This window comes from Macaca nemestrina, chromosome 8 (genome assembly GCF_043159975.1).
Source record: "Macaca nemestrina isolate mMacNem1 chromosome 8, mMacNem.hap1, whole genome shotgun sequence".
Taxonomy (NCBI): Eukaryota; Metazoa; Chordata; class Mammalia; order Primates; family Cercopithecidae; genus Macaca; species Macaca nemestrina.
The window spans coordinates 94,592,525-95,743,207 of NC_092132.1; the positions used below are offsets into that span (position 1 = coordinate 94,592,525).

The 1,150,683-nt window shown below is 36.0% G+C and overlaps 1 protein-coding gene, 6 long non-coding RNA genes, 1 other non-coding gene and 3 pseudogenes across 31 annotated transcripts; 9 read left to right on the plus strand and 2 right to left on the minus strand.

Moving 5' to 3' along the window:
• The first annotated feature begins 22,755 nt into the window (after positions 1–22,755).
• LOC105495662 (uncharacterized) lies at positions 22,756–28,811 on the plus strand. 2 transcript variants are annotated; one of them, XR_011606522.1, is made up of 3 exons: positions 22,756–22,820; positions 23,174–23,248; positions 28,731–28,811. It is a non-coding gene; the product is annotated as an uncharacterized lncRNA (long non-coding RNA). The 2 variants fall into 2 exon arrangements; XR_011606523.1 differs by lacking the exon at positions 28,731–28,811 and adding an exon at positions 23,676–23,821.
• A 52,071-nt stretch (positions 28,812–80,882) lies between these two features.
• Positions 80,883–973,896, minus strand: LOC105495692 (syntrophin gamma 1). Of its 23 annotated transcripts, XM_071068260.1 has the most exons (21): positions 972,177–973,896; positions 721,460–721,534; positions 709,598–709,648; positions 491,828–491,916; positions 485,697–485,750; positions 477,294–477,428; positions 441,782–441,838; positions 430,923–430,980; positions 430,059–430,102; positions 429,929–429,970; positions 379,391–379,493; positions 359,765–359,847; positions 352,855–352,985; positions 331,400–331,529; positions 292,220–292,258; positions 229,444–229,560; positions 227,803–227,874; positions 184,775–184,927; positions 180,551–180,643; positions 126,074–126,184; positions 81,463–85,433 (listed from the first exon to the last, which is right to left on the minus strand). In XM_071068260.1, exons 5-21 carry the CDS (start codon positions 485,721–485,723, stop codon positions 85,275–85,277), a joined length of 1,554 nt encoding a protein of 517 aa, XP_070924361.1. In that variant the 5' UTR covers positions 485,724–485,750; positions 491,828–491,916; positions 709,598–709,648; positions 721,460–721,534; positions 972,177–973,896; the 3' UTR covers positions 81,463–85,274. The 23 variants fall into 23 exon arrangements, with proteins under 23 accessions (XP_070924382.1, XP_070924380.1, XP_070924377.1 ...); XM_071068262.1 differs by lacking the exon at positions 709,598–709,648; XM_071068261.1 differs by lacking the exon at positions 491,828–491,916.
• On the plus strand, positions 115,621–115,936 carry LOC139355845 (cytochrome c-like; annotated as a pseudogene).
• LOC139355850 (uncharacterized) lies at positions 126,092–162,245 on the plus strand. Its single transcript, XR_011607041.1, has 3 exons — positions 126,092–126,207; positions 127,207–127,324; positions 161,991–162,245. It is a non-coding gene; the product is annotated as an uncharacterized lncRNA (long non-coding RNA).
• Positions 278,268–293,201, plus strand: LOC139355847 (uncharacterized). Its single transcript, XR_011607038.1, has 4 exons — positions 278,268–278,402; positions 288,416–288,513; positions 291,055–291,297; positions 293,068–293,201. It is a non-coding gene; the product is annotated as an uncharacterized lncRNA (long non-coding RNA).
• LOC105495667 (Parkinson disease protein 7 pseudogene) lies at positions 322,325–323,027 on the plus strand (annotated as a pseudogene).
• Positions 459,903–482,829, plus strand: LOC139355849 (uncharacterized). Its single transcript, XR_011607040.1, has 3 exons — positions 459,903–462,056; positions 476,615–476,673; positions 482,088–482,829. It is a non-coding gene; the product is annotated as an uncharacterized lncRNA (long non-coding RNA).
• Positions 566,668–581,780, plus strand: LOC105495665 (uncharacterized). Its single transcript, XR_011607037.1, has 4 exons — positions 566,668–566,804; positions 569,001–569,031; positions 578,616–578,720; positions 581,650–581,780. It is a non-coding gene; the product is annotated as an uncharacterized lncRNA (long non-coding RNA).
• On the minus strand, positions 646,010–646,115 carry LOC112429178 (U6 spliceosomal RNA). Its single transcript, XR_003021325.1, has one exon. It is a non-coding gene; the product is annotated as a U6 spliceosomal RNA (small nuclear RNA).
• LOC139355848 (uncharacterized) lies at positions 860,323–865,347 on the plus strand. Its single transcript, XR_011607039.1, has 3 exons — positions 860,323–860,408; positions 863,278–863,410; positions 865,214–865,347. It is a non-coding gene; the product is annotated as an uncharacterized lncRNA (long non-coding RNA).
• Positions 871,993–872,992, plus strand: LOC139355846 (histone-lysine N-methyltransferase SETMAR-like; annotated as a pseudogene).
• Positions 973,897–1,150,683: the final 176,787 nt, after the last annotated feature.

A 1,150,683-nucleotide genomic window follows, 5' to 3' on the forward strand; every position in this document is an offset into this window, starting at 1 on the left:
TTTTGAGAAGTGTCTGTTCATGTATTTTGCCCACTTTTTAATGTTTTTTTTGTTTGGTTTTTCTCTTGTAAATTTGTTTAAGTTCCTTGTACACTCTGGATATTAGACCTATGTCAGATAAAGAGATTGCAAAAATTTTCTCCCATTCTGTAGGTTGTCTATTCCCTCTGATGATAGTTTCTTTTACTGGGTAAGCACTAAGTTTTACTGAAGATTTTACTTTTTATATGAGCACATATTATAATCATTTTGAAGTTACTATTATAAATATTTCAGTAAATAATTTATAATGTTGAGTTGGAGTTTTTTCGTTCCAGCTCAAGGTCAAAATTCATGTTCATTTGGGAATCTCAACACCAAAAATGTCAACGGCATGTAGGAGCTCAGTAATTAATAATTGTTGGATGAATGAATGATTACATCATCATATAAATATGTATGTTTACTGTTATCTTAAAATGTAGCTCAATGATTTCCTTGCTTCAAAAATAGTATTGGCTTCTATGTGTATAATGGGTTCAGTGCTGCTGGTTTTAAATCATTTCACTTGAGTCACAAAATCTGATTACCAAATTAGGAAAGACAAAAAAATAACCTCTCTCTGAATAAATGGATCTCAAAATTAATAGGTATTTGGAGCTATAAAGCATTTTATAAATGATTTTGTCCAACCCTCTAATTTTACAGATAAAATAAATATTTGTATGGGTTAATTTGTATGGGATAATCCTATTATAAATAACAGATTATTTGAGAGTTACTAAAGTAAGACTCAAAAAAATTAAATTTATTTTCTGGTATACCAGAGGAAAGGTACATTATTTTAAACAAGCTGTTTACCAATCTGGGTCTGTTCTACAATATGTAAAATTGCATTAGAGAATTACAAGTATTTATTTGATTGATAACGTTACATGAATTTTCTTACCTATAAAAATTATAAAAATGTTTGTTTCTATCACTTACTACGCCTACAAAGACATAAAATATGATGCTGTGTCCAATAACTGTTTCTATTAAGGTTTTCTTTAGCTTATTGGTTAAACTTAGCACAAATCCCAAAATATGTTCCAAACAAGTGAAATGACCAAAACCATGTATTATAATTTATTTTTGTCAATGACAAAAGCCTTGAAGTAAACAACACATGCCATTTAGAACTGTTGCCAATGGTTTTATTAGAAACGCAATAAGGGAATCTAACAGAGTAAAATGGTTTCACCATCAAATAACATAACGGGTCATAAAATGACTACATCATGTGTTTTCTCACAGTAAACTTCATTACCTAGAAATGATTCGAAAACTGCTCTTTGGATTTTTTGTTTGTTTGTTTCATTTTATCTGCTGACAGCCTTTATTAATGAAAGAAACAGAAACAAAGCTCTCAGGAAGAGAAAAGTCCCTGGAACTTCCTACTACTACAAAGGTTATAGTATTACTATTTTTTTCCCCTTTCTTCTTTCAACCTCTACTGTGAAAAATAAAGTGGGATGAAAACCTTCATTTCCTTTAGAAGTACTTATGCAGGCCGGGCGCGGTGGCTCAAGCCTGTAATCCCAGCACTTTGGGAGGCCGAGACGGGCGGATCACGAGGTCAGGAGATTGAGACCATCCTGGCGAACACGGTGAAACCCCGTCTCTACTAAAAAATACAAAAAACTAGACGGGAGCGGTGGCGGGCGCCTGTTGTCCCAGCTACTCGGGAGGCTGAGGCAGGAGAATGGCATGAACCCGGGAGGCGGAGCTTGCAGTGAGCTGAGATCCGGCCACTGCACTCCAGCCTGGGCGACAGAGCGAGACTCCGTCTCAAAAAAAAAAAAAAAAAAAAAAAAAAAAAAAAAAAAAAAAAAAAAGAAGTACTTATGCAGTACTGGGTTTTTTTCCCCCTATAATTTTAATAAATTTTGGTTGTTAGTGTTTTTGTTCTAATTTCACTGTTAGCAATGATTTGTTAGCACCTGTTGTCTCAAATTTATCAAAAGATATAATTTTGTTGAGATACACAGCATAAGATGTCCAAGGTTGTAGATGAAGATTTTTCATGCAATTGCTTCTCGCTATGTATTACCCTTTTTAACATAGGGGAAAAGTTCGTAAGATAAATGAAACATTGTGGAGGAGAAAGCATTAAACTAAATTACCATTTCAGATGGGCCATTCAAATACTGCCTCCATTTATTCCCTTGCCTGGTAGAACAGTTGGCCAAGGTTGAGGGTGTGGAATACAGGAAATGAAAAATCAGAATTTTCTGGAAAATTTTGTTTAAAGTTCACACATTCTGACAGTGTCTCTCTAGAGATGACTAGAAGGCCAGGAGAGGTAATGCAAATTTTAATTTTTCCTTTGTTTGACTTCCTTTTTATTTCATTCACCCAAAAATAGTTTCAAAAACTTTCTTCCCTCTTTTTCCAAAATTCCTCATTGCAATATCCCTAACACAGAATAGATGAATTTTGCTGCACAGGAGATCTTCTTACTAGGAAAAATTTATATTTTTGGCTACATTTCTCTTTTTATATCTTTTGTTTTCTTCCCTGGTTGATTACCTTGATGTTCTTAGAAATGGCCCAGAAAGCGCCTGGGCATGGTGGCTCACGCTTATAATCCCATCACTTTGGAAGTCCGAGGCAGGTGCATCACAAGGTCAGGAGATCGAGATTAGTCTGGTCAATATGGTGAAACCCCGTCTCTACTAAAAATACAAAAATTAGCCTGGCATGGTGGCGGGTACCTGTAGTCCCAGCTACTCGGGAGACTGAGGCAAGAGAATCGCTTGAACCTGGGAAGCAGAAGTTGCAGTGAGACGAGATCACACGACTGCACTCCAGTATGTGTGACAGAGTGAGACTGTGTCAAAAAACAAAACAAAACACAACAAAACCCAGAAAGCAACAGCAGCAGAGAATTGGCAATATCTACTAGTTAAGAGGGAGCAAATGAACTGAAACTGTGAACACACTCAGCTAATACAATTGAAACCGTGAAGACACTCAGCTAATACATGTCAACTGATATTTCTTTGATTAGTTTTTAAAAATAAAATATAGTCATTTGAAACTCAGAGTCAGTTTTGAATTTGTTGCCATGCAATTTTCTATTTTCTGGTGACAGTAGCATGATTTGAGAGCTGCAGATTGACGGTAGCCAGAAAGTCGCATTTAATGAATCAGAAAGGAAAAATTGAACGTTTTTCCAATTTGCTGAATACATCAAATGCCATGGAAAGGGGAGAGGTGAATCTGACAGCATGATTAGTTTCTTTTGCACTTCTTAAGGACTACTTAAGGTTTCATTCTGTGTGTCGCTTACGAAGCCACAAAATTCTAGGGAACACTTTGCCTGTTTTGTACTTGGTATTCATAATGGAATAAAATTTCCTTTGAACTTTCTATCACAGGCCAATCTTTTTCCGTACTTCAGAAATCCTGTATTTAAATCAACCTCAACTTCGCAAAAAAATAATAATTTAAAAATCTCTGAATCAAAATTAAACTAGAAAGAAACTTCTAAGACATGAAATGGAGAGGAAGTGAATAGATGATTCAAGTTAGACCATTTCCAGAGAGGAGGGTAGATACCAGAGCTTATAATAAGTTTTTTCTTTAGAAAATTCATTGAGAATGCAGTACTTTATACAAAGTATACTTAAATTACAAGTTTTAAGTTGATTACTAATGATATATTTTATATTTTTGAAAGTCAAATTTACCCTTTTATTCATTCTATACATGCACACACATATATACTACTAATCACAGTAATTAAAAAGTTACTGAATTTCGCAAATAAAATTATTTTTTGCTCTAAGAGAATAATTATTGCCTTGATCAGCTAGAGAAGTGTTGCATTCCTTATCTCACTACTGGAATAACTACCTGTCATTTATCCCGACCTTCAGACTCTCTGTCATACCCATGTACGATTCTACTCAATTATCACTGTCTATTTTCCCTCTACATAGCACAGAGCAGGGGAAACTTCAAAGGAGTTTTTAAAAGGAAAAGAGAAAAATAAAAGCCTTTAAATGATTAAATATGTATGTTTATATAGACACATATATTTTGTAATATTAAGCTTAAAAGTGGATGAATTTCAAAAGAAAAAGGTGACTGTTTGAAAGGAAGAGAGGCTAAGATAAAAGAAAATACAATCAGGTTAAAACAAAGAAGCTTCCTAAACAGAACCTTACCTAAGATAAGATTTAGTTTCTCTTAGGTGATGAAAGACTTCTCAAAAGGATTAACCCTGAAAAATCACAAATCACCAGAAGAACAAAGAAAATTTGTGAAAAGGTGAGAGGAGGAAAAGCAACCCCATCAAATACAGTTTATGTTTATTTCCTGATTTGATTTCATTTAGTTATAAGTAGCAATATAAGGTCAAAGCCTTTTAATTCACTGTTTTCTCATTAAAAGAATCCTTTTATTTATTTTAAGGTTGTCTGTTCTAGTAATCAGGTCCTGACCCTAACTATCCCCTGCCTCCATCCAAGCTATTAGAATGATCTGAAAATAAACTTCTCTATCATTAGTAAGAGCTTAAGAAATTCTAACTGCCTCTCTGAGGCATTGCACTCAAAGGCTAATTTTGTGGAGAATGAAAGAGAGAAGATGGACACCAATATATTGAGTCTATGGTTGGAACTACCAAGGGAAAAGGAGAGCTGACTGGATCTCTGGGGTTTGCTGCAAAGAAAAAAGAAGGAGCAAAGCAGATGTCAGCTTAAAAAGAGTCCCAGGGCTTAATTATGGCAAGAGGATACAGGAATCCTTGACAGTCATCCTGAGGCATCTTTATGTCAGTGGAGTTTATATGTGTGTAATGTTTCACTTCTTAAATTTTTGAATGAAAAATGTGGAAAATCACAGAAAGCAAAGTTTTAAAAATCCTATTATTTTCTTGTTTAAAAACAAAGTAAAACTATTGCCACTTCTGAACTTCCTTTCATTAATACATCCAATTTTCAACTAAGTTTAAAAATTTATTATTTGTGAAAGATGAAAAGGAAAATTAGAAAATAATACAGTGCATAATCACCTCAAGAATAAAATACTAAGGAATAAATTTATCCAAGGTGGAACAAGACTTGCACACAGAAAACTCCACAATATTAGTGAAAAAAATTAAGAAAAAGCTGAATAAATGGAAGACATCTTGTGGTCATGGTTTCTAAGATTTAATATTATGAAGATGGAAATATTCCCCCAAACCATTTACAGATTCAATATAATCCCTATTAAATGCTTAACATCCATCTTAGCAGAAATGGAAATGTCATTCCTACAATTTATATGAAATTTCAAGGAACTCTGGGTAGCCAAAAATATCTTGAACAAGAAGAACAACTTTGGAGGTGTATTGTCTGCTCTCACACTGCTAATAAAGACATACCCAAGACTGGGTAATTTATAAAGGAAAGAAGTTTAATGGACTCACGGTTCCACATAGCTGTGGAGGCCTCACAATCATGGTGGAAGGCAAAAAAGGAGCAAAGTCACGTTTTACATAGTGGCAGGCAAGAGAGCGTGTTCAGGGGAACTCACCTTTGTAAAACCATCAGATATTGTGATACTAATTTACTATCATGAGAACAACACAGGAAAGACAAGCCCCCATGATTCAATTACCTCCTGCTGGGTCCCTTCCACAACACATAGGAATTATGGGAGCTAGAATTCAAAATGGTACTTGAGTGGGGACACAGAGCCAAACCATATCAGGAGGAAACACACTTTCTGATTTTATACCTTTCTACAAAGCTACAATGCTAAAAACATTGTGGTAATGTCACAAGCATAGGAATGCAGATCAATGCAATAGAAACTGAAGTGCAGAAATAAACCTGTATGTCTGAGATCGATTGATTTTGATAGGGTGCCAAGGTCATTCAATAGAAAAAATATGGTCTTATCAACTAATGGTGCTGGAACAACTGAAGAGTCACATGCAAAAGAATTAAATTGTACTCTTACCTCACACTATATAGAAAGTATATCAAAGACATAGCATAAAAACTAAAACTATAAAACTCTTGAGGAATACATGGTTTAAATCTTTATGAAATTAGATTGACAATGTATGTATAATATCACATGAAAAGCAAAAGCAACAATTGAAAAAATAGATAACTTGGACTTTATCAAAATTAACAATCTATATGCATCAAATAACACTGTCAAGAATGTTGGCTAGGCCCGGTGGCTCAAGCCTGTAATCCCAGCACTTTGGGAGGCTGAGACGGGTGGATCATGAGGTCAAGAGATCGACACCATCCTGGCTAATATGGTGAAAGCCCGTCTCTACTAAAAAATACAAAAAACTAGCCGGGCGAGGTGGCGGGCGCCTGTAGTCCCAGCTACTCGGGAGGCTGAGGCAGGAGAATGGCATAAACCCGGGAGGCAGAGCTTGTAGTGAGCTGAGATCCAGCCACTGCACTCCAGACTGGGCGACAGAGAAAGACTCCATCTCAAAAAAAAAAAAAAAAGAATGTAAAAAGATGACCCTCAGAATGTGAAAAACGTTTGCAAATTTTCTTATAAAGATACAGCATCCAGAATACATATGTATATAATATATATACATATACACACATATATACACACGCACATATATATATGAGTTTATATATATAAAGTCTTACAGATCAACAACAGAAAGACAAATAAAAAAACCTGAAAATTATAAAAGAGTAAGAAAGGATTTGAGTATATACTTCTCCAGAGAAGACATTCAAATAATTAACGAGCACATGAAAAGATGTTCAACATCATTAGTAATTTGGGAAATGTAAATCAAAACCACGATGATATACCACTTCACTAGGTGGCTATCATAACTATTATTTTTAATATCAAGTGTTGGCAAGGATGTGCACAAATTTGAACCCTCATAGGTTGCTGGAATGCAAAGTGATGCAAGCATTGTGGAAAGCAGTTTGGTAGTTCCTAATTATGTTATGCATAGAATTTTTATATAGCCCAGCAATTTCAAACTTAGTTACATACTACAAAGAATTCAAAGCAGGTATTCAAACAAAATTTGTACAAAAATGTCCATAGCACTCTATTAATAATACTCAAAGGCAGAAGCAACTCAAATATTCACAACTGACTAATGGATAAACAAAATATCCATATAATGGAATATTATTCAGACATAAAAAAATGTGACGTTCTGATGCATAGTATGACATAGATAAACCTTGAAAACATTATGCTGGATGAAAGAAGCCAGACACAATAAGCAACATATTATATGACTCCATTTATGTGAAATATCCAAAATAGGTTCATTTATAGAGGAAAAAAAAAAACAGATTAGTGGTGTCCAGATGTGAGAGAAGAGAATGGAATGTGACTACTTGATGAGTGTAGGATTTGTTTTTGAGATGATGAAAATATTTTGAAAATAGATAATAGTGATGGTCACACAACTTGGTGATTGTACTAAATGCCACTGAAGTGTAAGATAATTAAAATGGTAAATTTTATGATATGTATATTTGTCAAAATAAAAATACAAGTAAATTCATATTAAAATAAAATAGCTTACACTTTATATTGTTAAAATGTTATGAAGTTTCTAAAGATCGATTCATATCTACCCATATCTACATGTACACAATGTTCTGCCAATTTGCTTTTATTGTCTAAAAATATCTCTTGAATGTCTTTCCAGGACAGTCTATGTAGGTGGATCAGCTATATTGGTAAATAATATTGTTCATGGAAAATACTATTTTAATGTATGAACGTGCTGTATACTTTAAACCACTGAAGTCTCACATTGAAGACTGTGTGATGACAAGATGGTAGGACTAAGCTCCTTTCATGATCATGGTGCTGCCTATCAGCCTCTTGTACGTGATAGAGAAAAACAATATGCCATTTAAGCTCTCATTACATCCTTTTTTATCAATTACAGTCAAATCCAATTTTTGAAATGTGTTGATTTTTTTTCACTACCAAGTTGCAATGAGTATCTTTACAAAGATCTCTGCACACTTGTACCATTCTTTCTATGAGAGAATGATAGAACTGGAACTACTAAATTACTTTCAACAAAGTTTTCACTGATTTATATTACAGATAAATTGCATGTGTACCTACTTTTCTCACACTTGCAGGACCTACATATTTTCCAATATTCAATGATTTTGTTCCCAAAAAAATAAAAAAGAATTATATAATGAATCTTATAATGTGTATGTTTGGATTTCCTTAGTAGTTAGTAAACCTTAGCATAATATCCTGGTTTACTGTTGATTTACATTTCTTTATAAATCACATGGTCATACTCCCTATCAGTTAGCTTTTGTGCAAAGCAATGTTTATCATTTTTCTGAGTGTGTGGTTCTCTGGAGGCTTGCTGGGAATTAGGTGGTCTGCTATGCCCTCACAGCACATGTCCAAAGGTTGGCATAATGTCAGCGGGCATGATAGCAGTGGCTCAGTCCAAATAGCTTTCATTTTCAAGCAGATTTTCCTGGCACTTTTGAAATAAATTGTCTCTGTTCCAAAAGCAGAAGAGCTCACCAGAGAAGTCTGAAAGCCACTGTAAGGATTCTTAAGGCTTTTGCCTAGAATTTGCATTGCCTCTATGTCTTTTGTTGAAAAGTGTTTGTTCATGTCCTTTGCCCACTTTTAAATGGGGTGGTTTTCTGCCTGTTGTTTTGTTTAAGTTTGTTATAGATTCTGGATATTAGATCGTATTTGAATGTACAGTTTGCAAATATTTTCTCTTGTTCTGTGGGTTTTCTGTTTACTCTGTGGATAGTTTCTTTTGCTGGGCAGAAGATCTTTAATTAAGTCCCACTTGTCAATTTTTGTTTTTGTTGCAATTGATTTTAGGGACTCAGACAAACCTTCTTTGCCAAGGCCGAAAGGGGAGGGAGGGAGGGCAACCAGGGTTGAAAAACTACCTATCTTGTACTATGAGCATTACCTGGGTTGATGGGATCCATACCTCAAACCTCAGCATCATGCAATACACTCATATAACAACTTTGCAAATCTCCCCCCTGTATCTAAAGGTTTAAATTAAAAAGAAGAAAAATTAGCATTATGTGACTCAGCAAACATTTTCCCTCGTTTCTGTTTTCAACTTTATTTATGGTAACTCCGATTTTGCAAGCATTTATAAATTCCTATCCACTGTATCTGTTCTTTACGGTTATACACGGTTCCTAGGAAAGATCATGCCTATTCAAATAGCATTAAAGAGCATTTTTTTCTAGTAATTGTATTGTTTTGAAGCTGTTATTTTGGCCTGTGCTTTATCATTGATAATCTCTGGGAAGACAAAGGTTTCCTGGCTGCAGAAAGCAGGATCCTAGCAACTGACCCCCCAGATGTTACTCACACTGCCTACTAGAAAACCCGAGCCCAGGAGGAAGTGACTTCTGAAGGTTTTTCTTCAGTGGCAGGACTCCTGGGAGAGATATGCACATATTCTTGCCATAAAATGAATCCGACTGTACTTCTGTGACGATGCTAGAGGGCAGCCTCACAGACACTGTGGTTCCACAGCAGCAGACAGCCACTGGCTCCGTTTAGGATGCACAGCCACTGAGCAGCTGTGCTCCATCACCTGGAGACAGTACATCCGCATCTGTGGGGTGAGGACAGAGAGGATGCCAATGACACTCATGCCCTATAATGGGCGAACAGCTGCTTCTATAAAGTAATTAAAGCTGGGACTGGTCTTCTAATTCTGCTGTGGTACTTTGACGCATTAATCACAATCTCATATCCTCCAAAATGTGCTCCATTGTTCCCTTGAAGAAGTCAAGGCCTATACATTTTATATGGCAGGAAACCAAAATCAACAGCATTTGATTATAGTCTAATACGCTGAGCTTTCTGGATATTGATTAGCTGCTTAAAGCTACCTTGGTTTGCTTAAAATTTCTCTCGAGCCCAAGAATATTTTTTAGAAAACAATTCTAAGTACTTAGTTGATCTTACATGGTTTTAGTAAAACATGTAAGTATGTAAAAACTTTATTCTGGGATAAGCACACTTTAAAGCTTATTTAATAGCAGTTGAAATAGGCTTTTGAAATTTAAATTTTAGCATATTGGAAAACAAAGTCTAAATGTTGTGGGAGAAAAGACTAAGAGAACAATTGCTTCTTTTCACTAGTAACCTTTCATTTGTTCCTATTTTATCTATAATTTCGTAAGTGCCTACTTTGCAGGATGACCTATCCTGAAGTAGGAAAAAATTGTAACACAAAAACTTAAAAAAAAAAAATTGACTTGCTCTGAGAGCAAAAAAATGTCAGTAAAGTATGCATTAAGAATAATGACTTAGAGTGGTAACATTGCTGGTGTTCTCTTATATTGGTACAGAAGAGATAATTTAATAAGTAAATGGTAGTAATAGGGATTTAATAAATATTTAAAAATTCAAATTAAACAATTCACTTTCCATGAGTATTTATCTTCTGATATCAAATTCTTCACTTTTGAAGTTATTATATCCTCTACTTGAACAAGGAGAGTTAGAGAATGCAAATAGACAAGGTCATTATCTCTGTCATTTCACTATATTTGTTAATGCCCTTGCCTGAACATCATCTGACTTGTTTCTGGGACTGACAAACCAGGGAAGGAAAATCGCTGAGTATGGATGGGGCAGTCCACAACTATTAAGATGTTTAGAATGGAAAAATAATGAAGTGGCCATTTAGCTCATTCTATACCATATAATTTTGGTTTCAATTGCTAACACCAGGCGATTCAAGAAAAATTTGTTTTCAGTAGCATGGATTATGGTAAAGACAAGGGCACTGTGGAACGGAAAAATCAAGAAAAATAAGCAAACCTCACAATGCTTTTCAAAAAATTTTGATTGCTTAATTTGTGGCTGTGGGAGACAGAAATTAATAGAACAATATTATGGCCTCCAAGGAGCTTATTAGAGGAATTGAACAAATACAATGAAAAATGATTAGAAGAGTCTGAGTGAAGGCTCTAATGGGAAAGGAAAGCTATGATAGATGAGCACAGTGGTGCAGGACTGCTGGGGAGGGAAGCTGTGCTTCACTTCACAGAACTAAATAAGCAAGATATCCTTCCATGTTATCCAAGTCACAGATTACTTCAAAGGGTTAAATTCACAAGGATAAATGCAAAGTTTATTAGCAAACATAAGTAATAAAAGGGTTGATATTTCTACAAAATGCTTATGGTTTTGCTCATAATTATTAAAATTGAATACTTCTTCATAAGGCAGTTTGCACTAAATGCTCATCTTTATACTTATTTAAATATCAACAAAATCAAGTTCTTTATATAATTGATAATGCATATGCTGAGATTTAATTTATGACTCTACTAGCACATCTAAGCAGTATTATGCTTTTGTATACACATTTTTTCCTTCATTTAATTGCTTCTGGGACCCAAATTTGAGCAAACTTCTTTTTCACTCTAAAAATAGAAATTAAATGATAAAGTCTTGCATAGCAATACATCCTCTTAGTTTATACACAGTTATCCACACCAAACATGAATTTATCAGAAACTATGACTAGAAGAAAAGGAGGACATCAAAGAAGAATAAACATTGCTTTGGTGAATTTCTAACTTTTTAACCTTCTCTGGGGGAAAAATGGTCACAAAACAACAATCACAACAAATAACAACAAAAAAACAAAACCGATGAACAAAACAGAGACGATAATCTTATACACTGCATTGAGAAATCATTCCAGATTTCTTTTTTTTTTTTTTGAGTTCCATGTTTTCAAAGTTTTTCCCATATAATTTATCTTAAGCAACATATGAAGTATGAACAGAAGTATTGTATACAGCTTCTAAGTTATCTACAACTTAAAGGTGAGCCAGTTATCCCAAACATTTCCTCTCTTTTCTGCCATTCTCCAGGGGTAAAATGTGAATGTAAACTTGAGCTAACTTGAATCCTTCAGAGAGGAAAACACTGAAAAAATGGTGAAGGAAAAGATGAAAAGGGTTCAACCATTCATAATCCCATGTATTGAAGCAGCTTGTCTGCTCCATGCCATATCCTACCTCCAAACTCACATTAGAGAGAAAAATAAACAATAATTCCTTTAGAGATTGGTGGGATCTCTTTATTTTAGCAACATAGACTATGAGCTTGCCAATAAACCTCTTCATTAGTAGGAATATTCTTCCTGTCTGATTTTAGACCTACTTCAACAGATCGTCTTACTTGTCTTTCAGGTTTCAGGTTATGAATAACTTCTTCAGGAATTCTTTACTAACTCCTCTAATCCTGGTGTGATTGGTGAATTCTTAAATACTCATGTTAGACTTCTTATGTACTGCCTATTACAAAATTTAAGAAGACAATTGTTTAACAAATAGAGTAATAAATAGATGTCGTTACTATTTTCCAATTATGATTATCTTTTAAAATATACATAAACTACTTTCCACCAAATATTGTTAAATACATTCTCTTGCAGCATATCACTTTGACCTTAAAATGTCAGAAACAAACAACAATATTTATAATTCTTTTTCAAAATGGAATATAATGACATATTAAGGCATACTTTTTGATCTGTAATTCTTAAAAAATGATCAGAGCAAAAGTGATGCAAAATCTTGGTGTGAAACTATGATAATGCTACATTTTACAAAAACATGTTAAAAAAAGAAAACATCTCATTTAAAATCCTTCATTATATTTCTTTAAGGAAGACATAATTTATCCAGTCAAACATGAAAATTTACAGATAAAGGCATTTTGACACTGCTGCTGGAAGCACATCCAACACAGAACTTTCAGGCCACAATTTTTAATGTCTGAATAATCAAGTTTGCTTGATGAGTTAATCAATAAACAATTGAGAACATTTGTTGCTTTGTCATCTTTGAAATAAGTTTTCAGAATACCATTGAAACTTTTAGAATATTTTAAAAATACTTTCCTTTGGTGTTCAAGTGCCCCATGGTTCTGGTATTGATATTTCTCGAAGACATTATTCACTATATCGAGCTCTTTTATTGCACTATTTATACCCTTAATTGCCTGCAGAATCCTCACTCTGTCATTGAGCTCACTGGACATTTACTGTGAATTTGTGTAAGTGCTTGTGCCTTTCATTTGCATCCTGGAATTCTGGCTCTGGTCATTCAATTATCTACTATTATACATTAACAGCTGCCATATGAAGAAGAAATCCTGTGATCTTACTGTTTATAGTTTTTTTCTCTAAAGTTGCCAAAACAATGTATTGTGTGAGACTAGGGTTTTCTTTATTGGCCTTAATGAAAGCCACTCTCAGTATCTGAGCTGCAGACAGATTTACTCGTTTTAGGTTTACTGACTTCATTATAAAGGACAGCCAAGAGGAAGACATGTATAGGGCAAAGTATGGGGCTGGGGTGAGGTGGAGCTTCCATGTCCTCTTTGGATACTCCACTCTCTCAGTACTTCTGTGTCACCACCCAGAACCTTCATTTGTCTTTATCTAGAATGAAAACAAAAAAAACAAAAAAAACAAAAAAAAAAAAGAAAGAAAAAAAGGAAAACCTTTGGAAATTCAACTAAAATTGCACTGAGAAGAAAGTGATGTTCTTAAAAGCATGTGTTACAATTAAGTGGAGATTAGCCAAGGAATACAAAGCTGGTTTGATATTTGACAATCAAGCCGTGTATTGTGGCGCATATTAACAGACCAAACAAGGACAATTACATGCTTGTCTCAATAACTACAGAAAAAAAGGAAAAATTAACATCCATTTAAATTAAATCTTAGTGCACTAGGGATAGAAGGAAGCTTCCTTAAACTGAACAGGTAATCTATTTTAAAAACATAGTTGAAATAATGCTTAATTGTGAAATGCTGAATAGTTGTCTCCTAAGATCAGGAATAAGAATTTCTACATTTCTCAAAAGAAGACATTCATACAGCCAACAGACACATGAAAAAATGCTCATCATCACTGGCCATCAGAGAAATGCAAATCAAAACCACAATGAGACACCATCTCACACCAGTTAGAATGGCGATCATTAAAATGTCAGGAAACAACAGGTGCTGGAGAGGATGGGGAGAAACAGGAACACTTTTACACTGTTGGTGGGATTGTAAACTAGTTCAACCATTATGGAAAACAGTATGGCGATTCCTCAAGGATCTAGAACTAGATGTACCATATGACCCAGCCATCCCATTACTGGGTATATACCCAAAGGATTATAAATCATGCTGCTATAAAGACACATGCACACGTATGTTTATTGCGACACTATTCACAATAGCAAAGACTTGGAATCAACCCAAATGTCCATCAGTGACAGACTGGATTAAGAAAATGTGGCACATATACACCATGGAATACTATGCAGCCATATAAAAGGATGAGTTTGTGTCCTTTGTAGGGACGTGGATGCAGCTGGAAACCATCATTCTTAGCAAACTATCACAAGAACACAAAACCAAACACCACATGTTCTCACTCATAGGTGGGAACTGAACAATGAGATCACTTGGACTCGGGAAGGGGAACATCACACACCGGGGCCTATCATGGGGAGGGGGGAGGGGGGAGGGATTGCATTGGGAGTTATACCTGATGTAAATGACGAGTTGATGGGTGCTGATGATTTGATGGGTGCAGCACAGCAACATGGCACAAGTATACATATGTAACAAACCTGCACATTATGCACATGTACCCTAGAACTCAAAGTATAATAATAATAATAATAAAAAAAGACTCACAAAAGTTAAAAAAAAAAAAAAGAAAGAGAAGAAAATACAATAAATATGGAAAGAAACCAGACTGTCACTATTAAAAGGTGATTTGATTACCTACATAAGAACCCCATCTACTAACAAAATGCAAGAATTAATGAGTATTTAGCAAGGTGTCTGACTATAACAATATGCAAATTTTATTGTGTTAATATACTACAACTAGAAAACACTTTAGAATTACATATTTTTGTTATTACAAAGAATATAAGTACAATGAATAGATTTTTTTTCTTTTTCTTTTTTTTTTTTTTGAGATAGAGTCTCGCTCTGTGGCCCAGGCTGGAGTGCAGTGGCACAATCTTGGCTCACTGTAAACTCCGCCTCCTGGGTTCACACCATTCTCCTGCCTCAGCCTCCTGAATAGCTAGGACTACAGGCGTCCGCTACTGCGCCCAGCTAATTTTTTGTATTTTTAGTAGAGACAGGGTTTCACCGTGTTAGCCAGGATGGTCTCGATCTCCTGACCTCATGATCCACCCACCTCGGCCTCTCAAAGTGCTGGGATTACAGGTGTGAGCCACCGCGCCCAGCCAATGTTTTTAAGAGGATATGTAAGAAACTAAAGAAGAAAGACTTAAAAATTTTTGAAAGCTATTTTTAAAACACATAAATATGAAAAGGGAAATATGCCATGTTCATGGGATGGGATAACTCAATATCATAAAAATGTCACCTTAAATTGAACTATAGATTTAATTTGTTTCCAATATCATAAACAATATAATAAAAATGTCTCCTGAAATTTCTCCTCAAAAAAAAAAAAAAAAAAAACTATACATCACTCTTAAAGGCAAACCAATGACAACTTAGATAAATGGAGAGTTGTATTTGTTCATGAATTATAGAATCAAATAATTTTTAGTTGCCAATTATCCTCAAATTAATATGTAGATTCATTGCAATCCTAATAAAAATTACAGCAGGCTTCTTTGCAGCAAATGATAAAATTTACGTGGAAAAGCAGAAGGAATGAGAACAGTCAAAACAATTTTGTGAAAAAATAAGGTTGGAGGATGTAGAGGAAAAGTTAAATACTAAATTTGAACCCAATTGAACGTGGACACAAACAATAGTCATCAAATCCAGGAATAGGTTGTGTGAGTCCCTTGAGGCATTCATCCAGCACTGTTTAGGAGAAATCTCTATTTCAATCTATTCCTATATGTTAATTATTAAAAAACATCAGACAATCGCAGAAACAAGTTGACCTTGTTGTGTTCCTTGAGCCCAGTCGTGAAGGGCCCCCGTGACTGGTCCTCATGCCAAACAACTCGTTACAAAGAGAGCCAGGGTCCTTACAAAAAGAGCTAGGGTCCCAGGCTGCACTGAAGCTTCATGAGACCTCTCCTCTTCCGTGCACGGATGGGCGGCTGACTCTGGAGCCCAGGATGTTGCTTCTGGGTCTGGTGATGAATCCTCCAGAGTCGGGTGAGTGTAAATATATATATACATATATATATATATATAAATATATATACATACACATATATATATATATCTTTTCCCTTCTCCCCTGCCCATTGCAATTTGCTTATTATATCATTTGCTTATTATATCTGCATTGCCATTTACATAGGAAAAAGGTTGTTTACCATTAAAGGTATTGTGTGTGTGTCTTGTCTTTTCTCCTCATGCATTTCCTGCACAGAACAGAGGACAAACGTTACTGGATTTCAACTTATCTTACAGCAGCAATAATTGAAGCAGCTTGGTATTGATGAAAGGATAGACAGATAAATACATGAAATTACAACAGAGATTCTAGAAAAGGAATCAAATACATATCATCAATGATTTATATATTATATATACATATATAATGTATATATTGTACATATATACACATACACATATATACACATACACACATATATACAGTAAAATTCACAGATTTTAACTCTACTCTACAATGAAATTTAGCAAATGAATATACAAGTTCTCACATGCCAATAAAAATATAGAATTCATTATCTCTAGTAATTTCCTCTTGTCCCTTCCCAAACGATGTCATCTTCTCTAAGAAATAGCTGTTCTGATTTCAATTACTTTAGTAAAATCTTCCCCAGTTTTTAATTTAATTTGAATAGAATTATACAGCATTGACTCTTTCTTTGTATTATTTTGCTTTCTATAACATCTAATATTGATCCATGTTGTACCACATATCAATAGCTAATTAGTTTTATTTTAAGTAACATGTTGGGTGAATATGCCAAAATATGCTTATCCAATCACCTGTCCGTAAACATTTGAGAGGTTTTTAATCTTTGACTATTGTGAATAAAGCTACTATAAATATTCTTCAGCTGATTTTTTTTTTAAAGTTCTCTAATGAATAGCAGAACTGTGGGTCATAGGTACATGCCTATTCAGATCTATCACAATCTGCCAAACAATTTCCCAAAGCAGTTGTCACATTTTACAATGCTGTCAGTGATGCTTAAGTCTGTCCATTCCATGCCTTTTCTAATATTTAGTTTTGTAGGTCGTTTTTAATTTCAGGCATTCAAATGTGTGTGAAGTGAAATCTCTTTGTGGATTTAATTGATATTATTCATATGATTAATGATACTGAGCTTAATTTCATGTTCTTATTGGTCATTATCCTGTCTTCTTTTGTGAAGACATGTTCAATCTACTGCTCATGTTTTATTGGGTTATCTGTTATTGACTTGCCATGTTTTTCATGTATATATTTATTATTGAGAATTTTTCACTGGACTTATAAAATAACATACAAATTATTTTCTTCTATTTTTAGAGCTTGTGTAAATTTTGTACTATTTCTTTATTTAAATGCTTGGTAACATTTACCAGTGAAGACATTTCCATGAATATTTATTACATTTATTTACATTCATTTACATTCATTAAATTTAGTTCTTTTTATGACATTTTTAAATGTTACAATCTGTCACTTTTAGTAATTTGTGCCTTTCAAGGAACGTGTCTATTTAATTGACTTTGTTGAATATATTGACGTCAAGTTTTCATCTAATTTCCTTATAATCCTTTTAATGTGTATATGACCTTTAATGAAGTTCTTTTTTCATTTCTGATATTGCATATCAGTGTTTCTTCTTCCATTGATTGTTTTATTTATGAGCTTTTAAAATTAATACATCTTTTCGAAAAATCCACTTTTAGTTCTTTAATTTTCTTTTATTGTTTGACTTTTTAAAAATTTCACCAACTTTTGCTATTATTGTTATTATTTACTTTCTTCCACTTACTTTAGGTTTTATTTGTATTTTCTTTTAAACTAGCTTGATGTTAGCATAGTTACTTGATTTAATATCTTTCTTCTTTTTAGTTACAAAAACAGTGAAATTCTTGTTTCCCTTTAATATTGCTTTACTTCCATTTCATAATTGTTTTTGAATTAATATACTTTAATATTTAGGGAAATTTTAGGTTTACAGACAAATTGATCAGACAGTACAAAGAGTTCCTACATATCCCCTCCTCAACCACATATGCTTGGTTTCCACCATTATTTACATCTCCATTGAGTGTAGTATTCTTGCTACAATTGATGAACCAATATTGATACAATATTATTGACAAGTCTACAGTCTGTATTAGGTTTCACTCTGTGTTGCATATTATCTGAGTTTTGAAATGTGAAATGACATGGATCCATCATTTCTGTATCACACAAAGCCATTTAACTGCCCTTAACATCCTCTTTGTCCCACCTAATTTTTTCTGTCTCCCTAAATCCCTGGCAATCATTGATGTTTTTACTCTCTCCTTGGTTTTGCCTCTTCCAGATGTTATATAGTTGAAATCATATGGTATATAGTCTTTACAAATCAGCTTCTTTCACTTAGTAATATACATTTAAGTTCCTGGTATGTCCCTTTGTGGCTTCATAAATCATTTCATTTTATCACTGAATAATATTTCATTTTCTGAAATGAAATATTATTTCATTCATCAATGAAATGTGTCACAGTTGGTTTACTCATTTACCTACTGAAGAGCATTTTGGCTGCTTCTAAGTTTTAGCAATTATGAATACGGCTGCTGTAAACTCTAGTGTGCAGGTTTTGCTGTGGACATGTTTTCAGCTCCTTTGGAAAGGGAACAAGAAACTCCTGCTGGATCATATAATAAAAGTATGTTTACGTCCAGGTGGAGTGGCTCATGCTTGTAATCTCAATATATTGGGAGGCCGAGGTGGGCGGATCACCTAAGGTCGAGAGCTGGAGACTAGCCTGACCAATATGGAGAAACTCCATCTCTACTAAAAATACTAAAATGCCTGTAATCCCAGATACTCAGGAGGCTGAGGCAGGATAATTTCTTAAACCCGGGAGTCGGAGGTTGCGGTGAGCCAAGATTGCACCGTTGCACTCCAGCCTGGGCAACAAGAGTGAAACTCCACCTAAAAAATAAAAAAAATAAAAAAATGTTTATTTTTTGTAAGAAACTGCCAAACTGTCTTCCGAAGTTACAGCACCAATTTGCTTTCCCACCAGCAATAAATTACAGTTCTTATTGCTTCACATCCTTGCTATCATATGTTGTCAGTGTCTTTGGTTTTAGACTTTCTAATAGGTGAGTACTGGCATCTCATCCTTGTTTTAATTTGCATTCCCCTAATGACATCTGCTGGTGAACATTTTTTCATACAGTTATTTGCCATCTGTATATCTTCCTTAATAGGTGTTTGTTCAAATATTTTGCCCAATTTTCAATTGGGTTTTTTGTTTTCGTATCCTTAAGTTTTAAGTGTCTTTTTAATTTTCAGTACTGGTACTTTACCAGGTATAGTTTTTATTCCAGATGTTTTCTCCCTGTATATGACTTGTCTTTTCATTCTCACCATAGTGTCTTTCATGAACTGAGTTTTAAAAATTCAGACGAGGTCCAAATTAACAATTTTTTCTTTCATGGATCACACTTTGGTTTTTATGTCTAAAAAATTATCATCAAACTTAAGGTCACCTAGATTTTCTTCTATGTTATGTTCTAAGAGTTTCATAATTTGACACTTTGTGTTTATGCCTATGATCCATTTTGAGTTAATTTTTGTGAAAGATGTAAAGCATTTGTCTAGACTTACTTGTTTTGCAAATGAATGAGCACTTGTTATAGCACGATTTGTTGAAAAAAGTTTTCTAGTGAATTTATTTTGCTCCTTTTGTTGTGTGTATGCTTCTGTTTCTGACTCTTTATTCTGTTCCATTGATCTATTGTTTCATTCCGTAATTTTCTGAAGTTTTGTTTCACTATTATTCAGTTTGAATATTTCTATTATTTTTAAAGTAAGTTCTTCCTTAACTCATGAGTTATATAAAAATTTGTGGATTGTTTTCTACATATTTTATATTTTTCTAGATAGTTCCCTTTTTTATATAATTTAATTCTATGGAGGATAAGAAACATATTCTTTATAATTTTATTTACTTTATTGAAATAGATGTGTTTTATAGCTCACTATGTGGTATATCTTTGTTTATAAGTTGTATGTTTGACAAGTATATGAATTCTATATTTGAGTACATTGTAGTTTTTTACAAATATTAATTAAGTCTATTTAGATGACAATATTGTACAAATATTATTTACTTTTACTAACCTTTTCTATTTGTTTCATTTATAGTTTTAATTTTTGGGAGAAGAGTGTTAAAATCCACGGTAATACTCCTAAATTTCTCTATATCTGCTTTCCTTTCCTATGGTTCTGCTTCATGAAGGTTGATATTTTGTTATTAGTTGCATATTTATAATTGAGATTGTATGTCTCTTTGATAAATTGGCTCTTTTACATGATGGATTAATTATCTATTACTGGTAATTCCCTTCCTTGTCAGTCTTCTTTGTCAGCTTCTCATGTATCCATTCTTGTTTTCTTATTATTAGTGTTGCATGATAAAAAATAAGTCCCATTCTTTGCTCTTTGATCTTTTTTAGAATTATAGATTCACCAGAACATGAAAATATCTTCAGTTAAGTCACATGAGCTTTTTACCGGTTTCCCCATATTGTAACATCTTGAATAAGAATGGTGTAACAACAAACTAGAAATTGACATGGTACAATCAAAGGGTTTATTCAGATTTCACCAGTTTTATAGTTACTCAAAGGTTAGTGTGTTTGTACACATGTGTACTCACACAGTTCTGTGCAATTTTATCATGTATACTTTTATGTAACCGTCACTCAGAAAAGTGCCATTTAGTCATTACAAGACTTCACTTGAGAACCACTATTACTTCTCTCTCGCTAGCAACCTCTAATGTATTCTCTATTTAAAATTCAGCTGATTCAAGAATGTTGTATAAATGGAATTATGCAATATGTAACCTTTGAAACTGACTTTTTCATTCAGCATAAATACTATGAGCTTCATTCAAATTGTTATTGTGATGGAGTAAAACGATCACCAAGTGACTAATCTAAGGGCAGAGGAGGTGCCTTCCAGCCACTGTCACTGATGGAACGGACGGAAAATGAGGATGTGGCTAATGTGACTAGTCTTGTTGGACTGTAAGAGGGATACAGTTGCCTCAGATCTGCACAGTTGTCCTGAAACCTGAGGTCCTCAAAAGCAGAGGAAATCAGAAAACCATCAGTGGCACACGATTGTGCCTACCACCCTAATGAGCAGGGAGGTTCTAGCAAATAACAAAGATCTCAGCGAAAAAAAGACACAATACCCAATGTTGGGGCTGAGCAGGGTGAGTCAACAGCTGAAGCTGCTTGGAGAGTGCTGAACCATTAGTTCGCCCAGTGCGTGTCTGCCTGGTGCACTCTAGAGACTCTAGCCCCCAAACAGTGCTTTCTACAGGGTAGGCACACTGAACAGGTGTTATGATGAAGAGTGTTAAGAATTATCATGGATAACAACAGCTCTACTCCAAGATGGTTTCTTCTACCACGGCAGAATGAGAATGTTAAGAGTCTGCACTCATTCTACAGTCAGATACTACGGTGGCCACTTTCAGTTTTAGTTTGTGTCACAGTGAAATGAGTGAAATACATAGTTTTAAACATTACATTTTTGTTTCTATATAAATTTGAGGTAATCATTACCATATATGCATACCAACACTGGAAAAACTCCTTTTCCCCTTTACATCTCAACTTCTCACAATCTCCTGGGAGACTGAGAAGCAGACACTTTAGCCTGCCAGAGCCACACTGCCCAGCTCTATCACTTGCTGGCTGAATGGCCACAGGCAAATTACTCTACTGATCAGTTTTCATAACTGCAAAAATGGGGATTGATAATACCAGCACCTGTCTCATAGGTTGCATGAGGATGAAATGAGTTTTATCATGTAAACATATTTCATCATATGATGAAATGAGTTTTACCATATAAAGGAATATATATACACATACATATGGTATATGTTAGATTTTATTTTATTTTATTTTATTTTATTTATTTATTTTTGAGACGGAGTCTCGCTCTCTCGCCCAGACTGGAGTGCAGTGGCGCGATCTCGGCTCACTGCAAGCTCCGCCTCCCGGGTTCACGCCATTCTCCTGCCTCAGCCTCCTGAGTAGCTGGGACTACAGGCGCCCGCCAACGCGCCCGGCTAATTTTTTGTATTTTTAGTAGAGACGGGGTTTCACCGTGGTCTCGATCTCCTGACCTTGTGATCCGCCCGCCTCAGCCTCCCAAAGTGCTGGGATTACAGGCGTGAGCCACCGCGCCCGGCCTTAGATTTTACTTTTACAAAAATCATATGGCACAACAATTCTTTGGAAATTTTGTGTCATTTAGACATTTAATAAGGCAGAGGCCCTCAACAGTGAAATCTGAAAACCAGCAAAGGCAAACATGATTACCCATACACCAATATCAATGTGGTTAGTAGTGGCCAAGAAATCAAATAACTATCAGGTGTGACATACTGGGGTGTGATAGGTTAGCCATGGTCGAGTAGAACAGGCAAGATGAGATCACAAAGGTCCTTATAGGAGTTAAAAAGAGAATCCTGGCACATATACAGGTAGATTGAGTAACATTTCTGACATTCTCGTGATGTGATCAATGATTTATGAGAAAATTATCTTGTTCGTTTTTAAGTGCTGAGTATGTATAAAATCATTTGTTTTTCCTTTCTATACATGTCTTGTTTTTACAATTTGGGGAGAAAAATAAAAGCTGCTTAGATGTAAGCAAGTAGTTTATAATATCATTTTTAGTTCTTTACTGCCAGAGTTTGAAGTATGAGATTCCTGCTTTGAAGTTTTCATTTCTATTGTACTTATTTATTGAACTAAAGATCAGTCATTATGTAACAAATCTATAATACATGAAACCAGATTTTAGTGCTTCCTAGGGACAGATCTTCAGGGTATCCTTTCTTATGTTATGATAACTTTAAAGAAAAATCCATTTCTCGGTTCTCTTTACTGATTATCTGTTCCTTTGTGTCACTCCAGAAAACATCTGTAGAACCACAGAATGTAATAAATATGACTAGGCAAGGCAGAAGAAGCATGTGGCTACTGCATAAGGTATTTCATCTTAAAACACATATTTTTAAAGGGAAAAAGCATACATGTTTTTTCTAAAACAGATGGACAGTTTTGTTTTGTTTTTTAATTTAGGTGTTTACCTTCTGAGAGAGTATAGGCTTTCATCAAAGAAAAAATATATAAAATATATCAGGTCTTCAATGGGCTGTTGAAGCTGAGATGCTGGATATTCTTTGACCAATTTAATCAGGCTGCTTTGAATAAGAGAAAGCAAATGCACGAAACACTTCTTTTCAAGCACTCATGCATTGAATCATCACATTATTATTCTTTGTCACTTATTGGAGATGAGAGATTTGAGAGACTATTGTCTTAATATAAATTTATGTTTTATACAATGTCTAAAAATTGGGAATCAACAGTTCTCCATAGTTTTAATATCTGATACTATTGTATTTAAACATAGGTAAATTCAAGGAAAACCTCTGCTCTTCAGAAATTATCTGACAGCTTAACTGTCTTCAGTGTTGTCAAGAACCAAGAAGGAAGTAGAAATGCCCTCAATATTCAAAGTAGAAGTGATGAAAGCAACGAATGACTTAGTTGAGAAGCTTATTTGTAGAAAATACTATTAGGCCTCTAATAAAATTTATAATTATTCTACTTAAAATTCATAATAAGTTTTATCATCTGTTTTTTAATCTGTTTATTTTTATTTGAACCTTAATACCTATAAAGTCATGAATAGCTAGACAAGAACAATTGCGATATTCTCAATGCCAAGAAAACATGGATGTTTGAGGTAATGGAGATCTCAACATCCCTTATTTGATCATAATGCCTTATATACATATATCCAAACATCTCATGTACACCAAAAATATGTTGAACTAAGACATATCAATTAAAAATTAATATTAAAAAGAAGATGGAGTATTTATTAAAAATGACAGAAGATGATGTGCATCTATAGTCCCAGCTACTCAGGAGCCTGTGGCACGGGGATCACTTGGACCTAGGAGTTAGGCACTCCAGCCTGAGCAACAGAGAGGAATTCTGTCTCAAGACTAAAACAAAGATTTGACAGAAGGCAGTGTAAAAAGTTGTCAACAGTCACACCTGGGTCCACTAAGGTTTTAACAAAAGAATTTAGATACCTCAATAGATTCTGGGGTCACCTGAGGTCATAACACAATAAAATAGTTGATGATCTGGGGTAGCAAAGGGAATATGGTCATTGTATTTTCTTTAGAAAGGAAAAAAATTTGGGAGTAACTCAGAAAATTCTAACCACATTAATTAAGATGATATTTTTAAAAATGAATATAGGTCAGCCACGGTGGCTCACACCTGTAATCCCAGTAGGTTGGGAGGCCGAGGCGGGAGGATCACCTGAGGTCAGGAGTTTGAGACCAGCCTGACCAACATGGTGAAACCCCATTTCAACTAAAAACGCAAAAAATTAGCCAGGCGTGGTGGTACATGCCTGTAATCCCAGCTAATCGGGAGGCTGAGACAGGAGAATCGCTTGAACCCAGAAGGCGGAGGTTGCAGTGAGCTGAGATCACACCACTGTACTCTAGCCTAGGCAATAGAGCAAGACTCTGCCTCAAAAAAAAAAAAAAAAAAAAAAGAAAGAAAGAAAGAAATAATGACACCAGCAGCAGTAAAATTAGGAACTCAGTAATCACCATGGCAGACACTTCAATTCACACTGATGGAAGGGAGTTAAATAAAATAACCTTTCTGGCTGAACTACAATTCATTGCCCTGGGAAAGCAGTGTGTCATCCTGAGAGTGAGGAGGCTTTGCGAATGCTCCCATAGGTGGAGGAGAGCTGGAGGGAAGGGCAGGCTGTGGGACACCACAGTGGAAGAGCCCTGTAGCACTGCAGGTCCAGGGCTCAAAACTAGCCTTGACTGAAGGGCCCAGGTTGACAGGATAACCTGGCTAAGCTGGGGCAGCTTGTACTCAAGGACAAGGCAAGGCTTTTTTAAAGACTGAGGAGCAGCAGTGCCAGGGGGCACACAACTCAGACTTGCTCATGCAACTTCATTCTCCATCAACTCCCATATTTTAAGAAGCTTCCAATCTCTTCATATGGTACTAAATACTACATTATTAGCTGAAGTTCTGAAAGCAGAATCTTTTTTTTTTTTTTTTTTTTTTTTTAAGAGTTGCATTCTTGTTGCCCAAGCTGTAGTGCAATGGTGCCACCTCGGCTCACTGCAACCTCCGCCTCCTGGATTCAAGTGATTCTCCGGCCTCAGCTTCTGGATTAGCTGGGATTACACCACCACGCGCCACCATGCCAGGCTAATTGTTTGTATTTTTAATTAAAATGGGTTTTCACCATGTTAGCCAGGCTGGTCTTGAACTCCTGTCCTCAGATGATCTGCCCACCTCGGCCTCCCAAAATGCTGGGATTACAGGCATGAGCCACTGCGTCCAACCAAGAGCAGATTCTTATAGAATCCAAAAGGAGAAACAAAGAAACAAAAAATACTTAAATGCAAAGACAGCTAAAATATTAATCACTGATGGACCAAACAACAGCAACTAAGCAGCAAGCAAAATATGAATTCTATGAGGAAAAATTATCTAAGATAAGAAGGAAGAATAATTACAGCTTTCGATGATAAAGGTTAAATTTTACAAAAGATTTCCTTTAGGATGCAAAGGGGAAATTTGAATAGTGTCTGCTTTAAACTCTCAACATTTCTGAGAATATGGACACTGAGAAGTAAGATGAAAAGTAAGAAATTAGACAACAACTTGAGTTAATTTTGTGAAGTAGATGAAATTAGTCAAAAGTGTGAAGATGAAAAAACTTAAAATTCACTGCAAACTGTGTTGAAAAAATGTCTCTGTAGTATATGAAATGCTTTGATACTAAAAATGAGCGTTTGAGTAAAACTTCAAAATGCAGAAGAAAGAAATAAAAATTGGATGTAATATGATGTGTGTGTATAGGAAAACAATTCAAAACACAGAAGATAGATGGTTCAGAAAATGAGGCTAAGCAAATGAACATTTTCCCTGCAGAGAACAATAGTGAATAAAGGTAAAACCTATATATTTGTTGGGAATAGTTTTGTTTAAACAAAGAAAAGTCCTGTTGTTCTCAACTGTCTCCATAAAATCAATCACTCGAGGACAAGGTCGGTAAAACTAAAGAGGCAACCTTGGGAGATTCTGCACTGAAGCCATTTTGTCAGGCAAGAGGACAATATGGTAACATGTATAAAAATATCAGAAAAGGTAAGACTCAGCAAAAACACTATAATCAAGCAAGAAAAAAAAATAAATTAGAAGTTAGAAAAAAGAAAAGAAGTATGAGATTAAAAAAAAAATAAGACCAGAAAGTTGAACCACCAAAATTAGCTGAATACTACATACCCAGTAGAAGAAAAAGAGTCACGATGGATTTTTAAAAACTCTAAAATTCTTTTTATGAGACAAACCTCAGACACCTCGATGCTAATATATATTTATATGAAATGAATATATAAGTATACCCACAAAAATTTATCAGACAAAGCAAACAGGAGGGATCATAGCACTACATGTTTCTCAATGTATTAAAAGGATTCATCTGATTTTGGAATGTTACAATTAAAAAATAATATTTCTTCTTAGAATAAAATAGATTACATTAAAATATATTTACGTTAATCGTAAAACTTAAATGCATATTAGTTTCTATTTTAGAAAGACAGTATCATTTGAGATTTGATGTTGATCATATTCTTTGGGCCATCTGTAATTAAGCATGGCAAAATGGTAGCATAATAGCTTGTATATCCCGTGCTCACAATTCTTGCTCCATTAGCATATTTAGTATTTTCTGCCTGTCCCCCTCAGCTTCAGAGGACTGTGCACTGAAAGAGAAAGAAAGAGAAAGGTCTGTGTCTCTCACCTCTGTGTCCCTCATGTAAATCACTTACACTACCAGTTCAAATAATTCAATCTTTTATCACAACTGTATTTTCAAAACTGGATGATAAACTACCCAAGAAACGCACATATTTACTGTGTGTTGGCTGCCATGTTTATTTAAATACCTTTCATAAGATAAATCTTTATAATTTGACATTATAAAAACGAGAGAAAATGTTTTAACATTGCATTTTAGAATCAAAGAAAGAATTCATATTGGGTACTACATTTTAGGAAAAATGTTTGAGCAGAGCAAAAATTATATTTAAATAGAAAATAGAAGGCCACAGAAGTATATAGACCAATTAATCAAGCAGTTTAATATATACATAAAACTTACTTAAAAATCAAAGAAAATCCATTTACTGAAAGTCTATTTATAAAGCCTAAAATTATAGTCATATTTTACTATATTCCGTTTGTTACAGATAGGTGAAATATGTAGAAACAAATTTTAACATAATAGCTTTTTTTCTGAACATGATTCCGAAAAGGGAATTAACGTTTTAAAAAGCACCTACTTAAAACTGCCACATTTCTATATATTTTCAAATAGATTCACAAATTATTGAGGCTACAGGACAATTTAAATAAAATAACAAAAGCAGAAATTAAACGGACAACATTTTCAAACATCATTACAACAAATTGGAGATAAATAATAAACTATCACAAATTTTAAAATAATAAAAAAACAAAATTTAAAATAACTAATTTTGAAATAATTAAAATACTATTATAAACATTGATTGCATCAACTAGAAAAATTATTAAATTTAGAGTACCTGAAAATATTCTTAATTAGAATACCAGGCATTAAATTTTAAAGAATACAAAATGTTATTCTTAGGAACAGTTATAAGATTAACTGTTTTGGTTATTAAATATATAAAAATGTATTTAAAATAATTTAAAAATAGAAATATAAAAATAAAATTAATGCAAAAGAGGGCATAAAGTGAAAAACAGATAAAATAAGAACAGATAAAAATGTACCTGATACCTCTAAATGCTTAGCCTGTAAAAGTAAATTAGTACCTTAAGCTATTATAAAAAAGAGAAGATATAAATATGCTAACTAGGTAAAAGGAAGGAAATTTAGGCAATGCATATAATTAATTATAAATTCACAACACTTTCCTAATACATTTGAAATCATTACAAAGTAATAGATTTTTAAATTACCCCAAGCAAATGTGAATGGATAAATACAAATATTTACAAATCTAGAAGTGGACAATTTCCACACTATATAATTTATTCTGCAGCAAAATGAGATCGATAGTTCTCCAACCACCTCTTGAATATGGCAAAACAGGCTTCAGAGGCAAAAACCTTTATTTTTTGCTAAAGCAATTAATCTTAGTCCTGACACAAAGATTGCAGAAATATTCAGTCACTCTCAGTATTTGAGATCGCTTATATATTTTTGAGATAATAAAAGAAGCTTGGGAATTACACAGACTGGCAACTGTCATTTATTGAGGAGAAGCTCGCCCTGAGGCCAGTGTTTTCCATTTAATGTGTGTGCAGAATAGTACACCCATTTCTCAGGTTCTTATAGCTATCGCTCTGTTGTCAGGGAAGGAAGCCTGGAAGCCTGAAAACTCCCTTATCAACTGTCTCTCCATTAGGGTCCGCTGATAGAAGACACTGGCTTGACCGAAAGGTAGGATGAAGTCAGAAGTCATTCTTACATTTAGCTTCCTAAAAACATTAACGAGCTATTGTATTTTCTCACTTTGGAAGTACTTGTTATGGTAATATCTTTTATCCACTTAAAAATTGGGCTAAGTTTTTATAATTGACTTATAGAATACAAATACACACACATAGCCAGATATCATTATTTGTGGTAATTATGTTTTATAAAGTCATCACAAACACTGAATTAGTGAATACTGTACAGATGCTCCTGGAGGAAATAGAAGTATAAGTTCCTGCAAGCCTCCGGTCATAACATTTTTGTCAACCGATCAATACATAACCTATTTTATGTGTGTTTCCATTGAAAAACACTCTACTTGACATGTGTATATTGTTGATTCACCTACATTGAACTCATGGCCAATAGCACTGTAATTCATGACCTGATGAAGCTTATTTAACAAATGCATTTTCTCCACAAGGCAAATCGCAGCCTTCTTGCACTTAGAACCAATAGACAGTACTTCCGCAGTACACCTGGGGAACATTTTAAAGAGCGAATCCCAACAAAAAGCACAAAAATGAGAGAAATATAGAACTAAATAGGTCATTAAAAAGACACTTGTTTACATATAAAAGCTGAAACAAGCAGGCAGCAGGTCACCCTGTTTGACGTCAGCTGGGGTTCTTCAATTTTTAAAAAAATTTTTCACCCCAGTGTGTATACCCACAAAAGACTACAAAATGCATCAATTATTGATTTAGAGATTAGAAACACATTTGAGAAGTATGTAAATTTGCATGTATGGAATCCATGGGTCAACTCTATCTAATATGTGAATTATGTATATATGCGCTACATGTATGAATGTATGCACATATATATTTATGTGTGCATATTTTTTAATGAAAGTTCTTTGTCCAATAAATGGATTTTGCCTACCTTCTCTTTGTCATTGACTTACCTATACCTATTCTCAAGGTGAATTTTGATGAACATAAAGTCTTAATTGAAACATAGTCCAATTAATCAAAATTTCCCATAATGTTTACTGATGTTATGCCCTACTTAAAAACTCTGCCAAAACCAAAGTCACAAAGTTGTTATCTGTTTTCTTCTATGAAGCTCTTAAAATGATTTATAACATTAATTTAAAATATTAAGCTTAAGAGTTTAAAATGAAATAAAAGACAGTCTCCTTTACAAATGTTTCAAGGTGTAGGAATAGATTCAATATGTGCAATGTATAGGTTAGTCATCTTTTTTAAATTTTAATAAAGGAGAATGATCTTTCCTGATGCCCAGTAAAATTATTGACAAATAGGCTAACACTTTAAGTAAAATGAAATTAAACTCCTAAACATAATGAAATTTATATAGCATTTAATATGTGCTAGACATTGTTCCAAGTACTTTAGGCTCATTCAATCCTCATGAAACTTATATGAAGAAGTATTTTTCTTGCTATTTTGTGAAGATTACACTGAAGCCAATAAAGACTAGGTAACACACTCCAGCTCATTGACCACTGAAGAGGAAGAGGGAATTTGAACCTAAGTAGTCTAGCTCTACTTTGCTTTTATTTTGTTGCCTCTGATATGCAACCCAGAAATGCCTAAACTGCTTTAAATTTTAAATAAAAATTATTAAAAACCTAAATGAAATAGAGGAATATTATAAGTATTACATATGATTGTTAAGAATTTTGAAGGCTCAATTTGAATTTTGATTCCTCAATTTGAAAGCTGCCATGCTGCAAGCTACCAATTTCAGGATGTTAGTAGAAGACATGAGACTCCTAAGAAAGTGATTAAGGTTCCTTCATTAGTCACAGCAATTGCAATAGCTAGAGCTTCATTATTTTTGTGCTGGTTCTGTGACACTCAATTCTGGTAGGGCAATAAAAAGAGAGCCAGGTGACAGATTTAGGGATTAGAAACATACTGTATGCAGTTGCAACACAATAGTAAGTAATATGTTAATGCATTGTACTATGATGCTATGAAGGTAACAATGTTAAGACAACCACAATGTCACTAGAAAACTGGTAATTTTTTTGGCTGAGAGCGGCAACTCACACCTGGGTATATTATGATAGAGAAACCCAGAGCTTTATAACAGAAAGTAATTATGCTTAAACAGGGCTTCAGAAGATGATGTTATCTTTATTGCTCTGAGCAGTAAACATTCCTGCCCCTTGATTCATAGGAGACATTATCTCTTTTTTCTAAGGCTGTAAGAAAACATGCTATATTTTATGAGAGGAGACACTAGCTTTGTCTTCCAAGGAAGGTACTTAGCTATAAAAAACGTCCTTGTTAACTGCTGTTTTCTGAGTGTTTGTATCTTCCCAAAGGTTGAAAGTTGAAACGCTAATTTCCAGTGCGGTGGTATTAGAAAGTAGGGCCTATGGGAGGTGGTTAGGTTATCAGGGCAGAGGCACCATGAATGAAATTGATGCCCTTGTGTAAGAGGCTAAAGATCTCTCTCCTGCCCGCCCCCCACACACAACACTAACACACAAAGATACTGTGCAAAGACATCATCTAGGAAAGAGAAAACAGGCCTTCACCAGACATTGACTAGTGCAGAACCTTGATCTTGAACTTCCCAGCCTCCAGAATTGTGAGAAATCAATTGCGTTGTTTATAAGTTACGCAGTTTGTGGTATATTACTATAGCAGCCTGAATAGACTAAGACATTAATAGAGTCTAGAAGAAAGAACAGTTAGTGACTTTTTGGCAGGACGTACAGTATCGTGAGAGACTTATGGAAAATTTTCTCTATAAAAAACCTGAGCATGGAGAAATATTTCATAACTAAAAGGAAAGGGAGTTACCCAGAAAATTTTGTACATTTCATTGGGTAATTTGAGACATCTGCGTAACAAACAATAGGCAAATGGCAAGTCAAATAGCAGGCAAATATTAAATTGAAAAACAAAATTTATAATATATGATGAAATGCAAATAGTGCACATTAACATGTAGAAAACATAAAAGACAATATGCAACAAACCAATGAACAAATTGGAAAAAAAAGTTAGAAGCATACCTAAATAATTTTTGCAAATGATTAGTAAGTACTTGAAAAGAAATATCTATGTTATAACTTACTAAACAAATAAGTCAATAATGCTATATATCAGTTCTTAGCCACTGGAACTGATACATAGCATTATTTCACATACTGCTAAAAGTCATGTAAATTGATAGAATATTTTCATAGGGAATTCTTTACATGTTTATTAATAACTTTAAGTTATTTGTATCTTCAACCTTATAATTCTACTTTCAGGAATTTTGTACAGCTCTTTTATATAAAATTCATGTATACATCTTTCCATAACATCTGTATTTAAAGAGGTCAATATTGGTGTCAATACAGATGTGTAACAATATAATTGTTAAATTAATGGGCAAATACACATTAAGGAAAAACCTTAGCCATTACAAAATTTTGATTCAGGAAATAGTTAATGAGAAGGAAAAGTATCTGCAGTATATTTTCAAGTAATAAAATAGATTAAAAAACAGTACATTTTGAATTTGTCTTAAAACAGACCGCTATATGTATACACATACATGTGCATTGAAAAAATTATAAAGTTAAATACAGGTTTATTCTGATATTATGTGTGATTTTGATTTCCAAAATTTTTTATTTAACAATTTTTTAGTATATTTTTAAAATTTGATACATATAACCATAAGAAGTCACAGAGATAGCACAAAGAGGTTTGTATATCATTTAATTTGCTTCAATAGTTACAGTTCATCAGAGCATAATGTCAAAATCAACATTTTTTATGTGCATCACAGATACAGATGTGTGTAACCACAACAAAATCAAGATACACAACTAATAAAAAATATAAAACGTTGATAAAAGAAATAAATGAGGACTCATGTAAATGGAAAAACTAGCCCATGCTTATGGATTAGAAGAATTACTATTGCTGAAATGTCCTCATTACCCAGGGTCATCTACAGATTCAATGTAACACTTATTACAATACTAATGACATTCTTCACAACAATAGAAAAACTAGTCTTAAAATTCATACGGAAATGAAAAAGACCCCTAATAGCCAAAGCAATCTTGAACAAAAACAAAACAAAGCATCACACTATCTCACCTCAAAATAAAGTCATGTGTCACTTAACACAGGGATATGTTCTGAGAAACGTATGCTTAGGGGACTTCATCATTGAACGAGCATCATAGTGTGTATTCACATAACCCTAAATGTTAAGGGTAAAGACTACTACACTCCTAGGCTACATAGCTTAGTCCGCTGCTCCCAGGTTACAAGCTTATACTGCATGTTATGTAATGAATACTGTATGCAGTTGCAACACAATAGTAAGTAATATGTTAATGCATTGTACTATGATGCTATGAAGGTAACAATGTTAAGACAACCACAATGTCACTAGAAAACTGGTAATTTTTTTGGCTGAGAGCGGCAACTCACACCTGTAATCCCAGCACTTTGGGAGGCTGAGGCGGGTACATTACCTGAGGTCAGGAGTTCGAGACCAGCCTGGCCATAATGGTGAAACCCCGTCTGTACTAAAAATATAAAATGAGCTGGGAGTGGTAGCACACCCCTGTAACTGAAAATATGGAAGAAATGGTTCTCGAAATTTGACTGGGCCAGGATTCTTTGAGTAGGGCCTCAAAAGCACAGGCAACAAAAGCAAAAGTAGATAAATGGAATTATATCAAATTAAAAAGTTTCTGTACAGCTAGGAAAAAATCAATAAACAATCTACAGAATGGGAGAGAGTATTTGCAAATTATGCATCTGAAAAGGGGTTGATTTCCAAAATTTATAAGGAACACAAATAACCCAATAGCAAAAAACAATTATTTAAAAATTGGTAAAAGACCGGAATAGACATTTTCAAAAGAAGACATACAAATGGCCAAAAGACAAATGAAACAATGCTCAACATAACTAATGATCAGGGAAGTGCAGATTAAAACCATGATGAGTCTCACTTTGCCCCACTTATGGTGGCTATTATCAAAAAGACAAAAAAAAAAATAACAAATGCAGGCGAGGATGTGGAGAAAGGCAAACCCTTATTCACTGTTGGCGGGAATGTAAATTAGTATGGTCATTATGAAAAGTGGCATGGAAGTTCCTCGACTTTTATGTATTTTCAGCATAATCCAAATTCTTTTCTTATCTTACAAAATGGTACAATTTCACCAGAAATAATTGAGAATTACAGTGCTACTTGGAACTTTGGCTATAACTAGAATTCCTCATCTTGGAGGTTTCTTAAAGGGAAAAAGCAGCAAAATTCCTAATAATCAATGGTCTTCCTTCTATTGGAATAATAAAAAAAACTCTCTAAACAAAAATATTGAAGTTTTCATTATATTCCATGAAAAACTTTTTTTGCCTACAGTTAATAAAATTTGTGAAATTTTAAAAATCAAATTAAGTTAGAATTATCATATGATACAGCAATTCTGTTACTGTTCTATATACTGGGTATACATCCAAAGGGCATGGAATCAGTATTTCAAAGAGATGGCTGCACTCCCATATTTATTACTTTGTTATTCACAATAGCTACTATATGGATTTAATATGTTAAATCTCATTGTGAACTTAATTTGCATTTTCTATTTGCTAGTGATATTGAACATGTTTTCATGTGCTTTTTGTCATGTGTGTTTTTTCTTCTGCTGAAATATCCTTTGCCCATTTTTCTCATTGGAGTGTTTTCTTTATTAAAAATATTGAGTTTTAAGTTCTGCAAATATTCTCCATATGCATCATTTGTCAGATATGTGGTCTGCAAATATTTCCTCCCAGTCTATAACTTGTCTTTGATCCTTGTAACAGTGTCTTTCAAGGTGCAAAATATTTTTGTTGTTGTTTTGATGAAATTGCATTTCTGAATATTTATTTTGTGGATCAAGTTTTTGGGGTTATGTTTAGAAACTCTTCACCGAGCCCTAAGTTGTAGAGATTTTTCACCACTGTTTCCTTCAAAAGTTTTATAGATTTATATTTTGCATTGAAATCTATGATACATTTAAAGTTTTTTTTGTATATGGTATGTGGTTTATTTTTTTTTTCTGCTCATTCATATGCAATAACTCCAGCAACATTTGTTGAAAAAAACTATTATTCCTTCATTATATTACTGATGCTATATTATGTGGTATTGCTGAATTAATTTATTAATCTAAAGAGGGTTATTTTTGCTGACTTTGCCTGCGTAAAGAATCATGTATTTAATAAATAAGAGGAAGTAATATTCCTTCTATGCAGAACTATCTGCCTCTTATTTCTTTTACTGGCTTTATTGTGCTGGCTAGAATTTCCAGTACTATTTTGAATAACAGCAGGGGTAGCTGTTAAGTGTGCCTTGTTCCTGATCTTAGGGGGAAAGCATTCAGTCTTTCTCTATAATGACATTTTGTGTAAATGTTCTTTATCAAGTTGAAGAACTTTCTGTCTATTCTTACCACTTTTCTGGCAGTTTTGTTATTGATAAATGACATTATAATTAATGTCAAATGATTTATCTACCGCAATTACTATGATCATGGGATTGTTCTCTTTGTTTTTCTTCCTTTCCTTCTTCTTTGTACAATAAATACACTTTATTTTGGTAATGGGGAACTTATTTTAAATGTATTTTCTTCTGTTCTTTTTTTTTCCCTCCTGTTTCAACTATCTAAATTTAGGATATCAGCACGCATATCAGCACCATTCTTTTGAGATTTGATCTTCATTCCATCATAAGGATTAACTTCAAGTTTTCTCAAGCACCACTCTGTCACCCTCAGTCATCTCTCTATGCACCTTTAAGTATTCCTATTTCTTACATAATATGACCATAATAATTTGCTTAGAAATTGTGACCCTAATCACTTACTGACTTTAACACCTCGGGATATTCTAATTAATAATGCTGCAGTGGAACAATTGTCATTCTACAAAATGTCTATTACTCTGTTCTCACACTGCTATAAAAAAATACGTAAGACTGGGTAATTTATGAAGAAAATAGTTTTAATTGATTCATAGTTTCTCATGAATGGTGAGGTCTCAGGAAACTTACAACCAGGACAGAAGAGGAAGTGGGTACTGCCTCTCAGAAGAGATGGCAAGAGAGTGTATGTAGGAGGAAATGTCAAACACTTATAAAACCATAAGATCTTGTGAGAACGCATTCACTATCATGAGAACAGCGTGGGGGAAACCGCCCCCATGATCCAATCACTTCCCACTAGGTCTTTCCCTCAACACCTGGGAATTACAATTCAAGATGAGATTTTGCTGGGGACACAGAGCCAAACCATATCAGTATATATGAAATCTTGTGGCTCATGCTTTGATTTCCTCTAGAATAGAACATCTTTTTACTTTCTGTCCACTTATGTATGCTCTAAATTTCCTTACAATTCAACATTCCTAGAGACTTTTCTACCCAAAACACTCAAAAACATTTTTTTGTGATCTTCCCTCTCTCTCTTTCTGTGCACATATATATATATATATATATATATATATATATATATCATATATACATTTTTATCATATATACATATATATACACACACACACATATACTGGCACTAGCAAGTATATGCACATTAGCACATTTATCATTTGTTCAGAAAGAAATCACAGGTAATACACACCTCTGTGTAAAATCTGTTGTAAAACTACATCTAACACCCATAAAGTTACTTGAAAAATAACGTTGTAGCTATCTTTGTTTCAAACTCTGCAAAACTTAGTACCTCCAAAAAAAAAAAAAAATCAATGATTTTATTGTATCTTGCAGTTTCTATGGGTTAGGAACTCAGGAAGGGCTCAGCTGAGCAGCTTCCATCAGAGATCTTCATACAGTTTCAGTCAGACAGTGACTGTGCTGAGACAATGGGTCACTGGAGCAGCCAGCAGCTATGGGCCATCTCCTTTACATTCCATTTCAGGACTCTCTACATGATCTCAGATACACTAGTGTAGCTTCCTCACAGAATGGCAGTGTCAAGATTCATATGGCCATGGAAGGTTTCCAGCATGAGTATCATGGCCCGTAAATTGATAGCTGCATTACACATCCTGACCTAGCCCCAGAAATCAAACAGCATCAAAATGATTGAACATAGTACTGAGAGTTCCAGCCATCACAAGAAGGCAAGAAAAAAATAATACATAAAAATGAGAAGTAAATAAAGAAAACTGTCCTTGTTTACAGATGACATGATAACCTCTGTAGATAATTCCAAAGAATCTGCAAAAAAATCCTAGAAATATTAAGTGAGTTAAACAAAGTGAGAGGAAAGATCAACTTACCAAAAGTTATATATATATATATATATATATATATATATATATATACACACACACACACACACACATATATATCTCCAATAAATGCATAAGAGCTGAAATTAAAAATAAATTACCATTTCAAACTGTCTATAAAATTAAATACTTATTTGTAACTGAGCAAAAATGCACAAGACATGCATGCTAAAAATTACAAAATGCTAAGAACATAAATAAATAGAGAGATAGTTCACACTCATAGATTCAATATAGGAAAGATGTCAATTCTCCCTGATTTTATCTATAGGTTTAATGTGATTTCTATTAAAATTCTAGCATTTTTATTTAAATTTTTATTTTAGGTTTAAGGGTATATGTGCAAGTTTGTTACATAGATAAAGTTGGGTTATGGGTTTGTTATTTTTGTTAGTTTTGTTTGTTTGTTAGTTTTGTTAGGTTTGTTAGTACCTATTTTGTTACCTCTGTACTAAGCCTGGTACTTAATAATTAAGCAAATAATGCAAGAAGAGAAAATTGAATACTGCATGTTTTCACTTAAAAGTGGGAGCCAAACATTAGGTACTCATGGACACAAAGATGGTAATAATAGATACTGGAAACTACTAGAAAAGGGAAGAAGGGGGCAGCGGTTGAACAACTAACTGTTGGGGACTGTACTATCTGATTGGATGTGATTGCGGCATTCCTGGTTTGATTCTTGGCTTGGCTGTTGTTGGTGTATAGGAATGCTAGTGATTTTTATACACACAGTTTTTTTGTTTTGTTTTGTTTTGTTTTTTAATCCTGAAACTTTGCTGAAGTTGTTTTTCAACTGAAGGAGCTTTTGGGCAGAGACTGTGGGGTTTTCTAGATATAAAATCATGTCATCTGCAAACAGGGATAGTTTCACATCTTCTCTTTGTATTTGGTTGCCCTTTATTTATTTACTTGCCTAAGTTTTCTGGCCAGGACTTCCAATACTATGTCTAATAGGAGTGGTGACAGAAAGCATCCTTGTCTTGTGTCAGTTTTCAAGGTAAATGTTTCCAACTCTTTCCAATTTGGTATAATGTTGGCTGTGGATTTGTCATGGATGGCTCTTATTATTTTGAGGTATGCTTCTTCAGTAGCTAGTTCATTGAGAGTTTTTAACATGAAGTTATGTTAAATTTTATCAAAAGCCTTTTATGCATCTATTGAGATGATAATGTGGTTTTTGTCTTTAGTTCTGTATATGTGATGAGTCACATTTATTAATTTGCATATGTTGAACCAACCTTGCATCCCAGTGATAAAGCCTACCCGATTGTGAGGAGTTAGCTTTTTGATTTGTTGATGGATTTCGTTTGCTACTATTTTGTGGAGGATTTTTACATCAATGTTCATCAAAGATGTTGTCCTGATGTTTTCTTTTTTATTATGTGTCTGCCAGGTTTGGGTATCAGGATGATGCTGGCCTCATAGAAGGAGCTGGGGAGGAGTCCCTCCTCTTTAAGTTTTTGAAATAGTTTCAGTAGAAACAGTACGAGCTCTTCTTTGTACATCTCGTAGAATTCAGCTGTGAATCTGTCTGACCCTGGGCTTTTTTTGGTTGGTAGGCTATTTATTACTTATTCAATTTGGAGCTCATTATTGGTCTGTTCAGGGATTCAATTTCTTCCTGGTTCAGTCTTGGAAGTATGTATGTGTTCAGGAATGTATCAATTTCTTCTAGACTTTTTAGTTTGTGTGCATAGAGACGTTCATAGTAGTCTCTCATGGTTATTTGTATTTCTGTGGGGTCACTGGTAACATCTCCTCCGTCATTTCTAATTGTGTTTATTCGGATCTTCCCTCTTTTATTCTTTATTAGTCTAGCTAGCAGTATATGTATCTTATTAATTATTACAAAATGCCAACTCATGGATTCATTTATCTTTTGAGTGGTTTTCATATCTCAATCTCCGTCAGTTCAGTTCTGATTTTTCTTATTTCTTGTTTTCTGCTAGCTTTAGAGTTGGTTTGCCCTTGACTCTTCAGTTCTTTTTGTTGTGGTGTTAGGTTGCTAATTTGAAATATTTCTAACTTCTTGATATCAGCATTTAGTGTCATAATGTTCCATCTTAATACTGTCTTAGTTGTGTCCTAGAGATTTTGGTATGTTGTATCTTTGCTCTTATTAGTTTCAAAGAACTTCTTGATTTGTGCCTTAGTTTTATTATTTACCCAAAAGTCTTCCAGGAACAAGTTGTTTAATTTCCATGTAATTGTATGGTTTTGAGTAATTTTGTTAGTCTCGATTTCTATTTTTCTTGGGCTATGGTCCAAGAGAGTGGTTGGTATGATTTCTGTTCTTTTAAATTTGCTGAGGATTGATTCATGTCCAACTGTGTGTTTGATTTTAGAGAATGTGACATGTAGTGATTAGAAGAATGTACATTCTGCTTTTGGGTAGAGAGTTCTGTAGATGTCTATCAGATCGCTTTGTTCCAGGGTTGAGTTCAGGTCCTGAATATCTTTGTTAGTTTTCTGCCTTGATGATCCATCTAATACTGTCAGTGGGCAGGTTGAAATTCCCCCCTCAGATTGTGTGGGAATCTGAGTCTCTTTGAAGGTCTCTAAGAAGTTGCTCTTTATATCTGGGTGAATATGTATTTAGGATAGTCAGTTCTTCTTGTTGAATTGAACCCTTTACCATTATGCAATGCCTTTCTTTGTCTTCTTTTATCTTTGTTGGCTTAAAGTCTGTCTTATTTCAGAGAGCCAATGTCCAAGCTATGAGATTCTTTCTTCATCTTGGTCTCTTCTGTTAATAATACCTGTGAATGTATTGTTAAATACTTGTAGTGTGTTTTTCAGCTCTGCGGAATCAGTTATGTTCTTTTCTATCCTGACTCTTTTTTTTCTATCAGCTCCTGTATCTGCTTATTGTGACTCTCAGCTTCCTTGGGTTGGGTTTCAATGGTCTCTTGAATCTCAATGATTGTCATTGATTTCTGTCTATATTTTGAATGATCTTTCTGTCATTTCAGCCATGTCAGTCTGGATAAGAACCCTTGCTAAAGAAATAATGCTGTTGTTTGGAGTAAAGAAGGCACTCTGGCTTTTTGAGGAGTCAGAGTTCTTGCACTGGTTTTTTTTTCTCATCTTTGTGGCCTGATAGTCCTTCAACCTTTGAGGTTGCTGTCCTTTGAATTTTTTTATTTCTTTTATCCTATCTGATGACCTTAGGTGTTTGCCTGGAGTCTAAGGTGTGTTTTGTCAACTGACTTCATTTCTGGAAGATTTTAGGGGGCCAAGATTCAGCTCAGGGCTTCTGGACTTGGGGACTGGTATCAGGCCCCAACTTTATTCTCTGGCTCCTCAACTTTAGAAACCCACTACACTGGAGGAGCCGAGGTGCTCCCAGACTGCTGGTCACAATAGTCGGATGGGTGGTGGTAGCCACAGTTCCTCATAGGGTGCTGGCAGCAAGATGCATCCTTGTTCATGTGTGCTTGCAGCAGGGACAACAGCAGCACAGTAGTAGTTAAGGGTGCAGGCTTTATGGCTTCAGTGAGGTGCCCGACTCTGTGTGGGCATTTGCAGCATCAGCAGTGGCAGCACAGCACAGAAGGGTAGCAAACAGGGGGCCTCTACTAGTGTCTGTGAGGGCATTTGCACCAGGGGTGATGTTAGCCTGGGGGAGTGCTGCTGGTGGGTACAGGACTGTGTGTGTCCTCTGTGTATGTTCACATGCTGTCAGTGGACACTCAGGGTGGAGGCGTGTCTGCTGTTCTCCATACCTAGTTGTGCCATGGTAAAAAATCTATTATGGAAACTCTCTAGTGCCTAGCAAGCATATAATAAGTGATCTTAATATGTTCACCAACTAAAACAATGGATAATCAGAAAATCATGTAAAAGGGGATTAGTTCACTTTCTGAAACAACACTTAGGGTAAGTACATTTACCTATGTAGAAAAAAATATGCAAAAGGAGTCAAAGTGTAAAGCACTGGAGGAGGAAAATCTAGATGTTATGCAGACAGGAGGCAGCTAGAGCATATGCGGAAGAGAAAAGAGGACACACCAACAAATTAGAGAGGAGGACGTGGGAACATTGAGATCAACTATAACTCCTCCTTTAATTTAGGAGGTGACAGTCATTTTTACCAAAAACAAAACAGTGTAACTCAGGCTAAGATTGCAAGTATGGTCATAATATGGAATCAATAAAATAATACAAAGTATCATTTAAAAAAACAGGAAAAAATAAACAAATTTCTTGTTTTTGTTTTAGTTTTTGAAAAGAAAAGAGATGCCTTTATTGTTTTGAAGATAACCCTTTTAAAGAGTTTTATGTGAATTGCTATTTCTAATTTTATATGTTTAAATCACTTCTCACAGCCTGGAGTATAGTCAAAGGGTCATTTTGCCATGTCAACCATGAAATTGAAGTGGAAGAGAGATTATTTTTTTCCTGCTCTTGTAGTGACACTTTCTTTTCCAAATTTCCATGCCTACCACTCATTCCTCCTATCTTTACTTTCTCTAGAAAAATGAAACTTAAAGATAGAAGAAATAACTTCTAGAATATCAGGGTAATAACATCTGATTATCCAGTTCCTGATAAAAACAGAGCACTGTAAAATATTGTCAAAATAAATGGAAATTAACCAAACCTTTCAATCATCCAAAAGTGTTTATCAAGAAAAATGGATGCATCATGATAAAGTCAGTAAGATTTGTGGTATTTGAATTTACCCTGTACTCATGAAAACCAGCAGCTGTTTAACTATTGTAGCTCTGAAGAACAAGTGGGCTTAGAGCTCCAACAATAAGCATTCCAGTCCCTGCAGGACTGTAACCATTTGACCTTCCTAGCAGCTACCGTAGGCTCCATTCTCAGGTATTCCCTTTCTTCACCTGGTCAGAGCTGTTTTATAATAGCCCTGTCCTTATGGTATTTGCCAAATACAATCAACAACACTTTTTAAAGTTGCAGCTGAGATGATGTTGGTCCCAAATGGGGCTAACCAAAGTCTGACCCCAAAACGTAAGAGGACAATCTAGGGAATGAGATATCTATAAGGGGCTTTGAAAACTTCAAAATAGTGCCTTAAGGAAATAGCTGCCCAATCATTACCTGTGCATTATGCTAAGCAAGCTCAGACCTCAGTGGCTGCTCATAACAAATAAGGGAGACTTTATCAAATTGTGCAGAGAATTCACTAAACAAACAAATGCCAACAACAACAATGACAACAATAAAGAGAAGAAAAACACATGCTGGGGAGAGAGGGAATACCTGATTTCCAGAGTTATCAAATTATAATATTTAAATTATGGATTTATCAAGAAAAAAATAAAGAGGCAAAAAAATTAGGAAAATATGGACAATACATAAAAGGAAGAACAGCAAAGTTGAAAGCAGGACAATTGTGGTTTTCTAGTCTGAAAATAGAAAGAAAAAAACTGAAGTAAAATGAACAGAAACTAAGGATTTGTGAGAATAGTAAAAACAGTGGTGTGCTGATAACAAATTAGATAACCTAGATGAATTATACAAATTCATAGAAAGATATAAGCTATCAAAACAGACAATAAGAAATGAAAATCTGATTATAGCTATAAAAGTAAGGAGATTGAAATGAATTAGTAATTCAGACAAAGATATCATAGCAAAATGAAACTATAAACCAATATTTTTCATAAGTGTAGACAAAAAAATCCTAAATAAAATACAAGCAAGTAGATTCCAGCAATATATAAAATAGCAATACATGATATGATCAACTGAAATTTATTTCGAATTCACTATTTGGAAGCTAAGGTTGGTTTAGCCTAGGAAAATCAATTGATGTCATACAGTATATCGGTAGAATAAAAAACAAACAAACAAAAAATCATGATCACCTCAATAGATGTAAAAAGCCCTTGACTAAATAAACATTTTCCATGATAAAATATACTGAACAAACTAGGAACAGAAAGGAGTTTCTCATCCTGATAAAGGTGCTGAAAGACTAAATTCTAAGATCAGAAACAAGACAGAAATGTCTGCTCTTTCTACTCCTACTTAACATTTCAGTGGAGGTTTTAGTCGGGTCTAACAGGCAAGGGGAAAAAAGTCATCCATATTCAGAAGAAAGTAGCAAATCTAACCTTACTCACAAATATCATGAATGCATATACAAAAATTTCTAAGGAATCTATTTTAACAAAAAACAATTACAATTAATAAACAAGTTAAGGAAGTTTGTAGGATACATGATCAACATAAAAATTCATTTTATTTGTATATATTATCAATATATAAAAATTAAAAATAACAACTCCATTTATAATACATCACCAGAGTAATAAAATATTAAGGAAAAATTTTAACAAAAATTTGTAAGATTTGTATGCAGAAACCCCCAAATGATTGTTGCAAGAAATTATATAATGACTACATATGAAAAACCCCATTTTTGAATCATAATATTTAATATTGTTAAAATTGCAATGATTCATAACTGATCTACAGATTCAATGCAAACACTAACAAAATGTCAGCTTTTTTTCTCTCAGAGATTAACAAGCAATTCATATATGTGTGTAAGGAACTCAGAACAATGAAAACTTTCTTGAAAAGAAGAACAACGTCAGAGAACTCAAACTTCCCAATTTCAAAACTTCCTACACTTATAACTAAAACAGTGTGGTACTGAGAGGTGACAATGTGCTAGCAGCCCTCACTCTCAGCGCCTCCTCGGCCTCCGGCCTCGGCTTCCACTCTGGCAGCGCTTAAGGAGCCCTTCACACCCACACGTCACCGTGGGAGCCCCTCTCTGGGCTGACTGAGGCCGGAGCCTCCTCCCTCTGCTTGCCAGGAGGTGTGGAGGGAGAGGTGCAGGTGGAACCAGGGCTGCCAGCTGTGCTGGCGGGTGGGGGCGGGGCCTCCGCGGACCCAGCACACAGAGCAGCCAGGGGGCGCCCTTGGCCCAGGGCAGTGAGGGGCTTAGCACCGGGGCCAGCAACTGCGGAGGCTGTGCCAGGTCCTACAGCAGTGCCAGCCCGCTGGGGCTGCACTCAAATTCTCAACAGGCTCTAGCTGCCTCCCGGCGGGGCAGGGCTCCGGGACCTGCAGCCCGCCATGTTTGAGCTCCTCCCCCTGCCATGGGCTCCCCTGCGGCCTGAGCCTCCCAGACAGGTGCCGCCCCCTGCTCCATGGCGCCCGGTCCCACGGACAGCCCAAGGGCTAAGGAGTGCAGGCACTGGCTCCCTACTGGCAGGCAGCTCCACCTGCAGCCCGGTGCAGGATCCACTGGGTGAAACCAGCTGGGCTCCTGAACTGGAATGGGGACTGGGAGAACTTTTATATCTAGCCAGAGGATTGTATGTGCACCAATCAGCACTCTGTGTCTAGCTCAGGGTTTGTGAATACACCAATTGGTACTCTGTGTCTAGCTAACCTAGTGGAGACTTGGAGGCCTAGCACTCTGTGACTCTGTGTCTAGCTCAAGGATTGTAAATGCACCAATCAACAGTCTGTGTCTAGCTCAAGGTTTGTAAAGGTACCAATTGGTACTGCGTATCTAGCTAACTCTGTATCTAGCTAACTAGCACTCTGTGACTCTGTGTCTAGGTCAAGGATTATAATGGTACCAATCAGCACTCTGTCAAAACAGACCAATCAGCTCTCTGTAAAGTGGACCAATCAGCTCTCTATAAAATGGACCAATCAGCAGGATGTGGGTGGTGCCAGATAAGGGAATAAAACCAGGCTGTCGGAGCCAGCAGGGGCAATCCGCTGGGGTGGCATTCCGCTGTAGGGAAGCTGTGTGCTTTCCCTCTTTGCAATAGATCTTGCTGTTTCTCACTCTTTGGGAAGAAGAAACAACTCCAGAGGTACTGTCTTTAAGAGATGTAACACTCACCACGAAGGTCTGCAGCTTCACGCCATCTTTTAAGAACTGTAACACTCACCTCCAGGGTCCGCGGCTTCATTGTTGAAGTCAGTGAGACCAAGAACCCACCAATTCGGGATGCAGTATTGGCTTGAGGTCAAGTATATAGATTAATGGAAAAGTGCTGAGAGTCCAGAAACATGCCTTAACATTTACAGCCTACTGGTTTTTGATAGATGTGTGAAGATAATTCAAGGAAAAAGAGTAAGTTTTTCAAAATATAGTGCTAGGACAAATGTATGTGTGCAGCAAAATGATGAGTTTGCAGGCTTTTCTCAGACTACATCCCAAAATTAATTCCAAATGTATAATTTATCTTATTGTAAGAGCTGCAACATCAAAAGCATAGATGACAAATGATACCAACTAGACACACCCAAAGGACAGATAATAACATTTATGGGTAAGGAAGTGGAGACATTGGAAGTCCCTCATACCGTTGTGGGAAACATAAAATGAGACACGGTGCAAAGCAATCTTGTAGTTTACTCAAAAACTAAATGTAGAGTTAGTGACCCAGAAATATATCTCCTAGCTATTCACTTAAGATAATTGGAAATATGTGTCCATGCAAACATTTGTAAATCAATGTTCATAGCAAAATTTTTTGGAATAGCCAAAAGATGGATACAACCCAAATATCTGTCAACTGATGAATGGATAAATGAAATATGTTATATATGTATAATGGGATATTACTTAACCTTAAAAAAAAATGAAGTATTGATGCGTACCACAACGTGGATGAACCTTGGAAACATTATTCTTATTGAAAGAAGTCAATCACTGAAGAGCATAGCTTGCATGGTTCCATCTATATAAAATGTCCAGATAGTCAAATTGTCTATTTATATAAAATGTCCAGATAGTCAAATTGACAGAAACAAAGAGTAGGATTAGTGTTTGTCAGGGATTAGGGAAATGGGTAAATTAGGAGTGTCTGCTAATGGGTCTGGGGTTTCTTTCTGTGATGATGAAATATTCTAGATTTCCATGGTGGAGATGGTTACACAACTTTGTAACTAGAGTAAAATCACTGTTGTTTACATTTTATAGAGGTAAATTATATATTATTTCGATTAGACCTCAATAAGTTTGTTGTGAAAAAAATCTTAATGATATATACAAACATATAAGTGTACAAAATGAAACTAACAATCAACTAATATAAAGTTAGATAATTCTCAGAACATTATATCCTTTTATTGGCAATACTGTTTATTACTTGTCACTAGAAAGTTTGCACACCAGCATTTATATGAGCAAGCTAGGAGTTAGGTCCGCCATATATATAATAATAAATAAAAATAAAAAAATATGAAAATGCTGTGTTCAGTTTATAGCAAAATAAAAGTAAGTAATACCACTGGATATAGCTGTTAAGTTTATTGCAAAGCTCATAAAATTAGTTCAATACACTGTTGTTTCTCTATCGGGTGACAAGTGTATGCTGGATTCAGTCACCTTCATACATGAAATAAATGCACATCTAAGCTTAAAGTCTATGGCAATAGAAGTGATTATTTCCAAATTAGATTTTTGTTTGAAATTGAAGATATAATTTTGAAAATGTATATTAAAATATTTTCCAGATCTAATATTATTTTAGAATTATAAGTGATAATACCAAAATAGGTTATTTTCTTATTTAGATTTATTATGGAATATTTTATGGAGACATTTTCTTAGTGTTTTATTTTTTAAGACGGATTATTTTTTAGTTTTTTTTAAAACAGATGTAAACAATATATTTCATTTACACTATAAAGGTAAGTTTTATGGGAACCTGTTTAAATTTTATTTTATACGTCTTTTAAAATGACTAAGTCAGTGAAGTTTTAGGTATATCTTAGGGCTCTTCATAATTTCGCTTTGTATGAGAGAGCTTCTTTTGGTGGAAGATACGTAGTTCACCTCACTGACTCCTGACTTCTAATGACCCTCGTTTGCCACCTTTAATGTATGTATTTTATCTTGGCTGGGCTTGATTCAGCATTTGGGCAGGAAAATTGTTAAAGTAGGATTTTAAGCTGCAGTGTAAGTTCCATGAGCACAGAGTCTGTGACTATCTTTTGCCCTCAGCACTAGTATGACATCGGGTATATTCAATAGATATTTATTGATGAAATAAACAAAATGATAATTCAATGACTTCTGGGTGTGTTACCTGTTACTTAAAAAATATATATATCTATTATTACAGTGCTTACTATGTGTTATGGTTTTACTGTGTCCCCACTTAAATCTCATCTTGAATTGTAGCTCCCATAATTCCCACATGTTGTGGGAAGGACCTGGTGGGAAATAATTGAATTATGGGGATGGTTCCCCCATAGTTTTCTTGTGGTAGTGAATAAGTTTCACAAGATCTTATGGTTTCGTAAGAAGCTACACCTTTTGCTTGGCTCTTATTTTCTCTCTTGTCTCCCATAATGTAAGACATGCCTTTCACCTTCTGCCATGATTGTGAGGCCTCCCTAAACAGATGGAAATGTGAATCCATTAAACCTTTTTTCTTTATAAATTACCCAGTCTTGAGTATGTCTTTATCAGCAGCTTGAGAACAGACTAATACACTATGTTTCAGGCATTGACCTACATTCTACCATTTAATCATCAGAAGTCTCTCATCAGGTAGATCTTACCATTCTAATTTTATAGGTGAAGAAGCTGAGGCCAAAGACATTAACCTGGACATTACCCTATGCTCTAGGTGCAGCAGAATCATATTTTGAACACAAGTTATTTTGTTTAGTCATCCTGGCTTCTAATATTTATAATATTAGTTGCCTATAGTCAAACAGCTGTGAAGTAGTAGTAATTAGAGCCTAGCTTTGCTTTATTTCAAACCTTATGTTCACATTCAGGCCACTGAAAAATTCAAAGAACATAAATAGAGAGATTCTTTCTTCCTCCCCCTAGATCAGTTCCTTACATTTCAGATATATGCAAACAATGTCTTTCTCTCTGGAGGAGAGAATGGGCAGTCTTGACAGCTTCCTTTGTATAAGATCAGGGTCTCCTGGTCTTGAGATATCCCTGTTTTAACACCCCCTACACACACACACACACACACACACACACACACACACACAAACATATATACATACACAGTATGTGCAGGCAGCTGCTCACATCACCTCACCTGTGGGAACTGGGGCCTGGGAACCAATAGCAGAGTCATTACAGCTATTGTTATCGCTGTGAGTAATAAACTAATTCAAAAATATATGTATGTAAAAGAGTAAATAAAGAAGTATAGATACTCTTAAATAATGCAAATGAAATGGGCAACTCAACCTACAAGATAGCAAGACCTATTTTAAAACTATATTAATTAGACTCCCTTCAAAGTGGTAGAATAATAGACCAGTAAAACAACAATGCTACACAAAAATTCACATTGATATGGAAGTTAATATAATAGAGATGGCAAAAATAATCCCTAGGGAAAGGATAGTCTACTCAAAAATGATAGAGAGGCAACTGGCTATATTTCCACAGGAAAACAAATCATATCAATATAATGCATTTCATAAAAATTAGTTCCAAGACCTTAAATAAAACCCAAAAATATGAAACGTTTTAGAGGAAAGTATGCAATGATGTCTTTATATCTTCTATCTTGTAAAGTAGAATTTCTTAAGACTAAAAACTATGAACTTTTATAGTGATTGTTATTAAATATTGCTATATAAGATATTAAAAATATTGTCAAACAAAAATAAGTTTACAAATAAGCCATCAACAGAAAAAGCATTTGCCTCACATATATCCAACAAGAAATCAGTGTTTGAAATATAAAAAGCACTTCAATGAAAATACAGATGGCTGCAAAAACAAATTTGCAAAAGACATGAAGGTTATGAAAAGTTGTTTTAAAGAAGAGGATAATTAAATAGTAGCATCTGTACAAATTAAATCAGGAAAATTCCAATTCAAACCAAAATGATCACCAGCACTGTCTATCTACTTGGGAAGCCTTCAGAGCTGCTTTGCATGCTCCACGCCTCACAGAAATGCACAAAAATAGGTGTGCAGAAATGTCACTAGCCGCATTTTAAAAATAGCAAATAGAAACATTATAAATGTTCCCTAGTAGAGATAAAACAATGATTTGTGGAAAATAGATAAAGTGGATTAAAATACTATAAACTTCCTGACAACTCTTCTTCATTTATAAATTAGACATAATATGGGTACTCTTATGTTACTATCTTAGAATTGTTGTGGAAATCAAATGAATTAAAACATGTGAAGTGTTCCAAATTATATGTAATATGCATTGAGTCATTTGATGATGTGTGTATATATTCATATACATGTAAATTTTCACTTATTAATCTGTTAATATAAATAAACTAGACCTACAAGAATCAACTTCGAAAATCTCAAATATCTAGCCTGGGCGACAGACCAAGACTCTGTCTCAAAAAAATTAATTAATTAAATGTAAGTTTGAAAATTCTATATCCAGTATGATGCCACTTACATAAGGATTTAAAGCATGCATGCCTATAAAATATTTTGGGTAAGGGTGTATTATTTGTAAGGAAAAGATAAATAAAGGCATTATTATAATAAACACCAAACTCAGGTTTGTAGCTGTCTTTGATAAGGGAAAATGCTTGCTATTGGACAGGACACTGGGCTTTAACTGTTTTAGGAATTATTTATATTTTATCAGAATAATGAGTATGTAAGTGTCTGGTATAAATTTTCATTACTATACTTTTTACTCTGAAATAATTTATAATAATTATAGATAATGTTGAGATTGATAGATATTGTCTATTACTCATCTATCTGAATATTGAAGATTACTCAAAATTATTCCTTGAGGATAATTTGTTTTATGCATGGCTTTTTTCTTATCTACTGGAGGACAGATTTGGTGCTCTGTATTCAAGACTAGGACTTTGTAGGCTATACTTAAAAGAAAAAAAAAAAAAAACTGTTGGAAGGAACAATCAGTCATGTGCCTGACTCGGATGAATTTTTCTGTCTTCTACACTTATTGAGCATCATGCCACATGTGCTGTCCAGTTACTAGACAGCAAAATAAAATCATATAGGCAGTGCCACTTTTGACTTATCAAAAGTTTTGCATGCCTAAATGATGTACAGTGAAAATAATGATACTCTATCATGTAGCATGGAATTAAGCCATACCTCTAAAAATATCCAAAGACACCTAGTATTAAATTGCTGTCTCCCTCCTACTCCCCTCAGCCTCATCTCCTGTGAGTTATCCACCCTGAAAGAATTCACCTCTGTATTTAATGACAGAATTGTTTCTAGCAATTTTATTTTTGTTTGTTCATCAGTGTCTTTTCTAGGACAAACATCATGGGATATTTTTCTCTGACCTAATTACTAAAAACAATAGAGAATTTTCCAAGCAATTAAAACTAATCTTGCGGACACTAATTATGGCACAATCAATTATGGCTCTTCACATTAGTGACTACAAAGCTCATGGCCAAATTGGTGGAATGGCAATATAAAAATATACATTTACATACATTTACATAAAAACAGCAAAATAACTTTGGTGGTCATTTTTTCTTAGTAATGTTGACAGTGTAACAAAGCTGAGTATTTGTGTGATTCTAATGCTTAATCCAATAATAGAAAGATGAATAGAACAAAGAAACACAATATCTAGAAAAAAAATTAAATTATTGTTGAGGGAGAGGCAACAGAGAATTAAGCTTTTTCTTTACATATGATTGATACACATATTCTCATAATGACACTATAAACACCATCTCCACTTGAGTAGCTATACCAATTGCCTAAAGAGAAGGCTTTGTGCCATCAATATGTAAATATATATTTAAATTATACTTTTAAGTTCTCGGATACATGTGCAGAAAGTGCAAATTCGTTACACAGATATACATGTGTCATGGTGGTTTGCTGCACCCATCAACCCGTTATCTACATTAGGTTTTTCTCCTGATGTTATCCCTCCCCTTGCCCACTACACCCTGGCAGGCTCTAGTGTTTGATGTTTCTCTCCCTGTGTCCATGTGTTCTCATTATTCAGCTCACACTTATAAGTGAGAACATGCAGTGTTTGGTTTTCTGTTCCTGTGTTAGTTTGCTGAGAATGATGGTTTCCAGCTTCATCCATGTCCCTGCAAAGGACATGAACTCATTCTTTTTTATGGCTGCATAGTATTCCATGGTGTATATGTGCCACATTTTCTTTATCCAGTCTATCATTGATGGGCAAAAATGATTTTCACTTTGAATTGGGCATGAATTTAGTAATCAAAATAGGTTTGACTAGGTCAGGTGGAAGAAGTGAATTTTAGAATATGGACGTCTTATGTATTAATAGTTTAGATTCATAAACAATTAGAACAAATTGATTATCTTCACTAGAATACATATGAGCTATATCTAAATCATGAAAATGAAGCTAAAGAGGTAATAGTTTTACATGTACACAAAATAACTCACACCTACAATATTAAATGGCCATTCTCATATCCTTTCACATAAATGTTTTCCTAAGAATTTTAGAATAAATTTTTGTAATAAAAACAAGAGTGCTTAATTTATATAAATATTCTCTATAGTGGATGCCCCTTTCCTTAGAGAAAGAGATGACTGGAAAATTACTTGAATCTACATATGTAGATTACAGATATCACTGAATAATTTTTTTCTCTGCCAATTTTTAAAGCAATCCACAGTACTCTACTTGGAAGCTGCATAAAGATATACCTTATCAGGGCCAGGCATGGTGGCTCACGCCTGTAATCCCAGCACTTTGGGAGGCCAAAGTGGGTGGATCATGAGGTCAGAAGATAGAGACCAGCCTGGCCAACATGGTGAAACGCCGTCTATACTAAAAATACAAAAATTAGCTGGGCGTGGTGGTGCATACCTGTAATCCCAGCTACTTGGGAGGTTGAGGCAAGAGAATTGTTTGAACCCGAGATAGAGGTTGCAGTAAGCCGAGATTGCACCATTGCATCTAGCCTGGAAATAGGGCGAGATTCTGTCTCAAAAAAAATATATATATAGATATAAACACACACACACACACACACACACACACATATATACACCTTATCACCTTATCAGAATATTATTTTCCATGAAAACAGGTGAACATCTGTAAAATTAATAATGCAGAGCAAACTTGTTGCTTTAAGTAGACTTTTAAAATGTTCCATTTCCCTGCAAAAGCTCAGGTAAATATGAAACATTTAGCATAGGTTGTTAATGTCAGTTACTTTTAGCTCTACTACAAAGACATGGGGTTTATGAATTTGAGGACATGTGTGTGAAATATAATTTGAATGATTGATTCAATCAAGCAATCTGAAACAATGTTCACATTTGCTTGAGGTGCTACTGTCTCATTAAATATTTGTTTTCTTTGATAAGAGCTGATGAATTGCCTGAAGTAGGCCTCATCGAACTTGACATATTTTTTAAAATGCTGCTGACAATTCCTTTCTGCGGTTTTAATATTTAGATTCAAACTGCATTTGGGTGATATTTTGATAGCATATCTATTATTAATGGAATTTACTATTTCTTATTGCCCAAATTTATGCAAATTTTATAACGCAAAGAAGCTACAACTAAAAGTCTTACAATACATTAAACATAAAAAGGGAATAAACCATCATTTGAAAATAGTTACATTGCCCCTAAAGTGGTTAAGACAGAGGAATATAGTCATGAGGGGCATAATGACACTTAGATCAACAATGGACTGCACATGTCATGGTGGTTTTATAAGATTATAATGGTCCTGAAAAATTCCTGTTGCCTAGTGATGTCGTAGCCATTCTGAAGTTGTAGTGGAAAGCATGCCCAAGTGTTTGCGATGATGCAGGTGCTAACAAACCTTCTGTGTTGACAGTTTTATGAAAGTCTAGCACATACAATTGTGTAACCTACCTAATACTTGATAATTACAATAAATGACTGGTATTGTATTGCTTCTTTATTACACTATACATTTTATCATTACTTTAAGGTGTGCTCCTAAAACATAAGTTAATGATTAAATAGCTTCAGGCAGGTTCTTTGGGAAGTATTACAGAAGAAGGCGTTTTTACCGGAGGAGATGACAGCTCCATGCATGTTATTGTCCTTGAAAATCTTCCACTGGGACAAGATACGGAGGTGGAAGACAATGATATTGATAATCCTGGCCCTATGTAGGCCCAGACTAATGTGTGTGTTTGTGTTTTAGTTTTTAGCAAAAACATTTAAAATGTAAAAATAAAATAAGAATATAAAGAAAAAATATATACAACTATAAAATGTTTGTATTATAAGGTATTATTACAAAAGGATCACAAAGTTAAAAAAATAAGTTTATAAAGTAAAAAGTTATAGTAAGCTAAGGTTAAATTATTATTGAAGATTTTTAAAATAGATTTAGTGTAGCCAAGTGTTTATAAAGTCTACAGTAGGTGTACAGTAATATCCTGGGCCTTCACATTTACTTACCACTCACTCACTGACACCCAGAGCAACTTCCAGTCCTGCAAGTCACACTTATGATAAGTACCCTATACAGGTGTACTATATTTTATCGTTTTATTGTTTATTTATTTATTGGTTTTGAGATGCAGTCTTGCCCTGTCACCCAGGCTGTAGTGTAGTGGCACCATCTCTGCTCACTGCAACCTCCGCGTGTTGGGTTCAAGGGATTCTCCTCCCTCAGCCTTCCGAGGAGCTAGGACTATAGGCGCCCACCACCTCGCCTGGCTAATTTTTATATTTTTAGTAGAGGCGGGGTTTCACCATGTTGGCTAGGCTGGTCTGAAACTCCTGACCTCAAATGATCCACCCACCTCAGCCTCCCAAAATGCTATGGTTTACAGGCGTGAACCACCGCGCTTGGCCTATTTTATCTTTTATACGATATTTTTACTGTACCTTTCCTGTGCTTAGCTATGTTTAGATACCACATACTTACCATTGTGTTACAACTGCCTACAGTATTCAGTGTAGCACCGTGCTGTATAGGTTTGTATCCTAGGGGCAGTGCGCTGTAACATATAGCCTAGGTGTGCAGTAGGCTATGCCATCTACATTTGTGTAAGTACACTTTATGATGTTACACAATTACAAAATTGCCTGACAACGCATTGCTCAGAAAGTAACCTTATCATTAAATGATGCATGACCCTCTTGTCTTTCGGAGTACAGGGGCCAAACAGAGAAAGTTTATGGTTAGTTTGCCTGTCAGAGGTATGCTGCCAGCTGAACCCTTTGCTATATCTAACAATTTGCCAGCTCTGGGTGAGGCAATCTCTCCTTAGCCAGAGAAATTTTATTTATTAAGGTCAAAACCAAAAAAATATACAAAAATTTAAAAATATAAACAATATAAGGAGGGAATATTTTCCACAATTTCTACGAAGCCATTATAACTTGATATCAAAATCATGAAGACATAAAAAGAAAAGGAAACCTCAAACAAACTCTCCTTCCCTTATAAATATTTATGTAAAAACCTCAACAAATACTAGCAAATTCAATTAGCAGCAGATTAGAAGGATTATAAACTATCACTAAGCTGGATTTATCCTAATGATGCAATAATTATTTGATGTATTAAAATCTAGGTATTATAGCAAATTAATGAATAAAGTACAAAATTTACAACATCATCACAATATCAGATACTGTTTGTCAGCAGTATCTGACAAACTCCACAAATCTTTTATAATAATCATGATCAACAAAATGGAAATAGAAGGGAACTTTCTCAACTTGATGAAAGATATCTTTGCAAAATGCACAGATATTATTATACTGAATGGGGGAAATAGTGAATACTTCCTACTAAGATCAGAAATAAGACACGGTGACTCACTCTACCACTTCTATTTAACTTTGCACGTAAGACTCTAGCCCAGAAATCAGTCCATATAGAGAAATAAAAGCATCCATGTTAGAAGGGAAGATGTAAAATAAATCTCTGTTTACAGATTAGATGACAGGACCTAATACGGAAGAAATTCTAAGGACACACACACAGATGTGCACACACACAGGCATGCACACACACACCTAGGCACATTCTAGTCAAACTTTAGAAAACAAAAATAAAAAATAAAAAAATAAAAACTTGAAGACAACTGAAATATACCAAGGAACAATCTTAAGAACTACCTTAATCTTCTCATCAATAGAATGATGAGTATTGAAAGTATTACAAAGTATTAAATGAAAAAATAAAGGAGTTAACTTAGAATACTCTTCCCAGTAAATATATTTTTCAAATATTAAGGTGAAATTCAAAATATTCAAATAAACAAAGCTTAAAAGAACTTATTATCAGGAGTTGTATACTACAAAAATAAAAGAAGCTAAAAAATGGTAAAAATATGATAAATATAAAACAGATATATTTTTATTTTTAAATGCTTTAAAATATAATTTACCTACAGTGACAGTAGTAACGCTTATTGAGGGATTTATAATATATCTGGAGATATTAATATGTGATAATATATTGGGGATCTTCAGGAAAAAGAGCCAATAGGATGTATGTTCGTATAATTAGTTATTTTCTGAAATATAGGTAGTTTAGCAGCCATTTAAAAAGCAAAAATTATTTACTTGGGTATATACCTCAGAACTAAGTACATTCAGTCAACCCAAAAAATTTAAATTAGGACCTGTGCGGTGGCTCACCCCTGTAATCCTAGCAGTTTGGGAGTTCGAGGCAGGCAGATCATTTGAGGTCAAGAGTTCAAGACCAGCCTAAGTTAGGAGTTCAAGACCAGCCTGACCAACATGGTGAAATCCTTTCTCTACTAAAAAATACAAAAATTAGCCAGACGTGGTGGCACATGCCTGTGATCCCAGCTACTCGGGAGTCTAAGGCAGGAGAATCACTTGAACCTGGGAGGTGAAGGTTGCAGTGAGCCAAGATCACGTAACTGTACTCCAGCCTGGACTACAGAGTGAGACTCTGTCTCAAAAACAAAGAAAAAAAAAAAAAAAAGAAAGAAAAACAAGTGCCATGAAGTTATGAAACAAAAGATAGCTAAAATGATGTTAAAATCAGTTAAAGTAGTCTTAGGCATTCTTATCAAAAACATAAATGTAAAAGTAAAAAAGGTACCTATGCGAGGTGATAGATGTGTTAATTAACCTGATTGTGGTAATCATTTCACAATATATACATATATCAAATCATCTTGGATACTTTATATTAATATAGTTTGATTTTTCAATTATACCTCAAAAAAGCCAAAAAAAAATGCCTTAAGAATGAAAAACTACCAATAATATGAAGAAAAAAAATGACTAAGTCAATTCTAAGTAATTTACATCTTCAGTGAATAAAAAATAGTTTATTAAAAAAGAAATTGTACCAGAGATAAAGAATAGCTTTCATAATTACAGACATCAATTTACTAAAAGTCTGAAAAATCCTAAATGCAAATGAACTATTAGACCTTCAAAGTATGTAAAACAAAGACTAAAAGACAGAAAGGAAAATTGTACAAACTTATGACTCTAGTTGGAGACTTCAATGATTTTCTTAGTATTGATGGAACAAGTACACAGAAAATCAACCTGTATAAAGAAGACATGAATAACACTATTTACCAGCCTTGCCTAATTTACAGATAAAAGAACTTTCCACTCAATAGTAGGAGAATATACCTTTTTTTCAAGATTGATTGAAAAACCATGACCAGATTTCACACGCTGCCTATTCTACAAACTGAAAGCTAATGATATGCTTTTATTACATGCTAAAATGGTTATAAAAATCAATGAACCAACACAACAACAAACAGAAAAAGGTTATTATGTAGAAGCTGGCCCTCAAGCACTAAAATATTTAGGTCTTCTTGGTAAAACAGAAAACATTTACTCAACTGTTTTCCTGCAGTTGGCTATAATTTAACTCTGAACACATTTGTTACATTAAAGATTATGTGATACATATGTATGGCCACAAGAGAATCACATTGGAAATCGATAAAGGAAAGATAGGTAGAAAATTCACAAATAGTAAGAAATTAAACACATACCCCTCTGTTACCCATAGGTGAAAGCAGGAATCATATAAGACCTCTTTTCTTTGACATGAATTGAAAGTAAAAACCTTACATATCAAAACTGGTGAGGTGGTGTAAAGTAGTACTCAAAAGGAAACTTTCAGCATTAAAAGTTTATCTTAAAGTAGTATTTTAATTTTCTTTTCTAAGGCATGATATAGCTATTCTGTTTCTGTAAAGAGACAATATATTTTAGCCTCTGAGGACCACATATGGTTTCTGTTGTATATCCTCTTTATGTTTTTTCTTATAAACATTTAAACATGTAAAAACCATTCTTACTCCAGAACCTTATAAAAATGAGCCACAAAACAGTTTCACTGCCTCATATAATCAGGATTCACATACAATGATAGAAAAAGGAAATACAAATTAAAGTTATTAATGGATTTTTTATGGTTCAAGATTTTTCTGTACTAAAATGTTATTGCTTACAGAAAGGCTGTGAAATGCTTCTGTGTTTTATTCTGTAATTGTTATTGTTTTAGTGTTTACATTTAAGTTCATTATCAATGTAGACAATGTTTATATATGTCATGACTTACTTATTAAGCTTCATTTTTTTTCTAAATGCATGTCTAGTTCTTCTAGCACCATTGGTTTTAAAATAATCCACCCTTTCCTAATTGAAATACATAGGCAAATTATGTCTATATTAGATTGACCATCCTTTTTTTTTTTTTTTCTTTTTTTTTTTTTGAGACAAAATCTTGCTCTGTTTCCCAGGCTGGAAGGCAGTGTTGTGATCTCAGCTCACGGCAACCTCTTGGGTTCCAGCAATTCTCCTGTCTCAGCCTCCCAAGTAGCTGGGATCACTGGCATGTGCCACCATACCCAGCTGATTTTTGTATTTTTAGTAGAGACGGGGTTTCACCATATTGGTCAGGCTAGTCTCAAACTCCTGACCTCAGGCGATCCACCCACCTCTGTCTCCCAAAGTGCTGGGATTACAGGCGTGAACCACCATGCCCAGCCAGATTGACCATCGTTATGTGGCTCGGTATATTCATTTGGTAGGGCTCCAATAACAAAGTACCACAGGCTGGGTGGTTTAAACAACAGAAATATACTTTCTTACAATTATGGAGGCTGCAACTATGAGACCAGGATGTCAGCAGGGTTGGTTTTTTCTAAGGCCTGTCTGCATTTATTATAACATATAATAAAAATAATATAATATATATAATATTAATATATTATTCTTACATGACACATTTCATTATGAAATAGACCCAACATACATTGCTTTTTAAGGTGGGGATTATTGTTGTTACAGCTCGTAGTTATGTAGAAGAATGTAATGTAAATAAAACAGAAAACTGCTAATTAGGCTTTTTTTTTTTTTTAAAGAGGTCTATGGACATTTGTAGACATGTCACACAGGCATACAAACATTTCAATTTTGTGTAAAAGTCTTATCTTTTTGCCAAAAATAGGAGATATGTTTCCCTTATAGATGTAGTGACAAGCTGGGCTGACTCAATGCCATGGCCCGCTACCCTGTCGCGTTAATCGCTGACTTGAATGATGAATGTGCATTCAACTCCATTTCCTCTTGTCATTTGTAAAGACGTTTACTTTTACGGGCTAAAGATGTAACTATGCTCTTCTTTTGAAACACAAATCATATTTACACACTAGATACTTTCTTATTCAAACAAGAATTAAATTAGTCATTTACCACAATGACATTGAATCTTTTATAATATGTGACACATAGGTTTGCTTCCTTTTCTCTCTTAATTTTATGTATAAAACTTTGGTCTCATAGTTAGGAAAAGAGCTGATACCAAATAAATAATTTGTGTCACAGAGTTTTATTTAGTTAATTTTCTTAATCTCCAAGCAATACTAACAGGAAAATATTATTCCTGACACATAAACAATGGCAACAAAATTTGGAGGAGCTAGAGCCAGGTAAGTTACACAAAGTCAAAGTTTTAATATATGGAGGAATTTATATTTGAACTCAGAGCTGCCAAACTCACAATCGTTAGCTCTTTCTAATCTAAAACATCTATAAACCCAGAAATAATCATAGGAGATAAATGTGTGCTAAAAACACGTACTCAAGCTACAGAAATCTTCCTGATCGTTATTATTCGAATCCCACTTAAACCATATTAGCGTGCATAGCTTTCTGCACTCTCAAATAAATGGGACAAAACATACCTGTGTTTGCATGCATGTCCTGACACACACACCACATAAAATTATTTGATAAAAATGTGATCCTATTATGTAAATGTTGCTACATATTACACTTGTTAAAAAAACACTCTTTAGAAAGCCCTTCAATTAGCTGGTGCAAATCGAATTCATTTCTTCATACTTAATACTATTTTATGATATTAACACACCTTAATGTTTTCATTATTTCTATATTATAACTGCTATCATCTTCTTTATTTGTGACTGTGATGGTTAATTTTATGTGTAAACTCGAATGAGCCCTGGGATGCCCACATATACGGTTAAATATTGTTTCTGTGTCTGTGATGAATTTGTGGAAGAGATTGGCATTTGAATTGGTGGGCTGAGTAAAGTAATTGCCCTTCCAAGTGTAGGCGGGCATCATTCAACCCATTGAAGACCCTAAAAGAATGAAAACGTGGAGGAAGGTTGAATTCTGTCTGTCTCCTTCAGCTGTGATATCAGTCTTATTCTGCCCTTGGACTAGGACTTAACACCATTAGTGTTCCTGGTTCTCAGGCCTTCAAACTCACACTGTAATTTATATCACCAGCTTTCCTGTGTCTCCAGCTTGCAGATGGCTGATCTTAAAACTTCTCAGCCTCCATAATAGCATAAAGCAAACCATTACAATAAAATTTCTGAGACATAGAAAGAGGGGTGGATAGATAGATTTCTTAATGTTTCTGTTTTCCTCAAGAAGCCTGCCTAATACAATAACCTTTCCTATCTGATTTGTTAGTTTCAGCACCTTTATGTGATATGGTCACGGTATTTAATTATGATGGCCTCCCTAATTATATTAAGAGTATTTATTTTTTAAAATGACCTGGAATGATTTGTCATTTAAAAATTATCTGTTCTTTAAAGGTTAGATATTTTCCAGATATGCTTGAGGTCACTTTTATCATGTCTGTATTTTAATAGACCATCTACTTTCTCTAAGCTTTCAAGTATTATAACACAGAATTATTATTTTTTTTTTTTTTTTTTGAGACGGAGTCTCGCTCTGTCACCCAGGCTGGAGTACAGTGGCCGGATCTCAGCTCACTGCAAGCTCTGTCTCCCAGGTTTATGCCATTCTCCTGCCTCAGCCTCCCGAGTAGCTGGGACTACAGGCGCCCGCCACCTCGCCTGGCTAGTTTTTTTGTATTTTGTAGTAGAGACAGGGTTTCACCGTGTTAGCCAGGATGGTCTCGATCTCCTGACCTCGTGATCCGCCCGTCTCGGCCTCCCAAAGTGCTGGGATTACAGGCTTGAGCCACCGCGCCCGGCCAGAATTATTTCTTTAATCTTTGCTGTTGTTGCTTTGTTTTTTGTTTTTTTTGTTTTGAGACAGAGTCTCACTGTGAGGCCCAGGCTGTAGTGCGATGGTGCGATCTTGGCTTACTACAACCTCCGTCTCCTGGGTTCAAGTGATTCTCCTGCCTCAGCCCCCGAGTAGCTGGGATTATAGGCATACACCATCATACTTGGCTAATTGTCATATTTTTAGTAGACATGGGGTTTCACCATGTTGGTCAGGCTGGTCTCAAACTCCTGACCTCAGGTGATCCACCTGCCTCGGCCTCCCAAAGTGCTGGGATTACAGGGGTGAGCAACCGTACCCGACTTCTTTAATCTTATAATACGTATATTATGATGTATTTTTATACCTACTATTCTACGTGTTTCTTCTTTCCTCTGCACGGGGCTCATGGAGAACCACTGGAGCCCATTGTGTGCATCCCCAGATGCGTTCAGCTGACCTGACACTTTGGACAGTTGGTCGCTTGCACAATGAATAGTCCCAGCCATGCTCACTTTGTGCATCATCTCCAGACATCTTTGCTGTCTTGTATTCTACTGGGTAAACATTAGTCTTAATTATAGCATCTTCGTGGTTGAGTCCTGTTCTAAAATTCTAGTGTATGCTAATTCTTTAGAACATAGTATTATATAATTGTGTATAGAAAGTGTTGTAAATGCTAACAAATTACTTCATTTAGGAACAATTTATTGAGATGAAATTCACACAACATAAAACTTGCTATTGTAAAGCCAACAACTCAGTGGCATTTAGTATGCTCAGTCTTGTGCAATTACCACCTCTATCTAGTTCAAAAAGATCTTCATCATTCCAATGTAAAACCTCTCACCCATTAGGCAGAATCTCCCTATTCCCTGCTAGCTCCTGACAAACATCAGTGTCTGTTCTTTCTGTGGATTTATCTATAGGTTAGTGAAAAGTAATTGGTGAAAGTCATGGCAAAAGCCACAATTACTTTTGTACCAATCTAATATTTAAACAGAATGAAACAGTATGTGACCTTTGTGCCTAGCTTCTTTCACTTAGGAAAATGTTCTCAGGGTACTGTATGTTGTAGTGTGGATCAGTGCTTCATTCCTTTTTATGGCTGTTATCCAAGTACAACTAATAATACACAAAAGGCAGGTAATAATGCCGCTCCTTTGCATTCGAATCCAAGGGGCTGTGGAGCAATAGTGCTGAGGGCAAAGGAAATGAAAGAGAACTCTAAGCCTATGCTTGGATTCAGAAGGGCCACTTTTGAGCATGATTTAAAGAACCATGTTTGTCCTTGACAGCGGGCTGCCTTTTCTCTTCTGTCTCACTGTAACCCCACAGTCTGAATAATTTCTGCAGTATTCTAATGATTGCTCACCAGTCTCCTGGCTTATTGTTGCCTGACAACCTCCAAAATTATCATATCCTTATATCCTCATCTCTGTTTTATAAAAAATCTTATTTTTAATGCTCCAATAAGCTAAGAGAAATGTAGGAGAAAAATATCTGAATGAATTCAAGCTAATGGATATTAATGGAAGCAAGTAACATTTTTATAGCATTTACTATGTGTCCAGTGTGCTTCTAAGTTCTTTGCACATATGAACTGTTAAGTCAAGTTTCACCTAAAGCCGACTCTTTACCTATTTTAAGTTTGGCCTAAAGATTTTTCTGTACGTCGTGAACTATAACAAGTGGAAGTGTAACCAGACCTTAGCCTACACTTGTGCCAATCACTGAATTTTGGCCAATCAAATGTAGTCAACTGTTCGAACTGTGCTCAAATAAGGCAAACGCTGAGCTGTAGCCAATCCAGCTGTTTCTGTGCCTCACTTCCATTTTCTGCCTGACACTTTCCTTTTTCCATCCATAAATCTTCTTCAACCATGTGGCGGTGCTGGAATCTCTGAGCCTACTCTGGCTGTGAAGGCCGCCTAATTCCTGAATCGTCTATTGCTCAATTAAACTCCTTTACATTTAATTTGGCTGAAGTTGTTATTTTATCATAACTCATTTATTCCTTATAACAACATTTGAGGGAGGTATTACATTATTTCTGTTTTACAGGTAAGAATATAAAATATAAGTAGATTTCCCAAAATTCTCTAACAGTTGACTCAAGCAGGGAAAAATGATTAAAACCAGTATTAATGTGATTATGATTATTTAGGCTAGTACTTACATGAAATTGCAGTCTCAGTAATAAACAAAGGTGGTGGGGATCCTCTGACAAGGTGGATGAACTTCCTGGCCTACTTTTATTTACAGACACAGGAGCAGAGGTAAAAATGTTTTAATGATTATAAGTGTGGCCTTGTGGATTCTCCTGTTGTCTTTCTTCACATCATGGCTTGTCATGGCTGATGTCTCAGATTCATGGATTAATACCAGGGCACTCACAGTGACAACTATGTCTATGTCAGTGGGAAGCAAGGCTATCTTTTTGGGGGCAAGTGCTCTTTGTAAGTTGGAAACATAATACCCAGAAGTTCCTGCTGCAAATATGTTTAATAATGACTCAGGAAAGTTCCGCTGCAGGGAAGCACCAACATCGCAGGCATCTCTGCTGACATGGACCTTAGTTTCTATGGCTAATTTGAGTCCTCTAGGTTCCTTTGTAGTGTCCCTTTGTCCACTTGGTTTCAACCTCTCCACACTTTTAGCTCTCGGCTGCCTCATGCTCCTGCCTGCTTAGAACCTTTGGACCGGGGTTGGCTTCTACCTTGAAGCACACTGACCAACCTGCATGGATACTCGCTGCTCACTCTTCAGGTTTTCTTTTACATGTCATGGTTTAAGGAACTTCCCCATATGCCTCTCCTTCTTAACACTCTCACCATGACTTGTGAGTTACATCTCATTATTTGATCCAGATAACTACACCCTAGCCAATCTATGTAAGAAAAACGAGGACAGCCTATCGATTTCCACAAGGTTGACCAAAGAATAAGTGAAATAGTTCAGATGTGAATGCAAGTTTCTTGGCCACATGAAGCAGGGAGAGAACAATGCAGACTGGTAGGGAAAGCTAGGGCCTGAGAAAGAGGAGAGCAGCAAGTTTCCTAAGTTTTCCTGTTGCTTCACACATCTCAGACGAGACACTGTCTAAAGAAATCAGGAAATCAGAACTTCAATGAACACAAGCAAAGCAAACAAAGATCTCTCTGTCACCCAGGCTGGAGTGCAGTGGCACGATGTCGGCTCACTGCAGCCTCAACATCCTGGACTCAAGAGATCCTCCCACTTCGGCCTCTCAAGTAACTGGGACCACACACCCATGTCACCCTGTCTGACTAACCTCAGTACTTTTTGTAGAGACAAGATTTTACCATGTTGTCCTGGTTGGTCTTGAACTTCTGGGCTCAAACAATTCACCCGCCGTGGCCTCCCAAAGTTCTGTGATTACAGGCGTGAGACACCACACTCGGCCCCAAACAAAGATCTCAAAAACAGCATGTTCATTTAGTTGTGTGACAAGTAAATGAACAAACAAGCAAGATAGAAAACATTTAAACACCATGAAAATAACTGATGAATGTGAAAAAAGGACTATAGCAATTAGCAAGACTAAACAAGACAGAAAATAGACTGGAAACAAAAGTTAACATAGCTTCAGGGAGCTGTGGGTGTACGAGAAAAAAATATAACATTTGTGTTGTGTGCATCCCAGAAGGAAAGGAAAACTTGGGTGGACTTTTAAAGGTATTTAGAAAAGTAATAGCTGAAAACTCTCCAGATTTGTAGAACATATCTGCCAAGAGATTAAATAGTCTGAGTGAACCCCAAACAGAGTGAAGTCAATAAAATCCATGAAGAAACATATCACAACCATACTGTCAAAATCAAAACACTTTTATTTTCAAATAAAAGACAAAGAAAGTTTGAATGCAGTGAGAAAGAAAGGACATTTAGAAAGAGACACTTATATAGAGTGAGAAAAAAAAAAATGACACATTTCACTTTAGAAACTATAGGCGCCAGAGGGAAGCAGCACAACATTTTTCAAGAAAGAAGAGAACTGTCCACTCACAAAACTACATCAAATGAAAATATCATTCAAGTATAATATAGAAATCAACACATTCTCAAACAATGGAAATCTGAGAAAATTCATGGGCAGCGTACTTAATTGGAAAAAAATGGCTAAAGGCAGTTTTTTACACAGGAAAAAAATCCTAGAATAGTAATCTTAGAACATTATGATATAAGAAAGAACAACAGAAAGAAGAAAGAAATGATCACGTCCAGTAGCCTTAAGCTTCTTGTCTGAGTTTCGTAGATTATGTATATGGTAGAAGCAAAAATTACAACATTCTCTGATGATGTTCTCAATACAATTATACTAGAAAGAGAGGTGAGTAGAGGAATATAAAGGAAAATAAAATGTCTACATTTTACTTGAACTCAACAACAAAAAAGTAATGCAAATATATACACCCAAAAACATTATTGGTAAATCCAAATGGAATTCTAAAATAAATGATAACGTTACTTACAGGAAGGTAAGAAATATTAAAAAAAATTTAAAAACACAAAGAAGTGACACAGAGGAAACAAATAAAAAGCAACAAAAGATTGACAGAATTAAGCCCCAACATATGACAAGCTACATTGTAAATAAATCATTTAAACACACCAATTTAAAAACAGGTATTGATATATTAGAATTTATAGAAAAGGGACTCAACCCTCAACCATCTGGAAGAAACTAATTCCAAATATAATAATATAGACAAATTGAAAGTAAAACTATGGGAAAAAATACGCCACAGAAATAATAAGTAAAATAAAGTAGGATTGACTATAATAATATCAAATAAAGTAGGATTCAGGTTAAGAATGTATTAAAGATAGACATAAGTATCATGTAATCATAAGAGGATCAACCCACCAAAAAGATATATCCATGCTAAATCTTTAGACAGCAAAATGAATAAATAAATGAATAAAGCTGAACTATTTGTACAACAATACATGATAGCACTGTAATTAGCATGGACAAATGGAATACATATCAAAATGTATGGAACTAATAGAATGTATATCAAAATATATCATATTCTAGGCCATAAAAAACTTCAGTAGATTGAATCATACAGAGTGTGTTCTCTGACCACAGTGGAAGCAAACTAAACATCAGCAATGAAAAAGGATGCCAGGAAAATTTCTAAACACTTTGAAACAAAACAACACACTTCTACATAATCCATGAGGCAAAGGTGATGTCTCAAGGGTATCAGAAAAAACTGATAAAGGCCAGGCATTGGGTATCACACCTGTAATCCCAATATTTTGGGAGACTGAGGTGGGAGAATTGCTTGCTAGTAGTTTGAGACCAGCCTGGGCAACATAGTGAGACCTCATCTCTACAAAACAAACTTTAAAAATAAACAAACAAACAAAATTTCTGGGAATGGTGGTGTGTGCCTGTAGTGCCAGCTACTTGAAAAGCTGAGGTGAGACAATCCTTGAGCCTGGGAGGTCGAGGCTATAGTGAACTATGATTGCACCATTGCACTCCAATGTGGGCACCACCACAGACCCCACAGATATCAAAAGGATAATATGAATAACAAGTCTTTCCCAATTTTATTTTCGTCAAGTTTATGGAAGATCAGGATGCCCAAGGACATAAAGATAGGAACAATAGACGTTGGTAACTAATAGAAAGAGGGAGAGGGAAGGGGGAAGGTCTGAAATATGATTGAAACCATCAGCTAGATAGTCTGAAAGATGATGTATTGAGTACCATGCTCACTTCGTAGGTGATGGTTTCAATCATATTCCAAACCTTAGTATCACACAATATGCCTTTATAACAAACCTGCACATGTACCTCCATATTCTAAAAAAATTGGAAAAGGAAAATATGATATAAACAACTGTAAAGACATAATCTAAACACACATATTTGATAATTTAGATAAAACAAACTAAATTTCCTGAAAAGTAACAAATTACTCCAACATGTTCAACAAATGGATCATTTGGACAGATCCAAATTAAGAAAAAAATCATAATTCTAAACTCTTTGAAAAGAAATTTCAGGTTCAGATGATTTCATTGAAGAATAAAAACAAATGTTTTATAAAGAATTAACACAAATTTTACACAATCTCTTACTAGCAAAAAAGAAGAAAGTATTGACCAAATTATTATGTAAGCTTAGTTATCTTCTAATATAACCCACCATCCCAAAATTATAGTACAGAAAAGGAAAGCAATAGGTGAATCTCTCATGAGTAGAGACACAAAATTATTCAACAAAATATTATCAAACAGAATTCAGCAATCTATAAAAATAACTACATACCATACATACCATGACTAACTGGGCTTTATGCCAGATACACAAGACTGGTTCAATATTTGAAACTGATCAATGCAATCCACCATATAAGTTGACTAAAGAAGAAAAATTATATGACTATATCAATTTGTTGCAGAATTTTTCCTTAGTTCAACTAAACACGAGGACCTTGTCACATGACCATAAAAATTTAGGCTCATAGATTATCTGAAGGGTAAGTAAGGCAGGGTTTTCTTGGCTGAAAAGGGCGGGGAAAGGGGAAACAAGGACCCTCCTCAAAGCCAGAGTCCCTGCTGGTGTGCTTCCCACCTCAAAGTTTGAATTCCAGGTTCCACCCAGGAAGAGGAGGGACCAGGTTCCTCCCTTCTGCAACCAGTGTGAACTTCTGTGGATCCACTCCAGTGCACACTCCTCCCAGTGTGCCCAGGCCAGCCTGAGTTTCTGTTGGACCCCTTCCCACCAGATTGTCTCATTCTCCCTTCTTTTATTTATTTATTTTATTTTATTTTTTATTACATTTTAAGTTCTAAGGTACATGTGCATAAAGTGCAGGTTTGTTACATATGTATACTTGTGCCATGTTGGTGTGCTGCACCCATCAACTTATCATTTACATCAGGTATAACTCCTAATGCAATTCCTCCCCTCTCCCCCCTCCCCATGATAGGCCCCGGTGTGTGATGTTCCCCTTCCCAAGTCCAAGTGATCTCATTGCTCAGTTCCCACCTATGAGTGAGAACATGCAGTGTTTGGTTTTCTGTTCTTGCGATAGTTTGCTGAGAATGATGGTTTCCAGCTGCATCCATGTCCCTACAAAGGACACAAACGCATCCTTTTTTATGGCTGCATAGTATTCCATGGTGTATATGTGCCACATTTTCTTAATCCAGTCTGTCACTGATGGACATTTGGGTTGAGTGCCGCAATAAACATACGTGTGCATGTGTCTTTATAGCAGCATGATTTATAATCCTTTGGGTATATCCCCAGTAATGGGATGGCTGGGTCATATGGTACTTCTAGTTCTAGATCCTTGAGGAATTGCCATACTGTTTTCCATAATGGTTGAACTAGTTTACAATCCCACCAACAGTGTAAAAGTGTTCCTATTTCTCCACATCCTCTCCAGCACCTGTTGTTTCCTGACTTTTCATTCTCCTTTCTAAAAAGTACATGTAATTGCTGTTAGAATAAGGATAATGATGAAGACCAACCTTAACTGCTTCCTGCTGACAGGTCGCGCTGTTTGGGGGAAAATGGCAGTCAGAGCTCCCTCAGAGGACTATCAAAGGGTTCCCAGAAAAAGGGGCCATCCTCTAAGGCTCTGGATGCAAGACCATTTTGAGTTTGATGGCCTGAGGGCAAGAAGAGACAAACTTGGTTATTAGAAAATATATATGAAAATGAAACAAGGGGAGGAGTAAGAGGAGTTCAAAAATCCTGAGACCTTTTACCAGTTTGCACAGGGAGAGGGAGGCCAAAAGCCCAATGGGTAAAAAGCTTCATCTTTTTGCTGGAATGTCATGTTTCTGGATTCCCTTCCCCTAAGCCCAATACTAAGCCAATCAGTTTAAGGTTTGGAAAATTAACTTTTCTCCGTTTGGAGGATGCATCTGAGGGGAGTGTTGCATAGTATGGAGACACAATTACCTATCTGTGAAGAGAGGACAGAGGAGGGGAGGGGGAAAAGGAAAGTGGTTTTTTGTTTTTTTTTTTTTCCAGTGGAGTACCAGGGTTCAGTATGCATTTGAAAGGGATACAGGCTGAACGTGAATGGCTACCCATCTAGAAAGAGGCAGGCATCCCTGGTTCCCTTCTGTTCCTAGAAGATACCCAGGGTACGTGAGAGACAGAAGGAAGAGCATCCTCTTTCCTTCCTCTGTGCTTATATCCCTGAGTCCTGGCAACCTTGGCAGGTGCTGCCATGAGTGCCAAAGCAGCATGAAGCAGAGAGGTCCTAGAGAATAGGAATTATCCACTGTCCCCTATGTCTCATTCCCACCTACTGTCAGTAACCCTGAATTCCCTAGACCTCATCTGTGTTGTGGATACTAACATGGCCTTTATCCATGAAATGGGAAACTTGGCTTAATTGGTAGGAATCAGCCACACTCACCTGCTCTGTGCTTTCTAACTTCCATTTTTGTCTTCATCTTGATCCCTCTGATCCAGTATTCCTTCCTAGGGTTTGATCTGAAGCCTGAAATTGAGTTTAGGACAAAAATGTGCCTCAGAGGGTAGCATGGACTCCTTATCATAAGCTGAATGTGGAAGTGAAACTGTGGAACTGAGTCCTCCTCCAACAAGGGAGAGAAAATGATGTCTTGTTACACGCCCAGAAAACTTGTGGCTATAGGTATGCTTGCTAGGATTTGGGTGCCTGGTACTTGGCTTTGGTTACCTCCCTTGGTCTTTCTCAAAGAAAATCTCCAAGTAATGGCATTCTATTTATTCCCATCATCTGGCATGATTTGCAGAATAAGTGCTCAGAACTAGATTATTGATCCAGTTTTTACATTAGCCATCCCTCTCATTTGTTTTGAGCTGCAGCCGGAGATTGCTGATTGGTTCACAGGAACAAACAGGATTAATTTAAAAATGTATACAAAAATTTATAAACAACTAATGAATTTAGAATTTAATGGCAAATGTATGCTAAAATTTGAGACATAATTTTTGTCTCCCAGTCCTGATTTTTGTTTAAAAAACAAAAAAAGAAAAGCAAATAAGCATAGAACTGAGTGGATTGCAAAATAGACTTTCATCTTATACTTGGCCTGATTGTTTGCCTAAAATGCAGTAAGAATAATTGTTTCTACATAGGCCTTTTGGATTGGATTTAAGGGAACTCTGTTCCCTAAGGAATCTCAGATAAGACCTTTTAAAGCCAAGCACAGCCATGGGTTTGTGTCCTCAAAATCCTGTGAGTTGGGTGATCCTTTCATCTTAAGGTCCTAAGATAAACTTGGAGTGCCTGGAGCTGTTAGAAAGTGACATTTTTTACTGACTACAGGTCAGGAACTCTGTAAGTGTACTCTGTAGGCAAGGGCATGAGACCTATTTCTCCCACAGGACCTTTATTGACTCTGCAATTTGAGATCGACTCCTTAAAGAGAAGCATAACTTTCCAGTCAAAGCCTTGATAAAACAACCAGTTTTTCCAGTTGAGTCCTGTTGCAAAAGAAAGATGGATTCTTATTGCACTGATGCAAATAACTATATTGCCGTAAGTTAAGAATACTCATAGAGAGTTTCCAAATTCTAGAGGAACCAGGCAGAGATAAGCAAACATGCTCCAAAATTTGATCACAAGAGTATACCCTGTTTAATTATTAAAGGCCTAAGTAGTTAAAAATAAGTTTCTTTGACTCTCTAAAACAAAACAAGGATCAGCAATATTTAAAGCAAAGGTAAAGAAGGTTGCTTCAGCTTTCTGAGTTCAATCCATTCAGTTAACTCTTGTCTTGCTTAATATCTGTGAGAATTTTAGCTCTTCATGAGTCTTGTAATTTGCCTTTATTCCATTGTCACACTCTCCAAGGTTAACAGCAACTTTGATAACTATTTGAGAGCACCTATAGGAGTCTTATAGCTTATTATAAACCATCTTTTGAAAAGGATTAAGACAGCAATTGTTTGTGAATAGCAAAATGTCCAGGATAGATACAGTTGGAAACACAATTGACAAAGAAGTTTACCTCCATGGTTTACAATAATTTAACATAACAACCTTAATTATGATTGATAGCACATACTCAGACATTAAAATTTTAGAAATTCCGTACAATTTGAAAACATATGTTAACATTCACCAAAATATAACCTAAAGAAGATTGAACATCATTTTGGCAATCCCAGGCACCTAAACATGTTAAATAATTCTGTTTACCTATTTTCTGAATGTTTCAGAGACCCTCTGAACCATCCCAAAAGGCACGCATTAGGAAAGAAAAATTTGAGACTGAAGTTTGATTTTGAGAGGGCTGTTAAATATGTCTGAAGTTTAAAACACTGGATATTATGAAATAGAATTCCAGATTACCACAAGTTATTCATTTTGCCAAAATGATGACTCAGAAATTTTAAAGAAGCAAAAACCTTTTGTAACCCTTTACAAATTTTCCTAAAGAGCAGATTTGTGCCTTAAGAATACCTTGTTCTTTTATTTTAATGCTCAATTTACATAAAAACCATTAATATATTTTTTGAATTAAGTCAATAGGCTCACACAAAGAATCTCTTCTGCTAGATGAATTTCCACAATCTTTCCACCACAAGTTTAAACCTTCAGCTTTTTCTTATCTAATTTAAAACAATTATTTAACCCTAGGCAAAAAATTTACATTTCCATGCTTTCTAAGAACTTTTTCCATAAAAGACATTTTACTGTATTTACACCTCACATGTAAATCTATTTTCAGTAGTTTCAATTACTTGTTATAATGGTAGCTGCTAGCAATTTTTTTTTTTTTTGGAGAGTAATTTATAATCTTTTATTTATTTATTATTATTATTATACTTTAAGTTCTAGGGTACATGTGCATAACGTGTAGGTTTGTTACATATGTATACTTGTGCCATGTTGGTGTGCTGCACCCATCAACTCACCAACACCCATCAACTCGTCATTTACATCAGGTATAACTCCCAATGCAATCCCTCCCCCCTCCCCCCTCCCCATGATAGGCCCCGGTGTGTGATGTTCCCCTTCCCGAGTCCAAGTGATCTTATTGCTCAGTTCCCACCTATGAGTGAGAACATGTGGTGTTTGGTTTTCTGTTCTTGCGATAGTTTGCTGAGAATGATGGTTTCCAGCTGCATCCATGTCCCTACAAAGGACACAAACTCATCCTTTTTTATGGCTGCATAGTATTCCATGGTGTATATGTGCCACATTTTCTTAATCCAGTCTGTCACTGATGGACATTTGGGTTGATTCCAAGTCTTTGCTATTGTGAATAGTGCTGCAATAAACATACGTGTGCATGTGTCTTTATAGCAGCATAATTTATAATCCTTTGGGTATATACCCAGTAATGGGATGGCTGGGTCATATGGTACTTCTAGTTCTAGATCCTTGAGGAATTGCCATACTGTTTTCCATAATGGTTGAACTAGTTTACAATCCCACCAACAGTGTAGAAGTGTTCCTATTTCTCCACATCCTCTCCAGCACCTGTTGTTTCCTGACTTTTTAATGATCTCCATTCTAACTGGTAAGTTGCTTTAATTGTGTGCTAAGTTCCAACAAAGTTTGTCTCCCAGCATAATTAAGGGCATGGTTTCTTTCATATGTCCCCAGGCCTTACCAATTGTGAAGCAGGCAAGACAGATAGTTCTCAAAACCCAAAAAGCAATTTATAACCTCAAAACATTTAGCAAACCTTGCATCTGACCTGCATAATTTATTTCACCTATTTAAGTTTTAGTAACACCTGCATTTTACCAATAATCTATAAGACTGTTTTTATATTTCAAATGTTAAGACATGTGAAATGAAAGGTACCACACTTTTTATCTTCCCTTTAAAAAATATTTGATCCAAGCTTTCTTTAGGATCTGTCTTTCTTTAGGCCAAATTAATTGGAGCTCCTTGTACAGGCATCACACACATACATAAAACTACACAGACAGGCAGGAGAAAACCCAGTCCCTGGGTGGGGTTCTTTAAAAGACAGAGCTGGAAAAACATGCAGATATCAAACCAGAAAGGAACTTATTGGCTAAGGCAGGATTGCAAAACAAAACCCTGCTGCTGGAGTTACAAGCCATGCCCCCAGGATGTAAAACAAGATGAAGCCTTGCAGGGAAGTTTACTATGAACCATACAGACATGCAAAGCACACCAGATTGGCTACAGCTTAAGATCAGCCTCACAAATCCTTTTTCACAAGTTAAACTTTACAGAGAATATGAACAGTGGTTCTTATCATTTCTGACCTAGTAAAACATCTTCCAAAAGTAAAAACCTTGTTTAAAAGTTAACTGCTGATGGGGTGGAGAAAAAGAAGAAAGGAAACAGTTTAAAAATATGTGGGGAAGAGGCTCTTATTTTATTCTCACACAACTGGTTCCTCCACCAGGAGAGAAGCCTAATTACTGTCCAATGGAGCTAAACTCCTTGGCTGTAGAAGGGGAAGGATGGGGTCACACGCCTGAGAACCAGCCACCGAGCTGTGCAGGAACACGGGCCATGCTTCCCAGCCTGGGAAGGAAGGGGAGGGGCAGTAAGGAGCTGCTGCTCACCCATCTGGCCTGATAAAGGAAGGAAAAAGCCATGAAAAGGTCCCCAAGGCCCATGAGGGATGGGGGTGGGGGCACAGTTATCCCTACCCTCAGAAGTCTGAGGATGAAACGTCTTTGAATGGAGAGGAAAAAGATTTCTTGTTTTGCATCTCACTCACTGCTTCTTGAGGTCCCATGTTGGGTGCCAAAATGTTGCAGGACTTTTCCTTAGTTCAGGTAAAGACAAGGTCCTTGTCACACAGTCATAAAAATTTAGGCTTGCAAATGATTTGAAAGGTGAATAAGGCAGGATTTTATTGGCTGAAAAAGGAAAAAAGGGGAAATAGGGACCATCCACAAAGCTAGAGTCTATGCTCGTGTGCTTCCCACCTTGTAGTTTGAATTATAGGTTCCACCCAGGAAGAAGAGGAACCAAACGCCTCCTTGCTGTACATGACATGAACTTCTATGGTTCCACCCTGGTGTACATTCCTCCCAGTGCACAGGCCAGTTGGAGTTTTGCCAGGGAGCCCTTCCCACCTGGCTGCCTCAAGCTTATTCAGAAAAAGCATTTGAAAAGTTCAATATCCACATATAATGTAGACTCTTAGTAAAAGAGAAATGGAGGTGAAGTTTCTGAACTTACTCATCTGCAATAAACCTACAGCTAAGATTATAGTTAGTGATTAAAAACTGAACGGTTTTACCCATGATACAGCATAAAATGATGTATGTTCTCATCAATGCTACTTAACATTATCTTGGAAGTTGTAGTCAATCTAATAAGGGAAAAAAGAAGAAATTAAGACAACCATATTGTACTATCTTTGTAATTTCCTGTGAATTTATATTTCAAAATAAAAAACTTTAAAATACATAGATGCATATATACAGAAGAACATAAATATAAATAAAGCACCAAAAGTAAACTTCATTAAAAAATCTGTGAATTGGACTTCAAATTTAAAAATATAAGGTGAGTGTGAGACCCTGTTAAGAGAATAAGAAGTCAGGCCTTATACTGGAAGAAAAGGTACAGAAATCACACATCTGATAAAATCAAGAATATGTAAGTCTCAAAATTCAACATATATTAAAAACTCAATTAGAAAATGGCTGAAGGAATTGAAGAGCCACTTTTGCAAAGAAGATATATTCATAGCCAATAAGCACTTGTAAATTTGTTCAACATCATTTTCCATTCAGAACATGCAAATTAATGTCATCATGAAAAAATACACTACCTACCTAATAGAATGATTGAAACAAATACCAATAATACTGAGAGCTGAGTAGGGTGAAGAGCAACTGCATACCTCAGGCATTGCTAGTGGGGATGTAAAATATCACAGCTCTCTGGACAATACTTAAGAGTTTCTTATGAAGTTAAACACATTAGATAACAGAGCATTTGGACATTTGTCTATTGGTTGTTGAGAACCACATCTCGATAATATTTCTACATATCTTGTAGCATGAGTTATCTTTTTGAATATTTTTTACACACCCACATGCAGGCATTTTCACAGAGTAAGCATCCTTTGAAGCTATAGATTGATTTCTCTTATCACCAAGGTAGTGAAGATAAAGAAGAACTCCCTTCCCAGAGATATTGTATAATAGTAATGACCATTTCCTCCCCTTCCTAGTGAAGATCTGCTTACACACCACAGTAATAAAGATGTCTATCTCTCCAGAGAAGACAAATAGGTAGGCTTGAGAGGAATTCTTTTATACAGATGGGGGTTTTTTAAGCTCCTCGACAAGACACAGACCTACTGAATGACCTGTACCTACCTGGCTCCAAGCTTGCTTTGCCTCCATGGATCTTGGGGGACAAAGGATAATATGAAGCTTACACTGCCTGCTATGCCATGAAAAATGAACTGTAAAAATACATTAGGGCTCCTTATCTCCTTACCATATATATCTACTGAAGTGTGACAAGAAAACCTAGCAGCTGTTGTCTCAGTGATTCTTTGGGGCTGTTTGACTGCTAGTCATTGATCCCAGATAAATGACAACTCATGTTCACCAAACATGGGCACATAAATGTTTATTTCATCTTTATTTCTAATATGCAGAAACTGGAAAGAACTCAAATGTCTTTGATGGGTGATGAACAAACTGTGATATTTTATTAGGAAAGCAAGAACCTAGGAAAGCCAGGCTGACAACATTTTAAAATCAACCCCATCTTAAAACTGGCAAAGAAATGTCTGTTCATATCCTTTGCCCACTTTCTGATGGGGTTGTTTGTTTTTTTCTTGTAAATTTGTTTGAGTTCTTTGTAGGTTCTGGATATTAGCCCTTTGTCAGATGAGTAGATTGCAAAAATTTTCTCCCATTCTGTAGGTTGCGTAAATGACGAGTTGATGGGTGCTGACAAGTTGATGGGTGCAGCACACCAACATGGCACAAGTATACATATGTAACAAACCTGCACGTTATGCACATGTACCCTAGAACTTAAAGTATAATAATAATAAATAAATTAAAAAAAAAAACTGGCAAAGAACATTCCTTGCCAATCACAATCCATGGTTCTAAGATATTTATAGTTGAGGAAATAGCCTAAAGACATCTACAAGGACACACTCCTACAATAGTGGAAATTCCAGGTGTCCCAATATTTGTAACAATAAATGATTTCAATATAATTATAGTTCTGCTTTTATGAACTCACAAACTAAAATGTCACGGATAGTTTTTACATAAACTAGACCCCTATATAAGAAAAACTGAAACCAAAGATGGTGGGTTCCCTCTCGGGCTTTCTGAGAATGTCCTACTCTGTAATGGAGTAGCTTTCAATAAACGTTCTTTCTTTCACTGCACTCTGTGACTCACCTTGAATTTTTTCTTGCATAAGATCCAAGAACCCTCTCTTGGTGTGTGAATCAGGACAACTTTTTCTGGTATCATGGTAACCATATAATAGGAAATGAATTTGCAGTAAAAAGTGACAAAGAATTGATGACGGCAAGAACTTGAACCTATCTCAAGGGTATTCTATTGAGTGAAAAGTCATTTAAAAATATAACATGTTGTATGGCTCCACACATACGATATTCTCTAAATTAAAAAAAAAAAATAGTGTCAGGGGATAAGTCAGTGGTTGCCCAGGGCTACAATTAGGGGAGTAAGAAATTATAAAGGTGTAGTACAAGGGAGTTACTCTCTGGTGACAAAACTTTTCTGCATCCTGCTGGTGGTGGTGGTCACATGAAGTCTCTACATGTCACAACATTTCATAGAAAACCTCTACATCCTAAATATGAGTGCATGTACAAACAGATGAAATCTGAATAAGGTTTGTGGTTTAGTTACTTATACTATAATAATTTCAATTTCCTGGTCTTGATAGTACGTTATACTTATGCAAGGTATTATTATTTGGATAAACTGGTATAAATGTACATGGTTATCCTTTGTATTATTTTTTGCAAATCCTTATGCATCAAGTATTTAGGAATTTAAAAAAAGTTTTGTTTAATTCTCAATATTCTACTTACATATTTTTGAAGCCCTATACTTAAAAATCAATACTTTGCAAGAGTAATAAATATTAATAGAACAATTAGTTTTATAAACCAGAAAAAAAGAAAATGAGTGAAAATTAGATACGTAACTATAATACAATGATTTAAAAATAATCTGTGGGTTAGAAGACAGATTCTAATGTATATCCTAACACTTATTTTCTTTGTGTAATTTGATAGCATTCTAAAATTGATTTGGTTTTGGACAATCTAGAAGGAGAATTTATTCAAATGTTTTGCCTAAATATTTATAAGTAATTATGTGTAATTAAATTAATTTATTTCTCAATATTTGATTTGAAAGGATTATAGATGATCTATCTATTTTGAATGTTTCATTCACAAAGTTTGCCCTAAAAATTCAAAATTGCAAGCTGGTTTTATAAAAATAGTCATTTTAACTATTGAATAAATTAGTTTTTAAAAAGGTGGACTGTATAGAGTGGACAGTGTCATGGTTAAAGTAACTAAAATGCCTCAAATTTTTTTCATGCACGTAAGCCACCATACATCATTTGTTGTTGGTGGTGGTGATGGTGAAGTAACATGAGTTTTGAGGTCTCTGGATCTTACTCCATATCCTATGTGCAAACTTGCTCTCAGGCACTCCATGCACCTCTTGTTTAGCTCTGTAATTTTGTTGTCATTTTCAAGATTATGTCTACCAATTGTGTGAGTTTATATGATAACTATGATTTTTTGCTTCCATTTTCTTTTTTGACAAATAAGAATGGAATGATCTAAATCTCTTCACACCATTGTTTATGATTGACTCTAAACTCTAACTGATTTTCCTCTGACTGAGATTCTGATACCTCTTGCACCAACATATTTCTTTTCAATTATCAAAAATTGAGTACTCTGAAAATTCCATAATCAATAACATTAATTGAATGACTTCCACAGGTGTGAAAAGTAAATGGGTTGGACTTCTTTTAAATTGAATTTACCATCTGAATTTGAAAATATTTATTAATTCTCTTTGATAATTCATATTTTCATAAACATTTTGCAACAGTATCATAAAAGATTCAAAAACAATGCAGCACAACCAGGAGATAGAGATATTGACCTTATCTGGTATATTTATATGTTTGTAAATATATAAAATTATTTCAGGGACTTGACCTTCCCCAACTTTGAGAGCTGGTTAAACAGTCTCTGCAAGTCTATTGTCTTTGCACTTGTGCAGGCAATGGGGAAGGGACGTTGGATGTCAATTGGGGAAGAGCGGGAGTAAACAAAACTAGAACACATACTCATGAACTAATGAGCTGCAGGGCATGCAGATGGACTGAAAACTACATAATTTCTCACTTTCTTGTTTAAAGATGCTATTATTTTTCAGGAGAGAGGACTTAAACATGCACCTGCTGATGTGTGGTAGAAACTGAAGGAAGGCTCACCGGAGAACTGGCCTGGTTGCAGCCTTGCTGCTGCTCCATACCAGTGAGGTGAACCAGTAGCTGAGCAACAACCTGAATGAGTTGCAGCAGTGCCTGGACTCAGTCACAACCTGAGTGAGTTGCAGCAGAACCTACCAAGCATAAAAGCAGTATGTTGCTTGATAATTGCCTTTCAAATATTGTGCAAAATATCTCCTGTGCCTACCATCAATGAAAGTCTACAAGAAAGGAATTTCTGGAAAATGTAGTTCAGTATGACAGATTGACCCATTACAAGCCACCTGAGAAATCAACTATAAAGTACAGAAGGAAAGATAGGATTCCCCCAATATTAATTAATTTGTAATACTTTTAATAACTACTTATATATAAAATTTTTATTTAACAATGGAAATGAGTATTTATTCTTGTTTATTAAGACATCTATTATATCTGTCTTAGTATTTCCAGGATGTTAATTACTTGGATGGATCTTGAAATCTCAAAAGATTAATTTGATTATGCTAATGTAAATAATCAATGCAATGCAAATCTGAAAACATAAGAAGTATGGTACAAATAGTGGAAAAGAATTTTCATTTTTCAGCAACATTTTCATCCTTCTCTACCATGATATGAACCATTGGAGATAATTTTCTGCTATGATAACAGTCATCTTTCCATGCAATCTGTTAGTGAGTCACATCTTGCAAACAAGATGCACTTTAAAGAAAGAGCCCTATCCTGCAACATGTTATAATTAACTTAGGGATGCATCTTTATAAAAGTCTGGATCAAGTTAAGTTCCATCAATACCAATTTTGTTCTTAAACACTGTTAGTTAGTCTACATGTTCTTGGTGGAATCGTTTTCTTTAGTGAGAATAGTTTTGCTATGTTTCCTATATAGTTTCTTATTATTTTATATATAATTAGCCTAACACAACAGCTGTCTCTCATTCAAGAAGTGTTTCATTTCTTTCAGGGTTGTCCCTGTTGTTTCTTATTAACCTTTTGGAAATTTACAAGATACTCCTGTGCAGAGCTTATTCTATCATATTCAACATGAATACCAAGCATACAAATTATGATCACTCATATTCTTGGGAGTATTATAATAACCTCCTGATAGTTTAGATTCCAAGTTTGTTAATTTAGATTTTTTCACAAAGATAAGCACATTTAAGAAAATATTTACAGTTTTCCCTATTCTCATTTGAAATCTATTTATACTTGAACTACACACTATTACACCTTTTTATTATTTCTATTTTTCAGGCTTATCAGAGATTTTAATCATCCTGAGAATTTGATCAACCAGAAAGAATTTACTTATTTCTGGCTATTCTCAAACTTGCAATCTCTCCTTTCTTGCTTCTAATTTTATTCTCCATATTGCCAATAAATATAATTTTTTAAAAATCTATTGATGTAATTTTCTGGGTTAAAATATTCTAAAATCTTCCAATTGTCAATAAACTAAACCTGAAATTCCTTATCATAGCATAAATTATTTTCACAGGTATACCTAATGTTCTCTTTCAGTTTTGGCCTTTATCACAACAATCCCAGGCACAGTTACATTCTTTTGTGTCCTTACATATCTTTGGGTGTTTGCTGTACTGTAAATTTCTGTCCAATGTCATTATGAAGAGTTGCCAGCTATCTCTATTGTCCTCCTACAATTATTTGCAAAGTCTCATCCCATTACATTTTTCCATCTTTGCCTTCTCTTTAGCATAAGTAGATATCAGAAATTCTTAAAAACAAGAGAGTTAGGGAATTGTAAATTAAAACAACGAGAAGTCACTCTACACCTATTAGAGTGGCTAAAATTAAGAACTCTGACAACAAATTTATGGCAAGGGCAAAGAACAATAGAAACTTTCATTTATTGCTTGTGAGAATACAAAATGGCACAGTCACTTTGGTAGGCAATTTGGCAGTTTCTCACAAAACTAAATATATTCCTACCCAATGATCTGATGATTGAATTCATTGATATTTATCCGAATGATTTAATAACTCTATCCACACAAAAGTGGACTCATACATTTCCTTCAATGCAAAAAATATATATATTGTGGGCTGGGTGCAGTGGCTCACTCCTGTAATCCCAGCACTTTGAAAGGCTGAGACGGTTGAATTGCGTGAGCTCAAAAGTTAGAGACCAGCCTCACCAGGTTAAATATACGTATATTATTGTGGGATTTTTCTTAAATGGAGTTGATATTTCAGGTGTATGTTTCCTTCCTTCTCTCCATACTTGCCTGTGTTAAATTCCTAATCTAGTGGAAACTTTTGAGTTGTAAGACTTTTATGACATTTCTGTTTCCCTGCCTATCATGGCAATTGGGTGCTTCTTGCACCTATAAACAGGGGTGGGAAATATCTGCAGAAAATCAACAAAAATGCTTGATCTGTGGTCCCTAGAGTGTGTAAGACTTAAGGAATAGTAGTATCTGACTCATACCTAGAAAACTCTAAAGCTGGTTGGAGCTGCCAAAGAAGATTGGTGGGCTCCAGTAGACTCAGGGCCAGGATGGTTATAGGACTTATCACAAAAAAAGAGAGAGAGAATAATTCATATTAAATCCAACAATTTATAAAGAGGATAATATGTTATGACCAAGTGAATTGATACCAGCAATGCAATGATAGTTCAACATTTGAAAATGAATCAGTGTTACTCAGTATGAAAATCATGTAACCCTTTCAATGATGCTAGAAAAGCTTATGACAGTATTTAGTATTTATTCATAATTTATTATGAACTTTTAAGTTCTTGGCAAACTAGGAAGAAATAGAAACTTGCTTAGTCTGATAAAGACATTTACTGAAAACCCATGCCAACAAAGTGTTTAATGGTGATAGATTGAATGCTTTTCCCCTAAAATCATTACAAGGCAAGGATGTCTACTTTCAACAATTAGTGTTAAACAACAATTTAGTGTTAAATTGGAGGTTTCAACCTGTGTAATATGGTAGGAAGCCAAAATTAAAACGTATTTAATAAAAAGGAATAAATAAAACAGACTCTCTTGTAGATGGCATGGATGTCAACATAGAAAATCTTAATCTACAGAAAAGGCACTAGAATTGATAAACAAATTACAGTGATATCAAATGTCATATTTTTCAGAAGTTGTAACTCAGTTGGGTAAGTAATTTGACAAATACCATCTTTCTTCAAACTTTAGGAGCATTTAGGAGTTAGATGTCTATTCTTCGTAAATATTTGTCAACTAGAACAGATTATGTACCACATAGTCTGTACTTACATATACACAGTTCATATCTTAAACCTTTTAATTGAAGTTAAATCTCTCAGGATCATGTTTTAAACATACGTAAAACTTACAATTCAACCCAAAGAAATGAAAACCCAAATCTGTAAAAAGTATTTGTTTTTATTTTTCAGTATGCTTCATTTAAAAAAGTATGGTTTTATTAGTAGTACATTAATTAACTGAAAGAACGAAGTGACAAATTTTTGTCACAGATATTAATTTACATTTTACAAACATCCACCAAAACAATTAAAAATGAAATAAATATATTTACATTTTATATTTCTGGTATTTTCATTACATTTTAATGTATATAAAATATATAACATTTATAATATTTTATTTGCAAAAGCAAATTCAAATGTGCAAATAAGTGGCATTATGATTTTAAAGTATTCAGTAGTAAGAATAAACAATAAAGAACAAATTTAGAGGTATGAATAAAGCAATTTCTTAAGGAGAAATTATAAGCACAGCAGTATTAATAGTAGCAAAATGTGTCTTATTAATATCCAAACGTCTACACTTACCTTAAAAAGTTAAGCACAAGATCATCCTTGTACTTTTAAAGCTTCTCCACACTGCTGATTTCTAGCAGTAATTCTAAATTATTGTTAGGATAATTAATTTTTCTCAGTAATAAATCAAGCTTTTCTTAAATCCAGCATTCAACATAGACAAAGTTCATGATCAAGCTTCAGCACTGTAAATGAGGGAAATGTTGATCTATAAACTAATGAACCCAAAGGAACATTTCTCTCCTTGCATGGCTAATACGGACTCGACATTTATTTTCAAGTAATTGCTTTCTTTTTCTTGCTGAAGGACAGCTTTATGAGAGAAGATTTCAAAATTATAAGTTGGTACACGTCTGAAATATGGGCAAGAAATAATTACCTGATTATCCTCCCATTTTAAAAAAGCTGGATAAGTGTGTTGGGGTATACATTACACATACACTACCTATTAAATTATTTTTTAAATAAATACTTGTTGCAATATAACAAATTATAAATGCCCTTTCTGTAATATGCTTCAGCTTAGATGAATTGTTATTCTTTATCAGGCAAAAGACATTGTTATAGTAGTTAGCAGTTTTCAGATGACTTTGAACTTCATTCTCTGACCTAAATAACAATATTCCCCATTAAGCTTGTGTTATGTACACCATAATGAACCATTTAATGATAACACACACACACACACACACACATACACACATAGACACACACCCAATCACACATACATGCTCACATACACCAAGGCACTGGAGGGGTTAACACATTAGCGTTTTGCTGTTAAAATGTGCTCAATGTACAAACTAGGATTTTGTGAATAAATCTCATACATGTAAACCCAAATTATATGAGAGAGATAAATTTATATGTGTTTTTGTTCATTTCTAAGCTTTCTCATTCAAGTAGTCCAAGATATAACAAATGCCAACGACTAATCATCACATTGTAAAGAAAACATTAAACACTAATTGTTAAACTGATGAAAATGAGAATAGTATTTTGTTACTTTTTGACTGTTGTACTAATCATGTTAAATAAAAATCACGGTTTATGTTTTTTTATCAATAGTATCAAAAATAATCACAATGGTATTGTCATAAGTTTTTAATCAAACTGCATTTTACAACTTAATTTAATGTATATTAAATGTATGTACACAAAACATATTCTTTTAATATAATTAATGGTCAGCATTTGACTATATTTATATATATACACACATATATGCATATATATATGCATATGTACGTGTGTGTATTCTCCGAGGAGATATATATTTATACATATCTAATTGTGCACCTTTTCCTTCATAACATACATGAGCATAGACTAAATTTTCGTAATATCAAAAAAATATAGCTAATAATAGATTTTTTAAATTTTGAAATTGAATGTTTACAAAATTTCACAATTTTTAAATCATTCTATTACAGGTAGGTAAACTATTGAAACTTTTTTCTTTTGCTTATGGATAATTAGCCCACGTCATATTGCCTCAGACCAGATTGTGGACACATTCATGTAACCCCAATATGGGGAACACTGAGATTCAGCTGTGGTTGGAAGCAGAAGTTCTACAATGAACCACCTGCCACAGCTGAAAATTCTAAGTTGGATGTATCCCACTGCTTTTTCTCCGTAAGTTCAGACGTGGCCTACTACTGAAGCCTGCTTTTGGTGGGCTCCAATTTTACAATGACTGTTGTGTTTGATCAATATAGTGTGCAATCATTCTAAAGTTCTATACTAATTACAAATGTGTACTTAGTTTTATGGTCAAAATACATTACATTGAAACTGTTTATTGCAATTTGTCACAGTTCTTTGGGCAAGGTATGTTAGACTCAGTTTAACATTTTCTCAGGGACAATTATAAACCCTCACTTTTTCTTTTCAATTTTAGGTATTTACAAATTAATCTGATGCAAAATAAATTAATGAATCATAATGAGTATAAAAACAACTAGATATTAATTTTTAAAATTAATAAATCTGTCCTTTATAGAAATCATTTTGTTTCCTTCTTGAGTGATTTTTAAAAACATATTTGGAAAAAAAGAAAATTGAATCAATTTATTAGATACTTGGTTATATCCACAAGGACACATGTAATACTTGGTTTATCTGGGAGCATGTGTACCAATAAAAAAAGTTTTGTTTTGTTATTTCTTACATACACAGTTGACTTTTAAAAATATCTCAAAAAAGCTGTACTAAAGGACAGAGAATGTTTTCCATATTATACAACTAGTTGTATAATACCTGGAATCTCAGTAAATTGCACACCTCTAAGGCTTTCAAATTTCCCAGCCTTCCACATTTACATTCTTAGGACAAAATATCTAAAATAACCTGCATAGTTGACATTACTTAATCACTTTCCATGAAAAGGGAAGATAAAAATTTTTAACTTTTATCTTTAACTATCACCTTTGTTTCTAATAAAATAGTACTGAAATGGAAAAATGTCATTTAATTAGCATATATAATAGATTTGGGACTGCTTTAGAGGGACATTTTAGTTCATGATTAGCTAGTAGACTTCAGATTACAAAGAATTGCTTCTCACACCATATTTGTTTATATTATTTTCTCTACTAAAGTTTTTTGGTTCACTGAAAATTGATGAAACTTTAATTTGATAATAAATCTTCTTAGGTAAAATATAAATCTATTTAAAACCAAAGAAGAAATGAGAGGTTCATGAAATTTTCCATCACTCATAATTAAATTAATACATTATTGGCATACTTGATTGTTGGCAGCTAATAAGACATTTCAGTAACAGTGATCGAAGGGAGAATAGTCCATTCCACATTGTATCTATCATGGGTCAAAGTAATTATCCTTTCGAAGTTCTTTGGAATATTTACAATAAGATAAAAACAATTGGACTGCCAGTGTCAAATCATGGGATGAGAACACGAGGGCAAATTTACATCAGCAAATTAAAGTACATCCTTCTTTGATGTGATTTTTTTGCATGCTCCTTGCTGATTTATGGTTTTTAACTCTTTTATGTCCCTCATAATACAATGATAGGGCTTTGTTTATGACTCTGCCCAACATGTACTAGTCATACAAAATAATCTAAAATACAGAAGTAATCTTTTAATAAGTATTTTATTTATAAGTAGCTTACTATTTTTATATTACTTACATATTTCTTCAAATAATTCATTTTTGTCTCCACTTTTGGTGAAAGCAATATACTTACTGGTACAAAGCAACTGAACTTTTCATATAGTATGTTTCACAGATGTCATCCAGAATGGAAGTGTTTTTGAGGTTCCACATGACCTTCTTTTTTCTGCCAAAATTTCGATTTGCCTCCACTGCCGACTTGGTGATGTTATGGTTTCTCTAGGGTCTAAATGATGAGTAAATGTGTCCTGCTTATATAGTCATGGTGCGTGTCAATGCAGAGCTAAGTACGTCAAGTTGTATACTTTGCTTTGCTCGTGGTAGCAGAGCTGGCAGCAGCAGAAACAGTAGCTTGATTGCCTAAAAATAGAGGGTCCAAACAAGCTACCTTGGCAGCAAAGAAGGAATGAATGCAGTGAAGAACAGCAAATAAATTAGAAAATTCCAACTCCTGAAAGGGAAAGAGAAACAAGTCAGATAACAAAAAAAAAATGTCTTTAAAAATTTATAATAGCTAGATTTAAAAAAAAATTTCAATACACTTATCTAGAATCTGTGATACCTATCATATGGAAACTAATTTCAAATGTAGACATTTTTGGTCAACATGTAAACATCATAAGTATTGAAAATTTATTTCAATACATGGTGGTGGATAAGAGGTAGGGAGGACTAATCACTCTTATCATCTATGAATGTTGTTTTAGCATTGATGAATATATTTTGCCAAAATTTTACTCCTGATAATGTATAATTAAATATAAACTTGGAAGTACTTTTAAAAGTATTTTTATCTCTTTATACACACATCAGATGATAAATATGAGTTAGAGCAATTTAAAACTATTCTTGATTATTGTGTAGAATGAGTTAATATTTGCCATAAGAAACTGAATAAAAAAATTCTAGAAGTAAGGGGATATGAACTCTCGTAACCAGAGGATCCAAATGATTCACTTTCAAAAAATAATTCATGTATTAATTTTAATTGTGGCTGGCTGTTTAATGGTGTATGGGGCATATTTGCTAAAAAAAATAAATAAACTAGAGCTCACTAATTCATTTTGGATTTTTAGAAATAGGTTTCCCATTAAAATACCAAAGGGAATTTGTAATCCATTTACCAGTGGCAACCAAACTATATATGTGAAAACAGAAAAAAGTTATTTCAAAATATAATTATGTCAAAATAGCTATAAAATCATAAAGCTATGCTCAGAATACATTTAGTAAGATGATGTTGCTAGTATTTTTATTAAAGACCATCAATAATCACATAAACATGTTTTAATTCCAAGGTGATTGAAAAATTAATACATTTATGTTCCTAATGAAATCAATACGATTAACTTATCACAAGGAGGATAACTAGATGGTAATAAAGCATATGAAATTTCTGATAAACTCATTGCTATTTTATTATATGTTTCACTACATATATGTAATAAAGAATATAGAATTATAATTGATATGTATATGACTGACTATTTACAACTTATATGTGGCAGTGGAAAATATTACAAAATATTCAATACATTATGACACATTGTAACATCTGTCATGTACCAGGCAGCTATTTAAATAAAATAATTCATCTGAGGAGCATTTTCTCAGGTCAGGCAACAGGAGTACAATGAACCATAACATATATTCAGGGGTCTCTATAACATAGAAGAAATAGCTATGCTTTCTTAGTAGCTCCCTTCAAAACTTCAATATTTGATAGTTTCCTTTGTGAAACAGCAACTTGTTCTAGAGAATAGAAGAGGTTATTCATTTATTCTAATTCCCTTAGATGTTTCCACCAAAAAAGTTTTTAGTAACTCCATCATAATGATCTTAGAAGCTTTATTTATATAATAATCCACTTCATTGTCACTAGTCATATGTTATTTGTAAATAAGCAAGTTCTCTTTGCTTTAGCTCATCCTGGAAATCCGCAATTCACCCCATCATGCTTGGTGTGGCCAGGTTATTTCCCAAACAAATTTTGAATACTTTCTCTATTATCCCAAATTAAATCCACGTGATGTGAAAGGTTTGGAAATTTTGGGAAAATGTAAAATGTTCTTGCGCGTTGTTAAAAAATAAAACAACAACAACAAAAATAAGCAATTCACTCTTGGTAAGGAGGAGAATATTGTTGAGTGTTACAAATGGGTAAAAATAGTATGGCAAATAGCTTTTTCTTAAAGGTAATTCTACCACCTCTTTATTAAAATAGAGGTTATATTTTGGTTTACCCAAAATAAACAACCCTTAAATATCTAAGTATCCAGGCATCTTTAGAAAAATGAAAATTTTCAATTATTACCACTTTGTCAATTATTTGTCAATAATTTGATATAGATTGACAGTTTAACCTTTTTATACCCGTTTTGAAGGAGTGATAGACAGGAAATAATAGCCTGTGATTAGAAGAGAAAGCAGGATACCAAGTTGGATCCAAGTTTGGCTTTTCATTCCAATACCCACACATCTTTCCTCTTTCTCAGTGATCAGCCTTGGCAACCATTTCCACTCCTAGGGTGTCAACGATTCCTCTTATGTAAACTCACACTGCTCATTTACTAATTTCTTCTGTGAGTACTAGACCTGCATTCTTACCACCTATCAAACATCCACTGATGATGAGCATCTATCTATCCATCCACCGACAGCTTCCGCCAAGTTACAGACTACAAGTTTCCCTTGTAAAAAAAAAAAGTCTTATGATTGTCATGATCCCTCAGATATCACTGAATATAAGCTATCTTCAAAACTGTAAAGAGTCATCCATTCAATAAAATACCAAGTCCTTCCTATGCATCTACTCTTTTTTGTTGTTGAAATATAGCAGTGAATAAAGCAGACAAAAACAAACAAAGAAACAAAACAGTCCTGATGGGACTTACATTCCAGTGACAGGAGACAAAATGTGACTAAGGGCATAAATAAATTAAGGATAATATGCCAGAATATGACAGTTACAATCAAGAAATAAAGTGGAGGAGACAGCAAAGACTACTCAAGGGGCCGTGGGAAAGGAAAATTCATGTTGCCTTGTATATGGAACTTGAAAGGGACAAAGGAGTGAGCCATTTCCATGTTTGTGGGGAAATATTCCAGACACAAGAATTATAATTTTAAAGGCCCAGAGGTAGGGATGTTCCAGGAGAGTCTGAAGAAAAGCAAGGGCTGTTTTGTCTGAAATGGAATGAATTAAGGAGTACTTAGCAGACAATGAGATCAAAGAATACACTTAGTACGCTGCATGAGCCTTTATGAGTTTTACTATGAGCGACATGGGAAACCATGGGAAATTTTTGAGCAGATGAGTGACAAGCATTGACATAACTCAGAAAATGATGATTCTGGTTAGACTATTGAGAATAAGCTTTATGATCATTGAATTGAAAGAAGGAGGAGAAGTTACAAAGTTTCTATATGGAAATGGTTTGAATTTGGAAGTAGTTTTCAATAACTGGAAAAAAAGTGTTGCTCTGCAAATGGAGGAATTGTGGGAAAAGCAGGTTTGGAAGTAGAGATCAAGATTTTGGTTTCGGGCGTGATGCATCTGAACGCATATTAGATATACAGGTGATACGTGGAGAACTGCATATATTAGTGTGGATCTAAGGGAACAATTAGAGTTTAGAATAGAAGTTCAGCTTCTGTCAGCACATAGATGGTAGGTAAAACACTGTGGTCCGGATGAGGAGATCAAGGTGTGCAGGATAGGTAGAAAAAATGACTGAGTACTCATCCCTGCGATTCCACAGTATAAAAATGTAAGAAAGATGGAGAAGAACCAGCAAAGAAGGAATAGCTGTAGTTGTGAAGAAAGTGAGAGTAAAAACCAGGAGTCTTGTAAAATGACAGCTGGAAATCGACCATTGAATTTAGCAACACAGAGGCCATTTTAATTCTTTACAAGAGTCCTTTTGTGGAGAAGTAGAAACAAAAGCTTCACAGGAATGACTTAATGAGAGCTTGGGTTTGAAGGTGTTAGAGTTACTACAGGTAAGTCTACCACAGGCAGCTTCTCTTTGAAGAAGAAATCCTTCTTTTCCTTTTAAAAGGGGGCATAGGAATATATCAGTAGGAAATCAAAAATGTTTTTCCAAGGTTTATGAAATTAGTACATATTTGTTGAATTGCTGGCATGAAATAGTTGAGCTCTCAAATCTGAGGACAATTGTAGAAACCATACTCTTGAGAAGGGTGAGATCTGGTGCAAAAGTAGAGAGGCTGGACATGGATGGAAACCTGGACAATTGATCTGAAGCGGCAGGAGGTAAAGCACAGTATATGGGCACAACTCAAGGAAGGAGGGTAGATTTGGCGGTGTGTAGCTTTCATTCATTCTGTGTTTTAAGTGGGATACAAAGCAAAGTCATATGCTGACAGGATAAAGCAGGAAGTGTTGAGAATTTGGATAAACACTAATTTATAGGTGTTATTTTAGGCACACAATCTGGAATTTATCTTCCTCATTCTGCTTGCTCCTTGAAAGTTTTTAACTCATTTATGCCTGAGACTGCAATTTTTTGAATTTTTGCAATCAGACCTTGGTGATGACCTTGAGAAGCAGAATATAAATAACTCCACATGCTTAGCATTTCAGTAATAGAACGTTAGGCATAAGTGGGTCAATAATCCTTTTTTTAAATTATTATACTTTAAGTTCTAGGGTGCATGTACACAAAGTGCAGGTTTGTTACATATGTATACATGTGCCTTGTTGGTGTGCTGCACCCATTAACTCGTCATTTACATTAGGTATATCTCCTAATGTTATCCCTCCCCCCTACCCCTCCCCACAATAGGACCCGGTGTGTGGTGCTCCCCTTCCGGTGTCCAAGTGATCTCATTGTTCAATTCCCACCTATGAGTGAGAACATGCAGTGTTTGGTTTTCTGTTCTTGCGATAGTTTGCTGAGAATGATGGTTTCAAGCTGCATCCATGTCACTACAAAGGACATGAACTCATCCTTTTTTTATGGCTGCATAGTATTCCATGGTGTATGTGTGCCACATGTTCTTACTCCAGTCTGTCACTGATGGACATTTGGGTTGATTCCAAGTCTTTGCTATCGTGAATAGTGCCGCAATAAATATATGTGTGCATGTGTCTTTATAGCAGCATGACTTATAATCCTTTGGTTATATCCCCAGTAATGGGATGGCTGAGTCAAATGGCATTTCTAGTTCTAGATCCTTGAGGAATCACTACACTGATTTCCACAATGGTTGAACTAGTTTACAGTCCCACCAACAGTGTAAAAGTGTTCTTATTTCTCTACATCCTCTCCAGCACCTGTTGTTTCCTGATTTTTTAATGATCGCCATTCTAACTGGTGTGAGATGGTATCTCATTGTGGTTTTGATTTGCATTTCTCTGATGGCGAGTGATGATGAGCATTCTTTCATGTGTCTGTTGGCTGTATGAATGTCTTCTTTTGAGAAGTGTCTGTTCATATCCATTGCCCACTTTTTGAAGGGTTTTTTTTTTTTTTTCTTGTAAATTTGATTGAGTTCTTTGTAGGTTCTGGATATTAGCCCTTTGTCAGATGAGTAGATTGCAAAAATTTTCTCCCATTCTGTGGATGGCCTGTTCACTCTGATGGTAGTTTCTTTGGCTGTGCAGAAGCTCTTTAGTTTAATTAGATCCCATTTGTCAATTTTGGCTTTTGTTGCTGTTGCTTTTGGTGTTTGACATGAAGTCCTTGCCCATGCCTGTGTCCTGAATAGTATTACCTGGGTTTTCTTCTAGGGTTTTTATGGTTTTAAATCTAACATTTAAGTCTCTAATCCATCTTGAATTAATTTTCTTATAAGAAGTAAGGAAAGGATCCAGCTTCAGCTTTCTACTTATGGCTAGCCAATTTTCTCAGCACCATTTATTAAATAGGGAATCCTTTCCCCATTTCTTGTTTCTCTCAGGTTTGTCAAAGATCACATGGCTGTAGATGTGTGGTATTATTTCTGAGGACTCTGTTCTGTTCCATTGGTCTATATCTCTGTTTTGGTAACAGTACCATGATGTTTTGGTTACTGTAGCCTTGTAGTATAGTTTGAAATCAGGTAGTGTGATGCCTCCAGCTTTGTTCTTTTGACTTAGGATTGCCTTGGCAATGTGGGCTCTTTTTGGGTTCCATATGAACTTTAAAGCAGTTTTTTCCAATTCTGTGAAGAAACTCATTGGTAGCTTGATGGGCATGGCATTGAATCTGTAAATTACCTTGGGCAATATGGTCATTTTCACAATATTGATTCTTCCTATCCATGAGCATGGTATGTTCTTCCATTTGTTTGTGTCCTCTTTTATTTCACTGAGCAGTGGTTTGTAGTTCTCCTTGAAGAGGTCCTTTACATCCCTTGTAAGTTGGATTCCTAGGTATTTTATTCTCTTTGAAGCAATTGTGAATGGGAGTTCATTCATGATTTGACTCTCTATTTGTCTGTTACTAGTGTATAAGAATGCTTGTGTTTTTTGCACTTTGATGTCGTATCCTGAGACTTTGCTGAAGTTGCTTATCAGCTTAAGGAGATTTGGGGTGGAGAGTTCTGTAGATGTCTATTAGGTCTGCTTGCTGCAGAGATGAGTTCAATTCCTGGATATCCTTGTTAATTTTCTGTCTCGTAGATCTGTCTAATGTTGACAATGGGGTGTTGAAGTCTCCCATTATTATTGTATGGGAGTCTAAGTCTCTCTGTAAGTCTCTAAGGACTTGCTTTATGAATCTGGGTGCTCCTGTATTGGGTGCATATACATTTAGGATAGTTAGCTCTTCCTGTTGAATTGATCCCTTTACCATTACGTAATGGCCTTCTTTGTCTCTTTTGATCTTTGATGGTTTAAAGTCTGTTTTATCAGAGACTAGGATTGCAACCCCTCCTTTTTTTGTTTTGCATTTGCTTGGTAGATCTTCTTCCATCCCTTTATTTTGAGCCTATGTCTCTGCATGTGAGGTGGGTCTCCCAAATACAGCAAACTGATGGGTCTTGACTCTTTATCCAATTTGTCAGTTTGTGTCTTTTAATTGGACCACTTAGTCCATTTACATTGAAGGTTAATATTGTTATGTGTGAACTTGATCCTGTCATTATGATATTAGCTGGTTATTTTGCTTGCTAGTTGATGCAGTTTCTTCTTAGCATCAATGGACTTTACATTTTGACATGTTTTTGCAATGGCTGGTACCTGTTGTTCCTTTCCTTGTTTAGTGCTTCCTTCAGGATCTCTTGTAGGGCAGGCCTGCTGGTGACAAAATCTCTAAGTATTTGCTTGTCTGTAAAGGATTTTATTTCTCCTTCACTTATGAAATTTAGTTTGGTTGGGTATGAAATTCTGGGTTTAAAATTCTTTTCTTTAAGAATGTTGAATATTGGCCCCCACTCTCTTCTGGCTTGGAGAGTTTCTGCCAGTGATCTCCTGTTAGTCTGATGGGCTTCCCTTTGTGTGTAACCTGACCTTTCTCTCTGGCTGCCCTTAACATGTTTTCCTTCATTTCAACTTTGGTGAATCTGACAATTATTTGTCATGGATTTGTTCTTCTCTAGGAGTATCTTTGTGGCGCTCTCTATATTTCCTGAATTTGGATGTTGGCCTGCCTTACTAGGTTGGGGAAATTCTCCTGGATGATATCCTGCAGAGTGGTTTCCAACTTGGTTCCATTTTCCCCATCACTTTCAGGCACATCAATCAGACATAGATTTGGTCTTTTCACATAATCCCATCTTGGAGGCTTTGTTCATGTCTTTTAACTCTTTTTTTCTCCACACTTCTCTTCTCACTTCTCACTTCATTTCATTCATTTGATCTTCAATCACTGATACTCTTTCTTCCAGTTGATGAAGTCGGTTACTGAAGCTTTTTCATTTGTCACGTATTTCTCATATTATGGTTTTCATCTCTATCAGTTCTTTTAAGGTCTTCCTGCATTGATTATTCTAGTTATCCATTCATCCATTCTTTTTTTAAGGTTTTTAGTTTCTTTGCACTGGTTATGTAGTTCATCCTTTAGCTCTGAGAAGTTTGATCAATTGGGGCCTTCTTCTCTCAACTCATTAAAGTCATTCTCTATCCAGCTTTGTTCCATTGCTGGCGATGAGCTGCTTTCCTTTGGAGGGGGAGTTGCACTCTGATTTTTTGAATTTCCAGCTTTTCTGCACTGCTTTTTCCCCATCTTTGCAGTTTTATCTGCCTTTGGTCTTTGATGATGGTGACATACTGATGGGGTTTTGGTGTGGGTGTCCTTTCTGCTTGTTAGTTTTCCTTCTAACAGTCAGGACCCTTAGCTGTAGGTCTGCTGGAGTTTGCTTGAGTTCCACTCTAGACCCTGTTTTCTGGGGTATCAGCAGTGGAGGCTGCAGAAGATAGAATATTGCTGCATAGAAAGTGTTGCTGTCTGATTCTTGCTCTGGAAGCTTCGTCTCAGGGGTGTACCCTGCCGTGTGAGGTGTCGGTCTGCACCTAGTGGGGTATATCTCCCAGTTAGGCTACTCAGGGGTCAAGGACCCACTTGAGCAGGCAGTCTGTCTGTTCTCAGATCTCAACCTCCATGCTGGAAGATCCACTGCTCTCTTCAAAGCTATCAGACAGGGACATTTACCTGTGCTGAGGTTTCTGTTGCTTTTTGTTTAGCTATGCCCTGTCCCCAGAGGAGGAGTCTACAGAGGCAGGCCAGTCTCCTTGAGCTGCGATGGGCTCCACCCAATTCGAGCTTCCCGGTGGCTTTGTTTACCCACTTAAGCCTCAGCAATGGTGGGTGCCCCTCCCCCAGCCTTGTTGCTGCCTTACAGTTAGATCTCAGACTGCTGTGCTGGCAATGCGGGAGGCTCTGAGGGTGTGGGACCTCCAGGCCAGGTGTGGGATATAATCTCCTGGTGTGCCATTTGCTAAAACCCTTGGTAAAGTGCAGTATTAGGGTGGGAGTTACCCGATTTTCCAGGTGTTGTGTGTCTCAGTTTCCCTTGGCTAGGAAAAGGGATTCCCTTCCCCTTTGCACTTCCCAGGTGAGGCGATGCCTCACCCTGCTTCAGCTCTCGCTGGTCGGGCTGCACCACCTGACCAGCACCGATTGTCCAGCACTCCCCAGTGAGATGAACCTGGTACCTCAGTTGAAAATGCAGAAATCACCCATCTTGTGTGTCACTCACGCTGGGAGCTGGAGGCTGGAGCTGTTCCTATTGGTCCATCTTGGGGGTGCCTCCCCCGTCGGTCAATAACTCTTGAGTCCTCTGAACACCACTGAGAACCAACTAAGTCACCGTCTACATTTGCATACGTTTCCCACAGTAAAATGATCATGCAACATTCAATAGATCATTAAACCATAACTGAAGTAAGTCTTCTAAAATGTGAGGACAAAAAAATATTAAACTGCTGAAAACTTACATTTTGTAAATCTCTTGCTTAATAGCATTATCATGTTTCCATTATGGCTCTTGATTTCAAGATAGGTTTCTTTTTCATTTCTACTGTGATTGTCATCCCTTTTTCAAGGCCAGATTTAACTCTAATATTCTTCATGCCCTTGCAGTCATTAGAGAAAAACAAATCTCTCCATCATTATTCATAGAAGGTTTATCTATTGCTAAAGCCATTATGGTCAGATTTGTTTATGTCATTATTGTGTAAGTGAATATGTTTCCTGGTTTGACATCTCCTCTATGTGTCATTCACTTTTTGCTGCACCAACCTTAGGGAGATATAGTTCACATACTATGATACTCAACTGTTTAAACCATGCAATTCAGTGGATTTTATAATATTCACAGTTGTACAAGTATCATCATCAAATTTTAGAACATTTTTATTGCTCCAAAAAATATATCCTGTACCCAGTACAAGTCACTCGTCATTTCCTCTCTCTTCAGCTTCTGATAAGCATTATTATTATTATTTTTTGTCTTTCTATTGGTTTGCTTTTTGTGGACATCTCATATAAATAACATGATACATATAAGATATTTGCTATTGTCTGCATTCACTTAACACACTATTTTCAAGGTGCACCCATGTTGTAGCATAGATAGTTCTTCTTTTCTCTTCATTGATGAATATTTCCTGATGTGGACATATCTCTTCCTTCCCATCCATCACCTGTTGAACATTTGGGTTGTTTCTACTTTTGATATTTTTGTGGATAATGCTGCTGTGAACATCTGTGTACAGTTTCTTTTTTGTGTGTTTGGGAATATCTTCTATTTGCTCTTGAATATACCTAGAAGTGGAATTGCTGGGTCATATGACAACTTCAACTTGCACCTTTTCAGAAAATGTGGAAATTTTGTCTAAATGAGTTACCACATTTTACATTCTCACTAGCAAAAGATGAGCGCTCCAATTTCTCTACATCCTCACTAATCATCATTATTGTCTAGTTTCTTCTTTTTAAATAATTATAGCCATCCTATAGAATGAGAAGCTGTATTTTACTGTGGTTTTGATTTGCATTTTGATGACTAATGATTTGAGCCTCATTTCTTGTGCTTATTGGCAATTTGAATATCTTCTCTGGAAAAATGTCAATTTGAATCCTTTGTCAATTTTTATTTGGGGTATTTATGTTTCTATTTCAAATTCTAAAAATCTTTTATATATTTGCATACAGTCTCCTTAACAGATAAATGATTTGAAAATGTTTCTGCCAATCTGTAAGTTGTATTTCACCTTTTTTATAGTATTACTCAGCAGAAGTGCTTTAAATTTTGAAAAAGTCAAATTTGTCTATTTTTTCCCCTTTGATTCTTGTGCTTTTCCCCTTTGATACTTGTGCTTTTGGTGTGAAATGTAAGCACAATTGTCAAACCCAAGGTTACAAAAATTTAATCCCATGTTTTCTTCAGATAGGTTTACAGTTTTAGCTCTTAGATATATTTCCATGTTTCATTTTTAAGTATTTTTTGTTTGTTTGTTTATGGTGTGAGGAAAGGACCCAACTTAACTTTTTGGATTAGATGACCAGCACTGTTTATTGAAAAACCTGTTCCTTTCCACATTCTATTGTGTTGAAAAGCATGGCAGAAGACAGTTAACAATAAGTAAGGTTCATTTCTAGACTCTCAATTGTATTTCAGTGTTCTATATGTCCATTCTTATGACAATACCACAAAGCCATGGTGACCATAGCCTTGTAGTGTTCTGAAATATGGAACTGTGGGTCCTTTCCAACTTATTTGCCAAGATTATTTTGGCTATACTGGATTGCATATACATTCAAGATCAGCTTGTCCATTTCTGAATAAAAGGTAGTTGGCATTTTAATGGAGATTTCTTAAATCTGCATATTAATTTTGGAATATTTTCATATTAAAAATATAAAGTCTTCTAATTTATGCACATGGGATGTAGCTCCCCTTATTTAAATCTTCTTGAAATTCTTTCCATGCTTTGTAGTTTTCAGTACACAATATTTCCACCTTTTTGGTTAAATATATTCCTTAGAATTTTTTTGATGCTATTATGATTTTTTTTTCTTAATTTTAGCTACTCTGATCCACTGCTATCATATAAAAATACATCTGATTTTTGTGCATTGGGATTATATGCTGCAACCTTGCAGAAGTCATTTACTAGTTAGCACTAACAGTTTTCTTAGTGAATTCGTGAACATTTTTTATATTTAAGTTTGTATCATCTAGCCTTGACTAGAAATTCCAACACAAGGTTGATGAAAGTGGAGAGAGCATACATCATTTTCTTATTCCTGATTGTAGGGGGAACACATACATTCTTTCTATACTTAGTTGTCCTCAATATACTTGTTATGAAATGGTATTTTTTTCTTATTTTTGAATCCATTACAATGATTATGTATTTTTGTCCTTTATTCAATTAATATGGTATTTTGCATTATTGATTTTAAGACACACACACACACACACACACACACACACACATATATATATATCATACATTCCAGAATATATATCAAGTGATCATGGTGTATAATAATTTTTGATTGTTGCTGGATTTGGTTTGCAAGAATTGTGTTAAAGATTGCTTCATCTACCCCCATTAGAGATATTGATCTATGGCTTTCTTCTCATCTGATGGTTTTGGTTTTGCTATGAAGCCAATTTGAAACTCAAATAAGCAGGGGAGTGTTTCCCCTTTTTCTGTATTTTGAAAATATTGTGAAAGATTGGTAATAATTGTTTTTTCATTGTTTAGTGGAGTTCATCAGAGAAACCTCTTGATTTGGGGCTTTTTCTTGTGGCAGGTGTTTTAAAAATACCATTTAAATACCTTTCCTTCTTTTAGGTATATTCTAATTATTTATTCCTCTTTGGGTCAGTTTCATTGGTTGGTGTTATTCTCGGAGTTTACACACTTCAATTAATTATGTAAATCTTTAGCAATTATTTATAGTTATGTTTTTCTTTTTAATATCTAAAATATACTTTCTTTTATTTCTGATTAAAAAAAATGAACCTTCTCTCTCACTGGTTATCTAGTTAAAGTTTTGTCATTCTTGCTAACCTTTTAAAAGTCTAAATTTGAGGTTTTCTAATTTCTTTAATTGTTTATGTATTCTCTTTTTATTTCTGGTCTAAATTTATAATTGTTCTCCTTCCTGCTTTCTTTGTGTTTACTTTGCTGTTTTCTCTAGTTTCTGATTGATAAAGATTAGATATTTAAGTCTTTTATTATTTAATATAACATTTGAAGTTAAAATTTTTCTCTAAACAAACTATAGCTGCATAGCATAAGTTTTAGGATGATGAGATTTCATTGTTATTTATCTCCCAATAATTTATAATTTCACTGTGATTTGCCTTTTGACCCATTGGTTATTTAGGAATTTGTTTTTAGTATCCTCATGTTTGTATATGTTTCAATTGTTCTTTTCTTATTCATTTCTAATTGTATTCCACTGTGTTCATAGAACATAATTTGTATTATTTTAACTGTTTTAAATGTAGTGAGGCTTGATTTATAACCTGACATATACGTGGTCTTAGATAATGTTGCTTGTATTGTGGTTAAAAATGTGTGTTCTTCTGTAATAGGGTGGAGAGTCTAAACAGGTCAGCATATCTGGTTGTTTACCATGCTGACCAAGTCAATATCCTGTTACTTTTCTGCCTCATTGTTCTATCCACTAGTTAAAATGGTGTATTGAAGTCTATAACTAACTGGTGGTACTTTCCATTTTCTCTTTGATTTCACCTCATTTGTTCCATAAATTTTGGAACTCTGTCATTATCACAAATATGCTTATAATTGTTATATCTCCTTGAAAAACTGATTCATTTTTCACTAAAAAATGCCCTTTTTAGTATCTTGAAACAATTTTTGTCTTAAAACCTTTTGTGTAAAATTACTATAGTTACTCAAGTTATTTTCTCATTATTGTATGCAAGATATATGTTTTTGTATCCTTTTATTTGCAACCTACATGTGTGTTTAGCTGTAAAGCTTGGATAATTCTACTTCTAGGAAGATGGAGTAGACATATCTGTCCCTTTTACTCCCACTAAGTAGGACTGAATTCTTTGCATATTATATGTAAAACAAACATAAGGAAACTTTAAAGGTAAATATTAGTGAGATAAATCCACCCACCTTACTCAGGGTGGGATCTGTGAAAGCCTACTGGGGAACTGGATCTCCTACTCTTTTACAGTAGTTGTGAAGAGCCCACTGTTCAACTCCCAATGGAGGTAAAGTAGTAAACCTGAAATTCTACAACTACCTGGCAGGAGCAACATGGCACTCTCCATTACCTTGATAAAGCTGTATCAATGGAAATTGCATAAAACATAATGTTTAAGTAAGATTTGGAATCTCATAACTAAATAACAAAAATGTTTAATTCCAATAGAAGATCACTCATCATACCACGAACCAGTGAAAACTCAAATTGAATGGAAAAAAATTCAAAAGACGCCAGCAGTGAGATGACATAGATTTTAGAATCAGTTGACAAATATTTTAAAGCAGTCACAAAATTGTTCCAATAAGTGATTATCACCATGCTTATAACAAATGAAAGTGTAGAAAGTCTCAGAAAAGAAACAGAAATTCTAGGAAGAAATAAAAGACATAAAAAAGAATAAAATAAAAATTTTAGAACTGCAGATGACATGATTGTATATTTAGAAAACCCCATTGTCTCAGCCCAAAATCTCCTTAAGCTGATAAGCAACTTCAGCAAAGTCTCAGGATACAAAATTAATGTGCAAAAATCACAAGCATTCTTATACACCAGTAACAGACAAACAGAGAGCCAAATCAGGAATGAACTTCCATTCACAATTGCTTCAAAGAGAATAAAATACCTAGGAATCCAACTTACAAGGGATGTAAAGGACCTCTTCAAGGAGAACTACAAACCACTGCTCAGTGAAATAAAAGAGGACACAAACAAATGGAAGAACATACCATGCTCATGGATAGGAAGAATCAATATCATGAAAATGACCATATTGCCCAAGGTAATTTACAGATTCAATGCCATCCCCATCAAGCTACCAATGAGTTTCTTCACAGAATTGGAAAAAACTGCTTTAAAGTTCATATGGAACCAAAAAAGAGCCCGCATCTCCAAGACAATCCTAAGTCAAAAGAACAAAGCTGGAGGCATCACGCTACCTGACTTCAAACTATACTACAAGGCTACAGTAACCAAAACAGCATGGTACTGGTACCAAAACAGAGATATAGACCAATGGAACAGAACAGAGTCCTCAGAAATAATACCACACATCTACAGCCATCTGATCTTTGACAAACCTGAAAGAAACAAGAAATGGGGAAAGGATTCCCTATTTAATAAATGGTGCTGGGAAAATTGGCTAGCCATAAGTAGAAAGCTGAAATTGGATCCTTTCCTTACTCCTTATATGAAAATTAATTCAAGATGGATTAGAGACTTAAATGTTATACCTAATAGCATAAAAATCCTAGAGGAAAACCTAGGTAGTACCATCCAGGACATAGGCATGGGCAAAGACTTCATGTCTAAAACACCAAAAGCAATGGCAGCAAAAGCCAAAATTGACAAATGGGATCTAATTAAACTAAAGAGCTTCTGCACAGCAAAAGAAACTACCATCAGAGTGAACAGGCAACCTACAGAATGGGAGAAAATTTTTGCAATCTACTCATCTGACAAAGGGCTAATATCCAGAACCTACAAAGGACTCAAACAAATTTACAAGAAAAAAACAAACAACCCCATCAAAAAGTGGGCAAAGGATATGAACAGACATTTCTCAAAAGAAGACATTCATACAGCCAACAGACACATGAAAAAATGCTCATCATCACTGGCCATCAGAGAAATGCAAATCAAAACCACAATGAGATACCATCTCACACCAGTTAGAATGGTGATCATTAAAAAGGAAACAACAGGTGCCCGAGAGGATGTGGAGAAATAGGAACACTTTTACACTGTTGGTGGGATTGTAAACTAGTTCAACCATTATGGAAAACAGTAGGGCGATTCCTCAAGGATCTAGAACTAGATGTACCATATGACCCAGCCATCCCATTACTGGGTATATACCCAAAGGATTATAAATTATGCTGCTATAAAGACACATGCACACGTATGTTTATTGCAGCACTATTCACAATAGCAAAGACTTGGAATCAACCCAAATGTCCATCAGTGACAGATTAGATTAAGAAAATGTGGCACATATACACCATGGAATACTATGCAGCCATAAAAAAGGATGAGTTTGTGTCCTTTGTAGGGACATGGATGCAGCTGGAAACCATCATTCTTAGCAAACTATCACAAGAACAGAAAACCAAACACCGCATGTTCTCACTCATAGGTGGGAACTGAACAATGAGATCACTTGGACTCAGGAAGGGGAACATCACACACCGGGGCCTATCATGGGGAGGGAAGAGGGGGAAGGGATTGCATTTGGAGTTATACCTGATGTAAATGACGAGTTGATGGGTGCAGCACAGCAACATGGCACAAGTATACATATGTAACAAACCTGCACGTTATGCACATGTACCCTACAACTTAAAGTATAATAATAATAAATAAATTTAAAAAAAATTTAGAACTGATAAATATAATAACAGAAATAAAAAACTGAATAGATGGCTCAACAGCAGAAAGAAGAGAACAGAAGAATCAGTGAACTGGATAAAAGAATTGTGAAAATTAACCAGCTAGAATAAACGGTATAAGAAAGATTGAAAAAAGGAAAGACTATTCAATGAACTGTGAGACTAAAACAAATATATATATGTACTATTCATGTCTTCAGAGTCCAAAAAATGAGGAGAAAAATTAAGGAACTGCAAAATATTGAAAGAAATTATAGCGGAAAATTCATTGAAATTTGTGAAAGACTAAATTCTTTAGATTTAAGAGACTAAGTGAAACACAAAGAGGATAAACTCAAAGAAATCCTTGCCAACACACATCATAGTCAACTTCTGAAAACTAGACAGCAAAAAGTCTTGAGAGCAGCAAGAGAGAAATAAAACCTTACCTATAGGAGAACACAAGTCAAATGACAGAGAATTTCTCATCAGAAATCATACAGTCAGAAGGAAGTGGCACAAGATTTTTCAACTGCTGAAAGAAAACAACTGTCAATCCTGAATCCTATATCCATCAAAACAGTGTTTCAGAAATCAAGGGAAAATGAAGACATTCTGAACTAAAGATAAACAAAGTAAACTGATAATAAGACCTATCCTAAAAACATGGCTTAAAAAGGACAAAAAGAGAAAATAATTAAAGAAGCTATCTTGGAACTTAGGAAGAAAGAAAGAATATGGTAAGAAAAGTGATTGATAAATATTTTATTTCTGCTTTTGAGTTTTCTAATTTATACTTGGGTATTGAAACAAAAATTGTAACATTGTCTGATTTGGTTCTTATTATATGTAAATAAAATATTTTAAAATATTATATAAAGAACAGTATAAAATATGAAATATAAAACATAATATATTTATATATTATAAATATAAACTATATTTATAATAAATATTATATGTTAATATATGCTTAAATATAATATATAAATATTATAAACTATAATATATTATATATTATAAAATGTAAAATATAAAGTAGGTAAAGAGACATAATATGTTAAAGTTTCTACACCTAACTGATAAGATGTTGATTTCACTAGAATATGAAGATATATACAAAATGTAACCCTGAGAGTAACCACTAAAAACAGTATATGTTAAAGTACACTCAAAAACGTTGTGGATGAAATTGATTTCTAAAACAATATGTTCAAAAAAGGCACATGAAGGCAGAAAAATTAAAACAGAAAAATGGAAAAAAGAACAAAATTCAAATATATAATGATAAGTATGTCAGCACATCAATAATTAAAATGAAAGTAAATTATCTAAATACACCAATCAATACACAGATATTGGCAGAATAGATTAAAAAACATGACCCAAATATATGCTATCTACAAGCTCACTTTAAATATAATGATACAGTTATATTTAAAGTAAAAGACTGATAAAAGATATATCATGCATATTTTTATGAAGAAAAGTGACTAGTGACTCTATTAGCATTAGATGAGCTAAACTTCAAAGTAAAGAAAATTATGGGACAAAATAAGACCAATTAATTAATAATAAAAGTATAAATCTATAAGAAAAACATATCAACTCTAAATATGTATGCATCAAATAACTTAGATGCAAACTATGTAAATCAGAAACTGATAGAATTGAAAGGTGAAATAGATAAATACACAATTACATCGAAGACTTCAACATCCTCTTAACAACTGGTAAAGAGTAAAACAGAACGTCAGGAGGAATATAGAAGAATTAGAAAACACCATCAAATGACAAGATCAAACTAACATTTTTAGAACTTTTGGACAACACAAATAGAATATACATTATTTGCAAGTTTCTGTAGAAACTTGACCATACTGGGGGCATAAAACAAATCTCAATACATTTAAAATAATTAAATCATAGAAGGTGTGTTTTCTGACCACAGAAGAATCAGTAACAGAAAGCAAACAAAAACAATTTCTGACACTTGAAAAGGAAGCCACAGAATTATAAATAATCCATTACATACAAAAAAGTCTCAAAAGAAATAAAATAATACATTGAACTGAATAACGATAAAAACAAAACAGGGTCAGGGTGCAGGTGTTCTGCTTTGACTGTTTCATTGGCAATATCTTGATTGTAGTCATATATATACTAGAGTACTTTTCAATTTAAAAATTTAAACTATTTCTCATGAGAGCATAATATAGTTACATCATTTAAGGAAATTTATTATGTTAATCTCTGCCTTCCGTTGGAATGTTTAATATATTTGCTTTTAATGCAATTATAGATATGGTGACATTTATATTCACTTTACATCATAAATTTTTATTTTTATTCCTTTAATTTTCCATTACTATTTTTATTTTGGGTGTTATACCACTATAAATGTACATGTGTATATGTATATACTTTCATATAAATTATATATAAATATATACTATATAGATATAATTTTAATTCTCCTATTTTTATCATTAGTTATTTTATTAGTTATTTGGAGGGATATAATAATATTTTAAAATATTCTAGTTCAGAATAATGACAGTATCAATAGTGCTCAAAAATTTGCTTCTATAAAACTCTGTTCCCCCCACTTCTTTGTGTTATTATTGTCATACGCTTTACATCTTTATACATTACAAGCTGAAAGACACAGTGATATAATTATCATTTTATGAATTTTTCTTTTAAATCAGTTAGAAGTATAACACCAATAAAAATGCATTTATACTGTCACTTATATTGAATTATGTATTACCTTTAACAGTGTTTTTATTATTTGTAAGTGTGTATTCAAGTTATTATCTAAAAATTATTTTCTGTAGTGTATATTTACTAGCGGCAAATGTTCTTTTTTTTTTATATGTAATAATGATTTAATTCTCCTCCATTTTGGAAGGTGAGTTTCGCTGAATAAGAACCTCTTAAATGACACCCTTTTTGTTTCAGCACTTAAATGTGTTATTCTATTACCTTCTAACTTTCACAGCTTACTATAAAAATGAGCTCTTATTCTTATTAATGATTATTTGCATGTTGTGAGTCATTTTTCTTTTGCTGTTTTCAAGATTCTTTGGCCTTTTGCTGGTCAACCATGATAATTGTACGTCTTTGTTTTTATTCTACATGGAGTTCATTGAGCTCTTCAAATATGTATAGTAATATTAAATTTGAGAAGTTTTCAGCTGTTATTTCTTAAAATATTGTTTCTATCCCTGTCTCTCCTTGTTTTCTTGGTATTCCCTTTACATATATGACAGTATAACTTACGTGGCCATAGAGACTTCTGAGACTCTGCTATTTTTCTTCATTTATGTTTTTGTTATTCCTTAGACTGGATAATCTCAGTTGCCCTATTGACATTGAGATATAGTGAACACTTAATACTCTCTTAATCTTTCTTCATAAACTCAAATATTTTGTTCAGTTCATCTAAGAATTTTTAAAATTTCAGTAATTGTACTTTTCAACTGAAGAATTTTATTTGATTCTTTTCATTACTTCTATCTTTCCTAACATTTTCTATTTGGTCAAACATTAATTCTTTGGGCATAGCTTTGTTTAGACCACTTAATATATTTGTAATTCGCAATTTAAATTATTTTACTAGTAAGTGCCCCAGATGGTTTTCCTCAGAGAAAGCTTCTATTGAGTGTATTTTCTTACAGAAAAGCCACAATTTTGAGAATTTTTTCAATGTCACATAATTTTTGTTTAAAACTGGTAATTCAAAGAATATTCTTGGAAATCAGATTCTCCTTCTTCCCAAGAGTCTGATGCTGTTGCAGTTTGTTGTTGTTGTTTTCCTATCTGTTTCACTGATAGGAAACAGATTATTTTTGTCTATTTAGCTTCTTGGTCATCTATTGTTTTGATCAATATTTCTGTAAATTACTAGAAGCAAAGTCTTACAACTTTTCCATTGGGCTCTGTGTGTGTTTTGTGGCACTTCTTTAGTGCTCCGGCAATGTGCAACTCTTTCTAAGTCTTTACTTTCTTCTTGCACAGATTTTTAAGGTCAGCCAGAAATGGAGAGTTTAGGGCATCTGTTCTCGTCTTGCGCACCCGGCACATTCATGCGCTCTTCCAGGTTCTAAGGAATGTATTGGAGCTTCTAAAAGTCCCTCATTGGAATCTCATTCCTCAGATCTTAAGTTTTACACCAGCGTCTTTCTTGCCACAACTGGTATTGCCAATTCAAGTAGGTGTAATCTTAAACAACTACTGTTGATTGTTAAATACTGAGGTTAGTAATCTTTCCAATGAGAAAGGTTTGAGTAAGGTCAAGTAATGACAAGGTCTGTGTCTTAGTCTGTTTGTGTTGCTATAACAGAATATCTGAGGCTGGGTAACTTAGAGAAAAAAAGAGATTTATTTGGCTCATTACTCTGGTGACTGAAAAGTCCAAGATGGGAAAGCTGCATCTGATGAAGGTTTCAGGCTGTTTCACCTCATGTCAGAAAGTGAAAGTGGAGTGGGCATGTGCAAAGAGATCGCATGTTGAGAAAGGAAGCAAGACAGAGAAACTAAGGAAGCCAGACTGTTTTTAACAACCCACTCCAGTGGGAAATAAGGCATTTCCACAAGAGTAAGATCTCACCCACCTTTGCAGCAGGGAATTAATTTATTTATGGAGGAATCTACCCCCACCACCTGAACAGTTCCCTCTAGGCCCCACATTCCAACACTGCCATATTGGGGATCAAATTTTGACATGAGTTTAAGAGGAACAAACCATATTCAAAGTGAAGCATTTCACCTCTGCCCCCATAAAACTCATGTTCTTCTTACAATGCTAAATACAATCATTCCCTCCAAATAGTCCCAAAAGTCTTAACTTTTCCAACATCAGCTTGAAAGCCCAAAGTTCAAATTCTCCTCTGAGATTCAGGGCAAGTTCCTTGTAGTTATGAACTGTGAAATCAAGAGCAAGACATTTATTTCCAAGATAAAATGGTATAACAGATATTTAGTCGATATTCCTATTCTAAAAGAGAAAACTAGACAAAAAGAAATAAATGACAGGCCCTATATTAAGTCTGAAACACAGCAGGGCAGACAGTAAATCTTAAGGCTCCAGGATAATTTTCTTTGACTCCATATCTCACACCTTGTGTACATGGGTGTGAAGGGTGTGTGCTAAGGTCTCGGGCAGTTCAACTCCCATGGTTTTGTTGAGTGTCGCACATGTGTCTGCCCTCATAGATTGAAGTCTGGTGCCTGTAGTTTTCCTCAGTGGGCATTACACGGTGTTGGTGGCTCTATAATTCTGAGGTCTTGATGGTGACCCCAGTAGCTCCCCTAGGCTTTGTGCTGGTGAGGACTTGGTAGAGCTCTAACTCCACATTTCCACTCAGCATTGCCCTCTGGGAGGTTCTCTGTGGTGGCTCTATCCTGTGACTAGTCTCTGCCTGGGCCTGCAGTTTTTTCTATACACCCTTTGAAATCTCAATCAATAAAGCCTTGTTTCCATAGCTCTCACATTCTGCAGTCCTGTAAAATCAACACCATGTGGATGCCAATGTTTACCGTTTGTGCCTTTCAAAGCAGAGTCCTGAGCCTTACTTGGGGCCACTTGAGCCATGGCTGCTCTTGATGTGGAGAGCAGCATCCTGAGGCAGCACAGGACTTCAGCAGCCTAGGTCTGTCCCCAAAACCCATTCTGTCCTCCTAGGCCTCTCAACCTGTGATGAAACTGGCCTCAAAGATATTTGAAATGCCTTTAGGGATTTTCTCCATTATTTTGATTATTAGCACTGGGTTTCCTTTCAGCTATGCTAATCTCTTTAGCAACTACTCACTGGACCCAACGCTCAGCACCCTTTCCAAACATGCCTTTTCTTTTTATATAACCAGTCTGCAATTTTTTTAAATCCTTACAGTCTGCTTTCCTCTTAACGATAAATTGCACATTTAGGTCATGTCTTTGCTCTTAAATCTTACTGCATGCATTTAAATGCAACCATGCAGTTGCCTGAATGCTTTACTACCTGAAGTTTTCTTCTGACAAACATTAGTCACTCTTAAGTTTGACCTTCCACAAAATACTAGGGAATCGACATAATGCAGTCAGGTTCTTTGCAAGAGTGTAATAGGCATATCTTCTACTGTTTATATTTCTAATGGCATTTTGGTTCTGACCACATAATGAATCTCTAAGAAGTTCCAAACTTTCCCTCATCTTTTTGTCTTCTTCTGAGTCCTCACCAGAATCACCCTAAGGATCTCATTCACAGCAATACAGGCTTTTTCTAGTCTCCTCCAAATTTTTCCAGACACCAGCCATTACCCAATTCCAGTGCCACTTCCACATTTTCAGTTATCTGTAGAGCAACACCCTACTCTGCATGCCAATTTTCTTAGTCCATTTGTGTTGCTATAACAGCATACTTGAGACTGGATAATTTATCTTTAAAAAAAGCAGTTTATTTGTCTCTGATTATGGTGGCTGGAAAATTCAAGGTGGGGTAGCCACATCTGGTGACCACTTCAGGTTGCTTAACCTCATGGTAGAAAGTGGAAGTGAAGTGGGACTATGCAAAGAGACCACATTGTAGAGAGGAAGTAAGAGAGAGAAAATTGTGAAGCCAGACTTGTTTTAACAACCAGTTCTCATGGGAATTAATCCATTTCCCTCTAGAATGAGAATCCACCCATTCTCACAAGAAGGCATTATTTACCACCATGACTCAGACACTTCCCAGTAGGCCCCACCTCCCCACACTGTCACATTGAGAATCAAATTTCAACATGAGTTTCAGAGGGGACAAGCCATATTAAAACCATAGCAGCCTGCAAATTGATTTCTCTAGGGAGCTTCCAGATAGGTCACATGATTATGATTTTCTTGGGATTGTGCTTTTTTAGAATCTGCAAGCCCAGTCCATATCCTTCAGTGGGTTCTGAGGTACTGGGTCTTATAGCTAGCTACCATGTTTTCTAGGATGCATATTTTCAAGGTCACAGTGGTTGTCTGGACAGGGTAGTAGGAAGCTCTCCATTCTTACCAAAATTTGAAGTTTGTTTTGTTTTTAAAAAATACTGTATGGTTACTCCAAACATTTATTTCACAATTCTGAATAACATTGATTCTGATAATTATGAATATTTTCTCATTGCCTTTCCAGAAGAGTGGAATTTCAGACGTCCTTAGTGTGCCCTTCTGAAAATCCAGGCCACATTCACTTTTGATTTCTAAAATGCCTAAGGCACAGTAATTTGCAAAATGTTTATGGTCTGTAAGTATCAATTAATTTGCATTCCAGGGTTTATAGGCATATATCAGAATGCAACCTATTGTTTTGATCCTTTACTCTCTTCCTCTACTTTATGGGTTTCCAAGGACTATAACCTGTACTCTTTGTGATTTGGGTTATTGGTTTATTATGTATCTCAATCTCCTGATCCCCATTACTGAGTTTGGCAAATAAAAATAGAAACTTATTACATTGCCTATCTCTGCTAAACTGCTTGCTTCAAAATCTTTTACGTTCTTTTAGGATCTTCATGTAATAGAACAATGTTTAATAAAATTTGGTTTATTTCTTTCAAATTAATGTAAATAAAATAAGATATTTGTATCTCTTATATCATGTTTACACGGATCTTCTCGTATTAAATTATTTGGTGAATATAAATATGTCAGCCAATATCTTGATACCTGTGTCCGTAAATGTTAAGGTGGCATGACAACTGCAGTTAAGAAACTTACTTGGGGCATGGAGAGACCTAAATTTATACAGTTAGTCTTACTTCATTGTGCAAATAATTATAAATAGACACATGTATAGCTTCAGGATAATTCTGTTTTTCCGGTTGAAATGCAATTTATTATTTCTAACCTTAAATGCTTTCATGATGATGGTGTTTTTTGCTACAATTACTTATGAGAACATAATACAGTACTTGGTTACTACACTCTGTGTTTTGTTACTTTACCTCCTGGGAAATTGCTTCCAGAAGGTCTTCAACTTTAAAATTCTGATTTTCAAAATGTTCTTAAATAGGTCACTTAACTAAAAATTTATGTACAATTCTTCTCTTCGTAAATGATTACTTTTGACAAAAAGGAAAAAACAAAATGTTGCATACCATAGGCATGTTCCCTTTGACAGCTACTACTTTGGAGGCAGTTAATAGATTTGTTTCATCTATAAGATGTTAATGTAAATTTTACAGTCTACCACGAGAGACAAAATGTAGTAGAGATTTCTCTACAAATGGGTAGAGAAATTCACTATTATGATGGAGAGTAGGACATTTGAAAAATATATGCAAGGAGAAAAAATATATCTATGAAAAATAAAAATAATTCAGAATCCTCAGTGATTCCCAGGAGTTTAAAATCTCTTCTAAGGGAGAGAGAGACACTATCTTGCCCAGATATCTTCTTTACCACACATTCCTGTTCTCAATTCAATCATTAGTTTGAAATAAAATTTCACATAAAATAAGCTATTATGGAAGTAATACATAAACACACACCTGCACAAATGTGAGTTCAGTTTTTGCCCTAACTTATTTCTATCTACTTCGGCCTATTTTACAGCATGAAGCACTCCAAACACAAATTTTTGCAAGACCTGTGCTATGAAGCAGATGCTCTACCTCAACCTTGTTTGTCTTCTCTGTAGTCTAAACAGCCAGTGCCTTGTACAGCTGGAAATGAGAGGAAAAGGGATCTTGGAATTTTAGAAAACCTTTGGTTTCAGATACCAGAGGGAGTCAGAGATTGTGGAAAGCCAGACAGACTGAAAGCTGATCCTTTATTTACAAGACAGAAAGAGAGCCTTGATCCCAAATACCTCCCCAGTCTTGTGAATATTAACAGACCTTACTTATAAGACTCAAGTGCCAAACAGGGATTCATTTAGATTACCGGCCTTCCTCTTCTGAAATGCAAAGAACAACACATCATGAATTCTTCAGTCAGGAGCTTTGAAAAACTGAGCATCCAAAGTGTTCCATTAATCGTGTTATGTATTCAGTCCTTACGTTCAAATAAGAAACTTTTTTTTCCCCTCTAGAGTAACCCTTTAAGGTAGGTGCTTTAATGCACAATTTACAATGAGAAAATGAAGATTTATAGAGACTAGCCAGAAAGTAGTATTAATGGGAGTCAATCCTCAATTTCTGACTTGAATTTCACTAATACTTAATATATTTGAAAATTTCTCTTATGATGTTGTAGTACCTGAGATGGTGGTAACTTGGGGCAAGGAGATGTTTGGGGAAAAAAAGACTCCGAAGATCAACTCTATTTAAAAATCTTCCCAAGTTCTGCACTGTTCCATTAAATAGAGAAGCAAATTTCTTTTCCCTTCTCTTATGTACTGTACAAAATGCACTACCATGACTTTCAGATCTCAAACTCAGTACCTTAGATGAATATGCTGTGTACACTAGTTTAGGAAATATTTTAACATTATTTCCATAAGGGGAATTATCATGAAATTCAATGAATAAAGCTACATTAATGCATGTAGAACACAGCAGGTTTTGAAATCAGGGGATTATCTCACCACGTTAAGTCCAATTATAATTGAAGAAAAAATGCATATATATGAACATATAATATTAGAGGTAGTAAATAAAAATATTTTGACTCAGAATATTTAATTATAAACAACTGTGAGAATATATCAGTAATCCTAGATGTATTAGTGTCTATATGAATATCATATATAGAAACAACTTTTAAGTTTTCAGTAGCAATAAAATAAGCTTTTGTAACTTGTCAAAAAAAAAAAAAAAACCTATATTACTGCTCAAGGCTTCAGTTGAGAACCACTCCCCTGTTGCACTAGGGAAGCTCTGAGAAATTTAATGAGGCTTTGGAAAACAGATGGGAAATTCATTAAGCTTTTTGAGTAATGAAGTAAGAATTTATGAATTTTTGCTAAAAGAGGAAGAAAGTATAAAAGGCTTTTTTATTAAGACATTAGTCTTATATATATCAATAACAACAACAGTAAAAAGATAAAGCAAAGTTCTCTCAATTCCTATGTAAACCCACACAACTTTCTTCAGTATTTCCGATGCTTTCTCACAAACAAGGAATTAAGCACTATTTGGAATGTTTAATGTTATAATACATATGGCAGCTCAAGCAATAATGTTCCCCAAAGAAACCATTTTTTTCTTGTTAAATAAGCCCTGGTTAGTATGTATTTGCCTGGGTATTTGTACATGAATTGTTAAATTAATGCATGTTTTATTGAAAATATTTCCCTATTATCACATATGGTAAGTTCTAAGTCCATTCTGAACCATTTTCACCACTGCTTAGATGATTTTCAAAAGGAAGGAAACATTGTAACAGCCTCCACATTTAACCACATTTTCAGACCCATATTTCACACCTTGGCTCACCTTTTCTTTTTAACTTTGATGAAACAGAATCTCTTCACTTATTAATAATTTATTTCTTTTGGGTTATGGTCTTTTATTGACATTAATAACTTCAAAAATATATCATATCCAGATGGTGGTTTTAAAATGCAGCACTTTATTAAATATGTTATATCCTATAATTTTTCAAAGATTTGCAAATTACTTGTCATACTGTTGGAATTCTTGGATTCATGGGAGGACATGTGGGCAGCAGATAAGTAAAATCTCCCAATAAGCTTCTGTAAACAACTTCAACCAGTTTTGGCATTGTTAATAAATAGGTATATTCTCTTGCCATCAATATATTTGAGATGGGGACACATGAAGACAAAGTGGTAAATACTATTTGTTTCTACTCCGAAATAAAGTTTTGTTTTCTGTAGAAATACGTGTAAAGTATAATCTTAAATCCCTCTAAAACAAGTCTGGTCTCATAATGAAGTCTTAAATACTCAAACATTCCATTTATAATATGTTCTGATGAAAGTTTTACATGCAAATAGCTATTAAGCTATATAAAATTAAGTGAAAATGATAGCCTTCAATTATTATTCCCAAATCAGCAGTAAGCAAAGCAAAAAAGAATTTCCATCATAAGTCACATAAAATTTTGAAATACTCTAAGAAACCATCTTAGTAACAGTACTTTTAGACATCACTCACAGTTACTTATTTGCTTACCTATCTAAATTCTGATAAAGAGCAAGAAATAGAAAATTTGACTTTGATTAATGAATGTTGCTTAATATTTTCAGGATGAAAAATGTTCTATTGGACGGTATCTAATGGGGTAAGGGTGGTGGAGACAACCAACTTCTTGTTATGCAGACAGTGGCCTCCACCGGAACAAACTGTCCTGGGTTTCCAATCTCTCTTTCAACAGAATCTACTGCAACTCATAATCTAGTAGCAATTTACAGGTATTTTCTATTTAACATTTGAGGTTTGAAATAACCGTTTAAAAATTAAATTGGATTAAATTATCTTAAGCCATGTAAATTCCTCAGTATTGTTTACTCATATAAAATCGACTCTTATTTAAGTCATATTTGTGTAAAAATAAGGTGAAATCTAGGCGTTGCATTGTAGAAAACATTATTTTACAAAATAAGCCTACATAACAATGTCTCTACATGTTAAGAATTCTCCCTCCAGACTACCCAGCAGTTACACCAAGAGCCACATCATAATTATACTTCCATTGTCAACTTTTAAAATATTTTTTGTCACTATTCATTTGGGTTATGAAGGTTGAGAAATTAACAATCAGAGTAATACAAGTAAGTCAAATATTTTTTTCTTTTAAAAAATGGCATTAACAGTTTAAAAATAAACATAGTACTATGTTGGAGATAGAATAGACGTACTTTTCCCTATTCCTCTTCCTAAGTATCATCACAAACCTTGGACAACATAAATAAAATAAATGTAAGGACACCCTGAAAGAGAGAGGAGAGGCAGGCAGACGGAGAACCTAGAGACCCCGGGACCCTCACAACACATAATGATGAGTTCTCTGGGTTTGCCTCTTTGTGTCATATCCCCCAAATAAGACAGTGGAGAGGCTGGAAACCCAGAAATACCAGTGGATGCAGACCAATAAACCCAAGAGATGCCTATTCGTTCTAGCCACATGACCTGAGAGGAGTAATCTATCAAGACAGAAACTGTTACACAATAATTGATATTCTTTAGCCAAATACTACAGAAAAGCAGTGGCCCTATACCCACTCATGTCTGCAAAGGCCTAGCAATAAGCTTGGGCATTTTTTCCCCTCAAATACTGATCATTTCTTACTCTAGTCTAACAAAACATTGTACCTTTTGACCAAAATCTCTCCATTCCCCCTATTCTCCAGTCTTTGTAAATACTACTTCTCTTCTGAGAGTTCCATGGTTTAGATTCTACATATAAGTGGGAACATGCAGTATTTGTCTTTCTGTGTCTGACTGACTTTATTTAGCATAATGACCCCCAGATTCTTCTATGACATAATGTCCTTCTTTTTTAAGGTTGAATATTATTCCGTTATGTACAAATATACCATATTTTCTTTATCCATTTATCAGTTGATGTGCTGACTATTGTGAGTGTAGCAGCAATTAACATGGAATTGCAGATATCTCTTCAATATACTTATTTCAAATCATTTGCATATATACTCAGAAATGGAATTTCTGGCCCTACACAGAGTGGTGGCTCTATTTTCAGTTTTTAGAGAAAGCTCTTCACAGTTTTCAACACGGCTTGTATAAATTTACATTGCCACCAACAGTATACAGGGGTTCCCTTTTCTCTACACTTTTGCCAACACTTATCTTTCACCATTTTAATAATAGTCATTTGATAGATATGAGGTGATATCTCATTGAGTTTCTAATTTTCCTAAGGATTATTGATGTTAAGCATTGCTTCATAGATTCACATGTATATAAATGTTGGCCATTATTATGTCTTCTTTTGAGAAATGTCTCAAAATGAGTCCTTTGCCCATTTTTAATGGGTTGTTTGTTTTGTCCTTTGAAGTTGTTTTAGTTCCTTATATATTTTGATTACTAACCCCTTATCACATGTACAGCTTACAAATATTTCTCCCATGGTATAAGTCGCCTCGTCACTCTGTTCATTTCCTTTGCTATGCGGAAGTTTTAGAGTTTGATATAATCCTGTTTGCTTATTTTTTATTGTTGTTGCTGTTGTTGCCTGAGCTTGTGGAGGCAAATCTAAAAAATCATTGCCCAGATCAAAGTCATATAATCTGTTCTGAGTTGTTTTTATATATGGTGTTAGATAAGAACCCAATTTCATTTTCCTCAACATGAAAATTCCATTTTCTTGTCACCCTGTTATTGGAGATTGTTCTTTTCCCATTTTGTATTCCTGGGGCCATTGTAAAAATCAATTGATCATAATCACACAGGTTCTTTTCTGGCCTCTCTGTTTTGTTTCATTGGTCAGTTTCTCTATTTTTTATCAGTATTCTGCTGTTTTAATTCCCATACCTATGTAATACAGTTTGAAGTCAGGTTATATGGTATCTCCAGCTTTATTCTTTTGGCTCAAGATTGCCCTGGTTATTTGTCTCTCTCTCTCTCTCTCTCTCTCTCTCTGTGTGTGTGTGTGTGTGTGTGTGTGTGTGTGTGTGTGTGTGTTTCTGTATTAATTTTAGAGCTTATCTCTAAAAAAGTAAAATTGAAATTTTGGTAAAAAATTTAATGACTCTATTAATCTTTTGGGGGTAATACAGACATTTTAACAACATTAATTTTTCCAATCCCCAAACACAGAATTATCTTTCACAGTTTTCTCTTAAAAGCACATGCATGTGCACACACACACACACTCACACACACAATAAAGGCAATCTTGAGCCAAAAGAGTGAAGCTGGAGACACCACACTACCTGACTTCAAACTGTATTTCAAAGCTAGGAATTAAAACAATATAATACTAATAAAAATAGACACATCAACCAATAAAACAATAGAGATGCCAGAAGAGAATCTATGCAATTCTGGGTTCTTTCCATATATTTGTGTCTTCCTCAATTTCCTTACCAAAATTATGTAGTATATGATATAGAGTATGAAAAAAATGAAATCATATAGAGTATGTTCTCTGGAATCAGACTAAAAATCAACTCCAGAAAGATAAATCCCTGAATACTTAGAAACTAAACACTCCCTTTCTAAAACTCCAAGTATCAGGAGCTTCAGGTTTCCAGTTCAATGTGTAAGAACCTAGAAGTTGCTACCCCATCCTAGCAACAAGTAAAAAGCCAAAGGAACTGAAAAATCAAGAACTCTCCTCATCTCTACGGGGGAAAACCACTGTCATCCAAATTGGAAGGACAGACAGTCATATTACAAGAATCACGGATTGTTGGAACAGAAATCACTGAGTAAAAACCTCTGCAGAAACCGGTGCTGAAGTGGAGAAACCTGAATTATTATTGATGACTTGCTGGAGGCTCAGTATGGACAAGGCTGAGACATAAGAACTCTAGGGGAACACAGTCATCAGTGTCTCCACACTTTTGTAATTTTTACCTCTAGAACCTTGACCAGATTCTCATATTGGATTTTGGAGAAAAGTCCCATATGCTGCTGGTAGGGGGAAGGGAAAACATTTAAAAATAGCTAAGGCAATAGAGTGTGATGTCTGGCTTCAGAAAGGAAACCTTCATTATGCCAGAGACTAAAAAGAGAATTAAATATGGGTGATGTTGAGAAAAGCAAGATTTTTGTTCAGAAGTGCGTCCCGTGCCGCACCACGGAAAAAGGAGGCAAGCACAAGACTGGGCCTAATTCCCATGGTATCTTTGGGCAGAAGATGGGTCAGGCTGTTGGATTCTCTTACACAAATGCCAATAAGAACAAAGGCATCACTTGGGGAGAGGACACACTAATGAAGTATTTGGAGAAATTCCAAGAAGTACATCCCTGGAACAAAAGTGATCTTTGCCGGCATTAAGAAGAAGGTAGAAAGGGCAGACTTGATAGCTTATCTCAAAAATGCTACTAATGAGTAATAGTTGGCCACTGCCCCATTAATTCAAAACAGAAATTTCCCATGAGTTTTTTATGTCTACCGTACTTTAAGAGATCTCATACACCAGAATTCAGATCATGAATGACCAACAGAATATTTTGTTGGGCAGTCCTGATTTAAAACTAAGACTGGCTTGTGGTTAAATGAATATGTTCAGTTTTTGAATTTTAGTAGTTATTCCAATTCAGTAAATTCTATTGCTGTTCACTCCTTCTAAATATATGTTAGACTTCATTAGTAATGTTCAACTTTTCACAAAGACTGTGAGTGCATCTTAAAACTTACTGGAGATTGGTTTTATATTTAGATTTATATAACTGGTTATGTGAATATATTTAAATATGGGGGAAATTCCTTCACTGTCTCTGAACCAAGCAAGATTCACTTGTGTTTTGTATCCATTTGCCTCTTAAAGGCAAGGTTTAAAGATAAATAAGGTAGCAATGTCTACTTCATATTTTTGGCCTTAAGTATGCCCATCTAATTAGAATTCCTTGTATTTAAAATGGTTCCTTTTACTTATTTAAAAGCATTTTAGTGTGGATTATGTGTAATATCAAAGATTATTTAACACTCCTCACATTTCATTGATCTGTAAAGTCACATGCTTTAAAAATAGTAGCAAGTTAAACTTCACTCTTGAATTCTTTACAATCTAAGTCAATCTAAGTTGTAATTTAGGATGGTCTTTAAACAGCATTCAGGAACATAAAACTGTAGAACTGCTGTGTATTTGTGATTCGAATGGTGCTTAAAGTAGAGGAGCTACACACAAATTTTAAAACTATGTGTGATAATAAGACAAGATAATTAAAAAGAAAACCATAGATCATGAAATAAACAAAAGCTAAGGCACTCTGTTCTTCTTAGCAAGGTCTGCCCTCAGGAGAAACCAGCCTAACCTGCTGGTATTTTATGAGAGGCTAACTCACCTTGGAGAAGGGAAATACCCCACTTCAACCTCCTCCAACCATCCTGTCTCACCTAAGTGAAGGTGGCTGAGCAGCACATCTGAAGCCACAGTTCAGAGGCACAGGCCAGCTACAAGACTGAGACCTACTCACAAGCTGTAGAACATGCCCTTTCCCATCTTAACACAACATTACTGAAGGTATGTTTGTAACAGTACCTTTTACTCAGTACACTATGCCTGACTATTAAGAAAACATTGCATTGGTTCTGTTTATGTGATGGATTACATTTATTGATTTGCATATGTTGAACCAGTCTTGCATCCCAGGGATGAAACCATCTTGATCATGGCAGATAAGCTTTTGAATGTGCTGCTGATTCAGTTTGCCAGTATTTTATTGAGGATTTTCCCATCAATGTTCATCAGGGATATTGGCCTGAAATTTTCTTTTTTGTTGTGTCTCTGCCAGGTTTTCATATCATGATGATGCTTGACTCATAAAATGAGTTAGGGAGGATTCCCTCTTTTTCTATTGTTTGGAATAGTTTCAGAGGGAATGGTACTAGCTCCCCTTTGTACCTCTGGTAGCATTCGGCTGTGAATCCATCTGATCCTGTACATTTTTTGGTTGGTAGGCTATTAATAGCTGCCTCAATTTCAGAACTTGTTACTGATCTATTCGGGATTCGACTTCTTCCTGGTTTAGACTTGGGAGGGTGTATGTGTCCAGGAATTTATCCATCTCTTCTAGATTCTCTAGTTTATTTGTGCTGAGGTGTTTATAGTATTCTCTGATGGTAGTTTGTATTTCTGTGGGATCAGTGGTAATATCACCTTTATCATTTTTTATTGTGTCTATTTGATTCTTCTCTTTACTTCTTTATTAGTCTGGCTAGAGGTCTATCCATTTTGTTGATCATGATTATTGCAATAGATGCAGAAAAGGCCTTTGACAAAATTCACCACCCTTTCATGCTAAAAAACTCTCAATAAACTAGGTAGTGATGGAACATATCTCAAAATAATAAGCGCTATTTATGACAAGTCCACAACCAATATCATACTGAATGGGCAAAAAACAAAAAGCATTCCCTTTAAAACCCAGCACAAGACAAGGATGCCCTCTCGCTCCACTCCTATTCAATATAGTATTGGAAGTTCTGACCAGGCAATCAGGCAAAAGAAAGAAATAAATGGTATTCAAATAGGAAGATAATAAGTCAAATTGTCTCTGTTTGCAGATGACATGATTGTATATTTAGAAAACCCCATTGTCTCAGCCCCAAATCTCCTTAAGCTGAGAAGCAATTCAGCAAAGTCTCAGGATAAAAATCAATGTACAAATATCACAAGGATTCTTATAAGAAATAATAGATAAACAGAGAGCCAAATCATGAGTGAACTCCCATTCACAATTGCTTCAAAGTGAATAAAATACCTAGGAATACAACTTACAAGGGATGTGAAGGACCGCTTCAAGGAGAACTACAAATCACTGCTCAAGGAAATCAGAGAGGACACAAACACATGGAAAAACATTCCATGCTAATGGATAGGAAAAATAAACATCATGAAAATGACCATAATGCCCCAAGTAATTTATAGATTCAATGCTATCCCCGTCCAGCTACCATTGACTTTCTTCACAGAATTGGAAAAAAAACAAAACAAAAAAAAACCTACTTTAAACTTCATATTGAACCGAAAAAATCCCCACATAGTTAGGACAATCCTAAGGAAAAAGAACAAAGCTGGAGGCATCATGCTACCTTACTTCAAACTATACTACAAGGCTACAGTAACCAAACCAACATGGTACTAGTACCAAAACAGATATATAGACCAATGGAACAGAACAGAGGCCTCAGAAATAACAGCACACATCTACAATCATCTGATCTTTCACAAACCTGGTAACAGTAAGCAATGGGGAAAGGATTCCCTATTTAATAAATAGTGTTGGCAAAACTGGCTAGCCTTATGCAGAACACTGAAACTGGACCCCTTCTTTACACCTTATACAAAAAATAACTCAAGATGGGTTAAAGATTTAAATAAAGACCTAAAACTATAAAAACCCTAGAAGAAAACTTAGGAAATACCATTCAGGACATAGGAATGAGCAAAGACTTCATTACCAAAATACAAAAAGCAATGACAACAAAAGCTAAAATTGACAAATGGGATCTTATTAAACTGAAGAGCTTCTGCACAGCAAAAAAGCCTATCATCAGAGTGAACAGGCCACCTACAGAATGGTAGAAAAATTTTGCAATCTATCCATCTGGCAAGGGACTAATATCCAGAATCTACAAAAAACTTAAACAAATTTACAATAAAAAAACAAACAACTCCATCAAAAAGTTGGTGAAGTATATGAACAGACACTTCCCAAAAGAAGACATTTATGCAGCCAACAGACATATGAAAAAATGCTCATCATCACTGCTCATTAGAGAAATGCAAATCAAAACCACAATGAGATACCATCTCACGCTAGTTACAATGGCAATCACTAAAAAGTCAGGAAACAACACATCCTGGAGAGAATGTGGAGAACGCTTTTACACTGTTGGCGAGAGTGTAAATTAGTTCAACTATTGTGGAAGAGAGTGTGGTGATTCCTAAATGATCTAGAACCAGAAATACATTTCACCCAGCAATCCCATTACTGAGTATATACCCAAAGGGTTATAAATCATTCTACTATAAAGACACATGCACACGTATGTTTATTGTGGCACTGTTCACAATAGCAAAGACTTGGAACTAACCCAAATGTCCATCAATGATAGACAGGATAAAGAAAATGTGGCACATATACACCATGGAATACTATGCAGCCATAAAAAAGGATAAGTTCATGTCCTCATGTACATGGATGAAGCTGGAAACCATCATTCTCAGCAAAGTAACACAAGAACAGAAAATCAAACACCACATGTTCTCATTCATAAGTAGGAGCTGAACAATGAGAACGCATGGACACAGGGAGGGGACATCACACACCAGGGCCTGTCAGGAGGTGGGGGGGGCGGGGCAGGGGAGGGATAGTATTAGAAGGAATACCTAATTTAGATGACAAGTTGATGGATGCAGGAAACCACCATGGCACGTGTATACCTATGTAACAAACCTTCATGTTCTGCACATGTATCCCAGAACTTAAATTATAATAAAAACAATTTAAAAAAGAAAACATTGCAAACCACAATACAAGGAAAAAAGACATCACAGTTTACAGAGATAGGGCATGCATCACAACCTGGTGCAGATATGGCAGGAACATAGGATTTATTAGAACAGGCATTTGAAATAACTATGATTAATATGCCTCAAGCTTTAATAGATAAAATAGACCACATGCAAGAACAAATAAGTAATGTATGCAGAAAATGCAGATTCTAATAAAAAAGAAACGAATGAAATAGTATTTATCTAACACATAACAGTTTATTCAAAATAATAACAATGTATTAGATTCTATAGTATTATGTATAAGCAAAATGAGTAACAGCAATAATAGAAGGAAGGAGAGGCAGGAATTAGGAGGATTTTGTTATTATAAAATACACAACCTGTGAATCAGTGTAGTGTTATTTTGAAGGCAGACTTGGTTTAGTTGTAAACAGATTTTACAAGGTGTAGCGCTTCCACTAATAAAGTAAAAATATATATTACTGTTGTGCTAATAAGGAGAGAGAATGGAATTATGTTAAATGTTAAAACTACAAAATCTGTGAAACATGGAAGACTAAAATAAGAACAAAGAACAAGGGCAATAAATTCAGAAGGATAAGAAATATTGTAGATATTCATCCAACTGTATCAAAAACTATGTTTAACATCAGAGGTCTTAAATGTGCTTATTAAAAGCACATTATGGATGAAGAAATAAGACCAAATGATATGTTATCTGCAAGAAATCCTCTTTCAATGTTAAAGGCATACACGGATTAAAAGTGAATGAATGGAGAAAGATGTACCATACTAACACTAACCTAAAGAAAGCAGTAGTAGTTTTTATTGATTCCAGATGGAGCAGACTTCAATAAGGAAAGGTTTAGGGAAAAGGAGAGACATTAGACAATGGTAAATAAATTATCCAAAAAGACATAACGATCCTTAGCATGTTTACACCTCATGAAAGAACATGTAAATATGTAAGGCAATACTGATAGAATTTCAAGGAGAAATGGAAGCATCCACTATTATAGTTTATTTGCAAGGCTTTCACAAAATTTGAAATTCAATTAATGTATTACATCAAAACAACAGGCTAAAGAAGAAAAATCACATGACATATCAATAGATCTAGAAAACTCATCTGACACTCATGCATGATAAAAACTCTCAGTGAACTAGGAATAGATGGGGAACATCCTCAACTTGATAACAATTACCTACTAAACCAAGAGCTGATATCATACTTAAGGGTGGGAAATCCAAAATTTTCTACTAATATTATAAAAAAAGGAAAGATATCCTCGATCACATGTCAGGTAAGTTAATATAAAACTAACTAAATAAACAAAAAATCTATAAGAGGAAAACTATCAGGCTCTGATAAATCAAAGAAGAGCTAAATAAATGGAATATACTTCATGTTCATGGACAGGAAGACTCAATATTGTCTGGATGTCAGTTATTCCAAACTGGAGCTATAGATTAAATAAAATTACAATCAAAATTCCAGCAAGTAATTTTGGATACTGACAAATTGATTCTAAAACATATAGAGAGAGGCAAAAGACCCAGAATAGCCAACACAATATTGAAAAACAGGATGGAAGTTGAAGGATTAATACTATCAAACTTGAAGACATACTCTAAGCTACAGTCATAAAGACAGCGTGATTTTGGGAAAGAAACAGACATATAGATCAATGGAACAGAATAGAAAGCCTAGAAATAGACCCACATAAATATAGTCAACTAATTTTTGACTAAGGAGCAAAATTACAATGGAGAAAATATAGCCTTTTCAACAAATGATGCTGGAAAAATTGGACATCCACATGCAATGCAAAAAACAGAAAGAACTTAGACAGAAATCGTACACCCTTCACAAAAATTAATTCCAAATGGAACACAGCTCCAATTGTAAAACACAGTAATATAAAAACTTCCAGATGATAACACAGTACAAAGTCCAGATGACCTTCGCTTTGTCCATGACTTTTTAGATTCTATGCCAAAGGCATGATCCACAAAAGAAATGATTGATAAACTGGACCTTATTAAAATTAAAACTTTCTGCTCTATGAAAGACATTCTCAAGAGAGTGAAAAGACAAACTGCAGATTGGACAAAAATATTTGCAGACAACATATGAGGTAAAAGATGCTAATGAAAATATGCAAAGAACTGTTAACTCAATGATATCAAAACAAAAATTCCAATTAAAAATGGGCCAGAAACCTTAACAGACATCTTACCAAAAATATATATACAGATGAAAATAAGCATATGAAGATATGCCCCCCATTGTATATCATCAGGTAAATACAAATTAAAACAATAATAAGATACCACTACATGCGTATTAGAATGGTCCAAATCCAGAACATGGACAACAACAGATACTGGTGAGATTGTGGAGCAAAAGCAACTTTCATGCACAGGTGATGGAGATGGAAAGTTCTACAATTACTTTGGAAGACAATTTGGCAGTTTTAAAAAAACTAAACACTCTTTTGCAGTATGATCTAGAAATAACACTCTATGATATTACCCAAAGAAGTTGAAAACTTATGTCCACTCAAAACCTGAATATGGATGTTTAGAACAGTTTTGTTTATAATTTATGAAACATGGAAGCAACAAAGACGTCTGTCTGCAAGTGAATGGATCAATGAACTGTTATACAGCCAGAAAATTGAATATTGTTCCGTATTAAAAAGAAATCAGTTATTAAGTCATGAAAAGACATGGAGGAAACTTAAAGTCATATCACTAAGTAAAATAAGTCAATGTGAAAAAGGTAACTATTGTATGATACAACTATATGACATTTTGAAAAAAGCAAAACTATGGAGACAAGTTTGAAAAATGAGTGGTTTCTTGGGGTTGGGGGAAGGTAGGAGTGAATAGGAAGAGCACTAAAGATGTTTAGGGTAGTGAAATGACTATGATACTATAATGGCAGATACCTGCCACTATACATATCAAAGCCCATAACATACGCAACACCAAGAGTGAACTCTAATGTAAACCATGGATTCTGGGTGATAATGATGTGTCACGGTAAATTTATCAGCTATAACTAATGTGCCACTCTAGGGGGGGATGTTGACTACAGAGGGGGCTGTGCTTGTGTTGGGACAGGTGGTATACAGGAAATCTTTGTATCCTACATGCAACTTTGCTGTGAACTTAAAACTGCTCTGAAAACCTAAAGTCTATTTAAAAAAGGAAAGGAAAAAAATCCATTTGTCAAATCGAAAGACTTAAAGGAAATAAAAACATATTGAACTGATGAAAATAGAAACACAAGATGTCAGAATTTTGGGGATGCAGCAAATGCAGTGTTAACAAGGAAATTATAGAACTAAATCCTATATTAGAAAGGACATTTCAAATCAGAAATCTAAAATATTACCTCAAAAAATTTAAAAATAAGAGCAATATAAAAGTCAAAGCAACTAAAAAATAGGCAAATATTAAAAGAGCAGAATTCATTGAATGGATTACAGACCACAATATAAAAATCAGTAAAAATTACTGTGGTTCTTTGAAAAGCCTCTAGCAGAGTTAACAGAAAAATAGAGAGAAGGCACCAAAAAAATAATAATATAACAATATTGTCAGAACATGGGCAAGAAACAGGAAATCTCCTTAACAAAGAGGATATAACATATATAGCTAGCTAATAGGCATATAAAAAGTTGTTCATCACTATCAGACTTGAGGGAAATGTAAATGAAGACTATGATGAGCAGAACCAAAATTTTAAGTGAAAATACCCCAACCTAGCAGGGATGTAGAGAAACGGGATCTTTTATAATTATTGGTAGAATATAAAATGTTATCTATATTCTGTAGCCACTATAGAATATAATTTGGAATTTTATTTAAAACTAAACAAACATTTTCTATTCTATGGTGCAATTTGCACTTCTGGGCATTTATCCCAGAGAAATAAAAGCTTACGTCCACACAAGAACATCCACACTACAATTGCTTTGCTCCTGTGATGGTATGTTAGCTTACTGCTCACAAGTCGTGGTTATAGAGATTATACAATAGTTAGCAAAAGCCCTGCTTTCAGTTCTTACACAATTTTATGTCAGCAGAGGTAATGTTCAGGTGATATGCACAAGTACGGCTAAACATTTATGTAGGTCTGGCCAACATTCTGATTGGCTAGCATTATTTGTTGTTTAAATAGTCGTCATATTTTACTGGATATTTTCAGTATTACCCATGGAGATATTATTTTCTTTTATTTTATAAAGAGAGATGCTGACTTTAAAGAATTTCAACAACTCACCAAATGTCATAATCTCATTATTTTTAAGACTACTTTTTCTCTATTCTATAATTACTTCCTATCAATTTGAGAATTTCACTCAACCAAATATCTTTTCTTACACTACCTCTTAATGAATTACATATGAGAGAAAACTTTAAAACACAAAAATTACAAGAATGAATAATACTTATCAGCTGATAGGTAATTTCTAGTAAACTTGTCAGTATAATTAATTGCACGTATAATACATGCTACACTAAATTAACATCTAAATACCATAGTTAGTAGCCATTAAATTACATTTATCACTCTTGTTCCTTTGCAAAGGGTTTGTTGACTCATTAAAAAGTGTTGGGGTAAGTAACTGAATACTATGCTGCTGTCAGCAGCTGGTGGTTGAGGTTCCCCATCAGAATAAATGCCAGAATAATACAGAACTGACAATATTAACATCTTTCACCAGTATTAAAATTTGGCTGGGCTTTGAAAGATTAAGAAATATACAAAGAGCTAAAAGTAAAACATTTTTGACAAGAGTAATGCATTCTTTGATATTATCGGAATAAATGGTTGGCACAAAGTAAATGATTGATCAGTGGTAGCTGAGGTGGGAGAAGAGGAGTAGTAGCGAGAAGTGGAGAAAGGGCCGGTGCAGAGATAGGTCTATATTCAGGGAAGAGGTTGTGTTAGAATTCTAAGTTAAAAATTTATGAGGCATGTAAAGTAAAGGGAGTGGAAGAAGTTATCAAAGCATTTGTCTAAACTGATGGGAGACAAAGTGAGGCCACCCCCTGGAAACATCAATGCATGCAGTGGCAAGGGAGCTCGCTGTAGAAACGATACAGTTCCCACATTACATAACCTGTGAGCTAGGAAGAGGCAGAAAAGACAAGTCCAAAGACAAGTAAGAGACAAGAATGGGACATCTCCAGAGATACTCAGACAAAAAGTTAAGGAAAACAGTTAAGAGAAAAGCAGAAGATACATAAGGCTACAATGAGTCACCTTGTTAAAAGAAGGAGAGCAGTGTTACAGGAGACTTTGCCTATAATATCATCAAGGGACATTCCTGGGAAGGTTCTGAATGTCAGGCTAAGGCTCCTTATCCCTGAATTTAATAAGTAAAGGGGTATAATAGAAACATGGTAATTTTAATTCATAGTTGAAAAATTATATTGAGCTTTCATGTTCATAGATATAATTTTTCATTTTGTATTTGTTATTTATCCTTTTCCCCATCTGAGATAATGCATTTATAATTCATTCTAATGCAAACATTGTTATTGTCAATTTTATATTAAGATAATAAAAAGGCAGATTTATGAATGTATAAAATATATATATATAAATAAAATGTAAATATATAAAATTATGTAAATATGAAGTCAGATTTTTACAAAGTATTTTTAATTATTATTTAGAATGAAATCACCAAAGGACTGCTTTAGTTCCCAGGATGTTATTTTAGTTTGACACAAATGCAGTTCATAAGGAATTAAAACTAAGAAATGCAATTAGTTTTGTGTAATTTATTTTAAGTGCTGCCTTTAAGTGAAAATTTGCCAATAAAATCTTAAAGTAAGTTTATTCTTCTGGACATGAGGGATATTTCAAGATGAGCAGAGAATGTGTGTTTTTGCTCTTGTGATTCCCCAAAGGTTTCCCCTCTTTGTTCCTTAATGACATTAATGTGGTTTAGAGGGGTTATATGATGAATTTCTTGGGTTTACCTTTGCTTCAATCTGTTTAGTATCTGGATTCTGAAACAAAAATTTGATTTTGCTCTTGCCATCATCTGAAGAACCTTTAAGCTGAGAGAACTTATACCTCCAAAGGATAGCCTAAAGGGAAAAAAAGAAACAATGTAAGTCAATGGAATTAATATCTGCTTTCAAATGAAGAAACTGTTCTTTTTTAAATGGTAAAAGTTAATCATACAAAGTTAATACTATGTCCCAATATTTTAAAATTAAATTTAAAAATGTTAACATTTGTGATTCAATATTATCATTTAATTTTTAGAAATATTTTTTCCATGAAATAATTATTGCGAAAATACATAAAAATAAATTCCTGTCTTACGTGCATGGTCAATAAGAACTGTATGTTTCATGGAGTCCTTTTCAATAGAAGTGACAAGGTGATTTTGAATTGATCATTCTGGAGCTTTATCTTGAAGTTCAACTAATAACCTTATCTTTGTTAAGTTGACATATTAGCTTGAATAAACACTTGTGACAAAAGCTGACACGGTACTTTCATGAGATTCAGAATAAGCATTTTATAGAGCCATCCGCATCAGTCTATGGTATCTTGGAAAGTAGAGAGGCCTCTTTCAGAAACATATTCTACAAATGTAATTCCCTGAAGCAGAAAGTAACAGAAATCTGTTGCCTTTCCAAATAACAAAAAAGGATATATACAAGATTAAATTGGCAATAAGTGGGAATTGTCTATAACAATTTTTTGTCTATCCTATATCATAAATCATATTTCCTGGGAGTAGGTGCAGCACTTCGCTCTTTGGTATGTCCTGAAACTAAAATCATGCATGTCCAAAGTAAAATACCAAAGATATAAATCATTAAAGAAAATTGTGTATGTGTGTTCAAACACGATCACCTGCCATGTAGTTTTTTTTACCTTATCTTAGCGTACGTTCACCTCATTAAATATGTGATAGAAAATACTTTTACAAATTATTGTTTCAAATATTTTTAAAATGATTTCTTGTGGTTTCTAAATAGATCAGCAAAACATAGCTGATATAGTCAAATATTTTCTGAGTACAGTCCTATGTAAGCTATTGTCTCTGATGAAATAGTAAAGAAACAACAGAGTATATGTCTCACATCTTTTTCAGAATAAAATCTGATAGATAAAAGCATATATGGGCATACGTCGGGGTATATACAGGCATACCTCAGGACTTTTGTGGATTTTGTTCCGGACCACCATGAAACAGCAAGTATTGAAATAAAGTGAGTCACAGAAATTGTTTGGTTTCCCAATGCACATACGAATTATGTTTGTTACAATCCTGTAGTCCATTAAGTGCACAATGACATTAAGCCTAAAAAACAATGGATATGCCTTAATTAAAATATACTTTATTACTAAAAAATGCTAGGAGCCATTCGAGTCTTCAGTAAGCCATAGTCCTTTTGTTAGTGGAGGGGGTTGCCTTGATGCTGATGGCTGCTGACTCATCAGGATGGTGATTTGTGGTGGTTGGGGTAGCTGTGACAATTTCTCAGAATAAGACAGCAATGAAGTCTGCTGCATCGATTCTCTTTCATGAAATATTTCTCTGTAGTCTGCAATACAGCCTAATAGCATTTTACCCACACAATTTCTGAATTGGAGTCAATTCACTCAAATTCTGCTGCTGTTTATCGACTAAATTAATGTAATATTCTAAATACTTTGTTGTCATTTCAACAATATTCACAGCATTTTCACAAAGGGTAGATTCCATCTGAAGAAACTACTTTCTTTGCTCCTGCATAAGAAGAAACTCCTCACTCACTAAAGTTTTATCATGAGGTTGCAATAATTCAGTCACATCTTCAAGGCTCCACTTATAATTTTAGTTTTCTTGTTATTTCCACTGCATTTGCATTTCCTTCTTTCACTGAAGTCCTGAACCTCTCCAAGTCTCCTATGAGGGTTAGAATTGATTTAACTTATTCCAAATTCCTATTAATGTTGATATTTTGACCTCCTCCCATGAATCATAGATATTATAATGGCATCTAAAATTGTGAATCCTTTCTGGAAAGTTTTTAATTGACTGCCAAGATCCATCAGAGGAGTCACTTTATCTATGGTATCTATAGACTTACAGAGTGCCTTTCTTAAATGATAAAACTTGAAAGTTGAAAATACTCCTTGATTCATGGACTGCAGAATGGATATTGTGTTAGCAGACAGGAAGACATTAGCCTCCTTACACACCTCCGTCAGAGTTCTTGGATGATTTGGTACATTTTTAGTGAGCCGTATTATTTTGAAAGGAATTGTTTCCTTGAGGCAGTGGGTGTCAATAGTGGGCTTAACATATTCAGTAAACCATGCTGTAAACATGTAAAAAAATATTGTCTTACACAGCTTGGGCAACGTGATGAAACCCTGTCTACAAAAAAGACAAAAAGTTAGCTGGGCTTGGTGGCATGTGCCTGTAGGTCCAGCTACCTGGGAGACTGAGATGGGAGAATTTAATGTTCCATTTAGAGCACAGGTAGAGTAGATTTAGCATAATTCTTAAGGGTCATAGGATGTTTACAATGGTAAATGAGAATTGGCTACACGTTAGTCACCAGCTGCAATGGTCCCAACAAGAGGGGCAGCCTGTCCTGTGAAGTTTTGAAGCCAGACATTGACTTCTCCTCTCTAGCTATGAAAGTTTTAGATGGCATCTTCCTCCAATATAAGGCTGTTTTATCTACACTGAAAATCTGTTGTTTAGTGTAGCCACCTTTATCAATGATCTTAGCTAGATCTTCTGGATAACTTGCTTTAGCTTCTCCATCAGCATTTGCTGCTTCACGTTGTACTTTTTTGGTATAGAGATGGCTTCTCTCCTTAAACCTCATGAACCAACTTATGCCAGCTTCAACCTTTTCTTCTTCAGCTTCTTCATCTTTATCAGCTTTCATAGACCTGAAAAGAAAGCCTTCCCCTAGATTAGGCTTCGGCTAAAGGGAATGTTGTGGCTAGTTTGATCTATCCATACTACAAAAACTTTCTCCACATCAGCAAGAAAGCTGTTTCACTTTCTTATCATGCATGTGTTCCCTGGAGTAGCACTATTACATTGCTTCAAGAACTTTTCCTTTGCATTCACAACTTGCTTAACTGTTTGTCACAGGAGGCCCAGCTTTTAGCTTATCTCTGTTTTCAACACGCCTTTCTCACCAAGCATAATCATTTCTAGATTTTGATTTAAAGTGAGAGGCATGTGAGTCTTTCACTTGAATGCTTAGAAAGGCCATTGCAGGATTATTAATTAGCTTGATTTTCAAATTATTGTGTCTGTGGGAATAGGGAGGCACAAGTACAGGGAGAGAGGTGGGGAGCAGTTGGTCAGTGGAGCAGTCAGAACACACTTTTTTTGGTTAAAATTGTTCACCATCTTATATGGGCACAGTTCATGGTGCTCCAAAATAATTACAATAATAACATGAAATATTACTAATTACAGGTCACCATAACAAATATAATTTTAAAAAGCTTTGAAATTTTGTAAGCATTACCAAAATGTGACACAGAGATACAAAGTCAGCACACGCTGTTGGAAAAACAGCCGATAGAGTGGCTCAATGCAGGGTTGCCAGAAACCTGCAATTTGTGAAAGACAGTATACATGAAGGATGATAAAGCAAAGTATGATAACAAGAGGTATGCCTGTAAATTACCACTTATGTCAATACATTCACACTGTCATATGAAGAGAAAGTTATAGTTAAACATTTCATGAATACGAATTTTAATATATCACCAGTGATCCTTAAAACCCAGATTTCTTAAGGTCCTAGCCTCTTTAGGCAGAGTTTATAATGAGAAAGTACTACCCCCTCACCCAGCAAAACATAAAGTAATTCCTGGTAAAATGCCTGTTCTCTAAGATTCTCTCACACTGGCACTGAGAAAATGAGATTGGTAAAGGTTCCAATAAATACATTTAAGGGTAAATGAAAAGGAGTGAGAACATGTTTATCTCCAGCCAACATACCAAAATTCCTTCCGGAAGTCTATAAGGATTTTTGACTATGCCCCATCATCCAATATCACAGTAGCATGTTTAGATAGCATACAATCTGCAGAAGAGCAAAAGCACTAAAAAAAAAAAATAAACTTGCATTTGTTGTTTGACTACATAATGACATTGAACCCATATCTCCAACTATAGTAAATAGTCATATGCATAACTTTTCCTAGTGGTAATATTTTCAGTTTAGATATTACAAGTTTATAATTAGGAGACATTACCCATGGTCTCCATCTGGACATTTGTATTCTAATGGTGACAGGTAACAATGCCAGACAAAAAAATTGCAACTTTCATCTTCAACTCAATAAAGTGTGTGTGTGTGTGTGTGTGTGTGTGTGTGTGTGTGTGTTTTATCTTGGTATATGGGGAATAAATGTACCTTACATTAAAAAAAATATTGTCTTACACAGCTTGGGCAACGTGATGAAACCCTGTCTACAAAAAAGACAAAAAGTTAGCTGGGCTTGGTGGCATGTGCCTGTAGGTCCAGCTACCTGGGAGACTGAGATGGGAGAATCACCTGAACCCAGTGGTTGACACTACAGTGAGATGTGATTATGCCACTGCACTATAGAGTGAGCCCTTTCAGAAAGAGAGAAATAGTAAAAGAGAGGAAGGAAGGAAGGAAGGAAGGAAGGAAGGAAGGAAGGAAGGAAGGAAGGAAGGAAGGAAGGAAGGAAGGAAGGAAGGAAGGAAGGGAGGGAGGGAGGGAGGCAGGGAGGGAGGCAGGGAGGGAGGCAGGGAGGGAGGGAGGGAGGAGTGAAAATTTTTGTGTTTGAACAATTATAATATTGTCATTTTTCTTCTACAAATTAATACTAAAACAAGATCAAAATGTAAGAATTAAAATGACAACAGAAATAAAACAAAAATTCAACATGGAGATTATATAAAATAATAGAATGTTACCTTAATTGTATAACTAATACATAAGATAAGCATATGATAAGGTAGAATCCTAGTCCCCAGTTTACTTTATATGTGCTCTTAAATATTAATTTTTATATGCCAATTTTTTAAAAGCAAATCACTCATGCACACAAAACACTTGTAGTATTTATGCTAGATTTTTGAGTTACCCTTAGTTTGACAAATGTGGAGGTATATGAGTACCATGCTCAAGGAAAAGTTTAAGTCCATGATCTGAACAATTCTACTAGTTTAGTGCATCATTTCAGAAAGATGCAACGAGGAATTACTGCAACATAATCCTTCATTACTGAAGTCAATATTTTCTGCTATCCTCTTTCAGGAGACACTTTTCCAATTTATATGGGCCTACAGTGCATTATAATACTTTCCCAGATTTGTAGCTCCAAGAATTCCTGAGGTGGGGCATTAATCTGGAGCTAATAGTTTTATAAGGAAATTCATTGCTTACTAGATCAAAATTCCTTCCGGAAGTCTATAAGGATTTTTGACTATGCCCCATCATCCAATATCACAGTAGTATGTTTAGATAGCATACAATCTGCAGAAGAGCAAAAGCACTAAAAAAAAAAAAAAACTTGCATTTGTTGTTTGACTACATAATGACATTGAACCCATCCTACAAGTCTAAAGATGTTTTGCAGGGAAATATTATATATTAGATATACATATGTTCATGTTATTTACAATATCTATATATGTAAATATAGATATTATACATATATATGACTTAAAAATATTATTACAATCAGAAAGTTCATACCCACCCCACACCCAGTTTGCCCAATTATTGATATCTGTGTGGTGTCTTGTCACAGTTAATGAACTAATATCAGAAGATTGTTAAGTAGGGTCATTATTTATTTAGATTTCTTTAGTTTTATCCTAATGTCTTTTTCCATTATGGTGCCGTGTTACATTTATTCAGTGTGACTTCTTAGGCTCCACTTGGCTGTGACAGGTTCTCAGTTCCTTATCAGACTGTACTTGACAACTTTGAGGAGTCCTGTCAGGTATTTTGTAGACTAGCCCCTATTGTAATGTTTTCAATGTTTTTCTCATGAATAGATGGGCCGAAGATTTTCTTTAAACCAAAAAGGACTCACAGTTTTTTGTCAATGATGCCAGTGGATATCCCTGAGAGGTTTTCATTTAAGGCAGGCATGTGATTTGAGTGTGATGTGTTGTGTGTTCGCTCAACTGGGGTAGGTGGTCTTAACACAATATGATAGGTTATTTCAACATAGACCTATGTGAAGAAAAGCAGACTTTTAAAGTACTGAAACTCCATATCTTGATTACTTTATTGCTAAAACATTTGTATAAGAACAGTCAAAATTAAGTAAAATATACTCATGTATTTTTATATTGCCTATAATTGCTTCTTTTCTAATTTCAAATTATTATTTAACATTAACAATTATAAAAATAAAAAGAATATTTGCATTTTCTTTTGGTGTGGTAAAATATGAATAATATAAAATTTAGCATCATAATGATTTTTACATGTATGATTCAAGAACGTAAAATACATTCACAATGTTGTGCAATCATTACCACTAGCCGTTTCCAGAATATTTTTTATCACCCTAAACAGGAACTCTGTACTCATTAATCATATGTCTTCACTTATCTTTCCCCACTACCCGAGGTGCCCTTTATTCTACTTCCTGTCTCTATGAATTTGCCTATTCTAGGTGTTTCATTTAAGGGGAATCATAAAACATCTCTGCTTTTGATTTCACTTAACATAAGGTTTTCAAGGCCCACCATGGCTAAATAATATTCCATTATCTGAAAATCTCAATTGTGTTTATCCATTCATTTATTGATGGACATTTGAGTTGCGTTCACCGTTTGTCAACTGTGAGTCATACTGCTATGAACATTGCTGTACAGATATCTGTTTAAGTCCCTGCTTTCAATCCTTTGGTGTATATACTGAGAAGCTGCATTATTGAATCATATGGTAACCTATGTTCAACCTTTTGTGGAATCCCCAAATGTTTTTCTGAGGCTACATCATTTTATAATTACACCAGTAATGTGAAAGAAAGGGTTACTAGTTCTCCACATCCTCATCAATAACTTTGCTTGTTTTCTTTCTGATTTTTGCCATCCCAATGAACGTAAAGTGGTAACTCCTGTGGTTCTGACCTACATTTCACTAATGGCTAGTGATGTTGGTCATCTTTTTGTGTGCTTGTTGGCCATTTGTATATATTGTTTGTTGCAATATCTACTCCTGTTCCATTTTGAATTGGGTTGCTTGTTTTGTTGTTACTCAGTTATATAAGCATTTTTTATATTTTGGATATTAACCATTATCACATATATGATTTGCAAATACATTTTTCCATTCTGTGGATGGCCTTTGCACTCTGTTGTAGTACCATTTGATGTACAAAAGTTATTCACTTTAATGTTGTCCAATTTATCTATCTTTTATTTTGTTGCTTGAGCTTTCATTGTCATAACAAATAAATTATTGCCAAATTTAAAGTAATGAAGCTTTTCTCCATGCTTTCTTCTACAATTTTTATCATTTTAAGTCTTACAGTTAAGTCTTTGACTCATTTTGAGATAATTTTTGCATATGGTGTAAGGCAAAGATTTAACTTTATCCTTTTGCAGGTGAATGTTTTGTTTTACTAACAAACACCATTAGTTGAAAAGACTGCTCTTTCCTCATTGGATGGTCTTGGCACCCTTGTTGAAAATCATTTTACCACACATGTGAAGTTCATTCTGTGATCCCTATTCCATTCCAAGTTTTTATGTCAGTCTCTGTGACAGGACAACATCATTTTAATTACTATAGCTTTGTAATAAGTTTTGTAATCAGAAGTCAAAAGAACTTCGTTATTTTTTAAGATTGTTTTGGATATTCAGGGATCCTTAAAATTTTATATTAGTTATAAGATGGACTTTTCTATTTCTTCGAAAAACATCAGTGACATTTTGATGAAGACTGCATTGTATCATATTGTCATCTTAATAATAATATGTCTTTCAATTCATAAACACAGGATATTGTTTCATTTATATACAGTTAATTTCTTTCATCAATGTTCTGTAGATTTTAGTATACAAGACTTTCATCTACTTGGTTAAGTATATTTCCAATTATTTTATTCTATTATTATAAATGAAATTGTCTTCTCAAATGCTTTTCCACATTATTCATTGTTAGTGTATAGATACACAATTCTTTTTTTGTGTGTGCTGATTTTGTATACTGTGACTTTGCTACTATTATGTATTAGCTAAAACAGGTTTTGTGCGGTTATTTAGTTTGGATATTTGTCCCCACACAAATCTCCTGTTGAAATCTAATCCCAGTATTTGGAAGGGGCCTTATAGGAGGTGTGTGGATCATGGGGACAGATCTCTGAATGATCTGCACTCATGAATGGCTTGGGCCATCCCCTTGGCAATAAGTGAGCTCTCACACTGGGTTCACAAGAAATCTGATCATTTAAAAATGTGTTGCCATTGCTTTTGGTGTTTTAGACATGAAGTCCTTGCCCATGCCTATGTCCTGAATGGTATTACCTAGGTTTTCTTCTAGGGTTTTTATGGTATTAGGTCTAACATTTAAGTCTCTAATCCATCTTAAATTAATTTTCGTATAAGGAGTAAGGAAATGATCCAGTTTCAGCTTTCTACTTATGGCTAGCCAATTTTCCCAGCACCATTTATTAAACAGGGAACCCTTTCCCCATTTCTTGTTTTTCTGAGGTTTGTCAAAGATCAGATGGCTGTAGATGTGTGGTATTATTTCTGAGGACTCTGTTCTGTTCCATTGGTCTATATCTCTGTTTTGGTACCAGTACCATGCTGTTTTGGTTACTGTAGCCTTGTAGTATAGTTTGAAGTCAGGTAGTGTGATGCCTCCAGCTTTGTTCTTTTGACTTAGGATTGTCTTGGCAATGCGTGCTCTTTTTTTTTTTTTTTTTTTTTTTTTAATTCGTTCTTTTTTTTTTAAGATCTTTTTTTTTTAAAATTTATTTATTATTATTATACTTTAAGTTGTAGGGTACATGTGCATATCATGCAGGTTTGTTACATATGTATACTTCTGCCATGTTGGTGTGCTGCACCCATCAACTCGTCATTTACATCAGGTATAACTCCCAGTGCAATCCCTCCCCCCTCCCCCCTCCCCATGATAGGCCCCGGTGTGTGATGTTCCCCTTCCTGAGTCCAAGTGATCTCATTGTTCAGTTCCCACCTATGAGTGAGAACATGCGGTGTTTGGTTTTCTGTTCTTGTGATAGTTTGCTAAGAATGATGGTTTCCAGCTGCATCCATGTCCCTACAAAGGACACAAACTCATCCTTTTTTATGGCTGCATAGTATTCCATGGTGTATATGTGCCACATTTTCTTAATCCAATCTGTCACTGATGGACATTTAATCCAGCATATAAACAGAACCAAAGACAAGAACCACATGATTATCTCAATAGATGCAGAAAAGGCTTTTGACAAAATTCAACAGCCCTTCATGCTAAAAACACGTGCTCTTTTTTGGTTCCATATGAACTTTAAAGCAGTTTTTTCCAACCGAATTAAGAAAATGTGGCACATATACACCATGGAATACTATGCAGTCATAAAAAAGGATGAGTTTTTGTCCTTTGTAGGGACATGGATGCAGCTGGAAACCATCATTCTCAGCAAACTATCGCAAGAACAGAAAACCAAACACCACATGCTCTCAGTCATAGATGGGAACTGAACAATGAGATCACTTGGACTCGGGAAGGGGAACATCATACACCAGGGCCTATCATGGGGAGGGGGGAGGGGGGAGGGATTGCACTGGGAGTTATACCTGATGTAAATGCGAGTTTATGGGTGCTGACGAGTTGATGGGTGCAGCACACCAACATGGCACAAGTATCCATATGTAACAAACCTGCACGTTATGCACATGTACCCTAGAACTTAAAGTATAATAATAAAAAATAAATAAATAAATAAATGAATAAATAAATAAAGAAGCCAGAAGAAAAAAGTAAGAGAAAAGCACACACACACGCACACACACACACACACAGTTTGTCGCCTCCTCTCTGCTCTCTGCTCCTACTTTCACCATGTGACATGCTTGCTCCCACTTCATCTTCCACCATGACTAAAAACTCCCTGAGAGTTCCCCAGAAACCATCAGATGCCAGCACTGTGCTTCCTGTATAGCCTGAAGAACAGTAAGCCAATTAAACCTCTTTCCTTTATGAATTACCCAGTCTCAGGTATTTCTTTATACCAATCCAAGAATGGCCTTATACATCTGGGGGGTGTGTGTGTGTGTGGTTGTCTACATGAGAGATCATGTCATCTGTGAACAGAGATAATTTTACTACTTATTTTCAATTTTTTGGCTTTTGTTTTCTTGCCTAATACCTCTGGCTAAAACTGTCAATAATACCATGTCAAACAGAAGAAGTCAAATCAAGTATTCTTGTTCCTGATTTTAGGAGAAAACCTTCAGTCTTTCATCATTGGAAATAATGTTGTCTGTGGATATTTTTGTCATATTTCAAATTTCCTTCTCTTCCTAGTTTATTAAGTTTTTTGTTAAAGGTTGATGCATTTTGACAAATGTATTTTTCTATATTAATTGAGAAGATTATTGTGTTTTCATTTAACCTTAATTCTATTAAGGTGTAATATTACATTGATTGATTTACATATATTGAAACTTCCTTGAATTTCATTAATAAATACTACTTGACCATGCTGTATAATCCTTTTAATATGTTGCTGAATTCTGTTTGTTAGTATTTTGTAGAGAATTTTTTTTCGTTAATATTCATTAGGAATATTACGCTACTGTTTTCTTTTCTTGCAGTATCTTCTGGCTTTGGTGTCAAGGTAATGTTGGCCTCACAGAATGACTTACAAAGCATTCCCACCTCTTAAATTTTTTTTGTAAGAATTTGAGAATAACTTTGGTTTTTTTAATGGTTGGTAATTCACCAATAAAGCTATGTGGTCCAGGCCTCTTCTCTGTTGAGAGATTTATGATTGTGGATTCAATCCCCTAAATAGCTGTAGATTCATTCATTCACATTTCACAGTGTGTATATTTCCAGGAATTTATCCATTTCATCTAGGTTATCAAATTTCTGAAATGCAATAGCTCATAAAATTATCTCTTAATGCATTTATTTTTACAGTGTTATCAAAATGTCTCTTCTCTTTTTTTCTGATTTTAGTAATTTGGGTCTTCTTGTTGAGACAGTTAGGCTAAAGACTTACAAATTTTGTTGATCTTTTCAAGGAACCAAGCTTTAATTTTGTTGATTTTTTTCTTCATTACTCTTCTAGTATCTATTTTATTTTTTCCAATAATAATCATTATTGTTTCACCTTTCTAGCTAGCTTTCATTCTACTCTTCTTTTTCTACTTCCTTAAGATGTAATGTTGGGTCACTGATTTGTGATGTGTCTTATTTTTAGATGAGTTTTTGTTTTCATCCTCTTTTTTAATATATATACTTATACTCCTGTAAGTTTCCCTTTTAGTACGCTTTCACTTTGTCTCATATATTTTGATATGTTTGTGTTTCACTTTCATTTTCCTCTAAATATTTTCTAATTTGTTTTATGATTTCTTCTTTATCCAGTTGACAGGATGGTGTTGATTTCCATATCTTTCTGGATTATCCAGTGTTTCTACTGGTATTGATTTTTAGTTTCATTCCATTGTGAGCAGAAAAGATATTTTGTATTATTTCAATCATTTAAGATCTATCATGACATATTTTATGTCTTAACACATGGTATAATCTGAAGAATGTCCCATGTGCCCTTCAGAAAATTGTGTATTCAACTGTGGTTGGGTGGAGTGTCATCTATATGTCTGTTAGATCCAGTTAGTTAATAGTGTGTGTATGATTTTTTAAATTAATAATAGATTTTATTTTTAGAGCAGTTTCATGTTCACAGAAATAATACGCAAAAGATACAAAGTGGCACATTTGTGACAATCTATGAACCTACATTGACATCATTATCCTTCAAAGTCCTAAGTTTACATTTGGGTTCACTTTTGGTATTATAAATACTATTGATTTTGACAAACGTATAATAACATTTATCTATCATTACAGTATCTTGCAGAGTAGTTTCATTGTCCTGGAAATCCTCTGTGCACAAACCTACTCATCCCTCTGTTTCCCACAATCACTGGTAATCACTTGTCTTTTTCCATCTTCATAGTTTTACCTTTTCCAGAATCTCATATAGTTGGAATCATACAGTATATAATCCTTTCCAATTGACTTCTTTCACTTAGTAATGTGCATTTATTTCCATCATGCCATTTCATGGTTTTTTTTTTTTTTTTTTTTTTTTTTTGGTGCTCAATAATATTCCATTTTCTAGATATACCATAGTTGAGTTATCCATTCACATACTAAAGAATGTTGGTTGTTTCCATGTTTGGGCAATTATGAATACAATTGCTGTAAATATCCGTGTGCAGACTTTTGTGAGGACATAGCTTTTTAGCTACTTTGAGTAAATACCATGCAATAAGATTTGTATGGTAACAGAATGTTTTGTTATGTGAGAAACTGTTCAACTATCTTTTTCTTACATTTAACTTTTATTTTAAGTTCAGGAGTACTCGGCCAGGTGCAGTGGCTCATGTCTGTAAAAAAAAATTCCAACACTTGGAAAGTGAATGCAGGAGGATCACCTGAGGTCAGGACTTTAAGACCAGCCTGGCCAACATGGCAAAACCCCATCTCTACTAAAAATACAAAAAGTAGCCAGGCCTGGTGGTGCACACCTGTAATGCCAGCTACTTGGGAGGCTGAGGCCCAAGAATTGCTTGAACCCAGGAGGTGAGTGTTACAATGAGCTGAGATTTCACCACTGTACTCCAGCTTAGGTGACAGAGTAAGACTCTGCCTCAGGAAAAAAAAAAAAAAGTTCATATGAAGGTTTGTTATATGGGTAGACTTATATCATGGAGGAGTTTTGTACAGATTATTTTGTCACCCAGGTATTAAGCCTAGTACCCAATAGTTATTTTTCCTGCTCTTCTCCCTCCTCCCAACCTCCATCCTCTGATAGGCTTCAGTGTATGTTGTTCTTCTCGATGTGACCTTGTGGTCTCTTCATTTAGCTCCTCTTTGTAAGCGAGAACATGTGGTATTTGGTTTTCTGTTCTTGTATTGGTTTGCTAAAGATCATGGCCTCCAGCTCCATCCATCTCCCTGCAATGTAAATGATCTCATTCTTTTTTATGGCTGCCTAGGGTTGCATGGTGTATATACATCACAATTTCTTTATCTAGTTTACCATTGATGGGCATTTAGATAGACTCCATGTCTTTGTTATTGTGTATAGTGCTGCAGTGAACATACTTGTGCATCTCTTTATGATAGAACAATCTATATTCCTTTGAGTATATACCCAGTAATGGGATTGATGGGTTAAATAATATTTCTATTTTTAGGTCTTTGAGGAATTAACACACTGTCTTCCACAATGGTTAAACTAATTTATACTCCCACCAACCAGGTAAAAGCTTTCCTTTTTCTCTACAACCTTGTCAGCATCGTTTGTGTTTTGCTTTGTTTCTAATGGTAGCCATTCTGGTGGGTGTGAGACGGCATCTCATTGTGGCTTTGATTTGCATTTCTCTAATAATCAGTGATGTTGAGGTTTTTCTTTTTTTATGTTTTTTGGCCACATGTATGTCTTCTTTCGAAAAGTGTGGTTCATTTCCTTCGCCCACATTTTAATAAGGCTGTTTTTATCTTGTAAATTTGTTTAAGTTCCTTGTAGATGCTGGATATTAGACCTTTGTCAGACGGACAGTTTGCAAAAATTTTCTCCTATTCTGTAAGTTGTCTGTTCACTCTGTTGATAGTTTCTTTTGCTGTACAGAAACTTTTTAGTTTAATTAGATCCCATTTTCCAATCTTTGCTTTTATTGTAATTGCTTTCGGCATCTTCATCATGAAATCTTTGCCCATTCCTATGTCTAGAATGGTATTGCCTAGGCTGTATTCCAGAGTTTTTATAGTTTGGGTTCTACATTTAAATATTTAATATATCTTGAGTTAATTTTTGTATATGGTGCAAAAAATGGAGTCCAGTTTGTTCTGCAGCTGGCCAGTCAGTTATCTCAGAATCATTAATTGGATAGGGAATCCTTACCCCATTGATTGTTTTTGTCAGATTTGTCAAAGATGAAATACTTGTAAGTGTGTGGCCTTATTTCTGGGTTCCCCATTCTGTTCCACTGGTATATGTGTCTGGTTTTGTACCAGTGCCATGCTGTTTTGGTTACTATAGCCCTGTTTAAAGTCAGGTAACATCATGCCCCCTGTTTGTATTTATTTTATTTTTTTATTTTACTTTAAGTTCTGGTATACACAATGCCATCATGGTTTCCTGCACCCATCAATCCGTTATCTATGTTAAGTTTTTTCCTAATGCTATTCCTCCCCTAGCTCCACATCCAGTATATACCCAGTGATGGAATGCTCCATCAAGTGGTATTTCTGGTTATAGATCTTTGAGGAATCGCCACACTGTCTTCCACAATGGCTGAACTAATTTACACTCCCACCAACAGTGTAAAAGCATTCTTATTTCTCCACATCCTCTCCAGCATCTATTATTTCTTGACTTTTTAATGATCACCATTCTAACTGGTGTGAGATGGTATGTCATTGTGGTTTTGATCTGCATTTTTCTAAAGACCAGTGATGATGAGCTTTTTTTCCTATGCTTGTTGGCTACATAAATGTCTTCCTTGAGAAGTGTCTATTCACATACTTTGCCCCCTTTTTTTATGGGGTTGTTTGTCTTTTTCTTATAAATTTGTTTAAGTTCCTTGTAGATTCTGGATATTAGCCCATTTTGAGAAGGATAGATTGTAAAAATTTTCTCCCATTTTGTAGGTTACCTGTTCAATCTGATGATAGTTTCTTTTGCTGTCCAAAAGCTCTATAGTTTAATGAGATCACATTTGTCAATTTTGGCTTTTGTTGCTATTGTTTTTTGTGTTTTAGTCATGAAGTCTTTGCTCATGCCTATGTCCTGAATGGTATTACCTAGGTTTTCTTCTAGGGTTTTTATGGTTTTATGGCTTATGTTTACGTCTTTAATCCATCTTGAGGTAGTTTTTGTATAAGGTGTAAAAAAGGGGTCCAGTTTCAGTTTTCTGCTTATGGCTTGCCAGTTTTCCCAGCACCATTTATTACATAGGGAATCCTTTTCCCATTGCTTGTTTTTGTCAGGTTTGTCAAAGATCAGATGGTTGTAGATGTGTGGTGTTATTTCTGAGACCTCTTTTCTGTTCCATTGGTCTATATATCTGTTTTGGTACTGGTACCATGCTGTTTTTGTTACTGTAGCCTTATAGTATAGTTTGAAGTCAGGTAGCATGATGCCTCCAGCTTTGTTCTTTTTGTTTAGGGTTGTCCTGGCTATGCGAGCGCTTTTTCAGTTTCATACGAAATTTAAAGTAGTTTTTTCTAATTCTGTGAAGAAAATCAATGGTAGCTGGATGGGGATAGCATTGAATCTATAAATTACTTTGGGCAGTATGGTCATTTTCACGATATTGATTTTTCCTATCCATGAGCATGGAATGTTTTTCCATTTGTTTGTGTCCTCTTTTATTTCACTGAGCAGTGGTTTGTAGTTCTCCTTGAAGAGGTCCTTCACATCCTTTGTAAATTGTATCCCTAGATATTTTATTCTTTTTGTAGCAACTGTGAATAGAAGTTCACTCATGATTTGGCTCTCTGTTTGCACATTATTGGTGTATGGTTGTGATATTTACACATTGATTTTGTATCTTGAGGCTTTGCTGAAGTTGCTTCTCAGCTTAAGGAGATTTGGGGCTGAGAAAAGGGGTTTTGTAAATATATAATCATGTCATCTGCAAAGAGAGACAATTTGACTTCCTCTCTTCCTATATGAATACGCTTTATTTCTTTATCTTGCCTGATTGCCCTGGCCAGAATTTTCAAAACTACGTTGAATAGGAGTGGAGAGAGAGGGCATCCTAATCTTGTGCTAGTGTTCTTTTTTATTTTATTTTATTTTTTTTTAAATTTTTTAATATTATTATTATACTTTAAGTTCTAGGGTACATGTGCATAACGTGCAGGTTTGTTACATAATGTATACTTGTGCCATGTTGGTGTGCTGCACCCATCAACTCATCAGCACCCATCAACTCGTCATTTACATCAGGTATAACTCCCAGTGCAATCCCTCCCCCTTCCCCCCTCCCCATGATAGGCCCCGGTGTGTGATGTCCCCCTTCCTGAGTCCGAGTCCAAGTGATCTCATTGTTCAGTTCCCACCTATGAGTGAGAACATGCGGTGTTTGGTTTTCTGTTCTTGTGATAGTTTGCTAAGAATGATGGTTTCCAGCTGCATCCATGTCCCTACAAAGGACACAAACTCATCGTTTTTTATGGTTGCATAGTATTCCATGGTGTATATGTGCCACATTTTCTTAATCCAATCTGTCACTGATGGACATTTGGGTTGATTCCAAGTCTTTGCTATTGTGAATAGTGCCGCAATAAACATACGTGTGCATGTGTCTTTATAGCAGCATGATTTATAATCCTTTGGGTATATACCCAGTAATGGGATGGCTGGGTCATATGGTACTTCTAGTTCTAGATCCTTGAGGAATCGCCATACTGTTTTCCATAATGGTTGAACTAGTTTACAATCCCACCAACAGTGTAAAAGTGTTCCTATTTCTCCACATCCTCTCCAGCACCTGTTGTTTCCTGACTTTGCGCTAGTTTTCAAATGGAATGCTTCCAGCTTTTGCCCAGTCAGTATGATACTGGCTGTGAGTTTGTCATAAATAGCTCTTATTATTTTGAGTTACTTTCCATCAATATTTATTTTACTGAGAGTTTTTAGCATGAAGGGTGTTGAATTTTGTTGAAGGCCTTTTCTGCATCTACTGAGATAATCATGTGCTTTTTGTAATTGATTCTGTTTATGTGATGGATTACATTTATTGATTTGTATATGTTGAAACAGCCTTGTGTCCCAGGGATGAAGCTGATGTGATCATGTTGGATAAGCTTTTTGATGTGCTGCTAGATTTCGTTTGCCACTATTTTATTGAGGATTTTCACATGGATGTTCATCAGAAATATTGGCCTGAAATTTTCTTTTTTTGTTGTGTCTCTGCTAGGTTTTGCTATCAGGATGATGATGCTGGACTCATAAAATGAGTTAGGGAGGAGTCCCTCTCTTTCTATTTTTGAAATAGTTCCAGAAGGAATGGTACCAGATCCTCTTTGTACCTCTGGTAGAATTCAGCTGTAAATTCGTCTGGTCCTGTGCTTTTTTTGGTTGGTAGGTAATTAATTACTACTTCAATTTCAGAACTTGTTATTGCTCTATTCAGGGATTTGACTTCTTCCTGGTTTAGTCTTAGGAGGGTATTTGTGTCCAGGAATTTATCCATTTCTTCTAGATGTTCTAGCTTATTTAAACAGAGGTGTTTATAGTATTCTCTGGTAGTAGTTTGTATTTCTGTGGGATCGGTGGTGATATCCACTTTTTTTATTGTTTCTACTTCATTCTTTTCTCTTTTCTTCTTTATTAGTCTGGCTAGTGGTCTATCTATTTTATTACTCTTTTCAAAAAACCAACTCCTGGATTCATTGATTTTTTGAAGGGTTTTTTCACATCTCTATTTCCTTCATTTCTGCTCTGATCTGAGTTTTTCTTGTCTTCTGCGAGCTTTTGAATTTATTTACTTTTGCTTCTCTAGTTCTTTTAATTGTGCTGATAGGGTATTGATTTTAGATCTTTCCCGCTTTCTCCAGTGGGAATTCTGTGCTATAAATTTCCCTCTAAACACCACTTTAGCTGCCTCCCAGAGATTCCGGTATGTTGTATCTTTGTTCTCAGTGGATTCAAATAACTTATTTATTTCTGTCTAAATTTCATTATTTACCCAGTAGTCATTCAGGAGCAGGTTGTTCAGTTTCCATGTAGTTGTACAGTTTTGAGTGAGTTTCTTAATCCTGAGTTGTAATTTGATTGCACTGTGGTCTGAGAGACTGTCATGATTTCCTTTCTTTTGCATTTGCTGGGGAATGTTTTACTTCCAATTATGTGGCCAATTTTAGAATAAGAGTGATGTGGTGCTGAAAATGTATCTTCTTTTGATTTGGGGTGGAAAGTTCTGTAGATGTCTATTAGGTCCACTTGGTCCGAGCTGATTCAAGTCCTGAATATTCTTGTTAATTTTCTCTCTCATTGATCTGTCTTATATTGAGAGTGGGATGTTAAAATATTCCACTATTATTGTGTGGGAGTCTAAGTCCCTTTGTACGTCTCTAAGAACTTGCTTTAAGAATCTGAGTGCTCCTGTATTGAGTGCATATATATTTAGGATAGTTAGCTCTTCTTGCTGTATTGATTCCTTTACCATTATGTAATGCCCTTCTTTGTGTTTTCTGATCTTTGTTGGTTTAAAGTCTGTTTTTTCAGAGACTAGGATTGCAACCACTGCTTTTTATTTTTTATTTATTTATTTATTTATTTATTTATTTATTTATTTATTTATTTTGCTTTCCATTTGCTTGGTAAATATATCTCCATCCCTTTATTTTGAGCCTATATATGTCTTTACACGTGAGATGGGTCTCCTGAATACAGCACACTGATAAGTCTTGACTCTTTATCCAGTGTGCCAGTCTGTGTCTTTTAATTGGGGCATTTAGCCCATTTGCATTTAAGGTTAATGTTGTTATGTGTGAATTTGATCCTGTCGTTATGATGCTAGCTGGTTATTTTTCCCATTAGTTGCTGCAGTTTCTTCAAAGTGTAGATGATTTTTACAATTAGGTATGTTTTTGCAGTGGCTGGTACTGCTTTTTCCTTTCTGTATTTAGTGTTTCCTTCAGGAGCTCTGGTAATGCAGGCCTAGTGGTGACAAAATCTCTCAGCAATTGCTTGTCTGTAAAGGATTTTATTTCTCCTTTGGATAGGAAGCTTAGTTTGGCTGGATGTGAAATTCTGGGTTGAAAATCCTTTTTTAAAGAATGTTAAATATTGGCCCCCACTGTTTTCTGGCTTGTAGGGTTTCTACAGAGAGATCCACTGTTAGTCTGATGGGCTTCCCTTTGTGGGTAACCTCACCTTTCTCTCTGGCTGCACTTAACATTTTTTCCTTTATTTCAACCTTGGTGAATCTGATGATATGTGTCTTGGGGTGCTGTTCTTGAGGAGTATCTTTGTGGTGTTCTCTGTATTTCCTGAATTTGAATGTTGGCCTATCTTGCTAGGTTGGGGAAGTCCTCCTGGATATTATCCTGAAGAGTGTTTCCAACTTGATTCCGTTCTCCCCATCACTTTCTGGTACACCAATCAATCGTAGGTTTCATCTTTTCACATAGTTCCATATTTCTTGGAGGCTTTGATCATTCCTTTTCATTCTTTTTTCTCTAATCTTGTCTTCACACTTTATTTCATTAAGTTGATCTTTAATCTCTGATATCCTTTCTTCCGCTTCATTTGGCTATTGATACTTGTGTAAGCCTCACGAAGTTCTCGTGCTATGTTTCTCAGCTCCATCAGGTCATTTGTGTTCCTTAAACTGGTTATTCTAGTTTGCAATTCCTCTAACCTTTTCTCAAAGTTCTTAGCTTCCTTTCACTGGGTGAAAACATGCTCCTTTAGATTGGAGCATTAGAAGAGTTTGTTCTTTAGATTACAAGAGTTTGTTATTACACATCTTCTAAAGTGTACTTCTGTCAATTCATCAAACTCATTCTCCATTCAGTTTTGTTACTTTGCTGGTGAGGAGTTGGGATCCTTTGGAGGAGAAGAGGAATTCTGGTTTTTGGAATTTTCAGCCTTTTTGCACTGTTTTTCCCTCATCTTTGTGGATTTATCCACCTTTGGTCTTTGATATTGGTGACCTTCAGTTGGGGATTTTCTGTGGACATCCTTTTTGTTGATGTTGATGCTATTCCTTCCTATTTGTTAGTTTTCTTTCTCACAGTCAGGCCTCTCTTCTGCACGTCTGCTGGAGTTTGCTGGAGGTCCACCCCAGACCCTCGTTTGCCTGGGTATTATCAATGGAGGATGCAGAACAGCAAAGATTGCTCCCTTTTCCTTCCTCTGAAAACTTTGTCCCAGAAGGGCACCTGCCAGATGCCAACTGGAGCTCTCCTGAACGAGGTGTCTGTTGATTCTTGCTGGAAGGTGTCTCCCAGTCAGGAGGCACAAGGGTCAGGGACCCACTTGAGGAGGCAGTCTGTCCCTTAGCAGAACTCAATTGCTGTGCTGGGAGATCTGCTGCTCTCTTCAGTGCCTGCAGGCAGGAACGTTTAATTCTGCTGAAGCTGTGCCCACAGCTGCCCCTTTCCCCAAGTGCTCTGTTCTGGGGAGATGGGAGTTTCATCTATAAGCTCCTGACTGGGGTTGTTGCCTTTCTTTCAGAGATGCCCTACCCAGAGAGGAGGAATCTAGAGAGGCAGTCTAGCTAGAGCAGTTTTGCCAAGCTGCAGTGGGCACTGCCCAGTTTGAAATTCCTGGAGGCTTTGTTTACACTGTGAGGGGAAAATCACCTACTCATGCCTCATGGTAGACATACCTCCTCCCACCAAGTTCAAGCATTCCAGATTGACTTCAGGCTGCTGTGCTGGCAGTGAGAATTTCAAGCCAGTGGATCTTAGCTTGCTGGGCTCCCTGGGGTGGGATCCACTGAGCAAGACCGCTTGGCTCCTTTGCTTGAGCCGCCTTTCCAGGGGAGTGAACAGTTGGGCCAGAATGAACTGTTCTTCACGGCACAGTCCCTCACAGCTTCCCTTGGCTATGGGAAGGAGTTCCCTGACCCCTTGTACTTCCCAGGTGAGGTGATGCACCACCCTATTTCAGCTCACCCTTTGTGGGCTGCACCCGCTGTTTAACCAGTCCCAGTGAGATGAACTGGGTACCTCAGTTGGAAATGCAAAAATCGCCCACCCGCTGTGTTGATCTCACTGGGAATTGCAGACCAGAGCTATTCCTATTTGGCCACCAATCCAGTTTGTGGTTTTGTGTGTATGCGTGTGTGTTTTTTTTGTTTTTTTTTTTTTTTTTTTTTTTTTTTTTTGGTTTGGATTGGCTTAGCTATTTGGGTTCTTTTTTGGTTCCAATCTCAATGATAGTTTAATAGGAATAGCATTGAATCTATAAATTGCTTAGGGCTGTATGGCCATTATACTGATATTAATTCCCCTATCCATGAGCATGGAATGTTTTTTCATTTATTTGTGCCACCTCTGATTTACTGAGCAGTGGTTTGTAATTCCCATTGTAGAGGTCTTTCACCTCTTTGGTTAGATGTATTCACATGTTTATTCTTTATCTGAATATAATCTTTGGTGTGGTGTCTGTTAAGGGCATGGTTCATTTTTTAATCAAGCTGGCTTTTTATTCCTTATTATTAATTTTTAAAAGCTATTTGTGGCCGGGCGCGGTGGCTCAAGCCTGTAATCCCAGCACTTTGGGAGGCTGAGATGGGCGGATCACGAGGTCAGGAGATCGAGACCATCCTGGCTAACCTGGTGAAACCCCATCTCTACTAAAAAATACAAAAAACTAGCCAGGTGAGGTGGCGGGCGCCTATAGTCCCAGCTACTCGGGAGGCTGAGGCAGGAGAATGGCGTGAACCCGGGAGGCGGAGCTTGCAGTGAGCTGAGATCTGGCCACTGCACTACAGCCTGGGCGACAGAGCGAGACTCTGTCTCAAAAAAAAAAAAAAAAAAAAAAAAAAAAAAGCTATTTGTATATTTTGGTAGCATCCTTTATCCAGTATGTCTTTTGCAAATATTTTCTTCTGGTCTGTGGTTTGCCATCTCATCCTCTTGACACTTAAGTCTAACTTATCAGTCGTTTCTTTTGTGACTTCTGACTTTGGTGTTGTATCTAAAAACACATTCTCAAATCCAAGGTCATCTTGATTTTCTCCTGTGTTATCTTCTATACGTTGTATAGTTTTTCACTTACATTTCATTCACTCATTTACATTTAGATCTAATCCATTTTGAATTAATCCATTTTGAACTAATTTTTGGAAAAGCTGTCAAGACTGTAAAATTATTTATCTTTCTGCTTGTGGATGTCCAGTTATTTTATTACCATTTGTTGAAAAGTCTAGTTTTTTTTCTCTATTGTATTGTTCTTGGTTCTTTGTCAAAGATAACTTAATTATATTTATGTGGGTCACTATTCTCTGTGACATGATTATTTCACATTGTATGCCTGTATCAAAACATCTCATGTGCCACATAAATATATACGCCTACTATCTACTCACAATAGTTAAAATAAAAAGATAAAAACTAGATACTTATGTGGGTCTATTTCTGGTCATTCTATTCTCTTCCATTGATGTATTTGTCTATTTTTTTTACCAAAACCACACTATCTTGATTACTGTATCTTTATAGAAAGTCCTGAAGTCATATAGTACCAGTCTTATATTTTTGTTCTTATCCTTCAATATTTTGTTGATGATTCCTGAACTTTTTCTTTCTACAGATACTTTAGAGTCAATTTCTCTGTATCCATAAAATAACTGGCCAGGGATTAGATTGAAAATAATAGTACCATTCAAGTTGTCTATTTCCTTATTGGTCTTCTGTCTGGTTGTTAATTCTATCTTTTATGTGTGGTATAAAAATTTCCAATTATTATTATAGAATAACCATTTCTCCCTCCAATTCTGTCAATATTTCCTTTATCTATTTTGGGGCTTTGATGTTTGACGCATGTATGTTATGTTTACTATTGTTGTATCTGATTGTTGAATTAACCTTTTTTTCAACATACAATATCCTTCTGTTCCTTTTGTAATAATGACTTAAAGTCTATTTTTTTCTAATATTCGTTTAGAAATTTAACATTTTTGGGCTATCATTTGCATGGAATATATTTTCTCATCATTTCTCTTTTACACTATCTGTGTCTTTAGATCTAATATTAGCCTCTTGTGTACAGCATATAATTAGATCATTTTTAAAATCCAATATGTAGGGCAGGAAGAATGAATAATTATTGCTTAATAGTTAGAGAGTTTCTGTTTCAGATGATGAACAGGTAGTAGTAATGATTATACAGTGGTGTAAATTAATTAATGCCACTGAATTGTACAATTGTTTAACATGACACATTGTATGGTTTTATATATATATATAAATATGTATGTATATGTAAATTGATACCTCTCTCTCTCAGGATCCATACCCTGAACTTCAGCATCATGAAAATTCCCATGTAACAAACCTGCACATTTGCCTCCTGTATCTAAAATAAAAGTTGAAAAAGTTAAAAAAAAAATTGCAGAAAGATGTTATTTTTAAAAAAGGAAAAAATAATTATTTTTGTTAACAACCATAGGAGAACTTGTTTAATCTCACTAGAAATCAAGAAGACTGCACTAATATTGCAGAGACTGTTTTTTTTCAATCATTATATTAGTAAAGATCACTGAAAATTATATTAACTAAAGCTAGTAAGATTATGTGGAAAAAATATTTACATAACATTGCTGGTGACAGTGTAAAATTTTAGATATATATTTTAAGCCCTTAAAATGTTAATATTATTTGATTCAGAAATTCCATTTATAAAAATTAATAGTAAGGACATACAATATATAAACTGTAAAGGAATATGTTAAACACCTTATTAATGAATATCAAAAAATGAAAATTCTAAACATTTTGCATTAAAATAATTCTCATGAGTATTATGTAAATACATGGAAAATGCAATTAATATAATGTTTGGGGGAACATAAGGACATAAAATTATTTTTGTGTTAAAATAAATAAAAACACCTGTAACAAATAGAGAGAAAATGTCTGCCAAAGTACCTCACCATTTGTAGCACGCATTGACATTAACCTACAGTGTAGTTTTACAAGATACTTTATTTCTAGCTTTGCTTAGCTATAAAATGAAAGGTTTTGAAATTCCCAAATTATAATTATAAATTTGAAATGACATTTTCTATATAGTAATTACACTATTAACCAGGAATTTGCTATTTCAACTAGATGTACTTTTAAGAGTGAACAGATTTTAAAAGCTCATTATTTTAAATAAAGCATAATAAAGTTCCTCTGGCTATAAGAATGTGTATTAGAGTCATATGAAAGAGGTCTGATACGTTTTTGAATATGAAGCATGAATCCTTGGCTGTCAGTAGGATACCCCAAAGATGGATATAAAGAAGTTAATGAATATACTTAACTGAAGGATTTGTCAGCTAAAAGATAATGCAGTAAACTAGGAAAAGAGGCAAGAATCTAGGAAAGCTATGTAAACTTGTAAAATTCAAAGAAATTTACTAAGGCCAATTTGGAATAACTTAAGTCAAAATTATTGTCAACGAAAGTTACAAAGTTCTTAAAAATGGCTTAACTCAAGAACTCATTGGCAGTCTTATTTCTTTTACCAGTATTTTGTTCCTAAGATTCTGATAAACATTGTGGCAATTATGTTAAGAATAATAATGTTTAAAATGATGAGCAGACATCACTATTTTTGATAGCATGTAATTTACATTGCTCTGTAATGTAAATTGTGAGTGCCATTGTAAATTCCTTATAGCTGGCTCTGAGGTAGACCCAGATAGGATAGCGTTGAGTAAGCTATTAGAAGTGCATGGAGGGTGGGATGGTTTATAGTTATTGAATTCACTTTTATTTGCTTAGAAACAAGGTGCGAGCGAAGAAACACAGGAGCAAGAATTTCTGGCATCAAAAGCTTTTCAATCGGGTAGAAAGTAAATCAAGATGTAGTAATGAGATCTGTATAAAATATGTGTAGAATTTTGTTGGAAAAAATAATTTGCATAATAGAAGATGGCCTAATAGGAACAGCTCCAGTCTCCAGCTCCCAGCGCCAGTGACACAGAAGACAGGTGATTTCTGCATTTTCAACTGAGGTACTGGGTTCATCTCACTAGGGATTGCCGGACAATCGGTGCTGGTCAGCTGCTGCAGCCTGACCAGGGAGAGCTGAAGCAGGGCGAGGCATCTCCTCACCTGGGAAGCGCAAGGGGGAAAGGAATCCCTTTTCCTAGCCAGGGGAACTGAGACACACAACATCTGGAAAATCGGGTAACTCCCACCCCAATACTGCGCTTTACCAAGGGTCTTAGCAAATGGGCACATCAGGAGACTATATCCCACACTTGGCCAGGAGGGTTCCACGCCCATGGAGCCCCCCTCATTGCTAGCACAGCAGTCTGCGATCTAACTGCAAAGCAGCAGCGAGGCTGGGGGAGGGGCGCCTGCCATTGCTGAGGCTTAAGTAGGTAAACAAAGCTGCTGGGAAGCTCGAACTGGGTGGAGCTCACAGCAGCTCAAAGAGGCCTGCCTGTCTCTGTAGACTCCACCTCTGGGGACAGGGCACAGCTAAACAACAACAACAACAACACACACAAAAAAAAGCAGCAGAAACCTCTGCAGATGCAAACGACTCTGTTCGACAGCTTTGAAGAGAGCAGTGGATCTCACAACACGGAGGTTGAGATCTGAGAAGGGACAGACTGCCTGCTCAAGAGAGTCTCTGACCCCTGAGTAGCCTAACTGGGAGACATCCCCCATTAGGGGCAGCCCGACACCCCATACCTCACAAGGTGGAGAACACCCCTGAGAGGAAGCTTCCAAAGCAAGAATCAGACAGGTATACTCGCTGTTCAGCAATATTCTATCTTCTGCAGCCTCTGCTGCTGATACTCAGGCAAACAGGGTATGGAGTGGACCTCAAGCAATCTCCAACAGACCTACAGCTGAGGGTCCTGACTGTTAGAAGGAAAACTAACAAAGAGGAAGGACACCCACACCAAAACCCCATCAGTAGGTCACCATCATCAAAGACCAGAGGCAGATAAAACCACAAAGATGTAGAAGAAGCAGGGCAGAAACGCTGGAAATTCAAAAAATAAGAGCGCATCTCCCCCTGCAAAGGAATGCAGCTCATCACCAGCAATGGATCAAGGCTGGATGGAGAATGACTTTGACGAGATGAGAGAAGAAGGCTTCAGTCCATCAAACTTCTCAGAACTAAAGGAGGAATTACGTACCCAGCGCAAAGAAACCAAAAATCTTGAAAAAAGAGTGGAAGAATTGACAACTAGAATAATTAATATAGAGAAGGCCATAAACAAACTGACAGAGATGAAAACCATGACACAATAAATACGTGACAAATGCACAAGCTTCAGTAACCGACTCGATCAACTGGAAGAAAGAGTATCAGCGATTGAGGATCAAATGAATGACATGAAGTGAGAAGAGAAATCTAAAGAAAAAAGAAGAAAAGGAAATGAAAAAAGCCTGCAAGAAGTATGGGATTATGTAAAAAGACCAAATCTACGTCTGATTGGGGTGCCTGAAAGTGAGGGGGAAAATGGAACCAAGTTGGAAAACATTCTTCAGGATATCATCCAGGAGAACTTCCGCAACCTAGTAGGGCAGGCTAACATTCAAATTCAGGAAATACAGAGAATGACACAAAGATACTCCTTGAGAAGAGCAACTCCAAGACACATAAATGCCAGATTCAGCAAAGTTGAAATGAAGGAAAAAATCTTAAGGGCAGCCAGAGAGAAAGGTCGGGTTACCCACAAAGGGAAGCCCATCAGACTAACAGTAGATCTCTCGGCAGAAACTCTCCAAGCCAGAAGAGAGTGGGGGCCAATACTCAACATTCTGAAAGAAAAGAATTTTCAACCCAGAATTTCATATCCAGCCAAACTAAGTTTCATAAGTGAAGGAGAAATGAAATACTTTACAGATAAGCAAATGCTTAGAGATTTTGTCACCACCAGGCCTGCCTTACAAGAGACCCTGAAGGAATATGGAAAGGAACAACTGGTACCAGCCATTGCAAATACATGCCAAAATGTAAGGACCATCGACACTAGGAAGAAACTGCATCAACTAACGAGCAAAATAACCAGTTAATATCATAATGGCAGGATCAAATTCACACATAACAATATTAACCTTAAATGTAAATGGACTAAATGCTCCAATTAAAAGACATGGACTAGCGAACTGGATAAAGAGTCAAGACCTATCAGTTTGCTGTATTCGGGAGACCCACCTCACATGCAGAGACACACATAGGCTCAAAATAAAGGGATGGAAGGAGACCTACCAAGGAAATGGAAAACAAAAAAGGAGGGGTTGCAATCCTCGTCTCTGATAAAACAGACTTTAAACCATCAAAGATCAAAAGAGACAAAGAAGGCCATTACATAATGGTAAACGGATCAATTCAACAGGAAGACCTAACTATCCTAAATGTATATGCACCCAATACAGGAGCACCCAGATTCATCAAGCAAGTCCTTAGAGACGTATAAAGAGACTTAGACTCCCATACAATAATAATGGGAGACTTCAACACCCCATTGTCAACATTAGACAGATATGCGAGACAGAAAGTTAACAAGGATATCCAGGAATTGAACTCATCTCTGCAGCAAGCAGACCTAATAGACATCTACAGAACTCTCCACCCCAAATCAACAGAATATACATTCTTCTCAGCTCCACATCACACTTATTCCAAAATTGACCACATAATTGGAAGTAAATCACTCCTCAGCAAATGTACAAGAACAGAAATTATAACAAACTGTCTCTCAGACTACAGTGCAATCAAACTAGAACTCAGGACTAAGAAACTCAATCAAAACCGCTCAACTACATGGAAACTGAATAACCTGCTCCTGAATGACTACTGGGTAAATAACAAAATGAAGGCAGAAATAAAGATGTTCTTTGAAACCAATGAGAACAAAGATACAACATACCAGAATCTCTGGGACACATTTAAAGCAGTGTGTAGAGGGAAATTTGTAGCACTAAATGCCCACAAGAGAAAGCTGGAAAGATCTAAAATTGACACTCTAACATCGCAATTAAAAGAACTAGAGAAGCAAGAGCAAACACATTCAAAAGCTAGCAGAAGGCAAGAAATAACGAAGATCAGAGCAGAACTGAAGGAGATAGAGACACAAAAAACCCTCCAAAAAATCAATGAATCCAGGACTTGGTTTTTGAAAAGATCAACAAAATTGACAGACCGCTAGCAAGACTAATAAAGAAGAAAAGAGAGAAGAATCAAATAGATGCAATAAAAAATGATGAAGGGGATATCATCACCAACCCCACAGAAATACAAACTACCATCAGAGAATACTATAAACACCTCTATGCAAATAAACTAGAAAATCTAGAAGAAATGGATAATTTCCTGGACACTTACACACTCCCAAGACTAAACCGGGAAGAAGGTGAATCCCTGAATAGACCAATAGCAGGCTCTGAAATTGAGGCAATAATTAATAGCCTACCAATCAAAAAAAGTCCAGGACCAGATGGATTCACAGCTGAATTCTACCAGAGGTACAAGGAGGAGCTGGTACCATTACTTCTGAAACTATTCCAATCAATAGAAAAAGAGGGAATCCTCCCTAACTCATTTTATGAGGCCAACATCATCCTGATACCAAAGCCTGGCAGAGACACAACAAAAAAGAGAATTTTAGACCAATACCCCTGAGGAACATCGATGCAAAAATCCTCAATAAAATACTGGCAAACTGGATCCAGCAGCACATCAAAATCTTATCCACCATGATCAAGTGGGCTTCATCCCTGGGATTCAAGGCTGGTTCAACATATGCAAATCAATAAACGTAATCCAGCATATAAACAGAACCAAAGACAAAAACCACATGATTATCTCAATAGATGCAGAAAAGGCCTTTGACAAAATTCAACAGCCTTTCATGCTAAAAACGCTCAATAAATTCGGTATTGATGGAATGTATCTCAAAATAATAAGAGCTATTTATGACAAACCCACAGCCGATATCATACTGAATGGGCAAAAACTGGAAAAATTCCCTTTGAAAACTGGCACAAGACAGGGATGCCCTCTCTCACCACTCCTATTCAATATAGTGTTGGAAGTTCTGGCTAGGGCAATCAGACAAGAGAAAGAAATCAAGGGTATTCAGTTAGGAAAAGAAGAAGTCAAATTGTCCTTCTTTGCAGATGACATGATTGTATATTTAGAAAACCCCATTGTCTCAGCCCAAAATCTCCTTAAGCTGATAAGCAACTTCAGCAAAGTCTCAGGATACAAAATTAATATGCAAAAATCACAAGCATTCTTATACACCAGTAACAGACAGACAGAGAGTCAAATCATGAATGAACTTCCATTCACAATTGCTTCAAAGAGAATAAAATACCTAGGAATCCAACTTACAAGGCATGTAAAGGACCTCTTCAAGGAGAACTACAAACCACTGCTCAGTGAAATAAAAGAGGACACAAACAAATGGAAGAACATACCATGCTCATGGATAGGAAGAATCAATATCATTAAAATGGCCATACTGCCCAAGGTAATCTTTAGATTCAATGCCATCCCCATCAAGCTACCAATGAGTTTCTTCACAGAATTGGAAAAAAACTGCTTTAAAGTTCATATGGAACCAAAAAAGAGCACACATTGCCAAGACAATCCTAAGTCAAAAGAACAAAGCTGGAGGGATCATGCTACCTGACTTCAAACTATTCTACAAGGCTACAGTAACCAAAACAGCATGGTACTGGTACCAAAACAGAGATATAGACCAATGGAACAGAACAGAGTCCTCAGAAATAATACTACATCTACAGCCATCTGATCTTTGACAAACCTGAGAGAAACAAGAAATGGGGAAAGGATTCCCTATTTAATAAATGGTGCTGGGAAAATTGGCTAGCCATAAGTAGAAAGCTGAAATTGGATCCTTTCCTTACTCCTTATACAAAAATTAATTCAAGATGGATTAGAGACTTAAATGTTAGACCTAACGCCATAAAAACCCTAGAAGAAAACCTAGGTAATACCTTTCAGGACATAGGCATGGGCTAGGACTTCATGTCTAAAACACCAAAAGCAACAGCAACAAAAGCCAAAATTGACAAATGGGATCTAATTAAACTAAAGAGCTTCTGCACAGCCAAAGAAAGTACCATCAGAGTGAACAGGCAACCTACAGAATGGGAGAAAATGTTTGCAATCTACTCATCTGACAAAGTGCTAATATCCAGAACTTACAAAGAACTCAAACAAATTTACAAGAAAAAAGCAAGCAACCCCATCAAAAAGTGGGCAAAGGATATGAACAGACATTTCTCAAAAGAAGACATTCATACAGCCAACAGACAAATGAAAAAATGTTCATCATCACTTGCCATCAGAGAAATGCAAATCAAAACCACAATGAGATACCATCTCACACCAGTTAGAATGGCAATCATTAAAAAGTCAAGAAGCTACAGGTGCTGGAGAGGATGTGGAGAAATAGGAACACTTTTACACTGTTGGTGGTATTGTAAACTAGTTCAACCGTTATGGAAAACAGTATGGCAACTCCTCAAGGATCTAGAACTAGAAGTACCATATGACCCAGCCATCCCATTACTGGGTATATACCCAAAGGATTATAAATCGTGCTGCTATAAAGACACATGCACACGTATGTTTATTGCGGCACTATTCACAATAGCAAAGACTTGGAATCAACCCAAATGTCCATCAGTGACAGACTGGATTAAGAAAATGTGGCACATATACACCACGGAATACTATGCAGCCATAAAAAAGGATGAGTTTGTGTCCTTTGTAGGGACATGGATGCAGCTGGAAACCATCATTCTCAGCAAACTCTCGCAAGAACAGAAAACCAAACACCGCATGTTCTCATTCATAGGTGGGAACTGAACAATGAGATCACTGGGACTCGGGAATGGGAACATCACACACCGGGGCCTATCATGGGGAGGGGGGAGGGGGGAGTGATTGCATTGGGAGTTATACCTGATGTAAATGACGAATTGATGGGTGCTGAAGAGTTGATGGGTGCAGCACACCAACATGGCACAAGTATTCATATTTAACAAACCTGCACATTATGCACATGTACCCTAGAACTTAAAGTATAATAATAATTTTAAAATAATAATAATTTGCATAATAATACTAAACCTCAGAATAAAATATGTCAATTTGTCTCCATTTTTTTCATACTGGTAAAGTTCATGCATACTAGGATAATCAGTAGTTGCCTACATCGAATGAGATCAAGGGGATTATAAAGACCAGAAACCATTCTCTCCTGTTTATCTCTTTTGGGCCCTCTTCTCCAGGTGCTGGCCTGAATTCCATCACCAGGAAATTAAGATGCTTTCCCCTATTACAATGCATATATTCCAGGAAAGTTCATGTATTTTGTTGTTAGCAGTGTACTGAAATAAAGATGAATACCAAGCTCAGAGCCACAAGCCATAAAATGTAATCTGAATTTTATATTCTACTTATAAGCCACATGACTTTGGGCAAGATTCTTAATTTATTAGAGCCCAATCATATTCCACTGTGAATTAGAAATAATAATGTCTGACTATTCTACTTTAAAGGTTAGCATAAATGAGATACCATCTCACACCAGTTAGAATGGCAATCATTAAAAAGTCAGGAAACAACAGATGCTGGAGAGGATGTGGAGAAATAGGAACACTTTTACACTGTTGGTGGGATTGTAAACTAGTTCAACCATTGTGGAAAACAGTATGGCAATTCCTCAAGGATCTAGAACTAGAAGTACTGTATGACCCAGCCATCCCATTACTGGGTATATACCCAAAGGATTATAAATCGTGCTGCTATAAAGACACATGCACACGTATGTTTATTGCGGCACTATTCACAATAGCAAAGACTTGGAATCAACCCAAATATCCATCAGTGACAGACTGGATTAAGAAAATGTGGCACATATACACTATGGAATATTATGCAGCCATATAAAAGGATGAGTTTGTGTCCTTTGTAGGGGACATGGATGCAGCTGGAAGCCATCATTCTCAGCAAACTATGGTAAGAACAGAAAATCAAACACCACATGTTCTCACTCATAGGTGGGAAGTGAACAATGAGATCACTTGGACCTGGGAAGGGGAACATCACACACTAGGGCCTATTATGGGGAGGGGGTAGGAGGGAGGGATTACGTTGGGAGTTATACCTGATGTAAATGACGAGTTGATGGGGGTGATGAGTTGATGGGTACACACCAACATGGCACAAGTATACATATGACATGTACCCTAGAACTTAAAGTATAATAATAATAATAATAAAAAGGATGAAATAATAATGCTCATAAAATCACTTTGTAGATTGCGAATAGTTTTTTCCTCTTTTAGTTCAAACTAGTTTAGTAGCATTTTTCCAATAGAACAGTAAGTTGATGGCAAACTTTAATGTAAGAAGTCACCTGAACACAAGTACTAATGGTGATGTTTCTGGGAGGATACGGAAGCAGAAGTTAAGAACTTTCAGAAGGCAAATATTGCCTCCTTCATATTTTATGATGGATCTTTCTGTGTTCATTAAAAATTCTTTTTATTTCGGCCGGGCGCGGTGGCTCATGCCTGTAATCCCAGCACTTTGGGAGGCCGAGGCGGGCAGATCACAAGGTCAGGAGATCGAGACCATCCTGGCTAACACGGTGAAACCCCGTCTCTACTAAAAATACAAAAAAAAACTAGCCGGGTGCAGTGGCGGGCGACTGTAATCCCAGCTACTCGGAGGCTGAGGCAGGAGAATGGCGGGAACCCGGGAGGCGGAGCTTGCAGTGAGCCGAGATAGCGCCACTGCACTCCAGCCTGGGCTACAAAGAGAAATTCCGTCTCAAAAAAAAAAAAAAAAAAAAAAAAAAAAAAAAAAAAAAAAAAAAAAAAAAATTATTTTCATTTCATCTTAAACATGTCGTAAAATTCATAATTTCTTGAGAAAACATATCTTTATAAATGTCTATAATGATTTTTCAATGCCATTAATAGTACATATGTTGACTCCTAGTTCTAGGTTATATCACGTCTGCAAAACACATCCTCTTGCTCCATTTGCTCCTGTAATCTTTTTGTTCAACCTCTTTAATGCATAAAGATTTTGTCATGTAATGCTCCTAATATCAGAGCAAACAGGGTGCTGAGTAGTGCCAAAAGAGTGTGAAATAATGAAAGCAGAAATAATTTTTTACTATGAATGTTTAAATCCTTTGAAGAGACATGTGCTTTCACAAATTTGATTATTTCAAAGCCTTTTAAATAGCAGTGTTCTTTTTCACACTCATTAGTTCCTTCATCCCCTCTGCCCCACTCAGTGTGTGGCGTAGCCCCCTCCACTGTCCACACTCAGCAGATAAAACTAAGCATGTCTTTCCACTGTTCTCTTTGTTTTTGCAAATATAGTTTTACTTTCATACTTTCAAATCACTAAAAAATAATTAAATATTATCATTTCCAAAGCATATTTGTACAACATTCTGGATTGCATTTTTTTTCTTCTAGTCTCCTCTGAAACTATCAACTCTTCCCTATCTCTCCCATTTTATCTTATCCAACTACTTTTTAGCATCACAGCCCATGTAGTGAATACAGGGGTGCTCCCTCCAGGTCAGGGCTAGCACTCTCATTTCCCAGCTGCTGGGGGTACCTGCTGCTGCTGATTTGCCTTTTTACGCATCATAATGAATTCCTTCGTCAGAGTTGAAATCCTAGCTAATGTAGAAATATAGATGTCTGACCCTGTTGTTGCCGTTAGGATAACTCGGTAGGACAATCAAAGCTTCAGAATTTCCCTTAGGTATAACTAGCCCTTAGGTACAATTACCTGTGGGGCAGCTTGTCCTTCTTCCCTATCCTGCCTTCCTCTTTACATAGAGGTGTGTCCCGACCGTACCAACTCAAAAACCTATTTCTCTGCCCTGAATACTACTCTATGAAATTCAATCTCACATAGTTCATGCTAGGTGTAGTTCTTAATACAGAGGCAACAGTGAAATATTGGACATGGATTGCTTGCTAGCTGGCTGACAAAAGAGATGCCCATCACTGGAGGGGAGGTAGACAGGGACTTAATCTGCCAAACTCTATGACATTAGAAGTGTCTATTCTGAAGAAAGAACCTGTGTGGAATTTATGTGAAGCCCTCATAGGAGAATCACAATATAGACCTCTTTGGACTCTGGAGAAAAGTGATTCCATCTCCAGCAAATCTGTGTACCATTTCACAGTCAGAGGCCCTTGTAGAGAGAGATGCTTACATGTATCCAGGGCTACACATTATATTTGAACTCTGTCTGCCTAATAAGTTATAAGGTATAGCAGGGCAATGTAAAAAGTTGTAGCATGTAGTGTATTCACCTGGAATCAGGGATGAGCCAAACCACAGGGCACCAACAAGTTACCAAGCTGGCAGCCCAGGTCTCCATCTCATCACCAGACTAGGACCTGCACCACTCAACAACTAGCAAGTATGCCACCAAAGGGACAATCCCTATGGTGACCTAAGATAGAACAAAAGGCTAAGATTTGCTCACAAATAGACAGGCTGAGCATACAAGCTAAATATTGAGGTTTCTACTTCAACAGCCCCTCTGTTAGCTGTTCCTAAAACATAGTGCAGAGAAAATGCTTCCCACTGCACAGAACTCTGGACAGTGCATGTGGGTATCCATTTTCTGCAAAACAAGTAGACTGAGATAAGAATATGGGTGACTCATGGACAGAGGTGAAAGATTTGACCCAGTCAGGGATATGGGAGTACTAAAATATCAGAACATTAGGGACAAAGGGGTCAGAGGAAAAAGCCCCAAACAATGAGCACTCCTAATACTTCAGAGATTTTACAACAGCCCAGCTCTGTCATTGGCATAAAGAATATATGAACAAAGGGGGGCCACACATAAGCCCAACCTGACTCCTCACGCCCACAGGAGGATCCCATTTCTACCACAGCTGAATGTTCAATCTGTCATCAATAGAAGCCAAAAATGAGAGCTCAAGGTGCCACCAATGTGGCTAAAACAATCAACCATTTGGTGGCAGATTGATAATACTGGGCTCTTTTCTCCCAAAAGAGGCATTAATTTATTTAGACATGAACAGACGCACACTCTGGTATGAGTTTGCCTTTCCTGTTCACCAGGCCTCAACATTTTAGGATTTGCAGAGTTTTTGCAGGAGTCTTTGTAACTCCTCATACCTACAGACCCATTGTACAACAAAAGAGGTGCTGCAGCGGGAACATTATCACGGCACCTAGTGGCGCCCTCAGCACTGCATCACCCTCAGGGTTTGGGCAGGAGAGGACAGTTCATGGCCTCTTCGTATAAAACTAGTGTTTCATCTAGGAGATATATTATGAGAAGGGGACACCACCCCCAGGCTGTGGTGGAATAGACCTGGAATCACTGACCAATACACAGTTCTGTGTCCCTGGTAAGTAGATGACATGGATCAGAGAATGAAGAGGTGGATTTAGGACAGGTTGCAGTTATCACCATTCCCAGCTGCTCAAAAGGGGAATGTGAGCATCTTGTACTGACACCTCTGTACTGTGCAGGTGGAGGTCATAAGCCACGGTGCATCCTGGTGATTTTAAACACTTTGTACCAAGAGGTCAGCAAACAGTTTAAGGAGTCACCTTCGCAGGGATAATTGTCCCTCAACACAATCAGGAAGTATGAGGAAGGTGAAGAAGAACTTATTTGGCATGCAATAACTCTGCTAAATGTTTATGCTGCCATTACCAGTTTTAACGGTAGATGGAAATAAATCAGTGTCCATAGACACAGGATCAGCTCTTGGGATGACAGTGTGGGTTAGCCCAGCAGGCAAACTTCCCAGAGCAGCAGATGTTATGGTAATGACGGCCAGTCAAGAATGAGGAGTGGAAGAGGGGATGACGTTTGTCAGTTATGACCTTGACAGCAGCCATAGCAGCAAGAGCTGTTTATCATCTCACTAACCCTTCTCTTCTTTTCTACAGAAGGACCAGTGAGAATCCAGGACCAGTGAGAATCCAAAATGCACCTGGATGGGCCCACTTTAGCATAAGAAGCCAGTGGGGCTGTGGAATGGAAGATGTGCACTGCAGTGGATATTGTGGTTCTCTGCTCACATCTGTTGGGAGGGCTACTGGACTCCCAGCATCTAGAAATATCATCTGTTGAAAGCTCTCTCAAAGAAAACTCTTAAAGGAACCCAGTCTAAGACAGCTTGTATAGAGATTAAAACTGATATATTTGAAGTGAATTTTCATCTTCCCCTCAACCACTCTCTTCTTTAATTCATTTTAGGGGTGGTCAGCACTTTTACTCCATCTTCTAAGCATTACATTTGAAAATAAAAGTCAAGTTTACCATCAGAACCCCTGCCTCTAATTTTGTTCATTCGAATTCCCACACACCTCATGAATCTCTCTGTCATCATTATCATTATTCACCACTAATATAGTTTAAATACAATTTCTCTCTTGAGTATTCACAGTAACTTCAAAATTAGTTTATGTTTTCTACTCTTGACATACCACATTCTTATAAGCTCACTCCCTTCCCTTTTCTAAACTTAAATCATATTTCTGCTACATAACACCTTTCAATGGTAGTATCATGATCAGATTTAAACCTTTGTTAAGACACAGAAAATCCTTCAGGATTTAGCCCTTGATCAAATTTCTAATCTCATTTTTTTCTACTGACTTTCAACTACACTCTACTCCAGCCAAGCCACTCTTTATTATTCACAAATCGTGATGTTTTTGCTCATTCCTTCCACCTTGCCTGTTGCCCATCCTGCCTGAGGGGCCTCACTTGAGTGCTCCCCCAACTTCGGCCAGTTCATGTCTCATTTTATATTTCAGCCCCACAAAAATCACAACTCCTTAAGGAAGCTTTTTCAAAAACACATTACTGGCTGAAATATGTGTCCTTACTAACTGCTCCATAGCACCTTGTGTAATAAACAGTAATAAAATGTTTTTATTTATCAATTTTTAGAAATTAGTGATGTTGATGAGAAGATTATGAATGACTTTATTAAGAGCTCTTTCAGTCCACTATTTCAATACAGTGAGGAGTTCCTGGTTAATAACATGTTAATGTGAGTTTAGAAAGTTAGCTCTACAAATGGAAATTATATTTGTACACACACATACCACATGTCACATACCTGTACACAACTAGGCATTGAAGAAGGATGAAATGTGAAGATGTATATTGTTGTGTTATACCCTGAGAGGGAAGACAGAGTAGTAGAAGTTCATTTCTTCTTCCAGTGTGGAATACTAAAGAGCCCTGCCAATCCTACAGTCTCATTCAGGAAGCATGGGTAGAGAAGATGCACTTCTGTAATTCAGCAGCATTAGGCACAAGGCTTTGTTTTGGGGGGTCAAAATTTGTATCAAACCAGAATATTCTCCTGGTTAGCAAAATGCAATAGACATGGTACTTGCTGATAAAACAAAGTGCATTTGGATATGAGGTGCTAAAGGCAGCTTATTTCTTCAGCTCTATTGCAGGGGAAGTATTCAACACCTCTGCTCACAAGCCAGTTGCTATTTAACAGCCTGCTTGCTGCAACCTGTTCTCTGGCATCAGGCAATCTTTCAACGGAGTAGTGAAAAACAGAGGAAATTAGAGGTGTCACGTACATAAAATATGGACAGGAAAGAGGATAAATGACCGTTCTGTAGGGTTTGTAGGCAGTAATCTGAATGCTCGTAAAAGAAGTTTTGTTGTTTATTGTATTATTAAGATTTTATTTTTTATTTTTAAATTATTTTGGATTATAATATAGAAGTATATATATTTATTTTACAGTTCGATATTTTAAAAATCTGCATTAGACTCAACTTTAGTTAAGTTAAAAAATTAAGGGGAGAATTCTAATATATCATAAAGTTGATAACAAGTATGCAATTGCACAAAATGTTGTTTAATGTTCACCCACTCACCATGGGAATAACAGTATCACTGATTGCATAAAAGCCAAATGGAAAAAGTTGGCATATGTTTGAAATACAGGATTAGTAGTTACTTTAAAAGCAAAACATTGCCCAAATAAGTTGATCTAATATATTTAGATGGAGAAGGTCTATTTACAAGTCATTCTTTTTGCATAACTTTTTATTTTGATCAAATGATTCTCCATGTAAATGAAATATACTCATTTTGAATGTCAAATTTTCTTATGAAACTGAGCCAAATGATATTTATTTGTTGTCATTAACAGAATAAATTCACAGATAATTAAATGATATCATCTTTCTATTAATGCTTCAAATTAAAAAATCTGTTAACTCTAATAACTTTTTTCCATTCCACTTGTAGAATAAAAGTTTTAGAAATTTCTTTCTGTCAAATTAAACTATCTCTATTATTTTGAATGCTACCATAAATTCATCCAAACCTTAGCATTGTTTATGTTATTTACTAAACACTGATAATATGAATATATACAATTAATAGAGGACAGAGTTGTAGTAAGATCAAATTCTTCTAAATTAAGAAACATATGTACCTACAGTGCACTGGAATTGATTTTGGTGAACATACCATTCATAATTGCATCTCAAAAAACTGTGATCGTCTCCTAAAAATGATTACCAAAAATGATTAGTCTATTTATTAATGCCTAGATAATCAATAGAAAGAAATCTCTCAATTTCTCTTTAATGTGCCTAGTATATGTTTATATTTTAGAGATAACAGTCTTTTAAAAATAATGCTTGACAAAATAATCTTACAAGTGAACAAATACCAGGAAACTAATTTGTTAGCTAATAAATAATTATTTATTATCACAACTTGGGCAGCAAATTGCGTGGCCACCTTACCTATTATTAGCCCGAGGAGACCACGTATTCAACTAAAACTATAGGAACTCAGATAAGAGGAAAATATTTAAATATGTCTCCTACACCCACCCCTTTCCCAAACAGAGATTCCTTACTTAAAATAATTTGGCACCTCTGTTGGTTTGTTTGTGATTACCTACATTATATCTGTGATATCTTCCACAGCCAGTGACCCATCCTGTTTCTGATATCAAATATAAAAAAATGTAACTAAGATTGCTTAAAATACAAAGCAAATGTTAAATACAAATAATACCATGGAATAAAACCTTTGGATAAAGTAAACATGAATTTATTTTCTATACTACAATCAGAATTATCTTTTTTATTCTCTCTCTCTCCCTCTTACTCACCCCCGCCCTCCTTATGTTTCTGGAAAAAAGCAAATAGCAAAGCCCTTTCATGTCTCTGACTTAACACTTCCTGTTCCCTCTCCTTGAAATCTTTTTACTCCTATTCATTTCATAGCTATTCCATTCTTGCTGTTGTCTCACTACAAATATCACTGCCTTAGGGAGTCTTTTCCTGCAAAACTACTAGAAGACCTTCTGAACCCTCTTTCTGTCAATACCTTTCTCCTTTCCCCCCTCCCCACCGACAGACCTCCTTGCCATGTACCTCTCCTGCTGTGTGCCTCTCCTTCTAATGAAAGCTTCCAGTCAGTCTAACCGACCCACTGTTGCAGCCCTGGGTCCTAATACAGTCACTGGCATGCAGGGGACATGCAATAATTCTAACTTTTGTAAAATGAACATATTAAAACAGAATCAACTTTAATGAAGAAAAATCACTTCTTTTACCTCTGGTTATGTGGTTGTCATGTAATTGGAGGCCTGTAATTGAGAAGTGGGGGAAACATATACTAAAATGAGAACTTACAAATGTCTATGAAATGCCCAACTTCAGAGAAGGTATGATGAAAACAGCCAGGAATATTTTCTGGACTATACAAGTCCAGTGTCTCATCTAGAGAACTTTGATCAAAGGACCTTGAGTTTGTTATGAATAATTTCTGCCATTAGTAATAGTCTTAATTTGCTGAACTTGGTAGAGATCAAGTTGAAAGAGCAAAAGAAATAAACAAATGAACAAAAAGAATAACAATGTATGAAGACATTTTTCTTTTCTTTTCTTTTTTTTTTTTTTTTTGAGACGGAGTCTTGCTCTGTTGACCGGGCTGGAGTGCAGTGGCCGAATCTCTGCTCACTGCAAGCTCTGCCTCCCGGGTTCAAGCCATTCTCCTGCCTCAGCCTCCCGAGTAGCTGGGACTACAGGCGCCCGCCACCTCGCCCGGCTAGTTTTTTGTATTTTTTAGTAGAGACGGGGTTTCACCGTGTTAGCCAGGATGGTCTCGATCTCCTGACCTCGTGATCCGCCCGTCTCGGCCTCCCAAAGTGCTGGGATTACAGGCTTGAGCCACCGTGCCCGGCCTTAAAGCCTGGAATTTGACCCAAAATCTTTATATTAAGTAATTACAGACCGGAGTTTTACTTTCCCACGTCTTTCCATGGACCTGTGAGGCTCCTGTGTGCTCCTCCAGAATAAGGAAGACAAATGAGGTCAAGTACGTTTGGTAAGCTTCATTAGCACGATAGTCTGAGGATATTTTCATAAAAGAAAATAATTTAACATTATTTATGCAGGTACTTTCTTTTTCCCATGAAACACAAGTTGAGAAGTGATAAAATATGCACTATAGAACAGAATATGTAATATATTTACATATAGTGCTAATGGATCTAAGATACCTGTTGACTTATTAAAACTTATTTGTTTTTGACAGTCAAAAACAATGTTTAATTCAAAATATTCCTTGGGCATCTATATGAAATGATAAATATATAATTTTTATTGAATTTTAAAATAAAATTAAATATTTCCCATACACAAAACCTGGAAGTAAAGATGAAGAAAGAACAACACAACAAATCCCGGCATTTTTACTACTGGAGTTCACTATAACAGAATCATTGAAGACCGCCAATGGCGAAAGCAATGTATGTGGTAAAACTGTTTCAATCAAAGGGCTGATTAAAGAATTAATTAAATAATATAAAAGAAAAATACATTCTGCAGAAGAATCATTTGCCTATGAGCTACTATCTATAACAGATAAATTTTATTTGAAGGAATGCATGGAAACAGGTAAGCACTACAGAATCTTGGATTCAATGCAATCACATTCAATTATACAATGTGGGCCAGGTGCAGTGGCTCATGCCTGTAATCCCAGCACAATGGGAGGCCGAGGTGGGAGGATCACTTGAGGTCAGGAGTTCAAAACCAGCCTGGCCAACATGGCAAAAACTCTGTCTCTACTAAAAATGCAAAAATTAGCTGGGTGTGGTGGCAGGTGCCTGTAGTCCCAGCTACTCCGGAGCTTGAGGCAGGAGAATTGCTTGAACCCAGGAGGTGGAGGTTGCAGTGAGCTGAGATCGCACCACTGCACTCCAGCCTGGGTGAGAGAACAAGACTCCACCTCAGAAAAAAAAAAAAATTATATATATATATACACACACACACACACATAAAATATGATCATAAATAATGATTAATCCATGTGCAAATGAAGATGAAATGTTGAAATTTTATCAAGCAGAATTTTTCATGTGAAGAGAATGAGGCATAAAATAAGTAATCCATTTGTTACTGACACTGAATCATTTGATGGCTGAACACAAGCACAGATTATAAGTAATTTGAAAATACTTCATTTAGTGTGTGTGAAGCATTCTGAGAGTCTGCTGCTCTTTCAGTGAAACATCATCTTTGTTATTTATTAAAATGGGCATTCACTATGCTGGGCCCTTTCCTACATTATCTCTGATCATTGCAAGAGCTGTCCAATACCTAGTTATTACAATTTCCCAGATGATACAATAAAGGAAGCACCATGCATGTTCACCATACTTCACAGCTAAGAAGTAGAAATCAAACCTAAGTCTGTCATTTTCCACAGTTTATATTTCTTCTTTTATTCTGACCTACCTTTTTAATGATTTCCCTAACTGAACATCAGACTCATTTACTGAACATGATTAGAAATAAACTCTTATTGCTAATGCCTGACTTCTTTCTTAAAATAGAGGAGAGACTCAGAGTACCATTTAGAACAAGACACTAAACCCAGGAAAACAATTTATTCATAGCATCCTCTGAGTCATCACTTCTTCTTATAATAATACTGCTATTTTAAGCATTTGTCCCCCCCATATGTGAAAAGTTTCCCATAAGCTATTCATTTGAGTAAGACCCATTGTTTAAATTGGCTCAAAGTTTGAAAATGCCAGTAACCTAGAGAATGTCGGTGGGAAGGGAAGAGGAAACAAAGCTTGCCCTAACTTTTTATTTTTGACACTTATAATACAGATACAAAGCTGGCTGCTAGTTCCATCAGAAAACAGGGCTACAAAGCTGGCTGCAACTAAGGGACTCAGGTTAACGAATAACTTCATTTTCAAACGACATCAAGTGTTCCTTAGATACAGACCATTCAAAACTGTAATTCATTAATAATGTACAAATGGAAAGTAAAGTTGTATTCATGCTAATGAAAGGCTTATATGTTGAACAATAAAGGTTAAAAATCCCCAGCACATTCTTTATTCATTTCCTTACTAACTCACTGTTTTCAGGTCCAATTATTCATGCCCTAGAGAAAAGTTTATCTTTAAAGAAATTGAAGCAACTTTCACATATGAAGGTAAAACTAAACACTATGTTAACTATTTTATGTGCAATAAAAGTAGCTTTTTACCACAGAGGTAAAAAGCAAAAACATTTGAAAGAACAATTTATGTACTTTAAAACTTATTATATAGAACATGTTAAAAATTACAACAATAATGCTTTGAAGGTAGTATCTATTTATACTCTTCTCACAACACAAATCACCTGGTATTTGATATTTGACTCATGAGTGTCCAGTGATAACCGCAAACATACTTTTTACCCTTTGCAAATTGTCTTGATGAACCTTCTGGTTAAGCAATTGATCAAACTGTCCCACCAAGTCCTATTTCCATTTGGCATTATCCCTCTTGAGTCTGTAACAAGGCCCTCATAATGTTTAGACTTCTCTCCATACTGCATGAAAGTACCTGCCCTATTCTAGATCTGTCCTTTTCATTAGACTGTAGACTTCTTGAGGGGAGGGACTGCATCTGTTTTTAAACTCCTAGTATCTAGCAATAGTCATGTGGCATGATTGATGCATAATAAGAATATGTTCAATAAATAAATTGACAAGCCCTATTTGGAACATACTGTGGTAATCCAAATGAGAAGAGGTTAACCAAGTTAGTAATATTGAAAATGGAAAAGAGGGGGCATTTTCTAGATTTGTTTAGAGAAAGTTATTAAAAGGCTAAATGGCAAGGGTAAGGATAAGGTAAGAGGATAGAACTAAATTTGGATTTATTTAGATAGATGAGATGGGAATACAAAGGTGTGAGACTAAAATGGACAGCAAGTTCAGTGTTGAACACACTTTTGAAATGTCGTTATTATGGAGTCTTAGGGATCATGCATGTTTGAGCTGGACATAATAGAAGAGGAATGCATTATCATTAGGCCAGTTGGCTAAATTAAAGATTGAACAAAATTGTCTAATCAAGCTCAGAACTTCTCCCTCAAACGTATTTCATCTAAATTTATTCCCTTCAAATTAAATCCACATATCAAAATATATATTTCATCAAATATATTAAACCATTCGGAGGAGTATAGAGGTTTTCACTTTCAGAATTTATTTGAAATCTATTAAGGAAAAAGATTAATCTTTTTCTATTAAAATGTTTCTAAAGCTCAAATCTTACAGATTAATTTTATAATAACTTAATGCTATCAATCTGGTAAGTTGATGCATTACAATATTTCTTTTAATCATAGCCATGCAAAATTTTTCAAAAGAATGCCCCAAATTCATGTGGTAAAGAAAGCACCAGCACATTTCCATATACTACTGGTCACGGTATGCTATTTGTTATTCTTAACCTACAGATTTTATTTTCAGAAAGTTGACATGCCATCTGTCTGATGAAAATCGGCAAAAATCTTTGTTTTGTTGGGACAGCTTTCTTGGATTCTAAGAGCATGTTAGGCTGTTCCTCCTGCTATAACAAAATACCCAGGACTGAATAATGTAGAAATAATAGAAATGTATTTCTTACAGTTCTGAAGACTGGAAGTCCAAGATCAAGGTGCTGGCAGATTTGGTTTCTGGAGAAAAGTCATTCTCTGCTTTGAAAATAGTGCTTGTTGCTGCCTTCTCCCGTGGCAGAAGGAGGAAGGGCAAAAGGGACTAGGACACCACTTCAACTTCTTTTATAAGGGCACTAATTCCATTCACGAGGACAGAACCTCATGACTTAATTAGCCCCCAAGATGGCTTTCCTCCTAATGCTGTCACATGAGGTATTAGATTCTAATGTATGAATTTTGAGGGAACACATTCACTCAAATCATGGCAAAGGGCTTTGTTTTTTGGTTTTTGTTTTACTTGTTGTTATTGCTGCTTTTTTCTGCAAACATGATAAAATTCAGTCACACTAATAATTTGTATTATTAATTCTGTGTAGGAATAAACTCTTCTAGCTATTTCTTTTTAACATATGAACACACAGTTTCCAGTTCAAAGGATAGTAAGCATTCTAAAGAGAAAAACAAATGAGTATCCTGAGAGAACTACATCTAGGTAAATATATTCTGCAATCTAAGAAACAACCACTATCTCCATTCTCCACAAGGTCGTCTGTAGGCTGGCCCACTGACAGAGATTAAGCACTTTATAAAACAACTGCCAAATTAATAAATAAGTATCTATATAGTTTTATTTTTGAGGCAACACTATTCTTCACATTTACTCATATGACTTCTAAAATTTAATTATTAACTTGATTGATGCAAATTCTATGGACTGGGCTGATCTGACCTCCCATTTGATAGTGGCCTCAACCACACGACATGGTTTGACTGACAGTAGGATTTTGCAGTTATTCCCAATACAGAGACTAAAATAGAATTGCACATTAAGGCTTTCTCTCTTCTGCCTTTGCCATTTACAAGAAAAGGACATGCCTGGGCTAACCTCCTCATTCTTACAGAAGAATAAGGAACAATCAGAGGATGCTTGAGCGAACCATCCAAATTACAGCCGTACAAATTAGCCTGCCCAGGTCAATCTTCTGAATCCCACAGAAGCACTAGAAACAAATGTTTACTTTCATAAGGCAGTGATGCATGGTCATTATGTGTTACATGGCAAACTTGGGCCACTGCTGATGTAAGTGCCAACTCTTCAACATGAAGTCCAAAGCTCCTCAGATTTGGTATCTGACTATTTTACTTTTGTGTGCCCTTCCCACTCCTTAATTTTCCACCTCCTCTCTCAGTGTTCTCTCAAGTCTCAGGGATTTCACACTTGCCTTTCAATCTTCCTTCACCGTGTGCCTATTTAGCCACCCAGGACCTACAAATTCTCAAGTGAAATGTACTTTTTTTCCAGCTATTGCTAATGGCCCCTTAATCTAGTTTGTATCTTCCAGGTTATCCCGAACTCCCTTTGCTAAGAACTATTTAAACATACGACTACTCATTCAACATCAATCTTCACTGGGCTAAGAGGACAAAGACCTCCAAAAGCACAGACCCTAAGGACTGGAATGTAACAGACAATAACTCTGCTGACTGGTTGATCAAAACTTCTAGAAAATACAGTGCCCCTTTGACATCTTGAGGATGGTAGCACAGTAGCAAAGGGTCTCTGGTACACATGTACTGCACTGGGTTGGACTATCCCACAGTGTGTGAGGGGCAGAAATGTCCATCTCCTTCTAAGCGTTCATCATGCAACTCTCACTGTGCAACACACTTCACACACATTTTCTTGTTTACACTTTACCATAACCCTGTGAGAAAAGTGTTATTCACATATCCATTTTAGAGATGAAGAAAATGAGGCTCATGGTGTCTGTGTGATTTGCAGAAGCAACTCCCTGGTTTGCTTTGAGGAATTTGAAACAGAAAGAAAAAGCATGATAAAATTCTAGTTACAGATGAAAGGACATGTTGTGGTTGAAACAAGATCTGTTGAAATATGGGCTAGCTGGAAATAATGCTCAAATGTTTCAGAATCTCTATCTTATGTTTTACAATTTATTATTTTTAACATGCTATCTCATTTAATTTTCAAATAATGCTGTAAGGAAAAGCAAAGCTATATCATTCCAATTCAATTCATGCAGGTTTGAAGAATAATTCTTTGAGTTACGAAACTTTTATGGAAATCAAAAATGATAATTTAAGCAAAGGTAAACTAAAATATAATGAGAAAAGCTTGAAGTCAGTTATTCTTAATAATAATATTAATCCAGAAAAATATAAAATATATCAGAAGCCACAGAAAGAAAGAATAAAAAATTAAAAGATTTAAAGAAGAGGAAAACAAGATATAAAATGTAAGGGTATGAAAAGTATATATTAGCCAAAGACCTTTCGACTCTTTCTTGATTTTATTTTTTCTATATTTGAATTATAAACATAGCAGTGAATTATGTGTTAATTTTCACAGTGCTGTATAATGTCTTTGTATATCAAGAAATGAGTAAGAGCCGGGCGCCGTGGCTCATGCCTGTAATCCCAGCATTTTGGGAGGCCAAGGTAGGCGGATCACGAGGTCAGGAGATTGAGACCAACTTGGCTAACAAGGTGAAACCTCGTCTCTACTAAAAATGAAAAAAAAAAAAAATTAGCTGGGCATGGTGGCGGGCGCCTTGTAGTCCCAGCTACTCAGGAGGCTGAGGCAGGGGAATGGTGTGAACCCGGGAGGAGGAGCTTGCAGTGAGCCGAGATTGCGCCACTGCACTCCAGCCTGGGCCACAAAGCGAGACTCCCTCTTAAAAAAAAAAAGGCAGGAAATATTATTTTTTATATTAAGCCTCACTAATATATTGCATGGAAACTTGGGTTAATTTTTTGAATGTCATTCAAATTTGAATGTTTAATTTTTTAAAAAATATTTACTTTAGGGCTATCTTTGAAATACTTGAAGATTAGAAAGCAATTACCTGATAGATAGTTTCCCTAAATGTCTGAGTTTTTTTTTTGCAATAAATACAATGTTCTTCATTCTCCTAAAATCAAAGAAGAAATAATTTATCTGAAGATCATAAAAATCACATCAAACAGCTCTCTGTCTGTATTGCTGAGCTGTAACACAATTAGAACGAAAAAATAAATATATAATTTTAAAATGCTAAGATTTATGTGAGTACTGTCAGAACTATATTATAATGTGTAGAGTGAAGATTTCTACTTACATAGGAGACATTTCAAGAAAGAATTCATTTTGATGTTTTCAATTTTTTTTTTACATTTTTAGTAACTGTCTGATGTGAAATAATTGAAAGACTATGGAATAATATAAAATTTAAGAAATAAAGGGTTCATTCTATGTTGCGAAGTTTAAGTGATGGAATTCATATTGTGATCATATAAATGCTTTATATAAAAAGTCTAAAGATGTATAATAAAGTGTGTATGTGTGTGCACATGTGTGTACATGAGGGTCATACACCTTTGGGACAAACAGTAGCTCAGAGCTCCTTCAGTTTATCAAAGCCATGTCAAATATTTTTAAAAATAAAAAGGGCCATATTAATTTCAATTCAAACTTTACCTTGAAACATTCTATAAATCAGTGTTGATTTAAAGGACTAAGTGGATTAGACAGATTAAGGTATTTCATGAATTTCAAATGTTAATGTGTTAACCGTGAATTTAATTGTAAATCAAAATTATTTTGGAAAATAATCAAGTCCTCTAATTTTGTAGAAAAAATATGAAAAACCAGAATGAAGTGATTTCAGCTAAGATCATCTTGATTGTCTGTCTCTTACTGCTCAGAATGTAAGTTTGCAAAATGAAGGTCACTATACATGTGAGTGGGTTTTAACAAACATTTTCCATAACAATGCTTTTAATGCACATTCAGTTAAGGCTAATAATGGACATAAAGAGGAAAGAAACCATAAAATCCTTTTATAATAGTGTACAGTAGCTTATAATCTGTGATAGAGCTCATTCTTAAGACTGTGTCCTTTTACTTCATATTTATTATCTTCATAGATCTGTTAGCCAATCTTGATTTTCAAAAAGTGTTTTTAACAAGCTAAGTATCAGTACTGGCTTTTAAATAAATTGAAGTAAAGAAGCCTTTATAAGTATTACACCACAGCCATTCTCAATTTCAACTATTAAAATATTAAATAATGATAAAAACAAGCAGACTATAACAATTTGGGGGACCTAGTATTCTAGAGACAAGCAATGATATGAGTAATGCTGTCCTTTACCCATGTTTAAGAGTCAAATTTATGGTGCTCTAATAATCACAATGGATATTTACATAGTATGAATATGAATATTATTTGTGCTACAGTTACATCCCATGGAGCCCTGTGACTCCTGAGCTGCAGCAGGAGGAGTAAATGCTATGTCTCAGGTGTGGGATTCCAATGCCTTCATTCTTATTTTTACTACTAACACTCAGGTGTTATTTATTGGATGTCCATATTTATTATAGAAAGAATAACTTTCAAACTTTTTTAGAATCATAGAATTTTGTAAAGCAAAAACAAAAATATAAAAGGGAGGTGCCCATAACAAATATCTGCCTTTTATAGTTTTGTTGTTGTTGCTGTTTTTAGTTTTGGTTTTTACAAAATTCCATGATTCTAAAAAAGTTTGAAAGTTATTCTATAATAAGTCATTGAGGGGAAACATAAATGCCCATTAACTCAGTATTGCCTCCACCTGCTTGCTGCAAGCTGTACCTCAGCTAGAATGTTCTTTCCACTGTGTAAACAAGACTGTGGTGGAGCACGTGCTGGACCTTGATCATGTGGCCCAATCTATTTCTCCAGTTTTCCTCTCCCCACGTACCTCCTGGAACCTTAACTTTGAGTTGTACTGTGTCTCTTTGTTCTAAAGTTACACTCTGATAATTTTCTTCCCTCAATTCATAGTGTTATTCTTTGACTTTGTCATCCATGAATGTATTTGTTTTTTCCTCAGTGATAGAGTGGTAAATGCCCAGTAGAGGATAGATTTCAAAAATCTGGAATTTGATTCTGTGAAGAAAGTCAATGGTAGCTTGATGGGAATAGCACTGAATCTATAAATTATTTTGTACCTTATGGCCAAAATATTGATTCTTAATATTCATGAACGTGGATTTTTTTTTTTTCATTTGTTTGCATCCTCTCTTATTTCCATGAGCAGTGATTTGCAGTTCTCCTTGAAGAGGTCAAATTTCATATGGAACCAAAAAAGAGCCTATATAGCCAAGACAATCCTAACCCAAAAGAACAAAGCTGGAGGCATCACACTACCTGATTTCAAACTATACTACTAGGCTACAGTAATCAAAACAGCATGGTTACTGGTACCAAAACAGATATATAGACCAGTGGAACAGAACAGAGGAATCAGAAATAAAACCACACATCTACAGCCATTTGATCTTCGACAAATCTGACAAAAACAAGCAATAGGAAAGGATTCCCTTTTTGTTTGTTTGTTTGTTTTTGAGATGGAGTCTCACACTGTCATTCAGGGTGGAGTGCAGTGGTGTGATCTCCACTCATGGCAACGTCTGCCTCCTGGGTTCAAGCAACTCTCCTGCCTCAGTCTCCCAAGTAGCTGGAATTACAGGTGCCTGCCACCACGTCCAGAAAATTTTTTGTATTTTTAGTAGAGACAAGGTTTCATTATGTTGGCCAGGCTGGTCTTAAACCCGTGACCTCATGATCTGCCCACCTTGGCCTCCCAAAGTGCCGGAATTACAGGTGTTAGCCACCGCACCCAGCCAGGATTCCCTATTTAATAAATGGTTTTGGGAAAACTGGCTAGCTATACGCATGAAACTGAAGCTGGACCCCTTCATTATACCTCATACAAAAATTAACTGAAGATGGATTAAAGACTTAAATGCATGACTTAAAACCATAAAAACCATAGAAGAAAACCTAAGCAATTCCATTCAGGTCATAGGCATGGGCAAAGACTTCATGACTGAAACACCAAAAGCCATTACAACAAAAGCCAAGATTGACAAATGGGATCTCATTAAACTAAAGAGCTTCTGCACAGCAAAAGAAACTATCATCAGAGTGAACAGGCAACCTACAGAATGGGAGAAAAATTTGTAACATATCCATCTGACAAAGATCTAATATCCAGAATCTACAAGGAACTTAAATAAACTCACAAGAAGAAAACAACCCCATCAAAAAGTGGATGAAGGATATGAACAGACACTTCTCAAAAGAAGAAATTTATATAGCCAACAAATATATGAAAAAAAGCTCATCACCACTGGTCATCAGAGAAACACAAATCAAAACCACAATGCGATACTATCTCACACCAGTTAGAGTGGCAATCATTAAAACGTCAGGAAACAACAGATACCAGTGAGGATGTGGAAAAATAGGAACACTTTTACACTGTTGGTGGGGAGTGTAAATTAGTTCAACCATTGTGCAAGACAGTGTGGTGATTCCTCAAGGATATAGAACCAGAAATACGATTTGACCCAGCAATCCCATTACTGAGTGTATACCCAAAGGATTATAAATTGAGTACATACCCAAAGGATTATAAATTCTCCTATGAAGACACGTGCACACACATGTTTATTGAGGCACTATTTATAATAGCAAAGACTTGGAACCAACCCAAATGCCCATCAATTATAGACTGGATAAAGAAAATGTGGCATATATGCACCATGGAGTACTATGCAGCCATAAAAAAGGGATGAGTTCACGCCCTTTGCAGGGACATGGATGAAGCTGGTAACTATCATTCTCAGCAAACTAACACAGGAACAGAAAACCAAACACCACATGTTCTTGCTCATAAGCGGGAGTTGAACAATGAGAACACATAGACACAGGGAGGGGAACATCACACACTGGGGCCTGTTTGGGGGTAGGGCCATGGAGAGGGATAACATTAGGTCAAATATTAATGCCGGCAGGGGTTAAAACCTAGATGACAAGTTGATGAGTACAGCAAACCACCATGGCACAAGTATACCTATGTAACAAACATGCATGTCTTGCACATGTATCCCAGAACGTAATGTATAATTTAAAAAATTAAAAATAAAAAAAGAATCGAAAAACACATTTGGAATCTGGATTTTGCCCAGATGGTCTTAATTTCAGTCAAACATTATTTCAGTAGTTTTCTATTCTCAAACACACATCTGATCATTTCTTTCCTTTGTCTCAAACCCTAAATGTATTCCCCTGTTCTTAGAATCACTTCCAATTTCTTAATTGGATCTTTTTTTAAATCTGGCTCTTAGATACCCATAAACATGATCTCTCATCCCCCTCTTCCCTCAAATTCCATGTCCTTCCTCACTTACAGATATCTGTCTGGGCAGTTTCATCCTGCTTGTCTCAACTTTAAGGAAACGTCTTTGACTGATGTGTATGCTCTCCCATGTCTCACAAGAGACAGCAGGCATTCAATGAAGATTTATTCATAAATTAAATGAGTGTTTTGTAGATGCCACTGCTGAGATTTCTATTTAACTAGGAACTCTATCACTAGATATAATTAATTAATGCACATATACATATTTAAAAGAATATAATGGCAACAAGGCTATGCTTTTAGCTATGTAAATTAAGTACGGCTAACATTATTCTTTGACATAATAATAATAATACCCTTTTCTAACAGTGAAAAGGCTACATTTTAATAAGGATGAGAATGACAAAGAACAAGCTGAGCTGTATAGTAATGAATTTGGGAGGAAATCACTCAGCAACAGTAAGGGAACTGAAGAATGTATCACCTCCTTATACCCTGCTAATGTAAATGTAAGCATAGGGAGCAGAATGCTATTTAATATGTCTTGTGCTCTGGCAAATCAAGGGTAATCTTTTACTCTGGGAACTTCCAAGCACAGGTGGTAAGTAATGAGAATTAGCTTGACATTTTCAGACATCCCTCTACATCCACACATTTAGCATACCAGTGTAATCTAAAATCATGTGGACTCTCATTCCCTGAAATAAGAGATGCAGCAATTCTTTCCTTCATTGATATATTAACAATACACTATCTGCTTTATATGGAGCTCACTTAATGACCCAGAATAGAGTCCACCCTTTCCCTGGAATCTCTTCTTTATTACAAGACCTTTGGTTTGCTTCTGTAGTAACTTCAAGGTTGGAAGTTACAAGAAGAAGTGCAGAAGGACAAAGCATATTCTAAAGGGTAAACTCTCCTGAATCCAAACATTTAAAAACTGTTGAACATATAGTCTTAGAGATATTTTTCACTTTCATATTACTTAGCAAAAATAGACAGAAAATAACTAGATATTATTTATTTTAATAAAACATTGGACAAAGCATGTTTTGATTTGTATGTAACAATTATCTTTTTTTGTCATATTTAAAAATAACTTCCAGGCTCATTTGATGAAGGGGTGCAAGTTTCTTGCAGTAAGCCCAGTTCAGTGGTTTGTCCAGGAATCTCCATTTGTGCTTGTCCTCCTCTTTATGTCTGATATAACTATTAATAGTTCCTACTTTCATTCTCCAAGTATCCTAATCTGTGATGGATACTACAATCTCCTTGATTAATGTGTAGATTCCTTTTAGCCTTTCCCAATTCTCAGATTGCCTTGAAGTTAAATGCTTCCAATGATAGAATCAGAAAATAGAACAGTGACTACTATTCCTGAAGGCCTCTGGTGTTTTCCTGAGTATCAAGCTTGGACTGATTAAATTCTCATTTCCTATTAAACTGTTTTCCCTGGATGGCATCATAATCATTCACTTAGACTCTCCTGACTACTCACTCATTCCCAGAACACCCAGCAGAAGTAGACAGTCATGTCAGATAGGACATTGGTGTCATGATTTTCTCCTTTATTATACAGAGTCAACAGGACACTGACATAGGTTAGTATTATGCTAGCCTTAAAATAAACTCAGAATAGATTCACATACTCAGAAATATATTCATGTGAATTTTATTTTTCTCATTCGCTAATGTAAGATTCTTGCAGATTCATGTAACAGAGTTTGGTGACAATTCTGGCAATAACATTTTCTTTTTAAAATCAGACTTTGACTTTTCTAGTTAGTGTAATTTCTTCTAAATTTATTTATAAAATTAACTTATTACTCATTTAACTGATTATTTAATTCAATTAATTTATCAAATTAATTTAATACTCAGGAGCCTATCTTGATTTGATGAGCATTTTAATAAAAAAATTAGTAATAGGAATAGTTTATGGCAGTCTCATTTGAGAGTTTTCAAGAGTCATTGGCATTTAAAATTCCTTATTCACAAAGTATTCTTTTGTCATGATGCAAAGGCAATGCATTAGATGGCCAAATCTGACCAGCAAATGTGTGCTGTTTAATTTTACCATATTAAAATAAAAATAACTATTAACCATCTTTAAGTAATGTGAGATTTTGCAGGAGAATGCCAACTGCTGGGTCATGAAGATTCACAAGGTGAATGACCACAAGGCTGAATCCTACCTGGATCCCACCATTAGACGTTCATCTTTCCCGACTCAAGCACCCCCAGTGCCTCCTACAGTCCATCTTTCCTACACGTTTGTACCACTGTTTTATTTTGTTGGCATTTGCTTTAGAAAATCCCACACAAGACTTAATTTCTAGATAAAATATCTATGTTCTGGTAAAGAATTATTCATGAATTCTTAAAATTAGTGAGAAGGAACAAATCAATTTATACCCAAGCCATACTTTGATGAAGGAGGAAGTGGAATGGATCTAAGGAACTGAGATCCTCAATGAGAGGGAAGAGAAAGTCTTCCATGGGGACAACGGTCCCAAGTCACAAACTGGAGTAGTGCCTAGAAAGAGATTACCAGTTGAATGGGGGTCAGTTGACCTTTAAGATCACTTCCAATTAAAAATAATGATAATAATGTGCAATGCTTTGGCTTTGTCATTTGTCATTCCATCATAATCAAAATTGGATTTTTTTTAGGTATGACTGGCTGAGTAGGCACCCTCTCTCATTCAATGTGCATCACTCCCAGAGATATATACTTTGGGAAAAGAGCACCTCATAGTGCATAATCCTTATTAAGTCAAGTGTTTATAAAAGTCCTACTCCCTGGCTAGACTCTAAACTTTAAATTTTCACCATTCAATAATTTTAACATGTCAGCTATATATATATATATATATTTTTAAAAAACAACATGTTTTCCTTCTTTTTGTCTTGCAGAAGTTGATGCAGGTAAAGTATAAAGAAACATGTTTTGTTTTTTTTTTTTTTAATTGCTTTTTGGGGAAGAAAATGTCCCTTCAATTATAAAGTCATATCTTTAAAAAACAGGAAAATGATTGATAGATAGACACCTACATAGATAGACTTATAAAGAAATATTTACTTTCACATAGTTACAGTTTTGTGGTACTACGTTTGTTTTATTAAAAATTCAAACTTGTTTTCAGATTGAAGCATAATTTATCTTCCATTAACGAAAACGAGGATCTTAAATCTGACATATGATTACAATTAAAATGCTGAAAGGAGTTATGAGGCATTTAAATCATCCTTGAATTAGAATGTTTGCAGCATATTTCTCAGAGTTGACCTTAACACATTACCTTTGTTGCAGCATCAAAGCAGATAAATCCTGTGCTGAAGTCAATTGTGAGTCCCATTAGATGACTTTCTAGCACACATGCATAGGTCTTGCACTAGGTAGAACAGAAAGTATTGTTACTTTTCATGTTATTGATGCAATATTAATATTAAGAACTATGTGACAGCTTCTGCAGTAAGTACTTCATACAATATCTAATTTAATATTAACAATAATTGGATAAAGAAGGGAGGATTATCAACATTTTAATGTTAACGAAACAGAAGCTGAGAGTGTTGGGTTTTATTTTTAACTTGCCAAGGTGTATGCCTGGCCAAGTTTCCAATCCTGCTCCCTCTAGTTTTGTCTTTACATTGTGCTACACTGTTGGTTTTTGCTGTATTGACAATAAAGGTTGTATATAAAAAGTTTTAGGTGTAGGCAAGTTTATGTTAAGTCATTATTTACTGTAGCCAACCATTTTCATTAAACAGAAAGATAACTATTGTTAAATAGCACTGTCTTGAATTCTCAGGATATCAATGTTATGGATATTATTTAACCACATTCTCATGCACACAAATACAAATTTAGTAACCAAGCCAAAAGAGTAGATCTTGATCTTAAGAGTCTTTCTCTGTTCTTCAATGTTGCACAAGATATTCCTACAGATATGTACCACTTTCCAATTTATTTATTTAGAACTACAGACAATTTTTAAAAATCAACAAGTAATTACTTTCACAGTGAGGTCAGATAATATTATAATTTTTCTTTTTTCTTTTTTTTTTTTTTTAAATAGAGTCTTGCTCTGTCACCCAGGCTAGAGTATAGTGGCACAATGTCAGCTCACTGTAATCTCTGCCTCTTGGGTTCAAGCAATTCTCTTGCTTCAGCTTCCAAGTAGCTGGGACTAGAGTCATCTGCCACTGTGTCTGGCAAATTTTTGTATTTTTAGTAGAGATGGGGTTTCACCATCTTGGCCAGGCTGGTCTCAAACACCTGACCTCATGATCCACCCACCTCAGCCTCCCAAAGTGCTGGGATTACAGGCGTGAGCCCCTGTGCCCAGCCTAATTTTTCATATTAAATATGGATACCGAAATATAAAGAAAACAGGATATAAATCAAATATGAAATAAAAACTTGAGGTTTATATATGCCACGATGTATTGTTACATCTACAGCCAGTTTTATTTGCATTTAATTTTAAATCATGGTGGGATATTCCAATCATGAAAAATATCTGTGATTCATGTACAAGACGAGAGAGAAGTAGAGACAGAGACAAAGAGAGAGAAGAAAAAAAGGAAGAGAAGTTTATCTGAAGTAAATTTTTAATACCTATCCTTACATTGTATTTTTTTTTACAATACCATATGTAAAACTGCACTAATTGAATCCCATTCTGAATGTAATCATAACTAGATACATCAAGTTGCCTTCACCAAAAATTACATTCTTGTGTTTAAGCCTTATTAGCATAGAAAAATTATAATGATGCAAAATTATTATTGGAGTTACATTTTTTTAAAAAAAGCAGACTAAAGAACATACTTAATGGGCCTCAAAAGCCCATTTTGGGGAGTAATTATATTTGTTTAATACATAGCATTGTGCATGCTTACATCCACCCATTAGCACTTTATTAAAACTATTATCAACATTAAGGAATGTTTAAGGCTATAAAATTTTCTCCTAATTTAGACATAATGGTTTGCTAATTTCAAGGACTGTCATTTAAACAAGAAAATGTCAGGTGAAAATAAATTCGGTGCAGCATATTAAAATTTTTCTATTAAGTTCAGCATTACAAATTAAATTAGATTTTTCTCAATAATCATTAAATTGAAACAAATAGATGCGCTATAAATTGAGACTGATTGAAGTCTCAATTTATATATAGCCTCAAGTTCTATCATTTATAATATTAATAGCATATCATGAGTATAGTTAACATATGTTTAATATTGAAATATTTAATTTTTTGTTTGTTTCCTTAAAAACAAATTATACAGAGAAAAATCAATAAATAAATTATCCTTTTTAAGGAAGTTTAAATGAGAAACACTTCGAAAGTCAATTCATTACTTTTTTTTCTGCTTGTTTTACAACAGAACTTATGTTCCTTCTTTATTTAATTCCTTACCAACTTTAATGGAAGTGATAAATTAAGAATATAGAAGAAAAACATGTAAGGTTCTTCACGTAAATATATTCACATCTTGAATTTGAAAGTAACACTACAAAGGTGTTCAGTCATTGATTTCTCATATAGTAAACAAAAAAAGTTATAAAATCTGTAGAACAACTAAAAGCTAAGAAGACATTAAATATTTTACCTTTCACTTCTGACATGTATCTTACACTGGCATTGTGAATGGGCAAGGAGATAGTCCAATGTATTTCAGTGAATATCAGTTTACAGAACACAACGCCCAGATTCAAAGATTTTATCTCTATCTAATTTATAAATATCAGGAGACTTAAAATAAAATACTAAATTGGAACCAAAATGTTAAAATTACCATGTAGTTGTTTCCAAGCAAAGTGGACTGTTGTAGAGAAATAATAATTTTGAAAACCTGAAAGTATAAATTTGAATAACAAAACTGTCAACTTGCATTCCATTAAATTATATTTTAATGCTTTAAATGGTCTTGTACCTTGACTTGGAATAAAAATCATATTTAATATATTTTTGTTTCCATTTTTGATATAATATATATTTTTTTGAATTGAGGTTCTATGAGCTAATTGTGGAAACTATTTTTTTAGCTATTTAAGACTTTTTAGATGCATGAAGATAAAAGCAGAGTTATTGAAAAGAGTCAGCTGAACAATTAAAAAAACTATAATTGGAATTTTCTTTCTGTCCTCTTCCTCTGATTGTAATGACATACTGGTACAACTTGATGTGTTGACTACAGAGGTTTGTGGTCAGAAAATAGAAATCAGTTCAACATGTTCAAAATATATGTATCCAACTATCCTATTTTAAGCAAACTTTCCAGAATAGTCAATGCTAGATAATTAAGTGTCCATGTGTGTATTTAGGTCCTTGCTCTATGGATCCATTTGCATGTGGCAAGTGCATGATAACCTTTCAGTTTGTCCACAGGTCTGTTTGAGGTCAGCCACAGAACCGACTTTGGGAGGCTGTTTCATTCAATGTTCTTGTGAAGACAGAGGCTGAGGGCTCTATAAAGTTTGATCTAGTGTATAACTTCACAGTTAAGAAACAAAGTTCAATAAATATCTGTTGACTACTCATGATGTGCAAAATGCACTGGACCATGGTTGGCACATGACTAAGATAGTTCCAAACAATCTATAATTTAGTGCAGGGAATAACAAGCACATGTCACTGCAATACAAAACAGACTGAGTGTGAGCAACCCTTAAAGAAAAGACAAATAAATGGAAGAATCTTATAGATGCTGCTATAAATAAGTAGAAAATATGGTATAAATTTTATCACTAAACTATGCTATTTTAAAATCTATTTCCTATAATTGTATTTCCAATCAGATGTATCAGTTTTATGATTTTTGTTCTTATATGTGTTAATGATTTTAAGTAAAAATGTAATTGCTTTTCACGAATAGTATGAATGAAGTTGATTAGTTTGCATTTTCTTTTCTGTAAAAAAAAAAAAACAGACAAGTATGTTATATCGTGTTCAAAAGTGAGAAGAAGAGTTGTTTGAACAGGATAATTGTAGGAGGAGTATTGGCAAGCATTAGGCATGGTGGGCTGGAAATCAGGAACATGTTCCTGGATGATATGACCTTTGATAAAAAGTTTCAAAACCTCTATAAGGCTTTGAAGGACGGAGGCAAAGGGAAGGTTTTCTAGAAGAAAGAGCATTGTGAGTAAATGATGCCAAGAGATTGGAAATTAGGAGGTCATATTTGGAGAACAGGAAGTGACCTTGTCAACAATTAATTAAATTAGAGTATTTTCTATATTAGATTTAAGTCAGAGTAATGTCTAATTAAAATTAGAAATATATTTTTGATTAGTAGTAGGAAATAGCCTGGAAAGATCAAGTTGTGGAAAAATTAAAATTTTATTCAGAGCTGTATTACTAGTCACTAAATAAAAATGACTAATTATGGAATGTATTTGAGGTCAAGACTCCTAGAACTGTATTTTTACACTACTTTGGAATGATATTAGAATTCTAGGGAAGTGGACATGCATCTGAGCGAGTCACACATCCTGCGGTCCCACAGACTCTCACCTGTATCCGTTCTACTTCTAGAAAGGTTGCTGTCTGGAACGCTCTTTCCCACTGGGCGAGGTCACTTTCCAGCTCTACTGAGAAGTACAGGTCCTCCCCAGACTCAGACTGCACGGTGAAGCAGTGTTTCCGTCGGTCCAGCAGGTCACTGTCCTGGTGAAAACCTGGAGTTACACAGGCTGGCACACATCACTTCACATTGCTAACCTGGCCATTCCTGACTGGAGCAAGGTGTGGAAGCCACAGTAAAAAGATGTGAATTCACCATGTCTTCATTACAAATTATTCCAGAACTCCGGGCTTCAAAGCCAATAACTAACACATGACTTCTCTGTCTTTACACTGAAGCATGTCCGTAAAATAGAAGTTAGGGTTTCTGGCTTCAACTCTTACCAACAATATAACCACTAAAGCATTTAACATACAAGACTTGGTTTATTACTGTTCAAAGGGGTGACACACTAACTCTTCCCTTCCTTACATAAATGTTATGATGTTGAAATTAAATAATGCTTGTGAACATGTTTGTAAATTTTAAGGAACTTTATAAGCAAACTGAAATATTCTTCTCCATGAGAAATGAAAAAGAAAATGAGTCTAATTTGTCTACAGCACTAATATTATTTAAAAAAAAAACACATTATTTACCTTACTTGTGTAACTGTATTTCATTGTATCAAAAAGATGACTTTGATACTAACAATTTCTTGGTCTTACAAGGAATTTTCAACTAAAGTATTCACAAATTTACATGTATTCCAATTTAAGAGATTTTAACATAAGAAAAAAAAGTGAAGCAAATAATTTATGAAATAGAGTAACTCAATGCAACATGTCAGATATAGCATTTTAAATACAGTCATGTGCCGCATAAGGACGATTCGGTTAATGATAAATGTATATTTAACAGTGATCCTATAAGGTTATAATGGAGCTGAAAAATTCCTATTCTCTAGCAATGTCATAGCTGTTGTAGTGTCATAGAGCAATGCATTACTCATGTGTTTGTGGTCATGCTGGTGTAAACAAACCTGCTGTGCTGACAGCTATATAAGTGTGGCACATATGATTATGATATGTGCTACATAACAATCATGATAAGAAAGACTATGCTACTGGTTTATGTATTTACTGTATTATAGTTTTATTGAATTTTTTAGTGTACTCCTTCTATTTATTAAAAAAAATAGTTAACTATAAAACAGGCTCAGGCAGTTCCTTCAGAAGGTATCCAGATGGCAGCATCATTACCATCAGAGATGACAGCTGCATGCATGTTATTGCCCCTGAAGATCTTACAGTGGGACAAGATGTGATGGTGGAAGACAGTGATATTGGACATCCTGACTCCGTGTAGAACAAGGCTCATGTGTGTTTTTCTGTCTTATTTTTTTAAAAAAATTTTAAAAAGTCAAAAATAAAAAATACATTTTTAAATTTAAAAGTAGAAAAAAAAGTAGAGAATAAGGATATAGAATAATTTTGTACAGCTGCATAACATGTTTGTGTTTTAAGCTAAGCACTTTTACAAAAAAGTCCAAAGTTGAAAAAATTAAGTTTGTAAAGTAAAATATATTACAGTAAGCTAAGGTTAATTTATTATTGAAGAAAAAAATTATTTTTTATAAATGTAGTATAGCCTAAGTGTTCAGTGTTTATAAAGTCTATAGTGCTGTACAGTAACAGCCTAGGCCTTCACATTCACTCACCACTCACTCACTGACTCACCCACAGCAACTTCCATCCTGCAAGCTCCATTCATGGTAAGTGTCCTGTACCTGTGTATCATGTTTTAAAAATCTTTTAGACTGTACTTTTACTTTTTCTATGTGTAGATGTGTTTAAACAACTACTTACCATTGTGTTACTTTTGCCTACAGTATTCAGTATATTCATATGCTATACAGCTATGCAACCTAGGAGCAATGGGCTGTACTGTATAACCTAGCTATGCAGTAGGTTATGATGTCTCAGGTTGTGTAAGCAAATTCTGTGGTGTTCGCACAACAGTGGAACCATCTAACTGAGAGGCATTTCCTAAAATATATCTCGATCATTAAAGGACTCACGACTCTATATATGCTGTATATATGCAGTGTACTGAAAACTGTCAAAGGGTTAATCACTGATATCTGTAATCATTTCTCCTAAGGAGGGATGTAAGTGTATCATTATTAAACACCCAAAATACTAGATGGAATTCTCTGCTTTGGCAAGTGTTTAAAATATAATAGCTATTTTCTTTGTTTCCCATTTGCAGTCTTATAATCTCTGGAAGAGAGCTAATGGAAGGCAGTTACTTTCAGGGTTGTAGAATTTAGCTCCGACCCTTGTTGCCAGTAGATGCTCAGAAAGCTAAAATGATGATAAATGGTGTGCTTATTGATTTTCCTACTCTGTCTGAAAGGAGAAAAAAATGAAAACATAATATTTTTGTGAGTACAATCGAATGATAAATTATAAATACTTTTTAGCAGTTTTGGGGTTATAATGTCTATGGAGGCAACAAAGAGAGATAATAACCACACAAGTAAATATGTTAGTACAAATTATTGTAAGTGCCATTATAAAAAAAATAAGAGGCCGGGGGCGGTGGCTCACACATCTGTAATCCCAGCACTTTGGGAGGCTGAGGCAGGCAGTTAACCTGAGGTCAGGAGTTCCAGATCAGCCTGTCCAATATCGTGAAACCCCATCTCTACTAAAAATACAAAAATTAGCCAGATGTGGTGGCGCATGCCTGTAATTCCAGCTATGCAGGAAGCTGAGGCAGGAGAATCACTTGAACCTGGACAGGGAGGTTACAGTGAGCCAAGACTGTGCCACCACACGTCAGCATGGGCAACAAAAGGGAAACTCCATCTCAAAAATGGAAGAAGAAGAAGAAGAAGAAGAAGAAGAAGAAGAAGAAGAAGAAGAAGAAGAAGAAGAAGAAGAAGAAGAAGAAGAAGAAGAAGAAGAAGAAGAAGAAGAAGAAGGAGGAGGAGGAGGAGGAGGAGGAGGAGGAGGAGGAGGAGGAGGAGGAGGAGGAGGAGGAGGAGGAGGAGGAGGAGAAGGAGAAGAAGAAGAAGAAGAAGAAGAAGAAGAAGAAGAAGAAGAAGAAGAAGAAGAAGAAGAAGAAGAAGAAGAAGAAGAAGAAGAAGAAGAAGAGGAAGAGGAAGAGGAAGAGGAAGAAGAAGGAGGAGGAGGAGGAGGAGGAGGAGGAGGAGGAGGAGAAGCAGCTGCACAGGAAGAGGTAGAGGAAGAAGAAGGTATTACATCACAATACATTGAAAAGCCAGAGGAATGTTCTCTAGGAAATAAATTTTAAATAGAGACTTAAAATGAGTAGAAGATTAAAGATAAAGTATAGAAAAGGGTGTTCTTTCCAGAGAGTGGATGGGGCTGGTTGGGACCAAGTGAGGCACTTCAGAAATTCAAAAAAAAAAAAAGTGGCAGAAACATTGAGAGCTAAAGCTAGGAAAAGACATGGGATGATTGGTCTGGTTATAAATGTTGGACTTGAACACAGTATAATGACAAGCTACTATAGCAAAAATTTTAGTATGCCCTCTCTTTATACTGCAGATATTTCAACATCTACATTAGCTTTTTAAATTGATAAATTGGCACAGAAACTGTAACTCAACATTGCAGTTTCCAGAAACTTTGCCAATTTTATGGTTTATTAAATTGGCCTTAATCTACATTATAATAAAAATGTTATCTAATGTCATTATTAGTCAGAAAAATTTGGTATTTTTTCCTTTTCATAAATCACATGTAGCAATAGGATCTTAAAATGGCCTTCATGTAAGATTTTCTATTCTCTTGGCAAAACTTTTCTCCTTTACTCTTTTAAAACTCAATTTAAGATCTTCTGTTGTATTACCCAAGTGGTGACTCTCTCTCAGACAAAGGATCCTCTAATCAACTCTGCAAATACAGTTTCAGCATATCTGAAAACTTCTTGCAATTTCCTATTGTTATTTATAAGATACTTCTCATGAACTGACTCATACTACAAATTGCATCTGAGCACCCAGGTCTCATTTTAGTGAGGGAGAGAAATATGTTAAAATAATGAGCATATGACAGCATAACATGCTAAGGAAGCAGAATAAGGAGCCATAGATCATCTTGAGGTAAAGTAGGAGGGGGAAAGTTGTATTGTAGGGAGAGACTGTAGTACTATCAAGGACTTAAAGACAAATGCAAGAGCAATGTGATGCAAACCCTTAAAAGACCAGATGATCCTGCTAAGAAATTCACAGAATGCACCTGCCAGGAAAAGATATTGGAGAGTTTCAAGTGAGAAGGAGGCAGCATAGACTGTAAGTTTTAGATGGCTAAGAGTGGATGAGTGGGAAGAGTAGAAAGTTCAGAAAAAGCAGAAGATCCTTTATCAGAAATTCAGTGAAAAGTGACTATAGCTCAATCATTTTAAAGGTCTACTTTCAAAGTCATCATGTAAAATCATTGACACTAGATTTCTCTCACTAGAGTTTCTACTTTTGCTGCCTATAACATTTCAAAAGATTGTGTTCCTTTATGGTTGCAGTCATTATCAAGTTATATGCAAGTAATAATAAATATATATATATGTGTGTGTGTGTGTGTGTGTGTATGTATGTATCTGAAAAACTAAATAACATATTCTTAGAGGCTGGCATTGACTAGAAGTATTAGTATAATAAGGAGTATTTACACATGGTTATTCACATAGGTATAAGTAAGAATGTATATATTCCTCTTTCTCACCCTCATTCTCTCACTCACACGCATGCAGGAGCTGTCAGAAGGTGATAAGAATAAAAGCTCTAGCTTCAAAATTCTGTCTGGATTTGAATCTCCTCTCTTTTATTTATTAGTAGGTAATCTTTGGCAAGTTCATTACCATATAATAGCTTCCTTCACTCATCACTAAAGTGGAAATAATTAATTGATCTGATGATTAAATAAGATACTATATTTAATTATTTGCTTAGTCTCTAATACTTGGAAGTACTTAATTAATGTTGGGTATTTCTGTTATCAGTGTTGATTCAATAAAATAAATATAGATAAATATTTGTATCATTTCCTAACTTGCCCTCTATGGCTTGCTCTCTGCATGCATTTCTCTTTTGTCAAAGTGTGACTTATACCCGAGTAGAAACAATAGCCTCCAGAATACTTTTTTGACAATTGGAAAGTATCATTTAATAATGATAATGATAATAATAATAGCTAAACACAACAAGAACACATTTTTTGCATTTTTCTCAATTTTCTCACTTCTCCAGAAGTATCTTCTATTTTGTTAGATTTGTTCCAAGTCCCCTGAACACTTTCTATAGACCGATAACCATATGCTGTCCTTCATTGGAGACCTCTGAGATGTATAAAGCAGTATTACAAAGAAACAACAGGTTTTTTTTTTTTTTTCAAGACAGCTGACTAGATGCTTTTCCAGGGTACTTCGTCCACTTAGAAGAGTAACAATGATGTGTAGACAATCACACTTTGCACATATGAAAGTAAAATCAAATATTGGGACCCCGAACTCACTATACCAAAGGTCTAAGCTTAGGTAGTGAGTCATGAAAAAACTCCCTTCCTTTCATTCCCAAAAAGCTGTATTTTCATGTTTACTTTACTTTACATAAAATGTAGCTTTTCTGCACATGAATAAGATCCTCACAAGAATGTGACCTCTTATTTCTTTGCCTACCCAGACTTTTGTTCTTTCTTCTTCCTCCTGCTTGCTTTTTCCTGTTAAATATTGAAGTTCCCAGAACCCTTTTTAAAAAAAGCACAGGGTCCAGATCTCCTTGTGATTTGTGTTTCTTTTTCCCAGTCATGTTCTTAACCTTGGCAAAATAAACCTCTAATTGATTAAGATCCACCTCAGTCACTTTTTTTGTTTACAAACGTATTATCCAAGAGAGAACACAGGAGTTTAACAGAAACACATGAAGAAACTCCAGAATCTGACCAGAAAAAGAAGAGCAGTCAGCCTGTGTGGCTGGGACTGGCTGAAAATGAGAAGACAGTAAATTCCCAATATGGGAGAGGGTTAGTGAGTATCTCTCTGTGGTCCACTTTCCCACTATAGATTCATGTAATTCAGGCCACAGTAGAGCACCATGACTTTTCTAAGCCCTAGATCTACCTTGGGGAGTGGCTGGGAGACCGTAAGAAGTACCTGCTCTGGGACCTGGGAACCTACAACAGAACACCATTCTTGATCCTAGCTCTTTGCAAGCTGTGCACAGTCCTGAAAACTAGCAGCAGTGGCAGACTTTGGCATTAAATACACTCTAACTATATCCTGGGGATCTGGTTCTCAAGCAGGGAAGAGGTTCCCACAGCTGGAACTGATAATCAAGTACGGCATGGGCTCCAGCCATTGGCATGTTGGAACCAGGCTCATCCTATCTTTCACTTCACCCCTTCCCCTGCCAGACCAGGAGGGGATTTGCTTGGGAGGTATGGTGTTGGGCTGAGCAGTGACTCCTAAGGCCTGGGGCAGCTTGTGTTGACAACTAGAAGCAAACTACACTAACTAAGTGAATATCCAAACCTACTGGCATAGTTGAGAAGGTGGTGGGCCCCACCAAAACTGGGGCATGAGAGAAAATCAGATCTCACTCCTCTTGGCCAAGGTAGCAGTACTGAGTCCACACCTTTATCCTTATATACTCACAAACTAGAAAACCTAGAGGAAATGGACAAATTCCTGAAAACTTACTACCTCCTAAGATTGAATCAGGAAGAAATAGAAACCTTGAATAGACAAATAACAACAATGGATTTTAAATCCAATAAAAAAATCTCCCAACTAAGAAAAACCTCCCAACAAAGAAAATCCCAGGGACAGATGGATTCACATCCAAATTCTAGCAAATCTACAAGGAAGAACTGGTGCCAATACTCCTGAAACCCTTCAAAAAAATTGAAAAGGAATTTCTTCCTAACTTATTATACAAACTATATCACCCTGATACCAAAGTCAGGCAGAAACACAACAAAAAAATAAAACTACAGACATATATCCCTAATTAACACAGATATAAAAAATCTCAACAAATTCTCAGCAAATTAAATCCAACACATCAAAAAGATATTACATCATGATCAACTCAATTTTACACCAGAAATGCAAGAATGATTCAACATATGCAAACAAATAAATGCCATACATTACCTAAACAGAATTAAGACCAAAAATCATATGATCATCTTAATAGACACAGAAAAAGAATTTTTAAAAATTCAACATTGCTTCATAAGAGCACAATCTCAAAACCCTCAACAAATGAGGCATAGAAGGAACATACCTCAAAATAATAAAGGTCATATGACGAACCCACAGTCAACATCATACTGAAAATGGAGAAGTTGAAACATTCCCCATAAGAACTGGAATATGAGAGGGATGTCCACTCTTAACACTCCTATTTAACACAGTAATATAGTACTAGACAGAACAATTAGGCAACAGAAATAAACCAAAGGCACCCAAATTGGAAAACAGGAAGTCAATTATCCTTATTTGCTGATGATATAATCAGGTATCTCAAAAAATCTAAAGACTACACCAAAAAAGTTTTAGATTTGATAAATAAATTCAATAAAGTTTCATAATACAAAATTAACATACAAAAATCTGTAGCTTTTCTATACAGCAACAATAATGCAGTTGAAATGAGGGCAATCTCATTTATAATAACTTCCAAAAAAATCCAGAAATATATTCAAGCAAGGCTGTGAAAGAGTTCCACAAGAAAAACTACAAAACACTGATAAAAGAAATTATAGTTGATACAAACAAATGACAAAACAGCCCATACTCATGGATCAATAGAATTAATACTGTTAAAATGACCATATTTCCCAAAACAATTTACAATTTCAATGCAATGCCTATCAAAATACCAAAGCCATATTTCACAGATTAGAAAATTATAAATTCTAAAATTGATATGGAATCCCAAAAGACCCCAAATTAGCCAAAGCAATCATAAACAAAAATAGCAAAGCTGGAGGCATCACATTACCTGACTTCAAATAATACAAGATGTCTATAGTAAGCCAAATGGCATGGTACTGGCGTAAAAACAGACAAATAGATCAATGAAACAAAAAAGAGATCTCAGAAATAAAGCCATATACCTACAGCCACGTGAACTTTGTCAAAGTCAACAAAAATATACACTGAGTAAGGGACATTTTCTTTCATAAATGGTGCTAGGAAAATTGGGTGGCATATGCAGTAAATGAAACCAGATTCCTATCACTCACCATATAACAAAATTAACTCAAGGTGAATTAAAGACCATAAGACTTGAAACTATTAATATCCTAGAAGAAAACCTAGGGACATCTTCTGTACATTGGCTTAGGCAAAGATTTTATGACCAAGTCCCTAAAGAAAACAAAAATAGGCAAATAGGACTTCATTAAATTAAAAACTTCTCAAATCAAAAGAAATAACTGACAAAGTAAATATACAACCTAAGAATGAGAAAAAAAAGTTTCAAATCATGCAACTAAGAGAGGGCTAATATTCAGAATATATGAGGAACTCAGACAACTCAACGAGAAGAAAACAGCCCCATTAAAAAGTGGGCATTGGCATGAACAGACGTTTTGTCAAAAGAAAACATACAAGTGACCATGAGACATATGAAAAAATGCTCAACATCACTAATCATAAGATAAATTCAAATTTAAACCACAATGAGACACCATCTTATCCCAGTCAGAATGGCTATTACTAAAATGTCATAAAACAACCGATTTCATGAGGATGTAGAGTAAAGGAAATGCTTATACACTGTTGGTGGAAATGTACATTAGTACAACCTTTATGGAAAACAACATGGAGATTCCTCAACAAAATAAAAATAGAACTACCATTCAATCTAGCAATTCCACTACTGGGTATATACCCAAAGTAAAAGAAACCATTTTATCAAAGCAAGACCTGCACTTATGTTTATCACAGCACTATTCACAATCAACCTATGTGTTGAATAATAAAAATTATATATATACACACATATATATATATTTCAATACTACTCATCCATTGAAAAGAATACAATTATGTCTTTTGCAGCAACATTGATGGAACTGGAGGCCATTATCCTAAATGAAATAACTCAGAAACAGAAAGTCAAATACTGTATATCTTCACCTATAAGTGGGAACTAAACAATGGGTAAGTCTGGACATATAGAATGGAATAACTGACATTGAAGACTTCAAAAGGTAAGAGGGTGGAAGATGGGTAAAGGTTAAAAATTTACCTATTTGGGTAACTGGTGCACTAGAAGCTCACATTTCACCACTACAAAATATATGCATGCAAGAAATTACACTTGTACCTCCTAAGTATAAATAAATAAATAAATAAGAAACAGAAAACAAAGACAAAAATTAAAACTCACTCATAATTCCTTCATTTAGGAATAATAACTATTAATATTTTGGCTTATCTACTCAGTAAATAAACTATACTTGACTGTCAGAAACAGCGTATTGCTAAGCATTTTGTGTATCTATTATAAATGGTATTGTTCTTTTGATTTTTTTTTAAACATTGGTTGTTAATGTAAAGAAACACTACTAATTTTTGTGTTGATATTGTATGCTGCAACTTTACTAAATTTGTTTCTATTTCTAACAGTTTTTTTGTGTGTGAGTGAGTGGGAGGACCTTGGGGTTTTTTTAACACATAAGATCATGTCACCTGCAAACAAGGACAATTTAGCATTTTCTTTTTCAGTTTGTATGCCATTTATTTCTTCCTCTTTCCTAATTTCTCTGGCTTGGATCTTCAACACTATCATGAATAGGAGTGGTGATAGTGCACATTCTTGTCTTGTTTCAGGTCTTACAGGAGATGCTTTCAACTTTTCCTTGTTGAGAATAATGTTGGTTTTTGGCTTGTCATATATGGCCTTTATTGTGTTGAAGTACATTTCTTTTATAACTAATCTGTTGGCAGTTCTTTTTTAATCATAAAAGACTGTCGAATTTTGCCAAATGCTTTGTGTTTTATAAAATGATTATATGATATTTGTCCTTCATTTCATTAATGTGGTGTATCCCATTTATTAATTTGCAAATGTTGAACCATCCTTGCATTCCAAGGATAAATCCCACTTGATCATGGTAAATGATTATTTTAATGTGTTGTTGAATTTGTTTGGCTAGTATTATGTTGAGTATTTTCACAGTTATGTTTATAAAGTGTGTTGGCCTATAATTTTCTTTTCTTGTGATGTCTTTGCCTTTGGTATCAGGGTAATGCTATCCTCATAAAAAAAGTTTGGAAGTGTTACCTCATGAATTATTCAGAGTAATTGGTAGAGAATTGGCATCAGTTCTTTTAAAAATGTTTGATAGAATTCAACAGTGAGGCCATCAGGCCTTGGACTTTTCTTTGATGGGAGACTTCTTATTACTAATTTGGTATCCTCACTCATTGATGGTCTCTTCAGATTTTTATTTATTCAGCATTTACTCTTAGTAGGTTGTATGTGTCCCAGAATGCATTCATTTCCTCTAGGTTATCTAATTTGTTGTCATATACCTTTTCGTAAATTTGCTTATGATCCTCTGTATTTCTGTGGTATCAGATGTAATGTTTCATTTTTAATTGCTGATTTTATTTGTTTGAGTCTTTTATATTTTTCTTAATTTAGTTAAAGATTGTGAATGTGATACATTTTTCAAAAAAACAACTCTTCATTTCCTTGGTCGTTCTTTTCCAGTCTCTAATTCATTTATTTATTTATTTTTATTATTTTCTTCCTTCTAATAATTTTGGACTGTTTCCTCTTGCTTTACTGGTTTTTTGAGGTGTAACATTAGGTTACTTACATGAAATCTTTCTTCTTTTGTAATGTAGGTGGTTGTTGATATAAACTTCCCTGTAAGATTTGCTTTTCTGTATCCCACAGGTTTTGGTATGTTATGTTTTCATTTTCATTTGTCTCAAGAAATTTTTAAATGTATCTTTTAATTTTATCATTGACCCATTGGTTGTTCAGGAGCATGTCATTTAATATTCATATATTTGTGAATTTATAAAATTCTTACTGCTATTGATTTCTAGTTTCATATTACTGAGGTTGAAAAAAGTACTTGATATGATTTTAATCTTCATAAATTTGCTGAGACTTGTCTTGTGGCTTAAATGATTTATCTTGGAGAATATCCCATGTGTGCTTGAGCAGAATGTGCATTCTGCTGCTGTTAAGTGGAATGTTCTACAAATGTCTATTAGGTCCATTTGGTCTAAGGTGTTAATTCAAATCCAATATTTTCTTATTAATTTTCTGTCTGGCTGATCTGTCCAATTTTGAAGCCTCTATAATTATTTTATTGCAATTCATCTCTCTTTCCAGATCCTTTAATATTAGCTTTATATATGTAGGTGCTCTACTGTTGGGTGCATTTGTATATCTACAATTGTTACATACTCTTAAAGAACTTACCCCTTTATCACTATATAATGTTCTTCTTTGTCTCTTTTTATAGTTTTTGATTCAACATCTGCTTTGTTTAAGACAAGTATTGCCACATCTGATTCTTTTCAGTTTCTATTTGCATGGAATGTCTCTTTCTATTTCTTCCATGTGTGTCCTTAAAAGGGAGGTACATGTATGGCAATCAGCATATAGTTGGGTTTTGTTTTTATCCATTCATTCACTTATTAGAAAATTTATATCATTTCTAATAAAGATGAGCATTGATAGTTAAGGATTTACTACTGCTACTTAGTTGTTTTATGTGTTTTTTTGTTTATTTCATAGAATTTTTTTCATTTTTCATCTCTTGCTGTCTTTTTTTGTGGTTTCATGGTTTTATATAGTCATATGTTTTGAATTTGTTTCATGTTTATTTTGTGCAGGTCATGCAGATTTTTGCTATTTAGTTACCAGGAAGCTTACGATAGTCTATTTCACAGTCTATTTCTATTACTTATAATTGTCTATTTCAAGCTGACAACTTTGATTGCATAAAACCACTTTATACGTGAAAACATTTTCAACTACTGAAAAAAGTAACTTATTTTTACAATTATTAATTGTAAATAAATTTTTAAATAATTGTAAATAAAACATTACATTTGGGATATTTTAAAAATTATTTTAAAAAATCAAATGAACATTAATATATGCAAATTAATTCTTTATTTCTGAGTTTTAGTTGCTTTATCTGAGAAAAAGAAAGGAGTATACAAGTTTAAATTTCCTCCTTCTTCTTAAGAAACTATAATCCCTTATATAAATTGACATATTCTTCAAATACCATCTCTAGTTTAATCTTTATAGTAATCCACCAAAGATGGCTATAATTTAATGTATCTAATGAGGGAAATAGGTCTCAAGCACATCGACAACTTTCCCACTTTAGAAGCTATTAATATTTGGCCTAAAAATTAAAAACGTTGGTTTGGGAGGCATTCAGCTTGAGTTTGAATGCCACTTTTGACCACTCCTTTTATCTTTCTAAGAATTAGTGTAGGCATTTTCAACAGGAGATGATACTGCCTGATAGTACCTGCCTTAAGGTTCCTGTGAAGATTAAAATAATTGATTGATGTGTATCACTTAGAAAAAGTGACTTGAACATACTAAGTAGTCCATAATATTACTAATATCTCATAATATGACTAATAACTATAATATTAACCATAATTGAAATAGACTACTATTACAAAACTAGAGCATATCTAACAATGAATGCTGTACATGTTGTGGTACCCATGCATCTAAGAATGCACACACACGACGGGGGGGCGGAGCAAGATGGCCGAATAGGAACAGCTCCAGTCTCCAACTCCCAGCACGAGCGACACAGACGACTGGTGATTTCTGCATTTTCAACTGAGGAACTGGGTTCTTCTCACTAGGGAGTGCCGGACAATTGGTGCTGGTCAGCTGCTGCAGCCCGAACAGAGAGAGCTGAAGCAGGGCGAGGCATCGCCTCACCTGGGAAGCGCAAGGGGGAAGGGAATCCCTTTTCCTAGCCAGGGGAACTGAGACACACAACACCTGGAAAATAGGGTAACTCCCAGCCCAATACTGCGATTTAAGCTAACGGGCACACCAGGAGATTATATCCCACACCTGGCCGGGAGGGTCCCAAGCCCACGGAGCCTCCCTCATTGCTAGCACAGCAGTCTGTGATCTACCGGCAAGGCAGCAGCGAGGCTGGGGGAGGGGCACCCGCCATTGCTGAGGCTTAAGTAGGTAAACAAAGCCCCTGGGAAGCTCGAACTGGGTGGAGCTCACAGCAGCTCAAGGAAACCTGCCCGTCTCTGTAGACTCCACCTCTGGGGACAGGGCAGAGTAAACAATAACAAACGCAGCAGAAACCTCTGCAGACTCAAACGACTCTGACAGCTTTGAAGAGAGCAGTGGATCTCCCAACACGGAGGTTGAGAGCTAAGAAGGGACAGACTGCCTGCTCAAGTGGGTCCCTGACCCCTGAGTAGCCTACCTGGGAGACATCCCCCACTAGGGGCAGTCTGACACCCCACACCTCACATGGTGGAGTACACCCCTGAGAGGAAGCTTCCAAAGCAAGAATCAGACAGGTACACTCGCTGTTCAGCAATATTCTATCTTCTGCAGCCTCTGCTGCTGATACCCAGGCAAACAGGGTCTGGAGTGGACCTCGAGCAACCTCCAACAGACCCACAGCTGAGGGTCCTGACTGTTAGAAGGAAAACTATCAAACAGGAAGGACACCTACACCAAATCCCCATCAGTACGTCACCATCATCAAAGACCAGAGGCAGATAAAACCACAAAGATGGGGAAAAAGCAGGGCAGAAAAGCTGGAAATTCAAAAAATAAGAGCACATCTCCCCCGGCAAAGGAGCACAGCTCATCGCCAGCAACGCATCAAAGCTGGACGGAGAATGACTTTGATGAGATGAGAGAAGAAGGCTTCAGTCCATCAAACTTCTCAGAGCTAAAGGAGGAATTATGTACCCAGCGCAAGGAAACTAAAAATCTTGAAAAAACAGTGGAAGAATTGATGACTAGAGTAATTAATGCAGAGAAGGTCAGAAACGAAATGAAAGAGATGAAAACCATGGCACGAGAAATACGTGACAAATGTACAAGCTTCAGTAACCGACTCGATCAACTGGAAGAAAGAGTATCAGCGATTGAGGATCAAATGAATGAAATGAAGCAAGAAGAGAAACCAAAAGACAAAAGAAGAAAAAGAAATGAACAAAGCCTGCAAGAAGTATGGGATTATGTAAAAAGACCAAATCTACGTCTGATTGGGGTGCCTGAAATTGAGGGGGAAAATGGAACCAAGTTGGAAAACACTCTTCAGGATATCATCCAGGAGAACTTCCCCAACCTAGGAGGGCAGGCCAACATTCAAATCCAGGAAATACAGAGAACGCCACAAAGATACTCCTCGAGAAGAGCAACTCCAAGACACATAATTGCCAGATTCACCAAAGTTGAAATGAAGGAAAAAATCTTAAGGGCAGCCAGAGAGAAAGGTCGGGTTACCCACAAAGGGAAGCCCATCAGACTAACAGCAGATCTCTCGGCAGAAACTCTCCAAGCCAGAAGAGAGTGGGGGCCAATATTCAACATTCTTAAAGAAAAGAATTTTCAACCCAGAATTTCATATCCAGCCAAACTAAGTTTCATAAGTGAAGGAGAAATAAAATCCTTTACAGATAAGCAAATGCTTAGAGATTTTGTCACCACTAGGCCTGCCTTACAAGAGACCCTGAAGGAAGCACTAAACATGGAAAGGAACAACCGGTACCAGCCATTGCAAAAACATGCCAAAATGTAAAGACCATCGAGGCTAGGAAGAAACTGCATCAACTAATGAGCAAAATAACCAGTTAATATCATAATGGCAGGATCAAGTTCACACATAACAATATTAACCTTAAATGTAAATGGACTAAATGCTCCAATTAAAAGACACAGACTGGCAAACTGGATAAAGAGTCAAGACCCATCAGTCTGCTGTATTCAGGAGACCCATCTCACATGCAGAGACATACATAGGCTCAAAATAAAGGGATGGAGGAAGATTTACCAAGCAAATGGAGAACAAAAAAAAGCAGGGGTTGCAATACTAGTCTCTGATAAAACAGACTTTAAACCATCAAAGATCAAAAGAGACAAAGAAGGCCATTACATAATGGTAAAGGGATCAATTCAACAGGAAGACCTAACTATCCTAAATATATATGCACTCAATACAGGAGCACCCAGATTCATAAAGCAAGTCCTTAGGGTCTTACAAAGAGACTTAGACTCCCTTACAATAATAATGGGAGATTTCAACACTCCACTGTCAACATTAGACAGATCAATGAGACAGAAAGTTAACAAGGATATCCAGGAATTGAACTCATCTCTGCAGCAAGCAGACCTAATAGACATCTATAGAACTCTCCACCCCAAATCAACAGAATATACATTCTTCTCAGCACCACATCTCACTTACTCCAAAATTGACCACATAATTGGAAGTAAAGCACTCCTCAGCAAATGTACAAGAACAGAAATTATAACAAACTGTCTCTCAGACTACAGTGCAATCAAACTAGAACTAAGGACTGAGAAACTCAATCAAATCCGCTCAACTACATGGAAACTGAATAACCTGCTCCTGAATGACTACTGGGTACATAACGAAATGAAGGCAGAAATAAAGATGTTATTTGAAACCAATGAGAACAAAGATACAACATACCAGAATCTCTGGGACACATTTAAAGCAGTGTGTAGAGGGAAATTTATAGCACTAAATGCCCACAAGAGAAAGCAGGAAAGATCTAAAATTGACACTCTAACATCGCAATTAAAAGAACTAGAGAAGCAAGAGCAAACACATTCGAAAGCTAGCAGAAGGCAAGAAATAACTAAGATCAGAGCAGAACTGAAGGAGATAGAAACACAAAAAACCCTCCAAAAAATCAATGAATCCAGGAGTTGGTTTTTTGAAAAGATCAACAAAATTGACAGACCGCTAGCAAGACTAATAAAGAAGAAAAGAGAGAAGAATCAAATAGACGCAATAAAAAATGATAAAAGGGATATCACCACCGACCCCACAGAAATACAAAGTACCATCAGAGAATATATAAACACCTATATGCAAATAAACTGGAAAATCTAGAGGAAATGGATGATTTCCTGGACGCTTACACTCTTCCAAGACTAAACCAGGAAGAAGTTGAATCCCTGAATAGACCAATAGTAGGCTCTGAAATTGAGGCAATAATTAGTAGCCTACCAATCAAAAAAAGTCCAGGACCATATGGATTCTCAGCTGAATTGTACCAGAGGTAGAAGGAGGAGTTGGTACCATTCCTTATGAAACTATTCCAATCAATAGAAAAAGAGGGAATCCTCCCTAACTCATTTTATGAGGCCAACATCATCCTGATACCCAAGCCTGGCAGAGACACAACAAGAAAAGAGAATTTTAGACCAATACCCCTGAGGAACATCGATGCAAAAATCCTCAATAAAATACTGGCAAACCGGATTCAGCAATAGATCAAAAAACTTATCCACCATGATCAAGTGGGCTTCATCCCTGGGATGCAAGGCTGGTTCAACATTCGCAAATCAATAAACATAATCCAGCATATAAACAGAACCAAAGACAAGAACCCCATGAATATCTCAATAGATGCAGAAAAGGCTTTTGACAAAATTCAACAGCCCTTCATGCTAAAAACGCTCAATAAATTCGGTATTGATGGAACATACTTCAAAATAATAAGAGCTATTTATGACAAACCCACAGCCAATATCATACTGAATGGGCAAAAACTGGAAAAATTCCCTTTGAAAACTGGCACAAGACAGGGATGCACTCTGTCAACACTCCTATTCAACATAGTGTTGGACGTTCTGGCTAGGGCAATTAGGCAAGAGAAAGAAATCAAGGGTATTCAGTTAGGAAAAGAAGAAATCAAATTGTCTCTCTTTGCAGATGACATGATTGTATATTTAGAAAACCCCATTGTCTCAGCCCAAAATCTCCTTAAGCTGATAAGCAACTTCAGCAAAGTCTCAGGATACAAAATTAATGTGCAAAAATCACAAGCATTCTTATACACCAGTAACAGACAAACAGAGAGCCAAATCAGGAATGAACTTCCATGCACAATTGCTTCAAAGAGAATAAAATACCTAGGAATCCAACTTACAAGGAATGTAAAGGACCTCCTCAAGGAGAACTACAAACCACTGCTCAGTGAAATCAAAGAGGACACAAACAAATGGAAGAACATACCATGCTCATGGATAGGAAGAATCAATATTGTGAAAATGGCCATACTGCCCAAGGTAATCTATAGATTCAATGTCTTCCCCACCAAGCTACCAATGAGTTTCTTCACAGAATTGGAAAAAAACTGCTTTAAAGTTCATATGGAACCAAAAAAGAGCCTGCATCTCCAAGACAATCCTAAGTCAAAGGAACAAAGCTGGAGGCATCACGTTACCTGACTTCAAACTATACTACAAGGCTACAGTAACCAAAACAGCATGGTACTGGTACCAAAACAGAGATATAGACCAATGGAACAGAACAGAGTCCTCAGAAATAATACCACACATCTACAGACATCTGATCTTTGACAAACCTGAGAGAAACAAGAAATGGGGAAAGGATTCCCTATTTAATAAATGGTGCTGGGAAAATTGGCTAGCCATAAGTAGAAAGCTGAAACTGGATCCTTTCCTTACTCCTCATACGAAAATTAATTCAAGATGGATTAGAGACTTAAATGTTAGACCTAATAGCATAAAAATCCTAGAGGAAAACCTAGGTAGTACCGTTCAGGACATAGGCATGGGCAAGGACTTCATGTCTAAAACACCAAAAGCAATGGCAACAAAAGCCAAAATTGACAAATGGGATCTAATTAAACTAAAGAGTTTCTGCACAGCAAAAGAAACTACCATCAGAGTGAACAGGCAACCTACAGAATGGGAGAAAATGTTTGCAGTCTACTCATCTGACAAAGGGCTAATATCCAGAACCTACAAAGAACTCAAACAAATTTACAAGAAAAAAACAAACAACCCCATCAAATGTGGGCAAAGGATATGAACAGACATTTCTCAAAAGAAGACATTCATACAGCCAACAGACACATGAAAAAATGCTCATCATCACTGGCCATCAGAGAAATGCAAATCAAAACCACAATGAGATACCATCTCACACAGTTAGAATGGCGATCATTAAAAAGTCAGGAAACAACAGGTGCTGGAGAGGATGTGGAGAAATAGGAACACTTTTACATTGTTGGTGGGATTGTAAACTAGTTCAACCATTATGAAAAACAGTATGGCGATTCCTCAAGGATCTAGAACTAGAAGTACCATATGACCCAGCCATCCCATTACTGGATATATACCCAAAGGATTATAAATCATGCTGCTATAAAGACACATGCACACGTATGTTTATTGCAGCACTATTCACAATAGCAAAGACTTGGAATCAACCCAAATGTCCATCAGTGACAGATTGGATTAAGAAAATGTGGCACATATACACCATGGAATACTATGCAGCCATAAAAAAGGATGAGTTTGTGTCCTTTGTAGGGACATGGATGCAGCTGGAAACCATCATTCTTAGCAAACTATCACAAGAACAGAAAACCAAACACCGCATGTTCTCACTCATAGGTGGGAACTGAGCAATGAGATCACTTGGACTTGGGAAGGGGAGCATCACACACCGGGGCCTATCATAGGGAGGGGTTAGGGGGGAGGGATTGCATTTGGAGTTATACCTGATGTAAATGACGAGTTGATGGGTGCTGACGAGTTGATGAGTACAGCACACCAACATGGCACAAGTATACATATGTAACAAACCTGCACGTTATGCACATGTACCCTAGAACTCAAAGTATAATAATAAAATAAAATAAAATTAAATTAAATTAAAAAGAATGCACACACACACATACAGTCTGATATTGTGTGATGTTGCATGGTAGAATACAATGTATATAATACAGAGACGAGAAGACTTCATCTTTTAACACAATTAGCTAATAGTATTCACATTGAAGTGAAAACACGCTCACCAGAATTGTGTACTATGTAGATAAATCTGACTCTTCCTCCATTCTATAGAGATCATGTGCTGTATGTGTACCTCTAGAGATCATGTGCTGTATGTGTATGTGTGCCCAAAAAGTGTATGAATTCTATGCTAGCTTAAAATAGCTGCATAAATACAAATACTGATCTCTATAGATATGTATTTATTGTTCCTGTTAACAATAGTATTTTCTATTTGAAGAATATCATTTATATTATATTATTATATTATGAAATGTTTTTATGGATATTATTTCATTTTCCTTCCTCCCTTTGAAAAAATTAAGGTTTGAAAAGGCCAAATGACAAACAAGTTCAAATATTGAAAACTCAGAGATTCTGAAATTTACAGGTAAAATACATTTTTAAAAAAATATAACCACCTTCCACAGTTTTTTGTATTATCAGAGTTAGAAAACATATTCAAAGATTAGCAATTTTAGGCTTGGAAATCTATGGGAGCAAAGGGGCTTTTATAAGGTAGATAATGGATGAACTCCTGGACACCATTATTACCCTGGAGGACTGGTAGTTTAAATGGCATAGTTCTTTCTGGCAGTGTCTCTCATTTCACTAGCATTTACCTCATTCAGAAACAAATACATTAACCAATCTCTTGGAGCAAAAGCAAGGTTATTTTCCTATGTTTATCATAAGCAGAGAATACATTGACCACAGCCATGCTTTTGTTCTTCTAACACGCCCCTTTGTTTATAGCATCCTTACTGATTTATTTTTTAAATCTATGTACACACCATGGCTTAATTTCTTTCACTAACTTAATATGTCTTAGATTTAGCTTTCCACTGGGCTGGGAGAAATAAAGCTCTATTTTTTTTTTTTTTTAATTTAAAAAAAGGTGAATTTGAGTAAAGGTAGGTAGCACATATGGGAAAATGCTGTGCAACTTCAAAGGGAAAATAATTTTTTATATGATAATTTCTTAAAATATGGATAGATCATATGTAGAATGTAATGATCATAAAAACCCTTTTTATCACTGTATTTTATTTGCATTCATGAACTTTTTATTTAATATACTTAAATCAGTTTTCATTATTATTTTGATTGACATCAGACAGAATTTTCGCTAAGACATTATTATTGAAACAGACAGAAACTTTACTACCATAAATTAGTATTCCTAGAACCAGAAAAGCAAACAAACAAGAGATACACAAAACAAAATTAATTTCTTATAATATTGTTGAATAGATTACTTTCAAAATTGCTTACTGAGATTAATCCAAACCAAGATTAGTAGTTCTAGGATTCATCTTCCAGCTTTTAACTCTAATATTCTATCTCTTAGACTAATTGTATCATAATAAAAAAAGTTCTCAAATTCATGCTTAGAAAACACACAGACAGAGAGCATGTGGTTTTCTAGAGAAATGGCTACCCAGTGAGGGGGAAATACTACTTGTTTATATAAGTGGGGATATCAGAGGATCACAAACACTAGGAATTATGGTTGGTCATTTGGTCCTGCCTCCAAAAAATAATTCAAACAAACCCACAGTTAAATGTCTACTAAGAATGAAATTATAATTCTTAATCTTTAATACTTTGTATGTAGAATTTGTTCTTCAATGTTCCAGTCTCCCTTTTTGAAAACTTTACCCTCACATGGCAGCTTATACTAATTTTTTTCCTAATCTTTCTTCAATTGTTATTAAAAACAGGTGGTCACCACTTTTTCAAAAGTAACCTTTTATGTCCTTGAGGACAATTAAGAAATCTCCTTTCAGCTTTCTCTTTATAAAATCAAATGAAGCAAATGATTGGACCTTCCTCACAGGTGCTATGTTTTAGCTATTTAATTATCTTAGTGTCCCTCCACTGCAACTTATTCCACTTTTCCCAAATCCCTCAAGTAGTAAAAGCCATAAAGTAGCAGAATGGACTCATATGGATCTGACCACCATGGGATATAAAGGGAATACTTGTGTCACTTGAAATTGCTCTCCTATTTATGTACCTTAGTATACTATATTAGTATCTTGCCTAGGGAGATGTAAAAAGTGCAGATCATTGTGGGAAATGGTATCTGGCAGCAAAATGTCTCATAAAATGTGTTCAATTAGTCCTGCACATTTTGTCAGATGAAGAGGAAGGTTTTGGCCAAACTATTCAATTAGCACTCATTAATATGGGTGATATCATCTTTGGCCTGGCTTCTGAGTCCTCTTCTAAAGAATGACTCAGGACTAAAGAATGCTCATTCCATCCCAGTCCCATTAGATACTGTCTTCCCCCTATCCCCACCCCATTCACGCCTATAGTTATTTCTTTCTTTTAAAAAAATACAAATAACTTTCAACTGTGGAAATATTTTCAAGCGAAGTTCAAGACTGCATATACTCACTACTATTTCAGAAAGTGTTTTATTTGGGGGGGGCTACAGAAATATCCATAGTAGATATTCAACCAAAAAATGGATTGCATTCCTGCTGTGTGCCAGTTGCTGTTCCAGTGTGGGGACATAGCACTAAGCAAAACAGATGACATCTCTGTCTCCTAGAGCTTTGGTTTTAGTGGGACAAAGACAAACCATAAAGCAAATAAGAAAATGCTTAATCATAATATGTCAGGCAATGATAAAGCCAATTAAATGCAGTAGGGAGTACTAGCCTTGGAGACATTGGCATTTATAAAGCATAATAGGAAAAATGATCTTCAGGAGGTAACATTTGAGAAGAGGCATGAAGTGAAAGGGTAAACTGTTTAAGATATGTGGAAAGGAAGGCAACAAATTCAAAGGACCTAGGGCCGGTGTATGCCTAAACAGGACAGTGGAATTGGTCTGAGTTATTGGGTGGGTAGCAAAGGACTAGAGCAGGCAGGGGAGGCCTCAGGGTCTTGGGGGAGTGTTCTTACAGAGGGCCCTGATAACTTTGTATTTTACTTTGAGGCAAACTGGAAACTGATAGGAGGCAAAGGTCAAAGCAGGAACCAGGTGGGAAATGTGAGACTGACAGTGGAGGGCCGAGGATGACCAGGGTTAGATATAGTGAACTCCAAGTTTCTCTTCAAGGAATCAGTATGTCAGCATGTTCAGCTCTCTTATTCTTTGATTCTCTATTTTAAAGTTTAACCTCCTGGTTCTCTTTGCCCCCTTGCCTCTAGTTTCACAACTTTCCCACCAGCTCTAATCAGTAATTCACATCATTTCCCCTGGTCACCTGCTTTGACCTGAGTCACCCCTGGTCACCTGCTGTGACCTGAATCATCCTGAGTCACCTGTTCTGTATCTGCCCTTCCCACCAAACTACCCACCTTGCCACTCCGGCTTGTACCCCTGCTCTCTTTAAAATAGCCAATAGGAATTAGCTTAGACTGCAGGGTCCAACCCTAGCCAATAGGGGAATGACACAGCAGTAGGGGCTACCTGCATCAGGAATAAGAACTCCTTCCCCTCCATCTCCAGGTGTGCTCTTGCCATTACTCCATCTGCGAGTCACACTCTTCTGTAGAAGTAAAAATTGCCTTTCTGAGAAAATTAAATTTATGTTCGAGTGCTATTTCTTCTTTAGGGCACCAAGGAACAAGCATTTGTTTCTAACACCAGTGTCACAACAGTGGTTCCAGATATGTTTTGCTGATGTGTTAGATATGGGTCATGATAAAAGATTTCAGGAGTGACTCCAAGGTCTTGGGCAAGAGCAACAGAAAAGTTAAAACATCTCTTGACTGAGGTGTGTGTCTGCAGAATCAGAGGACATGTTGTGTTGGTTGTGTTTGAGGTATTCATTAGACATCCATGTGGCATCATTCAGAAGGCACTAAAAACGTTTGTTTGAAATGCAAGGGAGAGCTCTGAATAAATTTAGAATCATTGGCATATAAATGCCTTTTAATGCAAGGCAGTTGGAAATAGGTTGGGAATTCCTAACGAGTGAGTTTTGACAAAGAATTCTTAGCATTGCTGGCTCATTATGAGGCTTTGGGTCCTCCTCTCTCATTGTTTTACAAAATAGTACAACACTCAAAAAATACTTCAAAAATAAATTTCCTCTTACAATCCAAAAATAACATCACTCTCAGTTTTACACATTTCAGTTAAATAGTAAACAGGTTATGTATTATGTATAAGAATTACAAAAAAAATGAATAATTTTAAACTATATAAAATGATGTGATGTGTACATATACCCCAATGAAATATGTTTTTATTGACTTAACATTACTGGAAAAATAGTGATTATGAAAATAATTGAACATGGTATAACTCAGAGCCATTATTTATGTATGTAATAAAACACATCCCTCTCTCCTTTTGTATGTAAGTCTTTTCCATAAATGACATTTTAAAAAACTATATGCTCTATAATGTTCAATGTATTAGTTAATACTTCAACATCAAAAATACATAAGCATGTAACCTGCATAATTCCAATCTTATGTAAATACAAAGCAAATTTGTATTCTGACCAAAATAGGTTATTATTACTGCACTCAAATTTGACAAAATTTTAATGTCTACAATTTATTATATTAGTTCAAAAATTATCAGATCCATTAGTAAATATTTTCTGTGGCATTTAATCTTTTGTTGAGATGGGTATGACTTTTCTTTATTTGAAAGCATTTCTCCTAAAACAGAAGTATAAGGGAGAAGATAAACCAAACAAAATGGAATTTAAGTATTTGTTTAGTTTTATTTACATTGTGTTTCTACATTATTCTAGTGAATAAACACCTGTGCTCCCGGTCATTGGGATGGAGTCCCAATGCAGATGGGAAGTCAGCTTACCCACAGGTCATTTACTGTCTGCAAATATTTAAGCTGGGTTGGAGCTGCGAGCACATACCTGGATCTGGTCTCACCTTTGTTCTCATTCTAGGGTCACAGCCCAATGCTTCCATGTCACCAGGGCCCTAGGATGTTGGCACTTGAGGACCATTGGTCAGATTAGGGGCTAGTAAACAATGGAAAACAATAGAGATAGACTGCTTCTGAAGGGTGTTGGCAGAAATGGTAGGCAGAGCCACTATCATCCTGTAACTGTGCTCTAATCTGTAGCACTTTGCTCTCATATATTTCAATGTGTGCAAGCTTAGAGCCTCTCCAAGTAGAAAAAGAATCTGAAAATGATGCTTACTAAGAGCAACACTTAAAGTCCAATAAGAAAATTAGAAAATTGCATTCTTAGTGTTTTGGTCCCATTCACATAATTTGTATTGATGAACTACAGCTTCATCAGCTATATGCCCCTAAGTCAAGAGGCCGAAGCCCATAAAGAGTGTACTGAACCAAGAGTCCTGACATGATTTGCAGATTCAGTGTGAGAATGCGGAGAAAGGATAATATTATCTGATTCATTCTGTTTGTTTTATTAAGCAAGTTTTTACAGTAAAATTGCTTGTCACATACACTATCCTTTTTGAAGAAGCTATCTGCACTGGATGACTGGCTTCTTTCTCTCACTGACATACAACCTAAGCAGATGATTCAGCAAGTTTTAGGAATTGTACATGATGGAGTCAATTAGTATCCTCAGAAGACTTCTGGTGACTGAGGGCAGTGGAGAAAGAGGAGAACTCTAAGGGTTAACAGGCCAAGGTTATATGTCCATTTCTGCTCTTGATTCCATGCAACAGAAGGCCCAAGGGAGGCCATGTAGGCTCCCCTTACCCAAGTAGAAGCATCTGCATATTACCTACCATTGAGTAGAGGCCTTATTTCTGATCTTGACACACTCTCAATTTCCTTTACATACTGTGTGTAGTTGTAATTGAGTTTATACCATGCCCAGAGAAAAGCAATCTTCAAAAGTTACAAATATAATCAAACGTCAGCTCACCACCAGAGAAATAAATCCATTCTCTTAATGTCAAGCAAGCACTTGCTTAGAGGACTGTTCCTTGATTTCAAGGATGGAAGAACAACTCATTCGAATGCCTATTTGGACAAAGGTAAAATAAATCTAAATCTTCAGAATTGCCACAAAGTTATTCAGAAAAGGTGAAAATGACACTGGATAAAAAATAAGGGAATTGCCATTGTGTGCATGAATGATATCACTTCAAGGGTAGCATCTATTCCACAAGCAATTTAGAGTGAGAAATCACTAATGTATTAAATGCTTACAAAGTGCTCAGTTTAAACAGACTTATTCATAATACTAACCCTATAATGTGGCTATAATGAGAATTCTTGATTTAAAGATGAGGATTCTGGAGATAATTAAGGTAATATACCATTGATGTATTGTTGATATTAATTGGGGCCAAAATTCAAGCTCAGGTAACATGAGGCTAGTTCATTCTATTAACACATCACTATTCTTTCTCTTGACCAACTAATCCAGTAATCCATGTTAATCAGACATACAAAAACTAAGTAATACTTAGTACATAATGAATAACTAAAGTATAAATGCATTTACGGAAACAAAAATAAGATTATTTCCAGAAATAAATGGTAGCCATAAATATAGTCAGAAAACTTGTCTTAGTTTCTATGAAGTCCACAGGCTGTTATCCAGAACAAACAGTTAACAGGTTATACTGTAAAAATACTACATCAAAATTGAATATTATTCCATGTTTTGATTTAAAAAGTATCAAAAATATAGCTATTATTTAAAAACCATTATAACCAATACCTCCAAGACACAATGATAAAACACACATATACACATAGAGTTGTGTATGTATCTGTTTACTTATCTATATCCTTAGATATATCCTTGGAAAAGCAAACATTCCATAGGAGTGCATTATTTCTCTCTCAACTACTCTTCATCACAATGAATTGGAACACTATAAAAATTTTTCTCAATAGTTTTACAAAAAATTATGAACAATGTCAACCAGTTATGGGATATAATCCCAAAGGTAAATTTTGTATGCTTCTAATTTTATTATTTACATAAATGTGAGTTAATAGGAAATATTTCAGATAAAGTTTGGCTGAACATTCCTTCAATCATATATGTGACAAAATTTTAAAGTCCCCAAGCTGGAAGGGCAAAAACAAATAACAATGAAATTGTATACCTTAAGGTTAGTAAATCAAGTACCTATGTTCCTTAAATATTCAAAAACTTGACTTGCTCCAAAGCCATTTCAAACAATATAAATATGTTGACACAATTAATGTAAACGTTACAGCCCTGTAAAATCACGTTTTTCAGAAATAGAACTTGTCTGGATATAGTAAGAACACAGAGCAACTTGGTCCAGAAAAGTTGGGTCCTTATGGATTTCAGCATTTGCTACTGAGCACATCTGTAATCTTCATTTTCTCTACTTTTAATAAAAAGGAATATTGAGCAGTAGAACATATCAATTCCATTATTTAAAATATGCAAAGATAAAGTAACAGGAGATAGAGAGTGTTTGATGTATGTTGCTGAGTTTCTATAAGAAACAATATTAACCATAGATTTTGATGTTATTCTAAGAAAATAATAGCACAAATATCAAGAACACTAGTATTATTATTATTATTCTTTTCTTTTCTCCCTTTTTTGTTAAATTTTAGTTTAAGTTCCGGCATACGTGTGCAGAAAGTACAGGTTTTTTACACAGGTATACATGTGACATGGTGTTTTGCTGCACCTATTGACCAGTTCTCTAAGTTCCCTCCCCTCGTACTCCTCCCCAAATAGGCCCTGGTGTGTGTTGTTCCCCTCCCTGTGTCCATATGTTCTTATTAAGGGCAATATTATTATTGTTAATAAAATAATGCATGATAGCTAAAATATTGTTAATTTCATTAGTGGTTAAATGATGTATTGAAAACTGGCACTGCAAACTATCTATGCCACTGTATCGTCAGAAATATATTCTAAATCAATTTGAAGGCTGTTGGAAAAATGCCAAAATATTCTGTAGTAGATGAAGGCTTCAGAAGCAGATGACACCTGGGCTTCTTCTGACATTAAAATTATATTTTTACTTTTAAAACAATAATACAAGGTTTTGGAAGGTCAAATAGTTTTACAATCATACACTATGTAAATTTGCAAGGCAGAACATTTCTGTAAACAGAGATCCAAGCATATTTAGTCTAGAAAGGTTACTGAAAAACCTGAAATAGACCTGAAGGAATTTAAGCTAAATAGAGCATTAAAAATAATTATCATCCTAAGGGATGAATCCTTGAGATTGGCACCAAATTATTTGTGCAACAAAACCCACTTTCTAGCTTTTTCCTTACATTAAGGATATATTATACTATGGGTTTCCATATAAAATTTTACTAACCAGATATTATTATGGAAGATAAGTCATTATTAAGTTTAATATTTTTAAGCATTCAATTTATTCATAATTCACAAAGATTTGTTTGCCTATGATAGGTAGATTTTCCTAATATAGTTATATTCTCACATTTTTATTAAAATTACTGCAGTAAATTAAAATGTTAGGATTTAAAACAGCAATGCTTTTCTACTGCTTATTTTCAGTATAATATTTAGATTATCTTCTGACTCAGCTTAAAGGAGAACAGATTTCTGCAACATGGAAATCTGTAATCATTCATAAACATATTGCTCTTAGACTCACTTTGATGAGGAAATAATACCCCAAAAATAGATTTTGAGAGAGACAAAGATAAGATGTTGGTTTATTTTATGTAAGTGTGAATTTTTTTCACTTCAAATATTGGAAAACAGAATTAGATAGCTTCTTTGTACATATTAAATTCTTAATGAGATAAAGTGACTGAATCTTTCTATTACCAAGTCACATTACTGATAAATACTTGTTTGACTTAAATAAGAACCTTGCGTTGTTTTAGAAATGTCTTAAAAAAATGGTGAGAATATAACTTTTTTAGCAAAAGGAATAAACAAACATTTTGAGAATTATAAGATAAATTACAGAATAATATAATATTATTTAAAAGTATTTTGACAAAATCATGCTTTATTCACACCTGCCATAAAAAATGGAGTGCAAATGACATTATTTAAAACATAATAATGTGAGAAAGACAATAAATATGTTCCACTAGATATGAATAAACTAAAAGAATCAGAAACCTACATTGAGCTAAAGGAGTGTGTTTTAACACAATGCAAAGAAGCTAAGAACTTTGATAAAAGGTTAGAGGAACTGTTAACTAGAGTAACCAGTTTAGATAGGAACATACACACAAATGAACTGATGGTGCTGAATAACACAGTACGAGAACTTCGTGAAACATACAGAAGGATCAATAGCCAAAAAACCAAGTGGAAGAAAGGATATCAGAGTTTGAAGACCACCTTGCTGAAATAAGACATACAGAAAAAAAAAAACAGAGAAAAATGAATGAAAATGAATGAACAAATCCTCCGAGAAATATGGTACTTCGTAAAAAGTCCAAATCTGGAGTACCAGAAGGAGACAGGGAGAATGGAAATAAATGGGAAAACACACTTCAGGATAATATCCAGGAGAACTTCCCCAACCCAGCAAGACAGGCCACCATGAATATTCAGGAAATACAGAGAACACCACTAAGATACTCCATGAGAAGATCTATCCCAAGACACATACTCATCAGATTTTCCAAGGTTGAAATGAAGGAAAAACTGCTAAGGACAGCCAGAGAGAAAGGCCAGCTCACTTACAAAGGGAAGCGTATCAGAATAACAGTGGACCTCTCAGAAGAAACTCTACAATCCAGAAGAGATTGGGAGCCAATATTCAACATTCTTACATATCCAGCCAAACTGAGCTTCATAAACAAAGGAGAAATAAAATCCTTTCTGGACAAGCAAATACTGAGAGATTTCATTACCACCAGACCTGCCTTACAAGAGCTCCCAAAAGAAGCACAAAATATGGAAAGGAAAAACAGGTACCAGCCACTGCAAAAACACACCAAAATATAAACTATGAAGAAACTGCATCAACTAATGGGCAAAATAACCAGATAACATCATGATGACAGGATCAAATTCATACACAATAATACTAACCTTAAAGGTAAATGGGCAAAATGACCCAATTAAAAGACACAGATTGTCAAACTGGATTAAAGAGTCAAGACCCATCAGTGTGCTATATTCAGGAGAACCATGAATACAGAATATGCAAAGACACACATAGACTCAGAACAAAGGGATGGAAGAAAAATTACCAAGGAAAAATTTACCAAGGAAAGCAAAAAAAAAAAGTAGGGGTAGCAATCCTAGTCTCTGACTAAACAGACTTTAAACCAACAAAGATTAAAAAAGACAAAGAAGAGCATTACATAATGATAAAGGGATCAATGCAACAAGAAGAGCTAACTATCTTAAATAAACATGCACCCAATACAGGAGCACCCAGATTCATAAAACAAGTTCCTAGAGAACCACAAAGAGACTTAACTGCCACACAATAATAGGAGACTTTAACACTCAGCTGTCAATATTAGACAGATGAATGAGACAGAAAATTAACAAGGATATTCAGGGCTTGAACTCAGCTCTGGATCAAGTGGACCTAATAGACATCTACAGAACTCTCCACCTCAAATCAGCAGAATCAGCAGAAAATACATTATTCTCAATGCCACTTGGCATTTATTATAAAATCAGCCACATAAGTGGAAGCAAGACACTCATCAGAAAATGCAAGAGACTGAAATCATAACAAACAGTCTCTTAGATCATACTGCAATAAAATTAGAACTCAGGATTAAGAAACTCTCTCAAAAACACACAATTACATGGAAATTGAACAACCTGATCCTTAATGACTCCTGGTTAAATAATGAAATTAGAGCAGAAATCAAGAAGCTCTTCAAAACAGATGAGAACAAAGATGTAATGTACAAGAATCTCTGGGACATAGCTAAAGCGGTGTTAAGAGGGAAACTTATAGCACTAAATGCCCACATCAGAAAACTAGAAATATCTCAAATCTACACCCTAACATTACAATTAAATGAGCTAGAGAGGCAAGAGCAAAGTAATTCAATAGTTAGTAGAAGACAAGAAATAACTCGGGTCAGAGCAGAACTGAAGGAGATAGAGACACAAAAGCCCTCCAAAAATAAATAAATCCAGGAGCTATTTTTTTGAAAAAATTAACAAAATAGACTGCCAGCTAAACTAAGAAGAAAAGAGAATAGAATAAAATAAACACAAAAAATGTTTAAAGGGGATATCACTACTGACCGCACAGAAATACAAACTACCATCACAGAATATTATAAATACCTCTACACAAATAAATTACAAAATCTAGAAAAATAAATAAATTCCTGGACACATGCACCCTCCCAAGACTAAATCAGGAGAAGTCTAATTCCTGAATAGACCAATAACAAGTTACTAAATTGAGGCAGTAATTAATAGCCTACCAACCAAAAAACCCCAGGACCAGACAGATTCACAGCTGAATTCTACCAGAGGTACAAAAAGGAGCCGGTACCATTCCTTCTGAAACTATTCCAAACAATCCAAAAGGAGGGACTCCTCTTTAACTCATCTTATGAAGCCAGCATCATCCTGATACCAAAACTGGAAAGAGACACAATAAAAAAAGAAAACTTCAGGCTAATAACCCTGATGAATATTGATGCAAAATCCTCAATAAAATACTGGCAAACTGAATCCAGCAGCACATCAAAAAACTTGCCCACCATGATCAAGTCTGCTTCATCCCTGGGATGCAAACCTGGTTCAACATACACAAATCAATAAATGTGCTCATCACATTGACAGAACCAATGACAGAAAACACATGATTATCTCAGTGGATGAAGAGAAGGCCTTTGATAAAATTTAACATCAGTTCATGTTAAAAACTCTGAATAAACTAGGTATTGATGGAACATATCTTAAAATAATCAGACCTATTTGTGACAAACCCACAGAGGATATCATATTGAATGGGCAATAGTTGGAAGCATCCCCTTTGAATACCAGTATAAGACAAGGATGCCCTCTCTCACCACTCCTATTCAACATAGTATTGGAAGTTCTGGCCAGGACAATCAGGCAAGAGAAAGAAATAAAGGGTATTCGAATAGGAACAGAGGAAGGCAAATTGTCTCTTTTTGCAGATGACATAATTCTATATTTAGAAAATCCAATCATCTCAGCAAAAAAATTCCTTAAACTCATAAGCAACTTCAGCAAAGTCTCAAGATACAAAATCAATTTGCAAAAATCACAAGCGTCCCTTTACACCAACAATAGACAAGCAGAGAGCCAAATTATGAAAGAACTCCCGTTCACAATGGCTACAAAGAGAATAAAATACCTAGAAATACAGCTAACAAGGGATGTGAAGGACCTCTTCAAGGAGAACTACAAATCACTGCTAGAGGAAATAAGAGAGGACACAAACAAATGGAAAAATATTCCATCCTCATGGATAAGAAGAATCAATATTGTGAAAATGGCCACACTGCCCAAATTAATTTACAGATTAAATGCTATTCCCATCCAAGTACCATTGACATTCTTCACAGAATTAGGAAAAACTACTTCAAATTCCATGTGGAATCAAAGAAGACCCCGTATAGCCAAGACAATCCTAAGCAAAAACAATGAAACTGGAAGCATCACACTGCCTGACTTCAAACTATACTACAAGCCTACAGTAACCTAAACAGCATGATACTGGTACCAAAACAGGCATATAGACCAATGGAACAGAACAGAGACTTCAGAAATAATACTGCACATCTATAACTATCTGATCTTCAACAAAACTGACAAAAACAAGCAATGGGAAAAGGATTTCCTATTTAACAAATGATGCTGGGAAAACTGGTGAGCTATTTGCAGAAAAGTGAAACTGGACCCCTTCCTTACACCTTAAACAAAAATTAACTCAATATAGATTAAACACTTAAATGTAAAACCTAAAACCATAAAAACCCTAGAAGAAAACCTAGGCAATACCATTCAGGACATAGGCATGAGCAAAGAATTCATCTCAAAAATGCAAAAAGCAATTGCAACAAAAGCCAAGATTGACAAATGGGATCTAATTAAACTAAAGAACTTCTGCACAGCAAAAGAAATTATCCTCAGAGTGAACAGGCAACATACAGAATGGGAGAAATTTTTTGCAACCTACCCATCTGACAAGGGTCTAATATCCAGAATTTACAAGGAACTTAAACAAATCTACAAGAAAAAAAAAAAAAAAAAAACAACCCCATCAAAAAGTGGGCAGGAGATATGAACAGGTACTTCTCAAAAGAAGACATTTATGTGGCCAACAACAAACATATGAAAAAAAAAATGCTCAAGATCACTGATCATTAGAGAAATGCAAATCAAACCACAATGAGATACCATATCATGTCAGTCAGAATGGTGATTATTAAAAAGTTAAGAAACAATAGATGCTGGAGAGACTGTGGAGAAATAGGAATGCTTTTACACTGTTGGTGAGAATGTAAATTGGTTCAACCATTTTGGATCAAAATGAGGCAATTCCTCAAGGATCTAGAACAGAAATACCATTTGACCCAGCAATCTTATTACTGGGTGTATACCCAAAGGGTTATAAATCATTCCATTATAAAGATACATGCACACGTTTGTTTACTGCAGCAATATTTACAATTGCAAAGTCATGGAACCAACCCAAATGCCCATCAATGATAGACTGAATAAAGAAAATGTGGTACATATACACCATGGAATACTACAGAGCCATAAAAAGAAATGAGATAATGTCCTTTGCAGGGACATGGATGAAGCTGGAAGTCATCATCCTCAGCAAACTAACACTGAAACAGAAAACCAAACACAGCATGTTCTCACTCACAAATGGGAGTTGAATTATGAGAACACATGGACACAAGGTGGGGAACAATACACACCAGGGTCTCTTGCAGGATTAGGAGTCAGGGGAGGGACTTTAGAGGACAGGTCAATAGGTGCAGCAAATCACCATGGTACATGTATAACTAGGTAAGAAATCAGCACATTTTGCACACGTATCCCAGAACTTAAAGCAAAATAATAATAACAATAATAATAATAATGTGAGAAAGATAAAGAACATAGGTATCACTAGACAAGAACTAACTAAAAGAATCAGAAACCTCTCCTTGGAAAAGAAAACAAAACAAGAAAAGAGTATGAAACAATAATGTCTTTGGACTTTTAAGAGCAAAAATTGGTCAATGAAACAAATTTTGAAACATGAGATTTAATTAATTAATACTTGACACTTGAAAGATGTCTTGGTAAAAGGGAAATAAGCACTTTATATAACAGATGGGGAATTTATAGGAGTCACTTTCACAAAAGGATATGTGATAAAATATAAATAAACCGAAGAAAATGTTATTATATAACAAAAATAAAAAATAAAATTATGTTTTTAATCAATGATGATTATTACACTTTTAAGACAGGAAGCTGGATTTGAAGTTGCTGGGATTAGCTTTGGGATGGCAGTGACTTCCTTCTGATGTGTTCTCTCTGGCATATTCATAAACAGAACAAGGAACGGCTGCACCTTAGCTCTCACCCAGAGCAGCAACACTAAAACCTAAGTGCACAGCCTATAACGTCTCTTAAAAATCACCACGGAATTAAAGTTCTATTATCAGAGGAAAAACTAAAAACATATTTTCAGAAGCTTGTAGTTTAGGAAAGGACTAAACTTTTTATGCTAATTTAATTCTAAAATGTTACCGTAAAAAAAGAACCATATTAATTTTAAATTACTTAATAAAATGTAAAGCAATCAATAAACTTTTAAAGAAAAATTATTTTAAAAATGAAAATAGATATAAATGTAGTCAGAAAATGCAGAGACACCTCTTTTTACTAAGATGGTACTATGGTTTGAACATGTCTCCAAAATTGTATGTGTTGCAAACTTAACCAAATTTATATATTTAAAAGAGGTAGGGACTTGGGGAAGGCAATTAGAATTAGATAAGGTCATCAGGATGGGGCTCTGTGATGGGTTTAGTAACTTTATAAAGAGAAGAAAAAGACCTGAGCTACTATGCTTGCTCTCTCTCCTTGTGATGCTTCCCTCTATGTTATGACACAACTGGTAGACTGTCACCACATGGAGATATCATGCTCTTGGACTTCCCAGCCTCCAGACCCAAGAGCTAATAGTTAAAACTCTATTCCTTATAAACTACTCAGACTGTGGTATTCAGTTGTAGCAACAGAAAACAGATAAAGACAAATGGCCGCCCTAAAATGTAACTTTTTAAAAAAGTGGTTACTTTGGTGTTCTTACAAGAGTTTCTACTAATACCTGCCATTGACATAAAATTCTACTGTAAAATGATTCTTCACATAAATTATAGTCTGCTGGAAATATTTTTAACTCTCCCAAACTTTTAGCATTTGCCTAATAATGATATCAATATACTCTTATATCATGTCTTATCTTCTGTTATATCTTAATTTATGTATATAATATACATTTCTGTATTTTTATATTTTGATTTATTTTGCTTTTATTTTAAACCATATTATAAGAAACATAGTCTAATTTGGGCCATCTCTTTTCTATTAAAAATGTAAGCAGTTGTGATAAAAGAAATAATAATATTAGATTTAACTTTTCAATGACAAATATAGTAAATACAGGGCATGGGAAAATATATATTTGATATCAAAATATAAGAATTATAAATTCACACAGTATTTATTGAAGATGTAATTATTGCATTATTTTAATTTTTAAAGTTATTTTTTCTATTTATGTGTTTATTTATTCTACTTATTTTGGGTATTATTTCTTCTTATCTATTCTTAATTTGAGCACAATTTTAGCGCTGTCTTAGAACATTGTACAAGCCTGGTAGCCTTTAGGGATTTCTATACTAATCTACTGCATTGTCTCTATATGAGGCAGGTTCGCTTTTCCTTGTTTGCTTGTTTTGCATTGCTGTTTATATAGAAACTCCTGACATGGAATAATTTTTAATACAATCAGATTTAAAGAACATTTGCAAGTGAATTACAAATATTTTCTGAACTATTTGTTAACTACCAATGTGATACCTCATTACCTCCCACTCTCATACTTTAGTGTGTGTGTACCTTCTGCAAACAAGAACATTAGAGCATTCACCTACTGAAACACAATGCAACCATCAAAGCACGGACTCTGATGTGGTCTAGTCCTTGGGCTTCATTAATGACTCACCAGTTCAGAACCCTCTGCTGCATGTGGTTGTTCTATGATATTACTTGCCTTCAGTGGGAAGAAAATGCCTTAATCTTTTCCTAACTTTAATGACTTAGACACTATTGAAGAAAATACGACATTTATTTTATATAAAACGTGTCTCACTTGGGTTTGTTGGAGATTTTCTCAGGACTAGAATAGGTTAAATCACATTAGATTTGGTTAGATTACATTGGTGTCTCCTTTATATTGCATTAGATAGATGTTTCCTCCTAGTTAGATTTCATTTATACCCAGCTCTAGTGGGAATGTCATGAACCTGCTATTTTGCTAATTATGATAGTCTATCACCCTATCAGACATGCATAATTTTTGATGTGTTGCATTAATGAAGGGTTCACTTTCATCAATTTGTTAAGGCAATGCTGTCACGTTTGTGCCCTGTAAAGTTCTCCTTTCTTCTTTGATAATTACAGTAAGTTCTTTGTGAGGAGGTACTTTGAAACTAAGTATGTTCTTTGTCCCTTGTTAAATTTTTCACTTCTTTATTTTTATGAAGATAGACTTAATGTTTTCCTATTTTATTTGTTGAGTTACAATCCATTGCTAGCATTTATTTTATCCCAGAATTGCTCAGTTTGTCCCGAATTTGCCCAATAGATGCTCTTGAAAGTTGCTTTTATGTCTTTTGATCTATCTCCATCATTCTTTGAACGCCTCCTTATTTCCTAGCACAGTAATATGATTTAGCCTCATCTTTGACTTTCTGTGCCACAACCGAGTCATCAAACATTTCTCTATAGAGTTCTGGCTTTTTGCAATTGAGAATAATATTGAGAAGTGGAGAGCTTTGCTGAGTGTGCTCCTTGCTATTAAGAACTCTCTGACCCCAGATATTTTGGGGACAGAGTAAGGTACAGCTGGACACATATACATGCGCATACATACACAGACACACACACACACACACCACACTGCAAACTGAGACTGCATACCAATATTTCTAATTGTAATCCAATACTACAGAATTTATTCTCGGCTTCTTTCTTTCTGTATTTATGACTCTCATCTCTAACAGTGAGAAATAAGGTTCCCATTTCACCTTCCATATAACATATCTACTTAGTTGATCAATCCCTCTTTCTCCTTCCCCATCTCCCACCTGCATTCACTCTGAGTACCCTCCTCATTCAACCCTACCAGACATGTCTTCTTCTTTTTTCTAAAAATGATTTTAGATGAATATCAGTGTGACTATATTGCTCACTATGTATATTTTATCAAAAATTTAAACTTATTTGTAACATCAGGCTGAAAAACAGTATCATGAAAACTAAAAAATAATCTTTATCATCCAAAGACTTGTTCTTGCTAAATCTAATGCTAGCTCTGAAACAGGCAGGTGTTGAATACCTACAAACAAAACGATGGTCCACTTTTTATGGGTTTCCTGGCCAAATGATAGAGAGTGCATCTTTATACGAATGATACACTGCTCATCTATTATGAATGAAGAGAGACATTCCTTTCACTCCTCTTCTATGTTTCCCATGTATGATCTGTTAGCATAACAACTACTACACTTGGGCTTCAAGTCATGCAGTTAGGTCCTAGCTTCCCCTCACTAGGAAGAACCTTATCATTGCTACTGTACTTCTGAATTCAGCTGTAAGATGATACCTAAGTTCCATTGGGAGCTGTCCCTGGGCTAGGGACCTTGGGTGTCCTCTAGAAGGCAGGTGACCTTGGTGCCCAGAGAGATGAAGGTAAGATGCAGGGGGGGTCTACTTCTTTTTTCCATAGACACTGGTTTACAATATCCTTTTTATTCAAACAGGCGATCAAAGAATACGCAGCCTCCAAAAATATAGAAGAAAAAGTACTCAATAGGTGTCTTAGTGAATTTATTACAAATATAGAGTATTTTTCATAGATTTTCAATGTTTGTGGTATCTGCCAACTTTATTCTGCATCACGAACTTTTCTCATTCTTGATATATATTCACTTTCATGCCTAATTTTATATTCCTAGTTTTGCATTTTCTTAATTTCTAAAGTACCAAAGTTGAATAAATGACAGTTTCCCTAACAGCTCAACACACCCCTGTTGGCAGGCACCAGAGGTCTCTAATGCTAAAATGTACTCCATGCTATAACTTAGTATCATCTCAGCTAATTGCCATGAGTTCCTAAAAAAATAGCCAAACTCTAGGTTTTGCTTTTGTTTTTCTCTTTTCTCTAATTTCCATGTTTCTTTACATTCTCTCCAATTGTTGATTCTATATTTTGGACATGTAACATGGACATTTCTATTAGGTATGTCAGCAGGCAGAAATATAAACTGTTGAATACTTAGAGTTCAGGAATAAGCTCTGGGCAGAACATATGCATTTGGAGTCATCAGGATAGAATTGCTGTTTATGTCGAGTGGATAAGATCTATGACCCAATGGGAGGCTTAGTATTAGATAAGAGCAAGGATAGTTATCTGTCAGGATAGGGCTGCCAGGAGGCATTTGCAATGCTGAGAGAGTTTTCATGTACGAATTAGGATCATTACCTAAAAGTGAGAATGGAAAGTATATATTAATTTCAAAAAAGAATGAAGAAGGTTTAATATAAGTTCCAGTAGATTAGGCAAGATAATAGGCTAAGAAAATATGACCTAACAAAAGGAAGAATTAAAGGCTTTCTTGAGATTTTAGTCTGTAATTGAAAATGCGTGTTGTCTTTTTTTCCAGCCATGCCCTGCTACAGTGCCGTGTTAGGGAGCTACAGCTCAGGCTAGAGTCAGAGCAAAACGAGTCAAACCAGAGTTGTGCAAGAGGGCTGTTCTATGCAGGTAAGTGGCTACTGTGAGGGCACCGGCACTATCTGTTCAGGCCCGACTCCTCTGCCTCACTCTTCCTAGCCCGCTGTCCACGCCCTTGTTGACCAGAAGATGCCCCAGGAGCACTCCCCTCCAACCCCTTCAACTCCATCTCACGTTGCATTTGAGGAGGATTTTTAAATGGGCAAGCTCAGTCCCTCCCCATGCTTGACATGTTTTAGTGGCTGTCCTTTGTTCCTCAGATAAAGTTCATGTGCTTTATTAAGGCCTTTTCCTATGATCTGTTCCATGCAAACACTAACAGCAACCTCATACCCAACTTGTTTGCATTGCTGAAAGGACACACACTTCTTTGTAGCTCTGGGCAAGTTTACACATTATTCCTTGTGCCAGGTTGCTCTTCCCTTCCTACTGGCTGAACTCCAACCCCTCCCATGACACATGTTCCTCTGTGGAGCCCTTTCACAGTCACTTAGGTTTCCATTCATTAAAGTTCTCCTCCAAAATGCCCTTCCTAAACTCCTTCATCAGCTGGAATTTTTGTGAGTTCAACTCTCTTGTACTGTTGTATTGATCCTTAATACCTAGTGGAGTGCTTGGCACATAGAAGGTACTCGAAGTAACTATAATATGAATTAACAGACAAAAATGCATTCACAAATCAGTTAACCAATTGCTAATCTTCACAGCACCCTCTGCATCAATAGCTGCATTTCACAGATGAAGAACTGAAGTTCGTAGTGCCCAATACACTCATAAAGGGTAATGTTTTAGTAATAGAAGTGGCATTTGTTGCCAAATTCCTCTTTTTCTGAAATCTTTGCTCTCTCATCAGTACCAGGCCGGCTCTCTGGCTCCCATTTTTTTCCCCAAAATTATCAATATTTACACTGAGAGACAGAGACAGTGTAGTATCATGTGCAAGAGCACAGAATTTTGAGACACTGCAAGATTCATATCTTTATCTCTAATATTTACTAGCTATGTGGCCTTAGGCTATTTACTTCTACTGGTTTATGCCTCAGTTTCTAAATCTCTAAAATGGGAATAACAATAACTGACAGATAGTGGTGCTGTAAATATAAACTGAATTCATATACTAAGCACTTAGGACAATACCTGGCATATACATATAAGCTGTATATACCAGATCAACCTTATTGTTTCATTTTTGTTATTACTGGCGTAGCTTCATTATTAACACATCAGAAGGGACAGGATTTTCCTGATTAATGGTCACAGGCCAGTTCTTCTGTGATCCAGATATTCAAATCTGACTTTTAATTAGCCTCATCTGAGGGATCCCTTTCTGGAGGCAGAGTCTACAACTTGCACAGATTGCATCAGAACTGGTACCTCATGGCAGGAGAGGGCTGGGCTGTAGAAGACGCCCCTTCTGATTTGCTCACCAGCCCCACCTATCTGACTGGCTTCCTTATCAAGCAAATTATTTTCCAACCAGTGATCCTGAAACAGGAGAAGGGCAGAATGCAATCTGCATGCAGGAAAATAATCCATTGAGCATTGAATCTAGTAGCCACTCCTCTGTTCTTATGCTACATGAAATTTTCCTTTGGGAAAAGGGATGCTTAAAGGATGGTTTTATATGTCTAATGTCAAGCCACAAAGCATAAAGCACCAGCATTGTACTTACTAATGGGAGGGGACTTCCTTAATCACAAACAACAACTGAAGGTAGATTTACATTGTATTTGATGTCTGAGAATACTTATCTCCTGGCCTCGCTAACCTATGTAAACATTTTCCCAAGTAGAACATCACACACCGGGGCCTGTTGGGGGGTTGGGGGCAAGGGGAGAGAGAGCATTAGGACAAATATCTAATACATGCAGGGCCTAAAACCCAGATGATGGGTGGATAGGTGCAGCAAACCACCATGGTACATGTATACCTATGTAAAAAACCTGTACGTTGTGCACCTATATCCCAGAACTTAAAATATTTTTAAAAATTCAAGTAAACTAAGTCTTAGAGAAAATTTTATATAGAAAGTTAAAATGAGAAGTAGTCTTTGATTTTAATTTGGTCAGAATATAAATACACAGGCACTCTCCTAGACACTTCTGATGGCAACATAAGTTAGGGTGACTTTTGTAGGAGACAATTTGGACATATGGATTTAATATCTTGAATATGTTAAAATATTTTTCCACACGGGATTCCCAAACTCAGAATTTAGAATAAAGGAAATAAGACTTTGCATACAAGTCTCTGAGCAAACATCAGTCCTTCCTACATATTATTATTTTGCCTCATTTATTTACTTACTATTTTTGTCTTCTTTACTGATTTACTTAACATCATACCACATAATAAAATGCAAGTGCAATGAAAGCAGTAGCTTTTTCTGCATTTTTCTCAGCCACATAACAAGTACTGAGGTTACCTGGTACACAGCAAACATTTAATTTCCTATTAAATCATTCAGATAATGATTGTTGTGATATGCCTGGTAGCAAGAAACAAGTGGGGGCAAAAAACTAAATGTAAAATTTTAAAGTGGACTCAGTGAGTATGGGCAAATGATGGAATAGATAAAATCTATCAAAAAGTTATCGGTGTTTTTGAGGAACATCAACTGCCATAGAAAAAAAATCTCAAGACATATTTTTATACAAAAAAAAAAAAACAGATCACGAATTGCATAATCTTAACGTTGTCAAAAATTATAACAAAGAGATATAAAATATTGAGTGTTTGTATATGTTGATAGAGCTAAACATAATGTTTATTGTTTCCTTTAAAATTATCCTTTTAAACTATTATAATAAACTGCATTATGTTCTAATGTTTAAATGGCTATTTTTAAAGAGAGGATTTTAAAGATCATGTAGCTACTTGGAGAGTGGTTAGAAAATAATTTAAGTCTAAGTAAGAATATATAAATATGTGTTGCATTATTACTATGATAAAAGTTATATTAGTGTACAGATAGAGAATAGACAAAGTTGATTTGTTGAGGCAGTTTTCTTTTTCCTTCCTTCCTTCCTTCCTTCCTTCCTTCCTTCCTTCCTTCCTCCCTCCCTCCCTCCCTCCCTTCCTTTCCTTCCTCCCCTCCATGCCTTCCCTGCCCCTCCTCCCCTTTTCTCTTTCTTTCTTTCTTTCTTTCTTTCTTTCTTTCTTTCTTTCTTTCTTTCTTTCTTTCTTTCTTTCTTTCTTTCTTTTCTTTCTTTCTTTCTCTTTCTTTCTTTCTTTCTTTCTTTCTTTCTTTCTTTCTTTCTTTCTTTCTTTCTTTCTTTCTTTTCTCTCTCTCTCTCTCTTTCTTTCTCTCTCTCTCTTTCTTTCTTTCTCTCTCCTTCCTTCCTCCTTTCCTTCCTTTCTTCCTCCCTTCCCTCCTCCCTCCCTCCCTCCCTCCCTCCCTCCCTTCCTTCCTTCCTTCCTTCCTTCCTTCCTTCCTTCCTTCCTTCCTTCCTTCCTTCCTTCCTTCCTTCCTTCCTTTCCTTCTTTTCTTTTCTTTCTTTCCTTCTTTCTTTTCTTATTCTAATTATATGAGTAGCTTTACTAAAAATACACAGTTGGTCGGGTACGCTGGTTCACACCTATAATCCTAACACTTTGGGAGAGCGAGGTGGGTGGATTGCCTGAGCTCAGGAGTTCAAGACCAGCTTGAGCAACACGGTGAAACCCCATCTCTACTAAAATTAAAAAAAAAAAAAAAAAATTAGCTGGGCATGGTGGCATGCGCCTGTAGTCCCAGCCACTCAGGAGGTTGAGGCAGGAGAATTGCTTGAATCCGCGAGCTAGGGGTTGCAGTGAGCCAAGATCACGCCACTGCACTCCAGCCTGGGTGACCGAGCGAGACTCCATATCCCCAAAAAAGCTATCTCATTAGCCATTTGGCAATTGTTTCAGAAAACTGGAGTTGGGTATGATCTCCTTTTCCTCAGATACTAGCACCTGTTTAAGAAACTGTCAGACCATTATTTACTAACAATACACTCAAGTATTTCACGTTGTCCCTCCACCATTACGCCTACAAAAGAACTCAAAGCATGCACACTGATGAGCAATCGATGAACTCTATTCTTAGTTGGATTTTGCACTTCAGAGAACTTCAGCTTTAATCCAACGTTCTCTAAGGAACAGAAACAATGAACACTTTTGAGGTAATTATAATTTTTGTCTCTCTGCCTTCAGACACTTTTGATGCATTTTATTGTATTTTAAACGTTTCAGCATTTGTTTATTCTGCTAAGTCTTTAACAGGAAAATAAATAGCTAACATAAAACAAAGGGAAGTCAGTTTCCCTTGGGTACAGAAACAAAGTCAACCTTATGCAGGAATTGAATTATCAATCTGTGGTGAGTCCAAGCCTACAAACCCTAAAGTAGAAAGTGAAGAAAGTAGAAAGTCTTCATGTTTTATAGGTTATTCCAATTTTAATTCTTTAAAAAACGCTATAGAAACCATGTGACATTTTACAGAATTTGTGATGGCTTGCTATTGCAATAATCCTGCATATGGCAGAAATTCAACTCATATATGACAATCGAATGTTCTTTTACATATGCAAAAAGACGGTCAGCCATGAGATTAAGAAAAAAAGAGCAAAACTTTTCTTTGCATTTTTCTTGATATTTTCTACATTTTCGAATTCCAAGTCTTACCCAAATCTTTCTCTTTTGCATTTTATTCAGAAAGAAAAGAATTAAAAAAAAAAAAAGCATGGTAACAACCGACGTTTAAATTTAGACTACTTTCAACTGAATTTTCTTCCCCAGTGAACTCCTGAGGAGCTTCTTCCTATTCCCTCACCCATGGCAGGACTGCAGAGTCTGCTCGCAAGTTATTTAAGCAGATAGCTGAGTGCCAGTGCACTTCTGTGCATTCCATATTTTCTCGTTTTTGTCTAGTTTATTTTCTTTCTCTGTCATTTTTCTTTATCTTGTCTCTTCTTTCATTCCATGAATCATTTGCTTTCATGAGCTACTTATGAGCCCAGAGGCACTATTTGCTGAGGAAAAGTCATTCAAATACTGACTACTTATTGATCATACCTTGAGGATCTTGCACATAATCTCATAAACTGAGAATGTTTTCTCTGCTCTCGTCCAGTCCCAGGTGGTCACCTTTAAGAGATAAGAAAATAATGTTTAATTTGTTTTAGAAAGTTATTTACCACTGTATTTGATTTGCATAATATAGTGAAAAATAAGAAAAATTTTCACAGATGTATCTACTTAGTCTCTCATCTGTGAAGCTATGCTCATAAAGGACCCTACATAATGCTTTTGTTTCCTCTATTCCATGCTTTGTCACCATTTGTCTTATGCTTTCAGCAAACGATTTATGCTATGTGTAACAGTTCTCATTTGTGCAGTGTCCTTATATGTCTTAAATAATGTATGTATTGTCTACCTATAAATACTAAGTATTTACATTCTGCACTCATAATTTTTTTCTCAATTTACCACTAGTTAAATACAGAGAATACTAGATCTCAGCACAGCTCTAATTTTTAAAATATACATCATTTATATTAAGAAATTTCAAGATGACTGTGACATTGCAAACATACCAAAAGCATAATGCAGTTATTTCACTTAGGTTGGGAACATATATTTAACTGCCCTGTCAAATAAATTATTCAGAGTAGGAATAGAGTAAAATATATAAATATTAATTTTTCCTCTGTCTTCCTAGTGCTTTAAACTATGTAGAGACAGACATTTAAAACAGCAGCAAATCAGACCTGATGATTTCTAAATCCTATGTATTATTAGACCTGCAAGTGACTGGTCGGGTATTTGGTATTTATATTCAATAAATATTTATTAAGTGTCTTCTGAGCTACAAGGTACATGTTTCCAAAAGGAAGACTTGAGGTGCAATAGGTATCTACACAAATCTACTACAAATCTCAATAACTAGGATATAGAATATAATAGAGGATGAAAATGCTATTGATTTTATTTAGAGAGACCAGTACAACATAGATAAACATAGTTTGACTGTCATAAATGACAGCTTACCAGAATGTATTTATGATGTTTGCCAAGGATGGAATCCTCTAATTTAAACTTTGAACACCATGAGAGTTTACATCATCTTATGGGATTACCACTATGGTGAGATAGACTTAATAGTGGATAGATAAGGTGCTATCATTTTGAGATTTCCTTATTACTCTTTGCTAATAATAAATTGCTAGTAATTAAAAGTGCTGAATAAATTTAAAAGAACTTTCAAAAGATCCTTTGAAAATAAGAGTTTAGTAAACATGTTCATTCATGCATAGCTCTAAAACAGTTTACTCTTTTTAATTTCACTTTTGGTATATTCATTTCTTTAAATTATATTCAATAAACAAAATACACTGACATATGCTTGAAAATGTTTCTTAAAATCTCCTTTCCCATGTCTTCATGAGATTTTTAATGGCATTATATTTTGATCCATTATTTTATAGGTTCACTATTTATAAAGAAGTAAGTTCCAGACTTTTCAAGGGTGATAAAGTAAATGTTTAATGTCAGAACATACATTTTTAGTAAGTTAAATCAGATAAACTGATTTCTATTTTTTTCTCTATATTATTTTTAAAAAATATTGATAGCATACTATTTGGTACTGTTAAGTTAGTGTCAATCTCTTGTGATAATATAGAAAAGAGCAATAAATTTGGATAAAACACTTACTGGAGGTGCCAGAAACTTGTAGAGACATGAGCCTCTCAGGGCCAAGAAGGTCGGGGAGTACACTCTGTCCTGAAGTGGGTCTTGCTCCCGGGCTTCACACCAGCCCATGTAGACAATCTGCAAGAAAATGGAATACAATCAACTGTCAAAAACTTCTTATTTTAATATATCTTATGTCTAAAAAATGTTTAGACGTAAATATTAAAAATATTTTAGATATTTTTTCAGGTAGTATTAAAAGCTCACATAAAATTATCAAATTAAATGATGAAAAAAGTACACTAAACCAGATTTACCTTCAGTAAATGAATGTAAACCTCTCATAAGAATTTCTTATACATTTCCATCAGCATTTATCAAGTGTATACTTATGCCATCCAACCTGCCATGGATTATATTTCCCACTCTACCAATTCTTACAGAAAAAAAAAAGACTTATTTGTAGTAGAATTCATTGATGCATCACACTAGTTTACCAATTGCTGACATTTTATTAATTGGGAATGTGCTTTAATACACAATGTTGAAGTGAGTAAAGAAAGTAAATCAGAGAGACATCTTATGGCATTACCACTAGGGCGGTGGACCACTTCTCCTCTCTGTGTGACAGGGGAGAATAATAAATGTCCTCCTTTTAATCACTGATCTTAGATGAATACAATTTATGCTAGTGTATTCATATGTCAAATGGCATTGAAACCAATTCTGTAGCGTCTAGTGGTTAAATAAAGGCAGATCGATTTCCAAAGATTTGGTGAGATGAGTCACTCCTCTCTTTCTATGATCTGATTTTCATGAGAGTCAAACAAATACATAAACAATAAATGAGTATGACATTTCTAGCAACATATTCACGTGACATTCCGTTTCTTTTTCATCACAACTCTATGTAGGAGGATTTACTTCCCACTTCATATAATTTATGTTAGCTTTATGGTTGGCAGAGTTAACTCCTCCTCCTAGATAATTTTTTTCTTTGTTTGGCTCATGAGACCTTCTATTATCAATAGGATATTCATGAATGTATCACGAGTAAAGTTAGCATAGCGTCTTGTGCTTTTGCCATTACCATGAAAAACTCATACCCAGGATAGGAACAAGTGCAGCAGACCAGAGTTCAGCTTAACACCTGGACCAAGCCCAGCTAGCTCCAAACTGGTGGCTAATGACAATCAGGTCACTTTCAGAAAGAAAGAAATACTTATTGTTGTATTACAGCTAGTAAGGGGGTGGTTTGTTGTGCAGCATTAATGTGGTGACAGTTGACTAATAACAATGCAAGACTTTGAAACACAGGATTTAAAATATTACTGTCGTCTATTCATGGATCCCATCTTCTTTCCATTAATTATGTTTACTTTCTAAAATAATTGGATTATTCACCATCTCATTATCTCAGTTTGTCTTACAATAAGCCTCTGAGCTATAAAGTCCCTGAGTTAACAAATTAAGGAATTGTGATATAAATAAATTAGCTTAATAAATGAAACAAACTTGATACAAGTTAGAATTGGAATTTGAACCAAGATGCCTTGCTCTTTTAATTATATAATGTATTCTGTAATCTTTTAGATTACTAACATATGCATTACATAGAGACTTCACTGGTTAATAATAACATAATAAGAACCAGCTATAATAACTGTCAATTTTGTATTGCTTATATGGTCAGGTATAGTTGATCAGATAGCAACACAGTTTTGAAAGAGTAAATGAAGCTTAATAGATAACCATCCCATAAAGAAAAGTATGACTTAGTTTAATATATATTTAATGTGTCAGAATAATTACATGAGTTAAAATAAAAGGATATTATAGTTTACACTTCCAGTAGTTGCATATTAGAGAATATAGACAACCTACCGTCTAATGTTACCTTAGGAAACTGGAAAAGAATATGCTTAAAGCAACTAGATATTTTACAAGCTATTAAAGGACAACCAGGAAAAATTTATAGTAATATGAAAATTGAGAGAGGTTAATCATTGATACAAATGTGGGGTCAACTTTTGCCATAGGTATGCTTTCTACACAGAAATGTCACATGAGATAATCAGCTACATTAGCCAGTCTCACAAGTTTGGATCAAAAGGTTAAAGTCCAGAATCCTCCACATGTGGAGGCCTTAGTAAACATGCTCTGCTTTTAGTTAGGATCAGAAATGTCTGCATCCTAATTACAAAGTTAAGGCAGAAGTCATCAAGCCCTTGCCAGGACTGGAACTCATATTTAAGCCATTGAGATGATCCAGAAAATGTCAAGCTTGAAATGGTTTATGATGATCCTGGCATTCTCTCAGGCTCCTGACTCAAGAAAATGGAATTTTTTTTCTGGATGACAATAATATTACTTATGTCAATATATTTTCATAAGAACTGTTTCTTGGAAGAGAATAAAAATAACCAAGAATATAAGGAAATAAAACTTCATGAAGTACATCAGGAGAAAAACATGAAGAATAAAAGCAATATATAGCAGAACTGAATATTTAGGCATTTCAGATATTGGAATTTTCTAATACAGGCATTAATTTACCTAGGTTTGCTATGTATAAGAATATAAGATACAAAATTGAAACTTCATCAGGGTATATCTGAGATAATAGATTATAAAATGTTCCATTTAGAAATTAGACAAATAAATATTTATGAAATATAAAGTTGGGTTTAACAACATATTAAAAAGCAGCTAAAGAAATAATTAGTGAATAGAAAGATGGCTCAGTAAAAATGTCTAGAATGATGATTGGAGAGACAAAAGTTTGGAAAAAACATATATGAGAGTAAGAGAAAAAGGTGTTACACTGAGAAGTATAAAACTTCAAATTTGAGTCCCAACCCAAGCACAGCAAAGAAAGGGAATGAACAGAAGATATATTGAAAGAGATGATGGCTAAGAATTTTTGCAAATAGATAAAAAGAAGTCAATACACGGATTCAGAAGACAAACAAAACAAAAGCTAGATAAATATAAACACACAGAGGCACTTTGGCATGTGTCTTCAGAAAACCAAAGACAGCAAAGAGCATAGTAAAAGGGATATGAAGACAGGAAAAACGTGTACATTAACGACTGGTTTAATAGAAGGCAGATGATTTCTAGTATATGTTTCCGCATTCACTCTCCTGTGATAGCAAAATCATTTTGCTTCTGGAAAACTTTCACTTTATGCCTATGAAACAATCAGAGTTAAAGAGGCAAATACCATCTGCATTTTACTATGAAAATAGTTTTGACCTTCTGGATCCTTGAAAAGTATCCAAAGAACATTCAAGGGTCTACAAAATACTCTGAGACACTGTTGTAAAGTAAAAACTTTAGCAAATGTTATGATCTTTCAGGTAATCACTTACTATAAGTGAAGAAAAATAACTATGTTAGTGAAATATATAAAACTTCAAAATAAACATACAGAAAAAAATAATTTGTTTTATAATCAACCTAAAAGAAAAGGAGATTAAAAAGAAACAAATGTGACGGAAAAATATAAGGCACAAGGTAAGGTGGTGGAATGTAATCAAAACAAGGTACGAGTTATACAGCAGGTAAATAGAATAAATACAATCTTGCAAAGATTTTTTTTTTTTTTTTTTTTTTTTTTTTTTTTTTTAGACAGGGTCTCACTATCAACCATGCTGAAGTGTGGGGGTCACAGTTCACTGCAGTCCTAACATGACCTCCCCAGCTCAAGTGCTCCTCCTGCCCCAGCCTCCTGTGTAAGACTACAGACGCACACACCACCACTCCTGGCTAATTTTTGTATTTTTTGTAGAGACAGAGTTTAGCTATGTTGCTCAGGCTGGTCTTGAACTCCTGGCTTCAGCGATCTGATCATCTAGGCCTTCTAAAGTGCTGGGATTGCAAGAATGACCCATCATGCCTGGCTTCTTATAAAGTTTTTTACACTACACTAAAAAACAAACAAACAAACAAACAAATAAATAAATAAATAAATATAAAAGCAAAAGAAAAAATCTATATTCTGTCCCTGTAAGGCTTATCTAAAACATAAAAGTACAGAAAATTTGTGAAGAAAAGAATAAAAAAATTATCTCAGAGACCAAAAATCAATTGATTTAGCAATACTGATATTAGAAAATGTAGATCTAAGGCAAAAATCATTTCTAGAAATAAAAAAGGACTTTTAGTAATGGTAGTCTCAAACCTATCAAAAAGACATAATAATGCTTAGATTTTTTCATATCTGATAACATACTATTTATTTATTTATTTATTTGTTTATTTATTTATTTATTATTGTGTTTGTGACTGTCTCACTCGGTCATCCAGGCTGGAGTACAGTGATATGATCTCAGCTCACTGCAACCTCCACCTCCCGGGTTCAAGTGATTCTCCAGCTTCAGTCTGCAGAGTAACTGGGACTAAATGTGCCCACAACCAACCTCAGCGAATTTTTGTATTTTTCCTAGAGGTGGGGTTTCACCATGTTGACCAGGCTGGTCTGAAACTCCTGACCTCAAAAATCTAGCTACCTCTGCTTCCCAAAGTGCTAGGATTACAGATTTGAGCCACTGTGCCTGACCTGATAACATACCTTTAAAATATATGAAACAAAAAACTGATGGAACTACAACAAAAGAAATGAACAAACTGATAATTGTAGAACAAGTTTAGCATAATTCATTGAATAACTAATAAAATAAGAGTTAAAAATCCATCAAGCCATAGAGGTTTTGAACAATTCAATTAATACAATCTGCTTAATTTATTATGTTTAAGACACTGGACTCAACAAAAATTGAGTACAAATTATTTTCAAGTGCACTGGAAATGACCAGATGTGATTACACCTTTATAATAATTATATCATTATATTCAGGTAATAAAACAGGTATTAAATACATTTTGCCATTCAAATGACATGTGGTGCCCTAAATAGAATGAAATGACAGAGCAATATTCACAAAAAATTAGAATACCCCCCTCCAAAAGATTTGAAAATTAAGCAATATACTTCCACAGATCAAAGGAGAAATCAAAAACGAAGTTAAGGCGGGTTGTGGTGGCTTACGCTTGTAATCCCAGCACATTGGGAGGCTGAGTGGGGAGGATCACCTGAGATCAGGAGACTGAGGCCAGCCTGACCAACATGGAGAAATCCTGTCTCTACTAAAAATACAAAAGTAGCCAGGCATGGTGACACATGCCTGTAATCACAGCTACTTGGGAGACTGAGGCAGGAGAATCACTTGAACCTGGGAGGCGGAGGTTGCGGTGAGCTGAGATTGTGCCATTGCACTCCAGCCTGGGCAACAAGAGTGAAACTCCATCTCAAAAAATTAAATTAATAATAATAATAATAATAATAATAATAATAAAGCCCGGGTGAGGTGGCTCATGCCTGTAATCTCAGCACTTTTGGAGACCAAGGTCAGTGGATCACCTGAGGTCAGGAGTTCGAGACCAGCCTGACCAACATGGAGAAACCCCGTTTCTACTAAAAATACAAAATTAGTTGGGCTTGGTGGCACATGCCTGTAATCCCAGCTACCTGGGAGGCTGAGGCAGGAGAATCACTTGAACCTGGGAGGCAGAGGTTGCAGTGAACCAAGATCATGTCATTGCACTCCAGCCTGGGCAACAAGAGCAAAACTCCATCCCTCCAAAAAATTAAAAAAAAAAAAAATGAAGATAAAAAATAGTTTGAACTAAAATACAGTGAAATATGAAATATCAAACTTGGGGGATTCAACAAAGGCTAACCTTAGGCTTTTATATATATATATATGCATTTTTTAAAAATCTCAATATCTGTAATCCAGGAATCTAGATCAAGAAGTTAGAAAATGTTTAGGAAGACGGAGAGAAAGTGTGAGAGATAAGGGGAGACCCAAAAGCAAAAACAAAAACAAAACAAAACAAAAAAAAAGAAAAGAAAAGAAAAGAAAAAAGAAGTATTGAATGCAGGCACTAGTGAAATAGAAAAAATACATACAAATAGGTATTCAACAAAACAAAAAATAATTGTTAAGGGAGAATAATAATATAAATACTCATGGCAAGCATCAGCATAAATTACTAAAATCCATGATACCAGATCCTACAGATATTATAATTATGTTTAAAAATCTTATAAATAATATTTTGCAAGTTACTTTTAAAATTTAAATAAGAGGCCAGGTGCAGTGGCTCATGCTGGTAAGTAATCCCAGCACTTTGGAAAGCCAAGATGAGTGGATCACTAGATGTCAGGAGTTTGAGACCAGTCTGGCCAACATAGTGAAACCCTGTGTCTTTTAAAATTACAGAAATTAACCAGGTGTGGTGACGGGTACCTGTAATACAAGCTACTTGGGAGGTTGAGGCAGGAGAATCACTTGAACCCAGAAGGTGGAGGTTGCAGTGAGCTGAGATGGCACCACTGCAATCCAGCTGGGCAACAGAGTGACACTTTGTCTCAAAAAATAAATAAATAAATAAAATGAAATATATTAATTCTTAGACAAATGTCAGAATAGATGCAGGAAGAAATTTGTTTTAAATAAAGAATCCTATAATTATTAAACTAATTTAATCTGCAATTTAAAACATCCCCTCCTCAAAAACAAAACAAAACAAAACAAAAAACTTGAGGAACTTGTGATTCTTTTTAATTTCTACTAATTGTTTTTTTTTAACGATCTAAATTCTTGTAAAGTCATCCAGAGAATAGAATAAAAGGGTGATCAGTCCCAATTTAATTTACGGACCAGTCACAACTTTACATGAATGAGTGAACAAGCGAATGAATTCGAGTAACAGCACCTGACAAAAATATTCACAAAAAGGGAAATTTACTTTTTAATCATTCTTTATATGAGGTGTAAAGGTATTAATTAAACAAATACCATGAGATTTAAAAGCATCAATGTAATTCACAATATGAACCAAAGGAAGGATTAAAATCACATACTCAAAAAATGAAGAAAAAATGATGAAATTCAACATGAATTCATGATAGAGTTTTTAAATTAAAAATAGAAATTGTCTTTAAAATTGAATTTTTAAGTTTATAATCCAAATAAGGGTATTTGTAATTTTTAAAAATGTATTTAATGGTGAATTATTTAAATTATTCTTTGGAGATCAGTAACAAAACATGAATATACACTACCACCACTAATAATCAATGATTTTCTACTTTTACCCAATGTGCTGAGAAAAAAAAAAGAAATTAAATGTTAGGTTTAGAAAATAAATAAGGCCATCATTTTTGTTGATAATATGAATTTATATATAGAAAACACAAAACTTTTAAATAAAATTATTCTGCAAATTTCTCAATGTTGCCAAATATAAAATTTTATCCAAAATAAATTATATTACTGAGTAACCTAAACTAATAGTAAAAAAAAAAAAAAAATAGAAATTTAAAAATAAGACAATAATAGACTGAAACTAAAAAAGACAAGCCAGTAGAAAAGTGGGCAAGAGCATTAATGAGGTTTTTCAGAAAAGAGATTTTGGCTTATTCAACTTAGAGAAAGTATTCAACCAAAGTGCTCATCAAAGAAATGCAATTTAAAACCACTGTTGTATATCCTGTGTTTATCTTCCAAAGTGGCTGCAATTAAAAGGACAGAAAGAGCTAAATTTTGGTAACTGTAGTGATGGAAAAGCTCTAACAGAGCTGGTGAGATTGACTCCTCACTTCTTTTTTTTGAGAAGGAGTCTCCCTCTGTCGCCCAGGTTGGAGTGTAGTGGCACAATCTTGGCTCACTGCAACCTCCGCCTCCTGGTTCAAGTGACTCTCCTGCTTCAGCCTCCCGAGTAGCTGGGATTACAGGCATGCACCATGATGCCCGGCTAATATTTTGTATTTTTAGTAGAGAGGGGGTTTTACCATGTTGGCCAGACTGGTCTTGCACTCCTGACCTCAAGTTATTCACCTGCCTTGGACTCCTCACTTATGTGAACTGAATGCCGGTGCATGTAAGAGCACTAGAGAAGCATGTGTACCAGTGTTCACAGCAGCATTCTCCTTAGTAGTCCCAACTATGTGCTGATTTGGAAAATATCAATGAACTGTATCACAAATGTATATCATGTAGATGAATACAGTAACATGTTGTGTTATAGTATGAGTACACAGTAAGTACAATTATTAAATTATAGTTACATGGAACAACATGTGAATGAATCTCAAGGAACATCATGTTAACTGAAAGAAGCCAATATAGAGTCATACATATATATGATTTGATTCAAATAAGCTATGGTATTTGGAATGCACTCATGGTTGGAAAGAAAAAAGTAGTATATCAAAGCAAGACCATTATTACCAAGCCTTTCAGGATAGCAGTTATGTGAGAAGAGAACAAGTCAGTTGTGCAAAGTAGGGAGCAGGCAGCACAATGGTTAACAATCTACTCTTCTTGACACGTAGTTTGTTTATGGAGATTTGATTTTTTTAAAATAATTAAATGGTATGCGTAAGTTTTAGGAATTTTCTATATATGCATTATATTTTATTAAATCATGTTTTTTAAATGTCATACAATATGTATTATTAACAGTTTTCTACCACTATTTTATTCAAATAATGTAGAGTTCTGTAAGTTCTACAGGAAAAAAGTATTCTAACAAATACTGTTAGATTGTCATTCTGGGGTCATTGTAATAAGATGAAATTTTAGTTATTGTAAATTATATCCCCATAAGCATTATTTCTCAGTTAAGTCAGGGTTTCTAGTTTTCATTCAGTCTGATAAAACTTATAGTTTGTCTATTAATGATGCCTCTGTTTTGGCAAGAAAGAAAAAAAAAGAATGCGGTGGTATACATAATCATAAAAAAGAGTATGTTCGAGACTCTTAAGACTATGATATTGAGTTTGTTGTCTCTTCCAAACTCTATACTTTGCTGCAGGCTGAAATATTAAGGGTGGTGTACTATTATTCTTCAAGAAATATCATTGTTGTATGCAATTTTATTATTTTGAACTGAGTTTAGCTTTGGGAATGAGCTGAGAATATACCTAATAAAAATGGGATTATCAGATCTGTAAGGGATATATCTACATGTTTGCTCTCTGAGTCAAACATTCACCTTCCCATTTACTATGCCAAACAGGAAAAGGGAGTTCTTTTCAATTGCTCTCAGATGCCAAAAAGTACCATCATTGCCATACTTGGGTATAATAATTACATAGTTGAAGAGACATAAAGCAGTTTCAGTATGTTCTTCCTATGAGTCTCACAGAAAATAATAATTCTTAAGAATCAGTGTGTCTCTTAATTTATAAAAAATGTAAAAATGGGAATTACAGGCATAATAGAAATAGGATGTTTTGGAAAAAAGTAGAATGAAAAGGAGAATTTCCCTTAACACATTAAATGACAAGAGGACTTCCAAGATAATTATTTAAGATAAATAATTTGGAAGCTCATTTACTTTAAATTAAATGTATCATTATCACAAAACATGGCCAATATGTGACGCTTGTACTACAAAGTAATAACTTATTTATTATTTTAAAATTTATTTTAGTTCATATTTTTTTTCTTCAATAGAATTTCTTTTTTTAAAGTGCTTTTGGGTTCACAGAAAAACTAAGTAGAAAGCACAGAGCTCCCAACTACCTCTTGCCCTAACTTGCACAGTTGCCCCACTAGCAAAATCCCCCAGCAGAATGAAACCGATTTGCCATTTGTATGTGTGTGTGTGTATACATTTATATGTGTATATATGTGTGTGTGTATGTGTGCGTAGTTTTTTCATGAGGTGCTTGTTCAGGTATTTTGTCTGTTTCAAATCAGGATGCTTCCTTTCTAATTGCTAAGTTTTAAGGGTTCTCTGTGTACTTCAGGTAACAGTCCCTCATCAGGTGCCTTTTGCATATATTTTCTTCCAGTCTGTAGCTTGTATTCTCATTTTCATGACTATATTATTCATAGAGCAGATGATTTTTCCTTTAATAGGGTCCAATTGATTAATTATTTCTTTCGTGGATTATGCTTTTTGTGTTGTATCTGAGAAATCATCACCATACTCAAGGTCATCTGCATTTTCTCCTGCATCATCCTCTAGGAGTTTTATTTGCCTTTTAAATTTAAGTATATTATCCATTTTGAGTTAATGTTTCTAAAAGGTGTAAGGTTTGTGTCTAGATTATTATTATTTTTATTCCTCATGTGGATGTCCAGTTTTTCCAGTACCATCTGTAGAAAATATCAACTTTTTTGTTGTATTCTTTTTCCTTTTTTCAAAGGAAACAACTATACTTGTGTGACTCTATTTCTGGACTTTCCATTCTGCTTCATTGAGATATTGTCTATTCTTTCATTGAATACAACACTACCTTGATTACTGTCACTTTATAGTAAGACTTGAGATTGGATAATATGAGCCTCCTGACTTTGCTCTTCTCCTTCAGTATGGTGTTGGCTATTCTGGGTCTTTTGCCTCTCCATATAAACTTTAGAAACAGTTTTTAATATATATCTACATCATAATGATTACATTTGTATATTTATCCTTAGTTTTTTGAAGACAAAGGGAAGGAGGGAGCATTTCAGGTGTTTTATAAGGAGGAATCAACATAACCTGTAACAACATGTTCATAATAAATAATAAAACTGAAACAAATGGCAAATTCTTGCAGTCTAATTGTTTTATTATACTTTAAGTTCTAGGGTACAGTACATTATGTCTTTTACTTTTATTGAAACAAACCCACAAATTTATATGTAAATTTTTTCAGCTAAAGTGAAGATGGACAGCTGCTAATCTAATATTACCATGGTTTCCAGTCCAGCAACATCAGCATCATCTGAGAACCTGTTGGAAATGCAAATCCTCAGGTCTTAACCCAGAACTACTGAATTCAAAAAAAAAATTTAGGGGTGGAATCTACCTCTCGATATTTTAATGAACCTTCCAAATGACAGGGATGCTGCCTCAAACTTGGTCTCATAATTTATGCCTATGTCAGGGAGAAGGCCATCTAATTATGTTATAATTCCAACAGCTGGTAAGGCTGTGTATTAATGAGAACTATGTTTATTACTTAAGACAGAGGAAACCATTAATGAAAATGTCCTAGCACTTGAAAGAGAAAAATAAATGATGGGCTCTTGATAAACATAGTATTTCCAAATACGACATGTTGGACCACTTTATTACAAATCAATTCTACTTCAGGGACGATGATTAAAAGAGGAAATAATCTTTTTTTTTTTTTTTTAATGAGGATAAAAACATTTTAGAGAGCGCTGCAATGTTACCAAGGCAACACAGACTTGACCAGCCAAGCTGCCTGGGAAAAGAAAAGCTCAGAGATGTGCATCCCCTCCGAGACACTTTCCCCTTCGATATTTCCTCATTGTAAAATCATTGCCTAGAGGCTAAAACAGTGAATCACAGCAGTTTCAAAGGACTAAGCAACATATATTTGATTTCTGAGCCCTCCTAGAGAAAACCATCAGGCAAGATATAACACAGGAGGAAAAATAAATGAGTAATAACCAACACCTCATAAAGGTTGCAGCCTAAGTGTTCTACGAGCCCTTCATAAGCACACAGTCTTTAGTCTTCTCATTACAGTGAGATAAATTGTACCTGTGATTTTATTTTGCCAGGAATAAAAGTAAATTATCTCTGGAGGAAGATAATATCCCTATGAACCCCAAATCATGTCTACATATTTATATGCAATGTATTTTCTTGAACCAAAATTTATAAGCCATACAAGGAGATAAGGATACAATTTTAAAAAACAGAGGATAAAATGGACAAGAGAAAAAAAGCCGCACATACGTAAGATATTTAAATTTTGGAAGGACCAGACAGACTTTAAAACTATCATGCTTAATATGTTCAAATATTAGGTGGCTAGTTAGAAAATTATATAAAAGTAAATTACAAAATAATAAAATGGATACCTCCAAATAAAAAATAGAATAACTAAAATTATAAACCCAATATATGAATTTACCAGAAGTTTATACACAGTTGAAGAGAAGAGCAAAGAATTAAGTGAATTTAACTGTTAATATATATAAAATAAACATAATAATTCTGTTTCTATATTAAAAAGAACATTTTTCTGATCTTTGATATGTGTGTACTAGCAGAAGTTCAAATGCTACAACTAAAAGCAGCTGAGAGATGGCAAGGTGGCTCAGGCCTTTAATTTTAGCACTGTGGGAGGCCAAGGTGGGCAGATCGCTTGAACCTGGGAGTTTAAGACCAGCTTCGGCAACATAGTGAGACCTCATCTCTAAAAAAAAAGAAAAAAAAAAAAAGCACCTGGGCATAGCAGGTGTTTCTTTAGACCACAACAATCTAAAGTGCCTACAAAAGACAAAACAGTAATGTTAAAATTATTTGCCAAGGAGGCCTGGTTTGTTAGCATTGTCACCCCACAACGTTCCTCACCCTGCAGAACTCAAGAATTAATCTCAAATCTCTAAATCAAGGGAGGGCTACATGTATCTCACAAATTATAGTTGTCTCTTCAACAACACAGGGGTTTGGGATACAAATCCCCTACCACTACCACGCCACAGTTAAAATTTGATGTATAACTTTTGACTTCCCCCCTACATTTTACTATTATGGCCTACTGTTGACTGGAAGCCTAACTGAAAATATAATCAGGAGATTCACGCACATTTTATTAGTTATATGTAATGTATACTGTATTCTTACAATAAAGTAAGCTAGAGAAAAGAAAATGTGATTAAGAAAATCATAAAGAAGAGAAAATATATTTACTATTAATTGTCAGAGTGGATCATCATAAAGCTCTTCATCTTCATTGTCTTTATGTTGAGTAGGCTGAGAAGAAAGAGGAAGAGGAGGCATTTGTCTTGCTGTCTCAAGGGTGGCAGAGGTGGAAGAAAATCCACATATCAGAGGAGCCTCGATGTCCAAACTTGCGTTGTTCAGGTGTTCAAGGGTCAACTGTACAATCATCTTCATGTTTCACCTCTTATACTTCCAGACAGTGAGGTCCACGGCACCTAACAAATCCAGATATCTGCTTTTGATGTTTCCAGGAGATTTCTGACAAAAATGCACCCATAGTGATAACATTGTGTGGCCACTGCAACCACTGTTTACTGTTTACTCCACTGGTGTCTTCCCTCAGTATCCAGGGCACCTGTCTCACAGCTGGATTCCCTCTGTGGAGCCCTGGGATTGAGCTGCGATGGGCTCATTTACTTTCAAAGATGGAGGCATCCTTTACTCTCCTTCCATGGTTCCCCATTTAGGAGCACCATTCCTATTGCTTAAAGCCATTCAAATAACAAGCCAAACCAGGTCTCATCACAGCCATTGATACTCTGCCACCCCCATGTTCACCCTCTCAGAAACCAGGGCTCATCCTCCTCTTGGCTCTCCAGGGCAGCAAAAACTCTCCCTCCATCCCTTCTGGGAAATGCTTCCCTCCCCAGCCCTGTTGTTACTGTGAGTCGCTCACTGTTTGATAGATGTTTTATCAGATAATTTTATTTTTGTCAGGTTTCTACAAGCCTTTTCCTGTGTTAATATTTCTTGAAGAGGAATCTTAATAAAATAAATTTCAAAAAGAGCTTCAGGTGGAAAAGTTACAAAATGAACTAAATATACCACGAGTGCTCTGCTACACGCAGAAAGAAGTAATCTTCACTTTGGGGAAGGGCACATAGTTGGTTGCGAGTTTACAAATGAACCTATTGTCATTTTATATCAGCTGTAGAAACCATCTCCTTCCCCTCTTGCCAGCTGCTTCCCTGAAAACCACTGCTGAGCCAGCAATTACTGCAGCAGCACAAAGCCCCTCAAATGGGGAGACCACGGCAATTACCCTGATTTGTCACCACAGAGGGCTGGCTATAAAAGCTCCTTTCAAGACATTGAAATTAAGCAGTTTGGGACTATGCCAGGGCCTTTTGGAGAGTAGCAATCAGGAAAGAAAAAAAGAGACACCAGTGTCAGCACAAGAAAGCAGGTAGACTTGGAGCAGTGTGCTAAAAGGAAATAGGATGGCTATTTTCTGTCGACATGTTTCAGTGTTACCCAAAATGCATTATTTATCCTAGGTTGACTTTTCCGTGACAATTAAAATAATTCCAGGCCATCTTGATTCATGAGAAGGAGTAAAACCCAAGGTTATTCGCTTGGTTTCTTGCCAAGAAGAATATCAAATATAATGGCATCGACAGTGTCCACATACAAGGGTGACATTTTCAGATGATTGGTAACCTGAACATTTTTTCTTCTCCATCTCCCATTCTCTCCAAAAGAGAGTAATTAATTCAAGCCTCTGTCATAAACACTGGACACACAGCAGGAAACCAAATAGATGGAAATACCTGTGAAAATGTAACTTATATTTTACTTTGGAAGCATGAGAATATAAAGATAAAAAGCAAAATACATGTTAGGTTAAATAGTAAGAATCCTAAGGGGGAACCATAAATAAATAAATAAATAAATAAATAAATAAATAAATAAATCAAGGAAAAAAAGCAGAAAATACTGGGAAGGGCTGAAATTGTAGCTGCAATTGCCCTGACATCTTACCAACGGGACACTTCAGGATAGGCTTAAAGGAAGTGAGTTACCTGTATGGATATCTGAAAGAGAAGCATCAAGGCTGAGGGGCCAGCAAGGCAGGGGCTGAAATTGTAAGGGCTTGCCAGGACGATCTCGGGGATGATGAGTCCATTATGGTTATGGTTACTGAAAAATTGTTTGAAGAGAGTAGTTGATAATGAGATAAAATGGAATGTGTCTTCGGTTGCAGACCTCCTTGTAGGTCCCTAAAAGACCTTTGGCTTTAGTCTGAGTCACAGGGCAAGCCATTGGAGGGTTTGAATGGAGGAGAGACAGAATTTAATGTGCTTTTTGACTGGATTCCTTGCCTGAAGAGAAAAAAAGAAAGAAAAGAAGCAAGAAGGACTATTTAGAATGCTCTTGTAGCAAAGCAGATGAGAGATGATAGAGGCTTGAAACATTGGCAGCAGGGAAGACTTTAGAGTAGTTTAACTCGATATATTTTGAAAGTAGAATTTTACTTCTGGTGTGAAATAAAAATAGAAGTTAAGGGTGATAGAAAGTTTTTGATATTTGCAATCAGAAGAATGGAAGAGGCCCTTAAAAGGGAGGATTTTGAGAAAATCAGCTTTGGAGATAAAACCAGGAGCTCAGTTTTAGACATTTCAAGACTGTGGTAAGTTTAGAAAGAAATAGAAAATACGAAGAAATAAATTTGATAAACCATTCTGGAGTTCTAAGGCATGGTCTAATCTTGTCATATAGAATATTCAGTTTAAGACTGTCTCATCAGTTTAAGACTGGTATTTAAAGTCTTAAAACTGTATGAATGTGTACAAATAGAGGAGACCCAGTGAATGGCAAGGTCCTGGGGCAGCAGACTTTGTGTGGTAATAGAGAAGAGGAGAGAACCACAAAGATGTAAGAAAAAACTCAAGCATTTTTTACATCATGAAGACAAAAAGAAAGAGACTAGCTGTGTCAAATGCATGGATGACCCAACTATCATGAGGACCAATAATTGACTATTTGATTTAGTGAAACAGTGTTCATTTGTGGTGTTGATGAAAGAAGTTTGTCCATGAGTAGTGGAGGCAAATGATTATTGGATTTGATTCAAGAGAGAAGGGAAGGAGGCTAATTGGAGACAGTAGATATAGTTTGTCTTTTAAATAGGCTCTCTCTGAATGAAAGCACAGAAAGTGTTGGTCATTACAGGGATTAGGGAGAGAAATGCAAGGACAGAGGAGAGAGCTGCTGAGCAATGTGCTTGAGTGAGCAACAGCAACAGCTGGGAGCACGTGCAGGTCCTTTCCAGCCACAGCAGAACACAGATGCAGGGAAGTGGGCAGATGTGTTCAGTTCTCCTCTGATAGCTTCAATTTTTTGAAGCAGGAAGCAGAATTATCTTGTGAGAATGGGGATGAGGGCTGTGGTTATTGGAGGCTTAAGGTGACAGCAGAAATTTATTTAAAAGAAATGGAGGGAATAGACTGGGGGAGGAAAGAATAATTGCAGGCTGCTGTAGGCGTGTAGTTGAGGTCAGTGATCATGAATTTAATGTGGATGAGTCACTATGGCTATTTGTTTTTCTTCAGCCATGTTTAGCTAAATGAGTTCAGGCATATAGTGGAAGGAAAGTTAGAGTTAGTCTGAATTCAGGGAGAATAAGGAAGAATAAAGAAGCAATTGAACTGAGCGTGTATGCTGGGGAATAATACTTGATTATGGAATTTAAGCTGGATAAGTGTCATAAGATGAATGCTCTAAAATGAAAGATAATAGATTAGGAAATTGAAGTTGGGTTATTATGAGCATGGGGCACAAGAGGGGCTACATTGGAAGGTTTGAAGATATCACTAGGGCAGATTGTTTGAAATTTAAATTATGTTCACATTGTAATTACTTGTAATGACAAGGTGTGGGGTTTGAACATGAGAATGTGTGGTTTAGGAGACATGAAGACTAAGATCAGCAGAGAAGAGCAGATCAAGAGCAGAAAGGCCAGGAGACATTCATATACAGTTTTGTCATATGGAAAGTATTGAAAGAAAAATGTTAGAGATTTAATAATGATCCAGAGACTAGAATCATTACCAGGCTGCTCAGATAGGTATAGATATCTGGGATAGTGGATGGTGGAATTGGATCGAATGTGTATATATGTATGTGATGAAGGCATGAAGAAAAGACTGAGGAGGAGCAAGAAGAATACCTATCCATCTCCAAGTTTAGTAAGATTACAAACAGGAAATGAAATCAGATGCCATGTTAGAGAACTGCAGGATCAAACAATTCTCCGCAGGAAAGCCAGCTTTCAATTAGCAGAGTAAGGTGAAAAGAATGTAGATTAATGAGCTAGAGGAAAGAGAGGCCTAGCAGATGACTGACCTTTTCGTTATACATCTTTCCACCTGTACTATGTTCAGAATAGGACAGAGGGGAAGGAAGAAAACAGCCTGGGGTATAAACAGAGCAAAGCAAGGAAAGCTATTCCTTTTCATAGGCAGATGCACCATATACAATACAAGAAGTCACACTTCTTTCTTTCTATCTAACCATATTCCTCAGAGAGCTCAAGTTTTCATTAAGCAAATTAATTGATCGATAGTATCTAATTAGGTTTTCTTTTGCAATGCTAACTCAACTTCTCAAGCAATTTGCCAGATTCATTTTTGATGGTAAAATTAAAATGTGTTCAAATCCACAATGATAGTACCTAAGAAATTGCATGATCAAATAAGAACTTGAAGCGGCTGAAGGATGCGGAAATAATATGATAATTGGTCCTGAAAAAAGTAAAACCTATCATGTCACCTATTTTAATAAATACTGATTACCTATGGGGAATTTTTTGTTGATAATTACTTATGGAGAAAATAAACTCATTAGAATATTTTGTTGAAAATACCAAGAACATTACAAAATCATAATATGCTAAAAGATTAACCTTGTTCATTGTTACTGGTTTCAGTTACAATATTGAGGGTGAGAGTTTACTTGAAATATTCTTTAAATGTAATTATTTGTAAAATATATATTATTGTAGCAAAGGTGTAATTGAATGCTTTTTCTGTAATAATCTGTAAAAATCTGCAGGTATGACATTGTAAGCATGATTGCAGACAATTCTCTTGAGATCAACAACATATGCGTTAGTGCTTTACACAAATATGTACTTGAAAATAACATGGAAGCAATAAAGTCAAATCACATTTCTTATAGTTCATTTTAATTTATACAGCTAAAATGGCATTACATTTTTTTCTCCTAAATAAGTTCATAGAAAAACAAAAAGGCAAAAATTTACACCCATTAAACATTTCAGAAATGTGCATTAAAGAATAAGAAGCATATGAAGGGATGCAAATTATTAAAACCATAGTGAGGCGTTAGTCACAATTTCCTATTCTGATAAAGGCCAATGAGTAAAGAACCACTGTAAAAATAAAGAAGTCACTGAAATATAGCAATAGTTTTTTTCTTTTAACTGAAAACCATTTCTGTCACTATCATTATTTTATACAACAATAATGAGCTGCTCTTACAGAACTTTAAACTTGTATATCCATTTTATTCTTAGCTTTTACTTTTGTATAAATAATGTCTTCTTCTTAATATCAGGTTGTAGGTAGAATAACTTCTTATACAATTAAAATGATATTATATAAACCTCAATAACTGAATAATTTAAAAGTTTAAAAAACAACTGCAACAAGCATTTTGCAGCTTTTAGCATAAAATGATCTTCTTTGCTAATTGTTGTAAAGTAAAACAGTGATAAGTTTAAGTCTAGTTGGATGTAATCTGCTCATATTGTGATATTTAAGTCTTTATAGACATCTGATATTTTGTTGGTGCAGAAAAGCTGCTACTGTTATAACCTATTCTAAACTCCATGATTTAATTTTTAGACAAATCCTCAATGAGGTGAAATAGTGACTTATGGGGCAAACTTGAAAGGATTTTCTTCTGTTGGAAAGAATGTCTATGGAGACACACCGCCTCTTCTAGGGTGGAAGGATGTATTCATAGAATCTCAAGAAGATGCTCAAGAATACCTGAAAGCCTCAAAGGTAACTAACTGCTTTGATTCTTCATCTGAATATATCACTATTTTTAAGTTATTTTCTGTTAAGACATAGAAGCATAATTTTCTCCTGTGCAGCCTTCTTCATTGGAGTACCCAGTGCTATAGAAACAATTTTTGTAACTCTACTCCTTGGTTTTTCACTCAACCATAGCAGAAAGCAAACCAGAAAAATCAATATTATTATATGATATCTTTGAATATATAATTTACAAATAATTACAGACTTAGTACATTATAGTGGCAGCTCACTTCCAGATATTTAAATCTGAATTAATTTCCTATTGTGGTTATAAAAATTATCATAAAACCTTGGAGGCTTATAACAGCACAGATTTATATTATAGTTCTGTTCATCAGAAATCCGAAATAGGTCCTACTGAGCTAAAATCGAGATTATCAGTAGGCTTCATTCCATTCAAGGAGCTCTGGAGATGAGTTAATCTCCTTGCCTTTTCTAGTTTCCAGAGACTGCATGCACTCCTTATAGCATGACCTCTTCTTCCATCTGCAAAGCCACCATTGTAACATCTCTACGTAACTTCCTTTTTCCACATAAGGTAACATATTCAGTGGTATCTGGGGTAAGCACATGGATACATCTTTGGGAGTCATTCTTCTACCTATCACATTGATAAGTCATGTCTTGAAAGGAAAGTTATAAGAATCAATATGTTGAGAAAATGTTCTTGCAAAACTTCACCTTAATATTTGGTGTGGTTTAAGATAATTATCTCACAGAGAATTACACTGTTTGATGTTTAATTAACTCTTGCATCTTAAAGTACTTTAATTGGACAATAAATATTTATACAGAAAAAGATATGTATTTTTAGATACATTACTTTAAAATAAATAAAATATCAATATGACTAATATAAATATATTTGTAAACAATTCAAATTATTTCTCGGATTTTTTTTGTTACCTATCTTTCCTTCATCAATAAGATAACACATTCAATTCTGTGTATTGCTTGGATCAAAGGTAAAATAGGAGTGAGTGATCTACTAGAGTACTATACTAAAAATTGTACTAAAAGCTGTAGCAGAAGAAGATTTAGGACACCTGAATCCTAAGCCTGTTTCTAAGATTCATGTGCCTTATGACCTTGTGTAAGCCATTTGACCAAGACTATATTTTAAGCTCCTTGAAAATAATAATGATTTATTCATTTTAGGCATACTATAACCTTCAAAATTTATCATACAGAAATAATAGCAAGAAAGGTTATTTAATTGAATTAACCTTTGGGGGACATTTTCTCTGCAAATAAGAAAAGTAAACTCATGAATGGCTAAAGTGTACTCTAAATAAAGAGTTCATGAGTTTAATGGACGTGATTGTATAACAAGAAAATTTTAATCATCACAAAACACCTGAGTCCCAAGCAAGCAAGGACAAAATGCTAAGATTTAGAGATAATTTTAGTAAATTTAAAGGACAGATACAGTTAAGTTACAAAGGTGCTACATTTCTTTTGCTTCTTTGCAGGTACATATGACCATGTGACTAGATCTCACCAATGAGATGTGAGCTGAAATATTGCATGCACTTTCAGGCAAGGCTTCCCTATTTTATTCTTTTAATTTAATGTATTTTGACACCAAGACCCTGGAAGACGGTAAAGCTACAAGACAAATTTCTGAATTATGGTATGGAGGAAAGTCACCTGCCAATCAAGAACACCGGTTTTAGTCTGTTTGGTGAGAAAAAAGAAAACGTATAGTGTTTAAGACATTATACATTTGGGGACTTGGAATGGAGCAAGACAACTGAATAGCATCTTCCATTGGTTGTTCTCCCCATAGAAACACCAAATTTAATAACTACATTTAAAAAGGACCTTCATAAGAACCAAAAATTAGGTGAACAAACACAGTACCTGATTTTAATATCATTTTGCTGAAAGAGGTGCTAAAGAGAGTAGAAAGACAGTCTTGCATTGTTCCGCTAAGTGCCGCCTCTCCTCCATACTCTGTCAGTGACAACTTGGCAAGAGGAGAGAATCTGTGCTCTTTGGGGAGGGGGAGCACAGTGACTGTGGGAATCTGCATTGGAAGTCAGTCCTGCCAACATTAGCAGAACTCAGCTGATGCCCATGGAGGAAGCATTTAGATAAGCCATAGCCACAGGGGAATTGCACATCCCAGCAGTCAAAACTTGAGTTTTGGCAAGCTTCACTACCATGTGCTAAAGTGCTCTAGGGTCTTAAATAAACTTGAAAGGTGTCTAGGCCACAAGAGCTGTAACTCTAGGTAAGTCCTGGTGCTCTGCTGGGCTCAAAGCCAGTGGATTTGAGGGTATATGATCTAGTGAGTCACCAGCCAGGGTAGCTAAGGAAATGCCTGCACCATCTGTCCTCCAACCACAGGAAGCACAGCTCACAGCTCTGAAAGAGACTCCTTTTTTTGTGCTTGAGGAGAGAGTAAAGAAGACTTTGTCTTGCAACTTGGATACCAGCTCAGTCACAGTAGTTGCCCCACACAGAGTCATGAGGAACTCATTTGAGGCCCTGGCTCTGGGACATTTCTAGACACACTCTGGGAGAAAAGAGAACCTGCTGCATTGAAGAGAAAGAGTCAGTTCTGGCAGGATTCATCACCTCCTGCTCACTAAAGAGCCCCAGCCCTTGGACCCTAAATGATAAGCAGCAATACCCAGACAGTGCTCACTGTGGGCCTTGGATAAAACTCACAGCCTTGTTGGCTTCAGGTGATACCAACCACATTCCTAGCTGTGGTAGTTTTGATGCTTCCTGCTCTAGAAGAGCAGAGATAAAAGTAAAGGGGTTCGTTTTGCAGCTTTGGTACCAGCTCAGCCACAGAGGTTAGAGCACTAAGTGAGCTCGTGGGGTCTCTGATTATAGGCTTTGCCTTTTGGATGGCATTTCTGGACCTTACCCAGGCCAGAGGGGAGCCCACTTCCCTGAAGGGTGAGTCCCAGGCCTGGCAGTATTCTCAACAAGCTGAGTGAACTTGGCAGTGGTCTGGCCTTAAGTGAATGTTGGCAATAGCTGGGCAGCACTCCCTGTGGGCCTGTGGTGGTGGTGACCATGGGGAGAGACTCTTCTGCCTGTGTAAAAGGGAAGGAAGAGTGGAAGGACTTTGTCTTGCGTTTCGGGTGCCAGCGCAGCTTCAGTAGACTAGAGTACCACGTAAATTTCTAAGGTTTCTGACTCCAGGCCCTGGCTCCTGGAAATCATCTCTAAATCAGCCCAGGCCCTGAAAAAACTCACTGCCCCTAAGGGAAAGACACAAGGCTGGCTGACCTCACCACCTACTGATTGTAGAGTGCTAGGACCTTGAGAGGATGTAGGAAGTAGCCAGGGAGTGGTTTTTGTTGGCCAAACTAAAGTTGTCACTTTAGTTTTACAGGTCCATAGATGGACAGGTATTGAGTCCCGGGGCGGTGCTTAGTGTATTATGCCAAGAAATATAATCTACACATGATTTATATGTCTTTGATGATGACATTTTGGACTTTGAGGTGATAAGATTTAGATGAAACTTGGGAGTTTGAGCTGACATTAAAATGGGGTGAGACTCTTGGAAAGCTTTGAAAGGTTGAATATATTTTACATTTGGGAGGAGCATGAAACACTGGGGCCCAGGATGCAGACGGTGGTCGTCAATACCAAATAGTTACATAATATATAATTGTGTTTATATAACACTTTTGAAATGACCAAATTGTAGAAATGGAAAGCATATTTTTGGTCACAAAAGAGTGTGGGGACAGAGATGAGGATGGTTATACAAGGCAACAGAAGGGATTAGGGTGGGGCTGCAAATGTTCACTATTTTGACGGGTGGTGGATATATGAGCCTAAGCGTGTTCTATAATTCTACAAAACTAATTACACATACTCATGCCACCAATGTACACAAGCAAAAATTAAAATAGACAAAAAAGCTAAACAATATGAATAGGTTTTATCAATTTTAATACCTTTGTTGTGATATTGTATCATATTATACAATAGTTCTGCAAAATGATGCCATTGGGAGAAACTAGGTAAAGGGTACACAAGTTTTCTCTTTATTATTTCTTAGAACTGGATGTAAATGTACAATTATTTCAATAAAATTTCAATTTAAAAAACTTGCTTAATAAGATGAAGAAAGGTGGTTGAAAAATCATGTTTGAAAGCCTCAAAGATGAAATGAGTTCAAAGATTTAACTGCATAAGACAGGACTCAAGTCTCAGCAGAGGACACCTGGATATACGACCCATACAATTTGATCATCAAAGGTGACTTGTGCCACAGTTAGCCGCCGCACAGAAAAGGAGGCTTTCATCTGCCAGTTGTAGTTTTCCAAGTGGCAGACCAAACAGCTAAGCTATTGGCAACAGATTAAATGTCAGTAAAAATATAATGAGGTTTATTTAGGGGTGTATTGACAACATCCATGAGAACAGCCTTGTGTCTGTCCACTGTGGAGAGTACCAAGTCAGTGTCTGACTCTGCATGGCGGGTGCTGAGGCTGGGACACAGCTATGACAGCCCAGTGGACACCACTAGGCTTCAGCTTAGCTGAACCACTGGTAGCCCAAGCCTAGCATATGAGGAACCTCTGTGAATATATGCATCTATTCTCAATTAAGAGACTCCCCTTTGCTTAAGGGACAGAGAATCATAGGCATATAATGCATCAATTTCTACTTCATACACAGATATAGGAATCAAAAACAACATTCCATGGAATGCCCAATAGGCCTAAACAGCAACGTCCCTTTAGCCTTTCCTACACTGTGAATACTTCCTAAACCCCACTGATTGAATACTGGCACCCCACAGTCCACAAGAATAGGAGGATGATAACATGGGTACCTGTTTCAGAGCCATAGAATTTGGGGTTCATTTCCTACACAAAGTTCCCCAGCTCATTTGTATGGTTATGTGTCAGTTCCTCTTAAAGACAGAGACTTTAGTACACGGCCCACCTCAACATTCATATTCCCCCTTAAGGAAGTTGGGGTCAAGGTAGTAGGGTAGCAAGGGTTGAGGGCCCAGAAGGAGAAAAACACTTAATGCTAGTAAGCACAGCATATTTCCTTTCCTCTATGAGCACAGCCCTTGTCATTCATCTTTAGGAAGCTTTATGCACCTGCTTTCTCATCTCTGGTGAACCAGGTAAAGTTCTAACTATTCCCCTGGTTTTTACCAGAGTGGCTATGAATTTTCCTGCTTTAATGCTCAGGGCAGAAGCATATCTGTACCTGTTGTCTGAAAAGAGACAAATCTATTAAGAGCAATTGCAGAGTAATAGGCCTGAGACTGACTGCAAGACTGGGGAGCAAGATGGGCCACATGAAGAACCATTAGACACACAGAAGACATTGTTCAGAAGGCTGTTTTTGAACTTACTTTTCAATTCTCTACCTATACCCTTTCCTCAAATTACTCTACATTAATAAGCAATGAAATGGAGGACAACTTTATAGCCTGATTGAAGGAACAATTTGATCAATATATTTATTACCAATGCCCATGAATTCTCTCAAATCCAATTAATCATTAATGAGGCCCTCATCTTTATTTCTACTGCAAAGCTATGTCTCAATCAGCATTTCAGCCCCACTGACAAATTGTTATAGACTATGAAAGGTCTGAGGTTTTGCAAATGAATATATTAGCTTATCACAGGTTTATAGGTACTGGTAGAAGACGCGCTATTCTTGAATCAGAGACAAAGGACCTTTATTAATTATGGCACAGTTGACATCTTGGACCTGCAAATAGACATTGATAGCCTAAACCTTCCCCTGCAACATAATCACATTTTCTTTTTTAATATAACAGTCTTCAGAATTTTGGTTTGGGGAAGGCATGCACCTTACTAGTTTTATAATATTTGATTTACCACTATACATTATTTACTTGTTTTACTTATTTATTATTTCATAATAGGAATAGCATATAAAATACATTTTTCTTAACCTAATAAAAGACTATAAAAATAAGGCTGGGTGTGGTGGCTCATGCCTGTAATCTCAGCACTTTGGGAAGCCAAGGTGGGTGGATCACTTGAGGCCAGGAGTTCCAAGGTAGCCTGGCCAACATGGCGAAACCCTGTCTCCACTAAAACACAAAAATTAGCTGGGTGTGGTGGTGTATGCCCATGGTCCCAGCTACTCAGGATTCTGAGACATAAGGTTCACTTAAACCCAGGAGGCAGAGGTTTCAGTGAGCTGCGATTGCACCACTGCACTCTAGCCTGGGCAACAGAGCGAGACTCTCTCTCAAGAATAAATAAATAAATAAATAAATAAATAAATAAATAAATAAATAAAACTTAAAAGACTATAAAAATAAAATATATGCCATAATATTTATCATTTTATCATATATTCCCTCAATTGCTAAGCTTTTACCCATCTTTTAAGGCTAGAATGTAACTATAAATATAAATGTAATATATTTGACACTTCTGTATTTTGACCTGTTTCACCCCTTAGTGACTGCCATATCCTATGTTTGTGATAGTTAACTAGTACTGCAAAATATGTTTCCTAAACATCACAATATTTCTGTTTCGAGTGACCTCATTTTAAAGTATTTCCAAATGACAAATCGCTTAACATAGTCACATACTCTGAGTTACTTTAATGTTTCAAATAACTCTAAAAACTAGACTAGTAAAATATAGTGGATGTGAGCATTGGTTTAGGGCCTAATCATCAAAAACAGGTAGGAAGGGTATTCCAGCAGTATAGAAAGTTCTGCAGTGTCTGCACTACGGAGAGTAGAGTCAATCCATTAAACTGAAAATGGGATGAACAGGTCTCTTAAACCATAGATTCACACTATGCTTTTCTGTGGCACAAATCACATATTTCTTTATGTATCAAGGAGGATGAATTACACAATATGGTCAATTAAATCACACTTCAAGAAGTAATAAAGGAAGCAGAATACAACAAACAGTTGTCCTATCAGTGGATTATTTAAAAATATAAAAGTTCTCACCTGTGGGGCTTGTCTTGTCTTATCCTTCTCGAATTTGTCTATATAACATGTGATCACCCCCTTAAATAAGCCCTTTGGTTTTGAGATTCAGAGTCATTCATTGTTAATTTGATGAGGTCAATCAAGTATTAAAACTATTTCAAAATATAAAAAGAATGTTGCTCGGGCAAGCACACAAAATGAGTTCTAGTTAAACTAGATTCATGTCTCTATAATATAATATAATTAGGATCACAATTGGTGCCTATGAAGAAATGATATTCCAAAAATTGTTGCATTTACATTATAAATATTCATTCCCATTGATGGTGCTGTGAGGAAATGGAACTTTTCTAGATTTCTATGTGTGTTTATACAAAGCTCCAGCTTCCTGAAACAGGAAATGTACACAGAAAAAGACAAGAATATTTGTTTTCACTTCTACTGGAAACATTGCTTTTTCTTTTTACATACCATAAGAATTACATCTGGAGCTATTTTTCTAGAGAATTGCTCTCATCTGAGCCAAAAAGATAACAACACTTCTCCTGCCTACCCGAGAGGGCCAAGAGGTTACAGTCCAGACTAGATTTCTAGGTTTAGCCCTGAAGACTCCTGGACAACTAGGAAGCTTTCTCCCTGGATATGTACATCTCACAAAGGAGAAATCTTGGAGGCATCTCTAGTTCATGAAACCCAGAGACATTTGGGATGTATCTGACTTTTGGAGAGATTTTGGCATTCCAAAAGGTTAGGCAGAGAGCCCAGGATCCTTTCCATCCAGTCTCCAAAGGACAAATTATCTGTCTCTCCTTTCAGGAGCAGAGTGCTGTTTGACAGTTGTCCTTCACTTGCACATAAATAAAGAAAATTCACTGTTCTTCATCTGTCTTCTTGGGGTGTAATCTCAAGTAATAAAATTCCATCAGTTCTCATCACATTACCTGCAGGTCTAGGTGCAGGTGACTGACACTGAGATTACTTTGGCTGTAGATATGGTTGTATGGTTGTATAAATAAAGAGGAGGTGCTTTGTGTTTCTGTAGTATTTATATATAATAAATTCTATGCTATTCACACCTTTTAAATCACATCATGTTTTAAAACAAGATAACGCGATTAGAAGACAAAGTATAGGTCTACTGAGGACATTTGGCCAGTAAGAACTGAAGAACTGTGGAGAAAAGATTGGGTTGGCATAATTCCAAAACCTTTGGCATTAATTACTAGGCTGCCTTTATCACACATGGCATTTACCAGGATTTAGGAACTCAAGGAAGATGATTGCTGCATTCTATTTTCTTAAAAACCTTAAACTAAGGTAAGCCTACCTTTTTCTCTGTCTCTTTCTCTTTCTCTCTTTGAAAGCAGAATAAATGCATGATATTCTTCCTTTATCACTCAATAATAGAAAAATACAGATAGAGATGCAAATTAATATTTAAAGCCTCATTTTATGATCTTGAGTTAACAAGAAGATTATATAAATAACTTAGGTTTTCCATAAATTCCTACTTGCCTTTTATCACCTGTAATTTTTTACCAACAACATGCAAAATAGAAATTGAATCTTGAAAGTAATTTAAAAATTATCAAGATGTTAAAAAAAATCCACCGATTTACCTATTGAACAAAAACATCAAATGACTATCATTGCATAGGCCCTGGCCTAGGTACTAATGTCACATGTATTTATAATATTGAAGTAGCACTGTTACGCATTTCTTTTGACACAGTAGCTAAATTCATCAGACAACTGATCATCCCTATAGTTTTGGGTTATAAGATGTATCAATTACAATATTGCATTTTTAAAAATAGAGAAAATAAGGAATTTATAGTTTACATGAACAGAGGTAATGATACAACCATTATGACTCTAAAGTCACTAAAATAAATGCTATATGTAATTCTTACAGAGGTGTAACAAAGAGCAAAGGAATATTTTATGAACAGAGACTCCAGTTTTAATTTTAAGGATTTGACCACTCAGGTTCTAAAATTAGTCAATATCATTGAGGACACATTTAAATAACCTCCAGATATAAGAAGCATACAAGATTAGCAAACATCATATATCTTATCAGAATTCTGTATCAATTAACTGAGTATGGGCAGTAAGGATTTGTCAGATTACATAGTGTGATATACTGTTTCAGAGAATTATCCAAATGTCTAAATTGAGTTATCTATTTCTTTATAGATTTGACTAGAAAAAAAATCATCTAATTCGAAGGAACAAGCATAGTAGCTATGTAAACTTACTACAACATAAAGGAGATGATCAACAGAAAATATTATTTCAAAACAAAAATTATTCAACAGAAAGTATTGCAATAAAATATTTAATAGTGATAAAAAATTGAATGCATTGAAGAAATTTGAAAAAAATCTCTGCTGTAGAATAATAAAACAAAGAAGATATACCACAAGTGAACAATACAGTATTGTTAAGTATAGCCCCCATGCTGTGCATTAGATCCCCAGAACTTATCTTACAACTGAAAGCTATACCCTTTGATCAACATCTCACCATTTCTGCCTTCCCCTCAGGCCCTGGCAACTACTGTTCTACTATGTGCTTCTATGATTTCAACGTTTTTAGCTTCCACATAAAAATGAGATCATGTAGTACTTGTCTTTCTGTGGGAAAAAAATCAGACCATGGATTACCACTGGGAGCCAGAGACGAATTCACTAGAAAGGGGATATGCAGGAATATTCTGGTAATATTCTACATGTTGATAGGGAATTGTGTTACACAAGCACCTGAATTTGTCAAAACACAACAAAGACACCTCAATATTTGTTCATGTCATTCTAAGTTTTACTTCAAAAAACGTAAACAAGCAAAAATAAACATATACTTTGCTTTACTTGTTATTATTAAAGACCACAAGTAAGATAGTAAAGCAAAAAGGAAAATAAATATAGCTTGTTCAGTTTTAGAAGAGACAAGGAAACAAAAGTTTCTAAATTCACATAAATAAAGGAGAAATTGAAAGGTACAACCAGAACAGATTCTGATGAATACTCAAAGAATGAACAACAAGACTGAGAAAATGACAAAAGAAAAAATGGAAGTACATGATAAATGTAAAAGTATTGACTAGTTATGGAAGAGAAGCAAAGGAGACCCTCCATGTACATCATTAGTGACCCTAAATAAGATCAGAACAATTAATGGGAAACAAATACAGCAAACAATTACAGAAAAAAAATGCATAAACTATAAGATGATCTTCATCTGCCAATTAAATGAACACATCTTGTTTCAAGAATAGTGAGATTGGAAATATCAATTCCAAGACTTAAATCAATCAAGTTATTAAACTTCAGAAAGGACAGAATCTTTTAGTCAGCCAGGTCAATACAAAATCTCATGTAAGAAAAAAAAGTAGCTTCAGTAATCCAAAGAGCAAAATCAGCAACATGATAAGAGAGTAATGTTCTGGAAGAAAGAAAATATGAACTATTTTAATGCCATGATACTATGAAATATGTGTGTGATCTTTGTTTGCATGAGATGACTGGTGGCTGGTAGCCCCTAGGCAGTTTCAGGATGGGGCTGGTCACCAGAAAGAACAAGGCTTGATTAGAGGGCTAGGACTTTCAACGCAAGCTTTAATCTTGGGGAAGGGAGAGGGGATGAAGGTTGGGTTGATCATTAATGGCCAATAATGTAATCAATCATGCCTATGTAATGCAGTCTCCGTAAGAACCCAAAAGAACAGGCTATGTAAAGGCTTCCAGATAGCTGAACACGTTCCTGGAGGGTAGCACCCCATGTTCCTGAAGAAGACATGGAAGTTCCATTCTTCTCTCATGCCTTGCCCCATGCATCTCTTTCATCTGCTGTTCTTCTGCAGACTTTGTAACATTCTTCATAATAAACCAATAATTAGAAGTAAAACGCTTCCTGCATTCTGCGAGCTGCTCTAACAAATTAATCAAATCTGAAGTTGGGGTCATGGGAACCTTGGTTAATAGCCAGTTGTCTAGAAGTACAATTGATATTGTAGTCTGTTTTGTGCTGCCGTAACAGAATGCCTAAGACTGGGGAATTCATAAAGAACAAAAATTTATCCATCACAGTTCTAAAGGTTGGAAAGTTTATCACCAAGGCTCTGGAAAGCTGAGCCCACTTTGTCTGCTTCCAAAATGGTGTTGTGAAAGCTGGGTCCTCCACAGGAAAGGAACACTCTGTCCTCACATGACAGAAGAGCAAGAGAGAACCCACTCCTGCAAGCCTTGTTTACAGCAGCTTTAATCCATTCATGATGGCTTATTATTATCTATGATAATCTATGATTCAGAAAAAAGTAAGTTTATCTGTTAAAATATAAACTTGAGTATTAGTCATTAAACAAAACTCAACTTTGTAATAACTACAAAAAGTCACAGAAAACAAAGTGGCTCAGGAAAGTTGAAAATACAAAGATGAGCAATGTCAGCCATGCCTGGAAATGGAACAAAATGAAGAGACGTGGTTAAATCAGAAAAAGTAGAAGTCAGACAAAAAGGATTAAATGAGGCTAACAAAGACACTTTAAAATAATAAGCTGTGCAGTCAACAAAATCAATACACAAATAAAAACATCAATATCAATAGTGAAAAATAAATAGGGATTGTAATGAGATATAAGATGAGACCTTAATATATATATTTTTTCCATAATGGTTCAAAAAGATAAAACATAAATAATAACCTAAAATAATTTGCTCTTTCCAGTCCTGTTGGGAACAGGCGCCCAAATCTGGACAAAACCTGGCCCCAAAACTGGCCATAAACAAAATCACTGCAGCACTGTGACATGTTTGTGATGGCCATGACACCCACGCTGAAGGTTGTGGGTTTACTGGAATGAGGGCAAGAAACACCTGGCCCACCCAGGGTGGAAAACCACTTAAAGATGTTCCTAAACCACAAACAAGAGCATGAATGATCTGTACCTTAAGGACATGTTCCTGCTGCAGGTAACTAGCCAGAGCCCATCGCTTTGTTTCAGCCTATTCCTTTTTTCCTCTAAGGAATGCTTTTAGTTAATCTATAATCTATAGAAATAATGCTTATCACTGACTTGCGGTCAATAAATATGTGGGTCAAATTCTGTTTGGGGCTTTCAGCTCTGAAGGCTGTGAGTCCCCTGATTTCCCACTCCACACACTATATTTCCGTGTGTGTGTCTTTAGTTCATCTAGCGCCCTTGGGTTCGGGTCTCTGCGACTGAGTTGGTCTCGTCACAGTCCAATAACACGTTGTACCTAGTTTCTTGAATTGAACTATGGAATCTTCACTTGCGCTTCTGCCTTTGCTGTATACTTCAATGAGCAGTCAGTAACTGCCTGCAACAAATATTCTCAGTATCCTTTTGAAATATTTTGATAGATCCTAAGAAGAAATTCATAGTAAAATGAGTGATATACAGAGGAAGTTCAGCCCATATATTCTCATAAACGTAGGAATACCCGAGAATATATGTAGGAAGCCTATGGATCTAGAAGAATATTATGAAAAAGCATATGCTGGCAGACCAGGTAAACCTGGGTTTGAATTCTCATATCAGAAAAAAACTTTGAACGACTTATACAATCGGTTTGAAGCCTTGTGTGTAGCTTTGGGCTGTGTAAAAAATCCACCACCACATTCTCAGTGGGAAGGAAAGCACACACGGGGTGTCCATCTTCCAAAAGGAGTTTTAAAAATAATTCGATAAATATGTACTATTATCTCTATTCCAACTGCCTGTATCATATCTACATATATCAGAAAACTCTTGTCATTTTAAAGAATTTTATGACAAATTTAGACGAAAACAGAAAATATTCTTATCAAAACTGCCTTGGTACAAAGTTGGAAATATTTGCTAATGAATTGTAGTTGAAAAGCAAGAATCAACTACTTTTTGTCACACTGAAACAAACTGATGGGATTTAAGAGTATTTAAAGTATTCATTTACTTTTAGCAAGTTGACTTCACAAGTATGAGTGGGATTATCTATGATAATCTATGATTCAGAAAAAAAAAAGTAACTGACAATGATCAATACAAGCAAATGATTTGTTCTTTTTTTGGTCTTTATTTATTGATTTTTAGTTGACAAAAAATGTGTATATTTATGGTGTTCTACAGAGTGTTTTGCTATATGCATGTGTTGTGGGATGGTTAAACCAAGCTGATCAGCATATCCATGACTTCATCTTGACATAGTCATCAGAACTGCTGACAGCATCCTTCACAATATTCATTAAATAGAGTGCTTGCAAAAAGGGAAGTAGTAAACCCCTTGTATCTGCATTGATCTGCCACATCTGGGGCAATGCCTGCAGATAAATTTAGGAAAGGATATATTTATAGAACCCAGCAGCTAATCATGTCAACAACTACCCATGTAATTCTGCTCAGTTTCTTCACCTTCATGTGCTGTAGGGTCTTATCTGTAAGGTGAGGTCATTGAACTTAGTATATACATGTGATGGGATTGAATGAAATAATATATGTGAAGAACTTAGACAAGGCCCTTGGTTATTGTCATTAATCTGTAGTGATATTATAATAGAGAAATTGACCAGTTAATATATGATTAGAGAAGAGCAAAAGAAATGCTGAAGCTTTTGGAAAGCAAGTGCCAAGGAAAACAGGAAAATAAATTGAGTACCTTGGACCATAGAAGAGAAGGTGTAGAAGAAGGGACATTTCTTTGACTCTGAACGTCTCTGTGTGGAAGACAGAGTCACTTTCCTCGTGTCCTGTTGGAACCTGACTTCTTGTCATTTCAAGAAAGCTTTCACAGTATAGATTTTTCAGGAATAGAAAAAACTAACCTACAAATAATGGAGTTAGTTGTTGTGAAAGTGTAATGCATGAACTCAGTACTGTAAGCCCAAAAGACAGTGATGTTAAGGAATGGAGGTTAGTTCACAAAACGTGTACACCTTTCTCAAGGCTAGAGTGCTGTAGCTCAATAGATGTCAATACTGCCTCAGACTACTTTAAATCAAAACTATTCTATTCCTAGTAGCAGTACTACCACGGTAACTTTCTTAGCTGGAATCAGCTTCATTCTCTCTGAGAATTTCAAGTACCAAATTCCGTTTATGCCTCTTCTGACTTAAAATGACATCCAGGGCCATTTTGGTCATTTTAGTTAACGACAGTTGATATGTGGCCACAGTGACCCAACAACAACCAGAAATTCTTGACATATGAGCAGATAAAACTCTCCTTTAGAGCTGCCAGACAAAATTATAAAAAGCTACTTGCTATTGTTGAAAAAAAATAGAATTTTTTTGTTTATCTTGCAGAGGTCAAAAGCTAAATTATCTCACCAAAGGAGAGTAAATGCATGAATTCTAGAGTGAGGCATTAGAATTAAATGTCAGTAGTGGTTACTCTAACATAGATGTAAAGAAACATTTTTTACATTTCTTTAGGTGCTTTGTGATATATGACTATGTGTATAAGCATAGCCATGAGAAAATCATCTCTGGCTCAATAATTCCACTGTTAGAGATTTTCTAAGGAAATTATTAGAAATTCATACCACCAAACACAAAAGCCTACTTATTGAATTAGTATTTGTAAGGGGGAGGGGGATATGGAAAAAATAAATATATATTAATAGAAGATTACTTCCAGATAGCTTAACGTAACCACTGAAATCAGATTTTAAATGAATATGGGGAAAAACCTCACAATAAAGTAATTGAGTATAATTTTAAGAGTTATAAAAAAAGAGATAATAAAAACAAAAGTATGATCTCAATAAAAATTACATAACATATGATAGAAACAAAACAAATCCGTATGATTTTTAAAACATTACTAGTTCTGTATGTTTATGTTATGAGACCAACACTTTATTTGGATGTATTTTTCAACTTTTCATAATAAAAACATTTATTTTAAAATCAACATATAAAAATAAGAATATTTTCAAATATTTCATAATATAAAGAAATAAATTTTCAAAAAGCCATGATATATTTTGCATTAAAATTGATGTGAAGAATAATAGTTTGTGAACATTCTGAAAATTTTTTTGTGGAGTAGAAATGGGCACATACAGGGACATGGAATCTGGAAATTGAATTTCTTGATCATTGAATTAAATAGATTCTTCCTACAAGATACTCAGATGTTTTTATGTAAATTAATTATATTCTGCAAGAAAATAAATTGAAGAAAAATTACATTTGAAAAATTCAACACCTTTTTATGATAAAGACCAAACAAAACAAAACAAAACAAAACAAAGCAAAACAACAAAAACTAGACATGGATGCCAAAAGGGAAATTTTCTCAACAAAGCAAAGGCCTTGTATAACAACCCCACAACTAACATCACACTCAGTGGTGAAAACTGAATTTTTTTCCTCTCAGATAAAAAACAAGACGAAGTGGCCCACTTTTGCCACTTCTTTTTAACATAATGCTGGAAATCCTTGTCAGAACAATTGATCACAAAGAATAAATGCATCCAAATTGTAAAGGAGAGAATAAAATCATCTCTATTCATAGACAAGATAATCTTATGTATAAAAAATCCTAAAGATTCCACACATAAAAAACAAAACCAAAAATTGTTAGACTAACAAATTCAGTGAAGTTTCAGGACACAAAATCAAAACATAAAAGTCACTTGCATTTCTGTGCATTAAAAATAAATTTTTAAAAAGCACTTATAAATGGAATTTCAGATAACATTTTCAAAGAAAAGATCGCTAATTCATTTTGAAAGAATTCATTATGAGGAGATATATTTACCTTTGAGGAGATATAACCAAAATCTTCAAAACTCCTAACTATTTAAAGATTCTTACTTTATTATGTTCTTAGAAATTTCATCTGCTAGTGTCTTTGAAATTACAAGAAAGTAACAATGCTGCCACCAACTTTTTTATTGTAATCTCACTTGTAATACACTATTAACTATCTGTATGATTATAGGAAAGTTAATATTTACATAGATATTCTTTATTACCTATGGTCAGATTCACAATTTCAACAGGAATATGGAAATGTCATGGGTAAGGTATAATTTTAAATGTAAATTGATTATGGTTAATTTACAAATGAAGAGAATTTATAGTTTACCCTAAGTAAACGACTAACTTAAGACATAAACTTTAATGGTGAGCTTCCCAAGGACAAAATACACATCACACATTCAAACACTATTTTTCTCTAAATTAAGTTTTCTATAACAATTGAACTTAAGGAAAAAAACAGATTATTATCAGATTATTATCTGATGTTATTACTACAGATTATTATCAAAGTATGTTATTAAAAATTAACTCTTTCCATACAAGCTGAGGTGTTTGGAAGTAATATAAATGGTATTAGCATCGTTTATGGAAAATTATTTATTCTTACATTCAGCAAGTTTTTACTAAACACTTATTATTTTCCAAGCACTATTTTAACTACGTAGGATACCCTAGGGAACCACACTGGCAAGCTTTCTTCCACTGGCAGTTTTTAATGTTCTACAGGAGAGAAGAATAGATCAGCATGTGGGATGAGGTAGTTGCTAATAGGATAAGCAGAGAAATTGGGCAGATGCAATACCTATGAGGAAAATCTTGAGGCAAGTTGGAGAATTAGCATGAATATATCAGGTGACAGAGCACTGCTGGCATAGACTGGTGAGCACAAATTCTCAAAGAATGAGAACCCTCAGTGCATTTGACACCTAGCCCATATAGGAGCAAGACTGTGGCAGAGGAAAGGAAGATAGAAAGCATCTGGGTATGAAATCAGAGATATATGACTCTTCATTTAGTGGAAGTCATTAATTATTTCTAAAAGTTATATTATTCACTATTTCTGAGAGTTTTACACAACTGAAATAAAATCAAATATTTATAGGTTACCATGATACTAAATTTCATTTCCAAGTTGATTTCTAAATCAATAAAAGCTATCTATGTATACTGAGTTACCTACAAATCAGTAGTTCATATAGACTTGTCAGGATAATTCATTAATGAGACTTGCAAGTTGTCTGCTGGCTGTCTCAGGCTGTGGAATTACAAACCAATAGTTTCTTTTGGACAAACAGCTAAATTTGTATTAGTGATTACTTATTTCATTGTTTGTATTATCGAGACTCTACTTTAAAAACAACTAGAAAGCAATTTATATCTTTGTTTTTTATTACCTCTAAGCTAATAATGGCTATCAAACATTAGAAAAGTCCATTTAAATTTGTATGAACAAAAATATTAAAAGGAAATAACAAGAACTTTCTTCCCCTGCTTCTACACCTCTTCCTGTTGTTGGAGGACTTGTGATGTTACTTCATGAATCACCTACTTTGTGCTTCTAAAGCCATATCTTGGGGTAGCAACAGCTCAGTCATGTGGGAAGAATCCATTTATCTTGCCTATGAAAGAGTGAACTATCAACCTGGAGGCATGGTCTGAGTCATAGCCTGTGTTCAGTTTTAGGACCAGCGTGGAATCTCAGAAAATACTATCTATATTTACTTGAAAGATCTGAGAAAAATAGAATAAAAAACATATAAAATTATGATTATACCCCACCAAAAGAAAATGGTATATAAAGTAAAACTCTAAACACATCTCAATAAAAAGGTATCTCTTTATGGCTACAGCTCTGCATAATTGTCTGTTTTTCTGTTTCAGTTAATAGCCTCCAAACCCTTGCTCTGATGGCAAATTCTGCATGGCCTGGCAGTAGCCTGTGTCTCCAGGCTCACCAGAGACCCTGCTTTCTATCATCCATGCCTCTTTAGCCACAATCACTTTATTTATTTCTAGAGGAAGGCCAGGATCATTCACCTCTGAACAGGGTTGCTCCACCCTTCTTGCACTCCTTTCCCAAACTGGAGACTTCTTTCTATCTAGAACTCAGTTTGAAAGATCACTCCTTGAGTGAGAATTTTATTTAATATCCAAGCAACAGTTGTCACCTAGTTTCCTCCACATGGAACAACCTGCTACTTCTCCTGTAAATATGTATTTGTTCATTGTTTACCTCTCTTAACTGGTACTATTATGCCCATTCTATAGATGATAATGTGGAAGTGCAGAAAAATTAGCTACTCTGTCTAAGGCACCCCAGCAAATACCTGGAGCTATGCCTAGCTCTGAATTCTGTATGTGCTCTTCACTCCTGCATCATAGCAATAGAATAGTACCCCCCACACATGCCTGTCCCCCAAACCCCAGAACATGGGACTGTGTTCCTGCAGGTGCCAAAGGGACTTTTCAAGTGTGATTAAGATGAAGGATTTTGTGCTGGTGACACGACCCTGAATTTCAGGTAGGATCCATCCAATCATGTAGACCCTTCACAGTGGAAGAGGGAAGCAGAAAAATCCATCAGCGATGTGACAGAAGAATAAGCAGAGATTAAAAGTATGAGAGGGACTCACCCCACGTCACTAGTTTTAAAGATGGAGAGAGACAAGGGATGCAGTGAACCTGGAGAGTCTTGGAATGGCCCCCAGATGACAGCCAGAAAGGAAATGGGGACCTCAGATTGGCAACCACAAGAACAGCAGGATGCCAGTCATAGGAAGCTAGGAAACAAGTCTCCCTTAGATCCCCTGGAAAGGAGCACAGCCTGCCCACATCTGGATTAGTCCAATGAGGTTCATGTGAACCTTAAGACCTACAGGAACACAAAGTGAGAAATCTGTGCTGTTTAAGCTGCTGAATTGTGTCAATTTGATATGGCTGCAATGGAAAACTAATAGAACCATGTTTCCTTTTTTTTTTTTCTGCAGACATGCCTGGAAGAGAGGTTGAAGAGTAGGAGTCAATATATTTCACGTAGAAAGGGGTTAAATCAGGATCTATGAAAGGAAAAAGATTATAGGAGTCTTAGTATCATGGGTAAAAGGCTATGATTCTTGTGGGCCATGTATCTTATAATGGCCCAGAGATAATAAAAACTTTGGAAAAATATTTAAAAATTAAAATAAGAGCACCCAACACTGATCAGAAAGCAGATAAATAGGTACTTTAGCGTATACAGTTACTCCAAATGGGTGTAAACACCCTCTCTGAATCTAATTTTGCTATGACTATCATACAAATTAAAATATTCATCATACTTAAAATAAAATCTATTCCTATAATGAATCTTAAATTCTTATCTGAGAAGTAGAACATTTGTATCTGCCATGATATTCAGCATAGTGCTCTAATAATAGCAGAACCACTGTGATGCTCTACCATAGAAAATCAAAACTTTCATATAACATAAAGTTTAAATTATACAGAACGAAACATTATTTTATAAAAACGATAGCAGGAAACAGAAAAATAAACAGCCGTATGCACAAGACAGACTAGAGAAAATGCATGTTTATAGTGATTGTCCTTGGGCACTGATCAATGTCACTTGATCATTTAATTACACACAACACACACACACATACATACATATACAGATACACATATATAATTCCACCTTGCTAGCACACTCTAAAATGCGTATCTTGCTGGCCTTGAAGAAGTAAACAGCCATATCGTGAACTCTCCATAGAGAGGGCCTCATGACAGAGAATTGAGGGTGGTCTTTAAAATTTAGAGGTCTCCAACTGACAGCCAGTAAGAAGCTGGACCATTAGTCATACAGCTATAATAAACTGAATTGTGCCAATGACCTAACGGGCAAGGAAGCAAATTCTTCCACAGTGGAAACTGCAGGTGAGAATATAGCCTGACAAACAACTTGATTGCAGCCTCGTGAAACAAGTTTAGTTTTTCAGGAATCTTGGCCTTGAGAACTGTGAGCTTAGGTAATGTGTGCTGTTTTAAGCCTCTTGGTTTGTGGTAATTTATTATAGCATTGAGAGAAAACTAATCAGGCTTCTAGTCAAATATTTTTTCTTGAAATAAACATTTTACCATAGAGATAAATGTAGTATGTGGTAGAATTATAAGGTGAACAGTATGTAGATATTAAAATAGTGATTATGCATGCAACAGTAGAAACTACAGTATGAAATAAAAACAAAGAAAGTAAAATTCCTTGGAGAAAATTAAATCACAGAAAAAATATCAGGGGAGAACAAAGAAACAGTTACAGGTATATTTCGGTAGTTTTAAGTTTTTGTCATTGCTGTGGAATTGGTACTGGTTGTTTCTCTTTTGACTATATTCCAGTTATTTGTAATTTGCAGCTTTGTGGAAATCACAAAATTACAAGTAGTTTAATGCAAACATCATAACAACTTAGGCAAAGATAAGTAATGTCTTTCACTTTCATTTTTATAAATTAAACTAATTCGTAATTGAGAAGTTGCTGTCTGCCGGACTTTCTTCCATCCACTGAGAGTACAACTAAGAAAGGGCAAGATTTCTGTTTTCACCGGCCTTATATTCTCTTAGCTCAGCTTAGCTTTCCCAGTGGAGCACATTTTTTATTATTTTTCTTGTGTTTCGTTATTTGTGTGTGGGTTTGTGTGTGTGTGAAATGCTTACTTGATCTAAATTGGTGTGGTCATATTGACCCTTTTATGCATGCCAAGATTCATTTGCTCATTGAACATTGAAATTAACTGAGGATTGCTCATTGAAATTAACTGAGGATTGAAAAAATGCCAAGGGCAGTTATAGGTTAAAGATCAGTGGACACAAATTAGCAGGTTCCTTCCCTTCCAAGCTTGTATTCTTGCAGGTCAAGTAAGTAATAAAGGAGTAAATAGATGTATAGTTTGGTTTCAGGCAGTGATAAGTGCTATGCAGAGCAGTAAAACAGAATGAGTGAGATAAACAATCACAGGACAATAGAGATGCTATCCCAGATACAGTATCTGGAAAGATGTAGCTTAGGGGTGATATTTGCTGAAGAACAAATGAAGCAAGCCACTGAGTAAAGTTCCTGTCTGATAGAAAAGCTTTATGAGCTGAGGCAAAAGCAAATGACACATCCCCGAGTTGGGAATGTAGCTGGTGTGTAGATGGGTAGCAAGAAGTAGATCACTGCAGCTGGGGCTTGCATGACGGAGGAAAAGAATTGTTAAGCACTAATGCTAAGTGATGTGCCAAAGGCAGGGTATTCAAAGCCTTATGGAGTAAATCTGCCACAATCCTGCCTCTGGGCTGTTAATTCTCCTGCATTTTCTGTAATATGTTCTGCATAAAGGCACAATTATCTAATCATTCTGCACATGAAACACAGGTCCACTACACTGGTGACATCTTGCTGAATGGGTTTGGCTATGTGCACTCTGAGAAGCTGGGGAGGAGGGCTCAAGAGCTCAAGAGAGAGACTGCAAGAGTGAAAAAGGACTTGGTTGTTCTCATTCATGTCCTATCGCCTGCCTGCTCATGCTTCCTGTGAGAATCACCCCAGCAAGGCTTTTTCACCTTGTCAGTGGCAATTACTTTCTGTAGCAGCAGCTGAATTCTTTTCATGCTTTTTCCAGCATTTTAAGAACCCAATTCATTGTATGCCCACCTCAGGGATAGCATCAGTGGCCCTTTACACAAGTCTATGGCCCTGATCCATAAAGTCCCTTCTCTGAGCTCAGGGACACCAGCACTAGCTAAGTACCGACTTCTCTTCCTTAGAAGCCTGAATCTCATTCCCTTAAGACACTTTACCTAAAGTTTTATGTTTTAATTGTTCTTAATGTAACAGTTAATTTTATGTGTCAATTGGGCTAGGCTGTGGTCCAGCTGTTTGGTCAAACCCTAGTGTAGATGTTGCTGTGAAACTATTTTGTAGATGTGATTCACATTTACAATCAGTTAACTAAGTAAAGGAAGTTACCCTCTATAATGTGGCAGGGCTCTTCAAACTACATGAAGGTTGTAAGAGCACAAACTGAGATCTCCTGGAGAAGAAGAAATTGTGCCTCAAGGCCTAACACAGGAATTCTGCCTCCGTTTTCTCTCTGCTGGCCTGTCTTACAGATTTCACACTTGCTCAATGCTCACATGAGCTAATTTCTTAAAATTTCTCTGGATCAAATGATTGATTGATCAATATGTGCCATGGTTCTGTTTCTCTGGATAATTCTGACAGATGCGCTGCCTCTTACCCTTATCCTTGCAGCCCCAGATGTGGTGTCTGTTTCCTACAGCTGCTATATTTGTGGCACACAAGTCAGCTGTAGTTTTTCACCTTTTCAGTTACATAGTTAACATGTTATATATCTAGGTACAATTCTTTAAATTAAGTTATCTCTAGTTAGATAACTGGTGTGATTTCTGTTTCTTGATGCACTCTGATGCTTTCTTGTAAAGGCTTTGAGCATTTTTCTATGAGTGACTGGAAGCTTTTGTAGAGTTCCTGTGGCATGATGATTTCTTATCCCTCTACTTCCAACAAGTCACTCGTCATCTAGTAGAAACATGAGGTCGACTGTCTCTGTATTCAGTTATGCTTCCTCCTCATTCTGCTTTTTCAAGGTCTCTATAGAAAGTACAGCAGGATAGTTTCCTTCTCATGGAAATCTAAGATGCTTTAATTAAACTAAATGTCAAAATAAGCTGATAAGTGTTTACTTCCATGTTTCTTATTCCAGCCACAGTTCCATTCATCTGCTACACTTTTTTTCTTCTAAGAAATATCAGCAAATATTCAATATTTATTAACTTCTAATATTCCTATACCATTTTCTCTAGAAGAAAAAACTGCCTCTCAAGGCCGGGTGCAGTGGCTCATGCCTGTAATTCCAGCACTTTGGGAGGCCGAGGCAGGAGGATCATGAGGTCAAGAGATCGAGACCATCCTGGTTAACCTGGTGAAACACCATCTCTACTAAAAACAAAACAAAACAAACAAACAAAAAAAATTAGCCAGGCGTGGTGTTGGGCACCTATAGTCCCAGCTACTCAGGAGGCTGAGGCAGGAGAATGGCATGAACGCAGGAGGCAGAGCTTGCAGTGAGCCTAATTCGCACCACTGCACTCCAGCCTGGGTGACAGAGCGAGACTCGGTCTCAAAAAAATAAAAAAAGAAAAAATTAATTCTCAAAACCTCTGATTATCTTAAAACATTACATAATCAGAAATGTTTAAAATAATTTTATTAAGTAATGATTAATATTTTCCTATATTTAGCATATGCATTGGTATGTATAATGCATTTATGGTTTTGCTAATAGAACAAAACGAGTTATTTTATGGAGTGTAAGAAATCCAAATAAATTTTATTTTTTGAAATTTCAGTTTCAGTAATTGGCACAAGTACATATAAAGCACATTCATTTTAGCCATTCTTCTAAATGTGCATATTGTTCAAAGTATAATTAAAATTTACTCATGCTTCTGTGGGTAGGATTATATAATTAAAATGCAAATCTCAACATAGGTCATTGCTCATTGAGTAGCTAAAAATAACTACAAATGTTATCATGGCATTCTACTATACGTCAATTTGTCACAACATACTCCAAGGCTTGACTAATTAGATCTACCATTAGATATCCAATTTTAATTTTTAGATAAAATAAAATTTGCAAACCAGAAATTTTCCTTAGATGGTAAAAGAAAATTATCTCTTGATTCATTGCTACTGTAAATGGTATAATTCTCCTTCTATAGGAATTGTAGGCCTTCTTATCTAGAAAGAAACTATTTCAAGCTTAATAATATTGAATGCTTTTCTATGTTTCAGAAATATGTTCATATTTTCTCAAAATATAATTGAGTTAAAATTTACTTGAAACTGTAAGAATCACAATGCCACAAAAATATATATACCATCTAATTTTTCTTATTCCTTTGTAATAAATTGTATGTAATGTTATTATTTTCAATTGTTTTTTAAGTCATTAAATAATATCTTAATAAATGTTGATTAAAAATAAGTCAAACATATAAAAATACACAAAATAAAATATCAAAGCTTAGTCCTTTCTCTCCTCCAGCTCCAGTATCTTTTTTAGGACCACTGAGAGTGCACAGTCCCATTGATATCATTCTAAAAGTTGAATCAAAATTTGTGTTCATAGGCATAACAAGACATAAACAGATGGAATTATTTTGTGAATGTGTCAGAGTTTTATTTTAGAACTTTTATTTTTACACATATAGAGTTACTCAAGGATTTTGGTGTAATCTATGGAGTGATTGTACAAATTTATGTTATCATTCCTATAATGAAGACAATTATGTTGTCTTCATTTTCCTTTTGCATGTAATATTTTGTTAAAAAAAACTTAAAAAGAGGAGTTGGAAAAAATGGTATGTGCAATTTAAATTCTAATACTCAGTACAAAACTGCCCTCCAAAAGTTATATAACCATTCACACTCTCACCAGCCATGTATGTGTATTTTGAATAACATATGTTTTTATAAACATAAGCAGATTAATAAATATAAATGATGATATCTGTGCTTCCCAAAATATCTGTATTCATCAATTCATTAAAATATGGAAAAGTGTAGCTAAAATGTGTCTTCCTGCATTCTGTCTCTGTATTTCACCTGACCATAATTAAATCATTAAATTATCAAATTCATATTATTTCTTTTTAATTTTCAAATGCATTATTGCAATTTATCATTGCCCTCTAAGGAATACATTCCTGGTGATAAACACATCAGTTCAAGGAACACATTCTATCTTTTGTTGGAAGACACATCTTTTACTTGTTCCAAATTTAAAAATAAAGTTATCCTAAACTCAGGAAATTTTGAGCCATCAATACCCTACGTTTCTAATCTTACCACAACAGGCTTAAAATGAAGTTCACCCAAGTCTTTCATACGCATTCTATATGCAGAAAACATTTATTTGAATTGCACTCTAGCAGGAAAGGGAGACTCACCATAAACTTTGCAATGTTTCTATTATTGAATCCTAATATTACTCTTGGATTTTAACAGATGCCCTTCTCCCTCTTCTTCAATTAGTAAGTGGGGCACTTTTTGTCTTATATGTCTAAAAGGTAGCCTTGGTAACCTCAGTAATCCTGCCTAGTGTTTTCTTCCTGTACACTTGGCTTTCATCTTATTGCCGGCTTCTTTAATCACCCAAGAATTGAACTCTGCGACTCAATTATTACTTGCATTTCTGAATCACATCTGCTGCAAGATATCCACGTCTCTGTGTGCAACTGCTAGTAAGGTAAATGCTACACCCATAGAGTCCAGACTCTAAATGGCTACCGGAAACTGTCCACGGCTCTGTTGCTCTTACATCCGGAAAAATTCACCTACTTGGACTTCTATTTAATAAGTTAGAAATCTTGGCTTTGTATTCAAGCTAATATGGAAAATAAGTCAGATTTACATAGTAAAGCACATACATCAGAACATTTTAACGTCACAGGCATAGGAGGGAACATAACTATGACTCTAATTTTCCAACTGCTAGCCTACTCTCTACTTCCTAATATCACATTCATTTCACACAGAAAACTGAAGGTTGATCACATTTTCTAACATATAGTCTAACATATTACAGAATTAACGAAAAGTGACAAAGGAGACTAGCTGGATTCTCCCTCTCGTTAGTTACAATGTAATGCATTATGAATGGAAATGTAGAGAAAGCATTTGAATAAAATTATATCTTTAGTAACACAAGTGAGTACATTTTAGAGCATTCATATAGTATTCAAAGATTCTACTAAATCTAAAGGCATATTTAAACGAAATACTTTTTTCTGTGAATGAAGAAAGTGTAAAAGATCCTGTATATTTCACTACATTAGAAACATCTTTCAGCTCTTACTATGGAGATAAAGGTTTTCAAAAGCTCTTAGAAAGCACAAAGATTGACAAGGTGATTACAAAACACAGTATTAGGCATTAATTTTATTTACTGTAAAGTTACTACAATGAACATTATGTTCTCACATGTGCTTCAGATTTTTTTTGTTGTTTGTTTTAAAGACAGGGTCTTGTCCAGGTGTGGTGGTTCACACCTGTGATCCCAGCACTTTGGGAGGCCCAGGCAGATGAAAGAACTGTTTGAACTCAGGAGTTCGAGACTAGCCTGGGCAACATGGGGAGACCCAGGCTCCACAAAAAATAGCTGGGTGTGGTGGTAAATGCCTGTAGTCTCAGCTATGGAGGAGGCTGAGGTAGGAGGATTGTTTGAACCCAGGAGGTCAAGGGCGTGGTGAGCCAAGATCATTCCACTGAACTCCAGACGGGGTGACAGAGTGAGACTCAAAATTTAAAGTAGAGTAAATTAAAAAAAAAAAAACAGAGTCTCTCTATGTTGCTCACACTAAACTGAAACTCTTGGACCCTCTACTACCTCAGCCTCCTTAAGTAGCAGGGACTATAAGCATGTACCACCATACTTGGTTATTCAACATATTAAGGGTATCACAGTAGTAAAAGCAAAATACATTCTTCAATGCTTTTAAATATAAATTTACCATGGTGTGAAATAGAATAAATATCATAGTCACTTATTTTATGTCTTTCTTCTGAATAAAAAATATTCCAGCAAATTGATTATAATCCAACAGTGAAAACAATCAAATATGATAGTACTTACAAAGTATGCTGTGTATCTACAGTTCCCCACCCCTCCCCATATAACTATAATTTTAATCCTCCTACCCTCTCTTCTGCGTCTTGGATTCTCACTTTCATGCAGTTCATGAAGGAATGTCCTTGCACTGTAGCTTCCTGTTGGAGTCTTTCTATCAGAGAAACTACTCAGGGGGAAAGGGGAGGAGGAGAGTGAGATGATACTGTGTGTGTGTGTGTGTGTGTGTGTGTGTGTGTGTGTGTATTTGTTTTGTTTTGTTTTTGTTTTTGTTTTTGAGACACAGTCTCACTCTGTTGCCCAAGCTGGAGCACAGTGGCACGATCTCGGCTCACTGCAAGCTCCACCTCCCGGGTTCACGCCATTCTCCTGCCTCAGTCTCCCAAGTAGCTGGGACTACAGGCGCCCGCCATCGCTCCCGGCTAATTTTTTGAATTTTTAGTAGAGACGGGGTTTCACCGTGTTAGCCAGGATGGTCTTGATTTCCTGACCTTGGGATCCACCTGCCTTGGCCTCCCAGAGTGCTGGGATTACAGGCGTGAGCCACAGCGCCAGGCCGTTGCTGGTTATTTTCTAACTCTGTCCCTGCAGAGACTGCTAAGGTTGGAGAAGGATCCTTTGCCAAAGGATACATCTTCTCTCAGGCATTCATATACATATAACCACCGTTTAATAATTAATATAACATCTCCCTTTCCTTTCCTCTTCAGGCCGAGTTAGTGCCTCCTCATTATATATGATCATTTTAGTTTCTCAAAATGTTCCATGCATTTTTAAACAGTTCCTAATTTTAATATCCTTAAATTAAAAGTTTAATTATATTTTTTTGCTATTTCTTATCTACCAATGTCATGAAGTGAATGATACAAAAAAGAAATCCTAAGCACATAAAACAAATGTGAAGCTGAAAAATAAACAGTCACAAACAACAATTTGGGAGCTTCATAGTCAACCTAATGCAGACTATAAATGGAGAAGTGTTGTCTTTCAAAAACTGCTCTAACTTTGGGTAAGAACAGTAGGAGTTTGTGGTCTTACTACCTCAGTTTATTCCCATTTTCCACCCCTACTCTCAGCGGTCGATGAAATTACTTACTTTGTTCACATGAACATGACATGAAACCCAACAACTTTGATATCTGATGGCGAATCAAATCTTGTGGCTTTGACAACTAAAATAACAAATTTGGTAGTTTACAAATAGGCAGAATTCACAGTTTCATACAGTGCAGTTGTGATGCTTATTGGGGAAATTGTCAGACACTGACAAATTTAACAGGTTGACCCTAGAAATGAGAAAGTCAAATAAGACTTAAATGAGCTTTCCACATACACCTGACTGAGTAGGAAGCTATGCACATGCAGAGAGAAGAACCCCCAAATCACAGTGGGGAGGAAGCCAAGTAGAACTTGGAGAACTGGCTGCATTTTGAATACACCCCTCAACCTAAACAGATTGATCAGTAGATAGTGGAGGCCTATGGGTGTAGGATGTCTTCACAGAACCTCTTTCCAAATCACTAGCTAGCCATTAAAAGAGAGAACTGAGCCCAAGGAAGTCAAACAAAAAATAAAAATAAGAATTAACATAAATAGTCATCATTGGCTGCACACTACAGGGGAGACAGATCCCACAGTTAATGCTCAGGCATATTACAACAAGATACAATTAAAAACTATCAGAAAAAAATCCAGAATTGATAACATTTATTATCTAAAATGTCCAATTTTCAACTAAAGAGTATCAAACAAGAAAACGAAGAAGAAAGTGTGATTCATTTTTTTGGAGGGGGGAAAAAGCAGTCAATAGAAACTGACTCTGAATGAAAAAAGATAATACATTTAACAAACAAAAATGTATGAAGTTTTGTAAATATGTTCAAATAATTTATTATGGCAATGACTCAACAAATAGAAACTTCAATAGAGAAACAGAAATTTAAAAATAAGAAACAAATGAAACTTTTAGAGTAGAAAAGAACAGAACACAGCAAGGAAAAATAATTAGTAAACTAAAAGGTAGGTTAATAGAATTTATTCAATCTGAAAGGCAGAACGAATAATGGATTGAAGAAATGGACAGTTTAAGAGACCTTTGGAAAAGTGTTAAGCATATCAACATATTTGTATTCATAGTCTAAGGCAGAAACAGGAGAGTAGAGGGACAATAACATTATTATTTAAATAAATAATTGACAACTTTAAAAACTCAAAGTACAGCATTAATCTGGAGATTCAAGAAACTCAAAAAGTCTCAAGTGGAATAAACACAAAGAGATGTACAGCTAGGAATATTAAACTTCTGGAAGACAAAGATAAGAGAAAATACTGAAAGCAAAAAACATTTTCTCAAATGTAGGAAAGTATCAATATGTGTAACAGCTAACTATATATCAGAAAATGAATGCCAGAAGACTGGAGTGACATTTAAAGTGTTGAATGATACAAACAAAAAAGGTCAACAAAGATTTCAATTTCTAATAAACTATCCTTCAGAAGTAACAACAAAATACTTCACCAGATAAACAAGAAGTGAGGGAATTCACAGCTACAGGATATTCCCCACATGAAATACTTACGGAAGTCCAACAGTGTGAAAAACAAAAACTAATGCCAGGCAGTAACTTGTATTCACAGGAAGGAAAAGAATAATTAAGCTGTTACTTATTTTTATTAAAAAAGGAACTTTTCTGTTTTAATAACTTAAAGAATGAGATTGCTTAAAACACGAATAATCCTGTACTGTTGAGTTTATACATGCATGTAATATGAAACAATAGTTTGAAATAGATCCAAACTACAATGCAGCAAAATGTTTATGTAATTCCAAAATTAAATCAGTATAAAATTGAAGTGAATTGTGATCACTTAAAGACTCATACGTGATTCTAAAGAGCAATCTTTTTAAAAAATCAAAATATATAGTTAAAAAATCAACAGACAAATTAAAGCACTACATTGAAGCTATCTCTTTAATATAACTTAGGCAGTAAAAAAAATAGAGAGAAAATAAAAAAGACATAAAACATCTAGAAAAAAATAGCTGAATGGCAGGCATACATCTAAGCATATCCATAATTATTTCAAATGTGATTGACTGAAACATCTTAATCAAATGGTAGACATTGTCAGACTGAATTTAAAACACACACACACACACACACACACACACACACACACACACACGACCCAAGTTTATTCTGACTGGAACAAATGTGCATTTGATTTACCACTGTAAAACAGATTGAAACTAGATTGAGAATCTGTGCACTTGGGGGAAGAAGAGCACAGCGACTGGCAGGCTTGGCATTGAACTGTTTTGCTGCACTGTTGCAATAAAGAGCAAAGATTGGTGCTCATCTGGTGCCTGCCCATGGAGGGAGCATTCAGAGCAGTCAGAAAGGAATCACCCATCCCAGACATCAGAACTTGAGTTTTGGCAAGCCTCACCACTGGAGTCTAAAATGCTCCAGCATCCTAAGTAAACTTGAAAGGCAGTCTAAGCCACAGGGGCTGACATTCCTAGGCAATTCCTAGTGCTGTGCTGAGCTTAGAGTCAGTGGACTAGGGAAACAGCTGACCTAGGGAGACACCAGCCAAGGCAGCTAAGGGAAGGCTTGCACCACTCCTCCCCTAATCCCAGGCAGTGCAGCTCACAGAAATGAAAGTGACTCTTTCATTCTGCTTCAAGACAGGAGCAGGAAGAGTAAAGAGGACTTTGTCTTAAATCTTTTATATCAGCTCAGCCACAATAGGACAGGGCACAGGGCAGAGTTGTGAGGTCACATTCCAGGTTCCAGCTCCTAGACAACATCTCTAGATATACCTTGGGCCAGAAGGAAACCCACTGCCTTGAAGGGAGGGACCCAGTCTGGGGACAATTCATCACCTGCTGACTGAAGAATCTTTGGGCCCTGAATAACCTGCAGTGATACCTTGCTCGTATGCCATGGCCTTTGGTGACACCCTAAGACATGCTGGCTTCAGGTGAGACCTAGTACATTTCCAGCTGTTGTGACTAGGATGAAAGACTCCTGTTGCTTGAGAAAAGCAGAGGAAAAATGAAGGGGACTTTGTCTTGCACCTTAGGAACCAGCTCAGCCACAATGGGGTAGAGAACGAAGCAGGCTATTGTGATGGCTAAATCCAGACCTAGGCTCTTGGACATTTCTGGACGTGTCCTGCAGTAGAAGGGGACCCACTGCCCTGAAGAATGACTCCCAGGCCTGGTAGCATTCACCACAAGCTCACTGAAGAGCCCTTGGACTTTAAGTGAATATTGGTGGTAGCCTGGCAGAAATTCCCTGCCTGTAAAAAGGGGAGAGAAATGAGGGGAGGACATTGTCATATAGTTTGAGGGCCATCTTAGCCATGGCAGAATAGAACACTAGGTAGATTTCTAAGATTTTATTTTATTTTTTTGTTTTTTGAAAGAGGGTCTTCCTGTCACCCAGGCTGAAGTGCAGTGGTGTGATCTTGGCTCACTGCAACCTCCACCTCCTGGGCTCAAGCAATCTTCCCATCTCAGCTCCCTGTAGCTGGGACTACAGGCATGTGCCTCCATGCCCAGCTAATTTTTGTATTTTTAAGTACACATGAGTTCATCATGTGCCCAGGATGGTCTCAAACTCCTGAGCTAAAGTGATCTGCCTGCCTCAGCCTCCCAAAGTGCTGGGATTACAGGCAAGAGCCTCTGCACCAAGTAGATTTCTAAGGTTTTTGACTCTAGACCCTGAACCCTAGAAAACATATCTGAACCCTTCTGGGGCATGGAGGTACTCACCGTCCTGAAGTACAGGACATTACCCTGTCTGGCTTCCCTACTTGCTGACTGTAGAGCCCTAGGGCTTTGAGTGAACATAGGTGGTAGCCAGGTAGTGATCACAGCTGACCTTGAGCTAGCCTCAGTCCTCTGCTGGCTTCAGGTTTGACCCAGTGCAGTCCTAATGGTGGTGGCCACAGAGGTCTTGCATCATCCATCCTCTAGCTCTAAGCTGATTAGCACAGAGAGGGAGTCTTGGTTTGGGGAAAAAGTAAGAGAAGAGAACAAAAATATCTACCTGCAAACCAGACAATTCTTCTGATCTTATCCAAGGCCACCAAGTCAGCACACCTATGAGTCTGCAAGAATCAGTGTTATTTGTCTTGGGGCCCAAGTCCCATCGAATAGCTGGAAAGCTTCCCCAACAAAGAAGGGTACAAGCAAGCCTAGACTGTGAGGACTACAATAAATATCCAAATCTTCAATGCCCAGATGCTGACTAACCTCCATAAGCATCAAGACTATCCAGGAAAACATAACTTCTCCAAAAGAAATAAATAAGACACTAAGGACTTGTCCTGGAGAAATACAGATGTATGACCTTTCACAAGGAAAATTCAAAGTAGCTGGTTTGAAGAAACTCAAAGAGATTTAAGACAACACAGAGAAGGAGTTCAGAATTCTATCAAATAAATTTCATAAAGTGATTGAAATAGTTTAAAAGAATCAAGCAGAAATTGTAGAGTTGAAAAATGCAACTGACATACTGAAGAATGTGTAAGAGTTTCTTAATAGGGGAACTGTGGAGCAGAAAAGAGAATTAGTGACCTTGATGACAGGTTATTTGAAAATCACAGAAGAGACAACAGAAAAGCAAATAACAAATAATGAAGCACACTCACAAGATCTAGAAAATAGCTTTGAAAAGGCAAATCTAAAAGTTATTGGTCTAAAAGAGAAGGTAGTAGAGAAACAGATAGGAGTGGAAAGTTTATTCAAAGAAATAATAATAGAGAATTTTCAAAGCGAAAAGAGAGATAACATTCAAGTACAAGAACGTTATAAAGCACCAAATGGACTTCACCTAAAGAAGACAACCTTAAGGCATTTAACAATCAAACCTCCAAAGGCCGAGAAAATGAGAGAACTCTAAACCCAGCAAGAGAAAAGAAAAAAAAAAAATAACACACAATGGAGCTCCAATACATCTGGCAGCTGACTTTTCAGAGTAAACCTGACAGGCCAGTAGAGGCTAGTATGGCATGTTTAAAGTGATGAAGGAAAATAATTTTTACTTTAGAATAGTATATCCAGTGAAAATATGCATTAAGCATGAGGAAGAAATAAAGACATTCCCAAACAAAAGCTGAGGGATTTCATCAACACCAGACCTGTCCTACAGGAAATGCTATAGGAAGTTTTTCAGTGTGAAAGAAAATGATGTTAATGAACAAGAAAAAATCGCCTGAAAGCACAAAACTCACTAGTAATAGTAAGCACACAGAAAAACACAATTATAACACTGTGATTGTGGTGTGTAAACTATTCATCTTAAGTAGAAAGACTAAATGATGGACCAATCAAAAATAAAAACTACAACAACTTTTCATGACAAACAGTACTATAAAACATAAAGAGAAACAGCAAGTTAAAAACTTGGAAGAAGAAGTTAAAGTGTAGAGTTTATGTTAGTTTTTGTTTATGCAACTAGTTTTAAGTTCTCATTAGTTTAAAATTATAAGTTATAAGATACTCTATCAATCCTCATGGCAACCTGAAATCGAAAGCCATACAATGGATACACAAATAACATAAAAGAGAATTTAAATCATACCTCCAGATAAAATCACTATAACTAAAAGGAAGACTAGATGAAAGGAAATAAGAATGAGAAGACCACAAAACAATAAGAAAACAAATAGCAAAATAGCAGGAGTAAGTCCTTACTAATGAATAATAACATTGAATGTAAATACACTAACCTCTCTAATCAAAAGACATAGAGTGGCAGAATGGATTAAAAAAGGAAGACTCAATTATCTCTTGTTTAATGTAAACACATTTCACCTCTAAAGATACACAAAGACTGAAAATAAAGGAATAATAAAAGATATTCCATGCTAATTGAAACAAAAAAATAGCAGAAGTAGCTATACTTATACCAGACAAAATATATTTCAAGACAAAAACTACAAGAGTAAACAAAGAAAGTTACTATATAATGATAAAAAGGTAAATTTATCAAGAAGATATAGTAATTACATATGCACCCAGTACCGAAGCACCCGGATGTAGAAAGTAAATATTATTAAAGCAAAAGAGAGAGACAGACCTCAATACAAGAATAGCTAGACACCTCAACACCCAATTTTCAGCATTGGACAAATCTTCCAGAAAGAAAATCAACAAAGAAAATAATGTTTAATCTTGCACCTTAGAACAAATGAACCTAATAAATATTTACAGAATATTTAATCCAACCGCTTCAGAATAAACATTCTTCTCCTCAGCATATAGATTATTCTCAAGGCGATATGTCAGCTAACAAAACATGTCTGAAAATGCTGAAAAACTCACAATCATCTCAAGCATTTTCCCTGACGACAATGGAATAAAACTAGAAATAAATAACAAGAGGAATTTTAGAAGCTATACAAACACATGGAAATTAAACATGTGCTCTTTAATGTCCAGTTGGTCAATGAAGAAATTAAGAGGGACATTGAAAAATTTCTTGAAACAAATGGTCACGCAAACACAACATAACAAAACCTATGGGATACAGCAAAAGCAGAGCTAACAGGAAAATCTATAGCTATAAGTGCCTACATAAAAAACAAAACCAAACAAACAGAAACCTTCAAATAAATAGCTTAATAGCCTAACATGTCTGTTTTTTATTGTTTTGTTTTGCTTTTTTTTTTTTTTCTTTTGAGATGGAGTCTTGCTCACTCTGTCACCAGACTGAAGTGCAGTGATGCCATCTCAGCTCACTGAAACCTCCACTTCCCGAGTTCAAGCGATTCTCCCGAGTAGCTGGGACTACCGGTGCATGCCACCATGCCCAGCTAATTTTTTTTGTATTTTTAGTAGAGACAGGGTTTCACCATGTTGGCCAGGATGGTCTCAATCTCTTGACCTCATAATCTGCCCACCTCAGCCTCCCAAAGTCCTGAGATTACAGGGGTGAGCCACCGCGCCCAGCTAGCCTAACGTGTCTTAAAGAACTAGACAAGCAACAGCAAACCAAACCCAATATTAATAGAAGAAAAAAAGTGTAAAGATCAGAGCAGAAATAAATTATGTACAAATAACCAAATAAAACAATACAAAAGATAACAAAGTAAAAAGTTTTTTTAAAGAGATAAATAATATTGATAAACCTTTACTAAAACTAACAAAAAAAGAAAGAATAACCAAATAAATAAAATTAGAGATGAATTTCTAATTACAACTGATACTGCATAAATTCAGTAGAAATTTATATATTTGCCATTATGAGCAAATATATGGCAATAAATTGGAAAATCCAGAGGATATAGGTAAATTCCTAGACACATACAACTTACCAAGATTGAATCACGAAGAAATCCAATATCAAAACAGACCAATCACAAGGAAGGAAATTGGAGCTCTAATAAGTCTCCCAGTAAAGAAAAGCTTGGGACCCAATGGCTTCACTGCTGAATTCTATCAAACATTTAAAGAACTAATACCAATCCTAATTAAACTCCTCCAAAAAATGGAGAAGCTAATATTTCCAAACTTATTCTACGCAGTTTTCCCTGATACCAAAAGCAGAACAAGGCACATCCAAAAAAGAAAACTAAAGGCCAATATTTCTGATGAAATCTGATGCAAAAATCCTCAACAAAATACTATCAACCCAAATTCAATACACTAAAAAGGTCATTCATCATGACTAAGTGGGATTTAGCACAGAGATTCAACAATGGTTCAACATACACAAATCAATCAATGTGATACATCATGGCAACAGAATGAGGAACGACAACCATATGATCATTTCAATTGATGCTATAAAAGCATCTGATATTCAATATCCTTTCATGATTTAAAAAAACTGGGAATACAAGGAACATACCTCAACATGATAAAATCCGTATATTACAGACCCAAGGTAGTATTATAATGAATAGGGAAAAACTGAAAGCCTTTCTTGAAAGCATCTTTGTCTGGATCATGACAAAGAAGCCCACTTTCCCAGCTGTTACTCAACATAGTACCGGAAGTTCTAGCTAGAGCAATCAGACAAGAGAAAGAAAGAGCATCGAAGTGGGGAAAGAAGTCAAATTATCATTGTTTGAAGATGTTATGATCTCATATTTGGAAAAATCTAAAAACACCAACAAACTATTAGAACTGATAAGTAAATTCACTAAAGTTTTAGGATTCAAAATCAACATACAAAAAGCAGTTGCATTTCTAAATGCCAAGAGTGAACAATTTGAAAATGAAATCAAAACTGTAATCCCATTTGTAATAGCCATAAATAACAAAGAAATGAAAGATCACTACAATGAAAACTATAAAACATTGGTGAAAGAAATTAAAAAGGATGCATAGAAAAGAAAGACATTTTGTATTCATGGATTTGAAGAATCAATATTGTTAAAATGTCCATACTACCCAAAGCAATCTACAGACTCAATGCAATTCCTAACAAAATGTCAATGACATTCTTTACATAAATAGAAAAACAATCCTAAAATTTATTTGCAACAACAAAATATCCAGAATAAACAAAGCTATTCTGAGCAAAAAGAAGAAAACTTGAGGATTCACATTACTTCATTTCTAATTATAATATAGAGATATAGTAAGCAAAATGGCATGGTACTGTTAAAGACAGACACAGATCAGTGGAACAGAATAGAGAACCGAGAAACAAATTCATACACCTACAGTGAATTCATTTCCAACAAGTGTGCCAAGAATATACATTGGGGGAAATGATAGTCTCTTCAATCAATGGTGCTGGGAAAATTGGATGGGGGATAAACATCCCATTTTCCATTATGTGATTATTATGCATTGCATGCCTCTGTCAAAATATCTCTTGCACCCAATAAATATATACACCTACCATAGATGTAGAAAACATTAGACTCCAAAAAGTTGTTATAACTAATGAATGACTAGTAAATTTGCAGAATACACAATCAACATAGAATTAGTAGTATTTCCATATGCTAATAGCAAACTATCATAAAAAAATTAGGAAGCAATTTCATTTACAATGGCCACAGAGAAATACTTAAGAATAAACTTAACCAAACAAATGGAAGATCTCTATAATAAAATGTGTAAAGCATTGATGAAAGAAATTGGAGGAAATCCAAACGAATGGAAAAGTATTCTGTGTTCATGGATCGGGATAATTAATATTGTTAAAATGTCAATATTAACCAAAGCAATCTACATATTTAATGAAATCCTTATCAAAAAGATAATGTCATTTTCACAGATTTTTTAAAGCAATGTTCAAATTCAAATGGAAATGTAAAAGACTGCCAATAGATAAAGCAATCTTGAGCAAAAAGAATAAAGTTAAGGCATCATACAACATGACTTTAAAATATACTACAAAGATATAGTAAACAAAATGTATGGTTCTGGCATAAAAACAGATACATAAACCAATGGAACAGAATAGAAAACCCTAAGAATAAATCCACACACTTAAAGCCAACAAAAGTGTCAAGAACACATATTAGGGAAAGATCAGTTTTTTCAGTAATGATGTTGGGAAAACTGCATATCTGCACTCAGAAAAATGAAACTAGACCCTATCTCTCACCACACACAAAAATCAAATCAAAATGCCTTAAAGACTTAAATTTAAGTAAGACCTGAACTTTAAGTAAGACCTGAAACTATGGAAGCACTTGAAGAAAGCATAGGGAAATTGCTTCATAACACTGGGCTGGGCAAGGATTTTTAAAAATAAGACTTCAAAAGCAAAGGCAATAATAGCAAAAATAGACAAATGGGATTATATCAAACTAAAAGCAACAACAAAACAAGCAAACAAACAAACAAAACCTTCTGCTCATCAAAGGAAATAACCAACAAAGAGACAACTCACAGAGTGGGAAAAAAATATTTGCGAATTTCCTGTCTGACAAGATATTAATAACCGTAATATATAAGAAGCTCAAAACTCAATAGCAAGAAACCATGTAATTGGATTTAAAAATGAGCAAAAGATCTGAGTGGACATTTCTCGAAAGAATACAAACAAATGGCCAAGGTTTACATTTAAAAATGCTCAAAATCACTAATCATTAGTGGAATACAAATCAAAACCAAAATGAGGTATTACCCCACACCAGTTCAAATGACTATTATCAAAAAACAAGAACAAAAAAAATAACAAATGTTGGCAAGGATGTGGAGAAAGGGCAACTCTTGTGTACTGTTGTTGGGAATGTAAATTGGTACACCCATTATGGAAAACAGTACTGAGTATGCACTCGAAGACCATGAAATCAGTATATCAAAGAGATAGCTGCACTCCCAATAAGCAGCACTATTCACAATAGCTGAGATATGGTATCAACTTAAATGTTCATATACAGATGAATGAATAAAGAACATGAGGCATATTTATATATGAATGAATAAAGAACATGAGGCATTTTATATATATATATATATATTCTCTGCAGCTATACAACGGAATGAAATCTTGTCATTCACGGCAACATGAATGAACTTGGAGGACATTATGTTAAGTAAAATGACCCATGCACAGAAAGACAAACATCACATGATCTCACTCATCGGTGTTATCTAAAAAATGTTGATCTCCTACAGGTAGAGAGTACAACAGTGGTTACCAGAGGCTAGGGAGGGTAAGAGTGAGGGGAGATTGGGAAAGGTTCACCTGCGGGTACAAAGTTACAGGTACACAGTAAGTTCTGATGTTGTATTACACAGTAGGGTAACTATAGCAAATAACCACGTAGTGTAAACCTCAAAATAGCTAGAGGAGATTTTGAATGTTGCCACCAAAATAAACGATAAATGTTTAAAGTGATGGATTTGGCAATTACTCTGATTCACTCATTATACAATGTATATATGATTTGAAATATTACACTGTCCCCCAAACATGTGTACAATTATTACATTTCAATTATATAAAAACATTAATAAAAATATTAGGAGTTTTATCAACAACAAAAAATAATCACAAAGCTAGGGGACTCACACTACTGATGTTAGACATTGTACTACTACAGTATTCAAGACAGTTTTGTATTTGTGTCATGAGATACAAATAGATGAAGGCAACAGCATTTGGAGTCCAGAAATAGACCCACATGTATGTGATCAATTTGTTTTTTGATAGGGGAATAATAATTCAGTGAAGAAAGAATAATATTTTCAATAAATATGCTGGAACTATTGTACCTCCCTTTAAAAATGCCTTTGATCTCTACCTCACTTTTGAAACAAGTGTTAAATAAAAATAAATCATAGATTTAAAATAAAAAGAATAATGTAAAAAACCTAGGATAAAAAATACGTGAAAATTTATTTCTTGTGTTAGGAATTTTCAAAAGCATGATTCATTAAAATACAATGAATTAGACTTCATCAAATTTAAAAACTTCTATCCTGGGGCAACATTTGAAGAGACAATTCACAAAATAATATATACAGATGTCAAATAAGAACGTGGAAAGATGCTCGACATCATTATTCTTTGGAGAAATGCAAATTAAAATTTAACAGATCACAACACATCTATTAGAATGTCCAAAAATTAAAGGCCTGACCATAAGGGATATCTACGAGATTATCTTTACTCTGCTGGTGTCAATGTGAGATGTAAAACCCTTTGGAAAACAGTTTTGCAGTTTCTTAAAATGTTCAAAATATACAACCATAATATCCAGTTATTACACTACTAGGATTTTACCCAAATGTAATAAAAGTGTATGTCAAGACAAATACTTTTCATAAATATTTATATCAGCTTTATCTGTAATACACTAAAACTTAAAATCAAGCAAATGTGCATTAATGGGCTAATACACAATATATAAACGGTGGTAGAGCTACCAATGAAATACTACTCAGCATTAAAAAGAATGATGGATTGTTGCACGCTGTTGAATGAGTAATGTTAAAAATAATTATGCTGTATGAAAGAAGCCACACAAATTCAACATACGGTATGATTCCATTTATATAACAATCTGGAAAATGCGAAACAAGACAATTTTGCCGTATTTGTTCCCCACACCCTCAGGATTTTGAAAATCTATATATTTAGAAAAGAAAGCCAATGAGAATTAAGACAGTTCTTTCAATAATGAAGCCCATGTATATATGGGTATAAATTCAACACACACACATATACAACTTTCTATTGTTTGAATAACCCTTTCCCAAGTCTTCTAAAGTGTATATTTTATTTTAACTGTAATACATAATTGTTTACATAATTAGGTGTGGGCTCTTTTAGTTTAATTGTAAAATAACATTTACACCTCGTTTTCCTGTGAAATATCCATCATGTTTATTATCAAATGATTTATGAGCTAGCTGATTTTCCAAGAGTTAATTTATAACAACACATTACTTTGTTTGAGGTGGATTCTCCTTTAGATCATAAAATGCCAGCATATTTTATCGGCAAGTGTTATGAAATGGACCAGAACAACAATAGGCTCATTATCCCCAGATTGTGTGACTCTATAATGTGTTTTTAACATTTATAAATTGAATATATAAAGCACTAGGATAATTTCTTTCTCAAATTGAAAAAAATAGATTTTGACATCCCCCAAAAATAAAGACCAATTGTTAGTTTCATTAATAGAATATTTTGTCTAAATACACACAAATACACATCTTCAATAACGCTAAAATTGAAAGAATTAAATATACAACTTATTAGATTATAAATTTCAGGTTATACATCATTATTCTGTAAGCCACCATATTGCCAGAGAAAAGGGAGGGGTTGGAACTAGATCCGGTTACAATGCCACAAAGCTTGCTGTTCTTACCAAGACTCAGCTGTTTTTCTTGAATAAATGCTCCCTGGGTTCAGTGAGCCTTTGTGAATTTCCATATTTGTTAAAAGTTGATTCTATTTTTGCCATTCTTCTGTTGCTTTTATAGAGAAGCAAATCTTTTATAGAGAAGCAAAACTGACAAAATTTATCCTACTCCTCTTTCTTTTCTGATGCCACTCCAGAAATGGATTTTTAAAGTGTCCTGAAATTCTCTAATTCTCCCCAGCACGACTAGAGACTTTAGTCACTTTCTATTCCAGCTGCCAGCATTCTATGTATGGTATGTACACATCTATAATAATGTGTCCAAATTATTATGGTTAGTCAAATGTAAATATGTCTGTAGGAATAGCTGCCACAGCTAACATGTTGTTTTAAATAAGTATAACTTTATTAATTTAAACTAATGTAAACAATTTGATTACATTATTTTGTATACTGCCTAATATAAAGCTCATTATATTAATATTTTAATGATGAATTAATACTTTATAATGTTACTCCCAGGTAAACAATTATAGAAAAAAGTTAATGAAAAATGCTATTTTTGTGGAAGGAATGAGATTTATTTCAGGATGAAGAAACTTCAGTTAAAAATGAGTAAAAATGACACATGTAATAAATTATGACCTAATGGTCTAGGTACATACAGTAGTGTGATGCAGGCCTGGTTCTCTAGGTCTGTATGCCTTTACCTCTAATATATTGAGAGAATTATCACAACATTACTTGACATCCATTCAGTTATCCCTATTTTGTTCATCAGCAAGACCACTGTCCCACCTTTCATCTTTTCAACAGAAAGTTATCAGGGCAAATTGAATTTCAGTGTGTTCACTGTAAAAATGAACCAATTCAGCCTGGCTGTTGTGGCTCACGCCTGTAATCCCAGCACTTTGGGAGGCCAAGGCAGGCAGATCACTTAAGGTGGGGAGTTTGAGACCAGCCTGGCCAACAGGGTGAAACCTTGTTTCTACTAAAAATACAAAAATTAGCTGGGCGTGGTGGTACACGCCTGCAATCCCAGTTGCTCAAGAGGCTGAGGCAGGAGAATCGCTTGAACCAGGGAGGCGGAGGTTGCAGTGAGCCAAGATTGCGCCACTGCACTCCAGCCTGGGTGACAGTCTCAAAGAAGAAAAAAAAAAAAAAAAGAACCAAATTAGAATCTTAATAAAACAAAAACACATGAATGTGTCCCAGATGCATAGAAAAAATGGAAAACTTACTCCTCACGAAAAGTGAAGTAGGAGATACACTAATGTGATTTCAAGTGGAGGCAATAACTAAGATTATTTAGTTGGTTAATTAATTTTAAATGTAGGTTTTTTTTTTTTTTTCCAGTTTTGCACTCCTGTTTGGTTCTTTTAACAACCACAAATTTTAGCACTATGTCCTGTTCTTGTCTTACAATTTTGATTTCTTTATTTAAAAAAATCATGATTAAAAATATTTTGGAGAGTTCTTTAGTCTCTATGCATTTCTTTATAATGGTTTATTTCCTCATATGGTTTATAATTTTGGGCCCAACCATCTTCTTCAGACAGAGAGTTTTTCTTGAAAGCATCATGCATTCTGGAGTGTGGCAGAGTTCATGTGGAACTAATCTTAGCACTTGTCTCAGTTGAACTGCAGTGGCTCTCTCCCTGTGTTTTGCTTTCATTTTAATTTATCTGGTTAGGGTAGTGGTACCATCTGGGTAGCACAAATTGAAAACCAGATCTCAGGGAGCAGAGAACTTCTGGTTCATTGTAGCTTGGGTGACTTTTAATTTCTGTTTTGATATCTAGAACACCGGGAATACGAGGGAGTTATTTAATGCATATATCATCAGAAATTGGATTATATGTGCTTTTAAATTTCAATTTCCTTAAACTGGCTCAGATTTTACTAAGTATGAAATGTATTCTAGTCATTTAATGCATTGTTGTCATACCGTGAGGTGAGTTTTCCTAATTATGCAATAATATAAATATTTAACTATAAATTAATCCTATTTCTTAAAATTCTTCATGTATACAATGGAAAGTAGTAATAAAAAAAAAAACTATTATTTTCAGGTTTCTTAAATGCTGGGAAGAATTTATTATGATTTTCAAAACTGTGAGCTGCCAATATAGTTGAAATAAAATCTGAAATAGTTTTGAATTACATAATTTCAGATTTGAAATAATTATATAATGAAAAATATTAGCATGCTAGCAAATAAAAATGATGAATAATAATGAACATCTATGTTTACATATGAGTATGTGTCAGAATATTATAGTGTTAGAATATTAAATTTTTTATTACCTGTTCTATGTGTGATTTATTCAAATTCTCATTTATTTTACTTAATATTATTCTAAACCTGGATATAAGCAAAGGTGGCAAGAAGTGGTCCCAGTCAGCAGGCTGACTGCGTGAGAAGTGTTAGCTGTAATTGTCATTATGATTACAGAATAGCTTTGGGGCTATCAGTAATATATTACACCACTGTAGTAATATATTACACCAATATCAATATCTCCCATGTTGAGGTTAGAAAAGGCATGAGAGGGTGATGACACAGGTCTAGAGTCATTCTTAAATTAAAAAAAAAAAAATCACCATTTTTTTTATTTTGGAGAAGAATTTACAAAACAGTAGATTTCCATTTTTATAGATCTGACTAGAAAACAGCCTTGTGTATCGATGGACATTATAATCTTCCCCCATAGCTGATGCTTTCTTCTATCTGAGTAATTTCTTATTAATGACATTTTCCCTCTACTGGAACCCTATAAAAGCATTAAACTGTAGCTCTAAGATGACACCTATCTTTAACTATACCTGTCTGCAGTTCTCAAGATGACACCCATATCAGAATCACCTGGGAAAGCGTGGGAGCAACAAAGGGAGCATCCCAGGTGTCATCACAGAGCAAGTAAGCAGAGTCTGCTGGTGACAACTCTGGTTTCCACACTGTAAGTAAAGGACTTAGAAACAACTACAGGTTGCTGCAGCATGTGGCGAGACATGTACACCTCTCCAACCTCTGCATTTATCCAAAATATCAACTTGACTCAGGACTGAGGGACTTAAGGTAGGAGGGAGGGGACTTCTGGAGCTGAAAATAACTAGACCAGAGCATTGTAGACACAATGAACTCTCCAAAGCGGTTCTCTCCAGTGTTCTAGTTACACATGGCTTTGGAAGCTGATCTGGGCTAGCAGCATCATTAATGATACAATTTCTATAAAACATAAATTCTGTATTCCAAAGAATAAGTGTAAACATTTGGAAACTTTGATGATAATAATAGCATAGATTGAGAACTTTACATGTGCTATTATTTAATCCTGAAAATAAACTTACAGGATAGTCACCCTTATACAAATGTAACAGATAAGGGAACTGAGGTTTAGATAAGAAAAAGATCTTACATTTTATATGTTGAAGAGCATTTAAACATTTTTATCATTAAAATTAATAGGTAATTTATGTATCATTTATAAATAGCTATCATAGATATTTAGATTTGATCAATGGTTTCTAATCAAAGTTGATATCAAGAGTAAGAAGTTTATAGAGCTGAATAATCAAAATTATTTTTGTTCTATGCATTGACTTAGACTCATTTGAAATACTGTCAGCAAATTGTGAAAAATCCGTTTGAATTTTGAGATAAATTAAAAGTATGTCTCCCAAAAGTTAAGATATACTAAAACTATCATATGTAAATAAAACTGTAAGTTCTTCAACAATGTATTCATATAAATATCATTATTTTGTATAAACAATAATTTTTGACTTAGATACACATTTTTAAAGTAATTTTTAATATAAGTAGAGGAACCTACATATTATATAATATGAAAGAGATAGCTGAAATGTATATTTCTCACTAAAGATAGTAAATGACTGTACCAATTATTTCTGTTTAGAAATCAGATAACATAATCTTCTATAATAGATCAAATTGAAGAAATATATTATTTAGCTTGTCAAGTATGCTTTGATCTTACCTGCTGGTTTACAGGAAAATTTCTGTTGATTTTTTTAATCTGCAATGATAAATAAATAATAAAAGTGAGAAGAAAATTATGTGGTAACACAAGGTCCTCAGAATTTTATGCAGATTATTTTTAGCAAACTAATATATATTAATATCCTATTTTGATATACTGAAATCATCACATATAAAACAACATATATAAACAGATTTTTTCTTTTTAAAATTGGCTATCAATATTATCTCACATTTCATATGCAAACATTTTGGAAAAGATTTCCCTTTAAAAAATTTTTTTTTAACTCAGAAACCAAAAGCCTGTGCTCAAACAATGCTAAATGATTATCTATCAAGAATGTAGAGAGTAACTTTCTGTGGTTTGTTTTTTGCACTTTGAAATTATATTATATCCAATTTGTTTTAGCACTCAAGAGAACAGGGAAATGCAATATCCAAATGCTAAAGGATAAAATATGTGTGTTGAACATTTTCAGTCAAGACTCCAGATAAAGTCTAACATTTACTTTAAGAAAATTTAATCAATGATATTTTATAAGAATTTAAAGTTGGTCTTCACAGAAAGCACTTCCTCTGTCATATGCCATGGAAACAAACTTTAAAAACCAAATAAAAGTGAACGTTAAGTTTGGATAAAGGACATTACACGAAGTCTTTCTTCAATAGTGCTTTTGCTAAATAAAATGATTACCTTCCAATGGCTTTATAGAGAAACTTAAACATGCTAACTCTGTATGGTACACACTTACAGCAGAATTAATGCAGACTGTATTCACTTATAAATCATGTCATTGACTTATTTTATTTTGTCCTTTTTTAGTTCCCTTTTGTCCTGCTGACTAGTGTGAAATAATGTGTCATTTAAACAGAAAAAGTACACAAAGTTGGAACATGAACAAAGGTCACATCTACAAGAACAGATTTATTGCAAGATATTTCTCACTTAAAATGTAAAAATAAAAGAAAATGTGAAAACATATGTGTGATCTGAGCAAGTTTAGGTACAGAAACCAGTACTTCTTACATTATTATGATCATTTCAAAACACCTTTTGGCTCTGCAAAGGAATCTGCTAAGGAATCTCTGAACCTACTCATATATGCCTTCAGCTAAAATCAGCATAGCCTGGAAACACAGATGGCAAAAGTTGATCTCTAAACATATTTTATTAATCAATTAAAAAATATATACTGGGTACTTTGCGGATATCTACTTTTTGCTAGTTCATACGAATTGTTATAAAGAATTCTAAAATTCAACTAATATTCTATGTGGGCCCTTGTCTTCAATAACATACTGTGTAGCTTTGTAAACTGCAGTGTTTTTTAATCTGAAAAAAAGTCTGAACCATCTTTCTAGGAAACTTGAAGATCTCCTACGAAAGTAAACACTTCATGATAGAAAGCAGTGGTTGAGCCAAACACGGAGTAGAAAGTAGTGGTTGAGCCAAACTTCTGAGTCTAGCACAGAAGTCTTGTCCTACTAACCCACCCTTGGGAGTGTTTGCAGAATTGAGATGTTTTCTTGCACAGAGATCTACTTTCTCTCCCACTAGAGTGTTTACTAGACCATCAGAATTATTTATCTGTGAGGAGTTGTTACATTACCATTTTTTGTTTTTGTTAGTTTCCCTTAGTACATACCTGACTCACCTTGGAAAAGATCAATTTATTAACTGATACATGAATGTTACCATCTCTAACCTTTGAATGGTTTCTTATATAACATTACTACTATTAAAATAATAAATGTATGGTGTATTTCCTACCACTGCTCAAAAATAAGGCAAGAAATTGGGAGTAATTCAGAATATAGAATATATTATGATATATTTTACATTAGAATATATGTATCAAAAATTAGAATACAATAAAGAAGTCATATATAAATGACTAGAGAGAATGATAAGACAGTGAGATATACCAACAACTAGAATAAAATGTAAATAATAATAGTAATTAATACATAAAAACTGTGTTTGGAAAATATTAAAATGGCCTTTAAAAATTATGTGTAGATTGTTTTCGTAATGTGGCAAATACAATAATAAAATAATAAAGTAGAACAAGGTCTTAAGTCAATTATTGAAGAAGTAATATTCTTTAAAGTAGAAATACTGATAATTGTGCTCCTCTTAGTCGAATGATATCATCATAACCTTTCAAATACTGCTTCTCTATAACTTCATAATACTTTATACTTGAACAATTTATGTCATTCTAGGATTATGTAAAAATATTCAAAAAGAATGAGTCAATGCTTAAATACTGCTATGTGTAGTATTAATAGATTTATTTGGCAAGAAAATAACTTGTGCAAGCTGATCTCTACTGTAATTTGTAGCTTTTTAATTGTGTATTAGGGTAAAATAATCTATTCATGTTTATTCATGTTTCAATGGAAATATAAACTTAAATAACCAAACTACTGACTGCACAGGAATGGAAGATGGTGAATCAAAATGGGGGATGTGATGTCCAGCACAGAAAACTCCGTCCACCTGTTACCCTCACTGTGGCAGCAAGAAATGTACATCCATTGTATTCAGGAATTTTTCCTGGTGTTGTAGATACAAAATAATTCCTTGTTAAGATTTAAAATGTGTACACACACCCAAATCCATTTTAAAGATGATTTCCATCTTTCCCGTAGCAAGTGGAGTATAACAATATAAAATGTTCCATTTGCTAGTACTTATACTAACATTTTAAAATAAAACAATAAGTAAAAATAGGGAGAATTAGAACATTTCATATCTTTATTTTATTTTATTTTATTTTATTTTATTTTATTTTATTTTATTTTTTGAGTCAGAGTCTCGCTCTGTTGCCCAGGCTGTAGTGCAATGGTGCAGTCTTGGCTCACTGCAGCCTCCGTCTCCTGGGTTCAAGCGATTCTCCTGCCTCAGCCTCCAGAGTAGCTGATACTATAGGCACCCGCCACCACGCCTGGCTTTTTTTTTTTTTTTTTTTTTTTTTTTGTATTTTTAGTAGAGACGGAGTTTCACCATGTTGGCCAGGATGGTCTCGATCTCCTGACCTCGTGATCCGCCCGCCTTGGCCTCCCAGAATGCTGGGATTATAGGCATGAGCCGCTAATTTTTTTTTTTTTTTTGAGAGGAATTCTCACTCTTGTCCCCCAGGCTGGCAATCTCTGCCTCTGGGGTTCAAGAGATTCTCCTGCCTCACCCTCTCGAGTAGCTGGGACTACAGGCAGGTGCCACCATGCTCGGCTAATTTTTGTACTTTTAGTAGAGACGGGGTTTCACCATGTTGGCCAGGCTGGTCTGGAACTCCTGACTTCAGGTAATCCGCCCGCCTCGGTCACCCAAAGTGCTGGGATTTCAGGCGTGAGTCACTGTGCCTGGCCAAGCCGCTAATATTTAACAGTCTAACATTTTTAAATATACACACAGAGAGAGTATAAATAAGTGGAAATATCACAGTAATTAAAACATATGTAGCATATACTGAACTATTTATTATGCTAAACAGTAATCAATATATCCAAAATTTTATAACACTGTGCATTCATTACAAATGCTTATGATGATATTTACTGATTGACAAGATACAATGCTTAAAAAATGTTCTAATTTCAAGACAGCTTTAGGCAGTATTTTAAAAATTATATATATACACATATATATGCATATGTATGTATGCATATATGTGTGTATGTATATTAAACATAAATACATATATTTATATATGCATTCATATACACATACACAAAGATTGATAATTTGGGCATACATCCAGTCTTATAAATTTAGATTAATGTCTGTAAGAATGAACTGAAATTTATTTTATGTTTAATATGCATACATAAGCAGACATATGTGTATGACAATGATACTGACAGTTATAAATATAAAATTCTAACAGTTTTGTTTTTCATTTAAGGATTATTACATGAAAACTTCCTTTACTGCTTTGTATTTTGTAATTATTATTATTTTGAAATATAACTTTTAAAATTAGAAAATAATAAAATTAGTTTAATATTTATTTTTTAACAAAGCTATTCCATTATTTAAAACTTTGAAAATATAAAATGCCATCAAAACAACCCCCAGAATACACGTTTCAAAAACACCTGTCTTATTTTTCCTCTCTCTAGCTAAACTTTTAAATCTTTCACAACATTTTAAAGGTTTATAAGGATCCTCAGTACTCAGTAATATGTGTGTGTGTGTGTGTGTGTGTGTGTGTGTGTGTGTATGTGTATTGACTAAATGAAATATAGACAGAAGAGAATGTCATTATTTACTTCTAAAATCTTTTAATGACCTTCTTCTACCAAGTGTGACTCATGGTGATGAGTGCTGGAACATGGAAATGAAAGATCCCATGCAGAGATGGCATAAGGATAACCCCTTTACAGAATCCAAACAATCCAAGGAGGCTGCAAAGGGGAAAGAGGATAAGTTCAACACAGGAGCTAAAATGCAGTTGCATAAGACTTTGTCAGGCTGTGCAGTCAGAGAGATCTGGTGTTGAATTCCAGCTGTAATTGTTACTGAATATCCTCAGACAGATTATTAATTATCAAATATCTAGATCCCTTCATTTGTAAAACATCAGTAATAACATTAACTGCATATATTTGTTGGAAAAATTGACAGGAATTTCGAGCTCAATAAGTAGTGATTATAATTAATATAAAGTAAGCCTGAATTCCTTTAGAAGATAAGAAGTGCATTTTAAAGAATTCTGAGCAAAGATGTCTTTCTTACACTATAGTTTAAACGCATACTCCCTTCTATTTTTTTGTCAACTCTAGACTAGGATTTGCACACTCAGGTGCCAACTGGGTGACAATCATGTTTGAATCAGGCTGGGTGGGGAATGAACACATAGAAGGAAAATGAAACCATTGATGCTCTCTCCTAAGCGGCACTGGTGGAATATCCTAGTGTTTATCAATTGGACACAGTATACCTTCGTTTCCATTTACAACCGTATTCTAGGAAACCTAAATTATAAGTGAACTCTCAATATAAAGATATTAGCAGTAATTTGCTTTGAAAAATATTTGTTTTTTAATTATAACATTAATATCAATAAAGCAAATTAAAATTTAATTAGAAAAACAAAAAGTATATTAATTACAATTTAAATTTATTTTAAACATATGGCATTATTCATATGATTAATATAGTGTCTGCTATATTATATATAGTAAAATACTAAAACATAAATATTTTTAGTAATAAAATGCATTCATAGAGCAAAGTTTTAAAAATTGTCTACTCTTGGTAGTAACACTAATTCCAAATAATGAAAATTCTAAATTCTCTGCATCATTTTTAAGACCAATCTCCAAATAAGACAAACCAGGGTTTTCCAAAAAGACATTTTCCATGTTACATTTCTTGGAAACCAATATTAATTTTGTGTTATCAGAACAATTTGTGTTATAAGTAGCTAAAAAGGGAGTATAGCTTTGACTAAAATAAAGGTTCTGTTTGAACTTGAAGGCTTTTAGAGATCAAAGGGCATATTTGCTGTCCGTATCACAAAACCGGCTGCTTTTGGAGCACAATTATTTAAGCTATTAATCCTCTGGCTGTAAAAGGAGCAGAATGGCTTAGACCAGGGTTGCCCAACATGTCATTCTACAAAATGAGCAAGAGCTATAAATGACTGCAAAGTAAAATGGATTCAGATAAATGAAGGCCATGTTAAGGCTTTTAAAAATGAAAAACAGAAGATAAATTCATAAATTACATTAAAATCTCTGCTTGATTTCTTGGCAACTCACTTTTCGGCCAGCTGCCAAAGCATACGGTCTTGTTTTCTTGTGTTCTTGTTTCGGGTAGCAGACAAGTAAGTTCTATCTATGAAAATTCTGTATGAATGACCCAGAGCCAATGCCTTCCCCTTCTTCCCAAATACTGGCCCCAGGCTGCCTTGACTGAAAACACTTTCCATTCCAAGCACTTTGGGCTTTCCTGGCAGCAAGAAATGAACAACGCATGGACCCAGTGCCCACCCAGGTTAGTGGCTCTTCAGCACAACACAGCAGAATGGCAGCTCCAGCTGCAGGGACTTCATCATGTTTGACTTGCACAGCTGTGGTCAGTGCCAGATCACAGTAAGAAGACTGCATCATCCTTCTACCACCAAAGTACATCTTAGCAATCATGTTTCTTTCCAGATAACGTCTAAACTGAAACCTAGAGGGCTACCACTGTTCAGGTGCTATGCTGGGATATGCTTGTGACAGCAGTGTTGCTCTCTCTTTCAGGAGCAAGTGTTGACTCTCTCACGGTCACCTTCATTAAGAGTATCATCTCTCAGACCAGTTTTATTTTTCAGATAACAATGCAAATGGTTACTGTTGCCAAAAACACTAACTTATCTTGGAGACTCTGTCTCTATCTTCTATCCTTGGTTTATGCTTTAAAATAGAAATTACTTTGAAGTTTGCATGTCTATTTTTATATGAAATCTTTTAGGAGTGATGCTGCTTTCCTGTTCTTTAGAATTTGTCGTTAATGCACATGTGCCTTCTCAAACACGTCTCCATGGAGTATATTGAAGGATATTTCATATATTTTGCATTCTTTTTTCTCAAATACAAATCCGTTCCTTAAAACTGGAACACTCCATATTGTTCCTTGATATAATGTATCGAGTTTTAATTATATGTTACCAAAATGTACCATTTTAATATAGAACTGACTTCAGTGAAGAATAGGGAAGAATAGGGAATAATTCATGCCTACTTGGAAGTAGGAGAGGACACAATTTATATTGTGTAATTTTTCAAGAACCACTCACAACCTCATAATAAGAAATACAAGTTATCTATGATCTATATTTATCAGTAAAAGATTAAATATAGGCAAATATCACTAAGAGAAGAATTGCAAATAATTTATGTAGATATTCCACTCTCTGTCAGGACTATACAATTGAAATTTCTTTTGCTCCCTTAAAAGAAGACATTTATCTCAAAAGCAATAAAGTATTTGACTTTCTTAAACAATAGGCTCCTTTACAAATCTGATGAAACTTGGTCGGGTGTGGTGGTGCACGCCTGTAATTCCAGCACTTTGAGAGGCCAAGATGGGCAGATCACAAGGTCAGGAGTTTGAGACCAGCCTGCCCAACATAGTGAAATCCTGTCTCTACTAAAAATACAAAAAATTTGCCGGGCATGGTGACAGGTGCCTGTAATCCCAGCTAATGAAGAGGCTGAGGCAGGAGAATCACTTGAACTCAGGAGGCAGAAGTTGCAGTGAGACGAGATCACACCATTGTACTCCAGTCAGCGAAACAGTGTGAGACTCCGTCTCCCACCACGCCCCCCCGCCAAAAAAAGGAAAAGAAAAGAAAAAATAAATCTGATGAAACTTATCTGACCTCTATTAGAAAAAAATTAAAAAGCTCAGCATTTTGCTATTTACTTGCTGTTCCAGGGGATTTATAGAAACTTTGAAACTTTATAGAGACTTCCAGCAAAAAACAAAGTTCATATTATTGCACAAGAAATATTTGATTTGACCTATTTCCTTCCATCAGGTACTAAAATGTATTGTGAATATGTGAATATCCTTCCTCAGAGAAGATGACTATAGGAAAAAGGAACTGAGACTGGCAGTGATATGTCCATGACAGAGGGCTTTGCATCTCCAAGAATTTTTGATGCTAGAGTTATTTTCTATTACATGAATTGGTTTAAAGGCATATATATATATATATATATATATATATATATATATATATAGAGAGAGAGAGAGAGAGAGAGAGAGAGAGAGTCTCACTCTGTTGCCCAGGCTGGAGCACAGTGGTGTAATCTCAGTTCACTCCAACCTCCGACTCTCAGGTTCAAGCAATTCTCCCGCCTCAGCCCCCCAGTTACCTAGGATTATAGGAGCCGCCACTATGCCCTGCTAATCTTTGTATTTTTAGTAGAGACAGAGTTTCACCATGTTGGCCAGGTTGGTCTCAAACTCCTGACCTCAGGTGATCTGCTGGCTTCAGCCTCCCAAAGTGCTTAGGATTACAGGCATGAGCCACCACGCCTGGTCTCGTGTGTATTCTCAAAGAACATATCTAGATTCAGGATGGTGTGACCTACACAAAGTAAACAAAATCTAAGTAGTGTTAAGTTCTTATTTTTTTCGGAACAAAAGATATAAAATTCATTTTTTTTAAATATCAGTTTATTTCATTTTATGCTGCAATTGTGATAAGGAAACTCATGGGGTCTTCCTTGTAATTATTTTTGATTTCTAGAAAACTGTAGACTTTTTGAGCTTGGTTATTCTGTATTCTCCTATCTTTTAATTCCCAAAATATGTGATTTTAGTTCTATGAATGACACAAAACACAGAACAGAAAGTTAAAAATGACACTTTTGTGTAGTATTTACTTAAAAGGACATTCATTAAAATACGCTATTCAAAACCAAGCCTAGGTCATCATGTTTGCCTAAATGGGAACCTCCAGACTTATTCAAGAAAAAAACAAATTATGCTTGAATTTCTGTTTTTTTCCTAGATCACAATGGAACATTTTCTGCTAAAAGAAAAATTGCAGTACCTCAGATAAATCAGACAGGTTGATACTTTCAGATATATAGTACATGGACACACACACACACCCCCACACACCCATACACACTAAAAATGTGAAATTATGCTTAATTGTATCTTTATTTCCTCTATACTACTTATCAGTATCTAATAACTGCTTATTGTAATAGTTTTCTTTTATAATTTATTTGATCCCCTCACTAGAATGTAAGTAAGTTCTAGGTCACAGACTTCTGTCTGTTTCAGTCTATACTGCACCAACTTGTACCTAGAGAAGTCCTAGGTCTTCTTAGTAGGTGCTCAATTAATATTTGTTGAATGAATGAAAAGACAGAGAATAACTCAGTTACAACAAAGTTAAACTCATGAATTTGAAGTTTAACTTTGCCTTGAAAGCTAATCACTTAAAAAGTAAAAGAAACAAGCAAACAAAAAAACAAAATCAAACAACCAAAAAAACCCTCTAAGTTCTTGAGTCTTAATGTCTATAGTGTAAAACCTGCAAATACTGGATGATTGTTTTTGTCAGATCCAGACAAAATAGGACTGGAAAGACATGAAGGAGAGGGAACTCATGATTACGTGTCTGAGAAAAGAACTGTTTCCATGGACTCTCTAAAACCCCACAAGAAATTTATTAACCTCCTTCAAGCATGCATATTTTGCTCATATACTTATGTTTGTATGACAAGGTCTATAACTAGACTTTCTTTAGGAACTCAATATTTTCAATAAGATGCTCTGCCAAGAACACTTGCCTAGTAAGGACATCTCCACCAGCAAACTGAGCTTGAGCCTCTGAAACCAAAGAACTTTGTTTCTAAGCAACTTATGTAAACCCCTCTCTTTGTGCCAATAAAAGCTTCCATTTTCCCTTCCCTCACTTGATACATTTGTGGCATCCCAGGTTTTAAACCTCATATTTCATTCCTGAGTATACTCGATATATTTGGAGATAACTAATCTCTAATTGTTTTTAGATTGACAATAGTAATTCTGGTGGCTTCAAAATGTAGAATTCATACTATCAATACAAGATTTGAAATGAATAATTATAATTTAAAAGGAAGTTCTTATACTACAAGAATAATTGTTTCTGGGCTGAGATGAAACATGGAGAGAGAGAGGTATTTGCAGTATTAGTAGAAAAGGTAGGGTAAATATGATGAAATTTGAATTGATTTCTGTTCAAAAAAGAGAGGTGTAGTCTTATGAAACATGATCATAGAGTTTATTAATTAATTGTTAAATATAACCTTCTCAGTAGTATTTCCTAGCATCTTCTCACTCCTTATCACTGGTGACTTCTGCAAGTAATCTGCCTCCTTTAGTTGCAGAGGAGACTTTGGAATTTAGTCATCCCATTTATCATTTAACACACAAGAACATCATAAATGCAAGTGCAAATTCTTGTAATTTTATGTGCTGTTGATAAGATGGATGATTAAGAATAATATTTCAGGTTTGTCCCTCTATTACATAAGCACATATGTTTTCTACAGTAGTATTTTAAAAATGTATATTTGAAATGGCCATTTTTTATTTAATTAATTATACACTGTCCATTACTTCAGAAACAAAAGAGCAAAATCATGTATAATTCAAATCCTTCCACATCCTGGCCTGTGTGTCGCTCAGGGGTCACTTCAGTATCAGGTCCTTATATGTATGAACTCCAGGATGTAGGCCCTGTCCTGCCATAGCACAGTGTCTTTGCTCATGTTCACTCTCCCCAGGCCCACTGTATTAGCCCATTCTCACTCTATTAATAAAGACATACCCAAGATTGGGTAATTTATAATGAAAAGAGGTTTCATTGGCTCACAGTTAAGCATGGCTGGGGAGGCCTCAAGAAACACAGTCATGATGGAAGGGGAAGCAAAGACATCTTTTGTCACATTGTGGCAGCAAGGAGAAGTGCCAAGCAAAAGAGGGAAAAGCCCCTTATAAAACCATCAGATCTCTTGAGAACTCACTCGCTACCATGAGAACACCATGAGGGTAACCATTCCCATGATTCAAATACCTCCCACTGGGTCCCTCGAAAGACACATAGGGATAACAGGAACTACAATTCAAGATGAGATTTGGGTGGGGACACACCCCAGTCATATTATTCTGCTCCTGGACCCTCCCAAAATCATGTCTTCCCATTTCAAAACACCATCATGTCCTTCCAACAGTCCCCAAAAATCTTAACTCATTCCAGCATTAACTCAAAAGTCCAAGTCTAAAGCCTCATCTCAGACAAGGCAAGTCCCTTCCATCTATAAGACTGCAAAATCGAAAGCAAGTTAGTTACTTCCTAGATGCAATAGGGGTAAAGGAATTGAGTAAATACACTTGTTCCAAATGGGATAAATTGGTCAAAACAAAGAGGCTACAGGCCCCGTGCAAGTCCAAACTCCAATAGGGCAGTCATTAAACCTTAAGGTTCCAAAATGATCTTGTTTGACTCAATGTCTCACATCCAAGTCATGCTGATGCAAGAGGTGGGCTCCCATGGCCTTGGGCAGCTCCATCCCCGTGGCTTTGCAGGGTATAGCCTCCTTCCTTGCTGCTAACACAGATTGACATTGAGTGTCTGTGGCTTTTCCAGGCACATGATGAAAGCCATCAGTAGTTCTACCATTATGGGGTCTGGAGAAAGGTGGCCTTCTCACAGCTCCACTGGGTAATGCCAACCCCACATTTCCCTTCTGCACTGCCCTAGCAGAGATTCTCCATGAGGGCTCTACTGCTGCACCAAACTTCTGCCTAGACACCCAGATATTTCCAGACATCCTCTGAAATCTAGGCGGAAGTTCCCAAACCTCAATTATTGTCTTCTGCACACCCACAGGGCAAACACCACATGGAAGCTGCCAAAGCTTGTGACTTGCATCATCTGAAGTGATGGCCTGAATTGTGCATTGGCCCTTTTTAGCTATGGCTGGAGCAGCTGAGAGTCAGGGCACCATGACCCAGGGATGCACACAGCAGGGTGTCCTGGACCAGGCCCAGGAAACCATTTTTCCTTCCTCTGTGCCTGTGATGGGAGGGGCTGCCATGAAGGTCTCTGGCATGCCCTGGAGACATTTTCCCCATTGTCTTGGTAATTAACTTTCAGCTCTTCATTACTTATGCAAATGTCTGCAGCCTGCTTCAATGTCACCCTAGAAAATGGGGTTCTCTTTTCCATTGCATTGTCAGACTGGAAATTTTCCAAACCTTTATGCTCTGATTCCTCTTTGCTGCCTAGAAATTTCTTCCATCAGATACCCTAAATCATCTCTCTCGAGTTCAAAGTTCCACAGATCTCTGGGGCAGGGGCAAAATGCCACCAGTCTCACTGCATAACAAGAGTGACCTTTACTCCAGTTCCCAAGAAGTGGTCTCCATCTGAGACCACCTCAGCCTGGACTTCATTGTCCATATCACTATCAGCATTTTGGTCAAAGCCATTCAACAAGTCTCTAGGAAGTTCTGAACTTTCCCACAATTTTCTGTCTTCTGAGTCCTCTAAGTCTTCCTAAGAAGTCCCAAACTTTCCTACATTTTCCTGTTTTCTTCTGAGTCCTCTAAACTGTTCCAAACTCTAACTGTTATCCAGCTCCAAAGTCACTTCCACATTTTCAGGTATCCTTACAGCAACACCCCACTCCTGAACCAATTTACTGTATTAGTCCATCTTCACACTGCTAATTAAGACATAACCAAGACAGAGTAATTTATAAAGAAAAGAGGTTTAATTGACTCACAGTTCAGCATGGCTGGGGAAGCCCTCAGGAAACACAATTATGGCAAAAGGGGAAGCAAACACATCCTTCTTTACATGGCAGCAGCAAGGAGAAATGCCAAACAAATGGGGAAAAGCTCCTTACAATACTATCAGATCTTCTGAGAACTCACTCAGTATAATGAGAACAGCATGAGGGTAACCACCCCCGTGATTCAATTACCTCCCACAATTGGGTCCCTCCCATCACACGTGGGGATTATAGAAACTATAATTCAAGATGAGATTTGGGTGGGCACACAGCCAAATCATATAATCCATCAAAGCTCACTTTATCCCTCTTTTATTTTTCTCTCCCTCTTTTGTTCCTCCCATTCTCCCTTGCTCTTGTTCTCTCGCTCTCTTTCTCTCTCTCTTTCTCTCTCATCCTCTCACTTTTTCACCTAGCAAGACTCTATTCTATTTTTATGGTTAGCTGAGGCACACAGAGATTAAATATCCTTTAATTCACCCTGTAATTGGCACCAGCTAATTCAGTCTGACAAAAGGCTATGCACATGTACCGCATAATCGAAACCGTATCTGTCATGAAAGCTTTTCTGAGGCCTCAGAGAGAATGTCCAGTGACTTTCTCTTTGGGTCTGCATTTCCATCTGCTATTCCTCTTGCTGCATGTGTTTACTAAATATAGTGTAAGCCTTAAGAACAGAGATGTGTCTTATTCATTTTATCTTCCCTCAGTCTAGCAGAGTGTCCATATGACCCTAACAAGCATTATCAGAAAAAATTAGCTACCTTTTGAGGTAAACTGTATGCCACTTCTATCTTTTCAAACGCTTTGAGGATTCTAGCTCTAGATAAATATAATGCCATTTTCTCTTTCTGTGCTCTTGGTGCTTTGCAGCTTATCACTGAGGACTGGACTTTGAAAATCTATAATTGGTCAGGCTTCTTAATTCTTCTTTAACTGGAACCTGATTTAACCTCTTTCTTTGTATAGTCTCAACATCCTGTAGTTCGTTAAAGAAACCTCATGTTCTACTTTGTCAATGATGTCAACATAAGTAAAAGAACAGCAGTGCAACAATAATGGAAATCATCAAATTAGTATATTTTCCTGACTAATGAGGGAAGTTAGCACTAAGATTTGACACACTCTTGCTTTGCCAACATATAACACAGTGTTCCATGTTTATTATGTTTTCTAAAAATGTATTTTATGTCAAATCTCAATGTATAAACATTTGAAGAAGAATTAACACCAGTCCTTCTTCAACTTTCCCAAAAAATAAAGGAACATATCCTAAATCATTTTGCAAGGCCATTGTTACTGATACCAAAGCCAGAAAAAGACACCACAAGAAAACAAAACAAAACAAGACAAAAACTATGTACCAATATTATATATGAACCTAATGAAAATATCCTCAATAAAGTACTAAGAAAGTGAATTCAACAACACAATGGCACATTAAAAAGATTACACACCATTATCAAGTGGGTTTTATTCCTGGAATGGAAGATTGGTTCAACATATGAAAATTAATCAAAGCAGTTCACCACATTAACAGAATGAAAGCAAAAAGCACATAATCATCTCAACCAATGCAGAAAAGGCAACTGACAAAATTCAACACTCTTTTATGATAAACATACTTCACATACCAGAAATAGAAGGAAACTACCTTAACGGAACATAAGCCATACATTAAAACCCCCAGGGAATATCATACTCAGTGGTAGAAGACTGAAACCTTTCCCTATGAAAAGGATAATATGTTCCTGTGTGATCAGGAACAAGACAAAGATGCCCTGCTTTTCACCATATTATTTGACACAGTACTGCAAGTCCTAGCAGGTGTAACTAAGCAAGGGAAAATAAATACAAGAAAGAATTGAAAAGGAAAAAATAAAGTTATCATTGCTCACGGATGATATGATCTCATATGTGGAAAATTCTAAAGCTTTAACCAAAAGTAATTGTTATAACTAATAAACAAATTTAGAAAACTATCTGATTACAGAGTCAACATGTAAAATAAATTGCATTTCTATATACTAACAATGAACAATCTGAAAAGAAAACTTAAAAATTTATTTATAATAGTAACAAAGAGAATAAAATACTCACAAATTAAAAGGTGAAACACTTATAAAATGTAATCTACAAAACATTTCTTAAAAAATTAAACAAGCCAAATAAATGGAGAAAATTCCATCTTCATAGATGTGAAGACTTAATATTATTAAGATATCAACACTACTCAAGGGAACCCACAGATTCACTGCGAACCTTATCAAAATTTCAGTGAGGTGTTTTACAGAAATAAAAAATCTATCCAAAAATTTGCGTGGAATCTCAAGGTCCCTCCCGAGTTGCCAAAACAATCTTGACAAAGAACCATACCAGAGAACTCATATTTATCAATTTCAAAACTTTTACTACAAAACTACTTACTACAGTAAACTATGTGGTACATGTCTAAAAACAGGCACAAAGATAAATAGAATAAAATAGAGTCCAGAAATAAGCCCTCATATATGATCAAATAATTTTTAACACAGGTGCCAAAACCACTCAACGGAAAAAAGACAGTCGTATTAACTAATGATTCTAAGAAAACTGGAAATTCATATGCATAAGGATGAAGCTGGACCTTCCATTACATTATATTCAAAAATTAACTCAAAGACCCAAACATAAGACCTAAAGCTGTAAAACATTTTCAGGATGCATGCAATTGGCATCCTGAAAGAAAAGCAGAGAGAGAATGGAGTAGTATGGAAGAGCTGAGAATTTTCCAAATGGATAAAGCCATTAATCTACAAATTTGAGAAAATCTACTAACATCGAGCCCATCACAGTAAAACTGTTGAAAAATAAGGAGAAGGAAAAACAATTGAGTACAGACAGAGGGAAAGAGGCACTATTTCAAGGAAACAAAATAAGGCTGAAAGAGGTTTCCTGGAAGAAGATATGAATGAGCATTTATGAGATTTCTTCATTTATAAATATTTTTAGAAATTTTCAAAAATAGTCCATGAGATGCACATTTGAAAGACCAGTACATGTTTGAAGAATACAGAAAAGGAAACACAGACTCACATTTGATTTGTCTCCTTGTGGTTCACACTGTTCCACTGCCGACCCTGCACACTAGCCCTACAGAGGACACACAAGCAATCAACGATACAGAGGTAGCAGCAGTGCCCTCATGGAGAAGCATCCAAACCTTAAACCCCAAACACCTGCAAGAAATTTGGCACCCAACATACATGTCAGAGAAGTAAGGGCCTTGGGCTTGCTACTTTGGTATTGTGGGGTCTGGAAAACAGAAAAGGAGCTGAGGTGTGTTTGGGCATGCTATGAAGTCACTCAAGATTCCACCCCACAAATGCAGAGGAAAATGATAGCTCTGTCAATTGTTATTCTCACACTGTTATTACCTTCATCAGCAGGCATATTTTAGAAGTAGGTACATTTGGCCTTGTGATGGACTAATCAAATTTAAAGAAGGTCATTTCAGTAGAAAAGTTAATGTGAACACTACATAAAAATAAGTATCAAAAAAGTGGGCTATTCATAAAGCTCCCATAAACAAACTTGAAAACAAGAAAACATTACAAAAAGATTAATAGCTCCACTGTATAATAGGCTCTTCTTAAAAATACATATGCTCTCCTTCATAGCTATAGGACTGAACAGACTGGATCTGACATAATTGCACCACCACACTCAGGACCTAGAGCACAGAGTGCCAAACAAACATGACCAAACAGAAAAGGACATCTATGTAAGAGAAAATTCATAAAAATGTGAAAATGTGAAATGCTACTTTTGCATATGATCAAACATGATTAGATTAAAACCAATAGTGTGATCTTAACCAATAAGGGCCAAACATTGAACAGGATGTTAATATTCCTTCACACATTGTTGTCACATTACATAAAGTCAAGCTAGGTTAGTGAGAATAAAACATATTCATGTTTTTATGCAAATAAATATTCAGCCATGTTTTCATTGATTAGTATACCAAAAAATCCATAGGCTTTCAATGTTTTAATAATATATTTTAAATGACTTACATGTCAAATATTAATCCATTCATGTTATTATATAATATACACAAGAAGCCAAACTTCTATGAACCCATTAAGAGTGGGTAATCTCAAAATATGGTTACTGTTCTGAGGAAGTGTTTATGATCACATATTAACTTAACAAAAAATAATACCATAAACATAAGAAGCTGGCAATTTTGTTTTATATGTGTAAAGAAAAGTACACATTTTTAATATATGTAATATATACTCATAAAACATTAATATTATACTCATAAACCATTATCGTTGCTACATGTTTCACTTTACTGTTTTTCTGTGCTTTACTATATTTCTAAAGTAAAAATATAATTAAGGCACATGTTTTAAAAAACATCTTTTACCAACCATAGGTAATCAGAATTCCGTGTTTTATTTCCAAAAGATAAAAGTATCAGGTAAATATGGATGTACTCTTTCAGAAGGTATAGTTTGAATAATATTTTAAGTGAAAGAATATACTGAATATCCAAGATGAAAAGAATCTTCATATTTTATTTGAAACGGAATAGTAAAAAATATGATTTTAACCCATTTATGCCTGAGGCTGCAATATTTTTAATTTTTGCAATCAGACCTTGGTGATGACCTTAGCAGTAGAATATAAATAACTCCCACATGCTTAGCAGTCCAATAATGGAACCCTAGGCATAAATGGGTTCAGATGTTTCAAGTTATTACTGAAAATAATATTTGCTGAATATCATATATAAATTTTTCAGACATTAAAAGATATTAGAATTAAGATCATCCTATTTTATTAAGAATTTTCACAGGTTATTCTTCCTTGTTATTTGATTCTATCACATAAGTTAATGTTTTTCTTATAGTAATCACTAGTATTAGTGTTATCTTATATTTAAAAACAGTTACTAAAGAAACAAGATATATAAGACAAAAACTTCTATGTTATTAAAATTTTAAGTTAAATTAAATAGAAACTTTTTCATTAGAGACTTTTTATTGGAACTATGATATTGAAATTTGAAATTTCTCTTTCCAAAACATGGAGACAAATATAAAGTTATGGAATGCATATATCACAAAATATTTTTCAAACAATATGTTTCATACTCAAGAACTGAAATAATAATGAGAATGCTCCTGGTTTTCAAATTATTAAAATTTACAAACTATATTGTTGTCAAAATTAAATATCTACTTAGATATTATGGACAACATTTAAAGGAATAATATTCACTTTGAGGAAATCCTTGGGAAAATGACAAATATATGCACTTTTTTTTTCTTAAAAACTCATTCCACTGAATGTTAATAATGGTAACCTCTTAAAGTGGTTAAAGTAAGTTCAATTATTGTAGATCCATTAAATAGAGCCAGTTGTACAACTCATTCTAATAAAGATTTGCTTGGAATTAATTTATTTAAAAAATTTAAGAAATGGAAGTGCACACTTATTTTAAATATTGTCCTGTTTCTTAAATTCCTGAATTTTGTTTGCTAACTTTCAACATCATTGATTTAGCAGTAATTTGTAACGTTCTTTTAGTAGTAATAATATTCTCTTTTGATGACTTCTTTAGACCAGCAGGGAAATTCAGATTCAAATATTCCTTTAAAAATATTCCTCTTTTCTGAATTTAAATGCCTTTAAAGATAGAATTTTTTAAAATTAGGTTGCCAGTTTAATCAAAGATCTTGTATGTCTAAATTGTATCTTAATGATACTAATTTTTTAATTTCCAGCTTTCATGTACAAGACACCTTGATGACAGGGGAGGTGTGCTCTCCAGATGGAAGATGCAGGATGCTGTTTACCAGGGTATATTTTCTCATGAAAATCAATTTTGAAGACTTAATCAAAAAGCTACAAACATTCCTCCATTTTTTTTAAAAGATCTGTGGCCAATACTATTTAACAAATGTGTTAGGGCCTAGAGAGATCATTATTCTACAGATTATAAATTCAGCTGACAAATAATGCCATTAGTGTGAGGACACACGACGACCATATATCACCTGTAACTGTTGAGAAAATTCTACTTTTACCATGAGGAGGGAAGAATTTAAACATGACTTTTACTTCTAGAGCTCACATTTCAGCTCATATTTTTCCTTTTATACCCTTTTACTTTGGTTATTTCTCATGCCTATGTATAAAAATTAAAATCAGGCCATGTTACTTTTCAAAACATATCCATTAACAGTAAACCAATGCCTTAGGATGATTAGATACTATATCTGAATGAGCTTTCTTAAATTTTATTTTCCTATAACAAGAATTATCCAATTTCATCTGTCTCAGTCATCATCTTAAGATTAGCATACACACATACATACAGCTGTGAATCAGGAGCCTGAAAGCAAGTTGCAATCACTTACAAATATCTATGGGTATATGTTCAGTGTCAAATCATTCCTTTTGCATGAATTCACCAAACATCAGAAATGACTCTCTCTCTATATATAGTTTCTAGCTTTTTGATTAAGTCTTCAAAATTGATTTTCATGAGAAAATATACCCTGTTAAACAGCATCCCAAATCGTCCACCTGGAAAGCACACCTCCCCTGTCATCAAGGTGTCTTGTATATGAAAGCTGGAAATTAAAAAATTAGTATAATTAAGATACAATTTAAGTGTATATTTTATACATATACACATATATATACACATACATACGTGTGTATATATAGTGATAGAAACAAACATGCAATAAATAATCCCAAGTCTCTGAGATGAGTATTATAACAGGACGCTACAGGAGTATGAGAAGGAGGGGACTCTTCTTATAGGGGCAGGTGTACCCGCGTAGCACCATCACTGTGGACTTCAGGAAATAATAAAAAGTGCTTTTCGTCTGTCAGTATTAACTTTTGTCATAGATGAAGAAAATAGTTTTACCATTGCTATATGATTAGCCAGTTTTCTATAAATTAAATGCACAGTGTTCATACATGAGAAGCTCAAAGCACCCTCAAGTGACGTGTGTGACCACCTCGGCTCCCTCATCAGGGGTCCTTAGCTTTGAAGCTCCATTTTAGAATGAGGTGTTTCTAAAACATGTTTAGTGGAGCAACTGCCCACTCAAAGTGATTTCTTTTGTAATTTTCTAATGGCCTTTCATCTACCTACTTAACACAATTCACTTATACCGCTTTACACCTATGCCTGATGGGAGGTGAGAGCGAATCACCTAGGGAATATTCAGTACTCTGCAATGAACATTTAGAGGTGAAAGGTGTTTCCTTAGTCCTGCTTCCGTAGAAATAGAGTGTGAGGCAAAGTCTCACATGTTAACAATTGACAGGGAAGATGTTTGAGCCTAAGGAACTGAGGGTCATAGGTGAAGAACAGCAAGGCAGGCAAGCAGAAAACAAATATGAAGTGGGAGTTCCTGGATCCCTGAACTGGCCTCAGCTTCTCAGTGAAGCACTGCTTCATCAAGTGTGCTTTGACTCTAGGGCCTATGCCATCACTGCACTTCCAAATCCAAACAGCTCATCTATTGAGCAAGAGTGAGCGAATTTATCAGCAGGCTGTTTCATTGCCCTGGTCTTTCACCGGACAAAGTACGTCGCCTGGGGATCAATTACCCCATGTTCCTGCTGCGTTCTCTTGAGCCTGGGACAGGAGACAGGTCCCAACGAGTTAGCTCCTGTCTCTTTGGGTGTGATGAAGATCATGCTAACTCCAGCCCTAGGCACTGAAGGAGAGAGCAGCACTGGTGTACTACGGGGTGGCCCTTGTGCAGTGTCATAGTTCCAGGGCTGCTGAAACGTTAACAGCTGGGGCTGCCCTGGCCAGAAAGACAAACAAAGCAAAGAGGTTCCTAGGGCAGGCAGGCAGCACCCATTGGACAAAAGGGTGGTGGGGGCAGAGGGAAGCAAACTATGTTCAGGAAAGCTACTCCATTTTATTATGACTACATTATTTATGATAGATGCTGGCGAAGGGATGGAGAAAGGGGAAACCCTTGTACACTGGTGGTGGGAGTGTAAATTTGTACAACCACTATGGAAAACTTTGTGGAGGTTCTTTAAAAATTAAAAATAAGGGCCGGACACGGTGGCTCACACCTATAATCCCAGCACTTTGGGAGGCTGAGGCAGGCGGATCACAAGGTCAATAGATTGAGACCATCCTGGCCAACGTGATGAAACCCCGTCTCTACTAAAAAATACAAATATTAGCGGGGCATGGTGGTGCATGCCTGTAGTCCTAGCTACTCGGGAGCCTGAGACAGGAGAATCTCTTGAACCTGGGAGGGAGAGATTGAAGTGAGCCGTGATCATGCCACTGCACTCCAGCCTGGCGACAGAGCTTGACTCCACCTAAATAATATTAATAATACTAAATAAGGCTGGGTGCGGTGGCTCACTCTGTAATCCCACCACCTTGGGAGGTCAAGGCAGGTGGATCACCTGAGGTCAGGAGTTCAAGACCAGCCTGACCAATATGGTGAAACCCCGTCTCTACCAAAAATAGAAAAATTAGCTGGGCATGATGGTGTGTGCCTGTGTAGTCCCAGCTACTCCTCAGGCTGAGACAGGAGAATCGCTTGAACCCTGGCAGCGCAGGTTGCAGTGAACCTAGATCACGCCACTGCACTCCAGCCTGGGTGACAGAGCAAGACTCTGTCTATAAAATAATATAATATAATATAATATAATATAATATAATATAAAAATAGAACCACCGTATGATCCAGCAATCTCATTAGTGAGTATATATCCAAAGGAGAGGAAATCAAAGCAGATGTTGTGGGTAGTGGTAAATAAAAATCAGCTGATAATTTCCAATATTAAAACTTGTTAAAAAAAAATCAACTTCTGGTGAGTACTGTTCCAAGATACAAAGCAGGCTATTTTACTGAAATATTCTACTTTCCTGACATACTTCTTGAAATAAACTCTAATTATGTAAAATGTAAAAATGTGATTGTCAAGAATCTGAATGCAGTGCAGTGCCCAAACTTGCCCTTGCTTTTATTCTGACTTAAATGACTCTCTCTGCAGTTATTTATTTCACTCACGCTAACCCTTTTTCGGTTGGCACCTGTTTGTCTGACATTCACATTTCGGTGGATAAAGAATAAAAATGCAGACAAGCAGACAACAACACACTAATGCTAAAAAGTACACTTTAGGACTCAGAAGTGTCCACAGCTATAAAGAAGGAAGAAAAAGTCGGCTTCAGTCACACCCATGCCTGTCAGCACCACACCCCACAATCTCTAATCACAGTCTTTAGTTCATTTTTGGTAAATCTTCCTTCTGTTAGTCTTTATTCTGTCATGATTTTCAACTCACTTACAAGCTTTGTTGAGCCTTTTCAATGTGACAGACAGAATAGAAGTTTTGTTGTTGGTGGTGGTGGTGTTAGCTTTTCACAACCAACTCTTTTATGGGGAAAAAAAATGATTTTTTAACCTGCAAGTAGTAGTACAGCAGATCTCTATGGATTAAATATACAACTCCTAAACAGTTTTTTTTTTTCACTTCTGCACATAAGCGTGTGAAATATAGAAAGATGGGTGAAATACTCATTGAATAAACTCTAATAACTGATAAATTATTTGTGTATGTGCATTAGTGTGTTTGTCTGTGAATCCTGAAGGGCTGTGTTCATCCCACAGAGGGGCTGGCTATCCATGCTTTTTCTTTAGAATTAATATATCTTCAGTATTAAGCAATGTGGTAAATACTACTGACTGACTGATCCAGAAGCTATTCACAGTCACTTCTTCTGTGTCATGTGGCACTACAGATGATAGGAAAGTTAAGTATTGGCCAAACTTGTCTTACCCCACTCCATAAAGAATTGTCATGGATTTTGTTAAGCAGAATGAGAAGAACTACCACAAGGATTTCTGGGAAATTTTCTCTTACCTGATACAAGGGGACAGATGTGGTTCATTCTACTCATCCCTCTTCCTTTTCTTTCCTTCCTGAAACTGAAGTGATGTTTGTAGCTGTTGTCGCCCTCCATGACCAGGACTTGAAGGCCATAAGATAAAAGCCAATACTCTACAGATGATAGGAAATAAGTGATGTGGATAGATAGAAGATGGAGAGATGAATGGAATTGCTTCAAACTAAAAGGCTTCCTCACAGCAAAGAAAACAATTAACAAAGTAAAGAAACAACTTACAGATGCATTTGCAAACTATGCATCTGACAAGGAGTTAATACCCAGAAAATTCAAGGAATATAACTTAACTAAAAAAATCCAATTAAAAAATGGGCAAAAGACCTAAATAGATATCTCTTAAGAGAAGAAATATGAATGGCCAAGAGGTATATGAAGAAATGCTTACCATCACTAATCATCAGAGAAATATAAATTAAAACCACAATGAGATATAATCTCACCCAGATAACATAGCTTTTATCAAAAAGACAAGCAATCACAGAGGCTGGCGAGGATGTGGATAAAGGAGAATGCTTATACACCAGTGGTAGGAGTGTACAGCTACTATGAAAAACTGTAGAGAGGTTCCTCAAAAAGTGAAATCAGAACTACCATATAACTCAACAATTCCATTACTGAGTATATATCCAAAAGACAGACCATCAGTTTATCCAAGAGATTCTGTACTCCCATGTTTATTGCAGCACTATTCACAATGGTAGATAGATAGATGGATAAATAGATAGCACACACACAGACACAAACACACATGGACAATGGAATACTATTCAGCCATTAAAAATAAAGAACTCCTGACGTGTGGCAATATAGATGAATCTGAAGGACATTGTATTAAGTGAAATAAGCGAGGCACAGAAAGACAGACATTGCATGAGCTCACTCATATGTAGAATCTAAAACAGTTGTTTTCACAGACGTAGAGAGTAGAATATTGATTACCAGAAGCTGTGGAAGGGAGAGAGAAGGGGAGAACTGGGAGAGGTTGGTCAATGAATACAAACTTACACTCAGGAAGAATGATATGATGCTCTATTATATAGTAAGATGACTAGAGCAAATAAAATGTAATGTGTATCTTGATGTAGCTAAAAGAGAAGATTTTGAATGTTATTAAAGCAAAGAAATGATAAATGTTTAAAGTAATGACTGTAAAAATTGCCCAGATTTGATCATTATACAATGTATACATGAATTGAAATATCATAATGTACCCCATTAATATGTACAATTGTAATGAGTCCATTATCCATTTAAAACATTAATTTAAAAAATACAGGAAATTGGTTCTTGTACATATTATTAATTTGACTATCACACTGAAAGATAGTAGCAAATGCTACCATCTAGAATTCTTGTCAAGCGAGGAAAAACAATTATTTACTCCATCAATACATAGAGTTTCTCTTGTTTTAAGGCTAGAATAATATCTCATATACATATGTGTATGTATGTGTATATTTCTATATATATACATATACATTTATACACATACACATATGTTTCAAAGTAACAAAATATATCTAAATAAACAACACATATAAGGTACATAAGGAAGAATCAGAATCAAAGAGGAGATTCCTTTATATCCCTAAGTAACCTTAATAGAAATGTCATATAAAATTATCTCTATTTACAAATTGGTATTAATTTTAGCATTCCAGTAGGAAAGCATGATTGGGAAGGATTGATTCATGAAGTGCTAGCTGAAAGAGAGGTTAGCATTTTACCTGTTTCCTCTGTCTCTTTTACAGAAGAGGAAACTGAGGTACAGATGTATCACTTGGCAAAGATCATAGCTGCTTAAGATACTAATCACGGCCACACATTTATTTCAACTAATTTTGTCCAGTATCATCAACATTCTACTACCCAAACAATGATCCTTCAGAATCCCAAAGACTATTACACGAACAAAGATGTGTAAACTCTTTAAACAAATATAGGCTGCCGTTTATTGATGGCTTATGGATTACATCATTTAACTTAGAATTCAACTGGAAAGAAGAAAAACTGCAAATGTTTCAGCATCATATAAGGGGCAGAATGTTCAAAGTACTTTTTAAATTTGATGTTCACAGTAACTTACAGTTACCTGGTTTCTGTTTCTAAGGAGCAAATTGAAGTTAAGTACACATAGCTAGTAACTAGAGAAGCTAGGATTTTGTACCCAAGTTCCCAAGTTTGATGACATCAAACAAAGTTCATGCATTTCTCACAATATAAAAATACTTCAAAAAAAAAAAAAAACAGTAGATTTAGTTCCCTTGATTGAAACAACGGAGAGTTTTGAGTTTATACTTCCTCATCTTTTCAGATCCAGCATATTCAAATACCTTTTAATACTGATTGCTTGTAATGTTTCCCAACTCAGTCGTACAGATTTCTGTCTTTTCTGCTGCCTAAATTTTGATAAATATTTGTTTTTCCTACTGTATTTCGAGTGTGTGTGTGAGATACTTTTATTACATGGTCAATTAATATCACAAACATTGTAGAGTTATAAAATACCAGATTTCGAGAGACTTGCGGAGTTGGTTTCTGTGATTTTCCAAAATTTGACCCATTTGTCATGATCAGTATTCTGCTAATAACATCATCATTTTCTTCCAGTCCTGATATTCAGTGACTTGGTTTTAATCTCAAAACTTTCAGTTGCTTTGGGACTATATCGAGACTTGACCTATCTGCCAAGATTCCAGGTCAATGATTTTGAGGAGTGTATTTGTTGGAGTATTAAACCTTTCAGTAGTAATGACAATGGGGTAACAGCCTCTTATTTTATTAAACAAGGATACCAGACAAAACAAAATTTTTCTGTGATTACTATCATTTGATAAGAGAATGGACATTTAACTCCATAAATATAAGAAGACTATATATAAAATTAAAGATCTTTCCTTAAAAATACAGTCTTATGAAAAATTCACTTATATTAATATAAACATTTTCATTTTACCCTAGACAAGTGAAAATTTCCATAAAAATAATATCCATTGCTATGAATGTATCTATTTACTTTTTGCTCCTGAATTTATTACCTCTGCACAAAATATCTTTTCCCACCAATTCTCCCATTTTATTCTTTCTTGTTATTTATATATAAACTTTAGGAAACTGTCCTGGGTAGCTAGAGACTCAGCCTCTTCTACATATTATCTATGAATGTTGCAATTTCACATTTGTTTATGTGCTAATTTTATTAACGTCTTCCTTCCCAACTAGGCTCTTGGCTCCATGAAGGCAGAGACTAAACATTTTTCGCTCAATATTACAGTCCTGCTCCCCAACAAATTGACACAATAAACTCTCACAAAATGTTATGGAATAAATAGATGGATGAATACATCAGGAAGCTGATAATCATCTCACAAGTTTGTTAATATCTGGGATTAACTTAATTATACATATATATGAATATGTTTAAGTAAACTTTTTAATATCAGGACGGTTTTGGATTTACAAAAAAATATATAATTATAGAACAGAGTTGCCATATACCACGTAGCTAGTTGCCCCTATTATTGGCATTTTATACTTCATAACTATGACACATCTATTATGATTAACAATACAATGATATGAATACACTAGCATTAACCAAAGTCCACACTCTTTTCAGATTTCCAAAGGTTTTACCAAACTTTTTTTTTTTCTTGCTATTCCTGGATCCCATCTGGACTGATAGCACATTTAGTCAATAGGTCTCCTTAGGCATCTCTAGGTTATACCAGTTCAAATTTTCCTTATTTTTGAAGACATCGTCAGTCTTGAGGAGTGCTGGTCAGGTATTTTGTAGACTGTTCATCAGTTGGGATTGTCCACTGTCTTTCCATGATGAGACTAGGATTATGGATTTGGGGGCAAAGATCACAGAGGCAAAGTGCCATTTTTATCACATCATATCAAGGTTACATATGATTAACTTCATTTGTTAACATTATTAACTATGTTTGTTAGGTTTGTCCACTCCAAAGTTGTATAATTTCCACTTTCCCTTCTTAACACTGGAAGAAGTTCGCTATACACATTAACAAACAAGACTAAGAAATAAAGGACATTTTTAATAATAGCATATTTTATTGGAGATTGTAACATCCACAATATTGCATTTGAAGTCCTCATTGTATGGCATTGTTTTCAAAGATATAAGGCAAATATTAGCCTTCTGTTAGTGTTGAATGGATTACTAACCTTTAAAAAACTTACAGACTATGGTATTTAAACTTCTATAAAATATCCTAAATATCATTGTAACCTAAGAAAGAAGGCAACACCACTAAAATCTCAATATTTGAAAAGTAAAAAACTAAGAAGCTAAGTTTTTGTGTAAATAGTTTAATATGGGGGTTGTCTTGCATCACTTTGAGAATTTAGTAATTTGTACAGCCAGCTAAATGTAAAATACCTATTCGAAATTTGGATTGTATTCACTATTGCCACCATGATGTACAATATTAGTACACCATGGTGAAAATATGAGCTTTCATTGATCATTATAATAAAATATAAAGTAATTGAGTGTTTGCTATATATGTTTATATATTGATTGTATGAAATCAGTAAATACACATCAAACCAAAATGAATGGGTTTTTTTTTTTGTTTGTTTTGTTTTTTTCAGATGGAGTCTCACTCTGTTGCCCAGGATGGAGTGCAGCGGTGGTGAGATCTCGGCTCACTGCAAACTCTGCCTCCTGGGTTCACACCATTCTCCTGTCTCAGCCTCCCAAGTAGCTGGGACTACAGGTGCCTACCACCATGCCTGGCTAATTCTTTGAACGTTTAGTAGAGACAGGGTTTCACTGTATTAGCCAGGATGGTCTCGATCTCCTGACCTCGTGATCTGCCCACCTCGGCTTTCCAAAGTGCTGAGATTACAGGCAGGAGCCACCGCGCCTGGCAATGAATCTTAAAAGTATTTGAGTTCATGACAATGACAATAATAAAAAGTTAAATATATTATTACTCTACCTATTCTAAAGAGCTTCTATATTCAGAGACAATGACTAGGACAGGGAAAGTCTCAGATGACATGTCAGAGAGAAGCAGAAAGGAGCCAGTGATATTTCTATTTAAAAAAAAAAGACTGCAACATATGACACTTGTCTTTGTATGTTGGAGGAACTGCCAAGTGAAAGAGAAAGTTGAATTATTGTGTGTCTTTTTCAAAGCAGAACTAGTACAAATAGATGAAGGTTATAAGAGAGATAGTTTTGTACATTAAAAGTATTTCTTAATATTAAGTTGTCAAAAATTTAATTGCTATATTGTGAAGCAATGGTTTTCTATGTCATTTAAAGATTTCCAGCAGAGAGCTGTCTGAAAGAATCTTTTCAGGAGAGATTTCTAACTGGGCAGGAAATGGGGCTAGATAATCTCCTGATCCCTTCCAGTAAGAAGGTTTTAGGAAACCACAAGTCAATGTATTCTTAGGAGACTCCAAGTTGTTGTACATGATACATGTGTTCAAAACTATTTGTCTTGATTTGCAACTAGATATATGCTTTAAAGTGCATTTATTTCCAATTGCTCTGCTACACTGTATTTCCTATACTTGTCACTTAGAAATTGACTCAGTGAGTTATAGAAAGAAAATTTATTTAAAAAATTTGTCTATCAGACACTTCATTATGAGAGATAGAGATTTATGATGGACAGAAGGAACTATACCCAGAAACACAGGGAACATCTACCATGGACAGCACCTCTGTTTCCTCATGACAGCAGCAACTTTTCCCTACTCTAAAACACAGTGGCCCCTTGAAAGATGTAAGAATTTAAGGAGTAATACATGTGAATCTCTTCTTGCAGTGTTTACTGCAGCTAAATGTGTTTTTCTCTCTTCTGTCTTCATTTTTCTTTACGTTCTCAGCAATGTTTCCTTCAAACAACTTGATTGATAAGGGACTCACTCATTCCCTTCCTATTCGTTCCGTATGGGCTGTGTTAAGTACTGGAAATACAAGGACACAGTCAGTAGTTAGTGTGTGACCTGAGCCAGCCAGCACTTCCTAGGGCCCATCTTCACAGGACACTCTCAGGGATCGATGGCATCTTTCTTTCTCAGTTTTGACTGCCTGACAATTCAACAGTCACGCCTGCTCCTCAGGGACAGCAGTTCCTTATTCTCATCTTGTGTGGTTTCTCCCTCCTGGTTTCCAGTGACATGTGAAAGCTTCTAGCCATGCTTATCCAGGCACTGAGAGCCAACACTGCTTCCCAATTCCAAAGACAGTCCTTGCTCAGACTGCGTGAATGCAACAATTCTGATCATTGTTTTTCTGGTGATGTCAGTTGGCTAAAAATTAAGTATATAGGAACTCTATAGGCTGATTTGCACTGGGAATAATTAATAATGTAAATGTTAGGTTGTTTTCTAACATATGCAAGTATATTTTACAGTTATTCTGAAAAAAGCTACGTGTGACATGAATTAAAGGCATGATTTTTAAATTAAACTGTAAGCTTTACATTAAGTGAAAACATGCAACTGAATAAAGATATGTTGTATTAGTTTCTATTATTGTCATATCAAATTCCTACAAACTAAGGTGGTTTAAGAAAAACTCACAAATGTATATATTATCATACTGTTCTGTAGGTCGTAAGTCCTAAATGAATCAAACAGGAGAGAAATTGAGGTGTTGCCAGGGCTGTGCTGCTTTCTGGAGGATCTAGAGTAGAAGTGCAGCCTTTCACTGCTATTGGACGACTGCTTTCTTTGAATTGTGTTCCCTTCTCCATCTTCAGAGACAGAAACACTGGGTTCAGTTCCTCTTTCCCTGCTGTCTCTTGTTCTCTCACTCTGATTTCTTCCACTGTTAGAGAATCACACTAGACCCGCTTGGATAATCTAGGCTAATCTCCCTATTTTAAGGCCAGCTGATTAGCAATGTTAATGGTATTTGTAACCTTAATCCTCCATTGCCATGTGACATGGAATTTTCACAGGTTCTGGGAGTTAGGACATAGACATCTTTGTGTGAGCATTATTCCTCCTACCACAGATGGGTAGAGTTAAATCTTATAAGATGAAACCAAGATAAAATGTCAGTTTTGAATTATTGACAAAATAACATTTTTCAAATTGCTTTCCAGTTACGCATTGTAACTTATAAATTAGAAAATTTTAGCAGTCTTTAAAATGCATGCACAGTTATCTTTTTTGGGTCAGGTAGCATTTAAAGGACGTATATGAGATGGATGTTGGATAGCTAGAATCTTTGCCGGACTATTTTGACCCTAAGGAATGACAGTGAGGAAAGCTGAAAGGTTATAGAAGAGAGATAATTAAAGTGAGTTCTGATCTCCCGCTCAGGCTGGGAAGACATTCTAAACACCTAGTACTGAATGAATAGTTCATTGGGAAATGTCTGCTTGATAATGTGATAATGACTTCCTATAGGCTAAAATAAAAGCTGAGCATGAATTTTATTTTCTTCTTCTGATTCCATAATCTATTATTTTACTTTCAATTTCCTCATAGCCAGGTCTTAACCATTTTGTGTCTCTAGTTCTGAGATATTCTGATTTTTACTTTCTCATCAGTCTACATTTTCAATTTCATCTAGATATATTTAAGTCCATGTGACATTATGTTTGCATTTGTTTCCTAGTGCATTAAACATTTTTATTATTACAAAGTGACCATATCTATATTTAATAATACATTTGCTGTGAAGTTTGCTTTGCCTAATATTAACAAAGCAACAAACCTTTCTTTTATGGTTTGCACTGTATTTTTTCTTTCTTTCTGGTTTTTAAAACACATTTATTTAATTTGTAAATTAACTGTATTAGTCTGTTTTCACACTGCTATAAAGAAATACCTCGTTCACCTTCAGCCTGGTGTGGGCCTTTTAAACATATAACATAAAAATGGCTTCCAAAAGAGCTCTGGTCATCCTGGCTAAAGGAGCAGAGGAAATGGAGATGGTCATCCCTGTAGATGTCATGAGGCGAACTGGGATTAAGGTCACCGTTGCAGGTCTGGCTGGAAAAGACCCAGTACAGTGTAGCCGTGATGTGGTCATTTGTCCTGATGCCAGTCTTGAAGATGCAAAAAAAGAGGGACCGTATGATGTGGTGGTTCTACCAGGAGGTAATCTGGGTGCACAGAATTTATCTGAGTCTGCTGCCGTGAAGGAGATACTGAAGGAGCAGGAAAACCGGAAGGGCCTGATAGCCGCCATCTGTGCAGGTCCTACTGCTCTTTTGGTTCATGAAATAGGTTTTGGAAGTAAAGTTACCACACACCCTCTTGCTAAAGACAAAATGATGAATGGAGGTCATTACACCTACTCTGAGAATCGTGTGGAAAAGGACGGCCTGATTCTTACAAGTCGGGGGCCTGGGACCAGCTTCGAGTTTGCACTTGCAATTGTTGAAGCCCTGAACGGCAAGGAGGTGGCGGCTCAAGTGAAGGCTCCACTTGTTCTTAAAGACTAGAGCAGCGAACTGTGACGATCACTTAGAGAAACAGGCCATTAGGAATCCATTCTCACTATGTTCGCTCTAAACCAAACAATGGTAGGTTAATGTGTTCAGAAGCGGCTGTCACTACTGCTTTTGTGGAAGTGTAGTTGTGAACTCACAACTACACAGATTTCTCAGCCTACAAATGGTGTCTATACATTTCTAAGCCTTGTTTGCAGAATAAACAGGGCATTTAGCAAAAAAAAAAAAAAAAAAAAAAAAAAAAAAAAAAAAAAAAGGAAATACCTGACACTGGGTAATTTATAAAGGAAAAAGGTTTAATTGACTCATAGTTTTGGCTGGTTGGGGAGGCCTCAGGAAACTTACAATGATGGTGGAAGGCAAAGGAGAAGCAAGCACCTTCTTCACAAGGCGGCAGGAGAGAGAGCAAAGGGAAACTGCCACACATTTTTAAAACCATCAGCTCTCATGAGAACTCACTATCATGAGAACAGCATGGGGGAAACCACTCCTATGATCCAATCGTGTCATACCAGGTCCCTCCCCTGACACATGGGGATTACAATTTGTGATGAGATTTGGGTGGGGACACAGAACAAACCAAATCATTAACTTACGTGGAAGCATTACGTAAAATGTCATAATCTCAATGTAAAAGCTTCAAATCCATTTAGTTATTAAACACTTAGAGAAATATTCAAATTATGTCAATTTATTTATTTGTTTGTTTTCCTTCTTTGTCACATTTTATTTTAAGTTCTGGGGAACATGTGTAGGATGTGCAGCTTTGTTACACAGGTAAACACGTGCCATGGTGGTTTGCTGCCCTGATCAACCCCTCACACACGTATTAAGCCCCACACCCATTAGCTGTTCTTCTTGATGCTCTCCCTCCCCTCAACGACAACTGGCCCCAGCGTGTGTTGTTCCCCCCATGTGTCCATATGTTCTTATCATACAGTTCCTGCTTATAAGTAAGAACATGTGGTGTTTAATTTTCCGTTCCCATGTTAGTTTGCAGAGGATAACAGCTTCCAGCTCCATCCACGTCCCTGCAAAAGACATTGTCTCATTCCTTTTTATGACTGTATAGCATTCTCTGGTATATATGTACCAAGTTTTCTTTATTTAATCTACTATTGATGGGCATTTGGGTTGATTCAATGTCTTTGCTATCATGAACAGTGCTGCAATGAACATACACATGCATATGTCTTTATAATAGAATGAGTTCTATTCCTTTGGATACATAGCCAGTAATGGGATTGCTGGATCAAATGGTATTTCTGCTTCTAGATCTTTAAGGAATTACCACACTGTCTTTCACAATGGTTGAACTAATTTATATTCCCACTAACAGTATAGATGCATTCCTTTTTCTCTGCCACTTTGCCAGCATCTGTTGCTTCTTGACTTTTTAATAATCACCATTCTAACTGGCCTGAAATGGTACCCCATTGTTGTTTTGATTTGCATTTCTCTAATGACCAGTGATGTTGAGTTTTTTTTTTTTCATGTTTGTTGACTGCATGAATGTCTTATTTGATGAGGAGACTGTTCATGTCCTTTGCTCACTTTTTAATGGTTTTTTTTTTCTTGTAAATTTGTATAAGTTTCTTGTAGGCTCTGGATATTAGGCCTTTGTCAGATGGATAGACAGCAAAAAATTTCTCCCATTCTGTAGGTTGTCTGTTCACGTTGAAGATAGTTTCTTTTGCCATGCAGAAACTCTTTATTTTAATTAGATTCCATTTGTCAATTTTTGCTTTTGTTGCAATTGTTTCTGGCATTTCTGTCATGAAATCTTTGTCCATGTCTATGTCCTGAAAGGTATTGCCTAGATTTTCTTTTAGGGATTTTAGTTTGGGTTTTACATTTAAGTCTTTAATCCATGTTGAATTAATTTTTGTATAAGGGGTAAGGAAGTTTCAATTTCCAGAAATGGATAGTCAGTTCTCCCAGAATCATTTATTAAATAGGGAATCCTTTCCAAGTTGCTTCTTTTTTCAGGTGCACTATATTTTTCTAAATTTTCACCTTCAATCTTCCAATATTTTTAGACATTGTCTTGTAAAAAATATATCTTATATTTGGATATCTCACTGTATGCTTACTATTTGTTCAACCTACTCTAGTTTGCTTTCTGTTTTTATTTTTTTGTGAACTTCTTTTAGAACATATTAGCATTATTTTTTCACTTATTCCTTTGTTAATTTAGAAGATACACATTCTGGCAATTTAGTTAGGGCTTTCTCTAGGAAACAAACAATCCATTTTGACATAACAAAGTTTAATATTAATTACATTTGCTTTGTGGATATTTTTGATATTGCTTTTGTAATATATTGTAATGCTGTTAATTTATCTAAACACCACAAGAAAGTTTGCCATGTTAATACAAACAATGTTCATCTAGATTCATCTACATATTTATTTTCTCCTGTACTATTTACCCCTTCTCACATCTCCAAGCCTCTATCTGGCATGATTTTTCTTTGCCTGAAATAGCACCCTTTACTTTGCTCCCTACCTGGTTGATGGCTTCAATTATACTTTAAACCTCAGCATCACAAAATACACCTTTGTAACAAACCTACACATGAACTTCCTATTTCTAAAATAAAAGTTGAAAACAAAAGAAATTAAAAAAATAGAACACAGAATCTGATCCATCATAGTCAAGTATTCAATAAATATTTGTTGAATAAATAAAAAATACAAAAAAATTAAAAGTACCTTGAATATGTCTTTTAGTAAATCTTTGTTTTGTTGAATTTTCTTTATTTTTATATTTGTCTGAAAATAAATTTATTTTATCAGGACTTTTAAAAAATATTTCCAAGGTACAACAAACTCAGATAGCAGTTATTTTCTTCCACTACTCTACAAATATCATGTAGTTGTTTTGTTTCTTACATTTTGTTTTCTATTAAAAGTATCTCTTGCTTCCAGTTAGAGCCAAGAAGGAATAAAACCACTGCAGCCATCTCTCCCAGCGATCATACCTCAATACGCTAGATAAAATGCAAAAGACAACTATCTGAGAATATTGTACAATAAATGATAGCAAGAACTTTGTAGAAAGAAGTAAAAATTGAATATTGACTAATATGACAACCAGGAGTTTCCTGTTTTTATTTTGTTTTCCCTTTCTTTTTCTCGCTTCCTTTATTTCCCAGCATGGACTTGAAGTCAAGACCAATTAAGTCATGGACAACAAACAAAAACTCTGAGAGAGCGTGTCCTATTGATCAGAGACCTAGGAAGAGGCCCCTGTGAGCCAGCAGCTATGGAAGACATCTCTGTAACTGCTCCTTTGTTTTGGCTCCTGAGCTGACTCCAAGGCCCGCTGGCCATGCAGCTGCTGCCATGGAGCCTGGGGCAGCTGGGCCAGTTGGAAACCTGGAGAGAAAATCCACCCTCAATCTAAAGGATCTGGAAAAATTAGTTTCTGTGGCATGAGGGATCCCCATTCTTCTCTCCTTTTCTCATGCTGTTTTCTCCAGTCACGAGGAAATGTGCATCAGTACAGGAAACTAAACTCTAAGAAAAGTCTTGGATTTCTGGACAGAAGACCAAAGAGAGTGATGCTGGGATCCAGTGAGAGTGGGGAACTCCCACCTAGGAGGGAAGGGAAGGAAGCGATATCCCAATTTTATTGAACTGCGAGAAGCTCTGGGTCCACCCCAAGCAATGCATGTGTGGAACACCCAAATGGCGAAGCAAAGGCTTTGAAACTGAGCTGCTACCATAGACACTGCACAAAAATCAGACAGAACTGTCTAAATCTAATCATGTTGTTCACCTGCTGGATAGTTCTTGTGGTAGGCCAAAAATGCTCCTCCCAAAATATCCACATCAAAAACCTAGAACTGGATAAAGGATCCTTGCAGATCTACTTCAGTTAAAGATCGTGAGGTCAGGCTGTAATATGTGAGTGGGACCTGGGACCAATGACAAGTGTTCTCATAAGTGACACACAGAGAAAGAACCAATGTAACCACAGAAGCACAGGTCTGTGTGATGTGGCTGTGAGCCAGGGAATGGTGGCAGCCACCAGAGACTGGGAGAAACAAGGCTTCTCCACTACAGAGTCCAGAGGGATGTATCCAGAGGGATGGCTTCAGATTTCAGACAAATGGGCCACAGAATTGTGAGAAAATGAATTTCTGTTGTTTTAAGTAACTAAGTTTGTGGTAATTTGCTTTGAAATTGTTTTACGAAAATTTGGAATTTTAGGAAACTAATACAGTTCCCTATTGCTGTGTAACAGAATATCCCAAAACTTTGTGACTTTAACAAAATATTTATTATCCTATAATCTCTGTATGTCAGGAGTCCACATGTGGCATAGCTGGGTCTTCATCCCCTGTTTTGTTTGTTTTTGTTTTTTATTTTTGGCTTTCTCCCCTACTCTCTAACCTCTACCCCTGCCCCCACCGACCTGATGCTGTGGGAGGGATCGGCCCTCAAAGAAGTGGTGGTGCATGCTGGGCCCAGCCTTCTTGCCCACCCTCACTTTCCAGGGCAGAAAGGGTCCAAGGTTATAATAAGAAGTAAATAACTCGTCTGTACAGCCTGTGCTTCTGTGGTGTGAGATGGAGTGCAGGGTAGGGAACAGCTGGCATGGGCCTCTGGTTGGTACATCTTTGTGTGTTGATCCCTGAGGTGACTGGCATGTGCTGAGCTCTCAGCATGTGATTAGTGTGGGTTAGCATGTACTGGATTTCTCAAAAGGCTCTCAAGAGTCATCTGCTATCTCATCTGAAGTCTTGTAAGAGAAGCGTCTGCTTCAGAGCTCACTATGCAGCCAACGGACATGGAAGGTGATCCCATAAGGGTATAAATATCAGGAAGTGAAAATCATGGGGGAGCATCTTACTAACCTACCCTTCAAAGTCTGATGATTCATATCCCTTATATATTATGCCAAATATATTTACTTATTTCCAAGGTTCCCAAAAACTTCACCCTATTACAACATTGCATATTTTAAAGTCTTCAATTATTTAATAATAAGTAATCATGGAAATAAAAATTGATAACTTTCTACCAATACTTGTTCCTATAGCTGGTGAAATAATGAATGAAAAAAATTGGCAAATTATTAATTGGAATCAATTAATCTTTCTTACAATTTATAAATTTTACGTTTTAGAATCTACTCAAGTCCACTTTACCTAAAATAATAGATACTGGGAGTGAATGCTCATCTAAAATAATAGCAAATGCTCATTATTTGAGTGCTGGTTAAGAAATGAACTGAACCCCACCTACCCCACAACAGCATAGCCTCTGCCATGCTTTGCTTTCCAATGTGAAAGCATAGAATTTGAATAAATGAGTTGAAACCTGTGCCAATACAGCTTAAGACAAGTCCCTAAAGCCTTCACACTCTTTCTACTAGACATCATTCACTAAATATCAAATATTAACAACTATTATAAATATTTTGGAGCCACTCTGAATAATGATAAAATACAATTTTACATTGTCAGTGTGTGTCTAGGTATTTTTTAACCATTATGATCAATTATTTCTGGAAGAAGAGATTTTTCAGATAGCAACTATAATTATATAGAATTTTTAAAAACTGGGTATGAAAATCCCAGTCTCATAAGATTACTTTTAGAAACTAGTGAGCAAAGAGAAAAGAAAATGATCAGTACGTTGATCTAATTATTCTAACACAGGTTGTTTTTTGTTTTTTGTTTTTGCTCTCTTTTATCCTTCCCCTGTCTGTTCTCCAACTAGTTTACAACAAAATGTGATTCATTATTAAAAAGTTTATATACATATGTATGTCTTATTTCAATAGCACAATTTTTAAACTGTCAAACTTATTATTTTATATGCATTTTAATCCTTTTTTCAGTTTTATTTTATGCCTGATAATCTCTTGAGTGGAATTTCTTTAAATATTGTATCACAATATTTTTATTTCTGCACCTATTATTAACAAACTATTCAAGTCAGACTTACACAAGCCTATGCTCTCAGAATATTCGCAAATAAAGAAAAAGTTCTATATCTTTCCATAAGGTATTATTTCCAGTATATCTTTAGAATTAAAAAAAAGTAAGAGAAGTAGAACTGATATCTAACTATCCTAATCAAAAGTTTTCCTAGCTACTCTTTCTGCCTAATTTGTTTCTTTATGCTAATCAACCATATTGTTTCATCAATGCATTGTGTCTTCTCCAAAGTCAATGTGACTTTCACTTTTTTTATGCTATGCCTAATAACTTTTCAACATTTAAGTAGTACTTTCCATATCAGAGTACATTGTAACCTAATGCTTTTGAATGGAAACTGATTACAAGAACAAAAGAACATGTAATTAGAATATAGAAATAGGAGGTGAAAGAAGAAATACATAACTTTTAATATTCAACAAACATACGGATCTCCCAACCGTTAAAACAATAGTATAGGGGAATCATTTGCTTTCCTAAGTAAGATGGTGAGCACTTAATACAAAGATGAAAAGCAAGCAGTAAAATGTGGCTTGTCCTTCCTTAGGCTTACAGAAGGTAGAGACATTTGCATCTTCACTGTTTTGTTGTTGCTGTTGCTTTTAACTAAAGCATTGACTTTTCAAATGCTTGTCAGCTGAAGCACAGCATTCTAACTGAATAGACCGTTTGAAGAAATACAACATGACAGTATTCCCAAGATTTTAGGTCAATGCAAATTTGGATCTAGGTAAGGAGAAAAAAAAAAAAAAAAAAAACTTTGGATTTAAAGTTTAACATTGTGTTCTTTCAAAAACATTTGTCTCACAAATATGTTCATAACTTGTTTTTAAGAAACTAATCATTTCTGTAATAAATTCCCTAGCCTCATGCGGTATTTTTCTGTGTTTAACTCTAGAAACATCCATGTATGTCAGTCGAAGGAGAGGAGACAGTCCCCAGAGAAACACTGCATTTCTTTTCCCTTTTTTTTCTTTGTTTTTCAGTCATTCTGAAACCTATGCCCTCTTGTGCAACCTCAACTCTAATATGGTGACAACACTGGATTAGCAAGGGCGGGCTTGGAGTGAGCGCTCACTCTTGCCCAAGCTAGGCACACCCATGTCTAGCCTCCTTGTTGAGGGATGACCCTGGGTAAGGCTTGGCATATTTGCACCTATCCTAGAATCACCAAAAAGAAAAAAAGAAAATCTGTTTTTATTCACACTGGAAGCACATTTCCACATGAATCAAATAACCAAAAATTCAAAAGGCAGGGTGACCCAGAGTTTTGAAAATTATCTATAGAAAGAGACATATCATCCACCAAGAGTGAGGGGTAAACTGCACAGCCAATTGGAAAACACTTAGCATGGCATGGTAAAACTGACCATGCACGTATCCCACGACTGTCAACCCTATTCCCAGAGCATCCCATCACCGTATCCATGGCCATTATGATGGCATTGTTTGAAATAGCCATAGACTGGAAACAAGACAGTTGCCTTTATTGGCTAGTGGTCCTCCTGTAGTTTTAGAAAGGTATAGTCGCCACAATCCCTTCTTATGTTTCAAAGCAAAGTCTACTCTGTGCAAGGATACTTCGATCTGAAGGGCCATTTACATAAGAACAATTTTGTGTGTTCACGTGCTGGTGACAGAGTTATGTATTTCTGCTTGACCATTTGTATATTAGACTCCCGATCTCCCTTAGGACTTCTGAAATGCCTCAACATGGCATGAACAATTGTGGACTGAGGAGAGAATTAACACAAGGGTATGGATGATGACAAGTACTTTTTCTAAAACAATTATTATTAATGATACCTAGATTGATATTCAGTAAGCTGAGGTTTATGGTTTTGTATATTTTGTTAGACTATATTTCTCATAGAATTATTAATAACAGGGAGAAAGAATTGTTTAGGTTATTAAAGAGTTAAAATAATGCAAAGATAGCTACAATAAAGAGACACAGGAATGTGGAAGGAAGAAACGGTTGTAGTGGAAAGAGAGAAAATGCAGAGAAGCCATTTCTAATAATACAGACCAGGCTCTACCTAATGTGAGATAACGGCAATCTTCTGACTCTTCTGACTGTTTCCTTCAGTCTCTATGCTAACTCTTTCGTCCTAGCCTACTACTCCTCAAACCTTCCTAACTGTAATTCTAAGATCTCTAAAGGTAAACCAATAATGCTGTCTTGAATTCCAGTATTATATTAGTCCAGAACGATTTTACTTAAATATATTTAGCGATTATATGCTAACCACTTGTTTTCATTTGCTTAAGTACTGTAGGGATTTATGATGCTTATTAATGGAAATCTATGCAAATTATTGAACCATAAATTGGGCTAGAACTCTCAATTTTCTTTCAATAAGTATTCCAAAATTGCTTTCATAATGAATGTCTCATTCTGAGAAGAACACTAAACAATTGATGTGAAGTTACATATATAATTGAAGGATTTTATAACGCCTGATAAACCCTGGCTAGGTATTCCTTGAATCGTCACTTACATTGTGCTTTGTGAGATTTGAAATATTAGTTGCTATTGCTTGTAGCCAGTCAACGCAGTCTTCAGCAGAGAGGCTCTGAATAATCCCACTGCAGACCCCATCCACAGCAATGACTTGAAAGGCATTCTGCCTGCAGAGGTTGAGAACAAATCAGATCAAAACATACTGTCATTGATCTATTTGCAACTCATAATAGTATCTGTTGAAAAGCTTATCTTTGAAACAATATAAATATCAGCCTCCAAATTCATATTTGGTTACCTGACTTTATAAACATCTCTGTTTTAAATGAAACACTGAAGATAGACCCAAATGACATACAATTTCAATTTAGTAGGAAGCATCTTTAGATTCAGGTAACTATGGAGAAACTTTGACTTCTAAAACATACAATATGTAAATGAAAGAGAATCTAAGAAATTTTAGATGCATTCTTTTCCCAGTTTGCTATAACATTATGCATAGTTTACTTATTATTTAGGCTACCTTTGTCTCCTCTTAACATTTGTCAATGCATTTTCTGACTTAGAAAGATCGCAAACACAGGCAATAAAACATTCAGCGTGACATTAAAAAGTCACTTGATAACGTGAGTGGCAGCACTTTATCCGTTGTTCTCCACCCTCATTCTCAGTCTGTTCATCTTCTCAAAGATGATTTGGAACAAGAGATTCATACCTCCTTTCCAGGTCTAAATGATCATGCTCTCCATTTGCATGGATGCTGAAAATTTCATTAACATTAAACTTTTTTCTTAAAATGTTATGATCAGTCTAAGCATTCTGAAAGTATATTATTGACTTTTGTTTTTGTTGTCATAGACAATTAAATGATGCTTTTAAAAATTGTTCACAAAAGTGCTATTGAATTTAAAAGTGTGCCCTATAGTTTCAGTGACTTCCTTACTTCCAGATATTTTAATATTTTGATATAAACTTAATGGACAGGAATATATAAAATCCCAAAATGGATGGAAGCCAGCCAAAGTCTCATGCTTAAGAATTACTTCATTGTGCAACATGGTACACAAACTATATTTCAATTCCAGTCAATTATGAATAGAAAACTTCTGCAATTCAGTATTCAAAATGCTATGTAAAATGTATAAATTTATATGTTTTCTCCAAACAAACACCTTTCCTGGCTCTTCTACTAGACATTTGTGGATATAAAACATGAGTTTAATCCCCAAACAAAGAAAATCCGATAGAGCATGTCTGACTTAGGTCTCCTGCTAGATTTATGCCACTCTGCCTTCCTGTCTCAGAACTGGGCACACGGTAAGGCCTTGGGCATTCACGACTCTGAGGGTTCAAATTGTCAATATTTTTAGAGAAACTGGTTCTCATATTTTGGACACAGCACTTTATAATGAAAACAGGGATGTGCTCGGATATACGTTTTTGTTTTCTTTTAAAAATACATTAAAAGAATTTCAGAAGTATAACTGTTGTGCATTTCTTTGAAATAAAGTTAGTTTGATTTTGTGACAGTGTACGCATTGAATGAAAATAATGTTATAATTTCACACGATATTTTTAGCTTTCATTCTGATGTTTAACAGCAAGTAAGATGTTTAAAGTATTCAGACAGAAGTTTAACCATCCATAGAAAATGAGAAATAATTGGAGTTTAGTAATACATATTTCTTTCTGCTCACCGGTTGTAATCACTGCTTCATTTACCATAAATTAAAGCATATCTTGATCATATTTGTCTTCTCTGCTTTAAATGAATAACAGCAGCTAGATATCTTTAGCTAATAAAAGTCAGTACACTTAGATCAAATCTTCAATCTATGTAATTACGGATGCTACATAGTCCCTACATAGAATAATTGAGGGGCTGATCTTTTATGAAACTAGACTTGTAAGTTAATACATATCAATTTTTACGTTCTGTCTCAACCTTTCAAATATGGAAACTCTTTCATGAACATAAGTGAAACACTTGAACAGTTTATTTGATTACATATGACCACTGATAGAATAAGTTGATCATAAAAATTACAGTTATCTGGGGCCTCTATTACTAAGTAAAGAAGGTTATTAGTAAACTAGCTCACTTAGTTGTGCCTCAATTTCATCTAAAGTGAGAAGAATTTACTGTACAGATTTAACAAGTATTTTCTGAATAACTGGTGGATCTAAATACTTTAATATATGGATGAAGTTCTATGTATAATATTCCCCTGAATAATCTATCAATATGGTCTTGGTTGCAATATTTCAGTGTTAAAAGAAAACGTACCCACATAGAATTATTGTCTCATCAAGCACTAGGGAAAAACTGCAGTGCTTTTGTTTTTATTTGTAGCTTTTAGAAAATGTAATTCTAGATAAACAATAAGAGTTAATATTTATTATGGAATCAATAGACTCCATTACCCATTAATTTAGCATTGTGAGACATTAAACTTTTACAGCATTAACAGTAACCTTATGGATACCCAGACAAAACTATGTGTCTTAGTCTTAGTTATATATATATATACACACACGCAAAAATTACATCACTGAAGAGTTAGTCCGAAGTTTTTTGTTCAGGCTTATTTTTCCACTGTCCACTTATACAGTTTTCTAAAGATTCTTGGTAACTCTTCTGGCAGTAAAAAGTATTTTCAAATGTTGCTCAATTTCAAAGTAGGTTTATTCATTTAAAATACAAATTTAGTCTTCCTTGAATGAAAAGTATACTGCTCACTATATAAATTCATGAATAATTTTCAACCTAACATAAGCGATCAAATAAATATACATCATTTCTAATTAATACAGTTTGTGATTCCTGTTTTGATTCATTGTTGATTTTACCCCACAAGAGGATATGTACTTTTATGCCACAGAGACTAAAATGTAAAAGTTTGGAGTGGCTGGAATGAGCATGAGTTCTGGGAGCTCACCATGGAAAAACAGGCAGACTCAGAATGAGGTGGGCTTAAAGTCTGCAAGGAACCACTGCAGAACTCCACCTAGAGGACCACAATGGCTAGATTTGTGTGGCTTGGGTGGTCCTGTTAGACCAGCGAGGGAAGGACTCTCACTGGTAAAACTTGAAGTGATATGAAACTGAAATAAACCTATATTAGTGAGAGTGAAGATGAAGCAACTTAGTTCACTTAGTTGTGCCCCAATTTCCCCTAAAAAATGAGAACGATTTACAGATTTAACAGGGATCTCGGTACTTTCACATATGGTTGAAGTTCTACGTATAATGTCCCCCTTAAAGGCATTAGAAATGACGTGATTCAATAACTGCTTTTTAAAATGAATTATGAAGGAGTGAGTAGAATCAAAACTGCTCCACCATGTTGGGTTAAGCAGTGGGATGGCTTGGCTGGGGCAGGTAAGGGAAAGCAAAACTTTTAAAGAGAAGATAATTAATCCAAAAGAAAATGTTCAAAGCATGAAAAGCATAGTATATCCAGAGAAATATGCGTTGTCTGGCATATTGTGTGTGGATCTGAAGAGGAGGCAAGTCATGAAGTTGGTGATTGGACAAGGCAAAATCAGTGATAATTCACATATCTTGCTGCAACTTGATCCTGAGGGTCAGGGGAGCCACTGGAGACATTGAAGCACTGGAGGAAAAGGGTCATGCTTATATTTTAGAAATATCTCTCTGTGGGGTGAAGGATATGGAGAAAAAGTGAGAATAAAGTCTGAGGTATGTGAGAAGGGTATTGCAATACACAAAAGGAATTATGAGAAAAATCAGTCTCACAGAGTGGCCCCGTGTGAAGACGGAACATTGACTCATTTACTTGATTTCATTATCACTTAATTGGTGGGAGGATGCTATTCAAGGAAAGGAAGAAATAAGAAGAGGCCCCTCGGGTTTGTGACTGTAGCGTTTTACTCTGTCTTATTGAGTGTAATCCACACACAGCAGGCCTGAGTTGTTTCTTCCCTGTGTGCACTACCTTAGTTCACTGCTGTGTCTTCTCTTTAATCTTTCAGGCACAAACCTAAGCTGTTTAGGTACATCAGGAGCTTTTTCAAGTTATTTTTTGTGACTTATTTTCCAGACCTTAAATTCACTAGATGTTTCATGGGTTGAAACCACATAACTCATCATTCCCTAAAGAAGTCCTGCACTTTATGCAACAGTGTCTTTCTTCCTGGTACGCTTTGTGTGAAATGCCCATCTATGCTCCTTCAACATCTCCAAGGTCCTTGCAAGTCAGTTAACACTGGGAAACTCTCTGACCCGCAGTTCCTCTAGTCGTGAAATGAAGAAGGCAACACATATTCTGCACACCTCAGGCTGTATTTTAAAGGCTATAGACTGGACTTCTTAAGAACTGAAAAATCTGTCAAAAATACCAGTTGTGTTATTTCTGCCTGTCAAAATCCATTTCAAATTTTAAGAAGTTAACTCAGGTGCCATCTCTTCCATGATATTTTCTATAACCCTTGTATTTGGAATGAATCTCTTCCACTTTAGTGCCCCTAGACTTCCTGATTCCTTTATTGCAACATTTGTTCTCTGTGGTATTAAACATGTTTGTGTAACAGCTAAATCCTGTTCGATCTTACTAAGCTGCTAGCTCCTTGAAGGAAAAGCCATATATGCTATTTTATACCTCTCATAGCATTAGCACAGCACTCGGAGACTTTAATCTGTAAGTAAGGAACAAAAACAAACAAGTCCATCTCCATTTTACTTTCACAATCCACTGCTTTTGCTAACTTGATATCTAGTGTTGTCCAAGACAGCTCCACTGTCAGACTTGAATTCTCACATTTCTGTTCTTTAACTATAACCTCTTTGTTTCCATCACCACCAAATTACCCTATTATTTTTCTGATCTTTCTTAGTCCTTCCAATTACCCTAGTAAGTGTGTTATAATAAACTGGAAAAATGAAACAAATAACGACTCTTTAGCAAGCTAATTTGCCCTAGATTGAAAGAACTATACAAAATTGATCTAGAATTTTTCAAAGGAAGTGTGGACTTTTCCAAAGAGAGTTATATATTTTAAGGGTATTATGACAGTTTCTTTTTTAATCCCCTACATAATTGTGTAAGAACAAGTGAAGAGGTTTATGCCAGAGGAAGGAATATTTGCATGACTTATGGAAAGGGTCTTAATGGTATTTAGTTGATGTTTTCTAAAAATTATTGATTGTTCCTGAGTTACATACAGACCAGTCCTTGTGGACCTCCTGACCAATCTGTGAAAGTGGAATGCAATCAGTCCAACTTCTGTATCCACTTTTGAGACCCACATGCCACATCATGATGATGAAACTGAAGGGCAACTGCCGCATCAGAAGTGGGTGCTGTTTCTGTTTATGAGCATATTTGCCATTGAGTCTTCCTTCTCTGCCAGGCACAGTGGCTCATGCCTGTAATCCCAGAACTTTGGGGTGCCTACGCAGGCAGATCACTTGAGGTCATGAGTTTGAGACCAGCCTGGCCAACATGGCAAAAACCTATCTCTAATAAAAAATACAAAAATTAGCTGGCATGGTTGTGGGAGCCTGTAATCCCAGCTACTCAGGAGGCTGAGACAGGAGAATCACTTAAATCCGGGAGGCAGAGGTTGCAGTGAGCCGAAATAGTGCCACTGCACTCCAGCCTGGGTGACAGAGTGAGACTCTGTTTCAAAAAATAAAAAAGTGAGTCTTCCTTCTCAATTAGTAACTCATGCCATGGAATGCTTAAATGTTATATTCCCCTTTCCCCCGCATCACATTTTTATGAATATACTCTTACACATTGTGCTCCTTTCTCTACTGTCATTATCTTTCTTCCTATAAACTATTTTTTTATCAATTAGCTTCTACAATTATTCTACCCAAAGTCACCCCCAAATTAATCACTGTTCCTCAGTTCTTTCAGTATTTCTTTTCTGTAGTTGATACAATCAACTGTTTCTTCTCCTTAAAACCTTGATTGAAATAGCTTCTATGACATCCTTACGTCATAGTTTTTTTTATGCCTATCTACTTTTTTCTGTTTCACACATTCACTAATTGTGCTTCCTCCTCAGATCCCCTAAAATATACATTCCTGAAGCTTCCCCTCCTTCAATGAACAGCCATGAATTCAGTATTTACTATAAGCCAGATACATATTTGGCTTTATTGTTAGAGACCCATTTGCTAAGATTGCTGTGTTATTAAAAGCACAATTTTTATAACCACTAAACTTGCCTACTGTTTAGATACTAAACTTCATCCACCAGTGTCAAACCTGTCACCATCTGAAACGTCTTCATCTCAAGGTAAACAGCGTGTGCACTCTGGGAGAAAACTAGAAATTCTACTGTCATTTGAGAACTTTTAAAGTCCAAAAGCCTACTTTCAATATTGTTGATTTTCATAGTGTTTAAAAAGCATGCAGTAGATGATAATTCTACCTAAGGAAAAAACTAAGACATTAACTTTTTTCATTAAAATTCATTTAATAAATATTTGTTGAGTACTTTCAGTCATAAAGTATGCTAAACACTGAGAGCGCTCCTCAAAATTAAACTCTCAAATTCAAATATATGTATAATATGTATATAATATTATATAAACTGACGTGCACATATTTATATGCTCATTTTGCATATAAATAAATTAAAGCTTGAAGAGATTAAAAGGACAGCCAGTTTTAACAATCTTTAACTCTTATTGTAATACCCTTGACACTGCAATATTATAACATACTTCAAAATTTAAAGCAGATATTTATATCTGAATCAGGGTCATTACATTATGATAAATGTAAACTATGTTATTACTGATAAAAATATCATGATTGATAAAAATATCATGATAAAATATCACTGATAAAAATATCATGACTGATAAAAATATCAAAACATGATAAAAATATGTTTTAATTTATACATACACAATAGTACATGACTGTAACACAACTTGATTGCAATTAAAGTTAAAATCATGAGCTATGGCAAAAAAGCCACCAAGAAATAATATCCTAAGTTTGAGCCAAGCTAAATAATTTTATTTATTTGTAATCATGGGCAGCGCTATTCATAATAGTCAAAATATGAAATCAACCTAAGTGTCTATCAGTGGATGAATGGCTAAAGAAGTGTAGTATACATATATTACATTCATATGTACATATACATATATATGCAATAGTATATTATTCATCTATAAATCTAGTGTAAATCACTTATTTATCTTTTCTTGCCCCCTGATCCCTCACTGAATCTACTACTACTAGTCCGTGAGCTTTTTCAGAGAAAGAATCAAACGCAATGTCTCCCACTTACAGATATTAAATCAATATTGATTGAGTGAATGAGTAAACAATAAATTAGCTCTTGAATGTGAATCTCTATGAAATCCATTCTGAATAGTGCTATGTTTGTAACTGCTTATTGCTGTCATGTGTATTGAGTGTAATTAATTCAGCTGATGAAGCTGTTGATGTGCTGAATGCCATAAAAATGAAAATGTAAGGAGTCATCTGGACCCATTCAGACAATTTCTTTCTTGCCAGAAATTTCTCTAGCTAAATGTCTTCAAATAATATAACTGCATTTTTTAAAATAAAAAAAAAATAAATATACACTTTTAAAAAATATGCATTCTCTTAATAGAAACATTAAGAGAGCTCTTAAGGCAGAAGGAAAATAGAACCAAAAGAAAGAAATGAGAAGAAAGATTAAAAGTAGAATATGTTTGAATAGTTACATGAAAGCAATAATATATTTTGAAGTATCTAATTTACATTTTTTAAGTATATCAAAAATATGCTGAAACAGAAGGAAAAACAAAAGAATTAAAGTGTCTTAAAGTTCCAACATTTTCTGAAATTGATATAAATTGTGTTAAACTGTAATAGTTATACACATATGGTTCTATATCTATGATAATGTTTAGGCAATAACTTAAACTATAACAAAAAGATGAATATATGAAAATTGAATAGAGGCAGTATTAAATAATAAACATCTCTAATTATTACAAGAGGTAAAGAAATAAAACAGCACAAAAACTAGTGTGTTGAGCAAAAGGACTTTGAGATATATGTATATCTCAACAGTATAAAATCTAACAAATCAGTTTCAAAATGGTCAAAAGACATGAACAGACACTTCAGTAAGAAAGAAATACTGATGGTGAATAAGTACATAAAAAGATGCTCAACGTCACTATAACATGCAAATCAAGGCCACTGGGACATGTCACTACATACCCATTAAAGTGGTTCAGTAAAGCAACAACACTAAATGCGGCAGAGATGTGGAGAAACAATCATTCCTACATTGTTGGTGGGAGTGTAAAATTGGACAATCACTCTAGAGAGCAATTTGACTGCATCTTAAAAGACTAAAATACTATTGTAACATAACCCATTCATTGCACTTTTTAGCATTTATCAGAAGAAATGGAAATGTATGCTCCCAAAAGATCTATATACAAATATTCATAGCATCCTTATTTAGAATAGTCAAAAACTGGAAGCAACCTAGATGTTTGCCAAGGTTGAATTTTTTAAATGTACTACATCTATACCATAGGATATCACTCAGAAATGAAAGGGAATGAACAACTGAGAAAAAAAAAAAAAAACTACTTGGAAGAATCTCCAGGAAATTATCTTGTGGGAGAGAACAACAACAACAGCAACAAAAACAAAACAGACACATAGACCAATGGAGCAGAATAGAGAACCCAGAAATCAATTCTCTCATTTACAGCCAACTCAGATTCAACAAAGGTGGTAAGATTGGAGAAAGGGCAGTCTCTTCAATAAACGTTGCTGGGAAAACTGAAGACCCATATGCAGAAGAATGAAACTAGAGCCCTATCCCTCACCATACATAAAAATAAAATCAAAAGGATTAAATACTTAAATCAAAGGCCTGAAACTATGAAACTGCTGGAAGAAGACTCTGGGGAAATGCTCTGGGATATTAGTCTGGGCTAGGATGTTTTGTGTAAGACCACAAAAGCACAGCCAAAGCAAAAATAGACAAATGTTATTACATCAAACAAAAAAGCTTCTGCACCACAAAAGAAAAAATAAAGTGAGAGACAACCTACAGAATGGGAAAAAAATATTTTCAAATGACTCATCTGACAAAAAATTACTGAACAGAATATATAAGGCACTCAAACAACTCAATAAAAAAATCTGATTTAAAAATGGGCAAAAGATTTGGACATTTCTCAAAAGAAGACATAAGCATGGTCAACAGGTATATGAAAAACTGCTCAACATCACTAATCATCACAGACATGCAAACAGAGTGCAATTCATTCAGCTGATGAAGCTGTTGATGAGATATCTCACCCCATTTAAAATGGCTTATATATGAAAGACAGGCAATAACAACTGCTGCTGAGGATACGGAGAAAGAGGAACCCTTATACACAGTTGGTGAAAATGTAAATTAGAACACTTCACTACTTCAGAACAGTATGGAGTTTTTCAGTTCTCAAAAAACTGAAAATAACACTATCACACAGTCCAGCAATTTCAGTAGTGGGTATATATTTTAAAAGAAGGAAATCAATATATTGAAAGATGTCTGTGCTCCTATGTTTATTGCAACAATATTCATAATAGCCAAAATGTGAAATCAACCTAAGTGTTTATCAGTGGATGAATGGCTAAAGAAAGTGTAGTATACATTTGGGTCAGGCACGGTGGCTTACACCTTTAATCTCAGTACTTTAGGAGGCCGAGGCGGATGGATCATTTGAGATCAGAAATTCCAGACCAGGCTGGCCAACATGATGAAACACCATCTCTACTAAAAATACAAAAAAGTAGCTGGGCGTGGTGGGGTGCTACTGTAATACCAGCTACTCGGGAGGCTGAAGCAGAAGAATTGCTTGAACCGAGGGGCGGAGGTTGCAGTGAGCCAAGATCGTGCCACTGCACTCCAGCCTGGGCAACAAGACTGAAACTCCATCTCAAAAAAAAAAAAGAAAGAAAGAGAGTGTAGTATACATATATATTGTATATATATGCAATAAATATTATTCCTCCATTAAATATTATATTCAATGCAATAAAATATTATTTTATTAATAATAAATATTAAATATTATTGCATTTATATTTAATATTTTATTAATATTAAATATAAAATATTATTGCAATAAAATATTATTCCTCCATTAAAAAAAGAATGAAACACTGTCATTTGCAGCAACATGGATAGAATTAGAGGTCATTATACTGAGTGAAATAATCCAGGCACAAAAAGATAAGTATTCCATCTTCTCACTCATATTTAAGTGAGAGCTAGAAAAGTTGATTTCATTGAGATAGATAGTAGATTGTTTGTTACCAGAGACCAGGAAAGTTAGAAGGGAAAGAGAATGAAGAGAAGCTGATTGATGAATACAAACATATAGTTTAATATAAGAAATAGGACCTAGTATTAAATAGTTTAGTAAGGTGACTGTAGTTTATAATAATCTATTGTATATTTTTTAAAATAGCTAGAAAAGAAGGATTTGAATAGTTCTCATATAAAGAAAAGACAAATATGAAGATGATGGCTATTGTAAGTATACTAACTCAATTTTTACAATTCTATGAATGTGTTAAATGATCACGTGTGTTCTAAAACTATGCATCTATTATGCATCAAAACATTGAATTAAATAAGGTTATATAGTATCATATATAATGTTCTCAATAAGATGAAATAAAAGGTGAAGAACAGGTTATTAGTTGTCAGAGATTAGAAATGTGGTGAGGGAGGAGGGCAGGAGGGATGCTGGTGTAGTTATGGAAGAACTACAGAATACCTGCAACGATGGAACTGTTCATACAAAACTTGGCTGCATTGGTGGATGCAGGAACATGCATATGTGACAAAATTTCACAGAAATAAACACGTGTGCGTGCGCGCGTGCACACACACACACACAAAGAGGTAAAATCTGTGTGGTGATGGAGCCTCCCTCATTGCTAGCAAAGCAGTCTGTGATCTAACCGCAAGGCAGCAGTGAGGCTGGGGGAGGGGCGCCCGCCATTGCTGAGGCTTAAGTAGGTAAACAAAGCTCCTGGGAAGCTCCAACTGGGTGGAGCTCACAGCAGCTCAAGGAAACCTGCCCATCTCTGTAGACTCCACCTCTGGGGACAGGGCACAGCTAAACAACAACAAAAGCAGCAGAAACCTCTGCAGACGCAAACGACTCTGTCTGACAGCTTTGGAGAGAGCAGTGGATCTCCCAACGTGGAGGTTGAGATCTGAGAAGGGACAGACTGCCTGTTCAAGTGGGTCCCTGACCCCTGAGTAGCCTAACTGGGAGACATCCCCCACTAGGGTCAGTCTGACACCCCACACCTCACAGGGTGGAGTACACCCCTGAGAGGAAGCTTCCAAAGCAAGAATCAGACAGGTACACTGGCTGTTCAGCAATATTCTATCTTCTGCAGCCTCTGCTGCTGATACCCAGGCAAACAGGGTCTGGAGTGGACCTCAAGCAATCTCCAACAGACCTACAGCTGAGGGTCCTGTTAGAAGGAAAACTATCAAACAAGAAGGACACCTACACCAAAACCCCATCAGTACGTCACCATCATCAAAGACCAGAGGCAGATAAAACCACAAAGATGGGGAAAAAGCAAGGGCAGAAAAGCTGGAAATTCAAAAAATAAGAGCACATCTCCCCCGGCAAAAGAGCGCAGCTCATCGCCAGCAACAGATCAAAGCTGGACGGAGAATGACTTTGACGAGATGAGAGAAGAAGGCTTCAGTCCATCAAACTTCTCAGACCTAAAGGAGGAATTATGTACCCAGCCCAAAGAAACTAAAAATCTTGAAAAAAAAAGTGGAAGAATTGATAGCTAGAGTAATTAATGCAGAGAAGGTTATAAACGAAATGAAAGAGATGAAAACCATGACACGAGAAATACATGACAAATGCACAAGCTTCAGTAACTGACTCGATAAAGTGGAAGAAAGAGTATCAGCGATTGAGGATCAAATGAATGAAACGAAGTGAGAAGAGAAACCAAAAGAAAAAGAAGAAAAAGAAATGAACAAAGCCTGCAAGAAGTATGGGATTATGTAAAAAGACCAAATCTACGTCTGATTGGGGTGCCTGAAAGTGAGGGGGAAAATGGAACCAAGTTGGAAAACACTCTTCAGGATATCATCCAGGAGAACTTGCCCAACCTAGGAGGGCAGGCCAACATTCAAATCCAGGAAATACAGAGAACGCCACAAAGATACTCCTCGAGAAGAGCAACTCCAAGAAACATAATTGCCAGATTCACCAAAGTTGAAATGAAGGAAAAAATCTTAAGGGCAGCCAGAGAGAAAGGTCGGGTTACCCACAAAGGGAAGCCCATCAGACTAACAGCAGATCTCTCAGCAGAAACTCTCCAAGCCAGAAGAGAGTGGGAGCCAATATTCAACATTCTTAAAGAAAAGAATTTTCAACCCAGAATTTCATATCCAGCCAAACCAAGTTTCATAAGTGAAGGAGAAATAAAATCCTTTACAGATAAGCAAATGCTTAGAGATTTTGTCACCACTAGGCCTGCCTTACAAGAGACCCTGAAGGAAGCACTAAACATGGAAAGGAACAACCGGTACCAGCCATTGCAAAAACATGCCAAAGTGTAAAGACATCAAGGCTAGGAAGAAACTGCATCAACTAAGGAGCAAAATAACCAGTTAATATCATAATGGCAGGATCAAGTTCACACATAACAATATTAACGTTAAATGTAAATAGACTAAATGCTCCAATTAAAAGACACAGACTGGCAAACTGGATAAAGAGTCAAGACCCATCAGTCTGCAGCATTCAGGAGACCCATCTCACATGCTGAGACATACATAGGCTCAAAATAAAAGGATGGAGGAAGATTTACCAAGCAAATGAAGAACACAAAAAAGCAAGGGTTGCAATACTAGTCTCTGATAAAATAGACTTTAAACCATCAAAGATCAAAAGAGACAAAGAAGGCCATTACATAATGGTAAAGGGATCAATTCAACAGGAAGAGCTAACTATCCTAAATGTATATGCACCCCATACAGGAGCACCCAGATTCATAAAGCAAGTCCTTAGAGACTTACAAAGAGACTTAAACTCCCATACAATAATAGTGGGAGACTTCAACACCCCACTGTCAACATTAGACAGATCAACGAGACAGAAAGTTAACAAGGATATCCAGGAATTGAACTCATCTCTGCAGCAAGCAGACCTAATAGACATCTATAGAACTCTCCACCCCAAATCAACAGAATATACATTCTTCTCAGCACCACATCTCACTTATTCCAAAATTGACCACATAATTGGAAGTAAAGCACTCCTCAGCAAATGTACAAGAACAGAAATTATAACAAACTGTCTCACAGACCACAGTGCAATCAAACTAGAACTCAGGACTAAGAAACTCAATCCAAACCGCTCAACTACATGGAAACTGAACAACCTGCTCCTGAATGACTACTGGGTACATAATGAAATGAAAGCAGAAATAAAGATGTTCTTTGAAACCAATGAGAACAAAGATACAACATACCAGAATCTCTGGGACACATTTAAAGCAGTGTGTAGAGGGAAACTTATAGCACTAAATGCCCACAAGAGAAAGCTGGAAAGATCTAAAATTGACACTCTAACATGACAATTAGAAGAATTAGAGAAGCAAGAGCAAACACATTCGAAAGCTAGCAGAAGGCAAGAAATAACTAAGATCAGAGCAGAACTGAAGGAGATAGAGACAGAAAAAACCCTCCAAAAAATCAATGAATCCAGGAGCTGGTTTTTTGAAAAGATCACCAAAATTGACAGACCGCTAGCAAGACTAATAAAAAAGAAAAGAGAGAAGAATCAAATAGACGCAATAAAAAATGATAAAGGGGATATCACCACCGACCCCACAGAAATACAAACTACCATCAGAGAATACTATTAACACCTCTACGCAAATAAACTAGACAATCTAGAAGAAATGGATAATTTCCTGGATACTTACACTCTTCCAAGACTAAACCAGGAAGAAGTTGAATCCCTGAATAGACCAATACAGGCTCTGAAATTGAGGCAATAATTAATAGCCTACCAACGAAAAAAAGTCCAGGACCAGATGGATTCACAGCTGAATTCTGCCAGAGGTACAAGGAGGAGCTGGTACCATTCCTTCTGAAACTATTCCAATCACTAGAAAAAGAGGGAATCCTCCCTAACTCATTTTATGAGGCCAACATCATCCTGATACCAAAGCCTGGCAGAGACACAACAAAAAAAAAGAGAATTTTAGAACAATATCCCTGATGAACATCGATGCAAAAATCCACAATAAAATACTGGCAAACCGGATTCAGCAATAGATCAAAAAACTTATCCACCATGATCAAGTGGGCTTCATCCCTGGGATGCAAGGCTGGTTCAACATTCGCAAATCAGTAAACGTAATCCAGCATATAAACAGAAACAAAGACAAGAACCACATGATTATCTCAATTGATGCAGAAAAGGCTTTTGACAAAATTCAACAGCCCTTCATGCTAAAAACGCTCAATAAATTCGGTATTGATGGAACATACCTCAAAATAATAAGAGCTATTTATGACAAACCCACAGCCAATATCATACTGAATGGGCAAAAACTGGAAAAATTCCCTTTGAAAACTGGCACAAGACAGGGATGCCCTCTCTCACCACTCCTATTCAACATAGTGTTGGAAGTTCTGGCTAGGGCAATTAGGCAAGAGAAAGAAATCAAGGGTATTCCGTTAGGAAAAGAAAAGTCAAATTGTCCCTGTTTGCAGATGACATGATTGTATATTTAGAAAACCCCATCATCTCAGCCCAAAATCTCCTTAAGCTGATAAGAAACTTCAGCAAAGTCTCAGGATACAAAATTAATGTGCAAAAATCACAAGCATTCTTATACACCAGTAACAGACAAACAGAGAGCCAAATCATGAATGAACTTCCATTCACAATCGCTTCAAAGAGAATAAAATACCTAGGAATCCAACTTACAAGGGATGTAAAGGACCTCTTCAAGGAGAACTACAAACCACTGCTCAGTGAAATAAAAGAGGACACAAACAAATGGAAGAACATACCATGCTTATGGATAGGAAGAATCAATATCATGAAAATGGCCATACTGCCCAAGGTAATTTATAGATTCAATGCCATCCCCATCAAGCTACCAATGAGTTTCTTCACAGAATTGGAAAAAACTGCTTTAAAGTTCATATGGAACCAAAAAAGAGCCCACATCTCCAAGACAATCCTAAGTCAAAAGAACAAAGCTGGAGGCATCACGTTACCTGACTTCAAACTATACTACAAGGCTACAGTAACCAAAACAGCATGGTACTGGTACCAAAACAGAGATATAGACCAATGGAACAGAACAGAGTCCTCAGAAATAATACCACACATCTACAGCCATCTGATCTTTGACAAACCTGAGAGAAACAAGAAATGGGGAAAGGATTCCCTATTTAAGAAATGGTGCTGGGAAAATTGGCTAGCCATAAGTAGAAAGCTGAAACTGGATCCTTTCCTTACTCCTTATATGAAAATTAATTCAAGATGGATTAGAGACTTAAATGTTAGACCTAATACCATAAAAATCCCAGAAGAAAACCTAGGTAGTACCATTCAGGACATAGGCATGGGCAAAGACTTCATGTCTAAAACACCAAAAGCAACGGCAGCAACAGCCAAAATTGACAAATGGGATCTAATTAAACTAAAAAGCTTCTGCACAGCGAAAGAAACTACCATCAGAGTGAACAGGCAACCTACAGAATGGGAGAAAATTTTTGCAATCTACTCATCTGACAAAGGGCTAATATCCAGAACCTACAAAGAACTCAAACAAATTTACAAGAAAAAAAAAAAAAAACCCATCAAAAAGTGGGCAAAGGATATGAACAGACATTTCTCAAAAGAAGACATTCATACAGCCAACAGACACATGAAAAAATGCTCATCATCACTGGCCATCAGAGAAATGCAAATCAAAACCACAATGAGATACCATCTCACACCAGTTAGGATGGCGATCATTAAAAAGTCAGGAAACAACAGGTGCTGGAGAGGATGTGGAGAAATAGGAACACTTTTACACTGTTGGTGGGATTGTAAACTAGTTCAACCATTATGGAAAACAGTAGGGCGATTCCTCAAGGATCTAGAACTAGATGTACCATATGACCCAGCCATCCCATTACTGGGTATATACCCAAAGGATTCTAAATCATGCTGCTATAAAGACACATGCACACGTATGTTTATTGCGGCACTATTCACAATAGCAAAGACTTGGAATCAACCCAAATGTCCATCAGTGACAGACTGGATTAAGAAAATGTGGCACATATACACCATGGAATACTATGCAGCCATAAAAAAGGATGAGTTTGTGTCCTTTGTAGGGACGTGGATGCAGCTGGAAACCATCATTCTTAGCAAACTATCACAAGAACAGAAAACCAAACACTGCATGTTCTCACTCATAGATGGGAACTGAACAATGAGATCACTTGAACTCGGGAAGGGGAACATCACACACCGGGGCCTATCATGGGGAGGGGGAAGGGGGGAGGGATTGCATTGGGAGTTATACCTGATGTAAATGACGAGTTGATGGGTGCTGATGGGTTGATGGGTGCAGCACAGCAACATGGCACAAGTATACATATGTAACAAACCTGCACGTTATGCACATGTACCCTAGAACTTAAAGTATAATAATAATAATAAATTAAAAAAAATCTGTGTGGTGAATTTTTTCAAGTTAATTTTCCAGTTGGGATATTGTATTATTGTTTTGCAACATGATACCATTTGGGATAATAAGCAAAGAGTAAATGAAAATAGTATTTCCCACAAGTGTATGTGAATATACATTTTTTTCAAAATAAAAGGTTAAATCATAAAAAGCTAGGATTTTCAATAGAAAAAATAAGATGGTATATTCAAAATATATCTGTAATTACATTAAAAGTAAGTAGACTAATTTGATTTAATGACCAAGTTTGTTACTTTGGATTAAAAACAAAAAAGAATATTCCAAATATATGTATAATATATAGATGTGTATATATACCTATATATTAATGCAGAACGAGCACATTTTGTACAGTAAGACTAAGAACAGTTTAAATAATAGGATAGAAGAATATACAAGTAGATATTAATAAATATAAATCTGTTTTTTATTTATCCTAATATTGATAGACTTAAAGGCGAGAAATATCTCCAAAGGTATAGGACATGTCATAATTATCGAGCATCATATAACTGGAATTTATAAAAATTCTAAATCTACTTGTATCTGACAACATAATTAAATATAAACAGTAAATAGTCACTCAACAATATAGAGAAACACACAGATCTACTATCATAGTGGGACACTTTACCATCTTCATATAAAACCTAATACAATAAACTGGAAAAACTCGTGACTGATGCAGAGGATCAGAGCCTCTAATGAACACATATGACCTACTTGAAATATGTACAACACAGCACTAAAAAACTTGCAATACTCATCCTTTATAAATACATATAGAACATTTCCCAAATTAACATATATGCTGAGTAAAATCAAGCCTCAACAATTATCAAAGGATTGAAATCATCTAGCATGAAATTATACTAAATAGAAATAGCAAAAAGATAATTAGAAAATCCACAAATATTTTGAAATTTTATGATACACTTTTAAATAGTCCATACGTCAAAGAAGTAATTATAACAAAAATAAAACATTATCAAATGAATTTTTTAAAATATATGAATATCAATATTTGTGGATTTCCTATTTTGGCCAAGACAAAGTGACCTCATCTTATCAAATGCTTCCTGATGCAACTAAAGAACTTCACACTTAACATGACAAAAGTATGGGAAGCCCCTGTGAGGAGAACAGGTAAGCATGAATGACTAGGGACTTCAAACTCAGGGATTAAAAAAAGTGCTAAGTCCCCTGGCTTTTCCTCCTGCATGTCCTAGACATGACCCTCTGAATCCGACCCTCTGAATCCTCCCCTCTGAATGGCTAACAGCAAGATTTTTTAAAAACATAAAGCCTCCAATGGAAACCTGTTACTCTAAAGGACTAGAGAATGGGTACACTGAAAACAAACAAAACAAAACCTTCTGTCAACACCTGCCCAAATTCAGTCAAATATCAATGGATACATTGTCTCCCTGTTCACAAGGTTTCCAGCAGGGCTTAGCAGGAAGCTGGTCTTCCATCCCACACCTTAAAGAAGCAGGCTCCAATTTCCCTGCCAGGGTAGTGTCAGTGGGGTGTCCTGGACAGCTGAACTATCATACTCACCTGCAACAACCAGACTAAACGGGCTTGTGGGAGATGGGACAAGTAAGTACTGTGCCTCCATTTCCGTGCTGACAAGTGTGGCCCAGCAAGGAGCTGGGTCTCTCCCACCATTATCACCATGGTGGAATGAGGTGGTACTTGGTGGAGCTAGTTGGCCTCTCCTATCCATCCACCTCCTTCCTTATGTCAGTAGAATTCTGTGGGGAGCTGAGCTTCTACCTCCAACCTTTAGCAACCAAGAAATGTTAATGACCCTGTCCATCTACCTTTCCAGGTGTCAGCATGGTGCAGTAGGAAACTTAACATATACACCCATGCAGTCCTCACAACAAAGAGATTGCCTGCTAAAAACAACAACAAGAAGAATAAGAACAACAACAAGAAAACCCAGATTAAATAGGAACCCGCATCTCAACATTTAATATCCAAAGTCTAGAATGATTTTGTTAAATCACTTGTCACATCAATATCCTGGAAAATCACAAGTTGAACAAGAAAAGAACTAATGATACTAATAATGAAATGAATGAGATATTGAAATTATCTCACAAAGATGTCACAGTAACCATCATAAAAATGCTTCAACAAGCAATTAGAAATTTTCTTGAAACAAATAAAATTGTTTTTAAAAACTTTAAAAAAGAAGTTATTTTTAAAAGGATAAACTAGAACTGAAAAAATAAATCAAAAAAAAATAAAATGATGAATAGGCTGAAGAGCAGAGTTAAATGACAGGAAATAAAATTTGAAAACATAAATACAGATCAATAAACTTTTCCCAAACTGTTTAACAGAAAGAAAACAGATTCTTAAAAAGTTTCTCAGTGATGTGCAGGACAATAATAAAAGGGTTAATATTTGCATCAACAGAGATCCAGAGGGAGAGAATGTAAAGTGAGGCTAAACAAGTATTTGAAGGAATAAAAGTCAAAACTTCCCTAATTTGCTGAAAGTCATAATCACACAGGTTTAAGAAGCAGAATAAAGCCCATTTATGAGAAACTTAAAGAAATATGTGCCAACATACTTCATAATTAGTCTTCTGAAACTGAAAAAAAAAGAAAAAAAAGTCTTCAAAGCAGAGAGAAAGAACATATTACTTATAGGGGACACCAATTTGAATGACAGTAGACATTAATGCCTAACATATTTTAGCTACTGAAAGAAAAGAACTGTCAACTCCAAAGTCTGTGTCCACTAAGATAAATGAAAACTAAAGGAATTAGATGCTAGCAAATCTACCTTTAAAGAATGTCTAAAAAAATTATCTAAGCAGAAAGGAAGCGATAAAAGAAGCTTTGAAATTCAGAAAGATCATTGATGGGTACACTTTGGGTTAAGTATAATGGATTATCCTTTCTATGAGTTTTTAAAATCTTATTTGATGGTTGAAGCAAAATTCATAATACCACCCAATATAGTGTTTGATGTATGTGTAGGAAGTTAAGGCAATATCTTTATAAACAGGAAAGATAAAGGAATCTTAATGGAAGCAACATTTCTATACTTCATTCAAAGTGGTAAAACGTTACCAGTAGACTGGGATACATTACCTACACATATACCTCGAGCAACCAGTCAGAAAACTATGCAAAGTGATATACTCAAAAATACTATAAATAAGTCAAGAGGTGATGCTAAACTTGCAGGAGTAACTAGAAGAGTATTTGCTGGAAATGGGAAGATCTGGCAATATATATTAGGAAAAATAAATCTTAAAATTAATTATCAAAATGGACTCGCAAACTAAAGCCTATGGGACAAATCTAGCCTGACACCTGTTTTTGTAAATAAGTTTTATTGGAACAAAGGTGTGCTCATTTATTTATATATTGTATACGGCTATTTTTGTGGCAGAACAGCAGAGCTGAGTACTTTGTGACAGAGATATTAAGGCCTGCAAAACATAAAATATTTACTATACAGCTCTTGGCCGGGCGCGGTGGCTCAAGCTTGTAATCCCAGCACTTTGGGAAGCCGAGACGGGCGGATCACGAGGTCAGGAGATCGAGACCATCCTGGTGAAACCTAACATGGTGAAACCCCGTTTCTACTAAAAAATACAAAAAACTAGCCGGGCGCGGTGGCGGGCGCCTGTAATCCCAGCTACTCAGGAGGCTGAGGCAGGAGAATGGCGTAAACCCGGGAGGCGGAGCTTGCAGTGACAGGGCGAGACTCCGTCTCAAAAAAAAAAAAATTTACTATACAGCTCTTTACAGAAAAGTTTCCCAATCCCCGGAACTTATATCTCTCAAAAAGCAATAAGAACAAAAATTCAAGCAGAAAAACTTAAGAAATGGAAACAATCAGGGAAAAAGCAGAGGCTCATAAAGTATATATATAAGTTAAGAGATCCAAGAAAGTCCCAAATTAATCATTTTTTAAAAATTAACAAAATGTACAACTCCTTAGCAAAACTGACCAAGATAAAAAGAGAAAAAAAAATTCCAGAATGAAAAGGAGGACACTACTTATCTTACACTTAGTAAAATAGATAATAATATAAGAATATTAAAAGCAGAAAATAAATCTTATAATTTAGACCAACTATGCCGCTGGGCATGTGGTTTATGCCTGTAATCCCCGCACTTCGGGAGGCCAAGGCAGGCAGATCTCTTGAGACCAGGAGTTCAATACTAGGGAACATGGTGAAATCCCATATCTACAAAAACAAAACAAAACAAAACAAAAAAAGCTGGGCATGGTGGCATGTGCCTGCAGTCCCAGCTACTCGGGAGACTGAGGTGGGAGGATCACTTGAACTCAGGAGGTGGAGGTTGCATTGAGTCAAGATCGCCCCTCTGCACTCCAGCTTGGGCAGCATAGCTAGACCTTGACTCAAAATAAATGAACGAATGAATAAATAAATAAACTATGCAATATTCTTGAGAAGTAAACAACACAAGAGGAAATATGAAAACTTAACAAAACTATCTATTGAATCCATTGAATCCATTAGAATAAGTTAATAGCAGAGTCAGGGCTTTAACTTGTGGTTTTGTCATCAGAATAGTAAGTGTTTAACTTTGTTAGAATACTATTTTGAAGCTCTTATTTCTACTATAAAAAATAAACTAAAATCATAAGGCATATTGTGATATGTTTAAAAGGTTTCCTAAAAGGCCTCTTTTTTAATAAGCAAAACAATCGTAACCCATAAACATGGACTCACCGACTCAAATCTGTGCCGGGCACATACTGAGAGAAGCGTGAGTGTAGTAGAGGGATCAGTCTGAGGTCGCACCATCGCTTCTCCCACCTCAAGCCTGGAGATGTCGGCCACGACGAGCATGATAATGTGTCCTGAAATGAAGACAAATATTTAAATGTAATGTTTTTCTTCTGTGCTTTGAGTTTCTGTGTCCCAAATCCCTTTCATCTGGGGGATATTATTTTTCCCCTAAATGATCAAAAGACTTTTATGGAATACCATGAGAATTCCATATTACGGACACTAAAGTTGTATTGGTTAACTCATTTATTAATAGAATGCTATAAGAAGTTAAGAAAGGAATTATTGAGACTAAGAATGCTAGTGAAAACATATTTTTAAATGAGGAGTGGAGATGGAAGGAAAGGATAAGAGTGTGACAGAACATAATTTATTCAAGAATGGAAAAAGTGGGAAAAAAACTGTAAGTATAATTAGCCAATAAGTGAAAAAATAAAAATAACTGGTAGTTCATTCAATTAGCAAGTATTTTATGAGTGTCAAGCACAATTATAAGTGTTTTTAATTTATCAGTTTTTTGCAAATTTTTTGAATAGAATGATCATTCCTATAAAACAACTTTCAAAACACTACTCATGGAAATCTGTGCTCGTTTTTCTAACTTCATATTCTTAAAGAGTTTATACTTTCTTATGTTGTTTTAATTGCATATCAAGGCAAATATTGTTGGCTTAAAATTATACATATCTTAAGGTTTTTTTTTTTTTTTTTTTTTTTTTTTTTTTTTGAGACGGAGTCTCGCTCTGTCGCCCAGGCTGGAGTGCAGTGGCCGGATCTCAGCTCACTCCAAGCCTCGCCTCCCGGGTTCACGCCATTCTCCTGCCTCAGCCTCCCGCGTAGCTGGGACTACAGGCGCCCGCCACCGCGCCCGGCTAATTTTTTGTATTTTTTAGTAGAGACGGGGTTTCACTGGGTTAGCCAGGATGGTCTCGATCTCCTAACCTCATGATCCGCCCGTCTTGGCCTCCCAAAGTGCTAGGATTACAGGCTTGAGCCACCGCGCCCGGCATCTTAAGTTTTGTTAGAACTTTTTTTTTCCCTTTCTACATGGAGGAGACTTACATTTGATAAAATTTGGGCTTTTTCACTTGATTCATGTTTATTTCAGCTTTAATGTTAAAATTTCTTCATCACACCAGCACATCAAATAATATTAATATTCAAATTGACATGGGTTGTAAGCTCAATTTGGCCAGTAAACTGGTAACATTGACTTCCCTTTATTCACTGATTTTTGAGTGATAATGTTGGAAGAAGATTCTATTTTAGTCTAGATATTGAAACTCTGTGAAGTCTAAATATTATTAAGCATTTCTCTCAGGCATTAAATTTTTTTAACAATTCTTCCAGTGAAAAATAGTATTAATTTTACTAAAGGTTGTATGTTGCCCGGCATTTTTATGTTAATTGTTTCAGATTGAGCAAACAAAAACGTACTAAGTGAGTGGAGTGGTTTAGAATACCTGGAAGGGTGGACTGGCTAAGATCACTTAGTGAGGGGTCCCTATTAGTGACTCAGTGAGCACCTCAGCCTCCAAGACACCTGTCCTTCAATGCTAGCCAGTTGCTTTGAATGCCTCTCTGGTGACTGCAAAGGCACAAACCTAGGTTTCATATTATTCTTTCTCCTGGCCTCATATCAGATGTTATGGATGATCAGCATGTGACGTGAGGTCAGATCTTCATGTCAGCTGTTATACGTGGTCAGTTCAAGACACGGAATCAGTTCTTTATGTCAGCTGTTATAGGTGGTCAGCGCATGATATGGGGTCAGCTAGGCAACAGTACAATGTGGCGAGCGCTTAAGCTGCAAGTCAGAATCAGACCACTTATATTTGAATACCGATTTCCCAGCTGACTAGTCCATTACCTGGGGGCAAATTTTGTAGTCTCTGTCTTACTGTGTTTATTTTCAAAGTGGGGATAATAATGGTAACAACTGGTAAGATTACGGCAACAAATGAAAAAGTTCTTAGAATATAGCCCAGCTAAATAGCTCCATACTATTTTCAATATACCTAAAAGGCTAAAGGTAATTTAACATTTACTAAAACAAACTAATTAGATGCATCGCTTGGTAGCTGTAAGTAAAAAGTATCAAATAATGTATTCTCAAAAATAATAAGCTCAAATAATGGGCAAAATTGTTTCTAAACATGGAACTTTTAGGGAGGACATTTTTAGGAATATTACTGTTACTATTTAATAGTAGTTTTAATAATACCTGCCTATACTAAGTGCTTGACTTACACCACTTGCAACATCTTTGAAAACAAAGCTCTTACTATGTTCATATTTGAAGGGAAAAACAGAAGGTTTTTTTATTTTTATTTTTTATTTTTTGAGACAGGGTCTCACTCTATCACTCAGAAGTGCATGGCATGATCTTAGCTCACTGCAACCTCTGCCACTGGGGTTCCAGTGATCCTCCTGCCTCAGCCCCCCCCCCCAAGTAGTTGAGATTACAGATGCCCACAACCAGACGTGGCTAATTTTTGTATTTTTAGTATAGACGGGGTTTCACCATGTTTGCCGGGCTGGTCTTGAACTCTTGACCTCAAGTGATCTGCCTGCCTTGACCTCCCAAAGTACTGGGACTACAGGTGTGAGCCAAGAAGGTTTTTTTAAGAAGCATTTTATTATTACTTCTCACCTTTTCATCATGAGGGAACATGAGGAAGCAATAATACTGCGTGGCAGGCTTGGGTAAACCAACTAGGTTTCTGTGGCCAGGTCAGAGATGTCCACAGGGATTGCAAGTAGCCCAGGACCCACCCAGCTGCACAAAGCAAGGTTCATGTTGGCAATGACTGAAACTCCTTCCCAGAACCCCAGTACACACATGCATTCCTGAGTTCTATAGTAAACAATCTACCCAAGTTGCCCAGCCAGCAAAGGGCACCCCCAAGATTCACTTAGACTAACAGCTCTTTGATAGCAGAGCCAACAGATCTACTGCAGCACATTTAACATTCAACACTCATAATCAGAGGTGAAACAATGGAAAATAATTTGGATTTTTTTACTTGATTATTTCACATTTTGGTTATATATCTTCAAGTATATTATTTAAAGATAATTTCTCATCTTTCATAAAATATAATAATAATTTCCCTCAAATTTTGTGTTTCATCAATAAATGGGACAGAATACGTCGAAGATTGTTAAAGACATGGATAATGAGATGTTGGGGACTGACTAATCACCAATACATGAATATGGTAGGTTTTACAAACCATAGCAGTCCATTTCATAGATTGGCAAGTATGGAAATATATGTGGCCTTTGACATTCTTTCTGTGGCATCTTGATTGATGCCTTTATGTACCAAAGGTATAAATATGTCACTTTCTTATGTTTCTTGTTTATAAGAAATATGTAATAAGTCCCTCTTCAGTTATTTGACTAAACAGAGTTGATATATTTCATATTATAGACCTGTTATTTACAGTGGAAGATAAGTTATCCTTTAAAGAATTTTTCTCCTTACTTATTTTATTTATGTAAATAGAATATAAATTTACTTTCTGATCATATTTTGGAATAGCAGTCAGATTTATTTTTGCACAAAAGATAGTCTAAAAACACAACCACTTTTATGCTTTTGAGAACCATGACTGTTTTTCAATAGCTCTACTTTACAATGTCAAAAACGTTGTTTCCTAAAATATTAATAATGTGATTGGAAAAAGAAGCATTTATGTTTCCTTGCTCTTTTCTCAAAATTTTACACATGCCACACAATAAACTCAAGAACAACTATCTTACCAAAACAGAACTGCACACAGGGCAAACTCCTGACCCAGATTTTATTAAGGATTTGGCAGCATAGGATGTATTAATTAAAAGTGTACAGTTAAGAAAAATGTTTCTCAGTCTGCTTGGCCGATTATCTGAATCAGAATCTTCTGGTAAGGACAAAACAAATCCTTCTACTCCATTTCAAGAGAGAAGTTCAGTGAATCTGGGCTGGGGCTGAGGAGCCAAGGTCTGGGTTGGCAAAACAAGTGACTTTCATATCCCTTAAAATTAGTGATGTTGTGCATCCTTAGAAAGAATAGATGATATTTTTATGTAGGATGGTGGAATGATGTTAATATATTATAATCCTTTATTTCCCCTTAGACTTAAAATGTTGCCTTAAAATACAGTAGGGACATCTTAGAAAACCAGAATAATAAATACTCAAAATTTGCTTCAGATCAAGGTATAGACATTGAAAAGGCAGTTTGTGAGCCTAGGATAGAACTGAGAATTAAGACACATCAAAGAATCAAATGTTTCTTTTAAGCAGACTGTCTATAATATACACGTATTCTGCGGAAAGAAAACTTGCCCCACAATGCACTCTTCCTTCCGAGTGCTCACTGTCTGTTGTTATTTCATGTCTTTGACCTCTCCAAATTTTGGACACCTCTGAGTAGAGGTGTTCTCCACTCGCCATTCTTCTATCAAAGCTTATTCAAGATACAGAAGGAACAGCACGTGCTCTCCCTGGCTGTGCAAGCCTGCATGGTCTGATTACCATTGCAGGTTAGTCTCCCGTGTGGGTAACAAAGCACACACTTGGTTTGTAGTCTCTCAACTTACTTTGAATTTTTTAGTCAGATGTTCAAAGTCTCTACAGCTCTTTACCTCTGTTATTAGAATGCTGCTACTCATTCTTCTTTTTTCTGCTTATGTTATAGTTAATTTTATGCTTTGGTCTACAGATCTGGATCTTACTGTTCTTGTGTTAAAATCATAATTAACTGTTCCCCAAAGTATAATGGAGGGGTGCTTCCACAGAGTAAGTTCTCAACAAAAATGCATTTAATTGATATGTATTGAGACTTTTGTCTTTATTTTGAATATACTTTGTTTTGTTTCCATATTTTTTATTATTATTCTCTATAGCATCATGATAAATACTTTCAATTGCCTTACACTGAAATATCTTTAGCAATGTCAAAAGAATGTTCAATTCTAATGCTCAAAGGTTAATAAAATGTGCCTCTGGAAATGGGAAGACATAGCTCCAGTAAGAGGAATTTATAACAGTTGCTTTATTTTTAATTTTATAAAACTGAATTTATTTGGGATCAGACATGTTATAGAATTGGAGTGATTTTCTTGCTGTAATTGTAGTTTTCTAAGGAAGGACATTATTCTGTACACATTTTTCTATATGTCAATGGAATGGGTTAAAGACAAACCAGAATGATTTCTACCCTTAGACCTGCCATTCGGACTCCTCTGCTTCTCATTATTATACAGGAGTTCAAGGGTATGAGACAAGACCTAGAACAAAACAGCTCCAAACAGCTTTCTCCCACTCTGAAGTAAGTGTGCTCTTGTTTCTGTCTTAGGATCAGAGTTGAGATGGAAATTCTTGTTTGAGGGACATGTGTAGGGTCATTCTCAGGAGCAACCTCTCAGGACTGATGGAAGCAGGGCATGTAGTGCCCAACACCCAGATGAGCTCTGATTCCCAGGCAAAGGGGATCCAGAGAAGAGGGATCAGCTGTGAATGGGCACAGCCAACACCTCCAGCTACTGAGGGCAGGTGCACCAGAAGTGCATTGAAATTATCGAAGGCATCTAGATTGGGAGGGAAGAAGGTGAGCACAGCAATTACAAAATCAAGAGGTAAAAAACTTCATTGTATATCTAAGTGTTTCATTAGGAAACCTGTACATTTCCTCATAAATTTTAAGTCACTCCCGTCATGCTGTATTGTGGTTTTAAATGCCCCTTTTTGTGTGGCAATTACTTTTCTGGCAAAAAAAAAAAAAAATGGTTTCAAAGATGGTCACATGAAATATATCCAGCTGAGGCTGGTTTTAGAAAATATCCTAAAATATCCTTACAGTTGTACAGATAACCTTTTGTCTTGGCAAATGTCTTTTTATGACGGAAAAAAGTCGACAACTTGAGGGCCTAAGGTTCTCAGCGGAAGAGTAATACTGGGGAAATCAGGTACAGTGAAGGCCATCCAGGACTGAAGATGTTCAAAAAGATTGCTTTGAACTAAAATGCCACTATTTTGACAAAAATTTCAAATGCAGTATGAATCATACGAGTCGGTAGAAGAAACTACATGATGTCTGTACCATAGTATGTGGAATAGAACGAAAAAATTCTGCTTAAGGTCACCTCTGCTTCTCTTCATGTTTGTAAGCATGCAAGATGATTTTTAGATGTGCTTGTAACCAGAAAAAATTATTTCTTAAAGAATGTGTGAGTGTTTTGAAGGATGAAATACAAGGAACTTCAAAACTATTTATAAAATATTAAAATCAATTTACTCAAAATGCAAGTAGAAAACAAAGATTAAAATTTTATTAAATATCTACAAAACAAAGGTTAATTTTAACTTTTACTAAATACATGTATAAATGTTCATTACATGTTAAAATAATGTGTGAATCGAATTTTCTCACTGCAGTAATTGCTTACTGTGCGTAAAGTTGGCTAAAATTCCTAACAAATGGCAAATTAAATAGGTACTTTTAGTTAAGTAATTTCAAAAGAAAAAAGTGGTAAAACTAATATCAAAGCATTTTGAACCTGAAATCACATGTAATGTGCAATGTTCTAAAATGATTGTATGATATTATACATTCCCAGTGACCTCCCCAAGTTAATAGTATCTATTGCTTAAAAAGAACTTAATCCGTACAGACTTGAGAGGGGAAAAAATGGCATAAAAACCCTGACCTATTTATTTTCCATTTCTTGTTTATCATAATACTTAAATGATTATGCAACCAGGGATTTCCTATCTATCACATAAATCAGATTCACTAGCAGTTTTTACAAGCTATGTGTTATCTCCTTATTAATCTGAGCCGTGCCTGGGTCATCTTACTGTATTATTGGGGTGGTAGTTGAGATGTAAGCCACTGTCACAGAGAGGAGAGGAGGTGCCACTGCTCTGGTCACTTGGAGCACCTGCAGGAGACAAAATCATAATATTCCACTGGTGAGAATGCCATACCCTTCTAAACTTATGCATTCCATTAAACTTTCAAGGATACTCAATAATATCAAGTAAATCAGATATTACAATACAATTTTATTTCAGTTATACTAAAGCCAGAGTTTTGCAAGTAAGCCAAGTGACTGCAGATATCTGGGCACTAAAAGAGACTCACAAAAATTTGTCTTTGATTTCAGAAACATTAAGACTTTATTAAGGAAAATGTACAGTCTTATTAAAAGTATTATTTTGTTTGATTAACTAAAGTGGCTTGCTTTTAGAAACCATACTTACAATAATGCAAGATTTTGGTTGTCTACAAAGTTCTATTTAATGTCGTATTTCAACCAACTGGTAAATCCTACCCTTAGAAACTATAATTTTCCATGATGCAAAAATGTTTGCATATTCTCTGTTTTTATAGGCACTCTTAGTTTGTATTCAAGTAATCATTAAAATTATCAAATTTTGTATAATTGCAATGAAAAAACTTCATATTAGATTTTAATGAGATACCTACTAATATCTATTTTTTAAAGATGAGTAATGCCTTAAAGATTTGTCATTTTCTAAGATTTCCCAGTTTAGTAAGTATTAGAGTCACAATTACTATACATAGTTCCTGACTTCTGATTACTTGATTTTTCTAAAGATATTTTTTAAAGTTACAAATGTTTATAAATATTACCCATAAATATAATTGATTCTCAATTTACATTTGAAATATTATACTTGATTTCAAACATCATATGTCATAGGGAACAGTACTTACATAATAGTCAATGTGCTAAAAAAATGATATTGTTCCTCTCTTTTATTACTCTAACATTCTGTAATTTTCCTGGAACTAAGAAGGGAAACATAGGCCTTCTTGCTATACTGATCTGGATATAATTTTTCTAACCTTTAAACTGTAAGAAATATCACACTATGTTTTAGTTATTTTAGTTATTTTTCTTGTGCAGTTTATTTGCATTTGTATCTTCTACAACATTTTAATGTATATATGTATTACTTTAAAGCAAATGTATATACATATTACTTTAAAGCATATACATTTTGAACTGAACAAAATAAAAATACAACATATCAAACTCTGTGAATGAATCTTAAGCAGTCATTTGAGTGAAATTTAAATGTTTAAATACATACACAAAAGGAAGGTAGGTAAACTTAATGCTCTTAAGAACTTAAGAATGGAGGCGCAAACTAAACCAAAGCAAAACAAACAAACAAACAAAATAAATAAATTAATAATAAAAATAAAACTGGGAAAAAATTAAATAGAAAAGAGAAAATAATAAACAAAATTAATTAAGACAAATATCAGATCTTTAGGGACACTAATAAATCAGATAAACCCATAGCAAAAAAAAAATTAGAAAAGAAAAGTAAGAAAATACAAGTTATCAATATCAGGAATGAAGGAGGGGTCATTACTGAGAGCTAACGGATGTTAAAAGGAATAATGAGAGGACATGATAAATAACTTCATGAAAGAAATTGACAACTTAGTTGGAGTGAACAAATAAATTAAAAAAAAAAATCCAACCAAAACTTACAAAAGAAGAAAGAGACTATCAAGTCTCATGGACATACACACAAAAAAAGTAAACAATATATTAGCAAACCGAACCTAGTACTATATGAAAAATATATCACATCATGACCAAGTAAGTGGTATTTATTCTAGAAATGCAAGCTTGGTTTTACATTCAAAATCCATTTTAAACATTTACCATATCAAAAGGCTAAAGAACGAAAACATATACATAATATTTCAATGTATGCAGCAAAATATTTGAGACAATTCACCATCCATTTTTTTTGAAAAAAGCAAATTAAAACCTTCAGAGTTCTGGGAATAGAAGTGCTCCTCTATCTGATAAAGAACATCTTTAAAAACCTATATCCAATACCCTAATTAATGAGAGAAAAAAAAAACTGGATTATTCCCTGCTAACATCAGGAGAAAGAAAGGGATGTCTACTGTTAACATGTTGTTCAAAATAAAATGGAGGTCTTAGCCACTGCAACAGGAAAGTCAAAAGAATTAAAGAAATGTAGATTGGAAAGGAAAAAGCAAAACCTTATTTGCAGATAACACAATTGTATATGTAGGAAAACATTAAGAATGCAGAAAAGTCTTTCTAGAATTAATAATAAAATTATGCTATTGTGCAATATGTTAATATATGAAGTTAAATTACATTTTATGTGCTGGCAATAAACAAATGGACAATGAAATTTTAAAATATTATTTACAATAAAATTAAAACATAAAATGCATATAAGTAAATTTAATGAAAGATATGCAATACTTCCAAATTAAAAAGACTAATATATTGCTGAGAAAAAAAAATGAAAACGTATATCATGTTCATCGACTACGACTTAACGTTATTAAGGGGTTAATTTCCAAATTGTTTATAAATTTAATTTAGTTCCATTCAAAATTCCAATACACTTTTTATACAAAGTGGCATGTTATTTCTAAAATATATGCAGCAATACAATAGATGTAGAATAGCCAAACAGTCTTTACAAATTGTAAAGTTGAAGAACCTATTATAGGTCACTTTAGGATATGTTACAATAATAAACAATGTGATTTTCATTTAAAAAATAGACATGTAAATTAGTGGAAATAACAAAGTATCCCAAAATAGATCCAAACATGTATGATCAAATAATAATCATATGTATACAAATTCAAATACGCACAATTGATTCTTATCTAAGATGCACAAAAATATAAGATACATTATAAATGTAAACATAAAAGCTAAAGCAACAAACCCTCTAGAGGAAAATAAGAAAAAATATCTTTGCAACCTTGGGGTAGGCAAGTATGTCTTAGGGAGGATACAAAAACAATAAAAGTAAAAAAAGCTTCTGTTAACAAAGACAACCTCAAGTGAAAAATGTAGTTACACAAAGACTAAGAGAAAATCTTTGTAATTTATATCACTGGCAAAAGGCTTATATAGACAATATTTTTAAAAACTCATGCACTGTAATAGTAAAAACAACATACCAATAGAAAAACAGGGAAAAGCCTTGAACAGAAGCTTCCCAAAATAAGATGTGCAAATGGCCAATAATCACACAATATGGAAATAATTATTATTAGTCATCAGGAAAATATAAATTAAAACTACAATAAGATTTCACTGTGCACTCAATAGAATGACTGGAAAAAAAATATTTGAGCATCAAATATTGGAAAGAATGTAGGGCAACCAGTGCTTGCATACATTGCTATGGAGGACAGTGGGAGTTGTTTAAAAATATGCTGACTTTGCGCCGGGCACGGTGGCTCACACCTGTAATCCTAGCACTTTGGGAGGATGAGGTGGGCAGATCACAAGTACAGGAGATAGAGACCATCCTAGCCAACACGGTGAAACCCAGTCTCTACTAAAAATACAAAAATTAGCCGAGTGTGGTGGTGAGCACCTGTGGTCCCAGCTACTCGGGTTGCTGAGCAGGCGAATCACTTGAACCCAGGAGGTGGAGGTTGCAGTGAGCCTGGTGACAGGGCGAGACTCCATGTCAAAATATGTATACATACATATGTGTATATATGCATATATATGTGTATATATATACACACACACACATATATGTATATATATGCCAACTTTGGTGTAGTTCAGAAAGATGGTGGAATAGAAACCCCAGACCTTGCTTCCCATAGAGATACCAACTTTGCAACAATATATAGTTCAAAAAGCTTTAAAGAGTACTCGAGAAACTAGTTAATAAGTCACAGTAACACAGCTAAGGTCAAAGCCAAGAACAGCCACATTAAAAATGGGTAAAAAGGCCATTTTGTTTCGCCCATGACAGCCCATCCACTAAGTCAGAACAACTTGGTGTGATCAGAAGTAAATGTCAAACTTGCAGTCACTCTCTAGAGTGGAAGAAAAGCAAAAAATGCCCATCTAATGTTCTGGTTTTTTGGGGAGTGGACAAGGGTCTGGTTTCTATGTCACTGACTGGGTGCACTGATAGAAATAGCATACTCTGGATGCCTGAGGCTCAGAGAACACAGAAGGGTTCAGGGGCTCATTGCAGTACTAGAGAACCTGCAGTTCTGCAGCCAGAGAGCAGAGGAAATAGTAATTATAAGGTTGGGAAAAAGAAACCAATAAACCTCTCTATTGGGATTTTACATGCCCAGAGAAGATGAATCCCCTAAAAATGTTTGGGAGACACTTTACCAAGGCTGATTGGTGAAGTTCTTTTCCTGTGTGAAACCAGTTAGAAAAAGTCTAAGAGACATGGCTGATTTTTTCAAATTCACAAATCCCAGAAAAAAATAATAGCACAGACATAGGAAGCAACAGAGAAACAAAAGAAAACACCAGAAACCAACTGGAAACCATGGTCTATAAATTGTCTTTAAAAACACAAAATAATCATCTTAAAGAAGCTCAATTTGCTAAAAGCAAAAACACAGATAGCTACATAAAATTAGAAAAATTATGCATGAAAAAACTGAAAATATCAAAAACTATGGAAAAGATTAAAAAAAAACCAGAAATTCTGAAGCTGAAGAATACAATAATGAAGTACAATATTCACTAGAGAATATCAACAGCAGATTTTATCAAGCAGAAGAAGGAGTAAATGAATTCAAAGGCATGACGTTTGAGGAATAAAAAGAAATTAGAATTAGGAAAAGTGAAAAAATGCTAACAGATTTATATGACACCATCAAGCAGACCAATATACACTTTATAGAAGTCCGAAAAAAAGAAGGAGATGGGCAAAGAGCTTATTCAAATAAACAATTTTCAAAAGTGTCCCAAATCTGAGGAAGGAAATGAACATTCAATACAAGAAACTTGAAGATCTCCAACTAGGATGAACCTAAAAAGACTCACCCTGAAACCCACTATTATCAAACTGTCAAAAGTAACAGATAAAACAGATAATCTTGAAAGCTGCAAGAAAAAAAATGCACTTTTGCAGGTAAAAGGAAGATCTCATAGATCAACACGTTTCTCAGCAGAAACATTATAGGGAGATAGGGGTGGGATGATATATTCAAAGTGCTCAAAGAAAAATAAAATCAGCCAATCTAGAATACTATACCCAGCAAACCTGTTCAATAAATGTGAAGGAGAAATAAAGATCTTCCTAAATAAACAAAAACCATGGGACTTCATCACCACTAGAACTCTTTTACAAAAAATGCTAAAGAGAATTCTTCAAGTTGAAATAAAAGAACACTAGACAGAAACAGAAATGCATATAAAAAATAATGTCCTCTGGTAAAGGTAGATGTAGACAAATACAGAATAATGAAGGTGTGTTCATAGTAATTTTTATTGTGGTATAGAATTTAAATGACAAAACTGTGAAAAATAACTATACAGCCATTCCTCCCAGGGAGATTGATTCCAGGACACCCTGCACATACCAAAATTCACATCTGCTCTAGTCCCTTATATAAAATGATGTAGTATTTGCATATAGCCTATGCACATCCTTCAGTATATTTTAAATCATCTCTAGACTGCATATAATACCAAATGCAATGTAAATGATATGTATGTAGTTGTTATACTGTACTGTTTATTTGTATTATTTTTATTGTCGTGTAGTATTTTAATTAATAATTTTGATTTGCAGTAGGCTAAATTCACAGATGTGGAATCTGTGGCAGAACTATACCTATACAAGCGGGTTAAGGGATCTAAAATATAACAAGGTAATTATAAGGTAGTGTATGTGATTGACATCAGTTTAAATTCACTTATTTAAAAACGGTTAATAGTATTTAATAAAGTGTATTAACTTACAATTATTTCTTGCCTAGGTGACTTGTTTTTAACAGAAAATAATAATTTAACAAGTATATTTGTCCATTAAAAATAGGTAAAAGGGAATTAATAACAGCAAAATTGTGGGATAGAAATCTCTATATTTCATTCCCCAACAGAGACACTAACGTGAAACCAGTATATGGTATAGAAGGTGGGGAGGGGATGTAAAGGAGTAAGATCTTTATATTGTTATTAAGTTATTATCCATTTAAAATAAATTGTTATAGTTTGTTCTATGCAATACTAATAAAAGTCACAGAAATACCTATAAAGGATACACAAAAGAAATTGATAAAAGGATCAAAGCATGGAACTACAAAAAACAAGGAAACAAATGAAAGTAGCTACAGAGGAAAAGAGAGACAATGTTACTATAAGATATACAGAACACAACAAAATGACAGTAGTAAGTGCATCCTTATCAGCAATTATTTAAACATAAGTGGAATAAACTTCCAAAACCACAGACATAAAGTGGTTAAATGGATTTAAAAACCAATATCCAAGTACAGTCATACCTCATTTTATTACATTTTTCTTGATTTTGCTTCACAGATTTTTATAAATTGAAGGTTTATGTCAGTCCTGCATCCAGCAGATCTATATGCTGTTTTTATAATAGTTTGTGGTCCCTTTATGTCTCTGCATCACATTTTGGTAATTCTCACAGTATTTCAAATTTTTTATTATTATTTTACGTGGTATAGTGATCTGTGATCAGTCATCATTTACGTTTCTATTGTAATTCTTTTGGAGCTTCACAAACCATGCCACGTAAGGCAAGGAACTTAATGAATAAATGTTGTATGTGTTCTGACAGCTCAACTCACCATCTGTTCCCCATCTCTCTCCCTCTCCTTGGGCCTCCATATTCCCTAAGATACAATAATATTGAAATTAGAACAATGAATAACCCCACAATGGCCTCTAAGTGCTCAAGTAAAAGAAAGAGTTGCAAATCTCTCACTTCAAATCACAAGCTAAAAAAGAATAGCCTAGTGAAGAAGGCATATTGAAAGCCAAGATAAGCCAAAAAACAAACTTCTGCCAGTTAGCCAAGTTGTGAATGCAAAGGGAAAGTGTTTGAAGGAAGGTAAAAGTGCTACACCAGTGAACACGTATATGTTGAAGCAAAACAATCTTATTACTGATAAGGAGAAAGTTTTAGTGGCCTGGGTAGATCAATCCAGCCACAGCATTCCCTTAAGCTAAATCTTAATACAGAGCAAGGTACTAACGCTCTTCAATTCTATAAAGGCTGAGAGGTGAGGAAAGTACAGAAACAAAAGTTTGAAGATAGCAAATGTTGCTTTATGGGACTCAAGAAAAGACACTGTCACCATATATAAAATTACAAGATGAAGAAACAAGTGCTCTTGCAGGAGCTTTAGAAGCTGTAACTAGGGCTGGGATCAATGCTGAATGCGTCTTCACTAAAAAACAGATTTTTGATTTATCCATTAAAGAGCCTCATATTAGAAGAAGATGACATCTAAGACTTTCTTAGGTAGAAGGAAGTCACGCCAGGCACGGTGGCTCACGCCTATAATCCCAGCACTTTGGGAGGCTGAGGCAGGCAGATCACAAGGTCAGGAGATCAAGACCATCCTGGCCAACACATTGAAATCCCGACTCTCCTAAAAATACAAAAATAAACTGTGCGTACCTGTATTTCCAGCTACTTGGGAGTCTGAGGCAGAAGAATAGATAGAACCTTGGTGGCAGAGGCTGAAGTGAGTGCAAATCACACCCCTGCACTCCAGCCTGGGTGACAGAATGAGACTCTGTCTCAAAAAAAATAAAAGGAAGTTAATGTCTGCCTTCCAAACTTCAGCGAACTCTCTTGTTAGGGTCTAATGCAGCTGCTATCAGTTGAATTCCATTTTTATTTACTGTTCTGAAATCCTAGGGCACGGATAGGTCCCTTAATAATTATGTTAAATCTACTCTGCCTGTGCTCTAGAAATGGAACAACAAGGCCTAGATGGCAGTGTATCTGTTTATAGCAAGGTTTACCGAATATTTAAGTCCACTGTTGAGACCTACTGCTCAGAAACACACAAACACACAAACACACACACACACACACACACCCTGAAACACACATCAAAACACATTCCTTTCCAATAATTACTGCTTATTGACAATGCACCTGGTCACCCAAGAGTATTGATGAAGATGGACAAAATTAATGTAGTTCTCATGCCTGCTAACACAAAATCCATTCTGCAGTCCATGGATCAAAAATGAATTTCAAAGTTTCATATCATATTATTTAATAAATATTTTTAATAAAAGGATAGCTGCTGTCGATGGGGATTACTCTGATGGATCTAGGCAAAGTCAATTGAAAACCTTCTAGAAAGGATTCTCCATTGTTGATACTATAAAGGATATTCATGATTAATATTGATGGGAGTAGGTAAAAATATCAATATTAAGAGGCATTTGGAAGAAGTTGATGCCAACCCTCATGGGTGACTTTGAGGAATTCAAGACTTCTCAAGTGGAGACAGTAAGTGTAGATGTGAAGGAAATAGCTGAAGAATTACAATCAGAAGTAGAGCTTGAAGACGTGACTGAATTGTTCCAATCTCATGAGTGTTTTCTTGAGATGGAATCTATTCTTGGTGAAGATGCTATGAACATTGTTGAAATGACAATAAAGTATGTGGAATATTACATAAACTTAGTTGATAAAATGGTTGCAGAGTTTAAGAAGATTGACTAATTTTGAAGGAAGTTCTAATATGGGTAAAATGCCCCAAGACTATTACATGTTACAGAGAAATCTTTCATGAAAGGAAGAGTTAATGAATGTGACATACTTCATTGTTGTCTATTTCAAGGAATTATCATAGCCACTCCAAACTTCAGCGACCACCACTCTGATCAGTCAGCATCTCCATCAATATAGAGACTAACAAAAAGGCTGCAACTCAGTGAAGGTTAAGATGATTCTTAGCATGTTTTAGCAAAAGGTATTTTTTTTTTATTATACTTCAAGTCCTGGGGTACATGTGCAGGAAATGCAGGTTTGTTACATAGCTATGCACGTGCCATGGTGGTTTGCTGCACCCATCAACCCATCATCTACATTAGGTATTTTTCCTAATGCTATCCCTCCCCTAGACTTCCACCCACCATCAGGCCCTTGTGTGTGATGTTCCCCTCCCTGTGTCCATGTGTTCCCAAATGTTCAACTCCCACTTATGAGTGAGAACATGCAGTGCTTGGTTTTCTGTTCCTGCATTAGTCTGCTGAGAGTGATGGTTTCCAGTTTCATCCATGTCCCTCAAAGGAAATGAACTCATCCTTTTTATGGGTGCATAGTATTCTATGGTGTATATGCACCACTTTTCTTTATCCAGTCTATCATTGATGGGCAATTGGGTTGGTTGCATGTCTCGGCTATTGTAAATACTGCTACAATAAACAGAAGTATGCATATGTCTTTATGGTAGAATTATTTATATTCCTTTGGGTATATACCCAGTAAAGGGACTGCTGGGACAAATCGTATTTCTGGTTCTAGATCCTTGAGGAATTGCCACCTTGTCTTCCACAATGGTTGAACTAATTTACACTTGCACCAACAGTGTAAAAGCGTTCCTGTTTCTCCAAATCCTCCCTAGCATCTGTTGTTTCCTGACTTCTAAATGATTGCCATTCTAACTGACATGAGATGGTATCTCATTGTGTTTGATTTGCATTTATTTAATGATCAGTGATGATGAGCTTTTTTTCATACGTTTGTTGGCCACATAAATGTCTTCTTTTGAGAAGTGTCTGTTCATATCCTTTGCCCACTTTTTGATGGCATTGTTTGTTTCTTGTAAATTTAAGTTCCTCATAGATTCTGGATATCAGCCCTTTGTCTTTTTCTCCCATTCTGTGGGTTGCCTGTTCACCCTGATTATAGTTTATTTTTTGTGCAGAAGCTCTTTAGTTTAATTAGACCCCTTTTGTCAATATTGGCTTTTGTTGCCATTGCTTTTGGTGTTTTAGTCCTGAAGTCTTTGCCCATGCCTATGCCCTGAATGGTATTGCCTAGATTTTCTTCTAGGGTTTTTATGGTTTTAGATCTTATGTTTAAGTCTTTAATCCATCACGAGTTAATTTTTGTATAAGGTTTAAGGAAGAGGTCCATTTTCAGTTTTCTGCATATGGCTAGCCAGTTTTCCCAGCACCATTTATTAAATAGGGAATCTTTTCCCCATTGCTTGTTTTTGTCAGGTTTGTCAAAGACCAGATGGTTGTAGATGTGTGGCTATTTCTAAGGCCTCAGTTCTGTTCCCTTGGTCTATATACCTGTTTTGTTACCAGTACCATGACATTTTTGTTACTGTAGCCTTGTAGTATTGTTTGAAGTCAGGTAGCATGATGCCTCCAGTTTTGTTCTTTTGCTTAGGATGCTCTAGGCTCTATGGGCTCTTCTTTGGTTCCATATGAGACTGAACATAGTTTTTTCTAATTCTGTGAAGAAAGTCAATGGTAGCTTGAATCTATAAATTTCTTTGGGCAGTATGGCCATTTTCACTCTATTGATTCTTCCTATCCATGAACATGGAATGTTTTTCCATTTGTTCGTGTCCTCTCTTATTTCCTTGAGCAGTGTTTTGCAGTTCTCCTGGAAGAGATCAATCACTTCCCCTGTAAGTTGTAGTCCTAGGTATTTTACTCTCTTTGTAGCAATTGTGAATGGGAGTTCACTTATGATTTGGCTCTCTGTTTGTGTATTAATGGTGCATAGGAATTACTGTAATTTTTTCCCATTGATTTTATATCCCGAGACTTTGCTGAAGTAGCTTATCAGCTTAAGGAGATTTAGGGCTGAGATAATAGGGTTTTCTAAATATGCAATCATGTCATCTGCAAACAGAGACAATTTGATTTCATCTTTTCCTGTTTGAATATACTCTATTTCTTTATCTTGCCTGATTGCCCTGGCCAGAACTTCCAATACTACATTGAATAGGAGTGGTGAGAGAGGGCATCATTGTCTTGTGATGGTTTTCAAAGGGAATGCTTCCAGCTTTTGCCCATTCAGTATGATATTGGCTGTGGGTTTGTCATAAATAGCTCTAATTATTTTGAGATACATTCCATCAATAACTAGATTATTGAGAGTTTTTAACATAAAAGGGTGTCAAATTTTATTGAAGGCCTTTTCTACATCTATTGAGATAATTATGTGGCTTTTGCCATTGGTTCTGTTTATGTGATGGATTACATTTATTGATTTGCATATGTTTAACCAGTCTTGCATCCCAGGAATGAAGCCGGCTTGATGGTGGTGGATAAGGTTTTTGATGTGCTGCTGGATACAGTTTGCCAGTATTTTATGGAGGATTTTCTCTTCAATGTATATCAGGGATATTGTCCTGAAATTTTCTTTTTTTGTTGTGGCTCTGCCAGGTTTTGGTATTAGGATGATGCTGGCCTCATAAAATGAGTTAGGGCAGAGTCCCTCTTTTTCTATGATTTGGAATAGTTTAAGAAGGAATGATACCAGCTCCTGTTAGTACCTCTGGTAGAATTTGACTGTGAACCCATCTGGTCCTGGGCTTTTTTTTTGGTTGGCAGGCTATTAATTACTGCCTCAACTTCAGAACTTGTTATTGGCCTATTCAGGGATTCGACTTCCTCCTGGTTTAGACTTGGGAGGGTGTATGTGTCCAGGAATGTATCCATTTCTTCTATATTTTCTAGTTTGTTTGCATAGAGGTGTATATAGTATTCTCTGATGGTAGTAATATATTTCTATGGGATCGTAGTGATATCCCCTTTATCATTTTTTATTGTGTCTACTTGATTCTTCTCTCTTCTTTATCGGTCTGGATAGTGGTCTATTATATTAATCTTTTCAAAGAAAAATAGCCCCTGGATTCATTGATTTTTTTGAAAGGTTTTTTGAGTCTCCATCATCTTAAGTTCTGCTCTAATCATAGTTATTTCTTGTCTTCTGATAGCTTTTACATTTGTTATCTCTTGCTTCTCTAGCTCTTTTGATTGTTATGTTAGGATGTCAATTTTAGAAATCTTGTACTTTCTCTTGCAGGCAATTAGTGCTATAAATTTCCCCCTAAACATGCTTTAGTGGTGTCCCAGACATTCTGGTAGGTTTTGTCGTTGTTCTCATTGGTTTCAAAAAACTTATTTCTGCCTTAATTTTGTTATTTACCCAGTAGTCATTCTGGAGCAGGTTGTTCATTTTCCATGTAGTTGTGTGGTTTTGAGTGAGTTTCTTAATACTGAGTTCTTATTAGATAGCCTTATAATCTTAGAGACTGTTTCTTATGATTCTCATTCTTTTGCATTTTCAGAGGTGTGTTTCACTTCCAATTATATGGTGAACTTTAGAATAAGTGTGATGTGGTGCTGAGAAGAATTTATATTCTGTTGATTTGGGGTGAAGAGTTCTTAAGACGTCTATTAAATCCACTTGCTCCAGAGTTGAGTTCAAGTCCTGAATATACCCGTTAATTTTCTGTCCCCTTGATCTGCCTAATGTTGACAGTGTGGTGTTAAACTCTCCCACTATTTTTGTCTGGGAGTCTAAGTCTCTTTGTAGGTCTCTAAGAACTTGCTTTATGAATCAGGATGCTCCTATATTGGGTGCTCTTCTTGTTGCATTGATACTTTTATCATTATGTAATGCCCTCCTTTGTCTTTTTTTGATCTTTTTTGGTTTAAAGTCTGTTTTATCAGAGACTAGAATTGCAACCCCTGCATTTTTTTACTTTCCATTTGCTTGGTAAATATTCCTCCATCCCTTTATTTGAGCCTATGTGTGTGTTTGCACATGAGATGGGTCTCCTGAATACAGCACACCAATGGGTCTTAACTCTTTGTCCAATTTGCCAGTCTGTGTCTTTTAATTGGGGCATTTAGCCTATTTACATTTAAGGTTAATATTGGTATGTGTGAATTTGATCCTGTCATTATGATGCTACCTGGTTATTTTGCCATTAGTTGATGCAGTTCCTTAATGGCATTGATGGTCTTTACAATTTGATATAGTTTTGCAGTTGCTGGTATCAGTTTTTCCTTTCCATATTTAGCACTTTTTTTTCAGGAGGTCTTGTAAGGTGGATTTAGTGGTGACAAAATTTCTCAGCAATTGCTTTTCTGTAAAGGATTTTATTTCTCCTTCACTTATGGAGCTTAGTTTGACTGGATATGTAATTCTGGGTTGAAAATTCTTTTCTTTAAGAATGTTGAATATTAGCTCCCATTCTCTTCGGGCTTGTAGGGTTTCTGCAGAGAGATCTGCTGTTAGTCTGATGGGCTTCCCTTTGTGGGTAACACTACCTTTCTCTCTGGCTGCCATTAACACTTTTTCCTTCATTTCAACCTTGCTGAATCTGATGATTATGTGTCCTGGGATTGTTCTTCTTGAGGAGTGTCTTTGTGGTGTTCTTAGTATTTCCTGAATTTGAATGTTGGCCTGCCTTGCTATGTAGGGGAAGTTCTCCTGGATAATATCCTGACGAGTGTTTTCCGACTTGGTTCGATTCTCCCTGTCACTTTTGGGCACACCATTCAAATGTAGATTTGGTCTTTTCACATAGTTCCATATTTCTTGGAGACTTTGTTCATTCCTTTTCACTCTTTTTTCTCTAATCTTGTCTATACACTTTATTTCATTATGATAATCTTCAGTCTCTGATATCCTTTCTTCCATTTGATCAATTTGGCTATTGATACTTGTGTGTGCTTCATGGAGTTCTTATACTGTGTTTTTCAGCTCCATCAGGTCATTTATGTTCTTCTCTAAACTTGTTATTCTAGTTAGCAATTCCTCTAACCTTTTTTCAAAGTTCTTAGCTTCCTTGCATTGGGATAGGACATGCTCCTTTAGCTTGGAGGAGTTTGTTATTACCCACCTTCTGAAGCCTACTTCTGTCAATTCGTCAAACTCATTCTCCATCCAGTTTTGTTCCCTTGCTGGTGAAGAGTTGTGACCCTTTGGAGAAGAAGTGGTGCTCTGGTTTTTGGAATTTGCAGCCTTTGTGTGCTGGTATTTCCCTCATCTTCGTGGATTAATCTATTTTTGGTCTTTGATGTTGGGGCCTTTGGATGGGTTTTTTTGTGGACATCCTTTTTGTTGATGGTGATGCTATTTCTGTTTGCTAGTTTTCCTTTTAACAATCGGGACCCTATGCTGCAGGTCTGCTGGATTTTGCTGGAGGTCCACTCCAGACCGTTTGCCTGAAATATACGTTCTTCTTATGTGTACACAAAATATTCTCCCTAATAGTTTACATGTGTGGTCACAAAACAACTCTTATTAAATTTAAGAAGATTTTACTCATACCAAATATCTTTCCTGATACAATGGTATTAAGCTAGAAATCAATAGCAGAGAGAGAATTGAAAAATACACAAATGAGTGGAAATTAAGAAATGAAATTTTGAAGAACCAATGAGTCAAAAAAGAAATCACAAGGGAATTAAAAATATTTTAAACAATATCCAACAAATTAAAATGAAACACAACATACACAAACTCATAGGATACAGTAAAAGCGTTACTAAGAGACAAAATTTTATCAGTAAACATTCGTATGTTAAAGCAGTACGTTACAAAATAATTTAAAAACCTCTAATCTACAACCAAATTTTACCCTTCGAAAACTAGAAAAAGAAATAAACTAAACCCAAGGTAGCAGAAGGAGAGTAATTATAAAGATTAGAGCAGAAATAAATAAAATGGAAAGACAATATAGAAAATCAACTAAGCGAATACTTGGTTTATTGAAAAGATCAACAATAATGACAAAACTTTGACTAGGCTAATCCAAAAAGTAAAAAAATGTAAATAAAAATTAGAAATGAAAGAGTAGACATGACAACTGATGCCACAAAAACCAAAAGGATTGTTAGAGAGTAATGTGGACAATTATGTGCCAACAAACTGAATAATCTAGAAAAAATAGATAAAATTCTAGAAATACGTGACATACCAACAATCAATTATGGAAAAACAAAAAATACAGACAGACATAGAACTAGTAAGGAAATTGAATCATTAATAAATTCTTCACATAAAGGAAGAACCCACAACTAGATGGTTTTCCTGTAGAGCTTTACCAAGCATTTAAAGAAGAATTAGCACTGATCCTTCTCATATTCTTTAAAAAAAATTTGATGAGGGGAAAGCAGTTTCCAATTTGAGGTGAACATTACCCAGATATGAAAACCAGACAAAGATACTACAAAAAAATTAAACTACAAACCAGTACTCCTGATGAACATGAATGCAAAAGTTCTCAAAAAGATACTAAAAAACTGAATTCAACTACCAATTTAAAAGATTATACACCATGATCAATTGTGACTTACTCCTGAAATGCAAGGATGGTTCAACATGAAAAAAAATCTATCCATGTAATTAACACACCACAGTAACAGAATGGCAGAAAAAAAAAAAAAATCCCACATAGTCACCTCAATTGATGAAGAAAAAAGCATTTGCCAAATTCAATACGTTTTCACAATTTAAAATATAATACATTTTACAAACTAGGAACAGAAGGAAATTATCTCAACATAATAAAGGTAATTCATATATGAAAAGCCCACAGCTAACCCTAGACTGAATGATGGAAAACTGAAAGCTTTTCCTCTAAGATTAGGAATAAGGCAAGGATGCCCACTCTCAAGTCCTCTATTCAACATGCAACCAAAAGTTATAGCCAGAAGCAATTAGGCAAGACTAAGAAATAAAAGTCACCCAAATTCAAAAGAAGAAGTAAAATTATCTTTTTTGCAGATATGAGCTTGTGTGTAGAGAACTCTAAAGTTTAAACACACACAAAAATGTTAAAACTAATAAACAAGTCTAAGGGAGTTGCAGAATAGACAACATAAAAAATCAGTTGTTTCTATCCATTAACAATAAAAAAGGAAAACAATTTTACTTATAATAGCATCAAAAAGAATAATTAGGAATAATCTAACTCAAAAAGTTAAAAGTCTTTACACTGAAAACTAGAAAACAGCATTGAGAAATTAAAGATGAAACAAATAAATGGAAAGACATTCCATGCTAATGTATTGGAAGAATTAATGTTGTTAAAATGTCCATACTAAGCAATGCAATCTATAGGTTCAATGCAATCCCTATCAAAATCTCAATGGTATTATGTTGCAGAAATAGAAAATCTATCCTAAAATTCATATAGAACCTCAACTAATTCTGAATAGTCAAAAAATTCTGGAGAAAGAAAAACAGAGCTGGGGCTTTACACTTTCTGAACTCAAGATATACTACAAAGCTGCAGTAATCAAAACAACGTGGTACTGGCATTAATTCAGACACACAGAAAAATGAAACAGAATAATCCTAAAATTAACCCTCAATATGTGATGAAATTATTTTAAACAAACTTGTTAAGGTTATACAATAGGGAAAGAATAATCTTCTCTTCAATTAATTGTATTGGAAAAACTGGATATCCTCATGCAAAAGAATGTTGGGCACTTATCTGATATTATGTGTAGAAATTGACTCAAAACAAATTAAATTCCTAAACATTAGACTTGAACTGTAAAAAATCCTAGCAGAAAACTTAGAGAAAACTCTTTATGACTCTGGATTTGGCAATTATTTCCTGAATAGGACACCAAAAACACAGGCATTAGAAGCAAAAATAGACTTGACTACAGAAGAATTAAAATTTTTGTAAAATAAATAAAATGATCAACAGAGTGAAACAGCAACTTTTGAAATGGGAACAAATATTTTCAAACCATATGTCTGATAATACGTTAATAGCCAGAGTATCTAAATAATTCTTACAACTCAACAACAGCAAAATAAATAACCAGATTTAAAACTGGATGGAAGACTTGAATAGACATGTCTTCAAAGAAAATATGCAAATGGTCAATAAATATGTGAAAAGATGCTTAGCATTACCGATTATCAGGGAAATTCAAATCAAAACCACAGTGAGTTATCACCTGACAACCATTAGAATGGCCACTACCAAAACCAAAACAAAACGAAGTAAAAAACAGAAAATAAGAAGTGCTGGTGAGGATATGCAGAAATTGGAACCTTTGCCTCTGTTACTTAGAGTGTAAAATGATGTACCTGCTATGGAAAACAGTATGGTCATTCTTCAAAAAACTAAAAATAGAATTATCATATGATCCAGGAATCCCACTTCTGAGTGTATATCAAAAATAACTGAAAGCAGAGTTGTGAAAGGTATTTGTACACTCATGTTCATTGCAGCATTATTCACAATAACAAAGAATAACCAACCTAAATGCTCACTGTTCAAGGTTTGAATAAAGGTTGAATAAAGAAAATGTGGTATATGCATACAAAGGAATGTTATTCAATCTCACATAGGAATGAAATTTTGTCATATTCTACAACACAGATGAGTCTTAAGAACATTATGCTAAGTGAAATAAGCTAATCACAGAAAGAACAATACTGGATTATTCCAAGTGCACAAGGTGACTAAAGTGGTCAAATTCTTATAAACATAAAGTACAATGGTGTTTGCCAGGGGGTGACTCTGAGGAAAACAGGGAATAGTTTAAGGGGTATAGAATTTCCATTTTGCAATATCAAAAGTTTCTAGAGATATGTTACACACTAACGTACATAGACTTAAGACTACTCTTCTGAACACTTAAAATGGTAAAGATGGTAAATTTTAAGTTATGTGTTATTTCCCACAATAAAAAATATGCTCACTTTGGAAATAAATTTCGCAATTTATTTATATTTATTTATTTATTTTTGAAACCGGGTCTCACGCTGTCACCCAGGCTGGAGTACAGTGGCATGATCTCAGTTCACTGCATCCTCAGCCTACCAGGCTCAAGCCATCCTCCCACCTCAGCCTCCCAAGTAGCTGGAACCACAGGCACATGCCACCATGCCTGGTGAATTTTATTTTATTTTTATTTTATTTTTATTTTTATTTTTGGTAGAGACGGCATTTTAACATGTTGTTCAGGTTGGTCTTGAGCTCCTGAGCTTAGATGATCTGCCAGCCTCGGCTTCTCAAAATGTTGGGATTATAGACATGGGCCACTGCACCCCTCTAAATTTGGCAATTTATTAACAAGTTAATTATACATCTATATAGTCACTCAGCAATTCCATTCTTAGGTATTTATTGTACTAAAATAAAATTATAAAACTGCCAAAACCCTTATACAAGAAGCTTCCAGTGATGGGATTGCTGGGTCAAATGGTATATACTTGAAATATATAAATCATTCTATTATAAAGACACATGCATGCGTACGTTCATTGCAGCACTATTCACAATAGTAAAGACATGGAATCAACCTAAATGCCCTTCAGTGATATAATGGATAACAAAAATGTACATATACACCATGAAATACTATGCCACCATAATAAAAGAATGAGATCATGTCCACTGCAGGGACATGAATGGATGGAGCTGGAGGCCATTATCCTTAGCAAACTAACACAGGAACAGAAAATCAAATACTTCACATTCTCACTTATAAGTGAGAGCAATATGATGAGAACACATAGACAAATAGAGGGGAACCACACACACTGTGGCCTTTCGGTGGGATGTAGGGTTGGAGGAGGGACAAGATCAGGATAAGTAATTAATGGTCACTAAGCTTAATAACTGGTTTGTGTACAATGAACCCCCATGACACAAGTTTACCTATGTAAGAACCGTGCACTTGTACCTCTGAACTTAAAATATAAGTAATGTGTCCAGCAGCTTTATTTATTATAGCAAAATACTGGAAAAAGTGCTGGTATCTTCAACAGAAAGATGCATTAATAAATGTAATACATTCATACAATGAAATAATAAACAGCAATATAAATGAACAAACTAAGAAATATGTAGCATAAGTGAATCTGAAGGAAATTATTCATAAAGAAAGAAGCCAGAATAAAAAATTAAAAAAGTAGAATTCCATTCTATAAAGTTCTAGAAGAAGTGAAATAATATATGAAGAAGAGAGTGTAAGTGAGTAGTCATTTCTGGGCTGTTATTTACTGGGAACAGTTTTATGATTGCAGGAAGTGGATTAAGCAAATGTGTGCCTTTTCAGAACTGCTCCGACTGTGCAAGATATTTGCATTTTATTGCATACAAATTATGTCTCAGTGAAAAATATATTATTCTTCAATTTTTCAGCAAAAGCATTAGATAATAAACATTTCATTTTAGAAAATGCATCCAGAAAATAAAGTTGACAAATAACTTTTTAAGTAGTTCTATGTAAATTAGTACATTCCCACAAAGGCAAACGCTTTTCTTATATTCTCTCATCAGATTAACCTAAGCACACATTCTTGCTTAATAGTAATTTTTAGTTAGAGAAAATACATTCACCAAGTATTCTGATGAAATTTAATAGATACGCATAATGCATACATGATATTTGATATGATGCTTATTTTTAAAACAAGTAATACTTCTGCAATTGTATGTTAGAAAAAAAACTATAATGTGGTGATTCTATACTTGAAGAAAAAAAATCTGTTTCCTTTTCATAAGGGTTAGTAGAACACTTTGTAATATAAAGATATTTACAGTCACGAAAAAATTTCAACTTTAAGAAGAAATCACCAATTATTGTCAAAATAATAATTATGTAGCTATAATGATGTGAGCACTTTTATCTATTCTTTCTAAATGCTTACATGCACAATCTTCATTCAATGGGAGTTTGAGGAAAGCAGGTGCTCTTTTTAAAAATGACACTGTTAGAGTCACTTCTTCTCCAGCATTCCGAAGAACCTGAACCTAAAAAAAAGAATAAAAAGAATAAAACTATCATTACGTTTATCATTTTATATGATGACAAAGCCTTTAAATTATTGGTTGTTTTTTCCACCTTCCATTTTTCCCTAGTGGTCAGAAGCATTTTATAAAAGATAGAGGGAGGTAATTATTTATCATTTCAGTAAGAGTCATTAATGTGCATCCTCTTGTCACAATTTGTGATCCCCTGTTTATATACAATGTGCATCTTCCATTCATACTTATTGAGATCTTCTTGAATTTATAGTCTATATTAGGCAATATGACGAATCATGAAGTCCACAGAAAGACAGATATAATGTTCAGGACACTGTATTTATTAGTAAATATTAATAATTGTTGAACATCTATTATGCACCAATAAATTGAATAAGCTTTGGAGCATCCATTATGCAACATAAAATCGGCTAAGATATAAGAGAAAATTATTCTAAAAGCATAAAAATCTGATTCTGCCAATGTTGACCAGAGTACTAATTCAGATTAAATCAAATTGAACCAATTCACTCTAATCCTCTTGCAAAAAAAAAATTGGCATTACATCTTCTACTTAATATTTTCTTTTCCCTGCAAACCTGTTATTATCAATAGCATCGGTTGTTATATAATGTTGAAGTCTGTTATTATCAATGACTCTCAACATTTTTAAAATTATAGAATAAGTAAGTCTAGTTTTTCCAGTTAAAATAATTTCAATGTCTCCAAAAATCATATCTAAAAATATAAGCATTGTAAAAACTTAAAAATTGTTTAAAAAACTAAAAGAACAAAGAAGCTGAAGAGCTATTTATACCAAATACATCTGAAAAAGATATTAATATATTTATGATTTTAAACGGTCATGTAAAATAAGAAGACAAGAATAATCAGTGAAAAAACAGTTCATAAACATGGAAATATATCTTGTTAAATACACTGAAAAATTGTTCAACCACAAATCATTAAAGAATTGGCTACTTAAAGCCAATTTACAATGACTTCTGGTCCTGACAAGATGGCACAGATGGCTGGGTGTGGTGGCTGGTGCCTGTAATCCCAATACTTTGGGAGACCGAGGCAGGTGGATCACCTGAGGTCTGCAATTCGAGACCAGGCTAGCCAAAATGGTAAAACCTCTGTCTCTACTAAAAATACGAAAAAAAAAAAAAAAAAAAAAAAAAAAAAATTAGCCGGTTTTGGTGGCAGGCATCTGTAATCCCAGCTACTCGGGAGGCTGAGGCAGAAGAATCGTTTGAACCTGGGAGGCCGAGGTTGCAATGAGCCGACACCACACCTCTGCACTCCACCCTGGGCAGCAAGAGCGAAACTCCGTCAATACATACATACATACATACATACATACATACATACATACATACATATTTTTTTTTTTTTAAACGGACAAGCTCATCTCTCTCTGCTCCTCCCCAAGAAGTACAACCGTAAACACTGAAGAGAAGAGACAACCAAATAAGAACTCTGAAAGACGGAAAGAGAAGGGAAACCTGATTACGGGTCTCAGGACAGCACTGAACAGCACAGAGACCGGATACATTACCTGCTCCACCAAACAGAGGAACACCAAACAGGCCGGGCATTTTCTCCGCCCCATCATTAAAACAGACAGCATGCTAGATAGGCTCACACTACCTCTGGATTGTAAGAGATCCCCACTAATACCAGGCAGGACCACAAACATCAGTGAGTGGTGACAACTGGAAGCCAGCAGAAGTGCTAGCCTTCTCCCTGGGTGTGAGAATACTCTGCCCCACTCAGAGGCACTGTGTAACCGGGAACACTTGCAGCGGTACCTCCTCATACGTGCCCAGTGAAAGAGGCTGCTTTGTGAAGATCCTGAGACTACCCTCCCCCGCCTAGAGACACCGTCCTAGCAGAGAGTACCAACAAAGATAGACTTGCTCCAAAGTCCCCATTATCCTACCTCCTCTACAGCAGGGAGGAACCCTCCATAACCAGCACTGACCTGGGAAAACTTTTTCCATCCCTTCAGACTATCCCAGCAGGGAACAGTGGGTGCCCATTGATACGAGATAAATCAGTCAGAAAAAGCAGCACCAAACGGCTCTAAAACATATGTCGTAAGTGGAATCATGGTCCATAAACCCGTGAGCTAAATAGTAAATTTCTGCTTAAAAAAAGAAATCTCAAGTAAGAGGCAGTCACCTAACATAATAAACAAAATGACCAGGATATAGTAAAACTTATATATCATATTGAGAACCAGAAAAATCACAATTTTAAAGGGAAGAAGTAATCTACTAATACCAATGAGATAAATCACATATTGGAACTCTCTGACAAGGATTTTGAAGCAATCAACAAAAATGATGCCATAAGAAATTACAAGTTTTTTTGATTCAAGTGAAAAATTATAAAATCTCAGCAAAAAAATAAGTTATGTTGTAATATCCAAATAGATATTACACAAATATTTTTTCATAAATTTTAAAAACACTTGGGGATAGTTCAATAACAGAGTAGGAATGAAAGAGAGTAGAAGTAACAAAAATGAGGACAGAATAATATAATTCACCTAATCTGAACAATAAAGACTATATAGACCAAAAAAAAAAAAAAAAGAAAAAGAAAGAAAGAAAAAATAATCTGAAGGATAGTAATAAAATATATAAAATGCATATCATATGAGTCACAGAAGAGAGGAGAAAGAAGAGGGACTGAAAGAGTATTTAAACATATAATGTCTGAAAAATTCTCAAATTGGATGACAGATATGAGCCCACAGATTTAAGAAACTTAACAAACCTCGAAAGGATCTTGTCAAATAAATCTACATTAAGACACATCATAATTAAAATTTTGCAAACTAAAGATAAAAAAGAACAAACTTTTAAAACTTTTAAAAGGAGCCAGATAAAAGACTTATGTAAATATTATTAAATGTTTTAACAAATCAAACAATACAACATGATCAATGCAAATCAGATAATACAACATGATCAACTGAAGTTTAATCCAGGAATACAAGGTTGGTTTAACATTAGAAAATCAATTGATGTAATTAACCACATAAAAACCTAAGTTGAAATATCAAAAAACATTTGGCAATATTCAAAATTCATATCTGTTGAATGCTTTAAACAAAGTAATGGTAGAACAGAACTTCCTCAAACTGACAGAGGGAAAGCTATAAAAAAAAACTACAAGTAATATCATTACTAAATGGTAAAAGACTAAAGGCCTTAATGACTTCAGTTTAGAAAAAATAAAAGAATGTCCACACAATCTACTTTAAGTCAACATTTCCATAAAGGTACTAGGCAGGGCAATATAGAGAAAAAAAGTAGTTATCTATATTTGAAAAGAAAGTACAAAAGCATCTATCTGCAGATGACATGATGGCTTAAAAAAAGTGCACTAGAATCTACCAAAAAATAAAATAAAATAAAATAAAAATCTCCTAGAACTAATCATAACTAATCTTTTTAGCAGAGTTTCAGGAAATAAGATAAATATAAAATAATTATATTTCTTTATAAAAAATCAGAATTTCTAATTTAAAAAATTTATAAAATCACCAAAATCATGAAATATTTATGTATCAGTCTAACAAAAGTAGTAAAAGCCCTGTATACAAAACATTGCTATGAGTAATTTTTAAACATTTAAATATATGTGTCACAAAATTCAATATTTATCTACTCTAATTGACATATGAGAATCCCAGCAGACTTTTTAAAAAAAATTGACAAACTGTTATTAAAATTCATGTGGAAATTTTAAAAATCCAGGATAAACAAACCACCTTTGGAAAATAAAAACAAAGCTATTACACCAACATCATTTGATTTTAAGAGACATAAAAATACTATAATCATCAAGACATTGTGCTATCAAAAACATAGATAAAATAATAATATAATATGATGTAATATAATGTAATATAATATAATGTAATATAATATAATATAAAATGTGTCCAGAAATAAATGCAAACAAAAATAAACAACTATTTTTCAACAATATTGCAATGAAGTAGAGAAAGTAAAATCTTTTTAACAAATTGTGCTGGGACAATTTCAAATCCTCATTAGAAAAGAAAAGGAGCTTTGATCTATACCTTACATGACATACTAATACTACTTCAGAGTGAATCAATCACCTGAATGTAAAGTCTAAGCTTATAAAACTTCTAGAAGTAAACTTTGGAGAAAACCATTGTGGCATTGAGGCAGGATTTATTTTTGTAGTTATTAATCCAAAGTACATCCCGTAAAAACACAAATTGTTAAGTTGGGAGTAATCAAAATTGAACCATTGTTTTTTACACAATATGCTTTTAAGAGAGTCACAAACTTTGAGAAAATATTTGTAAATCTTTTTCTGATAAATAATATACACCTGGAATATATTTTAAAACACTCAAAACTCAATAATAATACAAATGACCTAATAAAACATGAGAAAAAAATCTTAGGCAGGTATATCCTTGAACTTATGTTGATGGCAAATAAGTGCATGAAAATATGCTTAACATAATTAGGGAAATGTAAATTAAAACTATAATGAGATACCACTATAAATCTTCTGAAATGTCCAAATTATATATGCCTCAGATACTAAGTGCGTGTAAGGTGTTGGAGGAACTGGACCGCTCAGAGACTAAGAATAAAAATTTTAAATGTTACAATGATTTTAGAAAATAATTTAGCAATTTCATAAAATTGAAACATGCCACACTACGTGATCCAGTAAATTAATTTTTAGAAATTTATCCAAGAGAAATGAAAGTAAATGTCCTTACAAATACTTTTCATGAATATTCATGGCAGCTGTATTTTTAATCAGAAAATTTAGAAAACTCAAATGTCCATCAGAAGGTAAATGGGTAAACAAACTCAAGTATATCCTTATAATGGAGTGTGACTCTACAATAATAAGAAAAAATGAATGAGTGATGGGTACATGATACCAGGTGAATAAATATAAAATAATTATATTAAATGAAAGAAGCCAGAAAACATAGTACCAACTACAGGATTACATTTACATAAAATTGTAGAAAATGTAAACAAATGTATAGTGCCACAAAGCAGATTAGCGATTGTTCAGGGATTGAGGAGAAGAGAAGAGGCAGAAGGACAGATTATACAGTGGCAAGATTAAACTTTTAGGGCAAATGAGTATTTTATTATCTTGATTGTGTTGGTGGGTATTTTATGTTATGGATTGCTGGACACAGTACTGTGAAGATATCAATTCTGCCTTATTTTTCTATAGATTCTGGATAATCTCGTTGAAAGTTCCAGTGTTATTTCTTTTACTTTTTTTGGCTTAGAATGAATTTATGAACTTGGCTTCTGTATTTGTATTGACATTATATTATAACCTCTAAATATTAATATAATCAATAGTATATGACAATATTGAGAATTTCTGATAAATTAAAATATATGGTGCAGTGGAAAAAGACAGATAAGTGCTCATATTCTATAGTAACTGTAAAATAGATAATATCTAGGATTAAACAAAAAGAAATAATGGTATGAAAATCAATTTTGAATAAGTATATAAATATAGGAATATGTGAATATGGGTGTAGATATGGGAAAAATATGACCTGTATAGGTTAAATATGGTTGCCTACAAAATAGGCAATGGACAATTGCTTTACTTTTTTTATTTTATTTTATTTTATTTTATTTTATTTTTTTATTATTATTATACTTTGAGTTATAGGGTACATGTGCATAACGTGCAGGTTTGTTACATATGTATACTTGTGCCATGTTGGTGTGCTGCAGCCATCAACTCGTCAGCACCCATCAACTCGTCATTTACATCAGTAAAGCTTTACATTTGTGCTTCAATCTTAAAGTTTTTTTCAAGTATAAGTGAAAAATATAAGAATGTTAAACAATAATAAAAACTCACCCTAAAGAGAATGATTTTTTAAAATATAAGGTCACTTATGAGTATCTGTGTAATCATAATTTTAAGTCTTTGACAAACACACATTTTTTAATTAATTCAGGATTATTAATCTTTTCAGGGAATAGGGTTGAGATAGTATATTTTTTCAGTTTTTCTTCTATGGTTTAAATGCGTATTATATCAGCCTGATACTGTCAGGTTTGAAAATATAGGTTCTATATCTTGAATAATAATGAATGAATTCTTCCTGCCAAATCAGAAATTACCAATAAATCCAGTTGTCCTTTTTACTTTCATTCACATTTTATAATTCAAATAAAATGTTGTGAATTTTAATCAGATAAAGTATTAGCACAGTTATTCTCTCAAACTTCTATAGGTGAGTACCCAAGCGAGAGGATTGATAAATGGTGACAATCAATAAGAATAGAAAAGAGAAATTAAATTCAAATATATATTTATGGATTTAATCTAATATTAAAACCACTACAAATCTAACGACTCAGTTCATGAACTGAAAATTCTTAAGTTCCATTCATCTATTAAGAAGAAAAGTTCATACAACGTTTTTTGGTTCTTTGCCCTTTCTGATTTCCCCTTGGAGGCCATTCTAACTTCTATGAGATTCTAAGGAGGAATTTAGCTAGCTGCCACTACTCTGGAATATAAAGCCAAGGATGTCCATAGCTGAGCTTGCTTTTAATTGATAAAAAGAAGGCACTGCTGCTTTGTCCATGCATATTTTAAGCACACATCAGGAAACACGCACACACCTCCCTTCACAGACAGCAAGGGCAGGAAGATTAGTCTGTGAGGATCATAGTTACTGACCTCACATAATATCAGGAAATCAAGTAAGACTTTGATCTTAAGAGAGTCAGATTGACGTATTTCTGCCCACTAGTAACAATGATGGAAAACAGTCACCTAGAATGTGACATTAACATTGGACTTATCCCACTTGACATAAGTAAATTATTTCCTTATTCTGGATCCTATCTGAAAAGGATCTTAAAAATGACTTTGAGGGTTGATATTGAAACAGATCACTTTACAGATAAAATAGGCTAATCCAGAAACTATAATATGCTTGACTGTTCACTCTAAAATAGTGACTATATGTGGAAACCAAATGAATGAATCATTTTTTTTTATGCACTGGTTTATGAACTGAAGGAAAAATAAGAAGTTGGCTTATTACGGGTATTACTGGGTGACAGCTTTGGTTGAAACTGTAATGTAAAGGCTTTCATGCCGGGGTTAGGGAGTCCTCCTGCCATTGTGTATCTACTAGCACATTCAGGTTTACAGAGAAGTCTTCTGGTGGCAGGGTGAGGGAGCATACTGCCCTTCTGTGGTTTCCTGCAGGCATATACATTCACAACTGCAGATTGCTCACAGGGTCATGGCAGTGGCTAGCCATGGGCAGGAGATAAGGCCTTCTTAAGAGAGAAGCATTTGAGCAAGAAATGAGTCTGTAATATTCACAAGAGCTGGTACTGTTGGACTGAAAGTAAATCAAGTGTATTAGCAGAAATTTCCCTGCTGGAAAGTAGGGTATAGAGCTGCATCTAAGAAAACTTTATCACATAACTTTTGGAAGTAGTGGATTAATCAACTATGTGAAGTCAAATATAATTGGGAATGTGGAGGAAACAACTGAAAAAAAAAAAAAACAAGAATTTGACATGATTGAGACACATCAGCTCTCATCTTTGTTGCTGCAACCACAGGATACAGGACAGAGCTGGAAAAGCTAGAAATACATCACATTAGGGATGGGGAGTGAGATTATCGTCGACATAATAGCACAAGGAAGGTAATGTGATGTTCCTGAGGAGGCATTGTATGCATTCATTCGTTTTATTATGTTTCTCTGCATTTTAATTTTTAAAAATACTTCATAAATACATAGAAATGAAATAGGAATATTTCAATAGCCATTTCTAGTGTAAATTTTATGTCGTTTAAAATGAAAAGTCCCAGCAAGAATGTCCATCTGGTTATATGATGAAAGAAGGAACTATGAATAATTAAAAATTTCAGAATTCCTAAAATTTCAGCCTAAAATAGTGTATAATTATGCAATAATGTTTGATTTTGATAATTATTTATTACAATTAAGAATGCAGTTTCAGCTCTCAGCTCTAACAAAAATAACAAATCTTAGTGAAACTAATCATAATACAAATAATAATAAATTATTGAATTTCAATATAGAAAAGAGCCACTTATTTTAGTTAGACAAGAATATTGAAACATTTGATAAAATTGTACTTATTTAAGGTAATGACTTAATATTTAAGGTTATGACTGAAAATAATTCATTGTTTTCAAAGACTCAACTAAAACAAGATTCTATATAATGAAAGTGTATAAAGAGACATATCCTTCTGAGTTAAACTTTAATTGAAGTAAAATACATTATTAGCTAGTTTACATGGCTGTGGAAATACTATTTCAGCATTTGTTGTAATTCCAAGATGATTTCCTCAATAACTCAAGCAACCTTTTCTTTTTTATTTTAATTGTTGTGTGGCCAACTGAGTAGTTCAAGATCCATTACAACTGATAAAATTTCTACTTTGAAAAAGCATCAGGAACAGAGGGATAAAACTGAGTTTTATCTAATTCTTAAAGACGAGATGATTCCAGTAGGAAATCATGTATCTTCAAACCATTTTATTAAAGTAAATTTAAATGAAAATTAAAAATAAAGGCAGACATAGTAGTATAAATAAAATAAACAAGGGACAATTATTAATATAAATATATATGCCAATACTGTATTTTGAATACATATGGAATTGAGCAAGTGAGAAATGAAATTTTGCTATGAGCAAGTGGTCCTTATTTCAAAAGAGAAATCTTGAATAAATATCCAGGAATTATTAGGAATATAATTAATTTCCTCAAAAAGTTGTGTGTGTGTGTGTGTGTGTGTACATATATATGTGTGTGTGTGTGTGTATATGTGTGTGTGTGTGTGTGTGTGTGTATGTATATATATATATATATATATATGTATTTACATGTTTCTGCCTTCAATGAAAGATTCTGAAAGGATGTTTGGTCAAATTGAGCAGCAATTCCTAATGAAAACTCTAAGAAAAGTAGGAATAGAAAAAAAAAAAATTCCCTGGCATGCCCCTCCCCACAAAACCCTCCAACTTAGGGATCTCTTTAATATTTCTAAAAGAAATTTCAATTTTTTATTTGCCTGTATTTGCTGGAACTCATAAAATATTGTTGAAAAATAATGGAGATAATGATCGTCTTTATTTGGTACCTGACTGTAGTTGACATGGTTTTATTATTTTTTATTTTTTTTCAGCAATTACCAGTTGCCTTTATTTATATAAAAGTGTATTAAATACTCTCAATATATACAAGTAAAAAATATTATCTATATAAATAGAAAATTTCCATATACAAAATCTTTTTTAAAATTATACATGTATATACAGTGTTGACCTTAGAAGCTGTATCTTAAATCTTAATCTCTGTATAGTTTGTACAGTCGGTTTATAAAAACAGAATTATTGGTCAAATGTTGAATCAACACCACTCAAGTCAAAGTACTAAATGATAAAGCGTATTAGGAAGGTGCCCAAAATGCAGAATTCTCCTGCATTTAATACACTAATTGAAAGTTTGCCAATTGTTTTGAATTTCCAAATGTACTCCTTAAAATAGAAAAAGAACCTAAATACAGTATTACAAACATTAGAAAAGTCTGCACAATTTCCATCTTAGTTTCCTACATGGTTTGAGGTCAGTCTTTCAAAAGCTCTTCAAAAGTTCATTCAGGAATATGTAAGGCATTCATTCATTTGTTTTTGGTTGGATGATCTCAGTACAGAATATATCATCTAAAGGATGACATACGTAGAAGGTCCAGAGTTTTAAAAACTACAGCAACTTGGAATTGGTTGTACCATCATGCTCTAAAATCCCCGTTTGTATTTCCACATATTCTACTATCTTAAGAGTTCTGTTTTCTGCATATGGCTAGCCAGTTTTCCCAACACCATTTATTAAATAGGAAATCCTTTCCCCATTGCTTGTTTTTGTCAAGTTTGTCAAAGAGCATATGGCTGTTGATGTGTGGTGTTATTTCTGAGGCCTCTGTTCTGTTCCACTGGTCTATATATCTGTTTTGGTACCAGTATGCAGAAAACTGAAACTGGATCCCTTCCTCATACCTTATACAAAAATTAACTCAAGATGGATTATAGACTTAAACATAAGACCTAAAACCATAAAAACTCTAGAAGAAAACCTAGGCATTACAATTCAGGACATAGGCATGGGCAAAGAATTCATGACTAAAACACCAAAAGCAATGGCAACAAAAGCCAAAACTGACAAATTGGGTTAAACTAAAGAGCTTCTGCACAGCCAAAGAAACTACCATCAGCGTGAACAGGCAACCTACCTAATGGGAGAAAATTTTTGCAATCTATCCATCTGGCGAAGGGCTAATATCCTAAATCTACAAAGAACTTAAACAAATTTACAAGAAAAAGCAAACAATTCCATCAAAAAGTGGGCAAAGGATACGAACGGACACTTCTCAAAAGAAGACATTTATGCAGCTCATCATCACAGGTCATCAGAGAAATGCAAATCAAAACCACAATGAGATACCATCTCACACCAGTTAGAATGGCAATCATTAAAAGGTCAGGAAACAAAAGATGTTGGAGCAGATGTGGAGAGATAGGAACATTTTCAAACTGTTAGTGGGAGTGTAAATTATTTCAGCCATTGTGGAAAACAGTGTGGCGATTCCTCAAGGATCTAGAACGATAAATATCATTTGACCCAGCAATCCCATTACTGGGTATATACCCAAAGGCCTATAAATCATTCTGTTATAAAGACACCTGCACACATATGTTTATTGCAGCACTGTTTGCAACAGCGAAGATGGAGCCAACCCAAATGTCCATCAATGATAGACTGGATAAAGAAAATGTGGTGTATATACACCATGGAATACTATGCAGCCATAAAAAAGGATGAGTTCATGTCCTTTGCAGGCACATGGATGAAGCTGGAATCCATCATTCTCAGCAAGGTAACACAGGAACAGAAAACCAAACACCACATGTTCTCACTCATAAATGGGAGTTGAACAATGAGAACACTTCGACACAGGGAGGGGAACATCACACACTGGGGCCTGTTGGGGGTGGCGGGCTAGGGGAGGGACAGCATTAGGAGAAATACCTAATGTAAATTATGGGTTGATGGGTGCAGCAAACCACCATGGCACGTATATACCTATGTAACAAACCTGCACATTCTGCACATGTATCCCAAAACTTAAAGTATAATAAAAAAGACTTCATTATATTTATTTATTAATAACTTTTTAATGAATACTTTTTATGGGCCAAGTGTCATGCTGGACTCTTGGAATCTGTCTGTCAATAACATGGCTTGCTGTTATTGTGTCATTGCCTAGCACTCATTTTCAAGGGGCAGGAACAGGTGATGGAAGATAGACATTAGGTGAGCACAAAGTAGACAATACGAAAGCCCAGAAAGGGAGACGTTGAGAGGTGCTCTTAGGCAAGGAAAACGGCAGGCAGAGCAGACAAGCAAGAACAGAGCTGTGTGGAGAGTTATTTTAAATACATCAGTGAAGGTAGGACACATTCATAGGATTTCTGACCAAAAGATAGAAGGAGGTAAGCATGTTTGCCGTACAGATACTTAGATAAAGGGCGTGCTAGACTCTTTGGAAACATTGAAAAACTGAGTGACTTGCTCAAATGTAGCACCTCATATATGGTAGACTGACAAGTAAAACTACATGTAAACATGAGTTCTCCATTTTTTTCCACTGTGCCTTCCTCTTAAAATAGTCAGTGGCAAATCTTGCAGAATTTCTTAAAAAACATATTTTACTCTCATAGCAATTTCAGGACAATCATCACCTATCAACTTCTACATGGGTCTTTATCTGCAGAGCCCAGCTGCACAGCACCACTTCACAGCCCTAGTTCTGAGGAGAAGGAAGACTCTACCTAGATACAGTAAACAAGATAGAATGGACTAAGTAGCTTCTTTCCACATTGATAAGATTCCGTTTGTTTAAGTTACTTATTTGTGTATATTTTCCTTTGAGATCAAGAAGCAGAGTTTAAATTAACTCAGCAAACATATATCAAATGTCTATCACATTCAAAACACCATATAAAGTAACACAGAATATGCAATGAAGAAATGGAGTTGATAAAGCCCTTTAGTTCTAGAGACTTCTAAGCTGATGGGAAGACAAATGTTTACAACCACTTAAAAGAAAAAAAAAGGCATAAGAAAAGTTTGTAAAAGTAAATAGCATTATGTAAAAAACCCAGGCCCGGGTGGAGCAAGATGGCCGAATAGGAACAGCTCCAGTCTCCAACTCCCAGCGCCAGCGACACAGAAGACCTGTGATTTCTGCATTTTCAACTGAGGTACTGGGTTCATCTCACTGGGGAGTGCCGGACGATCGGTGCTGGTCAGCTGCTGCAGCCCGACCAGCGAGAGCTGAAGCAGGGCGAGGCATTGCCTCACCTGGGAAGCGCAAGGGGGAAGGGAATCCCTTTTCCTAGCCAGGGGAACTGAGACACACAACACCTGGAAAATCGGGTAACTCCCACCACAATACTGCGCCTTAAGCAAACAGGCACACCAGGAGATCATATCCCACTCCTGGCCGGGAGGGTCTCACACCCACGGAGCCTCCCTCGTTGCTAGCACAGCAGTCTGTGATCTACCAGCAAGGCAGCAGCGAGGCTGGGGGAGGGGCGCCTGCCATTGCTGAGGCTTAAGTAGGTAAACAAAGCCCCTGGGAAGCTCGAACTGGGTGGAGCTCACAGCAGCTCAAGGAAACCTGCCTGTCTCTGTAGACTCCACCTCTAGGGACAGGGCACAGTAAACTGTAACAAACGCAGCAGAAAACTCTGCAGATGCAAACGACTCTGTCTGACAGCTTTGAAGAGAGCAGTGGATCTCCCAACACGGAGGCTGAGATCTGAGAAGGGACAGACTCCCTGCTCAAGTGGGTCCCTGACCCCTGAGCAGCCTAACTGGGAGACATCCCCCACTAGGGGCAGTCTGACATCCCACACCTCACAGGATGGAGTACACCCCTGAGAGGAAGCTTCCAAAGCAAGAATCAGACAGGTACACTCGCTGTTCAGAAATATTCTATCTTCTGCAGCCTCTGCTGCTGACACCCAGGCAAACAGGGTCTGGAGTGGACCTCAAGCAATCTCCAACAGACCTACAGCTGAGGGTCCTGACTGTTAGAAGGAAAACTATCAAACAGGAAGGACACCTACACCAAAACCCCATCAGTACATCACCATCATCAAAGACCAGAGGCAGATAAAACCACAAAGATGGGGAAAAAGCAGGGCAGAAAAGCTGGAAATTCAAAAAATAAGAGCGCATCTCTCCCGGCAAAGGAGCGCAGCCCATCACCAGCAACGGATCAAAGCTGGACGGAGAATGACTTTGACGAGATGAGAGAAGAAGGCTTCAGTCCATAAAAAATGATAAAGGGGATATCACCACCGACCCCACAGAAATACAAACTACCATCAGAGAATACTATAAACACCTCTACGCAAATAAACTGGAAAATCTAGAAGAAATGGATAATTTCCTGGACACTTACACTCTTCCAAGACTAAACCAGGAAGAAGTTGAATCCCTGAATAGACCAATAGCAGGCTCTGAAATTGAGTCAATAATTAATAGCCTACCAACAAAAAAAAGTCCAGGACCAGATGGATTCACAGCTGAATTCTACCAGAGGTACAAGGAGGAGTTGGTACCATTCCTTCTGAAACTCTTCCAATCAATAGAAAAAGAGGGAATCCTCCCTAACTCATTTTATGAGGCCAACATCATCCTGATACCAAAGCCTGGCAGAGACACAACAAGACAAGAGAATTTTAGACCAATATCCCTGATGAACATCGATGCAAAAATCCTCAATAAAGTACTGGCAAACCGGATTCAGCAACACATCAAAAAGCTTATCCACCATGATCAAGTGGGCTTCATCCCTGGGATGCAAGGCTGGTTCAACATTCACAAATCAAATAACATAATCCAGCATATAAACAGAACCAAAGACAAGAACCACATGATTATCTCAATAGATGCAGAAAAGGCTTTTGACAAAATTCAACAGCCCTTCATACTAAAAACGCTCAATAAATTCGGTATTGATGGAACGTACCTCAAAATAATAAGAGCTATCTATGACAAACCCACAGCCAATATCATACTGAATGGGCAAAAACTGGAAAAATTCCCTTTGAAAACTGGCACAAGACAGGGATGCCCTCTCTCACCACTCCTATTCAACATAGTGTTGGAAGTTCTGGCTAGGGCAATTAGGCAAGAGAAAGAAATCAAGGGTATTCAGTTAGGAAAAGAAGAAGTCAAATTTTCCCTGTTTGCAGATGACATGATTGTATATTTAGAAAACCCCATTGTCTCAGCCCAAAATCTCCTTAAGCTGATAAGAAACTTCAGCAAAGTCTCAGGATACAAAATCAATGTGCAAAAATCACAAGCATTCTTATACACCAGTAACAGACAAACAGAGAGCCAAATCATGAATGAACTTCCATTCACAATTGCTTCAAAGAGAATAAAATACCTAGGAATCCAACTGACAAGGGATGTAAAGGACCTCTTCAAGGAGAACTACAAACCACTGCTCAGTGAAATAAAAGAGGACACAAACAAATGGAAGAACATACCATGCTCATGGATAGGAAGAATCAATATCGTGTAAATGGCCATACTGCCCAAGGTAATTTATAGATTCAATGCCATCCCCATCAAGCTACCAATGAGTTTCTTCACAGAATTGGAAAAAACTGCTTTAAAGTTCATATGGAACCAAAAAAGAGCCCGCATCTCCAAGAAAATCCTAAGTCAAAAGAACAAAGCTGGAGGCATCACGCTACCTGACTTCAAACTATACTACAAGGCTACAGTAACCAAAACAGCATGGTCCTGGTACCAAAACAGAGATATAGACCAATGGAACAGAACAGAGTCCTCAGAAATAATACCACACATCTACAGCCATCTGATCTTTGACAAACCTGAGAGAAACAAGAAATGGGGAAAGGATTCCCTATTTAATAAATGGTGCTGGGAAAATTGGCTAGCCATAAGTAGAAAGCTGAAACTGGATCCTTTCCTTACTCCTTATACGAAAATTAATTCAAGATGGATTAGAGACTTAAATGTTAGACCTAATACCATAAAAACCCTAGAGGAAAACCTAGGTAGTACCATTCAGGACATAGGCATGGGCAAAGACTTCATGTCTAAAACACCAAAAGCAACGGCAGCAAAAGCCAAAATTGACAAATGGGATCTCATTAAACTAAAGAGCTTCTGCACAGCAAAAGAAACTACCATCAGAGTGAACAGGCAACCTACAGAATGGGAGAAAATTTTTGCAATCTACTCATCTGACGAAGGGCTAATATCCAGAACCTACAAAGAAGTCAAACAAATTTACAAGAAAAAAACAAACAACCCCATCAAAAAGTGGGCAAAGGATATGAACAGACATTTCGCAAAAGAAGACATTCATACAGCCAACAGACACATGAAAAAATGCTCATCATCACTGGCCATCAGAGAAATGCAAATCAAAACCATAATGAGATACCATCTCACACCAGTTAGGATGGCGATCATTAAAAAGTCAGGAAACAACAGGTGCTGGAGAGGATGTGGAGAAATAGGAACACTTTTACACTGTTGGCGGGATTGTAAACTAGTTCAACCATTATGGAAAACAGTATGGTGATTCCTCAAGGATCTAGAACTAGATGTACCATATGACCCAGCCATCTCATTACTGGGTATATACCCAAAGGATTCTAAATCATGCTGCTATAAAGACACATGCACACGTATGTTTATTGCGGCACTATTCACAATAGCAAAGTCTTGGAATCAACCCAAATGTCCATCAGTGACAGACTGGATTAAGAAAATGTGGCACATATACACCATGGAATACTATGCAGCCATCAAAAAGGATGAGTTTGTGTCCTTTGTAGGGACGTGGATGCAGCTGGAAACCATCATTCTTAGCAAACTATCACAAGAACAGAAAACCAAACACCGCATGTTCTCACTCATAGGTGGGAACTGAACAATGAGATCACTTGGACTCAGGAAGGGGAACATCACACACCGGGGCCTATCATGGGGAGGGGGGAGGGGGGAGGGGGGAGGGATTGCATTGGGAGTTATACCTGATGTAAATGATGAGTTGATGGGTGCAGCACACCAACAAGGCACAAGTATACATATGTAACAAACCTGCACGTTATGCACATGTACCCTACAACTTAAAGTATAATAATAATAAATAAATCAAAAAAAAAAAAAAAAAACCCAGGCCCAAATCTAGTCTGCATAAAAGGTAGTCACAGTGTTTTTTTAGCTTCTGTGCTAGTAATACTGACATCACTGAAATGTGGTGCAGTTGTCTCATTGCTTAGTGTGATACAACAAACAAGGAAACCAACAAAGCCTATGCAACCCTGCACACACAACCTTATGGCCCCAGCAGTTTTTCAACAAGTTTCTACAGTGCCCTCTTGGTCACATCTCAGAGACTACCAGTGACTTCCTCAAATGAGCAAAGTTTCCATTATCAATTCAAATGTAATCACGTGTTTACTGAGGCCCCAACATACTTAAGTCAGACCCATGTTGAATGTCCCCACACCTTCCTTCAATGACAGACAGTATACTTATAAAATGCAATCATTGCACATGAAATGAAGTATACTCAGTTCAAATCTTGCAGATGGGAAGAAAGGACATATTTTACAGACTGAAAGGTTATAGCATATTTCCTTATTTTCCTTTTTTTTTTCTTTGAGATGGAGTCTCTCTCTTGTTGCCCAGGATGGAGTGTGATGGCACGATCTCAGCTCACTGCAACCTCCCCTTCCTGAGTTCAAGCGATTCTCCTGTCTCAGCCTCCCAAGCCGGTGGAATTGCAGGCATGCACCACCACGTATGGCTAATTTTGTATTTTTAGTAGAGACGGGATTTCTACTGTTGGACAGGCACTCGGACAATCCACGTGCCTCGGTCTCCCAAAGTGCTGGGATTATAGGCATGAACCACTGTGCCAGGCCCAGCATATTTCTTATACATAAATACAATATATTTCAGGCAGGATACTGAGGTGGAGAACATGTCTATATCAAGAAAATCCAGGCTGGGCATGGAAGCTCACACCTGTAATCCCACTGCTTTGGGAGACCGAGGTGGGCAGATCACCTGAGGTCAAGAGTTCGAGATCAGCCTGACCAAGATGGTGAAACCCTGTCTTTACTAAATACAAAAAATTAGCCAGGAATGGTGCTGCATGTCTGTAATCCCAGCTACTTGGGAGGCTGAGGCAGGATACTCGCTTGAACCTGGGAGGCTTAGGTTGCAGTGAGCTGAGATTGTGCCATTGCTCTCCAGCCTGGGCAACAAGAGTGAAACAAAAAGAAAGAAAGAAAGAAAGAAAGAAAGAAAGAAAGAAAGAAAGAAAGAAAGAAAGAAAGAAAGAAAGAAAGAAAGAAAGAAAGAAAGAAAGAAAGAAAGAAAGAAAGAAAGAAAGAAAGAAAGAAAGAAAGAAAGAAAGAAAGAAAGAAAGAAAGAAAGAAAGAAAGAAAGAAAGAAAGAAAGAAAGAAAGAAAGAAAGAAAGAAAGAAAGAAAGAAAGAAAGAAAGAAAGAAAGAAAGAAAGAAAGAAAGGGAAAGTCCAGAATGTTTACATAAAGCCTCACACATATTTGATACAACCACATTAGATGGAAATAACTTATACACATATTTACTCTAAATTCCTAATAGTAAAACCATAGCTATATAAATGTTTAGCTTGAAAACTACGTACCATATTTAAGTAGAATTTGTGAAGAAAAAGAAAGAAATCATAACACTTATCCTTATTTGAATAGAATTTTGTATAGGTTACTTCAAGCATAAAGAATTATCAAGATCTGAAAACAAAGGTTAAACCCTATCACGCCCACATTAGATTTGCAGCTTCAGAATACAGTTGCTAAATATTTGTTTATGCACATTATCACAAAATGTTTGCACAACATGGAACTAAGAAGTAAATATTGCAGAATTGCTTACACTGTTCCCTGCCATATACTGTCATTTCAGTTCATTGCGTGAGTCATTTGAACATGCTATTCTGAATTTTAAATGCCATCCCCTTTGATATACACTGAGTACAGTATAAATACCCTGATACCATTAGCAGCATTGTTAGGGCCACCATGGAGTGAGCTGTGCTAGCACTTTCATGGTGACTGAAGCCTGCATAGGGAGAAACACAGCTGTACCACCACGAGAAAACAGTGGTTTCTTTGAGAGTCCAGTAATTTTAAACACTTAAAATTAGATGTGTATATGCCAAATATAACGTATTAAATGAGTAGGGAGAAAACTGTCTGCCTTACATGTTGCTAAATACATGAAAAAAATACATAGATCCATTCTATCACTTCATGATTATTTTAAATTTCAGCCTTCAGAGAGGTCTGCTATGCACAAAAATGTCAGACATAGGATAACTGTAAAAACCACTAAGATATTTATCAAATTATACAAGATGCAGGCACTTTATGGGACTCTTCAATATTTAATACATACTTAGAAGTAATTTATGACCCATCTTACATGAAAATTAGTGTGAATATCTAAAAATAACCCATAAAATTATAATATTGTCACCTTTCTATTTTATCTCAGACTTCTTTCGAGTCTACTATTCTACTTCAAGCCTTGTTTTTTTTCCAAGAGAGTCCTAAAGGACATTCCCATCACCTGGTACCTGAATGATAAGAAAAATCAATAAATAAAACATCTTTGGGAAATTTCTTGTGTCCATGCTCTGAGCTCAGGTGCAGATGTCAGCATCATACCAACTCTCCTCCAAACTAAATGCATCATTATCTCAACGCAAATAAACCTCCAGGTAAGGAGCACACATATCAATGGCAATATATTAGGCATAGTTTAGTGCTAATGCATTCGCCCCCTCATATTCCATAATTGCATTTTTCAGAGGCCACTTGCCTAGAATCCTTGCATCTATGTGGCTTCAGCAATGTTGTAGAAACAGGGAATTCAAGCTCTGTCTCTCTACTCTCTAAATGAACTGAAGTAAATGATTGCTGATTTTATAATCTATAGACTATTTACTTCAGACCTAAGATTGAAATGGGTTATGTTCCGTTAGAGATTTTAGATGAATGAGTGCTCATTGGGAGTTTGCGAACTCACAATGAGAGTGTGAAAACTCACAAATAATATTTTCAAATGAGACAGTGTTACAAAAACTACTGAGGGTAATTCTCACAAACATTTTCTTTGCAAAGCAGGTGGTAAGTAGGCAGGGATGGGGAAGCTGGGCTCCCTGCCCTTGTGGAGGATTAGAAAGGAAGCCCCACATGCCTTTGAAGTCCCGTCATTCTCACCCTATCTGCCTCAGTTATATTTGGAGTCTAGGGTAGGATAAGAGTTCACATTTGTTAGTAAGAAGAAGAGGAAAAAGAGCAGCTTTTACTTTCATATCTACTATCACGGTGGTCTCCATAGCAACCTGGGGCAGCAGAGCCTCCATAGAGAGCTAGTCCACAACTACAACTTAGTGGGAGGATAGAGGAGGCATGAGAGAGACATCCTGACAGATTGACTGGAGCAGCAATTTGTCAGATCACTGGACCGGGAAATGGCTACAGCTCTGCTGATTCTGTTCCTATGTTCACTTCATAAACTGGGGACTGAATAAATATGTCTGTAACATGTTGCATGCAGGCTTGAAAATCCAGGACCAGAACTGTTTCCATTCACTGCTGGGATTGACCACCTCACTTCCATGACTCTGCAGAAATCACAAAACTGATTAGTAACAAAAAACATTACGCATTAAGGGAAGCCGTTAAGAGCAACAAAGCATGCGTTCTTTTTGATATTGATTAGTGAAAGAGACGTAAAAAGATTTCATAGATATTTTCCACACCAATCATCAAAACATTCCTTGATGTAAGTAGAAGTACATAACTTCATTCCAATTATTGATGAGGAAAAGTATCTGAAATCAATATGATTTCTTTAATGACATCTAGAGTAATAGGAATCCAAAGTGCAGTCCTCTTCTTCTCAAAATGCAACCTCAGTGCTTTTCTTAACGTAGAACAGTTACGTTTTTAAATTTCATTTGCTGTGGTCATAATTATTTGCTACTCAATAAACATAAAATCATCACATTCCTTGAATATACAGAGCACAATTACAGGGAAATAGTATAAAAATCCCCAAATAAAGCAAATGTTACACATTGCCCACTGTAGAATCTAATAATACTTTATATTGTATGTTTTGTTGTTGTTGTTTTTGAGATGGAGTCATACTCTGTCACCCAGGCTGGAGTGCAGTGGCGTGATCTCAACTCACTGCAACCTCCGCCTCCCGAGTTCAAGCAATTCTCCCACCTCAGCCTCCCGAGTAGCTGGGATTATAGGTGCCCGCCACCATATCCGGCTAATTTTTGTATTTTTAGTAGAGACAGGGTTTCACCATGTTGGCCAGGATGGTCTCGATCCCCTGACCTCATGATCCACCCGCCTCAGCTTCCCAAAGTGCTAGGATTACAGGCATGAGCCACCACACCCAGCCTATGCCATATGTTTATCAGCTGTGCCTTCAAACTATTACTGCCTTGTTTTATGGGTGCTGCCACCTTAAATGATAAAGTTCTTTATGGGAAGAAACAACTTGTAGTAATAATTTTTATATACAAGAGGATACTATGTGTACACTGAATATTCAATGCTTGTTTTTAATAAAAATAGTGTGGTAATTATAGTTTTGAGTCTTCTATTTGAGCTATATCCAAATAAAAACAACTGTTCATTCTTTCATTTTCACTACCTGTAATTCTTTCAATTACATATTTAATGTTGTTACATACAGGTTGACTTCTGTTATGAAAGTCAAAATATTTTCCTAATCTATTATTAAATCATACAGTATAGTTTATATCTGATCATCCAAATATAATTTTTCTAAAGAATACAAAACCCTCTGTGACCAAACTTTCAACACTGGGTCACTGTGAAAGAAACACTTTAAAGATTACTAATGTGAAGTGGACTTTTTTATGTTGTTAACATTTTCACGGCAAAAGACAATACTCGTCTAATTATTTCAGCACTAATTAGTAATTTTTTTCCATTTGCTTCCTTGGATTGTGTGATGCTATATGTCAGGAGCTTGTTAATTAGCCTGAGCATGTCTCCAGCTAAACAGAAAATAAATTTAAATAAACCAAGTATTATAACTCCAGCCATTGTTGTGGCCTTAGACATATTTCTCCCTGTATACTTTTGAGATATCTCAAGTCATCGAATGACAATGTCCCATTCATTCCAAAAGAGACTACACACACCTGATTACAGGCTGGTCCTCACATGAAATGTGTTCATGTTGGAAAACATCTCAAAAAATGAAAAGGTGATGACCATACCCATCACTAATTGTAAGTTCCACAATCAGAGTGAATTAAAATTCGTGTGGGGTGAATGCAAGAAGGTGGGAAGAGAGTGACTTACTAAAGATTGTTACAGCGGAGGGTTTGAGATATTAAAATTTATGAGTTAACATTTTTATTTAAAAATTTTAAGTATTATATTTCAAGATGTTTGACATGTAATTCTAGCCAGAGGTGCTCTATCCTCAGTTAGACAAGGCCTCACTATTTTACAGTCTCCACAGTTGATATTGTGTCTATTTTTGTGTATTTTCTTATCCAATTTATTATCCTAATCAACTAACATTTACTGAACCTCTACAAGGAGAAATACAGCAACATTCATTAAGAGCCCAGGAAAACTTGAAATATTGACAAACGTTTGTAATTGTCACGATCTAGTCAATAGAAAATAATTCAGGCTTTTCAAATGGTAATTTAACATGAGATATCTTGGGAAATCCTCAACAGGAGAGTGTGAAGCGACATATAACAGTAGAAACCCACTACCACTGACATGGGGGACAGCTGAAGAAGAGGATGGCACAGGGGCCCAGGGTCCACCTCGTGCTAGACCGAAGGCTAGACTCTACAGTGAGTGCAGACGAAGGGCTCTAAGGGCAGAGTTAGAATAAAGCAGAGAAGGACAATCCTCAGGCCCCATGAAATCAAATTCTGTGTAGGCGAGGAGCTAAATGAGGCATCAAAGGCACTAAGAAGGTGGAGGAAAGTGTCAATGGGAAAAGAAAGAAGCCAAGAATATTCCCCATTGTGGAAGTAAGCAGAAGACAGGCAATAAGAAAATTCATTTCAAATTCTGTAGGAAAGAAAGCGTTTTTCTGTTAACACACTACACACCACAGATTTGGAACCCTCAAAAACAGTCAGACACTTGGCATCAGATGAGATTCAAATTCTTGGCAGAAAGCTGGATAATTACAAGAGTCCCTCAATGCTCAAGCTCTATAACATTCTTGAAGAAAAAAAAAAATCCAAGTGTTTTAATTCTCATTATATTCTCAGAAGAAAGATTATTATCACAAAATCATCCCCAAACTACTTTCTTCAAATGGCAGGTACTTGTTAAAATTTGGACTTGGGAGTTACATTCTATTAGTTTTAATTCTATTTCCATAGTTTGACAGCTGTATATCCCTGGGAAATTGATTTAATCTCTCCACATTATATCTTTCTCATATATGAAATAATAGTAATAATCATATCTATCTAGCAGTTTTATGAAGATTATATGTTCTACTACTTAGAGAGCAGCTTGGAATTTTGTATTTACTTAATAAATATTACCTTTTGTTACTAGAAAAAAATATTGGATTAATTAAAATAAGAGAAATTTCATACACAATGCTTTATTATGGAATGTCTATGTATTCCTATAAGAGAAATATTTTATTCAACAAAATTATTCAATAAATATATGGGACTCCAGTGAAATAGACTTAAAAGTATCTGACCATATGTACCCATTTGCTTTCTCATTTCAAGGACCATAAGACAAACGCCAGAACATACCCAACATTTAAATAACATAGCTGTTTGAAATAAGATGAATCCCTACGTAAAACAAAGATAGTTTCAGCCACACACATGCACTGCTTTACTCAAAGAAAGAGAAGGAAAGCAAATTTGAAAATGTATGTCCAATGGATATAGTTTACAACGTAGAGCAAAAGAGGAGTTATCCCAGAAACGCTAGAAGTGAAAATCAAAAACTAGTGATTAGGAAGTGGCTTCAGTGGTTAGCAGAGTGAAATGACTGATAATAAACTAGGAATTGTGGGAACAAGAAGGAACTTTAATTTCAGCTTATCAAATTGTATTGCTTATTCAGAAATCTACAATTGGCAATATGCATAAATAGATATGTTGCAATCCAAAAACCTGTCATTAAAAATGATACAAGATTAATCCTAAAGCATCAAGTATAAAAATATATTAGGATGACTTAAAGTCCAAATGATTTTTAAAGGAATATTTTCAAAATAGGTTGAAATCCAAATTGTGTTGATCCACCTTTAATCCCATGGTTTTATGTGTACAAACATAAGTAAACCAAGGGCTGCTGTCTGGAGGTTCCTTCCTAAACTGGTAGAAGATCTGTTATGCCAGATGAATATAGAGAGGATTATTTGAAAACAGAAAAGAAGAAGGAAGGAAAATATACAGGAAAGGAGAAGAACTCTTTCTGAAATTAATGGGGCATCTAGATTACAGTGGAGAGGGTATTTCAGTATTTCATTCATTGTACCTGTATGTGTATTGCTCATTAGCATTATATCAATACACAAAACTTTGAATAAAAGAGAAATGACTTTCACTCTCAAAGAGCTGACATTCCAGAGAGAGAAAAATAAATAAAAGTAAACAACAAAAAGGGGAAAAAATGAGATCATTGTAAATACAAATGTATTGTTTGTAAAAATAGAACGGTTGTGTTTAAACAGTTTTAGATATACAGAAACTTGAAAAGACAGCACAGAGAGTTCCCATGTATCCCACATCCAGTTTCCTACATGAACATCCTTCTTTACTATGGTACACTTGCCACAGTTAATGAGTCGGTATCCATGCGTTCTTACAAACCAAAGTCCATAGTTCATTCAGATTTCTTAGTTTTTCTCCTAATGTCCTTTTTTCTAGTTCCAGGACCTCATTCAGGATATCACATTACATTTAGTTGTTCGGTCTATTTAGTCTCCTCTTGGCTGTGACAATTTCTCCAGATTTTCTTGTTTTTGAAGACCTTAACAGTTTGAGATGTACTGGTCAGGTATTTTGTGGTATATTCCTGAATTATAATCTTTCTGATTTTCTTTTCTCGTAATTAGACTAGGTATATGTGATCTGGGGAAGGGGACCACAGAAGTAAAGTGTCATTTTCCTCATATCACATCAAGTGTGAATGCAATAAATAGGACTCTCATTGTGGATATTATCCTTGATAAACTTGCTGAGGTAGTGTTGTCACATTTCTACACACTAAATTTCTCTCCCCACCCCTCCTTTTCATACTGCATTCTTCATAAGCAAGTCACTATGGACAGCCCATATTTAAGAAGTGACATGTTATACTTCACCTCCATGAGTACAGTCTATCTGCATGAATTATTTGAAATTGTTCTGCACAGAGTTTTCTATTCCTACCCCATTTAATTATTCAATCATTTATGTCACTGAGGACTCATTGATCTATATTTTATATAATGAATTAAAATCCAATATTACCTGATTTATTTTGTTGTTCAGATGGTTTCAGCTTTGGCCATTGGGTGCTCTTTCAGTTGGCTCCTTTGCCCCTTTGACATGCCCTATCAATGTTGTGTTTGTATGTTTCTCTCTCTCTGTGTGTGTGTGTGTGTGTGTGTTTATGTGTGTGTGTGCGCGCGCATGTGTGTTTCACTATAAAATGATCCAGGCTCATTTTGTATACATCCTGCCGCAGTCTTTGAATCCTCCATTCCTCTGTATTGGAAGACAGTATTAGATACCAAGATCTAGGTACTAGGTGTGCTCATTCCACTGGAGTGACAGTACCTTCTAAACCCTCCAGTTGGCAGAGCAAGAAAAATCTAGTAGGTTTATAAACCTGTTTATTTACATAAGTGTATAAATGTTTCTATGTGCAATAACCTATATCTAATTTAGGCAAAACAGGAGTTCATAATGACATCTCCCAACTGTATACTATCTATTACCACATAGACCATTCTAATCTTTTCCCCTTGCTTATCTGTAACCTCCTACTCCAACAGTGAGAAACCTAGCTCTTCATCAAGTATGTTTTAATAGTTCAAATACAGTGTACAGGTATAGCAGTTTCAGAAATTTTTAACCCATAATTCATGAAAACCAACTTTATCAGCTGAGTAGAGTAGTCCTCCATTATTCAAAGGGCATATGTTCCAAGACACTCAGGTAATTCCTGAAATCACCAGATAGTACAAAACCCTATATATACCATGTTTTTTCCTGTATATACGTAACTATGAATAAGTTTAATTGATATACTAGGCGCAGTAACATATTAACAACAACTAATAATAATAATAATGGAACTATTGTAATATGCCAGTATCATTACTCTTGCACTTTGGAACCATAATTAAGTAAAATTAGGGTGACTTGAAAACAGCACTGAGATACTATGACTGTCAATTTGATAATGAAGATGGCTACTAAGTGACTAACAGGTGAGTAGTGTATACAATCTGGACATGTTGGACAGAGGGATAATTCAAGTCCATGGGGGGACTGGAGCAGTGCTCCAGTCATGCTAGTCGGAGCAGTGCACAATGTAAAACTTATGACTTGTTTATTTCTGAAATTTTCCACTTCACATTTTTGTACCATTGTTGACTGCAGGTAATTGAAACCATGGGTTCAAGAAGAGGACTACTGTATAGCATTTATGTAGTTTATTTGCCTTTAGTCTACAACTTTTCCTCATTTCCAAAGTCAGCACCTTATTTGTAATGCATTTATATCACGTTGTCACATATTCTTTCCACCCTGGGATCTTCTAAACTTCGAAAATGATTTTTTTGGAAATCCTTCTATTCAGCAAACTTTTTAGTTACCCTGTTTTTACCAGGCATTACTATGGGAGCACAAACCATGGTGTGAAAGACAGCATTATTGTCACCGTTGCCTCTTGGTTTTACTGGGAGGCCAGTAATGAGATGCTTATGATACAGTTGAGTTTTACTGGGATCTACTATAGCAAGCGAAGGAACACAGGGAAACGGCGTCTGACTCTGGCATTTGGCCATTTCAGCATTGCCATTCAGGAATCTATAGAAGTCAGGCAGGCAAATGCACAAAGAGGAGGATAACTGGAAACTGTGAAATATCTGAGAAACAGTGGAGGTCTACAGTTGCCAGAGCTTCTGGTTTTTAAAGGAAGAGCCACATATCTGAATGTTTATATGATTTGTCATGATTTTTAAAAAATTTTAATTGTGACACACTACATATAAAATGTACCATCTTAATCATTTTTAAGTGTGCGGCAGTTTTAAGTATATTCAAATTGTTGTGCAACAAACATTCATAAAGTTTTCAACTCTAAAACCTGAAACTCTAGACTCCGTGGAGCCCTCGCACCTCTGTGCTGGAGCCAGGGGGAAAAAGACAAAAAAAAAAAAAAAAAAAAAAGCTAAAAGCTAAAACTCTATACCCCTAAAACAATAACCCTCTGTTCCCTTCTTAACCCAGGCTCTGGAAAACACCATTCTATTTTCTGTTTCTATGAATTTTATTACTCTAGGTACCCCATATAGGTACCCCATATAAGTGCTGTCATACAGGATTTATTGTTTTGTGACTGTCTTATTTAACTCAACATAATGTCATCAAGGTTTATCCATGTTGTATCACGTAAAAGGATTTCCTTCCATTTGGGGGGAGAATAATATTCTATTACAAGTATATATCACATTTTGTTTATCCATTCACCTGTTAATGAACATTTGGATTGTCTCTACTTCTTAGCTATTGTGAACAATGCTTCTGTGAACATGGGATTGCAACCATCTCTTCAGAATTGCTGTCAATTCTTTTGAATATAAACCCAGAGGAGACACTCTGGATCATATGGCAGCTATATTTTTAACTTTTTGAGGAACCATCATACTGTTCTTCATAATGGCTATACCATTTTACATTTCCACCAATAGTGCACAGGAGTCCTAATTCCTCCACATCTTTGCTGTATCAGTTAATTTTTACACTGCTATAAGATATATCTGAGACTGAGTGATTTTTAAGGGAAAGAGGTTTAATTGACTCACAGTGCAGCATTGCTGGGGAGCCCTCAGGAATCTTACAGTTATGGCAGAAGGTGAAGGGGGAGCAAGGCACCTTATTCATAAGGTAGCAGGAAGGAGAAGTGCCAAGTGAAATGGAAAGAGCCCTTTATAAAATCATTAGGTCTCCTGAGAACTCGCTCACTATCATGAGCACAGCATTGGGAAAACCTCCCCTATAATTCAGTTACCTCCACCTGGTTTCTCCCTTGACACTTGGGGAACATGGGGATTACAATTTAAGATGAGATTAGGGTGGGCACACAAAGCCTAACCATATAACTTGCCAACACTTGTTTTCTGTTTTGATTTTGCTTTCAATACTGGCATTCCTAACCGGTGTGAGAATATCACTTTGTGGTTTTGATTTGATTTTCCTAATGATTAGTGTGTTGAGCATTTTTTCATGTTTTCTTGGCCTTTTGTGTATATTTTTTGGAGAAGTGTCCATTCAAGTTTTTTACACAGTTTTTAATTGGGAAAGGTTTATTTTTTGTTGTTGTTAAATGTGGGAGTTCTTTATATATTCTGAATATTAACCTCTTGTCAGATATATGATTTACAAATATTTTATGTCATTCCATAGGTTGCCTTTTCACTCTGTTGACTTGCATCCTTTGATTCACAGAGGTTTTTCATTTTAATTTAGTACAATTTATCTATCTGTTTAGTTGTTGCCTGTGATTTGGTGTTCCATCCAAAAATTCCTTGCTAATCTGATGGTATGAAGCTTTTCTCTGTTTTCTTGTATGAGTTTAGTGTTCTTTTTAGGTCTTATTAGATCTTTAATCATCCATTTTGAGTTAATTTTTTATATGGTATGATGGAATGATCCAGTTTAATTTTTTCACATACAGATACCCAGTTTTCCCAACACCATTTGTTGAAAAGACTATATTTCCTAATTGAATGGTCTTTAAAATCTTTTTTAGAATCCTTTACTGAGCTCACTGTTCTCTTCATCACATTTACAATGTGACGCCTGTCTTTATATCAGTACCACATTGTTTTGACTGTGGATTTGTAATAAGTTTTGGAATCAGGAAGTGTAATGCCTCTGACTTTTTTTCCTGGTTTTCAATATAACTTTTGCTCTCTGGTGTCTCTTGAAATTCCATATAAATTTTAGAATGGAGTTTTCTATTTCTCAGAAAAACACCATCACAACTTTGAGAGATCACACCAACTCTAAATTACAACGGATAGTTCTGATATATTAATAAAAATTGTCTCCCAATCCATGAATATAGGATGTATTCTTCTCATTTACTTGTACTTTCTTTAATTTCAGAAATATTTTGGAGTTTTCTGTGTAAAAATCTTTTGCCTCCTTCATTAAATTTACTCCTAAATATTTTATTTTTATGCCATTTTAAATAAAATTTCTTTTTTTTAGGTAGTTTATTGTTAGTGTACAGAAATTCAACTGATTTTTATGTGTCAATTTGCAATCTGGCAACTTTGCTAAATTTATTAGTTCCAACTTTGCTTTATGGACTCTTTAGGGATTTCTACATATAAGGTAATGTAGTCTCTGTTATTTTTATTCCAAAATGGTATTTCATTTTACCACAGTTTGCTTTTTCATTCATATGTTGAAGGACATCTTTCTTGGTTTCAGTTTCTGTTGGTTATGAATAAAGCTGCTACGAACATTCCTGTATATGTTTTGGTGTGGACATTTTTGTATTTATCTTGGATAAATACTTATGAGTGTGCATGTGGCATTGTATGCTAAGACAATATGTAACTTGGTAACAAACTGTCAAACTCCCTTCCACAGTGACTGTGCCAGTTTGCATTTCTAGCTGCAGTGAATGAGCTTCTGCTGCTCTGTATCTTCACCAGCATTTGGTATGCTTGATTTTTTGAATTGTAGTCATTCTAATAAGGTTGTAGTAATATCTTGCTGTTTCCTATTTAGTATTATTTCCTATGTAGTATTATACATAGATGACAATTCTTAATTTATATAGATGATAAGTATATCACAAAGATATTAGCTCATAAAATTGAAGCAATGGTATCAAAACACACTCTGATAGGAACAAGGGTGTCTCCACAAAAAAAAAAAATAAATAAATAAAAAAGGTATGTGATTTTTAAACAATGCCTTAAACAATGCCTTGCTTAGGATGTTTCTACCAGGGCTAACACTTGGACATTTATACTGTGGCACTGATGTCTTGGCCATTCTTCTGTCACAGAACATAATCTCATACTGACATTTCACTCTTATTTCTTAGGATTAAAGTTCATTACTAGGAGTATTAAATTTGGCTAAACTTTGCTGCTTTGTTAACATTCTATTTTGCAGAGGACTTAATGCGGGAATATATATTCCTTCCATTCATTTTTGTTGTTCTATACAAGAACCTATTTCCCAATTGTCCTGGAATGTTCCATCATATAAGAATGTTTTTGTGATGCTGGGCAGCCCAGAATGCCAAATGACTTCTATTACGTGACTTACCAGAGAAGGTTTCCATGATAAGGATAATTATTTGTTTATTTATTTATTGAGACAGAGTCTCTCTCTCGCCCAGGCTGGAATGCAGTGGCGCCATCTTGGCTCACTGCAACCTCTACCTCCCAGTTCAAGCTATTTTCTTTCCTCAGCCTCCTGAGTAGCTGGGATTATAGACATGCACCATCATGCCTGTCTAATTTTTGTATTTTTAGAAGAGACAGGTGTTGCGGGAAGTCAGGGACCCTGAACGGAGGGACTGGCTGAAGCCATGGCAGAACATAAATTGTGACAATTTCATGGACATTTATTAGTTCCCCAAATTAATACTTTTATAGTTTCTTAATGCCTGTCTTTACTGCAATCTGTGAACATAAATTGTGAAGATTTCATGGACATTTATCACTTCCACAATCAATATTCTTATAATTTTCTATGCCTGTCTTTACTTTAATCTCTGAATCCTGTCATCTTTGTAAGTTGAGGATGTATGTCGCCTCAGGATCCTGTGATGATTGTGTTATCTGCACAAATTGTTTGTAGAGCATGTGTGTTTGACCAATATGAAATCTGGGCGCCCAAAAGAAAAAGGATGGCTGTGATTTTCAGGGAACAAGGGAGATAACCATTAGGCCTGACTGCCCACGGGGCCTGACAGGACAGAGTCATATTTATCTTCTTACAAAAGTGAATAGGATAAATATCACTGAATTCTTTTTCTCAGCAAGGAACAGCCCTGAGAAAGAGAATGCATTCCCAGGCGGAAGTCTCTACAATGGCCACTCTGGGAGTGTCTGTCTTATATGTTTGTAGATAAGGGATAAAATAAACCCCAGTCTCATGTAGTGCCTCCAGGCTTATTAGGATTAGGAAATTCCTGCCTAGTAAATTTTAGTCAGACTGGTTGTCTGCTCTCAAACCATGTCTCCTGATAAGATGTTATCAATGACAATGAGTGCCCAGTGGGACATGAAACTTCATCAGCAATTTTAATTTTTCTCTGGTCCTGTGATCTCACTCTGTCCCCATTAGCCTTGTGATATTTTAATGTCCTTGAAGCATTTAATCTCTGTGACCCACACCCTATTCTCACCCATAATAAAAACTTGCTGGTTTTGCAGCTCGGGGATCATCACGGAACCTGCCAACATGTGATGTCTCCCCCCGACAACCAGCTTTAAAATTTCTCTCTTTTGTACATTTTTTTCTTTTTTTAGACGGAGTCTCACTCTGTCCCCCTGGCTGGAGTGCAGTGGCGCGATCTTGGCTCACTGCAAGCTCCGTCTCCTGGGTTCCTGCCATTCTCCTGCCTCAGCCTCCGGAGTAGCTGGGACTACAGGCTCCCGCCACCGCGCCCAGCTAATTTTTTGTATTTTTAGTAGAGACAGGGTTTCATCGTGGTCTCGATCTCCTGACCTTGTGATCTGCCCGCCTTGGCCTCCCAAAGTGCTGGGACTCTCTTTTGTACTCTTTCTCTTTATTTATCAGACTGGCCGACACTTAGGGAAAATAGAAAAGAATGCATGCTGAAATATTGGGAGTTGGTTTCCCCAATAGACAGGGTTTCACCCTGTTGGCCAGGCTGATTTCAAACTCCTAGCCTGAAGTGATCCACCCATCTTGGCCTCCCAAAGTGCTGGGATTACAGGCCGGAGCCACCGGGCCCGGTCAATAAGGAGGCTTTTAATCTAAGGTCTGAATGACGTGAATCTAAATCATGAAGAGATTAGGGGAGAAAAATGCAGGAAAAGAAAACAACAAAGACAAAGGCCCTAATTTGAATGTGAGCCCCAACAAAAGTGGGGGAGTGGGGATTGGCACATGGTGGGTTAGAGGGAGTGAGGAACTAGATGAATTTTGAATATTGGAGTTGCTGAAGCCCAGATATGCACTCATTTTTTTCTATGCTGGGAAGCCTCTGGAAGGTTTTCAGGATGCCTGGCAGAACCTGACTGTAGTATGGAACTCCGACCATGGTGGGATGGACATGCAGCAGGGGAACAGGGAGCGCAATCATGAGACCACTGGGTCTCCTTAGAACCCAAGAAAACGTGAGGAGAGAAAAATGAATCATGTCAATTGCTGAAAACTGTCCTTCTAAAGTAGAGGAATAAACAATCAGACAAACAATAGTAGACAATGCCTTGCCAGGAGCTCTGCACTGCAAGTAACATAGGAATTCCTACAGGGATTAGAAAAACGACATAAGTCTGAAGCTCAGATCCACACAAGCAAAAGAGAACTCCAATGAAATAATAAATGAAAGTAAATAAATTATCTTGCTTTTCTCATTCTTGATTGTCAGCTTAGCTCTTTGTTTAAAATAATAATACTAACAATATGTGGGGTGACTAAAGAGTATGGATAAGTAAAATAAATGATAGTAATGTCATAAGAGATGGGAGGGAGAAACTGGGAACATTCTGTTAAAAGGTACCTGCACTACACATGAAGAAGCAGCACAGTGCTATCTGAAAATGCATACAGATTGTTTAAAACACACAATGGAAACTAAAACAAACACTAATTGTTTTCAATAGCATAATTGATATTATGCTTAATCAAATGCTTAATATAAACCATGGAAGTAATGGGCTTAAGGATGTAATGGGCTTAATCAAATGCTTAATATAAACCATGGAAGTAATGGGCTTAAGGATGTAATGGGCTTAATCAAATGCTTAATATAAACCATGGAAGTTAAAAAAGAGTGAGGGAGGGGACAGAAAAAAGAACCAATGTAATAAATAGAGAAAAGTTACAAACATGGTGGATATTAATTCAGTTTTATCAATAATAACTTTATATTTGAATGGTATAAATATAGCAACCAAAAGACAGATTATCTAGGGACTATAAAAGAACCAACTCTAATTTCTACAAGAAACCCATTTTAAATGAAGACTCCTATAGGCTTAAGGTAAAGGGATGGAGAAAAATATACTTTGCTAGCATTAATAAAGGTAGCCAGAGGAAATATATTAATTATGGACAAAGAGGACTTAGAGCAAGGAGAGTTACCAAAGCTAAGGAGAGGAATTAAATAATGATTAAGTGAGAAATTAAGTAAGATAAAGCAGTAGAATCTCAAAGAAGACATAGCCATATTAAACAGTCTAACAACAGCATGTTACTATATATGTGGCAAAAACACTGATAGAACCAAAAAGAAAAATATACATATATTATAATTATAGCTTACAATGGCACTTTTTTCAAAAACTGATAGTTCAAGCAGGTAGCAGTTGGTTAAAAATACAGTTGGACTGAGCAGTACTATTGTTATAATAGACTTTTATAGAATATACCATTTACAAGTAGCAAAACATATACTTTTTTCAAGCTTATAAGGAAATTTTATAAAAGCAGATTATATTCTATGCCAGAAAAAAATTTTAACTTAAATTTTTGAAAAAAAATTTTATTGTACAAATATGTTCCCAGATAATGAATAATTTAAAACAAAAATCAGTAAAATAAAGAGACCTCAAAAGTCCCCAGATGTTTGGAGGTTAATCAGTACCCTTCTACACAGCATGTGAGCCATTAAGAAGTCTGAAGAGAATTTAAAAATATTTTGAACTCAATAAAAGTAAAAATACATCTTACCAATATTTGTGACATTCAGGAAAAGAAGTACTTAAAGGTAAATTTATACCATTGAATGCGTGTATTAGTAAAGAAGGTTAAAATCAATGATCTAAGCGCTCACAATACAAAATTAGAAAAAGCAGCAATCAAAGTCTAAAGCAAAAAGAAAGCAAATAACAAAAATTACAGAGGAAAACAATGAAATGGAAAGCAGACACACAAAACAACAGGGAAAAATAATAAAACTTAATGCTTGTTTTTTGAAAAGATAAAGAAAATGAGAAATTCCTAGAAAACTCACCAAGAAATAAAGAGAGAAAGATACAAACTACCAGTGTCAGAAATGAGAGATCATACTTATTGATCCCACGGATACCAAAAGGCTAATATAGGAACACTGTGAACAACTCTGTGCCCACAGATTTGATAATTTACATGATCTGGGTAAATTTCCACAAGAATAAACAGATATTACAAAATAGTCTATATTTATTAAATATATTTAGTGAATAAATAATAACATTACAAAAAGAAAGTACCAAATCTAGAGAGTTGCCTTAGTAAATTCTATCACATATTTAATGAAGAAATAATATTAATCCTCCACTATTTTGTCTAGAACACAGAAGGAGAGGTAACAGTTTGTAACTCATTCTGTGGTAACATAATTAACCCAACACTCGGAAAAGTTTTTAAAAGTGTTACAGAAAAAAAAATAAGAGCAATATTTCTTATGAATATAGCTACAATGATTGTGAACAAAATATTAGCAAATCAAACTGAATAATGTATAAAAAGATTTATATACCACACCTAATGAGATTTATTCCAGTTAAGCATGTATGAATCAAAGTTTGCAATCCAAACAAACCCACCATATCAAAAAAGTCTACCAGAAACAAAACCAAAACAAAACACGAAAATTCTTAGAACTAATAAAGAAGTATAGCAAGGTTTCTACCTTGCTAGGGATAGACATTCAATATACATTGTGTTATTGCTTTCTACTTACCAACAATAAACAATTTAAATTTGAAGTTAGAAAAACAATACTGTTTATAATAACACCAAATAATTGATGTACCTGCGTCCAAATTTAACAATATATCTACAGAATTATATGTGGAAAACTACAAAGCTCTGCTGATAGAGCAAAGACAATATAAATCAATAGATGTTCCATGTTCATGGATTTGAGGACTCAACATTGCTTAGATGCTGATTTTCTCAAACTGATCAATGAATTTAATGAAATTCCCATCAAAATCCAAAAAGTTATTTTGTAGATATTTTGAAGTGATTTTAAAATTTATATAAAACAGCAAAAGACTTTAAATTGCAACAGAATATTGGGAAAGAAAAAGTTAAAAGGCTCATGTTTCCCAATTTCAAGACTTACAATTAAGCTACAATAATTAAGGCAGCATGGTGTTGGCAAAATAATACACATGATCAATGGAAGAGAACGAGGAGACCAGAAATAGCTCCACATAAATATAATCAACTGATCAACAAAGAAGCAATGGCAATTCAATGGGAAATTGGTAAGATTTTGATAAATGTGCTGAAACTATTAGAAAGTCATACACACAAAAAAAAATAAAAATTAAGTTAGATATGTGTTACCCCTTTCACAAAAATGAACTCAAAATTAATAATAGACCTAAATTTAAAATGCAATACTATAAAAATTCTAAAAGAACGTAGAGTGTAAAATAACCTTGAGCTTGACAATTAGTTTTTATGTCAATGCATGACAATGTTGGCATGCATGCAGGGTAACAGGAACTTTCATTTACTACAGGGATATACACAAAATGGTATAGCCACTTTGGAAGACAGTTCGGCAGTTTCTTACAAAGCTAAAGATAGTCTCTCCATATAATTCAGCAATTGCCTTCTGAGCAAATTGGTTTCTAAAAATACGTCCACACAGAAACCTGCATGAAAATGTTATAGCACTTTATATAATAATTGACAAATAGTAGAAGCAAGTGTGATGCCCTTCAATAGGTGCATGAATAAACAAATTATAATGCATCCATATAATGGGATATTCTTCAGTAACAAAAAGAAAAGAGCTTTCAAGCCAGGAACAAAGTCATAAATCTTAAATGCACCTTGCTAAGTGAAAAAAGCCAATCTAAAAAGGCTAGATTTTCTACAATTTTAATTACTTGGCATTCTGTTAAAGGAAAAACTAAAGAAACAGTGAAATGATCTACAGCTTCCTGAAGGCCATGGCCAGGATAGTAGGAACAGATGGATCCTAGAGGACTTTTTAGGGCAGTGAAACTATTCTGTATGACATTGTAATGGTGGCTTCATACATGATACTGTGCAGGTGTCAAAACACATTGAATTTACAATCAAAGAGTTAACTTTCGTGTGTGAAAATCTTAAAATAAAAACAACTTAGGAGGTTGAGAGATATGACAAAATGCAGAATGTGACAACAGAATCTTACTGTATTACAAATGTTTGAAGCAACTTCACTTAAGATCTGTAAGTCAAAGGGGAAAGGGACTGAGCATAATTCTTCTACTCTACCTGATGAAATTGTTTCCCACTGTGGAATGGGTTATTTTGATACTGCTGTACATATATTCCAGATTTGAACAATTAAATAAATGAATAACAGATAATATAACCATGTGTTAGAATGAGATGAGCAAGGGGAGGAGGCTGTGGAGTTTCATGTGATAAGGATTGAGTTAGAAACAGCAGTATAAAGTCAGGAGTAGCTAATAATAGCTACATATAACAATGTGTATGAATAGACACAAGCACACCTTGTTTCCTTGTGCTTGACTTAACTGACCTCTGCAGATATTGCATATTTCATATACTGATGGTTTGTAACAAGCCTGTGTGGAGAAAGTCTATCAGAGCATTTTTTTTCCAACAGCATGTGCTCATTTTGTGTCTTTGGGTTGCAGTTCGGTAATTTTTACAATACTTTGACTTTTTCAGTTAGTGAAACTACTTGAAAAACAGGTATTTTTTCAGATATTATTTAACAGTTATGATTTTAACAGATATTATTGTATCTGACATGATGACCTGTGATCAGTGTTTTTTTGTTTGTTGGGTTTTGTTTGTTTGTTGGTTTATTTTTAAAGACAGAATTCCACTCTGTCACCCAGGCTAGAGTGTAGTGGTGTGATTTCAGCTCACTGTAATCTCCACCTCCCGGTCCAAGTGATCCTCCTGCTTCAGCCTTTCGATGATCACTGATCTTAGATGTTGCTATTATAATTATTTATAGGGTGCCACAAACCACACATGCACAAGGCAGCAAACTTAATTGAGAAATGTTGTGTGTGTTCTATCTGTTCATTTCCCCAGTTCTCTCCCTGTCTGCAGGCCTTTCTATACCCTGAGACACTACTGAAATTAAACCAAGTAATAACCCTGTCCTGGCCTATAAGTGTTCAAGTGAAAGGAAAATTCACACACCTCTCACTTTAAATCAAAACTTAGAACTTATTAAACTTAGTGAGGAAGGCATAGTGAAAGGAAAAATAGGGCAAAAGGTAGGCCTATTGCACAAGCAGTTAGCCAGGTTGTAAATTTAAAAGAAAAATTATTGAAGGAAATTAGAAGTGCTACTCAAGTGAAGATGCAAGTGGTAAGAAAGTGAGACAGGCTTACTGCTGATATGGAGGAAGTTTCAGTTGTCTGGATAGATCTAACCAGTCACAACATCACCTTAATCCAAAGCCTAATCCAGAGTAAGGCCCTAACGCTCTTCAATGCTATGAAACGTGAAAGAAATGAGAACATGGCAGAAGAAAATTTGGAAACTAGCAGAGGTTGGTTCATGAGGTTTAAGGAAAGAAGGCATCTCCATGACATAAAAATGCCAGGTGAAGCAGTAAGTGCTGATAGGGAAGTTGCAGGAAGTTATTAAGAAATCTAGTAAAGATAAATGATGAAGGTGCCTACACCAAACAGCAAATTTTCACTGTAGACAAAATAACCTTCTGCTGGTTGCCTTCTAGAAATTTCATAGCTAGAGAGGAGAAGTCAATGTCTGTTTTCAATGCTTCAAAGAACTGACTGGCTCTATTATTAGGGGCTAATGCAGCTGGTGACTTTAAGTTGAAGCCAGTGTCTATGTACCATTTTGAAAATGCTAGTGACCTTAAGAATTAAACTAAATCTACTCCACCTGTACTCTAGGACTAGAATAACAAAGCCTGGATGACAGGACATCTGTTTACAGCATAGTTTGCTAAATATTTTAAGCTCACTGTTGAGACATACTGCTTAGAAAAAAAGATTCCATTCAAAAGGTTACTGCTCATTGACAATGCACCTAGTCACCCAAGAGCCCTAATGGAGATGTAAAATAAGATTAATGTTGTTCCATGCTTCCTAACACAATATCCATTCTGAAGCCCATGGATCAAGGAGTAATTTCAACTTTTGAGTTTTGTTATTTAGGAAATACATTTCACAAGGTGATAGCTCCAAAAATAGTGATTCCTATGAGGGATCTGGGCCAGGTCGATTGCAAACCTGGACAGAATTCACACTCCAGATGCCATTAAAAAAACATTTCTCTTTTACGGGAGAGGCCAAAATATCAACATTAACAGGAATTTGGAAAAAATTTATTCTAACCACCATGGAGGACCTTGAGGGCTTCAAGTTTTCAGTGTAGGAAACAACAACAAAGAGTGGAAATAGCAAGAGAATTGGAATTAGAAGTAGAACCTGGGCTGGACGTGGCTCATGCCTATAATCCCAGCACTTTGGGAAGCCAAGGTGCTTTGGGATCACAAGGTTAGGAGTTCAAGACCAGCCTGGTCAACATGGAGAAACCCCATCTCTACTAAAAATACGAAATTTTGCTGGACATAGTGGTGCGCACCTGTAGTCCCAGCTTCTTTGGAGTCTGAGGCAGGAGAATTGCTTGAACCTGGGAGGCGGTGGTTACAGTGAGCCAAGATCATGCCATTGCACTCCAGCCTGGTGACAGAGTGAGGCTTCGTCTCAAAAAAAAAAAAAAAAAAAAAAAAGTAGAACCTGAAGACGCAACTGAGTTGCTGCTATGTCATGAAAACACATGAATACATGAGGAGCTGATTTGTGTGGAAGAGTAAAGAAAGTGGCTTATTGAAAGGAAACTCTTCCTGATGAAGATGCTGTGAGCATTCTTGAAATGACAACAAAGAATTTAGAATATTACATAAACGTAGTTGATAAAGCAATAGCACGGTTTGAGAAAATTGGCTACAATATTGAAAGAAGTTCAAAAGGCTATTAAACAGCATCACATTACAGAAATTTTTTTAATGAAAGGAAGATCCAATAGATGTGGCAAATTTCATTGTTGTTTTAGTTTAAGAAATTGCCCCAGCCACACCAGCCTTCAGTAACCACTACTCCAATCAGTCAGCAGTCACCAACATTGAGGCAAAACTCTATCCCAGCAAAAATATTATGACTTACTGAGAGCTAAGATAATTGTTAGTTTCTTTAGCAATTAAGTATTTTTAATTAAGGTAAGCACATTTTTAAGAAATAATCCTATTGCATGCATAAGAGACTATAGTATATTTTAAATATAAGTTGTATATGCACTTCCATATAGATATTTTCATAAACCAAAATTTACAAGACTCACTTTAGTGCGATATTCTCTTTTTTATCTTTTTATTTTTTATTTTGGCTTCAATAGTTTTGGGGGTACAGCTGGCTTTTGGTTACATGAGTAAGTTATTTGGTGATGATTTCTGAGATTTTGGTACACCCATCATTGGAGCAGAGTACAATGTACCGAATATGTGGTCTTTTATTGCAGTATCTAGAACTAAACCCATGGTATCACCAAGGTATGCCTCTATGTGTATATGAAGAGGCATGTATACACACGTTTCCTTCCTAGCTGAGAAGGCCTAGGAAGCGCCACTACTTTGCACACCTAGAACCCAGATTTTGACTTCTGGTACCATTCTCTATTAAAGGCAAGCAGAACTTCTAGGGGAAATGTCTGATTCTTAGACTGGCAGGAAATATGCAAGATCAGCCTGAAAAGTACGTTAGTGCTAGAAGCTGAGGAGCTGCAAAGAACAAAACAAAACTAACAAACAAACAAAAAAAACCCTACTATATTAGGGTATTTAAAAGTGACACTGAAGCCCACAGAAAGAGCTCCCAATACCCAAAACTGGAACCATTTGACCAGTAAAATATATAAGATAGTATTGGATTATATCCCAAAGTATAAAATAAATCTATGTGCATCCACAGTGATTTAATAAATGATCAAATAATAAATTGAGAAAAATAGATAAATCTATGTTAACAGAATTCTAAATAATTTATGTAGATAGCCTGCCCTCACGCAGTAAAGCACAATTTTCAACTGCATAATTGGCATTGTGCATAGCGACATACTTCTTGAAAACATAGCCTGGACAGAAAAAAAAAATACATTTACAATGAAGAATTCTGTAAACCTCTATCTCAGACAGGTAATCAATGTTATTATCTATGGTAATAAGTCATGCTGGTAGTTTTCTCTTAGTATGATGTAATAAGAATGGCAATTTCACTCTGTGGTCTTCCTCGGGAAAACCACATAACCACACACACACACACACACACACACACAAATACACACATACAAATACACACACACAAACAAACACTCCAGAAAAATCTCAGCTGAATGACATTCTACGAAACAACCTGACCAGTACTACTTAAAACTTTCAAAGTCATCAAAAAATCAAAAGCAAGAACCCTGAAGAGAAATGACTACTAAATGCAATGTGTATTCTGATGGGATCCTATAAGAAGAAAAAAAAGCCATTAGGTAAAAACTAATGAAATCTGAATAAAGTGCAAGCTTTTCTTGGTAGCAATATATTAACAGTAATTTCATAATATCAAAAGATATTAGTATTAGGGAAATATGTGTGATGAGTACGTTAGAATTCTTGGTACTATCTTTAAGAAAGGACTCCTTATTCAATAAATGGTGCTGGAATAGCTGGCTAGCCATATGCAGAAGAAAGAAACTGGACCCCTACCTTTCACTATATACAAAAATTAACTCAAGATGTATCCAAGAATTAAATGCATGACATCGAACTCTTAAGTATCCTAGAAGAAAACCTAGAAAACACCATTTTGGACATCAGCTTTGTGAAAGAATTTATGACCAAGTCCTCAAAAATAATTACAATGAAAACAAAAATTGACAGTGAGACCTAATTAAACTAAACAGCTTCTGCACAGCAAAAGAAAACATCAAAAGAGTATACATACAACCTACAGAATGGGATAAAATATTCACAAACTATGCATCCAACAGAAGACTGATATCCAGAGTCTTTAAAGAACTGGAACAATAGAACAAGCGAAAAACAAATAGCCCTATTAAAAAATGGTCAAAAGACATGAACAGACACTTCTCAAAAGAGGATGGAGAATCAGCAAACAAACATATTTAAAAATGCTCATCATCACTAATCATCAAAGAAATGTGAATTAAAACGACATGAGATACCATCTCACACCATTCAGAATGTCTGTTAATAAAGGCTGCAGAGAAAAGGGAATGCTTATACACTGTTGGTGGGAATGTAATTTAGTTCAGCCACTGTGGAAAGCAGTTTATAGGTTTCCCAAAAAGTTTTAAATAGAACTACCATTTGGCTCAGCATCCCCATTACCGGGTATATATCCAAAATAAAACAAATCATTTTACAGAAAAGGCACACGTGTTCACATGTTCATTGCAGCACCACTCACAGTAGCAGAGTCATGGAATCAACCTAAGTACCCATCAATGGAGGATTAAAGAAAATGTGGTACATATACACCATGACATGTTATATGGCAGTAAAAAAGAAATAAATCATGTCTGTTGTAGCAACATGGATAAAGCTGGAAGCTATTATCCTAAGTGAAATAATACAGGAACAGAAAACCAAATACCACATGTTCTTTTATAAGTGGGAGCTAAACATCGGGTATTCATGGACACAAAGATGGCAGCAGTAGACACTGAGGCAGGAGGGAAGGAGTGGCACAAGGTCTGAACAACTAATTGTTGAATAATATGCTCACTACCTGAGCAACGGATCTTTCATACCCCAAACCTCAGCAACATGCAGTATACCCAGGTAATAAACCTGCACATGTACCTCCACAATCTAAAATAAAAGTTGAAAAAGAAAAAAATATATATCATTATGCATAAAATGCATGTATTTCATTTGGAGAAAAATACATGAAAATTCAAAATAAATATATATTTCAATATTTTATTTTAATTACCTCCTCTCTTATGAGTCAAATAAAATGCTCGAATGAAAAAATAAAAATAAAAACCAAAACCATTCGAATATAAACAGTTTGCTTAACAATCAGATTTAAAGAGAACAAAGTTTGATGGCTTACCAACATTTAATTTCAAAACATAGTACAAATTTACAAGAATCAAGAATGTAATACTGGTATATGTGAATAAGTTAATGAAACAGCATTAAGAATATGGAAATAAACTCTAACATTTAGGGCAATTCATTTTCAACAGAAGTGTCAAGGCAATATAATAGGAAAGAACAGTCTTCTCAATAAATGGGACACCTTACCTTACCATATACAAAAATTAACTCAAAATTGATCCTAGACATAAGAGTTAAAACTATAAAACCATTAGAATAAGAAATGACAGTAAGTCTGTATGGCCTTAGATTAGGAAAAGATTTATTAAGTAAGACACCAAAAGCACAACTGACAAAATTAAAATATTGATAAAGTAGACTTCATAACAGGCAAAACCTTTGAGCTTCAAAAAGCACCATTAAGTAATTGAAGAGATTAAGCCACAGACGAGGAAAAAATATTTGCAAATTGTATATCTGACTTGTAGCCAGATTATGTAAACAAACTCTTAGAAATCAGTAAGAAGAAGTGAACCCTTCTTCTTTAAATTAAAGAAAAATTTAAAATTAAATTTTCTTCTTTAAATTAAAGAAAAATTTAAATTTAAATTAAAGGTGATATAGGCATATATAACAAACATAAGAAAAGATGTTCAATATTTTTAGTCATTAGGAAAATGCAGAGTAATATCAAAATTTGATGCTACTTCATGGCAAGTATAGACATGTAAAATGCTTTTATTTCATTTTCTTTTAATTGGTATTGTGTTTCTACTGGAAAACATATACGAGAAGTCTGGATATTTTTCTTGTATTATTCTTTTGATAATGGATGCTCCTTTTATTTCATGTAATATTTTATTTCTGAATTCCATTGGTTCAATGTCAAAATTATTGAATGTGCTGTCTCTCATATTCTTTATCTGCCATATTACCTTCTTGTTTGCTACTTTATTCCATTTTGATATGTTTCCCAACATTTTTGTAATCTAATTTTTAAAGATGGATATCAAAGTGTTAATATCCAAGAGTTCTTCTTTTTCTGCATGTTCCTTTTATATATAATGGTAGCGTTAATTCATTTACAAATTAATTTTCACCATCTATCTGAAAATATTACAATATAAAATCCTTTTGCTAAATAAACCTTGCTTTGTCTGTTTCCTCAATTTTTTTTTCCTGTTTTAGCCTCTGCCTTTGATGTGGTTGATTTTCTTCAAATCTTAATGATCCTTTGGTATCACAAAATATTTCAGAGTGAGACACTGAAAAGCAAATTGACAGCGTTGGGTACAGGACTCATGGTTTATCGACTGGGTTCCACTGTGAGGTTTAGGGTGAACTCTGTTTGCACCAGGAGAGTCCAAATGTATTATTTGTGGATTATTTCTGTTAGATCAATTTCACTAAAAAAAAATCCTCTCACCTCTTCTCTGAGTGGTGAAACCGGCTGCCAATATTCTGAGAGCTGAAGGAAGGACAAACACAGAGCACTTACTGCCCATAATGGACATCTCACTGTACTTACGGCAGTGCCTGGGGCTGAATACTCAGAGCCTCTTGAACTCTAATTCGATTGCCTGTTCTTGACTACACCTCTTCAATCCTTCCTTTCCACACTCCCATCCACGATTCCTGTCTGAGGCCTGCAGCGGGGATGTTTGCTGAATGGTGACTTTGACTATAGCCCCTTGGCCCTTTAGGTACCCACCCCCCGCTCCATCTATCTTCTCTCTATTCTTAAATAATATTGCCAACAACCCTTTCCCCTTGTCTTCTATTCTCCTCCTCTTTTATCTTTACGATTTTTACGTTTAAAGAGTTATTCATTATCATATAGAAAGTATTTCAAAAGGGGAGAGAAGTAAAAACATTTTGCCTAATCTCACATCTCTGTATTCATTTGCTTAAAATTGTACATTTGCTCTTTGGAAAGGCCTTAAAATTGTCTTTTGATAGAGAATTTGGAGAGTCAGGAATACAAAGAGTTCCCCTATTATTAATATCTTGCATCAGCATGGTGCATTTGTGACCATTGCTGAGCCAGTGTGGATGCGTTGTCATCCAGGGAGGCCCATAGGTATCCCCATTAGAGGTTTCTCTTTGTGTGCTGCAGCTCTGTAGGCTTTAACAAATGTTTGTGTTATTTGACAATGAAAGAATTGAACATTTTACCTGAAAAAGACCTAAGCAATAATCTACTTCGAACTCTTAATCCTTCAGATGAGAGAAACGAGGGAGAGAGAGAATGAGGCCCTTTATCAACATCACAGAGTGGAAAAGTGTGACAAAACTTTTACCTTGCGTTAAAACCTCCATTGTCATATGGTTTCTTCTTGGCTTTCAGTTTGATGAGCTGATTATTTTAAAATAAAATGTCAGCTATGTGAAAATTATAGAATTTGTATAACATACATTCCTCATTCCAATCCCTCAGACAGGAGAGTGTCTGAGAAGATCCCTGCGGAATGTGTGAAGGGATTGCAGGCACACCCATGCCTGCCCTGCCAGTTTTCTCTTCCCAATTTGACCTGGTTTGGGTGTGCCTGCTGGGGTGTATCCTGTTTTTAGACTCCTCTACAAGGAAATTGGCTGGGGCTTTACTAAGTAGTTGGTTTTTCAGGCCTGGTTTTGTCTCATTAATAGAACGTGCTAAGGTTTGAACATTTGTGTCCCTCCAAATTTTATATTGAAACTTGACCCCCACAGTGGTAGAGCAAGTGGTAGAGTCTTTTGGGAAGTTATTAAATCATGAAGGTTCCACTCTCACGCACAGAACTAATGTTCTCATAAAGGATCTTCAGAGAGTTGCTTGGCCCTTCAAATATTTTCTGCTGTGTGAGGACCCACCCAGCTTTCATCTCTTCCAGAGGAGGCTGCAAAAAGATACCATCTTTAAAGCAGAGAGCAGCCCTCAGTGGACTCCAAGCCTGCTGGTGAATTAATCTTGGACCTCCCAGTCTCCAAGACTGTGAGGGGAAAAAAAAAGCCTCTATTAGTTATAAGCTATCCAGTTGCAAGTATTTTGTTACAGCTGAAGGGATGGACTAGATGGAACTTTGCAAAATCAGGTCTTTCAGTTCTCTAAGATGTTCAATTTCACTCAAAAAATAGACCACAAATAAAGATTTGATAAGAATCAGCGGTCAGTATAAGCATGTATGTCATTAAAATGTCACCTGTGCTGTCTGGATGCATAACTTATACAGGGGACGGACAGGTGGGTCTAGCAAAAAAGGCATCCCTAAAAGTATTAATGCAAAGCTAAGTATGAAAATAAGGCAAGGATATTTTATTTCTTTTCAAAAGCAGGCATAGTGTAGACAGTATTTCTGGCCTTTTTGTGGTTGCACTAAACATTTCCCAGAGCACTGAGAAACATTAAAAGTTAAATTACATTGTATATGGCTTTCCTTGGTGGAAGTTAATTCAGAGAAAAATTATCCAGTATGGTTAGAATTCTTAAGGAAGTATTAATCACTTAGAGCTCAAAACCTATTTTCAGATTGTAAACAATGTAATAGTCAGCAGTTAGGTAAAACATGACTTGTACCTCATGATATTTTAATCTAAAATGATCTTTGTGCTCAACTCACATCCTAAATTTGTTCCTTGGTGACACATAAAACCTCCCAGATTGTTGCAATACATAAATTTATACCTTTTCCGAGATGATTTGTTATAACTCTTGTATTGTTTTTGTCTGATTAAAGTAAAAAAGAATATGTTCTTACTCCAATGGAAATTTTAAATTAAGTTAGGCATATATCATAACAAGCAAAATGCTATTAACCAGGATTTTTGCATTAGGTTTTATCAGCATTTGTTTTCATTGTATGAAGGTGTCATTTTAAATTACATAGTTTTAGTTACTCATTCTATTCTTTTAGAATTATGAATTTTTTTAGAGTTTAGTTCAAAGTCATGACTTCAGAATTAGGTGTTAATTTTTGCAATTCAAATTACCTAATAAATTCTATTCATGAAAATCATAGAAACAAAAAGCAAATGAACATACTTTTGTTGAAACCCATAAATCTCAAGTCTGAAAGCGGAAATGCTACTTTAAAAGGCAACCTCTGGAATCAGCTATGCATCCATCTTGCTTTGCCTAATGATGATTTACTCTTTCAAAAGTCTCGTTAGATGGAAATTTCAGTTATGCGAATGGATTATCTTGTTAGAACCAGGATGCTTTTTACTCAATGAATACTTTTCTGCTATAGTTAAATCTTATTTCCTATTATTTCTGGTGAAGAAAGGAAGATCACCATTGTTATATGTTAGAGACCATTGTAAACAAACATTGTTTTCATATTGCCCCTTTCTAATAGTTTTCTTAAATTTTTTGTATACTCAATTATTAAAATCAAAAGAAATGATGCCCACATACCAATAAGGTTACAGTGATATAGAGTTATTTATATATTCTTTCTTATCACACAAAGTACTCAGCCTCAAAAAGTATTCAGTGTTAGAGTTTTCACATAGATGGCACTCAGGTAAGTACTTTTTTTTTTTTTAGCTCTGTCTGAGAGGCTGGAGTGTAGTGGCACAATCTCAGTTCACTGCAACTTCTGCCTCCTGGGTTCAAGCAAATCTGCTGCCTCAACCTCCTGAGTAGTTGGGATCACAGGCGTGCACCACCACGTCTGACTAATTTTTGTATTTTTAGTAGAGACAGGGTTTCACCATGTTGGCCAGGCTGGTCTGGAATCTTTGGTCTCAAGTGATCTGCTCTCCTGGGCCTCCCAAGGTGCTGGGATTACAGGCGTGAGCCACTGCGTCCAGCCACCCAGCCACTCACACAATTCATTTTTTGTTGTTGTTGTTGTTTAATTTTGTTTTGTTTGATTTTTTTCAGATGGAGTCTTGCTCTGTCGCCCAGGCTAGAGTGCAGTGACATGACCTCAGCTCACTGCAACCTCCGCCTCCCGGGTTCAAGCAATTCTCCTGCCTCAGCCTCCTGATTAGCTGGGGTTACATGTGCATGTCACCACGCCCAGCTAATTTTTTTGTATTTTTCGTAGAGATGGGGTTTCACCATGTTGGCCAGGGTGGTCTTGAACTCCTGACCTCATGATCCACCCACCTCAGCCTCCCAAAGTGCTGGGATTATAGGCATGAGCCACCACACCTAGCCCAAATAATTCTTGATATGTGATCAGTTTACTTGTTAAGCAAAAGAAAAATACAGATGACAAGATATAGAGATGGCCATCAGCTTACTGTGTTTAGGGTTCAGTGGCAAAGAGAGTAGCATCAATGTTAACATCTGCAGTGGCAATAGATCGCTTTCCTTGATGGGTTTTGGTGTCTTGGAGGCACAACTCATAAGCTCCAAAACATGTTCACATGGAAAATAAAAAGACACACTGCTAGGATGAACAAGGAATCCCCATTTTTCACACAGTCCTGCCAGTCTTGCCTTGCCACTCTTTACGATGTCAACTCCTCACTGGAATTGTTGAAGGAAGCATGGGATGCTGAGCAGCAGCATTGACTCTGTCTGTGTGTGACCCCCCAGGACCCATCATGGGTCCTAAGCAGACCCTGTCCCACCTTGACACAGCAGTGCCCATGGAGAGGGAATAGGGAGATGAGCAGCAGCATGTGAGCGGCGGCATTTGGTGGTATCAAAATAATGTATGACCACTTAATTGCCAGGTATATGCTTGGAGTTTCACATATGGTATTCTCATTCATTCCCACAACATTTATTAATTGTTCATTTTTTTGAATACATAATAGAGAGATAGAAAAGGCTAGTTCATTCTGTTGACCTTAAATTACAATGTTCATAAGTGGTTGAGCTACGATTTGCAGAGTTGTTTCTGAGCATTGAAGCCCTATGTATGCACTATGCTGCATGCCAAGCAGTGCTGGGCACTGGTTCTAGTTTCCTGTCATGAGGAAACTGTGAGATTCTCTTCCTTAACAATCTTCCAGCAAGAATGCAGTGGGTGATGTGAATGAAGCCAGGAATTCACTTATTATACTCCCGTACTGGTCCCATGAGAAATATATACAGTAGATGTAAATGCTTCCATGATCTAATTCTAGGCATTTGGTTACAGAATCCCATCCACAAATCTACTGAGCACCCACTGCTCACAGCACCAGGTACTGTCCACTACCTGGACAATGTAAAATCCCCCTTCTATATAAATCAAACCTAATAACTCCAACACAAAACATTTACACTGTTGAAGCCTGTTTGACGGTAAAGCCGATCATAGGCTGAATGCACAATTTCTAACATCAAGGAATAGCGTAGGTGTATAAAATAAAAGTTACATATGCACAAACAACATGCTTCCATACCTGCCCAATTTGTTTCTGAATTTGGTGTTTTACAAGGAATCTGGCATATCAGCATGCTATTTGGAATAAGAAATGTGGTATATCAGCATGCTAACTGAAAACCACCTACATTCTCTGAGCTTGTTATAACTTTTTCTGCCCTTGTAGGTTTATTATTAAACATTTAATTAATATCTCTGTTCTGCTGAGGTGTAAGTCTATTGGCTTAGCTAATAAGCAGCGAGGACAAAGCATCTAATAGCTGTTGGAAAGTCAATTATTAGATATAAATGAAAATATTAGTACTCATATTTCAAAGCTGGTAGAGTTAAGCTTCTCAGAAAAAAATAAAATTTTTTGTGAAGGACCACATATAATTTGCGATACAATCCCAAATTTCTTTCCTTTATAACAAAATGAGCACCATTCAGAAGTGGAATTATTAGCGCGTTCTAATCTTTCATGCCGCACTAATCTGTTTAACCAAAGCTCCATCTCAGTTTGTCTAAGCATGCTGCCTGCCTCTGAAGGGCAAATTGCATTCCATCTAACAGCATGTGGTTTTAAAAGAGAATGCACTTGTTTTTACTCCCTGGGTAATGAGTTTAAAATCACTTTGTACTTTTGAAAGAAGAGTCAAGTTACAAGCAGCTTGGCTTATGTGACTATATTTAAAATTTACATAGGAATCTGCAAAATAGAAGGCTCTGTGCTGTGCTGGTTTCTCACTTGTTTACAAATTTGTTCTAAAATATTAGTTCTCTTTGCACATATTTGTAGGAAACTTGGGACTTGAAATATGTATATTTTACATAAAGTTGAGAACAGAGTGGCAAGAGCATGGCTCAAATAAGATTTTAAGAAGACAAAGACAAGTGACAAATACTAAAAAATCTTGATTAGTTATGCCAAGTGTTCCTAATTAAAAACCCTCCTTCATATCAGTTCTTGTGCAGCCGTGGCTTTTCACAGACACTTGAGGTTGCCTCTCTGAGATTTGAAATGTATCAACATAGTTTTCTCTAAATAGCTTTTAACAGAGGAGCAGTCTATTCAAAACCCAAATAAACTAGAGCTGTGACAAGCAAAAGGGCTACAGTATTCCTTATTTTCTTTGGCCTTTGAGTATAAACTTTTAAATACAATTTCTCCTCTACTGTTTCCCATAGGAGCTGATACAGAAATCAGTGAGGTTTTAGAATGATATTTAATCAACCAAGACAGACATGTCCCAGAATGCCTATCACAGTCTTGTTCCTTTCTGTATTTTTTTAATGTCATTTCACCACCCCCAACAGAAGTTCCTTAACCTTTCAGCTTCTCTGAAAGTTGAATTTAGAAGCCACCTATAATGGAACCACTTAAGCCGGTTGCTAAAATCCACATCCCTGGGCCCACCCAAACTTGTTAAATTAGAATATGTAATTCCAGGGCTTGGGAATCTGCACATTCACAAATCTAAGAAAACACCGCCATAAAACTGGATGACTACTCTGTCTAGTGTTAAACCTGTCTGCCTTGAGGTTAAGGTTCTCTCTCTCTCTTCTCTCTCTCTCTCTCTCTCTCACACACACACATACACACACAAACACACACACTCACACACACAGACAATACACACTTGCAGTCTTTATATGTCCTTCCATTTGTTCCTAGGTAATCTATCTGTGGGGGATTGGTTCCAGGAAGGACCCCAGAGGATACCAACACCCATGGATGCTCAAGTCCCTTATATAACAAGTTGTAATATTTGCATACAAACTATGCATATCCTCCTGTATGCCTAAAATCATCTTTAGATAACCTGTAATATCTAATATAATGCAAATGCTATGTAATAGTTGTTATATTGTTTTGAATTATTTTTATTATTGATTGTTATTTCTTATTATTCTTCCTCAAGTATTTTCTACAGATGGTTGGTTGAATCTGCCAATGTGAAATCCCATAAATAGAGAGGGATGCCTGTACTGTCTGACATTCTACAGGCATAAATGAATTGTTTATAAGCTTTTAAACACTTACAGAGATTTAGAGATACATTTCACCTAATGGTGTATTTAGTGGACATTGACTGGTAGGGGTAGATAGAAAAACTGGAAAAACATAGAAAATGTTCATCTTTAAGTAAGAACTTCAAAACACATTTCATCCTTGATAGGACTCATTAATCTATTTCTAATTAAAAAAAAAACAAGAGAACATTTGAAAATCTGATATCAAACTGGATAAATGTCATATCTGCCTAATGAATGAAATGACAATCTTCAGCAATGCACTAAATTCTTATTTGCACATGGGGAAAAATATAACATTAGGAAAAAGTAAACTCACCACTTCTTCATGTCTACATTTTCTCACATTAATGCCATTTATCTGCAATGAAAAGAAAAGCATAGTTTCCTATGGCATATTGTAAACTGAGTTAATGTTTTGACCACAAATATAATGATAAAATGTATACCTGTAGAATTGCATCTCCAATAAAGAGTAGTCCCGAAAGTTCCGCTGTGAATGAAAAAGCACAGTTGATAACATATTGACTATTTTTGCTATTCAGATGAAAGGACTTTTAATTAAAGATAAAATTTACAAATATAAAAATTAAGTGTTTTATATGGTTAGCATCTTAAAAGATCCAGAAAAAATGGAAATTCAAAACAATATGATTCAGTCTAATTACTGAAGCACATGCAGATACATTTACTTTTACTATTGCAGACCTAACAGTTGCTAAAAGTGAGCCGCTTTTCTAAGGGTAGGAGACCACATTTTCTAATGCACTTAAGATTATTAGGTCTCTGTGAAAAAGTTTAAGACATAGACATTTAATCCGTCATCTATGGAATTGGCTCCAAGTTCATTTTTAAACATTATATTGTTTTACTAATTTCAGTTATTGCAACATCTGCTTCATATCTCCATTAGTTTTCCTACAGTTTCTTATGAACGGTTAGCTGAGTAAAATTGCAAATTAGAACTGAAAAACAGATACTTTAAATTGTCTTTACTCAATGGGACTTGTTATCATTACTTTTGTATCTTTGTTGGTTTAATGAAACAACTGAAAAGCCGTGCAGTCCCTAACTCATACCTGCTTTCATGGGTTCCTATCTTTCATCCTTGTTCCCCTTCTGTGAGAGAAGCCCTCCCCGACAAGAGGATAAAGGGAAAGGACCCAGGAAGCGAACTCAGCCACTAATGCCTGAAGGTGGGGAAGCTGAAGCCAGTCAATCACATCATAATTTATGATTCTTAAATATCATGTCACACTTCAAAAACAATGTCTTAAAGAAATGGCTGGTACACAATTCTCTAAACACGTTACCTCTTTGTTCCTTGGAGATTTTTGAAACGACAACCGGAATGTTATGTTCTGCTCCTCCCTGAAAGGAGAAAATCATATACTGTACTTTTTAATCTAAAAAAAAAAAAAAATGCTGCTTGTAGCTAAGAAACGATACAGGTTCTGAACGGAATGTTAAGTGGATACCGGCTAGAATTTAAATAAACTTGTAGAATTTCTCCACTAAGGAGATAGTGCTCCCATGAAAATTATCTACCTGTTTAGAATTTTGCTGAGACATCCAATAATAACAACTGGCTTTGAAAGTTTTCATTTATCAACAAATATTGATTATGTATTTAGATAGGTATTCTCTTCAATGTGTAACAATGCTGTCCAATAGAAATTCTTACTTAGGATTCCAAACACCAGATAGTTATATATTACTGGTATCCTGCTAAGTTATTCTATGCTGGCAGCTAAGGGCTTTTGGTGGTGCAGTGACCCCTTGGGATGCCAAGGAAGCAGAGAGAACTTTACCCAAACAAATGGATAAACAAAATCAGAATGTGCATATGCATGAAAAACCAGGGATTCATCTGCATTTCCTTCCTTAGTATTGAATTCCTCTTTGTGTGAAAGCACATACTACAAATTTTACAGAGTAAAACATACTGCCAAGAATATTGAAGTACTACTATTTGTTTATTTATTTATTTGTTTGTTTGTTTGTTGAGACGGAGACTTGCTCTGTCGCCCAGGCTGGAGTGCAGTGGTGCGATCTTGGTTCAATGCAACCTTCGCCTCCCAAGTTCACACCATTCTCCTGCCTCAGCCTCCCGAGTAGCTGGGACTATAGGTGTGCCACACCGAGCTAATTTTTGTATTTTTAGTACAGACGGGGTTTCACCATGTTGGCCAGGATAGTTTCGATCTCCTGACCTTGTGATCCATCCGCCTCAGCCTCCCAAAGTGCTGGGATTACAGACGTGAGTCACCGCACCCGGCCTGCAATAGTACTATTTTTTATTTGACCCAATGAGATATGAAAAAAGAAAGACAAGTAAGCTAAATTTACGTGAAGGAAAATAAAATGAATCCTTAAAAACTGAACAAAAATCCCGTTTTTTTTTTTTATTACAGTGTTGAGAAAGTTAAAAGCAGTAGTCGAAAAATGAAATCAGTACATAAAAGAATAAAATGTCACACATGAAAAGAAGCATAGAACTTGTAACACAGGCCAGTTGAAAAGACAGTCTGAATTCCATTGAAGTTGTTCTATCTTCAGAATATGTAAACCACCTAAGCCTTCTGTTTTCCAAGCACATAAAATTATTTTGGAAGAGATACTCTTTTTTCCCTTGCATGTCCATTTTTAACACTGAATTGCCAGTATACTTAAATATAAAATAGTCAATCGTTTTTTTAAAAAGCAGGAACATTTAATTTTTTTTTCTTGGCAAGTAGAGTCCTTTCCACTTCCAGAATATTAAGAAGAAATATGATAATTAAGATAATGAAAACTGTCCTACTCACACTGAATTTCAAGCGCACTGCTCAATTCCCTTTTCCTCACTGTTTCACAGCAACCTAATATTTGTGCACTGCACCCCTCAGCTCTATGTGGGAAGACACTGGTGTAGGTTACAATGGCTCCCACTTGTTCTGCTGGTTGGTCTGTGTGTCCCTAACAAACACAGACTGTGTCTAAGATGACCCTGCCTCTGATTAGAGCAGAGATAGTGATTTGTGGCTGATAGTGTGGTGGAAATTACGTGCTTATTTGCACACAGTAAACACTGAATAAAGGATGGCTATTATGCTAACATAGTCCATCTATTAAGATTTATGAGGAAACTCACATAGCATTAAAGTGGTAAACAAGATTAGGACTAATCCCTTCAAAGATCCTTAATATTTATAAGTTAGGACTCCAAATTTCCAATCCCCTATTATATGCTCCATTTTGTCCCATTACAGTTATCAGTATCTAACATGCTATTTATTCATTTCTCACACTTACTGTTTTCTTTCTCCTTCCCATTCCTAACTAAAATGCAAATTTCTTCAGGGGACAGACGTTATTGGTAGTTTGTTTCATGCATTGATGTAAACCTAGTGCCTGAAATAATGTCTAGTTTATCTTTGAAATGTTTGTTGAATTGAATGAGTGAATTAGTTAATGAAGTCTAAGGCTTTCCCAGGCCTAGTGTAAGGTCACTGATAGCCTCTAGAGATACTTGGAAATTAGAAAGGATGTTAAGGATGCATCTACGTTTCTTAGAAGGAAAAAGCTGGTTAACTCAAATGAGTCATTAACTGATGAACTTTTAGGTGAAATTAAAAGATGAAGCCATCATCCAGATATAGTGATTCAGATATTCTGGGACAGGGAAAAACAATGTTTTTGCTGGTCTCATCAGTGAGGCTGTTATCAGACTATTTTCCTTCAGCTGTTTTTGCATTTCACCCTTTTCTCTTACTCTACTACTGAACACAAATTATTTTAATGCATAGACTATTAATGCAAATTACCATGGCGGGACATTGGGAAACCTATTCTTGGTGTCCAGAGACAAGGCTTTTGAGATAGAGGTTTTCTGCAGGTTGGCTCAATAATCCCATTCTTTCTTCAACACCCAGACTGGTACAGCAATCCCCTGCTTATTTGTGTTTCGCTTTCTGTGCTTTCAGTTATCTAGGGTACAGTACAATACAGTATTTTGTGAGAGAAAGGAAGCACATTCACATAACTTTTATTATAGTGTACTGTTATAATTGTTCCATTGTATTATTAGTTACTGTTCATCTTTTACTATACTAATTTTCAAATTAAACTTTATCACAAATATGCATATGTAAGCAAATATATTATATGCAGTATAGGATTCAATGCTGTCTGCAGTTCCGGGCAACTACTGGGGTCTTGGAATGTATCCCCCAAGGTTAAGGGGAGAGTATTATAACTATCTTTGTAATGCAAAATGTAACTAATATTTATTTTACCATAATTTTTCTTTTACATGTAAAATTTATCCTAAAATTTGAGTGGTTTGAATCCAAACATGGCTTTTGGGTTTTTTTATTCTGTTTTTATTTTATTTTATTTTTTTGAGAGGGAGTCTCACTCTGTTCACAGGCTGGAGTGCAATGGCACGATCTTGACTCATTGCAACCTCCACTTCCCAGTTCAGGTGATTCTCCCATCTCAGCCTTCTGAGTAGCTGGGATTACAGGCATCCAGCATCATGCCCCACTAATTTTGGTATTTTTGTAGAGATGGGATTTCACCATGTTGGCCAGGCTGGTCTTGAACCCCTCCCTGACCTCGGGTGATCTGCCTGCCTCGACCTCCCAAAATGCTGGGATTATAGGCATAAGCCACTGCCTCTGGACTGTTTTTTGTTGTTGTTATTTTTGTTTTTTGCTTTTAAATTAGACATTTGGAGCCTGACATACTTTTTAAACTAATTTCTGAAAATGACTTTAGTAATTACTAAATTGTAAGACAAAACTCAGAAGATAAAATTGGAACTCAAAATCATATTGCCTTCATTACTGAAAAAAATGTGAGCAGCTCAGCTGCTATAGTTAATTAGATTTCGTGCAGGGCCTAAATGGGGAAATGTAAGGTTTTCCAGTCAATAATCAAATTATGTGGCTTGCCCTGTTTAAAACAGGTGATAGGCTTCCATGACACTTGAATAATAATGAGAATCTTTAAACTGCCCCTCTTCCAGTGCAGCTCCTGGACCTCCATCGCCCTGAACCTGAAGGACACGAGAATGCACTGTTGTCTGGCCAGGTATGCTCCTCCCTCCCTCCTAACCTGGAAACTGTTCATTTTGAAATTCTGGCTTAAAGCCTCCTCCTTCAGTGTCTCCTTACTTGAAATAATTCAGTTATGTAGCACCGGATCATGCCTATGATTTACATTTATTTTGGTAACAATTTGATCAAAGTCTACTTTCCTACTAGAGTATAAATGGCATGCGGTCGGGAAAAGGTTTTCATCACCATCTTATCCCCAAGGCACTCCTGGGTGGGGCTGTGGCTCCTGACTGTGGTTTAGAGAATGTTGGAATTAAATGAGCACTGTTATTCTAGTTTATGGAGAAATCCAAGATTAGGAAAAGGGAGGCAGTGTTCTAAAGCACAGCCTAGGTAATGTTCACACATACATCGTTCAGCTTTGTAGTATTCTTTTTACAACACATAGTGGATTTTATAGCTAGCTCTGTAGGAAGAAGGATATAAAATCCCATCTAAAGCATTTTGAGAAGGACTCAACACAATGATTTTACCAGTGTTACTGTGAAATATCACCAAATAAAACCTGGACTGCTTTTAGAGCATCAGGAGTCTTGCCAAGTAATCTTTTCAATTCAATATTATTATTGCTCCAATCAGTCAATCATATTATGGGGCATGGGGTGCAGGGAAGATGCATAGAGCTAACCATTACTTTTCCTTTTAGAGAAAGGAAACTACTTGTAAGCAGAGAATAACAGTAATTAGAGTTAAGAGCTGCAATGGACAATTACAGAAGAGGCAAGTAAAGGAATATCACCTGGAGGAATATGGGCAAGAGTCATCATCCTTCTGGATGCTATCTTTGTCTGCCAACATACTTCGTTTGATTTTGGGAAAAAAATAATTGTCTTTTTCACATGCTATATGATTACCTTCATATGAAAGTCTAAAATAGGGAAATGGTCATTACTCAGCGGTGAAATAGGGGAGATAGGGAATAAAAGTGTGATGAATAAATATGAGATTTCTTCTGGAATTGATAGAATGTTCTAAAATTGACTGTCGTGATAGTTGCAAAGATCTATGGATATACTAAAAACAATTTAATTGTACACTTTAAATGTATAAATTGTATGGTATTGGAATTATACCTCAATAAAGCCATTTAATACAAAAAAGTAATGGTCTTTGAAATAATTGACCAGTAGTTTCAACTAATTCTTGGGACTAATTCATAATCCTCAATTTAAGCTTTAGTGTCTTCCTGTTATCTCCTTTTTTTGTTTTTTGAGATGGAGTCTCACTCTGTTGCCCAGGCTGGAGTGCCGTGGCACAATCTCGGCTCACTGCAACCTCTGCCTCCCAGGTTCAAGCGATTCTCCTGTCTCAGACTCCAGAATAGCTGAGACTACAGGCACGCGCCACCACGCCCGGCTAATTTTTGTATTTTTAGTAGAGATGGGGGTTTCATCATGTTGGCTAGGATGGTCTTAATCTCTTGACCTTGTGATCCACCCGCCTCAGCCTCCCAAAGTGCTGGGATTACAGGTGTGAACCCCGTGCCCGGCCCTGTTATCTACTTTTTTGATGGAAATGGGCATATCCATTTTGTCTATAGTGAAAACAAGCAAATTGGACTTGAGTAAAAATAACAGGGGACGCGAAATGCAGAAAAATGTATGCAAGCTTGTGCATGCACTTATAGCAACAGTTGTTATTTAAATATTTCTGCCCAGATACCACTAATAAGTTAAAAGGAATACATTTATTACAACTAGTATAAAGATATATTTTATTTGGAAAATTTGAAACAATTAGTACTCAACCCTTTATCTTACAAAATTGCTTACTTGATCTTGGTCATTTTGACACATTTATTTCAATTTTATTTTATTTTATTTTATTTTATTTTATTTTATTTTATGTTTATTTATTTATTTATTTTTGAGACAGAGACTCGCTATGTCACCCAGGCTGGAATGCAGTGGCATGATCTCAGCTCACTGCAACCTCCGCCTCCCAGGTTCTAGTGATTCTCCTTCTTCAGCCTCCCAAGTAGCTGGGACTACAGGCATGTGCCACCATGCCCGGATAATTTTTTAAAATTATTTTTAGTAGAGACAGGTTTTCACCATGTTGGTCAAGCAGGTCTTGAACTCCTGACCTCAAATGATCTGCCTGTCTCGGCCTCACAGAGTCCTGGGATTTTAGGCATGAGCCACCATGCCTGGCCTTATTTCAGTTTTAAATAAACCAGAAAGTGAACAGCATAGAGAGGAAACATGATTTGTGTCCCTGAGTAAAGAGTTTTGAGGTAATTTATTCCAGGTCTCATAGTTCAAAGCATAGTTATTAAGAGTAAGGACTTTGTTATCAGCTTCTAGGGGGACTGAGGTCCAACTCTACTGCTTATAACAATAGATGAACTACTTAACCTCTTGACACTTGTTCTCATTGTTTGTGGAAGGTATAACAATAGTTATCTACTTCGCTTGATAATAAAGGCAAGTTAAACTAAATATAAAGTATTTAGCTCAGAATCTGGCACTTAATAAGTGGGGCATAAATATTAGCAATTTATTTATAAATGAGAAGATGATTAAGAGTAATAATGATTATAATTATATTTTTGATTGCTGCAATGTTAAAGCTTCCAAATAGAAATCACCTTTGATTGCATACATTTATTTAATGGACATAGATAATTTATATATTTGCATAAGAAAGTTGTGTCTGTTGGAAAATACTGCATAAAATATTTTTACAGTAATAACATTTAAAACTTCCTTTCCCTCAGAGGTAATTTTTAAAATGACAATGGTCAGAAGTATAATTTAATAATGTGCAGATAGATAGTATTGGATTTTAAAAGACATGAGAGATAAATAAAGCCTCACAAGGGCAAGATGATGGCTGACTTTAACCTGACTATCCCTATGGTAATTCTGATAAGAAGAATAAGGCAAAATACAATAATATTGGATCCTACGATGAAGAAATTTGTTGATTTCTGCAGATGTAGTTGAAGAAACTATTAAAGTTATTTATATAAATGCCAAGTCTTTGAATGGTCCAGACCAGAGAATGGGCACTTAAGAGGGAAGGAGACAAGAATCGGTGAGGCTGGGAGAAGAACCATGAAATGCCGGTAGAAATGGTGCTACAGCAGAGAAAAACAGCCAGGCCCAAGGCCATGTGCAGGATGCCACTAGCCTGCTGAATCTGTCCACTTCAAAGGAGCAGTTTCTAACTGAGAGCAGGCAACAGAATATGTGATTATGAGTTGAAAGTTTAGTGGTTCTTTTGTTCAGCTTTGGGGGAAGCCCAAATAGGGCTTTTTGTGGAAACATTTTTAAAAAGTAAATAGAAGAGCTTGATTTTTTTTTTTTAAATGATGGACAAATTAACACAAAGAAATAAAAAGCATACAAATGTGTGATTTCTGAGAGATGTTTTAATCACGGAAAATTAAATAATAACAAGCAGGAAGAAATCTAAATCACTGTCAAAAAATACCAAAAGTTACAGCAGGAGTGAGGACACCTCTGAAAGGCAACCTGAGAGAAAGAACAGCTGGAATAAGCAAGGATGCCTGCAGGGCTGGGAGTACGAGTAAGGGTGGTGCACAAAACCCTAGAAGGGTTCTGATCAGAGAGGAAGGAAGCATTGCTCTCTCCTTCAAGGGTCTAAAGTAGGGGTTTGCTTCACTTAAAGACAGCAGAGGGACTGGCGTAAATGTGTATGTCATGCCTCCAAATTTCATCTCATTATATTATGGCTCAGTTACTCATTTGATCCTCCTAGATTTGCTAAACAGCAATGAAAGAATAACTGTAGAATGAGACAGGGAAAGCAGAGAAAGTAGCACAATCCAGGAAGGGACATTCTCCCCAGAGGTTAAAAAAAATTTCTATTCACTTTAGGAGCTGAAGACAAATAGTTCATCAAAACTGGGAGATGGGGATGTGAAAGTGTCAGCCTGTGTGTGGCACCTCTCTGGTCAAGGCATCCGCTTCTCCATGTGCAGTATGAGCTAAAGCTGGACACTGTGCTCAGAGGTAATTTCTGGCTTTGCTTTTGTTTTATTATTATTATTATTATTATTATTTAGAATTAACATGGAGAAATAGGTAATTTTGGTCTTTACCTATTAATGTAGTAAAACATTCTTATTGTAAAATGATGGGAGTTTAGGAACCTAAAGGACAAATATGTGCGTGAAGATAAATCAGTAATTCCTACCTTAAACCTCAATGTAGTTGATGTCAGAACTCTTTTTGGGTGGCTGTATTTTTCAAATTGAGTGTCTAGCATTTTTGGAGATGATTTGAAGAAATGATAAGTAAAGGACAGGCTCAGATTTGGTAAGAAACTCCAAAGAATATACTTCAAAAAATTAAAGAGAAAAATTAAGGAATAATAGGAAGAAAACTAGACAAAATTTGAAAAGAAAAAGGATTCAAACTTATTTAAATCACATTTGTAAAATGTAAAGCTATTACAATATTCCTTTCATTTCTACTAAATACATACTTTCTTCAGGATTTCGGGAAGTTTTGAGATGGGAACTCTCCTCAATGTGGTCTACATCGTATCTGGTATTAGTGCTTCAAGGGAAGAGTTAAAGTCCTAGAATTAAGCTCGTGGGACATAGAACTGCCTCAACCTCCAAGCCACCTGCACGTTTTTTGTCCCAGAAGTTTGAACAATGTCTTATATAAGGTAAATAAGAAAAATGAAGGTAAAGGCTAACTTTTATTTTCCCATCAACTTGTACCCTACAAGGTACTCCGGCTGGAAACAGGGCTTGAGAGAGATAGCAATATTGCACATGAGCAGCAGACATCAAGGATTTGTGGACACTGGTAGCTACAGAGACATCATGTTGCCCACAGCCCACAGCCAGTGAGACATATTAACCAACAAAATACTGGACTCAAACCTACATAAGAAGCCCCTCCTCACTGTCCTTGTCCACTTTGTCGGGAGATACGACGAATTACCACGGTGCATAGTGGTAACTGTGACGGGAACGTCCCCAAGCCAAGATTTGTCAGGAGTGTAGGGCATGGCCAGCTGGCTTTGACTTCTAGCAGCACATGTTAGAGCGTTTGACTGCATTCTGTCTAAAAAGGACATTTGTTACCCTTTAACCAAGTTTTTTTTCTTAAAGAGTGTTTTTAATATAAAACTAAAATGCCATGTGTTCTGAGTCCAGTGGAATTCACAAGCACCTGTAGGAGTCTTAACTACATTGGTAAATGATTTTTCAGTTGTCTAGCATACCATCTTCCTTCTGTGATCTTAAGCCGAGACCATAAAGGTTTAAATTAATAATTCTCACCACAAATCTTCCAGGTGTGTGCCAGTGAGGATTACTTAACTGAAGCAAATAAGGGTAAGATATGCATTTACATATTTATATGCATACTTATATTAGAGGCTCAAATTGCTCCTGAAAACTCCAAATAAATAATTCAACACCAAAATACGAATTCTGCTTCTAACTTGATGTTTGTATTTCTTATCAGAGTGTGTGTGTCATAAGAATTTTGCAAAATGTTCTTTTTTGTTAATCCTAATATATTGATCATAGTTCAAATACCACTTATTGGTTAATATTTGAATGGAAACTACATGCTTATTTAATTCAAAAATTATTCTATTCATTACACACATAATAGTTTTGCTTGGATTGAAATAGTGAAAACATCAATATGAAAAGATTTATTTAGAAAAATTATTGATGTTTAAAAACTAGGTTAAAATGTGGTATTTTAATAAAAATACATAGCATTGTATTATTGGGTTTAAATTATAAATACAAGCAACAACAAAAAAAGGAAAAGAACGTTTCTAGGTGACATAAAATTAATGTAAGCAATACTACCAGAAATAGAGTTAGTGCCTGATTCAGTAAAAATAATTATTTCAGATGAAATCAGCTCTCACTATTGGATTTCATTCATGGATTTTCTAGTATCTTAAGTGGTACCTTTAAATTCTTTACGCAATATCAATAAACAGGTTGGCCAAAAGAAAAAAAAAAATCTCATTTGCTGAGGGATGAAATTCTCATGGCATACTTTCCACATCCTATAATTTGTTCTACATGCCTCCCTGGTCTTAGTTGGTGATAAAATAAAGTTTCACTTTGATAAACCGAATGTACAAAATATGTTTTAAAGGCAATGCTCTGTATAGCAATATTCTTTTCTTATCACTGACAGTACAACACTATTGCATACTGATTTCTACTCTGAGTCATTTTCACAAAGTCAACTAGAGCTGATGTTCACAAAATTTAGAGTTCTGATTTCCATACATATATGATATGAGTTGTGCTGAAATATCGAGAAATGTGTGCTTGAAATATATAAATTATTTTCACCCTATGTAAGTCAAATGACTAACCTAAGAATTATAAAGTTAAACTTCATTTATCTATGAAGAGATGAAGGTTTGATAAAGGCATTGCAATCATGAGATTAACTCTTCAATATTCACATAACTTCCCATCCTTTAAAAATTTCTCCTTTATTTCTATAATAAATTACAGATATGGCACATCTCTAATAGTTAATAATATACAAAATGAAAGCCTTTAAAATTTGATAATAAATTGAAATGAACACGTGTTCACTTTAAAAATAAAGGCTATGCAAAGACTTTAAGTCTATCCTATATGACTAGCACTATAAAATTAAATTTACCGATTTCTTTTTAAAAAAAGAAAAATAAACAAGATGAACAGAATACAATATCTCACTTACTATTGGGCTTTATAAGTGTGAAACTTGTTAATGTTCTATTTACTGCAGATCATCATTTCCTACTCCAGTTTGTTAAAGAAAGATATGCACACGATATCATATTTAACACTTCCGCAGAAACCAGATAAAGAAAGTTAATGAGTTACATTTAATGGTAAGGTAAAATTCCCATATTCTTTGCTAAATTTTCTAAATCAAATGGTAAGAGTTGGCAGGAATTCTGTGAGAACCTACCTAACTTACATCCCAGTCCAAATATTAAGAAGTTTGCTACAGCCATTCTTGTCTAATGATTAATCAGCAAACATTGAAATGCACCAAAGTTCAACTCTTATGGCACGGCCTTTGTAAGGATAGACTAGAAAGGCAGGCTACCTTTATGCTTAATCCAAATCCTCCTACTGTTTGTCTTCTGATGGTCACCGTTCTTTCCTGAAAGACAGGATTTTTAAGAATGGTTAGTGTTTCCTAATACTATACTTACACACCATTTTCTGTTGTTGTTTGGTTTTCTTCTGGGTTTTGCTTTTGCTCTTTAAAAAAAGAGAACTCTTTTGTGGTGGGATAGATGCTCCACATTTTGTAAAAAATAGTCCTTGACTTTTAAATCTAAGGGATATTTGTCAAAATAAAAGAGAGTACAGTGTTAATAAACTCCTAAACTCTTAAAAATAAGTTATTCTCAATGATTATTTTGGGCATATTTTGGAATCTAAATTTTTATACTTCTTCTTATTTCCACATCACGTATTCATGTTTTCTAAGAAATGACAAGTTTTAGGTTATATAAAAGGAACTCAGAGGCAATGGTAAATATGATCTTGGTAAACCATGGCCCTGTCTCCATCACTGCCTGGAATTTGGGAGCTAAGCTGGGAGGCTGCTGTGGCCAGCACAGAAATGATTCATATGAGTACTTTAGATTGAAAGTGAATAAACCAAGTCCACAATAAATTAATTGCTTGTTCATAAAATTAATACATTACATATCTAAGTAATAATGATAATTGAATTATCAACTTTAAAAATTAGTGTCTTTTCCTCTCCACAATAGAAGTAATTCAGTCACTGGCCTATAAAACTTCAAAATCACAAAGATGATGGCATGAGAACAAAGAGCTACATTTGGACAAATCCTGTAATTTTCAATTTGAAAAATCGATACTGCTCTGATTTTGGGCAGTCGTCTCTACATAGTGCTTACTGTGGAGGCATGTTATAGGGCTGAACGCTTTAATTTTTAGCTTGCTCCATTACATCAACCTTCTTGAACCTCCCCCTGTGCAGAGCCATTTGAGACACTGACCCCTTTCCCCTGCATCTGGGGTATATATTTATTATCTGGTCCCTATATCTCTACAAATGCCTTTTGCCCACATTATCCATTTCCAAATGGAAATACCCCTCTTTCTTACAGATGAATTGCTTCCCTCATTTCTTTATTCTGCAGAAACTGTGTGGAACAGATAATATCATTTAAAAAGAACTAGTGAAAATCAGAAGAATGTGTGCTTCTGCTGGCTCTTGCTAAATATTTTAAGACAGCATAAGACTTTCATTTTGGCAAGGTTAAAAACTTCCTTTTTTAGCCAAAAGTTTGGTTTCTATGAATAGAACAAAATAATGCTTAAAGAACAAGATCTCCATACCAGAATTTGAGGTATACTAATGTTGATTTATTTTGAATTTTGAAAATAGGACTTTTTGATGAAGATTGGTGCATATTTACTTAGAAATTATTATTATTATTTTTGAATGCAAATGAGTGACATTCAATGATATAAATTGTCTTTATTTTCACAATGTGCTGAGTAATTTCATCTATTTCTAAAATACTTATGTTACTCTTATAATCTGTCATCTATTCATACTTTCAAACCAACATTAAAATTATAATTGCACAAATAAGTTTATATGTGTATAACAATTTATGCAAAGCAACTTGAAATATAAGACAAACTAAACTTTGCGGTATTAAATAAAACACCAAAGCAAAAAGGAAGGTTAAACATGTGTATTCCAGGTACACAAAAATCTATTAATAATTTAAGATAAACTACATATGTATTAGAAATGTCTTTTTATTGAACAGGAGAAGTGCAATCTGTCTAATTAATAATTAATTAATATTTATTATTTCTCATTAAATGATTCATTAAAGAGAAGTTGAATATTGCACACAATATTGAAATTGAAGTTAGCGAACGTGCCAATGACTCAAATAGCCACAACTTCATATGTTCAGCAAATTACTTATGCCCTGTGAGCCTCTGTTTTCAAATTTGCAAAATGCTGATAAATAATACATACCAATTAAAAGTTTTGTTTTGAGAATTAACATTTGTAAAGGACCCTGGCATAGAGTACAAATTTAATGTTCACACACACACACACACACACTCCAATATTCTACACAGAGATTCTTATATAATAGTCATTTTAATATATTTACATCATAGAATAACTCAAATTCTGGAAGACTCAGATTCAGGAACAGGCAAATTAAATAGTGACTATTTTTCCTCTAAAATAGATAGGTAAACTGCTTTTATAAAACTGACCACCAACTAAACTAAAACTCCCGGATGACAGGAACTATGTCCTTTTTTCCTTTTCTGTAAAAAGTAAATACGTGATTCCTTAAAACAGTATCAAAATCAATGGTGCAGTCATCCAGACAACCAATATCAGTTGTCTTCAAATACAAATTTCAATCAGAGCAAATGCATTTTAATCAGCAAATGGCATCCCCTAAATTTTGTAGAGCATTTTGCATAGCAATCATTAGTCATGAGGAAAACTTGGTCAGTAATTGCTGTTCAGTAGCTAAATGTGTACTGAAATTCTGCTTTCCTTTGACAGAAACAACAAGCATCCCAGAGTTCTCAAAAACCATTTCTTTGAATTTCTTTACTCATGCTCGACAAGCCCACCCTCTAATCTCTGGTGGAGAATATTTAGAACATGTTCCAAATCAAATACAAAATTGCTGATGCAGAAAAGATTTCGGAGAGACTAAAGAGTCAGCAGAAACTACCAAAAATATCTCAAAAACAGCGCTTATCTTAATGTTTTATTAAACACCTGGGCACACGCACATATACATGCAAACCCTAGCTAGTGCCTCCAGTTGCTGCTTCTTCATTAGCTTACTTTTAAGAAAGTTAGGAGAGATGAGGCAAAACAAATTACTTCGTGTTCGAAAACCAAGATTGTGCATTGGTCACTGCAGGCAGCAGGAAGCATAAAAGGGGAAAGAACTGTTCTTGGTGTGACCTCTGCTAATATGTTCCCAGTTGTTTGTGTTTGCGCTAGCTCTGCCACTTTATCCCCTTACACCTCTGCTTCTTCCCTCCTCCCAAAAGAGATGCAATAAAAAGAAGAAAAGAACCTTGTCAAATACTCAGCTTATAAATCAGACAATACCTGGAAGCTGACCTGAAATTATATTTAGTTAACACATCATGAGTGTGGTAAAGACTGTTGCCAGGTAACAAAACACCGTCCTTTGGGAGACCAAAGTATTGTCAGTGATTTTATCTTGTAAAACACAAAATCTGGGCTGATGCTCCTATACAGTCTCATAAACACAAAATGCCTTCATTTAATCTTCCTATTCCTTATAAAAATGCAAAGGATTGAGTCCAAGATTAATATCAGACTTTATAAAGACTGGCTACTCACCTACATAATCAACATCAGTGTTACAAAAAAAAAGCCTTGTATTAAACACCTAGTATGCTTTGTAGAAAAATGTAACTAGCACCTCTGCTTTTGGGAATATTATATTATAAGTTACATATAGGGAGAGATTATATGAACTATATGAAAAAAATACACATGACACCAAAAAAAGTTGGCATCACATATGTTAGGTATTGAAATTTTGAGATATATATGTGAAAAAGTTAGGAAGAAGTGGAAACCATGCAGAAACTAAAGAGGTTATCATTGGAAAATTGTTTGTACTAATTTTTTGTTATAGAAACCAATGCATTATTGTTTGCAGAACAATAATGGAAAGAAAATAGAGAATGTTAATAGTTCTTTTTGACAACCAGGAAGAGTAGCTGAAGCTGAAAAAGGAATAATGAAGATGATGGCTTCTAATTATTAAAAATCTACTATCGGTACTTATAGCTTTCATAGCACTTACAATTGTTTATTGAAGAGAACAATGCCCTTGACTTTTTTCCTCCAAATTTTCTGAGAACTGGACCTGTGTCTTACACAAAGTTCTCTCACAAGCATTTAGGACAGGTCCTAAATCAAAGTTAGGTATTAAAATGTTAAATGAATAAATATTCATTCAAACATTATTCTAAGTAATTATCACAACAAGCCACTGGTGTAGGAATTTTTTTTTCTAATTAAGAGATGAGGAAATCAAAATGTGAAAGAGTGAAATTAACTTGACCAAGATCCAAGTTGTGATTGAAACCAAGATTTCTCTGATCTCTGCTGTTCTTTCTATCCTAAAAGGCCTGCAATAAAATGAAGAATTAGAATGAAAAAAAAAAAAAAACCTCTGAAAACTCATGGTGCAATGTAGTAAAAATGGGGAGAAATGTAATATTTTCCCTGCAAGATTGGGAATAAGACCAGGATGTCCCTGTTCACCATTACAATTCAACATCTTGATGTCCTAGCTAGCATAATGATGAAATACTATGAAATAAAGGCTTATGAAATGAACAAACAGAAAAAGAACTGTCTTTGTTTTTTGTCAATGTATAAAATCCCAAAGAATTGAAAAAAAAATTCTTCTGGAAGTTGTAATTATAACAAATTCATAGAATACGAAATTATTATACAAATTAAATTGCTTTCTTACATATCAGCAATAAGAAATTGGAATTTAAAATTAAAAGCATAATGCCATTTACAATAACACATACTAAAAGGGAAATATTTTGTGGCCCGGCGCAGTGACTCACGCCTGTAATCCCAGCACTTTGGGAGGTCAAGGCGGGTGGATCACTTGAGGTCAGGAGTTTGAGACCAGCCTGGCCAAAAGGGTGAAACCCATCTCTAGTAAAAATACAAAAAATTAGTCAAGCGTGGTGATGTGTGCTATAATCTCGGCTACTTGGGATTGCTTGAACACAGGAGAATCGCTTGAACGCGGGAGGTGGCAGTTGCAGTAGCTGAGATCGTGCCACTGTACTCCAGCCTGGGCAATAGAGTGAGACTCTGTCTCAATAAATAAATGCATAAATACAATAAAAAAAGTAAATAAAAAGAGAAAAATATTTTGGTATAAATCTAACATAATATTAATAGAATTTATATATGAAACTAAAAAAATCTAGAGAAAAAAACTCAAATATGTTCAAAATATATGAAGGGAGAACCACATTCATGAATTGAAAGAACCAATATTTTTAAGATGTCGATACTTCCCAACTTGATTTTTAAAATCTATGCAATTCCAATAAAAATCCCAGCAAGCTGTTTGTGGATACAAGCAAACTAATTTTTAGGTTTAGATGGAAGTTAAAAGTTAAAAGACCTATTATAACGAGTACAATACTGAAGAAGAATAAAGTTAGAGGACTCAGGATGCTTGACCCAGGACTTACTATAAAGTTTTAGTACACAACGCAACATGGTATTTTTGACAGAAAAAGCATTTAGACTAATGGAACAGAATAGGTGGCCAAAAAAAAAAAAAAAAAAAGGAAACAAAAAAATAGAATCAACTAATATTTGACAAAAGAACAAAAGCAATTCAATAGAGAAAAGCAAGGATATTTTTTTCCAACAAACAGTGCTGGAGGAATTGGACATCCATAAGAAGAAAAGGCATATATACTACACTCTTCACAAAAATTAACATAGTGTAGGCTTAAATATTAAAAACACAGTAGTCACAGTAGTAATGGAAGAAAATATAGGAGAAAACCCATGTGACTTTTGGTTAAGTGATGAGTTTTTAGATACAACACCAAAAGCATGATTTATAAAAAATGTTGATAAATTAGAATATATTAAAATTAATAACTTCTGCTTTGTGCAAGAAACTGCTAAGAGAATGAAAAGAAAAGCTACAAACTAGAGGAAATATTTGTAAATCACATATCTGATAAAAGACTTGTATCCAAAATATACAAATAACTCATAACACTCAGTAAGAACACAAACAACCTAATTAAAAAGTGGCTAAAGTATTTGAACAAAGACTTAATCAAAAAAGATATGCAAATAGCAAGCAAGCCTATGAAGAAACGTTCAACATCATTTGTCAGGGGGGAACTGCAAATTAAAATAACAATGAGATGATATTATGCACTTATTAAAATGGCTAAAATCCAAAACACTGACAATACCAAATGCTTACAAGAATTCTGTTCAAGGCTAATTCTCATTTCTTATCGGTGTGAATGCAAAAGAGATTTTGGCAGTTTCTTATAAAGCTGAACCTAGTCTTAACATCTGATCTGGGAATGACACTCCTAGGTCTTTACCCAAATGAATTGAAAGTTTGTGTTTATACAAAGATCTGCACGCAGATATTTATACTATCTATATCCATTATCACCAATAAGTATAAATAGCCAAACGCGATACCCTTCAATAAGTAAATGAATAAACAAACTGTGGTACATCTATACAGTGAGGTACTGAACAATTTTTAAAGTGAGCAATCAAGCTGCAAAAAGGCATGGAGATTCTGCATGCATAGCCTCCCACATTATCAATATCCCCTATGAGATGGGAACATTTGTTACAACTCATAAACCCACACTGACACAGAGTCTACGTGTTAATGAAACTATTCTACATGATATTACAATAGGAATCGCATCCCATTATACATTGTCAAAACTCACAGAAATTTAGAGCACCAAGAGTAACCTTAATGTATGCAAATGGTTAAAAATAATTTAGAACTAAAGAAGGAATGCAGTCTGTGACACTTAAACTACATTACAAATGTAGGTTATAACCTCAGCGATGGGGCAGGGGGAAGATGTGCTGACCTCAGTCACTGTGGAAATGTACTGTGAAAGGGTCATTTACACAAAGTGGCCCCCATATGCTGAAAAAGCCAAGAAACCAAAGAATGAGGAAGACAAATTGACTTTGTTGTAAGGGTTGTTTTATTGGCGGAACTTGCAGACAGAAGTGTGGAAGACAGTGTGGGGATTCCTAAAGGACTTAGAACTAGAAATAACATTTGACCCAGCCATCCCATTTCTGGGTATATAGCCAAAGGATTATAAATCATGCTGCTATAAAGACACATACACATATATGTTTATTGTGGCACTATTCACAATAGCAAAGACTTGGAATCAACCCAAATGTCCATCAAGGACAGACTGGATTAAGAAAATCTGGCACATACACACCATGGAATTCTGTGCAGTCATAAAAAAGGATGAGTTCATGTCCTTTGTAGGGACATAGATGCAGCTGGAAACCATCATTCTCAGCAAACTATAGCAAGAACAGAAAGCCAAACACCGCACGTTCTCACTCATAGGTGAGAATTGAAAAATGAGAACACTTGGACACAGGTTGGGGAACATCACACACCAGGGCCTGTTGTGGAGTGCGGGGAGCGGGGAGAGATAGCATTAGGAGATATACCTAATGTAAATGACGAGTTAATGGGTGCAACACACCAACATGGCACATGTGTACATATGTAACAAGCCTGCACGTTGTGCACATGTACCCTAGAACTTAAAGTATAATAATAATAAAAAATTATAATACTATTATGCATGTATATTGAAATTTAACAAGTAAATGGATGGTGGATGAAGGGAAGCCAGGTTTCTCAATGTTGGAGAAGAATTCACAGATAAGCAAGAGGAGGAGGCTAAAAAGTTTCATGAGGTTATGGAAACTAGTTGGAGACATCAGTATAAACTCATGTTTAGCTTAATATTGGTATTGATGTTTATGCATAAAAAAATGTATAAATATGTGAATATACACAGTTTTTGTCTTTCTAAAAATATATTTTTTGAGATATAATTCATACACCATGAAATTCACTCATTTGAAGTGTGCAATTCAATGACTTTTAGCATAGTCACAGGTCTGCATTCATCACCACAATTAATTTATTTGGCTACTATGAATAAAGCTGCTGTAACATTCATGTGCAAGCATTTTTTGGCACATTTGTAACAATTTCTCTTGCATATATACCAAGTATTGAAAGCGGAAATTGTCAGACTGCTTTTCATTGTGGCCACATCATTTTATATTCCCATCAACAATGTATGAGAATTTCAATTTCTCCATATTCTTACTAAACCTTATTATCTGTCTTTGTGATTATAGCCACCCTAATTGATAAAAAGTTGTATATAATGGTTTTGATATAAATTTCCCTGATGGCACTTTATTCATTGTCTTGCCATTTATTTACCTTCTTTAGAAAAACATCTAGTCAAATTATTTGCCCATTTTTTTATTGCCTGTTTAATTGAATTGTGAAAGCTTTTTACACATTCTAAATATAAATACCACACTAGATCTGTGACTTACAAAAGTGTTCTCCCATTTTGTGTATTGTCTTTTCACTATATTGATAGTGTTATTTGAAGCACAAAAGTTTTACATTTTTGGATGTGCCATTTATCTATTTTTTCTGTGTTTTTTGTAACTTGCACCTTGATGTCAAATTTACAAAACCATCGCCTAAACCAATGTCAAAATGATTCACATGTATGTTTCCTTCTAAATTTTAATAATTTTAATTCTTAAATTTAGATTTTTCATGTATTTTGAATTAACATTTGCATGTGGTGTGAGGTAGGTTTCCAAATTCATTATTATACATGTAAATATTTAGTTGTCCGAGAACCATTTGCTGAAAAGACAGTTCTTTCTTCTTTGGTTTGGGCACCCTTGCTAAAAATAAGTCGACTATAAATGTGTTTATTTCTGAACTCTCAATTCTATTCCACTGATCTAATATGCCTATCATTTTACCAGTACCACACACCCTAGATTACTGTCTATTCATAGTAATTTTTGAAATTGGGAAATATGAACCCTCAAACTCTTTTCTTTTGTTTTTTTTTTTTTTCAAAATTGTTTTTGTTATTTGAAATCTCTTGTATCTCCATATGAATTTTAGAACCAGTTTGTTTATTCCTGCAAGGAAATTAGCTGGGATTGTTTTATAGGGATTTAAATGTAGATCAATTTTGGTAATATTATTATAATATAAACAATAATACTGAGTTTTCTAATACATGAAAATGGTATGTCTTTCCATTTATTTAGGTTCTCTTTAATTTCTTTTATTCATGATTTTCAGTTTTCAGAATACATATTTTATAATTTTGTTAAATTTATTCCAAGTATTTTTGATGCTATTTTAAATGAACAATGGGGTCCTTGGTCCTAAGGAAGTAATAGCATCCCATCTTAGAAGACTGAGGCACAGAACTTACCTCCCTAGACAATTTTACAAAAATCTAATTAAAGGGAATAGATTACAAAAAAAAATGCCCTTTCCTATAAATTCTTTTAGACTCATATTTATAGCACTTCTGAGGTTTCTTGCTTCATTCCCTTTGATTTGTTCCCCCAGTAAGCTCTCAGGGTTTTTCTCTCTTGCTACAGGTGTAGTGGTGAAAAAGATTAACATTCCCTAAAGTCCACTGAAAATTGCAGTTTGTAGCAAGTCCTTCATATCTGACTTAAGGTCGTTAGATAATGGAGACTATTTAAAATTTAAATATTCCTTGTTAGCTTTGCAAAGAATTGAAAATTGTACAATTTCACTTTTGTTTCTGCAAATATGCATCTGTAATATAAACAGAGGCACAGCAATGTTAAGTAACTTTACCAAGGTCAGTTACTGGTGAATTCTCTGGATTGAAATGCAGGCACTAGGGGCCACTGCCTACATATTCATCCCCTGTTCTATTCTGTCTCTTATTGCTTTTCTTTTCTTTCAAGAGACAAGAGTCTCACTCTGTTGCTGAGGCTGGAATGCAGTGGCTTCATTGTAACTCACTGTAACCTTGAATTCTTGGGCTAAAGAGATCCTTCTGCATCAGCCTCTCCAGTATCTAGGACTACAGGCATATGCCACCATGCTCAACTAACTTTTTAATTTTTTGCAGAAATGGAGTTTATGTTGTCCAGGCTGGTCTCCAACTCCTGGCCTCAAGTGGTCTTCTCACCTTTGCCTCCCAAAGCACTGGGATTACAGGTGCAAGCCACTGCACCTCGTCCTGTCTCCTATTTCTCAACACTTATTTAGATGGTAATGTCTCTGAGGAGCGCTGTATTAAGCATCATTGTTTCCTTTTGTCTAATCTACTGTTTCTCTAACTGAAAACTCTAGCATGGGACTTCTAATTGATTCAGACAAATATATATTTAAAAGGTTGTGTGAGACAAAGATTCACTAATTCAAAACATCTAATGAATTGTTGAATATTTTGTCCCAACAGTGCCTCTTGGCATAATATAGAAAGTTTTTCTGAGAATATTTTAAAATTACTAGGTAAAAATGTATTTGAGGTTGGGTGCAGCGACTCATGCCTTTAATCCCATTGCTTTGGGAGGCCAAGGTGGGAGGGTTGCATGAGGCCACGCCTTTGAGAACAGGTTGAGATTATTGTGAGACCCTGTCTCTACAAAACATAAAAAAGCTTAGCCAAGCCCAGTGGTATGCACCTGTAGGCCAAGCTACTCGGGAGGCTGAGGCAGGACAACTTGAACCAAATAGTTTCAGGCTGTGGTGAACTATGATCATGCCACTGCACCCAAGCTGGGTAACAGAGGGAGACCCTGACTCAAAAAATTAAAAATAAAAAAAGTGTATACATACATATTTGAATATTTGCATTAGTGTCTGTTTTCTTTAACAGTGTTTTTGATACAGTTTTTAAAAAGATTCATACCATTTATAAATATTGATATTAATACTAATTATTATGTTTACATTTCTGCAAAGTTTAATATTTTACTTAGTAAAATTGGCTTGTAATTTTAGATTGTTGTTAAATAATATTTTTGACTGTAACATATATCATAATGGTAATTTAGGGGCCAATTACCATAAAACTAAGAATTAACATTGATTTTTGCTTTTCGTGAAACCTTTATTGTGGGTAAGAAATTTTATATCTATGTACGTAGAAGTATACATAACCATTCCTCAGTGTCTGTGGGGGATTGACTCCATGATCTCCCTGGAATACCAAAATCTTCAGATGCTCAAGTCTCTTTTATAAGATGGTATAGTGTTTACATGTGATCTACATACATCTCCAGGTAAACTTTAACTCATCTTTAGATTACTTAAAATAGCTAAATATAATGTAAGTTCTATATAAATAGTTATTAAATAGCGATTATACTATATTGCTATATCATAACCTATACAGTAGTTATACTTTATTGCTTTTTAAATTTGTATTACGTCTTATTGTATTTTTTTCCTGAATATTTTTCATTTTACAGGAATGGAAGTTGCTATAGGTGAGTCAGTGAGTGAGTGGTGAGTGATTGTGAATGATAGCACACTACTTTATAATACTGTAGACTTTATGAACACGTTATGCTTAGGTTATACTAAATTTATTTTAAAATACTTTTCCTTCTTCACTAATAAATTAACTTTAGCCTATTGTAACATTTTTTACTTTATAAACTTTTTTTTTGACTTTTAGTAACACTTAGCTTAAAACACAAACACATTGTATAGCTGTGTAAAAATATTTTCTTTATATTCTTACTCTATAAGCCTTTATATTTATTATTATTATTATTATTTTTAAAATGTTTTTGTTAAAAACTAAAACATATGCACACATATTAGCCTAGGCCTACACAGGGTCAGGATCGTTAAGGTATAACTAGAAATTTTTCAGCTGCATTATAATCTTATGATACAGTGTAATATATGTGGCCCTTCATTGACCAAATATCATTATTGCTGAAAGCAATAACAAGTGAATTCTTATACAGTGTCACAGACAAGAGGTGCCTGAGGAGATCTGAGGACTACATACAGTGGTGTCCTGGATGCGATCCTGGACTATCGATGAAAACTAAGAAAATCCAAATACACTATGGACTTGTGTTACAATTTACCTATCAAAATGTATTCATTCACTGTAACCAACTTACCATACTATGTAAGATGTTAATAGGGGAGCCTGGGTGTGTGGCATATCACTATATCATTTTTGCAATTTTTTCTGTCAATCTCAAACTGTTCTAAAAAATAAAAAACATTTTTAATGGAGGAAATTAAATTTAGTGAAGACTTCCAGAATGCCAGACACTCTACTTTGTACTTGATTTACAGAAAAATATAAAACAACTGGGATTTAGGAATTCATCCAATTTGCTTCTTCACTGCAAGCTTATTTCAGCACCTCATTGCATCTCCTAAGTGTTTTCCTTGATTCAAATGTCACCCTCCAATATTTTTTACCAATAATATCAGACTGACTTTTATTTTACATAATTCAGTTTAATGCTTACTTTTTATCTGTATCAAAGTAATGTATGTATGTTAAAATAGCAGTCCCTAACCTTTTTGGCATGAGGCACTGGTTTCATGGAAGACAATTTTTCCATAGACCAGGGTGGTGGGGATTGGACTAGGAATGATTCAAGCTTATTACATTTATCATGCACTTTATTTCTATTATTATTATTATATTATAATACATAATGAGATAATTCTACAACTCACCATAATGTAGAATCAGTGAGAACCCTCAGCTTGTTTTCCTGTAACTAGGTGGTCCCATCTGGGGGTGATGGGAGACAGTGGCAGATCATCAGATATTAGATTCTCATAACGAGTGCACAACCTAGATCCCTGGCATGTGCAGTTCATAATAGGATATGAGCTTCCATGAGAATGTGATGCTGCTGATGATCTGATGGGAGGCAGAGCTCAGACAGTAATGTGTGATCACCTGCCACTCACCTCCTGCTGTGTGGCCTGGTTCCCAACAGGCCATGGACTGGTGCCAGTTGGGACCCCTGTGTTAAAAGTCTAATATTCTAAATGAGTTAACAACAACAACAAAAATCTCTTTTTGCACTTATCTCCACTTAGCTTTCACCTGCCTAGATGCAAATCTTGTGTCATTTCTTCTTATGATTCATCACATATTACTAAATAATATACTTGTGATTTATTGTCTTCCATTTTAAGATGGTATTTCTATTACAGAAAAAAATATTGATTTCTCATAAGCAATGCTATACACATACACTTTTTATATTCCAGTTTCACCTGTAAAGATAATTATAATTTTCTAGTGAATCAGTATTCAATGTTTATGTAATTACTTGGAAATATTATTCACACCTAATACGGTAAGTATAGCATAATTATGTTTCCATCTTGTGCAATTCTTAGCATTTCCTGAAGTTCCTAAATGGCTTTTGAAATTTTCCTAGTTTTCTATATACTTGTCTGTCATGAAATTGATTCCCAAACTTGACAGAACAGTAAAACTCGTCTTAATAAAGTCACATATTATAATGTTTTCAATAGTATGATAGTGTGATTTTTAACTTTTTAAAAATCTATCTCTCTCCTGGACTCATACATCCTCCTGTTCCCATGTCAGCTAATTAAGTTCTTTGTATGCTGCACAGCTGTTGCCCTGAGACCTCTATTCATCCCATTCCTGGACTCTTGTATCATATTTCTGTGTAGGATCTGTTTCCTAACTCCATGCTTGCCTTTTCACAATTTACTTCTTCAATGTGTTTACTAGTGATCTTTGATCACTCATCCATGCATGGTGTAAAAATGATAGTGGAAACTGTATATATGTGGCTAGATTTTTGATTAGTACACTTTACAGATGCTGAGGGGCTTCCAAATGTCAGATTTGTTGTTGAGGCTTTCTCTTGAGATTATCTTTTTTCGTTTCTGTTTGTTTGTTTATTTTGTCTGAAAAGAAACTTCCATTTACTTGCCAAGGACTTACAGACCTAGGTTCTGTATTCTGGGAGAGGAGTGACCCTGAGGGAGGGTACCTTGCACATCTCGCTATCTTGCCATTTTTAATCCCTTCATTTGCGGTGCAGTGCCTGATCACAGTTTCACCTGGAGCACATTCCCGGAACCTTTGATTCACTCATTCCAAAATCAAACATCATGTTTATTTACTGTTAGGACCAGAGACTGGGGAAGAAGGGTCTTTTGTCTACAGCAAGAGATGCTCTCTAAAACCTCAAACACAGGTTCCATCAGTATCTCCATCTTTAGACCATCCCCATATCCAAGACTTTAGAAGAACTTTGGGTTTCCAATACTTGAGTCTTCCACCATTTGAAGTTAAGGACTTGACCACTTCATTTCAGCTCCCTAATGTGATATCAGGCACTCAGACTTTACCTTTCTCTGACTGCTAGTCAGTTAAGTCTCATATCATCACATTTTTGGGCCAATTTCCAGAGGTTTTATTTTATTTTTTACATTTCTCATTTGCTTTATGCTTCTCTTCCATTTTCCTTATATATTTTCTCAAGCTGAGAGTCATTTCATGTACTGAGCTTTAATTTACTGATTTATTTGAAAGCTACTCTTGTTTGTAGTTGACTTGAAAATACTGCCTTTGTGAATATATCCACAATATCTCTCTGTCAGATAGCATTCCGCTATTGCCTTTGGATGAATAGCTTTTGGTCATCCTTTGGCAAGAATATAGGGGAAAGGATGAAGAAGTTAACTTGAGTTAAAAATTAAAGGTTTTATAGTCATGTTGAGTGCAAAAAATAAGTGAATAAATGAACTTTTGGAAAGGGATTATTAAATTATAAAAATTCAATGAAACTTAAATGCAGAATTCAGAACCAGGAGAAATGAGATGATTTTTTATTGTGTTTTGCAATACTGAATATTTCAAATAATTGTTGTGTGGCTACTATATACTAAGCACTGTCTTACAAGCTATAAACACAACAGAGAACAAACTGATTTAAAAATTTCTGCCTGTTAGGTGCTCACATTTTAATGAAGTGTTTGAAGATTTTCCTTGTATCTCTCTGTTATTGGTTTCTACTTTGATTCCATTATAGTCAGAGAACACACACTGTATGGATTTCTATTATTTTAAAATATTGATATTTACTCATTTCACGGTCAAAAATATGTTATAACATAATAATAAAGCCAACTTTGCAAAAACTGAATCAGTGAGAAAGTTTGACAGTTAAAAAGATCTGAGCTAACCCACCCAAACCCACCTCCTGCTTTTAACTTTCAACATGCCTGAATTATATCGGGGCTTAGGCCAGAGCTAATTTTGGAAGATATTTAGGTTACAGTTTATATGATAATAGCCGTTCCCCAAAACTGAGTGTGTATGCCTGTATCATCTGACTAGGGGGAGTAGAGGAGCCTGCATGCTAGTAAGGTGTAGATATACACAACTTCTAGCCATTCTTGCAAATAACATCACTATTGTAGAACCTAAGATTGGCCTTTTGAGATATCTTTTCAGGTTTTTGCATGTCTAACACCTGGCTCTACCTGGCCCCACCAACCGCACTCCTGTGGCTCCACCTAGAAGCTTTAACTCCCTATTATTTAATCTCTCACATATTACCTAGAAGCTTTAACTCCCTATTATTTAATCTCTCACATATTACCTGATCAACCCCACCCCTTCCCCAACCTACCTTTGGAAAACTCCTAACCTATGAACTTCTGGAGAGATTGATTTAAGTAATAATTCTGTCTCCTGCATGCTGTGGCTGGCCTTGTGTTAATTAAACTCTTTATTTATTTACTGCAATACTGTGGTCTTTATTTGTGAAGCAGACAGAAAGTACCCCTCATACAGTTACAGTAAATGTTCTTTGGTATTTTAAAATAATGTGTAATCTGCTGTATGTTCCGTACATTTGTTCATTAGATCTGGTTGGTTGATAATGTTTCTGAGTCCTTCTATATTACTTTTCTTTTTGTCTACTTGGTCAATGAATTTTAGATAGATAGATAGATAGATAGATAGATAGATAGATAGATAGATAGATCGATCGATAGATAGATAGATCACTCTTGAAGGAAATTCAAATATTTTACCCCAAAATATATATTTTGACATATTTGAAATGACTGCCTTCTGGCCAGCAAACAGAAGTGGTCTTGTTAGCCTGTCTTTTGTGAATAAAATTTGCATCTGTAGAGAATCTCCATTAATGCAGTCAGTCCTGTCCTTTCTATGCCTTTTCCAGGTCCAGGAGAGATTGAGAGTGTGACATTTTTAAAAGTCTGAAAAGAAACATTTACTCTATAAAGGCTTGGTCTGCACAACAAAGCCACTTTGCGAGTCAGTCTTCTTCCTTTCTCCCTCCCATAACCTGTCTTGCTATTAAAACCTGTTTTTGGAGATACTCTGGTTCTGCATTATGTCTGTAATTTCAAGATGGTATATAAGCTTTTATTACTTACTGAAAAGTTGAGTCTTCCTTCTGGAGGCTCCCAGGTATACACATTAACTAAGTCTGTATGCCTTTTTTCCTATTAATGAATATGTCTCATGAGAGTGATCTTTCAGCAGACCTTTAGGGGGCCAAGAGCCTATGGCCCTCACACTGTCTATTGGTATTGTCAGAGGAGTTTGAAACAGAGCAACTCAATCTTAAATAAGGGTTGGGTAAAATAGAGCTGAAACCTACTGGGCTGCATTCCTAGGAGGTTACGGCATTCTCAGTCACAGGATGAGATAGAAGTTTGGCACAAGATACAGGTCATAAAGGCCTTGCTGATGAAATAGGTTGCAATAAAAAAAGCCAGTTAAATCTCACCAAAAACAAAATGGTGACAAGAGTGACCTCTGGTGGTCCTCACTGCTACACTCCGACCAGCACCATGACAGTTTACAAATGTCATGGCAATGTGAGGAAGTTAGGCTACATTGTTTAAAAGGGGGAAGCATGAATAATTCACCTCTTGATTAGCATATGATCAAGAAATAACCATAAATATGGGTGACTGGCAGGCCCGAAAGCTTCTCTGCCTATGGAGTAACCATTCTTTTATTCTTTAACTAGCTTAATAAGCTTGCTTTCATTTTACTCTATGGACTCACACTGAATTCTTTCTTGCGGAGATCGAAGAGCCCTCTCTTGGGGTTTGGATTGGGACCCCTTTCTGGTAACAGTGTCAGCATTTTACTAGTTCAAGGGAAGTAATAGAAACCTTACTTTCATTTAAATGTCCCTTTATCACCCCCTCTTCACCCCCCCCCTTTTTTTTTTTTTTTTTTGAAACAGAGTCTCACTCTGTTGCAAGACTGGAGTGCAGTGACACAATCTTGACTCACCACAATCTCTGTTTCCCTGGTTCAAACAATTATCCTGCCTCAGCCTCCCAAGTAGCTGGGACCACAGGCGCGTGCCACCACACCCAGATAATTTTTGTATTTTCAGTAGAGACAAGGTTTCACCATGTTGGCCAGCATGGTCTTGATCTCTTGGCCTCATGATCCACCCACCTCGGCCTCCCAAAGTGCTGGGATTACAGGCATGAGTCACTGCACCTGGCCTATCTTTCCCTATTTTTAATTGTTATAAATATTTTCTCTATATACATTGAGAAGTACATTAGACAGTGTTATAATTTTTGCTTGAACCATCACCCTTCCTTTAAAAAACTTAAGGGGAAAAGGAAAATGTATTGTATTTACATATCTCTTAATTATTTTTCTTCCTTTGTGATGTTTCAGGATTCCTTCTTTAATCATTTACTCTCCGTTGAGAGAGATCTTTGTAGCCATTCCTTTAGTGAAAAACTATTCTTATATTTCTTATATCTTATGATGTCTTGATTTTCTCTTGATTCCTGGAGGATATGTTTCACAGATATAGAATTCTGGGTTGACAGTTTTTTTTTCCTTTCAGCAATTGAAAACTATTGTTTCACTTCCTTCTGGCCTTCATTGTTTCTGGTGAAAACTACACTGTCATTTGGATTGTTTTCTTCCCATTGCTGTTATTCCTTTTTTGTTGCTTTTAAAGTTTTCTTCTTTGTCTTTAGTCCTCAGAATTTGCTTGTGAAGTGATCGACATGAATTTGTTTGAGTTTATGCTTTTTGAGATTTGCTCCATTTCCTGAATACAGAAGTTCATACCTTTTGCAAAATTTTGAAAAATTTCAGGCGTTATTTTTTTTAAATACTCTGAGTCTGACTTCTTTTTCTTCTCAGGAGACGCTGCTACAATACATGTTAGAACTTTTGTCACATTTCCATGAGTCCCTGAGACTCATCTTATTTTTTTTTTTCAGCCCAATTTCCCTGTTTTTTTCAGAATGAGTAATTTTATTGTTCTCTATGTTTCAAGTTAACTGTTTAATTTCTCTGTCCTGTGCTGTTGAGTCCAACCATTGAGTTTTTATTTCAATTATTGTATTGCTTAGTTCAATAATTTTGATTTTATTTTTTTGGCTGAGGTATTCTATTTTCTCATTTGTTTCAATGGTGTTTGTAACTAATATATAGAAATTTTATGACAATTATTTTAAAATTCATATTATATAATTCTAATATCTGTGTCATTTCAGACTTGATATCTGTTAATTATTGCTTCTCATTCAAGGTGAGAATTTTCTTGTTTCTGCTGGTAATAGGTGGGAATTTTAGCTCCCTACTAGGCCTCCACTGATATAACCCTTGTTTGGGGGAGGAGGAGAGTCTCATCACTGCTCTCTGAGAGGTTTCAACTGACTCCATTGTTTGGGATGGCTTCTTTATCACTGGACTGCACAGATTTGAATTTCAGACAACCAGATAATCTCCTCTGACACCACAGTGAGGTGTAGTTTGTGGGGGATTGTTGTTGACCTTGCAACATAGAGATGAAAGTCCTTGTTCCTATTTATGATTTCTGTAACACCACCTTGGCAGACAGAGCTGGAGAACATCAGTGCAGCCTGGTGAGAGTGTTAAGTCTAACTTCTCCACTGGGTCATTGCCATTGGAAATAGAAGGAGGGCACATTTTGTGTGTGTGTGTGGTATTTTGGTAGAGTAGAGCATTTATTTTGGAAGAGTTTATTGTCTTGTTAAACTGCTCACTTTTTTTCTGGAAAGAAAAGTTTTGGTTGGGTTTATTTCATTTCCAGGTTACTGGCTTCTCCTGTAACCAATCTGGGATATTTGAGGCCAAAAATCCATAGAGAATGTAGTTCTATGACACTCCTCAAATCCTAAAATCCCAAGCCAACCTGTCTTTCTCCCTATTCCTTTCAGAGCCTTATGGTATTTTTTTAAAAGGATAATAGTCATAGTTTTTAATTTGCACTTAGTAAAAATAATAGAGAAAAACAGTTCTATCCCTACTTTCCAGAAGAAAGAATGGATATATCCTGGAAATATTTTTGACAGAAAGCTAACATTATTTTTTAAACTGATTGGATGTAGCTTTAGTGAAACAGTAGAGTAATGAGAGATTCCAGGGATTCTGCCTAATGCAACTGGAAAGATGACATATTCATTTACTCTATTGGGATAGGAAACATTGTGAAGGGAACTGATTTGGGGAATAATCAAGAGTTTGGTTTGCCTAACATGTTTAAACTTATGTTTTAGTTAAACATGAAGTTTAACTAAAATTTCATGTTTAAGTTGAAAATGCCTACTGGACCTCCAACTGCAGATATTGTACAAATCGTTGCACTATCTTAATCTGGAGTGCAGGGAACAGGACAAGGTAAGATATAAACTGGAGCTTAGTCACTATCAAAGCCATGAGAATGGATGACATCTGAAAGAGCAAGTGCAAAAAGTAAAAGAAAAAGAATAACTTAAAGAACTAAGTTTTGCACCGCTAAAGTGTCTACAGATGGAAAGGAAGAAAAGACTCAGCAGTGAAGACAGACAAAGTTGCTTAGAAATTGGAGGAAAAGAGGAATGTAGGGTACCCAAGAAGCCAGTAAGAAAATATTTGTAGGAGAAAGGAGTGTCAGTGGTGTTAAAAACAGAAGTAAAATTAGGAATGGGAAATATCCATTAAATTGAGCAATATTGAAATAACTAGTGAAGTTGAAGAGAGAAATGACAGTGGAGTAGTGGGGATGAATTACTGAATTTGGGGGATGATGGCAAAGAAACAATCATTTCAATAGGTTTGCTCTGGGAGAGGAAGCAGAGAAATGCAGTGGAAGCTGGAGGAGAATTTTTGGCCGGGAGAGTTTGGTTTGGTTTTGCTTTTGAAGGAGGGGAAATTATAGTTGCTTGGTTGGAATGATCAGAATGATCACTGGTCAGAATGATCTAGTGGAAAATGAGCATTTGATGATGCAATCAAATATAGTTGGAATCATCAAATACAGTGGGAAACTGCTGGAACAATGTCTTTGAAGATGCACACAAGGATGGAATTTAGTGTATGACTGGATGGTGACCTTAGGTAGGAGAAAAGACAGATCATTTAGGTAATGGAAAGGGAGAAAACACATAAGGTCACAAGTCCAGGAAGGTAGATATAAATGGCAGTGGGGCATTATTTTCTCGGTTTCATTTTCTCAGTGAAGGAAGAAGCAAGGACATCACCTTGCAGTGAGAATGAGAGAGATGTTACTGGATACTTGAGGAGAAAGAAGTTGATATGACATTGTCACCTAAGGGAGCAAGGGACTGAATGGACAAGAAAATGAAGTGTGATGTAGTAGTTCATGAAAGGTGAGAAAAGCACACTCTTATTTATATCTTACACGAGCCTCTTTCAGGCAGTCACATAGAGTCTCCACTATTAGAGGAGATTTAGAAGAAAAAAGAGAAGCAAGCCATGGAATATTATAACTAGGTGACCTTTCATAAGTACAATTCTACATTCTAAGAAAGCAAATATTGCGTCTAGAGAAAGTAAAATGTTACGATCACATAGGTGCCTTTTGACAGACTCTGAAATAGAAGCCAGTTCTCTCCTATAAATCACTAAGGCTCAGAATATACAGTCTACAGAGTAAGATAATGTGGCACATGCTTCATAACTAGTAGAAAAGTCAAGGAGTGCCAAAATTCTGCATGTGCTCCTTATCACAGAGATGTTCCAACTTGTGTATATAAGCAATTGCTTTGATTTTATTGATGTTACTTAGAAAAGCATATATCATGGAGGTTCAAATGGAAGTTATACATTATTTTTGGAGACAAATTTTTATAAGTTAAAATTATTTTACCATATGTCCAGTGGGATTAAAACCACCTAGAATTTCTTCTTTAAAACACTTCTTTTCCAGTACTAGTAAAAATAAATCCTCCTATACTATACAACTTATAGTGTCCAAAGTGCATTTGAATATATCACTTTATGTGACATTTGACTCAAAAACAGTGCATCATCGTCACAGTCACTCAGGGGTTAAGCTACGGATAGAACAGAACAAATATCTGCTTGACTCCATTGCTCTAACGCAGGGTAATGAGATCCATGACATGGAGTTCAGCACAGCTATCGTTCTATTATGGAAAGATCTTAGCGTTAAATCACATGGACTTCAAAGTCTTCATTTATAGAAGAAAGGCAATGATACAAACAAATTAGCAAAATAATGATATGATGTGAATATAAGTAGTCATAAACAAAATGTCTCAAACACACTTCAAACAGTTTAAGTAATCTTTCTAAAATATTCTGTAAATTACCAAGAACTAAGCATAATCAAATACAAGCCACAGTAACACCTCAAATTTCCAAGATTTAGCTCATCTGCAAACTCATGTATTAATAATAGTGTTGAAAGTCATAAATAAGAAAAATAAATCATCACTATTGTGTAATACAGATTTCAAAATTTATGCTCTTAAGTAAGAAGGCCTTAAATTCTCACTCTGATTCTCACTTTTTGTGCTACACATTTGACATATTGGCTATGTGGATCCAGGCCCACTGTATAGGAAAGTAACAGACTTAGTGTTTTAGAGTGGAACGAAGCAGGGGGAACTAAAGAACCACTCCATGCATGTGTACATGTATAACTATGCTTATAACCTCCATGGCAATCCAGGAATATTTAGTGTGGAAGCAAATGATCCCACAAACCACAGATTATCACTGAGTGAATGCCCAGTGCAAAAACCAATATCCATACTGATGATTATACAAGTTTAATTGTACTTGGGACATTTTGTTTAAGACTGCACAGACTGCTTTCACAGATGAAGAGAGAAAAGATACAATCTAAAATAATATGAAGATAAAAGCATTGACATTGTAAAAATAAAAATATTAAGCTACAAAGAAAAGTGGATGACCTATGTGGCTCAATATTTGAACACCTAGAACATTATCCATTTTACTCTGTCATCATAATCACCCATCGTTATCATGTATCAACTCTCCTCAATGCCTAGCTACATTAACAGCAATCCATTTATCAAAGATTAATTTCAATCATTGCCTTCTTAATGCTCTGAAAATTAAAAAACTTATTTAAACTCTGAATTTTGGTTACCCACATTTCATTGTTAAGTTTATTATTAATTTTTTTAAAAAGGTGGCTGTCTTACCCTGTTTCCACATATGTAGTACAAATTAACAATATGTATGATAGTGAGCATCATGCAAAATTATGTGGATTAAATACAAAAAAATATTTTAAGTTTTATATAATATACTGAAAGAGGAACTTTTATTGGCTTGAAAAGGAGAAAAATGTATTTTTTTAAAACTAAATTTCTCTACTTGTGCTGCTAAAACAACTGAGGAACTGTTTCATGGGAAGAGGATATTACAAATACATTGTTGACAAAAATGAGAAATTTTAACCAAAAATTTTACTGCTTGTTCTATTATGTTAACATGTATAGGTAAACATTTACTTCAATTATGTTAACTTTATTTTTACATTATTATCTATTTCTTTTCATTTTCTAGTGTGTCCTGATTATTGATTTCCAGAACAATATAGATTTCAGCCTATTAGTTTATATTCAATCTCATTTAAGTATTACCTACTTAATGTAAATGTTTTTCTGCAGAAACAGTATAAACTTCATAAGACTATAGTCTTTGGAATACCTCTAGGCTGCTTTACATTACTGCCATTTTGAGAACTCTTTGATTTAAAGCAATAATGAAACTCCTTTGCATTTAAAGAACATTTGTTCACTCGCAAAAGATTTATTTTAAGGTAAGAAGTTTTGTTTTCTAGTTTTGAACAGAAAGATTATTTATGCTCTTCAAATTACTCCTCCAGGTTAATCATTTAAAGTTTTAGGCAAAGTGAATTAGAGAAAGAAACAATTACTCATCTGGAGATGAGTAATTCCTTTATTATTTTAGCAAACATTTATGATCTCAAATAAGATTGTGGGATTAAGATAAGCACACAACAACAGTTTAGAAGCTGAAAGGAAGAAGAGAGCCATCTTTATTGTTCACCTAAATTGGTCACCTAGGCAATGCAATCTCATTTAATTTTGCCACAATGAATTATATATAGTAAGTGGTCTCTGTTTTTCACTCATAGGAACCATGATTCAGAGAAAACAAGAAGTCACACAGGTTCACAAAGTTGGCAAATGGGGAGACTGAGATTAAAAGCCAGGCCTGTACCACTTCAGATCTGATAGCTTTTCCACAAACACACACACACATACGCACACACATGCACACACACACAACTAATCTTGAGTCTAACGTTCCTTTGAGTTAGATATACTACAATCCCTTTCCAAGACAACACACAATAAAACGATGAATAAAATAAACAAAAATAATGTCAAACGTGCAGCCAGAGTAATAAGGAAAGAGGAAAAATGTCTCAGTTGTCAGGAATGATGACTAAGTATAAAGATTCACAAGTAAGAAGTCTGTACAACCAGGGACCCAAAGGCAACCATTCAGGGCCACCACTGAAAGGACCAGGCAGGAGAGGAGAGGCACAATTACCTGCATAGAAAACCCTTTTAGTGTGTCAGTATGAAAAATGATTCCTATCACGCAAAGGATTATAGTAAAAAACTTGCCAATCTTGAACTCAGATCTGGATGAAAGAATTAAAAAACAATTCTCCTGAGATTTTGTGAATTGGTCCACAGGTAAGTTTGTGATGAGTTGTCTCTACCTGTGTGGCCTCATATCCCCAACTAAGAATTTAGTTTAAAGAATATCTGGGTTGCTAATATACCCTTCACCTGGAAGAACTAAATGTAAATTCTGTGTTCATAACACATTATACAGCCAAACTGAGGGATACTCATAGAGTATCAAGGACCATGAGCCCACAGTGAGAAATCCCAGGGGGAAATAGAACATAGTGAGTGCGTCAGCAGCAGAACAAAGAACAGACGACAGAGTCAGATCTATACAGACTGCAGATCTTGCAATTAAAGATACAGCATATAAATAGGATTCTCTAACAAGATTAATATTAATAGAAAGAAGATATCAAATGTATAATCATGATGTAAAATACTATGAGGCAAATATAAAATAGAATAGAACTTCCAGAAGTGAAAACCATAATAGCCAGAATCAGAAATTCAATAAATAGTTTAAATAATAGACTCAATGTAACCAAAGAGAGAGACAGTGAACTGAAGGGGAGACGGGAGGAGTTGCTTTTAGCAGTCCACAGAGGGCAGACAAGTTCAAAATATGAAAAAAACATAAGAAAATGGAGAATCCAGAGGCTGATTTAGCATCCATCCAAATGTTACTGAAGGAAAGAATACAGATAATAGAGAGGAGGCTCTTCAAAGATAATGGCTAAAATTTCTTCAGAATTGAAGAAATACATAAATTTTCATATTCCAGTCTTATGACTCCCAAGCAAAGAAAATAAATCTTCAGACAGATACATCAGAGTGACACAGCAGATTACCATGGGGCATGGATGGGGATGGATTCTGAAATCTTCAACACTCAGAAAGAAGAGAAAGCTTTCCTACAAAGACAAAAGAGATAGATAGCAGACTTTCTACAACTCCAAAACTCAATGTGAGAGCTAAGGGATCAACATATAACAAAATACATCAAACTGTCACACTTTTTATAGAAGAAGAAGAAAAAAACCACAGTGTTAATCTATCGATACTTATCAATCAATCATCTGTCTCTACCTGTTATCTATGCATCTATGTATCTAACATCCGTCTCTGTCTATTATTTAGCTGCTGATGGGCACATGATTGATCATAGCCCTCTTGAACTTTAAAACTCAAATTTAATGTTATAAAAATTCATTTGTGTAAATATGACATATATTTTTGTAAGTATGACAAATCTGTAAAATCATAAATGTGAGCAATGTAACTGATAAGCTAGTGGAACCAGGCATCATTGCTTTAATTAACTGATTTTAGCTCCCATCTTGATATCAGTCTATGGCAAAATTGCATTGGTTCTAAACGGTCTAAGTTTTTTTGGTCTCTATTCAGCTTCATTTTATACCACTCTAAAACCTGATTTTCCTACTTAAGTTGCTCCCTTCGTTGATGGCACCACAACTCACCAATACACCTTGTACCCACCCCACTTTACATCCTTCCCAACTGTATCCTGAGGGTAACATGTCCCATGACTAAGCAATCCTTGATTATGGCACGCTTTTTAACGGTTTGGTAATTGGTAATTTTGCATACACCTTTTGTCTGCTTTGAATGTTACCTACATATGTCTTGTAAAATTACATATATCCTGTAAAATTCTACCTGCTATTTAAGAGGTGGGACCTTAACCACATCCTCTGAAAAGCAGTTCCTGACCTAGACCTCTGTACTCCGTGTATCACCATGTCTATACACACCCAAATTGTATCATGTGTCTTGTTAATAAACATATTATTTGTTGAGCTCCTACTATGTGCCAGAGAATATGTTCTCTTCTACTTGCATTCACTTATTTCATCTTCACAATTATTCAATTAGATGGTATTATATCCATTTAGAAGTGAAAAACAGAATAATACGAATCAGAAATTCAGTAGTTTAAATAATAGACTCAATCTGTCAAAGAAAGAGTTATGAACTGAAAGGAAGACGGAAGGAGTCACCTTTAGTGCCCCATAGAAAGACAAAATAGGTACAAAAATAAGAAAACCTAAGTATTGAAGAGTTGTCAGTAAATTTGCTTTATATGTATAAAGAAAATCTCATTAAAATTATTTTAAAGGTAAAATAAAATGCACAATAACAAGTGGCCTTAACAATGCTAGGTTTAACGAAAAATGTTAAGATAAATATCCTCAATATGCATCTCATACTTAGCAATGTATTTCACACACAAAAAAATAACTCTGTCAATAAGGTATCCTTCTGTGGCTGCCATTGTTCTTGTGGTAAACGTTATCATTCATTTGCTTCTACATTTGGAGGAGGTTTCAAATAACACCACCAACACCTCCAACTGCATCTGCTCTGTCTATCCTAATCAAAGGAGACACAGGCAGTAGTCCCTGGGGACTGCTGCCCAGACTGTGGAACCCGCGATGGTGTTGCCGCGGCTGACGACAACTGTGACCACCTCGGGCTAATCCCACTGCGGCCACCACCAGGGGGTCCAGTGACAATGTTTTCACTGCAGCCACAGTATTTTCTTCCAGGGCTGCCATATTTGGAACAGCATAAGCCCTGGGAAATTAGGAACATAAATGTCCCTGGTGGTGATTATTGACTGGCAAAAATGAAACATCACATGAGAAATAGAAGGAGTTTCCAGCACTGTCTTTTCAATTTAACAATCTCTAATAATAAAAGAAACGGACACTCTCGGTTTCAAGAGCAGGCCTTTGTATATCTTCCTGTTATAAGATCACAGCTCTATAAACAATACTTGCCCATCTGTAAGTATTTTTCTACTCCTGAAAAAATGTTTCTCTTCTTCCTTTTTTTTTTTTTTTTTTTTTTTGAAACGGAGTCTCGCTCTGTAGCCCAGGCCAGAGTGCAGTGGTAAGATCTTGACTCACTGCAAGTTCCGCCTCCTGGGTTTATGCCATTCTCCTGCCTCAGACTCGGAGTAGCTAATTTTTTTATTTTTAGTAGAGATGGGTTTTCACCGTGTTAGTCAGGATAGTCTCGATCTCCTGACCTTGTGATCCGCCCACTCTGCCTCACAAAGTGCTGGGATTACAGGTGTGAGCCACAGCGCCCAGCCTTCCTTTTCTCAATTTTATTTTCACACATTTGGAATGTCAGTCTACCCAAAAAGACCAAATAAGGAGAAGCGCAAACGTAAAATACTTTGTATTGCAAAATTTATAGACATACAATCAAATGTAAAAACAAGATTAAAGTGATAGCTTCTTTTATCAATGTTAGTAACCAATGACCACTTTTACTTCTAAAATGTTTTGAAAAATCAGTTGTATTTACTTAGAATAGGTCAAATTTTATAGAATCCAACCTAAGTGTCTGTCAACAGATGAATGGATAAAGCATTTATATATACAGTTGACTATAATGCAGCCAGAGGAAAGAAGGAAACCCTTCCATTCATGATAACATGAATGAACACAGAGGACATTATGCTTAATGAAATAAGTCAGGCACAGAAAGACAAATGCTGTATGACCTCGCACATGCATAATCTAAAAATGTCCAACCCATAGAAATAGAAAGTAGAATGGTGGGCTTCCAGGTGCTGGGGAGTGGAAGAAAGAGAAAGTGCTGATAAAAAGGTACAAACTTTCAGTTATAAAATGAACAATATCTCAGAGTCTAATGTACAGCAGGGGAGGTGACAGACGTGTTAAGTTACTGTAACAATCATTACACAATGTGTATATATATCTATGAAGTCATCATATTGTACACCTTGAATATATATTTTCTTTGTCAATTCAATATTTTTTTAAAAAAGAAGAATGCAATCTCATTAAAATCAGCAAACAAATGATAACATTGGCATACAAGAGTTATTTTTAAAAGTTTAAAAAATATAGACAATGTGTATTTTGTGCATGTGTGTGTACACAGACTCTGAACTCCATGTTGACAGATTTCAGTGAGTAGCTCTGTGATGTGGGAAAAAGAAAGAATAACCTTCCTATCTAGGCCTGCACACACCATCCCTCCCAGATGACCTATTAAGAATCTATCCATAATAAGTGCACTAGTCTAGATACATTCTCTCTCTGGATCACATTTTCACAGATAATGAACCTCAAAGGGCCACATCCTACATCATGTCACACCCATGTGGAAGCCAGTACAAATTTCAAGGTTAATAGTAGATACTAGTTCTCTTCATGTTATCTTCAGGAAATTGTGGTTTCACTCGTGGGATTGCTAATTGCATGTTTTATTCCACAAGGAAACTGGAAGAAGTTGTTTTGTTGATTTTAAAGTCTAATGGTACCCATTACACTGAGGTACTGATTGTCCTGATGCTATTTATCCGATAGTTCTGCCATGTTTGGAATTTAAACTCCATGATTCTTCGTGGTTTTCCTATCTTTTACTAGCAACACCTTTGAAACTGGTGTCTCTATGGGAAAATAGATAGCCATCTTGTATTGATTTTACTCTCATTTGCCTTTTAAAAATATTTCATCAATATTTAAAACTGGCACAGGCTAAATTTAATTTTCCTTCAGGGTACATTGAAGGGTATAGTATCATGAGAACAGCCACAGATATCTCTGACTTAGAGTGGTAAACCGTTCAGAAGGATGACAGGAACTGAATGTCAGATTTCAGTTCCCCCGGAGCACCAGGGGAAGATGATCACTTTCTTGTATGTTAACTGAAGCTTTAACACATCTATCTGACAACTGCCGTGCATCATTCTGATCAACAGTCACTCTACTATCTGCATCTAAAGATCTTGAATAATTGCTGCCTACGTTTTGATACTATTTTTAAATTATCACAGATGAAACAGGTTTTATCTGATATGAACTCAATGCTAAAACTTCAACTGTATAATCTCTGAATAAATTACAGAATGTTCTTCAAAAGTAGCTAATAAAAGGCACTGGGGGAAAGCAGTATTTTTCTGACAGAAGTCACAGTAAATGCATGGATATTTCAGTTTTAACTCTCTAGCTGTCTCTTGTAGGTGAAAATGTTGATACACGTTTCTAAATGATCAACATTTTATAGGACTTTCGGCATAACTAGAATTAGAGTCAGATGTGCTAAATATGTCAGAGTGTTTTTTCTCTGCGCCACCTCCTCAAGCCTCTCAGGAGCTACCTGACTTCTATTATAAACTCCCAGACCCACTAATCAGGGAGTGATGAGCAGGTTTAAGTCCCACTTGATGGGGGTTATTGTTAAGTCACCTTCATTAGAAACTCACCCTGATAAAGCCCTGGAGCTCAGCTACAGGTTCATCAGCCTGTGGTTTTCTGGTGCTGACTCTGGGATTATTAACTGTTCCCATAGTTTCCTCTCCTAATTCTAGAGGTTTGTGAAGCAAAGCCTTTTCCCAGGGGTCCCTTCACTATCCAAATCCTATATCCTGCCCTCTCACAGAGGCTGCCCTTACATACTTACCATGAATTCTCAATTCTGGTTTCTCTAACTGAGCTACGCCCTACAGTATGTCCAGGAATTCAGAGCAAGGAGCTAAGAGGGTCACTTGGCATGATGCCTGGGTTTTGGCCCATCTGCCAATCCTTGATTTTCAGATACCAACATTTTGTCCAACTACAGCTTCTCCAAATGCTCAGTTCTATGCCCCCTCCCTCAGAGTGAGCCTTTTGCCTGGGCTCACATCCCACTGTTTATCCTCCATGGACAGCAGGTTAATGTTGGGGCTGATGAAACCCTCTCCTGCCTCTGGTATAGATATAGAGAAATTGTCGAGCTTACCACTAACTCCCTATCCCAGACCTTCTCCCACTGCCACCCTTGAGTTCCAGTCCACAAGGGCTTTTGGAACCACTTTTGCACAATTTTAACAATGACAGAAATCTAGCATAACTGACTCCCTAGTGCTTCTAACTGCACAAGCCTTTGCTTATTTCTCTGCCTAAGCCAAAATAACTATGGGAGAGATTTACTTTATAATTTAATGGAAAAATTTAGTTTATAGTTTAAAGCAAGGATGATGATAGTCCCTTCCCAAAGTTAACCTTTTCCCTATTTGGGGACTGAAACTGTCTTTGTAAAACTAATGAAAGGCCACAAAATTATAATTATGCTAGGGACCTGAATTCTGCTAAGATATAGGCATAAACAGCACCTAGGCATTGTTTCCTAGCTTGCTTTTTATAATTGTTTACTGCTCAGGATTCACATAGCCAGGTGTCCGAAGATTTGTAACTTCCCCAGTTGCCCCTCTAGGTAATATTGCTATTGTGAAACCTCAGCCTAGTCTTTGAGATATTTTTCAGACTTTGCATTCTAGTATACCAGCTAATGCCACCCAGACAAGTGACTCCACCTAGGAGCTAACTAAATGCCTGAAGACAGTTTTGGCAGCACTGTGATTTAGGCCCTGATCCATCCAGTCAGTAGGACCCATTGCCTAGCTGCCTGCCCACCAAACTATCCTTAAAACCCTAGTCTTCAAATCCCCAGGCAGAGAGATTTGAGAAATATCTCCTGTCCTCTTTGCTTCACTGCCTTGTAAGTATTAAAGTCTTCCTCTAATGCAGTACTGGCTGTCTCATTGTATTGGCTTTTCTTCTGTGCAGTGGGCAAGAAGAGCTTGACTAAACTGTAACATTTTCTTTCAGCCTGAGCAAGGCAGGTCAAAAGTGTCAGGCAAAAACAATCCTAGAAGTAGCTTTCAGCTAATGTGATAGATAGACCTGAAAATATAAACAACTTCCTCCCTATTGTGGAGTTGGAGAAAAACGTATAACATTCTATAATTCTCAGGATTTTTCAGCAAACTGGAGCTTCATTTTCCCCCTCATGAGTAAACTGCCTGATAGCAATCTTCTTCTCAGACCCTTGCCCCTGACTGTCCTATTTTCCACCCAGACCTTCAGAGCATTGCTTCCAGATAACAAAATAGCTCCTTGCCTAGGGTTCCTCAGACTGACATTTGCCTTTCCTTAGAATATTCTCCTAACCTTTCCACTCACTTGCACAGACTGAGAGTTAATACTCTATTTGTTGTAATACTCAGATAAGACTTTCTGCTCTCCAAAGTTGGATGATTATCTCTGGCTCTCTTACTGTCTCAAATGCATCTCGTAATTAGCTGGTAAGTGGGGTGATCCCTGTCCAGAGAGCACGTGAACTATGTATTGTGGCAATACAACACAAACAGTGCACTGTGAAGGGTCAAGTTTAAAGAGGGTATCTTTTAATACAAAGGTGTCTGCGGGCCTTTACCAGTGGGAGGCTTTAAAAAACAGAAAAAGGGAGTTTTCTCAGAGAAAATCTGGCTCTCTGAAAGTACGGTGCACTACTTTCTCTGTTGTAGATTGGCTTTCCTCAGATGCAGACCTAGAAGTTAGAATTCCTTCCTGGGACAGAGGTCCCAAGAAGTACTTTCAAGTAAGAAAAACAATTTATAGAGCAGAAGAAAAAAAAATTTAAAAGCACACTTGATCATCTCAATTGATTCAGAAAAAAGCATTTGACAAATTTCAAGACCTCTTGATATAAAATTCAACACTGCCTCAATACTCAGCCAAGTAGGAATAGAAGAAAACTACCTCATCATAACAAAGGCAGTATATGAAAAACCCGTACTCAAAAATACTCAAAAATGAAGCTTTTCCTTTAAGGTCTGGAATAAGAAAAAAAAGTCTGCTTTTACCACTTCTATTCAGCATAGTATTGGAAATCTTAACCAGAGTAATAAGGCAGGAAAAAGAAATAATAGTCATCCAAATTTGAAAGGAATAAGTAAAATTATCTCTGATCACAGATGACATAATCTTATACGTAGAAAACCATAAACATTCCACAATAAACTATTAGAACTAATAAATTCAGCAAAGTGGCAGAATACAAAATCAAAATTTAAAAATCCATTACATTTCTATGCACTAACAATAAAAAATCCAAAAATAAATTAAGAAAATAATTTTTTAACAATACTATCAAAAATTATCAAATACTAAGGGTTTAACTCAAGCAAGGAGTTGAAAGACTTGTACACTGAAAACAACAAAGCATTGCTAAAAGAATGTAAAGTATACATAAATAAATGGAAAGATGCTATGTTCATATCAGAAAGCTTACTATTATTAAGATGTCCATACTACTAAAAGTGATCTACAAATTCAACATGATCCTTATAAAAACTGCAATGGTATTTTTTCAAGAAATAGAAAAATTCATTCTAAAATGTATTTGAGATCTTAAGGAACCCAAATTAGCTGATTTCAAAATTTGCTATAAAGCTACAGTAAAAACGAACAAATAAACAAAAGGCACAACTGTGTGTTACGGGCGTAAAGACAAATATATAGACTAATAAACTAGAATAGAGAGGCCATAAAAACCCCCTTGTGTATATGGCAATTTATTTTGGACTGGATATCCAAATGCTAAAGAATGAAGTTCAAACTTTAATGCCATGTACAGAACACAAATTAACTTAAAATATAACCAAACCTACAAGTAAGAGCAAAAATTGTAAACTCTTAGAAGAAAATATAGGGGGAAAAGATTCATGACACTGAATTTGGCAATTATTTCCTGGAGATGGTACAAAAGGTACAACCAATAGAAGAAAAAATTGACACAGACTTTATTAAAATTAAAAACTTTTGTGCATCAAAATACTATTAATAGAGTAAAAAGGCAACCTACAATTTGGGAGAAAATATTGCTAATCACATACCTGATAAAGGACTAGTATCTAAAATACATTAAGAACTCCTGCAACTCAGCTCCAAAAACCAAACAATCCAATTCCAAAACAGACAAAGGATATGAATAGACATTTATCCAAAGAAGACGCACAAGTGTACAATAAGCACATAAAATAATGCTCTACATTATTAATTGATAGGAGAATGCAAATGGAAACCACAGTGAGATTCAGCCTCACACTTATTTGGATAGCTATTATCAAAAACACTGAAAACAACAGGGTTGACATGGATGTGGAGAAATCGAAACTCTTGTATTTTGCTTGTTGAAATGGAAAATGGTACAACTACTGTGGAGAAGAGTATGACAGTTTCTTAAGAAGTTGAACAAAGAATTACTATTTATCCAGCCATTTCACTTCTGGGTATATACACCAAATAATTGAAAGTGGTGATTCAAGCATATTTGTACACCCATGTTCTTAGAGGTATTTTTCCAAAAAGCCAAGGTGGAAACAAACTCAATGTTCACTGCCGAGTGAACATTGATAAACAAAAGGTGGTATAAATACACAATGGAATGTTATTCAGCCTTTGAAAGGAATGAAATTCTGATATATCCTTCAACATGGATGAACCTTGAAGACATTGTGATAATTGAAATAAGCCATCCACAAAGGGTCAGATATTGTATGATTCCACTTACAAGATTTAACCAGAATAGTCAAATGTAGAGGCAGAAAGTAGGACAGTGGTTAACAAGGGGTTAAGAGGAGGAGTACGGTTCAGTGCATACAGAGTTTCAGTATGGCATGATGAAAATTCCGGCAATGAATAGTGGTGGTAGTTACACAACGAAGTGAATGCACGAAATGCTACTGAACTTTATACTTAAAAATAGTTAAGATGGTGCATTTTATATTATGTATATTTTATCACAGTTAAAAAAAAAAGAAAAACAAAACTTAACTGACCATATAAGAGTGGGTCTATTTTGGGCTCTTTATAATGTTCCATTGACTGATATACTTGAATTTATTACAACATTACATTGTATTTATTATTAGAATCTTATAGCAAGCTCTGAAATCAGTTAGAATAAACCCTCCAACTTTGCTCTTTTTATTCAAGATTGTTCTGGTTATTATAAGTCCTTTATATTTCCATGTGAATTTTGGAATCAACTTGTACATATCTGCAAAAATATTTTGGGGTTTTGACTGGTTTAGGGTATCTGGAAAGATGTGACAGCTTATCAACACTTAGCTTTCTAGTTACGATCATGTCATATTTCTCCATTATTTGTTTATTTTTTAAAATTTCCTTCAACATAGTTTTTATAGTTTTCAGGACAGAGATCATATACATCTTTTGTTAAATTTGTTCCTAAGTGTATTGTCTTTCTGACGTATTATGGATTGCATTTTTATTTCATTTCTAGTTGCTTGTAGGTAGTTTTAGAAACACAATTAACTTGGGCTATTGTCCTTATTCCCAGCATCCTTGCTAAATTTTTGTGTTATTCTATCTTTTGTAGAATTCTTAAGGTTTTCTATGCATACCGTCATGAAATCTACAAGAAAAGCCATTTTGCCTCTTCCTCTATAATTTTTATTCTTTATATATAATTTGTGACTTGCTGTAGGAGCATGGTGAACAACACTGATTAGTGAGCAAGGTATTATCCTTGACTTGCTTTCAATCTCAGAGAGAATGTTCAATGTTAACTAACATATTAGAGAGAGGCTTTAATTAGATGACAGTTGTCAGATTAAGAAAAATCTTGTCTACTCATATCTTGCTTAAAGTGTTTTGTAAAAATGGGTGTTGAATTTTCAAATGCTATTTTGAATTTGTTGACAACGTCATAAGATGTTTCTCCTTAATTCTGCCTTCATTCTTCCTAGCACTCTGAGCTTTATTTATATGTACAATTATCTTTTAAGGAGAAAGTAGGTCTATGTGTATCAGTTATTATTGACTGTGAAACTTAAAATCAATAATATTATTTCAGTATTGAAGTAGTAAATTTTACTGATTTTATTTTTTGATCTGGGGACCAGTGTGATATATTTATTCTAGAGAGTTGTATGACTCATGCCACTTCTCTGTTATTAACCAAAGGGAAGAAAGGACAACCTCATGGGAACAGTTTAATCAGCCTTGACATCCAGGCCCATGATTCAGAATGATTTAAATGGTCTGTGACAAAAGAATAGTTAACAGTCTGTAAAATGTCTATTATCTTTAGTTGGCAAAGGCCTATTGATTTAGGGCCTTGAGTTACTCCCATAGGGTATTAGTAAGAAGTGATGTGAGAACTCAAGTTCAGCATTATTTGCCACCTACTAAACACTCCAAGGTAAGTCTATTAATAAGGTACAAATTAAATCTTCATGCTAAATAGCTGCAGATGTTTGGGAAAAGCAGGGAGCAGACTACATGCTACTGTCTATAATTTTCTTCTGAGATCACATATGGCAACATTGTTAAAAAAGATGTCTTTAATGGTATTATTATACAATGAATGATAAACTCCATAACTTGTTTTATGACAATGTCTTTTAGTGGAATAAAATCTAATCTCATCTAAGGATGTCTTCCACAGCTATGCTGCCTCGACATGAGTAAGTACAGCAATCAGTTTTGCACTGTAATTTATGGCTCTTTCTGAAGCTAGATTAGGAGCAGTGTAATGTGTCAATGGGTTGGAGCATTGAAGAACAGAATTTGCTACAGCACTTGCGCATAATTCTATTAGGGAGGTCCACAGAATCATTCAGACACTATCCCAGGGGAATATCACTCACGCTGAGTTCAGTGACTGCTGCCTAATGTCTCCTGCTTCAGTGATGCTGAAGGATGGGCCCCACCCTGACACCACTCTCAATAGTCCAAGTTCATGAAACGTAAGACCAGAGCAGAGGACACCACCATGTGCAGTTCTCAATTAATTCTCTATGTGAAAAGGTAGAATGATCAGAAAATCCAGTGTCACTCTCATCATATGATGACAGCTAGGAGTCATAGACAACAGGCTGGAGATGGGCCCAAAAGGCATGTTCATGGACCCTAGGCAAGGTTCTCATACAGGGCCACTGCTTACTTAATGATGTAAGCAAAAATTACACGCAGAACCATTGACTAGACACTGAAAGAAAATCATATTTAAAATGGTCTTTGAATAAACATTTTTATTAACAAAAAACAAACACAAAAAAATTCGACAGAAGAAAAAGTTACTTACACCAGAATAGAAAGGCTCACCAGACACACATATCACATCCTGTTCCTGGATCATCAAAATATCTTTGGCTAGGTGCAGCCGGACTTTGAAAGGCTCCTGGTTACCATCCTGCAGCAAACAAATTCCTGTCTTTGTCTTCAGATTAAAAAAAAAAAAAAAAAAAAAAAAAGCGGAAAAATTATACTTAGTTTATAGGTTGTAATTTTGTGGCCAATTTACAGCAAAATATGGTGAATAACATTTAAGAGGTGGTGAAAACACAGTCTGATGAGCCTGAAATTGAATACTTAGCATGGGTGCAAGGAAAAAGGAGAATGATTTCAAGTAAAGCGAACTCTCGGATAAGGAAAACGATGTCACAAAATTCACACAAAGAAGTGGGGAGTAAGAATTATGGTACATGTACTATATTTTTAAAATAATGAGAGGTTTTGTAATACTTATAATCTAAAAATAAAAAGGTAATAGCTTTATTGAGATATAATTCAAATTCCATACAATTCAACCCTTTAAAATGTACAATTCATATTTTTTTAAATATAATCAATGGTGTGCAACCATCACTGTAATCAATTTTAGAACATTTCCATCACTTCAGAAAGAAGGATCACACTCCTATTTCTCCATTTCCTCTCCCACTGCCCCAGCCTACTGTAAACTCCAGTATTTCAGCATTCCTAGTCACCAACAAACACATGCATGCATACACACATGCACAGACATGCATGAAAACACACACAGACACGCACACGCACACGCACACACAGTTTATACCTAGAAGGAAATAAGGGTAACAAGGTGAAGCAAACTACCCAAATTAACATAGTTAATTAAAAACAGAGCCTAGTTTAAGACCCAAGATTTTTGATGCCTAATCCAATATGTTGGCTTTATATACTTTGGGGAATTGTGAAAACGGACTGCAAAGATTTCTGAACTTGTGCTATTACCTAAGTAATCACCAAATAAGTCCATGAGTCTTGTCACTTATCCAGAATACATATATTAATCTGGATTAATATAAATATTGTCCCTAGCAAATGCACTTAACATTCCCATTTGTCACAGACACAAAAGGTAATTCCTTTGAGACAGAATATAATATTTAGCTCTTATTCTGCACCAAAAAGTCCATAGGAATAATGACCACTTTGGAAATGACATTTTCTTTTAGTAATTATTGAGTCATTCTTAACATAGTGGAATATATATATGGGGATATATATTTATCCTCAGAGTTAATTGGTTAATTAATTTCAAATTTAAAAAATTAGCAAATAGTAATTGCATGTTTTTTTTTTTTTTTTTTTTTTTTGAGACGGAGTCTCACGCTGTTGCCCAGGCTGGAGTGCAGTGGCGCGATCTCGGCTCACTGCAAGCTCCGCCTCCCGGGTTCCCGCCATTCTCCTGCCTCAGCCTCCTGAGTAGCTGGGACTACAGGCGCCCGCCACCGCGCCCGGCTAATTTTTTTGTATTTTTAGTAGAGACGGGGTTTCACTGTGGTCTCGATCTCCTGACCTTGTGATCCGCCCGCCTCGGCCTCCCAAAGTGCTGGGATTACAGGCTTGAGCCACCGCGCCCGGCCAATTGCATGTATTAATGGCAAACAATGTGAGGTTTTGATGCATGTATATATTGTGTAATTATTAAATCATGATAATTAGCATATAAATCACTTTAAACAGTAATAATGTATGTGTTGTAAGAACATTCAAAACCCTCTCTTTCAGCTATTTGTGATATACAATATTGTTAGCTGTGATCATCCTACTGGGCAATAGAGTAACAGAGTTCATTCCTCCCATCTAACTGTAATATTGTACCTGTAGGCTAACATCTCCCCACCTCCGACCCTCCCATGAGCCCCAGTGTGTGGTAACCACTCTTCTACTCTGAACTCCAACATCACTTACTATCAGGAAAATGCAATTCAAAACCACAATGTAACACCACCTCACCCAAGTTAGAATGGTGACTAACAAAAAGACAAAAACTGGCAAATGCTGGTGAAGATGTGGAGAAAAGCAAGCTCTTATACACTGTTAGTAGAAATGTAAATTAGCATAGCCCTTACAGAAAACAGTATGAAGATTCCTTTAAAAATTAAAAACTGATCCAGCAATTCCATTACTGGGTATATATCCAAAGGAAATGAAATGAGTATGTCAAAGGGACATCTGCACTCCCATGTTTATTGTAGCACTATTCTCAACAGCTAAGATATGAAATCAATCTAAATGCCCATCAACACATGAATGGATAAAGAAAATATGGTACTTATACACAGTGGAGAACTATTCAGCCATAAAAAAGGAATAAAATTCTGTCACTTGGAACAACATAGATAAGGCTGGAGGACATTTTGCAAAGTAAAGACTGCCAGACACAGATAGACAAATATCATATTACATCACTTATATGTGAAATCTATCTTTAAATTTAAGGAGCATGCTATCCCAGGCAAATAATACCAGACTTTCTCTTGGAATACACATTTCCATGGCTATTGCTGGGAGTCTGCTACTTTATCCTCTGTAATATTGATGGGAATATATTTATATACTGTAGCCTCCAAAGATACCTATTTCTCTAAACTGCTTTTGTTCTTGTGTGCTAATGCATACTCTTTTGCCATCTATCATATACACCCTTATATTAGTTTAGAATTATTTTGTAAAAGTTATGATGTCTTTTTAGGAAAAACAGAAGCTTTTTCATGAGCAAGGAAAGCATTTTTTCTTCATCTATGGCACTAGCACACACATGCTCATGAAACCAGGCTGACTAATCTAGAGAAAATTTTAAGTGAATATATCTAGAGGACAAAAATCTTTTAACACAAGCATATTGTAGTTTCCCTAATATAGAACATAATTTTCCTATGTTTTTACACAAAGTCACTCATGCTTACAATGGGATATTGGAGAGGGGCCGACATGGAGCCTTTCTGAGGGGCGAAGCCACTCTGAGGAGTGGCAATATGAAATAATACATCAAAGCCAAGTGATCATAAATGAACACATTTGCTGATTTTTTAGTACAGTATATTCCAGGACATTTCTCCCCCAGAAGTGTAATGGAATAGCTGGTAATCACAAATAATGCTCTGTTTGAACTTCAGGATGAGAAAAGGGTTTTCCCTGAAAGCCCAGAAATATACTTTTGGTACACATCAAAGAGATGCCAAAGATCATCCAGGGAAAGTTTGAGGAGCTAAAACAAAACTATGAGGATACTCTCATTTAATTTTTATGTGGCCAAAGCTATCATTCACGTAAATACTATGTAAAATGTTCACAAATTATTAGATAGTTGTCTGGAGAACAGAATACAGTCTTTGAGCTCGCTTTTGGATTCTGAAAGGACAAGAGTTGCAGAAAATAAAGAATGAGGAGGATTTTTTTTTTTTTTAGAATAAATCACAGAAGCGCACACACACACACACACACACTCACAAACACACATTCCAAAAAATAGCTACTGGAGAAAACAGCACACAAAGTGCTAAAACAGATCGGTTAAAATACGTTTCCAGAAGTTAGAGATGTTACACATGTTACCATGAAAATTCAGCTGGTGCACATGGAAACACATCTAAAATCCCACACATGTATTAATTTTGCAAATACTGTGCAGCATTAACAGAGAATCAGACATGAATTAGACAATAGTCCCTGACCTCATAGTATTCGTACTTGTTTTACCTTTTATGTTATTTTACTTTTTTCTTGAGGCGGAGTTTCGCTCTTGTTGCCCCAGGCTGGAGTGCAGTGGAGCGATCTTGGCTAACTACCATCTCCGCCTCCTGGGTTCAAGCGATTATCCTGCCTCACCTCCTAAGGAGCGGGGATTACAGGCGCCTGTCATCACGCCCAGCTAAGTTTTTTGTATTTTTAGTAGAGACGGGGTTTCACCACCCTTTTGGCCACGCTGGTCTCAAAATCCTGACCTAAGGTGATCCGCCTCGGCCTCCCAAAGTGCTGGGATGACAGGTGTGAGCCACCACGCCCGATCTCGTACTTATTTTGAAAGTACATATATAAAAACCCACAATATGACATCTGATAAGGGAGCAACATGGAGACAGGAATTTAATATTCTTGAGGGATGGGGGTTTATGGAGGATAGGAAATATGTGTGGTTTGTCTTGAAAAAAAATAAACTGAGGAAACCATAATTAAAGGAACAAATGTCATTTTAATCAAGAGGAAACACATGAGTAAAGATATGGAAGCGTGAAAATGCACTCCACGTGATGATACAGGAAAATGAGGGTGCGCTTGCCGCTGAGCCTGTGTAGTCCAGCAGGGGCCGCTGCGGGAGAGATGTTTGGAGAGGACCAGGCGGGCCAACGCCCTGTATGGTGGGCGGATGGTGGACGGTAAGGGAGACGCCATATATAAATGTGAGCAAGAAGATAATACGTTCACTGTTATGTGTTCTAAATGTATTTCTTGTAGCAGAGTAGAAGACGGAGAAGAAATGGGAAAGTTAAAACACACTTACTGTTGACAGAAACAGGCACTGAGCAGGGAAGTTGGGGACTGATAAACAGGTGCATTAGAGTCAGAGCTTCTCTGGGAGATGCAGGAAGATGGATAAACTCCATTTCAGGGCACTGTCTTGATTAGAATCAGCGTTGCTGGACTAAGATCCTCACTCATGAAATATGGTCATATATTTCATTATTTGTTGTGTAATAATAATTATTCATATAGTGCTCACTGTGTGACAAAAAGTATTAATTTGTTTTTCTCCCTTAAAAAAAATTTATGCAGCCATCTGCCTTTACAGATTAGACAAGTGCAGAGGGACCCAGAGGAAGAATTCAACCCAGGCAGCTGGGCTCTTCACCGCACGGCCTGCTTTACCTCATACACAGATTATTTAAGAATGCCATCCCCAGTTGTCCTGTACACCGTGACATGGCTACTGGCATCTTTCACTGGAGAGAATTATGGTTATCAATAATCTCCTATTGGGGTGTGGATAATTTTGAAAAGAACACTTGAAGCAGCTATTCTTCGTATATGGAAGCAATGGCCACTAGAGAGATAAAATGAGTAAGAGACTACTCTGCAACTTACAGATGGTCTTCCCCAAAGTCAGACTACTAGGAGGCTCTCTGATAGAGGAAGAAGTTTGGTCTCCACTCCTTCCTGAAGTGTTTTAAGAGCTAAAAATGGGAGACCGAATCATGGGAGCAGTTGCTGGTTGGTGCTGCAAACCTAAAACAGCCCCACCTGCAAAGTCTTTACAGATCTGTGGACTCAAATTATTTAGATATCGAAAATCACCTACATAATTATTGGTCTCAAATTTTAATATAAACTGAAGACACACACTTATCTTCTTTCTTTCTATTAATGTGACATCATTTGTCTCCAAATTTTGTTGACTTTGCATACCATTGCACATAAATAAAGGAATGTATGTGATATAGATACTGTATGAACGTATTTTGTACTTTATAAAATATACACCAAACTTATAATTTTAAAGGGAAGATTAATTTAAAAATGATACCATTGAGGACATAGGCGTGGGCAATGACTTCATGTCTAAAACACGAAAAGCAATGGCAACAAAAGCCAAAATTGACAAATGGGATCTAATTAAACTAAAGAGCTTCTGCACAGCAAAAGAAACTACCATCACAGCGAACAGGCAACCTACAGAATGGGAGAAAAATTTTGCAAATCAAGAAAATGTTTATGAATTTGCATGGGTTTACTCTTTAAACAAATCTCACATTTAACTTCTCTCACATTTAAACTTATTAAGAATTTGTACTTTCTTAAATGTAGGACCTACGTTGGATCTTTATAAAAGTAGAATGTCATCCATTTTCTACTTAAAAGTTAAGACCCTTTTAATTTATGTTCTAGTCTTTCAAAAAGTACAACATGTATTTTAATGAAACGTTAAAATTTAAGGTCTTTTAATTTTGAAATATATTCACAATGTCAGATGTAAAAAACGACAAACTACAAAAAGTAGACAAAGACCATAATATGAACTGCAAATTTTCTTGCAAGCATCCACAGTATTTCCATGTTTCAAGTGCCAAATACTATTTAATTCGTTTTGTCTTACACTGTACTGCATTGTAGCAGTAGTGCACTAAATGTTCTTTTAGGTGAAGTGCTTCAAACTGCCTCATCATTTACATTGCCATTCCTGGATTACTTTTAATCATGGCCTTTTCCTTAACTAAATTATAGCCATTGTTCAAGTCCTAGCACCAGACTGAATTCTCTTTGAAGCCTTCTGAAATCATTCTATTCAAAAATGAGGAATCATGAGTGATTTAATTTCCTCTTTCCTCACTTTCCTGAACACATGGATTCCGTTAAGTAAATATTTGCCCCAAAATTGATCATGATTGTCTTTTGGCATCACGTATAGTGACTTCAGCAATATTTAGCTATATCTCATATAAGTGATTTAATTTCCTCTTGTATATTGTTATCTCAGTAACAGATTGTCACTCTTTTCAGTACTGAGGATTACTAATTTACAAGAACTAGCATAGTGATCACAGCATTACCATTGTAAATAAATCTTCTAATCTTAACAGAGTTCGAGAAATATCTCAAATCAGTACATCAAAACAATTTTGTTTACAAAAAGGTCTTGTAAATCTTTCCAGCCTCTGAAATCAAAAATAAACCATTTGTTAAAATAGTATTTGGCCACTGTCCAGTCTCTATCATATGAATGTCATGTGTCCCGTAAGTATCTCATTCACACAAATATCCACTGGGTTTCAATGAGTGCCTTACTAATCAAGACATAAGGGTTGCATATTAATGGAAATAGAAGACTTGCTACATAGTATGCAATTAAAACCAGAAATGGCCTGGGTGCGAGGGATCACCCCTGTAATCCCAACACTTTGGGAGGCCGAGGCAGGTGGATCACGATGTCAGGAGATCGAGACCATCCTGGCTAACAGTGAAACCCCATCTCTACTAAGAATACAAAATATTAGCTGGGCGTGGTGGTGGGTGCCTGTAGTCCCAGCTACTCGAGAGACTGAGGCAGGAGAATGTCAAGAACCCAGGAGGCGGAGCTTGCAGTAAGCCGAGATCATGCCACTGCACTCCAGCCTGGGTGACAGAGCGAGATTCCGTCTCAGAAAAAAAAAAAAAAAAAAAAAACCCTGAAACAATACAATTAAAATATAACATACAAAGCTTCTAGAACATTAATTCAATTTTTAAAAATATATGAACCAATAAGTGCCAAGTTAAAAAGATGAATAATTTGCATACTCTGACCTTATAGTACTCTGTGTAGCACATGAGAAAGGTTTGTAAACTGCATTATAATTGATGAGTATTAGCATAGAGATATGTTTAAAATGTTATGCTTAAAGCATTAAAAGTAGAAACATAAGAATAGAAATATAAAAGCAATTTATTAGTTTTCTGAAAAACCCTTATATTTACAGTCTGAACTTTGTACCAACTGTGACAAATATTTTTAAATATATATTTTTCAATTGCTTTAGAAGAAAATAAGGAGTTATGTTCCACAAATTCAAGCAAGAACTGTAAACACATGACATTTTCACTAAAATAACAGTCTTCACAAGGTTAAGAACTGAAGCCTTTCCCCGGTTTGATTTTAACACTACCAGAGGTAATCCAGTTATGGTTGGTTTTTGTTGGGTCGTTTATATACAATAAAAAATGCCTTAAATCTTTTAAACAAATATAAAATATTTTTAAGCTGCATGTATTTTTATTTTGCCTGAAGAATGAAAACACAATGTTTTGAACGTTACATATTTAGCAAAAAAAAAAAAAAAAAAAAGATAGTCTTTCTTCCTAAGATGGAATGGTTATATTCCCTGGGGGCCCATGTCCATGCACTATTGAACTGTACACTTGAACGCTCTTTCACATCCTTGAAAGACTAATGTGCCACTTTAACTCATGCTGAAATGTGATGACAGCTCTACAGAGAATCTAAATTGCTGTGTATTAATACTTAAATAATATCGAATTACTTAAATAATATCAGAATCATAAAATAATAGAATTATAGGGCTGAAAGGAACCTTAGATGTCTTATAATTTATTACCATTTATGTGAAAAGAATTCTTTCCAACACTTCCACTACCTGAAAAGTGCAGAGTTGGTGGAGACGACCAACTCAATTATATTTAATATGCTCCAGTCTTCCTAAACAAAGAGTAAAAGTCCGAGACTTTCCATGCACAGTTAGGTTTTCTATCTTTGCAGAAGGAGAACATAATCTGGAAAGAAAAAGAGCCCATACCCCTCTCTCCATCTTCTGCCAAAAGCAGAGTTTCCCCTATATAAATTGGAGCCAAGTGTTTCCTGCTTATATTCTGTTTTTCCTGTTTGAAAAGCAGAAAGCTCTGTACTCACCTCCTCACAGGCGGTTCTGAAATCCATGTGCTATGGCACCACAAAGAATGTCGTCTGAAAAGACACAGAAATAGTAAGCGATTAGGCACAGCATGGCATGTAAGAGAGAACACTAACATAGTGGAGGAAATCGTGAAGCAGAACTTGTGGGAAAACTGTGTTTACAACCACCTGTAAGAAACAAGAGCTCCAGGGTATACTGAAGAGAGGAAAATGAAGAGATGAAAAAAGTCTTAATCCCCAGCTTTTAGGAAGTATAAATATCCTGCCATCATTCAGTGTGATGAAGAGTGTGCATTTCCAGGCACCTCTCCATCCTGCCAGCAGGCGTTCAGACTCCATGTACCAGCAGATCAATCTCTTCTCGCTCATTCCCAACATGCATTGTGAAACCTGAGTTTGCAATTGAGAAAGAAACTTCAAAAAGACCAATTAAAGATTGCCTTCATATGGTTATCTCATGAAAAAGGTTGACTAATCATTCTCTTTTTAATTAAAAAGCTACATGCATGAGTAATTCTCTCTGGAACTTAAATTTTATTCACAATACGATGTAAGGAAGCAAGCTATTTGTCAGAGTGAATAATAAGAAAAATCAATGTATAAAATATCTAAAATAGATTCATCTATGGTCATTATAATATCTAAATGATGAATGTAGGTTGAAATACATATAAATGTTTTTGTAAAATTATTCTGGAGTGTTTTGTTTTCATTACTTGATACCCCTAACAAAACTAAGATTTGTCGCGGAAAGTTGACACCCAGACACTATAAAACAAAGCAATGCAGAGCCGAAATATAATGGATAAGTAAATGAGACATCAAAGTAAGGTGAATGGTTAATTCCAAAATAGAAGACTCTATACTCCTCAAAATTACTCCGCCTCTCAGCCTTTGGAAGAGTAAACTATTATATCCTTCTTTGGCATTTCTTTTTAATTATACAAGATTGATTAATGCTTTATCAGGTAAGTGTGGTAAAACAGAGTAGGAGGTATCACCATGCTGTCACTGAACTGATGGATTACTACTATTGACTTTGAAAGAAAGAGATTAGCCATCATCAGTATTAACCAAACACATCATATAATCTATTAAATATTTCCCCTAGATAAATCTTGTGGATTGTGAGCCTCATTAGTATTAATGAAATTTTTATTACTAACAATTATTTTTTAAAATTGCTCTTAAACATTTTATTTGAAGAACCTGTAAATATTTTCTTGTCTCTAACTCTGATGTAAAGTTATTCTTTTACTACAAAAGAAGGAAAATTTTGATATGTATTGATTATATAAAAACAGGAGACATCTGGAATCAACTTCTTGCTACTAAAAACCAACCGGAGAAATAGACATGAGGATACTCAACCATCTAAATATAACCTCATGTTTGTTTTATATGCTGAATTTAATTTTAATGCATAAATTTTAAAATTTTAATTATTTCATAGTATGACACATTTGAGCAGGTGCTGTATCTGTACCTTCTACCAATTTAGCAAATCTTCCTTTTTTTTTTTAATTCTAATCTTCTATTCTTTTTCATCAAAACAGTAGGTAATAATATCAGTTGTTTGTTCAGAAAAATAATTAATACATAAGCACAGATATATAAGTATATATCTACATACTGTTAGATAAAATGTGTAGGAGATAACCGATTTGGATTGAGTCCCTACCTTAGGTTCTACTAGACTAAATAAAAAATGAAGCTACTCATCCTAAGCTTCACATCACCAAACTGAAAGCAAGACGTTCGACTTTTCTAAAACATTGGAAGAGGGAATAATAGCCAAATAGCCAAACAGGCCAATTTTAGCTGGCAATAAAAGAAGTCCCCTCTGCTTTAACCCTAAAAGGAAAGCAACTTTGTAATGAATAATCTATGTTTTGGCTTTTATTCTGCTTTCTTCAGCCCTTTTCTGCATATAAATCCCACCTCGAGGGCTCAGCTCATCAGAACATCTTGTCTGAAGGTTTAAAGGAGATACTGCCCTGATTCATGAATCACAATAAAAGCCAATCCAATCATTTCACTGCAATTGTTGTATTTTTTCTTCTGACAGTCCTCCACTTCCATTTTTCTCTACTGTTAGATTCTTATATTAGTTTGTCACATTGATTACAATTAATGAACTGTTATTGATACATTATTACTGTCTAAAGTCTAAACTTCATCTGTGTTTTCCTTGTTTTTCCTATTGTCTGTTTTCAGTTCTAGGATCGCTTCCAAGGCACCTCATTACATTTAGTCCTCTTTTCTCCTTAGGCTCCTCTTGGTTGTGACTGTTTCTTAGACTTTGCTTATTTTTAAAGACGTTGGCAGTGTTGAGGCATGCTGGTCAGGAATTTGTAAGATATTCTTCCATTGGGATTATTCTGATGTTCTTTGTAGTTATTATGGTGTGGTAATGTGGTTTTGGAGGGGGAAGATCTCAGAAGTAAAGTGCCATTTTCATCCCATTCAATCAAGGATACGTGTGAGCAATACGACTTAACACTCGAGTGCTTGCTAACCTTATCATCCCACTGACATAGTGTTTGTCAGCTTTTTCTATCGTAAAGTTCTTTTTTCCTCTTCTCTCCACACAATACTGGTTGGAAAGAGGTTACTATGAGTACCTCACACCTAAGGAATTGGAGGTTATGCTTCCCATTCCTGAGGCTGACCTATCTACATAAATTATTTGAGATTACTCTGCACAGGAGACGGAGTTGTTTTCCACCATTTATTGATTGAGCCAATCATTTCTTTTAGGACCTCTCTTCTGACAGAGCAAAGAAATATCTGTGTGTATACTAACCCATGTTAGCATGCACATATCGATAGACATGTCCCTATATAACCACCTGCATCTATATCAAGCTGGACAACAGTTATTAGTGATGCTCCACCTCTAATAGCAACCACATGTGCTATTCTAGTCTTCTTTCTTCACTTATCTGTAAACTTTTACTGTACAAGATTGATGAATGCTTGCTTAGGTAAATGGTAGAATAGGCTAAGAGGTGTCATCATGTTGTCACTGATAAATTATTACTATTGGCTGTGAAAGGAAATAGATTGGTCATTTTCAGTAGAAACTGAATGTGTCATACAATCAATTAAATATTTCTTAAGTCTCTGACAGTGAGAAACCTAGTTTCCAATAACCAACCATTCATGCGCTCAGTTGTGCAATCCCAGTATACATGTATAGTCATAAGAAATGCTAACCCACAGGCCTGTGGGAAACAACTTTATCCATTAGAGCATAGTTTATTTTACCTTTCATCATATAGACTGCACTTATTATCAAAAGTACTTATGTCTACCCCAGTGATGGGTGGAGAGAAATGACCATATGCTAGTTTCTCTGCAGACCTCACATGTTTCCGGTGCCCTCTAGCATTTCTGCAATTGCATGAGAACAGATTCCCCAAGAAGCTGCTGCCCTGTTGATCTGGCCTTAAAATGACACACACAGAGCCAAACATCTTATATGACCCACAGAATGCAAGGTGCAGCCCAACTACCCTTACATCCTTGCCCAGGACAGAGCTGCCACAGCCACATTGTAGACCTGTGAGTCAAATAAGTGATTGATATTTGTGGTGGCGAGCTTTAGGTGCTACGGAGTCCGGTCATTTAATCAAACACTAATCTAGGTGGTGCTGTGAAGTTTCTTTGCAGATTATATATATAATCAACTCACTTTAAATAATGGAGACTATTCTCAATAATGTGGGTGGATCTCATCAAATAAGTTGAAAGGCCTCAGAAGCAAGCTTGAGTTTGCTCTGAAGAAGAAATTCTGCATCCAGACTGCATCAGCAGCTTCTGCATGAGAGTTTCCAGCCTGCTGGGCTGATGTAGATTTCAGGCTTGCTGACCCCCAGTCACATTAGCCACATACATAATGCTTCCATTCTTCTGTAGAACCATGACTGATATAGATTTGGTTACCAACAGTGGTTTTGAAGGAACTGAATTCTAAGAATGAGTTTTTTGAATTAGTTTTGAGGTTTCAGGAAATGATTCTGTCATCTAATTAGATTTAAAGGCAGTAAAGACTCTATTTCCAGTATTAACAAGAACACTGGTAGTCCATGGCACAAAAAGGCAATACAGATACACACAATGTCACCACTGAACACTACTACTCAAGTATTGATAAGGCAAGGTTCTCAGTGACCAAGAATTTGATAACTTAGAACAGCTCTGTCAAATAATGAGTGCAATAAGATTGGCTCTTTGCTCTTAACCGTGCTATAGAAAGTAGAGAGAAAAAGGGTGAGCTTGGATTTCAAATTTCTAGCCTATGACCTTCATATATGACCCGAAAATGCCTATGCCTGTCTTAGATTATATCTTTATCTCCTATAGTCACAAGCCTGAGATTTCTGAACAGTAAGCCCAGAGTCTCATCCTGCTAGTCACTGAATTACATCACAAATTAAACTCCCAGCCTAGCAAAGTTTCTTCTGTTAAACACAGACATTGGGGAAAACGGGACCCTGAATATTGGAATGAAGACATATATGAAGTCTGTGATGAAGCTGGGCTCAGTGAACCCCTAAGTTCTGCTGAGTCTTCTTTGGTAGAAGAGTGATGGCCTTTGCTGAGGTGGTTGTCCTAAAGACAATGCTGATTCTCCTGAGGATCCAATCCCACCAATCCTCTTTCCTTTTATAGGTATAAGTAGACTCAAGTGGCAACAGGTGAAAAAAGGTGAGATACAAAGTTTAACCCATTAAAGGTGTGTTCCACTCCAAAATCATTGTATATTTTTTCAATTTATACAGACAAAATTCTGGGGACTATGTGTGGAATGGATATTCATGATGTTAGATAATGTTGGAAGGCACAAAAATTTGGACTAGGTCAAATTGATTGATATTGCCCCACTAAGAATAAATTCTGGATGTAAATTTGGGGTGTTGGAAAGGGTTCTGACAGTTTGTTTAGCTGACTGGGTTTAAACATGGACCAAAAAAAAAAATGGCTTATAATAAATTACATTAAAATGCCAGGATCGCCTTGGTATACTGCAGAGGAAGGTAACAGATGACTTAGGAGTATTGGAGTGTTAGAGTGGATTTATCATACAAGAGCTGCTCACTCGCCCTGGGAGCCCAGAGAATGCACCTTTCGACTTGACTCTGAGGAATAAATTTGTGGGGTGGCTCTGTTAAAGACCTCTTCAGTCACTCTTCTGTGTAGGGTAGAAATTACCATGGGAACTATTGCCACTGAACTGGGATCCTCACATGCAATAGCAGTAATTGGATCCTGGGATGGCAGGGGCCAAGTGGCAAAGACAAAGAAGCCATGGTTATGAGAATGGAAATCAGGACCAAGGCAGTAATCAGAGTAGCTTAAATCAGAGAGGCTTATAGTGTTGTCAGGTTGATCATGTGTCCCTAGAAGCAAAACAGTCAGGAAGCCTACTAAATTTTTACTTGATCAGTACAAGCAAATGAGTTCTAGGTTGAGTGAAAAGTCTAGTATGAATCACCAGAATAGAGTCATAGACTCTCATTCAGTTCCCAGAATTGAAATGGTTTGTAGAACCAGAGCCTCCTTGCATGAAGGTGATGTGGTTTGAATGTTCACTCCAAATCTCATGTCAAAATGGGATTCCCGGTATGGCAGGTGGGCCCGGTGGAGAGTGTTTGTGTCACGGAGGCAGATCACTCATGACTACCTTGGTGTCCTCCCTGTAGTAATAAGTTAATGCCAGACCTGGCAGTTTAAAAATAGTCTGGAACCTCCCTTCTTTCTCTTTCACTTCCTCTCTCACCACATGACATGCTGGCTCCCCTTCCATCTGCTATGACTAAAAGCTTCCTGGGACCTCAGCAGATGTAGACTCTGGTGTCATGCTTCTTGCACAGCCTGCAGAACCATGAGTCAAAATAAGCCCCTTTTCTTTATAAATTAGCCTGCTTAAGGTATTTGTTTATAGCAACACAAATGAACTAATATAGAAGGGAAGTCGGGTCATGTAAAGAAGGACCCTGATACCCTACCACAGGTTTATATTGTTAATCTTGCTTCCAGCCTCCCCCAAAGAACTGCATGATCTTTTCCCAGGGTAAATAAATGTGAATTAAATATGAATTAAAGAAGGGAAATAACCATACCTTTCAGCAACTACCAGACACTGGTTCTGAAATGACACTGATTCCTGAAGACGCAAAACACCACTGTGGTCCACCAATCAGAAGAGAGGCTGTGGAAGTAACCAGTGGAGTTTTAGCTCAAGTCCATGTCAGGATAAGGCCAGGGTAGTCTGTGAACACATCCTGTGTTTTTTCCCTGGTTCTGAATGTGTAATTAGAATAGACATGCTCAGTAACTAATAGAATCCCGGCATTGGTTTTCTGACATGTGGAGTGAGAGCTGTTGCTATGGGAAAGGCCAAATGGTTGCCACTAGAACTACCTTTACCAAGTAAAATAGCAAACCAAAAGCAATACCACTTTCCTAGAGTGATTGTAGAATTTATTACTATCATCAAGGACTCTAAAGATGCAGGAGAAGTGATTCCCACTATATCCCAATTCAACTGACCTATTTGGCCTGTGCAGAAGACAGATGGATTTTGGAGACTGACAATGGATTACTGCAAGCTTAGCCAGGTGGCCACTCTAATTGAAACTCTTTAGCAGATGTGGTTTTATTGCTTGAGCAAATGAACATATCCCCTGGTACCTGGTAATGCAGCTATTGACCTGCCAAATCCCTTTTTCTCCATTCCTGTCCATAAGGTCCATCAGAAGCAGTTTGCTTTCAACTGGCCAGGACAGCAATACACCCTCACTGTCCTACCTCAGGGATGTATCACTCTTCAGCCCTATGTCAATAGCTCACAAAGATTTTGAATCACTCCCCCTTTCCACAAGATTCCACACTGGCTCATTACAGTGATGGCATTAAGTTAATTGGACCTAGTAAGTGACAATTAGCAACTATTCTAGGCTTATTAACAAGGTATTTGTGTGTCAGAAAGTGAGAAATAAATCTGACAAAAATTCAAGGACCTCACCAAAGTTTCTTGGGGTCCAGTGGTGTGATGTCAGTTGAGATACCCTTCCAAGGTAAAGAATAGGTTGTTGCAGTTGGCCTCTCCTACGACCAGAAAAGAGGGACAATGCCTATGGGGCCTATTTGAGTTTTGGAAGCAACATATTCCTCATTTGGGTGGGCTACTATGGCCTCTTTAGTTAAGTGACTCGAAAAGCTGCTGATTTCAAGTGCAGTCCAGAACAGGAGAAGATTCTGCGTCAGATCCAGGCTGCTGTGCAAGCTGCTCTACCACTTGGAACATACGATGCAGAACATCTGTTATATGAAGTGGCAGTGGCAGATAGGGATGCTGTTTAGACATGCTTTGGCATGTCCCTGTAGGTGAATCACAGGACAAGTCCTCAGAATTTGGGAGCTAATCCCTGCTCTCTGGATAGTAACTCCCCTTTTAAGAGACAGCTCTTGTTCTGTTATTGGCCATTAGTAGATACAGAATGTTTAACCATGGGACACCAAGTCACCTGAGATGTTCATTATAAGCTGGGTATCATACAATAGACCAAGTCATAAAATTAGGGGTACACATCATCAAATGGAAGTGACTGGGCTCAAGTGACTAAGGCACAAACAGTTTACATGAGAAAGAACTTTAAATACCTATGGATTCCACTCTTGCTCCATTACCTTCTCCCTCTTAGCCCACACCTATGATCTCTTGGGGGGTTTCCCAACCACAATTCACTGGAGGAAGAGAAAAGTTGGCTGGGGTTAGAGATGGTTCTGCACAATATGCAGGTGCAACATGGACTTCCATTAACCAAGGCCAACATGGTTACAGCCACTGCTGAGTGCCCACTTTGTTAGCAGTATAGACCAACACTGAGCCCAGCATGGCATAATTCCCCAGAGTGATAAGCCAGATACCTGATGGCAGGTTTATTGTATTGGGCCACACTTACGTAATGGAAAGGTCAGCATGTTGTGCTTACTAAAATAGACATTTATTTTGGATATGGATTTGCCTTCCCTATACACAACGTTTTTGCTAAAACAGCCATCGGTGGATTTACAGAATGCCTTAGTCACTGTCATCATATTCCATACATCATTTCTTCTGATCAAGGCACTCACTTCACAGCAAATGAAGTGAAGCCGTGAATCCATGCTCATAAAATTCACTGGACTGCTCTTACCATTTTCCCACCACCTTGAAGAAGTTGGCTTGATAGAACAGTGCAATGGCCTTTTGAAAACTCAGTTATGGCATCAGCTAGGTGGCATTTTCTTGCAGGACTTAGTCAAAGTTCTCCAGGAAGCTGTATATGCTCAATATATGGTGCTGTTTCTCCCGTTACCAGAATTCATGAGTTTAGGAAATGAGGGTAATGCGTCTCAGTATCACCCACTACTTACTAGCAAAACTTTTGTTTCCTGTACCTGCGACCTTATTCTCTTCTGGTTTAGAGGTCTTCATTCCACAGTGAAGAATGTCTCTATTAGGAGATCCAACAAGGATTTCACTGAACTGGAAGTTGAGATACTCTCAGCCACTTTGGACTCCGTTGCCTCTGAATCAACACGCAAAGAAATGAGTTCCTCCACTGACTGGGGTGATTGATACTGACTTCCAAAGGGAAATTGGGCTGTTCCAGCATAGAGATCAGGAAGAGTGTGCACAGATTCCTTAGGTGTGTCTTACCATACTTGTGATTCATGCCAATGGAAAACTGCAATAGCCCCATTCACGCAGGGACTGTTAATGGCCCAGACCCTTCAGGAATGAAGGTTTGGATTACCTTACCAGGTAAAGAACTATGACAAGCTGAGATGTTTGCTGAGGGCACAGGAAATAAGGAATGGGTAGTGGAAAAAGACAATTATCACTACCGGCTACCACCACACGGTCAGCTGCAAAAATGAGGACTGTGATTGTTATGTATTTCTCATTTTGTTATGAACTTGACTGTATGTGCATGTACACTTACAAACATATTTATATGTGTCTATATACATATGTATATGTCAACCATCTTTGTTTTCTTCCCTTCTTTATTCCCTTATCATTTAACACAAGATTTATTAATAATGATTAATTTTACATCATAGCATTTAAATTATAGCATATCAAGGAGAAGAATGAACATTAGTCAAGGCCTTTGCATCCCCTTCTAGGGAAATAATTAGTGTGTTTTTGATTATATAAAGGATTTTTGTATCATATTTGTTAGAAGGATGACTTTGCAATGGTTTTTATTTGGAGGTAAAGTAGGTTTAAGGGGATATATATGAGTGTTACGTTGACAAAGGATGAGCTGTGATGGTTACTTTTATGTGTCAACTTGAATAGGTTATAGTGCCCAGTTATTTCATTATGCATTAATCTAAGTGTTGCCGTGGAGGGATTTTGATGTGGTTAACATCTGAAATCAGTTGGCTTTAAGTATAGGAGATTATTCCCAATAATGTGGGTGGTTCTCATGCAATCACTGAAAGGCCCTAAAAGCAAACACTGAGGTTTCTCTGATAAAGAACTTCTGTTTCAAGTCAGCAGCACCAATTCCTGCCCAAGAGTTTCCATCCTGCCAGCCTACTCTACAGAATTTGGACTTGCCAGCCCACACAATTGCATGAGCCAATTTCTTTAACTGAGTCTCTTAAAATATGCATAAACATATATAGACATTCTACTGGTTCTGCTGATCTGGAGAATCTTGACTGATACAGTTGTGTATGCCACTGAGATTTTATTGTTTTATTATGTAACATTATGTGACAATAACTGACTAAAAGCATATTTCTTAAAAAAAAAATGAAAGATTGAAGGTAATTTATTTTGATGATATTATCTAGAAAAAAATACTGTCAATCAGTCCCATTATCTGGATTCTGTGAGCTACCCTGCTTTCTGCTGTTTCCGAAGCCTGGTTGGTCAGTTGTGTCTTCACTTTGGTGAAACAGTCCATATCTTTCCAAAACATCCTTTTATAGTTTGAACTAGTCAGGTTTGGATTTGGTCTCTTGTATCCAAAGAACTCTAAGAGAGCATATTTCTAGACATTCCTGGAATTTCTTTAAACACAACTATCAAGTACCAGCAATTTAATAACATAAGTTCCAGAATATAAAATATACTAGATATTTCTATGTTATACTATAAAAAACTATAAGGAAAACACTTCATTTGTAGCTGGTTTATTAGTAACATAGGTATGATGGTTAATACTCAGTGTCAACTTTATTGGATTGAGGGATACAAAGTATTGATCCTGGGTGCATGTGTGAGGATTTTGCCAAGGTTAACATTTGAATCAGTGGGCTGGGAAAGGCAGATCCACCCTTAATCTTGCTGGGCACCATCTGATCAGCTGCCAGTACGGCTGGAATATAAAAAGCAGGCAGAAAAATACGAAAAGACGAGCCTGGCTTAGCCTCCCAGCCTACATCTTTCTCCTGTGCTGGATGCTTCCTACCCTGGGATATCAGACTCCAAGTTCTTCAGCCTGGGACTCGAACTAGCTTCCTATATACATAGAACTAATAGGATATATACATATATACACATATATATATGATATGTAGGATATATGTACACATACATATGATATGTAGGATATATATATAAAATAGGATATATATATCTCTTATTAGAATATATACACACACACACACACATATATATATATATCTCCTATTAGTTCTGTCCCTCTAGAAAACCCTGACTAATACAATAGATTAACTAATACTGTTATTTAAAATGTAAAATTAAGATGTTTTTTCACACAACAAAACTGTATTTTTCTCTTCTGGAGACACATTCATCTTCCCATATTTTTTCTTACTCAGATATAAAATTTTTAATGCTTTCTTTATGATTTTTTAAAAGTAACTGATTTGTATTAAAATATAATGCAGGAACAGTTTATAAATGTCTTCTTTTCTGTATCCATAGATAAAAGAAAAACAAGTTTATTGGTTAATCATTATCTAATATAAGTTTTTTTAGGGGCAAAAAAAAAAAGCTCCTATGAAGATAGTTTTTAAAATTTCATCAGTAAACTTTATTACATAAAACATAAAGATGAGAACTGCAATGCATAAGTAGCTTTGGTGAATAATCTGATGAAATTATCTTTAATGTTTAAAAAATGACAATATATGAATGTCCCCTACCTCATCTTTGATCCATGTAGAATCTCCATGGACAGCTCAGTGATAAGCCACAAAGCATGAAAAGCTCTAGCCTAAGGAAGCCTGTTTAGACTATTATTACATAACTGACCCAACAAACAATGGTAACAGCCTAGTTCCTGACCAAGAAAAGTGAAAGTGAAGCTGAACATTTCCTGACTGTCACTTCATCAGATGTGGCCTCTGTCTAGAGGTCTTGCCTATTATGATTAAATCTAACACTCAGAAATTAACAAGAACTATTATCATCAATTGTCATAAGAACAGCAACAATAGCTGTTGATTAAACTTCATATTTGCAACCAAAACATGGAAAATAAAATTAGACAAACACAGCCAAATTTATGCATGCTGAATATAAAACATACGACTGCTTCCCTTCAAATGCTCCATTGGCCAGGAGACTGATAAAGATAATGGACCTCTCCAACTGCACACATGGAGAGCTGACCAAGTAGTTATGTAAAACAGAATAGGAAGTATTGGTGAAAAATATTTTGGATTTAAATGATTTTGATAATTTCCAGAATGCTTCAATTGATAAGTGTTAAAAAGTCTCTATAATGTTCTGCTTACTCTGACAGTTCAGTTTACTGAAGAGAAAAATGTTATCTATTTATAGAGTTTGCTCTAGGCAAAATTATGAAACATGCAAAATTTATTTCCTATCTCTTTATGTGTTCAAACTCAAACCCAGTGTGTACCCTCTCCACAAGCATTCACATCTTCAGGTTATGCCTTGACTGTCGCAAAAAGATTAATTGGTCCTCTCTCCAACCTCAATTACAACAATAGGATTTAAAACAATGGTTACAGTCACTTGAGTTTCATTTTGTGTGAACTTTTTGTTCATTTAACAATATGTACCTTGAAGGCAACTATTTATGCATCGTTAACCTTTCTATGTTAGTTAGAATACTGGTTTCTTTAAAAAAAATAATGAATATAATAGTGGCATATCTCAGAGAGCAATTTGTTCCTGTAAGAGTCCAAACGTAAATGTCCCGAGGTGATTTCAAAATCTGTGGGACCCACTCTCCGTCCCTCCTATTTCTCTGCCATCCTCAGCATGTGTGATCTGACAAGAGTTCAGTGCTGCCCTCATGTCCAAGCTCTTGCCAGACAGAAAATGGGAGGTGGACACATCAAGACCATTCACATTCCATTCTCTCATTACAAGATCACATCTAGCTGTGCTAGGACTGGAAAATGTGATGTTTAAGGGGACAGCCCTGTGACCAATTTGCACATGCTGGAGAACAGGGATGGCCACCAGGCATTTTCCCAAGTTGCTCTTGCACCTTGTAACTTTCACCTGTGTGAAAAAGGCTCCTTTTAACAGCATTTCTGTAGTCCTTGGGCCTATTGAGACATTTTATGCACTTTTAACATTTATTACTATTCCTGTTGGCAGCAGCAAGCTGTCTGGAGTGGCAGCTGCCATCATGCCAGCTGCAGAAGGGAGGCGCGGCCAGGGCTGCATGCTCCATGGAGTGGTGGGAGCCAAGAACAAGTGGGAGCTCTGCCCCTTCAATGTTAGGGCGAGAGCTCCCCAGATGCTTCTGTAGTCACTCAGTGCCCGGCTGTGGACCCAGACATCCCTGTGCTCCTGGGCCTTGGAGCAGGCGGGAGCCCTGCCCCTGACTCCCCATTGGCACGACTGCAGTTGCCCAACTGCAGCTGCCCAAGCCATGGCTGTAGTTGTGAACCCAGGCATCTCTGGGGGCCCAGAAAGGCTCCCCCCCCGGCTTCTTTCATAGGCTAGGAAGTGCCTGCTCCTGCTGTCTGGCTACTCCCTGCTGTGAGCACTTACTCTGATATTGAAGCAAAGTCGGGACCAATCCCAGATGCTCTCAAAGGCCACCCAGGTGTTCACATGCTCAAGGCAATGCTGACACACCAGCCCCTTGCCGCCTTAGCTGCCTCCAGACTTTGGGCACCAACCAGTATAGGAGAGAAGCTGAGATGGGGTTAAGGGAAGTTCTTCACTGGCCTGCAGCTGTCCCTTGGCACCTACAGCCTGGGCTCCATGAATAGTTGCAGGAGGCAGACAGGTTCCTTGTTGGAAGTGGGCAAGTCCCTGGTGAGGTTCCACTTTCAGGGCAGGGAGGGCCTGAAGTCTGGGGGCCAGGATGCCAGTCCTGCTGACCAGAGTGGGAGCTTGTGGTGCCTTTTCTGGGCCTACCCATGGCCTCCCATGGATGAATCACCTGTACTTTCTCCCCTCTGAGGCCCATAAAAGCCCTGGAATCAGTCAAAGCTTAGCACGTGTCAGGATAACCAGCTGCAGAGAGGAGCTACCCTCTCTACTGAGAGCTGAGCACTCATCAGGATGATTTGCCTAGCAGAGAGGATCTACCTTCTCTTCTAAGAGCTGAACACTCACTGGGGCATCGTGCCTGAGGAAAGGAGCTACCCCCTATGGCTCTCCTCTGAGCTCTCCTATCTATCAATAAAGCTCCTCCTTGTCTTGCTCACCCTACACTTGTCTGCATACTTCATTGTTTCTGGTCACAGGGCAAGATCTCAGGATCCATCAAATGGCAGGGCTAAAACAGCTGTAACACCAACAGGTGTTGCAGGTGAAGAGAAAGAGGGAAGAGCTGTGGCCCTTCAGCATTCCCAGACACGGGCACTCCCTGAGCCAGGGCTGTGACACCATCTTTGGGGCCCTGTGGTTCCTGGCATCTCCAAGCTTCCAGATGCCACCGTGTTCTGCAATGGCAGCTATGGGAGCTGCTTGAAGTGCTCCTGGACAAGTCACAGCCTCACAGAGAGCTGGTGCTCATGCCAGCACCTGGAGCCACCCTCCCCACTGCAGCAATTGGTGCGTCAACCCCATGCTCACTCACACACTCCTTGCTACTTCATGCATGGCTTGCCATGGCAGACGTGAGATCCAGGCTGGTAGCATGAGCCAAGCACAGCCCGCCAGGCTGAGTAGACGGAACAAGCCCAGTGGGCCTGAACAAAACTCAGACAAAGGTGCCACCAGCCACAGAGGTTTCCAGCCAGAAAAGTGACACCCCAAGGATCCCATAACATTATTATTGATATTGCATCAGTTTTGACAAGTTATACCAACTCTGCTTGTTCACAAAGTTGTCATGAAGTTTTGAAATTTTCTGTTCATCCCTGAGGAACATTCCAAAATCAATTTTTTTTAAATTGAAATAGCTGCAGTTTCATAGACATTTTGATAATTTATGTGGGCTTCAAATGTCTTAAGTTGATTTCACAATTTTAAATTTATATTTAGGTAATTATGTCAATTCCTTAGGTGATTTTGCTTTATATGATAAAATTGCTTTTAGCCAATTAATCTATTTAGCTAGATTTTTGACATTTTTTTGTGTATATTTATTTTTAATTATGCAAATTTGATAATATGCTCTAAAAAAGTCTTTTCAATCATTGATTCTTCGCTTAGAGGAGAAAAAATTTGAAAATTCATGAATACATTGACAGAAAAGTACTGCAAACATAGTGAACAGTGAATTAGAAAAAAAAACAAATGAGATATTTAAAGAGACATAAAATGTCTTCCAAAAAACTGAAGAATACTATATTTTACAAAATTTTTCTTGTCCTTCAAATCTAAAATATGAATAAAGTACTTGAAATTATGTACGAAGTTGTTAAACTTCCCCATGTGCACAGAAATAAGCCAACAAAGGATATATAAGTGGGTATAAATATTCATGTGCCTACACATTCCATTTTTTTTCTTCCTTTCCTAAGGTTTTATTTATGAAGGTGTAGGTTTTTTAGTGCCTAGATTTTACCATTTCAAAAATTCAGCCAAACACACTTACATCAAACTTTCACCTCAATTCTCCTTCTCACCCTCCTCAAATACACACCTCCCAGATTGCCCAAGAGCAGCCTCCTTTCTAGGTGCTTATTATTTTATACAGCTGACTCAGAAAGCCGACCCAGTGTGAGCCTGGACTCATGGTGCCCAGGCAGGAGCTGCAGTCTGGTAACACTCAGGCCAGGCTGAATCCTTCACTGCTTCCTTTTGACATGCCAGAAGTTTTAGCTTTCAGGCATGAGGATAAAAGAAGTTCTAAATGCAGCATGTAAAGAGCACAAGACAACTGATCAAAGTGTGTAACTGACAAGAGAAGGTGAAGATGAGGAGAGCTACAGGGCAAAGTAATATTGTTTTCAAACCCTTAGAGAAGCATTATTTTTTTCTCTCTCTCCACATATATAATTTATCAATATTAAATATATAATATTATATATTTAATCTACTTCTGAAATAGATTAAAATGAAGTCCTGGGATTCATGGAGGCAGGCAAAAAATATATACAATTTGATGAAGACTCTGAAAGTGGACGGCACAGTATGGCAAGTGTCAGGCTGCAAGTCAGGAGGCTTCACCATTGGCTGGGTTACTTACTTGCTGAATCATTTGCTTAAATGATCTGAGTCTCAATACCGTTTTCCTAATCAATTATACATCACTGATTTTTCCTCAAGGATGAGGTAATATGCAAATGAGATGCAATATAATTTTTTGAAAAAAATTATCATCATGCAAGTGAAAAATACTACTGCTGCAAAGAAAACCTCAGTAAGATGATATAAAATATTTTACCCATTCTAGGACATGTAAACCTCAAATCTGAATAGCAAGAGTCTGGCTCAAGTTTTAGCAATCGCCAATTTTATTACAAATATAAAGTGGAGGATGTATATAATCGGCATAGTTACAGTTGTTGGAAATCAGAATATGCTGCCCCCAAATATGAATATTTGTTGAGCTGAAGACAACTATGGTGCAGCAGATGGAAGAAAGCTCTTTTTTCTCCCTCTATATGCCTAAAAGCAGGATGTAAATTTACAAAGACAGATGATACCCTGCCTTCTCCTTCTACCAGTGAGAACAAAGTTTACCCACTGGAAATATCTTTAGACTTTCAGCCTGGAGATAACAGCTTTATGAACTGGCCTTTGCCATTTATTTACCTTTCCTCTGAATTGCCATCTATAGAGATTCAAAGTCCTTTTCCTTTTTCTTGTCACTTCTCTAAAAATGTACTGTTCTTTGTAAAGGGGCTGTATAACCTGGAGCTCAAAGCCTCCCCTTGGAGAGCTACTCCTTCCCTGGGTGCCTCCCATGCATATATAAAACATACCTGTAATCAACTTCTGTTTGTTTTTCTGTTGCTAATCTGTTTTTTGTTATGGGGGTCCATTCCAACTAAGGACCTATAGGGTTACTATTTTTCCCCACATAGTAATATAAAATTCCAAATGTTCATTGTATTATCAGAGGATTTTTATGGACTTATCTTATCCTGACTCCTTTTACATGGGAATAATATCCCCAAACAAGTACATGCTAAGATTGTAAAGTTGACACTACATGTGTTTTAAGTGATTCAGCCTAAACATCTCCCTCTGCCTAGACTATCTACTCTCCCCTCACTCACACTCATGCTCACAATTGCTCAGCACCCCTCCCACAGCTGCCATGCCCTTGATTCTTTGCCTCAGTCCTTCTGAATCACTGTCTCTTCTGCTTGGCTCCTCTGTAAGTCATATTTGTTCCATGCACAAACTCTTGGCTCTCTAAAGTTCTGGAGCTTGTCCCCCAGGTCTTCCTGTACCTGTCCCATTGCCCCAGTACACCAGCCATATCCACCGAGATCTAATGTGTCCAACCATGTGCCTGAAGGCCATCTGATGACATTAGAGTACAGATTCAAGGCTCTATGTCCACAAAAGTCAGCAATGCAAACATCTCATTTTGTAAGGAGCATGCACGGAGTTTCAGAAATGATGTTGTTTTAAAACACATTATTTTGGCCTGCATCTTCAAGAATCTTCTACAGGAGAGATCCCCAACAGCAAACCAAGGACCAAATGTGGCCTGCAGACACACGTTGTTTAAGTGTTATTCTGGCAAGACATTCACTCTTCAATTAATGGATAGCAGGTTCTTCCTTATCCAGGACACATTACACTTTCACTTGTTTGTTTTACTTCCCAGGGCCTGAGGTATTGAGTTTGTGACCTTTCTTCACGATGAAAACATTTTTATTTATGTGAAAACAAGTTTCCAACTTAAAACAGTTTTCCAACTTCTAAAAAAATGATCAAATTGCCTAGGGAATTTTATTTATTCATTCAGCTATGAAATGCTTTGTTTCATCTAAATGCTGTGTAGAAGTCAAATATGAAAAATACATAAATGTTGAGCAGTTCACATTGATTTGGGCATGAAAGAAGGCTGAGGTTTCTTAAGTTCACTTTATTTTCCAGTGCAAATTAGGCCACCCTTCTTGAAGCCTGGAACTCTGCAGAGCAAAGTTTAAAGACCACCAAGCTAACTAATTACTGCAGTCCCAATTGTCCCTATGAACTGAGTACCTGGTCTGAGAAGAGGCTTAAAACAGAAAGAACAGAAAATCAAGACCTTTTTCATGACGTTCAACAGTTGAGCTGCCCATATAAAAATGTACCATGCATTACAATCTGCAAGGAAAATTAGTCTCTGGACCTCACAAAATAGTAACAGGAATGATATTGACTAAATTTGAAAGTGCCTATACAGTTTTATTAAACAGAATTTAATTACTTATTATGATCTTTCTTCCAGGACTCCAGAAATAGCAACCTTGATATTTTAACTAATTGGATGTTTACATATTAAGGAAACTAAAATTGATCACACTATTAGCAAGGCTAAAAGGGTCAATTCACCAGGAAGATCTGCCCAAAGGGAATTTAAGATTTTAACAGCAAACACAGAGGTCACGAACACCTAAATGATAGTGAAAATTGTGACAGAATGTCATTGGCTATGTTTTTTGTTCAGAGTCCTTCACCATCAAAACAGGTCTTCTAACAAGCGAAACATTTCAACACTAATACATAGCTTCAACATATGAATTTTGGGGAAGATAAATTTAAACCCATGAAAAAAAAATTGTGTAGGTTACATTAGCGATCCCAGGACTAGACTTTTTAAGAAGAGTGAGATGATTCCTGTAATGGCCCAGGAATGAGGATTCACGATGGAGCAAAGGTGTTGGTGGGAGCCTCGGACATAAGGGCCTGGTGATCAAACAATGCTAAGGCATGAGAACAGGTGTGGAGTCAGCCTTAACATAGCCCGGGTGACTTAAAAGTTATTGTCACCATTAATAGATATGGACTTAAGAACATCTCACTTTAGAGAAAAAAATAATATTTAGCTGCAAGTATATTGATATCTTCCAATATATTTTCCAATGTACATTTAACCATAATGAAAAGTATAATCTCTCATGTGAGATTAAACTCTGCACTTCTTAAATGAGCTCCCCTTCTACTGTCTCCCTGTCATCAGAACAATCCTGAGAAATAGTTATCTGTTGTAAGGTTGAGGAAACTGAGGCTCATACTATACATTTTTTACTTCTTAAACTTTTACAAAGGTATGGATATCCATTTAATCACAGGGTAACATTATACAATCTTACACATCACTAATCCCAAGAATTTAGAATTCCCTTGTCACAATTGAAAAATTAATATGGAGAGCTATTTGAAAAAATCCTGATCACTAGATTTAACAAGTGAGATTTACTCAGCAATTTAAAAAATGACCTATCATACTTGAGCTCATAAAATTAACTTAACTTCTATATTTGATGAAAACATATTTGCATTCCTTAAATAAGAGAATCTGGGAGTTTAATAATCACTAATCAAAAAGAATTACAATTTGTTTATCTTTTTGAAGCAAATAAATAAAAATTAAAACTTTACAAAACAAAATTTACCAAGTGCTACATTGGGATGATTTGTAATTAACACATGGAAAAATTTTTACCTACACTGGTGATTTTGCCTCCCTCTGTTCTCTGTAGATAATTTCTTTAGTCAGTGGGTAAAATGTAGTTATATACATGCAGAATGGCTAAATGTTTAAATTTAGTTATAATGCTTGTACAGATGGAGACACAGAAAATTTTTTCCAGTATAACACTGATAACTTCTAAAGCAGGTGTTTTGTTTACCAACTGTCTCTTGGAAACTCTTCAGGTCAAAATGGTGAGTTTTTTTTTTTTTTGTATACAAAATCCAGTCTACTTCCTAAAATTCAACCCAATATGCAGTTCCTTGGGATATACTATCTGACACCACAGAAAGAAACGACTGTTCAGACTGCACTGCGTACTGACTTTCGTTATTGAAATCCTTATACTGGATTTGAATGATTTTTTCTTCCTATTTGTCATCCCATCTTGTTACATAATATCAGAGCTATATCTTTCATTTATTGGAATCCCCAGAGCTTCTCAATGAGCTTAACACATGGCAGACATTTAATAAATTTATATAAAGTTAAATTATGACCATCTTCTGAGTATGTGACTTATATACACAATAGGAAGTAATAATTAAAATGCATATCTGCCCATTTTAAATAAAGAAACAAAGATACAAAGTATCAGTAAGACGGCAGAATAGGAAATACCAGAACTTCTTCTACCACAGAGACACTAGCATAATAGCATAACAATATACGGTACGTACATGGGGACAAGAAACAGGAAGAGACGTAAAGGAGTAGTTTTTATATGTAATTGAATTTAAGTTGTTATCAATTTAAAATATATTATATAAGATATTTTATATTAGATCCATGGTAACCCCAAAGGAAATAACTATAGAAGACACATAAAATAAAATGATAAACGAATCATGCCACCACACACACACAGAAAAACATCAATGAAATACAAATGAAAGCAGCTAGAGAGGAAAAGCTGACATGGGATAAGATAACTATAAATGAAAAATAAAAAAAAGATGAAAAATTAAAGGAATTAAAAAATAAAAAGGAATAAAATAACAACAAGACATGCAAAAAACAATAACAAAATGGCAATGGTAAGTTCTTTCCTATTAGTAATTGCTTTAAATGTAAATGGATTAAACTCCCTAATCAAAAGACAGAGTGGCTGAATGGATTAAAAAACAAGATCCAACTACATGCTGTCTACAGGAGATTTATTTTTTGATATAAGCCTGGCAGTAAAATAATAGGAAAAGATATTCTAGACAAATGGTAGCCAAAAGGGAGCAGGGGTAGCCATATTTACACAAAATTGACTTTAAGTTAAAAATGGTCAGAAGACACGAAGTAGGACATGATGTAACAATAAAAGGGTCAATTCACCAGGAAGATGTAATAATTATAAATAGTCAGCTAACATTAGAGCACTCACATATATGAAGAAAACCTTGACAGACTTGATGTTAGAAATAGATATTAACACAATAATAGCAAAAGACCTAAAAAATTGCATTTTTAGTAGTGGTAGGTCAGTGAGACAGAGATCAATAAGAAAACAAAGGTGCTGAACAACACTCTTGAGCAATGTGACTTAATAAACATATACTGAACACTTCACTCAACAACATCAGAATCATCTTCACACCAGGTTAGAGACTTCTCTTTCCCTGCTAACTGATCACAGTGAACTTGGAAGGAGCCATATGAACATGCAGGGAGGGAGAAGCCATGGTAGCTGGAATGGGGTCCATGGGAATTTGGGCCACTAGTTCATGTAACCTGTTTGTGCCTTCAGGGCTTGCTGAGGCCTGATGACTTATTTATTGGGTGATGCAGTACTGCTGTGCTCACCCGAATTTATGGCTTAATGAGTCCGATAACATCCAGTTAATGATGGGCAGCTCAGGCCACATAATAACATGGTGACCAATGGTTAAGCATTCAGTCTTTTCTGAGATCCATGAGTAGGCCAATAGCTGATTCTCAAAAGAAAAATAGTTATCTGCAGTGAATGGCTGGGCTTTTCTCCAAAATCATAAAGACTCGTGCTGTGGTTCACGTATAGAAGCCTCCAAAGGCCAGTCTAGCATTTCTAACTTGCTCACATTAGGCCACGTTTAAGTTCGTGTTTCAATTATCCTAGCAAACAAATTATTATCCTATTAAACAAATTATTAAAATCCTCCCTAATAGATTCTCAGCTTAGAGAGACCATATCGATAAATTCCTCCTGATTCAACTTTTATTTTCCTTTCACTCTTAATCCATACTCTTAGTATCCATTCACATATATATTCCCTAGAATTCTGCTTGTATAAATTAGAAAATTCAAGTGCTTGTGGAGTGTAGTGCACTTCTTCATGGGTCATACTTTGTACCTCACCTCCAGGGGACTACTGGGACTTGGGTCTAGTTATAGGTCTGGAAGCAAAGGGGGGAGGTAGGGGTGGCTCTGGAGAGAAATGGCATTACCTTGCATAGTAACTGCCTTTGGGGAGGCCATTATAGGTTTTTCAGGCAATGTAAGGTTAAGCCCCTCAGACAGGTGTGGAGGGGTGAGGAAAGTATTATCATTGCAGATGGGGAGGCTGCTCCCACTGAAGTCCTGAAAATGGAGCACTGCTCCGACTCACCACTGAAAATGAGAAGCTTCCTCTATGAGCAAAAAAGTCATCACAATTTACTGGCTCATTGTGCCCATACTCATCTTCCCACAGGGTGGTTCCCATTCTGACTTTCAGGATCCCATTCTTTACTAATCAATTCCCTCACTGTAGCAGATAGACAGTTTACGAGGCTGGGAGTTCAAGTTGCATTTTGATTCAGCCAGTCGCAGAGTGGTATTCTGCATCTGATTTTTAACAATCTCAGCCTTATGACTATGGGAGAAAAGATCTCCTTCATAGCACACCCAGAATCTTTCATGTCATTTACATAGCCCTTGAGCTTGGAATTTGAATTTCTGAACTCATCCTTTTATTTTCTCACTTTGTACAGTGAGTTAGGAGCTGCCAGCCAATCGCATTATATTCATTAGTTTGCCAAAAATGCTCACATGTATATACACAGTACTCAGATCCTTGATTCTTATAAGCGGTTGATTAGGAGTGTCCAATGGTGATATTCTGCATATCCCTATGGCCAGATCACACCATGGAATAAATATTAGGCTCTCTTTTCTGCTGGAAATAGAGTCATTGGCATCTTTAAATACAATCAGATTAAAGAGCCAATTCCAGATACTTCAGAACCAACTCAGAAAATTCATCCTTAAAATCTCTCCCAAGAATGACTCTTGGCACCAAGTCAGCTTGGGCTGCCACATAGTAAATACCGTACACTGGGTGAAGTAAACAACAAAAATGTGTCGCTCACAGTTCCGAAGGCTGGAAGTCCAAGATCAAGGTCCAATGGGTTTTGGTTTCTGGTATGGGCTCTCTTCCTGCCTTGCAGATAGCAACATTCTGACTGTGTCCTCACTTGGTAGATAATGAGATAGCTCTGGTTTCTGTTTCTTTTTTTTTCTTTCTTTCTTTTTTTTGGAAGGGGGGGGACTGAGTTTTGCTCTTGTTGCCCAGGCTGGGGTGCAATGATGCAATCTCAGCTCACTGCAACCTCCGCCTCCCAGGTTCAAGCGAGTTTCCTGCCTCAGCCTCCCAAGTAGCTGGGATTACAGGCATGCACTACCACCCCTGGCTCATTTTGTATTTTTAGTAGAGATGGGGTTTCTCCATGTTGGTTGGGCTAGTCTCGAACTCTCAACCTCAGGAGATCCACTTGCTTTGGCCTCCCAAAGTGCTGGGATTACAGGCATGAGCCACCATGCCCAGCCCCTCTTTCTTTTCTTAAAGGACACCAATATTATGAAATGAAAATGCTATCCTTATGGCATCATTTCACTTTGATACCTCTTAAAGTCCCTATCATGAAATACAGTCACATTAGGGGTTAGGGCTTCAATATATGCATTTTGGAAGGACACCAAAATTCAGTTCACAGCATTCTTCCCCTGTTTCCCCGAAATCCATGTTCTTATCACATGCAAAATACAACCATCCTATTCCAGTGGCCCCCAAATTCTTAAATTATTCCGGCATTAACTCTAAAGGTTAAAGGACAAAGTCTCATATTAATATCATCTAAATAAGATATGAATGAGACTTGAGGTATAATTCATCATGAGCCAAAATTCCTCTCCAGCGCTGAGCCTGTGAAACAGACAAGTTATGTGCCTCCAAAATACAATAATGGGACAGGCATAGGATAAATATTTCCTTTTCAAAATGGAAAAATATAAATTAAAAAAGGAGGTGATGATTTCCATGAAAGTAGAAAACCTAGCAAGGGCAGTTTCATTAAATCTTAAGTCTGAAGAATAACCTCTTTTTTTCCATATCCTGTTAAGGAGGGTGTAGGACAACCCCACTCATTTGGTTAATAGCTCTACAGTCTGGTCCTATAAAATCCAAGAAATCTGACAACTTTTCCTTAATCTGTCCTGCTCCCTCTGTCCTCTTCAGTTCAAACTGGCTGGGTCTTTGATGGTGTAATCTATTTGCTGTTCCTGGCTTCAGCTGACATGGCTGATTAAGCTGATGGGTCAACCCCATTATCTCTTTAGCAAAGGGTGATTCAGCCACACTCTTAGTGTTGTCTCCAGGACAGACTTTCCCAGTTTTTGCATTATCGATAAGCTGAGAAATCTCTAAATTTCCTGGTCCTGGGTCTTTTTGCTTAACAAATCCTTCTTTAATCCATATTTCTCCTATTGTATTGCCTTAAGGAGGACCCAAGCCATACTTTCAACACTTTACTTAAAAATTGCATCTAGTAAACAGCCAATGGTATCATTTATAAGGGCTATTTTTCTCAAAACATTAGAAAAAAATGTAACCAAGATATTTGCCACTATATAACAAGAAGCACTTTTCCTCCAGCTTACAATAACCTGTTCTCATTTCCATTTGAGATCTTCCCAGAATATTTAACACCTATATTTCCAAAAATATTCTATTTTGATTATTCATGATTATTTATTTTCTAAGAATAGTGAAGCTCTCCTCTTTTCCTCCTGATTCCTTACCAGAATTGCCTTTAATATCCACATTTCTACTAATAGTCCTGTCATAGAAATTCAGGCTTTTTCTAGTCTGTACCTCAAAATTCAGCCAGCCACTACCCATTGCCCAGTTCCCAAGCCAAGCCCAAGCCAGGTCCACATTTTTAGGTATTTGTTATAGCAGCAGTCCACTTCCTAGTACCAAAATCAGTGCAGTGTTGCTCAGGGGTTTCCAGAGAAACAAAACCAGTAGGGTGTGTGTGTGTGTGTGTGTGTGTATACAATAGAATGGTTGACCAAGTATATTTGAGCACCCAGTGGCCCATTCAAGTTGACACAAAAAATTAACAATCACAGGTAATTACTAGATATTACATCCCGATACAATTTCATGATTGAATGAGTTTATACTTTAGTAAAATGTAATAAAAAAGAATTGGAAATGATTCTATATTAGTATAAGCAGTTGTTAAGTACATTTTGATGCATTTTCAACTGAGTCATTATCAAAAATAGTAATATTCTGAAAGACCACATAAGTAAACACATATATCTCTCACTAATATAAAAAATTAAAAAATCAATAAATTTTATATGCAGGGTTAAAATCTAATGTACATATTTTATTACTGGCTACAATTCAGCATTCTAACATAGAATTAAATAAAATTAATCTGATGCTAGCTAATTTTACTGTGGGAATTTAATGAATTATATGACTATTTTCTTTCTAATATTGCAAACTAGGAAATGTCATAGACTTTGGTAGGCTTCCTGGTGGTCAAGAGATTAAAATCAATGTTTCAAATTTCTAACATTTAAAGAATACATGTAAGAAATGAACTATGAATTTAAATACCCAGCTGATCTACTTGGTAAACATTCCATTATATAAACCAATGTTTTCCAAATATAATGATCCCTTAGAATCACCTATGCTCACATCGGAACAATTATCATCAACTCCGGGGTGGGTTCTAGGATTCCATGCTATTGCTGCTGAGATCTCTTTGATGGTGTTAGTCTTAAAAATGATGCAGACAAAACAGATGATTCCTTAAATCTTTATTTTACTACTCCTTAATATTTGCATCCTTATAATATACTATATTATATTTTATATAGTATAGGCCTATATTATATTATATAGCATATTATATATGCTATATTATATAGCATATTATATAGTATAGGCCTACATTATTATATTATATTATATAGCATATAGTATAGGCCTATACTATATTATACAGCATATTATAGAGTATAAGCCTATATTATTTTATATATATTATATATATAATATATTATAGTGTTATATCTTCCATATTGGTTTTTAAATAATATAGGATAGGCCTATATTATTTTATATATAATATAAAAAACATATACATTTGCATATATATGCAAATAGTAATATATAATATATAATATTATACATTATGTATCTTATATAAAAATATATAAAATAATATAGGCCTATATTATTACAAAATAATATATATATAAAATCATATAGGCATATATTATTATTTAAAAACCAATACGGAAGAATCAGTTACACAGTGCTTCTTTTCTTTTCTTTTCTTTTTTTTTTTTTAACATTTGGAAGTAATCCAGTACCTCCTACTTTTCCTATTTTTTTTATTATACTTTATGTTCTAGGGTACATGTGGACAGTGTACAGGTTTGTTACATATGTACACATGTGCCATGTTGGTGTGCTGCACCCATTAACTCATCATTTACATTAAGTATATCTCCTAATGCTATCCCTCTTCCTATCCCCCTTCCCAAAATAGGCCCCAGAGTGATGTTCCCCTTCCTGTGTCCAAGTAATCTCGTTGTTCAATTCCCACCTATGACTGAGAACATGTGGTGTTTGGCTTTCTGTTCTTGTGATAGTTTGCTGAGAATGATGGTTTCCAGCTGCATCCATGTCCCTACAAAGGACATGAACTCATCCTTTTTTATGGCTGCATAGTATTCCATGGTGTATATATGCCACATTTTCTTCATCCAGTCTGTCATTCATGGACATTTGAGTTGATTCCAAGTCTTTGCTATTGTGAATAGTGCTACAATAAACATACGTGTGCATGTGTCTTTATAGCAGCATGATTTATAATCATTTGGGTATGCACCCAGTAATGGGATGGCTGGGTCAAATGGTATTTCTAGTTCTAGAAAGAATTGACTTGAAGTCCTTGAAGAATCGCCACACTGTTTTCCACAATGGTTGAACTAATTAACAGTCCCACCAACAATGTAAAAGTGTTCCTGTTTCTCCACATCCTCTCCAGCACCTGTTGTTTCCTGACTTTTTAATGATTGTCATTCTAACTGGTGTGAGATGGTACCTCATTGTGGTTTTGATTTGTATTTCTCTGATGGCAAGTGATGATGAACATTTTTTCATATGTCTGTTGGCTGCATAAATGTCTTCTTTCGAGAAGTGTCTGTTCATATCCTTTGCCCACTTTTTGATGGGGTTGTTTTTTTCTTGTAAATTTGTTTGAGTTCTTTGTAGGTTCTGGATATTAGCCCTTTGTCAGATAAATAGATTGCAAAAATTTTCTCCCATTCTGTAGGTTGCCTGCTCACTCTGATGGTGGTTTCTTTTGCTGTGCAGAAGCTCTTTAGTTTAATTAGATCCCACTTGTCAATTTTGGCTTTTGTGCCATTACTTTTGGTGTTTTAGACATGAAGTCTTTGCCCATGCCTATGTCCTGAATGGTATTGCCTAGGTTTTCTTCTAGGATTTTTATGGTTTTATGTCTAACATTTAAGTCTCTAATCCATCTTGAATTAATTTTTGTATAAGGTGTAAGGAAGGAATCCAGTTTCAACTTTCTACTTATGACTAGCCAGTTTGCCCAGCACCATTTATTAAATAGGGAATCCTTTCCCCATTTCTTGTTTTTGTCAGGTTTGTCAAAGATCATATGGTTGCAGATGTGTGGCATTATTTCTGAGGGCTCTGTTCTGTTCCATTGGTCTATATCTCTGTTTTGGTACCAGTACCATGCTGTTTTGGTTACTGCAGCCTTATAGTATTGTTTGAAGTCAGGTAGCGTGATGCCTCCAGCTTTGTTCTTTTGATTTAGGATTGTCTTGGCAATGTGGGCTCTTTTTTGGTTCCATATGAACTTTACAGTAGTTTTCTTTCCAATTTTGTGAAGAAAGTTATTGGTAGCTTAATGGGGACGGCACTGAATCTATAAATTACCTTGGGCAGCATGGTCATTTTCACAATATTGATTCTTCATATCCATGAGCATGGAATGTTCTTCCATTTGTTTGTGTCCTCTTTTATTTCACTGAGCAGTGGTTTGTAGTTCTCCTTGGAGAGGTCCTTCATATCCCTTGTAAGTTGGATTCCTAGGTATTTTATTCTCTTTGAAGCAATTGCGAATGGGAGTTCATTCATGATTTGGCTCTCTGTTTGTCTGTTATTGGTGTACAATAATGCTTGAGATTTTTGCACATTGATTTTGTATCCTGAGATTTTGCTGAAGTTGCTTATCAGCTTAAGGAGATTTGGGGCTGAGATGATGGGGTTTTCTAAATATACAATCATGTCGTCTGCAAACAGGGACAATATGACTTCTTCTTTTCCTAATTGAATATCCTTTATCTCTTTCTCTTGCCTGATTGCCCTGGCCACAACTTCCAACATTATGTTGAATAGGAGTAGTGAGAGAGGGCATTCCTGTCTTGTGCCAGTTTTCAAAGGGAATGCTTCAGTTTTTGCCCATTCAGTATGATATTGGCTGTGGGTTTGTCATAAATAACTCCTATTATTTTGAGATTCGTTCCATCAATACCGAATTTATTGAGAGCTTTTAGCATGAATGTCTGTTGAGTTTTGTCTAAGGCCTTTTCTGTATCTATTGAGATAGTCATATGGTTTTTGTCATTGGTTCTGTTTATATGCTGGATTACGTTTATTGATTTGTGTGTGTTGAACCAGCCTTGAATCCCAGGGATGAAGCCCACTTGATCATGGTGGGTGAGCTTTTTGATGTGCTGCTGGATGCAGTTTGCCAGTATTTTATTGAGGATTTTTGCATCAATGTTCATCAGGGATATTGGTCTAAAATTCTCTTTTTTTGTTGTTGTGTCTCTGTCAAGCTTTGTTATCAGGATGATGTCGGCCTCATAAAATTAGTTAGGGAGAATTCACTCTTTGTCTATTGATTGGAATAGTTTCAGAAGGAATAGTACCAACTCCTCCTTGTACCTCTGGTAGAATTTGGCTGTGAAACCGTCTGGTCCTGGACTTTTTTTGTTGGTAGACGACTAATTATTGCCTCAATTTCAGAGCCTGTTGTTGGTCTATTCAGGGATTCAACTTCTTCCTGGTTTATTCTTGGTAGAGAGTATGTGTCCAGGAATACATCCATTTCTTCTAGGTTTTCCAGTTTAATTGCGTAGAGGTGTTTATAGTATTCTCTGATGGTAGTTTGTATTTCTGTGGGTTTGGTGATGATATCCACTTTATCATTTTTTATTGTGTCTATTTGATTCTTCCCTCTTTTCTTCTTTATTAGTCAATTTTGTTGATCTTTTCAAAAAACCAGCTCCTGGATTCATTGATTTTTTGGAGGGTTTTTTTGTGTCTCTATCTCCTTCAGTTCTGCTCTGATCTTGTTATTTCTTGCCTTCTGCTAGCTTTTGAATGTGTTTGCTCTTGATTCTCTAGTTCTTTTAATTGTGATGTTAGGGTGTCAATTTTAGATCTTTCCTGCTTTCTCTTGTGGGCATTTAGTGCTATAAATTTCCCTCTACACACTGCTTTAAACGTGTCCCAGAGATTCTGGTATGTTGTATTTTTGTTCTCATTGGTTTCAAAGAACATCTTTATTTCTGCCTTCTTTTTGTTATGTACCCAGTAATCATTCAGAAGCAGGTTGTTTAGTTTCCATGTCATTGAGCAGTTTTGATTGAGTTTCTTAATCCTGAATTCTAGTTTGATTGCACTGCAGTCTGAGAGACAGTTCGTTATAATTTCTGTTCTTGTACATTTGCTGAGGAGTGCTTTACTTCCAACTATGTGGTCAATTTTGGAATAAGTGCGATGTGGTGATGAGAAGAATGTAGATTCTGTTGATTTGTGGTGGAGAGTTCTGTAGATGTCTATTAGCTCCTCTTTGTGCAGAGTTGAGTTCAATTCTTGGATATCCTTGTTAACTTTCTGTCTCATTGATCTGTCTAATGTTGACAGTGGGGTGTTAAATTCTCCCATTATTATTGTGTGGGAGTCTAAATCTCTTTGTAAGACTCTAAGGACTTGCTTTATTAATCTGGGTGCTCCTGTATTGGGTGCATATAAATTTAGGATAGTTAGCTCTTCTTGTTGAATTGATCCCTTTGCCATTATGTAATGGCGTTCTTTGTCTCTTTCGATCTTTGTTGTTTTAAAGTCTGTTTTATCAGAGACTAGGATTGCAACCCCTGCCTTTTTTTGTTTTCCATTTGCTTGGTAGATCTTCCTCCATCCCTTTATTTTGAGCCTATGTGTGTGTCTGCATGTGAGATGGGTCTCCTGAATATAGCAAACTGATGGGTCTTGACTCTTTATCCAATTTGCCAGTCTGCGTCCTTTAATTGGACTATTTAGCCCATTTACATTTAAGGTTAATATTGTTATATGTGAACTTGATATTGTCATTATGATGTTAGCTGGTTATTTTGCTTGTTAGTTGATGCAGTTTCTTCCTAGCATCGATAGACTTTACATTTTGGCATGTTTTTGCAATGGCTGGTACCAGTTGCTCCTTTCCATGTTTAGTGCTTCCTTCAGGATCTCTTGTAGGGCAGGCCTGGTGGTGACAAAATCTTTGAGCATTTGCTTATCTGTAAAGGATGTTATTTCTCCTTCACTTATGAAACTTAGTTTGGTTTTGATATGAAATTCTGGGTTGAACATTGTTTTCTTTAAGAATGTTGAATATTGGCCCCCACTCTCTTCTGGCTTGTAGAGTTTCTGCTGAGAGATTTGCTATTAGTCTTATGGGTTTCCCTTTGTGTATAACTTGACCTTTCTCTCTGGCTGCACTTAATATTTTTTCCATCATTTCAACTTTGGTGAATCTGACAATTACGTGTCTTCGAGTTACTCTTCTTGATGAATATCTTTGTGGCATTCTCTGTATTTCCTGAATTTAAATGTTGACCTGCCTTGCTGCAGAAGAGAGAATATTGCTGAACAGCAAGTGTTGCTGTCTGATTGTTGCTCTGGAAGCTTTGTCTCAGAGATGTGCCCAGCCATGTGAGGTGTGAGGTGTCAGTCTGCACCTAGTGGGGGATGTCTCCCAGTTAGGCTACTCAGGGGTCAGGGACCCACTTGAGCAGGTAGTCTATCCATTCTCATATCTCAACCTCCATGTTGGGAGAATCACTACCCTCTTCAAAGCTGTCAGACAGGGTCATTTACATCTGCAGAGGTTTCTGCTGCTTTTTGTTTAGCTATGCCCTGTCCCCAGACATGGAGTCTACAGAGGCAGGCAGGCCTCCTTGAGCTGTGGTGGGCTCCACCCAGTTCGAGCTTTCTGGTGGCTTTGTTTACCTACTTAAGTCTCAGCAATGGTGGGCGTTCCTCCCCCAACCTCGCTGCTACCTTGCAGTTAGATCTCAGACTGCTATGCTTGCAATGAGGGAGTCTCTGTGGGCATGGGACCGTCCAAGCCAGGTGCGGGATACAACCTTCTGGTGTGCTGTTTGCTAAGACCATTGGTAAAGTGCAGTATTAGGGTGGGAGTGACCTGATTTTCCAGGTGTTGTGTGTCACGGTTACCCTTGGCTAGGAAAAGGAATTCCCTTCCCCCTTGCACTTCCCAGGTGAGGCAATGCCTTGCTCTGCTTAGGCTCTAGGCTCTCGCTCATTGGACTGCACCCACTGTCCTGCACCAACTGTCTGACACGCCCCAATGAGATGAACCCAGTACCTCAGTTGGAAATGCAGAAATCACCCGTCTTCTGTGTTGCTCACGCTGGGAGCTGGAGGTTGGAGCAGTTCCTATTCGGCCATCTTGGGCATGCCCTAGTGCTTATTTTCAGTGCAGAACCCTATTATACATTCCCAAACCTCAATCTGATTCAGTAAATTTAGGGAAAAGCTCAGGATTATGAATTTTTCATGAGCACAGTTGTGGTTGAAAGAGACTTGTTATGAATTTCTCATTAAGATTGTCATAGACATGGTTATGATTTCTGATAAAGATGGCCAAGGACTACACTTTGAAAAATATCAATTTAAACACAACTGCATAGCATGGCAAAAAGACTATTGGGTAAAGATGCAGTTCCGTGCTGACTCACTCTGTGATCTTGGGCACAATCATGTTGTAGTTCCTAAATCTGATTTAGTCATCTCCAAGTGCAAGGATTGAGCTATGTTCCTTTCTGGCTTTAACATGCAGAGGTCCTACCAGCATGTTTTGGCAATGTTATGGTGGTGCATTGACTTTATTACACAGATCCCAATGTTTCATGCTTTGGGTGGACTCTAGTTCTCATTCTCTTGTTCACTGGAAATTTTCAATATAGCTTGATAAAAGTTATACATTCCTCAAATGCTCAGGTGATAAATTGTTTGTTAGAAAATAATAGGCATGCCAGTTAATTTAAGTATTTAAAATACAGTCAACTGGTTATTTTAGAAAAGTGGGAAATGGTTAGAAAATTGCTTTTATGTCAGCTGCCCAGAATCCAATCTGGATTCAGTTTTGCAACATTTTGCAAAAGAAAGCTTTCAAAATAATTTATGTTAGCATTTAGAGACTAATAAGCTTTTAAAATATTTTATGCAATTTAAAATGAAAAAGCAAGAACAATTGTCTTTACCACTCGTAATTTGTGGTTATAAGAGTTCTTAATCAACACTCATAATTAAGAAGACACCATAAAATAATTAGGCTATTGAAGTAAGAACACAATAAATTTTTTTAAAAATTGGCCAAAGAACTGAATTTCAATTTGTTGTATCCATTCTCCTAAGCTCATAGTCTAGATATAATTAAAACAAAAACATTTATTCATTTATTTCTGCAAGATTTAAAAAAATCTTTGATTTTATAGAATCCTTTCATAAATGCTTTAAATCAGATATAACAGAAATTTTCTTATTATTTGACTAGCAAATCTCAAAGGGAAAATTTATAAATACATATAGTCAATGTATATATAGTCAAATTCAAATAGACATATTTGCATATTACATGGAGTTACAAACTATATTAATAAATGACAAATATAAAAGCAAATTCATCTAACCATGTTTTCACTCTGCATTTGGTTTGCTTTTGCTTAGAGGTCTATTTCAGTAATTATGTCACCAGGTCTCTTTGTACACAGACTACAATGACATCATCAAAAATTAAAGATATTGAGGAGAAAAATAAATGAATACAACTTTCAGAAATCTAATTTTAGATATCTTTTGATCTCTCATTTTTCCTCTTGAATTTTTCTCTGACTACTCATACAGAAGCAACTAAACTTATGGAAATTAATTGACTCTCACGTGAAGTCGAAAATTTGAGAAATCAAGTAGATTTGTAGTAACATAAAGTATGCAGCACAAGGACAAAATAACTGCTTTATAAATAGAAATTGTGAGAATGGATAGTGGAAGCATTTGTAATGGTAGCAGTAGTAAAAAGAACATTTGTTTTGGTTTTGCAAAAAGCCTTAAATGATTTTTTCTGTTTGAAAAAATACAATTCTATTATTTCAAACTTAGCTTTTCTCAAAGCACGTAATTACTGTTACTTAATTTTCATGATTTGTAAAAAGTCAACAACTGATTTAAATGATTACTGCAATAAAAAGAACAAGAAGTAGTTTGCTGATCTAAAACTTCTGAGTAAAATAGAACTGAATATAATGTATTTTTAAATATTTTTATGAAAATTTAAGGCCTATAGGAAAGCAGATGTAGGTATTGGTCTTGAATATGAATGAATTATTCATATTAACCCTTTTACAGCCAATATCATAATGAGAGGTGCTGTAATTAATGCAATGGCATTATGTCTCAGAGAAAATCCTATGATATAAGCATATTAAGATATAAGATATAGAATAGAATAAACTAATGTTGCTCTCACCTATTTCTCTATTTATTCCTAGAATATACGTAAATTGTCATCAAGAAGAAAAAAAAGAGCCCATGACAGTAAATGTGTGAAATTACGATGTCGTAGAAATAAGTATTTGGTCTTAGTCCCAGGTTCCTGGGTAGACTGCCTAAAACCCTTGTAAATTGCTAAGGGATAAGAGTGATAAAGGTGAAAGGAGTGTCTTTCATAATTCATGACAAGTCCCTTTCAACCACACCTGAGTTTATATTATTGAGTGACTTTCAGAAAAACTCTAAGCAGTGGGTGTGGCTTGTCAGGGTAACTATGGATTAAGGGATAGGAACTTTCAACCCCAATCCCCCAACTTCTAGGAAGGCAAGAGGGACTGGAGGTTAAATTAATCACCAATGGTCGATGATATAATCTATTGTCTATGTAATGGAACTTCCCTAAAAATCCCTAACCAAAGGGATTCTGAGAGCTTCCAGGTTGGTGAACACAGGGAAGGCCTCAGGGCTTGGTGCATATGGGCAGGGCATGAAGCTCCAAACCCCTTCCTCCATGCCTGCCATGTGTATCTCTTCCATCTAGCTTTTCTGAGTTGCACCCTTTTATGTTAAACCAGTAATCTAGTAGGTAAACTGTTTTTCTGAGTCCTGTGAGCCTTAAGAGAGAGGGCTGTACTTGGGTAGACCACTATTCAAATGCCTATGAGAGATTCTCCAAATCTCTCTTCCCAAAGGAATTGTATCTAGAGATGGTTGAGTTTATTCAGACCTACAACAACTCTTAAAATGGCTACATCTCCTTAAATATATAATAGCATATAACTTGCAAGTCTTCTTATAGAAAAAAAAAAAAGTGTTTGGATTCAATCTAAGAAAAAAGATGTCATGTGCTTAATATTTATGCATAATCAAAATCCAATATGTCTTACAATTCTGTGAATTTCTCATTTCCATTTCCTCACTAGTCACTTCACAACTGAGGATCTAAAAGTTATTACACACACACACACAGAGACACACCCCGAAGTGATTTTCCCAAACAGAAGCTTCAGGAACAAAGTCCATTTGTAAAAGCAAAAGCCTGATGACAATGACCAGTGTTTCCCTAGATCAGCTTCCCTGACTCTAACCCTGTTCTGCACATCCGGCCACCACTGCCATTACCTGCACATAGGCCACAACTGTTACCTCCCAGATTCACCACCTTTGCACACTCAATAAAAAAAAAAAAAAAAAAAAAAAAAAAGATATGGGAGGGGATGTAAATTCATGTCTATTTATTTTCAACTCCTGGAAAAAACTTGGCACTAGATAGGTTCTTCATAAATATTTGTTGAGTGAATAGCTAAAAGATTGACTAAAGTGTCGATGATTTAGTAGTTAAATCTGGTTAGAAGTTTCTCTAGGCTTTAGCACTATTTAGCCTTAAAAATAAACATAAAACAAATAAAAAAGACTTCCTTTCTTTTTTTTAAAGTTCTGCTAAGTCCTCATAGGCCCAAAGAAAGGAAGAGGCCATGAATTTCATTTTCTATGCTTTCTCTTCCCACAGAGCAATCATCTATTGGCAATTCAGTTGTCTGTGTTTAATAAGGAAGATGAGATCTTCAGTACATTTCAGTAATAGTTATATGGCCCATTCATGTTTTGCTTTCACATTTTAAATTTATATCAATCTTATGTGTCTTTGTGAAGCCTTATTTAACACCCAGAGTACAAGTATACTTCCCATAAAACTCACCATACATAACAAAGCATAGCACCTGGTAGAAATTATCATCTGCTATACATAAGACTCTAACTTAAAATCCTAATAAACATAAGTAGCTTCTGTATAGTAAAAATAACCAGGGGAAGAGAATACTAAATTCTAGCCTCACAGTGACTACTTAATATCTATGTGATCTTGGCAGAATAATTTTAAAGGGATTTAGCTTGCTCATCTGAAGAAAATTAGAGTGCTAAATCATTCCTATATATTCTCAGTTAAAAAAAAAAGAAAGAAAAGAAAATTGACTGTCTTTATAATGAGGCATGTTGTAAGCGGGTGAGAGGAAAAACAACTTTAGGTATCAAAGTATTTTTGAAGTGTCCAATACTTATCCCTTCCTTCATTAGAAGACTTACTCCTCAAAAATTCATTTTCCAGGCCAAAGCTACAGCATTAGTTTATTGAACATAATTTCACTGTTTTGTTTTGTATATGTGTTTACTGTTACAGTCCCTTTCTTTGGTACCACATTGGAAGATATACTGGTTATCTTCATCCTCAGTCAAGGGTCTAATTAGTCAAGACTCTGACATCCCGCATTTGTCAGAATGAGAAGCCAGCTCAATGAGGGGACAATAAAATGTAGCAAGCCCTTCCCTGGCTTTAAAATCCATATTCCTGAGGCAATTTTCTATACAAATATAATTGAAAAGACACTGGAAACATAGGGCAGGAAGCACATTTGGGGTTAAATAAGAAAACAAAAAAGTATCACAGACAGGTGCTGCATCGAGTTATCTCAGTCAATGACACATGACATACATGACTCACTCACTGACTCATCCATTGCCACTTCTAGTCCTGCAAGCTCTGCTCAGCATGAGTGCTCTATATAGGTGTACCATTTTTAATCTTTTGTACCATTTTTTACTGTACTTTTACTGTATTTTTCTTTGCTGAGATATTTTTGGAGATACAAATACTTACTATATTGTTGCAATGACCTTCAAGTTTTAGTATAGTAATGTGCCGTACAGGTGTGTAGCGTAAGAACAATACGCTATCCCGTGTAGACTAACTGTGTAGTAGCTTATAATCCCTAGGTTATGTTAAGTGGTCCCAGAAGATTATAAAGGAACTGAAAAATTTCTCTTCCCTAGTGAATCCCCCAAGAAAAAATCACAATGAAGGGTGAAGACCTTCAAGGGTGAAGACCTCAAGAAGCTCCTTAAAATTTGAAGACCTCAAGAAGCTCCTTAAAATGTTTGAGTGGGGTGTTGTGGCATGCACCTGTAATCCCAGCTACTTGGGATGCTCAGGTGGGAGGCTTGCTTGAGCCTAGGACTTTGAGTTCAGTCTGAGCAGCCTAGAGAGATCCCATCTCTAAACAAACAAACAAAAAGTTTGAAATCATATATCCCAACACCTACAGGATTTCATTAATAGAGAGGAATGCTTATGATGCTTTACCTGTTTATAAACAAGTCTATAATGAAAAAAAGAAGCAAACCATCGTGGACATATTTCTAAAAATATGACTGCTACTCAAGAAGAGCTTCAGACACGTCCTTCCAGAGGTATTCAGAAGAAGGCATCGTTACCATGGGAGATGACAACTCCATGGCTGTTACTGCCCCTGAAGACCTTCCAGTGGGACAAGAGGAGGTGGTAGATAGTCGTATTGATGATCCTGACACTGTGCAGGCCTAGGCTAGCATGTGTCTTTGGGTATTAGTTTCCAACAAACTATTTTGAAAAGTAAAAAAATTAAAATTCAAAAAATGAAATAGAAAGAAGCTTATAGAACAAGGATATGTGAAAGAAAATATTTTTGTACAGTTGTAAATGTTTGTGTTTTAAGCTAAATGCTATTACAAAAGAGTAAAAAAAAGCAAACCATTAAAAGTTTATTAAGTGAAAAATTACAATAAGATAAGGTTTTTATTAAATTTTTAAAATAAACTTATGTAGCCTATGTGTCCAGCATTTAAAAGTCTACAGTAGTGTACAGTAATGTCCTAGGGCTTCATATTCACTTACCACTCACTCACTAACTCATGCACAGCAACTTCTATACAGCAATTATAGACCTGCAAACTCCATTCATCATAAGTGCTCCATATAGGTGTACCATTTTTTGTCTTTTATGCCGTACTTTTACTGTACCTTTTCTATGTTTAGATATGTTTGGAGATATAAATACTGTGCTGTTACAACTGCCTACAAGTTTTAGTATAGTAATGTGCCGTAGTGGCATGTAGGCTAAGACCAATAGGCTATCCCATGTAGTGTAGGTGTGTCATAGTTTATAACTTCCAAGTTTGTGGTAAATACACTGATATTGGCACAACAGCAAGATCCCCTAATGACACATTTCTCAGAATGTATCCCTGTTCTTAAGTGATGCATGGTTGCATTTAAATGTGTTAGAAGATATTAATGATAACCCACCCACCCACAATTTCTAGGGGGTCACAATGGCAAGACTTATAATTATAGTTCCCCAAGACAAAAGAAAACCCAAAAAGAAAAACATTTTTTAAAAAACATGATCTTCCAGATGTTGATAGAGAACCGGATTATCAACAGATGCTGAGCAATCCACTTGACTACTAGTCATCAAGAAAATATTTTGGAAATGGGGGTGGGTTTCATTGTCACTCCCATTTGCACATGTAATTCACTGCGAAGTTTGTTGCCTAATTTAGTTTGATCCTAGGAAACACTAGTTTGATCATAGGAACACAATGATTTGTGATGATGATGATCTATCTGGTCTCATGTGGGTGTGTGTATAGTATTTCTGTATGAACTGTTAGGCCAGTTAATAAGAGGTGTTGATTATCCCATTCACTGAAAATTAGAATTGAGTCAGTCATTAATTTATCCTCACTCTTCTACAGAAAGGACTGCATTTCTAGGAAACTTGTTCTCTTCCTTTTAACATGAAAATTTTAGTAAGCTAATTGCACACTAAGTGGTTAGAAAAATATGTAACACACTCATGTGGAAAAAAGAAAGAAAGGCATCACAGTGGAAAAAAGAAAAAGAGAATGGAAAACTAGAAGCTTAAATGTGAAATAAGGATTTAAAGATGCAAACAGAAAGAAGAGCCAGAAAAATACTTTGAAATAGTATTAATCTTTATCCTTAAAGTTTTCTACCTTAAAATTTATCCCCATTGTGCTGAAAGATGATTTTTGAAGAGTTGAGATTGAGAGACGCTGATAGACAACTAGAATTTCTTTCACCCATTTAATATATCTTTCATTTATTTTCACTGTCAAGTCAGTGGCATATTTTAGACAGATTTCCAATATCTCCTTAAGATTCAAACTGTTGCTGCTATCACTGATACAAAACTTGCTCAAAGCAAATTTTACTGAAAAATATTATCACATTGGGAACAACAAGGAAAACAGAGATGCAAAAATTGGAGCTAAGCCAGGGTTATGTTGTTTTATGAAGTACAAGGCCAGCAAATTTAGGACACTTAAACGCCAGCGGTTTACAATGGGCAGTCCCAGAAAGTGGACTGTATAGAGCAAGATAAATTCCAGTCCTGGTTCAGATGTCAAATGCATGCTGGTGAATACAGCAGGGCGCAGAGTGAAGCCTGTGGGCTGAGGAGTCTCTAAGGTATAAATGTGTTAAATGTGGAGACCCTGTCACATGGGGAGTGGTTTTGTGGACGAAGGTGTTGAACTCAGAGGAAGATTGAGCACAAAGCAGAATAAATGGCATTCCTATTTTAGGAAATTTTTATGTGCATGTACCCAAGGAAAGGACCAGTTGACAGCTTCAGTTATGACAGCAAAGGCACAGGGATACAGAGAACATTTTGGTTCTGGAAGGCAGAAACATTTGCTGCCGCCTGTCATTGCCACGCAGTATGATTTGTCTTTAGATGATCAGCAACTAGGTGTCAGCAAGGCCATATTTTGAGGCACAGAATACCAGCATGCATGGTTCCTAGAATATTGAGAGACAAAGGAATATCAAACTGTACATTAATTTACATGGAACAATCAGAAATAAAAATGTCAAGTATGAAAGTGTTTTATTGTCACACTTGATGATGGTCTGAACTTGAATAGTTCATCAAGCCTTAAAACATTACCATATCTGCATTGAAAGTGGTAATTTTTCTTAGTACAAAATTCTAATTTATTGGCTAAATTTGAAACCTGTAAAAAAATCACAGCATTAATCCCTGTACTGCTAAAAGTAAAATTTTTAATACTTTCATCAGTCATTTGGTAATTTATAGTTATGAAAATTATCCAGATAATCATTAGATACTACTTGAAATGAAATTGTTATGAAAGTTGTGCATAGTGTTATCGAGTCAAAATTGTTCAAGGTCTAAACCATTGCAAACTTATCTGAAATCTTGAAATATAACTGTGGTCCTGGACTAATTGTGTCCAAGGCCATCCATCCCATTTTATGTGATTCTCTCCTTTAGTGTGTCCAGACCAAATATCAAACTGGTTCCCATATGCAGTCCTTCAGGGTTTCCGGAGGACACATGGAACTCACTGGTCCTGACCTCTGCTTTATCCTCCATTAGTTAATGAAGTTAAAAACAAAAACTTACTCTAATGAACACTGAGCAGATGTAGAAGTGTGAGCGTTCTTCCAAATGGAAAACTATCCGGGAGTGCATTTGTATGGCAAAACTGTTTGATGTTTCTTTACCTTTCACTCTTATAAAGTTCAAGGTGCTTCTGAAAAGAGCCTATGGGTTCCCTAGAGGAGCCTTGCTCCAAGCTGTTCAGCACAGTACTCCTAGCACCCAACACAGAGCCTGCCACATGGTGGGCCACAATCAATATTTGGAAGAGATTCACATTATGTCAGAGCGGCTGGAAAGGGACTTTATGGAAAAGCTGGGGCTTGGATTTTTAAAAAATAAGAAGGAAGTCCTAAAAAAACCATAAAAACAGAAAACAAATAAAACTTCTAATTACATATGCACCCAATGGAGACACAACTAAATATCTGACATCTGGATTATTGACAAGAAATGCTGGCCAGGATCATGTAGCCATCATTTACAGGTGACATTAGATTTCCTCACACAAGTATTTTTTTTTCTTAAGAAGCCTATTTCATCATTTGTAAGTAACCCAGGACAAAATTACTTTATTTTCTTTAAAGGCACACCACTAAGTAGTTATCAGTTCACTGAGAAATATTCTAGGTGACATGAGAAAGTCATTCTGGAAAACAGATAAACGTTAATGTGCTGACAAGGATAATCAAAAGCTGACAACATTAAACTTGCCTCAGTATCAAGGCTGGTCCATTTCCTTTGAAGTCCAGTCTTATTGCACAGAGAATGATGTTAATATAATATAAAATCTATTCATCTTGGTAACAGAAAGAGTAGTGATAATAATTCCCACACGCCAAGGACACTTATATTGATTTTAGAATGTGATTTTGAACTTAATTTGGAACTGTGTCTGGTGCTCTTAGAATTCATATCACTTCAGTGGGATAATAAAATCATACTGTAAAGCATGTCTTAGAAACAATGCATAAACTTATTCTTTTGTTTCCATCCAATTGGACTTGGCACTTGTTGATTAACTTCTACAGGGCAGGATAGTCCCCAGTGTGGAAATACAGGGATGTAGAAGACTGGAATGCTGCCCTCTGAGAGTCATGGCGGGGGAGACCCAAGAGAGAAGCATAATCTCATTTGCAGAGCCCTGGTGATTGAGGGGAAGGTGCAACTCGCCACCAGGGAGTTTGGCTGACATGGGAAATGAGCAGGTGGGAATCCCGCCGAGGAGGTGAAGCCAGTTCCTGAAAAAAGGGCAGCTTTTCAGGCAAACCACGGACGGAAGGCCAACCAGGGAGATAAAAAAGGCCCGAGGGCAATTTTGGATACACCACAAGTGTGAAGCCCTTCCAGTTATGCATTCCCTAAGACTGGAATAGCGGAACCTATGTCCAGCACACTGGGGCCCAAAAGTCACACTGATGTTGTTGGATTTTTGAGAAGCAGCAATGAGTCCAGCACTGTACAATCTGTCTTCATGAATTCTCATGAGTTATTTCTACATTGTGAAGATAAGGAATCAGACTCAAAAATGCTATGGTTTGAATGGGTCCCCTCCAAAATTCAGGTGTTGAAACCGAATGGCCCATATAATGGGAAGTCAGGCCTTTAAGAGGTAATTAGGTCATGCGGTTCCTCCTTCATGAATGGAATTAGGGGCCCTTACAAAAGGACTTGAAAAGAGATTGTCCCCTTTTGCCTTTCCACTTTCTTCCATGGGAGGACAGAGCAAGAAGGCCCTTCCTCACTGGACAGCAAATGCCTGCATCTCGATCTTAGGCTTCCCAGACTCCAGAACTGTATGAAATAATTTTCTGTCCTTTATAATTAACCTTGTTTCAGATATTTTGTTATAGCAGCACTAATGGACTAAGACAAAGAGTGCAGAGTATTTGCTCAATAGAACACTGCCATTTATTTCTGTGGTAAAATTGAACATTGCCTTTGGGCCCTAAATCCCTGGTTCTGTCCACAACGGTATTGTGAGGCACCCTGACTCATACTTCTCTATTAGGAATCCTGAAGGGAGATGGGAAACTCCGGTTAAGAGAGACTTGAACCCCTTCCCAGGGAAGCTGAATCAAGTAGTTTGGCAAAAATCACTAATGTCTCCTGTCAAGATGGTGAACTGAGTACACATTTGACTTCTATCCCTCTATAGAACCCACTGACATAAATGTATTGAAGAAACAAACCCACCGAATGAAAACAGCACAAGAATGGAAAATCAGAATTGCAAAGACCATCCCCAAAATGCTGAAAGACAGACAAAAAACAAAAACAAACAAAAAAAGAAAGTACAAGATTTGGGCAGCAGAAAAAGCCAGAGCCTACTCTGAGCTATGACAACATTACATGGGGTGTTGTGAATGAATCCCCTGCCACTCAGAAGGGTCCGGTGCTCAGAACAATCAGTCACACACAGAGACTGGAATCAGCTCAGTCTAAAAGCCACAGTAAGCTCACAGCAAAGAATCAGAAGCTTTCTCATTGAACAGATTAAATGTACTGTTGGGATAGTTGAAGCTAAAAATGAGGGTTTTATTGTCTCGAAATGAAATCCTCTTTCCTCTTATACCATAGGAATCTCACAGACTGAGGTCAAATCCCACAGCTGATTCTTACATAAATTTTAAACATTTGGGCATCACATTTCTCAGCAGCAGCAATTGATGATAGAAGATATTGAGACAACACCTTCAAAGTTCTGGGGCAAAACATTTTCAACCGGTCATTCAAATGTTAAGGCAGAACAAAAACATTTTTTGAACCTGAAAAAGTTCACACGTTTCACCTTTCATATATGCTTTTTATAGTAAAACATGTTGAATATAAAAAGAAGTTCACAACTTAAAAGCGCCATTTCACCCAAAAATACTAACATAATTATCAAATTTAGGCAGGGGTGGTAGGAGAACATTAGGAGATCTTATAAATCTCAATTTTCTATTTTTCAGTAGATAATATCTAGTCATAATATATCATAAATTAGAAATATATGTCTGTCATTTAGACTGGAGGTGGCGATCTAATTAATGAAAAAATCAGTGAACGACTATGAGAAAATCTACATTCTTCAATTTCCAAGTGTTTCACTACATAGCCCCCTTGGCTTAATTTTTTCTCAGTTTCTTTATTTGTAAAATAAAATATTTGAACTACAATTCTCTGACAAGCAGCATGTTTTAAGGACATAGTGTAGCAGTGAAAAGTAAACAGACTTGCATTTAAAATAGCCTTCCACACCTCCCGGAAATCAGGCTTCCTTGACTGAAACAATGCATGCTTCTCAAGGATGGCGGGTTTTCTCTTCTTAAAAGACACATGCATCTCAAATCTCACTATATTTCCCTACATCCTTCAGCTTTCAGGAAACTTAGTAGTATCAAACTTGTGCTCTAATTTTAGACAGCCAGATGACACAGTTCTGTATGCCTATTTCACCTTTAATTTTATTTCTTTTAGTCAGCAAGAAAATGGGGATTTCAGTCCAGCCACTGCAAGCAGCTGAGTTCTGCCTTAGCTACGTGAGCTTGGAAGAAGACCCAGGCTCCAGAAAGAAACACAGCCTGGCTGACATCTTGACTGCAGCCGTGTGAGATCCTGAGCTGCAGACCCACCTGAGCTGTGCTTGCACTCCTTACACATGGAAACTGAGAGATAATAGTACATGCTGTTTTAAGCCATTACATTTATGGCAATTTGTTATATGACAATAAAGAAAAACTAATATAGCAGAAGAGACAATAATGTGAGCTCTCAGGATTTAAGATTTTCCTTCTTTTAGGGCAAGATGAAACAACACATAATTGTAGCTGATTAATTTTAACCATTACAAGCAAGATTCAATGATAATACAATATATAGACAATGTTACCCCAAAGAAAAAAAGGCCTAAAATCTAGTACAATAAATAGAAAAAAATTACCTTAGAGTATTTCCCACTCTATGTGATGATGTTGCAAAGATTTTTGATAGAATCTATTTTAAAGAAAGCTTGACCATGCTTTAGTTTCACAGAGTCAGTAGCACCTTTTAACAAAAAGGTACATCTATGACTATTTGCTCCAGACATAAAAAATTGTTTGTAACTTTTATACCTTTGTGATGAAGGGAAAGTGAAGACTTTCTTTAGTAACAGCTAATAAAGAACAGCTGGGGTTTCCATCAGCAGGAATACAGAAAGAACAGGCTGGCTGAGCTTTCTGGATATGGACAAGAAGGGACAGAGCTCTCTGAAATGGAAAGTCCTGCTTTGGAGATAATCAAGTGAATAGTTCACTGGTCTGCCCTTTCTAGACAGGGACACTCCCTGCTGAGGGCTCATGTATCATCCTCACTCGAGAACCAGGTACAAACTATCAATTAGTCTTTTTGAAACACCATGAGTTTCTTTTGAGACCAGTTAAAATACTGAACACTTAGAAGTATGTGATTTGTTGCTGAAGAATAAATCCTTCACCCTTGCCTTCCTGGATGGCTTGCAGTCTTCATTTATCAATTATTCACCCTTTCCCATTTTTGTTTAAAGCACCATTCCTGCTGCCATAATGAGTGTGAGTTTTGTGGTTGAACTTGACCTTGTATGAATGAAAAGAAATGGTTTCTGGCCTCAGCCCATTCTTGGGAAACAACCTAAAAGCACATCACACACACAACAGGTTCAATGTAGTTCAAATAAATGCTCATTCTGTATGTGACTTGTGGACTGTATGGAGCAAAGCCCAAACTCACTTGTCATATCTCATAAAAGTGGGATATTGACTTGAATCAAGGTATCATCAAGGTGGCGTGCTTATTTTCATGATATTGGTGAGTTCTGCATTTGTGGAAAAAAAAAAAAGACTAAAATATTCCTGCACATTTGCAATGCTACTTTTAGTGAGTAAGATAATGCTAAAAGTGCTATTTTAATGAAGGTATTCTGAGAAGGCTAAATATTGTAGGACAAGGCAAGAGAATTTCAACTGCTTCTGAAAATGTTTAATAGCTGTCTTAACTTCTATAGTGAATAATTACCAGAAAAGAAAGGACCAAAAGCCTGGTGCACGCCCGTAATCCCAGCACTTTGGGAGGCTGAGGCAGGTGGATCACCTGAGGTCAGGAGTTCGTGGCCAGCTTGACTAACATAGTGAAAACCCACCTTTAAATATAAAAGAATTAGCCAGACGTGGTGGTACATGCCTGTAATCTGAGCTACTTGGGAGGGTGAGACAGGAGAATCTCTTGTACTTGGGAGGTGGAGGTTGCAGTGATCTGAGATTGCGCCATTGCCCTCCAGCCTGGGCAACAAGAATGAAATTCCATCTCAAAAAAAAAAAAAAAAAAAGGCCGGGCGCGGTGGCTCAAGCCTGTAATCCCAGCACTTTGGGAGGCCGAGACGGGCAGATCACGAGGTCAGGAGATCGAGACCATCCTGGCTAACACGGTGAAACCCCGTCTCTACTAAAAAATACAAAAAACTAGCCGGGCGCGGTGGCGGGCGCCTGTAGTCCCAGCTACTTGGGAGGCTGAGGCAGGAGAATGGCATGAACCCGGGAGGCGGAGCTTGCAGTGAGCTGAGATCCGGCCACTGCACTCCAGCCTGGGCGGCAGAGCGAGACTCCGTCTCAAAAAAAAAAAAAAAAAAACAAAAAGAGAGAGAGAGACAGAAAGAAAGGACCGAAAGCCATTAGGAGAATGTCAGATGTTTTGAATAACTGTGCTTTGTGGGGAGTTCCAGGAGTTCAAGGAAAGCACTTAAATTTCCCTTCCTCAAGAATCAATTAAAACAGGGACACATTAGTTCAACTCTGTTCTGAAAATTGCTTTCCAGTCTTAAGCTAATTATCTAATTTTATTTACCCTTAACAGTTAATTTGGGTAGGTCTACCTTTCTGGGTGTAGGATTTACAATATCTAAAATGAGATGGCTAAAAATAAGATCACTGAAGTCTGTTCAAGCTTGAAGTTCTCTGGGTATAGGATTCTCACTTGCAAAGAAAAGTATGCTTATGCTTCATGTGCCATCATTTTAATATTCAACCAAATTACGAGCATTAAAATCTCGATGGCAGGATATGTTCTTCCTTTCCTCCCCTCCCCTCACAGTACTTTTAACTTGTAGGTTCTCAACATTTATTTTTAATTCATAGGAACCAGTATTTTTTCCCAATTCAGTAGGAATTCAGTGGTATTTCCCAGTCACCAAAGATCATCAAGCAACTACCCACCTACTTCGGGAAAGATACAACGTTAGCTACATTTCTTAAGAATCTCCTTAATGAGCCAATTACTCCAGAATGTATTTTTGAGACTTTTCAGACCAGGCATATCCTGATATTGAAAAAGAAACTTTCAGCTGTTCTCTGCTCTTCATATATCCTCAGTTGTAAAATTACAATGCAGTTTTAGAATTGTTGATATTTTTCTTATTTTTTTACTATTTTCTCTTCAGTTTTTTTACTCCAGCATGTATGTTTTACTGTGATATTTGTATGTAGAAGCCTATTTATTTCAAGAACATCTCAATGAATGCTTTTGACTAAAGTCCATTATGAAATTATACATGATCAAAAGCAATAATGTAAAAATAAAAAGAAAAGAAAGCATATTAATCAAATGAGATAAACACAATGTGTCTAAAGGCAAATTATCTAGAAATCTCCAAGGGTAGCATTCATCATTTCCGTCAAAACTACTTGAGTGCCCTTCCTGTATACACTGTGCACCTGTATAGCCAAATGGTGAGTAAAGGGACATTCTGTGTGAGGAAGTGATCTATCGAAGTACCCAACTTGTCCTGGTTTTCCGGGACTTTGCCAGTTTTGCACTGAAACTCCCACAACTTGAGAAGAAACTCCAACACCTTAATTCTACTGAATACACGAGAACAACTGTCAAAATTGGAAGAGCAACACAGGCGTCCCCAATAAGAAATGGGTCTAGGTAGTCATCACCAATACCTGCCAACACCACATAAGGGGACAAGGGAACATGGCATGCCTTATGAAGGAATCCCATAACACCACAGGAAAGTATATTTCCAAAACTCAAGTGTAATTCTTAAGAGCCCTAGGATTTTTAAAATGGTAAACAAGCATTGGTTTTAACTGAAGTCACAAGCTGCATCAGCTCCTAACAAGAGACTCAGCCTGTTCTTTGAAACTTTGAAGCTAGATATTAGCTTCTCCTCTCTAGTTGAGAAAGTCCTAAATGGCATCTTCTAATTTAAGGCTGTTTTGTCTCCACTGAAAATCTGTTATTTATTGTACCCACCTTCATCAATGATCTTATTTAGATCTTCTGGGTAACTTGCTGCAGCTTCTACATCAGCATTTGTTGCTTCACCTTGCACTTTTATGTTATGAAGACGACTTATTTCCTTAAACCTCAAAACCAGCTTCTGCTCACTTCAACCTTCTCTTCTGCAGCTTCCATACCTCTCTCAGCCTTCAGCCATACCTTCTCTTCACTGAAGAGAGTTAAGGCTTTGCTGTGAATTAGGCTTTGGCTTAAGGGAATGTTGTAGCTATTTTGATCTTCTACATAGATCACTAATGCTTTCTCCATATCAACAATAAGGTTCTCCCATTTTCTTAAGATTCTTGTGTGTTCACTGGAGAAGTATTTTTAATTTCCTTCAAGATCTTTCTTTTTGTATTCCCAACTTGGCTGTTTGGCACAGAGGCCTGGCTTTCAGCTTATCTCAGCTTTTCACGTGCCTTTCTCATTAAGCTTAATTATTTCTAGCTTTGGATTTAAATGGAGAAACATGTGGCTTCCTTTAACTTGAACACTAGGAGGCCATTGTGGAGTTATTAATTGGCTTAATTTCAATATTGTTGTGTCTCAGTGAATAGGGAGGCCGAAGGAGAGAAAGCAAGACAGAGGAATGGCTGGTTGGTGGAGCAAAGACACACTACATGAATCCATTCAGTTTGCCATCTGATATGGGCACAGTTTGTGTCACCCAAAAAAATCCCAGTAGTAACATCAAAGATCACGGATTCCAGATCCCCATAACAGACATAGTAATAGTGAAAGTTTGAAATGTTGTGACAATTACAAAGACCAGAAGTGAGCACATGCTGTTGGGAAAATTGTGTTGATTGACTTGCTTGATGTACTGTTGTCACAAACCTTCAATTTGTGAAAAAGGAACATCTTTGAAATGCAATAAAGTGAAACACAATACAATGAAGTACGCCTGTAAGTCATAGGTATTTGGGAAGTTGGAATACCATTTTGCTTCATTATGGCCTGTCATCTTTGCAGATAATATGTTAACAAATTAAGACATGAATGAAAGAAGATCAAATATTCACATAATACCAACAGAGGTAACTAAACCCAGTTAATGAAATTAAACACTATTAGATTTGGTAAAATAATACTGTCAAACTAAAGCAAAGATGGTTAAAATTAACTGCATTGAAAAAGATATCAGATAAATGCAGTCAAAATGAAAGAGAGGTTGAGAATATTAACCAAAAACGAATACTAGGAGGAAAAACACTATTTCAGAAATAGAATTTTAGACTTGTATAGATAAAAGAATACCACAATGTAACACTGAAATTCTAAAAAGAAAACTGGTATAAAATATACTGAAAAATTGATAAATGACTATAGTCATTGCATATTTTTTGTTTAATATTGATAAATCAATTAGAAAATCATGAGCATAAAGTGGAAATTAACGTAATTATGGGAGTTGATTTAATATATGCATAATATACCCACCTCACTATAAACCAGGAACATATGTTTCATATGTTTTATTTTCCCATGTAAGGCACAGTGGAAATATGATTCAGAGTGCAGAGCCAAGACCTTATGGGGCAGGGCCATGAATGCAGAAGACAGAGTCAAGATTCAAGAGGGCAGAGTAGGGTTCTAGAAGGCAGAGCCAGGATCCTAGAGGACAGAGTCAGGAAGCAGGTGGACCACCCCCAGGCACTAAAATAGAGCTCCAGGCAAGGAATAGACATGTACCTTGCTGGCTTTCAGAATTTCTATGGGCCAGTAACTGCTGTGAGTCTCCAGCATTCCCTGTTATTGAAAAGGAGGCCTGTCATGTTTATTCTGTGCCTGTTATACCATTGTATAAAAGGTATAGAAGAGGAGGGGATATCTTATCTTTTTTTTTTTTTTTTTGAGACGGAGTCTCGCTCTGTCGCCCAGACTGGAGTGCAGTGGTGCGATCTCGGCTCACTGCAAGCTCCGCCTCCCGGGTTCACGCCATTCTCCTGCCTCAGCCTCCCGAGTAGCTGGGACTACAGGCGCCCGCCACCACGCCCGGCTAATTTCTTTTTGTATTTTTAGTAGAGACGGGGTTTCACCGTGTTAGCCAGGATGGTCTCGATCTCCTGACCTCGTGATCCACCTGCCTCAGCCTCCCAAAGTGCTGGGATTACAGGTTTGAGCCACCGCGCCCGGCCAACTTATCTTTTTTATTCAAATCTGTATTCTTTTGCTGGGCTGTCATAACAAAGTAACACGGACTGCGTGGCTCAACCAACAGAAATTGATTGTCTCAGAGTTCTAGAGGCTAGAATCCAAGGTTAAGGTATCAACAGGTCTGGTTTCTATCGAGACTTCCCCTTGGCTTCCTTCACCCTGTGCCCTCACATGGCCTGACCCTGGGCTTGTGCACCCCTGCTGTTGTTTTGTGTGTCCTAATTTCTCATGTCATAGACACCACTCTGATTGGATTAGGGCCCACTTTAAGAACCTGATTTAACCTTAATCACACCTTGAAAGGCCCTATCTCATAATAGAGTCACAGTCTGAGGTACTGGGGGTTAGGGCTGTGATGTATGAATTTTGGTGAAATGCAATTCAGCTCATAGCCTCTTTCAGCACCAGAGGGGCAGTACTCAAGAATTCCAATGCGAGAAGCCTTTGAGAAGCCTTGGCCACACCTGTATCTGCGCTGGATCTTCACCTTCAGAATGAGATGAAATTTTGAAGAGCAGGGGATGAGTGAGTGTTGCATGTGGGAAGACTGCTGTGAGTTGTAGTGGCCAGAGGGCAGAATGTGGTCAATTATATCATCCAGATATGACCAGAGTAATATTTGTTTCCACATGCTCTTTCAGAGCCTTTGCATTCCCCATCAAGACACAGATATTATTTCCTTTCGTCTTGAAACTGGATGGAGTGTCTGTGGCATCCTCGAAAAATAGAGTGAGGTGGATGTGAGGCTGCCTGCCTCCCAGGGCTGCCTCCAGGGGTGGCCTTCCACCAGCCCCAGCTACCCGCCATGGAACAGAAACAAGCTATCTTCTATGAGCCTTGCTCTAGCTGGAGATCTCTGAGCTAAATAAATTTTCTCATTGTTTTAAGCCACTAGTTTCTTGTGTAATTTTTAATAAAGCCATTGTAACTAGGATAGTAAGTTGCTTTGTTTTGTTTCAAAAAATGGTATATATAAGGTATATATAAAAATGGTATATATCAAGATTCAGAGAAAAAAATGAATTGACTGTAACTCAATTGAATGATAGATTACTAACAAAACAGTACCCTCAAATTTAAACCTTCTTAGGCTGAAGGTACAGAGTTCTTGGTATCAATTTCCAGGCTGCTTTTGGGAAATTGTCATTGGAGGTTGTGATAGTCTGTCAGCAAAGAGAAAAGCCAGCTGAGGATGGAGTTAACGACCTGCTCAGATGACTAACACCAGCCACCCTGGATCTTATTCCTGAACTGGCTAGCCTGGGAAGCAGGCACATTCATCACTATTGTGATAGTATTAAGGCCCGGTATTTTAACTCTATTAAGCCTAGAAAATATGCTGGAAGAACATGTGCATCTCATTTATACTGAGTTATTACTTTTTTTATTTCAAAAAATCAAAAAGATAATTGCTTTGGGTTTTATCTAATAGCCTTACTCTTAAATGGATATGGTGATCACATAAGAATAATAAATGTAATTTAATCAATGATTAATGTAATTTTTGATGCAGTTACAAAATACAGTACAATAAATCATTTCCCAAATCTTATCTTTCCAAATATACTAGTTTGCTATTTATATTTCTTTTTCTTTTTTTTTTTTTTTTTTTTTTTTTTTTTTTGAGACGGAGTCTCGCTCTGTCGCCCAAGCTGGAGTGCAGTGGCCGGATCTCAGCTCACTGCAAGCTCCGCCGCCCGAGTTTACACCATTCTCCTGCCTCAGCCTCCCGAGTAGCTGGGACTACAGGCGCCTGCCACCTCGCCTGGCTAGTTTTTTGTATTTTTTAGTAGAGATGGGGTTTCACCGTGTTAGCCAGGATGGTCTTGATCTCCTGACCTCGTGATCCGCCCGTCTCGGCCTCCCAAAGTGCTGGGATTACAGGCTTGAGCCACCGCGCCCGGCCCTATTTATATTTCTTTATTAAAAATTCAACACATCATTAATATTTATGTTAAGATTGATTTGCTTGGCTTTGTTTTGTTTGTATTTGTGATCTTTAAATTTGTTTTATAATTAAGTCAATTGTTAATTGCTTTCAACCACACTAATATCTATGACATGAACTGATTGTTCTTACAGAAATATCTTACTTTAGGATTCCAGCCTTAAAATACAGTTTTATAAACTCAAGTGCGTCCTCTGACACAGAAATCACTAAAGGTAAGGATATAAAGGTCTTCCATTTAGTGTTCGATTTATAAACTACATTGTAATTAATGCCACGTAATCTATTGAATCAATGCTGATGGTTGTTCTTACCTATTTTCCCCACGTTTTAGTGTGGGTTTGAAAGCTCTTTACTCACTGGAAGGTTGAGCTTGTTCAGGTCTGACTGGGTGCAATTCCTACAAGTGACATAAATCCATCACAAAGTACTGGAGATTAAACAGTGAAGCAGGAAAAATTTCAGTGACAAAATTTTGTTTTGATTTGTGTATTTCTGCTTGTTTTCTGGTTTTGATCCCAATTTTGTTTCCTGGGAGTAAAGTCCCAGGTGGTTTCTTTAAAGAAGATTTTGACTTAAAACAAAATTATGATACTGGAGGATTTGTCAGCGAGCTCCAGGCAGACGGCCTCATGTCTCTAGAACTCCCTTGCTTCAGGTTTGGAAAGAAAGAATGAGACTACATGTGACTGCTCTCCCTTTCCACTTTAATATGTTAGAACTTCTGAATGCCCAGACTCACAGGCAAAACAAAAGCATTAAATAAATTTACATAAACACTACTATGGTGATCCTTTTTTCTTGCAAAGTTATTTTTAACTTATTTGAAGAGCAGTCCTCTCTATTAACATGCTTCTTAGTTTTCCGTTCTTACCTACATGGCTTCAATTTTGCTGGGTGGAATGTGGGTGACAGATTTTTTTAAATCTAGAATATAACATGATTGAGCCATTGGCAGGTTAACACAATAGATGTGTTTTAAATACTTGAAGCCATAATACTTCTTTCTAAATATACTTCTTGCTTCCCTTACTTAGCAAAACTTTTTTTAATCTATTGATTTATGTTTAAAGAACTATTTTTTGCAATGCAAAGAGTATAATTAGTCTCTGGTTCACCATGAACATTTCTTGTCTTTAAAACATAGTATAGAAGTAAGGAGCCAATTATTGTTCATGCAAAACTCAACGATGTTGTCAGGTGAATTTGCCTATATCTACCTATAAGTATTCTATAAGCTAAAGAGGGCATGTTTTCACAATTGTGCTTACGTATTTATTGTAGCTTCCAGAAGGTGGCAGTCTGTAATGTTAGAAGGATGCATGGTATTACTCTGGAAGCTTTTAAACTGCTTCATGCAGAACTAAAATGAGCAGAAGGAAAAAAAATGCCTTTTATAGCAGTCTATTTTTTCTTTGAAGCAAAAACAAGTTACATATTTATTGTCATTCTGGAAGTAATGACAAAATTGCTACTGTACAAATAGTGATTATGCCATTTTTTATAGCCAATCCAGACTATAAGAGTGGCTTGGATGAAGTGATGATGAAAAGCACAATATTTGGAATAGAAATTTAATCTGAGAATATGGAAATAGGCAATCATACAAAATTTGTTTTTGGAAAATGGTCAGCTATTTTACTATTTTCTGACATAGTTGAAAATGAATAAAAAGTTAACTTTATCTGCATTTAGCTTGTTATTATTCTTCAATGATAATTATCTTGTCATGTTCCTATGGCTATTAAGACTCTCAATATTAGTTAAGTTTACAAGGCAAAGGTGACTACTGTCACCTACAAACTGGCACCAATAATGTTTCTCCTTAACCCTACTAATATTAGTTGCCCTGTAGCAAATTAAAATCCATTTCATTTGGGAAAAAGAATTAAATGATTACATTTTTTACTACAATGCTTTCTCCCCAGTTGGGTAATTTTTTCTTTCCTCCCATCAAAATTTATTTTCACCCACATGTCTTATGGTTCATGTCAATCTTCACCTAATTTCATTTCCTGCATCTCTGCATCTACCATCATTAGGTATTCAAAGGAGTAGCAAACAGTAGGATACTTTCATAAATATTTGTTGAATAAGTTAATAAATAGTATCATATTAACCCACTATTATACATAGAAATGACTATTGCAGATATTCATTAAATTTGAAATCTGATTATGCAGATGGGGGAAAAAGTACCATTTGTGGAACAAGCAGAGAAAAAAATGTGTTAGCCACCATTCCTCCAACTCTTATTTGTCCCAGGTTTGAACTCCAAAATATTAACTGTCTATTTTAATAGTACTAGTTATGTATCAATGTTCCAAGAGGAGTACTGGGTTAAATATTTCTACAGGAAAAAAATATATATGGAAAGAGATCAACCCCTTTAAGGAGGCTTGGTACTAAACCACTCTATTTAAGGCTGCATTGTATACAGTTGGCCAAACTATTATGTAGCCAGAAAAATACAATTAAACAACAATAAAAGCAGCTGAAGTAAGAAAAACTCAAACAATCTTAACCTCTTTGCTTTCATCTGTAACTGTCTCACATTTGAAGGTTTGGATTAGATGAATTAAGTCTTCATTGAAAAGTTAAACTTTTTGTGTGTGTGAACAAGTCAAGTAATTTGTGCTTTACTTTGAACTCTGCAAATTGTCATTAAACAATTTCAGTACCTATTTTGCACCAAGAAGTATTTTTTACATTTTAGAGATAATGTACTGACAAAACAAAGTCCCAAACTTACACAGTGCATCATTTTTAATCTACTTTTAATCAATAGATTAGTGAGGGAAAATTAAGTTTTTAATTTTAAGGAAGTCTAATTTTTCAGTTTTCTTTTTTCTTTCATAGATCATGCTTTGGTATTGTATTCATAAACTCATTGCCAAACTTAAGTTCATCTAGATATTCTGTCATGTTGTCTTAGGAATTTATCAAAACTGATAATTATGTGTTTTGCTTTTAGTTCTATGATTCAGTTTGAATTTATTTTTGTGAGGATTGTAAGAAGTGTATTTATATTCATTTCTTTCATGTGGATGTCCAGTTGTTAACAGCACTATTTGTTGACTTTGTGCTGTTTACTTTCTTTGTGGTCTTTGTTCCTTTGTCAATATCAATTGACTACATTTGTATGGGGCTATTTCTGACTTCTCTATTCTGTTATCTTGATCAATTTGTCTATTCTTTTGCTAACACCACGCTGTTTTAGTTAATGTAGCTTTATAGCTACTCTTAAGATAGTGTCAGTTCTTCAGCTCTTCTACTTTGCTCTTCTTCACTATCGTGTTAGCCATTCTGGGGCTTTTGCTTTCCATGTGAACTTTAGAATCAGTTTATTAGTATCTACAAAATACCTTGCTGGAATTTTGACTGAGATTGTGTTGAACCTATAGATCAACTTAGGAAAAACCAACATCTTAACAATATTTCTTCCAACCCATAAACATGGAATATCTCTCAATTTATTTATATCTTCTTTAACGTTTTTCTTCAGAGCTCTGTGGATTTCACGGTGTAGATCCTTTATGTATTTTTATAAATCTGTATCTAAGTACTTCTCTTTTTCTGGGCTTCTGTTTTTACTTTTAACTAATCTATGTTCTTATATTTAAAGTGCATTTATTGTACACAATACATAGTTTACTCTTGTTTATTTTTATCTACACAGGAAGTCTGTCTTTTAATGGATATATTTAGAACATTTTAATGAGTATATTTAGACTAGTCATATTTGAAGTAGTTGTTGACATAGTAGGATGAATAACTACTATATGTATACTTGTTTTATTTTGTTGCACTTTTTATTTCTTTATTTTCCCCTCTTTTTCTGCCTTCTCAGGTTGTAATTGAGCTTTTTATGACTCGATTTTTACTTCCCTCTTAGTATATCAATTTTATTTATATTTTCAATTTACTTTAGTGATTTCCCTAACGTTAGAAATATACATTTACAACTAATGTAAGATTACTATAACACTTCATGGATAATGCATGTGGCTTATAGTAGAATATTCAAAACCTCATCTTCCTTATCTCTTATAACATGACTATAATTTATTTTACTTATCCATAAGTTATAATCACCATATAGACCATTGTTATTATTATTTTACAGAAGAGTATCTGTTAGTTAAATTAAATATAAACAAAATATTGTTTTTATTTATTTTTTAATTCTCTTTTTTAATGTATACATAAGTTACCGACCTATATGATTTTTCTTCTCTCTGAAGAACTTCTTTCATAATTCTAGCAAGAGCGATGAACAGACAATATGTTCCCAAATTTTTGTTAGACTGAGAAGTTTCATTTCTTCTTTACTTTTGAAAGGTGTTTTTAAATGAAATTTCAACATTTTAAATATTTCACTCCATGTGTTTCTTCTTTGCATCGTTTCTAAGAAAAGTCCAATGTAATTCTTACACTTACACCACTATAAGTAAGGTGATTTTTTTCTCTGTCTTATTTTCTTCTTTGGTTTTCTGCAGCTTATTAAAAATATTTCTTGGCCGGGCGCGGTGGCTCAAGCCTGTAATCCCAGCACTTTGGGAGGCCGAGGCGGGCGGATCACAAGGTCAGGAGATCGAGACCACAGTGAAACCCCGTCTCTACTAAAAATACAAAAAACTTAGCCGGGCGCGGTGGCGGGCGCCTGTAGTCCCAGCTACTCAGGAGGCTGAGGCAGGAGAATGGCGGGAACCCGGGAGGCGGAGCTTGCAGTGAGCCGAGATCGCGCCACTGCACTCCAGCCTGGGTAACAGCGTGAGACTCCGTCTCAAAAAAAAAAAAGAAAAAAAAAAAAAAAAAAAAAAAAAATTTCTTAAGCATAGTATTTTGTGTTGTTTTGCTTTTAGTCTGTGTATATTCTGTTTCATGTTCTCTGAAATTCCAGTATCTGAAGTTTGGTACCTGTCATTAGTTTTGGAAAATTTTCAGCCATCATCATTTTAAATATTTATTCTGTTCCTACATGTTTTCTTTCTTCTTCTTCTGGTATTCCCTTTACACATAAGTTACACCTTTTTAAATTGTTCCACATTTCTTGGGTATACCATTCTGTTTCCTTTTCAGTCTTTATTTTTAATTTTTAGTTTAAATAGCTTCCATAGGCATATCTTCAAGCTAATTATTTTTTCCTCAGCTGTATTCAGTTTAATAATTTCAGGGCCGGGCGCGGTGGCTCAAGCCTGTAATCCCAGCACTTTGGGAGGCCGAGACGGGCAGATCACGAGGTCAGGAGATCGAGACCATCCTGGCTAACACGGTGAAACCCCGTCTCTACTAAAAAATACAAAAAAAAAAAAAACTAGCCGGGAGAAGTGGCGGGTGCCTGTAGTCCCAGCTACTCGGGAGGCTGAGGCAGGAGAATGGCGTGAACCCGAGAGGAGGAGCTTGCAGTGAGCTGAGATCCGGCCACTGCACTCCAGCCTGGGTGACAGAGCAAGACTCCGTCTCAAAAAAAAAAAAAAAAAAATAATAATAATAATAATAATTTCATAAAAGACTATACCTTTTTCATTTCAATTATAATGGTTTTGATTTTTAGCATTTTCTCTTGGTTATCTTCTTACAGTTTCCATCTGTTTGCTTACATCACCTATCTTTTCTTGCATGCTGTCAACTTTATTCCATTATACTTCTTAACATAATATAGTTAGTTTAAAGTACCAATTCAATAATTCAAAAATCTCTGCCATATCTGATTCTGGTTACGTTGCTAGTTTTTTCTCTTTACACTGTATTATGTGCCTTTTAACATGCTTTCTGGGTTTTTATTGAAAGCCAGATATGATGTCCTGGGTAAAAGAAACTGATGTGAGTAGATCATTAGTGTGAGGTATTGCATTTGTCTGGCCAGGAGTTAGGCTGTGTTTACTGCTTGCTGCAGCTGTAGATTCCGGAAGTTTCCATTTCCTCCAGTGTCCTTGTTTTTGTCTCCTTTTTGCATTTGAGTTTTTATAAAAGACACTTCTTAAATAAAGTTATAACCTCATAAAATTTTCAACTGTATTTCACTATTATTGTACTAAAGCCTTGTTGATATGGGGTAAAGTGTGAGAAAGGAGGAAGTATTCCATAAGTTTCTGACTAGGTCTCAGTCTTTCAGGGAGCCTGTGCCCATGGGTTGTGACCCTTACAAATACATCTCAGCTTTTCTTTCACCTGCCTTAGGTGAGACAGGAAAGTCTGGGGGGTCTTGAAGGGCTTATTTCCCTTCTTCCATGTTAGCTGGGTTCTAAAAAACAAGGTTTTTCATGAGGGGAGACCTTTGTTAAACAGAACAGAATGCTCTGGGTATATTTAAACATGGTTGCTTTTCTCCATCCCATGCAGGAAACGGGTAGAAATTTTTCTCTGATTGTTACAATGATAACCTGGTGAGTCTCCTGGAGGTAAAACTCATGAAAGAGCATTGTTCCCCTTGAGGCTTGACCTCTAGGAGACTTAACTTCCAACTAGTCCACATTCAGCAACCACCAATTCATCAGTTACAGTTTAAGTTTCTCTATAATTTATTGGCACCAACGATGGTTTCTGCTCCTAGTAAGCTGTGGTTCCCTGTATCCATATTTCTCCAGTTTTAGGGGTGGTAATTTTCTCTGTGATTAGAAGAAGAGTTGTCCCTATACAGTTTGTTCACTTGTTCTTGAAGCAAAGAAGACAATGACAACTGCCAAGTCATTTACATGTAAGAGCAGAAACAAGCAGCCTGATTCCTCATTTTTCTAATGTGATGCAATGTAGGGAAAAAAGGCAGGGGATGTCATGCGCGCCCTGTGAAGAGACCACCAAACAGGCTTTGTGTGAGCAATAAAGCCTTTTAATCACCTGGGTGCAGGAGGGCTGAGTCTGAAAAGAGAGTCAGCGAAGGGAGATAAGGGTGGGGCCGTTTTACAGGATTTGGGTAAGTAAAGGAAAATTACAGTCAAAGGGGGGGTTGTTCTCTGGCAGACAGGAGTGGGAGTCATAGGGTGCTCAGTGGGGGAGCTTTTTGAGCCAGGATGAGCCAGGAAAAAGACTTTCACAAGGTAATGTCATCACTTAAGGCGAGGACAGGCCATTTTCACTTCTTTTGTGGTGGAATGTCATCAGTTAAGGCGGGGCAGGGCATTTTCACTTCTTTTGTGATTCTTCAGTTACTTCAGGTCATCTGGGCTTATAGGTGCAAGTCACAGGGGATGCGATGGCTTGGCTTGGGCTCAGAGGCCTGACAGGGGAACTATCAATACATTTTCTATATGGAACTTTTGAAGATAAAAAGAGCAAAAGCAATGATTATAACGTCTAACACATAATATGTAGAAATAAAAAGTTATTTTAATAATGCTGAAATTAAGAGGCATATAATAGTAAAGAACACAGACTCAATCAGGGGCCAGAATCTATGGGTTCAAAGTCATCTCTACTACTCCTTAGGCCATGAATTTATGGATTTATTTCACTGTTCAGTGCCTTAGTTTCTACATTTTGGAATACTCATGCCTGGCACACAGCAAGGTCAAGATAAGCATGAGTTGTTATTACTATGACAAAAACATTCAATAAGTTGATCTATTATTTATTAGGACATTCAATTATGTATTATGTCTTCAAACAAACAAGCATAGTGTGGGTTTATCATATGTAAGGAACTTTGGTAATGCTGGGCATTCACAGACATAATTTCTGCCCTAAGAAAACTACATTTTGAAAAGACAAACTATAACTATGATTCATTTGACATGCAGCCTGTAAATAAATATGTTTTTGTTAAAAATATAAGGAAAAAAAAGACCACCTCTGGTTTAGACAATCTAGAAGAACCTCATAAATCTTCTACCAGTGCTTCAAAATGATAATTGAATAATACCTCTCAATTCACATAAACAGGGATAGAGCACTAAGGAAAGAAGAAACAGGCAATGCACAGAAGCATGGGGAATGGACAAGATATTAGAGAAAATCTATGAATACAGATTCAGAGAATAGAAGCGGATATGTTTAGAAATCTTTTCAGTTGGAAAGAGTCTGCAAGATGAAGAGAATGCTCTATGGTCTCCAAATTCTTCTTTATTTCCCCTGGAATATTAAGAAAAATTACATTTCCCAGTCTTCTTTGCAGTTTCCAGAGACCATGGCCTGAGTTTTAGCCAATGGAATGTGGATAAAATTCATATTCCCAATTCTGTACCCAACACATAAAACTTCATTCATCTCACCCTTCCTGAAGTAAAGTGCAGGTGTACATCAAAGATGGTGGATTCAGAAGACACAGGAAGAACAGAACATCTGAAAGACCTTTGTGTTTTAAGGCGTTGCAATTTTGAGATTGTTATATACCTATATAACATGACTTACCCTGACTAATGTAGACATTGTTTCCCACAAGAGATGTGATCCCATAAGAGTAACATAAATAAAATAAAATAAAACAAAATAAAATAAAGTAAAATAAAATCATAGAATTGGCAGTGACTATGACTTGGCTGATATTAGAGTTCAGAAAGCTAGAGGCCTTCCCATGTGGTGGTGTAAGAGTGTTCTTGGTGTTACCCTGGAGTATCCATGTGGACCCAATCTAATCACAGAAGCCCTTAAAAGTAAGAACTCCCTCCCATTAGAGTCAAAGATATGAGGGAGAACAGTCTGATAGTTTCCAAGTGTGAGAAGGATTTGATTCAACCATACTGGTTTTGAGATATAGGGGCCATGAACACAGGCAGAAAGAGACTTCTAAGTACAATGGTCAGTGGCCTGGTGACAGCCACCAAGAAAATGGGAACTTCATTCCTACAACCAATATATATTCCTACCACAAACAACTGCCAAAATGTTGATTGAACTAGGAAGCAGATATTTCTCCAGAGCCTCGAACAGGAAACAGTGCTCTGCTGACATGTGATTTTGATTTTCTGACATGCAAAGCAGTGGACACTACTGAGCCATGGTGTATGCTTAGCCTTCTGACCACCAGAGTGGTGAGATGATACTAAACCACCAAGTTTGTGGTAATCTGTTATGACTGCAATATGAAACTAATAAAAAGATAAAGCACATTAAACCAGAAGGAATAGAACAAGTAGAAAAAAACAACACAAAATGCAGCCCTAAATACACGATAAGCAAGACGAGGTCAAGTAAGAAAGGAAATCAACATTGTTTGAACACTTAATATATTCTAGACACATTCTTAATGTTCAATTATTTAACAGATTTATATTGACTACCTAATATTTTTTAGGTCCTGAACCACACACAGGAATATTACAGTGAAAAAAATTGTCTCCTTTATAAGTATAATCTGGCAGAAGAATTGGGCATTAACACATTCCAACAATTAACTATATTTTCAATTACAATAAGTGCAGGAGAAGAAGGTGCATTGAGTGAGCACAACCTCGAAGATTTAGAGGTTAGAAAACCATCCTTGAAAAATGGCTTTTAAGCTGCTTACAGAAATATTGTTCAGTCTATTATCCCATTTAATCTACACAATCTTATAAGGAAAGCTCACTTTTCTTTATTATTTTATAAGAAAATTTGATTGAAAGAGGTTGAGTAATTTGCCCAGATAGCACAGCAATGGGCATTTCTGGATTTTGACACTATGTTGCTGTTTTTATGTCCTACCTTTCTAGCATGTTCTCCCCGGTTAGTCTTTGATTGCTACAGAAATAAAGTAAAATGAGTAATGAAAACCATATACTGGTTTGAGCAATGAGGTCTGCTATTTCTTTTTTTTTTTTTTTTTTTTTTTTTTTTTAGCAGAGATATAAATGAGGACCAAATCCCGGGCAAATAATGCAGAACAGGACAATTGTAGGGGAGAAACTCAACAGAGAAAGCTGAAGGCAGCTTGCTTTTGTTATGGTTTTTGTTAGGTTTCTACTGCTGCCATAACAAATCACCACAAAGTTACTGGCTTAAAACAACTTTGCTTTATTTGCTCTTAGTTCTGTATCTCGAGAGTCCAGCATGGTATACATAGATTCTTGGCTCAGGGCAAGAGGTTGAAATCAAGGTGGGCTGCCATGTGTATTTTTGTCTTCATGCTTGACTTAGAAAAATGTGCTCCTGGCCAGGCACGGTGGCTCAGGCCTATAATCCCAGCACTCTGGGAGGCTGAGGAGGGCGGATCACCTGAGGTCAGGAGCTCCAGACCAGCCTGGCCAACATGGCGAAACCCCATCTGTACTAAAAATATGAAAATTAGCCGGTCATGGTGATGGTTGCCTGTTATCCCAGCTACCTGGGAGGCTGAAGCAGGAGAATTCCTTGAACCCAGGAAGGAGAGGCTGCAGTGAGCCGATGTCATGCCCCTTCACTCCATCCTGGGCAAAAGAGTAAAACTATGCCAAGAAAAAAAAAGGAAAGAAAAGAAAGGAAGAAAGAAGGAAAGAAGGAAGGAAGGAAGGAAGGAAGGAAGGAAGGAAGGAAGGAAGGAAGGAAGGAAGGAAGGAAATAAAGAAAGAAAGAAAGAAAGAAAGAAAGAAAGAAAGAAAGAAAGAGAAAAGAAAGAAAGAAAGAAAGAAAGAAAGAAAGAAAGAAAGAAAGAAAGAAAGAAAGAAAGAAAGAAAGAAAGAAAGAAGGAAGGAAGGAAGGAAGGAAGGAAGGAAGGAAGGAAGGAAGGAAGGAAGGAAGGAAGGAAAGAAAGAAAGAAAGAAAGAAAGAAAGAAAGAAAGAAAGAAAGAAAGAAAGAAAGAAAGGAAGGAAGGAAGGAAGGAAGGAAGGAAGGAAGGAAGGAAGGGAAAGAAAGAAAAGAAAGAAAGCAAAAAAGAAAGGAAGAAAAAGAAAGAAAGGAAGGAAGAAGGAAGGAAGGAAGAGGGAGGGAGGGAGGGAAAGAAAGAAGAGGAAGAAGAGGAAGAGGAAGAAGAAAGAAGAAGAAGAGAGGAGAGGAGAAGAGAAGAGAAGAGAAGAGAAAAGAAAAGAAAAGAAAAGAAAAGAAAAGAAAAGAAAAGAAAAGAAAAGAAAAGAAAAGAAGGAAAGAAACTCCCAAATCCATCTACTCTCAAAAAGGAGGTGATGATCCAAATGTGTGAGGCACTGGATTCATTCATTCTTAGAATTCTGCCTGCTTCATTGTTAATTGTAGTCAGGATTTTAATGATGGGAGAGGATGTAGGATATTTGTAGCCTAAAGAGAAATAGCCTTTGGGAGAGGTTGAAGACATTAAGGGGTTAGAGTCATCACAATGTGGTTGAATACAGTTACTAAAGCACAGGTGACATTTTTTTTTAACATACAAACCCTGGCTTATAGTACAACATGTTATTCAGTTTTGACAAGAATCTAAATTATGTATATTATCCACATAAGATTTTATGCATCAATGTGGCACTTTAATGGAGATAAGGAGAGGTCAATTGGATTTCAGGTGTCCTAAGAATTACCCTAGTAGTCTTAATTTCTTCTTTAATTTGATTTTTATTCTTTCTGGAGGATTTTATTCCTTATTATTAGCTAGTTTATTTTGGTCAATCAAGAGAACGTTAAGAAATGGAAATAACGTTGGCCTCATAAAAATTTTGGTTCTGTGTTTCTCTGATAACACCATTCTCATGATAGGAACTCAAGAGAGAGAAGTTTTGCAGCTACAATCTCAACAAGAAATACATTTGTTCCTCTTCCATAAGAAATGTTTTGCTATTGCTAGGCAATGCTGTTTCCAGCATTAAGAAATAGAAAAGTACATTCATAGCAAAATATGGCAGGAGGTAGCTTTGAAACATTAGGAGAAGCTGAAATATTACAAAAATGGTACCAGTTATTCAGCTAGGAATTCAGATGATCAAATTGTGGGTAATAAATGAGATAAGAAGATATACAAAAGTTTGGCAAACATATAAACCCATACATTTAAAAAATGTCAGGAAAATACTTCTAAACAAACAAACTAACATTCAATATGTATCGGACAACATTATGTAGACTTCATAAATATTAATTCATTTAATCTCTATGGCAAACCTGTGAGGTAGACACTTTCACTCTTCCCATTTGTAAATTATGATACATAGTCTCAGAGAGGTTAAGTTATTGTATTGAAGTCACACAGCTATCCTGTGATGGTGCCAGGGCCAGAACCCGAGTCCAGCAGGCTGAGTCTTGAGTATACATTAAGTTTTTACAAAGTTAGCAATGACTTTTTAAGAGTTTTTTATTTGTTTTTTATATCTTCATATCTGAAAATACATAAAACTATTGTTAGTTAGTGTCAAATATAATATAGTTTACCATATTTGCATTAGGCTACATGCCAACACATACTCACAATGTGAAAACAAAGAAGAAATAAACCTGCTTCAATGATTACATTGATTCTGAGAACAAAGTAATTGTACTTGAGAAGAAATAAGCTGCTCCAACTGTGCTATTTTGTAACTGAGCTCTCTCCTGGTGAGATTGTAATCATTTAGTGCCAGGTCTTCAAACACTCTCACATGCTCACTTCCTTGCACTCCAAGGACTGGTGTATAATCTACTCTAATGGCGAAGGTTATGAATTACTGGTAAAGCTTTTATTTTAATTTTAGAGAGAGAAGGTTGCCTTAGTAGCTGAGTCATGTATGCCTATGACATACATTATCTATATAAAATGGTGTCAGATCTAAACTTAAGAGCTGATTCCATCAGGGAAATAATGTGATTAGGCATGCAGATGCTGTCAAACATTATACACATGATTCCATGTATTTTAATATTTTATTTCCCAAACAAACTTGATTCATACCTCAGTGAAATTTACTTTAGTATTAATTATAAAGCATATTAAAAAAAAACCTGAAGTAGTAATTTTCTCTTAATTGGGGACACTGTTTTCTTCCCTGGTGGGGGCCATGGAAGTACACGAGGACACTTTGTAGAGGAAAGCCATTCAAGAAATGAGGACCCAAATAAGTTTTTAACTCTCCAAAATTCAATTTTGTCTTATGGATAAAATGAATAATAATGACAATCACATGCAGGATTGGGGAAATGATTAGGAATAATATGTATGTCATAAACAGACTATGTGGTGCTTACAACATGATAGCTCATTTGAATGGATAGAGAGATTAGAACGTTCTTCAGATTTCATAAAATTTTGGGCTTGCCTGGTTCCATAGCTCAATAGTCAAGAACATGCATTTGAGAGTCAGAGAAGTTTAGAATTAAATTATGGATCTGCAACTACTTAACAGCATGGCCTCAGAATTCTACATACACCTGTGTGATTCCATTTGCTGATACTATAGTTTTAAAAAACAAAAATTTGCCATCTTCATCTTTTTCCAAAGCTCAGGCATGACTTACTTCTGAAAAAATCTGAAAATTAAAATATTTTAAATGAACACTTCTTTCTGCTGTCTTCTCCACTTTAGATTATAGCACCTTCATCTACCCAGTTGTTCTCATTATAAGTTCTGAAGTAAATTGAGAAATCGTCCCTGTCACTAACAGAATCTCCTGCCAAATCTGTCCATTGTACCTTCCAACTATGTCTTGATTCAGTATCCTTCTCTACATCAGCAGGCACCACTCTACATCAGTGATTCAAGCCACTGCTATCTCTCATGTAGATACTTCTCTTAACCACATCCTTCCATCTATTATCCATAAGCACCCAGATGAAGCACTCACTTGCCAAGACTATGCTCGATACTGCCAATGGCTTCACTGTAAACTTAGAATGAAATGGAAAAATTCTGACCATGGACACTGTATCATCTGATTCTCAGCTGCAGGATTTCTTCCCTTGTTTGATTCTTCCAGACTTGCTAGCTCTCCTTAAATTTCCAAAAATACCATGCCTTTTCCTCACTCAGGGCTATTTCTCTAGCTTGGAACACTAATTAGTGATCCTTTTGGTCTCAAGTTCATGCAAACTGTATCAGAGATTCTTCTTCTGATTCCCTCAATCAAAATCAGATGTCCTAGACACCCTTCACTTTACCTTAGAGAGTACATCAACCCCATAAGGTGTGCTGCTGTAATGACACACTTAGTAAAAAAAGCAAGCATACCACATGTGTCTTCCCACCTGTCTGTGTGCTATTTCAATTTCTACCAGCTGATGATTTCCCTGATAGTTATATAGCATGTGTGTACAAATGTGCACACACACACGATAAATACCTAGTGTACCATATTTGTATTTTAGAAAATAAAAAACATAGAAACAAATCTTGGAAAATAGCTAGAAAAATATTACCTGTAGAGAAGCAAAAATAATAATTATATCCTGTTTCTCCTCAGAAATTATGTGATATGGTTTAGCTCCGTGTCCCCACCTAAATCTCATCTCAAATTGTTAATCCTCATATGTCATGGGAGTGAGGTGATTGGATAATGGAGAAAGTTTTTCCTATGCTGTTCCTGTGATAGTGAGTGAGTTCTTACAAGATCAAATGGTTTTACAAGTGTTTGTCCATTCCTCCTCCACACATGCTGTCGGTTCTGCCATCTCATGAAGAAGGTGACTGCTCCCCCTTCCCCTTCTGCCGTGATTGTAAGTTTCCTGAGGCCTTCCCAGCCATGTGGAACTGTGAGTCAGTTAAACCTCTTTCCTCTATCAATTACCCAGTCTCAGGTATTTCTTGATAGCACTGTGATAACAGATTAATATAGTAAAATGGTACTGGGATAGTGGGATATTTCTGTAAAGATAACCTGAAATTGTAGAAGCAACTTTGGAACTGGGTAACAGGCAGAGGTTGAAACAGTTTGGAGGGTCAGAAGAAGGTAGGACGATGTGAGAAAGTTTGAAACCTTCTAGAGATTTTTTGAATAGTTTTGACCAAAATGCTGTTGATGATGTTGTATTAGTCTGTTCTCATGCTGAAAATAAAGACAAACCTGACACTGGTTAATTTATAAAGAAAAGAGCTTTAATTGACTCGCAGTTCAGCAAGGCTGGGGAGGCCTCAGGAAACGCACAATCATAGTGGAAGGGGAAACAAACAGATCCTTCTTCACGTGGCAGCAGGAAGGAGAAGTGCCAAGCAAAAGGGGAAAAATCCCCTTATAAAACCATCAGCTCTCATGTGAACTCACTCACTATCATGAGAACAGCATGAGGGTAACCACCCACATGATTCAATTAGTTCTAACTGGGTCCCACCACACGTGAGGATTATGGGAACTACAATGCAAGATGAGATTTGTGTGGGGACACAGCCAAACCATATTAAATGTGGACAATGAAGTCCAGGCTGAGGTGGTCTCAGATGGAGATGAGGAACTTCTTGGGAACTGGAGCAAAGGTCACTCTTGCTATGCTTTAGCAAAGAAACTGGTGGCAAATTGCCCCTGCCCTAGAGATCTGTGGAACTTTGACTTAACAGATATGATCTGAAACTAGAACTTATGTTTAAAAAGGAAGCAGAGCATAAAAGTTTGGAAAATTTGCAACCTGATGATGCAATAGAAAAAAAAAAAAAAAAAAAAAAAACATTTTCTGGGGAGAAATTCAAGCCAACTGCAGATATTTGCATAAGTAAGGAGGAGCCAAATGCTAATCTGTAAGACAATGGGAAAAATGTCTCCAGGGCATGTCAGAGATCTTGGTGGCAGCCCCTTACATTATAGGCCTGGAAGTCTAGGAGTAAAAATGATTTTGTGGGCCAGGCCCAGGACCTGGCTGCTGTGTATAGCCTCAGGACATCATGCCCTGAATTTGAGCCACTACAGTTCTAGTATAGCTAAAAGAGGTCAAGGTACAACTCAGGCTGTTGCTTTAGAAGGTGCAAGGGCCAAATCTTGGAAGCTTTCAAGTGGTGTTTGGCCTGCAGTACACAGAAGTCAAGAATTGAGATTTGGGAACCTCCACCTAGATTTCAGAGGATGTATGGGAATGCCTGGATGTCCAAGCAGAAGTCTGCTGCAGGGGTGGAACCCTCATGGAAAGCCTGTACTAGGGCAATACAGAAGAAAAATGTGGGGTTGGAGCCCCCACACATTGTTCCCACTGAAACATTGCCTAGTGGAGCTGTAAGAAGAGAGCTACTGTCCTCCAGACCCCAGAATGACAGCTTGCACTGTATACCTGGAAAAGTCATAGACACTCAATGCCAGCTGTTAAAGCAGCTGGGGGTGGGTGGGGGGTGTGGTGTCGGGGAGGTTGAATCCTGCAATGCCACAGTGTGGGAACCCAACTTTTACATCAGTGTGACCTGGATGTGAGACATGTAGTAAAAAGAGATTATTTTGGAGCTTTAAGACTTAATGACTGCCCTGATGGATTTCAGAATCAAATGGGACCTGTAGCCCTTTTGTTTTGGCCAATTTCTCCCAGTTTGAATGGAAATATTTATCCAATGCTTATACCCACATTGTGTCTTGGAAGTACCTAACTTGTTTTTGGTTTTACAGATTCACAGGTAAAAGGGATTTGCCTTGTCTCAGATGAGAATTTGAACTTGGATTTCTGAATTAATACTAAAATTAGTTAAGACTTTTCAGGACTTTTGGCAAGACATGATTGTGTTTTGAAATGTGAAAAAACATGAGATTTGGGAGGGGCCATGGGCAGAATGATATGGTTTGGCTCTGTGTCCCCACCCAAATCTCACCTCACATTATAATATCCACATGTCTAGGAAAGGACCTGTACTCCCCACATGCTGAGGGAAGAAGGTGACTAGATCATGAGGTGGTTTCTCCCATGCTGTTCTCATCATAGTGAGTGAATTCTCATAAGATCTGATAGTTTTATAATTGTTTGACAGCTCCTCCTTCACACATGCTCTCTCTGTGTCCTGCTGCTTTGTGAAGAAGGTGTTTGTTTCCCTTTCCCCTTCCACCATGATTTTAAGTTTCCTGAGGCCTCCTAGCTATGCAGAACTGTGGGTCAATTAAACCTCTTTCCTTTACCCACTCTTGGGTATTACTTTACAGCAGCATCAAAACGAACTAATACACCACATAAGCAAGAAGAGTGGAGTGAAATATTTAAAGTTGACAGACAAAAGCATGAAGCTAGTACTCTGAATCTTGCAAAATTATCCTTCAAAAGTGAAAGGTAAAAATTTTCTCAGTCTAAGAAAAATTCAGAGAATTTGTTGCCAATAGCCATGTCTTGCAAAATATGCTAAAAGAAGTTCTTAAGAGAGAAGTAAAATGATATAGATCAGAAACTCCGATCTTCATAAAGAAAAATAATTACAGAAGGTATAAGTGAAGGTAAAATAAAACTCTCATTTTTCTTATTATTAATCTAACAGCAAAAAGTTTGTTAAAAACAATAATAGCAACAATGTGTTTCATAATAATAGGTTATGTATAAGTGAAATGAATGACAACAAAGATAAAAGAAATGAGATAGAGGAATTAGGAATATTTTGTTATTAGAAAGTATTTGAACTACCTGTGAAGAGGAATAGTTACTTGAAGTTGTTTTAGATTCATTGTAAATGTATATTGCAAACTCTAAAACCAGTTTAAAAATAAGTGAAAAAATAAGAAGCTGACATGTTAAGAATGGAGAGTAAATGGAAACATGCAAAATGTGCAATTAAAATAGAAAATGCAGAAAAAGAATGGAAGACAAAAATGAAACAAAGAAGGGCAATGAATAGAAATAACAATAAATGTTATAGACATTTATCTAATGGTATCAATAACCAGTATAATGTCAATGGTCTAAATATACCATTTAAAACACAGGTTGTCAGTGTGGATAAAAATATAAAAATCAATTATATGTTATCTATAAGAGACCCACTTAAATATGAAGAGACATACAACTTAAAGTAAGAGGATACAGAAAGACATACAATGTTTATACAAACCAAAAAAAAGCTGGGGTCGAAAGACTTATTCCAGAGACAGTCTACTAAAAAGCAAGAAAAGTAACAGGAGTAAAGTACTGAACCATAATAAAGGGATTAGTTCTCTAACAAGATTTAACAGTCTAGTGTGTATGCGTCTAACAGCAAAGTATCAAAATATATGAGGCAAAATGGATAGACTTGCAAGGAGGAAAGGGTGAATTCGCTATTTTCTTTGCAACTTAAACACCCCTCTGCCAGAGATGAACAGACCCAGGAAATATAAAGGTAGTAAGCTTATAGTTGAACTCAATATTAACCATCAATCATATGGATCTAACTGGTATTCATAACGTTCTTCTCAAGCTCATATGGGACATTAATCAAGTTAGACCAAATTCTGGGCCATAAAACACAACTTAAAATATTTAAAAGAATAGAAATCATGCAATATATGTTCTCACACTACAATGGAACTAAACTAGAAATCAATAACAGAAAGATATCTACAAAACCACAAAACACTTGAGGATTAAACAAAACTCTTCTAAAGAAAACATGGGTCAAAAAAGAAAGATCAAAAGATATTAAAAATATTTCAAAGTACATAAAAACAAAAATACTCAACTTTTCAAAGTGTGTGGGATGTAGAGACAGCAGTGCTTAGAAGGAAATTTAGAACATATAATGCATTTTTAGAGAAAAGTAAACTCAAAATCCGTAATATTAATACTCACCTTAGAAAATTAGAAAAATAAGAGTAAATGAAATTCAATGTAACCAGAAGAAAAAAATAGAGCAAAAGTCAGTGAAAATGAAAACAAAAATCAATGGAGAAAATTTTTGTAAAAAAGTTAATTCATGGAAAAGATCAATAAAATTAGCAAAACAGTAGCTAGGCTAAGAATAAAAAAAGAGAAAAGACACTAATTATTCATATCAGATGTAAAGAGGAGACATAATTATAGATCACATGGAAATTAAAGGAATAACAAAAAAATACTATAAAATAACAACTGTCTGCCCACAAATTTGACAATGTTGGTGAAACAGACTGATTCCTTGAAAGATACAATTTGCCAAAACTCACACAAGAAGAAACAGTCAGTCTGAATAGTCTATATCTATTAAATAAACTGAAGCAATAATTAATAACCTTTCCAAGCAGGAAGCAAAAGGCTTCTACCAAATGAATTCTATCAAACATTTTAGGAAGAAATTTTACTAATTTTCTACAAGCATCTCCAGAAGGCAGAATTGGAGCAAATACTTTCCAACTCATTTGAGGCAGGTATTACACTAATACCAAAACAAGATAAAGTCATTACAAGAATAGAAAATTACAGGCAAGAACAGTGAACAAAATGATAGCAAGTAAAATCCAACAGTGTATACAACTATACATTACTTCCACTTGGAATTCATTTCAGGCTCCAAAGCTGTTTCATCATTTGAAAATTAATTATTGTAATTTATCATATTCACAAGCTAATAAAAAAATCACGTGATCTTATCTATGTGTACACACAAAAAAGTATGACAAAATTTAAACATCTGTTCATGAAGAAAACTCTCAGCAAATTTAGAAATAGAGGAAAACCTCCTGAACTTGAAAAAGAACATTTACAGAATAACTCACATCACACATAATGGTAGAAAACTAAAAGCTTTTCCACAGAGATCAGGAACAAGGAAAAGATGTTTCCTATCACCATTCCTTTTAAAAATCATAGAGGAAGTCCTAGCTAATGTGATATGATGTGAAAAGGAAATAAAAGGTGTACTGATTTGAAGGAAGAAACGTAACTGTCTTTGTTTGCAAGCTTGATAGTCTACGTAGAAAATACTATAATTGACAAAATAACTCCTAGGACTAATAAGTAATATAGCTAGCTTGCATGATACAAGTTACCATATAAATTTTCATCACTTTTCTATATACCACCAATGAACCAGTGCAGTTTGAAATTAGAAATGTAATATCATTTACATTAGCACCACAAAGATGAAATATTTCAGCATAAATCTTCTTAAAAATGTTCAAGATCTATATTAGAAAAACTATGAAGCTTGAATGAAAGGAATTTAAAAGGAACTAAATTAATAAAGTATTGTTTTATATTTATGGATAGTAAGACTCAATTGTCAAGATGTCAGTTCTTTGTTACTTTGTCTACAGATTTATTACAATCCCAATAGAAGCCTTAGAGAGTTATATTTTGAATATTACCACATTGATTCTAAAGTTAAGATGGGAAAACAGAAGACACAAAATTGGCAATACAATATTGAAGAACAAGGTTGAAGGACTGACTGACACTGGTTAACTTTATGACTTGCCATATAACTATAGCAATCAAGATATACATATATATTTATATATGTATATATGCATATATTTGTGTGAGTCTATTTCTGTGTTCTTTATTCTGTTCTATTGATCTATCTGTGTGTGTGTGTGTATTACACACACAACATTATCTCTCTCTCTTTCTCTCTCTCTCTCTATATATATGTATGTATAAAATGTACACACACACAATTAATGCAAAAGGGGTCACACACCTAAATGTAAAACACAAGTTTATAAAAATTATAGGAATAAATAGAAGACAATCTAGATGACCTTACATTTGGTCATGACATTTTAGATATATCACCAGAGGCATGATTCATGAAAGAAATTATTGATAAGCTAGAGTTCAGTAAAATTAGAAACATCTGCTTTACAACTGACACTCTCAAGGAAATGAGAAGACAAGCCACATACTGGGGAAAAATATTTCCAAAAAAATATTTTCAAAAGGCATATTCTATAAGGGAATGCTTTTCAAAATATACCAAGAACTAAAGAGGGAAATGCAAGCCAAAACAAGGAGATGTGGGGGCAAAGCAAGATGGCAGAATAGAAGCTCACAGTACTATTCATCCCTCCTACCCCCGCCACATGCTGCAACACCAAATTTTAGCAACCAACTACATGCAGAGAAGCACCATCACAAGAACCAAAAATCATGTGAAAAATCACAGTACCTAATTTTAACTTTATATTGTGGAAAGAGGTATTGAGGAGGGCTGAAGAGACAGTCATAAATTGCCAAGGCCAACAACTGTGGCATAAATTGCCAATGTCATGCACTGTGGAGACCGAATCTGTGTATCTGGGGGAGGAAGAGCACAGCAACTGAGGGACTTTACATTGAACTCAATGCTGCCCTGTTACAGCAGAGAACAAAGCCATATTGGGATTAGCGAGGGCCGGCACAAGGAGGGAGAATACTTACCAGCCCTAGCCAAAGGGGAATGGCCCATCCCAGCAGTTGGAAGTTTCTCTGTAAGCCTTGCCATCATGGACTGAAAGACCCTGGGGTCCTAGGTAAACTTGAAAGGCAGTATAAGACACAAAGACTGCAATTGCTAGGCAAATCCTAGTGCTGGGCTGGGCTTAGAGCAGGTGGACCAGGGTGCCATGTTACCTAAGGAGACACTAGCAGGAATAGCTAAGGGAAGACTTGTGCCTTTCCTTCTCAAACCCCAGTATTGGATTTAAGCACCAGCTTAGCTGTAGTAGAATAGAACACTTGGTAAATTGCTAAAGTTTTTGACTCCAATCCCTGGCTCCCAGACAGCATCTCTGGACATGTTCAGGGACTGGGGATCTTGCCACCCTGAAGGTAAGGGCTTTAAGCAAGGCTAAGTATTGTGCTGGCTTCAGGTCTGACCCAGCACAGTCCCAGTGGTGATGGCCAAAGAGGTGCTTGCATCACCACATCCCTATTTCCTGGTGGCTCAACACAGGGAGAGAGAGAGACTCCCCTTGTTTTGGAGAAAATAAAGGAAAAAACAAGACTCTGGCTGGTAATCCAGATAATTTTTCTGGATCTTTTCTGAGACCTCCAACATAGTACCTCTTTGAGTCTGTAAAATCAATAGCATTATTTGGCTTGGGGTTCAAGTCCATTCAAATACCTAGTAAGTCTTCCCAAGAAGGGCAGGTACAAATAAGCCCAGTCTGAGAAGACAACAATAAATACCTAATTCTTTAATGCCCAGACACCAAAGAACATTTACAATCATCAACACCATCCAAGAAAACAAGACTTCACCAAATTAACTAAATAAGTCACCAGGGGGCAATCCTGGAGAAATAGAGATACGTGACCTTTCAGAGAATTCAAAATAGCTGTTTTGAGGGAACCTAAGGGAATTCAAGAAAACACAGAGAAGGAATTCAGAATCCCATTATATATATTTAACAAAGAGATTGAAATAAGCGAAAGAATCTAGTGGAAAATCTGGAGTTGAAAAATGCAGACGACATATTGAAGAATGTATCAGAGTGTGTGTGTGTGTGTGTATATATATATATATATATATTTTTTTTTTTTTTTTTTTTTTTTTGAGGCAGAGTCTTGCTCTTTAGCCCAGGTTGGAGTGCAGTGGCGTGATCTTGCAACCTCCGCTTCCCGGGTTCAAGCAATTCTCCTGCCTCGGCCTCCCGAGTAGCTGGGGCTGCAGGCATGTGCCACCACCCCTGGCTCATTTTTGTATTTTTAGTAGAGACTGGATTTTACCATGTTAGCCAGGCTAGTCTCAAACTCCTGACCTCAGGCAATTTGCCCACCTCGGCCTCCCGAAGTGCTGGGATTACAGGCATGAGCCACTGTGCCTGGCCACATCAGAGTATTTTAATAGGAGAATTGATTAAGCAGAAGAAAAAATTAGTGAACTGGAAGACAGACTATTTGAAAATACACAGAAGAGACAAAAGAAATAAGAATAAAAACCAATGAAACATGCCTACAAGATCTAGAAAATAACCCCAAAAGGGCAAGTCTGAGTTACTGCCATTAAGGAGGCAGACAGAGATAGTAGAAAGTTTATGCAAAGGAATAATAACAGAGAACTTTCCAAACTTAGAGAAATATATCAATATTCAAATACAAGAACGTTATAGAACATCAAATAGTTTTAACCCAGAAAAGACTACCTCAAGACATTTAACAATCGAACCTCAAAGGTCAAGGATACAGAGAGGATCCTAAAAGCAGCAAGAGAAAAGAAACAAATAGCATATAATGGAGCTCCAATATAGCTGGCAGCAGACTTCTCAGTGGAAGCCTTATAGATCAGGAGAGACAGACATGATATATTTAAAATGCTGAAGAAAAACAAAACAAAATGAAGAAAAAAAGCACCTTTTTTCTAGAATAGTATTTCCAGTAAAAATATCTTTCAAGCATGAAAGAGAAATAAAGACCTTCCCAGACAAACACACCTGAGGGATTTTATCAACACCAGACCTGACCTATAAGAAATGCTAAAGGCAATTCTCCAATCTGAAAAAAAGGATGTTAAGAAGCAATTAAAAACACCCGAATCCGAAAGCACAAGACTCACTGGTAATAGTAAGTACACAGAAAACAGAGAATATTATAACATTGTAATTGTGATGTATAAACTACTCTTAAGTAGAAAGACTAAAAGATGAACTGATCAAAAATAATAACTACAACACATTTTTAAGAAATAGACACGAAAAAGTAAAATAAGATATAAATAGAAACAACAAAAACTTAAAAATTGGAGGAACAAAGTTAAAGTGTACAGCTTATATTAGTTTTCGTTTTGCTTGTATGTTTACACAATCATTGTTAAGCTATCATTAGTTTAAAATAATAAGTTATAAGATATTATTTTCAAGCCTCATTTTGACCTCAAATCTACAAGCACACAACAGGTATACAAATAATAAAAAGCAATAAATTAAATCAAACTACCAGAGAAAGTCACCTTCACTAAAAAGAAGACAGGAAAGAAAGAAGGAAGGATGATCACAAAACAACAAGAAAACAAAAAATGGCAGGAGTAAGTCCTTACTTATTAATAATAACATTGAATTTAAATGGACTAAACTCTCCAGTCAAAAATATAGAGTGGCTAAATGAATTAAAAGAAAAGACCCAATAACCTGTTCCCTACAAGAAACACACTTCACATACAAAGACACACATAGACTGGTAATAAAGGGATGGAAAAAGATGTTCCATGCAAATTAAAACCAAAAAAAAAAGAGCAGGAGTTACTACACTTATATCAGACAAAAATAGATTTCAAGATAAAACTATAAAAAGAGACAAGGTAATATAATGATAAAAGAGTCAATTCAGCAAGAGGATACAGCAATTGTAAACATATATGCACCCAACATTGGAGCACCCAGATACACATAGCAAATATTATTAAAGCTAAGGAGAGAGATAGACCTCGACACAATAATAGCTGTATACTTCAAAACCTCACTTTCAGCGTTGGACTGATCATTCAGAGAGCAAATCAGCAAAGAAATGTCAGACTTAATCTGTGCTATAAACCAAAAGGTCCTATATGTGTATTAGGTACATTCATGTAATGTTACAGAACGTTTCACCCAACAGCCACAAAATACATATTTTTTTTTCCTCAGCATGTGGATCATTCTTAAAGACAGACCATATATTCAGCCACAAAATAGATCTTAAAATATACAACAAAATGAAATAATGTCATGTATCTTCTATGAGCACAATGGAATAAAATTAGAAATAAGTAACAAGTAGAATTTTGGAAACTAAACAAACGCATGAAAATGAAATGATATAATACTGAAAGACCAGTGGGTCAATGAAAAACATGAGAAGAAAATTGGAAAATTTCTCTAAACAAATGGTTTTGGAAACACAACATATCAAAATCCGTAGGATGTAGCAAATACAGTTCAAAGATGAAAATTTATAGCTACAAGTGCCTACATTAAAAAAGAAGAAAACTTTTAAATAAATAACCCAGTGATGCATCCTAAAGAACCAGAAATGTCAACAGAACACCAAATACAAAAGTAGTAGAAAAGAAATAATAAAGATCAGAGCAGAATTAAATGAAATCGAAATGAAGAAAACAATACAAAAGATCAATTCAACAAAAAGTTGGTTTTATGAAAGATAAACAAAATTGACAAATCTTTAGTCAGACTATGAAAAAAAGAGAAAGCCAAATAAATAAAATCACAGATGAAAAGTGAGACATTACAATTGATATGGCAGAAATTCAAAAGATCATTAGTGGCTTCTATAAGCAACTTTGTGCCAATAAATTAGAAAATCTAAAAGAAATGAACAGATTCCTAGACACATAAAACCTATCATGATTGAACCATGAAGAAATCCAATCCCCGAACAGACCAATAACAAAGAATGAGATTGAAGCCTTAATAAAAAGTCTCCCAGTAAAGAAAAGTCCAGAACCCAATGTCTTCACTGCTAAACCCTACCAAACATTGAAAGACAACTAACACCAATCCTACTCAAACTGTTCTGAAACACAGAGGAAGAGCAAATACTTCCAAGCTTATTCTACAAGGCCAGTATTACCCTGACACCAAAACCAGACAAAGGCACGTCAAAAACAGAAAACTTCAGGCCAATATTTCTGATGAATATTGATGTAAATATCCTCAACAAAATACTAGCAAACCAAATTCAACAATATATTAAAGAGATCATTCATCATAACCATGTGGGATTTATCCCAGGGATTCAAGAATGGTTCCACATATGCAAATCAATTAATATGATACATTGTATCAACAGAATGAAGGACAAAAACCATATGATCATTTCAATTGATGGTGAAAAAGCTTTTGATAAAATTCAACATACTTCAGCATAATAAAGGTTATATATGACAGGCCCACAGACGGTTTCATACTGAATGGGGAAAAACTTAAAAAAAACCTTTTCTCTTAGATTTGGAACATGACAAGGCTACCCACGTTCACCGCTGTTGTTCAACATAGTACTGAAGTATTGGCAAGATGGCAAGATTAATCAGATAAGTTAAAGATATAAAGGCCATACAAATTGAAAAGGAAGATGCCAAACTATCCTTGTTTGCAGATGTTGTAATCTTATATTTGGAAAAACCTAAAGACTTCCCTAAAAGACTATTAGACAAATTCAGTAAAGTTGTAGTATAAAAAAATCAACATACAAAAATCAGTAGCATTTTGTTTTATGTATGTATGTATGTATGTATGTATGTATGTATGTATGCATGCATATATTTATTTATTTTTGAGACGGAGTCTTGCTTTGTCCCCCAGGCTGGAGTGCAGTAGTACGATCTCGGCTCACTGCAATCTCCACCTCCCAGTTTCGAGCAATACTCCTGTCTCAGCCTCCCGAGTAGCTGGGATTACAGCACCACGTCCAGCTAATTTTTGTACTTTTGTAAGTATATATTTCTACTAAAAATATAAAATCATTTCCAAAAATCATTAAATAAATAGAATCAAGCTTTTGTCTTGGCTTTCCTATAGGAGCTATAACACAAGGTAAACAAATAGAATAAATACATTATATGTATATATATCTATCTGTATACATAGATATATATAACACATGGGCATATGTGTTCTGTGTATATATACACACATATACATATATATAGGAATACACATATATATACACAGATAGAATACATATATGTATTCTAGTTGATAAAACGTAGGAATAATAGAATTGAAATAGAAAATATATGCAATACCACCTTGAAAAGTCCTCAAAAAGAGAGGCATATTATAATAGAAGGTTGATGACAGGATGGATGTGCATGTATTATTTTTTACGTAAACACATTGTTGCACACACATATATAGAATGTGTATTTCAGTACATTAGAACTGATATCCATGGCTCTATAGTCTAAATTTCCACAGATAACACAATTCAGGAATTGACAGGAAAGGCTCTGTGTCTCAAATCTACTTAAGGAAATTTTCCCAGTGGTATCGGAAGCAGAGATCTTTGTCCCCCATTAACATCCTTTGGAGAAAAATAGTGCAGAGGCTTACCATGGGAGTCACACAGTGCCATTTGTATTATGAGTAATTGAGAGATTAGTTCTCTGCTGTGAAGTGATGGAGGGCAATGAATCAGGCATTATCTTTCTTTCTCTGAGGAAAATGAGTTGGAAAATTCAGTAGATGGAGCTTTAGGGAGGTAAACAAGATCCAGGCCAAGAGGAGCGTGTCAGTATGTGTTCTCAAGTTAAACAAATACTGATGCTTTTTATGCAGTTAGGCATTGTATCCAATGCATTCCACACTGGCACAATTATATAATTACCTTCAAACATTCTTTTACACATACTTGTAGATTGCCTTGCACATGTTGAGAACACCTACAAGAACAGACTAGCAAAAGTGACATGAGACAGTTCCTACTCTCAAGTCCAGGGAGCAAGACAAGCCCGTAGTAATTACAACTCAGACAATAAGTGATGTGTTCTGAATAGGCAAACGATGTCATGAGAACACAAATAGAGAAGAAAAGGAAAGTAAGAATGTGTTCTAGCTCTTTTCCAGAGAAGACACAAAAAAGACCAAATTCTTCCTATGTTAGGACTCCTCTCCTTCCCACTTGCATTGCTCTAATTCAAACTCCTTTGTTTCTGTTTGTGCTAACACTGTTTCACACACCATCATCCTATTTCAGTCTCATTCCTGACTATTCTTCACGTTGCTGCCAGGATTATCGTAAGGATAGGCATGTGCATTATTTTTCCACGTAGAGTCTTCTGCTGTTTACTGTTGCTAAGGGACTGATGTGTAGAATTCTGAAAGTTAACTTTTCTATAGAAAATAACCTTGCACTTTATCTTCAGACCAAAGAAGCTTTTGGGAGTGAAAAAGGACACTGTCAATCATGATTTCAGAAACAGTGATATAATCAGGATTGTTCTGGACAAACTATGTCACCTGGCATAGACTTCACCGACATGCCAGCTTGCAAAGGATAAAAGTTTTTGCTAATACTAATAGATAACTCTATTGGCTGGGTTGAAGCTTACCCTACCAGAACAGAAAAGGTTCTCTTAAAGGAAATAATCCCCGTAAGGAATCTACCACATATTTATCAAAAGCACCTCCAATAGCCTTTCCTTCTCCTCCCCACTTATCTTGGGCTTTGGTGACAATCACTCACTACTTTTTAAATATAGATTCAGCTTAGACCTTTATAATCATTGTTTCTTTAGCAGTGAAATCTTGAACTCCTCTTCATTTAACAACATACTTATCTTTCAAAATGCAGATTAAGTACTATCTCCATTAATTTTTTTAAACATTTTCCAGTAGAAATATTGTTCCACTATTACTGGAATTTTGGCATATATAAATTTCAGCACAGTGCTTGGTCATAGTGGTTGTTCAATATGTATTTGTTGATTGCATACTCTTACTGTGTTTCCAAGTTCTCATTGTATTATCTAGTACATATCCCTCTGCAATCAACTGTATACTTATCTAGATTAGAATGACATCCTTAGTACTAACTGGATTGTTTGGAACATATTATTTTCTCATCATTTGCTGAATTATTAAACATATTCTTTGTCATATGCCCTAGGCCATGAGAAGTTTGCCATCAGCAGAAAATGAAATTATTTTAAAATTTCTTTATAAATTCCATTCTTTGAACAAATTTGCTATATAACATAGTGACCAAACAAGAAGCCATATAAAGAATGTTTCAATAACTTGTAGTACTCTTAATTAGGTTTTGTGACATTTTAAAATGGTAACATTAGTAAAGGCACTAATTCCTCATTCTGTCAAGTTCTAAATTCAAGTACATCAAAACATTAAAAATGAATTAAGTAGACATGATCATGGTCACATGGTATTGAGAGGTGACAATGTGCTAGTAGCCCTCACTTTCAGCGACTCCTCGGCCTCGGAGTCCACTCTGGCTGTGCTTGAGGAGCCCTTCAGCCTGCCACGGCACCGTGGGAGCCCCTCTCTGGGAGGGCTGAGGCTGGAGCCTCCTCCCTCTGCTTGCAGGGAGGTGTGGAGAGACAGGCGCTGGCGGGAACTGCTGTTGCGTGCCACACTCCCGCACCAGTGCGAATTCCAGCAGGTGCAGGTGTGGACTCGGCGGGCCCCGCACATGGAGCGGCTGGCAAGCGCCATTGGTCCAGGACAGTGAGGGGCTTAGCACCCCAGCCAGGCAGCTGTGGAGGGTGCGCCGGGCCCGCAGCAGTGCCGGCCCGCTGGGGCTGCACTGAAATTCTCGCCGGGCCTCCCCGCAGGGCAGGGCTCGGGACCTGCAGCCCGCCATGTCTGAGCTCCCCCACTGCGGTGGGCTCCCCCTCAGCCTGAGCCTCCCCTACTGATGTCGCCCCCGGTGGCGCCTGGTCCCATCGACAGCCCAAGCCTGAGGAGTGCAGGCTGCGGCTCCAGACTGGTGGGCAGCTCTGCCTGCAGCCCGGATGCATGATCCACTAGGTGAAGCCAGCTGGGTTCCTGAGCTGAATGGAGACTTGGAGAACTTTTATATCTAGTGGGAGGATTTTATGTGCACCAATCAGCACTCTGTATCTAGCTAATCTGGTAGGGACTTGGAGAACTTTTATGTCTAGCTAGAGGATCCTAAATACACCAATCAGCACTCTGTATCTAGCTCAAGGATTGTAAATACAGCAATCAGTACTCTGTGCCTAGCTCAAGGTTTGTAAATACATCAATTGGTACTCTGTAACTAGCTAACTCTGCATCTAGCTAACCTAGTGGGGACTTAGAGAACTTTTCTGTCTAGCACTCTGTGTCTAGCTCAAGGATTGTAAACACACCTATCAGCACTCTGTGTCTAGCTCAAGGACTCACTGCAAGCACTCTGTCAAAACGGACCAATCAGCTCTCTGTAAAATGGTCCAATCAGCAGGATGTGGGTGGGGCCAGACAACGGAATAAAAGCAGGGTTCCTCAGCTAGGCAGTGGGAACCCCATTGGGTCCCCTTCCACATTGTGGAAGCTTTGTTCTTTCGCTCTTTGCAATAAATCTTACTGTTGCTCACTCTTTCGGTCCACTAAGAGCTGTAACACTCACCACGAAGGTCTGCAGCTTCACTCCTGACAGCGAGACCATGAACCCACCGGAAGGAAGAAGCTCCAGACACAACTGAATGTCTGAAGGAACAAACTCTGAATACACCATCTTTAAGAACTGTAACACTCACCGTGAGGTTCCGCGGCTTCATTCTAGAAGTCAGTGAGACTAAGAACCCAACAATTCCGGACACAGTATGACATCATAGGAGATCGAGAATATGCGCCCAACTTTCATGCTCGAACTGAAACTTTTTTTTCTAACAAATATGCTCTGGCATCATCAAGGAGTCTACTGTGTTTACCAAATTATGTAAGCTGGGAAAATCAGTACAAAAGTTTATTGTGTTTTACCTCATTGTTTTTAAACGTTTTGAATTGATGACTTGCAGTGACAAGACTGAGAGAAGATTAAATATAAATGAAAGAATAATGGCATTAAGTAAGGTAACCATGTCACATGATGTCTGAAGAAGAAAGAATTAAAAAGTTGGCTTCTTGAAAAGCAACTGAAATGTGATATGAATCAAAAAATTGGGAATAACACTTGCGAGATTTTTCTTCTTTGAGTGAAGTCTTCTCACATTCAGTTTCCACTTTTCTGAACTTCCAGGTAGTATTTATTTGATGAGAATCTAAATGGTAGAAATGTGCTTATCAGCATACTGTAGCTCACATCTGTGAATTGTTGTGCTTGATTGCAGTGTAGGTGTTCATGGTAGGAATAACAAGAGCAGAGCTTTGATGGGATGCATCCTTAGTATTACTACGATTTTCTTTTCAATGGTTTTGAATGAAAGATAGTTAAGAAGGCATACCTATTTTCACTATAAGTGTCCAAGAGAAAGTAAACATTGTTAGAATCACTACATACTTGAAGTATGCTTCATTTCAGCCCTACACTACAGGTTTTCTGTTTTGTTTATTGAAGCAATCTGCATTTTGTCATTTCACTCAACATTTCAATATGATTCTCCACTATCATTTTCAATACCTACAGTATTAGTTCATTATATCTTGCATTTTTTTATCTACTCTTAAAATAATTCTCAATAATGTTGCATAATACGATCAATACAGTTAATTTTTCTTTTACTATACACTATATAATTTGTGGGGAATGCCAGTAAAGTTCATACAAAATTTGAATGCTACTAAGGTATTTATGAAGTATATTTAAAAGTAATTACTCATATCAACATATAAAATATCTCCTATTGGCTCCCATAAAGCAATGATACTGTTCCTTTCCCATAGGCTATGTATGAGAAATAAAATTGAATTGCACTCAACACTGCACCATAGACATAACAAACTGAAGATAAATTAACATTCCTCAGTGACCATTGCAGCTCTATCCCTTATCTTGCATTTTAGAAATTATAAATAATATATATATACACAAGAACATTATAATAAAGTTAAATGACTTTTTAAATTCATTTCTTAAGGCAATCCATTCACAATATTTAGTAAATAAATTTTTTGATGAATTATTTAATAAATTACAATCAATGAGTTTAATGCTGTCAATCTATCAAAACACTATAGTTAGAAGCAGTACCATAAGGGGTAGAAAAATTGTAACACATTGTCTTGCTCTCAAGGTAATGATCACCTAGTAGATAGAAAAGTTCACCAGTGCTTACAACACTAGGTGAAGTAAAAGTACTCAAAAAGGCATAAACCAAGTGTAGAGTTAGAAGATATCACATTTAATTGGGGAGATTACACAAATCTTTGTAAAAGAAATAACATTTGAAATTGTTATATAATTATTTACATTTCAACATGGGGTAAAGGAAGAGGTGATATAGATCATTTCAGATTGATGAAATAACATAAAGAAAAGCATGATTTTAGAAATAAGGCACTTTCAGGAAATAGCAAAAACTTTGAAACTGTTTGATGAGATTCGTATCTCCATCGATACCTCTCAATATATTTTCTTCAAATGAATGACTGGTTGGTTTTTTACTTGTTATAAGTGTGCCTAATAAGGCTCCCAAAGTCTTTCATTGAAAATTATCTCCTTCAGACATTCCAGTCACTGTGCACTTAATTAGAATGCCTAGAGTAAAAGAGGGAAGAGGGACTTTTATTAAAGGCTCAAAAATGTTTGATTTGGTGAAACCTATAAATCCATGGATCCAAGAATCCCAATAAAGCTTAAGCACAAAAAAAATGAAAATAACTACACTTAAGCATGTCCCAATCAAGTTGATGAAAACTAGAGATAAAAAGGAAAACTTTAAATGAGCCAGTGAATTTTAAAAAAATCAACAACAGCAACAACAACAAGATTTATAGTATCAGGGAGTAAAGATGAAATAATCAACTCAAGAAAATTAAATAAAAACACTGAACCCAGATTTGAAACGGAATGTTCTCCTTGGTTTTAATAAGTAACTCTGTCCACTGAAGGGGCCTAGAGGGAATGACTGGATGAGCTAATGGCAATGGGGATACCTAACAACGTAAAGGCTTGTCTGTGTTTTAAATGGAGAAACCAAGATTGAAAAGACAGCATGGGGAAAATTAAAATATATATATATTAAAAAATGGATTGGCTATTAAATACTGATAAATCTTTTATCAATATTTTTTTAAAGCATGATATTGCCAAGCTAGTTATGTGGAAAAATAATCCTTGTGTTTCAGATATGCACACTGAAGTATCTGAGGTAGAAATAAGAGGGTGTCGAAACTTACTTTTAAATATTTCTGGAAAACAAATTATGATAAGGGGAGATAAAAGAAGATATTGATCACTCTCAGTTCTTTACATTGTTTTTTTGTGTCTGTTTAGGTTATCCAGAATAAAATAATTTAAAGCAACTGTAAGTATATAAAAGACATATATTTCAAACACCAGTTTTTAAAAATATGTTTAATAGAATTTTGGCATTATAAAATAAACTGAAAATAAAATAGCCATTTTAACTTGTGTGGGGTATAGCTCATTTTGGTTTCCATTTGCATTTCTCTGATGACTAACAATGTTGCACATTTTTTCATTTATTTTTGGTCATTTGTATGTCTTCTTTTTAGATATGTCGATTCAGATCATTGGCCCATTTTTTAATAGCATAGTTTTCCTGCTATGGAGTTGAATTCCTTCCATATTTTGAATATTAACCCCTTATCAAAGTATAATTTGCAAATATTTTTTCTCTCCATTTATGGTTGTCTTTTTGCTGGGTTAAATTGTTTACTTTGCAGTGCAGAAGTTTTCTAGTTTGATGAAACCCCTTTTGTGCATTTTTGCTTTGGTTTCCTGTGCTTTTGGGGTCATATTCAAAAAATCATTGCCTAGCCTATATCATGCAGCTTTTCCTCTAAGTTTTTCTTTGAATAGTTTTATAGTTTCAGATCTTACATTTCAGACTACACTCCATTTTTAGTCTATTCTTGTATATGGAGTGAGCTAAGGGTCCAGTGCCATTCTTTTGCATGTGAATAGCCAGTTTTCCAAACAGCATCTATTGCAGAGACTGTCCTTTCCCCATGTGTGCTCTACTTTTGTGAAGGATTACCATGGAATTTTGATGGGGATTGCACTGAATCTGTAGATTGCTTTGGGTAGTATGGACATTTTAACAATATTAATTCTCCCAACCACAAACATAGGGCATCTGACTGCACGTGATTGTTAAACTTTAAATTCCTCAAATCTGAAACCTAACTGGATATTAGTAATTTTGGGTAAGATAGTTATATTTTATTATATTTATGTTTTAAATCCCTTATAGTTAACATATGCCTAGTGGAGAACCTTATAGACGAAATTGTATTGTTCCCCGGTTTTTGTTTCACAATAATACTGGAAGGCATGTTAGGAATTGAGAAAAGGTATAGATGAACATATTTTGCCATGTGGAAGTTTAGTAATTGGTATGAGGTGGTTTATTATGCTATTTTTATTGTTTTTGTATATGCTTGAAATTTTTCATAATCGTAGTACTTTTTAACCCAAACCCTTGGCTACTGACTGAAAGACCCTTCCTTTTTCCACAATCTGTTTCCTCCTTGAGGCAGCTGAAGTGCCAGCTTCCAGATCCGGCTTGGATTTTCAATTTTACTCTGTTACTCACCTTACATATTTCTGAATTCATTGTGCATAAAATATTATATTTTATCTAGAATTTAAAAAATTATACCAAAATTTCATATCAAGACTATTGGAGAAATAAGCTATCTCTCATTGGGGCCATCTATCTCTGTTATTTTGAGACAATCACTAAACATTCATCTTCTTGGAAATAAGACTAGCAAGGAATTGACCAGAACAGATAGATGGGGGGAACTAAAAGTATTTGTTGGTTTAATTTTTTACAATATCACTGAAATCACAGATAATACTCACTCTAATAGCTTTGGATTTACTATTAAATTTTTATATTTTCAAAATAGGAACACTGAACCCACAGTGAAACCCAGAGTAGACTATGTAACTTGTCCATTGTCATACAGCCGGATTGTTTTCTACTTTGAAAACATACAAAAACATATTCTTCACAAAATACATTCTAGAATCATATGCACACTACCTTTCGTTACTGTTATTATGGAGAATCTATTCTTCCAGTCCTCTCCATTAATGGGGATAATTAAGAGTCTGCAGTGATCCCAGGAGAACAGATAATGCACAAATATCAAATAACTGAACTAGAGAAATTAAATGCAAAGACTACTACTTGGTTACCCTGGCAACTTACCTAACTGAATATTTCACATTACTCTTGGGTGAGTCAAAAATTATACAAAGTGTATTTCCATGTATTTTCTACAGAATATTTTTGAGAATAATCTCAAGATACAATTTTCCAACACTTGCCTACTTTTAAGAATGTTTTCTTTGTTGATTTCATAAGAAATATACATAAAAAGAGAACTGAACCAGTTATAGTGGATAACAATTTAAGATTTTGAAATATATTTTCAGAATTTCAAGGTACATAGGCCCAAAGCGTTTATATTTTCAGTCACATTATGCATACCAAAAAGACATATTTTAAGAATAAGATGTTTGTATGTAAAAGATGATTTGTAACCCTAGTCACACAACCTACTCAATGTATCCACTCAAAGGATCCTGTTAAGGTTAATTTTGCTTTCAGTCAAAACCCATACATAAACACACACCTCATCAAAACCTGATTATAAGAGTTCATAAGAAATATACATATAAAGAGAATTGAACCAGTTATAGTGGATAACAATTTAATATTTTGAAGTATATTTTCAGAATTTCAAGGTACATAGGCTCAAAGCATTTATATTTTCAGTCACATTATGCATACCAAAAAGACATATTTTAAGAATAAGACTTTTGTATGTAAAAGATGATTTGTAACCCTAGGCACACAACCTACTTAATGTATCCACTCAAGGGATCCTGCTAAGAAAAGGTTAATTTTGCTTTCAGTCAAAACCCATACATAAACACACACCTCATCAAAACGTGATTATAAAAGCACTTAGGTTCTGCATTTAAAATGTGAAGTTGGAGGTTAATCGGCACACATATTGCTGTCTACAACGGAACATAACCTTTCCTAAAGTGGCACACTGTGTAGGTTCTTGCAGTCCTTGATAATAAATGCTGACAGAGGTATCCAATTATTCAGGCTTGGCTGCAGCCACAGTCCCTTAACTATGTGAGATAAATGGGATGGTGGAGAACACACAGAGGGAACACAAACCTTAGATAGCCAAGTATAAAACGAAAGAAAAACGGAACTTAAAAGCAGTAATTTTGAGTTCATAGGAAGGCTCATAACACTTTTAGAAAGAATCATGCCTCAGTGAAATAAGCAATGAATCAGAAGTCAGGACATAATTTTGGCTCAAGCCTTAAGTAGCTGTGTGATCTTGAAATAAAATTTTCTGGACATTTGTGTCCTCATTTGTCTAAAGGCAGGAGGTGGCAATTGAACGCTGAAATAGATTAACTGTAAGACCCTATTTAGCTATGACATTTCATGATTCAATTATACACACACATTATATATGGGAAATGTGTATTTTATACTGGTATGTATATCTTATCTCACAATATTAATTGTTTAACCAACATATCAAATCTTATGTAAGAACACTTTAATAGCTTCACAGACTCACTTTCAAAGGATACTTATATTTATTTATGTATTTATTTTGGGATAGAGTTTTGCTCTTGTTGCCCAGGCTGGAATGCAACTGCATGGTCTCAGCTCATTGCAACCTCTGCCTCCCAGGTTCAAGTGATTCTCCTGCCTCAGCCTCCTGCATAGCTGGGATTACAGGCATGTGCCACCACACCTGGCTAATTTTGTATTTTTAGTAGAGAAAGGGTTTCTCCATATTGGTCAAGCTGGTCTTGAATTTCCAACCTCAGGTGATCTGCCCGCCTCGACCTCCGAAAGTGCTGGGATTACATGGGTGAGCCACCAAGCCCAGCCAGGATACTTACATTAAATAAAATTGCAATAGTTTAAGATTCTTGAAATTCTACTCTTAGAACTGCTTTCAGAATGTATTTCTGCAATTTTCCTCAGCAATTAAAATCTTTATCCTTTGAAATTTAAATGTTATAACACTCCAAGGAATCCATAATTATTTTATTTAATAAAACTAGAGAAGAATCCAGGTAACAAGTTTGACATAAAACAAAACAGATATTTCAAGCAATGCCACATCGTTGGAATAGGTAAACTCCTTCCCCATATGACCAATTTAAAGGACAATGTTCAGTTTAAAGTGTAAGCTTAGATGTATGAGGATCTTATAGATAAATGCATATGCAAGTGGATATGCTCAAACACAGATTGAGTTTCAATTAATATTGATTAAATAAAATGGGCTGTTTGACTATTTTTACGAACATAGACACTGAATTTTTACTTTTGATATTAATACCACAGAAGTTAAAACACAATGTTTTCCAGTTAATTGTCTCAGTCCAATATTTTTTGGATACTGGTCAATGGAGTTTGCAGACAGGGAATTAATTCATTGTTGCATTAAGAAACATTTTTTTCCTGATATTAAGTATTAAAATTCTTAGCTTCTAAGGTCTTAAACATTTTTGGAAGATAATTGGTTAAAGCTAAATTCTACATGCATTTTCCTTTCATCTCCACTTCCTCACTCTTCTTTAAAATAGCTGCATACCTAAACCACTACTAAGATATGGCTTATTTGTTCCAGCCCCCAATGTAACCTGCCACTTCTGTAGCTTTTTGAAGTTTTATTACCAAGAAAGATATAATCAATTTATCCTAAATTAATGAATACAGCTTGCATGTCAAAATTCCCCACTCATCTCCTTGAAGTATGAGCACAGTAAAATAACATCTGATACCAAATTCATTTGTTTTCCCAGCATTAGCTTTGCATTTAACTATGTGGGCCAAAGGAATCAAAACCATCTGACTTTCTCTTCTTGAAATAATCAATACATTTTTACAGGACAGTGTAATTTTTTTCTTAAAAAAGAAAGAGGCAAAGTCTGTTTAATATTTAGGAGCTCAAAAACCTGAGAGAAAAGAATAAATACGTGGCTTCCTTCTTATCATGAAATCCTGTCATTTTTGCTTCCGAAAATGATACACAGATTTCAAAAGAAACTTAAACCTAGGTGTCCTTTCAAATACATAACAATAACAAAGAGAGTGTGGTTTTCTTCATCTTCTTCTGAACTTTAAGCTTGATTAAACTCAGTAAAAGGTTATGAATGTTGTAAAATATCTTTAGAAAAATATTTTTTATTTCTTCTAAGTATTAGCTCTTTCCAGATGACTATAAATGCCTAGAATTTGTGAAGACACATTTGTGTTCTCCCAGGAAAGCCTTTTAAAGTTATCTTGGATGTGTAGATCAAAACTATCTCTTCCTAGTTATAACACACAAAAATCTACTTTATGAATAGAAGCATTTTTTTAGAAAACAAAACATCATTTGTATAATTATCTAGCTCTGGAAATCATTTGCCAGGAAAATGAGGGCATAAAGTTAGCAAGAACAAAAGTGTCTAAATAACATTTCTGACTTTAAGAGCCAATTGTTAGAAGACATCAGTATCTACGGAAATTGTGAAATGATAACAACTTTTATTTTATCAAGCATTTAATAACACATAAATGAGTAGGTATAACATATTATCCATTAGAAACAATGACATTAAATTAACAGTAGTGTGCTCTATTCAGCTGACTATATATTTAATAGAACTTGAATATTACAAATCTTAAAAGAAAACAGAAAGAAGATGGAGGTGGTGACAATTTAGATTTTTTAACATTCTTAAATCTCCCTGAAAATGAGAAGATTGATTATATATAAAATGTTAAAATATGGTCAACATCTATAACAATGACCACACAAAAGGAGATATGATAGCTGTACACACCCCAATGTGCTTGCTTGGTCAAGAAGAAAATACAAGTGAACTCTATAGGCCTGGCATGGCATTAGTGTCTGTGTGGAGGAAGCAGAGAGAAACAGAGAAATCTCTCATGACTATGGAAGAAGTAAATAAAGAAAAACTAATACCACTTATAGGAACTCTCTGGAAAGTACAATGTACTAATTTGAGAACAAAAGATGAAACTTGAAGTGTTTTTGTTTCAAATTACTACCAGAGTGAAAGGGGTCTCTGATGAAGTCTGAAGGTGCTGGAACCATCTGAGTCCTGTGAGCATTTCCAAAGATTGCTTGCAGGACAACGATAAAACAAAACAAACCAGACAATGCAAGGAATTGCAGCATCACTGCAATTGTGAGGGAGTGAACTTACTGTCCAGTCCAAGCTTTCTTCTAGAACAAAGTCCTGAGCTGAGAGAAACCTCTAGCAACATATTTCTCATTGAAGGAATAAGAAAAATATGGGCAAAGAGAAAGCTGAAATGTTAGAACAGATCCAAGACATCTCAGAATGTGAGACCGTGCCTTTTAAAACAATTCACAGGACAACAGAAAAATCTCTAATGCCACGAAGCTAGGAAAAAAAGCCTTATGTACCCTCTTTCCTAAAAGTTCAGCTATAACTAAATAACATGTACAAAATGAAGAATAGAAAGAAATTATCATTGAATTACATATAAAGCTGATACAAGAAAAAGATTGAGGACAGAATAATGTATTTAGAGGCAACATTAGCATAGGACATGCCCATAAATAGATGAAAATTTTGGCCCAATGTTTCAAAATGAGCTAAGAAGATGATGAAAAATAAAATAAAGACATAAACTGGAAGTAAAAACAAAAATCAAGTGATGAAACACAGGAATATATTTTATTTCATAAATAAAATACTTTTTTCAGACATAAAGGCTAAGAGGAAAATAAAAAAAAAATAGAAAATTCCTTAAAACAGAAAGATGGAAGAGAGGTAATTTTTTAAATAAAAAATAAATGGAGAAAATATGAATTAAAATTATAATGCAATACCACTACATATAATCTAATTAAATAATAATAATAATGAAATATATACAATTCTAATTGTGTTGAACAGTGTTTAAATATCTCATATAACCCTAGGTACAATCACTTTGGAAAAATGGCAGTACCTAAAATTGGACATTCATACCTAAGACCCATTAATCCCCTGCCTACATTTATGTACAAGAGAATGCATATATAGGTTCATCAAGAGATTGAAACTTTGGTAGTCAGAACTATTCATAATAGCCAAGAGCGTTAAAAAGTTCAAATTTTAATTAGCAGAACTACAAAGAATTAAATCATGGTATATTCGGTCAAATAAACACCATATATAAATGAAAAGTAATGAATAACTATACGCAGGATTATTGATGAGCTCACAAACATGATGTTGAGAGAATGAGGCCAGACACAAAAGAGCACACACTGCAAATATCCTTTATGTAAAATTTAAAAGCAGATATAATTTTAAAACCTCAAAAGTAAATAAAAAAAAGTAAATGTGATCTCATTAAATTAGAAAGCTTCTGCATGGCAAAATAAATGGTCATAAGAATAAAGAGACAACCCACAGAATGGGAGATAATATTTGCAAACTATGCATTCAACAAAGGACTAGTATCCAAAATCTACATGGAACTCAAAGAAATCAGAAAAAAAAATCCATCAAAAAGTAGGCAAATGACATAAATAGACATTTCTGAACAAAAGATATAAAAATGGCTAACAAGAAAAAAATGGCCAACGTCACTAATCATCAGGGAAATGCAAATTAAAACCACAATGAGATACCACCTTACTCCTACAAGAATGGCCAATATGAAAAAGTCAAAACATAATAGATGTTCGTGTGGATGTGGTAAAAGAGGAACACTTATACACTGCTGGTGAGAGTGTAAATTAGTACAACCTCTATGGAAAACAGTATGGAGAGTATATAAAGAACTAAAAGCAGATCTACCATTTAATTCAGTAATCTTACTACTTGGCTATCTACCCAAAGAAAAAGAAGTTATTATTTGAAAAAGACACATGCACACATATGTTTATTGCAGCCTAGTTTACAATTGCAAAGATATGGAACCAACCCAAGTGTCCATCAATCAATGAATGAATAAAGAAAATGTAGTATATATACACCACAGAATACTACTCAGTAATAAAAAGGAAAGAAATAACGTCTTTTTCAGCAACTTGGATGAAGCTGGAGGTCATTATTCTAAGGAAAGTACTCAGAAATTGAAAATCAAATATTGTATATTTTCACTTATAAGTGAGAGCTAAGCTATGGGTACACAAAGGCATACAAAGTGACATAATGGACTTTAGAGACTCGGAAGACGGTGGGGGTTAGGTATAAACAACTATGTATTGGGTAAAATGTACACTATGGGTACACTAAAATCACTGAATTCACTACAAAATTCATCCATGTAACCAGAAACCCTTTCTAGCCACAAAGCTATTGAAACAGTTTTTTAAAAAATAAATAAAACGCAGGATGCTGGTTAATTTTTGGCAATGCTGGTGGTTGGATAAATGTACATTGGAGCTACTGGGTTTCTGAGACTCTGAAATTTAGATTTCTTCGTCTAGATACTAATTATTTGACATCCAATTCATTGAACCTTAAACTTTTTAATGAGTAATTTTTGGCTTATATGTTCTACTTAAATCAATTTTTTAGGTAAGATAAATAAAAGGGTATTATAAAAAATGTAACAGACGAAGCAATCTAACACATATATAGCGAAATTCCACATTGGAAAAAAAAAAAGTAAAAACAAAAATAATGGGAAAATAATGGAAGGGAAGAAATACATACACACACACACACAAACACACACAAGCACAAACACATCAAACATCCACAGAACTTTTCACAAATTAAAATGTAAACAAAACTTGAAATTTGTATTTGAATAATACATCAAACCTGGACAAAACAAATCCAAATCACCAACACCAAGAAGACACATTCTAGTAAAAAAGACTAGATTTTAAAAACAAACATTAAAAATTATTTCATCACCCAAGCAAATATTGAGCAGGTACCCCATAATAGAAAGAAAATTAGACTGTACTTAGATGTTTTTCATTGCTATAGTTTATGCCAAAAGAAAATGCAGTAATATATTTAAGATACTCAAAAAAGAGAATGTGAGAAATACAAAGACTACGACAAACTCCTTTCAACATACAAGAGCTCAATAAAATGTTCCTGTGAGCACCCGAGGTCAGCAGTTCAAGAACAGCCCCATCAACATAGTGAAACCCCGCCTCTACAAAAATACAAAAATTAGCCAGGTGTGGTGGTGTGCACCTTTCAATCCCAGCTACCCAGGAGGCTGAGGTAGGAGAATAGCTTGAATCTGGGAGGTGGGGGTTGAAGTGAGCCGAGATCATGCCATTGCACTCCAGCATGGGGAAAAAGAGAGTGAGATTCCGTCTCAAAAAAAAAAAAAGAAAAAAAAAATTCCCGTGAGCAACTCGAAGAATCTAACAGAGAATAAAGTTCAAATAACCAAAATGACAAGAGAGATTGTGACATAAGAAATAGTGGTCACACAAATTCTATCTGATGGTGGATCATCATGAAATGATGGCTATATTAGACAGAGTATAGTATGAAAAAGCTATCTACTTAGACAATAAAGATATAAGTCAAGAACTAGAAGTGTGTGGGAGCAGGATAAAATAAACTTTTTAGTTTTTTTAAATGCTTTTTATTGTTGTTGTTCTGTAATGTATTTTGTCAAATATCATGTTTGTGACCCCTGCTTTCTTTCTATTTGGTATTGCCTGTCATATCTTTGCCTGCACTTTTGTTTTAACTTTTCTATCTTTGTTTTAATGTTTCAGTCTATTTACAGAAAAAAATCAGTTGATATAATGTGCAGTATTATAGTTAATCCAAATAATTACTAATTCAAAAGAAGCTGTAATGTCATGGTAGAGATGAGATATCTTTATCCATTTTCTACTTCTATAACAGAATACAAACAAACAACGTGATTTATAAAGAAAAGAAGTTTGTTTGGCCCACAGCTCTGGAGACTGGAAGTCCAAGGGCAGAGTGCTGTCATCTGCTCAGCATTTGGTAAGGGCCCCCTTGTTGTGTTATAACGTGCTGAAAGGCATCACATGATGAGAGTGTGAGAGACAGAGAGAAAATAGGGGCAAAACTTATTCTCTTCTCAGGAGCTCACACCCAAGACATGCAACACACTCCCATGAGAGTGACATTAATCCACTCACGATGGCACAGCCCTCTTAATTCCATTATATGGTAGTTAAATTTCAACATGAGTTTTGGAGTGGACCTTGAAACATAGCACAGAGCCAATGTGGGATTTTAAAGCAAAGTGCAAACATACCTGTTTTGGCATAACTATAGTGTGACCTGCAATATTCTACTGCATGTAGCAAAAATAGAAGAAAGCAGCTTGGCAATTCAATATGACTCTTTTTTAAAGTAAAAAAAAAAAATGAAAACATCAAATGGAATTATTAATATTGAAATTGTAATTCTTGTTTCTGAAATGAATACACTTCCTATGTCCAGCTCACAGAGGAGGATGTTCTCGGGTCTATAATCAGGCACAAAATGAACTTCACGAGCTAAAACATTAAGATAAAAATTTGTTTTTTTAAATTATATATTTAATAATGAAAACAAAAGAACAAAAAGACCTTTGTAGACGACCAAAGCATATGCATTGTAAATTCACCTACTATTTGAAAATGCTACAAATATACATTTCTTATTTCTAGAAGATTTAATATGGTCTATGAAATTATACATATTATATAGGTTAGGTAGTTTTATTTTTGTGTATGCCAATACAAAATAATTTTAGGCCAAATCATAAGTTTTACATTATTTTTAAGCATATTCCATTGTATATTTAGTAAGCAACTATGAATATATCATAAAATATATTTATTACCTTTATTTACTATATAACATTGAAATAATAAGTTGAGAAATTTTAGCATATTAATTTTGCTATATGTACTGAAGACATTCTAAAATCATAATTTAAAAATACCCTCACCCTCAGAAACTAATTTAATGTTGTGATTAAAAGTCAGTCACTTTTATAAACAAGTACTATTTGAATAAAAGAAATTAATATCTAATTAATTAACTTAATAAATAATCTGGGAGTCCATTGTGAAAACAAGTCCTCATCTCAGAGACCATAGAAATTCTACCAACGTATTTACAGATTTTCAAGGTAGTAACATAAATATGTGTTTATGTGCTTACTATAAAATTATTTTAAATGTTTTTTAAAATGAGAAATTTTACGATATTTTGACTTATGATTTGATATGAATACATTCATTAGTTATTTTATCCATCAAACTTGTATTCATTATTCCGGAAATGCTAAGTGAGCATCTCAGCAAATCTCTTCTAAAGAAGCAATCATAAAACTGTACACAATCATCAAAAGCAATTATTTCAGAACACTAGAAATTGACCAAAAGCACATAGGGTGATTTATAAAGAAAAGAAGTTTGTTTGGCTTACAGATCTGGAGACTGGAAGTACAAGGGCACAGTGCTGGCATCTGCTCAGCATTTGGTGAGGGCCCCCTTGTTGTGTTGTAACATGCTGAAAGGCATCACTCATGAGAGTATGAAAGACAGAGAGAAAATGGAGGCAAAACTTAATCTCTTCTCAGGAGTTCACACCTAAGATATGTAACATACTCCCATTAAAACGACAGGAATCCATTCCTTTTTAAATTAAATCCATTAATAAATTAAAAGGCATTTATTCAAGAAAATTCACTGAACCTCAGTAAGAACATTTGGAGTTTATGGTGTTTTGCTTGGTAGTTTAAGTAGGAAGGGATGATCATGGAGACAGGCAGACTCTCCACAGAAAATGACAGTCTTGATTCTGAGTGAAATATGAAAAAAACCTTTAACCAGAGCATTGCCAAAATTATAGTGATCCCAGTGGCAAATAATCAGGGAAACACATCACAGCTGATGTCACAATAGTGATGAAACAACAACTGTTGGTTGTCTGGAAGTCTGCACATCTAATAAGCAACAGGAAAGGGCCCAGCTAACTGAGCCCTTAGTGGGGCAGGATGGCTTACACATGCAGAAATTAAAAGCTGGGTAGACCTATAAACTGCCTCCATATTAAATGTGTTCCCCAATCCACACACTGGTCCATCAGCAAAGTGTCAGTCAATATATGTTTAAGCACAATTTTTGGTGACCACTAAGCAAAGCTCATCTATAGGTAATCCCTCGAAAGCAGGCTTAAAAAGTAAGAATAATAAACTGAGCAGACCAGCTTGACCAACATGGAGAAACTCTGTCTCCATTAAAAGTACAAAAATTAGCTGGGCATGGTGGCAGGCGCATGTAACCCCAACTATTCAGGAGGCTGAGGCAGGAGAATAGCTTGAAGCCAGGAGGCGGAGGTTGCAGTGAGCTGAGATTGAGTCACTGCACTCCAGCCTCAGCAACAGAGCGAGACTCCATCTCAAACAAACAAACAAACAAACAAAAACAAAAACGGAGCGGAGTCTTCAATAAATACATGTTTCAGCGGAGACTAACTTTAGATAATTGGTATAGACAAATTATGTGAAAACAAATGACCAAAATAAATGAACAGAAAAACAACAAAAATGGCAATCCCAGGGGATGTCAGAATCTAAAATTGCAACAATATATTATATAAAACAGTATATAAAATGTCCAATTTCCAGAAAAAACAATAAGATATGCTTAAAAATAGAAAGGTGTCAGTAATCAATATCCCTGAGAATTTACCAGTGTTGGACTTACTAGACAAAGACTCCAAATCAATTATTGTACGTATATTTGAAGAACTAAAAGAAACCATTTTTAAAGAATTAAATGACAGTACGATGATGATAAATTATGAAATATAGAATGTCAATAAAGAGATAGACATCATATAAAAAAAGAAGTTGAAATTCTGGAATTCAAAAATACAATATTGAAATAACATTTTTTTTTTTTTGCTGCAGATATAAGCTGCCAGAATAGACAATTGGTGAACCTAAAGATCAATCAATAAAGATCGCTCAATTGAAAGCACAAAAAGTAAAAAGAAAAATAAAAAGTCCCAAAGTCCATTAGAACACCATTAAACAAAATGACCTGAGTCTAACATGAGTCCAAGATGCAGAGGCAAGAGAGAGTGATGAAGGAAGAAAATGGAAAAATAATGAATAAAAACTTCCCACAGTTGATGAAAAAGACTAACTTGTACATCTAGGTAAGTCTCCAAACTCCAAATAGGATAAGCACATACAAAAACACACACCCAGATAATTCTATGCAGACTTTTCGAACTGTTGGAAAAGACAAAGGAAACATCCTATAAGCAGCAAAGCAAAAATTACTCCTTATAGTCAAGGGGACCACACTATAACTCTCTTACTGCTCGTTAGTAAAATAAAGTCAGAAGGCAGAAGAAGGATGTTTAAAGACAATAAAAACATCAACTAAAAATTCTATATCTAACAAAACTATCTTTCAGAATACAGGCAAATTAAAGACATTCCAAGATAAAGACAAAATTTGTTGCTAGCACCTGCTTTACAACAAATGCTAAAATAATTCCTCCAGGCTAAAAGGAAAAGGTACCACATGGTAACTTGAATCCACACAGAGAAACAATGAGTACTGAGAAAAATTATATCAGAATTTTTTTAATCAGTCTCCCGTTTTTTAAAAATTTTCCTCCATGAGAAAACTTGTCTGCTTTACTTAATCTATCATCAAAAGAAGAAATTTCAAACTATTGAAATTTATTAGAAGAATACCAATTTTAACTTAAGTAATTCAAAATTTTTTTCCCATTCTTATATTTTGATGCTGCAAAGAAAAACCAAGAATAATCTGCAAAATTTATTTATTGGCTGGGCACAGATTTAAGATATTTTTTCAGGAAACTCTCTTCCAGTATTCCGGGGCAGCCCAACATAAATCAAATGAATTTGTGTATTCACACACAAAAAAATGTACACTACATAGATATAGATATGCATATGCATGTATTTAAGTAACAACTGAAAAAAAATCTTCATGAAGTATGGAAACAAGCACACAAACTGGTGCTTTCACACTACAACAACTGGTGCTTTCACACTACAACTGTTTCATAACACGCTTTCTATCTGAAAAGATAAGTGCATTAGGAAAATCACAATAAATTTGATAAAAGTTAGCTACTAGCTAGCTGAGTAAACTTGGGAAGATTATTGGACCTCTCTACATTTAGTTCCTCTTTTACGAATGAGGTACTAAAACTAATTTCCAAAAAAGTGTCTTAAAAATAAATTTATTCAGTAATTAAGTACTATAATAATAGAAAATATGTGACAGGCTTTAGTTTAACTGTTCTATATGAATTCATTTAGTCTTTACAACTACCCTATATCAGGTACTGCTATGAAAGATAAAGTTGAAAGCATTTAAGTAATCTCACCAAAGTTTAGTAAATGGGTTAAAGTACAGGCAAGTTGGTTGTAGACGTAAGCTCTTATTCCATAGGCCTATTCTGTCCTAAATGGGAACTCCTAGTGACATATATCTACTGAGCCTTTGAAATAGGGCTAGTTCTAATGGAGATTCCAATAAAAATAAATATAGTACAGACAAGATTTAGTATAAAAATGTAAAATCCCTCTCTAATAATGTTCTTATTGATTATAAGCTGAAATTTTAATATTTTGGATCAGTTGAGATAAATTAAAACACTGTTATAATTAATTTGATCAATTTCTTTTACTTTTTTAATGTGACTCCTAGAAAACTTAAAGTTTCACATGTGGCTCAAATATTTCAATTTGACACTAACTTAGGATTGCATTAGCCTATGATGTCTCTTTGTCTGTTCCCCAAAAGACTGTTTGAAAACTTTGTAAGATTCCAAAGAGGTTACTTAAATGCCCCTCTTATAATACATGTTCAATAAATGATGTCTTTTTCCCCCTTCTTTCTTTTTCACTAAAACAATGGCAACAATGACAATAATGAGGAGGAAGAGAAGGTGAAGTTGAAGAAGGAGAAAGATAAGGAGACAGGAGGGTAGCTTGAGTTCAAGAGTTCAAGGCTGCAGTGAGCTATGATCACATCACTGCATTCCAGCCTGGATGACCAACAAAACCCTGTCTCTTGGGAAAACTTTTGGTATTTCTCTTTCTCATGGTACCCTAAAATCTACACCTGCCATGCTAAAACTATCAAGGTGTAAACTGGTCCTAGAAGAGACAACTTAAATTTGATCATACTTAACATTAGCAATTACTTTGTAATTACTTTATTTGATTTGTTTCCATGGGAATTTTGAGCGTTCAAGTTCAATATATGCATTTCACTTTCAAACAAAGGCAATTAAAAACAACCTGAACTTCAGTACTTTAGAAATAATTAAATCTTCCTATTATTTCTTACGGTTGATTTTGTTGCTATAAGATCAGTTTTGAAGGAATATGAAATACCAACCAAAGAATAAAGTATTTTTGAAGTAAACTTGCCTGTGTTTCTCAGAGTTCACACTAGAAGCCCTAGCCCGAAACACAGAAGTGTATACAGCACAAAAATAGGAAATGTTTGCCATCACTTCCCCTAGAAACGTTTCACTCTTCACATACAATGAGGAGTAGATCTATGGCCATTTGTCCTGTTTTTCTGATCCAAAGGGTAATAAAATTGAATTGAAGCCTGTTAGGTTTTTAATATTCATCTTTATTAAATGTATCTTGATTGCACACATGAAGTGTTCTGGACCAGAGACAGACCACTTATTACTTCAAAGTAAATAGTAAGTGCATCAGCCCCATGCCTTACATCCTTATCTCATGCCATGAGAGTTGAGGGAAATTTTTCCAACATAGCTAGCTGTACATTGCATGGGCAGGGGGTGAAGAAAATGAGTTTTCTCTGCTTACAAAGGGAATAAGGCAGCTTCCCTCACTCTGAATCTGAGCCCTAACTCCACACCATTGGAATATAAATATACTCTCCAGAAGTCAAATAGCCCCATGTATCTGAATCTTTCCAACCTAGAGATGTTTCCAAATTTCCAGGTATTATTACTTCTCGAAATGTAAATACTTAGGCAGATAACTACTCTACTCTTCCTGATATTTGGAGACAAAAACTAAGATCTAATCTGAGATGTGATCATTTGTCCATCTCTGGGAGGTAAGAGAGGTTTTGTTACCTTTTGGATCAGGTCTTTACCTTGGGGAGAGGGATGCATGAGCAGGTGTAAAGCTGGCTAGTGACAAGATGATTCAGCCCTTAATATGGATTTTTTTAGCTTTTCAACAGGATGGTGACATAATGTGCTTCTGTCTTCTTCCTTCCCCCATTATCCTGTTTTTGACAACAAAAACAATATTTGTTTTTATTTTTCTCTTTGTAATAGTGTCCTCACATAACAAACCAAATTGTTGAAAAAAAAAAAAGCCACATATTTCAACCAAATCTTCCTCCTGCAACCCAGTTATCTTGCTAACACACCGCTGGAATCCCCTCTTCTCTCTAGTTTTGCTCTTCATGGTTTCAGATACCTGCAGTAACTACAGTCTGAAAATATTCAATGGAAAACTCCAGAAATAACAGTTAATAGATTTTAGGTTGCATGCCATTCTGCGTAGTATAACGAAATCTCCAACTGTTCTGCCCCAGGATGTGAATACTCCTTTTCTCCAGAGTCTCCACACTGTGTAGGCTCCCCACTTCTGAGGCTCTTAGGGGCCATCTGGACTGTTGAGGTATCACATTGCTTGTGTCCAAGTCACCCTTATTTTACTGTGTAATGCCCCAAAGTGCAAAAGTAAAGAAGCTTGCAATTCAGACATGCCAAAGACAACCCATAAAGTGCTTCCAAGTGAAAGTTGTAACTCCTTGACTCAATAAGGAAAGGGAAAAAAAATTGTGTGCTGGGGTTGCTAAGATCTATAGTAAGAATGAATCCTCTATCTGTGAAATTGTAAATAGCATGTTGTTATAGTTGTCCTACTTTATTATTATTGTTGTTAATCTCTTATTCTGCCTAATTGATAAATTAAAGTTTTATCACAGGCATGCATGTGTAGGAAAAATCATAATGTATTTGGGATTTGGTACTGTCTGCACTTTCTGGCATTCACTGGGGGTTGTAAAATGTATCTTCTGCAGATAAGGAGGACGACCATACTGTCATGTGCAATCATGACTCATTGGTCAAACGTTTCCCATTCAAACAGTAATTAATTCCCCAAAATATTTACATTGATGAAATTAAAGACCATGAAAATATACTGGGCACTGCATGTATTCTAACCTGATATAGGGATGGATAAGGTTGACCCCGTTTTAAGAAATCTAGAGTTGAACTGATGAACAATAAATCTCCAGATGGATTTATGAGCTATGTGGGACAAGTATTCAGGGAGTACTTCTTGTGCTTACTATTTAATAAGCAGGATAGCTAATTTCCTTAAATATGATGTAATGCCCATGGAATAAACTGTTTTTGTTTTTGTTTTGCTTCTCTTTATCTCTCTCTTTTTATTTTTTATTTTACTTAAATTCTGGAATACATGTGCAGAACATGCAAGTTTATTACATAGGTATACATGTGCCATGGTGGTTTGCTGCACTTATCAACCTGTCATCTAGGTTTTAAGCCCAGCATGCATTAGGTATTTGTCCTAATGCTTTCGCTTCCCTTGCCGTCCACCCACCTGACAGGCCCAAGTGTGTGTTGTTCTCTTCCTGTGTCCATGCGTTTTCCTGTTCAACTCCCACTTATGGGTGAGAACAGGCAGTGTTTAGTTTTCAGTTTCTGTGTTGGTTTGCTGAGAATGATGGTTTCCAGCTTCATCCACATCCTTGCAAAGGACATGAACTCATTCTTTCTTATGGCTGCATAGTATTCCACGGTGTATATGTGCCACATTTTCTTTATCCAGTCTATCATTGATGGGCATTTGGGTTGGTTCCAAGTCTTTGCAATTGTAAATAGTGCTGCAATAAATGTATATGTGCATGTGTCTTTATAGTAGAATGATTTATATTCCTTTGAGTATATTCCCAGTAGTGGAATTGCTGGGTCAAATGGTATTTCTGATTCTACTTCCTTGAGGAATTGCCACACCGTCTTTCACTGTTTTGTTTTTTCAATTGTAGCCTGCAACACAGTCTTTCCATTACCTAGTGTTTCGCATTTAAGATGAAGAACATGGTGTTCTACATCTCTCCTGGGGAGCTGTGAGTGGTCTGCTGAAAAACAAATTGAATCTTAAATATTTTCAAATCTTAAAATATTCCTAAACACTTTAACATACTGTCCCAGCCTAGGGTCATATTAATGAGCTATACACATGCTCAAATGCCATCACAGGATTTAAATGCATTAGGTGCATTTTTTACATTAAGAGTTTTGTTATCAATAATTAGGTGTTGAAGCCTCTAGAATGAAGTTAGACTCAAATGAGGAACATTTTGTCCAAAGACATCCTTGTCTTTAGTACTTTGTTTTCTATGTATGGTATGTTCAGTACACAGTGTATGTATCTTAGCAAACTCTTGGCAGATTCCAAATTGTCCTTAAACTGGATTTTGAATAGTCAAGCAAATGTTGACTGTGGCAGTTAAAGAAGAACTAAAACAATGAGACTAGTTAAATTTCTGGAAGGTTGTTTGTCTACATGTAAACAACCTTTGGCAGTAATGTTTTTCTCTTTTTAACTTGTGGCACAAAGAAGAAACCATTATTTGATTATGCAAGTGACTTCAATCAACATATCTGTAATGGCAACTGGAAACTCACACTAAATCAAAGCAGCTGCAATATGTTCAATGAAACACTGTTCTGTTTAGATAAAAAAAATTATTTCAAAGAAATCATTTACCTATCTTATTAAAAGAGAAAAAATATTCTTTAAGGTAAACTTCAAAATGATTAAAGACATATATGGATTTTTCTGGAATAAGTAGGGAGATATAGAAATATTATGAATGTTAGAGATGATGGAGTTTGGCAACCAAAACCATTTTCTATGTTCAATCTCCTATCAGTGTTGCCATTATTTGTAGTTCTGTCTGTTTCCAGTGGGCTGGATTATCATTATTAGAAAACATGGTTATAATTTCTTGTTTAAAATATATCCTTAAGAATGTACTTTGTCCCTAAGTTTGATTTTAATTTCTTTGCTTCTTCCCTAAGTTTGCAGAATGTCTTGGAGGTAGGGATTGTCTTAAATTGTTTCCTTCTCAGACTACAGTACCTACATAGGTATATACTATGTACAAAGTGGTTTGTCTGTTGAATATTCTACTTACCTAACTGATCTGGTGACCTCAGCCTGTATCTGTTGACAGAGAGAAAGAGATGTGATGTAGTGTTGGATGGAGATTTTTTAGTGCTCGTTGTCCGGCTCTGGTGAGCCGTTGGCAGGACAGCTCACCTGCACATCTGCTCCACTGACCTCCCTACTAATTTTTCCTGTTGGCACTGATAAGCAAATGTAGAGGATAAGTAGACTATTATGATGTTTAATTTTAGTGTCATCTTGGCTGAGCCATGGTGCCCAGATACTTTGGTGGAATATAATTTTGAATATTTTTATGCAAGTGTTTTTGATGAAATTAACTTTTAAATCTGCAGACTTTGAGGAAAGCAGATTTGCCATAACACGGGTGGGCCTCACTCAATCTGTTAAAGGCCTGACTAGAACTAAAGAACTAAAGACTGACTCCTTCTTTTCCTCCTACCCCATTAAAATAGGAGTTCTGCCAGCATGAAAGCTTTGAACTTGAAGCGCAACATCAGCTGTTTCCCAGGTCTCTAGCCTGATCCTCTTTGAACTTCAACTATAAATTTTGGGGCTTGCCAGACTCCATAATTGTATGAAGCAATTCCTTAAAATAAATCTCTTTTGATATATACACATATCCTATTGTTTTGTTTCTCTTTAAAAGGCATAGAAAGCTTGAGAGTACTTTGAAGTTGTTGGGTGACTCTTGAGCCTTTTTTGTTTCTTGTAGTTATTTAATGTGGATTAGAACTACACATTCAGAATTAAATTGGTGTGGAGGTTCTTACTGGTCTATTTGACAGTTTCACTTATTGCACTTTTAGGAATTACTTAATCTTAAATGTAATAATATTAGATTTACTTTTATTTTTTAATAGATTATTTAATTTTTTAGTTCTGTGTTGTTGTGATATTAGTATATATTATACATTGTTCTATTTGGAAGTAGACATTGTACCTTGAATTACACATATTCCACTAATTCTTATAACAAGATCATAAATTAATTTATCATCATTGTTAGGTCATAATTTTTTCTTGATAAGATGTTCTTTCCAGTAATGTCACAGTATAACTTATTTTTCTCTAGAAATACAAAAGTTATATGACATCAAATATTAAATGATTTCTGAAGATACATTTTTTTTTTCCAAGTCACAACTCCTACAAATGTGAGATTTGTGTGGTCTAACTGCTATGGACTGAATTTTGTACTACACAATTTTATATATTGAAATCTCAACCCCTGTACTACAGATATAACTGTGTTTGGAGATAAGGTCTTTAAAGAGGTAATTAAGTTAAAAGGAGCTTACAGGAAGGCACAGTGGCTCATGCTTATAATCCCAGCACTTTGGGAGGCCGAGGCAGGTGGATTGCTTCAGGTCAGGAGTTCAAGACCAAACTGACCAAAATGGTGAAACCCTGTCTCTACTAAAATTACAAAAATTAGCTGGGGGTTTTGGTGCATGCCTGTAATCCCAGCTACTCGGGAGGCTGAGGCAGGAGAGTCTCTTGAACTGGGGAGGCGGAGGTTACAGTGAGCTGAGATCGCGCCACTGCACTCCAGCCTGGGTGGCAGAACAAGATTCACTCTAAGAAAAAAAGAAAGAAAAGGAAGCTTATGAAGGTGGGCCCTAATCCAATATGACTGGTTCTATATAAGAAGAGATTAGGACACAGACATACAGAAGGAAGACCCTGTGAAGACATAGGAAGGAGATGACAATCTACAACAAGGAGAGAGGCCTCAGGAGGAACTAACCGTGCCAACATCTTGGTCTTGGACTGCTAGCCTTCAGAATCACAAGAACACAAACTTCTGTTGTTTAAACCAATCAGTGTTTAGTACTCAGCTACGATAACTCTAGCAGACAACCATGTGACAAGACTGCCTGGATGTCCCAGTTCTATAATGAATTCCAAAGGCTACACACACAGGTTGTTCCAAGGAAACACTTTGTATGAACACAATGCTGAGCCCTCCTGAGGGGCCCTACGATGAAGCTCTCACTTTTTAGCTGACTTCCAAGGCCAGAACCCGCTGTGTCTTGCCTCAGGTCCCTGGCTCTTCCTTCTCCACCTCCTCTGCTAGGGTCTCCTTCAATGCTGTTGCACACTGCTTTTCCTCAGGTGCACCTTGCTCCCTCTCCTTATGTTATGCACTTATAGAGAGAGCTCATTCATTCTTTTAGTTTTAAATGCCACCTGTTGGTTGTGGATAACTAAATATTAAAATATACATCCCAGTATTGTTGACAAATATCAAAACATTCCTTTCACAAGGAGCACATTAAACTCACGGAGCCTCTCTCACCCCCTGGTCATATTCATCTCAACTGAGAGTAATACCTCCTCCAAGCACTCAACCTGAAACCTAAACCACATCTTCTTGTCTTTCAAATGCTTTTGCTTGTCTCTTTCCATAATGAGCATCTGGGTGCCAGACACAGTCATCCCTCTCAAGTATTTCTGTAAGTATTCTGAACAGTCTATCTGCCTCTGCTCTTTTCCTCTCTGAACCAGTCTTCCCACTTCAATCAGAGGGGTTTTAAAAAGTGACTGAATATGTCAGTAATTTCCCAACTGAGAATCCTGTCTATCCTCAGGACCGCAGCAGCATCGGCCATCCGTTTTCTAACATATTGCCTGCTTTCTTCTTTTGGCTCATACTACATTATACCCTTCATTCTTTCCATATTTTATCCAAACTGATCTGTCCTGGATTCAAGTAGATTATGCTCTCAACTACAGTTACATGCTGCACCAACCTGGAACAGGTTGAGTCTTCCTTACTCATCTGGCTTGTTTCCTCCCTCTGCGCTTCTGTCCGCATGACTCTGACTGATGTCATCCAACCCCACGGTTTTAAATGCTATCTGTATAAACTGTTGGCTACCGTATTTTCAGCTCTAGAATTAACCTGTCCCCTGAACTCCAGACTCAAACCCACTGACTACACATGTGTGTGTCATAGACATTTCAAACCAAACATTAGAGCACGTGAGCACCTTTCCTCATTCTGCTTCCTACCATGAACCTCCCTCCATTTCAATAAATGCCTCTACCGTTTTCACTCCAAAACAATGGACAGCATCTTGATGTCTCCCTTTCTCTTACATAGATCAGATCCATCAACATGTCTTGTCTTTTCTGTCTTAAAATTCTATCCTAACTATGCCTTCTACTTAGCTTTATTCCTGACACCCTGGTCTAGGACACAAGCAACAGTCACTTAGAGTGCTATGTCACTCCTCCAGTTGGTCTCTATGATCTCATTTTCTTTCCTGTAGCCTATTCTTCACTCAGTTGCCAGAGTAATTTTTTAAAGACAGTCATTTTATCATGTTACTCCTTTTCCAAGCCTGCAATGATTCTCCATCATACAAACAATAAAATTCCAAATCCCTCGTACACCCTAGAAAGCCTTCCTTCATCTAACCCTGCAACTTTCCCAGGGTCATTTCTTACCTGTCTGTCTCATTTATTATGTCACTGGCCTTCAAACACACTATGAAGGTTGCCATTACATGGCACGTGCACAAGCTTTTTCCTCCACCTGAAAAAGTTTTTCCCAGAATAGTTACATAGCTTGCTTCCCTACTTGATTCAGGTCTTTGCTCAAATAACCCTCCTTAGAGAAGTTTTCCCTATGAATCTTTTAAAAAATAGCACCTCACACTCTATCCTTCTACTCTGTTTTTTCTTCACAGTCCTTTTCATTATCTGACATTGCATTCTACACACACACACACACACACACACACACACACACACACACACACACACATGTCTGTCTCTCTTATATATAAATACATAAGTCTGGCTCTCTCTAGTAGGCAAGATGTTTGAGGAGAGACCTTATGTCTTTTGTTCTCTGCTGAAACTTCAAGGCTGAAAAGATTGCATTGCAAATGCTCAATGATTATTACTTGAATGAAATCCACATATGCAGGAATGAATAAATAAATAAATGTATAAGGTGGCTAATGTCTGTAGTTCCAGCACTTTGGGAGGCTGAGATGGACATTGCTTGAGTTCAGGAGTTTGAGACCAGCCTGGGTAACATGGAAAATCCTTGTCTTTATAAAGAGTATCAAAATTAGCCAGGTGTGTTAGTGCATACTTGTAGTCCTAGCTATTTGGGGGGCTGAAGCAGAATTGCTTGAACAAGGGAAGTCAAGGCTGCAGTGAGCGCCAAGATCATACCACTGCACTCCAGCCTGGGAGACAAACAGAGACCCTGTCTCAAAAAAAGCAAAATAAAACAAAATAAATAAATCACAAAAAAATTTAAAAATGTATAAATGAGTACAATTATTATTAATATTATAACCGACTAGATTTTGTCCTCAAGAAGAATGAATAGGAATAAGCAAATGTAAATAAATAAGGACAATAAAGTAATATATGTGCTATACTAATGGCTATATCTAGGAATCCAAGATATTACAACTGGAAAAACCTAAAAATCTTTGGAAACTGCAACCTAATAAGTTTTAGGTATTTGCCAAAGATTGGACTTTCCTAAAACCCCAGCAACCTAAACAGTGATGTTTCCCTGCAAAGGCCTCACATTCAGTAGAGAACACAGCAATGAAAAATGGCATAATTAACCCTGCAATTCTTGAGATTAAAAAGAAGAAAGGAATCCTTTCTTTCTTTCTTTCTTTCTTTTCTTTCTTTCTTTCTTTCTTTCTTTCTTTCTTTCTTTCTTTCTTTCTTTCTTTCTTTCCTTCCTTCCTTCCTTCCTTCCTTCCTTCCTTCCTTCCTTCCTTCCTTCCTTCCTTCCTTCTTTCTTTCTTTCTTTCTTTCTTTCTTTCTTTCTTTCTTTCTTTCTTTCTTTCTTTCTTTCTTTCTTTCTTTCTTTCTTTCTTTGTCTCTCTCTCTCTCTCTCTCTTTCTTTCTCTTTCTTTGTTTTTTCTTTTCTTTTCTTTTCTTTTTTTTTTTTTTTTGAGACAGAATCTCGCTCTGTTGCCCAGGCTGGAAGGCTGGAGTGCAATGGCAAGATCTCGGTTCACTGCACGCTCTGCCTCCCAGGTTCAAGTCATTCTCCTGCCTCAGCTTCCCAAGTAGCTGGGACTACAGGCTCCTGCCACCACGCCTGGCTAATTTTTTTGTATTTTTAGTAGAGATAGTGTTTCACTATGTTAGCGAGGATGGTCTTGATCTCCTGACTTCGCGATCCACCCACCTCGGCCTCCCAAAGTACTGGGATTACAGGTGTGGGTCACCATGCCCGGCCAAGAATCCTCTTTCGAGGACCTTTCAGCATTGCAAATGGCATTCTGAAACTGTAGTTAAGCCACTTTTTATAGAGTTGTATTAAATGTCTTATTAGGGAGAAATAATGTAATGACTCAGGGAGCACACCAGGTGGCTTGTTTATTATGGTAACTCCAGATACCTAAAATAGGCAGGATTTGGAGGAACCTAGGTACAGGAGAGGGTCTGAGAAACATGAGGCTGAGGGAATGTTTCAGAAAGAGATCCCAGCCCTGTGTGGGATAGAGAGCTATAGTTTATGGAAGATGAATGTGTATAGCAGGAATCCTGCTAGTACTGAAGGAACTGAAGAATCCTTCAAGTTGGAAAAGAATGTAATTGCACCCCCATCCCCTGCAATACTCAACAGGAACCCATTCCTCATGTTCTTCAACAGATGCCCAATCAAATTCTGTGAGAACATTCTGCGGAATCCAAAGCCTACTATATGTGCATTCCATATATTCCTTTACTATAAAAGGGGAGAAACAGATATCCCAAAGGAAGGTAGAGGACTTTAACCAGTTCTGCAGTTTTTCCTGGTGCCAATCCTGACTGTAACTACCAGCAAACACATCTGACTTCTCCTCTCTTTCACTATTAATTTCAAAACTATTTGCTGAACATAAATAATAATAAATTTATTATTTGTTCATGTATTATATCAGTCCTTATTGTAGGCACTGGGAATACAGCAAAGAGCAAAACAGACAAAATTTCCAGTCCAGTGTTATTTACATTCTAGCTTCTACATTTGTGGAAATGGCTCAGAATTCTGTAATATTTCTTTAAGTGTGAATAATTAAAAGAACTTCAATGATGTTAGCGATAAAATGATGTGTGCAAACTCTTTAATGGTGCACAGCACTGTCTCACTATAACTAAGGTATAAGCAAGAGGAAGTACAACTTCAGTCACTGACCCCACGCCTCCACTTTCTGAGGCTATTATGCGTGATTGCACCACAAAAGAATCACGGGCACTGACGCAGTCACACCCTGGAGATTTGTCCAAGTCTGTGCATTCTATTCAGTGATAACTTAGTAAATGATACCAGAAAATCAGTAAACTTGATAAATTGTCTAGTGAAGACACAGCTTCATCTGGATCCACATAAAAATTACATAGCAGATTACTGAATTTTATGTTACTGTGTTTTCCATACCACGTACAACCAAGGATTGAAATATTTGTATGGTAGTCTTCTACTCAGGCTTATTATATACTATTTATCTAAAGGTTGAATATTACCATTTTGCTCCTCTTAAAAGAACTTTGCAAAGCAAAATGTAAAACAACAACAGAATCGAATTTCTCTTGTTTAAACTGGTCACATGTTGGAACTAAATGGAACTAATATTTGGAACTAATATTTTTGGAACTAATATTTTTCTTAGTAAGCACATTTAACCTTAGGACACAGCTCTGTGCCTTCACCAAGAAAAGGATAAAATTGTTGTGTTTATTTTAAGGAGAAGAGACACTGTAAATTAATGCTAGCAATCTGTAGCATGCAATTCCTAGGTGGGGGAAGAATAAAGCATTAAGTACATTAACCTCTGAAATGACAAAAATAGCCTCATATGTCAACATCCTTTAATTGTGTAACTAAAAATCATTCTGTTTATCCTACCCCTTTTTTTTCCCCCAGATGACCTTAAACAACACATTTTGTAGCTCTACACACAAAACTGATCCCTTGAAATCTTGGTGTTTCTGAGCCTGCATGTCCTCAGAGAGTTGAGTTGTCAAAAGTGAGCGGTTTATTCATTGTTCATCTAATGTTGGCAAGAGTAGAGTGCTGGGTTTGTCAGTAAATTTAAAAAATGACAAGCAAAGGCTATTTCTGCTCTCACAGGCAGTATAAAATAGGTGGAATTTCTCAGTATAGTAGATGTCTTTAGTTAAAGGGAAATAATTTACATTACACTACACATTCTCTAGAACAAATAAACCAATTAAACAAGTAAATCAATGGCCCGCCATTTAGAAAGATTTAAATTATTTTTGTTACTTGAGTGGGTTAGTCATATTTCTCTTTTTGTAAAACAAAAATATGGAGGGAAATCTTTGTATTTAGAAAATATGACAATAGTAGATGTGTGTAATCTTAATCCTTTTGAGAAGACCAAATTATTTTTTAAGCATGCTTATTCGGAACTAGTAACAATTGCTTCCTCAATGCCATTCTCCCCTATACTAATGTATGGAGCAGACATTCTTCCGGATACTAGAAATACAAATATGAATAAGTGAGTACATCCTGGTATTTTCCTAAATAACTTTACAGTCCCTGAAGGTCTATAGAATAAATGCCATATTTGGAGGAGAGCAAGGGAGAGAGAGGAATAGCAGAAAGTCAGAAACACTTCATAGAGATGATTTTGCAATGAGACTGGAAAATATAATATGGTGAGCCAGATGGACACAGAGGGGTGGAAAGGACACAGTAAATACTGGGAATGCCATGAGCATATGTAAAGTTGCATGAAGTATTTTGTTAAAACGTGGTATGGAATGTTGTCACCAGAGTCTAGCATTAGGAGATGAGTTATGAGGATTCTTGGGGAGCAAGTGAACTGGTAGAGAGCCTGCTCAGGAGTATGGATTAAAATTATCGCTCAGACAATGTGGAAGATGGATCCAGTGGTGGTAATTGTGGAAGCAGGAAGACAAGTCGGGTATAAGAGGAAGAGCTCCTAAACTATGACTGAAGCAGTCAGGAGATAACAGACCACAGAACTGCAATTCAGGCTACTGCTAAAGGATTTGGGCATCATTTTGTAAGTGGGGATGGTCTGCTGCTTGACCCCAGGGCACCTTTGTGCTTGTCGGGAAATGTGAGCCTCAGACAATCCCCTGACCTGGTGCTGTGTTGCAGTCAGTGACTTGCATAACTGTGCATGAAAGCTCGGGAACCAAGGGCCAGATGGCAACGAGTTTAACTTTCAGACTGCTCATCTGAGTGTTTTTATTCATAAAGACATGGGAACTAGGAGAAGAACAACATTGGGAGAAAAATATGATAACTACAGCTTTTGGTATGTTTCACTAGGAAGCGTTCAGTAGGCCTAGATTTTGAGAGATAGAGCTTAACCTGATTTATGCTTGGGGCAGTAAGTAAAAAGGTAGATGATGAAAACGTACAGATGGTGGTGACAGCTCAGGGAGAGAAAGAAAGCCAGGATAAGGATGGTTCTCTAGGGGAACCTAGTATTTTATTAGGAGTCAAAGGAAAAAGACAAGCAAATAGGACTGGAATAATAGTCAAGTAGGTCGGCACACGGCAAGGAGAGAACAAGGCCATTGATAAGAAAGGAAAAGAGAATTTTTAGACAGAAAAAGAAATTAATGATGCTAGGTGCTGGAGTGCAATATGGTAAAATTAGGTCTAAAACAAGCAGCGGTATCGGTAATGAAGGCACTGATGACCTCATTCAGAGCTGCGTCAGCTGAGTGATGGGGCAGAAGCCTCAATGTATGGCTTGAAAAAAATATTCTGGTCCCTTCTGTATTGAAATAACTGGTTAAACCTGCATCACAATATTTCTTCACCAATTATGAAATTAACAAAAATTTATAAAACACAGCAACAAATTCCCCAACCTTAACCCAGACAACGGAATTTTAACACAGTGCAATTAACACTTAAAACTAATAAGGAAGAAGAAATGACAACAACGACAATAATGTTGGGTTGAAGCAGACAACGCGAATAATGTGGGGTTGAAGCAGACAACCCGGCTCAGCTTAGGTCTTCATTCTTCCTTCACAATGCTGCAGCCACACAGGTATGTGGTAACAATTTGTGGAATTCTTCCTAATACAAATATCAAGAGAAAAATGTGGTTGCTATCATTATGTTTCCTCATTTGGATAGAAGTATAAAAGAAGTGACTGGTGGGGAGAAATGAGTGATTCGGGGATCATAAATGGCACGAGTGACTACAGACCGGAGCACACTTGTAGCATACACTGACTTTAGGCAAAGAAAACACATCCAAACCCAGGTGTTTGTCACATTGGGAGAGATACAGCCCTCACATAGGTTGAAACAAACACTAGTAGAAAGCAGTTAGAGAATACATCATGAGAAGGAAAGTAAAGATCTGCCATTCTAGCAAAGAGGATATGCTTTTTGTTGGTCTCCTCTGCTCAGATTTTCCCATTCTCTGCACACTACTGCCCTCACATCAATCATAAGGCACACACAAAAATGGATAGAACAGAAAACAGAACAGAATGGTCATATAGGAAAAAGAGAAGTTATACATATAGTGAGGAAAAAAGCCAAAACATCTGTATATAATGTTAGAATAAGATAAATGATGGAGTAGAAAGGTTCAAATGTGAGGTACAAACAAAATGGCAATTGTGAAAACATAATACTGAAATAGAAAAAGAAATAAAGTACCATGTTATTGATGAAACAAATTTACTTAGAAGACAACATAACTCAAGGTACTGAGGAAAATGTGTTTTATACTTGCTATAATTATATTGTTCATTGTCATGTTAATAAGCACCTTAATTCAATGTAACAAAAACACATGAAATCATAGAAAACAGAGTGAAATGAAAGGAGAACTTGCCCATCTGAAGGAATACATTGAGGCTCAATAACATTTCCAAGCAAACAAATACTGTTAAAAGTAAAAAACGTAATAAACAACATTGATAAGTTGCTTTTTGCAAAAAGGTGAGTATATACACATATATTTCTTGTTTTAAGGATATAGGAGAGTTTATTCTCATTGAGATAATAATCTAGATAGATAGAGATATATAAATAAGTATATATGTAATTTACCATCTTTTAGTGTACAGTTCAGTGGTAATAAATACATTTATGTTCTTTACTCTGTCAATGAGCAGGGCACAATGAAATAACACCTAGTAGCAAATGATCAACAAGCTCATACCCATTTTCCAGTAGAAAGAACAATGACCCTTTGCAGAAATGGCTGATTTCAGAGGGGAGGAAATATACAAGATGAAATTGGAGCATTTTGTGGTTCCAGGAAGTAAGTAAGTGCTTAAAAACAATAACAACAATAACAAAACCAAAGCACACATTGACAGGTGGATGTTAAAGGACCCACCTGAAAGAACAACCAATGGCTAAAGTCAGAGCATTTGAACAATGAAATAAGACAGTAGAAATGCATCATGACCCTCAACAATGATGGGGCATGTTCAGAGTATGTCTGCTTGAGATGATGGGATGAAAATGGTAATTTACCTTTGTGACCTTTCTTTCTGAAATTTATAATCTCAATCTATTCATAAGGAAAACATCTAACAAATTCTAATAAAACAATATAAACAAAATTCCTGGTCAGTACACCTCAAATGTTAAGGTTATCAAAACCAAAGAATGTTTGTGACACTGTTAACAGACAAGATGAATAAATGCAATGTGTTATCCTGGAAGGCATCGTGGACTGGGACAAGAACATTAAGTTAAAATAGAAATCTGAGTAAGTATGCACTCTGCTTTATACTAACGTACCAATAACGTATGGTAATTTTAACAAGTGCACCATATTCATATACTATGTTAATCATAAAGGATACTGTGTGCAGGGGCATTTGGAAATTCTCTATAATATATTTTAAGTTTTTCCACAAATCTGAAAGTGTTATTAAATATAAAGATGATTAAAAACAAAATAATATGTAATCCCAGAGTATCATATTATGTCTACAACAAGAAAATCACAACTTTCTCAACCACAGCAGCTTGGGAAATACAGAACTATGTGCCCTTTTGAAGAAATGATTTGGCTATGTAATGTATTCAGTTAAGAGTTGATTCAAGAGGAACTTCTCAGGAATGAGAATCTATGTTAAAAGCACAGTAAATAAGGGTGAGCACTGAAAATGTATAAATGGAGAACTAATACTACAGGATGCTGGAATTGATGGATATAAAATAAAATGTGAATTTACACAAAAATTAGTTTTGTTCCATATTCACATATTTCCTGTACTGATGAGTGTCCATTGCATTATAATGTATGTTCATCAGACCTTCAACAATGGCCATTTCAAATCTTTTGTCATCTGCAGACAATTATTTTACTCTGAATCTTTCCTGAAATATTTTGTGAGCAACTATAATACAAATGTGCTTTGCCTTTAAGGAGATTCTTGAGAAAGACTAACAACTACATGTTTCTGATAACTTTAAAACCATACCATTGAACTAGGTAAGAATTTCCTGAACTCTCATGGAAAAGCAGGATTCATCAAACTGCTAACCCAAGATTAAGCACAACAAAAATTAATTATATGAGACCGAAATAACTGATGAGGATGACTGTAATTTTTGTGACTTTTTGTTTCAAACACTGTTGGTTATTTAATGTTTTATTTTTCTGGCTTCAAGGAAACATTTTTCCCTTTCTTTTTTCTAAACTATCTATAGCTTGGAGCAATATGGTAAAATACATATTTGTAAACACAATTGAAGCATTTATCATTTGTTCACTACCCGATTCATCCAGAATTTAGAAAGTCTTAGCGAATACTTCTATTTTCATGGCAATATAGTTATTTGCATGAGTTCTATAATAATCTGTTTTCTTTGTAACAGGACACAATTGGTAACACTGGTTACATTACCAAGGGTTGACTGGATTGCCATACTAGCAAAGTGCATAGAAACAGATATTGTCAAACAGCTTTCCCCCGCCCTGCTTTTTTTTGAGATGGACAGAGTCTCCTCTGTCATCCAGGCTGGAGTACAGTGGAACAATCTCAGCTCACTGCAACCTCCGCCTCCCGGGTTCAAGCGATTCTCCTGCCTCAGCCGCCAGAGTAGCTGGGACTGCAAGCGTGTGCCACCACGCCTGGATAACTTTTTGTATTTTCAGTAGAGACGGGGCAGACAGTTTTAAGGAAATAAGGCTGACTTTATATAGCTAACAGAGACCCCTGGGGGAAAAACCTGGTCTAGCACCTGGCTAAAAAGTTTCCCTGGCTTTATAAATTGAGTAAATCGGTTGAGTAACTTTCAGGTAAGAAATTCACCCACATCTATAGGTGTAAGAGTTAAAGAAAGAAGAAAGAAACATGAAAAGTGCCTCAACAGTCAAATACATGCTTATTTTGGAGAATAAACGTGAGAGGGGCTTCTGGCCAATTTTGGTCATGAACGCTCTCTCTTACAAACTAAGAGTATTTATTGGTTTTAGAGTGAAAGAGCTTATTAGAGGCTCCGAAAGTTTCTGCGTGAGGGAGAAGTTTATTGTGGGGTTGGAATGTCTCCGGTTGAAGGGGAGGTTATCTTGGGGCTGACATTTCTCTGGCCACTGGGGAGGTTATCTCAGAGCTGGTATATCTCTGGTTGGGGAAGGGGTTTATCTTATGGTTAGATTGTTTCGGTCAGAGATGTTATTTGTGGTTTATGGTCAGGCTGACCTTAGCCATTAGGCTAATGCCCTTTGGATTTGGGCAGTTTTTGATCAAGGCGATCTTTAAAATGGCAGTGCTTGTCCAAGATGTTGATGCTCCAGCTCTGTCAGTAAGTATTGTAAGTGAAGTCTAATGTCAATTCCTTGGCTTGGCTTCCTAAACTTAAAAGGGTTTAAAAGTCATATCTGCTATACCTTATAAGTTACAGCAAAGTGGACTTTAAAAGAGCCTATACGTTCAATTGATACTCTTGCTCACTTGTATAAATACTCGAAGTTTAGTGAGACTACTTTTAATTTGCAAAGAAATCAATGTTACTATGATTATTCTTGGTAAAAATGGAGGTGAACCTAGAAAGAAAAATTACAGTATACCTATTAGATTCTAGTCCTTTTCATTGTCCTTGAACTTCTGTTACCTATCCATAAAGTAAACTGGATTCTAAATTCTTCCAGTTTTTCTCCAATATCTCATTCTAACTCTCCAAACTATGACTCTCCAAACTAGGGTTTCTCATTTGCTCTCACTCTTCTGATTTGGAATTACCAAAAACAAAATTGCCTTTTCCCTGAAGCCCTGAAAGCTGAAGTTGAACAGATAAAAACTTCAGAGAAATCACTACAACAGCTCATATGTGTGGATAGACTTGAATGTATTGTTATGTAAACCAAAAATATAATTCTAAATCCTCCTACTAACTGAATGAACTCCCCTCTGAACCAAGCGGATTCCAAAGAAACCTGAAACGATAACTGAGGCCATGATGGGAAGTGAGGGTTAGACAGGCCTCCCTGTACTCACTGTACTCTCCTCCCTTTGGTGTTCAGGAACATCTGATCAGCATTAACATTAAAACAGAGATCTTAAGACTGACAAAACAGACTCTTTGTTGCGGTAAGATACCAAATTCCAACCTGACTCTAGTGTAGCACCACATAACATGTAGGAGATTTTATCCCAAAACATATTCCTTTGACGTATTTTGAAATAGTCCTGCAGCTCTGTCTCTTGTCTAGAAAATTTAAATTCTGTAGAGAATCCCCGTCCCTTTTCTAGGTCCTTTTCTTTTTCTTTTCTTCTCTTTTTTTCTTTCTTTCTTTCTTTTTTTTTTTTTTTTTTTTTTTTTTTTTTTTTTTTGAGACAAGGTTTCACCATTTTAGCCAGGATGGTCTCGATCTCCTGACTTCGTGATCTGCCCGCCTCGGCCTCCCAAAGTGCTGAGATTACAGGCGTGAGCCACCATGCTGGGCCTCTAGGTCCTTTTCTTATCCTGAATAGATTAGCAAGAGTCTAGCACCTGTTAAAGGTCAGACAGGAAAAATTTGCCATCTGTTATCTCTAAAGGTGGCCATGTATGAGACTTCATCTACATAATAATATTTATTTCCACACCCCCTTATCTTAACTGAGACACTCTTTTCTATTGATTTCAGGTCTTTAGATAATAACTTAACTCTTTCAACCAATTACCAGTCAGAAAATCTTTGTATCCACCTATGACTTATAAGCACCCCCTCTTCAAGTTATCCCACCTTTTCAGACTGAACCCTTGTGTACCTCATATGTATTGATTGATGTCTTCTGTCTTCCTAAAACATACAAAACCAACTTATAACTTCTTGAGACTATGCCTTGGGCCATGGTCACTTACTTGGCTCATAATAAACCTCTTTAAATATTTTACAGAGTTTAATTCTCTTTTTTGTTGACAACTCTGTGGGTCAATCAGAAAGTTCACTGGAACATTGAGACATTTAAATTGCAAAATATGTTTTAAGCCCAACCCACACCTAGAAATTTTTTCAACTGACTGTCCTCCAAACACATAAACTAGTTTTTACTTTGCTCTAACTATGAATGTGTGTTTTTCTTTTATTTGTATAGAAATGCCTCTTCAACAAATTGTGAGATAATCCACCAACTCATGTCCTGGACTGTGAAACTTCTTGCAGAATTTTCAAATGGAAAAATAAGAGGGCTCATGCCTTTCACTCAGCAGCCAAAATATGACTGTAGGAGGCCAGAATATGCTAACCCAAATATGCCTGTTTAGTATATATAAATAATTTGGAACAAACTATTTTGAGAAACCTCAGACAAGGGAGAAGCATTGAAAACAGAGTAGAAGTCACCCTTTCATAAGAGAAGTTTACGTCTATAAGGAAATCTCCATTCGTAAGGGTGTCTCCCTCTCGGTTCCAGGAAGAGGATGACTATATCTGTAAAATGTCTTATCAGTGGGAAAGGCATTGATTTAAATCCACATAACAGACTTTGTTCTTTTTCACTGTGGTTTTCCTGGGAATTCCCCCATAATTACCCTTTCCTCATACCCTTCCTTCTTTGTTTCAGCAAGGCATGGTACTTAATCCCAAAGTCAAAGCCACCTCTTTGAGATCTACTTTGGCAATATACTAATTTCTCTGGATCATCTCCCATGTATGCGTGATATACACATTTTAATAAACTTCCGTTTGATTTTCTCTTGTTAGTCTATTATTTTATACAAGCATCTGTCCCAACTAGTAACTCAGAAAGGGCAGAGAAAAAATATATATTTTTTTAATTTACATGATGCACTTTAAAAGTGCATATGAATATATATATGATAAATGTATTTCATAAGATGATTATAATAAGATAGCCTTAGTTGAAAAAACTTTGCTCTACTTATTCAGTCTGTTATACAGTTAATAAGTACACAAACACATTGATAAAATTAAACAAGGTGATATTCAAATATATTAATTCAAATTTTCATACTGCTTTACTCAGATTTTATTTTTCATTTAGTATCAAAAAGCAGGCATCCAAAATCATAAGCATCTTTAAAAGAGTTTTCTCAAGGCCATCTTCCACATGTTTATTGATTTCTTATGAGCATTTTGTTTGGATTTACCCATACTCTTGTTGCTTTTATCAAATACCTATACTTCATAAGCAAAATCAACATTTTTCTCAATTAGATTGTAAATTATTTAAGTGTCTGACCATGGTTTTCTGCATTTTTATGTGTCATTTAAGCTTTTGATAAATATTAATTAATTGATTGCATAAAGAATAGATGTGAGAAAATATTTGAAAGCATACTCTCATATCTTGTACTCATCTTCTAAATTATGATGTGGACTGTGTTAACTTTTATTTCTATAATTTTGTAACAATGACAATATCAAAATGATCTCTAAAAGGACCTCGATAATGTTACAAATATTTCTGAAATTTATATAGTAGCAAATGGCAGTCTAATAACTAAACTGCTCTCTTAGAGATGAAAGTTTTTTGTTGTTGTTGTTAAGTTAAAGGTATAAATATTGGCCTTATCTGAAACACTGTGGCTAATTGAAAGATGTCCAATATTTGTTTCTTTAGATATGTAACTTTATTGGACTCAATTTAAGGGTTAAAAACATTCTACATTTTTCCAATTTTTTTTTTTTCTATAGACTCCATTAGTTCACATTTGAGATTACTGATTTAGGGTCCGTTGATATTTCCCCTAAACATATGATTGAGAGAATACTAAAAGGGGTCAGTAAATTTGATAAATAAGCCACCTATAACAGCCTAAACATTTAACTATGAATCCATATGCAAAGTTTTGTATGTCATAAAGAGTCCTTGTTTATGATTCACAGTAAATTCAATCACAGGGATTTCTGAAGAGATTTCCATTCCAATTAGGCAGGCATCATTCTTACACTTCTAGTGAGGCAGAAAGAACAAGGCCAAAGCCAACAGACAGACATAAAGTATAAAACCAGTTGAAAACAATCTCTGCAGTTTCAAAGATTAAAGACCTATAAATAACTAACTCTTTGTCTTTGAAAAATATTATACTCAACAACGAGAGAAAATTACACCTTTCCTTAAAATTATAGAGAAAGAAAAATTCATGGAATAAGTTTTTATTAATTAATATAAGTCCTTTTTTTTATTTTTCTTTTTGAGATGGAGTCTCACTCTGTGGCCCAGGCTGGAGTGCAATGGTGCAATCTTGGCTCATTGCAACCTCTGCCTCCTGGATTCAAGTGGTTCTCCGACCTCAGCCTTCTTGGCAGCTGGAATTACAGGCACATGCCACCACACCCGGCAAATTTTTGTATTTTTAGTACAGACGAGTTTTCACCATGTTGGCCAGCCTGGCCTCAAACTCCTGACTTCAAGTGATCCACCCGCCTAGGCTTCCCAAAGTGCTGGGATTACAGGTGTGAGCCACCATGCCCAGCCTAGTTAATATAAATCCTGATTACCTACATTTCATAACCATCAATAAAATTAATACAGGATAATTAATTAAAATAATGAGTAAATGTAAATAAAATTAATAAAAACTTAATTTATACAAATCCTGATAAAGTGTCTTCCTAATAAGACAGAAGAGAATAATATCTCAGAAAAGGTTATGGTTTCTTGATGTATTAAGTATACAACTTGGAAATGGAGCTTGGGAAAAGTTTGTAGAATATCTACACCCTTGCACAAGAAATGGTCTATTTATACCAATATAAGATTGTATCACATAATTGTTTAATATTACTTTGAATTCCATTTTATAACAACTATCAGTCAAATAGTATTATTTTCAACTCCGTTCAAAATAGATTGAAATCACATAAGTCTGCCTTACTTTAGATAAGAATTTTCATTTAATGATTTACCAAATATTTAAAAAATACATATAATTTGTCTGTGTCTGAAAAAGTTTCTATATCTAATAAAGCCACAGTAGTTAATTGAGTATAAAAGACTATTAAGCGTTAATTAGATTTATTCCTCATATTATTATAATGTGTTTCCAGTTCAGATGTTCTATGAAAGACAACCTTTTTTTTTTTTTTTTTTTTGGCAGGGTCTTGCTCAGTTGCCCAAGCAGGAGGGCAATGGTGCGATCAAAACTCACTGTATCCTTGACTTCCTAAGTTCAAGAGATTCTTCCATCTCAGGCTCCTGAGTAGCTGGAACTACAAGAATGCACCACCTTGGCCAGGCGCGGTGGCTCACGCCTATAATCCCAGCACTTTGCGAGACTGAGGCAGGCGGATCACGAGGTCAGGAGATCCAGACCATCCTGGCTAATTCGGTGAAACTCCGTCTCTACTGAAAATACAAAAAATTAGCCAAGTGTGGTGGCAGGCGCCTGTAGTCTCAGCTACTTGGAGGCTGAGGCAGGAAAATGGCATGAACTCTGGAGGTGGAGCTTGCAGTGAACCAAGATCATGCCACTGCACTCCAGCCTGGGCAATGGAATGAGACTCCCACTGAAAAAACAAAACAAAACAAAAAAAAGAATGCACCACCATGCTCAACTGATTTTTTACCTTTTTATGCAGGTGAGGTCTCGCTATGTTTCCTGGCTAAGACAAACTTATTTTACTTTAGAATAATTTGTATATTCTAGAGCTTTACGTATAAAAATCTTATTTTTGATGTTGAGTAACTACTTCAGCTAGAGAAGCAGCTGAATACATCAGTGCTTGTTACATTTATTCTATAGCACAAAATGATTAAAAACTCAACATAGAATTAAGGCTTAGGGTTTAATCAGTGTCTTGCCCAAATGAGTCCTGGTGGTTTTTTTTTTTTTTTTTTTTTTTTTTTTTTTTTTGAGACAGAGTCTTGCTCTGTCGCCCAGGCTGGGGTGCAGTGGCCGGATCTCAGCTCACTGCAAGCTCCGCCTCCCGGGTTTAGACCATTCTCCTGCCTCAGCCTCCCGAGTAGCTGGGACTACAGGCGCCCGCCACCTCGCCCGGCTAGTTTTTTTTTTTGTATTTTTTAGTAGAGACGGGGTTTCACCGTGTTAGCCAGGATGGTCTCGATCTCCTGACCTCGTGATCCGCCCTTCTCGGCCTCCCAAAGTGCTGGGATTACAGGCTTGAGCCACCGCGCCCGGCCCTGGTGGTTTTAATGTATAAAAAATGTAGAGGAAAAAAGCAATGACAGTTTCCTTCCAAAATGTTAAAATCATTACCTTCTAGGTAAGTTACAAAAGGAAGTTTAAAGTACAAGAACCTATTTTTTTGTTTAGTTAATCTATGATTTATATATATAATTATTATAAGTAAATTATATATATTATATATAAGTAAATTATATATATGACATATATAATTTACTTGCACATATATGTATGCTAAAATCTAAGTTGAATGCTGACAACGAATTTAGAATAAGTCACAGCATACTGCTCAGAACACTTTCCAGCAGTATCACAGTTGTGAGTGCTGAGAGCTTGTAGGTCTGTAGTGAGTCAATGACTCACTGAACTGTTCCATCATCTACCAATTAACAAACAAGCAGAATGCCGTGGGCCTGTACTGTGGCAAATCACAGCTGTCTCCCTACTTCTTGCTCTTTAAATGAGTTCTGCTTCTAGATGTCTCTGGTATGTAGGTATTGTTATATATTGAAATAAAATATGTAGAGATTCAAAATTTAGCAGAAGTAAAATAAATTAAAAATTAAAATAGACATTGGTTACCAAATAAACACATTAAATATTTGTTAGTTGGAGGACTTCTGATTTCAGCACTGGGGCTCTGAAAGCATCACTCCATCCTCCTCAAGAGAAACCAGAGCAAAGAGAAACAAGTATCTTTTCTTAGATCCAAGTAAGAATGGTGGTCACAGGGCAAACTGCCACCCTAAAATCTGAAAAGACAAGTGAATGCAGGGAATCTTATAGTCAAGATCAACTTGGAGCAGTAGTCACTGGAGTCCATATCTTGCAGGAAAATTTCCACAGTAACTAATGAATTGCTGGGAGCTGAATGTGGTAAAGCTTGAAGGTAAAAGATGCCTGGGAGGCCCAGACTTAGGTGGAGTAGGAGCTCCACACATTCATGGGTTCTACCTCCAGCACTGCAATTCAGTTCTAATGGTGAAGAATAGAGAAAAATCACCTCATGTTTTACACAGGGGTTTAAGTTACTTGCACTACTTGTGAAGTGTTATAACGTTATTTGAAGCTGGACTTAGGTTACTGTAAATGTGTATTACAAACTCTAGAAGAAACACAAAAATATTTTTTAAAGATTTAAACTAATATGCTGTAAGAGGAGAAGAAATACAATGTAATAAGATATTCACTAACAGCAGAGAAGGCAGAAAAAAGAGAAAGATTTAAAAAATAACAAAGAACAAGTATAATAAAAACAATTACACATATTGTAGGTAATCTAACCATATAAGTAATCACTTTAAAGTAATCATTCTAAATATCAATTAAAAGACAAAGCCTTTTATTTATTTATTTATTTTTTTTGAGATGGAGTCTCGCTCTGTCACCCAGGCTGGAGTGCAGTGGCTGGATCTCAGCTCACTGCAAGCTCCGCCTCCCAGGTTCACGCCATTCTCCTGCCTCAGCCTCCCAAGTAGCTGGGACTACAGGCGCCCACCACCTCGCCCGGCTAGTTTTTTGTATTTTTTAGTAGACAAACACTATTAAAATGTTGATTCATTTAAGAAAATAAGTCAATCACTAATAATTTTTAAAAATACCAGAACTGGATGATTTCACTGGTAAAATCTACTATAGAGTCAAGGAAGAAATGTCATCAATCCTTTATAATCCCTTCCAAAATATAGAAGACTAATTCACTCTAGAAGGCCAGCATTACTGTAATGCCAAAACCAGATAAAGAATTGCAAAAAAAGGAAAATGACAGCATAATTTATAAATATAGATGAAAAGTCTTAAAAAATATTAGCAAATCAAATTCAACAGGATTATAGAATTGTAATTGAAATAATCAAAAGAATTATATAGAACTACCAAGTGGAATTTATCCCACATATTTGAGGCTAGTTCAACACTAGAAAATCAGTTATGCAATCAACGAATCACATCAGCAAGCTAAAGATAAAATCATATGATCGTATCAATACATGCAGAAATTTGGTTGAGAAAATAAGCACCCATCAATGATTAAAACTTTTCAGCAAATTAGGAATATAGAGAGATTTCTTCAGTTTAATAAAGAGCATCTCCAAAAGTACCTACAACTAACATCATACTTAACAGGTCAGAGAGATGAGGTGTTTTTATCCTAAGATGGGGAAGAAGGCAAGAATGTCCTCTTTCCCCACTGCTTTTAGCCATTGTACTGGAAGTCTCATCTAATGCAATAAGTCAAGAAAAAGAAATGTATAAGTGTACAAATTGAAAAGAAATGTAAAAACTTTTTTTTTTTATTTTTCCACAGATGGTATAATTGTATATGTAAAAAATCCCAATAATAGACAAAAATATCCTTATAAATAATTATAAGAGGGTTGCAGGGTATATGATTTATATATTGCCGGACACGGTGGCTCACACCTGCAATCCCAGCACTTTGGGAAGCCTAGGTGGGTGGATCACTTGAGGTCAGGAGTTTGAGACCAGCCTGGCCAACATGCTGAAAACCTGTCTCTACTAAAAATACAAAAATTAGCCTGGCATGGTGGCACGCATCTGTAATCCCAGCTACTAGGGGGGCTAAGGTGGGAGAATCGCTTGAACCCGGGAAGCAGAGTTTGCAGTGAGCCAAGATCGCACCATTGCACTCCAGCCTGGGTGACAGAGTAAGACTCCATCTCAAAAGCAACTACAACAACAAAACTGACATATAAAATTCCATTGTGCTCTTATATATCAGAAGTTAACAACTGAAATTTGAAATAGAATCAAAAAAAGGAAATAATTAGATAAATATTTAATTCAGTAGGTGCACAATTTATATATAGAAAACTGGCACTGGCTTCAGCCTTGATGTCAGTCAAGTTTTGATGAAATGAATCAAAAAGGGTCTAAATAAATAAGATGATTCCTAAGTATTCATACTGCCATTCCAGGACCTCCTCCGTTAAATATCTGACTTTTCTCTCATCATTCTTCTCCATCTCTGGCTTCAGTCAACCATGCTTCCTTCCTTGCCAAATATACCAGTCTGAAACTCACTTTAGGGCCTTGCCATGATTATTCCCAGAATTTAAGACACTTGTCACCACCATTGTTAATCCTCTTATCTCTTTCTTTAAATTGTCGTTTAAATGCCGGCTCCAGGAGGCCTACACTGATCATTCTGTTTGAAACTGCATCATGCATCTGCTCCTATTTAGTGCTTCCAATCCTTCCAATACCCATGACACCAAACAATCATCAATTTTATTCATAATGCTTAAAATGACTTAACATGCACATAGCATCTTACCATTGCAGTTATCATGTGTTTTATTTCTTTCCTGAGTATAAGCTCAAGAGGGCAGAATTCTTTTTCTCTTTTGGTTATTGATATAACCCAAGACCTAGAACGGTGCCTGGCACAGGTTATAGATGCCACGTCAATGTGTCAAATGAAGAAATGACAAAATATGTGAACTTTTTGCAGACTTCTGTCAGAACTTGTGTTTTTCAAAACCATTTTGAACCATGTTGGATTAAGTGTTTGTATAAGACTCTTAGTACGAAACTTCATGACTCTATTCTGAAGGCGGCTCTTATTTCCCTCAAAGCCCTTATAATATAACCTCCTAAGATTATTTGTTAAAAATATCTTAAAACTGTTTTAAACATCAGCATCCTAACCATTTACCATGTTGATTCAAATTTCATCCTTCTCCCAAGACAATTTCAGATGATTATTTCTTATTTGTAATTATAAAAATTTGAATAAACACTAATATTTAAAAATATGCTCATGCTTGTAATCCCATCACTTTGGATGGCTGACATGGGAGGATCACCTGAGGCCAGGAGTTCTAGACCAGCCTGGGCAATATAAGGAGACTCTGTCTCTAGACATTTTTTTTTTTTTTTTAAGTATCCAGTCATGGTGGCACACACCTGCGGTCACAGCTACTCAGGAGGCTGAGGCAGGAGGATTGCTTAACCCTAGGAGTTTGAGGTTACCGTGAGCTATGATTGTGCCACTGTTCCCCAGCCTGAGCAACAGAGAAAGAGTCTGTGTATAAAAAAAGAAAGTGTAGCATTACAAGCTGTGTGATATAAATGATACATCGTACATATATACATGATATAAGTCAAGGTTCAAGGCTCTTTTCTTCTAGTCTGATACTAGTGCCTAAAGTCCACAGGTATCCTCTGGCCATTGGGAGGGAACTATGCACAGAAAGCCAAGGAGAACAAGAACCATCTATACCCGTCAAGCAAGAGTTGAAGTCCTCAGGGAAGGCTGAAGCCAGTGCCAGTTTTTGTTGTGAACCATCTTGATGTCCTGGGGCCTTACAGCACCAGGTCTCTTTGTTATGGCACAAAGTTCTGTGCACACCTGGCCCAGGAATCAAAGAAACTGACAGAGGATCCAGGGAAAGACGGGGAGTTGTAGGCATGGAAGCAAATGTATATGTGAGCTACAAAAAAGCTGCTGCTTCACTTTGACACTTGAACTGTCCCACAAGAGTGTCTCCTGTGGCCCACCGTAACCAGAAACACACAGAAAGGGTAATTCTTGGAAATACAATGCAGACTAGCCAAATAAACATTTGGGAAAACCTCAACAGTATGCAAATAATTACCAAATTGATGATATATCACTAAATGTTTCAGTTCATTTGGGCTGCTACAGCAAAACACCTCAGACTGTGTGGCTGATAAACAATGGAAATTTATTTCTCACAGTACTGAAGGCTGGAAAGTCCAATAACAAAATATAGGCAGATTCGGTATCTGGTGAGGGCTGCTTTCTGGCTCATACATGACACCTTCCAGCTGTGCCCTCACCTAGTGAAAAAAACCAAAGAGCTCCCCGGGGTCTCTTTTATGAGGGGATTAATCTCACGCATGAGGGTTTTGCCTTCATTGCCTAATCACCTTTCAAAAGGCTCCACCTCCTAATAGCTTCATTGGAGTTAGGATTTCAATGTATGCATTTCATGGGAACACAGGCATTCAGATCATAACACCAGGTATGTATATTTTATGCCTTAAACAAAAGCATTTCCAGATAATTCCCAGAGACTCCCAGAGAATCTTAGTAATGGAATTTTCAGAATGGAAATATTTAGGAGATCAACTGTCATACGAATATATTGTCTACCTCTCTGGAAAGCTCAGTTGAACCATCCCAATGAAAGAAAACTTTATTATACCTTAATTTTTTGCCTGCTAATATACTTTTTAGAAAGCCAATAGTTATAAGAATTTTATATAGATATAAAATAAAACCTTATAAGTTTAATTGACCACCAAAAAACAGCTTAAAAAGCTACAGCCAATTAAAATTTACTGCCTATTCATTTTCAGAACATTTCATAAAACTCCAGACTTTATGCAGATGCCAAAATAAAATACTTTAGTGATTTTTAAAAAGAAGTGAGTAAAAACACTTTGAATTTGAATACAAACATAAAACCTTTCTGAGTGTTAGATAAACATGAGAAATATGAAACATTAAAATAGAAAGTTATATTGTTTGTAGTTCTTCAGTAAATGTCATTATCATTATTCTTACACGAAATTTGCTGGCATAATAATGGATCTTCTGAAAGGGTTAGTGATGAAATACCGAAAGCTGACATATTTTTAATAACACTTTCCATTTCTCACATGCTTCTATAATCTTTTCCCTTAATCACATTTGGCAGGGATGTTGTTTTTCTATTTAATCATGCAATCTCAAAGCACTCATTTTTTATTTGAATTTGGTACAGAGTATCTCATGTTCTCCTTCAGAAAAAATAATCAGATTCATCTATTTTTCTGTCTCTGAGTGTTAGTAAATGGCAAAAACAAGGCAGCAAGCGCATATTTAGAGTAACTTTCATCGTCTTCCAACTACACCCAAAGGCATCGCAAATAGCTGAAGAGTGATTGGCTCATAATTCAGGCGGCGTGGCTGTGACTTTCCTGATTCTTTATTGGAGCTCTATTCTTACCAGAAACCAGGGCTTGAATAGCTCTTTGTTTTTAGGTCTTTCGTTCTCTTTTACACTCAGAATCAATATGTGCTAAACCTTTTGATTTTATCTCATGTTTGTCTTCATAATGCATTCAAAATACATATTGATCTGTTACTATGTTCCAAGTACTATGCAAAGCAATGACAACAGAGACCTGAATAGGAGTGAGCTTTCTTCCCTCACTGACTTTACAGGGAGGAAAAGTTCTCAAATCTGTCTTATCAACCTAGTTCCTTCAAAGACCATGCAGATCTCAATTCCTCTGACTTGGAAGATGATGACAGCAAAATTATGAGATACCTCTCTGATCTCCAATCATAACAGATTTTTGGTGTTGAATTCATAAACTTTTTTTGAAGATCCGGCAAGATGATAAGAGAGTTATTAGTTAAATTTTGTTAGAGAACTATCCACAGTACAGCTTTCTCTTTTTATAGTTCTTGTTTCTTTTTCTTTTATATCTATGGTAGGACTGAAAGTTTTCACATACACATTTTCATTGGATAGCCTGTTTCATCTCTGTGCGGCCCCGCTGAAACACTTTTAATAGCTTCTATCACTCTATAGGACAAAAATAAAATTCTTAACCTGGCATTCGAAACCTAAAATCTGGCTTGCATCTTTTTCTGCTGTCATCACATATTATAGCTCTTGCTTTGGAAGAAATAGACTGATTGTATTCTGCTAACTCATGTTTTCTGCTTTGATATTCTTGTGCATGCTGGATTCACCCTGAAGTTACCCCTATTACTAACTTATTAGAAAAATCTTTGTAAAAATTATTTTCAATGATAAGGAATGATAAAGAAAGGATTAAACAAGAATTTTTAAAAATGGAGAAAGAAGAAAAAACCTTTTGTCCTTAAAGTTTACTGCCAAAGGCCTGTTTTCCATGAACTTTTCCAAAAAGCATTGCTATCTTCTTCCTAAGCTCATAGAGTAAATGTGTATACGTCTTTTATGTAACTTACCACAAATTGCCTGTACCACAGTCATTTGTATGTGTCTTATTTTTTGACTACCTTACAGAATCCTTGAAGGCAAAAACTCCGTTTTTTTTTGTTTCTTTTTATTTTCTATTTCAGACTATATTTTTGCCACATGCAAGTTGTTGTACACGGTCAGTACTAAAAGTTTACACATAAATATACATATTTACACCGCTGGGTTGTATAGACAAATGTGAGTACCATACTTTGAGATTGCCGTGGAGGATGTTAAAATGCAATTTTGCTGGCACAAATTATTTTTTTTCCTAACTTTTTATTTTGCATTACTTTTAGATTGGCATGCAGTTGTAAGAATGAATATAGAGAGACCTAGTTTACACTTTATAGCATTTTCCCCAGTGGTAACACCTGGGCAAACTTATACAATATCATGACCATAATTATGACAGTAATAAAATCAACCAATTTTGCTCAAATTTTCTCTGTTATCCATGTTAAATTTAAGTGTTCTTTATGTATTCTAGATATTATATTATTTCTTTGCAAATATTTACTTTCAACCTGTAGTTTGTCTTTTCCTACTTAAACAGGTATTTTATTTAGTGAATATTTTTAATTTGTATAATATAAAGCCCAGTTTATGAATTCTTCCTTTTAATGTTAGGACTAAGAATTCTTAGCCCAGTTTTAGATATCAAAGATATTCTTCTTTGTTCCTTTTTCTTTAGGTTGAATAGTTTTACATTTCATGTTTAAACCTGTAATTCATTTTGAGTTAAATTTTGTATAAGATGTAAGGTTTAGCCCCCTTTTTTGGTCTATTAAATCTAACTGTTCAAATATCATTTGGTGAAAATGCCACCCTACCTTCCATAAAATGCTTTTGTACCTTTTAGAAATTGGTTGAGGCTGGGTGTGATGGCTCACACCTGTAACCTCAGCACTTTAGGAGACCGAGGCAGACATATCACTTGAGACCAGGAGTTTGAAGCCAGGCGGGCTGACATAGCAAAACCTCTTCTCTACTAAAAATAAAAAAAAAATTAGCTGGGTGTGGTGGTGTGTGCCTGTAATCTCAGCTACTCTGGAGGCTGAGGCATGAGAATTGCTTGAACTCAGGAGACGGAGGTCACAGTGAGCCAAGATCCTGCCACTGCATTCTAGCCTGGGCAACAGAGGGAGACTCTATCTTTAAAAAAAAAAAAAAAAAAAGTTGAGTATGTATGAGTATGTATATGTATTCTTAGGTTGTCTATTGAATTGTGTTCCATTAATCTGTGTATCTCTCCCTCCTACGATGCCATGCTGTCTTGTTTGCTGTAGCTACTCATTAAAGGTCAGTACTGGATAGAGTGATTCTTCTCACTTTATTCTCTATTTTTGTTCATGATTGTCTTGGCTACTCTAGGAACAGAGCATTTCCATATATGTTTATTTTATGTCTATTTTAAAAATATGTCTTTCTTATGTCTATTTTTAAAACTTGCTAGATGTTGATAGTTATTAAATCTATAGATTAATTTGAGAATTGATTGGCATCTTTACTGTGCTGAATATTCCATTACTTATGGATCCATGAACATAATATGTCTCTCCATTTATTTAAATATGGTTGATTTCATTTTATCAACATTTTGTGACTTCTGGCATACAGATCTTATATATTTGGTTAAAATTTTGTTAAATTTTTACCAAATAATTTTTCTTTGGATATATTTTAAATGGTATTGTATTTTCAGTTTTTGTTTCCTCATTTTTATTGTTAGTACATGAAAATGCAAATCAATTTGTGTTGATCTTGTATGGGGTAACCTTGCTAAACTCATATAGTATTTCTGGAAGTTTTCTGCAGATGCACTGAAATATTCTATATAGTCAAAAATATCATTGGTAAACAGGAATAGTTTTATTTATTCCTTTCCAATGTGTATGAGTTTACCTTCCAGTACTGTATTGAATAAGAGTGGTGAGAATGTATACCATTGCTTGGTTCATGATTTTTAGGGAAAGGACTCACAATATCACTGAGTACATTAGCAGTATCTATTTTTCCTATAGATTCTCTCTATTCAGTTAGTTCTCATTAATTCTTAAATTGCTGAGACATTTATCATGAACAAGTGTTGAATTTTTTGTCAAATGTGCTTTCTCCATCAAATGATACTACTATTTTTCTTTAGCCCATTAATATGGTGGATTACACAGATTAACTTTTGAATTTTGAATAAGCCTTGCTGTCTTCATGTGGGAACGTGATATTTTGAGGAATTGCTAACTTTTTTTTTCATATGGCTGCAGCACTTTAGCTTCCTCTCTGTAACAGATGAGCATTCTAATTTTTTTCTCAACCTAGCCAACACTAGGTACTGCCTGTCACTTTATCATTATAGCCAGCTTTGTGTAGGTAAAGTATAGCTCATAGATTGACTTGAATTTTTCTAAGTAGTAACGATATTGAATATCTTCTCATGTGTGTATTTGCCAGTTGTATACTATTGTTGGAGAAATATCTATTCAAATGCTTCACCCACTTATTAACTAGGTCATTTTTCATCTTATTACTGAGATGCAGAAGTTTTTATATATTCTGGCTACAAATCCCTTATCAGACATATGATTTGAAAATGTTTTTTCTGCTACATAAAATTATTTAGGTTAGCCCAAAAAGAACCTTCATACATTTAAACTTTAATAACACAGTAAAGGCATAAAAGAAAAACTTGTAAACATCTGAAAGCAAATTTAGAACTTCATTACACTGTATACTATTAGATTAGATCTTGTGACAAATGAGAAATGGTTATCATTTATAAAAATTTATAAAGAGCTTCTGCACAGCAAAAGAAACTACCATCAGAGTGAACAGGCAACCTACAGAATGGGAGAAGATTTTTGCAATCTACTCATCTGACAAAGGGCTAATATCCAGAACCTATAAAGAACTCAATCAAATTTACAAGAAAAAAACAAACAACCCCATCAAAAAGTGGGCAAAGGATATGACCAGACATTTCTCAAAAGAAGACAATCATACAGCAAACAGACACATGAAAAAAATGCTCATCATCGCTGGCCATCAGAGAAATGCAAATCAAAACCACAGTGAGATACCATCTCACAACAGAATGGCAATCATTAAAAAAAACAGGAAACAACAGGTGCTGGAGAGGATGTGGAGACATAGGAACACTTTTACACTGTTGGTGGGACTGTAAACTAGTTCAACCATTGTGAAAAACAGTGTGGCAATTCCTCAAGGATCTAGAACTAGAAATACCATTTGACCCAGCCATCCTATTACTGGGTATATACCCAAAGGATTATAAGTCATGCTGTCCTAAAGACGCATGCACATGTATGTTTATTATGGCACTATTCACAATAGCAAAGACTTGGAATGTCCCAATGTCCATCAGTGACAGACTGGATTAAGAAAATGTGGCACATATACATAATGGAATACTATGCAGCCATAAAAAGGGATGAGTTCATGTCCTTTGTAGGGACATGGATGCAGCTGGAAACCATCATTCTCAGCAAACTATTTGCAAGAACAGAAAACCAAACACCGCACGTTCTCACTCATAGGTGAGAATTGAAAAATGAGAACACTTGGACACAGGTTGGGGAACATCACACACCAGGGCCTGTTGTGGAGTGCGGGGAGCAGGGAGAGATAGCATTAGGAGATATACCTAATGTAAAGGACGAGTTAATAGGTGCAGCACACCAACATGGCACATGTATACATATGTAACAAGCCTGCACGTTGTGCACATGTACCCCAGAACTTAAAGTGTAATAATAAAAAACAAAGAATGTAAAGTATGACCTAAGTATAGCAGAATGAAAGTCTTTAGTAACTATTAAAAAAAAAAAAAAAAAGGATGCCTTAAATATAAATGCTCTTTAGAGACAGCTTCTCTGGGGCATGGTGATCTTGTTAACGTTCCTACACAGAGATGTCTGAGCAAGTGGAAAATAGACAAGGGGAGTGGCTTCAGGGGATTTTTCCAGTCACTGATGCTTAAAGTGGAGTTTCCAAAGTGAAGAGTAGCACTATGGCTCAAAACCGGGGAGCAAGAATCACACAATGATTTCTACTTCTCTTTCGCTTTTTCTGGTTAGCTTAAGGAGAAAGTTTATTGCTTTAATTTCTTATTAACATTTATATCATATATATATACACGTATGTGTGTATATATGTATATACCTATATATGTATATATACATACATATGTGTATATGTGTATATATATACGTATGTGTATATGTATATGTATATATACATACATATATATGTAATTTTGTCTCTTTCACTTTTGTTGTGGTACCATATGCCCCACCAAAATTATTAATTTTATTGATTTATTTATATTTATTCATCACATGTATTTTTGTTTTCATATCATAAGAAGTCATTGCATAATCAAATTTCAGGAATATTTTACTTATATTTTCTCTGTTAGATTTTTATAGTATTAGGTCTTACATTGAAACCTATAATCTATTTTAAGTTAACTTTTGTTTATGATTTGAGGACACGATCCAACTTGATTCATTTGCATGTGTGTAACTAGTTGTTTCAGGATAAATTGTTGAAAAGAATATTTTTTCTAGTGAATTATCTCACCATCTTTGTTGAAAATCAATTTGGCATAAATGTAAGACTTATTTTCGGAATTTTAATTCTATTCTATTGATTTATGAATGTCTTTCCTTATGCCAGTCTTACACTTCTTGCTCACTGTGGCTTTGAAGTGAGTATTAAAATCTAGAAATGTGAGTCCTCCAACTTTGTTCTATTAACTCAAGATTGTTCAGGGTATTCTAGGTCCTGTGCATTTCCACATGAATATTAGCATTAGCTCATCAATGCCTGCAAAAAAAGACAGCTAGGATTTTGATATAAATTGTGTTTAGTCTGTAGATCAATGTGTAAAGTATTGCTTTTTTAACAGTGTTAATTCTTACAATCTATGAATATGGTATGTCTTTCTATTTTGATTTCTTAAAAATTTTCTTTTAATGTTTTCTAGTTTTCACTGTATATATTTTATACCACTTTCATTAAATGTATTCCAAAGTATTTCATTTTTTATGTCATTGTAAATGTAATTGATTTTTATTTCATTTAAAGGTTTTTCATCACTACTTTACAAAAATACAATTTAATTAATGTCTCTCTGAATTTTTAATTAACTCTAAATTTTTGTAGATCTTAGGATCTTCTACCTACAATATCATGTCATCTGAAAATAAGTATAGCTTTATTACTTATAAAATGCACCAGGCACAGAAAGACAAACATAACAAGATTTCACTGGTGTGGGACCTGAAAGCCTATTATTCCATATTCTTGGTGCATTTCCTTACTAGAAGTTCCTGTCAAATTTGAATAGAAGGGACAAAAGCAAATACTCTTTTCTTGCTCCACAACTTACCAAGAAATGCTTTCGTTTTCCATTATTAAGAATGCTGCCAGCTATCGGATTTTTATAGACGCCCTTTATAAGGTTGATTAGGTTGTTTTCTATGTCTAGTCTCTTGGGTGTATGTGCTATAAAATGGTGTTATATTTTGACAAATAATGTTTCTACATCTATTAAGAAAATCCTGTGGTTTCCAGTTATTCTAATAATATGATGTATTGCATTATTGATTTTTAAATGTTAAACCAACTTTTTATTCTAGTAATATGTGACACCTGGTTGTGGAATATAATGCTGTGTTGCTGAGATTGATTTTCTGGTGCTGTTTTGCAAATTTTGCTATATATTCATAACAATTATTTGGTGGTAGTTTTCTTTGTGTTGTCTTTTTATGGTTATGACATTGTGGTACTAATAACCTCACAGAATGAGTTGGGAGTATTCACTCTTTTTTAATTATTTAGAATCATATGTAAAACATTGTTGTAAATTCTTCTTTAAATGTTTGGTAGGATTTACCAGTAACATTATTTGCCCCCGAGCTTTTAACCTTGGGAAAAGTTTCCAAATGATTAATTCAACTCTATTACTTATAGATCTATTCTAGTTTTGTATTTATTAATGAGTTACTTTGGTATATTTTTCTTTCTGGTAATGTGTCCCCTTTATCTAAATTATCTAATTTGTTGTCATAGAGTTTTTTATAGTATTCTCTTACCTTCTTCATTAATTCTGTAGGCTCAGTAATGATGTTCTCCTTTTCATTCCTGATTTGAATAATTCAAGTATTCTCGCTACTTAAATGTTTTATAATTTCTTAGATCTTTTCAAAGAATCAACTTTTTGTTCCATTAACTTTTTAAAATTATTTTTCTCTTCTACATTTTTATTTATTTCTATTTTACTATTTCCTTACTCTGCTTGTGTTGGGTTGTTTAGTTTACCTTCATTTTCTGGTTTCTTTTTTTGTTTGTTTGTTTGTTTTTTGAGACGGAGTCTAGCTCTGTTGCTTAGGCTGGAGTGCAGTGGTTCAATCTCTGCTCACTGCAACCTCTGCCTCCTGGATTCAAGCGATTCTCCTGCCTCCGCCTCCCGAGTAGCTGGGACCACAGGCATGCGCCACTATGCACGGTTACTTTTTTTGTATTTTTAGTAGAGACGGGGTTTCACCATGTTGGTCAGGTTGGTCTTGAACTCTTGACCTCAAAAGATCTTCCCGCCTCAGCCTCCCAAAGTCTTGAGATTACAGACATGAGCCGCCACTGCACCTGGTTCATTTTCTGGTTCCTTAAGATAAAATTCTGGTTATTAACTTGAGATTCTTCTGCTTTTTAATATAATAAAATACAGTGATAATTTTTTTCTAAATACTACATTATCTGGATCCCATAAGTTTTGGTATACAGTGTTTTAATTTAACTCATCTTCAAGTATTTTCTAATTTCCATTGTGATTCCCATTTTGATATCTTGTTTATTCAAGAATCCTTAATGTTTAATTTTCATATATGTGTGGGTTATCCACATCTTCTTTGTTATTAATTTCTAGTTTTCATCCATTGCAATTAGAGAAAACAATTGATGGTTTTAATTTTCTTAAATGTATTGAAGCCTGTTTTATGGCTTAGCATATGATTTGTCCTACAGATGTTCCATGTGTTGTTGAATATGTATTCTGCAGTCACTGGGTGAAGTGTTTTACACATGTCTGTTGGGATTAGCAAGGATTCATAGTGCTGTTCAAGTCTTCTGTATTACTGTGCTTTTTCTGCTTGCTCTACCAGTATTGAAGACTCCAGCCACTGTTGCGAAATTGTCTAGTTCCTCATTCAAACTTGTGTTTTCACTTTATGTGTTTCCCCTGTAAGACGTCTATAATTTTTATAATTGTTGTTTCCTCCCCATGCATTTTAAAATCATTAAAAATGAAGTTACTTTTTTAGTAGAACATTTTTTAACCTTTAAATCTATTTTATGGTATTAGTATAGCTACACCAGCTCTCTTAAGATCATCAATTGCATTATATGTCTTTTTCTGTCATTTTCATTTCAATTTACATGTATCTTTGAATCTAAGTTGTGTCTCCTGGAGACACTTTTCATTATAATTCATTTTCATAATATCTGCTTTTTTATTACCTTGTTTAATCCATTTACATGTAATAACATTACTAATATGGTTAGATTACATTTGTCATTTTGCTTTTCTTTCTACATGTCTTATCATTTTGTCTTCTTACTTTTGTACTCCATGTCTTTACCTCAAATATATATATTTTTAAAAGATTCTATTTTTCAAGTAATGTTAGGTTCACAGCAAAATTAAAAAGAAGTTACAGGCCGGGCGCGGTGGCTCAAGCCTGTAATCCCAGCACTTTGGGAGGCCGAGACGGGTGGATCACGAGGTCAGGAGATCGAGACCATGCTGGCTAACAGGGTGAAACCCCGTCTCCACTAAAAAATACAAAAAACTAGCCGGGCGCGGTGGCGGGCGCCTGTAGTCCCAGCTACTTGGGAGGCTGAGGCAGGAGAATGGCGTAAACCCGGGAGGCGGAGCTTGCAGTGAGCTGAGATCCGGCCACTGCACTCCAGCCTGGGCGGCAGAGCCAGACTCTGTCTCAAAAAAAAAAAAAAAAAAAAAAGAAGTTACAGAAATGTACCATATCCACACATGCATAGCCTATCCCTTTATCAATATCCCCCACCATGGTTGTACATTTCTTACAATTGATAATCCACATTGACACATCATTATCACAAAAAGTTCATAGCTACATTAGGTTTCACTCTTGGTGTACATACATTTGGACAAGTGTATAATGACATGTATCCACAATTATAAAATAGACAATTAAACAGAGTATTTTAATATTAAACAGAGTATTTTAACTGTACTAAAAATTCTCCCTGCTGTGATAATTCATCTCTCTCTTTCCTCTAATCCCTGAAAATAACTGATTTAAACTGTCTCTACAGTTCTGTCTTTTCCAGAATGACATATATTTAGAGTAGCAGAGTATGTTGTTTTTCCAATTTTCTTCTTTCACTTAGTAATTTGGATTTAAAGTTTTACCATGTCTTTTCACAGTTTGATAGTTTCTTTCTTTTTAGATAGCCTGGGCTTATTGATTTCATTGATCTTTTAAAAAAAGAGATTTTGGGCCGGGCGTGGTGGCTCACGCCTGTAATCTCAGCCCTTTGGGTGGTCGAGGCGGGTGGATCACAAGGTCAGGAGATCAAGACCATCCTGGCTAACACGCTGAAGCCCCGTCTCTACTAAAATACAGAAAAATAGCTGGGCGTGGTGGCAGGCGCCTGTGGTCCCAGCTACTCGCCAGGCTGAGGCAGGAGAATGGCGTGAACCCAGGAGGCGGAGCTTGCAGTGAGCTGAGATCACTGCACTCCAGCCTGGGCAGCAGAGTGAGACTCCGTCTCAAAAAAAAAAAAAAAAAAAAAAAAAAAAAAAAAAAAAAAAAAATTTGGTTTGCGATTTTCTCTTGATTTACTGTTTATAATTATATTGATTTTTGTTCTAATTTTAAGTATTATTGCTTACTTTAGATTTAATTTGTACTTATTTCTATAGTTTCCTCTGGTGGAAACTTAGATTATTGATTTGATCTTTCTTTTTTTCAATATGGTTACTCAATGTCATACATTTACATTTAGTCACTGATTTCATGGCATTCTACAAATCTTACTATGGTATTTTTCATTTAGTTCAAAATATCTTCAATATCTCTTGAGATTTCTTCTTTGACCCATGTGTTATTTAGAAATATGTTATTTAATCTCCTAGTATTTGGGGGATTTTTTCCAGCTACTTTTATGTTACTGATTTCCAGTTTAATTTTATTGTGATCTGAGCACATACATTGGGGTTAGGGGCCTCTTCCAAATTCTCTATATTTTAATTGATGCATAGAGACCATTGCCATTTAAAGTGATTATTAATATACTTACATTAGTATATGATAACATTTATAATCTATTATCCTCTTTTCCTTGTTTTTCTTTTTATCCTCTATTCTTTTTCAGTCTTCTATGGTTTAATTGAATGTTTTATGTGATTCTGTTTTCTTTCCTTCCTTTGCATGTCAGTTATAATTTTTTTCACTTTTTTATTGGCTGTTCTAGAATTTGCAATTTACATTTACATCTAATGCAAGTCTACTCTCAAATTATAATGTGCTGCTTTTCAGAGAGTGCAAGTACCTTAATAGAAAATATTCTCACTTTTGCCTTGCCCTTTCTTCTGTTGCTGCTTTCATTTCACTTATGCGTAAATTATATCCACTGTGTACATTGTTGCTAATAATTAGTAGCAACTAACAGATTAGTAGTAATCTGTTATCTATTTGATCAACTAAGAATAAAAAATTATTTTTACTTTTACTTATTTTTTCTCTAATGCTCTTCCTTTTGAAAACTATATTAAGGTTTCTAACGTATACCATTTTCCTTTTTTTTAGAAGAACTATTATTCATTGTAAGATAGGGCTACTAACAACGATATCCACAATGTCTATTTGTCTGGAAAAGTTTTACTTCTACTTTACTTTTGAAGAATAATTTCACTGGAATGGAATTCTAGGTCGATGATACTTCATTTTTCAAAACTTTAAATATTTTACTTGATTTTCTTCTTGCTTGTATAATTTCTGATGACAAGAGTGATACAATTATTATCCTTGCTCATCTGTAGATAAGTGTGTCACCCCTACCTCACATTTTTCATGGTTTTTTTGATCTGTGTTTGAATTTCTGCAGTTTGAATATAATATGCTTAGAGGTAGTTCTTTTGCAATTTATTATGCTTGGTGTTTTCTGAACTTCCTGGATATGTAGTTTGTTCTCTAAAATTAATCTTGTAAAATACTTGTCACTATCAGTAACTGTTGCTTTAAATATGTTGCTCCTTTTTTTTCCCTCTTTCTAGTATTCCCATTATGCATGTGTTATAACTATTATATTTATCCCACAGTTTGGGAAGTTTCTACAAACTTTCATGTTCCATGATCTCCTTTCTTCAATCATGTTAATGCTACCAATAAGCCCATCAAAAGTATTCTTCATTCTTTTACAACACTTTTAATTTCTTGCTTTTCTTCTTCTTTTTTTTTTAAGAATTGCTATTTCTCTACTTACATTGCCTATCTACTCTTGAATATTGTCTGCTTTTTTCCATTAGCTCATAACACGATAGTCATATTTCTTTTATGTTTCTGATCTGATAATTTCACCATTCCTGCCATATTTTATTCGTTGTTGTTTCAAACTCTCTTTTGCTCTTTAGAATGCTGTGCAATGTGTGTGTGTTTGTGTGTGTGTGTGTGTGTGTGTGTCAAAAGCTGGATGTGATGTACTGGGTGAAAAAACCTGCATTCAACAGGACTTTAGTGATGCATTTGTAAGTTGTGTGTGGAGAAGAGTACCATAGTCCTGTGCTTAGTTCTGATTTTTAGTGAGCTTGTGTCTCTGTATAGTGACTTTAGAAATCCTTCTCAGTCTCGTCTGCCTTGGTGAGACTAGAGCTGGGTATGTCCTTAATACAATGTGGAAGGTTGGAGTGGGTTGCAGTTGAATATTTTTCTTCCCCCGGAACACTGAAATCTAGAGAGAGGCTAAAGTTGGATATTTTCCTTCCCCCCAGTTCCTTAAGCTCTGGTAAAAACCATTTATTAGACTCTAGTGAACTATCTGGTTTTGAGGGTAATTCTTGTTAAGAACAGAATGTCCCAGGTGTATTTCAAAACGGTTGATTTTTCCTCCCTCTACCAGAAGGGAATTTCCTCCCTCAGCGTAAGGGAACTTTTCTCCAATCTTTTTGGTGAAAACCTGGTAGGGCTCTCAGTGGCAAAACTTACATAAAAGTGTGGGTAACCCTTCTAAGACAGGTACTCCTTGGAATTATTAATACTCATTCACCAGTCTATCAATTACAGCTTTGGTTTCCCTACCCCAGACTGTGACTCGTGCAAGTTTCTTCTCCTAGGTTTCTATTCCAAAAAATTGTAATTTATCTGCATTTACCTGACTGCTTCTTCAATTTGTGTGGCAGCAATTTCTCCTATTGCTTCAGTTTTTTGAAGGATCTAAGAGGAGTTTTTGATTTTCAGTCTATTCAGCTTTTTCTTACAGTGTGAATGAAATTGACAACTTCCAAGATCCATATACATCATATGGAAAACCATACATCTTTAGTCATTCTTTTAAGGTGGATTGCCTAGGAACAAATTCAGTTTTTATTTATATGGAAATGTGCTTTTCTCCTTTCATTTTTTTTTTTTTTTTTTTTTTGAGACAGCGTCTATCAGGCTGGAATGCTGTGGTGTGACATTGGTTTCCTGCAACCTCCACCTCCCAGGTTCAAGCGATTCTCCTGCCTCAGCCTCCTGGGTAGCTAGGATTACAGGTGCACACCACCATGCCTGGCTAATTTTTGTATTTTTAGGAAAGACAGAATTTCGCTATGTTGGCTGGGCTGGTCTCAAACTCCTGACCTCAGGTGATCCACATGCCTCAGCCTCTCAAACTGCTGGGATTACAGGCATGAGCCACCATGCCTGACTTTCTCCTTTAATTTTTGAAAAAAACTAGTTTTGCCTGATATAAGATTCTTGGTTCATAATTCTTTCAGAATTTTAAATATGTCATTACGCTGACTTCGGTATTCCATGGCAATGTCCTTGTAAATAATGAAAAGTCATCTATTAATCCTATGGTGATCCCTTTGTATCTTAATCTTTTTAAGATTTTCTTCTTTGCCTTTCAACATTTTTACTGTGATATATATAGATTTAGGTCTCTTTTCATTTTTCCTATTTACACTTTGTTGAACTTTTTGGTGTTTTTTAATGCTTTTTATCAGATTTAGAGAATTTTCAATATTATTTTTTAAAATAAATTTTTGCTGCTTTTTCTTTGTCCTTTATTCTGGTAATCTCATTATGTGGTAATCTCATTATGTGTAAGTTTATGTATATAATGGCATCATACATTTCTCTTAGATTCTGCTTATTTTCTGTCTTCTTTTTTCCTGTGTTATTCAGATGATAAAATCTCTATCCTTGTTTCTTCAAGTTCATATGTTGTTTATTCTTCAGGTTTTGATATACTATTGAGCTCCATGAATGAATATTTCATTTTAATTATTCTACTTTCAACTCTAGAATTTTCACTTAGTTCTTTTATAAAATTTTATTTGTTGATATTCTCTAGCTAATTAGACATTATCATCATACCATCTTTTAATTATGTAATTTTTTAAGTGTTTGAATATTTGTACAATAATTGCTTTGAAGTCTAAATCTACATATATGATCCCTCAAAAACGAATTCTATCACTTGATTTTCTTTTGTGTATGGATGACACCTTCTTGTCTCTTTGCATGTTTTACAGTGCTTTTCTGAAAATTGAACATTTTATTTTTCGTCAAAAATATATTTATGTTTATTTGTATACCCATTAAAATAACATATTTCAGAAAAATTAGTAATATAATATTTCCTACTCTCACATTTCATAGTGTTATTTAAACACTCAAAATATACAGTATTAGCATCCTCATCAATGAAACTGCTTTTGAATCATCTAAAAATGAAAACTCAACATTTTAAATAATATATTGTAGCAACTCTGAATATTGATTCTGCACTCCAAGCTTGCTGCTGCTGTTGTTCCGTTTGTTACTAACTAGGCTAGATTTATTCAGTAAAGTCTGTTTTCCTGCATGTGCGGACTCAGACGACATATTACTGCTCTTGTGCACAGATTCCTTGGACTAAGTAATGGGTGCAACTTTTCTAGATTTCCTTTGACTGTTTCTTCCTTGATTTCATGTTAACTTTCTGGCTGCTCTGCCTCTATTGGTTTCACACCTAGCTGTTAGCTTCCATTAATTGCTAGCTGAGTGCTTTATTATTTTTGACAAGACCCAGGAGCATAGTTGTTCCACAGTCTGATTCAATTAAGTTTGGGGCTCCATTTGCAGCAGTAGGGTTCTTTTTTCCTTCTTTGAGCTTGCCTTTAACCGAAAAGTGCTCTTTACCTGTCCTCTTTCCTGGTTATCTCTCTTCCCACTTATGCCTAGTGTTCCATTATTGGAATGCTAAGCATGTGGGAGTTATTTATACCATACTGCTCAAGGCCATCGCCAAGGACTGATTGCAAAAGTTCAAAAAGATTGACTCTCAGGCACAAATGGGTTAAACTTGTAGCTGGCCTACTACTTTACCCCATCTTAACTGCTCGCTAACCAAATCTACACTGTTTTCTAAAACACTCTTCGAAATTAGTTCTAAGAATACTATTTCACTTAGGGAGAACTGTGGGGCTCTTTGTCCTTATGGCATGCCTCACTCTTGGCAGAAACTCTGCACCACACATGAGGACAGGGAAGATGTTCTGCTTTTCACAGAGGGCCCCCCGCTACTCTACGAGGAGGGTACTGGATGTAAATGGCAGCATTTGTCCTTTTTAGTTTTCTCCTCCTGGCAAGAAAACTACACCCTAAAAGTGGGCCGGGTTTGAACAATAGGGTCCAGTATTTTTCATCTGCAATTCCTTGGATAAACCTTTTCTTAACAAGTGTATATTCAGTGGGATAAGGGAGCCTTAATTTTAGCCATGCCTGCCTCAAACAGAGCTCCTGCTGCACAAGCTGAAGGGTTTTTGGGGTTGATGAGAGATGCTGGTGGGCATGCCCCTTCTGTGGTTTGAACTGTATTCCTAAGTGGGGAGCAGGGGAGCCACAGAGCCACGTCTTCCTGGCCATACTTATTCAGAATAGGTCTTCCATCACATGGAACTGGACACAGAGGTGGTAGCAGATAGCAGGCTTAAATGTCGCAGATTATTGTTATGCTGATTAAGATTTAGTAGCTTTCCTTGAATAAGTGATTCTCTGTTTGATGTATGCCCTTAGGACAATTTTTAGAAACCACACACACACACACACACACACACACGCGTGCGCGCACACACAAACTTTTTTCCAGTTAAGTAGTTAAATGCTTGTGGAGCGAGTCTGTCTATTGATTTCTTAAAAATGCCATGCTGGGTGTCAAGATCCCTTAATTTTGTAAGTTATAGTAACTTTATATTTTAAATTTTCTTACAAAATATTTATTCAACATATTAAATATAATTTTTTTCTAAAATAATGCTTTTGGAGTGGATTTCCTGCTGTTTCCTTATATATTGTACATCTCTCCTACCAGTCTGCAAACTTTTTGAAGACATGTTTTATTCATACTCACATTCATGTAGTTTTGGAACAATTAGTTAAAAATACATTAATAAATGGTGTTATGATTAATAAGGTCTTTAGGCTTAAAATATTTAAAATATTTTAATATTAAATATTTTAATTTTTAAATAAAAATGTTAAGTATCTAAACATTTTATTGTAGATTAATATAATGATTAGTCTTTCACTTTTCATTCTTTATTTTTCATCTCTTAAAGAAAGCAAAATACAGTACCTGCTATGTGGTATACACTTTTATGGGCCCTGTGGGTGTTACAAAGAAAGGCTTGGCTGCTGTTTTTTTAATACTCACAATGTCTAGAAAAACAGGAATGTATAAACAGAAAGACACATGGAACATATTGAAATGCCATGTCAGTGAAGAGAAAATCCTAATGACGTACATACCAGCAGGCAAAGTATAGAGCAACGAGGCAGTGGCAGAAAGCAGACAGCATGCTTTATAGTTGGTGAATAGACAAGTATTTGATGATAAGGGTTAATAGAAGAGTCAGTCGATCATAACACTGTTTCAGCCATGTTGTGATAGGTCTTATAGGCAAGGTAGGGTTTACCTGTCCTACAGTGTAATGGAAAACATTAATGGTTTTGCTGTGTCAAGTGACATGGTGTTACAGACTGCATTGTGTCCCCCTACCCCACAAATTCTTATGTTGAACTTCTAGCCCTCAGTGCTTCAGAATGTGACATTCTGGTGGGAAATAGGATCATTGCAGTGTCATTAGTGAAGTTGAAGTCATACTGCAGTAAGGTGGGCCACTAATTCAATGTAACTGATGTTCTAATAAAAAGGAGACGTTTAGACATAAACATGCAGACAAGAAGAGCTTGATGTAAAGATGAACACAGAGATGAGAGTGATGCTTTTACTAGTCAGAACACTTAAGAACTGCCAGCAAACCACCAGAAGCTATGAGAGGGGCACAGAGAAGATTCTTGCTTACAACTCTCAGAAGGAAACAACATGGCCAGCATCTTGATTTTGGACCTCTAGTCTCTAGAACTATGAGGACATACATTTCTGTGTTTTTAAGCCACCTACTTACTCGGTGCCACTTTGTTGTGGTAGCCCTAGTAGACTAATGTGCACAATGACAGTCATGGTTGGAAAGTGTGGTAATATCCTTTACAATTTACTCCAAAACATTAGAAACTTGACATAATTTATAAATTAGAGAGAAACTTACTGGCGTTAAGGAAACCAGTTCAGTGATAGGAATACCAATCATGGCTAAATGTGACAAATACTTATGTTTCATTCTGGAAGTCTGACATTGTAATTACAAGTGACCCCGATAAGAAATAAAACTAGGAGTTTCTAAGAACTAATTTTAGATATACAGATAATTATCTAAGATGAGCTCAGATTTAAAAAGGTCAATTTAAAGGGACCAAAAGGGCATTTAATAAGCTACAGCAAACAAAATCACAGTGATAAATACTTTCAGAAAGGCTACAATTCAGATTGAAGTGAATTTAAGAAAATTACCAGGAGGTGATAAAAATGTTTAGAGCAAAAAACAGTGAGAATAAAAGAGATTATCTAGCCTCCAGCAGCAGAAGTCTTGCACAAGGGAAATACTCAGCATCTTGTCCTTTGTTTCTTTTTTCTTTTCTTTCTTTCTGTCTTTTTTTTTTTTTTTCTTTGAGGAGTCTTGCTCTATCGCCCAGACTGGAGTGCAGTGGCGCGATCTCAAATCACCGCAATCTCTGCCTCCTAGGTTCAAGTGATTTTCCTGCCTCAGCCTCCTGAGTAGCTGGGACTACAGGCATGCACCACCATGCTTAGCTAATTTTTGTATTTTTAGTGGACACAGGATTTCCCCATGTTGGCCATGCTGGCTTCAAGCTCCTGACCTCAAGTAATCCACTGGCTTCAGCCTCCCAAAGTGCTGGGTTTCAGGTGTGAGTCATGACACCTGGTCCTGTTTGCTTCTATTTTCTATTCTTACTACTCAGTATCTTTTAGTCTTGTCATATTTCATAAGAAACTTGAGACTCAGGTAGAAGAAAAATCCTTTAAAAATTACCAAGGAGTTTAAATGTTAATTACAAAACTCAGGCTGTAGAACAAACCTTAAGGATGAGATTTCAAAGCTCTTTTAGTAATCTTTGAGTTTTCAAAAAAGGTACAGGGATGAAAGTAAGTACTGAAAAATGAACTACATCATCTAACCAAAAGATCGTAAATGGATTTTATTCTTTAGTAGTTAAAAATTTGTGTTGATCAAGAAAATAGTCTTTGAGTTTCATTTTGATGGTTCCAATTCTGACATCATATTTGTTCATTTATTTTTAATTTGTTATTGAAATCTTATAATTGTGCATATTTTTGGAGTACAATGTAATATTTTAATACATATATAGATTGTATAATGATGAGATCAAGGTATCGAGTGTATCCGTCACTTCATGCATTAATCATTTCATTGTGATGAGAATATTCAAAATATTCTCGTTTTCATTTTGCAATATATAATACCTCACTGTTAACTATTCTCACCACACTGTGCAATAAAATACCACAACTTATTCCTTCTAATTATCCCTTTTTAATTCATTCACCAACCTCTCTCCATCCTTACCTCCCCACTTCCCTCGTTCTACTCCCTGCTTCTATGAGATCAACTTTTTTTTTTTTTTTTTTTTTAAGATTCTACATGGAATGAGATTATGTGTTCTTTTTGTGTACGCCTTATTTCACTTAACAAAATGTTCTTCAGGTCCATCCATGTTGTTGCAAATGGTAAGATTTTATTCTTTTCTATAGCTGAATTATATTCCATTCCATATATACACATATGTGTGTATATATATATGCATGTGTATACATATATATGTATATACATTTGTGTTTGTATGTATGGAACACACACACACTACATTTTCTTTCTCCCTTTATCCATGGTTGCATACATGGGTTGATTCCATAAATTGGCTTTTGGAAATAGTGCTACAGTAAACATGGGAGAGAAGAAATCTCTTAGACATACCAATTTCATTTCCCTTGGATATATACCCAATGGTTCAAATGATAGTTCTATTTTTATTTCATTTTCTTTTATTTTTGAGATGGAGTTTTACTCATGTTGTACAGGCTGGAATGCAATGGCACAATCTTGGATCACTGCAACCTCTGCCTCCTGGGTTCAAGTGATTCTCCTGCCTCAGCCTCCTGAGTAGCTGGGATTACAGGCGCCTGCCACCATGCCTGGCTGATTTTCTATTTTTAGTAGACAGGGTTTCTCCACACTGGTCAGGTTGGTCTCCACCTCTTGGCCTCAAGTGATCCACCCACCTCAGCCTCCCAAAGTGCTGGGATTACAGTGAGCCATTGCACACAGCCTCCATTTTTAATTCTTAAAGGAATCTCCATACTGCTTTCAATTGTGGCTATATGGATTTACAGTCCCATCAATGTTGTGTAGATGTTCCCCTGTCTCTACATCATCGCCAGCACTTGTTTTCTTTCGAGATTTTTATAATAGACATTCTACTTGCTTATTGTGGTTTTCATTTGCATTTCCCTCATTATTACTGATGAGCACTTTCTAATGTACTTGTTAGCCATTTGTATTTCTTCTCTTGAGAAGTGTCTTTTATGGTCTGATATGGTTTGATGTTTTGTCCCCTCCAAATCTCATACTGAAATTTGAATCAATGTTGGAGGTAGGGCCTGGTGGGAGGTGTTTGGGTCATGGGGGTGAATCCCTTGTGACTGCCTTGGTGCCTTCCCCACAGTAATGAGTGGTAATGACTTCACTCAAGATCAGTTTGTTTAAAAGAGTGTGGCACTCCCCCACTCCCTTTCTCTTGTTCTTAGCCTTGCCATGTGGCTTGTGGGCTCTTCCTTCACCTTCCACCATGGTGGTAAGCATCCTGAGGCCCTTGCCAGAAGCAGATGCCAGCACTCTGCTTTGTGTACAACCTGCAGAACTGTAAGTTAAAAAGAAAAAGAAAAGAAAAAACACTTTTCTTTATAAATTACCCCATCTCAGGTACCGCTTTATGCCAACACAAATGGGCTAACACAAGGTCTTTTGCCTGTTACTTCATTGGGTCATTTTGTTGTTGTTTTGAGTTGTTTAAGTTCCTTATATATTTGGTATGTTAACACCCTGACAAATGTACAGTTTGAAAACAATTTTCCCATTTTGTAGGTTATTAGTTTACTTTGTTAATTGTTTCATTTGCTGTGCAAAAGCTTTTAGTTTTATGTAATGCCATCTGTCCACTTTTGCTTTTGCTTTCTGTACTTGTTAGGTTTTAAAAATCCTTGTCTAGCCCCATGTCATGCAGCATTTCCCCTATGTTTTCTTCTAGTAGTTTCATAGTTTTAGATTTTACATTTAAGTATTTAATTCATTTTGAGTTGAGTTTTGTATCTAGTGAGATGTAAGGGTCTAATCTCATTCTACTGTGTGTGGCTATTCAATTTTCCCAGGATCACTTATTAAGGAGACTGTATTTACCCCAATGTATGTTTGTTGCACCTTTGTTGAAAATATATTGACTGTAGGTGCTTAATTTTATTTTGGACCCCTCATTCTCTTTCACTTGTCTATCTGTCTGATTTTATGCCAATGTCATATTCTATTGATTACTACAGCCTTGTAGTATATTTTGAAGTTAGGTAGTGTGATGTCTACACTTTATTTTTATTGCTCAATGTATTTTTGGCTACTTAGGGTCTTTTGTGATTCCATACGAATTTTAGGACTATTTTTTCTACTTCCGTGAAGAATGTTATTGGTGTTTTGATAGAGATTGAATTAAATCAGTAGAGTGCTTTGGGGAGGATGGCTGTTTTAACAATATTAATTATTTCAATACATGAGCATGGGCTTTTTTCCCCCATTTATTTGTGTTTTCTTCAGTTTCTTTTAAGAACATTGTATAGCTCTAGTGCAGAGACATTTCTCCTCTTTGGTTAAGTTTATTTTAAGGGATTTTATTTTGGGGAGTAGCTATTACAAATGAAATTGTTTTCTTGATTTATTTTTAAGATAGTTTGCTATTAATGTATAGCAACACTACTGATTTTTTTATGTTGATATTGTTTCCTACAACTTTACTGACTTTGGTTATTAGTTCCAACAGTTTTTGTTTTTTTTGTTTTTTGTTTTTTGTTTTTTGTTTTTGGTAGCGTCTTTAGGTTTTTCTACATTTTAGATCATGTCATATACAAATATAATCCCTTTGATTTTTTCTTTTCCAATGTGTATGCCCTTTATTTATTTTCTTGCTCTGGCTAGAACTTCCAGTATTATGTTCAATAGAGTGGTGAAGTTGAACATCCCTGTCTTGTTCCTAATCTTAGAAGAAAAGTTTCCAGCTTTTCCCCTTTCAGTATAATGTTAGCTGGAGTTTGTCCTATATGGGTTATATTGTGTTGTGATATATTTCTTCTATATCTAATTTGTAGGGAGTTTTTATTATGAAGAAATGTTGAATTTTGGTAAATGCTTTTTCTGTTTATTGAAATATTTGTATGGTTTTTGTCTTTCTCTCTAGAATTGTGATGTGTTACATTTATTATTTTATGTATGTCGAACCATCATTGCATTCCTGGGATAAATCCCACTTGTCGTGGTGAATGATCTTTTAAATGTGCTAGTGAATTTAGTTTGTTAGTATTTTGTTGAGAATTCTTGCATCTATATTAATCAGGGATATTGGCCTGTAGTTCTCTCTTTTTCTTTTCTGTTGGGTCCTTATCTGGTTTTGGAATCAGGATAATGCTTGCGTCATAAAATATATCTGGAAGTATTTCCTCTTCTTGAATTTTTTGAAACAGTTTAAAGAGTATTGCTATTAGTTCTTTTTTATATATTTGGTAGAAATCAGCAGTGAAGTAATCAGAATCTGGGCTTTTCTTTGATAGAAGACTTTATGACTACTATTATTTTCTCACTGGTTATTGGTTTGTCTAGCTATTCTGTTCTTTGAAATGTAATCCTGATAGGTTGTACGTGACCAGGAATTTATTCCTTTTTTCTATGTTCTTGAATTTGTTGGCATACAATTGGTAAAAGTAGTCTCTAATAATATCTGTGATCTTAATAATAATGTTTCATTTTTTTATCTCTGATTTTATTTATTTGGGGTTTTTCTCTTTTTTTTCTCAGTTAATCTAACCGAGAGTTTGTTAATCTTATATTTTCAAAAAAAAAAAAAAAACTCTTTGTTTACTTGATCTTATGAATTATTTTAGTCTCTATTTTGTTTATTTAGGTCTGAGCTTTATTAGCTCCCTTCTACTACTAAAGTTTGGCTTAGCTTATTCTTGTTTTTCTAGTTCCTTGAGTTATACAATTAGGTTGTTGATTATAAATATTTTCCTCTTTTGATGTTTATTGCTATGAACTTTTCTTATAGACCTGCTTTTGTTATGTTCTATACAGTTCATATGACATGTTTTTGTTATCATTTGTTTCAAGAAATTTTTAAATTTCTCCTTTAATTTTCTCAGTGATCCATTGGTTAAGGTGGAGGATGCTGTTTAATTTTCATGTATTTGTAAAGTCTCTGAAGTTTTCCTTGTTAATTTCTAGTTTTATACTTCTGTGACCAGAAAAGGTACTTGATACTATCTCCGTCTTCTTAAATCTGTTTAGACTTGTTTTGTGGCCTAATATGTAATCTGTCCTGGAGAATGTTCCATATGCAGTTAAGAAAACTTGAAATTCTGCAGCAGTAGATGGAATGTTCTGTAAATATGTATTAGGTCCATTTGATCTAGTTTGAGTCTGTTGTTTATTAATGTTCTGTCTAAAAGTATCTGTCTATTGTTGAAAATGTGAACTTGAAGTCTCCTACCATTTTTGTATTTCTATCTAACTCTCCCTTTAGGTCTAGTAATATTTGCTAGGCCTGTCTTGGGTGCATACATATTTATAATTCTTATACATTCTTGTTGAATTAGTTATTTTATTATTATATAATAATATTCTTTGTATTTTCTGAGTTTTTCACTTAATGTATATTTTATCTGATATAAGTATGGGTATCTCTGCTTGGTTTTGGTTTCGATTTGTAAGAAATATATTTTTCTGTCCTTTCACTTTCAGTCTGCCTGTGTTTAATGGTGAAGTGCATCTGTTATAGGCAACGTATAGTGGGATTTTGTTTTTTATTCTTTTAACTACTCTAAACCTAAATTAGAAAATTTAATCCACTTAACTTCATGTTATAATTTACAGGCAAATAATTACTCCTCAAGTTTGTTAACATTTTTTTTGGTTGTTCTGTAGATATTTTCTTTCTTTCTCCTTCTCTCATTGTTTACCTCTCTGGTTTGGTGGTCTTCTGTAATGCTAAATTTTGTTTTTTTTCTCTTTCTCATTTGTACATTTACTGGAATTTTGTCTGTGTGTGTGTGTGTGTGTGGTTACCATAAGGTTAACATGAAAAGTCTTGTAGGTATAGTAGCCTATTTTAAGCTGATAACAACTTAACTTTGGTCACATAAAAATACTATAGACTTTTTTCCCTCTCCCTTTTCATTTGCATTTTGGTTACCATAATTTGTATATTTATCTTCTGTGTGTTCCTTAGTCATTAATTGCAGCTATTGGTGGTTTTGACCTTTTTGAATTTAAACCTACATACTGTGATACTGAAGAATTTACATAGCACAATTGCAGCATTAGGGAATTATGGGTATGGTTATGCATTTACCTATACTGATGAGTGTTGTATTTTCATAATATTAATTACTGTCCTTTTGTTTCCTTTTTTTAGCATTTCTTTAAACATTTCTAGTAAGGTCGTTTTAATTGTGATGGATTCTCTCAGTTTTTGCTTGTCTGCAAAGGTCTTTGTTTTGCTATTTCTGAAGAATAGCTTTGCTGGATATAATATTCTTGGCTGTGAGAAATTTTTTGTTTTTGTTTGTTTGTTTTCTTTTTGTTTGTTTATTATCTTTCAATATTTGTAGTATGTCATCAAATTTTTTTCCTGGCATGCAGAGATTCTGCTGAGAGATACGCTGTCAGTCTAATGGAAATTCCCCTATATGTATCTTGACCTTTATCTCTTGCAGCTTTTGAATTATTTGTCTTTAACCTTTGACATTTTGTTTATAATGTGCTTTGGAAAGAATATTTTTGGGTTAAAAATCATTGAAAACTTTTGAGCTTCTTAGATATGGATATCCATATCTCCCATAAGACTTGGGAACTTTTCAGCTATTATTTTGTTAAGTAAGTTTACTACCTTGGTTATTTTTTTTTCTGTGGCACTTGTATAATGTGAATATTTGTTTGCTTAATGAAGTCCCATATATCACATAGGTTTTCTTCATTCTTTTTCATTCTTCTTTCCTTTTTTAAATTTTTCTCTGATTGCGTTATTTCAAAATGCCTACTTTTAAGCTCAGAGATTCTTCTTTCTGCTTGATCTAGTGTTGTCAAAGCTCTGTATTATATTTTTATTTCATTTATTAAATTCTTCAGCTCCAACAATTCTGTTTTTTATAATATCTATCTCTTTATTATGTTTTTCATTCACATAATAATTGTTTTTCTGATTTCATTGAGTTGTTTTTCTAGGTCTTCCTATATCTCACTGAGTTTCCTTGAAATCATTATTTGGAAATCTTTTTCAAGCATTTTATAAATATCCTTTCATTTATGATCTGTTGCTAGAGACAAAGAACTGTGTTATTTTGTGGTGGTTGCATTTTCTTTCTTTTTTGTTTCTTGTATCCATACATTGATATCTGTGTATCTAGCAGAACAATTGTTTTTTTTCCAATTTATGGAGTAACTTTCATAGGAAAAGGCTTTTTCTTGTAAATGGATCCCAGGATGTTGGTTGAGAATGTGGCATTGGCTTTGGTTCTGGGTGAACTCAGTAGCATGTTCTCTGTACAGATGCTTCATTTATAACCTTTGATTGTGATATCTGAGATTATTATAGGCCTAGGCTACAGGAGTTTGTGACTATGGTGTTGTTCTGCCAGGCGCAAGGGTAGTGGACTAGTCATTAGCAGGACACATGCAGGCATGGAAGTCAAATAGATTTTGTGGCAGGCTCTTCTGAATTGTCAGGGTCACTGCCAGGGCTGTAAGGGACAGGGGTGGGTGTGTATATGTTAAACAACTGAACAAGAGTTCTCTCTAGAGAAATGGGTTTACCTCCAGGCAGCTGTCAAGCTAGGGGCAGGTACAGGTGGGTCCAGGGGTTGCCCCCAATCCTCTCTGCTGAGATTAGGCCAGCTTATGAGGCAGGACTGCCTCTGGCCTGGCTGTTTGTGAGGACAGGTGCATGCAGTTTTGCTGCTATGCAGAACTCTGCTCTGATGTCCAAGCCTGTGCCATAGCTGCTTAGGTCATAGGGGTTGCAGATGCCATGAGGACTCCTGCCCTGGGGATGAGTTGAAACTGTGCAGACTTCCAGCAATTTTTACACTGAACTCAGGGCCTGTAAGGACTAGAAGATCCTCCTCTATCAGTTACCATTGATATCTGGCAGTGATGAAGACCACTGAGTGTCTCCAGCTTATATTTTCCTTGTAGGAAGAATTTTCTCCTGTCTGTGATCTGATCTAGTAGGAGATACAGTGTGGCAGATGCAGGGTACCATACTCCACTCTATTTGGTGTTATGCTGGGCTGGGCTCCCATGCTCCACAGGAATTTTGACGTTAGCTTGATAGCCACCATGCTGATGGCACTCTCTTTTGGCATTTCCTTCTAGTGGCTTTGTAAGCTGAGGCAGGATATTTAGCCAAATTATAACATTTTATTTGTAAAGTGAGAATAGAATTTATAAAACAATTAGCACAAACCTGGCATAAGGTAACTACTCAAGAAATATGAGTTATTGCTAATATCACAATCAGCAGCACCACCATCTTTATTTCTATCTCTCTAATCACTTTGTTCTCTTTTTATTTGTTCTTTTAACATATATTTAGTGGTTGCCGTGTATTCTGTACCTTATTTTTGTAGTGGTCTCTGGATATATCTAGAGATAGAGTTATTCATTTCAAAGAGCATAAACTCATTACAAAGAACAGAGAGGCCTTGTAATGTGGAGAATTTATCATTAAGGGTGAAGTAGGTGTTAGAAAAAGGCTTCACTGGAGATTTAATAGTCTGACTGAGGAAAGTAGTATGCAGAGAGATTTATGAAGGTGTCAAGCAAGGAAAAAATCTTTGGGATAAGTAAATCAACTTTTGGAAATGCAAAGATGTATAACAGCATGTTTGTCCTTGGGGGAATTGAGTTTAAAATCATATGACTGAAGAGAAATTGAAAGTCAAATATGGAGAGACAGGAAACTCTATAGTTGTCAAATAAGGAGCTTTGATTTGGGTGCTATACTTTTAAACATGGACTATTTTATGGGTTGACGATTTCCTTCCCCCACCATTATGCAGATGTTGAAGCCCTAACTACTTGCACCTTAGAATCTGACCTTATATGGAGACAAGGTTTTTGTGGAACTAATCAACTTAAAATAAAGACATATGTGTGGACTCTAATTTAACATGACACATGTCTTTATAAATAGGGAAATTTGGGTACAGAGAAAGACAAAAATGGAGGGAAGAAGATGTGAAGAGACACAGGGATAAGATGACCATAACCATATATAAGCCAAGGAAAGAGTCCCAGAACTAATCTTTCCTTTATAGTTCTCAGAAGAAACCAACTCTGCCAACAACTTGATCTCAGACTTCTTGCCTACAAAATTATGATACAATAAATACAAAGGGTCTTCAAAAAGCTCATGAACAATGTGTATTATGAAAAACCTATGGGACCAAGCACAATGGCTCACAGCTGTAATTCCAGCACTTTGGGAAGCTGAGGTGGGAGGATCACTTTATTAAGCCCAGGACTTCAAGACCAGCCTGGGCAACATAATAAGACCCAGTCTCTCCAAAAAAGAAAAAAAACAAAAAAAAAAAACAAACAAACCAAAAAAAAAAAAAAACCACTTTAGTTTACACTGGTGGAATGCACCATTAGCCCTGGCTACTCAGGAGGCTGAAGCAGGAAGACTACCAGAACCCAAGAGTTTGAGGTTACATTAAACTATGATCATGCCATGCACTGCAGCCTGGGTGACAGAGTATTTGTCTCTAATTTTTTTTTAATCTATTCATAGATTTTGATTTTTTTGCACCAAAGTAACTTGCACTAACTTATGATAACATGGCTGAACAAAATCTAGTTTGTGGCATTAAGAAGGATGATGCTTTCTTCAGTTTGAAAATGGCCCCTATCAAAGCAATATGAATTCTACTAAATCTGAAGCAAGAACAAACATCAAATATATGGTGAAACTTGGGTGGAAGAATGGTAACATCACGGATGCTTTATGAACAGCTTATGGGGACAATGCCCAAAGAAATCAGCCATTTGTGAGTGGACAACTCATTATAAGAAGGGATAAGACAATATTCATGATGAAGTCTGCAGCAGTAGACCATACACAAATTGTGCAGAAAATGTTCATCTTGTTCATACCCTAATGGAAGAGGGCCAATGACTAATATCAGAAACAATAGCCAACACCTCAATGGGTTCAGCTCACTAAATTCTGATGGAAAAATTAAAGGTAAGCAAGCTTTCCATTCAGTGGGTACCAAGTCCTTTGTGTCAAGATCAGCTACAGACAAGAGCCGAACTTTCATTGGAAATCTTAAACAAGTGAGGTCAAGATCCTGAAGCACTTACTTAAAGAATTGTAACAGTGGCTTCAGTGTTTCTATCCAGAAGACAAAGTACAACTGAAGCAGTGGCTAAAACGAGGTGGAAGTAGTTTAGTCAATGCCAAAGTTGACCAGTCAAGAGCATGACATCAGTCTTTCGGATGCTCAAGGCATTTTGTTTGTTGACTTTCTGGAGGGTCAAATCATGATATCTTTCTATCATGAGAGTGATTTGAGAAAGTTAACCAATGCTGTAGCAGAAAAATACCCAAGAAGTCTTCACCAGAGAGCCCTTCTTCACCATGACAATGCTCCTTTTCATTCCTGTCATCAAATAAGGGCAATTTTGTGAGTGTTTCGAGGGAAATCATTACGCATCCACCTTACAACCCTGATTTGGCTCCTTCTGACTTCTTTTTTTCTTTTCTAATTAAAAAAAAAAAGAAAGACACTCATTTTTCTTCACTTAGTAATGTTAAAAAGAGTGCATTGACATGGTTCTACTCTCAGGATCCTCGGGTCTTTATGGATGAACTAAATGACTGGTATCTGGTATCATCATTTACAAAAGTGTGTTAAACTTGATGGAACTTATGTTGAGAAATAGAGCTGATATTTTTGTTGTTATCTTTTAATTCCATTTTTCCACACACTTTTTGATGTCCCCTTGTATCTGCTCCTTAAGCTATCTAGTTGGTGGATCATTGTTACTATAGCCCTAGCAACTTACCAAAGAATAAGCACATTAGGGATGTTTTATTTCTACTCCAGTTTTAAATGATCAAACAATATCTACTTACCTATTATAATAGTTTCACATTTTATGCATCTAGTATCAGGTCTGTATTACTTCTGTGCATGAGAGATTTTAATACATTTTAATAGGGATTATTTAGTGTTTTCCACTGTTTTTCTTTAATTACAAAATAGATAAAGTCTTTATCTGGCTATTTTATTGATCAAGGCTTTTGAGATTATAATTGTTTAGCAGTTACCCTAATTTGAGGACAAATGGGATAGCCATTGATATAATTCTTAATAGTCGACAAAGTTTTCACAGTTTGCAGAGTTGTTCTTACATTCTATCACGCATAATGACTACCACAAGATGAAAATATTCTCATCACTATAGTGTTATGACTTTGACATATAAGAAAGTTGAGCTCACAGGGATGGCTGAGAAGCCCCAGGTCACAATGAGAAGAGGACTTGACATCTATTTTACATTCTTTTTATGTTTTGTTTTCTTTTCTTTTGTTTGTTTGTTTGAGACGGACTCTTACTCTACAACTTAGGCTGAAGTGCAGTGGCACGATATCGGCTCATGGCAACATCTGCCACCTGAGTTCAAGGGATTCTCCTGCCTTAGCCTCCCAAGTAGCTTAGTTTACAGGCATGCACCACCATGCTTGGCTAATTTTTGTATTTTTAGTATTTTAATAGAGATGGGGTTTCATCTGGTTGGCCAAGATGGTCTCGATCTTTTGATCTCAGGTGATCTGCATGCCTTGGCCTCCCAAAGTGCTGAGATTACAGGTGTGAACCACCATACCTGGGCTATTTTACATTCACTTTACAGTTTCTGCTCCTCCCTCCATACCATGCTGCTACTTATTTAACTATCAAACTTAACAAAGCAGAAGAAATCAAAGAATCTATAGTCTGGTGATCTGTCCCAAATCAAGGAATTACTGAAAACTCCAGATCAGAGTGTTTTCAGGAGTGTGAGAGAAACCCCAAACATGATTTGGTCTGTTGACTTCTTAGGCCATTTGGAAGAGAGAGAACAATCTCATTGACCCCAAGAATGAAACATGTTTATTGCTGCATACACATGCACTGAGACTATTCCTAGACACCTTGAGAGTTGTAATTGCTCTGATCTAACCAAGAAAACATAATAAAACTTTTGTTGCAAGAAAGATAATGGGAAAAATGTAAGAATGGCATTTACTTGTATTAACATGAATCATACTTTAAACTGTACAATAAAATTTTTCTAATGAAAATTACTCCTAGCTTTGAGAATGTCTGTCTATCCCTTTCCCTCTGTGAATTACAATCTAGCATCTATTCTGTGATCGCCAAGCATATTTGAGACTGCAAGTTTTTCTTAACCATGAATGTCTTGATGCTTAACTAACCATTATGCGGTCTTACATTGGCAAAGAGTTGGTAAATATTCTTATATTTGTGGATGCGGTAGATATTCAGGATGGAGCCCATGAGAATGTCTGCTGTGCTAATAGAGCTCCCTATGTTCAGAGCAGCTAAATTTTATATTAAAATTTAAAGTAACCATAGTCCTCCTGAATGAAACAGAAAATTAAGCATGCTCAACCTAGAATTTAAAAATATATATGCTTCAGGTAGGACATTCACAGACTTTTGGAATCGGGGATATGGTTTTGAAGCTCATGACTTATATTTTAGAGTGCTGTGAAACACAAATATGAATAACAGAAGGATCTAAGGTGGGATTTTGTAAGCCTGCCTTGATACTTTGAGCCTGTTAACGCAGTGAAGAAAAGAGTTTCCCCACTTACTAAAATACTTATCAGATATTGTTTGGATATTTGTCGCCTCTTAAATCTCATGTTGAATTGTAATCCCCATTGTTGGCAGTGGGGCCTGGTGGGAGGTGTTTGGGACATGGGACTGGATTTCTTATGATTTGGTGCTGTCCTCGTGATAGTGAGTGGTACTCTCAGGATCTACGTGTTTTAAACTGTGGGTACTCAACTTCCCACTACTCTCTGTCTCTTGCTCCTGCATGTCTGCTTCCACTTCACTTTCTGCTATGAGTAAAAGCTCCCTGAGCCTCCCCAGAAGCCAAGCAGATGCCAGCAACCTGCTTGTATAGCCTGAAGAACCATGAGCCAATTAAACCTTTTCTTTATAAATCACCCAGTCTCAGGTATTTCTTTATAGCAATGCAAGAATGGCCTAATATATTCCCCTTCCCCTAAAACACCAGCTCAATGACACAAAGGTCTATTCCTCATTCTTCTATGGTTATCTCAATGAAGTAAAAGGAGATATCAGGGGATATATCAATTATTCCTATCCTAAATCATATGTTCATTCTTGCACCATGTATTTGCTTTTTTCATAAAATGACAAGAAGAAACTTATTAGAGTTTTAAACTCTAGTTTAACATTCTAGAACATGTAATCTGTGTGTATGTCCATGGCACGCTAAAAAAAAAATAAAATAATTAATTACCCTGAGACCTGGCCCACACACAAATGCCTTAAAATGCATCACATTTGCTCTTAGAGTAGGCCCAAAAAGTGTTGTGTTAAAACTGGTGAGTTCTGTATCCCTGAAGATGTTTAAAAATGGTTAAACAATGGGTATAATTGTTTGAAGTAGCAAACAGACATTTGCATTTTAAAATCCCTTCAAATTCGGAGAGTTTTAATTTCTAAGATGGATACAGTATAGGTGGAAAGAAAGATGAGAGGATCTTTAAAAATCAAATTGATCTAGATAATTTTTAGTAAAATAGGGAAAAGTTACTCCATAATTAAATTATTCAAAAATATCTGTAAATTCAGAAACACTACACTTGCATCAAATCCTAACTAAGCATATATAATTGCAATTTTTTATGAACCTTAAATGTCAGATAATATTATCACGTAATTTTTGGTCAGACTGTTAAAATATTAGAATATAATTAATTTTCACAGAGGTCTTTTAAATATGTATTAAGATAATTCAGGACTCATTTATCCAAACATATACCATTAGCTGTCAATTTATTCTTAAATATTTTATAGACGTATTTTTTTTTGTTCAACAGTTTACTAATTCTGATATGTAATTAACTCTCAGAAGTTAAATTTATTTATTTTGTGTCAATATTCAAAAAACTATTTCAAAACCTTAATAGAAATAATAGACAAACTCATAGATCTCAACAGACATGCTCTATAAGTCCTGCATGAATCAAAGAAAATTTCATGATTTCTATGCAATGCTATTCTAAAAAATACATTATTTATTTTCTATAAGCACATAAATAAGTAAAAGGTAGTATATGTGCTTATATTTTCTATGTTTATTTGCATGCTTATATTTTCCTTAAATAGATAATATGGTAATATAAATAGATAATATGTGATAATAGATAATTATATAGTAATAACATGATAATACATAAGTGATATAGATATGGCTATACAAACAAAGTAATGGAAAGATACAGGGTAGATAATGACTACCCACTCCTACACCTCACAAGTTGGAATGTGTACATATTTGGAGGGTTCACATCAGTACATAAGCTTCCATAAAAAGCTACAGAATAAATACAATAAATTTTCTGTTTTTTCCTTTTTCTTTTTTTTTTTTTTTTGAGACGGAGTCTCGCTCTGTCCCCCAGGCTGGAGTGCAGTGGCCGGATCTCGGCTCACTGCAAGCTCCGCCTCCCGGGGTCACGCCATTCTCCTGCCTCAGACTCCCGAGTAGCTGGGACTACAGGCGCCCGCCACGACACCCGGCTAATTTTTTGTATTTTTAGTAGAGACAGGGTTTCACCGTGGTCTCGATCTCCTGACCCTGTGATCCGCCCGCCTCGGCCTCCCAAAGTGCTGGGATTACAGGCGTGAGCCACTGGGCCCGGCCTTTTGTTTTTGTTTTTGTTTTTGTTTTTTTGGTTTTTTTTGAGATGGATTCTCACTCTTTCACCCAGGCTGGAGTGCAGTGGCACAATCTTGGCTCAGGGCAACCTCCACTTACCAGGTTCAAGTGATTCTCCTTCTTCAGCCTCCTAAGTAGTTGGGATTACAGGCGCACACCACCATGCCCAGCTAATGTATTTTGGTAGAGACGAGGTTTCACTATGTTGACCAGGCTCATCTTGAACTCCTGACCTCAAGTGATCCACCCACCTCTGCCTCCCAAAGTCCTGGGATTACAGGTGTGAGCCACCACACCTGGTCTAGAATGCATCTTCTTAGAGCATCAGCTTTATTCAAAGCTTTATATAAGACATTTTCTTTATGATAAACCAAATAAAAATATCGATAAGACAGAAAATGTGGAAAAATACATTAAAAATTACCTCTAGGTTTCAGAAACATATTTCCACCAGAAGTGATTCCAGATATGCTCCTAAATATCTCAGGGTGTATCCATTCCCTTTCTTCTGATAGTTAGGTTACTGCTTTGGAAAATCAGAGGAAAAGTGTTCTGTAACTCCTCTTTGTAAAGGCTCTGCTGCTTTAGCTCCTGATAATTATCAAACATAACTTCTTTTTCATCACTGTAATTTTTTTTTAAATAAAGATGTGAACCAGATTTCAAGTCACCATTCATTTAACTGTAACAATCCTTTTAAGAAAGAAGAGTTTAGGTTAGAAAATTACTGTGTGGATCTGCACAATGAATGTAGTGGCTTTAGAGCTTCTGAATGTGAGTGCTCTGGGGATGTGTTAAGCAAGCTATGAACATTTGTGTTGTTTGATGACAATTATATCTCCAGATGTATTTGCATGCCCAACACTAGGGAAATAACTTATTTTCTCCTTTACCTTATCTTAAATAGAGTTTTAGCAACCAGAAAGATGGAAGGTGCCTTTGTTGTAGTCTAATCATCTGGGGATCTTTTCTCATATATATATATATATGCACACACACACACATATATATATATTTGCTTTTTTATGTATACATATATATGTATGCATAAGAATATATGTGTATATATACATATATAGTATTATATATGTAGATTATGTATTATATATGTGTAGATGTATTTTATATATATGTATTATATATATATGTAGATATGTGTGTGTATCTGTCTATCTATCTATCATCTATTTATCATCTATGTATCTATCTATCTGGTGATCCATCGAGAGGAAGGAGGGCTCCAGTTAGGAGGGAGCATTTCATTTTACAGATGGGAAAAGTGAGGTTCAGAGAGAGTGAGCTGCCCAGAGTTTCACGGATTAACTGGCAGTGAGAGTCCCAATCTAGATTTGTCCTACCTGTTGCTGGCCTCCAGGGCTTTGGGGATGAGCTGACCTGGGTGTAGGTTAATGACCAGATTCTCACTCCTGAACAGGCTTCTTAACAGCCAGAAGGTTCAAGAACATTGGAGGCTTGAGGGAAGGGAAGACAAAAGTTCCTTTATGTATTTATTTATTAAATATGAAATATTTCATGAATCTGCATATCATCCTTGCCTAGGAGCCATGCTAATCTTCTCTGTGTCTTTACAATATTAGTATCTGTGTTGCAAAATGAGCATGAAAGCAAGGGTTCTTAAGAGTACATACATACATGCTCTGTATATATGTATGCTGCGATTTGAATGCGTCCCCTCCAAAATTCCAGTGTTGCCAATACGATGGTAGTAAGACGTGGGGCCTTTATGAAGTAATTAGGCCATGAAAACACCTCTGTTAATGGAACCAAGTCCTTTACAACATACGCCTCACATAGCAGCATGCAGCCAGCTTGCTCTTCTGTCTTCTGCCAAGTGAGGATGCAGCAAGAAGGTCCTCACTAACCAAATGCTGGGATTTTCATCTTGGATTTCCCAGCTTCCAGAACTATGAGGAATAAATTTCTGCTCTTTAGAAATTACCATATCTCAGACATTTAATTGAAGCATTTCAAATGAACAAAGACACACACACATATACATAATTTAAAAATTTACCAAGAATTAATACTAAGTAATATCAGTAATAGTAATCCATAAAACATGAGAATAAGTAGGATGACTTTAGGATGAACAGAAATAACATGTTAGATAGATGCCTGATATGATCACATGACATCCGTTTCCCTTCTCCGACAATATTTTTTAAAATAAACTTTTAAGATAATGATAAAGGCCCTCCCTAATTGATTAGTAGTGATGACAAGAATTCACACTTTAACTCATAACCAAGCATATCCACTTCTTCTTGCCTTTATTTTCGACAACTCTGAGGCACATGGGTTAAATAATGTCCCTTCCAAGCCACAGGTATATATAGGTGTGGTACATAAAAGAAGGCAGAGCCTCAGCCTAAATCCCCCATCACTCCAGGAGTGAGGTTTAGTGTTTGCAGTGAGAACCTCAAGATTGTGCGCAGATAACCTGAGACTGGTATGTTAATGCTGGGCAGTGGGATCCTTATTGCTTCCCGAGTTCTACCTGCATCCTCTGAGGCACATCCAAGCTGAGAAGAGGAATTACTGCTTAATTTTAAAGTTCATTATTATCCCATCTAGTACGAATCATTAACCCTGCTCATCAATATAGTTCTAACTTAGTTCATGTTGGCACACTATGAAAACTGTTTTTGCAACTTCCTCTTCACACTGGGACATCACCTTACTCTTCTCTTCGCGAAAATTAAAGTCTGTTCACATAAACCTAAAAGCAATACTTAAGGCCTTGAAGAAGCTTCATAGATGCTGAATGTCTGCCCACTGGAACATCAGACACCACCCACCTAAATGATTGCTCCTTACTCCAGCCCCTAAACAGATTCATAGAAATATTGCATAGTTTCATCTTTGTCACTGTGGCAGGCTAGAGACTAAACTTCAACAGAATATTGCCACACATTAAAAAAATATTGTTTTTCCTCCATTTACCTCGAACCATTCTGTCACCTCACCTAGTAACATTCAGTCTGAACTTGTCTTTCTCAAAGTATCTCTCTGATGGCAAGCCATTGCCATTCACACTCTCTGCTCTTCTTTCTATATATTTGACCTTAAATGTAATGTAGGTTCACATAAATCAGTAGCTAGAGAGGAAAAAAAAATTTAATGAATCACAATATTTCAAAACACTTTGTAAAATTAAAAACACAAAACAAATGTAAACATTAACTCTGGAAGTATAAGTGTATCAGAACTTTTTACTCTGTCACTAGCCTTTATCCAGACTGAGAGGAAATTGTCTTTCTACTTACTCTAACTTCCCAAGGAAAGAGAAGACTATCCTATGACCTCATAAACTCCCTAATGGCTTTTTACAGTGGACTCTGTTTGAATTTATCAAGGTTTAATTACATCTAGACTACCTTTCTTCTATTTATCACCCTTCATTGCTAGGGAAAAAAAAAAACAGAAAAATATAAATCATCACCTTGAGATTAAAAAATATGAAATTGGAATATGAATCTCTCATGGGAAATACCTCTATTTTAGAAACTGGTAAATCAAAATTACTTCAGCATAAATTTCTTTTCTTTGTTTAAGCATTATGTTATATAAACTTGTTTTCTTTGTTTAAACATTATGCTATAAAGCACTTATGGGTGAGGGAACATGGCCAACATGAAGAACTGAAGTGTTGCTTAACTATGGGCTGAGACAATGTCAGGGACGATGGAGCTCGACTGGGCTCCAGGACCCTCTGTGCTGCTTGTTTCCCGCCTTTCCTGCTAATCATAGAGGAGAGCTCTCTTGCTACAAAATTGTTTTTTACATAATATATAAAATCTTGCGACAGGTTTAGTTTGTTCTAAGAAGTCACAAAGCAAAAGTAGAGTTCAGGATTCAGGATGGTTCATAAAATTTAAATTATTTCAAATGTAACTAAAGAGACTTACTAGAATTTTAAATTTTTTAGCTAAGTAAATCTCATTTATTCCACAAACATTATTAAGGAGAAATTGTGAATTCCGATATTCAGAACAGCAGTTCAGCCTGTTGTCACTTTCTACTGAAATTAAAAATACAAAACCAACTTAATAAAAGAACAGTGCTTGGAATCCTTGCGAAAGTAAACAATATGCAAAGCCTTGTCTGTATTTCAGGAGCAAAAATAGTATTTCCTTTTTGGTTCATTTACTTCCTTCAAATGGAAATATCTAAGCATGTCTCATTGCAAAAGTCTAACAGGCATATTAATGAGCTCTCTCCACAAATACCAAGAGAGTCTGTAGTATGTCTTTCCATTAACCCCAATATTTTTAGCATTAACTGTTCTTACAAATATTCCTACAACTTCCTGCCCATTGCAGAAGCCAAAAGATTATAATTACTTAGTGAATTTTCAGATGCGATGGAGCTCAAAGGTTGTTCTTATATCAGAAAGGATAATTGGGGTTTTTAACTTGATGCTGTTCTAACTGCTGAGCATACTATCAAATTGAGACCAAGGTCTGGAAAGATAATGGTAGATTTACCTACCCCCAAATCTTTAACTCTCCCCTGATCCCTGAAATAAATGAAACAACAGCATAAGCAGTATAAACCTAGTGAATAATTAAAGGAACAAACAAAACTAGGAAGAACATCTATAACAATATTAATGAAGTATCTTCACAAACCTAAAATATTTGGAAGCCTGAACCACACACTGCAACAATCCTTGGTGATATCAGCAGTGACTCTAGGAGAAAGTGGAGCAGAGAAATCAGAAATTATTCTGATACCCCTGATATTAGGAGAAATTCCATTGTCAACTGGTCCTCATTTACAGCTGAGTAATTAGATTATGGGGGCAGTTTCCATCATGCTGTTCTCATGGATAGTAAGTGAATTCTCACAAGATATGATGGTTTTATAAATGGTAGTTTTTCTAGCGTTTGCACACACTTTCTTTCCTGCTGCTTTGTGAACAAGGTGCCTGCTTCCCCTTCCACCATGATTGTAAGTTTCCTGAGACTTCTCCAGTCATGCAGAACTGTAAGACAATTAAACCTTCTTTGTTTATAAATTGCCAAGTCTTGGGTAGTATCTTTATAGCAGTGTGAGAATGAACTAAATCATCCAGTCTTCCACTGATGGGCATCTAGGTTGACTCCTTGTCTTTGCTATTCTGAATGGTGCTGTGATGAACATAGATATGCAAATGTTTCTATGGTAGAACAATTTATATTCCTTCGGGTATGTACTCAGTAATGTGATTGCAGGGTTGAATGGTAGTTTTGTTTTAAGTTCCTTGAGAAATTGCTAAGCTGGTTTCCACAGTGGCTGAACTAATTTACATTCCTAAAAGCTGTATATAGCATTCCCCTTTCTCACAACTTCTCTAACATCTGTTATTTTTTGACTTTTTAATAATCGCCGTTGTGACTGGTGTGAGATGGTATCTCATTGTGGTTTTGATTTGCATTTTTCTAATGATAATAATGTTGAGCATTTTTTATATGCTTGTTGTTCATGTGTATTTCTTCTTTTGAGAAGTGTCTGTCCATGAACATTGCTCATCTTTTAAAGGGGTTGTTTGTTTTCTTCTTGCAAATTTAAGTTCCTTGTAGACTTTGGATATCAGAATTTCATAAGAAGCACACTTTGCAATTTTTTTTCCATTCTGTAGGTTGTCTGTTTACTCTGTTGATAGTTTTATTAGCTGTGCAAAGCTCTTCAGCTTAATTAAGTCCCACTTGTCAATGTTTGTTTATGTTGCAGTTGCTTTTTGAGTCTTTGTCATGATATCTTTGCCAGAAATAATGTCCAGAATGATATATCCTAGGTTTTCTTCTAGGATTTTTATAGTTTTAGGTTTTACATTTAAGTCTTTAATCCATCTTAAGTTGATTTTTATATATGGCGTAAAGAAGGGGTCCAGTTTTAATCTCATGCATATGGCTAGCCAGTCATTCCAACATCATTTATTGAATAGTGAGTTCTTTTCCCATTTCTTGTTATTGCCAGCTTTCACAAAGATGAGATGGTTGTTGATGTGTTACTTAATCTCTGGGTTCTTTAATCTGTTCTATTGGCCTATGTATCTACTTTTGTACCAGTACCATGTTATTTTGCTTACAGTAGCCTTGTAGTATAGTTAGAAGTCAAGCAGTGTGATCCCTCCAGTTTTGTTCTTTTTGCTTGGGTTGCTTTGGTTATTTGGGTTCATTTTGGGTTTCATATGAATTTTAGACATTTTTCTAATTCTGTGAAAAATCTCATTGGTAGTATGATAGGGATAGCATTGAATCTAGAAACTGCTTTGGGCAGTAGGGCCATTTTAATAATATTGATTCTTCCTATCCATGTGGCTCAACAATTTTAATCAGGATATGATCTCATGATGTGTCTCATCTTGAAAATAAAAAGTTGCATCTTTCTTGTAATAGGCAAAGAAACCATGACTGTTTGAGTAGTAATGAGTAGCCAGAGTGCCCAGAGTTTCATCTTTAAATATCTTTTTTTATAGAAATAGGTAATTTCAGGGCAAGTAATATATAACCTTTAAAATCTCTTATAAAAAAGATAAAACACTACCAAATACTATTAGGATCTATTATATAGACTCAGGAGACAATATGAAGAAGTTCCTATTGGCCAAATTTGAGATTATTTTAGCATCAGTGAGAATCTTTAAAGTGATGGAGCAAATATGTTTAAAACTATGAATTTAAATGGGTACTAAAATAAAATCCCTTTTTGCCTTCTTTGAAGGAGAGTTTGGGAAAAAGTCATTATATTGAAAGTAGAGATAAATAATTGAGCATTTTTTCCTGTCTTTTCTATAAGGTCTATCCTTCAAGTTACCTGAATAGTTGGTAAGATGATGTTTTCCATTAAATGTATGCTAGGGAATAAGTGAATGTCACTTCAACATGCTAATGAAATAAGAAATCTAATCAACGATCAGCAATGATGGCCAAATTCATGAAAAGAGAGAAAGTTAACACACGGCATCTGATAGACTTACATGACATCGCCAATAAAGTATTCTTGCCAAAGATATTGGAACCCAAATTTTATCAACCTTAGAGCTCCAATTACAAATCAGCAGGAAATATAGAGAGAGTAGAGGATCATGTTAACCTACTCCATGAAAAAGCAATTGAAAACAAATCCTGACTGGGAGAAACACCATCAGACAAAGGTTCTGTTTCTTTCAAGAAATGAACTGCAAGAAAAAAGAAATAAAGGTAATAAAATAAAGAGTGAGGAAAGAGAGATTTAGTGTATGATTCTTAATGTTTACTAGATTTCTGATTTTAATAAATTATTACAAAATAATCCGTAACAATTGGGGAAATTCAAATACTAAGTACTTGTTTGTATTCAAGCAATATTTATGATAATGGTATTGCTGTAAACCAAAAAGTCATTTTTTAGATACACACACTGAACTACTTAAAGAGGAAGTTTTTTGATATCTAGGATTTGCTTCCAAATAACCCAGAGAAAGTAGTGGAGAAATGAATGGGGCGGGGTCTAGAAGAAACAAAACTAACAACATATTGACATTTGTTGAAGCTGCATAATGTCTACATTTCAGTTCATTATATTATTTTATATCTGTATATATACATATATATTTTTTTAAATTTATAATTAAAAAGTTTCTGTAAACATTCAGAGCTTTATATCACCTGTAAAATTTAAATGTATAAAAATAATGCACCTGAATCACACCTTGGAAGGAGAGGGTTTGAGAGCTTAGTCACTAAAATATTAATTAGAAATAAATATTAAGAAATGTTTGTCTACATTCAGTTATGGTCTATTTTCTATTCAAAAAAATTATATCTTCTTAATTTGTTACTTCTGTGTTCAGTATAACTGAGCAATATAGCATACTATAATAATCTATAGTGGCACTCTGTTAGACTAGGAAAAGAAAATTTGTGTAATATAGAAAAGCCATCCAGGTAAAACTGTACCATTTTAAAGTGGGACAGTCTCTCCTCCATACTCCCAAGACCATTCAAAAATCTCTCACACTGTTGGACAGAGACACCTACACTGTTCTTTTAGATAACTGGGCTTTATTCTCTTAGGTTTGTTTATAAACTCACTGAGAAAAGATTATTTAACTGTCTGAATTTCTTTATGGGTAGAATATTATCTACTTTGAATTTAAATAATGCTAGAAACATTTTTTCTTTTTCTTTTTTTTTTTTTTGGCTGAAGTTTTTGTGAGAAACAGCTAACATATTTTACTTGGAGGAAAATAAGAAAACCGAAGCACATTTATTTTGAATACTTTTATACTGTTGTCTTCCCATGCGTTTAGGGAAAGAAAACCTACAAAGTAAAAAGAAAGAGAATCATAATTGTTTTTCAAATCCTTAACATACTTCTTATCTAATGAACTTTTTCTTTCGCACGTAATCCACTAGTCAACTGCATTCCCCATAAAGCAGCAAGTTTATTACAATAATAAGCATAGTTGACCTTGATATTTATTTTTTCCAACAAAAATGTGTTGATTGATTTCCACTCACAGATCGCTGTACATTTTTTTATTAGAAAACCTGTTGTTTTGATATCGCAATTTTTGTTTTTATTTTAAATCGACAGATAAAATTGTATGTATTTATCAAGTACAACATGATGTTTTGCAGGATATATTAACTCTATTTATGAGAACAAGGTTTTCGGGTCCCACACCAGTGAAACCTTGTTATGTTTGTCTTTCTGTGCCTGGCTCATTTCACTTAACATAATGCCCTCCACATTCATCCCTGTTGTCGCGAGTGTCAGAATTCCCTTCTTTTTATGATGGAGTACTATTCCACTATATACATATTACACATTTTCTTTATACATTCCTCCATCCGTTACTTCCATGTCTTGGCTATTATGATGCAGCTGCAATGAATATGAGAGTGCAGATATCTGTTCGACATGCTGATTTCAATTCCTTTTGAAATATGTCCAGTAGAGAACAGTGTATATTTGTCAGCATTTCTTAAATTTTTGTCAACTAACCAAGCTAACCTTCTTTCAGTTTTAACTTTTCACTGAAATTTCCCAATGCCCCTGCATCTTTCCTTACACTGATTTTGTCTAATATTATATGACCGTTTCTGCCAATGTTATCAATTTTTCCACATCTACTAATAGTAGCTTATACCTGTTAGCTATTGTCCTCCTTTTCTTATTCTAGCAAAAATATTCTGATATGATCTATCAGAAAAAGAGACCCAAAGGAGCATTTTTAAAAGTTGAAGTGATGGCATGATGTCATTTTTAGTCACTTTGTAATATAAATTTATCTTGTTTTGTTTTGATAATATTTAGAATTACTAGTAGTAGCAATATTTAGGATATGGTTTTATAAATGTAACATATTTTAACTTGTTATTTTGAATTTGTAAACATTCACAGGAAGTTTTAAAGACAGTCTAGAGAGGTTGCTTGTACCCTTCACCCAGTTTTTTCCATTGGTTGCACTTTATGTAACTATGGCAAAATATCATCGCAGAAAATTGACATTGGTACAAAGTGTGTGTATAGTGCAATGCCATTTTACTGCATGTTTAGATTCTGGTTACCAATGCCAAATGAAGATACAGAACTATTTTGAAAAACTGTTCCATGACCACATCTCCCTCATGCTACTGTTTTGTAGTTACACACACAACTAACCCATGGAATCCACTAACCTGCTTGCTATTTTAATCATTTTGTCATTCAGTGGCATCACACAGTATGCAATTTTTGATACAGCCTTTTTTCTTTAGCGTAATGCTCTTCATATCCATTCAAGCTTTGGTATATATCATTAGTTCATTCCTTTTTACTGCTGAAAAGTATATCATGATATGGAGGTACAAAAGTTTGTTTAATCATTCAACTATTTAAGAACATTTGATTATTTCCAGGCTTTGGCTATTACAAATGAATTTGGTATGAATAATTGTGTATGGATCTTGTGTAAGCATAAATTTGTATGTCTCTAGAATAAATGCCCAGGAGTACAGTCACTGGTTAACATGGTCAATTTCTGTTTGGTTTGATTTAAAAAATGCCAAAATATTTTTTCAGAGGGGCTTTTTGACTTTATATTCCTTACAGAAATATATGAGCGATCCATTTTCTCTTTCTCTTCACCAGCTTTTGGAATTATCAGTAACTTTTACTTTAGCTCTCCTAACATTGTAGGACATTATATTGCTAGGATGAGTTTCATTTCCTTAAAGTTTAGCAATGTTTAACATTCTATCAGGTGCTTATTTGCCATCCATATAGCCCCTTTAGTGAAATGTGTCTTCATTATTTTTTCCATTTTCTAATTAGTGGGGTTTTTTAAAGTGAAGTTTTGAGATTACTTTATAAATTCTAGATATGGGCTCTTTATCAGATTTGTGGTTTGAAGGTTATTTTGCCAGCTTGTGGCTTGTCTTTCATCTTCTTAACAGAGAATTTTCAAAGCTAGTGTTTAATTGATTTTTGATTGATGTTTTTGGATAGACCATGCTTCTGGTGTTCATGTCTAAGAAGTCTTAACCAAACTCTCGGTCCTAGTATTTTCTCCTATATTTTTTTCTCAAAGTTTTATAAAGTTAAAGGTTGAAGTTAAATTTATGTTCCATTTTGAAGTTTTCTTTATCTATTTCTTTTACATGAGGAGTAAAGTTTAAATCACGGTTTACTTTTACCTGTCGATATCCAATTACTCCAGTACCATTTTTTGAAAAGACTATCCTTCCTCCATTTAATTGCTTTGAATATTTGTCAAAAATCACCTGGTCATATTTGTATGTGACTATTTCTGGAGCATCTATTCCGGTCCATTGATCTATGTATCCTATCCCTCTGCTGATACCACATAGTTTGATAACTGTGTGCCATAATCTTGAGAATCAGGTATAATGATCCATCCTACTTTATTCTTTCTTTTCAAAACTGTTTTTGCTATTACATTTTTTTTTTGGCTGACTATAAATTTTACAACAATAACATCTATATCCACAACATATCTAGTTAAAATTTTTGCAGGAATTTCATTAAACTTATATATCCATTTGACAATGACATCTTCACTATTTTGGGTGTTATAATCCACGAACACAGTATGACTTTATTTTCATTTTTTATTTATTGCACCAGAATTGTTGAGTTTTCAGCTTAAAGTCCTGTAGATATTTTAAGTTTAAATCACAGCATTTTATCATTTTTTGAGCAATTGTAAATAATACTGGAATTTTATTTTTAGGTTCAATGTATTGCTAATATATAGAAATACAAAGCAATTTTTGAACATTTATCTGTATTTTTGTGTTTTTTGCTGAACTTACTTATTAGTTCTAGGAGGTTAGTTTTTATATTCCTTAAGATTTTCTATGTAGGTGATCATGTGATCTACAAATAGGGACAATATTATTTCTTCCTTCAGACTCTTATGCATATGTTTCCAAGTCATCTTGCACTGTCTAAAAATGTCAGGACTATGTTCACAAAAATTGAAAAGAGTAAACATCTTGCCTTGTTTCTAAACTCAAGGGTAAAGATTCACTCTTTCACCATTATGTATTATGTTAGCTGTAGTTTTTCTTTTTTTCTTTGTAGATCCTCTCTATTAAGTTCAGGATGTTCTTTCCCACTATTAATTTTCTGAGAGTATTTATTAATCATAAATGTGTGCTGAATTGTCAAATTATTCTTCAGGTGATTTTTCTTTTTAGCCTACTAAAATCATGGATTTTACTAATTGCTTTTAAAATGTTGAAACAGCCTGCTTGCCTGGAGTAAGACCCCTTGGTCACAGTGTATGTTTCCTATATATGTTGCCTAATTCTACTTTACAACATTTTAAAAAACAGTTTTACATCTATATTTTCAAGACATATTGCTCTGTAGTTTATTTATTTTTGTCTTTTCTTATTTTGATTCTATCTTTGCTAATTTTGGAACAGTAGTGCTAGCTTCATTAAAATGAATTGGTAAGTTTTATCCTCTTTCATTTTCAAGAAGAGGTTGCATAGAATTTGTGTTCATTTTATTTTTTAATTGTATTTATAGTTGAATATATTTATAGAGTACAAAGTGGCATGATAGTTCAACATAATGTAAAATGACTAAATTAAGCTAATTAACATATTTATCACTTCAAATATGCAACAATTATGATGGTGAGAACATGAGAAACTTACTCTCAGCAAAACTGAAATGCACAGCACTCAGTTATTAATCATATTCAGCATTTTGTGTTACTGATTTAAAAAATAAACCAAATGTATTCCTTCTAACTGAGGCTTTGTACCCTTTGATTATTGTCTTCCCGTTTCCTCCAGTCCCCAGACTTCATAACCACCTTTCTATTCTATTTTAAACTTTTCATTTCAGATTTCATATATAAGTGAGAACATGTGACATCTGTCTTTCGTGTTTCTGGCTTATTTAGTTTAGCATAATATTCTCCATCTATGTTGTGACAAACAACAGAACTTCATATTTTAGGGCTAAATAGTGTTGCATTTTGCATATATACTACATTTGCTTTATTCATTCATCCCTTCATAGACACTAAAGTTTATTCAATCACTTGGCTATTTTGAGCAGTGCTGGAATGAACATAGGAGTTCAGACTTCTCTTTGACATATTGATTTCAAATCTTTTGGGTAAATACCCAGAAGTGGGATTGCTGGATCATATGGTAACTCTCTTTTTAGTTTTTTGAGAAACCACCATATTGTTTTCATAATAGTTGCACTAATTTACATTCCCACCATTAGTGTACGAGGGTTCTCTTTTCTCATATCTGTGCCAATGCTTGTCTTTTGTATTTTCTGTAATAACAACCATTCTAACAGAAATAAGGCAATGTCTCATAGTAGTTTTAGTTTGCATCTCCCCAGTGATTAGTGATGTTGAACGTTTTATTATGTATCTGTTAGCTATTTGTATTATGTTTGGAGAAATTCAGGTTCCTTTCCCGTTTCTTAACCAGATTATTTATTTCTTTTTTTTTTTTTTTTTTTTTTTTTTTTTTTTTTTTTTTTTTTTTTGAGACGGAGTCTCGCTCTGTCGCCCAGGCTGGAGTGCAGTGGCCGGATCTCAGCTCACTGCAAGCTCCGCCTCCTGGGTTCACGCCATTCTCCTGCCTCAGCCTCCCGAGTAGCTAGGACTACAGGCGCCTGCCACCTCGCCCGGCTAGTTTTTTTGTATTTTTTTAGTAGAGACGGGGTTTCACCGTATTAGCCAGGATAGTCTCGATCTCCTGACCTCGTGATCCGCCCGTCTCGGCCTCCCAAAGTGCTGGGATTACAGGCTTGAGCCACCGTGCCCGGCCAGATTATTTATTTCTTTAGAGTTGTTTTGAGTTCCTTATGTATTTTGGATATTAATCCCTTATCAGACGTATGGCTTGCAAATATTTTCTCTCAGTCTGAAGGTTGACTGTTCACTCTTGTTTCCTTTGATGTGCAGAAGTTTTTTACTGTGATGTAACACTATTTATCTATTTTTGCTTTTGTTGACTATAGTTTCTGAGTCAAATTAAAAAAAAAAAAATTACCCAAACCAATGTTAGATAGTTTTCCCCCCATTTTCTACTGGTAGTTTTACAGTGTCCAGTCTTATGTTTGTCTCTAATACTTTTGAGTTGTATTTTATACATGGTCTGAGATATGGGTCCAATTTCATTTTTTTGCATGTGGATATCCTGTTTTCTCAACAACATTTTTTAAAGAGACTATCATTTTCCCACTGTATTTTTGCTCTTAAATGTTGGGTAGAATTTGCAAATGAAATGATCTGGTCCTATAGATTGCTTTTTTGAGAAATTTTTATGTTATACTTTCTATTTTCTTAATAGTAATAAAGCTCCCAAATTATGTATTTGATATTGGACAAGTTGAGGTAGTTTATCCTTTTAATGTAATTAATCCATATTATCTAACTTGTTCATTTATGTGTAAAGCTATACATATAGTATTACTCCCTTAATGTACTTTTGGTTTTTCCAGGGTTTGTAGTGACATCCCCTCTTTCATAGTAATATTGGTAATTTACATCTTCTCTTTTTTTCTCTCTCAATCTTTTTAGAGATTTGTCAGTTTCATTAATCTTTTCCAAGAAACAGATTTTTGTTTCATTGTTTTCCTCTATTATTTTCCTGTTTAAAATTTCATTGATTTCTACTTTATTTTTCTTATGTTGTTTTAGACTAAAATTGCTTTTTCTCTAACTTATTAGGTTGGAAGCTGACATTATTGTTTCAGATCTTCTTCTTCTCTAATATATGTTGTTAATACTGTAAATCACCCTCTAGACATTGCATTTGCCACATCTCACATTTTGATAAGTTGCATTGTCATTTTTATTTAAGTCAAAATATTTTTAAGTTAGTCTTAAGTCATCTTCTTTGGTTTATGGGTTGTTAGAAGTGTGTTGTTTAATTGTCAAATATTGGAGGATGTCCCACATCTCATTATGTTTTTGAGTTTTGGCATAACGCTGTTGAAGTCTGAGAATAGACTTTGTATGATTTCTGTTATTTTCAATGTGTTAATGTGTATTTGTTGCCCAAAACGTAATCTTTCTTCATGAATGTTCCACATAAGCTGGAGGAGAATTTGAATTGTCTTGCCACTGGATGGATAATTCTATAAATAGCCATTAGAACAAATTGATTTACAGTGCTGTTCAGTCAACTAAATGAAATTTTTGCCTGCTTAATCAATGTTACTAAAAAAAAAAAAAAAAAAAAAAGATGATAAAGTCTCAAACTGGACTCTTACATTTGCATATTTTTTTCTTTCACAACTATCAAGTTTTGCCTCACAAATTCTGACTCTCTTTTTAATTGTGTACGTGTTAAGGATTGTTAAATTACCTTGTAAAACTGATCATTATTCCTGATAATTTTCCTTGTTTGGAAGTCTCGGTTTTTTCCTGGAAATTTATATAGCTAACCCTGTCTTTTTATGTTTTTTTAATTAGTAAAGTATATCTTTCTCTATCTTTTTAGTTAAACTATCTAATTCTTTGTATTTAAAGTGGATTTCTGAGAGACAGCGTATCAGCATACAATTGTGTGTACTCTGAAGCACACTGTCTTTTAATTGATATGTTTAAGATTATGTCCACTTGAAATAATTATTGAATTAATATTTACCATACTTAAGCATTTTAATTGTGTTGCATTTGCTTTTGTTTATTTTCCTCTCTTTTTCTGTCTTGGTGGGTTTTAACTGAGCATTTAATCTCCTTTCCAAGCATATCCACCATACATTTTTAAAAATAGTAATTGCCCTAGAGTTTATATCATTTTAATTGATCTAAATCAACATTCAAATAACAATAAACCACTTTACTTGTATAGGGAACTTGCAACAGAGTACTCCCAATTTCTCTCTCACCTCTTACGACAGTGAAATCATTCATTTAACTTATCTATATGATATAATCACCTTAGAATTGTTACTATTATGATTTTAAGCAGTTATATTTTTCAGCCAAGGATTAAACAAATAAAATGTTAAATATGTCTTAATGCATTCTCCCTCCTGTGCTCTCCCTTTCATTCTACAGGTATGCATTTGTGAATTATATTATTTTCCTTCTCCCTGAAGAACTTTTAACATTTCTTTTTTTTTTTTTTTTTTTTTTTTTTGAGACGGAGTCTCGCTCTGTCGCCCAGCCCAGGCTGGAGTGCAGTGGCGCGATCTCGGCTCACTGCAAGCTCCGCCTCCCGGGTTCACGCCATTCTCCCGCCTCAGCCTCCCGAGTAGCTGGGACTACAGGCGCCTGCCACCGCGCCCGGCTAATTTTTTTTTTTTATATTTTTAGTAGAGACGAGGTTTCACCGTGGTCTCGATCTCCTGACCTTGTGATCCGCCCGCCTCGGCCTCCCAAAGTGCTGGGATTACAGGCGTGAGCCACCGCGCCCGGCCTAACATTTCTTACAAGACAATTTTCTGGTGATTAATTCCCTCAGTTTTTGTCTAAGAAAGTCTTTATTTATTCTACATGTTCAAAGGATAGTTTTGTAGAACATAAAGAACAGTAAGTCAGTGGAATTTTTTTCCTTTAATATTTTAAACATTTCACTCCACTCTTTTCTGGCTGTCTTGGTTTTTGATGAGAAGTTTCTTGTAATTTTTATTCTTGTTCTTCCATATGTAAGGTGTTTTTTCCTCTGGTTTATTTCAAGATTTTCTCTTCACCATTGTTTTTTAACAATTTAAATATTCTTAGGGATCGATAGGTAATTTTAGCATTTTGTTTGGCATTGACTGTTCATTCTGGATCTATGGTTTGGTATGTGTCACTAATTTGGGAAAGTTCTTAGCTATCATAATTTCAAATATTCCTTCTGATCATCTTTTTTTCTTTGTAAGGTATTCCACATACATTTACATAATATTTTTGAAAATGTCTCACATTTCTTAGATGTTTTGTTTCTTTTATTCCTTTTGCTTTTTATATTTTAGTTTCATATTTTTTTTTCCTTGGCTATGTCAAGTCCACTTATTAGAACAGCAAAGGCATTCTTCATTTCTCTTACAATGTTCTTGATTCTTACATTTTCTTTCAATTCATTTTTAGATTTTCTATCTCTCTGCTTTCATTAACCATCTTTCTGTCTATATTTTCTGCTAGGATACTTTCCATATTAAGCATAACTATTTTTAAATTCTCCATTTGATAATATGAAAATCTGTGTCATAATCTGATTCTTATTTTAATGTTTAGTTTATCTCTTCAGACTGTGTTTTGCTTATAATGGTGCTGGTGTTCCTTTGTTTTTTTGGTTGTTGTTTATGTCATTGCTTACAGTTTTGTGGGAGACTGGACGTATTGTATTGAGTATAAACTAAAGATGAAATAGACCTTAACTTTGGGGATGTATGTTAATTTGGCTAGAAATTGGGCTTTATAAATACTTCATTAGTTACGGTTGTCAAAGGCTCTCATAGTTTCCTTTTCTTTTCCCTCTCCTTGTTCCCTTGACGTTTGGCTGCTCCGATGACTCCTCTTCAGGGAAAGTCTGTGTCTTACAGCTCTTTCAACTCTAGCTACTGTTATTTTACTGGAGCTGCGTTGATGAAGAGGGAAGGGTCAGAGAAGAGAATCATTCTACAGCCTGATGATGAAATCTTTTTCTTCCAAATGGGCCTCTGTCTGTGGTCTGGGACCTTCACAAGTTTTTCTCAAGAGGTATTCTCTTAGGTGATGCAGGAAAGGTAAAGGGAACTGGAGTGAGAGAAATGCCATTCCAAATTTGGGAAAAGACTCTGATAGTCTTTTGCCTTTTGTAGAGTAGGTTTTCTAATGAAGATTTCTCTGGACCTGTTTCACAATGATTACTCTTACCCTCCCTCTTCTCTTTCTTGGATTTTACCATCAGAATCTGGTCAGGTCCTGGGAGTGAAACCCCCTCTAAAACTGCAGCACCACAAGTTTCTCATTCTTATGCTATTCTACACTTTGCCTTCACCAATTTGAGAACATCAGCATTTCATTTCTTCTACAGGTCTATAGTTCAGGGCCTTCTTCTCCACAGAAGCAATCTTGGCTGTCAGTCTCCAAATCGGCCTGTCTCTCCAGAGTTTTAGGTTGATGATAAAACTGGCAGCTTCAGTTACTGGTAAGTACAATAGAAGTCATTGATTTTCAGTGCATCCAGATGTATTTTGTTTTAAAAACTAGAGTAACAACATCCAAATTCTTTACTCGTTAGTGCTAAAATCAAACTTCCCCCTGAAATCTGGTTTTAAATTTTTTTTTGTAAATATTTGGAACCCTCTATTCAAATTAAATGAAGTGTTATAGTGAATATATTGTTGACAAAAAGAATCAAATCGTAAAATATTTGAAAATATTTATTTTGAGCCAAATATGAGTGACCATGGCTCGTGACACAACACATTCAGGAGGTCCTGACTACATGTGCCCAGGGTGGTCAGGTTACAGCTTGGTTTTATATATTTCAGGGAGGCATGAGAGAGACATCAACCAAATACATTTAAGAAACACATTGGTATGGTTCAGAAAGGTGGGACATCTCAAAGTGGGGGAGGGGGAGCTTCCAGATTATAGGTAAATTTAAACATTTTCTGGTTGACAATTGGTTGAGTTTGTCTAAAGACCTGGGATTGATAGAAAGGAAATGTTCAGGTTAAGATAAAAGACTGTGGAGACCACAGATCTTTTGAAGTCTTATAGTGGCTGCCCTTAGAGACAACAGATGACAAATGTTTCCTATTCAGGTCTTTAAAAGGTTCTAGACTTTTAGTTAATCTCTTTAGGACTAGGAGGGTCTGGAAGAAAAAATCTAGCTATCTTAGTAGAGATTCTTTACAGATACAGATTTTCCCCCACAAAGGACAGCAGGGAAACACGAAAATCAAATATTTTGATTTTCTTCCTTGTCTCATAATGTTAAGCCAGAGTCAGATTAGAAAGTAAGTCATGATATATAGGGTTTAATAAAACCCATTTGATGTCAATTTATGGTTTGTAGGGGATGACTCCCCAGACCCCTTAGATAGGAATTTGGGCAAGATAAAAAAATCAGAGCTTAGTCCTCAATATATATAACATTGGCATAAAATTATTTAAATAAAAATAAAAACAAGGATTTAACTTTTGAAAATAGACTTTTATAATATTTTTAATAAAATAACACTATTTGCAATTCTATTGTACTCATTTTGTTGTCAATATAATCAGCATCATGTCCTAGATATGTATATCTAGACCTATACATGTATATAATTAATAATAGCATACATTTTTAGTACTGCAAAATATTTTCAGCTGCCAATGATAACTGTTGCAAATACTATGCTAATTGTCAATAGTTCTTGAACCACAAGCTATAGTATAAAGTAAACAAAATGAGTATTTAGCTCTACTGAGTAAGAATACTTTGTTATCTAACGACATATTCCATTCATGAATTGGAGAAGTATCTAATGTGTTACTTAATTTGTCTTTTCTCTTACACAAGCACTTAATTATTCAAACTTCTCCCTATTTTTTATATAGCTCAAAGAAGAAATATTCATGGTGTTGGCAAAAGACTCAAGCTCTGGAAAATATTTGAAGAGATTTATTCTGAGCCAAATATGAGTTAGGAGATCCTGAGAACATGTGCCCAAGGCAATTGGGCAATAGCTTGGTTCTATACATTTTAGGGAGACATAAAACACCAATCAATACAGGTAAGATGGTCATTGGTTCTGTCTGAAAAGGCGGGGGACAACTCAAGGTGTTGGTGTTGGGGTGGGGGGTGTGGCATTTCTAGGTCCTAGGTGAATTCAAACATTTTCTGACTGACAATGGTTGAAAGCATTTATTGTTTATCTAAAGACCTGGAACCAACCGAATTAAGTGTCTGGGTTAAGATAAGGAGTTGTGGAGACCAAGGTTCTTATAATGCAGATGAAGCCTCCAGGTAGCCTGCTTCAGAGAGAACAGATTTCAATTGTTTCTTATCAGACTTAAAAATACGCACTTTGGGAGGCCAAGGCGGGATCACGAGGTCAGGAGATAGAGACTATCTTGGCTAACATGGTGAAACCCCGCCTCTACTAAATAAAATACAAAAAATTAGCCAGGCATGGTGGCGGGCTCCTGTAGTCCCAGCTACTTGGGAGGCTGAGGCAGGAGAGTGGCGTGAACCCAGGAGGTGGAGCTTGCAGTGAGTGGAGATGTCACCACTGTACTCCAGCCTGGGCGATAGAGCAAGACTCTGTCTCAAAAAAAAAAAAAAACACAAAAAACCCACCAGACTCTTTAGTTAATTCTCTCCTGGATCAGGAAAAAAGCCTGGAAAGAGAAGAGGATTCTCTCTAGAATGTAGATTTTCCCCAGAAGAGACAGCCTTGCAGGAACATTTTAAAATATGTCAGGGCAGTATATTTTGGGCCTGCTATCTGTCATTTTGGCATTTTATTGCTACAAAGTCTGCTTTGTTAATCTTAAGGTCTCTGTTTCAATGTTAATGCTGGTCAGCTATGCCTAGATTCCAAAGAGAGGAAAGTACAACAAGGCATGTTCAACCATCCATTCCCATTGAAACTAGGCCGCATAAAACTTAGAAACTAGGCCTCATAAAAAAAGAACTTAAAAAATTAACACCAGGTGGCTCTGGATAGGGTCCCACCCTGCCTCGACAGGGTCCCACCCTGATAAGGTCCCACCCTGCCAATTCCGGGAAACAACCGCATGGGGTCCCACCCTGCCAATTCCGGGGGTCCCACCCTGCCTCGAAGTTCCCGGAATCAACAACTCCAGGAAAAAAAACCTCATAAGGTCCTGCTCTAACCAATTAGAACAAGACACCTTGCTCAGGCCATAGACAGACCCAATTACCACGCGCCTAAAGCTTTGTTTGAATTTCGTGCCCTAAGCTGTGTTTGAACTTGTGTTTGCCTATATAAACAGCCTGTAACAAGCAGTCGGGGTCCCAGGGCCAACTTAGAGCTTGGGACCCTAGCGCGCTAGTAATAAATAACTCTCTGCTGTGAATCTGGTGTCGGTGATCCTTCGCAGTGACCCCTGCCCAGGAAGGAATCGACAGTTCGGTTCCAACATTTGGTGCATTGGCCGGGAAGTGGGGTCGTCCGAGGACCCCCGACCCATCCTGCGGAAACCCATCTGGCCCGGGCCACGGACTGCTGACTGAACGGACCCACCAGGTACTTTCGTTTTGTTCTGTCTGTCTTGCCGGCTAACTCTGAACTCTGGGGAGTACTCCTTCTGAATTAAGTGGGGAAGGGGGACAAATGTGTCCGGCACCTTCCCACTTACGCCCCGGGGGACGCCCTGGCAGTAGTCTGGGAGAAGGCTGACGACTCAGCCAGCCTCCTCAAATCTGTAGGCAGGTCGCCCCTGCCGTCTGAATATTTTGTGATCTTGTGGCGCCACTCTCTGGCCGCACGGCTTCTCCTTACTTGTCTGGTCTTTGTTTTTGTTACTTTCGTTTTGTCCTTGTTATACGTGGACGAAATAAGACAGACGTTGACGACTCCTTTGTCTCTGACCCTGACTCACTTCCCTGACGTTCCGGCTCGAGCCCACAACCTCTCCATAGAAGTCCCTAAGGGACGATGGCAAAAATTCTGCTTGTCCGAGTGGCCTACCCTCCATGTTGGGTAGCCCCGGGACGGAACATTTGACCTCCCAATTATCTTACAGGTTAAAGCCACAGTGATGGATCCTGGGCCACACGGACACCCAGACCAGGTGGCCTACATAATTACTTGGGAGGATCTGGTCCGAAACCCTCCCTCTTGGGTGAAACCCTTCCTCCATTCCCCTTCCCCATCCCAATCTACCCTCCTTGCCTTAGAAGCCCCAAAGAATTGGAATCCGGACCCGCATAAGCCAGTCCTCCCAGATGAACCCCTTCTGGGACCTCCACCTTACGCTTCACCCTTGCCCCCTGTCTTGTCCCCAGCTCTTTCCTCTACCGCCTCGGCCCCTACCCTTTCTCCAACTTCTCCCTCGGCCCCTCCCTCCACCCCGTCTCCTTCTCCAGCCCCGCCCAAACTCACCCCTTGGACGCCGCCGCCGACACCTCCTCGTCTCCGCTTGCAGTGGACTGAGGACCCAGAAGGCCCTTCCACTTAGCAATCCTCCCTTTTTCCCCTCCGTACTGTCAATCGCACTGTCCAGTACTGGCCCTTCTCTGCCTCTGACCTCTACAACTGGAAAACCCATAACCCTTCCTTTTCCCAAGACCCCCAGGCCCTAACCTCGTTAATAAAATCCATTCTCCTCACTCACCAGCCCACTTAGGATGATTGCCAGCAACTCTTGCAGGTCCTCCTAACCACTGAAGAAAGGCAGCAAGTCCTCCTGGAGTCCCGGAAAAATGTGCCAGGACCAGGAGGCCTCCCAACCCAACTTCCCAATAAAATAGATGAGGGATTTCCCCTCACCCGCCCAGACTGGGACTATGAAACGGCACCAGGTAGGGAGAGTCTCCAAATCTATCGCCAGGCTCTGTTGGCGGGTCTCAAAGGGGCAGGAAAGCGCCCCACAAATTTGGCCAAGGTAAGGACCATAACTCAGGAAAGGGATAAAAGCCCGGCAGCCTTCATGGAAAGGCTTCTGGAAGGGTTCCAAATGTATACCCCATTAGACCCAGAGGCCCTAGAACATAAGGCTACCGTGGCTATGGCATTCATAGACCAAGCTGCATTAAATATCAAAGGAAAACTCCAAAGACTAGATGGAATCCAAACCTATGGATTACAGGAATTGGTCAAAGAGGCAAAAAAAAAAAAATGTATAATAAGAGAGAAACCCCTGAGGAAAAGGAAGCCAGGTTAGCAAAGGAACAGATGGAGCGAGAGGATCGTAGGGACCGAGTGAGGGATAAGCATTTAACAAAAATCCTGGCAGCAGTTGTGAGAGAAAAAGGACCAGGGAGAGAGGGAGAGAAGCGGAGGCGGCCGGCTGGCCCCCGTGTCTTCGCATCATGGCAGCCACCACTATGCTGGTCAAGGACCCTGCTAAGTTAACCCTTGGGCAGCCACTAACTGTTATTACCCCACATGCTCTAGAGGCCATAGTGCGGCAGCCCCCGGACCGGTGGATAACCAATGCACGCCTAACCCACTACCAGGCCCTCCTACTGGACAAGGACCGCATCCAGTTTGGCCCTCCGGTCACCCTAAACCCTGCTACGCTGCTGCCGGTACCAGAAGACCAACCAAGCCCACACGATTGTCGGCAAGTACTGGCTGAGACCCATGGAACACGGGAAGACCTTAAAGACCAAGAACTCCCAGACGCGAATCACACCTGGTACACAGACGGCAGCAGTTACCTTGACTCAGGTACCCGGAGGGCGGGAGCGGCGGTAGTAGATGGCCACAACACCATTTAAGCACAATCACTATCTCCTGGCACGTCTGCACAGAAGGCTAAGTTAATAGCACTAACCAAGGCCCTAGAGCTGTCCAAGGGAAAGAAAGCTAACATTTATACTGATAGCCAGTATGCCTTTGCAACGGCTCATACTCATGGAAGTATCTATGAAAGAAGAGGTCTCCTAACCTCAGAAGGAAAGGAAATCAAGAACAAAGTTGAAATAATTGCCTTATTAAAAGCCCTTTTTCTTCCTCAAGAAGTGGCTGTAATTCACTGCCCCGGGCATCAGAAAGGACAGGATCCAGTCGCAGTAGGACGAAACCAGCCACATAACTATTAAACATACTTAAACCCCGAGAGACCAGGAAGAAGCAAAAGCCATAGGGGCTATAGAGAACAAAGACACTAAAAACTGAGAAAAAGGAGGAAAAATAGTCCTTCCCCAAAAGGAGGCCCTGGCAATGATCCAGCAGATGCATGCCTGGACACACTTGAGTAGTCGAAAAGCTAAAATTACTGATTGAAAAAACTGACTTTCTAATCCCAAAGGCAAGTACCCTCGTAGAACAAGTGACATCTGCCTGTAAGGTCTGTCAGCAGGTAAACGCTGGGGCTACCCGAGTGCCAGAAAGGAAACGAACTCGTGGTAACCGCCCAGGAGTCTATTAGGAAATAGACTTCACTGAAGTAAAACCTCACTATGCTGGATATAAGTACTTACTGGTGTTTGTAGATACCTTTTCAGGATGGGTAGAAGCCTACCCCACCCGGCAAGAAACGGCACACGTAGTAGCCAAGAAAATTTTGGAAGAAATCTTTCCTAGATTCGGACTTCCCAAGGTAATTAGGTCAGATAACGGGCCGGCCTTCGTTTCTCAGGTAAGTCAGGGGCTCGCCAGGATATTGGGGATTAATTGGAAATTACATTGTGCCTATAGACCCCAGAGCTCAGGACAGGTAGAAAGAATGAATAGAACAATAAAAGAGACCCTTACTAAATTGACCTTAGAGACTGGTTTAAAAGATTGGAGACGCCTCCTATCCTTAGCTCTGTTAAGGGCCCGAAATACGCCTAACCGTTTTAGGCTCACTCCATATGAAATCCTCTACAGAGAACCTCCCCCTTTGTCAACCTTGCTTAACTCCTTCTCCCCCTCCGATCCTAAAACTGACCTACAGGCTCGGCTAAAAGGACTCCAGGCAGTACAGGCCCAAATCTGGGCCCCCTTGGCAGAACTGTACCAACCGGGACATCCACAGACCAGTCACCCCTTCCAGGTAGGAGACTCTGTCTACGTTAGACGGCACCGCACTCAAGGACTAGAGCCTCGGTGGAAAGGACCCTACATTGTTCTCCTGACCACGCCCACAGCCATAAAAGATGACGGAATCTCCACTTAGATCCACGCATCCCACGCCAAGGCTGCTCCAGAGACGTCCGGACCAACACCACTTAAGACATGGAAACTCCGACGCTCCGCGGACCCGGTCAAGATAAGACTCTCTCGTATCTAACTCCTTGCTTATTGTTTGCCCTTCTTCCCTGCGCCGTCTCTAGTGTAGTTTTTGACGCTAACCCCCACCGGCCATTTAGCCTGACCTGACAGATAATTAATTTTAATAATCAAGAGGTCTTAAATAAGACCTCCGAGAATGCTCCTATAAAGACTTGGTTTCCAGACCTCTAATTCAACCTAAAAAAAAAAAAAAAAAAAAAAAAATAGCAGGAAAGATAAAAAACACAGGCCCCCGGTTTACTGGTCCCATAGGAGTCCTATTAAGGACTCCTCAGGATGGACAAGAATGGAAAGGACAGGCTAGAAAGGTGTCCATCAGCCGGAACAGGTTTTATGCCTGTCCCGGATTCAGGACAGGACAAATAAGAAAAACTTGTGAAAATCTGACTCACTTGTATTGCAAAAGCTGGTCCTGTGTGACTACTAATAATAGAAAGTAAAAATAAGCCACAAAACCTTGGTATGTAACCATGTCCTTTGTCCAGCCCTGTACCACAACCCGATATTCGGAAAATTGCAACCTGGTTCGCATCAAGTTTAAAGATGCGGCAAAATCTGATAACAGATAAATAACAACAAGGTTAATATAAGGTCTCTATTTATACCAGCACAACCCGCCTAAAATTCCCCTCCAAATCAGACTATTAGTCAATCCAGACACTGCCCCTGTTGCAGTAAGGCCAAACCAGGTTTTATTAGAAGCTAGGAAGCCCCCGGTTTCCATATCGGAGAAGCCCCAACTAAAAGCTCCTCAAAGCACCTCCCCGCCCTTAATCTCCCTCACCCTCGCCGACATATTAAAAATTAAAGTAGCGGCTAAAGTTAAGACCAGGACAGCAGCCCTAATGCATGGTAACCATCATCTGCAACAACTTAAAGTAGCCATAGATGAAGACCTTAAAGCCATAGAACAATTTATCACAAAACTTGAAGAGTCCTTGACTTCTCTGTCTGAAGTTGTATTACAAAACCGACAAGGACTAGAAATTGTCTTTCTGAAAGAGGGCGGGCTCTGTGCAGCCCTGAAAGAGCAATGTTGTTTTTATGCAGATCATTCAGGAATAGTTAAAGATTCTATGGCAAAACTAAGAAAAAGACTAGACAAGAGAAAAAAAGAGAGAAAATCTCAACAAAGTTAGTTTAAAAATTGGTACAACCAATCCCCTTGGCTTAGCACCCTAATCTCCACCATCTTAGGACCCCTCATCCTGCTCACGCTCATCCTGACTTTCGGGCCATGCATACTCAACCACTTACTCACCCTTATTAAAAATAGATTAAACATAGTACATGCTATGGTTCTGACCCAACAATACCAGACCCTCAGGACTGAAGAAGAGGCTCAAGATTGAGCCTCTGACACAAAAAGAGGAGGGAATGAAACTAGGCCGCATAGAACTTAGAAACTAGGCCTCATAAAAAAAGAACTTAAAAAATTAACACCAGGTGGCTCTGGATAGGGTCCTACCCTGCCTCGATAGGGTCCCACCCTGATAAGGTCCCACCCTGCCAATTCCGGGAAACAACCTCATGGGGTCCCACCCTGCCAATTCCGGGGGTCCCACCCTGCCTCGAAGTTCCCGGAATCAACAACTCCAGGAAAAAAAACCTCATAAGGTCCTGCTCTAACCAATTAGAACAAGACACCTTGCTCAGGCCATAGACAGACCCAATTACCACGCGCCTAAAGCTTTGTTTGAATTTCGCGCCCTAAGCTGTGTTTGAACTTGTGTTTGCCTATATAAACAGCCTGTAACAAGCAGTCGGGGTCCCAGGGCCAACTTAGAGCTTGGGACCCTAGCGCGCTAGTAATAAATAACTCTCTGCTGTGAATCTCGTGTCGGTGATCCTTCGCGGTGACCCCTGCCCAGGAAGGAATCGACAGTTCGGTTCCAACACCATCATGGCCTGAACTAGATAGAGTTCAGCTTTACCTTAAAATGCCCTTAGCTGAGAGGAGGAATCCAGTCAGCTGGTTGGGGGTGCTTAGAATTTTATTTTTGGTTTACAATTGCATTCAGGAAAAACATATCTTGTTTTACAGATAGAGGAGAATAGATATGCAGAAAGGTTTACTCAGGTGTGAATGGTGTTAGTCACAGCCTTAAGGCTTAGGGTCCTGAGTCTTCCTTTGAAAGCTGATTTCTGGATCCTGTATGACAGAGGAGCCATATACTCTTTAGTAAAAGCATTCTGTTTCTTTGTGATCTGTGGGATCTACGAAGCCGGGGGCCCATGGAAGGATGTCCGCTGATTAAGTCTGAGTATGGTAATGCTTGAAAAATCTCTGTGTGTACTCTATGTCACTTTTCCCTTGTTTTAAATATTTAAAACAATTTAAACAGAATTTATATCTTTAGCATAGTAACATTTCCACTAACGTGATATGCCTCCCAACTTAATTTAAATTTTCTGTAATGTACGTCATTCACTTTATATGTTTCTATATATAGGTCTTATATGTCATACATTATTCATTATTATGCATATTATGTAATATTTAGTCATTTTAAATAATTTTTGTTTTATTTTGATAATACTTGCTGCTATATAAAAATGTCATTCACTAAATTGAATAGATTTATATCTGGCAATTTTACTATGTTTTTTATTAAATCTCTCAGTTTGGGATTCTTTTGGATTTTCTACATAGATGAATGTCTCATTTAAAGAGTGACAGTATTTTATTCTTCTCTTACATTCCTTATATTTTAGGGTTATCACTATTTTTGTGTAGTTAAAGCATCAGTGCTACACTGAAAAGAAATTAAACATTTTTGTCATGTTCCTGAATTCACAGGGGTTTTAAAAAATTATTCTTCTCCCTCCATTCAATAAGTTTGCTGTAGCTCTTTTGAAAATGTGCTTTATTGATTGAAAGAGTTCCCATTCATGTAGAGACAGCCTTTTGAAAAAATGTATTTTCCGTATTTTATTGTTCTTTTCTTTTTGTTTCATAAGTGGTAGTTGCATTTCATCAAATGATTGTCTTTTGCATTTAATGAGATGGTCGTATTTCTCCTTAAAGTTCTTAAAGAAGTGAATTGCGTTAACATGTTTTCTAATGTTGAAAATACCTTCCTTTTGTATAACAAAGTCAATAAGGATAAATAGTTATTTCCAATAATAGTTATCTCCTATGATATTTTTATATATCATTCATTCATATTGCTAATTTTTAATTTAATTCCTTTGCATCTGTATAGAGTAAAATTGCATATTTTTATTTTCCTTCTCTATTAGGAGATCAGTTATACTAGCCATATAAAATGAGTATACGAAGCTATTCTGCTTGTGGAGAAATATCCAATGTTTCTGTTCTTTTAGTGTAGAATTCAGTGTTTTTAATGTATTTACAAGGTTATGTACTTTTCCTCACTATCTAATTCCAGAACATTTTTGTTACCCCAGAAATAAACCTATACCCATTAGCAGTCATTCCTCATCACCCTTCCCTTAATATGTCTTTGAATTATTTAATAGTTAGTTAGATTGCTTGTTTTATTTTGAGTTGGTCCTGGAAATTTTTCAATTTATATACATTTTCAAATTTATTGGTACCAAGGTTTTCAGGGTCTTTCTAATAACTCCAATTCCTGAAGCTTCTGTTGGGCTATTTGTATTGAATATTCTTGGGCCAATTTTCAGGCATGTTTTCTTGCCCCTTCTCCTACGAGTGATTTATTTTTATTGTGGGTTGAAGAGGACATTTGAAAAGGGTTTTTACAGAAATAAAGCCTCAGATGCTGTTATATGTCTCTAGGGAGTGTCTACATTTGCTTCTGTCTGTAACTGTGGTCACTAGTTCCCCAGGCCATTCTCAATTAATTTCAGTGTTGGAGGTGCTGTGAGGCTGAGCAGCAGTCCCTGATGAGGGCCTGTCTGCATCAAGTGAGTCCTTTCTCTTAGCAAGTGGCTGGTCAGTACCTTGGCAATCCCTAGCTGCAAACTAATGTCCCCATGATGCCTCAAAGTCAGTGGTCAAAATCCTCTCGAATTGGACAATTCAGAGGAAAAAGGAGGTATATGTTCCAGTATTCTATAGCACTGGAGGATGACTCTAGTTGAAAACAATTTATCACATATTTTCAGAGAGTTAGAAAAGAAGAATTGAATGATTCCCAACCCACCAAAAAATGATACGTTTGACATGATGGGGAAACTACCTTTGTAAAAAATTATAATAGTCAGAAAATTATGACAGTGAAAGAGATGTGATTTGACCACTCCATCTTGCCTTTAACCTCCAAACTACCCTTGGTCATTCCTGGGCTTGGGCCATTCTAACTAGGAGAAATTTAGTTTATAGTTTAAATGATAGTAGGCCCTCCCCCAGGCTAAACTGCCTTTGTAAAACTAATGAAAGGCCACCAGGTTAGCAGGATGAGTTCCACTAAGATGTAGGGGTAGTTAAATGATTACCAGCCATTATTCCAGAGTTCACAAGGTTTGCAACTTCTCCAATTTACTAGTGTAGAACATAAGACTGGACTTTTAATATGTCTTTTCTGGCTTTTGCAGGCTTGTGCCTGCAACTCTGCACTCAACCACTCCTGGGACCCTCACCCAGAAGTGACCTCAGGCATGAAGGCCGTTTTCTGTACCCCTAAGATTGCATCCCCTACCAATTAGAAACACCCATATCCTAGCCCCCTACCTACCAACTATCTTTGAAAAACTCAAGTCTCTGAACTTCCAGGAAGGCTGATTTGTGTCATAATAAAACTCTAGTCTCCTATTTAGCTGGCTCTACATGTATTAAACACTGTCTCTGTTGCAATTCCCCTGTCTTGATAAATTGGCTCTATCTGGGCAACTGGCAAAATGAACCTGTTGCATTGTTAAATGGATATGCTAATTACCCTGATCTGCCCACTATACGTTGTATGTATCAAAACATGACTATGTACTCCACAAATAAATGCAACTATTATGTGTCCATTAAAAAATATATTTTTAAATGGGCCACACACATAGCATACATTGCTATACTGCAATCTTCTACCAGATCCATCATATATTACTAACTCTCGCTGTCTTTAAGTATTTGTTTTTATTATTCACCAGTCTTTTTGAGTGTGTGTGTGTGTGTTTGTGTGTGTTGGGAGGGGTAGCAGATGTAAAAGTCCTTGCATTATCATCTCTATTTTTTATTAATATTTTGCCATGTTGATCTTTTATTTTTTATTTTTTAACATTTTAGCTTTGTTGAACCCTCCCTTGTACCTTTGTTTTCCATTTTAATTCCCCATTGTACCTATTTTTTCCCTTTACTGCACATTCCTTAACATTCAAACTAATTTTAATTCCTGCATTTCCCACAATAAATACATTAAAAGCTACACATTTCTCTGTGTCATAAAAATTTTTATATTTGGTATTTTTTATATTACCATATTGTATACATTTATATATATTTCTATTATGATTTCCTCTTTAAACTATGAGTTACTTAGAAGATTTCTTTTAATTTCCAAATATATGGGGGTTTTAATGATTTTCCTTTGTTACCAATTGTTAACTCAATTGTGCTGTCATCAGATAATATAATCTACGAAATACCAGTACTGGTTTTATGGACTGGATTTGAAAGGAAGACATTTTCTCAACCTGCTTAGTTCAGTGTTCTACATGCAGCCACAGTGTGAATTACTGTAAGGTGAATTCACTCATGGGTGATTTGTTAATAAGGAAGTTAGTTTAGAATGGAGTAAACACTGTTTTGGCTCATCCACAAATATTCTAGACAAGAGGGTAGAGAATTATGGTAGGATCATATCTTTATTGGGAAATAGAAGTCTTCAATGTTGCTGCCATGCTGGCAGGAAAAGCACTACTGCATCTATCTTAAGAAAACTAGAAACAAGTACTAGGGTCCTTCCCAGGGCCACATCCCTCATCCTCCTGTGCTGCACTCTTGCTCCATTGCCCTGCCTCCACAGACACCCTAAAGGAGCACGCTAGCTCATGCTCCTCCCATCTGCCAGTCTGTACCCACCATCTCCACTCCAACCAAACTTCAGTATATTGCCACTCTATTGTTCTGGAGCATTTCTAGCAACCACTGTGGCAGCATGTGCTCACAATGTATCTGGATGGGCCAACAGATTATCCCCTCCAGTCTCGTGTACTCTTTTCTGTTTTGTACTCGTATTATAAAGCTGCATAGTTTTGTATTGTCCTCCACAACTCTTTTTTCTCATAATCCCTACTATCTTTTGAATATATTTTTCAGAACAATGTATTTTTCAGGAAGTAGACAATGTTTCAGTGCAGAAATATCTATATAACCTGCAGTTATATAGATTATATATATAACCTATATATAGGTTATATATATAACCTGCAGTTTCATCTTACAGTTTGTGTGGTTCAAATCTTTCACACACTTCCTATCAACATTAAAGACAGGAGCATTAAAATTACCCCAAAGGTGGCTTCTATCTTCATATTTCATGTGACCTTGAGGATTGTGATATCATGATCAATGAAATTTTATCTATGGGATTTTTGAGGCTTTGATTTAGCCCTTCATCTTGGGATCTTCTTAAAGTTCATTCCAGATATGTCAATTTCTTCTTGTAGTTCTTTCACTTTTGACTTTATATATTTTAAAGTTATGTTACTATGTTTAGATAAGGTTAGGATTGTTCTCCCCTCCTGGTGAATTAAACCTTAATGTTTGATCTCAAGAAAAGCTTTTGGCCTTAAGGTTTGTTTTGTCTTAGACTAATAAAAGTTCACTACTTTTCTATAATTTGCCTTTTAAAATCTTTTATTTCATCTGGAATCTTTGATACTTTGTTATTGGTTGATATGGTTTGGATTTGCGTCCCCACCCAAATCTCATGTCAAATTGCAAACCCCAATGTTGTAAGATGAGCGTGGTGAGAGGTAATTGGATCATGGTGACGGATTTTCCCCTTGCTGTTCTCATGGCAGTTGAGTGAGTTTTCATGAGATTTTGTTGTTTAAAAGTGTGTAGCATGTCCCCTTTCTCTCTCTTCCTCCTGCTCCAGCTACATAGGACATGTCTGCTTCCCCTTTGACTTCCCATATGATTGTAAGTTTCCTGAGGCCTCCCCAACCATGCTTCCTGTACAGCCTGTGGAACCATGAGCAATTAAACCTCTTTTCATTATAAATTACCCAGTTTCAGGTAGTTCTCCACAGCAATGTGAGAACAGATGAATACACTGGTGTATTGTTTCTCCTAAAGCTTGCTCGCAATGGCTTGCATCTTCTTATTTCATGTGACTTTGAGAATTGTGGTATCATAATCAATAAAATTTGATCTGTGGGATTTTTGAGGTTTTGATTTAGGCCTTCTTTCTGTCAGATAACTGGGAAGGGTCACCAGTGGGAGCTTCTTAAAGTTAATGCCAGGCTTAGGTCTTTTGGCATTGGAAGTAGAGTGCATTCTAGTCTAAAAGATGCCTTGTAAGCAGCCTGTCATTGGAAATGCTTTATTAAAGCTGTTTTCCTCCTTCCATATAAGCCAAAACCTCAAAGTTTTCCCACTGTCTCATTCTTCGGTTACTTTCTTCTCTTCACAGTTCGTTCTTTCCTCTAGAAAATCACCTTTTGGAAATTGTTTTTATGGGAGATTCTTATACTGATTTCTCACCTTCTCAGGACCTAGACTTTCTCTTGTTTTACTCGTGAAGCCCATTTAAATGCAGAGACTTGGGCTATGGAAGATCCAGGAGGCTGAAAGCCCTTGGCTCTGTGGCTTTAGTGCCTATCCAATTCATTGTTTCTGCCTCTCTGGACGCCTCTTACTTTCTTATCAACTCAAGTCTACATAAAGAGGATATTTGTATCCAGTCTTTTATTCTTTTAATGTGCGATGCATTGCAAAGGCTATTTGGGCAATTAGTCTTCTACATTGCTGGAATTTGATGTCTGATTATAGCTGCCCTTTTATTAGTATCTGTGGTCCTCTATTTTAAAAATTTCAATAATCATAACACCATGATGAGAAAGTATTACTTTAAACATAATATTATTTTTTAAAACACAAACGTTCACTGCACTGAAAAAAATAGGAAAAATGTAATACTGATTATTAAGCACTTTTTAAGTTGTATACCTTTAAAAATATGGTTATTTTTATTTCTCTAAGAACATATAATGCAGGCATTTATGAATATTAAATAAACTTAAATATATAACAACCACACAGTGAGTATAAATACTGAACTCTGATATAGTGGATATGTGAATGAATTCTTTACTTTGTGAGCATTTAAATTTTTTTCTTAAATTTTTATAATGATTGAGGAATTGTTGGAAGCAAAGTGTAACCCACGGTGCTAAACACACGTTCAGGCCTCAATTTTGTAATTTTCTACAACCTTCCTTATGCTCAGTGCATTCCTCACAGATAGTTGTTAAGTATATTGCCAGTGTTAGGCAACAGAAAACATTACTCTCATTTTCAAAAATAACATTTACATTGAGAGTGCAAATGTTAACTATTATGAAAAAAGCCATATGCCCTAATGTCATGTCAAGGAATTAGCTCATGCTGAAATAGTGACTTAGTATTTTTGAAGTCATGAAATTCCATTTCAGGGTCTGAGGTGAGTTGGTATTTTTGTTATGTTTGATTTTATTCACAGAGTAGAACTTAATAATGTTAAGAAAAAGGAATCAAAGTCTTTGAACTGAGCTGATTTGCCTTCTTCTTTTGCATGGCTTAGAATGAATGCAATCTGCAGTCTTTCCCTCTCATCCTCACATCCACAGACTCTGCTTTTGCTGAGTGGTGTGGTAACAGCACAGAGCTGGAGATCAGAACAACAGATTTTGAATAACTTCTCCATCATTCTCTGGCCTACTAAAAAATCTGGTAACTCTTCTTAGCCTTGTAATTTGAAGAGTTGTTATGAAGAGTATATTCTACTAAATGAGAAAACAGTGGTTTGTAGAATGTAATGGAACTTCTAATATAATAGGTTTTTAATATCATAAATTGATTGTAGATCCTGTAATTAGATTGTAAATAGATTTGGCCTTGTGTTCACTCACTCGACTTTTTTCTATTAAATCTGTTATTGGTCTATTTTCAGTATATAGACTTGAGACAAGAACATTACATGCCAGCACATATTATGAAGGTGCTAAGTAAGAGTATAAGTAGGTGACTGGGTTTTATTGCAAAGGTCAGGAAATATAGCTTTTAAGATTGATTCTGACATGTGAGATATATATATATATATATATAATGTTTTATCCCTTTGGGCTGCCTTCCCAGTGATTGAAAAAAAATGACGCCTTCTTCATTAATAGTTCTTTCATCATAGGCCAAGGTGGTTTTATTAGACTTTTCCTACATGTGCTTTTACATCAACAATATGAAACAAGTTACGGTGTGTACCAATATATTAACCATTCATAAATGAGTAATGTTTAAATATGTAGTTGTATCATGATGAGGTTTTACTTTTGCTAAATTAATATGTCTACATTAAGTTGAATCATCGGCTTAAAAATCAACTCCTTTTGGTGTCAGCCCATTTGTTTCATTACTGTTCATTACTAATAAACTTATACATATATATATTTTCTAAATTTATCCTTGAATTGCTTTTCCCCTAAACTCAATAAATAAGTTTTCTACTTCTGGTAAATATTAACAGGATACTATCTGGTATGTTGACTACTCTCTGATGTAACAAACCTCCTAGTGATGGTTCTCCAAATGCTATTCTGGCATGCATTCTGGAATAAATGCATCTAGTAATCTCTAAAATCATTCACTAACTTATACTTTTTGGGCAATTGTTGACATAAAATTTTAGCAACTTTCCTCTCTTATGAAAAGAATTCTCAGACATTAAGAATTTTAATTTCTAATTCAACATTCAAATAGCACGATCCTTGATTATTTTTTCAAAAAAGTTGTAATTACCATATTCTAGACCCAGAAAAATGTTCTTTTAATCATACTGCCTAGTATACACCACTTCAGATAAAATCTAAAGCAAATTTGTCTAAGTAATTTATAACAAAACGATGTGATAGATTTGAAGCAACCAGCTTTCATCCCCTAAGTCTGTTGCTACTCTTAACAGTATAAATTTATTGAGTTTACTTATTTCCTTCACACCATACTCTTATAAAAACTTAATATGTGATTATTGAAAAAAAAAGTGGCACACTTCTTTCCTTCAGCAATGTCCTATCTTACTGAAAAGATAGTTCCGCATTTCAAAAGAAGTTGAGTAAAAGACAACACGTGAAACAAAGCTAAAAACACACAGAACCAGAAGTAATTAATGTGAGGAAAGGTAAAACTAAACCATGAAAAAGAGATCAGCAATATGTAAAAAGAGATCAGCAAAATTTAAAAATGTTCTTATCCTTTTGTGGCTTTTAAAGATGCTTACATGGAGAGACATAGAAGGAGCAAATCAATCCAGCCACCCAAATCAGCTGACCCATTGAAAACAGTCCTTGGAATGACAGGTGCCCCAGCCATCTGTCCATGCCAAAGAATCAGACATTTTTTTCAGGAGGGAAGACATGCCTGAGTCATGCTCCTGAGTGAGATAGAAACTCTCTGGCTTTTTATAAAGAAAATCCTTGATTTTACAAATAATCTTGATGAATTTGTCAATATATTTTACTATAAATAAGCCTATTCTAGTGAAAGTGATCACTAATTCGGTTTTGCAATTAAACTGAATATTACTCTTAAGACGTTTTTTGCACTGATCCTTGTTATCCATGTGACAGATGCCATATGAAGAGTTAGCTGGGATTAAATTTAATTAAATTCATAATCTCCTTCTGGAAACTTTCTAGGAAGTTTGAAAGTGATTGGATTTTAGTCTCAGAAGATATGTCTTTGCCTATAATCTTTTGGAAAGGAGAGCTTGGATTCAATCAGTTACCTAGAGTTCAACAGTTTGTCTGGATTGATAATACTTCTAAAATTATTTTTAAAATTAAGCTATAATTTATCACCTTTGTTATAAACCTAATTGATCCTTATCATTGTCACTTGTAGTAACAATTATAACAAAATGTCAGGATATCTCAAACCAATCTCAATCTTTCATCTATGCCTAATTATAAATAATATATTCAAACAGGAATATAGCCATAACAATCTTACTTAAATAGTGTGATATGATGATGAAAAGGCATTTTTAAATATTTTTGGCTCTTTTTGTTGATTGTTTCATGATATAACTTGTGTCTAATTATTTTGTCCTAAAGTGCCAACATAAATAAAAATGAAAAATAATGAAACTCATTTACAATGTGATATGTCATATACTGACGTGGTTCATTTTGCGAGGTTTTTGTTTATTTGTAGTATCAAATCAAAGCACATAGAATATATATACACACATTTCTCTATGCCACTTGTTCACACTTCAAACTGAGGTATCCAATATTAAAATGTCTCGTTCTTCCTCATACAACTTTTTGCAGATTTATACAATATTTGAACTTTTATTTAAACCAAATAAAAACATCAAAATCTCCTGAAGAAAGTAATCTTTTAAAAATCTCAGCTGATTGTTCTGTTTTTGTCTTGTGACATCCACTTGATTGTAATTAAGGGAGTGGTTCCTGCCCTAGAAAACAGGGCCCCAGGAGAACAATCCTCTTGGACTGGTGCACATGCGGCCATCTAGTGGTCAGCCCACGGTGAGAACCCACCCTACCGTCTACAGCATTTTGATTACAGCATTTTGATTATCAAAATTGGAAGATGAAAACAGATTTCTTTGCCTTTGCCTTCAATGCCACTGGACGTGCCACTAAAGAAAATCGAATGAGGTCTCTTTGAGACATCCACGTGGCTGAGTAGGGAGACATGTTCCCCTTGATTCTAGCATGTTACTTTTCTATAGTATCCTCAGCTTTGTCAGGATACTGGAGTTAAGCCCAACTCACTTGCAATTTGTTGACTTGGCTATTCTCTATTTGCCAGGTCCCTTTTATTTTTATTTTAAGTATCCATGCCTAGGGTGGACAATTGAAAAGGCTTTGCCAGATCCCGAATCAAACTGTTATCAGAGATACAGGCTTAGTATTGAATCAAGTCAAGCCAATTACATTACACAAAGAACACTGAGAAAATTATCAGGAGCAGAAAATAAAACACAGTAGATGAGTGCACAAAATATATTTTCTTGACCCGCATTTTCCAAGTACATAGAAAATCCTAACACTCGTGTCCCTGTAGGTGAAAACTGTTGTATCATCCAGTCCAAAGTGGTTTTCTAACTATTTTACTGCTCCATGTAAACATAAAGAGAATATAAAATTTTGATTTTTTTCTAATACAGTGATTGAAAATAAAATACATATTTAATTTTTCCAAAAGTTTGATGACAAAATAGTTTATTTTCACATCAACTCATGTAAATTTATTAATATACCAGAAAACATCCCCCCCCCACTACAATTGGTATGTCATATGCCATAGCCTATGTACTTTTTAAGTCAATTTTATCAATACTACTTTCATTCCTTTTGGGTTTGCTTTTATCACTCAATAATTATTCACAAGAATATAATTAGGTATGATGGAGCCATATGAAAGAAATTCCTATACAGAATACTTCACTGAGAAATTACTGTTCAGATGTTAAGATTTTGCCACCTCCACACATACATGATGGTTTAATTCCTTCTAGAAATATCTACTGGCACACTGCCTATGCACAAGCAAGTCTGTCTGAGAATGTTGGATAAATGACGATGTGTATGTGTCTACTCTTTCATAGGGAAGATGATATATGTGTACACTACAAAGACTCAAGGGAATGCATGGCAAACAATAAAATATGAGCTGTTGAGAGGCAGAAGAAATGTTATTTCCAAATCGAGGTTATTGGGAGAGGCATCATTAAAATGCTGTTTGCCATTGCATAGGCAGGTCTCAATTGCTCTGGGGTTGCTTCCACACGTTCTCTCACAGAATAGTTCTGAGAACATTCCAGCCAAAACTTCTATTCAAATTGGTCAGCCTGATCTTACAACACAGCTGCTGGAAGAAACTGAATGGCACTTTTGAATTTCAGCCAATTTTGCTGCCTCATGGACAAAAAACTGTGTCTGATCTGTTCCATTCAAGAGCACTTTCAGAATTTGAATTTTTCTGCCCCAGAGTGTATATAGACACAGCTTTGGTGCATAGACCACATGCTGGAGATGAGAATTAACTGTCTCATACCACTGTGGCCCATCGTAATAGGAAAACAGAATACTTACCATTTTCTTACGAGAAAGTATTATCAGATTTCCCCTTTTTATTTTCTTGCTCATCTCTCTCTCTTACTAAACCATGAATTCTTGGAGGGCATAGATCTGTATCTCTCTATATACATCACACATTACTTATGTGTTCAGAGAATGTTTCCTAATGAATGTTCAATAGGTATGGAGTGATTATGTTCATGTAATCCTGAATCTCAACCCTAAACCCAAATTGTTCTATAGAGAGCAATTTCTCCTAGAGGCAATTTTCATTACTCACATATGATAGAATCTCTATCATTCATCAGGGGATATAATCTACATGGCTTTACTTATGGTTAAAATGGACCCCTATCTGGAACTGGATGAACAGAGGAAAGAAATGTGTTGCCCAGGCAACAGAGCTGCTTTATTTGAATGACTTTCCTTCTTATCACAGTGGAAGTTAAAACAGATACTGTACAAGAAATTGCTGAGTTTGCATTAAGTCTGCTGATGAAGAAAATAAGAGAAAAAAAAACACTTTTGAGAGAAAGATGTAAAATGTGGGGGCTATTCTCAATGTTGCCAAAATGTGTGATAGGATATTTATTTAATTCACTAAAAGTATTATGGAAATTTCTGAATAAATTCAAGAGTTACTGCAGAGCACATATAACAGCCTGTCTTTTTATTTTATTTATTTTATATTAATCCTTTAGAAAATATTAACAACTTGAGAGAAATATTCTGTGGATCTCTCTCACAGCTGTCTGCTCATATACTAGACATTCAGAAAACACAGAATAAAAGGAAAATAAATTTTGAAACTAAGTGTCAGATACTGTCAAATGTAAACATTTGATCTCACTGAAGCAAAATTATTTTGTATTTGTAATTGCAATATTTCTTATGAAAATAAAATCTTTTTAAAAAAGGTTTGATGTCCATCTTTTTTAAAAAAATAAGAGGAGGAATTTTATGGCTCAGTTCATTGATAACCGTTTCATTTCTCTTAGATTGTTTTAATTGAGAAGTATCAATACATAGCAGTTCTGAATCAAACCCATGTTGGCTTAGAATTCTCGTACAGATCTTAATAGTCTTATTATCTCATTGGTGAAATTGAGTATAAAATTATTGACTAAACAGGGTTGCTCTCAGGATTAAGAAAGATAACCCATTAAAGAACCAGCACAATGCATGGCACTAAGTACATAAACAATGCTAGTCAATTATTATTAACCAAATATAATTATATGAAGAAAATGAAATATAATATTTCTCTGATAACAAAGATTTCACCAAATCACTTCAAAAGCTAGATAATAGCTATTGTTTCTAAGGGTGCATATAAGATATTAAAAATAATTTTCATTAAGTTAAACAGACCTTTTAATATACTCTTGATAGCACTAAACAATAAACTTCCATGTTTCTTTATACTAAGTTATGTACTTTACCTCAATATTACCATTTTGTAATTTAAAAAAAATCCATTGTGCATAGCCTCTAAAGTCAACATATTTTGTGATGACTATATTACATTACATATTTTTTATCTGAATTTGTAATACCCATATTCCAACTTAGTATTATTTAACAACATTGATTCTAAAATATTAGACTTGGAGAAGCAATCATATGTTATCAATGCATAAATTACAGTCAATGTAGGGGTATTTTGCACTGCAAATAATATCTAGAAAGATACATGACTTAGCTAAGAGCAAATGTAATTAGTGACTATCTATAATTAGGTCTAGCTTCTAACGTGGTACATTTTTTAACCTGTCATTTCTAAGAACTAAAGTATCATAACACTAATTCTGTTTTTTAGTTTTGTTTTGTTTAAATTCACTGGTCTACTGCAATACTCCTTTGAGGTATTTGAACAAATCCTTGAGTGGTACAAAGTCAATAGTGAAAATCACTTTATTTTTTAATCATTGTCTAACTCTATGTACCAATGAGAGGGGATTGTCATTAAAATATTTATAACTTGTCTGTAAAGGATTTTATTTCTCCTTCACTTATGAAGCTTAGTTTGGCTAGATATGAAATTCTGGTCTGAAAATTGTTTTCTTTAAGAATGTTGAATATTGGCCCCCACTCTCTTCTGGCTTGTAGAGTTTCTGCCAAGAGATCTGCTATTAGTCTGATGGACTTCCTTTTGTGGGTAACCCGACCTTTCTGGCTGCCCTTAACATTTTTTCCTTCATTTCAACTTTGGTGTATCTGACATGTGTCTTGGAGTTGCTCTTCTCGAGGTGTACCTTTGTGGCATTCTCTGTATTTCCTGAATTTGAATGTTGGCCTGCCTTGCTAGGTTGGGGAAGTTCTCCTGGATAATATCCTGAAGAGTGTTTTCCAACTTGGTTCCATTCTCCTCGTCACTTTCAGGTACACCAATCAGACTTAGATTTCGTCTTTTCACATAGTCCCATATTTCTTAGAGGCTTTGTTCATTTCTTTTTACTCTTTTTTCTCTAAACTTCTCTTCTTGCTTCATTTTATTCATCTGATCTTCAATCATTGATACCCTTTCTTCTGCTATATCAAATTGGCTATTGAAGTTTGCGCATGTGTCACATAGTTCTTGTGCCGTGGTTTTCAGCTCCATCAGGTCATTTACGGTCTTCTCTACACTGTTCATTCTAGTTAGCCATTTGTCTAATCTTTTTTCAAGGTTTTTAGCTTCTTTGTGATGGGTTTGAACATCCTTCTTTAGCTTGGAGAAGTTTGTTATTACTGATCACCTAAAGCCTTCTCTCAACTCATCAAAGTTATTCTCCATCCAGCTTTGTTCCATTGCTGGCAAGGAGCTGCGTTCCTTTGGAGGAGAAGAGGCACTCTGATTTTTAGAATTTTCAGCTTTTCTGCTCTGGTTTCTACCCATCTTTGTGGTTTTATCTACCTTTGGTCTCTGATGATGGTGACATACAGATGGGGTTTTGGTGTGGATGTCCTTTCTGTTTGTTAGTTTTCCTTCTAACAGTCAGGACCCTCAGCTGCAGGTCTGTTGGAGTTTGCTAGAGGTCTACTCTCAACCCTGCTTGCCTGGAACATCACCAGCAGAGGCTGCAGAACAGCAAATATTCCTCTGGAAGCTTCATCTCAGAGGGGCACCAACCGGTATAAGGTGTCAATCAGCCCCTACTAAGAGGTGTCTCCCAGTTAGGTTAGTTGGGGGTCGGGACCCACTTGAGGAGGCAGTCTGTCTGTTTTCAGATCTCAAACTCCATACCGGGAGAAGCACTACTCTCTTCAAAGCTGTCAGACAGGGACATTTATATCTACAGAAGTTTCTGCTGCCTTTTGTTCAGCTATGCCCTGCCCCCAGAGGTGGAGTCTACAGAAGCAGGCAGGCTTCCTTGAATTGTGGTGGGCTCCACCCAGTTCAAGCTTTCTGGCCCTTTTTTGTTTACCTACTCAGGCCTCAGCAATGATGGGCACTCCTCCCACAGCCTTGCTGCCACCTTGCAGTTTGATCTCAGACTGCTGTGCTAGCAGTGAGTGAGGTTCCATGGGCATGGGACTCTCCAAGCCAGGTGTGGGATATAATCTCCTGATGTGCTGTTTGCTAAGACCATTGGAAAACCTCAGTATTAGGGTGGGAGTGTCCTGATTTTCCAGGTACCATCTGTCATGGCTTCCCTTGGCTAGGAAAGGGAATTCCCTGACCCCCTGTGCTTCCTGGGTGAGGTGATGTCCCACCCTGCTCTGTGGGCTGCACCCACTGTCTGACAAGTCCCTGTGAGATGAACCTGGTACCTCAGTTGGAAATGCAGAAATCACCCATCTTTTGCTTTGCTCACGCTGGGAGATATAGACTGGAGTTGTTCCCATTTGCCATCTTGGAAATGCTGAGAGATTTTGTCACCACTGGGCTTGCCTTATAAGAGCTCCTGAAGGAAGCACTAAACATAGAAAGGAACAACAGGTACCAGCCACTACAAAAACATGCCAAATTGTAAAGACCATCAATGCTAGGAATAAACTGCATCGACTAACGAGCAAAATAACCAGCTAACATCATAATGATAGAATCAAATTCACAAATAACAATATTAATCACAAATGTAAATGGGCTAAATGCTCCAATTAAAAGACACAGATTGGCAAACTGGATAAAGAGTCAGGACCCATCAGTGTGCTGTATTCAGAAGACCCATCTCACGTGCAGAGACACACATAGGTTCAAAATAAAGGAATGGAGGAAGATCTACCAACCAAATAGAAAACAAAAACAAGTGAGGGCTGCAATCCTAGTCTCTGATAAAACAGACTTTAAACCACTAAAGATCAAAAGAGACAAAGAGGTTATTACATAATGGTAAAGGGATCATTTCAACAAGAAGAGCTAACTATCCTAAATATATATGCACCCAATACAGGAGCACCCAGATTCATAAAGCAAGTCCTTAGAGACCTACAAAGAGACTTAGACTCCCACACAATAATAATGGGAGACTTTAACACTCCACTGTCAACATTAGACAGATCAAAGAGACAGAAAGTTAACAAGGATATCCAGGAATTGAACTCAGTTCTGCACCAAAAGGACCTAATAGACATCTATAGAACTCTCCACCCCAAATCAACAGAATATATATTCTTCTCAGCACCACATCACACTTATTCCAAAATTGACAACATAGTTGGAAGTAAAGCACTCTTCAGCAAATATACAAGAACAGAAATTATAACAAACTGTCCCGCAGACCACAGTGCAATCAAACTAGAAATCAGGATTAAGAAACTCATTCAAAACCACTTAACAACATGGAAACTGAACAACCTACTCCTGAATGACTACTGGGTACATAACGAAATGAAGGCAGAAATAAAGATGTTCTTTGAAAAGGAGGAGAACAAAGACACAACATACCAGAATCTCTGGGATACATTTAAAGCAGTGTGTAGAGGGAAATTTATAGCACTAAATGCCCACAAGAGAAAGCAGAGAAGATCTAAAATTGACACCCTAACATCACAATTAAAGGAACGACAGAAGCAAGAGCAAACACATTCAAAAGCTAACAGAAGGCAAGAAATAACTAAGATCAGAGCAGAACTGAAGGAGATAGAGACACAAAAACCCTTCAAAAAAATCTATGAATCCAGGAGCTGGTTTTTTGAAATGATCAACAAAACTGATAGACCTCTAGCAAGATTAATAAAGAAGAAAAGAGAGAAGAATCAAATAGACACAATAAAAAATAATAAAGGGGATATTACCACCGATCTCACAGAAATACAAACTACCATCAGAGAATACTATAAACACCTCAATGCAAATAAATTAGAAAATCTAGAAGAAATGGATAAATTCCTGGACACATACACACTCCCAAGACTAAAAGAGGAAGAAGTTGAATCCCTGAATAGACCAATAACAGGCTCTGAAATTGAGGCAATAATTAATAGCATACCAACCAAAAAGAGTACACGACCAGAAGGATTCACAGCCAAATTCTACCAGAGGTACAAAGAGTAGCTAGTACCTTCTGAAACTATTCCATTTCTTCTGAAACTATTCCAATCAATAGAAAAAGAGCGAATACTCCCTAACTCATTTTATGAGGCCAACATCATCCTGACACTAAAGCCTGGCAGAAACTAGAGACACACACACACACACACTCACACACAAGAGAATTTTCAACCAATATCCCTGATGAACATTGATGCAAAAATCCTCAATAAAATACTGGCAAACCGAATCCAGCAGCACATCAAAAAGCATATCCACCATGATCAAGTTGGCTTCATCCCTGGCATGTAAGGTTGGTTCAATATATGCAAATTGAGAAACGTAATCCATCATATAAACAGAACCAAAGACAAAACCACATGATTATCTCAATAGATGCAGAAAAGGCCTTTGACAAAATTTAACAGCCCTTCATGCTAAAAACTCTCAATAAACTAGGTATTGATGGGACATATCTCAAAATATAAGAGTTATTTATGACAAACCCACAGCCAATATCATACTGAATGGGCAAAAACTGGAAGCATTCCCTTTGAAAACTGGCACAAGACAAGGATCCCCTCTCTTACCACTCCTATTCAACGTAGTATTGGAAGTTCTGACCACGGCAATTGGACAGGAGAAAGAAATAAAGGGTATTAAATTAGGAAAAGGGGAAGTCAGATTGTCCCTGTTTGCAGATGACATGACTGTATATTTGGAAAACCCCATCATCTCACCCCAAAATCTCCTTAAGCTGATAAGCAACTTCAGAAAAGTCTCAGGATACAAAATCAATGTGCAAAAATCACAAGCATTCCTATACACCAATAACAGACAAACAGAGAGCCAAATCATGAGTGAACTCCCATTCACAATTGCTTCAAAGAGAATAAAATACCTAGGAATCCAACTTACAAGGGATGTGAAGGATCTCTTCTAGGAGAACTACAAACCACTACTCAATGAAATAAAAGAGGACACAAACAAATGGAAGAACGTTGCATGTTCATAGGAAGAATCAATGTTGTAAAAATGGCCATATTCCCCAAGGTAATTTATACATTCAATGCCATCCCCATTAAGCTCAATGACTTTCTTCACAGAATTGGAAAGAAAACATGACTTTAAAGTTCATATGGAACCAAAAAAGAGCCCGCATTGCCAAGACAATCCTAAGCTGAAAGAACAAAGCTGGAGGCATCACACTACCTGACTTCAAACTATACTACAAGGCTACAGTAACCAAAACAGCAAGGTCCTGGTACCAAAACAGAGATATAGACCAATGGAACAGAATAGAGCCCTCAAAAATAATACCACACATCTACAACCATCTGATCTTTGACAAACCTGACAAAAACAAGAAATGGGGAAAAGATTCCCTATGTAATAAATGGTGCTGGGAAAACTGGCTAGCCATATCTACATATGAAACCAAAACTGGATCCCTTCTTTATACCTTATACAAAAATTAAATCAAGATGGATTAAAGACTTAAATGTTAGACCTAAAACCATAAAAACCCTAAAAGAAAAACTAGACAAAACATTCAGGACATAGGCATGGGCAAGGACCTCATGACTAAAACACCAAAAGAAATGGCAACAAAAGCCAAAATTGACAAATGGGATCTAATTAAACTAAAGAGCTTCTGCACAGCAAAAGAAACTACCATGAGAGTGAACAGGCAACGTACAGAATGGGAGAAAATTTTTACTATCTACCCATTTGACAAAGGGCTAATATCCAGAATCTACAAAGAACCTAAACAAATTTACAAGAAAAAAATCAAAGAACCCCATCAAAAAGTGGGCAAAGGATATAAACAGACACTTCTCAAAATAAGACATTTATGCAGCCAATAGACACATGAAAAAATGTTCATCATCGCTGGCCATCAGAGAAATGCAAATCAAAACCACAATGAGATACCATCTCACACCAGTTAGAATGGCAATCATTAAAAAATCAGGAAACAACAGGTGCTGGAGAGGATGTGGAGAAATAGGAACACTTTCACACTGTTGGTGGGACTGTAAACTAGTTCAACCATTGTGGAAGACTGTGTGGCGATTCCTCAAGGATCTAGAACTAGAAACGCCATTTGACCCAGCCATCCCATTACTGGGTATGTACCCAAAGGATTATAGTGTATAGGGTATATACCCAAAGGATTATAGTGTATAGGGTATATACCCAAAAGATTATTTAGTGCCCTTTACAGAGCTCATCTATAACAACAAAACTTTTAGATTGAAAAATTATAAATTTGCTACAAAAAATGCGTTGACATTGCAGAGTTATTTCTAGTCATCCTACATTCTTACTTTTAAACTAAAAGTCCTCCATTATTTTTCAGTACAAATATAATAAGATTTTATTACAAACACACACACACACACACACAGACACATTTAATTCTACCACATAGCATGACAAAGATAGTACAATGGATGAACTTTTGTATTAATAGAAAACTGAGCTTCATATAAAGACACATGTACACATATATTTATTGTGGCACTATTCGCAATAACAAAGACTTGGAACCAACCCAAATGCCCATCAATGATAGACTGGATGAAGAAAATGTGGCATATATACACCACGGAATTCTATGCAGCCATAAAAAGAGGATGAGTTCATGTATTTTGTAGGGACACGGATGAAACTGGAAACCATCATTCTGAGCAAACTATCACAAGGACAGAAAACCAAACACCGCATATTCTCACTCATAGATGGGAACTGAACAATGAAAACACTTGGACACAGAGTGGGGAACATCACACACCGGGGTCTGTCATGGGGTGGGGGAGGGGGGAGGGATAGCATTAGGAGGTATACCTAATGTAAATGATGAGTTAATGAGTGCAGCACACCAACATGCACATGTATACATATGTAACAAACCTGCACATTGTGCACATGTACCCTAGAACTTAAAGTATAGTAAAAAAATTATCTATTTTAAAATTAAATAAATTTATTTTCAAAGATGTATTTTCAACAAATTTACATTTACACCATTCCTAGGTTAATATGCTATACAAAATGAACTTGTAGTTTATTTGGAGGATATCTGGGTCAGACAAATATTGTCTGGCAAGGGACAGACACATTGGCAAGGAAAAGATAGAAAAGCATGATCAAGATAATGTACTTGGAGCATAATTCATGCCCAGATACCGAGTGTTGACTACAATTTATTTCAGTGCCATATTTACTGGACAAAAAAAGATATATACTATACATCCAGTACAGACCTAGGCAGAGTGGAGATAATATGAAATAGAAAAATAATTGAAAGTTCTTCTCTTGAGAAAATAAATCTTACCTGGCACATATCTTCAGAGGGCTGTAAGGTCTATGACTAGTCTATTAGCCACCAAAACTTGAGGAAATCAAACATTCCTCTTTGCTTTTCCATCTCATTACTAAATTGTTGAATTTACACTGAATTGTATGTCTGTATACAAAATGTATCTACTAAATTTTTCCAGGGGGTATCATTATGCATTTTGCACCACCTTATAAAACTGACAGGTCACAAAAGCAGAGCTGCCTTTCACAGAGCTCATCAATAACAACAAAACTTTTAGATTGAAAAATTATAAATTTGCTACAAAAAATGCGTTGACATTGCAATTATTTCTAGTCATCTTACATTCTTATTTTTAAACTAAAAGTCTTACGTTATTCTTCAATACAAATACAACAAGATTTTATTACGAACACACATACACAGACACACACACACACACACAGATATTTAATTCTACCACATAGCATGACAATGATAGTACAATGGATGAACTTTTGTATTAATACAAAACTGAGCTTCAATTTCAGCTCCTAAGAACCATTACAAATGCCCAGATAAAAGGTATACATTTCACATTTTTACTGTGTGGTTTTCTGCACACAAAGAAAAACCACAAAGTAAGGAGCCTAAATGCTGCTATTTAAAAAAAAAAAAAAAAAAAAAAAAAGCAATAGATTTCTTTCTGTTCTGATGTGCAAAAAGTCTTAGAAATAGCTACTCCTATCCTTACAACAAGAAAAAATATGAACGCACTGAAAGTTAATTACTTTTTTTGGGCCCATTAAAGAACTGAAGTCTCAGGGCAAACTGTCACCTGAAATCTGCAAAGACAGGTGAATACAGAGAAACAGCTGAGATTGTCTTACCTGGAGGATGGGCTGCTGGAGCCATAAAGCTAACACTTCTGGAAAAAGTGGTCAGCATGGAAGAACAGATGGGTAATGTAAACAGAAACTCTAAGAAAAATTCAACAAAAATGCTAGAATTGAAAAACTCTGAAATAGAAATATCCCTTTGATGGATTCACCAGAATCCTAGACATGGCAAAGAAAGAGTGAGCTTGAAGGCATGTTAACAGGAACTTCCCAAATGAAATGCAAAAAGCAAAAAATATATAATGAAGAGGAAGAAGGAGAAAAATAAGAGAATAAGGAGGAGGAACAAGAAGTGCCCAAGAACTTTGGGACAGTTTCAAAGCTGTCATATATCTGTAATGACAATATCAGAAGAAAAAGGAGACAAAACCGAGAAATATTTGAAGTAATAGTCGTTGAGATCTTTCCAAAATTAATGATACTCAAAACTAAAAACCAGAATACACAGGGAACACAGAGCAGGATAAATAGGAAAATAAATAAATAAATAAACTCACCTACATGTAACATTTTCAAATTGTAAAAAAAACAACACAAAGAGAAAGTCTTGCAAGAAGCCATGAATGGGAGGTGAGGGAATGCTTACTTTTAGAGGAACAAGGTAAATTTACTTTAACTCTGTTATACAAATTAACTGAAAACTTATTTCCATAGATAATACTGCACATAATTGTTAATGTCAACTTGTTCACTGCTGCCAAAAATTGGAAAATATCAAAATGTCCTTTAATAAGCAAATGGATAAAAAAAAATGTGGGTAATCTGTGCAATAGAACAGTATTCAGCAGTAAAAAGAAATTCACTATCAAGACATAAAAGGGCACTGAGGAAACACTGTACATTGCTAAGTGAAAGAATCAGTGTAAAAAGGCTACATACTGTATGCTTTCAATTATATCACACTCTGGAAAACCAAAGACATAAAGATGATACAAAGAGCAGTAATTCCAAGAGAGATCAGAGAAAGAGAGGAGGACAGGAGAGTAGAGGAAGAAAGCACAGGAGATTATTTAGAGCATTAACACTGTACTGTATGATATGTAATTATGGATACATGACCCTATCCATTTTTCAAAAACCATAGAACTTACAGGACATAACGTGAAAATTAATACATGCAAATTAAGAAAAAGAGGATTGGGTATCCCAGGAAATAATTCGGGCCTTGATAAGAAAATCTAACTGTATTACAAATGTATGAAACAACCTCATTGATGGGGTTGGGAAGAAAAGGTGCTGACCTAAGTAACTCTGGAAAGAAGGAGTATCTATAAGGCTAAAGGCAAAAAGAACTCACATAAGAACGGTGCCATAGTTGATAAAGGTGTTGCCCATGGAGACATGGGTTAAAAATTCTCATACTGATATACTTGTATTCTAGAAATGAATACATCAGTAAATGGCTGCTTGGTGGTGGGAGCCAAGTTTCTAACTATTGAAGTATAAAATTTATAAACAAGAAGAAGCAGCTAAATGATTCAGGTGGTGATAGATTAGAGAGTTGAGGTCATTAGTATCAACTCACGTTTAGCTGAATATAGCTACAACTTGATATATACAAAAATATTTATAAATATCTGTTTAAAGCCAATGAGTGTACACACGTTTGCTGAGATTGTCTAAAGGAAAATGATATCAAGACACATAACACCCAGTTCCTGATTTCTAATATCATTGTTCAGTAAAAGAAACCAAGGCTCCTTTGAGAAATGGCTAATTCTAGAACTCAGAAAGTAAACAAGATGATCATGGAGAATCATATAGTGCTAGAAAGGAAGAAAGTGCTTCACAAAAGTTAAATAAATTTTAAAAATGCACCATAGACTTTAGTTAACAATGACATATTAATATTGGTTCATTAGTTGTAACAAATACCCAGTACTAATAGAAGATGTTAATAATACAGAAAACTTTGTGTTGAATGTGTGGAAACTCTTTGTGCTATCTTTTCAGTTTTTCTTTAAATCTAAAACTGTTTTAAATATTAAATTCTATTTAAAAATCACAGCGAAAGGAATCCAGTTTTCTTAGGAAAAAGAGAGATTTCAGTTACATTATTATAGTAAAATATCACTTAATTCCTGTGAATTACAGATAAATGAAAAAACCTTAAACTTCATTATTAATTGTCTGATCCTGGGCACATGGCTATAAGATGTATGTTACATCCTTTAAGCTTCTAGTTTTTAATCTTGAGAAGGAGTTGATGATATATTGCTTTTTTCATGAAGTATTCCATCAGTATACCTCAAAGCAAGCCATGATGTTACAGAAAGTTTTAACGCTTAAAATAAAAAATCAAAAGACAAGAATGAGCCCCTCCTCTGATTTAGGGGAATAAATTAAGATTTGTATACTGGATTCACAGTGGTAGCAACTGTGAAGAGCAAAGTCAACAATTTATTTACATCAAATGTATTTTTTTTTATACTTAAAGGATTTTGTTGGTTTGTTCTACTTTTTTTAGCCCTAGTTTACTGCAAATATCACTGACACATGTATAAAATATTGCATGGATCATTCCCCTTCCCTTCGCAGAGGTCTATTTGGTTTTCATTTATCGCGATTCATTCTGAAATTGCCTTTCTATTGTCTGTCATCAGTTGAGGTATTCTTGCTCAAATGCTTTCAATCCTTGATCCTCTTGTCCTTCTGGTGACTAAATTGACTAGAGTTGAGGAAGGCCTTCCCTGGTGTAGATGGCCTTTTGTTCAGTAAGCGCCTGGATGGAACAGGCCAGATTTTAAAAGAAGGCAAAGAATTACAAGTACACATCTTTCGACACAGAGAGGATTCGGCTTGCTACACTTTTCATTTTAGCCCAAGCCTGGGGATTTAGTTTTGAGTATTAATGCTACAACCCAAGGAATCAAAGTGTGTTTCTTGGATCATTTACTTTCTCCAAAGCCCAAGTCATTGTAACCTTGGATTTTCTGATGTCATAATCTTCAGGAGATTAAATGAGGAGATTTCAAAGCTAAACTGCCTGAGATAAAGTCCCACTTCCACTTCCAGCACTTGCTCAATGCGACCCTTGGAAAATTATTTTCATTTTGATGACTTGTTTTTTCAGCATAAAGTGGAGATAATAATGGGAATTAATTCATAGGATTGTTTGAGGATTCAGTGAATGTGCAAAGTGTTTAGTACAGTGTCTGGCATGAAGCAGGGGCTAAGAAAATATTTGCTGTTATTATGTCACATACACCTTTCTAAAACAACCAGGTAGGTACATGAAGGTAAGCATTTATACTATTCAGGCTCTCAAAAGAAAAACCAATTTGTTGGAGGAATGATTAAAATAGCTAATTGCACTCCTTGCCTATCATCCTATTAGTCCCCAAATGCTTGCTAAAATCCACACCCAAAATACAGGTTCCCTAATTTTGTTTCCTTATCTATGTCATTCACTTCAGAATCAATATTCCCTCCAAATCAAGTCACTGATGAAAGTGAAACCACATGCAAGAAGTCTGGGAACTTGATGTTTTGCACTCTGCTAAGAGAAGGCCCACTGGAAGACTGGAACAGCTGTTGGCTGACTAGCACCCTACGTCTACCAGGTTCCATACCATCCTGACGATAAGGCAGCCATGCACCTAAACAGGGCAGCTGACGACCTGCCCTCAGCGTCGTCATGATTTCCTAGAATCTGTACTCACAAGTAGGGTCTGCTTGTCCTGCCTCATATTTCTCAGAATTGCTTCAACAGAATTTTGGGCTCAACTCCTCATTGGTTGATTTGCTTTTCTATGACCACATTATAAGTTAAGTCCTGCTAGGCGCAGTGGCTCACACTTGTAATCCCAGCACTTTGGGAGGCTGAGGAGGCGGATCACCTGAAGTCAAGAGTTCGAGGCCAGCCTGGCCAACATAGTGAAACACTGTCTCTACTAAAAATACAAAAATTAGCCAGGTGTGGTGGTGGGCACCTGTAATGCCAGCTACTTGGCAGGGCTGAGGCAGAAGAATCACTTGAACTGGGGAGGCAGAGGTTGCAGTGAGTCGAGATCAAGCCACTGCACTCTAGCCTGGGCAACAAGAGTGAAACTTCATCTCAAAAAGAAAAAAGAAAGAAAGTTAAGTACTAATCAGTTGTGTTTCAATAGTTTTGTCTAACCACAAAAAACTGTGATTAAAAAAAACTGCAAAGAATAATAAAAACATTTACAGAATAGAAGAAACTATCTTCCACCATCTTCATCCCAGAAAATACATTCCAAATCTGAGCCTGATGACATTACTTTTGTTCCTGACTTATCAGGTGAGATAATGCTAACCATATTCAGTACGAATTCCCTGTGTAAGCATTTCATTTATAACTTTCACCAAAAATAAAAGCAATGTACCCAGGATCACATTTAACAAGCACTGGAAGTAGGACTTTAATTCAGGCATTTTAGCTTTGAAGTCCCTTCCTTTCATACTGTTGATACTCTACTAAAAGACTTGAACATCCTCATGATTGTGATGCCAAAAAAAATCCAAGATCATAGTCTACTGGATGGCACAGAAAAATGATCGTGGAGATACACTGCGATTCCTTGAATTGTAGCATTCATAGCTGTTCTTGCTATCTTCTGAACCTAAAAATTCTACAAGGCATCAAGTTGTTAATTAAAAGAAAGTATAACATTTAAAAAAAGAAATGGATGCTTTACTGTACTTTGCTGCTGATGTTCATTGCTCTGCCTCCTTTTCTGTTATGAACTTCCTGAGTGTCTGTCACCTGTCACAAAGGTAAATCACCACGACTTGCAGAGTCCTGTAGATTTGAGGAGCAGAGTGGGCTCTGTAGCTGCCTGAGGACTGTGTCAAGGCTGGAGAAAATCTTCTACTTCAGGATTTACTTGCCCCATATTGCCTTGTAAAATGATTGCCTATCCTATTTCCAGAGAAATAATCAGCAACTCAAACTGATGGTGGAGCATGATAAAACCAGGGCAGGAAAAACAACTATTATCAGGACGAGTCGCCAAAGGGCATTTATTTCCCTTCTCCCCACTCCCACCTTCAGAGCCAGTAGATTCAACCTGAGAGACTGCTTTCTCCCAGCTGGATCCCTCCCAGTCAGATGCTGTTTGTTTTTTTTTTTTTTTTTTTTTTTTCTGAGTCTAAAGTCAAGTCACTGGCCTGGGATGTACCTGCTGAGGGACTGCAAATGGAAGACTTCACCTGCGCTCTGGGCACAGGCTGCTCTCTGATATGGGGCTCATTCTGAAAAGAGGACAAGTGGGCAGATAAACTGCAAAGTATGGAAATAAATATAATAACATTGGTAGGGAAGTGGAAACCAACAGAACACAAGAGAGAGATTTAAGAATGTTCAATTTATAAGTGGCGACTGAAAATATAATAAATATGCCACTAAAACCAACGGGAAAAAACAGATGATTTAGAAGATGGTACTAGGACATGTTTTACTACTAGGGAAAAATGATAAAACTGTATCCCTGCATAATACCATGTTCCAAGTTTGAAACTAGATGTATCAAAAACCTCAGTGTGGAAGGTAAAATGATAAAGTAGAATATCCTTATTTTTAGTAATCATGTAGCTTGCCACTCTGGACAGTAATCTGGCAATACAAAATGTAAGCATGTACAAATCTTAGAAAGTCAGATCATAGATACATATTCTAAAGATATTCTCACACAAGGGAAAATATGTAAGGATATTCATCCTGGTGTTATCCTGTGATGACAAGGCCCTAGACGCAATCTCAAAGTCTATCTCTGGAGAACAATACTGAGAAATTACAAGATAGAGACAAGGTGCACATATCAACAGAGACAAGTTTTAAAAAATGCTGAGCAAAAGTACAATAGAATAAGAAAGCATTAGAACACAATAACCTATGCAATCCTAAAATGTACGTAAACAGACAATAGAAATACTGCTTACAAGAATGTATTTGAATATATATATCTCTATGTACATATTACATATTCACACATACACATAAATGTATAATCAGGCAGGCCTTGCATAAGCCAGTGGTGATGTTTTTCATAGACCAAATAATATGATGAATTCAACTATTTGCAAGTGAAGACCATAAAGAAAAAATATAGAAATAAATAACAATAATTTTTGCTAAATTTCAATACTTTTCCAATTCCTATTCTTCAAGAAAATAAACCAAGTAGTAGCAAAGTGGCATCTTTTGTTTAGAAAATTACTGTTATCTTTCTCTCTGAGTATGCTACTTTTAATTTTTTCTTTCTTTATTTTGAGACAGAGTCTCGCTCTGTCACTAAGGCTGGAGTGCAATGGCATGATCTCAGCTCACTGTAACTTCCGCCTCCCAGGTTCAAGAGACTTTCCTTTTTTTTTTTTTTTTTTTTTTTTGAGACGGAGTCTCGCTCTGTCGCCCAGGCTGGAGTGCAGTGGCCGGATCTCAGCTCACTGCAAGCTCCGCCTCCCGGGTTCACGCCATTCTCCTGCCTCAGCCTCTCGAGTAGCTGGGACTACAGGCGCCCACAACCGCGCCCAGCTAATTTTTTGTATTTTTAGTAGAGACAGGGTTTCACCGTGGTCTCGATCTCCTGACCTTGTGATCCGCCCGCCTCGGCCTCCCAAAGTGCTGGGATTACAGGCGCGAGCCACCGCGCCCGGTCTGGTTCAAGAGACTTTCCTGCCTCAGCCTCCTGAGTAGCTGGAATTACAGGTGAGCGTCACTATGCCCGGCAATTTTTTTTTTTTTTTTTTTTTTTTTTTTTTTTAGTAGGGATAGAGTTTCAGCTTGTTGGCCAGGCTGATCTTGAACTCCTGACCTCAGGTGATCCACCGGTCTCAGCTCCCCAATGTTCTGAGATTACAAGCATGAGCCACCACTCCCAGCCTATATGCTACTTTTAAAGCATCAAGAATTTTCACATCTACTTGCCCACTCTGGCTCCAAACAACTTTTCTCCTTGCTCTTCTATGAAGAGTACTCTTCTATATAGAATGAAATTAAAAAAGAAAGCAGACAATGCTTTGAACCAAATAATCCAAAACAAATGAGGGAGAGAGATCCTTCAACCATCCACACTTGCTGTAAAGAGAGTAAACATGGCTTAGAAAAGAGAAAAAGAGAGTTTAAAGGCAGCTTCTACAAATATTCTAAATCTATCCTTAATAATCATGGTTATTCATTATGCATTGCAGTTTTCACAAATCGTTTCATTGGTCTTTCATAAGAATCTCATGTACTTGTTAATTCTGAGACAGTTGCATGGATTGCCAGATACCAGTTGCTAGCTATAAAATGGCAAATCAAGGTCTTTTGTCCAGGCCTTCTGACAATTATTTAAGTGCTTGTGCCTTGACACTAGGTCAAAAACTCTAATGGATACAGGTCAACTCAGATAGAGCATCATTAGACTTTATACAGCAGTGATTTCCTGGGACAATTCCATTAACTTCAGCAGTGTGAAACAGACTAAGGACATTACATAAAAGGATAATTTTTATATTGAGCCCAAGTAATTCCTGAAATTTACTCCAGTTAAGTCACTTTCATATGTTTGGATGGATAAAGATCCCCATGAAAATTACTGATATTAAAATCCCATCTCAAGAATCATCATCGTGGAGGACCGGAGGCAGGACTAGATTGCTGTTCCAGACAGAACAGCTTGCGGAAGCTCGCATTGTGAATTTTAGCTCCAGATCGACTGCAAAAGCAAACCAACAACCCTGAGAAGACACACAGACCCTCTGAAGGAAGTGAACTGCTCCTGTAGGACCCAGAAGACACCCCATATACAAATGCAGAAGTGGGAAAGGGAGACCCTTCTCTCCAGAACACACAATCCCACTGGAGAAGCTGAAAGTCTGTTTGTGGGAGACGTTTCTGACTTTACCTGGAGCTGAGTCAATTTAGATAGCAAAGTGAAATACAGGGGTAGAGGAAGCACCAGAAAGGCCCTGGGAGCTTGCTGCATCTCCTAGCAGGCCATCCTTGCCTGGCACCACAGGGATCCATCGGGAGGGTGACCAGAGGAGCAGGAGGTATAACTCCACAGGGAGAAGGGAATCTCTAGCTGAGTTTTGTAACAGTTTGAACAGATCGAGAAACCTCCTGGCCAGAAATCAGGGGAAGGCACAAATCTGGTGTGCAGACTTTACAGGTGGGGGAAGAACCAAGCCCTTTTCTTTCACAGTTGGAAGGCAGGTATCCCAGGGCAAGTTTTCAAGTCCACCATGCCCTCTGCTTGGAAACAGACTTGGGGCTGTTGCAAGGTACATGGTGGAATTGAGACCCTTCGGTTTGCATGGGAGCTGGGCGAGGCCTGTGACTACTGGCTTTCCCCCACTTCCCTGACTTCCCCCACTTTCCCCCACTTCCCCCACAACCTGCATGACTTAGCAGAGGCAGCCATAATTCGCCAGGTATACAACTCCAGTGACCTGGGAACCTCACTTGCATCCCCCACAGCAGCCACAGCAAGACCCACCCAAGGAATGTCTGATCTCAGTGATGCCTAGCCCTGTCCCCACCTGATGGTCCTTCCCTATCCATCCTGGTAGTGGAAGACAAAGGGCATATAATCTTGGGAGTTCTAGGGCCCCACCCACCACCTGTCCCTTTGTACACTACTACAGTTGATGCTTTCTGGAAAGCGTCATCTTCTGGGTCAAAAACGAAATCAAGAGTGAAATAAAAAATTCTTCAAACTGAATGGCAATAATGACACAATCTATCAAAACCTCTGGGTTGAAGCAAAGGCAGTGCCAAGAGGAAAGTTCATAATCCTAAGTGCCTACATCAAAAAACTGGAAGAGCACAAACTGACATTCTAAGGTCACATCTCAAGGAAATAGAGAAACAAGAATAATCCAAACCCAAACCCAGCAGAAGAAAGGAAATTACCAAGATCAGAGCAGAACTAAATGAAATTGAAACCAAAAAAGTACAAAAAATAAATGAACCAAAAAGCTGGTTCTTTGAAAAGATAAATAAAATTGATAGACCATTAGCAAGACTAACCAAGAAAAGAAGAGAAAAAATCCAAATAACCTCACTGAGAAATGAAACAGGAGATATTACAACTGACACCACTGGAATACGAAAGATCATTCAAGGCTACTATAAACACCTCTACACACATAAACTAGAAAACCTAGAAGAGATGAGTAAATTCCTGTAAAAATATACCCTCCTAGTTTAATCAGGAAGAATTAGATACCTTGAACAGACCAATAACAAGCAGGGAGATTGAAATGGTAATTTAAAAATTACCAGCAAAACATGTCTAGGACCAGATGGATTCACAGCAGAATTCTACCAGACATTCAAATAAGAATTGGTACCAATCTTTTTGAACAGTATTCCACAAGATAGAGAAAGAAGGAACCCTCCCTAATTCAACTTATGGAGCCAGCAGCACCCTAATACCAAAACCAGGAAAGGACATAACCAAAAAGAAAACTGTAGACTGATATCTTTGATGAATATAAATGCTAATATCCTTAACAAAATACTAGCTAACCGAATCCAACAACATATCAAAAAGGTGGCCCACTGTGATCAAGTGGTTTTCATACCAGAGATGCAGGGATGGTTTAATATACACAAATCAATAAATGTGGTACATCACATAAACAGAATTAAAAACAAAAATCACATGATCATCTCAATAGATGCAGAAAAAGCGTTTGACAAAATCCAGCATCTCTTTATGATTTAAACTCTCAGCAAAATCAGCATAAAAGGGACATACCTTAAGGTAATGAAAGCCATCTAGCACACACCCACAGCCAACATAATACTGAACGGGGAAATGTTGAAAGCATTCCCTCTGAGAACTGGAAGAAGACAAGGATGCATACTCTCACTACTCCTCTTCAACAAAGTACTAGAAATCCTAGCCAGAGCAATCAGACAAGAGAAAGAGTAAAGGGCATCCACAATGGCAAAGGGGAAGTCAAACTGTCACTGTTTGATGATGATATGATCGTTTACCTTGAAAACCCTAAGGACTCCTCCAGAAAGCTCCTAGAACTGATAAAAGCATTCAGCAAAGTTTCTAGATACAAGATTAATGTACACAAATCAGTAGCTCTTCTATATACTAACAGCGACCAAGTGGAGAATCAAATCAAGAACTCAACCCCTTTTACAATAGCTGCAAAAGCAAAAAAACAAAAAACAAAAAACAACTTGGGTATATACCTAAGGAGCCAAAAGACCTCTACAAGGAAAACTACAAAACACTGCTGAAATAAATCATAGATGACACAAATAGAAACACATCCCATGCTCATGGATAGGTAGAAAAAATACTGTGAAAATGACCATACTGCCAAAAGTAATTTACAAATTTAATGCAATCCCCATCAAAATAACACCATCATTCTACACAGAAGTAGAAAAAATAATTCTAAAATTCATATGGATCCAAAAAATGAGCCCACACAGCCAAAGCAAGACTAAACAACAAGAACAAATCTGGAGGCATCACACTACCTGATTTCAAACTAAACTATAAGGCCATGGTCACCCAAACAGCATGGCACTGGTATAAAAAAAGGCACACAGACTAATGAAACAGAATAGAGAATCCAGAAATAAACCCAAATACTTACAGTCAACTGATCTTCGACAAAGCAAACAAAAACATAAAACAGGGAAAGGACACCCTTTTCAACAAATGGTGCTGGGATAATTGGCTAGCCACATGTAGGAGAAGGAAACTGGATCCTTATCCCTCACTTTATACAAAAATCAACTCAAGATGGATTAAGGACTTAAACCTAAGACCTGGAACTATAAAAATTATAGAAAATAACATTGGCAAAATCCTTCTAGACATTGGCGTAGGCAAAGATTTCATGACCAAGAATCCAAAAGCAACTGCAATAAAAACAAAGATAAATAGCTGGGACCTATTTAAACTAAAGAGCTTTTGTGCAGCAAAAGGAACAGTCAGCAGAATAGACAGATAACCCACAGAGTGGGAGAAAAATCATCACAATCTATACGTCTGACAAAGGACTAACATCCACAGTCTACAACAAAGTCAAACAAATCAGTAAGAAAAAAACAAACAATCCAATCAAAGTGTGGGCTAAGGACATGAATAGACAATTCTTAAAGTAAGATATACAAATGGCCAACAAACATATGAAAAAAAAATGCTCAACATCAGTAATGATCAGGGAAACGTTACATGAGAGTGTAACAACAAAATGGGCCTAACTTCCTTATTTCACAGATGAAAAAACTAAAGACCAAAGAAAACAAGTAAATTTCTCAAACCTAAAAAGCAGATGAGTTGTTGAGCCAGAGACTCCAACATCCCAGGCCAGTAGAATTTGATAATACCAAGCTGCTTCTGGTTTTGTTCTTTTTTAATGAGATACAACAAAACAAACAACAAAACAACAAAAGCTTTTTGGAGATTTGGCTTTCTTGCACTGCACTCAGGGTGAGATGCCCACTGGGCACTCCAGGGCTCTCAATAAGTCAGGCCACACTGAAACCTTCTCTGTGGCTTCTCTGACTCCATGAAATCCGGTAAACATGGAAAGGTAAAGACAATATGGTGACATTTGGAAATTCTCTTTTGCTGTGCAAAAGCTCTTTAGTTAAATAGGCCCCAGCTATTTATCTTTGTTTTTATTCCATTTACTTTTGAGTTCTCGATCATGAAATTCTCCCTTTATTGTCCCATCATAAATAGGCTAACTGAGGCAACATACTGAGAGGACAAATATTCAATGGTGATTGGTATCATCAGTCTCATCTCAAGAACACGTTCCTCACATGGACAAGGGAGGGGAACAACACACACCGGAGCCTGTCGGGGGGTGAGGAGCAAGGAGAGGTAGAGCATTAGGACAAAAACCTAATACATGCAGGGCTTAAAACCTAGATGACGGGTTGACAGGTTCAGCAAACCGGCATGGCACATGGATACCTATGTAACAAACCTGCATGTTCTGCATATGTATAATAGAATTTAAAATTTAATTTTTTAAAAAAAGTTTCCCCTCATAATTTTATATTAGAGGATGGTTTCTCAACATAAATTTCAGCTGATTAACCAAAGAAAGTGAGGTAAATGATTTGCCGAGCTATTTACAGTAGTGCTCTTGTGAATCAATGGAACACTACTGATTCACCTGGCATATTAGAGCATCTTATGCTGATAACCCAATATTTCAAAATTAGCAATGATTTGCCAACCATTGTTCTCCTTTTGCCCTTCAATATTGCTTCTGATAAACTGAAAAAAGAATAAAAAATCTGTTACAAAAAAAATCTTAGTTTTATTACCATTACCAAATGGCTCTGTGTAATGCTTATAGTGAGGTTGGAGAGGCTTTTATCCCAGAAACACCACAGCATAATATAAAGAACAAAGAAACAAAAGCCTAGCCTAGTATATTTGACGTAAAAGTCTCATAAACTTTGGAGCTTTCAGAAGACTGCGTAATTATGATATATGGCAAGACTGATGAAAATTGAGAATTCTGAATGGTAAAATGTAAAAAGAAGACCAGTGAAAGAAAAAATAGCAAAGTGTTTATCCAGAAAATACAACCCAGCATAATTTATGGCAATGAAAGGCAGGCTGTTTGTAGCATAATTGCACCATTCTATCTAAGCCCAATTTATTCATATTGTCTTGTCATTTCACCTTGTTCCTTCATATGCTCTAGTTGTTTTGCTTCACCTACTGAAACACTGAACAGGTGGCTGCTTCCTCACAGGGAACCAGTTCCACTATCCACCCCCAAATGACCAAGCATGTCACTTCTGTGATACGCAGAGCATCTTGCTGTGTTTATCAACAGGAAGTAGTAAAATGGCTTTCAAAGGTTCTGCAAGTGTGTGCAAGAAGCTTTATTGAAATAATTTACCTCTAAAAGGCAGTGACAAACAAAGAAAAAGAAAGAGTGTTTTCTGTTACTATACCTTTCTCAGGTTTTCAAGTAGAAAAGAACACCAGTGTGATTTATGGCATGCTAATTAGTTATGACCTATTCATTACTTTTTTTCTCAAAGAGAAATCATTTAAATCCACTGGAACTATTCATTTCAAACTGATTGCAAAGCCATAACCTTACTGATGTTATCAATGTTATAAACAATAGACTTAAATTGGACACATTGAGTGAAAATAAGTCTGAATTATAATCTTAAAAGCAGAAAACATGGAATATAAATGTTATCACCTTTTGTTCTGACTGTTCTCCTCAAGCCAGGGAGGTAATGACTGTAAAAATATGGTTAACAGCTGCATTTTGCACCAAACATCATAGTCTATGAAATATAATATTGTTCTAGAAAGAATCAAGCCGAATGCTGGCCTTCCTCTTAGAAGACTCAGTTACGAAACATTAAACTGTGAGCTCTTTAAAGGCTGAATTATACCGTATTCATCTTTGAATTCCAGTACTTAGTACAGAACTTAGTATATAGCAGGTATTCAGTACATACTTGTTTAATGGATTAACAAATGAATGAAAGCTACCAAATGACTCTTATGAGTAATTAACATTCAAACCGAAAATACGGAATGTCTATAACACAAGCAATTGTCTTCCCATTGTTCACAAAATAATCTTCACTCAAATGTGTTCTAGAGAAGAATTAACTTAATCAGAATTTAACTTAGATTGGAATTTAGAATTAGGATTCAAAAAAGTTAAATTATTAGATGTGTTACTGAAATCAAGTGAAAATCATCTCCATTTTTATAATTTTTTGAAAACACTATATTTCATGCCTAAAATATTAAGTATTTATCCTAAATTGTTTATCTCTTCTGAAATGTATTAAATGTTCTCTTCTGCTATGTAAATGCCATGTAGCACCTAGATACAAGGAGGCTTGATGCAGAGGTCTGTGTGGTCTTACAGCAGACTTGGTACCCGGAGTTTGAATGTTGTTAACTTTCCTTTTACACAGAGTCATAACTCTTTACTCACAGAACAAATTCAGAAACAAAACAGAGAGTTATCAGTGATAAATGATATTACAGTCAACTTATAACTTGCTTTCTACCATAAATCATCCACTTTTTTCTCCATCTAGTGGTTTGCACAATGTGGTCCCTGCATGAGCATCACCTGGGAACTTAGAATTGCAAATCATAGGCTCCTTCCCATCCCACATCTACTGAATCAGAAACTCTGGTGTTAGGGCCTAGCAACCTGAGTTTTAACAAGATATCCAGGTGATTCCACTGTATGCTCACTTTTGAGAACCACTGCTTTATGATATCTAAGACTACTCAAAAAACATAAACAATTGCATAGAATAAAAATAAAATGTACTGTATTTCCATTCCATGAATTTCATCCTTAAATTCATAATATCTCTGATGGCTTAATTATGTGTCTTTCAAAATTTCCAAGGCCCAGTGGCCTGGAGATTGTCAAAATATCCTTTCCTAGGTAAGGGTTAAGTTGCTGTTTTTCCACCTTTGTGCTATTCCTGTGAGGCCTCCATGGATTATGGAGGAAGTGTGTACCTTGTTAGGGTATGCTTCTCTGGCCCATTTACCAAGTGACTCAAAAGTTGCTAATGCTGGGTGACACCCAGAACACAAAATGGCTCTGAACAGATCCAGGCTGCTATGCAATCTGCTCTGCCTCTTGGGTTTCATGATCGAGTAGACCTCAGGAAACTTGAAGTGTCAGTGGCAGAGAGGGACGCTACAGGTGAGTCACAGTGTAGGCCTTTAAGATTTGGGCTCAAGGCCTGACTATCCTTGGTGAATGTCTACTCTGCTTTTGAGACACAGATTTTGGTCTACTACAGGGACTTAATAGATAGTTCACTGTGAACTGTGTATTTTTTGCCCCCCAAAATCACAGTTAGGTGTGCACCACAGTACTCCATTATCAAATGGAAGTGGTATTTACCAGATTGGACTCAGGTACACCTTGAAGGCACAGGTAAGTTACATGAATAGGTGTCCCAAATGTGTATGGCTCCTACTCCTGCTACACTGCTTTTTCTCTCTCAGCTTGCACCTAAGTCTTCACTAGAGTACCCTATGACGATCTAAGGGTGAAAAAACTCTTGCTTAGTTTATGAATGGATCTGCATGATATGCAGGTACCATCTGAGATGGGCAGCTGCAATGCTGCAGCCCCACACCTACAGGGTCTTCCTGATGACAATTGCAAAGGAAAATCTTCCCAGTGGACAGAATGTGGATGAGTGCACCTGGTTGTTCATTTTGCCTGGGAGGAGAGAGAGCCAAAGATGGGGGACTATAATGATTCATGAGCTGAAGCCAATAGCTTGGCTGTATGGTTCACTATTTGAAGAAACGTGATTGGAATATTGGTGACAAGGAGGTCTAGGGAAGGAGCATGTGGGTAGACCTCACTGAATGGTCATAGAATATAAAGATATTGGTATCCTTTGTGAATGATTGTCAACAAGTGTTTTCAGTAGACCAATACTTTAATGATGAAAATAGAATGCCCTGTTCTGTTGATGGCAGGTAGTCTCTTTCCCCAGCCATTACTATCATATCCAAGTATCAGCTGGTGACAAAGTGGCTAAGGTGGCAGTCATGCAGAATATGTATGTGCTGAAAAACACTGACCTCCACTCACCTGGGCTGATTTGGATACAGCCTCTGCTAACATTAAAACATTTCCTGGGTGATCAGCCAGCTGCCTGGTTGTTCTCACCAGGCCACTTCCGTCATGGAAGGGCAGAGCTTTGTTCTTAGTGGAATACTTACTCACTACAGGTATTTATTTGCTTTATCTGATTACAGAGATTTTGCAAAATTACCATCCATGAACTTATAAAATGCCCTTTCAAATATCATGTCATTATACTCAGCATTGTTTCTGACCATGGACCTCATCTCAGAGCAAATGAAATGTGACAATTGGTTTATGCTCATGAAAACTCTAAAACAATAGTACCCAGAGTTTATATATGTATGGCTTTGTAGGTTTGATATTTCTTATTTTTTTAATTCTATAAGCTATAAAATAGGCTCAATATTATAATCTATTTAACAAAGATGTGGTAAAACTAAAACAAAAATATAAGTGTAACATTTTCCAGTTTCAGCTTTCTGCATATGGCTAGTCAGCTTTTCTAGCACCATTTCTTAAATAGGGAATCCTTTCCCCATTGCTCGTTTTTGTCAGCTTTGTTGAAGACCAGATTGTTGTAGATGTATGGTGTTATTTCTGAGGTCTCTGTTCTGTTCCATTGGTCTATATGTCTATTTTGGCACCAGTACCTTGCTGTTTTGGTTGCTGTAGCCTTGTAGCAGACTTTGAAGTCAGGTAGCAGGGTGCCTCCAGCTTTGTTCTTTTGGCTTAGGATTGTCTTGGCTATATGAGCTCTTTTTTGGTTCCATATGAAATTTAAAATAGTTTTTTATAATTCTGTGAAGAATATCAATGGCAGTTTGATGGAAATAGCATTGAATCTATAAATTACTTTGGGCTGAAACTGGACCCCTTCCTCATACCTTATACAAAATTAATTCAAGATGGATTAAAGACTTAAATGTAAAACCCAAACCATAAAAACCCTAGAAGAAAACGTAGGCAATACCATTCAGGAAATAGTCATGGGCAAAGACTTCAGGACAAAAATGCCAAAAGTAATTGCAATAAAAGCCAAAATTGACAAATGGGATCTAATTAAACTAAAGAGCTTCTGCACAGCAAAAGAAACCAGCATCAAAGTAAACAGGCAACCTACAGAACAGCAGAAAATGTTTGCAATCTACCCATCTGACAAAGGGATAATATCCACAATCTACAAGGAACTTAAACAAATTTACAAACAAAACAAAACAAAACAACCCCCTCAAAAAGTGGTAAAAGGATATGAACAGATGCTTCTCAAGAAAGCATTGGCCATTTATGTGACCAATAAACATATGAAAAAAAGCTCATTATCACTGATCATTAGAGACATACAAATCAAAACCATAGTGAGATACCATCTCACATCAGTCAGAAGGGTGATTATTAAAAACTCAAGAAACAATATATGTTATTGAAGCTGTGGAGAAATCGGAACCTTTTTTACACTGTTGGCACATGTATCTTGGAAGTTAAAGTAAAATAAATAAATAAACGAAATAAAATAAAAAATAGTACTGTGTTACCTTCCATGGTATAATATAGAAAACCATGAATTCGTAGAAATATAAATTAACAGATAAAAGTTTGATGGGGAAAAAGAAAAAAAATAACGTTTTCCACAATGATTAGTGAACTTTAAAGTCACAAAAGTGTGATTTTTGTTAACCAATTAACATATATTATTTGCTTATATTGTCTGATAAACATGACATTAAGCACTTTTCACATATACATTTATGCTCATCATAGCATTATGGTCTATGTGGGAACTTACTCAGAGGGTTTAAGAAACTGTCAAATGAGTCACAGCTAGTAAATGACAGCATCAGGTTTTGACCTAAGCAATATTTCTTTGGACTATTTTTAACACAACCTGTGTATTAGTCCATTCTCACGCTCACTGCTGTAAGTAACTGCCTGAGACTGGATAAGTTATTAAGAAAAAGAGTTTAATTGACTCACAGTTCCACAAGGCTGGCGAAACCTCAGGAAACTTACAATCATGGCAGAAGGTACCTCTTCACAGGGGGCAGGAAAGAGAATGAGTGCCAGCAGGGGATATGCCAGATGCTTATAAGACCATCAGATCTCAGGAGACTTAATCATTATCATGAGAACAGAATGGGGGGAAAAAAATGCCCCCTTGATTCAATTATCTTCACCTGGTCCTGCCCTTGACATGTGGGGATTATTACAATTCAAGGAGATATTTGGGTGAGGACATAGACACAAACCATATCAATCTGATTCTATTTTCTAAGCATATTATAAAACTCTGTTACCTTATGAAGGCATTTGTCATCTTCAGAGGAATCAATGTCAGAAAGTGTAACCTTGAATAAGAAGAAACTCAAATTTTTCTTTGTTTTGTTAAAAAAGAACAATCATAATTTTATATTATAAAAACATTGAGAATCTTCACAGTAATAATTGTCATTTACAAAGTCAATAATACTTAAGTAACACAAAAAGGATATTTAATACTCAACTAAGGACATTTTATTTTTTTTTCCTCAAAAATATACCAATCCTTATGTTTTTACATTTAGGGCTCTAATATATATTGTTTAACCATTTAAAAGGAATCTGAATGACATCCCACAAATGAGGCATGAAGAAGAGACATTTCAAGTCAGAAGTAAACTCACTGGGAAACATATTAAATTTCCCTTGGCCCGTTTGCTAAGAACTGTTTCAGTGGAATGCTGAGTTAAAACCTATTTGTAATAATTTCAAAGGTGACTAAAATGTGAAGATTTGAAAACATGCCATAATTACAACTACGTAGAAGAGATTGAGATTGCAGGGAACAGACATTTCAGGCTGAAGCTACCGAAATAAGTGGAGTTAAAGGAGGAATTTTATTTTTAATTTTAAGATGTAGGTTGGGCATGGTGACTCACACCTGTACTCCCAGCACTTTGGGAGGCTGAGGCGGGCAGATCATGAGGTCAGGAGTTGGAGACCAGCCTGACCACCATGGTGAAACCTCGTCTCTACTAAAAATACAAAAATTAGCTGGGCATGGTGGTGTGTACCACCTGTAATCCCAGTTCCTCAGGAGGCTGAGGCAGGAGAATCGGTTCAATCTGGGAGGCAGAGGTTGCAGTGAGTCGAGATCGCACCACTGCAGTCCAGCCTGGGTGACAGAGTAAGACCCCATCTAAAAAAAAGAAAAAAAAGAAAGAAAAATATGTAACCATATTTGTATTCTAATGGAAATAGACAAATAGAGCAGAGAGAGACAAACTGTTGATACTTGAATAAGTAAGATATAATTTCAGGAGCAGAGTCCTTAAGCAGGTGGGAAAAAAATGGAATCCAATGTAGAAGTGAAGGATTTTTGGCTAAGATGGGAGCATATACATTTCTTCATAGTAAGAAGGGTTATGGGAATAAATGCAGCTAGTTTGGTAGATTTTCTTAATAGATAAATAATTTTGTTCTTAATGCTGCTATAGTAGTAAAGCAAAGCCAAGCTTATTAAATACAGTAATAAAGGACATTTGCTGAAAGTTTGGAGAGAAAAAAGATATAAACAGCAAATTCAGACAAATGATGACTCATAAGCAAGAGTCATGACTGAGCTGAGGTTTGGGGGTCACAAGTTGAAGGCGAACTCATCAGCATAGTTGTATGTTTTCTCTGAGTCATATTTTGCTACTTGGGGAAGCAGATAGAAATTTAGTTGAATTATGGTTAAGATTTTTCAGACGTGTTGTAAGAAGGAGAGAAAGGCAAAAACATTGGGGAGGTATGTAAATAGTGATTATACTGATGTATCATGGAATCTAAGTTGTTTAAGGATGGAATTAAGGCATAACATGCTATGGGCACTTGAAGGTAAAGGGTTGAGGACTGGGAGTCTTCAGCTTAGTCTGGAATAGCATAACTATGGTAAGTGGGCTGAAAAAATGGGACATAGAGTTATAAAACGGAGACTCTGGAGACTGTACCATCATAGGCAATCATACAGTTTAGGGAATGGGCACCTGCAGACAAATGCACAAATAGCTGAGAGGGAAGCAGCATAGCACTGAAAGCCAGGGTATGGAATTAATCTTCTGTGTGAATGCTGAAGCGTAAGACTTACAGAAATAGTGCAGAGAAACACTGTTAGTCAAATACTAAAACGCTGAGTAAATGAGCAAGAGTGACCAGGTTGATGTCATCAGTATGCAAATAAGCAATGCAATCTGATGAAATGCCTGGCAAAGGAGCAGTGGTTTATGAGGAAGTGGAGATCAGGAAAAGCAAGGAGGAGCAAGGTGACAGAATGGGTCAGATTAGGCATTACAGTTGGTTAGGGCAAACCATGAGAGGATGTAATGTAAAGTTGGCCACTACTTGGTATGAGGCATCAGTGACATCATCTTGGGATGGTGTCTCTGAGGATAAAGGGGAGAATAATACATCTATTGGCTCTAGTCTCCAGGTTGTCAGAGATTTGCCTCATGGACAATTAATTCCATAGCATTTGTGGGTGCATCACCTCAATAGGAAATTTCCAGGCAAAAGAAAAAAGAGGAGTGATATGGGATGCAGGTTTAAGATGAAGAGCTGGTCACTCGTGCTTGCATAAATTTGTTTCAAACTCCAGAAACTTGACCACTGCAGTATTGGGTGAAGCTGGGAGAAGTGACCAAAAAGATGAAATTAAGGGAATCTGAAGTAGCTTTTAAGAGTTGTCTGGTGTACACACACACACGTGCCAAAGCACACTTTTTCTCGAAAAAATGCTTCCTGTTAGAAATAGGGCTACTTTTATAACTAATATATTGGGATATCTGTACTCATAAACATAAAATATATTTTATTTAGTAACATGCATCTTGTACATATTTATATCTTTCAGCTTATTAATTACATGTTACTCAACTAAAGATTTATTTCTTATAGTGTTTATACCCTGAAATATAAAAATGGTTTAAAGTCATATCATAAAAAATTTTTGGATTAGTTGACAAAAACCTGAAGAGATAGTTGTTGATCTGCCATTATCTCACCATCTAACTTTGGAGAAGTGCAATTGGCAATAAAAGAACCTACTGTATCTATATGGTAGGTGCATTCTCATTTTTAAAAAGGCGTAAAATTGACTGTTGTCATTATTATATATGCATTATTCTTTGCCTTGCCAACTCATAGGCATTTAGACTGGGGTTCTCATGCTGCAAATGACACTTTTCTAAAATAGATCTTCCTATTGATCTTCCTTTAGAAAATAATATTATATTTTTATTATGATATCACCACTTGCTCCATTGAATTCATACATTATATACTGTAACACACAAGTGTAGAATAATTTTGAAAATCTGGTTTGGTTTTTAAATAGTATAACAATTCTTGTATTCTGTCACGACATTTCTTTCAAGGGAACTGTTTCTTCGCTTGTTCAATTGACCCTTCTTGCACTATTGATTTTCCTTCATACTGGAGGAAAATCAATAGCTTTCCTTCTTATTTTTTCTACATATTAGGAAATAATATGTAGCAAGGCCCAAATTGAATTTTTTAAAAATAAAAGATAATATCACATTTCAAAAGCATATAACTTTGTGCATGTTGCTATCCATCACTGAGAAATTTAACAGATTACATTTTGCTTCATTTTCTCATCATTTTTCTATGCGTACTAGCAATTACACAGTTAAAAATAAAAATGAAATCCCTTAAACATTTTCACATTATCCATTGTACTACTGTTATTTTCTTCCTTAAATACTCAAAATAACTTGTTGAAAACACAAATATTATAAGTACCAGTTACACCCATTAAATTTATGAAATGAGAATGTATAGCCCAGAAATAGCACCTGAAAAACTCTGCTGACTCCCCTTCCCCACCTATTCGTGGAGATAGGACTGAAGCATGTGCCAGCCAAATGGTTATTTTTGGAGAAGTAGTTTTTGGAAAGGCAAGAAGCCTGAAATTATATTAAAGCAATTAATAAAACTACAGTCAAGTTTATGATAAAATCCATTAGGAAAATAAAAACAAAGATCAAGTCCAAATATCCAGATGCAGGATCTGAGACACACAATGCACACAGAAACGAGTTTTAAGGATGGGGCATGTGTAAAAGCATAGGACATGAGTCAGATCAAGTCAACTAAAAGTGAGGTCCAGAGCAATCACCACCAACAGTGCTAGCCTGGAGAGCACAGTTCAGACAGGGCTGAGTGAAGTGACTAGGAGGGAGAAGTACTCTTGGCAATGGAGTAATGCAAGACTTCTCTTCAAGAGTTCACAAGCAGGGCATGGTGGCTCATGCCTGTAATCCCAGCACTTTCGGAGGCCAAAACAGGCTGATCACCTGAGGCCAGGAGTTCGAGACCAGACTGGCCAACATGGTGAAACACTGTCTCTACTAAAAATACAAAAAAAATTTAGCCAGGCATGGTGGCATGTATCTGTTATCCCTGCTACTCAGGAGGCTGAGGCAGGAGAATTGCTTGAACCTGGAAGTCAGAGGTTGCAGTGAACCGAGCTCGTGCCATTGCACTTAAGCCTGGGCAACAAGAGCAAAACTCTATTTCAAAACAAAACAAAATAAAACAAACAAACAAAAACAAAGAGTTCACAATCTGCTGGGAAACACAAACAAAAATAATCTAAAATGCTATTATATAGCAATATAGAAAATGAATACTTAGGATGGGCCACCTAAAAAAAATGTGTTGAATGTGGTAGGATTTATGTTTGGGTTTTGTGTAATAGGAAGTCTGTTTTCTCCGATGTTTCCTTGCATTTCTTTTCATTGAGGTAAAATTCACATAGAATAAAATTGATTACTTAAAGTATATAACTCAGGGGCATTTAGTAAATTCACAACATTGTGCAAATATTACTTCTATCTAGTTCCAAGACATTTTATTACTTTCTTTTGTGTGTGTATGGTAAGCACACCTAAAGTCTACTCTCTCCAGAAATTTCCAGTATACAGAACAGTATTATGAACTAGAGTCCTCATGCTGTACCATAGATCTCTAGACTAATTCATCCTATGTAACTTCAAGTTTGTACTCTTTGATTCGCATCTCTTTATTTCCATGCCCTCTCCTCCCAAGTAACCACCATTCCACTCTTTGTTTGTATGGATTTGACTTAAGATCCCACATATAAGTCAGATAGTACAGTATCTGTCTTTCTGTTTATGGCTTATTTCACTTAGTGTAATACCCTCCAGGCTCAACAATGTCGTTGCAAATGTCAGTATGTCCTTTATTAAGACAATAGTATTATATTATGTACATATACCATAATTTATTTATCCATTCATCCATCTATGAACAGTTATGGTTGTTTTCAAATCTTGGCTATTGTGAATAATACTACAATGAAAAGGGAAATGCAGGCATTTCTACAAGATGCTGATTTCACCTTCTATGGGTGAAAACGGTAGGACAGCTGGATCATACAGTAGTTCTATTTTTAATTTTTTGAGAAAACTCCATGCAGTTTTTCACAACAACTGTTCCAATTTACATTCCCAGCAGCAGTGGACAAGGGTTTCCTTCCCTCCACACCCTTGCTGACACCTCTCACATCTTGTCATTTTTATTATAGCCATCTTAACAGAAGTAAAATGATATCTTACTGTGATTTTTATTTGCATTTTCCTGATAATTAGTGGTGTTTAACGCCTTTGCATATGTATGGTTATTTGCATGTCTTTCTTGGAAAAATGTCTATTCATATATTTTGCCCATTTTTAATTAGATTACATTTTTCCTTTCAAGTTGTGGGAATTCCTTATGTATTTTGCATATTAACTTCTTATCAGATATATAGCTTGCAAATATTCTCTCCGAGTCCATAGATTACCTTTTTATTGTGTTGATTATTTCCTCTGCTGTGCAAATGTTTTTTAGTTTAATAACTAATGTTTATGGATTGAAAGTTTTAATATTTTTAATATGTCAAATACTGCCTAAAGCCATATACAGACTGAATGCAATCTCAGTCAAAATTTCCATGATATTTTTCACAGGAACAGAAAAAAACATTCTAAAGTTATATGGAACCATGAAAGACTCAAATAACCAATGTGATCTTGAAAACTGAAAACAGAGTTTGGGGCATCATATTTCCTGATTTCAAATTACATGACAAAGCTACATTAAAAAGAACAATATGGTACTGGCATAAAAACAGACACATAGACCAATAGAACAGAGTAGAGAGGCCAAACATCAGCCCAAGCATACATGGTCAACTAATTTTGGCAAGGCCATGAAGAAGATACAATAGCATTAGGATAATTGGAAATTAGTACTCAAAAGAATGAAACTTAACTCTTATATAATACACAAAAATCAACTCAAAATAAATTGATGATTTAAACATGAGATCTGAAGCAGTAAAATTTGTAGAAGAAAACATGGCAAAAATCTTCTTGATATTGATCTTAGCAATAATTTGTTTTAAATATGACACTGAAAGCTCAGGCAGCAAAAGCAAAATTAAGCGAGTATGACTACATCAAAATAGGAAACGTTTTAGTAACAGAAAGTGTGTCTTTTTGGCAGAGTGTCACACAGAGATAACATCAGAGAGAAAGGTGAGATTATAGGATGAGGCAATTACATATTTTGATATGATAAAGAACGAAAATAACGAACAGAACATGCAGAAGAAGGCTGATAGAGCTGGTGGTTATAGAATTCATGGACACCTGGAAGTTCAAGAAGAAAGACATGGAAACCTATAAGTTTGAATTGTGCAGACAAATAGAGGAAGATATTGACTAATTAATACTGAGACCTGAGGAAGAGACTTCATATTGTATCTTCTCTTTATAATTCATTTGTATTCATTTGTATTGTCTAAAATGGCCTTTCCCAATTTCAAAACTAACGTGTTAGGTAACCTCCCACAATTTTGTAAAGTATCTGTGTGTGTGTGTGTGTGTGTGTGTGTGGAGAGAGACAGAAAGCGACAGGAAAAAAAAAAAAAAAAAAGGAGGAAGAGACCGGAAGAAGAAAATGAGGAATGGAAAGAGGAAGAGGTAGAGGAAGGAGAAGACAGCAGTGGCGAAAAAGAGAATGCCAAATGATTCTGCCACGTTGGAAGACAACTTTGCCGTTCCTTATAGAGCTTACCACCTGATGCAGCAGTTATGCTACTAAGCATTACCCATTGATTTGAAAGCTTATGTAAGGTCTGAATATTTTTGTTGCAGCTTTATTTCTAACTGCCTTCAGAAGATGAATGAATAAATAAATCGGGGTATACCACAGAATGGCATATTATTAGGAAACAAATCACCTATCAAACCACCAAGAGACATAGATGAATCTAAAATGCATATTGTTAAGTGAAGGAAACAGGCTATCTACTATAGGATTCCAATTATGTGACAATTGGGAAAAGGCAAAACAGTAGAGACAGTGAAAAGATCAGTGGTTTACAGGGGTTCAGGAATGAGGAGAGTTAAATAAGAGAAGCACAGGGAATATTTTTGGGTGGTGAAACTCCTCTGTGTGACACTGTAATGATGGTTCCATGATATTATGCATTTGTCAAGACCCATAGAGCACTACAACACAAAGCACTCATATGACTGTATACAAATTAAAACAAACATGTGTTAAAGAGGTCAGAGCATTCAACTAAGTGTGGGGCTGTATATGCAAGGGACCTAAAAGGCTAAGTAAGTTTTTGTTTCCATGAAGCCAGCCCACTCCTGTTTCACTTGTCAATGTTTGCCTCTTAACATTTGCCCCTGAGCTTTTTGCTGGATGTAACCAACCTCTCTGAGCAAACCAAGGTCTCTGTGTGTCCTGCGGGGTTGGGGCAGACACTGCACAGCTGTGACAGCTCCTCCATGGGAATAGTTGAGGCTGAAGTGAAGATTGGCTTTTGCATCCAGGACAGAGGGAGGCAAGCAGGCAAGTTCAGGAATGAGGCACTGACTGCAGCTGACACATGGTAACCATGGGGTAGTGAGAACCATCACTAGGGGTATTCCAGCCTGCAGGCAAGGAAAACTCTTGAAATTTGGAAAGAAGGCAGGACTGAGCAGATGTGGAAAGTCATATGAACAAGAGGGTCCCACACTCACAGGAAGACAGTGCCTCTCTCCACCATTTCAGCTGCCATGCTCCAGAGCTTCTGCAACTCTGTTCTGCAGCTTTTATAGTATAAGCAGCATTTAACACAACAAGATTTATGAGAATAATTTTTGAGACTTGTTTGTTTTTCCTTGTATTACCAAATGTGTCTGATGGTGACCTAAAGATTTTCCTGTGACTCTACTTTACAGACAGACACAAATACAGGCCCACACTTTTAGTCCTGAGAGGATGCCAATGGCCTTTCCCTGCACACCATGGTCCCACCTTCTCTTGACTGAACAGGGAGAGATGGAATCACCAAACTAAAGCAACCTAGATTAATCTGCCCATGAGGAAAAGCAATTCTGAGAACTTGAGAACTTCCAGAAGTCCCCTCATACCACTAGGGTAGACAATACTAACAATAAAAGGGAATATTTTTAAGTGTAGCTAGACTTTCCTCAACTAAGAGTCTTTGAAATGCACAAAATGGAGCTACAGAAATGTTCCCTTCAGTTGATCAATTTTCCTGAAATGTTCATTTGGACCTTATACATTGTGGTACAACAGTTCATCCTGAGATCACAAGGAGAAACTACAGTTTCTTCCCTCTCATATAACTTTCCTGGAAACAAAACAAGCAAACAAATGCAAGTCAGGGTGGTTTTTTTCCAGTCTGGGGGAACCTCACTGCTATTGGTGCACTGGTTGGGGACTTTACCTGCCTTCCCTACATGAAGCTTTTGCAGTCAGATCCAGGAAACAAGAGAAATGGGCAGTGGGTCCCAGTCAGAATGAATTCAGAAAGTTTCCCAGGGTATGAAGTCAGTACAGGGCTGAATGCTAAGCTTGCTTGCATTTGATCATGGTGTCATTTTATCTGTGACAGACAACACTAGAAATAGAGATGATTTCCGAGTGAAGCCAATGATTCTTCAATCACAAACTTGCCTAAGAATACTAAGAACTTGAACAATGATTCTGGCGGCACATGGGCCAATAGAAGTTGCGTCCTGTCAGCAGCTGCAACTTGTGACACAAAGAGAGGCAGGCCACCACAGAAGGACCAATTGAAGTACAAGGGCAGAGGCCTCAGACATCCCCAAAGCACACAAAAGCAGCAATAGCAAAAAAAAAAAAAAAAAAAAAAAAAAAAATTCTATATATTCAAATATTAAGTATTTTTATTATAATACTCTTGTTACAGTAATTTTAAAATACCCAAAAAGCCTGGGGCGGCCTCTAGCCAGGTAGAAAGGGCAGCAAGCACAAAGAGGCAGGGACCCAGCTGTGACACTTGAGGACACTCAGGCTCTCAGGGTTCCTTATGCTCCTGGGGCTATTTTCAACTCCAATGTGAAGTCAGCCTAGCTTTAAATGTGGGCAAATATGAGCATGAATTAAACATGAAGAGGCAAAGAGATATATTTAAGAAGAAAGAGGATGGCTTGAAATGCATCCAGCCATATTTTTGAAAAATAACAAAATATTAACACTTTTCAGGATTGTCAGAAGAAGATAGTTTGAGAATGGGAATAGCCGCCCTCAAGTGAATTTCCATTATTTTCCTTACAACTGCCTTTCTCCATTTCTTCATGTAGAACCTGTACTCTTATTGGGCTTTAGTCAGGATTTGCTGTGCATGATACTTTGAAATCTTTGCACAGCAGTGGTGTGAAAGCATGCAGAGCGGCCCCTGACACTTGGAAATTCTAAGAAGGGAATAAATGATCCCCTCTTGCACATAAACAGCTTGGCCTCTGATGGCTAGCCCAGAATAATTCTGGAAGTTTCAGCTTCCATCCTTTGCTCTCTGTGCCCTTCAATTGATTCTTCCACAAGTGCTTCCAAATTAAGAATTGAAAAACCAGGGAATCACAGGACTCAAAGAAATATTAATATTCATCTAGTCTGGAGGTTTGGGGAATGGGAATGGATTTAGGAGAAATGAAGGCAGTGACAGAGCAGCCAAGTTCTAGATCACTCACTGCTGCTTCCATTAAAATGCTTCTTTTTCCCTCTTTTGTCTGTTGGACTCCCCTATGAGGTTTTATGTGAAGCACATATTTAACTACGAAAAAAGGTCTAGCAATGAAAAATAACTTGAAAACTTTGGATATATAATGGCATTTATAATGCATTAGAAAGGGTTCTTTTTGCTTTGTAGAAAATGTGCTTTGGAAATTTCTGAGTTTACATGAATGATGAAAATACACTGTTTAATTTAAAGATAATTGTTCAATGCTTTTACACTGTTGGTGGGAGTGTAGATTAGTTCAACCATTGTGGAAGACAATGTGGTGATTCCTCAAGGATCTAGAACCAGAAATACCATTTGACCCAACAATCCCATTACTGGGTGTATCCCCAAAGGATTACAAATCATTCTACTGTAGAGACACATGCGCACATATGTGTATTGCGGCACTATTCACAATAGCAAAGACTTGGAACCAACCAAAACATCCATTAGTGATAGATTGCATAAAGAAAATGTGGTACATATACATCATGGAATACTATGCAGGCATAAAAAAAGAATGCGTTCATGTCCTTTGCAGGGACGTGGATGAAGCTGGAAGCCATTATTCTCAGCAAACTAACACAAGAACAGAAAACCAAACACCACATATTCTCACGTGTGAGAGCTCAATAACGAGAACACGTGGACACAGGGAGGGGAACATCACACACCAGGGCCTGTTGGGAGTTGGGGTTGGGGCCAAGGGGACGGAGAGCATTAAGACAAATACCTACTGCATGCGGGGCTTAAAAGCTAGATGATGGGTTGATAGGTGCAGCAAACCACCATGGTACATGTATACCTACGTAACAAAACTGCATGTTCTGTACATGTATCACAAAACTTAAAGTAAAATTTTTTAAGAAGATAATTGTTTAAAAATCTACCTGAATAATTTTAGGGTCAGATTGGGTGAGGGAAATCAATCTATGAGCAACCCATTCCCATGTACATTCCACGACAAGAAACAGCACAATGTGGCTTCCACGTCTAACAGAATAGGTAGCAAACAGGACAACTTTGAGGCCTAATTGCCTAATCCCCAGTGCCTCTGAACTTGCCATAGTCCTTGAAAACCCAGCCTAGAAATCACTTATAAGAGACAATCTGCGTGGCTACATAGTTATAAAATTTCATAGTTTTTATAACACATGATACACTCAAAGATTCTCGCCACTTCTATACTACATTTAAGTATAATTGAATACATAAATATGCACACAATATACTTTTCAGTACTGGCACTCATTGAAACTTAACAGATATCAGTGAGTTTGATGATTCTTACTAAAACCATACTATAAGTCCTTGGACTGCCAGGACATAAGCTGTCAAAAATACTGTGACAGCTTATTATAAAAACAGATTTAGTGACTTCAATCCTAACCTTTTCTAGCCAGGTTCACCTCCTTCCAACAAATAGTGTATGATTCCTTCCTAAAGTAACACTTATTCTACTACAAGGTCATTGATCCACCTGCATCATACATGCTGACTCACACTCCCTTCCTGAAGGAATTTGATTCATTGTACTAATTTCACCTCATTCACTCATTCCTCCGAACAAACAAAAGAGAACGTGACAGTCCATAGTCATTCTGCCAAGCACCGCCCCCTGCCCCCTGCTTGTTGAGTGTCTACTTCTTAGGAAATCACACCTCACTGAAATGTGTAACTCCAGTTACCATCTTCATGAGGAGACACTGACCCTTCACCTAATAAAGGGTGTTTTAGAAAAACTCAATTATTTTTCTCATTCCTATAAATAGTATTTATTAAAGAAACAACACAAATCAACATAGCTGTTTAAATAAATATTGTGGAAAGACACATCTAAATGCTGTGTAACTGCAATTAAACATTGAGATATTTCTGAATATTTCTACTCCTTCCATAACAAGAGGTTTTGTTTTCTATGTCAATTTTCAAGAACAGAGAAAGAGGCTTCAAAAAGATTAATATCAAAGAAAACAATTGTCTCTTAGAAGTGTAGACAAATACAGTTGATTTTTTTCCACTAATTTACGCATGATACATTACTGCAAAGTAATGGTCTTACTTGAATTCAGGTAGAGCAATATTTTTCTTTTGCTGGGGTCACTTCTCGGGCAATCTCAACATTCTGGAGAGCAGTCTAGATGCAGAAATTAAAAAAATATATATAAGTCCTATGAGCATTCAAAAATAGAAGTGATGAATTGTACACACTGAAACGTATCTACTTTCCCCATGAGGAAGACAAGCCTGCTATTTACACTCAAATCATACACAATTTTCCACACTTTCTTGTCAATTTCTAGGAATAGCTCAAATCCCTATAAATTATCAAGAGAGGAAGCGAAGTAATATTTTCCAAATGACTAATGTCACAAGATTAAGTTCTGTAGAACACACTTTGGGGAAATTGACTTCAAAAGGAGTACCAGAGGATATTTGGCAATCTGCCCAAAATTTCATCTGCCAGTAGGTAGCCCTTGGATCCAAATTTAGAATGAGACTCCAATTTTAAATTAGTGATAATATGTAAAAGCCTTCATCGTGAGGAATAGTCTATTGATTTAATGCCAAGAAGTGATAACTTTTTTATGAAACTTAGCTATTAACTCAGTTTTATTGTGGGGGGGGGGCAGGCTGATCCCTTAAAACACTGAAGGCTTAAACAACAGATTGCTAATTCCAAAGGCTAGAGAGATGCTTCTGCCTTTGTCATTTAGTTTTTAATGATCCCATTTATGTTACTTGGCCCCTCATGAACTCAACTGTTGTTTTGAAAATACTGTACTTTAATAAATGAAATGCAGGTGAGATGTCTATATTTAATAGAGAAGTGGTTATCAGAAGTCCCAGGGTGATGAAGCTGGCTGCATAAGTGTTGCTTCTATAGCTTATTGAAAATAATAATATATTTATAACTGAGGAGAGAGGGTTCAATTCTGAATCTGAATCAGAGTCAGATAGAGGCCTATAAATATGCATTTTTAAAGAAGCTCCCTCAAAATCTGAAACATAGCTAAGCTGAGAACCCTTAACTAGAGTAAAGCTTGTGAGATGTGCTAGGAATAATTCTTGGATGGTGTGATGGTTAACACTCAGTATCAACTTGATTGGATTGAAGGATGCAAAGTATTGAACCTGGGTGTGTCTGAGAGTGCTGCCAAAGGAGATTAACATTTGAGTCAGTGGGCTGGGAAAGGCAGACTCACCCTTAATCTGGGTGGGCACAATCTAATCAGCTACCAGTGTTGCCAAGATATGAAGCAGGAAGAACACCAAGAAAAGACTAGACCGGCTTAGTCTCCCAGCCTACATCTTTCTCCTGTGCCAGATGCTTCCTGCCCTTGAGCATCCGACTCCAGATTCTTCAGCTTTGGGACTCAAACTGGTTTTCTTGCTCCTCAGTTGGCAGGCAGCCTATTATGGGACATTGTGATTGTGTGAGTTAATACTATTTAATAAACTCCAATTATATATATATGTAATATACATATATATTTCCTATTAGTCCTGTCTCTCTAGAAAACCCTGACTAATACAGATGGCCCCCAGATTCTTGCCCCTAAAATGCTCCTTGGCTGCGGACTGGACTTGTGGCAGTTGTGGATTTCACTCCTGTGATGAGATTCTATCAGATGACAAAAGTGGAGGGATTATGTGGCTGTCATCTCCCAAATCAGTCAATTTTGAGTTAATCAGTTTGAAGGAGATTATACTGGGTGGCCAGACTTGATCAGGTGGGAGCTCCTACAAAGGATCAGAGGTTCAGGCTGGGACAGATTCTCCCGTGCTTTTGGAAGAGGGAAGCTGCCCTGTGGAGATGGTTGCATACCCAAGTCCTCCAGGAGGCGGCCACTAGGAACCTGGAGCAGCCCTTGGCCAGCACGCAGCAAGAATGTGGGGACTTCAGTCCTAGAAATGCAAAGAACTGGATTCTGCCACAAACCTAAGCAAGTTTGGTAGAACCCCGGAGTTCCAGATGCGAACACAGCCTGAATGACACTATGATTGTAGCCTTGTGAGACTGTGCATAGAATCAATCTGCATATGTTGTGCCTGCACTTCTAACTATGGAAACCATGAGGAAACAAAGGAGTACTGTTTTAAATGACTAAGTTTGCTACATGTTTTTATGCAACAATAGATAACCAATACACGAGTTAAGTCTTATGCCTCACTCTGTTATTACTGTATCCCCACATGTCATGCATGTGATTCCATATTTTTTTTAAATTTATATGATAAGGGGTTCAGAATTAGATATTGTGTCAAAATAATGTTAATTGCACTGGAATAATTATCATATCTTTAAGTGTTTTCACAGGTTGTTTCCTTAGTTATTTTATGCGAAATAATTTTAGACTAATCTGTTTTTCTCCATTTATTTATTATTTTATATAGATGTATTTGATGGATTTTATCTATGAAATAATAAATATACATTAAGCCTCTTGAATTAAAAAAAATGTAACCTTGTACCACAGGACCAATATTGAGGTGTGAAAGTAGGAACATTAGTTAAAGAACAACAGGCTATCCTCACTGAGGCGGGTCTACTCCTGGTCTCTATAGCCACAGAGGTGAGCGGACATTAGAACTAGAATACAATGTTCAAAGTACCACTCTTACAGCCCCAGGTGCAAATATGAAGAGCAAAAAGGGAAAGGAAGCTCGATGAGTCTAGCTAGATGAGTCTTCTGTTTACATATTTACCACCCTCAATTCCACGAATTTTTTAATTTTTTTACAGATGGGGTCTCACTCTGTCACCCAGACTGGAGTGCAGTGGGTGCAACACTCAGTGCATAACTCACTGCAGCCTCTAACTCCTTGGCTCAAGTGATCCTCTTGCCTCAACTGCCCAAGTAGCTGGGATTACAAGTGCAAGACACAAAACTCAGCTCCTAATTGGGACCTCTGCAGAGGCTTTAATGTAACACCGTGAGGGAAATGAAGAAATCAAATAAAAACCTCAAACCAAAACACAGACAGTCCAAAGAAGAGTTCACTACAGCTAATGAAGTAAATAAAAATCTAAAAATGGTAGGTTAATCAATGTATTACTTAACAAGGAACTAGAAGAAAGGAGAGATTTTAAGTTTCTATCCAACCTGAATATATGAGGCAAATAAGAAATACCAGGGGCTCTTACCACACCATGTCCTTCCCAGTTCTGAGCTCCCTAAGAGTGGGCCGTCTTCTCTCTCCCTTTCTAGGTCTTTATATGTTTTTCTCTATGTGATGTCCAAGATATTAAGTTGCATTTAAGTGGGAGGAAGAAGCAAAACTGCTTCTACTCCAGTTTTCTCAGAAGCAGAAGTCGAACTTCATTTTTGACCTAGGAATTTAACTGGAAAATTTAAGTGTAAAACATAAGAGTATACATGTGAGTTTTAAAAATACATTATTGATGTCAGTTATTCAAAGTGTCTTTTAATATTGATAAATTCATACTGTGTGCGCTATGATGTCTTTTTGTGAAATAAATTATTATTCACTGTAATTATTCAATGAAATTATTATTCATTGAAACCCCTCAAATACAAGTATCACTGAGGAAAACAAATTCAATTGTAAGTGACAAAGATGGAAAAGTTTCAGAAAGAAAATAAATGTTTTAAAACACTCCTCATCTATATAAAAATGTGAAACAATCACTCTGCCTGGCATATTATTTAATAAGTTAAATATCTTAGTTGTGATGGGAGTTTCACAGAAATATACATATGATAAAATGACATATACACACAAATGAGTGACGTGTAACCAAATAACTCTGTGAGTTGTACCAAGGTCAGTTTCCTGCTTTTCATAATCAGGTACTGCAGTTACGCAAGATGTTAAATTTGGGTGAAGCTGGGTGAAGGGTACACAGCATCTCTCTGTATGTTTCTTTGCAACTTCCTAGAAATTATAACTAATTAAAATCTTAAGTTTCTTAATGTGGGGTAAAGAAAGAGAGATCAGACTGTTACTGTGTCTATATAGAAAGAAGTAGACATAAAAGACTCCATTTTGTTCTGTATTTGAGATGCTGTTAATCTGTGACCCTACCCCCAACCTTGTCCTTGCGAAAGACATGTGCTGTAGTGACTCAAGGTTTAAAGGATTTTGGGCTGTGCAGGGTGTGCTTTGTTAAACAAGTGCCTGAAGGCAGCTTGCTGGTTAAAAGTCATCACCATTCTGTTAATCTCAAGTACCCAGGGACACGTATACTGCCAAAGGTCGCAGGGACCTCTGCCTAGGAAAGCTAGGTATTGTCCAAGGTTTCTCCCCATGTGATAGTCTGAAATATGGCCTCGTGGGAAGGGAAAGACCCAATCGTCCCCTAGCCTGACACCGTGAAGGGTCTGTGCTGAGGAGGACTAGTACAAGAGGAAAGAAGGCCTCTTGGCAGTTGAGATAGAGAAAAGCATCTGTCACCTGCCCGTCCCTGGGCAATGGAACATCTGGGTGTAAAACCCGATTGTATGTTCTGTTTACTGAGAAAGGAGAAAACCACCTTAGAGCGAAAGGTGGGACTTGCTAGCGCAATGCTGCTCTTTATGCACTAAAAAGGTTTATAGAGATGTTTGCATATGCATATTAAGGCACAGCACTTTTCCTTAAACTATGTCACAGAGATCTTTATTCACATGTCTTACTGCTGACCTTCTCCCTATGATGATCCTATTATCCTGCCACTTCCCTTTTTCTAAGATGGTAAAGATAATGATCAATAAATACTGAGGGAACTCAGAGGCTGGTGCCCGCGTGGGTCCTCTGTATGCTGAGCGCCGGTCCCCTGGGCCCACTTTTTCTTTCTCTATACTTTGTCTCTGGGTCTCATTTCTTTTCTTAATGTTCCACCTAACGAGAAATGCCCACAGGTGTGCCGGGGCAGGATAATAGGATCATCGTCCACCCCTTCACTTAAAAAGTAAAGGAAATGTTGAATATAACTTCAAATAGTGTTATCTCTTAAAGGAAAATAGAATAAAATACAAATACAGTAAAAATCATGTGTACTACAGTTGTCATGCTCCACTTCTTACATTGGGTAATAGATTCACAGATTCTTATGGTATTAATATGCTTTATAACATATATATACACACAGACACACATATATATACACACACATGCATATACATGTATACACATACATATGTGTTAAGGTTTTGTTTTTGTCAACTATTATACTAAAGTAAAACAAGCAAAATGCATCTTATACTCTATCCTCTGTTTATGTATTTTTGTGTGCATATCTTCAGATGAGAGGTACATATTTTCTTTCCTTTACTGTTAGACAAAAAAACAAATTGTTCTTAATGGCAGTAATAAAAGAAATAGAATGACTTGGTCTTAATAATACATCTACAATTTGTGGCCTTATTTACATTTGATTGTCTTTATGTTAACAATGTAAAGTGGTTTGTGTTTGTATGAAGTATGTAGCAATAAAATTAGTAGTTGGGAATTATAATTTTTCACAAATATGATCCTTCCTAAAGATGTGTAGATTTTTTTCAGGAAGTTGGGAAATATTAAACATTTTAGAAAAAGGTTACTAAATCATTTAACTTGCTTAAGTTTTATTATACAAATTAAAGGAATTGTAATTAAATTATATTTTTATATTTTAATAAGAGAAAGCACAAGAAGTAGCCACATAACATCAAAAGTTAAAATTTAGATTCCTTCATTAAGTAATCATGTATTTTATAACAATATTTATCTAAGGTAATTTTTAAATTATTAGAAAAATATGATATGCAAACTAATTAATGGCTTTTCTAAATCTCTCTCAAAATAATACTTGAGTGAAACAAATTTTCTTCCTTCCTTCCTTCCTTCCTTCCTTCCTTCCTTCCTTCCTTCCTTCCTTCCTTCTTTCTTTCTTTTTTGAGATAGAATCTTGCAAACTTGCCCAGGCTGGGGTACAGTGGTATGATCATGACTCACTACAACCTCAACCTGCCAGCTGACAGGATCCTCCCATCTCAGCTTCCTGAATAGCTGGGACTACAGGCGCATGCCACCATGTTTGGCCAACTTTTGTATTTTGTGGTTTTTTTTTGTAGAGATGAGGTTTTGTTCTGTTGCTCAGGCTGATCTCAAACTCATAGGCTCAAGCAATCTGCCTGCCGAGGCCTCAAAAACTGCTGGGATTATAGGCATGACCCACCATGCTTGGCCAAATATACTTTCTTATCAGGACTATTACATATAATCATGGTCCAGAGAGGTCAATGTTATTTGAAGGAATATGATATGAGAGGTTTTATGTATACTAGATTTAATACCTGAGTGACATATAGGAAAAGTTGGTTTAGAAACAGACTCTTTTGCTTTCCTAATTTCAAAGATATTTTTATTTAGCATAATTGGATGGCATTTAAGTTACAATGCATCTTCAGGTTCAACTAGTAATGCCCATTGGTTATATGACAAATGTATGTATAGACATATATCTTGATATTTTTGGGAAATACTAAGGTTTTCCAATGTAGGGTTTCTGTAATGATCTGAAAATTATAGTTGTAAATCACTGAAAAAGGAAAATAAAAATGGCATGGCCATAATGGAAGCAATTTTCAAGCAGATAATATGCAGAACATGGTAGATGAGTGTCCCTGGCTGAGGATGATGTAAATTAATTGCTTCACTTACTTAAATTAAGCAATATTAAGCCAATTGTACTGTTTCTAGATATAAAAGCTCTATTTGGAGATGAGTACAAGGATGAAAAAACTCTACAGCAAACATCAGTATACGGGACACAAAATAATTTTTGGATACACTTTGACATTTTCTTGATTCTTGCTTGAATAAATCACTACTTGCAAAAATGATTTCTGTACATCCATACATCAGTTTGCTAAAGCCTCATTCCTGTCACTGACTGCACTGTGATATAGAAAATTAATCTTTTCTTCACTCATACAACTTGCTAGAGCAAGGTAAATGGGAATCTCTGGCTGGGGATGGAGACTAAACTTTAAGTTAAATTGACCAAACTTAATTAAATCGAGCAATATTAAGCCAATTGCTCTCTTTTCAGTAAGCAAAGCTATGCCTGTGAAGCTCATCAAAGCAGAACTCAACACTGCTCTGTCCAATATTATAAACACCTGACACCAAACTCAACATTTGTGTATGTGTGTGTGGGAGACAAAAGATTATTTTTATTGCTGGGGAGGGGAAATCATAGTTTCTATGGATTAGAGTCACTATTGTCTTAATTTATGACATACATAAAATATGCTAAAAGCAAATTTGAAAACCTATAAATAAGGGATGGCTTATTCTTTGACCAGAATGTTTAGAGTAATATTCAAAAGAATGAACTTTATCTTCTGATGTTGTATAGTCATACCATTTAATAAAGCCATGGAGCATAATAAGTATTTAGCAATAGAATTCATAGTTGGAGATAATATTTTTTTCCAAACAGTTTCCAAACTGTTGACATAAGGGTTGCATATTTTGAAGCGTTACTTCTATTTACACATTCACCGCATGTTTGAGTGTATATTAGGGACCTTGTACTCTTCTAGGGTCTGTGAATGTAACAGGGAAAGAAAACAAGGGACAAATAGATAAGTGAAATTTATATTATGACATGTAATATTTTGTATGCACGAAGAGAGTTGCAACCAAATATCCCCTAGTAATTTAAAATGTGTTCACTAAAAATTATCTACTTAAAAATCTATCTACTTTTAAATATCTTTTGATTTTGAAGAACCAAACTATCATTTCAGATTGTCTGATAGAGCTTTAAATGAATAAGCACCAGTAAAGAAGGTTTCCTGTGTCATCCACTGTTCGTGCTTGTCAATGGAGAATTGCCAGTTCTGTGGAAAAAAGCAATCCCCTTTCAGAATTTCATACTGGAACAGAACATGTTCATATGCGAAGTTCTTTGTAACTGTGCATCATGCTGTACCAGCCATGGCAAAGCATCTGAATAGCAGCAGAGCAAAGTTCTGTTCTCCTTAACCATTTCAGACAAGCATTGTGAAAAATCAGCTTTCCGTTCATTTTTACTTCTGACCATAGTTTAAGCATATTGAGCAGGCCCATGATGATAGAAAAGAAAAAAAAAAAAAAACCTGTGTCTTTCTATCAAGGTCTTTCTATCAAGGTCTCTGAGATCAATAGGAACATTAAAATGGAAGAGAGACAAGAGGAAAAAGCAAACGCAAGAGGTAGATCAAACCCGTAGATTTCAGTCTGTCAGTTCAATAATTTGCAGTGCTAAAGGCAGCAATTGTAAAGATGTAGTCATTATCTTGAAAAGGTAGGATCCAACATAAGTGATTTTTTTTGAATTCTTAAACTTGTCAGTTTGCATTTAGAATTTTAAACTACAATTTAAATAATCCATTATAAAAGCAAATTAATTTTACTAAAAAAATTCCTGGGCCGAGTGCGGTGGCTCATGCCTGTAATCCCAGCACTTTGGAAGGCGAAGGCGGGAGGGTCATGAGGTCAGAAGATCGAGACCATCCTGGCCAACATGGTGAAATCCCGTCTCTACTAAAAATGCACAAATTAGCTGGGCGTGGTGTCGTACGCCTGAAGTCCCAGCTACTCGGGAGGCTGAGGCAGGTGAATCACTTGAACCCAGGAGGCGGAGGTTGCAGTGAGCCGAGATGGCGCCACTGCACTCCCACCTGGCGCAGAAGCAAGACTCCGTCAAAAAAATAAAATAAAATAAACCTGAAGAGAAATTTGTAATACTAAGTCTATTAAGAAAACTTGGAATTCTAACTGGAAGACCTAAATTTTGGAAAAATTATATTTTGGAATACTCAGAAGCAACAGTAAAAGGGACACAGATAAGTCGTCTTCTAATCAATAGGTTATAGGTTATGATTAAGAAGAATTTTTCGAAATTTAAAACTAGAGAATATGGGACTTAGTTTCTGTGGATGAAACGAGTCTGTCTCAATAAAGGGCAGTGGAATAACTGGCTGAGTCGAGGAGAGTTGCTTTCTTCCCAGTTGATGGAATCTACAGAGTTGAGAGACCAGAAAGGACCTCCCCTAGAGGGTGAAGGGAGAGGCCTCTCTTCTGAAGAGTTAACTGGGACCTAGGGTATGGAATCAGGTAGTTAGCAACTCTATGAGAAAAGACTGGAACCATGAATCCTGAAAACAGCCACATGACACCAGATGCCATCCCCTTCTGTTTGCCCTGAGCCCTTAGAAAGGCTTCCTAAAGATTTCATGGTGATCTCTGCTGTGCCTTGTTGTAGAATATGCGAGAAAGTTTCTGGGTCCAGGCTCCCATGAGGCAGTAAGAGGAGCATGCTCTGAATCTGGGATAGCCGGGGGCATGTTAACCTCCAGGAACAGCAGTGGGGGCAGATGACAGGAGCAGAACACGTCACTACATAATCACCACGAATGGCCAGGCTGATGCCAATCAGGACAGAGGATTCAGCTTCACATATGTGATGTAAATACCCATTCCTATCCTGATGTCCTGGATTAGATAGCGCCTCAGTGCGAGATCCAGCGGGCTAACAAAGGGAAGCATGATGGAGGATGAAGTCTTGCTAGGGACTGGTGCTTTTTGTTGTTGTTGTTGTTGTTGTTGTTGTTGTTGTTGTTGTTGTTGAGACGGAGTCTTGCTCTGTCGCCCAGGCTGGAGTGCAGTGGCGAGATCTCGGCTCACTGCAAGCTCCTCCTCCCGGGTTCACGCCATTCTCCTGCCTCAGCCTCCGGAGTAGCTGGGACTACAGGCGCCCGCCACCATGCCCGGCTAGTTTTTTTGTATTTTTAGTAGATACAGGGTTTCACTGTGTTAGCCAGGATGGTCTCCTGTCCTCGTGATCCCTCCGCCTGAGACTCCCAAAGTGCTGGGATTACAGGCGCGTGCCACCGCGCCCAGCTAGGCCTTAATCTTTTTTTTTTTTTTTTTTTTTTTTTGATACAGAGTCTCGTTCTGTCACCCAGGCTGGAGTGCAGTGGCGCAATCTCGGCTCACTGCAAGCTCCACCTCCTGGATTCACGCCATTCTCCTGCCTCAGCCTCCCGAGTAGCTGGTACTACAGGAACCCGCTTCCACGCCCGGCTAATTTTCTGTATTTTTTTTTTTTCATTTTTTTTTTTTTATTATTATTATACTTTGAGTTCTAGGGTACATGTGCATAACGTGCAGGTTTGTTACATATGTATACTTGTGCCATGTGGGTGTGCTGCAGCCATCAACTCGTCAGCACCCATCAACTCTTCATTTACATCAGGTATAACTCCCAGTGTAATCCCTCCCCCATCCCCCCTCCCCATGATAGGCCCCAGTGTGTGATGTTCCCCTTCCCGAGTCCAAGTGATCTCATTGTTCAGTTCCCACCTATGAGTGAGAACATGCGGTGTTTGGTTTTCTGTTCTTGTGATAGTTTGCTAAGAATGATGGTTTCCAGTTGCATCCATGTCCCTACAAAGGACACAAACTCATCCTTTTTTATGGCTGCATAGTATTCCATACAGCCAACAGACACATGAAAAAAATTTCTGTATTTTTAGTAGAGACGGGGTTTCACCGTGTTAGCCAGGATGTTCTCCATCTCCTGACCTCGCGATACGCCTGCCTTGATCTCCCAAAGTGCTGGGATTACAGGCTTAAGCAACCGCGCCTGGCCGGTGCTTTCTTAAAGCCAGCGGGCTGCACGGTTTCACTCAGGGCAACCTCACTTGCCCATTGGCTTGGTGACACTATTTTCCTGCTCTCAGGTTATTCACAAAGCTGCTCTGACAAGAACCAGGGTGACTAATTCTATCTCACTTCCTTATTTTGTCCTCCCAAGCAAGTGGCAGTCAAGTCAAGCTCTCCACCTTCCCTGTCACTGTACAATTCAATTCAACCACAAATCACACAGCATTTCTTCTGCCTCTCACTCTTCCTCCTTCCTCTTCTCTTTCTCTTTCCCTAAATATTATTCCCCTCTCTTTCATTCTTATAAAAGCAGTTTGTGCCAGGTTGTGAGGGATTTTGAATGCTTGTCTAAGATTATATGCTTTATTAATGCAGAATAGGGAATGAATGTGTTTTTTTTAAAGACAATTATCTTTTAACCTAATTTGTGGTCTCTCCTTTTGCCCCTTAAATATTGCTGCTACCCAGGATGTTTTGATTCGGTGTTTCATTTTTGTTTTCTTTTTCTTTCTTTCTTTTTTTTTTTTTTTTCTGATTCTTCCATACCTTTTTTGTGGGAATGCTCTCCTCACTAGACTAGGGCTTTCAAATCTATAATTACCTCAGGTACTCAAGGGCCAATCACTGATTCTATCTTTAGGCCAGAGGTTTCTCTGAACTCCAGATACACATACACAACACACAACACATATGCCACAAACTCTCAGGTCCTCTTGGAAAGTCCCTAGAATCAGCACATTGACACTGAAAGTTAGCCTTTCCCCACAAAGACATGCCTGTCTTCCCATATAATCTGTTAATCATATCATCACAACTCCCACGCCCCAAGCCACGAAACTGAACTTCATATTTGATTTCTTCCTTCGCTTTGTCCCTATACAATCAGTGGGTCAAGTTCTACTAAAATCTCCAAATAATTTCCCAACTGTATACTTTCCTTAAGTCTTTCTACCTTATTTAGCTTATCCTGTTATTTTTCCTTGCTTAGATTTCCATAATCATGAAAAACTGATTATATAGTGTTCCATACAAAATCTCTGATTTGTTCTAGGCGCTGCTGCTGAAGTCATCTTTTTGAAACATAAACTTTCAGCTTATATGATCATGTGACTCTTCAGCAATAAGTTCTTTCATGCATCATCATCATCTTCAGGACACAGTAAGTATCATTTAGAATAATATTCACTGTCCTTAATGATCTATCTATAAGTCTTGACATTACAATATCATCTTCTGTATTTTACTATTCCAAAGTCACTGCCATTCTCTAAATATGAAATCCTCTCTTTGCAGCAGTGGTCCCTCTCATTGGTGGCTGCATCTGCCTGAACTCCCCTTTCCCCACACTTCTCAGACTCCTACGCTTCTTCCAGGCTTGTGTCCATTTGTTTTCAAAACTCTTCTAGAAAGTACCCTACAGTCTATATTCTATGCCCAAGTTCTGTGCTCCCAAAAGAGTACTACAGCTATTCTGTGTTTCTGCAAGAGTTCAGTGAGTATCAAATAAACTGGTATGAGTATGTCTTCGGGTTCAAAATCCATAGTATACATTATAAGGCAATAATTAGCTATGCATAGTGTTTCTAAGGAAGATTTCAGAAATATATTATGACTCAGAGAGATCACAAATCACATGACTTGTTATTCAGGGAAATTTACTAACACACTATGTTATTTTATTTACATTTTATTCACAATGAAATGTAAATCTTAGAAGCCATCCTAGTGGCGATATAAAATGAAAGCACAAAGAAGCAAAAGCATGTCCACGCTTCTAAGTGATGAGGACTACTCTTGAGCAATCCATATGACCCTTTAAGAAAACTGAGAAGTTTTCTTCTTGGAAAGAGGTAATTCTTTCACAGCAATAGCATTTTCCTTTTCAAATTCATCTCAAAAGTCAACAAAAGGTTACCAGTTACCATTAGAATAGATATTGTTTATATCACCCCTTTAACACAAAAATTTCAGATGTTATTGAAAGTCAATTTGCTGTAACAACATTTATGTGTCAAAAATTGTATTCAATTCCATACGGCTCCAGGTGAGTATTATCTAGAAATAGTTCTTCCAACCCTAAAGATTAGTAAATTTTTCTCAGAAGATGAGACACAAACTGCATAGAAAATTAAGTGCAATGCCCAAGAGCATGTCCTCCTTTTATTAGAAAACCAACAAACACATTACTCAATATGTTGTCCCGCATAAATATCAAACATGCAGAGTTTGCTACTGTTTTCTTGTTCTGAATTAAAATTGCTCCCAGTTGATTCCTCACTTTAAGTCTAGCAGGTAAGGGCCCAACTTAGCTAATTGGGCATATTTTTCAACAGGAGAGGGAGCTGCAGGTGGATTCTGGTTTAATTCTTGGTTTAATTTCTTTGTCTACTTTGCTGGTGGTATTCCAGAACAGATAATTAAGGTTTTTGAACTGTGATCCCCTCTCATATATTAATGGAACCTGTAAGTTCCATTATATATAGAACCAAATGAATGAGGACAGAATGAGAGGATGCCTGTGAACACGCCATAGAAACACTAGGCTCAGCTACTGAATACAATTGCTGGGAGAATCAAATACTCAAGTACACACATATGACATTAAGTTTCATTGAAGCTGCAAAACAATCACTGCTATTTTATTTCCTTTTTTTGATACACATGTCAAATAGTGAAAATATTCTCTATATAAACATTATAAAATAGTGAAGACTCACATTTTACTTTTTCCTTTGAACAAAATCTCATTGAGATTACAGTAAAGAGACTAGAAAAACACAAATTAATAATTACAAAGAACAGGAGAGGACATAACAATGTTTTGGAAGTTTAAAATCAGATGTGTGATGAGTAACTTGCTTACAAGGCTAATGCCTAAACCTGTGCTAAGCCAGCAGTAGGCAAAGAATAGGAATAAGATAATTTATATTGCAGAATTTTGGTAAAACCGGGAAATGTAAAATTTAGATGTTTGAAAGTATTACCTCAAGTGAACAGAAAATAAGACTGGTTTATAGGATACGTAAAGAGTTTAGTAACAAACTCATAGAACATAACTGCAACCAACTACAAGTTAAAAAAAAGAAATATTTAAAATAGTTAAAAACCTTCTAAAAGTCAATAAAGAAAAAAGTCAAATAATCCAATATAAAAATGGACCCAAGACAAGAACAAACATTTTAGAGGAGAAAAAACACAAATGGCCGGTCATCATCAAAAAACACTCAACGCCCACTAACAGTTATCAGGCAAAGGCACATTCCGTTCACAGTATGTTATTCGACCATCAAATTAAAAACAAATGCAGACAATAAATGCTTGAGACTAAGAGGAGTAACTGGTTTGTAAACTCTAGTAGGAACATTAATTGGTACAATAATTGTGGAAAATAGTCTAGTATTATTTATTAAAATTAAAGGTGTCCATATCCAAGGTCTCAGCGATTCTATCACCAGATATATACCCTTAAAAAACAAAAATCCTCTTACACATGTGCATCGAGGCATACCAGAATGTCTGTTCACCAAAGCATCTTTATCATAGCAAAAAATTGAATCACTTAAAAGTTATGTTGATGTAATAAAGAATAGAGAAACAAATTATGCAGTGTTATTGCAACAGAAGGTTGATTACAACGGAGAAAAAGAATAAACTCCAGCTACATAAATCAACATGGAAATCTAGGAAAATGTCTGTAGATATTCAATAATTACATAGTTGAAATATTAACAAACTTTGATTTCCTATTTCACATTTAAAATTTTTTTTATTAAATTGAAGTTAATAGTATTACCCTGTTATTCTAAATAGAAGTCCTGTTTGTGCTCCATGATCATAGGCATAGCATCCACTGAGTATTGTCAATCCCTGGGGACTCTGTCCAGTGCTCTCTGATGGCCATCTTCCTACACTTAAAAAGTATTGAGAACACACCCAAGAAGCTACTTTATACATGGGTACAATCTGTTTTTTATTTCCTAAGAGACAACCTAAAAATAAGACTATAAATGTGAAAGATGAATAGATTTCATATAAATTCGAGAATTTTCTAAAATTCCAGCCATGTGACATTAAAATATCAAGAAAGCCTTGGATATCATGGATCTACCATAATCTGAACCTGGTAATGGGAAGAGAACCCTTTACTGCTTAATAGAAGAAATGAACCAAAAATGCCTATCTTGATGTCCAAATGGACCAGGTCTCCCAAACTAAGATGATCATGGAATTTGCCACCCAAATAATGTCACTTGGGAGAGTGATAGGAAGAGGTATGAATAATTTGCTAGGACAATAGACATAAGCCAGGAATGCCCTGGGAAAAAGAAAACATGCATTTAACTTACCCAAAACTAACAACCACTTATTGCTTTTGTCAGTCAATGAACATTTCTTTAGAAATTTTTGAAAAAGTTAACTTCTGTCTAGCTTTGGTAACTACTTTTATAACTTTCTCGATTCTATGGATTTATTTTCATTTCTATGAATGTGCAAGACAGGAAAGGTCTCAGTGCTGTAAACAAAGCACCAGTAGCAATCTCGAGGAAGTGTAAATTGTTTTGTTTCCTTGGCTGAATTCTTGAATTTTACCTCCATTTTTATGACTTACAATGAAAAGTCCTAAATATTACATTTTTATTTTGGCATCCAGTAATACCCTATCTGCAAGCTCGGGGAAAGTCCATAATTCAACATTTTCTAAAGGCTTTTGCTGCTGTAATATTTAACCTCCTTCCTTTTTTGATAAGAAAATAATAATGATGCAAAGAATATGTTTTTAATTGTGTGTTGAATAATATGTATTTTGTGTATACTAATATGTATTTTTATAATCAGATTTACCTTAAAGAATTATCAAGTAATCATTAAATATAAGTTTTTATTGGGGAATAATTTAAACAAAATAAAATACTTATATACGAAGGATACAGTTTGATGAGTTTTAGCAAACCTATATAGCTTTGTAACCACTCCTCTGATCAAGATACAGAACATTTCTATAGCACTCAGGCACAGTCACTCTTCTAATTTTCATCTTCATAGTTTAATTTACCTAGAAAGCAAACAAATTAAATACTACTATAGCTATGCATCTAAATATCTATATACAGACATATAGATTTGTCCATATAGCCATAGATATTAATATCTAGTTTTGTCTAGTCTTCCTTGTTTGAGATTCAGCTGTTTTTGCACCAATCAGTATTCCATTCTTTGTATTTCTGAGTAGCAAGCATTGCATAAATATAAAACCATTTGCTTATCTATTCATTTGATCATGAGAATTTTGTGCAATTTCAATTTAGATATGAAAATCTGCTATGAACACTTGATTTATTCCTCTTGGAAATGGAAATGTTATACCATTTTACATTTCACACAGTGCTTATGAGTTCAGTTGCTCAACATCCTTAACAACACTTGGTATTGCCAGTCTTACTCCTTTTAGTTATTCTAGTGGGTGTGACTTGGTAGCCCAAGATGGTTTAATTTCCACTTACTTGATTAATAATGATGTCAGCGCCTTTTCACGTACTTACTCACAATTTGTACGTCTTCTTTAGTGGCATACCTGGAGTGCTTGATCAGAGCACTTGCCCATTTTTAATGGGCTAATTTGTCTTTTTAGCAATAATATTTATTATTCCTGATACATCTTGTCCATGGGCAAAACTAGGAAATAATGCCCATATCCAAATCTACATTTTAGTTATATATTAAACTATGTACAGTAATACATATATAACTATATATACATATAGATGTACATTATATATATCAGTCATATATTGATCACTGTATATATTGATTTTTATATTTTGAAGTAATCTTAGATTTCTGGACTAAATCTATGTGGCCAACGTGTATTATCCTTTTATGTATTGCTGAAGGAGGTCTGACAATATTTCATAAAGGATTTTAGCATCCGTGATCATAAGTGCTATAGGTCCGTAATTTTAATACATTTTCATTTCGCTATAGCACTTGTCAGTGTTGGATTCAGGGCTATACTGATTTCATACAACAAATTGGGAATGTTTCCTCTCCTTGCATTTTGTGAAAGAGTTTGTATAAGTTTTGCATAATTGTTTCCTGAATTTTTAGTAGAGTGGACTAAAGAAGCCAACTGTACCTGGGGGTGTTCTGTGTATAGGGACAAAGGATGTAGTCTTAAGTCTCAATTTCACTTATTTAAACAAAATAAGGCTGTTCAGATTTCCTCTTTTTATATTAATCTTAGCAGATTCTATTTTTCAATAAAAGTTTTCATTTCATTTACCATTTTTTTCTTTATGGAATAGTGTTTATATTTTTTCCTTTTTACACTTCTATATCTCTAGTATTCATGGTGATGCTCTGATAAATTGTGATTTTTCTGTTTCTTTTACAATTCTAACTAGTTTTATTTGTTTTATTCATCATTTCAAACAACCAACTTTTGTCTTTAGTATTTCTATCTTATGTTGCTTTTCTGTTACCTCTATTGTTTGTTTTCTTCGACTTACCTTGAATTACATTAAATCTTTCTTCAGATGGCCCTATAGAGTGAAAGGCGATATTTTTATCATAAACCTTTTCTTTTTGCTAATATAAAAAATTAAGGCTATACATTTCCCTCTAAGCTTCATCTCACAAATATTTGTTATCTTTAAATTATCTATAGCTTCTAATTTATTTTGTGGTTTCCTGTGCATAGCTTAATTTACAAATATTTGGGAATTTCTAAACATTATAGAATATTTTATCTCTTATTTAATTCTGTAGTGTCATAACTTAAAATTTTTTGCCTAGCCAAAGGTCACAAATATTTTCTTCCATTATTTTTCTATAACTGTTGTGGTTTTAAGTTTTACATTTGTTCTCTAATACACTTTTAGCTAATTTTTGAATTGTTGATTGAAATTAATTTTGTTTACTGTGGATATCAAATTGTTCTACTACCAGTTGTTTTTAGATAATCCTTTTCTCAATGAATTGCCTTTGCAATTTAGATGAAAACCAACTGATCATGTGAACCTGGGTCTAATTTTGTAGTCTCTATCCTTTTCCTATGATCTCTCTGTGCATTTTTACAACAGGACCATACTGCCTGTAATTAAGGCAGTTTTATTTTGAGCTTTGAAATGCAGCAGTACTATAACTCTGTTTCAAGCATGATGGCAAATTTGGTGTCTATTAATTCATCTGGAGTAAAAGAAAAATCTAATTCTTTCACAAACTATCTTAAAATTATTTCAATTGAATTTTTACTTTGAAATAATTTCATAGTTAGAAAAAAGATGTAAGTATAGTACACAGAATAACTCTATAACCTACACCCATTTTATTCTAAGTGCAACATAGTACATAACCATTAACAGGTTAACGTTGCCACATTGCCATGAACTGAACTATAGGCTTTATATTCAGACTTTACCATTTTTCCACTAAAGTCTTCTTTCACTCCAAGATTTTATCCAACACACCACATTGCATTGGGTCATCATGTTTTCTTGGTCTCTTCCAATCGATGGCATTTTTTTCAGGTGTTTTGTTTTCTATGACCTTGATAGTTGTGATCAGTATAGGCCAGGTGATTCATAGACAGTCTCAATTTTGATTAGTTCAATACTTCTTCATGATTAGGCTAGGTTTATAGATTTTTGTGAAGAATATCACAGAGGTGAACATCCTTCTTATTTCATTATTTGAGGAAGGTCAGGACTTATTTCTGGTAACATACACCTTGCCCACTTGGTTACAGTGGCGCCTGCTGGGTATCTCTATTCTACTTGGACACAGGAAAGGGAGCATCACACACCGGGTCCTATTATGGGGAAGGGGTAGAGGGGAGGGATAGCATTAGGAGAAATACCTAATGTAAATGACGAGTTAATGGGTGCAGCACACCAACATGGCACATGTATACATATGTAACAAACCTGCACGTTGTGCACATGTACCCTAGAACTTAAAGTATAATAAAAATAAAAAAATAAAAAATAAAGTTACTATTTCTCACTTTATGTAGTTTATTGTTTGAAAGTGAGTCTCTAATTCCAACCCGCACTCAAAAGTAGGGATATTCAGCTCCACTTCTTGAAAGGAGGTATATGAACATATATTATTTGGAATTCCTCTGCAAAGAAGACTCCCCTCTGCCATATATTTATATCCATAATCAATTTTATGCCAGTACGAATTCATATTCATGTATGTTTATTTTATATTTAATATAGTGCCTATATGTATATACATACTATGTACAGGATACACACACACACACACACACACACACGCTATGTTATGTATATTCTTGCTCAAATTGTACAAACTTTGGCTGTTGTGAGTTCTTTCAGATTGGGTCCCATGTCCTTTTGATAGAACCTCATCTTTATTTAACTTCTATTTTTGTCACTATTCTACTTTCTAGCATTATAATATGCATTACACGTATCCTCTATTTTCCCTGCCTCAAGTAGAGAATCAGCCATTTTTCCAGGAAATCCTGGTTCATTTCGTTAGAGAGTAGTATTTGGAAACTGAAGAATGGCACGTGCAGTGTGTTTATGATTACTGGAATTACAGTGCTTCTAGATCCCATGCATATGCACAGCTAGGGAACACATGCATGTATCCTAACCTGCATGCTCATATAATTTATGTATCCGTCCGTATTTGTTATTGAATTAAACAAATTCATAGTACCTCCAGTTGTAATCCAGAACCACGAGCTTCAAAGTCAGTCCCCACCATCCCTCCTGGCTTCTTCCTCTGACAGAGAAAATGCTGAATCAATTTGCTTAAAGTGGCATCTGCAAGGTTTAGCTATTCCAAAGTCACTCTTTAGAGTAATGTATTACCTATATTTTATTACTTATTTGTCAAACCCTAGTGTATTCGTAAAGCGGTTTCAAAATTTCTAACCTCCATTTCTGTAAAAAACGAGTTTCCCAAATAAGGTACAGTGATTAATTCTTTAATTCTATAATTCTTTTGTCTTTAGCTTACCTTACAGTTTCCAGTCAAAGCAGTTCTTTTTCTGATGTTTCTCAAGTCAGCTCTTATTTTTCCCTCACCACTTTCAGTGAAGTTTGTTATACATTTATAATACAGTTTGATTCATTTTTTACAGTCTGCATTCCATTCTGACATTCCCTGGCGTCCTGGTTGATTTTTTTAATTGACCTGTCTTCAAATCTACTAGATGACTCTTGACAAGTGCATAGAGTCATGTATCTACCACCCAGGTATCATGCAGAAGAATTTTATCACTTTCAAAATTCCCTGTGTCCTTGTTACATTCAATCATTCCTGCCTTTGGTTTTAAATACAACATCAACAGGATATATGGTTAAAAAAAGTTTAAAAATTGGACTTCATAAAACTTTAAACTTTTGCTTTGTGAAACACATTGTTAAGAGAATAAGAAGACAACTGTATAGTGAGAGAAAATATTTGCAAATCATATATCTGATAAAGAATTTGTATCCAGAATGTATAAGAAAACTTAAAACTCACCAAGAAAAAAATAAAGAAAAAAAATCATCACAAGACTTTTAACAGACACTTAACTATAGAAGACATATTAATGGCAAATAAGAATATAAATAAATCTAAATTTAAACCACATTGAAAGGCCACTACCTAAGTTTTAGAATGTCTAAAATTAAACAAAACTCTCACAATATCAATGGCTGGTGAGGATGCGGAGGCACAGGAATCCTCACACATTGATTGTTGGTTGCAATATGACATAGCCACTGTGGAAGACAATTTGGCAGTTTTTTAGATAAGTAAGCCTGCCTTATCATTCAACTCAGAATTCCCACTTTGTTTTGCATGTTTGTTAGTGTGTTTTTGATTTCATTTTTAGACTGAGTTTTGCTCTTGTTGCTCAGGCTGGAGTGCAATGGTGCGATCTTGGCTCACTGCAGCCTCCCTGTCCCAGGTGCAAGCGATTCTCCTGTCTCAGTCTCCCAAGTAGCTCTGATTAAAGGCATGCACCACCACGCCTGGCTAATTATTCTGTATTTAGTAGAGATGGGGTTTCACCATGTTAGTCAGGGTGGTAACGAACTCCTGACCTCTGGTGATCCACCCGCGTCAGCCTCCCAAAGTGCTGGGATTACAGGCATGAGCCACCATACCCGGCCAAGCATTCCCACTTTTAAACATTTACCCAAGTAACTTGAAAGCATATTCACACACATACACGACACACACGCACACACACACACACAAACACAAGTTGGATACTCTTTAGTTGAAATATTTCCTTATCCTCATACAAAATAACATTAGGCATAGGTATTTTATTTTTCTAATTTTCTTTCCAAAGCACCTTAATAAGTTTAACAAAATCATTTATCTATATTTAGCTGTATTTCTACAAGTTTCCACCTAACATTCTATACAAAGATAGTTCAAGTCATCTATATATTTTTATTAGAATTTGAATATGCATATTTTATTTCCCTTTAAATGCATTTAGATTTTATTATTCATAGATATCTAATTATTCAAAAATATATATCTAATTTTAAATTATTTAAATAAGTAAACTGCTACCTTCTAAAATATGTGAAAATACAAACAAAAAGTGCATTTGACAATAAGGAGATTTTTTTATTTTGGGACAATCATTTCTGCTTTCCCTAAACTTTGTTGGGTGAGAAAAATATTTCAGTTTGTGTTACTAATCCCTGAAGCAGAGTATGTCAGCATGAGTTTCTCTACACCCCCCGGCTCCCCGACAGCCTGGACTTTTTCTGTAAGGCAGTAAATGAAGTCAGGCTTCATCCCTATAGTTTCATCTTGAGTAAGTCTACAAAAGGGCCCAAAATTCACATTAGCGGGCTTCTTGTTTGACTCTGATCTGCAACCAGGAGTTACTTCATGAGTTTCACATCTATTTTTTTGAATAATAGTTATGTATGAATTAGTTTAAAAGTAAGTATTAAAATATCAAAAATACAGAGTTATTTCCTCTGCAAAGAAGCAAGCAAATAAAACTGAGTCTATAATTCCATCTAGCTATATATATGTGTATATAAATTTTTCATATTTATCTGTTTCAAGACTTATTTTAAAATGTGTCTATAGTCATTGTCACCACTAGCTCTCCATGAAGATTCTCCTCAATCCATTTCAATGAGGCTCCCCCTTTTCTCCGAAGACTGCTCTCCTCCAGGTCGCCAGGGCTCTGCCACTGTCACTCCTGGCCCCCTCCCTATGTTTGGCATTGCCATCATTCCTGAAGCACTGAATCCCCCCAGCATGGGGAGCACCACATGTGACTGGTGTTCCTACCTCATTTGGTGCTGCTTCTCATCTCCTTTTGTCATTGTTTTGTGTCATCTTGACCTCCAAAGCCCAGAGCACTACAAGCAGCTCAAGTCCTGTTCTCTTTCTTGACCTTTATTCAAGATTGCTGACCTGACAATGCTACTAGAAGCTTTCATAGGTGTCTTGAACCCAGCATAAGAAATACACATATTGATCCCTTTCCTTTACATAAAAAATGCTGTGTGCCTCATATATGTGAGTAGAACATTCATCCACCCACTGCTCAACTCCCAATCTACAGCCGCTGCTCCTGCCCAGTCAGTGTCCTTCTACTCATTCTTACCTGTTGATCCCTGCAGTGTAAATGGAAGCACGATTCACTCCATCCCCATTGCTGCCACAGTCATGTCTATCATTTCCCTAGATTCCTGAAGAAGCTTCGTAAATGATCCCCAGTCCTATTTTTGAGCCCTCCAATTCACCCTACAGTGCTAAAGCATGAAACATATGATAAAATTCTCACCCTTTGCTTACAAACCCCGAGAGGACCTGGTCCCTATATAACCCATGGAAATTCTTCCTGAAAATCTGTATGCTGCTGGCTCCTCCTCTCTCTAATATGCCCTGCTCAGAGGAGCCCATCCTTGATGACCTCACCTAGGTATGCTGGACCTCATACTCACTGCTATCATTTCACCCTTAGGTTATTCTGTCCTATCAAAATCAACACTATCTGAACTATTGTCTTCATTTGTATGTTTCCTTCCTGATTGATTTCTCCATCTGCCTTCCATCTGTGGCCTGATCATACAATGCATTCTAAGTAATTTGTCTAAAAAGTATTTCATTTAACCATTAAGATGGTTTTGTATAGCATATCTTGAAGTAGCATTGTTCAAAGTTATTTTTTTAAGTAGGCATTTCATTCAATCAGATGAAATTTTCTAGGCTAAAGATTCTAGTCAGGATGTTGGAAGTGAAGGTGTATGACTGCATCTGTGTGTCAATGCTTCTGATCAAATGTGTCAGCACTCTGGTCCTGCTCTCCAGGATTCATGGACTCAAATCCATACCGAGGTTGATGGAAGGCTTTCTGGTGACATGTTCTTGTTATGCTTCTCAGTTACCTCATGTTAAAAGGAATTCTAATTTTTAATACTAATTAAGACATATGATATAACTGTTAATAAGCAGGAGAGAGTAGCTGTATTCCAATTTCTGACCTAGGAAGTAAGTCTTAATATCTTACTCTCCATTATCAACTAAATACAAGGCATCTTTAATGGAGGTTTTACTCAAGAATATGTGGCATATTCATTATACTAAAATACACTCTAAAATTAAACCAGACCAATAGAGTTGTGCACCCAAACGGTAACATATTGGTTCTTTCTAAATTGCTTTTACAGACTGCTTGCTAAGTGATTCTTATCAAACTTGCATCTGAGCAAATGTTATGCATATGTATGTTTGAAAGTATGAGACTATTTGGCACAGTTTGGTGGGAAAAAGTATCCATAAAGACACTTGAAAAGTGATGTTCCTAATATAAATAAGTCCTTAATACACAGAAGCAATTTCTGCTATGCCAGTTACTATTTGTCACCCTAGTTAGGAAATATTTTCTAGAATCATCCCTTCCACTGCCAAAATGTAATTGTATTCCCCTTTTCTATTCAGTATTTAAATGCCAAGGGAGGATAAGGAACGAACACAACTTTTTCTCAATAAAAATTCAGTAATACAAAATATAGCAAAGCAAAACTTGAAAACTAGACAGGGAATTTTGTCTTGGACAAAAAGTGATATTATTATGAGTATTGGAAATGAGAAACACTTAAACAAATTTCCCACTAGAACATTTCCCACATGGAGTTCTGTCAGGTCGAGGCAGCATGGTCATATAATGTAATTGTTCTGGGTAATGGGAGATACTGTGGATTTTATTTATTTTTATTTAATTTAGTTTATTTATTTATTTATTTTAAGATGGGAGTCTTGCTCTGGCCCCCAGGGCTGGAGTACAGTGGAGTGATCTCGAGTCACTGCAACATCTGCCTCCTGGGTTCAAGCGATCCTCGTTTCTCAGCCTCCCGAGTAGCTGGGACTACAGGTGCCCACCACCAGGCCCGTCTAATTTTTTTGTATTTTTAATAAAGATGGGGTTTCACTATGTTGGCCAGGCTGGTCTTGAACTACTGACATCAGGTGATCCACCCACCTTGGCCTCCCAAAGTGCTGGGATTACAGGTGTAAGCCACCACACTGGCCATGGACTTTATTTTTAATTTCTCTTGCTTTTGCAAAATTTCAGTGAGAGGTTTTAACATGATGAAATACACTCATCAACCTGTATTCATAGGCTTGTTAACACTTGTATAAAGTAAAAATGCAAGTCATTAGAAAATTTTACTTCATTTACCAACAGCTTCGTTAACAAACTTTATCTCCTCCCAAATAAACCTAATTACAAAGTTATCGACATTTTTTCATTTCTGTTTATATTTTCTTTCTTTTTTTTAATTTTCCATTTTATTTTATTTTATTTTTGTAACTATTATTATACTTTAAGTTCTAGGGTACATGTGCACAATGTTCAGGTTTGTTACATATGTATACATGTGCCATGTTGGTGTGCTGCACCTATTAACTTGTCATTTACATTAGGTATTTCTCCTAATGCTATCCCTGCCTCCTCCGCCCTCCCCACAATAGGCCCCGGTGTGTGATGTTCCCCTTCCTGTGTCCAAGTGATCTCATTGTTCAATTCCCACCTATGAGTGAGAACATGTGGTGTTTGGTTTTCTGTTCTTGCAATAGTTTGCTGAGAATGATGGTTTCCAGCTGCATTCATGTCCCTATAAAGGACATTAATTCATCCATTTTTATGGCTGCATAGTATTCCACGGAGTATATGTGCCACATTTTCTTAATCCAGTCTGTCACTGATGAACATTTGGGTTGATTCCAAGTCTTTGCTATTGTGAATAGTGCTGTAATAAACATACGTGTGCATGTGTCTTTATAGCAGCATGATTTATAATCCTTTGGGTATATACCCAGCAATGTGATGACTGGGTCAAATGGTATTTCTAGTTCTAGATCCTTGAGGAATTGCCACACTGTTTTCCACAATGGCTGAACTAGTTTACAGTCCCACCAACAGTGTGAAAGTGTCCCTATTTCTCCACATCCTCTCCGGCACCTGTTGTTTCCTGATTTTTTAATGATTGCCATTCTAACTGGTGTGAGATGGTATCTCATTGTGGTTTTGATTTGCATTTCTCTGATGGCGAGTGATAATGAGCATTTTTTCACGTGTCTGTTGGCTGTATGAATGTCTTCTTTTGAGAAATGTCTGTTCATATCCTTTGCCCACTTTTTGATGGGGTTGTTTTTTGTTTTTTTTTTTTTCTTGTAAATTTGTTTGAGTTCTTTGTAGGTTCTGGATATTAGCCCTTTGTCAGACGAGTAGATTGCAAAAATTTTCTCCCATTCTGTAGGTTGCCTATTCACTCTGATGGGAGTTCCTTTTGCTGTGCAGAAACTCTTTAGTTTAATTAGATCCCATTTGTCAATTTTGGCTTTTGTTGCCATTGCTTTTGGTGTTTTAGACATGAAGTCCTTGACCATGCCTATGTCCTGAATGGTATTACCTCGGTTTTCTTCTAGGGTTTTTATGGTTTTAGGTCTAACATTTAAGTCTCTAATCCATCTTGAATTAATTTTCGTATAAGGAATAAGGAAAGGATCCAGTTTCAGCTTTCTACTTATGGCTAGCCAATTTTCCCAGCACCATTTATTAAATAGGGAATCCTTTCCCCATTTCTTGATTTCAAAGATCAGGTGTTTGTAGATGTGTGGTATTATTTCTGAGGGCTCTGTTCTGTTCCATTGGTCTATATCTCTGTTTTGGTACCAGTACCATGCTGTTTTGGTTACTGTAGCCTTGTAGAATAGTTTGAAGTCAGGAAGCCTGATGCCTCCAGCTTTGTTCTTTTGGCTTAGGATTCTCTTGGCAATGTGGGCTCCTTTTTGGTTCCACATGAACTTTAAAACAGTTTTTTCTAATTCTGTGAAGAACGTCATTGGTGGATTAATGGGGATGGCATTGAATCTATAAATTACCCTGGGCAGTATGGCCATTTTCACAATATTGATTCTTCCTCTCCATGAGCATGGTATGTTCTTCCATTTGTTTGTGTCCTCTTTTATTTCACTGAACAGTGGTTTGTAGTTCTCCTTGAAGAGGTCCTTTACATCCCTTGTAAGTTGGATTCCTAGGTATTTTATTCTGTTTGAAGCTATTGTGAATGGGAGTTCATTCATGATTTGGCTCTCTGTCTGTTACTGGTGTATAAGAATGCTTGTGATTTTTGCACATTGACTTTGTATCCTGAGACTTTGCTGAAGTTGCTTATCAGCTTAAGGAGACTTTGGGCTGAGATGATGGAGTGGAGTTTTCTAAATATACAATCATATCATCTGCAAACAGGGACAATTTGACTTCTTCTTTTCCTAACTGCATACCCTTTATTTCTTTCTCTTGCCTGATTTCCCGAGCCAGAACTTCCAACACTATGTTGAATAGGAGTGGTGAGAGAGGGCATCCTGTCTTGTGCCAGTTTTCAAAGGGAATTTTTCCAGTTTTTGCCCATTCAGTATGATATTGGCTGTGGGTTTGTCATAAATAGCTCTTATTATTTTGAGATACATTCCATCAATACCGAATTGATTGAGAGTTTTTAGCATGAAGGGCCGTTGAATTTTGTCAAAGGCCTTTTCTGCATCTGTTGAGATAATCATGTGGTTTTTGTCTTTGGTTCTGTTTATATGTTGGATTATGTTTATTGATTTGAATATGTTGAACCAGCCTTGCATCCCAGGGATGATGCCCACTTGATCATGGTGGATAAACTTTTTGATGTGCTGCTGGATTCGGTTTGCCAGTATTTTATTGAGGATTTTTGCATCAATGTTCATCAGGGATATTGGTCTAAAATTCTCTTTTTTTGTTGTTGTGTCTCTGCCAGGTTTTGGTATCAGGATGATGTTGGCCTCATAAAATGAGTTAGGGAGGATTCCCTCTTTGTCCATTGATTTGAATAGTTTCAGAAGGAATGGTACCAACTCCTCCTTGTACCTCTGGTAGAATTCAGCTGTGAATCCATCTGGTCCTGGACTTTTTTTGGTTGGTAGGCTATTAATTATTGCCTTCATTTTAGAGCCTGCTATTGGTCTGTTCAGGGATTCAATTTCCTCCTGGTTTAGTCTTGGGACAGTGTAAGTGTCCAGGAAATTATCCATTTCTTCTAGGTTTTCTAGTTTATTTGCATAGAGGTGTTTATAGTATTCTCTGATGGTAGTTTCTATTTCTGTGGGGTCAGTGGTGATATTCCCTCTATCATTTTTTATTGCGTCTATTTGATTCTTCTCTGTTTTCTTCTTTATTAGTCTTGCTAGCATTCTATCAATTTTGTTGATTTTTTCAAAACCAGCTCCTGGATTCATTGACTTTTTGGAGGTTTTTTGTGTCTCTATCTCCTTCAGTTCTGCTCTGATCTTAGTTGTTTTTTGCCTTCTGTTGGTTTTGAATGTGTTTGCTCTTGTTTCTCTAGTTCTTTTAATTGTGATGTTAGGGTGTCAATTTTAGATCTTCCCTGCTGTCTCTTGTGGGCATGTAGTGCTATAAATTTCCCTCTACACATTGCTTTAACTGTGTCCCAGACATTCTGGTATGTTGTATCTTTGTTTTCATTGGTTTCAAAGAACATCTTTATTTTTGCCTTCACTTTGTTATGTACCCAGTAGTCATTCAGGAGCAGGTTGTTCAGTTTCCATGTATTTGAGTGGTTTTTATTGAGTTTCTTAGTTCTGAGTTCCAGTTTGATTGCACTGTGGTCTGAGAGACAGTTTGTTATAATTTCTGTTCTTTTACATTTGCTGAGGAGTGCTTTGCTTCCAACTATGTGGTCAATTTTGGAGTAAGTGTGATGTGGTGCCGAGAAGAATGTATATTCTGTTGATTTGAGGTAGAGAGTTCTGTAGATGTCTATTAGGTCCACTTGGTGCATAGTTGAGTTCAATTCCTGGATATCCTTCTTAACTTCCTGTCTCTTTGATCTGTCTAATGTTGACAGTGGGGTGTTAAAGTCTCCCATTATTATTATATGGGAGTCTAAATCTCTTTGTAAGTCTCTAAGGACTTGCTGTACAGATCTGCGTGCTCCTGTATTGAGTGTATATATATTTAGGATAGTTAGCTCTTCCTGATGAATTCATCCCTTTACCATTATGTAATGGCCTTCTTTGTCTCTTTTGATCTTGGACAGGTTAAAGTCTGCTTTATCAGAGGCTAGGATTGCAATCCCTGTTTTTTTTTGTTTTCCATTTGCTTGGTAGATCTTCCTCCATCCCTTTATTTTGAGCCTCTGTGTGTCTCTGCATGTAAGATGGGTCTCCTGAACACACCAAACTGACGAGTCTTGACTCTTTATCCAATTTCCCAGTCTGTGTCTTTTAATTGGACCATTTAGTCCATTTACATTTAAGGTTAATATTGTTATGTGTGAATTTGATCCTGTCATTGTGATATTAGCTGGTTAGTTTGCTCGTTAGTTGATGCAGTTTCTTCCTAGCCTCGATGGTCTTTACATTTGGCATGTTTTTGCAATGGCTGGTACCGGTTGTTCCTTTCCATGTTTAGTGCTTCCTTCAGGATCTCTTGTAGGGCAGGCCTGGTGGTGACAAAATCTCTCAGCATTTGCTTTTCTGTAAAGGATTTTATTTATCCTTCACTTATGAAACTTAGTTTGACTGGATATGAAATTTGAGGTTGAAAATTCTTTTCTTTAAGAATGTTGAATATTGGCCCCCACTCTCTTCTGGATTGGAGAGTTTCTGCCAAGAGATCTGCTGTTAGTCTGATGGGCTTCCTTTTGTGGGTAACCCGACCTTTCTCTCTGGCTGCCCTGAACGTTTTTTCCTTCATTTCATCTTTGGTGAATCTGACAATTATGTGTCTTGGCGTTGTTCTTCTCGACGAGTATCTTTGTGGCGTTCTCTGTATTTCCTGAATTTGAATGTTGGCTTGCCTTACTAGGTTGGGGAAGTTCTCCTGGATGATATCCTAAAGAGTGTTTTCCAACTTGGCTCCATTTCCCCCATCACTTTCAGGCACACCAATCAGACAGAGATTTGGTCTTTTCACATAATCCCATATTTCCTGGAAGCTTTGTTCATTTGTTTTTACTCTTTTTCCTCTAAACTTCTCATCTCATTTCATTTCATTCATTCGATCTTCAATCACTGATACTCTTTCTTCCAGTTGATTGAATCAATTACTGAAGCTTGTGCATTTGTCATGTAGTTCTCATGTCATGATTTTCATCTCTATCAGTTCTTTTAAGATGTTCTCTGCATTGATTATTCTAGTTATCCATTCATCCATTCTTTTTTCAATATTTTTAGTTTCTTTGCACTGGTTACATAGTTCCTCCTTTAGTTCTGTGAAGTTTGATCAACTGAAGCCTTCTTCTCTCAACTAGTCAAAGTCATTCTCCGTCCAGCTTTGTTCCATTGCTGGTGATGAGGTAAGTTCCTTTGGAAGGGGAGATGTGCTCAGATTTTTTGAATTTCCAGCTTTTCTGCACTGCTTTTTCTCCATCTTTGTGGTTTTATCTGACTTTGGTCTTTGATGATGGTGACATACTGGTGGGGTTTTTGGTGTGGATGTCCTTTCTGTTTGTTAGTTTTCCTTCTAACAGTCAGGACCCTCAGCTGCATGTCTGTTGGAGTTTGTTTGAGGTCCACTCCAGACCCTGTTTGCCTGGGTATCAGCAGCAGAGGCTGCAGAAGATAGAATATTGCTGAACAGCGAGTGCTGCTGCCTGATTCTTGCTCTGGAAGCTTCCTCTCAGGGGTGTACCCCGTCTTGTGAGGTGTGAGGTGTTGGTCTGCACCTAGTGGGGGATGTCTCCCAGTTAGGCTACTCAGGGGTCAGGGACCCACTTGAGCAGGCAGTCTGTCTGTTCTCAGATCTCAACCTCCATGCTGGGAGAACCACTACTCTCTTCAAAGCTGTCAGACAGGGACTTTTACATCTGCAGAGGTTTCTGTGCTTCTTGTTTAGCTATGCCCTGTCCCCAGAGGTGGAGTCTACAGAGGCAGGCAGGCCTCCTTGAGCTGCGGTGGGCTCCACACAATTCGAGCTTCCTGGAGGCTTTGGTTACCTACTTAAGCCTCAGCAATGGCTGGCGCCCCTCTCTCAGCTTCGCTGCAGCCTTGCAGTTGGATCTCAGACTGCTGTGCTAGCAATGAGGGAGGCTCTGTGTGAGTGGAACCCTCCGGGCCAGGTGTGGGACATAATCTCCTGGTGTGCTGTTTGCTAAGGCCCCTGGTAAAGCACAGTATTAGGGTGGGAGTTACCCAATTTTCCAGGTGTTGTGTGTGTCAATTTCCCTTGACTAGGAAAAGGAATTCCCTTCCCCCTTGTGCTTCCCAGGTGAGGCGATGACTCGCCCTGCTTCAGGTCTTGCTGGTCGGGCTGCACCCACGGACCAGCATGGACTGTGCCACACGCCCCAGTGAGACGAACCTGGTACCTCAGTTGAAAATGCAGAAATCACCCGTCTTCTGTGTGACTCACGCTGGGAGCTGGAGGCTGGAGCTGTTCCTATTCAGCCATCTTGGGCACCCCTCTGGTTACATTTTCTTAAAAAATAAATAAATTATCTCACTTAATCAACTGCTTAATTCATTCAACCCAAATATATATATATATATATATATATATATATATTCATTCATATATAAAAATATTTTTATTGTAGGTTTGTGCGAAAAAGTAAAAAGCAAAATTTGTGTGTTTGCTATGAAATTCCTTGTGACTCCTTCTTCAATCTCCTACTCTCTTCTCTCACCTTTTCTTTGTTTATAACTCCTCTGTTATAAACTTTATGTCCTTGTGTTATAAATCATATTGTATCCTTCATCTTAACTTTAGTCTGGGCTTCTGCAGAAAAGACACGGTGGAATTCATCCTTGTGTTCCCAGATCTTGCAAAATGCCTATCATGTGGAAACTGTTTAAGAAATATATGTTTTCCGGCTAAATAACTTTAAAAATGTTTAAATAACAAATTTACAGCTATACCATAAAATATTAAGGAAGCCATAAGAAACAATTAGGTAAACACACAAACAAACACAATTATAGCAACCCAGAAAGAAATGTCATAACACTTAAAGATAAAAAGGAAGTTATAGAAAAATAGAGTGTCAGTTGATTTTGTAATAATAGGTGTCAATATAAATAATTTGTAACTATGTGTGGGTGTAATAATTATATGCAATTTTAAAGGATAAGAAATAATGAAACACACATATATATGCCCAGCTTTTATTTTCTTTTATTTTCAATATTATTACATTATAAATATACATAATTATGCATTATGAAACCTTAACTGAATCTTTGTCATGAGATATGTTATTGGTTCCTTGTGATCCCCTAATTCTTTTCTCTGTAGCTCTATCTAGTAGAACATTTATACAACATATTGTAAGACATTAAACTTACATTTTCACCCTCCACTAAATTAAGAATTCTCTAAGGTGGATTTCATGTCATTTTGTTGTTGTTGTTGCTATGTACCTTAATGATCACATAGTAATGTATTTCAGATACTCAAAGTGTTCAGTTTAAAATGGATAAATAATTATATAGAAATTTAGTTAGCTAACCTTCCTAGCACATGTCCATTTTTGCACATATTCACATCTCTCATTGCAAGCCTTCAGGAAGGTTTGAACCATTAGTAGTCACAATGTTTGTTTATTAATCATTAGGAAAATGCTAATTAAACCCAAGGTGTGGAACAATTCCACACCTACTAGAATTCTGGAAATTAAAAACAAAAGTGAAACAAATGAAAAAATGCAGACTAAGGGTTGGCAAGGATGAAGAACTGAAGCTCTCACAGGTTGCTGGTGGGCATCCAGAGGTATCTTATGAAGTTCAACACGCAATTACCATATGATCTAGCAATCCTATTCCTGTATATTTAAGTAAGAAAACTGAAAACAGACATTCATAGGAAGACCTGCCTAAAACGTGTATAGCAGGCTAATTCATAATCAGCGAAACTTGGAGACTGCATGTATCTTTCAAGTGATCACTGAAGAAACACGTTTCCATGCATTCTTACAGAGTTTCCATTCCAATGGGTCTGGTGTGGGCCAAATAATTTGAATTTCTATCAAGTTTCCAGGGGATGTTAAAGCCGTTGCTTTGGAAACCAGACAATGAGCATATTGATTTAGAATATAATTAGTAAAGAGCTTAGGTGGTCGCTCTCTCAACCTACTTCTTTACAATGGAACCAATGTATACAAGTATTTGTACAATGATGTGTGAGGTGAGATGAAAATAGTCTCTCTGTTTCCAAAATGACTATATTTTAAAGATGACCCAGAAAGATCCTCCCATAAAGAAGGAATGAAGACGGATATGTCAAAATATGAACTTAATGCTTTAAGCATTTAAAATGAAAGACAAATGAGGTTGGCACTGGGTCTCTGCAGGCCAAGGGGGAGTTTGTATTATGTATGTGCACACACACTCAAATACACACTCACTCCCACCCATCCACATTCAGACTCACATCCACATGCTACAAACATTCACACATACACACTAACATGAACATTCTCACTCACACATATACAGATTCTCACACTCATACCCACGCATACCACACCACATAAAATACACAGACATTCTCACACTCACACACACTCTTACACCCACATACACATACATACGGCATATACACACCGTACATACCCTCTCTCTTTCAGACACGCACATGTTCAAGATGAACCAGAATGGGAAATCTGGCTGAGAAAGGGAGCATCACCTATAGCAGTTCATTAGACTCAGAAGAAGGCTGAACATGGAAACAACCGGAAAGATGCAATGTCATGTGTGACAATCTGGGATCCTTCCAGAAACCCTTCTTTATAACTACAATAACAATAGTGGAGTCAGTTGATCCCTCTTTAAATGTTAGATTTCTGTCTCACACTTCTTGATTTCTGGCATCATACAGAACAAAGATTTGCCTCATCAATGCTTATTGGTTGATTATTTTTTATCAACTAAACTGGGGCCTTATAGAACAATATATTATCTTCAGGACACTGCAAATTTTGCAGCCGTTTCCTCCAGCACTTATTTTAATTTTTGCATTGTTTTCTTTGCAATATAAAACAGAAACATAAAACTTGCTAGTGACATGTGAAAAGCTTCAGACATCAAATGAATTTGGCAAGACTGTTCTAAACTGAACTACATTACTGAGCTGTATGAGTTAACTCATCGCTAAGAATCACTGTGAATCTTTCTGCAAATGCTCTCATCTCCTTTAAATTCCAGTGACTCACTCTTGGCTCTGGTGCTTTACAATCTTGCCAGGTATCTTGGGAATGTGCACAGTGGGCACATGAGAGATAATTAGCTGTTTCTTCAAATGACCCAACTGTGAAGTGCATTAAGATAATTCTAGAGTCCCATAAATGTAGAGGATTCTTTCTTCTTTTCCTTGCTTAGTCTCCAAGAGCAGGGCATACTATGCACATCTGATGATGTCTTTCTAGTCTTTTAAGTTTTTACTGATGGACTTTTAAGAAAAATAGTTGGAATTATTTTAGCATATATTTGGGATTTTTAACTAAGTCTAATGTTGGCAGACATGACACAGTCATTCTGTTTTCTAGGTTAATGACATCTTACATATTGCAGCTCTTCTGGGAGTGCTAGTCAACATGGGTTAAAGCCTAAAAGCTTACACTCTTAGACTACATCCATATTTAGGGTTTACCTAAGCAAATAAGTCATATTTAGAAACTATGCATATAAATAACCACAGCAATTTTATAGTAAAAAATTGCATGTTCAAATATAAATGATTTATTATGTACATTGTGATATGTACATTCAGTATAATATTTTGTTGCCATTAAAAATGTTTTTAAAAATGTTGGTAACATAATATCCCCTGATATATGCCAAAAGTAGGTTACAAAATAAGACATTCACTGTAATCTCAATTATAGGAACATAAATACCCACAGATATACATAAATGTACACAAATATACTCAAATACATGTACATAAAAATCTACACAAATATAAGCAAATATACACAATACGAATGGACACATACATCAAAATGGTAACAGCATTTGTGTGTAACAGGATCATAAATGGCTTTTATTTCCCATTGTTTTTCTGTTATTTCTAAACTTTTAGACTTTAGTTCAGTAATTTTATTGTCAAATAAATATAAAATTTGAAACTTAAAAAGTCAGTATGATACACTCTATATCATATAAATATAACTTACAGTTTTTATTTGCTTAGGAAAATATGCAACAATCCTACCCACTTTAATGAATTTCAATATCTTACCCAAGGATTTTTCTGTTTAAAATAGATACCTGTTTTATTAGGAAAAAACACAACTGCCTGCAAATGGCACTCACCACCCAGTATGAGCTGCATGCCCTTCAGTGCTTTGAAGGTGCATGAGTCTTTCAAATAATTCTTCTTATTATTATTATTATTGAGACGGGAGTTTCACTCTTGTTTCCCAGGCTGGAGTGCAATGGTGAAATCTCAGCTCAGTGCAACCTCTGCCTCCCAGGTTCAAGCAATTCTCCTGCCTCAGCCTCCTGAGTAGCTGGGATTACAGGTGTGTGCCACCATGCCTGGCTAATTTTTGTAATTTTTTTAGTAGAGATGGGGAGTTTCACCATGTCGGCCAGGCTGGTCTTGAACTCCTGACCTCAGGTGATACACCCACCTCAGCCTCCCAAATTGCTGGGATTATAGGTGTGAGCCACTGTGCCCAGCCAGAACTCTTTATTAAGGTTGGTCTATTTTCACTGGCATCATGCTGAATTATTTCAGTTGCTGTTTTTTTCTGAGAACACATTTTCAGTGCTTTCTTCATCCGTGAAAAACGTCATCCGTGGAATTCACGTCAACCGTGAATTTCAGGGGTTGAGAGGCTGTGTCTTGCCCTGATATCCTTACTCCAGACTGTTAAAGTTCTCACGCTAATGTCATTTTTAAGGTTGTCATGAAGACACATTATCAGCATCTGTAAAAAAACGTATTCCTCTACCAGATATGTTTCTTAGCTTTAGACCACAGAATGGAATTCAAGCAGAAAATTTATTGATAAGAAACATATTGGTTTGATCCCATAATTAATGGAAAGGCTGAAGAATTGGACTCAGGACACAGAGGCTAGCCCAGGAGGTGAGGCATGGCTGACATGCTAACATGGGAATCCTGTCTTGAGGAGTCACTCCAAGAGGAGTCACCATAGGTCACTCACTGTGGCCCCAGCTACTGCATCTCTGGACAGTCGCCTCCAAGCTGAGCTCGTCCATCCTCAGTGTCCAGTGCAATCTCTGTGTTGATGCTGCCTCAGGACAGGAAGCTGCCTCTTGCCTGGATGTTTCCTGGAATCTTCCCCACAGACCTGGTGGTTTACTCCCTGTCACTTCCTCATGTCCTTGCCAGGTCTGACCTTAGAATGGAAGCCTCCATAACCACTCTAGGTGAAATAGCACACTGTCACTCTGTTGCCTTCATGCTGCTTTGTTTATTCTCAGGAATACTTATTGCCTTCTAACATACTATCTATGTACACATTTACTTAATAAGTGACTGTCCTCCTCCACTGAAAGATAAACTCTTTAAGCAAAGTCTTGGTTTTGTTTGCTGCCAGGTTCCCACACCTACTGAAACATAGCAAGCACCGTATAAACCAGTGCTGAATGAAAGATGGAAAGTTGACCACAGGCAGTAGGAGCTGTGGTCAGGAGATGAGATTGGTCCAATGAGATGGGGGACTCAGAGCGTCCCATCTGCAGGACGATGAAGATTAATGGGCAAATTAAAAGCACTGTTCTGTGTTATGCACTCTTTTTAATTTCTCACTACACTAATTCAGGAGCCTTCTAGCTCATCTTCTCACTTTCAAATCTCACCAAATACATTCCATCTTTCACACTGTGTGGGAGGATGTTTAAATACAGTATGTTAACACTGGACATGAGATAATGTTTGTATTTCTTAGAGTGTCTTTTTTGGCAACTACTCTGCTGAAGCTAAGTCATTCTGAAGCAGGTATTTTTCCCCTAAATGTGTTGTGTTGTTTCAGTTGCTTTCCATATATCCTTTCCAGAGAGTACCACAGGGCCCCAAATGCTTTATGCTCTCTTCTGCCTGGTGAAAACCTACTGTTTTTCAACAGAGTAAAAATGGGTTTGTTTTAAAGGGTCTTCTGATGTCTTCCTCATTTTGGTAGCATGGACCACCAGTTACCATGGGTCCCAACTCTGACCCCTGTATGTACTCTGTCAGAGTCCCTATGAGTTGCCAGGGAACTGAAGGGCCTGTAGGTCTGTTTCACATGATGTCCTTGAACACAAGGTAAGTCATAGTTACCTCTGTGCCCCCTGCAGCTCAGGCATACAATAATATTCACCAGGTATTAAATTCATGCTCCAGGAAGGAAATGGAAGCTCAGGTGTGGAATTCAATGAGAAGGGTTGTGAGGAAGACAGGAAGGAAAATGGGGGAGAAGAGACAAGAAAAATGAGACATGAGTGAGGGAGACTAGCTGGATTTGTGTGGAGTTTATGAAATAATCCTCACAGAAGATGTAGATTATAAAACAGAGGGAGTTTCTATTCTTTATAGAAACTGTTCTTTATAGAAGAGATACTGTAAATCGCCAAGCTGCTTTTCATGGTGGCCACACTAATTTACACTCCCACCAACAGTGTATAGCTTTCCAAGGAGGAGCCCTAACACTGTCACAGTTGGTAAGAAAAGAAGCGTCACATATGTGATAAAGGAGTTAGGTCAGAGAGTCAGAAAATAAATAAAGATTGCTAAGAGTAGTGGTGTCCATGGTCAAATAGATTTTTTTTTTTAATTAAAAGATTCAGAAAAGATTCTAATTAGTCATTGCATTTTGTAATTTAAAGATAATTAGTGGCTTTGAGATTGCTTTTTTTTTTTTTTTTTTTTTTTTTTTTTGAGACAGAGTCTCACTCTGTCACCAAGGCCGGAGTGCAGTGGCATGATCTCGACTTACTGCAACCGCCACCTCCCAGGTTCAAGAGATCCTCCTTCCTCAGCCCTCTGAGTAGCTGGGATTACAGGCATGTGCCACCATGCTTGGCTAATTTTTGTGTTTTTAGTAGAGACGGGGTTTCACCATGTTGGTCAGGCTCGTCTCGGCCTCCCAAAGTGCTGGGATTACAGGCATAAGCTACCACGCCTGGCCTCAGGATTCCTATAATTTTAATAGAAAGTAAAGAATCTTTTTTTCCAAGGGTTCTACATTTTCTTTTATTTTTATTTTTTTCTGTCTAAACAGGAATATTATGAAGAAAGTCTTACAATCCTTGGATTGGGTTTTGACTATCTCCTGAATGTTGATGATTTTCATAACTATTCATTTCATTCCTATTTATTCTGAATTTAATTTCTGTCATTTCAGCCATTTCAGCTTGGTTAAGAACCCTTGCTGGGGAACTAGTGTGATCGTTTGGAGGTAAGATGACACTCTGGCTTTTTAAGTTGCCCAAGTTCTCGTTCTGGTTCTTTCTCATCTGTATGGGCTGATGTTCCTTCAATCCTTGAAGTTACTGTCCTGTGGATGGGTTTTTCTTTCCTTTTATCTTCTTTGATAAGTTTGATTATAGTATAAGGTAGGCTTAGTCTACTGACTTTGATTCTAATTCACTCCTGGGTCTTGAAGGGGTCTGCTCTGATTGCTATCTCTGTGACCTTGTTTATATTTTTTTGGATGTTCTGATCCATGGAGCTCCGTTAGGCAGGGGCAACAGTTGGTAAACAAGCCATACCCTTGCTGGATTGGCTCTTATCTGCTGTCCGTGTGCTTTGCAGGGAAACACAGGGTTGCACCTGCCTGCAGAGTTCAGGCAGAAGCAGAACCACTGTGCTGGAAGCTCTAGCAAGTGTGACTCATCTAGCTACAAGAGGTGGGGGTGGGTGGGGTCACCTGTTCTGCTGACCATCTGGGTGCTTCCCAGGACAACAGGGAGCTGTGGCAACAGGCCAAGTTCACACAGATGTAGGATGGCTGGGCTGGAAGTTATAGCAGGCATTGCCCACCTGGCTATCAGTAGCAGGTGTGGGTGGGGTGAGGTGCCCTGCTATTCAGGTGTTTCTCAGGACAAAAATAGTCTGTGCCCTTTAGCTGAATTCACACAAAAGCAGAACCACTAAATGCTCAACATCACTGATCATTAGAAAATACAAATCAAAACCACAAAGGGATACCATCTCACATCAGTCAGAATGCTTATTACTAAAAGAACAAAACATAACCGATGCTGGTGAGGCTGCAGATGTAAGGGAAAGCTTATATGCTGTTGTGGGAGTTTAAACTAGTTTAGCCGACATGGAAAGCAGGTTGGCAATTTCTCAAAGAACTCAAAGCAGAACTACCATTTGGCCCAGCATTCTAATATTGGGCATATTCCCCCTCAAAATATAAATTACTCTACCATAGAGACACATGCACACATAAGTTCATCACAGTACTATTTACAATAGCAAAGACATGAAATCAACCTAAATATCCATCAATAGTTGGTCTTGATAAAGAAAATGTGGTACATAGACACCATGAAATACCATGTAGCCATTAAAAAGGAACCAGATCATGTCCTTTGCAGCAACATGGATGAAGCTGGAGACCATTATCCTAATCAAACTAACACAGAGTCAGGAAACCAAATACAACATGTTTTCACTTATAACTGGGAGCTAAACGTTGAGTACACATGGACACAAAGAAGAGAACAACAGACAGTGGGACCTACTTGAGGGTGAAGGTCAGAAGGAGGGTGAGGATCAAAAAACTATCTATCAGGTACTATGCTCATTATCTGGGAGACAAAACAATCTACACACCAAACCCCTGCAACATGAAGTTTACCTAAATACAGTAAACTAAACTAAAAAATAAATTTAAAAAATTAAACACCCAAACAACAACTTTAGATAAACTGATAGATAACAAGGACAGAAGAGATGCAGCATAAATATTCCACTACTTCTGAAAAATAAAGTTTTTAAAAACAAAGAAATAAAATTCATTGAATTTTTTGTTAAAAGAAAGTCCCCACAAATCATGAAAGACCCTGTAAAGGTTAATGAGAATATGTCATGTATCCATAAACTGATATAAACAAGAATTAAATAGTTCTTGCTACCTACTGATCACTTTAATATCTGCTGCATATTAATGGTAGCTATCAGTAATATTCTCTGCTGGTAAACACACTAATAGAAAGAATAACAATTCAAATAATGACAAATGCTTACCAGAATAAACATAAACATAAAAGAACACTACAGTTCTTCAGTTTCATTCCTTTATGTGATATTTTACTTTCTGACTTGTCTTTTTATTTATTACCACGTGGTGGAATGTTAAGAATGTTCAGGATTTGGATTTAGAATCTGATTGAAGTATTCACGTAGGATAAAACAAAGTTGAATTTCATTCAGAAAGCTTTGAGAACAGTATTGGGAAGGGGACGAATCGCCGTGAAGATCAATTGACTTTTCATGCCTTTTCTTGTTGACAGGGGGTAGGGCCTTGAAAGAGCTTGGCTCTTCTCAGACTGCAGCACGCAGCCATGCAGAAAAGGGAATCCGAGTCTCACAGAGATGTTCATTTCCAGGCCGACTACTGGGTTGACATAATTGAACCTGTGGAGCTATTTCCCACTGGGATCACAGAAAATAGCCCAATCCAGGATCAGTTCTATGCTACAGTTTCTATTTATTTGACCTTTTTTTCATTGTAAATACATAAAAGAGGACTGAAAATTACTTTATAACCACTGGAAGAATATCATCAAAGCTGGATTCTTTTTGATAGTAAGTTGGGATCATTCTAGTCTCCTGTCCAAAGTGAACACTTCCACCTGTGCTCTGAATCTCAATTCTTCCTGGGACCACATTCCATCGGTGATTCAAGTATGCCCCCTCTTCCATCTATAACTGCTCAACTGTTTTTTCTCCTAAAGTACATACACTCATCTCAGCATCTCTCATTTTTAAAAGGTAAGAAAATGGAATATACCCTACTAACCATACATTCCCCCTAATTGTTATTTTATCTTTCCCTGTCATCACAGAAAAGATTCTTGAAATTGTTGTTTACCCTTGTTGATTACATTTCTACCATATTTTATGGGGGGGAAAAAAAAAAAAAAAAAAAAGCTTTCCTATAAGCCAGGAAAAGCCTGCTTGCCAAATCCAGTGTACTTATGTCACTGCTTCCCTCGCCTAACAGCTCTGTGACAACTTGGTTCAGCAACTGCATTACTCTCTTTTTATTTTATCTTACATTGATAGTAAGCCTCATTTAGAAAGCTCCTCTCCCTGTGCTCTTTTCATAGGCATTGGTGATCTCCAGCTTCCATTCCCCTTTACTCTTGTTAACCATGCATATTTGTTCACCTGGGTGACTTTTTAACTTTCAGTGTTCTTGCTATAACGTATGCCATGGTAACTGCTGGAACTGCCTCACATGTTCTCATCAATTCAAGGATCTCTTCCTTTGTGACAGCAACACTGATATTAACCCACCACCACTGACACTGATATTAATCCAGCACCACAGATTGAGTTCCATGAATGGCATATTATGTACTGAATCTTGGCAGCCCCCACCCCCATAGTCTTTTTTATGTATTGGCCTTAACTAACATGCTCAACAATATAAAAAATTTAAGCATATCCTCCTAAGGGCTGTCTTGCTAAGCATCCCAGGCTGGACTAGTTGTCGTTTTCTCTGCTTCCAGACTTCCTTTGTTAATTACATTGAAGTTTCTTATTATGAATTATACTGTGCTTTCAAAAAGACATGTTGAAGTTTTAACTCATAGTACTGCAGAATGTAAACTCATTTGGAAAAGGGGACTATTGCAGGTGTAAATGGTTAAAATAAAGTCATACTGGGGTAGGGTGGGCCCTGAATCCAACATGACTTATATTCTTTAAAGAAGAGAAGAGACACACAATGAGGATGACATGTGCCAGTGGAGGCAGAGACTGGAGTGACACAGCTGCAAGCTTAGACCTGTCAAAGACAGATGGCCACCAGAGGAAGCTGGGAAGGGGCCAGGAGGCAGCTTCTACCCAGAATCTCAGAGGGCACATGGCCCTGCTGACACCCTGATGTTGGATTTCTAGCCTCAAGAACTTTGAGAATAAGTGTCTCTTAAGTCACTCAGTTTATGGCAGCCCTAGGGAGTCAATACGGATATTAGTACCAGAAGGAAGGGAACTGGCATACAGATAGCTAAAAAAATGTGGAAGTGGCTTTGGAATTGGGTAAGAGACAGAAGCTGAGAGAATTCTGAGATGCTTAACAGAAAAAGCATAGATTGTCTTGAAGAGACTGTTGTTAGAAATATGGACATTAACAGTGGTCCTGTTGAGGCCTTATGGAGAAATGACAAGCATATTATTGGACAGTGGAGGAAAGGAAGGAAAGGCAATACTTGGTATAAAGTGTCAGAGAATGTGGGTGAATCGTGTTCTAGAACTGGGTGAAAAGCAGAACTTGTAAATCATAAACGAGAATATAAAAGAGCTGAGGATATTTCCAAGCAAAGCACAGAAGGTGCAGACTGGCTCGTCCTTGCTTCTTATGGTAAAATGTGAGAAAAAGAGATAAAGTGAAGAATGAACAATGAGGCAAAAAGGAATCAGTATTTGTTGATACGGAAAATCCCTAGGGTACTAAGATACCATGTCCTGGAGATGGGGGTCAAGGATGAAACTGAACAGCTGTTTTTAACGAGATTTTATTTACAACTCATGGATCCAATCCACAAATCTCTCAGCAGAAGCTAGGGATAGAGATACAGTTATCCAGGAATGATTTGTTGGGGACACTTCTTGTCTTATGGCTTGGATCCCTGTGAATTGTACAGGAAACTGATAAAGCTTTTGAGAATTTTATACCAGCAGAGACACTGTCAGTTTAGACTGAAAGAGACAGAGATGGGACAAAATGAAGGAAAAATTCTAGGTATAAAAATGGGTGCAGAGTCACTGCCCACTGGGACCTACTTGGGCCAAGAGAGTGAGGATTTTTGCCACAGAAGGCCAGAGGACAGATTTTCAAGATACAGAGAATTATTAGTAGTCCTTGAAACCTAATAGATTTTTCTCTGTTGAATTTCAGACTTGCCTGGGACCTGTGACTCCTTTATTCTTCCAGTTTCTCCCTTTGGAATGACAATGTCTATATTCTGCCTATCTTAGTCTAATTACTGTAACTTGGAAGCAGATAACTTGTTTGGTGTTTTGACAGATCCACAGCTGGAGAGGTTTTGTCATAGGATTGATCACAACCTGAATCTCACCCATAAATAATTTAAATGATAAAATTTAGAATGTTTTAATTTGATGATATGTAGATAAGATTTCAGACTTAGAGTTGATGCAGCAGTGGTTACTCTGGGGATGTTGGGATGTGGTGAATATATTTTAATGATGATTAAAAAATTATATGACTTTTTTACAGAAATAGAGAAAGTAATTCTAAAATTTTATGGAATGACAATAGACCCATAAATAGCAAAAGCAATTTTGAGAACGAATAACAAAGCTGGCAGGGCGCAGTGGCTCAAGCCTGTAATCCCAGCACTTTGGAAGGCCGAGACGGGCGGATCACAAGGTCAGGAGATGGAGACCATCCTGGCTAACACGGTGAAACCCCGTCTCTACTAAAAAATACAAAAAACTAGCCAGGCGTGGCGGCAGGCGCCTGTAGTCCCAGCTACTCGGGAGGCTGAGGCAGGAGAATGGCATGAACCTGGGAGGCGGAGCTTGCAGTGAGCTGAGATCTGGCCACTGCACTCCAGCCTGGGTGACAGAGCGAGACTCCATCTCAAAAAAAAAAAAAAAAAAAAAAAAAGAATAACAAAGCTAGAGGCATCACATTTGATTTCAAATTATATTACAAAGCTACAGTAATCAAAACAGTATAGTACTAGCATAGAAACAGGAAAATAGACTGACGGAATGAAATAGAAAATGCAGAAATAAACATATGCATATGTGGTCAACTAATCTCCAACAGATATATAACAAGATGCTCAACATCACTAATTATCAGAGAAATGAAAATCAAAACCACAGTAAGATGTGGTTTTATGTTTAAATGGCTCATATATATATATGATTGGAATGTAAATTTGTACAATCATTTAAATAAAACAGAATGGAGGTTCCTCAAAAAATTAAATATGGAACTACCATGTGATCCAGCAACCCCACCTCTGAGTATATATCCACAAAATAAAATAAAATCAGTACTTTGAGGAGATAATTACACTCCCATGTTCATTGAGGCATTATTCACAATAGCCAAGATATGAAAACAATCTAGACATCTAACAACAAATGAATAGACAAAGAAAATGTGATGTGTGTGTACACATATGTACAATGGAATATTATTCAGCCTTAATACACAAGTAAATCCTGTCACTGGCAGCAACATCCATGAACCTGAAGGACATTCTGCTGAGTGAAATAAACCAGACACAGAAAAAAATGATTTCACACACATGTGGAATGCATACATATAACAAAACCTAACGTACACCTTCAATATGTACAATTTTTATTTTTCAATTATACCTCCAAAAATCTGCAAAAATTTCAAGAAATAATCAAGTGCCCCCTTTGATTATTCCAGGTCAAAATATAAGGGTTACTGAAACAGTTATTTGTGAATGCTTTCCTGATCACATTTGCTAGCCTTCACACTGAAAGCAAACACTGTCCATAAATGTGATTTATAATACACGTATTTTATATTATTTGAAACTTTCACTGACTATATCCCCTGGAAGCTTATTTTATATTGTTCTGCTTTTTCTCTGTGTTTTTCATACCCTCTTTTTGAAATTAAACATGTTGTTTTTATTCTAATTTGCTCCTTCCCATGGTCCAGATTATTTTTATACCTTTCTGTTGTTAAATAAGGCATTCTAAAATTTCAAGTTAACTGTTAATGAATATCTTTGTAATCTTTCTAAACACAACAAAGGCCTCAAATATTTCTTGAAACCATTATCTCCTATCCTAAATTATATTGTCGTCAAATAATCTGGAACTCCCATACTTTCTTAATCCTCAAATTTGCTTCTGCTTTGTGTAGTCACTGTTTATTTATATTTACCAAAGTGTTTAATAATTTTTTGCTCAGTGTTAATTTTTGATTCTGAGACTTCCCTTGCAATATCATTTATCTTTTTCCTCAAGTACATCTTTTAGAAATGCATTTATTGAGCATCTTTTAATTCAAATTTCAAAGGTTCTGTATGATAAAAAAATTCTTTCTAATTTTTGTAAGTAAAAGTGTGAACACAGGAAAAGCAAGCTGGCATTTCCATTCTTTTAGCATTGTGAAAGTGTTAATTTTTGCTCCTGGTTTCCATTATCATGATAGTAAAATATATAACCTTTTCTCTCTGACTACTTAAACACTTTTCAATTTCCCGTTGGCATTTTGTAATCTACCACAAAATCAGCTATATATACATTTCTTCGTATTTATCTTTCTTGATATTTGTGCCTCCTAGATTTGAAGACTTTTGTGTTTCCTCACTTATGAAAAATCTGTAAAATAGTTTGTCTCTCACTCTCACTAATCTCTCTCTGATACTCCAATTAGCTTTATGTGAGAGCCTCTCATTTTGCCTTCTTTGACTCTTAACTATCTTAGCTTCAATTTCTATCTTTTCAGTTCTATATTCAGGATAACTTATTTTGTTATATTTTATGGCTATAACTAAAGATATGTCATTCTTGGGCTATGATAATCTAATAATTCTCCTCAGAGTTTTAAACTTAGAGTTTTAACTTAGAAAATATTTCCCAAACATTCCATTTGTTTCTTTTTCACATTTACATGAACATTTTTTCCTTAGTGTTATTGTACAGAATTTCCAATTGAATTTTATTTCCTTAATTTATTAACTATTTGTATGAAATTCTGGTCACCTAAAATTACTTTGGTCAAGGTACAGTGGCTCATGCTTGTGGTCCCAGTACTTTGGGAGGTGGAGGCAAGAGGATTGCTTGAGATCAGAGGTTGGAGACTAATCTGGGAAGCACAGCAAGATCCTGTCTTAACAACGACAGCAAAATAATAAATGAAATTACTTTGTATTTAGTTTTATTATGAGCTTTGAAAACAGAGGGCTTTTTCCTGCTGTATTTGTAGTCGTTGACCATGAGATCTGAAGTCATGTTTGGTTGTTCTTAATCTTGAGGAACCTATAATGTGTGATATGAGGATGGTTTCTCCATAACACAATTGGGAAAAGTTTCAAGTCTGAGCCATTTCTCCACCAGGGCAGTATGAATCTAAACCCACGGATCTTGTGAGGGCAATTCTGTGGGTAAAATTGTTACTCATAGTAGCTTGTGCTTTGCTGACAACTCAGGCCAAGACAGTGAGAATCACGTTTTCAACTCTTGTAGGAACACTGATGTGTTTTATAGATTATATCTGGGGTCCTCTGAGGGTGCTGGCTTTAAACTAAGAAGTTTCAGTTCCCATTTATTGAGGTCCTTGCCTTCTGCATTCCACCTGGACAGTAGAAACTAAGGTTTCCTTCTGGATGCTATGAAGCCTTGAAACGAAACTTTCAACCACTCTTTTCCCTTCTGTGCCATGTGCGATGCTCTGTATGATCAAGAAGTGTGTGTGCTAAACTAACCATTTAAGGTATAAACAATAATACAAAAGACGTTTAATATAATTTATTAATTCTTATGTCTTAGTATCTAATGTAGTGGTTGGTACATAGCAGGCACTCAATAAATATCTGTTGCCTAAATAAATCAGTTTAATGCTATGAGTTAAGGTGTATGCAATATTAGAGAATAAAGTTGTCTGTCATCAATTTTATCTTCATCAAATTATGTTCTGACTCTCACTACTAGTCATGTGAATTCTAAGTCACATTGTATTTCAGAGTAATTTCGCTATCTTAAATTTCATTTCTGACTGACATAGCCATGAATGTACAGCCAAAAATTACTAAAATGACACTTGAATGCAATTTGTATGTCCAAATTATGAGTATATATTAATATACAGATAAAATTGTGTGTTCCTTAAAGAATGGAGTGAGCATATAATTTTTCTTTTCAAACATTTTTGTAATTATAATTAGAACTAACATTTATAAATTAACTGCAAGCTGAGAATTGGGATAAGAACTTAAGTTAACTTACTTTTCAACACTCCATGAAGCTGGTTCTATTATTTTTTTCTGTTTTATAGTGGGAGAAACAATAACCAACAAAAATCTCAACTTGTTCAAAGTCATACCACTTTTAAGTCATGGTATTGGAATTTGAACCTCGGATGAAGTACTGGGAGCAATATACAGTTTATTTATCTGGACATTTGTGTAGGAATTTTTGAAAGAATATAAGTACTTATTATTGCTTTTATCACCTATGAATTGTAGCATCTTTGCTACTGGCATGAATGATTTTTAAAGTGCTTTTACTGTATAAAGTAATATTGCTTTTAAATTTCTACAGCCTCTTTCTATATGCTCTGTCTAGCTAAAGACAAGAACTTTTGTTACAAGTGAGACACTCAAAAAGAGCAAAGTATTTCTTTGCTCATCTCTTAATCACAACCATCATTTTATTTAGTTTGTGCTTAGACTATGTCTCTATTTTCATTCCTGTTCACCATCAGCAATGGAGGGAGATAGAATTAAAACATCAGTACCGATCCTGGGATAAGCAAGTAGTTTCTCTGTACAGAATTTTTCTTTTTCCAATATATTTGTGAATTGTGATTCCTCAGTGGAGATTAATTAGAGTGCTACATTAGAAACTTAATATGCAGTGCTACTAAGTTTCAATGATTTAAAGTTTGATTCTTCCCATTTGCTTGCAGTAAAAGACACTTTTTTAGGCTCTCTCCCCAATCAAATAACCAGTTTAGCATGATAATGATATACATAAATTTAAAAGTCAGCTATTGAATACAGAAGTGATATTAGAAGGCGTGTTTAATGCAGTGGTATGTGGCTGCTCAGAGGCAGACACAGTCAGAAAAACAAAACAATTGGACTTGCAAAGCAGATTGAATGGTAATCTAATGAAAAAAAATGAAGATAACATTTATTTTACTGAAGGAAATATGTCCTAATTGTATACTTTTGGTCAGAGAGTTTGTAGGTTGAGATAACTTTGGAAATACATCCTGTTTGGGCATTCTGAAATGAAGCATTATTAAAAATTAATCCAGCAGCAAGAGTGACAGAAAAATGACTACATGTCTTGAATGTTTCGATCTATGCAAACCTGGTCTAGACCAGTAGGCTTCTCTGCAGTTATTACAGGACAATTGCCAGGCCTTGAGGCAGTCGGCTCTCAAAGGATTCCAGCTCTGAGAAAGCCCTTGAGACTTCTGTTCCAGTCCCTTCACCCACTGGGCGGTGGGCCAGAATAACCACTTTGATGAAAAGGGCCTAAAAGGAGCACCTGTTGTAACTGAACCCAATGCTTAAGTCATTCAAGATGATTACATCTGATGCACTGTTTTCACTATTGCTAAGTAAATCCATACCTTCGTCATGACCTCATATTCCCTCTAGTACTCCTAAGATGTATTTTAATGCAATGTTAGTACCACTAAATTACTCTTAAAAGTCACAGTAAATGGCTTCCAAAGTGCATCTATCGTATAGGCCTCATGTGTCGGTCTGAAGAGTGCACCTCAGCCTCAGCTGCTAGCTCTACGTCAATGAATTTCTCCTTCCCCATCGCTCAGGAATCAATTTCTTTCTGTTTTAAAGGATCTGTAGGACACACCACACTTTCTGATATTATACCTAACATTTCTCTATCTTCACGATTCCATTGTCCTTATTTACCAGGTGACTTTATATTTTTATTCCTGACTGTGGAAGTTCTTAACCACTTTAACTTCCATGACCCCAGATATAACTGTGATGTATGTAAAAGCATGCTGCTTCCAGGATTGTATGCCCCTGAGGGAAAAGCTTGTACCTCTCCACTTTGTGGAACCTGGTACTCACCTTCACAGCAGACATGGACCTTTTCTGGCCAATACAGCTCATGGGCTTTCTTTTGTTTTCCTCTGCCTTGCTGACTAACCTGGATACTATTGTCACCTGTTCCAGAAGTTTCTCCACTGATGACGCTGACTCACACACCTTCCTCTACAATATGATCTTGACAAATCACCAACATTGGGATCTGTGTTTATATATATATATATAATATTATATATATATTATATAATATATATTATATAATATATATAAATACATGAAACATATATGAAATTTATATATAAAACATACATATGTTTTATATTGTCACCTGTCACCTGCATTTATTTTTTCGTCAATACTAAACTTTTGAAAAAAAATACACTAATTTCTTACAATTGTTCCATTATTTACTAAGTTATTTTAATCAATTTTGTGTACATTATAATACAGCATTCTGAGAAAGTTTCTTTTCCTTCCATTCAAACCTATTTCTTCTCCTTTATCAGTTATGGATGTGAATTGTCTCATAAAATTATAGAACCTGGCACAACCAATTAAAAATAGCCAGTCTGAGTCCAAAGGCCTGCTTTGAGATTCTTAGAAATTTAGTCACATGGCCCTTTCAAAACTTAACATCACTGTTTTCATTACTGACTCATGAAGATAAATAGAGTCCCCGAATTTCCCTGGCCACTGTGACTCCATTTTCACTTCATCTTCCTCAGTGTGCGACCACTTGTCTTCAGGTGCGATGACCCAAGAAGGGTGCCACAGAGCCAGCCATTGTGTAATCATGTAAACTTCAAAGCATGGCAGAAACAGCTCACCTACACAACCAGAGACAGCTCTTCCTATGTTGCTCTCTCTATTAAATATTCCAGAATTCCACCAACAGTAATATGCCTCCGACCTTGCACAGACTGTACACATAGCACTCCACATGCAGGCACTTAGCATGCCCTATGAGGAGCACTGAGCACACTATGTGATGGGCATGTGGCACGCCTCACTAAGACACAGAGCATACCATACAATCAGCATTTTTTTTTTAGCACAGCATATGATTGCCACCTAGCACATCTTAATATAGCAATGTAACACGCCATACACTAAGCACTTAGGGTACAAGTCACTATACACCTATCCGAGCAGACCTGAGCTCCAAGAAAGCAAGTGTGCATCTTTTCCTTCTAATCACAGAGCTTGCACAGTTCTTAGGACATAGTGTGAATTCAGTAGTAGAGGATTTATTACAATGGTTGCCTTAGTATATAAAAATTACATTTTATGTGCTTATTAAAAAAATCATGTTCTAATACTACACATTTAAATTTACTAGGCATTACTTAAATATATATTTGAGAGATTTCTATGTGACACATACATAAATAAATAAAACCTGTTGTCTATTTAAAGAAACAAACAAAAATTATATTGGACCAAATTAACCATCTTCTTCAATTTAGCTAATGCATTTTTAAAATAATAACTACTACATTATTTTGATACTGTTTACAGGACAGAAAAACAAGTGTTGATTATAGTTATATTTAAAATTTCACCTGTAATTGCTTTAAACAATGGCTTATATTCTTAGCTGGGATTTAATTTCACATTTAGAGGAGCCATTGATTACTGAGTTCCTGATGGTAAAAATGCATATGCTCACTTTCCTAGTCCACCTGCTATCCAAACCAAACTCTGTGATTGCTTTGTATTCACATAATCTTTTCAAAGAACTCTGGACTAAAGCCAAATGTGCCTTTCAATAATCAGCAGCTGGACTCTTGTATAGTGATAGCAGAAATCTGAGTGCTTTCAGGTATGGCTTTGTCGGTAAATAAGTAACTATCTTATAGTATCATTTATGAGAGGGTATGCCATGAAAAAAATAAGATAACGTATGTTCAGTGCAAGTAACTGCATGCCCACAAGAATTTGTAATGCAGTTACAAACTCTTTAACACAACAAATATTTCAAAAATTCTATGGAGTATTTAATCCCATTCTCATACTGTCTGTCACTTAACACTCGAATTTTAGCAACAGGCTTCAATTACTAGGGCCAATTTCTTTAGGAATTTGGCAACAATTTTCTTCCTCACTGCCTAGCACAAGCGGAAGCAGGGAAAGGCCTTGGAGGTAATTTGGCATAGGAACAGGATAATTTTCTGCCTTATTCAACAATAATTTGAAGCTATATCAATAATTTATAAGCAGAGGATTGAAAGTAAAGCTTCAAAGTCCATTTCATTCATGTAATTAGGACCATATTGCTATTCAGCATCTTATATTTAGAGGTAAGCTTTACTAACATGCAATGGTAATTTTTTGAAAAATAAGATTTATGCTTTAGAAGTATCAGACAAATATTATTTTACACAGTCTATTAGAAAATTTCTGAACAATGATTCATTACATCTATCCTTTAGCAGCAATGCTATTCACATACTAAGAAGGTGATTTAGTTTGCCCTGCCATAAAACAGTAGCAGAGACTGGGTGACTTCAACAACTGAGATTTGTTTTCTCGATATTCTGGAGGCTCGATGTGTCAGCGGGTTGGTTTCTCCCAAAGCCTTTCTCAAGGGCTTGCAAATGGCCATTTTTTCCCTGTGTCTTCACATGGTCTTCTCTGTGATTCTGTCTCTGTCCTAACCTCCTCTTTTAATAAGGACACAAGGCATATTGGATTAGGGAGCATCCTAATGGCCTCGTTTTAATTTAGCTAGCTCTTGTAAGATACCATCTCCAACTACAGATTCTGAGGTACTGGGAGTTAAGAATTTAACATACTAATCTGGGGGAGAGACACAGTTCAGATCCTAACTGAAGGATTTTGTTATTTTTGTTGTTATTCTAATACTAAGAAAAAGACACTGAAAACCCTATATTATTTATATTCAATTTTGGTAAAAGCAAAGTCACCTTGGGAAATGGGATATCTACGTTTGAATCCAAGCCCTGCCACTTATTACTTGTATGGCCTTGGGCACATCACTTAAGAAAGCAAAGATGTGTTGACTTGTGTGCATTTTTAGCTGCTACCTGTAAGTTACACAGCTATTTGTCACACAGGACTGGTTTGCTTGAAGATGTCCCTTCTTTTGGTCTCTACAATGTCACCTTTCCCAGTAGGAAAAATAAAACAAAATCTGTGCTTTGCGTATACATAAAAGGCAGATTTTATTCTGAAAAGGGGTTTTTGTTTGGAAATTATGAGAATTAATGAGGTATTGTAATAGGCATCTTTTAGCAATTTCATATTTCATCTTTTATAATGCATGTAAGAAAAAACCATACTCTTGCTTTCTTAATATAAAGATATTCTAAATGCCTGATCTCTTTATATTTTTGGCAGCAGTGAATAAAACTATAGATTTTAGCTGAGTGTAACTGAATTATTTGCTTGCTCTTTGGTTTATCTACTGATCATTAGGAATTCACATAAGACTTGTGCAGTATTCTCCATTCTCCTTTTAGGAACACTGAAACCAGCAAATGCATTCATTTACTCAAATTAACTGTCTGACAGTTGAAATATCCATGCTTTTATGCACCGAAGTAATTGTGTGTTGGAGCACTGAGTGGTACAATAATTACCATCAGCTACTAGTCTGTATTTATGTACACCTCTGCAATGCCTCAGTAAAAACTGACAAATCAGGTTTGAGGTGAGTCTTAGGACTTTGCAGAGGCACGTGGAGTATGAAATCTTAGATGTCGCGAATGCATCTAAGATTTTGTACGCCGGTGACCTAATCTCACCTGCAGTATTAATGACCTGATCTACCACAGGTTTCCGCTTAGTTTCTGAATCTGTCACAATATGCTAGAAGTTATGAGCCCCCTGAATCCACCGAGTGTCTGTGTTTAGCACATAAAAGCCTCTCTGTAAATATTTGTTAAATAAATGTACTTCCAGTCCCATTTTATATGCAAAGCAATTAGGTTTTTCTCTCTATTGGTCTGGTGCATTCTTCCTGTGAGAGCTCGTACAATTTGGTTTTCTATGAGGAGAACTACTGTAGGGTATTTCAGCTGGTATAGCTCTTGAATTTCTTCTCTGTACTACTCCTATCCTCCTTCAACTCATCATCAGTTATTTCAAATGCATCCTCTTGTGCCCATTGCCATCCTCCTGCCTCTCTGTTGACGTCACAGTGCTTCCCTCTTCTGCCAACCATCTTCCCAGTGTTCCTGAGCTACAGCTTCACCTCCTTTATTTAGTGATGGACATTGCAGCCCAAATGCTCTTTCTAAAATGTGAGCTATGAGCCTCAATGTCATCCGCCTCCGCAACATTCTTCAAGCTCTAATAGCCTTGAAGATGAAGTCCAAAGGGCTGAGTGCAGTCACAACATTTTCTGACCTACTTCTTGTGCAGTGCTCGGCCTGCCCTCTTCCTGCATTTCAGGCCTCGCAAATCCACTGTAACTCCTGAAAGGGACCTCACGCCCTCACCTTCACTACCTCTCCCATCTGCATCCCCTCTCCAGGTGCATAAGAATAGTGAAGTCTTCTGCTGGGAATAAGGGAGTAGTTATTTACCCATTTTACTATTTACTTTGCAAAACGAAGTAGGGAACAAGTTACCAAGGATGCCTTGAATATTTTTACATTTATTCAAAGGCAGCGTGGCTTAAAGAGACTGAGAAATACTATCCCACACAACCATGGGTACAGCTTACAAGGTATGTGTTTATCTGTGTGGCAGATGACACTTGGGGTCCCTAAACCAAGGCAGTGGTCATTGAGGGTTGGACATGGTGCTGAGGAGCAGGTGAGAGGCCAGCACAGGGAAGCCAGTTTAGAAACAATTTCACTTGAGCTTTTTTCCAATCCCAGAATTTGTATCTCCAAAATGCACTATTACTAAAGGCTTTCCTATCCAGAAAACTTAAACTTAAGATTTGTATTTAAAGTATATATTTTTGTCTTATTGCATTTATTCTCTTTTCCAATTTAGTTTCAAGCTTAAACACCGCATTATTTCATCCAGGCTGTAGTGCAGTGGTGCAATCATAACTCAATGAGGCCTTGAAGTCCTGGGCTCCAACAGTCCTCCAACCTTAGCCTCCTGAGTAACTGGGGCTGCAGTTGTGAGCCACATTGCTTGGCTTATTTTCATGATTTAAAATGCATTATATTCTTTTTGGTACAGTTGTAACACACTGGTTTAAATCCTCAACAAATTCTCCATCTGTGTCACTAGCTTAACAGTTTGTAATTATTCTAAAATACTGGCACAATACCACTAAAGTTAGTTTGTATTAATACTTATTTGAGTGAATCTTGTTACTTCTCACCTAATAGACTCTATTATCTTCCAAAGCACATCAACATTTTTTTCTAGTAGGTACCTGTAACATTATTTTTCCTTTTGTACATAAAATTTTGTGTGTGCTGATAAATATCTGAGGTTAAACATTCTAGAAAGTACACAGTTTCTGAGCAGTGCATATAGAACTAGGTAGGAACACCAGAGCTCCAAGAGGCCTTTGAGCCCATCTAGTTAAAAGTGCTTTATTTTGCAGATATGGAAGCCAAAACTCAGAAATTTTAACTGATCTAAGTTCACAGAAATAATAAATGACAGAGCCAAGTCAGAAGCCAAAACTAGCCTTCAAGTATCCAGTTCAATAAATTTTAACTCTGACAATGTTGTTGTTATATTCAGAGGCACTTACGTACAAAAACTAATGGTCTTGAGAGACTATTTTTGTGTGTATGGCAAGTATGCATTTATTTTCAATAATAACGAAGACATTTTAATATTCTTAGACAAAAATAAATCTAATAAATATTTTCCTTTCAGTGTCTTGATATGATAATGATATGATGGGGGGAAAAAGCAGCTCAGTGCTTCCTATAAGTCAGATTGTCCTATGATACGTTTATGCGAAGTAAGGCAACCAGCCATGTAAAGAGGATCGGTTGTCCTGCAAAATTGCACTCATTCCATGGCTACATGACTTGTTCCTTTAATATCTACTATATCATTTCTCTACCAGTTTCTTACAAATTAGGAACTTGGTACATAATTTTTGATTAAGCAAAATATGAGACCCAAAAATAAAAACATAATTTGGGAATTAAAATTTGATCACCAAAAAACTATGTGTTCAGGAGAACAAACCTCGTTGTAATGTATTAGTAGTGCTGGTGGTGATGACAGCAGTAATCGTAGTGGCGGTGAGGTTGGTAGTAATAGAGGTAGTATAAAGATGGCAGTAATAATGAGTAGTAGTTGTGGTGGTAGTAGTGGTACTAGTAGTAGTAGCAGTAGTTATCATGGTAGCAGTATTGGTGATGGGGGTGATGGCAGTAATGTTGGGTAGTGTTAGTGGCAGTAGTAATGGCAGTAATAGTTAATAGTTAATAGTGGTGGTAGTAGTTGTATTAGTAGGGATAGTAGTAGTTATGGTGGTGGTGGTGGTGGTGATGGTAGTAATATTGGTAGTATTAGTGGCAATAGTTGTGATTGTAGTAACACTGGTAGTATTTTCAGTACTGGTGGTGGTAGTGATGATAGTAGTGACAGTAATAGCTAGTATAGTAAGAGCTAACTATTTCTTAAGTGTTTGCTAACAGTCAGGCATTACTCAGAGTTCTTACAAGTATTAACTCATTAATTTTTTCCTTATAATAACCCAAAAAGGTAGGCACTACTACTATTACATTTTGCTAGAGGGGGAAAAAGCAAAAATAACAAGACAGATGTTATGCAATGTGTCCAAGGTAAATGGCAAAGCTACATTTTTAACTCAGGAAGACTGGTTTTATCTTCATCTTCTACTGTGCTTCTTAAGGCGAGATACTAAATTATCATGAACAAAATTGATGATGAGTAATTATTAATAAAGAATGAGGGATATTTTTATAATCTTAGCAATTCTGAATCCAATTCAAAGAAGTATGTAATGCGTGTCCTATCTGAGTATTGAACTTTCCTGTAACAGTAAGTATGCTTGTATTATTCTAGTTTATTAATTCTGGCTCCTAAATTTAATAGATATGAGTTTTTTAACAACTTCTTTAATTTCCCTATGCCTCAGTTTCTTATCTGATAGGGGTATAGTAATTGTCCTTACATTGTAAAATTATACAGACTGAATCAATACAAGGGCACTGATCAAAAATAATAGCTAATTAGCTCAGTGCTAGCTATTATTATGTTTACCTATTATCTCATCTAGTTTTCACAATAATGTAAAAATTATCACAATTTATATAATTTAATTAATTAGTAGTAATTAGTTGAATGAGGATTTGTTGAATTACTATTTCTTTAACACTTAAATACCATGTCCTTGCCATGCCATCATTTTGTCTCTTGGTGAATTGCAACATAACCTTTCCTGGGTCTGGTGTGTTCAGCTGCATACCAGCCTCACTCCCCTACAGGAATCCTGGAAACAAGTCTCAGCCATAGGACTCCTCTGAGCACAAGTTTTCTCTGAAGATACTTGATTAATCCAAGGAGGCTATTTCCTGGCCATGTCAACCTGAGTGCATTGCTGAAATTGTTTAGATGGCCACTGAAAAGAGAACTAATCTTCTCTCTGTGGTGTCAATGATCAGTAATAAAATATAAAATGGGGCACTTCGCTGGCTCTCTCTCTCTCTTTCTATATATATATATACACACACATATATACACACACACACATATATACATACACACACACACACACACACACACACACATATATAACCATATAGAGAAAGGTAGTGAGAAAAAGAAGGCACATTGAAAAAAGAAAAATACTTCCAGAGGTATTTTGTTTTGTTTTGCTTTGCTTCTATGTAGTTTCTGAGCCCCAGCTGTGTGCCTCCGCCACAGTAGTTTGGAGGACCAAACCTTTGTTAGTTTCTGTGGGCCAGTGCATCCTGCAGTACTTTCTTGAGGTAGTTAGAAGTAGAATTCCATCACTCAAGTAGAAAACAGGCATCGATCTCTTCCAAGTCTAAAACAAACAAGTTCTAGATCCCATTACTTTGCCTCCAAGTCTTTTAATTTAAAGAAATTAATTTTTGGATTCTAACCGAGTATGGTTTTAATATCAATCTATATATAATTTTTTAGAATGATAAAAAGCCGGTAATTTTGTTATTTGGAAAACAAACAATGTGGAATGTAAGAATACATTTTAATTTTATAAACTATAAAGAAAGAATTAAAGAAAATAATACTTTGTTTTCAACTCATAGACTCCTGATTTTTCTTTCAAAATTATCAGGATTCTTTGGGGTCCACAGGGAATGGAGAGAAGAACTGAGCCTTTCAGTGAACTCCTCACATGATTGTCTTGGCCATGTGTTAGCTGTGTGTCCAGAGTCAATAACTAAGATCTTCTTTGCTTCTATTTCCTTATATGCAAAGTAGAGCTGATGATGTTATCCACCTCAGAGGGACACTCAAAGATCGTGTGAGTAATCTACATATGTAAAATGTGTAAAGCAGTGAGAACAACACTTAGCAGTTAATAAATCTTAGTTCATGTGCTCATTTCCAACATATTTATTTGAAATAAAATATTGAAAATCATTGTACATGCAATTTTTTAAAAAACTGAAGGGGAATAATGAACTGTTGCTGCTTGGAGTTGTAGTATCTTCCCTGGTCATGAAGCATGGTTTCTACTCTTTGGGTTGAAGCCTGTCGAGAATGGACTTTTAGTGGGTCAAACACTTCAAATGCCTTAACAAACAGGAAATTTAAGGTTAATAAACAAATCATATTCCCAAGTGGCTGGTATGCAGCCTTATTTTTTATTATCAAATAGATTGTTCGTAAATCATACATTTGGAAAATAGAGAAGCAAGTAGGTGCTTTCTGTGAAATGCAACCTAAGAACAGGAGGGTGCTCAATCTTCTGCAGTGGTCAGCATCTTTTCCTTCCTCAGAGCCAACTTCACATAGCTCTTACCAGGTAACAGGGAACTCAGCACACTTCAGCTCTGCTAGTCACAAATCTCATCACACTAATTAGATTGTGAAGCAAAACCAAATATAACCTAACTTCAGACCTAATATTAATATTAAAGAAGAAAATAGAAATGAATAGAGGAAATGTTGCCTTCCTCCTAGTTCCTGGGACTTTTCAGTTGCTAGTACATACTTATCTGCAATCTAGTGATAACAGAGAGAATAACAAAACTCAGTGACCAGTAGAGAGACTTCACTACTCACTGGAAATATAGTGAGAGCTAATTCTGTGATTAAAAAATCACTTAAAAATAAATAAACTATAAGATTCAGACAACAATGGAGCAAAGACAATTTTGCTGAGAAGCATGAGGACTGGTACCATGCCCTACCTTCCTCCTCCGTGATTATTGTTCAGTTTTATCTGAAATATTGGCATTTCCCTGTGTGCGAATTAGACCCTAAACATTTTATGTTCTTTATAAGAAAAAGAAAAACATATTGTATACTGATGTCAGGAATCAATCTTAGATAAGGACAACTCTATCTTGCTTATTTTTCAGAATGTGAAGAATCACATACATTTTGGTCGTACCAGATAAACAAGTGTAGCCTGTTTATTTTTTGATATGCTGGACTCTAAAATTATAATAAATTACATCTGTTCTTAAGTGCTTTTTTTACAGCATGACAAGTCCAAATTGTGTGCACACACTCTGGAAATGATGTCTAAAAAGGCATTTGAATATTTTCAGGCGTATGTGAAACAAAGACAAAAGATGATTCACATTCAGCTGAGTGATTAGAACGTTTTCAAGCAGAAAGAATGGAATATGTTCATTCCAGTATTATTAAAATTGTCTTAAAATGTAAACCATGATGTTAAAATTATCAAATATAATCTTCGTCATGTTGTTTCATGCCTCATTCTCTACTGAGAAAATGAGTCCTAGCATTAAAAAAATCTAAGTACTCAGAAGCTTTGGTCTTCTGTAAGTTAAATATAAAGTTTTCCACTTAACTTAAAATGCCAGGATGTTTTCTGACTCCTTTGCAGTTCTGAAGGTCATTCTGCTGATGCCATGGTCAGGTAGAGTTACAGGTAAATTTGCGGAGTGAACAGCATAGAGCTCCGGAAGTTATTGGAATATGGCTTCTGCATCAGCAGGGAAATAGGAGCAGCAGCCCCTGCACTCCTCAAGCAAAATGCTCATGGAAAATGAGTCTAAAATAAACATTTCTGGCATACCAACAACCTAACCTGACTAACAAGAGAAAGAAATAGGCCAGGTTTGAAAATTATAACACTTCACGTAGAAATGCATCCAATGGGCATGCTTTGTGCATATGAAGAAGGTGTATATTCAAAATTCTTATAAATGCACAAATATGAATTAGGTACGCAATGACTGAGGATGGAGAAGTGGGTGAGAATTTTATCTTATGTGGTTTTAAAGTCCATTCCAACACAGAGTCAATGATTCTTAAAAATTATAAGCAACATAAATCAAAGGGCGGGTAAAAATCACAGAAATAAAAGATCTAAGAGTAGAGTTGGGGGAAAACCAGTGCTGAGAAAAGTCAGGAAGAAAGACAAATTTTATACTGAAATTGATTTTGGAGTAAAATCCTACTTCACAGAATCATTGTAAGTATTCCATTAACTAGGGAAAAAAAGGGATTTGGAAAGTGTTTAATGCTAGATGGCGTTAGTTATAATGGTTCAGGGCATGCCGTCTGGAATCCGACACCCTAAATTTGACCACTTAATAGCAGTTTAACAGTTGGAAGTCACTAATGTCTGCCCACAGTAACCTGGAAATAAAAGTGGTGCATATTTTATAAAGAATTAAATAAAAAGACACATGAAAGATCTTCAAAAAGTGCCTTGGAAATAACAAATACTCAATGTATGCTCACGGCGCTGTGACTGTGTGCATGTTGCCGGGGAGGGCTGCTTCGGCTGCACAGGGGCAAACCTGACACGACCTTGGGCTGCTGTAGTGTATGACTGACATTTTATTTACTTTAAAACAAAATTATCTCCACTGGGGGCGGGGGTGTGTGCGGTACTTTTCAATGAATGATGAAGGAGCAGTGGACATTTATAGGCAAAATAAAATAAGCCTTAAGCTAAACATCATACCTGGTAAAAAAACAATGATATCTAAATGAGTCATTGACTTAATGTAATGTAAACAATAAAATGCAATGTAAACAATAAAAACATAAAAGTTCTAGACATACACACACAGTATGAAAATTTCCTTCCACCTTTCAGCACTCATTTGTCATCACTTGTCTCCTTAACTGCGGATTATCACAGCAACTTTCCTACCTTCAACCATCTTTATTTTATTTTTGTTTTTGAGACAGAGTCTCGCTCTGTCACCCAGGCTGGAGTGCAATGGCAAGATATTGGCTCACTGCAAACGCTGCCTCCCGGGTTCAAGCAATTCTGTCTAGCCTCCCCAGTAGCTGGGATTACAGGCACCAGCCATGATGCATGGCTAATTTTTGTATTTTTGTAGAGATGGGGTGTCACCATGTTGGTCAGGCTGGTCTTGAACTCCTGACCTCACGTGATCCACCCACCTTGGCCTCCCAAAGTGCTGGGATTACAAGCAGGAGCCACTGCACCCAGCCAACCATCTTAACCCTCTCACTCACACTGTAAAACCATATCCTTAGTAGAATTTAATCACCATTCTCTCCAGTCTTACCACCTGAATTTTGCAAAACAATATCAGAAAGTAAGCTGACTGGTTGCACTTTAAATTCACGCCCTCAGACATGGACTTTCATTATAGGCCCAATACATTTCCAGTTAAATTCACTTTCTAAAGTATTTATTTTTTCATTGCAAATGTATTCTTGAATTTTAAAATATTTATTGGCAAGTACATGTTATGTATATTCAAGGTGTCCAACATGACGATTTGATATATGCAAACACTGTGTTATAGTAATCACAAGCAAACGAATTACTACACCACTTCTGCTGTACATTACAGCCCCAGACTTGTTCATCTTTTTTTTTTCTTTGAGATGGAGTCTCACTCTGTCTCCAGGATGCACTGCAGTGGCACGATCTCGGCTCATTGCAACCTCTGCTTCCTGGATTCAAGTGATTTTCATGCCTCAGCCTCCAGAGTAGCTGGGACTACAGGCGCGCACCTCTACACCCAGCTAATTTTTGTATTTTTAGTAGAGACGAGGTTTCACCATGTTGGCCAGGAGGAGTTCAATCTCTTGACGTCGTGAACCACCTGCCTGGACCCCTCAAAGTGCTGGGATTACAGGCATGAGCCACCGCGCACAGTCTTGTTCATCTTAAAACTGAAACTTTATACCCTTTGGCCACATTTCCCCAGTTTCCTTTCCCTTGGCCTCAGGCCAACTACCTTCCGACACACTGCTTCTATCGGTCTGACTTTTAAAAATTTCTCATGTGAATGACATCCTACAGCATTTGTTTTTCTCAATCAGGTTTATTTCATTTACCACAATTTCCTCCAGGGTCATCCATATTGTCACAAATGGCAGAATTTCCTTCTTTTTAAGAAGTTATTGCATATTTGTCACTATTAAGAATGAAATACATTCTTTTAGTGCTTATTACTAGTATAAAGAAAATCTAATGGTTTTAAGTATTTATTTTATAGATAATTATCTTATCAAATTGTCTAATTCCAATTGCTTTTTAATTGCACCTTTGATTTTCTAGGCATGCAATAATATAAATCAAAGTAAATGAGTGTCTCCTATGCGATATAGTATTGTTCACATTATTCGTGGGTGAGTTGCTGGTTATTATGCCAAATATTCTCAATCTATTCCTAGATTACTAGTCTTTAAAAGCAATAAAGATCACATAATGTTGTCAAATGTCGTTTTGTGAGTTAGGTTTTTTCTATGATAATTTATGTAAAGTTGAGCCATCCATGCATATTTAGAATTAAATACTTGGGCCAGATGCAGTGGCTTACGTCTGTAATCTCAGAACTTTAGGAGGCCAAAGCAGGTGGATCACGTGAGACCAGTCTTGCCAACATGGCGAAACCCCATCTCTACTAAAATTACAAAAATTAGCCTGTGGTGGCAGGGGCCTGTAATCCCAGCTACTTGGGAGCCTGAGGCAGAAGAATCACTTGAACCTGGGAGGTAGAGGTTGCAATGAGCCGAGATTATGCCACTGCACTCCAGCCTGGGTGACAGAGTGAGACTCTGTCTCAAAAAAAAAAAAAAATTAAAAAATTAAATCCTTGTGTATGCTGCATAACTGTTTTGATATACCTCTTGATTTTATTAGTTTCTTAATTAAAGTTTTTAGACGTGCATTCTTAGATCCAATTGTTACGTTGCTTCAGTTTATGCTATCATATTAACCTTCTGATTTGGGGATTGTGTTATCTTTATTCTTTTTTCTCTATTTTAATATGTTTAGTGTAAAGTCATCCATCTATGCCTGAAATCAAACCTACCTGGTTTCCTACATTTTTTTTTGTATGATTTTAGATTTAATTAGCTAAAATTACAATTAAGGTGATTACATCTATGTTCTTAATGCAAAATTAGTTTTAGTCATATCTTAATAATTTTCTGAAATAAAATATATGCCAACTATCTTTTCTATGATCTCAAATTCTTCGGATGATGAAAAAAAATCATATGTTTTCTGAAAGTTAACACTTGTCTTTTCTATCAGACTGTTTTTCCGGTACTACTAAATTTTCAAGTTTTGATAAAATATAATTGTCTTAAAATAATTCATTTACCTTTTCAAATTTATGCCATAGAGTTACTTATATTGTGGCTATATTTTTTGGCCTGAAAGATTATTTTTGTTATATCTTCCTTTGTGAGTTTTTTAACTCTGAAAATGGAAACTTTCTTTTTTACATAGGCTCTTTTTTCTTCTGATTCTTTCCTTTCCTTACTTTCCATTTCAAGTACTGTTATTTGATCACAGAGTTATCCTCCATGTCCCATTTGTCACTCATAATTTCATTTTCCTAGAATTTTGCTTGGAGCTGAGATATATGCCCTCCACTGGGCCTTGGTAAACACTGATGCAGTTCCACTTGTAGTAATCATTTTCTCTCTTCAATAAGAGTTTTAATGGAGGGGCATATTGCTGTGCTTGGGCTGCCATAATAAAATATCATAGACTTGGTGGCTTAAACAACAGAAACTTATTTTTGCATATTTCTGGAGGCTGGAAGCCTAAGCTCATTTCTAGCAGTTGGATTTCTGGTGAGGGCTCTCTTCCTCCTTCTCACTGTTACCTCACATGGTTTTCTTCTGTAGGTGCAAGAAGATTGAGAAGAAGAGGGAGAGAGAGACAGAGAGAGAGAGAGAGAGAGAGAGAAAGAATATACTGTCTGGTGCCTCTTCGTATAAGGACACTATTTATATTCAATTACGACCCCCACCTTATGACATCATTCAACCTTAACTACTTCCTTAGAGTCCCCCATCTCCAAATACCATTACATTGGGGGGCGGGTAGAGCTTCAACCTATGAGTTTTGGGGAGAGACAATTTAGTCCATAGCAGGAAAGTACAGTAGGTGATCTCAGGAAGCAAGTGTGAGGGAGCTAGGAGAGTAAGGCAATGACAACAAAAATACACTAACACTCATACGCATTGATGTTGCAACTAACAGAGTTGTAAATCTTCCTGGGGTCTGGATAATCATAATAAATTCCTCCTCAGAGAATCTGTCTAAACCAGAAGTCATCACACTACAATTTGCAGGTAGAGTTGAAAGCTAAAATACATACCTAGTTAAGTTTGAATTTCATAGAAATAACAAATAATTGTTTAGGACATATCTAGATTAAAGAAGTTAATTGCTATGTATTTAAAATTCAAAGGTAAGCAACCTATATTTTTATATGCTAAATATGGCAACCTTCCCCATTGGCCCAATTTAGCCACGGGCAAATTTTTGTAAATAAAATTTTAATTGGAACATGACCACATTCATTCACTTCATTCACTTTTGTATTGTCTATGGCTGTTTTTGCACTACAGTGGTATTACTGAGTAGTGACTGCAAGATAGTATGGACAGAAAATGCTAAAATATATACTGAATATATTTACCAAAAAATATACTAAATATATTTACCTGGATTTAAAGGACAAAAAGCTTCATCTCGAGCAGTTGGTGTTGGTTGCTAAAGCTTTAGCCCCTTGCTCTCTTCCAGGCTGTGTGTGTCTGCAGGAGTGCTAAGAGGGTTCAGGGTTATACAGACCAAAAACTGAAAGACAAATGGCTTGTCTAAGCTCACAAAGACTAACTACTACAGTTGCAAATGAAATCACAAGTGTTGCACGCCAAAGATGCCTGCAACCTTCCAGGAAGGCTAGTGATGGTCACTGATGAGAGTTCTGCTTGCACCTGTGTTACAGTAGGCTGATAGCTAGACATGAGCAGAATGGGGAGCCCCTGAGAAAAGGGAGGGCTGGAAAATCTCTCACCCCAGAGACCACTCAAAACATCCATGCTAGATATGAGCAGAGAGGAGGGAAAACACCTAGATGGAAAGCAATGTCCCTTACGACTTGCAGTAATCCCTCATTCCGCAGTTAACCTGTCAGAATATCACTAGATGCATGCTGATAAGGGAAGGGGGCAGAGGAGCAATCCCTAAGAGATATTCAGGAGCAGTAAGTGCAGATTTAGCCACTACACAACCTTCCTGGAGTGAACGACACAGCTATTAGGTAGAATTCCTATCCAACACCTGGTTTGCACATGCACATCAACAGAGAGTAAGAGAGAATTCCACAAGCCTGGGCAGAAACTAGATGGGGAAAGGTGGGTACTTAAGACATAAGTGGGAAAACTAGAGAAAGAAAAAGATGGTAACTAAAGACAAAGCTGGGAACTTCCAGAACAATCCAACGTTACAAAAATCCCATGCAGAACTCTCAGGGCTGTTGCTGGCACACTGGCTTTCAGCAGCCCACTCTGCCTCACGTTTCAGAGTATATTGTCTCTCTATGTAAACTCTTTGCTCCCAATTTCCCTTCAATAGGGCTCACTGCTATCTTTGAATTGTCACTTAGCAGAGTTCTGTCTCCCAAGTAAGACTAAGAACTGAGGATCTCCCCCTTCCTGGTAACACCTGGACTTCCTGTTGAATGAGACCACTCAATGGCTCAGTTATTTAAGGAATTATAGTAGGGTATTCTATTCATTAAGTCTGGGTATAATTCTAACCAATATAATATGAACATTTGTTAAATGCTGCAGAACATAATTTGAAAACTCTTGTTCTAACTAGAAAATTAGTGCAAGTTTTACCAATAATCCCCACTATGATTCCTCCATGTTTTATATTCTCCATTGAGGCGCTGGATTTAGACTCCTCTCATGTTTTTGATAATGTGATTTTCTACAGGACAACAGAACTGAAGATTGCAGAAACCTGAAAGAGAATATGAATTGCATCTGCTAAAAAATTCTCATGAATTAGATATTAATTGTACCCTTGTACATTTCAATATTCGCCTATTTATGTCAGTGGACAAGAGAGTCAGGTTGTCTAGTCTTTTGGTAAGAAAGATAGTCAAAGTTCAAGGGAGAGATCTTTATCTTGATTCCTGTGGTATGCCATGGATTGGCTTCCTACGAATTTCCAGAAAACTAATGTGGGATACTCCATACCCAGGAGTGGAAAGTGTCTCCATTGTCAATGGAAATGACTGGTGTCCCACAGGGCTGCCACCAGAAATCAGAGTACAGTCCCTTTACCTTCAATAATGGAATTTTCTTAAGTTAATTATGCTTCCCTCTCCCTGTCTAACTGCCTTTTCCACCTAGACTGCATACATACACAGAAGTGATGCTAAGATTGGTCCAGACAGGGTCGTCTCACATCTGCAAAAATCCTGGTCTCTGGCCTCTTCAAAGTTTCCTTCAGACTCCAAAAGCAGATCACAGTTAAGTGTAAGGTTCCTTGAGCAATGTATTGGATATACTCAAAATCAAGAAAATTTGTTCAGGCCACTGTATGACTAGAATCCCCCCACAAATAACTCAGCAAAGGAGCTGGACATACTAGGATTTTAACAAAGATTCTATAAATGTAACAAAAACATATAAAATATTTTAGCTTCAAGAAAATCACAAAAGAAAGAAGATACAAAATCATTTTTGTTGTTATTGTTTTATTTAGTTGTAAATATTACCAAGAGTTTTGTGGGGGTTTTTCCCTTCATGAATGTTTGTTACAAAATAAATCTTGCTTTTTGTAGAGTATCATCTTTATAGCATTGAAAATACATTTACCCCCTTCTTCAGTCTCAACATTATTTTTTACACAACATCAAATTCAATCCCAGTTCCATGTGAAATTATTGCAAAGAATGGTAAATATAAATTATTCTTACATCAACCTTTGACCTGTCCTCTGAAATACCAGAATATAAACTGTCTTGTATTTTATAACATCTCTTCTTTCTCCTAATGGCAACTTGATTTTACTCAGCATGTCAAGTCTAATAAATAACAGTTCATTTGTTGCTGTTATTTTCCAAATAAAAATAATTGCTCTATTTTTCTTCAATGCCTCTTGAACAGAGTTCTATTTAGTTAGTAAATGATACTGGCCCAATTATTTAGAGAGAGAAAACTATGAAAGGTAGATTTGTGTGACCCATGTTAGCGGCTACCTCATCAAAACTTGGAATCTCTCCTGTTGCCAATAAAAAACCTACACAGGTAGAATGTGATCAATGAAATGGACACTGACTCATCATTCAGAATATAGTTTGGGGAAATGCTCATGGCAAAGGCAAGGAAACTAACTCCTATCAAAAAATTACTTATGTGATGCTAACACAAAATATTTTACACATTTTCTCATTTAATTCTTACAACACTTAGTGATTTGCTCTTGTTAAACATCTTGATTCTTGGCCAGGCATGGTGGTTCATGCCCATAATCCCAACAATTTCGGAGGCTGAGGCAGGCAGATCACTAGAGGTCAGGAGTTTGAGACCAACCTGGCCAACATGGTAAAATCCCATCTGTGCTAAAAACACAAAAATTAGCTGGGTAACTTGGCAAGTGCCTGTAATCCCAGCTACTTAGGAGGCTAAGGCAGGAGAATCACTTGGACCTAGGAAACAGAGGTTTCAGTGAACCAAGACTGTGCCACTCCACTCCAGCCTGGCCAACAGAGCTCTGCTCCATCTCAAACAAAACAAGACAAAACAAAACAACAACAACAACAACAAAAACCTTGATTCTGCATTTATGCTATTTTAACCTTTAAAATAATATTTGAGATAAGTTACTCCTAAACTTCTTTTAAAAAGTGAATGCAATTAATTGTAGTTATTAAATACAAGATAATTAAAGAAGTATTTAAAGACAATTTACCTTATAAAATTGACCATTAAATGTCATATATGCATGAGAATTTATCTGTCTATTTTCTATTTATCTATCTATCTACATATCTATCTGTCTACGTTGCCAATATTCCATCTAGAATGCTAATAAAGGATGGGGAAAGGGTCTATACCTTGCTCTTTCATGTTGCCCAAGTTACACTTTGTTTTGGCAACTTAGGATAGTCTTGAGAGTTTATAAAAGGTAAAAATATTTAGAAGATGAAAATATAAAAGGGCATTCAAGAAAACTTACTTTAGTAGACATTAACTGCATTCCCTTCCTTGAAAGTAAAATTTTACTTTCAGTAATTATTTTAATTTAGACTGGAAAGTCTCTTAATTGTCTTGCTGAGCACCCTGGTGCTTCAGTTGCTCATTACCAACAGGCAACATATTTCCTGTGCATTCTGCTCTTGCCAATCATAAAACTCTAATTTAGGAAAGAAGAGTTAATCAGCTCTGCTTGTCTCCAAACCTGTTTATGGCAGTATGAATTGCTATTGTGATTATCTAGTGATTTTCAAATACATGTATTATGGAAATTCCATGCTGAAATATAGAATTGAGTCTATATAATCTATGGATATTTGGGTGGACATAATAAAAGTGAGTTGTCAAACACAATGTTATCAAGGTTAAAGTAAGTCAACCAGAAAAGTTTGCAAAACTCATGAGAATGCAAGAAGGATTCTGCATTCATATCACATAAAGATAACTAAAAACAAAACCACACGATCATCTCAAGAGATGCAGAAAATACTTTTGATGAAATTCAACGTACTTCATGTTAAAATCTGCAACAAACAAGGCATTGAAGGAAAGTACCTCAAAATGAGAAGAGTCATCTCTGACAAATCTGCAGTCAATGTCATTGAATGAGTAAAAGCTGGTATCTCTCCCCTTGAGAACTGGAACAAGATGAGGATGGCCAACCTTCACTATTCCTATTCAACATAGTACTGTGAAATTGTTTAGCTCTGTGTCCCCAACCAAATCTCATGTTGAATTAGAATTCCAAATTTGGGGGGAGGGATCTGGTGGGAGGTGATTGGATCATGGAGGTGGATTTCCCCCATGTTATTCTTGTGATAGTGAGTGAATTCTCATGAGATCTGATTATTCAAAAGTGTGTGACAATCCCTCTTCTTTCTCTCTCTCTCTCCTCCCTCTATGTGAAGAAGATTCTTACTTCCCCTTCTCCTTCCACCATGATTGTAAGTTTCCTTAGGCCTCCCATTCATGCTTCCTGCTAAGCCCGCAGAACTGTTGGTCAATTAAATTAAACTGTTAATCTTTTCTTCATGAATTAACCGGTCTCAGATAGTTCTTTATAGCAGGGTAAGAATAGACTAATACATACTGGAAGTCCCAGCTAGAGCTGTCAGACAAGAGAAAGAAAGAAAAGGCATCCAAATAGGAAGAGAGGAAGTCAAGCTATTTTTGTTTGCAGATGATACGATTCTATACCTAGAAAGCCCCATAGTCTCTACTCCAAAGCTTCCAGATCTGATAAACAACTTCATCATAGTTTCAGGATACAAAATCAATGTATAAAAATCAGTAGGATTTCTATATGCCAACAATGTTCAAGCTGAAAACCAAATTCAGAATGCAATTTAATTCACAATAGTCACAAAAATAATAAAATATCTAGGAATACAGCAAACCAGGAAAGCAAAAGATCTCTAGAATGAGATTTACAAAACACTGCTGAAAGAAATTGGAAACATCACAACTAGAAAAATATTCCATGCTCATGAATAGGAAGAATTGATACTATTAAAATGGCTGTATTGCACAAAGCAACTTACAGATTAAATACTATTCCTCCTGCCTCAGCCTCCTGAGTAGCTGGGACTACAGGCACCTGCCAAGATGCCTGGCTAAGTTTTTGATTTTTTTAGTAGAGACGGGGTCTCACTGTGTTAGCCAGGATGGTCTCGATCTCCTGAGCTCTTGATCCACCTGCCTTGGCAGTGAGCCGAGATTGTGCCACTGCACTCCAACCTGGGTGACAGAGCAAGACTCCATCTCACAAAAACAAACAAACAAACAAACAAAAAACTACTCTTACTAAACTTCCAATAACTTTCCTCACAGAATTAGAAAAAAAAATTTTTTGAAAACAAAAAAAGAGCCCAAAGAGCCAAAACAATATTAAACAAAAAGAACAAAACTGGAGACATCATGTTACTCAAATTCAAACTATACTACAAGGCTACAATAACCAAAAGAGCATGGTATTGGTACAAAACAGACATACAAACCAATGGAATAGAATAGAGAGTGCAGAAATAAAACTACACACCTATAACTATCTGATCTTCAACAAAGCCAAAAAAACAAGCAATGGGAAAAGAACTTCCTATTCAATAAATGATGCTGAAATAACAGGCTGCCCATATGCAGAAGATAGGAGCTGGACTCCTTCCTTACACTACATACAAATATCAACTCAAGATGGACTAAAGACTTCAATGTAAAACTTAAAACTATAAAAACCCTGTAAGGTAACCTAGGAAACACCATTCTGGATGTAGGATCTGGCAAAGATTTCAAGATGCAGATGCCAAAAGCAACTACAACAAAAACAAAAACAAAAATTGACAAATATGACCTAATTAAATTAAAAAGCTTCTGCAGAGTGAAAGACCATCAACAGAGTAAACAGACAACCTACAGAATGGAAGAAAATATTTGCAAATTCTGCATCCAACAATAGTCTAATATCTAGAATCTATAAGGAAACTAATCACAACAACAAGCAAAAAACAAACAACCCTGTTGAAAAGTGGACAGAGGGCATGAACAGACACTTCTCAAAACAAGACATACACATGGCCAATAAGTGTATACTCTCCATCACTAATCATTAGAGAAATGCATATCAAAACCACCATGAGATATTCTCTCACATCAGTAAGATGGTTATTATTAAAAAGTAAAAAAATAATAGATGCTGAAGAAGTTGTGAAGAAAAGGGAATTCTTATACACTGCTGGTGGGAATGTAAATTAGTTCAGCCTCTGTGGAAAGTAGTTTGGAGATTTCTCAAAAAACTTAAAACAGGACTACCATTTGACCCAACAATCCCATTACTGAGTATATACTCAAAGGAATATTAATTTGCTACCATAAAGACACATGCATGTGTATGCTCATTGCAGCCCTATTCTCTTTTTTTTTTTTTTTTTGAGACGGAGTCTTGCTCTGTAGCCCGGGCTGGAGTGCAGTGGCCGGATCTCAGCTCACTGCAAGCTCCGCCTCCCAGGTTTAGGCCATTCTCTTGCCTCAGCCTCCGGAGTAGCTGGGACTACAGGCGCCCGCCACCTCGCCCGGCTAGTTTTTTGTATTTTTAGTAGAGACGGGGTTTCACGGTGTTAGCCAGGATGGTCTCGATCTCCTGACCTCGTGATCCGCCCGTCTCGGCCTCCCAAAGTGCTGGGATTACAGGCTTGAGCCACCGCGCCCGGCCTGCAGCCCTATTCTCAATAGCAAAGGCATAGAATAAACCTAGATGCCCACCAATGATGGACTGGGCAAGGAAAATGTGGTACATATACACCATGGAATACTATGCAGCCATAAAAAAGAGTGAGATCGTGTTTTTTGCAGCAACATAGATGGAACTGGAGTCCATTATCCTAAGCAAACTAATGTAGGAACAGAAAACCAAATATGATATGTTCTTGCTTATAAGTGGGAGATAAACGTTGAATACACACGGACACAGAGAAGAGAACAGACAGCAGGGGGTATTCAAAGGTTGACAGTGGGAGGAGGGTGAGGATAAAAAAACTGACTATTGGGTACTATGAGTCTTACCTGGGCGATGAAACAGTCTATACACCAAACCCCCATGACATACAATTTACCTATAAAATAAACCTGCACATGACCCCTGAACCTTAATTTTTTTTTAAAAAAAGGAATGTAAGTATGATTGTACTTTTAGAAACCTGAAAATGGAAATATGACATAGAAAATGCATACCAGGTACTGTTTATGCAAGAAAAATCTAGATAAAACTCTAATTAACAAGCTTATGTTCAAAGAAAGCAACTTAGCCTTACCTCAAAAGTTTGTCAAGTAAATATTCAATTATAATATTGTATTAGTGTATTTGAAGGAATATGTCATTTTTTAATTGACAGGTAATAATTATACAAATTTATCAGATACATATTGATGTTTTGATACATACTGTGCATAGTGATCAAATCAGGGTAATTAGCATGTCCGTCACCTCACTTACAGTTTCTTTGTTTTGAGAATATTAAAAACTCTCTCCTTTAGCAATTTGAAAGTATATAATAAATTATAAATAAACTATAGTCATCCTATAGAGTATAGAACACTAGAACTTGTTCTATTTAGTTGTAATTTTGCATTCTTTAATAAGACTCTCCTTATCCTTCCCTCTCTCTGTCCTTCCCAACGTCTAGTAACCACTTTTCTACTCTATTTTACTCTACTTCTATGAAATCAACTTTTTTTTAGCTTCTGCATATGAGCGAGAACATGTGGTATTAACTTTTCCTGGATTCTTTCACTTACTATAATGTCTTCCAGGCTCATCAATGTTGTCTCAAATGACAGGATTTCATTCTTTTCTATGGCTGAATAGTATTCCAATGTGTATGTACACCACATTTGCATTGTCCATTCATCTATTGATGAACACTTAGGCACCAAAAGCAAAAACAGACAAATGGGATTCTGTCAAACTAAAAAAGCCAAGGAATCAACCAACACAGTGAAAAGACAACCTACAAAATGGGAGAAAATATTTGCAAACCCTTCATTCAACAAGGAATTCATATCCAAAATATACAACGAACTCAATACAATAGCAAAATAACTGCAAATAATTCAATTAAAAATGCACAAATGATCTGAATAGCCATTTCTCAAAAGAGCTACAAATAACCAACAGATTTAAGAAAAAAAATGTTCAACATCACTGTTCATCAGGGAAATGCAATCAAAACTACAGGATATCATCTCATCCCAGTTAGAATGCCTATTATCACAAAGATAAAAAATAGCAAATGCTAGTGAGAATGTGGAGAATGGGAACTCATACACTGTTAAAGGGAATTCAAACTGGTACATTTTCTATGGAGAGCAGCATGAAGTTTCCTCAAGAAGCTGCATATAGATCTACCATTTGGCACAGGAATCCTACTTCTGGATATTTATCCAAAAGAAAGGAAATTTTATCGAAGAGATACTTGCATCCCCATGTTTACTGCAGCACTATTGAAATTGCTAAGATAACGGGAATATGTCAATTTTGAAGGTTCTCCTTTTAACCAATGTTCTCGAATAATCACAAATTTGGTTTCTGTCTTATTGTTTGTGTATCCATGTGTGGCTGTGTGCGTTTTAGCCACAGACACTATGTAAAATATAAGGAATATCTGGGTTCTGTTTAAAAACAATTAAAATACTGTCTAAATTCTCAAAGACCAGCAGCAGAAAATCTACTTGTTATGTAGAGAATATCATTATCAGTGGAGTCAGAATGGAATTCTACCTGTTCCTAAATATCTCCCTCATTCAAGTAACACAGAGTCTGAAATTCTACCATTAGACACATATCCCTATTGGTTGCATCACTTATTTTTTGTGACATGCTTTTAAATAGTTTTAAATTTCAGTATAAAATGTCAAAAATTTCAAAATGCCTTCTGTAACCTCTAGATGGATTGTGTCCCCTTGTTCTATGTGTACATGGAACATTGTTTACCTCCTACAAAAGAAGAGTAGTGTGATTTGTTCACTGTTTTGTGTAAAGCTGTAATGAGTCCGTCTTCTTTGCTAGATTATGAACTCCAATGAAAGTGCACGTATGTTCCACAGAATCTTCAAAACCTAGAACACTGTCTGCCTAAGGAATAAATGAATATATATATTCATGTTAAATCACTTGCAAAATTATGTGACTTATAAATAAGGACTGATATTCAAATACATAACTTGTTCAAGATCACATCTTATGTGGATCTCACTGTGAAATGAGCTTGTCTAAATTCTAAACCCATGCTTTCTCCACTATATTAGGAAGCATTACAGTGATCCCTCAGTATCCATGGGGAACTGGCTCCAGGATCTCTACAGGTAGCAAAATCCACAGATATTCAAGCCATTGATCTAAAATGGCCTGCTATTTGTGTTTAACCTATGCACATCCTTCCGCATACTTATCTCTAGATTACTTATATTGAATACAATGAAAATGCTACATAAATAGTTGTTAGACAGTATTATTTAGGGAATAATGACACGGAAAAAGTCGGTATATCCTCAGTGTCGATGCAATTTAGTTTTTCAATATTTTCAATCCACAAAGGATTAACCCATCTATACAAAGGGCCCACTGTGTATTACCCTATCTTGAAATGAAATACTGACTGGAAGAATATTTTATTCATGAAATTGGGATACATTGGTTGCCACATGGTCTTTTCTTGAAGTCGGTGGCAACATCCTGAGCTCATTGGAAAGAATTGAAACCATGAAAATAATTAAAAACAATGTCAGGAAAGAATGGAGATGAACCTATTTATGTCTCTGTTTTTCCTGGAGTTGAGCTATGTTTTAATTAATCTGAAATTTCTACTCCTGTAAGAAAAATAATAATGACAATTATAGGATCTGGGAGAAGTAGGAAGCAGAAAAAAAATCAATTGCTTTTCACACACCGAAACTAAATATTTACAAATTTAGACATATTAATATTTTAAAAAGACATATGGAAACTTAATAAGTATGCCAAGTATAACCATTGAAACAAAAGTTGTTGCATAAACAACTTTGAATGAAATACAGCATACTTAACAACCAACACCTATCTTATATAAAAAGTTCTTTTGTATCTGGTACTGCCAAAACTCATGATGGGTGAATTTCATGATGAAGTTCTCTTAAGTTTTTCACTCTCAATCAGGGTCAACAAAACTGTATTTTCTTCGTTATCTTAAAGTACATAAAGTATGCACTATACTTGTAACTCTCCTTAGTTTCAAAATTGGCTATGTTAAGAAAGAATATTTCTCTGATGTATAAGGAATTTTGTGATTGTGAGTATGGTTGACATTACTCTAAAAACTACATGAAAGAAATCATTTCATTTTAATTTTTGTAATGCTACATTCGTTTAAAACTATTAGTTCCTAGCTAAAACAAATTCTTCAACATGGACTATATAAAATTTGCAACTAAGAATCTACACATAATTATTAGTTGAATAGTATGTCAGCAATTTTTAAAAGTTGTAGTCTTTGGGAGGCTGAGGTGGGCAGATCACGAGGTCAGGAGATTGAGACCGTTCTGGCTAACACGGTGAAACCCTGTCTCTACTAAAAATACAAAAAAATTAGCTGGGCATGGTGGCCGACGCCTGTAGTCCCAGCTACTCAGGAAGCTGAGGCAGGAGAATGGCGTGAACCCGGGAGTCGGAGCTTACAGTGAGCCTAGATCGCGCCACTGCACTCCAGCCTGGGCGACAGAGCGAGGCTCCATCTCGAATAAATAAATAAATAAATAAATAAATAAATAAATAAATAAATAGTTTTAGTAAGAGTTCAATGTTTTGTATTTTCCTACAGCGAGTATACTACTATTTTGAGTTACACTACTACTATTTTTTTCATCCTCAGACACAAATACTTGCAGAATGTATTCGTTCATTTGTATCCTGAATGACTACTCTGGCATAAAAACATCAAGATAGCTCATTCATAACTTTTGTGGATAATCTTACCAAATTTTTGTGAGCTGTTCTGAAAACAAAGACAAACTTACACGAAGCTGTTCTTTCTGGAAAAAGTCCCTATTTTACAATATGTATCATCTATTTTAGTTCATAAATATGTTATCATGTCTTGCCACCTTTTGGTGCACATTTTATTTTATGATTCCCATTGACAGTAGGTAATATTATGAACAGGGAAATATATAAACTGCTCCTTCACTTGAAAACGTATTACCTCACAATTCAATTTTCAGTAGATTACAACAATTGTGTTGTAAACTCAAGGAAAGCCTTTTTTTTACCTCAAAGGTAGACTCATTTGGATCTCATTATTCACACTGACAAATTCCCCTTAGCCTCCTTCACAATTATACTCGCCACTTCTACCCAGCAAGTTTCTTTTTGTTTTGCAGAAGCTCCAAGATTTCCAGAGTTACACCTTTGCCAAAAACATCAATGAAACAAATTTGAACTATTATAGTTTAAAAACTGCTGAACTCTTCCACAATTGTGTTACATTATTGTTTTTCTATCCCCTTTCAGCTAACCCTCAAATTCAATACTGTCAAGAAGTGTGGTTGTGTGGATGGATATTGACATGGATGGAAATTGAATCCTAGTCTTGGGCTCTGCCATTTTTTAGCCATCTGAACTTGGAGAGGCAACAAAACCAAATTGTACATCATTATAAAGATTTAAAATGGTAAAATATATTACAGTGCAATTTCCAGGTTTTAGCATGTACTAGACTGGGGTTCTTTTGCCCTTAAAAATGTTTGTCATTCATGGAATTTTTTTTTTTTTTTTAAGATTCAGGTAATAGTAATTAAGATAATAATTTGCAATGCTCTAATAATTTTCACATTTCAAAATAATTTTCATATTGTTTATCAACAAAAATGTCAGAGATAGCCTTGTGCTCACTTTGAAGAATTTAAAAAAAAAAAGCACTGGTAAAGAAAAACTGACCCACAAAGGAGAGATTATAAAAAAACAAACAAAATCCACATCTTTCTTCAGTTTTTATCCACATTTTTTACCTGTACTTAAAGGCACTTTAAAAGAAATAAACAAAGCAAACAAACATATTCTGGTTCAACATTTCTGTACATTCCCTTCTGAGTATTAAAGGCATATCACAATTGTACACAATAGTAACCTGCATAGCTACAACTTTCTGCCTTCTGGTTTTGCACACAGAAGAAAACCAAATCACATCCTATGTGGATCTCATTATGAAATGTGCTTGTATAAAAATCCATTGTATGTAAAATCCACTGAATAACTGGCAGAATTTTACCTCTTCCTCAATAGGCCACCTGACCTCGGTGCTGTCCACAATGACTCTTCATCTTGAGAAATACTGAGACTGTTTCTGTCATTCACATATCTAAATGCTTGCAGAGATCACATCCATGGAAAGGTTTCAGTCCTTAAACTACTAGTTTTCTTTTTTCTTCTTTCTCAACTTATATTGTAGGTTTGGGGGTAGGTGTGCAGGTTTGTTACATGGGTAAATTACGTGTTGCTGGGTTTTCGTGTACAAATGATCACATCATCCCGGTAGTGAGCATAGTACCCAACAAGTAGTTTTTCAACCCTCACTGTCCTCCCACTTTCTACCCTGAAGTAGACCCTGATGTTTATTGCTCCCTTCTTTGTGTCTATATCTATTCAGTGTTTAACTCTCATTTGTAAGTGAGAATATGCCATATTTTGGTTTTCTGTTTCTGCATTAGTTTGCTTACGATAATGACCTCCAGCTGCAACCATGTTGCAAAGGAAAAGATTTTCTTCCTTTTTATGGCTATGTAATAGTCTAAGGTGTATATGTGCCACATTTTCTTTATCCAGTTTACCGTTGATGGGCAGCTAGGCTGATTCCATGTTTTTGCTATCATGAATAGTGCTGCAATGAACATATAAGTGCATGTGTCCTTTTTGGTAGAAAGATTTATATTCCTTTGTGTATATACTCAGTAATGAGATTGCTGGGTCGAATAGCAGTTCTGTTTTAAACCCTTTGAGAAATCTCCAAATTGCTTTCCACAGAGGCTGAATTAATTTATACTCCTACCAACACTATAAGTGTTCCCTTGTCTCTTCAACCCCAACAACATCTGTTATTTTTTTGACTTTTTAATAGTCATTCTGATTTGGTGTGAGGGTATCTCATTGTGGTTTTGATTTGCATTTCTCTATGATTAGTGATGTGGAGAATTTTTTTCATATGCATATTGGTCATGTGTGTGTTTTCTTTTGGGAAGTATCTGTTCATATCCATTACTCATTTTTTAAATAGAATTGTGTGTTTTTTGCTTGTTGATTTGTTTAGGTTCATTATGAATTTTGGATATTAGACCTTTGTCACATACATAACTTGCAAATGTTTTCATCCATTTTGAAGATGGTGTGTTTCCTCTGTTGATAGTTTCTTTGCTGCACAGAAACACTTTGCATACATTACTAAATTTCTAAACAGCATTTGACACTAAGTAAACCCTGCTGTTAACCTTTTTTCCCTGAATTGGTCTGACAGTTCAGTTCCATCTTCTTTCTCTTAGCACAATAATCTCTCATTTCTTTACACACTTTTCTACCTCTGTTCCTTCTTGAAATGTTGATGTGTTCTTCATGCTATTTATCTACTTCTTCCTACCCTCCCTGCGCACTCCCAAACACACATATAATTTCAGTAAACATCTCCACAAGACTCAGACATCAGTATCTTCAAGCCACATACTGCCTTATACTCCAACTGCATCCTAAAATATAGACATAAATGAAAACCAAACACATAGACAAATGGCTTTTCCTTTTTCTTTGTTTTATCTATCTCAAGTAATGTCCTCATTATCCTTTCGAGTTAACCACACTAGAATCTTGAGTTTTATTTGAATCTGCTGTTTCCTTCACATCTTTCTTCTGAAACCTCACAACATTGTATTCATCTTCCTATCCCATGTCTCTTTATGATTTAATCTTGCTTGATGGCTTTCCACTACCTTCAGATAAAATCCCAAACTCCTCCATGGATGTGGACTTTTCACAATTTGTTAACAGTCTATTTCTTTACCTTAGCAAACTGCCCTTATACTTTATACCACAATTATATAATACTTAACATCTTGTAGGTCTTACAAGGGACCATATTCTTTCATGGCATAACATCTTTGTGCATGGTGCTTTCTGCAGGGACTCTGTAGGAAAGAACTTCAGGCAGGACTGAAGTTCTAGTTCAGCCCTAAAATGAAATCCACATGGAATTTTGGTTGCTATTTTACTTGGCTTCACAGAAACCGCTCATGAGTGGCTACTGTTATTTGATGCTAATTACTGGTGAGTATGCCAGCCACTTTGCACCTTGATATAAAAAATGTGGTCTGTGTGATAAATATATTATAATATTAGGTAATGATGATGTCTATGTGATTGTGAACATGCTAAAAACCAATGAATTGTACACTTTAATGGGTGATTGTTACAATATATCAATTATATCTCAGTAAGATTATAATTGAAAGAAAATATATGGTCTCAGGCCTTATACTAGACTTACTGCGTTTTAATGAAAGCTCCAAATCATTTGGATATATATAGTAATGTTTGAGAGTTACTTTAGAGTATGGTAGCGTTTGGCAAACCCTTCTTTAGGTGGAATCATTAGCAATGACTGTCCACCCACATATAAATCTCATCATTGGGTATATTTGCTGCACAACTAGAATCAATGCTTTGCATGGCTAGCTCTACACAGATAAGTGTTAATATTATTTGCTCTTGAGAATTCTCCTTCAATGAAATCCACTGGTGTCTTACCACCAGCCACAGTGCTTTCCTTTTGGGATAAATCCATAGAATGTAAATTATCATACTTTTACTGTATTGAATTATACTTTCTCCCAACACAGTATGTTTTATAGGGAGTATTGTCTTTCTTATCTTTGCATTACTAGAATCTAGCACAGCAACAATGTACTCCAAGGAGACTGCTGAATAATATTAAAACTGTTTATCAGTGTAACATGGTTTTGATAGTCCTAGTCTTCTGAGAAGCAAATGCTAAGATGGGATTCAATGTGCAAGAATTGTATTAGGGAAATACCTGTGAAAGAAAATGAAGAAGAAGCCTAAGAAGTCTAGAAGACCCATGATGCAAGGCTGACTCTGAGTGAAGAAGAGAGGGAAAGTGGGGTGGAAGTGTCCTAAGTAGCTATTTAAGCTGAAGAAAGTTCAACAAAGATATCAGGGAGTCCTGAAGCCAAAATCAGGTGTGAGTCAAATCCTACTCAAGTTTTCCAGAAACGGGTGTGCCCATTATCATTCCTGCCAGTCAGTCAGGCTGAGTATGGCCCATGGGAAATGCGGTTTTGGAGCAAACAAACCCATAGACTTCATAGTACAGAGACATGCCCTCCCTAAAAGAGGAGACTGGAAGAGCATTTTGATGGCTGCCTCAGTGACTCTCAAAAACCTCCCAAATCTGATGTATTTAGGTTTTTCACAACATGTCCACTGATAGCACTGAGCATCTAATTAAGGTCTTTGCATTTTTCCTTATTTGACATTGGTTCATCCCCATGTGTGAAGTCCCTGCTATGTCCTCCTTCCAGGAACAGATAGCTTAACCAGGTGGGCCAGGTTTCTGCCATCAGAAAACTAAAGGACATAAAACAGCAAACCTGATGCAAGTTGGTTATTAATTATAATCTCATTCAGTAGCATACAATAAATAAATGCATTATATTTTCCTTAGAATAGGAAATGGGAAAAGAAGGATTTTATTGGTTTGAGTTTTGGTTTTTTGTTTTTTTTAGACTGGGAGTTCCCAGGTGACAGATTTTATATTTTGTCATTGCTATCTCACTCAGCAGAGGTCCTAACATACTGTAGTTTACAAATTAAATCTGACATTTTAATTAAAATTATGTGGGACTTCTACAGACCATCAAATAGGAGAAAAAAATAAATTTAAAAAGTTAGTTATCTGTGTATTATCCTGCTTACGGATTACACAAAACTTCTCATTGACCAGTCTTCAGGGATATCATCAGGCAGGTTATTCTCAAGAAAAACAAAAACATCACCTTACATGAAATATACTTATGAAATATAGAATCATGATACATACACACAGTGCAATATTATTCAACTTTTAAAAATAAGAAAATCTTACCATTTTAGACAACACAGATGAACCTGGAGGACATTGTTTACTGAAATAAGCCAGGCACAGAAAGACAAATGCTGCATGATCTCATTTATGTATGGAACTACAAAAGTTAATGACATAAAAACAGAGTAGTAGAATGACAATAACCAGGGATTGGGAGTTGGAGATCATGAGGAGATGTTTCTCAATGAAGTTATGTAAGGTGAATAATCTAGAGACCTAATGTACAGACTGGCGACTATGATTATTAATACTGTATTATATACTGGAAGTTTGCTAAAAGAGTAGATTTCAGGTGCTCTTACCACACGCACAAACATCAAAAAGAAAGAAAAGAAATTTGAGACAGTTACGTAAATTTCCTTGACTGTACTAATCATTTTACTATGTGTAGGTATAGCAAAACATCATGCTGTACACCTAAAATATAAACAAGAAGAAAGAAAAATAGATAATCTAATTTTATCTTGCTCCAAATTAAGAAAAAATATATTTTTATTACCAAATATTTTAATTATCTATGCCACTATGTTTATTCCTATTCATGGGAAAGTAAGAATTCACCTTGAAAACATATTTTTGGTCCATTAAGATTCTTGTGAGCACTCCTCGTCTCTTTACTATCTTTCAGCATTTTAAAAATAGTAAACTAGTCCTTTCTACATAAATTTTCCAAAAGCATAATTTTAAAAAAGGTCCCATTGTGGTCTTAATTTCAGTAAAGCTATCTTTTCATTCTTTTATTATTTTTCCTACCTTCAACGCACTTTATTTATATGCTGTCTGTATTCTTGTGTCTGAGGTTATAACCAGTACAACGTGTGCAGAGATATAATGGTTCTTCCTGGTTGTATTTTCTGCCTTAGTACCCATCTTCCCTACTTTTGTCAGCAGCCCTTGATATTTTTGGATCACACACTCTTTTTTAATTCTCATTCAGTATAATCTGAGAGAAGGGGAGCACTGGGTTCCAAAGTTAGGGTACAGGACTCAATTAGTGCATTGTCTTCACCTGGCCAAGCTAATAAGTTAGAGAGGTATATAGACTTTGACCTGAGCTAGTGCTTCCAGAGTGAGTATCAAGACTTCTAGAGAACCTTCTGCAGATAAACCTTTCTAAATCTGTTGCTCTTTGATTTTGTGAGAACTTAGGACTGAAGCCGTCTTACCACCATGAAGGGAAAGCCTGTCTTGCACAAGAACCAATCCAGAGAAAGAGAAGAGAAACAAAGTGAGAGAAACAGCATCCAGGGATGTCTTCTGAGGCCCCCACTTAAGATGGGCATAGACCCAGCCCTATCCTTACCTCTTCAGTTACAAGTCATGAGCCAATCAATTCCCCTTTTATTTAAGCCAATTTACAACTGGATTGTGTTGCTTGCAACTGAAACAGTCTGAGTAATATACAAAACTAATGAAATTTGAAACTTTGCTCAAAGATTTTACAATATTTAAGAAGAAAAAGCAGGGAACTGGTATACAATTAATTTACTTAATTTATTTAGCTCTGAAATGCTTGTTTAATTTCTATGGGTTACTTGAAGACGACACTCTTATGGCCCTGGCCCTGGGACTGATCCTACAGAACTTTTCTCTTCTAAAATAAATTCTAAATACTTCTAAAAGCATAATAGGACTGCCCACGGTTGTCTAATTGTTTGTATTTAAAGGTTAATAACACTATTAACCTCATATATTTTGCAATAAGGACAGTTATTAAGTTTATGCTTTGATTAAACATACACACAAAACTAAGTAGAATATATTTATAAAATATTATAAGGTTTGGTTATGTAAGGATATTTTTCCCATGAAAGCACCTAAAATATTTTAGAAACAAAAGAGAAAGGGAGGAAGAGGTATGCAAGAAAAGGTGGGACGTTTTGGCAGAATTTTGACACAGTGTAAAGAGGCTTGACAGTATTGAAACAAACATTTATACAAGACATCATAAAATAGTAAACCACATGACTAAGAGTTTCAGCTGCTCTGGAACTGTGGAAGCTCTCTATTTGAGATACCAAAGCATAGGGTACTTCAGCAGTAGTCTTGTTACAGACAAAGACAAACTTGACCCTTTCAGGGGCAGCTCAAATCCCCAGGAGATTACAACTAAGAGACGTTATTATATTTCTAAATGAAAAAGCTGAAAACAAATCAGATGTTCTTAAGTCTTTGTAAACCATGTCTTATTCAGAAGAGATCAATCACAGAGGGCAGTTAAAAAATAGACATAGCAATCTCACTTATTTCACAAAAACTATCTGGAACATAATGGTGTAATATCACAAGCTAAAGGTACTCTTAATCCCGACAAGACCTTGAAGCTGCCTCCTGTGTGAAACAAATAAAAGAACAATGACCTTGCCTTAGAATTGTGAATACCACAGTACATGCTTATCTTCAAAAAGAGTGTTCTCAAAACAATGTCCATTTCCAATCTTTAAAAACTTTTATTTCACTGCTACGGCTAAAAGTTTACTATTGGTGATTTTAAAGCAGATATCCTAACCCTTCACTGCTTTACACAATATATAATAGGTTTATAAGCTTTTTATAATAAGGTGAGTATTCGGGTTGTTTCCTTCCAATGGTGGTCACCAAACCCATATTTTCAACCACCTTTTGCAAACAACACAGAAATCCATGTCTCTCATTACGAACATATTCAATTGATTCCAAAAATTGCCATTCTCTTGTATCATAGGCACAGCCTCCCATGCCTCAGCCACTTCAAACATAACCCATGACATTATCTTCCAAGCCTCTCCTTCCCCTGGTATTTGCTATCTCTATAAATGATACAGACATTCATCTGACCATTCAAGCAGAAAACTGACTATCATCCTAAAAAATTACCTCTCTCAGTATGCAGTGTAACACTAATTGATTATTACATCATATTGACCCTTTTTCTACATATCCCTTCTGTGGCCTGGTGTCTAGATTCCATTTTTCTAAATTATTTCAGTCCATAATCCTTTCTAATGAAGTTTACACAATTATAGCTTCCAAATGGTCTCCCTGCCTCCAACTTCTTCCTCTGTTCCCATGGTTGTCTCCACACTTCCAACAGAAAGACCAACACTAAAAATGTGATCATGCCTAACAGTAATCTGGGGAATTCCTGTTAATTCCTTAAGATTCAGCTCAAACATCAGATGCAGCTCTCTGTGGTCTCCTTTGTGACCTGATTGTCTCTGCATTTTTCTCCTGCTGCACAGGATTCCACATTTGTTTTAACTCTCAAGAAAATCATGAAAACGTGTATGGACATGGTTGGTTGCTACCCCAAATCAGTCCTTTGTTGTTGTTGTTGTTGTTTCCTCAGAGAATTCCAGTTTAATTTGGGTATGAACTCATCATAAGACAAAAAGTAAATCCTCATTGTGCTACGCCAGCAGTCCTCAGGCCAGCAGAAAATGTGGAACCTATAAAAGATACCATTGCCAAGGACCCAGTGTCAGAGATTCCAATTTCACTGATCCAACACAAGGCTTGGACATCAGTGTGTGTTACGAGCATTTTCCAAATCCTAAAGTACAACCATGGATGAGAGAAACTGTGAGAGCATGTGGAGTTCCCAAAGACGTTTATTGCTCCAGGGTTTGGTGCATGAATTAATGAGCTAATCAGATGAAAAAATAATGATTTACGTTCTAGGCTCCAGGTCAGGATTACTTTATATCCTGCTGAATATGAACAGGCATGCAGTGCAGACTGCAGCACAGACTGTCTACTAAATGTGACAAAGAGGAGACCAGCCTAAGAATGAAATGAACACTAGAGCAGTAGAGGCAAATAGAAAGAACCTGAGGGTTTGATAATACTATGAAGGTGCTGATTACACTGTGCATAGAGCCTTGTCTTTGATCTTTGAATCCTTAAGCTCTTGACTTCCTCAGAAGAATGTAATGTAAATGAGAAAAATATTTTGTTTGCATTATCCAATACTGCCTACTCTTGGTTATAGAGGCATTCTGGTACTAAATGTATAGTATAGAAGGAAGAAAAGAAAGAAGGAAGTCAGTTTTGTGAATGGTGACATTTAAAAGGAAGCGTGTAGATGCTGCTATGGAGTTGTCAGTGATTAACAAATTTTTCTATAAAGACTTGGTGCTCTAAATTGTTTGTCCTGACTTGCACACATTTTCCCTATATTATTAATATCCTAGAATTTGAAAGAAAAGTTATTTTTAAAAGTAAATAAAAGAGGCTTTATCTAAATTCTTCCATAATTACTTTCTAACACGGACAGATAGGATTACCTGAAGAAGACAAAGCATACCAGTTTCCTGCTCTTGCATCATCTAACTTGAGAGTGCACTTTCACTGATACATGTTAAACTACAAACATATTCATCATTAATTGTAGTTACAAACATGTTTTAGCTTCCTATCTGCTGCTATAACAGAATACCATAGACTGGGTAATTTATGAGAAACAAGTTCTGAAGGCTGGGATCCCCAAGATCAAGGGGCCACATCTGGTGAGGGCCTTCTTGCTGTGTCATAAAATGTCAGAAGGGCAAGCAAGCCCTAGAGATAGAAAAAGGAGGCTGAACTCCTACAATAACTAACACACTCCCACAATAACAGCATTAATCCATGCATGTGGGCAGAGCCCTTATGACCTAATCACAGCTTAAAGACCCCACCTCTTTAAGGTGTTACAATGGCAACAAAATTTCAACATGAGCTTTTTCAGAGACATTTAAGCCATAGCACATGTAACATATTACAATTACAGAGATGTTTACAATTTGTGATTTTAGACATTATAGCACAATAGTTTACTTTCATCTAAGTCATGAAATAAACCAAGGACCTGCAAATGACTTATCTGAGGTCATATAGATTTTGGTCATCTAAATTTTTGCCAAAAAACGAGTTTTACAGTCTGTTTCTTTTCTTTTCTTTTTTTTCCTTGAGATGGAGTCTCACTCTGTCACCAGGCTGGAGTGCAGTGGTGTGACCTCAGCTCACTGCAACCTCAGCCTTCAGGATTCAAGCAATTCTCCTTTCTGCCTCAGCCTCCCAGTAGCTGGGACTACAGGTGTCCACTACCACGCCAGGCTAATTTTTGTATTTTTTTGTAGAGATGGGGATTTACCAAGTTGGACAGGATGACCTCAATCTCTTGACCTCGTGATCTTCCTGTCTCAGCCTCCCAAGGAGCTGGGATTGCAGGCGTGAACCATCGTGCCTGGCCAGTTTTACAGTCTACTTAAATATTTTCTAGCATACATTATTTAGCACAACATTTCCCCCCACATGAACCATTTAGTGTGAGAGGTGTCTTTTAGAGATGACTTTTGGAGTATCTATTCCGTTTAGAATGGCTATAGCAATTAGATAATTTGTGTGTTTAATGCTAAAAGAATAAAGAACTCAGAATTGAAAGAGGTTCTAAATTAAAGTTGCATCAACAAATTAAGGCTTTTCTGGTTTTCCTAGAAATTGCAGAATAAGAAAACCATTTGATATTATTTGCATATCTGAAGATTCATAGTTTTGAATAATACTCAAATATTGCAAAATTACTGACTAGGTAGTCAGAAGGCATGATGAAATGAACAAATGAAAAGTGTAAGCAAACATAGTCCCACCACTTTAGCAGCTAATATTTTCTCAAGAAACAGGACTCTATCACAACACAGAGATATATCTGTGTTAGCACAACACCACAATGGATATTAACACTCCAATAAAATGAATGCTTGAAGTGGTTGCGTGCATTATCTTATAGCTTACATGTATCATACACCATTTCTGATGAACAGAATCCTATTAGTGAAATAATATTTTGCTTTATATAAAATTCACAAGCTTAAAAACTGAATGTGCATGTAGATAATGAAGTTCACACATTTCCAGTTGCTTTCTCTTTTACTAGAGGTCCTTTCTTTAATTAAAAGGCTTTGCTTATATTTTCTGCATTTGATTGAATGTATCCATCAAAAGATAATTTATGGGTGCAAAATCGACTTTAATTATTGAGCAATGAATTTGAAAATAATTATCTAAGTCTCTTTAGCTTTTTATATAAGCATTTATATAAAAATGTTGTTCTGACTCCTATCGTGAGGAGCTTGACAAATCTTCCCCTCAAAAATCAACTACAAAATTGAACAAATGGTCAAATCAGCAGTTTTAGAGCTCTGGGATTTAACAAAAGTCATAAAACCAACTAAGAAACATTAGTTTATTGAGACTACTGAACTTCAGCTAAGAATAGTTAAAAACCTTGCCTAACAGTCTGTGATTGCTTCATCCACACTAGTCCCAGGACTCCCTCAGTTCTATTGGCATAGTAGTTTAACCCAAATAGGCAGGATATGAAAACTAGCAGCTTCACACCTATTGTCAGAAAGGATTCACTTGATTGGGAGTATAATACATTAAAATGGAAATCTCAGTGGCAATTGAAAAGAGAGGTCAGTGGCTCCATTAGCCTGAGATTGAGGTTGTAGTTGGGGCAAACAATGAACTGTAAGAGTAGCATGGGATGTAACAGGGAACTGTAGAAGTCAGATAGTCAAAGGAAGACTTAAGGTAGCCACATATCCCTGATTGACGGGAGTCACTGTGTATGTCCAGCAGAGAGTAGAGGGGTGTTAAGACACCCAAACATTCTTGGCAAAAGAAGTCTAAGTGCATGTGTGGAGGAGGCATGAAAGGGTCTATTGGAGGTAAAAGCCAGGGAAGCTTTAAAACAGCCTGAGATTTGAAAACTTTCTCAAGAACTTTCATAAATTCATCATCAGGGAATAAGAAGTTTACTGGCTCTGTCTTTAAGCATGTTCTTTACCACTCTTAAGATGAACCCACTCTTAAGATGAGCAGTTACAGTAGGAAGCCAGACTTAAAAATAAAAACAAGAAGAAAAAATAGGAGCAGAAAAATAAACTGGCCCATATTTCAGGAAGAAAGACTTCACAAACTTTGTCCAGGCAAGTTATACAAACAACCAAACAAGACAACAACATACTGTGGGAAAGTTAAAATCTAGAATTACAACATAAGTTTTCAAAATGCTCATTATTGTGCATAAAAGTAAAAAGAAACAAGAAAGTGTGACCAATATTTAGCAAAAATTTTTAAAGTCCATAGATTTTTGTCTCTGTCAACAAATGTGGAATTCAGCAAAGACTTCAAGGCTGCTATTATAAATATATTCAAAGAACTAAAGGAAATCCTATCTAAATAATTAATGGAAAGTACAATGAAAATTTCTCACCACATAGAGGAACTCAATATTCATAGGCATTACTAAGAAAATATAAATCAAATGGAAATTCTGGAGTTAAAATGGATGGTAACAAAATTAATTATTTAGAGGAGTTTAACATAAGATCTGAGATAGGAGAAGAAACAATCAAAGAACTTGACGATATAACAAAATTAATTTTCCAGTCTGATGAACAGGGAGAAAGAAGATTAAAACAAAGTGAACAGGCTGGGTGTGACAGCTCACGCCTGTGATCCCAGCACTTTGGCAGGCTGAGGTGGGCAGATCTCAAGGTCAAGAGATTGAGACCATCCTGGTCAACATAGTGAAACCCCCTCTCTACTAAAAATACAAAAACTAGTCGGTTGTGGTGGCATGCACCTATAGTCCCAGCTACCCGGGAGACTGAGGCAGAAGAATCACTTGAACCTGGGAGGCGGAGATTGCAGTGAGCCGAGATAGCATCACTGCACTCCAGCCTGGGTGACAGAGAGACTCCATCTAAAAAACAAACAAACAAAAACACGAAATGAACAGACCTTCAGATACCTGTGGGAAGACACCATGTATGATGCACAGCAACATACATGAAATGACACCACAGGAGGAAGATGAGAAAGTGAAAGGGGCAGAAAAATAATACAGGAAAAAATGATAATTAAAAACATCTCAATTTTATGGAAACTTTTAACCTTATAGATTTAAGAGACCTAATAAATGCCAAATGGAATAAAAACAAAGAGAGAACACATCTACACATAGTAGTCTAACTACTGAAAGCCAAAAGCTGAGTAAACTTTGTAGAGGCTAGAGATAAATGACCAATCATATACAACATGATTATTGCTTGACTTGTTATTAGAAATAACAGACAAAAAAATTATGTTAGAAAATATTTGTCAACAAAGAATTTTATAACCAGCAAAACCAGTCTTTAAAAATGATGGCAAAATATAAATATTTTTGGAAAAAAACTGTTGTTAGCAGACTGGAATTCAAGTTGACAGGAAAAATTAAAAGTGTCACAAATGGTAAATATGTGGATATACATGAAAAGTTCTATAAATGTTTTCTCTTTCTTTTATTAACTTATCAAATAGGCCGGGCGCGGGGGCTCAAGCCTGTAATCCCAGCACTTTGGGAGGCCGAGACGGGCGGATCACAAGGTCAGGAGATCGAGACCATCCTGGCTAACACGGAGAAACCCCGTCTCTACTAAAAACACAAAAAATTAGCCAGGCGAGGTGGCGGCGCCTGTGGTCCCAGCTACTCGGGAGGCTGAGGCAGGAGAATGGCCTAAACCCGGGAGGCGGAGCTTGCAGTGAGCTGAGATCCGGCCACTGCACTCCAGCCTGGGCGACAGAGCGAGACTCCGTCTCAAAAAAAAAAAAAAAAAAAAAAAAAAACTTATCAAATATAGATCTTATACATTGATATTCATGACATTGTAATTGGAGTTTATAACATACAGGTATATATATGATCATTAGCGCAAAAGAAGTAGGAGGAAAAGAAAATAAGTTGGAGCAAACTTGATATATTTTATTAGAAATAAGCAATTATAATTCTGAAGTAGATTGAACAAGTTAATATACCCAATGCAATCCCTAGAACTTGAGTGGATATGCTATCACCCATAGATCAAACTGGGCTGCTAGCTGATTGCAGGTACATTTTTATTGAAAAACAGACTTGGTTCCTCACTTACATATTGGCTGTGTCAGTTTTAATACTGCAATAACAAATTGATCAACTGCAACAAAGATCATATGACTCACAAAGTTTAAAATATTCGCTATCTTTAAAAAATGTTTGCCAACCCTTAACATAAACCAATACTAAGAAAATAACTCAAAATAATGCAGCAAAAATAAACAAATTAAAATGGCACACTAAAAATACTTATTTAGTACAAAAGGAGACAGTAAAGGAGAAACAGGAACTGAAAAGACACAACTGTTTAAAAAGTAGCAGATGACAGTCAAAACATAATAATAATAAGTTTAAATGTGAATGTGCTAAATCTTCTATTAAAGGGGCAGATATTGTCAATCTTGATAAAAATGTAAGATACAATTTTATATCATCAACAAAAGACACATCTTATACTCAAGGACATAAAAAGATTGAAATTAAAAGGATGGCATATGGTATACTCTAAAATTGTATCCATCAGAGAGTTGTTCTAGTTTTACCAATATCAGACAAAATAGATTTTAAGATAAGAAATAGTACAGTGATGAGAAGGACACTTCATAATGATAAAAGTGTCTGTATATCAAAAAACATAGAAAATAGTATGGAACCACAATAAAACTTTTATAATTCATAAACAAGTTTTATAAAGTCACAGGTTAAAGATTACCATAAATACACATTGTGTTTTTATATTACAGCAATGGCCATTAGAAAATGAAATTAGAAAAACAAGCCCATATAGCCAAGACAATCCTGAGCAAAAAGAACAAAGCTGGAGGCATCGCACTACCTGTCTTCAAACCATACTACAAGGCTACAGTAGCCAAAACAACATGGCACTAGTAACAAAACAGATATATAGACCAATGGAATAGAACAGAGACCTCAGAAATAACACCACACATCCACAACCATCTGATCTTCAACAAACCTGACAAAACAAGCAATGGGAAAAGAATTCCATATTTAATAAATGGTGCTGGGAAAACTGGCTAGTCATGTGTGGAAAACAGAAACTGTACCCCTTCATTACACCTTATACAAAAATTAACCCAAGATTGATTAAAGACTGACACATAAAACCAAAAACCATAAAAACTGTAGAAAAAAACCTAGGCAATACCACTTAGGACATAGGCATGGGCAAAGACTTCATGACTAAAATCTCAAAAGCAATTGCAACAAAAGCTAAAATTGACAAATGGGATCTAATTAAACTAAAGAGCTTCTGTTCAGAAAAAGAAACTATCCTCAGAGTGAACAGGCAACCTACAGAATGAGAGAAAATTTTTGCAATCTACCCAACTGACAAAGGTCTAATATCCAGAATCTACAAGGAACTTAAACAAATTTACAAGAAAAAAACAAACAACCCCACTGAAAAGTGGGCAAAAGATATGAACAGACATTTCTCAAAAGAAGATATTTATGTGTCCAACAAACATGAGAAAAAGTTCATTATCACTGGTCATAAGGGAAATGCAAATCAAGACCACAATGAGATACCATCTCACACCAGTTAGAATGGTGATCATTAAAAAGTCTGGAAACAACAGATGCTAGTGAGGCTGCGGAGGAATAGGAAAGCTTTTACATTGCTGGCGGAGGAATAGGAAAGCATAAATTAGTTCAACCATTGTAGAATATAGTGTGGCGATTCCTCAAGGTTCTAAAACCAGAAATACTGTTAGACCAAACAATCCCATTACTGGGTATATACCCAAAAGATTATAAATCAATCCACTATAAAGACACATGCACATGTATGTTTATTGCAGCACTATTTACAGTAGCAAAGACTTGGAAACAACCCAAATGCTCATCAATGATAGATGGGATAAAGAAAATGTGGCACATATATACCATGGAATACTATGCAGCCATAAAAAAAATGAGTTCACGTCCTTTGCAGGGACATGGAAGAAGCTGGAAGCCATCATCCTCAGCAAACTAACACAGGAACAGAAAACCAAACACTGCACATTTTCACTCCTAAGTGGGAATTGAACAATGAGAACACATGGACACAGGGAGGGGAACATCACACGCCGGGGCCTGTCGAGGGTTGGGGGGCTAGAGAAGGGAGAGCATTAGGACAAACACCTAATGTATGCGGGGCTTAAAACCAAGATGACAGGTTGATAAGTGCAGCAAACCACCATGGCACATGTTTACCTATGTAACAACCATGCATGTTCAGCAGGTGTATCCCAGAACTTAAAGTAAAATAAAAATAAATATATATAAAAAAGAAAAAATATCTCATTCACAACAGCAAACAAAATTATAATGTATCTAAGAATAAAACTAACAAAATGAATGCAAACTTGTACACTGAAATGTACCAAATATTGGTAAGAAGGAGTACAGAAGATCAAAAGAAATACAGAAATATTCCATGGTGATGCAATGCAGGGAAGAAGAAAATTCTCTGCTCATGTATATATGTATTCAGTGGAATCTCTATAAAAGCCTAACTGACATTTATTATAGAAATTGATAAACTGAACCTAATGTGTAAATGGAAAGGAACTAGAATAGCCAAAATAATTTTGAAATGAAAAGCGAAGGTAGAAGATGTACCTTATCCAGTGTTGAAACTTATTAACTTACAGAAATCAAGACAGTGTTGTATTGTCTAAAGACGACATATACACCAATGAAACTGAACTGATAGTTCAGCAGTAAGGTTTCACATTTATTTTTAGATGATTTTCAACAAATATGACATGACAATTAAATTGGGAAAGCCCAATTAGATACATATCTGTATCCATATATGTACATATAGATGTAAATACAAATGCACACACACATACATAAATACACACATACATACATAAATACACACATACACATGCATCACATATTTAGGCCATTATTTCACACCATAAAAATACCAACTCAAAATTAATCAAAGACCTAAAGGGAAGAGTTAGAGTTATAAAACTTTAAAGCATATGCACACACACACACACAGACTTACATGCATACAGGTGCTTACACACACAAGAAAATATGATATTGAATTAGGCAAAGATTCTTGGACACACACCAAAAGAACTGGTGTTGGAAGCAGGAATTGTCTCCAAATGGGTACAAGCAAACACTTTAGGATGATGGAAGTGATCTAAAATTCAGTTCTAATGATGGTTGATGATGGATGGTTGCACAACAATATAAATTGCTAAAAAATTATAACTTATCTGTTACAATGGACGAATTTGATCTTACACAAATTACAGCTTGAAGTTTTTAAAATGCACAAATTAGACAAATATTAATGATATATATCGCAGAATGTTATATTGAATAATGCTTAACAACCATAATATGAGTTATTATGTGTTAGAAAACTAAACTGATTTGAATTCAGTGTTATCCTCAAAGAGAAAAACAGAAAAAAAATTACTCTGAAGAAGATAAGGGATTTAGCTCTTAGTAATATCCTGTATAGTAATATCAGAAAATTATGAAGGGGTAAAATTATCTACATGCCAGATGTTGGCCAGAAAATTTTTCTTTAGTTATCCTGCCCTTCATGATAGTCAAAATATCTGCCAATCAGATTCAAGAGGAATAAATAAAAAATGTAAGAATAATTATACACAAAACTGCCAAATTGAACGTCAAATTCATTGTTTCTGTATCTAACTGCTTTGTAGCCAAAATAAGCAATAGATGTTGTGTTGTGCATTTTCAGTCTGCCAATCTACAAAATCTGCCAAACCACACATCAAGGAGTAAACACAGAACGTTAAGCCAGAGGCAGAAAAGATAGTCACCTAATTTTGATATTCTTTTGCACTTTGAAAAATAGTATCCACTGTATTGAAACTGAAAAGTTTGTGTCACTGACAACTATACTTCTTATTTTATATTTTACCCATTTACATTGGCTTTAGCTAGTCATAATTTTAACTTAAATCTACTTAAATGTTTTTTAAAAAACACATGAAAATAAAGTCCTGGATATCTCCTGAATTACCACCCATTTAAACTTCTAAATACAGTATACATTATAAATAATGCAGTGGTATAATTTATAATGATTATTGCAAAGGTTTTTTTCCAAGGAACTCAAAATTTGTACCTTAGGAGTATATTAAAGTTAAATTATTGTAATTTACATAGAAAAACAAGATGCCTACCTATATAAGATAAAAACCAAGAGAAAGATCTGAAATACCTGTTTAGCCACTTGAGAATTTTCATATTTTTATGATGGAATACGTAGGCCTAAATATATATTAGCTTCTATTTCTTGATTTGTATTTATCCTAAGCAGTTTTTCATTTTAATAGTAATCAAGGTAATATAATTTTGTGGTCATATTTTATAGTCCACTCAAAATGGTTCTTCTTGGAAAGAAACAATTTTATTCTGGACTAATTCATTGCATTGGAATTCATACCTTTTTGTAGAATCTACATTGTCCAACATTAAACATTAATAGTATACTAATATACTGTTAATACTCATAAACCAACTCTCAAAAGAATTCAAGTTTTTTTGGTTTTGTTTCTTTCAGTATGTTACCTAAAGAACAATTCTTGCCAGATGTATGACTGAGAAAAAGGGCTTGACCTCAACTAAATTAGCATGTGGAATTTGCTGGCCCAAGCTCCTATCAGTGCCAGCCTTTTGGCTTGCTGGCAAATTCCTCAGGCTCTATGCATCAAGCTTACACAGGCTTACCTCATTTTACTGCACTTTGCTTGATTGCACTTTGCAGGTATTGGATTTTTTACTAATTGAAGATTTGTGGTCTGTTTGCACCATTGCGTGTCTCTGTGTCATATTTTGGTAATTCTAGCATTTTTAACTTTTTCATTATTATTATGTTGTGGTGATCTGTCATCAGTTATCTTTAATGTTACTATAGTCATTATTTTGAGGTGGCACAAATCACGACCATATACAACTGCAAACTTAATTGATAAATGTGTATGTTTTGACTGTTCCAACAACCAGCTGTTTCTCTCTCTCACTCTACTCGGACCTCCCTGATCCAAAGGCAAAACAATATTGAAATTAGATAAGTTAGTAACTCTACAGTTGCTGATATGAAGAAAGTTTTAGTGGTCTAGATAGGTAGAAGATCAAACCAGCCACAATTCTTCTTAAACCAAAGCCTAACCCACAGCAAGGCCATAACTCTCAATTTTATGAAGACTGCGTGAGGTGAGGAAGCTACAGAAGAAAAGTTTGAAGCTAGCAGGTGCTGATTCATGAGGTTTAAGAAAAGAAGTAATCACCATAACATAAAAGTACTGATGGAAAAACAGTAACTAGTTATCTAGAAGATCTAGCTAAGGTAAGTGAAGAAGGTGGTTACAGTAAACAACAGATTTTTGATGTAGACAAAACAGCCTTATATTGGAAGAAGAAGTCATCTAGGACTTTCATAACTAGAGATGAGTAGTCTCTAACTGACTCTATTGTCAGGAGGTCATTCAGCTAATGAATTTAAGTTGAAGCCAACATTCACTTACCATTCTGAAAATCCTAGGGCCCTTAAGAATGATGCTAAATCTACTATGCTTGTGCTCTAGAATTGGAACAACAAAGCCGGACAACACCATATCTGTTGACAGTATGGTCCACTAAATATTTTAAGGCCACTGTTAAGACCTGCTTCTCAGAAAAAAAATAAAAATTAAAAGATTTCTTTCAAAAGATTTCTTTCAAAAGCAGACTACTATTGACAATGCACGTGAATATCCAAGAGCTGTGAGGCAGACATACAAGGAGATTAATGTTTTTTCCATGCCTGTTAACACAACATCCATTTCTCAGCTCATGGATCAAAGAGTAATTTTGAGTTGCAGGTATTATAATTTCCAAAATACAATTTCTAAGGCTATAGTGATTCTTCTGCTGGATTTGGGCAAAGTAAATTGACAACCTGGAAAAATGCATCATTCCAAATGTCATTAATAACATTCAGAAGTAATGAGGGGAGGTCAAAATTTCAGCACTGTCAGGAGCTTGGAAGAAGTAGATTCCAAGCCTCATGATGACTTTGAGTGGTTAAAGACTTCAAGGGAAGAAGTAAGTGTAAATGTGATGGAAATAACAAGAGAACTAGAATTAGAAGTGGAGCACGAAGATGTGTGAATTGCTGAATTATTGATCTCATGATAAAACTTGAATGTATGAGGAGTTCGTCTCATGGATGAGCAAAAAATGTGGTTTCTCAAGATGAAATCTATTCCTGGTGAATAGAACATTGTTAAGGTGACAACAGCCCATTTAGAATATTGTATCAACTTGTTTGATAATTAGTGACAGGGTTTGAGGCAGTTGAGTCCAACTTTAAAAGTTCTGCTGATGGTAAAGTGCCATCAAGCAGAATTGCATGCTACAGAGTAATCTTTCATGAAAGGAAGAATCAATTGATGCAGCAAACTTCAGTGTTGTCTCATTTTAGAAAATTGCTGCCCCCATCCCAGCCTTCAGGAAACACCACCCTGACTAGTCAGCAGCCATCAACATGGAGGCCTGACCCTCCACTGGTGTAAATGTTATGACTCACTGAAGGCTCAGATGACTGGGAGCATTTTTTAGGTATAAATTACTTTAAATTATGTACACTGTTTTTAGACATAATTTTATTATACACAGTATACTGCATGCAGTATAATGTAAACATTAATTTTATATGCACTAGAAAACTAAAATATTTGTGTGATTCACTTTATTACAATATTCACCTTATTGCTGTGGTCTAGAACTGAACCCATGATATATCTGAGCTATGCCTGTATTAAGTTTAGCATTGCTATTTTAGTTTTACATATGATCAGATTTCCTCCCACATAACTCTTCTAAGAGTATATATCATCTTCAGGTACTTCAAGATAAAAGTATGATGTTTCCCACTGAATTAACTTTATTAACAATAAAGTATTATATTTACTTTGTTACAACAGCTCTACAAAACTAATGTAAGCAGTCAACTCATGAAAGGGAAGATGCTTGGATTTCTATTATTATTTTCATGGTTAAAAAGACTGAGCTCAGGCAAATATTAACTGTACAAGCCATAATTTAGAATTTTTTATGTTTATTTAGTGTCTTCCTCTTAAATAATAACTCATATTCAATTTTGTAACCTGCAAAATGGAATAGAACCATGTATCACTCATAAAAATAATATTACTTATTGGATATCTATATGTCTCAGCACTATGTTAAGTAATTCATGTGTATTCTCATTTAATAATAAACAACTCACTATGGCAATTACTATGTTTCTTCTACCTATCACAGTGAACCATCATAGTTCATATATTACTTGTCCAAGGGACATATTACTTGTCCAAGGCAAATAGATCCATGTCTGTCTGAATTAAAAGCTCAAGCTCTTAGTCAAAATACTAAATTGTAATCGGCTATTTAATTTTCTGATATTTGACTTTCAAAAATGCATTCAGGAGTGAGTTGGTACAAATCACACTGGGGGATTCATTTTGCTATATTTTGATAATTTACGTTTCTCGGAACAATATATATAATAGCAAGAAAATAATATTTTTTAATGGAAAAGAACAAAAGATGAATCAGCTCTTAACATTTTTATATTTTATCTCTATTGGATAGCAAAAATGTATCAACTGAAACTTTATATTGTTGTATAATTCATCTTAGTTTTTCTCTTTTTCTTAGTACTAGTATGTTCTCTGTAAAAATATACGTATTTTAGGCTGGGAGTGGTGTCTCATGCCTGTAATCCCAGTACTTTGGGAGGCCAAGGCGGGCAGATCATCTGAGGTCAAAAATTCGACATCAGCCTGGCCAGCGTGGTGAAACCTTTTCTCTACTAAAAATACAAAATTAGTTTGGCGTGGTGGTGTGAGCCTGTAATCCCAGCTACTTGTGAGGCTAAGGCAGGAGAATCACTTGAACCCGGGAAGTGGAGGTTGCAGTAAGCCAAGATTGAACCATTGCACTCCAACCTAGGCAAAAAAAGCAGAATTCCACTCAAAAATAAATAAATGTGTGTGTGTGTGTGTGTGTGTATAATCTCGTTATATCTTAGAACAAGTTTGTGAGTCTGGGAAAAATAACAAGACCCCATCTCTGAACAAAATTTAAAAAAGTTAGTCCTAGCTGCTTCAGGAGGTTGAAGTGAGAGAATGGCTTGAGCCTAGGCTTTCAAGGCAGCAGTGAGCTATGATCATGCCACTGAGCTCCAGCCTGGGTTACAGAGCAAGACTGTCTTGAAAACAGGAAAAATAAGTTCATGTATATGTGATGAACTAATGAGGTCCACAGATTCTTTTGCATTCTTCCCTTAGGAGTTGGGATCTCCACTGGAATCTGAGCAATCTCTGTGACCACCTTGGCCAACAGAGTGCAGAGTAAGTAGATTGTACCTGCTTATGGGTCCAGGCCTTAGAACACGGATAGTTTCCACTTCCTGCCTCTTGGAACACTCTCCTTTGGAGCCCTAACTTTCCAGGTAAGAAGAACAATCACGCAGCTAAATGACTGTGGCAAGTCCTGCTCTCCATGAAGAAGGAGATGAGAAGGGCTCAGACTTCAGGCGTCTCCAAGAGGGCACCTTGCATGTGAGAATAGCCATGTTTGACTTACCGGAGCAGCCTAGCCACTAACTGAACACATTTTGACCAAGAATGGCAACCCATGGGGTAGAAACCTGATTGAGAATGCCGTGTCTGAGTTCTTAACCCACACATTGATTGGATATGATAATACAATGGCTGTTTTAAACCACTCACTTTCATGGGTACTGTGTTATGCAGCAATAGAGAACCTGACCAAGAAACTCAATTTTGCTTAGCAGAATGGAATTGAAATCATTTCTTTTTGTTTTTGTTTTCACTTTGTTTTTTTCATTTCAATTTCAAATCTCTAACACAGAAGCCCTATTCAGCTTGCTTTTGTGGAATTTGGATGCTGAAACCAGTCATTTGGCCTGACCAGTAATTCACAGGTGCATGGCTATTTATGTCATCTGATTTAATGGTTTTATTTCTAAGAGGAAAAAAAATCAGATTGAATTTATGATTGCATCTCTGCACAAGAAGACAACAAAATGCTTTTAGTTTTTAGTGGATGATATATTTTCAATACAGTTTCCAAAATGTTTTTTAAAAGTTAGTATAACAAAAGAAAAGCTATTTTTTCAAATTATGGGAGCCACAATAAAGAACAATTTTTCTACATCTTGATTTCCAAAAAGAAAGAAATCACAAGGGTTTTTTCGAATAATGTTTTTTTTTCCATATTTGAATAACCCCTCTGAGCTAAGATCTGTTTTTAATATTCCCCAGTGAACATGTGTTTTTCTTCTCAATATATTATAAAACGATTGATTTGCATTAAAATACCTTATTAACTATTGTAATGATGATATTTTTAGTATCACATGCATTCATTCTTTACTATTTTATCAAACATACATTGAATGTTCTCTGTGTCATGGGTATTTTACTGCCAATACAGCCCCACAAATGGTCAGAAGACAAGAAACTGACAAGAACAGAGCACCTGCTGCACAGCCTCACTTGCCCTCAGAGAAGCACCCACAGGCTGCAGATGCAGACCCAGCCCCAGGGGAGTCAGGCAGCCTTAGCACAGACTTGCAGGAGGAGAGCAGCTTGGGCAAGCGTTGCCTAGAGAGCCCGTAGTGAATCGGAGCAGCAAGGGTGGGGGATTGTGCAGCAAGCTGACAGCAGAGCAAGTAACAGGGCGGGACTGAAGCATGGGATCCACACCAGGGATTCATCATGCGCACCCTGGGGAGAAGTCAGGAGGAAGGAGAACACAGTGGGGGTTTTAAAAGGAAAAGGTATCTTGTTATAAAGCTGTGTTGTCAAGCTGCTGGAGAGAAAGCAAAAAAAAAAAAAAGAAAAAAAATTCCTCCCAATCTCACTGCCCAGAGAGAATCATTTATATCTTAGTAATGCAAGTATTTTCAAGATGATTTCATTACACAATTTTTTGCAGTAAACAATTTTAAACACCAATTTTTATTGTGAACATTTTTCCATGCCAGTAAATATTCTGTGGATAATAACTTCAGGATCACTGAATTGTTTTTATAGTGTTCTGGTAAATGTTGAGGCTACTATTTATCAACCAGCATTCTGGAATAGAAAAGTCTTGATTTGCAGCGCTTGTGAATTTTGTGATATAAATACTCCTAAACTGGCCACAGACGTGACACAACTGAGCCCAAAGTTGGGAGGAAACTGCAAGAGCATGTGCCGGCGCCAGCTCCTCACCGAGTTTATTTTCACTCGTGTAAGTAACCCAAACTTCATTTCCCCTTTTCTGTTCTTGGATACTTAATTTACCTACATTTCCTTTATAAACCGTATCTGTCACCCTAGCGTCTCCTTTGAAAGGAAGATACTGGATACAAGTTTATAAGCGGTAGTGACAATTATCAACTGTCTGGAGAAAACAGATAAATCGTAAATCATAAATAAGATATGATGTTTTGCTTGTTTTCAATTTTGTCAAGAACTATATACTGCAATGAAGAGATCAGACATGATAGCTGTATAAAACCTGCAATTTAAAAATGATGTTTTAAGTAATTGTAACTGTGAATAGATTTAGGAAGACACACAGGGAGCGGACTGACAAGACAGCAGCAGCAGGGGAAAAGGACTATTAACATGAGCTGAGCAAAAGCAAAATCAAAGCCATCTACTCAACATTCAACAGCAGCCACAGAGTGTATCATGGATTGTTTCAGGCACTACAGATACTGTAGTGAATCAACAGGAAAAAAAAAAAATCCTACCACAACTGGGCATCTATTTGTGTAGAAGAGGTAGAAAATAAGCAAGATAAATCAGAAGCATGGAATATGTGAGAAAGTGCTCCATGCGACTGGAAAACCTAGCACAGGGGAAGGATCTAGGAACTGTCCTGGCTGGCAGGGGTGGGGGTGTGGCTCCAGCTTTATCTTCCACAGAGCAGGCCCAGCTCACTGAGTCTGGAGTACTCAAACAAAGATGACAGCAAATGTCCTCAGGCTCTCTTTGTGTCAAACACCTTGGAAATGATTTTTCACTCAGGAAAGTGATTACTGTGGTCTGACTCTGCACTGAGGAAGAGAAGAAAGTACAAGTCCGGTGGCAAAAAAAGCTACAATTAGCAAGGATACCATGCACAGGTAATCTGCCTGAGGATAATGCCTGATGAATATGACAGTAACATTCCCAGAGCCTCTCTCAGTCCAACCCACTAATCCCACTGAAGTTGTAATTAGGATGGCATCAATCCTGCAATGTGAAAAGACGGAAATATTCTCATGTAGATCACTGATCAAAGACCAAAACTGATCATATTCTGTTCCTTTACATCTGTTATGTCCTTCAACAAAGATTTGTACTTTTCTTCATAGGAAACCCTCAGATTGACTTTGGAAGTTTCCTAGGTATTTTGTCTGATTTTTGTTGTTACTGGAATGTTTGGGTGTGCCTGGACATGGGACGATGATGAAATACACATAGAGGAATATTTAGGGGAAAACAATCAAAATTTGTCTGAAAGATACCTGCCATCATTCATGCAGCAACTGTTGATGGAGACCCTGCAACAGGCCCCAGCAGGCTGTGTGCCCGAGTACTGTGGACACAGGGCGCTGTGTGCACTACATCATTCCAGGTCATCTGTGGGTGACCCTAAGCAATCCAGGCATCTGAAACAGCATCTACAAGAGTTCATGCTGAAGACATCAGCCAATGAAACTGAAATCAGGGTGTGGATTCTCAAACTCCAAGAAAAAGGGAAAGTTGGTAAACTGTGGGTTTTTACCTAACAAAAGTATACATGAATGATAACTACCAAACTATATTTTGAAAAGAAGTCAAAAGAAAGCAACTTACAAATTATCAAAGGGAAGACTAAAAAAGGTTTAACAAAATGTAAGATGTAGAAGGGTAGTTTAAGAAACCGATTAATTTCACACTGAGCTAAGTAAACAAGCCCATTCAAAATAAAATCCCACATCAGAAACGGAGAGACCTGAAACAACCATATGGCGTACAATTGTATTTCGACTAATCTTATTTTCTTAATGGCTTAAAGGTAAATTTAAAGTTAAATTAGGTTCAGAATGCAATTGAAAGTTAAATGGTGTGTAAATTAATAGTTCAATTTTTAAAGTAATGGCATTAGTTTCGATTTTGAAATAAACTGGTAAAAAACCACATGTGTAGGAAATAAGAATGTTTCCAAGTTTGTAAAACTTCGTTGGAATTGCTTGCACAGAAAAGGAACAAACTAATGAAAGAGAGACAGCAACAATACTAAATGTAAAAATCGCATAGACCTTTGCTGTCTTTCATAAGAGAAGGCACATTTAAGACAAATGTAAGCCGACTATTGGTGACAGCAGAATGGCTTTATATGTCTTTCAAAAAAAAAAAAAAAAAAAAAACTGGCCGGGCGCGGTGGCTCAAGCCTGTAATCCCAGCACTTTGGGAGGCCGAGACGGGCGGATCACGAGGTCAGGAGATGGAGACCATCCTGGCTAACACGGTGAAACCCCGTCTCTACTAAAAATACAAAAAAAACTAGCCGGGCGAGGTGGCGGGCGTCTGTAGTCCCAGCTACTTGGGAGGCTGAGACAGGAGAATGGCGTGAACCCGGGAGGTGGAGCTTGCAGTGAGCTGAGATCTGGCCACTGCACTCCAGCCTGGGTGACAGAGCAAGACTCCGTCTCAAAAAAAAAAAAAAAAAACTGATGAAAGAATAAGTAATGGTTAATGATATTCATGTTGTGCATTTATTGCTATAATCAAATTCATTGTCCTTCTTTTTTCCAGTGGAGTTTTCCACAGAAGACTACAATATTTTCTTTACTGTTTTTTATTTCCATTTGAGGATTTTCTAATAAATTGTTTAATAGGTATTAGACACCACTGGTGACTAGCTAGTTCAACAGATATAACGGTACAAAGTCAAGTGCAGTGGGAATTGTCTGTCAAGATAAATGAAGATCATGCAATTAGATTATTCCCATTAAATCCTGTATTATTTTAAACACTGAAGTGAAAATAGTTTCTATTTATTCTTCACTGCAGATTTACAACATGGAACATGGAAAAGGAATTATGAGTTCACGTGTTTTTACTTCAATGCCCGCATTCATTTCTGCCTGGAAGCATTTTTATTGCTATAGCATAGATATACAAACACACAAAAATGGTGGGGGGAGAAAAGGAAAGGAATTTAATTAATTGTTTTTAAATTTGACATTGTGTTGTTATTCTAAGTATTACTATTGACACTATTTCCAGAAAATTGTTACTCCAGTTCTCACTACAAAAATAAAACAAAGTAAATTTTAAAAACTACATGAGATGATAATTATGTTAATTAGCTTGACTGTGGTAATTCTTTATATATATATATATATACACACACACACTCATAATATATATATGTGTGTGTGTGTATATATATATCTCAAAATACTACACAGTACATCTTAAATGTACATAATTTTTATTTGTCAAGTATACCTCAGTAAAGTTGGGAGGAAGAGCCAAGAAAATGAAAAGCTGTTATGACTTGGGGTTTATTTAATTTTTTTTTTTAAGATGGAATTTTTTCTTTTGTTACCTAGGTTGGAGTACAATGGCACAATCTCGGCTCACTGCAACCTCCGCCTCCCAGGTTCAAGCGATTCTCCTGCCTCAGTCTCCCTAGTAGCTGAGATTACAGGTGTGTGCTACTATGCCCAGCTAATTTTTGTATTTTTAGTAGAGATGGGGTTTCACTGTGTTGGCCAGGCTGGTCTCAAACTCCTGATCTTGTGATCCACCAGCCTTGACCTCCCAAAGTGCTGGGATTACAGGTGTGAGCCACAGCGCCCAGATGATGTGGAGTTTATTTTAAGCTGAGAAAGTATCATGGGAAATGAGGTGCCATAGGCAATCAAATGTAAATTGATTATTTTATTGACTCATGATATTTGAATAACTATTTTAAGCTAGTAACCTAAAACCTAAATCTTACGGAATTTTCTCAATCATATTTAATTACTCATTTTATGGCTTTATATTTCTTCTTAAATTTTTTAATCTACATTTACTGATGCTCTAGCCAAAGCATCCTAGGAAGATATCTACACCTTGAGTAAATGAGGAAGGTAGTAGATTTATGTTGTATGTATATACTTCATCAAATGTACTCCCTCCTTGACAAATACCTTCCATATTGGTTAAATAGCATATTTAAGAACTAAGCTCTTGTATTTCTATTAAACTGCCAGAGTACCTATAACAAAATTCGTAACATTCTGTTGAATCAGCGGTCAAATGTTCTGAAATGATCCTGAAAATGTCTATAATATTTCCTGAAACAAGTTGTTTAATAAGAATTTTATAGTATTCTATAAGATGCAGTAAAAGAAAAATATAATAGAGTCACATATTTTTCTTAAGGGTAGTAAATAATTACAATTTGATGTTTTTGATAGGTTATAACCAAAGAAATGCCTAGCAACTCAGTATCACTAAATTGGATTTGAAATTAAAATGCCATTTTATTGATTCAATTTACTTATGCATCTTTTTATTTATTCATTTGCTTGCCTCAGGATATTTGTTATGCAAAATTACAATTGTTTTTATTCCTCAAACAGCTAAACAAAAATAAGATAAAAACATGATGCTTTACAGAATCTTTTTCCAGACATTAGTGAAAGACATTTCCTAATTACAGTAAATTCAATGTATCACATTTTATTAAATATGCAACATAATCCAATTCATTTATTTGAAAATCACCTGCCAATATGTAAATTGATTATTTCATTGACTCATGATATTTGAATAACTATTTTAAGATATCAACCTAAAACATAAATTTGTGGAATCCTCTCAATCATATTTAATTACTCACTTTATGGCTTTATATTTCTTCTTAAATTTTTTATTCTACATTTACTGAGGAATCACTGTATGCCAATCACTGTCCTAAGCACTTAACATTACAAGGGAATCCATATTTTAACCTACCAGTGAGAGGGAAGTAAATAATAAATGTAAGATACTGTATGAAATTTATAACTGCTCTGAAGACAATAAAACATGGTGATGTGGACAAAAGCATTAAGAGTTGCAGGGTATTTCAGACACGGTTGTCAAGAGTCAGTTCCTTGAGAAGCTAGCAGGGGAAATGGAACCAGAATGATATGAAGGAGCCAGGAGGTAAAGGAATTAAACTGTTAGCACAAATGACAAAAAAAATGAGAATACACGAATGACCAATACTAGGAATAAAAGAGGGTGTATTAATACAGATCCTGAAACCATTAAAAAGGTAACTGTGGAACACCATAAACAACTTTACGTTCAGAAGTTTGGCAAACTAGGAGAAATAGATCAATTCTTTGAAAACTACAAACTGTAAAAACTCAACCAAAAAGGATAATTAATCTAAATTATTCTGTAATCATTAAATAGATTGAAGTCATAATTTAAAATCTTCCCCCCAGTAAAGTCTTTAGGCTTAAACTGGTTTGCTTTTGAATTTTGCACAACATTTGAATAAGGCTTTTAACAATAATTTTACAGAGCCCCTTTCATAAAATTAAAGAAGAGATCATTTTCTAACTCGTTTTTAAGGCCAGTACCCAGGTAGCAGCACCAAAGACAGAACAAAAACAAATAAACTTTCTCTTGAACTTAAACATTAAAAGTCTCAACAAAATATTAGCCAACTGAATCCAACAGTATATAATAAGATATTTACACTGTGACTAAGTGGAATTTATTCCAGGGATTGCTGGTTTGACATGCAAAAATCAATCAATGTTATATACAATATGAACAGGCCACAGAAGAAAAACTATATGATCAGACAAATTGACATAAAAAAGCATTAAACAAACCTCAAAACATATCCATAGGGGTAGGGTAGACCTCAGGCAAGCTGAACATATTGGAAAAATACCTCAACTAGAGAAATAGCATTATAAAAAGCCATAGGTTTTTTAAGAAGTGAAAGGCCTAATAGTGAGAAATCCTAAGATCAGAGGCAGTCAGGGATGTCTGCTCTTACCACTTTGATTCAACATAGTGCAGGAAGTTTTAAGTCAAGCCTCTGTGATAAGAAAAAAAAAGGCAAGAAATCCTTATAAATCACACCATCTAAAAAACCTCAAAATTAGTTAAAGACCTAAATGTAAGAACTAATGTAATAAAAACACTAGAAGAAAACATAGGTACAAGTGTTCGTGTTTTGGAATAAAGCTTAGATATGACACAAGAAGTATAAGCAACAAATGACAAAGAAGATGGACTTCATCAAAAGTAAAAACTTTTGTTCTTCAAAAGACACCATCAAGGGAGTGAAAGGCCATAGAATGAGAAAAAAAAATGCAAATCTGATAAGATACTTTATCTGGAATATATAAAGAAAAATTAATTACCATTCAGTGATAAGCAGACGATTGACCCAATTTTTTTTAAATGGTCAAATGATCTGAATAGATATGTCTCCAAAGAATCTATACGGATGACCAAAAAAGCACACAAAAAGATGCTTCCCATCACTAGCCATCAGGAAAATGTAAGTCAAAACCGCCTTTATTGTAAGTTACCACTTCATACCCACTACGATATCTGTATCAAGACAGAAAATAGCAGGTGTTGGCAAACATGGTGAGAATGGTGAGAAACTAGAACCCTCATCTACTGCAGGTAAGAATGTAAAATGAAATAATGCTCCTGCTTTGAAAAACAGTCTCATAGTTCCTCAAGTAGTTAAAGGTAGAGTTACCACATTGTCCAGCAATTTTACTTCTAGGTGTACACTTAAGATAAATGACAACACTACGTCCACACAAAAAAATGTACGCAAATATTAAGCAAAGCATTATTCATGATACCCAAAAGGTATAGTTAATCCAATTGTCCATTTACTGATAAATGTATAAATAAAATATGATATAGTCATATAGTGAAATCCTATTCAACAATTTCAAAATCTAGGTGATACACACTACAAAATGGATGAATCTGAGAAACATTACGCTAAGTGAAAGAAGTGAGTCACAAAAGTAACATACTGTATGATTCCATTTATATGAATTGTTTACAATAGGCAAATCTATAGGAACAGAGAGTAGGTTAGTGTTGTACCAAGGCTTGAGGAGTTGGATAAATGGTAGGGTAATGTTTAGAGGTGTAGTGTTTCTTTTAAGGGTAATGAAAATATTCTAACATTGATTATGTTGATGGGTGTATGACTCTGTACATACACTAAAATATATTAAATTGTATGCTTCAAACGAGTGAGTTATAAGCTATGTGAATTATAGCTCAATAAATCTGTCAAAACAACAACAAAATTGACCTAAGCTAAACATGCAACTTCTATGCAATCTGGCAATCTTAATCTTGAACATTTATCTCAGTGAAATGAAAACTTATTTTATACAAAAATTTGAAATGCATGTTTATAGCAGCTTTATTCATAAAAGTCAAAAAGTAGAAACAACCCAAATGTCCTTCAATGGAACAAGGGCTAAAAAAACTGTCACATGGATACTATGTAATACTACTCAGAAATAAACAAAGAATGAACTGTTGATATGAGCAACAACTTGGATGAATCTTGAGGGAATGTTATTGAGTGAAAAATGGCAATCCCAAACGCCTGCACACTGTATGATTGCATTTATACAACATTCTTGAAATGAGAAAGTTTGGAAAATGGAGAACAATTTATTGCTTACCAGGGGTTAAGGAAGTCAGGTGGAGAGGGTAAGAGAGAGAGGTATGGTTATTAAAGCACAACAGCAGGAATCCTTGTGGCAATGACTGCTCTGTATCTTGATGCAGGTGATGTACTTAAGACATTTTACCTGTGATAAAATTGCATGGTACTACACACACACACACACACACACACACACACACACACACACACATATACACACACACACACAAATATTTAGTAAAACTGGATCTGAAAAACATCAACTGATTTTATCAATGTCAGTATCCTCATTGCTTTATTGTACCATCATTTGAAAATGTCAACTATTGAGGGAAATTGGTTAAAGGGTACTCAGGGTCATTGCATATAACTTCACAACTGTATATCAATTTTCAAAGTTAAAACTTGAATTAAAAAATTCAAGATAGCTTTGGAAAGTTGGACATTGTGTGAAGATATGTTTTCTAAACTCTGCTCCACCACCTTTAGCTGTGCCACTCCAAAAATCACTTGGACTTCCTAAGTTTCAGCTTCCTTATAGGAAATGGATAGATTTAGATAAGGTGTGTGGCTTCCAGCCTGAAGAAAACATTTACCATATGAGTGTATTTAGAAACCACTAATCGAGATGTCTACGTTAAAAACAATCTCATCTGTGTGTTTCTGCTCTTATTAATCATATAAACGTCTATATGCATTTGAAAAAAATAGCATTTGTTGTGAAAATATTATTTATCTTTTCCACATACCATGTTTGCAGCCTGTGTGGTACAAGGGCCTCTGGTGGCAACTCTCCAACCCCTCAGAGTCTGCAGTTTATAGTGTGTAAATTTTAAAAAGTGGCTTTAGAAATCTCAAAGATCTCTTTCAGACTTGGGATTCTGAGGTGGAGCTTTAGATTTTTCACCCCTAGAAATTTACAAAAATTTTTGACTTACCGTCAACCACCGAGTGTGTATGAGTCATATTTTCCAACATGTGTAAGTGCCTTATCAAATTACATGCAAATAATATTCAGTAAGTTAAAAAGTGCACATAGACTATCACTGTCTGCAAGACATATCATCAGTCAAAAACTGTGTGCATATTATTCCCTAAACTGAAATGATCCTGGGTCCTGGGATCATTAACATCCCTGAAATAGGTTCATTCCGACATCCATGTGCTGACATGAAAGGGCCTAGCCAAGTCCTGTTGAGCAACTCAAACAGGGATGGAAACAGTTCCAGTTTGCAAATTCTGTAGAATCTAAAGACAGAGGAGGAAGAAGCTTCCGATGACACTTCATCCTGTGTACGTAGTGCTCTAGGCCTTACTATATATCTTATGCATTTAATCCTTAAAGCTGTCCTTATGATGACATATCACCTCCAGTTTACAGATTTTGACACCAGTGCTTGGGGAGATTATGTAATTTTCCCAGGTCGGTACCAGATCTTGGATTTGACTTTGACCTTGTTCTCTTTCATTTTACAGCCTACACACTTTCTGCTCCACTGTAGCATTTCAAATAAAGTTAGAAAGATGAAAAACAAAAACAGAAAAGTGTAAAGCTTCTAAAGAAGAAAAAAAAAGAATGTACAGGCTCAGCCAAGCCATCTCTCCCGATAGCATATAATCACCTTAGCCCATTGTGTCTGTGTGCATCCTGGCTTCCACCTATGAGCTGAACTTACCTGTGACAGCTGCATTTCCACTCAGCATAGCCCTCTAACAAATATGACAAAAGATGAGCATATGACAAACTGACTGTTTCTCTGGCTAGGAGAGCACCACGTTCTGAGTAAAACAATTCTTCCCTTAAAAATGAAAGAAATGATAGAGAGAGACTGTCCATGTAATTTATTTCATAGTAACTATAACAAGTTTAAATATTTCCTCTAAATTATGTTTTGCTAAATCACTAAAGAAATGCATGATGAAATATGACTTCCTCTCTTATCTCTTACAACAATATACTTAGGTTTGATATAATAAATTAAAGGTTAAATCTCAAAACACAGGGTAGATGACATGGTTACACTCTATAAACATAAGCCTGGAGGCTCAGTGAGGATTTGTTGGCTTGCTTGTTTATTTTGAAATAAAACATGTCTGCCCTTGATCCTAACACATACAGCCCAGTGTCCTGCTGTTCCAGCAATCCCCAATTGCCTCCACGGGGCCCATTCACTCATCTGTCTTGCTTGACATTGTTGGAAGCTGAAACTTGATAATTACAGCTAACACTGCTGGTGCTTTGCACCAGACAATGTTCTAAACGACTTTACATACAGTAAACCACACAGCATCACAGGAAAGAAATGTTGTCATCTTTCTTACTTTACTAATGATGTGACTGCTTGCATGAAGTGATTAAGAAACCCACTTTGTGTGGTTTGTGAACAGATTGGAACTCAAGAGGTTGGACACACTCCAGAGCCTGAAAATTTAGCCACTGGGCTATATATTTTGAAAGATGGTTCCAAACTCCTGACTTCATCCTTCTCCACAGCTTTTCTGCTGTGTCACGTATCTGGCATGGATGTTTGCTTTAAAAAATAAGAGAAGATGGGCGGATCACAAGGTCGGGAGATCGAGACCATCCTGGTTAACACGGTGAAACCCCGTCTCTACTAAAAAATACAAAAAACTAGCCGGGCGAGGTGGCGGGCGCCTGTAGTCCCAGCTACTCGGGAGGCTGAGGCAGGAGAATGGCGTAAACCCGGGAGGCGGAGCTTGCAGTGAGCTGAGATCCGGCCACTGCACTCCAGCCTGGGTGACAGAGCGAGACTCCGTCTCAAAAAAAAAAATAAAATAAAATAAATAAAAAATAAGAGAAACATTTCCATAGCAATAGGAGGAGGAAGATATTGTAGCCTCGAGTAAGGTCCAGGCTCTCTTTCAGACAAAGTGCCTAAGGTCAATCCCAGGTCCAAAATCTCCTCTGGGCTCACTCAGCTTTGACCTTTATGAATGATCCTGATATTTTATCTGCAGAACATAGTAGGACACATTGTCTTTCATTAATTTGCTCTAACTCAGCTCCTATGCAAGCTCAAGAACAGAGAATCCTTAGATTAAAGCAGGAGTACCAGGGTAAACAAGAAGGTCATGAGGCTGATAGAAATTCATGTTTTTTCTATTGTGAAGTGGAACAATATGAGGTTATTTTCAAATCCAATTTGACAATCCAAAATGCTTGCATGGAAAGGCGATGATTCATTTTTCCCTCCCTTTGGAACTGCTTCCAAGCCCTTCAAAACAGAAAGGATAGAAAAATGGGGTCAAACAGAATTACCTGGCGTGGTACATTATCCAGTGTTTCCAATAAAAAGACAGTAAAATATATTTTCTTAAGAAAAACAGGGCCTATGAAGTCTATAAGACAAACAATTTTTTAAAATGATAAAATACATTAATGTGTTTGTTTCTCCAACTCTTGCTTAGAAATAATGGAAATGACTTGTTTTCTTACAAGAGAAAAAAAGAACAGGTTATGAGTTAGAACCAACTTCTGAGGTACCCCTTCTCAGGACTGACTGCCGAGAAAAGATAGGAAAGGCAAGAGCTGCTTCCTCAATTGGCATGCTTTACAGACATTTCGTTTTACCCTCAAACAGTCCTCATGTGTTCTAATGCCTCTTGCAGATGATGAAATTGAGATTCAGAGATGTTAATAAATTCACCCACACAGGAATAAGAAGACATCTGTTTTCCTCCCTGCCCCATGCATTCCAGCACCATGGAGCATCATGAGAGGGACTTCTTCAATGTAAAGAAACAGGAGCATTAACATGTTTTTTAAAGTTTATTGAAAACCTGGCAAACACCTTTCAAATCATATTTCTTCATTCAAAAATATTTACTTATCACCAGATTTTTTTCAAAGCAAGATACAATAAAATAGGAGTGCTTCTTGCTTTCCCAGAGGTAGCAATGCATATGGGAATAGAGAAAATGGAACACATAAATACTAGAAACTGTTAAGGGAGGTTAATACCAAGTATATTCTCACCAACTTGGGGGTGGTCAGGGAAAAAGTCTTAAAAGCAGTATCAGCTTAGTGAGTTCTGAATATTCAGTAGATGTTAGCTAGATGGGCCATTGAAGCAGTTGAGGTTAGTGTGGGAAAAAGTCTGAATTACAGGCAAGTTGGAATGATGAGTTGATTGCAGCCCATTTGAAGAATTTAAGAAAGGGCAGGGTGGTTCAGCCATATGTGTGAGAGAAGTTAAAAAAAACTGCAGGCCTAGTTCGCTGGCTCATGCCTTGAGAGACCGAGGTGGGATGTACCTTGAGAGGCGGCACCTCGAGAGGTCTCAGAGGAACACTTGAGCCCAGCAGTTTGAGACTAGCCTGAGCAACATAGCAAGACCCCATCTCTACCATAAGTAAAAATAAAAAATTAGCTGGGCATGGTGGTGCACACCTGGATTCTTAGTTTCTCTGGAGGGTAAGGTCAGAAAATCACTTGGACCCAAGAGTTCAAGGTTGCGGTGATCCATGATTGCACCACTGCCCTCTAGCTTTGGGAACAGAGTAAAACCCTAACTCGAAAATGAATAAATAATAAGAACTGAGGCAGGAACGGTAGTCAAGGAGCAGGTTATTCAATCACCAGGTTAAAAATTATATACATTACCTTGAACAGTGGAAGCCACTGAGAAATGCTCTCATGAAAAGGAACATTTTGGCAACAGTATGAAAAATGATATGGAACAAAGATGGAAAGAGTTTATGGTTTGTTCAGTAATATAGGTATGAAAAGATGATGCCTTGGCCAAAGATAGCAGTAAAAGGTAAGGAGATAAGTAATGCTTAAGGAAATAAGTAATGGGTAAGGAGATATTGGAGAGATGTAAAATCTCTTTAGAAGGTAAAGTACATAGAACTTGGTGACTGGTTGAATGTAGAATGTAAGTGAGAAGAAATATTTACAAACAATGCCCAGGTTTCTGGCAAGGGCAAGTAGGTAAATGATGACATCATTTGCTGAGAAGGGAGCTGCCCAGAAGGGAGCGCATTTGTGAAAAATGTGTTATGTTGTCACAGTTGGAGTCCATTAAATAATGATAATCAACTCATCAGAGACCCAATGCAGAAATTGGAGATTTGGGAATATTCACATAAGGGTGATCATAACTTCATCTTTTTTATTGAGAATCAATATTATAGTAGGTAAGAGGATCAAAGCCAGAATTAAAATGCCACTTCTTACAGGCAGGAATATGATACAAAAATTTTTCTGGATTGCTTAAGATACCTGACACAGTCCCTGATAGTAATGAGAAGTATCTTGTTCTTCACCCGATGGGAGCTCAATCAATAGTTCTGGTGTTTCAAAAATTGCTTGAAAAAGGAAGTATGGATTTAGAATATGAGAGAAGTCATCAAAAAAATGAAGTTTAGCTCACAATGTGTATGTGTTCTGGTGGGGGTTGTGTTGTAGATAAATAAATGACTGGAATTAATTTCAAGAGGTGACAAAGGAGTCATTGAACAAGTTCATGTGTTACTAATTTGGAACTTTTGGCAGCTTAAACAATCCAGGATTCTGTCCAGGATACTATCCTGGATTACACACACACACACACACAAAAAAAAAATTATATATATTTATATATATGCATATTTATAATCAAAATATAAATCATTCATTGTAAACCATAAAGTTCACTTTTGTAGTCTATAATTCAATGACATTTATTATATTCCCAGGGTAGCAAAATCATCACTACTGTCTTACACAAAGAAAAAAATTGTTCCCTATGTGTTCCTCTCCCTAATCCCTGGAAACCACCAGTCCATTTATATTTCTATGGATTAGCCTATTCTGGACATTATATATAAATGAAATCATACAATATGTGATTTTGTTTTTTACTTCTTTCACTTAGCTTAATGTTTTCATGTTTTCAAGGTTTGGCCATGTTATAACATGTATCAGTATTTCCTTCTTTTTATTGACAAAGACTATTCCCTTGTAAAGGCATTCCATATTTTGTTCATCCATTCATCAGTTAATGGTCATTTGGATCATTTCCACTTTGTAACTATGGTGCGTAATTCCACTATGAGCCTTTTTGTAAAAGCATTTCTGTTAATGTGTGTTCATTTATCTTGGGTGAATATGGGACGTGTTTTCATTTATCATGGCAGTGGAGTTACTGGGTCACATGAGAACTCTAGGCTAAATATTTTGAGGTATTAGCAAAGGTTTTGTAAGGCAGCTGTGCCATTTCAGATGCCCCCAGCAATGTAAGAGTGTTTCAATTCCTCTGCATCTGGGCTAGCATTTATTACTGTCTGTTTTTTGGCAATGGCCATCCTAGTGGACATAAAGTGATAGCTCAATGTAGTTTTGATTTTAATTTCAATAATGACTAATGATATTAAACATACTTTCATTTGCATATGGTGCATTTGTGTATCTTCTTTTGGAGAAATATCTTTTTAATTCCTTGAATTTTTAAATTTGGGTCGTCTTTTTCCTGTCAGTTAAAAGAAATGCTTATATATTCTGGATACTAGGCCCTTACTAGAAATGTAATTGACAAATAGTTTATCTAATTTTATAAACTGATCTATTCATAGTGTCCACTGAGGTACAAACTTGTTTTTAATTTTAATGAAATCCAACTTATCTACTTTTAAGTTTTTTCCTTGTGATTTTGTTTGCATGGTCAAGAAACAATTGCCTAACTTTAGGGCACAAGAATTTATTCTTACGTTTTCCTGTAAGAGTGTTGTAATTTTAGCTCTTCCATTTAAGTGCATAATGCATTTTAAGTTAATTATTATATGGTGTAAATTAGGCATTCAACTTAATTCTTTTTGCATGTGGATATCCAGAAGTCCTAGTGCCATTTGACAAAAATGCTATTACTTACTTAGTGAATTGTCTTTGTCACATTGATAAAATGTTGTAACAATGAATTTAAGTGTAAAACTGTATTTCTGAACTCTCAACTTTACTCAATTTATATGTGTATCTTCATATTACGTTACAGTAATCAGTTTATATAACATTATCTGATTACTCTATCTTTTTAGTAAGTTTTGAAATCAGGAAATATAGTATGAGTCCTCCAACTTTTTTCCACCTTTCTGGAATTGTTTCAATTATTCTAGGTCTCTTGCATATGAATTTTATCATCTGATTCTCAATTTATGCAAAAAAGCTGAAATTTTGAAAAGGATAACATTGTTTCTTTAGGTCAATTTTGGAGGCATAAACATCTTAACAATATTAAAATCCATCACCATGAGATATTTTTAAAAATTTAGATCATCTTTAATTTTGTTCAAAAGTATCTTGTGGTTCCCAGAATGCAAATTCTTATGGTTTGGATTTTGTCTTCCCCCAGAAAAGTAGGCTAAAGTCCTAATCCCAGTACTTCTGAATGTGAACATATTTAAAGGTAGGGTCACTACCTAGTCCAATATGACTGGTGTTTCTACAGGAAGACAAGCATGTGAAGAGAGAGGCACACAAGAATACTGGGTGGCAGAACGGCAGAGTATGGGGTTACATAGCTACAAGTCGAGGAATGCTGAAGATTCCTGGCAAACCACCGAAAACTAGGAAGAGGTAAGGCTCTTTGTACATGTTTCATGACTCTGTTGACCCCTTCATTTCAGACTTCAAACTTACACAACTGTGAGACAATAAATGTTGGTTATTTGAAGCATCTCATTTGTGGCACTTTAATATGGCAGCCCTAGGAAACGATAGAGACATTTTTGCACTTTTTCATTAAATTTATTTATAAGCATTTTATTATTTTTATGCTGCTATCAATGGAACAGTTCTCAATTTTATTTGGATTGCATATTGCTAGTGTATAAAATACAATTTATATTTAAATTTTGATCTTATATGATGTTATCTTGCTGAGTATGTTTTTAATTTAAATATTTTCTTCTTGTATGTGCATGTTTGTGTCAAGATTTTCCATCTAAAGATAATGTCCTCTAGCGTAATTTTATTTTTTTCTTTCCAAAATGCATATGTTTTATTTCTTTTTCTTGCCGTACTAACCTGGCTAGACTTTCTATTACAATGTTTAATATAAGTGGCAAGAGCACATATCATTGTCTTATTCGCAGTCTTAGGGGGAAAGTATTCAATCTTTCACCAATAAGTGTGAATTAGCTGTGGATTTTTCATAGATGCCTTGTATCAAGTTGAAGAATTTCTCTTCTATTTTTAGTTTGTTGGGTATTTTTATCATGAAAGGGTGTGGATTTCATTAACTGTAATTTATGCTTATATTAAGGTGATTATGTGCTTTTTTTCTTTTTTCTATTAATATGGAAAATTAAATTAATTTATTTTCCAGTATTGCAGTCCTGGATAAATAAAATTTACAATGCTGGGATAAATAAGTTTCTGGATTCCTTGTATTACTTTGAAGATTTGTGTGTTTATATTGATATGGGATGTAGGCCTGTAGTTTTCTTTTCATGTGATATATTTGCCCGGTTTTTATATCAAGATAATATTGTCCTCAAAGATTGAGTTTTTATGTGCTCCCTCCTCTTGTATTTTCAAAGATTTTGTGAAAATTTTGTATTATTTATTTCATAAGCTGTTAGTTATATTTATCAATTAAGCATCTGTACTTAGGATTTTATTTGGAATGTTTTATTTATAATTCAATCTGTTTACTCCTTGAATTTGGGGAAGAACACACAAGTAAATATATCTAGCCTGGTGTTTTTTGTTTTGGAAGGTTATTAATTATTGATTACATTTCATTAATAGATATAGAAGCTATTCAGGTTCTCTATTTCTGCTTGTATGAGTTTTGGCAGATCATGTCTTTCAAGAAGTTTGTCCGTTTTGTCTAAGTTGTCAAATTTGTAAGCACAGGCTTGTTCATAATATTCTCTTACTACCCTATGAATATCCATGAGATCAGCAATGATGGCCTCTCTTTCATTTCTGATATTAATAATTTTTGTCTTCTCTCTTTTTTACATAATTAACTTGCTAGAGGTGTTTTGATTTTATTGACTTTTTTCAAAGAGCCAGCTTTTGCTTTCATTGATTCTGTTGATTTCCTGTATTTCAATGAATTTATTTCTGCTTTAATTTTATTATTTTTTCTTCTGTTTATTTTGGATTTTCTTTTTCTCGTTTCCTAAGGTGAAAGATTAGATTATTGATTTCAAATATTTGTTTTCTAATATATACATTCTATGCTACAAATTTTCCTTTAAACATTGCTTTTGCTGAATCCCACAAATTTTGATATGTATTATGGTATTCTCATTTTCATTTCATTCAAAATATTTTTAAATTTATCCTGAGACTACTCTTTTGATCCATGTGTTATTGAAAAGTTGATTAACCTGTAAGCATTTTAGAGTTTTCCAGCTATCTTTCTATTATTGATTTCTATTTTAATCCTATTAAAATTATACTTCTTATGTTCTATTATTTTAAATTTCTTAAGATGTACTTTATGGCCCAGAATGTGGATTCTGCCATTGTTGGATAAAGTATTCTATATGTGCCAGCTAGATTTAGTTGATTGAGGTGCTGCTTAGTTCCACTATGCATTCATTTTCTACCTGCTAGATCTATCTGTTTCTGATGGAGAGGGGATAGGTACTGAAATACAACGGTTAATTCATCTATTTCTCCTAACAATTCTGTCAGCTTTCACTCTCACAAATATTGATGTTCTGTTTTTAAGTGCAAACATGTTAATGACTATTATGACTTCTGGTGAATCAATCCATGTATCAATATAATAATGATCTCCTTTATCCCTGATTAATTTCCTAGTCTTAAAATATGTTTTGTCTGATATTAATTTAGCTACTTTAGCTTGTTTTTGGTTAGTGTTAGCCTAGCATATATATTTACAAGTTACCTACCTGTGTATCTATATATTTACAAGTTATCTATCTGTGTCTTTATATTTAAGGTAAGTTTTTTGTAGATAAGGCAGTTGGAGCTTGTTTCGTTGCCCATTCTGATAGCCTGTCTTTTAAATGATGTATTTACAACTTTTTAAATTAAAATGATTATTGACATAGTTGACTTAATATATAGCATATTTGCTAATCCTTAAAATTCGTGGCTCTTTTCCATTTTCCTTTTTTCTTTTTGTTTTCACTTTATCCTGGCTTCTTTAGCATTAATTGAGCATTTTACACACTTTTATTTTTAATTCTCTCAGCAACCAATTATACTTATTTTTTAAACTTTTTTGAGTGGTTAAGAATATTGATGCCCTGTTTATTAATATAATAGAGTTCTTGCCTGCAAGAATTGTAAATGACATACTGTTAGAATTAGGTACCAAATTTCAATGTAACGAATTATGAAATTAAAAACCAGACCAGTGCTATCAGGCAAAACTCACTTGGCAACTGCCATTATTTACAACAATACTAAACTAATTTCAAGTCAGAGGTAAAATATTAAGAAATCTTTCAAAATATTAATGATAAGGTCAAACACATAAAAAATAGGTTCATGATATTGCCATAATTTACTAATTAGTATTAAAAAACCTGAACGCCATTCTACAAAACAGAACTAATAAATTAACTAAAAAAACTAGAGTTTTCTCACCTTCATTTAATATTTGTTTTGTTAATTAGGAGCTAACACTTTTTGTATTTTTTGATAAATATTGTGCTGAAAATGAAAGAATGTAATTAAAAATCAAACTATTTAAGTTAATCACTATTATAAAAGAAGGAAAGAAAACAAAGAGATATACTAAAGTGAAGGAACACATTTGCAGGTGCAGGTAATGCTGCACATAAGGATCATGCATTCACCCCATACTCTGTCATTTTCCAGGGCTAGGAGCAGCAAATGTAAAGACAAGTTGTCAGATTTCTTATTTCATATATACAACTATTTTACTGTGAATGTTGGGCATGACTTTCTTTTTTTTTTGTCTTTCTCTTTTTTTCTCTTGGTTTATCTTCAAGAATTCAAATTTCCCTCAATCCCATTATTTTTAAAACCTACCTTAGCCCCTTATTTTTGAGGAGGATAAACTAAAATTCAGAAGATTTAATAAAATTGCCTGATTGTTTAAAGGAAGTTATTTAATGCAATAAATAAATGTAAATTACTTTATATTTTTATGGATGCCAACACAAAAAAATGTATTTACAATATATTACACCTGTAAAGATGATTTATTAATTGTTTTATTTGTTCCAGGTTCTCAAGTAAGTCCATTGCATATACCCTCTCATTTAATGCTCTGAAAAAATACCTTGAAATTAGTATTAATATTGAATTTTAAAGCAAAAGAAACTTAAAATTTTGATCCTTAAGTCTTAACCACTAACTCAGGATTTATCAAATTTGCATAATTTAAAAAATCATCTTAACGACTTGGTAAAACACAGATTCTTTGGCCCATCTTCATCTAGAATCTCTAAGGTGTGGAGAATATTTAATTTAGCATGTGACACCCCCAGGTTGTTATGACAGTCAAGTTTAAGAAACACAGGATAAGCTTTCCCATCACCTTACTTTGCAGAAGGTGAGTGGGAGGACATTTTATGTTTATCCTATTACATATACATACTTAATGACAGTTATTTAATTTAAGTCTTACACCTAGAAAGTTTTCTAAAATGGCAACTATTTCCCCCATCAATTTGTCCCAACAAACATTCTGGTCATGAATGTATTCTGGTCGTGTAACTAAAATAGCTTTGTATGATTACCTAGTATCTCTTAATTTTGAGTCCTTCCTTGGATCTAAACTTTATCTCTCACATTTTACACAGAGCCAGCTTTTATATGAAAAAAATATAAGTTTATAAATTTTAAGTAGGTCTACATATAGGTAAATGATAATATCAATGATTGATTGTATGTTGAACTAATTTTTTTTTTTTTATTTTTTATTTTTGGCAGCATCTCTGTGTCACCAAGGCTAGAGTGCGGTGGCGCCATCATGACTCACTACAGTCTCAACTGCCTGGGTTCAGCATTCCTTTCACCTCATCCTCCCAGGCAGCTGAGACCACAGGCGTGTACCACCATGTCTGGCCAACATTTGTGTTTTTTGTAGAGATGGGGTTTTGCCATGTTGTCCAGGTTGGTCTTGAACTCCTGGGCTCAAGTGATCTGCCCTACTCAGCCTCCCAAAGTACTGGAATTTAAAAATAAGTTTCTTTTAGACTTTAACCATATATTCCAAGAAAATTTAATACTCCTAAAAATAAAAAGGAGAGTAAGAATTTTGGAATTTAGAAAACTCAAAGAAAGTAACTTATCCTAATAACATAAATGACACTTTAAATTTCTTTGGAACAGTAAAGTGTAACTAGAACGAAACTAATATTTATAAATAATGCAAAACATATTTGTGTAAAAGCTAATAATTTGGTTATGAAGAAACATCAACTTCTAGTAGGTAAAAGTAAAAAAGGCTAAGACATAACACATCAAAAAATCAGATACTTGGGAAAATTTGACAAGATGCAAAAATTGAATGGTCAGCATTTGTGGCAGAGGAAAATCACTTTTGTTTACATAAACAAACACATACATATAAGAAAGAAATGGTGAGATTATTTATCTTTGTTTTCTCTATGAACTGTTTTATTTTAGGTTCCTTTAATTGAATTCAGGTTAATGAATGATTACTCTTGGCCCAGGTCTTGGTAATATAAATTCACTCTAGAATGGGATGGTTATGATTATTGATTTCAGAATATTTTAAAAAGAGTTGAATTAACTTACCATTTGATGAATGATAGTGAGTTAAACATGTAAACATTTAAAATAATATATTATCTTTCTTGATAACAGCCCTTTAAAAATTATGAACTTGCAACCACAAGGTAATTTTCAGAAAGAATACCAAGCAGATGTGCAGAAATGGGAGTGTGGGGATGAGAATGAGAAAACAGATCAAAGAGTACCAGTTACAATAACAGAATCAAGGTTTTGAGAGTATGCTAGCTCTTGAAAACAATCTAGTTTAGAGATCAGCAAACTCCAATCCTGGCACCAAATATAGTCTATCACCTGTTATTTATGGCCTGTACCTAAGAATGACTTTTACATATTTAAAGGTTGAAAAATATCGAAAGAAGGATATTATTTAACGACAAGTTGAAATTATGTGAAACTCAAATTTCAGTGTCCATAAATACAATTTTATTAGATCACAAGCAAAAGATAATTTGTTTATGTATTGTCTAAGACTGCTTCCTCACTGAAATCACGGAATTGAGTATTTGCTACACACACTCTGTGGCTCTTCAAAGCCTGAACTCTACTCTTTGACCATTTAAAGAAAATTTGCTAACCCCTGATCTAGTTGAGCTTCTTCACACAGCTAGGAAGTTCTTAGAGCTTTGGTGGTCCGTACGGTGTCTTACAAATTGTTCTCAACAGAGCTAAAATCAGAACTCAGATGAGCTGACTACACTACATCTTTGCATCTCATTTGTCCTAAGAGAATCACATATCCATAGGATTTGATGCTAGAAGAGTTTGAAAGTTAGAAAATTACCCACTATTTGTCTTACTATATGTAGTCATTTTTGTGGGATATGTTGTTTTACTGTTTTGATTATGACAACACATATTTTTTATAGTTTTTTATTATGTCTGATTTAGAAATGAAGAAACTGAGGACTCCCTCCCCAAAAGAAGTAAATCTTAAGTAATAAAGTTTGGATGTTGTCCCCGCTAAATCTTATGTTGAATTTTAATCTCCAGTGTTGGAGATATGGTCTGGTGGGAGGTGATTGGATCATGGGGGTGAAATTGTCATTAATGGCTTAGTTGTCCTCACAATAATGTGTAAATCTTCACGAGACTGATTGTTTCAAGGTGTGTTGCATCTTTCCTTCTGGCTCTTGCTGCTACTCTCTCCATGTGATGTGCATGCTCATGCTCCACTTCCTGCCATGATTGTAAGTTTCCTGAGGCCCTCACTAGAAGCAGATGCTGGAGCCATGCTGGTATAACCTGTAGAAAAATGAGCCAATGAAACCTCTTGTCTTTATATATATTACCCAGCCTCAAGTATTTCTCTATAGTGAGGCAAAGAACAGCCTAATACACCAAGCGAGTTAAGGGACTGGGTGGATGTCAACCCACGTTTTCTGACTTCCAGCACCTGTGCTCTGGCCCTGCACCCTACTGTCTCCTAACACTGGGAGCTGTTTGTCACCACTGCCTTAGGAAAAGGAGCTACATCCTGTAGACTTGCTCTTTCAGTATGTCTCAATCTCTGTATCTATCTAGCTATCATCTATCTGTCTAAACCAACAGAGTACTTCCTATATTTTAGACACTATTTTAAGTGCCTTGCATATATCATCTATTTTAATTCACAGAACAAATGGAAAAATTCCTTATAACCATAAACTCATCTCTTAAGTCCTTACATCTAGAAGTTCTCGAAGAATCAATGCGTTTTTCTGTCCTTGTGAGATCAAAAGTTTTCAATGGCAAATATGAGGAAACAATGTGTTAATTCTGTCACAAATTTTGGATAAAGCAGTTTATAGATGTTATTTTATGAGAAACCAAGAAGAAATGCCAAGGCTATACCTTTAGACCTTTATATGAATCTATAGTTCTCTTGCAGAGTTTATTCCAGATTATTTTACAGAGAGATTAAAAAGTCCAGGTTCTAGGTTCCATGTCACACCTCCTGAATCATGATCTCCGGATAAGGTCAGAAAATGCCACATTAAAAGCAAAGGTGACCCTCACATAACCCAGTAGAGAATGATAAAATGAAAGGACTTTTTTTTTTTTTGAGACGTGGTCCCACTGTGTCACCCAGACTGGAGCGCAGTGGCGTGATCTCTACTCACTGCAAGCTCCACCTCCAGGTTCACGCCTTTCTCCTGCCTCAGCCTCCTAGTAGCTGGGACTACAGGCGCCCGCCACTACACCCAGCTAATTTTTGTTGTTGTTGTTGTTTGTTTGTTTGTTTTGTTTTAGCAGAGACGGCGTTTCACCGTGTTAGCCAGGATGGTCTCAATCTCCTGACCTCGTGATCTGCTCGCCTCGGCCTCCCAAAATGCTGGGGTTACAGGCTTGAGCCCCACGCCCGGCTGAAAGGCCATTTTTAAGCTAATTTCACCATTAGAAGACATTAGTATCACAATTGTGTTATTTTAATATGCTTTTGAAATCGGGTTTAATTTTGACCAAAAAGAAAGAAATTTAAAAGATTCTTAGAAGCAGGTCTTCTGATTCTTCCAATCAGGTCTTCTAAAATGTAAATTTCTCCCCTGCTCTTAGATAAAAAGGTTGGTCTTCCCATTTTTTATCTGATAATTCTTGGTTTAAAAATGTGATGGCAACTTAGAAACACATTCTTAACTTATTGATTAAATATGTCTGACTTACGTTACATTCAAAGCACTTAACTTGACTTAAAATTGTATCTTCTTTCTTCCATAACTGGGGACTTTGGTGAGCTGACCCCTGGTGAAAAAGAGGGTGATATGGACCTTCTCTTCCTTGCAACTTGCAGCTTTTTGGAAAATCTTTTTAGTGTTACATAAAGATGGCTATTCAGAGAGATGTCAGAGTGATAATAAAGTTTCGTGTGATTAGTGTTATCATAGATGATTTATTTTTCCCTAAACCAGAGAGATGTTTAAAGCTTATTGATTTTCTGTTGGTTCTTAAATGTCCTCACTAAGGACATCTCCCTAGGCTGCTATGACATGAGCAATGCATTTTTCTCAGGTGGCTGATTGCCACCTCAGCCCACATTGCTGTTTTTGTTGTAAGTGTGTATGTGTGTGCACACACAAGAGTGCTTATCTCCCTATGTTGTAATCTCACTGTTCTACAAGGAACACTTTCTGACAAAGTAGGAATACTGTTGAATACCAAAGCATCTTTAATTTTACTGTTAAAACTGGAGCCACCCACTGTCTCAACTTCTGGATGGCCTGGTTATGAGTCAAATGTCTGTCCACTAGGTCCCTTAATTGAAGGAACGCATAGTCAGCTTCAAGAGTGTGAGGCCAGGAGTGTGAAGGAACTCACAGTTTACTCCTGCAACTCTGTGCAAAGGCATCCCCTTCACAAATTATTTTATAAAGCAGGCTGCTTTCATAAACTCGATGTGAATAAGGAATGAAGGGTCATATAAATGGTTTCCAGTTACTTCTTTTTAAAATTTTCATCTTGTTCCTGCTGGTATGCCATATATAGCATACATTTTGGCCTTAGCCAAAAAATTCTAATTTAATTTCCTGCTATCCAAGAAATAATTCCAGAAGCATTTGGGTTCTCTCTATGTGGACATCGTCTATCAAAATCATTTGCTTTACTTATAAAAAATCATATTCCTGGCTTCAATTTAGGCTTGATAATATAGATTCTCTACTGATAAAGAAAATTTGTATTTTTACATGTTCTCCCTAAATGATTGTGTTGCATCTTAAAGTTTGAGAAAGTGCATAAAATTGTGTTATCTTCATTCTTTCAGAGTAGAAGGAAAATAACAGAAGGAAGGGAAGAAAGGAAGGGAAATAAATAAAACTAGTAATCATAAATTTAAATATACATAATTTTAAAAAATCATAACTTAGTTTTTTATTACTCAATGGCTAATGCCTGTGTGGACACAAACCAAAGTCTTTACATTGCTTTAATTGCTAAATAGAAAATTATTGGTAAAATTGGCAAGGAGCCATAGTTCATGGCTGTAATCACACCACTTTGAGAGGCTAAGGTGGGAGGATCACTAGAATCCAATAATTTACACTTGCCTGGGCAACACTGGAATCCAAAAATTTAGACTAGTCTGGGCAACAATGCAAGACCCTGCCTCTGCAAAAAAAAAAAAAAAAAAAAAAAAAAAAAAAAATTTAAATTAGCCAGGCATGTCGGCATGTGCCTGTAGTCCCAGCTGCTTGAGAGGCTGGGATAGGAGGATCACTTGAGCCCAGGAGTTTGAGGCTGCAGAGAGCTATCATCACACAACTACACTCCATAAATGGGTTCCATGGTTTTTTTTTTTTTTTCTTTATCTTTTTCTTTTTTAAAGACAGTCTCTGTCTGTCACCCTGGCTGGAAAGCAATGATGCTATCATGGCTCACTGCAGCCTCAAATTCCTAGGTCAAAGCTTTCCTCTCGCCTCAGCCTCCAGTGTAGCTGGGACTATAGGAGCTCCCAGCCCACGGAAGGTTTCAGTTCATGAGAATTATTTTCAGACTTGCGTTTTGAAAAGTTTCTTCAACCTGCTCTGTGAAGAATGGAATGGGGGTAAGACCTACAACACATCAGCAGCACCCTGGGGGCGGACCGTGGGGATGGGGGTTGGTGGAGGGGACTAGAGAGATTGCTGTGGGAATGAAGGGATGGGAACAGATCCCAGAGAGAGATGGTGGTAAAATTATATTTAATTGTTGCTTAAATTGTCTCATGTATAAAGGCTGATGACAAAAAAAAAAAAAAAGAGGAGAAGAAAAGGTTGGAATACCATGGTTTCATTCTCAATTTTTTAGCTTTATAATGGGTTTATTAGAGTGTTTAATGCAGTTTCAAATTACAATGGTTTTATCAGGATGTAACCCCATTGTAGGTTGAGGAACTTCTATATAGGACAAGATAGAGATATTCAAAAATGTGGCATATGAAAGGATGGGATCCAAGTGCAGCTGTGAATTTTGTAGCCCCCTCTGCTAGGAGCAAAGGCCACTTCTACAGGAAAGAACAGTAACCAATATTTTTCCTTTGCTCTTGAACAAACTCATTAAGAGGAAAGATCAATTTACAGTATCTAGATTAGAATGATTATGAAATACCATGTCTAGAAACTAGTTCCACAACAGGGAGGCATGAATCAAAAGGGAATGTTGTCGCTTTTCAACTGGGACACAAATATGGTTCCACAGTCACCTAACAGATTTCCTGCAGCTGTGATGCCTGAATAAAAGAAGGTATAAATTGTGGAAGTTGAACAAACTGGATAAAATAGTAAGGACGATTTAGAAGAAAAAGAATATTTACAATCACAGGTTGTACTGAGCTCATTTCCATTTAATCCCAAGTCTTATTTTTACATTGAATACAATTCTCAGTGTTGTCAACAATCTCTCTAGGTTCACAGTGATTTACACTGTCATTAGTGTTGCAATATTAAATGTTTAGAGTCTGTATTAGTGTTATTTTAGTTAATATACATGTTTTATTATGAAAAATTTCGGCCGGGTGCGGTGGCTCAAGCCTGTAATCCCAGCACTTTGGGAGGCCGAGGCGGGCGGATCACAAGGTCAGGAGATCGAGACCACAGTGAAACCCCGTCTCTACTAAAAATACAAAAAAATTAGCCGGGCGCGGTGGCGGGCGCCTGTAGTCCCAGCTACTCAGGAGGCTGAGGCAGGAGAATGGCGGGAACCCGGGAGGCGGAGCTTGCAGTGAGCCTAGATCGCGCCACTGCACTCCAGCCTGGGCAACAGCGTGAGACTCCGTCTCAAAAAAAAAAAAAAAAAAAAAGAAAAATTTCAAAAACTCATCAACTGGGAGAGAACGGTATACTGACTCTGCCTCTACCCACCATTCATCTCCAACAGCAATTGACATTTGGCAATGTCTTTTGCTTTCATTTGTTGAATTTCAAAGCGACTCAATAATACGATTTTATTTTAACTACAAATGCTCCTTGGCCAGGCATGGTGGCTCACACCTGTAATCCCAGCACTTTGGGAGGCTGAGGCAGACAGATCATCTGAGGTCGGGAGTTCAAGACCAGCCTGACCAACATGGAGAAACGCCATCTCTAATAAAAATACAAGTGAAATCATTGTTCAGTTCCCACCTATGAGTGAGAACATGCGGTGTTTGGTTTTCTGTTCTTGTGATAGTTTGCTAAGAATGATGGTTTCCAGCTGCATCCATGTCCCTACAAAGGACACAAACTCATCCTTTGTAATGGCTGCATAGTATTCCATGGTGTATATGTGCCACATTTTCTTAATCCAATCTGTCACTGATGGACATTTGGGTTGCTTCCAAGTCTTTGCTATTGTGAATAGTGCTGCAATAAACATATGTGTGCATGTGTCTTTATAGCAGCATAATTTATAATCCTTTGGGTATATACCCAGTAATGGGATGGCTGGGTCATATGGTACATCAAGTTCTAGATCCTTGAGGAATTGCCATACTGTTTTCCATAATGGTTGAACTAGTTTAAAATCCCACCAACAGTGTAAAAGTGTTCCTATTTCTCCACATCCTCTCCAGCACCTGTTGTTTCCTGACTTTTTAATGATCGCCATTCTAACTGGTGTGAGATGGTATCTCATTGTGGTTTTGATTTGCATTTCTCTGATGGCCAGTGATGATGAGCATTTTTTCATGTGTCTGTTGGCTGTATGAATGTCTTCTTTTGAGAAATGTCTGTTCATATCCTTTGCCCACTTTTTGATGGGGTTGTTTGTTTTTTTCTTGTAAATTTGTTTGAGTTCTTTGTAGGTTCTGGATATTAGCCCTTTGTCAGATGAGTAGATTGCAAAAATTTTCTCCCATTCTGTAGGTTGCCTGTTCACTCTGATGGTAGTTTCTTTTGCTGTGCAGAAGCTCTTTAGTTTAATGAGATCCCATTTGTCAATTTTGGCTTTTGCTGCCGTTGCTTTTGGTGTTTTAGACATGAAGTCTTTGCCCATGCCTATATCCGGGAAGGGGAACATCACACACCGGGGCCTATCATGGGGAGGGGGGAGGGGGGAGGGATTGCATTGGGAGTTATACCTGATGTAAATGACGAGTTGATGGGTGCAGCACACCAACATGGCACAAGTATACATATGTAACAAACCTGCACGTTATGCACATGTACCCTACAACTTAAAGTATAATAATAATAAATAAATTAAAAAATAAATAAATAAATAAATATCTTCATATAAAAAAAAAATACAAAATTAGCCAGGTGTGGTGGCACATGCCTGTAATCCCAGCTACTTGGGAGGCCGAGGCAGAAGAATCACTTGAACCTGGGAGGCGCAGATTGTGGTGAGTCAAGATCATGCTATTGCACTCCAGGCTGGGCAACAAGAGCAAAACTCTGTCTCAAAATTAATAATAATCATTAATAAAAAAAAATGCCCCTTTGTGCTTCTCTAGCAGATAAGAGCACTTTCAAACAATAAAAATATCATGAAAATCTCTAATAAAATTGGTAACTACTATTTAATGCCATCTAATACCCAAGTCATTTTTAAATTTCTCCTAAAATTCTCATAAATTTCTCAACAATGTGTTTTTTAAACCAAAGTCTAAACGAGGTTCACATAATGTCTTTCTTTGCTTTGGTTTTAAATGTCTTATTTTTATAAGCATCTCCTTCCCTTTTTCTTTCTCACCATTTATTAGTTGAAGAAATAGGATTGCTTGTCCTACAGAATATCTTACATGTGAATTTACCTGCAATACTTAATAATCCTTGCATTGACTTAATCATGTCACTCTTCTCCAATAAGTTTTTATGGTGTAGTTTGCACACATTCCAAGTGGCCACTTACAAATTAAGATATATAGTATAATTAACGTACTATGACTAGAAATGCTTAAAAATAAAGATAATGAATGCCTCAAAATGAGATAGAAAAAATAAGCATGCTATATAAGTTTTATAACAAAAAGTGTGCGTCTCATTTATTTCTAAAATTTTTTGACATATAAATTTTTTATAAAAAGATATGGAGTTAAATGTAGTGGGTTTCATTGTGTGGTGAAAATATTTCTACCTGAAACAAAAAGTGAGGTGTTTTCTTAGTCATCAGGCAAGGCAGAGACATCAGTGCCAACAACCGGCGACTGCCGGAACAGCACAGGTGGCTTCGGGTGCTTGGTCAGTGGCATTTTAAACTGCTCTTAGCTTGCCTGTCCATTTCTCTGTTTTATAAATTGCACAATTCCTTGACTCAACATGACTCATCTTAATTCTCATTTCATCAACTCCGTGGCATCCAAGAGTTAGTGTGTGCACAGCCCCTTGGACACCTTCCTGGAAGGCACACAGAGAGCTCGACATCATGTGCACTAGGGCTGCGGTCCGTGCAGCTTCCGTAGCAGGCAAAGGCCTCATTCACCCTCCACACCTCGTGCAGTCAACCATTAGCAAGTTCAGTGTCTTCTGAACCATGACTTACGGGTCTGAGGTTTAAGTTTCTGCTTCGCAAATTACTAGAAAACATATAACACCAATTTGACCAATTGGAAATAAAATGAAAGCATACAAACTAGTACAATTCACATCTATTAAGGCACTCGGAGGAATCTAACAATGGCAAGATTTGATATGGAAAATCGGAAATATACTCTATAGGCAAAAAAATGTAAATCATGAATTAGAGAAATGTATAGGGAAATATTAAAGGAAGATAATATGGTGATTCTGATTAAATAAAATGGATTAGTTGATGCATCCCAGTGAGATGCCTTGCTTATGCTGATACCCATTTTAGATAAAGAAATGGCCTAGGAATTAAGTTGAGTTTTTTTTTTTTTCCCCCGCTCTGTAGCCCAAGCTGGAGTGCAGTGGCGCGATCTTGGCTCACTGCAAGATCCACCTCCCGGGTTCATGCCATTCTCCTGTCTCAGCCTCTTGAGTAACTGGGACTACAGGCGCCCGCCACCATGACCTGGTAATTTTTTGTGTTTTTAGCAGAGATGGGATTTCACCATGTTAGCCAGGATAGTCTTGATCCCCTGACCTCGTGATCTGCCTGTCTTGGCCTCCCAAAGTGCTGGGATTACAAGCGTGAGCCACCACACCCAGCCTAACTTGAGTTCTTATTCCACAAGTTATTTATCAGATACAATCATCACACCCGAGTGGAGACTGAGATAAATGCAAGGACCTACTATAGCCATCTTAAGCAAACGACACCATTTTAATTTCTGAAACCAGGGATAATGGGAAGCTATGAGAAGCACAAGGGATCCTTATGTCCCATCAGAGTGCCCCAAAAGGTTCTTGCAGGGTATACCACCATGGATGAAATCCTATATGCAACCTGATGGGGCATGGTCGGCTGATGTGAAACACACACCAACACCTGATTAACCAAAGTGAAATGTACGGAAGACACTCTTGCTTACTCTGTGTGGGCCAACCTAAAAGTCCATGGAGTCCTGATGTGTCATTCGCTGTTATAAGAGAGTATCAAATGTGTGGTTAGCACTGTCTTTATCTCTGTGTCAGTAGATCTGACTTATAGGTGGGAGCCACTTATTTTGATCATTACGATTTTTGTGTCTAGAATTATCCTCTTCAGGATTTTTATTCATTACTTAGACAAGAACTTTGAAATTAGAATGATGAATGCTTTTATTTTAGCTTTGACATCAAATGGGGAGGAACAGCAAATTCCCTGATTGAAAGAAAAAATATCCAAATCAATGTGGCCTGCCATGAGAGTAATATAACAGGAATGTAATAGTAATGTCTCTGACAGGAATAGTGATAAGGTCTATGCATCCCCTATACCCACTGCACAGGAGGGCAGGAAAGAGGAGTGATAGAGTTGCTAGTGAAGACAGTCATAATTTTCCACTGGGTTCTTACTGTGATGTGACCACAGTGCCAATGTGATCTTGGATTGCACTAAGAGAACTACAGTTACCAGAAGCAGAAACTTGGAGGAGCTCATTCTGCAGTACACATCTAGGATTAGTCCATTCGATTCTTGCCTTTTGCCTCTGGATGCTCTATTTTCAGGGGTACATAGATCAGCACCAGAGGGCAGGGTGGAAAGGAGTGATTGTTTTCGACGTGTACAGAAGGCTATGGGCAATTGTCAAGCACAGGAGGACCAGTGCAGGCCAAAATGATGGAGCCCTTCCTGTACGAATTCATAAGAAAGAACAAGGCTGGGGTGGAAGTCTTAGGAAAGCATATCATAGTTGGAGTGTGGAAGGAGTTTCTGATGATTTAATTAAAAGCAAGAGCAAGGAGGCTCAGATTTTCAGGCAAGATGGCATTCCAGAAGAGATTTGAGTGTTAGAGGAAGGTTTGGGTTAGAGCACCCACAAAGTCCCTTTCATGGCTAACATTGAGTGATTCTTCCACACTCTTTTAACAGTTTCTAAAAAGAGATTGTTATTACTACTTTAACTATGGTTTATTATGCATTTACCACATCCTGGGCTTACTGCTATTATATTAATTTATCCATTTTATTCAAATCAATGGACCTGAGATTTGATAACTAGCCCAATGTTTGTAACTTGACAAGATAATTAATGAATTTGTCCAAGGACAACTGGCTACTAAAGGGACAATCCAGAAGTCAAATCTGGCTTAAAACTTATGTTGCTACATCATTACTTCTTTTAAAATACACGACATGTATTAGGAGAAGCAGGATAATTTTAAATTCACATTAACAAAATAGTCTGAAGCATTTACCTTCTAACTATCTATTATCTATTGCATTTTATTAGCAACTTTACTATAAATTTCATTTTCAGCATTAGGGGGCACAAGTGAACCAGATGAAGACTCTTATTTTGAGGTCCTGGTTCACAGGCTGACATCATTGGCCATCTCACAGAGCTGGTTAGAATGCAGAATCTCAGGCCCACGTTAGACCTGCTGGACCTGAATCACCATGTTAACAAAATCTTCATATCATTCCTGTGAGATAAAGGTGGAGAAGCACTGGTTTACTACAGACTCAGCAAAAAACCTTTGAGATAACCTACATCAAAACAATATTTTTAATGATCTGCACTTTAACAGAACTGCCAGTTAATTAAATTGTGGAAATACATGCAATGTTTATAATTTTCTAAACTTAGAGAATAAATGCACTGATTGTGCAAGCCAGTTGTCACACAAACGTAATTAGGAAGGGAGGCAGGACCACCCAGTGCTGAAAAGCAAGAGCTAGGAAAGTTACGTATCTATGGTGTAAATGAAACATTAAGTACGATGAACTCATATTATTGAAATTTACAGAGGCATTCACTTCCAGAGATTGCAGGTTATATAACCTTAACTTTTTAATTCCTACATAAAGTCTTGTATATTTCTTAAGTTTGTAGTCCCAAAATAGTGTCAGCTAGTGAACAATACCTACTCTTAGAATACAATTTTAGGGTAAATAAAAGATGGTATCATACTTCTTAGAAAATCAAATCATAGTTATAAACTTATAGAGCATGCTCACTTCAGCTGAAGAAGAGGAGCTTGGTTTTTAGCCTGTTTATGCAGAAGAAATAAATACATATTTGTACATGATAAATCTTCAGCTATGCCACCTATTCATTTGACAAGTGTTATTGTCTGTTTACATGGACTACAGACAATTCTAAGAGGTGCGAATGCCTTAAAATGAGACTTTCTCCCTGTCCATGGGGAGGTCTCATCCGGTGAGGAGATGAACAAGAAAGCAGCTTGGACGATGGAGTGCAGTAAGTGTGATGATATAAAAACTATTTCTGAGGATAACTTATTCCAGACTGTGGTGGCTTCCTGGAAGAAGGCTATCTGTGCTGAAGCTTAGTGAATAAGCAAGCAGGAACCAAAGGAAAGTTAGTGGGAAAGATATGTTTAAGCAGAGAAAAGAGAACGTACCCAGAATTGTGGGTGACACTGGGCACAGCACATGAAGGAACAGAAAAGACTGTGCAGGAGCTACAGAGAGATGTCATAGTTTTCATTTTCTTATCAATAACGTGGTGTTGAACTGTCTTGTAGCTTTTGTGTGTGTGTGTTTGGGAGAGATAATGGATGTGAAAGCATATCTGTGAAATGAAATGCATTTAATGCATATTCTTGTGCATTCACATGAAACAAGTCTAATTAATTTGTATTCCATAGTTGCACATTTTACATCAATTTCGACCATCTTAAACCATCCCAAATGGAGCTGTTGTGGAGAGAAAGTGATGCATAAGGAGACCTTTTTTTTTTTTTTTAATTTTGCAGGATTAATTCTTTATGTCCTATATTTTCCCTTGCTTTATTTCTCACATGATCTCAGAAATGAACCCAAAGCTGGCCTTCACCAAGCTGTCTTTCAGTCTGGTGATGGCAGGTGCAGTCTGTGCTTGGACATCTGTCCTAGAGCTTAACCCAGATCTTGTTCAGAGGAACACCATCTGGCCCTCCATGCTGTCGGATTTGTGTGTTCCGGTCCAGTCTCAGATGCTCTCTTCCAGTCTCTGCTCCTTAAACAGGCTTGTCTGGGTCCTTCACGATGGTCTGTGTCAGTCTTCAGCAAAGAGCCGTGATGCTGGGGGCTTGGGGGAGTCTTTTCTTTGCCTGAATTTGGAATATCAACTGATAAATGTGATTGAAACTTGGATTGAACTGACCACAGAGGACACACTGAAACATTTCCTGAAGGCACACTCCTCATTTTCACACTAAAGTGAGAAGTGTAACAACACACAAAATATTTGACTGTATCTTTCTAAAAACTTCACACTTTTGTTCATGTGCCATCTCTGGGAAAAAATGTACACCCAGAAAAGAAGGATATGTGGGCCCAAACCTTACTTCCCGAGACGCAGGGAGTGTTCACAACCCAGGTGAGGGGAGAGGGAAGTAGCTTTGACTTGGAGAGCACATGGCATGAGAAGTTGGAAAAGAACAGAGGGAGCCCACAGAGGTGAGATGTGTGAGTAAAAGATTGTTCGCAGGTAAACCCAGACATGGAGTGGGGGCACTTGGATTCTTTTATTCAAAAAATACCATCAACTCTAAGAGAGACACTCAACAGGAAACACTGCAAAAAGTTCAGCCTCCTTAGAAGAGTGAGTGAGGCTTCTAATGAGGGTGATCTCAGGAATAAGTTTGGTGCACTGCATGCTAAGGAAAGAACCAACCAGAAGGAAAGCTCACATTAGCCAAGTAGGAAATAACAAAGTGATTTCTAGTGGGAACGATGTGGGGTGTCACCTAGCCAGAAAGACAACTTGGAATGCAGGTTGTTCTGTGCAAGGAACCTCTGTTCATCCGCTGCTGGAAATTGGGTTGAGGGGTGCTAGGCACTGGTGGGTAATTCATCCCAATCTGCATCATGGCAATCCAGGACTAGCAAATACTGCTTTCAGAAAATGAGGTGAATTGCTAAAACACTAGATGAAGCTTCTCAAACCTGTGGCCCACGGGTCGCATGTGACCCAGGACAGCTTTGAATGCAGCCCAACAAAAATTTGTAAACTTTATTTAAAAATTATGAGATTTTTTTGTGATTTTTTTTAGCCTATCAGCTGTCATTAGTGTTAGCGTATTTTATGTGTGGCCCAAGACAATTCTTCTTTTTCCAATGTGGCCCAGGGAAGCCAAAATATTGGACACCCTGCATTAGATGATCCAGGTTGACACAAAATCCCAGGTTTGGGGCAGGGGCTCATACCAAGTGAAAGCTGAGACTCCCCCACCCCAATCCCACCCTGCTGAACAACCTCTGCTCTCACTGCTGTAGGAATTTCGAACAAAGGAATCAGCTTTGATTTTTAAATGCTGGCATTAGCCATATATTGAAACTTCTTAAACAGTGAAAACAATTAGTATTTCTAAGAGTTCAGACAACCTTGTTTTCTAACTACATTAGTTAACAAGTCTAAGAAAAATTTCACCAATGTTGTATCATTTATTTCTTTCAATGAAATGAATATAGGAGTGTGATTTGTATTTTCCTTCTTGCATGTTTTAAAGCTTTCTTCTAATGCTTTGTAAGCATTCTGGCAAGAAGTTTGATGATCCAATTGCTGAATTTGTTTGAATTGAGAAGGAAAAGCACCCTCATTTCCTTCAAAGTCCAGATCTTGAGAGAAATGTGCCTGATTGTTCCAGACTTTTATGTTAGCTACTTAACAGTTAGAAGAAAATCTTTCATTTCTGCTACTTTCTTTTTCATTGAGTTGTGACCTGCTGCCATCAAAAAAGCAATTAACTAAATAATCTTTTTATCACAATCAGAAGAGTGACTGCTAAAAACCTACAATCTCTTCTCTTACTGCTTATCTTTTCCCATCTGTGACTTTAAACAAATCAGTTCAAGAGATTACAGAACACCTTCTCATTCCAAATAATAGGAACATTTATGAAATCAGTTCTCCCCTGCAATTTATATGTTAAACCCCTAACCCCCAGTAGCTCAGAATGTGGCTGTATTGAAGATGAGGCCATTAAAAAGGTGATGGAGTTAAAATGAGGTCGTTGTTTGGTCCTAATTCAATCTGACGGGAATCCTTACAATAATAAGAGGACATTAGGACACACAGAGATACCAGGGAGTTAACATTGACAGAGAAAAAAAATCACGTGAGAACACGGGGAGAAAGCAGCCATCTACAATCCAAGAAGAAAGGTTTCAGAGGAAATCCACCCTGCTACCTTAATCTTGGACTTGTAGCATCCAGAAGCGAGAGAAAATAAATTTTCATTGTTTAATCTGCTCAGTCTGTGGTGTTTGTTATGGCAGCCCTACCAAACTAATACAAAGACATTAGGTGTATATCAACTATTATTGTTAAGAATAATAAATTGGCTGGGCAAGGTGGCTCATGCCTGTAATCCCAGCACTTTGGAGGGCCGAGGCAGGCGGCTCACCTGAAGTCACGAGTTTGAGACCAGCCTGACCAACGTGGAGAAACCCCGTCTCTACAAAAAATACAAAATTAGCCAGGCATGGTGGTGCATGCCTGTAATCCCAGTTATTTGGGAGGCTGAGGCAGGAGAATCGCTTGAACCCAGGAGGCGGGGGTTGTGGTGAGCTGACATATTGCCATTGTACTCCAGCCTGGGCAACATGAGTGAAACTCTGTCTCAAAAAAAAAAAAAAAAAAAAAGAAAGAAAGAAAGAAAAAGAAGAAGAAGAAGAAATTACTTCTTATTTCATGGTTCCTTAGCACTATGCAAGGCAGTTTTCAAAGCAGTATTATCTATAACATCTTACTTTGCTTTCTAAAACAAACCCAAGTTTAAAAAAAACTGAAAGAGGAAATTGAGGTCAATAAAATGTCTATGTAGGAAATTGTGAGTGGTTATCTAAAGAAGAATGGACAAATTTAATGCATGATTATTAGGGATGGGACCAGATTGTTGTGAGTTTAAAAACCAGGATAAAAAAATTTGATTATATACTTTAGCTAATTGGCTAATTGATGGTTTCTGGGATATTTAGCAGGTGAGCAGCATGAAAAAAATTTATATAGTATTAAAAGATTAGTCAAATTTTGACTTCTGCTTCCTAGAAGTGAAGGAGAGTTACTTCTCTATTGTCTTCAAAGTACAACTGAAAAGCGTAGACATTGTATCTACGAAACAAACTAAGGAGACACAGCAAGCTGGAAAGAAGATGGCAGAGCAGCTATGGGCCTGGGCATGACTGGAACATTGGTTACTGGAGAAGTCAGTGACTTGGAAATGCCTATGGGTGCAGACAAACAAAAACAAAAGTAACAATGGTCCCTAGAGAAATTTGCACTTTCTAGCCAAAGAACCACAAGAAAAGCAGCCTAGCAAGACAGAAAACTTTAGACCATGAGTGTTGTCTTCTAAATTATAGTGCTCTAAATGTTTCTATTAAAAGAAAAAGAACAATTTCAAACTAAAAATCTAACCTGCCATCTCAAAAAATTAGAATAAAAGAGCAAAATTAACTCCAAGTAAGAAAAAAGAAATAAATAATAAAGAGCATAAAATAATGAATTGAAGAATAGAAAGAAAACAAAAAAGCAATAAAATAAAAGTTGGTTCTTCCAGAAATATCAATAGAATTGACAAATCTATAGCAAGACTGACAAAGTAAAACCAAATTGAGAAGATGCAAGTTACTAAAAAATAGAAATGAAGGAAGGAACATCACTACAGTCACCGTAGCCATCAAAAGGATAAAAAGAATTACTGTAAACAACTCCACACAAATTTTATAAACTAGACAAAATGGATAAATTCTTGGAAAAGTACACTAACAAAATTCAACCAAAATGAAAAAGATAACTTTAACCTCATAACTGTTAAGGAAATTGAATTTACAATTAAAACCTTTTCAAAAATGAAATCTACAAGCTCAGTGTTTTATTAGGGAATTGTATAAGACATAAATTCTACACATTCTTTTCTAGAAAATGGAGGCAGCAACACTTCCCTATTCATTGTATACAGCCAGTATTGCTCTTACACCAAAACCGAGGAAAGTACATACAAACTGCAGATAATATTATTCATAAATATAGATAAAAAATTTTTAACAAAATATTAATGAAAAGGATTTATCAATACATAGAAACAATTACACACTACATCCAAGGGTGGTTTATTCTACTGTTGCAATTCTGGTTTAACATTTGAAAACAAATCCATATGATACAAAACTTCACAACCTAAAGAAGGAATATCAGATGATCATATACATTTATGGGAAAAAATATTTGCCAAAATTAAGCACCATTCATAATAAAAACTTCAGTAAACTAGAAATAGAAAGAAAACTTTCTCAATGTGATAAAGAGTATCTACGAAAATATACAGCTCTTATGGTAAAAGACTAAATGTTTTCCCTTAGACTTTAGACCAAGGCAAGGATATCCACTCTTAAAAGTACTTTTCAACATAATACTACAAGTTATAGACAGTCCAGTAAGGCAAGTAAAGGAAATAAAAGACATATAAATCTGGAAAGAAAAAATAAAATAGTACTTATTTGTAGATGACATGGTGATCTATAGAAATAACCCTGATAATTCTATGCTTAAGGACCTAAAATAATCACGGAATCCAATAAGATCAACACACAGAAATCAACTGTATAATTAAAAAATCTGTAAGAAAAAAACTCGACTCTATTTATATGTATTAGTAAGGAGCACATGGAAATAGAAATTTAAAATATAATATTACAATGAATAAAATACTATTTAAGTATACATCTCATAAAATTGTGTAAGAGTTTTATGTTGAAATCATAAAGGACTGCTGACATCAAAATCAAATAAGAACTAACTAAATAAATGCAACATCCATGGATTAGAATACACAACATAGTAAATATGTCAATCCTCTACAAATGTATATACAGGTTTAACACAATTCTTACCAAAATCCTACCACATTTTCAGTAGATATAATCAAAATTATTCTAAAATGTATATGGACAGGCAGTGAGTTAAGAATAGCTAAAGCAATTTGGAAAAGAAGAATAAGGTGGGAGAAAACATTCCACTCGATTTAAAAAAATATTATGCACTAATCAGGATTGTGTGGTGTTGGTGAAGGGATTGACACATAGATCAATGAAACAAAACTGAGAATCTTGTAATAGACCCACATGAGTATGACATCTAATGCCTGGCAAGAGAGGAAAAACAATAATAAGTGGAGAAATGATAGTCTGCTCCATAAATGGTGTTAGAACAATTGGATATCCATAGACAAAAATATAAATATATAATTAAACCTTATACCATATATTTAAAAATCACTCAAAATGAGTTATAAATTAAAATGTAACATTTTCAACTATACATTGTTTTGGAATAAAACATAGAAAATCTTTGTGACCTACAGCTAGGTAGAGTTCTTAAAGAGTAATACCTCAAAATCACAGCCACCAAGGCAAAAATGGACAAATAGGATCACATAAAGCTAAAAAGCTTCTGCCAACAAAGGAAACAATCAATAAAGTGAAGAGACTATAGAATGGGACAAAATATTTGCAAACTATGCATCTAACAAGGGACTAACAGAATATACAGGGAATTCGAAAAACTCTATAAGAAAAAATATCAAATAATCCAGTTAAAAATTGAGCAAAATATGTGAATAGACATTTCTCAAAAGAAGACGTACAACTGGCCAACAGATATATGAAAAATTGTTCAACATCTTTGGTTATTAGAGAAATGCAAAACAAAACTACAGTGAGATACCATCTCACACCAGTAAAAATGGCTTTTATCTAAAGGATAGGCGTCACAAAATGGTGATGAGGATGTAGAGAATGGGGAACCCTCATACACTGTTGATGGGAATGTAGATTAGTACAGCCACTATGGAGAATGGTTTGGAGGTTCCTCAAAAAATGGAACATAGAACTACCATATGACCCAGCAATCTCACTGCTGGGTATACACACAAAAGAAAAAAAATCAGTATATCAAGGAGATATCTGCACTCCTGTGTTTACTGCAGCACTATTCACAATAGCCAAGATCTGAAATCAACCTAAGTTTCCATCAACAGACTAATAAATAAAGAAAATGTAGTACATATACACAATAGAGTCATATTCAGCCTTAAAAAAGAATGGAATCATGTTGTTTGCAACATGTATGGAACTAGAAGATATTATGTTAGGCGAAATGGGCAAGGCAGAGAAAGACAAGTTTCACATGATCTCGCTCACATGTGGAAGCTAAAAATTAAAACAGTTGATCTCATGAACATAGAGAATAGAATGATGGTTACCAGAGGATTGGAAGAGAAGTGGGGGGGGGGAGGGGTGGAGGATAATGTGGGAATGGTTAATGGGGGCAAAAATACAGTTAGATAGAATGAATAGGATCTAGTATCTGATAGCACAAGAGAGTGACTATAGTTGATAATAATTAGTTGTATATTTTAAAAGAACAAAGAGAATGGAATTGAAATGATTCTAACACAAAGAAATGATAAGTGTTTGAGGTGATGGATACCACATTGTGATTATTACACATTGAGATTATTACACATTGTGTGCCTGTACCAAAACATCACATGTAACCCTGTAAATGTATACACCTATTATGAGCCCATAATAATTAAAATTATAACACAAATGAGAGTTTGTAGCATTAACTCTCAAGGCTGTTTTCTTTCTAGGCCTCACTGTATGCCCAAGGTTTTGTTATATTTCTCTGGCCTTAGCTTCTCTGATCTCCCATCAGCTGGTAACCAGGTGTTACCAGGTGTTTCCAGTTATAAACAAATGGGAGTTTATAACACTTTCTGGGAGTTTATTCCAAAATGAAAAGATTAAAAAGATTTCTTAGATTTGAAACCACATGCACAACACAGGAAAAACATTGAAAAATGGACTCTATCTTTTTTTTTTCAATAAATCTGGTTAATAAGATAAAAATACAAACTAAAGATTTAGAAAACAAAAATTTCAAATCTTACATCTGCCACAATGTTTGTACCTAAAACACACAAAGAATTATTAAAACTCAAGATTAAAAACCAAAATATCCAATTTGAAAATGCACAAAAGACATGATCTGACATTTTATGAGGAGAATATACAGATGGAAAATAAGCACGCAAAAAACTGCTTGACATCTCTAACCATTAAGGAAATACAAATTAAGACAATAATAGACTTATGACACATGTATTGGAAGAGCTAAACAATTAAAAATATATTGAAAATGTTAAATTCTGGCAATAAGTTAGAAAAACTGAATCTCTTAAACATTGCTTGTAAAGAAGTAAAATGGTGCATTCACTCTGAAAATACATTGGCAGATTTTTTTTTTAATGATACACCTGCAACTGCCCTATCACCTAGCAATGGCACAGCTGGCCATTTATTTCATGGAAATGGAAACATGTCCACACAAATATCTATACACAATTATTCATAATAGCTTTATTTTCAATAACCAAAACCCGGAAACTAATATATTTGGGGAAAAAAACTGAGTGGTTAAACAAACTGTTTACCATCTATACCGTGAAATATTACTAAACAATAAAAACAAACTGAATATTGATACGCACAATAGCTTTTACCATCTCAAGGTCATTAAGCTGAATATAGAAAGTCAACCTGAAAAGTCACATTCTGTATGATTCCATTCATACAACATTCTTGGAATGACAGAATTATACAGATGGGGAACACGTTAGTGGTTGCCAGGGTATGGGGGTGGGTGTGACTATGTATATACACTCTTTGTTAGTAATGGAATAGTCCTGTATATTGATGCCAGTGGTGGTTTCAAGAACATGTGGTAATGTGACATAGAACTACATACACACAATGTAACCATGTCAGTTTCCTACTTTTGATACTCTAAAATGTAACCATTGGGGAAAATTGGGTGAAGGGCATGCTGAACTTTCTGTACTATTTTTGCAACTTTCTGGGAGTTTATTCCAAAATGAAAAGATTAAAAAGGATTAATCATTTAAGGGATGGGCTGAATTGAGAGAATAGTGAAGGTGAACAAAAATCAATGTACTTCTTATATAGTCTGAACAGCTGCTATTTACAATGAATCGTGTTGGATGAAGCATTAGTGTCCTTGGGTTTTGGTACAAAGCTCCACAAACTGAGTAGATTAAAATGACAGAAAGTTATTCTTCCACAGTAAAGAAGGCTAAAAGTCTAGAATCAAGGCATCAGCAGGCCTGTGCTCTCTCTAATGAAGAATGCCCCATTGCCTTTTTCAGCTTCTTGTGTTCGGCAGTCCCTGACTGGCAGAAGCATCACTCGTCTCTGCCTCTGTTGTCATAAGGCACCCTTCCTCTGTGTCTGTCTCCACAGGTCCTTAGGAGCCACCATAATCTGTATAATCTCATCTTAACACTGTCTACAAGACCCTTTACCCAAATATCCTCACATTCTGATGTTCTGGGTAGACAGAGATTTTGGAAGACATCATTCAACCCAGTACAGATGGACACCAAAATGGCATAGGATGTGTCTGGATATGGCTGGTGTGAACACCTGGTTACCAGCTGATGAGAGATCAGAGAAGCTAAGGCCAGAGAAATATAACAAAACCTTGGGCATACAGTGAGGCCTAGAGAGCAAGCAGCCTTGAGAGTTAATGCTACATTTTGCTCTAAAAATGAACTTTTGTCCCCCTTTGACCATCAAAGCACCCGCTTCCACCCCCACTTTTGCTTTTTTCAAACACAGAAATGACATGGTTAGAAATAATGTGTCGAATGGTCAGTCACTAGTGGTGTGTAGGATGTACTCAAAAGAAAGGATGGTAGAAGAGGGTGGCCAGCTAGAAGGAAGGACATAGCAATCCTGCAAATGAGTGACACAGGTTTTTCACAGAAGGAAAGGAGACCAGAGGCAGGAACAAACAGCACTGTCAAGCAAGCACATTTGGGGCTTGTGCATTTGACCTTGACTTATCTACCCATTTTATTGTTCTTTTACCATCAACACTTCAAACACATTTTCTTAGTAGTGAAAAAATATAGCTTTAAAACAATGCAAAATCTATAAATTTAAAAATCCATAACCCATTTCTTCCTGATGTTTTGTTTAAAATTTGTTCCTTTCAAGGGGGCAAGATAATTTTTAGTATACACACACACACCCACACATACACACAAATGCCATAAATATAAGTATTGAATGAAGATATTAATAGCCTTCTGTTTGAGAGTTCTAAATATGGTCTATTTTTAAATTCATGGTTGGTTTTGGGTTTCTGTTGAACCATCCTTAAGCTCATAAATGTCTTTCGTGCAACATTTTGTATTTGTGATGTGGTAGTCTTAGGGACAGGAGTATGGAAACTCTTATGAATTTAATTGGTCAACAGGAAGTTTGAACTTTCAACCTTTATCTCATTATCAACTCCCTTTAGCCAAATGAGCCAACTTGGTGGACACGTATTACAATTAGAACAGGAAAAATCCATTAGGCTATTGTGCACATTCACTTAACTAGTCCAAAACAACATAGAATTCAAAAAGCAAAGATTTTTCAGAACAAGAGCCCTAAAATAAATAGTCAACCACTACCCTCTGCACATTTCTAAAGCCATTTTTAAAAACCATACAAATACAGTAAAATCATTATTGGCAAGGTATACATGGACTCAAAATAATCTAGAAACTGAACTTGGTAACAATATAGTTTTTATACACAAAGAGAATGCATGTTGATTGAAAATGGCATGCAAGTGATCAAAGAAAATCTTTATAGATAAACATTTGAACTTTTTGCAGTATGGGACAATTTTAGATAATTTATGTTCTTCTGAAACTCATTTGTAGTCTACTCTAAATATATAGCAGCCTAAAAGTTTGAGAAAATCTGGGCCACAGACCTAAATACAGAGCTCCAGGGAGGATTGCTGGCTGCATGCAAGCTCATTTATGTAACCACTAGTCTAGCATTTTATCAATGTGAGAAACAGAAGTATTTTCTTCACTACAATCAGTAGGATACATTCTGCATACCAACACATAACCATGAGAGAAGAAAAGAATTGCAATGTGTTGATTAGGAAAGTTATTTTCTAAAGAAATAACAAAATAAAATAATAGATTCAGAGTGGTTCTACTGTTTTTACCATACTGAGTTATCCACACATTTTTTTCCGAAACGGAAAGGTTTATAAAAATATGAGATTTTCCTCAGCATTTGAAATCTTGAATTGCTGTTGAAAGGCTTAAAAATACCGACATAGGTTTTCCGACTGCAGGAGTTACCATGGCCATTTCTTTCCCTAACTATCTTCTTCAAATGTTCTCATTTATTAGCTCTTCTCTTTGATTTATTATATGTCTCTGAGTATAATTATAAAAAGAAAATATACTTCTTGCACTGTGGCTATCACACCATCTCATAGAACTAGACTTCTTAGCTTCCATTAATTTTTGGAAGGGTGAATTTAACATTCTAAACTAATTAATAATTTGGCAGACGCATTGAATGCATGTTAAAATTGGTAGAGGAAAAAATACCTAATATAGAATTGTGGATGAATTAGGCTTAAGATTAATGAGAAAGTGGCTTATTATAGATGACTAAAATTAATGAATATATAGTTTTCAAATGTGGAGTTATATTCTATTTTGTGCCAGAGAAGTTCTAGAGTTAACATTGTTATAATATTTAAAAATGTTTATTTTACAAGTCTTTTCTTGGTTTTGTATATCTTTCAGGGTGTTTGCTGTGAAGAAATATTAGAAAGAATAAGGTGTAAAAGATTGCATTTCAGTAAAGACAACTGGTAGCCTCCAGACCCTTGCCTGCCCTTATCTGAAGTTTCACTTTCTGAGGTTTTAGTTACCTGAGGTAAAACAATATTAAATAAGAAATTTCAGAAATAAACAATTTGTAGAATTTTAAATTGCATGCATACTGAGTAACGTGATGAGATCTCATGCCATCCAGTCCATCTTGCCGCAGGACATGAATCATTCATTTGCCCAGCATATCTGTGCTGTCTGCATTACTTGCCCACCCATTAATCCCTTAGTAGCCATCTTTTTCATACTCTCCCATCATCACAAGTAGGAGGAGGGTGAGTACAGTACAATAAAATATTTTGAGAGAGAGACAAGATTCAGTAACTTTTATTATGGTATACTGTTTTAATCGTTTCATTTTGTTATTGTTAATCTCTGTTCCTAATTTATGAATTAAACTTTATCACAGATATACTTGTAGAAGGGAAAAACATGGCATGTAGAGGATTTGGCAGTATCCAAGGTTTCAGGAACCCACTGGAAGTCCTGGAACACATCTCCCCCTGATAAGGGGAACTATTTGACTGGCTTTTGGATAGAAAATATATTGAGAGTAATGAAATATAACTAACACGAAATAAGTTATTTTCATTTGTTTAAAAATAAATTTCCTAAAAGAAATCCAGTCTGCATGATTTTGCAGGTTTCCTTTAGTGAGTGACAAATGCCGTCTTGCTTTGAAGTTATATAATTATTCCTTTTTGTAGTTCTGGATTCTGTTTGCCTAAAATTCTGTTTCTCAAACTTGATTGTGCATCAGAATCACCTGGAGAGTTCACTAGCATAAGCCATGGCTAGGCTTTACTGTCAGAGTTTCTGATTCAGTAGCTCTAGGATGGGAACCAAATTTGAATTTCTAGTAAGTTCCCAGGTGATAGCAATGCAGTTGGTTGAGGGATCATACACAGAGAATGGGTGGGATAAAAAATGAGAATGCCCTTCTTTTTGCCAATGTATACTCTATATCTCAACTATTAAGAAAAACCTTAGCATAGAATCAGTTTGGAATTTAAGTATATTCTTTCACCATACACATTTACCTGTCCATGGCTTAACATATAACTCATACAACAAGGTCCAGAGCCTGAAACCCCATGGTTATGAGGCCAAAACCCTATGGACTCACAACAGTTGATGGTCAGGAGGCCTCAGGCACAGACCCTCAACAGACGCTCCTGTTTCATGTCAATCATTATTTGTATTTCATGAAACCTGAGACATTTTTGTTATTATGATTGCCATTCATTCCTTTCTTTTAGTGAAGACTGACTTACTAAATATACTGGAAAAAAGGGAAACTGCATTTGCTTTGTACTGGGGCAGCAGGAGTCTTTGAAAGATGTGGTGATTATTGAAAAAGACCAGGAAAGAGGTTCCCAAGTGTTTTACGGTCAAAAAGCTAAGAAAGTCATCCTTAAAACCTGCTAAAATGGCATGAAGTTTTCAGAAATTCATATTTGCATACATGAATAAACTTTTTAAGGACAACAGGCTTTAGCTTTTACCCTCTGAACCTCATACTGATACCCTTAAGGAGAATAACTTCTACTGTGATTGGAAAGTTATCAACAAAATAATGCCATCTTAAGTGCCAGTTGAATTCTTTGAAATTTATAATTCTTCCCTTCTTGATGAGGATTAAAATATCTCTTCTCTCCATGTCTCTTTATTCAAATCCATAGGTATGTGTCTCCCCAAACTTGGGCCATGTAACCAATGTGCTCTTCTGGAGAAAATGATGAAATAATGGAATACTAGCTTACTCCAGTTTCTGATTGTTAATATCACTACTTTAACTCAAAACATGCACTGCTTCCCTCTCATCTTTTCCATCTGTCCCTCTCCACAGGCTCCCTGCCAATGGATATCAAACAAACTCTGTTCTTCCAGAGCCTGAATGGACTTCCACTTCACCATCCATCCACTGCCAACCTTGTTGATCTCCCCTTGGGGACCGGATTTCTCAGACTGGTGTTGACATAGCTTTCCTATTGTATACTCACAGAAAACATTAACTAACTTAGTTGTTTGTACGGTTTTTCTTTTTCTGTTTGTTTGTTTGCCACTGAAATAACTCTAATTGTGTATTTAACTCCTATTAGGATAATTTTGAAACACTCTCCTAACATGGAAAACCAGGAACCAACATGTGTACTGTCTGAGAATAAATAAAAAGTCAAGGTCCACCCCATCAACTCTTCACTTAACCAATAACTGTGCATTTTGGGTTTGAGCCTAGTGGGAACAGAGGCAACATGGACACTATTTCCAAATCCAGGTATGCCCTGGCAGCTCAGTGCCTCCCGAAAACACAGACAGTAAGTAGTCCTGAGCAAGAAGATGAATGAAATAACAAAACAAACTGCTAGGCTACTGTATTCCACTTAATTAAATCCACTTTCATCCAATTGAATTTATTACAAGTTTAAGATATTGACCAAGGTTCAGGTCTCCTTCAAGGAAATTTATCAGTGTTGGGGAGGATCTGAAGCTCTCATTGGTTTAATGATCAGCCTTCTTCTACTTTCCCTGGAATCCCAGGATTTGATAGCACTTGCTTTCCATCATCTGTCCTACTAGTATGTTGACATGACTTCACATGGCAGCATCGGACTCCAGTCTAGCTGCCTCCTCAAGCCTTTCTGGATCCTTCTCCACTCCATCTCAAGGGATCAATAATCATTTTACCCTCATAACACAAAGCATTTTACACAAGTATCTATTACAGCATTTGTAGACACTATTATCTCATTTATCTATATAGCAGCCTCAAGACATTGTTACTGTCTCCAACACAGGGAGGCTATTTACCCCATTTCTGAATCCCATAAAGATTCTATGTCTGGTTAAAGATGACACAACAAGAAACTGATGGAGCTTGGTCTCATATACGTACTATACCAATGTGTTCTTTACATTGTGATGTATTCTTAGGTGTATGGTGAATTTTTACATTACTGTGTTGCTATTTAGAATGATATGTCTTTAAAGAAATAACTATAGTAACTATGCATTTCTCCTTCTTCTTCTTCTTCTTCTTCTTCTTCTTCTTCTTCTTCTTCTTCTTCTTCTTCTTCTTCTTCTTCTTCCTCTCCTCCTCCTCCTCCTCCTCCTCCTTCTTCTTCTTCTTCCTCTTCCTCTTCCTCTTCTTCTTTTTCATTCTTTTTTTTTTTGACAGGGTCTCACTGTGTCACCCAGACTGCAGTGCAGTGGTGTGTTCATGGCTTACAGCAGCCTCAAACTCCCAGGCTCAAGCAAGCCTCCTGCTTCAGCATTGCAATTAGCTGGGACTACAAGCACAAGCCACCATGCCTGGCTAATTTTTATAAGATGTTTTCTGTAGAGATGGGGATTCCCTGTGTTGCCCAGGCTGGTCTAAACTCTTGGGCTCAAATGATCCTCCCACTGTGGGCTCCCAACATGCTGGGATTTTGGGCTTGGGGCACCAGGCCACATATATAGTGTCCAGCAGAAGATGTTTGATAAGGGTTATTTGTGCTCACAAAACCACATAAGAGATCAGCACCATGATACAGGATTGACCCTCCAGACCCACTAGAGTTCCCAGAGTTCTCATGTTAGTTAATACATATAGAACATTTCATTAGTTTAATTAACTCCATTGGAGAAATGAATTCATCAAACTAAACATTATAATCTAACAAGGATTTGAGGAAATGAGCCATTGACCATATATATGGTATTAGTGGGAGAAAGTAAGAGAAGTCTTAAATCTGGAAAGGATAAACTAGAATCTGTACCAGCTGTGACAACAGACAGCAAAACAAACAGAGTAAAATTGACAGAATTCAAATAAAGGTGGTGAGAAACAATGACAATGTCGATACAATTGAGGAAGTCATATTGAAAGATTATAGATATAACTTGCAGCTCTTTCCTTTGAAAATCAACTCTGGAAACATGGAAATTTGCCAGAGCCAGATGTTTTTGAGTGGGATTAGCTCTGGTGAATGCCCACAGAAAAACCTAACAGTACTCAGGCTTTTGTGGGCAAAAGCAATACCTGGAACTGTGGTTCAAACGCCACCTCCTCTGCCCAACCAAAGATATTCATCACAGTAGATTAAGAGTGGCCCCTAATCATATCAATGGCCAAAAGGAATCATAGGTGATTCTGAGGCAGCAGGCTTGTAGATTGCAATTAGAGAAGTTCTAGATTGCCCATATCAAAAATGTTAGATTAGGATGAAGAATCCATTTATAATGGAGATTTTCATTTTCCCATCACATTTCTTAGAATCCATGGACATCTCAACTAAGTAAATAATGCCTTTTTGTCCTACATAAAGTGAAAAATCTAAGGTGCATTGGATCATCCACTTATAACCTGAGAATAAAAGTATTTTCACTCTCCTCGCTATCATAGCTTCTCAGAATATAGATCATCAATCTATGCAGGAGCATAGTCTGTGCATTTTCACCATCTGCTCTCCAATAAATAGCCCCTTGTAAAAAGATGTGTATATCAAAACCAATCAAACAACAACAACAATAAAATCCATGCAGATTAACGATGTGCCTAAATGAATTAAGCAATCATTATTGTAAGAAGAAAGTATTTTACAGATAAAATATATTTCAAAGAGAATGCAACTGAAACTTTATTATCCCCTAAATGATTGCACTGAACATAGTAAAGTTTACTATTCACAAAGGTAATTAATAAACTTGGCTTGGCTGTGTTTGCATTAAAACCAATGATTTTAAAGTGAGATGAATGGCAGCCTGGCAGCAGTGTAGGAAACCTTGTCTCAGTCTCCCATCTAAGACCTTGTATAAATACATCAAAACCAATCCCAAGAAAGCAAAGGTTTATTATTCACTCTGTACTGAAGGAAACGTTATCTTCTCTAATTAAATGAATAAACAAGGAATATAAGATAAAAGAGGAGGAGGAGAAGAGCTTTACGTCAAAGCAAAACATTTTCCTTTCGGATTTCAGATTTGTCAACTCTCAGTAAGAAATAACCATTCCAGGTTCTGTTTAATACACAATGTAAATGGAGAATCCCGTGCTGAAGAACACTGTATAGTGGCACAAAAGGCTCAATTCATTTCTGATTTTTTTTTCTAAAGGTCAACAATAGAAGTGGTCATGGATTCTGCTGTCAAACTGCCATCTGTTTTAGTATCTTAATAACTTTTGGAAAGATTACAACATTTTCACAGTCTCTCAATTTGACAAGTGGGATAAAATAACACCCCTTTTTAGAGGACACTCTTATGTCTCTTGACATTCATGATAGCACTGCTTATGATGTTTCACACCCAGCAGGACCTCAGCATAGACAACAGCTATGCAAACACTAGTTTGTATAATTATATTTCTATCTCATATGCCTACAATCATTTCCTCATTATCATACTACTCTATACTCTTAACATTTCATTGTGTCTTTGGGGGTTATTTGATTTTGTTTATGTTTTCACAGAATGTATGAATCACATTTTTATCATGTATCTTTCTTTGAATTAAGAGGTTCTTAAAGTGAATTTAAAGAACCCATGCATGGATACATGAATGAATGGGCACATGAACGTATGACAAAGAGATGCATTAATAATTCAGATAAATTTTTCATAGATATAGAAAGCAAGATAAACTAAGAGACTTTGTTGAGAACAAGTGGGAAGTGTAAAAAGAGCTTCTTTGGATTTCACTCAACTAATACACTGTTCTTGATCCATCTTAAGGTAATTCAATACATTGTAGGAACCTATGCACACTCGTCTGTATTTTCTGTTTATAAGTCTGTCCCTGAAAACCACTCTCAAGACTGGATGTCTTATCAAATAAGAGAACTTCCATCATTTTCTTCAAATCTATCAGAAAGACAATGAAAATTTTTCTGAAGCTTTACTGAGACACAATTCACATACTATAAAATCCACCCATTTAAAATATTCACTTCAATCTTAGTATATTTACAATGTTGTTCAGCCTTTATTGCAGTAGAATTTTGGGACTTTTCTCATCGATTCCTAAATAATTCCCATGCATATTAGCATGGATCTTCTTTTCCCTGACCCTTCCCCCAGACCCCACTTTATCAACTTCCAGTTTACTTTCCATCTCTATTTTTGAAGGATATGTTTTTATTTCCCTTAGGTATATACCTAGGAGTAGATTTGCTGGATCATATAACAATTCTATGTTTAACTTTTTGAGGAACTGCCAAACTGTTTTCACAGTGGCTTGCACCAGTTTACATTTTCAGCAGCAATGTACAAAGGATCCAGTGTTTCCATATCTTGGCCAACACTTGTTATTTTTTGTTTCTTTGTTTATAGCCATCTTAGTGGGTGTGAAGCGAAACTGTGGCTTTAATTTGCATTTATCTAATGACTAATGATGTCGAACATCTTTTGATGTGTGTATTGGTGAATTGTACATAGTTTTTTGAAAAAATCTAGTCAAATTCTTTGCCTATTAAAAATGGTTTGTTTGTTATTTTGTTGTTGAGTTGTAAGAGTTCTTTATATTCTATGTACTAGATTCATATATGTGTTATGTTCTATGCACTAGATCCATATATGTAATATGTATTATATGCTATGTACTAGATCCATCTATATATTAGATTCATATATATATGATCCACATATATGATGTAGAAATATATTCTTATGTTCTATGCATTGCTTTCTCACTTTCTTTGTGCTCTTTGATACACAAGTTTTTAATTTGATAATGTCCATTTTATCTATCTTTTTTGCTTTTGATGTCATAAGTAAAAAACAAAACAACAACAGCAAAAGCACTGCCTAACACATAGTCAAGAAGGTTTACTCTTATGTCTTCTTCTAGTTTTATTACTTTAGATCTTATGTTAATGTCTATAGTCCATTTTGTGTGGATTTTTGAGTAAGGTGCGAGGTAGAGGTTGAAACTCATTCTTTGTATATTGATATCCAGTTGTCCCAGGAACATTTGTTAACAAGAATTTTCCCTCTCTGTTGAATGATCTTGTCACTGTTATCATTAATTAGTTGAGTGTAAATGTAAAGGCTTACTTCTGAAGTGATCTATATTTCTATCCATATGTCAATACCTCAGTGTCTTTATCACTGAAGCTTAAAATAGGTTTTGACATTGGGAAAGGTGAACCCTCCAAGCTTCCTCAAGCTTGTTTTTACTATTTTGAATCATTATCTTTCCATGAAAATTTCATAAGCATCATAAAAATTTATGCAAAACACTTGCTAGGATTTTTATGGGGATTATGTAGGATCTGTAGATTAATGCAAGGCATATTGACAGCTTAGTAATGTTAAGTCTTACGGTTGATGAACATGGATTTTCTGTCTATTTATTTGGAAATCATTTAATTTCTTTCAAATTTTTGTGTTTTTTATTGTTCCATGTGCACTTGAGAAAATGCTACATTCTGCTGTGATTAAGTGCTGAGTTCTTTAGACCTTTTGTCATAGTGTTGTTCGAGTCTTCTGTTTTCTTTTTTATCTTCTGCCTAGATGTTTTATCCCTTGTTAAAAGTGGGTATTGAATCTCCAAATAAATTGTTGACTCCTCTCTCTCTTTAATTCTGTCAGTTTTTGCTTCATTAAATTTGAGGCCTTATTTATAGGTGCGTGCATGTTTATAACCATATATCTTCCATTTTTGACTCATCATTATAAAATGCGCTTTTTTTGACTCTCATAACATTTTATCTTAAAGTCTATGTTGCCTGATATTGCTATTCCATCTCCATCTTGATTCAATCTTGCCTTGTATATCTTTTCCATTTGTTTATTTTCAACTTATTTGTGTCTTTCCATGTAAAATGTGTCCTTGTAAACAGTGTATTATTGGATCGTATTTATTATTTAACCATTCTTTCAATATCCACCTTTTATTTGGGATGTATAATTATTCAATTTAGTATATTTACAGATAAAGTAGAATTTGCATCTGTTATTTGCTCCTTTTCTATATGTCTTATTTTTTAAAATTTCTTTATTCATCCATTCCTGTCTTTTGTGATTGTTAGATTACTTTCTAACATAGTTTTAAAATTCTCTTTTTCTATTTCTGTATTTTTTGTAAAGCTATCAAATAATTTTACAGTTATTGCTTTATACAATTGTATTTAAAAGAGATAGAACAAGAAATGAGTAACAAACAGAAAGATGTTGACCTTTTAAAAGAACAACGTAGTAACATTTCCTGGTGTTCTTTTATTTCTTAGTTTGTATTTGAGAAACCATATACCATCCTTTCATTTCAGCTTGAAAGATTCACTTTAATATTTATTGCATTAGTCTCTCAGCTTTCGTTTTCTGGAATGTTTAATTTTCTCTTTGTTGTTGAATGTGAGTTGAGGTAGATGGAGTTCTCAGTTGACCGCCTTTTTCTGCCACAACTTTAACTATGTCATCTCACTGCTTTCCAGCTTCTTTGGTTTCTGATGTGAAGTCAGTTTTTAGTCTTATTAGTTGGTGAAAACTCATTGCATTTTTTTTGGATTGGTGGAATTTGCCATTTGATATTGGAATACATTTCTTAAATAAATGTGGTTTGTTACACATCTTTTTAATGGACATTTCTCGCTTTATGTTATTTTGCTGACTAATTACTTTCTGTTTATTTTAAGTTTATTTTAGACTATGGAAATTATGTTAGACAAAAAGCAAATTTAAGCAATTTTCTTATTCAAGTTCAAAATGGGTCTTAAATCAGTGGAGACAACTTGTATCATCAATGCATTTGGCTCAGGAACTGCCAATGAACATACAGTACAGTGGTGGTTCAAGAAGCTTTGCGAAGGCGACAAGAGCCTTGAAGGTGAGGAACATAGTGGCTGGCCATCAGAAGTTGACAATGACTAATTGAGAACAATCATCTAGGTTGTCCTCTTACAACTACACAAGAAATTGCCAAAGAACTCAGCATCGACCACTTTAGGGTCCTTCGGCATTTGAAGCAAATTGGAAAGGTGAAAAAGCTTGATAAGTGGGCGCCTCATGAGCTGAGTGAAAATTTTAAAAATTATCATTTTGAAATGGCATCTTCTCTTATTCTAGGTAACAACGAACCATTTCTCTATCAGATTGTGACATGTGATGAAAAGTGGATTTTATATGAAAACCAGTGACTACCAGCTCAGTGGTTGCACTGAGAAGCAGCTCCAAAGCACTCCCCAAGGCCAAACTTGCACAAAAAGAAGATCATGGTCACTGTTTGGTAGTCTGCTGCTGGTCTGGTCCACTACAGCTTTCTGAATTCTAGCAAAGCCCTTACATCTGAGAAGTATGCTCAGCAAATTGATGTGATGCACTGAAAACTGCAATGCCTGCAGCTGACATTGGTCAACAGAAAAGGCCCAATTCTTCTCCACAACACCCCCCAACGGCATGTCGTACAACCGATGCTTCAAAAGTTGAATGAATTAGGCTACGAAGTTTTGCCTCATCTGCCATATTCACCTGACCTCTTGCCAACCAACTACAACTTCTTTGAGCTGCCCAACAATTTTTTTTTTTTGCAGGGAATGCTTTCCAAGAGTTCATCAAATTCCAAAGTACAGATTTTTATGCTATAGGAGTAAACAAACTTACTTGTCATTGGCAATAATGTGTTTATTGTAATGGTTCCTATTTTGATTAATAAAGATCTGTTTGAGCCTAGCTATAGTAATTTGAAACTTACCATTTGAAACCACAATTACTTTTGCACTAATCTAACATTAAGTCTCCCTTGTGTGTAAGTCACTTTTGATGCGTCTAGGGTTGGATCTCTTTGAGCTTATTCTACTTGGAGATTGTTGAGTATCTTGAATGCATACACTAACATTTTTTACTCAAATTTGGAAAATTATTAGCCATTATTTTCTCAAATAATTTCTGCCTGTTTCTCTTTCTCTGCTCCTTCTGTGAATTTCTGTATACACCTATTATGCTTGATAGTGTCTCACTTTTCTCTGAGGCTTTGTTCATGTTTCTTCATTGTTTTTCCATTCTGTTCCTGAAACTACATAATCTCTATTGACCTATCATCAAGTTACCTGATTCTCTCTTTCTCCCGTTCAAGTCTGTTGTTTAAGTCCTCTGGTGAATTTCTTATTCCAAATATTTTGCTTTACATCACCAAAATTTCTGTGATCCTTCTAAAATTATTATTTTGATCTCTTTCTTGATATTCTCTGTTGTGTGGGACATTGTTTTTATATTTTGCATTAATTATTTCTACATGGTTTCCTTTAGTTTTATGTACATATAGATTCACTGACTTAAATTCTTTTCCTACTAAGTTCAAAATCTGGGCTTCTGTAGGACATGTTTTCTTGGCTTTTTTCTGGGCATATGGTATATTTTCTACTTCTTTGCATGCTCATGAGTTTTTGTTGAAAACTGGACATGTTAGATAATATAATTTCTTCCATACCTTTCCCCTTAACATGTCTTGTTGCTGTTTTTTTTTTGTTTGTTTGTTTGTTTTTTGTTTTTGTTTGTTTGTTTGTTTGTTTGAGACAGAGTCTCGCTCAGTGGCCCAGGCTGGAGTGCCATGGCGCCATCTCGACTCACTGCAAGCTCCGCCTTCCGGGTTCACACCATTCTCCTGCCTCAGCCTCCCAAGTAGCTGGGACTACAGGCACCCGCTGCCACGCCTGGCTAATTTTTTGCATTTTTAGTAGAGACGGGGTTTCACTGTGTTAGCCAGGATGGTCTCGATCTCCTGACCTCATGATCTGCCCGCCTCGGCCTCCCAAAGTGCTGGGATTACAGGCGTGAGCCACTGCGCCTGGCCATTGCTGGTTTTTTATATTCCTTATTTGTTTAGAAGCTTTACTGGAATAATTCTATAGATTACATATTTCCTACAGTTTGTGGCCACTGAGATCTCTTCTGACATTTTTTTAAAGTTCTTGTTACTATTTTAAAGTCTGCTTTCCTAGGAGTCACACCTTAACCGTTATAATTTAGTGGATAGCCTATTATTGTTTAGAAGTTTTCCCTAAATTGCTTGCCTATAGATCTTCTTTCCTTTGCCATGGGGACCTGTATGTGAGTCTTCCAACTTCTGGCAGTGTATTACAAGACAGACTAGCCTTCACTTCCTGCTTAGGGAGGACCATAAGGTCAGTGAAGCTGGTGGCTTCTTCTAAGATCTTAAACATGCACATGGCATTGTATCAGTTTAGCTACCCAGGAGTATTTCAGAGCTTTTTGGTAGTCCTTATCATTGTGTAGATCTTAGAATTTCCTTTTAAATTCTCAGCAAGGCTTATGTTTTCCCCAACTAAAATCACAGCCATAGGTGCCTAAAATGTTACCAGCAATTTTCTATTGTTTCTGTAATAATGTGGGGTGGACATTTTTTATTTGTCCTGCCTATGTTGAGCTCTGGGTCAAATCAAATAGCTAACATACTCTGAGATTTCACAGGGAGCTACAGATTTGGACACATAATATTGACGGTGCTCTGGGGATAGTATTTTTAATGAAGCTCCCAAAATGGTCACATCTCTCTGCTGTCTGCAATGCTTTCAGCCTTTGGCTACTGTGCCACTCAGCCGCTGTGTGTCATGGAAAGGATGGGGATAGCACCAACTTAAAACATCACCAGACCTGCTGTCATACTGTGGTTTAGTACTTTCTTTTGAATAGGTTGTCCTCAGTACATTCTGTGACTTTGGTTATTTTTCTGAGATCAAAAATGGGTTGTTTAGTTGTCTTGCTGTATTTTTGATGTTTCACATTAAAACTGAGTTAGAGGAAAACTGAGTTAACCAAGATCTTCACACTGCCATTCTGCAATGTTTTTCTCCAATGTAAATGTTGAGGTTCTAAGTTCTCCCTTAGCATGGATATTTATACAATCCCCGAGCCCATGATTATGCTTATAGATTCCTTTATTATTTTCCCCAAGAAAATATGTTAAATATATGTGAAGTTTTATAGAATTATATAAAATCACCATTTTTAAAAAGTACAACATGCTAATTATTCTGATGTCATTACCATAATCATATGCATCACCACATCACTATGTATCCCACAGATATGTACAATTACTATGTGTCAATTAAAAAAAATTTTAAACACAGTACTTTTGTCTATTTTTTCCAGATAGTTACTGTCACAGAGAGTCATATATATATATGTATGCACATTCATATATATCCCTACCTACCTATCTATCTATCCCCATTCTGGAGGTTATAGATTTAATGAAAAGAAACTTTTATAAAATAAAGGAGGAATCAATAAATTAAAGAAAGTTGTCAGGCAAATCTTTCACAGAGAACTGAATTTGAGAAATTAAAATGCAAATAAAAGTCTATGACGAGGTTCTATTTTGCCTGTTGCTATTTTTTAAGATATCCTTCCTAATCTCTGTAGTCTTCTACACATTTAATAAACTCTTTATCACTTTATCACTCAGTTAAAGAATAGTACTGCTTCTTTCTATGAAGATTAAACGCTAGCAAGATTACAGTATAAAGACTAGTGAATCAGTTATTTATTGATTCATTTAACAAATATTTATTGAGCAAAGTGCATGGACCTGTATTAAATTTATCCTTTTATTCTAATGCTCTGATGTCCAGGGCTTTGCTAACACAGTAGGGACTTCCCCTCTCTTTCTAGGTTTCACCAACTCTTAGAGGTAGGACTCACCCGTGAGTGTGCAGCCTTCCATTTGCAAACCAACAAATCCAGAGCCCACATTCCAGCCATATTATTTACTGGGCTTTTATGCTCTGGGACACCATCTACCTGCCCTAGTTACCCGAGGATGAGGTACCAGACAACTAGGGACAGCTGCTGTCTCAGAACCCAATGAAATTAATCTAGTCCATCCTAAACCTATTTACCTTGCCTCACCCATTCCTTCACAGACAAACAACAATAAAGACTTATGCCCACAGTTTCCCTTTTGTCTCTGTCTCTAGACTCACCTAAGTGCTCCCCCGTGTGATCCCCATGGCATAGCAGGCACCTCTTCTAGAGAACTGTGAGTAACAATCTGTCTTTTCTATGGCAGTGATCTCCTGATCTGTCAGCCTCACTACACCTGAATAATAAAACTACATTTTAAAACAAGGCCTAACCCTCCAGTGAATTTAAAAACCTGAATTCCTAACCTCAGAGCCTTTGTGAAAGGATGAAATTACAACCAACATCTAACCTCTGAAATTTTTAAGTTTGTACAAATGTAAGTTATTAGTATTATGAAGACTCTGTACTTCCCAGTGTTTTTCTGGTTCACCCTTTTTGTGGCCACATAAGGTAATGATGAGATTTATGGTACTGCAGCAGGACCACATTTCCATCCAGAACATACAACAGCCCCCGATGTCCAGATTCCATTGACATGCAAGTAGCAAAATAAACCACCTCAGTTGCACTTTACTTCATGAAGATAGAAAAATAGGAAAGAAGATGTAGGCAATGTCCACAAGAAAAGCCAACGTGCTCATGAGGTGTAAGTGCTCATATATATATTTTTTTAATTTAAAGAAATAAAACACTTTTTAAAGTTGAAATTAACGTGTTTGAAAATAATTACTCATCTCTTGCCAACTTCACTAAACTTTTTGCCACAGACGTATTTAATGTGGATTCTAAATGTGTCAAAAGCTGAATTCACTCTACCCAAAGATGTACTTGAGGAATGTTTTGTGGGCCATGGGATGTTTCCAGATATGAAGGAAAAAAAGGTGATAGCATTTATAGCTCTGGCCTTTGCCCATCAAAGACAGCACTAAAGTTCATTGACATTCAAGTTATTGCCACTTGCATCAGAACATACAACCTGTGAAGGCAGGTCTGCTGTCTCTGTGTTCATTGCTGTGCTCTCAGCACAGAACGACTCCCAGCAACATGCCCATTGTTCACTGTCAGAAATAAAGGATGATTTCACAAAATATATTCCTCCCCATTGACATTAAGACAGTGACAATCTTTGAATAAAATTGAAATAATTCCACAATATCCAAAGGAAGCATAAAAGCAACCAGGAAGGCTCAAAAGATTTTTTTTTTTTTTTGCCTTGGGATAGTGACCTGGAATCACATATAAAAATTATTAGAATTTGGCAGTACTGGATTACAACCCATCAATTTAATATTTTGCTAGTAATAAAGAAATACTTAAAGGTTAAAAAAACACTATTTAATGATAAATAACTTCATCAAAGTCCCTCAAATTCTGAGTTGTTGCACATCTTGGTAAAAGTTAACAATATTTGTGCTTAAAAATATGGAAGAGTTCATGGTACATCCCTGCATTGTGCTAACAATAAGTGTCATGTACTAAGTGTCTAGTTCTTACAAACATTATTTTCATCCTTCAAAACTTTTTAACGTGGGTATTTTAATATTTTATTTGGTAATAGATATTTCAGGTAGATTTCCCTTTAAAGTTAAAAGCTAGTAATGGTCAGAGCTGAAATTCAAAATAATGTTTGTCATGTTCTAGTTCTTTAAATGCTTTCTCAATGAGATGTGGAGACTGATTCTGTCACCCTCAATGTTTATTACAGAGCTTGTTTCATTTCAAAGCATGGCCATGAGAAGTCACAAGCATATATCTAGTCCTGCATTTAATGGAAAACCCAGATATATGAAAGAAATTATTTAAATCAGTCTTCATTTTATTCATTCACAGCAAATCAAGTGGTATATATATATTTTCAATTTAGGGAAATTATTTCACCACCATTAAAATGAATGAGCAATGGTGTGATGATAGGAAGACACAAAATATAGAGAAAATAACATAACTATATTTTGTTGAAGTAAACAAAGGAATCTGAAACAACAGCAACTAACTTCCTCTTCTTCCCCCTCCACCTCACCTAAAAAAAAAGAGACCTGTGTCTTTGGATATGTCAGGTAAATAATCACCCACTTCAGAAACATTAGAATTCCTTTTACTCCTCACTAAAAAAAACGTAAACAAACATCATACATTATTTCATACGTAAAATAGTGTTTATTAAAAGCTATGGTCTATAAAATATGAACTGAGATTTTGTAAGCAAATAAATATTCTGAGTGTCCCTATGGAGATGTTTTTAATAGACATTTTTTAAAAATCTACCATTTAAGAGAGTTTATCAAAATTTAAGATACTGCATTGTTATTCATCAGGTGCACCTAGTGAATTTGTCATTCTTTAGAAAATGACTATACCGGTGATTCTTTAGGGTATATGATTGTTTTTTAATCTACATGCGTTAATAATCCTATCATACATTCAGATTTTCTTTTATGAAGTCAGACATTTGATTAATTCATTCTAAACATTAGTGAATGAACAACAGCTATGACAGGAATTAATTGCATCTCATTGTTAATATTATTAAATTGTCAAAGAGCACTCCTTCCTAACTGTGTAATTATAGGCAAGTTCCTAAAGCTCTCTGTGCTTCAGTTTCCAAATCTATAAAATTAGGCAAAGGTCTCATTGGAGTTTATGAGGATTAAGTGAGTTACTCTGAGTAATACACCTTGAATAGTGCCTGGTATAATTGAACACAATTATTATTAGATGTTGATATTGAGTAGACATTATTCCAAACTAGTATTAGAGGAGACTACTAAGGGCAAAAATCCTTAATTGTATGCATGTTAGTGGCTTTCTTTTAAAACAAACTGATTAAAAGAAAATCATTATGGAAGTAAAGTTAATTAAGAAGAATTGAGACTTGATAAAAGGGAAAAACAAAAAGGAGAATCAAGAAATAAATAATTGTTTTCTTTTTAGACAGAGTCTCTCTGTCACCCAAGTTGGAGTGCAATGGCACTATCTCAGTTTACTAAAACCTCCACCTCTTGGTTTCAAGGAATTCTCCTGCCTCAGCCTCCTGAGTAGCTGGGGCTACCGGCATGCACCACCATGCCCAGAGAATTTTTTGTATTTTTGGTAGAGATGGGGTTTTGCCATGTTTCCCAAGCTGGTCTCAAACTCCTCACCTCAGGTGATCTACCCACCTTGGCCTTCCACAGTGCTGGGATTATAGGTGTGAGCCACCACATGCAGCCTTTTACATACTATTATTTGAGTAAATAATACTTGACACTTTGCAACATTTTTCTTTATAATATCAAAAAAGAACCTCTTGATTTTGGAAGACTGGCAACAATAAAAAAGGTTTCAGATAATTTGCTACAGACAAATATAGAAACAATGGCTACAACAATAATTTGTCCTCAGACCCCAGAATGTATGAAACTAAATGGCACCACAAAATCCCCATGCAAAAATGCTTAGCCTAATGCTCAGATGATAGACAAACTTCCTTTAGGATACATTTACATGAAAGGCAAAAAACATAGACCAAATTACATTTCCATGCCCTTTAGACCCAGAGAAAAAGTAGTCCTGGTCTACCCAAATAATTCCCGTAAGAGTAGTAGTTATATAACAATCCCTATATCATGCACAATAAGAACATTAAACTCCACAAATATCCAAAATTTAAATTAAAGTTGACAAAAGCATGACAACTAAAATTAAATTACACAATCTAAGTGAGATCAACACGCTATATAAAAATCAGTCCCCAGTCAAATAGCATGCAGGCCATATAGAATAAGGATGCAGAGGACTGCAGAAATGATAATCCAGTACTTTAGCAATGTCTGAAATAGTTATAGATATTATCCTTACAAATAAGCATGGGAATCCAGAATTCAATAAAAAATAAATTAATGTCTCACAAATAAATAAATAAAGCACTGACTGGGATATTGATTCCCTACAAGAGGCAAACTGTGAGATTGAAGAATGAAAATTAAAATTACTTGAAAATTACTTAAGATAACTACTTACATGCTGTGCAAAAATGTCAAGATGCCTCTTTAATATATTGATTTGATTTTGCAACTATGGATAAGCATCTAATTAACAACAGGAGCTAGATATAGCATGCATTTAAGTAATGCATCTATACAAATCTTAATATAATCATTTAAAAATCTTATGAGGAATCTAATTTGCTTGTTCTAATAAATCAGCAATATGACAAAACAGGTGGCTGACATATAATTTGATTAACTGAGACAAGCTGTAGGAAGGATTAAATCAGCATAACATTATCTGGCATTATCCAATATAAGGTTGATGGAATTTTTCTTTGTTTCTCCATCCATCCAGTTTCCCATCCTTCCATTCATCCATCCATCATACATCTATCATCCGTTCATTCATTCATCCACTTGTCCATTGATCCATCCATCCATCCATCCATCCATCCATCCATCCATCCATATGCCCACATATCACATTTCTAATGATTAAAATCATCTCAATAATAAACTTTACATAATAAGGAAGACTAGGCCTAATTTCTAAGAAGAGCAATAGTTTCCACAGAATGTGTCTAATAATAGAAGATAACAATAATCAGGTGCTTATCCAGACACTGCATTAAGAAATGTGTACATATTAGCTCATTTAGTCCTTGAAGCAGCCCCTTGAGGCGTTTACTAATACTGGCTCATTTTCATACAAGGAAAGTGCAATACATAGGGTTTGATAATGTTTTTGATGTCAACTACCGGAAAGAGTGAATATTCCAGTCCAAAAATTGTCACTCTAGAGCTCTTATTCTTAATAACTAAGTATTGCTTTCTACATAGAAACGTGTGGGTTTTTTCCATAAACTCTTTTAAATTCTCTGATATGGTTTGGCTCGCTCTGTGTCGCCTCTCAAATCTCATCTCGAATTGAAATTACCATGTGTTGAAGGACGGACCTGGTTGGGGGGGTGATAGGATCATGGGGGCAGTTTCCTCCATGCCGTTCTCATGATAGTGAGTTCAAAAGCTGATGGTTTTAAAAGGGTGTGGCAGTTCTCCCTTTACTCTCTCTCTCTCCTGCCACCTTGTGAAGTAGGTGCTTATTTCTCCTTTGCCTTCCGCCATGATTGTAAATTTCCTGAGGTCTCTCTAGCCATGAGGTGAGTCAATTAAACCTTTTATTTTGAATAAATTACCCAGTCTCAGGTAGTTCTTTATAGAGGTGTGAAAATTGACTAACACATTCTCTGTTCCTCTAAATTCATTACCATGAAAGCTGAAACTCCCTTCAAAGAAATTTCCGCACCCTCTCTAGCTCACTGTGACTCTTCTCTAAAATCCTATGGAATCAATTATCACTCAGCAATCACTCATGACCTGCCACATAGCATATCTGAAACCAACGCATACAATTACATTATATGGTTTTTACCTTTCTCACCTTCAAAATTTGTCTAATCAACTCTCAGCGCATTGAATCCCTAAATCTGCTTATTTATTTTCCCCTCCAGTTAATGAAGTATCACTGAAGGGTAAGAAAAATGGTTATGTTTTAAAATGAAAGAGATTTCCAGTCCAGACAATATGGTGAAAACTATCTCTCCCTCCTCCTCCCCACAAGCTCAACTATAGACATGTTGGAGAAAAAATGTGAAAGACGACCCAAGGAGAGCTCTGAAATGTTCAAAGAGAAAGGAAGCTGAGTAGGGGCCAGGACTGGAGGAGCAGCCCAGAAGTAGGATGTCATATTATTCCATGCAACAGTGGAAGGACATCCAAGCCCAACATTTCCTGACCCCCAGCCTCATAGAGGGAAGATCAGCTGGTTTCATACCACACGTGTGTGGAAATAGAGTCCCACCATACCAAGCAAGTTGGGGGAAACCAGGAGAGGGGACTGATCAGAAGCCCTGTGGCAATAAGTGGTGCTCTCCTTCCTTGGCCTGGGACTCCTCCTCCCACTGAGTGACTCCATTTAACAGGGACAGCAGCAGGGACAACTGCTACAAACAAAATGCTCAACCTGGGAAGCCACTTAGTCCCCCAGGGCCTGAGATTCCTCTTTCCTAGGCAGGAATATCACACTGTGGGAAGCACCTTGCAAAGGTGACATTGAGACCATGAGCAGCCTGAGAGGGGCTCCTCCTCATCCCACTTTTTCAACAGGCAGGCGTGGCCCTTGACAAGTGCTGGGCTGGAAATGCTCTTAGTCACCATGGGAAAAGGATCCCTTTCCTAATTAGTGGCACAAGCAACCTGGACTGTATAGCTTCTTCTGCCCACCCAAAGAAGCACCAGTGGGGACCACAGGAAGCCTCATTGGCACAAGATAAACTATTCAGAATAAATAACACCTCACAGGCTCAAAAATGAGACAGCTAATAGAGACAGACAATCAGTCTATAAAACTAGGCCAGGACGTATGTGCTAAATCCAAACGAGGTAAATGCCCTCTTTTAAAAAATCTTAAATAGTACCCAGCCTTGAAACATAATAAGCCAAAAGACAGAATACAATTAAAAAGTATGTGTTATACTGAGAACTAGGAAGATCACAACTTGAAAGATAAAAGACAATCATAGAACACCAACAATTAAATCACAAATTGCAATTATCTGACAAGAATTTTAAAGCAGTTATCATAAAAAAAAGTTTCAACAGCAATTTCAGATTCTCTGGAAACAAATGAAAAAATAGAGAATTTTAACAAAGGAATAGAAGCTATCAAAAAGTGCGACTAGGTTGGGCGTGGTGGCTCACGCCTATAATCCCAGCACTTTGGGAGGCTGAGGCAGGCAGATCACTAGGTCAGGAGATCGAGACCATCCCGGCCAATACGATGAAACCCCGTCTCTACTAAAAATACAAAAATTAGCCGGGCATGGTGGCATGCTCCTGTAATCCCAGCTACTGGGGAGGCTGAGGCAGGAGAATAGCTTGAACTCAGGATTCGGATGTTGTAGTGAGCCAAGATGGCCACTGCACTCCAGCCTGGCGACAGAGTGAGACTCCGTCTCAAAAAAAAAAAAAAAAAAAAAAGTGCAATTTAATAGAAATGAAAAGTAAAGTAACCAAAATAAATACAGCAAGCTACATGGGCTCAGTTTTAGAGTTGAGATGACAGAGAGAGTGAGCTAGATGACAGGTCCACAGAACTGACTCACTGGAAACAGTAGAGAGAAAAATACTGAAAAAACAGTGAGTATAGCCTCAGGGACCTTTTACACAGTCACAAAATAGCTAATATTTACATCAGCAAATCTAATTCTATTACATGGAGTGTTTTATATCTGAATTTCAACTATTCATCCTACACTACCTGAACTAAGGATCTGTATATGTAAATCAACATTTTCATTGTACTTCAAAATAATGCAAAAAGGTAAATGTAATTATGTATTTGTATGTACATAGTGACCCTTACTGCACATTTTTAGTTTATTTTCAATAAAATTCTATTTGAATTCTATTTAACAAATATATACCATATTGAAATGCACAGCTAAACGATCAATTATTTTTATTTTTCCAGCAATACTTGTAGACTATGTCATTGTATTGAAATAATCTCTCCTGTTCCTTTTTACAATATGAGAAACATAAAAGGAAGTTTTTGAATTTATTTAAGATGTATATGTTCAATTAAAGGTAAATAATCTTTCTATAAAGATGATATATATTTATTATCTTAAAAAATTCCTGTGTTTTGAAAAAATAATAGTTTTTATTTGTATAACACTCCTGATAATATGTCTGTTATGCTCTGTTTTCATTGTTTTCTAGTTTAGAATGTATATTTTTCTTCTTTATGTATGCTTTTATGTAAGTTTATGTAACTTATCATTGACAGTATCAAGAAACAGATTTTATACCTTTCTTAATCTGTATCTTTTTATAAATATTAGTAATAGAAATAACACAAAAACATATATGAATTTTTCTGGTATTTTATTATATTTATAGAAACGAAAAAAACAAAGTATATCTGGCTCATGGAATAAAGGGCATTTATTGGTTTAACTAATGGAAATCAACAGTCAGGAAGGTTTCATGCGCAGTTTAATTCAGCAGTGCAATAATCTCACAAACACCAACTTTGTTCATTTTCTCTCCTTTGGTTTGTGTGCTTTTGGTTTGGTTTGTGTGTCAGGTTCATTCTAATGCTGGTTGCCCTTTTAGTTCTAAATAGCCATAGGGCTACCTGGTGCTGCTTCTCTCTCAAAAAGTAGAGTATTTCTTCTGGAAATTATTTCAGGAGACAAAGGAAGTTTACTTCTTCCTCTAAAGGCTCCAGAAATCTCTGCATAGAAATTGTTGGACCACAATGGGTCATGTGCCAATCACTACAATTGCAAATATTGTCAGTGGATGGAGTGTTACTGAAGCAATTTTTCTTTTTCTATGGAGAAAAAGATGGGAAGATGGAGTTAGCCTTATCAAAAGTAAAATGGCAAAGGACTTGTGGGGGAGTTACTAAGAGAAGGAGAATGAGGTTTGGAGTGAGAAAGCACAACATTGGGTGCAGTGTTGCAGTAAGTGAGGATCCTCTAGATTCTGGAAAAAACTTGATTCCCAGCAACCAGGACTTATCATTGTCCTCTTTCTCCTACTGAGATTTGGGAAACTACCAGCTTTTGTAGTAAAAGTTTAAAGTGATCGTGTTTTCCCAATTAACTAGGAATAAACATATTTTATAACTCAGTGATCCTCAATTTATATGAAATGAGTTGGAGTAATGCAGGTTAAACATCCCTGGGTCAGAAGAGAGGGTGGAATTTAAGTAGTTTTTCATTATTACGACTATGTGAGGTAGTTATGCTAAAGGTTTGTGTACGTTTTCATATAGACTCCTTACAAAAATCATGAATGATAAGTTCATATAACTCAGGCACAAGAACACTAGATGATGACCTCAGGGTATTAGCTTTGCCTGATCCCAGTGTATACATGCTACACACCACTACCATACTCTGCACCCTTTGCAAGTCTTGACGATCAAAACAGGAGTAAAAGCCCTAACACAACTTTGGATCACTGGCAAATTCTTTTAACTAGAATAATAAACCTAGATCAGCTACAATGAAATTCACTTCCCCCAGATTGTTCTGGGCCAGTACCAGACTCCAGGGAATAGGAGAGAGACACCTGGAAGGTTACTTAATTCTAACTGATTCAAGTGAGCAAACAGTTTTCATTTGGGTGTTTTCCAGACAGAAAATGACCAAATCATTCTTATTCCCCCTAGAGGCATTAATACATTATTTTAATATATAAGAGAGCAGCTCCTCTTGAGAGAACAAAAAGTAAATACCAAGTAATTACAACAGAAAAATGTCTATCTTCTAAATAGAGTTTTCTTCTAAAAGGTTCTTTGGGGAAAAAGTAAATTTCACACTGTAATCTTGCTTTTTAATTAAAGTTAAGACCAAAAAAAAAATCCATAATTACATCAGCATTTAAAATGCATTGCCTTTTATTCTTAAATTTAAATTTATCTTTTAAATTAAATAAAGTAAAATGTTTTCAGTTCAAGAATTTAATTAAAAGTGATCATTGTTGCCAGTTTCCATGAAGATTTTTCTAAAGCATCTGATTTTCACATAAGACCACTGTAATTGTTTGGCAAAAAAAAAAAAAAAACACTGATAGTTACAAATTTCATTTTTATTTTAAGTTATAAGAATAAATATCTTCCTTGCCCTTTACTTTCAGCAAATATAAAATGCCATTATATTTTTATAACAGTTAAATTGAGATGATTTATATATCATAAAATCCACCTTTTAAGTGTGCAACTCAGTGGTTTTTAACAGATTCATAGAGTTGCACAACCATCACCACCATCTAGTTCCAGAACATTTTTATCACTCCAAGAGAAATGCTTGTACCCAATAGATATGACTGTTTGTTATCTCATAAGCTCCTCACAACCACTAATCTACATTTTGTCTCTATAGATTTGCCTATTCTTGACACTTCATATAAGTGGAATCATATAATATGTGGGACTTTGTGACTTGCTTCTTTCACTCAGCATAATGTTGTCAGGATTTATTTCTATGTTGTAGCATGTATCAGTACCTTTCCCTTCTCACAGCTGTATAATATTCCACTGTATGGAAATACCACTGTTTGTTTATTCCTGTATCTACGGATGGACATTTGTTTGTTCTATCTTTTGGTTATAACAAATTCTGCTGCTATTCACATTTTTCCACATGCACATGTTTTTGTACAGGCATGTTTTTATTTTTCTTGGGTATATATGTGTAACAAAATTGCTGGGTCATATCATCATAGGGTAACTTCTATTCTGTTATTATACAACATTCAAATCAACCTGATTTGGAGGAAGCGTTATGTGTAAACTCTTAAATAAATTTAAGAATTGAAACCTGAGCAAAACTCACAGCAAACAAACAGAAAAATCAAGTAATCCTCCTAATATAATATTATATTTCTTTCTAAAATAAAGGAAAAAAAGTAATAAAATATTAAAATTGTGTTTATTATTTTCATTGTTGAACTTAAATGACTGTTCATGTTATAAAATATTGCACTTTTATTACTGAAATATATAAACCAACTCACAGAAAAAAAGGCAATATTGAGTGTTTTGAATCTTTTTTTCTACATAAATATGAATAAGAGATATCACTCTTATCTTCTAGAAGATCACAAGGTACTTGGGAAGACAACGTGGACTAAGGAAAATCAGAAAGAAAAAAATACAGTGGACTATGCCACTGTAGTGGCATTGATGGCTAAACGAAAGCATATGGTCCTGTATCTGAAGAAGGAGGAAAACATTTGGAGTTGGGCCTTTTAAAAAATACCCATTTTGTGATATATCACCTTCCTGCAACATCTTATTCTCATCATTTCAGTTTACCTTTGTTTCTTCATAGCTTCTAGAGATATTCAGTAATAAGACTTTTAAATATCATGAAATATGTCTAGTGTTGATGGTGCTAAGTGCATGACAAGCCTGATTAAATGAGGTGCCGCTCAGAAACAGCGCTAGTCTACAAGCCCCAAAACCTCCTTCCCAGCCTGATTTGTCAGCTTTACTATCTGGGTCACCTTCCACAAGCACTTACTTTCTCTAAGCTTATTGTTCTTATCTACAAAACATAGCTCAGTTCCCTGTCTTCTTCCCAAGAATGTTGTATAAATCAAATACACTGAGGTTTGTGGAATTACTTTACAAACCATCAGTTTTGCTGCAAACTTGCTGTTTAACCTTGAGCAAGCTATGAGGTCTCTGGGTATGACATGTACACTTTAGCAGAGTGCTACTTCCTTGTTCTCAGAGGGAAGTTATTGGTGCACTTCACCAAGCAGTAACCAATTCACAGAAGTTTAGAACTGCAAGATAACTTAATGTTTTAATTTTACGACAATAGATGATCTGGTGTACACGGAGGAGTTGAAAATCCACAAAACTCTGAAAGTTACTGGTGCCTCCATAGTCCCAGTGAGCCAGAGGTATGAGTCATATAAGACAATAGATGATGAGTGTTCTCTCTTTGACCGAACTCTAGCCACGTTCCTCTGGGCCCTCTTTTGACTAGGTCTCACTCTTGTCCTATAAAGACTTTAGTAAACACTAATATAGTTTCTAGCAGCTCAAGGCCATCTTCCTAGGCTCACACTAAGCCCCCTTAAAGTGCCGTCCTGAGAAAACTCAAGGCTGCCCAAAGAATTTACTGTTTGTTTTAGCCGACACCTGAAGACGGGATCCTCATCTCTCAGTCTCTGTGGGAGGGTGGGAACCCAACTTCAATAAGCACCAATTTAAAAACCCAGATAGGTTTCACACAGACCAAACCCTCATTCCTGCTTTCTGTAATTTTCCATTTCTCTGAATACTAAGCCCCTGCGCACCCACTCCCCACTCACTTGTTCTTTTTGTGTAACACACAGTTATTTCTGCACAAGTCACAGTTGAGTTCAGCTCATGCTGGACTCTTTTCCCTAATGCAGTAGCATATGATTGATTACAATCTGTCCTTACCATGTCAACTATTGTCCTGCTTTGTTTATCTTTACCATAAGTTTCTGGAAAGAAAACTGAAGGCAAAAGAAAAGCTTTGACAACTATATCTCTTAGCAAATATGCTCTGATGTTTTCAAAGGGCCAAGAGTTCAGATATGGTGAAACAGTTTCACTTGCTCTCCTAAAATAAACAAATTTGTCTGCTACTGACAGGAAGGATAACCTCTTGTCCAGATCTATAGGACACTAGCAAGAATGGAAGGAAGTACATTAAGTAACTAGCAGGGAGCAGTTATTTCTGACTATATTTGTAAAGCACAAATACATTTCTCACACATTTATGCGACATTTAGGGGCACGAGAGTGTAAAAGCTTCAATTACTGCAGCCAAGGAGACTATTTTATATTGCTTATGAGAAGAAGTAGCATAGAGTCTGTGATATTTGCACTACAGGCAAGCTTTTCTTAAGTCAGGTTATACACTGAAGTTTAATTCTTTTCACAAAAATGTAAGGCTTTAAACACCCTTTACATTGCACAAAGAATCTGAAAGGGGAGTAGAGAAGGAGAAAAATAAACTAAAGCACAACGTAAGAAAAATAAGACTCATTCCAGAACGACCCAGAGGAGCAGCAGTTTGCAAAGTGCACACAGGCCCTTCTAGCATTTTGTGATTTTAAAACTCAGAGGAATAGAGCTTGATAGATTTTTAGAAATATTCTAGATGATACTTCTGCTTAAAATCTGAACTGGAATAATGTCAGTCAGAAAGAAATGGAAATGTCTTTGCTATGGATATTAAAAGCCTGGAAGTAAGCGACCAATCATTTCAACACAATGACAAGGGGGGAAAAGCAGAAGCAGATCATATTGCAGGAACTTGCAATATGAAAAGATGACATCTGGACCAGTGTGGCATGGTGCCAGTTATCATGGTCAGTGCTAAGTAAAAAAAAAAAGTTAAATGAATGAGCAGACTTTCCCTTGGCCTTACCAAACTGAGGATTTATTTCTCTTTTAGTGAAGAAGGATTATAAGTCAATACCAGATACAATTATTCAATTCAACAATATATGTTAAGCCAGGAACTGATCGAGGCTCTGGGAATACAACAGGAAACAAAGTAGAGAGAACAGAAAATCATTCTAGTTCCTAAAAAGAGGTTCCATTCTAGTGGGCACAGGCAAATGAAGTTAGGTGAAATATTTAGTGTAATTATTATACCAGCTAAGGTCAAGTACCACAGAGGAAAATATAGAAGAAGGTGGGAACAGGAAGCACTGGCTTGGTGGGAGAGCCAAACCCTGGATTCAGGAAAGGGGCAAAAAGGACTGGCGGTGAGGGTGACATTGGAGCCAAGCCCCAGGAAGAAATGGGGAGAGTCAGGCAGACATTGGGGGAAGAGTGTTCTGGCGCATGGAACCGCAGGTGCAAAGCGCTGTAGAAAGAGGACCATGTAGACCCAGAGAATGTTTAAAAAGAATAAGGATGAATGGTCAGACTCATCATAGGCCATGGAGAGTGAGATGGAAGTCACTGAGAGATACTCATCAGATTTGAATTGACTTTATTATAACAAGATCACTGTGACTGTTATGTCAAGAATAGACTGGAGGAGAGTAAGCAATGAGAGACAAGGAAACACTCTGCTTCCAGGCAGAAGACCGTACTCATCCAGGCTGCTCAGAGGAGATTGCAGCAGAGAGGCAGTGAGACAATGAGTTACTCTTAATGATGTAAATGTAGAGGGAGAAAAAGAGAAGAAAAATGTTGACTTCAGCAACTGTGAAACTGGACACCATTAAAGAAAAGTGCAAAAGTTTGAGAGGAAAAATCAACAATTACGTTTGGACATCTTAACTTCAATATTCTTTTTAGACATTCAAGGACCTACGTTGAACTGCATTTACAGTCATGCACCCCACAATGATGTTTCAGTTAAAGAAACACCATATACAAAAGCAGTTCTGTAATATTATAAAGGAGTTGAATACTTCCATTCGCCTGCTGACGTGGTAGCCATCACAGTGTCAAGCAATGCATTACTCAAGTGAAATGTCAACAAACCCACTGCATTGCCAGTCTATAAAAGTCTGCCCACACAATTATCCAGTACATAATGCTGGATAATGGTAGTAAATGACTATGCTACTGGTTTATGTATTTACTATACTACAGTTTTTATCATTACCTTTCATTATTCCTTCTACATATCAAAAATAATAATAAATAAATAGCTAAACATGGCCACAGTTAGGTCCTTCAGGAGGTATCCAGATGAAGGCATCATTTTCACAGGAGATGACAGTTCCATGCCTGTTATTGCCCCTTAAGACCTTCCAGGGGGACAAGATGTGGAGGTAGAAGACAGTGACGTTGATGATCCTGACCCTGTGGAGGCCTAGGATACTCTGTGTGTGTGTGTGTGTGTGTGTGTGTGTGTGTGTGTGTGTGACTAAGTTTTTAACAAAACGCTTAAGTAGTAAAGAAAACAATTAAAAATAAAATAAAATGTATAGTATAATAAGGATATTAAAAAATATTTTGTACAGTTTTATGATGTGTTTGTGTTTTAAGCTTTGTTATTATAGAGTCAAAAAATTGAAAAAGATAAAGTTTATAAAGTAAAAAAGTAACAGCAGGCTAAGGTTTATTATTGAGGAAAGAAAAACATGTTTTATAAATTTTGTCTAGCCTAGCTGTCCAGTGTTTATAAGTCTACAGAAATGTATAGTAAGGAAAGTCACAGGCCTTCACATTCAGTCACCACTCACTCACTCACTCACTTACCCAGAGCAATGGCCAGTCCTGCAAATTCCATTTACGGTAAGTGCCCAATATAAGCGTACTGTTACTGATCTTATATACTGTAGTTTTGCTGTACTTTACCTATGTTATGTATGTGTATGTTTATGTATGTGTAGATATACAAACGCTTACCATGGTGCTGCAATTCATGCCAAGGACAGAAACATGCTGTATGGGTTTGTAGCCTAGGAGCAATAGGCTATACCATATAGACCAGGTGTGCAGCAGGCTCTACCATCTCAATTTGTGTAAGTATCCTCCATTATGTTCACATGACAAAATTGCCTAACAACATATTTCTCAGAAAGTATTCCCATCATTTATTGACAAGTGACGGTATATGAATCGAGATTTCAGGTGAGAAGTCTTGGTTGACGATGGAAATTTTATTCTTAGCATAATCTCTAAAGGCATGAAACTAGATGAAACAATAGATTTCTAATGACTCAGACACTGCAAGATCTCAAGATCAAAATGCTACAAAAACAACAACAACAACAAAAATTCTAAGAAAGAGTAACTTATGAGATTGTAGGAAAACTAGGACACAAATTTTTTCTGGAAGTCAAGTGGTAAAATATTTCTAGGGTAAGGGCATGATCAGTTGTGATAAATATACTCATTGCTAATCCACTAGGTCTCACTGAGATAACTGGTTATTGTTTTAGCAGCATAAAGCTTGGTGGCAACTTTAAACATTTTCAGTGATTGGAGAGGGAGAAATATGACTTGAAGGAACTTATAGTGAAATGAAGGAGGGAAGGATTTGAAGACAGGAAATACATGACTCCATTGAGTTAAGGGAGCAGAGAAATAAGGTGGTAATTATAGAAAATTAACTTTTAGCTTTTTTGATTGAAAAACTAACAATATGTTTATATATTTATGGGAAAATCTATTAAGGCATGGGGACTAAGGATATAACAGCAAAAGGAGAGAATTTCTGGAAAACGATGTTCTTGAACAGGTCAGAGGGAATGGAGTGAGATACAAAAGTGGATGGTGCGGCTTTGGATAAATCCGTGGCAATTGTATGCGTATAATTATTACAATAAAATGTGTACAATTCTGATTCCACAGTGTTCATTTAAACAGAGAACAACTTTGTGGGTCACATAGTTGCCTACTTTATGTAAATCCAACTTAAATTTTATATTCTCAAAGGACAAAGTAAGTAAGTAGCTCACAGAAGGCTCCCATTTAAAAAGCTAATTATATTCTAGGTGTGTCACTCATTACACAGACATTGGATAAAATAAGTCTATTAAATAGGATAAACAAGTTCAAATCGTCTTACTATTGGACCTCGAGATTCTTATTTAAGTTATTAAGTGATTTGGCTATGCAATTATAATTATTCCAGGATTGCCACAATCTAAAAGCTATGTAATATGAGCTTCTATCTTGGAATTTATATCAGAAAGCAAGAAATACTTTTAGTTCCTTGTTAATATGAAGTTCCCAGATATTAAAAATTCAAGGTCTGCGAAATGATAGTTATTAGAACAATAACCCTTTTGATGGGACAAAGTAGTGAAACGTGTTGGCATACCTATCTAGATAATTGCCAGGTAATCTAGATACTGGAAATAAACATTTGGACTGGTGATTGGTCATTTATTCAAATAAAATTTATTTTAATGTTTAGTATTTTAAGAAGTCATTTTAGAAGGTATATTCTATATTTTAAACTTGTCCTTATTCCAAGCTTTATGGTGACAAAATATTTCTCTCCAAGATGCAATATGAGCTTTTGGATAAAATTAGAACTGAAGGAAAAGGAGAAGGCAAAGACATGGAGAATGAAGTGCTCTTTCTTTGAAGAATGTTTCGACAAACATTGTGGAGGAAAAATAAAAGCTTCTTACTGTTTCTTCTTTAATTTTTTACCTTGACACATTTATTGAATAATAATAAGTGGTACAATCCTTATTTCCAAGAATTGTAATGCAAGTTACTTGGTAATTTGACCTTTTCTCCTCTCTTACAAAAATCATATCATCTCAGAAGAAAATAAGCAGTATTATTAATTAAACTTTCTATCTTATTTAGCTTTATATGTAAATCTGAGAAAATGGAAGGATGAAGAGTTTTCTAAAATGGCAATAAAAAAGACAAACGAAAAAATTCAATTTTAATGATGAAAGTAAATAACATATATTTGCTTGTTTGCAGTAACTAATTTCTAAGGTTTCATCTTTTTCTGTAAAATCAAGAGTTCTACTTGCAGTTTTTCCTTCTAGTTCTACTCCTTGGCTATCAGCTTGAAGTTACAGATTCATTAAAACATACCCAGTTTTTAAGTTTAAAGATATGGATTCATAGGCATCAAATAAGAAAAAAAAACTTCAGGGCATAAGAGTATCTTGGTGATCAACTAATAAAAAGCTGAATAAATAGTATGTAAGTGACAGAGAAAAATGAGGATTTATTGACAAGGCAATGAGCCTTGCCTGAGCATAAGGCATGGAGGGTGAGCCGCACAGACACCGCAGAGGGTGTGCTCCTCTAGAGTGGACTTCTCATTCTCTCTCTATTGAGCAGAGATTCCAATGCCTACTCTGTCAATATCCTGAACATTTCCACTGCATTATTCTTCTTTTACACTGACCTGCCACTTTGTGTGGTGGGGGGAACTCACACCTGAATAAATCCGACTTCTCTGCCAGCTCTGCAAAAACCCTGAACTGCTGAATGCTAGTGGAGAAAAATTAAACAAATGCACACATCAGTGCTACCATAGTCTTGCGGATGCCAACCTCAACTGGGTTCTTAGCTCTTCCCACTAATCCTTCTATGTCAATACTCTCTCCATTTCTCAGCAGACAAGAACAGAGACCAATTTCTCTATTCTTCTCACACATTACCTTCTGGCTACCTGATTTATTTTCAGCAGAGAGCCTTATTTTGTATTTTTCTTTTAAAAAGTCACCTAAAAATAACATCAACATTAATCTAAACTCCCGCAAATATTCCAATAGCTGTAACTATTCTTTCTTTTTTTCATTTTCTGCTTCACGCTCCATTGAGTGGCTTTGACAATCTTAATGTTGAACTCTTCACCAGAATTCGGGATCCTATTCACTCCAGAATTTTTGAAACTTCTGTTCACTGATTATTTCTTCTTCTCTTATTTCATTATTATCTTCATCTCAATTAGTCTTTCACAATCTCTGGATTATCACATGCTAAAAGAAAAAGCCAAGTTCACATCATCTTACCATTGGACCTCAACATTCTTATTTAAATTATAAGGTGATTTGACTATGCAATTACTACACTTTTTCCTAGCACTTACATTCTATTAATTATAAGACCCATGAGGGCATTGAAATAATAACGAGTCCTTTACTACATTTTAAGATCTGGGATGATTCTAAATGAAATGAAAAAGTAGCCATTATCTTTAATTCCCTACCTTTGAGGTCCCCTTTAGCCCATTCAATGTCTTATTATGTTTCTGACTTTCCCTCCATAAAACATTGTCATCTTTCATCTAATTATATGAGGATGTTTCTTAGGTTCAGAGAAAAAAAAATGAGTAGCTATAGTCAAAGTGAGGGGATTATATTACAAAATATTTAACAGTTCTTTTAGCTATGAATCCATATTTCTTGGGTTACTCCAATTCAGCACATCTCTCTTTATAAAGTTCCATTATAAGAATAAGGATCTTGGCCAGGCATGGTGGCTCACACCTGTAATCCCAACACTTTGGGAGGCTGAGGCGGGTGGATCACCTGAGGTCAGGAATTTGAGACCAGCCTGGCCAACATGGTGAAACCCCATCTCTACTAAAAATACAAAAAGAATTAGCCGGGCATGGTGGCGGGCACCTGTAATCTCAGCTACTGTGGAAGCTGAGGAGGGAGAATCGTTTGAACCCAGGAGGCAGAGGTTGCAGTGAGCTGAGACTAGGCCATGGCATTCTAGCCTGGGTGACAGACTGAGACTCCATCTCAAAAAAAAAAAAAAAGAATAATGATCTTGAATATTACACCCAGTATCATGTGGATAACAGGAAAGAAGAATTTATTTTTTCATGTCTCATGTATACTAAGATAAAGTATATTATACTACAGGAAATAAATTTTATAGGTATATCCATATACTTGTATGTACACATATACATCCATCACAATTTAAAAACACTGAAAAGGCATGTAGTAAAATTAAATAAACCCTATAGGCTATATAATGGATATCCTGAGGGACTAGAAGGTTAAAAGTAGATGATAGAAAGGATTTGAGAGGAAGAGAAGTTTCCCCACATATCTACATGCGTAAGAATTCAAAGATACTTTCAACAGGAATATAATCGTCCTAACATTTCTTTCATTCAATAATCAACACCACTCTTCAACATAAAGCCCAGATAATACAATAACAAAGACTCGGGACCAACCCAAACGCCCATGAATGATAGACTGCATAAAGAAAATGTGGCACATACACACCATATTATACTATGTGGCCATAAAAAAAAATGAGTTCATGTCTTTTGCAGGGACATGAATGAAGCTGGAAGCCATCATTCTTGGCATACTAACACAGGAACAGAAAACCAAACACTATATATTCTCACTCATAAGTGGGAGTTGAAAAATGAGAACACGTGGACACAGGGAGGGGAATACCACACACACTGGGCCTGTCGGGGTGTGGGAGGGAAAGGGAGGAGAGCATTAGTACAAATACCCAATGCATGTGAGGTTTAAAACCTAGATGATGGGTTGATGGGTGCAGCAAACCACCATGGTACATGTATACCTATGTAACAAACCTGCACTTTCTGCACATGTATCCCAGAACTTAAAGTAAAATAAAAATAAAGCAACAACAAAAAACTCAGAAAAAATTTACAATAGAGGAAGAAAAATTTGTAAATAACAGATACTACTGATAAAGAGAGAAATAAAGAGTGAGTGTCAAAGAATCATACTTAGAGAAACTCGTAAAGTGCCCTCCTCCCACTTTGGCCCCGACCCCACTCTGGGCTTTGCCCATGCCAGTACTCGCGTGCACGTGGAGGGAAAAATAAGCCCAGAGAAAAGTCTTATTCCCACCTTTTGGGTGAAAAATATCCTTATGTATCATCCTCCTTGATCTTCTTAAAGGTATGATAATTTTAAGTTCATACATATATACCTATAAGCATGTGTGCAATGACTAGTGTTTTTCCTACAAAAAAAAAAGATTTTGAGCATGTAAATGGCATTTATGATTATATATTTCTGCAGAAATAATACTTTGCTTTCAACTTTCCACTATCTGTATGTATTTAATCTCTAGCCAAGAAAGTGAGCAAATGCAAAGTCAAAATATAATTATCACTAGTGTCATTCTAATAAAGGTGATTTTAGTATGTGTGAGCACTTTACTAAGAATAAATTTTCGGCATTATATTTTGAACTATGTCTCTAAATTAATACGTAAAGCAATACATAAAACACAAATGTTCTCAAGAGGTCCATTACTAAATAAAACCCACTTTCACCCATACAGTGATGGTAAAGAGTTTTAATTAGGAAAAGCATACTACTTAGAATTCCCCCTTTCTGCTGATGGTAGGCACTATCATGAAAGGCAATTTAAGTTTCTTCCAACACTACCCATTTGTCAATGCAGATGTGTGGGAGTTTGTTTCCAGGTAACAAGGTTGCTGAGGCTCTCTGTGTGCACTTAAGGATTATACCCACCACGATTTAGTTAACGATGAAGTGTCTCGAATAATAGAAAAGTTAACTTGCTTCAAATCAAGTGTACAAATCTATGTAGAAAATCCACAAGAACAGAAAACCAAACACCGCATGTTCTCACTCATAGGTGGGAACTGAACAATGAGATCACTTGGACTCGGGAAGGGGAACATCACACACCGGGGCCTATCATGGGGAGGGGGAAGGAGGGAGGGATGGCATTGGGAGTTATACCTGATGTAAATGACGAGTTGATGGGTGCTGACGAGTTGATGGCTGCAGCACACCAACATGGCACAAGTATACATATGTAACAAACCTGCACGTTATGCACATGTACCCTAGAACTCAAAGAACAATAAAAATTAAAAAAATAAAAAAAATAAAATCCTATGCAATAAAACAATAGTTTTCAAATTATATTTGAAATAAAAAATCTTCCCCAAATTTAAGAAATACATCAAATCCTAATATGTAAAATGGACTCCTAATATGCAAAATTGCCAAGTTAGTGACCAGTGGTGGACCTGCTACAAATGGAGGTATAGTCCCTGTAGACCTTGCTTATTCACCAATCTCTTACTTTTTTCTCCCACACACCTTGATAACATGGTACCACTTCTGAATATTTTTTATCTTCTTACATTCTTATCCTGAAAACTCTTACAATACAATAATGTAATTTGGAAAGTCTTTTTCTATTTACAAATCTACATTACATAGCTTCAAGAATGTAGGTCAGATATGTATAAGTTTCCGGTGTGTTCCAGTTCTGTTCCCGCAAAGGAAGACATGTTGTAAGGGAGGTGTGGAAACAGTACAGAATAATGAGAGCTCAAGAGGAGAAATCACTAAGAATTCTCCTTTAAGACATTATTTTTTAACAGCTTTAATGGGATAGAATTTATATACCATAATATTCACCAATTTAAATGCCACAATTCATTGGTTTGTAGTATTTATACAGTTGTGCAAACATCACAACTATCTAATTTTAGAACATGCCATCATACCAAAGAGAAGTACCCACAAGCATCCATACCCCATCCTTCTCTACCCCATATGCTGGCAACCATGAACCTATTTTCTGTCTCTATGGGTTTGCCTATTCTGGACATTGTATATAAATGGAATCACAACATATGTGCTCTTTTGTAACTGGATTATTTCACTTAACATAATGTTTTCAAGGCTCATCCCAGTTACACAGCATGTATCATTACTTTCTTCTTTCTTATTCTTATTTTTTATTCTCATTCACAAATATTGCTCCATTATAGAGATGTACCATATTTTGTTTATCCCTTTATCAGTTGATGGCTATTTAGGTTATTTTCACCCTTTGGCTATTATGAATAATACTGTACATATTTTTGTGTGGATATATGTTATTATTTCTCTTAGGTATCACCCTAGGAGTAGAATTCCTAGGTTGTGTGATAACAGTTTAACACTTTAATGAATGGCCAGAGTGTTTTCACAGATGGCTGCACCATTTTACAATCCCACCAGTCTTGCATCGGGGCTTCAAATTTTTCACATCCCCATCAACACTTTCTACTACCTTTCTTCTTGATCACAGGCATCCTAGTGTATGTGAAATGGCATTTGACTGTGTGGTTTTGATTTGCAATTGGCAGGTAGAAAAATATGTTGATCATCTTTTTATTGGGTTTATTGTCAGTTTGCATACCTCCTATGGAGGGGAGTCTGTTCAGACTCTTTGTCCATTTTTAGTTGAATTATTGTCTTTTTGAGCTGTAAAAGTTCTTCATGTATTCTATATGCAAGTCCATCATCAGATATATAATTCGCCAACACTTTCTCCAGTTTTCTCAGCTGCCCTTTGATTCTCTTAATGGTGTCTTTTGAAGAACACAGGATTTTTATTTTGATAAGTTCAACTGTCTATTTTTTCTATTGTTACTCAAGCTTATTGGCCATATCTAAGAAGTCTTCCTATAACACACCATCATGAAGATTTCCTTCTATGTTTTTCTTCTAAGAATAATACTTGCAGTTTTAGGTCTTATATTTATGCTTATGATCCATTTTGAATTATGTTTGTGTGTTATGTGGGGAAGGAGTCAAACTTAATCGTTTCACATGTGTCCTAGCACTGTTTGTTTACAAGATACATCTTTCTCCATTAAAATGCCTATGCACAAATTGAAAATAGATTTACCATAAATATAGATGCCTATTTATGGAATCTCAAGTCTATTCCATTAACCTCTGTGTCTGTCATTATGCCAATATTACACCATTTTGATTTTTGTAGCTTTGTAACACATTATGTATTTTATGTAGTTTTGTAATACATTTCTACATGAAGTAAGAAATTGTGAGGCCTCTAACATTGTTCTTTTAGGGGATTTTTTTTGTTATTCTGGGTCCATTGCATTTCATATGAATGTTCAAATTACACTATCAATTTCAGCAAAATTGTATAAGTAACCAAGCTGGAATCCAACAAACATTGTATAAAATCTTTTGATCAATATGGGACATGTTGCCATCCAATTATTTACAGTTTCAGTCTTACATTCCTTTTGTTGGTGTTGTAATTGTTTTTTTTTAGTTTCATTTTCAGATTGTTCATTATAGTATATAGAAATATGCTTTTCTGAATTCATTTACCAAAGTTTTAATAAATTTTGGTGAATTTCTGATTTTCTATATACAAGATCATATGATTTCTAAATAGAGACAGTTGTATTACTTTCTTTCTTTTCTTTTTTCTTCCCTTTAGTTACTCTTGCTAGAACTTCTAACAATGTTGCATAGAAGTGGCAAGAGCACAGATCCTTGTTTTGTTATTGATTTTATGGGAAAGATACTCTGTTTTACACTATAAGTTATGTTAGCTATAGGTTCTTGTTGTATACCTTTTATCAAATTGAGAAAGTTACTTTTATTTTTAATTTATTTAGTGTTTTTACCATGAAAGGATGTTGACTTTTGTGATATGCTTTCCTTTTATGTTATTGTAATTACAAAAATTTTCTTTCTCACTCTATCAATATGATACATTACATTGTTTGGTTTTCAGATGTTAAAACTACCTTGTATTCATGAGATAAATCATACATGTTCATGATGCATACTCCTTTTAATAGGTTGCTGATTTAGATTTATTAGTATTTAACCAAGGATTGTTGTGTCTATATTTCTAGAGACGGGGGTATGTATTTTTCTTTTAATGTTTTTGCCTGTTTTTTGGCATGAGGGTAACACTGGCCTAATAATATAAGTTAGGAAGTGTTTCATCTTACTATGTTTTTAGAAAGATGTTGCTAAAAATTATATTAACTATTTATTGCATGTTTGGTAAAATTCACCAGAAAAGAAAGGTATAGTAAAACTTGGACTTTAACTTGTTGGAAGTTTTCAAAATAATAATTTAATCTGTTAAATGATTATATATCTATTCAGATTTTCTAATTTTTTGAGTCAATTTCTATAGTTTATATCAGTTTTAAGAGTTAATTCATTGCATTTAAGTTATTTAATTTATTTGTATACAGTTTTTCAGGGTACTAATTTATTATTCTCTTTAATTTTGTAAGGTCATTATTAAGATCTTTCTTTCATTCTTGATTTTAGTAATTTGAATCTTAACTCTTTTAAATGGTCATTCCAGTTAAAAGTTTGTCAATTTTAGAAAATGATTTCAGAGAACCAACTTTTGGTTTCCTCCATTTTCTATATCTTCTACTTTAAGTTTTTTAAGATTTATTTTTAGTGATCATGGATATATAATAGTTATATATATTTATGGGGTACATGTGATGTTTTCATGTAGGCACACTTTCTATGATGGTCAAATTAGGGTAATTGTATCCATCACCTCAAGAATTTATTACTTTTTTGTGTGAGAAACATTCTAATAACTCTTTTATTTTTAAATATACAGGAAATTATTGTTATTATATTTTTTTCTCTCTTTTTTTATTCCTTCCTCCTATTTTGCTGTTTTTTCATATTTTAATGAAAAAGACTAGGTTACTCATTTGAAGTCTTTTTTAAATATAGGCATATAATCTACAAAATTACCTCTATGTATTGCTTAAGTTCTATGCATTAATAAGCTTTTGTGTGTTGTGACTTCATTTTCATTTATATCAAAGTATTTTGTGCAAAGCATTCTCATTATTCATACATTGGTTATTCTCTAAAGTTCCATTAAATTTTCTTTGTTTCTTTTTCTCTGTTCTTCAGATTGCATAATCTCTAGCAACGTACATTCAAATTTTCTGATTATTTATTCTGCCAGCTCAAATCTACTGATGAATTCATGCAGTATATTTTTCATTTCAATTATTGATTGTACTTCTTAACTCCAAAATTTTCATTTGATTCTTTTCAAAATAATTTTATCAATTTATTTATATTGCCCACCTGATGAGACATTGTCATCCTACACTTCTTTATTCTATGTATCATTTGCATGAATTCTTCTAAAATATTGATAATAGCTGCTTTGAAGTCTTCTGCTAAATCTGACATCTGGAAGTTACTGTAACTTAGTTTATTTCACACGTATGGGACACAGTTTCTGTTTCTGTTTCTGTGTCCTGATATTTTTGTTGAAAATTGAACATTTTAGATAATATATTGTAACAAATCTGCATGCCAATTTTTATCCCCACTATCTTAAGTCATTTTGTTGTTTTATGTCTGTTTCTCTGGCTACTTGGCTAGATTATTTCACTGGAGTCTTTTTTCCTGCCATGTACAGTCTCTGTTGTCACTCCTCACAAGTCACAGCCTTGAGTCTGTGTACAGTCACCCTGGGATACCAGTGGTTTTAATAGAGCTCTTTTGACTCTTTCTCTCCTTTGTTGCTAATATTAGGTTGGTGCAAAGGTAATTGCAGTTTTTGCCATTAAAGGTAGTGGCATAACCTTTAATACAAGGTTAATTTAATTAAAGGCAAAAACTGCGATTACTTTTGCACCAACCTAATATTATAACTGGCTGTTAGCGTCCACTAATTTCAGGATAAGTTCACCACTATATTCAAAAATGCTCTGGGCATAAATTGTTTTACCTTCCGATCCAATTAAATTTGGGACCTCTTTCAAGAATAGATTTTGGGAACAGATTTTGAGGTTGTTGTGACCCCAAGAAGACTCTTTTTAGGTGTATCTTATCTTGTAGTATGCCTTTGAGATAATTTCCAGAGACTTTAAATAATTGTTTATTTACTTTTGATTTATAATGTGAACTTTTATGGTTGTTTCACATTGTCGTTCCGGAAATTATTCTTCTAACTCATTCTTATTCTTGTATGTTTTATTTATACTCTTAATTCTTCAGGCATCCTATGATTTTATATTTGACACATATATTGTTTTCACTATATATTCACCATCTGCTTAGATACGACTCCCCCTCCTGGGGTCCAATATGACACTTAAACTTAATTGGAAGTATCTCCTCATGGAAACCAACATGCTATCCAAACTCAAAATTTCCAAAATGTAATTTGTCATACTTTTCCAACATAACCTACTTTTCATTTCCCAACATAAGCTAGGGCAAATAGAATTGCTCATTCTAGTTAGAAATTTTGGAATACTCTTGCATTCTAATCTCAATATCTATTACAGAAGACTTTTCTTCTCCATACCCAGATATTTATTTATATTTTTGTATTTATTTATTCGTTTATCTATTCTGAGATAGGGGCTCACTCTGACGCCCAGGTGGAATGCAGTGGGAATGATCACGGCTCACTGCAGCCTTGACTTCCTGGGTTCATGTGACCCTCCCACCTCTGCCTCCTGAGTAGCTGGGAATACAGGCATGCACTGCAACTCCTGGCTATTGTTTTTTGTGGTTTTTTTTTTTTTTTGGACTTTTTGTAGAGATGAGGTCTTATGTTGTTGCCCAGGCTGGTCTCCAACTCCTGGGCTCAAGCAATCTGTCCACCTTGGCCTCCAAAAGTGCCAGGATTGTAGGCATGAACCACTGCACATGGTCACTCAGATGTTTATTATTTAATCTGGGCTATACTGAGTATCATGTACAAACATTCTGATAAAAGTGGCTACACAGGAAATTGTAAAAGTCATTAATATTGCACAACCCCAATGACTTGCTTGATGTGATACCTCCAACTTAACCACAATTGACTTAATCAATAATTAGAATCTTACTCCAGTTCAGACCAGTCATATGAGAGGGGATCATAATGAGTGTTCCACCTACACTGTAAAACACTCTTCATTATCTGAAGAACAGTGACCCAACTAGATCCTTTATCAGGAAAATGGAAGTGAAATATATACAGTTCTGCTTGGTACAAGAAATTCAGATTATTGCAGTTTTTCTGTTGATCTGAACATCTTTTACCCCTTTTTTATTTTATGCATTACACTAATGCCAGAAATTTACCTTGATAGATCTGATCAGCACAACTTTTGCTTTGAAACTTCTTGGAATGTTTTATAATAGAACTAATACTAAAATATTGTTCACTTCAATAAATTCAAATGAACCTAATTCACTTATTTGTAAAAATCTAACACTTTTCTATAAAGCCTATCTCACATAGGTCTTTGTTATAAAAAGAAATTATTTGGACTTTTAATAAGTAGACTTCTATGAAACCTTTGATACATGAAAAATATGTACTTATAAAATATAAAGGTCATATCAGATTTACTAATTCAAATATAGATCATTATCATTATCATCATGGAAAAAATGCCAAATAGGTGTCTATAAATAAAATCAAAGTTTAAAAAACAATCACATGAAGTTGGGATTACCTATTATGAGAGAATATGCCACCAAATAACTGAAGAAAAGCATCCTTTCTGCTGAATTATTTTCAGTAGTGAATTTCATTATCAAAACTTGCATTGCCATTGTCTATGAGCCTTATTTAACTATATTTATTGTATGTTATATGATTTATATCAACTACTTTTAGTCATTAACCCCTCACATTGTAATGATTAAAAAAACTTTCTATTGTCATCTATAACTAAAAGCTTAATCTACATTAACAAAATGGTATCACAACTTAATATTATTAATATCCTCTACAGGAGATAATAAGAATTGTGATTTCAATATTGATTTTAATAGATTTAAAACATTGTAAGCCGGGTGTGGTGGCTCATGCCTATAATCCCAGCACTGGGGAGGCCGAGACGGGCAGATCATTTGAGGTCAGGAGTTTGGCAACAGCCTGGCCAACATGGTGAAACCCCAACTCTATTAAAAATAGCCAGATGTGGTGGTGAGCACCTGCAGTCCCAGCTACTCAGGAGGCAGAGATTGCGGTGAGTGGAGATCGTGCCACTACACTCCAGCCTGAGCGACAGAGTGAGACCCTGTCGCAAAACAAACAAACGAACAACAATGACAAAACTTGTGGTTGCTTCCCCTTTTATAACATGTTCAGTGTATTTCAACCATCACTTTATGCCTCTGAAACTTTCATTCTCAATTCATTATTATGACATTTTAGTACCTTAGGAATCTAATCCTGGCCACCAGAGGGAAAGCTGATTAATTAGAATTCAACCAAAAACACCTTTCAGACAGTTTTCCTTCTGGAAATTGGTAAGGCAAAGGTAAGAAAACATACTCCAACAAAAGAACAGATTGCTTTATGATAGAGATGCTTCCAATTTTAAGATTATAGAGGCAACTTACTTTCTGTGACACACCTCTAGCCAAACATTTTTAATGCTATTGTTGGGGAATGTGCCATCTCATTCTCAGCCATGTAAGAATTCTTTAAAGCTGTGCTACAGTTAGCATGCTGATTCTCTTCCTACTATAAAGTATCGATTCTTCAATTTACTTTTCATGAAATGTAGTGATCTTATTTTTAAATAAAATTTAAAAACAACATTTATTTTTTAAATAAAATTTTACAGCAAACATTACAAGTAATTGAACCATAAGTTACAAGTAATTAAACCATAACATAGGTGTATAACCATACACCTATATTTAGGTGTAAAGCATTAAGGATAATTTTATATCTCAAGTCATTCATTTGCTATTGGAAATAATTTATATTTGACCCTATCTAATCCCAGATAAATATATTGTTTAGAAATAATAAAAACAAGAAATGCTCACAGCATGAGCTATATTGCCAAATGTTTGAACTTCTTTGAAATAGGATTTTTGATCTAATATTTGAAAGATAAAATGTCACGAAAGAAAACTAGTATGATGGATAGTAAGAAATACAGTGGTTATAGAAGACAACAAGGCAGAATTCTGCCTCAGAGTAATAAACTGAATTGGCACATCCATGAAAATTAAATGCTACCAAGGCCACAGGATAACAGTACCCCCCCATTCATCTTACTGGGAATGAATTTTCTCATGAATAAAATGAAACATAGTTTCAAATTTTCAGTAGAGTAACATTCTTTTCTTACTTTAAAAGGGAGCAAAAAAAGAATTCAGTAACTGTGATTTTTCTATACCACTCTCCTGCAAACCTTTTAGAAGCATCAGGACAGTGAAATAGACAGCACCATCCCAGCCTTCTATAGGGGCCTCTGCCAGCTGCTGTGATTGACAAGGACCCATGTTGGCCCTCAGCTAGTAAGTCAGGGCTATCCAGGGCAAGAGCAGTGAATAACTGGGAGTTTAGGCACCACACTGAGCGCTCTTATACATGTTATCTCATTTGGTTACTTAAGCTATGATCTCATACACTTCTCAATAATAAAAAGCAAATGAGATTATTTATAAAGTATATAGAAATCCAATAAACAAAACAAAAGGGTTCTTTAAATACATAAAATTCACATTATTTATGTTTAAAGACTGAATTTGATATGTTTATTGAACTCAGTATAAATGATACATACATAAAGCACATTAAATGCACGATTTTATAAAGATGTTACTTGAATTTTGAAAAATGTGCAAACTTTTTTTGCCTCAAGTTGTCTGAACTTTTACTTGATGAATAGATAACTCTCTCTTTACAATGATTAATCAGAAAGTTCCTATGTTAATGTTTTTCCTTTTTCAGTTATAAATGAGTTTCAAATAATATAATTATGTATCAAAGGCAAGCTGTCAAGCATCAAAATGATTGTATAACTATGGCATAACACTTGAGGTTTTATGGTCCATGAAATTACTGTGGTATAAATCCTCCTCTTCCTGAAGCATCCTTTGGGTAGGGATGAGAGGAAACTGCATTTATAAAGGTTCATTGGTATAACTTTAGACAAGCACTGTAGCCTTTGCAAAACTGTATTAAAAGTACACACAGTGCATAATGTTTAATGCTTTTTAAAAATCAATAACTTTGCAACTCAATTGAATTGGATTACATCAATTTTACTGTAGTTCCCATCTCTTGGATTTAATACTAATTCTGAAGTATTCTGACATCTTCTGTGAGTAATTGTAGGAAACATGGACATAAGCGTTAATAGACAAATATCCACTACATTAGTTTTCTAAAAATAAAGCAAGGAATGATCTAAACTCAACTAGGTTAAGCCATCCGTTTCTTGTAAAGGTAAATGCAAGTTAAGGTAACATCCTTGGTTCTTGGTCAAGTGAATATAATCACACACACACACACACACACATTGTTTGTTTTGTTTGTTTGAGATAGTGTCTCACTATGTAGCTCAGGCAGATCTTGAACTCCTGGGCTCAAATATATATATTTTTGCTTCAGCCTCCTGAGTAGCTGGGATTACAAACATGAGCCACAGCACCTGATTAATTTCATATTTATAAACCCACACACATTATGTATGTATACATGTATACATATATATGATATTTTGCATTATATATAATGAATATATATGGTTATAGATTCAAAATTAGAAAAAATTCAAAATTAGCTATCAGAATTTCTTTTGTATTTCCAGAGTTTAGAATTGTGTCTAACAAAGAGCAGATGGGCCCAAAATGCCAAAAACATTTGCTGAAGAAATCAGTCATCTGAACTCACAAAATATTTCGAGCTCTCAAAACGAAGGATTAAGATGCCAACTACTTGAGCAGTTGCATACCACTGAGACTTATAAATTTTCATGTGCCCATACATATTATAACTGAAGGATATGACATACTCACTGAGTAATTCTCCAGGGCATAGATGTACTTTTTCTTTTTATAAGTGATTTCACATGGAACTAGAAGGAGAGCGTCTTTAACTTAAAGGAGACATAAGAGTTTGATTGGATCAAGTCAATTTGAAAAACATGCTCATTTTTTTCCAAAGACTTTTATTTTTAAAGCTATTATTTTCTCCATAGATTTTATTATCTATCAGTTATTTTTTTAACAAGGATCTGTGGTAAACAACTAATGATGTTCATATCCACAACAACAACAACAACAAAAAATTAAGGTAAAGATATTCTAAAGACATCATTTAACTTTTAAAGTGCTTTTTATTTCACTACAAAGACTGTTTAGAAAGTCTACATACTCTGAAAGCCCAAAGAGGGCAAGGATTTTTTGTTTGTAATATATTTAATTTTTTAATTGAAAGCAAAATATTTTATACACCTTTAAGGAACAGGAAAATATTTCATAACAATTAAAAAATGGATAAAAGATCAATTATATTATTTCAACTATTATTGATCACCTGAAAATGATAAAATGATTCACTTTTATTCATTTACTATGACAAAATGTAATGGTAGCCGTATTTGCTTTCCTAAAGTCACATTTCATAGTTGGTGGCAGACAGACAAGTAACCATAATACAGGATAGACTAAAACAAATTATGTTGGCCCATCTTTTTGCCCTACTCTAATCAATAATGCCCTTACAAACAATAGTGCACTACTGTAAATCTAAATGTCAGAGTCCAGATTCTTTATCATTTCAGTCTAGCCTGCCTCCAGGATAAAGGAAACAGTAACTTCCATGGTCTAGCAGCCAGGAGCAAAGTTTCTGAGCCTGAGGCTTTAGGAGACTGAGGCTCTGTATTTACATTTGCCTTTTTTGGCACCTCTAATTATGAGTCTTTCCTAGGAGTCTCTGATGCCAGTTTATTTATTTCCCATCTCTCCTTTTCTTCATTTCTTATTAGGCTATTATTGCTAAGGTTACTTCAGGTACTACTGCTTGCTTCTGTTCTGTGATACTTCCCCTTTTAACTCACATGGCTTTCCTTCTCCCTAGATTAATACCCTGGCCCGCCAGGAGATTTAATTCAATGTCTATCAGGAACCTAGTCTGCATAGATGTTAGACACTCAACTGCATCTATTATTTAGCTCTCTAAAGGGCTTCACTGGTCTTCACTCTCTTCTGTGTACATGGGGCTCAGAAGGGCACTTACAGAGAAGAGACTGATGTATGGGAATTCATTCTATTTTTATTGAAAAAACAGTTCTTCTCTAAGAAAATATGTTTTTAAGCAAGAGTGAGAAAATATGAATAGAAATCATAAGAGTGTACAGTTTGTGAATGAACCCTTACCAAAAGTTAGCTTTAAGTGTCTAAAAGGCTTAAAAACACATTTCCCTAAAGAATACTTTTTATTGAAATTTTACTTTTTCAGTAGAAACCCCAGAGCCACATTACCAGAAGCATCTGAAATTAAATTTTATTTCTACCACACTCAATTATAATGTATAATATGAAAGTACAATTTATTTTATTTTATTAAAAAAAATTCAAGAACACACTGTTCTTGCGAGTGGTGGGCTGGGCAACTGCGAGGCAGCAAAGCTGTGCCCCGGGAGCTCACGAGGCAAACATAATTTTTTTTTTTTTTTTGCAAACGAGTCTACAGGAAGGGATGTGAAGAGAAAGTAAAGCAGGAAGCCCTGGGGCAGGGATATGGAGGAATTCTTGCAGGCAGAAACTAGGGAGCAGGGCATTTTGTGTACATACAAGCGCATGTGCAAGTCAGGAGCGCTCAGGGCTCTGTCTTCTAGAACTGAAGCTACCAGTTAAATTTCAGTTGATGGAGCAAGCAGAGAGGAGGATGGCTACTGGGCCAAACATTTGATTTCTTTACAACATCAAGCAGGCCTGTAATAAAAACTGGAAGAGGTATCCAGAGTAATGCAATTCATAGAGAAAGAAAGTAGAATGGTGGCTGTCAGGCGCTGGGGGAGACCTGGGAATAGGGAGTTTCTGTGTAATAGTTAGGCTGTCTCAGTTTTGCAAGATCAAAGAGTTCTGAAAATTGGTTGCACAACAATTCGGACATACCTGCTGTGTGTTTTTTCCTTGTCACTTGCTCTGTCCCTGCATTTCAAAGAGGCTGCTGCCTCCTTTTACTCTGACAACATGAGTGTGCCTGTCAAATACATTGAGTGAATACTGTGGTGTCTACATGGGTACAGTTACTGTTTCTCAACAGCAAGCTCTTTCACCAGGATAGAATTTTCCTCACAGAAATAATCTGAAGCTATAAATAACCATGTGCATCTGCCTGGCTGTTTCCCTGCACACACACGCATGCACAGTGTAAACAGCGGACACATAAGCGACTCAGCACTCCTGGGCTGCCAGTCTCTCAGAACATTCCAGCCAATATACCTTGAGCAGACTCCAAGGGCGGTCAGGAAGACACCGAACAGGCCTGATCCTGACCGCAGAAAACCTTCAGTCTGCAGAGACGGGCCTTTTAACCAAGATGCAATAGCCCTGGAGCGCCACGACAAGCTAGGTGTGAGAAGTCCCCAGTCAGACCAAGCCAAGAACCCCGGAGAATGAGGGAGCCCGAGGACCGAGGACGTCGGTGTGCAGACAGGCACAGGAAGGGACAGGGTGAGAAGGATCAGGAGGAAGAGCAAAGGTTGGACAGAAGCGGCAACAGATGAAAATGATCCCGACCGAAAAAAAGGATTGTCATCAAAAGCACAGAACCTGACTATGAGCCACACACTTTGGATACAGGACATACAAAAGCTGTTTAGGAGCTGCTGGAGACACCTGCGCCTGCTGAAACGGTGGTAGGACAGTCTGGGCCCATCCCTGCTCTGGGTTCTCCTGGCGCAGGGCAGGCGGCGGTGCGGGGCACATGCAGTCCCAGGGGCACACTCAGTCCCAGGCTCACTCCGCTACCGCTGCACCGCCCCAAAGGCGTCTGCGTCTCTCCATTGTGAACTGCCCTCCTGCTCATTGCCAAGCCATAAGGGACAGTACTACCCCGCCTGTTAATTACACTACCAAATTCGCTTATTCTTCTCCAAAATCTTAACAGAGTGAAGCCTTTTAATGTACTGAAATAGAATTATTTTCAACTTGTCCAGGGAAGAATTCCTACATTATGGTGTCAGTTCTCCCAAGCTTGTGATTTTACCCATCTGTGGAGGAAGATTACATTTATTCATCCCTATCTCCTATCTCCTATATTTTCTTCCTAACATAGTGGTTAGGGACACTGAAGTCTGGGGTCAGGAAGACCCAGGACTGAGTCCCGAAGTCAGCTAATAACTGGGGGATATTTCGGATGTTACTCAACTTCTTAAACATCCATTTCCTCATTTCTAAAGTGAACATAAATATAAAACCTGCTGCCTGGAGTTCAACATTAGATAATGGAGGGAAAGAAGTCAGTGCCCCACTCAGCTAAACTCTCAATAAAATGGCTATTCTTATTTTTATTTTTATTACTATTTCATTCTAATTTAAGTGTTTTTACATGATGTCCTCATACTTCTGGTAGACTATTAAATGAAACATGGACCTTTACAATAAAGACAACAATTTTAACTATATGTTCAAAAAATCAAGCCCATTTTTACAGGTACAAAGCCACTTTGGAGCTGCTTCAGTGATCGTGGCCATGAATGAAGGCCACTCATGCTATTTTAGATTGAGGCAGCCTGCACAGCAGCAAGACACTTCTCTGTTAAGCATATTCCTATCCAGTGTGTTTCTGCCTTGGCTGCATTTTCATTTGTTTGCATTGCTTTCTTTTCTTCCTCTTTGGTCATTAATTAGCTCCTGACTAGCTCATTCCATTCTAGCCCTGTTCTCTTCTTCCCTCTCCTCTCCTCTCCTCTTCCCCCTTTCTTCTCTCTCCTCCTGTTTCTCTCTCTCTCTCTCTCTCAATCTCTCTCTCCTTCCCTCCCTCTCTACCCCCTCTCTATTTCAGTTCATTCTAGTCTAACTTGGGGAACTAGTTATTTCAAATCTCTTTCATATCCCAGCATCTCTTTACCATATAAAAGAGCAAAAGGGCTTTGAAGAAAAGAGTCATCTACATTTCAACATGCCAACGTCCATTACATTGAGTGGACAATTGTGAAGTGGGTTGGCCACAGGCCCCGTGGGAAGCATTTTACAGGTATTCACAAATGATCCTCCAGGCATCTTTATTATTATTATTTCCCCTTATGAAGATATGAAAACTGAGGCTCCAGGGATTTCCCCCGGTCCTGGTCACAAATCTAATAAGCAGCTTTCTTGGGAAGCCAGCTGAAGACCGTCTAACGCCCAAGCCGTGTTCGTGATTCCGCATCCCCACTACAGAGGCTGCATGCATTGCCTTGTCTTCTGACCTTCTTACTTTATCTTTGATCAGCCCTTGCAATGAAGCCTTCCCCTTTCCATCTTCTGCCTATGACAGGATCGACAACGGGAAAGAGGAATGAATGTAAGATAGGATGAAAAGGGCATCTGGTCTTTATTTTTTGTCTTCCTTTGAGGAAAGATAAGTGAACACTAACAGGATCTTCATCGGCATCTTCCCCCTCGGGGATCCTTGCCCAGGCCACATGCCTATCCTCTTACCCTCAGATGTTTCTGTTGTTCTGCTCTGTTTTCCTACTTAACTTTTCTTTTGAAAATGTTCTGATTTTGAAAGATAAAAATAATGAATTCAGTATATAAAGATGAGATCTAACTAGTAAGCACTCTGGGCTAGGTCTCAGAGATGGAGATGATCTTGCACAGGTCTTTGAGTGGGAGCACTCTCAAAACAACCTTTCATATCCTTCCTAGTTTCAAACATAGCACTGTGTTCAAAGTGGAAATGAATAAAAGCACAGTCCCTACATTTTCTTAATTGCTTTGACTGATCTTTTTTTAATTTCTGAAAAAAAAAATCTGTCTAAATCATTTATGGGTCTAGCACAAGAAGTTAAACATGTTTTGCAGTCGTATGCCCATTTTTATCTATTGAGTCTGCTTCAGCTTGCTGAGAAGACTTGTCATTCATCCTTACTTCATCTTGCAGACACTTCTCTAAGCTCTCCACTTCCCACCCACCTTCCCTCTCAGACTGGTCGCTCTTCTCTTTGAAATGAGTGAGTTGCAATGATTTTGCCTTCCCACACCTCATTATTAAAACATGGAATCAAAGCCTAAAATACATCAATTTTTTCTCACCAGCACTTCCTGCTGCAAATTGTCAGCCTCTGGCCATGGTCAATGAGACAAGCCCACCTCCAGTCTCTGAGCTGCTTTCCTCTGTCTATGGTTCCTTTCTGCACATAGTAGCCAGAATCTCTCTTCAAAACCAAAGAAAGCATGCCATTTAATCTTGCTTAAAATATGCTGGTGGCTTTCCATTGTAACCTGAATTTAAGTAAAATTTATCTCTTTGGCTTTACAATATCCTGCATGATCAGGACTCAGGGCTCCCTTCTCTCCGTTCCCCTAACCTGTGGGCTCACACCTACCTGGGTACCTCTGCTCTTCTGTTAACTCTTCTCCTAATCCTGGTATGGTTGGTTTTGCTCTGTCAATTACATCTCAGTATAAAATTCACTCCTCAGAGTAGGCTTCCCTGGACAAATTTAAGTCACTTTTCTTTTTGCATGACATTTAAATATTCTCCGCCAAACACTCAGGAACACTCCACAGGCTATTTCTGCTTCTTATTTCCTGCTCCTCCTATCCTCCCAAACACAAACACTCCATTGAAAGTTTCATGAAACTGGGGAACTATCTGCTTTATTCAGCCTCACAACCTGGGAGAAATCAGGCAATATGTACATTTTTAGAAGAAATATAAAAACGCAAAAACACAGAGAATAAGTGGATGACTTGCCATCCAATCCTTTCTGTTTGTGATTAAGGCACGTAACTAATATAATTTCATATAAACATCACTTTATGAAAGCAAAGAAAATTTCTTTTCCTATTTCTTTCCGTTTTCCACAAAAATATACACACACTGAACCTTCATATCAGGCCTTGCTTTTCTCAAAAAGATATAGGGTCTAATTAAATGTATCACTGATTGCAAGGTACCTCTGGATGAACCATTGCTTCTGGAGTAAATTGAGATGTGCATCTCGAAATTAGTAATAGTTCTCAAGAATGGTAGTAGGTCTTCCTTCCAATTCTTTCTCCACCCCAGTTTTTGAAATAAAAATAAGAATAACTAACTCAGGGAGCAAATGTAGTTTGTAAAACTAGCTGTTTACTGAAAAAATAAATGGAAGTCAATTTCATGTAATTCACCACCAACATGAAAATAAACAAACAAATAAGACAAAGTTGTTAAAATTATATATCAAGAATGGAGCCTTTGCACATGTATATATGTTTTGTAAGTCTTGCAGGCACATAGTCATACTGTTTTAAAACAGGAGAAATCTTTCCTCAAACTGAAAGTAACAGTCCCCTTCTTGTGGACTACCTATGATTTATGTGTATAGAGAACCTGTCTGTTATGGTTATTGTAGAACTATCTTGCAAGGCCTATGGATGTCAAAAGCATTCAGATCAGCTTCATATTCTCATCCTGAAAATAGTAATAAGAAAAAAATTATCAGATTGTAGACACTGCGTGCCAATTTGACAACCCTGCACACCCCCAATGATCTTGAAGGCAAGCGCTGCTGTACATGTTGTGGCGATTAATCGAAACATGAATCTTGGGAACCTTCCTCGAATAGCTTTGTATCATATTATCAACATCAACAAGCATACTAAGGCAAAGGTACTGGGGTATTCTTAATATGAAATTCTAAGAAATTCCAGAAATCCTTTTATCCAGCACTGCTATAGGTAAAGAAGAATGAAACGATCTCTTCAATATTGCTAAATAATCTTGGCAGTTGAGGTGATTATGAATTAAGGCAGTCTAAAAGTTTAGTTTGCAATTATATTTATTAAGAAACTTCTTTAAATTTTATTCCACCAGATATGTCTTTAAATATACAGCCCGTAGCCACCTCAAGGTCCATTTGGTAGAGAGGGGATATCAGGAGATGCCATGATTTGCCCATTGAGAACCATCGCGGACAGTTTGGACATGAGGCTTTTCTCAGAGACACTTTCCTGGACCATTATTGCCATGATCATGTCCATGGACCCTGCCTGGACCTGTGCACTCTCCATGCTCTTTCTCTAGTTTCACTCTGCAGTTGGAATGTTGAAGTCACGGAGAAGTCCTGCCATAAAGAAATTATGCCTAATTTTGTTTTACTCTGCATTTCGCAAAACCAATTACCCACAGATTCTTTTATGCCATAATATATATTAACACATGTGGCACTGTAGTTTGCAGGATACATTCTGGGAAACTTTCAGCAATAAAATTTCTTATAGATGCAATTTTTCTGAAGCTTCCTACATTATTTTAAATAGAGTCATTGGATTTTACAGCTGTAAGTACTTAAAATGATCTAGTTCAGAGCCTTCATTTTACAGTTGATGTAGGGAAACACAAGGTCACACAGCCTATACAAATCACTGATCTGGCACATGAGGACTATGTTCTCCCAATTCCTAGGCCAGGCCAGGGCTCTCTTATGACACCAAAAGAAAAATAATCTCTTTTGCATTTATCTTGAGAAATAGTTGAAAGAGCAAGGAATTTGAAATGAAAGACCTGAGGATGATTTTGCCACATGTTAACTATGTGTCCTTGGGCATATAGATTCCTCTTCTGGAAAACAGATGTTTTAATCATGCTTTATCTCCTTATCTCAAGGAATGTTTGAGAAGTCCAAAGAAGCTAATAAAATATATGAAGGCACCCTCTACAACATGGAGAGCTAGGAAAGTATTGGCACTCATCAATTGAATATTATTGTGACTGTTGTATTTTGTTGACTTCCATTTGGAAAAGATTAAAACTCTAAGGTAATTCTTGGGAATTAATTTTATCAGGCTATAGTTACTATGTCTTGCTAATGGGGTTGTGGCCTGTGCTTCCAGATAGGAAAATAAGGCAGCTGGATGATTTGAAATTTTGTTACTTATATTCATTCTCTTTGGAAAACAGCATACTTCCTGGTATAGAAAAGCAAAAACTTGACATGATGAATAATCTTAATGAAGTCAAGGAGGAAACAGCCTAATATTCTAATGACATAAACAATTGGGGCTTATGGTAAAATATTGATATGATTTCCTCTAAGAAGATAGCATTCATAGCATCAAGAATCTTCTCTTACTTCATTTGAATGAAAACACATAATTTAATGCTGTTACTATAGCATTGTAGAAGTATGTTTTGTTGAAATGAAATGATATATGTTATCAAATGGTATCAGAATTTATCATTGTTGCTTTCATTTTTATTTTCTCCAAATATTCCTTTCTTGACATCTGTATCTGTAATTTTATTCTATAGTTCTGAGTTCAACGGATTTGATCTATGCCAAATGAACAGGAATACGCTTTTCTTCAGTATACACTGTTTTTTCATTTTTATTCCTTGCTTCAAATATTTTTAATTCTATAAGATATACCGATGCATATTAATGAAAGCCGAGACTCCCCAAAATGAAGTAGTAAATTTCATCTCATCTGGATCTCAGCCAGACTCTTTTAATCTGAACCCAGCTGGGAGTTGAGTCCTGTGTGCATTCATAGCACCACTAGTCTCCCAGATTACCTGTACTTTAAGTCAACTTTGCTTAGATCTGGCATCATTCCCTAACCAGAGCTGCCAACTCTTCGAGGTGGGAGAAAGGAGTCTCTAGCATTAAAAATAAGTGATCTGCCAGTCTCACTAGCTGCAGAATTTAGGATGGCAGAATGTTCTTCTCTGGAGACATGGGAGTTAGAGCCACATAACTTATAACCTTCTCTGACCATCTATTTGGTCAGGGATCTTATGGAATACAGCAAAAATAAAAACATCTAAATATAATTTGGATTCCAAGGGAGCAAATATCTGTTTCCTAAATGAAATAGGTAATTTGTTATTGATTATTTTGGAAGCTGCAGGGAAGAAACAATAATCTAAAACAATTGTATTAGTCCCTGGAAGAGAAGAATTGTTCAGATCAGACAGGGTCACTAAATGCTAGATGTTGAATGAATTAAAAAGAGTGCAGCTAGACATACATGCATTACTGAAACAATTAAAAACTACAGCAGGAAGTACCTGTGTTTCTAAAACAAAGCAACGCATTTCAGTGTATGTGTCTGTTTGCAGCACTACTGTGGTCATAAACAATTGTTGAAACTGTTTGTTGGTGCTGAAATTTCCTCGTAATGATCTTGTAGCACCTCTTACTCATCAAACAGGCACTGTGAAATGCTGCCAGATGGTGAGATACACAGATATTACTGGAGTTGTCAAATCACTGAAACCCTTTAGTAGTAAGAGGCCAACCAGAGTAAAAGTTACATTCTTTACGCCAATCCTGTTCTCTAATCACCCCAAGATTGGCCTAAATGTTTCCTTAATAAGTATCTGTAATAACAATTTGAGTAAAATAAGTAATAAAAACATGAGACAGTCTTGTTTTGTAAGGATTCAATAGCACACCAGCCTGAAAACACACACACACACACACACACACACACACAGGCTTTTGATTCCAGCATCAAAAAGCAGCATGAATTTATGACAGCATTTTGAGTGTGGCTGAGGAGGAGTGAAGAAGAAATAGCAACTTTTCAAATTCTGTAACTTGGAACATACACCATGATGTCATTGTCGTTTTGATAGTGAGGCTATCTCTCTTCTTTAACCTGACCCCACCCTACATGACCCTATGTAATGGATGTAACTTGAAAAAGTAAGTGAATGGCTGGGTGTGGTGACTCACACCTGTAAGCTGAGCACTTTGGGAAAATGAGGAGAGTGGATCACCTGAGTCAGGAGTTTGAGACCAGCCTGACCAACATGGTGAAACCCTGTCTCTACTAAAAATACAAAAAATTAGCCGGGTGTGGTGGTGAGCACCTGTAATCCCAGCTACTTGAGAGGCTGAGGCAGGAGAATCACTTGAACTCGGGAGGCAGAGGTTGCGGTGAGCCAAGATCACACCATTGCACTCCAGTCTGGGTGACAGAGTGAGACTCCATTTCAAAAGAAAGAAAGAGAGAGAGAGAGAGAGAGAGAGAGAGAGAGAGGAAAAGAAAGAAAAAGGAAGGAAGGAAGGAAGGAAGGAAGGAAGGAAGGAAGGAAGGAAGGAAGGAAGGAAGGAAGGAAGGAAGGAAGGAAGGAAGGGAGGAGGAGGAAGGAAGAAAAGAAAGAAAGAAAGAAAGAAAGAAAGAAAGAAAGAAAGAAAGAAAGAAAGAAAGAAAGAAAGAAAGAAAGAAAGAAAGAAAGAAAGGCTAAATGAATTAAAATGAATTTGCTTTTGAGAATTTTTGTAAATTCTACAACTTCCCATACAGTAGTGTATGGCATCCTGTGGTGAAGCAAATCCAAGCTTTCCTTGCATTAATGCCTCTCTCTGAATTATTACAGACTTATAAATAAAATTTAAAAGTTTAAAAAGTAAACCAAGCCTCTTAAAAAATTATTCGCCACCTTATTAAAAAGAAAAATAATCAATGCAGAAGACTTTGAATTAAGCAGCACACATACAAGCCACCAATCCATTAGTTACCTTGCTGTCACCTAATTTGTCTATCATTCTGCCTCCAATTCATTTTACACACTAATTCCCAGTTAATATTTCCAAAGCTCAAAAATATTATCTCTCTGTCCCCTTCCTTCAGACTTTATCCAAACTCCTTTACTTGACACTCAAGTCCCTGGAATTTTAAATGCAGCCTGAAATATATTCTTCTGCCTCAGTATCGCCCTTTGCCTGGAGTGCACATCAGTCCAAGGGAAAGATCCGTCATCCCCAGTTCTATCCTGAATGTTTCTGCCTTTCGGTTTTCTGGAACTCTGGAACACAGTGCCTAGAAATAATTATGATTGAATTGCAGGAGACAAAGGGTCTCTTGCTTGCTTAGGAGGTCCTCTCTTTCATGGAGAAGTCTTCAATATTCTTCCAGCTATAGCTTTGGTCTATCTGGAAGAATAAGGGTCTCTCTCTTTGGTATAACCTGCATCCTGTAGCTACATCTGATCCTCCCCAATTGATATTACTTCCTCTGAATAAGGAGATGTCTTTTGCATGTAGAAACCTGGAAACTTTATTACAAGTTCTTCCAGGGCAAGAGTCATGCCTGGTTCATTTTGTATCCTTTTAGTATTGCATCTAGTGATCTGAATCTTTCCACTTTAGATCTTATGAAAATTTTGGAACTAAAAAATTAATGCAATGTCAAGACATTGTGCCGACTTACTGGGTAAAATATTTTTGCATGTGTTCTTTATTGGTAATTCTCAAGTCACAAGAAGCAAAAGTCAAAAAAGTTTAAAGATCTTTACATGAGGCAAAATACACCATGACTGGGGGGAGAAGAGAAGGTGCTGAAATTTCATAAGTAAATACACTGCATTTTGGTAAGTACTGGAGACATTTGGGGCATTTTAAATCATCAGATTCAATGAAGGATGTGGTATATGGCTTTGGACACAAAGAAATTGGAAGAACAAAATACATTTTTCCTTCTTCTCTGCCCAAAATCTTTCCTTCCAATGTTATATATTGACATAAATATATACTGAGTAGATCATTGTATTTATTTGCAGAAAAAAAAAAAACAAAGATTATTCACCAGATATAGAGGAAGCATACCTGGACTTGGAGGATGAATAGGGTGATTCTCTGATGTGCTGCAAGACACTGACGGATAGGACCAAGACTGAGGAGAATACCCTCACTCTTGTATCGGTGTAGAAAAGTGCACACTCCTGGGGACAGGGAGGAAGCTGCTGTAAAGCCAGATTACTTTGATAATCATGATCTTAAACTACAAATGTCAGTAGCGCGATGTAATAAGATGCTCATGGCATCTTATTATTTGCTTAAGAACTTCCATTAAATGCCAACCTAGTAATTAATTCTTCTTAATGGAACTTTTCACTGCTTTAATCTCACTTTCAGTGATAATTAACACTTATCAATTCTCACTACAAATGAAAGAGCTATTTCAGAGAAAGGGCTGAACTCAGACACCTGGCACTCTCATGGTGAAGGCAGATTGAGAAAAGGCTAAAGATTACATTTACTGAACTTTTTCTCCTGTCCAAATCAACCAATTCTAATTTAAATAAAGTTTATATATTATAACAAATTAACAAAACTTGAGAACAAAAATCAATGAAAAGTGAAGATTTTATCAAATGAAAAACTTGTATCACCACATATATGCAATGAGCAAATGTGTCTACCAAAGCAGAAAGTAAACAATTCAGAAAACTTCACAGTCTCATATCTACCAAAGTAGATTTTATAATAGGTAAACAAGACAAAATAATGGCTATGTCACATGCGACAAACACAATCCTAAGAACAGGCTGTAAGCTCCCTGAGAACAGGCTGTCTGCATGCTGAGAGGACAGACTCCAAAGCCAGACAGGTATTCTTCAAGCCCCTTTTTCTTGCCATTAACCATGTGACTTTCGGGAAGAAATAACCTTTACTGTGCATCTGTTTTTTCATTTGTGAAATAAAAATCACAACTGGTCCAGCTTCCTGGGACTGTTATGAGGATGATAAAATACGCCCTTGGGACAATGCCTGGCCAATAGTGAGTATTAGCTATTGTTATTATTCCTGGCATTTTTTTCCTAATTCAGTGCTCTCCAAATAGTAAAGAGAGCACAAAAATATTTTCTTGACATTGTGTATAGATTATTGAAAAAATATTGCTAGCAAATTTGTGATACGGCACTAAATTTACATAAACATCCATTTGCATTGCAATATAACCATTGAACAATTATTCCTTATTTAATATATGCTAGATATACACAAAGTAGCACATAAAAATATGCCTATATAGTAAAGGAAATAATTTCACAAATCATCATACCCATTCTTGGTTACAAATTCACTACCAATGGAATAAAAGTAAAATAAAAATAAATTATTTCCAGAGATTAAACATGTGTTTTAGTCAAAAGGACTGAAATAGACCTGGCGCGGTGGCTCACACCTGTAATCCCATCACTTTGGGAGGCCAAGGTGAATGGATCATTTGAGGTCAGGAGTTCGAGACCAGCCTGGCCAACATGGTGAAACCCTACCTCTACCAAAAATATAAAAATTAGCCAGATGTAGTAGCGGGTGCCTGTAGTCCCAGCTACTAGGGAGGCTGAGGCAAGAGAATACCTTGAAGTTGGGAGGCTGAAGTTGCAGTGAGTAGAGATTGCGTCACTGCACTCCAGCCTGAGGAACAGATCGAGACTCTGTCAAAAAAAAAAAAAAAAAAAGACTGGAAAAAGCTATACACTTTTTTTGTTTTTTTTTTAAACAGGAAAAACAAAAATGGTAACTAAACACTTAAAGTACTGACTGTATTTCCCCTACAAATCAACAAATTTATAATGATTTCATGGACTAATAACTATAAACATACCTTTTTACAGAGACAGAAACTGAGACTTGAAAAAAGCAACTTTGCCAAAGCTTCAATCCTAACTAGACAGGCTCCAAACTCTGTTTATTTTTCTCAGATTTTCCAAATAGAGACAAGAAAAATAGAGAGTCCAAGAGAGACTTGAGTAAGTAGAAGTTGAATCAGAAATAGAAGCCAGATATATTGTAGAAATGAACATTGCATGCTGAATATACTGGCAACAAAAAGTCAGAGCAAGGAAAATGCACAGAGCTTAGTTGGATAGATGAAGGGGAGGCATAAGAAAGTCCAGCATAAAACATTGAAACAGCAGGAACTCAAAAATTGACTCACTTTAATTTCCATATAGACTGAAAGAAAAGGTAAAATGAAAGGAGATGAAAGATCACAGGAGGAAGTTAGAAAAACACTGAATTAGTAGAAATGACATTTGGGGAAAAAAATAGATAAAGGGGGAGGATGATAACTAAAATTTGTAATATGCCATTTGGTTTTAAATATCTTTTGAAATTGCAAAAGCCAGAGTGGGCCCTATTTGTATTATTTTCATGAAAAAGATTCTCTTATCTAAAAATGGAACATTTCTGATGGGTCAGAGGCTGGAACAATCCAGAGGCATGAAAACAACCACATTAAGCAGCTAAAAGCAACCCGGTGTCTGCTTACAGAGATTTCACATTTCCATAGAGACTATTGTCCTGGTGTCCAGAGCAGGATTCTCTTGAGCTTCTACTCATCAGCTCAATTATTCATTTCTGAATTCATTTTCTGTTTGTTAAGGTGAGTAAGCATGAGAATCAAAGTGAAATGTCCTTGAGAGGAGAATAGACTGATTAGATAGTGAGTTGTTGCGTTAGCAAATATATCCAGGCTTCAGTCACTGTATACATATCCAGCAGTTCAGAAATAAACTCATATAAAAAGAGTTATTGCATTTCATCATCATCATCATCATCATCATCATCATCATCATCATCACCTACTGAGTGCCTCCTTCTGTACTAGATTTGTTAGAGTCTACAGGAGAACTGTATCCTTACTGGTAAATTGAGGTGTAGCTTGTCACAGTTGACTTTTACCACCCTCATAGGTATAAGCAGAATTTACAGCAAATATCAGTGATAGGTAAATCATACCAATATAATGGAGGAGTGCAGTCAGTGCCAGAGTGTCATACAAGACATTTCACAAAACAGTAGTATCAGTTCCCTGTTTTCTGTTTTAACTGAAAACAAAGGTCAGAGATCCCATGCCCTATCCTGTCCAGTATGCCATTAATTTTAACTTTCCTTAACAACTACTGTATAAATAAACTCTAATTTATATTAAATTCTGTTTCTAATGTGGCTTGATAATACTGCATGTGCCATACATGGCTATCAATTATAGAAAAAATGAAATATACTAAATTTTAAAATTATACTGAGAATAATTCCATCTATCTTGGAGTTAACAAAGACAATTTTTGGAAGAGCATTGCTAATGAACACTTACTATCATGGAACTGGATAAATATTAACATGTTGGCTAAAAAGGGAAAATAGAATAAAAGTATAGAAATGAGAAAAGGGGAAACTTTGTTTCAACAAATATGCCTAAACAAGGTGAAAGTGAGTATAAAGCACCTGTTCCAGAGGTTTCCCACATGGGAAGAAAGAGGGACTAAACCAACTGTCGGAGTATTTGCAAGAGTTCTCCAAAGATACAGAATGGATAGAGTATATGCCTGTGCCTGTCTACCTATCATCCACCTATCTATATAATCTCTTCCTATCTACCTAGCTATCTATCATCTACCTGTCTATCAATCTAACTAGCTATCTCTGGAGAGAGAGAGAGAGAACTAGAAAAAGATTGGGATTGATTTTCAGGAATTGGCTCATGTGATCATGCAACTGTGGAGAATGACAAGTCTAAAATCTACAGGTTCAGCTGCTAGTTGGAGACCCAGGGTAGAGCTGACACTGCAGCTCGAGCCTGAAGGCAGTCTGTGGCAAAACTCCCTCCTCCTTGTGGGGAGCCAGTCGTATCCTTCCAAGGTCTTCAACTGATTAGATGTGGCCATCCACTTGAAGAGTAATCTACTTTACTCCAAGTCTACTGATTCAGATATTAACCACATCTAAAAAATACCTTCACAGGAACATCTAGAATAATGTTTAACCAGATATCTAGGTACTGTGGCCTAGCCAAGTTGATACATCAATCACACTGAGTGCCTACTATAAACAAGGTGCCATGACTTTTGTGAGGCATATATGTTATTTAATTTAACTTGTGTGGAGTTGAAAATAACTTCTGGGAATTTAATAAATTTGATGCAAACTATTTTTCTCATTTTGAGCTTTATGTATAAGTTTTTAAATATCAGACATTGGTGAGAAGCCAAAGAAAAAGTCTTTTTAAATGGAAAAGATTTACAAACACATGTTTTGTCATATCGCTATGGAAAACAGAGAAGAAAACAAAGTCTCTGTGAAGTTCTATTTTCATGAAGTTTTAAAACTCACTGAAATAAAGTGGGAGCTATTCATAGCATTGCTACATGCATTTGAGTTTAAACAATCATCAGAAGGTACAATGCAAAGACCAGTAGCTTGTAGTAAAGGAAACCTCAACCTGTTAGCACTGGACTGAATTCCACTTAGCTGACAGAATGGAAAGGAGCAAGGTATAGGGTCAATGCTTGTTTGAGCAGGAAAGTTTTCTTCGAGGTAAAGAAGTAACACTAGTGACTTCTAATTTTTTGGAGAACATACTAAATACCAAAACACTACTGCATTTGAATAGTAATATAAACCTAGTTCTTACAAACTATGACTCAAAAAGGAAAATAAAATTGTGAAACAGCAGTATGAAAATGAACACTGAAAGCTCAAGACATCAACCAAAACAAAATCAGCCACGCCAAGATCACAGTTGGGCAATATGCCAAAAGACATTTTCCAACACTAGTCTCTGATCTCCTGTTTATTTGAATCCTGGCAGAGTGTTTGCAGCAAAGCGTTCAGACAGCACATGCTGTGGGCAGATGTCTTGATGTTTTGCTTCCTGAGGAAGGGAAAACCAAGGATGTGGTATGATTAAGGATGAAGAGGGTTTTCTAACTTAGGGTTGGATTCATTCACTTATACTTTATTCACTCATCCATTCATGTATTCCTTTAACTAATCATTTAGCTTTCATCTGCTACAACTACAGGAGGTGCTGTCATGAAACTGCAAGGAGACGGTCACTTCTTGGATTGCACTTCCCACCTCTGGCTTGAGAAGCACCTACTCAAGAGTTGTGGATCCCTGGCTGTACCCCTGCTCCTGCCAGATACTGCCTGTCTTCCTGCTACAAACAGCCCAGGAATCTGTGATTGGAACCACTCTTGGCTGGGCGCAGTGGCTCATGCCTATAATCCCAGCACTTTGGGAGTCCAAGGTGGGCAAATCAACTTGAGGTCAAGAGTTCAAGACCAGCCTGGCCAGCCTGGTGAAATCCCATTTCTACTAAAAATCCAAAAATTAGCTGGGCGTGATGGCATGCACCTGTAATCCCAGCTACTCAGGAAGCTGAGGCAGAAGCATCTCTTGAACCTAGGAGGAAGAGGTTGCAGTGAGCCGAGATCACACCACTGCACCCCAGCCTGGGTGACAGAGCAAGGCCATTATCTCATTGCATCCCAATGAGAAGAGGAGGAGGGCATGATGCATCTATTGTCTCTATCTGAGGTAAATACAGATTCAGAGAGTCACATGCGCCTTGAGTGGCACCACAGAGTTAGAACAAGACCCAGCTCTTTTTGGAGTTCTTTCCTCATGATGACCTTGTTTCTTGACTCACTTACATGTGATATATGTGAGCCTCTGCCCATTATATGTGTCTGCATGTATGTGTGTCTTACTCAAAATAACACATGGTGCCATTTGAACTGTAGCATCTTACGACTATAAGGCACCCTAGATATCACCTGCCCCCGCAAAAAAGAACCACTCTCTCAAGTCTCTCAGCTTCCTGACAGCCCCGGGGCTAGTCCCATCTGCTTCTCATCCTTGCTGACCTCACATTCCAACTAACCTCCTCATCTGATTATGAAGCTCATCCTATGGTCAGTCACCTGTGCTCTCTCCGCCCTACACTTCTTCCTCTCCACCTCTGACCTTAGCAGCATTCCACAGGGCCTTGCATTTGTTTCTCAATGTCCACTCAAGGAGAACCTACTATTCTGAGCCCCCGGGAGGGTGTGCTAGCAGAGGGGAAGCTGGAGAGTGTTAGTCCAGCTGCCATCGACGTGGCTTTTCTTGCCATTCTCAAACTCCCTCAAAGTCACTAAAAATTCCTTTTGCAAAGCCAGTAGAAATGATGCCATTTTTTCTATGCTTGGATGGGCATTCAGAGGTGACCTGATAGTACTTAATTGTGTGATTTCAAAAAGTCACTGAATTCTCCCAAGTCTGTGTCCTTCCCATTAGAAAAGGGTGACAGGAGTTCCCAACTTATGAGGTAAATGTGAGCCATGTGATCTGAGGCAGAGAGGGCATTTCAACAAGTAGATGCCTCCGCAGATGCTTTCAATCAATGTTAGCTACCATTGTTCTCTTTTAAGTGTATTAGGCGTATCCTCATGCAATAATGTATAGCAGAAAGTCTTATTCTAAGGAATTCCACTAAAATATTATTATTAGCAGTGACATAGAAATACTCAAAATTTCTTATTTAGCAAGGTAATTATTGCAAACAAAGACCTTCAACAGCAACCAAAAAGGACAATATTGAAAATTTTGTTTCAGGAAGAACGTGCATCAGGATGCAAGAATGATTATGTTTAAGGAATAGCAAGTGGCCCCAACAGGCATCCAAGTTTCTACAGGTTAGAAAGTGCCAATTATTCTTTTTCCTATAATCAAAAGTTTCTCATCCACAGTGGATTTGGGACTTATGGCTGATGGTGGGATATGGATTTCTTATTAGGTGCAACATTCTTATCAACATGCTTAAATAAAATATTAATGTTAGTAGCATTGCTGCATATGATTTTTGCCTGGCAAAAATCAATGAATAGAAATTTATTTTAAAATGGAAAAAGCTCTGAGGGGGGAGAAAAGTAGTCCAGCTATGTTTATGAAGTGGACTCCACAGAGAACAGGGTGACCCTGCATAACTAAGCTTAGCTAATCCTGTAGGTCCACTGCCAACTGTCCAAGTGTTTTATTCTTGCCCAAGCCTGCAGCTGGGATTCTGGAAGATGACAGTCCTATCAAATAGAAAGTTTTCAAGATAGTATTGCAATAAAAGTATATTTTCCTACACAAGTAACTTTCTGCTTTTGATAATGCTGTTTCTGTGTAGGGCTCTAAGGAGTCCTCCACCTTTCCTAATCCATGGAAGATATTTAATGCTCTACCTAAGAATAGAGGGGCCATTATCTCATTGCATCCCAATAAGAGGAGGAGGAGGGCATGATGCATCCATTGTCTCTATCTGACGTAAATACAGACTCAGAGAGTCACATGGGCGTTGAGTGGCACCACAGAGTTGGAACAAGACCCAGCTCTTTTTAGAGCTCATTCCTCTGATGACCTTGTTTTCTGACTCACTTACATGTGATATATGTGAGCCTCTGCCCATTATATGTGTCTGCATGTATGTGTGTGTTACTCAAAATAACACACGGTGCCATTTGAACTGTAGCATCTTACGGCTATAAGGCACCCTAGATATCAACATATCGTCCTTTCAAAGGTAATGTAACTTACACTCAAAGAAACAGATTTCTTCAGATTCATAATTATTATTAAGGTGGGATCAAAATCCATCTTTTAGCAATCAAATCTGTATATTATGCTGTAAGTGGCCCTAAAATATGCAATTTAACCCCTCATTACCTACTTTATCATTAATAGTTGTATTATCTTGACTCTTAATTTCTTAATGCAGTTGCAATTTCCTTCGTATTCCAAAATATTCAATGCTAACTGCATTGTTTATGCTCAATAGATATTTGTTGTTACATTAAATTGATACAAATTGAGAGTCAAGGAAACAAATCACTGCATACACACACATTCTTTTGAAGCATCAAATATGGTAATTAGATATAGGGTCTGTTTGGAAACCAAATCTATTCTCCAAAGAAAAATAATTACAAAAGTAAGCTTCCCAGGTCAGCTCATATGATCTCAGCTTAGTTCAGTTGCACCCCGTGTGGGTTTACAATGTATAGTAAAAGAATGCTGAACTAGATCTCAAGCAAATTTTGAGTTACTCTGTTGACACTAATTAGCTGTAACACCTTGGGTAATTTATTAATTTCATGTGATCCAGTTTTTTAAATTTCAAAAGCATAAGGGTTAAACTAGAAATCTCCATCCATTTTACCTTAAAGGATTCAAATGGACTTCAGTGATATTCATGGATAAGCAAGTGTGCTATGCAGATAGGGAAAGGTTACCATTAGTGTTCTAAAACTAAGTGCTAATTATGGTGTACTTCTCTACACAAAAAATTGGGTACAGCTGTTCACAGAAGCATTATTCATAATAGCCAAAAAGTAGAAACAGGTGAAATATTCATCAACTGCTAAATGGATGAACAAAACGTGGCATCTCCATACACTGGAATGTTATCCAGCCATAAAAATAAATGAAGTATTGACACATGCTACACAACATGGACAGACCATGAAAACATTGTCCCAAGTAAAAATGTCAGTTGCAGAAACCACATATATTGTATGATTCCATTTACATGAAATGCCCAAAATAGGCAAATCTATAGAGACAGAAAGTAGATTAGTGTCTGTGTAGAGCTGAGATGGGGCAGCGGGGAGTGACTGCTAGCGTGCTAACAACACCTCTATGGAAAACAAGTCAAGGATCAATGAGTGTGATGCCAGATCATATGGAATCCCATAAACTGAGGACTCCAAGTCAATGGTGTCCTATTTATCAGTGACATTTAATCAAGAATAACAGAAAAAACTTGTCTCCCCATTTTGTCCTACCTTCTTGCTTTTCACCAGCATGCTCTTTCCCAGAGGCAGCAGGGAGGGAGGAGAAAGCCCTTGATACCCGTACATTTTCCTCTGAGCCTAATTTCCATAAATCAGAAAATGCCTGCAATATGATTTAACAACTACTAATGAAAATATCAAGAATTTCATATCAACCACTTATTTTGAGTAGTTGAGAAATAATGAAGCAAACAAAAAATTCAAAAGAGCTAATTAGACAAATTTAACTTGTATATTGCAAGGAGAATCATATTTTGTACATTAACTAACAGATCAAAAAGCATGTCATTTTATGCTTAAAAGCACACTTTCAAACACAAAATATTTTAGGCTTTGATTGAAGCTACATTTACACTGGCATGAAGGCCATAATCTTTGCTTTGGGGACCCAAATGGAGAAATTTCTCTGATAATAAGAATTATCTTTCTACTCTATGACCAGTAATGATTCATCTGTAATTATGTGCTGTACTGTTTTTGCCTAAGAATGATCCTAACTACATTTCATAGCAGTAAATTCTTGGATTAGAAAGAAAATGTTGGCTGGGCACAGTGGCTCACCCCTGTAATCCCAGCACTTTGGGAGGCTGAGGTGGGTGGATCACGAGGTCAGCAGTTCAAGACCAGCCTGGTCAACATGATGAAACCTCATCTCTACTAAAAATACAAAAATTAGCCGGCTGTGGTGGCAGGCCCTGTAGTTCCAGCTACTTGGGAGGCTGAGGCAGAGAATTGCTTGAACCCAGGAGGCGGAGCTTGCAGTGAGCCAAGATGGCCTGGGCGACAGAGTGAGACTGTCTCCGGAAAAAAAAAAAAAAAAAAAAAAAGAAAAGAAAGAAAATGTTGACGTTGACAAGCCACTCACTCCTGGAATTGCAGGACTATCCCCTGCTCATCTCTTCATAATGGATGTCATTTCACTCCCTATTTAGCCACAATGGACATGATTTTCCCCCCATTCTGTCTGCAAGTGTGGGTCTCCCTGCTGGATGTGTGCCTTGCGTTCAGCCCTACAATGAACCTAAAGTGCTGATCTGTGATTCCCATAGGCTGGGCCTGTGTCCTCTTGTGGGCCTCTGCATCTGCCTTGGAGCCCTGCAAATGACTTCTCTCTCACCTACCTTCATTTTGTGGTCTCCACATGTATTTGAATCCCCAACCTGTTACCAACACTGAAGAGTTAAACCTTTAATTGTGGAAGTTCAAGCATTAAACTTGGCCAGCAGAATTTTTTTTTAAGAGCTAGACTTCTAATCTCATGATCCACAAGTCCTATGTCATTTGAATAATGTTTATTTATTTGTTTATTTTTTTAAGATGAAATCTCACTCTGTTGCCCAGGCTGGATTTGAACTTGCAATTTCAAACCACCCTCCAGTCTTAGCCTCCTGAGTAGCTGGGACTACAGGTGCACACCACCATGCCTGGCTCCTAAAAAATTTGTTTTTGTGTGGAGACAGGGTCTCTCCCTGTTGTGCAGGCTGCTTCATCTGCATAGTTTTCAAGCCATCACCCCTTTCAGTCAACTCTCCAAAACCCAACGAAAGGGCAAAGGGGAAGGAAAGCATCTGAGTAAGTAACCTGGCTCAGACTGAATGACATTCCAGTTTCTACGTTTATCTGCATAACTATAAAATCAAGTAATTGAGGGCTCTCTGCATTCTGGAAAATGTTTTCTTTCTTGCTGTACTATCCTTGCCAAACATTCTGCCTGCTTGTCACTCATCTGGTGTGTGGAGACACATGAAACATGACACACTTACCCCCCTACATGAGGCTAGACCAACTTAAACTGCTTAAACTACTCCATACAAAGTACAGCACTAATGAAGTACAGGGACATAAAGACAAACCACAACCGTAGTTAATAATACATTTAGAAAATGAATTCATTTCATTAAAATGAGAAGAAATATACTCTATGTAGGACAGCCATAGCTAAACTTAGCTCAAGGGAATGGCATTTTGCTGATGTTGCTCTTCCCAATCTTTTTACAAAACATGGTTGTCTGCTGGGAAGTGTGAGAATGAGGCAAGACTCATATACCTCTTCAGGATCCCCACATGAACACCAGTTAGGGGTGCAGAAGCACCATCTTAATGCTGTGCTTCTAGAATTGGGGTAGGTTACTGACTATGCTACTTACGTTAGAGCTTTTCAGCATGCAGCCTTAAAAGATTGAATTAACTTACTCATCTTGTAACTAAAATTTCATACCCTTTGACCAAAATCCCTCCATTTCCCTCACCCTCCTATCCCCGGGCAAAACACCTTTCTGCTCTCAGTTTCTATGAGTTCTTACATTCTACATATAAATGAGAACATGCAGTATTTGTCTTTCTGTATCTGGCTGAAATAAAGCTGGAGGAGGGGAATGAAAATCTTTAAAAAAGAGAGAGACCGAATTATCCATGCCTATCTAAGTTAATGTATTATTTACCATGGTTCTTAGAGTCCTGGTTTTTTTCTTTGTTTTCCTACTTTTATTTATATTGAGGATGATCAATGGTTCCAGGATATGTCTGTCTGATCATTTCATATAACTGTTTAGCAAAATAAAAGTTAGGAAAAATAAAAATGAAAACAAATACATGCAGAGAATATAATCTAGTTAGAAAACTGCTATTTTGCAACCTTCAGTAAAATAAATGAAATTGAGAAATACTAATCAACAAAAGTCCAGTTTTTAAATGTGGATCTGGAGACAAAACTGTGTCTGGTCAGAGCTACCCTATGCCATGCACTGCCTGGCTGTACATGACCCATCCCATTTCACAGCTGAACCAAACTTACCACCCACATCAGTTTTAACACACACTGAGGAGATATGCGAGAACCACTGTAAAAAATAGCAAAATAAAGTTGAAGATGGCCAGTTACCTGAAAAGATTAGATGTTGTCAATCTGGATAATTCAATCAAAGTACACAGTTTGGGTTGTTTTAGGTTTTGCCTCAATTGTACTATATTGGTTTTGTAAGGTTCTCAAACAAGTTGTACAAGGTGTTTTGCTCAAATGCTTAAATTATGTCTTTGCAGAACCTAAAATTACCATATATGCAAAGATAAGTTAAATGTCTCTCTGCAAAATGAAAGTAACCCAGATCAGAATTTTAAATCTCTATGATCTTAGTATCAGTGAAACCTGTTAAATAAATAGCAATTGATGTATGTAACACTTTAGGAGACTTCTTTGATCAGCAATTCTGTCTAGCTGGAGAAAAACGTATTCTGGCATAGAAAACAATATATGGCAGTCAAAAGAAAGCAGAAGAAACATGGCATGGATAATGAGATGACATACTTGGGTCCTAGAATTCTTTTGCCAAGGTCTCAGAAATCAAGGTCAAGGGCTTCTCAGAGCTTACTGCCCATAAATTGACAAGCCTGAGAAAAGCTTATAAATGACATTAATCTCCATGATGACACAGCAATGGAATATAGAGCCCTTTACATGTGTGACAATGCTGTTTTGCAGCGTGGGCCACCACAGTGGTTTGGCAGCACCTCTGGTAATGCTGGACGAAGATTCAGCCTTGGTCTTTCACTGAGGAGAATACTGCCAACGTGAATATTGGGAACTCTTCCCTTTCTGCTTACATTTATAAGCAGCAAGTCCATTAAAATCAAAAGAATATGACTAAGTGCCTGATAACAGCCAATCATGTTAATTCATTTCCCATTAAAAACAAGTAAGTAATGAAAAGCTACTCCCAGTGGATTTGTAACTGTAAGACCTTACTTCTTGCCTGTGCATATGAATGGGCTAAAGAGGCTTGAAGCATTCACTGGGCCCTGCTATAGCACAAGGCTCTGCCTCACCAGAGGCGCCAGGGCAATGTGCATGCTGAGCTCGTTATGAAGACAGCCTGTCATAGAGCCAGCAGGGACTGGAACTCTGCTGGAGGACAGTATCACTTTACTGCATGAATACAATCTAATGAGATCATTTTAGATTTAAAATTATTTTAGCTAGCAAAAACCAAAGAGTGATTTGTCCAATGAATACACACAACAGATTTAGGAGATAAGTGAATATACATTGAAATACATTACACAAAGTCTTCGGTCTTTGGTCTTTAAGGGAAATGAAATGTGCCAAATATTCTGACTAAGAGTGTTCTCACTTAAAATATGCATGAATTATGAACCTTTTATAAGCCTAACACTAAAGATACCTAATATTAAAATTGTGGCAAGCATAATTTTTCTTTTGATGTTCATGGAAACACTTCAGATTTGATCACATTTTTTTGAGTCATTAATAACAGACCAATTACATAGATGTTGGTTAAACATCTTGCTTACTGGAATACTGGAAAATAAACATTAGCATATATTGATCTCAAATAACTAAAAAGTATTGTAGCTTTCTACAATATTTCTAGAATACAATGTTTCTTCTTTGGAGTAATACAATAAGACATATTACTTACAGTAATATTGCAGAACAATAAGTCAATATGCGTTTTAGAAAAAGAAATAGGAAACATTAACATTGGAAAAGAAAAACTCTGGACTTATAATAATGAAAATTAGCTTTGTCATCAGTCTCTGGCTCAATATTTTATGAGAGGGGAAGATTTAACTAAGGGCTTCTGTCATGTAAAATTTCAATTTAGCATGATGATTTAGAAATACAAACTGTATTAGAATCAAAAATTAAAGACTCTAAGAAAGAATAGAGAAATTACACTTTCTAGTTCTTTCGAGTTTTGCTTTTGAGTACATATTTCTCCGTGAAAAATTGCCACAGAATAAGAATTATAAACAAATCACCTCTCTCCTCTAAATAGCAGCATTTACAAATTAACTTTCACTTATAGTACTCGTTAGATCTTACAGCCTAACATAATTTTTATTAAAGAGAGCTGTTAGTGACTTTTATGTTTGATACATAGTTACTAATCAAGTGCCTGAACCATTTAGCTACTTGACATCTCTCTGAGTGTGGCCTACTAATTTAATTACTACACTTTAAGACAATAGCATTCATTTAAGTTTTACTTTCTAACCATATGTGATTCTCTCTCTGGTAGTATTTCCTTTAAAAATTACCTAGTTAGTTTATAATTATCAGAGAGATAAAGGTTGAATTAAAATAGATGCTAAGTGAATACAAATCTTTTTATACAAATCATTCTCATAACAGTGCTAATCTTGTCCTCTACAATTTGATTGTAACAGAAAATATTATTAAATGATATCAATCCTTAACTTTTTCACTAAAGAAATAAAGGAATTTCCATCTTTTGGTTTTCAATCTAGAACATTTTTGTTATGAATATAATAGAAGTGAATGAAGGAAAAAGCAGCAAGTTGTAGTTATGCAATTACTACATGAAGTAATTTCAAGTTGCCCATGCAGAACTGAAATAGTACCTTTTTCACAGATGGGATTTTCCAAGAAGCAAACTGAATCTGCACAAAACTGGCTTTATTTTTCTGACAGAGGATGTGTTTTCCTTTACTCAATGGGTGACTCGACATCAGCAATAACAATACCAATGCCTGAATTGGGCTATGAACTTTTCAAGCAAATATCCAGTGTCTCAGGTAATTTAATTCTCAACATACCCTAATGAGATAACAAATACATATCTTCTACATTTCCTTTGTATTCACATATCATCAAAAGTACGAGAAGAACTTATAATCTTCATAATCTTAACTTAAAATATTTTACTCTCTGTGCCAGGCACCTTCTGTGAGCATCTTCAGATGACTCCCCACCTTGTCTACCCTCCTTAGCACTTGGAGCCCTGACCTGTATGGTCAGGGCACTTGTAATCTCTAGTTCCCAGGGAAATTTGGCCAATGGGCAGCATCAACAGAGAACAGAGGAAGGAGAGAGGACAATGAGGACAGGACATGGACCCTCTGTTTCCCTCCCAGGGTCCTCTCAGACTGGCTGGATCCCTGGAGAGAAGACTGCAGTTTCTGTGAGTTGGTCTACTGTATCTACAGACAAGAGGAGGAGGGGCTTTGACCTCACTGTTTCCTGTGAGGACCCTGTCTGTCACAGTCTCTTCTGCTGGTTTGTCCTTACTTTGTTCTTCTAAATGTTGGAGTTCTTCAAAGTCATTCCTAGACTTTAATCTTCTTGTCACTCTTGGTGGTCTCATTCATTCTTGTAGATATAAATCTCACCTATAAGCTAATAATTTCTAAATTTATATGTCAATTTCAGACTCCTCAGAGCCCTACACTCAGAGCCCTACAATTAGTATCTACCTATTGATTTGCATCTCTTCCTGGAAGGCAACAAATTTATCTACACGAATGTACATGATACTGAACAAGTGATTTCTGCCTATCCCACCAGTCAATATTGTTCTGTCTCAAGTTATTTCCATTTCAGTAATTTTTACCTACTCAGTTAGCCAAGTCAAACACCTAGAAGTTCCACCTTGGTTTCTTCTTATGATTACCTATTAAGTCAAAGCTATTAAAAAGTCCTATATATTTAACTCTGGTAACACATTCCAAATCTGTCATCATCTATCTCTACATTACTGTGATGTGTGGTCTGGTCCACTGGAGTGGCATCAGACTCTGCACAATACTGTCACTGCCTCATCCCAAGTCAGACTTTTTGGTGGCTGTTGATAAAAATAACAATAACATTAGCAATAATGGCTGGATTACCATGTACCTCCTTAAACCCTTTAGACTACTGCCTATTTCTCTAACCTGTTCTAAGCTAGCATCTTCTTCATTCCTGAGCACCAGTCACAGCAGCCTCTAATGTGTCGGACAAGGCAAGATCTTTCCCATTTCTATGCTTGTGTGTGAGTTGTTTCTCTTCTGTGGAATGCCTCTCACTATGGTTTTATGCAGGACTGGTTCCTTCTCTTCGGTCCTCACCATTAGAGGGGGGTCTTCTCTCCCCACATTCTCATCAGGATTTTGCATCGTTTAACACAACCGCACAAAAAAATCTTTATAACACTTCTCATAATCTGTCGACTGTCTTTCCTCAGAGGCTCTCTGAGGACAAGGGCTTGTTTTATTGTTTTATTTTTCATGGCATGATACAATATATAGCACATGGCAGTTATCTGAATGAACACAAACAGTAAAAGCAGTTCACTATAAGAACAGTCTGTTGATGATAAAAACATTTAGGTCTAAAATAACATTTCTGGCAGAAAGCTTTCCCCAGGCTCCAAAGTCTTCTTGAGATCAATCCAGTTCCAACTATGCTCATAACATAACAAAAGAGCAGTTCTGGGTGATATATTTCCCAGTACCTACCCTCACTACTCCCTTACTCACAAATTGCATCAAGAAGTTCAATGGATACTTCTAAGGAGTCAAGTTTCCCATTAACAGCGCTGCCATTTCCTGACGGGGCCAGCATCTCAGTGTCTACACTCTCTGTGTCTCAGTGGTTTCCCCAGAAAAGTGGATTAATTTCATTTGTCTCTCAAGATTTGCAAGGATTTATTTAGATATTGTAACCGGATGCTAGTAGGCATTCTGTTAATAACACTGATTATTTTTACTTTTATTTCTCAGTCCACTGATTATTTCCCTTTTCACAGATAAAATATTACTGTTTTCACCTTTAAGTATTTTCCGTAGCATAAAAGTATGATGAATCAGATGTCAGCAAACCTAATTTCTAGCTTTCCTTTGACCACTAGCTGCAAAAAGTCAGAGTAAAGATATAATCTTTCTTAGTCTCAACTTTACTATCCCCCCAAATGCAAGTGTTAGAATAATTTAAAATTATCTGCCAACCCTAAGATTGTAAGGGTTCTATGAATAACCAATGAAAAAAAGATGTTTTAGGTATTGTTTGGATGGCAGATTTATAACATTTAAAAATTATTTTTAAAAAATAAAGTGAGCTCTTCGCAAGTAAAGAATTGCACAGCATCACAATAGTGACAATATTTTCTGGAATTTCAAGAGAACTTCACATGTCTCAGAGCTGTGAGAAGTAGAAGAGAGCTGGGGAGCATTTGGTATACCCACATTTAGCAGATGTGAAGGTAGGAGCCGACAGCCTTTTTGGATGCCAAATCAAAGCCAACTGCCCAGACGTTTTACACATGATCAAATGTATCATTTTTCTTAAGCAGAATACATGACTTATTACTTTTATTTCTTAGTCCACTGATTATTTCCCCTTTCACAGATAAAATACCTCTGCCTTCAACTTTAAGTATTTGCCATAGTCTAATAATAAGATGAATTAGCATAGTAATTAGCATAGTATAATAGTATGAAAATTAGTTACATTAGATAACAAAATGCTGACATATTAATAAGGTGTATTTTACTTAATTGGCAAAAAAAACTCCCCTGGATTTCCAATTCCATTTAAAAATTTAAAAAATAGCATAAGTATTAGTACAAATAAGAACTACTAGAGGAATAGCATATAAAATGTTGAGCAGTTTTTCAAAATCATTCCAATTGTAATTAAATGGGAAATAAATTGTATTAATACAATTTCATTGCATTTATCATGTGCCCTGGAACTTTGAGATGATAGCATGTTTAACATTCATTTTAATAGAAATTAAGCAAGCAACATTTAAAATTTACTCAGAGAAGAGTCTATAAATATATAATGAAATAAGTTGTCCTTTGAACTTTCCTTTAAGGAATGCGTTTTTAAATAATTATTTATTTATTTATTTTTATTTATTTATTTTTGAGGCAGCGTCTCCCTCTGTATATCAGGCTGGAGTGTGGTGGCGTGATCTCAGCTCACTGAAACCTCTGCCTCACAGGTTCAAATGATACTCCTACTTCAGCATCCCAAGTAGCTGGGATTATAGGTGTGCACCACTACACCTGGCTAATTTTTGTATCTTTAGCAGAGATGAGGTTTCACCATGTTGTCCAGGCTGGTATCGAACTCCTAAGCTCAAGCAATCCTCCCAAAGTGCTGGGATTGTAAGCCTGAGTCACCGCGCCTGGCCAAGGAATACTTTAATAGTAACTGAAATATACTTGAGAATTTCAGACGCTAACAATTGTCAAAAACATAACTAGAGTAGGATAGCTCAATGAAGCCAAACATGTGCTAACAGGTACTCCCTTGTGCTTTTGTAAGTATGGCTATCTTAGGCAAACAACCGACCTATGAGCACATGGAATTCAGATCTCTCTTTTATCACAATGGAAAAATATAAAAATCATAGACATCCCTGAGTCCATGTATGAAGTAATGCCGTTTCTTACAATGAGCTACATGAAGGGCAGGAATTAATATAGTTCACTCCAAATATTTTCACATGGATTTATGCAATTCAAAATAGCAATTATTAATACCAGGAAGTGAGCTTCATGTCTATAAGAAAAATAGAGTGGTCTTAAGAAGATTAGTGAATTACAGATAAAACATGAGGACTGAAATACATGTAGTAAAACACCCAAGGATTCAGTATTCATTCTTGATTTTCAATTAAGCTGTAAATTATCTTTTTTTTTATGAAATAGAATAGTTTGCTAGCACCGTTTTTCACATGATGACATCGATTCTTTGTGTTCATGTAAATGTGTGGTGCAATTTTGAAAGGTTCATTGGCAAATATTTGTTAGACAACATCCCCACTAGTCTCCTCACCAACCACAAACCAATGACCAGCACCTTTCCTAAGAAGAGCAGTTTTTAGAACCATCAGGCCTGGACAGAATGAATATGACTTCAAACACTAAAGGTGAGTAGCATGAGAACAATGAAAGAACTTTCCTACTTAACCTGAGGGAGCTTTGGGTCCAGAGTTGAAATCCAGTGGGTGAGGATTGGTGCACCTCTCCTGTGGAAAGTGTGGTCTCAGAAGCTCTGCAACGCTTAAGAGAAGGGTGGCAAAGATCAGGGAGGAAGTAGCAGGAAAGACCAAAAGGTGGCCTGGGCCCCTCCACGCCGTGAGCCTAGGGGCTCTTAGGAATTTGTAGCTAAGGCAACTCGGGGGAGAAACGCTTCTTTCCAGTGCCTCAGAAAATGACTGACAGCCTTCTAGCCCGAGGAGCACAGACGCTCAATCCTTCTCACTAATTTTGCCGAAACTGAGCTTTAGGCATCAATCATGAATGAGCCAAGAACACTGAGGATCCAGAGAGGAAATATAAACAAAATCGTCTTTACCAAAATACAGCTTCTAGAGGAGACAAAGGATGTTTTGCACCAAAAAAATAACAAGAGTACTTAAGAAGATTCGAGTACAACATTCAAAAGTCCAGGAACATAAATTTCAAACTAAACTATTCAGTAGATGATTTAAGAAGAGGATAGTAATTGTTCAGTGACTCCAACGTTCAAGTTGAAGAAATATCTTAAATTACATAAGTAAAAAATGCACCAAACAAGGGTCATGAGAGAAAAATAAACAGATTTGGGGAAGCCATTGTGTTCCTCACAACAATAGATCTACATTCTTCATGTCTGGTAGAGAACGTCTAAACCTTTTTAAGGTTCAACTTCCTCACCACAGTAAAATAACCCATGATAATTAATGAATAATAAAATAATACATGTAAAACAGTTTTTGGAGGCCCAGCTTAGAGCATGAATTGAGTTAATGTTAGATTTTTAAAATAATTAAAATATCAGTCTCTGTGGAGTTTAATTTACAGAGGTTTTATGAGATTAAAATGGAGAGAATAATTAAGAGATTCTGTGTTTTTTCCTGTTTTTTTTTTCATTTGTTTCTTTGAGACAGAGTCTTGCTCTGTCACCCAGGCTGTAGTGCAGTGGCACGATCTCAGCTCACTCCAACCTCTGCTTCCTGGGCAAGCAATTCTCCTGCCTCAGTTTCCCAAGTAACTGGGATTATAGGCTCCTGCTACCATATCCAGTTAATTTTTGTATTTTTAGTAGAGACTGGGTTTCACCATGTTGGCTAGACTGGTCTCAAACTCCTTACCTCACGTGATCTGCCAGCCTTGGCCTCCCAAAGTACTGGGATTATAGGCATGAGCCACCATGCCAGGCCTGATATCAAATTTTAATAGAAACACAGAGCTTTAATAGAGTCAAAACATATTTTTTGGACGGTGTTTAAGTATCTTTGAGCATTTTCCTATAAAATGTTAAGCTCCTGTGATTTGATCTCCAGAAAAAATAGAAACTGGTCATTGCAATTACACAAAGTCACTTCTGAGGTAACTCTCAAGGAGATTAAAAAGTCTTCTAGCAATGTACAACTTGTTACCAATTTTCACAGCTTGTTAGAAAACACAAATATGTTCAACTACATAGACAACATCTTTGCAATATTAGAATACATTTAAGTTTAAGAATAAGTATCCTTCCTGGAAGATGCCATTTATACTGTGTATGTGTGTATCAGTGGAAATGGGGCACAAGCCCCCGGGTTGCTTTGGACCCTCATGAAGATGGTGGTAACAACAAAAAGGATGTATTCACCAGTACAGCTCTTTATAGCCTTGAAATATAAAGTGAGTAAACATTGGTCATGTTTATCTCATCACTGAGAAAAAGCTGTAAATGGATTGAGGACAGAAATCACTTTTTTTTTTTTTTTTTTTTTTTTTAGACGGAGTTTTGCTCTTATCGTCCAGACTGGAGTTCAATGGCGCGATGTTGGCTCACTGAAACCTCCACCTCCCAGGTTCAAGAATTCTCCTGCCTCAGCCTCCCAAGTAGCTGAGATTACAAGCATGTGCCACCATGCCTGGCTAATTTTTTTTGTATTTTTAGTAGAGACAGGGTTTCACCATGTGGGCCAGGCTGGTCTTGAACTCTTGGCCTCAAGTGATCTGCCCGCCTCAGCCTCCCAAAGTGCTGGGATTACAGGCGTGAGCCACCACACCTGGCCGAAATTGCCCTTTTTACTCTTTTTTATACCTCTCGTAGCAATTAAAAATTGCTAAATTTGTTGTGAATGCGTTAAACATATATGTTGAATATGCTAATATAATCATTGAAAATATGAATATTTGGGGACATTAATTTTAAGAAGAAAGAACATTCTGTGTAATTGAAATGGAATTTGAATACAACTAGAGGTTACATGTCCTATTAATTATTTCATGGGGATACAAGATTAATGTTTCCATGGTTTAGATCTTGTCTAGGTAAAAGGAACAAGAATATCGTGTAATGGTTGATATTCATAAAATTAACCAGATTCAGATTACATCAGATGGCCTACTTTGACTACAAAAAATATTGTGAGACTTAATCCAATATTAAAACACTTCCCCGCTTTTCCAAAGAACAGAAAAAAAATCAGCTTTTTATTTCTGAAGTAAAGAAAAGAATATTCTGAAATCATTTCCTTTTGATTCTATAATATAAAAGCTACTGCCAGCCATGTTAAAACCAGTGGCTTTCAAATATTTAAAATGTTCAAAAACCCAAGTAAAATTTAGGGAGTATTGAAGTCCTTGGTGTGTGTATATATCCCACCACCACATGCATATCTCCCAGGGTTTTCAAGATTTTTTTCACAGTCTCATTGTAGCCTAAATTAGAGAGAATGTATATTGAACTATTATGTTTACAAAGTTATTTACAATATTTTATCCAGTTATAGTAACAGACTTTTATGTGCTTAAGAGTATGAAATAATTTTGACAAAAGTAGGTAGGAGTCAGATTTATATAAACAGCAACAGAAGAAGGCTGAACTCAAAAACAGTACAGCTGGAAAAGATAAACCTTTAGGAAAATACTTCTCACATTTATAGATACAGAATAGATAGATGATACAGATACATAGATGATAGATACAGATGCTGGACTAGAGAGGGCATTGGCAAAAAATAGGGGCTTTGGAGTCAAATAGATCCAAGTTTGCTTCCTGGTTTTCGTAGTTAGTAAAACCCAGAGAGCAAGGTATTTAATCTTTCTGATTGTCAGTTACTTTCTTTGCAAAAAGAAGATGCTTATAATGACCTGCTTTCATAAGGTGATGAAGTTCAAGAAGAAGGATATTGTGAATTATTGTCCAGCAAATATCCCCTTGTTCTTGGTCCCACTGTGCACAAAGGGTCCAGGCCTGCTCCTTTCCTGCTTGGCCATGTGCTTTGACGGTGGACCTTGAGCTAACTGACACAGGCAGAGGCCTTCAGTGCCTGTGTACTGAGGCTTGCCTGCCATGCTCTAGCCATCCACAGAGGGAAAGGGACACTCACAACTGCTGCCCCTTTAGCCTAGGCCCTGGCAGGCAAGCGCGTGAAGCAGACCTGAACCCAGCGAGTTTGCAGGAAGACTGAGTCCTGCATAGATCAGCTGAACATGGATCATCTCCTGGCTGCTGAATGTGAAAATAAATGCTTGTTTCAAGCTTATTTTAAGTCACTTTGTTTATAAGGCAGCATTATCGAGGTGACTGCTGATTGACATAAGACCCAGGACGAACGGTTAAATGAATGCAGACCTCGGCTTTCTAATTATTTGGAGCTCCCCAGTGAGGTAACACACTACCTTTAAAAATAAAGCATTTGTATACCGTAAGCTTCAGCAGAGGATAGAAGACCTGCCAGGATGCTGCGCCCAAAAGTTCCACATTGCGAGGAGGGCAATCTTGTAGGCATAGATTCTAACGGTCTGTGAGTTTGTGTATTCAAGTATTGAAGTTAATCTACCAAACTTCCAACACTGTTTTGAACAATGTAAATTCAAAGACTAAAGATGAATTTTACAAAAAAAATTAGCCAGGCATCGTGGTGGGCGCATATAGTCCCAGCTACACAGGAGGCTGAGGCAAGAGAATCGCTTGAGCCCGGGAGGTGAAGGTTTCAGTGAGCCAAGATCATGCCACTGCACTCCAGCCTGGGCAACAGAGTGAGACTCCATCTTAAAAAAAAAAAAAGTACTAATATATGTTATGAAATTACACAAATATCCTTTTTCCAAATATTTCTTCTTAGCACAGCATCTGCTGATCTATAGAATGAAGGATGTAGCAAATTCCATTAATCCCTAAAATAGAATTCTAGACTCACACCCTACAGCCTACAGAGCTCTGTAAAGTCAAACGTGATATGCTGTTTAACCCTCCTAGGAGCTGCGCTTTTCTCAGTGAAAGAGTTGTGAAATGAGTGTCAGAACTGGGACCTTTCGAAGACTTGGTACTCAGATCCTATCACACAAGAATCAAGAGGTACACAAAATAAGGATATAGTAACTGCTGAAATAATTTGGAAGGGGACATTTAAACAGATATTTTCAAAATTATTATACAATAAACACTTCAATGATAATATAGTGAGATAAAATTATTTAATTCTACATTAATATTGTAACCATTTTATTTGCTTTTGAACCATAATGAGATTAAATTTTCCTGCTTTAATATTTAAAAGCTTTTAAAAATAAGTGCATTAATCAAATTAATGTGATAACAAAAACTAAGCATTTAAACTTAAGTGGGTACAAAAATATGTTTATGGAACCAAAATTAAAATGAAAAATGTGCAAATACAATACATTGTGATGTGACATAAACGTTTGCTTTTCTAAAAAAGACTCATTTTAATAGAAGAGGAAATGCAATGTAATCTGAAAGTACTAGAAGTACAGAAATATTTCCACTCAAATAAGTTCTATATTTAATGTGGGGCTCACAGTGAAATTTTAAAAACATGGATTATAGGACCAGAAGGGCAAGGATTAAAATTCTGCACATTGGAAAAAAGAGAAGTCATTTGGAAATACGGATGTTTTCTCAAGCCTTCAGACAAAAATATCTTTCCACACTCATACCTTGTATCCTAAATCCATTCTCCTAGCCTTAACAAGTATTCTGTTCCTCTTTGTTACATGTTTCAGAAAGAGCAATAATAGTTTCAGAGATGTGAAGGCATTAACATTATCCTAAAATATTAGCACTTGTGCTTGGTGCTTAGTATTTATCAAATAAAATAGTTACTAGAACATACATTTCATCTTTACACTGCAAGCACCAAGTTTCCAATTCGTTCTTTAATTGGCCAGTTTCTCCACTAGATTGAATGATCCCTTTTTGTAAGCAAGGAATACAGCCTTTGAGTAACATAATTTGGATGCAATCTTTGTGTGTCCTTTGGCAAATCACCTCACCTCTCTGAGCCATCCTTTCACTCCCAACTTCTTTTTGAACAGGGCGGATTTAAATATGTTTTAAAGAAACATATTGAGCAATGAAATAAAGGAGTATTGCATTATGACTGAAATTACAAAATAAACATCCATGAGTTCATACTGATACAATGAATGATTAGAGTTGAACATCAGATGGTGGAGAGGAGGCAAATCTCTTATGAAGAGAAATTGCAAATATTGTTTGTAGAAAATCAACTTTCAAGAGAAAGAGCCTAAATCCTCATAGTGACTGTTTTCCAAACAGCACAGTATGGAGGTGGGTGGAGTGTGAGGGAAAGTAACTTAACAGAGGAGAAACCGGACAACCATAACCCCAGCCGAGTGACCGAAGTCCACATGAACAGTGATATGTTGTGTTGACAGGATGCGATGAAATGGCAATTTACCTCTGTGGTCTTCCACCTCAAAACACATAAACTCAATCTAGTCATACTTCAAACATCAGACAAACCCAAATATGGGGACATCTCGCAGAATATCTGACAATTATGCCTCAAAACTCTCAAGGTCATCAAAAATAAGAGAAGTCTGGGACATGATCATTACTAAGAGGAGGCTGAGGAGACATGAGGACAAAATGACCTGTGGTGTCCTGGGTGGGATCTTGAAGCAGAAAAACAACAGTAGACAAAAACTAAGAAAACTTAAATTAAGTAGGAACTGTAGTAAAAAGTATGGCATTGATATTGGTTTATTAATTTTAGTAAATGTAGCATACAAGTGTAAGATGTTAATAATAAAAGAAACTTGGTATGGGATGTTTGAGAACTCTGTGTGCCACATTTGCAATCTTTCTGTATATTAAAAACTACTCAAAAACTAAAATTTATTTTGAACAAGAAATATGTTGTCTATAAAGAGCTTTGTAAGCTGGAAAGTTATATGCAAATGAAAGTTGTGATACTTGTTAGTAAATTTTTTCTTGTCTTCAGTCCTGGGGAGGTCTCAGTCAAGACAAATAGGGCATCAATTCAGAAAACTTATTAGATTTTGTGGGCAAGGTTTACAATATTACTTTTACTCCTTTCTACTAATGTTCCGATTGAAAAGGCAGGTCTGTCCTAGTCTATATTTACCGTACCCTTCCTCCCTTTTGTCTTTTTGAGATATATTTATCTCTAGTCATTTGTATACATTCTCATATATGCCACTAGATTATATACCTTTTCATGTCAAACATATGACCAACATATGTCTGAACACGTCTCAAGATTTTTACCCCAGTGCCATGTTCACAGTAGGTCTTGCATACTAATAAAATCTATTCATCTAAAAACAAGTAAATAAATACAAAATGGTAAAAGCAAGAGGGAAAAGGTCATTTATAAACTTTTAGACAGATTAACATAAATTAGAATGACAAATCCAACCTCTATCCAGAAAGCTTCCTACCCTTCGGTAACAGACTTATCCCAGAGTTCAGGGCATCTGCTAGTGGAGCGTGACACAGGTTTCCAGCTGGAATGTCAACCAGATCTCAAGGCAGGCAAGTGGCCAGAGGCTGGAGGGACTCACTCAGGCTGCAGGCCAGTCTGCTCGTGAACCTGAAGCAGGTGCAAAACCCTCCATGACCAGCTTCAGAGCCATTTCAAATATGCATATATATACACATTAAAGTAAATATGTATTAATATAAATCTATAATATATAAAAATTAATGTAAATATACTACATATTAATATAAATATATAATATATAAACATTTGTTTAATGATTTCAGAGGAAAAGTCAGAAGAAAGTACTATCAGGTTCTGAATATCAGTTATGAGTGAGGTGACCATTCTGGTGCATCCTGAAGGTGTAGGAGTGCCATAAAGACAACTTCTTCTGGGAAGAGGGAGGTTCTTCTAGAAGGGAGCTGTTTAACCGCTTCAGCAATGTTAAGTCTCCTCAAAAGAAAGTGCATGGAGGTTGGAGTTGATACATTCATATTTTTTGGACAGAAAGTAGGGAAAGGGTCAAAGGGAAACCCCTCTTAGTGAAACCACCCACTCTTGCGTTGTCAGAGCTTGAATGCAGAGTGCTATGGGACTGAAGAGTTTGTCCTGAGAAGAGGGGGTGCCGCACTCAGATGCACCCCACTAAAAGGCATTTTATTGATGGATTCAGTCTAGTCCACGTTCTGGTCTCTAAATGGCAAGGGCTATTCCAACAGTGCCTTAACCATTGCTCCATCAAATGTATGTTGATTTTATCAATTAAAGTTTTTTAAACTAAGAATATCAGCTAAGGGATCATTTCCTCAGAGCAGTCATTCCTGACCCCGAGACTAAAGTATTCACATGAGTAGCATCCTGCCTTATGACGTTTTTGCAGCATGTGTTCTATTTTCACATGTATGATTGCATGCTTAAAATATTTAATATTTCTATGTTTAATATTTAGTATCTCTCTCTGCCATCTGACTACAGGTTCTGTGAGGGCAGGGTCATAACTATTTTGAGTTCTCTGTTGTTAGCACAATATTGGGCACGTGTTAGGTCCTCAATAAGTATTTCCAAAACGTCATTTGGTGAAAGAGACTGTACAGAAATGTCATCTGTGGAACACATTGTCTCTCCTTGAGCAGACCTGAGAGGAGGCCAAATGTTATGAAAGTTTGTTTCATGAAAAAGAGAGTCAAAATAAAGGATTTTGTTATATGAATTTCATATTGTATGTAATCAAGTTAAGGGAGAAAGCAGGTAGAAATAAAGATATACCTGCCACTGTGACTGAATTAGCCATTTCCCTTTTCACTGAGACAATATTTCCCAGGAAAATCTACTTTTTCGCTAAACTAACCAACCAACACCCACCCTAAGAGTGGGCACAGCCATTCCTCAGATATGTGATTACAATAGCACCTGGGTGCTGGGATCCTCTGTCTTTCAAGGCATTTTGCACATCCCTGCTCAATGTATTTGGTGCATGTTACCTAGCTGACTACCTTTTGGTGTGGTTTCCCAGGTCTTTCCAGGCATTTTGTTTGTGCCCTCCTGCCACCTCAAGGACTCAGTGTGCAATTTCTCTGTATTGGTTTGGTTCAATCCAAGCACCTCACATTTCACAGACTCTAGATTATACAGACCAAAGCCTGAAGGAGTCAACTCCCAGAAGCCAAGAAATCATCTCATGCTGTGTCGAATTCAAATATCCTCTAGTATATTATCTTATTACTGTGTATCATAAGACTTTTTCAGTTTTGCTTATATTTACTTCACATGTTTTGTTGCTCCTCATTTTTCCTTTTTAAGTAAAAGTCAGAGAAGTGATGCTCTCAGCCTGCTGGACCCTAGACCTCTCAGGAGCTGCTGATTTTCCAAGAAGCCCATGGTTAGAACCTCTGAAACCCAATGCTTTCTAGGAGAACAGAGAAATTGAGGGTGGGCCCTTGCTAAACAGAATATACCGCAGAGAACAAGTTGCTCAGTTTGGATATTTTAAAAGCCTTAATGACTAATAGCTTGAAGGTCATTTTATGCCTTGTTACCCATGGTTAATTGAGACAACTCAAAAGACATAGCAGGAATTTGACATATAAAACAAGCAGGCCAGGCATGGTGGCCCAAACCTGTAATTCTAGTTACTTGGGAGGCTGAAGTGGAAAAGGTTGTTTGAGCCCAGGAGAGCGAGATCAGCATGGATTACATAGTGGGACTCTGTTTCAGAAAAACTCAACAACAACAACAAACAAAGTGTAGTACATTGTTTTTTATTAAGTGAGCATTTATGGTGTGTATACTAAGTGGTCAATGACAAGGGTCTTAGTCAATTAAACTATTTATTGACAACTGACTATAACTAGACAAGCTATAGATGAGGACCCAATGGTTGAAAGAAAATTAAAGAGATTCTCACATTCACTAGTAGTGATATAGATACAAATTTAGATGCCAACATATGAATTTATACCCATTAGAACAGTAAAACTAAAGGGTTGCTAATGCCAAAGTTTATATAGAATGTTAGAAAACAGAAATTCTAACATGCTAGTGGAAAGAGTAAGTATAAATTGAAATGGTCATTCTGAAAACAGTCTGCAGTACTAAATAAAATTTAAAATGTGAAAACATTTTGAGTCAGCAAACTCATAAGTCAATCAGAGAGCTGTACTAAAGTCTTATTTCACTACAATGCATAGTATCTGATAATTGAAAATAACCTAAGTATCCATCTCTAGGAGACACACTGGTAAAATGTGATAGGGCACTGCTATGGAATACTATGAAACATTTACACATACTGAACTAAAGCTTCATAAACAACATGGTGAGATTTTCAACAAATATAATGTTGAAGGAAAAGAGCAACACCTAGAACAAGATTTGAAATTAAATATAATTTGTACAAATTTATAACACAGTCAAAATATGTTACCTAGTTTAAATTTACATTTTCATAGGAAAAAAAATAAAACTCTTGTTATGAAGTGCAAGAAACAATGGGAGAAAGGAAGAAAAGGAAGGAAGGAAAGAGGGAAGGAAGGAAAGAGGGAAGGAAGGAAGGAAGGAAGGAAGGAAGGAAGGAAGGAAGGAAGGAAGGAAGGAAGGAAGGAAGGAAGGAAGGAGGGAAGGAAGGAAGGGAGGGGAAAGAAAGAAAGAAAGAAAGAAAGAAAGAAAGAAAGAAAGAAAGAAAGAAAGAAAGAAAGAAAGAAAGAAAGAAAGAAGGAAGGAAGGAAGGAAGGAAGGAAGGAAGGAAGGAAGGAAGGAAGGAAGGAAGGAAGGAAGGAAGGAAGGAAAAGAGAAAGAAAGAGGAGGCATGTTAAGATAGGGAGGGACAAAGAGAAATTCCACAAATGCACATTTTGGCATTGGAAGAATAGTATAGTATTGCAATTAATTTGAATTCTGTCAATGTAGTCACGATTTTCACCCTGAGTATCCAATTTAATAAACATGCACATGTTCCTTTGTCTATGAAATAATGGGGATTATAATTATTATCTACCTTCTAGGATTATTATATAGATTAAATTATCTAAGGTATGCAAAGTGCTTGGCACACACTGAGTTGATCCTCTTATTTGGGAACACATCATGGGCAATGACCATATATGAGATGCAAGAGACAAGTGGGCTCAGCTTGAGAACAGCTTTACAAATCACACTAAGGAATTACACAGTCATACACGGTCAGTTGTGGGCAGCCAATAGAGGTTAATAGTCAAGGGCATGGAATGATTAGAAATTGGGTTTCAGAAAATAAGATGGCGTGTCATGGCATGGATTTGAAAGGAGTCAGGAAACCAATAATGAGACAACTTTTGTAGCCAGGGAAGGGAGAGGCAGGTTCAAAGATAAGGACAAGGCCGACTTTAAGACTGATCACCGATAGGGTATAGGAAAGAAGGGAGAGACAAGTTAATGACTATGCCAAAAATATTAGCTTGTGGATCTGACAGGAATAATGTTTCACAAAGGAACTCAAAAGAAGGAGGGAGGGAGGCAGGAAAGAAGACAGGAAAGGAGAAAGAAAAGAGAACTCGCTGTCACCAAGATAGCTGGATAACTCTAAAAGGAAATGTAAAATCACAGTCTGAAAAGCTACACATTGCATTGGGCTGGTATTTTTCATATGACCCTTTTTACCTCAGGTTTCCCTTGTCATAAGTTGTTGAAAAAAGCCTAATCATTTGTTCTATGGTTTCCACATTTTGAGTGTAGCTGACTAGATCCCAGTGGTGTGGTTATCATATTTGACTGTTCTTCATATTTCCTGAAAAACCATAGTTAGATCTCGATCAGTGCTCTCCAATAGAAATGTAATGTGAGCTACATAGAGAATTTTAAATGTTCTAGTCGTCACCTTGAAACAGTACAAATAAAAAGTCAACATTAATTTTGTAACAGCTTTATGAAGATAATTCACATATAACTAACTGCACATATTTAGACTGTAAGTTTGAAACCATTGCCATCATCAGCAAGCTGAACCCCACCCCCAAAAGTCCCCGCGGGCCTCTGTGTCATCCGTTTCTCCTGACATTCCTGCTTCTTCCTGTCCCAGGCAACTCCTGATCCACTTCCACTATAGTTTAGCTTGTATTTTCTAGAGTTTTATGTAATTGGAATCATGTAATGTGTACTCTTTTTTCTCTTTTTTTGGCCTGACTTCTTTTGTCAGCCTAACTGGGTTTGTTTATTTGTTTGTTTGTTTGTTTGTTTGTTTGTTTTGAGACTGAGTCTAGCTCTGTCCTCCAGGCTGGAGTGCAGTGGCACAATCTTGGCTCACTGCAACCTCTGCCTCCTGGGTTCAAGTGATTCTCCTGCCTCAGCCTCCTGAGTAGCTGGAATTACAGGCGAGTGCCACCACACCTGGCTAATTGTATTTTTAGTAGAGATGGGGTTTTATCAGACCAGTTCAGGTTGGTCTAGAACTCCTGACCTCAGATGATCTGCCCAACTCAGCCTCCCAAAGTGCTGGAAATACAGACATGAGCCACCATGCCCGGCTAGCATAACTGTTTTGAAGTTCATCTAGGTTGATGCATATATCAATAAGTATTTCAATACATGATTGCTGTTTTTTGCTTGAAAATTTTGCCTTGTGTAGAGGTACCACGTTTGCTATTCACTTGTTGATGGACTTTTGGATTATTTCTAATTTTGACTGGATGAGGGTGCTATGAACACTTGAGTACAAAAAGAAAAGTCAGGCAGTGGAATGAGTAAGTGACAGGAAAAATTTTACATAATAGTGACACATTTTTCCAAATTAGGGAAAACAAAGCATATTGCAAAAAAGCATGAATAGTGCCAAAGTGAATTTTCTGGAGGAAATCACTGTTTATATTTTTCATTCTCAAAAGTACTTGATATATTCATTACTTTATTTGAACCAATTTGATAATTTGTATTTTAATTACCAAACATGTGAATGATACTTCTACTATAATTCTTTAAAATTTCAAGTTGTTTATATTCAGATCCTCTATAAAATGAACTCATACTAATAAACAGAGCAACTGTAGCAAAAGGGACTTTGACACTTTCAGCTCACTGAATTTTCAAGGCAGATAGAGGAGTCACATTAAAAAAAAAAAGGAAAATGCTCTTTGTAACTAAATCAATTATAAAATTTATTTTTTAAAGGGCATTAAGTCAGCTGACATCATTTTGATCAATTCTATTAATGGTCCTTATGCCTGCACTAAGCCCTTTAAATTATATCCACTAGTTTGCAACGACCCCTAGGTCCTTGCATATTGGAAAGTTAACAATTGCTAAATAAGTCTCTCTGTGAACCATTCCAATTAGGATTCTTTTCAGTGTTCATAAACATTTTTTAGTTTCAACTTTAATTAGTTTTAATTGTATTCACTTTCACATAATCAATTTGTTCCTTTAAAATGTAAATGCCAAAGTTCATTGCTATCCATGTCAAAGGGAAGATCGCAGACATTGCAGCAGAGCATTTAAAAAATAGAAAAGGCAGAGTTATACTTCACAGTCCAATAGAGAAGATGAAGGGAGAATGAAGTTAGAATACAAATTTGAAAGACTGTAAGTTAGTACATCTGCCAGGCTATCAGGTGAATTGCAGTGTTGGTTTTGCAGTTGCCAAGGTTTGGGGAAATCTGGCTTCCAACACTGGACCAGAGCTGCAGGCTGGTGACAAAGGACTGTGCCAAGAGCACAGGAGAGATGCCCTGGTTGAGGATACATCAGTTGAGTCCTACATATCTTTGTTTGATTTCTCCTGTTCTGTCTTAACCAGGGCTGGGAAGATGGGAGCCAGTGTGTATTTGGATAGAGTCACCTAGGCTGCACGATTTTTTGTTTTCTTTTTCTTTTTTCTTTTCTTTTCTTTCTTTTTTTTTTTTTTTTTTGGCTTACGTCTCCTTCCTCTCATGAAGCCACTTTTTTTCCAGTGACCCAGCATTTCCCATTTGTAAAATTATTCCTAAGCATCTCTGCAGTCATTGAAGGCCTGTGCTTACCACCAAAAAAAAAAAAAAAAAAAAAAAAAAAAAGGAATTAATGGCTTTGGGGGCCCTTTGTGAGTGAAATAGTATGGGAATCCCCCAAGATATGCATCAAAGTCCTCATCAGAGTAGGTTGCTCTCCAAACATTTCTTCTAAGGAGATGTCATCGGAGCATTCAGAAGAGCTTTAATACAAACACACACACACATACACACACACACACACACACACACACACACACTCACTTCTGCTTGGCTGCTGCCTCATTCCACAGATAAGGTTAACATTTAGCAAGTCTGGAATAAGGTCTTAAATCCATATTTTTAAATGCTTCCTACAACTGCTTGGTCAGTTTTATTAACCAATGATCTAGACAACACCTTTTCTGACTTCTTCGACCTTTATGGTACAGGATGGCTTAAAATTACTGGTACTAAATCAGCATTGGCATTGATTTATCATGCTTTCTCATGAAGATAGATAATAGTTTCTTTTAAAAGTATGTTTAACATTTTTCCCCCACAAATTCAAAGAGAAACAATTCCTTTGTTTCAGCATTTTTTTCTCCAGGTTACTCATTTAATCCTATCCTGTTTGAGCTATTTGGCTGATGGAAATTTCATGAAGAAACCCATATTTTCTTATGAACATTAGATTTTAAGTCAACTTATTTATTTGTTCACACATGGTACTGTTTTCACATGCATACACAAGCATGTTGATCTTATATTTGCACCTGTATTTTTGATGAAATTTCATAGGACTGGCCGACATAATCATGACAATGGCAATTATTATGTTTATTTTGCAATTATTTCACTTTCCAGAGCAAACTCTATCATTAAACACATACTCTTCTGGGGTATAATTTCCAGTGGATAATTTAGTCCCACCATCTCTCTGAGGTCTCTTCCACTCTCACATTAATCTTTATCATAGCATTTTCACCCTGGATCAGTTATTTTATACTGAATTGAAGATTTCACTTTGTAAATTGCCTAATTTGAAAATACCACTCTATCATATTTTGTCTCAAAGTCTACATGATAATATGACAAAAATGATATGATAAATAGGTAGATAGGTGGGTTGGGGGGGTGGATAGATAGATAGATAGATAGATAGATAGATAGATAGATAGATAGATAGATAGATCTATATAGTATATATGACCAGGACAGGTGATCATGGCCAGGAAAGATGTTTGTTGCAAGGAAAGCTATGTGTAATCAGGGAAGGTATCAATTTAAGTAAGGTATGCCTGATAAAGACTAGAGAATAACCCAGTCAAATTTAGGTTTATGTTTTAAACAGCAGCCCAGATATCCTAACTAGATAAGACACTTACCTCCACACACTCATCTCACAGATTGTACTATGCACTTTTCCTTCTCAGCATATTAAATTTCTGTTATGAATTTGTGGAGAGACAGAAAGAAGGAAACATCTTGGATATAAATTTTAGGTTTACTTATCTTTTTACATTTATGCCTTTTCCCTTTCTCACATAATTCCTAACCTAAGCAGAGAGCATAAATATGTAGTGATATCCCAGCTAAACCTCCACAACCGAGTCCAGAAGATTACCAATAAATATGCATCACGTGAATGAATGAGCATCAAACATGTTGAATAAAAATGAATGGACTCACATTCACCTCTTTCAAAATTTAGAACAAAGGTACAATGATAAAATTCTGTAGTATTAGGATGAGACTGGGCATCAACATCAATGGAATAAAATGGAGAGTTCAAAAAACAAACCCGTACACTTATAGCCAATTGATTTCCAATAATGTACCAAGATCATCCAATGAGAAAAGAATAGTTTCTTAAACAAATGGTGCTGGGACAACTGGAAATCCATAAGCAAAAATAACTAACTAACTAGCTAAATAAATAAATAAATACAGTTGGCCTCTACAACATGGCATATCCAAAAGTTTATTCAAAATGGACCAAAGGCCAAAATATAAAAGCTAAACTGTTAAATTCTCAGAAGAAAATTTAGGGATGAATCTTGAGCTCTTAAATTAGGCAATAGTTTATTAGATGTGACATCCACCAAAATCATAAGCAACAAAAAATTGCTAATTATATGCAAATTAAAACTAGAGTCAGTTACCCCTTCACATCCAGTAGGATGGCTATAATAAAAAACACAGACACTAAAAAGCATTGGTGAGGATGAGGAAAAATCGGAACTTTCATGAATTGTTGGTGGGAATGAACAGCTGCTTTGGAAAACAGTTTTGTGGTTCCTCATGATGTTAGTCCATATGACCCAGTAATTGCACCCCTAGATATATACCCAAGAAAATTGAAAACAAATGTTCACATAAAAACTGGCACATGAATGTTAACAGCAGCTTTAGTCTTAATAATAAAAAAGTGGTAACATCAAAATGTTCACCAAGTGATAAATGGATAAATACAATGTGGTAAAATCCTACAATGGAATATTATACATCTATGAAAAAGCATGAAGCACTCATGTATGCTACAATATGGATGAACCTCGGCAACAGCATGCCAAGTGAAAGAAGTCAATCACATAAGACCACAGATTTTATGACTCCATTTATGTTAAATGCCCAGAATAGGAAAGTCCATAGGAATAGAAAATACGTTAGTGGTTGCCAAGCGCTGGGAGGAAAGAAGAATGAGGAGTGACTGCTAATGATTCAGAGTTTGTTTTGGAGATGATGAAAACATTCTGAAATTAAATAGTGGTGACAGTTGTACAACCTTGTAAATAAACTAAAAGCCACTAAATTATACACTTTAAGAGGGTAAGTATTAAGTTATGGGAATTATATCTCAATGTATTTAAAAAAACAACAGGGATCAAATAAATGGTCATTAAATACGTTCTGACTATTTAAACAAAAATACCATAATGGCTAGTTTCAGATGGATAGAAACCATGTGTAATAATACGACACTGGACATCAATAGTGAAACATAAACATTATTCAATAATAATATTCAATATTATTTAATATTAATAAATCTCAGTGAAGATTTTATATGTGTTCACTGTGTAGGTTCTTTCAATTTTTTTCTAAGATTGACATTTTTCAAATAAAAAGTTAGAAGAAAAGTAAATAGAATTTAATTAGGATTAAACAACAGAGCAAAAATTATTAATTTTCTTTAAAATATTAGACCTTCACTCACTCAACAAATGTGTTTGAGCACTTGCTATGTTGTAGAAGATGTAATAGGAACTAAAACAGAAAACTGAGTAAGCTCCAGTGGTTGAGGTAAAACTGACCTGTTTTAGTGATCTGTGTCTCTTCCACAAAAGGGATTTGAAGCTGCATGAAATGGAATGGGGAAGGGTGAGCAGAGGACTTTCTGGCCTGTTTTGATGCTGCAATTACATAACTTTTTTCCTTTAATTATAAAAAATTAAATGCACACAATGCATAAAATATATATGTATACTTTTATGTGTTATTACTAATAACTTATTTATAAATTTTGGGAGCAAAAAGTAAGGCAGGTGTCTTTGTATTCCTTTCTAACCATTAAAGTGTTTGTCAGTTGTTGTCGTTAATGTGCTTACTGTGGTGGAAAAAACTTTCAATGCAATATGGGAAAGTAGTTGTTTTACTGCTGTTCTTACTTTGTTACTGGTTTCAAACAGAAAATTTCCAACATATACAAATAAAGAATGGTGGTTTCTGGAACATATACATATATATACACACACACACACATATAATATGTACATATGCTACACACACATGTATATATATACACATATATATATTATATATCTCCTTCATCAGATTAAGAAAGTCCCCTTTTATTTCTAGTTTGCTAGATTATTAGACGTTATCAGGAATTTGAATAACTTTTAATTAGTTAATAAAAACCTATATATTGAGGTTATAGTATGATTCTTTCTCATAATCTATTAATAGTGCTAATTGCTTTATTACTTTTCAAATAGAATAATCTTGCCTCACTGATATAAATGTAAAAAAGGCACAAAGAATGATTTTTTTTACTATTTATGGATGTGGTTTCCTATTTTATGTATTGTCTTTCTCATACTATCTCCTGTCATGTTTTAATTTCAAAATTTGATAACCTTATAAAGTTCATGGGAGCCTTCTTTTTGTCCTAATCCCCAGGACATTCTTTTCTTGACAATTTGGTATAAATTGTTTTTGAAGCAATCTGGACTTGTAGTTTATTTATCTTTTTCTAACAATTTAATTACATTAATGCCTATAAGGCTTTTTGGGTTTCCTTTTGTTTTAGTTGTTTACTTGTTCTGTTTTATTTTTATTTTTTTGGTTTTCTGCCTCTTAAGGAAACACTTTATAAAATAAGCTAAAACAAAGGGCTGAGTTGCTCAATCATAAATCCATGATTCAGGGATCTTACCCAGTGTCAGGCCTCCCTGATAAAGCTACTGACATCTGTCACCTAGCGGCACAGGCGGGGAGGGGAAGGGGAAAGCCCCCCAGGGGCGTCCTTACCACCTCACTCACTGGATCAGAGGATGTCCCTGAGAGGGATGCACAGATTACCTCACAAAAGACCTCCATTTCACAGCCCAGAAAGTTGAATCACTCCTATGGCATTCTTCGGGGAACCCATAATCAATCCTAAATCAGGGATGGCCTGCACAAGCTCTCCATAGATGCGGGCTTGCCCTCTCCACCTGGCAAGTGCCATTGAGCAAGAGGCCAGTGCCTGCGTATTTAGGAAGAGATTCAGATGAGTCACCGGCCTTTATCATGTCCTCAGGAGAGGAGTGAATCACATGGCCCCTGCTTTCATTCTTTCCTCTCCAATGAATTATATTTTTCTAGGAATTTATAAGTTGCAAATAAAAATTCTAAAATATTGATGGGAAGTGGTTCACAATATACTATTATCTTTTAAATAAATTTTATCTTGATTTTATTTTCTTTATTAGTTATTTAAGTCCTCCCTTTTTCTTGATGCCCTACCATAGTTTGTTCACATATAAATCTATTGAAAAACCAGCCTTTTCTTTATTTTCCTATACTATGTTTGCATTTGTTTTCATTAATTACATTCTTATATTAATTATAGGCTCTTGTCCAATTCCACTGTGATTATTTTTAGATTTCTTTAAAATTTTTGACATGGATGTTTAGTCATCTTTATTCTTTGTTTCTTTCCAAAAATACATTTAAGGCTAGAAAATTACTTATAAATTATCCATGTCCTAAAATTTCATATGTGTAACATTTTATTACTTTTTTGTTTAAAATATATTGATTAAAAAATATTTTTTCTTGTATTGGGGAAAAGCATTTCTTAATTTTACAAACATGAAAATTTTCTAATTTTTTAAAAATTAAATATACTATATTTAGAGCAGTTTTACATTCACAGCAAAATTGGGCAAAATGTGCAGAGAGTTCCTGTATAGCTCCTGCCCTGCCACACTCACAACCTAGCCTACTATCAACATTTGTTGCACACCAGCAGAGTAGTACATTTGTTACAGTCTAAGAATTTTTTTTAAGTAAAAATCTGCTGAGTGTGGTGGCTCACACTTGTAATCCCAGCACTTTGGGAGGCCCAGGTGGGAGGATCACCTGAGGTCAGGAGTTCGAGAGCAGTCTGGCCAACATGGAGAAACCCTGCGTCTACTAAAAATACAAAAACTGGCTGGGCATGGTGGTGAGTGCCTGTAATCCCAGCTACCCAGGAGGCTGAGGCTAGAGAATCACTTGAACCCAGGAGGCAGAGGTTGCAGTGAGCAACTGGTATCATACCACTACACTCTAGCCTGCGGGACAGAGATAGACTCTGTCTCACACACACACAAAAAAAAAAAAAAAAAAAAAAAAAAAAAAAAAAAAAAAATCCTCCACGACACATCTTCACCCAAAGTCCATCTTTTTAATTTTTATTTATTTATTTATTATTTTTTGAGACAGAGTCTCACAGAGTCTCACTCTATTGCCAGGCTGGAGTGCAGTGGCTTAATCTTGGCTCACCATAACCTCCACCTCCCTGGTTCAAGCGATTCTCCTGCCTCAGTCTCCCGAGTAGCTGGGATTACAGGCGCATGCCACCATGCCAGGCTAATTTTTTTAATTATTATTTTTTATTTTTAGTAGAGATGGGGTTTTACTATGTTGGCCAAGCTCATTTTGAACTCCTGACTTTGTGATCCTCCCCCCTCAGCCTCCCAAAGTGCTGGGATTACAGGCATGAGCCACCACTCCCAGTCCTAAAGCCCATCATTTACATTGTGGTTCTCTCTAGGTGTTGTACATTCTGTGGGTTTGGACAAACGTATAAGGACTTTTGTCCACTATTATAGTGTCATACAGATTAGTTTTACTGTCATAAAAATCTATAGTCTGCCTAATTATCCCTCCCTCCCCCTAACTTCTGGCAATCAATAATTTATTATGATTATTATTTTTTTACTGTCTCCACAACTCTGCTTTTCCCAGAATGTCATATAGTTGGAATCATAAAATATGCAGCCTTTCTAAGTTACCTTCTTTCACTTAGTACCATAATATTTAAGTAACTTAATATTTAAAATATATTCTCAACTTCTTAAGTAAGTTAATATTAACATATATTTCACACACGTTCCATGTCTTTACATGGCTTAACAACTCATTTTTTTTTTAGCACCTTATAGTATTCCCTTGCCTGGAAGTATCAGAGTTTATGTATTCATTCATCTACTGCAGAACATTTTTATTACTTCCAAGCTTGGTATTACGAAGAAAGTTGTGATAAATATTCCTGGGCCAGTTTTGCTGGACATAAGCTTTCAAATAATTGAGTAAATAACAAGAAGTGTGATTGCTAGATTGTGTGATAAGAATATGTTTAGTCTTGTAAAAAAGTCCCAAACTGTATTCCCACGTGGCTCTACCATTTTGCATTTCTACCAGCAATGGATAAGTTTCTGTTTCTCCACATTCTTTTCAACATTTTGTATTGTCAGTGTTTCAGATTTTGGCCATTCTAAGTTTCTAATTTTTTTATTGTGCAGTGGCATCTCACTGTTGTTTTAATTTGCAATTTATTAATGACATAAGGTGTTGAGCATCTTCTTATATGCTTATTTGCCACCTGCCTATCTTCTTTGGTGAGATGTTTATTAAGATCCTTTACCTATTTTTTAATTGGTTTATTTGTTTTCCTATTGTTGGGCTTGAAGTGCTCTTTGTATATTTTGAATAACAGTATTTTATCAAATATATCCTTTGCAAGTATTTTCTCCTATTCCATAGCTTGTCTTCTTATTCCCTTGACATTGTCTTTCACAGAGGCAACATTTTAAATTTTAACGAATTTAGCTTATGAATTATTTCTTTCAAGGATTATGCCTTTGATGTTATATCCAAAAAGTCATTGCCATATAAAAGGTCATCTATATTTTCTCTTATGATATCTTCAAGGAGTTTAGTGGTTTTGAATTTTACATTTGGATGAATGTTTCACTTTAAGTTAATTTTTGTGAAGACTGTTAAGGTCTATGTCTAGACTCATTTTCTTTGCATGTGAATGTTCATTTGTTTCAGATTGATTTGTTGAAAAACTATAGTTATTTTTAATTAGTTTATGTTTAATTAAATTGTATTGATAAAACATGATGGTCTTTGAAATTTAATCATTTGAAGTTCAACATAATTTCCTTTATGGCATAATATATGCTCCAGTTTTTATAAATATATTTGTGAACTTCTAAAAAATATAAATTATAAAAAAATTATACTTGTACATATTGTGTGTAGATTTTTTGTTACATTTCACAAACCAATTTTTTTTGTAGTAGAATATATGGGTAATTATAAAATCAAGTAAATATGACTTTACCTAGAACCTCTTCTTAGAAAATTGATACTTGTGTGGGAAGTTTATTGATTTGTTTAAATTTTACATTACTTCCTAGAAAATTATTATTGTTTTACAGTATTATATATCAGAAACTAACAGAGAAAATGTAACCAGTAAAAAATCATCATCCATCCATGAAAACCAGAGTGTAAAACTTAGTATGACTGATTGAAGTCCTTTGTTCTCTAGTACCTTTTCTACCTAACTTCTCAAAATATATTGTTAACATGTCCTATTAAATGATCAAGGGTGCTCATAGGGAGATATTCCAGTTACCTATTACTGCATAACAAATTACTTGTACATTAATGTTCATAGCACCTTTATTCACAGTAGCCCAAAACTGAAAGCAACCCAAATGTCCTTCAATCACTAAATGGGCAAACAGATTGGAAGAGCTGGAATACTACAAAATACTATTTAGCAATTAAAATGAATAAACTACTGGCACAGGCAACAACTTGGATAGTTTACTCTGAGTGCAAAAAACGGATCTCAAATGCTACATACCATATGATTCCATCTGTGTAACATTCCCAAAATGACAAAATTATGGAGCTAGAGCAGATCAGTGGTTTCCAGGGTAGCTGGGTGTGAATCACACTGTACCAGATAGATCAAGGAAGTTTATTTGTGGTGCTAAAACAGTTGTATATCTTGACTGTAAGAGTGGTTATACAAATCTATGTATGGATAAACTACACAGAACTCCACACACAGAGAGACAGACAGACAGACATGCACACACACACACACACACACATACACAGGTAAATTCGTTCAGGTAAAAACTGGTGAAATGTAAATAAGGCTATAGTGTATTTGACAATATCGTATAATATCAATTCCTGGTTTGGGCATTGTACTACAATTACATAAGATGTTATCATTAAGGAAGTTGGATGAAGGTTTCATAAGAAATTATGTCTGCAACTTTCAGTTTATAATTAAAGTAAAAAGTTGAAAGAAAAGTAATTATTTAAATATAACAGCTGTGCATAGCTGCATCTATAATTTGTTTATTTCATTTATTTACTTTTTTAGAGACAGGTTCTGGTTCTGTTGCTTAGATTGGAATGCAGTGGTATGATTATGGCTCACTGCAGCCTTGAACTCCTGGGCTCAAGCAATTCTCCTGCCTCCACTTCCTGAGTAGCTGGAACTACTGGCACACAACGCCATGTCCAGATAATTATTTTCCTGTTTATAGAGATGGGGGTCTCACTTTGTTGTCCAGGCTGATCTCGGACTCCTGGCCCCAAATGATCCTCCTGCCTCAGACTTTCTGAGAGTTGGAATTATAGGCGTTAGGCACTACACCCAGCCAATAGCTGCATCTATGAAGGGAATTCAACAATGATTGAATATCATTTGAGAAGTCAAGCAAGACTTACAACTTGCCTCTTCTCTTGTTTCTCAACATCCTAGGTTGCTCATTTGCCCTGAACTATGGTTCCATATAGAGATACCCATTAAACATTATTCAACTTCTCTTTAGCCTTTTTGGAGTATCATCATGAAATAAAACATAATTAATGTTTAAACTCCCTCATGAACTAAATTTGAAACTTGAAACAAATTGTAGACATTCAGAGGGTCAGCTGCCTAACCTGATCATCTGCGAGTACATTTCCAATGCCAGCTTGTTATGACATCACAATGCTATGGTAACCCGGCTCTGCTCACCTCTGGAGGTTGGTAACTAAACTTGGTTTTTAAAACAAATTTATACTGCATTATTCTGCATACTGCAGTGGTGTAGTAATACTTGTACAAACAGGAAGTGTGAGTTATTATCTGTATTTGCCCCTGATCATTGCTATTCTGACCACCTGACATTGAAATTTAGCCCTGGTAATGCCAGTAAAGCAAGTGTTGAACACAGATTTTCTAACAAACTTTTTTTCCCCTATAAAGTACATATATCTTTCCTTATGAAAGCCATAATAATCTGAGTGGCCGAAATACTGTATTTTCAGATACTATCTGTGAACCCTATTTTATAATTCTATATGTTGTTGAAATTTAAGAGTTTTTAGCTTTGATACTCTGTTAGTTATATATCTAAAATTGTACTGGGTTAGCAAAGCTAGTTGACAGACTAACCCTATTCATTAAAAATTAACCTGCCTTGAAATTTCCTTCAAAATGTCCTAGAAAATTAAAAAAAAAATGGTATTAACAAGAACACATTTATTGCTTTAACAATCCAAGATATAAATCTAATGATGTTCTTTAATGTCTTGATTCAGTATTATCTGTTAGACATTTATTGCTAATTCACTTTATAACATACTTTATTAAAAGTCATTAAAACCTGCAGCTGCATCCCGTAATTATTTCCCAAATAAAGACAGCATTTATAAATGATCTCCTTGTTCAAAACACTGCCATACAGCTCACAAACTCTTTGCTGGAAGCCAGAGAGCTTTTATTCTTTACAAAAAGATATGCTAAGTAACTCATCAGATGCCAAAACTTTTTTTTCCTCCTTATTGGACTTGTTCCAGTTGTTTAAATTCCATGTTCATTAGGAACAGTTATAATACAGTCTGAGATTGATGCTCAAAACTTTCATTTATTTGAGTGTCATCTTCCTCCTAGGACTCAATGTCTTAATATGTATCCTTTATAAACTTGAAAAGGCTGAGTAATTTGGCTCAGCTAAGTACACTAAAGTGAAGATCTTATGCAAATGTTCTAGAAGTACACATTGAAGGAAGAGACTGTATTTCATTTTGAGTTTTGTTAATTCTGCTCAGAAGAAAATAGCCTATTGAAGACTTTATATGCTTATAAAAATAATGTAAATAATTTCTAGGCTTCATTTAATTGATTATTCTACCTTTATGCCTATTTTATCCATGTTTTCCCCTTGCAAAAATGTTTCAGGGAAATAAAGAGTGGGTAAGATTTAAAGGAATTTTATTTTTTAACAAAATCCCAACAACACTGAATTATACATAGTAGAATTGCTTAGTTCTCCAAACAATTTTATCCATTCATAAGCATGACTAGGAAATCTTTGGTATTTGTCAATGTTTTTGACAATATCTCCTAAAAACAGGGTGGGATATCTTTGAGTTATTTGGTAGAATGGTATGTAGTAATATGCATATATTGCTTGAAATATGATTCATGAGACCTGAGAAAAAGGGCCTTAAAAAATTCTTTCCGTTGAATTTCCAGATATTTGAGGTAGAATATCAACCGCAACTGGAAATAATGGTAATTAATAAAGTAGACATGAATCACTACATTTATCAGTACGTTTATGGAGAAACAGGAGAAGAGTTAAAACCAAAAACAGTTACATGTAGTAGGTTCATTTACATCCAAGTTATTGATTTTTTTTGTTGGCAGAAATAAATTATTCCATTTCACAAACAGGACCAGGATAAAAATAGCAATGGTCAGTACATGAAAAAATAAAAGAGTTGATTATTTCACAAAGAATACTTCTACACAAATCTAAAAGCAGATAATTCTTCATGATCATGGGTTGTTAACTTCCCTATTATTGCCAAATATATATATGATGATATAGAAATTCCATCCAGATAACGGCTGACAGCATTATCTGCAGCTTTTAAGGGTACGGATCATCTCTTGTGTCCCTCCTCCCTTCTCCACAGTGATAAACACCTCCTCACCCTCCATGGGTTAGCTTCACAGAGGCTCAGTGACTCCATACTTCACTGTGACTCAATGTAAATGCTCCTATTAATGCTCTAAACTGTCTTCCCTCATCAGTGGTGAAGGAATAAATTGCCCACCATTTGGTGGTACATTAATTCCTTTGGGTTACTGGGGAGCTTTTTAGTGCACTGAAAAGGTAATTTGCTAACAGGCCCACTAGCGGTTTAGAAAACTTAATTGGCCTCCAGAAAGTAGATAATTTACCCCTCTAGTACCAAGATAAAAGCCAGGCAATTATCTGAAGAATCTGAGTGATTGAGAGAGAAATTTGAGTATCAGACAAAAGCAAACTTTTGTTTGCCTGAACTTGGGAAATTCCTGTTGTTCTGATGGAACAGACAGGGTCAGTTTATCTTCCAGGTAATTGAGCTGTAGTGAGGTATAAAGTCCACTAACGAAGTTTAGATGGGTCTGCAGATCCCTTGTATGCATTCTTCATGCTCCAAAATTTCTTTTAGAAAAATATGAAAATTTTTCACAAGATGAAAGGCAGAGAAGACAAATCATGTCGAAGAGAATATAATAGGATGATATAATAAAAAGAGACACCATTATCTGAAATGAATGTCAGCCTTTCAAGTAAAGTCAACACTACTTTACATGTTCCAAGTGAAGAAAAGTCAATTTTCAGTGGCTAAAACAAATGAGTAACTATTGACTATTTTATGTGTATATTTTATGTATATTTTACATGATCACTTAAAATTGAATATATAATGAGGTTGAGAAAAGAAAACTTTAAACAGATGTCTTCCCAGGTAGTATGTGTATCTTTTTGGTTGACTATACTCTCGTTTATAATTCCAATCACTAGACCTTAATCACCACAGACAGACCTGATCTGATCTAATGCAACAAAGCACTCATATTCCCAGAAATGCAGCATCATCTAATTCTGAAGCAGGCTGTAAACCGGAAGCAATAAGGGAGACAACACACATTGTCAGCAATAATTCTGTAGTGCTTTTTCCTTGTCATAAAAAATTCCTTCTAATCCCTACCCTCTTCCTAGAATGAACATAATCTTTCTACTGTCTGTCCTTGATTTGATCTTGAGGATCTGACAGTCCAAAGATTATGTTAATCGTTTTTCAGAAATGGTTCTCTCCAAGTTGCCCCATGATCTGCTTTAGAGCAAACCCAAAGGAACCTCAAACATTCATTCCTTTCACTTCTGTGCAGTATCAACACTGTTAACCATGATATGGTTCTTAGAACTCTATGAATTTTCCTTTATACCTTTCCCCTACACTTTCTACGACTCTTTTATAACCTTCTTTTCTCTTATTTTTTCCTACTTTTAAAAGGTATTTATGTCTGTAAGCAATTGTTTTTCTTTTATTCTCTCAAATAGCTAATATATTTTCATAATGGCAGCAGTAATCTCCACTTTGGTAACTCTGAGTTAGATAGGTCAGGTTTTACCCTCTTTCTAAAATTAATGGATACTTCACCTGTATTTGGCTATTATGTTGTCTCATTATCCATTTGGCCTGTCCCATGTCAGATGTCACATGTTTCCTTCCAAAGAGGCGTATTTCACACTTATAAAACATGTGAGCATTTACCTAGTACATGAAAACATTAGCTCATTTGGCCTCCTCCTGATTCTTGTTTAATGTGATAGTGGCATCACTAACATCTGGTCATTTAGTTTTATTAGGCTCATGTCTAACCTTCACCCAATTAGGAACAGTTCTCATCAGCTCGAGTCTGAATTCTGCAACAGAATCAACCCTGGTCCACCATGGTTCACTGAAGCTTGTAAAATATGACTTTCAACATGTGATTATGCTGTCCAAAAACCTCTCTGTTTGTATAAGATTAAGACCAAGATAATATATGAACTCTTCAAGATTCTTGAGAATCTAAATCCCTCCAGTTGCTTAGTAAAGCTAAAAGTCAATGAAATTCAGTTGCTGTTTTTTGTTGTTGTTGTTGTTGTTTCTTTGTTTTTTATTTATTTACTGTAATCTGAAGCAAGTAAAGCCTATAATAGGTGTTATAAGAAGAGAGGCAGTTTTTCTTCCTAAACCACTTATGAATAGAAAAGTATTAAATGTCGATCTTAAATCTCAATTTTGACTTAATCTATAGAGAATCATTTAACTTTTCTGGACCTTGATTGTCCCATTTGCAAAACCAGAATGAAAAGGTCAGCTTACCAGTCCTGCTGTGAGAATCACATGAGATTCCCTAAAACAGGACTCTAACACATAAAATGTGAGAAAATAGTATTATGAATGGAAACTGAAGTGTAGGGTTACATTTTCTTAACTGCATTTATTATGCCCTATGAAGACTTTATACTGAAACTTCTAGCTCCAACTTCAAGAAGATTTCTTGGAAAAAAACACAACATGGAAAATAAAAATAAATGAATTAGGTGGATAATAGGCAAATTTTAGTTTTCTCTAATTGCTTAAAAGGATTCTTAAGTCGAGAAAAAGATGTGTTTGAAGAGAAAAATAAAGTCAATTTGTGAAATTAATGAATTAGACAAACTACCACAATCTGACTTACTTTGACTTAAATGTGCCCTATTGTATTACTCTTGATTGTGTTATCTATAATAATGGCGTAAAATGTACACGAGTAGATTAATCTACTTTTGGGACTTTTACTTCTTCAAGATTAAAACCAGACCAGGGAAACAAAAGAAAAATAGTTTAGCTAAGCTGGAACAGGCTTACCACGTGTTAAGTAAGGAAATATCATTTAAAACTACTGAAAAAAATCACCAAATACAGAAAAAAATGACTATTCAGAAATAACAATTCTTTTATCCCCAATGATTTTTTAATCCATTTCTGTGTCCTTTTCATATTATTCATTTGTTAATAATACAGTAAAAGGACACCCACAAAACTTTGATGTGTTAATTACATTTAAGGTCAAACCTTTCATTTTAAGATGTTCTTTCCTTACGAAAAAAAAAAAAAGCTTTTAGGGAAACAACAAGCCAATGAACCCACTTTTGCTGAGTATTCCATCAACAGTAGATAAATTCACTGACTTAGAAATCTTGGGTAGATTCTTCACTAGTATTGTAGAGGACAAGTGTTGTTCTTTTTCTATCCTTTAATGTAGTCTCTCCTTTCTGCTGAAAACTGCACTACGCTAGAAATTTGTATTCTGAGAAGAGGGAATATTTGCAGATATGAGTCAATAACTAATACCCCTCAATCAGTGTGATTTTGTAAAGCCCGCCCTACTTCAAGATTCAGCCCAATAAGTAATATTCCCTTAGTCAGTCCCAGTACATCTACTGGAACTATTGAGGAAGTGAACTGGACTGTAGATCTACATCTGGTAAGGAGGTGAGTAAGACGGAGAAAGAGATAGAGAAGAGAGGGGGAGAAAAGAGATACAGACAGAAATAGAAACATAGACAGGAGTGAGGGAGAAAGACAGTGAGAACAAAGAAAGAGGCAAACGTTATCATGTAGGCAAACTGTACTTTGGAATGAAGACAACACTGAAGAATGTGGATAATGTTTGAACACTTTAATCAAGCCATACCTGCTATAATCTACTACTGCATGAGCCAGTAATTCTCTTTTGTAAATATATTTTTTGTTTAGTTGCTTATTTGGATTAAGCCATTTTGAACTGGGATTTTGTCACTTCCAGCAAAAAAAGAAATTAAAATATACAAATACCAATTAGGCAAAATAAGCTCCTTTTTTTCCATCAATAATGGCAGAATTGTTTTTCTCTTTGGCACAGTCACTATTAACAGGGATTAGAAAAGAATAAATTAAAAAAAAATTTGCCATCTATCAAACCAAAGCATGATCTTATCCATCCCTGTGTTTGTGTACTTGTCTGGGTGTGTGGACTTACATCATCAAACATACAATAAGACATCTGCCTCCAATTTGTGAACTCCAACAGAACATTCTATAGAGTGTGTTATAATTTGCTGATGAAATGTAAAACATAACTTTACAGAGAAATTATCTGTTTTTACACATATGAGTAGACACAAAAATAGAAAATCTGTATTCTGGGAAGAAGGAATATTTGCAGATATTAGTCAAAAACTAATCATCTTTTCTTAGTCTCACTGTTAGTCAAGGCTATTATCTGGGTTATTGTAGCTGTTGTGTGTGTATGAGGGGTAAAAACAGTAGCTGGAAAAGATGCTGGAATAAAATATATTATGGAATATTATTGACCTATCTTCATTACTATTTATTCTATGAGTTAATTTTTCCCCACAAAACTTTTGCCCATTTAAAAACATGAAGTATCTATTTTATCTCAGCCACTCATTGTTTTTAGGTTTATTTATTTTAAAATTGTAGAAATATTTTAAGATGAACCTTTTCATGAAGTCCTGGTTCATCGTCTCATTTTTAGACAAAAACCAAAAGGTCTGGAAAAAATTGACTAAATATCTCAGTTTGGGGTTTCTATTAAATGTCATTGAAATGGGAAATGAAAAAGTTCGACAGCTATGTTTGGAATCTACCATGTAGTCTGTTTCGCTACATGCAAAATTTTAACAATCAAATTAGGTAAAACAAAAAGTAGATTTCACACAAAATTCTGTTTTCAGTTCTCACATTTTGTTCTAACTGAGCAGAGCTGAGCCGAGGACTCTCGACGGGCTTGCTTTCTGCAATGTGATGCAGATCTCACTGGCTAGCCTCACTCCTTACATGAACTGCGTACACCCTGCGGGAATTTGAATTTACAATCTATGTAAAGAGATATAGGTTTGAATAAGTAAACAGAAAAGGGAAAGTCTAGGACAAAGCATTAACAAAAGAACTATGTGGTGGTGAGGACAGTATGTTTGGAAGAGAATGTACAGCATGGGGGATTTATCTGGAGAAATGAGAGAGCAGTCGTTGATCAGAGCCATGTGCATAGACTAGTCTAACAGGCCAAGTAATGACACTCACCAGCTTCAACAAATCCCTGGCAATGCACTAGCCATTCTATACAATTTGCTCATTAACTGTTCCCCGCAATACATTGCAGTGGACATCAGACTCAGAGACTTCACATTCCTTGCCCAAGTTTTTGTCAATAATGCCATTTCTATATCAGGATTCAAACTTAAGACTGATTCTAAATCCCATGTATGTTCCACCATGAGAGCACGGAAACATTTTCAAGAAGAATGGCATGACGGATGTGGAAGGAAAGTTTATGAGTTCAACTAAACATAGACTTTGTTTCTCATGGACATAATAATGATTTACCAATAGGACCAAGGATACAGATGAGCAGTTAAATTAAGATAAGGTGATTTCCCCAAGACCACACAACCAATCGATGACAAACCATGTTGAACCTCATATTTTGTGTGTACTGGATGCATTTTTAACCACAAAATACTCTTTTCTCATCTATACTCTAAATTTCTTAATCTCAGATACCTATTTCTCACTGTGGCTCCCCTTGAGAAGGTTCAAATAAAATTTATTATTTTCTTAATAGTTTTTCTTTTTTGAGATAGAATCTCATTCAAACTGGAGTGCAGTGATGTGATTATAGCTCACTGCAGCCTTCAATTGCTGGGTTCAAGTGATCCTTCCACCTCAGCCTCCTGAGTAGCTGAGACTACAGGCACATTCACCACACCCAGATATTCTTTTTAAATTTTTTACCTTTTTTTTCCTATTGAAGAAACGAGGTCTCACTGAGTTGCCCAGGCGGGTCTTGGTCTCAAACTCCTGCCTTCAAGTGATCCTCTTGCCTCAGTCTCCCAAGGTGTTGGGATTACAGGCATGAGCCACTGTACTTGGCCTTTTCATAGTTTTATATAAGTAACACATTATTATTAAAATTTTAGCACCATTTCTAAAAGATTTCAATTTTTCGTTAGGTTATTTAGTGAATTCACCAGGCAAACACTTATTCTTTTAAAAAACTAAATCTTAAACTGAAATTGTGAGTAAATTTGTTAAACATAGAGCATATAATTACTTCACAATTTTTAATTTTAAAAATGTTTTTGAGTATGTACATTACATATGATGAAGTGATAATTACCAAGTATTCAAATGAATTGATTGAACGATACGTTTTTGAAAAAAAATAACATGATCACTTTAACTTTGCTGACAAATTGAAGAACAAATTCAGGAGACCCAAAATGATTTTCTGACTCTTTCAGTGAGTACAATGTGCTGAAGAAACTTCACAGTGATAATTTAAGGATAATTCAAAGGTAAATTATCTGGCCTCAAGACATTATTTTAATGACCTCTTACTCTTGATTCTTCTTCATTTTATTTTTTTGACCGTTTTTGGGGTTTTTTTGTGTGTGTGTTTGACAAAAAACAAAAAATTTGAATTATACTACTGAGTAAGTGATGATATAATTTTTTATCTCTGGTGCAATCATATAATTTAACCACAGAACAATGCTGGAAATAACTGTAGCACCAAATATTGACTTACATTTCTTAAGCATACTATCAGTATATTTTTGTTGATAGTCTAGAAATCTATACAGACCAAATGTTGATAAATTACATTGAAAAAATCATAATGACTTTTAAAACCCCAATTAAGAAAAGCAAATAAGCAATGAAATATTGCTTATTTGGTTTTCTAAAGAGATTTCCTAAAGAGGCCTATGAATAGAATCTAGGCTTTGGACTAAATCAAGACAGCATCTTAACAGCATTTCCATGCTAGCCCCTTAGATCAGCCCTCATGTTGTCCACATTTCACTCCATGCTCACAAGCCAGCAGTCAAATCACAATGTTTTCTGGATGTTTTAGGATAGGTAGTTTTGAAGTCTACTTATCCTATGAGTTTTCTTATCAATATCACTAATGGCAAACATTAACACTCCTTTATAAACCAGAAAATTATGGCACAAAGTGATAGATTCTTTGAGGGTCAAAATGAAAGTTGTTGAAATAAACTCAGGTCAACTAGGTTTGTCCAATTGATAAAGAACGTGGTGTCAATTCTGAGTAATAAATATTTTTTAAACTAAGTCCACCTTCATTGAATATCGCTTATATTTATACCATTAAGAGATATAAAGGAAATGACTGCTGAATTATCAGGAAAGTATTATATTCCCCGAGGTGAGAGTTGTTAAATATAAAGGATGTGCCTGGTATATAGTAATTAGTGGGATTTTTTGATGAATGAATGAATGCTATTGGAAATTATTGATAGTAACCCACAGATACAACACTTGTTTCCAAAACACTCTCAAAATCACTGAATTTGGACTTTCCAGTATCCCACAAAGTAGGCATCATTCACTCATCTCATGAGTGTTCACATATCAGCTGTATGTAAACTATTGTGCCTTCATTGAAAGGTAAAGCATCCCCAAATTTAAGGAAGAAAAATTAAGCTGCAGTGAATTGAGTGACTTGTAGAAGATCTTACAGCCAGCAGTTAAAAAATTCTGATCTTTTGACTGTCGGGTAGTACTTGTTTCCCTACAACATGATGTGTAACATGTTTCTTGCTGCAGGATGTTGTCTCTTCCAACACATGCTATGTGCTCACTCTGATAAGCTAAATAGGAAGAAAACACCAAATAAGATGTCTCTCTCCGTTTGAGTTCTATTCTGTAACACACTGTACAGATTTCTGGGAAGGTGAGATGACTACGGAAATAATTTCTAGCTTACAACATGCTTTTTTCTTTCCTAGTGACTTTGGTCTTGCTTGACGGAACTAGGTGAGTAAGCAGGTTAGCCGCCTGGAATTTATAAATCTTTAAGTGGTCAAAAACAGCCAATTACTAAATATTAGCAATAGTCATTTCTTATTTTTATGTTTTTTGATAAATGTTTGAACTTGGTTGAAACCCAAGTAAATAACTCCAAAGGCTTGGAGAACTAATAATAACTCCAAAGGCTTGGAGAACTAATGAGAATTAGATATCTAATGAGTAATTCTAATTAGATATCTAATTATCATTAGTTATCTAATGCCCACATTAGATAACATTAGAATCCAATATGATTTCATGGTATTGATAATTACATTAGAATATACAGGTAATATATAAATATTACTATATAGTCCATGCAAAAATTAATCAAGAAAGGTTTTTATAATATTTTGGAAGAAGGCAATTGAATGGACTCCAGGGCTCATTTTAATTATCCTCTGGTCCTATATACACTTTACATTTTCTAGATTATGTAATCCTATCTCACTTTTCCCTTTTGAGTCTCAAATGTAAGCAACAGCCAACAACACTTAGTCTTATCCAATAAAGCTTTTTTTTTTTTTTTTTAATGAAGAAGAGATACTGTGTTTGGTACTCCCAAGACCTCATGCATCGTTTTTCTTCAGCAAAACAAAATAACTATCAAATCAAATAGATGCCCTTAGTGGAGTACAGATATCCCTTAATAAAATGCTGATTGATCTTTAAAGACAAGTGATTCTGTGCAATAATGAAGGTTGGTTTCCACTACCTCCTTTTTGTTGGTTTGTTCGACTATCTGCTTTGCAATTAGAGATTAGCATTAGGTAGGCATTAAGTTGCTTTCCCAAACTCTATCTCAGTGTAAGGACATTTCCCTACAGATAAGGATTGACAAGGGCTTCCAAGCACTTTCATGAGTTTGGAGTGAATTAGAGTTAGTATTTCTGTAACTAAATCTCCTAAGGGATTAGGCAAAGGTAACTTTCACTTTCAGAGATTTCAGTTACACATAGAGAAAGTCTGCCCCCTCTGCCCCTGAGGAGGGAACTGCGGCCATATACCCAGAGGAGGAGTGCTTCTGGAAACACATTCTCTGCTTACATTTTATGCCCTATTGACTAGGGGAGTCCCTCGGTGTTAATTAATTGACAACCAAAATAATTGTCTAACAACATGCTGTAACTCTCTTAAAATATGATTAATTCTTCCATGTGATAATTTCACTTCTATACCTCTCCTATTGGAGAAAAAAAGGATTGTGTTAAGAGCACATTGTAGGTTTTCTGGGAAGAAATCCAAATCAATGATACATGTTTCTGCTCCTCAAATAATCATTCTTGACCTATATAGGGCAACAGAGCCCCCAAGGAGCTCAGTGACATAGATGCCTCTGCTCCTTTTCTGCTAAGCAAGCAGGTTCATGGTAAGTGGTGACAGTTAAGAATGATTTTTCCTCAGAGAGTAATTGCTACACTCAGCCAACATAAAACAAGAGGACATCACCCCACCAATGAATGCCACTGTAACGGCCTCCAATGATTTTTGTGTTAAAATTGAGAAGGAAGGTATGTACAGATGTGAAGTAGAGCCATTTTATTATCAGTTACACACAACCAATGAGATTAAAAGTAAAACCTAAAGATCTCCTGTAATTTTTCAAAGGGGTAAACTCTTTTCACAGAGTTGATTATGCATATGTCATCACATGTATTTACATGACTATAAAATTCCATCCTTGCAAGTGGAAACTCTTCACTGAACTGAATGTACTCATTGGAATTGATCAAGTTCTTAGTGAAATGTCAGGCACGGGTTATAAATTAGTGTAACTGCTTTTGTCCAGTGAACCCTTTTTATTAAAGCAGAATGCTTATCAAGGTCACTGTGAAAGATTGTAATTTTAAAGCTCCAGGGGAAGACTAGAAATAAGAATCAACAGAAAACAGATTTAATGAGCATTTTAAAGTTTACGGCTTTTCGGAAACCTATTGGCCCCTATCACTTTCTGAATTTCAGTGACAAATGTATTTTACAGAACTAGTAAGTTAGAATGATTTTGAAATCCAGCTCTCCTAAAGAGGCACACTAAAGCTTCTCATTTTCTGCCTTCTGGCAGATCAAGTTTGAGAAAGCAGTCTTGAGCTTTAAAAGGCCAGAAAGAGGGTGCTAAGTAAAAATGTGAGTGTCTCCTTACATAAGATTCTACAGGTGTAGGCATACTTGGGGGTTGGCATGGAGTGAGAAATCTGGTGTGTATGTATACATGTGTTTGTTCCCATGCCTAGTTTGGTATATTGTAACAATACAAAATGTGTTAGAGGGCATGGTTAAACCCTCTCTATTTCAACTTTTTGAGCCTTGCATACTATGTAACACAGACAGGATCACTTTGGGCATACATAAGACAACAAAATTATCTTGGGAAACGTCAGATTGTATTAGCTTTGGAAAAAAATAAACAAGATATGCACAGATCCAAAAAGATATTAAACAAGCAATAAAAAATGGCCAGCTAAAAGTTTGCTGTATTTATGTAAGGCAGCATGTATGTTATTTTGATTCTTCTTGTCACACAATGATCCAGAAACAATTATTTTAAAACAAAATTTCTTGTCCCCCCCTTAACCCCAGGAAAAATTACATTGCTTATGTTCTTTCTGTTAAACCATAAGACAAGTCATTAGAATTTTAAAAAAACAAAAATAATAGTGCTATCACTTACCTGCCAAGCAATGAAATTAGATGTCTTTTCAGTTTCTCTAACGTAGAATTTTGAGTAGATCTCCAACCTCTTTTCGCAAAGCTATTTCCAAAACAGTTGCAATCCACTCAGGACCATTCTGTTTATTTCAAGAAGTGTGGGCCTTTTAACATTTCGACCCCTACTGCATGGCCCATGATTTCTCAGAGCTTCTAAGAACTTCGACTTTACTCTTCTGCCAGAATTCCTCCCAGGCCCCTATAGAAAAATGATTCTTGAAGTTGCTGCTGAGAGTTTAATCGGTGGAGCAAGAGTACTCCTCAGAGTCCTGTCCTTAGGTACAGCAGGTGTAGAGGGAGGGGTACTTTTCATCCATTAAGGAAGGGGACCGGGAGGCGAGGGAGTAATAGGAGACACCTCCTTTTAGCTGCGAGGAGCAAGGAGCCCAGCTGCCCCTGGCGACGACAGTGGCGGCAAGGAGAGCGGCCTCGGCAGCGTAGTTGCGTTCCTGTGGCTGCAGCCGGGTCCGGAGACGCTGTCCATCCCCTCTGGTGCTGAACTAAGGGGACGAGAGCCCCCAAGCCCAGCTCCCGGTCGCACTTTCCTCCACCAGCGAATCCAAGCAGCAGCTTCCTTCTCTTCCAGCCTAGCCTTCTCCCCTCCGGTGATTTTTTTTTTTTTTTTTTTTTTTTTTTTTTTTTTTTTTTTTTTTTTGGTAGGGGCTAATTGTTTCTACAAAATAACAGTCTCATTCTTATTTGGTGACAACGTTTCCGGAAAAACAGGAATCCGTGGGAAATAACATCTGAGCCTCCCCTGACTTTTCAGTGGCCCTGAACGAGTTTCCTAATGCCAGAAATGAAAGAAAACGCACGCACAGGCGCGCGCACACACACGCACGAGAGAGGCAGAGAGAGAGAGAGGGAGAGAGAGAGAAATACAGATTTGTACCGTGGAAAATCCAGAGCTTCTTTGGAAAGCTCATGGACCTCTAATTACATAAGATGAAAAAGGCTATTTTGGAAGACTTCGCAATCTTGATTACCAATTAAGGTGACCACATTCAAATTTTGAGATATCCAATTTGAAATTCCTAAATTAAACCCAGTGAAGATTCTTAGACCCTCCACGGGGAAAAGACAGGATATTGCTAAAATTTTAAAAGACAGAGAATGAAAGAATGAAAAAGACAAGAAAAGGCATCTCCACTCGGCTACCTTTTATAACGCTGCTGAATTGGATCGGGATCGTTGCAGAGCCTCTCAGAGGATCCAGCGAACGCAGCTCCTGTGAGTGTCAGCGCTGGGCTCAGCGAGCAGGGAGCTTGGAGGCCCAGGGCAGTGCAAGCGAGTCTCCCACAGCCTAAGCTCCTGCAGCGGGGCAGAAAGCGGCTTATTTCACAAAGGACTGGATAAAGAAGGCACAAAGTCAGTCAGAGGGCTTGACCATCTCTGCCTTTGTAAAGCCGGAGCAAAGCCCAATTTACCTTTTTTGTTTGTTTGTTTTTGTTTTTGTTTTTTGTTTTTTGTTTGCTTGGCTTTTCAGCCCATTTTCCCTTCTGGTCTCCCACGCTGCCCCCTCGCCTCCCTACTCCGCAATCCGCGCTCTCCTGGGCCTTGAAGGCTCTTCACTCCCGCTCCAAACAGCCCCCACTTGTGTCTGTTCCACTGCTCTTGGCAACTGGCTGACAACGAGCATAAAGAAGTGTATGGGTTCGTGATCCTGAGTGCTGTCACCCAGGGCTCCGCCACCCACACTCGGCAACGGGTGCAGACGCGAGTGAACTGAGACGGGAAGTTGAAATACATAACGTTGAAACTGTTGGAAAACTGGTCAAAACCAGGGCCATGCGGACCTTTGAAACTATGTAGAGTAAAGGGGGAAGATGGAAAGAGCTGGACTGTAACATCTCCCGCCCTTGCAGGCTCTTGACTTGTGCAGTGCAGATTTCTTTACCAGGAGGTTGTTGATAGACGTGAGAGGAAATTCGAGAAAGGCTGGCGAGGGGCGCTGGTGTGTGTGGTGGGGAAGGGGGTTGGGGAGGGGCGGGGCGCAACACTAATTTCTCCCGGACTGTGGGAAGGGGCCGGACGCCTGCTCCTGGCCTCCCTTCCCCGGCGACTTCTCGGGTTCTTCTTCCTCCTGTTCTTACACTAGAGGGAAGTCCTAGACGTTGTGCTTTCCTCCCACGCTTGCTTCCATTAAGGATTAGAGCGCGTTCCCGCTGGTCTGGAACCATCCATTCCAGGTAGGGGATCTTTCCTCTCGGGGACATTGCGCTCTCCAAGCACCGGTCTGAGGCGCGCGCTGGGGGCGCGCGAGGAGGCGGCACAGCTAATGGAGTTCCAGTGGGCTCCCTGGAGGAGAAACGTTATTGAGCCGGGAATCAGTCGGGACGGAGAACCAAATAGGCCGCGTATTCACTCATAGGAAAAGGCCAGGCTTTGGCTGGACTTTGAGCCATTTTACTGCTGCAGCAATGGCTTTATTTCCCTGGGGTGGCCACCAGCCGCCACCGCGGCTCCGGCTGAAAGAGGCCGCGCTGTGCTCCGCGCATTGCAGGCCGCGGTCGCTGTGTGGAGCTGCACACGCAGGAAACGGTCGCCGTGGAACGAAGCCCTTGGTCAACTTTCTCTAACAGTCTTTTATAACAGAGGCTCTCTAAAACCGTGTTTGGGGAAACCGTCAGATCTCACGGAGACACACAAACCTAAAAAAAAGAGTATCTGCTGCTTGAGGTTAATTTTTAAGGGCTCTTTCACTTTTCAGTCCATGTGAAAACAAATTGCTTAAGGTTATGGTAAATGAAGTTTCCTTTTTCCTTAGACAAATGTGATCAAACACGTGCTTATTTTTTTCTGCAGAAACAATACCTGTCCTATGCAGAAATAAGTTTCAGAAAGTGCCCCCTTTTTGTTAGATAAGGAAAACAAACCCCCGTGTGAAGGTTATGCTAATCAGGGCCCTTCCCTCCTTGTCAGCAAAGAGGGTTTTCTCTGCTGTGTTCAATTCTGTGCTTACTTAAGTGGATTTAATTGATTGTTAATTATTTTATCGGGATATATAGAAACATGAATAATCACAGAAAATCAACACACCAAATAAGAGCATTTAAATGAGGCATAGAGTACAAAGATGTTGCTAATTAAAAACACATGCACTTGATTATTCAGACCTAGAAGAGCAGATTCCCTTCTTCCTGATCACCGATTGAGTTTTATGCAGTCTCTCTCAATCTTTCTCTCCCTCTCCCTCTGTCCTGCCAGTAAAAGAAAACAGAAACAGTTGATTAATTTGAACTGACAGTCCCAGTATGATTATGATAGTTTGATGTCTTTTCTTCAAGAAGCAAAATCCACTTTATATTTTTTCTCATCAAGTTGTGTAACCAGTTATGGAAATCAATATGATGAAAATTAAATACGGCCTAACATCTGATGCGACAAATGAATATAAATGAAGTACAAGATAACAAAACCAAGGGACAAATAAGCTGAGGTGAATTAAAGAATTATGTTAAGAAATTTCACCCTGGGAGCAGATTTTTTAAAGTCTATTTTAAATGATTTTAAAAAAATTCTTAATTTAAGTTGCCATGATTTTAAAAATGTAAATATAGTAAAATGTGAATATAAATGATCAAAACAATACATGAAGCATTATATGCACAAGAAAATGTAGTAACCTAGCATCATTACTGTGAATCCTAAACTGGCTCATTCAATCCCTCTCTATAAAACTAGGATGCAATTCCCCTCTAGTCCACTCTACATAGTACACAAATCTTAGAAAACATAATAGTTTGTGGAACATTTTGGAAACAATTGGAAGTCCTTTGGGTCAGGAAGTTTAAAATGTAAGGCGAAACCGCCATACAATATGATCTAAATGAATAGTCATTATACACTATGTAAAATATTGGCTGTGTCAATTCCGGAAGTCTCCTATTTTCTCATCTCATTACCATATATAAAATGGTGATAACAATAATAATTTTTGCCAGCCTCATAAACTGTCATATGCAAAAATCAGCATATTTAAAAACTTTGTATATCTTGTATATTTCTACAAAAATAGGTAGTAGCCCCTATCATCTGTGGAGTATCATTTGCTCACAATTTTTAGACCTCAACTGAAAAACTGGTGATTCCAGTTAAAGTTTCTATTTTTAGTTAATATATATTTCTAATTATTTCTGTGTTTACTTCATGTTTCCCAGTAGATGTAGAGCTATAATAGGCCAATACTCATATCCAAACCCTTTTCAATTCACAGTTTTAACATCTTCAGTATAATTTTGAGTTGCTTTTTTAAATTGGGTCCAAGTACAACTAAATATTACATATCTATTACCAATTATTTCTGAATTGGAACAATGATTCTATTTTAAAATATCTCTCTATTGGTTTTCAGATGAAATGTTACTGAGTTGTATATTCTTTTACAACCTTTGAATGTAAGATCCCTCGCTCAGTCATACCTTTACTCAGCTAAGGAGTTCTATTTTGCTGAATCGTGGTCAGATAAATCTTGAAGACTTCATGAGTATTTGCACTTGTATCAGTTGAGCTTAGTTAACTTCAGTTGCAGGCAAAAGTAGATGGAAATTTGGACTCAAATGACCGAGATACAAAAATCTGTCCCTCAGATTAGTTTAATTTTTCTTTTGCGGGAGGTAACAGGTGGCTGCCAGAGAAGCTTAGAAAATTGGATACTGTTAACTGCAACTGCCTAGGAGAGACATTTCATTTCAGAGAGTAGTTCCCTAAGCACTTTCTTTTATATTTCTATTTTTTCTATTCACAAAAATTCTGAAGTTGAATACCGACTTACTTGACAAAGAGTGTTACTTTCTGCCACTTGGATAAGTTACTTAATCTTTTTGAGTCTATTTATTCACCTTAAAATGAAAATAATGCAACTTATTTAGCAGAGCTAATATATAGCACCTGGATCAAGGTTTTGTCCATATGTGACAGGCGGCACACTCTCTAGAAGATCTCTCCATGCCTCTCTGAGAGGAACAGTGCTGCAGAGAATTTTTCTTGTTCATTAACATCAAGCAGGAGATATGGTTGTACTTGAAGTGTGGTGTAGATAAAATTTGTATAAAAATATGTGGAAATTCCACACACAAGATTTCCGTACTATGGAAATCCCTTCACAGCTCAACACAAATCATTCATAGTAGTAAGTTGCTAACCACTGGAAAAAAACATCCTTATAGGATATGCTGCCAATTTGGCTTAGGGTATAAAATAGTTTTTAATTGCCTGGTAGCTATTCTCCTTTCTAATAAGTATACATATATATTTCAGTAGCTTCCTTCTTAAAATACGTGTGTGTGTGTCTGTGTATGTGTGTGTGCACAAGTATGTGTGCTTATGCATGTGTGCCAATAAATGTATGTACTTCTATAAATAAATAAATATTACATTGATACTTCCAGCTGGTGTTCAATTATTAGGAGAAGTAAATTCTTGGAAAAATTATCTAAAGTGGTCTTTAGAGAGCTAATTTTTTTTCACCTTCTAGTATACCATTTTCTCTTTAGAGACATCTAATTAGCTTCTCTATTAAGATACCAATGAGTTCTCTATCTCCAAAACCATCGTCAGTCATAATTCGGCCCTCACTATATTTAACTCATCTTAACTGACTTGCAGGCTGCATATGACTCATTCAATGACTTTCTATTTTTTGAAACACTCTTCTCTTGGCCATTGTGACTCATTCACATAAATGGCCATTCTTCTTCAGCCTTTCTTGATGACAGCTTATTTGCTCCTACTTCTCATTATTGGAATTCCACAGAAATTATTTCTACAGAACTTATCTGCATTATCTGCTTATATAATTTCATTCATTCCCATTGTTTTAAATATCATTTATATGACATTGACGTCCAAATCTGTAGGGAAGTCCTTACCTATCCATTGAGCGAAAGATACTCATATGGAGAGAAAGAGACACAAGTTATATATTTGACATCTCTACCTGAATGCTTACTAGATATCTCAAACTTAACATACCCAAACCAACATTCTGGATCACCATCACAGAAAAACTTTCCTTGACCATGTCTTTATCAAATATTGCATCATTGCACATCTGCTTAAAGATCACAACCAACTAGTCACCTCACTGCTTATATTCTCTGATCCACCATCTCCAAAGAGTCAACAAAGACGGTTGCTCCTGTTACTAACATAGGTTCCAAATCCATGCACTTCTTCCAATATAACATTTTCATTCTAGTTCGGGCTGCTACAGTTTCTTATTGGTACTAATACAGTCTACTAGTTTATTTCATTGTGGCATGTTTTCCCTGTGGAATCCTTTCTCTGCACAGCAGTAGGAACGAATTTATGACAACGAACCATGCCATACCATGCTATTGCCTAACCCTCCAAGGTTTTCTAATGCACTTGGGGACATGTCTAGCTTTGCCTGTCTGATTCTTATTTTATTACTCTTTCCTTCTTGATCACTGGCATTCTGGGTTTTCACACTGGACTCTTCCTGTACCATTCCCATTCCCATAAGCTGAAATTGTTTTCCCTTGTGATCTCAGATCAAACATCTCATTCTCAAAGAGGTCTCTTCTGACTAGTTAATTTAACGGGTCTGCAGTCTCCTTCTGTCCACCAATTTGTTTTAATGTCTTTACAGAAAGTATCATCACAAGCAGACATTATTGGTGTATGATTTTTTTGTTCTTTCTCAACAACCTAATATCACATCTAAAGGAACTAGAAAAACAAGAATAAAACTAATAGAAAAAAAAAGAAATAACAAAGATCAGAACAGAACTAAATAAAACTGAGACTCCAAAACCATTCAAAGATTCAACAAAACTAAAAATTGTTTATTTGAAAGTATAAACAAAAATGATAGACTCTTAGCTAGATTAGCTAAGGCAAAAAGAAAGAAAATTAAAAAACTAAACACAATAAAAAATGACAAAGGTGACACTACAACTGATACCACAGAAATATAAGAGATCCTCAGAGACTACTATGAACACTTCTATGTGCACAAACTAGAAAACCTAGAGGAAATGGATAAATGCCTGGAAAAACAACCTCCCAAAACTGAACCAGAAAGAGATTGAAAACCTGAACAGACCAATAATAAGTTACAAAATAAAATGTATTTTTTAAATTCTTAATTTAAATTGCCACGATTTAAAAAATGTAAACACAGGAAAATGGAACTTAAATAATCAAAACAATATATGAAGCATTACATGCACAAGAAAATGTAGTAACTTAGCATCATTACTGTGAATCCTAAACTGGCTCACTCAATCCCTATTTAAAAAAACTAGGATACAATTCCCCTCTAGTCCACTCTACACAGTGTACAAATCTTAGAAAATATTGTAGTGTGTGGAACAGCTTGGAAATCAGTAATAAAAAAATCCACAAATCAGAAAAACTCCAGGACCAGGTGAATTCACAGTCAAATTCTACCAGATGTACAAAGAAGAACTGGTACAAATCTTACTGAAACTATTCAAAAAAAACTGAGGAGGAGCGATTCAATCCTAACTCAGTCTATAAAACCAGTATATCATCCTGATACCAAAAGCTGGCAAGGACACAACAATAAAAAGAAACTGCAGGCCAATATCCCTGATGAACACAGACAAAAAAATCTTCAACAAAAACACTAGCAAATTGAATCCAGCAGCACATCAAAAAGATAATTCATCACAATTTAGTGGGTTTCATTCCTGAGGTGCAAGGTTGGATCAACATATGCAAATCAATACATGTGAGTCACTACATAAACAAAATTAAAAACAAAAATCATATGATATTCTCAATAGACACAGAAAAAGCATTCAATAAAATCATCTCCCTCTATAATATAAGCTGCATGAAACCAAAGACCTTGTGTTCCTTGAGTGTCTCCTGTACTAGAACAATACACCAGAAGATTCAGAAGATTGTAGATGCTTAGTAAATGGTTCAGAATTGAACAACCAAAGAATAAAGCTGTACGATAATTGCTGTGCAAGCAAAACTAAACCAAATAGTGTCTTTGCTTTTCAGATTTCAGAAGTATTTGTTATTTATAGGCCTGAGAGCCTTAATATTGAAGTTATTTCCCGTGACTTTTTAAAAATATACTTATATATTTCCATGTTTTCAATGTTGCAATGAAGAATTTATTTTTACAGAGGTGCACCTTGTATGCCTTCACAATTCTAACTTTTTAGTATAATCAATGGGATAGCTATAAATGTGTCAAATTGCTAAAACTATTCATAGTCTGGCAAAAACAAAAGTAAAGGCATAGAACTAGGTTTCATTGTGAACATTCCCCCATGCACTCTGATCTGCATTTCTTATGCTTTCATTATCTTCACTTCATTATTTTTACTATCTTTGCTTTTCATCATCTTCACTTTCTTTTGCAGAAAGGATAGCATGTGATTATTTTTATTTATAAACACATTTTATTATAAAAGCCAATAAGATAACTATGAAGAAAAATGGAATGGAATGGAGAAAACAATCTGACACATTCTTACCAATCACATTATAATTTTATTGTATTTTCTCCTAACTTTTTGCAATGTGTCATCTCTCCACTGATTAACACAGTATACTTACAATTTTTACGAAGCCTTTGCAATTTAACAAAATCTGTAAGATTTTCTATGTGTTATATAGTCTTTATAATCACTTTTAAAGGCTGCATATAACTCCATCATGTGGAGGTAACATAATCTGTCGTATCTTTATTTTATGACATTTGGTGTATTTTTATTTTTTTATGTTATATGAATAGCTTCATGGATATACTTTTTCCATCATTTGAATTATTTTTGGTGGAAGAAGAGTCAAATCGATGCAAATATCAGTCTAAAGTACCTGCTTACTTTTATGGTTCTAAATATATGGCCTTTGTGTATGGGGAGAGGTATAGGAGAGACAGAGAGAGAGAGAGAGAGAGAGAGAGAGAGAGAGAGAGAGAGAGAGAAAATAAGATGGCCTGTAGTCAAAGAGGAATTTTGCTATCCTACTCTGCTAGGAAGAATCATTAACCATGAACCACCTATTGTGATAGGTGAATGCTATTATACTGTTATTCTCTATGTGACCCATTATATAGAGTTTCCCAAGTGAGAGGTAGCCTGATTTCAAATCCATGTGTGCAACTTTTACTTATGACTCTCCCTATGGGCTTATATTTACAACCACTATTCATTTCCCCTATCCACAGTATCTTAATATGTGTGTCAGCATTGCAAATCTCTTTTCATATTACATTTTCAGCCTCTCAGGAGGGTGACTATCTGCTTTTTAGAAGTATACTCCCCAGCTTCCCACAAGCAAATTCTTGCACTTTTGTAAATACCATAATACTTGCACTTTTGTCAAACCAAATACAAATGCTACTCAAGTGTGGTGAAAATATTCTCAGTCAACTTTTTGGGGAGTGAGAACCATTTAACATCTTTGAAGTTCTCTCTGGGGTCCTCCTGGGTAGATTGCAGATAGCATAAATACTTTAAAAAAGATCATCCAAAAAATAAGGTCATTCAGATTTTGATAAGGGACAAGTTATGAAAAAAAGACAAGTAAACAAAACTTTTCATCTCTTTTCTTTTTTGTACTTACATTTGTTTATTTATTGAAAATGTCACAACCAAACACAATACCAAAGGCAATGCATAAAAATAAAAAGTTGTGATACACTCCAATAACTATAGATTTTACATAACATGATAACTGCTTTTTTTATACTGATTTATAGCCTGGTAATATTCCTTAGGGGGAAAAAACCCAACTTTTGGAAGAAACGCAAATATATATTATGTTACAATCTATCCATGCAATAGATTACATAACAGTCTGTTGTTCAGACACATATCTATCAGTCTGTCTGTCTGTGCACCTATCTACCTATTTAAATATTTACCTACTTATGGATTGATTGAAATAACACGTTTAATTAATTACACCTCTCAAGCCACAATGTGCAATGAGTCTATGCAGTTTTCATAAAGAGTTGGAATCTATTATTTCACCCCTTGAGTCAGAGTAGCCTTGAGAGTTGCATTTAATAATAGGATGTGGCAGGAGTGATGTTGTGTTAGTCCCAAGTCTGGGCGTCGAGAGCTCTTGAGCACTTTAGCTATCACGTGGGCCTTTTTTCCCACCACGATGAAAAGGTCATGACTGCTAGAGGATGAGAAATGATACAGAGAACAGCTGAGTCTTCTCAGTTGACTCTATCCTAGCCCAGCCATTCCCCAGCAATCCCTCCAGCTTACAGGGATACATGTGCAAGCCTGTCTGAGAGTAGATGACCAACATTCATGACACTAAGTTTTGGAGTAGTTTTTTCATTGCAGTAACTAACTAATTCAATATATCTTATGTGGAATTTATATATCACATGTTCCATGATTCATTTTCCAAACAACCAAGTTGATTAGTAACCACCTCGTCTCTCTTTATATACCCTATTTGTGTGTGTGTGTAAAGAAGAGATCTCACTATGTTGCCGAGGCTGATCTTGAACTCCTGGATTCAAGTGCTTCTCCCACCTTGGCCTCCCAAACAAGTTCTAGGATTACAGGAGTGAGCCCCCTCACCCAGCCTCTGCTCATGTAGCACTTGATAAGTGTGTTCCTTTTGTTTTTCCTGTAGTGAAAGCAGGTGGAGTAAGAGATAAAAAAGCAAACATCAATTGATACTTAATTCTATAGCACATTCACACTGAGTTGTAATTCCTTTTGCTATCATTTTAGAGTTTTTAAGGCAAAATGGGGAAATGTACTGACTTTTATAAATCAAATCCTAGAAAAGTAGATTGACCTTTGGATCCTAGAGCTTGAACCTGTAGTACAGACATTACCACTCTTTTGTCCTGCTCCTACTATGAGCTGGCTGAATATTCCAAACATTTAATGAAAAAGTCTGGCATAGCTCCAGATTCCTATCCTCTAGCAGGTCCATTGGGAAAAAGGTATTGTTTATCCACCTGTCTCTCTAGGAAATAAGCAATGAAAGGGGCTAGAATCTTATGATCTTTGTACTTCAAGTAGTGAACACATGAATTGGTTTCTAACAGTGACTCAGTGAAGGTCTCTGGAATGCATGCACACATCTGTGGAAAATTCTCATGCCCAGTAATTTTCTTCTCCCTCAACTACATTGCAAATGTGGCTGACCTTTAGCCCGAGAGATCACATGCTGCTCCTAGCTAATCATGGAATTCTCCCTTCCTTGTTTCTGAGTTAAGAAGTATGAAAACAGCACACACACTCTGACATGCAAATAAGACCCTCATCCTAGAAGGAAATTGAATGGTTCCCTTCACAAGTAGTTTCTTGCATACATTGCAGAACCTCACAAATAAAGACAAGACATATGTTTTAACCTTGGAATAAAATTTATTTTATTCTGTGCATATAATTTAAATATTACAGTTTCTTTATATAAACTATATATATACATACATAATATATATGGTGTCATAGAGAAATATTTTCATACAAAACAATTATGTCTGTCTTTAAGTAAGTTTTAATATTTCCATAGCCCTGAATGTTTAAAGTTGCGCTCAGAATGTTGGTTTAAAACCCGGCCCATGTTTGTTTACCATTTGTAGTATCCAAAGCTTTACTCTTTAACCTTATGCTTATTTTTACTTTCCTCTTTAATTTCTGCTTCTGCTTTTTTCTCCTCTTTTTTCTCATGCTCTCTTGATGCTTTTTGCTTCTCTGTTTCTTCACTTACTCTTTCTCTTACTACTCTTTTTCCTCCTTTCTAGCTTACCCTGTATACACAAAATATAGAAGTGACACAAACATTTCATAACCATTAGAGATGTATACACGTGCAGCAAAACTGTTTGATGTCTTCTGATGTTCTCTGAAGTTAGGGTAATAATGGCATATTTTTAGATCACAATTCATTGCAGGTCCCTAAAGCTCTCATTTTTGTGAAAACCTCTAAGTCTTACGGGTTGGCAAAGAAGATCATCATGAGTAGTCTCCATTGCAACTGCAGGAAGGACTTGGGGATAGCAGATTACAAACTACCCCACACCAGGACACCAAAGGGTGCAGGAGGAATGCTGCCAATATAACATAGCATAGGGCTATTCCCTTCCAGCTCAGGCTGTTGAAGTCTTGATTGCAACACAGATGCTGAAACTTTGAAGGTTTACTGTCTCTAATTATACAGGTGTCAAATTTATAGAGAACATTTGGGACAACTTCACAGTATTATAAATAGTCTATTTTTGGACATTAAAAAGTTTATTTCTAATGATCATGATATGGTTCAGCTAATGTAATGTTAACAGTGAACAAACAATTATTAATGTCAGAAGCATTTTAAAAGAATGCTGTGTAAGAATTGAGAATTTTGAGTTTGATATACAAATTTTTTATGTGAAATTCTTTAGTACTTCACATAGGTTAAAGAAAATTTTTATGGTATTAAATACTTACTGCTTTGTCTGCATAAATTCTATTTGGAGAGTATTTTTCATAGATATTTTTAATCTCTTTAACATTTCAAAAAATGCAATCAAAGAATTCAGCGGAAAACTTTAAAATTCATCCACAGAGAGTACAGAACAACACATTCTATATCCACAGCTATGTTTGTTATTTTACATTTAAGATATGGTTGGTACTCTCTCAATTTTTGAGACAAATATATGCATATTCTTTATTTTTTAATTTTTATGCATTGAATAAGTAATGGTGTAAAATAGAAAAGACAGGACATAAACACTTAATTTGCTTCAGGACCTCATATTAAATTCAACAACTTTAGAATGCTAAACCTTTTGGATTAGAAGTGACATAGAAATATTTACAAGTATGAATTTTTGTGTTTGAAAATTATAAGATAGACCACGACTTACAGTTTGAGAAGTCTTACCTCAACTCTTCCTCATCCTCCCCCATCATTGTTTTAAGATAATGTCAAAAGGAAGGTGTATTTCATTCTAGTGAATAATGGGAGGAGACAGACGTTGGAGTGCGGGATTCTTTACAGAGTTTCTACATGTCTTGTGACAGCTTTTCCTCTACACTGTCTTTTCAAGGATGTTTGTGTAGCAACCAGCCTTTGAAGATAGAGGTAGTGTAGTGTCTTCCTCCAGGGCAAAGGGAAGCCTTTTTCTGACAAGGATAATAAAGGTTATCCTTCTCTTTGGGATAAAGATTGAGCAGGTCTACTTGCAGCCCCCTTATAAAACTGAGGGTCCTAAGCGCAGTGTTGTTCAACTGGGACACAAATTCACTGTAAATACGGCATCCATCTAGGTTCACCTCTGCATCATCCCCAGGGGACTTAGCGGACAAGTGAAATAGATGTGAACATGAAGCTCATTCTGCTTGCTGCGTCACAAGTAATAAAGTCTTTTATCTCTGACCCTGGAGTCCTGTTTTAACTGTGGCAAGCTAACTTGTCAGCATGCAAGTAGGGCAAAATCTCAGCCCCTTTACAGTCCTTGACCCTCGAGAACAGAAAAACCCCATAGCGTGACTGGAGAGAATGTGAATTTACCCAAGTGATAGTGCTAAAACAGGCAGGTCTGTGAAGTCAGATCTTCAGCTGCCAGTTTATTTTAACCTCAGTGAGGGAGAGAAATGAAAACATATCTAACATGCTTCACAACGCATGCTAGAAATAAATTAGAATGTTTTTAAATTTTATGTATGCTACTCAAATCATGAAGACAAATCCAAAGGCAAGTCAACTGGTGATAGCAATTGATGCTAACTTAGTTTTCAAGGCTTTGATCTTTGCCAATGTGTTCTTACTTGCAAAACCTTGAAAATTTGGCTAAATAATCAGTACTAAATGATTCTTAAATGTGGCAGTATAGTCTTTAAATATGAGGACACTAAGGGGGACTGAAACAACACAACCTCCATGAACTGACTTGATTAATAGATTTTTGATTATAATATTGGCATTTATGTCTAAGACAAATTTATTCTGTCTTTACTGAAAGGGGAATAAAAATATATACATAGGCATCTTAGCATTCTTCCTTTTACAAGAATGTTTATATATTTCATAACAAAACAATTTTGATAATGTATTTATTCACCTCCTGACCTTGTCTCCTAGTTATTTAAATAAACTTTTGAAAAAAATGAATAAATTTTACATTATAAGCCTGAATGTTCTCTCTCAAAATAAGGAATTATGTAAGCCAGACTGTACATTCTACTTGTGAAAATGATAAATAGAAAATGTATGATTGTGTGTGGATAAGCATGATAGTACATTGAGCCTCACTGTAACTGGATCCAGCAATGTAATCTAACATAAATTATAAATGTGTCCTTAGGAAAACATTCCAGCTCCTCAACCTAAGTATCCAGTAACTAATGCAAATACCTTACCTTGCTAATTCTTCATTATTGCTCAAGTACAAGAAAATAATGAAGAGGAAAGGGAATCTCATTCAATCTTTTTCTTATTGGATTCATATTTCATAGCTTCTTTGAAGGTTTCATTTGTTTCCATCCTTTTGCAAGGCAGCACTTTCATAAGATTCTCTTGGATTCACATCTTATTTAGTATTTCATACAAATAGGTTACTCTCCCTGTCTCTGAGAGATCCCCCTGAAAGGCCTCAAGAGAGAGCTCTTGCCTGTGTGATAAGAAATAGCAAAGACTTGGAATCAACCCAAATATCCATCAGTGACAGACTGGATTAAGAAAATGTGGCACATATACACCATGGAATGCTATGCAGCCATAAAAAAAGGATGAGTTTGTGTCCTTTGTAGGGACATGGATGCAGCTGGAAACCATCATTCTCAGCAAACTATCGCAAGAACAGAAAACCAAACACTGCATGTTCTCACTCATAGGTGGGAATTGAACAATGAGATCACTTGGACTCGGGAAGGGGAACATCACACCCCGGGGCCTATCATGCGGAGGGGGCAGGGGGGAAGGATGGCATTGGGAGTTTTACCTGATGTAAATGACGAGTTGATGGGTGCTGACAAGTTGATGGGTGCAGCACACCAACATGGCACAAGTATACTTATGTAACAAACCTGCATGTTGTGCACATGTACCCTAAAACTTAAAGCATAATAATAAAAAAAAAATTTTTAAAAAAGAAAGAAATAGCCCCTCTGCAGCTGCTTGTGGCTCTCTCAGTCCTTCTCCTTGATTTCCATTTAATCTCTCTTTTAAGAGATATTGGAAAGTATAGAAAGAAGATAGAAAATTTCCATTAAGGGATCCTAGCAATGGCTAAACCGAGATGCTATGAAAATCAAATGAAGAATTCTGAGGAGAAGAATATATCTGGCTTCTGTGAAACTTCAGACTTTGAAAATACTCTACAGGACACTGAGGAATCTTGCCTTCTCTACAACAGCACAGCAACAATTTTGCTGTAATTATTTGGCTATTTTATTTTATTTTATTTTCTACTGCCATAAAATTTAGATAGCTTACATCAATTCTTTCCCTTTTCGTGTCAAAGGTCCATTGTCTGTCAGTTCAATATGGTCCTAAGGCAAATAGGGAATCCTGTTATCAATTCTAAAGCCATCTTATCCAGGAAGATGTATTTGTAAAATGATATAATACAATTTTATTTACTATATGGGATACCTGGAATAGTCAATTTCACAGTGATAGAAAATATAATGGTGGCTGCCAGGGATTGGAGGAGGGGAGAATGAGACTTATTGCTTAATGAGGCAGAATTTCAGTTTGAGATGATGAAAACCTTCCGGGTAGGCACGGTGATAATTGCACAAGGTGACTATAGTTAAGGTCACTTTCCTGTACATTTAAAGATGGGTAAAATGGTAAATTCTGTATTATATATATTTTACCGCAATAAAATAAAGATATTGAATTTCTTTAAAAAATTCATTTTTCCCTAAGTTGATCTCCTTCTGTAAAATACTGCACAGTTTTCATAAGTTTCTATATTTTCGATCTCCCTTAACACTATAAGGCACCATTGTATCTCTGAATAAACTTGGGAGAGAAAGAAAAACTATTTTGAATCATTTACAATGTTTCATTTTGTAAGTCCCAGCCCAATTTATCTTTTCTTTCTAAAATGTATACTCATATCAGTATATTTATAAAAACATTCTTGCTTCCTTTTTCTTATTATACCACACCAACAACCTTGGCTATAATTTCAACTTTTTTAGCTGCAATCTTTTCAGGGAAAAACAATGAAAAAGGCATAACATGGAGAATACAGATGGAAAAGAAAGATACAGACTTGTAATTGCCTGACATTTTCAAGGAGACTACCTCTAGCTACTAAGACGCTGTGTGCAACTGTTATCTTTGTAAAAGTTCAGAATATGCATGTCCTGCTTATCAACAAGCATAGTGGTCACTAGAAATTATCCAATTTGAACATCAAGTGAAACAAGTAATTGAGGGCTATTTATTAACTTAAAGTTACGCTTTAATCACCTATTTTTTTTTATTCAGCAATTGGCTTTGATGTTCAGATTGCCCTGCAACATTTTTTTCTAATTTGTTCAGCTTTCATTGCAATTAAATATGAGCGTATTTATATGCTGCACACAAACACATATGCCACCTATGTTTTTCAAATGTTTGGACTTCAGGAAGTCCTATGAACCACATGAATTGCATGTTGAAGTGCTAGATAAAATGTATGCGTCATTCTCCATGAAAATGTTCACAATTCTTATAAGTATCCATGCCACTCAATGTAATGAAATACGTTATTCAGCTTGGGAGAAAAGGAAGTCTGTGTTCTGAAGAATAGCTGTCGAATATGTCCAGTAATTTATTTAGAACATGGGAAATAGACAAGTGTTCATGTGTGGATAACAGGGATATGAGAACACGTCATTTATTTGTGATGGTGGTAGCGTCAATTTTAGACCAACAACTTCCAGGGGGGAGAAAAGAGCTATTATGTTCTCCTCCCCAACACACTGAATGTCTTTGCTAAATAGCTTTTGAGAAATAGATTTTTGTCTTTCCCGTTATTTTCATCGTCTGAAACAGAATGTTCATTAAGAGGGGCAGTTCTGAGAATAATGGAAGACCACCTAAAAGGCAGAGCAGCCTTGACATTGCTCCTAAGAAGTGCTTCCCACAGCTCAGGTAACAGCTGACAGAGCAGAGCTGGTGATACCCTGGAGCCCCCAGGTTCCACATGGAACTGGTGGCCTGATAGTAAGCTGCTACCCTCTGTTCATCATAAGCATAATGCTGCCAGAGAACACATTTGCATGAAAGGGAGAAAGAGAGAAGTACAGAGAGCAGAGAGGGAGGAAAAAGGGAAGGGGAGACTAAAGACAATCTACTACAGGATCTTCAGACTTCAGAGTATAAGAGTATATCATGTTTATGCTATTTGCTGATACTCAAGTTAGTATAGCATAAATTACTCAGGGAAGGAGAAACTACTTCATTTGAAAAGACTTTTAATTATCTTACAGGCAGCATGCTTCTGTGAAAGGTACACTGTGTAGTAATTTAACTAACATTTAAATTCACTGAATTGAAAATGTTTATTGCTTTTCAGATATGTGTTTATTGTCTTTAGCATTATGCTCAGTACCTTTATTGGATTGGCATACCTGAATTCATTTAGCTTAAAGAGAAGCAGTCTACTTTTCGGATACACAAGAATCCTTGCCTGGAAATGACTAAATCGCTATAAGTTGTCCTGAATTAAAACACTCTCACTTTCTGGCTACTTGGTTATAAGAATGACAGTAATGTAATAATAATAATTTTAATAGTAAAAATAGCCGACACCTGCTGGAGATATTCTAAGTTCCAGGCACTTATCTAAATTCTACTGTCCCCTTTTTATGGATGCCAAAACTAAGGTTCAGAGAGGTAATGTTAAATGATCTGGCCATGATCATGCAACTGGTAAATAAAGAGTTTTTACTCAAACCTAGGTAGTCAAATATGAGAGCTCAGACTCTCAGCAGGTACAAACCTAAAGTGATTACATTTTCCTTCTTATAATGCCCCTCCTATAAAGTCTCCCATAGAACAACTTTTTTTTTTCAAGAATTTATGACTTTTTTTTTTTTTTTTTTTGAGACGGAGTCTCGCTCTGCCGCCCAGGCTGGAGTGCAGTGGCCGGATCTCAGCTCACTGCAGGCTCCGCCTCCCGGGTTCACGCAATTCTCCTGCCTCAGCCTCCCCAGTAGCTGGGACTACAGGCGCCCGCCACCTCGCCCGGCTAGTTTTTTGTATTTTTTAGTAGAGACGGGGTTTCACCGTGTCAGCCAGGATGGTCTCGATCTCCTGACCTCGTGATCCGCCCGCCTCGGCCTCCCAAAGTGCTGGGATTACAGGCTTGAGCCACCGCGCCCGGCCGAATTTATGACATTTTAATGGCAGTATCAGATTTTAAATTTTGACTAGCTCTACTTTTATTTTGAAGATTGCTAGTATGTTATTTGGATAATATCTGATATGCCACATCTTAAATTGGAATTCTAGAATTAAGTTGATTTCTGTCACACACATACAAAATAGCAGAAAAAATAATAATTTTTGGCAAGATAATAAATGAGCAGTGGCTAAAGTCATGTGCAAATTGGAAACACACTATGCTCTTTCTGTGCCTAAAAATGTGAGGATAGTTGACTAAGAATATTTGGGCAAATAATAGACATGCTTGTTAATAAATTTAGTAAACATAAAAACTAACCTGGGTTGATAAGAAAATACTGAATTGTCATAACCCAAGCTACCTTTGTATCAAGAGAGACATAAAATATAAGAGGTAGTTCTCTGCCTTAAGATAATAAGTTATTGTATATATTTATTGATTTCTTGAGATTTTATAAGCATTTAATTGGATATATACTATTGTATTTATTTCAAAACTTTTCCAGAACACTTATTTTGTATTAGTCATGGTGTTTGGTGCTAAAAATATACAGGTAAATTTATTTCTGTGGCATAAATTAAATAGAAATTTTGATGGAGTATGATAAGTGCTCTAATGAAGACATAGAAGAGAGGGAATACGCAGGGACAGAAATTAGCCTAGCTAAACAACAGGGCAGGCATGCATTAAAAAATTATACCTGTATCTAGTGATCTTTGAGATTTCAAGAATGAGAAGTTGACAACTCAAGGCAGGTAGATATGGTTCATCTGGGCACACATTAACGAACTAATGAATTAATGTACAAAGGCAAGGAAGTGAGAGATTCCATGATATTTTATGATGAAGTAAATGACTTAGCATCAAACCTCAAATATTAATTTAAAATGTTGGTATTTTAACATCAAATATGCATATAGCATATTGCAAATTTCTGTGAGAAAGAAAAAGTAATAAAATTGTGTTTTTCTTATAACAGTTTGCAGTCTATAATATACACTAGTAATAAAAATTATTCATTGTATTAATACTAATAGAAATTTCATAAACATTTTTAGTCATCTTATTGAATACCAGACACTGCACTTCACATTGGAGGAAAAGAGAGAAACTCCCTCAAGGAGGTTATAGTCAGTGTTAGAGATAAATATGTCAACAGGAACTTTTAATGTAAACCTATAAAGGCTAACTAAAGCAGCACACCGAATACCATGGAAACAAGAAGAAAGGGCATCTATCCTAGGCTGGATGGTGTCAAGGAAGCAATTCAGAGAAGATGCCACTGAAGCACAAATAGAAACAAACTAGACTAGGGCAGAGAGAAAGGGTGGGAAGGCCCTTCTAACCATGATGGAAGGAAGAGGAAGGGAATCCCCACTCCCCCTAAAAAAACAAACAAAACAGGGGCAGAAATTACAAAATTGGACAAATTGTCAGAAACACCTTTATCTTTTCAGGACTTCAGAACTTGACAAAAGATGAACAAATAAAAAAAAATTTATTCATGAGAAACTGCTGAAATGTGAGCGAGATTAGTGTGAGTCTGTTGTGTGGTATCTGCAGCTGCTCCCACTACTTCCTCTCCCTGCTGCCTGCCATGCCCACCTAACATTACGACAAAAAGAACTAGAGAAGCAAGAGGAATCCAACCACAAAGCTTGTAGGAGACAAGAAATAATCAAAATAAAAGCTGTACTGAAGGAGACTAAGAAATGAAAAACCATTCAAAAGATCAACAAACCCAAGAGTTGTTTTTTTGAAAAAAGAAAAAAGATAGACTGCTAGCTAGACTAATAAAGAAGAAAAGAGAGAAGATTCAAACAAACACAATTAGAAATAGTGAAAGAAATTTCCCAACAATCACACAGAAATACAAATAACCATTGGAGACTACAATGAACACCTCTATGCACACAAACTAGAAAATCTAGAAAAGATGGATAAATTCCTAGACATATACACCACCCTTATGAGTGAACCAGGAGGAAACTGAATCCTTGAACAGACCAATAATGAGTTCCAAAATTGAATCAGTAATAAATAGCCCACCAATCAAAGAAAGCCCAGGGCTAGACCAATTCACAGCTAAATTCCACCAGATGTGCAAAGGAGCTGCTACCACTCCTACTAAAACCATTCCAAAAATTTGAGGAGGAATGATTCCTTCCTAACTCATTATATGGGGCCAGCATCATCTTGACACAGAAACCTTACAAAGACACAACAACAACAAAAAAATAAAACTTCAGGCCAATATCCTTGATGAACATGAATGCAAAAGTCCTTAACAAAACACTAGCAAACCAAATGCAGCAGCACGTCAAAAAGTTAATTCATCAGGATCAAGTAGGTTTCATTCCTGAGATGCAAAGTTGGTTTGACATCCACAATTTAATTAGCGTGATTCATCACATGAATAGAAGTAAAAATAAAAACCACATGATCATCTTTGTAGTTGTAGTAAAGGTTTTCAATAATATTCAACATCCATTCATGTTAAAAACTCTCAATAAACTAGGTATTGAAAGAAGATTCCTCAACATAAAAGAGTCATCTATGAGAACCCCACAGTCAACATCATACTGAACGGGCAAAAGCTTGAAGCACTCCCCTTGAAAACTGACACAAGATAAGGATGTGCTCTCTCACCACTCCTGTTCAACATAGTATTGGAAGTCCTGGCCTGAGCAATCAAGTAAGAGAAAGAAATAAAGGGCATCCAATAGAAGAGAGGAAGTCAAACTATCCCTGCTTGCAGATGACATAATTCTACATCTAGAAAACCCCACTATCTTGGCCCAAAAGCTCCCTGAACTGATAAAGAACTTCAGTAATGATTCAGGATACAAAATCAGTGTACAAAATTCACTAGCATTTCTATACACCAAGAGTCAAGCTGAAAGCCAAATCATAAATGCAATCTTATTCACAACTGCCACAGAAAGAATAAACTTTCTAGGAATACAGCTAACCAGGGAAGTGAAAAATTTCTACAATGAGAATTAAAAAACACTGCTCAAAGAAATCAGAGAAATCACAAACAGATGGAAAATCATTGCATTCTCAAGAAGAGAAAGAATCAACATTGCTAGAATGACCATGCTACCCAAGGCAATTTACATTGAATAGATTCAATGCCAGTCTTATTCAACTACCACTGACATTCTTAACAGAATTAGGAAAAGCTATTTTAAAATACATATAGAACCAAAAAAAGAGCCCAAATAGCCAAGGCAACCATAAGCAAAAATAACAAAGCTGGATGCATCACACTACTTGACTTCAAACTACTACAGCTCTACAGTAACCAAAACAGCATGGTGCTAGTACAAAAACAGACACATCAACTAGTGCAATAGAATAGAGAACCGGGCTGCACACTTACATCATCTGATCTTCACCAAGGCTGACAAAAACAAGCTGACAAAACTATTCCATAAATGGTTCTGTGAGAACTGGTTAGTCATGCCGAAAATTAAAACTGGAGCCTTTCCTTATCTATAAACAAAAATTAACTCAACATGAATTAAGGATTTAAATATAAAACCAAAACCTATAAAAACCCTGGAAGACAACCTAGGCAATGCCATTCTGGACTTATGAACTGGCAAATACTTCTTGATGAAGATGCCAAAAGCAATTGCAACAACAGAAAAAAAAAATGACAAATGGGATCTAATTAAATTAAAACTTCTAAGGTTTAGTATCCAGAATCTATAAGTAAGCTAAACATATCAACAAGCAAAACACAAGCAACCCTGTTAAAAAATTAGAAAAGAACATGAAGAGACACTTCTCAAAAGAAATGTGGCCAACAAGCATATGAAAAAAAAACCCTTCACATCACTAATCATTAGAGAAATGCAAATCAAAACTACAGTGAGATATCATTACACACCAGTCAGAGTGGCTATTATGCTGTTGAGGTTGTAGAGAAATGGGAATGCTTATGCACTGTCGGTGAGAGTGTAAATTAGTTCAACCATTGCAGAAAGCATTGTGATGATTCCTCAAAAAGCTAAAAACAGAAGTACCATGTGACCCAGAAATCCCATTACTGGGTATATGCCTAAAGGAATGTAAATTATTCTATCATGAAGACACATAAATGCCTGTGTTCACTGCAGGACTATTCACAGTAGCAAAGACATAGAATCAACCTAAATGCCTATCAACGGTAGACTGGATGTGAGTTTACCAATATAACAAACCTACAAATGTACCCCTGAACCTAAAATAAAAGTTTTTTAAAAATGTACCATTTAATGACAATAACATTCACAATGTTGTACATCAGTTACTATTATCAATCCCCAAAATGTTTTTAACACCCTGAATAGAAATTCTGTACCATTAAGCAGTAACTTTGAACCCCTTCATCCCAGCCCCTGATAATTTCTAATCTACTTTCTGTCTCTATAATTACCACATTATAGATATTTAATATAGGTTAAATTATACAATATTTGTCCCTTGCGTCTGACTTATTTCACTTAGCATGACTTTTTCAAGGTTTATCAATGTTATAGTGTATGCTAGAACATCCTTCTTTTTATGGCTGAAAGATATTCTGTTGTGTGTATATATCTATTTTGTTTAACAATTGATCTAGTGATGGACATTTTAGTTGTTGCCCCCTTTTGGACCTTTGCACATAATGTTGCAATGAACTCATATACAATTATCTGTTTGAATCCATGTTTTCAACTCTTTGGATTATGTAACTATAAGTGGAATTGCTGAACCATGGAGTACTATATATATTTTTTTATTTTTGTGGAACTTCTAACATGTTTTCCACACTAGCTTACATAGTTTACATTCTCAAAAACAATATACAAGCGTTTTAATTTCTCCACATTTTCACCAACACTTGGTAATTTGTTTGTTAATTTTTACTTTCATTCATTCATTCATTCATTCTTGTTTTTTATTATAGCCATTCAGGCTGATGTAAAATTACATCTCATAGTGATTTTGATTTGTTATTTATCTATTGACTAAGGATGTTAGCATCTTTTTATGTACCTGTTGGTCATTTGTATATCTTTTTTAGAGAAATATCTATTCAAGTAATGTTTTTCACTTTTTAATTAGGATATTTTCTCTTTTCCTTGTTGCTTGTGGAGTTCTTTATATATTGTGGATATTTATCCCTTATCAGATATATGATTTGTAAATATTTTTCCCATTAATTTTGTTGTCCTTTCATATTCTTGATATTGTTATTTGACACACAAAGGTATTTAATTTTGATGAAGTCCAACTTATCTATTTTTTCTTTTGATGCTTGTGCTTCTGGTGTCACATATAAGAATCTATTGCTTAACCTAAGGTCATGAAGAGTTACAACTAAGTTTTCTTCTAAGATTTTTATAATTTTAGCACTTATCATTGTGGAATTGACCCATTTTGAGTTAATGATTATGTATACTTTGTTGTGGAAGGTCCATCCTCATTCTTTTGTAAGTGGAAATCAAGTTGTGTCAGCATGATCTATTGAAGAGACAACTCTCTCTTATTTGAATGAACTTGACAACCTCATCAAAAATTAACTGGCCACACATTGACTTAGGCAAAGATTTCATGACCAAGAACCCAAAGCAAATGCAATAAAAACAAAGATAAATTACTAGGTCTTAATTAAACTAGGGAACTTTTGCATGACAAAAGGAACAGTCAGCAGAGTAAACAGACAACCTACAGAGTGAGAGAAAATCTTCACAATCTCTACATCTGACAAAGGATTAATATCCAGAATCTGCAATAAACTCAAACAAATCAACATGATAAAGAATAAACAATCCCATCAAAAAGTGGGCTAAGGACATGAATAGACAATTCTCAAAAGATATACAAATGGCCAACAAACATGAAAAAATTCTCAACATCACTAACAATCAGGGAAATGCCAATCAAAACTACAATGTGATACCACCCCTGCAAGAGTGGTCAAAATCAAAAAATAGTAGCTGTTGGCATGGATGCAGCGGACAGGTAACATTTCTACACTGCTGGTGGGAATGTGAACTAGTACAATCATTATGGAAAACAGTGTGGAGATTCCTTAAATAACTAAGAGTAGAACTACTGCTTGATCCAGCAATCCCACTACTGGCTATTTACCCAGAGGAAAAGAATCCATTATAAGAAAAAGATACTGGGACATGCATGTTTATAGCAGCACAATTTGCAGTTGCAAAAACGTGGAACCAACCTAAGTGTCCATCAATCAACAAATGGATAAACTGGTGATGGAATACTACTCAGCCATAAAAAGGAATGAATTAATGGCATTCACAGCAATCTGGATGAGATTGGAGACTATTATTCTAAGTGAAGCTCAGGAATGGAAAACAGACATTGTATGTTCTCACTTATAAGTGGGAGCTATGAGGATGCAAAGGCATAAGAATGACACAATGGACTTTGAGCACTCAGGGGGAAAGGGTGGGAAGGGGATGAGGGATAAAAGTCTACAAATATGGTGCAGTGTATACTGCTTAGTCAATGGATGCACGAACATCTCACAAACCGCCACTAGAAAACTTACTTATGTAACCAAACACCACCTGTTTCCCAATAACCTATAGAAATTTTTTAAAAAGTCAATTTGTCGTAGATGTATAGGTTTATTTCTCGACTTTTAATTTTATTCCATTCATCTATTTGTCTGTCTTTATAACAGTAGCACACTGTTTTGGTTATTGTAGTTTTGTACTAAGTTTTGAAATTGGAAAGTTTAAATTTGCCAACTTTGTTTTCTTTCTCAAGATTGTTTTGGGTATTCAGGGCCTCCTGCAATTACACATGAATTTGAGGATGGACTTTTCCATTTCTGCATAAAAGCCTGTTGGAATTTTGACTAGGATTGTAGTAAATCAGTGGCTTGCCATGGGTAGTATTGACATCTTAATAATATCCTTGGTGTCTACCTTTGCTACCATGAACACAAATGGACTTACATTTATTTATGTCTCATTTCAACTCTCTCATTAGTGCTTTGTAGCTTTCAGTGCACAATTTTACCTTGATAGTTAAATGTATTCCAAGATATTTTATTCTTTTGGGTGCTGTTGTAAATATAATTGTTTTCTCCATTTCTTTTTTATATTTTTCTTTACTAGTAAATAGAGTCACAGTGTATTTTCCTGTGTTGACAATGTACCCTATGACTTTGCTGCATACACTAATATTAGCTCTAATAGATTTCCTGTGGATTTTGGGAGTTTTAACACATACAGGGTCATGTTAACTGTAAATTTTCTTTCCATTTACAATAATCTTTCTCTCTTTCTTTTTTTTTTTTTTTTTTTTTTTTTTTTTTTTTTTTTTGATTAATTGTCCTGGTCAGAAACTCCAGTACAAGATTTATTAGCAGTGGGGGAGGTATACATCCTTGTTTTTTCCTGACCTTAAAGGGAAAGATTGCAGTCTTTCTTCAGTGAGCATTATGTTGCCTCTGTGTTTTTCAGTAAGTACCTTCTTTTGTGTGAGGAACTTTCCTTTTATTCCTAGTCTCCTGAGGATTTTTATCATGAGAAGCAGTTGGATTTTGCTAAATGCCTTTCCTAATTCTGTTGAGATAACCCTGTGTGTTTTTATTCCTAAATTCTATCAATGAGGTATATTACATTGATTTTCTTATGTTAAACCACTTTTGCATTGATGGTATAAATCCCACTTGGCCATGATGCATAATTCACTTATATGCCGTTGAATTGATTTGCTAATACATTGTCAAGGACATGTGCATTTATATTCATAATTCATATTCATGTCATTTGCATTTATACCATAAATGATATTGATCTGTAATTTCTGCTATTTTTTAAACTGGCTTTGGAATCAAAGTAATGCTAATATCATATAATTAATGAGGATGTGTATCTTTCTTTCCTATTTTATGGAAGGTTGTGAGAAAGATTGGTGTTAATTCCTTTTTAAAATGTTTCATAGAACTCACGAGTGAAGCCATTTGGTTCTGGACTTCTCTAACAATTGGAACTCTTTATTTGTTATAGTTTCTGTTTCTTATTGAATTAGTTAAGATAATTTGTGTTTGTAGAAATAAGTCCTTTTTGCTTAGGTTGTTATGTTTGTTGTGGCACCTACTGTTCATCGTATTCTGTTCTAATCATTTCTATTTCTGTAAGCTCTATCATAACATCCTAGGTTCATTTTTTATTTTAGTTACTTGAGTCTTTTCTCTTTTTTTTTTCTTTTTCTTTTTTTTTTTTTATTTCTTTGAAATAACAATTTTGAAAGATAATTTCCCTGGACACAGAATTGATGAGGTTTTCTTCAACACTTTAAATACTTTAGTCTTTAGTGAGTCTCTTCTTTTCACTCTTTTTGCTTGCATATTTTTGAGAAGTTTGATGCACTTTTTATTCTTTCTCCTCTACAGGCAGTGTTTTGTTACCCCTCAGACATCTTTCAAGCTCTTCTGTTTTTCTTTTCTATTTTTCTCAGATTTAATATGGTATTCATAGGTGTATATTTTTTGGTATTTAGCCTGATGGTGTTCTCTGAGCTTCCTAGTTCTGTGGTTAGTTGTCTATCATTAATTTTGAGAATTCTCAGTTATTATAGCTTCAAACATTTCTTCTCTGATATTCCCATTACACATATGTTAATGGTCCCATAGTTTTCAGATACCTGTACTATCTCTTTCATTGCTTTTTCTGTTTTCATTTTAATTTTGGAAGTTTGTATTGATATCTCATCAAGCAATGAGTCCATCAAACACATTTATGTTATGATGCTTCTAATTTCTAGCATTATATTTGACTTTTTTCTTAGATGTTCTGTCTCTTTGCTTATACCACATCTTTTTTTTTTAATTTTATCCACTTTTTCCATTAAAATTCTTAGCATGATAATTATAGATATTTTAAAGTTATAATCTAATATTTCCATAATCTCTTCTATATTCCAGTCTGGTTCTTATGTTTATATGGTCTCATCAAACTCTGTGTGTGTTTGTGTGTGTGTCTGTCTTCTCTGTCTGTGTCTTTTATTATGTTTGATTTTTTTTTTTTTGAAAGCCAGACATAATGCACTAGATAAAGGAATTAAGGTAAATGACCTGTATTGTCATTTACAGGTGTAGCAATTAAGCTTGTTTACTGTACCCTATAGCTAATGGTGTTTTTTGTTTGATATCCTTTGATTAGACTCTCTTCTCGTTTGGGGGGTTTGCCTAGATACTTATTAATAAGGTCTGAGATGTGCAGTTCTTTTAGTTCTAATTCCCTGACATTATAAGAGTCCCCAGGTGACACTGGAGGGGAGGGGAAGCACTCTATCGTCCTATGATTAGGTTTTAGTGTTTTAGTGAGCCTCTTCTTTTCAGCTGTGATCATCACAAGTACTCCTTGGGTTTCCCCCACTGTCTTAGGCAAGATGGGAAGGCTAAAGAGATTCAGATCTGGGCCATTCCCCTCATGGAAAGCTAGCAACAGCTGGACTTGGGTATTTCTCTTCATCCAGGTCTGTTGATCTGTGTTAGAACTACAGTGGATTAAGCTCTTTAAGGGTTATTCCAAGGCTCTGGTCAAACAATTTGCCTTGAGGGAAGATTTGGTTAAAAATAAGAGAATACTCAGAGCATATTTTAAATGGCTAATTCCTGCCCCTTCCCCCTTCTGGAAGCATAGGAGCTTCTGCTTTTGTTATATTCTGTTTGAGAATCATGTAGGGGTCCTTGAGATAAAACTCCCAAAATTTAGTTGTCCTAAGACTGGATTGTTCTGGAGTTTTTAACTCCCCAACTTTTCCACCATGAACCTTCAATTGCAGTTTAGGTTTTCCTACCCCAGTGCTGCATTCCACAAAGTTGGTATCTCCTCCAGCAAGTGATTCTCCCTGTCTTCCTGTCTTTCTCTCCAATCTGAGGAGCATCAGTTTGCCCTGTGAATTATCAGACTAATCCATGGGGAGTTTTTGATTTTCCATTTATTCAATATTTTTCCTGTTGTGTTAATGAAAGTCATGATTTCCTCAATCCTTACATGGTAACCAGAAACCCAAACATTTATCATTATGAAAGCCAGTTTTGTTAGATATGGAATTATTGTTTGACAGGCCTTTTTTTTTTTTCCTTCAAGCACTTTAAATAAGTCATTCCTTGGTTTCTGATTAACAATCAGTAATTAATATCATTAATCTCATTGAGGATGCCATGTATGTGATGAGTTCCTTCTTTGTGATACTTTCAAGATTCTCTTTGTTTTTGTTTGTTGGTTTGTTTGTTTGTTTTTTTGACAAGAGTCTCACTTTGTCACCCAGGCTGGAGGGATGGAGTGCAGTGGCTTGATCTTGGTTCACGGCAACCTCCGCCTCATAGGTTCAAGCAATTCTACTGCTTCACCCTCCCAAGTAGCTGAGATTACAGGCACCTACCACCACACCTGTCTAATTTTTGTATTTTTAGTAGAGATGGGGTTTAACTATGTTGGTCAGGCTGATCTCAAACTCCTGACCTCAAGTTATACACCTGCCTCGGCCTCCCAAAGAGTTTGGATTACAGGTATGAACCACCATGCCCAGCCTGTCTTTGCCTTTCAACTGTGATTATAATGTGACAAAGTGAGGTTTATTTTTTGAGTTTTTTAAAATTTAGGTTTAGTTGTTTGGATGCGTATATCAATGTCTTTCATCAACTTTATGCTGTTTCCAGTCATTGTTTTTTCATATATTTTGAGATTGCCATAATGTGTATTTTGGTCTGCCTGATAGTAATTCCCTGGTGTCTCCCATTGTGTTCATTTTTTTCTCTTTCTGTTCCCCCAAATGCATATCTATCTTCAATTGTCCTATCTTCAGTTTTGCTGATTCTGTCTCCTGCCTGCTCACATCTGCTGATAAACCTCTCTAATGAACATATTATTTCAGTTATACTTTTCTACTATAGAAATTTGGTTTGTTCCCTATTTATATTTATTATCTCCTTATTGATATTGCTATTTTGGTCATACATTGTTTACCTAATTTCCTTCAGTTCTTTGCCCATGTTTTTCTTCAGCTCTTTGTGCATATTTAAGACAATTATTTTAAGTCCTTTTCTAGTAAGTCCAGCTTCTAGATTTCTTTAGGAATGGTTTCTGCCGATTTACTTTGTTTGAGCGGCTCCAAAAGTAGCTGCTAGTTTTTCAAAGCTCCTTTGTGGAAGAATAGAATCTTGGAGAATCTCTACTTTTGCAGAGACTGTGTTTCTTGTTGTTTCTGGTCACTGAGGTTTCTTAGTGTTCAGCTGATGTTTTGACAAATTTCCTTGAATGCCGGGAGCTGAAAGAGTTAAACAAACAAGCAAAGAGCAAAGCAAAACAAAATAAGCCACTTCTCACACTCTTTGAAGATCGATTCTGTGCTGACTTAGCCAAACTTGCACTGAACTTAATCGTTAACTGGAGTTGAAAGCATAGGGTGTTCTTTGGTATTTTATGATTATACATCATAACCTTGGCATGTATATAATTTTCTAAGTGCTTATGTATTCCCTAATTTCCCAAATGAACTCTGTCCAGCTTTTCTCCCTAGGCCTTAGAAACTGTATCTTTCCTCAACTATAATCATTTGGGTCATGCATTTTGGGGGTATTTGTTCACTTTACAATATTTTTAAGCAATGTCTAACATGTTGCTGAACTGTGTGATCCCTGACTTAGGCAAAATGGACATGTTCACTTTGCATCAGTCCTTCTGGTAGTTCCTATGCAGGTTAGAACATATATATATATATATATATAAATAATTTGTAATAAGTTGGACTTTGCTTTCTCCTTAATCAGGGATGAGGATTTTCACACTGAGAAGATAGGTTGCAATCTTCAGCAACACCACTGAGCTGGGAAGGATGTAGAAGAAGGGCAAGTAAAAATGTCACAAAGTTTTACCTAAATTTTTGGAATGTCATTTTCTTGATGCGACATTTGTTTGGTTGCTCTAAACATCTGACTGTGTTCCAGATTCTGACCAAGTTAACTCTAAAAGTAGCTGCAGGTTTTTCAAAGCCCCTTTGTGGAAGAATAGAATCTTGGAGCTGTCTGCTATAGCATTTTGTTGGTGTCACTTCAGATAAAATTTGGCTGACACACAAAATGAGGCAGTAATAGAAGAATGTAATAATAAAAAATGTCCTAAGGCATATAGAAAACAAGTAATAAAATGACAGACATGAATCTTATTTTATCACTATTTCATTATCAATAAATAGCTTAAACACTCCAATTAAAAAGGCAGAAATTGGGAGAATGAACAAAAAGTCTCATCCAAATATTAGGTGTTTAAAAGAGTCACATTTATGTTCAAAATCACAAGTAGATTGTTAATAAGTTGAGGGAAAATATGTAACTTGCAAATAGTAAACAAAAGAGAGCTGGAAGGGCTGTACTAATTTAAGAAAAATATACTTTACAATATAAATTGTTACTAGATATAATGAAGATCATTTTATCATGATTATAATGTCAATCAATCAAGATGTAACCAATGCAAACTTACATGCAACTACAAACACAACCCCAAATACAGAAAGTAAAAACTGAAATAATTAACAAGTGAAATATGAAATTCAGCAATAACATTTGGTGACTTCAATATTTCTCTTTCGGTAATGATAGAAAATGATGCAGCAGATCAAGAAAGAACTAAAAGACCTGAAACATAATATACCAAGTAAATTTAACCAATGTATTTAAATGAATCCACCAAGCACTTAACAACAGTAGAACTCACATTCTTCTCAAGTGTTCATAGAATATTTTCCAATAAAAGCTATATGTTCAGCCATAAAACAAGTATCACTACATGTAAAAAAAAAAAAAAAAAAAAACTAAAATGATGCAAAATATCTTCTCTAACCACAATGAAATAAAAGTAGAAAAAAATTTAAAAATAGAAAAATTTACAAATATGTCATAATTAACACACCCATAAATAACCAAAAAAAAATAATTAAAAAAGGAAAAATCACAGGGGAAATTAGAAAATAATTTGAGATAAACTTAAACAAAAATGTCATGTTAAAACTTACGAAATTCAGCTAAAACAGCATTTAGAGAGCAGTTTATTGCTGTAAACATATGTACTGAAAACTAGAAAGATCTTACATTGATAACCTAAACTTCCACCTTAAAGCTATAAAAAAAGCAAACTAGACCTAAAGCAAAAAGAAGAGAAGAAAGGATGAATGTTACATTGTAAATAAATTAAGATAAATAGTAAAGAGAATGTCTTTTAAATCAGAGAACTTTCTTTGAGAGTGCAAACAACTAACTATACCAACTAAGTGAAACAGAGAATATTCAATACTAATATCAGGAATGAATCAAGCACATCAATACTGACCTTACAGAAATAAAAACAAATTACAAGAGACTATAGAACTGTCCCTATAAACTTTATACAATTAAACAGGGAATAAAGTGATACATAAAAATAAACCAAGCTTGCAGCACATTCTGCATTAATCATTAGTTAGCCTGCTCTCAGATAATGCTTCTTCATGGTTGTTCACTGCCTACTGCCCCAGAATCATGCAGACCCTCTCACCCCCTTAACTTCTTTATAGATAGCAGTGTAAACATTAGGAAACATTACGTTTTCCATTTGAGATATTTATTCACGTCCTGCATATCAGTGGGATGTTTCAAAGTCAGATGGTCTGAAGAACTCCCTGAGAAACAGACTCACTAAAGAACGCAGTTTCCACATCCTGATGATTTTATCACCCTTACTTCAACCAATCAAAGACCTCAATTTTCTAGCACCTTGCCCTCCACAGTCCCCTCAAGAATCCCAGCCCAGAACTGCTCAGGGAGACGAATTTGAGGCTCTCTTCCTGTCCCTTCACTCAACGACCCAGACATCCTTAAACTCTTTCTCTGCTGCACATTCCGCTGTCTCAGTATACTGATTTGTCACTACACAGTGGGCATATAAACTTGTGTTCCTATAACAAATACAGTGAACAATTGTATGCCAACATATCAGAGAGCCTAGATGACGTGAAAATATATCCTAGAAAAATAGAAACAATATTAGTCCATTTTCACAATGCTTAAATGAACTACCTAAGACTGGGTAATTTATAAAGAAAGAGATTTAATTGACTAACAATTCTGCATGCTGTACAGGAAGCATGGCTGGAGAGGCCTCAGGAAATTTACAATTACGGTGGAAAGTGAAAGGGAAGCAGGTACATCTTCACATGGTGGAGCAGGAGAGAGAGAGTGAAGGGGGAAGTGCTACACACTTTTAATCAACCAGATCTCATGATAACTCACTATCACAAAAACAGCAAGGAGGAACTACACTCCTATGATTCAATCACTTCCCACTGAGCACCTCCTCCAACAATGGGGATTACAACTCAACATGAGATTTGAGTGGGATACAGAGCCAAACCATATCGGAAACTAACTAGAGAAGAATATAAAATCCAACAGACCCATAACAACCGAAAATAATTAATAAGCAAAAAAATTAAACAGAAAGCACATGGACAGACATTTTCACTGTTTAATTAATTAGTTAATTATTTTAGAGGTCTCATAAATAAATAATTATTTGGGTGTCTCACTAAGTTACTCAGGCTGGCGTCAAAACCCTGGGCTCAAGGGATATTCCCACATCAGTCTGCCAAGTAGCTAGGACTACTGGCACATGTCACCATGTACAGCATGTTTAATTTAATTTCATCAAATGTTTAATTAATTGACACCAATATTTCACAAAATCCTCCAAAGTAGAGAAGAGAAGGAAACACTTCACAGCTTATTTTTTGAGGTCAATATTGTCTGAGTAGCAAAGCCAGACAAAGAAATTACATGAAAAATAAAATACAGACCAATATCTTTCATGAATATAGACGTCAATATCCTCAACTAGAATAGCTAGTTTAACAACACACAAGAAGTTATATACCATGACAGAGTGGGATGCTTCCCAGGAATGCAATGTAGGTTCAACATACAAAAGTCAATCAATGCAATGTACCATATCAGTGGAATAAAGAACAATAAAGCATGTGGTCAATAAACACAAAAACTATTTGACAAAAATCTATCACTTCTTCATAATAGATACACTCATGAAAAGGAACTTCCTCATCTGATAAAGGACATCTATGAAAACCTCACAGGAAACATTATACTTAATGGTTAATAACTTTAAGCTTTCCTCCCAAAATCTAGAAGACAAGATGACCCACTGTCACATTCTGTATTCACATTATGCTAAAGGTTGTATGCAGGGAAAAAAAGCAAGACAATGAAATAAAAGCTATTCAGACTAAAAGGTAAGAACTAACACTATTTCTTTATGTAGATAATTGTATATTTTAAAAAATTCCTAAGTAATCACAACAAAATATTTTATTAGAGCTAACTAAATTGTAAGGTACAAGAACAATATATACCAAATCAGTTTTGTTTTCTCAACACTTGCAATGCACAATCCAAAACTTAAAGAAAACAATTCCACCAATGAGAGCAGTCTTTTACACTGATCCCTATAAAACATCACTGAAAAAATTGTAAGAGGATGTAAGTAAATGCAAAGACATTTTGGTTGGAAAGCGTAATATTACGATGCCAATACTTAGCTGGGTGCATCATGTAGATAGGTATAGCAGAATAAATTAATTAACATTAACTTCATAATAAGTAACTGTGAAATTGTTACAGCAATTATGCAAATGCTTACACAGTTTGGAATATATCTGTGTGTCAAAAGAGAAACAATAGGCTGGGCATGGTGGCTCACGCCTGTAATCCCAGTACTTTGGGAGACAGAAGTGAGTGGATGACTGCACTCCAGTCTGGGTTACGGAGTAAGACTCCATTTTAACAACAAAAAAATGGCAATACTCTCCAAATTTTTCTATGGATTCAATAAACTCTCTTTCAAATTTGTGGCTGCATTTTTACAAAATTGGCATGCTGATTCTAAAATTTATATATAGAAATACGAGCAACTTAGAAAAGCCAAAAAAAAAATCTTTAAAAGAACAAAGTTTGAGAATTCATACTTTCTGATTTAAAAATTTAATAGTAAGCTACATTGTATGAAAATACACATATAAGTCAATAAAATGGAATTTAAATTCTAGCAATAAACCAATATATTTATGGTCAGTTGAGTTTCAACATGTGTGCCAAGGCCATTTAATAGACAAATAAAAGTATCTTCAACAAATGGTGCTGGGACAACTTAATATTCAAATACAATAGAATGAATTTTTCACTATATGTCAAAGGAAATGAAAAATTAACTCAAAATGAATCAAAAACCTAAATATAAGAATCACTGAAACTTGTAGAAGAAAACATAGGTATGGTTCTTCATGAACATGGATTAGGCAATAGTTTTTTAGATATAAAATCTGAAGTACAAAAACAAAACATTAAAAAAAATGGATAAATCACATTTCATCAAAATGAATATTTTTGTGCATCAAAGGACACATCAAAGTGAATAAAAAGACAAACCCATAGAATGGGAGAAAATATTTGCAAGTTGTATATCGGATGAGGCTCTATAATCAAGAATATATATTTAAAAACATCTTGCAAATCAGCAATAAAATGACAACCCAACTTGAAAATACATGAATTATTTGAATAAACATTTCCCTAAACAAGATATATAAATGGTCAATACAATATAAACATGCTCAACATCATTAGTTGTTAGATAAATGTAAATCAAAACTGCAATTAGATACTACTTCATACCAAATAGGATGACTAGACAATTACAAGTGTTGACCAGGTTGTGAAGAAATTGGTACCGTCATATACTGCTACTGGGAATGTAGATAGATACAGTCACTTTGGAAAACAGTTTAGCAGTTCTACAAAACATCAAGTATAGAATTTATATAAGACTTAGCAAGTTCATTCTTAAGCATAAACCTCCCCCCTAAAAAAGAAAATATATTTTTACACATAAACTTGTACATGAATGTTCATAGCAACCTTACTCCAAATAACCAAAAAGTGAAAATAAAACTAATATTCATCAACTGGTGAATAAATAAACAAATGGTGACTTATCCATATAATGAAATATTATCCAACCATAAGAAAATAATAAAGCACTGTTACATATCACGCCATGGATGAATATTGACAAGGTCATGCTATGTGAAAGAAAGCAGGTACAAAAGTACAAGCATCATATGCTTCGATTTATTATATGAAATGTAACGGGCAAATACAAAGCTAAAAAAAGTAGATCAATGGTTTGATTTCTGCTAGTCAGTATAAATTTTATATTGGCATGATGAAAATCTTTTAAAATTATATGGCAGCATTGGTCACACAACTATAAGTATACCAAAAGCTGCTGAATTTTACATTTTAAAAGAGAAACTTTATGATATGTGATATATATCTCATACAACAAGTAGAATATGATGAAAATTTTAGAGTAAAATATGATTAAAGCACCTCAAACAAAGGATTTCAATAAAGAGAAATAAACTGCAAATAGAATCAAGTGGAAAAATTTACTAAACATGATAAACACAAGATTTGAAATATTAAAAAAAGAAATACTGAGTTTGAAGTTATGTCAATAAATATTACGTAATGTGAAGAACAGAAAAGAAAAAGAATAAAGAAAAATGAACAAAATCTCAAAATCCTGTGGGAATTAATAAGCATATAAGCATCTATGTAATGAACATTCCAGGAGGAAAAGACAAAGAGGGGAATAAAAAATATGAAAAAATAAAGGGTAAAAATTTTCCAAATTTTATGAAAAAATGACTCTATATATCCAAATGAGTGAGGCTTAATAAATTCCAAGTGGGTAACATTAAGAAATTTACCGTTAGATACATCATAATCAAATGATTTAAAGTGAAATAAAAACAGAATCTTAAAAGCAGGGAAAGAAAAACACCTTATTGTGTACAGAAGAACAGTAATGTAATTAACAGTCAACTGCTTATCAGAAAAAGAACACAGGAGAATGACATTCAAAGTGCTAAAAGAAAAAAAAAAGTCTATTCTTTGAAAAAGGAGATTAAATTAGAAAGCAATAACAAATATGTTTAGCAAATATTCAAATGTTGCAAAATTAGACCATATTATTAATATACACAATAAACACAACATATAAATTTTTGGACTGCAATGAAGGTGGTCATTAGAGAAAATTTCATTAATTTATTCATTTATATTATGAAAGCAAAATTTTTTCATGTCAAAAATATGAAACAATTTCCTTGTTAAGAAACTAAAGTAAAAGGAATACATTAAACCCAAGGCAAGCAGAAGGAAGCAAATAAAATGATCACAGTGTAAAGTGATGAAATTGAAACAGAAACATGGAAACAAAAGCTATTTTTTTAACTATCAAAAAAATTCATAAATCATTAGCAATACTGACCAAGAAAAAATGGAGGGAACATAAACTACTGAAACCCAGGAAGATGACAAATCATAAATTTTCATTTTAAAGAAACTAAAAAGAGTAACAGAATCATGAAATCATTTGCCAAAAAAATTAGGCAACTTAAACTTAAGAACTGGCAATATTCATTGGAAGAGAAAATTAATTTACTGAAACTGAATTAAAAATAAATAGAAAATATGAATAGACCTATAAATTGAATTAGTAATTGAAAATTTTCTCAGAAGCAGGCTTGGTGCTGTGCGCCTATGGTTCCAGCTACTCAGGAGGCTGAGGCAGGGAATCTCTTGAGCCCAGGAGTTCTAGATTACTATGAGCCACTGCACTCTAGCCTGAGTGACAGAATAAGACACTATTACAGTGAAAAAAAATTTTTTTTAATCTTCTCTGAAAGGGAAACCCAGATTCAGATGGGCTCATTGTATATTAAATAAAAAATGTTAAGAAGAAATTAATACTGGTATTCAACATATTCTTCCAGAAAATAGAGAAAGAACATTTCTCAGCTCATTCCATGATGCCAATATTACCCTGATAGTAAAGCCACACATAGCTGTCACAAGAATGGAAAACTACAGTCACTATTTTTCATGAACATTAATGCAAAAATTCTATACAATTATTAACAAATCAAATTTTGAAACCTAGTAAAGTGTTATATAACATCACCAAGTGAGATTTATTACAGAAATGCAAAACTGATATAAAATCCAAAGATCATTTAACGTAATATACCATATTGACAGAATAAAAAATAAAGATAGAACGATGATCTCAATAGTCACAGAAAAAGTATTTAAAAACTCAGCACTGATACATCATTAAAACTCACACCAAAATGAAATACAAGACAATGTCTTCAAGTAGATAAATAGTATTTACAAAGAACTATGGCTAATATAATAATTAAAGGTGATGCAATTCTTTCCCACCTAATATTGGAAACTAGGCAACAATAGCCAGTCTTTCTCTTTTTACATAATATTTAAATGGAAGTTCTGACTGGAGCAATAAGGCACAGAAATAAAAGTAAAGGTAAATAGTTTGTAAAGGAAGGGATAGAACTATCTTAATTTTTAGAAAATATGTTTTGATATATAGGAAATCTGAAACAATTTATAAGTTTATTACCATGAAACATAAACATACTAATAAATTTAGCAAAGTTACATGATGTAAAATCAATATACAAAATTAATTGTATTTTCAGTGAATAATCAGAAAATGAATTGTAAAAAACAATTTTATCCACAAAAGCATAAACAAGAATAAAATACACAGGAATACATTTTTAAAAAGAAATATAGTAACAGAAGACTAGAAATTACAAAATATTCCTAAGAGAAATTAAAGAAGATCTAAATAAATAGAAGGAAATGTGACATTCATAAACTGGAAGACTCAGTAAGAGACAAGTTTCCAAATTGACTTGCAGATTTAACATAATCTCTATAAATATCTCAGAAAGATTTTTGTAGAAATGGACATGCTAATCCTAAAATTTATATGCAAATGCAAAGGGTGTAGACTAGCCCAAACAATTTTGACAAATAACAACGGAAGAGCACTTAAGCTAACTGATTTTGGAAAAAAAAAAATTACAATACAACTAGAAAATCAAGATAGTATGGTATTTGAGTAAATAAAGATATGTATATCAAGGAGCAGAATAGAAAGTCCAGAAATATATCCTTAAGCTTGCCTTATCTGTTCATCATTTTCCTTCAGGGCAGCCAACATCTTCCACTGCTGGGATAAGGGGTACTTGCCATTCCTACCCTGCAGATGATAATGATGGTTTTAGACCTATCATTCCTGTATGTTTTCTATTCTTTCCTTTTCCAAGTGAGTTTCTCCTTGGCTATGATGATTCATCATTGTGTTTTGCATTTGTGGGTCCAGATAACTTGCTTTATCATTTATAGTACACTGGATCATGAGACAACTTGGAGTGCTGGGGCATCAGCTAGGAATCCAGGACTTCAGCCAGGTAGTGTACCTGAATCAGATTGTAACCATTTTTGTGGTCATGAGTTGACTTTAGTGTGGGAGAAAGGCGCTGAACTACTGTCTGGTGGCAGGAGAGGTTTATTTCTGTGTACAGCATTGGCTAGCCACCAAAATCCATTCCCCATTGCCACTGGAATGGAATGATGGCTGGATGCAGGGAGCTCAGTTCATTCCATGACCTCACCTCCTCATGGAAAGCAAGTGAGACTTCCATGTGAATCATCCACGCTGGCACCACAAGGCAGTAGGCATGCCCTGTGGAAAGCTATTTGCCCCTATCTTTAGACACAGAAGTGCCTACATCCAACCTCCAAAAGGGAGATAAAACTACATGTCAGGGATGAAAGACAAACAAGGTGGAAGGGACGTGAATCTTTCTCTGTAAGAAAAGGTGTATGAGTCTGCTGACCTGGAATGCACACCTTACACAATTATGTGAAATGGAAAGTGAAAACATATAAGCCATGTACTTATTGTTTCAGCTCTGGTTAGTAAAAATTGTCCTTATCTTCATCTAAAACAGGGTTAAAAGGTTGCAAGACCATTCAGTGGGGGGAAAAAAGTCTTTTCAACAAATGCTGGAAAAAATAGATATCTACATGCCAAAGAATGAAGGCAGACCCTCAGCTTATGTCATGTACAAACATTAATTCAAAATGGATCAAAGACTTAAACATAAAAGCTAAAACAATAAAACTCCTAGAAGAAAACATAGTGGAAAAGTTTCGTGAATTTAGATTGGGCAATAATTTTTTAGATATGACAACAAAAACAGAAGCAACAAAAGAAAAAACAGAAAAATTAAAAACTTTTTGAATCAAGACACACTATCAGTAGAATGAAAGGAAACCCACCAAATGGAAGAAATGTTTGCAAACATGACATTTGGGGCTAGTATCCAGAATATATAAAGAAGTTCTACAACTCAACTACGACCAAACAAGCAATCTGATTAAGATCTGCAAAGGATTTGAATACACATTTACCCAAAGAAGATATACAAATAGTTCATGAATAATAGCAAATAAAAGATCTTCAACATCACTAATCATTAAGGAAATAAAAAACAAAACTACAATAAGACACTATTTCACACTCATTAGGATGTTTATTATAAAAAAGAAACAAAACAAAGAATAACAAATTTTGGTGAGATGTGAAAAAATTGGAATCCTTCTGCATTGCTAGTGGGAATGTAAGATGTTGTAGCTGCTATGGAAAACATAACAGTTACTCTAAAAATTAAAAATATAATTACCATATGATCTGGAAATCCCACTTCTGGGTACATGCTCAAAAGAATTGAATGGAGGGACTCAAAAACATATTTGCTTACTTGTGATCATTGCAGCATTTATTCATAATAGCCAAAAGATGGAAGCAATTCAAATATTTATTGATTAATGAATGAATAAACAAAATGTGGTATATTTTTAAAAATCTCTTTATAATATAGTATCATTCAGTCTCCAAAAGGAAGAAAATTCTGTCACCTGCTACAACATGGATGACCTTGAAGACATTGTACTACCTGAAATAAGAGAGTCATAAAAGAACAAATACGACATGATTCCATTTTTACAGCAAACTTAGAATAGCAAGATCCAGAGAGAGAAAGTAAAATGGTGTTTGCAGGGGCTGGGAGGAGCAGAGAATGGGAAGTCACTGTTTAATGCAACAGAGTTTCAGTTTTAGAAGATGAAAAAAACTCTGGAGATGGATAGTGATCATGATTGTACAACAATGTGAATGTACTTCAACCCACTAATTCATACACTAAAAGGGCTTAAGACAAGAAATTTTGTTATGTTTATGTATTACCACATTTTAAAAAATAGAACATGAAAGGAAAAAAATAACAGTTATAATTTGTTTCCTCTGGTTTTGTTCTATTTTTGTTTTGTCTGTATTTTTCCATGTTAATGTAACAAAGCCAAACTGTTCTCAATAAATTACCTCCACTGGTTCTTGGGTGCCATTTTCTTCTCTTCCCAAACTTTCAGATCTTCTGGTCTCTTCTGATACTTCCTGCTCCTGTCACCAGATAACTTTCCTCATCCCTCAGGCCTCATCTGAAGCACTACTTCCATGGAAAAGTCTTTCCTGACTTCCACAATTTATTAGGTCACCTGTTATTACAGGCTTCTAAAGAATCCTTGATCTAATACCTTCCTTTTCACTATTCTGCAAGTTTTAGGAGGATAAAATAGTGTTCTTGTTTTTTGTTTGTTTTTTTTTTTTTTTTTTTTTTTTTTTGCAGCTTATGAAAATAATCACTATTTCATTTCTTTGGATATTAATGTTATCTCCAAGTTCTCAGTAATATAAATAATGAGGAACTTGTATATCAATCTTTGCTTTCATCTCACTTCACTCTTTTATGATATATTTATAGAAATTGAATTGCTAAATCAAATGCTGTGCTCATCTGTAAGCCTATGGACACATTTTCACAATAAACAGGATGACTTTAAAAAATATTACTGTCACTGGCCAGTCCTTTTACAAATTATTTTACATGGCTAGCATTTTAATTAATGAACACCTATTCGCAATTTTCATGAAGTTTAACACGACATTTAAAAATCAGAAAATGAATTAAACTTATCAGTATTTTTCTTAGGTAATCTATTTCAGATGAATTATCACTATTTTTGAAGGAAAATTTTTATTTACACAGGCTAAGCTCAACAAAGAACATATATTTCAATGATCCTACCTGTGAAAAGTGGTCACTTGCCTTTAAGGAATCCATTGCCTCATCCTCAGGAGCTCCAGAGCTAAGCAGGTGACAGCTGATAATAGTTCACACAGGGATGGGGTTTAATGGTTCACAGGAGAAAAGGAGTCCTATATTGGAGACTGCAACAAGCTACATCTAAAGAGTGCAATACCGAAAGACACCAGGTTACTTCACCTAACCTCCCAGTATGACATGGATTGGGCAGAGTTGCTAAAATTCTGAGGAACGACACCAATTTAAAGTCAGCTGCTCAAGGACAGAGGGAGGCTCCTGTTATAATAACCACTAATGAGTGCGAAACATAAAAATCAGGCCCGAAGATGGCCAAATAGGAACAGCTCCAGCCTCCAGCTCCCAGCTTGAGCAACACAGAAGATGGGTGATTTCTGCATTTTCACCTGAGGTACCAGGATCATCTCACTGGGGCATGTCAGACAGTTGGTGCTGGTCCGTGGGTGCAGCCCGATCAGTGAAAGCTGAAGCAGGGCGAGGCATCACCTCACCTGGGAAGTGCAAGGGGGAAGGGAATTCCTTTTTCTAGACAAAGGAAATTAAGACACACAACATCTGGAAAATCGGGTAACTCCTACCCTAATACTGCACTTTACCAAGGGTCTTAGAAAATGGCACACCAGGAGATTATATCCCACACCTGGCCCAGAGGGTCCCACGCCTATAGAGCCTCCCTCATTGCTAGCACAGCAGTCTGAGATCTAACTGCAAGGTGGCAGTGAGGCTGGGGGGGGGTGCCCACCATTGTTGAGGCTTAAGTAGGTAAACAAAGCAGCCAGGAAGCTTGAATTGGGTGGTGCCCACCACAGCTCAAGGAGGCCAGACTCCCTCTATAGAATCCTCCTCTGAGGACACGGTATAGCTAACAAAAAAAGCAGCAGAAACCTCGGAAGAGGTAAATGCCCCTGTCTGACAGCTTTGAAGAGAGCAGTGGATCTCCCAGCATGGAGGTTGAGATCTGAGAATGGACAGACTGCCTGCTCAAGTGGGTCCCTGAACCCTGAGTAGCCTAACTGGGAGACATCCCCCACTAGGTGCAGACTGACACCTCACACCTCATACAGTCGGGTATACCACTGCGACGAAGCTTCCAGAGCAAGAATCAGACAGCAACACTCACTATTCAACAGTATTCTATCTTCTGCAGCCTCCACTGCTGATACCCAGGCAAACAAGGTCTGGAGTGGACCTCAAGAAAACTCCAACTGACCTACAGCTGAGGGTCCTGACTGCTAGAAGGAAAACTAACAAACAGAAAGGACACCCACACCAAAACCCCATCAGTATGTCACCATCATCAAAGACCAAAGGCAGATAAAACCACAAAAATGGGGAAAAAGCAGTGCAGAAAAGCTGGAAATTCAAAAAATCAGAGCGCATCTCCCCCTCCAAAGGAACACAGCTCATCACCAGCAACAGAACAAAGCTGGATGGAGAATGACTTTGACGAGTTGAGGGAAGAAGGCTTCAGTCGATCAAACTTCTCAGAGCTAAAGGAGGAACTACGTAACCAGTGAAAAGACACTAAAAAGCTTGAAAAAAGAATGGATGAATGGATAACTAGAATAATAAATGCAGAGAAGACCTTAAAAGAACTGATAGAGATGAAAACCATAACACGAGAAATACGTGACAAATGCACAAGCTTCAGTAACTGACTCAATCAACTGGAAGAAAGAGGATCAGCAATTGAGGATCAAATGAATGAAATGAAGTAAGAAGAGAAATGTGGAGAAAAAAGAGTAAAAAGAAATGAACAAAGCCTCCAAGAAGTATGGGATTATGTGAAAAGACCAAATCTACATCTGATTGGTGTGCCTGAAAGTGACGGGGACAATGGAACCAAGTTGGGAAACACTCTGCAGGATATCATCCCGGAGAACTTGCCCAACCTAGTAAGGCAGGCCAACATTCAAATTCAAGAAATACAGAGAATGCCACAAAGATATTCCTCAAGAAGAGTAACTCCAAGACACATAACTGTCAGAATCACCAAAGTTGAAATGAAGGAAAAAATGTTAAGGGCAGCCAGAGGAAAAGGTCGGGTTACACACAAAGGGAAGCCCATCAGACTAACAGCAGATCTCTCGGCAGAAACTCTACAAGCCAGAAGAGAGTGGGGGCCAATATTCAACATTCTTAAAGAAAAGAATTTCCAACCCAGAATTTCATATCCAGCCAAACTGAGTTTCATAAGAGAAAGAGAAATAAAATCCTTTACAGATAAGCAAATACTTAGAGATTTTGTCACCACCAGGCCTGCCCTACAAGAGATCCTGAAGGAAGCACTAAACATGGAAAGGAACAACCGGTACCAGCCATTGCATAATCATGTCAAAATGTAAAGTCCATCGATGCTAGGAAGAAATTGCATCAACTAAAGAGCAAAATAACCAGTTAATATCATAATGACAGGGTCAAGTTAACACATAACAATATTAACCTTAAATGTAAATAGACTAAATGATTCAATTAAAAGATACAGACCGGGAAATCGGATAAAGAGTCAAGACCCATCAGTTTGCTGTATTCAGGAGACCCATCTCACATGCAGAGACATACATAGGCTCAAAATAAAGGGATGAAGGAAGATCTATCAAGCAAATAGAAAACCAAAAAAAAAAAAAAATCAGGGATTGCAATCCTAGTCTCTAATAAAACAGACTTTAAACCATCAAAGATCAAAAGAGACAAAGAAAGCCATTACATAATGGTAAAGGTATCAATTCTTCAGGAAGAGCTAACTGTCCTAAATATATACGCACCCAATACAGGAGCACCCAGATTCATAAAGCAAGTCCTTAGAGACTTACAAAGAGACTTAGACTCCCATACAATAATAATGGGAGACTTTAACACCCCATTGTCAACATTAGACAGATCAATGAGACAGAAAGTTAACAAGCACATCCAGGAATTGAACTGAACTCTGCACCAAGGGGACCTAATAGACATCTACAGAACTCTCCACCCCAAATCAACAGAATATACATTCTTCTCAGCACCACATTGCACTTATTCCAAAACTGACCACATAATTGGAAGTAAAGCACTCCTCAGCAAATGTTAAAAAACAGAAATTATAGTAAACTGTCTCTCAGACCACAGTGCAATCAAACTAGAACTCAGGACTAAGAAACACAATCAAAACCGCTCAACTACATGGAAACTGAACAACCTGCTCCTGAATGACTACTGGGTACATAATGAAATGAAGGCAGAAATAAAGATGTTCTTTGAAACCAATGAGAAAAAAGATACAACACACCAGAATCTCTGGGACACATTTAAAGCAGTGTGTAGAAGGAAAATTATAGCACTAAATGCCCAGAAGAGAAAGCAGGAAAGATCTAAAATTGACACTCTAACATCACAATTAAAAGAACTAGAGAAGCAAGAGCAAACACATTCGAAAGCTAGCAGAAGGCAAGAAATAACTAAGATCAGAGCAGAATGGAAGGAGATAGGGACAGAAAAAAACCTCCAAAAAATTAATGAATCCAGCAGCTGATTTTTTGAAAAGATCAACAAAATTGATAGACTGCTAGCAAGACAAATAAAGAAGAAAAGAGAGAAGAATCATATAGACGCAATAAAAAATGATAAAGGGGATTATCACCACCAACCCCACAGAAATACAAGCTACCATCAGAGAATACTATAAACACCTCTATGCAAATAAACTAGAAAACCTAGAAGAAATGGATAATTTCCTGGACACATATACTCTCCCAAGTCTAAACCAGGAAGAAGTCGAATCCCTGAATAGACCAATAGCAGGCTCTGAAATTGAGGCAATAATTAATAGCCTACCAACCAAAGAAAGTCCAGGACCAGACGGATTCACAGCCCAATTCTACCAGAAGTACAAGGAGGAGTTGGTACCATTCCTTCTGAAACTATTCCAATCAATAGAAAAAGACTGAACCCTCCCTAACGGATTTTCCGAGGCCAACATCATCCTGATACCGAAGCCTGACAGAGATACAACAAAAAAAGAGAATTTTAGACCCATATCCCTGATGAACATCAATGCAAAAATCCTCAATAAAATACTGGCAAACTGAATCCAGCAGCACATCAAAAAGCTATCCACCATGATCAAGTGGGCTTCAACCCTGAGATGCAAGGCTGGTTCAACATATGCAAGTCAATAAACGTAATCCAGCATATAAACAGAACCAAAGACAAAAATCACATGATTATCTCAATAGATGCAGAAAAGGCTTTTGACAAAATTCAACAGCCCTTCATGCTAAAAACTCTCAATATATTCGGTATTGATGGAATGTATCTCAAAATAATAATAACTATTTATGACAAACCCACAGCCAATATCATACTACATGGGCAAAAACTGGAAGCATTCCCTTTGAAAACTGGCACAAGACAGGGATGCCCTCTCTCACCACTTCTCTTCAACATAGTGTTGGAAGTTCTGGTTCGGGAAATCAGGCAAGAGAAAGAAATCAAGGGTATTTAGTTAGGAAAAGAAGAAGTCAAATTGTCCCTGTTTGCAGATGGCATGATTGTATATTCAGAAAACCCCATTGTCTCAGCCCCAAATCTCCATAAGTTGATAAGCAACTTCAGCAAAGTCTCAGGATACAAAATTAATGTGCAAAAATCACAAGCATTCTTATACACCAGTAACAGACAAACAGAGAGCCAAATCATGAATGAACTCCTATTCACAATTGCTTCAAAGAGAATAAAATACCTAGGAATCTGACTTGCAAGGGATGTAAAGGACCTCTTCAAGGAGAACTACAAACCACTGCTCAGTGAAATAAAAGAGGACACAGACAAATGGAAGAACATACCATGCTCATAGACAGGAAGAATCAATATTGTGAAAATGGCCATACTGCCCAAGGTAATTTACAAATTCAATGCCATCCCCATTAAGCTACCAATGACTTTCTTCACAGAATTGGAAAAAACTGCTTTAAAGTTCATATGGAACCAAAAAAGAGCCTGCATTGCCAAGATAATCCTAAGCCAAAAGAACAAAGCTAGAGGCATCATGCTACCTGACTTCAAACTATACTACAAGGCTACAGTAACCAAAACAGCATGGTATTGGTACCAAAACAGAGATATAGACCAATGGAACAGAACAGAGCCCTCAGAAATAATACCACACATCTACAGCCATCTGATCCTTGACAAACCTGACAAAAACAAGAAGTGGGGAAAGGATTCCCTATTTAATAAATGGTGCTGGGAAAATTGGCTAGCCGTAAGTAGAAAGCTGAAACTGGATCCTTTCCTTACTCCTTATATGAAAATTAATTCAAGATGGATTAGAGACTTAAATGTTAGACCTAAAACCATAAAAACCCTAGAAGAAAACCTAGGTAATACCATTCAGGACATAGGCATGGGCAGGGACTTCATGTCTAAAACACCAAAAGCAACAGCAACAAAAACGAAAATTGACAAATAGGATCTAATTAAACTAAAGAGCTTCTGCACAGCAAAAGAAACTACCATCAGAGTGAACAGGCAACCTACAGAATGGGAGAACATTTTTGCAATCTACTCATCTGACAAAGGTCTAATATCCAGAACCTTAAAGAACTCAATCAAAGTTACAAGAAAAAAACAAACAACCCCATCAAAAAGTGGGCAAAGGATATGAACAGACACTTCTCAAAGGAAGATATTCACACAGCCAGCAGACACATGAAAAAATCCTCATCATCACTCACCATCAGAGAAATGCAAATCAAAACCACAATGAGATACCATCTCACACCAGTTAGAATGGCAATCATTAAAAAATCAGGAAACAACAGGTGCTGGAGAGGATGTGGAGAAATAGGAACACTTTTACACTGTTGGTGGGACTGTAAAGTAGTTCAACCATTGTGGAAAACAGTGTGGCGGTTCCTCAAGAATCTAGAACTAGAAATACCATTTGACCCAGCCATCCCATTACTTGGGATATACCCATAGGATTATAAGTCATGCTGCTATAAAGACACATGCACATGTATGTTTATTGCAGCACTATTCACAATAGCAAAGACTTGGAATCAACCCAAATGTCCATCAGTGACAGACTGGATTAAGAAAATGTGGCACATATACACCATGGAATACTATGCAGCCATAAAAAAGGATGAGTTTGTGTCCTTTGTAGGGACATGGATGCAGCTGGAAACCATCATTCTCGGCAAAGTATGGCAAGAACAGAAAACCAAATACCGCATGTTCTCACTCATAGGTGGGAATTGAACAATGAGATCACTTGGACACAGGAAGGGGATCATCACACACCGGATCCTATTGTGGAGAGGGGATGGGGGGGAGGGATAGCATTAGGAGATATACCTAACGTAAATGACGAGTTAATGGGTGCAGCACACCAACATGGCACATGTATACAAGTGTAACAAACCTGCACGTTGTGCACATGTACCCTAGAACTTAAAGTATAATAGAAAAACAAGAACAACAACAACAAAAAATCAGGCCCCGGGCGCGGTGGCTCACGCCTGTAATCCCAGCACTTTGGGAGGCTGAGGCAGGTGGAGCAAGAGGTCAGGAGTTCAAGACCAGCCTGGCCAAAATAGTGAAACCTGTCTCTACTAAAAATACAAAAATTAGCAGGGCATGGTGGTGCATGCCTGTAGTCCCAGCTACTCACGAGGCTGAGGCAGAAGAATCTCTTGAACCTGGGAGGCGGAAGTTGCAGTGAGCCGAGATCGCGCCATTGCACTCCAGTCTGGGCGACACAGCTAGACTCCGTCTCAAAAAAAAAAAAAAAAAAAATCAAAGTGACAGTGGGTAAAAAAAAAAAAAGTATTAAATACTGACATCCCAAACCGAAGCAACCTTAATGAGAAGTAGAGGAAAACAGGAAATTCCAGAATTTGGCATCCATCAGGGTAGGGGGCAACAGGATGGACCTGCCAGGGATATCCGTGGGCGCTGCGTGCAGCGGTCAGACGCTGAGTCCCCACAGCCAGCCCAGCGGGTGAAGGCTAGAGGCAGCTCGCTGCTGCAGGAAGACTGAGGCCTGTTTGGCGACCCTGCCCTGTCTCCCGCTGCCCAGCCCCTCCTGGAGGCCTTCAGGAAGTGATTTCTCAGGTCTCCCGCGTTCTGAGGGATAGGGGCTCAGAACAGAAGCTCACTGACTCCAGTGCACTCTGCGTGGGGCACCTACGCAGCTCCCCTGAATCAGATCTCTCTTCCTTTTGTTTAGGTGCCAACCTTTTTGGTGTGTGCCTTGGCATCCCAGAGAGCTGGCACCTCTGGATTTTTTGTTGTCTAAATCTAAAAGCGGTTCCTCAGTCGGACCTCAGCCTTGCGTTTGGGAATTATGAAAACTCAACAAGAAGACTCCATCCAATCCAGCACCGACAGACCTGACCAGCCTCATATGGCTTAATCTAGCAGCCTAAGGCCCTGTCCTCGGGACCTTCCACCTCCTTTTACGTTAGAAGCTCACCGATGCCAAAAGAAGTTACTATCCGTCCCAGCCGAAGTTTGATGGTAGGCTCCTGCCCTTCTCTCCTCAAAACATGTACTTAGAAATCTTGAATTGCACATCCTTTCTCTGTCGTTTTGAGACATCTGTGTGTCTTCCGCAAGCCAGGAATGTCTTTCTTCTGGGAAGGCTACGGCCAGGGTCTCCCTGTCTCTGCTGGTGGTGGGGGCCTGACTTCCCTATGGCCAGGTAACTGACACAGCTGGCCCAGCCTCACCCCTTAATTCCTTCTGTTTTTCCTTTTGGCACACTGCCGGGTCGCATGGCCTGCGGTTTTGTTTTGTGAGTAATGCTTAGGTCACACTGGTGTCTTTCCCCTGCTGCAGCCACACTGAATGAAACCTGCCTTACCACCTTTAGCTAGCGTCTGCTTCTGCTTCTCTCTGACATATTGTCTGGTCTTACCAGTGTGCGCTCCACCCTGCCCTGCTCTAAAACACCCTCAATCTCCTACCTGCCTGACTGACCTCTGCCGGCTCTGGAATTTACATCAGAGAAGCCTCTTACTTCAGGAAAATTCAATAACTGATTGAGGTATTGTCCAAGAAGCTAAGATACTGTGAGGGTGGCTATGGGGTGCCTGTGACCTGCAGACCCCAATTTCAAGTCACGCTGTTTGTCTGTGTGAGGCCCCTGCTGTGGGATCCTCCCACCAGCACTGCCACAATATTCAAGATATTCCTGGAGAGTCTGTCCGACCATCATGAGCACAGCTGCAAAGTGTTTCTGTTTTCAGTATCTTGTTTTGGGAAAGGAGTGGTGGAAGAGCTCTAGGCTTATCCTTAAATGTCTGTGCAGCTGCTGACGTCTGCTCCATCTCACTCAACTGTATCACTCTATTTGCTACTTTCACATGTATCTTTGTCTACCTTTGCATCCAGTTTGAACCTTCAACTTCCTGAAAGCTAAGCAAAGTAAAGAAGAGAAAATGTAGTAGAGGAGCATCCTTCTGTTTTCTGGAAGCTAAATGTGCAGATTCTATGGAAGCTGAACTATCAATAGTCTTTTAAGACTTCACTAGTTCACCTTGTTTTAATTTTAATTTCCACAATATGTCACAGTTGATAATGAGTTAGACAGAAACAATGCAATAACTATGTGATGTGTCCCTATAGGTCGTAATTCCAAAAAAAGGTAATGATGACGTTTGCTATATTTAAATCTCACGAGATGAATGATAACACTGCTCCATTTCAATTTTAACAATGGCATGATTTTTATATAAATCAAAATTTTCACAGAGAACACAGTTCTTTGTTATGCCCAGTTGCAGCAAGATCTAGATTTTTAAAAGTCAGGTTTCAATTACTCAAGTGTTATTCTTCTAACGCTCTGAAGTGGATCATTCGTACTGAATCAGAATGATTTGCCAAGAATCTCCCCATGGATCTGCCTATCCGAAGATGGATAACAACCATTACCCTACCTCAGAGGAAGTCCTTTTTACGCAGGAAGTAGAAATTACAAGCGAAAACTGTGCACAGTGGGGAACGTGAACGATGAAATAAAAATCTCTTTCAAAATATATGTCTACATTTTTCCATTATCAGGCTGATGATGCACATTGGGATTTTAGAGTAGCTACTTGGAAGAGAGAGGGATGCACAGTAAGGCTTGTGGAGCCAGGGCAGAGAGAGCTGCAAATGAGGTATATATTGATATTTTTCAGCAAGCTGGAAACTTAGGACTCAGGAGGGTGTGAAGAGCAGTATATTTTCTGTTGCATTTACACTAGATATATTTTTCATTTATGCTCAATTTAGAACTGAAGGGGAAAAAAAAAACCTGATGCAAAAACAAACTTCAAAAGAAGTAGAGGACAGGCATGCTTGCATATAAATTGCCAAAACCAGTGCAAGCATTGGTGTTACAGAATGTTCCTTTACTTCAAAACAATTTGCATGGGAAACAGGTCAAAGGGCCACAGAGAGGGCTACTGAAAGTGACTTACTTTGTTTTAGCTATTGCCTTCTTAGAACTATTACTTAAAATTTATATTCAATGTATCTAATAGTATATATTGTCTCAGAAGGAACGCTTGTATGAGTTGCATTTTGTGCTACATATAATTGACTGCATTTAATGCTGTACAAAACTTTTGTGTATTTACCCACAAATAATGAAGACTATAAAGAAGTTCATCCCTTCCAAAGATGGTGTTGGAAGGGAGGAGGGTTCAGTGATCAGGAGTTCCCAGATGATGTGTCGGTAATGCCCCCTATGACATTTCAGATCATAACTTTCAATATCTTAGTGGCTAGGTGTTTATTTCAGATCTGTATGCATGAGGCTGTTCCAAACACTATTGAAATTGTATTGTGTTGTTTCAAAACAAAGCCATTCCAAGGTTTCAGGTGATCATGTTGCTTCCTTCTGAAAGCCTGGTGGCCCCGACTTGGTGCCGTGTTAATGCTCACATTTCAGCCTGCACAATGACCATCAGTGTTGGGGATGTCAACTGGGGAGAGCAATGCAGGAGAGTGGATCTGATAAATCACTGACCTAGATTTTGGGTCTGATGAAATACAACAATCTCCTTTGAACTCAGCATCAGTTGATGAAAATGTTGATTTCTGCTTTTTCAAATGTTCATACACTATCTATAAAATTATGTGGTACTGGAAAATGTGTAACATACTGGAAAATGTAATGTTTAAATGATAGTCTTTTTTAGAAATTATTATAAAAATTATTCAAATGGCTTGGTATTTGTTCATTCAAAATACATTACTAAAAATATTGGACCAACGACTAATAATATTTGTATGGAAACATAATTTGCCAAGCATTTTCCCATGTATTTTTGGAAGCACTCGATTATATTTCTGGATAACCAACACTGGTTAAACTAGCAAGATGATACTTAAATCTATTTGTCGACATACAAAAAGTCTTGATTTCAGATCCCTCTCTTTTATCCTCCACTCTCTCTACTCTTTCTTCTCCTGCTCCCTTTTTCTATTCTAACATTTTCCGAATATCCATATTGTGTATGAAAGCCCTGAGACCATTGTGCAACATTTAAGAAATATTTGACATTGCCTTTGAACTAAGGAACATTGCCATAGAACAGGGGCAGTGGTCATCAACTTTGACAATGAGACATTTTTGTTTCACTGGAAATCTTAACATTTATGTTCTAATATTAAAGAAGCTTATTTCTAAGCATTAAGTCAGATTTAAGAATGTGGTAATGCATATAGGATGGATTTTCACTTAAGCTAATTAAACTTTGTATAACCTTTGAATGTTTCAACATGATTATAAGTACATAAAGAAAAATCCAAAAATGCAAATACAGAGTATAGTTGGTAATTATACAGGAAACATTCAATGGAGGAGTCATCTAGGTTCAGAAAAGGCATTTCCAGTACTCCAGAAACCCTCCTGTTTCTTGTCCAAACGCATTCTCCTCCACCCTACTAGATATAACCTATAACTTGAATTTTGTTATAATTAACTTCTAGCTTTACTTATTTTCTCTCCAATGCATATATAATAGTGTTAATTATGACAAAATTATATATAATGTGTGAGTTCTGACTGCTCTACCTACCAGCTGTTCCCCCATCTCTCCTTCTCCTCAGATCTTCCTATTCCCTGAGACAATGCCTGAAGAACAATATTGAAATTAGGTCAACTAATAACCCGCCCATGACCTCTAAGTGTTCAAGTGAAAGGAAGAGTTGAATGTTTCTTACATTAAATCAAAAGCTAGAAATGAGTATGCCTAGTGAGGAAGGCATGTCAAAAGCTGAGATAGGCTGACTTGTGTCAGTTAGCCAAGTAGTCAAGGAAACTTCACAAAGGAGAGTTCTTGAAGGAAATTAAAAGTGCTACTCCATCGAACACATGAATGATAAGAAAGTGAAGTAGCCTTATTGCTGATATGGAGAAAGTTTTAGTGATTTAGATCGAAGATCAAATCAGCCACAACATTCCAATAAGCCAAAGTCTATTCCAGAGCAAGGCCCTCACTCTCTTCAATTCTGTGAAGGCTGAGAGAAGTGACGAAGCTGTAGAAGAAACGTTTGAAGCTAGCAGAGGTTGATTATGAGTTTTAAGGAAAGAAGTCATCTCCATAACACAAAAGTGTAATGCAAAATCGCAAGTGCTGATGTAGAAGCAGCAGCAAGTTACCCGGCAAATCTAGCTAAGATCATGGATGAAGGTGGCTACACTGAACAACAGACTTTGGTGTAAATAAAACGGCCTTCTGTTGAAAGAAGATGCCAAATAGAACATCCATGGCTAAGGAGAATTCAATGCTGGACTTCAAAACTTGAAAGGAGATGCTGACTTTCTTGGTAGGGACTAATGCAGCTGGTGACTTTACATTGAAATCAGTGTTCATTTACCATTCTGAAAATCCTAGGACCTTAAATAATTATGCTAAATCTACTAAGCTTGTGCTCTAGAAAAAGCCTGATGACAGCACATCTGTTTACTGGATGGCTTAATGAATATTTTAAGTTCACCGTTGAGACCTACTCCTTAGACAAAAAATATTATTTTCAAAAGATTACTGCTTATTAACAATGCTCCTCGTCACCCAAGACCTCTGATGGACATGTACAAGGAGGTTAATGTTGTTTTCATGTCTGCTAATACAACATCCATTCTGCAGTTCAGAGATCAAGTGGTAATTTTAAGTCTTATTATTTCAGAAATACATTTTGTAAGGCAATAGCTGCCAGACGTAATGATTCCTCTGATGGGTCTCAGCAAAGTAAGCTGAAAATCTCCTAGAGATGATTCACTATTCTAGATGTGAGTAAGAACATTTATGATTCATGAAATGAGGTAAAAATATCAACATTAACAGGAGTCTGGAAGAAGTTAACTTCAACATTTATGAATGACTTTGAACAGTTCAAGACTTCAGTGGAGGAAGTACTTGCACATGTGGTAGAAATAACAAGAAAACTAGAATTAGAAATGGAACCTGAAGATATTGCTGAATTGCTGCAATCTCATAATAAACTTGCTTCTTATGAATCAGCCAAGAAAATGGTTTTTGAGAGGAAATCTACTCCTGGGGAAGATACTGTGAATGTTGTTAAAATGACAACAAAAGGATTTAGACTATTACATAAACTTAGTTGATAATGCCGCAGCAGTGTTTGAAAGGACTGCTTCCAACTTTGAAATAAGTTCTACTGTGGTTAAAATGCTATCAAATATCATTTCATCCTACAAAGTAATCTTTCATAAAAGGAAGAGTTAATTGATACAGCAAACTTCATTATTATCTTATTTTGAGAATTTGCCAAAGCCACCCCAAGCTTCAGCAATCACCACTCTGATCAGTCAGTGGCCATCAACATTGAGGGAAGAGTCTCCACCAGCAAAAAGATTACAACTTGCTGAAGTTTCGGGGGATCATTAGCATTTTTAGCAATAAAGTATTTAATCATGGTACGTGAATGTATTAAATATGATATTATTTCACACTTAACAGTATAGTGTAAATATAACTTTTATCTGCACTGGGAAATTTAAAAATTTGTTTGATGCATTTTGTTGCAATATTTGCTTAATTGAACTGGCCTGGAACTGAACCCACAGTATTTCCAAAGTATGGCAGTATAATTATTCTTTTCTGTCTTATTCTTTTCACTTTACATTATATATGCAAGAGTTACCCCTATGTTGTGGCTATCACTTATTTTTCCTTATAGCAATATAATATTCCATTTTATGAATACACCAAAGGTTATTTTTCCTTCCGAGCATTGATGAACATCTGGGCTTTTTTCCGTTTGGGGCTATTGTAAACAACGTGTTTTTGGAAGATCTACGTGTGTGTTGCCTGGGGCTCATTGCTTAGTTTCCAAAGACACCAGCCTCTCAGTCTTCACATCTTTGTGTAGTCTGTAGTTCTCTCTCACCGTGTATCATATCAAAGTTGGTCTGTATGAGCAGGTGATACAAGTGATGGGACGGTACTTCAAAGATTAGGCTATAAAACTCTGCAGCTCCGTTTTGGGCATTTGCTTGCTCACTCACCGGCTCACCTGCTCTGCCTCTCTGTTGTCTCTGTCTGTCTCTCTGCCTTTATTTTTCTCTTTCATCTTTCTTTCTTTCTTTCTTTCTTTCTTTCTTTCTTTCTTTCTTTCTTTCTTTCTTTCTTTCTTTCTTTCCTTCCTTCCTTCCTTCCTTCCTTCCTTCCTTCCTCCCTCCCTCCCTCCCTCCCTCCCTCCCTCCCTTCCTTTCTTCTTTCTTTCTTTCTTTCTTTCTTTCTTTCTTTCTTTCTTTCTTTCTTTCTTTCTTTCTTTCTTTCTTTCTTTCTTTCTTTCTTTCTTTCTTTCTTTCTTTCTTTTCTTTCTTTCTCTCTTTCTCTCTTTCTTTCCCTGTCAAATATCTTATTCTGGGGAAAGCAGCTGCCGTGTTGTAAGCAAACCTATGGGGAGACCCAAGTGGCAGAGAACAGAGGCCTCTGGGCAACAGCTACTGGAGGAGCCAAGCCCCTCCCAACTCAACCCAATAAATACACTAATTGGCTGGGAAGCAGATTTTTTCATTCACTCCTTGACATGGGTGCAGTCCTGGCCTGAAAGCTGGCCTGTAACCTCATGGCAAATCTTGAGCCAGAACAACGCATCTAAAGTTTTCCCAGAGTCCTTCACCATAAGAAACTGTGTGAGATAATCACTGTGTGTTTTTTTAAGCTTCTAGCTTAGGAGATAAATTGTATGCAGCAATACATAACTACAACTACATTTGTTTCTCTCTGACATATTCCCATGATTGAAATTCTGGAACCATAGGTTTGTGTATCTTAAGCTTATTAGATAAGGAAAAATTGAATTTTCAGTAGGTATATGTGATAATCCTTTACTCCATACCATCATCATTACCTAGCGTTAGTACTGCCAGATTTTAAGTTTTAGACCATCTAGTGACCACGTAATCATGTCTCAATGTGGCCTAATATGCATTTATTTATTGGAATAGTAATGAGATGATACACTTTCCCCTATTTTTACTTACCATTTGGCTTCTTTCTTTTGTTAAGCAATTCCTCGAGTCTTTTGGTCATTTATCTACCCCTGAATATATAAAGATATGCTTCCACATTAATTTTAACTTTTGGACTGTCATATTTAGGCTTTTAATCTATATGCAAGTGATTTATGCATACAATGTAAGGCATGGATTTTCTTTTTTCTCCATGTGGACACCCGTTTATTGATATATTTCATCTGTTTCTTTTGGATTAGTAAATGGCTTTGGATCACAGCACTTTGAATCTGGTCTTAAAACTCAGGGACCTGTCTTTCTAGGATTTTGGTCTCATAATTTCTCATTAGCTTGGTAGCTTTTAGAAATTTTAATAAACATTTTTTAAATTTATTAATAAACATTTTTTAAATTTATTTATTTATTTTTAATTTTGTTTTAAGTTCCGGATACAAGTGCAGGTTTGCTACTTGCACTTGTAGACCAGAACTTAAAATAAAAGTTTAGGTAAACTTGTGCCATGGAGGTGTGTTGTACAGATTATTTCATCAGCCAGGTATCCAGCCTAGTACTCATTAGTTGTTTTTCTTGATCCTTTCCCTTGTCTCACCCTATACCATCTACCTTTTAAAAGGCCCCAGTGTGTGTTATTCCCCTCTATGTGTCCATGTGTTCTCATCATTTAGCTTCCACTTATAAGTGAAAACATGAGGTATTTGTTTTTCTGTCTCTGTGTTAGTTTGCTAAGCATAATGGCCTCTGGTTCCATCCATGTCCCTGCCAAGGATATGATTTCATTCTTTTTTGACCACATAGTATTCCATAGTGTATATGTACCAGACTTTCTTTATCCAATCCATCATTGATTGGGATTTAGGTTGATTCCATGTCTTTGCTATTGTAAATAATGCTGCAATAAACATAAGTGTGCATGTGTATTTATAATAGAATGATTTCTATTCCTTTGGGTAAATACCCAGGAATGGGATTGCTGCGTCAAATGGTATTTCTGTCTTTAGATCTTTGAGGAATTGCCACACTGTCTTCCACAGTCGCTGAACTAATTTTACTCTCACTAACATTGTATAAATATTCCTTTTCCTCCACAACCTTGCCAACATCTGCTATTTCTTGACTTTTTAATAACAGCCATTCTAGTTGGTGTTAGATGTTATCTCATTGTGGCTTTGATTTGCGTTTCTCTAATGATCAGTGATGATGAGCTTTCTTTCATATGACTTTTGAAAAGTGTCTCTTCATGGCCCTGCCCAGGTTTTAATGAGTTTTTTCTTTTTTCTTGTGTAAGGTTTTACCTGTGATTTTATGCAGCATTTTTCATTGTCTTTAATGAGAGGGTAGATCTGAATTATTTCAGCTACCATTGCCAGAATAAATTTCTATTCAACTATTTCAAAATTTATATTGAAATATTTTTATTTTATTTTTGGTTTTTTTTTTTTTTTTTTTTTTTTTTTGAGACGGGGTCTTGCTCTGTCACCCAGGCTGGAGTGCAGTGGCCGGATCTCAGCTCACTGCAAGCTCCGCCTCCTGGGTTCACGCCATTCTCCTGCCTCAGCCTCCCGAGTAGCTGGGACTACAGGCGCCCGCCACCTCGCCCGGCTAGGTTTTTGTATTTTTTAGTAGAGACGGGGTTTCACCGGGTTCGCCAGGATGGTCTCGATCTCCTGACCTTGTGATCCGCCCGTCTCGGCCTCCCAAAGTGCTGGGATTACAGGCTTGAGCCACCGCGCCCGGCCTGAAATATTTTTAAATTAAATATTATGTAGTGCAATTTCAGGGTATATTAGGTTTAGTACCCTATCTCATATTAACTGAATAGTAAAAAGAATCTCAAAAATGTCAACTTCTTTGTTGTTGAAAAATCAACAATAATATATGTTAGGTACATACATTCAATTAACTGTCAAAAAATTATTTAGGCATTTTGAAAGAATACATTTTAACTATTGATGCAATTATTTGGATTAAGGAACCAATCTGTAACTTCATCTTGAAATGATAATTATCTACTCTGGACCATATATCTGGACATGAGTCTGTCTGTGGCCAACTTTGAGCTACAGGGATGGTCTAGAAAGCTCTCTGTGTCTTCATCCTCTATGGACCTGTAGGAACAGTAAGTTAGTGGGAAAATTATTCTTATGGCAATGGCAGAACATTTCAGACACATTTCAGTTTCTTCTTGTGCTACTTCTATCAACATCCATTTGGCCAAAGGAAGCCTTGTGAAGTTGGAAGAATTTTCCACCACTAGTGGGAAAACCTTCAAAGTTAGATGTAAAGGATGTGTATTCAAATTCAATCTGTCACATATTCTCCATCCAAAATATACAGACTTATTTGAAAATTGGTGCTGTCTGTAGAATACAAATACAGTTCAAGCAACACATGGTCACCTACCAAAAGTTGCTAAATTAGAATGAGTTTTTCAATTACATTTAGAATATTTGCTTGTTTTTGTAGAGACTACTTGAAGTTGGATAAACATGATTCTTATAACTATATTAGCGACAGAGGTATTGATGTTACTGAAGTTGTTCTGACAAAACTTTAAATTAACTTCAGTTAGCAAGAGGCCCTCATGATATGCAGCAATCAAACTCATATTAAGTGCTATTAGAGAAAGGTTTATAGGCTGACAACTTTGGCAGTCTCACTCAGGAAGTTAACAAAAATACATTACAAAAATTATATTAAAATTAATGTAAATATTTATATTATCTTACTTAATAAAATATAGGTGACAAAGTCATGGTTCTAGCAATGAGCAGGAAGCTCCTCTTCCAAACACGGAGAGATGCTTGAGATGTATGATGGAGGACACAAGAGAGACAGGCAATGGCCACAGCCAGGAGCCAGGAAGGAGCTGAGGGCTACAGCAGTGAGCACGTGTGCTGACGCTATTACAGCCTGGGATGGGGCTGCTGCCTGATCTGCAGTTTCGTGGAATTTGGCTTTAGTGACTGTAGAGAAACTTATGAGATAAGGTCCATGGCTTGAGTAAAGTGGAGGACTGGAATTAAAACTCTTGCATTAGGCTGCAACTCTAAGGACTAAAAATCATCAACCACTGGCCCAGGAAGACAACAAAGTGGCTTGTTTCTGCTGGACACTATGTGCGGAGAATTATTACATAAAAGTCTAAAACTTGGGCTTAATTTTTGTTGGAATGTAAATTCTACATTGTATGAGAAACTTCAGTTTAAGAAGTTAACATAAAATATGGTCTCATGTTAGTGATACCTCGGGGGATCCTCATAGAAAAATTGTTCCCTCCTCCACACACATATTTAAGATGAGTTTGCCGTGAAGCATTACAGACTCTTGGGGGAAATAATGCACCTGACCTAAGCTGCTTAAACAACAATGTAAACACGGTTGTAAATAAGTGTTTAACGTGGTTACAAAGATGAAGTTAAACAATCCTTAAAGAAAGAGAAAGACTCAATATTAGAATGCAAAGCAGACTCCAAAAACAAACTCTAACTTTCTAAAATGAAAACCACAGACATTAATATATAAGACCCAAAGGATGGGTCCTAGCCACTGTAGTCTATTAATAAGATACGGAAGGGCAGGCACACCTGAAGAGAAAATCACTGAACTGGAAGAAACACAAAAGGAAATTCGTCAGTGCACAGCATGGTAAGGAAAGCTTCACAGGCATTAATTCATCCTCATATTAACCATATGAGGTGAGTACTAATATAATCCTCATTTTAAAGATGAGCTGAGGCACAGAAAGCTCCAGAAACTTCCCCTTTTTCATCAAACTAACACATGTGTGAACCCAAAACATCTCATGCAGTTCTCAATCTATTCAGAAAGTTTATTTTGCCATGGTTAAGGACAGGCCCATGACACAGCCTCAGGAGGTCCTGACGACATGTGCCCAAGGTGTTAGGGGTGCAGTTTGGTGTTATGCATTTCAGGGAGACAGGCATCAATTAATATATGTAAGATGTCCATTGGTTCAATTCTGAAAGGCAGGACAACTCGAGGCTGGAGAGGGGGCTTTCAAGTCATAGGTAGATAGGAGACAAGCAGTTGCATTCTTCTGAGTCTGTGATGAGCCTTTCACTCAATACACAATTTACATGTGAGAGAAGGGTAGAGGAATCATCACTTATGCCTTAGTGTGGCTTAGTGAAACAATAGGGCAGGGGAAGCCATCCGATATGTATTTGTCTCCGGCGAGTAGAGGGATGACTTTGAGTTCTTTCTCTCCTTTGTCCCCAAGGAATTTCCCCATGGGAAATTTGTGAGGCTGATATATAGCTTTTTTATCTTCATAGCTATCTTATTTAGGAATAAATGGGAGGCAGGTTTGCCTGACATAATTCCCAGCTTGACTTTTCCCTTGGTTTAGTGTTTTGAGGGTCCTGAGATTTATTTTCCTATCTCACATGAAAGAAGCATTATTCAGACACTGGGAGTTAGTGCTATGCCTAGATCTTTGTGGCACAATGCTGCTAAGCTATGGGATATATTTCTATCCTCTAATAGTTACATCTAAATTTTATATAAACCTTATATGTTTTTTTCCAAACAAGTTGCAGGTATTCAGTATTATATGTTTCTGCAGAATATATGGTACTTAAGTCAAATACTGCATGTTCTCACTCATAGGTGGGAGCTAAATAATGTGTACACATGGACACAGAGTGTGGAATAACAGACACAGGGGACTCACAAGGGTGAGATGGTAGGAGAGGGTGAGGAATGAGAAATTATGCAATGGGTACAATTTACACAATATGGGTGATGGTTATACTACAAGCCCAGACTTCAGCACTATGCAATATATCCATGTAATAAACCTGCACTTTTACCCCCTAAATACATACAAATTAAAAATAAAATAAAATTAGAAAATAAATAAAATAAATAAAAATAAAGTGATTTAACAACCTACTTAAGGTATTCATCAAGTACTAACTCCCTCCATCTTAATATTTCTGGAAACTTTATTTGAACTTAATTTTTTAACATTAATTAGTGTACCTTTTTCAGAGTCTGTAGTAAATGTGTATTGACATTTTATCAGTATTGAGTTTTTTGGAGTTTCTTTCCTCTCATAGCTTTCCTATGGATTACCTTCTTTCTTGCTTGGGTATACTACTGAATTATTTAGTGCTTGAGGGTGGTGAAATATCTCTGCCATTGTTTGTTTATAAATATCCCTACTTTCCCTTTAGTCTTGTGTGGTGGTTTGTGATAAATGTCCAGATTTATTGTTTCTCTAGGCACCCTTGGAAGATAGATAATCCTTTATCTTCTGGCATCTGCATAACTGGTGAGTAACCTGCTTTTAGTCTTTTATACTCTAAATGTTCCCTCTGCTAGCTTTTAATTTTTCTCTTCATTTTTTATATTCTGCATTTTCACTACAGTGTTGCTAAATTTGAATTATTATTAACGTATATTTCTTGGAAATCAGAAGTCATTTGGTTAGTTGTTCTTTGTTGGAAGACATCTTTCTAGGAAAATCTCAGCTATATCTCTCTCATTTTTTTTAACATGGAACTCTAAATACATACAAACTGAAGTATCTCAACTTACCTTCGATGCCTTGAACTGCCCTATAATATGTTTATGTCTGCATTTCTTTGTTTCATTCTGGGTGAAGGTCTCATGTATCTGTTGCAATATTTCAACTTATTACCTTCAGTATGACCAGTACAGATATTTGGCTTATGTAGTTTTTTGTGTTTTTTTTTTTTTTTAGTTTTCAGGACTATATATTTTTTTAGTTCAATGGTTTCTAATTATTTATTTTGAAGACACTTTTGGTTGTTTTATTTCTGTCTTTTTTAGGGTCACAATTTCTTGGGGTTTTCTTGATGTTATTTTTGCATTAATCTTTTTGATGTCTTAGATATGTTTATTTTGTAAGTCCTTCTCAACCTATTCCATTAAATGGTTTCATCTGGAATGTTGTCATGTACCTGATGCTGATTTTGTCAACTACTTGTTTTGGTAGTAATTTTTATTTGCATGTGTTTTGAGGCTGGTGTTTTTAGACTGCTGGCGATTGGGTCGGTGTGTTTTATTTTGATCAATTACTCTCTGTGTTTATGCATACGTGTTTAGCAGCTTCCTGTTTCACCGTTCCTAGTCCAGAATCAATTCTTAGAATGATATGCTGGGTCTGCTGTCCTATGATAATGAAAACAATAACTAACAGTAATTGAGTGCTTCAGAGGGCCAGGTTATCTTGTAAGTGATTTATCTGTATTAACCCATTCCAGTCTTACATGTAACTCTCTGAGATAGACAGCAATTTTATTTCTTAGTCACAGATAAGAAATGAAAAACATACTTTAATCCCAGCACTTTGGGAGGCCAAGGCAGAAGGATTGCTTAAGGCCAGGAGTTTGAGACCAGCCTAGGAAACATAGTGAGACCCCATCTATACAAAAACAATTTAAAATGAAATGGGCATGATGACGTGCATCTGTAGCCCAGCAACTTGGGAGGTTGAAGCAGGAGGAGGATCACTTGGGCCCCAGGATTCAAGGTTACAGTGACCTATGATTATACCACTGTACTCCAGACTGGGTGACAGAGTGAGACCCTGTCTCAAAAGGAAAGAAGAGGAGAGAAAAAAGAAGAGAAAAGCAAAAAAGAAAGAGAAGGGAAGGAAAAGAGAAAAGAGAAAAGAAAAAAGAAAAGAAAAGAAAAGAAAAAGGAAAGGAAAGGAAAGGAAAGGAAAGGAAAGGAAAGGAAAGGAAAGGAAAGGAAAGGAAAGGAAAGGAAAGGAAAGGAAAGGAAAGGAAAGGAAAAAGAAAAGAGAAAAGTGTAAGTAATCTCCAAAATGTCAAAAGATGGTACATTCTGGAGTCAGGATTTTAACACAAACATTCTTTTCCAAAAGCTCATTTTAATCACTTCAGTGTGGCTTGAAGCTTCAAGAAGCCATCCAACCACTGCACTTGGTTCAGCCCCTGTAGGCAGGGATGAGTCTTGGGCATCCAGCCTTCTGGGCTCATAGTAGGTGTTAGTCTCTGGCTGCAGTTGTGTTCTCAGCTCAGGAGCTAGGAAGTTCTGCAAATAACTGGCTTCAATCTACATGGATGGATTCCATCCAACTTTTTGTATGGAGTGCCTTTTTCTTTCCTGGATTCCCTCACTACCCACACCCAGCTCCCTAGCCCAGCATCTTTCAGCTTCATCTGCATTCAGTATTTGGCATTTTGATTTAACTTCTGCTGAATGAGGCTGTTTGTAAATCTTATTGGTTTTTTTGTCATTTTTTTTCCCCTTGAAGCGAGAGCTTATTGTATGTACTATTTGGATGGAAAGTCTTCACGATCTCTCTCTCCTAGGCCTTTTCTTCACCACCAGAAAATCACCATTTGGAGAAGTTCCAGAATCTTTCATTACAGATTTTCTAGTTACACCCTTGTAGTACTATTTTAAAAAGCAGAACACAGCAAAAACAAAATTTTTCAATGCCTCAAACAATTTGGCATGCTGGCATTTGTGCTGTAGGCTTTTGTGCTAGGGAAGGACAGTGCCAGGGATTCTATGCTTATTGAGCAGAATGACTTTCTGGAGGTGAACCATCACGATTTTTTTTTTCTTGCTCTATTTTTGAGGAATCTTCTGAGGATTCTCTTGCAGCTCTTCCCTTGTCCAATGGGTATAAGGAGACATAACTGAAGTTCTCTCGATGCAACTTGTCCACAGGGCAGGGCTTTCCTCATCCTCCCTACGCCTCTCTGTGGCATTATCTACTAATCAAGTTTCATTTTGGGTTCCCATGGCAATATTCCATATGCATTCCAAGTGGCAGTTGGTGCCATATATTGGGTGGAGTATGTATCATGATGAGTCACCCCAAACTGCTTGCCATCTTCTGGTAACTCCTTCCCCTTTCCTATTTTAGGATGAAAGCCTTAGGTTAAGAATGCAGGTGATCTTCTGAATTCCTCTGTCTTCTGGTTGCTTTTCTTTTTAACTATTCATTTTTGTGTTTTACAAGAAATAACCTTATAATAGTCCTTCAGATCCTTACAGTCTGCCTCTACATACTTCATTTGCTCCTACTAATCTTAGAAAGGTTGTAGCAAGTACTTATAAAATGATGACTGTCTCCAAACATCTTCCATGCCCTCTGGGTAGCTCCTTCTCCACCTATGAGGGTATTGTTCTGGAATATTTTTCATTACATAAATAACATCTACTCCCAGCAATTTCTTCATCTGGCCTTAAAACTTGGTTCAGTATATAAAGAACTGAATGGGAATCTCATTTGAGACAACCATCGTAGGTCATTGAGACTCGCAGACACCTCATGCCGTTTACCAGGTCATCCTCAGAGACTGCTGTGAGTTTCCCTCCATGTCAGCTACGTAAATAGCAATGCTTTTCAGGTTTCATGCTATCTCCAAGAATCTCTTGTTCATTGGAGGAGAAGCAGGTCCCTCACTTAAGAGGCTGCTATTTGATTGAGGCTAGAAAGTGCATATCAATCTTTGAAATTCAAACAAAGACACCTAGAAGCCCTGTAATTTGGGACAAATCTGAAGTTCTCTTTATTTCTGCACTGTAAAGGCCTTTCCTGGCGGTGCACAGATTTTTTAGCTCTCTAAACAGCTGTTCAAAAAGTGCATTACTTATCTTGCATGAATCAGCCTGCTTGATCAAATCCTCTTTTTTTTCTGGCGTAGGAGTAGTCCTATGGGAGTCTGACCTGGACAGTACATAGCTATTATAGCAAACCGTGTTTTCTCGCTTCTTGTTTCTTGTTCCTAATATCTTATTGTCTTACAAATCTTACATCTTATACTTTATTCCCAGAGGAAAATTTGAAGTCTGGGTGGCGGAAACTACAGGGACCTTAGATATTTGGTTTATGGACAAAAGAGTTCGTCCTGACATGATTTCTGTCTCATGAAAAAAAAAAATGCTTGGAAATATTGTTTTACCTCCCCAGCTTCTTATCTTAAAAAGTAGTTCTGTCCCTTGTGGAGTGAAGATTCTCTATTGGTACACAACTTCTAAGTTGACAGCTTGCCAACAATTACTTCAAAATAAAACTGACTACTCCTCTAGAGGATTATCAGTGAACATTGTGGTTTGTGGATATCTCCTGTAATATGTTTGTTATGATGTTATCAGGGTAGATAAGTTAATATTCAGCAAGGGATAATATAAATATATACACAAATTGCTGATACTAATTGTATCACTTGTTTAAGTTTATTTAATAAGCTCACAAATTAAACTATGAGAGCTTTAAATAAATATATATTTATTTAAAAAACAAAATCAGTCTTTTGCTATATGAGGTATCCACACAGTGCCTAAGGGAAAGGGCATAGCTTTATAGAACAGCTTTATAGAAAGAAAGAATGAAAACAAGACATTGGTGTGAAATAGTTCTTTGAGTCTGCTTTACCTTGCAGTATGATAACTGTGCTGTGCTTGGTTCTCTGCAAATCTTATTTTATTTTCATTGAAGGGGCTACAGAAAAGGCAGAGGTGGTGTTTAGACCCCTGCAGTGAATCAGAAAAGCTCTACAGTCAAAAGACCAGATAACTGAATTGAAAGGTAGTCAAGTCATCAAACTGAAGAGTAGCTAAGTCAAGAACTACAGGAGCAATTTCGCTGAATGCTCCCAAAAATGAACACCACAGTGGACCAGTGTGAGGCTGGAGATCTAAGTCTGGGAGGCTACTTTGCTCCGAGATGCATTCAGGATCTCAGGGATGCTCAGGGCTCTACGGTATTTTGAATAAGCAATTGGCAAACCATAATGGTTTAAAAGCACAGGAAACAAAATACTTTGAAATAAATTAGATTTGCTTTTTAAACTGAATTTGCTTATTCTTTTGTTTGTTTTTGTTCATTCTCAACTTATTCCCTCAGTTTCTTCTGAAAAAAAATGGAAGAATTTTAAAATTCATGTTATGGAACACTGAAAATGATTAAAGACATGACCCTAAAGGGAACACAAAGGTAGAAAAAATTAGGACACGGGGATAAAAATAATACCCTAAATAAGCCAGGTATTTCTGAAAAATACTACAATTGGCCAATGTTTTGGCCTTGTAGTAGTCAATGAGAAGAAGGAAAGACAAAGAATGATGTGATTCAAAATTTTCCTCAGCAAAAATTAACTGCTGAGAATTTTGAGACACTTAAAATGTGAGAGATGGTTTCTTCTACAGGTCCCGGTCAGTAGACAAGATTTCTTTTTTATTTTCCAATTATTCGAATGCTACGTGTTTTAAAATCTAATAATTGTTGGGGTGTTATGAAGCCTATGCCCAAAATAATCATTTATACAACTATCCATTCTCCAGAGAGTGGTACAGTGAAGACTGTCAATACCATTGTCAAATGGCAAACCAATTCATACCAAATGTCCATTCCACCTGGTATATTTGAATCACAGATAACTCTGTGTTGACTGGCTTACCAAAGTTAAAGGTAACAGACATGATTTCATTTCATTCTTTGTATTATTATTTATTATTCATAACCTTGATAATGAAATATACATGAATACTACATGACTATGAATGAACATTATAAAAGTGGTGAGATTAAATAATATATAAATAATTGAGGAAGAATACTGTTTTACGTGTAAGATTAGAGCCAGAGGGGAAAAAGATTTTTAATCATGAATTAGCTGTAGTGTGTGTTTTCCCTTCATGCACAAAATGAAATATTTACGTGGCAAAATCAACTGTTTCTATAACTCATGTGTGGCAATTACTCCTCTTATTTCTTGGGCAGGGGCTGGTGTATCTATCAATGCGTCCTTCCTCTTCCTGCCTCCACTCTTCCCAGGTTAGAGTCTCCCTGTGGATTCTCACACCACCCTCCTTTCCAGGTGGGAGAGATGAGCCCAGGTTAGTGGAAATCCACGGGGGCACTCTCTCCTGGGGAAGCTCCCAGCTGTTAGCTGTTTCACAGGTTCAACCACATTTGGAACCTATCTGCCTTTCTGTCCCAGATGGCCATGCTCTCTGCTAGATGTGGTGTCAGTTGTCTGAGATGAGGCCACCACACCAAGTCTCTGCCTCTCAGGATCCAGTCTGGTGCACATGGACAATGAAATCCTTGCTTAATAAGCTGCTGGCACTGTTCCTGCAGTAGAGAGGAGTGCGGGTTTACTCTTCATTTGAAAATGTACTCAAAATACCAACTGAATTCTGTCCCTGCTAGCTTGCTTCAGCACTAATACCTCTATTTCATAAATATAACTTAAAAAAAAAAACTCTATAGTCAGAAAAACTAACTACGAATGCCAAGAGTTTCTACTTCCTATTTTTGTCTCAATTAAGTAATACCTGCAGTTCTAAATTGGCACGAGGTTACACAATGAAAGCAACGTTGGACTCAGCAAAATTTCTGCATCACAGCACTGACTAGGCAATCTCCTGCATTGAGAATCACCACTCCTTGCCTGGCCCCACCTCACTCCGAGTGAATACAGCAGCCAGAGATCTCTAGTCTCTTTCAGGACCTGGGCCATCCCAGGAACTCTCCTGTGGATAGGGTCCTATGCAGGCCAGTGGGTCATGACATCTGTTTATGGTGAATAACTGAACTCTGGATTACTTTCAACTTCTCTTTATCCCTCTACGTATTTGCAGTTTTAAGAGAGCATTGCAATAAAGGATAGAACTATTTTTTTTTTTTGATCTGTGATCACCTTTCTATTTAGAAGCATGTGTCCCACAAATTCAATATTTGTCAAGAGACGGTTTTAATCCTGCTAAATGCAGTTTCCCTTTTGAATGCCTTCTCATTCTCTGCAGCTTAGGTTCATAGCCTGGGCATGACTCTCATTCCTCCCCTGAGGAAGTCTGATGCAGATATTGGGGGTGATGACATGGATAGAACTATCTTCCTACACTGTTGGTGCCATGTGACCACAGCATCTAGCACATTCAGTGTAAATGGAAGTGAGCTACAGACTGTCCTTGTCTGTCAATAATAGCTCCAAGATAGGTGAGGCTGGCTTTGCCATGGAGAGAGGACAGATTAATCGCTGAGGACCCCAGTGCTGACTGGGCCCTAACTGGCTGGCAGCTGCATCTCAGCAGCATCCTTGTGCCCCAGTGCTTCTCTCTGCTTCTTCCACAGTAGGGACATGAACTTCATTTTCTGTACCTCACCGTCCCACAGTGGTAATAATATAAGGGGCTTGTCAAGGGCTTCATTCTCTCATTCTGCTGCTTCCCAGCAAAGACATTTGGTGACTTGGTTTCAGTTGTCTTGAGGAAAGCTTTCAGCTTCTCCACATCTCTGTTGGCACAGGCCTCTTGTCAGTCACAGTTATCCTACGAATCAATAAAACTAACTGATCTAAACAGAAAAAGGGACTTATTAAAGGATATTAGATAGCTCATACAATTTTCAAAAGGGCCTGAAAATCAAGTCTAGGAGCTGTTCTGTTAGGACCGCATTGTGGAAGTCATCCAATTGGCTCCACCGGCCTGCAGGCACTTGGCAAAAATGAGAAACATTTTCTAGAAATGCAAAGACCTGAGCTTGCTTCCAAGATATGCCAATTTCTTATACTTCATCATAGCCTCAGGTCTCTGTTCTTCTACCAGTAGTAACTGCGGCAATGAAGAAGGATTTGTAGGGTCTTCATGTACCCTAATACTAACCGGCAGTGCGTGTTTTATGAGGTCTAAGCAGAACTTGTGGCAAGAACTTCAGTCTTGCCTGACTAAAACATGAAAAACACTATCTATCAAGAAGAATTTGTTTTAAGTTTTCTCAACATTTCCTCCCAGGCTAACCATGGCCTAACAGTCATCCCCTGCAACCAATTTTTCCAGCCCATCACATTCTAGCAATGTTATTGTAGAGTGTCCAGAGTTCTCTCTTCTGGTATTCAAGAAAACTTTTGTCTACTGATAGGGTTCTGAGTGACCTGAGAGAACAAAGTCAATCGAAGATCTAGGTGAAGAGGATATGCCTTCCAGCATATAAATATTTCAAGTACATAGATACACAGAGAAACATCCATAGCATTTGCCCAAGAGATGGTGGTAATGATGATGATGATGATGACATTGAGCAATAGAAAACAATGTACACATTTTAACAAGATTAGTTGTTCTATGGATGCCATGTGGAAACACAATGATTGTTATCAAGTAGTAGTTACACGTTGCAAATACTATATAGTAAATATGCGGAGATTTTTCAATAGAAAATGATCCTTAGCTATTTTTTTCAAATGATGATACTTGGCAATGAACTATAGGTATGCAGATTTACTAGAGACAGGAAGATGGCATTTTCAATAACTGACAGAGAGGAACATGGCATTTTTAATAAATTACATAAAGAGTTATGACATTTGAAATGAAAATTGAAGTTCACCTAAATGACTTTATTTTCCATAAAACAGAATAATGTTTCCCAAGTTAGTTTTATAACCTTGTTATGAAGCATGTACTTCATTATGATTTCATAAATTATGTTAGGGAAATATAGTTGAAACCATGCCTTATATAATACATACATTTTTAGTAGACATTATTGTTTTTGTGAAGAATTATTCTACTCTAATAAAATATGTGGTTCCAGAGCTTTACTCATATACTTGATATATTAGTTTGGATGCTATAAGACAAGATAAGGTTGCATATATTACATTTCTAATTATTTTCCAAAATCTTTTAATTTAGGGGGAATCCCAGCAGGTATGCAGATAGCTAGCTTCTGACATTTCTCCAACATTAAACTGTAAATCCATTGAGTAAAATTTTCCACTGTTTTACAAAATATTATCCTCTCTGTAAAACTGAACATCTAATAAATTATCTAAATTTTTCTTTGCCACTCATCTTCCACAAATACTGTAAAAAGAAAATAATTTTACCACATTGTGACCTGTGATGACTTAGTATTTCCCTGTGTTTACATATTACTTTATATTTAGTGGTGTTGTTTACAATTTACTGTTAAAATGTGTACACATGTGTATATACATATTTCAAAAAAGGCATGAAAGGTTCAATCTTACATTGTGATACCTTAAACATGGAATTAATATTTCTTGCTTCTAGTTTAGAAACTAAAAAAGAATATCTGAGAATGAAATGAGTATCAAAAATGCCAGAGTATCCCAATAAGACCTTGCTTTCCTCCAGTCATTATTTACTCATTTATAATTTTATTGAACAAGCCATTTATTCAAATTTTCTGATTGCGTACATAAGGAGATTGAGATTTTAAAAGCTGAAGTGATTTGCTGAGGGTCTTATGACAAGGGTTTGTGACTTTTCCTTAAATAAATAGGAAACCTAGAGCTTTCCAGGATGAGCATGGAGCTAGACAAATATTAGGTTACTGTCTTCCGAGGCTTAAAGTTCATTCCATGAAGTAAAAAATCCAAGAAGGTAAAAATACGCTGTATCATCATTAGCACTATAGGAGAGTGTACACACACACACACACACACACACACACACACATATATATATCTAACTGTATGTTATGTTAATATTAATACAACTGTATATTATGTTAATATTGAAATATCCACAGAAATACAATTTTGAAGGATTATATAGAATGAATACAAATATGTTTGCTCTAACACACAATCAATTTTGTGTATATTTGAGGAGTGCATTCCCTATGTGGAAACTATTACCATAGGATATGATGAGGTATTTATATAGAATTTGTGGACTCAATATATAGTGCAGTGTATTAAGCAAATAATAATTTGTTATTTTGATAGCACATACTTTTTTCAATTCACTGCCTATGTCTTGAAGAGTAAATGTGCCTAATTATCTTCCAAAGATAATTAAAGCATTCTTGTTGACAAGGTTTACAATGATCACAACAGTCTCAGAAGAAAAGAAAATTCAATGGTAAGAATCATCATACTATGCTCTAATTCTTGTAATGCTGTTTTGTTTTTATAATTTCAACATTTATTTTAGATTCATGGGTACATGTTCAAGTTTGCTGCATGAGTATATTACTTAATACTGAAGTGTAGGGTCTGAATGCTCCCTTCACCCAGGTGGTTGGTATAGGACCCAGTCGGTAGGTTTTCAACCCTTGCCCGCCTCTCTCTTTCTCTCTCTCCTCCCTCTCTAGTACTCCCCAGTGTTTATTTTTCCCATCTTTATGTCCATGCATATCCAATGTTTAGCTCTCACTTATAAGTGAGAACATACAGTATTTGGTTTTCTGTTCCTGTGTTAATTTTCTCGGATAATGGGCTACAGCTGCATTCATGTCGCTGCAAAGGACATGACTTCATTCCTTGTGTATACGTACCACATTGTCTTTGTCCAGTGCTTCCTTGATAGGCACCTAGGTTGACTCTAAGTCTTTGCTGTTGTGCATAGTGTTATGATGAACATACAAGTCTACGTGTCTTTATGGAAGAGTGATTTGTTTTCCTTTGTGTATATATCCAGTAATGGAATTACTGGGTTGATGATAGTTCTAAGTTTTTTGAGAACTCTCCAAACTGCTTTCCATAGTGGCTGCACTAATAAACACTCCCACCAACAGTGTATACACATTCCCTTTTCTCCATAGTTTTACCAGCATTTGTTATCTTTTGACTTTTTAATAACAGCCATTCTGACTGCTGACTGGTATGAAATGGTATCTCATTGTGGCTTTGATTTGCATTTCTCTAATTATTAGTGATGTTAGCATTTTTCATATGTTTGTTAGCCACTTGCATGTCTTCTTTTGAGAAGTGTCTGTTCATGTACCTTGACCATTTTTTATAAGGGTTATTATTATTATTATCCATTGAATTGTTTACATTCCTTATAGATTCTAGCTATTAGACCTTTGCCAGATGCATAGTTTTCAAACATTTTCTCCATTCTATAGTTTGCTTATTTACTCTTTTTATGGTTTCTTTTGCTGTGCAAAAGCTCTTTAGTTAGGTTCTAATTGCTAATTTTTGTTTTTATTGCAATTGTTTTTCAGTAATTAGCCATGTATCCTTTGCCAAGGCCAATACTGAGAATATTTGCTAGATATCTTCTAGCATGTTTATAGTTTGAGGTTTTACATTTAAATCTTTAACCTATATGGAGTTAATTTTTGTATATGGTGATAGGTAGGGGCCTATTTTCATTCTTGTATGTATGGCTAGCTGGTTATCCTGGCATCATTTATTGAATAGGGAGTCCTTTCTCCATTGCTTTTTTAACGAACTTTGTTGAAGATCAGATGGTTTCAGGTGTTTACCTTTATTTCTGGGTTCTCTATTCTGTTGCATTAATCTGTGTGTCTGTTTTTGTACCAATACCATGCTGTACCAATACCATGTCTACCATACCATGTCTACCATAGCCTTGGGGTATAGTTTAAAGTCAGGTAACGTGATGCCTCCAGCTTTGTTCTTTTTGATTAGGATTGCTTTGGCTGTTCAGGTTCTTTTTTTTAATATTAATTTTAGAATACTTTTTTATTTTCTTGAGATGGAGTCTTGCTCTATTGCCCAGGCCATAGTGCAATGGCATGGTCTTGACTCACTGCAACCCCCAAGTTCAAGTGACTCTCCTGCCTCCACCTCCTGAGTAGCGGGAACTACAGGCTCATGCCACTACGCCCAGCTAATTTTTGTATTTTTAGTAGAGATGGGGTTTCACCCTGTTGGCCAGGCTGGTCTCAAACTCCGGACCTCAGATGATCTGCCCGCCTCAGCCTCCTGAAGTGCTGGGGTTACAGACATGAGCCACCGTACCCGGCCAGAATACTTTTTGCTAACTCTGTGATAAATGATATTCATAGTTTGATAGGAATATTGCTGAATCTGTAGCCATGTTTTTTTTGCTTAGGATTTCTTTGGCTATTTGGGCTTTTTTTGGGTTCTGTATGAGTTTTAAAGTAACTTTTTCTAATTCTATGAAAAATGTAGGCCGGGCGCGGTGGCTCAAGCCTGTAATCCCAGCACTTTGGGAGGCCGAGACGGGCGGATCACAAGGTCAGGAGATCGAGACCATCCTGGTTAACACGGTGAAACCCCGTCTCTACTAAAAAATACAAAAAAACTAGCCGGCCGAGGTGGCTGACGCCTGTAGTCCCAGCTACTCCGGAGGCGGAGGCAGGAGAATGGCGTGAACCCGGGAGGCGGAGCTTGCAGTGAGCTGAGATCCGGCCACTGCACTCCAGCCTGGGTGACAGCGCGAGACTCCGTCTCAAAAAAAAAAAAAAAAAAAAAAGAAAAATGTAGTTGGCAGTTTGATGGGAATAATGTTGAATCTATAGATACCTTTTGATAGTATAGCCATTTTCATAATATTAATTCTTTCTATCTAAAAGCATGGAATGTTTTTTCCATTTGTTTGTGTTATCTCTGATTTTTTCCACAGTGTTTTTTAGTTCTACTTGCAGAGAATTTTCACATCCTTGATTAACTGTATTCCTAAGTATTTTATTTTTGTGTGTATGAGGCTATTGTAAATGAGATTTTATTCTTGATTTGACTCTCAGATTGCATATGAGTGTGTATGCTCTGATGTTGGGTACATATATACTTAGGATAGTTACGTCTTCTTGTTGAATTTGTTGGTGCATTTCTGTACTGGTATTTTTGTACAGTGATTTTGTATTCTGAAACGACTGAAATAATTTATCATTTCTGGGAAGTTTTGGTGGAATTTTTAGGATTTTCTAGGTATAGAATCTTATTGTCTACAAAGAGAGTTACTTTGACTTCCAATTTTCCTATGTGGATGCCTTTTATTTCCTTCTTTTGCCCAACTGCTCTGACTAGAATTTCAAGTACTATGTTGAATAGTAGCAGAGAAAGTGGGAATCCTTGTCTTGTTCTAGTTTTCAAGAAGCATCATTTCAAATTTTGCTTATTCAGTATGATGTTGGCTGTGGGTTTGCTATAGATTACTTATTATTTTGAGGTATGTGTCTTCGATGTCTGGTTTGTTGAGAGTTTTTATCACAAAGAAATACTGTATTTTATTAACTGCATTCATTTATTGAGATGATCATATGGTTTTTCTTTTTAATTCTGTTTATGTGGTGAATCACATTTATCGATTTACATATATTGAACTAACCTTGCATCCAGAAATAAAGTCTACTTTATTGTAGTGAATTAACTTTTTAATTAACTTTTAAATTAATTAGTTAACTAATTAGCTACTGAGTTCAGTTAGCTAGTATTTGGTTGAGGATTTTTGTGTCTATGCTCACTAGGGATATTAGCCTGTAGTTTTCCTTTTCTGCTGTGTTCTTGCCAGATTTGGGAATCAGGGTGATGCTGGCTTAATAAAATGAGTTAGGGAGGAGTCCTTCCTTCTCAGTTTTTTAAATAGTTTCAGTAGAATTGGTGTCAGTTCTTTGTACATTTGGTAGAATTTGTCTGCGAATTTGTCTGTTCCAGATCCTTTTCTTGATGGTGATTTTTTACAGATTCAATTTTGGTATTTGATATTTGTTTCTTCCTGATTCAATCTTTGGGAATTCTGTCTTTGCAATAATTTTTTAATTTCTTCTAGATTTTCTACTTTGTGTGCATACATGTGTTCATACTAGTCTCTGAAGATCTTTAATATTTCTGTGGGATAAATTGTAATGTCACCATTGTCATTTCTAATTATGCTTATTTTGATCTTCTTTCATTTTTTATTTGTTAATCTAGCTAGTGGTCTGTTGATCTTGTTTATCATTCCAAAAACTAACTTTTGGTTCACTGATCTTTTGTATGGATTCCTGGGTCTCAGCTTCATTCAGTTCTGCTTTGATGTTAGCTGTTTTTTTTCTTCTGGTAGCTTTGAAGTTAGTTGGTTCTTGTTTTTCTGTGTTTTTTAGGTATGATGGTAGGCTATTGATTTGAGATCTGACTACTTCATGTAGGCATTTAGTGCAATAAATTTTCCTCTGAATACTGTTTTTGCTATATCCCAGATATTTTGGTATGCTCTGTCTCTGTTTTCATTTATTTCAAATAATTTTTGATTTCTACCTTAATTTACTTGTTTATCTTAAAGTCATTCAAGAGCCAGTTGTTTAATTTTCATATAATTATGTGGTTTTGAGAGCTCTTCTTGGTATTGATTTATATTTTTATTTTACTTAGGTCTAAGTTGGTATGATTTTGATATTTTGAATTATTGAGACTTGCTTTACGGCTGAGCATGAGTCAATCTTAGAAGATGTTCAATGTGTAGATGAGAAGAATATATATTCTGTGTTTGATGGGTAGACTATGCCATAGATACCCATTAGATCTAACTGGTCAAGTGTCAAATTTAAGTCCTGAATATCATTGTTAGTTTCTTTTTTGTTTTTTTTTTTGCCCTGTCTAATGCTGTCAGAGGGGTGTTCAAGTACTCCACTATTATTATATGACTGTTTAAGTCTTTTTGTAGGCCTAGAAGTACATGTTTTATGAGTGCGCATGCTCTGATGTTGGGTACATATGTACTTAGAATAGTTAAGTCTTCTTGTTGAATTGAAACCTTTCCATTATTGTAATTTTCAAATGGTGAGCCAAGTCTATGTAAGCAAAATTATACAACAATTTTGTATAATTTGTAATAGTGTAAAGACAATATGTTTTGACATATTTAATGAGAACTTCAGCTTCTTAACAAAATCTCTTACGAAATAAATTGGTTCACTGATTTTTCAGCAAATTTGGAATATAAAATTATAAAATACTACCAAATTGTTCTAGAAAATCAATCAGCAAAATTATTGCAAAATTTGGCAATACATGTTTTTCTCTTAAATGCATTTAAACTCTAACTCCTTACTTAGGTCCCGTGATTTAAAAGCAACAACAACAACAAACCTATAAGTTTCTCTGATCTAACATCTACTAGGGAGCAGTTGATTTCTTCTCCCAAACTTGTTCTACTGTGGCCTTTTGTTGTCCTCTCCAAGAACACACCAATATCTGCATAGTTGATGAAGCCAAAACCTTTACCTAAGTCTTAGTTCCTCTCTTTCCTTAAATCTAGGCTAAATACATCCCCTGATTTATACTTCTAGTCCTGGGTTAGTAATAATTACCTCGTTTTATATTAAAAAGATTGTGGTTTGGAGACTAAATTATATGATGACTTTTGCTGTCTCCTAAATCATTTTTTCATCAAACCCTGTAAGAGCAACCGAAAATATATAGATCTTAATAATCCAGTCTTCCCTATCCATTTGTCACTACCATGGCTCAAGCCTTTGTTGTCTTGAACTTGAACCACTTCCACCTACCATTCTCTCTGCATCCAATCTTGTTTCCATCACCCATTCTGGAAAGTAGCATCTAAAGTGATCTTTATCAAATGGAACCACTTTCCTTAAAGCGTTCTATTCCACATGGGAAGGCTAAGCTTTTGGCTATGTCTGCATCTCCACTCACTTTGTTCTTAGCCATGGGTTCAGAAACCCATGTGTTCTTTCTGCCCCAGCTAATTCTCACTAATTCCCAGGAGCCTCTGCATCCTGGAGTCTCTGGCTTCTGAGTGACTAGCCTCTTCTCAACATTCATGTCTTAGAACAAACGCCAATTCTTCGGAGAGACTTTCCTCACTAGTCAGCAAAAATAGCCCACCAGCCACCCATGAGCTCTATTACATGGTACTCATCATCTCCCTTCATAATGTTCATCATCTTCAACTAAAGTTGTTGTGATCATTCATCTGCCTGTCTTCCTCAAATTATAATTAGTACTTGAGCCTCTTGTCCATGACTGTAATTTTGATGCTTCCAACAATGTCCAGTACATTTCATAGTACACACATTAGAAATATTCATTAATGCAAGATTAAAGTTCATTTTCATATAATCATATTTAAAGGTCATTATTATTCATTGAAAAATGTCTCCATCTGATAGGAAGTAGTCCAAAAGATATCTTCCAAATCAGAATACAGTTTACAAAAGCTATTAAAAATTAAGCTTCATCATTCCTCCCAACATTCAGGATTTGAAATAATATTCACTACATTTCACAAAGTTATTATAACAAAAAAGCTAATGTTCTAATAAAATAATAATGTAATCGACATGGTGTATTCTTCAGAAACTTGAATGTAGGAGAAATGCCTACATTTTCTCTACATCAAAATAAATCAGATTTCATGCCAAAATATTTCTGTAATTTCAGATGCAATCATTTTTAAATAACCTATCCCTCATAAATGTTGCACAGGTTATCTGAGTGGGGAGTTAGGGGGTTATGCAGGAGCTCAGAACACAAGGGTATGGGTTCTAATCCATTGTGGTCACCGCTGGCATTGTTTATGGCCAAGTCCACACAGTCCTTTGAAGTTGCAGGCTACTCTGAGGCATGTCAAGCTGGATTCATCACCCTTACCGATCCTGAGAGCCCCACTGCCCAGTCAACTCCCTTCTCCACGCACCTCGTGAGCCAGAGCCCCCAGAAGGCCTTCCCACCACCTGGAGAGTCGGTTAGTGAGGTCTTCTCCCTGCTATATACAGCCATTTATTTTCCCATCCTGTTACCCTCTCTACTTTAGGATAACCTCCTCAGAAGTCTCAGAGTTTCAAGAAGCTGAAATAGGAATGCAGCCTCTACTTTCTGCTCTGCCACTGAAAATGCTGCAATGACAAAGGCTCTTAAACTTTGCCAGTGTTCCTTTGGCAGTGTGTACCTATGATCCCTGTCTCAGAAGAATGATTAAAATATATATAATCACAAAGGAAACAAATTATATTGAAATTCAATTTAAAATGTGCTTCTTTTATTAACCACATTTAACCATGATTTAATAAGGACTACTTACTTTTTAAAACACCGTAATTATAGTGATAAGCAAAACAAAAATTTGATGTATCCATAATAACTGCATATAAATGTTAAAGTATTTAAAATTTTATGAGTGTTCTTGGTATGTCCGAATCTACTGTGTTTTAAAATTTACATTCATATTTGAAAAAAGCATAAAGTTTCAATTAGAAGTTACTAAAGTTGAAGGCATATATATATTTTTTCTTATCCAAGTTCACAGATGACCCCTCATTAAGAACCTAACTTAATGATCATTATAACATCTGTGGTGTGGTAAATAGTTTATTCCACTAAAAACCAACCTGACTGATGCTTGAAGACCCAGATTTGGGTATAATACAGCAGAGCTTTATCTCCAGATGTATATTCTCATTCCACGCACATTACTGAGAAAACTCACCTTCCCTCTTTACGTAACTAGTAATAATGATCCCCTCTACCAGTCCTGGCAAACACAGAATTTCTTCTAATTTGATGATTAGACTCCTAAGTACAGGTTCAGATTATATGTAGGAATGTGAGCCCTCTCCTGCAACCCAATTTTTTGGGTTTTAAAAGAAATTAAACGTTAAATGTACTTTGATCTTCACCACATCCTGTGAGCTGAGTATAAGTCGGCCATGACACACTCCCCTTAGATACGTGAGTAAGATGAGGTGCAATGATATTATCTGAGTGACAGAAAGTCTGAGACCTAGGGAAAGTCAGAGCTGGAGCAATAATCTCTGTTGGTCAGCTCTGTCCTTTGCCTCATGGTGCCTTCCTGCTATGTTATTAGAAGTGCTACAAAGCACACATTTTGAAAGCAGAAGCCAAAGTTAGGCAATGTGTGTATACACATACACACACACACTCGCACACACACACACTACACGCAGCAAGTATTTGTTTCTCTTTGGTAGTCTGCTTCTGTCTACATACTATACATTTCTAAACAGAGATGTTCCCTGAATTACATTAGACACAAGTGAATTTGTTTGATTTAAAGTTTTAGTTTAAGGCAGAGTGGACATTTTATCCTTCATTTCTCTGAAAACTTTTTTGTCTTTCATGCCATTATTAGCATATCATATTACCTGTTGATACATAATTTTACATTTTGATTCTAGCATCATTTCAGAATTTTAGAATTACTTAAGTGGCTGAATTTTTGCAGAAAACATTCTGTTATTGATAAAACTGACTGAACTATGATGAAATGATAGGTATCTAACCACATTCTAAGTTGTGGTTAGTATGATAGTAGAAGTAAATTGAAGTTGGGATTTCTACTTTAGTAGAATAGATAGATAACAATAGATAATAGATTTAATTTGGTATTTCCACATTAACATCTAAAAATTACAGTCATTGGAGTAGCCACATTTTGAATCAGAGGTTTCATTTTTTATATAGAATAATTTGTATATTAATTTTTCTAAACAGAGGACTCAATGTTTGCTGTCAAATGTATAACTCATATGGATTCCATAGGTTTCCTCCTTGTGTTAGTATTCTACTCTATAATGTTGCTATATAAACACGTACACATTCTTTTAATTCTGAAAAAGTATAAACATGGAAATTCCAAAGAAGGGAGCTATATTTAATCAGGGATAATTAAATATTTCAAGCTTTGCATGGGTAATCTATCTTGTCAGCAAAGGCATGAACAACTTTCCCAGGTACTGAGCATGGTTCAGTTGTCCTGACTGATACAGAATACTTATACTGTCAATAAAACACACCAGAGAATTAGAATTCTCAGCATTGGGGTGATGGCTTGTGCTAAGTGGCTTTAGTGATTGCCAAGACACTGCCATAAAAGCAGGTCATCATGTTTCAATGATTAACATAAAATAAAAAATGAAACATTTGTATATTCAGTAAGAAAAATGCAATCTTCAAACATCTGATAATTTGATTTAACCATTAATATTCCCCCATAAATGGTTTATGAGGCATGCATTTTTCATGGCCAGGCTTCAAACGAAAATGTTATAGGTAGTCTTTAAGTTAGATACTTTATAATAAATAAAATTTATTTATGATTCATTATTTTATGTAACAAGTAGCTTTCACTTTCACTTTCATGGTAAATAACTTAAGAATTGAGTTTCTGGATCCCTTGGGAATAGTGACAATACTCACAAATAAGGAAATAAGTAGACTCAGTCCATGGTGCTACGTTGCTCCTAAAGATAGCAGACCTTACTCTGACAGTCAGTGTCTCAGCAGGATCCAGAAACAGAGCTTTTCTGCCTTTCTCCTCTCCAGTTAGAGATCCACAATAGCAGAGAAGAGGACACCGATTGTTTCAGGAAGATGTGCCTCTGTGCCCCTTTCCTCCTTGTCCTTAACGGGCTTAGTTCTACATGCAACAGGCCTGGCTGTACCCCATGGTGAGCTCTCTCATTCTCTGCATGACAGTTCTCTCTCTCTGGAGAGAACCAGAATGGGGAGGAGAGATAAGAATTATTAAAGTTGGAAAGGCAATGCAATTTTAACACTTCAACTGATGGATTATTTTACATATTTCCTATTTGAAGTTTAAGTTATTAATATACTTTACTGTACATACCTTACGTTTTTTAAAGTGTTTGAGGGCACTGCCAATTTTAGAGTTTGAAGTGATATTAATAGTCATTCGGTTCAAAACTTTTTCCCAAAGACAAAACATGTGAATTGCAAAGAAGCCAAAGCATTTGTGAAACAGCTTCTTTTATGTATAATTTCTCAGTAAGCCATGATTGATTGAAGAGTTCTTTTCCAAAACCTATTATTTCCCAGGATATCAGAAGGAATGTAGAGAGGAGAATATCAAAGAAAATAAATTTCCTGCTTTATGCCTTCAATATAAGAAATGGTAAAATTATGGTTCTTTTATCTTCAAGAATTATGTTACTTTCTTTTGAGTAATCATTAATTAACATCCATCAGTTCATTTTTTAAACCTTTCATGGTTAGGAGAAACCCAAAGAGAGACTGCCCATAGCCATTTTGCCTGACGACACAATACAGGTCATCAGCCCCCTGCTTGGAGACATGCCTACCTTCTTCTTTTGCAAAATTCTCACTGTCCTTTTCTGTTAAGGTATGGGCAAAGGGAGCTAAAAGACAGCATTCATTGCCCTCTTTGCTCGGTTCTTGGTGTAAATTTCCTGCACTTAAATGCCCAACATCCAGTGGTTTGTTCAATAAAGGCACAGGAAGCAAAGTGCTTGCTCAGCCTACAGGGATGCCGTAAACCCTGTTTCTAGAAGGAGCTTAGAAGCCCAGCAGTCTCTGAATTATGTGAGAATCACTCAGCAAATGGTTGCTGCAGCATATTAATAGAGGATGGGTATTGATTCACCTAAAATTAGAGCACACCTCAATATACTTCTATTGCCACAAGACTTTGACTTTCAAGGCTTTGTTAACAGAGTCCAGAATCTGTAAAATGTGAGAATGTAAGAGTGGAAATAAAAATCTCCTATGTTCATCAGACCTATCAGAAGACAGAGTGGAGGCAACATTTTAGAAGTTTCTAAAGCTGTGGACATCTGGGATAATTTCAGTTTTCAGAAAAGTCTGCCCTGAGCTGAAGGGGTTCTTTACTATCTCTTCTTTGTGACATTACTTCCTGTTTCAGGGAATCTACAAGGTAAGCTTGAGGATCCCATAGCGACAGAAAGAAAAAAAATGCTCAAACACATGCCTGCATGTGCACACACAAAACACACACACACAAACACACACACACACACACACACACACAAGATGGAACTATGCCAAAGAGACACAGGAATCAACTGGAAGAGCTCCCAATGGACAAACCTGGGACAATTTGATCAAACAACATAAATAAAATGCTTAGATTATAACTAAAACTATAACATAAAAGGCTGTGAGTACACAGTGATATAAATAATGATTGAATAAATACATAAACGGGGGAGAAGAGGCACATCTCCAGTGAAGATGATTCAAAATAATTTATGTACATATTCTGCCCTCAAATAAGTGAAGCAGGATATTTCCCTGACGTCTTCACAGGACTCACAACAGGGGTGCCTTGTTTACTCAGCCCACAGCTTTCAACTCCTAGTGGGAGGGAGCCTGGGAGCAAATGAGATGGGAACTAGAATGCATGCATGCTGGAACCAGCTGGTTGCTTTGGTGTGTCAGGGGCAAACTCCACTCACTCAGACCTGCTGCATTCCACCCCTTGTGGGAGGGAGCACACATACGAGCAGGTGCAGGAGCCAGGGCAAGAACTTCTGGGTGCTGGCAGGAGTGAACTCCGTGTGGGCCTTGCAGCAGCATCTTGGAGGGTGCTCATGATCCCTGAAGTGCCATAGGGTGTGTTAAAGTACTCTTTTAGCTCAGCCATCTGCAGATGGCTTAAATGTTAACAGCTCAGTGGGCCCTCTACCTTTTCATGTGAGGTTGCCTTCTGCCAGCAAGGGCAAATGGCAAGTGTGAGAGCCTTTCACATCTGTACTCGTGGCTCCCAAGCTCTTGTCTGGCATCCAGGAGAAATGAGGTCACATGAATGAATTGAAGACTGGTAAATGTACTGATTTTATTGCCGATAAAAGTGGCTCTCAGCAGGAAGGGGAGCTGAAAAGGGTACAGGATGGGAAGGTAATCTTCCCCTGAAATCTGGTCATCTCCATCCAAATTCTTCTCTGAAGTTATACCGTCAAGCTGTCCCTCTGAAGTCAAGCTGCTTCTCTCTGACTTCCAGCTGCTTCTCCTCTCTGCCAGTTGAATATGGGGTTTTTATAGGCACGGGATAGGGGTGTGGGACAGGGCCATGAGTGGTTTTGGAAAAGGCAACATTCAAGCACAAAAACAGGGATGTCAGCTCTCACTTTGGGCCATGGCCTCAGGTTTTTCAGCTTGAAGGTGGGACTTTACCAGGGACCTGCCACTGTCTGCCTAGAATTTCTCTATCTCCTGTTGCTGTCATAGGTATAGCATGACTTCCCACTCTTGAAGTGTAAGCTGCACATAGTGACCTCCATCAAAGAATACAGTATAGAAAAGGAGAGGAAAGAGTAACTTTGCAGTGCGAAATCTTAGCAAACATTACCTCAGGTAGGTGGTCAAGGTCAGTATCAACAGAGATCAGTCATTTTGACTGTGTATACCCTTGGTAGGATGTAATAAAAATCAAGATTCACCTCTTGAAAAACACATAGCCCATAACCCCAGTCTGAAATGGAAAAGCAGATGAATTCGAACAGAGGAACACTTCATGAATTTCTTGATCAGTATTCCTCAAAATTGTCAATGTCATTAAAAATAAGGGATATGTGAGAAACTGGTGCCACCAAGAGGAGCCTGGAAGTCATGGTGACTAAATCAAATGCAGAATCCTGGATGGGGCCCTAGAACAAGAAAAGACATTGAGTACAAACAAAGGAAATCTGAATAAATTATGGACTTTACTTAATAACAATGTATCAAAATTGATTTGAATCTTAGACATACAGAAACTTTCTGTATATCTAGTATAAATATACTAGGTATACCTCTATATACTAGATAGAGATACTAGATATACTAGATATATATCGAAACTTCTCAACTTTTCTGTAAAACAAAAACCCCTATAAAATTAAATTTCTAAAAAGGATACTTACGAATTCATTTCTTATAAGGAAAAACACAGGAATCTTTTAACATATAAAAATTAGAATCATATTAAACATAGGATATGAACAATTTTTAATTGAATGTGGTTTATCCACGTGGTTGAATGTTATGCACCTATTATGAACAACCTTAAAATGCTTATGTTAAAAATAGAAAATAGTTATATTCAAATATCAAACGAAGCAACAAGAAAATTTTGACGAAGTATGATCGTATCTGTATCAAATATCCAATATCTACCATAAGCCCAACTCCTCCCTAAGTTAAAAAGAAAAACCAAAACCAGAGAAAATGAGACAAGCAGTATGTAGAAGCTACATCGTTACTAGTATATACATATTTAATGAAATATTTAATTATAGAAAAGTAAAAAAGTACTGTGAGTATATATTTTAACCTTTTTTTACTCATGTTTCATAAAAATTACTACAGTTTGTATTATTAAAATACTATGGTTTATAAGATAAAAAATAATATGTTTTTGTAGGGAAGAGTTGCATATCACACTTTTAGAGTATTCTTGATTCTGGCATTAAGAATCTCTAAAAAAGAGAAGCCATATAATAAGTGGTTTGAGCTGAATTGTAAAATTACACGCTCCTAGGTTTGCATATTATTTCCAACCCTTAATACCAACATGAACTTTGAAATATTATTCAATTTCTAAGTCTTGATTTCTTCATACAAAAGGGGGAATAATTATATCTACCAAAGAATTTATTGCAGTGCTTGAATCATAGTTAATGCTAAGTAAATTCTATAGGAGATATTTCACTAGAATAAATTAGAAATGCATATTAGTCTGAATTCTCCAGAAGAAAGATGAGAGGAGATGAAGAAATTCAAAGAAACTAATAGACCACATTAAGTTATACCATTTTCCTCTGAATTCAGGTCCCTGAAGGAGGATCATAGGTAGACAAGAACATTATTCATGATAATTGGGAAAAGAGAGGTAATAGGAGTACAAGAGTGAAAGACGAAATTCCAAGGAAACTCTGAAGGGAATTAATAAATCAATACAAACCTAGAGCCAGCTCAGCAAAAAGCAGAGCACATGATCCTGAGCCTCAAGAACAGATAAGACTAAAGAAACGATGTCAATATTCAATGCAAATATTTAAAGATATTAATTTCATCATTTGCTTAAGAAAAAAATTGAAGACATTTAGAAGCGTGAGCTAGTGACACTGTTGTTTTATTAGTCTGGAGAGATATGTTTCCACATAATTCATGTCTTCCTGACCACAACACTACTGTACACAGATGTTTTTGTATAAGAATGTAAATTTCTGAAGCACTGAAAAAGTTGCTTTGAAAATGGACATTTGTGATCTCAGAAAAGAGAGCTCGAGAAGCAATGCAGTTCCTGAGATAACACAGGACCTGAGGGCTGCTCAGGTTCAGTATGGCTAGGAAGAGAGGACCATGACAAAAGGAAACATGTTGTGTTAGTGAGATGACAACTAGGATTGTGGGTAAGAATTTGGGTTTACAAAGAACATGGAATTGGGGTAACATAATCAAGCAATAATTTAATTAAAAGCCTGTATAGTAAGAGTATGCCAATAAGGAGCCTTGCTAGAAGTGGCAGTAACAGGCTCCATGAGGTTTCACTGAAGGAGATTGTAATTACTTTAACAGTTGTTTTTAATTCACACTTCTTTGCAAATAGAAATCTTTAGAGTCCAACACCATTAAATGTACTGATTGGAACTTTTCATGTTTCAATTACAGTAAAAGCCATTGAGCAATGTTCATAGGGACTCCGTAATCCAGCATTTATGCAAAGGTTATTAATTTTTAAAACTAGAGTGACTTGGGATAAATATATTTGGTAGTTTCTGATATCACTTAGGAGTATTTTGTATCATGAAAGTTAATAAATCTGGATAAAATATAAAAGCTCAATCATTTTTAATCAAGCAGCTTTTTAAAAGTCTTCAATAACTGACCTTTCTGTTTTCAATGTTTCAAGCACATTGTCAATATACCTTTTTTTACTCTCATTTATTATATATTTCCTTTCATCCAAAATTGTCATTCTATGAATGTATTTATGAACAAATGTGAAGGGATGATTGAGCTCAATTGTAATCTTCCCTGTTAAGAATGAATTGCTATGGGTATCATGCTATGGAGAAAGTAGGAATTGATTCTGAATTTCACACACACACATGCCCACACCCACATGCCTTTCCCCCAATACACAAGCATGGAGCTGGGAATAAACACTGTTTAATTCAGATGAAAATCAACCACTTTCAAAATAGCAGGTTAGAAACCAATCATTTGTACCCTGCTTTGTGAAAACAACAGCAAAAACAGAACGCATGCGGTGCATCCAATTACAGTAGTAGACGCACCATGGCAATCTTCACAGCCATTTTCAGATAAGGCCCAAATATGAGCTGGGGGTGTGTGGGTGTGAAATTACAAACAACAACACGAAGGAAGTAAAGGGAACAGAGAAGAATTGTGTGACGAGAAGGAGAAGAGAAGCCCATCAGTAGCGAGGCAGGAGTGTGACAGAGGGGAGGTGAGGAAGGCAGGTGAGCCTGTCACTGATGCACTCAGAAAACAGGGGTCACCCACCATTCCTTCACCTCCATACTGCCGCAGATCACACTCAGCATTAAGGTGCTAGGATTACAGGTGTGAGCCACTGCACCCAGCCGGCTCTTTAAGAATACATCCTTGTCCATTTCATGCACAGGTGAGAGTTCTGTGACTATCTTCTTGGATTATCTCAGAACGATGTCTATCCACTCAGCTTGACAAACTTTTGAAGGGTACCAGAATATGCCACTTAAAATATGCAACTTTGGAATGAGAATTATTTTGAGCTGAAGGCAACTGAGAAGCAGATAAAAGACAAACTCTCGGTCCTCCCCCATCTGCCTAAAAACAAAAAATGAGCAAAGACACAAGCAGACATTTCACAGAAGAGCAAACGTAAGTGGCTCAAAATTATATAAAGATACATATATCGTTAATAATTGTTACTGGAAGGCAGGCCTTGAGTGTGAACTGTTTGGGTCCCTGGAATGTTGAACAAATTGGACAAAATACACAGAGTAACAAAGGAATAAAACACAGGAATGAAGCAGTGAAAGCAAGGATTTATAAAAGCAAGAAAGCACTCCATAGGGTGTGAATGGGCCCAGGGCAAGCAGCTCAATGGCCCAGTTACAAGGTTTTCTGTACTTTAAGTACTCCATTTGAGATTTCTATCGGTTATCCCTTATCTAGACGAAGGATTTGTTTCATGGCTAATTAAGGGCTGAGGTGAATTAGCGGCCAATGCAGATGAAGGGATGGTCCCTGCTTGGCCCACAGCCAATCCAGGGCACTCTCCCTTTCCATCTGAGACCTGGTGGAAGGGAGAGGGTTTAGGGAGAGTAGCCTGTGATCCTTTATTACTCAGCATGGAAAATGGGGTTTCTCCTTTGGAGTAGCTTTAGGAAGTTTGTGTTAATTGGCCTTGGGGTCCCTGCCCCCATACACAAGTGTTTTTCTTTTGAGTCACCTTTGAGAAGTCAGCAACAATTGACCTTAGACTTCCTGCTTCCCCCAGATGGTGTTTTTCCTTGACTCAGCATGAATTAGCCTTAAGTTTCCTGCCTCCTGACCCTATTCTCCTGCCTCATAATCACAAAAATGTAAATTAGCATCAAAATGAGATGCCATTGCATATCCACCTAATTGGTGAAAAGATAAATCAGATTAAGCCAAATGTACATTAACATGTGAGGCAACAGCAACTCAGCCATGGCGGATAAAAGTATAAATCACGGCCAGGCACCATGGCTCACGCCTGTAATCCCAGCAGTTAGGGAGGCCGAGGCGGGAGGATCACGAGGTCAGGAGATCGAGACCATCCTGGCTAACACAGTGAAACCTCGTCTTTATAAAAAAATAAAAATAAAAAGAATTCGCTGGGCATGGTGGTGGGTGCCTGTCGTTCCAGCTACTCCGGAGGCTGAGGCAGGAGAATGTCATGAACCTGGGAGGCAGAACTTCCTGTGAGCCGAGATCGGGCCACTGAACTCCAACCTGGGCAACAGGGTGAGACTCTGTCTCAAAAAAAAAAAAAAAAAAAAAAAAAAAAAAAGTATAAATCAAAACAACTTTGAAAAAAAAATTGGCATTACCTGTGAAAATTAAAATGTGCAAATTTTTTTTGGCCTAGCCATTTTGCTCTTTGATATTAGCTTAAAGAAACTTTTGCATATGTAGCACTAAGTGGCAAAATATAGGACTGTTCATGTTATAGAACCAAACTATGGTCTACTTGCCCAGCACAGTAAAACCAGATATCCACACCAAGGTTTTATAGCAGGAGAAAGGAAAGCATTTATTTGCAAGGCATCAAGCAAAGGGACCCAGGCAACTATGGTTAAACTCTGACCTCCTCAATGGCTTTCGAGTAAGACTTTTTAAAGGCAGGAGTAAATTTCAGGAAAGCAGAAGATTTTGCCTGTAGGCAAAATCATAAATCAATACATGAAGTTTACACATTTGTTTCGGCCTAAAAGGGCAGGATATCTTGAACCACGATTCATAGGGAGGTTCAAAAATTTTTTATTTGCAATTGGCTAAGGAAGAGAAGCTTTGTTTAAAAATTTTGGGCCAGCAGAAAAGACTGTTAGCTCTGGTTTCTGCCTGTGACTCCATCCAGGCACCTCAGGAGGAAATTTAGAACAAGGAATGGTGGTAAGAGCTCAGTCTTCAGTTCCCATTGTCTGAAGTGTACTGCCATGGAATCTGTTCAGTGGGGCTTGGGGTTTCAGATAAACAAGTCAGGAACATTTTTTAAGATGTTACATTTAGTTTCTATAGAGACCCAAACACCTCCTGACTGTAACTTCCTTGGCTATTGTTTTAAGCTACTATTACCTTCTTGCTTATTAAGTTGCTTATTTACATTTCAGGGCTAGCTAGGTGCCTGGAATTTTCCTTGAAGAAACTTAAATTTTCATTTATTTCCATGTTTAGGGGGTCCAAGAAGCCTCTAAAAGCGGGTCCCTCCTCTGTTTCGCTCATAGAAACATTTAAAAGAGAAGAAACTAGCTGAACTTTTAATAGGAGTAAAATGTACACATATATTTTGGTGCATTCATATTAGGGAGTACTACATATTCTCACAAATTAATGAACTGCAAGTAGTTGTTGCAACTACATGTAACAACATCGACACATTTCAAAAAGTTTACAATAAGAGAAAGTAGCAACTGAAAGAAGATATTTAGAATACAAAAATTGTTAAAAATAATAGAAATTAAATGATATATTATATGGATGTACATATATTGGAAATATAACTATTTTTATAAAGAGATTGTCATTACACAAAATTTAAAAAGTTGATTAATCCTGAGGGAGCAGAAGAAGCTATGACTGTGGGGTACAACAGAGAATCCAAGATACTGATATTGCAATCTTTCTTAATCTAGGTAGTAGGACACTGATGCTAATCTTGTTACTGAAACACCAGGGATTTGGTCTAGGTCCTGCTGCTTGTTGCACAGAAAGCCAATCACTGAGACAATAAGTACTGCCAAAGAAGAAGGCTTTCAATGAGTGCTGCAGCCAAGGAAATGGAAACTCAGTCTCAAGTTAATCTCTCTGACTTCTAATTAGAGGCTTATATAGCAGGGACAAAATGTAACAATGTGTAAAAAAAAAAAAAAAAAAAAAAAAAAAAACAGGAACTAAGGAGAGAAGCAATCATGATGAATGAGAAATTCGGAGCCTCATTGTCAGGATGTGGTAATCTGGTGAGTTTCAGTTTTTTGATATATTTTTTGAGAGCCTGAAAGTCCTTTTCTGAGGAAGGAACTCAGATAAAACAAATACAAGTTTCATGCCTTAAAACCAGAAAGGTGGGTTTCTATGTTCATCCAAAAGAATGATCTATGGGATTACTGGGTTGGTTTCAGTTCCCCCTTTCTGTTTATAAATTCCTCAATCATGAAAGGTTGTCAGTCTTTCTGGCTGCTTCATGATGAAGAGGGGTGTTATAGTCAGCTCCATACTATGGGTGACCATGAAGCCACCTAGGAATCAAAGGTTACTCTTATAGGGAGTTTTCTTCTGACATACAATATTTCTCTCTCCAGTCCCCCACTTTCCAAAGACAAATCAGAGTAGGACCAATCTCCCTGCAAAATATGCTTCAGTTCCATATGCCTGGCCTGATTTCCCACACGAAGTGCAGCAAGAATTATTGTCCACATAGGCTCTCCTAAACTGGCTTTACTGGAACCTCTCATATGGCCATTTCAGTCAGAGCCCTGAGAAAATACCCAATTCCTTCAATTGCGTCCCATTACAAAAGAAAACTTGTGGTTATTAAATGTATGCAAACAAACACATTGCCATTAATTATGAATATTCAAAAATAGCTTACAAATTCTGGAGAAATTAGGCAGACCAAGAAATGACTAAAATTCTGTTTGCAAAAGTATACTCCACTCAATATACGCAAAGTATATTTCAAGAATATTAGTAGCTCAGAAGGCAAAAACTCTCCAGACTCTGAAAAGCAAAACAAAAATAATCCACAATATTTCAAACCAAAACACCATAAAAAATTATTTCTGCTCTCCATTAGCTCAGTCCATGCATGTCAACACCTACTCTGCTTCATATTGGGTTAGTAATCTTTATGAACACAGCAGTCTTTCAATTAGAGCCCTGCAAATTTTCTCTCCAACCAAGGGCACTATCTCCAAAGTTATCAGAAACCTGCATTCAATAGTCCTTTTCATGAACTCCTCCAAAGAAGCAAACCCTGGACTGTAGCTAATTATAAGTCATTTTTTCTGAGAAGTATCAAGGCAAAAAATCAATTGTGGATGACAAAAGTCTTAACACAGCCATAGTTAAAGACACAATTGACAAGAAAATTTGATTATGTATGTCACATACAACAATTTAACATAATAATTACAACATATATTAAGAATTTTAGGAATGTCATACTATCCTGGACCACATAGTATAAATATAACCCAAAGGAAGCTAAGCACCACCTCAGATTTGACAATATTCCCATTAACATAACAAATAAACCTAATAAGCATAATATGTTTCTCTTGGATTTCAGGGGACCTAATACCAAAAAAGCTAGTTTAAGATCAAAAAGACTAAATTTAGAACTTAGAATTTTGTTGAGAGTCTGTCAAATATCAAGGTTTTAAGAAACTTCATATTATAAAGTAGGATCACTGGTCACCTAGTGATTCACTAGTCATTCATTTATCCATAACGATAAAACAAAAACCTTTACCTTTTGATAAAGAGGAGACTCAGTTTCCCAAACAATAAGACCTAATACAGACAGCATGAGGCCCACTATATCCGTCTCTCCTTCCTCCATCTTCTCCCTGCAGTTTGCTCAGAAGGTAAACAAAATATTTTCTCTCAACATGACACAAACATTTTGTTCAAAAGAGAAAAAGCTTGCCTATACGTGGTGTATTATAAATGTGAAAGTTAATTTTAAGAAAACCTCACAAACAAATCTACCTACTTTTAATCACTTTGACCATAAGATTTCCAAAAACTTTTTATAATGTTTTCCAATTTTCTATTAAATAGCAAATCAATACTTCAAGAAAATCCTGTTATTCCAACACATGGGCCCAGATGCTGGCCTTGTATCAGGATGCCTTTGATATTAATGTTTAATTTGTAGAAAAACTCTGAACTAATCTTATCCCGCAAGATCGGCCCTTAGAATTTTTGCAGGCACCATCTCTTCCGCAATAGTCTCTGGTCTTAGAGGATTATATAGTTTTAATTCCTGGCCCCATGTCTCACAAAAGCAATTCATTTTGATTGTCACCTTCTCCCAAGTCTAGTGATGATGCTTCAACTGGTGTCAATGCTCAAAATGTATTAGGGGTTGGTGCTTTCTTTAGACCCAAAAGTCAAAGCCCTGTAACTTAACAGCACAAGCCTTAGTTAATAGGGTATTTATACTACAGAAAATCTTATCATTTTTTCTAACACGTTACAAATTAAAACACTATGATTTGGTGTTTGGGAATTACTGCCTGCAGTACTTCAAACCACTATTAAAGTAGTTAGGTATTCTTTGCATATATCTAATTGCTAGAATTCTAGTGAGAGAATTATGACTGAATGCATCAAAAATGTGATAGGTCCTATGCCAAACTTACCAGAGTAAGACAACTAACTTTTTTGTCCATCATTAAACAATGACAATTGCAAATACCAGATTTGGAAATTCAATGAGAAATACCCTCCTCCCACTTAAATACTATATGATCAAACAAGAACAAAGTAAGAATAAGCAAATGATAATTTCCTTTCAGCTATTTTTAAAGAGCATCATCACATATTTCCAAGATTGTTTTCTAGATATAGTACTGACAACCGATTATGCTACCAGTGGAGTGTGTACAGGTTCTTGGTACTTTGAACAAAAAGTTGGACAAAAAGCACAAACAAAGCAAGGAAAAAAGGAAGCGGCAAAAGCAGAGCTTTATCAAAAACAAAAGGACACTCCACATGGGGGGAACAGGCCTGAGCAAGCAGCTCAAAAGCCCTGTTACAAAACTGTCTCGGGTTTAAATATCCTCTAGATGTTTCCCACTGGTTACCTGGTGTATGCCCTATGTAAATGAAGAGGCTGAAGTAAAGTTATAAATTCATTTACTTGACCTACACTCTGTGCAAATGAAGAGGATATTTCCTGTTAACAGCTGAAGTAGAGTTACAAAGTTATTTACTTGATCATAGGAAGTTGGAGTTTTTTTATTTGATTTGGTTCTAGGAAGTCCTTAGGTTCCCTGCCCCTAGACCCTGTTCTTTTACCTCAATTAGGTAACTCTCATCACCAAAATCTTCAAACCAGTGCAACAGCTGCAAATATTTTAAGTACAACATGAAGACCCATCAGTGATAAATGGCTTGAGATAAAAAATCACTAGAAAGTCTCACCCTTTTTTATATTACTACTTAATCCAAATGAGTGTCACTTTAAATTAGTTTTAAAGGAATTCTAATCAATATAATTTCCTTAAGGACAAAGCCAATCTTTCCTGAACATTAAAACTATACTCATATCACAATTTTTTTCCTCAAAGGAAAAGATCTGAAACCAATCCAAATTATTGATTCAATTGAGTCACCCTGGAAACAAACACCACTCAAACACCTTTGCTCTCATCCACCTCTCCAAACAACAAAATATATAATGTACTATTTCTGTTCAGAATTCATAAAAATACATCTTTTACTTATTTAGTTGTCTAGATCACAGAGGCAAGCAAAACCAACCAAATTCCAAGTGGCTGGTGTGCTCCATCAATTCCTGCAGGCCTCACCAAAGGCAGCCTAGGAATTCCAGATAAATAGAACAGATGATGACTTGCTAGAAATGCATAAGAAACAAAATATTCACATAAGTAAACAAAAGCCTTCAATCAGAAGGTAAAAAATATCTATAGTTTTATATATGGTTTTATATATATGCATACACAAGTAAAACCCAAAGGAGAAGAAACAGCAAACAAATGAAAATTAGAAGCAAAAACAAATAAACAGGAAACCAGTCCTACATTTCTCAGTTTACCTTAGAGGCTAAAGTGTTACCTAGAGCCTACAAACCCCATATAATGAATATTTTATTCCTGATACACAATTCAATATCCTTAAGTCCACCAATATCACCATATATCCTGTGCAATCAAGAAATTCACTCTAGGTACATGACCAGTAAGGACTCTAGTGTCAGCACTATCCATGCAAAATAGTATACGTAGTGTGAAGCAATGCAAGCATGTACACTAAATCCAGCTTCATTCTTAACTATACTAAAAAAAAAATGCCACCAACCCCAACCTGGTCAATGTGGCAAAACCCCATCTCTACTAAAAAATATAAAATTAGCCAGGCATGGTAGCATGCTTCTACAATTCCAGCTACCCAGGAGGCTGAGGTGAGAGAATCGCTTGAACCTGGGAGGCAGAAGTTGCAGTGAGCCAAGATCGCACCACTGCACTCCAGCCTGAGTGATAGAGCAAGAGCCTGTCTCCAAAAATAAATAAATAAATAAACAAACAAATAAATAAATAAAAATTGCCAAACTGCCAATGCATTTCTTTACAATATTTCTTATTTTGCTTTAATCAAGACTAAGAGTTTTAACTATGAAAATGTTAATTAGCCAAATTTCTCCAATTCTCTTATCAGGTTTTAAAGAATATTTTATTATCTAAACACTATCAACTTTTTATTCTCTCTGTTTGTGCAAAGGAACAGGAAAAACTCCATATGACTTATACAGACCATCCACAACATGCCTGGGTTTTCCCTTCAGTGCCAGATTTTCTCCTTCTCCTTCTCCTTCTCCTTCTCCTTCTCCTTCTCCTTCTCCTTCTCCTTCTCCCTCTCCTTCTCCTTCTCCTCCACTTGCCCTCCCTCTCCTCCTCCTTCTCCTCCTCCATCACCTCCTTCTACTTCTCCTTCTCCTTCCTTCTTGCTTCTTCCCAAAGAAGAAGCTTTTGCTTCCTTACCAAAAACAAATAATCATATATATAACTTTTTCCACATCTTTCTCCCCTGCTTACTGGTTCTTTACTACATTCTTTTATAAATGACCTTTTTATATCTGTAATTTGAACTAACTTTTAAATAATTCTGAATTAGACAGAGGTATTATTTTTCTCACTAACAACACAAACTTTTTGGCACATTTTGTATACAGAATTATGTGTTGACTTGAATTCTTATCCTTAGTAACCTAAAACTTCAGTGAAACCCTAAAAAACAGGAAATCCTAAACTATCAGATAAAAGCATTTTATAGATAAGAACAATTCCACAATTTTTAGAAACACTTCCCCATATTATAACCCTATCTCAGTTGTAAACGACCCAGATATTTAATGAACATAAAAAATAATTTTAATATTTTAAGTTAGTCAAAAAGTTGACCTAAAACATTTACCTCATTTATATGTACTCAATTCTTTCATTTTTAACAACGTATCTAGATAACTTCTATAAACTGAGATATTAGACACTATGAAACTAGTTATATCCTTGTTAACCACTTTTAAAATAACCAGTTTTTAATGGCCAGCAAACAAAACAACAGATGCTCACCTAAAGAAAACAGCTTCAGAGTTAAACACATAGGTATTTTTGTCAATAACTCAGAAAGTTCAGCTAACAACATTAAATTAGTCTCATTTTTCAAAGAAGGCACACAAACCAAAATCATTTTATTTTGGCTGAGTTAATAGCTTTATAACCTTCTATGCCAAACACTGACATCTCAAAATATCTGTCAAAGACAGATATAAAATCCAGACAAAAATGTATGCTGACAATTATGAAGACATTTTATTTTTATTTTACCAATAATTTTAAAGCCAGCTTCTTTAGTAAAGATTTACTTAAGTCAGGTGAACTTGAAAATTGCTTGGATTTAGTTAATTTATGAGCACTTTTTAATTTATAAGCCAATTTGGTAGACACAGTATATAACTTAATAAATGTACATATGAATAAACACAAATAGACATTTATACACACACACACACACACACACACACACACAAAGATCCACTAGCTTTTACCTTGGAACACTATATGTGCTATATATTTATCACATTTTGAATTTTTTGCTAGAGAAATTTTCTCCATATATTTACCAGCAATTGAATTTATTATTCTATAAATTAGCTCTTCATAAATTTCACTCAATTTCCACTATAGTCCTCAACTTTTCTTAGTGGTTTTTTAAAAATGCTCATTCTTGGAAAAGCTAGTAATTTTTATCTTATGGTATTCAAGTATTTTTATAGTTTTTCATTTAGTCTGGACTTTATTTTTGCTCTATTTGTAGTACATAGACTTTTAAATTATTATGTGCTTAATTCTGTTGATCCTTTCTTTTCATTTTCACCTTAAGTATCATATAGGAAAAAATCCCTTCCTTAAATGTACTCTTTCATATTTTATGGTTTAATTTTTATATATAAATCTTTATTACAGTTGGAAATTAATTTGGTGACACAAGACAAGACTCTAACTATATGTTTCTAAATATTTAACCAATTATATGTTAACTACATTTTATGAATAATTTATTTCTTCAGTTAACAGATGCAACAGTTTTATCATATACTAATAATAGAAAAATATGTAAAATTAATTTTAATCAAATCCATTCTTGTATATCGTTGAAAATCAAAGAGTGCAGAAAATTCTATAAGATATAGAACAGTTCTCTACCTCTCCATGCCTTTCCTGCTTCTCACAAATTACAACCATGGCATCTTAGAGATGCAATATTGGTCACATGAAGGAAATGGAAAACATATGAACAAATAAACTAGCTCACCACTGAGACGATAAAGTTCAGTGGCCAAATGGTAGTGCAACTTATGTTTGAAAACAAAATTTTATTTTTCTAGTAAAAATTGAACTGACAATTCGATCTTTAGTGAAAATACAGAGCATACCATTTCTTCCATAATGTAGAAATCTTGTCGCTAGGATTTTGTAAAGCATCCTCCATTCTAAGATATTTTTACCTAAATAGGAAATATCATTTCATCCCAGGATAGGGCTGTTCATATTCCTATGACAAATACATCTTCTGGTCAGATTATAATCCAGTTCATCCACTCCACTCCAGTTCATTATTCATACTCAATAACATCCTCACATTATATTGATTGATGTGTAAGAAAGTCCTGTGTTTGGAAAATTTGGATCTGAAGTAGAGGAGAAAGAGGCTGTGAAGGCAGATTGTTTTATTTCCCCAACAATAAAGCTCCCTTGTAGAAAATATAAAAAGCTGAGAGCATGAAGTTTAAAGTAATTCCACATTCTATTGCTTTGGAAAGCGGAGCTATCTTTAGCTACCAAGGAGACTAAGGAAACATAATGTGTCAAAACACTATGGAGAAAAAGAAGGAAGAAAATATCAGAAGACGAAATAAGTTCCCTTTGCTGCTAAGAAGTTCTTTTAACATGATAGAAAAGGGGACCTTATGGAATAGTAGCGTGCTTCTTAGAACATTATAAATACTTTGCTCTTACAAAAGTGTGATTTAGTAGGTTAAAACTCAGTTAGCAAATCTTACCCATCCTGATTCCATTTCAGATATGAAACGGAGGAAACAATAGAAATTGTCCAGGAATCTATACAAGTGCTAGATATTTTCTTTTTCAAATTTATGAAGGAACTTAAAAACTTTTTGAATATATCTCAAATAATAAATACCCATAGTTTCCCATTGTTATACATACATATTTGGATTAGTTCTATACTAAATGATAATGACCACATTTCCTCTGGGTGGAAAAACAATGTACTCATTCAAGAAAAACATCTGCACAATTTATGAAATATTTTAATATGTGAAACATAAAAATTCAAAACTGAAAAATAAAATTGCTATTGATAAGTTAGTTGTCTGGTGTTATACTAGGAGAATGATCAGTCCTTGCGAATTACAGAGAACTCAGGATCATTTATAATTAGATACATATATTTTTACATTTGGTATCTTGCTAGGACAGACAGTGTGATTTAAGGGACCCACCAAATTATAGAAGTTTTTAACATTTGCAATAATTTTAGAACTAATTGAGTTATTGAACCATTCCTTTGTTCATCTTGTTTATTTGCTTGTTTCAGTTTAAGGCTTATTAGAAAGAAATAAAGGAAAGAAGGAAAAGAAAAAGGAACAGGAGGGAATAGACAAAGGACAGAAAATATTAAGGAGGTCAAGAAGCGTAGGAAAGTTGACTCCAACAACTGAAACCAGGAATAGTAAGAATAGGACCCCTGGGGTCACTGCATAGTGGGCCAAGGGCCCTTCTTGCTCTGTACTACCCGACGATGTTGCATCACTGTGAACATCTAGACTTGATAGAAAGTCTCAAAAAGAGCTTGGCACTGGCTGGCTGAGCTTGTCCCTTCCTCTTATAGGCAAAAGAGCATGAGAGTAAGATACTTGCTTTATAGCTTTCATTTTCTTGAAAATATATCTGTGCATACTTCATAGAGTTTGTTCTGCTGCAGTCAGAATTAGCTCATTAGGGATGAGTAAATACAGAAGTAGTATCAACAAAAAGGAAAAGAGTAAGGACTCATGTTTTTTCAGACAACGCTAACATTTTGAAGTGGAAAGGGGAAAACTGTCACACAATTAAGAAAATGCTTTACCAATATACCAAGGTCAGTTTGTGTTTCCTGGCTGCAGATTTTGAAACGGACCCTGATAAGCCTGGGAAGTGCCTTACTTTAGTGTAATAACTGTTTGATTTAGTGTCTTTGGAAACATCTACATCTTTCACTGTCAAGTTATACAGAAAAGTGACAAGTGAAGATTAAGATGCTGCAAATACATTGCACCGTGTATTAATAATAATGGTTAATGAATATAGCTCAGCATAACTTACAATTTTAAGTTTGATAAAATGGTTTCAGTTCATAGAGAATTTCTTCAAAGCCTATATCCCAAAGGAGAAAACATGAGCCCCAAAAAGGTGTTGAAAATATTGAAAAATGATAATTCTGGATACAGTTGTCTTTGTCTATATAACTGTGCTAGCATTTTTAAGATTATTATTGTCTCACTGGAACTCCAAAGGGATTTTCACTGTTTTTATCCAACCCTAGTTTTCTCACAAACCTTATTATTTTTAGTGTGTGATTTTTGTGGAAATTTTTGGCATTTTTTAGGAATGTATATAAGGCTTTAAAGTAGAACTTTCTACATCTTTATTTGACAAGAGAAGAAGGCTGACTTTCAGCACTGTGAATAAGAAAGGGAAAATTCTGAATATTAAAATGAAAAAGGAGGCTGATTTTCCCAAGGGAGTAAATTAGTTACCAAATTGTATCCAAAAAACTTGACCCTACTTACTCCTTTTTATTTTAGGTACTGCTAGCGATTAATGGTAGGAATAAGGTGGGTTTCTTTGGGGATGGGAAGGCATTCCAGTTCAGATCAGAACTTTTCAAGAAATACTAAAAGAGGACCTTCACCAGGAAAAACAAAAATCTTGAAGTTTTAATATTTATTTTACTGGTTTGTAAGACATATTTTTATTTCCAGTCTGGCAAGGAGTGATGATCTCTCAAGTATTATTATTAGTCCAAACTTTTCTTAAAAAAAGGTAAGTTGGAGTTTTAAAACTTTACATCTTCAACATAAGATATTGAAATTCATTTAATAGAGATTGATTAAAAATAAATAGTATATTACTTAGAACGGAGAAGTATGGTTGATCACCTGTATGCTTGCATGTAGACAAGTAGTGTTTCTGGAACGGGGAGGCTGTGGGTGTGTGGATGGGTGTATTAACTGTGGATTATAATAGCCAAAAGATATGAATCAATGGAAAGTATTTAAATTGTTCCCAAACTTTACACCATAGTAAATAAATTCCCCCAAAACATGATTTTCTTTCTATTCATACAGCAATACTTTTAACTTACTCGTGCTTAACATGTATTTTCTGTTATAATTTATTGTAACCCAGTCATGCATAATCCATAAATGACTTTTTGCTCCTTATTATTTGGCAATCGGGCAAGTCAGGGTATAGCAAAATGAATGATGGCACACAACTTTGATTTTAAATTTGGAGTGGAAACTTATTGATTATGTCAATTGTCGACTGAAAATTCTATATCCTATTTTAAATAGATGAAGGCAAAATAAAGACATTTTTAGATGAACAAGCTAGGAAAAATTTTAAGAGCAGACATGAGTTATAACAAAAAAATGTTAAAGGAAGTTCATTATACTGAATAAAATGATACCAAATTGGTATTTTAATTTAAAAAAGAATGAAGAGTGCTGAAAAGGGACATATATCACTAAATGCCATTTAACACATTTCCAAAGATTTCTTTAAAAGATAAATAACTGAAGCACAAATTCGTCATCATATTGTGGTATTAATAAAATATATTGAAGTAAAGTAGATAAAAATAATAGTAAGAATGAAGAGAGGAGAGATGAAATACACTTTTTTAAGGCTCTTACATGTGAAGTGGCATAACATGATTTGACAGTTAGTGATAAGTTACAGATTCATATTATAAACCCTAGAGCAACCAGTAATAAACCAGAAATGTTTACTCAGTAATTTGAAGTGGAGATGAAATAAAATACTAAAAGTACTTATTTCATCCAAAAGGGTACTAAAAGAAAAAAAGTATAAATGATGCAAATAGAAAACAAATTACAAACAGGAAACTTAACCAGTATAAACAAGTATATGTAAACAATCTAAAAACTGCAATTAGAAAGATAGAGATTATCATACTCAACTTTAAAGAATTACAACCAAAATGTTTCTTGTCTGAGGAAATGCTATTTCAACATGGTGGAAACAGTTTAAAACTGAAAGCATACAAAGGACATACCATGAAAACACTAACCATAAGAGAGCTCAAGCTACTACATTAACATCCATAAAAGCAAACTTCAAAACAAGATATAAAGATAAAAGGGGATATTTTACAATGATGAAGGAAAGTGTTAATTAAGAAAATGTGACAATCTTATATATGGGATATCTATTAACAGAAACTTGAAAAAAGCAAAAACTCACAAAACTGAAAGAAGAAATAGAAATCACTACAATTTTAGTTGAAGATTTCAAAACTTCTAATTGATGAAATAAGTAGACAGAAATTAAGAAAGAATACAGGAAACTAGAACAATATAACTCAAGCTAATTGACATTGATAGTGCACGCAACTCGAAAGAAACAGTTTATATTCCTTTTAACTACAGTGAAAGATTACCAGCATAGATGTTATATTTGGCCATGAAACAGTCTCAATGTTTAATACAATTATAATCAAACGGAATGTATTTTCTGAAAAGTGAGTTAAATTATAAATTAGTAACAGTAACAGGTCTGAAAATTCCCTCATATTTGGAGATCAAACAACACATTGCTAAACAAATACTTGTACATGCATCATGGGTCATAGATAAAATGATAGGGAAACTACAAAATTATTTGAAAAATATAACAATGAAAAGATAACAACATAATATATAAATAGATGGGGGTGTGGCTAAATGGCTAAATAGTGCTTAGACTAAATTTTAGATTTTTAATTATTTATTATAAAAAAGAAAAATGTCCCAAACCAGTTGAAAGATCTATTGCACCCTCTAAAGAACTAAGATATAAAAAAGTAATCCAAAGCAAGTAAGAGCAAAACCATGATTCAAATAGAAGCTGAAATCAATGAAATTTAAAATAAACTGTAGAGGAAATCAATAAAGTCAATATAATAAAATGCAATCCTTTGATGAAAAGGTAGATGAAAGTGATGTAATGAGTAGTTAAGTTGATTTATATAAAAGACAGGAGTCAATTTATCTCCATAATGAATGAAAGACAATGTTACTATAGATTCAATAAAAATGACAACATAATAAGGCTAAAATTATGAAAAATATGAAGCCTGAATATGCACTAACACATTATGACTTGTTTGATAAAAAGACTTTATGAAACTTATTAGAAAGAATGACTTGTTATTAATATAAAATTGCCACTGTACATGTAATCATCATAATAATTTCTATTTAAAATGAAACATGATGTAGTATAACGAGTAAAACAAAGACAAAATGATTAATGTTGTATGAGTAATTAGAAAAATCTTAAAATAAATATGGTTAAAGCCAGATATATAAAATTAGTAACTCTAAATTGAGGTATAGTAAACAATGGGTAATGAGCACTTCCTAAAGGTTTTTCATAAGTTAACTCATTAAATTACTATAATAATCTTATGAGATAAGTAGTATTTTATTTCAATTTTAGAAATGAAGGAACTGAGGCAGTAAAATAAACAGTACCTTGCCTTGGGTCTCCCAAATCCTCCTAGTTCCACCTTTCCCTTGTGAACCTCAGATTCCTGTGCAGAGCAGCCTCACCAATATATTGTGGCATTTCCTATTCCTGGAAAAGCCCTGGAGACTGCAAGTAATGCACTTGTTTTGTTAGTTGTACAGTATATGTGATTGCTAGAAGCAAAGATATCTTCTAAAAGATAATTGGTTGCACAGGGTAATGGATGTATATTTTCTCTATGATACTCAAGGATAAGAACTGTCATATTGTTATGTTAGTTAAATTTGGCTTTATTTTCCTCTATCAGATTGAAATGAAATGTCAAGCTTGCTTGACCAAACTATCTATGGAAGTTACACTCAGGAAAGATGTAATTAATGAGTAGATACTAATTTTACCTCATACCCTTGGCAAGGAAGCTCAGCATTCTAAATTAAAGACATGTTATTTGGAGGAAAAGCCTTTCCATTTCTTTTCATCTATTATTGCATAGACCACAAGAAAGGATCAATATCTGACCAAATTACTTAGCCATATAACTTTAAGCTGTTAAGGGACTGAATAAAACTCACATGGAAAAAAATGAAGAGGGAAAGGGACATGAGGAATGCTAAAATATAAGACACACCTCAACAATTGGTTGTATATTCAAGATGTCTCCCTTCCTCCCTCCATCTTCCTTCTTTCCTTCCTCTTCCTTCCCTCCCTTTCTCCCTTCCCTTCCCTTCCTCCTTTTCTTCCTGTCTCTCTTTCTTTCCTTTTTACCTGTCCTTCAAACATTACTGACTGCACACCTACTCTGTGTTGAATGCACTAGGTACACAGTAGAGAGAAAGCACAACGAGATCCCTGCTATCAAGTGCCTGTATGCTATCACCAGTGCAAAGACAGTAAATAAGTAAACAAGCAAGCAAAGAAGTCAGTGCAGACTGTGAGCACAAATGAAGTGCTAGTATGAAGAGATAGCAATGTCTGGTGGTCGGCATGGGTGGAATGGGGAGGTTAATTAGAGAGAATGAGCAGGAAAGGCCTCTGAGAAAGAGCCACTGGAGAAAAACCAGATAAATCCCCAGTGAAAGGATGCTCCAATGGAAAAAAAATTCCAGTGAGAGTCCTGTGCTTGGAAGGAGTTGCTGTATGTGAGGAACACAGATAAAGACCATGGCATGTGGAAGATAGTGAAGGGATGGAAAAAAGGTATGGATGAGTTTAGAGAGGAAAAAAAAGACCAGAGTGTGGGGGGTGATTCATCCTGATCATATAAAGGAGTTCTCTTTTGCACTTGCCTCATTTGATTGGCTTATTAAATACCCACAGAAAAATACCCAGTGTGCTATGGGTGCTGAGTCTAAATCAGGAGACACGGGTGCCAGCTTGCACTTGGGTGCCTAATGCAAATGTAAAGCCATCTGACAAGGCTTACCCAATTAGCATCTCTGACAAAAGTATGTGTATTCTGAGCAATTACCCAGGTGCTCCTTATGCGATTAGAGTTTAGAAACATGAGTTTAGAGGTTAGAGTCAAAAACATGGGAATAGTTGTACTTCTCCAAGAAGAGAATGACTGCAGAGAGAAAGGATCAGAAATAATCATACCAAGTCTCCTACGTGGGGAGATATAGTTGTGGCACCACAGCACACAGAGTTTGGCACCAGAAGAAGATGGCTGCGTGTAGCTAAGAGGAGAGTCCTTCAATATGAAAGGTATGGTGGGCAGCATGGGCACCTATAGTCGGTAGACCAGTATGATGGGAACAGTGGGACTACATGGTGCTTGATGTCTAAAGGATTTGAGAGGGAACAGATTGTGTATCCATGGGGGACAATGGGTATAGAAATAGCATTAGAGACGTGTTATCAGTAACCTGTGAATATTACTGTTTCATAGAAAGTAACTGCATCTTTATTTTATATTTTGGCAACTTTCTTAAAATTAAGATTTCTTTTTCATTTGTGTTATTTACTTAAGATAATCTTTTTTTTTTTCTTATAGGGGTGGTGTCTCTCTATGTTGCCCAGACTGTTTTCTAACCAACAGCCTCAAGCAAATTTCCCACCTCCTTCTCCTGAAATACTGGGATTACAAGTGTGAGCCATTGTACCCAGTGTACTTAGGAGGACATTTACTATTTGCTTGCTGATTTGTATCAAATTATGTAAGTTATATAGTATGAAAGGGAAAATTGTCAACCCTCGGTAAAAATTACAAGCAAATATTTTGTTTTATCAATTTTATATAAAAGACAAAAATCATACACTATATCTTTGGGCTTTTTTAATGAAGACAATAAGTTTATGTTACGAAAGACAACTTTTGTCTTATGCTAAAATACCTATTAGTTATGAATAGAATATTCTTTGTTTATAAATTGTATTTCAGATGATATACCTAATGGTCTAAACTCTAGAGCAAAAATGATGGGATGAATGATTATTAAAAAAAGATAAACTGTCTTTGATCTAATTATATACTGTATGTATATGGATGTGTGCATATATAATTGCATATATAAATACGTATACATATATGAATACACTAAAATATATACATATATATTTTAGCATGTAGAAGAGTCATGGATTTTTGTTTACAAAGAAGGTTAGATACTAACTGTTGAGTATGAAATGAAAATTTATCTGTGTATCAAAAAAAATGTAGATGAGGGATAAAAACATTTGTCTGTGCCAAGAAATAGATCAATATAAGTTCATATGGAAGTGCTAGAACTGTCTCTTGTTATGAAATTTATGTAAAGATATATTGTGCTTTTAAAAACTATTCTTGAATCTTAATCAATGGCTATGGGAGTCGTGAGTCAACACTTAAGTTTTCCTCCACCGTTAAATGATTCAAGGACATACGACTTGCTTTGGCCCATGACTCATGAAAATGAGTGAAAGGCATTGAGAGAATGAACATAAAAATGGATCAGGATCAGGACATATATTACAACAGATTCAGACCCACAACCTCTGCTGTAGCCAGTCCAGGAAGCCCAACGACAACCTATGAGCAATAAGCCCACCATGGTCAGGACTTGAGTGATGTCTTCTACCTTTCCTATTTTTTGCCATGTCTTTAAACCTAGCATCAACCAAAGAAAGCCACAGCTACTTTGCTAACCAAGCACATGGTATGTCTCTCTTCTAGTTAGCCACCTCCAACTTCCCCAGGCTTAACAGCCTCCACTCAGAGAACACTTGAAACTCTCCTTTCTCCCCACTGTAAAGTTTTCTCAAGCACCTGACTGCTTGTAAGTCTTTGCCAAAGCTATGAGGGTACCTGCCTCCCTGGCTATAGCAAGCTCTGAATCAATATGCTTTGCTTTTCTGATTTGTGTAGTCTTTATCTCACACTTTGGACAAGCCAATTAACCACATTCCTTGTCTATAAAGCAGTATATGGGACTCACAAGAGTGTGAGAATTGATTGATGATGAGGGTTAAGGTGCTCTAAATGTATCTGATGACCAGAATGGCAAACTGTGGAAGTCATTGGTTTGCTCATTAATACTGTAGTATTTTGATACTTCCCCCACACCCTGCTTGCCATGTTTTATGGCCTATTGCATGATTTGCTAAATCTCTGTTCTTGCCTCCATAATGATTGGTGGTATTTCAGAAGGTGAAATCTCTGCCAGCCCCACATACAGTCTGAGTGAGACATGGCCCTCATTTGTTAAGCAGCTGAGGGTTTGTAACTACCTGTGACTGCGGCATGTCCAAGAATGTTTTGTCTGATGCACAACAATGAGTTAATGTATAATGATTCAACAAGAGCCATAGAGTTTTTGAATGTGTTATATTTTTATAGGAAATATGGTTACTTAGACTAATAAAAACAAGATATTCTCAGAATATTTTTCATACTGATTTCTCTGTACTTGTCTTACTGGAGTCTATGAGCTCAACTCAAGATTTCCAATCAAATAACAATGATATGGATCAACCTGGTGGCTAAGCGGCAATGCAAGATACTTAGAGTAGAGTCCTCAGAACACTGTGCTGTGTTTGAAGTTGCTCAGAGTAAGTTATAATATTCTGAGTTTTGTATTTCACTGCAACGAATGCTTGTCTTTCTTTGCTTTCTTTTTTTTCCAAGAAGAGGACAGAAGAGATTGAGAATCATAGTGAAAAGAGAAAAAGCAAAACTCAGTTAGACTGTCTTTAAATATATACAGATAGGCATTTGGTAGGCCCTAGCATGCTTAAACTTAGGTTTCAGTATGAATGGGCCTTCCAGGAAACTCACCGGGAAGACACACAAGAAATTTATAACCTATAAGGGACTGAGGCCAGAGAGAGAGGGGCTCAGTACAGCTGATAGCAGAGCCATGCTGTAACTCTGGGTACTGCCAAAGAAAGACACTATGGAACATGATGCAAATGCTGTTTCATGAAGGCACACAACACTATCTCCATGCAGGTACTAAAGCAGTGGAAACAGCACAGCACCCTGCTTCTCAGGAACCACTGCACTGATAGCTCCTTGGGCATGACTAAGCAGCCTCCCTCAGCAGGGCTTGGCAGGGGTGTCTGCCAGAGGTCGTAGAGCTCAAAAACAGAAAATTGATGAGAGAGGATGGGATGCCCAGGAACACAACCACTGCCCCTTGGGAGCAGGAGTACCTCTTGGAAGTGGCAGCTCTGCCCCCGGAAGTGGGCATATTGGAGCCTGAGTCTAGCAGGGTTTTGGGCCTTTTACAGAGGAGTGGCCTCTACATGCAGGTGTTGCTGAAAAGTTAGAGGAATATTTTGGAGTCTTGAGTGCATGTGGGAGCAAAACTCAGCGAGATTTGAGTGATTATTTGTAACACAAATACAATTCTACCCACAAATGGGTGAAGCCAAGAGAAACTGGCCATTTAGGGGTCTATGCAATTACATTTAACTTATACACACATATAGAATTAGTATAGCTGTTAAGGGTAGAAATGCTGACAGAGCAGTGACCATGTGTAAATTAGGAAATAAGGAATATTAAGGCATTCCTGTTTCAGAAAGTTCAAATTATCCATATAAATGAGTAAAATCGGATTATTGGTTAACTAGCTGCTATGCAAGATGCATATATTATCATAAAAGCAAAATAATGTTTCAATGATTTATAAAAATAAGAGAAACTAATACATATGGATAAAGAATCCAGATTATGTGTGTCTAAAGCAACTATCTAAAGCAACTATGTGTATCTAAAGCAACTATCCCTTACAGATCAAACTGTTTTGCAATCTTATCTCTCATGACTGTGATTGCAATTTATATTAAAGCAGCTATTGAGGCCAAAAGTAACTCAGAGCTAAATTGTTCAAATAGTTATGTTAAAAGGCATCTCACTTTTGTCATTTCAGTACAAACGGGATTCTCACTGGGAACATATAAAGTTAGTTTGCTAGGATGACTATTGAAACCTTAAGGTGAAAAAGCTTGCTCTTACTGAGAAAATCCCATCATGAGTTGTGGGATTCAATTCAAACGAGACACAAAGGATAAAGAAACACTAAGAAAACGTGCATTTAAAAATGTATTAAAATGAAAATCTATTGAGTCATAACTGTAACACATCTTTAGAGGTGGCAGCTTTACAATCAAATAAATAGTGTTAATATTTTGACACTTTCCATAACATTATGTTTAATCTCCTTTCAATTACATCCATCTGACCATCTTTCCAGGCACTTCGAATCATAATTCTCATATCGGAAGTTTATTTTGTTCTAAAGAATGAATTTCAAGAAAAAAATCATTGTGTTTCATTCTTATATAACGAAATGGGCATTCAGTGCTTTTCTTGATTTGTACAGTTAGTGAAAATGGATAAATCAGACACAAATGATACTGGTCCAGTTAAAGTTAATATGCACAAACTACCTTTTATCATTTTGGGTAGTCATTATAAATTGATCTGGATGTTAAAATTCACTCAAAAATTTCAAAGAATTTCTTGTGAACCAAAAATATCTTGAAAGTCAAAAGATAAGGAGAAATACATTTATTGTGATTTAAAAGAACACTTGATCAGTTTTTAAAATATTTAGTAACATATAATTTATAATTTTACTCATCTATCTCAGTATAAGGAATTTGGTGACATTTCTATTTATGCTGTTAGAGGAAACATCTGATTCTAAGGCTCAAAGCCTGAAAATGTAAGGCTTTTACAAACACAGAAATTAATGAGGGAGGTCACCAAGCAGTCTATAACTATCATAGACATTTTTTAATGTAACAATTTACTGGATTAGCTATCAGAAAGTCAAGGAGGTGATTCACTGCCGTACATGAAAACAAAGTATAAAATACTGGTTTTGACAGTGCAGCTACACTTTTATAGCTGTTTTGTCAGTTTCTCACAAATTTCCTCAAATGGACATATCATTACTTGAATAGTAATCAGCAATTTATTTTCAGGTTTTTTGTTTTTTTTTTTTTTTTTTTTTTTTTGCAGTAAAAAGAGATGCCTTCACTCATAAAACATAATGAAGAGAAAGGCACTTTATTTAAGAATAGAGGAATGCATTATGTCTCTTGAATATATAGTATACTATTTATAATTTACAGCTGCAGTTACTGTTGTATATCCTGCTATGGAACTGTATGAAGAGAGATGAGCATTGCTTGCATTTTGTTTCCCTTGCACTTGCATTGATCTCTTACTTTTTAAACCTTATTTTGATTCACAGAGTAATTAAGACTAAATAATTTAATAGAATAAAACAGTTATAATATATAACACACATATGTTACTTGTATATATATTTTACTACAGTTAAGGGCAACTTTAATTATAGCCTAAAAAGTATTGTTTTTTAATACTATGTTAAAAACAACAAAAACAGTAGTTTATATGCTAAAATCACTCATTTCCTTCTTATTAAATTTACACAAAGAGCTAAAAAAATAAATTACAGCACATCCTTTTACTTCTCCTTGCCATTAAGTAGCTTCTATATTGTTGTTATCGTGGTAATTTCAGCAAGAAAAAAAAAAAAAATCCTTAAACCCCAGTTTGATAAAAAATGTACCCAAACCAAATAAATAATAACAAATGTAATCATAATAGTTAATTCTTGCATAATATTTTTAAAACTCCAAAGAGTAACCATGGGTACACTAATATAAGATCATCACTTAAAAAGAAATTCTAATTATGTGTATGATTTTGTTCTAATCTTATAACTAAAAAGAAGACATTTATTTTGCAGAAGTCATGCACAACTTTACCTGCAAATTAGCAAATTACTATTTTATAAATTACAGACAACTCACCTAAAATTCCAATGTGCTTCAAGGACTCTTAGAACAGCAGTGTGCCATTAGCAGACATATGGTGCAATAGGATGAAAAAAAAAGATAAAGCGATTTCCAAATTCAGACCTGAAGAGGTGTGAAAATCCACACTTCCAACCCCAATGTAAATTAAGTGTTCTTACCTATGGATTGGCATACTCATGAGAACTTCTAATCTGACACACACTCTTCCTGGCTCTAAATCTGTTACACCTTTAGCATTAATTCTGAGGAAAAAAATATTTTTATAATATTTATGTGTTTATGGGTACCTAATATTGTGGGTATAATTCAACCAAAATGTCCCAGGCATACATCCCAATTTTCACTTGAATAAAATACCCAAGTGAGGTGCAATGAGGATATAAAAATAAAGAAAATCCTGTTTCTGCCTTCCAGGAACCACCACCAAAAATTTCCCCAGGTACAGTCTATATTAAAATACTTATATACACATATATGCAAACACAAAACACTTGTTCTTGTGTAAGGTATATTTATATGTATATAAACATATACATGCACATTTGGGCACATATTGTCTTATACTTACACTAAAATGCACATACACACATGGGCAAACACACTCACTTTGACACATATTGTCTCATTTGATGATCCAAACAACCCTTTTAAATAATGAATATAACTGTTATTTTATTTTCATTTTGCGATTTTAAAAAACCTTGGAGATGAAATGTTATGTAGGTTAACATTCTGTATTAATTTCTTAGGGCTGCAGTAACAAAGTACCACAAACTGGGTGGCTTATAAAAACAAGAAATTATTGGTTTACAGTTCTGGGCACTCAAAGTCTAACATTAATGTATCCGCAGGCCTGTGCTCCTCCTGAATTCTGTGCCTCCTCCTTGCCTCTGGTGGAGGCACAGAGGTCTGCTGGTGGTCGTTGCTCTTCCTTGGGTTATAGACACCTCACTCTAATCCTCTTTCATGTGGCCTCTTTCTTTTATGTGCCGTTTCTGTTCAGATTTCCCCTTTTATAAGATCCCAGTCATATTGGATAAGGGATCACTCTGATGTGTAATTTTAACTTGATTACCTCTGTAAAGATCCTATCTCCAAAAAACTCCTCCAGCAGAAATATTCATCTATCATCCCCCACGCTATACTAACTGTATATTTTTCCAGTACTTTTACTCACATTGATTTCCCCTAATTGAAGGCCATTTATTCTTCATTCCAGATCTTAGTCTTAGTCTCCTTTTAAAAGCCAACTCCTCTCCTCCCTGCTCTTTCTTTTTTCTTTTTCTTTTTTTTTCTTTTTCTTTTCTTTCTTCCTTCCTTCCTTCTTTCCTTCCTTCCTTCCTTCTTTGTTTTCTTTTCTTTCTTTTCTTTTCCTTCTTTCCTTCCTTCCTTCTTTCCTTCCTTCCTTCCTTCCTTCCTTGCTTCCTTCCTTCCCTTTCTTTCTGACAGCTTCTTGCTCTGTCGCCCAGGCTGGAGTGCAGTGGCACAATCTCTGCTCACTGCAACCTCCATCTCCCAGGTTAAAGCAATTCTCCTGCCTTAGCCTCCTGAGTAGCTCTGATTACAGGTGCCTACCACCACACCTGGCTAATTTTTTTTGTATTTTTAGTAGAGACCGGGTTTGGCTTTGTTGGTCAGGCTGTTCTCAAACTCCTGACCTCAGAGGACCCATTCACTTTGACCTCCCAAAGTGCTGGGATTACAAGCTTGAGTCACAACGCCCAGCCCTGCTCTTTTATTTCTTCTAGCAAATTTTTAATTGCAGTCCCTGCCCATGTGAAACTAAGAAGCTTATCTCTACACTGGGACAAGTGTCCATCAGCCATCAGGACACGCATCCAGAAGAGGGATCTGTATACTCTGGTGTGGAACAAGATGTCGCACTGAGGGCAAGTATGGAGTCCCCAGAGCTGAATGAGAGCTGAAGCAGGAGCATACAATGGTGTCCAGGCACATGTGGAGAAGGAGAGCTGTCCCAGGGCTTCAGGAAATAGCTGAGAAATAAGATTGAAGGAGAGAAGTTCAGAGCTATTGTCTAAATCCAGAAGGCATTTCCCAGAACAGTTTCTGATAGTTTAACTAAATTAGATATGTCAGATAAGTAGAATCATGCAGCATTTGTATTTTTGTCTGGCTAATTTCACTTAGAAAATTTCCTCTAGTTTTAATTGTGATGTCAAAAATGGCAAAATTCCGTTGTATGTGTATACCACATTTCCTTTTTCCATTCATGTGTTGATGAGCATTTTAGTTACTTTCAACTATTAGCTATTGTGAATAATGTTACAGTGAATGTGGGTGTGCAAATAACTCCTTGAGATCCGGTTCTCAATTCTTTTGGATATATACCCAAAAGTGGGGTTGCTAGATCCCGCTGTATCCAGGAGTTCAATTTTTATTTGCTGGTAGTACAATTTTTAGTTTTCTGAGGACTTATATACTGTTTTCTATAGTTTCTGAACAAGTTTATATTTTACATTTACATTACATTACATTGTACATTTACATATGATGCATTTACATAAAATGCACCAGGGTTGCAATTTCTCCATATCTTTGTCCGCATTTGTTTTCTGTTTATACAAAAATAGCAATTCTAATGGGTATACAGAGGTATCCTATTGGAGTTTTAGTTTGCATTTCCCTGATGACTAGTGATGTTGAGCATCTTTCCGTATGTTTTTTGTGCATCTTCGTTAGAGAAATGGCTGTTCAAATCCTTTGCCCATTTTTAAATCAACTTTGGCTGTTTGATTATACAAATCAAATTTGTACAATGCAGGAGTTCATTATACAATCTGAACATTAACCTCTTATTAGATATATGATTTGCAAATACGTTCTCCCACTTTGTAGGTTGTCTTTTCACTTTGCTGATTGTTTCCTTTGCTGCACAGACATGTTAACTTTGATATAGTTACACTTCTCTACATTTCATTTTATTGCCCATGACATTGGTGTCATATCCAAAAAAGAAATAATACTCAAAATATAGTACACAATGTCATCTATGTTTATTCCATATTTATTCATCAAGTGTTCTATATTTTTAGACTTTATATTTAGGTCTTTAATCCATTTTGAATAATTTTTATATAGTAAAAGGAAAGGTCTAACTTCTTTCTTTCATATGCGGATATCCAGTTTTCCCAAAGCCATTTATGAAAGATACTGTCTTGTGTAGTGTTGGCATCTTTGTCTGAGATCATTTGACCATATATCTAAGAGTTTATATGCCTGTTTTAATGCCAGTATCATATGTTTTATTTCTGCAGCTTTGTAATATGCTTCAAAATCTGGGTGTTTGAGATCTCTAGTTTTTGTTTCCTTTTCAAGAATGTTTCGGCTATATGGTATTCTTTGATATTCCATATAAATTTTAGAACTTTTTTTTGTATTTTTGCAAAAAATGCCACTAGGATTTGACAAAGATTGCATTGACTATGAAGTTCACTTTTGGTCATATGGACATTTTAACTATATTAATTCTTCCAATCCATGAGCATGGGACGTCTTTGCATTTACTTGTCTCATATTACGTTTCTTTCATTAATGTTTTGTAGTTTTCATTATACATATTTTTGTCTCTTTGCTTAAGCTTATTCTTAAGTGTTTTTTTCTTTTTTATGCTATTGTACATGAGACCGTTTTCTTAATTTCCTTTTAGGATTGTTGATTGTTAATGTATAGAATGCAGCTGATTTTTGCATGTTGATTATGTATCCTGCAATGCAGCTGAATTTATTAGTTCTAAATGTTCTTTTGTGGAATCTTTAGTGTTTCCTAAAAATAAGATCATGCGATCTGCAACCAATGATACTTTTGCTTCTTTCTTTCCAATTTGGATGTCTTCTATTTCTTTTTCTTGACTAATTGTTCTGGCTAGGACTTCTAGTGCCATACTAAACAGAAATGGTGAGAGTGGCATACTTGCCTTGTTCCTGACCTTAGAAAAAACACTTTTAGTTTTTCACCTTTGACTATTATACTAGCTTTAAACTTTTTCATATATGATCTTTAATATGTTGAGGTAATTTCTTTCTATTTTTAGTTTTTTGAGTGTTTTTATGATGAAACTATGTTGAACTTTATCAAGTACTGTTTCTAGATCAATGACATAATCATGTGGATTTTGTTCACCATTCTGTTTTGCAGTATGCTATGTTGATTTAATATGTTTCACTATGCTTACATTTCCAAACTAAATTTCACTTGGTCATGATGTGTTATCCTTTTAATGTTCTGTTGAATTTGGTTTGTGCACTAGTGCATTTTCACACTGCTGTAAATACACTACCCAAGGGTGGCTAGCTTATAAACAGTGGAGGTTTAATTGACTCATAGTTCCACATGGCAGGGTAGGCCTCAAGAAACAATCATGGTGGAAGGCAAAGCAGGCACCGTCTTTAAAAGGCATCAGGAGAGAGAGAGCATGTGAAGGAGGAACTGTCAAATATTTATAAAACCATCAGGTCTCATGAGAATTTACTTACTATCACAGGAACAGCATGGGGGAAACCACCCCCATGATCCAATCACCTCCCTCTCTCAACACGTGGGGATTACGGGTCCCTCGATTGACACATGGGGATTACAAGTTGATATAAAATTTGGGTGGGGACACAGCATCAAAACATTATCAAGTTTGCTAGCCTTTTGTTGAGAATTTTTAAATCAAAATTAATGAGAAATGTTGGCCTGTATTTTATTTGTAGTACTTTTGTATGGTTTTGATAGCAGGGTAATGTTGTCCTCATAAAATGAGTTAGGAAGTGTTTCTTCTTATTCTATTTTCTAGAAGAGTTAAAAAAACATTGGTACATATGATTCTTTAAATGTTTGGTAGAATTCTCCAGTTGGTTCTAGGTTTTTCATTTTGGGGAAGTTGTTGATTACTGATTTAATCTCCTTTATGATTCAATCCTCGTAGGTTGTATGTTTCTAAAAGTTTATCCATTTATTTCAGATTATCCCAAATAATTATCATATAATTGTCCATAGTTGATCTTTTATTATCCTTTTTGTTTCTGGGGCATCAATTTTAATATGTTCCAAAACTTCTGTCCCTCTTTCTAGCTAAAGGTTTGCAAATTTTATTTTAAACTTTACAAAAACCCCCAGTTTCTTTAATATTTTTTATTCTTTATATATTCTATTTCATCTATATCTGTTTTAATCTTTACTATTCCCTTCCTTCTGTTAACATTGAATTTAGTTTGTTTCTTTTTCCTACCTTCTTGAGGTGTAAAGTTAGATTGTTGATTTGAGACTTTTTAAATTTTTTTAGTGTAGATGTTTACCATTCTAAATTTTCCTCTTAGCATATGTTTTGCTGTAGTCCATAAGGTATGGTATATTGTGTTTGAATTTTCACTTGTCTCACATTTGTGATTTCCTCTCTGACCCATATGCTGTTGTTTAATTTCCAAATATTTGTGAATTTTTAGTTCTTTTGCCAATTACTTTTAGTTTTATTTCACTATGGTTGGAAAAGATATTTGATATAATTTTAATCTTCCTAATTTTTTAAAGACTTGTGGCCTAACATGTGATACAGTCTCAAGAATTTTTTACGTGCTCTTGAGAAAAGTGTGCTCTGCTATTGTTAGATGAAGTGTTCTGAATATATCTCTTAGGTCCAAATGATCTATAGTGTTGCTGAAGTCTTTGTTTCCTTGTGGATCTTCTGTCCAGTTGTTTTATTATTTAAAAGTGAGTATGAAGGTCTCCTACAATTATTATGTTATATCTGGTTTTTCCTTCAATTCTTTCAATGTTTGCTTCATGTATGTGGGTGCTCCAATGTTAAGTGAATATATATTTATAATCGTTATATCTTCCTAGTGGGTTGGCCCTTTTACCATTGTATAATATTGTTCTTTATCTCTTGTAACAGTTTTTGCCTTAAAGTGTATTTGGTCTGATATAAGAATGACCAGTCCTGCTTTCTTGGGTTATCATTTACACATATAATGTTTCTTCTCATCCTTTCTCTTTCAGCCTATGTGTGTGTTTAAATCATAAGCAAGTCTCTTGCATACAGCATACAGTTGGATCTTGATTTTAATCCACTCATTTTATGTTTTTGATTGAGGAGTATAATTATATATAAAATAATTGCTCATAGGGAAGGACTTATTATTGCAATTTAAAAATTATTTGTTGTATAATTTTTGGTTAGTTTGTTCTTTTTTTCTCCCTTGCTTTAAGTTATTGATCTTAAAATTACATCTTTATTTTTTACATTTTCTATTTATGTAGCCTTATGGTTATTTTTATGCATTTATCTTTTCCATTATATATGAAAATTAAAAGTGATTTACATATCACCATTACAGTATTATAGAATTCTGTATTTGTCTATATATTTACCTTTATCAGACAGCTTTACATTTTCATAAGCTTCTCTGTTGACATGTCATTTTAACTTGGATGACTTCCTTGCACACTTCTCATAAGAAAGGACCAGTAATGTTGAGTGTTCTTGATTTTTTTTTCTGGAAAGGTTTTTATTTTGACTTCATTTTTAAAGCACAATTTTACCTTTATATAATATTTTGTGATTATTTTCTAGATTTATTTTTTTCCTTTGATTGGACCATTTTTTATTTTCCTGTTTCTTTTGTAATTTATTTTTATCTCAGATTTTTGTCATTTCAAAAAATACTTCCCCTCCTAGTCTTTACAGACTTTATTCAGGGAAAAACCTTAATCTGTCAGCATGGCTAGACATTCTGGTGGCCTATCAAACATTTAAGGGGGGTGCATCTCTTATGAGCTTATGTGTGTAATTTCCCAATTAGAGGTTTGCCAGTTGTTTTTTTTGTTGTTGTTGTTGTTTTTTTCAGGACCTCATAATTTCTTCCTGCCTCTAATATCTGTCTTTGGTACTGCAGGTTCTATGGTGCTATAAAAAGTCACTCAGTTCTCCTTTGTTTTCAGTGATTTCAGGTTTCCAAATATGCTGGTTCCTCATCAGCACTCCAACTGAAGTGAGGCCAGCACAGGTCCTTAGGCAGCCTCCTGAAAAGCCAAAATGCTGGATGTTTTGTTCCAATTTTCTCTTTCCTTCGTGAGGCAGAAGTTTGGAGTTGGGTGTTTTCTACTGATTGCTCCTAGCTGTGGTAACTCCAAGCTGTGGTAACATTGAACCTGGTATCACAGGTTCAATGCAACGACTCTTCTTACCTGTTTCAACACAGCTGTTCTTGGCTTTAAACTTGCCTAAGATACTTCAACTGCTATATTGTTTTCTAGAATTCTCATGAAGGATTTTGGGAAAATATATTGTTGTTAAGTCTGAATATCTTGTGGGAATGAAGTCTGGGGCTTCCTATTCTTTCTTTTTGCTTAAAATTCATCAATCAATATATTTTTGTTGAAGAGAGAGAGTAACACTTGTGCTTTTCTGTTTTTATATAAAAAGACTCAATAGATAGAGTCTCACAGGCTTCAGGATAGCAGATTTACATGAAATTTCTGTGTGTGGGTAGGTGAGACTTGTGCACACAGCCTATAAGAGCTTCTTAGTTTATGCCAAACAGGTTTCTCAAATTGATTTCAATAGTTTTGGGGGAACAGGTGGTGTTTGCTTACATAGAGATGTTTTTTGTTGTGATTTATGAGATTTTGGTGCACCCATCACCTGAGCAGCATACACTGTACCCAGTGTGTAGTCTTTTATCCCTTACCCCCCTCCCACGCTTCCCTTTGAGCCCCCAGAGTCCATTGTATCATTCTTATGACTTTACATCTTCATAACTTAGCTCCCACTTATAAATGAGAACATATGATGTTTAGTTTTCCATTCTTGAGTTACTTCACTTAAAATAATGGTCTCCAACTCTATTCAGGTTGCTGTAAATGCCATTGTTTCATTCCTTTCTTTGGCCGAGTAGTATTCCATAAACCACATTTTCTCTATCCACTCACTGGTTGGTGGGCATTTAGGCTGGTTCCATATTTTTGAAATTGTAAGTTGTGCTGCTATAAACATGCATGTGCCAGTGTCTTTTTCATATAATGAAAATGACTAATATCCAGAATCGACAAGGAACTCAAACAAATGAGTATGAAAAAAATAATAATAATTCTATCAAAAAAGTGGGGCAAGGACATAAATGGACAATTCTCAAAAGAAGATATACACATGGTTAACAAGTATATGAAAAATGCTCAACAGCATTAACTGTGAGGGAGATGCAAATCAAAACCACAATGCAGTACCACCTCACTCCTGCAAGAATAGCCATAATTACAAAATTAAAAACTCATAGATGTTGAAGTGGATGTGGTGAAAAGGGAATACTTCTACACTGCTGGTGGGAATGTAAACTACTATGACCAAGACAGGCTTTTACTTTTAGGAGAACATAATGAATCACTATATCCTATAAAAGGATAAAGGAAAAAAGGCTTCTTCAGGATTTTTGTGTCTTTCAGCTCTGTATCAATGTTTTACATAATAATTTGATGTGGTGTTATTTTAAAAGCCTATATTAAACATTTAGTGTCTCCTTAGTGGTATGTCTTTATTACCCTTTCCATTTTGAAGATAAGGAGAATTTTTCATCATGTAAATATGTTATATATGCTTATAAAATATAACACTACCACAATTTATTATGTAAAACATTGATACAAAGCTGAACTGGTGAAAATCAGTTGTCTTTCTTCAAAGTTGTGTACCATTTAAATTACCAAAACATGATAGAAGCCATTACCTAAGCCTTCAAAAGATCGGTGAATTACAGAAAAATTATGAGGGAAAGAAGACAAAACAGTTTTACAACTAATTTACTATAATCAACCATATCATTGAACACAGGTGTTTACTGTCAAATGGCTTTCTTTCATGCAGATTCAATTCCGAAGAAATAATAATTTAGTAATGCTCATCTCAACAAAAAATAAAGCTATTTAGAATTGACATTCCATCCTACTGGTATTATTGTTTAGGTTGCCATTAGTAGAAAAATAAAATCATTCTGTGTATCATAGCAGGAGAAATATTTTCACACACACCATTTTTTTTTCTAATCACAGAGAAAATTACAGTTTTCCACGCAGAATATTTTTATGGTATTCCAATAACTATCTCCATAGGGAGCTACTTGAAGCATTGGAAAAAGTTTAACAGCTCTCCAAAAGGACAAGATTTTTTTCTCTGCCCCTAGCTTTTCAAGGAGCTACAATAGTGAAATTTTCCAGTATTTGCTCACTGTAATTGGCAAGTGTACTACTTACAAACTGGATTATGACCCTTTATTATAATATAAAGAATTTAATCTTGAATTTTTTGATAAAATAACAACAAAGTTTTTACTAAATAGGAAGTTAAATTCTATTAAACCATTGAAGTTTATTTTCACATGTTTTTGCTTCAGTAACATTGCACCCAAGGGGAAAAGTTCTAACTTTTGGGCAACAGATTTGGGAAACTGTGTTCCTCCTTCAGGATGATAGACTCAGCCTTCTCTGAATAATCTTAATGGATCTTTGAGTTTTCATAAATGGCAATATTGCCATGACTCCCCATGCTATACTCTCAGGTGTGACCTTCAGACTCTAGATCCAGGGCCTTTTTGGCCATTTCCACTTGGATGTTCCACAGGCTCCTCAAATATCTTTTGTTTCTATCTTCTGTCTCAGGAAACTGGGGGGCCTTCTTACACACACACACACACACACACACACACACAAAAAAAAAAAAAACAAAAACAAAAACACTACATCATCAGTATCCAAACAAAACACTTTCAAGTCCTGCTGGTTCTACCTCCTAAATTCTAAAATTTTACCCTCACTGCCCAGGTTTCAGCCCTCCTGCAAGACGTTCTCACTACTCTCTCTGCCTTCTTTTACCACTCACCTACTTGGGGGCAAGCAGCCTGTAGCCCTCCTGTGACCAAAGCACTCTCTGTTCACAAGAGCTGTTGAGGGTGCAGCCACTCATCTCCTCTCCTTGTCATAGTGATGGAGGCATCTGGAACTGGCTCCTTGATGATTTCTGTAGCTTGATCACCAGGCCAGCCTTGAATTTTATTCTCTAGCAACATGTAACTGTTTGATGAACTAAAATGCTTACTGCTTTTTCAAACCTTTCTGCATCCTGTGTACATGTTATTAGGGGGACTTATGCTAATTCTAAACTACAACATGCCTCTCTTCCACCCCCAAACTCTATTCCCTCACACTTGATAAGACTTTCCCAATGCAAATCCACCCCCACTCCCTTCAATATCTCCTCATTTCACAAACCTCAGAAACTCCCCAGATGGCTTCCTCTTTGGGTTACCTAGCCCAACCTTCTTCTAGTAGCACCTCCCTGACGGCTGTCACAGCTTCCTCTTCATACCTCATTGTAATTATTGGTGTATGTCTATATTTGATGCTGGTAAAAATTCAGGTTTTTTTCTCTGTTTATTGCTTGAAACTCAGAATGATTTCTGGAAAAGTTCTCAAAATTTCTGAATAAATAATTATCTTTTCTTATAACGCATCTTTTATTTAAGGACTTTTTTGTTTTCCGTTGCTAAGCAAAATAGAATGATGATGAAAATGAAGCTAGTCTTAAAAAAGTATTTCCTAAGCTTCAAGGAAAATATTCATGACACTATTGGGGCTTAGATAACAATATCACAAATGAAGACCTAAGCAGCAGCCTCAGAAGCAAAAGTTTTTCTCTGACCTTCTTTTGCCCTCGTGTCTCTCAGTCCCATTCTCCTTTGAGGTGTTATAGAAACTAGAATCCCTTCCCCAAGGTAAATCATAGAAACCAGAAGCCCCTTTCCCCAAAGCCAGACATGGAACCTAAAATGGATTGCTGTAACTTTTCTTCTGTCTTATCTCTGTAAAAACTTACCACAAAGAATTTTCTAACCTAATTTGTTTTGTCTGTAGTTCATAAGACCCCTATTCCAGAGACGGTCCTGCCCCATGCCCAGATGGAATGGGTGCTCCTCAAAAAGGGCAAGAAGAATCTCCATAGACTGCCCTTTCTGTGTTTTCCCTCCCAGTCTATCAGCATTAGATCATATCCTTTTCATCTAATCACATTTCTACACAGCTGTTTATACTTTGTTGAACATAGGCACAAAAGTAGAACATTTCTCTTGTGTCTTTGGGTCTTCATTCTGAATATTTCCATGTGTACACACTAAATAAATTCATGTACTTTCTTTCTAATTAGTCTGCCTTGTGCTAATTGATTTTTCCAGGAAATTTCATAGGGTCAAGTGGAACTCACTCATTGGCCCCTGCAACACAATGGAGTTAGTGTGATTCACATTTTGAAAAGAATGTGAACCAAGAGTAGAAAATAATGTATAAAATATTCTAATTTTCCATAGTCTGAAAGGGATATTGCAAGTGATTTTATTGTTGTTGCCACTGTGAATTTGTATTGTTGCTTTCTGCAATCGATTAAGCCAAAGTGTTGATAAAGAAAAACTTACTGTAGGGTAGAAAACTAGTATCTTTTCAACAATCACAAGAGTCCTGGCTGCCATATCTATACCCAAAAGACAGATTGACAAGAGAAAAGCAGATGTGTTTATCAAAGTTTTATGCCACATGGCAGCCTTCAGAGACGAAGACGCACGGAACCAGGGAAAACTATATTGTGTTAACTCTGATTAAAGAACTGGATAGTTGTGGAGAAGCATAATTTGACAAAATGTATAATCTAATGGTAATAAATTGGGTGAAGGAGGATCCAGCCAGGCCTGCTCAGTTGCTTTTCTGTGTCCTCGTATGACAGGCCTCCCCCAGGTGTGGGGAGCAGGATATCTGACACATGAGAACCTTGGCAGGGAAAGGGAGTATAACCGTATGTTCATTTCCCCATGAACACAGCAAGCACACTGGGTTGCAACAGAGAAAGAGGTCTAATCATAAAGTCACTGTACGAGGAGATGGGAGGAAACCTCAAATCCATCTCTCTGAAGAATTTGGGGCTAGGGTTAAGAGTTTTGGAATGGGTTGAAATGTTAACATCATTAATTGTCTGAAGAGTACACAGTGAAGTCATGGGACAGAGAGATGAAGAAACTGTATTCTCCTGCTGATCCTGTAAGGGTCTTCAAACAGGTGACTGGAAGTAGAAACAAGCAATGAAAAACATCAGTGATCCTTCATCAAAAGCTTGTGATTCTAATGTCAAAGATACTGTCTATAGGAACAATGAGGACTTGCACAGTCAGCCTCTAAGGCTGTGTGACTTTTAGCAGCAAGGAAGTGGCCCACCTGCAGCCTGATTGGTGCATCTTGTGTTAGGCCTTTCTTGCATTGCTGTTAAGAAATACCTTGAGATAGGATATTTTATAGGAAAAGATATTTAATTTGTTTAATTGGTTCTACAGGCTGTACAGGAAGCGTGGCACCACATCTGCTTCTGAGGAGCCCTCAGGAAGTTTACAACAGTGACAGAAGTTGAAGTGGGAGCAGGAGTCCCACATGACAGAAGCAAGAGCAAGAGAGAGTGGGTGGGGAAGTGCCACACACTTAACCAACTCTCATGAGAACTTACTTCTGTGAGAACAGCACCAAGCCATAAGGGATTTGCCCCCATGACCCAAACACCTCTCATGAGATCCCACCTCCAGTATTGGAGATTGCATTTCAATATGAAATTTGGGTAAGGACAAATATCCAAACTCTGTCATATACTTATCACTATAATTCTGTCTGGACCCAGAATGCAATTCTTGTCAACCCCGTGGGGGCAGTTTTAGGAGGAGACCAGAGGCTGTTTTCAGTTTTATGGCTTGCTGTGGAGGAGAAAAATTCTAGTTTCTACAGCCTTCTTGGAACAGAAAGAGGAGTGGGAGAAAGGAGGGTGGGAGAAGTTTAGGAAGACACTTGCTCTTCAGGCCCTTCCAATTTCCTTCAGTTCAGAGAACTCTGCATGCCAAGGCACCATGCCTTGGGATAGGGTGTTCTAAACCCTGACATTACTAAGGTGATTTAAAAACAACTGTCACTTCCTAGAGCTGATCAATGCCTTGGAATTGGCTTACAGCCTGGAGCTTTTAGCCTATGATGCCCAGAGGTCCATAGCCTGCAGCTTGAGACATAACTATGCAAAGCTTTTTTTCTCAGCATTTTTGTTTCTTAAAAGAATGTGGATTTTACTGGCATTATATTTTATCACCTACTCCAATAATCAATGAGAGAGTATCCTCTGATAATTTATAACCCATAGCTCAAAGCTAGTGGAAAAGAATGACATATAAAATCAAATTTGATAAATTGATGAGCTATGAGGCAATGTGGTTAAATGAAATTAAAAATCATGTCATCTAGTGCTCATTTATGAATGTCATTTCATGATAATATTAGCAGGTAAAAGTTAAGCATATCCAATTTATTGTAAGGGAGGGAAATGTTTAACATTATATAAACATATGCCCAGAACATACATTATATGTCAGAGACATTCTTTTTCTAATTTAATAGTTTACTAAACTTATAGAGACTTAGTAACTATCAAAAATAATTTTTAGGAAAAGGTAAAATCATAACTCTCAGAGATATGAAAATGATCACATGTTAAATAACTTATTTATTCATATGATATGAGAGAACTGGGTAGATGTTATAGCCTGTCTAAAGGAAAAGTAAAAACAGCACAAATGTATAGGAATAAAAAAATTATGAAACAAATTGCAAAGGGAACAAAACTGGTTTTCCTCCAATGAAGGGAGTCAATTAAAATCCTTATCAAAGTGGACAGAATTTGCATATCTATCAGTTACTCCTGCAATTTGCAAAGCTTTGTTATGTCACTCAAAGATTATGAATAGGGCTAGAATCTGATACCCCTCAAGGGTGTGCTATACATAATGGATAGTTTTCCACTGAAAGCCTTTTTTCTCTACATAACTTATTTAGATTACACAGTACCTAGAGGAAACAGGATGAACCCAGATTAAGTTTCCTGCTTAGCCTAAATTATTCATCACTATAATTTATGCAAATTATAAACAGATGCTTCAAGTAATAGTAAAGTACTATCATGTCTTTTTGTTAGGTTTTCTCCTCTTGTAAAATATTTTTTAATAGAATTAATAAAGTATATCTTCTTATATGTAATCATATTCTTTATAAAACTATAATCAATGATGCAAATCACTTTGTAACTCTTGGTTCTTTCCAGGAGATATTCCTGAAAATTAACTGAAAAAACAGAAACAACTAATTAAAAATGGAATATTTTCTACTTTATATTAATGTACTTATTTAGTTCAGGAATTGACAGTTTATCTTTACTTTTTCATTTTTTTCCTCAAAGCAGATCTACTAAAGGAATTATTTCATAATAAAACAGTTTGTTACAATTGAAGGAAAAACACTGGACTTGGTGTCCAGGGATCTTCATTTAGTCCCAGCTATGGTACTAACTGGCTATGGAAATACGGACAACTCAATTTCAGTGTGTCTCAGTTTATTAATCTAAATAAATCAATTAAATAATAAATTATCTTCTCAGACTGCTTCTAATTTTATCACTATACAAGCATTTGATTATCACTTTATAAACTTATTGTTACAGAATAATTTTTAAAAGGGGAAAGATAGTAATTCTTGAATAAATGTAAAATAAACACCTGTTCAGGATTTTATATAGCTCATTAATGAAGGAATCTATACTATGTAAAAGTTAACTAAAAGGAGAAACCTAAGAAGAGACATATTTATAGATCAGAAATACTAAAATACATTTGCAAATGAATACAAAACTTGCTATTCCAGGAGTTGGGGAGGACAGTCAAGAAAATTCAACCAGACTGAATGTATTTGCATGTCAATAGATTAGCCTCTCTCACATTTTCTTCAATTCTTTACAATTACCAGAGTTGGAAAATAGCTCCAAGGTAATGAAAGGCATAGAACCCCTGTAGAATCAGAATCAAAATCAGATAAACTTTTAGAGCATGCTCTAAAAAATTAAGCATCAATTTTCCCCCCACATGATCATATAAACAAACTTTAAATTTAACATATCTTTCTTATTTTCTAAAATGAGAATGTTTATAGCTGAGATTTTTGTGTGACTTAAAATATAAGTGTATGTGGACAAAGATTCTTTGCTTGGTCACATTTTAGTCATGCTTTTGAATCTTCTTCTAGGACAATCTGTGCACTTTCTTGTAAAATCCAGTTTTAGCAAAGAAGCCTGCTAAATCAGTTTAGCAAGAACTCCTCACCCTGGACATCTGATCACCCTAAATATATTATTGGGTTCTTCATGTAACCACCCAATGAGTTCACCTTGCCCTCTGCCTAGACAGAACCAATTTATCAAGTCAGGGGAATTGCAATGGAAAAAGAGTAATTCATGCAGCGTTGGCTGTGTGGCAGACCACAGGTTTATTATTACTCAAATCAGTCTCTCTGAACATTCAAGGATCAGAGATTTTAAGGATAATTTGGTGGGTATCGGCTCAGAAAATGGCGTGTACTGATGAGTCACGTTGAAAATGAAATCATAGGGAGTTGAAGTGAGTTCTTCTTGCTGACTTCTGTTCCTGGGTGGGATCACAGGACTGGTTGAGCCAGTTCTGGGTGATGTCATCTGATGTATGAGAATGCAAGATCTGCAAAATACCTCAAATACTGATCTTAGGTTTTACAATAGTGATGTTATTCCCAGGAGCAATTTGGGGAGGTTCAGACTCTTGCAGCCAGAGTCTGCACTCCTAAACAGTGATATCTAGTCTTGTAGCTAATTTGTTAGTCCTACAAAGGCAGAGTGGTCCCCAGGCAAGAAGGGGTTTTTTGGGAAAGGGCTATTATCCATCTTGTTTCAGGATTTAAACTATAAACTAAATTTCTTCCCAAGGCTAGTTCAGCGGACACCTAGGAATGAACAAAGACAGTTTAGAGGTTAGAAGGAAGAAGGGGTGGGTTAGGTCTGATCTCTTTCACTGACATAATTTCCTCAATTATAAATTTGCAAAGGCGGTTTTACTCATTCTCCACCCTTTCCCAGGTAATGTCTATCCACCCTGGCCTGTCTTCAGCAAGAATCCATTTAGCTGGGCTTATCCAGAATGCCCCCTCCCCGTGATGTACCCTCTTAGTAAGTTTCCATCTTCCGACCTCCGCACTGGCTATAAATTTCCATCTACTGACCTCCACTCCTTGGCTATAAATTCCAACTTGCACATACTGTATTCACAGTTGATCCTGATTTCTGTCCCCACCCTAAGACCTGATAGTTCTAAAGTTCGCTTTACCATATTTTAACAAATATTATTGAAAAAAAAGATTTTAACAAAAGTCAGCTCTTTACTATCAAAAGCCCTGGTTTGTTTGAAATTTGATTTTTTTTCTATTTTTAATCCCTCATTAAATATGAGTCAAAATAGTGGCTTGCTACAAAGAGAATAAAATTTACATTAGGTCAGCTTGGGTTAACGTAGTTTACTCCATGATTAACTATCTAGAACTGTATGCAGTTTACTTACATTTTGAGACTAAGCTTCTTAATATATAATAAATATCAGAATAATAACACCTCCTTTTAGGAGGTATTATGAGTTTGACTGCATAGTTAACAGGAATACATTTTAGTTATTTTGAGAGGCAGGGGAGGATTGAGAAAGGGGAGAGGAGGCAGAGAGGAAGAAGGGACAGAGAGGAAGAAGGGACAGAGAGGAAGAAGCAGCATGATGATTTCATGGAGATTGATGCTTTGAAGAAACACCAAAGTTAAAATAAAATTGGACTACATAAACAAATAAAGAAAAATAAATAATAGAACAGAATCAAGGATTTAAAAAAAAAAAAAAAACACATGATGCAAACACTAAGTGCTGTGAGAAGACAGGGAATGAAGAAGCCTGAGGATTTCCTTAAGATTGTCAACCCAAATATGAATAAAGCTTACCTTATGCAAGGTTGGAGCTTAAACTCACCCTTCTGAATGAATTACTTTCAGTTGTGGGACTGTACAGAGAAAAGGCCAAAGGATAAACTGAGTGAGACCAAAAGATATAAAGGCACCAAATTAAATATCCCAACAAAAAGTTTTTACATAAAAGGTAGTGATTTTGAAGGGCAGTTAAAAATACAAGATTTTACTTAACAAGATTGAAAAAATTGTGTTTCTGACATAAGTTTAGGGTGACTTGCATAGACTCTGTTCTATGAAAATCTCCCCGAGTTTACTGCAACTGCTCCACCTTGACCCTAAACTGTGTGCTTTGGGAGGAAGACTATTCCTCTACCACCTTAGGGCCAACTGATCTAGAGCCTGTAAATTAACTGATAATAGAAAAGATTAACAGGAGAAAAGACAAGTTTTATTTACATGTGCACATGGGAGTATTCAGTAATGAGTAATACATTAAATAGTCAGAAGTAAACATGTGTGGGTGATGCGTGTGGAGTGTGGAGCAGGTTTAGAGTTTCAATTAAAAAATGGAAGGTTCCATTTGGTTTTGTAGGTTAATAACAGCTGAAATTGTACTTTCTAGCAGTCTTCTCCTAAATAGGAAACTCCTCTGGGGGCAGGGGACAGGGGCTGTCAATGGAAAATTTATTTTGGGGAGGCTCTGAAACTGCCTTTGCAAAAATTATAGCAGTGAGATAAATCTAACATAACTGACCCATGTTGCTTCTAACCTCACAGGATAACTAGTCTTGCTCATTTCTGGGCATAGGCCAAGCTAACTGTGGAAGGAATTTAGTTTATAAGTTAACTTTGAAGCAAGGATGATAATAGTCTCTTCCCCAAATTAAGGCCCTCCTTATTCGGGGACTGAAACTACCTTTGTAAGATTAATGAAAAACCACAAGATGAGAATTATGGCTGGGGCCTAAATTCTCCTAATAGGAATAATTAAATAACAGCTAGTCATTGTTTTCTAACTTGTCTTTTTATAATTGCTTACTACTCAGGAGTTACATAGCCAGTGGTCACAAGGTTTGTAACTTCCTCAATTGTCCCTGTAGATAACATCACGATTATGAAACCTAACACTTGTGTTTGGGATATTTTTCAGATCTTGCATTCTAGTGGACCAACTAGCACACCTGAACAAGTGACTCATACCAAAAACTGACTCAACTGGTCCTGTGATCCCCATCATGAACTGACTCAGCACATAAAGACAATTTCAACACTCCATGATATCATCCCTGACCCAGTGAATAAGCATTCCCCATTCCCTAGCCCCCTGACCACTAAACTATCCTTGAAAACCCCAGCCTCCAAATTCTTAGGGAGATGGATTTGAGAAATATCCCCTACTCTCCACGCTCAGCCATCCTGCAATGATTAAACTCTTTCCTTGCTGCAACAACTGCTATCTTGGTGTATTGGCTTTTTCTGTGAAGCTGATAAAAACAGTCTAGTGGGTTGTAACAGCTCTGCTTAGTTGTAGATAATGTTTCTTTCTCTAGCTGTTGATTATTCAGGTTTCCAGTTTACAGTAATATTAATACTACTTTAGTGGGTTCTTAGTCTCTTCATTTCCCCCCCTTTGAAAGTTCCCAAGAAGTTTCAAAAATAAGAACATAGACTGATTATTATGAGCAGAAGATATGATTAGAAGTCGAGAGGTAAAAACTCTGCAAAGAGAAAGAAGAATATGCCTGAGAACAAGATGAATCAGCAGAAAAGAGCAAATCTAATTACATTGCTGAACCTGCCTCTTAGTCCTAAAAGCAGAGGGTCTTTGCTTGATGATGCAAGTAATCAAAAATTTAATGAGGGATGTTTCCATGGAAATAAAAAGAAAAACAAACATTCATAGACAGATTTATTCTAAGCAGTTAATTCCCATGATTATGGGGACTGATCAGTTTTAGGATCTGCAGTTGGTAAGCTGGAGACCTGGAAAAGCTAATGGCATAACTCCAGTACAAGTCTGGAGAAAAAAAAATAATGTCACAGCTGAAAGGCAATCGAACATGAGAAATTCCCTCTAATTTGATGAAAGGTCAGCATTTTTGTTTCATCCAGGACTTCTTTTGATTGGATGAGCCCTACCTACATTAGGAAGACCAATCCACTTTATTTAATTTATTGTTTTAAATGTTTAATCCTAAAATACCCTCACAGAAACACTCAGAATAATATTTGACCAAATATCTGGGCACTCCATGGCCCAATCAAGTTGATGCATAAAATTAAGTATTGCAGGTTTACCCCTGTCACCTTGCCATCCGTATATATCTCCTAACCCATACTTAATCTTCAAATTAAGACAATAACAAGGTCCTAATTTCATCTAACATGATGTAGCTATCCTGCATACAATTGAATCTGTACTAACCCCTTCCCCAGAAAAGGAGGTAAAGCCCTTGAGTGATGTCTGCTCTTCTCCTTGATATCCCATGCCAATGCAATGATGTAAAATTAACAATGTTCAAATACTGAAATCTAGTCAATACATCAGATGTTATATGATGAGAGAAGAAAGTAAAGGTATTGTTTTGTATGTGTTATTGACTGCATTGTATCCCCCCTCAAATTTATATGTTGAAGCACCAACACATAATGTGACTATATTTGGAAATAGGGCCTAGATTAAATAGGGGTAATTAATGTTCAATGAGGTCGTAAGAGTGAGGCCCTGTTACAACAGAATTTGTGTCTTTTTAAGAAGAGACAGTGCTCTCTATGAGGATGCCATCCACAAGCCAGTAAGAGAGTCTCACTATGGCTGAATCATGCTGACACCCTGATCTCACACTTCCAGCCTGCATGACCTCATACACATTTTAGTACCTAAGAACTTGAGTGCTTTTGAACAAACACCTAAACATGTAGAAGTGACTTTGTAATTAGAGACTGGAAGAGTTGTAAAGTGCATACTAGAAATATAAACATTATGGGCAATTTTGATAATATCTCAGATAGAAATGAAATTTTTGGAAATTGAAAGAATGATAATTCTTATTATAAAATGGCAACCAACTTAGTTGAACTCTGCTTTAGATTTGGTTGAAGGTAGAACTTACAAGTGACAATATTAGATATTGATCTGAGGAGACTTTTAATCAAAGTGTTGAAGACACAGCTTGGTTTCTCTGGACTACTTAGGGTAAATGTGAAAGGAGAAAGATGATGTGAAGAAGGAATTGTAAACAGAAAATAATCAGATCTCAAAGATTAGGAAAATTATCAGCCTATATGTATTACCAAAACTGTGAAAGCTTGTTCTCAAGTCAACATCAAGAATGTGGTGAAACAACTAATTGATAAACAGATCATGGGTAAAACTCATGAAATTAATCAGCCATCTCAATGGAAGCCAAGAATAGAGTTGAGAATACACCAGCAAAGATGCGACAGTTTGAATTAAAGGAGACAGAAGCAGTGGGATGGAAAGAAGAAAGACTGCTGGGCATTTTGGATGCTACAGGACTGAAATATAGAGCTACTGGCTGTGAATGGGCATTGTTCCTCAAAGAGGTGGATGAATTATTTCAGAGGCAATTCAGAGATCATCAAGGCTGTCACTTCCAACATGGGCCCAGGGAGCAAGGCTATTTCCTCCTCGGTTTCAAGTGATGGGAGCACCTATCTTGATTCAGTAGGCCAAGATGACCCCACCCAGCACTTTAGGGGCAGGACCACCTGCAGAGTACCACCTGGATGAGTCCCCACAGAGTGCTTCAAGGGAGGAACTCTTGCAGACAGCTGCAGAGGAGGTGCTCAGAAGAGCCAGATGGATGGACCACTCCATAGAACATTGAGAGTGATGCTGCCATAACAGTGGGCCTGGAAGGTGGGATATTGAGGCAAACAGGATTATGTTTTAACCTTAAGATATAATGGAATTCACCTTCCTAGGTTTTGGACTTGTTTGGGATCTTTCTTCCCTTTCTTCTTTCTTTTTCTACCCCTCTTTTGTAGTGGGAATATCTATCATCTGCCTCTCCACTGCTATATTTTGGAAGCACACAATTTATCTAGTTTAACAGATTCTAAAGAAGAATTTTGTCTGAGGATAAATTATACCTTAACTCGCAGATCTGATTTAGATGACATTCATATGAGACTTTGAACTTGAGACTTTAGAGCGGATGCTGAAATGAGTTAGGGCTTGGAGGCTGTTGGGATGAAATAAATGTATTGTGCACCGAAGAAGGGCATACATTTTGAGAGGAGCAGGGGTGGAATGCTGTTGGTTTAATAGTGATTCCCCCAAAATTTATATCTTTAGTTTTTAACCTCTAACATGAATGCTTTGAGAGATACAGCCAAAAAGGATATGAAGTTAAATGAGGTCAATGAGGGTGGTTCTTTGATATGGTAGGACTACTGTTCTTATAAGAAGAGACACAGGAGTACTCACCCATTGTCTCTCTATGCCACATGAGGACTCAATGAGAAGTTTGCATTGTATAAGTCAGAAAGAGGAGACCAGACCATTCTGACACCTTGATCTCTGACTTTCAGCCTCCACAACTGTAAGAATACAAATTTCTATTGTTTAAGCCGCCCAGACTTTGTTATTTTGTTATTGCACCCTGAACTAACTTATGTGTATATATATATATCTGTATATAAATACACACACATACACACATACTTATATATACACATACACATACATATAAATTTATATATACACACACACATAAATGTATACATACACACATTTGTATGTGTATATATGTATGTATAACTGTATACATATATATACACATGGAAAAAATGTAGTGTACAGGAGTGGGGACAATGGGCATTTGGGCTTCTTTTTCATGTAACCTACTTGCACTTAAGAGTCTGCTCAGAATTTGATAATGGAGTATTGCTATGCATGCCATAGTGCATAGGAATGCATAGCAATGCATTAGCGCATAGAAATGCACTAAAATGAGGAGTACCTTGTCTCCTAAATCCAGATAGGCTTCCTAGGCATTGTGCCTCATTTAAGTTGTAGAAGAGACCAGATGAACAACTTATTTTTCATCTTAGAAAGAATACCTTGACATACTACACATCACTGTACCCCTAGAAGTTCTATTGAGATGTATGGTCCCCGAATTTTAGTTAGATTTATTTCTCACCTACCCATTGACCTGCAAGTGATTTAGCAATAATTACAGAGTAGTTGCTATTCACAGTTCTCATTTGCTAAGTCCAGTCAGCATTATACATATATATATTATATTTTACTAATATAATATAATATAATATATACAATATAATATATGACAAAGTAAAAAGAAAAGGAGAAAATGTTTCTGCCACTTATCTTCATTTCTGTAACTAGTCATTTGGCCATAGCTGGTATTTATAGTTACCTTCTCTACTAGCCATCCCGTATTTCTTTTGCCTTTAGCAAGAACCTCAGCTAGTTATGGTTGTTTATCTGGTAGGGTTACCCAACCTTCATTCTTGAAGGATATGATCCATTAGCAGTCTTGTCTTGATTGTTATTGTAGTTTACCATTGACCTTAATTACAGCACATGATAATACTGAGAGACACCCACAGGGATCTCCTATATTTTTCTTACCTGTGCTGTAGAGTAGTAGCCCAATTTCCTCCTGTCAGTCATGATCAATCATTCCACCCAGCACAATAATGCCCTTTTTTGCCTATTGAATCAAAGGTTTAAGAAGGCCAAAGTGAGTGGGTCCCATCTTAACTTCCAGTTCAGTAGATCATTGAGTATCCTGGTGAAGAGATTCCTCATTCTGGAACTAAGACTTCTAGGCCAGCAGAGCGTAAGATGATTGCAAAAGAAAGCAAAACTTTTGTTAGTGGGTAATTAGAGGTAATAGTGAGTAGTGACACCCCATCCCCATCTCTTGATTCCTGTATCTGTGAATCCTAACTATAGGAGAAACAATATTATATATTAGACACCTATTCAGAGCATACACAGATTTATTTAGAGCCTTTCCCCAACCTTGCAAAGTATTGCCATGCACCTATGGCTGTTACTGAATCTTCAAAAATCCATCTCATAGTTAAATGAAGCCAGCTACTTTTGAATAATGAGGAACATAGTAAAACCATTAATTCCTTAAGCATGGACCTATTACCACACTTCATTTGCTGTGAAGTGAGTTCCTTGATCATAATCAACGCTCTGTGGAACACCATGACATGAGAGAGACATTCTGTAAATTCATGGTTAAAAGTTTTGGCAGAAGCATACAGGAAGGATAAACCTATATTCAAAGTAAGTTTCTATGCCAATAAAAACTAAATACTGTCCCTTTCATGATGGAAAGGCTCTAATATAATAAAGCTACCAGAAGATAGCTGGATCATGACCTTGGGGAATGGTGCCACTTGTTCACTGCTGCTGGCAGATTGAACACTAAGCAGTGGCCATCTCCAGGTCAGTCTTAGTGAATGCACATCCATATTGTTGAGCCCATGCATAATCTCAACTTCTGACATCATGAGCACTCTTTTCATGAGTAATACAGCAGTGGATGGGGAAGGAGGCTGACTTGCATCCACAGAGTGGGTCATCCCATCCATTTTAGTATTAAAACTCTCCTCTGCTGAAGTTACCCTTTGTTACACATTCACATGTGATACAGATAACTTTACTTTATTTTGGCCCATTCAAGAGCGTTCATGTACATGCCTCTTCCCCAAATTTCTTTGCCACCGATTTTCCAACGATGTTCCTTCCAAGTCCTTGATAATCCAGTCAAACCATTTGCCACAAACCATAAATTGGTATATAATTGCACATCTGACCATTTCTCCTTCCAAGCAAATTCACAACCATATACATTGCTTGTAGATCTTCCCACTGTGATTTCTACCAAAAGACTTTTCCTTTACCACAGTCCTTCAGAGATGTCCCAGAGAAAGGTTATAGGGTAGCAGTTTTCAACTTTTAAGTGGTGCCTGCATATCTTGAAGAATTATCTGTAAACTAGGTTCAGGTCTTCTCTCCCTCTGTCAACTAATTGTAGGGAACTTCCCATGAGCCCACAGATACAGAATGGGAGAAAAAAAATGTAGTGTACAGGAGTGGGGACAATGGGCATTTGGCCTTCTTTTTCATGTAACTTACTTGTGTTTAAGTGTCTGCTCAGAATTTGATAATGGAGTATTGCTATGCGTGCCAAACTTTATGATTTGGTGGGTCAGGTAATACCCAGTTAATGATAGAAATGTCAGGTCACATGGTAACCTGGAAGCTCATGGTTAAGCATTCAGTCTCTTCTAAGATTCAACAGCAGGTCAAGAGCCTGGATGGAGGACAGCAGGGCCTTGCTCCAAAATTCTAAGGACTTGTTCTGTGATTCACCTACAGGGGCCTGCCAAGGGCTGCAATCAGTATCCCTATCTGCCACTACACTTTAAGCACAACATAATCTGCTGTATTTTATGGCTCAAGTAGAAGAGCAGCTTACACAGGAGACAAGACAGGCTGGAGAGCCTTCTCTTATTTGGGGTCTCACTCAGTACTGGCAGCTTTTTTGGGGTCACTCAATAAAAGGACCAGAGCAATGCACTGAAATGAGGAATATGTTGCCTCCTAAATCCAAATAGACATTCTAGGCATTGTCCCTCTTTTAAGTTGTAGAAGAGACCAGATGAAACAGCTTATTTTTCACCTTAGAAATAATACCTTGACATACTCACACCCCTGGACCCCTAGAAGTTTTATTGGGATGTATGGCCCCTGAATTTTAGTTGGACTTATTTCTCACCTATGCATTTACCTGCAAATGATTTCCAATAATTATAGAGTAGTTGCTATTCATATATCTAGTTTGTTAAGTCCATATCCAGTCAGCATGCTATTAATATAATGGATTAGTATGATATTTTGCAGAAGGAAAAGGCAATCAAGATTCCTATGAGCCAAATTATGACATAAGACTGAAGAGTTGACATACCTCTAAAATATGACAGTGGAGGTGTGGCCAGTCTTGCCAGCTGAAAGTAAATTGCTTCTGTTGGTCCTTATTGACAGAGATGTATGAAAAAGCATTTGGCAGATCAACAGGTGCATAAAAAGTAACAGGTCGTGTGTTAATTGCCCAAGAAGTGAAACCATGTCTGGTAGAAGTTTCAGTTGGACCTACAACTTGATTAAGCTCATAATAATCCACTGTCACTCTTCAAGATTCACCTGTTTTCTGCACAGGCCAAATAGGAAAGTTGAATGGGAATGTTGTGGGAATCACAAACCTTGTATCTTTTAAGTCTTGATGATGGCACTAATATTTAGACTCCCTCAGTAACATAGTATTGCTTTTGTTTTACTCTGCTTCCAGATAGAGGAAAATATAGTGGCTCCCTCCTGGCCTTTGTACTTTCAATGCTATTGATATACTTTCGATGTTTGTCCCCTCCAAATCTTATGTTGAAATATGATCCCCAATGATGGAGATAGGGCTGAGTGGGAGGTGTTTGGGTCAGGGGATGGATCCCTCATGAATGGCTTGGTCCCCTCCCCAAGGTAATGAGTGGGTTCTCACTCTATCAGTTCACATGAGAGTTGATTGTTTAAAAAAACATGGCAACTCTGTTACTCCCCCTTTCACCATGTGACACACCTGTTCCCCCTTCATCTTCCACCACAATTTTAAGCTTATTGAGACTTCACCAGAAATAGATGCTGGCGCCATGGCTTTTCTATAATCTGCCAACAAAAACTTCTTTTTTTTTTTTTAATAAATTACACAGCCTCAGATATTTCTTTATAGAAATGTGAAATGGATTACTACACTATCATAATAAATATCACTCCATGAGTTAGGGAACCAATGTGGGGGTTTTGCCAGATGTTAAATATGTGTATTCCAATTATTCATTCCCAAATTGAAGGGATAACCACAGGACAGGTTTGGAGACAGATGGTCAACTGCGAGACGGATCTAAGCTAAAACTTCATTGCTCACCTGACCACCATAAGCCCCTACTCTGATGTGTGGACCACAGAAATATTTTGGTTCTCCTGAAATTAATAAGATGTGAGAACCAATGTCCACTAGTCCTTGATTTCTAGTTATTTTCTTTTTCCTAATGCACTATTACGCTGGTAAAAGGCTGTAGGTCCATTTATAGAAGGCTGCGAGAAAAATTAACATTATAAATTTTTTATGGTGTACTGGGGTCCTTCCTCAAGCTCTTCTGTGTCTATAAGCTGTCTCAAGTCTGAAAATTAATTAAAAGTCTGTAGTTCTCTGTTTTAATGATTTAAGTAACACTTTTTGCTGACTTAACGTGTACATTTCTCTTTATACAGATCAACTACAATTTAGCAATTTTCCTGTCTATTTCACTTTAGGAACACCATGACCAGATAGCCAGTTCCAGAGGTCTGTGTGAATCAGACTATTCTGATTGTCCCTTTGACTTGCTGTTCATTACAGTAATCACATCCATCTTACTTTTAGAGGTTGAGTGCTTCCACTTAGCCCCTGAAGCCCTGACATCGAAATATTCCCACTACATTTAGGTTTTCCCAGTTAGTAACTGAAGTCCTCATGAAAAGTATGGACTATGGAGAAGCATGCCTACAGAGCTCTTCAAAAATTCTGGGGCTGTCCTCACACATTTAGTTCTCATAGTTGTGCTAAAAAGTATGTCCTATGGGCCCTGCCAGAGTGAAAAAATGACAAATCCACTTTAACATTCCCATCTCCCTAAGGCTCTGGATGGGTTTGCACCATTATCTTGAAAGACACAATCCTGAACACCATCATCTCAAATGTTAAAAATTCAAAGGACCAACATCCTTAAAATCTAAAATCCCCAATATCGCAATCTTGGAAGATTAAAATCCCCCTAAAATAATTCTGGAAATAATAATTTAAAAATGCTTTAAAATACAATTATTTACATTTTTAAACCTAGTAAAGGGAGCAGTAAAGTAAGGGAGTTCACTTGATAAACATAAAAAACACAACTTTATTGGCCACGTTACACAATGAACTAGGCAATTACAACATATATATTTTGGGAAGCATAAACACTCAGATATACCAATGACAGTCACGCAAGCATAACAGTTATGAGCAGGTGAGCCATATTTATAAAGAAGTAGATCAAAATGTTTATTAATTGTGCGCACCCAGATCTACTGTGACAGACAGCTTAAGACTTTTGACGAGACTGACCAAAGCCTACATAGGTCACTGCCACATATGAAGTTGCCCAATGAGCGGAGATCTTGAGAAATTTTATCTTTCACAAATCAGATGTACAAAGCAGACATCTCTTCATTTGTTGATGAAGTTTCAACATTTATATTGTTAATTTTTAAGAAGTCACACATTTGTAAATTTAGAAGAAACTTTATTTCTCGTAAACAGGTATAGTCTGCAAGGTTGCAATCTTGCAGGGCAGGAAGCAGGAATTTGGCCAGAGACCAAAGACAGGAACTTTGAAGGAGAGATTGGGGAAGGAGCTTTATGCTAAACAGGTAGGTTAAACATACATATTCAGTAGGTTGCAGTAGGAGCTGTGAATATTCGTGACAGTGGTCCTGACACATGCATATTGAAAAAACGTGCATGTAACATGCAACCCATGTTCCCTTTGGGGTGGACACTTAACATTGAAATGTATTACAATTAGGTGATGTATTTCAAAAGATCTTTTCAGAACATGAAGGCACACAAATGTCCGGCCTCTATAAACTGGCCAAAACCAATTCATTGTCAGTGGTCTTCTTATCAGGAGGAAGTTACTGAAATCAGTCTCTTGTGCTGTTAAAGCTGTAGTCATGGTTAGTGGAACAGGAGCTCAGTTAGTTACTGTTCATGAGCTGGATGAGTTGTAATTGTTTTGACATTACTTATCTCAAGGTCGGCACTTGTTTAACTGTTGGAGAAAAAGAAAAACCTGTGTAAGTGACAATATAGTTAGCTTTTTAAGTGTAGAGGTGTGTGACTTGATCCTTGCCTGATTAGGCCTTAGGTTCTATTTATAGTTTGGTATCTTATTGCCACAAAGAGTCTGTTCTGTAAGTTTTTTTTTTTTTTTTAATTTTATTTTAAGTTCTGGGATACGTGTGCAGAACATGAAGGTGTGTTACATAGGTATACATGTGTCATGGTGGTTTGCTGCACCTATCAACCTGTAATCTTTGTTTTAAGTCCCGCATGCATTAGGTATTTGTCCTAATGCTCATCCTCTCCTAGCCCGCCACCCCGCAACAGGCCCCAGTGTGTGATGTTCCCCTCCCTTTGTCCATGTGTTCTCATTGTTCAACTCCCATTTATGATAGAGAACATGCAGTGTTTGGTTTTCTGTTCCTGTGTTAGTTTGTCTTATGATCTCTGTTTTATTAATGCTGGACAGTTGTCGTGTCTAAACCATAGAAGGAAGAGGAGTGTAATAAGGCTTGTCTGACCTCCCATCCCATCATGGCTAGGAATGCAGTGTTAGTGCTTTCCTTCTTCTTGACCAAGAAGGAGTCTGTTCAGTCAGTGGTTAACTTAGGATTTGAGTTTTAGTTTACAATAAGCTCACACACAATGTTTGCAAAGTCAATATAGTGATAATACACTTTCATGGGATCAGATTTGCAAAAAGTGAATAAAGTTAGTTAGAACCCTAGAAGTTATTACACAATTTATACCTCCAGCATTAAAAATGATATGAAGGGGAAGTACATAGCATAGCAAATTGGCACTCTGTGTGAAGGGACAGAAGTCATACATGATTGAATAATTTGGCACGGTGAGTTTCCTGTATTATTTGCCTACATTTTAACTTCTATAATCTTCAAAACATTAATTGCACTTGTATTTAGACAGTGGTTGTGATCTACAAATTTAAGTATATGCTATCCATTTGAAAGTCTGGTCATTGTGGCCATTGCAATTCAGTGATTTTCTGCTTTGGTAGTACTACTAATAATTAGCTTCTAAACCTTTATCTTTCACCATTAGGTAGCCTCATACACTTAATTTATCACAGTCTTTTATAAGGAAACAATTTCACAGATCTCTTCTATTGTGTTGTAAGGAAAACAGTAAGAGGAAATGATATTCTACTCCCTAATACCCAATCTGTATTAGTCAGAGTTCTTGAGACAGACAGAACCAACAAGATTAAGTATATAGATATGTGAGAGGGGATTTAGTAAGGAAATTGGCTTACATGATTCTGATGACTGAGAAGTCCCATGACAGGCTATCTGCAAGCTGGAGACACTGGGATGCCTGTAGGATGGCTTAGTCCAAATACAAAGGCCTTAGAACCAGTGAAGAAAGCTGAAAATATAACTCTCAGTCCAAGGCCAAAAGCCTCAGGGTCCAAAGAGTCACTGATGTAGGTGTTAGAGTCCAAAGATTGGTGAGCCTGGATTTCTGATGTCCAGGACAGAAGAAGAAAAGTCTGTCCCAGCTCTCAGAGTAAGGCCAACTCACCTTCTCTATTTGTTCCCTTTGGCTTTTGGCTGATTGAATGGTGCCCAAAAACAATAATGAGGGCAGATCTTCCTCACTTTGTCCACTCAGACACACACACTAATCTCCTCTAGAAACACTTTCACAGACACACCCAAAATAATGCTTAACCAGGTTTTTAGGTATTCCCTTACTCTAGTCAGGTTGACACCTAAAACTAAGGCATGAGTCTACTCCTTTTCAAGTTGGCACCCATATATACCTCTTTAAACTATGAAACTATGCTTAATTTCTAAATAAAGACAACAAGGTGATAGTTCTGTCTGGTATGACGCAGCTATCCTACATACAACCCCAAACACACTAATCTCTTCCCTAGAATTTGGCTTTCGTGATTTCATATTTGGAATTTTAATCTTTTAGGGTTTTTGGCATTAGGGATTTTAGACTTTGGGGATTTTGAGCTTTCCTGATTTCAACATTCAGGATTACATCATTTGGGATTTTGATTGGTATTACTTTGTGTCCCTTCCTCTATGTTAAGCCAAGGAAACATTTCCAACTTGCTCACTGTGGGTCACCTTTTGGTTCATATTTCAGCCAACCAACCTGTTAAAGCCTCTTCTAATACCTCAAACTGTAACATTAAATACAGAATATCTGCTTAGTTATCTCATATCAATATATTTGCACTGATCCAACTTTTTATTCCTTCAAGAATTTTTCTACACCCATAATATCCATCCCCACACATGCTCTCTGAATTTAGAAAACTCAAGTTTATTTTTTTAATGTAGTGCATCTTTACATGGGTCATACTGTGTGCCTCATCTTAATGGTCTACTGGAACTTGAGCCTAGTTACAAGGCAAGAAGCAAAGAGGGTGGTTGTGTGGGTCCTAAGGAGAATCAGCATTGCTTCTCAGGTCAACTGCCTCAGGAGAGGTCATTATGGTTTCCTCAAGCAATGCAGATTTAATCCTCTCAAATAGGTGTGAAGAGTCTTTTTCCATTGGGGATGGAGAGAGTTCTTTTAATTGAGGTGGGGACACTACTTTCATTGGCAAAGAATTTTCATCAGAAATTGGATGCTCAATGTTCCTACCTTCATCAGGACTCTACCACACCTCCCCATTCAAATTTACGGGATTCTATTATTTCCCAATCAATGCTCTCACTTTAATAGTAGATATCCTGTGAGGCTAAAAGTATAACATACATTAAAACTCAGCCACTTACAGAATGAAATTCTAGGACTGATTTTCAGTAAACTCAGCCTAGCAGCTATAAGAGGTAAGACTCTTTTTCAGGGCAATATTGAAGCTTTCGGATCATTTAAACCATGCTTGAGCTAGGAGTTTGAATCTATGAGCTTATTCCTTTCTTTTTGTATTTTGTCCAACAATATTGGAAGCAACCGGCCAATCTCATTTATTCATTACTACTACAGTTTAAATATTTTTGTCCCTAGGGCCGGGCGCGGTGGCTCACGCCTGTAATCCCTGCACTTTGGGAGGCCGAGGCTGGTGGATCACGAGGTCAGGAGATCGAGACCATCCTGGCTAACACGGTGAAACCCCGTCTCTACTAAAATACAAAAAATTAGCCAGGCGCGGTGGCAGGTGCCTGTAGTCCCAGCTACTCGGGAGGCTGAGGCAGGAGAATGGCGCGAACCCGGGAGGCGGAGCTTGCAGTGAGCCGAGATGGTGCCACTGCACTCCAGCCTGGGCGACAGAGTGAAGACTCCGCCTCAAAAAAAAAAAAAAAAAAAAAAAAATATATATATATATATATATATTTTTGTCCTTTTTAAAGTTCATGTTAAAACTTAATCTCCTCCAAAATTCAGGAGTTGCCAGAGTGAGAGTATTAAGAGATGGGATATTTAAAAGATGGTAGGCCAGGAAGGCTGCTCTCTTGTTAATAGGATTAATACATTTTCTTTAAGGGGCTTCATATAGTGTTTGGTTGGCTGTTAGCTTGCCTTCTGTCTGCCTTTTGTCATATGTGTACACAGCAAGAAGGCCCTTAATCTTGGACTTCCAAACCTCCAAAACTGTGAAAAAAAATATATATCTCTTCTTTATAAATTACTCAGTGTGTAGTATTGTGTTAAAGCAGCACAAAATGGACTAAGACATTTAGATCAATAAAAATTTTCGAAAGTGTCACAAAAATGGCACAGTCACAAAGATTCTTGCTTCTTATAAGCGGTCGATTAAGAGTATCCAATAGTGAGATATATATATATATATATATAATCTCTCTCTCTTTTTTTTTTTTTTTTTTTTTTGAGACAGAGTTTTGCTCTTATTGTCCAGGCTGGAGAGCGATGGTGTGATATTGGCTCACTGCAACCTCTGCCTCCCGAGTTCAAGTAACTCTCTTGCCTCAGCCTCCCAAGTAGCTGGGATTACAGGCACCCACTACCACGCCCAGCTACTTTTGTATTTTTATATTTTTAGTAGAGATGGGCTTTCACCATGTTGGCCAGGCTTGTCTCAAACTCCTGACCTCAGGTGATCTGCCCACCTTGGCCTCCCAAGTGCTGGGATTACAGACATGAGCCACTGTGCCTGGCCCATATCTCTTAACAGATCACTCCATGGATATCAGAATTTGTTTACTCTTGGAAATAAAGTCATTAGTATCTTTAAATCTAATCAGATTAGAGAGCCAATTTTAGAAACATCAAAACTGATTTAGAAAAGCCATCCTGAAAATTTTGTTGCTCTAAAACCATTCAGTACCAAAATCTGTATTAGTCAGGATTCTCCTGAGAAACAAAACCTATAGAATGGATATACAAAATAATAAATTGGCTCACATAATTATAATCACCAACAAGTCTTAAGTTCAGCACAACATGCTGAACACTCAAGAGAGTTAATAGTAGAGTCTCTGTCTGAAGCCAAAGGCAGGAATCAAACTGATGCCTTAGCCCTAAGGCAGTCCAGTTAGAAGAATGCCTCCTTTTGGTGGCATGACAGATGTTTTATTCTATTCAGACTTCAACTAATTGGATAAGACCCAGCTTCATACTGAAGGGCAGTCTGCTTTACTTAGTCACATTGATTTAAATGTTATACTCATCTAAAACATCCTCACAGACACACTCAGAATAATGCTTGAGCAAATATCGGGGCACCTAATAGTTCAGTTGAGTTGACACATACAATTTACCATCATACCTCTCTTCTCCACCTTGGCCCTGATCTACAAGACCCTCCTGACTATATTCCATCTGCTGTACCATAACCTGAACTCTGAGAAGCCTCTTTTCATTAATCCACTTCTGTAAAGACACTTTGCTCAAAATTTTAGCATCTAAACAAATGAATCCATCCTCCCACAAGTTTATCCTGTGCTTTATAATTTCAGTGATGTTATCAATGGTGCTTTATTAAAAAATTGCTGAAACTCAACTTATAATGTATAAAATATTAATAATTACGTACATTTTATGAGCATTTTTTCTTTACCATCTGTGTGCCTTATTCTTTCTGTTTTCAAAACAACATCCAAATTCACATTATGCAGAAATTTAGTCTAAAGTTATCATATTTTTTAAAATTCTTACAGTTTTTAATGTCTCTTTGGTTCATAATTCAATCATGTTGGAATCAAGGTCAAATGCACATGTATTTTCCTATAATTCAAGTTAGATATTCAAAAGCATCTACTAATTTTTTGTATTTAACACATTATCTAATGGTGTGCCTTCTACAATGGTTTTAAATAATTTGTTGATAACATGACAAAACAATTCATTTTCCTGCAAAAGTAAATAAGATATGGTTAGGTTTCTATCTAAGAAGGTCCTATATTAGGTATCATTAATTGCGAAATATTTAATAAAATGGACAAATGAAAGGGGAATTGGTTTGACATTTTTCCAAAACAGTTGTTAAAAATATTTGAATTTATTAAGCCCTAATTTTTTGAGATATTAAATTCTGAAAATATACTGAATTGTTATTTGCTGTAGCCTCAGCAAACATCCCCATGTCACTCTAAAAGAGTATTTTTACATTTTCCAGGCTTCATTAAAAATACATATATTCTTTATACATATAAAGCAAATATTTATGAAAACAAAGAGATTTTCTCTTTATATTTAGTTTTTAAAAACACACCTTTCTATTTTGGGGTTTAAATAATTTTCCTAATAAGACTGTAAAGAAGAGGAATTTGCAGTCTACTTGACACTTTTGGTTTAGTGCTTTCAGATTTCAAGACTTCTTTTTTTTTCTTCTATAAATAATTATACTTCAAAAGTTTGTCTTTAATATACATGTAAAAAAAGACATGCAAAAATACTGAGACTTCTAGGAAGAAAAATTCCATAAAAATCCTAAAGTTTACTAATTGCTATGACTTGCAATTTATATTTCTTTTCTTTGCTTTTGTTTCTTTTTAATTTAATTTGCTGACTAATTATACAAGTAATAAATCAACATATTTTCTTCAAAATTATGAAGATGAAATTAATGATGAACTTAGAGGCTCATTTGACCTCTAATGAGAGAGAGATAATCCCTAATGATTTTGGTGTATTTTTACAGAGTAATATTTTCATTTATTTAGAGGAATAGACAGAACCCCACAGTATTTGGTTGATACATCTTTTTCAATACTTTTATTTTCAATTTTGTTTAAATTTTAGGTAAATCTTTTAGGGATATATTTAGAATTTAACAGCTATTGTGGTTATATGTTTGGGTTTATTAAAACTTTATTTCTGGAATTTTATGTATTCAATCTACTCATCTTCTTTTTCTAAATATCTTCACTTTTCTTGTCTTTTAATTGGTCTTATGTATGCTTTAATCATTTTAATCTTACTAATCTGAAAGTTATGCATTATGCTTATATTTTTCCAGTGACTGTCTTTTAATTTTCACATTCATATTATAACTCACATTTTTCTATTACTATCTAGACTTAGTAGTTTGTACCTCCCCTGCCCAAGTTGAACAGAATCCACGAATTTATTTCCATCTACTCTAAACACCTTTTCACCCAATGTTATTATCTTTATTAGTTGTAGGTTGTTGTTCATTGTTAAATCAATAACCACTCAAGCTTAACAAAATTAGGCTTTTGCAAGAACATTCACTGCAGACAACCTCAAAGAAAGGAAAGGGGGCCTCAACTCTTACAAAGGCAGGTAGACAAAAGAGTTAGTTGTGAGGAAGGAAGAAGAAAAGTCTTACTGGAAATGTACATGGGCAATATGGTCTCTTATGATTAACCATTTCCTGGAACATACAATTCTGTGTAATTTCTTAACCTTTACTGTTTTTCAAAAGCACAGGGCTCAGGTAAAGGTCAACACTATCACATGGAGCTACAATTCCAAGGTTACATTTCTTTGCTTTCTTTCATTTTAATTTTGCTTCTAACTTTGAAGATAGTAGTTTTCATTTTTTGTATTCACTATTTCTTCTATTTCCTGTATATGCAATCACTTTTAAACTGTGAAATCTTATTATGGTTTCTACAACTCAACAATACAAAGAAAAACAACTCAATTAAAAATGCAAGCTAGACTTAGCAAGGCACAGAATTTGCTATTGAATTTATCTTGGAATTTACAATCTCTGTTATAGTAAGAATAAAATTAGTTGGTTAATTAAAAAAGCAATCTGGATAGATGTTTCTCTAAAGATATACAAGTAGCCAATATGTATGTTAAAAAGTGCTCAACATTATTAGTTATTAGAAAAACTCAAATCAAAACCACAGTGAAATACCACTTCACACCCACTAGAATCACTATGATCAAAAAAGTCAGATTATAAAAAATGTTGCTGAGAATGTGAAGAAACAGGAACCCAGTTAAATGGTAGGAATGCAGCCAATCTGGAAAGCCATATGAGTTTTTCAAATGGTTAAACATAGTATTGCCAAATAATCCAGCAGTTTCACTTTTAGAGATATACCCAAGCATAATGAAAAATTGTTCCTACAAAAAAACTTGTATACAAATGTTCATAGAAGCCTTATTCATAATGGGCAAAAAGTGGAAACAACCAAAATGTACATCAGCAGATGAATGGATGAATCAAATTGGTAGATCCATAAAATAAAATATTATTCAACCATTAAAATACTGATACATGCTGTAATACGGATGAACTTGAAACATCATTCTATGTGCATCCTTCTATATGCAGTCTGAAATGACATATTGCATAATTCCACTCATCTGAAATGTCTAGAATAGGCAAATCAATAGAAAGAGAAAGTAGATATGTGGTTGTCCAGAGCTAAAACAGTTGGGAACACACAGGGAGTGATTGCTAATCGGTAGGGGTTACTTTTGGGGGTGATAAAAATGTTCTTAAATGGATTACAGTGATGGTTACACAACTCTGTGAATATATTTTTAAAAACACTGAATTTTACAAGTAAATTGTTAAATTTTATAGTATATAAATTATATCTCAATAAACCCATAATGAAAATTAAATTACATAAACTTATCATCAAATAACAAAGAAACAAAACGCCTCATTGTAGTATTTTTCTTTATTAGTTATAAAAATTTTTTAAGTTTTTGAACCTATGCTTCTTAGTCTTTTTATTTTCCTTTAATTTTGATAAATTCTATATTAAAAAATACTATGTTCTCCATTCTCTTTGTTCTTCATTCTGAAAATCCTATTGTGAATTTTAGACTTTTATGTTTATTTCCAATATTTATTAACATTTCTCTAACATATCCATTTATCTCTTTTAAATTATGGAACATTTCTTTAGTTAGATATCAAAATGTGTTAATTTATTCTTCAGCTGTTTGCACTCAAATACAGAGGCTTTGGTTTTATCAACATATATAAATTCTAAGATTTAGAACGAATCAGCTAGGAGGTTTCCCTGAGCCCCTAGCCCCTCCCTTTCTCCCCTCACTCCAGCGGGACATGCTCCGCACAGCTTCTGTCTTTCCTAGTACTCTGCAATGCGGGTTTCTTGGCCTGAAGATAGCTTCTTCACTACAATGTTTCATACTTTCATTTTTAAGTGGGTGCTCATAGTTTCTTTCTCATAAAATTTGTGCTCTTACTTTTATGCACAGCACAACCAGATTTTCTTATATATATATATTTTATTATTATTATTATACTTTAAGTTCTGGGGTACATGTGCAGACTGTGCAGGTTTGTTACATAGGTATACACATGCCATGGTGATTTGCTGCACTCATCAACCCATCATCTACATTAAGTATTTCTTCTAATGCTATCCCTCCCCTAGCCCCCCACCCCACAACAGGCCCTGGGGTGTGATGTTCCCCCTCCCTGTGTCCGTGTGTTCCCATTGTTCAACTCCCACTTCTCAGTGAGAACACATGGTGTTTGGTTTTCTGTTCTTGTGATAGTTTGCTGAGAATGATGGTTTCCAGCATCATCCATGTCCCTGCAAAGGATACGACCTCATCCTTTTTTATGGCTACATAGTATTCCATGGTGTATATGTGCCACATTTTCTTTATCCAGTCTATCTTTGATGGGCATTTGGGTTGGTTCCAAGTCTTTTATATTGTGAACAGTGCCACAATAAACATATTTGTGCATGTGTCATTATAGTATAATGATTTATAATCCTTTGGGTATATACCCAGTAACAGGATTGCTGGGTCAAACAGTATTTCTAGTTCTAGATCCTTGAGGAATTCCCACATTGTCTTCCACAATGGCTGAACTAATTTACACTCCCACCAGCAGTGAAAAGGTGTTTCTAAATTCTCCACATCCTCTCCAGCATCTGTTGTTTCCTGACTTTTTAATGATCGCCATTCTAACTGGCATAAGATGGTATCTCATTATGGTTTTGATTTCCATTTCTCTGATGACCAGTGATGATGAGCTGTTTTTCGTATGTTTGTTGGCTGCATAAATGTCTTCTTTTGAGAAGTATCTGCTCATATCCTTTGCCTACTTTTTGATGGGGTTGTTTGTTTTTTTCTCATAAATTTGTTTAAGTTCTTTGTAGATTCTGGATATTAGCTTTTTGTCAGATGGATAGATTGCAAAATTTTTCTCCCATTCTGTAGGTTGCCTGTTCACTCTGATGATAGTTTCTTTTGCTGTGCAGAAGCTCTTTAGTTTAATTAGATCCCATTTGTCTATTTTGGCTTTTGTTGCCATTGTTTTGTTGTTTTAGTTATGAAGTCTTTGCCCATGCCTATGCCCTGAATGGTATTGCCTAATTTTTCTTCTAGGGTTTTTATGATTTTAGTTCTTACATTAAGTCTTTAATCCATCTTCAATTAATTTTTATTTAAGGTGTAAGGAAAGGATCCAGTTTCAGCTTTCTGCTTGTGGCTAGCCAGTTTTACCAACACCATTTATTAAATAGGAAATCCTTCCCCCAATGCTTGCTTTTGTCAGGTTTGTCAAAGATCAGATGGTTGTAGATATGTGGTATTATTTCTGAGTCCTCTGTTCTGTTCCATTGGTCTATATATCTGTTTTGGTACCAGTACCATGTTGTTTTTGTCACTGTAGCCTTGTAGTAGAGTTTCAAATTAGGCAGCATCATGTCCCCAGCTTTGTTTTTTTTTTTACTTAGGATTGTCTTGGCTATGCCAGCTCTTTTTTGTCTCCATGCGAAATTTAGAGTAGTTTTTTCCAATTCTGTGAAGAAAGTCCATGGTAGTGAGAGACAGGACTAGTTGGATTTCCTGGGCCAACTAAGAATCCCTAAGCCTAGCTAGGAAGGTGACCGCATCCACCTTTAAACACAGGGCTTGCAACTTAGCTCACACCCCACAAATCAGGTAGTAAAGAGAGCTCACTAAAATGCTAATTAGGCAAAAACAGGAGGTAAAGAAATAGCCAATCATCTATTGCCTGAAAGCACAGCAGGAGGGACAATGATGGGGATATAAACCCAGGCATTCCAGCCAGCAGTGGCTACCCTGTTTGGGTCCCCTCCCTTTGTATGGGAGCTCTGTTTTCACTCTATTAAATCTTTCAACTGCCTTCTGGTCTGTGTTTGTTATGGCTCAGGCTGAGCTTTTGCTCGCCGTCCACCACTGTCTTTTGCCACTGTCACAGACCCACCTCTGACTTCCATCCCTCCGGATCCAGCAGGGTGTCTGCTGTGCTCCTGATTCAGTGAGGCGCCCATTGCCGCTCCCGATAGAGATAAAGGCTTGTCATTGTTCCTGCATGGCTAAGTGCCTGATAATGATGACACTAGTCACTGGATTCCATGGTTCTCTTCTGTGACCCACGGCTTCTAATAGAGCTATAACACTCACTGCATGGCCCAAGATTCCACTCCCTGGAATCCGTGAAGCCAAGAACCCCAGGTCAGAGAACATGAGGCTTGCCACCATCTTGGGAGCAGCCCGCCACCATCTTGGAAGCAGCTGCCACCATCTTAGGAGTTCTGGGAGTAAGGACCCTGCGTAGCTTGATGGGGATAACATTGAATCTATAAATTACTTTGGGCAATATGGCCATTTTCACGATATTGATTCTTCCTATCCATGAGCATGAAATGTTTTTCCATTGGTATTTTAGCACTGAGAAAATTGCTGCTTTTGAGAAAACAATGACATGAAGAAACATTTTAATCATAGGGGTTTAGAAGTGTTTCTATATATGAGATTTTTGTTGCTATAAACAATGTTTTTCACAATATTCTGTATATCTCCAAAATTATAAAACTTGTAAGTTAGAAATTTTAATCTATCTAAAGTCTCTTCTAAATTACAAGTTTCAGATGGTCTGAACACATTTGTTGAACATATAACATTTTCCTATTAGTTTTCATAAAAACTAATTGATATTAGGTAAGATGAAAATTTACAAGTTAAATGTCAGTAATGATTTTTTCATAATTGATAGATGGAATTGAACCATGAACACCCTGATGTGGTATTCACAGTCACAGTGTGCTCCATCTATGTAGACCCTTTTTCAAGGTGAATGATCATTTGCCAACTCTAAGAACCATCAATATCAAATACTAAAATATATTAAACCTGGTACTAGACCTTTGAAAGACAATATTGCAAAGTTTACAGCAGGGTTTTAAGATAATAAAGCATAGTCAATGAAATAATAGAGCACATCTTTCTTATCAAAATGTATACTATGTTATATTTTTACTTTTTATAGTATATGGTATTTTGGTAGTATACATGCATATATAATTTATGAATAAATATACAGATTACAGGGTACTTACTTTTTTGGAATTCAAGAAGCACGTGGTCAGAACAGTTTTAAGACTAACCTAATCTACCTTCTGAATGTTAAATGTGAAGAAGCTAAGGATTTTCAAATGTTATGCATTTTTTCTTCCAGTGATGGGATTCCTGAAGCCTCCTCTAAACTTTCAGTATTCCACCCTGATAAATCCAAATGTGCTTACAAAAAAATAAAACAATAAAAAAATCAAAAATCATTTCTAGGTATTCTTAGAATCCACTAGAAGGAAGTTGCACTTTAAAATTTGCTAGTTTTTGGAGTGATGGTTGCCAGGCATTTGGGGGAACAGGGGAAGGAGAGTTATTGTTTACTGGACACAGAAATTAGTTTTGCAAGATGAAAACAGTTATGGAAATGGATAGCTGTGATATTTGCACAACAGAGTGAATGTGTTTAATACCAGTGTAAAAATGTTGTAACACAGTTCAAAGTATTTAGGATGATAAATTTTGTGTTACGTGTATTTTGCCAAAATTTAAAAAGATAAAACAAATTTTAAAAATTTTACTTCTATGTGATAAAATTGGGGGAATTTTTTGGCTCTTTTTCCCAATTTGCTTTTAATGGATATGTTTTTGTTTCATAATCAGAAAAACATAACTTTAAATGATAGTTTTATCATCATAGTTTTATAATATAGCTTTTAATATATATTCAGAGGAGTTTATTCAGTGTAATGCAAGTGCTTACTTCAATAAAATATCATCAGGAAGTAGTTAGGTAATTTTCATTTAGGAAATGCTATGAATTTTATAATGAATTGTTAGAGAAGAGGGGATGTGTTTGAACAGCCTGTTGGATACAGACCTTGCTCATCTTGGAGTGAAGGGGGATGGGGGTGGTGGGTAGATTGTCAGCCTGATGTGAGAGACTCAGTCACAGATGAGGTAGTGTTGTCAGGAGACCTTAGGTGAATCCAAGCACAGAGGGCAACTCAATGTTATTTTAAATATTTAAAGATAAATCCATGTCCCCACTTCTTTTTTCTCTATTAAATTGTTTCTCCAGGTTAAATATTCTCAGTTCCTTAAGTTTTCTGCATTAGGCATGCTTTGCAGGACTTTCATCATCTTTACTATTTTCATTCTTCTCTGATTGTACTTTAATTTGTTTACATCCTTCTTAATGTGGAGCCAAAGAGAATAAAGTAGGCCTATTTTACATGCAGTTGATCTTAATTATTTGAAGACTTTGTATTTGTGAATTCACCTACAGGCGAAAGTTTATTTATCACCCTGAAATCGGTACTCAATCATCACTTTCCTGGTCATCTGTGGGCATGCAGAGAGGGGAACAGAACAGAGTCCTCAGAAATAATACCACACATCTACAGCCATCTGATCTTTGACAAACCTGAGAGAAACAAGAAATGGGGAAAGGATTCCCTATTTAATAAATGGTGCTGGGAAAATTGGCTAGCCGTAAGTAGAAAGCTGAAACTGGATCCTTTCCTTACTCCTTATACGAAAATTAATTCAAGATGGATTAGAGACTTAAATGTTAGACCCAATACCATAAAAACCCTAGAGGAAAACCTAGGTAGTACCATTCAGGACATAGGCATGGGCAAAGACTTCATGTCTAAAACACCAAAAGCAACGGCAGCAAAAGCCAAAATTGACAAATGGGATCTCATTAAACTAAAGAGCTTCTGCACAGCAAAAGAAACTACCATCAGAGTGAACAGGCAACCTATAGAATGGAGAAAATTTTTGCAATCTAGTCATCTGACAAAGGGCTAATATCCAGAACCTACAAAGAACTCAAACAAATTTACAAGAAAAAAACAAACAACCCCATCAAAAAGTGGGCAAAGGATATGAACAGACATTTCTCAAAAGAAGACATTCATATAGCCAACAGACACATGAAAAAATGCTCATCATCACTGGCCATCAGAGAAATGCAAATCAAAACCACAATGAGATACCATCTCACACCAGTGAGAATGGCGATCATTAAAAAGTCAGGAAACAACAGGTGCTGGAGAGGATGTGGAGAAATAGGAACACTTTTACACTGTTGGTGGGATTGTAAACTAGTTCAACCATTATGGAAAACAGTATGGCGATTCCTCAAGGATCTAGAACTAGATGTACCGTATGACCCAGCCATCCCATTACTGGGTATATACTCAAAGGATTCTAAATCATGCTGCTATAAAGACACATGCACACATATGTTTATTGCGGCACTATTCACAATAGCAAAGACTTGGAATCAACCCAAATGTCCATCAGTGACAGATTGGATTAAGAAAATGTGGCACATATACACCATGGAATACTATGCAGCCATAAAAAAGGATGAGTTTGTGTCCTTTGTAGGGACATGGATGCAGCTGGAAACCATCATTCTTAGCAAACTATCACAAGAACAGAAAACCAAACACCGCATGTTCTCACTCATAGGTGGGAACTGAACAATGAGATCACTTGGACTCGGGAAGAGGAACATCACACACCGGGGCCTATAATGGGGAGGGGGGAGGGGGGAGGGATTGCATTGGGAGTTATACCTGATGTAAATGATGAGTTGATGGGTGCTGACGAGTTGATGGGTGCAGCACAGCAACATGGCACAAGTATACATATGTAACAAACCTGCACGTTATGCACATGTACCCTAGAACTTACAGTATAATAATAATAATAATAAAGAATTTGAGTTGCTTGATGCACACATTCCCAGCTGAAGCCAAACAAGGCAACTGCTTTGCCTTCTTGTTTCATCTCTCATGCTATAAACAAGTGTCCTTTTCAAGGTTGATTTAGGGCCACATTGTTCTCAATTTTGTATTTTTAGTTGGCGATGTCCCTGTTTAAAATGGCCCTCAAGTATAGTGCTGAAACGCTGTCTAGTGTTCCTAACCACAAGAGGGCTGTGAAGTGCCTGTTGGAGAAATTACGCCTGTTAAATAAGCTTCCTTCAGGCACGAGTGATAGTGGTGTGTTCTGTGAGTTCACTGTTAATGAATCAACAATATATATTAAATAAGATTTCTTTAAACAGAAACACACGTAGAGCATAGTTATATGTCGCTTAATTGACAAAAATGTGACCAAAAGCTTGCAGGGACCTAACCCATTATTTCTCCTAGGAGCAATGGTTCAGAATGACCTAATTCAGTGTTCAAGGTGAGTTAATAAATCTTCACCCTGGTTATGAATAAAGATATTAATTAGGTTATGGCCAAGGATGGTGCCTGTGTTCTATTACTAGAAAGCTCTCTCCATACAGCTATAGAGCTACTGGTCAGTAGTTTTGGTATTGAACCCATCTCAATTCTGTCTATTGAGAGAATTATTAACATATTTTTATTGAAATGACACTGAATCAACTGATTCTGAGATGGAGCAGGGCCCCTCTTAGGGGTCAGCTGGGCACCACATCCCTACCCAAGCATGAAAATACAAGAAAACCTTGATTTCTTCAAGGGGAATTCTAGGAACCTCACTAGCTTTGAGAAGCAAATGAGCAACTTGATAAGTAAGATGTAAAATTAGCTTAAAACAAAAGCCAAGGAAGTGAGAGTGAGGAGATGCTTGGTTCCCCTGGAGAAACTAAAGATAACATCTTATGTCCCTGAGTTATTTTTCAGAAATCGAAAACCCCACCAAATGGAAAATGCTGCCTACTGACATGTAGACTCCAAATGACGGGGAACTGAGGACTGAATTCTGATTATCATTCTTTGTTCTAAATTTCTTCCTCAGGGACCTGGAAGGGGTCACACCCACAAGCCAGGGCTCAACATTCTTTTCTGCTGACCCCAAATTTTTAGGCAAAGCTTTGGCTCCTTAACCAATCACAAATAAGGGAACCTTTGACTTCACCTATGACCTGTGGCCCTCGCTTCTTGATGTCTTGCCTTTTTAGCTAAAACCCATATGTAGCCTGGGTGTATTGATTTATGATTTTGCATGTCACCTCTGCCTTTAAAAACTCTACCGGTAAGCCATTTGGGAGTTTGCGTCTTAGGCACGAACTGCCCAATTCTCCTTGCTTGGTGCCCTGCAATAAACGCCTCACTTTCTTTAGCTGCATCCCTAATATCAGTATTTGGTTTTACTGTGCCAAGTGGGCAGACCTACTTGTTGTTACCATTAATTCCAACTTGCCACATTCATATTGCACGGAACATTCACTTTAGAAGTGTAACCAGGGTAGTGACAGACTCAGGCCCAATGCCTTACAGAATTGCCCACTTTCTTCTTTAAAATGTAGGTAGAATTTTTCCAGATACGTTCTCATCCTTAAGAAATCAAGTATTAAATCTAGAAATGTAAATCAAAAGGGAGCATATATGATATAATATATATGTGTGTGTATGTGTGTGTGTATATATATGTATATATATGAATAATATATTATCAGACTTTAACTGAGATTCAGCTTTGGGTTTTGGATCTTGGCTAGGTCACTAGACCTCTTGAACTTTAAGCAAACATTAGTATACTTTTCGAAACATTTCAGCTAGTAAATTTGAATATTCTTCTGTCCCACCAAATGATCTGACTCCAAGAATCAGCCAAATTAAACACTCCTAATTCCCTCACAGTCAAAGCCTTCCTCTATTCCCTTGGATACAGTCTCCAGATCTAGTGTTTCTCATTAATGCGATAACTACAGAATAATGTCCGTTCCTCCTAAAGGTCAAATTTTTCTCTTTGATATGTATGATTATGTTACATTATCAGATGTGGTTATATATATATACACAAACATTTTCCTGAAAAAAAATGAAAGATAACCGCACTAGTTTCAGTCTGATTCCACCACTGTTTTTAACAGGGTATTAGATTCTGCTATAGAAAGCCTTTATTATTTTTTCTACATAGCTGTCTTTGTACTGAATTCGGTCAATATTTTCTTGTGAGAGTTAGAAACAATAAAATATTGGTCATCTTTCTTGAGTCTTTGATAGTGTCCTTTTCTTTATAACTTTCATATTGTAGCTATAAAATAGTGACGGTGTGCTTTGCCTTATAAAATATGATATAAATCAAACTAAATTTGGTAAAATGTGAGTGTCAGATACTTCAGTTAGAAAATAAAGGCTCATTAATTTTCCTCTCTAGTGGAGGACAGTTAGAAATCTCTTTGACTTTCATTTTTAATGCAGATAAAATTTGACAGTCAATCAAGAGAATTTTTTTTTCATAAATCAAATTTGAGTATACTGTGGACATAATAAAAAGAAAAATAAACAAAGAAATCCAAACACTCACTACAGTTAATAGTTTGTCAGGTGGTTACATTAAATAATGATCACTAATTAAAGAAAAGGAAAATTAATGTGAAATCTTGGTAGAACTCCTATTAGTTCTACCAAGATGGGTGTAAAACTTTCTTCTCTGACACATATTGACAGGATTCAGAGGTAAGTGCCATATTCTAAATTAACACATACATGAAAGTCAACACATCTGTGCAGCTGCCGGAAGACTCATACCTTCAGCCCATCCATCCCCACACAGGAACCTGCCACCTCCCAGCACCTCAGCCCTATGCCTGGATACAACTTTCTGTCTGAAGGGTGCCATCACGGACTGTGTTTTAATACTTGCTGCCCTATAATACTTTTCAATATAAATGTGTCCATCCTAAGCAGATTTTAGAACTTTCCAAGTTTTCTAGTTCTGAAGGTTGTCCTTACAGACATCATTTCAGTAAGAATATCCTGATATCAGAAACGATCTGGTTATACCTGCAGAGGGACTAGGATGGGGTGTGTGTAATTTGTGTGTGTGGTGGTTGTGTGTATATGTGTGAGGTGTATGTGTGTGGAGTGTGTGAGATATGCATGGCGTGTGTATGTGTGTGTGGTATGTGTGTCTGTGTGGTGTGGGGGGTTTGTGTGCATATGTGGGGTGTGTGTGGTGTAGTGTGGTTTATGTATGATATGGTGTGTGTGCATGTTTGTGTCTGTGTGTGGTGTGGAGGGTATGTGTGTTGTTTGTGTGTATATGTGGAATGTGTGTGGTGTGTGTGGTATATGTATGATGTGTATGTTTGTGTATGTGGTGTGTGTGGGATGTATGTAGTGTGTGTTCGTTGTGTGTGTGTATATGTGGGGTATGTGCAGAGTGTGTGTATATGTATGAGGATGTATGTGCAGTATATGTTTGGTGTGTGTATGTTTGTGTGTGTATATATGTGGTGTATGTATGTATGTGTGTCTGCATGTGGTATGAGGGGAGTGTGTGTCATTTGTGTGTATATGTAGTGTGTGTGTTGTGTGTGTGGTATACACATGATGTGTGTATGTTTGTGTGGTGTGTGTGTCTGGGTGTGGTGTGGGGGTATGTGTGTGGTTTGTTTGTATATGTGTGGGGGATGTGATTTGTGTGTGTGATGTGTGTGTGTGTATGTGGTGAATGTATGTATGTGTGTGTCTATGTATGATGTGGGGGGAATGTGTGTGGTTTGTGTCTATATGTAGTGTGTGTGTGGTGTATGCATGGCGTGTGTATCTTTGTGTGTGTGGTGTGTGTTTGTGTCTGTGTATGATTTGCGTGTCTGTGGGGTGTGTGTGGTATGTTGGGTATATGTATGGTGTACTGTGTATGTTTATGTGTGTGGTGTATGTGCTTAGCATATGTGTATGGGGGAGGTGTGTGCCTCTATGGTGTGTGTGTCTCTTTGGTGTGTGTGTGTGTGTGCCATTATTCGCTTTTCCTAAAGCTACACTGCAGTGAATAAATGATAAATGAATAGAGGGGAGGATAGTAGAATGAGCTTTTGATATAGAGTTAGTACTTCCACCTCAACATAAATAATTTACTAAATTATTATTCTTGATATTTCTGAGTTGATTGTAGGAGTGTAAAAGAGATGAGAGAACTTTTTATTTCCTGATTTTACTGTTCTGTTTTCCAATAGGAAAGGATCAGAGAAATGAGACCTGGTCTTAAAAAGTACCTCACATAAAACACGTCATTAAAAGAATAAATTAAAATCCTTCAGATAACCTAGAAATAAGTCTTTTTCTCTAAGGTTTATAAGATTAATTTAGGCCTAGAATTGATCTCTTTGCAGGTCACCAAAACCTTTCTCCAAGTCTAAAACACTGTGACTGAGAGCAAACGAAGGACTCAAAATTGTGATTTTTTAAAAAACTACATATCCAGTTACAAAAAAATACACGGATAAAAATCCTCTATACTCTTATCTGAGCAAATCATCAGTTGCAACAGAATATAGTATTGGCTTTTTCTTCATTGACAAATACAAATAGTTTTATATATTGAAAGATACAGTTCTCAATATTAGTAATCTTAGAAGTACAACTGAACTGAGATGTATACAACTTAACTTCTGTTTCCCAAAATAGGAAATCCCTTTATAGACATGAAATATAGGCATAGAACAATCACAACTTGGGTTGTTCTTGCATTGTGTTAACTTGGGTAATTTATGAGAAAAGGGTTTAATTGCCTCACAGTTCTGTAGGCTGTACAGAAAGCATAACTCTGTCATCTGCTTCTGGGGAGGCCTCAGGAAGCTTCCAGTCATGGTGGAAGGCAAAGGAGAAGCAGGCACCTTACATGGCAAGAGAGGGAGCAAGAGAGAGAGAGAGAGAGTGGGTGGTGCCACCCACTGTTAAATGACCAAATCTCGTGAGAATTCATAGTCAGGAAGGCCACACCTCGGGATTTCAATTCGACATGGGATTTGCATGAGGACAAATATCCAAACTATATTATTCTGTTCCTGGGCCCTCCCAAATCTCATATCCTCCTCACATTGAAAACTACAATCATGCCTTCCCAATAGTCCTCCAAAGTCTCAACTCATTCCAGCATTAACTCAAAAGTCCAAAGTCTCATCAGAGACAAGGCAAATGCCTTCCATCTCTGAGCCTGTAAAATAAAAAACAAGTTAGTTACTTCCAAGACACAGTGGAGGCAGATCCCTCATGGCTGTGCTGTCTTCATGAGAGTGAGCTCTCAGGATATCTAGTCATTTAAACGTGTGTGACACCCTGACCCCCTTCTCTTGCTCCTGCTTTTGCCATGTGATGTGCCTGCTCCCGCTTTGGCTTCCACCAGATGCCCTAAATTACCAGTCTGAAGCTCAAACTTGCACCAATCCTTAGGACATAAACAGAATGCAGCAAAGTTCTTTGCTAAGGCATAATCCCATGACCTTTGCACCAGTTCCCAATAAGTTCCCATTTCTGTGTGAGACCTCTTCAGCCTGGACTTCATTGTTCATATCACTAGCAATATTTTGGTCACAATCATTTAACCAGTCTCTAAGAAGTTCCAAACTTTTCCTCATCTTCCTGTCTTCTTCTGCACTCTCTAAACTCTTCCAACCTCTGCCCATTATTCATTCCTAAAGTTGCTTCCACATCTTCATGTATCTTTATAGCAAAGCTCCACTCCTATGTACCTGTTTTTTGTATTAGTCAGGGCTCTTCAAAGGAACAGAACCAATAGAATATATGTATATATAAAAGGGAGTTTATTGGAGAGGGAGAATTGGCTCACAAAATTACAAGGCAACATCCCACCATAGGCTGCCTGCAAATTGGCGAAAGAAAGAAGTCAGTAGTGGCTTAGTCTAAGTCTGAAAGCCTCAAAACCAGGGAAGCCAAGTGCAGCCTTTGATCTGTGTCTGAAGGCCTGAGAGCCCCCAGGAAGCTGCTGGTGCAAATCCCAGTGTCCAAAGGCCAAAGAACCTTTAGCTTGATGTCCAAGGGCAGGAGGAGCAGAAGCAAGTGTCCCGCACAGGAAAAAGAAAGAGAGCCAGAAGCTTCAGCAGGTAAACGCATCCCACCTTCCTCGGCCTGCCTTATTCTAACTGCATTGGCAGCCAATTGAATGGTGCCCACCCACATTGAGGGGCATCTTCTCTCCCAGTCCAGAGACACAAATGTCAGTCTCCTCTGGCAACACCCTCACAGACACACCCAGAAACAACACTGCCCCAGCTATCTAGGCAGCTCTCAACTCAGTCAAGTTGAGACCTAATATATTAACCATCACCACTCTCTTTGACATTTTGACAAAGAAACAAAATAAACTACTCTGAGAGTTTAACGGTGTATATAAATATCTTTTGTTTAAAAGGGCAAAACTCCTTTCGCCTTTATTCAAGTGTTTTAATGGAGACGTAGTGAAACTGAGCCCATTTGTAACCTTTGCAATAGAGATAAATCTCTCCTGGGATTAAGTCCAGTCTCCACCTTTTATAATGTAACGGTATCTCCAAGGTCAGACGCCAAATTCCTCTACATGGAGTAAAAACGGAGTTCTGGAGTTAGCAGGACAGGGGCGGGGGGTGAGGGGGTGGTATCTGAAGACATGTATAGGATACATACGTGAAGAGACAAGAGAAGCCATTGTTTTTCTTCTGCTTTGCTATATGAACTGTGTGAGATTTTGTTCTAAATTTCTATTTCCTTTCCTGCCACCTCATAGGCATGTGAATCTTGTTAACGATTACTCAGTAATAAATTGTGCTTGTGTTCACTTTCTCTTCTATATTGGTACTGATAAATCTTTTGGTTGGCAACTTTATTTTTCCAATAGAGTTAAATACAATATTTCAATATATTAAACAATTAATATATGCCAGATTGTCAATCAGCCCATGCAGATCCTTTCTGAAAGTAAGCAATTTCTCAATTAAAATGTCAATTTGCTTGAAAAACAGAACGAATTTAACACATATAAAGTTATTCTAGAAGTTTCAAAATTATTTTTAATAAATAATTTAAAATTATTCGATAATCAATTCAATGTAGTACTGATAATAGTACCAGCAGTAATAATGATACAATACTTATGTAATTATAAATAGATATAATTTAATTTCACACCTTCATATTAAAGATTAAGCACCCGAGTCTCCCGGGAGATTAAACCACTCAATTGAGGTCACCTGACAGAGACCCCGAGCCAGGACTGGGCTCCTTTTTGTGATTGCAGTTCACATCTTGTACTGCCACCTCTTTTTCTGCACAACCCGGAAAATTGTATCAACACTTTGGGAGTCAACATAAAGTTGCATGCCAAGCTACATTTCCAAAATGACATCTTCAGACCTCCAGAACTTCCTTAATGAACTCACAAAGAATATTCAGACTCCAGTAAGGTGGGAAGCAGAAGCCTTAGGAATGTGGGGATGGCATCTGGGAATAAGTTGCTATCACAAGTTTCCCACTTAAATGATGAGTTTTGACAGCTTTACCTAAATTTCATCAGGTTGTTGTATTGCTACTGGGGTTTTAAAAATCAGGATGCTATAAAATCTTATTTGAAACTGTTTCCCCTTACAATCTATTTCCTGTTAGACAGATAAGGTCACAGCAGAATAAATAATGCCCCATTCTGCCTTTCAATGACAGTTTGTTTGATAGACTGGTGTGTTTCCCGGTATTACAGGACCTTTTATAAATATCCAAAGGACCCTTACTACAGTTTTCACATCTATGGAATTCAGCCAAAGTTTTATTAGTAAAATTGATCAATCCCTTTTGGGGCTAAGATGTGAACTGAAGCCAATTGTTCTCTAAGAAACATCCCATGACACTCAACTTCTGTTTTCTGTTGCTCCAGGAAAAAAGGAAGCAAAATCAATAATCTGACTTGATTTGTCAACGGAAAGTGTTTGAGTGTGATTTAATATTATGGGCCACAACTGGGTTAGAAAATAGATGCATGATGGGAGAATGTGAGCGTCAGTCTTTTTCTAGCATACAGCTCAGGAACAGGTCACTGCAATATTGGCTAGACAGGTAGAGTACAAGACACGCACATGGCCAAGATGCTGGGTGATGCCTCGTGGAGAGGACAGGGGACAGGAAGGGAGGCCTCCAGTCTAGTCCTTGTTAGTCTCAACCAGAGATAAATACAAGAGAATTTGGTTGTGAAGGATGGTTAGAACAGTCAAGAAATTTGTGTAAGTAAGAACTGGTCAATTTTTATAGGTTAAAAATTTTCCTCCCTGGTAAAACAAAAATTAGACAAAGAAAGAAGTTAGTTTAAAAAAAAAATCAACTTTCCTGTTCCTAGCAGGACTTGCTTTGGGAAAACAAATGAAAAGGATAGATTTGATACCTATAAGGGCTGCCTAAATTCTATCAATATTTGGGTCAGAACCAGTCATACTTCTACATTCTTATGGTAGATAGTCTAAATTAAGGTTATTGAAAGAATCAAAGGAAAAAGATAAGAAGACAAGAAGCAGTATTACAAATAATATGCAAATATCTTTATTAATAATTCAATTAAAGAGCAAGCTTCCCTTTCTTACTATAATTGCCCTCACTGGCATTTTTCAAAGTCTTTCTAATTGCATTATAAGAAATGTAGGACCACTAGTCAAAACTACATTTTTAAAAACAAGTTGGGTATGCTGGACATGCCTGCAATCCTAGCTACTCAGGAATCTGAGGCAAGAAGATCAACTGAGCCCCGATTTTGAGGCTACGATGAATGGTGATTGTGCCACTGCACTCCAGCCTGGGTGACAGAATGACACTTCATCTCTAAGAAAAAATAAAAATAAAAACAAGAAACAGTTCTCTGTTTCTCCACGTGCTACCACCATCATCAGTGACCTACACCTGCTGCAGTCTTCTAGCATGTTTCCTGTGCAAACTTAGGTTAATTATGAACCCATCGTATTCACTGCTTGAAGTGACACACAATGCTGACACCTACCTGGCTGGGGTGCTGGGAAATTAATCCGTGTTTGCGAGATGCACTGAAGATTTGAAAGTGCGAGAAGTGCAATACACATCATCAACTTGCCCCAAGGCAGTTAATTTGTTTGTTGGATATATGTGCTATTATCTAATAGCCATAGACATCTATAGATCACTTCTTTAAATCAATGCTTACCCATGGAGATTCAACACTCAGCCTTTACTTTCTCTGAAAAGTAACCACTCTGCCTCCACTGATGTATTACTTGAAAAATATACGTGACGGTTCTGTGAAGTACTGCACTTTGTGCTCAGCTCTCTGCACGGCCTGTGCTGAAGTTCGTGCGCTATAGATGCGGGACTCAGTAGACATCGCGAAGCGATACAAGGGTAAACTATGGAGACCCTGCCGTTAAGCAGCCTACAAACTAGTATAAAAGGTCAGGCATTTAACTACTTATAATGCTACAATCACATTATTAACCACATAGACTAAACTATTCAGCTACTGGGAAGCAAGAGAAGTTTAACCATGACCAGAGACTGTCCTGCACATAACGTGGGAAAGGTTTGGATACATGATGTGGTTGGGAAAGGAGAGAAGGAAAAGGCACTGAAGCAGTGGGTGCACCAGGAACCCGGACAGTCCCAGCCCGAATATGGGAAATAATGCCTGTAATTCACTTTACTGGAGTTTAGAGGAAAGAAAGACAGACAGAAGGGCCTTGGGCTATGTAAAAGAACTAAGTGTGGCAGTATTTCTTAGCATCGGAATGGTCAATACAGTTATGATGAATAAGCAATTTTAGAAACAATTAAAACAGCTATATGAAATTATTTGGGCCAGGTACAGTGGCTCACGCCTGTTATCCCAGCACTTTGGGAGGCCGAAGCAGGCGGATCACTTGAGGTCAGGAGTTTGATATAGGCCTGGGCAACAGGGTGAAACTTCGTCCTACTTAAAATACAAAACTTAGCCAGGCATGGTGGTGCATGCCTGGTGTCGCCCCAGCCACTTGGGAGGCTGAGGCACACGAATCACTTGAAATCTTGAACCCAGGAGGCAGAGGCTGTAGTGACTTAGATTGTGCCACTGCACTCCAGCCTGGGCAGCAAAGTGAGATGCCTACTCCGAAAAAAAAAAGAAAGAAAAAATAGAAAAGAAAAAGAAAAAGACGTTAATTGGGAAGAGAGAAACTTTAGATGGGGAGATAGGTTAGAAAGTTACTAAATCAATTATTTATTCAACTGTCAATTTATTTAATTTCTCATTGTGTAAGTTAATATTTGTTACATGCCTACTGTCTACAAAGACAAGGGAGAAGGTTTGTGGATATAGGTAAAAGATATTGTATGAGAACCTGGAGCATTGAATAGTCACAGAGTACTGTAATCCTTGGCATTTATCAAAGTACTTTCTAGTTTCATTATAAGAAATGAAATTTTTCTTATCTTCTGTGTTTTTAGATGATGGATGTAAAAACACAGATCATAGGAGAATGTGCATCAACCTGTGTACTTAACCCATGATCAGGGAGGGTAACCAGGAGTCCACCTAGAAAAGGCAACACCTGAGCTGAATTTGAGGATAAATAGACTTCTCTGGCTAGAAAAACGGTTTAAGGATGTTTCAGGTAGAAACAGCTTTGGAAAGACACAGACAGACTCAGGAGAAAAGAGAGGACCAGCAGTTACGTTGAGAGAGCTCACAGTAGGTTTCAAAAGTGGGTTTGGGAGAGGGCAGTATGGAGATGTAGACAGAGGCCAATTCATTAGAATCTCTGTCTGAAAGCAGCAAAGAAGAACAAGCAAAGAAAGACACTTCTAGGGCCAGCGTGATCAGATTTGCATTTTAGAAAGATTTCCTTGGTGAGAGAATGAGGAATGAGCAGTTAAGTAGGAAGGTCTTTAAAATTGTTATGTATTTAGACAGCTATAACTTTTTATTAAGATATAATATACATACAATTTGGTGCACACATCTTAATGTAAAATGTTTTGACTTTTTACACATGCATACCCTAGTATATCCACTAACCAGATTGAGGTACAGAACAACTGTAGCATTTAGAATTGTACAGTGTACATCTTTCAGTCAGTGTCCTTGCAGAGAAAAGAGATGAGTACTTTTCTGGCTTTATCTTCTATTTTTAATACCTGATCCTGAAAGTCATATAAATCCAGAATGTATCATTTGATGTCTGGCCTCTTTTGCTCCATATTATGTCCGTGAAATTCATCTATGCCCTTTCATGTAGCAGTAGTTCTCTTTTACTGCTATATGGAATTTAATTATATTCCACCACTTTTAAACTCATTTTTCTTTTGATGTATTTTTTTTTATTTTCAGCTTTTGGCTATTATCAGTACAGCTGCAACAAATACTTTAGTACGTATCTTTTGATGGACATATACTTTAATTTTTCTTGGATGTAAACCTAGGGATAAAATTGCTGGGTTATAGAGTCAGTAACTGTTTCGCATTAGAAAATAGGACCTGATATTTTAGTTTTCTAAAATAGTTTAATCAATTTACACACCATCACATGTATGAAAATTCTGCATCTTGTCAATATCTGTATTGACAGTCTTGGAAGCTTTAAGGATTCTGATCTGTGTGTAGTGATATATCTTTTTATATCAGGGAATATCCTCTGCATTTCCCTGTTGAATTATTATACTGAATACACTTTCTTATGCTTATTTACCATTTAGAGATCTCCTTTTGTACAATGCCTATTCAAATATTTCCTCTATCATTTTTTTGAAATATGGTTGGCTTGTCTTCTTTGACCTTTAGATATACAGTCTGGGCACTACTGCTTGGACAAATATTGCAAATCTGTTCTCTCAGTCTGTGGCTTACCTTTTTATTCTTTCTTAACTGTTTTTCTTTGTTTTACTTTTTTTTTTAGAAACACAAATCCATTGTAATGAGCCTTTTTTAGTCTTATTTTAATCCAGCCAAGTTATGAAAATATCCTTGTATGCATTCTTCCAGAGGCATCATTGTTTTATCCTCACATTGAAGTCTATAATTTATCTTGAATTAATTACTAATTGGTTATCAAATTGAGCATGGTGTGAATTCGGGGTTAGTTTCTTGTTCTCCCATAGGGAAAATCAATTTCTCCAGTGCCATTCATGAAAACGACCATCACTTTTCCTTTTGTGGGTATTGACAATCTAGGAAAGAGATAATTAGATTCTGAGCTAAGGAGGTGTTCTTAAGAATAGCAAGAATGAAACACATTTAATCAGTTAAGGAGATACAATTTACTGCACTTCATTAGTGATTCAGTGTCAATTTTGAGAAAAGGGAATCGAAGATGATTCAGGGTTTGCCTTGGGCAGCTGTGTAGATGTTGTGTCAACTAGAAAGATGGAAAGTGCTGGAGGGAAAGGTGGCCACGGGAGGGTACAGAGGAGAAGAGATGAAAACAGTTTGAGCAAAATACTTTGAAGCCTCCAGTGAGAATACCAGGCAGGTTTAGCAATGCAGGTGAGTGTCACCCAAAGTAGGGACAAAAGTCAGAGAACTGAAAACAGATCATTGGTATAGGGATTGTAGGTCTTACACATGATTTACTTACTAACATTTTAGACATTCAAGATCAGCACATGAAGAACAGACCTAGATAATAAACAGAGACACTTCTCTATTTATTATACGGAAGTTTATACAATATTGCACTCACACAAATTAAACTTCATGTAAATTGTTACCCAAAGAGGACATTTAACAACATTTAATGAGATGTGGGAAAAAATGTGCCAAGTGTGGTAACACAAGGCTGTTGTGCAATTCATACAGGCTGTTGTGTGAATTCGAATCATAAAATGAGATTGCAAGGTGGGCCTCATTTCCATAGCGGGCAGCCTTCTCTGTGGCTTTTGCAGTCTTGGTGCACCATCTCATGCGGCCTCCACATGGCAAGGGTAGACTTTATGCACTTGACTCTGCTCTCCTCTGCACGTCTTTTGCGTTGTACTCTGAGCTGGGATCTTGGTCTCCATCAGGAAGCGTCTGACTGTGGAGGTGCTATAAAAACATTGAACACATGATCTCTAATAGTCCCTGGAGGCCTGACACAAGAATTAACACATGAAGACCTGAAAGATGGAAAGTGTATCTATCTATAGTTCTAAAAAAAAAAACCATAGTGCTAAGGGATTGTGCGTTTTTATTTTTAGAAACATAAGTTCAATCCCAGTTTCACTGCTCTAATAAATACTTTTAAAACATCCTTGATTTTTTTCTATCCTTTTCTATACACGAATTCCATTTTATAGTGATGTAATTAAAACTAATTTACATAGGGTTTTGCTTTATTTTTCTGATAAATAACTATATAAATACATAAATTAAGTAATACCATTTGTTAAAGAAAAAAATTATTCAATGACGCTTGTGAATGGTGAAAAGACAGACTTCATTCAAGAGGAAATGATCACAACAGGTGCTGGGACTATTGCAGTGGGTTCCAGCAGAGGAGGGGAGATTGGTCTTTACTCCAAATACAAGGACAAGTGGCTATTCATAACAAAGGAACCAATGGGAGTAAGTAGATGGAAGCTTACTAAGCAGAAACATCACAGCCAATGGGAAGATTCTTGCTAGACCAACTCAACAGTATTTTTGTTAAAGGCAGGTCATGGTGGGTAGACAAAATATTCAGTCTATTTTCAATTACTCTTTTGTTTTTCTTTTCAGTTTCAGGTAGTTGCCTTTGAGGGTTCCTGAGTCCCTCGAGAATCCCCAGGAGGGAATTGAGGAGCTACAGGAGGTAGGGAAAGATCTGGCAGGAGTGGATGGAGAAGTGCAGTAGGCAGGGGTTTTGAGGGCACCTGGAAGGATTCAAGGGAGTGGATGGGATGATTAAAGGTGATGAGAGGAGAAAGGAGGAGAGGAAATATAGGAAGGAGAGGTCCCAGGGGAGTCAGTCTGGGGAGATCTTAAGTTTCCCAAAAAGTCCATTGAAGTTGTTCAGCAATATTATCCTAGCAAGAACTGAAGAGGATAGAAATGGAAGAGCATATAGGCAGCAGGGGTTCTAGAGAAGCCAGGAAAAATAAAGTCCACCTAGGCAATGGACAGTGGATTCCCACTCAAGACACACACAAAAAAAACAGGACAATCTTCCAGCCCAGGGAGAGGGACTCTGGGAGTCATTTCTTCTTGACAGAAAAGTTACCCAAGAAGAATTTCCATGACCAGGACCAGGTCTAGGAGTTGGGGAATGCATATAACCCCACTCGGAGCAAAGAGCCCAGAGGAAATACCTCCAGCCCAGCAGGTGCCTTTCCAAAAGCCTGGGACTGGACTCGGATACTGCTCCAGAGCACACAGAGTTGAGAAGCAAATCTGTTCTCACTGCACTTCAGGGGCCATCACCCAGAGGACTGGGTCAGGAATTAGATTCATCAGTGAATCAATCATTCAGTTGTGGAGATCAAGGCTTCCAAAGGTGAGCACTCGGGTCCTGGGTGAGAAGCCCAGGGCCAGAGGTGGGCTTGTGATTAATCCAATCCTAGCTGAGCCACAGCACCAAGAGTGTGGGAGACATTATTTATGGCATTGTTAAAGGTGGTCAGGTGGACTTCATTCAAGGGGCAGCATCACAGTAGGCAGGGACACTGCAATGGGGTCCTGCAGTGGAGGAGAGAAAGTGAGCTGAATTCTGAATACAAGGACAAGTAGGGGTTTACAGCCAAGGAGCAGGATAGGGTCAGTGGGTGGAAAATTACTAAGAGGGGTCGTCACTCAAGGGGGATTCTTGTCAGTCCGACTCGACAGACTCCTTGCTGCAGTCAGGCCAAGGTGATAGGATATGGAGGAAGGTTACATACTAAGGATGAGGGATGTCAGCAGGATTCTTGCTCAAACTGGATTCTACAAGGACAGTGAGGTAAGCCAAGGTCAGGCCTAGTCAGAAAGGAGTCAGAAGACCTTGACTCAATTGTGGTCAAAAGAGAGTGTCTGCCACTTCCCCGTGTTCCTTTTAAGGACAGCAAACTATTCTATCAAGTAGGCATACATTTAAATTGCTTCCATTTATTTTGCTTCTAGAAATATTTTTCTATTTATGGTTCCTTTTATTGTTGTATGTAAAATTCATATTTATGGACTGGACAATAAAATCCTAGTGAAGAAAATAAGCTCATGCAGAAGCAGTGACGGTAGCTCACCAAGGGGCTTCTTGGTGGACTTGCCAGGCTGCCAGCCCCTGCTCACTCAGGGTCCCACTCACTCTTGGGTTTAAAAAGGTTTAACCTAAGTTTTATCATCATTTTTATTTTTATGTTTTTGGATTTCCAACTAATTTTTCCTTTGTATCAAGTATACTTGCCTGTGAACCAGTAAAAACATTATTTATTCTAAAGCTTTTGATGTTAGTAAATTATTTAAACATTATTATTACAATTTAAAACTCTTTGTCAGGCCAGGCATGGTGGCTCATGCCTATAATCCCAGCAATTTGGGAGGCCGAGGTGGGTGGATCACTTGAGATCAAGAGTTCGAGATTGTCCTGGCCAACATAGTAAAACCCTGTTTCTACTAAAAGTGCAAAAATTAGCCAGGCAGGGTGGCGTGGGCCTCTAATCCCAGCTACTTGGGAGGCTGAGGCAGGAGAATCACTTGAACCTAGGAGGCAGAGGTTGCAATGAGCCTAGATCCTGCAACTGCACACCAGCCTGGGCAACAGAGTGAGACTCCATCTCAAAAACAAACGAACAAACAAACAAAAACAAACAAGTAAAATCACCCTTTGTCAGTAATACCAGCAGGGAAGAGGAATGCTGCTTGAAATGATTCAAGCCAATGACCAATGTCAGTGAGTCAAGACTGGCTTTCAAAGATGACTTACAAAGTGGCACCCTCTTCCACATTTCCTATGGAGGCACCAGGACTATTATTTTCTAAGGCCTCATACATGTCAAGTGTGAGGACCAGAATTCATTTGCAACTTAGTAGAGTGAATTTCTAACACATTTTAAAATGGAATTTTGGCTCACAGGAGAAATTGTTTAAGATATGAGAAAGATAATTTGCATAAAATGATGTGTCTGCTCATTATTTTCAACTAAAATTCAGAACATGTTGTTTAGAGTTAAGCACCTAAGAATGGAAACTGTACTGAGTAGGCCATCACCTGGGTTTTAAAGATTTTTGGCTTCTAATCAGAAGATGCTTTTTAACATTTCTAAGAACTCTGAAGACTCAATGAGTTACTTTTGGGGTGCTGAGTTCCATGTTTCTGGAGATGTTCAGCAATGGTGCATAGGGTGCCTTGTTTCGAAGAAACTCCAGCTTTAGGTAGATCACGGTACCCTGAGGTTCTTGCAGTGCTGTAGTCCAGAGCTCCTCACAGGTAAATGGGCATCATGATCATCTGTATAGTGAGTCGTGCTAACCACAGGGCTTGCAAAAACATACATTCTTATGCCCAACCATTTTCTAATTGTTTACCTATGTCGGGACCTGAGAATTTGACTTTCTGAAGACCCAGGTGAGGTTGATGCTCCTAGACCATGGACCAGATTGTGAAGAGACATGCTGTATCATGGAACACTGTGTTAGGCAAGGCTGACACTTTGAAACATGAAACTCCTCTTCAAAGACTTAAAAATCTAAGTTATTGAATGAAGTAACAATGGCAGCAGGGAAAAAACTTCCATAAAACTTTCCTGTAATGTACATTGTTTAACTTTTATTGCACAGATGGTGTCTAAACAAGAATTTGGAATTTTTGCAGAGTTACTGGCAGAATATTCCAAAATGCTTTCATGTAATACTGAATTCAACGAAAAGACAATGAATGTATTTGACAAGAGGAATCTTTGTAAACAACTTTTAATCATCAAGTCTAACTCTCAGTCATAGGTTTGGAAATCACATTATTTAGACAGGCAGTGTCTTTGGCAAAGCATACACACCTCAATTTTAGTCTGGCTTGTGACAGAGTGTCCTGATGTCAGTCTTCAATACTTTGGTACGTAAATATTGTCAACAAGCCCATATGATTAGATAACCATAAAAGTTACTAAGCCAGTGATATTTCCAACGGCCAAGCTGTCTCTTGAAATCTCTTTTCAGATACTATTAAATGGTATGTTACCGTCAGAGTTCATCAGTGTCAGCCATCAGAAGAAGAACACAGTCTCAATGTGAAAGGACTTCATGCCCAGGGGGGATAAGCCTCTGTGGTTTTTGAAATAATATTGATTGTAGATTAAATATTAAGTTTGCACTGTGTTGAAAACAAAGTTCTAAAATTCTCTAATCTCTGGTTATTTTGTGTTATCATATCACAATTTAATTAACCCTTACAATTCTCAGAGGCATGACACTTATTAAACGGCATTTTACTTTATCCAACTCTTTGCATTGTGGAAGCACAGCAAGCCCAGGCCGCTGGAAAGAAATAAAGTTATAAAATGTTAGGATGTCAGACATTGTGCAGAGATGGAGGCAACTTAGGGATGAGCTCTTCTCTTCCCTGCTCTGATCAGTACAGGGCTGGAGTCATCCAGAAGTCAGTTAGCTTTAGCAAATACAATTTTAATAATAAGATTTGAATTCCATAGAAGAGTGTTTAGAGATTTGCTTTTTAAACAAGAAGTAGCAAGCTTTATATTTTCTAATTAAGTAGAAAATGTTAAAATAATATTAATGAAAGATAAGACATATTGATGAAAATACATCATAAGCAATCCTTAACCATCTGGGTGCAACCTACCTCCAATTACTGCCAACTGAAGTTCAGATGCCTCTGAAAAAGATTTGTATTATTTACTAGGTCTCTTCTTCAAGATCTATGCAACACCATGCAATAAATAATTGCTTCCCAAAAATGTATTAACTAAACATATTGTAATTTGCAAATTCTTAATAATGAAAAACATGAGCACATTAAAAATGATTTGATGAATTTATATAGCTATATATTATAATATTTTACAAAGTATATTTATGAACCATGAATTTATCAGTCTAGCTATAAGATTTTTTGCTGTGGCAACTATTTCAGGTGTATGTAGAGCTGTCTTTTTTGTTTTTTTTTTTTTTTTTTTTTTGAGATGGAGTCTCACTCTGTCACCAGTCTGGAGTGCAGTGACACCATGTTGGCTCACTGCAACCTCTGCCTCCTGGGTTCAAGCAATTCTCCTGCCTTAACCTCTCGAGTAGCTAGGACTACAGGCATGCGCCACCACGCCCAGTTAGTTTTTGTATTTTTAGTAGAGGAGGGGTTTCACCATATTGGCCAGGACGGTCTTGATAATCTTGACCTTGTGATCCACCTGCCTCGACCTCCCAAAGTGCTGGAATTACAGGCATGAGCCACAGCCCCCGTCCAAACTGTCTTTGCTTTGATCCACATAATTGAGTTTTAGCTAACATTTTTCAAATAGTATGAGTCTAACCCGAAAATGTCATATTTTCTTCTGAAGTTCTGTGTTTTCAAGATTTCTAATTTGGACCACATCAGGATTAACTTAAGCATTAATAAAACATACAAAAGGAACGTGTGTTACTATCTGATAGACTGGCAAAGCTAACCTGCAAGCAACAGGCATTGCATACCATATGATGAATGACCAAATTGCAAAAATATCATTTAAACTGAAATATTCCTTTTAAACTTTTAACACATTTTTAAATATTGGATTGTATTAATTATAGTTATACATTCACAAAAGCCAGAAGTCATGTTACTTTGAACTTGTAATGCTATGCATGCTTAAATATCGATTAGTAGCTCAGCTTAAATTCAAGGATAAGAGTTTTTCTGGGCAAATCTAGTACTGTTTCCTCCAACTTGTGGAAGTTTTCTTAGTTTCATGTTTTCCATAAAAAAAAGCATTTATAGGTTCCATTTATCTTTGTGTTTGTAAAGTTGGAAAAGCTTCCACTTTTTTATCACAGGATTTTAACAAAGATTTTCTCAAGATCATCTTTGAAACTTATCACATATGTCAGATAACTTTAATCAACACATTATAGGAATTCATCATTTATTCATTCATTCTTTTTCTCAATAAATCACTTATTTTATGTTCTTTTTCACCCACTGTGGTTGGTGCAATTGGCGTCTTCTACCTATGCTCCTAAACTCGCAAAGGCTCTTTGGAATTGTGATAAACTGGAAGGAAACTAGGCTGTTCTGTACACCAGCTCTTGACTCTGTCAGCTGTTATTGAATATCCAGAGAATTGTCTTGCCTTAAAAGTTTTATTGTCTCACAAATGAGAGGGAAGCAGTCAGACTGAGCATTACCCAGATGTTGAGCTTGGATACACAATTCAGTGATGATAATTTTACAGTGAAATACATTTTGAAAAGTCTTCATGTATGTTCTAAACTGGCACTGTCCAGTGGAAATTTCTACAATGTTGAAACTATTCTATATTGCACGATCTTGTATGATAATTCCTAGCCACATAGGACTATTGAATGTATGAAATGCAGCAAGGACAACTCAGAAACTAAATTTGAACTTTTATTTAATTTTAGCTACTTATATTTAAACTAAGTAGCCCCATATGACTTGTGTCTACTGTATTGAACAGTGTAGCTCTGGACAGAAATGGGCTTTAAAATTCATTGAAAAGTACAAAGCCAACTGTTTATCTAACTACTGAAACATGCAATTACCCATAGCAATATAAATATGTACACCCACAAAACTAGCACCACCATCAAGATACGAAACATGTGCATCACCACAAATGTCCCCTGGGCCTCTCTGAAATCAACCTTCACTCTTTACCTCAAGCAAACACTGATCTGAATTCTGTCACTATGGATTACTTTTATCTATTCTAGAACTTCATGTAATGAAATCATCATTTGTAAATGAAATCATAGTTTGTAGTCTTTCGGTCTGGTTTATTTCACTAAGCATTATGTTTTGGGTTCTGTCCATGTGCATGTGAATCACTAGTTCATTCCCATTTGTTGCTGAAGAGTATTATTCTATTTCATATTTATAGCACAGATTGTTTGTCCAACTATTGATGAACATTTGTGCTTTTTCCAGTTCTAAGTTATCATGTGTAACATTTCTATGAAATCGTGTAAAAAATTAGAAAATTTTCTGTTTATTTTAAAGGTTATTTAATATTATATGTAAAGCCCTTAATGCTGTTAATTTAGGAATATTTCTTTATCCTTCTCATTAAGCTATTTTTTATACTCTATTGTAATGGTCCTCAGTGGTGATGGTTTATTCTACCTGTGACTGTCAATCTATTATGGTTATAGATGCAATACAAAACAATAGTATTGAAACCAAAATCCAAGACTTATGCCATTTATGTGTTTGATTCTATCAAAATAGAAAAATCACTTTTAATGGTAGGATAGATATTGAGGAAATATTTTAATGATTTATAATTTCTAAACTACCTTGACAGATATCACATAATTCCGCTGACACTTTGTATTACTTTATTCATTTTATTATTTCAACTTTAATACAATTGTTTATTTAACAATGAAGTTACAATAGTGATGTTAAATGCTATGCTTTTCATTAATATAAGTGTGACTGGAATCTTAACATTTTTACCCCAAAGGACATGAGCAATGTTAGGCTTGTAAGTTGGCTTTATCGCCTTTCCACAAAGAGGTCAGCAATGGTTATCCTGCATGGAAGGAACCTTCTCAGGAGATGCAGAACAGATGCTTCCTGGGATTGCTGAGAAGTCTCCAGGCTGGGCAAGGGACAGCAATCTCAGTTGTTTATTGCACAACCCTTACTTCCTGGCAGCTGGCTAATTTTCATCCCAAAGATGCCTATTTTATTTTGGCTCCCATGTTTAAATAACGTCATATTCAAATGCTTGGGATTAGAAGCACGAAACAGAAGCCTCAGCTGCCAAAAATTTAAAAACATTTCAAAGGCAAATACATTCTGTACGCACTATCAAATAAAACAAAATTGCTTGTCCTGCTGGGCAATCAGCACCACATTCATCCACTACCTTCCTGGATTCGTTTTTACCTGTGTGTGTACAATGGTGGCCACTTCTTCATCCTGTGCTCCCTTTCGTTTGCTTCCATCTGGGAACTCAGGAAACAAGGCAAACTGATTTCTCTCTCAAATTTACCCATGGATTCTCTACACAAAGGACATTTTTAAAGATTTAAAGTTAATGTGAAAAATGTGGAATTTAAACTTTAAGGTATTTTACAGTTTGAAGGAACACAAATGGATCTAGAAACTTATGTTAAACAAAAACCCTGCCCTGATTTATATAGCTTAAAATAAAGTATTATTTTCCCTTCTTTTTAATTTTTATTTTATTACTATTTAAAAGGAGTTAAATTTGTAAAAACATACAGAAAAGCAGCAGGATCAAGTCCAAGAGTGTTAGTCTCTAAGTTGGAATAAAACCAAAATATTTTTGTAGGCCTTTGATTCTTTCTCTTAAAAGGCTCATCACCATGTTACCAAATTACTTAAAGTCGGGCTATTCCATATACAACTATAATTTATATGCTACTGTTTAAGAGTTCAATTGAGTTGCAGTTAACTAGTTGACAACACAAAATAGTGTGTAGATATATAATTAAATGTGTATTACCTTTTTTGTTGTCATGTGCAGTTTTTTATCTGTATTTTGGAATCTGTATTTTGAATCTGTACTTTGGGCCTCCCTCCCAGGTCCTTAAAAGAATATTTCTCCTAGACAGTGTGTTAGCAAAATCTAATAGAGGAATAGAATCTAAGAAAGGACATCAAGAATAAAAAGACGTTTTGTTGCATACTCATCTAATCTGCCTGAAGTTCTCAGGTGATGATTCCCCAGTCTTTCTAACTTTGATCTCAGGCATTACTTGCTTGAGAACCTTAATTTAACCTTAATCCCTCCTTTTTCCTTCCTCCCTCCCTCCCTCCCTTCCTTTTTTCCTTCCTTCCTTCCTTCCTTCCTTCCTTCCTTCCTTCCTTCCTTCCTTCCTTCCTTCCTTCCTTCCTTCCTCCCTCCCTTCTTTGCTTCCTTTATTCCTTCCTCCATCCCTCCTTTCTTTCCTTTCTTTCTTCCTTCCTCCCTTTCTTCCTTTTTTCTTTATCACTTTAATAAAGTGGTTTTGATTCCTGTAAAATACACATAACATAAAATACACAATTTCAAATATTTTAAAGTATACAATTCAATGGTATTAAGTACATGTATACAATTCAGTGGTATTATGTATATGTATACATTAAGTTTGGATATTGAAGTACATTAAGCATGAATGTACTTAATGCCACTGAATTACATATTTTAAAATGGTTTTTCATCCATCCCCACTGTCCATCTCCAGGGCAATTTCACCTTGCAGAACTGAAACTCTTTGCCCATTAAATAAAAAAACCCCATTTCCCCCTTCCTTCAACCCCTAATAAGCACAATTCCACTCCCTGTCTCTATGAATTACACTTTTTTAGGTCCCTTATATAAGTGGAATTGTACAGTATATGTCTATTTGTGACTTATTTCATATAGCATTCTGTCCTCAAGATTCACCTATGTTGTGGCATGCTTCCAAATTTTCTGCCTTTTAAAGGTTGAATAATATTCTGTTATATGGATATACCACATTTTCTTATCCATTTGTCTATTTAACGAACACTGAGTTGCTTTCATGTTTTTACTATTGTGAAAAATGCTAAAGTGTTTACAGCTGTAAATTTCCTCCATACCAACCACTCCTGCTGTGTCTTATAAGTTTTTTTAATATTGTGTTTATGTTTTCATTCATCTGTAGGCATTTTCTAAATTCCTCTGTTATTTCTTCTTTGATTCATTGATTGTTTAAAAGTGTGTTGCTTATTTTCTACAAATTTGTGAATTTTTCAATTATTCTCCTGCTATTTATTTCTAATTTTATTCTGTTGTGGCCATACAAGATATTTTGTATGATAGCTATCTTTTTAAGTCCATCGAGACTTCATTTGTGGTCTAGATAGATAGATATGGTCTGTCCTGTAAAATGTCCCTTGTTCACTTGAGAAGATGTCTGTTAGAGTGTCCTGTATACATCTGTTAGGTCTAATCAGTTTATTGTTCTAGATCCTCTACTTCCTTACTTATGTTCCGTCTGTTTGTTCTATCCACTACTGAGAGTGAGGTATAAAAGTCTCTATTATTCTAGATCTATTTCTCCCTCAAGCTGTAAATTTTTGCTTCATATATTTTGATGGCCTGTTAATAGGGATGTATATACTTATAATTGTTATATGTTCTTCTTCTGAAACTTTTATTAATATATAATGTTTTTATTTCTCTCTTGTAATCATCTTTGATTTAAAGTTGATTTTGTCTGATATTACTATAGTCAGCCCTACTCTCTTTGGTTGCTATTTACATGAAATATCTTTCTTGATCTGTTCATTTTCATTCTATCTGTGTCTTTGGATCTAAATTGAGTCTCTTTTAGGCATATGTGGTTAGATCATGCTTTTCAAAAAAATTTATTCTTCCAATCCTTGTCTTTTAATTGAAGATTTTAATTCATTTAGATTTAAAGTAATTACTGATAATGAAGAATTTGTGTCATTTGCTATTTGTTTACTACATATTTTATAGATTTTTTTGTACCTCATTTCCTGCACTACTAATTTCTTTGTGTTAAGTTGATTTTTTTTGCAGTGAAATGTTTTAATTCTCTCCTCATTTTTTATGTTTAAATTCTATAGTTATTCTCTTTGTAGTTTCTATGGGTGTTACATTTAACATACTAAAGTTATAACATTCTAATTTGAATTTTCACCAGCTTAACTTCAATAACATACACAATATAAACTCCTGTACAGTTATCCCCACCCTCTTTCAGTTATTGATGTCATAAAATTACATCTTTATACATGATGAGTCTAAAAATATAAACTAACATTTTTAATGTATTAGTATCTAAAGTTATATAGAAAAAGTGTGGAGTAATAATGTTACAATAACACTAGTTTTTACTAACAATTAAAATTTTTTCTTAAATTATGTAGGAAAAAAAGTGGAGTAACAAACAAAGTTAGCAATAGCTTTAATAAAATGCCTCTGCTTTTACCTTTACTGTGATTTTTATTTTTTTATAAAGCTTCAAGTTACTTTCCACTATATTTTTATTTCAACCTCAAGGATTTCTTTTAGCCTTTTTTGTGGGGAAGGTCTAGTAGTGATGAACTCCTTCACTTTTATTTATCTGGGAGTGTCTTAATATTTTCCTCACTTTTGAAGGATAGTTTCGTGAGATATAGGATTTTTGGTTGACAGATTTGGTTTGGCCTTTTTTTTTTTTTTTTCTTTTTAGTACTTTGAATATATTGGCCTCAGTATTTCTGGCTTTGAAAGTTTCTAATGAAAAATTTGCTCATAGTCTGATTGAGGATACTTTTTATATAATAAATTGCTTCTCTCTTACTTCTTTCAAAACCTTCTCTCTTTGTCTTTCAACAATTTGATTATAATGTGTCATGGTGTGGGTCTCTTTTAGTTCATCTTACTTGGAGTTCACTAAGCTTCCTGCATATTTATGTTCATATCTTTCATCTAATTGGGAAGTTTTGGCTATTACTTCTTAAAATATTCCTCTGCCCCTTTGTCTCTTTTCTCCTTTTGAAACTCCTACAGTACATATGTTGGTCTGCTGTAGGGTATCACATGCCCTTAGTCTCTTTTCACAGTTCTTTAGTCTTTTTTCTTTCTCTTCATCAAAGTCAATTTTAATTATTTTATCTTGAATTCATTATTTCTTTCTTCCTGCTTGCTAAAATCTGTATTTGAATCTCTCTAGTGAGTGAGTTGTTTTTTTTTTTTAATTTATTGTATTTTCAGCTCCAAAATTTCTTATTGGTGTCTTTTTAGGCTTTCTATCTTTTTTTTAATTGATGTTTCCATTTTGTTGATAAATTGTTTTCTTGACTTTCTCCACATCTTCCTTTAGTTGCTTGAGATAGTTGTTTTAAAGTCTCTATTTATTAATTCCACATTCCAACATCTGATCATTCTGGACAGTTTTTGTTGATTGATCGCTTGATTTTCCTTGGAATGGGCCTTATTTTCTGTTTCTTTGTATACTGTTATAGACTGAATATTTGTGTCCTCCCATAATTCCTGTGTTGAAACTCTACTCTTCAATGTGATATTATTTGGAGGTGAGGCCTTTAGGAGGTGATTAGGGTTAGATTAGAACATGAAACTTGGGCCCTTAATGGTGAGATTAATATCCTTATATAAAGAGACATGAGAGATCTCGCTCTCTACCATGTGATGATACAGCAAGCAGGCATTCCACTGCAAACCATGAAAAGAGCCCTCACCAAGAAGTCAACTATGCTGGCACTCTGATCTCCGACTTCTAGCCTCCAGAACTGTGAGGAACAGTTGTTTGTTGCTTAAGTCACCCAGTATATGGCATTTTGTTATGGCAGTCTTAGCAGATTAAGACATATGTCTGGTGATTATTTTGGTTAAAAACTAGACATTTGAATCAAATAACGTGATAACTCTCTGGAAATAGGACTACCCTTTCATCATGGTTTGTTGATTTTTGTTTCTGTTTTTTGACTATTGCCAGCTATTTCTGTGTCAGTTATCAGCCTGACATATAAACTTAATTTCTTCTTTGGTCTTTCTGAGCCTACGCCTTTCCCTGGGCACGCACAGAGACTTCTTTATTTCTTCTGTTGTTTCATAACACCCTAGGCTTTGGTTTGTGGTTCCTAAACTGGGAAAAAAAACAGGGGGAAATGAAATAAGAAAAGAAAAGAAACGATGACATTTTTAAAAAATATGCTGGCCTTTAAATCCTCTGGAAGTCACTTCAGTCCTATGAGAGGAGGCTTGTAAGAGTAGGGAGGGAGATGCAAGGATGCCTGCCCACCTCTTCATCTGTGCCTCTGTGATCAACAACAGTAATGAGAAATCAGAAGACAGGTCTCTGATATTTGGAGAAAAGGGTCCTTATTGCTCACCCTGGCTCCTGCTAGCTGTGTACAAGCTTCTAGAGGAACATGTTCATGGCTTCCTGCTGTGGAGCTTGTGTCGGGACTAGGTACTTGTTACTGTGCTCAGAGATGGAATGGACCAAAATTAAACACAAGTTACTGTCTAAGTCTTCCTCTGGAAGTTGAAAGACAAGGGATAGACATCAGATTTCCAAAATAGTTACATCTAACACATTTTGAAAGTACAATTGTTGTCTAGGCAGGAAGGTGGGTCTTTCCTACTTTGTCATCATCCCAGAATCCTTCTACACTTCCTTTCTTTTTGAGGCATTTTAATCTATTGCTTTCAATTTCCATCTGGTGCCCGTATCCTCACTGCATGCTTTGATTACTTGGTGCCCATGTTTGGGCCTGGGTGCTGATTCAGACTACGTCACCATAGTGAATAAATGAGACTGAATAAATACTTTCTGTCATACTGCTGATAAAGATGGATTAGCTTTCCCAGTACCTTATTACTGTTCTATTACTTTTGTTTCTATGTGTACAGATTTCTGGTATGTCTTTTATCCAGCATATAAAATAAAAGAAACCTTAAGTAGTTATTTCTCAAATCTAGTTTTGAAGCAAACATTTATGAAAGATGGGGGACACAAAATGTAGGAGCAAAATGACCATGGAAAAGTAAGCAAATAATTGAGATAAACAGTAAAGGACTTGAGGAAATTAAGTCTAGTTTCTTCAAAACACATTCTTTTAGTACCCATTACCATCTCTAGCATATTTCCAATATGTACCAAGATCTCTGTTACCTGTTGAGAATATATTAATGACGTACAGATTGTATTAGTAAGAAACTATAGGACATATATAGTTATATGAAGGATACATACAGAGTTTCTCTCTCATATGTGTGTATGTGTGTGTGTATGTGTGTGTGTGTATTTTTTTTAAGAAGAGTTTAAGAAATTCGCCTACATGATGGTGAGGCTAGGGAGCTAGCAAGTTCAAGATCAGCATGGCAGGCTGAAGATGAAGTTAAGTGTTGATGTTACAATTTTTAGTATTAATTCTGAAGGTTGGCAAGCTGGAAAATTAGGGAACATTTCTACATTGCATGAGAATTCCTTCTTCCTCAGTTATTCTTAGTTTTTGCTCTTAAGGTCTTCAACTGATTGGATGTGGCTCATCCACATTATGGAGGTTAATCTGCTTTATCCAAGGTACTGAATCAGTAACTATTGATTGAAGTGTTAATCATAGCTAAGAATATACATTCACAGCAACATCCAGACTGATCTTTGACCAAACAACTGAATACCATAGCCTAGCCAAGTTGTAACATAAAATTAACCATAAAAGAGATCATTTAAGAAATACTCAGACATTGTTTTAAGGGAACTGACTATCTAATGTTAAGACACAGGTGTGAATAGGTAAGGCAAATATGCAGAATGTTTTTAATTGTGTGAAGTTTATATTGGTGTTCATTGGGCTGTTCTTGTGACTTTTTTCTAGGTAGGTTTGAAATTTACTAACATAACACTTTTAGGGAAAAGAGGTATTATAAGCAAATGCATGCTCTGTATCTGCATACTAACAAGACCAGCTAGTCCATTTGATTGGAAACGGGATCAAAGACCAGGAAGTCCTCCCAGAGGAGCTGGGTCTAGCAGGGGAAATAGTTGACTTTTGTGCCAGCAAGTGAAAGTATTAGAAGGCAGTGGGAATGACTTGCTTGATATTTGGTTACACTGGGTTTTGGAGCCTGAAGCTCCCTGCCCCTAAATAAAAAGTG

What these genes read in the sequence shown, in the direction of transcription:
- LOC105495692 (XM_071068269.1), bottom strand. Translation starts at nt 485,723, where the DNA reads ATGGATTTCAGAACCGCCTGTGAGGAG. An exon ending in AATCTCCAAGGAACAAAGAG is followed by an intron (nt 430,103 to 430,922) that starts GTAACGTGTTTA and finishes TTTCATTCACAG; the next exon opens with CGGAACTTTCGGGACTACTC. An exon ending in CTAAACAGATTGAAGCAAAG is followed by an intron (nt 85,434 to 126,073) that starts GTAAACCCAAGA and finishes TTTCCCTTTCAG; the next exon opens with GAGTTGGAATTTTCTAATTT.